General features: G+C 46.0%; 1 protein-coding gene across 1 annotated transcript; it reads right to left on the minus strand.

Annotated features, from left to right (window-relative positions):
- Nucleotides 1-156,725: 156,725 nt before the first annotated feature.
- On the minus strand, nucleotides 156,726-966,049 carry DYNC2LI1 (dynein cytoplasmic 2 light intermediate chain 1). Its single transcript, XM_069608461.1, has 13 exons — nucleotides 965,960-966,049; nucleotides 928,328-928,448; nucleotides 770,912-770,946; nucleotides 764,947-765,016; nucleotides 689,011-689,099; nucleotides 634,265-634,451; nucleotides 578,062-578,130; nucleotides 501,790-501,867; nucleotides 420,697-420,773; nucleotides 316,107-316,177; nucleotides 284,530-284,627; nucleotides 272,077-272,169; nucleotides 156,726-157,025 (listed from the first exon to the last, which is right to left on the minus strand). Exons 1-13 carry the CDS (start codon nucleotides 965,971-965,973, stop codon nucleotides 156,957-156,959), a joined length of 1,071 nt encoding a protein of 356 aa, XP_069464562.1. The 5' UTR covers nucleotides 965,974-966,049; the 3' UTR covers nucleotides 156,726-156,956.
- Between the last annotated feature and the right edge of the window lie 168,476 nt (nucleotides 966,050-1,134,525).

The raw sequence follows: 1,134,525 nt of genomic DNA on the forward strand, positions 1-1,134,525 counted from the left end.
TTCCACTAACTTAGACAATATGTCTTCTATACATAATCAGGATCTTGGTGTAGAGTCAGAGAAAACCATGTCTCGAATCTTTTCCTTTAAGGATATATCAGAGGAAGTGCTCGTACTACATGTGATGGAAAAGATGAAACTGTCTACATGTGAAGTTGAATTAATCCCTTCTCTCCTTAGATTATTCTAAATAATAAAAATCTCTTTCTCCCCTTCCTAGTCCGCCTGACTAATGCTAGTTTTAGGGATTCTTGTGTACCCGAAACATTAAAAAAAGCTTCTGTGACACCACTGCTAAAAAAGCCAGACCTTGTTCTGAATGTGCTGGCCAATTTCAGACCCATTTCGAATGCGCCATTCTTCTAAAGATATTGGATAAGGTGACTAGCTACCAGCTACAAGAATATTTAGAAGTGTTTGGAAAATTGCATCGTAATCAGTCTGGCTATGGAACCGAGAGTGCACTTCTGAATATGAAGAATGAAATGCTTCAGATTATGGACAGGAGCAAGGTGGGGCTGCTGATGTTGTTGGACCTAAATCAAAAAAGGAAGTACTGTTGCACGTAGGGTTGGTACAACTGGGTCAACTCATTTAAAAACTCTTTAGACCAACCCTCCACTACACCAAAAGGCGCTAAACAATGAATTTATACATTTGGCAGAAAAAACACCAATAAACCAAAGATTCCAAACTGTGTATGTATTAAGTGAAGCAAACAAATATAAATGTGCAAATACATCAAGTATCAACAAACCAATATATACAGAAACAGATACTGAAACTAAAATGTTATTGGAGTCAGCTATATACACAAATACAAATAGGTAGGTAAAGACCGAAAGAGGAGGTAAGGAAAGGAAAGAGCAAGGGAAAAAAACAGTTACAAATTCAAATGAAAACCTAAGCAACGAAAGGATAAGTAAAAAAGAAAACAGCCTATATGGCTGCTTAACAAAGGTATAACCTTAAGGCGCATCTGGGTTATAGCCTTTAGTCCTTCTGATAATATGAACACAGTTATGTACACAAAAAAATCGGAATCCTTCTATCTAAAAAACATTGATCTTGCAAGGATCCAGTCCATCCATAGGCCTCGAAGTAAAGATTATTTTCCGAGGTAGGGTCTGCCAACGCGGTGGAGGAGAGGACAGGGGGAAGGTTTGTAGTCCTAATGGAAGGGCTGTAATCCGAGGTCAGCCTTAGTCTGTGAAAACCTTCAGGCCTCTCATATACAATGCGTTTCGGCAGGAGAGACAAATGTATTAATAGACTATTCCGCCTTCATCAGGGCATCAATTAATGGACCGTGAAGTGCAAAGACAAGAAAAAATGGTATGTCATGTGTGAGATTATCTTGGCATGTGTTCTAAGTATAAAAAACTTAATTAATAAGAAGTGAGCCAATTGGAAAAAATCATTAGCAGCAACTCAACTTCTTGTTCCTTGCACCGTGGCTGTCTTGCCATCGGGAGGAAACAGTGAAGTTAAAATTCTTTCTTGCCACCCTCACAAGGAAGTCCACCACACATTCTGTCCTCCAAGCACCACCTGTCCCATGTGCCTCTTGGTTGAATGAAAAATTATTGTTGCCTGTAAAGTTTGAAAGTGGAGAGAGAGGAACAGAGGTTCTAAATCCTACCGCCTTCTAAATTCAAGAAACCTTTGTATTGTAAAGAATGGTTCTAAAAATCATTGTGAGCTACATGTCAAATTGTTGAATTACCTGGTTGTGATAAGACCAAAGGAGGGTGTGAGGGAACACAGCCTCATCATAAGGTGGAGCTGCTGTATTATCAGGTGTAGCCAGCACGATGCATCCGCCAGGGTCAGGGCGCAAGGGCAGGAGGAGCCACCGTGTGGCTGCTGGAAGCAAGAACACACTCGAGCACCTAGGAACAGAGGAATCATGCAAAGTGTTAACAAAAGAATACATATCTGTATCGTGTGTTTGGTGTATGAATAGCAAAGCAAAGATGGTATCCTGCAGCGATTTACCTGTGCAGGGAAGGCTAACAAAAGCGTCTGTATCCCTGTTAGTTATAATACGGGACCAATGTGGTTCAAGATACACACGCCGGTGGGAGCCAGGCGGACGCCAAACGCATGTCCGGAGGCACCATGTAGGATGTTGTTGGACCTATCAGCAGCCTTTGACCTTTTCGAATATGGGAAACTGTTGGCTGCTCTGGCCTTCAAGGGCTCATACTCCACCCAGGCTATGAATCGGTTAAAGTCCTTCTTGACCGGCCGTAAATCGCATATAGTGTGGGGTCAGACTCATAACCCGTATGAACTATTGGAATACAGGGTTACACAGGGTGCGTGCCTTTCTCCCTCCTTATGCAATATATTTTGCTTCTCTCTCTGTGAACTCTTAGACAAGCTGGGTGTGCATTTTATAAACTATGCGGACGACACCCAGCTTGTCTTCGAGTTGAGCGTCATGTAAACTGTGAATGTGGAACACATAAATAAAATGTACTCACCAATCCAATATTGGATGCCGAAAAATAGGATGTGCCTAAACTCCACTAAAACGGAGCTCATGCGGTGCGGGTTCACCGCAAGCCAGATTTAAATTGGATTACCAGAACAAGAGCTTTTATATTGATAATTACATCATCAAAACAGTAAATCGAGTCAAAACATTAGGTGTTGTTTTTGACTCTTCTGCATATCGATCGGATCTGTAATAAAGCTCAATATCTTCTTAGGTTACTCAGGAGAGTGAAACCCTATGTGACAGAGGCCAACTGCTAGATTCTTGTGCAATCATTAATCATGCCGAGGATCGATCACTGTAATGTCTTGCTGGTTGGAGACAGTAAAAATTGTTTGAGGCACCTCCAAGTTCTCCAAAACGACGCAGTGCGTATAGTTAAGGGGATCCCTAGACATCATTCCATCACTATACACATGAAGAATCTACACTGGCTTTCAGTGGAGGCACGAGTCCGTTTTAAAGCGCTGAAAATTGTTCATAGATGCTTGTATGGCAAGGTTCCGGACTATCTGAGAGACTGTGCTGCCATTCAGCATCATTCTAGATCTACCAGAGGAAGTGAGTCAGTGCGCATATTGGTTCTTATAAGTGAAGCACTAGGGGCATGGGCAGATGATTTACTGTCCGTGCCGCCACTCTGTGGAACCTGTTGCCCAGGAAGCTATGCTGAGATTCAGGAAAAAGTTATAGACCGTTCTCTTTGAGTAACTGAATTGTTGCTCATGCCCACCCTCTGCTGGCTTTCCCACTCTTATGGGTTTTCGGCGCCCTGATGCCTGCGGGGTTAGGCGCCTTACAAATCCACAATCAAAATCAAATAACTTTTAACAGTTCTAAATATCTCAGTTTTAAATGGTGAATAACTAGAACTGAAAATGGAAGTTTGGGGTTTTTACATTTTAGACCATGGATGCAAGTGCGGCCTATAGGTTTTTGGGAAAAGGTTTTGCAAAAGGCCATTAGGGTATTGGGTATCAATGGGTTTTCTTCATGTGCAAATGGGGGTTACAATGTCTCATCCAATGAAGCCTTGACATCTCCCCGCAGGCTGTCTCCTCCCATGTGATCCTCCCTCATGTAGCCACCCCCATGGACAGGTAGCGGCTGCCATCCCCATTCCACATGGAAGGAGGTTACCGCCAGGAGATCAGTGATGACTCCATTGGATTCATCACATATGGCAATGAAAGCCAAAAGACTGTATAATAGTAGACACAGAACAAGCATACAAAGAAAAGAGATCTCAAGACACAGATGTAAATAATGGGAAGCCCAAGAAATCAAGTAAGTGCGATCAGAAAGGAGGACAAAAATCAATCATGCATGAAAACACAACCTCACTTTACAAGTAACCAAAGCCTGCATACAAGCAGAGCAACACAGTGTCTGAACATGAACTAGAAAAGACGGCAGCAGAAAAAAGGGTTTTGAGAAGAAAATTGGAAAAAGCATGAACTGATCTCACAGAGGCAGTGCAGCAAAAAGGGTAATCATGAGAGGATGTGATCAATTGGCAATCCCAAAATCAAGACACAATAGAACCCATCCTTGCCAGCATTGCCACAGGTGGAAGTATAGGCCTCTAGTAATAAAGTACTTGAATCCACTCAGACCATTATCAGAGTCTAGGGAGCAGATCACTAAATCTGAGGAGCAGTTGATCACATAAATGGATAATAGAAATAAATGAGAACATGCATTAAACAAAACAAGCTTATAATTCAACATATTATTAAGAATCAAAGATAAAAAGGTTACAGTAGAAACTGAAGGTCTTACCCTGTACATCAGGACACTGCCACACTGCCCAGCTATTCTTTGAGCTGTACCAATCAATTCTTTGAGCCCAGTGCCAATCATGATAAAGTGGGATTGAGACATGGTTCCTCTTCCCAAGCAAGCCCAGATATATCGTTGTGGTTTTGCTATCAGATGAAAGGAGGGCAGACGATTACGTAGACCCCCAGGTACAAAGGGCTCAGGGTAGCAAGAAAATGAGTATGTCAGTACCAGACATTCAAGTAGATGGAAGTGTTCATATCTGGAGAGTAAGAGGATATTTGTTTAAAAAGCTATGAGAACAAGAGCATTGGCACATAGTATGACAGAGAGATTATTTAGCGCCCCTGACCACCTTGAGAGTCAATGGATGCAGCCCAGAAAGGGCATATTTAAAACATCTTCCTGCCTGGGAGATGGAAATGGACTGCCTGGATCCCTAGGCGAGAACCCTAATACTTGAAACACACAAACAAGTAATGCCATACTGCTCAAAAGGACTGTTGGGTTAGTAACCCATAAGAAGAAGAGAGAAAAGAGGGGGTCAACCAACTTTGCATACAAAAATCCTTTCCACAACCATTGCAGCAGGTACACTAAACATGCCAGAAAGGATGGGCATTCCAGCAATGGTTGGACCCAGGTTAGAAGGTATGAGAACCTATGGCTACAGCATAGTTTTGCAAATATTTTGATCAAAAATACTAAAGCTAACTAATGTTGTATAATGCCTAAACCAAGAAATACCAACATCTCTGCCTGGGAACATTTATAACTTTGTGAACAAATGATGATGTCGTTTTTGGCTCAGAGGGGGCTCTAGAGAGAGTAGTATATAACACAGATATGCTCCCCTGAGCTCTCCAGCTTCCATTCTGGATTAGTTCAAAAACAGTGGCACTTGGTTCGTACAGAGCTAACAGAAAAAACGTGTTGAAAAAGATGTTGCTAAATCCCCTGGATGCAGCTTTTGGCCCTGATTTCAACATGTTAGGATGAATCCTATCCCAATTGGATTTAGAGAGCCTGATTGCTGATCAAACACTTCTATCAAAATAAACAACACTATTAACAGGGGCTAATAATTATGACCAAGCCACAGACTAAAGTATCAAAGCACAAGATCAGCTCCACATCAAAAGCCATCTTGAATACAATCAATGTATAATGCAAAGGCTTTCTTGGATTACATAAAACACCAATCCAGGGACAAATTGTTTCTGCAATTTCTTATTACCATATTACCTTTGGCTCACTTCAAGTCCTGTTGGCTCAAATGTAACACAGATACGTGTTTGAACTGTACCTCAAAAGAAAGAGGAAATTGCTAATTTCTCGTGTTCTCCCTAGTATGGAGACCTTAGGAAACAGGGGTACTTCCTTTGTTTCATAAAGTATGGTATCAGGATAGTAGTTGATGCTGCACATTTTTGCAAATTGATTTAAAACAAAACAACCATCTTTGGTACATCTAACATTTTGTGTCGAGCAAGAGAACAAGGTGTTCAAAGCTAGTTCAATGACATATACTGGCTGTGATTTGAAGAGACGATTGTACCAGGATAATTGTATTTAAGCCTGCCTCCTAAGTTTTAAATTCTTGATATTTTAGATTGTGTTTATACTAAAGTTTTTAGGGCATCAGTTTTTATCCATAAGATTCCTTTAAAGAAAATGTTTTTGATAATTGTATACAGTAAGCCTGCATATGTCTACAAAGTCTACATCTGAGAAGTTCAGCAAGTGGTTTATTAAATACAACACATTTTATCCAACATATTAAAATATAAACATGTGTCATCTCTAAAACTGTTCCTTTTTGAATTTGCCTGGAGAAGAACAAATAATAGTGTTTAAGAGACTTATAAGTGTCAGATAACATTTCATCAATTTGACAATCTTATATTAATATCAGAGAAATCAGGGAAAATCTCAAAATAAAATGGTTACTGTCCTCTGATGACATATCTCATTGAAACATGTTGAATTCCTACACAATTTACTTAATACAATATCCGTGGAGATTTCCATATGTGTGAATGATACTTTCAGCTTGAGAACTCGTGAATTAATACAAATCAGATTTAAATAAAAAGACAAGACAATTTGTCAAAATACTGAGTGGCCAAGAATTTCACTTCTATCCATCAGAACATCTCCAACTTTGTTTTTAGGATACTTGAACTCACCCCAAAATTACCAAGATGTGGAGATTTCCGCAAACATATGAAGGCGTCAGAGGTCTTCTGAATCTGTTATTTACAGACTCTTTAGCACCTCGCTTGAATAAACAAGTGCCCTGGCATTTGATTGTTTGAATATTTTTTAAGAAATATGCTGTTATTGTTAAGACTTGAAACTAGAACCCCACATTGGTTTGCACACAGTCTATTGTGCCACAGAACAGTTATTCTAAAACATGTTTCTGCTAAGTTTCAGAGTTTAGACACCCAGCACCAGAGTGAGTTGACAACAAGTAATTTATATCCCAGAAGTGATCAAAATCACCCCAACTACTCCTGCAAGAGGCGGTTACTCTATAGGTGAGGCACCTGTGTTTCAAAAATCTGTTTCTTGGAAACCAAGAGGAGAGGCAACGCTGTCTCCCCTGGATTAACAGCTGAAGCAACTGACAAAAAAGAATTAGTCAAATGTAGAGGGCCCAATAGGTACCACAGAGTACCAATGCTCCCCAAGACACTGCACACAATGAATCACCTGTTCAAAGTGGGCCATGGTGGGAAAAAAACATTCAAATAAAGACATATAAGGAGACGAGGAAAGAGGGTTATGGTGGAAAGGATATCAAAATCCCTAAAGGATGCACCTTCTTCTGCTACCTTCTATGCCAACTTAAAGCATGCCACTATTCTTCCAATTCTTAAACATCTAAAATCAACTCCTCTCTTCCATCTAATTATCATTACCATGGTCTCTTCTCCCATTTATCTCTAAACTCTTAGAATGAATTGTCTGCGTTCAGGTCTCTGCGTATCTTAATCAGTATTCTCAACTGCTATCTCATCAATTCGGTATCCGCCCTCACCACACAACTGGGACTGCACTTCTATACGCCACTATCTATCTTCTTAATAAGCAAATCTCTTTTCCGGTGATACTTGATCTGTCAGCAGCATTTCATACAGTTGATCACACTGGTCTTCTTTCCATGCTTTTCACCTTTGCATCCAAAACACTATACTCAATAGGTTTAATTCCTATATCTCAGATCATTCTTACTCTGTTAACTGGGCTGGCACTCCTTTTTCCTCGATGCCTCTTAAATTTGGTGTACCTTAAGGCTTCATCCTTGAAACCCTCCTTTTTTCTTTTTATAACATCCCACGTATGTCTCTTCTATCATTTCTATGCAGATGACTCATTACTGGCCTACTGGGTACCCTCCACCCCTCTAGCTTCCTCTAAAGCTTGGAGAGTTTTTGACAGTTTGGCTTTCCTAACCTTACTGCTGCAGGGGAGTCCCCTTACTTGGCAGAACTCCTGCAGCTCACCTGCTTGCAAGGTGTGTGCGTAGCTCGTGTCAAATTCCATTGGAGTAATTCAAAAATGCTTTCCAGTGACTCCAATGTTAACTGCACACTTTTATTTTGGCTGACTAAGCTGTAAGCACAGTCTGTCTCAAAACCCAACTGCTGCCACCAGTGCGCCACAATGACCTCTGCCCCCGCAGGAGTATAAGGATGAGAAGTGGCTAAACTACCTACTCAGCCTTCACACTGCTACAAAACAAGAGTGATCCCAATCACAGAGGTAAAACGGCATAGTTAAACGGTATACCTACTTTGCCTTTTGTGGCAGTGTGGGCTGCTCTCAGGAGGGGTGTAAATGTGATCTAGTAGCAGCCCAAACAGTAAAGTATACCATTCCAAAATAAAGGGAATGTTCATTCAAGTTTATATAAAAATCAACATACTTTAATTAAACACATCATCTGCAATAATAACTAAATAGAAAAACACTACACAAAACCCACCAATGTGGAAATAACACAGAATATACAGATATAGAAAGATGCAGCACTCTGGGTAGTGAAAGCAGGGGAGAAAGGCAAGTAAACACCACCATGTTCTTAAAAAGGATACCTTCTGGTTGGAAGGGGGTTAAAGGTGGCATAGCCAGTGTCTAGAGCCCAAACATGGACCAAGTGGTCACTTGTCTGCCAACAGTATCATTCTCCGTTCTCAGTGGTTTCGACAGCATTGAATACAGGGATGTTGGTTGTTTGTTATAGTTACACCCCAAAGGGGATTATGACCTTTCTGTTAAATCTACCTCTTAATATCACACAAAACAAGAACAGGTGTAAAGTCAATTCTTTAACGTGATTTGATAAATCTCTTATTGTGTTCCCTAAATCTGACCCTAATAGGAAGAACACTCTGTCCCTCCGTGATGTTCTCAACCTGGGTAACGCTGATGTATCGCCTATCTAACGGGATATGTTGAAGAGTGAACTTACCCTATTGCTACAATGAAAATGATGCTCTTACTATAAAACACAATCTGGGATCCAGTCCCATGATTGAGAAGCGGTATGGTGGAGCAGTTCCTGTGGCACTGTTCGAGAAATGGTGTAAGACCACATAATTTATTAACCCTGAGTGAAGTGTGCTTCACCTTGCTGTGAAATGAAATAAAATTGGAGAAAGTGAGGTCACTCTCGCATCAGAATTTTTACTTGATGATTAATACATGAAATGCTTAATTTTCGTTAGCACAAAGAAGGATTCGCAATACCAATTATTGCATCTCTAAGACACTAATTACAGCAAACATAACACATGTAACTAAAACCACTATTGTTTCATATAAACACTGTCATTGATCATTGTTAAAAGGGCCTATACTAAGAACAACCTATTGCCAATCCTTACACTAAATACACACAAATAGGGCCTCATTACAACCTGTCAGGTCTGGGCCGCGGTGATTCCGTGACGGCGGTAACAAAGTTTCCGCGTCTGCAAGGTTGCTGTCGGTCGCGCGCACCACACGGACGCGGAAACGTTGTTACTGCCATCACGGAAAAAGCCACGGAAATGGACATAGCGCTGCCACAAGTAGCGCAAAACCCGTGTCCGCCACCGTCCGCACGGACACGGAACCGGAAATACTGTGATCGCCAAAACAGGAAACAGAGAGGCGGCCATCATACAAAGCACAATCCATTGCCATCCAGAGTCAGCACAAGCAGAACCCACACTGTGAGAAGGCAAAAGGGACCACCAGCATGTCTGCCAGGATTCCAGCCCAGAGGCAGCGCAAACAGCGCTTTAGTGAGGCGGAGCTAACTGTTCTGGTGGAGCACATAGTGGAGCATGCAGAGATGCTGTTCAGTGCCGATCAACGACGTGCCACACAGCAGCGGAGGAAGGAAGTTTGGGCGGAAGCAGCATGCCAGTGCACCGCTGTGGGCGTGACTGTGAGGAGTGTAAAGGATTGCCACAAGCGGTGGGACGACCTCAGGCTGAGGGTTCGGAACCTGATCTCCACACACCGCCAATGCAGCAGTGGGACAGGTGGAGGACCCCCTTCCCCACTGAGGCTGCAAGCATGGGAGGAGTGTTGCAGCAGTGTCCTCCACCTTGAGGGCATCCATGGGATCGGGGAGGCTGAGGCAGGAGTGAGCCCACTGCAGATGCTAGCAAGTGGAAAAACATGAATACCATATGAGTATATGGTGATGGCATGACTGGGCCAAAGGACCCATTAACAACCCCCACCCCCCAGGCAGTGCATGACTGGGCCAAAGAACCCATTAACAACACCCCCCCCCCAGGCAGTGCATGACTGGGCCAAAGGACCCATCATGATCTATATGGCAACCAATATCACTACAATGCATACCCCCAACAAGCAGATGCATGTAACTGCCACTATTAAATGATCAACCTGTATGATGCATGTGATGCACCCATCAGGCACCACCACAAACTAATTACATGTCCTCTGTGTCCCCACAGCCGTATCAAGTGACAGTGATACTGCACAACAGCCCAGGCAATCAGCACCGGCACGTGTCCAAGCCACCGCCCCTGCACAGGAGGATGCTGCCAGCAGTTCGGCATCACTGCCCCCAGTAGCAACTGCAACACATGTGCCGGCCACCATCACCGACATCCCCACCGTCTCCACGCTACCTGACGCAACACAGGTGCCACAGGCACCCATCATGCCCACCCAAACCACCACAGAAGGCAGCTGCACTGCAGACGAGACGACAACAGTGCCCTGGCAGAGCAGTCTGATATTGGCCCACAGGGGGAGATGCCCACATTGGATGACCTGGAATCCTTCCATCAGCTGGAGTTCAGCCCCACATCACTCCGAAGTCCCATGAGGTCACCCACCCCATCAATAGCAGAGCTAAATTCCTGCATGCCACGGATGGAGGAGCAGCAGGCTACCCTCACCCAGCTGGTGGAGAGGCAGCTTGAGGAATCTAGGCTGCAGAACGTCAGTACGTCGCCTCTCAAGGTCCATTGGACGCTTTGCCAGCACTATAGTCACCCTGGCACGCCATGTGCGGGAGGGCAATGAAAACACCTCCAGGCTCATAGAATCCATGTTGATTGGCCAACAGGCAAATATTGCACATATGCCATCTATTCCTGATTCTGTGCCATCCAATACCACCACCCCATCCAGCTCCACTACTGCCAGTCCAAGGAGGCGCTCGAGCCGGCTAACAGGGTTCTCGGGCAAGGATGCACAGACACAGAAGCGCACACAGATGTGATGGCAAGTGTGTGGGGCATTGCAGGACACGTGGACTTGAAGGGTGTGAGGGGTGGGTACGTTTGGGTGGTGGGGAAGGTTGTTTGGGGGGGTTAGAACATTGGGGCCTGGTTGGGGGTGGGTACGTTTGGTTGGTGGGTTTTCACGGGTGTACAGCTTCCCTAACCATTGCACCTCCCTCCCTGTTGTTAATTCATCAACATATCATCATTTAAAAACAAAACATACATGAGTTGACATCTATCATTTCATTTGCAGTACAACAATTCATTTATTGGCATCACTATATCCATGCATTGCTGTGAATGTGCTGTGTCTAAAAGGTAAATGCGAATCAGTTCATCCCGTGCACTTTGGCCATCTAGTGGACCTCCAGGAGGAGGTGGTGCATCCCATCCCCATCCCCATCTCCATCCCCATCTTCTTCATCTGCGTCTGGGGGCATTGGGATGTTCCTGCGCAGGCAGAGATTGTGCAGCATGGCACATACGAGCGTGATTTTACCCATCTTCACTGGGCTGTACAGCAGTGATCCGCCAGATCTGCTCAAACAGCGGAACCGGGCCTTCAGCAGTCCGAATGTCCTCTCAATCATGCCACGTGTGCGTACATGTGCCCTGTTGTACGGCTCTTCATGCCTGTTCCTTGGCCTCCGTACAGGTGTCATCATCCATGGCGTGAGTGCATATCCAGCATCACCTACATGGGATGTAGATGGGGGGACATGTCAGTGTTTGTGGTATCATGTCTTCATCTGATGCTGTGCTATCTTGTGTCATTGTTCATTCATGCATGCATATGTGCCATGTAGTGGTTGGTAGTGTTTTTTGGCCCTCACAGAGGACGTTGCCAACTGGACATTGACCTATGCATTGACGTGCATGTGTACTCTGCCCTGCGAGTGAAATTTGTGTGATGAAGTAGTCGATGCAGGATGTCTCATGTACAGGCATCATGTGCATTGGGAGGGCAGTGTTCCATTTGTGGGTGGGTGATTGCAGTGGCACAAGGTGTATGGGACAGTGATAGTATCGGCTGTGTGTGTCATGTGGCAGGGTGTGTACGGGCACTCTGTGGTGACCTGTCATGTGTTGCTTTGTGATGTTTAGGATCCGCTATCTATTCAGTTGATGGCAGGGGGGGGGAATGCATGTGCAGTCACAGCAGCACACTCACATTGCTCATTGGCCTGGACACATACACACCACTTCAACAGGGTCGGTGCATTGGTAGCTGTACTCACCCAATAGCCATGTGCTTTGTCCGACATAGCGTTCCATGTACCATGGCAACGTGGAATTCTGCAGTACCATTGAGTCATGGGTTGAGCCTGGGAAACGTGCGCAGCAGTGTGTTATCAGTTGCATGGCATCACATACCATCTGTACATTCAGCGAGTGATACTGTTTCCTATTGCGGAACACCATCTCAATTGCACGTGGTACTGTCAGCTCAATGTGTGTGCAGTCAACTGCACTTATGCAATTTGGCATGCCTGCTATGGCATGGAAGGCCAACTTGGTGGCAATGACCTCGGGGAGGGTACGGGGTAGGGCTATCTGTTCCGACACATGCCGCAACAGGGCATCCAGTTCCTGTACCAGGATTTTTGAGAAACAGGGTTGTGATATGCCATGCAGCTCACCAACCGTGTGTTGATAGGTGCCAGTGCCAAGGAAATGCAGTACAGACACAACCTTCAGGAGGGGGGGATGGCGGTGGGGGTGTCTATGTGGCTGCTGATGTTGTCCTCAATCATGGTGGTGATGTACAGGATTATTGGACGGTCCAGCCGGTATAGTGTGTGGATCTGTCCTGGGGTAAGGTTCCCGGGTGAGGCCCTGATGCGTGGTATTGCAGGCTGCCTGCGGGGTTGTGCCGGCTGGACAATGGGGTTTGCCATAGGTGCAGGGTTGGCTGGTTGCCGCCTGCGCCTCCTCCGCCTCCGCCTCCTCCTCTGCACCATTACTGCCATCATGTGCAGTGCTGCCTGTTGGTTGAGTAAGCCCAGTCCCAGTGCTGCTAGAGCTGTTGCCTGCATGGTTCTGTGTTGTGTTGGGCAGGGTGTGGCCCTTTTGTAGGCTCCCAGTGGGCTGTGGGGTCCAGCTGGGCTGATTTGGTGCACCTGTGCCCTGATTCAGTTCAGCAGGCACTGTTTAACGTCATGTTCGCAGTGGCGGCAGTACCGCCACCGTGAGCACGGTTTTAACGCCCTTTTTCAGGCGGTGTTTCCATGTCCGCGCTAGTTGTCATGCTTGCAGTGTTTCGTATAACCGGAAACGGAAGGGTTTCCGTGCAGGCAGACTTTACGGGACCCTTAACTCCGTGGTGGCGGTTGGGAGTGGTGCTATTTCCGGGGCCGCAGGTCATGATTGGGCGGACGCGGTAACGGTGCCGGTATGGTTTTACCGGCGGCTTTAACTCCGGACCGATGTACTTGTAATGAGGCCCTAGTGTAGGATAAGGTTCACAGGAAAGAAAGAAGTGTTCACAAATAATAAATCAGGATGCAGCAGTCGGGTCTCCCTTCACCACGTTATGAGCACGTGACAAGGTAGGACGCTGGAGCACTACACACGCACGAGCTTTTCCAGCCCAAGCTAACAGTTCCGTTCTCAGCTTGTCAGGGCTTTCAGTGGTTAAATCTCTTTTCTACAAAAAAAAGTCTCTTGCCTCCGACAACCTAATGTCTTCAATAAAATAATAAACAAAAGTTATTTCAACTTGTTGGATGATGCCTTTTTGCCCTTGGATCCCCCTTATTCGGGCTCAGATCTCTCTCGATTGTTAGCCTCCCTCAGCTGGGTTCACTATGGCTTTCAACGCATTTTTCATCTGTAATATTTACAAATCTTAATGTCTTTTTTAACAGTACACTGTGGACATCCCACAGCCAGGTTCATGTTTGTCAACACACTGTTAATCAGGACTTCAGACTTTCTCCCAGGTCGGCATCCCTCAGTCGGGTTCACTCTTGGGAACTTTACGATGCGGGATTCGCTTCCCTTAGTCACAATCATCTGCCGGTCAAAGGCTTTCAACTGTACAGAGAATTTTACTAGACCCCTGTATGACCACTTTCACCCCTTCTTGCCTTCCTTCCCAAGGCCTTCTGGTTACAGTAGTTCAACAACAGGGTAATTGGCCAGAGTTTCTCAAGTAAGCACCCATGTGGTGCTTGAATCTGCTATGCTGGCTTTCTCCTTTGCATATCAATAGTTCTTTGTGCTTTCTTTAATCAGCCGCTTGCTACTTTCGTTCAACACAGTTTGGTTTCTTACCGGCTCTCCCCTTGACTCACCGGCTTTGATGAACTGCTTGGCTTTCTTGCTTGTGGAGTCAAGGCCGGTACCATTGGGCAACGCGTCTCTCCCTGGCTTGGCTGTCAGCGGAGGAGGCGCCCATGCACCATTGACCTCTGCCTTAATTCACGCTGGCTATTGTTCGCGGTCTTATGATTCCTTCTCTGGAGGTTTCACAGGTCTCTGTCGATAAGGGCAAGGTCACTTATCTCCTTGGTATCCTCTCAATTCGTGCCGTCTTTCTCCTTCTCTTGAACTGCTGTGCTGAGTTAGCTCTTTCGTCGTGCGGTCTGCCTTGCTCGTATTGTGCTCTCATGCTCCAACTTTTATCTCTATGGTGAAGGGAAAGGATCGTCAGGTGTGTGTGATTCAGGTTAATTGCCTGGCTTTGCCTGACCCTGGCGTCACGGTGTGCAAAAGTGTTTGTGCCAGAAAGGGGGTCGGGGACAGAGTGTTCGAATGTCCTATGGGGTAGGATGGAGAAAGGTATAACGAGAAGGGGATACCACATCTCACCCATCGGTGTCCCACTTCCACTCCCCAAGAGCCCCCATCCAGGTGATCCTCCCTCACTGGTCCACCCCCAGGAACTGGATCCAATAGTGATTGCTGTGTCCTGGCCACCTGGATGGCAGATCCCATGGGACTATTCAGGGAGACACCTTCAGGTTTCTTACATACCCTTCCTCCATGCGATGTAGCCACATTTGTTTCACTGGGGAACAGGGAAAGAAAATCTACATTTCACTGATATTTTCCTTTTCGATGTTCTACAGTGAAACAATAGGGTTTTAGCTCTAGAAACCATTGCATGACCCAAGGATTGGAGTCTTTGCGTTGACTAATCCAAACTAAGGGTGAGGGATCTGTAACGAGTTTAAACCTTTGTCCTAAGAGGTAGTATCTAAGATGGATTATGGCCCATTTAATGGCCAGGGCTTCTAGTTCCAGCATGGTGTGATTTATTTTGCATAGGAACAGTTTGCGACTGGTGAATAATATAGGGTGTTCTAATCCATCGCAAACCTGGGACAGGACTGCTCTTAGTCCTATGAGGGAGGCATCTGTTTGTAAGACTAACTCTTTAGAAAATCCAACTACCTTTAGGATTGGGTTCCGGCACAGAGTCTGTTTCATGATGTTATAGCATGTCTCGCGCTCCTCATTCCACTGACGTTTCTGGCATTCGGCATTCTAAAGTTTATCAGTCAGCCTGGCTGTTTTATCCGAAAAGTTGGGGAAACACCTACAGTAATAACCTATTAATCCGAGAAAAGCTCAAAGGTCTTTCTTGGTTTTAGGGGTTGCTGTATCTAAGACCGCTTTTACCTTTTCATGTTGGGGTTGAACACTCCCATTCCCTACGGAAAGGCCTAGGTCTTTTACAGCTGACTGGATCAATCTGGGTCAATCTGCAGTTAGCTGGATTTGCAGTTAGGCCAGCGTTTGAGGACTTTCATGATGGAATAAAGATGGAAGAGATGGTCCTCCCATGTTTTGCTATAAATGACGATATTGTCAATGTAAGCTCCTCAAAAATCAGAGTAGGGTTGCAAAATTTGATCCATTAGGTGTTGGAAAGTGGCTGGCACACAGTGTAAGCCGAAATGCAGGACTTCAATTTTAAATAGTCCTAAAGGCATGGAGAATGCATTTTTTTTCCTTGTTTCCTTGTCTGGTGCGTATACGGGGCTTGCCAGTACCCTTTGATTAAATCTAGGTTAGATAGAAAGGTGGCTGCTGTGAGTTTATTGATTAGGTCATCGATGCGAGGCATAGGATATGCATCGAAGTCCGAGATGGCATTAACTTGACGGATGTCTATGCAGAATCTCCAGGAGGTTTAGTGACCAATATGATAGGAGAGGACCATGGGCTTGAAGATGGTTCAAAAATATTGGCTTTCAACTTTTTGTTGGCTTCCTCGATCATCATTTGTTTGAGTGCTTCTGGGAGTCGATCCAGTTTTAAGAATCACTATCTTTTCATGTTCTAATGAAGTGGTATGTGCCTTTCACTATTCCTAGTTTTTCTGAGAATACATCGGGAAAGGAGACTACTACGTCTTTTAAATCTTCTTGTTGTTTGGATGGATAGCTCGGGAGGAATTAATTCACAGTTATCTATCTCTTCGGGAACCAGACAGGCTAGTATTTTGGCCTGGGTGGCTGATGGGTTCTTGCTCCACTCTTTCAAGAGATTTACGTGATACAACTGGATTCTATGTTTTCTGTCCAGTTGAACTATTTCATAAGTACAGGTTCCCATTCACTCTATGATTTCATAAGGTCTGTGCCACTTGCAGACAAGTTTGTTTTCTGAGGTAGGCAAGAGGACCACTACTTTCTGTCCTATGGAGAATCTTAAACTCACTTTTATGTCATATGTGGATGTTTGTTGACCATGGACCTTTTTCATATGTGTGCAAACCAAGTCTTGCACAAATTTTATATGCTCTCCCATTCTGGTAGCTGTTTGCGAGATGGGAATGGGGGCCTCTTCTCGCTCTTCCCAGGCTTCCCAGAGCATGTGCAGGACATCTCGGGGCTCTCTACCATAGAGCAGTTAGAAGTGAGAGAAACCTATGGAAGCTTAGGGGGTTTTCCTCACTGCAAATAGTGCCTATGGGATCATTTGATCCCAGTCCTTTCCGTCTGTCTACTAATTAACGTTAAATAATTTTTAGAGTCTTATTGCACCTTTCTACCAGTCCATCCACCTGAGGATGGTATACAGAAGTGTGTAGAGTGGTAATGTGGAGTAGCTCTTTGACTTCGGCCATAAGTTTACTCAAAGTTTGAACCCTGGACTGTTAATATTTCTTTGGGAAAACCGACTCTGGAAAAGAATGGTAGAAGGGGTTTGAGGATCTGCTGCGTGGTAATATTTCGCATCAGGGAGGCCTCGGGACATCTGGTGGCATAATCCACAAGTGCAAGGGCATATTTATTACCTAATCGAGATGTTTCTAGAGGACCAATTATGTCCATAATGATCCTTGAAAAGGGGCCTTCTAGGATAGGCAACAGGCTCAAAAGGGCAGGTAATGGGATGTGTGTACTGGTCCTTTGACAGATTTTGCATGTCTGGATGAAGGTTTGATATCAGCGTGGATATCAGTACATTTTCCTGCTAATATGCGCTTGGGTTTTGGATTGTCCTAAATGTCCCCCGGTAAGGTGGGAATGTGCAATCTCCAGTACCACCTTTCTGTGGCTTTTAGGTATTACCAATTGCGTTTGTACTAGACCTTCCATAGATGTCTCTCTTCTATAAAGCAATCCGTGTTTTATGAAGAAAAAGGGACTCCCCTTGTCTAAGCATTCTTCCTCTGGGATTGCTTGTGGAAAGGCTTCAGCGAGAGCTAGATAATTTTGCTGGGCGAATGCTAGGTCGGGATAGATGATGGGCTCCTCTCCCATCCTTTTTTTGATGTTAAGAGATTTATCAGCTTCCCCAAAGCCTAGGCTGCCTCTGTCTGTTTTATCTGGTACACTTCCTTCAAACTGAGGTAATAGGGCTCTTTCTAAAATTCCCTGGGCAATTTGATCTCCTCGACGTACCTCAAAAGGGACTTTGCCATCATTCTGCAGGAGACCCTTCACATCTCCTACAGACCTTCCTCTTTGTTTCTGCCTTCTCTCCCCCTCTTCCCTGCTGACCCGCTCCCTCTTGGCACTGTGCACCTGGCCATCCTCTTTCCTCTGGGTCCAGGTACCTGCTCACCCTGCCGCCCTCCTGCACTGCCTCCCAGCCTCCCCTTGCACTGGATGGACTGTATCTGTAACCATACAGCCCCCCACCCCATTTTCTTCTTTTCTGCACTTATCAGACTTACCCAGCCTTTCGCCATAAACACAGCACTTGCCACGTGCTGGCTGCACTATCACCGTTTATGGCCCCCTTTCTATTTTTTTTTTATTATCTACTCTCCTCTGCTGTGCACTTTCCACTCTCCCCCTTCCATGCACTTTTTCCCTTTTCCCCATCCCATGCACTTGCGCTCACTCAATGTCACTGGGCCCAGTAAGATCGTCGTCGTTTTTGTGTTCTCCCTTGTTTCCCCTCCCTTGCCTAGTCGCGCTCTGAAACACCTGTGTAAGAGCGCGATACAAATAAAATATCATATCATATCGTATCCCTGGAAGTCGGAATCGATAACGGTGGCCAAGACGTCTATCCCGAATTTCCATGCTAGGCCAGATTTTGGGGCCAATCGGATGTAACACCCCGGAGGGGGTATCAGGACCAAGTCCGTAGGAATCATTCCTCTTTTCCCAGGAGGTATAATAGCTTCCCTAATACTACATATATCAAACCCCATTTATTTATTTTTATGTATTTATTTATTTGTATTTGTATAGCGCACTTTCAGCCCAGAGGCATCGAGGCGCTGTTACATTAATGTTTGTAAGAGATTTTGATTAAGTGGTTTACAGGCGACCAGGGAGGTCTCTTGGTTACAAGTACATTAGTCGTAAAATGATTACATATAAAACAGGTGAGGTCAGAGTTGCATACAAATAAGTTTTACAATGCAGTCATTATTACTTCAGTGATCATTGACAGTATACATTCAGACAAAAAGCTTAGTTTTGGTTGCTTTGCGGAATGCTTGGTGGGACTCCATCAATCTTAGGTGAGTGGGAAGGGCATTCCAGTGGGAGGTGGCCATTCTGGGAAAACTAGAACCCCCAGCGTGGACGCTTCGTGTCTTAGGAGTGAGAATCATGTTGGAGTAACCCTTCCTCAGAGATCTCGTGGCAATGTGTTTAGGAATTCTTTGGACAAGGTACGGGGGTGCAAGATCATGGAGGCATTTATGTGTGAGGGAGAGGGTTTTAAAAACGATTCTCTCTTTGACAGGGAGCCAGTGAGCCTGCCTTCTCACTTCGGAAATGTGGTCTTTCCTTGAAGTTCTTGTGGCTGCCCTAAGGACCTTATTCTGAACCAGTTGGAGTTTAGCCAGGTTTTTGCAAGAGGTCCCTATGAGGAGGGCATTACAATAGTCAAGCCTTGATCCCATTTTTGCCCTGGCAATGGTGAGGCAATTCTGGCAGGATAAAAAGGGTCTGGCTGCGTTAAGAATTTTGGAGTAATAGGCCGACGAGGAAGCAATGGCATTAACCTGTATGTCCATGGTCAGATCCAAGTCTAGGTAAACTCCAAGTGTCTTGACGTTATTGGATACATTGATGGGAATATTATCAATAGTGAAGGACATGTACTGCTGATCAAAGGTTGCCCAGGGTAGTGGGCGAACCGATAAGCAGAAGTTCCGTTTTCTCACTATTGAGGCATAACCAATTGTCCGCCATCCAGGATTGGATCGTGGAGTAAATGGTGGTGAGAGTGTTCATATCTGCCTCATAGTTGCCAGTGAGTGGGATAAGCACCTGTGTGTCATCCGCATAATTGGTATACAAGATGCGCAGGGAATCAAGGATGCTGAACAGAGGCCTCGTGAAGAGGTTGTAGAGCGTGGGCGCGATGCAGGAGCCTTGTGGTTCTCCACATTTGATGTGGCTCGGGGTGGCACAGGCTGAGTCAGAGAAGACTTTCATGGCCCTCTCTTGGAGAAAGGATGTGATCCAGGCACATGCTTTGGGGGGGAAGTTGGCCGCAGTTGCAAGATAGCTAGGTGCCAAGGCTTTCACTCATGCTACCCGCACACTGTGTAAACCCGTGCGCCCACTTTGTACTCGTGTTTATATTGTACATATTGCTTGTTCTCCTCATTATGCTCTGTATATACTTCCATTGCTAACGTGTACATTTTATATCTGTAACTAAGCTTTGAATATTCTTGTAAATGCTGCGCCTTGATACCCCCGGGTATATCCGCGCATTATAAATAATAAAACAAACAAACAAAAAATAAGTCATAATAAGTCAGGATCCGGCAGTCGGGTCTCACTTCCCCATGATTTGAGCATGGGACAAGGAAGGACTCTGAAGCACAAGACACGCTCGAGCTTTCCCAGCACGAGCGAACAGTTCCGTTCTCAGCTTTTCAGGGCATTTGGTGGTTAAGTCTCTTTTCTACAAAAAAAAGTTTCTTGCCTCTAAGGACCTGATGTCTTCAATAAAATAAGAAACAAAAGTTCCTTTCAACTTGCACGTTGGGTGATGCATTTTTACCCTTGTATCCCCCTCGTTCGGGCTCAGATGTCTCATTTGTTAGCCTCCATCAGCCGGGTTCACTATGGATTTCAACACAATCTTCATCTGTAACATTCACAAATCTTAATGTCATTTCAAACAGTTCACTGTGGACATCCCTCAGCCGGGTTCACGTTTGTCAACACACTGTTAATCAGGACTTCAGACTTTGTGCCAGGTCGGCATCCCTCGGTCGGGTTCACTCTTGCCAAGTTCACGATGCAGGATTCACTTCCCTTAGTTTTCCAATCATCTGCCGGTCAAAAGGCTTTCAACTGTACAGAGGGTTTTACTAGACTCCTGTATGACCACTTTGACCCCCTTCTCGATTTTCTTCCGAGGCCTTCTGGGTACGGTAGTTCAACAACAGGGTAATCGCCCAGAGTTTCTCAAGTGAGCACCCACGTAGTGCTTGAATCTGCTATGCTGGCTTTCCCCTTTGCGTATCAATAGTTCTTTGTACTTTCCTTAAACAGCCGCTTGCTACTTTTGTTCAACACAGTTCGGTTTCTCATCTGCTATCCCCTTGGCTGTGATGAACTGCTTGGCTTTCTTGTCTGTGGAGTCAAAGCCGGAACCATTGGGGAACGCGTCTCTCCCCAGCTTGGCTGTCAGCGGAGGAGGCGTCCATGTACCATTGACATCTGCTACAACACACGCTGGCTATTGTTTGCGGTCTTACGATTCCTTCTCTGGAGGCTTCACGGGCCTCTGTCGATAAGGGAAAGGTCACTTCTCTCCTTGGTATCCTCTCAATTTGCACCGTCTTTTTCCTTCTCTTGACTGCCATGATGAGTTAGCTCTCTCGTAGTGCGGTCTGCCATGCTCGTATTGTGCTCTCATGCTCCACCTTTTATCGCTATATGGAAGGGAAAGGGCCGTCAGGTGTGTGTGTGATTCAAGTTAATTGCCTGACTTTGCCTGACCCTGGCATTGGGACATGTCAGGTAAATGGCCTTGGTGTTTGTCCGTCATCTCTCGCGGTGTGCAAAAGTGTTTGTGTCAGAAAAGGGGAGGGGGTAGAGTGTTAAGAGTATCCTACGGGGTAGGATGGGGAAAAGGTATAACAAGAAGGGGGATACCGTGTCTCACCCATCGGTGTCCCACTTCCACTCCCCAAGGACCCCTATCCAGGTGATCCTCCCTCACTGGACCACCCCCAGGAACTGGATCCAATAGCAATGGGCGTGTCCTGGCCACCTGGATGACAGATCATCTGGGACTAGTCAGAGACACCTTCAGTTTTCTCACACTACCTTGTCCCATACTGAGAGTGTGGTTCTGTTAATCAAGTTTCTATATATTGACTGTGGCCTCAGGTATCTGGGGAGCCGCAAGATCCCCCACAGCAGTATACCCCCGGTGTCTTTGCCCATTACCCTCCACTGTTTGGCAGTGTCCATCTAGCACCATTCCCTCAGAATGCGCTGGCATGCTGCTGCGTGGTATATCTGAAAATGTAGGGTCTGCAATCCCCCCTTTCCTGTTTTGGCCCTGATAGTCGATCTGGCTAATCTGCCTCTTTTCCCCTCCAAATAAATGTGTTAACTTTGCTCTGAAGCAACAAGAGTACTCGTCTGGGGACTACCAGCGGTAGAGCTTGGAAAAGATACAATAACCGCAGGAGCACATTCATTTTTCTAACAATGATTCTCACAAACCAGGAAATCACAACCTTGCTCCATCTTTTTAGATCTGCCCTAATTTCATCTAACACCTTAGGATAATTAATAGCATACAGTCTGGCCAAGTTGGCGGATAGTTGTACCCCCTGAAATGTAAAACATTCTCTTGCCCTTCGAAATGGAAGTATAGTTTTCAGATAGGCGTTAGTCACCAGAGAAGTAGATAGATTTAGAATTCCTGATTTTTCCAAATTTGCATTAAAACCTGAGACCAACCCATACCTCCTCAGTGCATCTTGTACCACTGATAGGGGAGGAGAGCGGAGACAAATGAAGGGGTCTCCTCCAAACTGGATTCCCTATATATATTGTCACTCTCTCATTCTTTGCTCGAAAAGCAAAACCATCACTGTCGCAAAAAGGAGTGGGGAAAGTGGGCAGCCCTGCTTGGTTTCCCTACTCAAAGTGATCTGGGCTAAGAGTGTCTAGTTGGCTTTGATCCTAGCGGTGAGGCCTTTATAAATATCCACAATCCACTGTGCTAGATTAGGTTGTATTCCCATCCCTGTCAGAACCTTTTTAAGGAAGGCCCAGCTGTCCCTGTCAAAAGCCTTTTTAGCATCCAGGGACAGCAAGAGCATGTGGTCTATGTTAAACTGCGTGGCTTTGCCTATTACATGGGTTTACTTATTTTAGTAACGCCCAGACCCAATTGTATCATGGCGTTTGGTACAGTAAATAAGCAAAAAAGGTAAATTCGGACAAATGTGATCAAAGTGACAAAGAATGCAGAATTACTTGCATTTATCGACCAACCAAGTTTTTACGAGTTTTTTGAAGGTGGTGTATGATTACCCATTTCTAATGTGAGCAGGCAAAGAGTTCTAGAGATTGGGAGCTGCAATGCAGAAACTGAGACTGCTGGCTCTTTTATTCTTGAAGTGTGGAGTGACCAATGAGATGCTGGAGCAGATCTTAGTGCACACACTGGGATGTTTTGAGTAACACTGCTGTTGAGGTAGAGTGGGCCACGTTATAGATGCATCTGTGGACTATAGTCAATATTTTGAAGGCGACTCGAGCTTTGATCGGTTGCCAATGACACCCACGTCTGATTTCTGAGATGTGGTCTGAACGTTTAAGACCTAAGGCAGCGCATAGTGCTTTATTTTGCATCAGTAGAAGTTTGGACATGTTTTCTGCAGTGGAGCCCATTAATAGGGCCTTGCAATAATCCAGTTTTGTGAGGATTAATGCTCTAGCGAGAGTAAGATAGTTGTTTGGAGAGAGGAACTGCCTACTCAAGGAGATGAGCCTAGCAGTGTAGGCTGTGGCTGAGGCTAGGGCATTAGTCTGCCTGGTCATGGAGAGGTCTGCTTCGAGGTAGAGCCCCAAGGTTTTAATTTGTTTCAGAACAGGGATGATGGTACCATCAATGCAGAAGGATGTAATGGCTGCACACATATTTTTAAGTTGGTACAGGGAGCCCACAATGAGGAGCTCTGTTTTCTCATCGTTTAAGCACAAGTTGTGGGTGGCCATTCAGTTTTGGATAGTACTATAGATTCTATTGAACGTGGCAGTGTCTTGGGCATAATCACCTGAGATGGGGATGAGTATTTGTGTGTCATCCGCAAAGTTCATATAGATGATCTCATCAGTGTCAAGCAGGTCGAATAAAGGTTTCGTGTATCTATTGTAGAGTGTGGGCAAGTGACAGGAGCCTTGTGGTACGCCTAATGCTGCAAGAATTGGGTCTACTGCTGCCTCGCCTATGAAGAATCTAGTGATACGACCACTAAGGAAGGATTGAATCCATGAAGTGGCCCCTGGAGAGAAGTGGAAGTATAGGTTGAGGTGATGGCAGAGGATGTTGTGTTCAACTAAATCAAATGCCGCAGAGAGATCAAGCAGGAGCTATGGCTAAGTAACCATATTTGCGGATCTTGTCCATTTGGATTTTTACGTCAAGCATGGCGGGATGTTATTGAATGTCTGGCGTCCCATAATAAAACCAGTTTGGTCTGAATAAATCAGGTCAGGGAGTAACTTTCCTAGCCGCAATGACAGAATTTTAGAGAACATGTTCTCATCTGCATTAAGTAACGCAATGCGGCGGTAGGAGCCACAGATCTAAGGATCTTTAACTGGTATATGAATCACACTAATCGTGGCTTGAGTCATTGTGTCAGAAATCGCCCCTGTTTTCAAGAAGGAGTTAAAGAAGTTAAGAGCTCTCCTGCCATTGTTTTACAGAATTGGTTTGTCAGGCCATCCCAGCCTTGCGCCTTCTTCGTCTTTAATACTTTAATCACAGAAATGACCTCTTCCTTAACAATAGAGGCCTCCAATTCCACCATTTGCTGTTCTGTAAGTCACCTCAGATTCGCACCTTCAACATTAGAAAATACTAAAGTGTTAGCTATACTGTCAGTATCATAGGTCAGAATGCCCGATTACTCTTGTCCCTTAATGCCTTGGCCAACAGCCTGTCAGATTTACTAGTTTTCTCGTAAAACATGCATTTCAAGGCAAGTAAAGACACCTCTGCTCTGTGAACATCTAAAATCGTGATTTGACCCCTCTGTGTCTTGAGGTTCCTAGGCACTCTGGGGAACCGTGCTGTCTATAAATCGTTTCTGTGTCTCTAAGCTCTGCAAGCGGTTTCTCCCTCTCACTTTTCCTAACTTTGGCCAAATGTGCCTCCATAGACAGGAATCTGTCTCTCACCACTGTCTTAAACGCATCACACATGTTATTGTGTGATGTATCCCAAGGGTTATTCTCAGCATAATAGTCCCTAATTTGTTTCTTAATATCCTCTGTCATGACAGGGTCCCTCAGTAGGTGGGGCAGCAAGGTCCACGAGCATTCTGGTGTCTTTTGAGAATCCAACTCTAGCTGTAGTGTTACTGGTGCATGGTCAGACAGCGTAAAGTCAACCATCCCTAACTCGTGCCTTTTAGCATGGTCAATAACAGTATGAAATCTATTCTTGTATAGACCTTGTGAATGTGTGAAGTATGAGCTGTCTCTTTCATCTGGATGTATATCACGCCATGTCAACAACCCCCAGGTAAGCCAGCTCCTTCTTTAATCTTGAGCAGGCTTGCATCCCTTGTACCTTCATCCCCACCAAATGGTCCATCTGTTAGTTTATGATCATGTTTAGGTCGCCCCCTATGATGAGTTCTCTTTTCGCAAAGTGTGCAATCCTTTGCAAGGTTTGCAGCATAAAGTCCACCTGGCCGGTGTTGCTCCCCAGTGTTGGGAGCATATATTGAAGCCAGGGTTAGGAGTCAAAGGCCCAGTTTACAATTTACAATAAATCTGCCTTCAGGATCAACCCTGGAGTTTCCTACCACTAGGCCCAAACCACTGCTGCATATTATTGTTACTGCTGTCCTCTTCTGTGGGGCTGAAGCAAATCACTGGGCTGAAGCTCCCATGTTGCATGTGCCCCTAGTCCTTTTCTAACAAGTCTATTTCTTGTATTAGGGCTATATCTAGCTTTTGATCACTGAACAACTGAGATAGTTTCACCCTCTTACCTCAGGAGGTCAGGCCCCTAACAATTAAGGTTAAGATTTGCAGCATTTGTTATTAATATTGTACCATGACACAATCTCAGTTTTTGGCGAGACCCAACAGACTCCCTCATTACCGACTCCCCCTTTTCCTCCCAAATCTTTATAACATTGCTCTCTTAACAGGTTCAAGGATCCACTTTGCCTCATCGGGATCCCACACCTGGATCGTTCCATTACATCTCCCTAATGGCGGCCTCTGAAACCGAGCCCAAGCTGCAAATGTCTGATTGGTCAGTACCAGAATAACACCTTTTGTGCTGTATGTATTTGCACCCGCCCACCTCGCCCCCTAGGGTTGCGTTCTTTGTGGCTTGTGGGGGTTTGCGTCCTCCACCCTGATATACGCATTGCTGGGTACTGGGGCCCTGTCTTGGCTCTTCTCTGGGACCTCCATGTTAAGCAAACGACAACCATCTTCAAGAGCTTTGATTAAATGCTGCTGTTTGTTGCGCTCCAACTGTAGGCCAATTGGAAACATCCATTTGTAGCGCACCTAGTGTTTCCTGAGTCCTTCCACTATTGGTTTGAGGCAGAGTCTCTTCTGAAGGGTGGAGTTGGAGATATCTTGAAATAATAGTATTTGCGAGCCTCTGAAGTCTATTTGCCTTTTTGCTCCAGCCTCACGCAGCAGCTTTTCTTTTAGCACAAAGGAATGTGATGTGAAGAGAATGTCTCTCAGTCTTGATTCCTGTTGTGCTGGTCTGGGAGAGCCGGATCTGTGGGTTCCGTCCAATTTCTCAACAGCTCAGGAAGGTCCTCTGGACACATCAAGGCAAAGAGCTTGGGCAGCAGGTCCTCCAACTGTTCCCCCTCAGATCCCTCTGGAAATAACTTTAACTGAAGGTTGCCCCTTCTTGACCTGTTTTGTAGGTCTTCACATTTGTCATCTAGGTCCACCATCCTCTAGTGAATCTCCTCAATCCCTGCAGTGGTCTTGGGGGCTTGTGTCGTTACTTCTGTAAGCTGCTGTTCCATTCCCTGCACCGTCTCCCAGAGCATCCATTTCCTTTTGGAGCCCATTTCACACTTTTGGCCACCCCTTCTTTCAGGTATGACATTTCTCGAGCTACGTTGTGTTGTAGGTCTTGCACACAGCCCTTCAGATTGTGTTTATTGAAGGCCACAGTGGTTCCCTCGCAGCGGGAGCCATCTCGCCCCATCAGAGGTGAGGCCACAAGGATGGGTCCAGCACCTGTCGCTCCATGCATAAATCTCCAAGGCCACCTTTCTGCTGTTTTCGTAGACTCTTAATTGTTTTTTTTCATCTGAGCTTGATCATCCTGTGTACTAGGCTGGATCTCTGTGCCTTCTTCATAGCACAGGGGTGTGTGCTCCTGTTAATACACGCACTACCGTGCAGAATCTTCCCCTCAATGCCTCCCTGGGGGCTTCACCATAACTAAGATACCCTACTGTCACACAGCGCTGTTTGTAATACTCTAAAATTGACAAATAGTGACCGTAGATCGCAGCTGCTCTGGCCAACATTGTTGCGTGGTCGTGTTTTTGGCCATTTTTCTAGATGGCTATTTCAAGGCATTCATGCCTCTTTTACACAGTGTAGGTACCCCCTTTAAGATGGGTGCTGGGTTTCCATGGATGTGGTTAATCAGGTTTCACTACGTTACGTGATTTTAGTTTGTAGCATGTGACCTGCTGGACTGAGGCCCTGTTGGGCTTCAAATGCCAGGTTGTTTTACTGCAGCAGTCGCTGCAAAGCTGTGCAGTAACAATGTACATGATACGGCATGGATGTTTGACAATCGGGAGGGCTAATTCTCTACTCCGGGTATCGGACTACAGAGTGTTTGCAACATACAATTAAGGTTAGTTTTGACCCGTGGGTTGGCAAATAGACTATGAGCGTTCAACTATTCTTGATAGTTACATTCATGGGTTTTCATTTGTGTAGGTGGTCTACCACACAGGGGATCACACTGCACTTAAACTAATGATGCAAAGCCCTTGCCAGCTGGTTTTCCGATTTGTTTTGGTTTTTGCTTCTGGCTGATTGAGAATATTGTTCACTATTTTGACAGTGGTTCTTGACATGTTAGGACAAATGAGGACCCAGCCTTAGTTCCCAAAAGCTCCTGGGTGTAGTTGGACAAATAATCGCCCTCCAAAATGCCAAAGGAGTTTAGTGGTCATACCCTTTCTACACTTGTGGACAGTGAACAATGTTTGTATTGAAGTGGGAGAATGGGATAACACCCTCCCTCCAATCTCATCCAGACCATGGCCTAGGGGATCACGACCCAGACACCCCCCACGAGATGAGTTCGCCTATTTGCCAGACGACAAAATACCTTGGTTCAAGAACGTACACATAAGAGGAGTATGCCCACCTGTAAAATCAACACCAGGCCCCATGGCTCAAGATGATACCTGCGGCATGGATGAACTCGACTAGAGCAATGACTACAAGTCTCCACATCGTTAGAGATGCCATGACGACATAGCCAACAGACAAAAGCACATGTGCCACCATGCACACTGGTCACTCACACACCAACCTACATGAAGAACATACTCAGTGTTATGACGTAGCAGACCGTCACACTCACGGACGTGCATCTTTTTTATTTTTCACATAGGCCTTCTACAGCCCCGCAGAAACGCAAGATGCCTGAGGAGATCGTGTATATGCTTGCTGATGCTTCCTTGCCACCTATCTCTACAAGACGCTATCATGTATACTTAGTGCTGCATATGATGATTTGTCACTCCACGACCACCCGGGACCCATGAACTAAGCCCGGGTAGGCCACGAGCAAGAATCCCCAGGTTGGAGCCTTGCAAACGAAAACCCCTTCAGAACGGAATACAAGTGCTGATCAGGCAGAACAAGCCCCTAACGAGGGCCCACAGCCAAGGCCACGATGTTGCAACTCGCACGCCGAAAGCCCAGCACCAAGGTTATTGTTACGCTCACCTGGCTCCCACAGAGGCGTCGATCTGAACTTTACAGCTGCGGTCTCCACCAATGTGACGCGTAGGGCCGAGATGACGGACTGGACTGGCCTACCTAGCTTTGTTTGCATGGCCCGTAGGAATATCCTTCTGCAAATGGAGAAAGGGAATTAACCACCCGTGGAGTCGAGTGTAAATTCCCCCCACCCCCGCTGTTCTCCCCACAGATCACCTTTGATGTCCCCTCCTATAGTCTCACCTGATGGTTTGAAAAGATGAGCTCTCCATCTTGCATTGAGCGCAGGGGCGCGTTGAAAACCGGTTGCTTCACTGGATCGAAGGAATCGGTGAGTTCCAGAACATGTAGTTCGTAAGAGTTCACATGTCTGACTTTCACTCTTGTCCGATTCCTTGCAGTTTGCAGCTTGACCCCAGCGAAGAGTTCCTCGTGGTAGCTGACGAAGTTCAGGTAGGATTTGGCTTATCCTACACAGTTCAATAAAATAAGGCCAGAATGTAAGCTGCCTGTTCCCTTATTCAGGTGTGGCGAGAAAATATGAAGTTCGAGGAATTATGCCTCCGACGGTAAAATTAGGTAAGTCTATTGCGGTGAGGAGAGTTCCCCTTATTGTCCCGTTGTCTCACCTTTGCTGTTCTTGTGTTCCCCTTAAGTGCCAGAATGCGGCGGAACGTGCAGAAGGATGCGGTGGATCGTGAGGATGCTGCAAGGGCTGGTGAGTTCAGCGCGGCGCTGCAGCAGGCGAAGCAGCGCGCGTAAATGCTTCTTTCTTCCAGTTCGAAGGTGCGGTGGATCCGGAATCCAGGTAAGGATCGAAGGTTTGCTCTTATTCTAAACTTTCTCCTTCTGTTCCTCCCTTTTTCTAGGAGCTGCAGACTCAAGGCGGGCATGGCAGAAGACTGGATGAAGGCTTGCAGACACGGTGAGCGTTACGCTGCTGGATGCAGAATAACGCTAAGCGTGTGCTGCTCTTCGGGCGTGGTTTAAATAGCCTCCAAAGTAGTCCCAGGTGAGTATTCTTCCCCAGCCCCACCCGAGTAAAAAAATAGTCCCTAGGTAAAATAGTCCCTTCCAAGCCTCATTTGGCTTGGAGCTCTGCAGCATGGTCTGCACCAGGTAAGCTTTCAGCATGGTCTGCATCAGGTAGGTTTACTCTATGTGCCTGGCGCCAGGACTGACTCTCCATATGAGCCTGGCGCCATAGGCGCCAGGACCGCACCCAAACAGCCCCTAACAGGGGCTTTTGGGCTTGCTCGAAACACCTTGATGCCTGCTTCCGGGGTTGCTGGACCTGGTCTGGTTCCCCGGGGATAGGCATCATGACAGTTATACCTGCAAATGCTAAGCCTCCAGACACAGAATACTAAAATCAAATGCTCATAATTCTGCTCCAGCCACGGTCTCTCCACACGTGACCAAGCCAAACTGACAAGGTGCCAAGTCGACGAGACAGAGAAGCAGCCAGGGTCTCACAGGTTGCAACAATGAAGTGGCAAGATGGACACCTACAGCGATGGGAATGACTCGCCTATGGGTCTATGAGCAGACCTGCCCGTTGTTTGCACAAAACACATAGTTGCACATTGTTGCTAATGACAGGCATGCCGCGAGCTGGGAATGACGATGGTCCCAGGCTTGGGGGCTCGCGGGAGAACCAATCAGAACACAGGGGACTCACTACTGACGCCGTTTCTTATAGCCAATCACCAAGGGTCGCCTTGTTGCAATTCTGAAGTAACAAATGCTAGGGGCAGCCCAAGTATACCACCTGACCTGGTCCCTTCCAATAACAACTTTCTCTAAATGATAACCATACTAACCCTACCACTCGGAGAGCCAATCCTGAGTGGCGATAGGTTTTTGCACTAACTTTCTCAGGTGACGCAGGTAGCGCGTCATACTGTAGTAAAAAGGGCCTGCGAGCCCCTCTGAGAGGGACTTTTGCGCTTTCTATAATGCATACGAGAAACCCGTCCCTGCCGTTGCAATAAACCGCAGTCTTAGCCTTGCTTCTTGTGTGTGTCTCATACTTATTTTTTGGGGACACGGGAGGAGTTGGGGCCTCCCAGCCCGGAAGTCCGCAGACGTCTCTGCCGACTCCGGGATAATCACCCCGACAAGTTGGAGGCACTGCTGAGATCTGTTGAGATCTATCCCCTTGCGTTTTTATTCCAAGGCCTCTCGTTGCGAGGCGGCCCGGCAGCGTGGCCCTCTCTGCCGCTGCCCCTTTTGAGGACTACAGGATCATCGAGGAACTGCGAGAAGACCGGACAGCGCAATCCGGATATTGGCCCTCGGGAGCCGATTGAGAAGTATCCCGCCCGCGGTTGGCGAGTGTCCGGACGAGTCCAGACGAGGGGAGGTGGCGAGCCGCTTGGAGGGGTGCACGCGGTTGAGCGGCCCTGCATCAAGGGAACTTGGTGAGTATGGCACACCTAACAAGCAATGTAATGTTGTAAGGGAGGGGGAGGATTTGCGAAAAGGGTGGCGGGGGGATTATTTACGGTGTGTGCTAAGGATCTGAATACTAAGTGACGACAGGTGGGCGAGCAGTGGTGAAGGCAGGCACGAGGGCCGTCTCCCACTGCATTGCGGAGGAAGGTGGGTGGAGCCGAAAGGCACCACACGTGGTCGTTAGAAGGCACTGATTTGCTCGGATCGAGCGCAAATGTATGCAAGGGATGTGGATTTCCTATGAATTGGCGTTTTACGTCAATGAGTAGATGTGGATACCTACAAATTGAGTGTTGAAGCTCGTTAGGTAGATGACGTTTCCCCGCAGGAGGTAGCTAGAGTGTTGCCGAGTGCGGAAGATAATTGGCTGGTTAAGCTCCAAGGTGAGGGGCGTATCACACGCGAGGCGATGCCGCATGCGCAGTCCGATTATAAGAGTTGTATTCTCGATTCCCTTGTTCCGGGCGTAACAAGAAGACAGCTGTGGGGTTGACGGGGTTAAAGAGTTAAGGTATATTGTTTGTTTTAATGGTGTAAAAGTTATTACCGGTAATAGGCTAACAAGGTTGGTGACGTCACCTGTAGGATACCATAGGACAACGGGGCTGCCTGGTGTTTTGCTCGGGTTGCCCAGGAGGTGACCGAGAGTTGAACAACAGGGAGAGGGGCGGAATAGAAAAAGTGAGGGGGCCGCGTGCGGGGAGCACCGGCCCCCCGCCAATAAGGAAGGAGCGAGAGGGGTAAAAGTGGCCGCACACAGAGAACGCCAGTCACGTTGAGCACGGTGGTCGAAAGGTGGAGAGTGAAGATGGGACGGCTGTACAAACACGTCACACAGGGCATGCAGCCGCAGTGGGCTTCTTGTACCGCAGCCAAAGCGGGCGTACAAGTGATATCAAAGGAAGGGAGAAAGAGAACTGTATATTTGTGGACTTAATTGCTTTTCAGCGGACAATCGGAAGTCCCCAAATTACGGGGCCGGGTAAAGAAGGTTGCAATTGCAAAGTGTTAACATAAAGTACAACCATGTCTTGCGAGTTAGGATCCAGAGAGTGGGGGGACACTCTAACTACCCCCCTCCAACATATCTGTAAGACGTTATCACCTCATAGGGAGAAATTTATCAAATACGCATTGCATGGACACAAGGAACAGACAACAAAATGACGACACCATGGCCGCCTAATGGCAGTTTTGACCCATATGTTCAGCACATGCTACTGACACACATATACGACACGTACAAGGGGAAGAAGTTAGCTCATCATGTGGAGGTGTTTAACTTGTGGAGGATGTTACAGGGGTCCAGGCCAGGACCAACAGGTATCTTTAACGTGGAAGGGACCACAGAAGAGAAGGGGAGTAAGGAAACAAGGGAGGGCAAAGGAGTTAAGGAAGAAGAAGGGAGCGCGGGTGCGATGGTTAGCAATACGCAGAACAATGAGAAGAACAAAGGGGAGGGCGAGGGGCCTGGCACCACACGCGACATGGAGGTGAAGAAGGAAAGGATAGAAGAAACGCCTTTAGCGAAGATGGTAAAGAAGGAGGACGGTGGGTTAAATCCAGGGACGGAGTTACGAGAAGCAGCGAGGCAGCAGTTGATGGCAGCTGAGGGGAACTCAAACCCCACCTATAGCCCTCCACCATATACTGCTAAAAGTAGTTACCAGAGGGTGGAGGTAACGCACACGGTGGGTTCAAGTTCGACAGAGATGGGCGGGAAAGGGGGGAGAGAAGTGAGGAGTACATTGCGAACGTAGGACCTGACGAATGGGTAGCTGCGCAGGTGCTCTTAAAGTTGCGAGGGTCACTAACTAGAGAAGAGGAGAATGCGGTAAGAAGAGCGAACAAGGATGATGAGGACGATGCACAAGTAGTGGAGTAAGGCGAAGGAAAGAGAATTGTCACAGGAGGAGGAGGAAATGTTGGAGGACAGTTTGGCAGAATTGAGGGAGGTGCGGAGTGCACTGATTAGGCAGTTCGAGTAAGAGACACGGGAAAGAAGGAAAGAAAAGAAGGAGGCTAGGGACGAGCGGGAGAGGATGAAAGAGCGTGTGGAGGAGAAGAAGAGGAGGTGGAGAATATGATACCAGTAGCAGAAAGGACGTCCCGTGCGGAGCAGCGTGATGTGAAAAGAAGAGAAGAAGAGAGGGAAAAGGAAATGGAGATGTGGAAGAAGAAAATATTATCTGAAAGCACCAGGAAATACGAAGGGGGTAAAGTAATAGAAAGCATATTGCAATGGGAACGGGAAAAAAGGGAAAGGAAGGAAGAGGAAGAAAGGATATTAGCAAGGGTAAGTAGTGAGGTAATGGAGGAACTAAAAAAGAAGAGAGAGGAAATTGGGGGACAGATAAAGGAATGGGAGGAGGAGGAGAGTGAAGGTAAGAAGATGGGACGCGGAGTGAGAACATACACCCGCCAGGACGTGGAGGTGCCCACAACCTCGACGCAGGACGAAGAGAGAGCAATGAATCTAATAGATTTAAAAACAGTGACAGTGGAAGTGAAAAGAACAGAATGGGAGTTGTCGCTGTTGGACGGTTTCTGCAGTGAAGAAGATGAGAGCATTGGAAAAGGAGGAAGCAGCGGCAATAGGGAAAGTTTAGATAAATTGTAACTCACACGCGCAAACGGCGAATCGCCATGGACATGCGGGAAAAGGGAAAAGGAAAGGACAGGTAAAGAACAGGTAAGAGAGGTAGCAGGAAGAAAAACGCCAGCAGCAACATCTGCGCTAACAGGTCCACCACGCCCACCCACGCCCGAACACTCGCCATACATCGGCTGGCTTAGGGATCTCCCTCGACGCAGGCAGGAAAAACGACCACATACACCTGCGGTGAAACAAGACAGCAATCGGAAAGGGAGGAAGAGAATATGATGAGTACTGGTAAAATAGATATGATAACAGAGCCTCCCGACACAGAGAACGAAGACGAGTGCACTGACACTACCTCCCCGTTACGGGGGGAACAGAAGTGTTACAATACAATGCCACTTTTGGAAAGGGGAGGGGTAAGACCATAAAATGTTCCCTGGAAGCATGCTGATAAGGAAAACATAAAATGTAGACTCCCATCATTAAGCGGGGGAGCAGGGAAGTGGATATGTGAAATGGAGAAACACACTGCGGGGCAAAAGTTAGCGGTGGGTGATGTGAAGGGGCTATTAATATCAATACTGGGGGATGCAGCGGATGATATCTGGAAAAGGGCCTGCTTTCCCGGAGTTACTACTACAGACACGTCACATGATGGGGCACCATTCGCCAACTGTAGGCATGCACTATGGCAGGCCCTGAGGGTCCAGTATCCAGACACATCAGACATAGGAGCTATCACCTCACGCAAAATGTGTGAGAATGAAGATCCTGTTGATTACATCCAGGAGATTCAGGAGAAGTGGCGCTTGGAGACTCGGGAGCAGTGGGATAAAACACCAGCCATCTTCTATCACATACTAGCACAGGGGCTCCCGGAGGCAGTACAGCGACAACTAAAGACGGTAGTGGGAATAGAAGCAAAGCCATGGCCGGAGATACAACTAACGATAATACACCACTGTAGAATATGGCAAGAAAAGATGAAGCAAAGGAAGAAGATAGGAAGGCAGAGGAAGCAAAATGAGTGCAGAAGAAACTAACCAAATATTCAATGGAAGGTGCCTCAATTACAACACCAGCAGCGGTAGCACAGACACCCGCGCCAGTAGTGATGGCACCGGACATAAGACAACTACAAATTGCCTAATTACCACAACCAACGCAAACACTACCGCAGCAGGTTTCGCAGCCCACATTATACACAGCCACTGCTGTGGGGGGGATACGTGCAACCAGGAAATGGATATCACACCTTCCGGGGCAGGGGCGGTATGATGAGAGGGAGGGGATATACCCAGCCCACACAGCAGCAGGTGGGAGGGCTCCGAGGTCACTACCCCAGTGGGCAGCCACTGTACCAAGATAACACAGGCAATTTCCCATGGCAGGCCAGGGAACCACCAGTATGTTGGGTTTGCGGAATGGTAGGACATATGTCAGGCACATGTAGAGTAAGGCCCATAGTATGGGCAGAGCAAGGACAACAAGGGCATGTGGGGGAGCAACAGTTGTACCAACAACACGGGATGCAACAGAATGCCACACAACAACAAGTGCAGTACGTTGCACCACAACCACAGACACAGGGTCAAGCATCACCACAGCAACAGATGGTAGTGGCACAACAACATCAGATGCAACCAGCACCACAACCAACCCCAATACAGGACAGTAAGGTATCAACCACTGACACACCACTACCACAAACACAGTTGGGTAGAGTGACGATATTAGGACACAGCCACTACACCGGGGGTGGTATGTCATTATACCCACAATAAGCCAGCCCACAGATGTCCTTGATGTGTCCCATCCCATCGGTAACACCCAATTGTGGGGAGGAACCACGCATACAGGTAACGATAGGTGACAAAAAAATGTCCTTCCTTGTTGACACCGGGGCAACCAGGTCATGCATAAGGGAGGGTAAATTTAAGGTGTCAGGTGAAGCCATGCACACTCAAGGTTTCTCTGGGGCTCGAGGGTTGGTTCCCTTTACTGATACCATCTCCTTATCTATAGGAGAGAATGAAATGTCCGTCCCGCTTCTATACTCAAGGGAGTCGCCAGTAAACATACTTGGGAGGGACATTATGAGCAGATTGAATAGGACTATATGCTTCACGGAGAATGGCATCATTTGCTCCACACCAGGAATAAACATGCTCGCAGCATGGCAAATACTGCAAGCTTACTGTGGTAAAACAGTAGCTCGAGCCGAGACAGTTGATGGAGAAATGTTCCAGTACGGGACAGATATGGCATTCCCATGGATGCCAGGGATTGAGGGCAACGTTTGGAGGAGACCAGCAGCATACTTATTCAGGCCAGAGACACCAGCAGATGAACAAGAGGGGAAGGGGATTTTAGTAAGCATCGAAAGCATCATAGCAACTTCAGATTACATCGCCATTCATGCCCAAGACAGGGAGGGCAGGGCATGGAGAACAGTAATAGCATTGGCTGAGGGGTGCAGACTTACGCAGGTGTCTGACGAAGAGCTTTTCTTAGACGACAAGGAAGAAGGGGTGATGGTGTTCATGATGAGTGTTGACATTTGGCTGAAGGTGACATACAAGCAAGTGGTGCTAAAAATGGCCATGGCACTTGAAGCGCCCATATTTACCCAAGTACCATTTTATGAGGAAGACATGGCAAAGGTTCCAGCATCCTTGTGGACCACCAGTCCATATGACGTGGGATGTATAAAGAGCATTGGGGGAGTAAGAATAAAATTGAAGAAGGGAGCAATCCTACCTAGAGTAAAACAGTACCCATTATCAAAGGAGGCAGATGAGGGCATGTATGTACCATATTGGTACCATCAGAATCAACACGCAACACGGCTGTCTACCCAGTGCGCAAAGCAAAGGGAGGGTTGTGGTGTTTCATCCAGGACCTTAGACCCTTAAACCACATAGTAGAGGCAGAATACCCTATACAGCAAACCCGGCTACAATACTATGTGGAATTCCAGCTGAGGCATCACAGTTCACCGTAATTGACCTCAAAAATGCCTTTTTTTCCATACCTCTGCACCCAGACTCACAGGATCTCACGAGTTTCACATATAGGAACACAAAGTGGAAACATACCAGGTTGCCCCAAGGGTACTGTGAGTCACCCTCAATTTTCAACCGGGTAATAAAGATGGACTTAGGAAACATTGAAATGGAAAGCACAGTGCTGCAGTGTGTTGATGACATAATAATTTGCAGCACCGCTGAGGAGAGGTGTAGGGAAGATTCAATAAAAATGCTCACAGTGTTGGCTGAAAAGGGGTACAAAGTGGACAAAGAAAAGTTACAGTACTGCCAGGAACAAGTACTATACATTGGCCAACTAATTTCCCAGCATGGAAGACACATAGCACCACAGAGAGCGCAAGCGATAAAGAACACACCACAGCCACAAACGGTGCGAGAGCTGCAACAGTTCCTGGGCTTTTGTAATTATTGCAGAGCATGGGTTTTTGACTAAAGTTCATACATAGGACCCCTACTTCAAGCATTGAGGGAAGCACAGCAGGGGGACAAGAGAAATGATAGAGGGGTTTGATGAGCTGAAGAATGCCATATCCTCAGCACCCGTGTTGGCCACCCCAAACTATGAACACCAATTTTTCATGTTTTCACATTGCGACTCAGCAGTAATGAAGGCAGTACTGACTCAGAAAACAAGCATGGGACACAAACCAATAGCATTTTACAGTGGTCACTTGGACCTTGTAATGTTAGGTCACTTCCCTTGCGAACAAGTTCTCGCAGCAGCCGCATTTGCGGTGGAAAAATCATCATCAATAACAATGGGGTGCCCAACTACACTATTTGTGGAGCACGCACTGTTCGCAATTTTGAACAAACCCAAATCTACGTTGACCACACAAAGGGCCTCGGGTTATGAAATAATTTTATCTAGACCAGCATTGACCATTGTTAGGTGCAGCACTGTAAATACAGCCAGATTCCTAGCAAAAGTAATTGAAGAAGGTGAATATGCGCATGATTGCACACAAACCACTGAAATATACTCCTGTACAAGGAAGGTTGAGGAGGAGGCACTAAAAGAGGGTGAGATAATGTATATCGATGGGTCCTCAACTATTGACCAGACAGATGGAGTAAGGAGGACGGGAGCAGCAGTGGTCAAAATGACGGAAGATTTGCTGTATGTCCCGGTCAAATGTGTCCAACTGCCACAGCATTATTCGGCCCAAGCAGCAGAATTAGTGGCACTGATTCTGGCGCTGAAAGAAAGTTTGGATAAAAAGGTCACCATATATTCCGATAGTGCATATGTAACATCAACAGTACACTCGGGATTAATTCAATGGCAGAGAAGGGGTTTTAGGAGAGCAGATGGTACCCCAGTACAGCATGCCCTTCTACTAGCCGAACTCATAGAAGTAATAAACGATCCCCAAGAAGTGGCATTGGTTAAGTGCCAGGCACACACCAATGGTGATGACTATATCTCAAAGGGTAATGAAGTAGCAGACACACACGCAAAACATGCTGCGTATTTTGGTGAACTGCGGACTCCCCCAGAATCAGAGAGAGCTAGGGGGAGGTCGAAGGCAAGACAAATGTTGATGAAGGATGGGTACACACATCTCTCCGCAACACAGATTATGGAATTGCAGGCATCTGCACCAATAGCAGAAAAGGAACTGTGGGTAAAAGAGGGTGCACAATGTCCCCTACGGACACCTTATGGTGACAGAATAACACTGGAAGACTAGTTATGCCACCAGCGCTGTTAAAAACTGCACTTACTCAGCTACATTATCCAACACATACAGGAAAGGAGGTGATTGCCGCACAAATTAAGGAAAACTGCATTTGTCCCGATTTAAACTCCCACCTTGCCAATTTCATCAGCAAATGTCTAACATGCCAACAGTTCACGGCCGGTCACACGCTGCAAATGATAAAAGGTACTATACCCCGGCCAGAAGGACCCTTCCTACACCTTCACGTTGACTACGTTGACATGATCAATGTATGTCAAGGACACAGGTACATGATAGTAGTAGTATGCCCCTTCTCAAGATGGATCGAAGCTGGGCCCTGCACACACACAGACGCTTTCAGAGCTGCCAAGTTTTTAGTGAGAGAGGTCTTCCCTAGGTGGGGCGTATGCTAAGTGCTCCGGTCAGACAACGGCCTGCACTTCGCTAATGACCTATTCCAGCACATCACTGCCCTTCTGGGAATAAAGCACAAATTTGCATGTGCATATCATCCACAAGCAAATGACATGTGCGAACACCTGAACGGCCTCCTAAAGGAAGAGATAGCGAAGATTCAGCAGACAACCAAGAAGAGCTGGTTGTACTGCCTCCCCTTGGCACTATTTGAGTTGAGAAATAGACCAGGTTCCGACCACCACCTCACCCCCCACGAGGTGGTCACTGGTCCTCAAATGCGTCTCCCTTTAATGCCCGCATCAAGGGCACTAATTGACAACGAAAGTTCTGCAAATGTTTTTGGTGATGAAATGCATCAATATGTGTCTTCCTTGATTACTAGTGTCGCCTTTATCTCTCAACAGCTCGAGCGCACGCAGGGCGCGTCGAAGAACACCCAACGCCAAGAATCAGCCGAAAAACAAGAACAGCAAGGACTGTGTAAAATTACAGAGATGACAGTGTTCTCCTCCGGAACTTTAATCGTAAGTGGAATGAACCCTGTTTCACGGGGCCACACTTGGTAGAGGCAGTAGCTCCTCGACCAGTAAAGTCGGCAAGTAAAAACACTTGGACTCATCTTTACGACGTCAAGCCCTACAACTATAAGACACGCCCTCGCGTTGACAATAGGGCCACCGAGCAGACAACATCATCAGCAGCCAAAGAGGACAATTGTGACTCTACCCCCAGCCACGGACATCTTAACGGACTTCGAAAAATCACCCCTAGCCCATCCCATGGTTACAAGGTCTGAACGAAAGAAAACCTTGCTCAGCCCCACCCTGCCCATCACACCATTGAGTAAAGGACATTAAATGATGAAGTAGGATGTTGCATATACCAATATAAACTCTTGTATGTTCTCTTTTTCTTTTTCTCTCGCACATGCAGGTACCGCATATCACTGTATTGTCTAGAAAGTCAACTAACGTGGTGTTCTGCCCAGGAGTAAATGCTGCCCGCAGATGATGATAACCCTGAAGCCCTATCACACCAATTTGTATACCACATAAGGAGACCAAAATATCTGAAAAGAAGGAGGGTACGTGTGTATTACACAGCATTTGTTTTGGCTATAGAGCAATCATTTCCCCATCTTCATGAGCACCAGCTCTGAGGGATAGGTCCCTGAGATTAATGTGGGGACAGCTTTTTACCTGGGCAATGAACGACTACCTGATAGGGAGTGCTTAATTAACAATACTAACCATAACAACGCATACCTTCAGAATTTTCAGGCGGGAAACTTTACCGTCGCAAGAATAAGCTGCAGGACCGCAGCAAAAGTAAGAGCAAAAGGTCGTGAGATTAGTGACTGTAATAAAACTATTAGGTGTGCTGGTAATTACTGGTTTATTGGCTGCCTCTGTATGGCAGAACACCTATGCTTTGAATATTATGGCTGCACCTAAGACTAACATACACCCTCCCACGGCTGCAACAGGTACAGTATCAGGTGTTACAAGTAGCATTAGAGGTGAGGGTGGTAGAGTTAAACACAGCACATACATAGAAGAGAAGGGAATTAACACATATCTTACAGACTCAGCACACGTCTCAAACAACATGTGGTATAAGCACATGACCAAAATTGGTAAGCAAACAACGGAAGACAACTGCTACGTTTGCTCATCGATCCCATATGCCATGAGTGCATCAGGAACATTTGTTGCTACAGAAGTACCAGCAAAAACGATGTCATGCTTGATATATTTAGCACTATTCCAGACAAGAGGACGATTCCAAGGGACGGTGGTGAGAATAGAATGGAAGACGAGGGACACGTATCCATACGAAAATAATTTCCTCAAAACATACTCAGCCTACCACAAGAGAAGCCTACATACTGGAGCCTTTAGGTACATCACTGATGGCCCCGACAAAAGAGAAATGAAGAAGGTTACACTGGACTACCTGCCATGTGATTGGTATGAGACTGAAACACCTGGAGAACAAGGGTGCTGGGAAAGGCCACTTATAATAACTGGAAAAGTATATATGAACGATGAGTGGCAGATAGGAGTAGTTGGGAGCAACATGATAACGAGAGAAAACACTACCACCATACAGGAACACAATGACAGATGTTGGACAACATGGGGTATGTATGTACCAATGTTAACATGGATGGAGAAGGATGAAGACCCAGTAAGAATACTACCACTATCTGCACCCACATTATGCTACCAACACAGAGGAGATGTATATGTAGGGTACAACACCAACTGTAAAGACATAGTGGAGTTGCGTGATGGGGGTCCTGGCACAGCGGTAATGATGGATTACTATGGATTACTATTGGGCCTGCGGTGACAAGGCTTATCATGCACTGCCCTCCTCTTGGAATGGAGTATGTACTATGGTACACATCAACGTGCCATCACTAGTTGATAATAAAGGAAAGAGAGAGGCTGCGCAAACAAATTATCGACAACCACAAGGATCCATCATCCCTGAAAGTGCAGAACCCAAGAAACCTGAGGAGCTATGTAGGGAGATGGGTATACTGCAAACCGGGTGTCACCTGCGTATATATGTATTGGTCTTTTGAAGATCATGTGAACCATTATGGACACTTGGCTGGAAAAATTAAAGTATGGAGAGTAAAAGGAAATAAGGAGAAGGATGAGTTTGTGTTTTACAAGTCGACCAGAGGGGGGACTGAAGTGGGAGAATGGGATAGCACCCTCCCTCCAATCTCATCCAGACCATGGCCTAGGGGATCACGACCCAGACACCCCCCAAGAGATGAGTTTGCCTATTTGTCAGACAACAAAATACCTTGGTTCAAGAACTTACACATAAGAGGAGTATGCCCACCTGTAAGATCAACACCAGGCCCCATGGCTCAAGATGATACCTGCGGCATGCGACTAGAGCAATGACTACAAGTATCCACATCGTTAGAGAGGCCATGACGACATAGCCAACAGACAAAAGCACACGTGCCACCATGCACACTGGTCACTCACACACCAACCTACACGAAGAACATACTTGGTGTTATAACGTAGCGGACCGTCACACTCACGGACGCGCATCTTTTTTATTTTTCGCATAGGCCTTCTACAGCACCGCAGAAACGCAAGACACCTGAGGAGATCGTGTATATGCTTGCTGATGCTTCCTTGCCACCTATCTCTACAAGACGCTATCACGTATACTTAGCGCTGCATATGATGATTTGTCACATCACGACCACCCGGGCCCCATGAACTAAGCCAGAGTAGGCCGCGAGCAAGAGTCCCCAGGTTGGAGCCTTGCAAACGAAAACCCCTTCAGAACGGAATACAAGTGCTGATCAGGCAGAACAAGCCCCTAACGAGGGCCCACAGCCAAGGCCACGATGTTGCAACTCGCACGCCGAAAGCCCAGCGCCAAGGTTATACCTGCAAATGCTAAGCCTTCAGGCACAGAATACTAAAATTAAATGCTCATAATTCTGCTCCAGCCACGGTCTCTCCACACGTGACCAAGCCGAATTGACAAGGTGCCAAGTCGATGAGACAGAGAAACAGCCAGGCTCTCACAGGTTGCAACAACGAAGCGGCAAGATGGACACCTACAACGACGGGAACGACTCGCCTATGAGCCTATGAGCAGACCGGCCCGTTGTTTGCACAAAACACATAGTTGCACATTGTTGCTAATGACAGGTACGCCGCGAGCTGGGAATGACGATGGTCCCAGGCTTGGGGGCTCGCGGGAGAACCAATCAGAACACAGGGGACTCACTACTGACGCCGTTTCTTATAGCCAATCACCAAGGGTCGCCTTGTTGCAATTCTGAAGTAACAAATGCTAGGGGCAGCCCAAGTATACCACCTGACCTGGTCCCTTCCAATAACAACTTTCTCTAAATGATAACCATACTAACCCTACCACTCGGAGAGCCAATCCTGAGTGGCGATAGGTTTTTGCACTAACTTTCTCAGGTGACGCAGGTAGCGCGTCATACTGTAGTAAAAAGGGCCTGCGAGCCCCTCTGAGAGGGACTTTTGCGCTTTCTATAATGCATACGAGAAACCCGTCCCTGCCGTTGCAATAAACCGCAGTCTTAGCCTTGCTTCTTGTGTGTGTCTCATACTTATTTTTTGGGGGCACGGGAGGAGTTGGGGCCTCCCAGTCCGGAAGTCTGCAGACGTCTCTGCCGACTCCGGGATAATCACCCCGACAAGTTGGAGGCACTGCTGAGATCTGTTGAGATCTATCCCCTTGCGTTTTTATTCCAAGGCCTCTCGTTGCGAGGCGGCCCGGCAGCGTGGCCCTCTCTGCCGCTGCCCCTTTTGAGGACTACAGGATCATCGAGGAACTGCGAGAAGACCGGACAGCGCAATCCGGATATTGGCCCTCGGGAGCCGATTGAGAAGTATCCCGCCCGCGGTTGGCGAGTGTCCGGACGAGTCCAGACGAGGGGAGGTGGCGAGCCGCTTGGAGGGGTGCACGCGGTTGAGCGGCCCTGCATCAAGGGAACTTGGTGAGTATGGCACACCTAACAAGCAATGTAATGTTGTAAGGGAGGGGGAGGATTTGCGAAAAGGGTGGCGGGGGGATTATTTACGGTGTGTGCTAAGGATCTGAATACTAAGTGACGACAGGTGGGCGAGCAGTGGTGAAGGCAGGCACGAGGGCCGTCTCCCACTGCATTGCGGAGGAAGGTGGGTGGAGCCGAAAGGCACCACACGTGGTCGTTAGAAGGCACTGATTTGCTCGGATCGAGCGCAAATGTATGCAAGGGGTGTGGATTTCCTATGAATTGGCGTTTTACGTCAATGAGTAGATGTGGATACCTACAAATTGAGTGTTGAAGCTCGTTAGGTAGATGACGTTTCCCCGCAGGAGGTAGCTAGAGTTTTGCCGAGTGCGGAAGATAATTGGCTGGTTAAGCTCCAAGGTGAGGGGCGTATCACACGCGAGGCGATGCCGCATGCGCAGTCCGATTATAAGAGTTGTATTCTCGATTCCCTTGTTCCGGGCGTAACAAGAAGACAGCTGTGGGGTTGACGGGGTTAAAGAGTTAAGGTATATTGTTTGTTTTAATGGTGTAAAAGTTCTTACCGGTAATAGGCTAACAAGGTTGGTGACGTCACCTGTAGGATACCATAGGACAACGGGGCTGCCTGGTGTTTTGCTCGGGTTGCCCAGGAGGTGACCGAGAGTTGAACAACAGGGAGAGGGGCGGAATAGAAAAAGTGAGGGGGCCGCGTGCGGGGAGCACCGGCCCCCCGCCAATAAGGAAGGAGCGAGAGGGGTAAAAGTGGCCGCACACAGAGAACGCCAGTCACGTTGAGCACGGTGGTCGAAAGGTGGAGAGTGAAGATGGGACGGCTGTACAAACACATCACACAGGGCATGCAGCCGCAGTGGGCTTCTTGTACCGCAGCCAAAGCGGGCGTACAAGTGATATCAAAGGAAGGGAGAAAGAGAACTGTATATTTGTGGACTTAATTGCTTTTCAGCGGACAATCGGAAGTCCCCAAATTACGGGGCCGGGTAAAGAAGGTTGCAATTGCAAAGTGTTAACATAAAGTACAACCATGTCTTGCGAGTTAGGATCCAGAGAGTGGGGGGACACTCTAACTACCCCCCTCCAACATATCTGTAAGACGTTATCACCTCATAGGGAGAAATTTATCAAATACGCATTGCATGAACACAAGGAACAGACAACAAAATGACGACACCATGGCCGCCTAATGGCAGTTTTGACCCATATGTTCAGCACATGCTACTGACACACATATACGACACGTACAAGGGGAAGAAGTTAGTTCATCATGTGGAGGTGTTTAACTTGTGGAGGATGTTACAGGGGTCCAGGCCAGGACCAACAGGTATCTTTAACGTGGAAGGGACCACAGAAGAGAAGGGGAGTAAGGAAACAAGGGAGGGCAAAGGAGTTAAGGAAGAAGAAGGGAGCGCGGGTGCGATGGTTAGCAATACGCAGAACAATGAGAAGAACAAAGGGGAGGGCGAGGGGCCTGGCACCACACGCGACATGGAGGTGAAGAAGGAAAGGATAGAAGAAACGCCTTTAGCGAAGATGGTAAAGAAGGAGGACGGTGGGTTAAATCCAGGGACGGAGTTACGAGAAGCAGCGAGGCAGCAGTTGATGGCAGCTGAGGGGAACTCAAACCCCACCTATAGCCCTCCACCATATACTGCTAAAAGTAGTTACCAGAGGGTGGAGGTAACGCACACGGTGGGTTCAAGTTCGACAGAGATGGGCGGGAAAGGGGGAAGAGAAGTGAGGAGTACATTGCGAACGTAGGACCTGACGAATGGGTAGCTGCGCAGGTGCTCTTAAAGTTGCGAGGGTCACTAACTAGAGAAGAGGAGAATGCGGTAAGAAGAGCGAACAAGGATGATGAGGACGATGCACAAGTAGTGGAGTAAGGCGAAGGAAAGAGAATTGTCACAGGAGAAGGAGGAAATGTTGGAGGACAGTTTGGCAGAATTGAGGGAGGTGCGGAGTGCACTGATTAGGCAGTTCGAGTAAGAGACACGGGAAAGAAGGAAAGAAAAGAAGGAGGCTAGGGACGAGCGGGAGAGGATGAAAGAGCGTGTGGAGGAGAAGAAGAGGAGGTGGAGAATATGATACCAGTAGCAGAAAGGACGTCCCGTGCGGAGCAGCGTGATGTGAAAAGAAGAGAAGAAGAGAGGGAAAAGGAAATGGAGATGTGGAAGAAGAAAATATTATCTGAAAGCACCAGGAAATACGAAGGGGGTAAAGTAATAGAAAGCATATTGCAATGGGAACGGGAAAAAAGGGAAAGGAAGGAAGAGGAAGAAAGGATATTAGCAAGGGTAAGTAGTGAGGTAATGGAGGAACTAAAAAAGAAGAGAGAGGAAATTGGGGGACAGATAAAGGAATGGGAGGAGGAGGAGAGTGAAGGTAAGAAGATGGGACGCGGAGTGAGAACATACACCCGCCAGGACGTGGAGGTGCCCACAACCTCGACGCAGGACGAAGAGAGAGCAATGAATCTAATAGATTTAAAAACAGTGACAGTGGGAGTGAAAAGAACAGAATGGGAGTTGTCGCTGTTGGACGGTTTCTGCAGTGAAGAAGATGAGAGCATTGGAAAAGGAGGAAGCAGCGGCAATAGGGAAAGTTTAGATAAATTGTACCTCACACGCGCAAACGGCGAATCGCCATGGACATGCGGGAAAAGGGAAAAGGAAAGGACAGGTAAAGAACAGGTAAGAGAGGTAGCAGGAAGAACAACGCCAGCAGCAACATCTGCGCTAACAGGTCCACCACGCCCACCCACGCCCGAACACTCGCCATACATCGGCTGGCTTAGGGATCTCCCTCGACGCAGGCAGGAAAAACGACCACATACACCTGCGGTGAAACAAGACAGCAATCGGAAAGGGAGGAAGAGAATATGATGAGTACTGGTAAAATAGATATGATAACAGAGCCTCCCGACACAGAGAACGAAGACGAGTGCACCGACACTACCTCCCCGTTACGGGGGGAACAGAAGTGTTACAATACAATGCCACTTTTGGAAAGGGGAGGGGTAAGACCACAAAATGTTCCCTGGAAGCATGCTGATAAGGAAAACATAAAATGTAGACTCCCATCATTAAGCGGGGGAGCAGGGAAGTGGATATGTGAAATGGAGAAACACACTGCGGGGCAAAAGTTAGCGGTGGGTGATGTGAAGGGGCTATTAATATCAATACTGGGGGATGCAGCGGATGATATCTGGAAAAGGGCCTGCTTTCCCGGAGTTACTACTACAGACACGTCACATGATGGGGCACCATTCGCCAACTGTAGGCATGCACTATGGCAGGCCCTGAGGGTCCAGTATCCAGACACATCAGACATAGGAGCTATCACCTCACGCAAAATGTGTGAGAATGAAGATCCTGTTGATTACATCCAGGAGATTCAGGAGAAGTGGCGCTTGGAGACTCGGGAGCAGTGGGATAAAACACCAGCCATCTTCTATCACATACTAGCACAGGGGCTCCCGGAGGCAGTACAGCGACAACTAAAGACGGTAGTGGGAATAGAAGCAAAGCCATGGCCGGAGATACAACTAACGATAATACACCACTGTAGAATATGGCAAGAAAAGATGAAGCAAAGGAAGAAGATAGGAAGGCAGAGGAAGCAAAATGAGTGCAGAAGAAACTAACCAAATATTCAATGGAAGGTGCCTCAATTACAACACCAGCCGCGGTAGCACAGACACCCGCGCCAGTAGTGATGGCACCGGACATAAGACAACTACAAATTGCCTAATTACCACAACCAACGCAAACACTACCGCAGCAGGTTTCGCAGCCCACATTATACACAGCCACTGCTGTGGGGGGATACGTGCAACCAGGAAATGGATATCACACCTTCCGGGGCAGGGGCGGTATGATGAGAGGGAGGGGATATACCCAGCCCACACAGCAGCAGGTGGGAGGGCTCCGAGGTCACTACCCCAGTGGGCAGCCACTGTACCAAGATAACACAGGCAATTTCCCATGGCAGGCCAGGGAACCACCAGTAGGTTGGGTTTGCGGAATGGTAGGACATATGTCAGGCACATGTAGAGTAAGGCCCATAGTATGGGCAGAGCAAGGACAACAAGGGCATGTGGGGGAGCAACAGTTGTACCAACAACAGGGGATGCAACAGAATGCCACACAACAACAAGTGCAGTACGTTGCACCACAACCACAGACACAGGGTCAAGCATCACCACAGCAACAGATGGTAGTGGCACAACAACATCAGATGCAACCAGCACCACAACCAACCCCAATACAGGACAGTAAGGTATCAACCACTGACACACCACTACCACAAACACAGTTGGGTAGAGTGACGATATTAGGACACAGCCACTACACCGGGGGTGGTATGTCATTATACCCACAATAAGCCAGCCCACAGATGTCCTTGATGTGTCCCATCCCATCGGTAACACCCAATTGTGGGGAGGAACCACGCATACAGGTAACGATAGGTGACAAAAAAATGTCCTTCCTTGTTGACACCGGGGCAACCAGGTCATGCATAAGGGAGGGTAAATTTAAGGTGTCAGGTGAAGCCATGCACACTCAAGGTTTCTCTGGGGCTCGAGGGTTGGTTCCCTTTACTGATACCATCTCCTTATCTATAGGAGAGAATGAAATGTCCGTCCCGCTTCTATACTCAAGGGAGTCGCCAGTAAACATACTTGGGAGGGACATTATGAGCAGATTGAATAGGACTATATGCTTCACGGAGAATGGCATCATTTGCTCCACACCAGGAATAAACATGCTCGCAGCATGGCAAATACTGCAAGCTTACTGTGGTAAAACAGTAGCTCGAGCCGAGACAGTTGATGGAGAAATGTTCCAGTACGGGACAGATATGGCATTCCCATGGATGCCAGGGATTGAGGGCAAGGTTTGGAGGAGACCAGCAGCATACTTATTCAGGCCAGAGACACCAGCAGATGAACAAAAGGGGAAGGGGATTTTAGTAAGCATCGAAAGCATCATAGCAACTTCAGATTACATCGCCATTCATGCCCAAGACAGGGAGGGCAGGGCATGGAGAACAGTAATAGCATTGGCTGAGGGGTGCAGACTTACGCAGGTGTCTGACGAAGAGCTTTTCTTAGACGACAAGGAAGAAGGGGTGATGGTGTTCATGATGAGTGTTGACATTTGGCTGAAGGTGACATACAAGCAAGTGGCGCTAAAAATGGCCATGGCACTTGAAGCGCCCATATTTACCCAAGTACCATTTTATGAGGAAGACATGGCAAAGGTTCCAGCATCCTTGTGGACCACCAGTCCATATGACGTGGGATGTATAAAGAGCATTGGGGGAGTAAGAATAAAATTGAAGAAGGGAGCAATCCTACCTAGAGTAAAACAGTACCCATTATCAAAGGAGGCAGATGAGGGCATGTATATACCATATTGGTACCATCAGAATCAACACGCAACACGGCTGTCTACCCAGTGCGCAAAGCAAAGGGAGGGTTGTGGTGTTTCATCCAGGACCTTAGACCCTTAAACCACATAGTAGAGGCAGAATACCCTATACAGCAAACCCGGCTACAATACTATGTGGAATTCCAGCTGAGGCATCACAGTTCACCGTAATTGACCTCAAAAATGCCTTTTTTTCCATACCTCTGCACCCAGACTCACAGGATCTCACGAGTTTCACATATAGGAACACAAAGTGGAAACATACCAGGTTGCCCCAAGGGTACTGTGAGTCACCCTCAATTTTCAACAGGGTAATAAAGATGGACTTAGGAAACATTGAAATGGAAAGCACAGTGCTGCAGTGTGTTGATGACATAATAATTTGCAGCACCGCTGAGGAGAGGTGTAGGGAAGATTCAATAAAAATGCTCACAGTGTTGGCTGAAAAGGGGTACAAAGTGGACAAAGAAAAGTTACATTACTGCCAGGAACAAGTACTATACATTGGCCAACTAATTTCCCAGCATGGAAGACACATAGCACCACAGAGAGCGCAAGCGATAAAGAACACACCACAGCCACAAACGGTGCGAGAGCTGCAACAGTTCCTGGGCTTTTGTAATTATTGCAGAGCATGGGTTTTTGACTAAAGTTCATACATAGGACCCCTACTTGAAGCATTGAGGGAAGCACAGCAGGGGGACAAGAGAAATGATAGAGGGGTTTGATGAGCTGAAGAATGCCATATCCTCAGCACCCGTGTTGGCCACCCCAAACTATGAACACCAATTTTTCATGTTTTCACATTGCGACTCAGCAGTAATGAAGGCAGTACTGACTCAGAAAACAAGCATGGGACACAAACCAATAGCATTTTACAGTGGTCACTTGGACCTTGTAATGTTAGGTCACTTCCCTTGCGAACAAGTTCTCGCAGCAGCCGCATTTGCGGTGGAAAAATCATCATCAATAACAATGGGGTGCCCAACTACACTATTTGTGGAGCACGCACTGTTCGCAATTTTGAACAAACCCAAATCTACGTTGACCACACAAAGGGCCTCGGGTTATGAAATAATTTTATCTAGACCAGCATTGACCATTGTTAGGTGCAGCACTGTAAATACAGCCAGATTCCTAGCAAAAGTAATTGAAGAAGGTGAATATGCGCATGATTGCACACAAACCACTGAAATATACTCCTGTACAAGGAAGGTTGAGGAGGAGGCACTAAAAGAGGGTGAGATAATGTATATCGATGGGTCCTCAACTATTGACCAGACAGATGGAGTAAGGAGGACGGGAGCAGCAGTGGTCAAAATGACGGAAGATTTGCTGTATGTCCCGGTCAAATGTGTCCAACTGCCACAGCATTATTCGGCCCAAGCAGCAGAATTAGTGGCACTGATTCTGGCGCTGAAAGAAAGTTTGGATAAAAAGGTCACCATATATTCCGATAGTGCATATGTAACATCAACAGTACACTCGGGATTAATTCAATGGCAGAGAAGGGGTTTTAGGAGAGCAGATGGTACCCCAGTACAGCATGCCCTTCTACTAGCCGAACTCATAGAAGTAATAAACGATCCCCAAGAAGTGGCATTGGTTAAGTGCCAGGCACACACCAATGGTGATGACTATATCTCAAAGGGTAATGAAGTAGCAGACACACACGCAAAACATGCTGCGTATTTTGGTGAACTGCGGACTCCCCCAGAATCAGAGAGAGCTAGGGGGAGGTCGAAGGCAAGACAAATGTTGATGAAGGATGGGTACACACATCTCTCCGCAACACAGATTATGGAATTGCAGGCATCTGCACCAATAGCAGAAAAGGAACTGTGGGTAAAAGAGGGTGCACAATGTCCCCTACGGACACCTTATGGTGACAGAATAACACTGGAAGACTAGTTATGCCACCAGCGCTGTTAAAAACTGCACTTACTCAGCTACATTATCCAACACATACAGGAAAGGAGGTGATTGCCGCACAAATTAAGGAAAACTGCATTTGTCCCGATTTAAACTCCCACCTTGCCAATTTCATCAGCAAATGTCTAACATGCCAACAGTTCACGGCCGGTCACACGCTGCAAATGATAAAAGGTACTATACCCCGGCCAGAAGGACCCTTCCTACACCTTCACATTGACTACGTTGACATGATCAATGTATGTCAAGGACACAGGTACATGATAGTAGTAGTATGCCCCTTCTCAAGATGGATCGAAGCTGGGCCCTGCACACACACAGACGCTTTCAGAGCTGCCAAGTTTTTAGTGAGAGAGGTCTTCCCTAGGTGGGGCGTATGCTAAGTGCTCCGGTCAGACAACGGCCTGCACTTCGCTAATGACCTATTCCAGCACATCACTGCCCTTCTGGGAATAAAGCACAAATTTGCATGTGCATATCATCCGCAAGCAAATGACATGTGCAAACACCTGAACGGCCTCCTAAAGGAAGAGATAGCGAAGATTCAGCAGACAACCAAGAAGAGCTGGTTGTACTGCCTCCCCTTGGCACTATTTGAGTTGAGAAATAGACCAGGTTCCGACCACCACCTCACCCCCCACGAGGTGGTCACTGGTCCTCAAATGCGTCTCCCTTTAATGCCCGCATCAAGGGCACTAATTGACAACGAAAGTTCTGCAAATGTTTTTGGTGATGAAATGCATCAATATGTATCTTCCTTGATTACTAGTGTCGCCTTTATCTCTCAACAGCTCGAGCGCACGCAGGGCGCGTCGAAGAACACCCAACGCCAAGAATCAGCCGAAAAACAAGAACAGCAAGGACTGTGTAAAATTACAGAGATGACAGTGTTCTCCTCCGGAACTTTAATCGTAAGTGGAATGAACCCTGTTTCACGGGGCCACACTTGGTAGAGGCAGTAGCTCCTCGACCAGTAAAGTCGGCAAGTAAAAACACTTGGACTCATCTTTACGACGTCAAGCCCTACAACTATAAGACACGCCCTCGCGTTGACAATAGGGCCACCGAGCAGACAACATCATCAGCAGCCAAAGAGGACAATTGTGACTCTACCCCCAGCCACGGACATCTTAACGGACTTCGAAAAATCACCCCTAGCCCATCCCATGGTTACAAGGTCTGAACGAAAGAAAACCTTGCTCAGCCCCACCCTGCCCATCACACCATTGAGTAAAGGACATTAAATGATGAAGTAGGATGTTGCATATACCAATATAAACTCTTGTATGTTCTCTTTTTCTTTTTCTCTCGCACATGCAGGTACCGCATATCACTGTATTGTCTAGAAAGTCAACTAACGTGGTGTTCTGCCCAGGAGTAAATGCTGCCCGCAGATGATGATAACCCTGAAGCCCTATCACACCAATTTGTATACCACATAAGGAGACCAAAATATCTGAAAAGAAGGAGGGTACGTGTGTATTACACAGCATTTGTTTTGGCTATAGAGCAATCATTTCCCCATCTTCATGAGCACCAGCTCTGAGGGATAGGTCCCTGAGATTAATGTGGGGACAGCTTTTTACCTGGGCAATGAACGACTACCTGATCGGGAGTGCTTAATTAACAATACTAACCATAACAACGCATACCTTCAGAATTTTCAGGCGGGAAACTTTACCGTCGCAAGAATAAGCTGCAGGACCGCAGCAAAAGTAAGAGCAAAAGGTCGTGAGATTAGTGACTGTAATAAAACTATTAGGTGTGCTGGTAATTACTGGTTTATTGGCTGCCTCTGTATGGCAGAACACCTATGCTTTGAATATTATGGCTGCACCTAAGACTAACATACACCCTCCCACGGCTGCAACAGGTACAGTATCAGGTGTTACAAGTAGCATTAGAGGTGAGGGTGGTAGAGTTAAACACAGCACATACATAGAAGAGAAGGGAATTAACACATATCTTACAGACTCAGCACACGTCTCAAACAACATGTGGTATAAGCACATGACCAAAATTGGTAAGCAAACAACGGAAGACAACTGCTACGTTTGCTCATCGATCCCATATGCCATGAGTGCATCAGGAACATTTGTTGCTACAGAAGCACCAGCAAAAACGATGTCATGCTTGATATATTTAGCACTATTCCAGACAAGAGGACGATTCCAAGGGACGGTGGTGAGAATAGAATGGAAGACGAGGGACACGTATCCATACGAAAATAATTTCCTCAAAACATACTCAGCCTACCACAAGAGAAGCCTACATACTGGAGCCTTTAGGTACATCACTGATGGCCCCGACAAAAGAGAAATGAAGAAGGTTACACTGGACTACCTGCCATGTGATTGGTATGAGACTGAAACACCTGGAGAACAAGGGTGCTGGGAAAGGCCACTTATAATAACTGGAAAAGTATATATGAACGATGAGTGGCAGATAGGAGTAGTTGGGAGCAACATGATAACGAGAGAAAACACTACCACCATACAGGAACACAATGACAGATGTTGGACAACATGGGGTATGTATGTACCAATGTTAACATGGATGGAGAAGGATGAAGACCCAGTAAGAATACTACCACTATCTGCACCCACATTATGCTACCAACACAGAGGAGATGTATATGTAGGGTACAACACCAACTGTAAAGACATAGTGGAGTTGCCTGATGGGGGTCCTGGCACAGCGGTAATAATGGATTACTATGGATTACTATTGGGCCTGCGGTGACAAGGCTTATCATGCACTGCCCTCCTCTTGGAATGGAGTATGTACTATGGTACACATCAACGTGCCATCACTAGTTGTGCCTCAAAAACACGTCAACTTGGCCAACTTCCCCAAGTTGGACGAAGGGAACAAGAGAAGGAAGAGGTCATTGAAGGTTACAGTAGGTAATGAGAACAACAACAATAATGTATTATCAAGAGCAAAGAGACAAGGGGAAGCGCTTACAGGAAACTATCTGTGGGGACGATCAGAAACAGCACTCACCTATATTCCACCAGAGCACAGATTATTTAGTAGAGCGGCGATGTTTTTCTCATCAATAATACATCAAGGATTACAGGCATACGCAAATGCGAAATGGCTTCAGATAACACAGTGGTAGCTGATGATGACAATAAATTCAACTGTCAATGGATTCAACGCAATAAAGGAAGAGCTGCGAGCAGTGAGAATGGTAGCGCTACAGAATAGATATGTGCTGGACCTCCTCACGGCAATGGAAGGAGGGGTTTGTGCGAAAATTGGACAATCATGCTGCACATTCATTCCTGCTAATGATGCGGACAATGGAACACTTACTGAAGCAGTATCCCAACTAGCCCTGATGCACTCAAAGATGGAAGAAGAGAGTAAGGGAAAAAGGAGGACGACAGCTGGTTTTCCATTCTGTGGTCATGGATGCCTTCATGGCTATCAGTAGGGTTCAAATTACTTGTAGGAGTAATAATACTGGGTACAGCTCTGTTTATTATGATAAAGTTTTAGAGAGCAAGAAGAGCTCGCACAGTGGATGAAATGATGGAGATGGCTGGCATGCACGCCTCACTACCAGCAGATGACGCACTACACACGGATACGATAATAAAGGAAAGAGAGAGGCTGCGCAAACAAATTATCGACAACCACAAGGATCCATCATCCCTGAAAGTGCAGAACCCAAGAAACCTGAGGAGCTATGTAGGGAGATGGGTATACTGCAAACCGGGTGTCACCTGCGTATATATGTATTGGTCTTTTGAAGATCATGTGAACCATTATGGACACTTGGCTGGAAAAATTAAAGTATGGAGAGTAAAAGGAAATAAGGAGAAGGATGAGTTTGTGTTTCACAAGTCGACCAGAGGGGGGACTGAAGTGGGAGAATGGGATAGCACCCTCCCTCCAATCTCATCCAGACCATGACCTAGGGAATCACGACCCAGACACCCCCCAAGAGATGAGTTCGCCTATTTGTCAGACAACAAAATACATTGGTTCAAGAACTTACACATAAGAGGAGTATGCCCACCTGTAAGATCAACACCAGGCCCCATGGCTCAAGATGATACCTGCGGCATGCGACTAGAGCAATGACTACAAGTATCCACATCGTTAGAGAGGCCATGACGACATAGCCAACAGACAAAAGCACACGTGCCACCATGCACACTGGTCACTCACACACCAACCTACACGAAGAACATACTTGGTGTTATAACGTAGCGGACCGTCACACTCACGGACGCGCATCTTTTTTATTTTTCGCATAGGCCTTCTACAGCACCGCAGAAACGCAAGACACCTGAGGAGATCGTGTATATGCTTGCTGATGCTTCCTTGCCACCTATCTCTACAAGACGCTATCACGTATACTTAGCGCTGCATATGATGATTTGTCACACCACGACCACCCGGGCCCCATGAACTAAGCCAGAGTAGGCCGCGAGCAAGAGTCCCCAGGTTGGAGCCTTGCAAACGAAAACCCCTTCAGAACGGAATACAAGTGCTGATCAGGCAGAACAAGCCCCTAACGAGGGCCCACAGCCAAGGCCACGATGTTGCAACTCGCACGCCGAAAGCCCAGCGCCAAGGTTATACCTGCAAATGCTAAGCCTTCAGGCACAGAATACTAAAAGGAAGGATGGGGCAGTGACTCCAGCCTGGAATCAACCTTAGGTGCTGGTTGATTGTGCTCTCATTGGTTCCCCCCAGCTCACGCCCACCAACGTGTTTCCCGCAGCCCATATCTTCCGAGTGCACGCGCATCCGCGCGCGCGCATCCCGGAAGTGCATTCGCAAGTGCACTGACTGTTGGACTGTCTGCCCGTGTTTGAGCTGCTCCCAGGATTGTGCCGACTGGAATCTACCTCGCAGGACTATTTTGAGGTGCTTGTCGGCAAGAGGAATTTCTTTGTCCCACGAAACGCGCCTTGCTGGACTGCCGCTGCGACGTGGTGCTCTGCATGCCCACAAGTGCTCTCATTGGTTCCCCCCAGCTCACGCCCACCAACGTGTTTCCCGCAGCCCATATCTTCCGAGTGCACGCGCATCCGCGCGCGCGCATCCCGGAAGTGCATTCGCAAGTGCACTGACTGTTGGACTGTCTGCCCGTGTTTGAGCTGCTCCCAGGATTGTGCCGACTGGAATCTACCTCGCAGGACTATTTTGAGGTGCTCGTCGGCAAGAGGAATTTCTTTGTCCCACGAAACGCGCCTTGCTGGACTGCCGCTGTGACGTGGTGCTCTGCATGCCCACAAGTAATTATACGTGACGTGTGTTTAGTCCCTGCATGGTGTTGTGTTCTGCTGTGTTAGGTCTTGGTTAGGAGATACTGTGTTTGTCCTGCTTGTCCCTTCTCTATTGTGAAAAAGTTCCTTCTTTTTGTTTTAGGTGCTCTCATTGGTTCCCCCCAGCTCACGCCCACCAACGTGTTTCCCGCAGCCCATATCTTCCGAGTGCACGCGCATCCGCGCGCGCGCATCCCGGAAGTGCATTCGCAAGTGCACTGACTGTTGGACTGTCTGCCCGTGTTTGAGCTGCTCCCAGGATTGTGCCGACTGGAATCTACCTCGCAGGACTATTTTGAGGTGCTCGTCGGCAAGAGGAATTTCTTTGTCCCACGAAACGCGCCTTGCTGGACTGCCGCTGTGACGTGGTGCTCTGCATGCCCACAAGTAATTATACGTGACGTGTGTTTAGTCCCTGCATGGTGTTGTGTTCTGCTGTGTTAGGTCTTGGTTAGGAGATACTGTGTTTGTCCTGCTTGTCCCTTCTCTATTGTGAAAAAGTTCCTTCTTTTTGTTTTAGGTGCTCTCATTGGTTCCCCCCAGCTCACGCCCACCAACGTGTTTCCCGCAGCCCATATCTTCCGAGTGCACGCGCATCCGCGCGCGCGCATCCCGGAAGTGCATTCGCAAGTGCACTGACTGTTGGACTGTCTGCCCGTGTTTGAGCTGCTCCCAGGATTGTGCCGACTGGAATCTACCTCGCAGGACTATTTTGAGGTGCTCGTCGGCAAGAGGAATTTCTTTGTCCCACGAAACGCGCCTTGCTGGACTGCCGCTGTGACGTGGTGCTCTGCATGCCCACAAGTAATTATACGTGACGTGTGTTTAGTCCCTGCATGGTGTTGTGTTCTGCTGTGTTAGGTCTTGGTTAGGAGATACTGTGTTTGTCCTGCTTGTCCCTTCTCTATTGTGAAAAAGTTCCTTCTTTTTGTTTTAGGTGCTCTCATTGGTTCCCCCCAGCTCACGCCCACCAACGTGTTTCCCGCAGCCCATATCTTCCGAGTGCACGCGCATCCGCGCGCGCATCCCGGAAGTGCATTCGCAAGTGCACTGACTGTTGGACTGTCTGCCCGTGTTTGAGCTGCTCCCAGGATTGTGCCGACTGGAATCTACCTCGCAGGACTATTTTGAGGTGCTCGTCGGCAAGAGGAATTTCTTTGTCCCACGAAACGCGCCTTGCTGGACTGCCGCTGTGACGTGGTGCTCTGCATGCCCACAAGTAATTATACGTGACGTGTGTTTAGTCCCTGCATGGTGTTGTGTTCTGCTGTGTTAGGTCTTGGTTAGGAGATACTGTGTTTGTCCTGCTTGTCCCTTCTCTATTGTGAAAAAGTTCCTTCTTTTTGTTTTAGGTGCTCTCATTGGTTCCCCCCAGCTCACGCCCACCAACGTGTTTCCCGCAGCCCATATCTTCCGAGTGCACGCGCATCCGCGCGCGCGCTTCCCGGAAGTGCATTCGCAAGTGCACTGACTGTTGGACTGTTAGACGGGACACGGGCTGGGCTGTTTAGAGGTGATTTATAGCGATCCGAATCACAGATTTGTAAAGACGTGTGACCTAGAACGTTGGAAGGTCCCGTCTACCAGCTACACGAGATTATAGGAAATTTAGAAAACATGGTTAATGGCTTACGTAGTGGGCGGAAAATTCGTGACACCATACCTGAATTCAGTAACGACTCAGGTAACACTATAAATGAGTCTATCAAGGGGGCCTCCTTATCTGCCACAGCTAATATGGGGCTATCTATGACCGATGTTTCTTTGTGCGTCGGCCCTATGCACAACTCATGCTCCAGAGTTATGGCTAAGTTGCGTCTGTTGGAGAATGCCCCCACTATCCACCCCTTGATTGGAGTCGGTGATACGGGACCGACTGACCCTACTGAGACTGTTGCTACATTCAAAATTAATGATCTTAATGATTGTGAGGAGATATTGTACAATCAATCTCCCTCGACGTCTTTAAAGTCTTTTACCAATATGTGCGCTCCGCCTTATGCTGGGGGCACGTTAAGTAACATCAAATTAGCAGATGTTTCTATAATACCACCTGGCATTGAGGCTGCATTGGGGAATCGTATGAGGTTCTCAAAGGCTCCCTCTACACCTGTTACTCAAGCTAGATTTGGCATAGAAAACGTGCATTTATTTAACAATGTTGATGCATCATCACAAAGCACGAGTGGGACAGCTAGTATCGGTCCTAATAAATTGATGGGAAGGGACTTTAACAAATTTAAATCTAGTTCCCCCACTGACACAAAAATCAACAATAACCCTATAGATGTACTCTCCCTCTCAGAACATGAAATTGCGATGTTCTCTGCTTCACAGAATCCAGATGTTAGACACCTTAGTCCTCATAATGTAATGGAGAAACAAAAATCATGCAATGAGCCTATGGGCACTGATTTTCCGGTAATGACAAGACTATTAAACCTGTTAGACAAAGGCCATGAGCAAACGCATGGTGAAATAGGTATCCTAAAAGGTGTTTTAGTTGATGTTTTGTCAAAGATTAGCAGGATAGAAGGTTTTCTATTTGCCTGTGACGCGGGTGTTAGGAGTAAAGGTATAAAAAAGGTGGATCACTCGTCAGTAAATCAAATGATTTTCCCAGATTTGAAATCTGAGGCTACTCAACCTCGTATTGAGAGCACACATCAGGCCTCGCAAACCTTGGCAGATCCAAGGATGGCAGGAGAGAGTAAACCATCCTTTGCTGCCATAACAGCTGTCCCCAAATCTGATCCCAAAGAGGTGATAGAACCAATGATTCAGAAGCTGTCTTTGGCCATCTCAGCTAGTGTGCTGGCCATACAGCAGCTGACGAATCGTTTTAGTGAGCTTCCGTCTGCTTTGCCTCCTGCAGATCGCATTTTTGGAGAAACGGGGGGTACAGAGGCAGGGCCACATATTGAGGGAGTATACTCCCTAGTAACTTGTCTGATCTTACCAATCTAATCGACCTAGGGGATGAATTATATCCAAAAGAGCCCTCTATAGCCACCCTATCCTCACCCATTCTCTCTCAAGTTCCGAGAGGTGAAGCCATGACTAGGAAGCAGAGAAAAATGGCTGCAAGAGCCCAAAAAAGGAAATTCCATCAAGAAAAAAATATTAAAGCTGCCAACAAAAAAATAAAAAATGACCTTACGAAATCACACGCCCTTAATGAGGCGGACAAGAAATCTTGCTCTCCTATAATATCTGAAGACCAGGTCATTGACTTGGAACAACTTAATCCAGAATCCAAGGAACTGTTGAATCTACCTAGGTCTCGTGATTCTCCCGGTTCGAACCCTAAGGGACAGCGTGCTAATAACTGCAAAATGCATGCTAATCTGGAACCAGGTACCCTAGGTCCCGCAATAGAACCTGTACAACAAGATACAAATTCGGAACTTATTAATCTTAAGCAATCGAATTTGTTGAATTTTTTCCCTAACATGAGAATTAAGAAAGCATCGCACATAATGAAGGGAGGAAGTGGTCTTAGACTGTTGAAAGAGCATAGAAAACCAGCTCAAACACAAATACCTAAGATTGACATTAAAGAACCTCAGGAAGGTCCTCGGGTTCCTGCGCGTGTGAATGGCTTAACTGACTATCCGATTCTGGAAAACCATCGTGGAGAAATCATTGGGGCCGAAGTCCCCCTTGATAAACTCCCAGACGAGGCTGATTTACATCTTTCCCCAGACATGCCATCTATCATGGGTTGGGAATCTAATGAAACACCTAATGGGAAAATGCGTTTAAATCGATCTGCTATTCTCAAAGCTTTCCAGGATATACCAGCACTAAGAACTATTAGATCCTATGATATCGATTGGGTCCGACTTTCTTCCAATAATAACAATAGGATGATCTGTGGCTATCACTCGCACATTATCATGAGAATGATTTGGGCCCAAAGATCTGATTTCGAACTGATAGGTTTAACCCCATCGATATTTCAAAATGAAGATTCAGCGAAATCTTTTGTTGATAAAACAGTTCCCAAGCAGGTCACACAAATAGGGTTGAATGAGGGAGTATTCCCAGCCCCATTAAACGACGAACTCTTTAAACAATTTATGACTTTAGCGATGGCCTGCTCTGGTATTAAGTCAAATGATCACCCAGCCCAGATTTCGTCCTCTCAGAATATGGCCAACAAATAGAATAAGGGGCGGGGACTTACATTAATGTCCTGGAATGCCTGCGGCCTGAAAAACTTTCGGCTTTGGGCATCTCGAGTGGAACCTGAAGCACGCCCCGAGATCATCCTGATTCAAGAATCGATGCATTTGTCCCACTTTGATGTCCCAGGGTATTGTACCCATGTCCAACCTGCTATCAAGGGCCTACTGGGACGTCCATCTGGTGGCCTTGCCGTTCTCACTGACAAGGCCTGCAGAATTTCCTCCGATTTAGTTTTTGCTAACTATTCTATAATAGCAGTAAAACTAAGAGGTATGGGATGCGGCACCGGTACATTGATGGTCATTTGTTTGTATTGGAATCACGTTTATATATCTCTGCCTGATTTACATGAGATATTGGACAAAATCCTTGTTGATATCATATCCGATGATCCAGGTATTCCTATAATTGTTGGGGGGGACTTTAATGCCTCGTGTTTTACACCACCCAATTGGATACACTCCCGTTCCTTTACCCCTTCTATGCATCTGGGGAAGCAGTGGGTTGATTATTTCCTCACATGGGACATCCAATTGGTGACCCCCAACCTTGATCATTATGGATATACTTGGGCTCGAGGTGGGGCATCTTCAATGATTGATTACTTTTTTGTCTCCACTAATCTTATGCCAGATGTTGTTTCATTGGACATATGTGACCCAGCTTTAGGTGATCACATGGCTTTATTCCTTAATTTGAAACCTTCGCTTCGACAATACGATAAAGATTTGGCTTTAACAACTATTGTTTTAGATCGGCCAAATATCAGTTTACGTTGGAATGGCAGATTGTGCTAAAAAATGATGGATCGCCTGAAACATGACACTACTATATATGTTCCCAAGGTTAGAGCAGGTAGTGATTGTCCCATTGTCGAATGGAATAATGAACATAGTATTCAGACCCATGTTCAGTTTCTAATATCTATAAACCAAAATACCCAAACATTGTCTCATCATCATACATTTAATTTAGCAATAAAAAATCTTCGCAAAGAGAAACGCAAGGACATACGGAGCCTTGGCCCTCCCTATCTAACGGGGGATAATTACGTGAAGCTAAAAGCAAAAATTAATCAGAGATACCGCAACATGCTCAAAATCATGAAATATGAGTTGCTGATAGCTGATAATCAGAATATCTTATCTTGCCTCCTAAGACATGACTCCAGACAAGTTTGGTCTGCCTTACGACAGCTGACAGGAGTCTCATCATTGGTGAAAGAAGCAGCTGTAGCTGCTACTACCTGGGTCACATATGTACAAGCTAAATTTGCCCTTCCGCCACGATTTGCTGTTATCGACACCAAGAATTATCATACCATGATTTTAAAAAAATCCCCTTGGGTTCTGGATGATATCATTCGAGCGATTGATAAGATTAAGCCCTCTCGGGCCCCAGGCCCTGATGGCATCCCCCCATGCTTGATAAAGAAGGATCCCCTTTTTTGGGCAAGAATTCTTGAGAATAAATTTGATAGTGTCTACCTGACAGCTCGTATTCCACCTTCCTGGTGTTCGGCGAATATCATCCCTATTTATAAAAAAGGGAGTTGGGATGATCCGAACAATTTCAGACCAATTGCACTTATGGATGCATCAGTGAAGATTTTTACCTATTTACTGCTGGAATCCATTTTACAGATTATAGATCAGCTAGACATCTTGCCCAAATATCAGGTGGGCTTTCGCAAACGCATGGGGTGCACACTTAATGCCTTTATACTAGCACATCTATATGCCCAAACCAAGGGGAAACATACCGGTCCAATTTATATGGCGGCCTTGGATTTAACGGCGGCGTTTGATTCAATCATCCGCGCAATTCTCTGGGAAAAAATGGTCGCTTTTGGTTTCCCGATGTCCTTGGTGGCCATAATAGCACTTCTACATCAAAATACCACATATCGAATAAGACTAACCAAAGAAGGAGCTCTAACTGATAAAATACCTACAGAAATTGGCCTTAAACAGGGGTGTAATTTGGCTGCAGTGTTGTTCAACCTATATCTGGCCGACCTTGATTCTGCTTGGGCTGATGTTGTCTCATTCCCAGTGAAATTGGGTAGTTTGGCAATCAACTGGCTTGCTTTCGCGGATGATCTTTTGTTTATGGATCGCACCCCGTATGGCTTACAGGCCAAATTGACAGCTTTTCAATCCTATGCCTACAAAAATAACCTTCAAGTAAACACACTGAAATCGTTTATCATTGTGATTTCTGATGGGAAAAGGAAAAATATTAAGTTTACCTGGTTGCTTAACGAGTGTGTGATCCCTAAGGTCAAGATGATGCGCTATCTAGGTTATCAGCTTTCCGACTCTTATTCTATAGGAATGTGGAAAGAGATGATTAATAATAAAGCAAAACCCCTTATCTCACAAATGAAGATCATATATCACAGATACTGCAAATTTTCCTTGGACCCCTTAATACAGTTCTACTTATTAAAGGTAGAACCAATACTCCTGTATAGCCTAGACATGTGCATATCCGAGATAGAGCTTTACCTGGATTGTATTCAGGGGAAATTATGGAAGCAAGCTTTGGGGATGGCGATGTCAATACCGAACACGATGATCTGCCACGAAGTTGGGATCTTACCCATATCTGCTAAATGGTATTGGCGACGACTTAATAACTACGTCAAACTATTGGCTCCACCGAAAAAATCCCTATACGAGGACTTAGCACAATTATTGAATGAGGAGAATGTACCCTCTTTGGCAAAATTTAAAGACAAAATGGATAAAATACTAAATGAAACCACGATTGATAAGGATGACTTAATTATAGGAATCCCAGCTTGTAAAAAGAAATTCCAAAAATACTTCTGGTGTGTTATGGTAGATCAAATTGGTAAAACCAAAATGTATTATGAATATGCCAAATTCATCAGAAAATTTGGAGATCGTGCGCAATATTTGGACATTTTCCCGTGTAACATTGCTAGAAAGCTATATATGAGATTTAAACTGAATCAATTTATCACAAATGAAAGGTTGTTTTTGTGGGATCCTTCGAGCCGCAGCAAATCTATGGGTTATTGTCGCTTCTGTGGACCAGGGAGAGTGCTTGAAACCCTGAAACATCTTACCATGTTTTGTCCATTTTTCAATTCCCAAAGAAATCTATCCTTTGGGTTGTACATGTATAATGAATCTGATACATGGAGAGAATCCTTGTGGAGAAGGTGTATGGAAGGTTCTAGCCAACGGTTGACACTATGTTTGACAAGATTTTTAGGATCTTTGGATTCAATTTTAATGGCGCAGTATAAACTGCTTATAGAAACTACGGTTTAGCTCATTTCGAGACACCGAAGTTTTAATCTGAGAACGCTATTCTATTATGTGTTATTCTGTTATTGAGGAATGGTTGATGAGAAATTTTAGATGTATGTGAATGTGTAAATGTGATCGTAATTTGAAAATTGATTTATAATTTTTGAAATGTTTTATGCCACAATTTTATATGTAAGTTGTTTAATTTTGTAAAGGTTTGTCTTAAACCATAAACAATAAAAAAAAAAAAAATACTAAAATTAAATGCTCATAATTCTGCTCCAGCCACGGTCTCTCCACACGTGACCAAGCCGAATTGACAAGGTGCCAAGTCGATGAGACAGAGAAACAGCCAGGGTCTCACAGGTTGCAACAACGAAGCGGCAAGATGGACACCTACAACGACGGGAACGACTCGCCTATGAGCCTATGAGCAGACCGGCCCGTTGTTTGCACAAAACACATAGTTGCACATTGTTGCTAATGACAGGTACGCCGCGAGCTGGGAACAACGATGGTCCCAGGCTTGGGGGCTTGCGGCAGAACCAATCAGAACACAGGGAACTCACTACTGATGCTGTTTCTTATAGCCAATCACCAAGGGTCCCCTTGTTGCAATTCTGAAGTAACAAATGCTACGGGCAGCCCAAGTATACCACCTGACCTGGTCCCTTCCAATAACAACTTTCTCTAAATGATAACCATACTAACCCTACCACTCGGAGAGCCAATCCTGAGTGGCGATAGGTTTTTGCACTAACTTTCTCAGGTGACGCAGGTAGCGTGTCATACTGTAGTAAAAAGGGTCTGCGAGCCCCTCTGAGAGGGACTTTTGCGCTTTCTATAATGCATACGAGAAACCCGTCCCTGCCGTTGCAATAAACCGCAGTCTTAGCCTTGCTTCTTGTGTGTGTCTCATACTTATTTTTTGGGGACACGGGAGGAGTTGGGGCCTCCCAGCCCGGAAGTCCGCAGACGTCTCTGCCGACTCCGGGATAATCTCCCCGACAAGTTGGAGGCACTGCTGAGATCTGTTGAGATCTATCCCCTTGCGTTTTTATTCCAAGGCCTCTCGTTGCGAGGCGGCCCGGCAGCGTGGCCCCCTCTGCCGCTGCCCCTTTTGAGGACTACAGGATCATCGAGGAACTGCGAGAAGACCGGACAGCGCAATCCGGATATTGGCCCTCGGGAGCCGATTGAGAAGTATCCCGCCCGCGGTTGGCGAGTGTCCGGACGAGTCCAGACGAGGGGAGGTGGCGAGCCGCTTGGAGGGGTGCACGCGGTTGAGCGGCCCTGCATCAAGGGAACTTGGTGAGTATGGCACACCTAACAAGCAATGTAATGTTGTAAGGGAGGGGGAGGATTTGCGAAAAGGGTGGCGGGGGTATTTACGGTGTGTGCTAAGGATCTGAATACTAAGTGACGACAGGTGGGCGAGCAGTGGTGAAGGCAGGCACGAGGGCCGTCTCCCACTGCATTGCGGAGGAAGGTGGGTGGAGCCGAAAGGCACCACAAGTGGTCGTTAGAAGGCACTCAGAACACAGGGGGCCTCACCACTGAGGCCGTTTCTTATAGCCAATCACCAAGGGTCCTCTTGTTGCAACTCTGAAATAACAAATGCTAGGGGCAGCCCAAGTATACCACCTGACCTGGTCCCTTCCAATAACAACTTTCTCTATATGATAACCATACTAACCCTACCACTCGGAGAGCCAATCCTGAGTGGCGATAGGTTTTTGCGCTAACTTTCTCAGGTGATGCAGGTAGCGCATCATACTCTATTGAAAAGGGCCTGCGAGCCCCTCTGAGAGTGACTTTTGCGCTTTCTCGAATGCATACGAGAAACCCGTCCCTGCCTTTGCAATAAACCGCAGTCTTAGCCTTCCTTCTTGTGTGTGTCTCATAGTCATTTTTTGGAGACACAGGAGGTGTTGGGGCCTCCCAGCCTGGAGGTCCACGGACGGCTCTGCCGACTCCGGGATAATCACCCCGACAGTATTATTTCGAACTCTGCCGGCATATGACAAAGGGAGTTAATTTTCTCCCTCGGTTTAATTTGCTGACATGTGGCTATCTCCCAAATGTTTTGCCCTGAAGAAGGCCGAGTTGCATGCAAATCCAAGTACCCCCACTCAAAATGAGGAGGTGTTAAAGATGAGCAACATTTCGGGCTCGAGATGAAGATGCTCATGCTACAGAAATAATGAAGAAGATATGAAGTCATTTTTCAATTGTACAGTCGCAGCAACGCAAGCAGACAAAGTATTCTTAAGGCTGGATACATAGTGAATAGATTGCAGCGATACGCCAATGTATATTCATATGAATGTCATATGAATGCATTGACTACAGATATTCGAGAGCGCACTTTAGCAGAGGCTGGCCCCAATGGACAGAAAGGCTTTTTCAGAGTGGCGCAGTTATACAAATAAGCTAACAACGGAGGTGAATGGAAGAAAGGCTTGGTTGGCCCAGAACCAGAAAATCATGGCCACTGTAAGCCTGGATGTCCTTGAAGAAGCTGAAAAACATGTGAAAAGAACGAACTCCTGTTTAAGGTGAGGTGCAAGAACATTAAAGACGTCGGAGGTTCTTCATTTAATAGAGTTTAATACATCAAAATGCTCTGAAACATGGTCTCCAGTCACGTGGTTGAATGGAAATAGAAATTGGGATGAGCTACAATGAAACCAAAGGACAGAGTATGCCTATACACCCGTTTCTTCTCAGGCTCAGAGAACATCTGCAAGGCCAATCTTCAAAGGGTGAATTGACTGGCAGACTGTAGAATTATGGTAGACTACAGGCTAATGAGGTGGGAAGCTATGCTTCTGACCAGCCCACCAGCACCTGGGTGCCAACCTGCGTGCTGCTAGCGTGTGCAGAATATTACAGAGGGGTACAAGGTTGCCAACCAATTATAGAGGGCCACGTAATAGAGAGCCCTATAGTTTGTATAACCCATGAGACGTGTATTTGATGACGTTCGTAGTGACCTGCACTAGAGGAGGGCTTAGTTGGCCACCTGATGTTAGATACCCAATCACCTTCCCTGTCCAGTATGTAACGTATACCTAGATGTTCCCTTTAAGCCTATCACTCTCCTGAATAGGTTTTTGTAGTTTGCCATGTAGATTGACATCAATGATGACGCGATTTTAGTATATAAGCAATTTTTTTTAAGTGCATTGAGTATGAAGATCGAGCGTGTTCGTTGTACTCGCTGGTTTAGATAATTGATATTTAAACAGGCTTACTTTGCCAACTTCCTGAGTCAGTCTGATTATTTATATTTGAATATATTCTGCATCCCCATCTATCTCAAAGTATTGCTACCCCGTCTTAAAGGGCTTGTGTTGGGCACATGAGTTCACGTGGTAGCAGAGAGATGATGGTTCAAGACACATCAACATAGTAAGCTTTGGGGTCCTGGAAATATCGGATGTCCTCTGCCATTTAGCTGGAAGGACGTAAAGTTCCTTGTAGATAGCGACCATTAGTATAAAAAAACGTGCATGTATACGTGGGACGGGTCCCTCGTTTTCAAGCAGAATCTCCTCCCAACTTCTACAGGATTTAAGAGCGAACCGAAGGCTAAAGCGGCTAGTTTAGGAGACAATACTGAGGGTCAAGAGCTGAAAACTCAAATGGTGAGTAGACAGAACTAGGCTACAAATGATCAAGGATCATTTAAAAAAATGTCTTAAACTAAGATCAGACTCATTTTAGGGGCAAAGAATAGTCACAAGGAGCATTGACGAAAGTATATGTGGGCCGGCCAGTCTGTCAATGTGTCTGTTTGTATATTGTGTATGTTGTATGTGGTAAAGAAACTACGAAAAAGCAATAGACTGTGGGGAAAGGCTGAAAATTGATTATTTATTTAATTAATGGTGTTCATTGAACAGGTAGATTGAAGTAAAGAGAAACATAGAGGTTTGGAGTGGCGACGATTGGTGCACACTACATTGGATTCTTTTTCTGAGAAGTATTTTGTAAAAGTACAATAAAATATTAACAAGTCAAGTGTGATTAGTCATGATGGAGGATATTACCCCGCTCATACAATTGTGCAGACAGTTGTCAAAACACGCACCCAAGCTCAAGCAATATAGTGCAGAATGAGTTAAGGGTACAGCAGATAAAATGTTAATGCTGTGGCCACAAGGGGATCACTTTCTAAAACAGTTTTGCAAAACATTACATATTTGCATGCAGCATACATGGGAAAAAAACTAGAAAAGAGGTTAGCTAGCTTAGCTACCAGGAGGAAAGGGAAGACCCGCCTCCTGAGTACTGGATGCTTAACCAGTGTAAAGAGGGGGTTGTTGAGCCATCTGCTCCCCCTACCGCGCCAGAAGTAAATTTTGATAGTTCAAAAGATGAAAGAGTATATCCATTGAGAGAGCTTAAGGCAGTGACAGGGTATATTAATCTGATACATAAGTCGCCTGCATATAGCAGCGACGAGAGACCAGAAAAAAATCCAGAAAGGGATGTAATCCCTAAAGTCCCACAGGACAAGGAAAGAATTGACAAACCGGGTATGTCTTTAGACATGGAAAGAGAAATAAAGAGATGGAAGGGAGAGGAAGACAAAACTGACGAGGTAACGCTCATACAAAACAAATGGATGGGCGGTAAGATATTGCTCAAACTTGATGGAAAGAGCATTGAGGAAGTAAGGCAAAAGGAAGATCAGGACAAGCACGATAAAAAAAACATGGAACAAGAGAAATGATGGAAAGAAGAGGAGGTCAAAAGAAAGAATAGGCAGAGATGAGAGCAACTGTATCAGAAAGAGCAGTTAAGAAAGGAAGAAAAAGCAGTGGGGGAAAGCAAATATGACAATAGGCAGAGAACAATCGAAGAGGCTAGAAAAAAAGAAGAGAAGAGGAAGAACATAAATTAAGAGATAAAAGAATTCAAAGACGAGGAGAGGAAGAAGTACGCAGAGCAAACGAGAGAAGTGAAAAGACAGGAAGAGGAAAGGGTTAGAGAGGAATCTAAAAAACGAAAGGAGTTTGATGAAGAAATGTAACGAAAGAGAAGGCATAGGGCATGCGACATTGATCGCATGGAGAAATAGTTAAAGGAACCTGGTGCAGTAGAGGCATGGGAGGACATAGAGGAATTCTTCCCAATGCAAGAATCAATGCCAGGACCATCTAGAGCAGATCTAGAGGATCATTTTGATATAGGAGCTGGAGGAGAGAACATCGATAAGGTCTATCATGAATTGAGGACCAAAAGTGAGTCAAAAGGTAAAGGAAAAGATGATCAATTTGAAGGTATGCAGTCACGAGGCAAGGGGGAGGTCTATTTAACCTCGAGCATAAAGCCTTGTCTTTGGATAAGCTAACGTTAAAGAGAGACAAGAAAGGGGCGCTGTTGCGCACAAGAGAAAATGGCGGCTCTCGTGTGAGCTCCGGCTGGACCCAGGGCCGCAAAGCCAGAAAAGATAATTTGCAGGCTCCGGTTATCTGCGATTTTTGCAGAGAACGGGTAACAACATCAGACTACCCACACGAAATTTCGAGCTGATCGGTGCAGAGATTCCAGAGATAAGAGCCCGGGTGGTCAGCGGATGGCCCGAGAATCAGCAGCCGGCGACAGGGGAGAGGAGCCCCGCCCTGAGGCGGCGGGTGCGGCGGCACCGGACCGCTCCTGTCATCCATCCAGCAGGGGAGAGCCGTGGTCACTCCGGGTGGCGTGGTCCGCCCACTGGCCCCCTCCGCCTTCGTCGCCTCGGAACCCTGGACGGTGGGCAGCCTGCTCCTGGATCGGACAGCGTTTGCAAAGGTAGGCCCTACCCGCTGCCAGTGTGCAAATTCGCGCCCACTGCACACCCAGCGAGCCACTCCGCTGCCCCCTGCGAACTCGGGCACTGCGGGACAGGCGGTTAAACACTCGGCTTAACAAGAGCCTTAACGGCGGGACGCGGGGGGCCTGTCTGTGCCACCAGCACGGGCCATTTTAACCTGAAACTGGCGCTCCTCTAGACCATATACGGCGGATTTGTAAGAAACATTAGAGTTTGCTAATAAGGCAACGGATGGGCACTGATTCCGCCGCCGCGAGACGACATAGTGCAGAGTAAACTGTGGTGGAACTGTCAAGGCCTTCCCCTTGAGCGCTCGGATAACCCGCACCTCCCGGACCTGAGACGATGCCCAAGAACTTAGGCACAAAGAAAGGCAGAGGAACCATCGATAAATACACGACTGCGATGCAGAGGGAAACAGAGCCCGAGAGGGACCAGGAAACGCCAGTACACGAGAAGCAGATATCCCCGGCCACAATGATGGACCCCCAGGCCGTTTTTCAGGTGATGCAGCAGGGCTTCGCTACACTCACAGACAAGTTGGATGGGATCACGGCGAGGTCGCCAATATAAAAACACAACTCGACAAGACAACCACTTGCATGACCGAGGCGGAATAGAGGATATCTGACACTGAGGACGCTTTAGAGGCCCTGAAGAGCACAGTATCCACAATGGCTATCGAACTTGGCACAGTGAAATCCAAATGTGAAGATTTGGAGGCAAGATCCCGGAGAAACAACATCCGCATTATTGGCGTTCCGGAGGGGCCATAAAAGGATGAATGGAGAAGGCAGTAGAAGACTTCCTACGTACACTATTGGGTGATCCCAGATGGTCGCCAATGTTCATAGTTGAGAGGGCACACAGATCATTGGCCCCGAAGCAAAAACCTGGGGCATACCCCAGGCCCATCATAGCACGCATGATAAACTACAGGGATAGAGACTTGATCCTAAAAACCGCCAGAGAAAAACAGGAGCTCAAATGGGAGGCAAATGTTATTTGCATCTTTCCAGATTTGACCCTGGCGGTCCAACAGGAAAGGAAACTATTCATAGGAGTCAAAAAAATGCTACGCGAACGGCAATTGCAATATGCAATGCTCTACCCCGCCAGGCTCAAAATCCAGCACCAGAACAAGACATATTTCTTCACATTTCCCGAAGAAGCGGCGAGCTTCGTAGAAACGTATATCCCCCAATCAATGGACAGACCTAAGGTGTGGGCGATCTAAACAAGAATGAGGCCTAAACATTACCACCACATTCTCAAAGTGAGAAGGAACAGCAACGCCGGAGGCTTCCACCCTGGAGGCCCACATCAGGGATGTTAAAGTAGAGTGTACACGTCCAATCTGCAGTGGAAACGCCGGCCCAAAAGTCGTTATGATGTGTGAGAGCAACATGCGTGAACCGAACACGATACCTCTAAGTATAGCTGGCTTGGGTACTGGAGACGCCGCAGCCCCCCTGTAGCAGGTGCTCGAGATGGGAGGGGAGGGTTGGATATCTAGTGGCACAGTTAAAGTTAGGGGAACTGTGAGGGAGGGGGGAGGGTTTTACACTGGAGTTTCAGGGTTTTGTTATCATAGGATGGTTGATAAAGAAAAAAGCACACAGATATTAGGCATGACGATATTTCAGCACACAATGGCAGACTACATGGCAGCGATCGCCCCATTGACAATGGCTAAATTAGACAAAGACCGTATTATTGTGCTCAGCTGGAATGTAAGGGGTCTGGGATCTAAGATCAAGAGGAGGAAAATCCTGGCCTACCTCAATAGGTAAGCTGCCAGGATAATCTTCTTACAGGAAACACATTCTGGACCACGACAAGGTGAACAATTGATGCCCAGCTGGGGCTCACATCAGTATTTCACGACATACTCCAGCAGGAGGAGAGGGGTAGCAATTCTGATTCATAAAATGTCGTCCTTTGAATGTATTGATGTTGAGTGTGACCCAGAGGGGAGATATGTTTTGCTTCATGGCAATCTTTATGATAAAGAATTTGTCTTTCTGAACTTGTATGGTCCGAATATTGACCAACCAGATTTCTATGCCTCAGTGTTCGGAAAATTAGCAAGATTCCCAACAGCCCGGGTGATATGTGGTGGGGACTTCAACACAATTCTAGATGTACATCTTGATCGCACATCTACACAAACCAGAACACTGACTAAAGCAGCACAGGCAATACACCTACATATGGCAGATCTGCAATTGAAAGACTCCTGGAGAACATTGAATCCTACCAATAGGGAATACACCTACTACTCCACAGTCCATGACATGCACTCTAGAATAGATTTATGGCTAATAGACGGAGACAGCATGACATGGGTCACAGACTCCCATATACACCCAAGAACATATTCAGACCTCTCCCCGATACAATTGACTCTACGAATCCCTGTTAAGATTAACACCAGACCACCTTGGAGATTTAAACCTGCGGCCTTGAAAGACCTGGTTTACACTAATTCGATGAAACAATATATACAGGACTACTTCGATAACAATGAATACTCGGTCTCTACCCAGTCTATACTATGGCAGGTGTTTAAAGTCTGTGTCAGAGGTCACTCAATATCCCTAAACGGCAGAATTCTCAAAGACATTAGGAATAGGTTAACTAGACTAGAAACTCAAATATTGTCCCTGCAATCTAAGTATGCTCAGCTCTGAATTAAAGACCAAACTAGACGAATACACCGAGACTGCGGATCAAAAGGTCAGATACTTTGATCGACCTGCTGCAGCCCGGACATATGGGAAAGGGGAACCCCCGGGGAAGTTATTAGCAAGAACGGTACGTGTAGAGAATGGCCCCACAACTATACCCTGCATACAAATGCCTGACGGCACGATGTCCACAGCTCAGGACAAACTGAAGGAGACCTTCAATGCTTATTATAAAGACCTATACTCCCCGCAATGCACCGTAACAGATGCTGAGATAGAAAGCTACCTCTCCCAGATACCCAAAACCCTTTTGGCAGCTGTCACTAGGGAATCACTGGAGGCACCCATCACCGAGCCCGAAATACTTGAAGCAATAAAAGCATTCCCGAACGGGAAAGCGCCTGGCTCGGATGGGCTGGGTGCTGAGTTCTATAAGGAGTTCAGTAGTGAACTGGCTCCCAGGCTTCACGCTGTATGGATGGAGGCACTAGACACAGGAGAACTCCCCGAAACCACCAGGGAAGCTATAATTACACTCCTGCTGAAATCAGGGAAGCCCCCTGGAGAATGTGGGTCATACCGACCTCTATCCTTAATAAACACGGATGCCAAGATCCTGGCCAAGATAATAGCAACCAGGCTTACCCCACTGATGCCATATATGATACACGAAGATCAGGCTGGGTTTATATTGGGCAGATCCACGGCAATGACTATAAGGCGATGTCACCAAATCATTGCCACAATACCCCCAGAGACCCAAGGAATAGCAGTCTCCCTAGACATGCGGAAAGCATTCGACACTGTCTCATGGCCTTTCCTGTTCGGGGTGCTACGGAACTACGGATTTCATAAGGTGGCCCAAACTTCATAAGGTGGATCCAAATTATATACACATGGCCACATGCTAAGATTAGAATTAATGGGTCCTTCACAGACATACTAGAACTACTGGGGGGTACCAGGCAGGGCTGCCCACTATCCCCGATACTTTTCGCCCTAGTTATAGAACCCCTTGCGGACATACTCAGATCCTGTTATAGTGCATTCGGGATATGGCTTGAAGGTAAACCGCATATTATAACTCTATATGTGGATATTTTATTATATCTGAAGAACCTGGACCACACATTGGGCAAGGTGCTGGCTTTAGTGAAAAAGTTCGGCGAATATTCAGGTCTGCGCCTGAATCCCAATAAGTCGGAGATATTCCCGCTCACAGGCGCCACCACGCAGCCCCAAAACCTACACGGTCTCATATGGAGCCCAGTACACATTATTTACCTAGGTGCTGCTGTTGCCAGATCCGCTCAGCTGTCCCGAACACTGAATTACAGCTCATTGGCAGATGCACTTTGTACCAAAATGAAGCGCTGGAATGCCCTGTCCATATCAATTATGAGGAGGATAGCATTAATCAAAATGGTCATTTTGCCTAAGCTTTTCTATCTTTTCAGTACAGTCCCGGTGTGGCCGGGTCACATGCTATTCTCCAGAATCAACAGTGCGTGTAGAGCGTTTGTATGGGGAGGCCACTCGAGACTGAGCTGGAGGGTGCTAACTGGCACATACCCTAGAGGCGGCCTAATGGCCTCTAACATGGAATTGTATTACCTGGCAGTGCAGGCGCAATACGCTGCTGGCTGGGCTACATGCTTCCTCAACCCTGGCCCCCCACCCCCTCCTGCGAGAGAACAGGAGGCGATACTGGCTCTACAGAAAATCACTAGGCCCACCCCTAAACGATACAACACTATACACCCATGCAATGCCACAATCACTGCATAGGCCAAAATAGCGGATATATTTGGAGCCAGCAAGTTATACCACCCAAGCATGCCTATATGGGGCGACCCCCACACACCCTTCCCCGTAGACAGTGCAGTGGCGATGCACTGGAGCGCCAGAGGCATCACACAATGGGGACAGTTGTTCTGGGATAAATGCTTTCTGAAGTGGGATGAGATTAAAGACACGGTAGAAAAAACAAACACGCACAGGCAGCAGTTCGATAAGGTTGCAGCAATCACACAACGGATTTACCAGTCATTCCCAAATGAACCCGAAATAAACATGGGACTAGGGTACATATTCACGGGGGGAACACAGAAAGTCACGGCCTCCGCTCTCTATAAAACTATACTGCAAACACGCCCGAGAGCACCCCACGCGGCAAAAGCCGGTTGGGAGCGGGATCTGGACCAACCAATAGAAGATCAGGATTGGTCCCAGATTTGTGCACTGACCAAGCTGATATCATGCAACTCTAGATTCAAACTGATCCACCATAAAATTATCCATAGAACCCACTACACGCCAGTGAAGCTCAAACAACTATACCCTGCTCTCTCTGGCAACTGCCCAAGATGCAATTCTGAAAATGCTAATATATACCATATGTTGTGGGACTGCGTAGAACTGAGACACTATTGGGCTGGGGTCTGTGGAGCTCTAGATAAGATGGCAGACCAACCCGGTGGAATGGACGCCGCAGTTGTGTATACTGGGAGCGATTGGGAAAATGAACCCAACCTGGCGAAAACTGCTCAATTTAAGTCTGCTGTTAGCAAAAAGGGTCATATTGATGAGGTGGAAGAATGTTCGACCGCCAACAATAGAGGACAGGAACAGTGACATGCTGTGGGCTAAAGACACTGAAGAACTGTACATAGACTCAGTGATGGCCCCCTCTAAACCCAGGAATATATGGGCACGTTACAAGCAATACTTGGTGGATTTATCTGCCACTGATGACTTAAATGCAACATAAAACTAACCAATGTATGTTATATGCTCACCGAAATTGAATGTCGCAAATGTATCTGCTTACTCTGTGTGCAATGTTAAATAAAGTTGTTAAAAAGAAAAACTGCATATCCAGTCACCAGCAACTTTGCCATCACCCGACTCTCGAACCGACCCTGATGGCCTTCACGATCCGCACTTTGTTGAGCATCTCTTCGATCAGTAGCAAGTCTTAGTTTGATGCAGTTGCATCCCAAGCATAGCCTGTCACCTGTTCAGCTTGAAGCAACTGCTCATTTGCAGGACCTCGTCTTAAACCATTGGAAGCATCACATCACGCATCTACCCTACCCTGGTGGTAACAAAACAACTTGAACCGAGTTGGCATTGATTTGCCGCCTCATTGAATTGCATCTCGGATCATCAGGATCACAGTTTCTACCCATCACTGGACCTTGTCTCAAACCACTGGACTGTCACCGTCAACCCCACACAGCAGTTATGACGACTCAAACTGGTCTCGGTCTTTGAACCGACACTAGTGAGCTATCCAAGCTGCATTGCACGCACACCAAACTTGAAATGCCCCTCTTGGGGTTATATGATCCGCCACACCTGAACTTGGCTAGATCAGCTCGCACAGCACCACGATGCTTGGTGTGCCTTTTGCTCTTTGTACCTTTAGGAGTGGGATCACTCTTACTTTGTAGCACTTTGAGGGCTGCTGAGTAGGCGCTTTAGCCACTGTTCACCCTGGTACTCCTGCAGGGCAAAAGTCATTTTGTCACAATACCGAGCTCAATAATGTTTTACATTGTTTTGTGGATCATATAAAATATTATATACGTTGGTGAAAAAAAAAAAAAGGAGAGACAAGAAAGATGGAAGCCACACTAGTTGGGGACAAGATATGTCAGACGAAGAAAGGGAAACCTTCCGCAGGGAAGAGGGCACTACTGTATGTGGTCCTGAGGGGTGTTTGCAGACAGATGAGGAAGTGAGATGGTCAGATCTAGACCTACTTGAACCGCCGACGCCAGGACCACTGGCGCAGCTAGATCGACTTAAAAGGCAATCCCGTAATATGAGTGGGGACTCGCCACCTTATGTGAGTAGAGTAAGGTCATTACCAGGAAGAAGACGGTGCGGTACCATTGTCCCTGCTATGGACAGGCAGACGATGGGAGACGAGTGTGATTTTAGGATCTCACAGTTACCGTTGTTAGAAAAGGGAGGGGCCAGACTGCAGTATATTCCATGGCCCCAGATGGATAAGGATAATTTAAGGTGTAAACTCCCAAATCTGACATCGGGTGGTGGAACATTGATCTATGAATTAGACTAAATGGCAGGAGGAAACATGTTAGCCATAGGGGACATAAAGGGTATTCTAGCAGCTGTACTTGGGGGGAGAGCTGATGACATTTGGTCGAGAGCAGGATGCGCAGGTGTCACTGCATAGAACACTGCGCATGACAGAACGCTGTAGTAATTGTAAAGCGGAAGTCTGGAAAGCGCTTAGAGATAGGTCGGATATGGGAGCTATAATGGCACGAAAGATGCAGGAAGGGGAGGATCCGCTTATTTATATTCAGAATTTTCAAGAGCAGTGGAGTTTGGAAACGCGGGAACCGTGGGGAAAATCTATATCTGTATTCTATCAGAAGAGGAAACTTTCAGAATAACCAAGGCGGGTTTCAGACTATGCAGAATGATAAGGCATGCAGCGAGGGCATATTCAAAGACTTCCTCCTGTATGTTGGACATGTGGAATTACAGGGCACATAGCACGAACATGTGGGAGCCAAGGGTATGTGCAGAAAGGGCAGTTCTCAAGGGGGGGCTGCTTATCTGCCTGCGTATAGCTCAAAAGTAGGGGCGGGTTTGGCCAAGAACAAACAGTATATCAGACACAAGCACTGCAAATGCAACAGGCTTTGCAACCAAAGCAAGCACCTTTGAATCTGCCACAAGGCCAGTCACAACACGCACCTATACAGATACAGCAGAGCACAAACACAGGACAGTTATTAACTCCTAGAGTAGGGGGTGTCACTATGGAGGGTGGGAATCCTTTCACGGGCACAAGGATAAGTATGTACCCACAATAGGACAGCTCACTGGATGACTTGATGTGTTCAGTACCATCATTGACGCCTAATCCTCAAGAGGAACCAAGGGTTGACGTCACGATAGGCGGCAAATCCTTTTCTTTTTTAGTAGACACTGGAGCGACTTGCTCGTGTATACGAGAAGGAACACTGTTAATGTCGGGAAATGCCATGAACGCTCAGGGCTTCACAAGAGCTATAAGCAGAGATCCTTTTACTGAAATTGCCAGTCTCTATAGGAGAATGTGATATGTGTGTCCCATTTTTGTAATCACGACAGACACCAGTTAATATACTGGGCTGAGATTTAATGACAAAAAGATTCCCATGGATGAAGAGGGGAACAAATGTTTCCCTTAGATATACAAACAGCTCTAGTGTGAGGGCAATTGTCCATGCTCATAGAATTTGATGATAACGGCATATTATGGAGTACAGTGATCCCTATTGGAGAAGGTTACAGATTAACTGAAGTCAATGATGAGGATATATTTAAAGATGACACGTCGGATGACGAGGTAGTGTTCAAGATGAGCCTTACATATTGGGTTAAGGCAGAAAGATGTGAGGTTCCACAGAGAATGATGATAGTGTGGCATCGTGCCACATTTTTTGATGAAGACATGGCGAACGTGGCAGTTTCTTTATGGACTACATGCCCTTAAGACGTAGGCCTATTAAGGGTTGTGGAGAAGTTAAGATTAAACTGAAACCAGGAGCAATTTTACCTCAAGCACAACAGTATCCCATGTCTCGAGAGGCAGACAAAGGTATTTTTAAGACAATATCCTTCATGATGGATCAGGGCATTCTAGTGACGTCAGAGTCACCATGCAATACCGCAGTTTATCCCATCAAGAAATAGAAGGGAGGGTTGTGGTGTTTAATTCAAGACATAAGCCCAATTAACCAGATCTTAGGGGCCGAGTTTCCTTTAGTCCCTAACCCGGCGATGATTCTATGTACTATTCCTCCAGAAGCAGGATATTTCACGCTGATTGACTTGAAAAATTAATTTTGCTCAATCCCGTTGCATACAGATTCTTAGGATCTGACATCATTTACGTTCCGTCAGACTAAGTTGAAAAGCACAAGATTGCGTCAAGGGTATTGTGAGCCACTATCGATCTTCAATAGAGTCCTGCAGATGGACTGAAGTAATATTGATTTGCTGAGTGTTGTATTGCAATATGTGGATGACATTTTGGTCTGCAGCACGTCAGAGGAAGAGTGCAGACGTGACTCAGTTCAGCTAATGATTATTTTAGCAGAGAAAGGATATAAAGTGGACCAAGAGAAATTACAGTATTGTCAGACAGAAGTGTTGTATGTAGGACAGTTGATTTTGCATGAGGAAAAGTAAGTCACACCTGAAAGGGCTGAGGCAATTCTGAAAACTGCAAAACTGCACACGATAAAAAATATGCAACAATTTTTGGGACTATGCAATTATGTAAGAGCATGGGTATTTGATTATAGTTCATACACAAGGCCATTGTTGCAGTCCCTGAAAAAGGCTCAAGCGAGTCAGGAAAAGATTGTATGGACTGAGGAAAAGGAGGAAGGGTTCAATGAGTTAAAGAAGGTCATTTGTACAGCTCCAGTTTTAGGGATTCTCAATTATTCGGAGGAATTCTTTCTATTTTCGCACACAAATGGAATAGTTATGACAGCAGTGCTCACACAGAGAACTATGTTGAGATACAAGCCTCTAGCATATTACAGTGGTATTTTGGACCCAGTAATGAGGGGTCACTTCCCTTGCGAACAATCACTGGCAGCCGCCGTGTTCGCTATCGATAAATCTGCCAGCATAGCGATGAGGTGTTCCATGACGTTATTTGTTGAGCATGCATTATTTGCGGTTTTGGAAAAACCCAAAGGTACAATGACATGTCTGCTTATGAGGTAGTTATATCGAATCCAGTGATCAAAATAGTCAGATGTAAAATGGTCAACCCTGCCATGTTTGCAGCTGAACCTCTGGCAGAGGAGAAGCATGCACATGATTTCTCAAACTATGAATTATTCTATGATGAGCTCCTGAGGGTGAAAGAAAAGGCTTTGGCAGCTGAGGAGATTCTCTTTATTGATGGTTCTTCAAGGATCAATCAAACTGATGAACAAAGATATTCAGGTGTTGCAATGGTAAGGCACAAGTCTAACGGGGAATTTGAAGTAATGATAAGCGCACGACTATCGTCTTCTCACTTTTCAGCACAGACTGCAGAATTAGTGGTGCAGATTGTCGCACCCGAGAACCACACAGACTAGGAAGTAACAGTGTACAGTGACTCCACCTATGTGTCGTCAACAGTACATGCAGGTCTAGCACGTTGGAAAAGGAGGTGCTACCTCTGAGCGGATGGCACTCCAGTGCAGCATGTTGCATTATTGGATAGACTTATTAAAGCACTACAACTCGAAGTAGCCATGCGCGATAGTTAAGTGTGCAGTGCTCACTAAAAGAGCAGACTTTATCTCATGCAGAAACTAAGCCACAGACGAACAGGCAAAAAGAGTTGCATATTTAAGTGATGTAATGAGTTTTGAGATGCCTGATGTGAATGAAAGAATGGTGGTGATGATGATTATAAATGAAAGTTTTAATAATTTATCGAAGACACAATTGATGGAAGTTCAAGGTAGATGAAAGACCTGTGGAAACAGAGGGGGTGTTCTTTATCCCCCACCGAGGCACTGTGGTGACAAGACACCACTGGCAAACCAGTGATGCCTTTAACCTTATTAAGGGTGGCGTTAGAACAGCTGCACTACCCTGTGCATGTCACTAGGGAAAGCTTTGCAGCAAATATTGCAGAGAATTGGTTTGTACCAAATCATTAGAACGCATTGCTTTTTATGTAGCAAATTGCATCGTATGTCAGAAGTTTACTGCTGGGCACACGCTGCGAACAGTCAGAAGAGTTATCCCTCAACCGAAAGGTCAATTTCAACATCTACATATTGACTATGTTGATATGCTGCAGGTTTGTAGTGGTTATAAGTATATGATTGTGGTGGTGTGCCCCTTTTCAAGGTGGATCGAGGCCAGTCCATGCATACATCCTGACGCCAGTTGCACTGCGAAGTTCTTAGTTTGAGAGGTATTTCCTATATGGGGAATATGTGAGGTGTTGAGATCAGATAATGGCCCACATTTTGTGAATGAAGTGTTCGAACAAATTAGCTTATTGCTCAGTATAAAGCATACGTTTTCCTCTGCTTATCACCCGCAAGCTAATGTGCTATGTGTGAGACTCAATGGTCTGGTCAAGGAAAGGATAACCAAGTTAAAGCTAACATTGAAAAAGGGATGGCTGCATTGCCTACTCCTTGCATTATATGCATTGAGGAATCAACCAGGCTCTGAATATGACCTCACGCCCCATGAACTAATAATGGGGAGGTGAATGAGAATGCTTCTCACTCCTCCATCGAGGACTAGAAGTGATGCCCAGACAACAGCAGAATTGTTAGGAGATGAGCTACGTGCCTACATAAGATGTATGACCCCAAGTATCTCTGTCATTTCAGATCAAGTGAAGCAGACGGGGTGTCGGGCTCAGAATACAGATGAAGACCATACAGAAACCAGACCAGAGAACTACGTCTTCCAAGAATTTTTCTGGGTGACAAGGTCCTAATAAGGAACTTTTGTGAGAAAGTGGCATGAACCCAGATTCAATGGGCCTTTCATGGTGGAAGATGTGACTCCATCAGCAGTGAAAGTCCTAGGGAGATGCACTTGGCTGCATCAAGAAGATGTAAAAGTCACGCAGGAGAGACCCCCACACTTCACCCCATTCAGAAGCAAGTCACAGAGAAGAAGTTCAGCATATGCAGACTAGATCATTGACCAGAAAGAAGGACACAGAGACTGTTCAGTGGATAGATAAAGAGTACATTGGACTGTGGTTCACTCAAGACACTCTTTGTAGCCTGCTAAGCAAGGAGTAGAAAAAGCCATTGTTCTTGAGCCACAGGAGTTTGCTAAAACATTGGACTATTAAGCATTGAGATCCAGAAGAAGAAAAATGCCCAATATTGAATTTCTTTTCGACCACTGGAAGAGGGAGCAGTATCCTGATTCCTTTCTCACCGAGTTTCTCTTTGGGGGCACCCATGGTGGTGTCTGATGGCAACACTTATCGGCTTATTCCTGCTGTTTTCCACTTAATTATTTGTGCATATCCTGCACTGGTTGGGAGAAATGTTGACATTCACTTGTTTCTGCAAGATCCTAAAAATGGTCCAATCGTGAGGAGACTGCTCTCATCCATTATTGAGCAAATCCTGAGTATTGTATGTAGATGGTCATATCTGATGAAGACATTCACCAACTGCTTGGAATGGTCTTATTTCTTGTTTGAAGAACATCCTTACCTTGTTGGACGACAAACCAACACTCATGTGTTCCTGAGAGATCCCAGGAATCGACTTGCAATTAATTGGCTGATACGTGAAATTCGTGAACAGATTTGTTTATTACCTGAACATCTCATTTAATGTACAGATGGTGCTGACGAATGATGACATTCACAATCTACAGGCTTTGATATTTTGCTATTTGCTTGAAACTCATCCTCATTTTGTTTGGTGACAGGACAACGCCTTTGTATTCATTCGTAATCCAGTTGATCGTTCTGCAATCAGCCAACTGCTTATGGAGCTTGTGGAAAAGATTTGACAGTTGCCAGAATATTTCATGAGGTTGCCTGATTAAAGTAATTTTTTCCTTCCTTAAAAGTAATTAAAGGCAACCTTTGGGAATATTGATAGCAATAATAATGTGGCAAACAATGGGAAAACTCCACTACATACGAGAGGCTATTGCTGTATGAAGAGGATTTACTAGTAGGTAATATCTTGTATCTTGTTAATTGTTAATCTTCTATCACTCACGATACACACTGTTTATTAAGTTGGTCCAAACAGAGCAGGAGTTCCTGTATATCTTCCTATTCAGAAGGAAGTTACAGCTAGGGCGGTTGTAAGACAGCCAAGACCTTATGTGATTGTCCCTATTCCAGTAGTATATGTAGAGACGTCGAGTCCATTGACAAATGTTCCTATGACCCTAGCGAGAAAGAACTACGCTGATATACTTCATGAGATGATTATAAGAGCTCATGAGGGAAGAAAGAGACCGAAGACAAGTGCAAGGGAGGATGATCATGATTTAAATGACTACCTAGATGGTACAGTGCACTAGGGAAACAATATGTGGTATCAGCATATGAAAGAGGTGGGCAAACGAACCTCTGAGGAGGAATGCTATGTCTGTGCACTCCTGCCTTACAGTATAGGGAAGTCTAAGATATTTATAGCCATTGAAATGGATGTTCAGACAGCACATTGTCTATCACACATAGCACTCTGCCGAGCAAGAGGTCAGTTCATGGGCCGAACAGCATCTTTTGTCTGGGCAACAGAATGAATGATCCAGATGAAGATGATTATGTTCAAGACTCAAAGACAAGAGCAAGAACTCACACCAGGAATAATGTGATAAGATATGAACAGCCTGGAGTGAAAGGAGCTGGAATCAGATGGCAAGTAAACAGAAGGCTGCTTATGCATGAAATCTTTGTTTTCCCAAAAATCTGCTATACCGCTACAATATAAACACTGCAACATACTTCCAAACATTACTAAGTACACCAATTAACGTTTTACTACCTTGAACCCCATCACCAACTTGCGACAAAACGCCAGTAGTAGGCTAAGTTTGATCACCATCACGCACACTGCTGCGTCTCACCTAGCATCGCCATTAAGGCAATCTAGTGAACACCAAATATATCCTGTTCCACGCCACATTGCCCACTGTACTACGCTGAACCAACTGACCAACAGCGTTCACTTTAAACTAGCCTTACAACAGCCTCCTGCGCAACACTTATACCACCATATCGGTAGTCCCTGCGCACCTTCCAGCCAAACAGCAACTCTGTGTGCCTTTCTAATACAACACACTACCCCTACAACCACCTGCAAAACAGAATACCTGCTCCAATGCAACACCACAACCCCCAAATCACTGGCACATATATGCCCCACGCGAATGGGCCTTAAAAAAATAGGACCAAGGAACTACATAGAGGTTTCACGCCCACTCAACCACTCCTTCTGATATTGAGCTACTTCCTCCTACTCCATACCACCACGTCTCACCAAATAATGCATACCTGTATGCCAAATGACAGTCTCACTACCTCTTTCCCACAATATCCAGCAGCATCGTCTCCTAAGAACATAGCCTGTTCTAATGGTGCCTTCATCTACCATAAGAACGGCCTGGCACGAGTCCACTGCCACAGACACCACCCACTGCCTTTCCCTATGCCGTTCCTTCCCAACACCCCTGCCTTTTTACCAACACCAACTCCTCCTAACACCCAAACACTACCACTACTGGGTAGAACACGCCTAACATGCCTACCCTCCAGAACCACACGTAATCGAATTACATTCAGACCCCCTCTAGCTTCCATAAGAAATGGCAGACTATCAAAATGTATTCACCACCATCACCCCACCCTCAAAATCCAGCAGATCTGCCGCACAACACAGTCCCACACCTCACCCATACCACACATAATCAAGGAAAACCACACAGCCAAAGCCCAGCAACCCGACACCACCAATGAGATTCTGCAAACCTCCCCCAACACTACAGCTACCCACCCCCAGCCTCACTCGACCATACCTTTGAGACCCCCCCAATCCTAACAAAACACTATCAGGGGCCTTACTCAATGTAAGATCCCTTAGAGCCCAAGCGACCGACATACAAGACTGTATACTAGAACTCAAACTAGAGTTCTTCGTCCTCACCGAAACCTGGCTGCATACCGCATCAGGTCCACAGATCACACTAGCCGTCCCTGCCGATTACACCCTCCTCAGAACCGATCGCATAGATGCTATTGGTGGAGGAGTAGCCATAATCCACAAAACCACACTCCAGTTTAGCGAATGCAAAATGGAATCACTTATGGGTTACGAAACTCTAGCTCTCAAACTAGCCGCCAGTCCGAAAACAACAATCAATAAATTGCTTATAGATCTCCAAGTGCCACTAATAACCTGGACATAGACCTACACCTACTAATCACACCTTTGCTCAAACCCAACACAAAGTACATACTCCTAGGAGACTTTAACTGAGGCTTCAATGACCCTCAAGACAGCAAAGCAACAGCCTGCCACAAGGCATTCTGTGAAATGCAATTCACTCAAATAGTGAACGCCCCTACCCACTCCAAAGGGAGAATACTCGATTGGATACTTACCCTGAACACCACAGTAACCATAGTAGACATCCTTAAGATGCAATGGACCGACCACCATCTAATCCACTTCAGTATAAACCTCAAATCAGAATTAGTAACAAAAACTCCCAGTATTCTACCTATACATGTTAGAAATGCTCGCAAACTCACCCCGAAAACCTAAACCCCTTACTCTACAAATTTCTGAATTCTAACCTCTCAGGAGACCTTAATACAGAAAACATCTCCGACCACTACCACCAATGCCTACAAACTGCAATAGATGAAGTAGCCCCACTCAAACCTAAAATACCTAAACCCAAACGTAGCTCCCCATGGTTCAATGATTAACTCATTAAACCTAGAAGGGAAAAAAGAGCTCTAGAACACCTAATCAGAAGAAACTACTCCCCAGAACTCCAAACCAAATTGCAAAAACTCTCTAAAACCTACAAACACAAAGTACTCTCCTGAAAAGCAAACTCACTTAATAATCGGATTGCCAACGTAGCCTCAAATACTAAAGACTGATTTACTATTATTAAAGAACTTGAATCCCCCATCCAACCCATCAGCCCAATTACCATCAGCAAAGCATGGTGTACCACCATACAGGATGCTCTATCCACTAAAGTGAACACTCTCCAAAGGAAAACATCTGCATAAAAAGAACTCCTTAAGTCCACCAATACTCCTTCCAATCCCCAGCTCACCACCACAAGAACATACCTGAATTTCACTTCCAACAAGTCACTAATGATCAAGTCCTCAAAACCATAGCCTCCCTCAAGCCATCCAATTGTAAAGGCGATAACTTCCCAGCCAAAGTCGTTAAAGACTGTGCCAATATTTTATCACCGACCATCACCAACTTTGTGAATGAATCATTTAAATTTAGTGAAATACCAGCATCCATCAAAGCAGCATGGGTTACACTCCTACTTAAAAACCCCACACTAGACCCCATCAACCTGACAAATTATAGGCCCATAACAACAGTACCATTCATCCTTAAAATCATTGATAAAATAGCCTACTCCCAAGTGCAAACCCAACTAGAACAAAACCATTTGTTAGGTGACAGATAATCTGGATTCCGACCCAGCCACAGCACGGAGACTGCCTTTCTAGACATGAAAAAACAGATGGTTTCCATCAGGGACTTGGGCAAACTAGGCATCCTACTACTGTTAGATATCTCTGCGGTGTTTGATTTAGTGGACCACAACAAACTATGCCTCATCCAAGCCACCAACTTCCACTTCTCTAAGAAAGCCACCAACTGGATAAAATCCTTTCTATCAGACCATACTTAAAGAGTTGCCTTAGACGAAGAAGCAGCCGATGCTATCGCTGTCCCGCTGGGAGTACCACAAGGCTCCTGCCTCTCCCCAATGCTATACAATGCTTACACAAAGTTACTCTTCGCGGCACAAGATGCTATGGGAGTAATTTACACAACCTTTGCCGACGATACGCCAATACTTATTCCCATCTCAGGTAATTTGGAATGGGACACAGCTCAAATCAACAAAATGTATTCCCTTATCCAAAACTGGATGGCCAATAAAAGTCTCTGCCTCAACGGGGGAAAAATTGAGATCCTCATAGTAGGCTCCCCAGGCAAACTCAACAAAGTCCCCCCTGACTACGCCTCCATCCTTATAGATGGCACTCCCATCACCATCTCGCATAAGTTAAAACCTTAGTAGTCAATCTCGACTCCAATCTCACTATGAAAAATCATATCAGCGCCCTAGCCTCTTCCAAGGCCTACAAAGCCAAGCGAATACCACTTGGCTGACCACTCCTTACCACTGAAAACTGCCCGACACTAGCCAGAGGCCTTATTCTCACAAATTTAGACTATTGCAATGTCCTACTGCTAGGCACCTCAAAACAAAATCTAACCAAACTACAACTCCTGCTAAATAAAGCCCTCAGAGCAGCATTAGGTATAAACAGAAGAGAACATATCTCCCAACACAGAAGAGATACTCATTGGCTACCAGTACAAGCAAGATTCATCCACAAAACACTCACTATCACCCATAAATGTATCTCCAACACGGCACCTACATACCTCAACCATTGCATTTCCCGCTAAAATACAACCAGAATCCTCAGATCCAGCGACAACACACTACTTCACATACCACGCTTCATCACCTCTAGAGCAGGTAACTCTAGCTCCCCCATAGCACCCATGCACATGGAATTCACTGCCCAACCACCTCACCAATGAAAGCGCCTTCCAAAAGTTCAAGAAACAACAAAAAAACCTGGTTATTCATCAATTAATAAACACCCACGAAAAACCAACTAGTCGATTGTACTATGCCTGTAACCTGAGATTAAGATGTATGAATAAGTTTTAAGAGAACCATGACCCAAGTTGTAATATTCATATCAAAGAAGTTTGTACGCTGTGATACCCACGAGTTTGGGCGTGTAATTAAATGCAATAAATAAATAAAAAATAAATAAGGCTTGAAAGCCCAGGAAAAACTGCAGAAGAAATTCGAAGATTGAAGGAAAGAGCCCAGATGCAGATTTGGGCATCAGTGCTTTCTCCAGATGGATGGGAGGAAGGAGTGGTTATCTGCAGAATGAATACACAAAACAAGTCATTTTGATCTTGTGCTCCAATTCATATTTTACTTCAAAAAAGAAATGTTTGCTTTTTTATCAGCAATCATTTATCATTATTGTCCAGTAGACATTTGTTGTCAAAAATAATTTTGTCGAAATTAGTATTATACATTCATTATCTTCATGAACATTCTTTTCTTATTTACAGTCCCCCGACATGTGTTTCTCCATTTGGAAAAAATTGTTCCTCAGGAGGGTTTAAATCGTTTGGTGTTGTTATCTATTAAATCAAAAAAGAGACAAAACAAGAGCCTTTCTCAAATCAGGGCCTTAATCAACAATAACAGAAGAAATATTGTAGGGATGGGAAGTTGAAAAAAGGAAGGAAAGGGGATGAATAAGTTAAATTTGCAGTTGTTTTGCGCAGTGAGTCAAAGAATTAATGGCATTCATTTCAAATGATAAACAAAAATGTTCAAAAAACAGTCACAGAGTAACAAGGGTTGGCAAAGGGGAGGATTCATAGGGTATAAAACAAATATAAGACGGTATATTAAGAACAAAGGGAAAAAGCAAAGAAAGATATCTAATTAGTCCAAGTACTTCCATGTAAGTCTATTACACAAATTTCTTAGCCATTTTATAATTTTGGTCAGATGCGGTTACACCTTATACTCTATGTTCTCAAATGTTTGTATTTACTCAAGTTCATGGATAGATGGGTTTGATCCCTTTAAAAAGAATAGATGCAAAAACTCAGTATTCTTTTGAAATGTAGTGTAAAAGCGTCCTCGGATTTCTAGAGAATATTTTGAAAATGGGTACCTGATTTCAATGTGTGTGTAACTCTGTAGCATAGAGTTGCTAGTTCACTTTCAAAGAGTAGGTGGAATATCTATTACACATTTTGTCTAAATCTGGGATCTTCAGAATACATTTGTAAAGACCGGTATTCTGATGCTCTTATCTGAGTGGGTCTATCATCGTACCTTCCTCCTTTCCCAGTAGGAAAGAGTAGAGGAAAAGCGCGTGTATCTATACTTTTTTCCCATATGCTGATTGGTGATCCTTTGGTTTGTCGCATTTGGTACATTTCCAGTGCATCATCTATGGAGTCTTTAGAGTGTAATGGATGAATTGTATAATGGTCTAAAATATTGGATACTGTAGCAGGATCTAGACGTTGAAATTGACCAGTTTCTGGTGACTCTTGAATTATTTCAGTGGTTTCCCTCAGGTTTTCTTCAAGATTAATTTCTTTGTAGTATTCATTATTGTCTTTTAGATATTGCAAGGCTTGTCTAACTTTATATAAGTCCACAAGTTGTTGCCACATTTTCTTTCATATCTAATGGTAAATAAACTACTTTGCCACAAATGCCTTTCACTAATTCGGAGGTAGGTATTTTTGCTGTTTTTTGATTGAAGGTGTATTATTGCTTGAAATGGATGCACTGTTTGAATAATGATGCTCTCATATAAATTGAGTTGTTGCAGGGGTTTTGGTAGTGGGAATAATTCCAAGTTATTTGTGATAGCTCGTGAAGGAGTTTGGTTGTTGTCAAGTTTTGCAGTGCAGTAACTGCAAAGTATTAAGGGGTCAGTTATTTCGTATTTGTTTTCTGATATAAGGTAGAGAGCTAATTCAAACCATTTGGAATCTTCATTGTCTTTCTACAGTTTTTGTGCTACTTTTATAAAAAGTTCTGCGGCAACACACACACACTCCTATTTTAATTACGAACAGTACGAACAGGTATTGTGTCCTAAGGACAGTTCCATCTTAATTACGGACAATACAGACAGGTATAGTGTCCTTAGGACACCTCCATTTTGGTTAATTGCGGACATCAAGTGTGTTCTAAGAACATCTCCATTTTGATTGGGGACAGTACGGACAGGTATAGTGTTCCAAGGACACCTCCATTTTAATGAATTGCAGACAAACCGGACATCAAGTGTGTTCTGAGAACAGTTTCATCTTGATTGCAGATAGCACAGACAGGTATAGTGTCCTAGGACACCTCAATTTTAGTTAATTGCGGACATCCTGGACACCGGGTGTGTTCTAAGAACAGTTCCATTTTGATTGTGGACAGTAGGACAGGTGTAGTGTTCTTAGGACACCGCCATTTTAGTTAATTGCGGACATTCCGGACACCTGCGCTGTCCGCGGACACCTTAACTGCCTTTAAAAAAAAAATAAGACGCAAAGGAATGAAATAAGACACATAATATTTTATTATTATATACAAATATAACATTTATGAAAGAGAGGGGTAAGCAGAAACTGGCACAAATACAGGGAATTAGGGTTTTGGCGAGTATGGATGGGAGAGGATGAAGGGATGGAAGGCTCATCATAACGTTTTTCTTGGTGGTGAGGGTTTGGGGACAGTTGACTGGGACATGCAGAGGGGGAACAGGTACATGTGGGACAATGATATTTAGGGGGTAATTCATAGAAATCGGCGCACAAGTGGCGCACGCTGCTGTCGCACAGAGTTCGTGTGCGGCAGTCTGCGCCAGCCGTGTGCGCCAAAACCCATTTAGGCGCACAGCGTATTCATGGATTAAAACATCCATAAGCAGCCGTGGTGCAGAGTGGTGCAGCGACCCTGCAGCAGCGCCAGCTACGCCCCCAAACCCGCCCCATGCGCCAAAGAAATCGCACAAATCCAGTACCAGGCGCCCAGGTCAGTGGGCCAGCATACAGCTCCCCAACCACGAAAAACGCATGTAAAACTCCCCGCACACGCCCCAGAATACACGTACCCCGCTCGCGCCAGGCCCATCGCGTGTTAAACTCCCCGCGCACCCCTCGGAATACACATACCCCGCTCGCGCCAGCAAAAACGCATGTAAAACTCCCCGCGCATGCCCCAGAATACACGTACCCCGATCGCGCCAAGCCCATCGCGTGTAAAACTCCCCACGCACGCCCCAGAATACACATACCCCGCTCGCGCCAGGTGAATTGCATAGAATAAGCACCCCCCTGTGGCATGGGCTGCCTGTGGGGCATGTCCAGGGTGGATGGCCTGCCTGTGGGGCAAGGGGAGGGTGAGTGGGCTGCCGGTGGGGCATGCCGAGGGTGGATGGCCTGCCTGTGGTGCATGGTGAGGGTGAGTGGGCTGCCTGTGGGGCATGCCCATGGTGGATGGGGTGCCTGCGTGTATTTGGGGTGTTTGTAGGAAGTTTTACATGCGATAGGCCTTGGGCGAGCGGGGAATGTGTATTTGGGGGGTACGTGGGACGTTTTACATGCGATAGGCCTTGGGTGAGCAGGGAAGGTGTATTTGGGGGGTGCGCAGGGAGTTTCACATGCGATGAGTCTGGCGCGAGCGGGGTACGTGTATTTGGGGGGTACGTGGGACGTTTTACACGCGATAGGCCTTGGGTGAGCAGGGAAGGTGTATTTGGGGGGTGCGCAGGGAGTTTCACATGCGATGAGCCTGGCGCGAGATGGGAACGTGTATTTGGGGGGTGCGTGGGGAGTTTCACACACGATAGGCCTTGGGCGAGCGGGGAACGTGTATTTGGGGGGTGCGCGGGGAGTTTCACACGCGATGGGCCTGGCGCAAGTGGGGAACGTGTATTTGGGGTGTGCGCAGGGAGTTTCACACGCGATGGGCCTAGCGCGAGCGGGGAACGTGTATTTGGGGGGTGCGCAGGAAGTTTTACATGCGATTTGGCATCGTGGACCCTCCCGGGTGTGCGGTTTCCCCCCTCCCCATGCCCTGCAGGCAGCCCACAACACAGGGGACTACCCTACAACCCTCCCCATGCCCTGCAGGCAGCCCACATGGCACCATGCAGTTGTGAGCGCACGTGTGAGCCCCGACACATGTCCCCCTGCACCCCACCCACCCAGCAGTGACGGGCACCTGCCAGCAGGCCCCGACTCATGTTCCCCTGCACCCCCACCCACCCAGCAGTGATGGCCACCTGCCAACAGGCCCCGACTCATGTCCCCCTGCACCAACACCCTCCCACCCAGCAGTGACGGGCACTTGCCAACAGGCGCCGACTCATGTCCCCCTGCACCCCCACCCACCCAGCAGTGATGGGCACCTGCCAGCAGACCCCGAATCATGACCCCCTGCATCCTCACCCACTCAGCAGTGAAGGACACCTGCCAGCAGGCCCCGACTCATGTCCCTCTGCACCCCCAACCACACAGCAGTGACGGGCACCTGCCAGCAGGCCCTGACTCATGTCCCCCCCATCCAACACGTCATCACACTCCAGACCCATGGACCTTATGGCCACCCAAATCCCACCCCAGGCCACCCCAGTCCAAACACCCCACATTGAATTCCCAAAGTCATGAGTGAAAATACATAACCAGCATGCCCATGAATACATGTCCCTCAGACCCACCCAATGGTGACACATGACTGTGAAAAACAACATTGTGACATGCACAAAACAAATGATAGAAGGCCACACAAGTCAAGTATTGAAGGAAAGTGTATTGAAGAATCAATGAAATGAATAAAACAAAATCACACAATAATGAAAAGAAAGAATCCAAGTCCGGAACTCCAAAAATGAAAAAAATAAATAAATGCTGCAACCAATAAAACCCAAAGTAAAATGGCTCCTATGGGTCTATCCATAAAAAAAAACCTCAAAGCAAAGTATTCCACCATGGGTCCAAAAAAATGAAATCCACATTGAAAACTATTTACAAAAGAACATCCAAGGGTCCATGATCCCAACAATCCAAACCTACAAAAAACCCTACCTAATAAATAACTATATACAAAAAGGTGGGGCATAGTCCATGCGCCCCAAATGAAAAAAAATAGAAAGGAAACTTACACTAATGAACTATATTCAATGGTGGCGGGCAAGTCCAACGGCTCACTTGTTGATGTCCCGGGCCAGGGCATCATCGAACTCCTGTTCAACGTCCTGGAGGCAGGCCTCTTCCTCTTCCCTGGTCCCGAGGTCTCGCAGGGATAAAGCCATGTCCACCTCCAACTCCCTGCGAATTCCCTCAAGGCACTCAGCCCGCCTCAATGCCCTGCGCATGGATTTCCCCGCCCTGACCATAGTGAGCCGTGCCTCTTCCGCCCGCCGCCGCTCTGCATCTATTTGCCGGCCCAACCGCTGCCACACGGAAGACACTCCCAATCCAGGGTCCTCCTGCCCTCTGGCCGATGCCTGCCCCTGTGATGTTGATGGCCCGAGCCATCATCGCTCCCACCTTGAACCTGATGCTGCCGTGCACATGCCCTGCCTGTCGATGCCTGCACGTCCTCCTCCTGCTGTGGTCCAGTTGTTGTGGTGGCCACCCCTGCTGGACCTCCGACTCCCGACTGTGGCATGGATGTGTCCTCCACCAGCCTGGCAGCTGGGTCAGGGACAGCTACACAGGGTGCCCAGGTGATACGTGGGCAGGAAGATGGCACGGAGGACGACTGGTGCATAGGGGGTTCAGTTGAGGAGGGGGTCGATAGAAGGTCCAGCACATGGAGGAACCCAGCACCGGTGATCCCTCCTAGCCAGTCGACACAGTCAACGAGGCATCTGAAATAACGTACAGCGTCCTAATGAGAACCCTGCACGTTATCCCGGATGCCGAGTTGACACAACGCCACTCCTGCCAGGACAGGCTCAACACGGTCGCGGATTGCCACGTCCACAGGGAGAGGAAGGCCAGTTGTTGTTAGCGGATCCCCTCGCTGAAAACGGGTCTGAACGAAGGCATCCCTGTTGGTGCGGGATGATGCAGTCACAGGATCAGGGACAGGATTACACACAGGCACCTCCGCTGCCACCTGTGCTGCCTCCTGTCCCTGCCCCTGCACTCCACCACTAGCACCAGTGGAATTCCCCCCCTCCAGACCCCGTGTGTGGCCCTTCCACGGCCTCCTCCTCAACCAAACCCTCCACCAACCTGGATGACTCGGTGCCATCTTCCTTCATAGGCCCTTGTGGGGTCTGAGCTGCCCCTTCTGCTGCCGATTAGTCCACCTCTGACCTCCGCCTCTTGGACCTACCCTTGGCAGCTGCGGATGAAGCACCAGACCCCTCACTCCGCGACGAGATGACATCATGGGAGGGGAGCTGGGTCTTGAGTCGCCGGCTGGCGGTGGGATCCCTGCCGCTGTGCTACACAGCACCATCTCCGCCCTCTTCATCAGTTGACGCTGCAGACAGGGAGAGACAGAACACAGGCATCAGTGCACTGTACAATGGTCTGATACACATATGACAGTTGCACATGAGTGGCAGTGTCAAACTTCACACATGGCATCACAATCCCCAACACACCTATCATTTGAACCCACACACATGTGCAAATTAACAGGAATGTTGCAGCAGGCCCATCCATACACATACAACAGCATGAGTATCCGAAGGTTAGCCTGACATCACATGCAACACGGGGAGTGCCAAACACATGCACACACGCCACCAGACATACATGCATCTGTACATCTCCACCACCTGTCGCAGTTAAATCATCGGCATCCATGTCACATCTACCAATCAGCCTCCTACATGTCGGTGTCACATGCATCCATAGTGTATCACAGTGGCACACATGTCAAATACACACACACACACGTACATTGTGCACATACATGAAGGTGGAACCAGCATCCATGTGTCACACCACAACCATGCCACAGTACATACACATCATTTCAAACATGTGTGTACCGACACATGCATTTGGGCACCATGCATTCGAACACATACACCATTGATGTGCCTCACATATGACTGGACTCACATGCGGCAGGCTCATGTCCCTGTACATACACATACATTCATGGGCCTTCCAAGACATATGTCCAACCTGCACACTCCTGCCACACCTCGACATGCACAGCGTCCAATCAGTATGCATGGCCACTTACTGCTCGACTCCAGACGGGTCTGCCTCTGAAGGATCTGGAGGTGGAGCGCTGGGTTTATGCGTTCCTGGACCCTCATCTGGATGTTGGTATGGCGGACTCGGCACCCCTCTGCATGCTTTGCCTTCAAGAGGCACCAGGCCTTGCTGAGGGTCCTGGACCTTAAGTCCTCCTAGCGCTTCCGGACCTGTTGCATGTTGCGGGCTGCCACCCCCTCCACGTAGATGGCAGCCACAATGTCCTTCCAGATCCTCTTCCATCCTTCATTGTCGTCACGTGAACTTCCAAAGAGGGCATCATAATGCCCCAGGACTTGTTCCACCAGGATGCCAACTTCATTGGCAATGAAGCTGGCAGCCCTCTGCCTCTCTGCTGGGGGGTTGCCACTGGTGCCAGATGGTGTTGTGTCGAACATGGCAACCCCTGAGGCAGGTGTGGGTGGGCAACTGGGTCCTGGGGCTGGGCTGTGGAGCGATGGAATACCAGTCGAGAGTCGTCTGTTCCAGCAGGGGTGGTCGCAGCAACTGGACCCCTGCAGATGGCTGACGTGCAGGCACCAAATGGCAGGGCATGTGGCCAGCAGGCAGGCAGGCAGCAGCAGATGGGAGCGTGCTCGGGGGGGCAGGAAATTGCCTTCAGGGCAGGAGCGTGGTCTTCCGTGTGTTGTTGCGTGGCCAGCTTGATACGGAGTGATTTGGCACATGCAAAAACTGCATGTCAGCGTGTAATTTGAGGAAAGGTCTTAGCGCGTAAGTGCTTATGTGATGTGATACGCATGGGCGTTTCCCTCAGTACGGGTGCATCCGCACGTGCAAAAAAATCACGTACGCTTGTTAATGTGGGTAATCCGAGGAAAGGCCAAAAAAGTAGGAACAAACAGCTTCCGTTCCTGGATGAGCTCAATCGCAAGACCCTATACAGGGTTATAATCAATGTTCAATTCACTCGCTCTCATGCTTTCAATTGGCTTCTCAATCATAAATTCACCCTTCCTTTTATGATTTTTCAAATATCGTTATTTATTCCTGACTCGTCAGTGTCACAAAATCTCAGCCAATGCATTTCAGAACCTCCGTCCGTCATCAGGGCTATTAACACTGTTACTCATAAATCAATAGAGAGCACATCATCACAACATAGTTAGTTGATTAATTAATTCCCAATTCATCAACATCCAGAAGAATATATAAATATATAAATTGCACATACCCAAATGATTTTTGCAGTCCAAGGTCCAATTAGGATAAAAATAGAAAAGAGAACACTTCATTATAACACATTGTATCCTCATGTAACCACTGTTTCCAATTGTACAATTATAGCTTCAGTTCACTACCTGGTTGTCTTTTTTCACCCAGAGCGTATTCACACTCTGCTGTGATTCCTCTTGGGCAACACGTCTCCCTGTAGGTTAAAGAGCTTGAATTTAGGACCCCATATTATTGTAAGTTATTCATCCTCAAAACACCTCCTTCGATCACCCTTCTCCCGTCCTTACACCTCCTTCCATCACCCTTCTCCCGTCTTTACCTCTTCTGTGTACTGTGCCGACGTGCTGACTGCTCGAAAAGAGCTGCCGCCGTCACTGATCGCGTTTATAGAACGCTGATCTATACGTGCATGCGCGTTATATTCTTACTCGTGTTCCAAAACGGACCACCATCAAGTTCTATGCTCACAAGCCATCGCAAGCCATTATATTTGTTTTAGTCCATAGTTAATGTGAAGGAAATGATAGGAAGTGGTTACATGAGGATACAATGTGTTATAATGAAGTGTTCCCTTTTCTATTTTTATCCTAATTTGGCCTTGGACTGCAAAAATCATTTGGGTATGTGCAATTTATATATTTATATATTCTTCTGGATGTTGATGAATTGGAAATGATTTAATCAACTAACTATGTTGTGATGATGGAATCTCTATTGATTTATGAGTAGCAGTGTTAATAGCCCTGATGATGGACGGAGGTCCGAAATGCATTGGCTGAGTTTTGTGACACTGACGAGTCAGGAATAAATAACGATATTTGAAAATTCATAAAAGGAAGGGTGAATTCATGATTGAGAAGCCAATTGAAAGCATGAGAGCGAGTGAATTGAACATTGATGATAACGCCGTATAGGGTCTTGCGAATGAGCTCATCCAGGAACGGAAGCTGTTCGTTCCTACTTTTTTGGATTCTGCTATAAACCTTGTGCCAAGGCTACAGGGTGAGCTCCCATGTAAACTGTGAGGAATAAAGACTAACTATTTGAAAGATTGAGCGGTGCCCACCCTACCCCCGAATCCTGTAATCCGAGGAAAGGGCCTAAGCGTGTCTGTGGCGTAACGCACGTGGGTGTTTCCCTCAGCACGGGTTAAAGGTGAGCTGGGCCAGCAGTTCGCTGTACATGCCTTTCGTGGAAACCGACGTGTGTGTTGCTACTTCGTGTTGTTTTGCGCACCATCACAACTTCACAGTGGATGAAGGACGTATCTCTTCTTTTGGCGGGGGTATTGGCTACGCGTGTTTTTCATTATCACGCTAGTCTGACGGTGAATCGCGCACGCTATTATTCCCACTGCGGGTGCCCCTCTGTATCGTGTACCCGTTTTCGAGGTCATAGTAGCCTGCGTGTCCCACGCGTATGTGCTTTTCGTGTCCCTGGGTGTATCTGCGTACTGCGGGAGGTTAATTCCACACACATGGGCCGCCGGGGGTTGCGTGCACAGTTTTACTGCAGTTTCAGGGTGCCCGAGTTTTGCGTGACCCATCACTTTATCACCGGGGTCACATACAGCCTGGCAAGTGCAGGGGTGCTGTTAACATCTTGTATACCACCCCCTTCACCCCCAAATGCCCAGGACAATTGTCATGTACACTTACCATTGGCACTACTACATCTGTGCTGGCACTACTCCATCTGTGCCAATGATGGGAGGCCACGAAAGTTGAGGGGCGCTTAGGCTGGTTGTACTCCACGTGGTGGGTGCGGTCAGGGACGTGGCCGGGGTGACCAGGGAGTAGGGGGACTCCAGGGTGTCCAGGGTGGCTGCAGAGGGGGAAGAGGCAGGGGTGTGCCACTTTGGCACGATGTTGTGCCACGTGTTGGTGCAGTCATTCCACCATCCCCTGCGGCTCCGGGAGATGCAGTTCTTGCATCTGGCACTGGTGCCCATGTGACCCGGCAGTCCGTTTCAACGACTGTCACGGGCCCAAGGGTAGTGGTAGCTGCAGGTGCAGCTGTGGACACCACCACCCAGGCTCAGGGTCTGCCAGCGCAGTCTGTGTTGCCACCTGAAGAGTCCCTGGAAGATTTCCAGGAGGTGCACGAAGAGCTGCCCTGACCGAGGCACATGTCGCTGGGGCAGTAATGTCATCTGCTGCCCCTACCAGCCGGGTGTTGGCAAGTGCATGGGCCGGTTGTGAGTCTACTATCCAGGACAGTCGCAGTCAATGACCCTGGCGCAGCGGATGTTGCTGTGCAGGGTCCATTCTAGGGCACCCAGCAGCCACTGACGCAAGTCAGGCCTCCTGTCCTTGTTCCACCTGGCACTCCCTCGGTTCAATCCACCAGCGCCACTGCCCATACTGATCAGGGTGGCATTTGCCAGTCAGGGTCCGGACCACAGTCCAAGAGGAGGAAGGTTGCACCTGCAGTAGAGACCACGACCCCAGACACAGCTCCGGCCTCTGGCATGTCGAGGAAGAAGCCTTTCTGCGTGCAGGAACTGGACTTCCTTGTGGACTACATGCGGGACCACAAACGTGATATGCTAGTGGGGCCGAATTGTCAAACTACAGCTGCCCATCGTATGTCCCATGGGAAGCAAGTTGCGGATTGTGCAAGTGCATTTGGCCATGAGTGCGCAAAGCTCAAGAGTGCAAAAAGCGTTGGGATGACCTCAAACGCAGCACTAAGGCAAAGCGTGCCTCTAATTACAACATGACCCTGATGACTGGCAGTGGGCCACCACCTGAGGAGGAAGACCTCACTCCGCACGAGTCAGTCGTTGCAGTGTTCATACCGGCAGGAATGGTCAAAGAGTGGGAAAGATGCTGGACTTTGATGCCCGGTCCAGTGAGTGTTGTCACGTGTTTGTTGAGGCCATGTGTGTTTTGCTTGTGTGATGTGCTTGACTGCCAGTACATGTCATGTGTACATGGTTCTCATGTGCAAGTAATGCAATGCTTCACTGATGCGTGCCTGCTGTGCGGGATGCTGGACATGTAGAGCAGACGGGGACTGTCCTCATCACCACACTTGCACCCTACTCACATGCTACTCACCCGGCTAGCCCGCCAGTCCATGTTCCAGCTCACTGGCCCTTCTGCAAGTAGCCTGGGGTGTATTTCCTCTCAGCACTGGGACTATGTCATTGCATGACTGACGTGCACGTGTCTTCTGCCTGCATGCGGGTACTCCACGTAGGCATGCTCCCTTGACCCTCCAACCCCCTGCACCCCAATTTCACCATGGCACTGGTGTGCATCATGTTGGCGTACTGCAATGGCCTATTCAAGGCTCCTGTATGCATGCACACTTCCACCAGCCAACCTGCCAGACACATACAGTGGTGTACATCCTCTGCCCTTGATGCAGGGTGTCTCACTTGGACTGTGCAGATGGCAGATGCTCCGCAGGGACATGAGTGCCCATTCATGCTCCATGTGCATTCCATGCATGCTCCTATGTGTCCTTGACAGGATGATCATTGTAGTGCGTGTCCAGGATGACCTACATTTCATGGTATTTGATCATCCATTCCATGCCCACTCTGGCTCAGTCCAGCAGCACACACAGGTTTAGGGTGTCACAGTCTGTGTGGGGCACAGGCCTCCCCCTGTTTCAGGCCCACTGACTCTGTTCAACTGGTGTAGTGGCTTCTGCACACATGGGTGTACTACTGAGGGTTCATCATGTGTCCTGCTTACTGTCCCATCATCATCAGCTGTGTTGTCAGTTGACTCAGATGATGCAATTGACGCTAGTCAACACTGTCTGCCAATACACAGGTCTCTGGTCACCCTTTCACTGACATGCAATGCCTCCCTGCATTTTCACTTAAGGGGGTGGGGGGTTTGCTTATAGCCATGCAACCCATTGCATGCACTTTGCATGTGATGCCTGAACTTGCCCTTGCATTGCCTTCCCGTTTATTGATAGATATCATAATGTACTTGTTTATGTAGATAGTGGGTAACGTACACATGTTCTGCATTGCATCAACCCACTTCTGAGCCGTGTTACGTCCTTCTACCTGCCTATTCACTGGTGCAATGTCAAAGTGACCTGGCATGTATGGCTAGTTTCTCATCCCTTTTCTGTCACGAATGCGACAGGCACAGGTGCATCCTGTGTCGCATATACTCAGTACTGGTACTCCCTAGTGGCTGTTTGGATGAGTTGATTGGTCAATCTGCGGCCTATACCAACTGGCATAGGGCGCTGATTGAATGTAGCCTGCCAATCGGGTTGTAATGACTGTGGAGCTTCCTTCACATGTGTATGTGTGCACTTCCACATACATCAAAGCAAGCAGCGTTGTAGCTGCTTGCTTTGGTGTATTGGATGCTGGTCATGTTCACAATACAGGTGTATGGGGAAATGGTTGTTTTTGAACGGTTTCACATGTACATATGCAAACAGCTTCAACGTTGTGTAGTGCAACATTGCCAGTACTCACTTATATGTTTGTGAAAGTGTTCATTTACACATGTGTCTTCCGCAGCTTTTTTGTTGACTGACTAATATGTAGTTGATTGACATTGATGCTGGTGAGATTTCTGCATTGCGCACGTTATGTGGAACTGGCATGATCCAGAAGGTTCACTGTTGTGCAGTATGTGTATGCCCAGGCCCACTTAGCTACTAGGGTGGGTCCTGGGCGTGGAGATTTCCACAAGGAATGATGTATTAGGGCACATTCATAGCCCAATGTGCTCAATCAGGCCCTGAGGGGTGTTGTGGAGGCCTCATGTCCTGCAGCTCGGACGGTACTGGGCGTTATGGTCCCTCATGCCTGGTTGCAGGCCCTTGCTTTGCTTGGGACATTCACTATATCTACATGGGCCATGCCACCCAGCACAGGCCGAGCTTCAGATCGATGGGGCTATATTGATGATGATGCTTTAGTGATGCATGTCTACATGCATATTACCTGTGTCATTGTGTGTTTGGATGCACTTGCAGCAGTGGTCAATTTGCAGTTCTGAAATGCTCATGGTGTGTTGCATCTCTTAGTTGCCATCTATATTTTCTGCCTGAGACATGTGCCTGACAGAGGTGGTGTCTGATGGAGTTCATATACTACATTTTGTACTTGTGTAGGTTTTGCTATTTAGACACATCCATTTCTGCTTTTGGGGTGTGTTTGCATATCAAGGCCACTGGATGCATGCCAGGTTCTCATTTGTGTGTGACATGTATGCTTCATGTGTTGGCCGTCTATGTGATGTCCATGTGTGTGTGTTTTATGTGCTTCTGACATGTGTACTAATGTTAATTTTTCTCCACTTTTCAGATGATGACGCAATGGAGCCAGAGGATGGTGTTGTCATGCCAGACACAGGGTTGCTATCACACCAGCAACCCAGCACAAGTGGGGGTCGTGGGGTGGTAGACCACGAGAACCCACTTGTGTTCCAGACCATCGTGTCTAGGGCTGGCAATGAGTCTAGCCCGTATGATCACTCTGACGATAATGTCAAGCTGGATGTGCATCGGGTCCATTCGTCTGGGGTGAGTGATTCTGATGTGGACGCTCCTCTGTCCGCGACACCTGCACTGAGGGGCCAGATGGTGGTGGGACCTCCGCCTATGGTGGATCGGGACGCAGGGCGGTGCCAACCCAACAAGGACGTCGGCTCCTTGGGACCCGCAGGTGTCAAGCCCAGCAACGCGGTGGCTGCGGGCCACTGGGGTATACTGAGTGGGAGCAAGCCATGGTTGCCAATTCAGAACACCAGGGGGCAGCAATTGATAACATCGCTGAGAGCATGGAACATGTGGCCCAATCCGTGCTCCCCCCTGCTAGGCAGGTGGAATTCCAGCAGCGGGCGGCACAGTCCACGGCCCGCTCGCTCAGGCTGGGCATGGCGGCCTCAGACAGGGCACGCCGGGCTGAAATGGTGTCTTTGCGTCAAGCAATTGCTGCTCACGCAGAGGCAGACATGGAGGCCATGAGGGTTGACTATGAATCCCTCAAATCAACTCTGGCTGTGCTCATGATGTCCCAGAGGAGGCGGTCTGAGGAGAGGTTGGAGCAGCTAGAGAATACCATCTCAGCTGAGCTACGTGCTTGACAGGAGGTGTACTCCCCCAACCCCCAGGTCGTATGTGGGCATTTTTGATTTTTGTTGTTAGTTTAGTTAGTTAATATGGTTTTTGATAGTTAGTGTAATTAGGTAATATAGGTTTTTTATAGTTAGTTTAATTAGTTAATATAGTTTAAAATTGCTTGTCTATTGTGCATTTATGTGACGGTGTGGTGCTTTGTGGCTTTTGAAAGCATCCACTTTCTGTTCCAGCGGGGCCCTTCAGGCTTGTCTCGTGTATGTGTTTGCAGCTTGGGATCCTGACTCACATAGGCCACTCCTGCTTCCCTTATCTATGGGCTTGCAAGGATAGTTCGGTGTAACAACCATATACACAAGGGCTTTGACTTTCGTCATATCTGTGGCCTGTCTGCTGCTGTACTACTTGTGTTAACACCCCTAGTGGGGATTGATTGGGTTTTATCCATGCCATGTCTGTAATCAATTTGGGTGAGTACATGATTGATATTTCCATTAATTGATGTGGATTGTGATGTATGTTCTTTTCTTGCCTGTATATGTGCTTGATGCACTTCATGCTGTAGACAGTAGCCTGCACCCTTTGCCTGTCAAAGTCACACTGATGGTGGGAGGAGTTTGGATGTAGGTCTCTAACAAGGCCCAGTGACAACCAGCATGAAGACACACACACAGGGAACTTTCCAGCCTTATTAATATCTTTTATGCCCTTTCTGCAGGAAAATTAGCCTTCAGACTACCTTTGCCAGCAGCCACAGGGCCAAGTACTACTGAAACCTGGCCACTTTCGGTGGTGCAGAGGTGCGCATGTGTGCGCAAGCAGAAGCACAAGGCTTGTGCTCAGACGTCCGACAGAAGCAGACGTGTTTCCAGGAGCTCCAAGCAAGGTGAGCAGCACAAGGGGCCACACCGCAGCCAACCTTCCACCAGGCCACTTGCACATGCATGCTAAGTAGCGCCAGTGCTGGGGGGCTTGGCCAGGCATTGTTGTAGAAGCGCACAGTACAGCTAAGATGCGTTGAGGGACAAATGCCAAGTAGCTTTACAAGTTGTCAGGGGCATGCGCAGGGGCCGTCAAACATATCCTTGAGTCCCCCCTGCTCCATTCAAGCTGAGTTATTAGTGCAGTAGCGTTCCTAGCCAGAAACTGATACAGCGCACAGGGACACCCAGTAAGGCACAAACTTGTGTGCAGTGCATATCATTTGCATGTGCAAACTGCCACATGCACTACCTATTGAAATCTGCGGCTGCCAGAACACGACTTGTACTGAAGTCGCACCTCGCTATACGCGTCTAGCAGCTCACCCAGGGACCATTGTATCATGTGTGATTCTTGACGCATTGGTCTTCCATTTCCCGCGCGCCCATGTGCGCCTGCCTTACTGCATTGACAGTGTATGAACCATCACAGGGGCAAGCTAATGTATACGTACAAAGCAGCAGACAAGAGTGTTTGTGGACATGAATGGGGCATGAATGGTGTTGTGTGTGTTGTAAACACACACAGATTAGTAACTCAGGCTCTCTTTGCAGCATTGGACCGCTCCTGTTACCGGACCTGAGAGTGCGCAGGCAGGAGGCCAGCACTCACCCCAGAGATAAGTCTCTCTTTGGCTTGCATTTGACTCATTTGGTACAATGTGGATGATGAACATGGTTTCTCTGATTGAGTATGTGTTATTGTCAATAGTTGTATTTTGTATTTTGCCTACTTTCCCTTGCCAATCCAACTCCCCTCTCCTGCCCCTCTTTCCGGTTATCCTAAGTATCAATGCCTGTCCAAACAACAGATCCCTGACCCTCCTTCCCCGTCTCGGAGGCCTGTGTAAGTTTGACCTTGCAGGCGCCCAGACCACGGAGGGGGTGGTTGGTTCGTGCCACTCCTGCGCCTGGACACCGGGGCTGTGAAACTACCCATCAGTTGTTACATCCTCATTGTATATTATGTACAGAAAATGGTACCCATCCTGGTGAACCATTGTTGAACTGTGCTACCTTAGTTTTTCTATCATTCTGCTTGGACATGTACTTGGACATTTTCTGCTAATTCAAGTAATCTACTGTAGACTCTTCCAGGGTTTTTTGGTGCCTACTGGCTTTTTCCCTGGTTTGGGGGTTTGGCTCCTTGGAGTTCTCTGCGATTTGGTATTTTTACCAGTCAAGGTGGCCTCTGATGGGGCTGGGCCCTATTTACACGCAAGGTGGAACATGGAGAACAAGGGGTAGGGTGATCCTGTAGCCAGGTAGACTTGAAGGAAGAAGGCTACATATCCCAGACACAGTTGTTCAGAAGACCATGGTGATATGTAAATAAGGGAGGACCTTTTGTTGTTGGATAGTTGACTTGGGCTACAGTGTTTGGGCACTCTGACATTATAATTGTGGGGTACTATGTACATGATGTGTTCTGCTGGTCAATGCCTGTTCCTGTGTTGTGTTTACTTTTTATGTGTCAGGGGATTGGTGTGGTTTGACATGCTGGGGTGTACACATGGGCAATGTTCACATGTGATGTGTATAGGACAGTGAGGGTCACTTGATTTCACATGCATATATTGAGTGCATGTCCCTACTGACACACAGTTGCACAATGCTCCACCACACGTACAACCACCCTTCCATGCCCACGGGTGCACCCAGATTGCCTTCTCGGGCACGCTGTGTCCCTGCAGCGCATGATCTATTACCATTTGGGTATCCTGTACATGTGTCAATTGGTTATTTATTTTGTTTGTCCTTTTCATTTTATGCTCAAGGTGTATCCCCAACACAATGGCTGCTCACTGTGCTGTGTGCTGAGCAGTGTGTTGCAGGAGACACACACAGCATACGGGTTCGGGAGTAGCGATTCTGCCTTGCCCAATGTGCATGTGAACAGGCATTCAGTGTTGTGTTCATGCTACGACTGGTGGAAAGCATTTGTGTATGACTTGGTATGTGTGGGAGGGTGTTGGTGAATAATTTCATGTGATTGCATGTCAAGCATCATTGTCTCGGGCCACTTTCCATTTATCACATGTCACTTTGTATCTTATTGGTCATGTGTTGGGCTTTTGCTATTGCATGCCTTGCCATGGTGTGGCAGACAATGGTGATGTGGGTTGGGAGGGTTTGGGTGACATACCAGGGATACCAGGGATTGTCATGGCCTGTTTTGTGGGAGGGGGGGTGATACACACCTTGCATGTGTTCCTTTTGGTCACATGGGAGTGGTTATGTTTAAGTAGCTAAGGATGCACACACTGTAGCACTTCCATGGCAACATTCTCAGGGTGGTAAGGTTGTGACAGTTGACTGTCTCTTTGTCATCTGGTATGTGCCAGGCCTGTGGGCACTCCGCAGGGGTGGGAGTTTAGGTGAAAAATGTGGCCACAAGCTGGGTCCGGGCTGCCTCACCACGTGACCTTTCCCCTCCCATGGGCAGCGCCTGTGCCTGTGGTTGGGGATGTGGGGGCACCACCATGTCCACCAGTACACCCTGTCTTGTAGCAACATTGTGCAGGACACATGCTGCCACAATGATCCTGCACACTACTGGGGGTGCATATAGTAGCTGGCCGCCAGAGCGGTCAAGGGAGCGGAAGCGTGACTTGAGCACTCCGAATGTGTGCTCCACTATGCCCCTTGTTGCAATATGGGCAGCGTTGTATCTTACCTGGGGTGGTGTGGTGGGGTTCCAGATTGGCGTCATCATGTGGTTGCTCATAGGGTAGTCACTGTCCCCTGGGGAGGTGATAATGGTTGTTATTATTTGGGTTTCTGTATTTGTCTGTGTGTGACATGCATGCATGTACACAGGCATTTGTACTCACCTAGGAGCCATGTGTCGCCATGGGACATTCTGTATATGAAACTGTCATGGGTAGAGCCAGGGTAGTTTGCATAGACAGAGGTGATGATTCCCTTGGCATCGCATACAACCTGCACGTTGATGGAATGCCAGTGCTTGCGGTTTCGATAGATGTGCTCAGTGGCCCTAGGTGGACGTAGGGCCACATGGGTGCAATCTATGGCACCGAGCACTTTGGGGAAGTGTGCCACCCTATAAAAGTCCTGGACCACGGCCTGCCTTTCTGCGGGTGTTCTGGGCATGTATATGTGCCTGCGGACTAAGGGGTGCGCAGTCATGATTGCCAACACCTGGTGTAGGCAGCGTGACTGCATGGCCTGTGAGACCCCCCACTATGGCAGTTGTCCACTGAAATGACCCAGTGGCCAAAAAATGCAGGACATTGAGCACCTTCTGCAAGGAGTTCATTGCTTGGGAGCACAGGGTGAGGGATATAAGGTCATCTTCCCACTCCCTGACCAGGTCTAGGATGATACGAGGTGGAAACCTATACCTGCCATAGACCTGGTTGTCAGGCATCCCAAAAAGGCTAGTCCGGGGGAAAAAATGCAGGGCCTGGCTATTCTCCTCCTCCTACGGTGTCCCACGATCAGTGCTGCGACAAATGCGCGTTCATCGTAGCTGTATATACGTGTTTGTTGTTTGCGCACACTTTTATACTGCGCGCGGGGGGGCTTCCGCCTGCCTTCGTGTGGCGGATGCGTTGACGCCTGTGCGCGTCTTTTAGTGTGCGCGGGTTTCCCGTATTCGATTCCATGAATACGTGTTGTTCGCGTGCGTCTGGGTGTTCGTGTATTTCCCTGCAATACTTCCCCAGTTACGCCTTCTTTTTCATGCGTTGTTCCCCATTCCGCGTGTTACACCCCGTGTCTCGCCCCCTTTTTGGTGTGTGCAACGACATTGTGCGCTTTCCCTGTGTCCGTCGAGCACAGCGTTTGGGATGTTGCTGTGATGTGTGCGCCCGGGCGCGCCACGCTCAGATTTGGCGCACATCCCGCTGTGAACACGCGCAGGCCCTTCCATGAATCGCACGCGTGCGCGTGTGCTTGCTTTTTCACGCTTGCGCCAAGATTTTCGGCACACATTTGTTCCATGAATCGGCCCCTTAATGTTTTCTTTTATGTAGTTCTCCACAAAATGTTTTAAAAGATTGACATTTTCCATTAGCATATACATTTTTTGTTCCATTCACTGCAGAGCATTTTCTAATGTCTCTTTTGTTATATTATTTTCACTGTTTGTATGGTCTGTTAAAAAAAATATGTTAAGTACACATAAAGTAATGGTTATTAATTGGTTTATTTAGAGAAGTGTCTACCATTAGTATCACTGTCTTCACTCATTTCATCACGTGGGAAATGTTCTTTAAGCCATTCCAAAGTACTGGACATTTCTGTGTAAAAGAAAATATATTACTTTTAGTGTACCTAATACACTGCGGCACAAGCCCTGAGGACAGAAGGGCGGGTGCACTGCTGTTAAGCTGTTGCGGCGCTTCACAAGATTCACTTTTACTTACTGAAAGCGTGAGGAGGAACGAAGAACGAAGCACCAACAATCTGCAAGCTGCATAAACTCCCTCTGCTTGCATTGCGGCAAATGAAAGGTTGCCCAAAAGCTAATCGGTGAAAAGGACACCGGCTGCTTTCTGCGGTGCTATTCACCATTCACAGACTCGGCCCAACGTGAGCTCACGTGATCCACAGCCCAGCATAAAGACCCACCCACAACGGCCTTGCGGCGTAAACCCTGAGGACAGAAGGGCTGGTGCACTGCTGTTCAGCTGTTTGGCGGCTTTGGCGCGAACGCGAGGAAGCGAACAGTACTAAATCACACCCTGATAGCAGAAACGCTACGGATCTAAGTAAAGGGACTGAATCCAAAAAAGCAGAAAGTGGAGGCTGCGGGCCACCGGCCTTTGATCCACCTCTGTGCACCCTGCAATCACTACACGGGAAACACAGCTGACTGCACTCGAGCAACTCTCAAGAGACAAAGAGAACACGTAACCTGTATAAATCCCCCCAACGAAGCACCCTGACAGCTGCCGGAGGTAAACAGTGAGCAAAAGACGCTGCAAAACGAATCCAGAACGCAGGAAAGATCTTATTAAGAGACACAACACCAGCCTCATCAGCCAGACCACTACGAAGAAAACAGTGGCAAACTAATTACTTAATTACCCAACATCCCTACAACAATTCCATGACACGCACAACAAAGAGAAACAAGAACACAGAGTTAACTGCCACACGCATGACGCTTAGAAAGAAGACAATGGAAGTCGCAGACGAACAACTTGCGTCTAAGAAACCAAACGGGAAAACACCAAATGAACCCTCTGGAGTCTATGCCTACAAAGAGGAATGTGCAAGGAAAGAAAAAGAAGGAAACGCAAATGAAACAACAGATGCAAACTCTCCCAAAAATATGGACAAAACAGGAAAAAAAGAGGAAAATGAGACAAAAGTCCAAATTCAGCAGACAATCGAGTTCAACTGTGCACACACAGAATTAGAGCACCACCTACAGATACAAAGCACTCCAAAACAACAACAAAAATAGGAATCATCGACGATCCAAACCCAGTGAAATTGGATGCCTCGATAGAAGATTCCCAAAAGCAACCAAAATCCGGGATAGAGGAAAACACGCAAAAGAATAAAGAAGAAGGGAAAAAAGAAAGACAAATAATATAGCGCCGCACGAAGGAACCAAAGAAAAAGAGAAGAAATTCCTAACCCAGCGAGAAAAGGCTTCGAAAGCACAAAAGAAATGGCAAACGCTATATGATAGCCGGAGACACTCACAACAACTTGACACAAGGAAAAACGAACAGGCAAACCACAAAGCTGCTAGATTGTCACTAGATATAACTGAAATCGAAAACCTCATGAGGAACCACAAAAAAAGGAGAGAGATATTTGGGAGCACACCCCCTCCACCAACAAAAAACGAAACAAGCACCATTTCGGAAATCCAATAATAGGAATGGGACAAACAACGAATGAACAAAAAAACAAACACAACGAGAGAACCCCACAACAAGCAAATGAACGACAAACAGCTCCCATAGAAAATCCACTCATACACAAAGAGCCAACAAACAACGAATGCATCTGCAATATTCTTGAAGAACATGAGATAGCGTCTATACCAACGTCAATGCTAGATCTGCAGAACATGCTATTAACAACTACAACACAATCCCTGCTGCCGTATATGAAGTTACAAGAATCCCTAACAGAATCAATAAGTGACCAAACAACCCTTATTGCATTAATCCACTCCAAACAAAACTATCTAGAACAATGCATGAAAAAAATACTTGAAACAATAGAAAGGGAAGCTCAAATCATCCATACATGGCAAACAAGATTATCCGACATCACACGCAGCGATAGAGCTGTTAAACGGATTTGACACACACACTAATCACAATGATGACAACAATCAAAGAAAAACTACGTCAGTCACCCATAACAAACAATAAAAAAACAACTGAATCTGACCAACAGCCGGAAAAGACAGACAAGAATGAACTTACAAAAACCGCCGAAAGACCAGACAGAAACATTCCGACAACTGGCAATGAAACAAACTTGATTGATCTAAGCGAAGAGCCCAATCCAGCAACAAAAATTAACTGCCCAATTGCGATAGAGTTAGAAGAAACCCCAGAACCAAAAGAAGGTGGGAAAGCGAGACAAAGAACAAAAAACACAGAAACCAATGAGATCTTTTCCAAAGGAACAAGACTGTTTTGAACAAAGAACCTGTCAAAAAAGGAACAATCCAAATGAAAAAAAACAAAGAGGCTCCCGCGCCTTCCTACGAAATCTGTCAAACCTGCCAAAGAATTCCAAGCTAAAAGAGAACAAAAAAAAGCAGGGCAACAATAAAACACCACAGCGGAAAAACTCTGAAAAGAACACACCAAATGTAAAAGCGCAGACAACGGACTGCAATGGCAAAGATGCAGAAATAGAAGAGCTAATCAACTTATCAAAATACACAGAAGAATTTACCAACCAATCAGAAGAAGCGCAAATTGAAATTACAGAGGACTCCATGATCATACTAGATGAATATGAAGAGGAACAACCAGAAGGAAGCAAAATCCATGAACGCTCCACCTATGAAATTAGCCTCGATGAGATATCCAAAATGGACTGGGAAGACTATGAAGAGACGACCACAGACTCGAATGACGAATCTCTACCAGCAGAGAATGACGAAAACAACAGACAAGACCAACGCAAGGAATAGCCACATGAAAAACGCAATAAAACTACCAACCTTCATCCACCCACAAAGCAAACAAACGAAGAAAAAAGAAAAGAAAATAAAGCTAAAAAGAATAACGACCGAAAACGACAACCTTATAATGAACCACACCAATGTGCTAAGACTAATTCAAGCAATCCCAAGCATGAAGGAAATAACAACGAAAGATATACATACTGTAGAATTCTGCAATGAAATAACAACTGACGAAGTGAAGATCACCTTCACGGCAGAAAAAGTTATGAACAGAATGATAGAGAACAAATCAATCTTTACGCACTTGGGATTTGAAGTATTTCTGATTGAAGAAACATCAAACATGGAGAAAAAAAACATCTTGCACACTGGACCGGACGATAATCCGGCAGCAACGAAAACATACATACCAAACAGACACACTGCCAGAGTAAAACACCTGCTCAAGAATACACAAGAGACCAGAACAAAGAAAATGAAAACGCCTACAAACAATTTCAGAACCAGCATGAGCTCTATCGAAAACAAGGAATGTGGAGACAACATATTGTGACTGTCTTTTTTTAATATAACATGGGAAAATGAAGAAAGTCATAATCAAAGAAGATAACAATTAAAAGAAGGAAGAGAGAACACCACTACATTATGCTAATGGAACACCCGGGGACATAGCCACTTATTTCACGCAAAAAATTCAAGGCTACTATCCACAGACATAATTTTCCTCCAGGAAACTTGGATAACACAGCAACCAATAAGAGATGGATATATAGCAATAATGAACCCAGCAATCCAGAAGAAAAAGGGCCCCCCATCATCCGGTCTCATAAGGCTAATCAAAAACGGGCAGAATCTCGAGCTGATAGAATTTGAAAACATAAATCGTGGATTCAAATAACGATACTCAAATACAAAACAGAAAAACTGGTGAAAGAAACAACAAACAGACATCACAGGGAAGAGAAAACTTGGTGTATAATGAACCTTTACTAGAACCCAGTAAGCATAACAGACGAGAAATTCATAGATGCAGTATTCTCATCTCTAGACAACGCCAAGGAGACACACAAAATCGCCGAATACATAATATGCGGAGACTTAAACATTCACATATTTGACAAAGAAGGGAAAGAACTAGATGAAAACCTCCTGTCAACCAGGGCCAAGAACTGGAATAAAGAAACAGCATACAGGAACCCGAATAGATCGGATACCCTAGACACAACATCAGGAAGAAGGATGGAAACTTGGGCAAGAGGGAACTCTACAGCCACAATTGACTATATATACTTGTCCAAAGGTATATATGATGACATCAGCGAAACACAAAACATCAAAACAAAAACCAGCAACCACTTCATAATGAGAAGAACTTGGAACACCGCGAAGTCAACTAACGGTAGGATGGAGCCAACAGAACTAGAGATAAACAACGGAAGAAATAGACTAAGAATTGGACAAAAAACGATGTAAGAACCTCCGAACATAATGAGTAACTCAACATTGGCAGACAATGAAAAGATCAACTATCAATGGTTACTCTTACCCTACAAGTGCCAAAATAGACCCGCTAAAGAAGGAACAGCAACAAAAAATCATGCCCATGTCTTCAATGAGAAAATAAGAAACAAAAAAAAAAGAACTAAGAACCAAAATAAAAGCGATACTGAAGCAAAACACAAACGAGAAAATAAAACTAAAAGCGGCAAAACAAGAATATAGAAACTGGATAAAGAACAAAATAGCCATAATAATGCAAGATGACGCAGAGAAGATGCTCCAAACTATAAACAAAAGAAACACAAGATAACTATGGACGTTGTTACATGGCCAAAGCCAAACACAAAAAGCACTGATCGCCAATGTACCCGAAGCAAGCTGGACAGCCTACATCACAGAGATATATGGAAAAAGAAAAGAGATAAAAAGAAAAACCAGCGACACAAAAAATAAAACATGGCAATGGAAATGTGACTCTGAAGACATCCAAAGAGCAATCAGATCCCTAAACACATCCAGAGCACCGGGCCCGGATGGTCTATCAAATATGATACTAAAACAAAACCCAGAAACATGGGGAGCGATATGCGAGAGCATATTCAAAATGATTCAGAGTACAAAATCAATCCCTAAAACATGGAGGCAAGCGATGATTATACCCATATTCAAACATGGTACCACAAAAGACCCACAAAAATAATGACCGCTAGCATTGCTCGATCCACTGGGGAAAATCTTCGCCAAACTCCTACTAGAGAATTTAAACAGATGGGCAACAAAAGAAAAAAATACGCAACTAGGCAAACAGGGTTTGTGAAAACGATCGGCACTAATATCAACCTCCTATTATTAAACATGCTGAAACATGAAGCCAGAAGAACGAAAACACAAATCTATGCTGCATTCGTAGACCTAAGACTGGCATTTGACTCTGTGAACAGAGGCGCCCTATGGGAGAAGCTGAATACGTGGAAGTGCCCAAACAACATCCTTGAACCCATCAAACCCTTATATAATAATACCAGCATAATCGAAAGAAGGCAAACTGACTGAACAAATCAGACATGGAATGGCCTGAAACAAGGATGCCCATTGGCTGCCACACTTTTCCACCTCTATATGGCAGATCTTGAAGAAAACATCTATATACGACAAATGAATCCGCCAAAAATAAACAATACAGCAATACCAGGTATGCTATTTGCTGACGATATAGTGCTGCTAGCAAAAACAACTAGAGGACTGCCGAGAGCTCTGAGAAAACTAGAAGAATACATGGGAAAGAACCAGCTAGAAATCAACACACAGAAAACGAAAATTATGACATTAAAGAAAGAAACAAAGAAAAACGAAAACATGCCCTCCTTCCACATAGGAAAAGACAGAGTGGAGCAAGTAAAGAAAATAAAATATCTCGGAGTATGGATATCACAATCCCCCACATGGAAGAAGAATGGATGCAGCTGCTTAAAGACAAGACAGCATCACTTGCGAGACAGGCTAAAATAATCCACTGAAAATATGGAAAATTCTCCCTAATTCCAGTAGTCACTTTCTACAAACAAAAAGTAACAGCAGTACTAACATATGGAGAAGAGGCGATGATAAACATTGACAAATCCATCTGGACACATTTAGAAGGAAAATTCTGGAAGAAAGTGTTAAATCTACCAATGTCCCTACCTGCACCACGCATATGAGCAGAACTTGCCTTACAATCACTTGAATCCATAGTACTATGGAAAGAACTCGACCTATACAGGAAAATCATGAGTGAAAGCTATGCACCTCCGCTCGAAATAGTCAGAGCCGACAAAAACAACAATGCAGAACACACCCTTGCAATATGGAAAAGTGTGAAAGAAGACAAAAGAATAGAACAAGACATATCCCTGGAAATGCTATTAGAAAGACCCCAAAAAGCAAAGATTAAAATCAGGGAGAATGACTGAATGAAAACGACTCAAGGCAAATCCAAGTACCAATACCATATACACTGTGCACTCGATTCCAGAAGAATTCATCAACTAGCGGCGTACCTGACAATCTTCCCCTCCTTAAAAATAAGAGACACATTCATGAGAATGCTCCTAAACATTCTCCCAACACGAGAAATGATGGCAGCGAGGAAGCAAATCCCCAAAACAAAAAAATATTGCCGATTTTGCAAAGACAAGAAAACGACAGAGACCTTACATCACATAATCATGATTTGCACTGCTCTTGACGAAAAAAGGCAACTTTCCAGAGAATGGTTCATGAAAACGACAAAGGTACTCGATCCAGAAGACCGCTGGGCAACTATGATAGCAGGAAACATAAAACAACTGATCTTTGCCTTAATATCGTTCTGGAACAACATAATGAATCTAAGACAAACAGGATAAAGAAACAACTAGAAAAAGAAACTAAAACCAAAGCAAAACGCCAAAGTGCAAAAGAAAGCTAACGCCATTGGAAAAAACATCCAGCGCAGCTCAGCCATTTTTCAACAAGAGGAGAAGGCAACAAGATGAGAGGTTTGAATGTAAACCAAAGCACTTTTTAAAAATAAATAAATCAAAAATATATAGATATTACTTTTGGTGTACCTAATACAGAAAGTTTAGAAATATATAAGAAAAAATAAGTTTACTTACTAGTTTCTGGTAAGTTTTGTTGTTACTGTTGTGTAGGTCTGCTGTTGCTTCTTGCCGTGCAGTTTCTGTTCGGTAATTATGTTGGAGGCATATCTTTTTTGTTTTGGTATATTCCATTCTAGTACATATGCTATTTAAATGGACGGTTCATGTCTTACATATATAGGTTCCACTTCTTATTTATTATTACATATAATGTGTTCATGTGATGCCTTTTGAACTTGTTCAGTGTTTATATGGCATGATACAACAATCTAAGATACCCCCTGAGTTTTTGGGTAGTGTTGATGTTGTCTGCACCCGTCCGCGGACATACGCACAGAGTGCGGACATCAAAATCACTAGCAGGGGGTTCAGTATATTCTATGTTACATGTATATAAAGTAAGGGAATCCTAGTAAACACATATGTAATTCACACTATGCATATCTATATTCACTAGAAAAACCTTGGTAAAGGGAGGTTATGGTTAAGTTGCACCATTAAAAACCTATGAAATTCAGTAAAAAAATGTTGTTAAAAGGGATGTCATGGTTAAGTTGCGCTACTAAAAACCTATGAAATTCAGTGAAAAAAACTTTGTTACAGGGATGTTATGGTTCCAAGTAAAACCGAAAACCCCCTGAAATTCGCCTGTTTTCAGGAAGCCCCCCTTGCCAGCTAAAATATCCACACAATGCAATACACAGATGATGCAAAACTCTTTCTGAAAATATCAGCCGTCAAAGACACCTAACAACTCAAGGCCTGCATTGCACTGATCTAGAGCTGGATGTCCAGAGTCTACCTCAAACTGAGTCTCAAAAAGACTGAATTCCTGCTCCCCACCAACACCACTAAATATTCCCACATCTAGACCTGGCTGTATGCCATAAACCCCAAGGGCTTGACCTCACAGCTTGGACTCTGTGCCAACTCTCTAGGATTCCACAAAGACAACCAGCTTTCTTTTATAACCTATACAGCTAAGGAAACTCTGACAGGATGGTGCCAAATATCCCTCCTATTGAAAATCAAGCACTTCCAACCAGACACCAGCTTTGGATTAACCCTAAAACCTCTGGCCCTATTTCATCTGGATGGAAGAAGCACCTCCCCTCATAAAACAGAGTAAAGAGTAACAACGCTCTGGTGACAAAACATGTTGGGAATCCATGAGGAAGGGGGGTTGACGGTAAAAGCAAAAAAAAAACATATCAAAGCGGAGCTAGTAAAATATCGAAGTCACTTGATAGTGAGAGACGATCTGCACCTGCCCAGAGTTGGTGGAAGCCATGTTGAAGGTAGGTGAAGGTTCTTTTATAAAGAACAAATGTGATCGCGTCTTTGTATGATGGGAGTACAAACCCAAAGTTTATCAGACATTTCACTAGCATAAGTGCTGTTCTACGTGCTTTCATCAGTAAGGTGCACTGTTCCAGTCATTAAAAGGGGTAATGGCCGAGATACCCACTATGTATAGCATCAATCCCAGTATGAGAATCTCTCTTACCATGGATGCTTGTGTGCATGACTTGGGGTGGTCGTCAGCAAGGTTCTGGAGGGAGTTGGGGTTTCCATTGCCTTTCCATCTAAGACACTAGGTGCCAGTGAAAGGAACAATTTCAAGACCTCGTAGATGAGGTCAAGTAGGAGGCTCTAGCGTGTTGCTAAGCATCTAAGTACTCCAGGACCCACCTTTGTGGTACCCTTCACTGTGCGCAATGAACACAAGTCTGTACAAAACCTATTTTCCGTGCAAGGGTCGGTGTTGGCAACCCCACACATTGATAGGTGGTTGGCGGGCATGCAAGAGTAACATTTTACTGTAGATTACGTACACAGGAAGGAGGGCCCTGCAAGGGATTGTCAAATTCCTCAGTTGAAAAAGCAGTGCCCAGTGAATAGGTTGATGAAGAATGGGTGGCAAGGGTGTACAACATTGTTTGTGCTATAGTGAACATGGTGGTCTGGTTAGAGGAACTACGCAAGTACAAAGTATGAGCCAAAATAATGGGGTACTTAGTACACAGATAGCGAAAGAGTCTCATAATTTCTGTTTTTGTTAAACTGACAGATTAACTGTGCAAAAGTGATTTTGGGTTGTTCTGAAGCAACTCGTTGGTTGCCCCCTTTGGACTTTCGGATTAGGTGGGACCCTTTTGGAACTGGCTTACAGTGAGCACTTGGGCCATGGTCTAAGAGGAGGCTGAGGTCCAGGGTTTGGTAGCCAAGCATGGATGGGCTAGTGGAGAGATGTGTTAATGAATGCAGTGTGTGTGCGAGGGTTGATTCCCTTTAAGGTTCATGAGTGTGTGCCACAGCTGGCTATAGATTTATGGGTGCCTTGGGAATGACAGGGAAGTGTATGCATCCAAATGGTTTGTGGGCTCCTATGGCAACAGCATTACTTCATCAAGTGTTAGAGTTCCTGGAGGAGGTATTCATGAGTAAGGGATATGCAAGATGCATTGTGTTGTACAGCAGCACTCAGTTGATCTTGCAGGCAAATGCAGCAATGTTTAAAAGAGAAGATGGTCCACCACTACAAGACGTAACGTTATGACCCAAAGGCAAAGGTTTTGGTTGAACACATCTACCACTTCTTTAAGGAAAATGTGCAGTGCATTGGACTCAGGGTGTACTTTGCACAACCTTACCATTGCATACAGCGGCAACCCACCCCTCATGGCGATGGTAGTGTTGCGCTTACAGAGGATGAGAGGAAGGAGCCCGTGCTTCGATCTACAATCTCCTTGGTTTCCTGAAGCTGTCCATTGCTCCATGAATGCTTGGGTTATCGAAGAGCAGCTATCAGGACAGTTATAGGTCTTGCGTATGACTTATGTATGCATGAGAAGGAGGTGCAGGTTAGCGTAGGGGACACACTGAAGATTCACAAACAGTTAATGGTTCAGAAGGGCCAATCTGTATTTTTCAAGCAGATGGTAGTCCAGTGGGTGGTTAGTAGTTGTGTAATTCTAGAGGATAGCGGGCGATAGAACAAGTCATCCAGTGCAGTGCTCTGCAAGGAGGATGGCACTGGCCACAGCATGGAGTTACGAAGGTACAGAAGGTACAGCTCAAGGTGAATCCCTCCCTGCTGAGAGAGTAAAACTCATTGGGTAAGATGAGTGGTGGAACTCTGTAGCCACAGGGCTCATGCCAGGGCATGGTAGGTGACACTGTATCAGGGGAGCATGTTTGCTGGAAGCCTGGAGAATATTGGCGAGCCAGGTGAGGAGAGGTCCAATCTACCATTCGTGTACCCCAGCCAGTCCCCACTAGTGAATCCCACCAAGGAAACTCTCTGCCACATATAACGAGTTCACCAAGTAATGAATGCCCTGTAATCATATGTCCCCTACTTCCCTGGTTACTATAGGTTGTTCTTATGCAGTTGTTTTATGTTTAGACCATACCTATGCAGCCTATTGTGTTCAATCCTTTTCCATGGTGTTTGTGATGCCATCTACCCCCCTTGGTGAATCTCTTCACGTCCTAATGTGATGCAAGGTTTCACCTTGGTACCAGTCAGTTGTGGCTAGTGCACATGTGCTGGGTGTTTTTGGCTTAATAAAATACCTCTTGCTGTTCTGGAGGCAACTGTGATTTGTGTTCCTTCTAGAAAACCACAGCTGCCAGTTCTCACCACACATGCCCATGGAATAGTGAACACAGGTTAAAGAGTGGGTTCTCCTGATATACATGTGCCCGGCCAAATATGTCTCCTGTTAGGCTCCTCCTCGCAAGGCATGCTGTGTCATATAGTTCCATCTGCCTTTTTTCAGGTTTCCTTTCCTCTGTTCTTCAGATTTTTCACAGTTGTAGATGTCGGGGCCCTGAGGGGTATTTCTGTTTGGTTGACAGTGAGGTAAATTGGGGCATTGTCATTAAGCCATTTCCAAAGTGCTAGGGATGGGTGGAGGGAGCATAATGCTGCATGTGCACCAGTGGGTTATGTTGCCACACTGAGTCAGCCCTTACACCAGAAGTCAGAACCTGTCCAGAGGGGAGAAGAAATGCACAAAAAAGGAAAGAAACGGGTTTACATCCGCTCCCTGACTGTTGAAGCTCATACCCATCAACATCACACTCTTTCCTGCCAATCAGGCTCCTTATAAAAGAAATTGATACCCTGTACCTACTTCGCATATCCCATGAGATAAAAATATGTTGAATATATAATTCTGAGGCTGACTATTCTCTTTGAGTCGGTCACAATACGTTTACATTCTAAAACATTAGTATGATGCTGGCAATGCCTCATGGAGCTTCAGGGTGTCCTAGTCCTTGTCCTACCACTTTCTGTGTGTCTTTTCTCTATGTTTTCTGCTACTCAGATCCAGGCTGGACCTGTGTCAGTGCAGCTCTTCATGTTTTCCTTTTGGTGAACAACAACCATGGGAAACCCACATGGTGCCCATGGGTGGGTGTAAACCCGTGTACCGCTTATGTGTGTTTTGGGGCACTTGTGTGTAGCCCACAGAGCAGGTATGGTCTGATGGCAGCTACATGCTGACTTGGCAGTGGCGCTGAGTGTCTTCCATTTCTTGGGACACCCAGGACCTGCCATATGAATCAATGGATTTCCGATAGAAGGTAAGATGACCACTCTGGCCTCTTGGTTTCTATTGCCTTTTACTTTCTTTTACCTTGTTTACTAAAGTCATGGGAAGCCCTGACTCTGTCCAGAAGGGACATACTATATATGGCTCTGGGGCTGCATCCTGTCAGACTGGCTGGAGCCTTCCCTGGGGCTCTTTTGTGGGTCCACACCAAAGGGTGGAACCTGTGTGAATGGAGTCTGAAGTGAATTCACAGTCTGTGTTATGGGTGTCTGGTTTCTGTGTATGACACAATGACTGAAACAGCCCTGAATGAAACTGACATGAATGCAGTGTAGTGTGCTGAAAGGCTGGGTAATTACCCCAAACAACATTCTTTGTTACAGTGTCTGGGTGGAGTGAATGGCCTGAATGCCCGTCAGCCCAATTGGCTGCCTGCCTGCATGAATGCCCTTCTGCGTGATTGGTTGACTGAGCCTGGCTCAGCCTGAGTGAATGGGAACCAATGAGTATAACAGGGGACCTGTCACTCACCAATTTGGTCAGAAGCTTTAGTCTAAGCTGAAGCAAGAAGAAGCTGTTTGTCAGGAACTCACGGCCTCCGTTACGCCCACATGGTAAGAATCAAGGTAGGGGGGTTACTGGGACTGTGGGTGGAACGTTTCTGAGTCGCTGCCACCTTTGTCCCCATTGCAGATGTACTTGGTGTAGGGGTACAAGGTGTGCAGGACACAGAAAGCCAGGAAGACTACGTTTCCCAGCAGCCCCGGGCCTGAAACTACAGCTCCAGCAGCCTAGGACAACGCCCGATACAACGCGCATGCGCGAAGAGGCTACCACGCATGCACGATCACCGAAAGCTCGTCCGTGCTCGACTCTGCTGCCGAGAGGACGCATCTCACGGAGCTCCGGTGAAACTTCTCGCGGGGCCGCCCTCGCCACAGGACACACCTTTAGGCCCCGCGATGTCAAAGATAAGTGTATTGCCTGCTTTTTAAGATAACCAGAGGGAAGTGTGTACTGGAAAGGGACTTCGCTTACCAGTGACTATTGAAAGCTCACACACTGCGGGGGAGATACGCGAAAGCTCGCAAACTAACTAACCCACTAAACTTTGCATGTGATATGCATTCGCCGGTTGCGGGTGCAAACATAGCAGTATGCTCGCCTGTTGCGGGCCATTCTAAACGTAGCAGTACGCTCGCCTGTTGCGGGCCATTCTAAGCTAGCATTGTGAAAGGGCAAAGCTAACTTTCTCCCTTTTTGTCAGGGGTGAGCCGCTATCGACAGCGACCAGAACGTTTCGCAGCGCACAGTCAGTGGAGCCGGCGGGCGGAAGAAGCGCACTGGAAAACTCGGAACACTAGAGCTAAGTGCAAAATGTGATCAAAGCATTGTACCAGATTATATGTTTTACTTGTGGAATATTTAACCAGGGGGAACGTGAATTGCATATAGAACCCGATACTGGGCAAACTTGTGAATGGTGAACAAGTGCTGGGTTCCAGCCTAAGGGTAAAGCATGCATGTGGTAAGAATGCATGACTGAATGAACGCTCAAGGAGTTACAAAGGCAACTACTAAGGAGAAGGTAGTCCAGACTCAGAAGGTCAGAGTCTGGGAACAACGTGACCCTAAAAAACCCTCTCCCTACCCATAACCTCTCCCTAACCCTCAATCCGGTTACCCTACCATCCCGAAACCTATCCAATCCGTGGACCCTAACCCTCTTTCCCCGTGGGGGTCGCGGTGACCTGTGTTTAACTAATCCAGGCGCCAAGACCGTCAAGGGGAGGTAGGAGTTCCTGCTACTTCTGCGTTGGGACGGACTTCGCCTTGACAGAAGCACGGACCCACGTATTTTCACACGCCCAAGTAGCACGAACTCCGGCACCATGGAAGACATAGCTCGCGTCCTGCATGAACTAAAAGATGCTTTAGAAGCCACAAGGCAAGATTATGCTACACTAGCTCACCTTGTGCAGGAAATCACGGCACAAGCTAGACCCCTGCCAGATGGGCCTCCTCCTACTCCAGTACAGGTTCAAGTGACCACGGAGCCGCCCATGCCCCTAGCCACCCCGGAAAGGTACGGGGGAGACCCACAAAAATTCTCCATATTTATGACCCAATGCCAGTTGCATTTCTTGACTAAATCAACAATCTTTCGTTCGGCCCAGTCCCGCACAGCCTTTGTGATTTCATATCTCACGGAGGATGCTGCGGCATGGGCTACCCCCCTAGTACAACAAGACGATGCTTTACTGTATGATTGGGGGGAATTTCAGGAGGAATTCGGTAAAATGTTTAATAGGAAGGCGGCCTCCTTGATCCGAGATCGAGAGTTACTCACCTTACGGCAGGGAAGTAGGGAACTCATTTGGTATGTGACAACATTCAATAGATTAGTGGTTGAAGCAGAGTGGCCCCATGAAAAAAGACTGGCCCTTTTTTATCAAGACCTTAGGGAGGAGTTGAAATACGTATTAGTGCAGGTGGACCCGCAACCAACCACCTGCACGGGAATGATAGAGTTGGCCCTACGCTTGGATCACAGGCAAGGAGAAAGGAAAACAAAGGAGAGCCGCCAGTGGAATTACCGCAAGAATACCAAGAGTTTCAGGACGTTTTTAGTCACACCAACCTCCAGAACGGGTTTATCCGTCACTCCACCTCGCTCGTTTCCTCACCGTTATTCTTCGTTCCGAAGAAAACTGGAGATCTCAGGACGTGTATCGACTACCGCGCGGTAAATCGCATAACAATCAAGAATCGGTACCCCTTACCATTGATACCGGTCCTGTTGGACCAAGTACGAGGAGCCACAATTTACACTAAGTTGGACTTACGAGGTGCTTACCACCTGGTGCGGGTGCGTGAAGGGGATGAATGGAAGACCGCCTTCAGAACGAAGTTTGGACTGTATGAGTACCAGGTCATGCCGTTCGGTCTCTGTAACGCACCCGCCGCCTTTCAACACTTCTTGGATGAAGTCCTGCATGGTTTCCTAGACATTTTTGTCGTTGTTTATATTGATGACATACTGATCTACTCCCGGAATAAGGAAGAACATGTGCAACATGTCAGATCCGTTCTACAACGTTTACGAGAGCACCATCTATTCGCTAAGTTGGAAAAATGCACGTTTCATTGCGCCACAGTGGAATTCTTGGGCTTTGTACTCCCTCCCGAAGGCGTGAAGATGGATACGCAAAAGGTACAAGCAATTCTGGATTGGCCAGCCCCGCAGAATGTCAAAGAACTACAGTCAGTACTAGGATTTGCAAACTTCTACCGAAGGTTTATCCAGGGGTTTGCGGAAAAAAGCTTAGCCATTACCCGTCTGCTCAAGAAAGGGAAAAAATTTGTGTGGGATACGGAGGCGGAACACAGTTTCAAGTTACTGAAAGAAGCGTTCACTACAGCCCCCGTTCTGTTACATCCGGACCCAACGTTGCCGTTTCTGGTGGAAACGGACGCTTCGAGTCATGCATTGGGAGCGATATTGTCACAACGGGACCAATCAGGGCGTTTACACCCAGTCGCTTATTACTCAAGAAAACTTAATCCTGCAGAACAAAACTACACCATTGCAGATCGTGAGCTACTAGCCATAAAGGTGGCCTTTGCAGAATGGAGGCACTATTTGTTGGGAGCAAGGCACACCATAACGGTGCTGACGGATCACCGGAACCTCCAGTTCCTAAAGTCGGCGAGAGCTCTCACTCCACGGCAATTACGATGGGCAATGTACTTTGCAGTCTTTGATTTCGTGGTAACATACCGACCCGGACAGGAGAACAAGAAGGCAGACATACTTTCCAGATATCCGGAATCATCAGTTTCGCCTAGACCTGAGGAAGCGGCAAAACCCATTGTGCCCTTAACCAAGATCGTAGGGAGCGTAACCAATACCTTACTGGAACAGGTGGGAAATGCCATGACAGCGAAAGAATTACTTCAATGGGAAAACCCACAGTTAAAACGTTCTTTACAAGAAGGCATACCGTTCCAAGACAAAGAAGTATATTTACCGACTAAGAGTCTACAGGCTCAAGCCCTCAAATGGTGCCATGACTCCCCACTGGCTGGTCACCCGGGGGTGCACAAAACACAAGAATTACTTCAACGACACTATTGGTGGCCCAACTTACGCAAAAACGTGCAAGAATATGTGGCAAATTGTGAGATATGTGCTCGAAATAAAACAGATCATAAGAAACCAGCAGGACTATTGAGACCTTTACCCACTCCCTCACAGCCGTGGCATACCGTATCATTAGACTTCATTGTTGAATTGCCCCCGGATCAGGGTCAAACCACAATATTAGTAGTGATAGATTCATTTACTAAACTTCATACCCAGTAGCGGCCAGCCGACGGCGGAGGAATTTGCAAATCTTTTTCTACAACATGTCGTTCGCCTGCACGGAATACCACAGCACATAGTCTCGGACCGGGGAACGCAGTTTACGTCAAGGTTTTGGAGGCATTTCTGTAAGAAAATAGGAATACAGTTGCAGATGTCTAGTAGTTACCACCCCGAGACCGACGGACAAACTGAGCGACTGAATCAGACGCTAGAACAATACCTTCGCTGTTTTACACATGGCCCTGAAGGGGGTTGGGTTGTACTCTTATGGTTAGCAGAACTAGCCTATAACAATTCTCAACATGCCTCCACAGGATATTCTCCTTTTTTATGACTTATGGATACAACCCATTCGTGCAGCCAAGTGGAGAACGAGTTCCAGATGCGTTGCCCTCAGTACAAACCAAAGTGGCCCAGTTAAAGCAGGTCTGGAAAAAGGCCTGACAAAATTTGATCACGGCTAAGAACACAACCAAGAAGTATGCTGACAAAAAGCGCCGTGCTAACCCAGATTATCAAGTGGGTGATAAAGTATGGCTTTCAACACGACATTTGCACCTCTCAGGTTCCCGAAAATTGAAGCCCCGCTTCATAGGCCCGTTTCGCATTACACAAGTGGTTAACCCGGTAGCGATGCGACTTCACCTTCCAGATCACATGAGAGTTCATTCTGTATTTCACGTAGCGCTCCTAAAACCAGCAAAGCCCCATATGCGCATGGAAAAACCACCACCTGTCTTCATAGAAGGGTACCCAGAGTATGAAGTTAAGGCCATACTGAACTCACGAGTGAGGCGAGGTAGATTGCATTACTTGGTTGATTGGGTGGGGTTTGGCCCTGAGGATAGGTCCTGGGAACCTGCCACCAATGTGCATGCCCCAAGATTGGTACGTTTATTTCATCACAATCATCCCACAAAACCTGGCCCTTCTGCGGGGAGGGGATGTACTGTCAGGAACTCACGGCCTCCGTTATGCCCACATGGTAAGAATCAAGGTAGGGGGGTTACTGGGACTGTGGGTGGAACGTTTCTGAGTCGCTGCCACCTTTGTCCCCATTGCAGATGTACTTGGTGTAGGGGTACAAGGTGTGCAGGACACAGAAAGCCAGGAAGACTACGTTTCCCAGCAGCCCCGGGCCTGAAACTACAGCTCCAGCAGCCCAGGACAACGCCCGATACAACGCGCATGCGCGAAGAGGCTACCACGCATGCGCGATCACCGAAAGCTCGTCCGTGCTCGACTCTGCTGCCGAGAGGACGCATCTCACGGAGCTCTGGTGAAACTTCTCGCGGGGCCGCCCTCGCCACAGGACACACCTTTAGGCCCTGCAATGTCAAAGATAAGTGTATTGCCTGCTTTTTAAGATAACCAGAGGGAAGTGTGTACTGGAAAGGGACTTCGCTTACCAGTGACTATTGAAAGCTCACACACTGCGGGGGAGATACGCGAAAGCTCGCGAACTAACTAACCCACTAAACTTTGCATGTGATATGCATTCGCCGGTTGCGAGTGCAAACATAGCAGTATGCTCGCCTGTTGCGGGCCATTCTAAACGTAGCAGTACGCTCGCCTGTTGCGGGCCATTCTAAAATAGAACTTAGATTTTAGACAATCTATTTTCTAGTTGTATGTCATTAGACAGTCCTTATTTTAATCCTCCTGAATTGTGAAGTGTGTTTAAAAAACGATTGCTGTACTTTAGTACTGCTTGAGTAATTGTGCACTAAGCGGGCTGTAACAAACTACAGCTCCCATCTATTTTGTAGTTCTTTCCTCATTCTTTCCGCTTCCAAGCCGGTTTGTGTTGGTTCGTGTTTGGTGAGTGTTTCGATAATACTCTCTGAGAGACTATATCTCTCTTCCCTTATTACTTTGCTTATTTTCGGAGGCTCTTGTTAACTATGCCTCACCGCGACCTAATAGTGGCCATTCAAAGAAACCGAAGGGCTCGGTTAAGGTCATTAGCAATGGAAGATTTGCACGAGACACAAATGGCTCTACCCAATCTCTTGGAAAGTTCTCCTCTGCGCACTCCTTGCTCTCTAATTAAAATGCCTAGCGCAAATGAGACATATGATCCAATCAGATACACAAGTTTATCCAACCAACCCAGTGAAACACAGCACAGGGGACATATCTCCTTGTACCGCTCTGTCACCTAGCATTCCATTAAAATGTGGGCTAATAAATACTTGCGCGATGGTCTTGCATGCAGTCGAAAATTCTGATCTTGTTTTGGAAAACAACCTTGATCTGTTGGTGGCCACTGGGAAATGGCTACATGAGGCAGCTCTTCATGCAGTAACCTTAGCCACCCCTGATGGCTATGTGTGTGTCCATGTTGACCGCAAAAATGGCATGGGGGGTGGAGTTGCTATGATCTTTAAACAAAATCTGGCATTTTACTTCTCCACCTTTCCCAAATTTGATCTCTGTGAAGCTATGCTTTTGAAAATGAACGCAGATTCAGTTCACTATCTTAGTGTTTTGATTAATTATGGACCTCCTAGGTCCACTCCCTTATTTGAAGAACAGCTCTTATCATTTATAGGTAGTACATTTAAACGCACTACACCCCTCATTAAAACCCAAGGAGCTGTTCATAGTCCTACAGGAATCAAAAGGGACTACTGTTGAATCCTCTTTTGACATGGACATTTGGCAGCGCATTCTTGAAGGCTTCACCCAGAAGACTATAAAACATCAGATGCATATCCAGGAACAGGTCAAGATGTTTCAAACTAGTAATGAAACTTCAATGCCATCCTGTGAAGAAGTAAATCTGAGCATTGTCCGATTTGCTTTTAGAGAAGTCTCTAAAAGTGAGGTCCTAGAGACTATTCAAAGCATGAAGCCCACATGATGCAAAGGTGACATAGTTCCAGCTATGCTGTTTAAAGACTTTGCAACTACATTGGTCCCCTGGGTCAGAAGATGCATTAATCGCTCGTTAGAAGCTTATGTTCCCGAGAATATTAAGGAGGCGTGGATTACGCCTTTATTAAAAAAGGAAACTCTTGACCCCATAATGGTCGGGAACTATAGGCCTATCACAAACGTTCCTTTTATTCTGGAAATAATTGATAAATTAGCCTGCTCCCAATATATGACGTTTGTGGAAGAGCATGCCATTCTAGCTACGGAGCAATCGGCATTCCGTGTAAATCATGGAACAGACTGCTCTCTTAGATTTAAAAACTAATATTACTGAATGATCGCGTAGGGGAGCGTGGCATTGCTCCTACTCTTGGACCTTTCATCGGCCTTCGACTTGGTCAATCATGACCTGTTGGCAGATAGATTGGTTAATCCATCGATGCTCCCCGGCTGTGGCATCCTGGTTTAAATTCGTTTTTGGGATCAAGGACGGCAAGCGTGTTTGGGGGAGAGGCCCAATCCCAAAGGACGCTCTTAACTTCCGGAGTCCCGAAGGGATCATGCCTGTCGCCTTTACTTTTCAATGTATATGTTAAACTTTTATGTGATATTCTAAACTCTCTGGGGGTCAAATTTTCAAATTATGCAGACGACACCAAGAGAGTATTTACGCACTCTGGGGTGTACAAGGATGGTGTGTCCAGAGATTATGAAGTCTTTAAAGCTATACAGAAGTGGATGGCCATGAATTGCCTGGCTTTAAATGACTCAAAGACCGAGTTGCTTATTTTGGGAACGCAACATAGATTGAAGAACTTCGATGTACAATATAATTGTGTTGATAAAAGAGAACAATATTCCAGTTTCTGAATCAGTTAAGACACTTGGAGTCTTTTTTGATTCGCATCTCTCTTTTAAAAAATATGTCACATTTTTTAAATCCTCATGCTCCTATTAAGCTCCATATGTCAAGATGCCAGCCAGGTTGAGCAAGACCAGGAAACTCAGAGGGCACATCAGCCATGGGCACAGGCGTATTGGCAAGCACAGAAAGCACCCTGGAAGCTGTGGAAATGCAGGTGGCATGCACCATAATAGAATTAACTTTGATAAATACCATCTGGTTATTTCGGAAAAGTTGGTATGCAGCATTTCCATCTGAAGAATAATCAGCACTTCTGTCCAACAATCAATCTAGATAAACTGTGGACCCTTGTGGTGTCCAGTCATTTGGTCGACTGAAAACTGGTCGAATGACATTTGGTCGACGCAATTTGGTCGAAAACCAAATGGTCAAATTTATTTTTTGTTTATATATTTATTTTTCGGGTTTTCGTTTTTTTAAAAAAGGGGTTTTTAGAAAGAAAAGGGGGATGGGGGGACCCCCCCCAAAAAAATTTTAAAAAAAGGGGTGAAGATAAAAAAATAAAAAAATTCGACCATTTGGTTTTCGACCAAATTGGTTCGACCATTTGTCTGTTCGACCAATTTTTTTCGACCAAATGTCTGGTAACCGACCCTTGTTAGTGAGCAGACCAGGCTAAACTACGCTAAGAATCTTGAAGGCCCAGCACCCATAATTGATGTGGTGCACTCGGGATATTACAAAGTCCTAGGCAAAGGCAAACTACCCAAGCAACCTGTAATTGTGAAGGCTAAATTCTTCAGCAGGAGAGCGGAGGAGAAGATTGAAGTTGTTGGAAGAGCGTGTGCTCTGGTGGGATGAAAATTCCAGAAATTGGATGTAAATAAAGTTGTGGATAATGGTAAAAAAAATTATGTCCATTTATTGTGGCAGATCCGCCCCTACTTATCGGAAGTAAATAGGGCCCTGATTGCAGCAGCCATAGTGAATACTAAACTGGACTACTGCAACTGTCTTTTAGTGGGTACATCTCAAGCGAATATAAAGAAGCTGCAAGTAACACAGAATGGAGCAGTGCATGCTGTCTGTGGGCTTAGTCGCCGTTCACAGGTTTCCGAATCCCATAGAAACTTGAACTGGCTCCGAGTTGAGCAGCGTATTCAGTTTAAGGGCTCTGTTCTAGTTTTAAATGCCTGGCAGGCGAATCCCTGCTCTACCTCTCCTCTAGAGTAAGAATAACTCCTGTTAAGACATACTCTTCGTTCTAACAATAGCGTGATTTTACACCAACCATGTGTCTCTCTAAAAACGATTGGTGGGGCTGGCTTTAATGCCTGGGCTCCCAACCTTTGGAATTCGCTTCCACCAGACATTAGAGGATGTGCATCCCTATCGCTGTTTAAAAATCTTTCTTTTTGAAGAGAAATCTGATTAAATAAAATTTATGATCGCAGGTTCTCATGGGTTCTGTCCCCTAAATCGCATCCACAAAAGTGCATAAATTCTTTTTCTGTGTTTATGTTTGTGAGTTTTTTGTGAGCGCCCTGAGACCTATGGGTGAGAGTGGCTATATAAAAAATCCTTAGATAGATAGATAGATAGATAGATAGATAGATAGATAGATAGATAGATAGATAGATAAACAAGTTACTTCTTACCTTGTAACGTTCTTTCGATGGAATATTCCTCCGACGTATTCCTTATCTTTGATAATTTGTCTCCAGCTTGCTGGCCTCAGAAATGTTTTCTCAGTAGAGGGCCCTGCGCATCGACGTCCGCCGAGTTGATGTCCCTCGAGAGCCACCGTATCGGCGCCGACGTCACCATGCCCATAAATAGCCATGCACGGCGTCCGTTGCTCCGTTCTGTTTTGTAGCATAAGATAAGTCATGCCTGAATTGGTTATTGACCTTGAAGGAGCGTAAGCTCTAACCACAAGGGAAGTATTACTGCGGGGATGGATGGGAGGGGCGATAAGGAATACGTCGGAGGAACATCCCCTCGAAAGAACGTTACAAGGTAAGAAGTAACTTGTTCTTCGAAGGGATTGTGTCCTCCGACGTATTCCTTATCTTTGATAGACTCCCATAGCAGTGGTATGTAATTGGAGGTGGGAGTAATAATGTCATGTATGCCTTTTAGGAATGAACCGAATGTAATACGGCTTTGCCAAACCTGGTCTCTTGACTAGTGGAGGAATCCAGGTTGTAAAATCTTGTGAATGTATGTGCGAATGACCATGTGGCAGCCGCACATATGTCTTGGACCGGTACCCCTCTTTGGAGGGCCAAAGAGGCTGCGATACCCCTGGATGAATGAGCCCTAAGATTTTGGGGTGGCTCTTTCCCTGCCAGTTTGTAACATACCAGAATGGCCAAAATGATCCACCTGGAAATGGTCTGTTTTGTTATGGGTAGTCCCAACTTGTGACCTGAGTATCCTACAAACAGTTGGTCTGCTTGCCTAATCCTAGCCAGTCTGCTGATGTAAAAGCTTAGAGCTCGCCTTGGGTCCAGCCTATGTAGCCTTTCTTCCTTTTTCCCCAGATGGGGAGGAGGGTAGAGCGAAGGTAAGGTAATTTTCTGAGTGATGTGAAATTCAGAAACCACCTTTGGGAGGAAATTAGGCTTCACCTGTAGGACAACTTTGTCCTTATGGAAAATTGTATGGGGGGGTTTACAAGAAAGAGTTTGTAATTCGCGCACCGTCCTAGCAGATGTTAGTGCTACCAATAGGACAATTTTAAGAGTAAGAAATCTCAGCGAACAAGAGTGGAGTGGTTCGAAGGGAGTACCCATTAGGAAATTTAAAACTAAATTTAAGTCCCATAAGGGAACTTGGAATGGTCTTGGAGGATAAACATTAGTTAATCCCTTGAGTAAAATTGTATTACTAGGGGTAGTTTGAAAAACGATGGTTCCTCCGCAGTGTGCTTGAAGATTGATAGCGCTGCGCGATAGCCTTTTACAGTGCCAACTTCAAGGCCTGAGTTTGCCAAGTAGAGTAGAAACGATAACACCGTTGGTGTACCACATGAAAAAGGGTCGATATTCTCTTCTCTACACCAGCTGCAAAATTTGTTCCAACGGCAGCGGTAGAAAGACTTTGTTGCTGGCCTTCTGGCCGAAAGCAACACCTCCATGACCTCACCCTTTCAGAACCAAGCGTGAAGGTTGAGGGTTCTGATGTCTGGATGGAGAACCTGACCTCCCTTCTGTGAGAGAAGATTCTCTTTGAGTGGAAGGCGGATTGGAGGACAGATGGACATATCTAGAAGATCCGGGTACCACGTTCTCCTGGCCCAGTCCGGGGCAATTAGGATCATGGTTTTCCGGAATCTTCTCAACCTCCTGATCATTTGAGGAATAACAGGGACTGGTGGAAACGCGTAAAGGAGTGGGAACTCCCAGTCCACTACGAACGCGTCCCCTAGAGCTCCTCTCGGGGGAAATTCCCTTGAACAGAACAGATCGCACTTCCTGTTGGTGCTGGTGGCGAACAGATCCATCTGAGGGGTTCCCCAAAGGGCAAAGATCTCTTGAAGGACTTCCTGAGCTAGCTCCCACTCGTGGGAGACTGTGCTCTGCCTGCTCAGAGCGTCCGCTGTCAAGTTCTTCTCTCCGGCTAGATGGACTGCCGATAGAGAGATTCCTTCCTGAATTGCCCAAAACCACAGTGGCAGTGACCCTACGCCTCCTCTTTTGTTGAGATAGTGCATGGCCACCGTGTTGTCCGTCACTATCAGGACATTTCTCCCCTGTACTGATGGCAGGAAAGCTTTCAGCGCTAGTCTGATTGCTCTCAGCTCTAATAGGTTGATGTATAGTCTGGACTCCGATGGAGACCAACGACCGCTGATGGTCAAGTCATTGGCATGGGCTCCCCACCCCGTGACTGAGGCGTCTGTGACTACTGTTATCTCCGGCCATGGTTGCCAAAACAGTTCTCCTTTCAAGATGTTCTCTGGATAGGCCCACCATTGAAGGTCGCGGGCTACCTTGTCCGGAATCCGGAGATCATCTGTCATTCTCCCTGAGAATTGCGACCACTGAGTTCTCAGTGCCCACTGAAGAGATCTCATTCTCAGGCGAGCCTCTGGCACAAGGAAGATGCAGGATGCCATGAGGCCTAGCAACCTCAAAAAGTCGAAGGCTGGGAGACGTTGGGCATTTTGAAACTTGGTGACCATCTGCAGAATATCTTGAGCCCTCACCTCTGCTGGTGAGGCTTTTCCCAGGGAAGTGTCCAGGACCGCTCCAATGAACTGGAGTCTCTGTGATGGTATCATCTGTGACTTCTTTAAATTGAGGGAGAAGCCCAGTTTGTGAAGGAAGTGGCAGACATAATCTAGCTGGATCTGAGCTTGTTCCAAAGATACAGCTCTGATCAGCCAATCGTCCAGGTAGGGGTAGACGTGGATCCCTTCCCTCCTTAGACTCGCAGCCACTACCAACATCAGCTTGGTGAAGACCCTCGGGGCGGAGGTCAGCCCAAATGGCAGAACTCGAAATTGATAATGAGAGCCGCCAATTGCGAACCTCAGGTATCTCCTGTGTTTGAGATGGATTGGCACATGGAAATAAGCATCCTGAAGGTCCAGAGATACCAGCCAGTCCTGGAGCTGGAGGGCCTGAAGGATCTGAGAGAGAGTTACCATCTTGAACTTGTCCTGGGAAACTGTCTCCAATGCCCAAGCATCTGACGTAATAGCCTGCCATTCCGTCAGATGGTGATTTAACCTGCCCCCCTACATGTGTTTTGTGTGGAAAGACCTCAGAGTGGTTTGGGGGCAGCTGATGCAGATGCCGAGGGTAAAGAGGCACCTGCTGCTGTTGCGGCTTTAGTACTTTTGACCCGTCCACCTCGGGCGGATCTTCTTTGGCCTCTTTGAGCCAGCTGTTCTCTGCCTTTCCCGAATGCGGAATAATAGCGAAAGGACTTTCCTCTCCCAGAGTTTCCTGAGGGGCGAAAAGGAGTTTAGCGGATTGCAGCTCCTAAAGATTTTGCTGCTGCTTTAGATGTTTGCAACTTTTCCAGACTGTCATCAGCCTTTTTACCGAATAAAGAAGAGCCGTCAAAGGGCATATTCAAATGTCTGGCCTGTACGTCTGGAGCAAAGCCAGACTTTCGCAACCACGCATGCCTGCGGATTGTAGTACTTGCCGCCATGGCCCTGCTGATACTGTCAGCGGAATCGATGCTAGTTTGAAGAGATTCGCACATGGTCTTTGCCATCTTTAATGATGTTAAGGAAGGCTTCCCTTTCCTCTCCTTCCGGTATGCAGTCAGCCGCTGATGAAGCACACTCCCACAGTGTGTGACTGAACCTGGCGAGCGTACATGTGGCGTTGATGGACTTCAACGCCATACTACAAGCAGAAAAGACTTTTTTTGCCATAGAAACGTACCTTTTGTCATCTCTATCCTGTGGGACAGTAGGGTAAGCGGAATTGCTGCTTGATGAAGTTGCCGCTTGAACCACCAGGCTCTCTGGAGTCGGGTGTTTTGATAAATATTCATGGTCAGCCACAGCTACCCTATACTTGGCTGACAATCTTTTATTGACTGCAGGGATAACGTCAGGAGTTTCCCAATTTGATGAAATCTTCCTTTGCAAGGCTGCATGGAAGGGGACCACAGGATCCTCCTGGGGACCTTTGTCTAGTATGTCTGTAAGGTCATCCTGTTGAAAAACAGGTGAAGGCGCAGACCAACCCATGAATTCAATAATCCTTGCCATCAGGGTTCTATAGGGTGTTTCGGCATGTTCCCCTGGGTCTGGTTTGACAAACTCCACTTCTGGGGAAGTGTTCAGCCCACTTGCCTCATGTAATGATTCTTGTAGGTCTTTCAACCTTCTTTCCTCAGAGGTAAAATCCTCTGATACAGGTGGTGTGGTCGTGGTTTTCTCTTTTATCGGCGTCGATGTCGGCGTCGACGATGGCGTCGATTCGATCGACCGATGCGTCGAAGAACCCTTCAACAACGGCGTCGATGGTGCCAATCCATGCGCAAAGGGATCTTCGACGACGGCGTCGAAGATTATGCCTTTTTACCCGATGGCCCATGGCGCTCTCGGGTGGACTCTTTCGCCGGGTGTAACGACTTGCGGCGTTTCGATTTTTTGGGTTTTTCACCCAGGGTATCACCCTCAGCTGGCTTCGAGGGGGTCAAGGCCGCTTTCTCGAAGACGCTTAGCATTTTCTTCCTGAATTCCTCCCACTCAGCCTGAGAGCTGTGTTTTGTGGGGCAGGAGACCCTTTCTGGGGAAACAGAAGATGATGAGGAAGGGGATCTTCGACATCTCTTCTTTGAGTGTCTAGATCTCGACGATTGGCGGGAGCTACTTTGATACCTAGAATGGGAATGCTTTCGACGGCGAGGAGACGAATGCCTCGGCCGAAGAAACTTTCAAGGAGGTTTTGACTGACTTACCTCTCTCGAGCTTCCCCTTGCGCTCCTTCAAGGCTTTCGCCGTCATGAAAATGCAGTCCTCAAACTCCGAACAATGGTGCTCGACTCCCAAGCACCACGAGAAGATCCTGTGAGGATCCGTTATCGACATTTTCTTTCCGCAGTCTCAACATTTTTTGAAGCCGGACCGGGAGTCGTCGGTTCGGATGAAGAAGCCATCGAGAATGAGTTGGTTTTATCGAGTAAACATAAGAGGTTTTATCTGACTGAACTGAGCAACGATATTCCGAGGCCCCAAGAAGCGCGGAAAAACAGAACTGAGCAACGGACGCCGCGCGTGGCTATTTATGGACATGGTGACAGTGGCTGTCGAGGGACATCGACTCGGCGGATGTCGACGCGCAACGCCCTCTACTGAGAAAAAATTTCGGAGGTCAGCAAGCTGGAGACAAATTATCAAAGATAAGGAATACGTCGGAGGACACAATCCCTTCGAAAGATCATTTCCAAGTACAAGGTGTTATTATTCATATGAATATGTTTTGGTAGAAACCTTGTTTTATATAGAGAATCTGTGTTATCACCCAACATAGTATGTGGCCACTCCTTTGTGGAGTTTGGGGACTCACTGTACTGCCTGTATCACCTCCTGAGAGTTTAATTCATGGTTGCTTGTCCATTATACCATAATAAGAGAACCTTGGCTGTGCCTTTGTCCCAACCATATAGAGGACAGAAGTACAGATACGCCCCATTCAGTCTTTACAATCACAAAGGGAGTTATTCACAAAACATGCATCACAAGCAAACGTGATATTTTGTGAATTATGATTTAGCTCTTCATGCTAAATGGAACTTTATTATATTACAGAGACCATTTAAATATGTTTGTGCAAATAATAATAACTATCACTGATTCTTGCAACTTAAACAGACGCCAAATCATGTGCATTAAAAGTATTACCGGAACTTCTTTTGAGTGCATGCTCAGGATTGATACGCATCTTTGCTTGGAGTGCAAGCTCACAATTGATCATTCTAACCCAATTTTGAACAGATTAATGAATAGGCAGTGAAGATGGATGAGCTACTGAAAATAGTTTACCAGAAGCTTTACAGTGATTGAAGCCGGTTGATTGTCGCTACATGAAAGTAAAACAAACCCCTAAAAGTTCAAAGGGAATGTAATCCGAAGCATAAACCTGGGTTGGAGCGGTTGGTGATGCTTGGGAAACGACCAATAAGGTAAAGACATGAGCAAGGGATTATACTAATTCCTAAGTGATCCCTCTTTTACCTATTTCCAACTAGCCAAAAGGGAAGGTGATCAACACAAATATGTAATGTTGACAACACAAGTTTTGAAATGTGAACACTTTAAACAAGGGACAAAACCCGATGAAAGATGTGTCATGAGTTCCATAATACCATGCATGTCCGATCCCGACCTTCACCACAAAGGCGTTCTAAATGCCCACCAGGAGCTGTGGCAGGTTTTGCGGCAGCGACTAGTGACGCACCTGAAACTACGATCTGGAGAGAGTTGGAGCTTTGAACTAAGAGCAGGAGACTTTACAGTAGTGACACAGTCAAAAAATCTCTCCCACTGACAAATCATCCCTGTGATGCAGTGTACTGAGTCTGTGGAAAAAAGGAACTGAGATCATGGGACATGGTGTGCTTTATATAAAAACTGTTAGTGTCACTTCCTGAGCCATGCAGTGGACTGTCTGAGAGGGTTTGGCGCCAAAGCACACTGCACCCCCTGCTGCGGAACGTTTTTCCGATGCCTGCTGCGATTTTGTATCTAAGATGAGAAATCATTTGGAGGATATACAAAAAGTGATGAAAAAGTAAGTCATAAGACAAAACTTACTCTGGTTTGTGCCCAGTTCATGATGTAGGGAAAACAAGTGAACAATAAATTGGTTGTGCCCCAGATTCAACAGGAGCAAAAAGGTGTGGCCAACACATACTTGTCCAACTGAAAACAACCAAAAGGAAAAATTACAAATACGCGCATTCTTTTGAACAGCTCCTTCTTTCAATTAAGTGTAAAATCTGAAGTGGAACTTTATTGCAACTAAAGTAGTTTTCCAATTTAGGGTTATGCTGATCAGACCGTTAAAGACAGATTGAGGTAATCAAGATAATCTATTCTTACTATCTCAGGTTTTGCTAATCACTCAAAGGTTAGCAAAGAAACATACATGGGAAATAATGATCTGTTATGAGATCAGCACCTCGACTTTGTTAGAAAACCCAGAAAAAGGGGAAAAGAATCTCTTGGAACTTGACTGGGTTAACACCTGCAAAGAGAGAAGGAAATGTAAGTCTTTCAGATAAATAAGCATAGAGGCTAGAAAAGGTGCTCCATATTAAAGATTTCGCTTTAACCTGATCCAGACCAGCAAAGTCTTATTTACCAGGGACTAGCCGAAAATGCAGTCTGTCGATATTCTGGAGCAGTCACCGAATCCTTAAAGCACCTCTTGATTGCATGTATGTCCATGACTTAGATACATTGAATGAATAAACTTTTTGGAACTACCTCTTATCGGGCAGTCACACCTCACTACCGATTAGTACTGTGCAATTTTTAAATTAAGTGGGTGTATCGAAATAGAGTCCGTGGAATACTATACCTGAAGGGGAACACAGGTTTTATCCAAGTAATGCTGATAAAAGGAGCAAAGTCTTATTTTTGAATGTAATAATGATGAATTCTGTTTTGTGTGCTGTGTTTTTATTTTTTTGCATGTTGTATAAGGTTTGTACTAAACTAAGTACAATAAAAAATAAATGTGTGGAATTTGGTGTCAATATAAGCAGCGGAAAGCAAAGAAACAGTTTGTCCTGCACACATTAAGCAATGAGGCTGTATTCATTGTAAAGGCCTCCGAGAGATGAACTATAGCCAATCAGATTTCTCAGAAAGTGCACAGAATCTGATGGCGCATGCCGGCGTTCTGGGCATTTTAACGGCTTCTGGCACTTGCATCTCCCCTTCTCCAACCACTTTGCATCTCTGGTTTGCACTCTTTCCATTCCACCACTTCCTGCCACACCACCTCCCAATTACCATGGCAGTCATGAAAATAAAAAAAGGGGTTCTTTACAGAGATCCCTTTGCTGATTTCATGGAGGTCATTCTTTATTCATTTTGGTAAACAGGGGTTTTCTCCCAAAGCGAACAGGTTTGCCAAAAAGGAAATTAATGTAGACCACCACGGGGGCGTGGAGGAACAAGGCTGCATGAGCAGAAGCTCCTGAGCATGTCAGCCTAAAGAGAAGATACAGGGCAGATCCGTCCCATGCAGTGGTCGAAGTGTATGAAAAGAAGTAACGGAACTATGTTCCCTGCTGGCCTGCCCCACTCCCCACAAATCCCACTGCAACACCCCCTGCCGTGCACAATACAAACCCCCGAACAAATGTGCCTGCTGTTTAAGGGAACGTTCAGTGCAGTGCACTGAAGTTTAAGTTGCAACTGCTTCCTGCACTTTTATTTTAAAACAAAACCATTCTGGAATGATTTCTTTTTAAAATAAAAGTGCTGCAAGAGGCATCGGCACGATACTGTGTACTGCAGGATCCTGTGGCCCATCTGAAAGGGTTACACTGGTAAGCTAGACAGCATGAGGTGAGGGCTGCCTGAGGAGAAGTGCGGTTTGGGGCGCCGCTTCCCCAGAGTGTAGCCCAGGCAAGGCCTTGCCCGCCCTAACCACGGAACATCCCATCTGAAGGAGTGAGGCAGTATATGGCAGTCCTGGGAGCTGCCGAAGATTACAGGTGAGCCTCCCCGTACAGAGTTGCCAGGAGAGCATTGTAATGCCAGGCTGCCCCCTCCCAGGCCTGCATTGCTTTACGGTAAGAATGCAGGCAGCAGGCTCACTTGAGCAAAGAACACTGCGGGGATCAGACCCATGCTGGGGAGGAGGACTTTAGGAATCCCTTCACAGGAGCGACGCAGAGCTTCACCAAGCAGCGCCACATCTAGAGGCCCAATCCTGCATACACATCAAGAATCAATCCCCCCCCCCCCTGAGTGGCGCACAGGGATGGGGCGGGAGCCATGGCGCTTTGACCCAAGTGCAAGGACACAGGGAGTCTAGGCTGCAGGACGGCACCCTCCCCTTCCACGAAACACACGCCTGATTGAAACCAAAGCGCTCAAAGAGCAAAGCACACAGAGTGCACCTGCCCACCAATAACTTGCTGTGAGCGGGGCCTTGAATCGCCAACTCTGGAACGGTGTCACAACTGCATGCACAACCTAAATGCAGACAGACACATGACTGAACAATTTACAGCCCCATCAGAACGTCAGGCCTGTATAATCGGTCACCGGCCACCTAGCTAATGAGGAACCAAACCCTGCCAGAACAGGTAACATGCCCGCAGTGACCTGCCAAAACCTGCGTGGCAACGGGAAAGGTGCTCAGCCCAGAGTCGGGCTACGAAACAGGACACTCACAGCTGGGTGAGGCATCGGTGCCCTGAGGGGCAGTTGTGTGCAAGGTGTGATCTGCAAGAAGAAAGGGAGAGACAAAACCTCCACAAACCATTGCAAGGACTTGCAGACGTGGAGGAGCCCAGAGTTGACAGCGGTTGAGACAGCATTGAGGCAATCACAAGACCAAAAGGCGAAGAGGGTCAACATGGCTAAATTCCCAAGGGAGGTGGACATTTCAGAGTTCTCCACCAAAGATGATGTCAGATATCCTGGCGAAAATTAGAGCCCTCCACAACAACATACAAACCTCCTTCACAGACCTGAAGGATAGGGTCGACACAATTGAAGGCAAAATGGATGGATTGGAATCTAACCAACTCTATGCCGACCTGCTAGAAATGCACCTTTATGGCTGTATGTCAGAGCTTGAAATGCGAGAAGAGGAGGTGGCCCTGAAGCTCGATGACCTAGAAAACCGTGAGAGGCGGAACAACATTAGGATCATCGGGCTGAGGGAAAAGAAGGGGAAACCCCTGCCCGAGTAGAGAGTAAGACACAGGGCATCGTCAACCTCATGTTCGAGTCGGAGGGAGGAAAAGTGGTACAGCTGGAACAAGCGCAGAGGGGAGGGAAGCCATTTGGAAATGGACCAAGGTCGATCATCGCAAAGTTCATCAGATGCCTATCGCTGCTGGAGCACGGACATCAACTACTACAGAGGCTTCCACCTGCCTCATGGACCCTCTTAACCTCACCAACACAGAGGCCTGCATTATTGCTGCCAGCGAGATGAAATATCACAAGCGTGATGCCACGTACCACAGTAAGATGGCTGCTGCCATTTGTTCCTACCAGCCCCGCCCCTGCTGCCTCCGACGAGCCTGCAACCATGATGGGTCATGATTGGCTGCCCTGCACCCAATTACCTGCTCGCGCTCAGAGCTGACAGGCCCTGCGGACAGACCTCAGCCACGAAGGCCCAGAGCAAAGGATGACGCCTAGCTGTGCCCGTCCGTGCATGGATGTGCAGATGAGATCTCTCTCTCTAAGCCCTGTATTCAAGCCGAAGTAAAACAACTTGCAGATTATCCAGACCTACCTCTGAAATTCACCACTGCCATCATCAAGGTAAGAAGAGTGCTATCTCTTCGTACTCCCCCCCTGCGAAGCCCCCGCTGATTGCCTCAACACCTCACACCCTGCGTACCCTCCAGCTACAAGTCACAACCCCCCTCCCAACTAATCCCATCGCCCACACCATTCCTATCAGCACCCCGAATGGTGTGTTCACGCCCGTCCGATATTGCAAGACCTCAATCACGTCACTCCACACCACGCAACCCTTTCCCCCCCTCACGCCCTTCTGACCCCCTCTTACCCACCTTCGTAAGAGCCCTCTACATAACACCACTCTGGAAAGTTCTACTATGATCACAAACTGCCATAACTGTCCCTCCTTCACGCCCCCAGCCACTCCTTTCTTACTCAAACTTTTTGCATCATCCTCTACCAATGCCTATCAATGCCTGCAACGCCACAATGCTAGCAACCTGGCCGCAGATGCAGCTGCCCCCACTACCTTTCTCCCACCACTCTACTCCTCCCCCTCTCCTTTCCAAATAAGAGCCTACCTAAACTCCTATCCAAAGCAACCAGCTACAGCACAACAGAAATCGCCCCTCACACAAAGCACTGACATCATCCATTAAAGCTCCACTATTGCAACTTCACTCACTAAATCCACTCAACAGCGGCCTAATTCCTCTACTCATCCCATACTACAGCCCGCTACTCTAGCTCAGCGCTTTCTGCCCTGTCCCAATGCCAAGCTCAAATCTAGAACACTACCCATGATACCCTCCCAAGCTGTATCCACCCACACCACTTCAAATTGAAGCAGAACTATGCGCTCCTCAGCTCACACCAAGTATCCAACCCACACCACTCCAGAGCCAAGCAGTACTAAGGTGCTCCTTAGCTCACACAAAGTATCCCACCCACGCCAGTCCAGAGTCAAACAGAACTAAGCGCTTCTCAGCTGACACCAAGTATACCAGCCGTCAACAAGACTCTCAGACCTGCGAAGGCTGGCACCGTAGAAAAACACGTAATATCTAATGGACAAAAATGATGGACACACCCCACTATGGAATGAGACCAGGAGATGAATTGCATGGATAACAAATTGTATATAAGATAAAATTGGCAAGCAAAGAACTCTGCTGCCCGAGAGCGCTCTGCCAAACAATACATGGGCAGCACCTTTTGGGGGAACATTTCGACATATATGATGTCAAGACATAGGGTATAGAAGACAATGTTGATTGGTGTGGCCTGTACTGCACAGCCCACTCTATAGGTGATGCCAGGCTGCAATTGGCTGTTACTCCGCAGTTTGTCTGGTGGCATGTGGGTCAGCTGGGCTCATCTCGCAGTGAAGGTTGGGTCAGAGAGGCAACATTTCTATCTAGCTAAACTAAACAGGAACTACCAGAGAGAGAATAATGGCGATCATAAAAGTAATTACATGAATGGGGGTACTTCGGAAACATAGGCTAATATACTGGCATTCCAACCTTGCATTTCGGGCTTCATAGATCTTGGGACCCCACTCCCAAGTGTCTTCTCCAGTTTTGATCTACCTGATGCCTCATTATACGAATAGACATGTGTTAGTTCTAGGGAGAATATAAGGGTGCACATGATTAAGTCTATGGCGGGTGTCCTGGAATGGTCAATGTGAGGGGGTCAGATGGGTATCTATCATAGAGAGTGGACGGTGCGGGACCAGCAGACCGTGGCCTGGCGGGGTGGGGGTCGGGAAAGCACGGGCAGATTAGTGGAGATGGATGGGCACATAAGCTGGGGCCTGCTCTGTTCTCACACAGTGCAATGAGCTCATCTGGCACAAAAAGATACTAAACATTTGCAACAGTAAATGGCTGGACATCCGTGAGAAAAAAGGCTCACGTAGAGCTGACAGGGGGTGGCGGTGGCTTGGGCTGTCTGTGCACGGTGCTGGGGAAGGGAGAGCTGGAGTTGCAGAGGAATTAAGTTAGGGCCTGGTAAAAGATGGCCTCTATTGTAACACAAACAGAGACTCTCAACATCAGCATTGGTTTGATTATTTGTACGATAGCTAATAGCAATATGTGCAGATGATTACTATGGGGTTGGGGGTGTCTTCCCCCTCAGCTTACACGTGGTCTATTCACTGTGGGAATGGTAAGGGGGTGGGACACTGCCACCTCTCCCCCAACACCTGCCCCATCCAACCCAAACCCCAACTGAGCAAAGCCCCACTAGCCAACAACCTATTCCTTAACGGAGCCCTTATTAATGCCCGCTCCATCTGTCCCCATGCCACCAATATCCACAACCTCATTGAGGATCACCAACTTGACTTCTTGGCAGTAACGTAAACCTGTCTGCACAGTGCAGGCCCTGCCCTCTTCCTCGCCCTAACGCCCAACTCTTCCATTCTGAGAATGGACAGGATGGACAAACTGGTTAGGAGGCGTCGCCCTTATCAGCAAAACCGCACTCGCATTTAGGGAGATTCTTCTACCCCCCATACCAGGATATAAACTTCTCCTCTCCAAGATCCTGATCAACCCACAAACTACCATCAACATTCTCGTTATCTACCGCCAACCGAATCAGCAGTCCTGCCCTGAACTCGACATTAGCCTACTCCTGTCACCCCTCATCAAACCAGCTAGTAAATTCTTAGTTCTAGGGAACTTCAACATCGGATACAATGACATCTCAGACACCAAAGCCAATGACCTAATGAAATCACTCACTGAACTGAACTTCATCCAACTCGTTCACTCTCCTACTCACTCTAAAGGTCGTACCATAGACTGGGTTCTTTTGCTTAACACTACCATCTCCATCCCCACCATACTCCCGGTGCCCTGGTCTGATCACTCAAATCAATCAGTCATTGATTTTCGCCTCTCCCATACCCCCACTCCACACAAACCAGAGGCCATTCTCCAGCCCACCCTCACATGTAAACTCACAGAAGCCTGTCCAGCCCCACACTGGAAAGACACCTTTCTTCAGACAATGCCAGAGGTGAAGACCCACAAGCCCTGACATCGAAGATCCTCACGGCCCTCTGACTCACCATCGATCAACATGCCCCACTCAAACCTAGAGTGCTCAAACATAGCAGAAAAGCCAACACCTGGTTTACAGAAAACCTCACATCCTCACGCCGACTCATGCGCGTGGAAGAAAACTCCTGGAGAAAAGACCTCACTGCTCACAACCTTGAGTCTTTCCGCACTGCAGTTAAAGCTTTCAAAAACACCCTCAGCTCAACAAAAAACAATTCCTTTAACACTAGGATTGCTGAAGCCAGCTCTAGCTCCCGAGAACTATTCTCCATTCTCAAAGAACTTGAACACCGAGCCCCCACACCCTCTCTTATCTATATTGACAAAGCCTGGTGCCCCACCATTCAAGCAGCACTGTCCAACAAAATTGACAAACCAAGATAAAATCCGATCCAAACAAGAAACTCATCTCACCAAACCCTCCCCTGCCACACAGCAACCCCACCCCCACTGCAAACACCACCTCCTCAATTCCACTTCTCAGCCATTTGCACACGGAACATCATTACCACAGTCCATAACCTCAAATCCTCCAACTGCAAAGGTGACACCTGTCTGGCCACTCTCCCACTGGCCCTAGCAGACTTCGTCAATGCCTCCTTTTACTCCAATAACGTTCCCCCCTGCCTGAAAACAGAATGGGTCTCCCCTCTCATCAAAAACCCTCTCTCGACCCCACCGTCCCCACCAACTACTGCCCTTTTACCACTGCCCCCTTCCTTCTCAAAATACTCGACCGTGTTGCCTACTCCCAAATTCAAAACTACCTCGAACAACAACAACTTCTAGGCACTAGACAATCCGGATTCAGACCCAACCTCACCATTCTTCTCCTCCAAGTCCTGTCAGCTGCATTTGACCTCGTTAACCACGTCCTCTGACAACACCTACTCACACTGACTTCTTCGACGAGGCCGTACAGTTGATCAAATCCTTCCTGAGTGAACGTACATCCATAGTCATAATAGGAGACTACTCTGCTGACCTCATCTCTGCCCTTGTGGCGTCCCCCAAGGCTGTTGCATCTCCCCTGCTCTGTATAACACATATACCAAACCCCTCTTTGATCATCTCGATGCCCTGGGGATCCCATAGACTAACTTTGCAGATGACACGCAAGTCCTCCTACCGATCAAAGGAAATTACACCCAAGACATTGAATCAATCAACCAGATATACAATGTCATTCAGAACTGGATGGCAACTCCCAATATCTGCCTAAATGACGAGAGAACCGAGCTACTCATTGTGGGCTCACCTCCTCACTGTCTAAGTTCCCTTGACCCCCTTATATGCCTCCATCCCCATTAATGGAACCACCATTCAAGTCTCCAAACACATCAAGACACTGGGCGTTTACCTTGATGCAGAAGTCAACTTTTCACGCCACATAAATGCACCAGCATCCTCCACCGCCTACACGTCCAAACTCATCACATTGAGCAGGACACTTATCTCACCCTCCAACTGCCTGACCCTAGACCGGACCATCATTGGTAGCAAGCTTGATTACTGTAATGCCTTGTTCCCCGGCACCTCTTCCAGAAACATTGGCAAGCTTCAACTCCTCCAATGTAAGGCACTAAGAGCTGTACTAGGTCTTAAATGGTCCGACCACAGCAGCAAGAAGAGATGCTCACTGGTTTCCCATAAAAGCAAGAATCAACTTCAAAATTCTTGTCCTAGCCCACCAATGTCTCCACCAAAATGCCCCTTCCTACATCATCACTCGCATCATACCCAAACCAGCAACCCAACACCTCCCGTCCTCGTCCAGTCAATCGCTATTTACACCCAGATTCAACCTCAAATGCGCAGGGGTGGGGCAGTTTCTACATTAGTGCCCCCACCCTCTAGAACACTCTCCCCGACCACATCAAAAATTAACTATATATTTCTTTCAGCCTGTAGCAGCTGAAACATGATTCATACATTACAGCAGATGTATTGTAATAATATTAATCTGACAATCATGAATCATACATTCCTCTTATTTAGGCCCACTAACCATATGCAGAATTTTCACACTCAGGCCCTCCAACTACATAAAGAATTCTCCATATCTAAAACGCGGCACATAAGGGGTCCGTGACACCAATATCCTAATCTAAGATGGCGACTAGGATGTAAATTCACATCCAGTACGCCATGACATCATTACGCTAATGCGCAAATGACGCACATAGAAAATCGGCCATCTTGAAGCCGCAGTCGGACGAACATATCCGGCTTTACATGCAGTTTAAGATGCCATAGAGAATAACATCAGATTACAATTAAGGTAAGCAAAAAACAATACTCTCTAGAATATCAATTCGAAATAGAGCAAAACAAAAGGCACAACTTAAATATTATGAATTAAGGTATGCTACATACCATAATCTCTTTCTTTTGAATAGAAAATACAAAAGTATTAATGGAAATAATGGAGCAAAACCGCATGGTGTAATTATAAAAAGGAATTGGAAAAGAAACGGCATCACCAAAAATAAACCAGTGGAACCCGTTAGGATAAATCACTAAAGGAAACTAACCTAAAATATGAATAAACCAGCATATGTAAGTATATACCTTAATTTATATACAAGTGTTACTCAGCACGTAAACACAGACCTGTTTTAAAATCAGACATTGGCACACATATTCTTGTTCCCACAGCCATGAGTTACAAAAATTTGATTTTGAATAAAAAGTTATAGACACTCATATTGAAATGAAAATAAGGAATCCCTCCTGAGGAACCACCTGAAAGGATGGGGAAACACGTGTAGAGGGAATTAACAATGGAAGGTCACAGCATAAATTGTTAATGACATGATAAAATACGCCTTGATTTGATGTATGAATTGAATACATGTTTCTGACTATTATTTGCATGAACTATGTTGATATAAACTTATTTTTGGAGCGCGCAAAAGGAGTCCTTGTGGTCGTTATACAGTTTCAATTCTTCAACACTGGTTAGCTGCAGTGTTACAAGCTCCAGGTGCAGCAAACTAAAACCTCAATAAAACTATATAAGAAAATAATTGTGGACAACTAAACACTGAACCATCTCAACTTCCGAAATGGAGCAGCGGTTTAAACAAGGGAACAAGAAGCAGAACAACTCTTTTTGGGGACTCAGATTCCCAGTACAGATAAAAGTCAAGAACAATATAAAATCTTTGAAAAAAGCCTTTGAACAATTGGAAATACTATCTAAAAAGGAACTCTCACGCTGGTGGGAGAGAACAACTCGGGACAAATATCTAAAAGTAGGCAGAATTCCCAGAGGATTACGCATCTGCATATTCCCGGCATTTGAAGAAGAGGATGTAGATGATCTAAAAGACTGGGAAGAACTTTTGATCACAACATAAAGGGAGATGATCCATAGGATTATAATGAACACTAAAAAGGCACATGCTAAACTATTGCAAGAAATAGATATCATCAATGAAACTATAGAAAATATGAACCAGAAGCAACGTTTAAAAATTATCGAATACTAGATGAATATCTATCGAAATTTGAAAAAGAATTAAAACTAAAGAAACAACAGACTTTCCAACGTGATGAACTAGACTACAAATTTAAAAGGGTTTATACATTTCAAAATAAATTCAGAACGAGACAAACACCAAAAAAATCCCCTGATAAAACATCAGATTCAAAACAAATATCTCAGGAAAACATCATCTGGATCATCGGAAGTAGAAAGTGTGAATGAAGGAGAAACAGAACCACAACAGGCAACTAAAACTGTGGCAGAAACAACTACATCATATTCTTTTTTAGAAGAATATCAAAAACACAGACAATCGAGAACATACCCACTTTATCAAAGTACACAACAATTGAGAAACCAGCACCTACAAAATCGAAACACAAATGGTGGCCAACAAAGAGGGGTAGAAGGAGTAAGAACAGACCAAATAGGAGAAAACCAAAACTCAGGAATGCAAACAAGATCCAGATATCTCCACCAGAAGAGAACCTAGTACTCAACCTAACCAACACAGATCTACCTAAAGAATAGATAACGGCACTGAACAAAGAATGATCCTTTAGCCCAACAAATCAGTCACATTTTTTAAAATGAACCTTGATCTCTTCAAGTTCCTCAAAATTGAAAAAAGTCTTTGCCACTGCAAAAAAAAACGAAAAAACCACACATTGAAAAGCAACAACCGTTAGAGCCAACAGTGTTAGATACAGAACACACAGCTAACCTACTCAACATTGGAGAAACGGAAGATATACACACAATGGAGACAGTTGTGTCAGACCTGAACATCGACATTGGACTAATAGAAGCATCAAAATTAAAACCAAAATCAAAATTCATACCGCAAAAATCAATGTAAAATGCAATTGACATTTTTGTGCTAGCAGTACAGCAAGACTTAAGAATGGATTATACATCTAAGAAGTCAACCAAGTGGAACAAACGCAACTTCAATGTCAAAGAAAGAAAGGCCATTTATGATTTAAGTAATAATTATGAAATAAAAGTGAAAGAGGCGGACAAAGGAGGCAAGATAGTACTTCTAAAAACAACAGACTACATACAAATGGCAGAAATGCATCTGAATGATCAAACATGTTATGAAAAGCTAAAGGAAAACCCTTTGCCTAATATTATCAATGAATGGAATATCATGAGCACCCACTGGTATGAAAATGGACTGCTGACGGATGATGAGTATAATTACATGAGAAACAAACACCTGGTACTTGCAACAATTTACTTTTTACCCAAAATACATAAAAAATACAAAAAAATACTATCAAGTAGACTGATTATCAATGGAATTGTATCAGTGAGCGAACCAATATCAGTTTACATAGACCGACATTTGTAACCCCTGGCAGCAAGTCTAGCTTTATATGCGCGAGGCACGAAACATATCATACAACAGTTTGAATTCATTGAATGGGAAGAGGATTACAGACTGGTAACCTTTGAAGTTACTGCACTTTATACAAGTATATTACATCTAAAAGGAGTGGAAACAGCCAACTATTTTTTTAAAGCAAGATCAATTTCATACCTGGTGCAAAACAATATGATTCTTGAAATGTTGAACTTTGTATTGAACAATAATGTCTTCCTGTTCAATAACACAATCTATAAACAATGCCAAGGAACTGCAATGGGGGTGAAATTTGCCCCGTCCTCTGCTAACTTGTACATGGGGAGCTTTGAACTTAAACATGCATGGCAACACCAGGCATTCACTAAAGAAAACAACATTGTATTTTGGGGGAGATATTTAGATGACGTTTTAGTCATCTGGAAAGGAAGCCAAAAGTCTCTACTAGAATACCACATGTTCCTTAACAACAATGAATATAACCTCAAACTAACGATGGAAGAGAGCACTAATCGAATACAATTTCTAGACCTGGAAATGTATATAGACAATAATAAAATACAATCCACACTTTACACCATACCAACGCCTGGAAATAGCATCTTACACGCTGAAGCAATCATCCACAACACATCACCAAAAACATACAGGATAGAGAATTCCTGAGGCTTAAAAAATTACACTCAGGAAAAAGAAATGATGAAACATGTGAATACAGCCTTCACTAAATTCCAATCAAGAGTATATGGCAAACAGCAACTAATGAAAGCTTATAAGAAAATCAAGCTACTCACAAGACATGAATTACTACAAAACAAATCTCAAGAAATGAAGAGAAAATCCAGAGATACAATATGATTCATCACATCGTACAGCTCGGACAACATGATTCTAAGAAAAATTCGCAAAAATCACTGGTCTATACTAAAACTTGATACTGACTTGACAGACTACATTGATGAGAATCCAAGTATCACATATTGAAAAGCAAAAAACTTGAAACAAATGTTATGTCCCTCGCACTTTGTGCTCAAAAAAGCGACCAAGGGAAAAAGGAAATTATGGTCAACAGACAACCGAAAGGGACATTACAAATGTGGTACCTGTAACTACTGTATATTTGCAGACAATGGTAGAAAGGAAAACCCTTTACCAAATGGCAAGAATTACGAAATTAAGGACTTCATAAATTGTAACTCAAACTTTGTGGTAACAAACTGTATGTAGGCAGTATGGTAAGAGCACTTAAAATCAGGTTTTCGAGCACCTGAGAACAATCAAAAATAAAGATATGAGATATCCATTAGGACATCATTTCGAACTTGAACATCTTAATGCAAGTATAAAAGGAATAAGATATCATGGACTGGAAATAGTCAAAGCCCCTCTCAGGGGAGGCAATGGAGAATAACTGTTACGTCAACAAGAAGCGATCTGGATCTGTAATCTGGACTGTTGCAAGAAAGGCTTGAATTGTGATACTGAAATGGGCCATTTCCTACAATAATTTTCCATAAACTGGTCCCAACACCACGATGACATGATATCCTTTACAAAAGTCTATACTCTCAGGGCACTCCCTATTTAATCTGCACTAAACTTACATTTTATTGGGGAAATGAAAATTGAAGCCCGATTTGAAAGGCAGTTGACTAGAGATTTGATGCACAATTGATGTATTGAACTGTTACTATATAATGTGATAATGAAAAATGAAGCTCGATTCGAAAGACAATTGTCAATGCATTTGATGTATTAAACTGATCAACTGTCATAATAGACATCTGATAACATGCATCATACATTAGGGCAGATGTATTGTAATAATATTAATCTGACAAACATGAATCATACATTCCTCTTATTTAGGCCCGTTAACCATATACAGTATTTTCACACTCAGGCCCTCCAACTACATAAAGAATTCTCCATAACTAAAATGTGGCACATAACGGGTCCGTGACACCAATATCCTAATCTAAGATGGCGATTAGGATGTAAATTCATATCCAGTACGCCATGACATCATTACGCTAATGCGCAAATGATGCACATAGAAAATTGGCCATCTTGAAGCCGCAGTCGGACGAATGTATCCGGCTTTACATGCGGTTTTGGATGCCACAGAGAATAACATCAGATTACAATTAAGGTAAGCGAAAAAGAATACTCTTTAGAATATCAATTCGAAATAGAGCAAAACAAAAGGCACAACATAATATTATGAAGTAAGGTATGCTACATACCATAATCTCTTTCTTTTGAATAGAAAATACAAAAGTATTAATGGAAATAATGGCGCAAAACCGCATGGTGTAATTATAAAAAGGAATTGGAAAAGAAACGGCATCACCAAAAATAAACCAGTGGAACCCGTTAGGATAAATCACTAAAGGAAACTAACCTAAAATATTAATAAACCAGCATATGTAAGTATATACCTTAATTTATATACAAGTGTTACTCAGCACGTAAACACAGACCTGTTTTAAAATCAGACATTGGCACACATATTCTTGTTCCCACAGCCATGAGTTACAAAAATTTGATTTTGAATAAAAAGTTATAGACACTCATATTGAAATGAAAATAAGGAATCCCTCCTGAGGAACCACCTGAAAGGATGGGGAAACACGTGTAGAGGGAATTAACAATGGAAGGTCACAGAATAAATTGTTAATGACATGATAAAATACGCCTTGATTTGATGTATGAATTGAATACATGTTTCTGACTATTATTTGCATGAACTATGTTGATATAAACTTATTTTTGGAGCGCGCAAAAGGAGACCTTGTGGTCATTATACAGTTTAAATTCTTCAACACTGGTTAGCTGCAGTGTTACAAGCTCCAGGTGCAGCAAACTAAAACCTCAATAAAACTATATAAGAAAATAATTGTGGACAACTAAACACTGAACCATCTCAACTTCCGAAATGGAGCAGCGGTTTAAACAAGGGAACAAGAAGCAGAACAACTCTTTTTGGGGACTCAGATTCCCAGTACAGATAAAAGTCAAGAACAATATAAAATCTTTGAAAAAAGCCTTTGAACAATTGGAAATACTATCTAAAAAGGAACTCTCACGCTGGTGGGAGAGAACAACTCTGGACAAATATCTAAAAGTAGGCAGAATTCCCAGAGGATTACGCATCTGCATATTCCCGGCATTTGAAGAAGAGGATGTAGATGATCTAAAAGACTGGGAAGAACTTTTGATCACAACATAAAGGGAGATGATCCATAGGATTATAATGAACACTAAAAAGGCACATGCTAAACTATTGCAAGAAATAGATATCATCAATGAAACTATAGAAAATATGAACCAGAAGCAACGTTTAAAAATTATCGAATACTAGATGAATATCTATCGAAATTTGAAAAAGAATTAAAACTAAAGAAACAACAGACTTTCCAACGTGATGAACTAGACTACAAATTTAAAAGGGTTTATACATTTCAAAATAAATTCAGAACGAGACAAACACCAAAAAAATCCCCTGATAAAACATCAGATTCAAAACAAATATCTCAGGAAAACATCATCTGGATCATCGGAAGTAGAAAGTGTGAATGAAGGAGAAACAGAACCACAACAGGCAACTAAAACTGTGGCAGAAACAACTACATCATATTCTTTTTTAGAAGAATATCAAAAACACAGACAATCGAGAACATACCCACTTTATCAAAGTACACAACAATTGAGACACCAGCACCTACAAAATCGAAACACAAATGGTGGCCAACAAAGAGGGGTAGAAGGAGTAAGAACAGACCAAATAGGAGAAAACCAAAACTCAGGAATGCAAACAAGATCCAGATATCTCCACCAGAAGAGAACCTAGTACTCAACCTAACCAACACAGATCTACCTAAAGAATAGATAACGGCACTGAACAAAGAATGATCCTTTAGCCCAACAAATCAGTCACATTTTTTAAAATGAACCTTGATCTCTTCAAGTTCCTCAAAATTGAAAAAAGTCTTTGCCACTGCAAAAAAAAACGAAAAAACCACACATTGAAAAGCAACAACCGTTAGAGCCAACAGTGTTAGATACAGAACACACAGCTAACCTACTCAACATTGGAGAAACGGAAGATATACACACAATGGAGACAGTTGTGTCAGACCTGAACATCGACATTGGACTAATAGAAGCATCAAAATTAAAACCAAAATCAAAATTCATACCGCAAAAATCAATGTAAAATGCAATTGACATTTTTGTGCTAGCAGTACAGCAAGACTTCAGAATGGATTATACATCTAAGAAGTCAACCAAGTGGAACAAACGCAACTTCAATGTCAAAGAAAGAAAGGCCATTTATGATTTAAGTAATAATTATGAAATAAAAGTGAAAGAGGCGGACAAAGGAGGCAAGATAGTACTTCTAAAAACAACAGACTACATACAAATGGCAGAAATGCATCTGAATGATCAAACATGTTATGAAAAGCTAAAGGAAAACCCTTTGCCTAATATTATCAATGAATGGAATATCATGAGCACCCACTGGTATGAAAATGGACTGCTGACGGATGATGAGTATAATTACATGAGAAACAAACACCTGGTACTTGCAACAATTTACTTTTTACCCAAAATACATAAAAAATACAAAAAAATACTATCAAGTAGACTGATTATCAATGGAATTGTATCAGTGAGCGAACCAATATCAGTTTACATAGACCGACATTTGTAACCCCTGGCAGCAAGTCTAGCTTTATATGCGCGAGGCACGAAACATATCATACAACAGTTTGAATTCATTGAATGGGAAGAGGATTACAGACTGGTAACCTTTGAAGTTACTGCACTTTATACAAGTATATTACATCTAAAAGGAGTGGAAACAGCCAACTATTTTTTTAAAGCAAGATCAATTTCATACCGGGTGCAAAACAATATGATTCTTGAAATGTTGAACTTTGTATTGAACAATAATGTCTTCCTGTTCAATAACACAATCTATAAACAATGCCAAGGAACTGCAATGGGGGTGAAATTTGCCCCGTCCTCTGCTAACTTGTACATGGGGAGCTTTGAACTTAAACATGCATGGCAACACCAGGCATTCACTAAAGAAAACAACATTGTATTTTGGGGGAGATATTTAGATGACGTTTTAGTCATCTGGAAAGGAAGCCAAAAGTCTCTACTAGAATACCACATGTTCCTTAACAACAATGAATATAACCTCAAACTAACGATGGAAGAGAGCACTAATCGAATACAATTTCTAGACCTGGAAATGTATATAGACAATAATAAAATACAATCCACACTTTACACCATACCAACGCCTGGAAATAGCATCTTACACGCTGAAGCAATCATCCACAACACATCACCAAAAACATACAGGATAGAGAATTCCTGAGGCTTAAAAAATTACACTCAGGAAAAAGAAATGATGAAACATGTGAATACAGCCTTCACTAAATTCCAATCAAGAGTATATGGCAAACAGCAACTAATGAAAGCTTATAAGAAAATCAAGCTACTCACAAGACATGAATTACTACAAAACAAATCTCAAGAAATGAAGAGAAAATCCAGAGATACAATATGATTCATCACATCGTACAGCTCGGACAACATGATTCTAAGAAAAATTCGCAAAAATCACTGGTCTATACTAAAACTTGATACTGACTTGACAGACTACATTGATGAGAATCCAAGTATCACATATTGAAAAGCAAAAAACTTGAAACAAATGTTATGTCCCTCGCACTTTGTGCTCAAAAAAGCGACCAAGGGAAAAAGGAAATTATGGTCAACAGACAACCGAAAGGGACATTACAAATGTGGTACCTGTAACTACTGTATATTTGCAGACAATGGTAGAAAGGAAAACCCTTTACCAAATGGCAAGAATTACGAAATTAAGGACTTCATAAATTGTAACTCAAACTTTGTGGTAACAAACTGTATGTAGGCAGTATGGTAAGAGCACTTAAAATCAGGTTTTCGAGCACCTGAGAACAATCAAAAATAAAGATATGAGATATCCATTAGGACATCATTTCGAACTTGAACATCTTAATGCAAGTATAAAAGGAATAAGATATCATGGACTGGAAATAGTCAAAGCCCCTCTCAGGGGAGGCAATGGAGAATAACTGTTACGTCAACAAGAAGCGATCTGGATCTGTAATCTGGACTGTTGCAAGAAAGGCTTGAATTGTGATACTGAAATGGGCCATTTCCTACAATAATTTTCCATAAACTGGTCCCAACACCACGATGACATGATATCCTTTACAAAAGTCTATACTCTCAGGGCACTCCCTATTTAATCTGCACTAAACTTACATTTTATTGGGGAAATGAAAATTGAAGCCCGATTTGAAAGGCAGTTGACTAGAGATTTGATGCACAATTGATGTATTGAACTGTTACTATATAATGTGATAATGAAAAATGAAGCTCGATTCGAAAGACAATTGTCAATGCATTTGATGTATTAAACTGATCAACTGTCATAATAGACATCTGATAACATGCATCATACATTAGGGCAGATGTATTGTAATAATATTAATCTGACAAACATGAATCATACATTCCTCTTATTTAGGCCCGTTAACCATATACAGTATTTTCACACTCAGGCCCTCCAACTACATAAAGAATTCTCCATAACTAAAATGTGGCACATAACGGGTCCGTGACACCAATATCCTAATCTAAGATGGCGATTAGGATGTAAATTCATATCCAGTACGCCATGACATCATTACGCTAATGCGCAAATGATGCACATAGAAAATTGGCCATCTTGAAGCCGCAGTCGGACGAATGTATCCGGCTTTACATGCGGTTTTGGATGCCACAGAGAATAACATCAGATTACAATTAAGGTAAGCGAAAAAGAATACTCTTTAGAATATCAATTCGAAATAGAGCAAAACAAAAGGCACAACATAATATTATGAAGTAAGGTATGCTACATACCATAATCTCTTTCTTTTGAATAGAAAATACAAAAGTATTAATGGAAATAATGGCGCAAAACCGCATGGTGTAATTATAAAAAGGAATTGGAAAAGAAACGGCATCACCAAAAATAAACCAGTGGAACCCGATAGGGCAAATCAATAAAGGAAACTAACCTAAAATATTGATAAACCAGCATATGTAAGTATATACCTTAATTTATATACAAGTGTTACTCGGCACGTAAACACAGACCCGTTTTAGAAACAGACATTGACGCACATATTCATGTTCCCACAGCCATGAGTTACAAAATTTTTAAAGTATACCCAAATACAAAGTTATAGACACCCATATTGAAATGAAAATAAGGAATCCCTCCTGAGGAACCACCTGAAAGGATGGGGAAACACGTGTAGAGGGAATTAACAATGGACGGTCACAGTACAAACTGTTTATGATATGATGAAATACGCCTTGATTTCATGTATGAATTGAATACATGTTTCTGACTATTATTTGCATGTTGATATAAACTTATTTTTGGAGCGCGCCAAAGGAGTCTGTGTGGTCATTAAACACATCGGAAATGAACTCTTGTTATTGAAATTAAAAAAACTCTTAAAAACCTAGCTCCTCGACAAATATGCCTAACGGACAGACTCTTGATGAGAATTTATATAATTCCTGATCACAATGTACATAACTCCTGATTACTATGTTTACTCTTCAATGTTACTTCTGTTCTTGCAAGCGCTTTGATACCTCTGTGTCTTGGCGCTATACAATTGTAAAAATAAATAAAATAGATACAACAACAGAGCAGAGCTGCTAGTAAAGGCCAAGGCACTGCAAGACCTAGAAACCAGGGGTTCCAAGTTTACAATGTTCCAAGACCTCTCCTGTATGAAGTTTTCCAGAAGAAGAGACCGACGCCCATTGACTATGTGGCTTATGGAATAGGGGATCAGATACCGCTGGGCCTACCCATTCACCCTGCAATTTGAAGTGGAATTAGTGGACTATTGAACAACATTGGCAGCAGAGGCAGAGCAAGCACCACGCCATCAGACTTCAGTGGCGGAATGGTCAGTGGAGGGAGGCGCACACAGGGACAACAGGAGGGCAGGACCAAGGAGCCGCACAGGCTTGCCCACAACAACGAAGGAGAGGGAAAGGTGGCCGTAAGTATATGAGACTCAATGCACCCTCCCCGAAAGACACGCACGTGAGTGCCCCACCAGGGGCTGGGAAAGACTTTGGTCGAACTATCACCGTCTCCAAGAACCTGACACGGATCATAAAGGATCTTGTGTGAGAGCCAACATGGGATCGTGGATCTCATGCACCAGGTGGCCCTCTGAGGAGGAGAGGGCGTCGCACACTTTTCAATGGTTAAAACACTGTTTTGTTTGACGTTATGTTTGTTGCAAGTTGAGAAGAGAATAGGTGGGGTAACAGGGTGTGGACAAATGGGGCCAAGTTCCCCTCTGTGAATGGTAGCGTGCAAAGGAAACAATGAGTCAATAGTCACTTAGGGAGGAAATGTGAAGCGACACAGGGTGAGGGATGACGACCCCACAGAGAGGAAGGGATTTCCTACCTTTGAAGAAGAGGCCATAACAGCATTTAATGACTGGGTAGGCGTATTAAACAATACGTCGAAAGAGACGATGATACGACTAATTAACCAAGCAGAATTAACTCATGAAAGAACAATGAAAGGCATAGAAGATACCAAAGAGGCTATTACAAATGTGGAATGCCCAGAAATTACATTTAAAAATTACCAAATTTTAGATGACTTTCTTGGAAATTATGAAAAGGAACTAAAAATTAAAAAACAAAGAACATTTATTAGAGATGAGGATGACTACATTAATAACAGAATTTTTACATTTCAAAGGAAATATGACGTAAATGTAAAGCAACAGTTCAAAAAGACAAATGAAAATCCAACAAATAAAAGTAACCCTTCAATACCATCTTCTTCAGACATTGAAACTTCAAGTGATAAGGAAGTACCGGAAATTGAAAGCCTCACCAAAACTGATTTATTTTTCAAAGTTGGTGCATTTGAGTAAACTTGATTTCTCATTTCAATTTTTGTTTCTATATCAAATGTTGCCTATAACAATACCAGAGGACTACTTTCGAGAACTGAAGTGCAGAATCAGCAGGTTTATCTTGGAGGGGCGCGAACAAAGGGTAGATTACAATATCTTGATACAAGCCAAAGACAAAGGAGGAGTGGGGCTTCCATATATGTTTACGTACTACAAAGCAGCGCAACTTATAGCCACTGTGCCACACATGCGAGAAGATAGGGACAAACAATGGGTTGACATGGAGAACTACCTGCTTCATCCAGTGAAGTTAGGCGAATGGCTATGGGCCCCATTGAAAGTGGTACTATGTAACTAACGTACGACACAATAAGATCATAGGCTCACTGTGGGGGGCAAGAAGAGATATGACAATGGTCACAACGTGGTCCTCCCCTTTGAGCCACATAAGAGCGCCTCTGATAAGAGATGACATACAAGACATACTTCCATTCCAAGACTGGTATGAGGCAGGACTGGAGAGAAGAGGGCAGGTGGTGAAGGGGACAGAACTTGGGGAGCTTGGGGTACTTGAAGAAAGCTTGCATGTCGGGGTGCTATCAGTATTTAAATATCTGCAGCTGAAGGGGGTGTTGAGTCTCCCAAATGGAAGGAGCAGCTCCAAAGAGAGCTAACTGCCACTGAGACCGTATTTAGCACTGCAGTGTCCACAGAAGGCTTAATCTCAAGGCTGTATCGGTCTTTGCTTGCTGCACGCAGGAGAGTGATTGGGACCTACAGGAGAAGTTGAGAAAGAGACTTGGGAGTGGAGCTAGATGAGAACCAGTGGAAAACAATTTGTCTGAACACCCAGCGCAGGTCGATAACGTGCCAATACAAATAACATGGTATTAAGCTATTATACAGTTGGCAGCTGGACCCTACTAGCCTCTCCAAAATGTACCAAGGGGGTAAACCCACAACGTTGGCGGGAGTGTGGTCAGAATGCCGACTATTGGCACATGTGGTGGGCCTGCCCGAATAAGCAGGTTTTCTGGAGGAAGGTGCTGGGCTGGATTAAAAGCTTAGATGGATAGAGAGGAAGCTGGATCCACTTTCGTTCTTGATGGTGTGGAAGTGTGTGAGGATAAATGGAGGCAGCTGCCTCACATGGTACACTTCCTTTTATCAGAAGCATGCGCATGTGTAGTCATAAAATGGAAGCAGTTACCACTGCCGACAAAACAGCAATGGGTCCTAAAAGCTAGGGACATCTACAAAATGGAGAACCTGACTAGTGCATTGCAGAATCGCAAGCCATCCAGAGAAATGGAATGGTCCACCTTTCTGGTCAAATACAATACTAGAGTGGGTGCAAATGCATAGGAGCCTGGGTCATGAATGACAGGTTTTACTAGGGTGCATAACATGTAGGTGTGGAAGTTGAGACATCCCCCGCAGAGTCCGGATGAGTGCATTGATGAGTCTATGTATAATGTTTGACACAGCACACACCTACGCATTGGTCCACTGAGACAATGAGGACACCCGGAAGTTACCCAAGGGGGTGTCGGGGAAGGGGCAGAGGGGGAAAACTGGTTTTCCATTGGTATTTGAGACATTTACAGAAAGGGTATAGTCGCATGTTAAGTGATTACCAATGATTTTGCAAAATATGAATAATACAACATTTAAAAAAAGGAAATTAATAGTCAAGTGATAACTGCCTTGAGGTCCGAGGGCCATTTTTACCTGCAGTAGTGACCTTTTTTCGCCTTCTATGACCATCTGTAACCCAAGACACTACCAATAGATGCCATGGACAAGCTCAAACTCTGCCTGTGCCATATCGACTAACGAACAACGGGCCTTTAAGGGCATGGATGGACAATAAAAGTCTTAAAGTGTTCTTGTGGGCCCGCAGTGACAGATGAATATTTTAGCACGCGTTTGCATATGGCAGCACCAATATTCAAGAAATTAATTTATTACGCTACCACCACACAACTATGAATTGAACAAGACGAATGCTTTATTTTTATGATCAGACTCAATACATTCAGTAAACAGTTTATTTATTGCTCAGAAAAACTGTACAATTATGAAAGTATGCTGACACTGTAGCGTTTAAAAATGCAAAATCCTGGCATAAATTGTTCTATATGATGTAAAATAATGATAGAATGTTGGGACGAGGCCGACGTCAACATTGCAAATGTTCATTACAGCTCAGCAACATCTTCACATGTGAGAGTCAAACTCCATTCCCTTCCAGGATTTGGAAGCATTTCGTTTATATTGTTCAAGTTCCTGAAAAAAGAAAAAACATGTCATCTTTAGCTTTCAAATATGGAAAAAAGTAACCTATATAATGTCAAAATATGGACCATGGATGTTATGCCTTTCAAATGAATCTGGGTTTAAGTTTTAAAATAAAACGGGATAGCATGGCTTAACAATAAACCTGCCTGAACTACCACCCTTTAAACAACATGACTTTCCGACCACCGATATCACTAATCATCTATACACTTTACCCCGTTCCGATCTCAGCCATGTCCATGCACCGATAATCTAGTCCTGTGTTGTACCACTGCCCGCTGATTAAGTTAGTCGGTCACACGTACACACTATTAACACTTATGTCATGTATGACACAAATGTACTTTCTTTGTATGGCAAATTTATAGTATACTTACTCCATGCCATCCTCCTGTGTGAGTGTTTGGTGGCTTTCCCAATCCCGATCCACCCATCGCTCTTACCCCCTACCAGCTTATCCACTTCTCCCCTTATTCAGTGCTTTGATGCCAAAACGGCACTGTACAAAACAATAAAATAAAGAACTTAAAAAATAGGGATAATGGTGAAAGCAGATGTCACACTTTTCACTCGCCCCTCATGGGAGGTCTTCACGTATAGACTTTTTTCTGGTTAGCATGGGTCTTTGTGGGGATGTTTGCAGAGCCACTATTTGTGATGTCCTGATTTCGGATCATGCCCTGGTTGAATTGGCTTTGGATGGTTCTGTAGGTAGTTTGGAAGCTAGGAAATAATGGTGGTTGAATGCACAGTTGCTCTCTGATCCAGACTTTGTTAGCCATGTTCTTGAAATACAATCTGCAAATGTTGGGTGCCCTATCTGTGATCTGGGATGCTTTGATGGCAACAATCGGGGTAGAATTATCAGTTTTGCTTCATACAAGAAGCGACAAAGGGAGAAAGTTATGGTTAGTCTGGAGAATGAGCATAAGGTAGCTACGGAACGTTATTTTGTCAAAGCGCAAAAAATAGGTCGGCTATGTCCCACGCTAAGAGTTCGCTAGAATATGAAATTCACCAGAAAGCAGAAACATATTTATTTTATTCGAGACAAGCTTTCTGGGAGCAGGGTGAGAGGTCAGGCGTGTTGCAGGCGAGCCGATTAAAGCAGCAAGATATAGGTAGACAGGTGCTCTTTATTGTGGATGGTGGGGGATCAATTTTGAGAACAAATGAGAATATTTGTGAAGAGTTCAGACAGTACTATGCGTCTTTATACAGTGATGATGGACTTGTCTCCGAATTGGATGTCTGTGATTATCTGAGTTAGATAGATATGCCGAGTTTAGGTGAGCAGGATGAATTAGATCTTGATGCAGTGATTACAGTCCAGGAAATTGAAGATTCGATGAAGGCGTTGGCGAGTGGTAAATGTACTGGGCCAGATGGATTTCCGATAGAGTTCTACAAGACTTTTTGTCGGGTCCTGGGCCCTTTCCTTGTACAACTGTATATGGAGATCATGCATACTGAGACGGTTGCTGAGTCGATGCTGAGTCGATGCGGACAGCATTAATCGCGGTTATCGCCAAGCCAGCAAAGGATCACTCCGTTTGTGGGAATTAGCGGCTCGCTTCTGAATGTTGATGTTAAGATTCTAGCGAAAGTCTTTGCTAGAAGACTGAATGGCTTACTTCCTAGATTGATTCATAAAACCCAGACCGGGTTCATATTCAGTAGAAATAGTTATGACAATTTGCACGAATTGCTTAATGTCATTTACCTCAAGAGGTATTGCACCAAAGCATATGCAGATGTCAGTATTGATACGGAAAAAGCGTTTGACTGGGTGAGTTGGGTTTTCCTTCATTGAGTCTTGCTCAAAGTGAATTGTAGGCCATGTTTCCGGCAACTTTTTAAAGCTCTGTATAGTGGTGCAAGGGTGGCTGTGACTGTTAACAGCTGCGTCTCAGCCTATTTTCAAATCCAGAAAGGGACTCGTCAAGGCTGCCCCTTGTCTCCTTTGTTATTAAACTTTTTCATAGAGCCTCTTGCAGTTGTGCTCAGGAATCATCCTGACATAAAGGGTATTCCATTTGGCACCTACACTTCAAAGGTCCTTTTTTACGCAGATGAACTTTTGGTGCTGATCTCTGATCCCGAGCGCTCATTTCGGGAACTTTTACTGTTGTTGCATATGTGAAATGCCTCTAACTATAAGGTGAATGTCTCCAAGACCTTAGTTTTTCCGATCTCCCTTTCGTGTCACAGGGGGTTATTTAATGTGGAACGTGGGTTATAAACGGACTCAGGTTTCAAGTATTTTGGTATTCATGTTAACAGGGATGTTGAATAGCTCCTTGTGAATAACATTCAACTGAAGCTTGAGGAGATAGACAGGCTTTGATGCAGGTGGAAGAAGCTGAAACTGACTCTTTGGGGCAAGGTTAGCGTGGTAAAAATGAATCTGCTTCCCAATATTATATTTTTCAGTATGCTTCCTCTACTGCTCTCAAATAAACTGCTCTTAATAATCTCCTTGAATAAGTCCCGGTGGGGGAGGGAAGCCATGCTTTAATCCCAAAAGATGTTCTTCAGAGACCGGTGCATCTAGGTGGTTTTGATTATCCTGGTACCAGACGCTACCATACTGCATTTGCGATACGTACTCTGCATCACTGGCTTATACCTGACCAAGTTCACTGTGCAGTCTGGATTTGCATTGAGAGAGAGGCCCTTTCACCAACGCCTCTTGATGTTATTCTATTTGCGAATAAAATGTTACCGGTCAGCTCGACTCCACAATAAAACATGTTGTGAAAACATGGAAGAGGTGCAATGAGATTCGTGGTGAGAAATACTTGCTCTGTGCGGACTCTAGTTTGTTAAGGAATCCGGGTATGAAACAGGAGCCCCACTCACGCTCTTGCTCCTATCTAAGAACATGCCTCTGCTGTCTGCATTATACCTTATACAAACGTATTGCTCCTTCTGAGTTTGCCCTGGCATCGCAATGTGGTAGAGGCAATTGTGATTCAGACTTTGGCCGGTTGTTGTCAGACATTGAATGGAACCGCATATGTGCGGGTCCGGTTAGGTACAACATTGATTTGGAGATGCGATATATACAACAGCGGATTAATCAATATTTGTATGGGTCTCCTTGGAGGATGTGGTTGTGCAAGTTGTGTTGTGAGGATGGTTGCTGGAATTGTACGAGTGATGCCGGTACCACCTTCCATATGTTGTGGTCAAGCAGGAAGATTCAATTGTTTTACAAAGAGCGGATATGGTCTTGGGCCTTTCTCTACCTAGAAACCCACTTATTGGTGTGCTAGGCTTATTTCCGTCTGGTATTGTATTGACTAGTGATAACATCCTTTGGGCTTATAGGGCTTTCTTGGTGGCAAAGAGTTCTGAAATTCTGGAAGAGTGATACTGCCCGCTTTGTAGATGATTGGATGCTGAGCTTGTTGCTTCTATCTAGGAGGGAGAGAGTGTCTTTCCACGCTAGGGATCAGCATAATAAGTATGAGACAATCTGGGGTGTGTTTAACGATCTATATGGTTAGTTTTTTCAACCCACCCCCCCCCGTGGTTTATTAGACCCCATGCGTTTTTATTTTTCTCCCTTTCATCTTTCTCTTTCCCCTCTTCTCTCCTGTCATAAACATGTTCGCTGAGATGAATTCATGTATGTTTTACACTTGCGTATTAAGCTGCAAATGTTCTTTTATTGCTTCTTTTTATTATCTTTAAAACAATAAATACTATTATGTAAAAAACAATACGGATAAAACGAGACCTGTGTTGGCACATAATGTTATCCATCCCAAGCTCATATTTGTCTGCACCAATAACAGTCATAATGCTGGCAAGATAGCTCAATCAGTTTGAATAGTAGCTTAATCTAACTAGAATCTTCTTTACCTGTCGCTGGAAACCTTTCAACTGGCACTGAATGGCTAAGTGCTAAAACCTCACTCTGGGTGGTACAATACCCTTCATTTATTAAACAAGGAGTCAAATAGTAAAACATCTGTGCCTAAGAAAAAGATTTCTAGGAGGTCCTGGATGACCACTACTTTGAATAGATGGAGGATGCCATTGTGCTGAACCAAGATTGGGCTGACAACTGTCCAGTTTCTGGTGGCCATGCACACAAGTGAGGGGGGGCACTCTGTGATTGAAGTGCAAAAGGGACGGAATAACATTGGCCAGGCTCCTACTCCCAGAGTCAAAGACAACTTTGACATGGGTCTACTAGCCAATACGCACCAGTAGCTGGTATTAAGCAGGAGTGCCAGTTGTGGATAAATAGAAGCATGGAGCTGACTCAGCATGCTATGCACGATAAAATGGATAGTCTTCCTCATGGACATACAAGTGGTACTTTAGTGGTGATCATATTTATCCCAGTTCTATTCCCAAGCAGAGGGATTCTCTGGGGTTCTTCTGAAACTAAATGGTTCTATAGAAGTTCCATCCAGGCAGACTAGACTTTTTTGTTTGGCTGGTTTCCACTGGAGGGCACAAATGTCTACCAAATTTGCCTTATGCCACTGATGCTAGATCGTGTTGATCTGGAGTCAGTGGGATCAGGTTACTTTTGGGAGGTTCTTGGACCCTTAACTTGAGGAAGTATGGCACCCGCAGCAGAATGGAATGCATTCCCACCTCCTCTTTCCGTTAGCTCAAAGCTCTACAAACCGTATGTGCACTCCTACATTCAATCTGCCACTGGAAAAAAAGCCTCCTTTATACTGCCTGGGCTAGCTGCCTACTGCCTGAATGGCAAGGGTGATCAGGTGTTTCTCTGTAGAAATATGAGTGGGTGTGAAGGGGGCGTAGCTAACTAGCCATGGTGTAGAACGTCTTTCCTGGGTAGCTCCTGATGATCTGTGAATGATCCTCAAAACTACATGCTGAAAGAACTGTAAGAGCCCTGGATCCGGAGACTAGGATGTCTAAAGGCATACTGCACGTAACCTGGGAGCCACGAGAATGGCATGACTAAGGATTGTAAGAAATAAGAACTTTGGTGGGCAGTGAGAAAAAAACAAAGGAAACAAAATGGCGGACCCAGACTTCAAAGGGACCACCGGATACACTGCATGAAGAGTAGGGCTTTGATCGGGCCGCAAGAAAGAGCATCACACTCCGTGGCCTCAGAGGGGACACGGGCTGTACAGCAGCCGAGCCGCATAAAGAACAGAGGACGGAGACTGAGGAGTGAGGCAGTGGCACCCCCAGGAAGAAGACCTCAGTGAGAGGAGGCAGCTGGAACAGACTGCAGAGAGCGAGGACCCAACCGTGGATGGGTTACGAGTAAGCAACGCCTCGCTGACCAAATAAAACAGAAGATCGCACCAGAACATGACATGTGGACGGGATACAGCTTGGGCCACAAACAGCTGCACAGATAAGTCAGAAGCTCGAACGGCACGGCCGCAGAGCAGAAAACAAAAGTGCTGACTGCTGGACTGATGCAAACCCATAAAGGAGGACAGAGCGCACGGACACAAGTAGCAAGAGCAGACACGGAGACGAGGAGCAAAACTGATGGGAGCACAGCTGGCTACATTGTTTGGAGCACAAGCACACTGAAGTAGGCATAGAACAACATTGGGCTGCCAATAAATGACCTATCAGTCGACAAGGGGGAAACACCAGGCTGAACAAAGGAAATAACATGGCAGGCAATGAGCTTATGCGGATGAAAGCGGTGCTGCTGACACAGTAGGGTATGGCTCTGACCCTGAATGAGGCACGTGAATGCCGGAGCCAAGCCATGTATGGGAACAATAAGGAATAGACACTGTGCCGACTCAGCACACTGAGTGGGACCCAACGAGTTGAGCAAGGGGACCGAGGTGCATGAGACACGTAGTTTGAACTGCCTGGTAGCCACGGCCCATGCCTGTTGAAAGAAGGGACTGCAGGGGTCCCCCTAGAAGAGGGTGGGCCCTGTGTCAAAGCGGCTAAGGGTGCACTGACGCGCTCAGCTGGAACAGGCCAGTTTGAACATAACCAGCACGAGGAGAGAGCGTGCACAATAACGAAGAAAGCCAAGCTCTACGGCACAGACAGTTGCAAGGCCCCTAGCGAGAGGCGGAATGGCAGCTAAAGCGGCCCAGAAACAAGGGGAAACAATCTTTTGTGGAGGATTTCATCAGATCACTGCAAGTGTCTGATGCGAGCAAGGGCAGAGACCAAGGCACCCGGGAATCAGAGAAGATGGCAACCCAAAACCAGCAGGTACTGGACGCCATTGTTGAGCTAAAGGCCTATCTGGGACTCAAAATAGACTCGGCAATATCGGACCTGAAGACAGCAATGAAGTCCAAGATTGATGCAGTGAGCATAGATGTTAACTTGCTGCGGCAGGACGTAAGGTCACAGGGGCTTTAGAAAAGGAAATGAAAGGCAACACGGACACGTGCACAACTAATGCGAAGGACATTCGAGTGCTGCAACAGCAGGTGCGCAATCTGGAGAACAGAGCAGAGGAGGCAGAGGGACAGGCCCGGAGAAACAACGTGCGCATATTGGGGCTCCCAGAGCGGGAGCCCCAATATGCGCACGGCAAGGGCACGCTCGGCAAGGGTGCCGACCCGACGAATTGTGTAGAAAACATGTTGCTGCAGGAGATTACAGATGGAGCACTGAGCCAAGGGTTCGCAGTGGAGAGGGCGCACAGAACCCAGGCGAGAAGACCACCACCAGGCCCCGCCGCGGCCTATCATTGCCAAGATCCGGAACTATAAAGACAGGGAGAAGGTCCTAGAGCACTTCCGTAAGGGAGGAACAATAAGCAGAGTGTCGGCGACCATCACGGCATACCCGGACTACACACTCTTGGTGCAGAGACAACACCTAAACTATGTCGCAGTGAAAAGGAGAATGCGGGAAGCAGGTTACAAGTACATGCTGATATACCCGGCAAGAATGAAAGTGTTCCTGAAGAACAAAGCTTTGTTTTTTGAATCACCGGAGGATGTGTCAGCATGGCTGGACTCACGGGAACTGTCCGACGGAGGAGGATGCTCAGAAAGGGAGCGGATTCGTGGAATGAACCATACATATGTACGTGCCAAGCTGATGCCTAGTGGGCCCTTCGAGAGATAAGTATGGCACAAACTTTGAAATTGGGACAGGATTATAGTTATTTGATGCATGGCGATAGCGCATTATAGGAGGTACTATACCAGGAGACTTACTACCAACCCCCCAGGTAGTTTAGGTGGGATACTGTTAGTGCAGTGTCCCCCCGCAGAGTGCGGAGTATCGGTTAGACCGAGAAAAGGGCTGGATGCGGGAGTGCCTGAGATCCAGGAATGGTGCTGGGCAACAAGTTTGGGAAGTTAGAGGGAGGGTGTGGGAAGGACAAAAGTTGGGGTTGGATTGGGAAGGGGGTGGGCGAGCTTACATCCACACGCTGCTGCGCATGATGCAGAAGATATGGGTGGGCGGAGGTGGGACTGGGTATGGATAAAAGATGGGAGACCTTAAGATAATGACCTGGAATGTTAGGGGATTAAACAGTTACTTGAAGACTTAAGGAAACAGAATATAGATATCGCCCTACTACAGGAAACCCATCTCACGAAGAAGCAGGAGGTAAGAAAGAAGAAATGGAAGGGGACCACTGTAGGGGCAACATATTCGCTTACGCTAGAGGGGTAATTACCTGGGTGGCTCCACATGCCCCTTCCAGCTATTGCAGTCCATAGAGAAGGCTGACGGGAGGATGGTAGTGATAAAGGGATTGTTAGAAAATGGAGAATTGTGCGTCATCAACACATACGCCCCAAACCAAGATACAGTGGCCTATTTTAAGACTTTATACAGCAGAATTAGCCCATACCTGGGAGGGGTGGTTATATGGGGTGGGGACTTTAACTGCACATTAAACCCCAGGATGGATAGGTCAGACGGGAAATTGGATAAACCTACCCCCGCAGCCAAAACTCTGAGGACCCTACTAGGGGAATTTAGGCTGGACGATATATGGAGGTTACACCACCCACAGGATAGACAGTACTCGCATTATTCGGCCCCACATAATTTATACACACGGCTAACTACATGTTCGCTTCTCCTCAGATAATGGGCGAGATAGTGAGATCTGAATATAAAGCAAGGGTCCTCTCGGACCACTCGCCACTGGTCTTGGAATGGCAATATCTGCCCCCTAGAGCTAGGATCCCCACGTGGCGGCTCAGGGCCGAAGCATTGAAAGATACAGTGTTTAGAGGAGACCTGAGGAAGGAGGAAATCATAGAATATTTTGAAAATACACCGGAAGTGTAGAATCGGCGGGCACCCTATGGGAGGCATTTAAGGTGGTGATGAGGGGAGCGGCTATAGCTAAATCTAAAGGGCTACAAGGAGGCATACTGCAGTGTGGGGGGGGGATTTCAATTGCACCCTGAACCCCAGGATAGATAGGTCAGATGACAAATCAGTGAAGCCGGCGCCAGCAGCTAAAGCATTGCAGACACTGTTGATAGACCTAGGTCTTGAGGATGTATGGAGAAAGCTGCACCCAATGGATAGGCAATATTCGCACTCGTATGCAGGTCATGCAGCGCCACATGACCTGAATACGAGGCTGGATTATGTGTTTGCTGATGCTGAGATCGCGGGAGAAATGGTGGGGGCGGAATACAAGGCCCGAGTATTATCCGACCATTCGCCTTTGGTCGTAGAATGGCGACATCAACCCCCTCGAGCGCGTATCCTGACATGGAGGATCAGAACAGAACCCGAGAGAACAGCGTCAAGATAAGGGACTTACAGTTAGCTTGTAGCTAACTGTGGGATAGATTATGTAAATTAAATTATAATAAATATACAGAGAGGCTACATGCAAGGGGGGATAAGCCGGGTAGATTATTGGCTTGGTTATACAAAAATGAAACCCCCCGCTCGGTGATTAGAGAGGTCAGGAATGAGGCAGGTCAAATCCGTAATACCCAGGAAGGGGTAAATTAAGAGTTCCTCAAGTATTACAGACGATTATATGAGGACAAAGGAGAGGATGTGAGTCATGAAATACTGGAAATAATTGAGGACATAGGGCTGCCTACCTTAGATGAGCTAGAATGCACAGACCTCGATGCCCCCATCACCTCGGACGAACTGGAGGCGGTGATCCAACACTTGCCTACATGTAAAGCGCCCGGGTCGGATGGGTTACCCAGCGAGTTTTATAAAACGTATAAACAGGAGCTACTCCAGCCATTGCTGGCCATGTTTAATGGAGCCTTTGAGCGGGGAGAACTGCCGGCGTCCCTCCGCGAGGCAGTGATCATCCCGCTCCTAAAACCAGGCAAGCCAGACGTGGAATGCGGATCCTATAGGTCCTTGTCCATGCTCAATCAGGATAGCAAAATCCTTACGGCAGTGCTAGCCAACAGGCTAAAGAAGGTAATAGGTAAGTTGATACACCCGGACCAAACGGGTTACATCCCCGGTAGAAATATCACAGACAACCACAGGAGGCTGCACCATGTCATTGACCAAACCGAGGGAGACTCGGGCGAGCTGGCCATCGTGTCACTGGACGCGGTCAAAGCTTTTGATTCAGTGCGATGGCCATGGTTGAAAGCGACCCTGAAAGGATACGGAATGGGACCAGGATATATCAGATGGGTTCAGATGTTATATAGCTCCCCGACTGCAAGAGTTCAAACCGGAACCACAATTTCAGATAAATGGCAACTCAGTAGGGGGACCAGACAGGGATGCTCCTGCTCAACCATGTTATACATCATGGCATTAGAGCCGTTGGCAATATGCCTGTGGAAACAATACGGGGAGGTGGGGATACATACTACAGGGGGCACACACCTGATGTCGCTGTATGCGGATGATATGCTTCTCTATTTGCGCTACCCGGAGGAGAACCTGTAATATGTGCTGGAGGTGATGGATCGTTACGCCACCCTCTCGGGCATATCAGTGAACCCCGGGAAGTCTATTCTGTTCTCCTTGGGAAGGTACAAGAGCACTCCATTGGAGAGGCTGCCCATCTTGCAGATACCATGGCAGACCGTGACATTTAGGTATCTGGGCATAAACATTTACCACAGGATAGAGACAGAGCCCAAACAGAATACAGAGAAAGCGATAGCGGGAGTTAAGAATAGCATGGCGTTCTGATCTAGATTACCCCTAGCCATGATGGGGAGGGCAGCTCTGCTCAAAATGGTGGGTTTGCCCAGACTCTTGCATTTCTTTGTGAATATCCCGTACCTGATCCCCAGATGTTTTTTTGTGAGGCTTCATAGCATGTGCAGGGACTTCATATGGGGCAATTCTAGAAACAGGGTGGCCCTGTGGAAACTACAGAACACATGTTATAAGGGGGGACAGTTGCTGTATGTGGCTAGGTGGTTGTCTGCGGAAGACTTGGCAGAAGCTAGGCTTTTGCAAGGCGAATCAGCTCCATACTTTTTGAGAGACACAGTGTGGCTGCATAAAACTAAAATGGTGAGGAGGGGGAGACTATTGAAATTGGGCTGGGAAGTCTGGCGCAGGACATGGCGAACGATGGGTGACCCAGATCCGCTTTCTCAGCAGGCCCCGCTGGCAGTGCTATGCGGGGACGACTCCCAATTGTTTGAAGGGGTCCGCATATACTGGGAACCGGTGGGCTTAGCCACCCTTGGAGATATATGGCAGGGTGGGGAGGCATTGGGATTCCAGAGGCTGCAGGAGGAGACAGGGGTGCATAGAGGCCAATATATCACTTATACCAGGCTCATGAAACAGGTGAGGGAGAGGTGGCCTGAGACGGTGCTAATGGAAGAACCTGATGCCACCCTAGAAACGATGTATGATGTCTCAGAGGGTGGGCATGAAATATCCAGGATATATGAGCTCCTGAAAGCGAAGGTAGGGAAGGAGCTGTTTCAACTGAGGCATGACTGGGAAGAGGAGGTAGGAGAACCCATGACAGAGAGACAGTGGGACAGAGCCCAAAGGTACCATAAAAAGGTGTCCCGGAATGCGAGAATCCAGCAGATCCAGCTGTACGTCACCCATAGAGCTTATCTGACTCCCAGAAGGATAGCCAGGTTTGGGGGTGCGGCTATATAGAAATGCCCTAGGTGCGGGAGGAGGAGGCAGGGTTGCTGCACATGTTCTGGGCCTGCCCTGAGGTACACAGATTCTTGGAAGAAATAAAGATGAAAATGGCTGGTGGGGGGGTGGGGCTTGACATAGGGTCGGCTTAGGCATGTATGCTTGAGATTTTCCCCAGGCCACGTAATTCAAAGCATGTCAGTAAGATGAAGGACCTGGCCTATATCTTGGCTAAGCGCAGAATTGCAATGTGCTGGAAAGCAGCCCATAGGCCCAGAGTGGAGATGTGGTGGGCGGACCTCTTGAGATGGGCTGAAGCAGAAACCGCAGTATGTTTTGAAGCTGTCACCAGGGGAGGAGAGGAGGAAGTGGGCCCTCTGATAGCCTGGAGGCAACTGGTGACCTCAATGGCAAACCAACACCAGACCAATCATGAAGCAGAAGACTCTGATGAGTCGACTAACACTGAGATTCCTGAAAATGCGCATGCAGAGGACGTTGGTGAGACGGCTCGAGTTTGTGGGGTGGGAGGGGGGAGGTTGGAGAAGAACATTGTATAATGTGATGTTTTGATGTTGATTATGAACGTCCTAAAAAGGTGCAATGTTTGGTGTGTTTCTTTAATAATAATAAAAATTGTTTACAAAAAAAGGAGGCATACTGCAGGAGCTCCAGAGGGCAGAGGTGAAACTAGAGGCAGTTGTGTACAGAGGGGATGACTCCCTGGAAAATGCTGAAACCATAAGTAAATTACAACAAGAATGTGGAGGGCACTGGGAGAGATTATGTAACCTGAATTACAGGAAATACATAGAGATGCAGCATGCGAGAGGAGACAAGCCGGGGAGGTTGCTAGCGTGGTTGTATAAAAATGAGACACTCAGACCAACGATCAGAGCAATACAGGGGGAGAGCGGACAAATACTCGATACCCAAGAAGTCGTGAATGGAGGGTTACTGGAGTTCTATAAACAATGATATGGAGACGTAGAAGGGGAAGAGTGGAGTGAGATGGTTGAAACACTGGCAGATATTGGCTTACCTAAATTGAGTGCCGAAGAGAGAGAGACCCTGGATGCTCCAATTACATTAGAGGAACTAGAAGCGGTGATTGAGCAGTTACCCACTAGTAAGGCCCCGGGAGTGGATGGACACCCCAGTGATTTTTACAAAACATATAAAATGGAAGTGCTCCCCTCGTTGCTGGCAATGGTAAATGAAGCATTCGAAACAGGGACATTCATCATCCTGCTTCTCAAGCCCAATAAGCCGAGCATGGATTGCGGGTCGTACAGACCACTATCCATGCAGAATCAGGACAGCAAGATACTCACGGCTGTTTTGGCAAACAGGCTGAGACAGGTCATTAGTAGACTTATACACCTTAATCAGACCGGATATGTCCAGCACAGAAGTATATCCGACAATCTCAGAAGGCTACACCGTGTCATAAAACAAACAGAAGGAGACTCGCACGAAGTGGCAATTGTCTCATTAGATGCAGTGAAGGTCTTCGATTCAGTCAAATGGCCTTGGCTGATGGCAGCCCTGAAAGAGTATGGAATAGGGCCTGGATACCTGAAGTGGGTGAAACTATTCTATTGTACAGCACATCAGTAGCGAGAGTCAAGACGGGGGCAATCATTTCATAGAGGTGGCAACTTAGTAGGGGCACTAGACAGGGTTGCCCCTGGTCCCCGATGCTGTAACATTCTTGCACTGGAACCCTTAGCTATATACCTGAGACAACAATTCAAGGAGGTGGGAATCTACACGAAAGGTGGGCCACACTTAATATCGTTATTTGCCGATGATATGCTATTATACTTGAGATACTCTGAGGAAAACCTGCAATATATCTTTGAAGTGATGAGCGATTTGCGTTGTTCTCTGGCATTGCAGTGAATCCTAAGAAGTCGTGCATAGTCCCCATAGGGAAATATAAAGGGATTCCACGGGAACACTTACCAATACTACAAATACCCTGGGAGACCAGAACCTTTAGATACCAGGGGATTGATAACTATCACACGTTGGAGGCTGAATATAAACATAACAAAGAGAATGCAGTGACAAATATTGAGAACAGCATCGGATTCTGGGCTAAGCTCCCCCTAGCCATGGTGGGAAGGGTGGCGCTGTTGAAGATGGTCCTACTGCTCAGGCTGTTTTTTGGGAATACGCCATACAGGATTCCCAAGCGATTCTTTGTTAAACTCCAGAGCATATGCAGAGGCTTCATCTGGCATAACACCAGGAACAGAATAGCCCTGTGGAAGCTGCAGAATATGTATGACAAGGGGGGCATAAAACTCCCCAACTTTGAGATCTATTATTTGGCTAGTCAACTACAATATGTGGCTAAGTGGTTAACTGAAGACTCCACATCGGAGTCCAGATTGCGGGGGTCTGAATGTGACCCGTTTTTCTAGAGAGAATAAATATGGCTGCCCAAATCAGAGCTAGAATGGAGTCCGGGGATGTTGAAGCTGGGATGGAAGATGTGGTGTAAGGCTTGCCAGGCCATGGAGAACCCGACCCTGTGTTCTCCACAAGTGCCGCTATTGGCATTAACTGGAGGGGACGAGCAACTGAGGAAGATGAATCGTAAGCATTGAGAACCGGTCGGTATTGCAACAATGGGAGATATATGACAAGAGGGGAACATAATGGAATTTACTGCACTGGTAGCAGATATGGGTCTACACCTAGGGCAGCATATCACCTACACCAGATTGGTACAGCGGGTGAGAGACACATGGTCTGAAATAGTGCTGGAAGACCAACCCGACACAACCATAGAAACTATTTATGACGTTGCAGAGGGGGGACACGATGTTTCCTGAATTTATGAACTCCTGATGTCCAGGGTGGGAAAGGAAGTGACCCAGCTGAGACGGGACTGGGAAGAGGAAGCGGGAGTAGCCATGGATGACGGGTTGTGGGAGAGGGTTCAGAGGTATCATAAAAAAGTGTCCAGGAACGCGAGGCTGCAACAAATCCAGCTATATGTAACCCACAGAGCGTACATGACCCCCCAGAGGATTGCTCGATTCAAGAGCGCAGAGATACAAACATGTCCCAAATGTGGGGAAGTGAACGCGGGAATGGTACATATGTTTTGGGCATGCCCGGAAATTGGACAATTTTGGAAGGAAGTAGCCCACTGATTGACTGAGAAAGGGATCACACTAGACGTGGAATCTGTGTGGGCATGCATGGTAGGGGGTTTCCTAGACCGAGGAAACAAACACGTAAGCAAACTTAAGGACTTGGCATGTATACTTGCCAAGTGCAGAATTGCCATGGGTTGGAAAGTAGGTAATAGACCAAAGGTAGAGGTTGGGTGGGTAGATCTCCAGAAATGGGCGGAGGCGGAAACGGCGGTATGGAGCGAAGCAGCCAATAGGGGAGGGGAGGAGGAAGCTGAAACCCTGGTGGCCTGGAGACACCTAGTAGCCACACTGACTGGGTCTACCCAAGCCTGCTCAAGTGACCAGGATTCCACCGGAAATACAGAAGGGGAAGTACCCCTAGAGGATACCACGGCAGAGGGCGATGTGGAGTAGGCTCAAGTTGGGGGGAGGGTAATGGGTAGCAGTGGATTGATTGATGCTGCACTTGATTTAAAACTATATGACAAGCACTGTTGGGTTTGGTGGTTGTTCTTTTCATTTGGTTTTGTTGATTGGATGTTGTAAAAATAATTAAAAAATATTTAACAAAATAAAATAAAATCTGAGTGGGTTTGATTATTTGTAGTTCAGAACTCAGAGAGGAGGGCTTTAAAACCGCTGGTGGCCATTTTGAATTCATGCATCACGCTTTTGTTTCATCTTTGCTGAACAGCCGTTTTTCCTTTCTTGCTGGCTTGCTGCTTTCTTTACAGGTACATGGGGTTAAGGCTAGGAATTTCTGGAGCCTGCTTGCTTCTGTTTCCCCTGACAATTTCAAATTGTGGTTTGCAGTGTGGTTTTAGGGACATATGTATGTTTTGCATGTGTAAGCCCTGCTGCTGAGGGGGGAGTAGAAGTCGATTGTGGGGTTCTACATCATTTTGTCGACATGATATTTTTAAAAAAGTTTTATTTGGGCCCCCCCTTCCCCAACCATCTCCCCACCCTTTGTAACCCCTAACCCCGCCCCACCGAAATATTTTGATGAGTTTTTTTCGATGTCATGTTTTTAAAAAGAATTACACTGAAAAAACACCTGTCGGCAAATGAAAGCAATACCGATTGTGGCAGATACTATTGTCGTGGGGGGTGCTTGTTTGGATTTTCCTTGGCATCAGAGTGGCACTTGGTGTCCCACTTCCCTTCAGGAGTGGAACCATTGGTTCCATCTAAAGCAGTAGGATGTATCCCTGCTTAATATGGTTGTGAGGAATTCCACCATCCGCACAGTGGATTCGCGCTAGCCTGGGCTCTTTTTGAAATTTTTCATTAAAATGGAATGATGGTAGACCAACCTCAGAAAAATGTGTGGGGCTGATCCACACACATTTTCCTATGCTCACACCACGACAAAGCACAGACCCATGTACACTGGGCTGGACAACACCTACAGGCACCGTCCACCCCGGTCACATTTTCTTGGAATGTGACAGCCAAGGAGTGCACAATGACATCGCCAGGAAGTGGGAGGACCAACCTCCGACCTGCCATGGTCAGCCTGATTAAGTGACAACAGCTCCATGGATCCACTCTGCTCTTTTGCTAGATCTTGCAGCTCGTGGCAACAATTATCATACCAACAGGGTGTATTTCAAACAGACCCTCAGAGTGCGTGGCTGTAGAGGATAACAAAGGAGGTAAAAAACCAAACAACCTTTCATAAACAACTGTGCCCACCTGAAGCCAGCTCCTGCCTCAGTATCGACGGCAGTGAACTGTCATGTCTCAGGCTTTTGCTTACAGTAGGCAATCGCTCTATGGGGACCCCACTCATAACGTACGAGAATGTGGTTAGCAGGAGCCAGAGAGTCTGGTCTCGCCCGAAGCTTCAAGGGAAACCTGTCACTTTAATCAGGAACCACAGAGAGGTCCTTTAACCTGAGAGACTCTTTAATCAACAATAGACAGGAAGATGGGTGGGACTTAGTATAACAAGGGAGTGGGGTCAGAGCTCTTTGTGTTGAGAGAACATTTCATCCCTTTTAGTTCTGGGGCACACCTTGTTCCTGTTTTCACTTGTTTACCTTTCCTGTTGCAAATCACTCTGGTGATGACCTCACACATGCAGGAGTTTGTTTGCAGGGACTCTAGTATTGGTTCATTGAGGTAGGCTAGCCTACACCAATCACTGAGGCCCACTTGGATTAAAAGAGGGCTGAGAGCCTCTTTTAGCAGATCATCTGATGACTTCACCAGAAGTAACAAAGAAGAACTCAACCTTGGACCCTGGCTGAAGGTACAGTCTGCCTTACACCTTACACCAGTGAAGGAAGGCCATGATTTCCAAAGAGGCAAGCAAGATCCCTCCCCTAAATATCTCTCAGGGAACAGAGGCAGATAAAGAACTCAGAAGACCTCAAAGCCTCTCCAGCACTGGTTCCCAGCCAGCACACAGCGTGACCTGCTATGCTCTACAGCAAGCTCCCTGGATAGGAAGTGCCAGACGGCCTCTGAACCTACAACCAAGGACAAGGCAACGGCCTGCAACACGCTCCACAGCTCCGGGCTGTCCAGCTTAAAGGATGACATAAGCCCATTCAAGAAGCTGTGAGAAGTGCCTCGACAAGCATCTATCAACGTCCGCATCTACCAACGTCCGCCTTAAAGAACATTTTCGAGCCAGTCGAGTTCCATGAGCTGCAACTGAATGCAATGCTGACAGTAGTCAAGCCGCAGTCGCTTAAAGACATCCGAGACATCTCGACCAGTGTTTCAGAACCGCCGACCAGCACTGAGACAACAATTCCTGACCCAGAGCAACCGTGTATGCCAGCCTGCAGCCGTTCGTCCAGCTCTGCTTGCCAGAACGTCTTGTCGCCTGATACCCACAGCTGACTCCCATCTCAAACTCTGTCACAGAAGCCTGCAAAGTGTCCTAAAGTCGATTGAACCCTGTCGAGCACCAAGAACACCTACAGCATTGTGGTCTGTCCCCCTGGTCCTTCGCATAAGGCTCCTAGAGACATTTAAAACCCATTGCTCCCTTTGTGCTGGTGCCAAGAAACCTTAAACTGTTGTGGTTATTAACCATACCGACTACCCTCCTGTCAGTATCCAGAGTTTATCCCTTTTCCTTCTTTGAAACTTTCTGTCCTCTGCATTCCTTTACATGGTGGGTTGCATTTCATAGTGTTGCTAGAACTGTCTGTTATATTTTTGATACACCCTTGACTGGCCAGTCCCTTGTATCATTGGCAAATAATTGTATGTTTGCTTTGTGGCAACTGACCAACTATCCAGGACCTTTCGGAGATAGGCCTGCCATTCCTAGCACGTTACCAAAATTGGGCAAGAAAGTTTATCATTTGCTTGTTATTCCAATCTGTTCAGATCCCTTCTGGTGTACAAGAGGTGTGGGACTGATTGATGGTTTAGAAACTGATATTCATCCCTGCACAACTGGTGCTCTGGAAATTGATTTGTCACACAGGCAGTTCTTTTGAATCCTAAAAGGGGTTTTGGGGGAAGTCCTGTCTTGGTCTGGGAATATCCTGTCTTTAGAAACCCTGCACGAGGATGTGGGGGAATAGATTCACTGTCCTACTAGGACAATTGTGTATGCAGAGTCTTTGCAGTATATCTGTGCTTGATATCATGCCACATGTGGGATTGGGAGAGGAGGAGGGGTTTGTGGAAACCACATATTTACCTACTCCAGTTCACACGTCACAGAACGGGTGGGCATCCCTGGTCACCAGAATATCTCTAAACTTTAATGTAGCTATGTTAAATATGACTCTAATAGATGTGAACAACTTTAATATCTCTTTCTTCATTCAACCCTGTTCTTTTATTTATGCATTTATTTATAGTTGGATTTAGTTCAATATGAACTTTTATAACTGTCACTGTATGTACATTTTTACAAATCATACAATACAATTCCAAACCATATATACATCTTTAAAATCTTTGACAATTGATACAGTACTAACTCTAAACATCTCTTTACATTTTCCTCTAAAAAAACATACTACATTTGGCCATATTCTATAAAGTGCAATACACATACCATCTAACTCGGTGTTTAAGCAGTATAACCAGAAATCCATGGTTTTGATTGTGTCATAGTTATATATGAATCTATCAAACTGGGTCATGTATATTGGACCCAAACGAGGACAATCCGTTAAGACATGTTTAGCTGTTTCAATATTAGCACTGCACATACACATTCAACATATTCTTTTGTCTTTTGGCAGATTACACTTTGCTCCCCATATTGCCCGCACTGGGAGCTCATTTGTGCGAAGAAGTAACCAAAATGTACACATATCTGGATTAGGGCATTTTAGGAGGTAGGATTGAGGTCGCAAGTAGGTATGCACAATTCTGCCGATCTTAACAAAATTGGCAAGCCTACTTAAATGATCGTAATTGCATGCCCATCTCTTAAGTCTTCTTCTGAACACCCATTCAGTGTATTATAATTTCTACAACAAGCCACATCAGGGGACCAATGTATCTTTGTATACAATTTGTATACAAGTTTGGGCTTTCAAACAGAAGACACATCCACGTAATAACACCAATGCTTCAAGGAAAGTCAACCCCCATTGCAACCTCACATATTGCACAGGGCAAGAGCGGGGTAGCCCTAGGATTGTCCGCCAAAGGTAGCCCTAAATTTTGTTTATGCATCTTAAATCCTTTAGACCCAAGGCCTCCTAGCCATATAGTGCCACGGGAGGAACCACTGTCTGTACAATGTTGTTAAGCCTACCATCGAGTACCCTGCATAGCGGATTGTGAATCTTCAAATCAGTAGTGCAATTTGTTTGGCTCCGCGTGTCTTAGCCTTGATTATGTGGTCATAGTTGTTATTACAAGTCATCTATATTCCTAAGTATTTGTAGCTGTCATTGTATTGTATTGCCCCTGAACTGGTCGTCGTAGTGTGCCTGGGAACTTTTTTATGAGGAGACTAACATAATTTTAGTTTTATTCAAATTTACTGTTAGTCTGTTTTCCTTTACATATGTTCCCAGTTCTGCTAGCATCTCTTTCATCCCTCTAAAGGTGTGTTCTACAATGACTAAGTCATCAGCGTAGAGCATAGATACCACCCGGCTAGTATTTATTCTAGGGGAACAATTAGCCTTTGTTGCTAGTCACGAGGGCAAGTCCACTAAATACAGGTTAAATAATAGGGCCGCTAAAAGGCAGACCTGTTTCACACCCTTACTTATCTTTATTGGGCCTGACAACTGCCCCTCATTATCTAATCGAATCTGTGCTATGTTATCTGTATGTAGAGCTATGAAAATCTGTAAAAGCCACCTTGGACAACCCATCTCTTTCCGTTTGTTCCAAAGGATGTTTTGCGGTCATCTCTGTCAAATGCAGCCTGGAAATCCACATATACCACGTATAATGAAGGACTGTTCCATGTCTTGGCTTGCAACATTAGGGCATCAAGCATTGGATTATTGGGGATCGTGCTTGAACCTGGTCCAAATCCTTTTTGAAATGGGTGTAACAGGTTATTCTGTTGTGCCCAGTCTTGGAGATGTTCCAACACAATGGCTGCAAATACTTTACCTGTTCTGTCTAAAAGTGACAATAACGACCTGTCACCAGATTTGTGGACAGGTACTAATATGGATCTCTTCCATGATAATTTTTTTTTTTTGTTTGTTTTTTGTTTGTTTATTAACCTGTTAGGGTTTTTTACAAAACTGTGTTGTGGCGAACTGTGTTTGTGCTACTTTTGGAAGTTGGAAGTTGACCCAGGACTCACAACAACACTCTAGAATTTCCTTGGAGGTCTCTTACTGAGGTTGCAGGCGATGAGCCAATGTCGCTAGCTTTTACCAGAGCTACTTCGAGAAATTTAGCTGCCGCTCTGGACCATCTGGTGGAATCGCCTGCAATTAGACGGAACCATATTGTCTCTTCGTTGAGTGTAAAAGGGCACTTCTTTCCTGCGCCAGTCCAACACATGAAGTGAGTAGATGACGAACAGATTCTATTTGATCAACTAGGCCGCAGACCCGGCAATAAGAAGAATTAGCCAGCGCTCTTTTGGCCAAAATTTCTCTCGTGTGCAGAAGATTCAGGCGGGCACGCAGGAGAATTTTCCTCAAGTTTTTTTTCGGGAAAGTTTTCACAATATTTCAACTGAACCTTTGGGCGATTGTAAGTGGGTGGCAAGTCTTTTAGGGATTTGTACGTTAGGATTTTTTCATTAGTACGTATCCAATCTTGTTCTAGAAGTTTTTGCTTTACACGCCCAGGATTTGAGATGAGGAGGTCGTCCGTACAGTGGACTTCTTCTAGTTTTTTTTCAATTTTCTTCGCCCAGTTAGTGAGTGGTATGCACTTCCCATTTTTCAGTTCATTTTCTAATATCCGAAAAATCGGCAAAGAGTCAGAGGTCCGTATTTTTCTATAAAGTAGAATTGCACTTTGCATAACAACTGAGGCTAGTGAGGGAAGGCCAGGGTCGTGCCGAATGGCTGGCATGGGGGCTGAGGTAGGAAGCCCCAAGACCGATTTCCATAGAAAACCTTCCAATCTCAGCCAGAATTCAACAGGTAAAGTTAAGTTGGCTGCCATGCCGTATGTTATGGCCGGTACTACCTTTGTTTTATAGAATTGTAGTACCGGGGTCCAGGAAAACTTGCTGAATTTTCTGTCAACAGCTTGGGATTGGGCTGTCAAGTTCTTGATTTTTGACCATAATGAGGCTTGTAGTGAAATGTCATTCAGAGTGTTGTCTAGTTGGATGCCCAGATACTTAAACTCGTCTACTACTTCGATTTTTTCTTCATCGAGAAACCATGCCGGACATTTCTTTGTCTTTTTTGTACCTTTTCAGAAAGACGGGATTTTGGTTTTGTTTTTATTTATTCGCAGATTATTTTCTTCCATGTATTTGGCCAAGTTTGTTAGCTGTCTCTGAAGGCCCACTGCCGACTGATCAATCAGAATTAAATCATCAGCATACCACAGTCTTGAGACTTTGGAGACGCCCACTCGCGGTGGGAAGGATCTTACTAATTTCTCTGAGTCTTGGAAGTCTCCATTGAACGAAATAAACAGAGCTGGGGCCAGAGGGCAGCCCTGTTTTACTCCGCGTTTTATAAAGATTTGCTCTGAGAGTGTGCCTTGTTGGTTTAGGCGAACTCTGAGCGAAGTGGTTGCATGGAGTGCCATTATTGGGTCAAGAATCGGGTCAGGACATTTCCAGGTGGCTAACTTGCTCCACAGTCTTTCTCGGTCTACCAGGTCAAAGGCCTGGGACAGGTCCACCATTGCCATGTGGACCTTTCAAGTGCCCCTCTTTGTGTTTGCTTTGAGTATGTTCAAAATCAGAAGGTTGATTGACGTTCCTGCTCCCTTCTGGAATCCTGTTTGAAACATATCTGCTGCCGGGGAGGCACTGGCCCAGACTTTGAAGTGGCGTAGGAGTAGTGCTGCAAAAATCTTCCCTATGATGTCCAATAAGACTATAGGTCTGTAATTGGTGGGGATGTCTCGGTCTCCTTTTTTGTAGATGGGCACCAGTACAGCCTCTGTCCAGGTTTTAGGAATTTCTTTGGTTTTATGAGTTTGGGTGAATATTTCGCCAATTGCTTGCGCCCATAATAGTGGATGTTCCTTGAGGTCAGTGTTAGTCAAGCCGTCTGGCCCTGGGGCCCTTGAGGATGCAATGACGAGGTGGTGGGGCAGCGGTACAGCTCTGTAAAATGCTGAATCCACTTTGACTCTAGGACACAGTTAGCCAGCACATTTGCCTTCTGCCCGTTAATTGATTTCAATAGCGACCAAAAGTCACGAGTGTTCCTTGTGGCACAAGTATGGAGCATTGCTTCGGCGTCATTTTGGTACATGAGCAACCAGTGCTGCTTTAGCCATGATTTGTAGGACTTTTGTTCCGCTCGATAATTAGACCATGTTTCCGGCGAGTCAGCTCTTACGGCCGTTTTTTCAATTTGTTAAGACTCAGCCTTTTTGTCGCCACTTCTATGTCAAAAGAGTGCATGTGCGTAGGTTTCCCTGTTTTTGTTCCCGCGAAGTTCGTTTTGTGTAGGGCCAGAAGCGAGGCGTATTCTGGTCGTCTGTCGCTTTTACTCTTCATTATTTGGACAGTTTTCCTCGCAATGTTGGACGTTCAATTTTTTACATTGTCGAGAGTTAAACGGAGCCTGTTTTGTTGTAAGTTAGATTCCACCACTGCTGGGTAGAAGGATCTTGATGGAACTGTTCCGTTCCATGACATTTTTAGGAGGTTATGATCACTTTCCTGCGTTTTCACCACCGTGAAGTCAGTAAAGTAGGCTATCAGCCCTTCAGTGACGAATATATAGTCCAGCGTGGCGGTCGAGCTCAGTCTTTCCCACGTAGGAATTTGTGTTTCTCGATCTTGGAGTAATGATGCATTGTGGAAATTCCTTGATTTCATTAGGAGGGACCAGGCTCGACCTCTTTCATCCATCGTTAAATTAGGGCTTTGTTTGTTTTTCACTCTCCCCTCACATTTAGAGTTCAAGTCACCGCAGATGATGATATTAGGTACTTTCCGCTCCACCGTTAGGTCGTCAATTTGATTGGCGACCATGGTGCAGAACTCTGTAGTGCTGGTTTTCGCCGGGTTCCAGTAGAGGTTTATTATGCCTAACTCCGAATTTATCCAAGCGTCTCTGGTTAAATCTTGGTGGAACCATGTGGTCAGCGTCGTTAGCATTCCATAACCCTCTGCTATTTTCCCTTTTGGAGTGATCCCTGAACCAATCCGGATAGCTGTTAGTACGCCTCCGGAGGGGAGTCCTAGAATGGACTTGCAGGCGGGCGAGACCTCTGTTGCGTATCCGTCCATGGCTGGTTTATGAACCAACCACGTTTCTTGAAGGCAGATCAGTTCGAACATGCCTAAATTTATGTCACTAGGCGTTGTAAGATGTCGGTGTCCTCTCGTATTCCACGAAGCCATTTTTAGGGTGCATTTTATTGGAGGGTTTAAGGGACCGGTGCGTTGCTTCTCCATCGGATTTGGTCCTTGGTTTTGTTGCTATTTCTTGTGATTTTGCGCAAAGGTTTCCGAAATCCATTTCCATGGATTTCGTGTCGGTGGTACACTCGCTTCTCTTAAGGGTCTGCTCTCTTTTGTGCTTTCAGTTCTAGATTGTCTTTTTTCTCTTTTCTCGTGATAGCCTTGTGTTTTTGGTGCATCGTAGTTTTTGGTTCGGGTCGTAGTTGGTGGGGTAGTTTGGTTGCTCCACCACCACCTTTCGTTGCCATATGCCGCGTTTTGTTTTCTCAGGGGCCTCTGTACATTACTTTCTCTGTGTCGCTCCCTGTCTTGATTTGAACCTTCACTTTTTTCTTTCGTCGCCTTAGCGTTGTCCTTCGATTGTTTCTGAAGGCAATAGATTTTTAGGCCCATTTTTTGGAGATCCTTGTGCACGTCGGGGGTTAACTCCATTGATACTTTGCTTAAATGGAGGTAGGCTTTTGCTTTATGTTCCCGATGGTAGGGTTCAACCAGTATGAAGTCTTCCGATCTTAGGTGGCAGAGTTTTCCTATTTTCCCCAGTCTTTTTAAGACTGTTCTGCGGTTTAGGACCAGATAAGAGTCTTTAGATGATATTTGTTCTAGCTTGAAGAGTTTACCCCCTTCAAAGATTTTATCTTTGTTTGAGGCAGCGTCCTTATTTCGTCTTGGTTCCTTCAGTGACCAAGCTATGGCGGAATAGTGAGATTTGTAGTGTTTCTGATCTTGATCTCTATGTGGCTCGTGTCCGGCATTTTCATGTGTCTCCTTTAAGTTTCTCAGAGCTTCTAGGGCAGTAGATGGAGAGTTTGAGCGAGATCGTTGTCTGATCAGCTCCCTAGATGCCTCGGGCTGACTTTTTTCCTCAAGTTCTCGAGTAGGTTCATCTTTTTTGGTGGGAATTGTTTGCGTTTGTTTTGGAGCGTCGTCACAATCCAACGGCAGTGTGGAGTCTGGTTCCCTTTCGTCAGAGTACAGCGATATGTTCGACAGATCTGAAGGTGAGTTTGAGTCTACACTTATTCTAGATGTGTCTGTTACATTCGTCTGCTTCAAGTTTGAGGGTAAGGGGTTCATATTCGCTTCCCCTTGGTTAACTCCCGTCTCCCCAATACAGTTACGATTTGGAAGAGTTTTTTGAGGGGATTCCTTTGGGCGCAACAGTACAGAGGTTTTGATGCCGTTTTTGATCTTTTCTTTGACTTTCCCCCTGGGTATGGGTTTTAGTGGGGACAGCAGTACTGGTGTAATCACATCGGCTTTGTGTTTTGCAGGGATTTTTGCAAAGATAGGGGCGACTTCTTTGTTCTTCTCGGTCTGTGTGGACTGTGTGGTTTTGGTTGATAGTTCCACATTTGTATGGCTATTGCCATCTTTCTTTAGCAATTCTGTCATCATAATGTCTATTTTTTCCTCCAACTTTGAATGTATGGAGTTCGAAGTTCTTTCAGTTGCTGTTAGGTAGCCTTCCACGAAAATTAGCTTGTCCTTTAATTCACTGATCATTGCTGTATTGTCTTTCATGGCCTCGTGTATTGATTCGTACAGCTTTGTGAAAGGGTTTAACACTATTGAAAATGCAGACATCACCGACAAAAGATCTTTTTTCTTTGTCGAGGGAGAGCCGTTTTCTGACATGTTTGATGTGTTCCCAGGGCGTCTACTTTTCTGCGGGGTATTAAAAATCTTTAGTGGCGTGGAGTGTCGAGAATCTTTCTGAGAGTCTTCTTTCTGCGGTTGATGTGTTAGCTTGGGGAGGCTGAGATAGATTTTCCAACATTTGGCTCGAGTTTCCCAGAATGTGCTTCCATGATAATGGGATCTTTCCAACTGTACACACTTTTCTGAACATCATTGATAATATTTCTGCCCAAGTGTCGGGGTCCTCTTTCAATACTACTGCTGCAAGTCCATTTGGACCAGGGGCCCTGGAGTTGTTTAATTTAACTATGACTCTTCTAATACTGTCTATTATAACTGGCCACTGAACTGTAAAGTTCCGTGGCCAGGTTATACATTTGGTTGTCTCAGCCTGGTCTAATGAGGGCTCAAACACCCTGGACTCTATAAACCTGACCCATGTATCCTCCATAAAAGGGTTAATGATCTTCTGTTTTGTGTTATCTCTTGACCTATTGAAGATCTTCCAGATTATATGATACTGCATTTATAATGCGCCTATACACAAGTGTTTGAAGGCGCGACGAGGCAAGGGATGGGGAACAGAGGGAAGACAGAGACAACGATCTTACTAGGCCAGGTGACATTGAGATCGCGCAAGTGCAGGGGAGGAGGGAGGGGAAAAGTGCAAGAGGAAGGGGGTGGGAGCAGTACAGTGCATGGGATCAACAGTAAAATAAATACAAAATAAAAATAAATAAATATAAAAATAAAACCAATAAATAAAATGTGCGGCAAGCTGGTGGTAAGTGCAGACATCAAATGTCAGTGCAGGTAGGGGACTGTAGGGATACAGAAACAACCCCAGAGTGCAATGGTTGCCAGGGGGAAGTGCAGGTGTGCAACTGGTGTGGAGGGGACCGGGGCCTGAGATCAGAGGGTAGCCAGGTGAACAGTGCAGTTTCAGATTCGGCCAGGAGTTCAGCAGGGGAGAGGAAGCGAGAAAGCAGAAGCAAAGAGGAAGGTCTTGAGGTGCTTCCGGAACCAGAGATGGTTCTCCTCAAGTTTCAAAGAGGCAGGGAGGCTCTCCAGAGGGAGGCCCCAGCCGAAGAAGGAGATCTACCACCAACTTGTTGCTTGGAGAAGCCACTGACCCTGAGGGAGTTGGAGGCGGATGAGCGAAGAGCTTGAGAAGGAAGATATTTACGAAGAGAGTGTTGAAGATATTGAGGCTCCAGAAGGTCTTGTGGACAATGCAGAGGGTTTTGAACTTAATCCTCGCAGCCACTGGGAGCCATTGCAGAGATTTCAGTCCTGGAGAGACAAGATCCCTGGGCTTGAGGCCAAGAACATGTCTTGCAGTCCTGTTTTGGATGAGCTGCAGAGGGCGGCGAGTAGAGGCAGGCAGATTTAGAAAGAGGCTGTTGCAGTAGTCCAGCCTAGAGAGAACCAATGCTCTAGAGACAGTGAGCTTCTGGGGGAAGGAGAAGAAAGGAAGAAAATCTGAGGAGGTGCAGCTGGTAGTGTGACTTCTTAGAGATGTGAGGAGAGAAGCAGCGTCAGGAGTCGAAGATGACCCCAAGGTTTTAAGCCTCGCAGGTGGGAGCAGGAAGACGGCCAGATGGAACTAGTGTTATCTTTTAGGGCCCCTATCATTTGATAGTCAGACTTTGTTTCTTCTTTCTTTTAATCCAATGTCTATATTAGTTTGCTTATCTTTTACATTCTGTCTTTCTCTTATTCAGAGACTCCTCTTTCTTTTTAGGCTCACGTAATTCTTTTCATAATTTCCTCCTTGTAACCAAAATCTCAATATATCAATTCCCCTTTCCCATGGCTATCAGGGTAGATAGCTTCTTAAACCACAATTCTATCTCGTTGCCTGTAAGTATTGTCTGTGCATGCAGAATCTCATTTAAGATTCGCTGCATTTCACGACACACCTTCCCAATACTCACAGCCGACCATTTTATACGATTTCCCCTGTGATTGGGTATCAAATTAGCCGTGCCCTTGCCCTTCACATTGCTCATCAGCATGTCTAAATGCATGCTGAGAACAGCATATTCAATGTATGGGGAGGCGTAGACTTTGAAGTCTTTCACAAGTTGGAGAAGAGGGGCGTTACCACTGAGGTAGTCCAACGTTGCACTTTCTTATCGTTGGACCAAGTGGGTCTTCCAGGAGTTTCGCTAAGGGTACTTCCATTCAGAACCCCAAGGTCCCACTCCACCATTCACTCCCTTACTATTGACTTTGCCACAGGTAAAGGTGTTCGTTGTGGCAATGTTTCAGTATGTTCCCTCTAAGGTGGTGACGCCGCATCTTGGATTTAGGTCCCCTCACAGTTTCGTTATCAGGCAATGTGCCCCACTTAGTTATTGTTTCATCAATGTAATCAAATATCTCACTAGTGACATTTTTGATTGGAGGGTCGTATACATTTATCACCAGTATATTGGGGTAATCAAATTATGCCTTAGATTTAATCTATACTGCCAAAACGTTGTCATTTGGGTTGGCCAGACCCACCCTGTTTGAGGTCAACTCCTGTTTGACTCCAATAATCAAGTCAACATAGGGCCATCCCTTCTGACCCTTTTGTGCTTTCACTTGATGTATAACATAACCATCTACATGCACATTATAGGTTAGCCATGTTTCTTGCACCATGAACACAGAGTAAGATATAAGCAAATTCAAAGGATGACCTTTTGTTATGAAATGTGAATGCCCCCTAGTGTTCCAGGAGGCCAACTTAAATTCTAATGTTTGTGGACCTTCAATGCCCTGTATCAAAGATTGTAACTACTGCCACCCCTTTATATTGTCCAATCCTTCTGTGGATGCAGTAGCTACTTGTGAGGGAGAATTCTCTGTAAAGGCTAATTTCCCAAACCTAGTGAGTCCCCCAGGGGCTTTGCTGGATTTTTGGGGTTCATTTTTTTTTCCTGCTAAGAGTGAGACTCTTTTCCTCCCACTCTTAGACATGATTTGAGGTGTTCCTTTGACTTTGTATGTGTTTTATGGGCTATGGGGTCCTTTACCCCATAGGGCTTCATGTGTTTTTGGTATGTGGGTTACCCAGCACCCTCCATACCGTAACCCAGGGGTGTCATAGCGACCCCCAAACATACTCCATACCCTGGGACTGACTACTGTCTCCCAGGGCATGTAAAGTCACCATTGGCTTTACTAGTCTCAAATTGTGAACAGAACCAGTACAAACCATCCTATTGTGGACGTACTGGTCGGGGCAATTCGATTGCCCCAGGGTCTGTTGTTCGAGGGGGCACTGTCCTGCCCCCCCCGACCGAGTTTTGGCTGGTGGCAGGGGATACTACTTTTTATATTCGACCGCGAATATATTCCTATGGGATTTACCCCTTGTTCGAGGCTACCACTTTTTAAAATAGCCTTGAACATACCGCCAGTTTATTAAATTAATATTAATTCACCGGTTGGTAATTTTTGCCGAAACTTGGTTCCAAAATGGCGTTTGTGTTTGCTTCTGTGACTCCAACCCAAGTCGAGCCCTTTTTTCCACTTTTTGGCGGGCTTCTCCACAGAAGCCTCCAAAAGTGGTGCCACTCTGTCTGGGTACCATAGGGGGTGTTGGAGGGGGTTTAGGCACCCTGGACTGAGTTGCCTCGGCAACTAAAGTCGCACTCTTGTGTGATTGGCCCAAGTGGTGAGCCGCCCGGCTCACTACTTAGCATGTTTGAGTGACAGCTAGGCTGAATGAATGGGGGTTTTCTGCATAAAAGCAGGGCTTTGGGGACTGGAACTTCAGCAGTTGCCACAGGACCTAAAGAATCCAAGGAGGGAGAAGCCAAGCCGACCTGCAACGACGACACCACCGGTGGAGCCCTGCGGAACCCTTCCCGACGACGGAGGAGATCTCCAGCCCGGAGAGTCTTCTTCCTTTGACTGGTGGGGATAACCAGTTTGCCCGTCTTTTTGCCTTCCTGGACCATCTCGTGGCCGCCTTGCCTGTGCCAAGCACCCCGGCAACCAGAATACCACGGTTTACCACTACTGCGAAGAAAAGGGTGGTACCTTGTAACCAGGAAACTCTGCGGCTGGTTTCTTCCCTGGCAGTGCAACGACCTTCAGGTTTCCTCCACGTCGAGACCTCCTCTTCCTCTGGACGAAACACCGACTTGCACCCACTGCCAGGAACAACTGCCCCCGCTGGAGCGTTCTTCCCACTTTCAGGTACTGTGTCCCACCTGGCTTCCCTTGCGACAGATCGTTCGGGGTGACAGTAAATCCTCGACTTTCTAACCTGGGCTAGCCTGGGACCTGTTAACTAACTTTTTCTGACTTGATCTCAATCTTTTGTGAACTTTCTACAAAGACTCTTTGGGCATAAACCCACTGTGTGATCCTGGACACATTTCGCTTGCTCTCTCTAAGAGTGGGCCTGGCATTTGAACGTCCTTGCTCTCCAGTAGACTTTGCCTAAGCTGCCTCACTGTGGTTCTTTGAAAAGTATTGAAATGTGTGTGCTTTCATAATTCTGCCTTTTTCCCTCCCTTTTTAAGAACTTATTAGAGTGCCATCTTATGTTAAGCGCTCACCTCTGTCTGAAAATAAGTGGTGTTTGTCAATTAAGACTTGTCTAATAAGTAATCAGGGTTGTATATATATGATAGTGACACTATCAGCATAGTGAATTTACTTACCTCTTTTTGTGCTAGTGTAATTTACAAGTGTGTCTTTAAATAAATAGTTATATACTTTTACAGCCAAGCTCTACTCAGTGTTTGCTTGTGCTACTGTATCTCTGTACCTATTGTGTATACTCTATATACTGTCTAACTCATCGTGAGAGAAGTCTGACGGCTCAGCCACAGCTACCAGGTAAATCTGGGTGGTACAGACTGCTACCAATTGGGTTTACTGCCAACCACCTGTAGTCCTAAATCTTTTGCAGTGGTCCCTAAGGGAACTGCACATGTTTCTGCCTAACACTACTTTCACTTGATTGGTCGATGGTTCTTTTTGCTTGTTTACATTACAATGTTCGCAGCAGGATGTTGTCGACACATTTATTATTTCTTTGTCCAAGTCATAACATAGGTTTATCTAGCGATTCGTACTGCCTTCCAATTAATGAAGCAGTTGCAGGCAATACGCAGTGAATACGCAACATTGCACCAACCCCTCTCTTTATAGGTTCTATGAAATCGAAATCACATGAGTTCAGAATCCGGGGGGAAGGGATCTTTGCAAATATACCCTCCAGTTCTGATCTGTTTATATGTTTTTTAATTCTTACGTCTGTTTATTCACCAATGCCAAGGACACGCGCATCCAATGCTCGCTCTGTTTTTCCATTGTTTATGTGATTAACAAGCCTGCTACCAAGCGTCACATGTGTTTGTGGCCAAGAAGGCTTGTGATTTACTTGACAGGGTTGCTGTTCATCTGGTATTTGCACGTGTGAACAGAGCTGTTCAGGGGGAAGGCTCCTGAGAACCAGTGTTGCTTATGTTATCTTGCAGCAACCAACTAGTCAGTGTTCCTGTATTTTGTTGTCTGCGTTTACTTTTCCAGTTTTCCCTCTTTGTTTTTTGTTTTTTACTTCCCACGGGAATGAATCACTGAAACAATAGTCGAGTTTAGGGATTGAACCACTAACTCTATGTCGGGGGGGATTCAATTCCTCATTGCTGTTTCCATTTGTTTGCATTTTGTTTTTCCTTTGACGTGGTTTGTGTGTTGAGTATGTAAGTAGGGAACCCATGAGGATTTCTGTGGGTATTTTTTACCCTCGTCTTCCTGGGTTTTGATTACAATTGGAGACGAGCTTTCCACTTGCTCTGTACTTGCCGACATTACTGAGAAGGCTCCACCATGTGTTTTGGACTTCAAGTGGGAGCTTATAGTGTCCAGCAGTTCGCTGTGTCTCTGGATCGCTGTGAATATACGGTCACACAGTTTTAGTAGAATTTTTATTGCAAACTTTAAAATCCCACTCGGTTTGTGTGTGCCCGTTACAATAGAGTTTTCGACTTCCATTTGATGCAGTCCTGATGGTGCCTCTTCGTCACCTGCTACATGTTGTTCAAATGTCTGGGTTATTGACGCCTCTGGACAAGAAAGAGGCAATGAATTAGGATGTAGCAGGAAACAGATTTGGAGTAGCTTGTAACTGTTGGGTACATAACGCTTCACTAGTTTCATTCGCCTCCATAGGTAACCTTCTCTGCACTCTTGTTTGTTACATTTTGAGTCGTACCACACAGACGGTAGCACAGGCCTAATAGGGAGTTTGTAGCGACCCTGGCGCGCAGCAGGCCTGCGGTGTCGCAGGAATAAAAGGGCAGACACGGAGCTCTTAACAAACGCTGCTTTATTCCCCTCTCCATACAGAACTCCCGGATCCCGCCCACCAAGCGTCACTTCCCTTTCCTTCCCTCAGCCTGCCCCCCCATCGTCACGGAGACGTCAATGTGACATCTCCCCCCTTTTTAAACAGTTACCAGGTCCTTCGCAACAGGCGGCGGCCTGGTGGGCTTCTAGTCCATTTCCTCTATCCATCTCCGAGGTCTGTTCCGAGCCCTTTGTGGTCGTGCTTGCTTTCGCCCTGGTGAAGGCCCACTCTCTTCCACTGCATTCCCTTCTTCATGTTCCGACTCAGTCGAGTCCCACTGGTCAGCCTGATACGGATCATCCGATTCATACATGAGGGGGGCTTGAACTCTGCCACTCAGGCACCGAGCTCCAGTCGGTGGAAGCTCATTGAAATGAGAGGAATTCCTTGTGATTGATCCCTCTGCCCCTTGAGCCGTCACCATAGAGCCTTTCTTCTGGGTGACTAATAACGGTTCATCGCGAAATGCCGAGGTATACTTGTGTGTTGGAGGTTGCGTACGGCCACGACGTCGCCCACCTCGAGGTGTGAGGGCTGCGCCTTCCGGCGGGTGTCAGCATATTCTTTCATGCGAGCTTTTGCTGCTCCATCTTGTTCTCGTACCACCTGATCCAGCATCGGTGGCGGAGAAATGTTGTTGGTCTGGGTAATGCGTGTTTGTGTATTCCGGCCGAACATCAGTTCTGCTGGGGTCTTCCCTGTGGTGCTATGAGGAGTCCCTCTGTAATCTCTCATCAGTTGGTTCAGGACTTGTTCATAAGGCTGGCCAGTTAGCCTAGCTATCTGTAGGGCTCGCTTTAGGTTGGCCATAAATCGTTCGATCATTCCGTTGGCCTGAGGCCACAAGGGGGTGACCTTCCTGTGATGGAATCCCAGATAGTCAGCAAATTGTGCAAATTGATGTCCGCAGAACGGAGCCCCATTATCTGTCTTCAACACCTTCGGCACTCCATAGGCTGAGAACATCTGGTCCAACGCGGGGATGACATGGTGAGCAGCCGTTGACGATACTAGCCTCACATCGGGCTAACACGAGTACTCGTCCATTACAGCCAGGACATATTTCCCCCCTTCGATGGGCCCGAAGAAATCGGCCGCCACTGCTTCCCATATCCTCTGTGGTAGTTCCGACATGAGTAGTGGCTCTGGATGGCGGTTTGGTGTGATCACACAGCACGTGGGGCATGCCTTCAGTGCAGCTTCAACCATGCTGTCCATGTGAGGAAACCACACCTTTTGGCGCAGCATGCGTTTCGTTGATACCATCCCTCGGTGAGTCTCGTGAGCTGGTTCTATGACTTTGGCTCTCATGGCTTGGGGAATGACGAGCTTGCCGTCCTTGACGAGCAGGTGATCATCCGACACTGCGAGTTCCTCCTTTACCTGCAGTAGTCTCTCCACTTCCTCTCGCACCGTGCCCCCTGCGGCCCTCCCCCTTTCCTTTGCCCTTCGCCACAGCCCCGACTCCAGTCCCTCATGAATGATGCTGCATGCTGCATCTTTCTCTGTTTCTGTGGTGAGCGCCTCCATGTTTATTCCTTCTGGCGCGGACTTATGGTAAGGTACCTTAAGTATCTGTCGGCTACAGATGGTTCCGGAGCGCTCTGCTCACAAGGTCTCCTGGACAGGAAATCAGCCGGATTTTGGCCCTTTCCTGGCCTGTGAATGATCTCGAACGCGTAGTCTTGAAGTCTCAGGCCCCATCTTGCAATGCGCGGGGGCATTTTGGCCTGAGGGTTGCTGTAAAGAAATAAGAGGGCCTGATGGTCCGTAACGACCTGGAATGGTTTGCCATACAGAAACAGGTGGAAGTGCTTGCACGCCCATACCACCGCGAGCCCTTCTTTTTCTGCATGCGAGTATGCTTGTTCCGTGGCGGATAGGCTGCGACTGGCGTACGCCACAATGTGTTTCTGTGATGGATCTTTCGGATCGAGTTGCGCCAGGATGGCTCCGAGGCCCAACAGACTGGCGTCCACAGTAAGTTCAGTCTTTCTGTTGGGGTCATAATACGACATGTTCTCCGCCTTCGCAACTCGCTCCCTGATCACTTCGAACGATCTCTGCCGTTGCTGGTCCATTCAAATTTTGCATCTTGATGGGTTAATTGCCTTAATGGTTCGCTGACTGACGCAAATTCCCGTATGTATCGGTTACAGTAGCTGGCCAGGCCTAGAAAAGACCGGAGTTCCGACAAATTGGATGGGGCAGCAGTGCCATTCAGCGCAGCCACTTTATCCGGGTCCGGTGTCATGCCAGATTCAGAGAAGACATGGCCGAAGAATTTCAGTGTCGATTTTCGAAATTCGCACTTGTCTCTATTCAGGGTAAGGTTGGCATCATGAAGGGCCTTGCATACTTTCATTAGGGTTTCATCATGCTTGTTGACATCGGTCCCGAACACTAGTATGTCGTCCGAGTAGTTGAGGCAGTTTGGAATGTGCTTTATGATGTTATGCACTTCAGCTTGGAATGTCTCCGCGGCCGAGGATACCCCAAAGCTTAATCTTTTGTACTGAAAAAGACCAACGTGTGTAACGAAGGTCGTAATGTTTCTGCTTTCTGGATGTAGGACTAGCTGGTGGTAGCCTTTTTGTAAGTCAAGCTTTGAGAAAACTTTTGCTCCGTTTAATAGATGTATCATGTCGGCTATGCGTGGTGCAGGGTGCCTCTCTCTTCTGATGGCCTGATTCGGGCGTCGCATGTCAACACAAAGTCTAATCGCCTCAGAGCCCTTTTTGGGGACCGGGACAATCGGGGACACCCACGTGGTGGGGCCGGTGGCCTTCTCGATAATGTCTTGTTCTAACAGTTTTTGAAGCTCATCTTCGACCTTCTTTTGGATGTTTACAGGGATCCCGCGGTATGGCTGGGCTACTGACCGGATTGAGCTGTCCACGTGGAGTTTTATTTGTCTATCCCGAAGTTTTCCAATGCCTCTGAAGATCTTGGGATACAGATTGTTTATCATTTCCACCGGATCTATATATTTGTGGACCATTATGTTGTACAAGATGTGTATCAGTCCCATGTGAGCAGCCGCTTTGAAGCTGAGGACACAGCCACTGTCCGTTTCCGTGGCCAAAACATGGATGGGTATCTTCATTTCATGCCCTTTGTAGCGGCACAAACCACTGAATTGTCCCAGACACTTGAGCGGTGTTTTGGCTCTATATGCATATATGTCCACCGTCATCAGCTTAGGTTTTTGAAGGAGGTCAGCGTAGACTTTTTCACTCACCACGTTGACCGTGGCTCCTGTGTCAATAAGAAACTCTGTCGGCCTTTCTTGCAGCTTGATTATTAATGTTGGGCTGTGTGCTGTCGCTGTGGGGTTGCCCAGAGCATACACGTAGGCCTTCTTCCTTTGGTCGCTCCCGGATGAGCTAGGATCGGAGTCCGTGGGGGGTTGTTCCACCAGGTATCGTACATGGAGTCGGGACCTGCGCTCTGGTTTTGCGCGCATTACAAACCTCCTTCTGTCCTTCCTCCTCTGCCAATCCTCTCCCGAGTCGCGCTCTCGCTGATCACCTATGGGCTGGTTCGGGGTGGCTGACGTGGTGGGGGTTGGGTTGTTGCTGGATGTTCCCCCGTATCGGCTTCTCGGGCGAGCCGTGCTGTCCCTATGTCGGTCTCTCCCCCGGTCACGGAACAGCCTGCATACTGCTTTGAAGTGTCCCTCTTCACCGCAGGATGTACATCGTTGTCCTATCGCAGGGCAGGTCCCTTCATGTGGGTACTCAAATCCACATTTATAACAAGAGTTCCTCTGACTTTTTCTCTAGCTGTAGTCTGTTTACGCTTTCCCCCGCATTTGTGCTTCCAAAGCTCTCTACTTGGGAGTCTATGGCTCTCTCGACTCTGGCCAGCGCTAAGATTTCCTCCAGCGTGCGCGATTTTTGTAGCAGCTTCCGGCGGAAGGCCTGGGATTCGCATCCGGAGATAATTTGTGACCTTAATGCCTCGGTGTTAGAATAGTTCGCAAAATCACAATGTTTCAATTTAGTGCACAGGCGCATCACATATGCGTACATGGTTTCCCCTTTGGCCTGCTTGGTGGTATGGAATAGATGCCTTTCGTAGTCCACATTGGTATGTGGTGCGAAGTATGCAGCGAGCGCATCTTTAAGGTCTTGGATTGAGTCAATAGAGTCTTGGGGCATTTCATCAATTATGTCTCGGGTGGCAGATCCTACAGCTAGTTTGAGTAGGCATACCTGTCTTGCGTCGGCAATAGGTCCTGTGGCTCCCATGTATAGGTCAAAGTCTCTGATCCATTTGGTCCATCTCGGACCCATGTTGCTGGTGTCCGTCACGTCAAATGCCCCCAGCATCTGGGCGGCCAGCGTGTCCGGCAGCTGGTAGGGTACGTGGTCCGTCGCTGGCACGCCTGGAACCGGTGGTGCATTTGCCTGCGGTTGTCCTCCCTGCCCATCATCTTGGCCTGACATGGCACGGAGGGTCTTGGGTACTGATGATATTCCCTTAGGGGTCTCTGGTGGCAGCTACCTGCCTCCTCCTAGGAATGGTCTCTTCACTGGTCCGTGAGGGATGGCCGCCAATTAGGCACGAGCACCATCCGTTGGCCCTACCCTTCTCGGGGTTCTAGTGCCCTCTGCTGTTGGGGTCTTGGTGAGCCCTTTGGTCTGGGCTGCTGGACTGTGGTGTTCCCTGGCCCTGCAGGGCACGTGTGATGAGTGCCTCCCTTGCCGTGGGATGTGAGGGCTTCTGAGGCACACGGGCGATTTAGGCCACAGCTGTGTGCTCAGCGCACGTGAGCTCGTGCTGCCGGCACACGTTGCTGTCGTCGGGAAAGCACGTGTTCAGTGGGCTAACCCGTCGGTCGTTCCGCGAGGTCTTCTCGCTCCCCACGTGTTTTCACCACCGCGGCCCGAGCCGCGTAGTAGTCCGGCGTTCTTTGGGCCTCTTCGCGCTGCGCGCGCGCGCTCGCTCGTGGGGATCCGGGGGCGGGCTACAGCAGCTTCGTTGTCTGCTGCCATGCCACCGATCCCATCCTCGTCGCCAATGTAGCGACCCTGTGCGCAGCAGGCCTGCGGTGTCGCAGGAATAAAAGGGCAGACACGGAGCTCTTAACAAACGTCTGCTTTATTCCCCTCTCCATACAAAACTCCCGGATCCCGCCCCCCAGGCGTTACTTCCCTTTCCTTCCCTCAGCCCGCCCCCCCCATCGTCACGGAGACGTCAACGTGACAGAGTTGTTGTCTATCTCAGCCAGTGAAGCACATGACGTTATGCTTATACCATTTTCCACTGAGGCTGATGCTTCAGTCTGTTTGCCAGACCAGGGCTCCTCCCCCGCCCCTCTTTTTTGCCCAGGCTTAAAGTAGGCAGTAATATAACCTGCAGATTGAGTTTTCTGTGGAATTTGTTTAGTTGCTGATGATATCAGTTCGTGAGACGGGGCAGCACCTTCTTTATTCTCGGACCAGCCCTCTTCTTTCTCTGCCCTTCCGTATCCATTTGTTTTACCGTAAGGTTTCGCTTTGCAAGGGTTGTAGTGTTTGTTCATACTGCAATTTCAAAAAGAGCTTACCTTAACGCTTTCGCCAAAGACCGCTTTCCACACTGCTTCACACGCGTGTCACTACGTACGTATTGGAGCCTTTTGGACATTCCAATGCACCAGCACAGAGGTCCACCTTGCTTCCAATGGAGATGGGAGATAGACTCCGGTATCTCAGTCAAAGAACAGACTCTCCTGCTGCAGGCCGCTTTCCACACTGCTTCACACGCCTGCTCTTTTCCAGAATAGGGAGTTAGTGGAATTATGTGCAGATGGTGCTTCATGTACTGTAATGTACAAAAATTACAGAACTTGAATTGTTGAGGAAATAGGTTAGGCTAATGAGTGAGCAAAGATCTTGTCCCTGAGTGCTGGACTAGTGTGGAAATTAATCAAATTTATAAAAAGGGCTCACGAGAAGACCCTGCTAATTTCAGAGCAATTTCATTATTGGATGCTTGAGGGAAAACATTTGCCCGGGCATTCTTATTCCATCTGGACGATTGGGCTAAGAAGAACAGGGCTATTTATCACCGTCAGGCAGGATTTTGCGAAGGCTTGAGCACGATTGACCAAAGCCTACGCCTCAGGCTGGTGTGTGATAAATATGCGGTTCTTAGAAAGACTAGTGTCTATGCAGTTTTCATAGATTTACGAACTGCTTTTGACACTGTACCAAGACATCAGCTTTGGGAGGTGTTAGAGGACCTTGGCATTCCAGGTGCACTTTTGTCTGCAATTCTGAGTTTATATGCTGCAAATACTGCAGTGGTTCTTTGGGGAACTGATGAGAGAACCTCTGCTAGCACTGACATCCAGAAGGGTGTTGGCCAGGGGTGCGTTCTGGCTCCCAAATTGTTTTGTATTTTTATTAATGCTAGTTTTAAGGAACTTTTCGGTCCGCAAACCGATGCCACACCTCTGGCAGGCGATAAGCTGCCAGCTTTGTTGTTCGCGGATGACGCAGTTCTTTTATCTTTGACACCCATGGGTGTTTGTAAGCAGTTGGCAATCTTTGTTGCCTTTTGTGAGAGGACCAGACATTCTCTGAACAGCAGTAAAGCAAAGTCTATAATCTTTAATGCAGATGTTAGGAGAAAGCAGAAGGTTATCAGGCTTGCCTTGGAAGAAGGGAAAACTGAGCAAGTCACTACTTATGACTATTTGGGGGTTAGAGTCATGGCGTTTTGTGGTTGGTCACTCCATATGGAGAAGGCTAAGACCAGGCTGGCTAGGTATAGTGGCGTCCTTGCAAGGTTTACAAATGAGTTTGGCAATGGGGCGGTATGTGTCTCCCCGGAGGCATATAAAGCATAGGCACAACAAGCTGCAATGTACGGGGCAGAACTATAGGGCATATGACTACCCAAACCTTAGCGTTGGTGGAGAATAAATATGTGAAAAGTATTCTTGGGTTGCCCACTAGCTCCCCAAATACGCCAGTGTTGCTAGAGACTGGTATGCAGGGGATTGAGTAATCTGTCAGCTGCGACCAGTGCTCTATTGGGTTGGTTTATGGACAAATAAAAATCTTTGTAAATTTAAGGAGGCATTGCTGGATGTATTGTCTCAGCAAGGGAGCACCTCTCTGAAGTGGGTTTCCCATGTTAAAAATACATTGGGGGGCTGGACTTTGGGAACTATTGGTCTAATCCATCTGTCATAATTCCTGTCTCCAAGGCAGTGGTAAAGAGTGCTGCATTGGCCAGGCTGGGGGTGCTATATTGTTGAAATTTTGGGCTTCGGAGTCAGTGGTCCATTATTTTGCTATTAAAAAACAGGCAGGTTGTGAAGACTACTTGGACTATGTCACCACCAAGCAGGAAAAAGCACTGGATTTTAAGTTTTGCCTTGGGATTCTGCCCATTGCTGCACTGTTACACAAGTGAATATGTATGTTATGCAATGTACCTGTTGAAGACTATCATTTTGTTTGGCTATGTCCTGGGACTAAGCCATTGAGGAAACGTTTTTTGAAGCTGCTTTAAATCGTGGCAGTAGGTCTATTGTTGAAGCTATGACCTTGTGTTTAGATTCTGCTGATGTTCTTGCTGTCTTGCTACTTAAGGTGGGCATGTAGAGTTCGCCGAAAGAAGCAGGAGTCTATACAATCCCTTTTGGAAGTTATTGACTATCTCTCAGTGCTATGGCGATGTGCAATGTATCTTTCTATCCGCCTGTATTTCTGATGAATTGATGAATTGTTGTTTTTATGTTTTATTGGTGTGTAGTGTGTCTATGATGTATTTATGAATTGTTGTTTTTTTGACTTTTCGTCAAAATAAAGCTTATGAACTGAACTGCACTGACTAACATATTAAAAACCTGAACTGGGCAAAGGGAGTTTCATGATAATTTTCTACTGCACACAATTTTGGAGACAAAGTTCATACGAATTTAAGATTAAAAGGTGTGGTAATTACCTACTGAAATAAGAAAATAAAAAAATCTGCATTATGTGGTGCGTAAGAGGATGAAAAAGTTATTGTGAAACTGGGTTTTAATTGGTGATGCAAGCGTATGGATTCTAAGCTTTAGAGATATATAAAACCGTTTAAAGCAATTGTAATGTTACCTTATTAAGATAGATGGATATTGTCACAGATGGCCCCAAAAACATCCAAACGCCAAAGATGAGTTGAAGGGCATTTATTTTCAATTTGTTCAATATCAGGTGTGAAGAATCCCAGGGTATTGTCACTGCTCCCATGGGAGGGAACCCCTTCCCATGAGGCCAGCGATGATATCCTCGGGAGAAAGTGGTATTCAGCTCCTCCATTTATGTCTCCATTTACCCCATTTACCTCTCACCCCACTCATATTTCTGTAGAGAAGAGGACTTCATTCTTACAAACCATACTCGGATGAAGAAGAGTGAAGCTTACCTAGGTGGAGTGCCTAAAATCACTGGCATAAAGACGATCAGGCAAGGAAGCAAACGCCTAGCACAGAACCAATATACATATTACAGTTTACTAGTACTAGAGGCAGCCTCGATGATAAAACGCAAGGAGGGAGGGTGTGTCTTGTCAAGCCAACCCTGGAGGAGCGAGGAACCAAATGCAGGTTCTGTGGCGAGGCACCCAAAGAGAAGAGAGCGAGATGCTGTAGAGGAGGGACGAGTCTCTCCAGTAGGTCTATGCAATATGGACCTATCCAGTGATGGGGAAAGAGGAAACCCGACTGGCAAAGCCAAAGCAAGAAGGTGGCACGCAGTCGAGGCCATGAGAGAGAGAGAGAGAGCCTACTGCTGCGGAACCACTGTTAGGCAGAAACCTGTGCAGTTCCCTTAGGGAACACTGCAAAAGATTTAGGACTACAGGTGTTAGTAGTAAACCCACTTGGTAGCAGTCTGTACCACCCAGATTTACCTTGAAGCTGTGGCTGAGCAGTCAGACTTCTCTCAAGAAGAGTGAGGCAGTATGCAAAGTATACACAATAGGCACTCAGACACACCAATACAAGCAAACACTGACCAGAGCTTTGGTATCAAAGTATATAATTATTTATTTAAAAACACACTGTTTGAAACACTCCAGCACTCTTGTTGTAACATATTCTAAACACAGTTACTATTGTAATATATACACCCCTTTTTCCTTATCAGATAAGTCTTAGTAAAACACCACTTATTTTCATACAGAGGTGAGCGCTTGACTAGATAGTACTCAATAAGTTTGTGAAAAAGGGAGGGAAAAAGACAGAATATGGAAAGGTACACCACTCTAAGATTCAGGAACACTGTTAGCAAGTCAGAAGAGCAAAAGTCACTGGTGAGCCAAAGTCCAAAGGCTAGGCCCACTCTTAGAGAGAGCAGAGCACAAATGCGCCCAAGGTCACACAGTTACACTAGGCTTAGAAAGTCTTGCAGAGAGTTCAAAAAGAGTTTAGAGGGGCTTAGGAAAGTTTAGCCAGGGTGTCCCAGGCTAATCCAGGTTCGAAAGACGGGGGCTAAATCTACCCCGTACAGTCGGTAGCAAGGGAAGCCAGGCGGGACACGGTACCTTAAGTGGGAAAGATCCTCCAGCGGTGGCAGTTGTTCCTGGCAGTGGGTGCAAGTTGCGTCGTCGTCCAGGGGAAGAGAAGATCTCGACTTGGAGGAAAGATGAAGGTCGTTGCACTGCCAGGGAAGAAACCAGCCGCAGAGTTTTCCGGTTAAAGGTGGTACCTTTTGTTTGCGGTCGTGGTAAAACGTGGTATCCCGGTTGCCGGGGTGCTTGGCACAGGCAAGACAGCCACGAGGTACGTCGGGAAGGCGAAAAGACGGTGAAACTGGTTATCCCCACCAGTCAAAGGAAGAAGACTCTCCGGCGGGAGATCTCCTCTGTCGTTGGGAAAAGTGGTGAGACGGTCCAGCAGGGCTCCACCGGTGGTGTCGCCGTGGCAGGTCGGCTCAGCTTCTCCCTCGTCAGATTCTTAGGTCCTGTGGCGACTTCTGAAGTTCCAGTCCCCAAAGCCCTGCTTTTATGCAGAAAACCCCCATTCACTCAGCCTAGCTGTCACTCAAACATGCTAAGCGGTGAGCCGGCCGGCTCACCACTTGGGCCAATCAGGACGGAGTGCGACTTGAGTTGCCTAGGCAACTCAGTCCAGGGTGCCTAAATCCCCCTCCGCCCCTCCTAAGTACCCCAGACAGAGTGGCACCACTTTTTGTTCCAAAAAGTGGAACAAAGGGCTCGACTTGGGTTGGAGTCACAGAAGAGAACACAAACGGCATTTTAGAATCAAGTTTTGGCAAAAAAATACCAACCGGAGAATTAATATTAATTAAATAAGCCGGCGGTATGTTCGAGGCTACCGTAAATAATTAAATAAAGATAGTAGCCTAAAACAATGGGAAATCCCACAGGAAAATATTTGCGGTTGAATATAAAAAGTAGTATCCACTGCCACCAGCCAAAACTCGATCAGGGGGGACGGAGACGTGCCCCCTCGATTAACAGACCCCGGGGCAATTGAATTGCCCCAGCCAGTACGTCCACAATATGATGGTTTGTACTGGTTCTGTTCAGAATTTAAGACTAGTAAAGTCAATGGTGACTTTACATGACCTGGGAGACAGTAGTCAGTCCCAGGGTATGGCGTCTATACTGGGGGGTCACTATGACACCCCTGTGTTACTGCACTGAGGGTGCTGTGTAACACACATCACAAAAACACATGAGGCCCTATGGGGTAAAAGACCCCATAGCCCATTAAACACATCTAGATTCAAAGAAACACACTCAAATCATGCCCAAGAGTGAGGGTAAAAGAGCCTCACTCTTGGCAGGAGAAAAAAATAAACCCCAAAAATCCAGCAAAGCTGCTGGGGGACTCACTAGGTTAGGAAATTCAGCCTAAACAGAGAATTCTTCCTAACAACCACTGAGGATGGGACGCTGAACGCGGAAGCAGCACAGAAGTCCCGCTCTGCTCCAGGATAGACCGGAGACCACAGCAACATTTCCAGAAGGTAGGGAAAGGGTAAACCGGCTGGTGGGACACGGAGGGAGGTAAATAGATTAAAGAGACACGTACCAATATCCTCTGAAGCAAAAAGGGATAGAAAAATAACTGCACAAACTGGAACCAACTTTTCGAAATATATGTGGACAGTACCTGGCAGGAGAGTACACCAGGTCTGTTCAATAGGACTTTGAGTGAAGCATGGGCAGAGGTTCCGCAAAAGCAGCACACCAGGGTCTGGGACACATACAAAGTCAGGCGAGGCCCGCAAAAACAGTATGCAGGGGTTGTTAGGCAGAATTATATTCAGTACCCTTTGGGAACACCAGACAATTAAGACTACAAGCGACAGTACAAATTCACCTTTGGTACAAGCCTGTACTACACAGTAAAAGTGGTAGCAATGGCTGAGCAGCCAGGCTTATCTCAAGAGCAGGTGAGCAGTATCAATAGTTACACAAAGGAGAGCAATTACTATGATTCAAACAAACACTGACTCAAGGTTTCTGAGTAAAAGAATATAAATTTATTTACACATCAGTTGTATAACATTTCACTAAAGTAAAGCAGTTCAAAAATCACACCACTCCCAATAGTTTCCAGACAAGTTAAACTCACAAAATGAAGTGGGAGCAAAATGGCACTCTAGTAATTTAAAAGGAGGGAAAGACAAAGTTAGGCAGAAATTGAGCAGCACCAACAGGTAAGTAAGCAAGGCAATCTAGAAAGAGGAACTACAGTGATGGAATCAAATCAAAAAGTATTTGCCAAGAGTTCCGGACGAAGTTGGTCGGCAGAAAAGTTAGTTTAAAGAGTAGAGCAGGACAAGCCCTTGGATTGGAGAAAGATTTCACACACTTTCACCGCGGCTGGACAACACGAACAACCAGATTTTCACAGTACCTTTAAATGGAGAAGAAGCTGTAGCTGAGGCGGTCGTTCCTGGCAGTTCCTGCAGGCTCACGGTTCCTGAAGCGACTGTCGAACTGACATGAAGTAGGAAGACTGGAGGGTCCTGCACTGCCCAGGGACGAAACCAGCAGCAGAGCAAAGCAACAAATAAAAGGTGCGCTCCTTCAAACCCAATCGGGGTCCGACCTTCCTGGCTATCCGGCCCACTGTAGCTCTGTACAGCAAATTGGATCAGAGGAGAGAGTCCTGGCTTGCAGTTTGGGTGAACTGGTTGGTCCCACCAGCTCAGGGGAAGAAGATTCCTGGAGGATCTTCTCTGTCATTGGAGTTTGAAGATTCGGACCTGCAGCAGGGCTTCACCGGGCAGTTCAGTTGTGGTAGGGATCCTCTTCCATCAGCTCCTCGTCGGCTCTTTCATTCCAGTGGCGACTCTGCCTTTCCAGACCCAGAGACCTGCTTTTTATGCAGTTTTCCCCCATTCACACAGCCTGGCTGTCAATCACACAGCAGGGTGGCTGTCCTGGCAGGACAGTCACCTAGCCAATCAAACAGGTGACTTCGGTTACCAAGGGAACCCATGGCAGGGGTCCTAAAACCCCTCCCTCCCATCCTGCCTACCCAGACTTTCAGGCGCCTAAGGAGGGCTTCTGTGCAGAAGCCTGCAAAGAGACAGTGAACAAAGGAACCAAGCCTGGTTTGGCAGGCAGAGAAAAACACGAGAAAGACATTTTTAAAAAGAAATGGTGGATAAACCCAGCCGGAACCGTATAAAAACGTATATGGTCTAGCGAGTTTAAGTTCGAGGCTACCAAGATAGCCTAAAAGAATACCAAGGTTATTTAAGATAACCACAGGAGGAAAAATAGGGTAGTTATCACTGCCACCAGCCAAGTCTTGATGAAAAGGGAGCAAAACAATGGTCCAAGAGAAACAGACAAATAGGGATAAGTATTAACCCTTTCCAGTACTCCATGTAAGATGGTTTGTACTGGGTCTGTGGATTTTAAAAATACTAATAAAGTCAGTGGCAACTTTACATGTTGTGGGAGACAGTAGTCAGTCCCAGAAAAATGGAGTCTGAGTTGGGAAGTCTAAAAGACAACCCTATGTCACTGCACTGAAGGTGAAAAAGATGATGCCTGTGGAGTAGGTGAGGCTCCACAGTCTATGAACACAAAAATGTTAAACACACACAGCAAAACACATGTAAGAGTGGGAAAAAAGACTCACACTCTTACCAGGTGAAAACAAAAAAATCCTAGAAATCTAGCAAAGCTGCTGAGGGACTCAGTAGGTAAGGGAAATTAGCCATTCTGGAGAATTCTCCCTAACAGGGGTCATGGATCCACTCAAGACCGGAGAACCACAAAGTCAAGGGGCTGGGGCCCAAAGCAAGTCAGGGAGATCCTGAGATAATGGTTCTATGTGATACTTTTGCTTTTTGTACGTCGCCCAAATAAAAGACTGATTCTTTTTGGCCGGTTTTGGGCAGCCTTGAAAAAGCAAAAACCCACATTGCCTCACCCCACACCCCCACCTGGACCCTCCCCCACCCTTCCCCAATGTGACTGGTTCAAACCCCCCTCGAACACCCCTCCCACAGCAACCCCCACCCTCGCACTCCCTGAATTAAACAAACACTCAACCCACACACACACACAAACACACACGCAACACACACACTTACTCGTTCTCCGTTGTGGCAGCTTCCGGGTCCTGGCGTGCCTGTCAGCCCCTGCAAGCACTTGTGTGTGTTGCAGGGGCTGACAGTTCGATACGTAGAGACTGCTCTGTGCGGTCACAAAGCGGTCTTTCTAAATTGTTTTCATAATTTATTTTATTCGTTTAAAAAAAAAAAAAAGATCTATTGACCTAATACCGAGAAATGTTTGGGCATTCTAAGATCTACAATCAGGTTTGGCAAGAGAGGGAACCAGACTTGATGCTACATTTGCGAGCTGGAGAAAGAACAGGGAAAGAGACTTCCCCCTGATTTTTGGGAGCTGTGTTTTAGGATCCGCAGGTCTACAGTCAATTTTGGCAGGATAGTGTACCATACCTGAGGCTACATTGTGTGAGCTGGAGAGAGCGCAAGGGAAGAGACTCCCCCCTAACATTTGGAAACTGTGTTTTGTCATAAGAAGATCTACAGTCAAATTTGGTAGGACAGTAAACCAGACTTGATTTTTTTTTGGTGAACCCCAATATTTGGGGAACTATGTTCTTTTTACCTGTAGTAAATAGAGACTGGGAAAGACAGAAGGGGAAGAGAAATCCCAGTTAAATCCTGTTGTGTTTTGTATACGTGTGTAGGAACATCCAAGAACTTTTAAGTTACAGAATCATTCAGTGTGGTTTTGCATTAAGAACTGAACATTTGAATCTGTATCCAGAATGAGAGGAGCCTCCTTCTGGATCAACAAGACACCCAGTTTTTCCTTAGAGTTTTCTAGAGTGCAAGGGACAGAAATAGGTTTGGACACATGACAGTGGACATTTTACTTTACTGGACATCCGGACTGAGTCCTTAGTATTTTTGTTGAGTTAGAACAACCCCCCATAGAAATAGGCCAAGATAGGGTTTTCCTTTTCTTTTACTTTTCCGTAAATAAATGTCTTTGTCAACAAACATATCACTACTGTGTCAGCCTTGTACGTCTGTACTCTTAGACAGGATATGGTGCAGCAGGCCGAAATACACATATGGCCAGCCCTCTATCAACTCCAGTGGGCGTTCTGCCTTCCTAACCCATGCTTCCCTGTACCACAGGTTGGATGATAGCAATGTGTAACCCCTACTGTCTAAGGTTCTAGCTATGGCGTAAAAGCCTTATCTGTCTAACTCCCTGCAGGGATTTTCTAGGGGTGCCCTTACCTACCACATTCCCCATGATTCTCAAAATGGGCATGAAAGGGTTTTTGAGCCAAATATTAAACACCTCTCCCTCAATTGCTCAATTTCTTTCATTTCCCGGATCTTACCATCCCTTATGTTCTACTCTCGCTCTCCCCTCTCCAGTTCTGTCTCACTCTGATCAGCTTCTCACTCTACTCTGGCCCCCTGATGTCCACTCGCTTCCCCACTATTCCTTCTCCACTCTCCTTTCCCTTCTCTATATTCTGATAAAATCTCGTTTCTCCCCTCTATTTGTCCCTCCCATCTGTACTCTACTCTCTACTCTCTTTCCTCCACGCTACTCTTTCATACACTTCTTTCACTCCCACAATGTCTCCTTACTCGCACTAAATTATTTCACTACACTAACCTATCTGACTTCGCAAGTTTCAACAACCATACATTAATTCACAGGGACAGTATTTCAATCAGCAACTCACCTGAAACACGCTCTACAGCAATCACTGAATCGCTCTGCTCCATTGTCCTGCGTCCACCTGGTCTTTTGTTCTGTATCCGCCCCACCTGACCTCACCCAAACTCTCCTCACCAAGTTTGATTCCTGAGGGTTTTTTATACCCCTCCCCATCTCTGGTCTCCTTTGTTTTCCCCTCTCCTTTGGCTCCATTGATCACAAATTTCCTGGGTCCAATGCATCCCTTTGGTTTCTCCGGGGTTTGAGCCACAGCAGCAGGAAGATTTAAAAACACATAGTAGTCCCACCCCGTTTTCACACATAGTGCGTGATGCAGTCTCTTTGATGTGGGCTCCTGGATGTCGGCTGCCAACTTGCAGCAAATCAGCGATTAACTGCAAATTACTTCATCAGACCGGCGTAGATGACCTGCTTTTATTGTCAGAACCATCAGTTGTTTGCCATACCGTTCGGCAGGTCCCTTTCTCGGCACAGCTTTCAGGGACAGATGGTGCCATAGAGAGAGAAACAGAACTATGGCCTGAATGGGGTGCATCAGGTACATCAGGCATTGAGTGACAGTGATACCCGGTGCATGCAACATGGCACAAAAAGACTAGCCCTCCCAACTTGCACACTCCAGCTCTGTAGTAGGACAGGTTCTGGTAAAGACCCTGTTAGGCCTGCTTCTCCAGGCTAAGAGGGGTCTCTATCCACCCCCTGATGGGGTCATGCCCCTGACCCTCTCACAGTATTGAAACGTGCCTCTCAACCAAATCTCCTTGGGCATATTTCTATTTGGCAGGTTTTCCAGAAGTTAATACATATGCTCAATGATGAAGTCCCCTACTTGGTTCTGGGGACCGCTGAGGTTGTGATTCAGTGGGCCAGATTACACCCTAAGCCAGTGAATGGTGGGCTTGAGAGTGGATTGGAAGGGATTCCTTGGTTCGCCTAGCTTGGTCCCAGTCTCATGGCAGGATGCATTGCAGTGCCTCAAAACAGGCCCACTTTGGGCGGCATCGACCTTTCCCACTCCACTAGTTCATTAAGGCAAACACTTGATGAGAACTTGCATGGCAATAATAATGTATTCCCTCCCCACTTGCAAGAACATGAAGCTCTCTCTGAACAGCTCCAGCATGGGGAAAAAATGAGTCCTTTGAGGGAAAACATTTCTCTTCACTCAACAATGGCAGCTTGTTTTTAGATATAGTAGCAGCTTCACACAACACATTAAAGAAGCCATTTTGCAAAGTCTGTGGGACACACAGTGAATTCCACAGCTTGTGGATACAAGGTTACGAAAAATATTAATTATCAGAAGAAACCCTAGAACAGAATTGTTCCTCTGCAAGAGTTTCATACACCAGCCATTCCTTTTTAACACAGAATGAAACAAACCTTTTACAAAGCTTAACAATTGTGTTTCAAGCCTCCAATGTACACATTGGAAGAACAAGATACCTCAACTCATCATAGGCAGCACCAACATCCAAGATGTCAGAAAGGCAGTTATAGGCTTGAACCAGCCCTTTGAAGCCAAAGCATCCTGGAAAAGCCCAAGGTACACTCAGGGAACAACAACCAACCCCAGCACCAACTTAAATTCAAGACACAGTTGCAGAACTTCACTGAAAGTCCCATCCAGGGATGAGAGGGCACACAGTTCCCAAGCACTGATCTCCAGTTGCCCAGCGTGGATTACAGGAGGCTTTTGTTTGGAGAACAAAGAGACTGAAGAGCAGCAGAGAAGCATAGGTTGCAGAGAGTGGTGAGTAGGCAGTGCTGGAAAGCAGGAGGATGTGATGAGAGCCAAAAGGGTGAAGGGTGGGATGTTAACAACAGGAGTAACATCCTAAGAGGCAAAAGAAGAGATAACATCAGGAGGTGAAGGAAATACTGAGGTGAGGCAAGACGACCATCTCCTCACTAGCCAAAGCAAAAAGGTTCAGGGGTATTATTGTGGGATCGGAAAGATGGGGCGAGAGAAATCAGGAGGAAGCCAGGCAAATCCCAGAGACCTCTCTCAAACTATCCCAGGTGGCTATGCCCATGGACTCGGAAGAAATATTTTATTGCTCGATATATCTGAGGTAAAGCTAAAAGTTCATATCCTCGAACTCAAGTGCAAGATGTGGCGAAAAAAGCGGCAAATCCAACGGAGTAGGTACATCGCTGTTCAGAACTGGAGATTAAATTCTGTAGCTGTATGATGGTGGTTCAACCTAGGAGAGGTTAACTGTTCGTATTATGTTGTCCTGTGTTGTTATTTTAATGGTTCCCGTAGGTCACAGGAAGGCAGAGAAACTTCAACGGTTGGAAGTGCACAAATAAAAGTGGCCGAAGGGCCATGGTGGTGAGGTGAAGCTCTGGTAAAAATAGCACACTCTTTTCATCTGAGTGCGCGCAGGAGTGGTTATTCCGTGGCAATATCTTATCCCTTTCCGTACAGATATTTGGTCTAGGTCATGAGAGCCCTCATGACCTGTGGGGTCGACCGGTTTCGATGGCACTCGTAATTGGGGCCATATTCATCAGGACCATGATTCAGAAGAGGGAGGATGAATCCGAGAGTTTCAGATTTGTCTGAAACGGGGCCAGGTTAATCCTGTAGGGATACAGAAAAAGGGGGGGGATTTTGAGAGGGGAGACAATGGCATGAGAATTCTGGCCTTGTCACAGGGTGTGAACTACACCTTACACAAAGCGTGAGAGGATAAGTGTGAGTGAACGTACAATCTAATTACGGTGAAGAGTACAGAACTATTAGTGGTGCCTGGTCACCGGTGTCTAAAGCATATTTCATCAGCAAGGGGAGCGGGGGGGGAAGGGAGAGGGGGGTGCTGGAGTGGGGTGACACAGGCACAGAAGGGAAGTGCTCAGTGACAATCAGGAAGAAGGGAGGCAATGGTACCTCTATGCACACTGTGTGCTGGAGGAGGTCTATCTGTCGTGGACTGGCTGGTGGCTCTGAAAAGCAAGACACGAAAGTCTGTAAACAGACTGCCAGAGAGCAAACTTATAAAGGCAGCTGAAGCGCTAGTGAAAAGGGCTCAAAAAAGCCGGTTAGGTAGCAAAAGTTGCATGTGCAACTAGAGCGCTGACTGCTCTGTAAAGCTAGTGGCTGTACCTGTGTCTATCATGGAGGCGTCTGTCTCGGAGGCGTCTGTCTCGCTCGGTGCAGCCGCTCGAAATGAGCGCGGTGCCGATCTGCGGCCAACCGCCTCTAAATACAAGGATGCAGCGCGCGCCCGCCTAGCGTCAGGATGACGTCGGCGGGCGTCTAGGCAACATCCCAGCAAGAGCGGTGTAGGTATACACAGAAAAACCTGCCCAATCGCCCGTAGAAAGGCTTAAAAACACAGCTCGAGGATACCGAAGCTGTGTGGGATTGGGAAAGGCTCCTAACCCAGTAAGGCTGTATTGGGGCGAGGAATGGAAGGAAAAGGGGGGGGGGTTTGGGTTGGAGGGGGAAGGGACAAAGGGAAAAGCGGGGGACCAGAGCCAAATCAGGGGGGCGAGGGGGCAACTCCCTCAAGGGACTAGGAACACAGTTGTTAGGGGCTAGAAACACAGTAGGAGAGTCCTGCGGGTGGAGAAGGAAAATCAGTGCTAGCGGGCAAAAACGGCCTATGTAAGCACCGCTAGGTCATGCCACTGGATGTTCTCGTTCAGTCCTTTAGAACACGTGTTGAGTCTGTAGATCCACTGCTGTTCGCTACTGAACAGAATGTTATTGTAGTTGCCCCCTCTTGCAGGAGGTGTGACCCTCTCAATGATGGTCCATCGGAAGGAATCTGCATTGTGTCCTTCAGCTGCAAAATGTTGGACTAAAGGGGCAGTCAGTTTGTTGGTCCGAATGCAGGACCGATGTTCGACCATACGTATGCGGGCTGTTTGTTTTCTCCGCAACAACGTAACCCTGTTTGTTGTTATAATATGCCCATGGACTCACCTGCTTACGAGACTTTACACCAGAGTAAATAGTGGGATAGCCTCCACTTAGTTCAGAACAAGAGGTGAGGTGTGGGTCACACTAAGGCTCACAATGGAAGCTAGATAACCCCTGTTTAAATGCACAAGCTGCTACACATGCTTCAGATACTGGGAAGCCATGGATTAATGCATCCTGCAGAAAAGATGTGGACCAGGGGATGATCTTCGAAATCACATTCCGGGAGAACCATCCTGATACCTTTGGTTTGTTTGGGAAGAGCCCATTTTTATTTCAGTTGGCCCTGATTGTAACATATCCTCTACATAAAAGAGGATAATTATGAAAGTTGACCGCGGCCAAGTAACATGTCCTCACGTCATGCTATAAAAGGTCCTTGGCCTCTGTGCTGATGTTTAATCAAATGGTGATATAGGACATCATTCAATAAGAGGTGATTTGCTTGGCGAAAGCTAAGACAGCAGGGCATCTTCTTTAGATTAATTCATCGTAAGTATACATATTTGAGCAGTCGACTGCAATTCAGATGATGCATAATGTTTATTAATACCCTGCGGGACGTGGATTAGGGCTCCCAGCCAATGAGGAGGCTCAGAGTGGGGTCTTTACCATATGGTAAAGCACCCGCTCGAGCCCCCTCAAAGTTTAAGGCCGCCATCTTCCATCAGGGAGTCTAAGGTAAGTGATCCCCTGAACCCCCGCGGCCTCATCCCCCATGCCCCTTTTTTACTTATTTTGCCCACCCACCCTGCCCAACTTACCTTGCACTTATTCTCCCTTTCCTGCGCCATGGACAGTAGTGCTTCCGGAGCTTTGCCGACACACGAATGGCTGCCATGAAAAGGGAGAAGGGGCATATAGTTCCATTCTCCTCGATCCATGGTGGGCATCCTTTTCTTTTTTTTTTTTTTGAAAGTTGCAACACAGGCGCAGACATCGTTTCACAAATAAAATAAAAAACACTATTAGTAGCACAGTACAACATAAAGGGTACTAATAGCAAGATAACCGTCACAGTGGGGGAATTACCAGAGAAGGTAATGCCCTGGGCCAGTTAGAAGTCACCCCCTCCTGCTCGGGTTATATTGCTTAAAGAATGACATCATTTAAGGTAGATGAGCTGCATACCTGAACCAGCAACACTTCTTGTTCATAGGGCTTCTTGGACATGCATTTGTCGGTTCAAGCTGGGTTTACAGTTAGATGGCACTCAAGTTGCACGTTCCACTGGGGTATGAAAGGTCACCCATTTAGGAAGGATGCATGGATGGAAATTCAGGAAAAAGTAACTATTTTAATGTAACCTTTGCCTGATAATTGCCTATGTAGGATCTGGCCGCCTCAAGATAAAATGGAGAGACATGCATTACATTTATTTAACATTATGCTTACTGCAGCCATTAAAATCTATTACCATGAACCTGATATAAAATGATATTTGATATATGTCATTTAAAACACACCTGTACAGACGTGTTTATAGATGCGACAAGACAAGTGGTGGAAGACAGAGAAAGGACAAGACAAACGATCTTACTAGGCCTTGTGTCATTCAGATCGTGCAAGTGTGACAGCACAAAGTGCAGGGGGAAGGGAGAGGGGGACTTCCCAGGGAGAAGGAAGGGGAAGTGTAATCAGGGCAGCAATTGCTCTGAGTGAGTGCAGCCAGAGCAGAGCGGCTCTGAGTGCACGGAGGCAGGGGGCTGTAGCAGTTACAGTTACAGTTCCTGAGTGTGCGGTAGGCCCGGAGGCAGTGCAGGGGTGACTGATCATGGAGGAGAATGGTATCCAGTGAGACTTTGGGGGTAGCCAAGCAACCAGTTGGCGCAGTAGACAGGTAGGTCAGTAGGGGAGAGAGAGAGAAAGCCGAGGAGAAAAGGAAGGTCCTGAGCAGCTTCTGGAACTTCAGGTGGTCCGGCTCAAGTTTGAGAGGTTCAGGAGGACATTCCAGAGGGAGGCACCTGCAGGCGAGCGAGAGATCTCCCCCCGCCCCACTCTCTGCCTGGAGAAGCATCTGACTCTCAGAGAGTTGGAGGTAGCTGAGCGAAGGGCTCGAGAAGGCAGATATGTAGTGCGGGCATCTGGAATTAATGGGGAAGATATCTGTTTGTAACTAGCGAGTACAGGCTTGTTATGAACACAAACAATAAGGGTCTTCTACATAAAGGCTGTCTGCTAAACTTGTTGGTTATGTTAAGGAAGACCAGTGCGTGCGCCTACATTATGAGTGGCACTGATCTTTAGCTACAATTTATGCTAGCTGTGATGGCCTCCTTGCTCACACACAAGAATGCCAATGCTCCCCACTGGCTACTCTAGAATAGTGTAAGGTTATGTTACTATTGTCTCATAAAACACATACCTTCACCACAGTAGTGACCTCTTGTTAATGATAATGATGTGTTATTTATATAGTGCCTTAATCTAAAGCGCTTTACAGAGCACATATTTACATACAATATCACCCAAATGAAATGTGTACTCATTTATCGACCTCGGAAGGATGAAAGGCTGAGTTGGCCTTGCCGAGATTTGTATTTGTATTTTATATTTTATTGATTTATAAAGCGCCTTACGCCAAAGCGCTGTACAAAGAACATGATACATAAAACATGAACGATAAACTGTTGAAGCATAACAATATGAATCGATCAAACAACAAAACAATGGAAAGAGCAATTAACTGAAAGGGGAAGGGAGAAAGGGAGATGGGACAGGTTGGGGGTAGAGTGAAGGAGGAGGAGGGCAAGAGGGGGAAAGGGAGGGAGGATTCGAACCTACAGATCACGCTCAGATCGCAGCAGCGAGTGCTCAACCCGCTGAGCTATCTTACCGGCTATCTTATACTGAAGAAGATAGAAATACCAGTCAGCAATAGACTAAGTTGCCTTGTGCAGAGGTTACAACAAAGTGGGCATTCACGTTTTTCCTAGACATTGCATAAATATTGTTCCTAGGGTCATCTAGGAATGCATCCCACAGCCTGGGTCTTGGAACATATGCAATCATTTCTGATGAGGAACTTAAGGTGCATTGGAGGGCATACTTTTTGGACTTTAGAAGGCAGGAATGTCGAGTGCATATTGTGGGATACTGTCTGGTTGACCCTACAAATTAAATTTCTTAAATTCTATGCTGGTTTCAACTGACAGCCAGTGCAGTGAATGGAGGCCAGGCAAGCTTTAGGGAAGCTAAAGAACATACTATTTGCACAGTCAAGGTGTGAAGTGACCATTGCGATTAATGCCTCGACTTCCTTACGAATTTAAACTGGAAACGCCGATAATTGGTTTTGTTTGAAGAAACGTTTCTCCACCACACTTGTAACCTTTGTCTCTGTGATATGATTGCATGGCACTCCTACCCGTGTCATAATGTACAATTTAATATATCAAAAGGCCAGAATGTTGGAGAGAGAGAATATTGATACAAAAAAAGTTGTGAATCACACACAGGTGTCTTTTACAGTTTTTCCGGTTTTGGACCAACACTCAATACCTCCCTGTCTCTGGAGGTAAAATGTGAATATATGCAAAAGACGAGGTGGGAAAGGTAATTGTAAGTGAATTTAAATGTTAGTGCAGAGAGCATGTAGATTCACGAAAGACTAGGACACTACATTCAGTCCTAATGTTGCAGAGGAAAGGAAACTATTTTGAAATCTGCGTCTGTAGGCACAATGGAGAAAAAAAACTTGGCAACTAACAACATATTCACGGACATGTTTGCTTCTTGCTGCCTTAACAAAATGATTTATCAACATGTTTATATCGCCAAAAATGGTGCGGAAGGTCACTGAACCTCAGCTTAAGATAAAAGTAGTAATATAAGTCAATTTTAGGAATAATATGGATGTGATTAAAAGGGGAAATGAACTGGATTGTGAATTGGGAGTGGGCAGGTCTGGGAGAAACTTCTTTGACAAAAGTGCCGATTTATTTATTTTAATTATTTATTGTGCATTTGTCCAGAACCAGTATATACTGGACATTCCACTAGTCCTGAGTCGGTGGGACAAGGCAACTGACTCAGTGGCAGCAGAACCAGTTGGTATGAACCGGTTGTCACAATGGGACTGTTCATCGGAACCTGATGTTGTCAGAAGGGTGGAGGCTAATTTCTCTTGAGGAGGATGACCCAGGAAAATGCCTAATCGTTGCCATGTTTTACTCAGAACTAGTTAGTAAGGTGATCTTATTGGACATGAACGAGGAATGAATCCTGAGAGACAATAGAATAACTGCCCTAGAAAAGGTGGGAATTGTTGACAGGAAGGCCTCGTCAGTGGCTTAGGATGTAGTGGGGTCAGTTGTCGCGAATGGACAAAAGGGATCCACCGGTAGGGCAGGGAGACGTTAGTTGGTTGGTTGGCAGTGGGAAAATGTGAGGATGTTGACTGTCTTGCAAGACCAACCTGTAATAAACCTTTTTCCACTCATCCAACATTATAAATGTATTCTTTTCTGACATTTACAGATTGAACTGTGACTCAGACCTGTACAGCATTGTCCAGGGTGACGGCTTCCTACCAAAGATCCCACTGTGCACACGAAGAAAAAGATAGGAGACATTTTAAAAAACTCCATGAGATTTATCAGGATAGGTGAAGTAAGCCGGCAAGTGTCTTGCACGCAGGGCCGTTCAGGGAAGCAGAGAATCTTTTCACTATGGGTGCACCTAAAAGGGATGCATTTAGCAAATATGCAACTATGGGTTGAAAAGTTTGGGTGGGATATGTTGTTCTAATACATTTCTTTTGTCTGTTTTATTGCTGTGGTTCTAGTGATCATTTACCACTTCTACCCTGAAATAGATGTGGCAGAATATTAGGAGTAGTAGGTAAGGTAGGCTGGTTTTCTGAATAAACCCTGCAGGTCACAGGTATATGTTTTTGGGTATAGTCCAAATCCAAACAGACTCTGGTTGGAGGGAACCCTCGAGAGAGACCCCTCTGTATTCCTGGTCTAGATAGGGAAAATAAAACAGGATGGGAACAACAGGGTTTGATTGATGGGACGTTTTTTCCCAGTACATAGATAGGGAACGGTGGATGTCTGTAGATTGAGTGTCCCCTTAGCCCTTTTCAGGACCACTCTGATGAGTCGCTGGTAAAGTCCCCTTTTCTTCTCAGGACAGCAAGAGAGTGCAGTCAAAGAGTGAATGATACAGAGGCAAGAGGATATGGGGTGATTGAGAACCTAACCAGGGAGAGAAGCCCCTCCTAAGGGCTCACCTGCACACTATCCACTTAGAAATGTTAACAGTTCAACATGCGACTTCTTAGACTCTTAGCATTTCCTAACAAGACTTGACAAGTACACCCAATTCTCCGTTGACGTGACTTTTGACCTAGACAAATTGGGCACACTCTGACGAACTCTGGAAGAGCAGAAAGGAACGATAAGCCTAAAACAGAGGTGGTGGTGTGGGGAGGAGGGGGGGCTACGCTAGATGAAATGACAAAGTAAGGGCCCCCAGATAGTGGAGGGAAAAATGGAAGCTGAATCGGATGATCAGGATAAATCGACATCTGAAGATGTGATTGAATTATTTTCAAACGTGTGCTCTGCAGCAAGAGCAGCCCATCGGCAGGTGGGGCAGGGGACAAAAGCAGCTGGAGCAGATCAGCCCATTGAGGCCGTACAGCTCTAGAATGTTCACAGTTCCATTTCACTGCATATATATTTGTGGGGGGGTGTAAAGTTGATAATAAATGTGGGGGGTATGGGAAGGCTGCTGTGGCTCTACCCTGTGTATATATGAGGTGGAATGGGGTAAAACAACCAACAAAGAAAGTGAAAGTTTGGTGATGCGCAGGAAAAAATGCACAATGATCACACAGATCTGCTTCAACATGCCAAGCACTCTGCACCTGCACTACCAGGAGCGAGTAACTTGGGAGCCCAACTAGGGGCCCCATTACAAAGTACCCCCTCAAGAGAGGCCTGCAGGGAACAAAATGGATGAGGGAGGGCAGCACCATCTCCCACTCATCCCTGTACATGTCCCATGGGCTCCAGGTGACTTTCGGAGCCTGGCCGAAGAGTTCCCAAATATTAGAGGAAACCCGCAGCAGCTTATAAAAGAGCTGAACACTGTTATTCAGTGTTACAACCGATCCTGGGCAGATGTGAACCAGCTCATGAGGGTAGCAATGCTGCCAGTGGTGAGGCAGAGATTGGTGGAGAGGGCTACGTGGATGGATACAGACCCAACAATGGCAAGGCCCTGATTCAAGCTATGAAGAGAATAACCATGGCTATTCCTGTGATCTGCCGCCCCCCCCCCATAGACCGATTGGGCTAAAGTAGGAAACCGCAAACAGAATAAAGGTGAATCTCCTGCAGACTATTTAGACCGACTAAAGGTAGTATTTTTTCAAAATTCTGGCATTACAAAGCCCAAAGAAACTGCACAGGAAGACGTAGCGATCTCGTTTGTAGCTGGACTATTGTATAAAGTACAGGCACAGTTAAAGAACATATGCATGAGATGGAAAACTAAACCTTTGGCGGAGTTAGTGGCAGTTATAAATCATTGTGGAGCATGCCAAGAACAGAAGGAGAATTTCATGGATAAACTAATGACCCTTCAAATGCAAAGCTTACAGAGACAGATGCAAGTGCACATAGGACCTTAGAGGTGCAAGAGCCCTCACCACTGCAAGAGCAGTGGCCCAGCCTTCCTACAGAGTCCACCTGGTCGAAGGTAGGCCCCATGCCTAAATTGTAGCCCCTCTCTGAGTGCAATTCCCCCACGACCAATCCACACGGAAATCGCTTTAAATACTACCATAATTGAGAGCGATACAGAGAAAATGCCTTTCAGGCATTGAATCAACCATTAAATCGTGATTTGGGAATAGTTCCGAGACGTCATTGGAACACAGGAGCTGTTCCTGGCCCAAAATGGCCACCAGCCTTCTCACTGCTTCCTCACTGATCAGATGACCTGCACGTGCGATCCAATTGGCCAGCTACCCCACTTCAAGGCCAATCACGAGCCGGCAGGTGACTGCAGGCCCTCACCCTAAGGATCCTCACCACAAGGATCTCTGCCTGTCTGGAGCCTCTCTTGAGGCGTCAGAGGCCAGAGCCAGGACCGCTTGCCATTCACCACCAGCCACCCACTTGCATCCTCATACTCCGGTAAGCTGCCTGCACCTACACAAGCTCCCGAAAACGATGTCTAGCGTCATAGCTAAACAATTCTAAATGAAGGCCGCATCACAGATCCTACCTGCTTTAGGCACACCGCTATGCCTGCAGCTCCGACTAAGGCCCGTCACTATGTCCCTTCTTATGGCCATGTATGCACCGGAGACTATCACTGACTAGTATGAAGTGCCATCTGACATACAAATGGCCAACTTTTCACATTCAACTGCAAAATCCGGGTCTGTTTCATGATATGCATATTGCATGACGCCCCCCACTACCTGGCACCCTGATGCACTATGCTCCAAATGCCGCCCCTAGCGTTAATTGCCTAACTGAATACCCATTCTAACTGCTCACTGTGTCGTACTCCAATGTTGAAATAGCCTGTTATTTTGTGCATACTGTGAATTGCCTAACTCAATTAGCCTCCTCTCAACTCCTTATTGTAACCTACCCAAATATTGAAATAGCCTGTTTATTTGTGCATACTGTGAATTGCCTAACTAACTGAATTAGCCTACGGCCAGGCGGCCTAACTGCCTACCACTCTCAAGCGTTAACCACACTTTGTTATGTACATGCTCGCATCAAGCTCCTTACTTTGCACATACCTATGAACTGCCCAAATGTTAATAAGTATATATTGCCATCTATCCCCAACTGACTAGATAGCCAGCATGACTAGTGGCTATCCACTGCTAAATTGACCAAGAGCTCTGTATATGTGTCTTTACAACTTGTGTGATGCCCATATGTACAATGTGTCAATTGTTCCTAATCACATGATGCCCATTTGCAAAATCTGTGTGCTTTACTCACACGCTATGAATGTAGTGTTTATGTATACTGCTGCAAACATTGTCTAACTTACAACTGTATACTAGCCTATATTTTACCATATTGCACAGGAGGCGCAGCTGCCTACACTACTTGGACCAGCCAGTAGTGCTGCATAGTTTGCTAATTCCTAGGCATGCTATCCCTAGAATAATGCTATAATAGCCAAATGATGCTCATGACAATCCACAGCGAATACTGACCAGCATGCTACTCTTGTTTCTACTGGACTAGTCCACTAGCGAATGTATCTGGTTACCCTATAGTAACCAAATGCACCCCATGTGCAGTTAACACTTCATTGCTGATTTATTTCATCCCCACTTTGTACGTTACAATATTACATTATGTACCCTACACTGTCTAATTTAGTCTACCTGGGCGCCCTACTTACACTAATGGTACTCTACACAATGTCTACACCAACTAGCATAGCAGATACATTGGACAACCTTACCCTGCCTCCTAAACTACTTATGTACAAGTCCAACTTACCTTTACAAACGACCCCTTGCAACATTGTACTTAGAAACTATAGACTTCGGGTACGATTACCCAGAATATTTGATCCACTTATCAAATACGAGACTATGTTACACCTCCAAAGCAAAGTATCTCACAAACACTCATTAAAGCTTAGCTCCATTACTAACAGTAGCAATAACAAGTCCCACACAAAAAGAACTAGGACTCATATCCGCTCAGCTGCACCAGACTGTACCACCATACCCCCTCCAGACAAGCCCTGACCTAACTTTAAAGGAGCCCTATTAAATGCAAGATCTTTAGTAGCTCATGCCACAGAACTAGCCAAAGTCATCTTAACAGAAGACTACAACTTCATCGCTGTCACGGAATCTTGGCTTCACGAGGCAGCAGGCCCTGCGCTAACCCTAGCCGTACCAAATGACTACACCATCCTTAGAGCTGATCGATGTGAAGCTCGAGGCGGTGGACTAGCCATCATTGCCAAAGCTAATCTCTCTATGAGAATATCACCCTCGCCTAATATCAAATCATGTGAAGTTATGTCAATTAAAATACCCACAGCCAACTCGCAAACATTGAATATCCACATTATATACAGACACCCCCTGGCCCTATCAATACCTTCATCAAAGACCTTTCCACAATTCTATCAGAAAACTTAAAGGACACCTCCCAAACCTTATTGTTCGGAGACCTCAACATACGCTTTAACGAAACGAACCACCAACACGCCAATGCAACATCCAACATCCTGACAGAACTCGGTTTCACCCAGAGAGTGAACCAACCAACTCATAACAAAGGGAGAACTCACGATTGGGTTGCAAATCACAATTGTAATGTCTCCATCACCTCCATCTCACCCCAAATCTGGACGGACCAATACCTGATATCTTTTATACTGGCAACTAAAAGACCCACCCTTCTGCCACCTTTTGCCCCTCCCACACTTACTAGAAATAAGAAAAATATCACAGCAGACAAACTACAACCTTGTATCTTGCCTACCCTGAATTCCTTACCCGACAACATGGATCCTAGCTTCTTGTTGAAGAATACAACAAAGTTATGAACAAAACTCTTGACTTTGGCTTAAAGCGCTATATAAACTCAATAAACTTAAACAAACATACTATCGCCCCTCAAAAACTCAGAAATAGTAAACCTAAAAGCCACCTGAACAGCTGGTTTACTCCTCATTTAAAAAACCTAAGACTAGACAAAAGGAAATGCAAAACTGCCTGGAAACTTCATCCCACCACGGAAAACAAATTAAAGCTAATCAATATTTCATCCCAATACAAGAAGGACATCCTCTTGGCTAAACAAGAAACTTACAACAACAGAATTACTCAAGCGAATTCTAGTATGAAGAAGCTTTTCACTATTTTAAAAGAATTGGAAACTCCTATCATATCCCAAGACAACTGTGTCAAAGACAAAACATGGTGCGCTGATATCCAGCATGCGCTAGCCAACAAAGTTTCTAACCTTCAAAATACAATAGCACTGAAGAAAGCGTCACTAACCTCAATGATCCAATCTAACAAAACTGCACCACCTAAAATCAAACATGTCACCCAATTTAATTCCTCCAAAGTCTCTATTATAGAGGTCGAGAAAGTTGTATTGGGTCTCAAACCATCCAACTGTAAGGGTGACGAATGCCCTGCACAACTTAGCAAGGACGTCGCTAGGGATCTAGCACCCTTCATTACAAAGCTTATCAAAGCCTCCTTTACATATCCAAATCCAGAACTTCCTAGAACTTAACCAACTACTAGGCTCCCATCAATCTGGTTTCCGGCCATTACATGGCTCAGAAACAGCACTCATCGATCTTAAAGCCCAAATAGACAAATTAAGAGAGAATGTTAAACTTGCATTACTTCTCCTCCTTGACCTGTCGGCAGCTTTCGACTTAGTGGATCATAATGTCTTACGTAGCCACTTGGACTCAGCTGCCCTTTCTCTAGTGAGGCAATAGCGTGGATATAATCATTCCTCAGCGACCGAACCATGAGGGTTTTCTCGCCATCTGCAGCTGCGGACCTCATCCCCATCACTTGCAGGGTGCCCCAGGGTTCTTGTGTCTCTCCAACCCTGTATAATATTTTCACCAAACCCCTGTTTGATGAATTGGACTATCAGGGTATCACCTACACTAATTATGCAGACGATACTCAGATTCTCCAACCACTTACTTGGGACTATAGCACGGATTTAGCATTGGTGAATAGAATTTACAGTATCGTTCAGGCATGGATGGCCACGCATGGCCTCTGTCTGAACGATAACAAAACAGAACTTCTCATCCTGGGATCCGCACCTCTTCTCACTAGACTTGGCACAGAATACTCATCTTTCATCATCGATGGGAATCTTATTAAGTTTGCCAAGGAAGTAAAAACTTAATGTTTTTACTTAGATTCCACCCTAACATTCACTAAACAGGTAAACACTCTAGCCTCCTCTACAGCATACAGATGCAAATTAATTAGAGCCGGTAAACAATTCCTCTCATCCATCAGCTGTATGATCCTAGCCAGAGCCCTCATTATATCCAAACTAGATTACTGTAACGCACTATACATTGGAGCTAACAAATACATTATTAACAAAATACAGATACTCCAAAATAATGCCCTTATGGAGCCGCACTTAGTATCTCTAGGAAAGAACATATTTCTGATACTAGAAGAAAGTACAAGTGGCTATCCACACATGAGACAATCAGACTAAAAACAGCTTGCCTTATCCATAAAAGCCTAAACAATAAAGCACCACGATATCTAATAGAAAGATTTTCTAGAAAATCATATACTAGACCCAAGAGACTAGTGAATTCCAACTGCCTCCATGTGCCTCGCTTTAAACTATCCACCATTGGGGGCACCAGTTTCCCAGTCAAAGCAGCTCAACTATGGAACTCATGGCTCCTAGAGAATGAGGTTAAATAAACCTGCAGAACTTGATCATACCTGTAAATAACTGTACATCTTCCTATACATAAATTGTCTGTATTTCTTTACCACTGTTTACTATATGTACATATAATTAATAACTGCTAGATTAGATGCTTTTCTGATACTTTTGTAACCAATGTAACCTGTGTACCAAGCTGTATGACTTCTTACTGCCTGCGACCTGATAAATTCGGGCCTGGCGCACATAATTAATATTAAACAAACAAAAAAAAGTGGCGCAGGATACTGCTCCATCGGGGGAGGGGAGTCACAGAACCGGGATAGAGAGGGTCTGTCCAGTGAACAGACAGGACCCGGTGGGAGCAATATGGGGCAGGAAGATCAACAAATACAGTGGGGTCGGCAATGACGGCGGGGACAGCAAGGACCGCAGGGACAATTGGGCCAACAGGGACAACCAGGTCCTTGATTTCATGGTGAGGACAAGTGTGTTGAATAAGTATTCATGCCAACTGCAGATTTGTATTTTGTTACACAAACAAAGACTAGGCAGTTTACCACTTATTGTCTTGCAACAGAAGGCCTGTACATGTTCAGAATGAATTCTTGTAAGGATGGTCCAAGGTAGTGCCAAGAAGGTTTGAGGAGCTAGAGAAGTCAATACCAGAGTTTAAAAATATTATTGACATTCAGGAAAGTTTACAGGTGTTAGAAGTATATTTAACGATCAGAAGAGGGTATTATTTTTTTTAATATTGTATATGGTTTTATTAAACCTTTACAAAAAAAGTATGAATAGAAAATGTACAATACATACACAAAGTTCATACACAGTAAAAAATATTCAAGGCAGCAGGATAAATATCAGCCGTAAAGCAATCATCATATAAAGATAAAGCAAGTGGCTTTTTTTTTTTTAACAGGCCAGTAAGTCAACAAGAAAAAAAACAGGCAATCAAATCGGGCAACTGGTGGCAAAAAAAAAACCTATGTATATTCGTGACCATACAGTTTAGATAGTGCAATCCAATTGAAGGTTACATATGAAGCCGGAAAATGCATATCCCTCTTGCGTATTTTTAATCCATAGGCAACGTTACCATACCAGATCAGCAGGTAGACCCAAGTACCGATCCTTCAGTGCACTCAGGCAGGAGTCTCTTAGAGTGTTAAGTTGTGTACAGAACAACACGAGGTGTTTAGCTGTTTCAGGGACTAACTGGCTAAATCTACATAGATCACCTTGATTTGTTTCCTACGCAGTTTAATGGCCAAGGTTGGAAGAATGTTCAAGCGCAGTCTTAACAGTGAGTATCAGTGGATTCTATTTGGAAAAATGGTGAGAATCTGAGAAAGAGACCCTCTTTTCTTATGTTCATGTGATAAATGGGTCATAGACTTATAAGAGTGAAAACAGTCAATGGTAAGACACCTATCAAAGTCCAGCAATTTCTTTTTAGTTTTCATTGGGTTGGTCGTTAGTTGTTCTAAATCAGAGTCAACGTTATGAAGAATTGTTTCACACAAGTTGCGAAAATTGGTTAAGAAACCATAATTATCAATATTCTTTCCAACAAGTTTGTATAGGGTGTTAGGTAGTGGGACCATAAGTGTCGCATAAAGCATGAGCATCCTCCAATGAACATGAGACTTTAGAGAGACATAGCCTAACTCATACCAAATTGCAGCCAAAGGGACCGCGTTTGGTAGGGAAAGAACCCGTCTCCAAATGGCACCTTCGATCGCATCAAGATTAGAGACTGTTGGCACCATACATAACTCCAGGCCGTATGTCAATTTGGCGGCTATTTCCCCTTAAAAGAAGAGGAGGGCTGATTTAATCAAAATCAACCATATTTACGGTCGATTTTAATGATCTGATTTTCCAGTGCCTTAGCTTTGTTTAGGAGCACATCCATCTGCCCTCTCGATCCCTTACTTGCTCCAACATAGTAGCCAAGATAGATAAAGCTGTTGGAAGTGGATACCCTCGCCCCCCCCAAATTCCAAGAATTAGTTGGTTTCCTATGAGGTCCTTTAGATAGAGCAAGAATTTTTGTTTCGGAGGGATTGATGGTCAAGCCATTTATCTTGGCATAGTTGGCAAAGACATCCAAAAGACGCTGGAGCCCCACCTTGTTTGAATCGAAAAGCAGAAAGTCATCCACATAGGCCAACCATACAATCTTAGCGAAACCCAGTCTTGGAGCTAATAAGCCTTCCTTAAGTAAGTATTCAGCTGCATCAGAAACATACTGGTTGAACACCCACGGGGCTAAGACATACAGCAGTAAGTACGAACAACAGCTGACATATCCCCCTTTTGGTTTAAGCGTATTCTAACACCATTGTTGTAATAAATCCGCTCCAGGAGCCTTTCGCGGTCCACGCAGTCAAAGGCTGCCGAGAGGTCCACAGAAGCAACACAAATAGGACACCTGTCACTACTCCAGGCAGCATCCTGAATGCATTTGACCACAATTCCGTTGATATTAGTGGAATGAAATTTGCGAAACCCAGTTTGAAAAGGGATGACAATTTGTTTCCCAATCCTTGAGATGAGAAAGAAGTAGGGCAGAGAAGATTTTACAACCTTCGTCTATCAACGCATTAGGCCGATAGTTTTTTGGATCGGACCTACTGCCACATTTAAAGATCGGAATGACGTTTGCTAGTGACCATGAATTTGGGCAGATTCCAGTTGAAAGAATGTCTCTAAACTCAAGGCATAAAAGGTTGGCCCACAAATTAGGGTTAGACTTGAATGTGTTATTGGTTAGCCAATTAGGACCTGGTGCTCTAGATCTTTTACATTTTTTAATTAAGTCCAAGACAGTGTCAATCTCAATGGAGGGCTCACATTTAAGGGTGGGGCAAATAGGTGTATGGTCTATATAGCTATTGTCCCCTTGTGATGGTGTAAGGGCAAATCTATTGTTATAGAAGTCCAGCCAGCCTTGTTCCAAGATCGGATTTAATAGGGCAGTAGCCGGGTGAGTGTCTTGACTATTGACAATGGACTAAAATGCACCCACATTCGCCTTAATGAGGACCTGAAGCATTAATTCGGCATCCTGTTGTAAAAGTTGATGCTTGACTGATTTACAGAGATTTTTATACACTTGTTTGGTCTTTCTAATGATGCCAGATCGTATAGTCACATCAAGATTAGATAATCTGAGCCTCCTAAGGGCTTTGTTCATGGTAGTTTTGGCCAACACTAAATCTGCATTGTAGCAATGAGTATGCTGAACAACAGGGACATAACAAGCAGATTGTTTCCCCAATTCATCAACCGCTGCTCTTACAAGGGACATGACAGCCGCAATATTAAAGGTTGCCATTTTCCAATTATATGTGGTTTGATTGATTTTAGCCCTTAGATTAAGATTAAGGATATCAATATTTTTTGGAGTCCAGCGGACAGTGGTGCTAGATGAGTTAGGTATAACTTGTAGCTGGGTCTGCAGTGTCCTGTGAAGATAGTTTAACTTAAAGATGGCCTTTAAAAAGCCATGATCACTTCAGTTATTCATATGGATTTCAAACATTGAACATCTATTGCATAGGTAATCATCAACAAAGATATAATCAAGCATGTAGGTAAAGTCTCCACGCTGCCAGGTGTGCCAGGTGCTATCGTCAGTTGAGATTTTAAATAGCCCACCAGGGGTTGTAAGCCAACGTTACCCAACCCAGCATACCATATATAGCCCGTTTGTTTTTTCTTAGAACAGCATAGATTTGCCATATTCAAGTCACAGATTTCCCATGGGGATTTCTCAAATACACAATCACAGTTTAAATCCCCCGCTAATAGGACATGCCCAGAGTGGTTAGTGGAGGACCAATCAAGAATAGTCTGAGAGACAGTTGTAACAAATTAATCAACCGCAGCCATACCACTGTGCCAATAGATGTTCACAATTAGTAACTTCAGGTCACCATTACTAGATGAAAGGTTGACGCCCAGTGCCCCAAATGGAAGTCAGAGGAGAGCAATACCCTTAAGTCCTATACAGTTGTCAACCGCAACTAGTAGGTCCTCTGATGGTCTACCCTCTCACCCCCTAAGTTCTGTCTGGCAAGCTGATCAAAAATGTGGTAGCCAAATAGGTATGGGGTCGAAGTCATCCAGGTCTCTTGTAAACATACAATGTTAGCCTCTCTCAACAACAGGCAGTCCAGATTGGTAAAAATATGGGAATTGCCTCTCGAGTTCTACGATTTGAGACATAGGTCCAGGGTGCCAATTGTATCAGTCCCAGAATTGGACTGCCTAGGGCACAAGTTTTTGCCAGAGGGTTGAGATGATGGTAGCCCAGTCAACATCTGAGTCCTGGTATTTTGGTAAATTCTTTGCATCTGACTTTTCTTGAGGACCACACAAAGGGATCGCAGAGGGTTTAGAATTTAACTGGGCACTAGAAGGCACCTGAGGCTCCGTTTCCCAAGACAGTCTAGATTCCAACTCGAAACCTAGATCCCTCAGGGGCCCAATTTGAGTAAGGATAAGTTCCGTAACTAGAGGAAAAGAAAGAAGAAGCAAGCTAATATCTCGACACTCTCGATCAGGGAAGTCCACCCTGGCAATGTCCTTAGAAGAAATTAAGGAAAGAGCAGGTATTTCTGCGAAGATGGTCAGGACATTGCATCTGTTTAGGCAGATTTGTACTTCCAGCTCCAACCGACTCTGTATTTTAATCAAATGCAGCGGTTTCTTGTTGGAGGTATTATTGCAGTGTTGTCTCTGTAGAGTGCTCAAAAGTTGACTTTGGGACCTTTTAAATGTGTACCTTGTAAGTTAGGAGTATCAAGTTGCTGGGGCCTAGGAGATGGTTTATGGAGCCGCTCCACCAAGTCTCTTATCCCTGCCGAGATAGATGGGTACAAAGAAACTGGAGGAATATTGTCTTCCTGGAACTTCCCCCATCCCATTCCCAAGTCCAGAGGAGGAACAGGGATCAGGGAGTGAATAGGTTGATTATTCACAGCCGAGATAACCTGAGGGGGGCCCCAGATTGGGATCTGAAATGACTGATCAGGCTTTACGTCGGCAGGTTGTTGAGCATTTGTGGAGCTTTTGGGCTGATCCACAGGGAGTGGTGCGAAGACTTCTTCCAAGGTCCTGGATTTACCAGGGACACATCCCTGGTGCAGAGCCGATGTCAATGGCAGCAAAGTATTCGGTGAAGTGTAAAGGACATCTGCCCCAGCATTCTTCAAAGTCACCAAAGTATTGTCTGAATTGCATATTTGTGGAATGCGAGGAATATGCTCATTGACCGAAGTAAGAATGTCAGTTTGAGCAGTGGAGTCGACCAATTCGGGTTTCAAAGCGATGACTGCGGGATTACCCAGCACCTCAGAGATAGGCTCTAAATTTGGTTTGAATAGAGAGAGTGCAGGAATTTTGGCAAACAGTAAGTTAGGGCGTTTTGTAGCCATTTTCCGATTGATAGGTCACGGTTTGCATGGTGCCGGATTTACTGTGGAGACGCCTATCTTGGGGATTCCATCCTGGGTGGAAGCACCAGTAGCAGTTGGAGCTTGGCTAGCAATAGAATTCGAATTTGAGGAATTCTGTGGAAAATTGACTGATGAAGGAGAAGGAATAGCACTTATAGTAGGGCAATCAGAGCCTTCTACATTAGGTGGCATCAGTATTAAAGCCGTAGTAGGGACTTCCAAGGTGGTCACATTGTCAGAGATTTCTATTATCTCAGTTCTTGATGGAAGTGTCTGCGAGGCCGTAGAGGAGGTTGGACCACCATATGAACCCAGTAACTAGACCTGTGCAGTTAATTTCTGGGATAAATCAGTTCCAATCCAATCCACTTTGTTGGTTAATTCTACAAGGATTTCAGAGCCAATACAGCAATTTTAGACTTGATTTCAGTTATTAGTCTTTGAGAGTTCTTTAGTTCCGCCCAAATGTTGTCGTTCTAGCCAACAAATGAGCTGAGCACCACATTCAAAGCAGAAACTGTCGGATGAGTTAGGCGAATACGTTCATCCAGGTCTTTAAGGGTATGATGGAATCTTGGCGATTTCTCATGCCTCTGATTATCGTCCCAAGAACTTACAGCCACCATGGAATTTACTTTGTTTGCGTCTGTTCCTTCAATGATGTTCGTCAGGGCAGTTGGAGTAATTTGGGAAGAACCACCCCTGATCTGTGGGATCAGGCTGGAAGGGGTTTCACCAGCAGCAGGCAGGTCCATAGCTTTGTCTGCGCATTCAATAATACTAATATTGTTACTATTGTTGTTACCGCCAAAAAAGACCTGAGTGGTCATGGCTGAATGGCCCAGCATAGCATTACCTCTAAAGGCTTTGGGCAGTTTAATTTCCGTACTAGTAGAGGTTGCTTTCAAGATATAGTTGTCCATAAATGTTTGTCCCAGGATAGGCTGGATTGATTTTTGTTGTTTGGGAGGTTTTGGATGCAGTTTCCCATTAGGAATAGCGGGAATAGTAAATGCACCCACAATCTCAGGGTTATGAATCAGCGCTCTGTGAGTAGGAGCCGTGGGACAATACTCATTATGGGTTGATGGTAATTGCTAGGCTGTAGAAAAAGTAGATGACAAATCCTCTTTTGAGTTCAAAGGAATTTGAGAAGGCAGTGTCGGAGCACAGAGAGAAGTTGAGGATGTTAATTGGCCAATGGTGGGGACCAGCACTTAGCCCCGGCTGGAAGTGGGTAGCTACTACCCACTGGGTCCGGCATGATAGCATCCGGGTACATTGAGGATCCTTTTTGGCTTTGTAGGCCAGACCTCATGTTAGTAGGATGGAATAAACCTTAGGGCAGTCAATAGAGGAAGATAAACCAGAACACCAGATCAAATGACTTGTAGGAAAAGAGGGTGGAAGAAGAGCCCTGCAGTCTCTGGGCTGGTTATATTGACAAAAGAAGAAGACAAGCCAGAGATTAGTCATAAAGCGCCAATTCTTTAGCAGGTAGTCATACAAAGCCAGATCAAAGAGCTTGTTGAAATGAAAGCATCAATACGAGCCCCGCAGTTTCTGGTATAGAAGAAAAAATGACAGGAAGAAGTTCTTGCCAAGCACAAATGAGCACAGTTTATGGGAGCTCAGAGTCAATAGAACTTCACCAGTCTACATCTCTTCTTTCTCTCAAATACGCATATGCGCAGTAAACACACCCCGTCGGATAGATAGTAGTGTCAATATTTCCTGGCTGCAGATAGGCCCAACAGTGAGACTTGCATATTTGACGATTAGAAAGAAAGTTTCTCAGTAGTTTAAAGGTTGAACTTACTGTGTCCCATCATCCGGCAGCCACCCACGCCTAACAGCCAAACAGCACCAGCCCTTATTCCACCAGGGCTTACACTGCAAGGGCGACTGTGCAGGAAATTTGAACCTCACAGCAGTGTCACGTGACAGCATCATGTGATTGTCAGTGGCTCTGCCTCCGTAGATGCAGCAAGAGCCAAGCGCTCGGAGTGCTGCCTGGAGGGGATAAAAAATGCCAAATGCAGGTAGCAATCTCCAGAAGGGTCCATGGAGTCACACAGCAATATCCAGCAATAGATTGTCTCAGCGCCGCAGGGGCGGCTGTGCGGGAAATATGAACCTCCCAGCAGGCTCACGTGACATCGCACGTGATCATCAGTGGCTCCACCTCCGTAGATGCAGCAAGAGCCGAGCGCTTGCAGTGCTGCCTGGAGGGGATACAAAATGCCAAATGCAGGTAGCAATCTCCAGAAGGGTCCATGGAGTCACACAGCAATATCCAGCAATAGATTGTCTCAGCGAGTATTTGAGGTAGCGTATCATATAGCCACTATATGCATTGGTAACAATATTGTATGTGCTATTAACAATGAAGTGTCTGAGCAATGACGTGTCTTAAGCTGGGGTTCTGAAACCTTCCACAGTGCCCCTTGTTGCGCTTCCTAATTTCAGAGCAAACCTTGATCATCAGCAGGTCTTACAAATCTATCGAGTTTTGTAGGAGCAGCGGCATAGATTCAGGTATTTAATGTTCCCCTAAAAATACAATCTAAGCATAAGCAAAACTTTATTAATGTGGCATCTTCTACGAAATTTCTAATAGGACATGCAATTCCTGTTAAAGGACATCAGTTATCCAGGAGCCCACCATGGGACCCCCCCAGCATCTCCCTGCAGATGGGTGCCAATTCGGAATGTATCAAAGCAGCACCTTGGAAGATGGCCACCGCACCAGAAGCTCTAAGTCCCAGCCCCCGTATGCGCCTGCCGAGCCTGCTGTTATTGGGCAGCAGCCCAGCATATATAAAGTGGCCCAGCAAGCCGGATGGCGCAACCAGCCTCAACCGAACTCCGGTACATAAGGCCTTCAATGCTCTCATCCGTTTTCCACTGATCGACGAAAGAGTCATCTTCCTGACATCTGCTGCAATCTCCCTCTTTGTACCTACAATGTTAACCAAGGTAGGCGAGCATCAGGATCGCTATCCCTTGCCGCGGTCTCAAACACTGTGTGTACCTTTGGGATGCAAGCTGCTGAATCCTGTCCCTAACAAATGATCTGAAAACTTAAAATTAAAGAAGATTTTCAGAAGCTGTGGAAGATGGCATAGAAGCTGTGAACATGCCTAGCCTTGAACCTCTTTCCCTAGATGTGTGAATATTATGCACTGTTGCTGTTTGTGGGAGCCAGAAGGACGGTCTTCTCTCTGAACGACTGAAAATAAGAAGGGCCAAAAACGGCCCCAGTCCCTAAATTGGAATGATAATGTGGAATGTGTGACTAGCCCTAGTGATGTGTTGTAGCTCAAAGTCAAACATTTCCAGGTAATACTCTTCCTTTGCCCCAATAGATTGCAGCCATCAATCGTCAAGCAATCTGACTTCGAGGTCCTGGCCAAACCAACACATCCTCATTAATGAATAGCACAAAACGTTTATTTAAATGGAGAGAAGGGACCAGCGGCTAAAATTAAATTTGGGACCGACTGGGTGTATATCAATGGGTATTAGAAATTGATTCTTTAATGTTTTTCCTGATAATCAAGTTTAAGTATGTCAATACTAATGAAAGTAGCCTAGTGATATTTTTAAAAAGAATGATTTTCATTTTTTCTAATCCTTGAAATGTCAAGGAAAAAAATGTTTGCAGTACACAAAGTTCAAAGTTCAACAATGATTTTGAAGATCACAGTCCATAAGATTTTTCTTCCCATTAAACGCATGTGATTATAACACTGCAACTGCATGAAACGTAGAGAACTTAAGTTCAATGACCTATGGTAACACTGTATTTAAATGGCCACTTACAGGTCATAATTGGCCATTTGATAAGCACTTTAATAGTTATTACCAGGAGAAGAACTGCCACAAAGTTCATGATGTGCAACTGCAGATAAGTTAAGAAAATGCCAAGGATTTTAGGTCACATTAGTTTTACTTGTTTATTTCTGAAACATAGTGTGATGACTCGTGTGCAGTCATCACTGATCCCCAGCCTAAGATCTCCTCCCATGTGGCCAGGAGACGGCAGCCGCTACCTGATCCTGACCCTGGGGGTGGTATTTCGAGGGAAGATCACATGAGAGGAGATGGCTGTCGGGGAGATGTGATGACCCCACCAGGAGGGACGCAGTAATCTTCCCTTATAAATGAGGAAGACCTTATAATTCCTAAATTTGTGATGGCACGTTGTCACTATGCTAATCCCATCAGTTACAAAACTCTAAAATTATTTCCTAACAAACAATCGAAACTGAATAACATTCACACCTCATATATACATAAAACACACATAACATGGGTCCCACCTTTGGCCCATCCGCACTGCATAAATGTCCAAAAATAAGGGAAAGGACTAGCAGATGGCACTCAAGTCAGGGAAAAAGTTGCAGATGGGCAATCTGCAAAGACTATGGAGTAGGGAGGAGGATACCTTGGTGGGGGCGAGTAAGGGGCCCTCTGCTCAGGGGGGAGCCTGGTGAAGCCATGGGACCCATGAAAGATCAAGTGGAAACTCAGGAGGTCCTCCGCCAATATTCTGAGAACTTTGGAGACAAGTTTCCGAAACTACTCAATTCTAAATAAGCCTGATGCGGGCAGAAATTTTGCAATTGCTGCAGGAAGAGAAAGGAGACATATCAAAACTGAAAGAACTGATGCGGTGGAAAAAGCAGTGCAAGAGGTAGAAGAGGACACCCGAAAGATTGACAAGTTGGTGGACGAGCTGACAAGTGTCAGGCAGAACCTGGAGATACAGAATGAAGACCTAGAGAACGGATCAAGGAGATCTAACATTAGAATCAAAGGCCTGAACGAGGCGTGGCAGATAAAGACTTACGAGCAATGGCGCAACAGGTGTTTGCGAAACTGCTGGAGATGGAAGATTAGTCTACTATTGAGTTAGAAGGAAATGATTGGAAAAAAGGCATTGGGTACCCTAGCGCTTGCAAAAGCAATGTATATAATCTCGGAGGGCAGAGGGTGGTTGTGAAGTGTGGGTATTTTGGCAAATGCACCACAGAACAATACAAGTTTATCAACAAGATACACAATGAACAGCCTGACACGTGTTTCGAGCAAACAAAGCTCATTTTCAAAGGCTTAAGTTGAGTCCTTAATGGTAACGTACCAAATGTTTGAAAATCTAATAGGGCTGGCATTTCGGCATGTTGGCAGCTAACTTGGATAGCTGCAGACATGCCGAAAGGCCAACCCTATATAGTTACAAGGCAACATCGCAAGCCTAATCAGGCAGATGAATTATAATTTGTGGCATTTTAGCTTTTCAAACATTTGGTACATAACCATTAAGGACTCAAGTTAAGCCTTTGAAAAAGAGCTTTGTTTGCTCGAAACACGTGTCAGGCTGTTCATGACAAGAATTAAAAAATTCTGCAGCCATGCAACGTAAAATTAATTTGATTGTTTTATAACAAAAAAGGGGCTGGACTGGGCGCAGTGAGATTGTGTACCTTGTTGATAAGCTACTATTGAGTTAGACTGTATTCATAGAGTGGGGCCAAAAAGGGATGAGCACGGAGCCAGACCCAGAGATGTAGTGGTGGCCCTGCATCGATACAGACAAAAGGAGGGGGTGCTAGCGGACGCCAGTAAGTCCAAAACTATCAAACAAAATGGATCGGAGCTCCAACTATTCCAGGACTTAGCCCAAGACACCCTGGTGAAGCAGAGACAGATGGGGCAGTGGTACGAGCTTTAACACGGGCAGAAGCACGTTATAAATGGACCTTCCCCTTTGTCTTACTGTTTGAATGGGAGGGGAAACAACACTTGAGTCACCAGATGCAATGAAGGGATGAGGGTCCTGCAGATAGAGGAGGAAGGGTCCCCACAACGTACACAAAGATAGTGGATTAAACCGCTCAAGAGGAAAAGCTGGGAGTGTACAAAGTTCTCAAAGAAAGGAGCAAGAAAACAGGCCTCTGGTAGCTCGAGCAAGCACCTTGTGGAGGGAGATGGAGGGAAAAACTCTCATCCAGAGATGGAGGAGGCTGCACCTCGCTGAGAAGCAAGGGGGAAACAGGAGAACATGTACACACCGCCTGGGGGAGGGAGTGAAGGGGGGCTCAGGGGGAGGGAGGGTTCTTTCCGTCTTGGTTCAATTATGGGGTCAGGGAGACCCTTACAAAGTTACTCTGGTGCTTTAAGAGGGTTCAGTTGCCGGAATGGAAGACTGGGGGGAGCTAGAGGCTGGCTGAGTCCATCCAAATTGGGGGTGATGGGGCGGAGGGATGGGATAGCATAGGGGGGACAGGGAAGGGGGAACGTGGGGGGAAGACAGCTTAATAGAAAGGGGGACACGATCACAGCATCCAGCAGCTAAAATGCCAAGCTTCAAGGTGATCACTCAACGTCATGGGGCTTAATTCCCCAGTAAAGAGGAGGAAAATAGAAAAAATGTTGGGAAGGGAAAGGCCGGACCAACAGGGGACTTTAATCTAGCATGGGGCCTAGACAAACATAGGAGCATGAGGATATACCATAATCAGATGGCCCGACCAAGAAAACAAACAAGGGTATGGGAAGGCTGGGTCTAGTGGACGCATGGAGAAAATTGAAAGGGGAGGACATGGCATACACATTCTATTCCCACATCGACAGGTCCTTTTTGAGGACTGATTATGTGTGGTTATCCCGTACCCTCTTGGGACAGGTGGGTGAGAGAGAGAGAGAGAGAGAGAGAGAGAGAGAGAGAAAGAGAGAGAGAGAGAGAGAGAGAGAGAGATTTGGGGGCAATAGCGATATCAGACCAGGCATCCATTTGTTTTTTCACTGCACTGGAGGGGAAGGGAGACTCTGGAAGTGGAGATGCCCAGAACACCTCTTTAAAGATCCGCTCATCTGCGAGGAACTAAGGTGGCGGATTAAGAAATTCTCTGGGATGAATGGCTCGCAAGGGATGGGCGGGCACATAGTGTGGGATGTATTCAAAGCTACCATGAGGGGGGAATTGATAGCGAGAAAGGCAATGAGGGATAGGCAGCGGGACCAGATTCAGAAGGAATTTGAGGACCGACATAAGCTGGTAATGACCAAGATGGAGGAGGTAGCAGGTAATGCAATTAGGAAAGAATGCAGGCCAATTGGAGGTCCTCCTAACCGGAAAGGAGGAGCAATCCCTCCTTTACCTCCGGCATAAATATTATATCAAAGCCAACAATGCAGACAGACTCCTGGCTAGACAAGTGAGGAAGAAGGAGGCGTTCTGGACCATATTAAAGATTAGAGCTGGACAGAAAGGGGAGTGTTCCTCAAATAAGGGCATCATGGGCGCTTTTAGGGATTTCTATTCAAGACTGTACACAAGTGAAATGCCAGAGCTGGGGGCCCAAAGAGAATACCTAATAAGATCCCTGTTACAAGAGAGGAAAGGGAAGAGTTGGAGGGGGACATTATCCCTGAGATCCGGTCATTACCGACGGGTAAATCCCTAGGGCCGGATGGCTATCTGGGTATCTTCTACAAAACATTCAGGAAGGATCGGATTCCGATTTTGGTGCCCTTGTTGAATTGTTTTGGTAGGTCTGGACGAATTGCCCCCTCGATGGAGGAAGCCAAGGTGGTCTTGGTTCCGAATCCTAACAAACACCCAGCGCTGTGTGGGTCTTACCGCGCCATAGCTCTAATTAACATAGATATGAAATTATACACCAAGATCTTGGTGTCCCGGCTGGAGAGGTTGCTCCCCAAGCTGATTGGATTGGATCAGTTTGGGTTTATTAAAAATAGGCAGACTTCAGATAATACACGTAGGATGTGCCACCTCATAGAGAAACCCAGCTTGATCAATACTCCAGCAGCGGTCCTAGATGCAGAAAAGGCCTTCGACTGTGTGGAGTGGACTGCCCTTTTCCAAATGACGGAGGCCATGGGCATGGGGAAAGGTTCATGAACATGGTAAGAGCTAACTTTAAGGACCTGACCCTGCCTGGCTATCAATGGCCAGATTTCTAAGGGGATAAGGGTGTCCAGGAGCATGAAACAGGGGTGCCTGCTTTCTCCGATTCTACTTGCCATCTATTTAGAACCCTTACTTTCCCGTATAAGTGAGTCTCTGGGCATTTTAGGGGATCACATTTGGGGCCGAGAATCATAAGGTGATCGCATTTGCAGATGATTTGTTACTGCCAATTACGGCCCTAGAGAGTACACTGCTGGGGATTGGGAGGGAACTGGAGGAATTTGGCAGTGTGGCAGGCCTAAAGATCAATGGGCACAAATCAGAGCTGTTCAATCAGACCATGTTGGAGGAAAGTATGATGGAGTTGAAGAAGAATTGTCCCTACGCCTGAGCCGATGGAGGCATTCGCTACCTTGGGGTATAGCTTACGGGGTCAATGGGTGAGATGTACAGGGCCAATTATCCACCCATCCTGCAGAGGGTTAAACAGCTGTTGAGGGAATGGGGACATCTATCGATATCATGGCTGGGGAGAATTAATACTCTGAAGATGCCGATCCTTCCCAAGATCCTTTATTATTTTCAGGCACTCCCCGTGAAGGTTCCAAAAAGTTTTTTCTAGAACTCAAGAGACATGCGAGTAGGTTTATTTGAAACAATAAAAAGCCTCGACTCTCTATGAGGCTGCTAATGGCACCTACCTACAAGGTGGTTTGGGAGTCGCAAACTTTTATCTTTATAACTTGGCAGCCCAGACTAGAGTGGTACGGGAATGATTCAGAGAAGATCAGCCAAGGTTTGGAAAAATATGGACAGAGCAGTAGTAGGAAGACCCTTAATTGAAGTACTTTGGTATCCTAAGATGGACAGGCCCAAGAATATGAATGTGAGTTATATATGATATTTTTAGATCACGGCCCTAGTGGGGGAGGCATGGAACTCTTCGATTAGGCAGGTGGAGCTGACAACGTTTACATCCACTTTGACGCCAATATTTAGAAACCCACAGTTTACCCCAGGTGGGAGCCTTTAGGAAGTGGAAAGAGACGCGGGATGTAAGGTATTGCAGGACATGACAGAGGGAAATGAGGTTAAAACATATGATCAATGCAAACTGGACTTCAATTTGGGGAGGGCAACAGATTCAGATACTCCAAATCAGGTATTGGGTAAGCAACCCAAGGGTTTTGAGGGGTGCAATAAGGGATCTGACCCTCTTTGAAAAATATGTAACAAGTAATACTGGGGAGGTGTGCATAATAGCAGACTTATACAAGATATTTTCTACCCTCGAGGAAACGCGGAAATGGCCATACATGAAACAATGGGAGGTCATTCGGGGCAAGAATTATAAAGAGCAGTTGGAGCGCCTGTGGGAGGACATCCCCAGATTAACAAGGGCAGTGCAAATCGGGGAATTGTGGATCACGGTCATGGTCCAATGGCACCTTACCCTTGATCGACTACACAGATTCTACCCAGGGGTAACGGATAGATGCTGGAGAGGGTGCGATACCCTGGATACCTTGGATCATATATGGTCATGTGGGAGTATACGGCCCTTCTGTGTCTATGTACGAAAGGCAATGTCGAAGATGTTTGGAGTAGAGGCCCACAAAGACATTACTGAGGCTATGCTTGGGATTGGGGGTATTCTAGAGACTCTCCCAACGAGGGCCCTTAAGAAGGCCTTTATGATTCTGAGTAGCAGATTTATTATTGGTGGATCAAAAATGGAAGAGCGCGACAGTACCCAATGTACAAGGCTGGTTAGCCAAGGTTTGGAACTTTGTAGCACTAGAGCGAGGTACATAGTCTATGAAGGGGGCCACACAATATTTTTGAAGCAGACTGGGACAATGTTTTATCTTTTCTTTGCAACGACTCAAGGAAAGCTCTCTGTCCTCGCAAATGGTGGGTGTTGTGGTTGGTGTGAGGTTGGGGAGGTGACGTGTCGAAAGGAAATTCAAAGGACAGAATTTGCACAATTCCTCATGCCTGAGATGTAAATATGGGGAAAGTTGGAGCAAATGTTATTACAAGCAGATGAATGTTAATGAAGCAGCTGATAGACAAAGTCTGTACAAGTCTCCATAAATGAGATATCCAAGTTGGCGCAAGTATTGCCCTGAGCAAATGAATACTGGTAAAGAAGTTAAAAGACAGAACTTGAACAGATCTTAATATGTGATATGGGGAAGCTTTGGACAAGTAGTTTCTAAAGTCAATGAAGTATAAACAGTGCAAGAGTACACCTGTGCTATACTGGGGAAGAGAAAGAGCACTGCAAGAGGTCCTATAACAAACATCATTTAGGGGGATGATACCTGGCAGGAGAGTGCACCAGGAGATCTACAGAACCCAGAAGGGGATACTTGGCAGGGGATTACACCAGAGAGTCAATTTAAAGTGTATGAAACAGAAATAAATGTTTGCAAAGACACCTGGCAGGAGAATATACCAGGAGATCTAAATAATCTACTGAAAGATTCCTGGCAGGGGAGTAAACAGTTGTGTAAAAGAGACATTTTTGCCATCCTTGAAACAACGGTTGTGTAAAAGAGACACGCCAACCTTGGGAAATGATTGTATGGAAAGTAAAATGTTCGCCATCCTTCCTGAAATAATCCAGGGGAAGGGAACTACACTCTGGATCCAAGAACATCTCCTTGGAAGAAACAATTTTTGTTGGATTTGTTTATTTGCTTTATATTTGAACACTTTTTAGCTAGACCTTGTTTAGGGACATTTTCCTTACACTTATTAGTTGTTCATTTTTAACACGAGGGTCAGACATATTTTGGACAAAAGGACAGTTCACATAATTTTGACAACAAAACACAGATAGATCTTTAGTTTTAGTTTCCTAGGTAGGGAAACCCTTTAGGCTAGGGATAGAGAGGCCTTTATCAAACCCCTTTTCTTTTAATGAAGATTTCTGATGTTAAAACACTACCACTTTGTGTCCGCCTCTCATTTCTGACCCCTGACAATAGGCAATTGAGAAAATCTTGGTTGAAAACTTAATTTACATCTATATTTACAGTGCACCTATATTTAATGTTAAGCTCTAACAAAAGCGATATTAATGCCTTTAATTTGAAATTACACTCATTAAGTCAAGGGCACACTGAACAACCTAGGAAAGCAATGCCTGATCTGTGAAGTCGTCAATGCATTACTTACAGTCTTAAAGAAATCAATGAACACATTTGGAATTGACTCACTTATTTTAAAGGATTTGGCTCGTTGAAATCTTCAGGTTTCATTTGGAAAAAAGTTGAGAACAATTTATGCTACTTCCACTGCGGTTGTAGTGTTTGAATAGGTTGCTCTTAATGTGCCACCTCAGCTTTCACTTCCGGCACCAAACATCTCTACCTCTTGTGCCAATCTGAGAGAAAGGTGTTTAATCATGCTTCCAAACTAGGAGAATGGGCATTCTAAGTGCCCTTTGGCTTGGTTAGGAGACTCAACACGAGGTGGAAAAACTACCTGTTGGACCTACTCTTGTTAACAGCATATACGGTAAAGGAGTGCATTCTACAGTTGAGCGTCCTGGACTGGAATGTAAAAGCATCTTCCTCCTATGAAGGTGAAGTATATTCCTGGGAATTATTATTTTTATTTTATCACAGATAGTTGTTAATTCTTTAGTGGAATATTTAGTGGATGCGCTAATGTGTTCAGCAGAGGGTTTGAAATGAACCTGGGCATTCAATGAAGCTTCCAGAGGGTTGCCCAACTGCCCAGGATCCATTCTCATCAGTTAGTGAGCCTTTAAGATACTTAAGACACCCGCAAAGTGGGTTCTACCTGGTGTTATTTGATATGTCGGAAGCGGCCTCACTGTGTGCGTAGTGGAAAGCGAGGTGCGGCTTGACACAGGGACCTGGAGCACGTAAGATCGCGCTCGTAGGTGCTTTCCTCTAATCTCGGCTCGGAACGGCTGGCGAGACTGCGAGGGTGTTGAGGATCGTGAGGAACGCTGCCAGGAACGCCGCGAGGAACTCTGACCCGTGGGTAAGCAAGCTAGCAGGGAGGCAAGGAGGCTCCCTGCGTAGCTGCCCTGCAAAACACTGACTAGTGGCCTCCTGTATTGGCCTCAGGTATCCCGCCGGTACCCCATACCCATACCCTCCCTGACTTGCCCGCTCAACACTGAGCTGTCGTGGTACCTGCAGGGAGGACAGAGAGCTCAGCGCAGGAGTGACTGCGAGGAGTGGGAGCTTGGAGGTGGGATCAGGTGGGGTTAGTATCCCTGATATCCCTGATAACCGCTCCCCTAGGGTAACGGAATACATATAGTAGGGGTGTGTGGGGAATTGGAGGGGTTCAGGGCAGTTGGTACGTGAACTGCATTGACCGTCTGCACACCCGGAATCGGTCCTGGAAGGGACCGCTTTGGGGTGTTGGTAACCTCTTAGGCGGCAATTTCACACTCAGGATTACATCGAGGGTCCCTCTGCCCCACACCGGGCCCCCATTAGCGCATTGCACGCAGGGGTTACCTGTGGAGAATCAGTACAGTGTTCTGGCTGCCCGAAGACTGTGGACCTTAGGTCTTGGATCCAGGTAGTGAAGTAAAATAACGCTGCCTTAATAACAACAGGACATATCACTCAGTCAACTCACAAGTGAGTGATTGCAGGGACTAACTTCTTTGTGTCCTCTCAGTTTGCTCCGAGTAGTACTGCTTTCATTGAAGTAGGACTCTGACAAAGAAACTTCCTACGGATTGTGTTGTCACTTTGTGGACATGCAGAGGGGGGAAAAGAGTTCCCCAGTCGAATTACAACTTGCGGAAAGGTAAGACACAACCGTTGAAAGAAGGCAAGGAGAACAATAAGAAAGGCAAACAATGCAAGAAGAATTCAATAAACCCAGTGCCTGTGGCACAAGGAGCTATCACAGACTTTTTTGGTGTGAATCCACCACCGGAAATAAATTCAACAGTTAATGAGCAAACAGCTGTACCAGGCATTAACGGCAGCATCTCATTAAACTCCACGAACTTTGAGGATATCGATAACAACTCATTACTTGACCTCTGTTTGAGTATTCAGAGAGGAATGGCATCACAGAATCCACAGAGGGCAGCTAACAATTTAATTAATCAAAAAGAAAGCATTAGTACAACATTGGAGGTATTTAATTCCGAGGGCAGTTGTGGTCGCCTATCTGCTTCTCCAAATCTAGCGATGGCCTCCATGGAGGACGGCCCCGAAAACGAGGCCGAAGAGGAAAATAGTCCGCACACCAATATTACGGCAATAACCGTCAGTAGCCTCTTTACAATTTGCACTTAAAATACTCCTGCAAATGTCAGGGTGCATATTGACAAAAACTAACACCATCACGAGGGCATTGGAGCTTAAGGACTTCCCTCGAGACGAGGTGGAAGTGAACCTTTCGGATGCAGTTCATATTGTGGAAGAGATGGAAGAACCGGAAAAGATTATTGAGGAAGCTGCTGAGCATCCTGTCCCTAGTGACAATGCCCTAGATGAGGAACCTTCAGTAGCAAATGTAGAAGATCTAGAGATTGCACAAAGTCCTGGGACCTTTCCCACACGGAAACAACGTAGACTAGCCAAAAGGGCACTCAAAAACAAGAAAGCATCAACGAGCGCCCCACTCCCTATCGCGAGACCTCAATCAGCCCCGGAAACCCGCTCTAAAAAAGCCAGAAAAAGACTGGCACGAGCGGTAGCTCGATCTACAAAAGCAAAGGGGCCTCTGTCAGACTGGCTAGTACCGGGAGAGAAGTCTAGTGTGGTGGATCTAGATGAAGTCTCACGGGTGGACTCTGAGCAAGACCTAGACTACAGTGCTACATTATATCCTGAGGATCCCATAGGGTCGGGGTGAACAGGAGAACCACCTGAGCCGACACGGCCCGTACAAAGAAGCTCAGATGAGGAATGTAATTTGAATCGCATCTGTTACATTAAGAACCTCTATCCTAGTGGAAAAAATCCCTGGTTGACGCGATCAGAGTTCTTAACTAGACTCCACTATATTCCTCAACTTCGAGTTATGAAATCTGATGACTTCTTGTTTATTGAACCCCTACAGGTCCCTAATTCCCATGTCTCTGCCATACATTGCACCTTTTTGGCTTCTGCGCAAATGATTAGAAAATTTAAAGAAGAACTGATAGCGGTAGATATTGCCATTGACGTTGATCCACAGGAGAGGGACTCAAATGAGGAAACTGAGGCTATTAATATACAAGCCCCCACTGCCAAAGTACCCAAATTGGTGGCACTGGAAAACTCGGCGATGACTGAGATACAGCAAGCTCTTAAAACATTGTTGGAAGCTCTTCCGCGAATCACACAGAACCATTGAAGCTTTTCTCTTATTTCGTGGAACTGTCGAGGCTTTGTTCATCTCTTGAGGCCAGAGGGATCAGTGGACCTGCTGTCTAAGCACAGTTGCATATGTCTCCAGGAAACATGGACATTGAATCCACTACTGCTTGATGGTTTTGGAGTATATCAGTCACTTGCCAAAAGGGGGGACAAGGGTCGCCCATTTGGGGGTTTACTCACTGGGGTGGTTAACACGGTCAACTCTCGGAAGATACAGTCCAAAGCCGCTGAATACCTTCTGGCGGTTGAGGTGGACTATCCAAATGAAAATGGGCAAAGCAGATTCTTATTGATTAACCTCTATAATCCCCCTGGAGCGCTGTCAAGAGAACCACTACAAGAGGCTATTCAGGAGTTATTGTCATCTTGGACACAAAGGTCTGGTAATATAGCGGTAGTGGTTATGGGGGACTTTAATTGCCATATGAGGGGCGATCATCTGGTTTCTCCTAACCCCGTCCTGAGTGAAATATGCTTGATGACTCATGGGAAAAGGGAGAGCGAAGGGTTAATATGGTTACAACTGTTCGATACCTGGGAATTAACCATGATTAATGGTCGAACATTAGGTGACCGGCCGGGGAAACACACATGGTCTAATGGCACATCATTTAGCACTTTGGACTACATATTTATGTGCCCTGAAGTGCAGTCCATAGTTACTGACATGAGGGTTATGCCCAATAATTGGAGCGACCATGCGTTACTTCTTTGCTCACTCCGCCTCCCTCTCCCCTCCGCCTCTCATTTGAACATTGGCAATATTCAAACCAATTGCTCAGGGTCCAGAATAGTATGGTCAGAGAGGAGCATTAGAGCGGCCACAGAAGCACTTAAATCTACCGCTCAGTGGTCTCTTCCTCATTTCGAACAGATGACTGTTAATGAAATAGAAGAATGGATCCTGGGATTCTCGGGTTTACATGCCACTATAAAAAAGAGGCACATGATAAAATTGGGCGGTTCAACTCTCCCTTATAATAAGGGTATACGTGACGCCAAGAGAGGGCTAAGAGCAGAGATTCGGGGTCTTAAGCACTTGCATATAGTGGGAGCCACCTATTTTGAGAAAGTCAGAAAAGCTAAAAATAAATACAGAGCTTGTATTAGGAACTTAAGAACAATAGAGAGGAATATCAGAAATCAAAGGCTTGTCGAAACCATTTGCTCTAGAAACTCACGTAATATATGGCTACTATTAAATGAGAACAGAGAGAAGGTTAAGGGCCATTTAGACAACCCTATTGGTGAGGAATCCTGGGTAAAATTTTTATTAGATCGTAATTCTGGAGAGGCGGATGATCCAAATACACCTGTAGTGAAGGCTCCTTTTCTCCCGCCTCTTGATGTCTCTGAGGAGGCCATATATAATAAAATAGTCATCCTGAAAGCTTCCAGAGCCCCTGGCCCTAATGGGCTGGCCAATGCAGTTATTAAGAACCACCCTGTTTTTTGGGCACACCTCCTCTCTAATCTTTTCAAAAAGGTTTTAGCCCAGGGGACGACTCCCCGCTCATGGCAAACTGCTATTTTGGTGCCGGTGTTCAAAAAGGGTAGCCGCATTGATCCAAATAACTATAGGCTCCTCTCCATGCTTGATACCACGGGAAAACTTTTTGCAGCACTTCTGCTTATGGAGCTGCAGAAATGGGTAGAACACACCAACATTCTTAGCAAATTCCAATGTGGTTTTCGCTGTGGCTTCTCTACTACCCACAATCTTTGGGTGATGGATACGCTCTGAACACGGGCGCTTAGCAAGGGACAGCCCCCGCTTCATGCGTTATACATAGATTTCAAGGCTGTTTTTGACTCCATCCCAAGAGTTAGGCTGTGGACAAAGCTAGAAAACATGGGCTGCCCGCCAGGTCTCCTATACTATCTAAGACAGTTGCATTACAATACCACGGTGTGCCTCAGATTAAACCAAGAGGGCAGTATGACTAGACAGGTGAGACAGAACAGGGGGGTAAAACAGGGATGCGTAACTGCACCCCTGGTTTATAATCTATACGTTTATGATATCCCATTAGCACTTGCCGAGGCGAACAACCGCCCACCGTGGGGGAAGCACCGTGCACTGTCTTAGCATATGCAGACGACCTGGTCGTCTTTGATAACACCATAGCTGGTATTAGGCGCTCTGCGATGACTTTATGGGAATATGCCAAGATCAATGGTTTGTCGATTAACCTAGACAAGACAAAGGTGCTCAGATTTACGAAGAAAAGAGTATCTCGAGTAGAGCTCTGGATGTATAATAACAATATACTATATTCTCCATCCTATCGGTATTTAGGTGTTGGAATTGAACCTCTGGGCGATTATTTCCTGTGCAGACAAGGGCGAATAACTAGGGCGCAGCAAGTAACAGCTTTAATTGCGTCATTTACCTGCAAGCAGGCCGGTTATACCCTATAGGGGACGAGACACTTATATATTGAAGTGTTTGCGTCCATGATTACGTATGGGCTGGAGGCCCTTACTTCATTCGACCTGGCCTGGCTGCAAGTGATGGAGGGAAAATTCTGGCGACGTACACTGGGATTACCTCCGAGTGTCCCAATGGCCCTGATTAGGCTTGAGTTGGGCCTTCCATCACTTAAAGCACTGGTACTTAAAAAGAGGGCGGGCTTCTATCTCAAGATGAAGAGCAGTTCTACTAACCCGTTATTGGCTGTTATACATCAAGAAGTGAGTAAAAAGGATACCACTTCCCCCCCTCCAGAAAGATATGACCAAATTTCTTAGAGACATAGGTTGGACTCATTGAGGGGCAACTGTCTCCCAGGACGTTTTAACAGCGCTTGGTAAAAAGGTAGACCTCTGGGACTGGTTAGAGAACTTCTCACACTTGAGTAGTTTAAAGTCTTGTGCTTTTGTTAAATATAGACTCTATAATTTTATGAAACCCCAAGCCTATTTGTATCTCTGCCCCTCCATAAGGCTCAGACGTTTTATTACTCTGTTCCGTCTGGAGCAATTACCCACTCTGTATAATTTAGGAGCCAGGAAAAAGATCTCTGCTACTGAGCGAGTATGTCGTAAATGCAATCTTCCTGAATGCCTGGAGACCGCTAAGCATCTATTGACCGAGTGCTCTATATTGGGTTCCTCAATTTCTAAATATCTTGGGGAATTTGTGCACGACCCGCAAACTATATGTGAAAGACCATTCTGGCTTTATTGTACTAATACTTCCAATATGCATCTGTTTATTGCGCTGTATAATGTATGGCTACAGATCGAAAAAGTTATGGGCGACTTGATTTGAAATGTCCTAATAGGGAGGGTTCACTAATAACCGAGTGACTCTGATTAGGAAGAGGTTATCCTTCCCCTACACAGTTAATGGGTATAGAGGCATGGCGTCTTTGGTAGGGGTGTATAACTCCTGCATAACCACCACTATGTGTGTGCTAATCTGTAGCCAAGGATAATTGACTATATAGCATTTTGTATTTTACTTTGCTTTCTCTTTGGAGTATTTTTGACGTATGTAAAGGAACTATGTATTGATGTATATATTTATGCCTTATTTTAAAGAGCTTATTTTTCTATGTAATTAGTAATATGTGTAAAGTTTGAATTACTTTCAATATGTATCACATTAAAGTATTATTATTTAAGATACTAACGGTGCTGAGGAAAAATTATCATATTTCTTTTAGGGTGTAAGGAGACCAATCACCTTCCAGGTAAAGGATGTGTGGAAAGGGAAGTGGTATGGTGCAAGAAATAATGTTCAGTGAGATAAAAAACAGTTTCTAAAAAGTGTGACTAAGTCCTCTGACTGACCTTGGGGACCTACAGTGGGGGCAAAGGGCCTGGGTGCCATACCGAGCTAGTGGAATCTGGGCCGAGGGGAGGTATAATGGGGTCCACAGACCACCCTCACTGGGTATATGCACTTAGGTTAGGGGTGGGGTTAAGGAATCATAAGAATTCTTACCCCAACCACCCATGCAGATACACAGGACCAGCGACTGGGCAAACACATTGGGCATTTACAGCCCTGATGCCACTTCTCACATCAGGAATCACCACAAAAAGAAAGGGGTGCCAAAATGTTTTCAGGGGACTGTGCCTCATAAGGCGGGCATACTAAGAGAGCCATTTAAATCCACTAGGCAGACCCAAACATGCACCACAGAAATTGAAGTCTCTGCTTTTAAGGTAATAATGCTGAAACATTTCAAAGATCCAGATGAGTGAGGAAATACATTTTCTCCCTCAGCATTGAGGCCAAGGGAAAGTTTCATATTATAATGCATATTTGCGCAGTTTGTATAAGTCTTGCAATTACAGAATTTCACCAAACCAACAAAGTACTGATTTTCACATACCAGACAAACGAGAAAGTAAACAAACCCCAGTCTCACAGTGATATCAATGCTACAAATTCCCAGTAGACAACACTGTAAAAGTAACGGGCAGCGTTACCTACTTACCCAAGGATTTCCTAACTACCAATTCACACACAGAGACCAGACGAACCCAGAGTGACACAGGCTACGGCACCAGGGATTTAAGGAGAAGGGATGCAGAACCCCACACATGCCCATGACTTCACTGAAATCTAAGATGGCTGCACAATCTTACTGGGGGTTTGAGCGCTTACCACAGGCATGAGCAGAAAGAGGGTGTCCTGGGAAAAGGACCCTGGAACAGGGAGGTGGTCAACAAATGCAGACCACTCTAGGCCCCACCATGAGAGTGTGCGTCAGTCCTGGGAAGACTCCATGAGAGCCTCTGAGGGTATGTCCATCCTCGGAAGATCAGAAACTCGACCAGCTGGAGGAGACTTGAAGAATCCTCCAAGGGTTGTAGGTCATTTGGTCAAAAACCAAATGATCGAATGGCATTTGATCGAGAGTCAAATGGTCGAAAAAATGGTTGATTTAAAAAAAAAAAAAAAATGTATGGGGGCCTTCCCCCCGACCCCCCTTTTTCTATATTAATTTTTTTTTTTACCAAACAAAACTAAAAAATATATATAAATAAATGAATTAAAAAATTCGACCATTTTTTTTCCGACCATTTGACTTTCGATCAAATGGTCATTCGATCTTTTATTTTCGACCATTTGACCGGACACCTCCTCCAAGCCCAGAGCAGGAAGGCCTAATATCGTACTCAACTGATGAGAGCTTGGGAACCCGGCAAATCCACAGCCTGAAAATAAAGGAAAATGGATAATCAAGCAGGGTTGGTCAGATCCTCTGGCCTGACCTACTGTAATATACTTTCTTTATGATTTAAGACAGTGACATTATACTACTATTCAGTTGTTGTTGTGGCTGTAAAAATTAACCCTCTTTTGTTACTGAAATCTACCCTTGTGTCAGCTTTTGTGCCCGACACCGGGCTGCCCCCACCACAAAAGCCTTTTGGAAAATTGTATCTTAGCCATGTCTGACAAGAAGTTACCTTAGAGCAAGTTGCTACATATCAGACCACCACATTTAAGCTTATGGATCAGGTGCAACTTACACAGATGCCTTTACAGCTGTAGTTACCCCTGATTTCTTGGTCCATACTGTCATGAGGTACACATTGAGATTACACTTGGGAGTATCTTGCAAGGGTATTAACTCATAACCAAAAGGCATTCTTTTTCTTTGAGAATCAACCACCAAGCATCTCTAAAACTCTGTTCGGCATGTTAATTCAGCACATATAATGCAAAGCCACCACATCGAGAGCAGGGCTGCACAAAGAACATGTGCCTTTTTGTTCATTTCCATTTAAACTGTGGACAAAACCCTTCCAAAAGCTCCATGCAAGTGTGCAAAGAATTCCATCATCTGGAACAAACTCACACATGAATCCTGATCAACAATTTAGTTTGCAAAATTAGTACCTTCATTTATTAATTTGGTGTTTTGCCTGGTTAGCAACACATACAGAGAAAACTACTACAGAGTGTTGTGAGCGGGAGAGACTGACATAGGGTAGGGATGGACAAATGGAGGAAGAGGGAGGTGCAGGAGGAAATTGAAGTAGGTGGGGGACAGAGGATGGATTGATCAATACAGCAAGTCAAAAGACTGCAGTCTTAGCACTCCAGTGCACCATAACCTAACGTTTATAATAGTGTAAGCGAGGGGTTACAATCAGGCTAGATATGATGGGTTGATTGTTAAAGTGCTGAGAGGCTGGACTCCCCCTCCAGGGTGCCCTGGTAAGGTTGGGCTTTCCAAGTAGCCTTATGTGGTTCAGGTGTCAGTTATCCATTTCTGGAATCACAACATTTTGTGGAATGATTTTACAAAGAGGAGTGATTTTAGCCTTCCTGAATTGGTGGAAGTCAGGTTGGAGTTTAAAGGTTATTCCATTCTTTAAGGCCCACCATGATGAAACAAGTGTGCTCTCTTCGGGTAAACTACATCTGATCATAGGTTTCTCTGTTATGACTATTGGTTCTGCTCATTACTGACGTTAGGTGGGGCCAAGAAGCTAGCTGGCCCAGTGGACAAGTCATAGAAATTAAGTAATCTACAGTCAAGTCATCTGAAATGTTTCAGGCCTGCCAATGTACTGTCCCTTCTGTTCAGAACAAAAAACATGCAAGTTGCTCTTTTTATAGTCCTTAAAGATGTCAGAGTGTTCTTAGAGGATGCCCATGTATAGGCTATTACAGTCTAGTCTGGAGAGGGCTGGGGCCGAATGCCTTAGATTTTTTTTAATTCCTGAAAAAGGAAGAATCGTTCAGTCTGATGAGCTGGAAGAGAGCATTCTTGGTGACTGAGTTCACCTGAGGTTTGAAGTAAAGGTCTGGGTTTCCTTGTTAAGTGGCCCTGGGTGTGAGTAGTACCCCAGTTTTTTAGCCAGGGGAACAGGAAGCTGGTACTAGGGATTCCCCAACATTTCAACATTCCTGTCCCGTTCGCATTCAGGTACAGGAAGCAGCTGTAGGTCAATCTGGGATTTGAATAAGTTAGTTTTTTACATTTTGATGTTTGCTGAACTTCGGGACATGGTATGCAAGGATTACAGATTACCCCATGTACCGTATTACTTAGGTAGACAAAATATTTGTTGTTGTGGGATCGGTCCCTGTTGGTGTGCAAGTGACCACTCTCGATTGATTCCAAAACCAGCCTATATATTAGTTCTGGTTCCCTGAAGGGTGTTTTGTCTTTTGATTTTTGGTCTTGATGTTGGTTTAGAATGCAATCTCAGTGAATTTTATATCTGACTTTGCGCTATTCCTTTTAAAAAATACTCTGGTGCATGAGGCTCTTCCAAACAATCCCTGGGCCATTAAACTTTGATAGAACCCAGTGGATGGCTGTAGGCCTCAATTCAAAAGCATCGTTTTTATCTTTTTCTGGCACTTGTCTCTTCCTATGCAAACACATAGGGGAAGAGAGTGGTTGAAGGGCATAATTTTTGCGATTGTTAACACCTAGAAGTTATTAGTGTTCCTTCTTATCCTGTCCCTTTTTGTAGGCGTTAAACCAGCGCTACACAGGAACAGAAGAGGTATATAGGAAGGGATATTTAGAATTCAATTCTGTCCTTTTTCTGTCCTCCTACACAGCCTTGTTACTATGGGTGTTAAAACCCACAGTAGTATCTTAAACATCTGTAAAAACAACCATGCCCTCAACCACAGTGGTTTTATTCCAAATAGGTTGTTAACCTGTGTTTGGAAAACAGACCCGCTTTGGGTTTCTTCCATTTAAACTTTAATACAGTTGGTATTTTCCCTGCACCCCTTTGTGTTACAAGCTCACAAAAACTCTGGCGATTCAATTATTATATGCAACTGACATGCATCTCTTATACAGGGTATAATATACATTTCACAATAATATATTTGCCCTTATGTTATAGATGTTGCTCATTTTGTATTTTGGTATAAGACAAGACTATTGACATGAATAATACATTAATCTTCAGTACAAACACGAGGGATATGGTGCATTTAAGCACAGTATGGACTACAGTGTATTCTGTTAATTCAAAAATTAATACATCACCAGCATATTGTGTGCATCTAAGCACTTTATTTCAGGAAGGTGTTAATCATCTTACATAACGGGATTGCTGCCAATAATAGATGATTTGCGCTGATATGCGCGTCATCATGTTTACATTGATGACATCATGCGTTACGCACACGCGTGACGTCATCACGTTATGGGCGCCATTTTGTATGGCGTTTTTGCCGCGATCGCGGCGAAAAATACTGATGAAGGAGCTGAAAGGGATTGCTACACAGACTGGCGTTAGGGATTTATCCCCATGATGAAGGTATATAATTTTGTGATGCATTTATTCCAATGGGTTCTTCCTATTAAATGGGTCTCTCTGGGGTAACAAGGTGCTGTTCATTGATAAATGGGGCCACACACATTTCACTCCATCATTTGATTTTCAATGGTATTGCTCATTCATCCATAGTGCAAAACCTCACTAATTAGGTATCATTATGAAGTGCACAAATTATCTCTGCTTAATGGGGCATTGTGTACACACACATCAGAAATAAATTACCTTTTTTGATTTAAATTCTAGGAGTATACCATATGATTATTCACAAATATATAACATTTTTCACAGGCCACATAACGTCACTATTGCCAGAAATGGTCCATTGAAACTCAGTTTTCTTGTATTGCACTATTTCACAATAAGGTCAAATAACTAATGTATGATCACTTTACAGTCTATGCCATTAAACAGCTCATCATAGACTGTTACATATACGTTCCTTTACTGCAGATGTACCAATAATTATTTCTTTTGGAAGCACGTTTGACGTCCAAGTGGGTTCATGAGAAAATTACAACCATTAGTCGTTAATGATATCGGATCTAATTTTAGGGTGAGTAGGTTTTATTCAATTCATTTCAGGACACACAGAACATACATTTATCTATTTCAAAACCCCTGTTATATTCTGGTCATATCGGGCACTGATTGATGAAATATCTCACAAACCCCTCAAAAGTTGGGTGTTCATGTATTAAGGGCAAATTTTTAAAGACCACATATTAGTGCAATTGAATACAATGGGAGGATAACAATTGTCAATTTGTTTATTGCAACTTTATATTTTTCTTTTTATCATTTGGCATTGATTTCTCATTCTGCCCTGACGCCAACCATCAAATCCTGACCTGGTACATGATGCAACATGGTATGACTTATCTATTTTCATGTTTTTTACAACATGTATAATTCTATGATCCAATGATAATTGTAATGTTATGTACATTATCACCAATGGTGTTATGTTTCACACATTATATCTACAGCCTTGACAACGACCAGCGGTCGAAACACGTGTCGGCTGTTTTTCTTTTGGAAAATAAACAACATTCATATCTCACATGATTTGGACATTTGCAACGTCTGTTTGAAATATTCTTCGCATTGAAAGGATTGACCTTGAGCGCTAGACACTCCCCCGAAGCTTAATCCTTAGTATTACTCAGGTATTTTGCAGAAAAAAAGTTAAATCTTGCTTAGATCTCATCTATTGTTATTAGAACAACAATAACTTTATTGTAATCTGGGAAAATTACATTTATTTGAAGGGACAATGGCAGAGGTGAAGATCGGGCAGTGGTCAGGAGTCCCTCCAAAATCAGGTACAAAGGAAGGACAATGGCCTCTTTAAAGTTGCAAAAGCATAAAGTAGCGCTTCAATAGACACAGCGATTAAGATAAATAAAGCACATAATTTCAACACTTTTTATTTATTTTACATTTTTAAAGTGCTCACACAGCCCGCAGGCATCGAGGCGCTGTTACACCTAGAGGTTTCGAAGCGCGGACCCGGGGATCAAACCTGTGTTGCTTCGTGTCTTGTTTCCAAGGCGCGCACGTTGCCGCTGAGCTATCCTCCGGGGACAATATAATGTCATGAATTTAAAAAAACAAGAACTCAATAAATTAAAATACTGCAAAAATACTTTGTAGAACATAGGTTGGGCATATGTATAACCAGCCAAAATTAACTTACCATACCTTATGGGCTTCACACCAGTTCTGACCAATGACTGAAGCCTATCCTAGGACACAGACAGTCGGGCTTTGGGCGCTCTTATCACACAGAAACTGTCCTTGGCTGATATCGAACCTCTCACCTATCCAATACTTCCTGAGAAAATAATGAGGTGTGCCAGGAAGGCGTGTGGGTTGGGACCAAATGGGCATGACAGACGCGAGTGCCTTCCTTCAAGCATGCAGTGTTGAGAAAGGGCTCTTGTAATTGTCTGTGGCCTGTTGCAGCATTTTCTGGACAGTATGGTGCATGGAGGCAATAATTATGGCTAAATCTTGTGCTGTAGGGGTGGGGCTGGTTGTAGGCCACTGGAAAGGGAGCACTCGAATAGCAACCTGTCAAACAGCACAAAGGGGACATACCAATAGACCCACAATTATGAGAACGGCAGCCGGTGGAAAGAGATAATTACATGTTATCTTAGACATGAGATATAAAAGAGAAGAGTTGCTGTTTTATCACCTGGCTAACTCATTCTATTTGGCCATCTGTTTGAGGGTGGAATGAAATGGAATGTTGTCTGATTTCTTTCTGCCAAGAGCAGGCTATTCATTCATGTACGAGTTCAACGGTAACTCGACAGTTGAGGAATTACCGTTACCAATGTGTGGTTCAGTGGAATTTCTGCAGAATTACAACCTGGCATGCGCACGCACACCAATGGCGCTAACGGTAATTCCGCCCAGCGGAGTTAACACTGAACAACCCATGGTACGACAAATTCCGCTAAAAATCGACGGAATTAATATTACCGCCATGGCGGCCACCAGAATTTCCACTGGTGGAAATTCGTCATCGCTATATAAGGAAGCACTTCGGTGGCTATTTTGGAAATCACAATCCATTGAATATCTTGAGATAGGAGTGCCATCCAGACCCCCAACCATGGTCAAACATGTCTTCAGGAAAGGGCAAAGGCAGGGTGCCCATTATGAGGCAGCGGAAGCTTAAATTCACAGAGCAGGTGCTCACAATGTTGGCAGATCAAGTGGTCACCAACTTTGAGGAGCTGTATGGGGCATCGCAAAGGAAGACCAGCCAACAGCGCAAGAACAACATATGGGCGGAAATCAGGGACACAGTGGTGGACGTAGGGCACATCCATTATGAGGTGGAGGACATGAAAAAGAGGTGAAATGACCTCAAAGCCAATGTCAGGAGTCTCACCTCCATCCACCGCCGGGAGACAGCTGCCACTGGAAGTGGGTCAGTGGAACCGCTGCAATTGACACTGTGGGAGGACATGGTCAGTGGCATCCTGCACATGGTCGGGATCGAGGGCGTGGGCACGGCCGAGCTAGGACCCAGCAGCCGAACTGAATCTGGTGAGTACTAGTGACATATGCCTCCATAAATGGACAACCCTGCAGGAATCCACGAAACACCCACACTGCCATGCAAGCAAGCAACGTGAACCCCAGCAAGGAATCGCCATCCATGTGAGGCATCAGGCCCCCCTGACATGGCAACCATGCACAGTCAACATAACCACCATGCAACCAGACATGTCCATGCCATTGGTGCACAACTGTGGAAGCTAGCTGGCCCAGTGGACAAGTCATAGAAATTAAGTAATCTACAGTCAAGTCATCTGAAATGTTTCAGGCCTGCCAATGTACTGTCCCTTCTGTTCAGAACAAAAAACATGCAAGTTGCTCTTTTTATAGTCCTTAAAGATGTCAGAGTGTTCTTAGAGGATGCCCATGTATAGGCTATTACAGTCTAGTCTGGAGAGGGCTGGGGCCGAATGCCTTAGATTTTTTTAAATTCCTGAAAAAGGAAGAATCGTTCAGTCTGATGAGCTGGAAGAGAGCATTCTTGGTGACTGAGTTCTCCTGAGGTTTGAAGTAAAGGTCTGGGTTTCCTTGTTAAGTGGCCCTGGGTGTGAGAAGTACCCTAGTTTTTTAGCCAGGGGAACAGGAAGCTGGTACTAGGGATTCCCCAACATTTCAACATTCCTGTCCCGTTCGCATTCAGGTACAGGAAGCAGCTGTAGGTCAATCTGGGATTTGAATAAGTTAGTTTTTTACATTTTGATGTTTGCTGAACTTCGGGACATGGTATGCAAGGATTACAGATTACCCCATGTACCGTATTACTTAGGTAGACAAAATATTTGTTGTTGTGGGATCGGTCCCTGTTGGTGTGCAAGTGACCACTCTCGATTGATTCCAAAACCAGCCTATATATTAGTTCTGGTTCCCTGGAGGGTGTTTTGTCTTTTGATTTTTGGTCTTGATGTTGGTTTAGAATGCAATCTCAGTGAATTTTATATCTGACTTTGCGCTATTCCTTTTAAAAAATACTCTGGTGCATGAGGCTCTTCCAAACAATCCCTGGGCCATTAAACTTTGATAGAACCCAGTGGATGGCTGTAGGCCTCAATTCAAAAGCATCGTTTTTATCTTTTTCTGGTACTTGTCTCTTCCTATGCAAACATATAGGGGAAGAGAGTGGTTGAAGGGCATAATTTTTGCGATTGTTAACACCTAGAAGTTATTAGTGTTCCTTCTTATCCTGTCCCTTTTTGTAGGCGTTAAACCAGCGCTACACAGGAACAGAAGAGGTATATAGGAAGGGATATTTAGAATTCAATTCTGTCCTTTTTCTGTCCTCCTACACAGCCTTGTTACTATGGGTGTTAAAACCCACAGTAGTATCTTAAACATCTGTAAAAACAACCATGCCCTCAACCACAGTGGTTTTATTCCAAATAGGTTGTTAACCTGTGTTTGGAAAACAGACCCGCTTTGGGTTTCTTCCATTTAAACTTTAATACAGTTGGTATTTTCCCTGCACCCCTTTGTGTTACAAGCTCACAAAAACTCTGGCGATTCAATTATTATATGCAACTGACATGCATCTCTTATACAGGGTATAATATAAATTTCACAATAATATATTTGCCCTTATGTTATAGATGTTGCTCATTTTGTATTTTGGTATAAGACAAGACTATTGACATGAATAATACATTAATCTTCAGTACAAACACGAGGGATATGGTGCATTTAAGCACAGTATGGACTACAGTGTATTCTGTTAATTCAAAAATTAATACATCACCAGCATATTGTGTGCATCTAAGCACTTTATTTCAGGAAGGTGTTAATCATCTTACATAACGGGATTGCTGCCAATAATAGATGATTTGCGCTGATATGCGCGTCATCATGTTTACATTGATGACATCATGCGTTACGCACACGCGTGACGTCATCACGTTATGGGCGCCATTTTGTATGGCGTTTTTGCCGCGATCGCGGCGAAAAATACTGATGAAGGAGCTGAAAGGGATTGCTACACAGACTGGCGTTGGGGATTTATCCCCATGATGAAGGTATATAATTTTGTGATGCATTTATTCCAATGGGTTCTTCCTATTAAATGGGTCTCTCTGGGGTAACAAGGTGCTGTTCATTGATAAATGGGGCCACACACATTTCACTCCATCATTTGATTTTCAATGGTATTGCTCATTCATCCATAGTGCAAAACCTCACTAATTAGGTATCATTATGAAGTGCACAAATTATCTCTGCTTAATGGGGCATTGTGTACACACACATCAGAAATAAATTACCTTTTTTGATTTAAATTCTAGGAGTATACCATATGATTATTCACAAATATATAACATTTTTCACAGGCCACATAACGTCACTATTGCCAGAAATGGTCCATTGAAACTCAGTTTTCTTGTATTCCACTATTTCACAATAAGGTCAAATAACTAATGTATGATCACTTTACACTCTATGCCATTAAACAGCTCATCATAGACTGTTACATATACGTTCCTTTACTGCAGATGTACCAATAATTATTTCTTTTGGAAGCACGTTTGACGTCCAAGTGGGTTCATGAGAAAATTACAACCATTAGTCGTTAATGATATCGGATCTAATTTTAGGGTGAGTAGGTTTTATTCAATTCATTTCAGGACACACAGAACATACATTTATCTATTTCAAAACCCCTGTTATATTCTGGTCATATCGGGCACTGATTGATGAAATATCTCACAAACCCCTCAAAAGTTGGGTGTTCATGTATTAAGGGCAAATTTTTAAAGACCACATATTAGTGCAATTGAATACAATGGGAGGATAACAATTGTCAATTTGTTTATTGCAACTTTATATTTTTCTTTTTATCATTTGGCATTGATTTCTCATTCTGCCCTGACGCCAACCATCAAATCCTGACCTGGTACATGATGCAACATGGTATGACTTATCTATTTTCATGTTTTTTACAACATGTATAATTCTATGATCCAATGATAATTGTAATGTTATGTACATTATCACCAATGGTGTTATGTTTCACACATTATATCTACAGCCTTGACAACGACCAGCGGTCGAAACACGTGTCAGCTGTTTTTCTTTTGGAAAATAAACAACATTCATATCTCACATGATTTGGACATTTGCAACGTCTGTTTGAAATATTCTTCGCATTGAAAGGATTGACCTTGAGCGCTAGACACTCCCCCGAAGCTTAATCCTTAGTATTACTCAGGTATTTTGCAGAAAAAAAGTTAAATCTTGCTTAGATCTCATCTATTGTTATTAGAACAACAATAACTTTATTGTAATCTGGGAAAATTACATTTATTTGAAGGGACGATGGCAGAGGTGAAGATCGGGCAGTGGTCAGGAGTCCCTCCAAAATCAGGTACAAAGGAAGGACAATGGCCTCTTTAAAGTTGCAAAAGCATAAAGTAGCGCTTCAATAGACACAGCGATTAAGATAAATAAAGCACATAATTTCAACACTTTTTATTTATTTTACATTTTTAAAGTGCTCACACAGCCCGCAGGCATCGAGGCGCTGTTACACCTAGAGGTTTCGAAGCGCGGACCCGGGGATCAAACCTGTGTTGCTTCGTGTCTTGTTTCCAAGGCGCGCACGTTGCCGCTGAGCTATCCTCCGGGGACAATATAATGTCATGAATTTAAAAAAACAAGAACTCAATAAATTAAAATACTGCAAAAATACTTTGTAGAACATAGGTTGGGCATATGTATAACCAGCCAAAATTAACTTACCATACCTTATGGGCTTCACACCAGTTCTGACCAATGACTGAAGCCTATCCTAGGACACAGACAGTCGGGCTTTGGGCGCTCTTATCACACAGAAACTGTCCTTGGCTGATATCGAACCTCTCACCTATCCAATACTTCCTGAGAAAATAATGAGGTGTGCCAGGAAGGCGTGTGGGTTGGGACCAAATGGGCATGACAGACGCGAGTGCCTTCCTTCAAGCATGCAGTGTTGAGAAAGGGCTCTTGTAATTGTCTGTGGCCTGTTGCAGCATTTTCTGGACAGTATGGTGCATGGAGGCAATAATTATGGCTAAATCTTGTGCTGTAGGGGTGGGGCTGGTTGTAGGCCACTGGAAAGGGAGCACTCGAATAGCAACCTGTCAAACAGCACAAAGGGGACATACCAATAGACCCACAATTATGAGAACGGCAGCCGGTGGAAAGAGATAATTACATGTTATCTTAGACATGAGATATAAAAGAGAAGAGTTGCTGTTTTATCACCTGGCTAACTCATTCTATTTGGCCATCTGTTTGAGGGTGGAATGAAATGGAATGTTGTCTGATTTCTTTCTGCCAAGAGCAGGCTATTCATTCATGTACGAGTTCAACGGTAACTCGACAGTTGAGGAATTACCGTTACCAATGTGTGGTTCAGTGGAATTTCTGCAGAATTACAACCTGGCATGCGCACGCACACCAATGGCGCTAACGGTAATTCCGCCCAGCGGAGTTAACACTGAACAACCCATGGTACGACAAATTCCGCTAAAAATCGACGGAATTAATATTACCGCCATGGCGGCCACCAGAATTTCCACTGGTGGAAATTCGTCATCGCTATATAAGGAAGCACTTCGGTGGCTATTTTGGAAATCACAATCCATTGAATATCTTGAGATAGGAGTGCCATCCAGACCCCCAACCATGGTCAAACATGTCTTCAGGAAAGGGCAAAGGCAGGGTGCCCATTATGAGGCAGCGGAAGCTTAAATTCACAGAGCAGGTGCTCACAATGTTGGCAGATCAAGTGGTCACCAACTTTGAGGAGCGGTATGGGGCATCGCAAAGGAAGACCAGCCAACAGCGCAAGAACAACATATGGGCGGAAATCAGGGACACAGTGGTGGACGTAGGGCACATCCATTATGAGGTGGAGGACATGAAAAAGAGGTGAAATGACCTCAAAGCCAATGTCAGGAGTCTCACCTCCATCCACCGCCGGGAGACAGCTGCCACTGGAAGTGGGTCAGTGGAACCGCTGCAATTGACACTGTGGGAGGACATGGTCAGTGGCATCCTGCACATGGTCGGGATCGAGGGCGTGGGCACGGCCGAGCTAGGACCCAGCAGCCGAACTGAATCTGGTGAGTACTAGTGACATATGCCTCCATAAATGGACAACCCTGCAGGAATCCACGAAACACCCACACTGCCATGCAAGCAAGCAACGTGAACCCCAGCAAGGAATCGCCATCCATGTGAGGCATCAGGCCCCCCTGACATGACAACCATGCACAGTCAACATAACCACCATGCAACCAGACATGTCCATGCCATTGGTGCACAACTGTGGATAGTTGTGTTACAGTCACCAGACCCTCTACTACAATGCCCCATGTACATACACATTGAGGAGTACATATCTGACAACATCGCCACTTGACCCACACACAACCAAGTGCACCCACCTAACTGCACCACTGGATACCTGTCTCCAACAGTCCTGATGCACCACTGGACAGGACAGCCTGTAGCCCCAACACATCCCAGGGATGCACCACCAAATGATGCTTGCCAACCCACACCTGGCCGTCCAGACGCAATGTATGCCATGTACAAACTGGCCGACACATGATGCCAGCCCCCGCAGAAGGCCCATCACATAGTGACGACATAGAACAAGTGACAGTGAATGTTGATTTGCCAAGCACATCATCACCAATGTGGTAATTCACATGTCAATTTTCCCAAAAGGAACGCAAGACACCCAGGAAAGGACAGAGGATACTGGCCCCTACACGACACATGCACCAACCACCATCAGCAAGCAGCCAGGCCAAGGCAGTTCGGGGAGTGGGAGTGTGCCACCCAAGAAGAAGCACCAGGCCACCAACAGACACTCTGACCGTCCAGACGGACAGGCCCACAGGGCCACCACAGACACCAATTGTGCAATCTGTGCCACCAGACTGTGGATGCACAGGTGGGGCAGAGTATGGATGACAGCCGGCAATCAGAGCAGGTGTTGGGGATGGTGTTTCCTTGTTGCCAGAAATACACACACTTGAATCGTGATCAGTTTGACTGTTTTCATTCAATGTAAATTAGATATATGCATTCAAGTCAATTTATTTTTCCATGTGCTCCTGGCGGCCCATCCGACCTTCCCTTACTTCACCATGTATGGCCTGTAGTACCCTGTTCCATCCTCCAGCCTCTTCCTCATCAGAGCTAGGGGCGGTCATTGACCTCATCTGCAGGCATTTCAACATTCCTAAGTACGCACATGTTATGCAGCATGGCGCAGACCACTACGATTTTTCCATCTTTTTAGTGGCTGTACATCAGTGTACCGCCTGTGTGATATAGGCACCTGAACCTGGATTTCAGAAGGCCAACTGTCCGCTTGATACATGATCTTGTTCACCTCTGCGGCTCATTATAGCCTATCTCCTGTGGAGTAGTAGGGTTTCTCAAAGGGTTAATTAGCCATGGCAACTGCAGGTATCCAGTATCACCTGCAAAACATGAATGGACTGTGTGAGACATGACGGTGTGTGGGCCGGGGAACAAGTTAAGGGCCCAGACGTGTATACCCCTATGTGCATGCCTCAGTGGATGGGCACGGTGCACCTTGTGTGCATCGAGGTTGATGTGAAATGGGCTACATGGCTCACTTGCAGTCATTCACGTTGTGGGAGTCGGCAGTCATGTGGTGGCTGTCACTGCTGTGACTTTGGCAATGCCCTGGTCAACTATGGTGTGGCAGTACGCCATGTAGGTTACAGGGGTTGTACATAGACCAAATTGATATTGATATTTTATTTGTATCGCGCTCGTACACAAGAGTTTCAGAGCGCGACGGGGCAAGGGAGGGGAACAAGGGAGAACAAAACAACAATCTTACAAGGCCCAGTGACTTTAGAACATGCAAGTGCATGGGTGAGGGAGAGGGGTAAGTGCAAGGGAGGGGGGGGAGAGGTGGAAAGTGCTGAGGAAAAAAGAATAAGTAAATAAAACATGAAAAAATAAATTGCGCAGTGCTGCCTTGCATGGCTGGATGCCCTGTGTCATTACATGGTTCAAGTATGTGTCCTGGGTTAGGTCAGACAGGGTGCTTGGCCTATTCTGTGTATTAGTGGTGTTGCATCATGAGACTTGTAGTTTATACACTTTGCTACTGCTTAGGTACCCCAGGTGTGTGTCAGTGCTTTTGGCAGTCAGGTCTGAGTGCTACTTATCCACAAACCAGGTGTGCTGTCCTCTCCATGTACGCAGGTAGGGTGCAGTTGTGCAGAATCAGTGAATCATGTGTAGCCCCAGGACATCGGGCAAAGCAGTGACTGATGGTGAGGTCGGCATCGTAGATCATCTGCACATTCATGGAATTATATTGTTTCCGGTTGCAGTATGCCTGTTCTGTTGGCATGGGGGGGGGACCAACGCCACATGGATGCAATCCAATGCCGCAATGGTGTTGGGGAAATGGACAATGTCGTAGAACCTTGCCTTGGCTGCATGCGCCTGTGCCTGGGTGATGGGCATGGAGATGTGCAGATGTGTGTGCATCATTAGGACATCCAGGACTTGGTCCGGCACCTTGGAGAATGTGGGCTGGGACATACCGTGCAGTGTCCCTACTGTGTGTTGGAAGGCACCTGTCCCACAGAAATGTAGGACTGCCACAAGCTTCAGCAGGGGGAAGGGATGTCTGTTCTGATGGAAATGGCACTCTGCAGTTGTGCCTGTGTCAGGATGGGCAGTTTGGCAATGGTTGGACGGTCCAATCGGTATAAGGTGACTAATTGGCTGTCCGTGAGTGTCCATGGTGATAATCGGACACATGGTATGGGTGCCCTCCGCAGTATGTGTCTCCTGCGCCTTTGTTGCACCTGTCTCCTTCCCTGCTGCAGTCCAGCATGCTGCTGTAGCTCGATGTAGAATAGCAGGTTGTGGAGCCCATAATCTACATCTGCCTGTGGCTGCATGTTGCTTGGATGTGTGTTGGGGTGGGTGTGGGCCTTTCACACACAACCTGAGTGGGTCAGGTGTACCTGGGCCTTGATTTGTGACACCTGTATGCATTTACCTCCACCTTTTTATGGAGGTAATTGTGCTGTGTTTTTGATAGAATCTCCTACTATTTTTGGAGGTAACTCCACTGTTTTTGTACTTGCAATGTGGCAGTAAAGGATTTTTGTTCTTTGGTAGCGAATCCATCGGAGAAATTAGCCCCAGCCCTGTTTCTGATGATTCATGGTGGATTTACTGCTGGAGGTAATTCCGCCTGAGGTAATTCAGACAGAGGGATTACCGCCAATCTTTGCCTCACTCGTAATTTGACATAGTGGTAAAATTGGCCAGTTTTACCACTTACTACCGAACTCGTTTGAGGCCCAATATCTTTTGCCATGTGGTCCACCAGAACCATCATTGCAGAATCACCTTGGTTTTGTTTTGTCTGGGTAGCCTACAGAGCTTGCAATCATGGCTCAGCTTAAGGAGTTCGCAAAGATCATCTGGCAGAGGAAGTTATAGACAATTTTGAAAATATAATGCAGTCGGTTGCAAATCTGGGTGTTACTTCAGCAGCTCGATTACTTTGGGGGTTTGGAGAGATACCGTGAGTTTTTTCTCAAATCCTGACAAAGCCTCAATGGTGTTGGCTGGAACAGGCTGCAGAATAGGTAGACGGCCAGCGGGTTCTTGTAATTGAACCTGGTATGGGACAAACCTTCAGCTTTCACTTGTGCCAAGTTGGACAATATGACAAAATGTAGTTGTGAAGCAAGCAAAAACAGCATACAACAGGAACGCTGGGGGCTGAGGCCTCTGGCTTCTGCCAGGAACCTCAAGCTTTTGTGATCTGTAAGCACCTCCACAGGGTGCAAATCTCCCTCCAACAGATGACCCTATTGTGTTAGCCTGTATTTGAGTAGAACTTTGTGATCATAGATAGGGTAATAGAAATCTGCTTGGTGAGTCTTTGTGAATAGTAGACCATGGCATAAAGGAAGCCACAATTTCCTTTTTTGAGACAGGACAGCCCCCACAGCTCCACTAGAGGCATCTGCTTATAGTACAAACCGGAGATGTGTTTTGGGTTGGATCAAGACATGGGGCAAACAAGAGGATTCCCTGAGCTGGGTGAAGGCTTTCTACAGGTCTTCCTTCCAAACAAAGGGAATGGACCTTTGTGTCAGTTGACAGAGGTAGCGTCAGTTGAGAGAATTCTTTGGCAAATCATTGAGAAAAATTGGTGACTCCCAACAATCTGTCTAATTCTGTGAGAATGCTATAGTTATAATAATTGTTATTTTATAACGCATTTAATACCAGCAAGTGGTTTCCAAGCGCTGGATCAGGATTCAAACCTTTATTGCACTGCGTTGTCTTGCTTTCAAGACAAATGCGCTGCCCCTGAGATATCCTTCCTCACCATGTATCTGTGAGCCACCGCGGCACAGTCTGTACATTCCTCTTATTCTTATTTACCTAATGCAGGGTTGTGGGCAGATAGGCCAAAACCTCCACCTGCATTATGTTGAACTCAAACATTTGCAATTTCCTGTAAATGGCACGCAAGATCTTGTCAAATGTGGGAGTAGATGAGTAGGTCTTCTAAATGCAAATCTACTTAAACTCTAATTATGTCCTGGAACTCAGCATTGATAACGTATTAAAAGGGGGCAGGAGTGTTACAGAGGCTCAAAACTCAATGGTTATGTAGATGTGCAAGGACTTGATAGTCGAAGAAGAGGCACACGTAGAACATAAGATAGCACTAGGTATGCCTGAAGAGGAGTTCTCTGTCATCTTCAAGCTTGGCCGTTTCTCGAACCCGATAAAGGACATTTGCGTCCAAAATTGCATTGTTTCTAAAGTACATGTTAGGCCTTACAAGAATCCTTATTCTGTGTTTCCCAAGAGAGGGGACTGTGGATTCGACCAAGTTTCATGGGGGGTAGGTTTTTCTGTGATCTCATTCTTAACAGGAATTGACGGAATGGATGCGCAAAGGACACAAAGGTAGACTACTTTCATGTTTTATTTTCATTCAGACCAGCAGCCCTGGATTCACAGATCAATTTGAAATGCCACATCGATACAGTCTTTGATAGTGGCCTGGACAGAGTGCACCACAACGACTCAAGCATCCTGAATTGTATTCTAGAGTCTATGTTGAAAAAAAATGATCTGGCAGTTTTTGGACCAATGGAGCGCCATAACTAATTTCCGGAACTGTGCAAGATAGAAAAGCAAGTCACAGTCAGCATTTCCGTTCCCTTGAACTGAGAAGAGGAATGTCTAGAAAACATTATTTTTAACAAAGCACTGAATCTGACCTAATCTCCAAGAATGGGATCATCTGACCTGTGTAATGGGGTTGCCAAGGTTAATTTGTCACCCCGTAAGTGTGTCTTTAATGCACACATCCTTGGGTTAGTCGTCCGGAAATTGGAAGGGTTTCTTGTGGAAATGTAGGAGGCACTGTGTTTGATAGAATTTGCACTTTCTCAGATCTCCATAGAGGGTTCAGGTAGCAGCAATGTATATGCTCCATCTCTCTGTACTGGATTGAAGCTGGGCACCAAAGTTAATGAGGAATTAGCGCTGGGTTCATCATGTACCTTTTCCTGCAAACCCTTCACTAATCTGCACACGGCAGCCATGTCTGAGCAACTGGTTGCAACCTCTGTTTGTATTTGGCCCAGCTCAGCTATTAGTTGTTGGGGCATAGCAGGAAGGTTTGTCAGTTTGTCAGTATGCATATGGAAAGAGGTTGGCCTTACAAACGATAAGGGTTTTAGCAATGATACTGCACAGGAACTAAGGTTTTCTTGCACCAAACCCCTGGCCTCCCAAACACTGCCTCCAGAGAGAACTGGGTTCATCAGGAAAGTGAATGGGACGGGACTGTCAGGACAGGAGCAGTTATCTTACTTCAAGTGTGCAGCATAGAGACAGGAAGGATCGAGCGCTCTGCAGTGGAAAGCCAGTGGAGCAGGAAAAGTGATGATTCAGTCCCAAGACTTGCCCTGAGCCTTCCCTAGTTAAGGTGCTTTGGCTCTCCTACAGACACCCAAACTCGCTGAGGAAAACGGTCCGCGGGCAGGCCAATACTGGCATAAGAACTCTGGCATAGAGGGGCAGGACTTGACGCATGATGTGCAAATGTGGCTATAAATATCAGCAGAACCGAGTCACAAAGACAAAGATTGGCGGGCATGGCTCAGCTCCTCTAGGAATTTTCTGCAAGGCCCAACTCTTACCACCCTCTCCTCCTGAGCTGCAATGTCTTCTCTTCTACTGAAGGATTGCAGCACAGTGATACAGAGCATAATGGAGTCTGCAGATAAGCTACAGAAAAGAATTATGTTTAAACCAGTAAAAGGGGGAAAAGGTGCCTTGGGCTGCTACAAGGAGGACCTAGGCTAGAGGCGGCTAAGTGTATATCCAAAGGCTGGGCAAAACCTATGTGGACAAACTGCGTTTGTGGCCTACTTTGACTTCAAGGGACGTTATAGACATCTGACAATCACGCTGATGCACTGCACAAAGCACACTGCAAGTGACGTCATTCACGTGTGACTTAACGTTTTGCACGCAATTACGTCACAAATAAGTAACTGCGATTTTGCAGGACTTCCCGCATGGTGTCGTGTCCTCTTTACGGACCGCGCTTGAGTAGCAGGACTAAACCACATCTGTTGACCAAGAATCCAGGTAACATTCTAGATTGGTTTGATTGTAACTTTTTAATTTGAGCGTATGCCAACATTCCTAAGGATTCCATAATACCTAACATACAATTTCTTCTTGATTGTAGATACGATCCACTGCCATCGTTTGAATATAGTATAGACAATTTCATCGTACCAAGATTTGGGGTAACTGTTTTTTGTTGATATTTTGACACCTTTTGACTTGTGAACAATTAAAAGAAGGGAATGCTCATACTATGTTACTCATTCTGGCGGGTTATAGATGCCGTCCTTCATATAGTAACTATCTTCAGGCACAAATCCTTCAACGGAATCACAATTTCCTATTCATAAGGTACATCTTACTATTACGATCACACTATTTGCTTTTTCCTCCTTTGAGTATGCAATTTTTCTTCTTTGTGACATATTTGGCCATATTTATTCATTTTCCCCATTCAGCCGAAAGCTTATGCAACAATTACATTGAGGTTTACACTGTTCCCTTAATTTCTTAAGGTAAATCAATTTAATATTTCACTTAGATGTTATTTTCTAATGTCATTCAAGTCTTTAGAATAGCTTATACATTTTACGTATGAAACAATAATATGCTTCCATGTTTGATAACCTACAGGTTTCCAAATGTATGCTCCTAAAGAAGGGAAATGTCCCAAAATGCATTGTGCAATTAAACTTTCTATATTTCTGATCCTACTGTTATTTAAAAAAAAAAATGTCTTCCTTAAACATAAGAATTGTCTTGAAGACCAGCATGAATCAGAAAACTCCTAAAATGTTAGCTGTCATCAGCTAAATGGTGCGCAGGGGACAGGAGTATGCAAAAGGAGAGGATACCATTTTCTGCCTTGGGGTATGTGTCTAGGAATGGAATTAAGATTGATTTATTACAGAACTGCTGAGAAGAAACAGGAAATCACATTTTAAAAGCTTGCTTTCTTATTTATACTTTTGGGGCAAGCAGTACAGTATAAGGAACTATTTCCATTATGGAGAAGCTATCTTTTCAAGTATCTTAGAATCATCAAATTATGAAATCCCACTTCAGGAGCACCACCTTGTTCACTCACTGTCCATCGGCAGTGTGAAGGGCACTGGCGTTAGTGACATGACCACAAGGATCCTCACTATCACCACTACACTTCAACATCTACCAGACTCCAGTAATTAAAATCTTCAAAAAATACAACATTTCATGCTACAACTACGCAGATGACACTCAAATCATCTATAAAACCGAAGACACTCAAGATGATCACTCAACCCTTGAATTTCAACCCAGGAAAGACAGAAATCATGATCATTTCCAATAACCAAGAGAACACCACTTACATTCCATGACCAACTGAAATGGGAACCGCACCAACACCATCTACGGTAGTAAAAACTCTGGGAGTGCTAGTGGACAACACCCTAACCCTAGAACCAAAAATAAATACAATCATCAAGAAATGCTTCTTCCTCCTCCACACGGCAAGAAGAATCCTACCGTTCCTCTCCTTCACCCACAAAACACTCACAATCGTCGCCCTCAAGAATGTCAAGAATTGACTATGCAAACAGCCTCTATCTCGGGATACCAGAATACCTCCTGAAGAAACTACAATGGATCCAAAATGCAGCAGCCAGATTGCTCCTCAAACTATCCAGAAGAGACCACATCACTCCAGCCCTAAACGCACTGCATTGGCTCCCAGTCAAACATTGCATCACCTTCAAAACAATGTGCATAACACACAGGGCAATCAGTGGACAAGGAGCTGAATTCCTACAAAAGAAAATAACAATCTACAAGCCAACAAGACTCCTCAGATCAAGCAACGAAATCCGCCTGGAATAAAAACCATACCTTGAGAAAAAACTCGGGGGCTCCTCCTTCTCCCACTTACCCGCAAAAACCTCAAACAACATCCCTAAAGAAATAAGAGACACCAAAGACCACCTACAATTCAGAAAATGACTAAAAACCTGGCTCTTCAACACCACAGATTCAAACTGAAAAACCAAAACAATCGAACGGGAAACACAAAGAAAAGGAGGACTAAACTTAAGATGACACTGACAACAATTTGGCTGAACTCTTTAAAATCTGCAAGGAGCTGGCCAACCCTGCTGCAGTCCCTACCTCTCCTGTCCCCTCCCAGGCCCTCTGTACGGCATTGGCCTCTCACTTCATTTAAAAAACTCAGGACATCCTGTCCTCACTCTCCTCCCATCTCCCCCCCCCTCTATTCTCTGCCGTTCCCTGGCCCTTCTGCAGCCACCCTTCCTCTCTTGTTCTCTGCCTTTCCCCTTTTTTCTGCTGATGAGGTTTCGAGACAAGTCCGATCTATGAAAGTCTCGTCAACACAGGTCCACCCCTGCTCCTCCAAAACTATTAAGGACCACATCGACTCCTTGGCTCCTGCCCTTGCTGACTTCTGCAATCACTCCTTTGCCTCTGGAGTCTTCCCATCCCCTCTCAAGCACTCCCTTGTGCACCCCCTTCTTAAGAAACCCTCTTCCGACCCGTCCTGCCCAGCTAACTATCGCCCTATCTCTATCACTCCTTTCCTGGGCAAGCTCCTGGAGAAACTTGCCATCTCCCAGCTTAATCTCCACGCCGAATCTGTTGGCAGCCTTCATGACCATCAGTCTGGCTTCAGAGCTGCCAGAAGCACGGAAACTGCTCTCCTGAACATCCGTGAGGTACTGCTCTCGAACCTTGACTCTAACATTCCTTGTGTTCTCATTTTGCTTGATCTCTCTTCTGCCTTTGATACTCTCAACCATACCATCCTGCTCAACCGTCTTCGTGATAACCTGGGTATCACTGGTCAGGCTCTGGCTTGGCTGACCTCTTTCCTCTCAAATCGACCCTCCCAGGTCCAACTGGGGTCTTTCCTTTCTGACATCTTTTTCTCTACCTGTGGTGTCCCCCAGGGTTCTAACCTCTCTCCCTGGCTGTTCAACCAGTATCTGGCACTTCTCGCCCACCGCATTGCTGCTCTCTGCCCCAACTTTCAGTGCTATGCGGATGATACCCAGCTCATTTTCAGGCTACCCTCGGCCTCCTCTTCTCCTTCCCTCATCTCTGACTGTCTTTCTGCTATCCAGAAATGGTGTGCCGCCAACGATCTCTGCCTTAATGCCAGTAAGACAGAGATTCTACTCATCGGCACACCCACTCCCTCCTTCCCTGCAGGTCTCTGGCCAGCCTCTCTTGGCCCTCTTCCTGCTCCTACCTGCAAGGCAAAAAACCTCAGGGTCATCTTCGACTCCACACTCTCCTTCTCTCCTCACATTTATGACGTTTCTAAGAAGTCACACTACCAGTTGCACCTCCTCAGAGGTATCCTTCCTTTCCTCTCCTTCCCCCAGAAGCTCACTGTCTCCAGAGCCCTGGTTCTCTCAAAGCTGGACTGCTGTAACAGCCTCTATCTAAATCTTCCTGCCCCTACTCTCCGCCAACTGCAACTCATCCAGAACAGGACTGCGAGACTTGTCCTTGGCCTCAAGCCCAGGGACCGTATTTCTCCAGGACTGAAATCGCTACACTGGCTCCCTGTGGCTGCGAGGATTAAGTTCAAAACCCTCTGCATTGTCCACAAGTCCTTCTGGGGCCTGGGGCCAAAATACCTTCAACTCTCCCTTCCTAAATATCTTCCTTCTCAAGCACATCGCTCATCCGCCTCCAACTCCCTCAGGGTCAGCCGCTTCTCCAAGTAACGAGTTGGGGGGAGATCTCTCTCCGCAGCAGGGGCCTCCCTCTGGAACAGCCTTCCTGCCTCCCTGAAACTTGAGGAGAACCATCTCCGGTTCCGGAAGTACCTCAAAACCTTCCTCTTTGCTTCTGCTTTCTCTACCCCTCTCCCCTGCTAAATCACTGAAACTGTACGGAATCAGCAACTGGGCCACTCACCATTATCGGTCCTTGGCCCAGCCACTCTCCCCTGCACTGCCTTCCTGGCAACCCCTGCACTGCGGGACAGTCTTTGTATCCCTACAGCCCCCCTTCCCAGCACTTGTCCGCACTTTTCTTGCACTTACCACCAGCTGGCCCTTATTATTTATCTTGTTCGTTACTAACCCTGTACTGCACTTTCCCCTCTCCCTTTCCCCTTCGCACTTTTCCCGTCCCTCCTACCCATGCACTTGCGCGATCTGAATGACACCTGGCCTAGTAGGATCGTTGTCTGTCTCCCCTTGTTCCCCCCCGCCTCGTCGCGCCTTGAAACACTTGTGTATAGGCGCGTTACAAATGCTATATCATATCATAACATCCAGAACCGACCACAGAAACTCTTCCTACAACTAGAGCAACGATGCCAAGTCAAATAGGACACAAGCGACACCCAGGAGGACATAAAATCATTATCCCCAGCAATCTCCAGACAACAACTTCACCCTCCCCATAATTACTACCAGGTATCATACTTGTACAGAGTGGTGTGAATGCTAACACTGTCTATGTCACCATGCCTGCCCCCAGCCATCCGGAACAGGTCCATCTGTCCAGGGAACAGGCACCCAAGAAGACACAGGAATTCACAAAACCCCACCTAGGGGCTATATGGGTTCAGTCCTGGCGCCGTAGGCGCCATGCTCATATTACCAACTTTAAACTATGCAGGTCACCCTGCAAAGAACTCATGTACAGGCCATCATGAGGCCATGAAGGGACTACTTTCCTTTAGGAACTATTTTGTTGCTTAGATGTGGTACTGGAACTTCTTACCTGGGAACTACTTTTTTGATGCTAGTTAAACCACACCCGAAGAGCAGCACACGCTTCACGTTATTCTGCATTTTAGCAGCGTAACGCTCACTGCGTCTGCAGTCCAGCATCCAGTCTACAGCCTCACCCGTCTTGTGTCCAGAGCCGATCCTAGAGAAAAGGAAAGAAGAAGAGAAAGTTAGAACAAGGAGATTTCCATTTGGTCATCATCTTTTCCAGGAGCAGCCGCACCTGTGGATAAAGGAAAAAGACATTAAAATAAACCGCGTCGCATTGCTAGCTGCAGCGCCGCGCCATACTCACCTGTCTTCGGAGCATCTCCACGACCCCGTGCAACACCCGTTGAATCGCCGCCCGAAAGATCAGCATCTGAAAAGACAAGAACAAACAAAAGGTGAGCGGGGTTCCGCCAAAGGCATTCTTTACTTACCGCAAGATACTTACTCAGAATTTTACCGCTCGAGGCAGCGCTGGTCACCATCCTACGTTAGACATTTTCGGCAAGGCGCCGCACCTGCAAAGAAGATCGAGAACTATTGGTTAATTACACTTGGAACAATATTACTTGCTAGATAGCGCTTGGTACAAACTGACTCTCACCTAAGCGCTACCTTCATCCATCGAGGCAAACTCACTCCTTGGATCACGCTGCAAGGGAAAAGGTATGAAAGGAGCAAGAGTGAATTAACAGACATTTGAACTCTAAAAGAACTATACATTCAGTTAACACACTACTTACCTCGGAGTCATTGTTGTCTGGAACTCTGCCAAATACCTTCGGATCAGTGAAGTAACTGAACTTCTACGCTCCCCTGCACTCCACGCAGGATGGAGAGTTCATCCTTCCAAACAATAAGTTGAGACTTTATGAAGGGGAATACTGGAAGTTTTCAGGGAAAGTAGTGTTAGTTTAACCTCTCTACCACGGGTGGCTGATCCCCTTTACTGCATTTAGGAAAATATTCTTGCGGGCCAGGCAGACGAAACTGAGTGGGCAAGTGCAGTCGATCATCACTTTGCTACGAGTCACACTGGTGTAGACCGCAGCAGTCCAGCTTCGTTCGACGCCCCTGTGGATTCCAGATGAGCGTAACAGTCCACAATGGAACTAGGTTGTGAACACTAGCTTGTGCATTGACTGTATGCAGTTGTGAATGTAGGCAGGTCCCGCCCCCTGGACGTTTTTGCAAGCGTTGACATGTGCCACGTTTCCGTCGAAAGACGCAAATACGCCTGCCTGCCCCGGATACAGATAAGTGTCACATAGGTGGCCGAGACAAATGTGTATAAGGTTATGAATGTGAGAGTATACGTTGTGTGAAAGGGACTGTTAGGATCTTATGGCCCAGATCAGGGCAGAGAGGCTCCCACACCCCACCTGGAGTGAATACATATTCAACGCCTCACTCCCGGACAGCAATGCCAACTAACCAATCCACTAACAGTTTCAAACCTCTGCATACACCTCTCCAACGCTAACAAACACAACCACATGCCTTCAGTACAACAATCCGCACAGACGTCACTACACTGCAACAACAAACCACACAGACTCGCACAACAGCACACACCGTAAAACACCCCAAGACCAACCAACGGACCCACCGGGTTGAGGCCGCCAACAGCATATCACTGCTCTCTTGCACTTTTCCAGCTTATTCTCACGAACTCAACCCCCCACCCCACTTCCCTTTTCTTTCAGAGCCTTCAGAGCCGCCAGGGTCCACTCCGGTGGTGATAGTGCCCGGTACAAATATCCTTTAACATTAACATGCAAATAACAATAGGTGGTTCTTACACCTATGAGAACTTTTTTTTTCTCCACACGATACGGACGAAGGGAAGCAGAGCCTGGACACCCAAATGCAATTTAGTGAGGGGAGGAAAGGGAACAAAACAAAGCCACAGTATTAGTATTCATAAAACCTTGTCCAGGATAAGACTTTAATCCTTCTAAAGGAAACATCATCTGCAATTTTGATTTCCTTTGAAAAGCTCACTAGTAAAAAATGTATGCGATAAAAATGTATACTTAACGATGGCCTGAGGACTGCCCAAAACCCTTAGCTAAGACGACTGTAACCCGCAAAATGTTTCAGCATTGTTTAACCAAAGTACTTGTACTCCTGTAACAGATGACCACCTTAGGTAATGCTTTATTAAAATGTGATGTGATGCCTGGGTAATCGCAAGACATATTTCTTGCCTGGGAATACATTCTAAAAAGTGTTAAAGCAACTGCCCATCTAAGCATGGAATTAGCAGTAACCCAAGAAAGATTCAGTTTCAAAGCGGTTGCATAGCATAACATTATGCATAAAACAATCCACAAAGAAACTGTCTGCTTACAGGTGACTTCTGGACAAAACGGCATGTGATAAAAATCTGTCACTGATATAATAATTGTTGGGTGGTACACTGGCAGATAATGCCCCTGCCATGAGTAGCTTAAAAGTTCACACATCAGTTGCAGAGAGAACCTCATCAAAAAGTGGATTTTTAACACTGACTGACAGTTCATTAACGCTGTCTCTTTCTATACCAATAGTCTGAAGGATATGCATTGGTAGCACTTCAGTGCTCATGAAGAAATCTTCTGACATAGGTTGTTGGAATTCGAGTTTTTTATTTTTATTTTCTCACTTGCTCTATATGTTGGCCTGTGTAAAACTACATAAACGCTAGCATCAATCAGAACTCTAGCATACATAATAACAAATAATAATATATAATAGTTATATTTAGTTTTAAGTACATGTACACTGTCAAGGGGTGTGTGCAATTGAAGACTTGAGATGCTGATATTTGTAACACCTTTACTTTGTTTTCTAGAAAGGTTGGAGGATTTCCTAAGGGCTCTAAGGGAAAGGTGTCTAAAATACATGAGTTAACAGTATCAGGATGATTAACCAAACTAAGTTTCACAGTCCAAGTTCAATTCCCTACTCTAAATAATAGGAGCCTACGTATCACTCAAATTATATGGGGATTTGAAGTACCCCAAACCAAATGTTGCTCTGGAAGTAGAGTTTCACTCCTTGGTTCTGGAGATGTACACATATTAATAACCTAATAGGGGATACTTCAAACTATTACCAGCAGGCATTAACCCTACACCACTTAGGTGCTTTTCAGACTCAAGTTATTCTCACCCACCAGCCAAAAGGTTCACCTGCCGGGTTTCAGCCAACCACAGCCTCTGACCAGATTCTGAAGGTTTATGGCTGAGGCCAGTCACCAGTCCCAGCAGGCTAATGATGTTCCTTGCCAAGCTCCTGTGGTCCCATGACTCCTCTCAGGATCTTGATTATAGCCCCCAACAGGCTAATCAAATGTTGCTCTCACTCAATGGGTTCCGACAATCATTGGCTACTGGATTATCATCCCCAGAAATCTGCTTGCACAAAGTCTGCCTTTCCGCCAGGCATTTTTCAGGGGCTGGGACAGCACGGCACAGCCCTCTGCTCCTCACGCCTCCAAAAGTTCAGGTTCCTCAATTTGATCTGTGTTTGGTTTTCCCCTGGACTCTAGGTTGCATGCTTGCTCAAGGCTTTGTGATTGTGTCTCCATTTCAGGAGACCATCTCTCTCTTTCATTCCTCTCTTGTGTTCTAAATCTAGTTTGCAGTGTTCACTAATTGTTTGCGCTTCAGAGACCAAAAAGTATAATTGTGAAGGCTGCCATTTTAGTATCAGGTAGAACTGTCATGAGGTGCTTGAGGTGATGCTTTCCTTTCCAGTTAACTGGTTTTCCTTGGCAATAAGCTTATATGTTTTACCTGTGCAACCGTTTACTGCACTGGTGTTTGTTGCACTGCCTTGTGTGCACTGCCTTTCCATCACTTTTCCTCCTTATATGATGCAAAGTCAATTAAAAAGGGCGAAAGGCACCCTCCTACTCTTCTGCCTATCCGTTGGAAAGGGGGAACCTGCGTTTTGACCCTGTCACCACCCTCCATGCCCGTTATCTCCCACTTTCGGCACTCTCTCTCCAGCTCCACATCTCGCGCTCCCCACACCATACTCCCTTCATCTTTCTTCCATGACCCACCCTGTCCTCTGAGGAGCCAGACACACATTATTAGGTCACTAATGTGGCACAGCATCAAACACCTGTGCTACTAATGCAAGGTGGTAAAGAACCGCACAAAGACCTGTTACAGCCAATACTGTATGAACACCCTGTACAGGTATCCAGCGCTCTCTCCCATTCTACCGAAGGAGAGCTCTATGTGTTTCCTTGTCCACAACTGATCTCCTGACCTACCAGCTTTCCTGACAGGCACCAAGCATGTCTCTCCCCACGCGAGTGTGCCCATAAATGGATGAATGGTATGCTGAGATGAGGTACTCGCTGCCTACACTTTCCTCTCTGGGCTGACATCCTTATGCTGTGGGTGTATATGTGCCTGACATCTGTCATACTGCCCTAGCCAGAACTCTGAAATGGGGGACCTCCAGTTGTTACTCAAATAACACATGATTTGAAAGAACCCTATCCCCACGGTTAATGTTGTTTGGCATTGAAGTAGAGGGAGGCCCGAAAGTAACTCATGACCACATGCTACAGGTCATGTTAGTGGCTGCTAGATGTTGTTGGGCCCAACAATGGAAGGCAGCCCGACCTCCAGTGGAAGGGGAATGGGTCACCAAACTTTGCGCTATATACGACATGGAATTCCTGACCCACCTAATTGATGAATCTAAGACCAATATCGAGGGTTTATGGCTCCCCTTCTTCGATAAATACGGGAGAGCAGCTTGAGGACTACGGAACACTTTAGATAGACCCCTGGACTTGAATACCGGCCTCAGAGGACCCCGCCTCAAGGATCAGGGGGGCTTAATGGGACGGTCATCTCAACTCCGGAGTACTGAGCCCTACGTCTCGAGCGTCAGTATAAGAACTACCCCTTGCATGCAAATGTATCATAACATATTGTGTTGGACCCTTGCCATAATTGTTATTATAGGATCCATGGCGGGGAAGAGGGAGGGGGGAGGAGGGGCAAAAGTGAGGGAGGTGGGGGAGGAAGGGGAAGGGCAGGGGTGGAAGGGGAAGGTTGGGGAGAGGGGAAAGGTTGTGATTGCATCAGGGTTCATTTTCGTTTTGTTAATATCACAAGCCAAAACCTTAATTAAACGGAATTTTCAAATAGCACATGATGGGTGTTTTGTAAGGCATGATTGGCCTTAGTGGTGTTTTGGAGATCCCTGTTGGTTGGGGTGGAGGAGGCTAGGTGGAATCTGGTGGATTCCCCATAGGACACCTTCAGGGGTTGCAGCACGTATCAGCAAGCTTCCACTTGCCTGCACAGTATCAATGCCCTCCTCCATGGCTCCCCCACTTGGGGCTTCAACAACGCTCTGGAGATAATAAGAGCATATGTTTTCATATGTTTTCATAGTGGAACTGAAATAAAATACCCATGCGAAAATAATTGAAGGATACTTTTAAAGGCGTATTTGAGAAAATGTAACATTTATATATGAATTTTGCAAAATAAGGAGAGTTGCTCAAACTGTGTTTGTACAGAAATTTCTTTGAAACAGAGATGTGAAGAGAAGAGACATTAAAGTAAAATCTTAAGTAAAATATTAAAATAAAACGGAAGAAGAGCATTATGATTTAACTTTAAATGCTTTTCATCATGGAAAAAAAGTTTCTTTAACATGGCAAAATGTGTCCCCACTTAAGTAAAAATATAATACTGTTAAGGAAACAAACTAGAACATTTTACCTGATCCTTCTGTGCTCTCATTGCATCAACCTCATTTTCTGCAAATTGTGCATCTTTGGCTGGATCCTTAATCTCTTTCAGATCACCAATATTCTAAGATGACACATAGAAATGAATAAGTTAGGACAACCCTGCCACAGGTAATAAACAAAAGTGCATCTTAAGTAAAGGAACCGAATAAATAACTCACTGATACTGATTCCTGCACTTCTAGCTCTACAAACCCTATCCCTTTAAATTTGCCAAACATCCTCTACGTCCGTGAAGCGTTCCCAAGCTTTTCTTTGCCCACCAATATGTACAAATCTTTTCATAAGCCCATATCATGCATGCTCTTTTTAAAGACTGGAGGGAGTGTCTGTACTTCGGCCCACTATATGGTTACAGTAGGGGCACACAGGCACCCCAGCCAAGGCTCTCAATTGATTGGTAGAATTAACGAGCAACCAAGGCTGAGACTGAAGGGAGGTAATGCAGGCTGGGTCTTGGGTACAGTGGATCCCCAAACCCCCACAAATGAATGTCTACACACTATGTTAAGTGCTAACACAGTTCTTTTATTAAAGGATACAAAGTCAGGTAGATCTATACAAATAAATAAGAATCACTTTGTACTAGAAATCTAATCGGGTAATTTAACTCAGTATGTACAATTCTATGTGGTACCACAGTTACCTGTAAATTCGGTTATAATGCACCAGCTGATAGCTATTAAAAAGCATTTAAATTATTAGGCAATGGTTACCCTCATAGGTATCAGTGTAGAAATGCAGTTAATATTTAGAATGTTGTAAGAATGTTTTCTTTAAGAATAAAAATGCAATACTGTGTAAGAATCCCCCCACCCCCCAGCTGGGCAACCTGTAAGAAAGGTTTAGGTGTACTTGACTTTGTATATTACAGCCAAGTCCAAATATGATCATTGATGGTCTGCTTTGTTTGCTACAGATCCCACTACCCAAAGTACCTGGGAAGAGACCGGAGAACAGGATCCAAGATGAACCTGGGACCCCTGGATGAATCCTGAGCATGGAAGATGCTCTTTCTCGTCACAGTAGTTTGGGTGCCTTGGAAGGCAAAGCAGTGGACTTTCACTGCATTACTCAAGAATGCACGTGGAGGATGGAACCCCCGTAGAAGGAAGAGTAACTGGGATGTCGGTGTCGAGCAGGAGAAGGGAACCAAGTAGTATCGGAAAGGCAACAATGCAGGTCTGTCGTGGTGGTCCTTGTTGTCGTGTTGCTACGCAGGCTGTGGATGTCCAATGAAGAGGAAACTTGCTGTGGACCTCGAAGGCTTGGATGAAGATATTGCCTTCCTTTGGTGACTTTCGGTGGCAATGGATGCAGTGACAGAAGCAGGTGTCAGGTTTCGGTATTTGGTGGTTGGCAGCCTTTGGGTTCTTCAGTGCTGCAGCCGCAACACGCATGATAGGATGGCTTCTGGCAATTTGGACTTGACCACTGGACTAAACTGCAGACTTCCACCAAGTCTGGACCTTCAGGATGCTTTCCTTGGCTTTTGGTGGTGGGAAACCCACTGGCGGACATTCCTCTGCAGGCGGCGAGCCTGGACCTTTTCTGGCATGGAAAAGTGGACAGGTGGGTGTCATGGGTGCAGTGCCCCTTGAAGAATTCTTGGGTCACTTGGAACTTTGACAGCTCCAGGCATCGTGCAGCACTATGCCAGGTACTCCCTCTTCCGGGCGATACACAGGACTCTGGCTCCCCAGCATTCAAGAACACTCCTTCAGACCCTGGGAAATGCAGTTGGACTTCTTTGGCTTAAGATGTCCAGGCACTCCTCTTCTGGCCCCACGAAGATACCTTCTCCGGATGGAAGGCACACAGGATACTTCGGGTGGAGAGCAGCAGTTGTACAATGTCACCTCATAGGTACGGGAAGAGATCGCTTTTCCAGTTCCTCCCTTGTTCAGTCTTTGAATTAGCAATGCAGCCTTTGGATTCCTTGAAGAGTTGCAGCAGCAGACTTCTTCCTCCAGCTGGATTCAGGATACAAGTTTCTTGAGACTTCAACTTCGTGCTTCGGTTTCGACCTTCAGTTTCTGACCAAGAAGGTAAGTGTGGGGTCCTTTGTTATACAAAACTCTACCCATTCACTCAGGCTAAGCTAGGCACAATCAGCCAATCACATACTAGTGTATTCATCAGGCAGCACTCAATCAGGCTCACAGGCATTCAGCCCATTCACCCAAAACCAGACACCCAAAACACAGGATGTGGATTGGAGGCAACTCGCCATCCTTTCAGGGCATATGCTGCATTCATTCCAGTTTGAGTTAGGGCTGGGTCAGGCATTGTGTCACACAACCAAAACCCAAAACCCACAACGCATAATGTGAATTGACTCATCTCTCCATTCATTCAGGTCCCACTCCAAGGGTTTCCCCCAACAAGCAGCCCCTGGGAAGGCTCCTGCCAGTCTGGCATTGGCAGGCCCAGAACCATGTAAGCTCTGTAAGGGTGCAATAGCAAGGCTCGGACACAAAGGTGGCAAAGTCTTGGTTATAAACTTGTATTTACCAGTAGAAGGGTTTGGAAAATGGCCTCTCTACCCTTAAAGCTAAGGGGGGGGTTTCCCTGCCTCAGAGAAAAGTAGTGAAAATGTGTCAAGATAAAGAGTCAGTTACTGGTGTGTCCCAAAAACCTACTTCTGACCCTAACACTAATAACCAAATCAAATGTGAAGAGTGATCTCTTCCAACGTGAAGTGGTAATGAGACTTTTATATTTTCATAAGGGTTAGAGTACCAGCTTGGTGTAGTCTCCTTCCAAGCATAGAATTTCTTCTGGTCTGTCTTTTTCTTTCAGGGTCCCAGACCCCCTTATTCTCAAATGATGTGTGTGCGGATCCCAGACTCGCAATGTGTTGTTGCAATAGTTCGGTGCACTCTCCTGCCAAGCAAACGCTTTCTTGTGGACTGTCCTGAATCTCTCAGGGTCTCAGACCCTCTTATTCTTGTCTCTCATGTTGATGCGGCTTCCAGACTTGCAATGCTCTGTTGCAATAGCTTTGTTTTCTCTCCTGCCAAGCATATGCGTCGTTCTGTACTGTCTCTGCTTCTCCCAGGGACATAGACCCTCTTATTCTCTTTCTCTTGCTCATGCTCTCATGTGGGTGAGGGTCCCAGACTTACACTGTGCTGTTGCAATCGCTAGGCTTACTCCCGTGCCAAGCAAATGCTTACTTCTGTACTGTCTCCATTTATTTATTCTCTTGTTCTCATGTGGGTGCGGGTTCCAGACTGGCACTGTGCTGTTGCAATAACTTGGTTTAATCCCTACCAAGCATATGCTTCCTTCTTTCCTGTTTCTTTCAGGGTCCCAGGGCCTCTTATCCTTGTTCTGCAGTTTCTCCACAATTCCTCCGAGACCTCAAGCACCTCTCTGTCTGACCACGTACCTGTTTCTCTGGTTCGCGTTCGCAGTGGCGCTTCCCTCTGAGGCTCCAGCAGCGTGCAGACTTTCTCTGCGGCTGGCGGCATCGACGCCGGTCAATTTGTACTCTGGTTTCTCTTCTCATTGGCAGACGCTCCACCAGTCTCTTCTAGCTTCTTGGGATGGGGCTTTGCATTGTGGTGGCTTGCCGGGCCTGTGGACGCCCAGAGGATTGCTTGGGCACAGTGCAAAGGAGCTCCTTCTACTTGGACTACTTTCTCGCTCCTGTTCGCCTCTGTGCATGGCGTCTCCTGCTTTGGTCCCCTGCTCACCAGGGCGGTGGCTCACAGGCTTCCTCGTCGGAGGATGGTTCCCTGCATGTTGGTTTCCCTCTGCTGCTTTGTATTTCCCTTGGCCAATCAAATGCAGTGAGAGACTAGACCGTTCACTCCCGTTCTCTGGAGTGATCTTCATACTCCTGGTCATCTTCGGCACAGTACTTGCAGTGGAGTTATATGGCAAACAGTTGGTATTGTCAGGGTCACTAGTCAGGTCTAACATACCAGGTTGGTTGAACTCACAATAGAAGACAATGGCACGGACTGGAAACGGGAAAGGAGAATTTGGCTTGGGGAAGGAGGGAGGGTCTAATAAAACGGAGGAATACTGTGTTCTCTGCAAAAGGTCATCCCTAATCCCATGAAGGGCTTCCTCTCACATGTGATCCTCCCCTGGCGCACCACTCGTGGGGTGACTATTGAACTGTGGATGCACGGCCCATAGGGGAGAGGGGAAGACATCCAATGATCTCTCACAAATCCTTCCATCCAACAGCCAGTTAGGGGAAGGGAACAAAGCCAGGGGTTCTCAGGACTTTGAGAAACAAGGGGCAAAGGCAAAAGACACCAAGAGCTTACAGTGGCCAACTTGCCTTTGGGTAGGAATCCATTGATTTCTGAGGCAGGGCCTGGGTATCAAAAGAATTGAGGAAACCCAAAGCCACTGAAAAGTCAGCATGAGGCTGCCACCAGCCCATACCTTGCTCTATGGGCAACTCACAGGTGCCCATAAACACATGCTATGGGTACAAGGGTGTCATAAGGGTAACCCATGGGTACTGTTCGCCAAAAGGTAAAAATGAAGAGCTGCACTGCCAGAGGTCCAGCCTGCACTCCTTTGGCCGAAAAACACATAAAACACCAACAGAGAAGTGGCAGGACAAGGACGAGGAGGCCCTGTCCCTTCAAAAGCCTTTCCAACATCACACACTTGCCCCTCATTTTTTTAAACATTTTTGATTCAGCTGAATTAAATCAACCTTTCAAAATGTTATACAAAACATATAACAATATTAGGGAGGAATAAATACAACTAACAATAAAAATGCATATTACAAAGCAAGACACAATGGAAAAATGATAATATTCTATTCAGCTTTGTATGCATTTGCAATAATAATTGCAGATCATGAGATCTTGTTGTTAATGGTCCCCCGGTGTCTCTAGATGCAAGAAATGAATTGTTACAAGTTGAATAAGTGTGTAGCAAGCGCTCAGGATGATGGAACAACATTGGTCAATTTCCAGTTGTCCTAGGAATTTACAGTGTCTTGCAAAATGGATGATTCTATGATTCGTCAATGCAGCACACTCTGAGATCAAATGAAATAATGTTTCTGGAAACTCATGTTTCAAACAAAAGTGACAAAAGTTCAATGCAGCTGGCAGCTGTTTACGTTTGGCCTGTAGATCTTTTGTAATCCATAGATTGAATCGCAGGGGGTAAAATGCCTCCACGATATTGTGGAGTAGGTATTCTCACCAGGTAGTGCGGAAGAGTGCCAACTTTTTTCGGAGGAAATCTGTGCACGTCAGCGTTCCTAAATTGGAGGCATACTTCCCTTGTGTGAATCCAGTCTAGCTCATATATTTTGGATTTTGCTTTACCAGGGTTGGTGAGGAGTATTTCAATGGAGACTTCTGCGTTGGCCAATATTTGATATACTTTCTGGGTCCATGCTACTACAAAAGTATGCTTAACAGAAACTATGTACTGGGTTAAAGTTTTAAGAATAACCATAGAGTCTGTAGGCACTAAGCATTTTCTGAATAATGCAGTAAGACGCCAGTTGTAAAGGGCTTGGAGTGAGACTAGGCTCAGTTCGAATCTCAGCCAAACAGCAGGAGTGCATTGTGGGAGGTTTAACGTCTTTCTCCAAAAGGTAGCTTCCCATTTCACAAACATAAAGGGGAGATTTACAGGTAGTGTTTTAAGACCACCTTCATGGTCCAGAAATGGCACACTGGTTTAATGGAAAATTTGCCATAATTAAACATAATGAGTTTTGCTTGTGAAATAGCAGCTGCTAATTTAGCTTCCACTCATTCGATCTGTCCTTTAGCATAAATCTTCCCTTCAAAGGATAGACCTAGGTATATGTACTGAGGGACAACAGCGAGATTGATTTGATTGATGGACCAAATGAATACTTTGTCGTCACGACTTTGTGGTGTATACATCACTACTTGAGTTTTGGTGGTGTTAACTTTAAATTGGTTTTGTGTAGTGTATGTTTCAAAAGCTTATAATAAATTCTGTAGGCCCACATGAGTTTTTGATATCAACACAAGATCATCTTCGTACATGAGTGTTTTTATGTGGCAGTTGCTGAGTTTAGGAGAATCAGAAATGATAGAGTTGAATATTACCCAAACATCGTGAATGAAATAATTGAATATGGCAGACGCTAACAGACATCCTTGTTTCAAACCTCTGGAAGTTTGAATGGGAGCTGATAGAGCTCCTTCTAAAGTCAGTCTTATATTCACAGATGTGTTGGAGTGTAGAGCATAGATGACATAGCTTGTGATCGGAGGGCACTGATCTCGCGCTAATTTCACCATCAAGATAACACAGGATAGGGAGTCGAATGCAGCATTGAGATCTATGAAGGCAAAGAAAACCGGTTGTTTTTTCGACTGGCATTGGGCTTTGATGGCGTTAAGACAGAGTAAATTGATGTTAGTTCCCATGCCAGCGACAAACCCTGTCTGATGAGTATCGTACAACTGATGTTTTTGTTTCCAGGCATTGAAATCTTGCAAGATCAATTTTGTAAAGATTTTGCCTGGTGCATCTAGTAAGGCTATTGGGAGATAGTTCTGGAGCAGACTAAAGTCGCCCTTTTTAAAGATTGGAATTATGGTGGAGGTTTTCCATGAAGCTGGGACTATGAGTGATCTTAACACCTGACTGTAAATCTTGTCAAGGATCAGGGACCATACATGTGGATTTGCTTTGAACATTAGATTTTGGAGGCCATGTGGCCCTGCAGCACGAGAAGAGCTGGCTTTCATGATAAACTCTTGAAGGATTGTCACTGAGTAAGTAACATTCCATGGGCCTACTGACTTTTGTATGTATTTTGATTGTCAAAATGCTTGTCGGCATATAGCTCAGAAAAATGCTTTACCCATTGATGTTCTTGGCACCGTTGATTTGGGCGTCAGCTTGTGTATTCTGATTATGGTTGGACAGTAGTTGCCACATTTGGGCCAAATTTGTGGTTGACATTGCATGAGCCATCGTTTCACTGTCTTGCTGGAACATTAAAGATTTCCTACTACGTAGCCAGTTTTTATAGTGGCATTTAGTAGTTTTCAAATCTTGACAACGTGTCTGAATTCATAGTTAGAATTTCTCTTTTTGTGCGTCTATATTCTGCACATTTTTGTTTAATCTCTGGATCAAAAGAGTGCTTGTGTATGATACCATTTTTAGAATGTAGTGCTTGTGTATGATACCATTTTTAGAATGTGTAATAATGGTATTAGTAAAAGGATATAACAAGATAGTGTATTGTGCTGGAAAAGTCAGTAGGTTGTTTTTTTCCAGTGAACGACAGTAAGCGGCCAATGTCGTTGAATTCCAACAATGTCTATTTCTGGACGTGTTGATAAGCATTTGTTTCATCGGCGGTCGCGCTGTCTGGGCTAGGTCCCATGCAAGATCTACTGATAGTGTCCTATGATCACTTTGTTTGTGATCACTAATACTCAGTTTAATCACGTTTTGAAACAGTGAAGCATCGACATAGATGTAGTCTATTGTGCTAATTGTGATACCCTTGTGCCAGGTGTATTGGGCTGGGATGTCTCCCGTCACAGACCCATTTATCATGTGAAAGTTACGAGCTTTCATAAATGAAATCCATCTGCGCGCATCTTTTGTGGTACGATTGGGATTCCAGCAGTCTAAGTTCAAATCCCCCAATATCATGGTGTTTATGATCTGGTCATGCATATGAATTAGCTCAAGGATTTTTGCTAAGCCACTATAAAAGGCCTCATCAGACAATCCTGCTACATTCCTATATAGGTTAACCACAGCTAAGGTATGGTTTTTGATGGATATCTTTACCAACTGGATGTAAGCACTAATAGAAGCCCATGGATCAATGGTTAGACCCAGTATTGACAGCTACCAACAGCCCTGATGAGGCTCGACCCTTGCTTGGAGTGGCAGGAAGCAGGACCGTGTCATAACTATCCCAAACGGGAGGGGAAACCAACCATGTCTCCTGCAACGCTATAATGTGATGAATATGGGGTAGTTGTTTAATGGAGAGCTGTAAATGGGAATGTCCTCGATTGTTCCAGCTCAAGATTTTCAGGGGCAATCCTGTTGGATTAAAGGTTAATTTGAGAGATCAGAAGAAGCCCTGGTGTCACAACCACTTGAGTCCTGAGCGCCCAAATATATATTGGGCCTGCGATTCTCGATTTGTGGCCTTTCAACATAGCGCGCTGGGTCTTGCGTGAGCAATCCCAGTTCAAATAGCTGCATCTTTGATTGCCAGATTGTGTTTAGGACCACCCCAGATGGAATCCAAAGTCTAACTATGGAATGTGATTCTTCCGCAATTGTTCAATGTCTCTTGAAGAGACATTCTCAAGAGCTACCACATCGCTAAAGATTTTCCAGATACTACGCCTATTCAAATCAGAGCTTGGTAATCAGCCTTCACGACATTTCAAAATTAAGGTGTGACAAAATGTTTTCAATTGTTCTGTTTTTGATAAGGTCTGGGAGGCAAGGCGGTGCAACTAGAAGTCAAGGCACTGGTTTGAGAGGTAGTTGGCCTTAGCATAAAATTGGATTTATTAGTTTTGCCAATGACCTAGAAAAAGGCGTTTAGTGTGCTCTTCGCAAACTTAGTCCCAGCCATGTTTTCGTTTTTTGTTGGAGGAAAACATGGCCCCTTGGTTGGGGCTTGGGGTGCTTTTTTGGATTGTTTGCAACTGGCACTACCAAGGAATCTTGTGGCGCCGAAGGTGCACTGATGCTCTTGGATAGGGGGGCAGTAGATAGAAGCGCAGAGTCAGAGGAGGTCCAAGAGTCATCAGCAGTGGGTCTGGCTCTTAGAGCATTGAACAGTCAATGGGTCGAATTATTCCAGGAATAGCTGGTAAACGAAAGCTTGATCTAATTTGCGATGTCTGCAATGCGACAGCCTCTCTCGTGCCCTCATAGGTGTTGGATTTGCCCACTGCAATGACTGAGGCTTCAGAGCCTTTAGGGAGCAATTTGGCTTGTTCATCACAAGTCTTGAATGTTACACAGTTGTCATTTAACCATGTTACTAAATCAGTAAATTGGCATGATTGTCTGGTTAGCCTAGCATCCAATGTCTCAAACAATTTGACTAAGCTCAAGATTGTAGGTTGTAACAGGGCTGTATAGTGTGAGGGACCCACATCAGGGACTGGTTTATGAGCATGTGGAGTAGGATGAGCAAAAGATTGCAACATAGAATGCACCTCGGTCACGATTGTATTTAATGCTATCGAGTGTGACATATGGGAGTCACTTTGATTTTATGGGGGGCATGATCTGGCCCTTGACCAAATTCAATATTGTATCATCCAAAAGGGCAAGTGGGTGGGTCCGTTCACCTTCACGAGAGGTCACAAGTTGTTTACAACTTGGTTTTGCAGTGTAGTGACTAGGAGTCTTCGGAAGGTTTAGCAAAGCAAAGACAGGAGATCTCGCAGGAGTAGTGGAGGCCAAACTCGCCATGCATGCTTTTTGTAGGAGATGCCGGTATCAAGGTATTGGTTTGGACATGAAGTTGCATAGGAACAACCGGAGTGATGGTAATGGCTGATTGAAAAATCTTTGGAATTGTTGCAGAGTTGTTTGGAGTTGGCAAGCACAATGTGGGCATGGCAGACACAGCAGTTTTTAGAGAATAGGCTGAAAAGGAGGGAGGGGGTGTGACCTAAACAGAGCAGATTAGTAGCCCTAACACTAAACAAGTCGGCTGAAAAATGGAACGGAAAGTAAGCCCGCTGCCCCACAGCTAAACGGCAAAGCAGGTACTTAAACGGTGCTTCCACGAGTGCGCACGCGCTGTGCGCGGCCGGACTCTTATTATGGAGGAAGTTGCCTCGATGTGAGGAGTGGGTGGGCCAAAAGGGCCTGCAATGCACCTACAACACAAAAAACAAAAGTAAGTGACTTGTGAAAGTCTTATGAAAGGGGGCTTGTGAGCTAGGACTTGAACGGGTCCACAGTGCGAAGAACAAAGTCACCTTGAAAGATGTAGTCCAGCAAAGTAAATCCAGGAAATCCAATAAGTCCAACACGATTCAGGTCAGCAGAGTAGCTTGCGGCGAAGCGAGTGCTTAAACAGTGCTTCCACGAGTGCGCACATGCTCTGTGCGAGCGGACTCGTATTATGGAGGAAGTTGCCTCGATGTGAGGAGTGGGCAGGCCAAAAGGGCCTGCAATGCACCTTGAAAGATGTAGTCCAGCAAAGTAAATCCAGGAAATCCAATAAGTCCAACATGATTCAGGTCAGCAGAGTAGCTCGCGGGGAAGCAGGTGCTTAAACGGTGCTTCCACGAGTGCCCCTCAATTTGCTGGCTTGTGAGAAGCCAGTTTTACTATCACTGACAATAGAGAGATACCGACTGCAGAGTGGGCACGGTGGTTCTCTCCCTTGGCAAAAGGCAGCTGGAAGAATAAATGTTCAAGAGCCACTACAAATAAGGTGTAGGTATAGACTAAACTGCTTATAGAATATTTCCTGCCATCTATTTTCCCCAAAGCAATACAAATATGTTAACCTCATTATGTACAGGTTGCTAATTAAGGGCTTTTTTCTGAAGTCAGAACAGCCACAGACCATGCTGAATTACTGACTCCACACCGGTCACCTCAAACACATCTGATTCAAAGCACATGAGATCACCAAGCGACAACCTCCATGGAGGATGGGTGAGTTTGCAATGAATACATGTGAATCTATAAAAGACACAAATGCTGAAGAACTATATCTAAAGGTAAGTAAAGGATTTCTCTAGAATTTAATAGATTCACATGATTAATGAATAGAGGAAGCAGTAAATACCCAGGAGGTGGGTCCAGAAGTCATCACAGGAAAGATTATTGAGTCCTGCATAGATCAACACTGGGTACAACTTGACATCTTTATACAGATAGCAATGTCTCCAGAATACCTTCCAGGTAGATGCCTTGCAGAAGCCTCAACTGCTTTTTAGCCAAATGTTTTGCATTATTATCTTGCCTCTGTGGAATGCCCAGTTACCTTCTCTGATAAATGTTTGACAGTCTATAACTGTACTTCATACAGTCCACTATCCATCTAGTAACGCTGCCTTTCCCATAGCCTGAACTCTGGTCGCAGAACTGTAAGAAAAAAACAATTGCATTGCTTTTCTGAATTGTTTTGTTTAGTATATGTAATTCCTGAGACACCGCTTCATATCCAAGGTATGCAAAGCCTGTTCTACTTTAGGAGTCGATTAAAGAAAACAGGCAAACACAAGGATTTCTCTAGCATTTAATCGATTCACACGATTATTGAATCTAGGGAGCAGTACATACCCAAGAGGTGGGTCCAGAAATTGGCATCACATGAAAAGATTATTGAGTTCTGCATGGACCACCACTGTATCCAACCTGACATCTTTATATAAATAGCAATATATGCAGAATACCTTCCAGGTAGATGCCTTGCAGATGTCTCAACTGCATTTTAGCCAATTGTTTTGCATTGTTGTCTTGTCTCCGTTGGCAGGTGGTTTTACTGGTGGAAATTCTGAGCGCTCATCACAGAGAATCTTTCATCAAAATATTAGAAAAGAATTTCCTCTTTGTGATTTTTCATATATCTTGAAAAAGCTGGCCGATGCATTCTTACTAATGAGCGCTGCAAATCAGACCTAACAAGGTGCAGCAAATACAGCACCATTTCTTTAGCGTCACAAGTTCCTGGATTATTTCCATTATCTGAAACCAAAAGCAGAATATCTGCAATTTCCTGAAATACATTGCGTTTGTCTTAAATTCTCTTACGCACGTCCAAACGTGCATGCATTTCTGTGAAACGTTTTACTGCCCATATTCTAGGACTTCAGGAATTAGGCTGCAAGGTTGAGAGAATTTTTCTAAAGCCCAAAGAAAATTGCAAAACCAAATGGTACTCACAACTTTGGATATTTTCGTCTGATGTCTGGGAATAGTATAACAAGTGTGTCATTCTAATGAAGATCCCATAATGGAAAAGGATCAGCCACTTCTAGAGAAGAGGTATCATACCGAGGAGCTAGGGAGGCCTCAATCACAGGACACAGAGGTGTGAGTATCAGATGCCAACTGAACAATGAGTCTAAGATGTGCAGGCACTTGTAGGTAACTTTTCTTTAGAGGGTTCTGTAGATTTTGCAGGATCCATTGATGTATGTGAGGCTACCATATGATCAGAGGTTCTAATAACTTCACTTCTACTTCACCTTGAAATGTTTCAGCTTGGTCTTGCCATCTAAAACATCCTTATAAATAAGATGATGGCATTGACAATTTGATCAGGGCATTGTATGCACTGACCAAATGTTCACCCTCACGGCCCCTTCCCCAAGTCATAAATAAATTTGTTTTTCATGGTCTGTGGAATTACTAGAACAATTAGGCAGATACAAAATGCAGCCAACAAACACTGTTTAGAAGAGTGATAATCTTAAAACTGTACCGTAGCAGGAAAGCTTCTGTCGTAGATTTTCTTCCACAATTCTAATGGTGTACGTGCATACAGCTGTCCAATATCACTGTCGGAGACTGGCGGTGAACCTAATAAATGTACATTTAAAGCACTGTTATACACTAGTGATACCTTATTTTTTTTTAAAAGAACATTTAAATGGAATACACCACAGGTAAGTGCCCTCACTGACACACTTTGCGTCGTCCTCCTTATGCTTTGATTTTATTTTCTGTGCTCAACACCCACCAGATTTAGCCCTGTGTCTGCACCAGCCCAATGCTGCTACCAGACCCACACCCTTTTTAAGCTTTGCATTCACATGATACCCATGTGACACTATCCTCTTCTTACTGCTACCACCAGAGAATGTGTCACTTGGGTGACTTCTGCAAAGGAAGGCAGTAGACAAGGACTACACCGGTTTGGCCATATGCGGGCCAGGAAGGGGGCAAATTATCTGCGCCCATGCCCAGAGACTATAATCCATCATATGTTGCACTCACAGCAGAGTCTCGACGATTCCAGTTTTCGATGCTAACCATGGGTGATTACTGATAGGCCCACAATAACCATTACTCGCAGCAGTTTATAGTGATCACTCTACAAAACACCCACTCTTCACCTGCTGCCTAAACACTCAATGTAATGCTTGAGAAGGCAGATTTAGTGGTCCTACAAGTTTTCATATTAGACCTAATCCACACCATTGATTTTGATTACAGAGTCCTGGTACAGTTGCACATATACCCATGTAGTTAAGGTCTTCATCCTGCCAGGATATGTCTTCCAAAGGCCCAGCCATGCACCTTAACCTCCCTCCTTTCTGCCTTTGATTGTAGTAGGAAAGTCATCGCCGAACTTCAGGAGCCAGTAAAAAGGATGCTCCACCAGAACAAAACCACTTGTTTATGGCAGTCCCAGAAGCTCACTGATAGTCAGCACATCAGTCAAATAAACCAACTATTTTATTGACACAATCTCAAATATTAGAACACGTGTTCAAAACAACCGTGCTCTGAACCCAGCCCCACTAGCAATCAATCACGGAAAGTACATCAATGGTCAGAATTCAGGCCCATCATGGTGACTGAATACTCCACCATCCTCTCCTCCGTTAAACCCACCACATTCAAGGATCAAGTCTTCCCTGCTTCAATCGTCAAAATAATCTAGGGGTTAGGGCTCCTGTCCCTCCTTCAAATCGCCAATGCGTTTCTCTCACAAGGAAACTTCCTTGCATCACTTAAAACGGGCTTAATACGCCTGCTCCTAAAGAATAAATCTGGCACCCGGCAATCTATAAACATACTCCCCAATTAACAGCCTTCCTTTTCTAGGAAAGAGCATTGAATAAACTGTGACCCAACAATTACATGAAAAAATAAACAAGGATCAACTGCGTCTAAAACCAGATACAGTACTGAAATGGCAACCGCTCAGAATGTCAACAATGCATTGCAAATCATAGACAATGGGGAGTCATGCCTTTTAGTCATCCTCAACCTATTGGCTGGTTTCATAGCCTTGCCCACACAACTCTACTCACAACACGGACGGAATATACAGTGTCCACACTTAACTGGTTTGCCTTCTAACTTTCAGATGGACACCAATGGTTGAGAGGGGGAAATTAAAATCTCTCGGCCTATGGAGCCCGTCATTGTTCCATCTGTTGCAGGTTATCTTTAATTGATATTTATTTATTTTTATAGCACACCAAACCCATAGGTATCTGGGTGTGTCTTGTTATAGTCCGTTTTTAAGCATAGCAACAAAATTAGTACGAAAACATTATTATGGCATAGTTAGTTACACATAGGATTTCACAGTAATGATTTGTAAAGAGGCATAGAACGGTAAAAATTGACAGTATGATTACAATCATGGGCATGGGCAGCAAAGTCTATTACTGCACCTGGGCGAACAGCCACGTTTCCAATTTTATTTCTAAAAGACCAGTAGGATTGTTCCTCTCTTAAGGCAAGGGGCAAGGAATTCCAAAGTTTTGCCGCTTGTGCTGGAAATATGCTGCCTCCTGCTTTTGGTAGTTTGAATCTTGGTATAGTTAGGAGGTGGGCCTGTGTTGACCGGATAGGTCTGTTAGTTTAGTTTTTAGAGAATTTGTTAGTTAGGTATTTTGGGGCTGAGTGCGAAAGACATTTGTGTGTAAGTGATAATGTTTTAGAGGTGATCCTATCTCGTACCGGGAGCCAATATATATGGAGCCTTTAAGAGCTCTCCTAAAGGACTCATATCTCAGTGTACAAATACCCTGACAACACATAGCTATACCTTACTGTCAGCTGCAATGAAGACCTCACAAGGCTAAAACGCTGCCTTAGGCTGATCCAATCCTGGAATGCAGGTCTTACTTAAAACTCAGTCCCATAAAAAAAAGTCTTTCTCTTCAGAAACCCAACCAAATAAGTGCTCATCCAATCATAGCTATCCTACATGCATCTTGAAGGATTCACACCAAAAATAGTGCCAAGATTCTGGGATTCACCAATAAAAGCTACTTCTCCTTTACACAACAAATTGACAAAAAGTTCCACACAGCCTGGTATGATCTTTCAATCCTACAGAAAATGACAACCTTCTCTCTGCCGCCCGACTTCAGGGTCACCAACCAATACTTAGTACAATTCCGGATGGTGAAAAAGCACTGACAGGTTTTTCCATCCTCCATCCTTAAACCACTTAAAGCAGTACAACATGTTGTGGAAAGACATCACAAAAATCAGAAAATTCAGTCCCATCTCCCAAACGGCTCAGAGCTTCGGCTGCCCACTAGATCAACTTCAAAACAGACTGCATCACATTCAAGGCAGTGTTAGCCTAGCTCACTGGAGATCACCAGAGGGCGCAGACCTAGATGGTCGCATAACTTCGCCTCTCTTGTCCTAAATCCCGTAAATAACATCTCCCATTCCTGACAGATAATTAAGCTGATCTCCTTCATTCCAATGCTCCCACCCCTCCGCTTTGGTCGGAGAGACTGAAGCGACTCGCAAAAGCCCTTTGTTGTGAGTTCCCACACCCGGTCAGATCCACTGATACGCAAGGCCTCCCCTGGTACAGGGGGAGATCGCAGGGCAACACAGCAGCCTGGAGGCACGGTGCACATTGGAGCGGGTTGAGGGTGCCACAGCCGGACTGTCACCAATGAATGAGAAGAAAGAGGGGAACCCTCGACTTTGGCAATGCTGGAGGAACACGCTATGCCCTGAATGTGAAATCCCAGGAGTGGTGGGAGGCACCGGACGGACAAGCGGGGGAGGGGGGATTCCCCTACTGTTTGCGCGAACCACATGCCATGGTAGGAAGATTGTGTTTAGACTGAGCATAGCGGAGTGGAAAGCCAGAGCCATTGCAGCCGCAAAAAAACAGTGAAGGCCCTGGGTGTGCCAGTAGATCACTGAAGGGAGAGTGCCCAGGCTAGCTGCCCTCGACCACGAGGGTGGATCGTGGAAATTAAACCCTATCTGGACGAAAGCAAAAAATAATTAAATGGGCTTATAAAGTCAACAAAGCAAAGTGCGAGATTAAAGCTACACACTTTTAAAAGATTGACTTTTAAGCGCTGACTGGGAAGGATTCTGCGCAAACTCCACATACAGCGCCTGCGCTTTGCGTTTGTTCCATGATGGAACCTTCCCTGTAGGAATCAGGAGTTTATCTCTCCCTCGAGGAATGAGAGTGCAACGGGACAGAGAAGCCAGAACAAACCGAGGCTACTAGTGAGACACTGGAACCTTTTTCCAGGGTCTGGAGGAGGAGAGCCTTTCCTCCTGCTGGGGTGAGGCTGCTGCCACCGACACGAATGGTGGGGCAGAGTGTTCCGCGTCAGCGGAACAGATCAGCATGGACCGACTGCTATGGAGAGGCCGCAGCTGGGAAAGACTTTGTGGAAGTTCCACAAATGGACGACACATTGCCCCAAAGAGAGCCCAAGCAATATGTGACATCCCACAGCCCAAAACAGTAAGAGTGTTGTAGAGGTTCCTCGGCTTGTGCAACTATTGTAGGGCATAGGTTTTTGATTACAGTTCCTACACATGCCCGCTCTTGACAGCACTCAAGGAAGCACAGAGAGAGACAAAGCCGCTGGGTTGGACAAGAGAAAGAATGACAGAGGCATTCAATGAGCTGTTGGAATCAATCTGCACCACTCCAGTGTTAGGGACCCCAGGTTATAACAAAGAATTCTTCCCATTTTCGCACGCTGACGGTGAGATAATGAAGGCAGTACTAACCCAGAAGACAAGCATGGGCCATAATACAATTACTTATTACAGCGGACAGCTCGACCCAGTTATGAAAGGACATTATCCATGCGAGCAATCATTGGCTGCTGCAGCTTTCGCAGTAGACAGGGCCTCAACAATATAATGGGGTGTACCACCACCCTTTACATGGAGCACACCCTCTTTGTGATACTGCACAAGCCAAAAAGCACACTCACAATACAAAGAGTATCAGGGTATGAGATAATCCTCTCAAAACCAGGATTAAAGATTGTTAGATGCAAAAATGTAAACCCAGCATTAGCTGATGTCTGCCAACTGGGTGATTGGGCCCATGACTGCACCAAAAACACTGAGACTCGAAAGGTAGAGGAAGATGCACCAGAGGGGGGAAGAGGTCCTATACATTGACGGGTCTTCAACTATTGACCAAAGTGATGGCATCAGGAGAACTGGGGCTGCTGTAGTAAAGATAAGAGAAGATGGGACAAGTGAGACAGTGGCAAGTGTTCGATTACCTCCTCACCACTCAGCACAAGCAGCAGAACTAGTGGCACTAATATTAGCACTGTAAAACAGTGTGGGGATGAGTGTAAGAATCTATTCAGATAGCGCGTATGTCACCTCAACAGTACATTCAGGATTGGCCAGGTGGCTCCGGAGAGAATTCGGAAGAGCTGATGGAACTCTTGTACAGCACGCTTTACTCTTAGGAGAACTAATAGAGGCAATTACGTACCCACTAGAAGTAGCATTCGTGAAGTGACAAGCACAACTAATGGGGAAGATGCAATATCAAGAGGAAACGAAGCAGCAGACAATCAGGCAAAAAGTGCATCATACTTTGGGGAAATGTGGAAACTGAAGGGGGCACAAAAAGAAAGAGGGGGGTGAGACAGATGTTGATGAAAGAAGGATCCAATTACACCCCCAGAAAATCAGATAATGGAACTACAGGGAGCTGCACCAAGGAGCTCTGGGTAAAAAGAGGATGCTCAATGTCACCCACAGACGCTATATATGGTGACAAAATAACACCGGGAAAGTGGTCATGCCACTTGCGTTACTGAAAACAGCACTGGCGCAGTTGTATCACCCTACACACACAGGGAAAGAAGTCATTGCTGCATGCATTGGAGAATCATGGTTCTGTCCCAATCTAAATGAACAGGTGGCAAACTTGATCAGTAATTGTTTGACGTGCCAGCAGTTCACCGCTGGATACACCCTGAGAGTAGTGCAAGGAACTATACCCAGACCTGAATGCTCATTGCTGCATCTCCATGTTGACTACGTGGACATGATCCAAGTATGTCAAGTTTACCGCTACATGATAGTAGTTATCTGTCCCTTCTCGAGATGGGTGGAGGCTGGACCCTTTTCCCATGCCAACACCCTGTGAGCTGCAAAATTCCGGGTCCGAGAAGTATTCCCAAGATGGGGCGTTTGTGTGGTCCTCTGGTCTGACAACGGGCCTCACTTCGCCAATTAACTGTTCCAGCACATAACTACCCTACTCGGAATAAAACACAAATTTGCCTGCGCGTACCACCCACAAGCAAATGGGGTATGCGAACGCCCCAATTGTCTCCTGAAAGAAAGAATTGACAAAACTCAGCAAAGCACCAAAAGGAACTGGCTCCATTGCTTGCCACTAGCCTTATTTGAACTGCGTAACAAACCAGGGTCCGACCACCATGTAATGCCCCACAAGTTGGTGACAGGGAGACGCATGCACCTCCCTTTTGCACCGCCCACTAGATCATTCAAAGACTGTCAGATGTGGCTGATGTATTGGGACAGGAAATGTACGATTACGTAACTTCACTGGTTTCTAGCGCTTCTTTTATCTCTTGCCAGATCCAATGGACCCAGGGCAGGTCGGCAGACAACGTACAAGAAGAAACTAATGACCAGGAAGAGGAGACTAACAAAGAGCAACCTATATAAATAGGAGACAGCGTCCTCCTGAAGAATTTTGTTTGACGCTGGAATAAACCCGGCTTTTCTGGCCCCCACATAGTGGAGGCCGTCAGAGTACGAGCAGTGAAACTACAGGGGGAAAAGTGTTTGGAATCACCTCCAGGACGGCAAGCCCTACAAAGCACAGGCCTCGTCCCAACGAGCAACTGCAGAGATCAACAGGGCCAACGCTGCAACTATCAATGATCCACAACCAACAAGAACTGTCCCAAACACCCCTGAACTAGAGACTATTGGCCACCCAATGGTTAGGTGCTCCCAAACTATCCCCACAGCAACATTGGTGCAATTTGATCAATAAAGAACATTGCCTTGTCCCAAGTACTCAACCTCTAAACTAATTATTCTGACCCCTGAATTCGTGCCAGACTACAGCAGTAACACTGTCTTAACATTCTCTTTTCTTGCAAACGCAGGGTGCTGCGACTGTCATAATTGTTAGGAAAGGCTGTCTGATGTTACCTTCTATTGATCGCGCTCAGGCATTCTCCAACCAATTTGTTCATGCTATAAGAAGACCCCAACATTTTAGGCCACGATCACCTGAAATTTACTTCCTGGTGTTTATAGAATATTTAGCCCAAACATACCCACAGCTTGAACAGAGTACATATCCTGTCTTACCCACGCTACGAAACTCATCTATCCAGAAAATCCGGGAAGAGGTATTTGCATGAGCACTAAATGATTATTTAGTAAGCAGAGCTTTAACAACTTACTTACAAATACTAATACAATAACGGCTTCTTACTCGATTTTCAGGTGGGAAACTGTATCATCTCATCAGCTGCTCAATAGCAGCGCAAGTAATTATGGTGAAAGTAATAAACATTTTCATGCTTGTGTTGTTCCTGCTAACTACTGGGCTCTTAAGCATCACCTTCTGGCAGCTATATTTTGCTTTGCATGTCACTGCTATATCCCACATTAACATCTCCCCAACCCAAGCAGCAAGAACTACAATGTCAGGTGGAATTGAAGACACTGCTGATAACGTAAGGAGAGGCAAGTGCAGATTTGGCATTGACATCAAGGGAGTTGACACATATCTCACAGACACAGCACATGTAATAAACAACATATGGTACAAGCACATGTCCAAAATTGGTAAAGATACAACAGGGGAGAATTTCTATGTCTGCTCATTGATCCCCTATGCCAGGAGCGCCTCCAGAACCTTCGTAGCAACTGAAATAACGACAGCTCAATGCCTGATGTACCTAGCCATGTTCCAAACACTAGGAAGATTCCAAGGGAAAATAGCAAAATTGAGATGGATGTCCAAGGCGACCTTTCAATACGAGAACAATTATATCAAGACACTACCCAGGATGAACAATTACTGGCAGCTAAGTGAAGGGCTGCACTACATAACAGAGGGACCAGAAAAAGGAAAAACGAAAACAATCACATTGAAGTAATTGCCATGTAAGTGGGGAGCAAGATAAATAGGAGGAGAACCAGGGTGCTGGGAAGGACCACAGATACTAATTTATGGACAAGTATACACAGACAACGGTTGGGAGGACGGAGTGGTGGGAAGTAAAGTATTAGCCTTAACAAAGGCAGCAGTGAAAAAAGTGCAAGAAAAAAATGACAAGTGCTTCAAGGATTGCGAACAAAGTGCAAAATTAGTAACATGGGTGGACTACGAAGCTGGACCCATGACAATAATTCCCCTTACAACACCAACATTATGTTATCAACACAATGGCGAAGAAAAAGTAGGAGAAAACGTTGGGTGCAAAGAATAGAAGCAATACCAGGAATGGGAGCAGGGACATCAGTATTGATGGACCACTATTGGGCCTGCGGAGCAAAGGCGTACGACAAGCTGCCGCCAAACTGGGGAGGGGTATGCTCCCTAGCACACGTCAACATGCCCTCCTTAGTGGTACCAAAGTAAGACGTCAAGCTCGAGGAATTCCGACAGGAGGAAAAAAAGGTCACTGAACACTAACACCTGTCCAAACAGCAAATTCCGACCAACACAGAGCACTCAGCAGGGTGAAGAGAGAAGGAAATTACTTATGGGTACGACCGGAAGATGCACTGGTTGAAGTACTGCCATCTCACAGATTGTTCAGCAGGACACAGGTTCTTTTCATCACTATTATACCACAAAGTATAAGCATATGCAAACGCCAAATGGCTTCAGAACACTCGCTGGGAGTTGATGGTAACCATAAACTCGACGGTGAATGGATTCAATGCAATAAAAGAAGAGCTCAGAGGAGGGAGGTTGGTGGCAATCCAGAATAGGTATGTTTTGGACCTCCTCACAGCTATGGAAGGAGGAGTATGTACCAAAATAGGGAGTTCCTGTTGAACATTCATATCTGCCAACGATGACGATAACGGAACACTCTCGGACTCAGTGGCCCAGTTAGCTCAGATGCATGCAAAGATGGAAGAAAAATTGAAAGGAACTGGAAAGGACCAACGCTGGTTCGCATATCTGTGGTCATGGATGCCCTCCTGGCTGGCTGATGGGCTGAAGGTGATAGTAGGCCCACTAGTACTGGGAGGAGTATCACTGTGTGGAATAAAAATATGCATTGGAAGATGCAAGAAAACAGCGGAAGTAGTAGCTGGAATGCAAGTACTTATGAAACTGGAGAAGGGAGAAGCAATGGACAGCATTGTGGAGGAAAGAGAAAGACTGAGACAGAAGATCGCAGAGTCTGACATATTCCCAGTGGGTACGAAGGTTGAAAATCCATGCAACCCAAAGAAATACGTAGGGCAATGGGTATGGTGCAAACCCGAAGGTGGATGCGTCTACATGTACTGGTCATTTGAAGATCAGGTTAACTATTATGGACACCTGGCAGGAATAACAAAAGTGTGGCGTTTGGTAGAAGACAGACCAGATGGTGGTGTGGTCGACAAGTCGACCAGAGGGGTACTCAAGAGAGATGGTCGGAATACGCCTTCCGTCCCGAAAGACCCTCCAACCAGAAGACGCACCAAAGACAATATGGCTGCCGATTGTACGGACTCACACCAATTCCCACTGCTCCCCCAATGAACAACTATCACGAGAGATACCCTCTCACCAGACCCTACTGCCCAGGAGCCATGCAAACACTACCCAAAGTGGATGAAGACACACACAGGGAAACTGGAGACAGCTACATGGATAGAATCGACTAAAGGGCCAAGAAGCCCTGCCTCAGGTTGTTGTAGACACCATGACGACATAGTTGCATCGACATGCAGCACAGGTGCCATCCGCCCATTGGAGACACTCCCACACCCAATTACACAAAGAATATTTGCGCAGAGTCCTACGGGTTAGAGCACAGTGATCTGTGCATACAGCCTGCACGTTTATTCTTTGTTCCATTAGCTTGCTAAAGTGACGCAGAAACGCAAGAAGCTCACATGTAAATGCTTGCAAATATTTACATGCAAATAATCCTATGGAACAGCAGGCGCACTCGAGGGACCTGACAGCCATAACGCACTAACCTATGGATGCTATAGATGACGCACACAATAAATGCCAGGCCATGGTTTGGGAAAGCCTAGCAGGGCCTGATCATCTTAGAAAACCTGAGGCCACACTGAATGCTGTGCAAGCAGAATCACCGCAGCAGGACATTGCCACTGCCAAGGCCACAATGTTGCAAGTAACATTCCACACTCTGAACCCAAGTAACACTGGCCGCAGGAGAAGCCCATTCCCAGTAAAATATAGAATAATTCAGTGCTCCTTGTCATGATCTCTGCTTCCAAAAGGTCAGGGTTTTCCCAACTCCCTTGGAAGCAGATCCATAACCCAGGTTCCGAGTGCCAACCAGTCCCAATTGGGACCTTTTGGACCCAGTCCTGGCGCCAGTGGCACCAGGCTCATAAATATGCCCAGTCCCAGCGCTGGAAGCACCGGGCTCATAATGCTTGGGTGGACTTACCTGCAGCAGACCATGCTGCTTACTTGCCTGCCAGTTGAGCCTCTGATCCTCTTCTGTTTGGGAACTACTTTTCCTGTTTGGTGGGGCAGGAGCCACTCCCTAGATTCAGAACACTGGAACTCTTCTGGAAAGCAGGAACTCTTTTCTTACCTAGGCGTGGCTGTGGAAGGAGAGACCTAAGCACTACAGGAGGCTATTTAAACCACACCCGATGGATGAATCTTGCTTTGCGTTATTCTGCATCCTCTGCAGCAGAACGCTCATCGTGTCTTCTGCATCTGATCCTGGGCCTAAGGAAAAAGGCTTACCATCCTGAATCCAGTCTTCAGCAACACCTATAAAGACAAGAAAGAACAGGTTAGCATTACGGGCTTCAGTGACAGCTCTTCACTTACCTGGTCCATCGGCTGTCACCAACGCCTCGCGCTGCATTCCGGCATCTGAAAGACAAAGGCTTACCTACTCTTTGTGCGCTCCGGAGGTCTTCACACTGCATTCCGGCATCTGAAAGACAAAACCTTACCAACTCTTCGCACGCTCCGGAGGCCTTCGGCGCTGCATCCCGCATCTGAAAGACAAAACAAGGTGCGTTTAAAGACATTGGGGAACTTTAATACTCAGGTGCCATTACTCCTTTCCACATCTAACCCAGTGGGTATTCCGGCACCCTGCAGCCGCTCCGAACTTGTACCTGCAAAATAAAGACAGTTAGAGCGCATCGTGAAGCAGGCAACAAGCGCTTACTTACATGCTTCCAGGCGCTTCTATTCATCACACGGGCTCCATCTTCAACTCACTTCAGCCCGTCATCCGCCATCGCCGGAACCCTGCAAAACAAGAAACATCATTACTAAAGACTTTAAAGACATTAGAATTACTCGAAACTTACCGTTCGTGCAGTAAACGACGGACAGCAGTCCTCTGAAGTCAAGAGGCCTGCTCCCCTTATCCAGTGAAGAAACTGGTTGCAGCACCCTGCCCCGAGGCAGATGGAGAGCACGGCGTTCACTTACCTAAGGTGAGAGCGTTAACCTTTGGGGTTCTACAGGAGAAGAGAAAGGGAAGAAGAGAGAGACATTTAATAACCCAGTTCCTTAATCCCATATTTTCTATCTGCAGACACCTTACCCTTCAAGTCAGACATACAGTGCACAGAGGTCCAGCCCAAAGAGCCAGCCGTGTGTTACACATCACCTTTGAAGATACGGTATACGCCCAGTCAAGACCGGCGCCTCTACGGGAATCAGGTGAGCGTTACACTCCTGTCCTCACAAACGTGGTCTCCAAGCATGTGATCCGGTCGAGCTGAGGAGCTGCCAAGATTTGGTGGCTTGGAAGAGCAACCCATCTCACGAACCAGACAATGGAAACAACAAATTTGTTACAGTCGAGCTACAGTATGTGCTGAGAACGGAGCGTTCTCACAGCAATAATGGTCCATGCACGGTTATAACACTGACACATAGTTGCACATTGAAGACACATAATTGCACATGCACCATTCACAGGTGCCTTGCAGGCTGGGAACAGAGTTTATCCCAGGCTTGGGAGCCCGCGGATCAGCCAATCAACATCCATGGCCCTATGGGTGGATAGCGGGGATCACTGACAAAACACAGGGACCGCTCACTGTAACAATTCTAGAGTAAAAGTTTTCGGGGATAGTCCAAGCCTGACACCTGACATAGGGCCTCATCATGACTTTGGCGGTAACCCTTAAATCTGGCGGTTGCGCTATCACCGCTGGATTTAAGGGTCCGCCAAATCAGGACTTCGGCGGATTTCGCCCCATCTCTTGGCTAGGGGGAAATCCGCCGAAAATTCACGCTATTACTGCTGGCGTTAAATCCGCCGGCAGTAAGAGCGCACATATTCCCCATTGAGCCCAATGGGGAATGGGGAATTCCCGAATGGGCTCAATGGGGAATGGGGAATTACATTACCGCCAAACTCGGGATCCGGCGCTATTAGCGCCGGGGAGTTTGGCGGTAGGGCTAATACTGCCGGCGGTAATACCAGCGTTACCGCCAAAGTCGTGATCAGGCCCATAGTCTAGTCCAATGGTTTAACACCTATAGGGGATCCTATAGGGGAACTACCACTCAACAGCCTATCCAGATTTCAGTTAGGTTTCTGGAGAAGGGCCCAGAGTGTGACGTACGGATGACGTAGCATGTCATCAACACTGGCCTGCGAGCCAGCGTTCGCTGAGATGGGCCTGGATTTCCCTCGGTGCATGTGATCCTGTGGGTTGCTGGCTGTAATAAACCCCAGTCGTACCTTGCTACTTGTATGGACCTTGCATTCTTTTGGGCAAAGAGAAGGAGTTAAGCCTTCCATGAGTTTGATATCCACAGACTCCTAGCACGGCTCTGCCTGCCTGGGGGTCTACCCTAGCAATAGCAGTGGCCTTTGCTTGCTCACCTTCTCTCCTCAAATACCATCTTCATCACTATATGCTGGGGCCGCATATATGGGATTGGAATACCCTGCAGCAGCCTTTAATGGATACATTGCTTGTACTGTCGAGGACGGGTCAGTGGTTTGGGGAAGAGGAGGAGTGCCCACTCTGTTATGTTGGCTAAGCATCCATTCTTTTTTACTTTGCTATGCCTCCTCTTCCTCAAACATTTTCCACAGCTCGAGTATGCTTCTCTGTTCTGTAATTGTTTTCCCTTGTGTGTGGCATGTAAATATGTGCACATGTGTTGCAGCACTTCAAATGAGTGTTGTCTTGAGGCCATGGCACAAACATCTTGCCAGCCATATCTTTAACCCACTCAACATGGCATTTCATCGTTTTAATTTATATCAGGGGAGTGATTTACACAAATGTACAATGGGAGTATCCGCCATGATAACAATATAAAACACAATTTACCAATAGTCGATAAACACTGCTTCCCCCCTAGCTCACCTTTTTCACTCATACGATGTATAGGGGTTAGTTACTTTAGTGGTAACTAACATATGCCTGTCCGATGGTTCCGCCTGGATCGATCCCACTACAGATACTTATTCTAATGAATCATCTCAGTGACAGCTAATAGGTTGGCATTATGCATCATGGGAGGTGTGGCAAGGGTAATTTCTATTGGTTGCCATCTAGCTCATCAATCTTGGACACTTTGACGAGACATCAAGATATAAGCAAGACATGAGTGGGGGGCAGAGAATTCCATAGTCTGCCATAATTCCATTTTAAAAATACTCCTGGTCATCCTGAGGCGTTAAAAGGCCTTCCCTTTCCTTTGTACTTGGCCTTGTGCACCGTTTGGTGTCTGCGTGTGTACAGAGAACTGCAGGTGTCTTATCTGTGCTTGGCTTCTAATGAATAGCTAGTGTTTCTCATGTCTAGATCATGTGTTAGGCTACCGTATTTGAGTGGATTTCCTTCTATTTATTAAGGTTCTATTTATTATAATTCAGATGTTCACGTTGAGCTCCTTGTGGTCACTTGGGACACTAATCAGTTACCTTCTATAAAGTCTTTTAGCCCACTCGTCTCGTGCACCTGGACATTAATGGTTATTTGTGATATTATTAAAATGAATTAACTTAGGAGTCTACCGCTTCTCATCCAGGGAACATGTCATCTTGTGCCTGCATTCAGTTAATCTATTACTCCCTTCCTTGCTCCTGACCTCGACTCTAGCTGTGAGCTACTGTCTGGGCTCTGCACGGGTTTCTAGAATACAAGTGTTTTTTCAAATTCAGCATCTTGAGTTCTGAGGTCTTGTTCATTCTGAGACCTGCTGTGGCCTCTGTGTTACGAAAATGGCTTCACTCCTGTCTTCCTGACTCCATATCGGCAACCCATAGCCGCCTCTATTTGTCTTGTATGTCTGCCATACGATGGTGACCCTGCCCAAGTATTCAGCATCTTATCTACCTACAATCAAACTGCCCTATCAGTGTAGTGAGTCCCTTGCTTGGTATACAGGAACCTCCTGTCCTTTTATACTGTGCTGCACTATTTATACCACACACTATTTGTACATTCTACAAATTACTTTTAGTCCTTACTTGTGTCCCACAACTAATCCTTTATGGCACTTTCCCTGTACATTCATTTTAGTTAAGCATATTGTTTCATGGAGCTCAGTTTAACTCATATTGTAAACGACCCCTAGGTTCATGCGGTGGTAAGACTATCTTAGTTTGTAACGTTTCTCTCCCATACAGTAATGGGGCGGGCGGGGCCGGGGCAGAACTTGGTAATGATGTATTCATCTGCGTCATGACAATATACTTGACAAACCTAAAATACAAGAGAATACTAAGTACCTTGCCTCTGAGTTAAAAACCAGTACTGTGACGAAGAAGATCATGGAGAGTCTAAGGATCAATCTGAAGAAACAGAGTGAGCAATATAGCTTTTCTCGAGATGTAATTCGCCTGAACGAATATAGCTGGCCGGTGCAGGAGTTCAAAAGGAACTCAGCTGTGAGACAGGTGGAGAACGATCCTCTGAGGAGGAACTGCGGTACTCCTGCACCGGGCGGGCAGAGAGAAGCCAAAGGAGAAGAAGCCGCAAAGCAAGGTGATTGAGATCCTGAATGTAGTCCAAGCTGGAGGGACCGTTCGGGCTGCTACCGATACATACTTCAGGACACCACAGGTTCTGGTGAACCGCTTACAAGGCAGGACGTGGAACCAAGCAGAGAGAGACACTTGTGGAATCACTGCAGACCCTGGCATTCACCAGGGAGCTGTCAGAGCCTCGAAGAGCAATGCAGAAGCTGGGGAAACGCTGGTACCTATAAAGAGGAAGAAAACCGGTATGCAGGTTTGCCAGAAGCTGTTGGAGGTCCAGGGGAGTGAGAGAGTGAATATAAGCATTAGAGAAAGAGCGTCTGGCACTGGGAAGAGACATTGCAAGTCTGGGACCCGTACCCACAAGGAAATGAAAGTATAAGAGGGCATGGGACCCCGAGACACCCCAAGAGAAGAGATTGATATGTTTGGCAGGAGAGTGAACCAAACAGGTATGATAAACTGCAAGTCTGGGATCCGCACCCATGTAACAAACAGAGTGCAACCAAGATAACAGGGTTAGGTGTTTAGAAGGAGAGTGAATCAAACATATTTAATCACGAATTTTGACTCTGGGACCGGCACACACATGAAATACAAGTGCCTAATGAAAGGCAGGAAAAGAGGGTCTGAGACCCACGTGAAAGAGAGACAGTCCCCAAGAGGACACTAGCTTGGTAAGAAAGTGAACCAAGCTATATTGCGAGTTTGGGACTGAAAGGGTCAAGGAACCCAGAACTGGGAAGAGGGAATCTTACATTCTATAACTAACTGTATTAAGTTGACAAGATAAAGGATTGTGAAGCTAAACAACATATCCTTGTGGATTGTCCATTAACAGTTGCCTAAGAAGCTAGGAGGGCTCAAACCCACCAAAGGGGTGGAACGGAGAAGAACACTAGGGAAAGGGAGCACAATCCTAACCTGGGAATCTTGCAGTTTTGAACATTGTTTATTTCTTCACTTTATATTACCAGAGAAGCTGGGAACTTTTCTGTTGAGTGAAAGCACAAAAAAACACTTGTTACTTTCGGAAACGATTATCCTTGCACAGTTAATTTAGATTATTAGTCTTAGGGACAGAAGCAGATTTTTGGACATGACAATGAAAGAGTATTTATTTCCGGACTGCCTGACAATTTCACTAGTTTCCTTTGAGATAGGGAAATCCCTCTTAGTTTTAGGGATAAAAAGGAATTTTTCCAATCTTTTATTATTTAATAAAAGTTTATATCCAGAAGCATGCCACCATTGTGTCTTAGCCTTACTTCTGCACCCTTACATTGTAGCTTTTTAAATTGCATGACTGGAAGCCCATTTGAAAAGAATTGCATCTTATTCTGGTTTAGTGCAGTTTTCATAACATTTAATTTTGCTTTCACATATTGTGACATGAAGCAATTCTTGGATTTTACCCCCATGAAGCTCATTCTATCTACAGAGCCTGGTGGTCATATCAGGCGTTTGTGATTGAAAGACCCATAGGGAAAGGTTTTAATTCGCCAGTCTGCCAGCTAAGCATGCCACGCATTTGTACTGCAAATTATTTTCTAATTGTGTATGCAAGCGAATGTAATTGTCACCAGATGTGCAAGAAGTGTAAATTTGAGTATTATGGAGCCCTATGCTGCAGTCGGTTGCTCAATGCTTGCAAGATGCAGACGCACACCATGGCTCAAGTTTGAAGATGCCATGGCTTGTTATGTGATAAATTGAGTGGGTAGTTGGAGCAGAGAGAATGGAATGTAGAACATGGGGCGAGTTTGTGCTGGGGTGGCTGACTTATGGTCTGCATAAGATGTGGCCGGTGCCTTGTTGAATCCGTGGTCTCAAGGTGTGGTCTCCTCTCCGCCATGACAAAGATAAGCCAAAGTGGGGTATTTATCTTATTGTACAAGCTAGCCGCATACCCTCAACTGATTAACTGCATATGTACTGAACAACCCAACTTTATGTATGGAATACACACATCACACATTTAGTGTTTTATACAACGTGAAATACTTACAAATTGTACACGTAATAATCATGTACGGTAGTGTACCGTTTAGCAGTTGCTTGCCAAATGCACATGTAATGTGCATGAAACGTATTTCTAGAACCCTCAGCTGCAAGCAGTTACTCTGGAGATGGTGACTTGTTACTCACTCCACATTTGATGCAGTGTCACATATAAGAACTTCTAAGACTGAGCACAAAAGGGTGGGTATTTATGATATGCTATATGTCATTTATAATGCGCATGTACACAAGTGTTTCTTGGCACAACAAGAAAAAGAGGGGGAACAGAAGGAGGACAAAACAACGATCTTACTAGGCCTTGTGTCATTCAGATCACGCAAGTGTGGGGAAGAAGGAGGGGAGAAGTGCTGAGGGGGGGGGCGCAGGTAACTCAATAAGTGTTGCCAGAGGGTGGCTTCTAAGTGCAGAGAGAAGGTACTGTAGGGTTGCAGATACAGACTCTTAGGTGCAAGGGGGGGAGGGGGCAGAGGCAGTACAAGGGCAACTGGACATGCAGGAGCTTGGGCCTGAGTTCAGTGGATGGACAGGTGACCAGTGTGTAGAGCAGACAGGGACATCAGCAGGGGAGAGGAAGAGAAAAATCGAAAGCAAAAAGGAAGATCTTGAGTTGCTTCCAGAACCAGTGGTGGTTCTGCTCAAATTTGAGAGAGGCAGGGAGGCTGTTCCAGACGGAGGCCACAGCCGAGGAAAGAGATCTGCCCTCCACTCTCTTCTTGGAGAAGCGTCTGACCCTCAGAGAGTTGGAGGTGGAAGAGTGGAGAGCTCGAGAAGGAAGATGATTAGGCAGCGAAAGTTGGGGGTAGCGCGGTCCCAGGCCCCAGAAAGCCTTGTGGACGATGCAAAGGGTCTAGAACTTGATCCTTGCAGCCACAGGGAGCCAGCAAAGAGATTTCAGACCTGGAGAGATCTGATCCCTGGGCTTGAGGCCAAGGACAAGCCTTGCAGTCATGTTCGGGGTAAGTTGTAAATGTTGAAGAGAAGAGACAGCCAGATTGAGAAAGAGACTGTTGCAATAGTCCAGCCTGGAGAGGACCAGGGTTCTGAAGACAGTGAGCTTCTGGAGAAAGTGAGAAAAGGCAGAATACCTCTGAGGAGGTGCAGCTGAAAATGTGAATTCTTAGAGACGTCAGAGATGTGAGGAGATAAGGAGACGAGTCGAAGATGGCACCAAGGTTCTTAGCCTCACAGGAAGGAGCAGGAAAAGGGCCCAGGGTGGGCGGCTAGAGAAAGGGGAAAGGAGGGAGCAGGTGTCCTGATGAGGATGATCTCAGTCTTACTGGCATTAAGGCAGAGATCATTCGCGGCACACCATTCCTGAATTGTGGCCAGACCACCTGGTATGAATGAAGGAGCAGAGGTGGCTGAAGGGAGCATGAAGGAGAGCTAGATGCTATCCGCATAACACTGAAAAGTGATTGAAAAAGCCACAGAGACAGGTTAGACCCCTAGGGAACACCACAACACCATTCTCACACTTAGGTGGCCCTGACCTACTACGCATTACTGTTTGCTCTGCATTGTGTTAAACTAGGGTGTTTTTCTCCCCTCGCAGGATTCTCACACTTAGGTGGCCCTGACCTACTACGCATTACTGTTTGCTCTGCATTGTGTTAAACTAGGGTGTTTTTCTCCCCTCGCAGGATTCTCACACTTAGGTGGCCCTGACCTACTACGCATTACTGTTTGCTCTGCATTGTGTTAAACTAGGGTGCTTTTTCTCCCCTCGCAGGATTCTCAAACTTAGGTGGCCCTGACCTACTACGCATTACTGTTTGCTCTGCATTGTGTTAAACTAGGGTGCTTTTTCTCCCCTCGCAGGATTCTCACACTTAGGTGGCCCTGACCTACTACGCATTACTGTTTGCTCTGCATTGTGTTAAACTAGGGTGTTTTTCTCCCCTCGCAGGATTCTCAAACTTAGGTGGCCCTGACCTACTACGCATTACTGTTTGCTCTGCATTGTGTTAAACTAGGGTGTTTTTCTCCCCTCGCAGGATTCTCAAACTTAGGTGGCCCTGACCTACTACGCATTACTGTTTGCTCTGCATTGTGTTAAACTAGGGTGTTTTTCTCCCCTCGCAGGATTCTCAAACTTAGGTGGCCCTGACCTACTACGCATTACTGTTTGCTCTGCATTGTGGTAAACTAGTGCCCTCCACTCACTTCCTGTCTGCATACTCGTGGCGTCCGCCTCCCCTCCTACTCCATGGTGCTCTCTATCTCGCCTATCTACTCTAACTGCTTCTCCATTGACTATCCTGCTCTCCTCACTAAATCCGGTAGGAAAAAGTTTAAAAAGGACATCCTGGTCTCCAACCCAGGCCTTCCTATCGCTGACACCTACACGAGCGCCTGCTCCAAGGAAACTCTCACTGACATTCTCTTTTTCGTGCCTTCACCTGACCTATGGACCCCTCACATGGTCGCTGTGCTCTCTCCTTTCTCCACCTCTCCCATTAATGGTGGCACCCGTTGGGATGTCCTCTTGGCCCCTTTCCACTCCTCTAAAGCCATCATTAATGTCTATGCTAACGGGACCGTCTTGGTCCAAGGCCCTCAGGCCAACCTTCACCTCTTTGATAGACGCTTCCCATGCCTCATCAACTTCCTCTCCGCTCCCGCTGTCCCCCCTCCTCTGTCCTCGGCTACCTTGCCTCTCCCCTCCCTCCCTGCCCCTTCTCTTGCTCCCTCTTCAACTCCTTCTCTAACACCTCCGCAGGGCGTACCTCTGATCTGTACCCCTCCCCGGAAGTTTTTCAAGGGTGGCAACCTTCTCCACATTGCCACTCTAAATTCTCGCTCTGCCATCAAGCACTCCTCTGATATCTGTCGCCTTCTTGAGGAACTGGACCTCGACGCCCTCGGTCTCACTGAGACTTGGTTCACTGCCAGCTCTGCCACCAGCTTCGACACACTCCTACCTGACGGCTACAAGATCCTCTCCGTGCCCCGGCCCAACCGCTCAGGGGGTGGTGTTGCCCTTATCTTCCCTGAGTGGATTCCTGCCACTGTCACTCCTACGCAGACCTACTCCTCTTTTGAATATATTGTCTGCCGACTCTCTCTCTCTCCTAGCCATTCCCTTACCGTGGCTACTATCTATCGGCCACCTGGTCAAATTTCCTCCTTCCTCTCTGAGTGGGCTGACCTCTCCTCCTCACTCCTGTCCTCAACCACCCAACTCCTCTTTCTCGATGACTTCAACATCCACCTCGATGCCTCCTGTCCCCTCACTGGTCTCTTTCGCGAACTCTGCAACTCTCTCTCACTCTCTATTCTCCCGTCCGGGCCTACTCACTCTGCAGGGCACACTCTTGATGCTCTGATCTCTTCTGACCTTCCCCTCTCCCTCCCTCTCTCCACTCCTCTCTCCTGGAGCGATCACTTTCTCCTATCCTCCCACCTCTCCCTCCCTACCCCACAGGCAAAGCCACCCTCTTCACTGCCACCCACCTTCTCGGTCATCCGGCCCATGAAGCGCGTGTCAGTTGAGGCCTTCGCTGCTACCTTCTCGCCCCCTCCTCCCCCCCCCCGGCTGACTCCCACCCTGACACAGCCCTCTCCATGCTCTATTCCTCTATATCTGATACTCTCGATATCCTTGCCCCCGTCATGAGAATCCGCCTGAAGCCCAAAGCCAAATGTAACTTCTGGTATGACTCGGATCTCGTCACCCTAAAACGCAAGTGCAGGGTGGCAGAGAGGAAATGGCGTGCTTCATGTTCATCCTCTGACAAACTGGACTGCCGCCTGCTCCAAAGGCAATACCGGCTCTCCGTTCTCACCAAGAAGAGAGCCCTTATCCAAGCCCGCATCTCTGAGGCATCTAACAACTCGGCCGAACTCTTTAAAATCTGCAAGGAGCTGGCCAACCCTGCTGCAGTCTCTACCTCTCCTGTCCCCTCCCAGGCCCTCTGCACTGCACTGGCCTCGCACTTCATCTCAAAAACTCAGGACATCCTGTCCTCGCTCTCCTCCGCTCTCCTCCCTCCCTCTCTTCCCGGCTCTTCCTCTTGCTCTCTTGCAGCCGCCCCTCCGCCCTCCTTCTCTGCTTTTCCACCTTTTTCTGCTGATGAGGTTTCCAGACAAGTCCGATCTATGAAAGCCTCGTCTAAACAGGTTCACCCCTGTTCCTCCAAAACCATCAAGGACCACATCGACTCCCTGGCTCCTGCCCTGGCTGACTTTTGCAACCACTCATTCGCCTCTGGAGTCTTCCCATCCCCCCTCAAGCACTCCCTTGTGCACCCCCTCCTCAAGAAACCCTCTTCCGACCCCTCCTGCCCGGCCAACTATCGCCCAATCTCCATTACTCCCTTCCTGGGCAAACTCCTGGAGAAACTGGCCATCTCCCAGCTTAACATCCATGCTGAATCTGTTGGTAATCTTCATGACCATCAATCCGGCTTCAGAGCGGCCAGAAGCACGGAAACTGCTCTCCTGAACATCCGTGAGGACCTGCTCCTGAACCTCGATTCCAACACTCCCTGCGTTCTCATTCTGCTCGATCTCTCCTCTGCCTTTGACACTGTCAACCATGCCATCCTGCTCAACCGTCTCCGTGATAACCTGGGTATCACTGGTCAGGCTCTGGCATGGCTGACCTCTTTCCTTTCCGGTCGACCCTCCCAGGTCCAAATGGGCTCCTTCCTCTCTGACATCTTTTTCTCCACCTGTGGTGTCCCCCAGGGATCCAACCTCTCTCCCTGGCTTTTCAACCAGTATCTGGCACTCCTTGCCCACCGCATCGCCGCTCTCTGCCCCCACTTCCAGTGCTATGCGGACGATACCCAGCTCATTTTCAGGCTACCCTCGGCCTCCTCCTCTCCTTCCCTCATCTCCGACTGTCTGTCTGCTATCCAGGAATGGTGTGCCGCCAATGACCTCTGCCTTAACGCCAGTAAGACTGAGATTCTACTCATCGGCACACCCACTCCCTCCTTCCCTGCAGCTCTCTGGCCGGCCTCCCTTGGCCCCCTTCCCGCCCCTACCTGCAAGGCTAAAAACCTCGGGGTCATCTTCGACTCCACACTCTCCTTCTCTCCTCATATATCTGACGTCTCTAAGAAGTCACACTACCAGCTGCACCTCCTCAGAGGTATTCTTCCCTTCCTCTCCTTCCCCCAGAAGCTCACTGTCTCCCGAGCCCTGGTTCTCTCTAGGCTGGACTACTGTAACAGCCTCTATCTTAATCTGCCTGCCTCCACTCTCCGCCCTCTGCAACTTATCCAGAACAGAACTGCGAGACTTGTCCTTGGCCTCAAGACCAGGGACCGTATCTCTCCAGGACTGAAATCTCTTCACTGGCTCCCAGTGGCTGCGAGGATTAAGTTCAAAACCCTCTGCATTGTCCACAAGGCCTTCTGGGGCCTGGGGCCTAAATACCTTCAACTCTCTCTTCCTAAATATCTTCCTTCACGAGCCCTTCGCTCATCCGTCTCCAACTCCCTCATGGTCAGCCGCTTCTCGAAGCAACGAGCTGGGGGTAGATCTCTCTCCGCAGCAGGGGCCTCCCTCTGGAACAGCCTTCCTGCCTCCCTGAAACTTGAGGAGAACCATCTCCGGTTCCGGAAGTACCTCAAAACCTTCCTCTTCGCTTCTGCCTTCTCTCTCCCTCTCCCCTGCTAAACCTGCTTAACTCCCCACTGAATTCTGCACTAAACCTGCATCTGGGCCACTCTCAGCGACCTCGGTCCAGGGCCCAGCCACTCTCCACTTGCACTGCCTCCCTGGCTCCCACTGCACTGTGGGACTGTCACTGTATCCCTACAGCCCCCCTTCCCAGCACTTGCTCTGCACTTACCTCGCACTTGCCACCAGCTGGCCCTTTTTATTTATTATTTATTATTTATTATTTTATTACGCTACTTACCTTGTACTGCACTTCCCCCCCACCTCCTCCCCTTGCACTTTCTCCTTTTCCCCTTACCTCTGCACTTGCGCGATCTGAATGACACCTGGCCTGGTAGGATCGTTTGTCTGTCTTCCCCTTGTTTCCCTCCCTCCCTGCCTCGTCGCGCCTTGAAACACTTGTGTATAGGCGCGTTACAAATACCATATCATATCATATCATATCATATCAAGTAGAGAGCAATAGAAGAGAGGAACGATCAGAGTTGGACTTGGGAGGGTCATCAGTGAGAAATTAGGTCAACCAGGCCAGGACCTGACCAGTGATACCCAGGTTGTCATGGAGGCGATTGAGCAGGATGGCATGGTTGACCATGTGAAAAGTAGAGGATAGATCAAGGAGAATGAGGGCAGAAGGAAGATTAGAATCAAGATTAGAGAGCATGTCTCCATGGGTGTTCAGGAGAGCAGTTTCCATGCTTCTGGCAGTTCTGAAGCCAGACTGGTTGTCGTGGAGACAGCCAACAGATTCAGTATGCAGATTAAGCTGGGAGATGGCCAGCTCTTCCAGGAGTTTGCCCATGAAAGGAGCAATGGAGTTCGGGTGATAGCTTGCTGGAGAGGAAGGATCAGCAGAGGGCTTATTAAGAAGGGGGTGCACAAGGGAGTGCTTAAGAGTGAGGGGAAGGTTCCGGTGGCAAAGGAGTGATTGCAGAAATTGGCCAAGTCTGGAGCAAGGGTATCGATGTGGTCCTTGATGATTCTGGATGAGTAGGGGAGAACCTGCTTTGAGGAGACTTTCATAGATCAGACTTGTCTAGAAACATTGTCCGTGGTGAACAGGGGAAAGGAGGAGGAGAAACGGACGATGATGGGCCAGGGGTGGTAGAGGAGGAGGGAGAGGAGGTGGCGGAAGAGAGAGATGTCCTGAGTTTTAGTGGTGCAATGAGAAGCCAGGGCCGTGCATAGGGCCTGTGAGGGAACAGGAGAGATAGAGACTGCAGCAGCATTGGCCAGCTCCTTGCAGATTTTGCAAAGTGTGCCCGAGTTGTTAGATGCCACAGAGGCGCAAGCTTGGATGAAGGCCCTCTTCTTAGAGAGGACAGAGAGTCTGTACTGCCTTTGGAGCAGGCGGCAGGCCAGTTTGTCAGAGGGTGCGCCTGATGCCCTCCACTTCCTCTCAGCCACCCTACATTTGCGTTTAAGGGTGGCAAGGTCGGAATCGTACCAATAATTGCACTTGGATTTGGGTTTCAAATGGATCCTCATGAAAGGGGCAAGGACGTCAAGAGGGCTAGAGATAGAGAGATGAAGGTTAGAGAGGGCTGTGTCAGAGTGTGAGTCAACCAAAGGTGTAGGAGGAGGAGAGAAAGTAGCGGCAAAAGCCTCAACTGACACACGCTTCATGGGCCGGATGATCGAGAAGATAGGTGGCAATGCTAGGGGTTGGCATGACCTGAGGGGTAGAGAGAGAGAGAGGTGGGGGGAAAGAAGAAAGTTACTCCAAGAGAGGAGTGGTGAGAGGGTTAGAGAGGGGGAGGTCTGAAGAGATCAGAAGATCCAGGGTGTGCCCTGCAGAGTTAGTCAGGCCAGAGGGAAGAAGAGAGAGAGAGAGAGAGAGAGAGAGAGAGAGAGAGAGACTTGACTTTTAGGCTTGGAAGTAAATGCCTTTGGTCTATCATCCGATGGGAGATATTTAAGAATTCCTGCCAAACGATGGGTGATAACCAGCATGGTCAGCCAATATTGGGAGATGTTAAAGCACATTAATTAGGAGCTTGGAAACTATCATTGTGCTTAAATACCCAACTTTCCATTAGATGCAAATCTGTCATGTAACATCCCTTTACATCATTATTATATGTCTGTGGGTACCAAAAGATTTTCTTGTCATCCCTAATCAAACTCCTTTTTTACTAGACGACTGGACATTTCTCTTCAAGCAAGAACTCCAGCAAAGGATACTCTCTCTGCTCTGTGGCACTGAACAATTTCACGAGTCATATAGTCCTCAAGTAGGCACTCTTTATTCACCCTACTTGATCACGTGGATAGCCACTACAACATCCACAAAATGAAGCCATAAAACATTCTACATGATTAGGGTGCCAAGGCTTGCATCCAGGGTTGGACTGGGCATAGAATTGCCTCAGGCACCAGTAAACAAGTGGCAATTCATTCCTTTTCTGGCAGACTCTGAATAGAAACCAAGGTGGAGTTTGTTTTGTTAAATTGTAATGCAAAATGTGCATTCTAAATAACATTTGTCCAGAAACAATGGTGAAAACTACTATCTGCACATTGAAGAAAAGCATCAAACTGGCCCACTTTGCCCAAAACACAGGCCCACTTTGACCAACAAAAGTAGCCCACACTAACATGATAGTCCTGTAATTCAGGCATTGCCCTATTGTCTACTCCAATCCTTCTTGCACCACATGCAGAAAAACATGCATTTCTACCCTTGCCTTAACCCATGTTTGGATTACACTCACCTATCACACAATCTATACTGAACCTAGCTGATTCCAGCCCAATGGATTAGCAATATGACTATTATTATGCTAGTATCTGTTCAGTCAAAGACAATAATTGTAATTTCAGACAATAAAACCCTTCATGCATCAAGGGGTTTTGGAGCACATCTTAAATCCATACACCATCATTTAAATTCTATGTTAAACCTGCATTCAAGTAGGGGGGGGGGCGCTGTTGTGCACAACAAACATGGCTGCCTGATTCGAGTGCTCCGGCCCGGGAATCATTCGTTATATGAAAAAATCCTGATTCGGAGCATGCTGCGGGATACCGACCACACCGAGACGTGCCGTGGGTGTTGAAGCACCCACACGAGAAATCCTGGAGAGATAGGTGCCTGGGCTGAGGAGTTACGAGACCTGGTGTTCACTGCGGGGAGGAGCTGTGGAGCGCGCCGATCCCCGGAACCAAGACATTGCGGCACTGAGCCGCTGACTCTCTATCTGCTGGGGGCATATAGAGGAAGGCCTACAAGGACGTAGTGAGCACGGACCAAGACTGCGGCGATCCGCCCCAAGCTGGTCGGCCTATACTCCCTTCCTTGGATATTCAAGAGCGATCCGGGCACAGTGGGGCCGGATCGGCGCCACAGAGGCCAGAAAAGAACCGCTCTCCATATGCCGCCTGCCCGAGGTGACGCGCCCGAACGCTGGAGAGTTGAAGTCCCCCGCACCTGAGGGCCAGCGATCACGAAGGTAGATAAAAAGCCCTTCAAAATCCGAAAACGATCCGGACACAGAGGGACTGGGTCGGCGCTGCAGCTGCCGGGGGAGGACCGTTCCCGGTGCGCCGTCTGGCCGAGCACTGGAGAGGTGAAGTCCCTTGCACCTGAGGGGCCTGCGGCTACGGAGGCAGACACAAGATCCGAGGTCGGAAAGTTCGAGCGCAACCCATAGTTGGCTAGCCAGTGTATCCTTACGTGGGAGAGCGCAATCCATTGGAAAAGATAGACGCTTGTACTGGGCTTGGCGGAGGGCCGTGACTGAGGTGCGGTGGACCGTTGATACTCAGTAGTAGGGAATAACTTCATATTCCTATGCCCCCAAACTAAGGCGAAGAACAATATCCCCTCAGTTTGGCTGGAACAGACCACCAAGAGACTCCAAGGCCATGGGAAACACAAGGAAACAAGACAAGAAGGAGGAGGGAGCGAGCGCCAAAAAGAAAGGACCGATGGACTCATACACTAGCAGCCAGGCGGGAAGCAGTGAACTTGAAACACCATTGGTGGCTAGTCCTGTGCTCAGTGTGGGGGGCGAGGACAAGGTTGAGTACTAGACTAACAGTCCAAAATGGATTTCTAAAAATGATTATGAAGCTGGACGACATCGTAACGACCATTGGCACATTGAAGACCAGAGCTGACAAGCATGACCCCTGTTCACCACGGACAATGTTTCATGAACAGAGACTAACGGAGGCGGAGAACAGAATTGGTACTACCGAGGACACGGTTGCTCGACATGACCAGGACATTGCCCACCTCAAAGAAAGCTTGAACAAACTACAAAACAAGTGTGAAAACCTGGAATCGCGCTCGAGAAGAAATAATGTACGCATCGTTGGTGTCCCAGAGTCATTTGGTAAAGACAAAATGGAAGTGAGGGTGGAAGCTCTCCTCAAAACCCTGCTTGGAGCGAACTCCTTTTCAGAACACTTCCTGATTGAACGTGCACATCGAACGCTGGCTCCGGCACCGAAGCCTGGGGAACCGCCCGCACAATTATTGCAATAATGCTCAACTATAGGGACAGAGATACGGTCCTTCGGAAGGCAAGAGAACTTGGTACGCTGCAGTATGAAGACAGTCGCATACACATCTACCCGGACTTTGCCACCGGGGTTCAGGCCAGCCGAAGATCGTATGAGCCAGTCAAAAAACTTCTGGGGGCGCGGTAGGTCCTGTATGCACTAATATTCCCGGCCAAGTTGAGAATCCAATATGGAGGAAGGGCGCACTTTGCAAATCCTGCTGCAGCCCAGGCCTATGTGGAAGCCACTATTCTGTTGCCCCCGCGGAGTTGAGGGCCGGATCAGAATGGAAGACGCCCGCTTGCAGTGGAGAACTGAAACTTGGCTGAAAAGCCCAGCAAATGCAAGTAATCTTTGATGTTTTGGAGGTGGTCGGCCCTGTGGGGGCTCCAAGTAATGCACACTGGGTCGTGAGCCCGGTCGGGGGGCCTTGTGACTGCAACAAAGCACCCTCAGGAATGTTCCTAACGGTTACTAGGGGTCATCGTCAAGTTGGGGTGGATGATGTGGGTGGAGGGGGGGATAGGGAATGTGGGGATGTTTTTCGGTATCACAACCACCTAGACAAGTTTGAGCCTGGTCGAAAGTTTGTATTGATGGATGTTGTAGGTTAATTGAAATGTGGTCTCGCAGACAATGGCGCTATTCAAAGGCTGGTTACTGGGTTACACAAGGTCACTTCTGTACAAGTAAGATGTATATACATACCAAATGGGAGACGGACTACGGATAAGATTAATGTCATGGAACGTCCGAGGCCTTAATAATCCAATGAAAGTCAGGAAGGTCGGTAATTATGTTACTAGACATGGGCCTCAAATCTTAATGCTGCAAGAAACAGATGCGCAGGGCCTGGTCAATGAGAGAATACTGGCAAAATGGGGCAAGTTGCGCTACTACACAGACTATTCATCACAGTCTAGCGGGGTTTGCACCCTCATACATAGCTCACTGGGCTTTATAGCCAAGGGACACCTGGTGGATCCGGTGGGAAGGTATGCACTGGTGTGGGGGGAGCTAGCGGGGAAACATATAACCTTGTTAAACACCTATGGACCCAATCTAGACAACCCTGATTTCTACTTACAAATGCTCGAGTTGCTCACCAAGCATGATGCAACCACTGTTTTTTGGGGTGGGGACTTCAATGTTGTATTAGACCAGGTCTTGGATAGATCCGTCAAGGTAACTAGGCCACCTTCTAAGGCGGCACTAACTTTAAAGCAAATAATTTCGCAACTGTCCCTACAGGACGCCTGGAGGGTGCTCCATCCGGACGATAAGAGGTTTACATTTTATTCTTCCGTACATGACAGTGAGTCACGCATAGATTATTGGTTTGTATCTTCGAATTTAGCACACGCCCTGCAGAACTGCGAAATCCTTCCTCGCACACTATCGGATCATTCCCCGGTGGTGCTGGAGATCACTTTGAAAGATGCCCCTAGACCAACAAGGAGATCGAGAATGCCTAGAGACATACTGAAAGACCCAAATGTTGTTGAAACTTTACACACTGAAATTGACAATTTTTTTACGGATAACATTGGGTCCGTAGACCACATATCATCAGTATGGGAGGCTTTTAAAGTCTGGGTTAGGGGGGCAATGCTGTCCAAGACCGCTGGTCTTCTGAAGGGAGTACGCTGTGAACTGTAGAGGGTAGAGAGAGACCTGAATACACTGGAGGAAACCTATGGCCGCACACATGGTGGGGACACTCTGGCGGAAATCCACAAGTCCCTTAGAGATTTTGATCGACTGGCAGCAAGGGAAGTGCAATATATAGCAGCCCCTGCCCGGGCTCGCAGATATGGGGAGGGTAACAAGGCAGGAAAAATGCTGGCCAACCTGATAAAACATGAGAAACAAATTACCCTGATCGCAATGATCCAAACGGCACAAAATGAGAATTACGAGCGAACAGGGAATAAACGATGAATTTGTTAAATTCTACAAAAATCTGTATGCGAATAAGGATAGGAAATCCTCTGCTGAGACAAAAAACTACCTTGCTATGTTGGATCTCCCTAAACTCCCAGAGGAAAGCAAATTACTGCTGGAGCAACCTGTCACGGCTGAGGAGCTCACCGGGGCAATTAAAGAGCTCAGATCTGGCAAGGCACCGGGCTCTGATGGTCTGGGAGCTGAATTTAACAAAGAATTCTGGGAGGAACTAGTCCCCGTGCTATTAGAGGTGTGGGAAGAGGCCCTGGGAAAACAAATATTGCCCCCGACAATGCGAGAAGCTATAATCACAGTATTGCCTAAACCCCGATGCCTGCCACAGGATATGTCTTCATACAGGCCCCTATCGCTGATAAACGTAGATGCAAAAATGTTTGCGAAGGTGCTGGCAAATTGCGTATTACCCTTAATGCCCACGCTGGTTCACCCGGACCAAAGTGGGTTCATTCCTCAAAGGTCCACTGCCTTGAACCTGCGCAGGCTGTTCGGCATAATGTCACAAATAAACCCGAATAAACGAGCAGTAGCGGTGTCCCTAGACGCCGAGAAAGTGTTTGATTCGGTTTCATGGGAGTACCTCTTGCTGGTGCTCGAGTCGTTTGGGATGGGCCCCTACTTCATTAAATATGTTAGAGTGCTATACACTGCCCCGGGTGCAAGGGTGTGCACGAATAAAACTATATCTGACCTGTTTGAGTTGGGTAGAGGCACCAGACAGGGGTGCCCTTTTTCCCCTATCCTTTTTGCTTTAACAGTAGAACACATGGCAGCGGCGGCGGTGCGGCTGCGGCATGTAAACAAAGGTATAACGCTGAAAGGAGCCACCCAGGTAATATCATTGTACGCGGACGATACACTATTGTATGTACGCGAGCCAGACAAAAACATAGCCCCCATCATGGCAGACATTAGAGAATTTGCAGAATACTCTGGATATACGGTGAACAATACTAAATCAGAAATGTTCCCGCTTACCCCCTCTACAAAATGCCCTGCCCTGACGTGCGGCCTTACGTGGTCGGAGCGACACATCAGATACCTGGGACTACTGGTTTCAAACAGCAGGCAGACCCTATACTCTGATAACCATGACCAGGTGCTACAAACACTCAGCACCAAGCTACAGGTCTGTGGGCACCTCCCAATCTCATTACACAGTAGAATTGCCATTCTTAAAATGATTGTACTCCCCAAGCTACTATACTTATTTGTAAATATTCCTATATGGCCGGGAAAGGAATTCTTCTCCAGATTGCGATCCATGGCAGTGTCGTTTCTGTGGAACGGCAAGGTGGCCAGGATATGCCGGGAAAAGATGACAGAACAGTATGAAACAGGGGGAATAGCAGCACCAGATTCTGAGCTCTACTGCACGGTGGCGCAAGCACAGTTTGCGAAACACTGGTACGATGAAGCGGACAACTCACCCCACACGTGGATAGAGGAATACACCACTGTACCCACAAACATCAGATACGTTATATTTGACACGAGGCACAGGGATTCCTGTGATTTCGACCCTGTGAGCTGCACCGTGAGGGCCTGGGGGGCTATATATAAAAAGTTGAAAGTAGAACTTCCATGTAACCCTGAAATTCCGCTATGGAAATACCCAAATATTCCCCCTACATTCGATACCAGTATACAGGAGGCCTGGGACCCCGATATGGAGATGAAAGTGGGAGACATGTTCATAGAAGGGAAGTTCATAACCCTTGCAGTATTTACTAGGGGTGTGGGAGGAGACCTGCTCCGTACGCTACAGTACTACCGAATGAGATCTGCATATCAAGCGCGATGCCCATCCTTCCCTGATGAACCTCCCTCCCACCCATGTATACAATTAGTTACAACTCGGGGAGGACTGGGAATCTCTAAACTGTATAAGACAATCCAAACCCACACCCCCACGTCCAATCAAGTGAAATAGAAATGGGAAGTGGATATGAGAATACAGATGATCCAGGCAACTGTCCCAAATGCAGGACCCCCCAGGCGGGATCATATCATATGTATTGGGAATGTCTGGTCGTGGCAAGCTTTTGGGCGAGGGTTGCAACCATGCTGAGAGACATCATGCAGATTTCCCCGTGCCTGACCCCACAAAAATACCTGTTTGGGGATATTGGGAAATGCTCTGAAAAAGTCAGAAGACTGTTCAATGTATCATGTGTTATTGCCAAGAAATGTATATTGCAAGTATGGAAAAGCCCGAACCCCCCCACCATGAACACTTACCTATGTGAATTAACTTATATCAATGAATGTGAGGAACAGTACGTGCTAACTTTACCAAGTACGAGCCGACCAAAAAACATTTGGGGCCCTTTCAGGGCTTACCTTTGCGATATGCTCTCGGACAGTAAAACAACTATGTAAGCTGTAGATTCTTAAACATTTGGTGGAAATATTGTTGTATGAAGGACCATATGTTGTGTTAATTGAATGCTGCTGTAACTGTTGAGACCGTCAATAAAGAGATGTTTAAAAAAAAAAACCTGCATTCAAGTAAAATCTCCCTATGCAACTTTTCGGACAAGTTTAGGAGCTCTGAGACTTCTATGGTCGCGATTTGTAACAGAAATAAAACAAGTCAACACAGAACACAGGTTAGCTGGCTTTTACTATCTTGCAGCATATCGTCAACAGCAAACCACAATGCAGTATCCTGCAGTTTTTGCAATCAATGAAAGCCTAGGAAAAACCTTGCTATCACAGTCTAAACTACTGCATTGTATGCATTCATACCAACCTATGTGGCTAAGGGAGTCCAATCCAGCTGGTATAAACAGTGGCTTATTGGGGTCACTTGACACAGATTTGCTGTAGGAAACACAAGAGTGCATGCAGAGGTTTAAAAGCCTATAAACATCTCACTAAGATAAATGTTTAGCAGCACAGCTGTCTTTTGGTACAAATTTGTCTCACAACAGATTTTTTATAAAACTATTTGGATAAAAACGTACAAAAGGATTGCACACGTTATCCAAATGAATCGGACAATCGAAGCATTTTGCTGAAGGATATCTTACACATGAAATAGGTTGGCATCAGAGGATATGAAGCGAGATACAAAGCATCTATATATATAAAGGTTAAATCAGAAAGTGCAAGCCATTACTCCTAGTCAACAGTGTCCTTTACTTATTTAGGCATTTTATAAAGCACCATTATTACTTCATCTGGCTGCTTCACTGTGCTTTCTGCATAATTGAACAAAACGAGAATATACACAAACTGTTCTAAAGCAGTACACTTTGGGTGGACATCGAGAATAGTGAGGAAAGGGTGTCTGGAGTGGCCCCGAATGTAGAGTTGATTTAGAGGTCAACCCAGAAGGAAGGAAGGAGACCATAGGCAGAATAGAAGTAAAGTGACAAAGGTGCAGGTAACAAACCACCAGGGTGTGTTGAGTAAAGAGTCAAGATGTATTATCTTCCATTGCTCACATTGTCCTCATTTAAAGAAATACATTACTTACCTGTAAATTGAGATCTTCAGTACTTGTACCTTATATCGATACACAAACTTTCAATATGCCCATCCCTGGGTTGGGAACCAATGGAAACCTTAAACAACCACTTAAGAAAATGCAACATTTTCCCCACTGTAAAACAGTTTTTCCATTGAAATCGGTGTATGCCACTTTCAGATTAAGGGCCTGTGCAATGCCAGCAAGCCTAACCCTAGCATTGATTGCAATGTGACTAGGCCAGAATACCCTGTCAAGAGGAGATGGGAATCCCGCTCAGCCGGGTTAAAGGCCTAACAGGGAGAAATCCAGAGCTAGTCCAGCCTTTGAGGAAGGTGGCAGTTGAGAGTGTCTCCATTCCTGCCTCCGCCACTGTTAGGCAGAATTATATGCAGTACCCTTTGGGAACACCACACACAATTAAGACTACAAGTGACAGTACAAATTCACCTTTGGTACAAGCCTGTACTACACAGTAAAAGTGGTAGCGATGGCTGAGCAGCCAGACGTATCTCAAGAGCAAGTGAGCAGTATCAATAGTTACACAAAGGACAGCAATTACTATGATTCAAACAAACACTGACTCAAGGTTTCTGAGTAAAAGAATATACATTTATTTACACATCAGTTGTATAACATTTCACTAAAGTAAAGCAGTTTAAAAATCACACTCTTAATACACCACACCACCCCCAATAGGTTCCAGACAAGTTAAGCTCAGAAATTAAGTGGGAGCAAAATGGCACTCCAGAATTTAAAAGGGAGGGAAAGACAAAGTTAGGCATAAATTGACCAGCACCAACAGATAAGTAAGCAGGGCAATCTAGAAAGAGGAACTACAGTGATGGAATCAAATCAAAAAGGCTTAGGGCCAAAGTCAATAGGACAAAAGTATTTTGCTCAGATCACACAGCTCATGGTAGTTCGCGGTTAAGTCTTTGCCAAGAGTTCCGGACGAAGTTGGTTGGCAGAAAAGTTAGTTTAAAGAGTAGGGAAGGACAAGCCCTCGGATTGGAGAAAGATTTCACACACTTTCACCGCGGCTAAACGAAATGAACAACCGGATTTGCACAGTACCTTTAAATGGAGAAGAAGCTGTAGCTGAAGCGGACGTTCCTGGCAGTTCCTGCAGGCTAACGGTTCTTGAAGCGACTGTCAGACTGACATGAAGTAGGAAGACTAGAGGGTTCTGCACTGCCCAGGGAAGAAACAAGCAGCAGAGCAAAGCAACAAATAAAAGGTGCACTCCTTAAAGCTCACGCCGGGTCCGACCTTCCTGGCTATCCAGCCCACTGTAGCTCTGTACAGTGAATTCGACCAGAGGAGGGAGTCCTGGCTTGCAATTTGGGCTAACTGGTTGGTCCCACCAGCTCAGGGGAAGAAGATTCCTGGAGGATCTTCTCTGTCGTTGGAGTTCGAGGATTCGAACCTGCAGCAGGGCTTCACCAGGCAGTTCAGTCATGGTAGGGGTACTCTTCCTTCAGCTCCTCGTTGGTTCGTTCATTGCAGTGGCGACTCTGCCTTTCCAGACCAAGAAACCTGCTTTTATGTAGTTTTCCCCCATTCACACAGCCTGGCTGTCAATCAACACAGCAGAGTGGTTGTCCCACCGGGACAGTCACCACAGCCAATCAGTTCAGGGTGCGACATGGATCTCCAAGGAGACCCTGTGCAGGGAGTCCTAAACCCCTCCCTCACATCCTGTCACCCCCAGACATACAGGTGCCTAAGGAGGGCTTCTGCGTAGAAGCCCGTGAAAAGACGGTGAACAAAGGAACCAAACCTGGTATGGCGGGCAGAGTAAAACACGAGAAAGACATTTTCAAAATGAAATGGCGAATAAACCAAGCCAGAACTGAAATAAAACATATATGGTCTAGCAGGTTTAAGTTCGAGGCTATCAAGATAGCCTAAAACAATACCAAGGTTATTTAAGATAACCGCGGTAGGAAAAATAGGGTAGTTACCACTGCCACCCGCCATGTCTTGATGAAAAGGGAGCGAAACAATGCTCCAAGAGAAACAGACAAAAAGGGATAAGTATTAACCCTTTCCAGTAATCCATGTAAGATGGTTTGTACTGCGTCTGTGGATTTAAAAAGTCTAATAAAGTCAATGGCAACTTTACATGTTCTGGGAGACAGTAGTCAGTCCCAGAAAAGGGAGTCTGAGTTGGGAAGTCTAAAAGACAACCCTGTGTCACTGCACTGAAGGTGCTATGTAACACACAGTAAAAGGATGATGCCTGTGCAGTAGGTGAGATTCCACAGTCTATGAACACAAACATGTTAAACACATACAGCAAAACACATGTAAGAGTGGGGAAAAAAAGGCTCACACTCTGACCAGGTAAAGAAAAAATCCTAGAAATCCAGCAAAGCTGCTGAGGGACTCAGTAGGTAAGAGAAATTAGCCATTCTGGAGAATTTTCCCTAACAGCCACCCCAAGTGCCAGCTTGTTTATGGGCTGTACACCTTTGTCTTACGCCATGCCCCTTAAGAAGCTTTTTGCCACAGTCTTTAGGTTTTCTTTTGGAACAACTTGCCAGGCCTGTGAAGCGCAAGGACCAGCAGAGAGAGAACAGCCATCCAGCACCACACGCTGTCCGCATTAAGACAGCTCCTGCAGACCGAAGTATGACACCCAAAGCAGAGAGCAAGCAGGCAGAGAGATGCTGGGAAGGAAACTCCAACTACACAGCGGCGAGACAGACTGTGCCACACTCCCCATCAATAGCCACAATCACCTTTGAGCCATGGCAATAGCCCCAGATCACCAAGGACTAAAGAAAGGGGCACATACCCAAGCACAGACTGTTCTTACCTTAGGGGGACACAGACCAAAACCACCTAGCTCAAACCTGAACACTGTGCTGTCTGGGCCCCAATCAGTATTGCATGGCAGGCCCATGAGGAGAAAAGGTGCAGACTTAGCCTGCTATTTAACATCTTTGCTGATTCTCACACATCTCGGGTGGGGAAGACAGGGCCAGGTTGGAGAGGGAAATTGATCCGATGGCAAGAGAGTGGGAGCATAGAGAGAGGGCAACAGGAACTTGGGGGTTCTTTGGGTGAGGCCAGAGGAGGGGAGAACAGCAGAAGGAAGGAAAAGCTGAGTGTGGAGGCACTTTCTGGAGAAGGTGAGGTATTCGTTAGTGAGTGAAACTTTACTGCATTGTGAGTGTGCATGAAAGAGTGGCAAGCATGTTTAAGAGAGAAGGTATAGGGAGTGTACATTAAGTTTGTGAGAGAAAGGAGGCTGCCTAGTAGGAGTTGGGGTATGGTGGGAGGAGTGGAGGAGGGAGTAGGAGGTTCGAGGAAGGAATTACAGTGTGGAGTAGGCACTAGTTGTGTGGAAGAGGGAGTAGTAGGGTGGAGGAGGTAGTAGTAGTGGGGAGGAGGGGGCAGTACTATAGAGGGAGCGTAGTTGTGTAGAGGAGGGAGTTGTAGTAGTGGGTAGGGTGGAGTACTAGAGGGAGTAGTAACATCAAAGGTAGAGGCAAGGCCTAGGAGGAATGAGAGACAACAAAGGGACAGAAGAGAAGGAAGGGAGAAGAGAGTTGAGGAGGGTGAAGCTGGAGTAGGAGAGTAGAGAGAGGCGAACACTAGGCATTGAAAGGAAAATGAATACGTATGCATGACAGTAAAGAGAATAAGTCCGACTGAGTGTCTGTAAGGCACAATCATATACCCTTTAGAACACTAGCCACTGGATAGAGTAAGTAGGGACAGTTAGGAAGTCCCTGAGGGAGTTTAGATAGAGACTGTATATTGCCTTAAGGTCCTCACTTTACATGTAAGCAAGACCTTAGACAGCAGGGGTAAATAAGCAGTATCTACTAAGTTGTGCCTAAGGATGCCTGGGTTAGGGAGGAGGTGCTTTTTGGGACAAAAAGGAGAGGAACAGCCATAGGTCCCAATGAAATCTTAATAAAAAACTTTGAACTGTCTTAGAGCGTTAGAGAATTCTTTGTGCCATCTGTGACATCAATGCTGGTTGCCAATTCCTGCACCAGGGGCTTCTTTAAAAGAATGTTGCTAAAATACATGAGTAAGAGTTGTGAGGGGTCAGTAATGCAAAGCGGACAACTGCTTGTGTTTTTTTCACAGTTAAACATTTTTATTAAAGGAAAAATATTCAAACAGTTCCTCACTAATCCTAATCTATCAGGGAATTCCCTATCTAGTTTAAATGCTATGGGAATTACTCCCAACATATACAAACTGGCCCTCACACTACACAACAAAACATTCAAAACAACATAAAAGAATAAACAACGATTAACCAGTATTTGGATAACCTTCACCTGTCCTGGGTAATTCCCTTCCTGAGGATTGCCCAAAGTCAACTTCCCCAAATGTTCAAAAGAAAAAGTAAAGTTTTGAGCCAGTTCTTGTGGGTTCCAAGTAAAACAAAAGTTCGTCAAACACAAATCCACTGGTAACAGTTTTTCAGCTTTCAGTTGAAAAGATCCCTTCCAATTCCAACTAAGAAAATAGCACCATTGGTAATCCTGGATATCCTCTTTCCAGGATTGTTTTGCCACAGTTCAAAGAATAGATTAACAGCTTCCTCTTAAACTTCACAAGTGGTTATGACCACTGCAGTGCATTTGGCATACCAGTCAGGATGCTTTTTCTTTGGTTGTTGCTTTCCTCTTGACAACCACCCTTCTACTACTGTTACCGTGGGAACAGCCTTCTTTATTCCACATTATGCTACTACTTTAACCAACTTCAATGCAACATCCACCAACAGTATTATATGCAACCACAGTTCTGCTATTTCTGTTTCAATGTTGTACTTTGGGGTTTTTAGGCATTTAAAGACAAGACCCTTTGACCTCTATAGGTAGGCAAGGCACTCTTCCTTCCTCTACTCCAAGAAAAGGGTAGCCTCTTAGCCTCTTCGGTCTGTTTTACTGCCACCAGTAAAACCTGCCTCTGCTACAAGAGTAACTCTCTCTGAACTTCGTTCCAGTTGCTACCCTGAAGTTGTATTGTCACACTTCCAACTTCGGGTTACAATGTCACACTTGTATCAGAGGACAATGGATGTTCAACAACTTTGTAAATCAGGTGGATGGGCTTAAATTTAGCTTGCCTCACTATAGAAAGGGGTTGCCTCTTGGCTTGGGTAATGCTGTTCTTATTAGTACAACAACTTCTAGTTTTAAAGAATACTTATTCTTGACGTCACAATGTGCAGTCTTCAAAGGAGAAACAGATGCAAGCACATGTGACTATTCTTTAAGGTAGATCTTTAACCTTAAATAACTACAAGTGTTTGCAATCCCACAAATTAACAAGCAGATGCTTTCTAACTCCTGTCGGGAATCACAACTGGTCACACGCAACCTTCATTTGATGCTGTAAATACTTGTAACAATTGTGAAAGTCAACATTAGGGTTTTCGGAATGTTTTACCAATCGTTCCCTCTTTTAATTAGGGACAGGCAACCACTCCGGAAATGTTGTTAGTTCAACAATGGAAAATGAGGCTTTCCTTCTTACGCAAGCACTACAACTTTTACTAGAAGTGTGTGTGATACATTTACATTGCTAGCAGTACTTTTCACAATGATGAACAGTTTATACTTGCTTCTACTCTTACACGAGCCACTTTAGAGCTGGTAATAGTTACCAGCAAACATTGCAGAAGGAACCTGAACGCAGAGCTTCACTTACCGGCTCCAGGAACCCTGCGGTTGCGGGTTTCTTCATCTTCCTGACTTCTTCCACTTCTACTACAGCTTTGGGCACACTTGGGACCCACACCCTTCTACAACACGGGTCTCTCAGGTCCAGCCATGCCAACTGGGAGTCTCCTTCACTCGTCTGCGCCTTGGTTTGCTTTCTGCTGCGGACCTTGGGCTTCAGCATGGTCACAGCTCTGCAATTGCAGCCACTTGGCACACTTGGGAAAACCTTCACTCTCAGCAGGACTTTCTCAGTGCAGCCATGGCAAGGCAGGGTTTGTGAACACGGGACCCTCTAAGAACTTTCAGGTGAAATCTGCTGTCTCCACGTCCTGGCATCCTTTAAGTGATCACACTTTCTCATGAACTGCCAGCCTCATGCTCCTCTACTTCTACCAACCTTCCAGCTCCTGCTCCAGCTCCTGCCCTCTCCTGCTGCAGCCTTTTATACCTCATAGGTTGGACAATTGGCTTCAGGTGAAAACCATTAAAGGACATTTCTGACTCTTTCAAAGGCTGTTAAGCCTAATTGCCTGTCTTCTAAGTCTACATCAGTCCCTATGGGATTAAGGCACATGCAGTGTACTTTTTCAAAGTCATGTTTTTCTACTTCTAATGTATTTTGAAGGGTAGATTTAATTCCCTTAGTAATTTTAACGTAGCGGATGTGGGTTTTAATGATTTTAGAGGAAGATGGTGTAGAGAAGGCAACACTTTCACTATTCCTTGCAGAGTACCCTTGGTATTGAGGAGGACATTTGATTTTAGGGAAAAAAAAGATTCTATGTTTTGGTGTCACCCCTTAGGGGTACTACCCTAAATTTAATGGGAGGTTGAGAGATATTAAAATGACAATAAGCCATAACATCTTCTGGCATAGTAGTAAGAATATCCATGTCAGAGGAAATATACCACGCCTCATCCCACGGAATCTCCTCACTTTCCTGGGCTCTGTCTTCACCCAGGCGATCCTCCCACAGGACACCACCCCGGGGCATGGGACCAGGAAGTGTCTTCCCTCCCCTGGCCACCTGGGAGGAGACTTCAGGCAGGGTTTCAATGAGGGATCCGCAGGATTCTTCATAGAGTAAAACATCCTATGGGCAGGTGTATGTAAATATATAAAAGACTCCAGTATCAACTACTTCTCCAGTGTTGGGTCTTTTATAGAGTCATATACTTTGAATGTAGATTGCCAAGCACTATAAAAAGCAACATGAACCCATAATCCTGTAGTATTACAATACAGAATGTAAAACGCATATTGCATCAATACCAACGTGGACATAAGGAGCCTGCTAGATTTGAATGCGCAATCATGTCCAGATAAAAATGCATGCTGAAGGCATATACATTTAACTGTTGAGCTTGCTTCCTCACTCCACCTTTCCTTTGCCCTCAACCTTGTTTCTGCCAAGTTGTCCCTCAGCTGACGACTCCCATTTGCACAACAGAGCAAATGCCACTCTTTTTTTCTCCTGGCCACCTACAAGGAATCACTCCTTGCTCTCTCCACTGGCCCAGATTCTGCCAAATCCATCTATTATACCAACCTTGTCCATTCTCTTTACTTACATCCCTCAAAGATGTCCATGATTCAACAGTCCATGTTTAACCCTACCTCGACATTACTCTTTCGCCACTTTTGTCTCAGCTGATGGCTTTGCATGCTCCTTCAGGTTCTCCAAGAAATGAGAAAACCTGACTGCCCTCCTCCTCTTCACCAACCCCAGACTCACCCTCTCCATCAGACCTTCATCCCATCACACTGGGTGAACTGGTACCCATTCTAGGGTCGGTCATTGCCAACTCACTTTTTATTTATGTATTTTTATTTTTATTGGGCATTTGTAAGGCGCCTATACAGCATGAATTGTGTTTCAAAGCGCCTACAAGGCAAAAGGGAAGGGATCAAGGGAACAATACAAGACAATGGAATAAAAAAAAGGGACAATGAAAAGCAAATAACAACAACGGTCCTACTAGGTCTTGTGAACATTCAGAGTGTGCAAGGGCAGAAAGAGGGGACAGGGGACGGGAGTAAGTGCGAGTGGGTCCTACAAAGGGGGAAGTGCCAGAGAGCCAGTTGCAGGCAACAGGTAAGTACGAGGCAGAGAACACCTGGTAAGAGTGTGGTCAACCACCAACAATAAGTGCAGAGCTTAGAAACACTACAGGCCAGTGTGGGCCTGTAGGCAAGTGCAGGGGGAGGACAGATGCTGTAGGTGATTGGACAGAAGGCCAGGGCCCACTACGACTCTTAAGGGCCCAGGCTGCCAATTTCAGCGACTGAGGGGATTAGCACAGGAGAGAAAGAGGGAAGCCTTGAGATGCTTGTGAAACTTGAGGCTATCTGGCTCAAGATGCAGAGAAAGAGGGAGGCTGTTCTAGAGGAGGGAGCCTGTCGAGGAAAAAGGACTCTGCTTAAAGAAGCGCTTGACAAGCAGAGTTGCAGCAACAGAGACCCAGTGGAGATTTTAGGGCTGGAGAGATATGGTCCATGGGTTTGAGTTATAGGATAAGTTTTGCACCCTATTCTGGATTAGTTGCAGGGGGCGGAGAGAAGAGACTAAGGAAGATGCTGTTGCAATAGTCCAGCCTGGAGAGTACCAGAGCTCTGGAGACATTGAGCTTCTGGGGAAAGGTGAAAAAAGGGAGAATGCCTCTGAGCAGGAAAAGCTGGAAGTGGGCCTTCTTGGCAAGGGCCAAGATGTGAGGAATGAAAGAGAGAGAGGAGTCGAACATGATTCCAAGGGTTCTGGCTTCAGAGTAGGTAGAGGGGGAGAGCCCATAGAGGGTGACCAGAGTGAAGGGAGAAAAGAGGGAACAGGAGTTTCGATAGGAAGGATCTCAGTCTTACTGGCATTGAGACAGAGATCATTAGAGGTACACCAAGACTGGATAGCAGAGAGACAATCAGGAATGCCAAAGGAAGTAGGGAGAAAGGCAGTGGGGAGATGGAAGAACGGTTCGGTGTCATTTGCATAACACTGGAAGGGCAGGGAGAAAGTTGAGATCAGGTGAGAGGGCGAGATAGATGTTAAAGAGCAAAGTTGAGAGGATAGAGACTGGAGAATGCCACAAGTGGAGATAGAGGTGGGGAGGAGAAGGAACCCTGGATCACCTGGGAGGGATGCTCAGTGAGGAAGGAGGTCAACCAGTCCAGTGCCCGGCCTGAGATACCAAGGATATCGTGGAGCGACTTTATGAGGTTGAAGTGGCTGACCGCATCAAAGGCAGATGAGAGATCGAGTAGAATGAGTACAGCAGGTGAGTTAGAATCAAGAGTTGCAAGCAATTCTTCATGGATGTTCAGCAGAGCAATTCCCATGCCTCTGGATGGTCGGAATCCAGATTGATGGTCGTGCAAGCAGCCAACAAGCTCAGCATGCTGGGTCAGTTGTGGGAGATCAACTTCTCCAGGAACATCCACAAGGAAGGGAGTGAGAAGTTGGCAGAAGGCTTTTTCAGGAGGGGGTGCAAAAGGGAGTGCTTGTGAGAAGAGGGGAAAGATCCAGAAGCAAGAGAGTAGTTGCAGAAATCAGCGAGTGCAGGGGTAAGGGAACAGATGTTGTCCTTGATAGCTCTAGAAGCACAGGGGGAGACCTGTTTAGAAGAGATCTTCATAAAGTGGACAACTCTAGTGACTTCGTCTGAAGTGATAGAAGAGAAGGAGGAGAGAGTGGATGGGGGAGGAGGAAAGGCCAACGGTGGCAGGGGGATGGGAGGATGGGTGGTGGAAAGGGTAGGAAGAGAGAGAAGCCAGGATGTCCTGAGTTTTTGCAGTGAAGAGGGTGGCCAGTGCAGAGGGCCTGGGAAGGAAGAGGTGAGATAAAGGCTGAGGATAGATTGGCTAGTTCCTTGCAGATTTTGAGTTCAGCCGTGTTGTTAGAAGCTCCAGAAACGCTCTTCTTGGAGCGAACGGAGAGACGATATTGCCTTTGGAGTAGGCGAGGGGCTAGTTTATCAGAGGATGAGCTTGAGGTCTTCCACTTCCGTTCAGTCGCTCTGCACTTGTGTTTCAGAGCTGATAGATCAGAGTCATACCAACTGTTACACTTGGTGATAGGTTTCAGGCGGATCCTCATGACAGGGGCAAGAATTTCGAGAGTGTTAGTGATAGCGATATGGAGATTGTTGAGAGCAGAGCCAGTGGGTGAGTCAGCAGGGGTGAGGTAGGTGGATCAAGGTGGAAGCGAATGCAGAAACTGACACTCGTTACATCGGACGGATGTCTGCAAACTAGGCTGGTAGAGCTGGGGGAGTTTCGGTCAGAGGGCCGACAGGTCCCATGTGGGAGGAGGGGAGGCAGTGGTCAGACCAGGAAAGCGGGGTGGAGAGAGGGTTAGAGAGTAGAAGATTGGCTGGGATGAAGGCATCAAGAGTTTGTCCAGCAGAGTGGGTAGGACCAGAGGGGAGAATAGTGAGGGAGCGAGAGGTGCAGAGGTCACAAAAAAGGGTGCAGGGCGAAACTGAAGAGTCGAGGTGGATGTTGAGGTCACCCAGGAGGAAGGGTTTAGAGGTAGAATTATGGATAGAGGAGAAATCAGCCCATTCCGATAGGAAAGGTGAGATAGGGCAAGGGGGCCCGTAGATAGTGGTAATGGTCAGAGAGGAAGCAGGAGAGATGCCAAGCTTGCAGACAAGGCTTTCAAAGGTGGAGTACTGCTGGGTGTGTATGAGGGAAGAAGGGGCCCACTCAGAGAAGATGAAGGCTACTCCACTGCCAGAATTTCTGTGACAAGGCTTATAGATCTTGTAGCCATCAGAAAGGAGGGAATCAAAAGCAGTGACTGAGCTGGAATTGAACAACGTTTCAGTGAGAGCGATGACGTCGAGATCAAAGTCTTCATGGAGGAAGTAGATGTCAGAAGAATGTTTGATAGCGGAGCAAGGACTGAGCGTGGCTAAGTGATGCCGGTCACCACCTTTGAAGGTTTTCTGAGGTGGGGTGCAATGGGGTGTTACGCCCATCAGAGGAGGAGAAGGTGATGTAGGGGAGAGAAGGGACGGAGGGATAGCAGGAGTGGGAAGGAAGGTGATGAGAGCCAGCAGGCACCGTTCAAAAAGGAGGAGATTGGGTTGAGGACCCGGAGTCATGATAGTGCCATTGCGATAGACATTAATGATGCACCTGGATGATGAGAAGCCAGCCAAGAGTACTTCCCATCTAGTGCCACTCTTAATGGGTAAGGAAGAGTAAGGTGAGAGAGTGGAGATCAGGTGAGGAGTCCATAGGTCTGGGGAGGGAACAGAAAAAAGAATATCGGTGACAATCTGTCTGGAATTAACGCTGACATAGGTGTCTGCTATAGGTAAACCAGGAGTAGAAGATAGATCTGTTTTAAACTTTTTTCTTCCAGACTTTGTGAGAGAGGGAGGATAGGTGATAGAATAGCAGTTAGGGTAGATGGGAGAGATGGAAAGTGCCATGAGGATGGAAGAGAGAGGAGTGAAGGGATAGAAGAGAGAACTGCACAGACTCGACATGACTCACCAGGCGGCTTAGTAGCCGAGCAAGATGCCCAACAGAGGCACTATTGTTCAGAGGCACTAAGCAACAATAGAATCCCACCAGGCGGCAAAGCAAGCAGAAATCAATCAGCAGGCTGGAAGCCCATATTTACAGATCTATAACAAAATTTGAAGCAAACCTATTTATTAATTTGTTTCTATCACGCCGAAGGCCTGCAGGCAATCGGGGCGCGCACAGTTAGACATGGGCTTGCATATTAGACCTGACAACATTGACTACTTGTCTGTTTCTAAGCACAACTCTACAACTCCATTCCTTTCCTTAAATATGTTAGTTTTCAAGGCTTTCCTAAATGTTGTATAGTTCTCATCTAGCCTTAGCTGCATCAGTAGGCTGTTCCATTTCTGAGCCGCTCTTAATGGAAAAGACCGGCCCAAATAATTAGAACATTTGGAGACTGGGCATGTGATCTTTCCCAGTGCCTCTGATCTTAAAGCTCGCCTTGGAATGTAATGTGTGGTTTTTCCATTAGATATGCTGGGGCCTGCCCAAATCAACACCTATGAACCATGGTCATGGTTTTGAAATTAATCCTATTTTCCACGGCAATCCAATGGAGGGCTTTTCTATCAGCTGTGATGTGTTCTCTTCTCGCTTTTTTTCTTACAATTCTTACAGCATTGTTTCGTATGATCTGACACCTTGCAATGCCTCCTTTGCTCGCACCAATCAAAAGTGCATTACCATAATCAAGCCTAGATAGTATTGTGGCCCTTGCTATGGTTGCGCTATTTTTCTCGTTCTGATATGGTCTAATGTATTTCAGAAGGCAGAGGTAGTATTGACAGTTTTTGTTCAAGTAGGTAACCTGTACTTCTGCGCCCATTGAGGCTTCCAAAATATCCCTAAAGATTTAACTTTCCCTGAGATTTGGATGGGAGAGTCTTTGATGTAAAAAGTTTTGTAGTCCTGACTTAGTTTGGTTCATGCTTGATGTGAGCTGAAAATCATCATCTCAGTTTTACTTCCATTCAAGCACATCCAATTCCTTTCCATCCATGTCTCTATGATGTTATATATGGTTGCCACCTTGCTGCTGTCTGTGTCATAGCAGCCACTTAATTGGACCACCAGCTGGGCGTCATCTGCATAGTTAGTAAAATAGGCTCCAATGTTGTCAAGCACTATGCAGAGACACCTAAGATATAGATTGAACAGTAGTGGGGATAAGCTGGCACCCTGGGGTACACCACAGTTAATGGGCATCTCACTAGAGAATGTATCCCCCCCCTCAATGGATTTTAGACCTCCTTTATGATAGAAATGAGATGACCCACCTTATGCTCCTGCAGAGCAGTTGCCTACATTTTCCAGAGCCTAAATACGATTTAAGCAAAAAACAGTACAAGATGCTGGAAGCACAGTTGGAGGCATATCAAAATTTGATGGTTAGCCGAAAGCACTCAAAAGTAGTACAAGATGGTGAATGCACAGTAGGAGAGACATCTAAATTTGATTTTTAGCCAAAAGCACTAAAAACCAGTACAAGATGGTGAATGCACAGTAGGAGACATATCTAAATTCAAATTCGATTTTTAGCCAAAAGCACTCAAAACCAGTACAAGATGGTGGACGCGCAGTTGGAGGCACATCTAAATGCGATATTTAGCCAAAAGCACTTAAAGATATCTGGCAGTAGAGATACCCACTTTACTTCATAGGGCATCCAGCTTGGCATCAGGGCCTCTTACACCCCCAAGGAGTTTTTTAACACCTGTGTCCATCTGTTCCATCTCTTCGCAAGCTTATCACTGCTGTCGGTCCCTGCGGCGTCTTCGATCTTTTGGCCACCATTGCACCTTCAAATGAAAGCGTCCTCTGCCTTTTGGCAGTCTTCACAATGTTCCTTCAAACCTATCACCACACAGAGCCTTGGTAGCAACAGATACACACCCTCTGATACAGGACTGCTACTTGACAGATAAATGGAGTCCTCTGCCAGGCACAGGACTGTCTTTCCACCACTACCAAGCTGACTCAGGACTTTGCCAGGATATGTGGTTCAGGGGCTCCCCAGGTCACGGATTACAAACGTTGCCTCCTCAGTGTGCCTTCTTTTGGAACTGCCAAGAAACTGGCACCCCTAACCTACATCTGCCTATGTCCCCCTTTCAACACATCACCTCCTTCTGGGATATTCCCAACCTGTTTCAAGATGGCTCCTGCCATACTTATCCTGATGCAACCTACTGCTGACTCCAAAAGCAAAGCCAGTTATTGACCTTTCTCCTGCACTATTCCAAAGTCCTACAGTGTAAGTTGTCCAAACACATCATTGCCTACCTGGAGGCTAATGGAATTCATAATCATTCTCCTATGACACCTTTGACATTGTTGCTCAAACCTCTCCTCCCTGACTCTCAAATGGGCTTTCAGGCCTCTTGCCTGGATCACCACCTAATGTTTGTTTCATATCCATCACCTAGAATACTGGGCGCTCCTGCGCCACCCTATTCCCAGGATTGGTTCCTCAAGGGCTGGTCCTTGGTCTTGTCCACTACAAATGTGGACATTTCCCCTCTTTGTAAACATATCTTTTGCTTGGGCTTCTCTCATTATCTTTATTGCCATTGATACCAAAATCATCTTTCTCATCCCCTCCTTCACCTCAGAGTGAACCTCTCACATGAACTAGCACTCTGCTACTCATCACTAGACGGAACTATGTTGCTTGATGCTTAACAGCTCCTTAATACTGAAGTGATCTATATTCTGATTTCTAATACCACACTTATTCTCCCCTCGCCTGTATTCTTTTTTCCAATCTCCTTATCGCTACCCCCATTGCTCACAATCTAGGCTTCTCTTTGACAGTGAACCTAAACCTCAACTATAAATAATCTCCATTGCCATGGCTGACAAGCCCAACTAACCCACCCTTCAAAATCTGAGTTCCCATTGCTCGTTTCATGCAACCAAAACTACCACCACCACGCTAGTCCCCAGCAGTTTGGATTGCCGCTCTATTCACCTCATGGGGGTGTCCCTCATCTCCTTGATCCTTTCAACAAAGCTGTGAACTTTGCTACCTGCACCCACTTCAACCCCATGTTCCCTGGCCACCGCTGCACTCCTCCTACATGCAGGAAAGCAATCTATGCCATACTGCTCCTTATTTAAACTCCTCCTAGTCTTCAAATGTATCCATAAGCTAGACCCAGATTAGTGAATAACTCCTTCTATCCTCCCCCTCAAACGTTACACTCTCAAAAATTCTCATCAACTTAACTCTCACAATCGACCATGTGCTCCATCTTGATGCCTCAACCTGCTCACCATAAATGGAACTCCCTTGCCCAGAAATCAATGAGTTTCTATCTATATCGGATTTCAGAATCACTCTTAATAAGGATCTTCAGTACCAGAAACAACCTCCCAGAACCCTACACTACCATTACCCAGCCCAGAATCCCCCAAACTCCAATCGTACATCTGCAAATTTCTTATCGACTGTAAATATTGAACACCACAATCCCTTGCATTTATCTCAACTGACAGTTACTTGTAGTGTAACACCAGAATATGGGATTCTGCCAATAATGTGCTGTGTGCATAGAATGTTGTGGTGAAGCACTCATTCCGTAACAGAAATAAAAGAAAATATAAAGCCTACACATAGCTGCCTTGCTATTTTGCCAGCGGAAAAAGTATGCAAACAGGCCCTATTGTCCTTTAGGGACCACTTTGACGGCATTCTTTACAAAAGAAATTATTTAATTAATTGTGTAGCTGATGCAGACGATCCTTTAGCCAATATTTCATTGTTGTTAGAAGGCCTGGAAGATTTTATTGAAATACTGGATATGGTTACTTGCTTAGGATGTCTCCATCGCCTTTGCCCATCTGAACTTGGACATCTGAACTTTCCAAAAATGTACAAGTCTACTCCCACTTGGATGCTGCGGATAGGAGGGATTTGAAGAAAGTCTGGATAATTTGAATTGCTAAAGCAGAGCTAGTTGATTTATATCCTCTAAGGGGATAATGAAAGAAGACAAAATTACACCAAACAGTGTCCTCTGATATTTGCAGGCTGTTAAGCCGAGGCTGAAGGTCGACTGATACAGCGGAAAAGGAACATCCCTTCCTTAGCTCTGGTAAAAAGGGGAGCAAGCAGAAGGACACCTTGCACCTGAAGCATGTGCAGTCCGTAGAGTATCCATTTTTGTTTTTTTTTTGTCGGCCATTGTACAATGACATTTGAAATATCGTCCTAAACACAATGTAACCCTTTGCCTGATACAAGACCTCTTTACATCCAGCTTTCCATCCCTAAATACCCCCCAGCCAAAGTCCTATGGTCTTCTGGCTCCAACTCCCTACAGGTGAAACGTTTCTCCAAGCACAGAGTCGGAAGTAGATCCCTTTCCTCGGCTGGCTCCTCTGTTGGGAATGGCCTCCCCCACCCGTCAGACTTGAGCTGGATCTTCTCAAGTTGCGGAAACTTCTCAAGACTCTCCTTTTCTCCTCTTCCTTCTCTCTTTCATCCCATGCTAAACTCTCCCTCTGCCACTCCGACTTGGGCCTGGTCCCTTCAGTGTCATACAGGGACCAGACCACCCCATGCCAGTCCCTCCAGTATCCTTTGCCAGCACTTACCTTCGGGCCCCCTTTCCCAGACTAGCCCAACTTGGTCCTCCCTGTCCACCGCACTCATCCCCCCTTCCCCTGGCACTTGCCACCAGTCGCCCGCCCAACACTTGGCTGCCCCCACCCTTGGGGGCACCCCACTCCTGCACTTCTTCCTCTACCCCCTTTCACTTACAACTTTGTCATGCACTTGCATGGTAGGATTGACACAAGGTCAATTTAACCATTACTGTTCTACTTTTGTGGTTCCAATTAAACCCCCCATCTTGTCTTGTGGCACCTGGAAACACTTGTGTATTGGAACCATACAAATATCCAATACATAAAGACCTGTTTCAGTGAGTGACCTCTGGTTGATTTATTTATTTTTCCTCCATTGCTGACAGTCCTAAACAGAAACTAATGGCTCCTCTCCACTCTCTCCAACGTGTGCAGCTAGACAACCTGTGCTGCCCATGTGCAAGGTTTTGTCTGAGCAGAGTGCATGGTCTAAGAGCTTCATATGCACAGCTTTGGTAGTGAAGTAATTAGGACACTCACCTCTGTCGTAAAAGAGGAGTTCGAATACTACCTCCTCCTACACCTATATGAAGTGGCCTTGTTTTTTTTTTTCTTACTTGTTGACAGATGGAAAAAACATATATACTACAGGTAAGATGAGGTTGTATGCTTTGGGCAGAAATTAGCTTCTTAGCTTGGTAACCGAGGAGATCTGCTGCAGCCTGTGCAACAGGTTTAGGTAGTTGCACCACAGATTAAAGTGCCTGTTTCAGAAACTCCTTGGCCTCAAACGCCATGTTTAGTTCCCTCTGCGGAAACATTGTTACAGAACTACAGAAATGTATACAAATATCTGTTGAAATGTGCACTGAATGCTTGGTTGGTTTTTGGACACGGCAACTAGTTAGCCACTTGTTTAGCACATTACACTTGTTAATATGCTAATAGCATCAGAGACAATACAGTATGGGGTTGAAGCTTAATGTATGTCCACTTAGAGCAGTAATTTATTTACCTCATTGTTTGGTTAATCAAGGGGTTCTGTGGACTCAATTGCTTACTGAAAGCAGTCATTCCATCTATCAAATTGCCCTGTATAGGTTTAAATAATTCTTCCCAGAATCAAATCTCAGATGTTGACAGCCATCCCAGTTTTTGCGTTTTACAAAATACAATTAGCCTAATTTAAATGCAGGGGGCCAGGCAATCCCTCCCCACAAACAGCTTGGGCTGCCTTTCTTTAAATGAATAACTTTCCATTTTAGTTTGGATTTTTGTGTCCTGGAAACTCCTTTAATGCTGTGCTCATTTTTCAGGGAGTTGCGAGAATGGGCAATTAACATTTCTGTCATATCAACAATCCAGACTTATTAAAATGGTTTCCATGTGTGTAAGCTGTCCAGATCATGATTCTCTTTCTCCGTGAGCCTGATTTGAAGCACATTCACAAGTGCTTCAAGTCCCTGCCCTGCACTTTGGCTTGAATATTGTCCTAGAACTTTGGGCCTGAAGACTGCTAAATTCTGTACAAAGAGCAGGATGGGGTTCACCTTACTACCGCCTTAGCTAGGTAATTACAACTCAGGGAAGTTGTTGGAAAGGGGTGGTTTACATGCAGACTTTTCCCAGAAGAGCCCAGCAATTGCTTAAGAGGGGCTCATTCTTCACAATGCCAGAGGAATGCTGAAAGATTTGCCAGCACTGGCGACTGACTGTTTAAGCAGGCTAAGTGAAGTATCCGCAGCAGCAAACCTACATATTGTTAGTGTCTTTATTTGTTTTTTTAGCTTTTTTCTACCATAAAATATATTTATTTTTAAAGTTAGTGTCGTCAGTGTCACCTACTTAGACTGGCTATCGCAATGCCTGGCAGTGCTTGGGCGCAATGTTATTTATGTTGTTGGTTTTCAGACTAAAAGATTCCCACTCTGCTTTTCAGTCCTGTGAGGTGCTCGCACTGTGGAATATAGCCCAATTCAAGCAATGAGTGACAGTCATGTAAAATGCACAGCCCCTGGCAAATAACCCAGAGCTGTGCGGGTCTCACACAATATATCATCAGAATATCAAACGATTCCCCCTCTGAGGGCCAGGTTTGCAACATATCCTAGAATGAGTTCACAGATTTTTAGCAGCCCGTCCTACACTTTTGTTCTCCTGCTACTTTCCCCTTTTAGATAGTCTATTCTAGACAAGGCAATGCTGTGGTATGACATGCAACTTGGCTTAAGGCCTCGTGTAACACTACTTTCGTTCCTCAGGACCTGTCCCTAAGAAAGACCTAGGCACTTCGCCAAGGCCACAGTGAGAAAGACAGAGGGATTTTCCCCTTGACTTTGAGAATACTTACCTCTAAACTGAGCCATGATGCAAATGGAATTGGTCTCACAATAGGAAACGTTACATTACAGACGGCAGCAGTGCAACCTCCCACCACAAAAATGGCACAGCATGGCAGCAAAAGATCAAGTTGCACACAAACAGAAATAGGACTGTTCAGGAAGTGTGCTGTCTACTCACAATATTGACAGACCTACACAGAGGTCCTGCTGAGAAGTTGTAGTACTGCTTCAAAGAATAAAATACAATTATGCAGGTAAATATGGTCACTGCACAGTTCTAAACACTGCAGTCCTACAGAAAAGGGAAGTGTCTCTTCAAGTATTGCAATCCAAGAGAAGTGATTACTACGTTTAATTATATTCATTTTTTTTAAGATTAGGACAGTTGCAATAGGTCAAACCTTTTTGCATTTAGAAGGTTGTCAAATTGGTCTTCTGTTTTTTCTTTTCCAAGTTCCAAAAAACAACTCTAAAAGTGTGCAGTTATGTAACCAAGCTTTTATACTATGGAAAATTACAGCTGTAGTGGTCGAGGAGCGCATAGGCTTGTCTGGAAGATGGCTTATCGTATCACAGCCAGTTTTGCTAAGAAAAAGGACAAGGGACAGGCGAGGGGCTTCAACAGGTACAGGGAAGAAATGACCAGGATTCAAACAAGGACATGTTAAAAGTAGAGGGATGATATTTGTGATCGTTTTTGTTTATGCAGCCAAAACGGATTGTATATCCAGAGTCAAAATAATGTATAGAGTAAAATCAAAGGTGCCTGTAGGAGCAGGGAGTTTTCACTTGAAGGCAGTTTTTAGCATGATAAATACATAATAACCGTAGTATGTGTCTGTGGGGTGGACTTGAGATGTGCTCCAGTGAGCCTGGTGAAGCACGATGACTTACCTTATCAATAGACTGTATGATAGGTCACTAAAAACCGGAACCTAGGGTTGGTGGGAGAAGAGAGTGATAGAACAAGTGTCCGTCCTTCTGTATGAAGCCTGGCACAATCATTTTATGAAATGTAATAGTGGGTAAGAATTGCTTGATTGTTGAGTTCAAATCAAGTAATGGTTCGTCTAGTACTGATCAAGCTATAATGAACTAAGAAAATCTAACTGAAACAAGGTCAATATCGATAGGGATAAGCAGAAAATTATTATGTAACGGTTCCATTATCCTTGATGCCAAGGGCATAGAAAAGACTTCCGCCCATTGTAGAAAGTGTATATATTCGTAACCATAAATAAAGGCGAATAACCAATGAAAACATAATTGCCTAGCAACATTACAATGCTAGTCACAGTAAGTCACTGTAGCATGTATCTGAAACATGGGATGAGAGAAATCAAAACATTACATGGAGGCATGTGAGAGGTCTGAAATAAATGGAATTCTATGGTAATTTGTATAGCCATTCCTACAGATATTTAGCCTCCAAATACTCAAAATGTTGTCAAATGGATGGCATGAAGCAGAAGATGGAGTAATTCATCCAGGATCGCACAATGAGGTCAAAAGAGAATAAGGAATTTGAACTGCGGTTTCCTAGATCTGCATTTGGGTACAACCACTAATAAAAATGTCTTTCCAAAAAGCGAATTTGATATGATATGATAGGTTATTTATAACGTGCTTAATACCCCGAGGTTTCTAAGCGGGGACCCGGGGATCGAACCTGTGTTGCTCCGTGTCGTCTTGCTTCCAAGGCGAGCACGTAGCTGTTGAGCTATCCTCCTGAGATTGTTGTTATGAGGACAGCCTGTGTTTAACTGTGTGCAGCAAACATTTCAGTATTTGTAGAAAATATGTTGGCTGGAAAGTCCAGATATAGTAATAGCCCTTAAGAATTGAGCATGCTTCCAATCAATTATAATTATGAACAAAATGGAAATTGACCATGGGGACAAAGAAATGTATCTATGATCAGATAACGTGGCCAAGTGGAAAGTCAGCATTCAAAACAGATTTCTTTTAACCACAGTTGACAGCTTAACCAAAAACCACTCCTTCTGCCTAAAAGAAATTGTAATAAGGTTGCAGCAAAAAGACTCATCATGAAAAAAATAAATTGCATCCTATAATTTAAAATAAATCAAATCCAGCAATACACACAGCACTGCACATTCCGACATCAGAATGCCCGGTCATGAACCATTTCCTGTCCTCTGCTGCATTTATTATTTATTACATTTTAAAATACGTTTACTAAAGCAAAAACATGAACTTAAGTGTTATGCGTTATCAAACAATTAATATCTTAAAACCAAAAAACAACACCCTAAAGATAGTTTAGTAATAAATAAATGATTAACAAACTAAACAAAATAAATTGCCATATTCTGGTTATGTGAAGTGCACAAGGAAAATGAAGAACTCAGATTATGAGTCCTCCCATCCCCTGCACACCTATTGGTACAGGCAATCACGTCCAGTCAAAATTTTGTGCAACAATTCTTATAGGCACAATAGATATTTGACAATCTCATAAATTACTGTAGTTTCATTCACATCGCCATTTCAGAAAAACACAAACTTTCAATTTCGTATTCAACTCATACATTTATTTTATGTCATTCAGTGTAAACTAAGTGATTTCAATCCGGCACACACCCAAGTCAACGCCTAGCATGTAGTGCACAACTGAAACCCTTATTTATTTCTGTCTAAAAGTTCTTTATTCTGAACGATATACCACTCATATCACGCCCTTCTCCTGGAACCCCCCCGGTCACACCGAACCAGGAATCAGGCTGGTTTGCAAAGGTAAATATTTATTTATGTATTTAAAATGTAATCACAATATGTTGATAGGTACACAACAATCACCAATGGGGTGATGTAACACTGAATAATCTCTTTAATACACAAAGAGTAAGTATTGAGCAAAACAATTCAGCACAGAAAATAATACTTTTGTGTGGGTTCCGGTCTGCTAGCACTGTGGTTAGTGTTTCCCCCTGCACACCCCTCAACCCCCAATAGGCAATGTAAAGAGATAGGAGGAGAGAGCAGGTATTCGGGAATGGCAGAATTCAAACAGGCTATCAATCACCCTTTCAACACAAGAGAAAAACGAAATGGACTGTCAAGCTGTCAGAATGGCTTTTAAAGTTATCTTTAGAATGGACTGCGCAAAAACACCAAATATGACCAAAATTGCTGAAATTGTTATAAATTCTTATGGGAGCCACTTTGGATAGTTGCACACAAACACAAGCAATGATTTAATCCAAAGAAAACATTTGCACTCTTAAAATTCAAGTCAGAAGCAATTACAAGCTGTTTAAAACATGTAAACATTTCCCAAAACGGAATTTCGCGGCAACCTTTTTACTGCGCAATAATCACGATAACGGGAGAATCGCTTTGATTTGGAGTGAAATTTTGTTTCTAGCACAAAAACTGAGGGAGTTACAGAAGTTTTAATAGAGGTCGTTTTCACTTGATCAGGGTGACTGCCTGCTAAGGAAATTCGCCTTCTTCAGATGAGGAAAAAGATCAGCGCAGCGATAGTATTAACAATACTGGTTATGGAGAAAAGATAGAATGCTTTGGAGAGAGGTTCAGACAATGCAAAGATACTCCTACATTACAGGGTCTGAATACAAGAAAAGGATGGGTCTAAGATAGGGCTAAGACTATGCAAAGTGCATATGCTAGTGACACAATTCTTCCTATTTATACTCACTGGATATATTTTCTTAATGGAACTGTCAATTCTGGTCAGGGGATGGGATCTAGCTTAGGAAAGGCGGCTGGGCACATCGGACGGGCAACATCAGCAAGGCGCTCTGGTCACAGCACGGCAGAGGACTGGACTGGATCTGCCCTTCTTGGTTCTGAGGATATTTATTTTCGGCAGGCAAGCAGTAAAGCACAGCCCGGCTGTATTATGATGCTTCCCCTTTAGGCTTGTGGAGTTTCTGTTCTGGAATTTGAGGCCTAGCTGAGAATGGTTCAGCTATGCAATAGGCCTTTTGCTTTGCCAGGTTTCTGGAGTCTGGAGCAAGGAATATGTAGAGTTCAACAGCAGGGTGCTCCATCAGCATCCGGATAGTGAGTGAATCTGTCTGTCCTTATGTGTGGTGAGCTGTCTCTATTTATGCTATGATAAAGGGGGAGTGTGGGCCGGTTTAGCCTAAGCTTGCCCCTTTGACAGGTGATTGGGTCAGAGTCTACTCTCTGCCTTGATAGGAGGAGAGAAACAGAGTCATCTTTATTGTGTGATTTTATGAGGCTGAGAATCCACCCCTAGCCCCTGGAACACAAAATCTACTTTCGGCAAAATACATATTTCCACATGTGCAACCTCTCTAAAAATCACATATACAGATTACATATTTTACCTAGCAGCTACTCCTCAAAACCCTGTAGCTGTGGGATCTTGTTTCTGCTTTTCACAGAATTTTGCCCTTTTCACTCGGAACACAATGTCCAATTTTTGAGCAAATTTCTGCAAGTGTGCGTGTTTAACATGGGCATAAGTGTATAAAGTTTCACGGTTGTAGCAGAAATGCATTTTGGGTAAAATCATATTTCTTGCCCTTTCTGTGCAGAACATGTCACGCAGTTCTGGCGCCTCTTCACCCGTGCAGCCGGAAATTACATTAACACTTCTGTTATTTTTATATTTTTCCGAATTTTAAATAGTAAGTTATCAGTCTTTTTAAAATGTGTCCTTTGTCCTTCTTAAGCAACAAATGGTTGTTTAGCTCCACCCCTTTGGTGTCTCCCTGGAAGCCCAGGAGCCACCCCCCATGTTTGCTCCTTGCAGAGGCCATTTACGACTGTCTTCGCACTTCGCATTTCCTGAGCTGGAGCTGGTCATTGTTCCCTTTTGCCTCTATAGACTAGGTTCTTTCCTGCCCTGTAATTAACACTTCTCTGTGATTTCCTGCTGGGGGGAAAGACCTTCCTTCTGTGAGAAAACCTGCTTTTCCAGTTTGATAGCTTCAGCCAGGTTTACTTTAATTGTTAACGCTGTTGAATTTTCCTTAGCACAAAACAACTGGTTGTATCAAATCACAGCTAGAATTCTCATTCAGATTTTAAACCATGGGATCTATCAGTACAGGCCTCTTAGATTGCAAACATTTGATTTCAGTTTATACATGTTAAAGTTTAATCAGGCAGGCCCCTGTCAGCTGTCATCCCAGCAGCCCTCTGATTTTTGACAGATCCACAGACAGGCCACCCTTGCTGTGGAAATCTCTTTATGCTCTCAGCCTTTCTGGACATTGTAAATTCACAATGATTTCTTAATCTAAGTGAATTGTAGCACCCATCAAGAAATTTGAATATTTGAAGGTGTTCTGTACCGGCATTCTGAAATTTCATCAGCAAAGAAAAGGTGATTTCAAAGCAATCTTTGGAGTTTCCTTTAGCAAAGCACTGCTTTTTCCTTCTGTACTCCATTTTCAATTGTTTTGGGGCCCAGTGACACATTCCGGTAACGAGAGCTCTGTTACACCACTGACAATATGCGTGGCAGATTGGGCAGCCATCTTTTGTGCGTGATTTTCAGGGATTTTGGCGCGCAGAAACGTTTTGCGGCCATTTTGCTATTTCTGGCACCATCATAGCAGAGTGATGCGACATAGCAGAGCAAAAGTGGGTCAAAACATCCCACAAAACCTTTGCTGCCTTGACAATCCATTTGATAATCATACAGTGTTTTAACAGAAGAAAGCAATAAATCAAAATTCAAAGTTCAAAACCAAAAAAGGAGCTCAACACGTTTCGAGAGATCATCTCTCTTCTTCAGGAGCAATATGTTTAAGTCTCTCAATCCATAAAATGATATAATTTCATCTGTGGTGCAGTCTCCACGGGTTTTCCATTCATATACTTTAATGTCACGTGATACTTGTGTTTAACCTCCCTGTGGTCTCATTAACATTCAATTACCATGTGGAATGATGGTTACTTAGCTAATTTTCTGACCACAAATAATGCCCTACAATTAATGTAGATAATATCAAATTATTCGTAATCCTTGATAATAATACAATTTATTCACTTAGCAAATCGGAATATTCTATTGTCTCTGTTTACCTGTAACACATTTGTGTTGTTTCCGGTACACATGTGATGGTGCTTCAGTGAGGCAATCATAGAAGTATATAGTCTGTATTGGCTTCACCTTTTAGCGAACAGTCTGTGACCTGAAATGCAGGTAAGCGGCTGTCAGCACGTATTGTCTATTTTGCATGTCCTTGCATTAAGAAGTAATGTATGTCAATGTGTACCATAGTAGTTTCCATATTCTTATTCAAATCCTACTGTACGGCTCTATATTAACAGCTTTACATGTGGCTCACCTTCTGCATGTCGGCTGATAAACCTTCCCTGCAGAGTGTAGTTACTCTCTCGAGCTGTGCGAAAGATAGTGGTCTAATTCACTCATGATCTGTTGAAAATAATGTTGTCTTAGTGCAAAGATGGATTCCTGCAACATCTATATTAGACAGATATAATCTCAGATATCGAACAAAAAGAATACTTACGCTCTGATTGATGAGCACAACGTTAAAGCGTTTCTTTCCAGCTGCAGCCGTGCGAGTCAAAGTGATTGTTGATAGGTAACTGCTGCATTATGTACGGCGTGAACGTAGCAGGAATGTCCTTATGTTCCCTGCAAAGATTTATGGGCATTGTAATACGGGAGGTTCCTAAGTGTCCCTATTCTTTTGGCATCCAGTTTAATTTAAACCAGATGCTCATGAACATTATTCATGAGGTGTTATACATAAAAGGTCGGTACTGCAAAGTGTTTAAAAGAAACAATGGAAACTAACATTAGTAAGAGATTTTAGGGTCAGTGAGTGTGACAATACAACACATAGGTGGCTGTTAGGTAACTAGTGATAACCTCCTGACATTGGGATCATAGTGTGATTGTAATCGCAGTGATCAAATGATTTTTTAGATAAAATTGCAATGTGTAGTGACCATAATTTCACATGAGATTTTGAAACAGTAAAGGACACTTGTTTATAAGTCTGCCAATATTGGTGACAGCGAAATTGTCTCAATTCACTTAATACATTGTTTTGAGAGAATCATTTTTAAATAACAACCCAGTTTTTTAGGGGAAAAAAAGTAAAAGTGCAAACATATTCTCTTCAGATCAGAGCCAGTGGGAGTCCGTCATGGGTGAGTACAACATTGACAATATCATTCAATAAATCTTTCTACATACTGCATAGTGGTGCTCTATTGTTTAAATGTGAAACAGTGATATGGCCATAGGGACCATGGAATCAGTCTGCTCCATTTTACAAAAAAGGCATTCAATGTAAATTCTTTATTCATTCCTAGGGGTTAGAGGGATTCAAGCCTATGAATCCAAAACATTTCTCTTCGAGACACAATCTGTTGCATGTTTCCACCTCTTGGCGGTCTGGTTACCAGTTCAAGGATTATAAACCTCAATTGTGAGATTGTGTGATGTTTATTCAGAAAGTGCCTAGAAACTGGTGATTTTTCATTTTTAGTTTGAATGTTGGATTTATGTTCTGAAATCCTGTCTTTGACCCTCCTCGTGGTTTGCCCTACGTATTTTTGTCCACATGGGCAGATAAGTGCATAAATTGCCCACTTGCTGTTGCATGTTGCATAGTCATGGAGTTCTATTTTCTGACCCGTGTATGGGTGTCTAATGAGTTTGCCCTTCACAACATTTTTGCAATGGCAACAATTTAGGCACGGAAATGTACCTTTCTTGGGTTTAGAAAGAAACCGTTGTTTCGGTTTGTCTGCTCCTTCTACTTTCACCAACGCATCTCTCAAGTTACGGCCTCTTGCATATGCCATCAGCGATTGGTTTGGAAATAACGTGCTCAATTGTGGATCTAGTCTTGTAATTTTCCCCTTTTTTGACATTCTTTTGATTTGTGAACTTTGTTGTGAGAATTGTAATAAATATATTAGGGGAACATCCTCTTTCTGAGCCTTGTTTCCTGGTTGTAATAGCTCTGTCCTTGTCTTTTCTCTCCATTTCATTACTGCTCGCGAGAAGGTCTGTTCTGGGAAGTACCAATAGTGTGCAGGGGACAGGAGGACTCAATCTATGAGTTCTTCATGTTCCTTGTTAACTTGTTTGACTTCCGATACCAGAGTCATACTTTTCTCCCCGCACTCTTGACCATCACTTATTACCAGTGAGCCTTAGGAGCTCCGAATACTATAATTCAAATTTTTATCACTGTAGATCTGTTAAAAGATATGGTGTACTTGTACTCTCATTTGTCTAAGATATGTGAAGTGCACAGACAGACATTTGCATTTTGTTAAACTACAGAAAAAGAAATACTTTCAGATACATCCGTTTATATTAGATGTCTTTCATGGTCATAAGGTAGCATGTTTCCTTTGATGTCTATTCTGGGGCCATTAATGTCAAAAAACAATGACATGGTTTAAAAAAAATAAACAACCATGCTTGTTGAATTACTCTATCTGCAGTTTACATTCCTAATAGAGTGCCATGACAAATGTTATTGTGCTTCGAATTTGTGTTTGGTTCAGTGTGGGAATGGATAGGTGAGAGAGTGATTTGATGAAACAGTTGATTGAGTGCGTTCAGTGGGTGAACGGGCAGAGAAGGTGCACATGTATGCTAGTGAAAGGGCTGAGTGGGAAGGTGGGAGTTTGGTTTAGTAGGGTGGATTGGTGAATGTGTTAGCTGTGTAGGAAGATGAGCGAGTGACTGAGCTGGGTGAGTGATGTTTTGAATGGGGTGGATGGGCTTCTGAGTGAGAGGGCTGTGTGAGAAACCAGAGGGTCTCTCACCCGCTAGTACCAGGGAGCTCTCTCTCATGTGGCCTGGGCACAGCCATTGCCTTTGGATCTAGACCCTGGGGGTGGACCAGTGCGGGAGGATCACCTGGAGGAGGGGTTGTTGGGAGTGGGACACCCAATGGCGTGACGTGGTATCCCCTTCCCTGTAACACCTTTACCCCATCCTACACAGTAGGATATTTAGAAACTCTATCCCCGCCCCCCCTTTACCTTCATGAAAACTTTCACAAAGACAGCCCGCTCTGAGAGAAAATAGACTCACACCCGAGCATTGTACCTAACATGTCCCATTACTATGATCAGGTAATTACTGGTAACCACTCACACCTGACTTCTATATATCTTCCCCACACAGATAAAAGGCAGAGCACGAGAGCAGACTCTGAGCGAGGCAAAGCACACTAAGGAGCAGTATTTTCCAGATGGCAGCTGAACGAGTGAAGAAAGACGGCAAACCAAGAAGTGTGCGCAAGCAGGGAGATACCTTTGACATTTCCGGCAAGAAACCGTTACTTTCCAGAATCCTTCAGATTAAAAAGCTTAAGGCCAGGAAACCAAACTGAAGAATCCTGCATTGTGTGTTGGAGATAGCCGGGGGCCCTCCTGCATGGCTAACCGAGTCGGGGAGGAGCAGCCGTGGTACCATCCTTGGTTCCAAGATCAAAGTAGCGCCAGAGAGATCAACACAGCCGGTGAATTGGAGAGACTGATGCAAGACCGGGGTGTGTTGAAGTCAAGGTTGCAAGTGGCAACATTGTAGAAAGAGCACAAGAATGCAGACCAGTAAAGCGTGTGATGAAAGACGCGAGGACAGCTTAATTGCTGATGATGTTTGAACTTTAACAAAGAAAGATACAATACCAGTGACAGAGTGGTCCAGCACCGCAAGTGTGCTCAATCGTAGGTCTCTGAGAGGTATCCAGCCAAGAAGTGGCAGAAGTGAAAGTAAAACGGTTTGAGTAAAAATCCATTGCACAATTGAAAGTCTTCGATTTTTGATACAAATAAGAAAGTTTAGAAAAAGAGACTACATGCTCCGAGCCCGAACGAGGGAGACCAATTATGAATATTGTGTTTAAGGGATCCGAGACCGAGGAAGAGAGATCTGTGGTCCGAGCCTGATCGAGGGAGACCAATTGTGAACATTGTGTTAAAAGGGGGTCCGAGCCTGATCGAGGGACACCCATGGTGAACAGTAGACTCGAGAACTTGTGAATGTGAAAATCCTGATAAGAAAAGAACTTTGGTGCTTGTTTGTTACGACAAGCCCGCTGCAATAAAAAGCTTTTATTGGAAAAGAGACTTTGGCTATGCTTTGAACTGTATCCTCGTGGCAGAGAAGCCAGAGTGTGTGCGAAGCTCGAGCGTGCTGCCTTACCCCGTGCTGAAAACGTGGGGAAGGGAAGCCAACTGCTCAATTATCCTGACATATCATTTCTTGAACGCTTTTCTTTTTGCATACATTGTTGTCCCACACCATTTATATTTAGAAGTAAGGATTGGCAATAGGTCTATTAGTACAGGTCCTTTTATTTTGACATACACTCCACTAGGACTGCGTTATTATTTGATGGTCGCAGCTTTCTCCCATCCTTAGATTTAGGGTTAAAAAAAAGTTCAAACAACCCATTGACATTCAATAAACACACTTTAAAGGTGATCACTTGTGCCTGTCTTCACTGTTTGATACCATGCCATCCTTACAATTGTCTAAATTAGGACAGTGGTGCGGGTGGAGACCTGTGTAGGAGGTTGAGTGAGGTGGGTGAGTTGGATGGCTGGGTTGGTGAGTGAATGGCAAGGAGTGGGAACGGATGGGTGAATGGCGTTTTTAGTGGGGAGAGGGGTGTGAGTATGTGGGTGGCCCAGGTGGCTTAGGGTGGGTGAATGTATGGTATAGAGGATGGCTTTAGATGGGTGGATGAGCGCGTGGCTGGAGGGAAAAAGATATGATACGTCATTGAAAGTATGGATGAGTCAGCAAGGTACTTCAATGAGTTGAACACTTACTGCAGATATATGCGTTTTGCCTGCACAACAATGAATTGAGTTCTTTAGATCATTTTTTTAGGTCAATAAATTGAGCAACACTAATTTGAGTAACAAGAACACCTATTTTAGCAGTTAGAAGCAGAAGGAATTCTGTAGAGAAAGCTCTGTATAACAATGTTTCAGTATTAAGAATCAATGCTTGAATGAGTATATAGAGATGAATGAGTGGGTGGGCGTATGAATTTAACACAGGGTGATTGGGTAGGAAGAGCAAGGGTGGATAGATGGATGAGCAGGTGCAATTGTGAGTGGATGGGTGGGTCAATTGGTGGATGGATAAGCAGATGTATGAGTAAGTGGAATGATGAAAGAATGTACTAATGAGGGATGTGTGAATGCATGGATGAGTGGACCGATGGGGAGTGGAGAGAGAAGATCACTGGTGGCTCATCCATAATGGCCTACATGGCGTCAACCTGCCTCTCGTTATGTAGGAGACAACTGTGGCCCAGTGAAAAACATGAGCCCTCCCCAGCTGCAGGAAGATTCTAAGGAAGCACTCCTGGGTTGGCTACACACACACACACCAGGAACCAAGACCCAAAAATAAGAGTTTAATTGACACCACCCCCTGCTTCCTACAAGCAAGATGTATGGGGTGGCCTTTCCAGCCAGCACATCGGCTTGTGGTGAGATTCGGAGATTCGGTGGCCCCAAGCAGGCCAGTGAAGAAAAAATAAACATTCTCAGTATAAATAGGCAGGATAATGGGTTTGAACGTTGGCATTTGAATGTGTGTCTTTACACGAGTGCATGCAAAATGTGTGTTTGTGTACCATTGGGCGAGGGCCAAGGATTTCAGCAGGTCTGGGAGGATTGGGTAAGGCGTCTCATTTCAGTGCTGTCAGAGAGGGACAAGACTGGCTTTTATTGGCACAACCACCTGCCACAGATCGTCTCAATAATACACCAACTGTAAAAGTCAGTACACAGGTTTTTTGTGTCCTGGAGAGGACACAGTTAACAGAGCCAGGGAGCTCTGTCACGAAGCGCATGGACAAATGAGAATGTGCGAGGTACACGCATGCGCAGTAGGGATCCCGCCTGGCAAGTTAGTTCACTGCTGGAGAGAATAAAGACGGCTGAGCTAATCAGAGGCTCCTGTCGTTATTGCATGTGTGTATATGTACAGCGGCATTCGCTCTGCACACATTCCCTCAGCAGGGAATTCCTTTAGAGAACCCACAAAAACTAGACAATGGCGACAAAACTGGGATCTCGTCTCTAATAAAGAAGGCCCCGACTGACACACACTGCAAAACAAGATTGTGAGGTACAGCCAAAGTCACCCAATCACTGAGATGACCGAAGATGAGGCAGTTGGTGAAGATGCATGCAGTGCAGTAGCCTATCGCCGGCCTGGCTGTTTGAAATGGGCGAATAGCAAGCCCTGGGACAACAATGGGAGAGATGGATCAGGAGGTTTGAAAACTATGTGCATGCCCACGACAAAACCACGCCTGACAAGTTTGCCAGGGGGCTGCTGGTCAATCTAGTGGGAGATGAGGTAGAGGATCTCATACCTACCTTCCTGCCAGATGATGTCAAGACATACGCAGGCCTCAAAGGAGCGCTGAGCACATACACAACCCAGTGAATTTCATGTCTTGACACCCACTACTAGACATGCCCACCAATGACTCAATGGCAGAGGAGTATGTCAACTTCCTCACGTATCATGGGTCCCCAAGTGGCAATACACCAACAACGATTCAGGATCACACAAGACAGGATGTCATACTAAAGAAGATGCACGACTTGATCAGGTCCGGAAGGTGGAGGGACGCAGACTTCACAAGCAGGCAAAATGGAGACTGTGCTACAGCAGAACTACAAGCCTTCAAGAATATAAGAGGAGCTGTTGATATCAGCAGAAGGGCTCGTCATGCGATGACTCCGAATAGCGATTCCCATGGACCTGCAGCAACAGGTCACAGATGTAGCCCACGAAGGTCACTGTGGGGTGAGGTCCACGAAAAGAGTGAGACACACAATGTGGTTCTCAGTACTAGACCAGATGGTGGAAAGCACGATCAGTGCTTGTCACCTGTGTCCGAGCACATCCAGACCTAATCACAAAGAACGTCTAAAGGTCGAAAGATGTCTTACATGCCAGAGCTCCCTTGGACCCACCTTGCAATCAACTTCTTCAGGCCCTTTGGGGAGAGCAAATACTAGCTAGTCATCATGGATAAATATTCGTGATTTCCTCTAGCACACATGCTACCATCTACGGCAGCTAGCACAGATATCCTGGTGCTAGACAACATCTCTGCATGGGGCATTCCATATACTGGTGCTAGACAACATCTCTGCATGGGGCATTCCAGAAGTCCTCAAGTTGGACAGCGGTCCACCAATCAGCAACCTGGAATTTGCAAAACTCATGCAATACATGGGCATCCACCACAGAAAGGTCACTCCACTATGGCCACAGGCAAATGTAATGGTGGAGCGATTCATGGGCAGTCTGAAGAGGGTCCTCCAACAGAATGAGCTACGGTCTCTGCCACTCAACCAGGGCCTATTTAACATGCTCAGGGACTGCAGAAACTCGCTAGATGGCAACACTTGAAAGTGTCCCTCAGAGTTATTTGGCAGACAGATAAGGACCAGACCTCCTGACCTTGCAAGTGACTTGAGTGAGGACGCAAAACAGATTTGAGAGGTGGAGGCCTGCAAAAACAGGACATGAAAACATATGCCAACAGCAGAAGACGAGCCAAGAGCTCTGGCTTGCAAATTGGGGACAAGGTACTACGCTATGAGGGAGACAACTCAGCAGCATAACATGATTACATGATGGGCTGGTGAGAGAAAAAGCTGAAGAAGAGCAGGAAGAACAGCGGGTAAGGCTGACAAGATGCATCAGGAGACCTGTGCGCCTGATCGAAGAAATGTGAAGACAGAACTATAATTGACTGTTTTGCTTGACGGGGGAGATGCTTTGTCCTGGAGAGTCCTGGACTCCTGTCGTCATTGCATTTGTGAGCCTGCATGTGTATGTACGGTGGAATTCTCTCTGTACACATTCCCTCAGAAAAGAACACATTTAGAGAACCCAGAAAAATTAGATATAGTTTTTATTCAGTTTTGTGAAAGAGGCTCCAAGGGCCACCCAACTCATCTATAGAAAGCAAAGTCTTTCCTAACACAGGCATCCCTACTCCCCAAATTAGTAGATGTTGCCTGTTTAGCCCTAATATCTAGTTCTGATTTGCTATCTGTGAGGCCTTATCTATCTTACCTCCCTCTTGAATCTCCTAAGTGGGACCTATGTAATTGTTCTGGTAATTCTAAAAGCTTGTGCCTTCAGGCACTGAAGCACCAATCTATCTCCTTTCTTTCACACCCTGCTGTTCCTCACTGCTATTCCACCCTCCTCCCACTACTCTCCTCCTTCAAACTCTGCCCACTTTATCGTCTAGTTCTTGCTCTTCTGTCCCTCTGACTACACTCTGCCTCCACCCACTGATTTTACTTTCCTACTCTTACCCCACTACTCCCCTCTCTACTGCTACCCTCTACTCCACTACTTCTCTCGCCTCTCTGCTGCACAACTACTCTGCCCTCCCAATTCCACTCCTACTCTCCCCTTCCCATTTCACTACTTCCCCTCTTCACTCCACTTCTACTCTCACCTCCCCACTCCACTACTGCTTTACCCCACCTACAACTCAGTCAGCCTCCTTTCACTCCCTCCATCACCTTCCACTCAACCTCTACTCTTTCTCTAACACTATCACTCACCACCTTACACGCATGCTCACAGCACAGTACCACTTGCTCTCACCAACCAAGACCCCACCTTCTGCGCAAATCGTCTACATGCACCTTTCCACCATCCTTCCTCCTTCTGGTCTCTTGGACTGCCACCTCCTCCGCTGTCCTCGCCTGAGCAACCCACACCTTCCTGTTTCGTCTCCCTTTTGATCCTCCCCCTCCCATTATTCTTATTCCCAGGGCCAATCTCACCCTCTATTCCCCAACTGGGGTTGTTACAAATGCCAAAATACATAAAAACAGGGCTAAGCCAAGCCCGTATTTGCATCATGGGTTCGCCATGCCAACAAAATGACAGCCAGTGTTGGAAAGTGCTTCATTTCGTATCAGTGAGCCATATGTTTTGGAATGTCTCTGTGTTCATTGCCAGGGATCCGCACTACTGCAGGTTTGCAATAATCCATGTTAAGGGCCTCTGTCGCATCTTCTCGATCCCGGCATGCGCTGTCAGGTGGCGATACGCATCATTCCCTGCAGCCACACCAGCTCTCCATTGTTCCAAATGGTGGCTTTCCCTCTTCCCATTGAAGAAATCTGATAACTGGGTAGTAAGTCTGGAGGCTCTGGGGGGTTGGTGCATTTCAGGCAGTCCACCCAGAGATTGCAGTACGTTGTTGACTGTTAGGAAAAGAAAGACTGGCCAGCATCATGATTTAGAAATATAGATTGATTCACAGAGGTACTGTCCAAACTCAGGCAGGCACTTGGGGATGAGACAGGAACTGGGCGACCCTCCCAACTGCCACCTTCCTCCTCTGTGGTAGGAATGGCTCTGCCTTCATCAATGCTAAGCCTCCCACTACAGGCTGAGAGGGGTCACCACTCCCTCTTGACAAGGTCAGCTCACTGACTTTGTCATACAGAATAGACATTATTACTAGCATTATGGCCAAAGAAATCTGAGGTGCAGTCAACAGGGACATGTTTACTTACAATGACAATACTGGCAGTATTTGGCACATCCACGAAAATCTCCCAAATTTGCACAATACTGGCATGTAATGTGGGCAAATCCATCATGAAAGTGTGTTGGGAAATGCTCCCATGTACTACTTACTAACAGGCCTCTATTACATATATTCATGCGTTACCCTACAAACCATTGTTACATGTTGTAGCTTTTTACCCAAATTTCAATAGAAAGTGTGCCGTAAAATGTTTCACTTTAGCCCGTTGTTTTAAGAGAACACTCCCAGGAGCCCACATTTATGGTATATATTTATACCCCACAAATACAAAAGTTCACAAGCCTCCACTCTGGGTTGGGGGTTAAAAACAGTTACTTACCGTATGTACTACCTTACATCCAACCTGAAGCCCTATTCCTCAATACTCTTAGTAGCTCTGCCTGCGCAAACTGAGCCAGAGCTTCTCAGAGTCAGCAAAAATGTCCTCATTAATATTTAATGCACAGCTGCATGCACGCACACATGCCATCACACCCTTTTAAACGTCGTCCTCAGCTTATGCCATCAGTTTTATCTTTATGCCTAGGACATACCTGATTGATGACTACGTTTTATCACAGAAGGTGGGAGGGCACATGGAGGCAAGGGGGCATAGGTGCCTAGACCTAGCATACTCTAGCTATGAGGATTTTAGGACACCACTGACTAAACCGAGCCTCACCGCGGGCACCGGTATCCATGCAGTAATGTTTGCAGTAAGCCAAAGGAGAGACACAAGTGGCGGCCCTGGCAATAACTTTGGGGATATGGCTCTGAAAGGCCTCAGTGGCCATCTTGGCTTATGCAGAATGAGAATCAAGCCTTTTAAAAAGGGGTAGAGCCGCTGAATGGAACAGCGCCCAGAAATTCATGACACTATCCATCAGGAGACAGTGGCCTTGTACGCATGCTTGCCCACAGATAATGAAGCTAGCAAGAGTCTATCCAGGGTAGGGAACAATCAAAAGGCTGCTTCGCACATGCAACTTGTGGCTATAACCCTGTCTGTATATGAAGTTGGATTCAAAAGAATGTAGAAAGAACCATTTCTCAATTTAAGTGGTAATCCAAAAGAACTTTCAGAATGAACAAGGGGGAGGTGGATGAGAATAAGTGAACCACCTTATCCTTTTGGAAGAATGTAGAAGGACAGAGGCAGACATGGCTTGAGGTTCGCTGCCCCAGTGAGCTGTCAACTACAAGCAAGGCAACTTTCCAGGAGAGCAAACTGATCATTTGCCATGCTTACAGATTCAAAAGATTTGTGGGGCATGACTGAGAAAAATTATTTTAGATCCCAAGCTGGATGGTGGGTCTTCAGAGTGGGGGCCAGATGTGAAATACCTGTGAAACATCTCTTTAACCAATGGACTTGAGAGCAAGAAGTCAACATATCCAGAGTTCTCGTAGGGACGCAGGGCTGAAAGGTAAATTCTACACAACGCTAGCAAAAGTCCTGAAGCAGCCAAGTGTGAAACAAAACAAACAACATTGTCCAATGCGCATGTCCGGAGGATAATGGCTTGTTGAAAGCACCAACAGCGGTACATAAGCCACAAAACAACTTCTAGAGCATCTTCAAATAATCCAATAAGGACCCAGGCAGAAAAGCTAGAGCAAAGTTTATTTCTAGACAGCAGTGCAGAAGTGGACAGAGGATCTGGCATAATATCCTTGTTCCAAATAAGTGCCCCAACCACAGAAACCACAATTGTTTAACAGGGTTTTACACAATGAGCCTTTTACATAAAAGTCAGCATAATGCATTTTGTCGAGTAAAATGAAAATAGACTTCCTAACAGAACACCCTATGGCCTTGGAGGGCATTGGGTTGTAGTATTTATTTATTTATTATTATTTTACAAACACTTATATAGCACTTTTATCCAAAGAGCTTAACAAGGAATAAACACAACGGTACAAATGAAAGGAAGGTGATAGAGCAAGACTCAAAAGCCAATACAACAAAGACGCTTCCTTGAAAGGTTTAGGAGACAGAATGTAGGAGATGGAGTTTCAGGTGTTTTTTTAATTGAAAAAGTGTAGCAGAGGAGCGTTTTGGGAGAGGCAATGAATTCCACAGAAAATGGGCAGGAAGTTGTAAAGAACGGAAATGGGAAGAAGCACAAGGAGACGGAGTGCAGAAAGGTGAAACTGAGAAGCAGAACGTAGGTCTCTGTAAGGAGAGCAAAAAAAACCCAAAAAATACAAATAAAATAGGAGAACATAAATATGGGGCAGCCAAGGCATGGATAGATTTATAAACCAAGTACAAAAACAAATTCAAGATGCTGTTTGATTGGGAGCCATTGAGGTCGAACCAGAAAAGAAGAAATACTGCCAGACCAAGGGAGTCTAAACACAATGCGAACCGAATAATAGAGAAAAAAGTGCTGCAGAAAAAGAGCAAAATTAGGTAAGCCGAGGTAGAGGGAACAGCAATAGTTAAAACATAAGACTACATTTCTGTGGAGGAAAGGGTTATAAGAGGCCTAATTTTCCTGATGTTGAATAAATTAAACCTGACAAGAATAAACAATAGAAGCAATTTGTGGTTGTAGAGAAAGAGTAGTAGAATCAAAAATAAATCCAAGATGGCCAGCCTGACGGTAAACAGTTGTAAAGGAGGGAAAAAGATAGTTAAGGGAGGGAGAATAGATGGCGTTGCCACGAAGAAGATTTATGTCTTTTTGGGATTGAGGCAGAGAAACCCAGAAGCCCTCCAAGATTGGACGGCAGAAAGATAAGAAGAAAGCCGGTGAGTGTTAGGAAGAATTCTCTTATAAGGCTAACTTCCCAAACCTAGTGAGTCCCCCAGCAGCTTTGCTGGATTTTTGGGGTTTGTTTTTTTCTCCTGCTAAGAGTGAGACTCTTTTCCTCCCACTCTTAGGCATGATTTGAGGTATGTCTTTGACTTTTTGTGTGCTGATGGGCTATTGGGTTTTTTTACTCCATAGGGTATCATCTGTTTTTGTGTATGTGTTACACAGCACCCTCAGTGCAGTAACACAGGGGTGTCATAGTGACCCCCAAACAGACTCCATACCCTGGGACTGACTACTGTCTCCAGGGCATGTACAGTCACCATTGACTTTACTAGTCCAAAATTGTGAACAGAACAAGTACAAACTATCATATTGTGGAAGTACTGGAAGTACTGGACGGGGGTTAATTCGATTGCCCCTGGGTCTGTTTTCAAGGGGGCACTGTTCAGTCCCCCCCTGTTGAGTTTCTGGCTGGTGGCACGCAAAATAGTCCACCGGAATATTTCCTATGGGATTTTCCCATTGATTTTAAACGCACCACTTTGTGGTGCAATGTTAAAGATACCGCTGGTTTATTTATTTAATATAAAATCACTGGTTGGGTCTCTTTTTGCCAGAACTCTTTTCTAAAATGGCGTTCATGTCCATCTCTGTAACTCCAACCAAGATCGGGCCCTTTGTTCCACTTTTTGGCGGGCTTCTCCACAGAAGCCCTCCAACTGGTGTCACTCTGTCTGGGTTCCACAGGATGTGTGGGTGGGGTAATTAGCACCCTGGACCGCGTTGCCTTAGCAACCCAAGTCACACTCTGTTCTGATTGGGCCAGTGGTGAGCTGCCCAGCTCACCACTTAGCATGTTTGAGTGACAGCTAGGCTGTTGAATGGGGGGTTTTCTGCATAAAAGCAGGGCTTTTGGGACTGGAACTTCAGAAGTTGCCACAGGACCCAAGACATCCAAAGAGGGGATAAGCTGAGCCATGTGCAACAACGACCTCACCACTTTCCCGACGACAAGAGGAGATCTTCTGCTGGAAGAGTCTTCTCCCTCTGAGCTGGTGGGATCAACCAGTTCGCCATTTCGCCTTCCAGGACGTCTCTTGGTCGAATCACCCGTGCCAAGCACCCCGGCGGCCGGATAGCCAAATTTCACCACTGTGACCGCGAATACCAGGAGCGCACCTTTTCACCGACTCTGCAGCTGGTTTCTTTCCTGGGCAGTGCAACGACTCCAAGTTTCCTCCTCGACGAGATCCTCTCTTCCCCTGATCGAAACCACGAACTGCACCCGCTGCCAGGAACAACTGCCACTGCTGGGGCGTCCTCAACTTTAAAGGTACTGTGTTCCATCTGGCCTCCCTTTCTTCGGTTTGCCCAAGGTGACCCTTAAATCCTTGGCTTTCCAACTGGGTTGGCCCCCAGACCTTCTAACTTTATCTTTTGAACCACCCCAACCTCTTTTGAACATTTCTACAAAGACTTGAATGCATTTCGCAACTGTGTGATCTTGGGCACATTTCATCTTGCTCCATTTAAAGTGGGCCTGGCCTATGAACTTTGCCTCTACAGTAGACTCTGCCTTCACTAGCTTGTTTTGTCTCTTAAAAGTGTTGGGAACTGTTTTATCTTTATGACCTGCCTTTTTCTCTCCCTTTTACTAAATTATTGGAGTGCAATCTAAGTTACGCGCTCACCGGAAACGCCGGCCTCACAACAAAGGCCCATATTAAGGCCCCTGTTTGCCCCCTATTAGCACGCTGGAGCACGCTACTCTGCCCGTGCTCATACCTGCAGTATGATCTCTATGCCAACATCACAACTGAAGGCCGGAGGAGTAGGAGATCCCGCAATCCATTGCAGGAGCAGCAGGTTTCAGGATCGTTGGTTACGAGCCCTGCCAGACGGAAGGTAGGCCATATGCCTCCCCTAGTTGTACTCCAGATTCCAGCCACTTGCCTGTCCTTTTCTCTTTCCTAGACCGCTTGGGCACCCATATGGGCCCTCACTAGCATACGGCATCCAGCCTGTTTACCATTGCCACATGTAGAAACAGTACATGTATCTCAACTTCTGCATCGTGCCTTATGGTCACTAATAGACCACACTTGACTGTACTGTGCCTTATGGTCGCTAATAGACTACATTTGACTTGCATTGTGCCCTATGGTCGCTAATAGACCACACTTGATCTGTACTGTGCCTTATGGTCGCTAATAGACCACGTTTGACTTGCATTGTGCCTTATGGTCGCCAATAGACCACACTTGATCTGTACTGTGCCCTATGGTCGCTAATAGACCACACTTGATCTGTACTGTGCCTTATGGTCGCTAATAGACCACATTTGACTTGCATTGTGCCCTATGGTCGCTAATAGACCACACTTGATCTGTACTGTGCCCCTTGGTCGCTAATAGACCACACTTGACTTGCATTGTACCCTATGGTCGCTAATAGACCACACTTGATCTGTACTGTGCCCCATGGTCGCTAACAGACCACATTTGACTTGCATTGTGCCCTATGGTCGCTAATAGATCACACTTGATCTGTACTGTGCCCCATGGTCGCTAATAGACCACACTTGACTTGCATTGTGCCCTTGTGCCTTGGCACTGTACCTAGCATGACAGCTGCATCTAGCCTGCCTGTTCTTGGCCTTTTCAAATTACTACCGAAACTGTACCTAGCCTGATAGTTGCATCTAGCCTGCCTAGTCTTAGCCACCTCAATTGCCATCGAAACTACTCCTATCTGACTATTAATCAGTCACTTAGCATGCACTCCCTGGGTCTTGCCTGCAGGTCACCCTGGCTACTATTGTATATCGCCCTCCTCATCACATTAGGAATACAACCACCTAAAATAAGCACCAAAGTTAACATTCTGAGTCTTCGCACCACGTCCTACTCCACCCATTGCACCTGCCATATCATGCTCAACACACAACAACCCAATACTGGACTTAAAATGACCCACTATCCAGATAGCACCACTCTACAAAGGCCATGCAACACTGTAGACAGAAACCTAAGACTATGTGCTCGCCTGTCCAAACTGCATGAGCTACTAGCCAAGAAAGCTGAACTATCAAAATTCCAAAATAAAATACAGTTACCCTTGAAGTGTATTGCGGAACCTACTAGGAAACAGCCTAAGCCCAACAGACCCCAAATATACAACTCCAAACAGACAACCAAAGGTAGTCATAACACCACCAGCCCAAACTTAGCTGACCACAAACCATATCTCAAAGGTGCACTTATAAACGCCAGGTCGCTAGTCGCACACGCCACAGAGATCTCAGATATCATTGCCACTGACAACTTAGACTTTTTGGCCATCTCAGAATCCTGGCTACATGATGCGGCTGGCCCAGCCTCATCACTAGCAGTCCCAGACAACTATACAATCCTACGTGCGGACAGACTTACCTCCCGAGGTGGAGGTTTAGCAATCATAGCTAAAACTAGCCTGGACATGAGGATCATCACTACTACCAATATGCAATCTTGTGAATGCCTCACGGTCAAAATAGCCATCGCCAAATCCCAAACCCTAAACATCATCCTCATCTACAGACCACCAGGTCCTATCGGAACCTTCGCTGAGGACATCTCGACATCCCTGTCCAATAACCTAAAAAATACATCCCAAACAATAGTGCTAGGAGACTTTAATCTAGGCTATAATGACAATAAGGACTCCCAATCGACAGCGATTGCTCTGACCTTGAAAGAGATGGGATTCTCCCAAAAAGTTGAACTACCCACCCACAACAAAGGTCGCATCCTTGATTGGATAGCAGAACATAATTGCGAAGTAAATATTACGGATTCTGTACCGCAGATCTGGACTGACCACCACCTGCTATTATTCTCAGTGATAACCCACCGGGCCACTGCCCCGTCCTCACCTGCCCCACCTCTGCCAACGAGAAATAAAAAACTAATGACAGCAGAAAATCTGATGCCCGTTATAATACCTAAATTGAACTCACTACCTGACTGCATGGACCCTAATCTGTTAGTCGAACATTATAATGCAGCCATGTCCTCTGCCCTGGATCACATAGCCCCGCTCAAACTAAGAAATAGCAAACCTAAAAAACACCTCAATTCTTGGTTCACGCCCCACCTAAAAAATCTTAGGCTGGCCAAAAGAAAACTTGAAACTATTTGGAGACTTTCCCCATCAGTCAAAAATAAACTCAACCTCTCCAAAGCCTCCTCCCAATACAAGAAAGAAATACTATTAGCCAAACAAGAAACCTACAATACTAGAATATCCAACTCAAAATCTAGTGTCAACAAACTGTTCAGCATTCTGAAAGAATTGGAAACAGCCGTTGTACCCCAAGAAAACTGCACCAAGGATAAAAAATGGTGCTCTAGCATACAACTTGCTTTAACAAATAAAGTAGCAAATCTACAAACCAAAATTGCCATCAAGAAGGCATCGCTAACACCACACATCCCTCAGAGCTCAGCGCCACCGCAACAGCCCAAGTTGGGAGCCCGATTCTGCTTTTCTAAGGTATCGACCATAGAGGTAGAAAAGGTTATCCTGGGACTTAAACCATCCAACTGCAAAGGCGGCCTATGCCCAGCACAACTCATCAAGGATGCTGCGAGAGAACTATCGGCATTTATAACCAAACTAATCAACTCCTCCTTTACCTCAGGTTCAGTACCGATCAACCTAAAAGAGTCCTGGGTACTGCCACTACTAAAGAAGCAAACCCTTGACCCTGCCATTCCGACTAACTTCAGGCCCATCACGAATGTGCCCTTTCTTCTAAAAATTCTAGATAAAGTGGCTTACTTGCAAATTCAAAGCTTCCTAGAGTCCAACCACTTACTTGGAACCCGTCAATCAGGATTCCGCCCGCAACATGGGACCGAGACAGCGTTAATAGACCTTAAGGCCCAAATAGACGATTGCAGAGACAATGGCCAAGCGGCCCTACTTCTCCTCCTGGACCTATCAGCAGCATTCGACTTAGTGGACCACACAGTCCTCTGCAGTCACCTCGACTCGGCAGCCCACTTTTCAAAAGAGGCCATTATTTGGATCAAGTCATTCCTGAGTAATCGGACCATGAGAGTCTTCGCTCCATCAGCCTCAGCAGATCCAATTCCCATAACATGCGGTGTTCCACAAGGGTCTTGTGTGTCACCCACCCTCTATAATGTCTTCACGAAGCCTCTCTTTGATGAAATGGATCATCTGGGTATCGCCTACACTAACTACGCAGACGATACCCAGATCCTCCTCCCGCTCTGAGGAGACTACGCCAAGGACCTGGCCCTAGTGAACAGGATCTATAGCATCGTTCAGGCATGGATGGCAACACACGGCTTATGCCTGAACGATGATAAAACTGAGCTCATCATCCTGGGCACCACTACCTATATATCCAAACTCAGCCCTGATTACGACAACTTCATTATCGATGGGAACAACATAAAAGTAGCTCACGAAGTAAAAACCTTAGGATTTTACCTAGACGCCACCATGAATTTTACCAAACAAGTTAACTCCCTAGCTTCTGCCACAGCATATACATGCGAATTTATCAGAGCACGCAAACAATTCCTCTCCACAGATAGTTGCATTACACTTGCCAGAGCCTTGATACTATCCAAATTAGACTATTGTAATGGACTTTACATTGGAGCTAATAAACAGACCATCCACAAAATTCAAGTGCTCCAGAACAATGCTTTGAGAGCAGCATTCAAGATTAATAGAAACGAGCATATATCCTCTACAAGAAGAGAATACAAATGGCTCTCCACCGTAGACAAAATTCATCTCAAAATCGCTTCCCTCACCCACAAATGTATTAATAACAAAGCTCCACCTTACCTCATGGATAGATTACGTAAAAGAACTTCTTCCAGACCTACCAGAATAGCCAACGCAAACTGCCTCCAAGTCCCGCGTTTCAAACTTGCCACTATAGGAGGAAATAGCTTCCCGGTCAAGGCTGCGCAGTTATGGAACTCCCTCCCCCATGACGTCAGAGAACCTCAGCCTTTTGCAAAATTTAGACAAAACCTCACTAGGTGGCTGAGAGCCAATGACAGCTAACTAGTCCACTTGTCACATTGTACATTACTGTATATAACTATATATTACGTGAACAGGACCATGCAGGAGCATGCTCCTTGCTCCCCTGTCCTTGATCTCTCCCTGTTCATATCTGCTTGCTGTAATATTGCTGATGTCTACGTCTACACTTCCTGCCTTTTCCTGTACTTGCATTTAGCCGAGCATATCTGTAACCAAGCTCAGCGCATCTCTGTACCTTCATCTGATTTCTATGTACCTGTAACTAAGTTGAGCATATCCTTGCCTGTTTGCGCCCTGATACTCCAGGGAATGGCGCGCCATACAAATAATAAACTAAACTAAACCTCTGTTTTGACAAAAAGTGGTGTTTTAACTTAGACTTGTCTAAATGATTCATAAGGGAGGTGTGTATACTTTTCTGATTGTGTTTTCAACTTGCTTTTGATTAATAGTGCTAGTGTATTTTCTAAAGTGTGTGTTAAATAAATAATTATATACTTTTGATACAAAGCTCTGGTCAGTGTTTGCTTGTTCTACTGTGTTTTTGGCCCTGATGTGTATCCTCTGTATACTGCCTAACTCTTCTTGAGAGAAGTCTGACTGCTCAGCCACAGCTACCAGGTAAATCTGGGTGGTACAGACTGCTACCAATTGGGTTTACTGCTTACTCTTGTAGTCAATCTTCTTGCAGTGGTCCCCAAGGGAACTGCACAGGATTATGCCTACCAGTGATGAATATTGTACTAAAGGAAGGAAAAGAGAGGAAAATCTGAGTGTCATCGGCATACAAATGAACTTGAAAACCAGAATCAACACTCAAAGAAGAAAGAGGGGAAGTGTAAGGACAAAAAAGAAGAGAGCCAAGCACATACTTGGGGGCACCATATGAAAGAGGAAGAGACTGGGAAATAGAGCCTTGGCAAAAGAAACCGAGAAAGAGCGGTTAGAAAGATAAGAATGAAAGCAGCAAAGGGAAGAATCAGAAAAACCTATTGAAGAAAGAGTGGAAAACAGAATAGAGTGATCCGCTGTGTCGAAAGCAGCACTAAGACAAAGTAAAACAAGAACAGAAGAAAGTGTAAATAGAGAGCGAAAATAGAGCTAGAAACAGAAAGAAGAGCAGTTTCTGTAGAGTAACCAGGGCAAAGACCAGATTGAAGCGAGGAGATTATAAGTACTGAGATAAACACAGTTGAGAACACACGAGACACTCAATTTTTTGAAGATGGTGGTAGCGAAATAGGGAGGGATCAACGAAATTAAGAGCGATTTTTAATAAGAGGAACTATAATGGCGACTTTGAAAGAAGAAGGGTAATTACCAGAAAATAAAGAAAGGTTAGAGAGGGAAGACAAAAATGGGATGAATAAAGGAAGAATAGATTTGATGAAAGGCACAGAGAGATGGTCACAGGGTGTGGCAGTAGGATGGGAACGAGAAATGCTAATTGCAATATCATTCTCTGCAATTGATGCAAAGGAAAAAGGAGAATGGTCAGGACCAAAGATAATAGAAGGACCAGATGGAGGCAGGAGAGAGCCAGAAGTTGATGAAACAGGTAAAGAGGATCTAATTGTATCGATCTTGGAGCGGAGGAAAACAGCAAGATTATAAGAGTAAAGGAAAGACATAGAAGAAGGATCAGGGGGAAACAAGAAGTGTATTTAATGTAGAATGCAGAAGACTAGGTGAAGAGCTTTGAGTCTGAATTAACGATTGGAAATAATACATTTTTTCTTGTTTGAGGTGGTAGGAAAAGGTGTGCAAAAATTCAAAAAAGAGAAAAATAAGCAATAGTTCTACAATTAAGTTAATGAAGTTCATACCTGCGATGGGGAATCCTCAGTAATTTCACGGAGTCTGAGAGACAGGGACGAGGAGTTGCCTTTTAGCTTAAACTGAGACATAGGGCAAAAAATGTCAAGGGATGTAGAAATGACATGATGAAAGTCATTTACAGCAGAATCGATGCCAGAAAGAGAGGAATCAAAGGGCCTAGGCAAGCGTGAGGAAATTGAGTCAGTAAGAACTGAGTGGTCGAGGTACCATATATCTCGACGAAAGAAGAAGAGGGCATAATGATGGAAGGAGAAGAGGGAGGATAATTTGAAAAGGATAACAAAAAGTCATCGGCCGAGGGAATAGTACAGGATTAAACAGAATTACTAAAAAAAACTGCAGAAATAAAGATCAAGGGTCTCATTACAAGTTGGGCAGTATCTTGGCAGTAAATCTGATGGAATATCACCCAACTGAATTACTGTTACTGCCACCTGGTCCGGTAGAATTACTGCCAGATTACAAGTGGCGGTGGAAGTCCCAATTTTATTTAACCCCATTGGACTTCATGCAGCTATTTTGGAAGAATTACTATGGCGGAATGTTCCGCCACAGTAATTCTGCAGATTTTGCTGATTTTTTAGCTGAGTGGGAGAATTTATCTCCAGGACTTTTCTGGAGGTAAATCCTCCACTCCAGGCCCGACCTCATAATTTGGCGTAGTGGTAAAGTTGGCGGTTAGACATTTGTCTGCATTCAGTGCTTGTTCCTGTATCTCCGACAACTGTTCTAGTAAATCACATGGTGCTTTTGTAGACTGCACTTACCTTTGTAGCATCATTTTTTTTCTGCCGAGCTCTCAATGGAAAAGCGAAGAGGTGCGTGAAGCAAGACATGAATATAAGGAAATCATTGTTGAAAAAAGGCTTATCTGGCCAAAAAACTGTAAACATTATTGGCATCATTTGAAAAAAGAGATTCAAAGGTGTTTTGGAAGGTGGTGAATAGAGGGTTTAAAGGGAATATTACATCACAGGAGGCATGTATAGATGAATACACTTGGTTTGATTATTTTGCAAATATATATCAAGAAGACACAGAGTTTTGCTAGGAGCACCCATCAGAAAAATCACCTTAAGAGATTACACTCAAAGATATCTAAATGGCAATTCGTACCAAAAATCCCAGGAACGCCTCTGTTCCAGATAGCATCTGTACACATCTTCAATAATTAAGTTGGAATTTGGGCTCTGCATCTTACTAGATTGTTGAATGCTATATTAAGTCTTAATAGAGTACCTTACTCTTTGTGGACTGTGAAAATAATCCCCATGCACATAAAGGGCGGGAGGGTAATCCCTCACATTATCTTCCAATTTCTTTTTTGGACAGAGGAGGGAAAATATTTGGGAGGGTTCTCTTAAATCAATTTGAAATGTGTAGATCTTCAGCCAATATATTATCTAATCTACATGATGGGTTTCAGAATGGGGTCAGTTCAGGTATTTAGATTCTATTTGTTAATGGTAACATTTGTTATCCTTAAGAAAATAAATATATATTGATGTTTTATTGACCTCGAGACCTCCTTGGATTCACTCCTGAGGCAAGCCTTGTGGTCAGCTATGCAAAGACAAAATGTACCAATTGACCTCGTGATTGGCATCATGTATTTGTATACAGACAAAATGGCAAATGTCTGCTATAGCACGGGTGAAAAAAAACCCAGGACTTTTAGGATTGAAAGGGAGTAATACAGAAGTGCGTTCTGAACCCGGTTTTGTTCAACCTTTTCATTAATGACATTGCAAGAGAGCGCTCCAATTGATTAACTATAATAGCTATAATAGGAAAGGTATTATGTGCAGATGACTCGTTCTCGTGTCGAAAACATGCACAGGAATAAAAAACACAAATGCTTTTATTTGCGGCTTTGTGCAAAACCAAAAGGTCTTAAAATAAGTTATTGTAAGATTAAAACCATGGTATGCTGGGAGAACAAGAGAAATGTTAATAGGCTGAATCTGTATGGTAATAATTTCCCTATTGAAGTGATATTTTACGATTATCTTGGTATCAGACTTAAATAGAAGGGGACATGGCATGATCAAATAATCAAATCAGACCTAATTTTGACCAAAAATGCTGGAGCAGTTTTAACATTTGCAAAAGAGCAAGGGGCAGGTTGATTAAACTAGCATTACACATTTATAAGGCTAAGCTAGACATGCATCCATTTACGGTGCAGACATTTAGGGACATTCCGACTGTAAAACATTGGTGCGGAGTGAAAGCAAGTTCCTAAAACAATTCGTAGTGCTTCCCAAGTCTGCCCCAAATATGATGGTTCAATATGAATTAGGCTGGCTTCCAACAGATTTGCTACCTTTGATGAAACAGGTTTGTGTTGGGTAAAATGAAAAGAAGCCAAGACTGATGTAAGCAATCAGCGTGGAGCCCCTGCAGGTTCCATGGTTTAGACGTGTAAAGAATGCTCTGAGTGAGAAGCCGATCCTTACTATGGAAAGATCTGACCACGAAATGGAAGCAAACTATTTTAATAGTAAAAGGAAAATATCTATCATGGGTTCAGAAGAAATCCTTTTGGAACTGTTCCAAGAGTGACATTTGTTTCTAGCTATTTATCAGTTAAATAACAGCTTAAATTTTTTGTATCATCTTGATCTTCTCTGCAACTCTGAAAGTAGAGTCTTTCTATTGAAATTATAATTAGATATATTGCAGACATTGAACATGCATGTAGGACAAAGATTGAAACTATTCAACATTTCCTGTTTTTATGTTCAGTTTCAACTGATATTCGTAGTCACTATTTTAGACCATGGCTGAGGAAAAATGGCATTGTAACTTTATCAAGGGCTTTGTTCCAGTGTGTTGATTGCATATTTGCTGCTGTGTCATATCTTATATGTGCCTAGCCTAGAGGAGCTAGATATGCTAAAAGATAGCTGACTTTTTATTATTCAGATTTTCAAAATACTATATGTCCTTTTAAAAAATATGTATTCATCTTTTATAATAGATTCATGATTGCATTTTATATTTAATGGTGAATTGAATTTTGTATGCTTTGACGACAGTCAAAACTAGGCTTTTTGATGATTATTTAAAAGGCGGTGTTTACACCTTTTCATCTGACAGTGCATTTCCTCGACTGCAATCATCTCTGGAGGCTCGGTCTACAGGATACTTTATGAGCGCTATTTCTGAGAAGCATAACTAATTCCAAGAGAGCATTTAGAAAAAGGAAATGTTCAACTGTCTGTGCTGTTAGAAAACCTTTCTTCTTTGAGTACCACAATTAGGTACAATCCAAAACGCATAGTGGAAATCAGTAAAAATATTCACCCACTTGTTCTTTGCTATGGTACATGAATCTGTTAATGCAACCAGCTAAAACACCTATGATGAAGATATTTGGAAACTAACCAAGTCTATCACTGGAAGTGCGGTACACACTGCATAAACAGATTTTACGTTCTCTATCTCAATCCTCACACAGGATCCATCCACATAGTATTCATAGTCTGGGTTTTGTAATAGGATTTCCTGCAAATCTGTTCATGGCCTAGTAAGCACTTCTATTAAAATGCAATCATGATACGCCCCCTCTGCTGCGCATGTCAGTAGAAAGCTTGCATTTACTACTGCACAACATGTAAGGGTGGTATTGGCCAATTTCAACAGTATTAATTTCATATGTTGTACATTTTGAAGTAGATAAATGCTGAGTTTTGGTTTTGAGTAGTAATTATATAAATGCGTGCAGTACTAATAGAACAGGGGTTTGATTCTAACACTATGTTTACTGCACTTTACACCACAATAGCTGCTGTGGCCAAGGACCAAGAGCAGGGCATTCGCCCTGCTGATATCAGATCAAACGCAGCACTGCAATAGACGATTGGGCAAAGCTTCTCCCCATCTTTCTGTTTTAAAACTGGTTGCACATAATCATTTTCATGACAATATATGCTTTTTGTAAGCGGGCAACCCAAAAGCAGGTGAACTCCTGTGCATGCCTTTTCTGCCTCCTCTGTCCTTATTAAAGGTTTGAAGAAGGATGGGGAAGCCCACCACCCCCTACCCCTCCTACCAAATTCATGACAAGGAACAAGGCCAGAAAGCACTGCAATCACCCATTCTATTTCAGACGAATTCCCAATGGACACATGATTGACATATATTTTGCGAGGTATCCCCTTAGCCAGCCATACCGCACAAAGAACATACTGACCTACACATGTGTGGATGAAAAGCCACAGGTCATGATTAAGGATACCTGTATGGACAGCTTGGACTAGACACCAAGAAGCCATGTTGCCGACTTTGTTAGAGACAGCAGGACATAGTAGCGTTAGACATGAAGCACACATTCCATTTGCACTTCTGGACACAAACACGCACTCGAATACATGAAGAACACAAGTGCAAAGTTCTATAGAGGACAGATACATATACATACTGTCACTACTTTATTATCTTTGCCATTAGCCAAATGCAGCAGCGCAGAAACCACAAGAGACAAGCGATCCTGAGCACAGCTTGCACCTATGGGACCTGACAGAGGAAAAAAGTGTTTCAGCACATCATAGCACTGTTGGGCATCCAACATAAGTTCGCCTGTGCGTACCACCCGTAAGAAAATGAGATGTGTGAATGCCTAAATGGCCTCCTGAAAGAGTGAATAGCCAAGACACAGCAGAGTACTACAAAGTATTGGCTGCACTGTTTACCTCTTGCACCACTATTTGCATTGTGCAATAAGCCTTGGTCCGATCTCCATTTAATGCCCCATTAGGTGGTGAATGGACGGCGCATGCATCTTCCCCTGGCTCCTCCCACAACAGCACTAAAGGATTGCGAGAATAGGGCAGATGTGTTAGGTCAGGACATTCATTACTATATTACTTCTCTGGTGGCTAGAGCATCTTTTATCTCTCGCCAGATACGAAGACACCGGGGAAGCCCAGAAGACAGCGAAGAGAGCAACTGCGACAGAACACCACAAGACTCCGAGTTCAAAAACCCTGTGAGTGCGGGGGACATCGTCCTCCTCAGAAATTTTGTGCGGCGCTGGAATGTGCCCAGGTTCACCGGCCTGCATATTGTGGAGCAAGTGGCCGACCGGGCTGTCAAATTAGAGGGTGAGATAGTTAGGAAATATTTGGCGGATGGCAAGCCCTACAAAGCAGCGGCCTCACCAGGCAACAAGGTCACCTTGACCGACAGGGCCAACGTTCAGCACCTGGAAGAGCTACTACCACTGTACCCTCTATTAACATCACCCGAAACCGAGCAGGTGGAACAACCATGTCAGGTGGACAGGGGAGAGGTAAGTGCAGTGTTGACACAGACATGAAAGGGGTTGACATGTATCTCACCAACACTGCTCGAGTGTCTAATAACATGTGGTACAAACATATGACAAAATTAGTAAGGAAACCACTGGGGAGAGCTATTATGTCTGCTCCTTAATCCCCTATGCCATGAGGGCCTCGAGAACATTCATAGCAACTGAAATAACTGCAGCAGGAGGACAATGCATAATGTATCTCTCGATGCTGCAAAATACAGGAAGATTTCAAGGGAAGACAGCCACATTGAGATGAGACAAAGCAATGTTCCCGTATGAAGAAAATGACATTAAAACATTAGACATGATGAACAATTATTGGCAGCTAGATGAAGCTATACAAGATGTAAATAATGTACCTGACTATCACCCTGAAGGAGCTACCATGTCCTTGGACAACAGTGAAGGAGACGGGAGGAGAAACTGGTTGTTGGGAAAGACCACAGATACTGGTGTATGGCCAAGTCTACACTAAGGATAGATGGCAGGATGGAGTGGTGGGAAGCAAAGCACTGATACTAGCGCAGTCGCCAGTGAACAAGGTACAGGAAGAAAGTGACAAGTGCCCGAAGGAATGGGACGCAAGTGCCAAGTTACTGACATGGGTGGAGAATGAAGCTGGACCAATGCCAATAATATCCCTAAAGACACCAGCACTGTGCTATCAGAGCAATGGTGAAGTTGAAGTTGGTGAAAATGTTGGGTGCAGAAGCATTGAACAACAAACAGCTATGAAGACTGGAACAGCAGTGCTGATGGATCACTATTGGGCATGCAGATCGAAAGCATACGAGAAGCTGCCACCTGACTGAGGAGGAGTTTCCTCATTGGTGCACATCAACATGCCTTCGTTGATCATACCAAGGAAGGATCTGAAGCTTGACGAGTTCCAGAAGATGGACAATAACAAAAGAAAGAAGAGGTCTATCTAAGTGGTACCAACAGCCAGGGCAGAGAAGGCAAAGAAGCAAGTAGGATTGAGAAGAGTAAAGAGAGGTGGAAATTACTTCTCTGGAGCTTCAGAAGCAGCACTAGACGAAGTTCCAGTGGAGCACAGGCTGTACAGCAGGACGCAAATATTCTTTGCATCAATAATACCATCTCTACAGACGTACACAAACGCAAAATAGTTACAAATCGCTCACTGGGAGCTGATGGTGACGATCAATTCCACTGTGAGTGGGTTGAAGGAAATAAAGGAAGAGCTCAGAGCAATAAGGTTGGTGGGGCTCCCGAATAGGTATGATTTGGATCTCCTCACAGCTATGGAAAGAGGAGTTTGTGCAAAAATAAGGAGTTCCTGTTGCACATTCATACCTGCTAACAACGGAGATAACGGAATCCTATCAGATGCAGTGGCACGACTGGCACGGATGTATGCCAAAATGGAAGATTAAGCAAGGGAGGCAGGAAAGGACAAGCGCTGGATAGCATACCTATGGTCATGGATGCCATCATGGTTGTCAGATGGACTACATCAATGTGTGGGATCAAAATGTGCATGTAAAAGACAAAATTGTGGCTGAAAGAGACAAGAGAATGAATTGCACAATGGGATCTGTTCCCAACCAGCTCCATGAAGTTGGACAACCTATTTAATGCGAAGTACTATGAAGGGAAGTGGGTTTGGTGCCACGCTGAAGGAGTGTGCTGTTACATGAACTACTATGGGCACCTCGGAGGAATAACGAAGATATGGCAGCCAAGAGTAAAAGGGGTGTCAGATAAGGATGTGCTCGACAGGTCAACCAGAGGGGGGACTGAAGAGGGATGGGGAAGCCTACCACTTTCATGAACAGGAAGAAGGCCAGAAAGCACTGCAACCACCCATTGTATTTCGGACAAATTCCCAATGGAGACATGATTGACAAATATGTTGAGAGGGGATAGCTCACAGCCTGCCATACCGCCTGCAGAACACACAGACCTATCCATGTATGGATGAAGAGCCACAGGTCATGATTAAGGATACATGTATGGACAGCTTTGACTAGACACCAAGAAGCCATGCTGCTGACGACGTTAGAGACACCATGACATAGCAGCATTAGACATGAAGCACAAGTGCCATCCGCACTTCAGGACACAAATACGCAGATGAATACATGAAGAACATGAGCGTACAGTTCTATAGTTAGAGGACAGATGCATATACATACTGTCACTACTTTATTATTTTTGCCATTAGCCAAATGCAGCAACCCAGAAACCGCAAGAAACAAGAGATCCTGCGCACAGCTTGTTATTTGCTTACATGCAAATAAACCGATGGAACTGCAGGAGAACCTACGGGACCTGACAGAGCCAAGTGTGACTAACCTATGGAAATGTAGTATAGCATGGACACTGTAGAAACTGCATTATAAGGTCTAGGAAAATTACAGCAGGTTCCAGGCCTCGGAGCAAGAGATGAGCTGAGCTAATACAGGCTGCACAGAGAGCAAGACGTGTGAGACAGGACCCGCAGCCAAGGCTAAGTGATACGGATGACATTCCAATCCACAGACAACAAAGGGACCAGCTGCAGAAAAGACTAATAAATCCTCATAACTCAGATCTGCACAGCTCAAATTCGTGGTCTCTGAACACGTGACGCGGCTGAAGCAGATAATGGACAGCGACCGGTGGTGGGAAAGGGGCACTGGTCACATGCAGGCAGACACAGACAGCGACAAGCATGCAACAATATGCAATAAGTGTTTTGCCAATCAGGAGCGCACTCTCATGAGCTAAGGTGGTACACATAAATTACAATGCAGACACATAGTCATTCTCTTTAGCCTGAAGAGGTAGGCAGCGAGCTGAGAACCTTTGCGGATCCAAAGCCTGGGGACGTCAGCTCTAACCAACTACAGTTTAGTATCCTAGGGTTGGGTAGCAAAGGGCAAGAACCAATGGTAAGTCCACCACACTGCAACAATGTTATAGTTAGTGACTTGTGGATGTGACTAGGCCAGCCACCTGACATGTGAGGGCCAGTAGAATAACATTTATAAGGTGCACTATAGGTGGTATAATACTCAATACCCAATCATCTGGTCCGATAGGTTTTCTGGAGAAGGGCCCAGGTTGTGACATCATACTGACGAAATTGGGTACCAAAACTGGCCTGCAAGCTGAGGAAGAGCGAGATGTGCATGGATGGTCTCTGTTCCTGGGCTGATTCCTGTTGGTCCTGCCTGTAATAAACCACAGTTTGAACTTGCCGTTGACGGTGTCCTCCGTGTATCCTTGGAGGAGGGAGTTGGGCCCTCCAAGTCTGCAGACTTCCAGTGTCCCTCTGGCATACCTCAGGGTCCTCCCCAACAGGTTTGGGTGTTGACATGGTTCAAATGCTGTAATGGCTGTACTATTGCAGCATAATCCAATATTCACTAGCAGCATTACCTAGTAGCACCTAAAAAACGCATTTGATTTAACCACCACTGGTTTGGGCAAAATTATTATTGTTTTAATTCTTAACTTGTAAATGTTCTACTTCCGTCTGATATGCCATGTCCTAGTTAATGTACTTTTTTCTTGCAGAAGTGTAGTTTTTGTTTAGAAGCTTTATGTCCCTTTCTTGCAAGAGCAGTTTGTAAATACTGCGTTCTGTTTGCATGTTTAATGTCAGTGTAGTACAACCAGAAAATCGTCCACACACTGAACCAATGTTGAGTCCGCCGGAAGTGTAATGTTCTCTAAATCTTTCTACGGGGCTTGTGAAATGAGGGTTGGACTTTCTCTGTACCCCTGCGGTAAATTGGTCCATGTAATTGGTCCACCTAGAATGTGTACAAAAGTAGAGTGCCTCACTGTCTGGGTTTATCAGAACAGAAAAGAAAGCTGAACATAAACCAACAACTGTAAAATACTTGAAATTGGTTGGTATGCTTTACAATATGGTCAGGATTGGAAAAGATGGGAAAGGTTGGCAAAACCACCGCATTTACTGCAAATTAATCTTGGGAAAATCTATAGACATTGCAGGCAGGTTTCTTTCTGGAAAATGTGGTGTATTACATGGGCTTGTGGTAAGCACAGGTATTCCCTGATTTAACTATGCATTCACTACTACCGACACTCCTGCTTTGGGTTTCTCATGTTTTCTGCTCAATGGTTTTGTAGGAGCTACCTGAATGTGTACTAGTTCAGTATTACAAATTAGGCCTACTTCTTTTGCATGGTACAACCATAATCGTTTGGGCACTTTTGACAAACACTGTATCTCCCTGCTTTGTTTCTTTTACCTTCCTCATTTTCTTATCCCCTTGTTCGGTCTGTAAAATAGTTATCACTTCATTCTCATGCTAATTTGGGATGTCTAAAAACTATCTGCATTACAATATATAATACCTCATATCTTGCACAATAGGTTCTGCCCCTAATAAATGTACTGGTGACAATCAGCTTAAGAGAAATGCATGCTTATCTGAAATTGGTCCGATTGATATTGTCCAGAATTTAGTCATTTGGTTAATCAGTTAATTGTTTGAGATCCCTTTAGCTCACACAGTTTCTAAAGACAATGGACTTTACAGTTAATTGTGGAGCCAATGAAACACAACATGTCCCATTAATTTCACAATCTACAAAATCTCCTTCTTGTAGAAGCATGATGGGGCCCCGTTTCACACTACCTTGATGGCTTTTCACAAGCCTGATTTTAATACGCTTCCACTGGGACATGGCGACAGCTCAAGTTTTCATGACTACTGAGATGATATTTGACATTCAGACCTGCTGACAAACCTTCTTAGCCCTGAGAGAAACCTGAGGGTATTTTCCTAAGCCAGCTTTGAGAATCCCTTATTCATGTGGCCTGGGAAGGGCCGATGCTCTCAGTCCCCAACTCCAGGACCGGAAGAGAAAGGATCACCTGGATGGGGGAACCCGGGATTGTTCTCGGAGAAAGGCCCCAGGTGAGGCGCAGTATTATATTGCGGAAGAGGGAGAAGAGTGTGAGACACCTGACACCTTTGTAAGCTATACGACATCTACCTCCCTTCCTCTAGTAATCTTCTTGGACCCAACTCTGAGAATGCTCTCGTTTCTGTTGTCCACCCTAATAATCCCGGACATTTCCATTTGGTTAGCAAGCCCCACCAATATCACCCTTCTCCCTTTAACAACACCCCTAGGACAAAGAGTCTAATTATCTGTGACAACACCCCTTTTTATGACGCAGACACCTTTGCATATCACGAAGGATGACGGACTAACACCCAAACCAATTACCTGACATTTTCCCATACAAGTGTCAGGCAATTGACCAGACACACACACCTGACGGTCCTTTACCTTCCCCACAGGGATAAAATGTGGAGCACGAGAATACAATACGAGCAAGACAGATCGCACGTCGAGAGAGCTAACTCAGCAGAGCAGTTCAAGAGGAGGAGAAAGACGGCACAAATCGAGAGGGTGGCAAGGAGAGAAGCGGCCGTGCCCTTTCTGACCAAGGCCCGTGAAACCTCAGCGGAAGGAATTGTAAGACCGCGAACAATAGACAGCGTGTGTTGCAGCAGATGTCAACGTTACACAGGACCCTCTTCTGCTGAATTTGCCCTAATGTATTACCGCCTACATTCCATTGCTGAACTACTACCGCTACCTGTTTGCTTCGCCCAGTAAAGGTCGAGACATAGCCGCGGTATCACATCTGTTCTCTTCACGAACTGACCCCCTGTGTCCGCAATGTAACCAAGGCCTTCTTGACTGCAATTCAAATCCGTAGCACGGACAGCCTTCACGCCATTCACTGCTCACGGTCCCTTTTGCTGCTAACTTAAACGGTACCTAAACTGACTTCACCGTACCATACGCCCCCGATTGCCTTGGCAATAGGCCCCGTGTTTGTATGTTTCGTGATTATACACCGAACGATGACATCACGACGCATATGTGTTCTCATATACCATCTGCTTTTGTGAAGATATGTCTTATCCGATATTTGCCACAGTTGTATTCAAGACTAGCTTACTCTTTCACTTTTAAGCGCTGTATCGTGGCGTTCACATGCATTTAATTACACTACTAAAGTACATGTACATCAGTCGCCTTACTACTAATTTATGCCTCTGACTGTCATATATCATCTTTGACTACATGCCACAGATAAACATTGTATCATGGTGCCCATCATGCTTATATGCCTGATTGCCGCCCCATACATGCCCACATTGAAATAACATACTACGGCACTCCTCATTAGCTTACATCGTTGAATATAGCAGACCACCCCCTATCTATGCTAAAGTTGGACTAGCCTATTACATCCAATGTTATTGCCTTTACTGTTAGGACCAGTAAGTCGGGGAGAGACGTTTGTCTCCATGGTACCAACCTCGACTCCAAAGAGAAGAAAAGCCGAGCGGTTCATTACAGCCGGTGAGTCGAGGGGACAGCCGATAAAAAACCGAAATGTGTTGAATGAAAAGTAGCAAATGGCTAATTGAACTGTAAAAATGTAAATAACTATTGGTACTAAAAAGGGGGAAAACAAGCAACAGAGGAGTCCAGCACCACGTGGGTGCTCACTCAGGAAACTCTAGGTGTTTACCTGATTGTTGAAACTATCATTACCAGAAGGCCTTGGGAAAGGCGAGAAAGGGTTCAAAGTGGTCATACAGGGTTCCAGTAAAATCCTCTGTGCAGTCGAAAGTCTTTGACCAACAGATGATTGTGAAGCTAAGGGAAGTGAAGTGAATCTTGCCTCGTAAAACTGATGACAAAGTTGGCAAGAGTGAACCCGAAGGAGGGATGCCGATAAACAAGGGGCAATGTCTACTAATATACAGCGTGTGTTGGCAAGAGTGAACCTGGCTGAGGGATGTCCACAGTGAACTGGTTAAAAAAAAAAAATGGCACAGACAAAATTGAATTGAAAGCCATAATGAAGCCAAGGGAGGGACAGTCAAGTAGGATCTGAGCCCAGAGGAGGCGGATCCAGGGGTGATAAGCCAACACCCACCGACCCGTGAATGCAAGGATCGGAGCCCGGAAGAGGGGGATTCAAGGGTGAGAAGCCAACACCCACCAACCTGTGAATGCAACAAAGAACAGTGCAACAGAGAAAGCCTTGGAATGCATGCCAGAGTAAACCCGACAGAGGGAGGTTGACATTCAGGAGGGGTCTGAGCCCGGAAGAGGGGGACCCAAGGGTGAGGGACCATCCCCCAGAGATCAACCAGAAAAAAACTTTTGTTGGACTTTTGTTTTGTACTCTGAACCGGTCAAGCCCTCAGAAGCAAGGAAACGAAACTACCGATGGTCCTCATATCATTAAGAACTTTTTGTGAATCTGAGACTGGAATTCATGGAAAGAGGGATTTTTGCCAGAAAGTCCTATCTGGAAGTGGGAGACTAAATTTGAGAAAGAATCTCCAAATACAAACCCCCAAATCAAAGTAAGGAGAGGAACCCATGGGTCGGAAGCCAAAGAATTAGGGTAAGGGTATGTGATGAATCTGATGATGTCACTACTCTTTTCCCACAGGTAGCCTCTCCTCATGTGGCATGGGGATGGCAGCCACTACATGATCCTGACCCTTGGGGTTGGCGCTGCGAGGGAGAATCACATGAGGGGAGGCGACCCTCTGAGGGGATGGACAGGTGTCATCAGATGAGACATGGCATCCCCCTTTTCCTTTTAGGGATATCCCCTCCATTCTCCATGCCTTAATGACATATTGTGAGAACCCCCTTCAACATCCTGCAAGGTCCGCATTGTTAAGGCCCTGTTGTGCGCCTGTTACGCGCTTGAGTGCGTGGCGTGGCCAATCCCTTCATCTCGGACACAAAAAGGTACGACCTTGCTACTCAGCGGTTCTGTTTTGCTTTTGTATCCGTTCACATATATACCGGCGCCCTTCTGTTTCCTAGATCTGCTAGGTATACATTTGCCCTAATGTATTACCGCGTACATTCCATTGCTGAACTAATACAACTACCTGTTTGCTTCGCCCAGTAAAGGTCGAGACATAGCCGCGGTTTCACATCTGTTCTCGTCACGAACTGACCCCCTGTGTCTGCAATGTAACCAATGCCTTCTTGACTGCAATTCAAATCCGTAGCACGGACAGCCTTTTCGCCATTCACTGCTCACGGTCCCTTCTGCTGCTAACTTAAAAAGTACCTAAACTGCCTTCACTGTACCATACGCCCCTGATTGCCTTGGCAATAGGCCCCATGTTTGTATGTTTCGTGATTATATACCGAACGATGACATCACGACGCGTATGTGTTCTCATATACCATCTGCTTTTGTGAAGATATGTCTTATCTGATATTTGCCACAGTTGCATTCAAGACTAGCTTACGCTTTCACTTTTAAGCGCCGTATCGCGGCGTTCACATGCATTTAATTACACTACTAAAGTACATGTACAACGGTCGCCTTACTACTAATTTATGCCTCTGACTGTCATATATCATCTTTGACTAAATGCCACAGATAAACATTATATCATGGTGCCCATCCTTCTTATATGCCTGATTGCCGCCCCATACATGCCCACATTGAAATAACATACTACGGCACTCCTCATTAGCTTACATCGTTTAATATAGCTGACCCCCCCCCTATTTATGCTAAAGTTGGACTAGCCTATTATATCCAGTGTTATTGCCTGTACTGTTAGGACCAGTTTACCACTCTAACTGCTCTAGTCTGTACAATCTGTCTAGACTTGACTTATCAACATCCGTTGTCCATGATAAGTTTGAACTAGCCCATTCCACTGAATGTGGACTGCTGTGGCCTGCATCATTGGACTAGCTTTTTTACATTAACTGATCTAGCGTGTACTGTCTGCCTAAGCCCGCCTAGTTGCTAGCCTACTCCGCCAACTTTCAACTACTACTATCTGTACTATTGAACCGCTTATTACACGAACGGTGCTAGCTTGTATTATCTGCTAATGTCTTTGCCCCCTTACTACAATGTCGGATTAGCCTAGTTTGCTAAATTCAGAGATCCCCCAGTCACCTCTTATATCCTTATCACAACAGGCCCACTACAGCTCGCAACATTTGCATCTTCAGTACACTAGTTATACTTAACTTCTTACTGTGCTCCACTATGCTCTCTCCATCTGACGCACAGGCCCTTCCTAGCTTGACTATAAGGCCTTTAGATAGTTTACCCACAACTAGACAATCCTGCCACTCCACATTAAGCCCAGTCCTAAATAATCCTTGCAGCATGGGCTCTAGGAATTCCAGACTTCATTCCAGACTCCCTAAACTTCATGAACCACTTACTAGATCTCTTCCCACAGTAAATAAGAAAACTAACCTTAGTACCAACCAGAATACCTATATTGCCAACCCGATCAGTATCAAGCCACACCCTCACGGCAATACTAAACACCACACTGCGCTCAATCCCAACCACCACCCCCACCCTTGCCGCAGCCACAACTACTGCACACCCGCTCAAAGGAGACCTAATAAACGCTAGGTCAATGGTTGCTCATGCTACAGATATCTCTGACTTGATATTGGCAGACAAATTGGATCTTCTCGCCATCACCGAGTCATGCTTGCACGAAGCGGCTGGACCCATGCTTTCGCTAGCCGTCCCCAACGGCTACACTATACTTAGACAGGACAGAGACAATGCACGAGGTGGAAGCATTGCCATTATCTCCAAAACCTGCCTCTCCATGAGACATGCTCCATCACAAATTACCCAATCTTGCGAAGTCCTCACAGTTCAACTTCCATTGGTCAACTCCCAGACCCTCACTATTCATCGTATCTACAGACCACCTGGCCCTATTGGGACGTTTGAGGAGTGAATCTACACTATACTCACCAATAATCTCAAAACCACCTCTCAACTATTACTTTTAGGCGACTTCAACTTGGGCTTTCAATGACCTGTTAGACAAATATGCTCACCAAACCTACTCACAACAAAGGGAGAACCCTTGATTGGGTAGAGGACTATAACGCCGACATCACTTCCATCTCCCCTCTACCCTGGACCGACCACTTCCTCCTTTCTTTTACACTCTTAACTACTAGACCACCTCCACTAGCTAACTCTGCTGCCCCACGTTGCCCAACAAGGAATAAAAAGAACATCACTGGACAATGTGATCCTTGCCATCCCCCCTACCCTCAATGCACTAGCGGACAATCTGGATCAAGAAAACACTTGTTAATGAGTACAACAAAATCATGCTAACCTCACTTGACATGATTGCCCCACTCAAACTTAGACCTAGTAAGCCCAAATCCCATCTGAACAAATGGTTCACCCCACAGTTAAAGGACCTACAACTACTTAAGAGTGAAACTTCATGGAAATCACACCCCTCAGAAGCGAACAGAATTAAACTAATTGACATTTCACCTGAATATAAAAAGGAAATCGTCCTGGCCAAACGCAATTCCTATAATCAACGCATTTCTAATGCCAACTGCAGTATGAAAGAATTATTTACCATCCTTAAGGAATTGGAGTCTTCCATCCCTACTCCTGACATCTGCACTAAGGAAAAAACATGGTGCTCAGATATACAACAGGCATTATCAACAAGGTAACTACCCTCCAAAATAAAATAGCCCTAAAAAAAGCCTCCCTCAACCCCTCATCTCGCCCTACTAAAACGACTCCAGACACCCCCCTAAAGAACCTTTACCCGACCCCCCTACCTGATTTAACTTTACCAAACCTACTGTACTTGAGGTAGAAAAAGTTATTCTCTCTCTCTCTCTCTCTCAAGCCCTCCAACTGCCAGGGCGACCTCTGCCCAACCCAGCTTATTAAGGACGCGGCAAGAGATCTTGCCCCATTTATTTCTAAACGTATTAATGCCTCTTTTACATCCGGTACCATCCCCACTAGCCTCAAACAATCCTGGGTGCTCCCGTTGCTAAAAAAGCAAACACTTGTCCCACTTATACCGACCAACTACCGCCCCAAGACGACAGTGCCATTTCTCTTAAAAATACTGGACAAGGTTGTCTACCTCCAAATCCAGAGATATCTGGAACTCCACAAACTTCTAGGAGCAAGACAATCTGGCTTCCGCCCCCAACATGGAACAGAGACTGCCCTTATCGACCTGAAGTCCCAAGTAGATGAGTTAAGAGACAAGGGGAAAACAGCCCTCCTCCTACTGCTTGACCTATCGGCTGCATTCGACCTTGTGGACCACAAAGTCTTATGCAGCCACCTAGCCTCAGCTGCCGACCTTTCTCTAGAGGCTATAGCCTGGCTTGAATCATTCCTGAGTCACAGGACCACGAGAGTCTTCTCCCCATCAGCAGCAGCTGACCCCATCCCCATCACATGTGGGGTGCCCCAGGGTTCATGCGTTTCACCCACATTGTACAATATATTCACTAAGCCCCTTTTCGATGATCTGGACCATCTTGGTATCACATACACCAACTACGCAGATGATACCCAGATTTTCCTCCCACTTTCCGGGGATTACGTTAAGAATTTGGCCTTGGTGAATAGAGTGTACCTCATCATCCAGGCAATGATGACGACACACGGTCTATGCCTGAATGATGACACAACAGAGCTCATCATCCTGGGTACCCATGCCAACCTCAAGAAATTAGGACAGGACTAATCCTCCTTCATAATTGATGGTAACCTTATTAAAGTGGCCAAGGAGGTGAAGACCATTGGCTTCTACCTTGATTCCATTATTTCCTTCTCCAAACAAGTGAATGCCGTGGCTTCTACCATGGCCTACACTTGCAAACTCATTAGAAATGGCAAACCCTTTCTCTCTAATGACAACTGCATCATCCTGGCTAGAGCCCTTATACTCTCTAGGCTCGATTATTGCAATGCCCTCTACATTGGTGCCAACAAAACTATCATACAGAGGATAAAAACCCTCCAAAATAACCACTTAAGAGAGGCACTCAGTGTGGCTAGAAGATCACACATATCCATGTTTCGGCGTCAAAATAACTGGCTCTCAACATATAATAAAATCCAGCTAAAAACTGCATGCCTGACTCGCAAAGCACTGAACAATGCCGCCCCCAGATATCTCAAGGATAAATTCCATAGGAGAACATCTACCAGACCCATGAGACTAACCAATACCAAATGCCTGACTATCCCTAGATTCAAGCTCTCTAAAGTTGGTGGATGCAGCTTCCCCGTCAAAGCTGCACAACTGTGGAACTCCCTGCCACACCCCATCAGAGAAGATCAACCTACACGAAGTTTAGACTCCGCTATATCCACTGGCTCTAGTCTACTGATGTGTAAAGCCCACGCACGCGTGTGTTCATTCCCCCACAGCAATTGTATACCCTCCTTATGTATTTTTTACTTTTACTCATGTATTGTAACTTTTGTACATATTTCTTGTTTTTACTCCTGTATTGTAACTTTTGTACATATATCCTGTTAACCTGAGCCTTGCATTTTCTGTAACTGCTGCGCCCCGTTGCCTTAGGGTCTGGTGTGTATTATAAATAAATAAACAGCAAACAAACATCCTGCAAAAGCTGCTGACAGAAATTATGAACATTTTACAGCTAGTAAAAAAGCATGCACTGAGACGAGGAAGAGGACTGCTATGAGAAAGAGTATAAACCATAATGCACATTCTGGTGTTGTGAAGAATATGATTGGTCCAATACATTTTCCAGTCTCGAGGCGGGAGTTTAAATCCACTGCTGCGAGAAAATGGAGAGAGAGCTCCCTTTTCCAAGCATTGGCTAAGAGACTGAGGAGAGACGCAGGTTGCAGAGCAGAGCAGACGATGTCCCAATCCGGGTGCAAACCCCGAAGTCAGGCGAGTGGAGGCGGCGAGAGAGGAAGCCAACCCAAGCACTCCTGGCCTGTCAGGCAGACCAGGCAGAAGATGGGACCGACAGCCGTAGTCGTAGAGCACTGCCGGCGAGAGAAGAACTGCAGAGGCAAGCTCAGGACCGGATGCGTAGTGAAGCAGTGCCCGTTGATCATGGAATTGCCGGAAGAAGGAAGTCGCGGCTGGAACTGGAAGCCAGGACAGGCTTCGTTCTGATGCAAGAAGAGAGAACACAGTCCATGCAACTGACTGAGGAAAGACGCTCGAGTTCAGCCAATACCAAGGCAAAGTACCTGAATGTGTACAATTGGAGTGAGAGAACGCCTGCGTTATCAGTGAACCCACAGGGGAGAAGTGGACCCCCAAACTGAAGCAAAAAGACCCTGAAAGAGTGAACTGGTTACCAAGAGTGGAGAAAGAGAGTAATCCTCAGTGGAAACAGTGTCATCTTCACCATCACAGTACTTTGCCATAAAGTAACTTGGGGAAGACCCATGCCATCTTGTACTGAATGAGAAAGAGAGATTACAGCATAAAGTTCTGGCAGGAGCACATACCAGGCAAATTGCTGATCTGGGATTCATACCAACAAGGAATATTACAAGAGAGCCTGGCAGGATAGTATACAAGGTGTTTTGCAATCCTGTTATCCACACCCAAATTGTGTAAAGGAACTGTACAAGAGAACCTGGCAAGAGAGTATACCAGCTGTTTAGCAAGTCTGGGACTCACACCCAAGTCATGTTATCTTGGAAAGAGAATCCTAAGGAAGACAAATGCCCTTGGGATTTGAATAATAGTGAATGGGGAAAAAGGCCTGGGGAAGGGAGTAATTTCCTCTTAAGTGAATTGCAACATAAGAGGAGCGAGTTATCCTCTTGGGCTATAAATAACTTGGTTATTCTTTGTACTTGGTTTTGGTGGAGAGAACACAGGGGAAGGGAGTCATCCCCTTTGGAACTGTGAACATTATCCATTTGGAACCTTTGTTGGAGTTATACTGTTAGGATCGAATCCAACTCTGGTAACCCCATTTGAGTATGACGACCAGGGTCTCCTTTCAAAGGGAGACTTTCCTCCCAAGAGCGCAGCCTACTGAGAACAATAAAGTGCCTGTCAGGCTATGGGCTCAGGTGAAAAGGCAGGAGCAAACAGCAGAGGTAAAGAGAGGGAAAAACAAATACCCAAAAATTCATATTCCCATTCAGTAACCTAAAACTGATAAATCACACCTCCCTCAGACAGTACCCAACTTTTACCTGCTGTGGTGAAGATGAAGACGATGCACCTACTTGACAAGCTCCTGCCAGGAAGTCCAGAGAGTCAAAATGTTCCAAAAGGAAAGCACCAGGAAGAGTTCTGACAAAATCTAATGCACACAAAGGATAACTGACCCGTATGGCAAAAGGGCGCAATCTAGGGATAATGCAAGTGAGTTTCCGAGCCGAAGACCAAAAATAAAAATAAGAAAATAGTAAAGAGACCCATGAAATCCAAGTTCACACCAAATAAGTCCAGGCGTCAAGAAAAGGAAAACAAAAGGCAATACAGGGCGTGGAAAACAAGAGACCTTAGGGTAGACAGGCAAAGTATCCGTAGAACAAAGTAGAGCAGTTACAGCCAACCAGGATTAGGAGTAAGCAATCCAGGAAGGGAAGCCGAGTTCAGGAGTAGCAGGGAGATCCGTCAGGGAAATCAAGCGCCAGAACAGACAAGCGCAGAGCAGAATCAAAGTCCAAAGCAAACAGAAGCCAAGGAGGTCAGGAAGCTGGGTGTAAACAAAAGGCGATCAGGAAGCACGAAAATCTGCTTGCCGGGCGAAATGTAATGGTTAAGGAGCACCGCCGGGCATGTTCCAAATGCTTAAATACAAGCAATTTCCAGGTTGCGTCGCCGAACCGAACACATGACAAGTAACCTGAGTGAAGTCACAGGTTTCCTGGGACATGTAGTTCATGGCGATAGGCGTGACATGCATTGCCCTAAATGCCACGTCAGCCGCAACTGTTGGTGTTGTCTAGCATGTAGGGCACGAGAGGCCGTTGGGAGTGAGCAGACTGTGACAGTACCCCGTCCCTGAGAAGCACGCATATAGGAGGGGAGAAATGTGCAGAGAAGGCGAGAAGCATGAACATGTGCAGCAGGTTCCCAGGTCCTGTCCTCTGGACCTAATCCATTCCAGTCTATCAGGTAGTAGTGGATACCCCTCGTAACCTGGATGTCTAGGATGGCTTGTATCTCATACTCGTCTGACCCAGGTACTTTGATGGGAGCAAGCTTAGCAAGCAGTGTGGTGCCGGTTATATACGGTTTCAGCAGGGCAACATGGAAAACAGAATGAACATGCCAGTTCGAAGGAACCATAAGGCGGAAAGCAACATGGTTGATACATTTTTCGATGAGATACAGACCAATATATCACAGAAGAAGCTTGCATTTCCCTGAGATGCTCAGATATCTAGTGGACAACCAGACTTCATCCCCAGCCTGGTAAGTTGGGACAGGACGTCATTGCTAATCTTCCTGCCGTTTGGCGTTTTCTTGGGCCTTTTGTAGGTTTTGGGCCATCGCCATGCGAACGGTTCATAAAGAACAAGTTACTTACCTGTAACTGTTTTTCTCCAGCATGGGTCTAGCATGGATTCACATGCTCATGAATATTCCCCGTCGTCAGGCTGGGAATCGTCGGTACAGAAAACAATCAGTATCAGTTTCGTTTCTGATCTGTCTTACCTAGTAGTAACCAATCACTGATCTCTGGGTCATACTGCCCACAGCCAATGACTGCCCTCTCCCTAAGTCCCGCCTCTGGCAGCCATCCTCAGATTTGGTAGCACGTAAAGTGGCAGTATGACCAAGTGAAGAGCCACAGAGGGGTAGGCGTCGCATGTGAATCCATGCCAGACCCATGCTGGAGAACAACAGTTACAGGTAAGTAACTTGTTCCTTCTCCAGCATGGGGTCTGACATGGATTCACATGCTCATGATATGATATATGATATATGATATGATATGGCATTTGTAACGCGCCTATACAAAGTGTTTCAAGGCGCAACGAGGCGGGGGGGGGGAACAAGGGGAGACAGACAACGATCCTACTAGGCCAGGCGTCATTCAGATCGCGCAAGTGCAAGGGTAGGGGGACTGGGAAAAGTGCAAGGGGAAGGGGAGAGGGGAAAGTGCAGTACATGGTTAGTAGAATACAAGATAAATAATAGGGCCAGCTGGTGGCAAGTACAAGGTAAGTGCCGGGAGAAGGGGCTGTAGGATACAGGTACAGTCTCGTAGTGCAGGTAGGCAGTGCAGGGAAGAGTGGCTGGGCCAAGGACCGAGATCGGTGAGTGGCCCAGTTGCAGATTCAGTGCAGGTTCAGTGATTTAGCAGGGGCGAGAGGGAGAGAAAGCGGAGGCAAAGAGGAAGGTTTTGAGGTGCTTCCGGAACCGGAGATGGTTCTCCTCAAGTTTCAGGGAGGCAGGAAGGCTGTTCCAGAGGGAGGCCCCTGCTGCGGAGAGAGATCTACCCCCAGCTCGTTGCTTGGAGAAGCAGCTGACCCTGTGGTAGTTGGAGGTGGATGAGCGAAGAGCTCGAGAAGGAAGATATTTAGGAAGAGAGAGTTGAAGGTATTTTGGCCCAAGGCCCCAGAAGGCCTTGTGGACAATGCAGAGGGTTTTGAACTTAATCCTCGCAGCCACTGGGAGCCAGTGTAGCGATTTCAGTCCTGGAGAGATACGGTCCCTGGGCTTGAGGCCAAGGACAAGTCTCGCAGTCCTGTTCTGGATGAGTTGCAAAGGGCGGAGAGTAGAGGCAGGAAGATTTAGATGGAGGCTGTTACAGTAGTACAGCTTCGAGAGAACCATGGCTCTGGAGACAGCAAGCTTCTGGGGGAAGGAGAGGAAAGGAAGGATACCTCTGAGGAGGTGTAGCTGGTAGTGTGTCTTCTTAGAGACATCAGATATGTGAGGAGAGAAAGAGAGTGTGGAGTCAAAGATGACCCCAAGGTTTTTTGCCTTGCAGGTACGAGCAGGAAGAGGGCCAAGGGAGGCCGGCCAGAGAGCTGCAGGGAAGGAGCGAGTGGCATTAAGGCAGAGGTCGTTGGCGGAACACCATTCCTGGATAGTAGAAAGACAGTCACAGATGAGGGAAGGGGAAGAGGAGGCCGAGGGTAGCCTGAAAATGAGCTGGGTAGCATCCGCATAGCACTGAAAGTTGGGACAGAGAGCGGCGATGTGGTGAGCAAGAAGTGCCAGATACTGGTTGAACAGCCAGGGGGAGAGGTTAGATCCCTGGGGGACACCACAGGTAGAGAAAAAGATGTCAGAGAGGAAGGAACCCAGTTGGACCTGAGAGGGTCGATTGGAGAGGAAGGAGGTCAGCCACGCCAGAGCTTGACCAGTGATACCCAGGTTATCACAGAGACGGTTGAGCGGAATGGTGTGGTTGACAGTGTCAAAGGCAGAAGAGAGGTCGAGCAAAATCAGAACACAAGGGGTGTTAGAGTCAAGGTTTGAGAGCAGGTCCTCACATATGTTCAGGATTACGAATATAAGATTACGTAGCAGTACACACATGCACAACCACGGGAGGTGGCAAAAGGCTCAACATTAAGCAATACATAAACTCAATATTAAGCAACTCTTACCTCCTCACCAGGCCCTTCAGGCGAACAGGTTGCGCAGAACTGCTTGGCCGACCCTGGACTCCTCCCTGGAATCCCGATTTGACGCAGTAGAATTTTGTGAAGGTGTGCGTCAACCTCCACGTAGCAGCCCTGCAGATGTCCAGCAGGGGCACACCAGACAAGAACGCCGTGGTAGCAGCGATCACTGTGGTCGAATGGGCTCTCGGACGGCCGGGCAGCGGTCGTTTTGCCAACCGGTGACAGTGCATGATGCAGCCTGAGAGCCATCTGGAAATGGAAGCTTTCGAGAGAGCCTTCCCTTGATTCACAGGCCCAAAGTTCACAAAAAGCTGTGACGTCTTCTGAAAACTCTTTGTGCGGTCCACGTAGAACTTCAGCGCTCTAGCTACATCCAGAGAGTGCAAAGTCCTCTCGGCTGGCGACGAAGGCGACGGGAAGAAAACTGGTAACACCAAGGGCTCGTTGAGGTGGAAGTCCGACGGCACCTTGGGCATGAAGGAGGGATGCGTCCTGAGCACCACCCTCGTGTCGTGAAAAGTCAAGTATGGAGGCTTGCAAGATAGGGCCTGAATCTCTCCCATGCGCCGTGCGGAGGTGATGGCCACAAGAAAAGCTGTTTTCCATGATAGGAACTTCAATGGTGCCGTATGCATAGGCTCGAAAGGAGCCCCCATGAGCCTAGTCGGCACCACGTTGAGCTCCCACGCCAGGGCTGGGGCCTTCACCGGCTGGAACGAGCGGAATAGTCCCTTCATAAATTCCTTCACCAGGCGATGAGACCACAAGGACACCCGTCCTGTTGTCCTGGTGTATCTGGAGATGGCAGCCAGATGTATCTTGATGGAGGCGTGATCGAGTCCAGCCTTGGCCAACAACAGTAGGTACGGCAGTACTTGAGGGGCCGTAATCCGTAGAGGGTTAATCTTCTGTGCCCGGCACCAGACAGAGAACCTCTTCCATTTGTGTCCGTAACACTTGAGAGTTGAGGACGCCCTGGCCTTTGCAAGAACCTCTCTGCAGTCGGCCGGTATATCGTATCCCCCAAACTCTAGTGCTGCAGGAGCCAGGCATGCAAGTTCAGCGACTTCGGGTCGTGATGAAGAATGGCGCCTCCTTCTCTGCAGAGAAGATCCACGTGCACGGGCAGTCTGACTGGTGGGGACGCCGATAAGTCCAGAAGGTCCGGGAACCAGATCTGTCTCGGCCACGCCGGTGTAACGAGGATCATCCTGCACCGGGACCTCTTGAGCTGGTTGACGAGCCGGAGTAGAAGTGGCAACGGCGGGAAAGCATAGAGGAACAGGTTGTGCCAGGGGAACGAGAAAGCATCGCCCATGCTCCTCGGTTGGGGGAACCTGCTGGCGAACCTCTGGCCCTTGGAGTTCGTCGCCGTCGCGAAGAGATCGACCTGGGATCTGCCCCACAGCCTGAAGAGTCGATCCACTTGATCCTGGCGTAGCTCCCACTCGTGGCATGAGCGCAGCTCCCTGCTGAGTGAGTCGGCGATGGTGTTCTTTATCCCTGCCAGATGAAAGGGTACCAGAAACATCCCCCGGTCGACGGCCCAGTGCCACAGATCCTGGGCTTCCTTGGACAGGGCTGGGGATCTGGTTCCAGCCTGCTTCCTGATGTAGAACATCGTGGTGGTGTTGTCGGTGAAGATCCTCACCACCTTGCCCTTGAGGGACGGAAGAAAAGGCCTGAGGGCCCAAAACACTGCGCGGAGCTCCAGAATGTTGATATGAAGCTGTTTTTCCTCCAGGAGCCAAAGGCCTCTCGCGTGGAGATCTCCGGTATGTGCTCCCCACCCTTCCAGGGAGGCATCCGTCGTCAACGTTACCTGGTGAGCTGGGGTCTGAAAGTCTGCGCCCGCTGGCAGATGAGTGCGGGTGCCCCACCAGCAGATCGCTCGCCGGAAGGTCTCGTTGAGCGGTATCCTGTCCTCGAAGCTGCCCCTCGCCTGGATCCAGCGTGCGTCGCGGAACTCTTGCAGTGGACGCATTCGAAGTCTGCACAGGCGTACCAGATAGATGCAGGAGGACATCATCCCGAGAAGGGATTTGATGGATCTTACCCTGGGTACGTCCGTGGCTAGCAGGCGTTCCACCTTGCCCAGGATGGCTTTCGTCCTTTCGTCGGACGGCGAGGCCAGCCGTGCCACTGTGTCGAGCTTGGCTCCCAGAAACAGGGCGACCTGCGAAGGGACCAGGTGGGATTTGGGGAAGTTGATGGAGAACCCCAGGTCTGTGAGTAGATGGACGGTCTTCGCTGTGTGTTCTACGGCAAGATCCCTTGTCCTTGCTCAGATGAGCCAGTCGTCCAGGTAGGGATAGACGTGGATCCCTTGCAGGCGTAGCCACGCCGCCACCGGTGCTAGGCACTTGGTGAATAACGGGAGGGCCTTGAGCTGGTAGTGCCGTCCTTGGACCACGAACCTGAGGAACTTCCGGTGTCCTTTTAGAATGGGGATGTGGAAGTAGGCATCCTCCAAGTCCGACGACGACAGGAAATCGTCCTCCTTCAGCTGTCCCAGCACGTGCTGGAGGGTGACCATCCGGAACTTCTGAGCCTTGATGTACTTGTTCAGTCGCCGCAGGTCCAGGATGGGACGCCAACCTCCTGTCTTCTTCTTTACGAGAAAGTATCTTGAGTAGACCCTGGAGCCCCAAAGTCTCTTTGGGACAAGCTCGATGGCACCTTTCTTGAGCATTGCCCTTCCCTCCAGCAGCAGCTGGGGATCGTGGTTTTCCTTCCTGGCCACGGGTGGCACGCGACGGCACTTCTTTAGAAACTCGAGGGCGTGCCACTGGGTCAGGGTTTCCAGCACCCAATGGTCGGTGGAGATGGACTCCCACATGCTGACGAACTTCGCCAGCCGGCCTCCCACCGGGGTGCTTCGGTGAGGGCCCGACGCCACGGACGGTTCAGTCCTGTTTCGAGGCTGCCTTGCCGCCTTGACCTCCATGGCGACGACGGTGAGAACCTCCAGACTTGCCCCGTCCTCTATAGGCCTCCTGCGATGAGGAACGGGCCGCTTGACGGTAGGTAGAGGAGCCGCTGCCGGAACCTTTGGAGGCCCCTTGCTTGTCTCCGGTGTTCCGAAAGGACGGCCATCGTTGCTGGAGAACTCCCAGGGCCTGGGCAGGGACTCATCGACTGTCTTCCCAAACAGGTAGTTCTCGTCGAAGGGCATGTCCAACACTTTGGCTTGTACGTCCTGGCGGAAATCCGTCGCCCTAAGCCATCCGCGCCGTCTGAGGCAAACACCGTTACCCAACTGGCGAAAACCGGTGTCAGCGATGTCCGTCGCTACCGTTATGGCATGGTCCGATGCCACCTCGCCTTCTTGCAAGATTTCCAGGGCTTCTGCCCTCTTGTCGTCCGGCAGGAAATCCAACAAGGGAGCGATTTTATGCCAAAGTTCCCTGTCGTAACGGGCAACGATAGCCAGGGGGCTGGCCGCCTTAATCGTCGTCGCCGCCGACGTGATGACTCGTCGTCCCATCGCGTCAAGCTTCTTTCCCTCGCCATCTGGCGGCGAAGTCGATGCCGATGCCCCTTCTGCCTTCTTCCTGGCCGCCGCCGAGACAACTGAATCCAGGGTCGGCTGTGCTCTAAGGCATAGAGGGGCCGCGTCGGGGACCCGGTACTTCTTTTTGTATCGGTCCCTTTTTGCGGGCGTCGTGGACGGGTTCTTGAGGAGGGAGAGCCCCTCGTCCCATCCCAGATGTCATCCAGTAGAGGTACCGTGAGGACCGTCTTCCTCTTGGCCTCTCTACGTTGATAGAGGAACCCCTCATTCTTCTTTTCTTCGGGGCAGAGCTGGAAAAGATTGGATGCCCTGGAGATCATCGCATGGAAGGATCCAATCTCATCGGGCGGGGAAGCCCGGGGAGGAGGCGGGGGGCGACGGGAGGTCCACCCCGCTGTCGCCGCCCTCGTCGTCCGTGCCCGTCATGGCCGTGCCCGTGTCATCCCTGTGGACCGTGGACGGGGAGGAGGGTTGAGCAGGCCTCGAGGGCTGGAAGGGTGTAGGAGGATGTGTTTTTCTCCTCTTAGGTGGTGGACTTCCCGACAGGCCTGCCCCTGGCTCCTCCGTCGAGCCTGGCTCCAGCTCCTCCGTTGGGGGTAAAGGCAATCTAGTCCTTATTTCAGAGCATAAGGATTGAATTGCCATCAAAATGGCTGCTGAGTTGGCACTGGCTGCGATGGGCGCGACGGTTGGTCTGGGGTCCCGTCGGCACCGCCGTCGCTTCCGTCGTCCCCCACGTCGGGATGCCTCTCGACGGGCCGGTCCTCCTCCATGCCCGCATTGTGGCTCTCAGGGACTTCGATAAGTTCCTCCTCGGAGGTTGTGTCTGAATCCACGACGGCCACTGGCCCCCCCCTCTTTCTCCGCTGGGGGCTTCGTGGGGGTTCTTTCGATGGGCTTGAAAGATGCCTTCCTCCGAGGTGGCAGGGGGACTCTGGGCCCCGAGGCCGCTACCACAGGTGTAACCTCCGCAGGCTGCACCAGGGTTGCCACGACCTTCTCGACAGAGGCCTTGGCTGGGTGAATCAAGGCCTAGTCACCGACTGCGTGCTTGTGGCCTTCACCTCGGCCTCACTCCCCATCAGCCCAAATCTTCGAGATCGACCGGGGCCTCTCCAGAAGCTTGGCCAGGTTCTCGGATTTCCTCTTACCCGAGCCAGAGCGTTGGCTCATGGTCAATGGCGCCAGGGAGGATGCGCCCTGCCTGGCAGCCGAGGAGCCCGACCGTTCGGCGCTCCCGGGGCCCGCGGACTCGCAGTGCTTAGCCTTCTGTTGGGCCCCCGTCGCCGGGGTGCCCTCACAGGACTTAGAAGACCACTCGGATTTCTTCTTTTTCTTCTCACCTGACAGGTTCTTTCCCTCCAGCCAGTTGGCGAGACGAAGATGGCGGTCCCTCATGGTCCGCTCCAACATGTTCCCGCAAAACACACAGTACTCCTCCACGTGCGTTTTGTCCTCGTGAAGACAGTAGAGGCATAAGGAATGCTCGTCTTCCTTGAACACGTTCTGCAGCTGGCATCCAGAGCAGGCCCTGAACAGCTTCCCGGGCGTCGAGCTCCCTTTCTCCTGGGCCATGTCTGGGGTAGGCCTGAGAAACTTCTGGAAATCTCCAAAATCGTCGTTTGACGAAATCTTCACCCTTGAGGGGCGTAGAAACTTCAGAAACGGGTCCCCATTGATCGGATGTAAAGACGGTGGAGCTTGAGGCTCAATTTAACTGAAAAATGAGAAATTCTCTTTGAAAAAGCACGAAAAGCAGCAAAAGCTTGAGAGCTATAACACGAGGACTCCCAACACTTGAACGTGCAGTAATAATCTGAGGATGGCTGCCAGAGGCGGGGCTTAGGGAGAGGGCAGTCATTGGCTGTGGGCAGTATGACCCAGAGATCAGTGATTGGTTACTACTAGGAAAGACAGATCGGAAACGAAGCTGATACTGATTTTTTTCTGTACCGAGCATTCCCAGCCTGACGACGGGGAATATTCATGAGCATGTGAATCCATGCCTGACCCCATGCTGGAGAATGAGCGGACCACAACATTGGCGGCTGGCATGTGCAGTGGATTGGACAACACATGAGGCAGGATTTGTGGATGTTGACCATACAGGGCAAAGAAAGGGGAACAACCAAACGAGGAGTGCTGAGAGTTGTTATAAGCTAACTCAGCTGCCCCTAACACTGTAAGCCAGTCTGACTGGTACTGCAAACATAAACAACGCAGTTATTGTTCCATGGTGGCATTGGTTCTCTCGGTCTGGTCATCAGTTTGTGGGTGGTATTGATGAGGAAAAACATGCATCAACGCCCAAAGACCTGGTTAGAGCCAGCCAAAATCATGACGTGAATTGTGACCCACGGTCCTTGATGAGGATGGAGGGCAGGCCAAAGAATCGTACAACATGGGCAAAAAAGGTAGCCAATTCAGAGGCCAAAGGTAAACCTCGACAGGGGGTGAAGCGTGCTATTTTCGTAAACACATCGACCACCACCAAGATGGTGGTCATCCGTTGTATCAGTGACATTTCTACTACAAAGCCCAGGATCCTTTTACACTGTGTACATAGAGCGCATTTCAGTATGTAATCCGTGACATCCTTTTCATGGGGGGCCACCAATACCATCTTTGTAGCAGTTCTAAGGTTTTTGTCGACCTGGATGGGCGACTAGTTTGGCATCATGGGACCATTTGAGCGCAAAGAGACATGTTTTCGTCGAGAGTGTATAGTTGTTCATGTACATAGGGCAACCTGTGCATTTTGGGAAGTGATGTTGGAAGGATGCTCTTTCACCCAATGACGGATATTGTCTAACAAAGAAGGAGAGACCACACAAATACAACTCACAGAACCCATTGGTAGTAACAGGGTTTTGGTGTGGGTAATATCCAGGTCCACCCTATCCTGGATAAGGCGTTGGCCTTGCCATGAAGAGGGCCAGGACGTTAAGTAACAACTAAATCAAACATGGGAAAAAACAAATGCCAACAAATCTGGCGTGTGTTAGTGCATTTGGCACGCAATAGGGCCTGCAGGCTGCGGTGATCAGAATACACTGTTACTGGGTGTTTAGCACCCAATAGACGGCGTCACCACTCCTTAAAAGTGGCTCTGAATCCCAGTAGCTCCCTCTCCACGATTGTGTAATTCCTTTCAGACGTCGACAAAGTCCTGGAAAAATAGGCCACCGGATGCAGGTGCTTTTTTGTGAACAGATAGCACCGATAGCTACGGCTTCGACTATGTATGGCAGGCAAGAGTCTGGGTGTTGCAGGATGGTGGCCGATGTAAAGGCTTCCGTCTGGGACTGTAATGCCATTTGTGCCTCTGTGTTCCAAACGAATGGGACAGAGGGACTGGTGAGGCGTGTCAGTGGAACCACTATTCCAGAAAATGAGGCGATAAACCGCCTATTAAAATTGGTGAATCCCAAAAACAATTGTAGAGCTTTTATTGTAGTGGGTGTCGGCCAGTTGAACACTGCTCGGACTTTAGAATCACTCATTTGAACCCTCTGTGAGGATAATACAAATTCCAAGAATTTGACAGAAGAGGCATGGAGCATGCATTTTTCTAGCTTGCCGTATAGTGCACTTTCCCTCAATCTCTGTAAAATGATGCACATGTGTTGGACATGTTTTTCTTGAGTTTCAGAGAACATTAAGATGTCACCCAGATACACTAGAACGAAACAATCAAGTATGTCCTGGAAAATGTCATTGATGAAATATACGAAAACGTAGCAGGGGCCTTACATAGGCCAAAGGGCATGACAAGATACTCAAAGAGACCGTATTTTGTCTTGAAGGTGGTCTTCCATTCATTGCCATGCCTAATATGGACCAAGTTGTATGCCCCATGGAGGTCGAGTTTGGTGAAAACGACTGAGGACTGCAACTGGTCCAATAGTTCCGAAATCAGAGGCAATGGGTACTGGTTGTTGACGTTAACTGCGTTCCCCGCTCTGTAAACCACACATGGATGCAACTCCCCATCCTTTTTGGGCACGAAGAAGATGGGAGAAGCGGCCGGGCACCGGAAAGGACATATGTGACCCAGGTGTAGAGCCTTCTCTATGTACTCCTTGAGAAAGTCCTCTTCTTTGTGTGTGAGAGAGTAGATACAACCATGAGGTATGGAGCACTGGGTACCAGATCTATCTCGCAGTCATACTCCTGATGTGGTAGTTGTTTGGACATACTGTTGGCAAAGATGTCAGCAAAATCCTGGTAATCCGTGGGTATGCAGATTGCCGATCCTTGGTTGGTGGCACTAACTTTACACATACTGGACAGTAGCAGCAAACAAGAAGAAAATGTAGCATCCAACCGGTTGGATAGGCAGTATTCCCTGCAATATGGAGAAGAAAAATCCACGGCCTGATCCACCCAGTCAATAACCGGGTTGTGTTTCTGCAGCCAAGGAAGACCCAATAAAACCCTGAACTGGGGAGCAGCTATAAGGTCAAAAACAATCCATTCAAATAGTCCTTCTTGTGTGCTTATTAAAATGGGCTTGGTCTGTTCCGTCACCTGCCCAGGCACTAGACATGAACCATCCACCTCCCGCACAGTTTCCGGGACTTTCTTAACATGTATGGGAATCCCACTCTTTTGTGGCAGCTGGTAGTCCATGTAATTGCCTGTTGTCCCGGCGTCGATCATCACCGGAACAGTGAACGCTGAGGACCCAAGCACAGAAAAGGACATATACAGGAATATGTGCACGGTCGAAGAGGCGATCTCAGAACCGATGAAAGGCTGACTCGTCCCAGTGGCCCTGTTTAGGGACGAGTCTTGGCTTTTCCGGACTGCTTAACATGCCTTTTTGGGAAAAACTCAAATGAAATGACCGGTTTGTCCGCAACAGAGACAGAGGTTGTTAGCCATCCACCTCTCCATCTCTTCTTTGGTCAAAGGGCCACCCATAGCCCCGATCTGCATTGGCTCTGACTCGTCAGAAAGACCAGGAGATGCAGTCTCGGGGGTCCTACATTCACCCCGTCTTTGTATAAGTCTGGCGTCCACCTGTAGAACTAGATCCAGGAGTTCCAGAAAACCAGATGGTATAGATGGGACCACAGATAAGGCATTTTTCAGCTCCACAGAAAGCACTTGGTAAAACATTGCCGCTTTTTTCGGTTCTGGCCAAGTGGTTTCAATCAACTGGTGGCAGAAATGGGCCAAATATATCAAAATTTTTTGTTTTCCTTGCGTTAAGGCCAATAACTCCAGGTCTGATGCCTGTGCCTTATACCTGGCATAGTACACTAGATTCATAGCTCCCAAAAGGCATCAAAATTGTATAGTGCAGGATCATTTGTTTCCAAGAGAGGATTAGCCAAGGCAGCAGCAGTACCCCCCAAATGCGACAGTACAAAACCCAAAAGGTATCTGGACTTTCCATCGAAAATGTATTCACTGAATTGCTTTTCCTTCGAAAAGCATATTCATTGAATGCATTTCGATGGTTAATTTCAATGGGTAGGGTTAGGGTTGGATTTAGGGCTAGTGGTAGGGTTAGATTTAGGATTCGATTAGGTGTTAGATTAGGTGTTAGATTTAGGGTTGGTTTAATGTTAGGGTTAGAGGTAGGGTTGGATTTAGGGTTATGGCTAGGGTTAGGGGTTAGATTAAGGGTTAGGGTTCGAGTTAGGGTTGGAGTTTGGGTTAGGGTTAAGGGGGGGTGTGCGTGGTGGGTGCAAGGGGCTTGGGGGGGCACCCTCCCCAATATCCAATATCCAATAAACAGTAAAACATTACAAGGAACTGGCCAGTGCTGACATTTCAGCACTGGACAGCACCATGTAACGTTTTAACGTCAAAAATAAATGCATGGAAATGCTTTTATTTTTTTACATTTAAAAGTACATATCCATTGAAACTTGCCCATTCCTATATTCGATGGATAAGTTTCGATGGATATGTACTTTTAATGTAAAAGATAGAATTTCGATGGATTTATTTTCGATGCATTTCAGTAGATGGATTGTCTTTTTGATGCATTATTTGCAATGAAAAGATCATAAACCATACAAAAGCCGCCATAGTGGTGGAATTAGGAAAATATAGACGTCGACAAAGTAAAGGCAATTTACACTGATTAATGAATGTTCTGTAGGTCTTGAAGTCGCCTGTGAATCATTCCGGTGGAGCCAATGGAAACAGCCCAGGCAAAACAACAGGGGTAACTCCTGGGTTCTGAGGAAGCTGAGCTGGAGGGGCTGCTGCAGAAGCTCCATCCCCCAATTCCTCATCTGAGGGCAAAGGGTGTACTAAGCTCTGCATAACGTCCATGCGTTGGTGCAGTGACGCATGGCCGGTTGACATCTCTGTACGGAGGGCAGAAAAGGCCTGTAAAACAGCAGCCATGGGGTCTGCTCCTGGATCCATCACAGTATGACAAAGTAGGGCTCTTTAATCTGTTAGGATCGAATCCGACTCTGGTAACCCCAGTCAAGTATGACGACCAGGGTCCTCTTTCACAGGGAGACTTTCCTCCCGAGAGCGCAGCCTGCAGAAAACAACAAAGTACCTGTCAGGCTAGGGGTTCAGGTGAAAAGGCAGGAGCAACCAGCAGAGCTAAAGAGGGAAAAAAACAAATACCAAAACATTAATATTCCCATTCAGTAACCTTAAACTGATAAGTCACAGATGAAGACGATGCACCTACTTGAGAAGCTCCTGCCAGCAAGTCCAGAGAGTCAAAAAGTTCCAAAAGGAAAGCGCCAGGAAGAGTTCTGACAAAGTATTATGCACAACAAGGATACCTGACCCGTACGGCATGAGGGTGCAATCTAGGGATAATGCAGGTAGTCGAGTTCCCATAGGCAATAAATCCACAAAGTGAGTCTCTGAGCCGAAGACCAAAAATAAAAACAAGAAAAAGACCCAGGAAACCCAAGTTCGTACCAAGTAAGTCCAGGCGTCACAAAAAAGCAAACAAAAGGCAATCCAGGGCGTGGAAAACAAGAGTCCTTAGGGTAGACAGGCGATGTATCCATAGAACAAAGCAGATCAGTCATAGCCAACCAGGCGAAGGAGTAAGCAGTCCAGGAAGGGAAGCTGAGTTCAGGAGAAGCTGAGAGGTCAGTCAGGGAAATCAAGCACCAGAACAGACAACGGCAGAGCAGAATCAAAGTCCAAAGCAAACAGATGCCAAGGAGGTCAGGAAGCCGGGTGGAACCAAAAGGAAATAACGAAGCATGAAAAGCTGCTTTCCAGGCGAAACTCAACGGTTAAGGAGCACCGCTGGCATGATCCAAATGCTTAAATACAAGCAATTTCTGGGTTGTGTCGGTGAACCGAACATGTGACGAGTCACGTGATCAAAGTCCCGGTTTTCCTGGGACATGTAGTTTGTGGTGATCAGCTTGACATGCATTGCCCTAAACACCACAGCAGCTGCCACTGTTGGTGTTGCCTGGCATGGAGGACACAACAGTGCGTCAGGAGTGAGCGAACCGTGACATATACCTTTTGTTGATCTTGAACAGTTGCACACTTTCCAAGCCAAAGACAATACCCTTAAAACATTAGAGTTAGTTTTAGAATGCGAGAGACAGAATAGGATTTCGGACACAGGACAATTTTGCTTTGGACATCTTGACACTTGAAAAACCTTAGTTTTGTTTAAGGTAGGGAAATTCCTCCTAGATTGGGGATAGTTAGGCATTTTGCAACCCATTTATTATTTAATAAAAGTTTATGCCAATCACCATCAGTCCGCGTCTCATTCCTGGTTCCTCACAGTAGGCTTTTTCTGGTTCATAGAAAGAATCAGGCAGAAGAGGATTTCCAAAAGGGATTAATGGACTGCCAGAAGAGGAACGCCTCCTCAGGACTAGCTGCTTAGACTAGATAATAGTTCAGGTAAGAATAGATGTGGATCCCTCCGGTTAAAAACAATCGAAGCAAGGTTCAGACCAAAGGAAAGGATTGAGTACTGCACTTTCCTTCTTCACAGAGAGAAAAGAATAAATGAACAATTGGGGACATACAAATAAGCGTACTTCAGATTCAACGTACAGAGCCAGGATCTCTGATATATGGCGAAACGGATCTGTGCTACATTATCACCTTACCTTCTGCAAAAGAAAGGAGAGGTTGAAGAAGGAAAGGTTTAGAATAGTGTAGAGGACACCTTGATTGTTTGTTGGCACCAAAAACAAATCTTGAGAATAAGCCAGAATTCCTCTACAGGAAGAGAATATCCTTCTTCACTCATCTGCAGGAATTGCACCACTTCTTTGGCAAAAGTGTCAATTTTCAGCTGGTTGAGGGTGCATCATGAGGGAGGAATAGGGGGGAGTGGAAAGAAGTAACCCTAACTGACCATGAACAAGACCCAGATGTCTGATCAAATGGGTTTCCAGGAAGATGCAGGGAAATTCTGCCCCAACCAGAGTTGCGTGGTCTGCTTCCTCCACAGCCATTCACCTTAGCCCAACCATGAATACCCCAAAGAACTTGGAACACAATTCCCGAGGCCTCTGAGGGGAAGAACCTGCTTTAGGAATAGCTTTTGTGAGACTAATCAAAGTAATTACTGTCTGGGTGCTCATTTCCTTCTTGGTTATCTCCATTTCCATCAAAGAGTGAAAAATCAATGCCATCAAAGGGAAGGTCTAAACATTGTGTGTTTGTTTATTTATTTCTAATGTGCACCAAACCCAAGGGTAACAGGGTGCAGCAGTAAGAAAATGCAAAGCTTACATAGTTACAAGTGTGGTCGCAATAAGACATGTATAGTTACAAGTAAATTGACAGTAAGACATATATACACATATACAAGTTATAAGCAAGTTATGGACAGGAAGGATGAATAGGCACAAAATCAGTTGTAACAATATAGTGGTGGGATAGTCCAAGGCAGCCTCCTAGGTGAGGATAATGCAGCGGCTCCACAGGCTAGTGGTCAGTAGAATTGAGCAGGTTAATGTAGTTACTTCTAAATTGTAAGTACGGGTGATCTGCTCTAAGCCAGAGTGGCAAGGAGTTATATAGTTTGGATGCTTTCACAGGAAAGCTGTTACCACCAATCTTGGTAAATCTGAATCTAGGTACAGTGAGGCAGTTTACGTTGCTGGCTCTCATGGGTCTGATAGACGTTCTTCTGTGTAGTCGGTCTACAAGGTAACTGGGGGCAGCATTGTGGGTAAGGGAAACCAGTTTTAGAAGAATTTCATTATGAGTAGAGAGCCAATTATATTGACGCCTAGTTGCAGAAATATGTTCTCTTTTATTCACGCCTAGTGCAGCTCTTAAAGCGTTACTTTGGAGTGTTTGTAGCCTCTGGATGATGGCCTTATTAGCGCCACTGTAAAGAGCATTACAGTAATGTAGCCTAGAGAGTATTAGTGCTCTGGCCAGGATCATACAGCTGTCATTTGAGAGGAATTGTCAGCCTGCCCTGATGAGCTTAAAGGTGTAAGAGGTGGTAGACGCCAATGATTTCACTTGTTTGTTAAAGGACATGGTAGAGTCAAGGTAAAACCCAAGGGTTTTTGCCTCCTTAGCTACCCTAACGATGTTTCCATCAATGGTAAATGACGAATATTAAAAACCTAATTTCTTGAGGTTGAGGTGTATGCCCAGGATAATGAGCTCTGTTTTATCATCATTCAGGCATAAACTGTGGGTTTATGAGATACACTGTATTCACCAACGCTAAATCTTTGTCATAATCCCCAGAAAGTGGGAGGAGAATCGGAGTATCATCTGCATAGTTAGTGTAGGTGATACCCAGAAGGTCCAGATCATCGAACAAAGGCTTGGTGAATATGTTGTATAATTTGGGGGAGACACAGGAGCCCTGTGAAACACCACACGTGATAGGGACAGGGTCTGCAGCTGCCGAAGGTGAGAAGACCCTCACAGTTCTATCGCTCAGGAATTATTCTATCCATCTGATGGCCTCTGTAGAAAAGTGAGCTGCCGAGTCCAAGTGATTACACAGGACCTTATGATCCACTAAGTCGAATGCAGCTGAGAGATCTAACAGTAGGAGGAGGGCTGTTTTACCTTTATCTCTCAACTCATCAACCTCTGTTTTAAAATCGAAGAGGGCAGTTTCCGTCTCATGTAATGGGTGAAAACCAGATTGTCTTGCTCCCATGAGCTTATGCAGTTCTAGATATTTTTGGATCTGGGTATATGCGACCTTGTCAAGTATTTCAAGTAAGAATGGTACCGTCGTGATGGGACGGTAATTAGTAGGAATAAGTGCGTCTAAAGTTTGCTTCTTTAGAAGTCGAAGTACTCAAGATTGTTTCAAATTAGAAGGAATAGTACCAGATGAGAAGGAGGCATTGATCAGTTTAGAGATGAAAGGTGCAAGATCTCTAGCTACATCTTTTATAATCTGAGTTGGGCAAAGATCGCCTTTACAATTAGACGGCTTGAGAGATAGGATAACTTTCTCTACCTCTAATATGGAGGTTTTAGTGAAGTGGAATCTGGCGGTCTGGTCAGTAGGTATTTCGCTAGAAGGGGGGAGCGAATGTTAGATTGTAGTGGTAAATTCAAGGTATCTTTTTTTGGGCAATTTTATTTTGAAGAGTGGTCATTTTGTTAGATAGTGCATGTTGAATATCTGAGCACCATGTCTTATTTTTTAAGCATTATTTGTACTTGAAAGTAAGCATTGGCATTCACAGATCTTATTCACGCCTGCCACTAATCACCACCACCCACAAGCATACAGTCCGTGGCCATGTGAACATGGTCTACTGCAGACTACATTATATCCTGGGCCATTGCTTAGCCTCAGTAAAACCTGCCCTGAGCTAACCCAGTCGGTCTGGGGACCAGGACTTGTTGAAGTCTGCCAGTTTGTATCAGAGCTTTCGGTTGTTACAAGCAGGACTTTGGGGTTGCCTTAGTGGTAGGACTATTGGTACACCTTCCTTCCTATACCATACATCACTTTCTGTTCCTTCCTGAAGGCCAACAAAGTGATCCTAGAGGGCACATTGGAAACACTGTGGCAACATCTACAACAAATGAATGAGGCTGTGGTGAGATGGTAAACAGACCTTATCTGAAGGGAAAAACCTATACCCTCTCTCTTACTTCCAGATTAGTGTGGGGGCTTTTTCCATATTTTGGCAGCTTCCAGAGAATTTTTTTCTGGAGAGGAATCCCTAAGAGCTTGTTTGTTCTTGCTGCTAAATCGGTTGAGAGGGCCCCTGTTTTCTCTAAGGAGCCTTAAAACCAGGAATTTCCAAGAAATTCCAACAGCCCTGCCATCTGTAAAAACGTATCCTCTGTGTCATCCAAGGAAGTGTCATGCAAGAGAGGGCCAACCAGACGATCCACTGCAGGGGGGTCAGCAAGCACGGGTGGATTGGGATGTGGTGGAGTGTGAGGTAGAAGAGACATTGAGGGCCCTGGAGCAGGACTAGGAGCCACTGGTTGCAGAGAAAGCCCACAGGGTGCTGCACAGGAGTCAACACCCAATCCAGATTCTGGAGATGGGTGGGGGAAAGGCAGAGGTGATCAGCTGACAAGGAGGCAGAGCCTCAGGAGCTTAGGTTATGACTTCCTTGATCAGGTCTTTGAAATCGTTCATAATAGATGTGGAATTAATCAAAGTTTGAAGAAGGGTAAAATAAATCAATGGTCATCCATGAAGGGTTAGGTGGTATGTGGTGCCAGAGGCTTCAACCACAAGACAGTCAAGACAGGTTTCCAGCATGGGCCCTGTGAGCCATGGGTGTGAGTAAATCAGAGCAGAAGGCGACATGAGTGATAGCTACATACGTGTGTGTATGTCAAGCACTTGACCCTATAGTTAAAGAGTCCTTTTCCCCGGGCACACTAGATGCAAAGTAGTGTTCATTGATCTCTGTCACATTGGAGGATCCTGCCGGCTCCTGCATAAAGAGTTGCAAAATGGCAAATATTTGCCTCTGTTACGCTCACCTGGCTCCCACAGAGGCGTTGATCTGGACTGGACTGCTGCGATCTCCACCAATGTGATGCATAGGGCCGAAATGACGGACTGGACTGGCCCACCTAGCTTCGTTTGCTTGGCCCGTAGGAATATTCTTCTGCAAGTGGTAAAAAGGGAATTAACCACCCGTGGAGTTGAGCGTAAATCCCCCTCCCCGTTGTTCTCCCCACTGATCACCTTGGATGTCCCCTCTTATAGTCTCACCTGATGATTTGAAAAGATGAGCTCTCCATCCTGCATTGAGCGCAGGCGCGCGTAGATAACCAGTTGCTTCACTGGCTCGAAGGAATTGGTGAGTTCCAGGACAATATTGACTCCGATAATCCCGGCAAGACGCCGTAAGTATGGAATTCGTAAGAGTTCAAATGCCTGACTTTCACTCTTGTCCGATTCCTTGCAGGTTGCAGCTTGACCTTACTGAAGAGTTCCTCGTGGCAACCGGTAATGTTCTGGTAAGGATTTGTATTATCCAACACAGTTCGATAAAATAATGTCCATATGTAAACTTTTGCTTTCTCCCTTATTCAGGCTATGAGAGAAAATATGAAGTCTCGGGGAATAATGCCTCCGGCGGTAAAATCAGGTAAGTCTTTTGTGGCGAGGAGGGTTCCCCTTGTTAGTCCCTTGTTTCACCTTGCTGTCCTTTTGTTTCCCTTTAGGGGCCGGGGTTCGGCTAGGATGCAGTGGAAGCTGCGCCGACCCGTGAAGAAGAATAGTGCCCCCAGTGGTAAAATCAGGTAAGTCTATGGGGGGTATTCCTCTGTGTATTCCCTTGGCTCACCTTGCTGTTCTTGTCTTCTCCTTAGGTGCCGGAGTGCGGCGGGAGGATGCGGTGAAATGTGAAGATGCTGCGAAGGCCGGTGAGAACAGCGCGGCGCTGCAGCAGGCGAGGCGACGCGCATAAAATAATTTCTTTCTTCCAGCTCGAAGGCGCGATGAATCGGGAATTCAGGTAAGGATCAAAGGTGTTGCTCTTGTTCTAACCTTTTCTCCTTCTTTCTCCCTTTTTCTAGGAGCTCCAAACTCAAGGCGGGCGTGGCAGAAGACTGGATGCAGACTTGCATGCACGGTGAGCGTTACGCTGCTGGATGCAGAATAACGCGAAGCGTGTGCTGCTCTTCGGGCGTGGTTTAAATAGCCTCCAAAGCAGTCCCAGGTAAGTAATCCTCCCAAGCCCCGCCCGAGTAAGAAAATAGTCCCTAGGTAAAAAAGTCCCTTCCAAGCCTCTTTTGGCTTGGAGCTCTTGCAGCATGGTCTGCATCAGCTAAGTTTGCAGCATGGTCTGCATCAGGTAAGTTTTAATCTATGAGCCTGGCGCCTATGGGGCCAGGACTGACTCTCCATATGAGCCTGGCACCATAGGCGCCAGGATTGCACCCAAATAGCCCCTAGCAGGGGTTGTTGGGCTTGCTTGGGGTACCTTGATGCCTGCTTCCGGGGTTGCTGGACTTGGTCTGGGTCCCCGGGGGTAGGCATCATGACAGCCTCCCTTCAGCAGAGTTTCACATTTTACTAACATGGACATTTGTTACCTTGCCTGAATTGGAAATAGGGTCCAAGTGTGGCTAGTGCAAGCATGCATAGCGAGCACTAGACCTTGATGTAAAGGAGGAGCCTCTGAAAAATCACAAGTGAAAACAATAGGCTATTGACCCTCAGAAGTAAGTGCTCCAGTGTGAACTCCTGAGGTCTTACAGTGCAGTTATGCATTACCTGGAGCCTTTTAGCACCTTCCTGGGGAGCCACAGGTAAAAACAATTTCAATCCCCAAGAAGTAAGAGATGCCTAGTCTTAGTCTGCGAATGGAAGACATTGGGGTTGTTGTCGGAGTGAGGACTACAAGGGTCCCTCCCAGAGACAGTGTCCCCCAGAAAGGAGTCAATGGGCTGAGGTACTTTTAAAGAAAGATGGTAATTTACCTTAATGTGGTTTTCTTCATTGACTATGACCTGGTAGAGGTACTGTGAAGGATGATGCAAGAACATGTCCGTCTGCACCTGAAGGCGCTGGGTAAGTGTGAGACAACACCAGCAGCAGTCCCAGGAGTGTTTTGAGCCCAATACTTCAAGCAAAGGAAAATAGGGTCTGCCCACAGATCCGGACGCTCCGAGCTTGTGTAAGTTGAAAATCCAGTTTTATCCTGCAGCAGTAGAGACATGCACTGAAAGATTCCTAACACTAAAAGGAAAACAAGGAAAAAAACACCTGAATAAGGGTAATCAAAGACCATTCCACATGCCAGAAAGCCTTGAGATCCACCTGTGTGGAGAAAAAGATGGGTGAGCGTGGTCGCAAGATGGGCGAGCGTGGTCGCAGATGCGCATTTTAATCAACAGGGATATTTTGGGTCAATCAGAAAGACTCTGGTATTGTCCCTGCTGTTACACCTCGACCTTCGCCGCATCACACTCCCCGGGGTCTGCCCCGTGCCTCTTCAGTCTCCCGTGTTAATAAGGACAGTTGGGGAGCTCCATGTAAGGCCAGAAAGAGGGACAAGAAAGTGGTTGCTCTTCATAAGGGGCTACGGCGCCGTCATGCACCTTTTTTCTCACGCTGGCAGCTGCCGTGGAGAATAGCTGCAACAAACTACATTTCCCAGAAAACCTATCATGGATTGTAGTTACCGGCTTTAATACGGGAGCCTCATTCTCGAATATGTCACGCCTCTTCGTTGTATTTAAACCACAGCGGTTTTCAGAACGCTGCTTCTGTTTATAGTTACAACCGGCATTTTCTGAAGTGCTCCTTCTGTACCTTAATTCCGGAAGTCTCCTGTTTTTTCCGTGTACCGACCTTGCCTGCACACGGACTCCTTCTTGATTCTACTTTGGTTTTTGTTTGCTGACCGTCTGTGTACCAGACCTCTTGCCTGCTGCCTGGACTCCTGGATTGTGATTTTGTTGTGTTTGCTGACCGCCCGTGTACCAGACCTTTCGCCTGCCTGGACTTCTGGATTGTGATTTTGTTGCGTTTGCTGACCGCCCATGTACCAGACCTTTCGCCTGCTCCTGGACTCCTGGATTGTGATTACTTCCTGTTTGAATACCATAACTTTTGACCACTGACTCTTGAAATCCTTCATTAAAGTGCTTCCTTTCTCCTGGGGAATAACACTGGTAAGAACAATTCTTTATTTGGAATCCTGTCTTCATCGAACTGTTACCTCATCTTTGGATAACATTGCTTCATTTCTAAAGTGCATTTTGGAATGCTTTGCTGTAGTGCACCATCCCGAAACCAGTGCGACCCTCGTTCCGTCCGGGGATAGCTACCCTACTAACCTTCCTTTTTATTATTTTATACTTTCGCTGTTGCCCAGGATTCTTTACACTACTCTTACTTCCACCAGTGGTAAAGTATATTTCCTTGATTACCAATTTTGGGCAGTTTCACATTTAGCTAATATAAGTTTCACATTTAGCTAGTATCTAAAGCCTCTTCTGCTTTATAGGTTGGTCCAGCTCCTTTTTATTGGCTTAAGGGGAAGTCACTCAGGTACTCTATTAAGGGTAAAAGTCTTGGGGAAAGCCAGGGTTGAATCTGACAGAATATTCATCTCTTGTCTTTTCTTTACAGCTGGGTCCGTGGCAGTGTGTTCTCCCCGCTCTTTTGATTGATCGGTCCCCTTGTCTGTATAGTTCAGCAGGTGGTCATATCAGTTTAAAGAGTTCATTCCCTCACAGAGAGGAGGCTCGGGTGGAGGCTCCAACCCGAGCTCCTTCAAGCAACTCTCCAGCACAAGAGGTCGGGTCTGTTTTACACACTCCCCATTCCAGTGAGTAACACCTGCAGGCAGAACTCCCAAGAGTATGGAAGAAAGAGGACGAGGTGCAGAATTGATTAGGAGTGGATGCGTGGCCAGAATGAGAAGTAGATTATTAGGTAAATTGAGGGGTGGGAGAATGGATAGTTGGATGATTGATCAAAGGAAGATTCATGCATGAATGAGTATTTGGCTAGGCGAATAAGTGTATGTATTGAGTGAATGAACAGAGGAGTGGACAGAGAGGTGAATGGGTGGGTCAGTGGACCAATAACCTACCCACACATCTACATCCCTTAATAAAATGCTACATGCTTTCTCTCAACCCCTCAAACATTTTCTTCACCTATCCTATTCAGTAAGCCCTATGCATGGTCATCCTGCCTGCCCCAGTCCACTTACTCCTTTTCTACAGCTGTGCATCTGTTTATAGAGCAGATGCATGGGCTCACAGTTATGTGGGATATTTTGACCCATGCAGTATGCCCCAATGCACCCTTTTACCAAGGTGGAAAGAAACAGGCGATATGGATGCGCTAACCAAAAGTCTGTAAAACTGCACGCAGGTCACAATCACAAAAGGCTGCACAGCCCTGCCACACAGTCAAAGTGGGGGTGACAACAGAATCCTTACTGCAGGAGAATGCCAGTGGGTGCTGTTACATTTAACATGAAGCAAGGCCACAGAATTGGGCTAAAAAACGAAAATGCTTTTTAAAATGCAGCTTTGTGACCTTCAAAGTGCTGTTTTGGCGCTAGATCCATTCATTTTCCAGTGAACCATTGAAATTAACAGGGTACAGATCATCCAGTGTGGCCAGAGAAGCCGGGCCTCATTGACTGACAGCAGCTAAGAAATGTACTTCATGAAAAAGGCAGTCCAGCAACATTGTTTTTAGTTCCACAGGAAAAATACGGCTAAAAATGGCAAAACATGTAACAATTTCAGCTGTGCAGAGAAAACTCAAAGCAAAGGCTGGATACTTACTTCCAGACTGCAAACAAATCTCAGCATTTAAGAGAAGAACTGGTGCTGAATACAATGTTGCTGCAGAGGAAACTCTGATGTAAAGGATTCAGTTTAAATGTGCTTTTTCCCTGAAGAAAGTGCAAAATCGCCTGTTTAAAAGCTTGTTTTTGTGAAAGGCCTAATTCTTTAAATGTCAAAATCCCCTATAAACTGTGTTCATTTTTATATGTTTAAATGTAAGATTTAGGTGAATCTTAAGGTCAAACCCCAGTCTGACTTGACAGTGCCCAGCCTTTCAAAGATGACACTTCATGTTGACACTCCACTGCTAGCAGGAAGGCTTAATTGCTGAAGGAGGTTCTCGCATATTGAGAACAATGAACTGATTAGACATTCGTCTGGGGCCCAGCCAAGGACAATGGCTGGCTGAACAATGATCCCTTCAGGGGAGGGGTAGGGAACTTCCCTCTGGACCCCCACCCTGATCAAAGGAATTTGACAGCTGCTGCCAGTTGAAAGAAGAAAAAAAACTGCTGAAAGATATTTGTGGTTTAAAATGCCTATTTGTGATTAAGCTTTGAAAACCTTTAACTTTGCCCCATAAAGGAGGACAAATCTAAAAATTGGTAGTTATAAATCTAATTGTATGCTCTTTCTGTGAAGACATGAGTGAACCATGTACCACATAAGCAACCAAAGTTACACAAAAAGAATGATTGTGGCAAAACTATTGATGCTGCAAATATAATATTGTATATCCGTGTTCTAGGGGTTATTGCCCACATATGTACTGAATTAGGAATTGTTAGGCCAAACCGTTATGATTAAAATGGACAAAATTTCATAGAACGACAATGCTAGCTCTCACTGAGATGGGAGTTAGATGTCGGGATAACTCACAAAATATGTAATGTATATGTCCGATTTTATCGGAGGGCATAATTATAGAAATGTGCATTTGTGGGAAAGTTAAATTGTGGTTCAAATCAATGTGGGAGTTCCCAAATCACATCATAAAATATAGCAGCTCTTTCTGACTTCCAACCAGAAAGAGGCAAGTGCCTCTGACCTATCGCACCTGTGGGGGTGTGGTTTGTAATTCTGCCCCTACCATAAAATGAGTGAAGTCACTTGGCATGATAAATATAGGAACTTCACCACACACAGACACACCGATTCCTGACTACATCCTGATTTCCGTGTGATGCTCTGATCCTGACTTCTTCATCCTGTTCCAGAACTTTTCATCTTGTCCTGATTCCAGACTACTTTGCAAAACCAAGGCACAGCAATTGCCCAAATCCTGAAACCATCCCAAAGGGAAATAATTCTGATCCAGTTTGGCTCGCTACCATCCTGGCTTGCCTGCTAAACTCGCCATCACGCTAATCTACAGTGACCAGAAGGGCCAATCCAATCCAATCTGAGGTGCAGTCCAATTGACCACAACCGCCCAGCTGATCCAATTCCGCCGGAGGTGCCCTACTGCCTGTAGACTGATCCGTGATGACCAGAACCTGACGGTCCAATCTGAGATTACAGTGACAGTAAGTATCAATAGGAATCCTAGTGACGCATAGTATATTTGCCTTGTCCAAACCCATTACTCAACCTATCTCATCTTTAACTTAAGAACATTTATCCTTATCAGAGCCATTCTTGCAACCCTGTTTACAATCCCGAAGTAATTCCCATAAAGAAAACGTAGTATCCGCCACGTGAAGAGTTACAAGCAGCTGTGCGTAAGTGTGGAGATTCACGGGTGGCATTCTCTTTTTCTTAGACATTAATATAGTTTAAATAAAACCAATCTGTCATTTTTAAAACCGAATTTCTGCTTTTCTCTGTTCTATTTTTGTCAAACACACCTCTCATTAAAACTTAAATAACCTCTTACATTTTATTGCTAGAGACTTAATTTCAACTCTCAGTTAAACCTAAGACTTGTAGCTACATCCACAACCAAAGACTGCATTGTATTTGACCCGTTTTTATTAAAAACTGCATAGTGAAATTTAGGCGCAAAGTTGCATTTTTGTAAAGGTTTTATTTACATGTGTCTTTTCCCATTCAAAGTGTTTCTTAACTTCCATTCTGATTTAAAGTGTGTACTGTTGATCATATTCTAGCTTATGTTGGTTCAAACCTGTTCAGTGTTGCTCAATGCATTATTGGTATATCCAGAAGAGAAAGAGAGCTAGCATATCACTATCATCATAACATGTACATGCAATTGACATCTGTTTTTAGAAAGGGAGGCATTCAATAAGAACATCTGTAAGTTGTTAAGCAGAAATTGCTCCCATAGGAAGTTATTGGTATATCTATTTATTTGGAATATATGCAGATTAATGCAATACTTGTCATCAAAATGTGTAGTATTGGCAAACATGTGATACCGTTTATGCCAAGACCCACTGTCTCCTTAAGTGACCTCTGGCTGATTTATTGTTTCGACATTGTCAATATGCCTAAAGAAAAACAGAATGTAGATCTACACAGTATGGTGCTACATGAAAACCGTGGTGCCCATGTGCAAGGGTTTGGCCTAGGTGAGCACTTGGTGATGTATGGAGGCAAGTTAATGCTTATTGATGCTTCTATCGGCATAATAAGGATGGTGTTGTATTGTGAAGTGGTTAGGACATAAGCCTCTGAATGAGGAGCAATTTGAGAGAGCTTGGCTCTTTATTTTATTGTTTTTATTCTGTTGATTTGGTTTATCCTTTGACAAATTGAACAAAAACCTATAGGCAATATGGGTCTGCTGCGCATGCATTCTTGGAACAGAATCCTTTTTTAGTTCCCCCTCCACAAATAGTTCCAGAGGCTTGCCTGGAGTATGTTGTATGAGAATGGGTTAATGTTCATTAATCTGGAAAGGCAAAAACCCTTGCAGTGTGGTAGCGCCAATGCTGGTGCGCCCTTTCTATCAATGCTGTACAGATGCAGTCTAGAAGAGCATTGACATTCAATGTCAACTTTTAGTTCCAAGTCCTCACACTTTATGTAAGCTGTGGTATGTCTACCTTTATTTATATGGCTATTGATCCGTAAACATTTTATTTTTATTATTTTATCTTGTCAAACGGCAACATAGGTTCAAAGCTTAATCAGTAAACAGAAAGGTATCTCCATTTCATTTTTTGTTTGGGTTGTTGTGAGTCAAGGGCGCCCCACTTATATGGGGGGGTTAACCTCCTGCAGAGTTCCGGGGTCAACCTTTGTCGACTTGCGAGGTGTCCACACCTTTTTACATGGGCAATTTCTGTCTGTTCAGTATGAAACATGTCGATATGCCGAGATTAAGATGCCAAGCCTTGATGGCCGTGCTAAAGATAATCCTCTGGGAAAAAAGTTAATTGTAGAATGTACTTGCTTGTGTACCCCTCCTCCTATCGTTCTGCTCTATTTGTAGACCTAATTTTGAGAAAGACCTCAGTTATTTACTGTGAATTACAAATCATGAGCCGCTTCACCTGCTGTAGCTGCTTTACCTGCTGTCGCTGCAATGCCTTATCTCATCAGTCAAGAGATGAGCACAGCCTAAAAGAGCTTTTTGGAGCAGGGAATTCCATTGCTAGAAATCCAGCAATGGATCATCACTCATGATTTCCCCGATGCGGTCTGCCAACTACTACCACACTTGTGGGAAAGCACGCCCACAGAAGAGGATAATTAAGTAACAGAAAAGGTATGTGTTGTACAGTCCTGTATACTTTTTCAGGTAGCGGGTGCTGTGGGTGTTGTATTAAAAGCTGTACGTTTTGGCTTTTTTTCTGGACTTAAATAAATCCAAATAGGCCAATGAAGTACTAGGTGTATAGCTCTGCACATTGCAGCTGGTGGATACCCATTTGCGGCACCATCCATTTTTAAGAATGTACACTATTGACTGTTTACTTTAGACCAAAATGTTTCAATTTTCCATTTTTATTACCACTGTTGCTATCGTAACAATTCTGTTTGCTAGTGCTTCACTTTAGACTTTTGTGAAAGATAACAGATGAGCTGCTGCAACAGGACAGCAAAAAGAACTTGTGGGATCTAAAGCTGATGGAGTACATTTCAGTACTAATCTCCCTCCCAGGCCACCACCATTGAGGCTCCACGATGGACTCACGCAAAGAAAGTTAGGTCCGCTATTTCATACTTTGCAAAACATATACACACCCCAGGGAGGTGGGGAAAAATGTCTTATTGGATAGAGGGCCAATCAGAGAACAGGGAGGGGGATAGGAAAGCATTTAGGAAATAGGAAGTGGTGGGTTGTCCGGGCGAGGCCAGAAGGAGGAAGCAACGCAGTGTGGAGGCTAATATTTGAGAAGGTGCAAGGGTACTGAAATGTAAGAGGGTATGTTAGTGTGGCGAGCATGTAGGAAAGAGTAGTGTCAGGAGTGAATGTGAATTAAATGCTACGAAGTGAGAGGATGGTGTTTAAATAGTTGGTGGAAAGGAGAGTAGTAGTGGAGGAGAGTATGGGAGTAGTAGTGGAAGGAGGAGATTAGTAGTGAGAGCAGGAGAGTGGTAGTATGGAGGAGGAAAACAGGAGAGGGAGGAAAGTAATAGTGAGCAGTGAGAGGAGGAGCATCATCCTAAGGGGAGGCTAGATCTAGGAGGTGTGAAACATTGAAGGGAAAGTGGATTGGTGGTAGGAATAAGAATGGAGGGGTGAAGTTGTGAGAGTAGACAGGGGAAAGGTAATAGTGGGAGTGTTAGAAAGACTGAATTTGACAGGGTAATTGGGAGGCGCTATCCCAACTCTCCTTAGAACAATAATAACTGGATAGTGTAGGGACATTTAGGAAATTTCTAAGGGAGTTTTGATAGCTGGCCTTTAGGGCATCATTGGTAGATACAAGACAGTATGTGTCAACATTTGGTACCACTAACTAGGGGTTATGGATGCCTGTGTTAGAGAGGAGTGTCATACCAAGATGAAATACAGAGGCAAAGGCGTAGTCCCAACAAAGAAAAAAATAAAAGTCCTTGAACTATCTCGAAGACCCAAGAGTCATTTCTGTGTCATCTGTTACATGTGGTGTCTGGAATGGGATTCTCTGGACCCCGATTCAGAAGTCACTCAATGCCATCTAAAATGTTGAGGGTGATGAGTGATCAAAACGATTAGGCTCCCCCCCTGAGTTACAGCTGGAGCTACGACCTATCACTAATATGGAGAGGAGGAAGGAACCATTCCTCCCAGGTGCCAAGCCATGGTTCGGACCGTGCTGAAGCTGGAGATAGCAGAGGGAAACTACGGGAGAGTGGCTCCAAAATCAGGGTTATCCCACAAACACTCCCTGGATGTGGGAGCCAGAGTAATTGACTGGAATTACAGGGGAGAGATCAAGGTAGTTTGGCTGAACCTAAGGAATACTCCATTCATACTGAAAGAGGGCCAACCAATTGCACAGCTAATTTGTGAACAAATACTCATCCCAAGTAGTATAGAAAAGGGCAAAACTTTAGACACAACAGAATGAGGAAAGGCAGGATTCGGGGAATTTACCAAAGCCCAAGAAACAGGAGAGTGGCACGGAGACCTGCACGGACTGCATTCATCAAAATTTGAGGAGGTGCAGAGGATAGATCCCCTCCTTGAGCAAGCCCAGAAGAACTTTGTCTCAGAGGCTGACAGCCAAACTCTGAAGATCCTCATTTCATCAAGAAGAGTAGACTCCTCTACTGGGTCGGTGTTAATCCCAAGGAGGTGGCATCAACTACCATCTAATGTTGTCAAAACCCTTTGGAAAGGCTTTGTTAGAACTGGTGCACTATAATCCATTTAGTGGATTCTACTGGCGCGGTGTGTACGCTGAGACCAAACAATTTTGTGCAGTGTGCCAAAAGACCTCACTAGATGACATCCAAAGGGATCCGCTCCAACCCTTACCCCTCACAGAAATACCTTTAGATAGAGTCAGCATGGATGTAGTCGGATCCCTAAAACCTTAAAAATCAGGAAACCAATACATCCGTGTTATTGTCAACTATGCGACCCGATATCCACAGGCCTTCTCGATGAGGAGTAATACTATCAATGTGATGTTAACTCCTCCAATGCTGAGCTCTATGCAAATAGGACAAGCATACTTGCTCTTACACTTATTATTTATTGGGTATTTATAGTGCACATATACAGTAAAAGGTGTTTCAGGGAGCAACACAGCAAAAAAGGGAGTGTACAGGAATTAAGAAAAACAAACCAGGCCTTGTGTCAATCGGATCATGCAAGTGCAGTAACTAGAAGTGCGGGGGAGAGGGGAGGTGGAAGTGCCGGTCCGGGCGGAATATGGGCCCATGGGTAGGCGAGTTCAAAGGTGAGGCAAGTGAGAGGGGAATGCAAAGAGTGCATGGGAGAGACAGTCCATGTGTTAAGTGCGAGGGGCGGGCTGGAAGGGCTCAAGGGATGCATGCCTAGCCAGGCTAGTGCAGGGTGCGGAAGCCCAGAAGGCCAAATACAGGTGAGGGGCTGGGTGGTTGTTAGGGCGAATTCTCTGTTTAGGCTGAATTTCCTAACCTAGTGAGTCCCCCAGCAGCTTTGCTGGATTTCTGGAGTTTGTTTTGTTCTCCTGCCAAGAGTGAGACTCTTTTCTCCCACTCTTGGACATGATTTATGGTGTTCCTTTGACTGTTAATGTGTTTTATGGGCTATGGGGTCCTTTACTCCATAGGGTCTCATGTGTTTTTACTATGTGTGTTACACAGTACCCTCCGTGCAGTGACACAGGGGTGTCATAGTGACACCCCACCATCGACTCCATACCCTGGGACTGACTACTGTCTCCCAGGGCATGTAAAGTCACCATTGGCTTTACTAGTCCCAAATTATGAACAGAAACCAGTACAAACCATCATATTGTGGACGTACTGGTCGGGGCAATTAGATTGCCACGGGGTCTGTTAGTCGAGGGGGCACGTCTCCGTCCCCCCGATCGAGTTTTGGCTGGTGGCAGTGGATACTACTTTTTATATTCGACCGCGAGTATATCCCTATGGGATTTTCCCATTGTTCAAGGCTACCAACTTTAATTATTTAATTCTCATAGCCTCGAACATACCGCCGGTTTATTTATTTAATATTAATTTGCCGGTTGGTATTTTCTGCCAGGACTCGATTCTAAAATGGCGTTTGTGTTCTCTTCTGTGACTCCAACCCAAGTCGAGCCCTTTCTTCCACTTTTGCCGGGCTTCTCCACAGAAGCCTCCAAAAGTGGTGCCACTCTGTCTGGGTACAACACGGGGGGTGTGGGAGGAGGTTTAGGCACCCTGGACTGAGTTACTTTGGTAACTCAAGTCGCACTCTTGTGTGATTGGCCCATGTGGTGAGCCGGCCGGCTCACCACTTAGCATGTTTGATTGACAGCTAGGCTGAGTGAATGGGGGTGTGCTACATAAAAGCAGGGCTTTGGGGACTGGAACTTCAGAAGTCACCACAGGACTTGAGAATCCGACGAGGGAGAAGCTGAGCCGACCTGCTACGACGACACCACCGGTGGAGCCCTGCGGAACCGACTCACCACTTCCCGACGACAGAGAAGATCTCCCTGCTGGAGAGTCTTCTTCCCCTGACTGGTGGGCACAACCAGTTTACCTTCTTTTCCTCGCATCCCAGTACGTCTTGTGGTCGAATTGCCTGTGCCAAGCACCACGGCAAACGGATAGCCACTTACCACTGGACTGCGAAAAAAAGGACCGCTCCTTTTAACTGAGAACTCCGCGGCTGGTTTCTTTCCTGGCAATGCAACGGACTCCTGTCTTCCTCCCCGACGAGATCCTCGCTTCCCCCGGACGAAGCACCGGCTTGCATCTGCTGCCAGGAACAACTGCCCCCGCTAGAGTATTCTCACCACTTTAAGGTACCGTGTCCGCCAGGCCTCCCTATCTAAAGATTTCTACAAGGTAATAATAATCCCTTAACCTTCTGGACTAGGCTGGCCGCCTTGACCATCTAACTGGTCCCCTTCTTTTGGTCCAACTCTTTCTGAACCTTTGAGACTTTTGTGCACTTTTCAACCGTGTGACCTTGGACACATTTCGTTCTGATCCTCTTAAAGTGGATCCGGTTTTCTGAACTCTAACTTCACGGTTTGATTCTGCTTTCCTCTCTTGCTGTGTTCTTGTGAAAGTGTTGGGATCTGTTTCAATTTATACTCTGCCTTTCTCTCCCTTTTAAACCGAATTATTAGAGTGCCATCTGCGTTAAGCGCTCACCGCTGTCTGAAATTAAGTGGGACTTTACTTAAGACTTATCTGTTATTCTTTTAAGGGAGTGTATCTTTTAGTGACCGTGTTTTTGAACTGCTTAATATTAGTGCCTGTGTGTTTTATTAGATCTTGTTTTACATAAATAATTATATCTCTTTTACACCAAGCTCTGGTCAGTATTTGCTTGTTCAACTGTGTTCTTTTGACCTATTGTGAATACTCTGTATACTGCCTAACTCTTCTTGAGGGAAGTCTGACTGCTCAGCCACAGCTACCAAGTGAATCTGTGTGGTACAGACTGCTACCAAGTGGGTTTACTGCCAAACACCTGTAGTCTTAAATCTTTTGCAGTGGTCCCAGAGGGGACTGCACAGGTTTCTGCCTAACAGTGGTCAGGGGAGACCAAGTGCAGGGGTAGACTGGTCGAGGAGGGGCTGGTGCCCTGTACGAATCAGAAGGAACCAGGCAGCCAGTCAAAAGAGGTAGAGGGGGACATTAGCAGGGCAGGGGTAGATGCAAAGAGGAAGAGAAATGTAGGGTCTTGCAAAGCTTTCCGCACATAAGGAGATCATGCCCAAGTCTGAGAGGGGCAGGGAGGCCATTCCAGAGGGAGGCGCCTGCGGAGGAGAGAGATCTACCCCGCACCCTCTGCTTGGAAAAGCATCTGATCTGCAGAGAGTTGGAGCTTGAAGACTGAAGGGGCTTTAGCAGGGAGGTAGTTAGAGAGAGTTGAATGTAGCAGTGTCCCAGGCCCGAGAAAGCCTTGTGGATGATGCAGAGGGTCTTGAATTTGATCCTTGCAGAAACCGGGAGCCAGTGGAGAGATTGTAGGGCTGGAGAGATGCACTCCCTGTGCTTGAGCCCAGGGATAAGTCTCACAGTCCTATTCTGGATTAGTTGAAGGGGGCAAAGGGAGTAATTAGGCAGATTGAGGAAGAGGCTTTTGCAGTAATGCAACCTGGAGAGGACTAGAGCTGTGGAGTCATTGAGTTTCTGGAGGAAGGTGCGGAAAAGAAAAATGCCTCTGAGGAGGTGCAGCTGAAAGTGGACCTTCTAGGCAAGGTCCGTGATGTGAGGAGAGAAGGAGAGAGAGGAGTCTAAGATGACACCAAGGTTTTTTGCCTCACAGGAGGGTGAGGTGTGGGGCTAAGCATTTAAAGGTCACCATCCCACTCATGAGAGTGAGATATCTGGCCAAATTCCTAACAGACCATCAAATCAGCTTCATGTCGAGGTTAATGACAGAAATTAAGTAGTTAATGAAGATTTGATCTCTAAGAACCTGTGTATCATCCTCAGACAGATGGCATAATGGAACATTTTAACCAAACTCTAAAGCACATCCTCAGGAAGAGAGTCACTAAAGATGGACAGAACTGGGAAGATTTTGTACCCTGAGCCCTATTTTCCATTAGGATAACACCACACGCCTCAACCAGTGTTAGGCAGAAACATGTGCAATTCCCTTAGGGACCACTGCAAAAGATTTAGGACTACAGGTGGTAGGCAATAAACCCAACTGGTAGCAGTCTGTACCACCCAGGTTTACCTGGTAGCTGTGGCTGAGCAGTCAGACTTCTCTCAAGAAGAGTTAGGCAGTATATAGAGTATACACAATAGGTACAAAGATACAGTAGCACAAGCAAACACTGACCAGAGCTTTGGTGTAAAAGTATATAATTATTTATTTAAAGACACACTTGTAATTTACACTAGCACACAAGAGGTAAGTAAATTCAACACACAGTCACTATTATAGATATACAACCCTAGTTACTTATTGGACAAGTCTTAATGAGAAACACCACTTATTTTCAGACAGAGGTGAACGCTTAGCATAAGATGGCACTCTAATAAGTTATTAAAAAGGAAGGGAAAAAGGCAGAGTTATGAAGCACACAAATTTCAATACTTTTCAAAGAACCACAGAGAGGCAGGTTAGGCAAAGTCTACTGGAGAGCAAGGACGTTCAAATGCCAGGCCCACTCTTAGAGAGAGCAAGCAAAATGTGTCCAGGATCACACAGTGGGGTTATGCCCAAAGAGTCTTTGTAGAAAGTTCACAAAAGACTGAGATCAAGTCAGGAAAAGTTAGTTAACAGGTCCCAGGCTAATCCAGGATAGAAAGTCGAGGATTTACTGTTACCCAGAACGATCTGTCGCAAGGGAAGCCAGGCGGGACACAGTACCTGAAAGTGGGAAGAACGCTCCAGCGGGGGCAGTTGTTCCTGGCAGCGGGTGCAAGTCGGTGTTTCCTCCAGAGGAAGAGGAGGTCTCGACGTGGAGGGAAGCTGAAGGTCGTTGCACTGCCAGGGAAGAAACCAGCCACGGAGTTTCCCGGTTACAAGGTACCATACTTTTCTTCGCGGTAGTGGTAAACCGTGGTATTCCGGTTGCCGGGGTGCTTGGCACGGGCAAGGCGGCCACAAGATGGTCCAGGAAGGCGAAAAGACGGGCAAACTGGTTATCCCCACCAGTCAAAGGAAGAAGCCTCTCCGGACTGGAGATCTGCTCTGTCGTCGGGAAAAGTGGTGAGATGGTTCAGCAGGGCTCCACCGGTGGTGTCGTCGTTGCAGGTCGGCTCGGCTTCTCCCTCCTCAGATTCTTTAGATCCTGTGGTGACTTCTGACGTTCCAGTCCTCAAAGCCCTGCTTTTATGCAGAAAACCCCCATTCATTCAGCCTAGCTGTCACTCAAACATGCTAAGTGGTGAGCCGGGCGGCTCACCACTTGGGCCAATCACACAAGAGTGTGATTTGAGTTGCCGAGGCAACTCAGTCCAGGGTGCCTAAACTCCCTCTCGCACCCCCTGTGGTACCCAGACAGAGTGGCACCACATTTGGAGGCTTCTGTGGAGAAGCCTGCCAAAAAGTGGAACAAAGGGCTCAACTTGGGTTGAAGTCACAGAAGCGAACACAAACGCCATTTTGGAACCAAGTTTTGGCAAAAAATACCAATCAGTGAATTTATATTAATTTAATAAACCGGCGGTATGTTCGAGGCTATTTTAAAAAGTGGTAGCCTCGAACAATGGGAAAATCCCATAGGAATATATTCGCGGTCGAATATAAAAAGTAGTATCCAGTGCCACCAGCCAAAACTCGGTCGGGGGGGACTGGACAGTGCCCGCTCGAACAACAGACCCCGGGGCAATCGAATTGCCCCAACCAGTACGTCCACAATAGGATGGTTTGTACTGGTTCAGTTCACAATTTGAGACTAGTAAAGCCAATGGTGACTTTACATGCCCTGGGAGACAGTAGTCAGTCCCAGGGTATGAAGTCTATGTTGGGGGGGGTCGCTACGACACCCCTGGGTTACGGCAGGGAGGGTGCTGTGTAACCCACACACCAAAAACACATGAAGCCCTATGGGGTAAAGGACCCCATCGCCCATAAAACACATACAAAGTCAAAGGAACACCTCAAATCATGTCTAAGAATGGGAGGAAAAGAGTCTCACTCTTAGCAGGAGAAAAAAAATAAACCCCAAAAATCCAGCAATGCTGCTAGGGGACTCACTAGGTTTGGGAAATTAGCCTTTTCAGAGAATTCTCCCTGACAACCAGCTTTGCACTTCGAAGCTCATAGAAGGATGAAAGCCCCGAGACATCCTCTGCGAAGAACAGGAAGGCCCCAACAGTCACCAACCAGACCAGTGGCCAACCACTGATCAAAAACATCATGGACGAGATGAGGAAAGTGCGGCAGTTGGTGAAAATCCACTTACAGGAAGTCCATCACCACAAAGAAAATGTATTTAACAAAGATGCCCTCATATGTACTAGCCAAGCGGAAGAGCAGGTGATGGTCCTTCTGCCAACACCCAAAATAAGATGTTGGCCAGAAGCACGACCTTACGCAATCACCAAAATACCGTACAAAGTACAACAGGAGGATCATTGTATACCCTCACAATTATAGCACATAAACAAATTGAAAGCGTCGAAGGCAAACAGTAATTTCCAACTGTTCCTTCTATTTGCCTGAACAATCCAGTAGGTCCAACGATCAAGCAGCATCGAGAACTTGCACAGCGGATAGACGATGGTTATGCATATGTGTTCTCTTCCAAACCAGGGCAAGGGCCAGCGTTTGCCCATAAGAAACAGGCCCCCTCAGGAAGAGTGATCCGCTTAAAACCTTACAGCCTACCCGAAACCCAGAAAAAATGTATAAAAGAATAGTTGAAAAAAATGCTCAATATTGGTATTGTTGAGAAGTGCCACAGTGAGTCATCTCCCATTGTCCTTAACCCAAAGCCAGACCAGGCTTGTCTATTTTGTTTTGCCTTATGCCGCCTGAACGAGTTCATCCAGTTTGACGTCTACCCCATACCACAAATCGACAAGCTGGTGAAGAGACTGGGGGAAGCACGGTTCATTTCAACATAAAACCTGACAAAGAGCTACTGGCACATACCTCTGGACAGAGAGTCTGTATCACTTCACTGTGTTGTTCTTGTGCTACATAAAGGCTAGACAGTCTTCCAACAGTTAATGGACCACATCGTAGCTCCCTGTTTCACCTGCGAGGGAGCCTTTCTGGACTTAATAGTAGTCTACAGCTCAAATTCGGACGAGAATCTGCAACATCTTACAGCAGTCTGCAACCAACTGAGGAAGGCCAACCCTGCTAAATGTCACTTGGCACAGACATTGGTGAAGCATGCAGGCTTCCACATGGGGAATGGCAAGGTACTTCCCTAGAGTGCCAACATTGAGGTAGTATGACAAGTAGAAATACCCATCACAAAAAAGGACATACAATCATCCGTTGGCCAGGTCGGATATCACTGTTGGTTTCATACTGAAATTCTCACAGACTGCAGGCCCCCTAACTGACACAGAAGAGATTAACTATCCTATTATCTAGCATGAGGCCCTGGCCAGTATACAGCCCTCAATATTATTTAACAGAAAGAATGTTCAAGTTGTTGACAGACCATGCTCCATTAGTTTGGATGGCCTAGAACAAGCACATGAATCCCTGAGTCTTGAGGTGGTTCTTAGCCTTGCAGCCCTTTTCGCTCATTGTCTAGCACCGTGAAGGGACGAAACAAGCCAATGTTGACTTTCTTTCCCAATATCCAAAGGCAGATAGCCTACAGGAAAGATAAAGAGGGGGACTTAGAGAAAGAGTGAGGTATATGACAAGATCAATTCCCTGGCCTTGTCAAGAGGAAGAGGAAGTGAAGAGGCCTGCCACAAAACAAATTAGAGCCAGGCCTGGCCCTGAGGGGAAAGCACCCCATGCTGCCAGCAGTTTTACCAGCAGGAGCATCTCCTCATGTCCCTCATGGGATTTCCAGCAGAGGATGGCTACTGGAGCGAGGAAAGTAACCGCTTCACCAGAGCCTGCACAGCAGTGACAAAGTCTGTGCAGGGATCTCTGGTACCCATGGTAAGCAACCGCTGCCAGCAACAAAATCCCTAGACCACCAAGGACTAGTTGGGGGCTTAGGACCCTCCGGAACAATGGACTTAAAATGGTGCTTTGGGAATAGAGCCAGTGAAACAAACATGGACAATCACCTTCCTAGGTCACCATTGTGGCTCCGTGCTTGAATTGCGCGAGAAAGTGGGTGGAGTTGCGCCTGTTATTTTAAACTTTGCTAAATACATGCACAACCTGGGGGTAAGGTAGAGAAGACATGGCCTACTTGGATAGGTACAGAGGGCCAATCAGTAGAGGGAGGTAGATAAGAAAGCCCCCAGGATACAGGAAGTGGTGTGTTGTTCGAGTAAGGTCAGAGAGGGAGAAAGGGGACCAAGAGACCAGTAGGAGGAAGAAAAAAGCAGAAGAGTGTGGAGGCAAATATTTCAGAAGAGTGTGGAGGCTAATATTTCAGAAAGTGAGGTATTGGTTTAGTGTGTGCAAGGGTACTGCAGTGTGAGAGTGTGTTAGTGTGTCAACGGTGTAGGACAGAGTAATGTAAGGGGTGACTGTGAACTGATAAAAAACTGAATGAGAGGAGGGTGTCTGAGTAGTTGGTAGGGTAGAGAGGAGAGTAGTAGTGGAGGAGGGGATTAATAGTAGAGTGAGAGTAGAAGTGGGAGGAGGAGAACAGTAGTGGAAGGAGGAAAGTAGTGATGAGAGGAGGAGAGAAGCAGTGTGGAGTTGGAGAGGGGGAGAGTATTAGTGTGGACTGGGAAGAGGAGTAACATCTAAACCTAGGCTAGACCTTGGGGGTATGAAACAGTGAAGGGAAAGGGGAATGGTGGCAGGAGTATGGAGGAGGGGTGAAGTAGCACAAGTAGATGTGGGAAAGGTGAGATTGGGCATGTTAGAGAAAGCCTGAATCCAACAGGGCAATTGCAAGGCATGTTCCCAACACCCTTAGCACACTCCCAACTTGGAGGTCCCCGAGGGAGTACAGATAGCCAGCATTTAATGAATTATTTCTAGTACAAGAAAGTGAAGTTCAACATTCAGTAGCACTAACCAGGAGATACGGATGCCTAGGTTAGGAAGGGGGGTCATAAAACAAGACAGAGAGGGATGTGCCTAACTAAGAAAACAAATGTCACCATTTAACTGTCTCAGATAATCTGTGCCATCTGTGTACTTCCCTAGGTTTCCAAACCTATCCACTTCTTAGCCAGAACCAGGGCCCTACAAATCATGTCTTGCTGCCCCTTTCAAACACATAAACAGCTCCCCAACAAGTGCAGGCTAACCAATTCTGAATGTCTGACAAATTGGGCACTCATCAATCCATACTGGACATTAACTTGAGGCTTATTATAGAGAAGTCCCTTCTTCCCTCATACCAACACAGCCCTACTCCCGCTCTCCTTCCTTCCCCACATCCTGGACTTTGACAAGAAGGCCCATTTCCAAGAAGGCCCATTTCCAACTCCACCTCCTCAGAGGTACCCTCCCTTTCCTCACTTTTCCCAAGAAACTCAATGTATCTAGAGCTCTGGTACTCTCTAGGCTGGACTACTGCAAAAGCCTCTTCCTCAATTTCTCCACCACTCCCCTCTTCCTCAATCTCTCCACTGGCTCCCGGTTGCTGTTAGGATCAAATTCAAATCCCTCTGCATCATCCATAAGGCTGTCTGGGGCCAGGGACCACCCTATCTACAATTTTCTCTCACTAAATACTCTCCCTCCAGATCTCTCCAATCTTCCAGCTCCAACTCTGCTTGTCAAGCGCTTCTCCAAGCAGCAAGCAGGTGGCCGATCTCTTTCCTCAGCTGGCTCCCTCCTCTGGAACAGCCTTCCCCTTCTTCTCCATCTTGAGCCAGTTATTCTCAAATTGCGGTAGCTCTCCCATCTGTGCTAACCCCCCAGTCGCTGGGATTGGTGGCCTGGGCACTTTTGTGTCCTACTGGGCCCTAGCCTTATGTGCAATCACTTACAGCCTCCGTGCCCCCACACACACTTGCCTTTGGGCACCCACTACCTTGTGCTGTCTCACAGGCCAGCACTTAATGCACTTACAGGTGACCACTCTCCTACCAAATGGTAACTGCCCTGCACTTAACAGTTACCCTGCAACTGGCTGTCTGGCAATTCCCCCTCTGTGGAACCCCTAACACTCCCTGCCCCCCTTCCCTGACCGTTTACGCTCCCTGCACTTGCAAGCTCCAAATGTTTACAAGGTCTAGTAGGACCACCCCTGCCTTTTGCTCATCATTGTTACTTTATTCCATTGTCTAATTTTGCTCCCTTGTTCCCTCCCCTCTGCTCTGAACATTTCTTGATGTATAAGCACCTTACAAATGCACAATAAATAAATAAAATAAATACGTGATTTTTTTTATTAATGAGCCATCATCGTGCTAGTCGAAATTCACTTTGTAATTCAAATCTCAACATTTTCACAGATTTAACGTACTTCTAAAACGCATTAAATGTTTAAAATGTGGCATTATTTTGCTGATAATCCTGTTTTCATTAAACAAAACTGCTGTTCTCCCCCATTCCAATGTCTCATGTGAAATGAAAGTCGGTATACACAGCAACCTCTTCTATTACTAATACATCTCTTCCTGTTAATCCTTCCCTCCCATCTGTTTTTTCAAATAAATAACACACTGTTAAATAACATCTTGCCAACGACAGACAGATGAAAAATAACTTTTTGTTTGTTGATGCCCAGAATGTGCAATATCCACTTGTTGTAATCATTATATGTAAAACGAAATGGAGCCATCAGAAAAACGTTAGTCTTACTGACAAGGAGTGGGGCAGTAGTTTAGTGTTAGCCTGCAGACAACGCAAAATTCAGAATGTCCATATGAATACATTTTGTGTAGTATTTTCATTACTCACCTTCTGTCAAGGCCAAATGCCAAATGATTAATAAGAGCACGTGTTTTCACCATGTGTGGCTCAGATTTGCTTGTAAACTAATAGAAATTAGAAACATTAAGTCAACATTTGGGTACAAAGATCATGGAAGATTGAAAATAATGCATCTATAAGTAAGGGTCAAACTTTCAAAAGTGATTTAATATTTAGTTTTATGACAGGACATTTTACATTTACTCATTTTGAACCTCCAGAGCCATACTTCCATGTCTTTTTGTTGCATTGGTAGAACATTGCCAAAATGGAACTGTTGTAATGCGTCTCCTTGTATACATTTATTGAAATACAGGGTACCATTTATTTTTATAAGATTATTTTTGACAAAAATACATATTGCAACATAAAATCGCAGCCCCCAAAGTATTTGTAGTAAACAATTCAGCATATATTGCGTTTACAAGAAAGTGTTTGTGTTAATTTGATGTAACTGCCATATACACGTGTGTGTGTATGTACACACACACACAAGTACATACGTGTGTGTCTGTGTGTATATATAAAGATATACACACGCACACACACATATATATATATATATATATATTCACTAACAAAAAACGTTGTTAAAAGGGACGTTATGGTTAAGATGCACTAGCAAAAACCTATGAAATTCAATGGAAAAACGTTCTTACAGGGACGTTATGGTTGCAGGTAAAACCCAGAAATTCGCCAATTATGGTAAGCCAAGCAACCATAATGCGCGCCACCAGTGTGCACTGCAAGGACTAACACCCATGACATCAAAGATGCCATCACAAATCTCATTGACGACATCGCTGATGACATCACATCTACATTTAGTTTTCATGGAAGTCCCACAGCAGCATTATAAAAGTAAGGGGAGGAGATCAAGAAGTGTGCGAAGCCCCAGAGATTCGAACCAGCTGGAGAGGCCATTCTGAATGAGAGAAAGACACACAGCTTAAGCTGTGAGGATGATGCTGGCGTGTGAAACTGAGCAAGTCACCAGTGTGAGAGAGAGAGAGAGAGAGAGAGAGAGAGAGAGAAAGAGAGAGAGAGAGAGATACGCAGCTTCCGAGGCGAGGAAGAAGCTGGCGTGTGAAACCGAGCAAATCTCCAGTTGGAGAGAGAGATGTGAGGTCATCCTTTTGGGCTGCCACTTTAAAGCCTCCCTAATTGCTATTAGTGTGCATTTTAACTGCTGTTTCAACATTGCTGGGGATACTTTGCAAATTGTGTGTTTTAATTTACTATTGCACTCTCCTAGTGCTGCCGCATTTCCTTTAACGTGATCTAGTGTAGGACACTGCCTCGGCGGTCTGTCCTCTTTCTTTCTCGCGAGGAGGCGTTCCCTTGCCTCCCTCATTGTTGAGCACTGCAATATACGTGCCGGCTCATACGTCCACGAAGCGGACGGGTGCAGCGGGAACGCCATCAGAGTGCCGATTTAAGGCAAGCCTCCCTGTGTCATCCGTGCAACGTACGTCCAGGACCCCAGGCAGCTATATACTCGGGAGGCACTTTTGTCCCACGCTCCCCCTTCCATGTTGTTTTACCAGCGGGCTGGAGGAGCTCAACCAAACCTGCATTGTAACGAGGTCCGCAACAGCTATCCATGCGGGAGCAGCTGCTCTCTAACATACTGATGATGTTACTTAATACTAGATCCCTACCGGCTCACACAGCCGACATTCATAATCTTATAACAGACCATTGTCCTGATCTGCTCTTTCTCATTGAGACCTGGCTCCAGGAGAGTTCAGCACTGTTGCATGTGAACCCCTCCTGGGAGCATGGTAGCTCCCAGGATGTTGTAATGGGTCACGTGGCAGTAGCCACGCAACCAACATAATAAAAGAGGCGAGCCGCTTCCGGCTCGCCAGTGATTCCCATTCTGGCTCCAGCGTCGTTCCTGCTGCACCAGGCTGGTGCTGCGCTCTTGGTGCTGGGCCCACGGACGGGGCCCAGCTTAAGGACGGTGCCCCTGCCGGGCAACGCCGTAAGGACGGTGCCCCTGCCGGGCAACGCCGTACGGACGGTGCCCCTGCCGGGCAACGCCGTCCCTGTGGGTCCCCCAGCCATGTGAGGCGGGTTGGGGATGTGACCCCGGCCTGGGTGCCCCAAAAGCCGGGGCCGCGGTGGCCAGGTGGACATGGCCACGTGTGCGGAGCTCCGGTGCTCTGGAGCGGGGTGGGCAGAACCCCCACCCCTGAGTATGCGGCATGGGCGCCGCCTAAGTGTGTGTGTTGTCGGGTGCCACCCGACCCGAGCATGGGGCTGCCCGGTGATCCGGAGCAGCCCCCAACAATGGCGACGAGGAAGTCGGCCCTGCGTGCCCCGAGAGTCGCGTGCAAGGCTGGGCCCATCACCAACTGGGCCCGCAATGAAGAGAGGGGCCCTGCGCGCCCCAGCAAGATATGGTGAGGCAGGCCCATCTCCAACTGGGCCCGCAGAGACGGAGGGTGGCGAACTGCCCGCCCTGTCCCCCGCGGGAGACGTAGCGGGTCGGCGGCTGCGCCACATGACTGAGGGATGTGGGCCCATCTCCAACGGAGCCCGCCAAGAGGAGATTGCGGCCGGGCCACAACAACGGGAGGTGGCCCCGAGAGGAGCAGCTGCTTGTTTCCCCGCAGGGAGGAGGATGTGCGGCGGTGGCCGCGTGAGCTGTCACCCCTCCCATCTGGGGGAAGGACTGGCCCAAGGAAGGGAGAGGTCCGCGGCATCGGCCGCATATCGAGGGAGGCCGTTTTTCCCCTCCCCCCCAGAGAGGGGAGTGACAGTGTCCTGCGGCGTCGGCCGCACAGAGAAGGAGGCGGGCCCAACACCAGCTGGGCCCGCAAGGAAAACATGGTGGGCGAGCGGCCCGCCCGTCCCCTGAGGGAGACGGAAGATGTTCGCGGCATAGGCCGCATGGGTGGCTGCACCCCTCCCCCACCATCAACAGGAAGGGATGTGCCGGCACCCGGACCGGACCAGCACACGCGATGTCGCCCCGGATGGAGAGGTGAGCGGCCTCTCCCCCAGCATGCCAGCAGACCGCCCACCACAGCGCGGCTGCCCCTATCGGCCCGCGGTAGAGGGAGACATGAGGCGGGCCCAAAACCAGCTGGGCCCCCGCGAAAAAAAAAAAAAAAGAAAAAAAGTGAGATGTTGCAGGCCCGAACGAATCCAACGGGGCCTGCAAATGAATAGAACAAAGGAAGGCGGCCTGTGTGCGAGCCCCGCACGTTACCCATCCTGGGGTGGGAGCTGCATTCCCCCCCACTGCCAGGAGCCGCACGCGATGGTCCCTGCCCCGCTGTGAGGAGGAAGGTGCGGCTCTGCCGCAACAAAGAAGTGAAGCCGTCGGCCCCTCCACCACCCCGGGCAAAGAGCAGCGAGGTGGCTGCAGTGAAACAACTGGGCCCGCGGCGGTGAATGGAAGAACTGTGATACTGGCCAAACACAACGCCAGCAACCCCCATGTGAAAGGGGAGGTGCGAAAGGGCGGGCTTGCACCCTGACTCTGGACTTGGCCGATGTGGCCCCTGGGTTTTCCCAGGTCCGGCTTTGCCGGCCCTAAGTTGTGAACTGAACTGTCCTGAATAGCTGCCCATGGATGATGTCGGACTGGTCTCCTGCAGACCCGCAGTTGCTTAATGTGGACTCAGTAGCCACCCCCATGAAGACTGGGATCCTGCAGACCCTGGACGTGCTTAAGACGGCCCATTCAAGTGGCGGTGGGAAGCTGTGATCCTGCATATTGTGGCCATGCTTTAAATGGTGCCAGGGGGGATCAACAAGGGCGGCGTTCAGCAATAGTGAAACCACTCACCCAGGTTAATAAAGGGTGTATTAGTAGAGTGGTTGTAGGAGTAGTAGTGGGTAATTAGCGGGATGTGTTTTGTTTTGTTGTTTATTAAAAAATGGAGTGGTGTTGCATGTGAACCCCTCCTGGGAGCATGGTAGCTCCCAGGATGTTGTAATGGGTCACGTGGCAGTAGCCACGCAACCAACATAATAAAAGAGGCGAGCCGCTTCCGGCTCGCCAGTCACTCCCATTCTGGCTCCAGCATCGTTCCTGCTGCACCAGGCTGGTGCTGCGCTGTTGGTGCCGGGCCCACGGATGGGGCCCAGCTTAAGGACGGTGCCCCTGCCGGGCAACGCCGTCCGGACGGTGCTCCTGCCGGGCAACGCCGTTCCTGTGGGTCCCCCAGCCATGTGAGGCGGGTTGGGGATGTGACCCCGGCCTGGGTGCCCCCAGAGCCGGGGCCGCGGTGGCCAGGTGGACCTGGCCACGTGTGCGGAGCTCCGGTGCTCTGGAGCGGGGTGGGCAGAACCCCCACCCCTGAGTATGCAGCATGGGCGCCGCCTAAGTGTGTGTCTTGTCGGGTGCCACCCGACCCGAGCATGGGGCTGCCCGGTGATCCGGAGCAGCCCCCAACAAGCACCCTCCTTGGTGCAGGCAATACCTTATGACTACAGAATTATTAATTTAGATCGCCCTTCACCCCGTGTTGGTGGCGGGGTTGCAGTAATGTTTAAATATGTTTTACGGTCACTCAACTTTGCTGCCCTGATACCCTGGAAATGGAAGCCTTATTGCTGAGGTGTGTAATGTCCCCTGCTCTCACTTGTCATTTCTTGTAGCTCTATCGCCCTTGAGGGCCTCATATCGGTTTCTTTAAACTCTGATTTGGTGGCTGATCTCCATTTGAAATACACACATTTTGTGGTTCTTGGGGATCTGAACTTAAAACATAATGCACCTAGGGTCCCGGCGTTTGACGTATTTTTCTCTAGTTTGTATGATCTTGATATCCCACAGTTGGTACTTGGTCCCACTCATTCTTTTGGGTAACACCCTGGATCTGGTGTTGGCTAGTGAAGCTCTGCAATCCTTACAATCAGTCGACCATTTTATGGTCCGACCATTACCTGGTGACCTGCAAATTTAAAAGTGGTCGGGTACCTGTAAAAATCCTCCCGCCACAGGTTTGGTCACGTGGCTGGCAATCTGCTGATTTGTCAGGCTTGGTTACACTTGTTAAAGCTAAATGCCGAGCGGTATCAGCTACTTCTCTCTATACCGTTTCTGGCTTACTCCTTGAAGCTGCAGATGAGATTGTTCCTCAACTGTTTATTCAACCCTGTCGTCTTCCTTCAGAACCCTGGTTCACTGAACACCTCAAAGCAGCTCGTCTTAAACTCAAACAGTCGGAGCGCAAATGGCGCATTGCGTACGACTGCAACCTCAGAGCTCATTATAAAGCCTGGTCTGTAGCATATTTCTCAGCAATAACAGCAGCTTAGAAATCGTACTTTGCTCAGAAAATTGAGGCAGCTCTCTGCCAGCCTAAAGTTCTTTTTTCAGAAGTCAAATCACTGTCTCGGTCAGAAAATTCTCTCCTGTGATAAGTCCTTTTCAGGACCGATGTGACAACTAGTCTCCGGTTTTTGTGTACAAAATTGAGGCCATTCGCAATAATATCCTTGTGTCTGCGTCAGCACTGGCTCCAGAAAGGCAACAGATAGGCCTGAGTAGCCCAGCCACTTTGGGAAAATGGTCCTCCTTTCTGCTTTTTACTGAGGAGACGGTATTCACTACCATACAACGTATTAAGTCTGGCTCTCCTCTTGCCGTGGTACCATTGGTTATTATGAAAGATCTCCCAGGATCTTTTAACAGAATTCACGTCGGCCATTAATGTCTCATGTCAGTTGGGGGCTATTCCCTTGGAACTTAAGATTGCTACTGTTATCCCCCTTCTGAAAAAACCATCCTTGGATCCATCTATTCTCTCTAATTTCCATCTTTTTTCTATGAAGCTGTTGGAATCTTTGGTTTCTCTTCTTCTATCCTCTTTTCTGGAATCTTCTCAACTTCTTGACTCTGGCCAATCGGGTTTTAGGCCTGGTCGGAGAACCGAGCGTGTACTGGTTTTGGTTCTTGATGACATGGCTAGACTGGTCGATTCAGGAGGGGTGGGTGCCCTGATTCTTTTAGATCTGTCAGCGGCATTTGACAATGTAGACCACCCCACCCTGCTTACCTGCCTGTATCAAATTGACATCTCAGGCCTGGTTTTCCTCCTTCTTGGCCAACCGCACTCAGGTGTTTTCTCTTGCTTCCTTTCTCTCCGGCTCCTGCCGCCTCGTCTGCGGGGTTCCGCAGGGCTCTGCCTTGTCACCCTTTCTTTTCAACCTCTACATCTGGCCCTTGATCTGCCTCATTGGCTGCCTTGGCGTCAAGTGCTATTCTTATGCCGACGACACCCAGATCCTGATTTGGTTAGATCTTGATCGGACGGAGGTGTCGTTGTGCCTCCATCAGTGCCTGACTGCGGTAGGTGAGTGGATTAGTCGCAATTGGTTGAGGTTGAATGGAGACAAGCCGGAGGTGATGGTGGTAGGAGCCCCTCCTGATCCCACTCTTTGGGTGTCCCCTTTTTGGCCTTCTTCCCTTGGCGCTCTTCCAGTTCCTGTGACCAAGGTGAAGAATCTGGGAGTAATTCTCTCATCTTCTCTTTCTATGAATGACCAAGTGTCTGCAGTGTGCAAAGCTGCCCATTATCCCCTCAAGATCTTAAAGAAGGTGCTTCCTATGCTACCGGCTGCTCTGTATCCCCCGGTGGTTGCTGCCCTGGTGTTGAGCAGACTTGATTACTGCAATTCCTTATATCTTGCACAACCCAAAGGCGTCAATCAACGACTCCAGCGCCTACTGAACCTAGCCACCCGGGTGGCTACAGGGTCTCCTTATGGTGCATATATTTCTCCTGTTCTACGTGAGCTTCATCAGCTCCCATTCATGCAGCAGATCAAGTTTAAGGCACTATGCATTGTACTGCGGGTGCTGCATGGGCAGGGGGCTGAGTACCTCCAGTCTAAATGGAAACGTTATCTCCCCACACGTCCATTGCGCTCTGCCTCCGTTGGTCTGCTAGTGGTCCCTACATTTCGTAGGTCTCGCATTGGAGGCTGAGCTTTCTCTATTGTAGCTGCACAAATGTGGAATGACCTTCCTATGATGGTAAAGTACTTGTCTAACCATCTATTGTTCAGAAATGCATGCCTGTTTTAGTTCTACTGCCTTGTAGGCTTACCGTTGTCCTCCCTCTCTAGCACCAAGATACCACCGGGTGAATGATGCGCTGTATAAATGATATTAACATAACATAACATAACATGAGACACGCAGGGGAAGCCGAACGCTTGAAAGAAGCTTCCTGGAGCGAGCGATAGTAAGGTATTGGCGTAGCCGAAGCCCAGTGAACTAGCAAGTCCATAAACATTGCTGAGACCACTTGTCCGAAGTTCCCGCAGAGGGGACAAACTGACGAGAAGCAAAGAAGCAAAGTAGTCATCCTGACAAGTACCGGAGAACACCCTGTGCAAACGGCAAGCCTGGTGCGGCGACCCCAAACACTAACATTTTTGCAACGTCTGCAAATGACGCACTGGCAGTGGGGGACAATGTATTCTCTGTTCCACCCCACAGAAAGCACTTGCGTGTCCAGTCCTATCCACTACACTATGTGCAGAAGGGGAACCACTAGTGGGGGCGGAGATAGGCAACAAGCAGTTCATCTTTATGGTTGACTCGGGAGCTGAAAAATCGTGTCTCATGGAAGGCCGGTTCCTGCTCTCAGGAAAAAACTTGGAAACGCAAGGGTTCTCTGGGGCTATTTTAAAAGTTTCTTACACAAATGATCTTGACATAACAGGGTGGGGGGGGAACGGTGTGAGCACCTCTACTATAGCACGAAGACTCGCCAATAAATCTTTTGGGAAGAGACATCCAGAGTAAATTGAATATGCCCATTTCCTTTACCGAGCGGGGAATAGTGTGCTCTACCCCAGGAGTGTGCCCAGTAAGGGCAATGCTGATGATTAACACCATGAACAATGAAATTGTTGTAAGAGGGGTGCCCATAGACATGGACATGTTAATATATGGGATCTGGGTACTTGCCAGAGTGGTGCCAGAGATAACAAGAAAAGAATTGAAAGTTCCCTCAGATTTCGTCTTCCGCCCAATTGTGAATACAGATCTTGTACCAGGCACAATTTTGTCTATTCATCTAGAAGGGGTACAGGCGTCAAGTAAACTTATCGCAGTGATAGGACTGGACACACATGGATGCAAATGGAGAACAGTACTATGCATAGACCCAAATATAATGTTGCGTGATTTAACTGATGAAGAACTGCTCACTGACAATGAGAGTGATGGGTAAATAATAATGGCAATAAGTGTACCATGTGACATCTTGATCCAACACAGAGAAATACACAACCCTCTCATGCCAAGTGTTAAGTGTGCCACCACTATATTTGAGGAAGATATGGAGCAGGTCCTAACAGAAATATGGACCACAAGCCCCCATGATTTTGATTTGTACACCCATTACTGTAGGCAAATTGAAGATGCCCCCAGTGCAAGTGCCAATAGCAACCAAGCAGGTAGCAATGAAACAATACCGCATTCCTGGGGGGCACAAGGCCATTTCAGACACCATCAAAGAGTATGTGGAGGCGGGTGTATTACGCCCTATTACCACATCATGGAACAATCCGCTCTGGCCCATTAAAAAGGGGGATGGGTCGTGGAGGATGACGGTGGATTACAGGGAGTTGAAAAAACATACTCCTCCCTTAGTGCCCACAGTCCCAGATGCCATTACTTTGATTGAGAATGTCCAAAAGTTTGAGGGGACTTGGCATGCAGTGATCGATTTAGCTAATGCATTTTTCACAGTGCCAATTGCTGATGAGTGTCAAGAGCAGTTCGCATTTACGTGGGGTGGACGTCAGTACACTTTCACGAGACTACCCATGGGGTACATGCACAGTCCGACTATCTGTCACCGGCTGGTGGCAGAGCACTTAGACAAGATACCGTGTAAACCTGACATACAAATCTCTCATTACATTGATGATATTTTGATTCAGGGCAAGGATGAGCACAGCGTGCAAAGTCAGTTAGATGTCCTTATGGAGGGATTGAAAAAGGAAGGGTGGGAGATTAATCCGAGTAAAATTCAAGGTCCAGCTGAAACAGTGATATTTCTAGGGATTCAGTGGCATCGTGGGCATCGAGAAATGGTGCCAAAAGCTCGACAGAAAATACTTGAATTCACCACTCCAACGAACAAAAAGTAAGCTCAGCAGTTTATAGGACTGTTTGGGTTTTGGAGACAGCACATTCTGCATTTAGGGCAGATATTGGCCCCCACTCTATAAGGTGACACAAAAGAAATATGAATTTCAGGGGGGGAAGAGCAGCAGAGAGCCTTTGAGATGGCGAAAGACACCGTGCAGCAGGTGCTTGATTTATGGCCCTTGAAAGAAGGTGAAGTGGAATTAAATATATCTGTGCAAGACAATTATGCTAACTGGAGAGTGTGGCAGAAACAAGACAGGAAACATGTGCCATTAGGTTTTTGGAGTCGTAAATTGTCCGATGCTGGTAACTCATATACTCCGTCTGAGAAATAATTGCTGGCATGTTATTGGGCTCTTGTTGATACTGTGCAAATGACGGTGGGCCATGATGTATTGATGAAGCCAGAAATACCAATCATGCAATGGGTACTGAGCTCTCCTAAAACACATAGAATAGGACATGCTCAAGAAGCCAGCATAATTAAATGGAAATGGTACATTCAAGACAGAGCCAAATCAGGAAAGGGTGGAGTGGCAAAATTACAAGGACAAGTAGCCAACATACCGCCCTCAGATTACATACCACCGGAAGTGCCTGAAAAACGTGAGTCTCCCGTGAAATGGGGGGTACCTTACAGCGATTTGACCGTGGAACAAACAGAGAATGCTTGGTTCACGGATGGTTCAGCCCGATACGTGGGAACTGAGCGGTACTGGAAAGCAGTGTCGTACAATCCCAAAACCAAAAAGATATTGACAACGACAGGGAAAGGAAAGGAAAGCGCAGTCAGTTCGCAGAACTTTACGCAGTTTACCAAGCATTGAAACAAGAGACCCCTGGTCAATGTTATGTGTACACAGATTCATGGTGAGTGGCGAATGGATTGGCAGTGTGGTTGCCAACTTGGCAAAAGAATGGATGGAAGTTTCATTCAAAAGAGTTGTGGGGAAAAGAACTGTGGCAAGATATTGCAGAAATGTTGTTACAAAGTGAAGTCACTGTATATCATGTGGACGCGCATTGTGCCACAGATTCATTAGAACGTTGGTTTAATTCTGTTCCAGATGAACACACCAAGATTGCCTCAGTGGATGCAGAGGCTCGGGAGGATGATATGGAGGGTTTGGCCAAATGGGCCCATCAGAAATGTGGGCACCTTGGAGAAAAGGCTACTATCAGGTGGGCACAAGCTCGAGGCATCAGTCTTCATTTAGAAGTAGTGAAAACCATTATTTTGCAGTGTCCCGTGTGCCAACACCAATTGCATAGACCTATACCTCAAATTGTTCGAGGCACATTGAGAAGAGGAAAATGACCAGGTCAAATTTGGCAGATTGATTATATCGGTCCTATGCCAATCAGCAGAGGTTGTCAGTATGCATGCACTATTGTAGATACATACTCGGGATATTTGATGGTTTTGCCGTGCAAACAAGCAACCCAATTGAACACCATCAGGTTGTTAGATCAGATCATATTACATTATGGAGTGCCTTTGCAGATTCAAAGTGACAATGGGTCACATTTCAAAGCCAAATTAGTCCAGTTGTTTTGTCAGGAAAAGAGCACTGAGTGGGTATATCATATTCCCTACCACTCAGCTGCAGCAGGGCTAATTGAACGAATGAATGGGTTACTGAAAGAACAGTTGCGCAAATCTGGAGACGGCAGTTTGGCAGGCTGGCGTAATCGTGTGTTTGATGCGGTGCAAGTGTTGAACAATAGGCCTGTGTACGAACATGAAACTCCTTTGATGCGATTAATGACTCCTACTTTGCAGGTTGAACCCAATTCAGTCAGAGAAACACTATTATACTGGGAAATTACACAAGGTTCTTTAGCTCCCTATCGAGCAACTCCAGAGTCAGCAGGGGTAGACTTGCATTCTAATGAAGAAATCAGATTAGATCCAAGAGGAATAGTTGTTATTGAAACAGGAATTGGAGTACAGATTCCCCAGAGCATATGGGATGGATTGCCCAAAGATCTGGCCTAGCATTGAAGGGAGTTCAAGTGTTGGGAGGGGTAATTGATGCTGATTACCAAGGCAAGATTAAAGTCATCCTAATGAATAGTGGGGATCAATTGTTATCAATCCACAAGGGTGATCGAGTGGCCCAATTGATAGTCATTCCCGTTAAGTTGTCCCTGATTAAGAAAGGGGAGCCTCCTACAGTGTTAACTAGCCGTGGGGATCACAGTTTTGGCTCTTCAGACATCATGGTACCGAGTGCAAAGGTGTGGGTGGAACAGCCAAGTGACCCATCGGTGTCCGCAGATGTCATTGCATCAGGCAAAGATCAAGTGGTTTTAGTAATGGAGCCTGGTAGAAGGAAATATGCAATATGTACCCGCAGACAAATGTTACCTAAGAGAGTGATGTGCAACACTGATATCTCTTTTCTGGGTTTGCTTTGTACATCCTGGGTCTGGTTGGTGTGACTGTGGCACTAAATGGACTCCATTTGGAAGGTTTAGACTGTCTTCTGTCACCAGCAAAAAATGTCACATCTGTGCCAGTGATCAAGGGGATACTGATAGTGATGAATAATGTTGTCCCCAAGCAACCCTATGCCAGTGCTGACAAGCCCGCCAGACCGAAGACATGGATCCGTGAATTGCGACAAACACATTAGGAGCAAGTGAAAACAACCTTGATGCCAGTTGTGCAGGAGACCTTTGTAGGACGGAGGAAACACTCTCCTATGATAACTCAAGAAGAAAATATGTGGATCTATTTAGCACAGCAAGTACTGAATATATCACACTTTTGTTTAACTGACGTGCCCAATGCTGAAGCTTTATTGACTACATGTTTAGTAGCGGTGCCGATGCCTGTTCCGGTGTTAAAGCATATTTTCGGCGTCACACATAATGATTCTTTAGTTCAAGACTCAGACATTAGACAATCTTTTTCAGTCTACGAGTACTGCAGGTCCTGCCAAGAAACCGACAAGAAGTGGAGAAATTTGACACGTGTTATCACGTACAACATAACCCAAGTTGATGTGTGTTATATTATGACGTGCAAAGCACAAGAAATTGGTAAATGCAGACAAATAGAGTTGACCGATCAATACAATCATACTACATTCGAGAGGAGACTGTGTTCACGAATGTCACGCAAATGCACCAGTGTAAATAATACTATGTCTTGTAATCGTACAGTGATAACTGCTAGTCATTTGAATCATGTGAAACTTCCAACAAGGTGGCTCTTTTCATGTGGTAACATTACATATACTTATATTCCAGCTAACATTTCTGGAGGTCCATGTGCTTTGACTCGATTAGGACTAATGATGTTTCCTTTACACTCAGCGATAACTCGAGGTAAAAGGTCAACCTTTCAATCTATGGGACTATCTCCTGACTGTGACTCACATGTACATTTGCTATCAGAAACTGAGGTTCTAGCATTAACCCTTTCATTACTAAGTGTTTGGGGTTTAGCTGCTGGAGGTTACAAATCTTTGATGAAATTAGCATGTTTAGTAGTTAAAAGTCTTAATCATACTTCGCAAGCTTTAGAGGAATTACTCCTTGATAGTCAAGTTATTAGAAAAGCTACTTAGCAGAACAGAGCTGCTGTTGATTATCTACTGCTGAAACATAATTTAGGGTGTAATGCCTTTGAAGGTATGTGTTGCTTCAATTTGAGTGACCACTCACGATCCATTGAAAGTCATATTCGAGATTTGAGGGATCTCATTTCTCAAGTGTCTCAAGATCGTAACAGAAACTGGTGGGATTGGTTATTTTCATGGATACCTGATATTGGGGGTACACTACGTTATATTTTTGCTTGCATTTTTATTATTCTGTCTATTATAATTACTTGTTGTTGTTGCCTTCAATGTGTTCCCAATTTAGTTTTAACATTTCGTAGGTTTCAGAGACCAGTTCCAGTGCCACCTGGCTACGGAAGATAAATATCCAAAGGGTGGAATTGTTCTGCTCGATTTATGCTTGGTTCAAAATGGCGCGGGCGCGCAATGCATGCTGGGAGCGCTCGGAGCCATGTTGGATATTTACTTCACTCCGCAGTGAAAGGCTGCACACATTTTGCTGAAGTGTTAGATTCACAGTGCTGAGACAAACATGCTTTTTCAAACTTGGTATGCAGTCAAGGCCATTTCTGCTGGGAAAAGCAAACGTTGTTATGACTTGCTACTGTTCTCCGTGGAGCATGTTTGTAGAGCAGGGAGGCCCTGCGTTCCTTGGTGGGAGCTCTCAATTGACCCAGCTGGCAACCGACGGCTGTTCCTCAACTGCGCAAGTGCAATTCCAGAAGGTTCGAGAATTAACTCCCCTTTTGTGGAGTTCCTATATATGCGGAAACCCGGAGGGGTCAGGTGAGACTTCAGCCAGAGAAGGACGCTCCGTCTGGCCTTCCTGTGAGCTGTGGCACTCTCGGCCTGGCTGCCCCCGGAGTCTTCCAGCCGCTTCTGGACGAGATGAGGACAAGAATTACGCTCACGGTGATGCATTTCTTTTGACTTATTTGACTTCTTATCTATGTCCATGTTAGTTTTATGAGTTATTTCTATGTACTTGTAATCTTTGAATAAATAGCCTTAAAGAGCTGATTATCTTCTCAAGAGTGTGTGGCTGTGAATTATTGTGTCTGTCTGTTTATGGGTTGAAGTATTTGCTCTATAATTGCATTGGTGATTTATGGCTGTTCCGTGCACTTTTCAGGGGAGAGCAATACAGTGAGGTGGAGTGTCCCTTTCGAAAGCCTGTCTGTTTTGGGAGGATTTTGTTTGACTCAGCCCAAGATTTCAAGTCTCTTATTACTAGTGTAACGCTGACCTGATTCCCGCAGAGGCGCCGGTCTTGACTGGGTGAATGCCGTATCTTCAAAGGTGATGTGTAACACACGGTTGGCTCTTTGGGCTGGACCTCTGTGCACTGTATGTCTGACTCGAAGAGTAAGATGTCTGCAGATAGAAAATATGGGATTAATGAACTGGGGTTATTGGGTGCCTCTCTCCTCTTCCCTTTCTCTTCTCCTGTAGAACCCCAAAGGTTAACACCCTCACCTTAGGTAAGTGAACGCCGAGCTCTCCATCTGCCTCGGGGCAGGGTACCGTAACCAGTTTCTTCACTGGATAAGGGTGCAGGCCTCTTAACCTCAGAGGACTGCTGTCCGTCGTTAACTGCACGAACGGTAAGTTCTGGGCACTTCAAATGTCTTAAAAGTCTTTTGTAATGATATCTCTTGTTTTGCAGGGTTCCGGCGATGCCGGATGGCGGGCTGATGAGAGTTGAGGATCAAACCCGCGTGGGGAATAGAAGCGCCTGGAAGCACGTAAGTAAGCGCTTGTAGCCTGCTTCACAATGCGCACTAACTGTCCCTTTTATCTTGCAGGTACAAGTTCGGAGCTTTAGAGAAGCTGAAGGGTGCTGGAATACCCATTGGATTCGGCGTGGGAAGGAGTAATGGCACGTGAGAAATAAAGTTGCCCAATGTCTTTAAACGCACCTTCTTTTGTCTTTCAGATGCGGGATGCAGCGCCGAAGGCTTCCGGAGCGTGCGAAGAGCTGGTAAGCTTTTGTCTTTCAGATGCCGGAATGCAGTGCGAAGACCTCCGGAGCATGCGAAGAGTAGGTAAGCCTTTGTCTTTCAGATGCCGGAATGCAGCGCGAGGCGTTGGTGACAGCCGATGGACCAGGTAAGAGATGCGCTGCCACTGAAGACCGTAGTGCTAACCTGTTCTTTCTTTGTCTTTACAGGTGCTGCTGAAGACTGGATTCCAGGATGGTAAGCCTTTGTTCCCTTAGTCCCAGGATCAGAAGCAGAAGACACGATGAGCGTTCTGCTGCAGAGAATGCAGAATAACGCAAAGCAAGATTCATCCATCGGGTGTGGTTTAAATAGCCTCCTGTAGTGCTTAGGTGTCTCCTTCCACAGCCACGCCTAGGTAAGAAAAGAGTTCCTGCTTTCCAGAAGAGTTCCAGTGTTCTGAACCTAGGGAGTGGCTCCTGCCCCACGCAACAGGAAAAGTAGTCCCAAACAGAAGAGGATCAGGGGTTCAACTGGCAGGTAAGTAAGCAGCATGGTCTGCTGCAGGTAAGTCCACCCAAGCATTATGAGCCCGGCGCTTCCAGCGCTGGGACTGGGCATCTTTATGAGCCTGGTGCCACTGGCACCAGGACAGGGTCCAAAAGGTCCCAATTGGGACTGGCTGGCACTCGGAACCGGGGTTATGGGTCTGCTTCCAAGGGAGTCGGGCAAGTCCTGATCTTTTGGAAGCAGAGATCATGACAACTAGGCTGGTAAACCGCTTGCTTTCCACATCGAGGAGAGTAATTGGTCTATAATTTAAAGGGTCTCTTCGATCCCCCTTTTGAATATTGGGAGGATGATTCCCGATTTCCACGATGACTAATCTTTTTGAGCCTCAATATCCCATGGAACAGTGTGTTTAGGAGGCGGGCCCACCTTTTAGGGTTTCCCTTCAGGACTTGATATGTTAAGCCACTGGGGCCTGCCGCCCTTGAGGCCGAAGATTTCATTATTAAGGCATAGATATCCTCTTCCGTTATATCCAAGTACCACTGGCCGCCAGAGATGGAAAAAGGAGGCTCCCCCTTCGACTGTGCATACTTCTTTGACAGGAATTCTATCCACTCTGGTTCAGTAACCATATTTGACAAGGCTCCAACTTGGTCTGTTGATTGTTGATTTATTAAAGACCAAAAGTTCTGTGAGTTCTTATTTAAGACAGCTTTGAGCATGGTTTCCCCGTCTTTCTGAGCACGGGGCATTCGTTGTTGTCTTGACCATTGTTTGTATTTACTTTTAATGGACTTTATTTTGGTCTCTATAATAGATTTAACCGCTTACTCCCTTCTAATGGCACATATCGACCGCTGCATCTCACGTTTCTGCTCCCATGTGTGTTCGTCAAAAGCGTGTCTATAGGTTTTTCTCCTTTGACCGACCACAAGACTGTGGGCCTCAACTGACCATAAAAAGTCATGGAATGCATAGGGGTCGCACGTATCTTTCAGTTTTGCATCGCTTAAATCATATTTACATTTTTCCAGGGCTTTATTCAGTTTCCCTCCGTCCCGCTTATATTTAACTAAACAATTTTTTTGGTTGTTTACTGTTAAGTGCTATGTCAACCTCTTTATGACCCTTACATTTTGCCATTTAACTGACATTTCTAGTCGTTTGTGGTCACTCGTGCCTCCTTCTGTTATATTCAAAGTTTCACATTGGTCGAACATACTGGGAGACATAAACATGTAGTCCAAAGTGGATTCTGATGCTACCCGGGACCATGTGCTTGCAGGAGGAATGTCTCCTTCCAGAGATCCATTCCCCATTTTTAGGTCCCAATTTTTAAAGAAAGATCCCCAAATGTTTCCATTTGAGGCGATGGCCTTGTATTTTGGTGCTCCTTTCCCTTTCCCGCTTTCAACAAATTGTGAGTGTAAGTCCCCTGCCACCAAGACATTTGCATCAGGGTGAGTCAGTTTTATTTACAGTCAGCACACTAGACAAGACATCCAGAAATATGGCAAGCTTTAGAGACGCCGGATTCCAGTAGAAGTTTACTGCTACTATTTGTTTCGACCCCTTAGATGTAGCGACCACACATTTTAGTGCCAAGATCCCCTCTTGTTCGTCTGAGATTATTGTCACCTCATTAAAACGAGTGGCATTACAAGCAGGTAGCAGACCACCCTTTGGCCTTCCTTTCCCCACTGTTGTTGTGGCTTGTGTGGTTATTATGATGCCCTCTAGCTCTGGTGCGTTGACTAACCATGTCTCCTGTAGGAGAATTAGGTCATTCTTGCCAAATACCTCTGATCTCATATTGAGGTTCCTAAAGGAACTGGAGCCTTGCGTGTTCCAACTTGCCACCCTCATACTCTCCCAACTAAAGACATGTCTCACCCACCCCCAGTTTCTGGCAGACCTGTGTTATGATCTCCAGGAGGAGCGCCCACATTGTCTGTTTATCCCCCTCGATTTTACCATGTGCAACAGCTGACATTTCCTTTACTTGGGCGTTTTTTATTTTGCCTCCTTCCTTTGTTTCCTCCCCCCTTCCTTCCCCAACCCTGATGTCTGAGGGCATGTCTTCATGTATGGTTAGCCCTTGTTTTTGTAAAGGGCCTGCTGCATCCAAAATTTCCTTTGACCCTATTTTAGATGTAAACCCGACTTCCACTAAATGGGTCGCCTGTCGCACTGGGAATGTAACATACTCCATATCATTTGATGAAAAGAGGTATAAATCTGGTATTTTTTTTTTAAAGAGCATCAAAAGTGACCCTCTATTCAAGTATTTGCAACTCATTTTGTCTTTGTGACCGTAAGCCAAAGCTGCGGAGCTGCAAAAGGATTTGTTTTACCGGGTGATAATTCCCTTTCTGTCCTTTTGTTTTGCACCTCCTCCTTTCTGGGTCCAGCATCTCTGTGATTTACTTGTTCTGTCATAGTATTCTATGTTGAGTCTTCTACCCCTATAGGCGATGTTAACAGCTCTTCTTGGTCCCGGGTTGGTGGTAGGCTCTCACTAGTTTTTTCAACTCTTTTTGCCAGGGCTTCTACTGGTTTTGTTATTTTTTTCTGTCTTTGAAGAAATATTGGAGCTATTTTTAAAGCTGCAGCTCCAGACTCTGACAGTTTTGTTAAAGCCTGTTTGGCTCTAGGGAGAAAGATTGGAGCCCATTTTATTGATTTCCCCGCAATCAATGGCGTAAGGATGCCCACCACTGGGCCTGTTACGTTCTACATATGTTTACTGTCTGTTAGTTCTGTTTGTATTCCTACTGTTTTATTAGAGACGATTTGGCTTTCATACCTTGATTTAGCGGTTAACTTCTTGTTCTTTCCTGACTCCTGCACTTCACAAGGCTCCTTCTCCATTTCTGAACAAAACTTCTCTCCTTTGTCCTTCTTCTCTTTGTTTGGGTTTTTTGATGCGTTGGCTAGGTTATTGATTAACCTGTTTGTGTCAGCATTATTTGTTTTTTTTGCCTTCATATTTTTGGATTTCTTTTCTTGTCTAGAGGTCTGTTGAGATTTATGTCTTGCATTTTTTTGTTTCTTTTTTCTCACCCTCCTCCTCCTTCGAGCTGGTTGACCTGCACTTTCCTCTGCAGGGCTCTCTTCCTCCTCAACCATACTTTGTTTCTTGGAAGGTTCTTCTTCTATGCAGATCACCTCATCTTGTGTATTAGCGTCTGCCAATTGTGCTAATCGGCAAAACTCTTCCATCACTGATAAGGATAGTGGAGGTTCCCAGTCAATTGGTCGAAAACATTTGGTCGACAGGACAATTGGTCGACACCATTTGGTCGAATGCCAAATGGTCGATTTTTTTTTTTTTTTTTACCCCTTTTTTGGGTTTTTTTTGGGGGGGTCCCCCCCAACCCCCTTTTTTTCTTTTTTTTTTTCCCACACGAAAACCCACAAAACACATATATATATAAAAAAAAAAGAAATTCGACCATTTGGCATTCGACCAAATGGTGTCGACCAAATTGCAGTCGACCAGTTTGTTGTCGACCAATTGACCGGACACCGGATAGTGGAGTATCATCCCAAGTGGAGGGGGATTGATCTTTAGATGCATCGCCCAGTGGGGGCTGCTCAGGAACCTTGATGTTTCCCCTGGGTCTGAATGAAGTTTTGTAACATTAAATTGGTTTCTTTTCTTTCCAAACTTATGATCTGAAGCATAGACTTGATATCTGCTATCTCTGATTTTAGTGAAGCTAGATCTCCTGCCAGTGATGTTATTGATGGTAGAATTGCACTGTTTATGGCGTTGGTAAGTCCCACTATTGAGGACTCAAACAAGTCATAATCTTTAGATATTTCCAACAGTATTCCAGTGTGTACTTGAATGTCTCCCTTTGTTGCCTCAAATACCCTCACCAAGGAATTTAGAACAAAATTCAAAGCTGTTAAAGTTATCTCGCTAGCCATGAATTCCTCTGTTGGTGGTCTTCTCAAAGAGGGCTGATCGTGTGTGTTTGGTGGAGGGCTCGAAGCTGAATGATCCCTTGATTCTCTTCTAGTATTTTCTGTTGCATTCAAAAGAGAACCAGAATCTGGAACATTATGTGGTAAAATGGCAGACAAATTGCTGCCTTCTGAAAGGTCTAGGTTTTCAATTTGGATGGTGGCATTTCCCATCCCTTCTATAGATTTGCCTTTGTGAAGCAAGGGGGTTTGTAAACCCTCTCCGCCATGAGGAAGGTTTCTATGACCTCTTGACTTAAAATATTGGTCTATAGTCCCCTTGATGTTTGTGGTTGTGAGTGTATAGTCCTTTCCTCGTTTGAGCGTAGAGACCAAGGAGGAAACTGTATTTACCAAGTCTTCTCTTCAATTATGACATGTGGTAGCGGGGTTATGAATTTGTACATGTGTAAGCCCAGTCTGACCAGCGGGAATACTCGTTTGCAACTCATGCCTAATATCATGCTGTAGTGAAACGGTATGACTTAACGAGATCTCCCCCTCCTGGACAGTATGTGGTTCTACCAATGGTCCACTTCTCAAATTGTATCTCATTGACATGATAGTTTCACAATTGCTTTAAGTAGATTGATGTCAGATGTAAGTGCCTGACGGGATCAAAGATGTCAAAGCCCCAACAGCCTCCAGTGCTCACTCAGATTGAACCAAATTTGATTTTCCAGCACTTACTTGCAGGTCTTTTGCCCTATCACAGGCGTGTTTCAATGTCTCTTTCCTCACTCCCACTTTTTATTTTTTATAATTGGGTTTTTATCGTCAGTAATATAGTCAATGTACTTATCGTTTAGTGGTAGGCTAAAAAAATGGAACTTACTTGGGTTCTTCAAGGACACCACCCTTGTATCTGGGTATATGCCGGTGGCTATGGCCCAGGACCAGCCAAACAGCCTAACAGCACCAGCCCTTCTGCCACCAGGGCTTACGGCGCGAGGGTGACGCTGGTTGCAATTTGCAGCTTTGCCTAAGATCACGTGATGCTATCACGTGAGTGTGTGAAGCTCTGCCTCCCTCTCAGCAAGAGCCGACTGCTCGCAGTGCTGGAATGGGGCCAAGGAGCTTCGTTTGGGTGCAGAAGTCTTTCAATAAGTACAGGTAATACCAGTAGCAAGTCCAAACACAGCTACTTCCAAAACAGGAATAAACAACAATGGCATTTTAATGACTGCAGTTTTGACCCAGAAAACATCATTAGATCACAAGCCATTGGCCTACTACAGTGGTACATTAGATTCAGTAATGCAGGGACACTTCGCATGCTCACAAGCTCTCGCTGCAGAGGCCTTCGCAATAGAAAAAAGCACCACGATCATGATGGGATGCTCAGTGACACTATACGCAGAACACTCACTCTTTGCGATTTTAGAACGTTCAAAATCTACATTAACAACACAAAGGGCAACGGCGTATGAAATAAAAATATCCAGCCCAAACGTTCATGTGGTGAGATGCAAGACTGTAAACCCAGCTATATTCATTACTGAACCATGTACAGTTGAGGACATGCAAGCGCATGATTACGCTACATATGAGGAAGAGGAAGATGATATTCCCAAGGCGAGTGAAAATACGCTACAGGAGGGGGAAATATACGTCGTAGATGGGTCAGCATCAATAGACAGTGAGACAGGAGGAAAGCATGTAGGGGCGGCAGTTGTAAGAATGGAGGAAGAAGGGTATGAGATTATTGTGCAGAAACACCTCCCCTCTCATTACTCGGCTCAAGCAGCGGAACTGATCGCGCTTATTGAAGCGCTGCATACAGAAAAAGGTTGTGCTGTCACAATATACTCTGACTCAGCATATGCTACAACAACAGTGCACTCAGGGTTGTCAGAATAGCAATGAACAGGGTTTCGAAGGGCAGATGGTTCACCAGTACAACATGCAGCCCTACTAAACAAACTGATAGAAGCACAAGCAGAATCATTAGTGGTAGCGTTGGTGAAGTGCCAAGCACATACCAACAACACAGACTCAAATCTTATTGGGAAACGCAGCAGCCGACGCTGCAGCGAAAGACACTGCGTATTTCAAGATTCCGCAAGCAATAGAGTGCATTGTTAAGACGCCCAGTACAGATACACAAGAGGAGGGATACAGCCATACACCAATTGCCCAAATAATAGAACTCCAAAAACGTGCACCTACAGAAGAACAAGAGTTGTGGGGGAAGAGAGGTTGTAAACAGTCCCCGACAGATTTAATATGGAGACAGGAACTAACAGGGAAGGTAGTAATGCCAGTGCAGTTATTAGAAATAGCATTTCAATAACTACACTTCCCAACACACGGAAGTAAACAACACATTGCCGCTGAGATACAGGAACATTGGTTTGTTCCAAAATTCACAGTAGAATGCACAACGTGCCAGACATACAATTCAGTTATAACCTTGAGGACATTGCAAGGAGCACTGCCGCGTCCTGTGGGCCCGTTCAGAGAGCTCCACATTGACAAGGTGGATATGGGGGAAAGATGTAATGGAGCAAGATATCTGATTGTGATAGTTTGTCCATTCTCAAGGTGGGTGGAAGCTGGACCATGCCCCAACCCAGACGCAAAGTGTGCCGCAAAGTTCCTGGTGCGGGAAGTTTTCTCGAGGTGGGGCATATGTGATGTTATAAGGTCAGATAACGGCACGCACTTTGTAAATGATCTATTCAAAGAAGTAACAACATTACTGGGTGTTAAACGCAAGTTATGTTCGATTTATCACCCGCAGGCGAACGGAATGGTGTAAAAAATCAACGGCCTGCTCAAAAGCAAACTATCCAAGCTGTGTAACACCCTTAAGAAGAACTCGGTGTATTGCTTACCCCTAGAACTGTTCCAACTCACAACGCAACCAAGTAAAGACCATAATTTGAGCCTGCACGAAATAGTGACGGGTCGGTGCATGCATACGCCACTTTCCCCAGTAAGAGGATGTCATGATCTCTGCTTCCAAAAGATCAGGACTTGCCCGACTCCCTTGGAAGCAGACCCATAACCCCGGTTCGGAGTGACAGCCAGTCCCAATTGGGACCTTTTGGACCCTGTCCTGGCGCCAGTGGCACCAGGCTCATAAAGATGCCCAGTCCCAGCGCTGGAAGTGCCGGGCTCATAATGCTTGGGTGGACTTACCTGCAGCAGACCATGCTGCTTACTTACCTGCCAGTTGAGCCCCTGATCCTCTTCTGTTTGGGACTACTTTTCCTGTTGGGTGGGGCAGGAGCCACTCCCTCAGTTCAGAACACACAAACTCTTCTGGAAAGCAGGAACTCTTTTCTCACCTAGGCGAGGCTGTGGAAGGAGACACCTAAGCACTACAGGAGGCTATTTAAACCACACCCGATGGATGAATCTTGCTTTGCGTTATTCTGCATTCTCTGCAGCAGAACGCTCATCGTGTCTTCTGCTTCTGATCCTGGGCCTAAGGGAACAAAGGCTTACCATCCTGGAATCCAGTCTTCAGCAGCACCTGTAAAGACAAAGAAAGAACAGGTTAGCACTACAGTCTTCAGTGGCAGCGCATCTCTTACCTGGTCCATCGGCTGTCACCAACGCCTCGCGCTGCATTCCGGCATCTGAAAGACAAAAGCTTACCAGCTCTTCGCACGCTCCGGAGGCCTTCGGCGCTGCATCCCGCATCTGAAAGACAAAAGAAGGTGCGTTTAAAGACATTGGGCAACTTTATTACTCACGTGTCATTACTCCTTCCCACGATGAATCCAGTGGGTATTCCAGCACCCTTCAGCTTCTCTAAAGCTCCGAACTTGTACCTGCAAGATAAAAGGGACAGTTAGTGCGCACCGTGAAGCAGGCTACAAGCGCTTACTTATGTGCTTCCAGGCGCATCTATTCCTCACGCGGGTTCGATCCTCAACTCTCATCAGCACGCCATCCGCCATCGCCGGAACCCTGCAAAACAAGAGATATCATTACAAAAGACTTTTAAGACATTTGAAGTGCCCAGAACTTACCGTTCGTGCAGTTAACGACGGACAGCAGTCCTCTGAGGTCAAGAGGCCTGCACCCTTATCCAGTGAAGAAACTGGTTACGGCACCCTGCCCCGAGGCAGATGGAGAGCTCGGCGTTCACTTACCTAAGGTGAGGGCGTTAACCTTTGGGGTTCTACAGGAGAAGAGAAAGGGAAGAGGAGAGAGGCACCCAATAACCCCAGTTCATTAATCCCATATTTTCTATCTGCAGACATCTTACTCTTCGAGTCAGACATACAGTGCACAGAGGTCCAGCCCATAGAGCCAACCGTGTGTTACACATCACCTTTGAAGATACGGCATTCACCCAGTCAAGACCGGCGCCTCTGCGGGAATCAGGTGAGCGTTACAGAACGCAAAGCGTACCGCAAAACTCCCACCCAGGCGCTATGGAAACCTCGGATACCGACCAGCTAGCCCAGTTACTTGGGGAACTAAGAGCAGAAGTGCATGCAGCCCGTCAGGAAACGAATGCTCTAAGAAGGGAACTGATTATTTCCAAGGAGCGAACAGACGCTCTCGCTAGACAATTGCTACAGTCACAAGCCGGACAAACTCCGTTACCCGCATCAGGAGCAAATCTTCCTTCAACATCCTCTACGAACCCAGTGCAGATCAACCTACCTGGCAATGTACCTCTGGCTCCGCCCGAACGATTTTCTGGTGACCCAAAGAGGTTTGCAGTATTTATTAATCAGTGCCGGTTGCACTTCTTATGCCGGCCAGCAGCCTTTCCAACTGATCAAGCTAAGGTAGCTTTCGTGCTTTCGTACCTTAGTGGCAATGCGGAAGACTGGTCGATCCCTCTAGTTAATCAAGATGATCCGGTTCTCCATGATTTTCAAGCTTTTCAGCTCAGTATGGAAAAACTGTTTGCAAGACATTCACAGGGGCAGGTCTTGGACAATGAGCTCCTTTCATTGCGACAGGGTAATCAAGACCTTTTGGCTTATATTGCGTCTTTCAACAGACTGATAGTGGAAACTCAATGGCCTGAGGACAAAAGGATTACGCTGTTTTATAAAGGTCTACGTGGAGAGCTCAAAGATGTGTTAGCCCAAGTAGTTAATCCCCCGCACGACTGTTCGGACTATATTGACTTAGTCGTTCAAATTGACCACAGACTGCAAAACAGGAAGGCCGATCGTTCCAAGTTTGATGCTCGAGTATTTTCCAAACCACCAACTCCTACCAAAAGAGTAGACTCCGGGGAACCCATGCAAATAGGGGGCCTGAAAGGACCACTAACACAAAAGGAGCGGGAAAGGAGAAAACAGCTGCAATTATGCCTCTATTGCGGAAACTCGGGGCACTTTCTTCGAGACTGTCCGGTGAAACCAGCCAAGAAGGCAGTAGGAGCTGCAGTTACCAGGGTCACAAACTCTGAGCAGGGAAACGACCTCGCCCGGCAAGAATAGAGGTCCTCTTGCCGAGTGTTAAAACCAGTTCCGTGACCTCGCATTTCGTGATACCTATGGTCCTCATTAGCCCTGAACATCCGGATCGATTACATGCGATTGAAGCTTACGTCGACAGCGGTGCCATCGGCAATTATGTGGATCATGAAATGGTTTTGAGGATGAATCCGACTCTTTGTCCAAAGGCTGTAAAGGACGTCATTACTACGGTGGATGGTACGGAGATAGCCTCCGGACCAGTAACGCACACCACCCAAGAAGTGACGCTAGTAAGTCAAGATGGACACCATGAGAAGATCGTGTTCGATGTGATCAAGGCCCCTCAGTTCCAGATTATTCTAGGAATTCCTTGGTTAGAAAAGCACAATCCTCAGATCGATTGGCGAGCAAGAACGGTTCAGTTTCCAGAATGTGTCTCTACTTGTCATCCTCGACCTGGTGTTGCACTGGCAGCAATTTCCTCGGAGGCTCCCCAGTTACCTCCTGAATACCTAGAATTCCAAGATGTTTTCCGGAAGGATCAGGCTAACTCTCTACCTCCTCATAGGTCTTATGACTGCCAGATAGACCTGATACCTGGATCTACTCCTCCTTGTAGTAGAATTTATGCCCTCACCGAGCCTGAGAATCTTCACCTCCGACAATACCTGGATCAATACCTGGCGAATGGGTTTATTCGTCCTTCCAAGTCCCCTGCTTCCTCAGCTTTGTTCTTCGTTCCAAAAAAAGAAGGGGACCTTAGAACATGTATAGATTATCGCGCCCTGAACCAGATCACCGTTAAGAATAGATATCCGTTACCTTTGATCCCTGAACTCCTGGACCAAGTCAGAAAAGCATGCATATATACAAAGCTGGATCTTAGAGGAGCCTACCACTTGGTACGAGTAAAAGAGGGCGATGAATGGAAGACGGCCTTCCGCACCAAGTATGGGCTATTTGAATATCAGGTCATGCCCTTCGGACTTTGCAATGCCCCGGCCGCCTTTCAATATTTTATGAACGATGTCCTCAGAGAGCTCATAGATGTGTGTGTTGTTGTTTACATTGACGACATCCTCGTTTATTCTTCATCGGAAAGTGAACATCGGAAACATGTGAAAATGGTCCTCGAGAGATTGCGTCACCACAAGCTTTTCGCTAAGTTGGAAAAATGTGTTTTCAACGTGACTGAAGTTGAATTCTTGGGATTCATATTATCACCTAGCGGAGTGCTTATGGATTCAAAGAATGTCGATGCAATTCTCAAATGGCCATCGCCATCCTCCGTAAAAGGTGTTCAAAGCATGTTAGGCTTCGCTAACTTTTACCGCAGGTTTATCCCCGAATTCTCTCGAATAGTCCAGCCCATCACCGCCTTGTTAAAGAAAAACAAACGTTTTGAATGGTCTACCGAGGCGGAACAAGCTTTCCAGAATTTTAAGACTAGATTTATCTCTGCACCGATCTTAAAACATCCTCGCCCAGAACTCCCCTACATCGTTGAAACTGATGCTTCGAGCCTTGCCATGGGGGCAGTTCTATCACAAAAGGACCCAGTAACCAATCAGTTGCATCCCGTGGCATTTTGGTCCCGCAAATTCTCGCCTTCTGAAATCAATTACACTATTACTGATAAGGAACTTCTAGCTATCAAGTCCGCCTTTAAGGCTTGGCGGCATTATCTTCTGGGGGCCCGACACACCGTTACTGTGATTACAGATCACCGAAACCTGCAATATTTGAAAACCGCAAAAGCTCAATCCTCTAGGCAACTCCGTTGGGCACTATTCTTTGCCGAGTTTGACTTCATAATTACCTATCGACCTGGTACAAAAAACGGTAAAGCTGATGCCCTTTCTCGGATGGGAGTGAAAGAACATTTGATCAATCCTAAACCTGTACCTATCATTCCCGAACAAAGAATTCTAGGTGTAATCGCCACACAATCCATAGAGGAAGTTAAGGATAAAGCCAGGCTACTGGTAACTCCAGCAGACATACAGAATTGGCATCTGCAGGGAAAGGACTTTACGGTGAAGGACAACCTATTATATTTCCAAGAACGGTTATACCTGCCCAGCACAGATTTACAGAAAAAGGTAATCTCTTGTTATCACAATTCTTTAATGGAAGGACATCCCGGTATGACCAAGACCTCGGAAAAGATCAAGCGCTACTTCTGGTGGCCGTCTTGGAAAAAAGATATCAGAGACTTTATAATGTCCTGTGGAGTATGCGCCCAAAACAAGAGTCAAAAGGAAAAACCAGCCGGCCTCTTACGCCCTATTGACATCCCACCTCGCCCTTGGCATACGCTTTCTATGGACTTCATCACCGATCTACCTCCATGCTCCGGATACAATACGATCCTAGTAATCGTGGACCTATTCTCCAAGATGGCGCATTTCATTCCACTCAAAGGCTTGCCAACAGCAGCAACTCTGGCCCGAGAATTTCTCGAAAACATCGTCCGACTGCACGGTTTTCCTTCAGTTCTCATTTCGGATCGAGGTAGTCAATTTATTTCTCATTTTTGGCGAAATTGCTGTCGGTCGGCTCAAATTGATGTGAGACTTTCGACCAGCCACCACCCTCAAACCGACGGACAAACCGAGAGGACCAATCAAACTCTGGAACAGTATTTGCGCTGCATACTACAACAAACTGAAAAACCTTGGAAAGATATCCTTTGGATAGCCGAATATGCCTACAATAACTCTGTCCACTCGGGAACTGGGAAGACCCCGTTTTTTCTTTTATACGGTAGTCACCCTCGAACCTCGGAGTTGGATCCACTCCAAGATCTTGGAACACCAGTAGTAGACCACCTGCATTCTACCATCACCCAAGCCTTTAAGGAAGCCGTTTCTCACCTTCAAAGGGCTAAAGAACAATACAAGAAAGGAGCAGACCAACATCGGAAGGAAGCCCCCCAATATCAAGTAGGAGATCAAGTCTGGTTATCCACCAAATATCTACCTCTAAAAGGACCACGCACATTCAACCCAAGATACCTTGGGCCCTATTCCATCACTACCATAGTAAATCCAGTAGCGGTCAAGTTGGACTTGCCCCCTCACATGAAGATACATCCGGTCTTCCACGTCTCTCTATTAAAACCCGTGCAACCTCAAACCCGACTAACTAAATCTCCAAAACCTATTCTAGTTGATGGAGAACTCGAGTTTGAAGTCAAAAGCATCCTGGATTCCAAGATCTCCAAATCTAAACTATTTTACCTGATTGACTGGAAAGGCTACGGTCCCCAAGAAAGATCCTGGGAACTTGCAGAATATGTCCACGCCCCTCGTCTAATCAAAAGATTTCATCGAACATTTCCTAACAAGCCAAAACCCCCAGAGAAGCCCGGTTTGGGAGGGGCCTTGAGGGGGGGTGCTGTCATGATCTCTGCTTCCAAAAGATCAGGACTTGCCCGACTCCCTTGGAAGCAGACCCATAACCCCGGTTCCGAGTGACAGCCAGTCCCAATTGGGACCTTTTGGACCCTGTCCTGGCGCCAGTGGCACCAGGCTCATAAAGATGCCCAGTCCCAGCGCTGGAAGCGCCGGGCTCATAATGCTTGGGTGGACTTACCTGCAGCAGACCATGCTGCTTACTTACCTGCCAGTTGAGCCCCTGATCCTCTTCTGTTTGGGACTACTTTTCCTGTTGGGTGGGGCAGGAGCCACTCCCTCAGTTCAGAACACACAAACTCTTCTGGAAAGCAGGAACTCTTTTCTCACCTAGGCGAGGCTGTGGAAGGAGACACCTAAGCACTACAGGAGGCTATTTAAACCACACCCGATGGATGAATCTTGCTTTGCGTTATTCTGCATTCTCTGCAGCAGAACGCTCACTGTGTCTTCTGCTTCTGATCCTGGGCCTAAGGGAACAAAGGCTTACCATCCTGGAATCCAGTCTTCAGCAGCACCTGTAAAGACAAAGAAAGAACAGGTTAGCACTACAGTCTTCAGTGGCAGCGCATCTCTTACCTGGTCCATTGGCTGTCACCAACGCCTCGCGCTGCATTCCGGCATCTGAATGACAAAGGCTTACCTACTCTTCGCATGCTCCGGAGGTCTTCGCACTGAATTCCGGCATCTGAAAGACAAAAGCTTACCAGCTCTTCGCACGCTCCGGAGGCCTTCGGCGCTGCATCCCGCATCTGAAAGACAAAAGAAGGTGCGTTTAAAGACATTGGGCAACTTTATTACTCACGTGTCATTACTCCTTCCCACGCCGAATCCAGTGGGTATTCCAGCGCCCTTCAGCTTCTCTAAAGCTCCGAACTTGTACCTGCAAGATAAAAGGGACAGTTAGTGCGCATCGTGAAGCAGGCTACAAGAGCTTACTTACGTGCTTCCAGGCGCTTCTATTCCTCACGCGGGTTCGATCCTCAACTCTCATCAGCCCGCCATCCACCATCGCCGGAACCCTGCAAAACAAGAGATAGCATTACAAAAGACTTTTAAGACATTTGAAGTGCCCAGAACTTACCGTTCGTGCAGTTAACGACGGACAGCAGTCCTCTGAGGTCAAGAGGCCTGCACCCTTATCCAGTGAAGAAACTGGTTACGGCACCCTGCCCCGAGGCAGATGGAGAGCTCAGCGTTCACTTACCTAAGGTGAGGGCGTTAACCTTTGGGGTTCTACAGGAGAAGAGAAAGGGAAGAGGAGAGAGGCACCCAATAACCCCAGTTCATTAATCCCATATTTTCTATCTGCAGACATCTTACTCTTCGAGTCAGACATACAGTGCAGAGAGGTCCAGCCCATAGAGTCAATTGTGTGTTACACATCACCTTTGAAGATACGACATTCACCCAGTCAAGACCGGCGCCTCTGCGGGAATCAGGTGAGCGTTACAGAGGAGCCTCAGATGCTCACAGAGCTGCCACACTGCTGGGGGATGAATTTAAGGAATACCTTATCCAACTGACACGCGCAGTGCGTAGCACAGCAAGACAGATCGCGCCACCATTTACACAAAATGCTGAGACAGATACTACAATGGCAGCACAAGACAGCCCAAAGGGTCAATTAATGCCAGGAGAAAATGTGTATGTGCGAAGTTTTGTGCGGAGAAGGAACTATCCAAGAATTCATGGGCCCTACGAGGTTATCTATTGGACACCTACTGCGGTTAAGGTAAAGGGATTGAAATATTGGGTGCATCTGTCAGATGTGAAAAGAGCACGCGATAGTGTGTTAGGGAGAATTCTCTGTTTAGGCTGAATTTCCTAACCTAGTGAGTCCCCCAGCAGCTTTGATGGATTTCTGGAGTTTGTTTTTTTCTCCTGCCAAGAGTGAGACTCTTTTTCTCCCACTCTAGGACATGATTTATGGTGTTCCTTTGACTGTTAATGTGTTTTATGGGCTATGGGGTCCTTTACTCCATAGGGTCTCATGTGTTTTTCCTATGTGTGTTACACAGCACCCTCCGTGCAGTAACACAGGGGTGTCATAGTGACACCCCACCATAGACTCCATACCCTGGGACTGACTACTGTCTCCCAGGGCATGTAAAGTCACCACTGGCTTTACTAGTCCCAGATTATTAACAGAAACCAGTACAAACCATCATTTTGTGGACTTACTGGTCGGGGCAATTCGATTGCCCCGGGGTCTGTTAGTCGAGGGGGCACGTCTCCGTCCCCCCTGATCGAGTTTTGGCTGGTGGCAGTGGATACTACTTTTTATATTTGACCGCGAATATATCCATATGGGATTTTCCATTGTTCGAGGCTACCAACTTTAATTATTTAATTCTCATAGCCTCGAACATACCGCCGGTTTATTTATTTAATATTAATTCGCCGGTTGGTATTTTTTTGCCAGGACTCTATTCTAAAATGGCGTTTGTGTTCTCTTCTGTGACTCCAACCCAAGTCGAGCCCTTTGTTCCACTTTTGGCGGGTTTCTCCACAGAAGCCTCCAAAAGTGGTGCCACTCTGTCTGGGTACCACAGGGGGTGTAGGAGGGGGTTTAGGCACCCTGGACTGAGTTACCTTCGTAACTCAAGTCGCACTCTTGTGTGATTGGCCCAAGTGGTGAGCCGGCCGGCTCACCACTTAGCATGTTTGATTGACAGCTAGGCTGAGTGAATGGAGGTGTGCTGCATAAAAGCAGGGCTTTGGGGACTGGAACTTCAGAAGTTGCCACAGGACCCGAGAATCCGACGAGGGAGAAGCTGAGCCGACCTGCTATGACGACACCACCGGTGGAGCCCTGCGGAACCGATTCACCACTTCCCGACGACAGAGAAGATCTCCCTGCTGGAGAGTCTTCTTCCCCTGACTGGTGGGCACAACCAGTTTACCTTCTTTTCCTCGCATCCCAGGACGTCTTGTGGTCGAATTGCCTGTGCCAAGCACCCCGGCAACTGGATAGCCACTTACTACTGGACCACGAATAAAAGGGCCGCTCCTTTTAACTGAGAACTCCACGGCTGGTTTCTTCCCTGGCAGTGCAACGGACTCCTGTCTTCCTCCCCGACGAGATCCTCTTCCCCCGGACGAAGCACCGACTTGCATCCGCTGCCATGAACAACTGCCCCCGCTGGAGTATTCTCACCACTTTAAGGTACCGTGTCCGCCAGGCCTCCCTTTCTAAAGATTGCTACAAGGTAATAATAATCCCTTAACCTTCTGGACTGGGCTGGCCGCCTTGACCATCTAACTGGTCCCTTTCTATTGGTCCAACTCTTTCTGAACCGTTTCGAGACTTTTGTGCACTTACTCACTCAACAGTGTGACCTTGGACACATTTCGTTCTGATCCTCTTAAAGTGGATCTGGCTTTCTGAACTCTAACTTCATGGTTTGACTCTGCCTTTCTCTCTTGCTGTGTTCTTGTGAAAGTTTTGGGATCTGTTTCAATTTATACTCTGCCTTTCCCTCCCTTCTAAACCGAATTATTAGAGTGCCATCTGCGTTAAGCGCTCACCGCTGTCTGAAAATAAGTGGGGCTTTACTTAAGACTTGTCTAATATTCTTTTAAGGGAGTGTATATCTTTTAGTGATCGTGTTTTTGAACTGCTTAATATTAGTGCCTGTGTGTTTTATTAGATGTGGTTTTAAATAAATAATTATATCTCTTTTACACCAAGCTCTGGTCAGTGTTTGCTTGTTCTACTGTGTTCTTTTGACCTATTGTGAATGCTCTGTATACTACCTAACTCTTGTTGAGGGAAGTCTGACTGCTCAGCCACAGCTACCAAATGAATCTGTGTGGTACAGACTGCTACAAAGTGGGGTTACTGCCAAACACCTGTAGTCTTAAATCTTTTGCAGTGGTCCCAGAGGGAACTGCACAGGTTTCTGCCTCACATACTGCAATCCCTCAAAGCCAAAAAATGAATAGCAACGAAGTTGCAAGTAGATAAAAGACAGGCATGCAAACAACAAAAGGACACATTTCAGAGTGATGAATAAGAAACATTGCATGAAAAAAGAAAAGAGAAGTGTACAAATGGGAATACATATGTGTATGTAAAAATGAAGTAGGGCTCTCTTTTCCTCTTTCTCTCTCTCGCTTTCTATCCCCGTCTTTCTCTCTGAATCTCACATTATCGAGATTAACATAATGCACTGAAAAATGACTATCATTATTAAAATTTTCTGTGATGTAGAATTTAAGTTTATGTTGATAGAATCTAAAGGACAGTAGTAGAATAGAACAGAAGTGTGCACACTAAAAGTACTAAGAATTAAATAATAAATAAGTTGAGAAGTAATGTGATGACAATGAAAAATAAATGAATATGAGTAATAATAAAATGCATGCATGTCACTTAACAATTTTATATCGCCCTTTTAGGTGGAAAAATGGCAGAAAGAAGGGTGCTTACTGACGACGACACAAATGTAGTGATAGAGTAGATAGTAGAATAAGCATGTGGTATAGCCTGGAGTGTGGGCTTAAATTTGCGCCAATACCGTTTTCTGTGATGTTATTTTTTGCGGCCTGGTATTGGACTGTGGCTTTCATAATTAAGGATATGAAAGAGGGGGAGCTGGGTAAACCTGATACGAGAGGGCTCAGCGCTTACATGGGCTGGAGTTAAGACTATGTGGAAACATAACCACTCTGCAATTAGCAATCTTACTACGTTGCATAAAAATCATACTGTCACAACCCCACGTTTCTCACTTGCTGCTATTAAACCAAGTAAAGATAAAGAGACCAATCAGTATGATGGGGATTACTCCTGGGAGGCTGAGCCTGACCTCATGAATACTGATGTGAAAACAACCACAGAACCTACCTCACAAGGCACTATAATGCACTTTAATCCTACTACTAGTTACACAAGAGACCCCAGAACCACAGGCCTGTCAAGCTGCTAGTGAACCCAATGACACAACATCGGCAGCTGTCTTTCCCATAAACTATAGAAGGGTGAAATTGATAAATAACAGGGAAGGGGGGAGGAGGAGACGGAAATGGGGGGCGGGAGGGAAAAGATATGACGTGTACCATGGCCTGGGATTAGATGAAATTGAAGACCCCCACCTCCCAGACCAATCCTCAGACATGAAAGCAACAGCAAAATAAGCTACTAATGAGAGCTGCTATGTTTGCTCTCTCATACTGCACACATCATGCACACCTAAAATATTTGTACCTCAAGAAGTACCCTTGCCGGATGCCCAATGTTGAATTCATCTCGTATTATGTAGAATTCGGAGCACCTTCCAGTCACACACAGTTACAATAGAAATGCTGCAGAGCGAGAAAACTTGCACAAACAAGCCGCAAGGAGTGATTTGCATCAAAGAAGCATTTTTTGTAATCGAAGGGAAAAGGTTTACAGAGAATAAGTGGCATGACGAGATGATCACGTGCAAAGCTGAGGCACTACGAGGACTAACTGAAGGAAACAGTTCAATGGGTCAAATAAACGTGTACTCCAGACAGGTCCCAGCATATTGCAAAACTCACGTGGGTTACTGCTCTCGAGAAACCTATCAAAAACCAGAAAGAAATTCTGTATGAACTTTGTTTTCACGGCGAAGGGAAGGTGCAGATAGGGTCTAACAAGCAATGCAACAAAACAATCATCATCCCAGATATGAAAAAGGGTACATCAGCGCTCATGGCCATGTACTGGGTATGTGGCAAACAATCTTACCTTACTCTACCTGCATCATGGAAGGGTACTTGCACCCTGACCACCCTGCATTCAGCGCTAATGGTGATTCCAGAAAGCAACATCCAAGGGGGGAGAGACTCGGCTGGCAAATCGGCAGCAGTGCACTCAGCTGGCAAATCGGCAGAAGGAGATTCAGCTGACACATCGGCAGCACTCCAACCAGCAACCACAGAGCCCTCCACATACGACATTCTGTCTGAAAATGAGCTACAAGACAGAGTGTCCCGCAAAAGGAGGTCAACAAACTATATCTCCAGCGAGTCATCCAACCTTCTCGCTGGGATCCCTGCAAAATACAAGTTGTTCAATTCAGCAGAAACTTTCTTTGCCTCCCACCTAACGCCAGGACTTCAGGCACGAACGAACGCCAAATGGATGCAAATAGTGCATTGGGAACGGATCCAACTGGCCAACAACTCTGAAGAGGGATTCAATGTGATCAAGTTGGAACTTCGCTCCTTGCGCCTAATGACAATGCAGAATCGATACGTCCTGGACCTTCTCACAGCAATGGACGGGAGTGTTTGCAAAAAAATCGGGAGCGCATGCTGTACATTCGTACCTTCTGAAGACGCAGATAATTGGACCCTCTCCCACGTCATCTCGGCAGTCCACAGCCTGGGGGAGAGAATGCTGAAGGAAGGAGGTATAGAGCCGAGCAACTGGTTCAATAAGATGTTCAATTGGATACCGTCCTGCTTCAGCATCATGATGGCTTACTCCCATAAATACGAGGTCAAATGGAGAAAACCTGCTCAAAGTTTGAAGAACCTTCCAGACAGAAAACCGGACCGAAGTAACAAAACATCCCTACTCCTTGCAGATGTTAAATATTGTATCTGAATCTCTTGATCAGGCCCTTCATCAGAGAATGGATTAGGGTTCTCCAGCATGGGGTCTGGCATGGATTCACATGCTCATGAATATTCCCCGTCGTCAGGCTGGGAATCCTCGGTAAAGAAAAAATCAGTTTCATTTCTGAACTGTCTTTCTACTAGTAACCAATCGCTGGTCTCTGGGTCATACTGCCCCCAGCCAATGACTGGCCTCTACCTAAGCCCCTCCTCTAGCAGCCATCTTCAGATTTTACCACACGTTCAAGTGTTGGGAGTCCTCGTGCTATAGCTATTGAGCTTTTACTGCGTTCTGCCTTTTTTCCTAAGTTTTCTCTCATTTTTCAGTCAATTCGAGCCTCAAGCTCCACCGATTCTTCTTCCCATCAACGGGGACCCGTTTCAGAATTTTTCTACGCTCCTCAAAGGCTAATATTCGTCGAGTTTCTCTTCTTGGAGGATTCTGGAAGATCTTTGAGGCCTACTCCGCGTGGACATGGCTCAGGACAAAGGAGACACGACGCCTACTGGATCCAAGCTGTTTAGGAACTGCCCTGGATGTGGATTGCAGAATGTCTTTAAGGAGGATGAGCACTCCCCGTGCCTCTACTGCCTTCACGACGACAAGTCTCACTTGGAGGAGGACTGCGCGTTCTGTAAGAACATGTCCGCCCGGACATTGAAGGGCCATCAGACTCGACTCACTAACTGGCTGGAAGGGAAGAGCCCAGCAGCAGGTGAGAAGAAGAAGAAGTCAGAGCGGTCTTCTAAGACCTTTGAGGGCGCTCCGGCGACGGGGCCCAAAATGAGGCAAAGCACAGCAAGTCCGCGTGCACTGGGAGCGCCGTTGGTTCAAGCTCCTCAGCTGCCTGGCAGGGCGCAATGTCCCCGATGCCATCAACCGCGAGCCAACGCTCTGGCTCGGGGAAAAGGAAGAGACCCAGGTAAGCTTCGGGAGAAGCCCCGGTCGATCCCGACGGAGAAAGCCAAGGGGGGGGGGGCGAGGCGGTGACCCTCCCCCTAAGGTGAAGGTCCCAGACGCGGCCAAGGTCATGAAGGCCCTGATTCACCCGGCGAAGGCCTCGATTGAAGGAGTCGTGGCGGCACTGGCAAAGCCTGTGGAGGCTACCCCAGTGGAATCGACTTCTGGGCCTAGAGTTTCCCTGCCACCCCGGAGGGAATCATCTTTTCAACCTATCGAGAATACCCCCGTAAACCCCTGGGACGAGAAAGAGTGGGGGGGGGGCATGGTAGCCATAACAGACACAGATACCACTTCTGAAGATGAACTGGCTGGCATCAAGAAGATTCTGGACAAGAAGTTCGAGGAAGTCCGGCCCTACGGGAGGGATCCTGACGAGGCGGACGTAGAGAGCAACGGTGGAGCCGACGAGGAGCCAGAGGCCATGGAGGAGACAGAGGATCCCACACGCCAGCCGTCGCTCCCGCCGCAACCGATGCCTATGCCACAGGACAACACAGGGGCGATCTTGACCCTGTGTACGGAAATAAGGACAAGGTTGCCCTTACCCCCAGCGGACGATCCAGCGGCGCCTGGACCATCGGGGAGCCCACCGAACAAGCAGAGGCGAATCCATCCTCCGCGTCCTTTACAGCCTTCACCTCCTTCCCCTCCACAGGGAGGGATGAGACAGGAACAGAGACAGCGACGTCGGGGACAGACGACGGTGGTGGTGACGACATGACGGATCTCCCATCACCCCCTGCCCAGGCTTCCCCTCCCGACGAAATTGGCTCCTTTCACGCTATGATCGCCAGGGCATCGGAGCATTTCCAGCTTTGTCCCGAAGAGCAGAAGAAGGAGGGTTTCCTCTACCAATGACGGGAGGCCAAGAGGAAGACAGTCCTCTCAGTCCCGTTACTGGACGACATCTGGGAAGAGGGACTATTGCTGCTCAAGAGCCCGTCCACGGCTCCTGCGAAGAGGGACCGGTATGAGAAGATGTACCGGGTCCAAGATTCCGCCCGATGTGCCTCAGAGCTCAGCCATCCCCGGCCATCCCCGGCAGGATTCATTGGTCTCCGCGGCGGCCAAGACGAAATGGGCAGGGGCGACGGCATCAACTTCTACTTCCCCACCGGACGGTGAGGGGAAGAAGCTGGACGCCATGGGACGAGTCATCTCGTCGTCGGCGACGACCATCAAAGCGGCCAACGCCCTCGTGATCGTGGCACGCTATGACAGGGAGCTGTGGTTCAAGATCCCAATACACAAAGGACATCGAAATTTCCTACGATTCGTAGACCAAGGGCAACACTACCAGTTCAAGGCCCTACCCTTCGGTTTGAAGATGGCGCTAAGGGTCTTCACCAAGTGCCTGGCACTGGTGGCGGTGCGGCTGCGCCTGCAGAGGTTCCACGTATACCCCTACCTGGACGATTGGCTCATCCGAGCAAAGTCAAGAGAACTCATCATCGATCACACGGTGAAGACCGTCCGCCTGCTCATGGATCTGGATTCTCGAACAACTTTGCGAAATCCCACTTGGTACCGTCTCAAGACGCCCCCTGTGACTGGGAGCCAGAATCGACACAGTGACGCGATTGGCTTCGCCGTCGGTCGGAGGAAAGGACAAAGGCCATACTGGGCAAAGTAATGTTGGGGAGAATTCTCTGTTAAAGCTAATTTCCCAAACCTAGTGAGTCCCCCAGCAGCTTTGCTGAATTTTTGGGGTTTATTTTTTTTCTCCTGCTAAGAGTGAGACTCTTTTTCTCCCACTCTTAGACATGATTTGAGAATGTCCTTTGACAGTTTTTTATGGGCTATGGTGTCTTTTACTCCATAGGGCTTCATGTGTTTTTGGTATATGTGTTACACAACACCCTCAGTGCAGTAACACAGGGGTGTCATAGTGACCCCCAAACATAGACTCCATACCCTGGGACTGACTACTGTCCCCCAGGGCATGTAAAGTCACCATTGGCTTTACTAGTCTTAAATTGTGAACAGAACCAGTACAAACCACCATATTGTGGAAGTACTGGTAGGGGTAATTCGATTGCCCCTGGGTCTGTTTTCCAAGGGGGCACTGTCGAGTTTCTGGCTGGTGGCAGTGGATACCACGTGAAATATTCCACCGGAATATCTCCTATGGGATTTTCCCATTCATTTTAAACGCACCACTTTTTTGTTGCAATGTTAAAGATACCGCTGGGTTATTTATTTAATATTTATTCCCCGGTTGGGTCTTTTTGCCAGGACTCGGTTTTAAAATGGCGTTTGTGTTCGCCTCTGAAACTCTAACCCAAGTCGAGCCCTTTGTTCCACTTTTTGGCAGGCTTCTCCACAGAAGCCCTCCAAATGGTGCCACTCTGTCTGGAGTCAACAGGATGTGTGGGATGGGGATTAGGCACCCTGGACTGAGTTGCCTTGGCAACCCAAGTCGCACTCTTGTGTGATTGGCCCAGTGGTGAGCCGCCCGGCTCACCACTTAGCATGTCTGAGTGACAGCTAGGCTGATGAATGGGGGTTTTGCTGCATAAAAGCAGGGCTTTGGGGACTGGAACTTCAGAAGTCGCCACAGGACCTAAAGAATCCGAACGGGGAGAAACTGAGCCATCTACAACAACGACACCACCGGTGTAGCCCTGCTGTACGAAACTCACCACTTTCCCGACGACAGAGGAGATCTTCTTCCAGGAGAGTCTTCTTCCCTTTGAGCTGGTGGGAGCAACCAGTTCGCCTTTTTCACCTTCCTGGATCGTCTCGTGGTCGAATCGCCCGTGCCAAGCACCCCAGCGGCCGGATAGCCAAGCTTCACCACTACCGTGCAAAAAAGGGTTGTACCTTTTAACCAGGAAACTCTGCGGCTGGTTTCTTTCCTGGCAGTGCAACAACCTCCAGCTTTTCTCCATGTCGAGATCATCTCTTCCCCTGGATGAAGCCCCGACTTGCACCCGCTGCCAGGAACAACTGCCCCCGCTGGAGCTTTCTCACCATTTCAGGTACTGTGTCCCGCCTGGTCTCCCTTGCAACAGACTGTCCAAGGTGTCCCGTAAATCCTTGACTCTCTATCCTGGGGTGACCTCGGACCTGCTAACTTTACCTTTCTGAACTGATCCATCCTCTTTTGACTTTTCTGCAAAGACTTTTAGTGCATTTCCACTGTGTGACCTTGGGCACATTCCGCCTTGCTCTCTCCAAGAGTGGGCCTGGCCTATGAACTTTTTGCTCTACAGTAGACCCTGCTTTTCTTGACTTGCTGTGGTTTCTTAAAAGTGTTGGTACTGTGTTATTGTCCTATTCTGCCTTTTCTCTCCCTTTTTAAACCAATTATTGGAGTGCCATCTAAGGTTACACGCTCACCTCTGTTTTGCTAAATGAGTGGTGTCTTAACCTACACTTGTCGAATAATTAACTAGGGAGGTGTATATACTTATAGTGACTGTGTTTGAACTTGCTTGACATATTAGTGCCAGTGTATTTTTACAAGTGTGTTTTTAAATAAATAATTATATATATACTTTTATACCAAAGCTCTGGTTAGTGTTTGCTTGTGCTACTGTATTTTTAGCCCTATTGTGTATACTCTATATACTGCCTAACTCTTCTTGAGAGAAGTCTGACTGCTCAGTCACAGCTACCAGGTAAATGTGGGTGGTGTAGACTGCTACCAATTGGGTTTACTGCTTACTCCTGTAGACAAACAGGTCCATCAAGTCCCTACTCGGCATGATGTCATCGTGCATCTACCCTGTGAGCCTATGCAGGTTGCGGATGCGACCACAGCAGGAGTTCCTCGACGCCCGTTGGATGCGAGCAGCGGGAAGTTTCGAAGACAAGATCTCCCTCAATGAGACGTTCCACCAAGCAATCTGGTGGCGGGGCAACCACGCACATCTAGCGGCAGGTATGGATTCTGACACACCATGAAACAGTGACGCCTCCCTGGAAGGATGGGGAGCCAACACCGGAGATCTCCACGCAAGAGGCCTTTGGCTCCCGGACGAGAGGTCACTACACATCAACGTCCTGGAGCTCTGAGCCGTGTTCTGGGCCCTCAGGTCGTTCCTCCCGTCCCTCAAGGGCAAGGTGGTGACGGTCTTCACCGACAACACCACCACGATGTTCTACATCCGGAAGCAAGGGGGCACCAGATCCCCGGCCCTATCCAAGGAAGCACAGGATCTGTGGCACTGGGCCGTTGCCCACGGGATGTTCCTGGTACCCATCCACCTGGCAGGAGTAAAGAACACTGTCGCCGACTTACTCAGCTGGCAGCTGCGCTCGTGCCACGAGTGGGAACTCTGGCAGGATCAAGTGGATCTGCTTTTCCGACGATGGGGCAATCCCCAGATAGATCTCTTCGCAACAGCGACTAACACCAAGTGCCGGAGGTTCGCCAGCAGGTTTCCCCAGCCGGGGAGCACGGGCGACGCATTCTCCTTCCCCTGGGACGGCCTGTTCCTGTATGCGTTCCCACCATTGCCGTTGCTTCTGCGACTCATCAGTCAACTCAGACGGTCCCATTGCAGGATGATCCTCATCGCACCGGCATGGCCGAGGCAGATATAGTTACCGGACCTTCTGGACTTGTCAGCGTCTCCCCCAGTCAAACTGTCGATGGACGCGGATCTTCTCGCCAGGGAAGGAGGCGCCATCCTACATCACGACCCAGGATCGCTGAACCTGCAGGCCTGGCTCCTGCAGCACTAGAGTTTGAAGGCTACGATATCCCGGCGGACTGCAAGGAGGTCCTTGCAAAGGCCAGGGCATCCTCGACTCTTAAGTGCTCTGGGCATAAATGGAAGAGGTTCTCTGTCTGGTGCCGTGCACAGAAGATCAACCCTCTACGGATTACGGCTCCTCAAGTGCTGCCGTACTTGCTGTTGCTGGCCAAGGCAGGGCTGGCACATGCCTCCATCAAGATCCATCTGGCGGCTACCTCCCGCTACACCAGAACTCTGGGGCGGTCGTCTCTGTGGTCTCACCGCCATTCGAGCATCTGCATTCGGCACCATTGAAGTTCCTATCGTGGAAAACAGTGTTTCTTGTGGCCATCACCTCCGCACGATGAGTGGGAGAGATCCAGGCCCTCTCCTGTAAACCTCCATATCTGACATTCCACAAGACGAGGGTAGTGCTGAAGACGCACCCCTCCTTCATGCCCAAGGTGCCGTCGGACTTAAATCTCAAGGAGCCCTTGGTGTTACCTAGTTTCTTCTTGTCGTCTTTGTCGCCGGGCGAGAGGACTTTGCACTCGCTGGATATGGCTAGAGCGCTGAAGTTCTACGTGGACCTCACAAAGAGTTTTTGGAAGACATCACAGCTGTTTGTGAACTTTGGACCTGTGAACCAATGGAAGGCCCTCTCGAAGGCTTCCATTTCCAGATGGCTCTCCGGCTGCATCATGCACTGTCACCGTTTGGCAAACCGACCGTTGCCCGTCCGTCCGAGAGCCCATTCGACCAGAGCGATAGCTGCTACTATGGCGTTCCTGTCTGGTGTGCCCCTGCTGGACATCTGCAGGGCTGCTACGTGGAGGTCGACACACACCTTTACAAGATTCTACTGCATCAACCGGGATTCCAGGGAGGAGTCCAGAGTCGACCGCAACCTGTTCGCTTGAAGGTGAGCCTGGTGAGGAGGTAAGAGATGCTTAATGTTGAGTTGTTGAAATACTTAATGTTGAGCCTTGCCACCTCACGTGGTTGTGCATGTGTGTACTGATATGTATTATTTTATTCATGAGCATATGAATCCATGCCAGACCCCATGAGGGCGAAGGAACAAGTTACTTACCTGTAACTGTTGTTCTCCAGCATGGGTCTGGCATGGATTCACATGTGAACCCTCCCTCCAACCCCTATGCGGCTCTTCTCTTGGTCCTATTGCCACTTTACGTGCTACCAAATCTGAAGATGGCTGCCAGAGGAGGGGCTTAGGTAGAGGGCAGTCATTGGCTGGGGGAAGTATGACCCAGAGACCAGTGATTGGTTACTAGTAGAAAGACAGTTCAGAAACGAAACTGATTTTTTCTTTACCAAGGATTCCCAGCCTGACAACGGGGAATATTCATGAGCATGTGAATCCATGCCAGACCCATGCTGGAGAACAACAGTTACAGGTAAGCAACTTGTTCCAAATTTATACTGTTGAGATCTAGAATAGTTATGTCTCCTTCTTGGCAGAGAACATAATAGTATTACCTTGGTTTGTCAAAATGTCAAAATGTCCAGAGGGAAGCCTATCACAATTTGGGACAAATTGCTAACTTTCAACACTGAGGGTAAGTTTGTTTACCTTGTAGTCATTGTGGAATTAGGCCCATGGTTCAACTGGAGCAAAAGAGAAGAGAGTTTGTGAGGAGAGTGCTGACTTAGCCACTGTTAGCCACAGACCAGAATGCTAGGTGTTTCCGAGTTGCCTTAGGAGAATTCTCAACTAAAACTGGAGAAAGAAAATATCTCAGGAGGTAGAGGCTGGTGGAAGAAGCAAGGACAAACAAGTTTTATGGTAAAGTGATAAGACATTTATTTATTGGGTTTTAATAATGCGCCTATACACAATGTGATTTCCACAAAGAAACAGGAAGAGGTGGCAAGACATTGGCAGCAAGATAGTCTGAGGCAACCCATACAGCAGCTGAATATAGACTGAACAAGTGGGAAGAGACCAGTCAGACAACGGGAATGCTTGTAAATACTAAAGGGTGAGAAGCAGAGTGCAATGAGGAAATGAGGGTCAGAAGGAGGCAGGTAAAGGTAAGGCCAAGAAGGGATGGATGCAGTCAGTTGAGAAACTGCCTGGGAGCAAAAGGAGGAGAGGCTTGGTATCAGAGTAGTGCTTCCATTTCCACACAGTCTGTGATAACGAACAATTGCGAAGCATTGCAAGCTGGGGCTGGGTGAGAAAGTACCTGTAGTACATGCAAGATACCAGTAGAGCACGTTACAACTTGGAGGTTGGAGGGGAAATTCCCAACTGGCAAGCTGTGTTAAAGTAGAGTTGATGAATTCTGAAACTTGGGATGAATGTTCCCAGTTGCCAAGCTAAGTTAAATAAATCGTCCCTCTGGAACTTGGCGTCAATGTTCTGTCACCAAATTGTGTTTTAAGAGAACAGAAGCGTACTGGAACTTGAGCGAACACTCCCAAAGGCCAAAAGAAATTAAAGTTGTATCCTGAAACTTTAAGTATCCCCTTTTGCATGCAACAGATTGTTTACCAGGAAAAACAACAACTTAAGTAAACATCCTGACAACCTTTATAAAGAAATATAAATATATGCTTTCGACACAAACCATATAGTGGCCATCATCCTCGATTGTCATACACCTTCAAATATTCTCAGTGATATTGCCATGTAAAGGAAATGTTTCTGGAAAGCGTGTTGCTTAGTGCAATATGACTAAGGGATTATGGATCAAGTTCTTCGATGGTTCTGGCTGTTATTCCCATAAATTACATATGTTACATATGAATAACAGTGGTTGTAAGTACCATTCTATCATACTGTATGCACCAGGCAATTTGAAGTGATTCAAGATGAACAAGTTACTTACCAACTGTAACGTTCTTTCGACTGGATGTTCCTCCCACGTATTCCTCATCTTGTGATAAATCGTCATCTCCAGCTTCGGTGCTTCGGAAAAAAAAATTCTCGCCAGAGGGCGCTGTGCTCGAGGTCGTGGCGTTGATTGTCCCTCGACGTACTCTGTCGACGTCACCGATGGTATAAGTAGCTCGAGCCGCGCCCGTTGCTTCAGTTCTGTTTTTTCGATGAAATATATATAGGAGGAACACCCAGGCGTGTCCCATGACCGATACATTCTTCGTGAGAGGAAAGTGTAAGAAAACGTAAACTGTACTGTGGGGTAGGATGGGAGGGTCGATGAGGAATACGTGGAAGGAACATCCAGTCGAAAGAACGTTACAGTTGGTAAGTAACTTGTTCTTCGAATGGATTGTGTCCTCCCACGTATTCCTCATCTTGTGATAGGCTCCCATAGCAGTATCAATTTTTTTGGAGGTGGGAGTACCATTTCAGTTTTCGTGGACAGAATGCAGAACTGCCTTTGCAAATAAACCCTCGTTAGAGGAGGCAGTGTCCAAACAATAATGTTTAACAAAGGTATGTATTGTTTTCCTGGTTGCAGCTGCACAAATGTCTGCTGCCGGGACTCCCCTCTTTAGAGCCTCAGAAGTAGCCATTCCCCTTGTAGAATGGGCACGAAGCCCATCTGGTGGTTCTTTTCCCGCTAGTCTGTAGCATTCAACTATGAATCATATGATCCAACGGGAAATGGTCTGTTTTGTTACAGATAAGCCTAATTTTTGACCAGTGTAACCCACAAACAGTTGGTCATCTTGGCTCAATTTAGCCATCCTAGAGATGTAAAAACTAAGAGCCCTCTTGGGATCTAATCTATGTAATCTCTCCTCTTCTTTGCCCAGGTGAGGAGGAGGATAAAACGTAGGAAGTACTATTTTTTGTGACAAATGGAAGTCCGAGACTACTTTTGGCAAAAATGAAGGTTTAACGCGGAGTTGGCTCGTCAGAGTTGTGAGCAGTCTACGGCAGTCCGCACTGCCTTTCCAGTCTTTCTACGCTTGCCGTCTTTTTCCAGGGAGGAGCAGTTAAAACCCCTGACCCTACGCGAAGCGGCACGCGGAGTTGTCTCGCCAGAGTTGCGAGCAGTCTACGGCAGTCCGCACTGCCTTTCCAGTCTTTCTACGCTTGCTGTCTTTTTCCAGGGAGGAGCAGTTAAAACCCCTGACCCTACGCGAAGCGGCACGCGGAGTTGGCTCGCCAGAGTTGCGAGCAGTCTACGGCAGTCCGCACTGCCTTTCCAGTCTTTCTACGCTTGCTGTCTTTTTCCAGGGAGGAGCAGTTAAAACCCCTGACCCTACGCGAAGCGGCACGCGGAGTTGGCTCGCCAGAGTTGCGAGCAGTCTACGGCAGTCCGCACTGCCTTTCCAGTCTTTCTACGCTTGCCGTCTTTTTCTAGGGAGGAGCAGATAAAACCCCTGACCCTACGCGAAGCGGCACGCGGAGTTGGCTCGCCAGAGTTGCAAGCAGTCTACGGCAGTCCGCGGCCGTCTCGGCCAAAATGGCCTCTTCAGCCAACTCGGACTTACTTAACCCACTACCAGTGCCGACAACCCCGTTGGGTCGTGTCCTATGCAGTCAGTACACACGTTTGGAACGAATCGACCGACGTAACAAAAAAGACAAAGGAAACCTACGATCCCGTCCAAATGTGAGGAAGGGAAAGGGGTAGGCTAAATCTATCTCAACCTCCTCCTCCTCCTCTCCACCGTCTATGTCAAGCTCGCCAGACATCCTGCTGCTACGTGATGCAAGCTCCCGGGCCGACAAAGAGGAAGGAACTGCCGTGCGAACCGAGGCGGCCCTACTGAGGGACGAAGTCTTCGACCAGCACCTCGCTGCTACTGGAACTCTTTCGCAGTCTAACCCTGATATGATCTCACCCGAAGGCTCCACAGAAAATGGCGAAACAACGACAAATCTGTCTGACTATACGCCGTCCTCGGCATCGCAAAATCAGTCTTCAGCTTCAGGAGACCGGCCTGCCTCCGCTGCGGCGAGTGGGACCACACCTGACGACACCGCCGTTGGTTTGACCCCAGCGGCATGGTCTTACCGAGCCGACAAAAACCCCCGGACCGTTCCGCTTCCGCCACGACTTTTGCCATGGCGAGTGGGATCGCACCGGGCGACGCCGGTCTGACCCTAGCGCTCCGGGATGAATCACAGAGTCTTGAACTTCCAACCGATTCAACCTCGCAACAAATCTTCAAAAAGCCCAACATCCATACGCCCGCTTTACAAGCTGGAAACTAGGAAGACAATCTAGTGGCATGTGCAAATTTTGGAAGTATCATTCAAGTCGAATGGCATGCAAACTCTGGCTATACGAAAACATTTGATGAAGGAGATGATATCGGAACGCCTACCACTTTACCATCACACCCACCGTTAACTTTACCGACAATACAGAGGTCGGTAGGTTCCTCGACTCCTCTTAACGGCGGCCCCCTCCACCTTCCCCGTGGTAGCGGACCCAAGTTCAGCCTCTGTGAACGCGCCGGCCACAGAGCGTTATGCCTTACAAATGCAAACTGCTATAGCCTTACTAAAAAGAAAAGCACTTCATCAGAAGAAACCCCGTGTATCCGGGACTTCACTAAGCTCCAATCAATACCAAAGGAAACAGCGTCCAACAGCAAAGAAAATCGAGATTGGGAAAACGCTACTTTCCAAACCCTTAACATGCCATGTGCTAAAAGCCTTCTTTGCCAGACAGACCAAGAGAAAATTGGTGAGAGAAGCCGAGCTCTCGGATGCTGAACTATTGGACGCAATTGCTGAAATTCCCCCGGCTCCCAAACAAATGAAAATGGGGGGGGGTCGATTCACTGAATTCACCGTTAATCGACTTATGCCTCTCTCCAGTAAGGGCTTCAGACTTCCCGCATAACTTGGACCACCCACAGTTAATCCCACCTACTGGACCCACACAACCAGCTCTCAACTTGCTCGTTGAGTCATCTGAAGACCGAGTGTTGGGAACTAGCGTCCTGGCCCCAGATAAACATAATCTACCAGCAAATGCCGGAAATGAAGCCTCGCCTCAAAGAACTATTGCGAACCAACTCGCTCCATGCACACACCCTTTAGACCATCAGAGAAACTCCTCCACTCCGGGAAAAGACAAATACCGTGAGTCTCCTCCACCAAAATTAAACCACGAGTCAAAAAATCAGTCTACAGACATGTTTGCAGTGATGTCAGCTATCACGGTGGCCTTGTCCCCGTTTGTAAAACTGTATGAATCGCTTAACGATTCAATGAAAAGATCTGGTGGCAATAGCGGCCACTACAAACTCAAAAGTGATCTTCTTGGAAGGCTTCATTACGGCTCTCGACCAAAAAAACATGGAGCGAGAACATCAGTGGGAGCAAAGAATGACAAACCTAGAAGCCCAATTAAGACAAAGATCCCCACATACACTCTGTTCATCAACAAATATAGACAGACACAGAACCATTCAGGAAAAATCGGATAAAGCAAACAAGGGTCAACCCGATAGGGAAACCCAAACTACTCTTGTAACTAAAGTATCAAAAGAAGGCTGTCAACAAATAGCCAAGGATCTGAATGGAGGTGTGGACGAATCGAGTAAAAAAAACGACACTGCCCACTGTTAAAGCAAAAACCAGCGCCTAAAGCCGTAGAAAGCCCTAGCTGGAGTAAACAAGGGGAGGAGCTGCAACCAAAAAGAACGTTACCCCAAGCCAAGGTACAGAATTCATCGAAAGAAGCAGCACTTTTGGAAATTCAACCGACAATCGAGGTGGACGACTCATATCCTTCTATCCCAGACTCCTCCTTGATGAACCTCACACAACACTTGGAACCGGAAGTTACTTCAAATTTACACTTCGCTTTGCCAAAGCCTTCATCAACAGGAATAACAAACGCCTCTACTGCCTTACCTACACTGGGCTTCATAAAAGTATCCCCGACTTCATCGAACTCAGCTGCTTTGTTCGCACCCAATGCGACAAAAGAACTACCGTCTGAGGCACAGTCGGTAAATACACACCCTACAGCTGTCGTCAAAACGACACCGTATGACAACAAGCCGCAGGACAACAACAAAGAGTGCATCGATACAGCACTCCAGTCAAGGCCGGAATCAACCAAAACAATAAAAGACCTCCCAATACACGTCCAAACCACGAGTCAAACCCGCCTCTTTAAAATGGAACAACTAATGTCAGGAAAGAATTTTCTAGTTTTGAACAGAAAAACAGTCCTTACAATATTGACTAAAGTGCCTAGTCTGACTCATTTGTCTACTACAAACTTCGTCTTAATTGAACCTTACCACAGGCAGAAAAAGGCCAAAGCATACCTACACGTAAAAACCATTCCTCAACATGAGCCAACTAAAGACACGCTTGATGCACTGAATCAACTAGGCTTCGGTCTGTCGGAAATGCAACTATCTCAACCTGCTTCTCAAGTAGGATCAATACATCACAAGACAAATTCTCCAACCACAAACCACAAAAAATCTGCTCAAGTAAAACAGAATACCGAGTATCAAAGTCATTATGCAGAAACACGAGAACATCAACGTGAAAGACCTAAACACACGCCACGGACCTGGACAAGCAGAGCCCACCACCTTAGACCTGAAGGGGGTCAAAGTTGGAAAAAAACCTGTCTCAGGTCAGACAGAACCTCCGTGAAAGATTTCCCCTCGGACCATAAAGAACCACTGAACCAACCACCATCACGGCCTCCATCTGGTCCCTGGTCTTGGTTAAGAAAAGTGCTAAAGCCAAATCCTCAAAATTAGCAATTACCTAACAAAGAATCGCAAACCTCGGACAAATCTTTGTATCAAACCACTGAAGATCTTCCCCAAATCATCTCCATGTGTTCCTGGAACACGAGAGGCCATGACCATCTGCTAAACCCAGAAACACAAGACCTAGCAAAATTTGACATAATCTGCCTCCAAGAGACTTGGCTGAGGGAAAAGCCAATTTTAGACGGATACGATACCGAAATATCACCGGCAATAAAAGGCATCCTTGGAAGACCATCATCAGGCCTCCTGACCTCAATCAAAATTGGATCCGGAATCGACGTCAAGGCAAAGATAGCTGAAACCTATGGAATCCTCGCTCTTCAGACAGAATGGTGCCATCCGAATTCAAACGCTAAGGGAAACCTGAAGTCAAAGCTGGCTATCATCAATACTTATTGGAATCCGCAAAGATCTACAAACAAGGAATTTTGTGAAGAAATGACCACCCTGTTAGACAAGATCACTGCCGAACTTTGTATTGACTACATCATAATTTGCGGTGACCTGAACGCAAAGTGCGATCACTTTAGTCATGCAGCACTATCGACAGCCGCAAAAGTAAGAGGAGACTTGTGGTTAGACCTGATGGACGCCAGAAATTTCCATAATGTGGCAATGGTGAGGTGTCAACTTCCTGCTTTGCCGACATGGGAACGTGATTCTTCAACAGCTACACTTGACTATATCTTCACATCCCTTGCTCTATTACCTTACGCGTTTACCTTCGAGATTTACAAAACGAAAGAAAGCGATCACAACCTTTTAACCATGACGTTGCAATCTATAATTTCACTGAGATCGACCTATACACCCAAGCTGCAACTGGCAGCGAACAAAAGACGGCTTCAGCTCACATCATCAAACATCAAAGAAATAACGAAAAACTACGATGAAGCCCAAAAAAATGTCACGGGTGCTCTGACAAGGCCAAACTACCTGCCCCTTCTTCTACCGCATACGCAAAAGCAAAAAAGCTGCAAGCCCACAGTAACAACTGGTCACCACGAATACGACGAAGTATTAGTGCAAAAACGAAGAGAACTGAGAAAATTACAACGCGATTACAAAAGAAACACCAATGAAAATGTTAAACAATTGCTGGCTGCGGCGACCAGATCTTACAGAACATGGGTAAGACACCGGAGGGTGGAACTTTATCAGAAGGACGCAGAACAGATGTTAAAAACATTAACGTCGAAAAGTGTTGGAGATTTCTGGGCTCTAATAAAGAACAAGGGCATCCGAAGTGATGACAAACTCTTTAACTCGATACCGGAATCATCGTGGACAGCTTTCTATTCTGCCCAATTCGTCTCTACCTCTACATCTGCTACAGAGGTGGGAAATCAAAAGGAAACACCATGGATAAATTTAGCAGTCCAAGATGAAATAAAGTCAGTAATCGCAAAACTGAAAGCGTCCAGAGCTCCTGGGCCTGATGGATTGACCAACATAGACCTAAAGAAAAACCAAACAGAATGGTCCCTTTTGATAACAAAAATTTTCGATCATTGCAGAATATCTAGACAAGTCCCGAAAACATGGACAGAGGCAGTTATTGTACCCATTTTTAAAAAAGGAAGTAAAGACAATCCGGTGAACTATCGACCTATAGCCCGACTGGACATCATGGGCAAAATATTCGCGACCTTACTCCTATCAAAATTTCAAAACTGGGCAAGAACCTCTCCTTCAGCCGATCATTTCCAAACGGGATTTCTCAAGACGGCCTCGACAAGCATAAATATCTTGATCTTGAAAATCATCAAGGACAACGTAAAAAACGGGGCTCTGAAAGTTTTCCTTGCATTTATTGACTTATCTAAAGCGTTTGATAAAGTAAGCCGTCAAAGATTATGGTTGAAATTGTCCAACTGGAATTGTCCAGAGGAAATACTGGACCCAATAATCGCACTACACACAGAGACAACTATGCGAGTCCGATTAAACCGACAAGGCATGTTATCGGAAGCAGTAAAGGTTGAAAGAGGAGTCAAATAAGGATGTCCCTTAGCCCCTGCATTATTCATCGCATTTCTGGGTGACTTTCAATACACGCAAACTTTATTGAGAGCACTCCCTCCAAAAGTTGGAAACAGCGCAGTGTCCAGGTTGCCCTACGCCGACGACTTGATTCTGATGGATCAAACCCAAGTCGGTCTTCAGCGCCAGCTGACAAACCTGGCCAGTTTCAAAACCAAAAACGACCTAGAAATAAACGCAGAGAAATCGAAAATCTTGATTTTGGGGAACAAGCGCTCAAAATCTAAACCGGGTGGCACCTGGTTCTTAGACAACGTAAAGATCGAGATAGTTACAAACATCAGATACTTAGGTGTCATGATTGACGAATTAAGAACTGAGAACTCAACCATCGTGGCTTTGTGGGCTAAAGTCAAAACACTTACCACTCAAATAAGACTGATCGACAACAAATATGGAACATTTTCCCTAATACCGACGATCCAGTTTTACAGACAAAAGGTGGTACCAGCTTTAATCTATGGAATGGACGTAGCGCTCAACATAAACGACCCCATCTGGTCAAAACTGGAGGGATACCTCTGGAAAGCTGTTTTGGGCTTGCCAAAATCGACATCTATCGCAGCCATACGACGCGAACTTGGCTTATTATCTCTGTCAGCATCCATAGAACAAAGCCAAATGATAGCATTGAGGAAAATCATTGACCCGGACTCACTGCCAATATACAAAACGATTCGAGAAGAACTTAAGATGGGGCGCTGCAAAGCATTCACCCTTTGGGAAAAAAAACTAACGTCTAAACTAAAAGATCTTGCCTGCACCCACGAGGATTTAATCCAAAACTCGGAAAAACTCAAAAGCAAAGTAGCACAAGAAGGCTGGATCACTACATGCAAATGCAATCTGGCAACGGCAAATAAACTTATTGGACACCTTCCACACACCACCAACAAACTGAATCTTCCGTTGAACTATTGCATCAAATTTCCAAACAAGAATCTTCGGAAAATGTTCATGCGAACAAGACTAAACCTGTTGCCAACGCAAGAAATGTGGGCTATTCACACTCAATCAATAAATAAAACCTGCAGACTATGTCTAAACCGGGACATTACAGAAACAGTAAGACATCTGATTTTGAATTGTCCTAAAACTGCCCACCTCCGAGCAGCATTCTTGCTGCCGCTACTCCAGGACTCCACTCTCAGAGAAGAACACACCTGATGGTGTAGATTGATTGCCGGGGAAAAAACAAAATGGGTTATAGTGGCAGTCAAGATCCTTGAAGCTGCCTCAAAAAAAAGGCTACTGAACACTGACTTTAATAACGAACTAAGTCAAGAATTAAATCTTTGAAACTACACCAACGGACCCCAAAAATCGGTGCGCAAGCAAAGAAACAGCCACGCTGAATTTTTTATACCTTGTAAAAATCAATTCTTTTTGGTTAAAATCAAGTAAATTAAAAAAAAAAAAACTTTAAGGACTACCTTATCTTTATAAAAAATAGTATATGGTGGTTTGCATGAGAGAGCCTGAAGTTCGCTAACCCTGCGGGCTGATGATAGGGCCACAAGGAAGACAGTTTTTAGAGTCAAAAGCCTCAATGGACATGAGTGCAGAGGCTCAAAAGGTATGCAAGTCAAGAATTTTAATACTAAATTTAAGTCCCAGGCTGGTACATGAAAAGGTACTGGAGGGTATACATTAGTGAGCCCCTTTAAGAATTGAATTATTAACGGTATTTTAAAATATGAAACCTCTTCCGAGGAGCGCTTGAAAATGGACAGCGCAGCAAGGTATCCTTTTATTGTTCCTATCTGGAGCCCCAGATTAGCTAGATGTAGCAGAAAGGAAAGCACCATTGGGGTGCCACACTGAAAAGGGTCCACATCCTTGTCTTTGCACCAGTTACTAAACCTATTCCCGCGACATTGGTACAAAGACTTTGTTGCTGGTCTTCTGGCCGAAAGCAAGATTTCCATTACGTCATCCGGAAGATCCCAATCCTTGTATCTCAACCTCTCAGAAACCATGCGTGAAGGTTGAGTGTGTTGACGTCTGGATGGAGAACCCGACCTTCCTCTTGCGAGAGAAGATCCTCTCTTTGCGGAAGACGTATTGGAGAGCAGATGGACATGTCTAGAAGGTCCGGGTACCACGTCCTCCTGGCCCAATCCGGGGCAATTAGGATCATGGTTTTCCTGAACTTTCTGAACCTCCTGATTCCTTGAGGAATCACGGGGACTGGGGGAAACGCGTACAGCAGTGGAAACTTCCACTCCACTACGAATGAGTCTCCCAGAGCTCCTCTTTGAGGAAATTCCCTTGAGCAGTACTGATCGCACTTCCGGTTGATCGCGGTGGCGAACAGATCCACTTGAGGGGTTCTCCAAAGGGCGAAGATCTCCAGAAGGACTTCATGAGCCAGCTCCCACTCGTGCCTGCTCAGAGCGTCTGCCGCCGTGTTCTTCTCTCCGGCTAGGTGAATTGCCGACAGAGATTCCTTCCCGTATTGCCCAGAACCAGAGCTGCATTGCCTCTCTGCACAGTGGCAGTGACCCTACACCTCCTCTCTTGTTGAGATAGTACATGGCCACTGTGTTATCCGTCATTATCAGAACATTCTTTCCCTGTACAGAGGGCAGAAAGGCCTTCGGAGCTAGTCTGATTGCCCCCAGCTCTAATAGGTTGATGTGTAGTTTGGACTCCGATGGGGACCAACGACTGCTGATTTTCAGATCGTGAGGCGTCCGTCACTACCGTTATCTCCAGCCATGGTTGCCAGAAAGACTCTCCCTTGAGAATGTTGTCGTTGCAAGCCCACCATAGAAGATCCTGAGCAAATGCGCTCGGGACTTGCAGAAGATCCAACATATTACCTGAGAACTGGGACCACTGAGTTCTGAGTGCCCATTGAAGGGATCTCATTCTCAACCTGGCCTCTGGTACAAGGAAAATGCAGGATGCCATGAGGCCGAGCAACCTGAGAAAATCGAAGGCCGGTAGACGTTAGGCATTCTGGAATTTTGTTACCATCTGCTGGATGTGGCGAGCTCTCACTTCGGGAGGCGAGGCTTTTCCCGATGAAGTGTCCAAGACTGCTCCGATAAACTGGAGTTTCTGGGCTGGTATCATGTGGGACTTCTTGAAATTGAGGGAGAAGCCCAGTTTGTGGAGGAAGTGGCAGGTGATCGAAAGATGTTCCTGAGCTTGTTCTGGAGAACTGGCTCTGATCAACCAGTCGTCCAGGTAGGGATATATGTGAATACCTCCTTTCCTGAGACTTGCTGCCACAACCGCCAACAGTTTGGTGAAAACCCTCGGGGCGGAGGTCAACCCGAATGGCAGAACTCGAAACTGATAATGAGAATTTCCAATCGCGAACATCAGGTACTTTCTGTGCTTTGGATGGATTGGCACATGAAAGTAAGCATCCTGAAGGTCCAATGATACCAACCAATCTTGGAGTTGGAGAGCCTGAAGGATCTGAGAAAGAGTCACCATCTTGATCTGTTACGCTCACCTGACTCCCACGGAGGCACAGGCCTGGTTTGGAGTGCTGTTGCCTCTTCTATGGTGAAGCGCAGGACTCGGAAGATGGACAGGACCGGACCCTCAAATCTGGCTTATCTGATTCGCAGAAATATCCTTCTTAGGGTCTGAAAGGACAAGCTCTCCATCCTGCTTCTGATGCAGGGGCGCGTTGTAATCCAGTTACTTCACTGGATCATGGATTGTAGAGCGTTCAAGTTTGCTTGACCTTCCCAGTAAAGTACTGTGAGAATTCTGTTTATAAGTATGAGCCCGAAATAATAATTGTCCGTTGTCTCTATTTCAGGTGCAGAACAAAGATTCCGAGATGAGCAATGGAACCGACGAAGGAAACTCAGGTGAGTTGTTTGATGAGAGGTTCCTTTAGTGTCCTTGCATTAATGCACTAATGCTTGTGTCTTTTTTCCCCATAGGGGCCAGGGTTCGGAAATGCCGGAGATATGGCACCGACCCGAAGTGAAAGGTGCAGTTCCAGTAGATATCAGCTAAATCTTTAATGAGCGTTCAGGTAATGTCTTAGCATTCGCTCACTAACGCTGATGTCTCTTTTTCCCCTTAGGGGCCGGGGTCCGGAAATGCCAGGATGCGGCACCGACCCGAAATGAAGTGGGAATGACCCAACAGGTAAGTCTTATGATGGCAAATTAAGGTTTTCTTATTCTCTTCCCTAGCTCACCTTTGTTCTTGTCTTTTTCTCCCTTGGCGCTGAAATGTGGTTGCGGATCCAGATGGTCGCTGATGAACATGGAGGCGCCAAGTAAAGGTGAGTGGAATGCGGCGCTGCAGCGATCGATGCGATGTGCTTTTAAAATTAATGTCTTCCTTTTCAGGGTCGTCGGCGAAATGTCTCCGGAATGCGGATTTAGCAGGTAAGGACTCTTCTTTCTCCTATTCTCTTCTCTTCTCCCTTTGCAGGTGTTCCAGGATGCTGGCGGGCGTGGCAGAAGTCAGGATGCAGGAGCAGACACGTTGAGCGTCCAGCTGCTAGATGCAGAACAACGCGAAGCGTGAGTTGCTGCTTGGGCGTGGCTTAAATAGCCTTCAAAGTAGTTCCAGGTATGTATCCTTCCTCTCAGGTATGTATTCTTCCTCCGGCCACACCCGTGTGGTTAAGTAGTCTCCAAAGAGAAAGTAGTCCCATTCAGGCCTCTAGATGGCCCGGATGTTGCAGCATGGTCTGCATCAGGTAAGTTTACACCAAGCACCTTTAAACACAAAGTCATCAAACATAATCCACAAAGATCCTTCTTTGATTCTATTGGGTTCAGATAATGCTGAACCTTGCCTGAATGCCATAATCAAGGAAGACGGACACAATTCTGTGCATTCCAATGATGGATATGAGGAGAGAGCGGACTTGGAACAGGGGAGAGACTCCTACGGAGGGAGAACAACTGCTACGCAGAGGCCAGTCTCTGTAGCAATGACGTTCTGGAGGGGCGGAGCCACGTCAAACCATGGAGCCAGCAGTGGCGTGAATGAAGTGAGACCCGCTAGCTGGTGGCTAGACAACCGGTGCATTGACTGAGCAAGAGGCTGCGTTCAGGAGAAGAGACGCGACAGGAAGACACCCGTCTTCTCTGGTGACATGACCACTGAAGAGCAGTGGTGGACTTGGCACCCAGCAACCAATGCCAAGCTACACCTGGAAACTGGCGGGAACACGGATTCTATTGATGTGTGGATGCGAGCGAAAGCTATATCGGTTGGTTTCGCAGAGTACCGAAACAGATGATGTACGGAAAACCGAGTGAAAGTGATATAAAAACTGTAATGTTACAGCTGGGATAGACAGTAAAAGCACAAGAGCTTAAGAGAAGGTGACAGGCTGACAGGCCCACTAAAACAGAGGGAAAGAGATGCAAACACTTTATGTTATTGCTGGAATAGCTGCCAAAAGCACGTAAACTTAGAAGAAACTAATGGGCACATGGCCCCACTAAAACAGTGCGAGAGAGATATGAACATTGTATATCAAGGTTGGAATAGCCAACAAGGCTACTAAAGACGGACACCCATACGTCCTATGGGAAGCAGAGTGAAAGGAAGGTGAATTTTCCGCAGCAAGACTAGCCAAGGGCATAAAGCAATCGGATGTGGCACTACCTGAACAAGCAGAAATCCTAGAGGGGCGCTAGAGAGCCCAGCTAAGATTGCCATGAGCCTGTGAGCTCCAACGCACTTTCAAAGATTTTGGCGAGCATCCAGAGGTTTACCAGCTGAATTATAACTCCCTGAGAAGTGTCGTGCTGTGGGAAACTGGGGGCACCAGTGCGGCAAAATCTCAGAGAACCCTGTGCAAGGATAACCCGGTTTCGGATGACGCAGATGAGCCACAGGAGGCAGTGTCCCTGAAAGTGGGAGAGGAGGAGCCATCTGGGCGAGCAGTGAACTGGTGAGGCCAGCTGCGTGTCGGGAAGTGCCGCTGGGGAACGCGCATGGAGGTGGGTTGTTGACCCCAGAACGAGATTGCAGGACGTGTCGGAGACACAACTGAGTGCTGCCGCGGGAGGGAGAGAGGCGGTGCTGGCATGCTGACTGGTGGCTGAGGGCTTACAAGTGGAAGAGTGAGACCGGTGGCTTGGTGCGCACTCGCAGCCACTGATGAGCATTGAGGCGGCTTGGGAGGTGCAGAGTCGCCGGCCCCTGCCCCCCCATGCATGTGGTGGTGTACGGGCAGGAGCAGGACGCCTAGCGGTGCATCCGCGCCACAAAGGGGAAATACCCAGTGCTATACCCGAGCACCTCCAGGAGAGGGACGCACCCTTCCACAACAAGACAGCGGCATTGCTGCCCGTGGAGACCGGAGGAATCAGCTGTAGGGTGGGGCGCGGGCCCCACCACCCACGAAGCTACAACCTGAATCAGCGACCAAGGCCAACGCCTTTTTGGAACTGCAACCAAGACAATGGGTGATAGCATGCATGATGAAACATATCCTTTAATGGGGCGCGACACTTGCGAATAGTCGATAATTTATCCGAATTTGTCAGGTTGGAACTACATGATCTTAGAGGTGTGGAGGATGGCTGGGCTCCTAGCTATCCCCCCATGCGGAAGCTTGACTTGTTTATGGGGGTAGGCAAAGGGAGACAGCTGATGAGTTGGTGTGATCAGCGTGGGGGTGGCGAACTAAAAAAAGCAACGTGCTAGATGTGTTGAGAGGGAACGGGAGTGGGGTGGTATCGCGGAATCTGATAGAGTGGGGTTGTCGGCAGGGGAGGGTTGGGGGGGTTCGGTACAATCACTATATCACACAAGACAAGCAGGCTGCCCATGTGGCATATTCAGGGGGACACCAGGGTGACGGATAACCCGGGGGACTTCCTCCAGAGGGATTTAATGTTAATCAATGGCACAGCTTAACTTCATCACCTGGAATGTCAGGGGTTTAAATTGTCCGTCAAAGTGCAGGAAGGTACTGCAGCGTCATGAAGTGGGGATTGCCTTCCTACAGGAAACTCATTTAACCTCTGAGGTAGAATCTAAATTCGGAAGGCAATGGGGCTGCCATAGGTACTTCTGGGGGGTGAGTACCCTTATACATAGTTCTGTCGAGTTTCGACAGGTCAATGTTGTCAAAGATCCGTATGGGAGGGCTCTGGTGGTACGGGGTACTATATAGGGGAAACACTACACTCTTGTTAACTATTACGGCCCAAACTAAGACTCTGTTGAAACACTGGACTGGATTGACCAGCAGTTGGGGAAATTGCCTCCAAGGGAAATAATCTGGGCAGGGGACTTCAACGCAGTCCTGAACACAACACAAGATCGCACTGGGTCTGGATACCGATCAGGGGGCAGGGGGACAAGCAAATTATAGGGTATGTGCCTCATGTGGGAGAATGAGGATGTATGGAGGGTGAGGAACCTAGGCACACAGCAATACGCACACCACTCTGCTCCCCACAACTCGGCCTCACTGCTAGACTTCTTTTTGATATTGCAACCCCTACTGGAACGGGTGGAGGAGGTAGTGATTATGGGCTGCACACTGTCAGAGCATGCCCCTGTGCTATTGAATGTTGAAATATCAGGTTGTGTAAGGGAGACGCTCCCATGGAGATTTAAAAGTGAAAGCCTCACAGACGCGGGCGGTCTATCAGAAGCCATACACTCCTTTTTTTAGATCAACGAGGGTTCCGTGCAATCACCGGGGATCCTGTGGGAATGTTTCAAGTGTGTGATTAGAGGGGAGTGCATATCCAGGGAATCAGCAATTCTAAAGCAAATAAGGAGGGAACTAGCAGCTAAGGAGGGGAACATTCGATTGATGCAGGAGGCTGCACCTACTCCATCGCACCAAAAAGAGGCAGAGATCTTGCAAAAGCTGTGGGATTTCCAGGAGTTAACACATAGGGAAGTCAAATACATATGCAGGAAGACAGCCATATGCCAGTATGGGCAGGGGCAGGCCCCGGGTAGGACATTGGTGAGAGCAACTAAAATGGACAACCTTAGTGGCAGGGTCCCAGTGGTCACAGACGAACATGGGGTGGTGGATAGATTCCAAGGCAGGGAGATAGTCCAACATTTCCATCAGTTCTATGACCGATTATATTCCTCTCAGAACCAGACCTCCCACTTAGAGATGGGCGCATACCTAGATCAGTTGGCACTACATTGGTGTACAGAGGAGCAGAGGGAATGGCTGGGCTGGCCCCTGACTTTAGAAGAGGTTGAGAGAGCTGTCAAATCTTTACCATCTGGGAAATCTCTGGGGTCCGACGGATTCACATCGGAATTCTATAAGCACTATGCTGACAAAATTGTCCCTCACCTGTTACACATGTATCAGCAAAACCTGGAAGATGGGCAGCTGCTGGAATCCATGAGGGAGGCCATGGTGGTAATATTACTTAAGCCGGTCAATGATTGCTCCTCCAAACGCCCATTATCACTTATTAATATTGACAATAAAATGTTAGCGAAGATTCTGGCAACCCGACTCTCACACCTAATGCCAACGATGGTAAGGGCAGACCAGGCGGGTTTTATACCCGGGCACTCCACCTCGTATGGATTGCGGAGGATGCTTGGGCTAATAGCCACTGTGCAGTAGGAAGACTCCATGGTGGCGGGCCTCTTAGACGCCACTAAGGCGTTCGACTGGCCATTCCTATTTTCTGTGTTGCACCGTATGTGTCTGGGGAACAAATTCATAGATTTAGTGTCCTTACTGTACACAAACCCAGTCACTAAGATAAGAGTGAATGGGCAATTAAGGCTGACGAAACCACTGGGTAGGGGAACACCGCAAGAGGGGCCCCTCTCCCCCCTACTATTCGCACCTGGCGATAGAGCCATTGGCGAAATAGATAAGAACGGTGCATCTTGATCGGGGAGTCCAACTGTTCACTCACAAAGTTGTGATATTGTTCTACGCGGATGATATGGTCCTGTTCATCAGGGATCCTGGAACCAACTTGGACCCAATTATGCATGATGTTCAGCGATATGGGGAACTTTCGGGTCTGAGAGTGAATGCCACCAAGTCGGTTCTCTTCCCATTGACGGAAAGGGTAGAACAATACCAGGATGGTTGGGGGTTTCAGTGGCACATGGTCCAGGCTCGGTATCTGAGGATCAACATAGCAAGGGACACAAAATTGGTATACAGTGGCAAATATCTGAGGGTCCTGGAGCAGGCTAGGGTGGCCATATCCAGATGGAAGAATCTACCTACCAATCTGTATGGTAGGATTTCCGTGATTAAGATGACACTACTCCCCAGGTTCCTATATTTATTTGTAAATGCCCAAATATTAGTAGCCGTGGATTACTTTCGGGAGGTGAAATCTGTGATCGGATGGTTTATATGGGCAGGTAAACAAGCAAGGGGCTTCCGGGGTGCAAGTTAGTAGCTTCCCTACATGAAGGGGGGCTCGCAATGCCAGATTTTGAAACATATAATGTGGCACAGGCCGGATTTCTAACCTACTGGTTCGGGGAGAGAGGAGAAAGGAGGCATGTGGAAGTGGAGAGGGCACTGGTGGCACCCGCCCTTCTTCAGTCCATAATACTTACAGCACCAGGGAGAATACACCGAACATCCAACATGGTGGATGTAACCTGCAGGGCCTGGACCCGCATAGAGCGTGAGAACAGAGGGGAGGTACATTACTCCCCCAGGCTTCGGATAATACATATCCCGGGAATTCCTATCACTGGGGAGGTCACTTTTGTGAACATGGTGAAGAAATTGGGGTGATGCATTTTGGAGAACTCTTCTCCGATGGGAGGTTCATAACGTTGGAGGCACTAAAAGAGAAAGGGAAGGTGTCTGCGTTGGATATATTTCTGTACTATAGATTTCAGGTGGGGCCCTGCATCAGTTGCTCACAGCCTTTACCAAGCAGCCTCCTACTGTTTGCATACTGGACAAACTGTTACAGGGATGCCTTGGCCATAGCGTGACGTCTGCTCTGTCTGTTTTGTGTCATAGCACTGGGGAGGCAGCAAAAGCCTGTCCCCGGAGGAGATGGGAACAGTCCCTAGGCGGGGAGATTTCAGATGGGGCTTGGCGGTACTGTTGTGAGATGACAAGGAAAGGGGCAATAAATTGATACATTTCAAGTATCTGCACCAATTGTATTACACACCAATGCAACTAAAAGGGTATTTTCCAGATGCCTTTCGGCCGGTGTGCCAGATGAGCTTGTGCCTCTGCATGTAGCCTGGTGATGCCCGAATTTGCAAGGTTTTTGGAAACAGGTGTTTGAAACGATTTGGGGTGTCACGGGCAGGATGTAGAACCGGACGCTCAGATGGCTCTGCTAGGCTACACCAAACTGATCTCTAGACATGCACGTAGACTTGTTGGATTGCTCTTGATTTTAACCAAGAGGAGGGTAGCAATGCTGTGGAGAGGAAAGCAGAGCCCGAGAATAGCCCAGTTGAGAGCAAACATAATTTGTTATAATGATATCAAGAGCTGATGGGGTGCCCTGCCCCATAACCAGCAGGGAGATAGACTCACATGGGACAATTTCTGATCAGCCAATCGCACGATAGAATGGCAGAGCCTAACACGCCCTAGACTGACCCACAGAGGCTAACTGGGGAGAGACCTTGTTGCATTGCTTGTGCGGACTCTACGCACCCTACTTTTCTATTGAATGTGTTAACAAAACACAGAGTGAAGTATACATTGAAGCTTGAACAATGCAACGGACAATAAATAAAATGTAGCATGTAAAATGTTGAACTGTACCAAGGGGAAGGTATGGGATAAGGGGAATGTTGACAATATTTTTTTTTAAATGACAATAAAGAAAGGAAAAGCAGACATCTTAAGTTAAATACTATTGTTGTGAAACAAGACCCCCTAACAGAGAACCACCAGACCTTGGGGAGTCCCAGTGCTACGAAGATGGGAGACAGAGAAGTGTCTTGTTGAGTAATCCTGGAGGGATTTGAAAATTTGAAATACAACTGGAAAAGGAAAAATTAAGCAACAGTTTTCTTTGTCGAAGGTGAGAGTGAAATCCATACCAAAGATATTTATAATTTATGCCAAGAAAGTCTATGCTAAGATTGTAAAGTCGACATTATTGTGTTCAAAAAGAAGTTTGCGACTGAGAACAAGTCCATTGCAAGTCAAGCCAGGCAGATGCCCATACCGAGGTTAGTGTGCAGGCCTCCCCTTTTTGTAAAGTGGTAGGGCCAGTTAGTTGTTTAGGATTCAGACAGAAGACTTTTTACTTTGGACTTGACGTGCATCCTTAGCTTTAGTTTTGCTAGTTAGGGAACTTCCCTATAGCGATAGGGCTAGTTAGGGGGTTTTAAAAGAACATCTTTAAATACGACACAATGAAGTCCAAGTCCTTCTTCTAGTTCACCATAACTCCACTTCTGCAACAGGAAGTTACACCAGATTCCACTGCAATTATGGTTGACACACGCAAATGATGAGGGGCACATGTTAAAGGTTGTACTTTGAACACAGCCAAACCTCTTCTGTGTATCCCACAGTACCCCATTTCAAAAGAAGATGAAAAAGGTATAAACCCTGTTATTTAATTGTTGCTTAAACAAGAATTATTGCATCTAATGGCAGTCCATGTAATGCTCTGATTCTGCACATCACAAATCCTGAAGTTAAAGTCACTTATCATTTTGTTCAAGATTTACATGCTTTTAATGGTGCAGTTTTGCCTGCTTATCCTGTTTTTCCTAACTGTGCCACTATTCGGTCGTGTATTCCTGACATTGTATCACACTTTACTATGGTAGATTTGTCTTCTGCTTTCTTTTCTATACTTGCACATGACAACAGTCAATTCTTATTCCCATTTTTTTAATAAAGAATGTAATGTAGAGTAAGTGGTTTTGTATAGTGCCCATCTGTCACTATTGGTGGCCACGCTGTGCTTGCATCTGAAGAAAAAGGGGGATGGGGTTCATTATGGGACAGTGGGAAAGGCAGATGTGCAACCTGTTGTGTTGATGAGTGCAAGTCAGAAGTACCCGGTTGCTGGCTGCCAATCGTCTTTCTATGTTTTATTTGAGTATGTGATACATATCGAAGAGCCCAAGATCGAACAGACCACAGTCCTTTGGGTCTGGTTAGCCGCTGATGTGGGTGATTGTGACAGGGCTAAATAGGAACATCTCCAATTTACTTTCACAAGGCTGACTCAGAGTTATGTGGAAAGTCTGACACTCTTCTCACATATTTCAAAAAGAGATCTCCAGTCACTGGTGTTCAAAAGGGGGTACATTCTCGTACAGTATGGAAAACCTCTAATTGGCATCTGTTTCATTGGAAGCCTGTGAGCGAGATTCTCTTGATCTACTGAGGGCTCTTGCTTGGAAGGAAATAAGGCCTCTAAAGAAAAGCTTCAATTATGCCAAACTAGAGCTCTTCATCTTGGTCCCAATACCTCTGCTAGGGAGAGGCACCTGTCCAAAGACAGAATTAATGTAACCCCGAGCCTGAACTCTAAAGCAAAGGAGGATTTCTCAGAATGGCAAGTTACTGCCACCAGCGGTCCTTAGGGTATGCTGCAATAATTAAGCCCCTTCAAAATATTACCCTTGATGTGTTTTCTCAACCGCCGCACTGGTCACTGGAAGATGAAGAGGCATTTGTTGTAGTCAAGCAAGAGTCGTCAAATTCTCTAGCTTTCGGTCTGCCCGAATATCAATAGTCCTTTGCTGTATTAAGGGAGTGAACTCAAATACATGGTGACAAGCACCATTCAATTGCATACTACATCACTGCACTAGATCCTGCGGCTGCAGGTTTAACTTTCTTGTTTACGAGCTGTGGCTAACGCACTGTTAGTCGAAAAAGTTGATACTTTGGTTCAAGGACACCCCTTTACAGTGCTGCATTCCGTTTTGCTTTTTAAATGGAAAATCCACTGCATATCTAATTCCTGAATAACGAAACATGAAAACTTGCTCATTTCTTCAGCTTACGTGGCTATTAGCAGATGCTCTGTTTTAATCCCTGCCTCCGTGCTTCCAACTCGCTCAGATGGAGAGCCACACAATTGTCTGGTGGTGATTGAGAATCTCATTACCCAAGGAGCTATCCTGAAGTATGCACCTCTGCATAACCCTACAATGATCCGGTTTGGGGATGATTCTTGTTTACGTAATGATGTGGGAAGAGTTTCAACGGGTTATGCAGTATGTACACCACATCAGAACCTCATCAACTATCTGAAGTTTATTGCGCTCAGATAGAAGAATCAATAATGCTCATCTGTGAGTGCGTCCTCACTAAAGGTAAAACTACCACCATTTAAATAGATTCACGATGCACACATGGTACAGTGCATGATTTTGGGATCCTCTGCAAGCAGAGGGGCTATCTGACTTCAAGTGGTACCCGTATACTTAAGGGAGCATACATTTCTGTTCTTTGAAAGCTCTTTGTTTCCCTCTATTTTGGCCATAGTGAAGTGTTGTAGTCATGATACGGCACAAACCTTTACAGCGTTGTGCAATGATCTGGCTGACAGTTCCGCACAAAATGCAGCCCTGAAAGGCCCACTGGCTCGTAACAATGTTCTTGTCTGTATTTCAGTAGAACAATCACTGATTGCAACTCTTTCCAATCTAGCTGTGTTGCAAGACTTGGCACCAGAGTGTGAAAAGGAGCTGCGGTTCAAGAAACATTGCAGAGTTTGAAATCGAGGGGAGCTGTGAGCTACTTAGCTCCTGCTTGTATCCTAGAAGAGCCTGGTTAACTTGACAGCAACAGCTACCAGGAGCTAATATTGTCTCCCAAAGACAACATATGTTGAACAAATACACCTATGTAAATTTAACTGTGAGCATTTTGGACAATCTATAAATAAACGTTAGGACACATATATACATCACTTAAAGCTTAAGGGTTGATAAACAAAGGAAAAAATTATATGTTTGCATCTTATCTGGAAGCAACATTTGCGGAACGCTATGTACTAGCTCCTCGCAGTGGCGACTCCTGGCCACTGGTTAATACTAGATATCCAGGAGCTGCTTTAAGCTTCTGCTTATCCAATCTTAATTTCACGCCCTACATTGTAAATTGTAGACATATTCTTTGCAGCACTCTCTGGATGGTCACCTAGGAGCGCCAAGACCAACTTTTCATTATCTTGCTATAATGGCCCATTCAGTAGCACTCTGGGAAAGGAGCAATGATTGCCATTGTGAAAAGGGACTGGTTCACTCCTTATTTCAGCACAGTGGCTCAGAATTACTGCAACAACTGTTCTGTGGACTTGACACATAATGTGGGGATTATCCCTTTTGCTGGCGAATGGTCATTGACGCTGCCGTGCCACTTTCTCTGATTACTTATGAGCAAGTGCACCAAAGTGTGTAAATCCAAGTGGCTTTAAGCACCGTGGTACTGCAAAATCAAATGGTCCTGGACACCATTATAGCCTCCTAGGTGGGTTTTTGCACTCTTGTAGGGTCAGAAGGTTGTAGGTTCATTCGAAATTATGAAGACAACCTCACTGATACGATTTCTCACATTAGAAAGTCTATGGCCATGTTACACCAAGGGAAGTCCAACACTGAATGTCCCTATGGTCCTGGTTGACCAGATCAATTGGGTCATTCGGAGCTTACATACTGTGTGGGGTACTGTTAATCTTTGAGGTTCTTAAGGTCAGTTTTGTTTGGCCTTGCTAGTCAAATGTCTATTAAATTATTTGGAAAAGAGAATTCAGAATGCTTTGATAGTCCAAGAAATACATATGTTCAATAAAGACCTCAAAAGAGACATTGGGGCAAAATGTTAACATGTTTGAGCTGTTTAGCCAGAATATTTGAAGGAATGAGACCAGTAGTTCTGGTATCAAAGGGGGAGAATTGTTGTGCAAAAATATAGGTTGAAAGGAGGAGTTACGTGTATGTTAAGATGCAATGTTTAAAGAAATATAAACCGATTTTCTTTTTAAAAATGTGAATTACTGCACTACTTCTAGACTAGGCCATATAATAGCATCAGTGGCCTGATTTGGTTTGAGGAATCCATCTTGAAAATATATGCTTACAAGTTGGTCTTCCGTACATGCACATCGAAACGTGAATATGCTTTCCTGTGTTAGCAGTTTCTCCAAGCTTTGTTTATGAAACCTTGCTCATGAAGTTCAAGTTCAGCGCAGGCTGAGTCTGCTTCAAATAGAGCCAAGATAAGAGCTGTACATTTAATCATAATGAATGCACACAGCTGCATTTATAACATTCAGGTGGTTTGGGAGTGTTTCGGGAGACCTTGTTGGATGGCTTACTTGTGAAGACTCTATGGAGCTAATTGAGAAACAAGACGGTCCCCCTTAAATTAAGTAATGCATTCTTTACTGTGAACATAAGATTTCAATGTATTAGGAAACCTATAAAAGGTGTGCACATTGAATAGTATCTCGGGAGCAATACGTGTAAATACCCAGCACAAGAGAGCACTCTACGCCGATCACATAGCGCTACTACTGGGGAAAACTAAGTAATCTTGTCCCGGGAGGACCGCAGCTCTTAAACATATTCTCACCCATTAGATAGACAGACACAGCAACAGACTCTCTCTTCTCTGCCAACAACCCAAGTGTATGGAAGGAAGGTCCTTAAGGAAGACTTAAACCGTTGAAACATTCAGGAAATCTCATGGTTGGATGGTTAATCGCTCTAAAAATGACATTACTGTCCACACTCTTGTATGTGTTTAATACTCTACCAATTAAGGTTCATGCACACACATTTAAGGACCTCCAGGGACAGGTGTTCGGATTCATATGGGGAGGTAAATAAACGTAAATCCAATGCAAGGTGATGCTAAGAAAACCTAAATTTAGGGGGCCTGGAAGTCCCAGACCTGAAGAAGTACTTCCTTGCTAACCAAGTGGAAATCCTATTTGATTGGGGCTTCAATGAGGGACAAAAGCTTTGGTGGGACATGGAAAAATGGGTGTCTCAGTTGACACTCAATTCTCTGCCATTCCGAAAGAAGGAAAGCCCGCACCACCTCAACAGACATCAACAGACCTTCCCAAGTGAACAGAAACTACACTTTGCCATTGGGACACATGCTTGACACAATTAGGGATAGCTACATGCATTGGCCCCCTCTCACCAATCACACAAAACCTGGACATTTCCCCGGGGTTGGTTAGGAATGCGTGCACTCAGTGGGAAAAGAGAGGCCTCCTACAGCTTAAACACATATACGCTTATAGCAAACCCATGACATTTGAGGAAGGGAAAAGGAAGTTTGGAATTATAGAAACCTAGAGATTTAGATATACACAACTTTGGCACTGCCCTTCGCACAGAGAAGTAGCTGGGGCTGGAACCCAATCTCCATCTGGCCTAGAACTCACCCTGAGTGAGGGCTTGCTCAAAAAGAATAACCAGGGTTAGGGCTGGGAGATATGGACCAAAAGTCATATCTCAATATTATTGGGCTGAATGGTGATATAAAATATATATATATGTCGATATTGTTTATATGGGTTAAATGCTCAGTTGTAAGCCGCCAACTACATGTGAGATGTCGCAAACACCTTTATTTATAAGACATTGATCAAAATAAAGTGTGAATACAGGGTTCCCCTTCCTGTTTGGGAATACACACAGCTGGGTAATTATCAAAATGTAAATAAAAAAATGGTAGTATATGTAATAATGTATATATGTTTATATCTCGACGTTAATGATATTGTCTCATCCTATATCGATATTTAAAATATATCGCTATATCTCCAAAACTCGATGTCTCCCAGCCCTAACCAGGGTGTATCAGGTTCTACGAAAAAAGTCTCCCTGGAGGACTCCTTCCCATATATGAAGAAATGGGCGGAGGAACTGGCAGTCCGCATATCCGAAGAGGACTGGATGGGTGTATGGGAATGGACCAAAAAAAAAAAAACCTTCTAAATGCACCATAATCAAAGAAAAAGCATACAGAATTATCTGTTTTAGGTGGTACTTAACTCCTCAAAGGTTACACAAAAGCAAGACGTAATACTCCCCACTATGCTGCAGATGCTGTGGGACAACGGGAGCCCTGGGCCAGCTGGAGGGTGCCCGATCATCCAAATATTGTGAAAGGAGATGCTGTCACACATCAAATCAATAATTCATTGGCTGCTCCCACTTGTCACGTTGTGGTAATATTGTGAAATAGGGCTCCAGATACTATACACCAGATGTCGGGACCCTGGGGAGCACTCCTAACCTACCTACTAGAGCCACAAGATTTATGGTGATACATCAGTGGAAAGACTCTTGAGGGACCCTGTGTGGCAAGATGGTGGATTCAAATGTGGGAGGTTCAAATAATGGAGAAAATCTCTTCTCTAGCCGCTAATAAATATCAGCAATATCTTGACACCTGGTCTACTTTCATAGACTATGTAAAAGACAGTGGAGGCCTACTTTTATAACCCCATGATGAGAGGTTTTCATTGATGTGAGACAGAATGCTTCTTACAGCAACCTTCTATGCACCCGCATAATATAGGGCCTCATCACGAGTTGGGTGAAAGCCCTTAAATGTGGCGGTAATGCTATTATGGCTGCATTCAATGGCTGGTCCTATTACGAGTTGGGCGGAAAACTGAGTTTTACCTCCAGCTTTTTGCTGAAGAAAAAAATCCTGCTTTTCACCTGTTTTTTGGCGCAATTAGCACAGCGCTAATTGTGTCGGAGCTAATGGTGCCCCCAAACCTAATTGGGTCCAATTAACCCAATGGGGAAAGGTAATTTACTGCCTTACCGCTATTCGGGATCCGGCGCAAATTTCCCCGGACCGAGTAGCAGTAACAATATTTGTGTGGCGGTATCCAGACAAAATTACCACCGGGATACTGCTCGACTTGTGAGGTGGCACATAGTCTAATTGGATACAAAGACTAGACTAATATGCTTGAGTTTGCACATACAAGTCTGTGCAGACCCAGACTATTGATTTCTTTGCTGTAATTGTTCTTAATGTTGTCATGAGATATGTGTGATAAAAATCATGAATAAAGGCTTAAGAAAAGCATTCACATAGATATCCATTTATTAGGAAACCTATAAAAAGCAGGACACAGAGGGCAGGGTCACACAGGTTCAGATTTCTTGTCTCAAGTTGTCTCGTTCGATATACATCCCAGTATAATTCTCTGCTATGCAGATATTAAACATTTATTAGACCTACCTCATTGTCAATTGTTCTCCAAGTCTGAGTCTTTTCCTCTTGTGGAACTAGTGCTTAGGGATGAGGTGTCATGACTATCCTTCTCCAGATTGTTTTTTAACTTTACTTTCTCACTAGGCTTTGAGAGATCTAACTCTGAGTGCCAACATGTAATGTTTTCACTCAGGGTGACTTTCTCTATATGCGTTAAGAGTATGACCTCCTAGATTCAACAAAACATGTTTCCCTTTTTACTTTGGGTGATGAATCTAGTGAGATCATCACTGAAAAACCGGCATGGGCCTCGTCTCATGGGGCCAGGGGAAGGCAGCGATACCTGATCGTGACCCTGGGGATAGTATTATGTTGGAGGATATCATGGGAGGGGGGTCTCATATCAGGGAGAATTGGTGACCTCTTTAACTCAAGATTCCTCTACTCCCCTTAAAACAGTAATGGCATATTGTAAAACAGAGCCTGTTATACAATCCATTAGAGATATAGAATGCCTGTGGTACTGAGACGAGGAAGAGAGGGTCAGAGTTAGTAAGGATCCAAAGCGCTATTGACCAGAGTGTGTGGTCTAGTTGTTGTGAAAGAAAACATCTGAGTGGGGCAAATAGATTGAGAAATTAATTACAGCTAAAGAGAGGTGTGGACGGTGTAGCTGAAGCAGAGCGGAGTGCTGAGGTTGCTGTGAAAGCAGCAGGAAGCCCAGTTGATGCCGATGTGAAAAGGGAAGCTGTGTAACAGTGCAGAGCACGAGCAGTGAGAAGTGGCATCAGAGAGGTAAAGCCAGCTGAAAGTGAAACATGCTCCTATTAAGGCAAACAACAAAGCGGAAGAAGAGGACCAACAGAGCTGTCGAAATTCCAAAGAAGGAAGAAGCAGTCCGCTGAAGTTACGTGGATGCTGTCAGCAGAGCGGGCAGGACACAAGAGGGGAGTTGGCCTAAACTCAAAGGTGACCCCTGGGGCGCTCCAAGAAGGCCATTTGATAACTAATGACAATTTTTAATACCAAATAAAGAAAATAATACAACAGCGACCAGGGTGTAATTCCCCATTTAACCCACATTAAAACTCCTAATTTGTGGGACACCAATTGGGGGAGACCTGCAACCCATACTGCCAAGAGTCAAGAGATTATAAAAGAGGCAGCCATTGTTCAACCCTCCTCACATGGGATACAGGTATGGAGTATCCTGAAAAAAAATATTGCCACTAAGAACAATTGTAGTTGTAGGAATTTTCATCCGGTCAGGTTAGCAGACTAGGAAAAGGATCATTAGTAGTTAGTCCTGGCAGGTGAGTGGAGCAGGAAAGAAGATGATGTTTTGAAACAATGTGTTCATGGCAAAAGGGGTGGTAGAAAGAAAGTCTCAACTCTATCATCATTTTGAAAAACTGTTGCTTTACAAGAAGAAAGTGTTATGCTATCCTGACAAAAGTATTCAGGTGGAGGAAGACATGTGATATGCTAATAATTGCTTTATATCCTCAAGAGAACAATTTCCTTAGGAACGTTTGTTTTGTGAGAAAGACATTAGCCCTGCCAAGAAGGATATTGTGGAAGATATCAATTGCTTTGAATATGTGTGTTGTGAGAAAGACGTTTGCCTTACCAAGAAGAATATTGTGAAAGACAAGTGCTTTGCTTTTTGGAACAAGAGTTTGTGAAAGAGGCATCTAATTTATCCAAGGGATAGTCGTATTTGGACCAAAATAACTTTTGTGTTGAACTGAATAGAACTTTGTTGAATCAGAAATTTTCCACTAGTGTTCCTGCAACTAGCCAGGGCAAACATATAAGTTTGAACTTTTACACAGTGGTGTTGAACTGAAGACAGACAAATATTCCTTGTGTTATTTTGTTGTATGTATTAGTGTGAGGGTCAGATACTTTTTTGATACTAGGTCATCCTTCTTTAGTTTTCTAGGTAGGAACATCTTCGTTAGGATACGGAAAGATAGGTGTATATCTCACCCCTTTTATTTTAATAAATGCAAAACTTGAGAAAACTACACTTTTGTGTCCGTCTCCATTTTTTTCTGACACCTCACTTTTCTTTTCTAATTATGCCACAGGAGCTCTGAAAATATGTTCCAGCAGGTAGTGCTTCTCTTAACTTCACTTTCTTATTGTGCTCTAGCAACTCTACTTTCATGCTTGCAGCATTTCTGTCTGTGCCCACTTACTCCATTTTTGTGTATCCCTGGTTGCTTCCCCTCCATCTCAGAGATTTCAGCCTGGTCTCTTCATTTTATTTATAGACTCATGAAATTGAACCCTCACTCGCATATCTGCTTTGGCCGTTGCCATGTGCCCCAGTCTGCTCTCCTTTCTGCATCAACTTTGATCAGTGTTCCCTCTGGTGGCTATACTCTTCGCCAGCAGTGTAGCATGGTTTCTTGTCCCATTGTCACTGCTGACATCCACCAACTCTTCCCAGCTGAGCAGCTCCTCTTGATTTCTACATGGCCCCACTACACAACAGCTTTCCACAGACTACTGCTCCACTTGCTGACAGTATTGCTGAGAAGAACCACTGCTTATCTGTTCCACCAGCATTTTCTTCAGTCTGTGGGGCTGTGAGCCGAGTCACATGGAATCAGTCATGGAAAAGAAAAGACTCCTAGCACAGTGTTTTGCCATTCTCTGGAAATCAAAACGGTATTTAGGTGGGTCAAGCAGTCATGTTGTGGCCAATGCCTTCTTTTACTCGATTGGCTTCAAATATGCTGCTACATCAGCTAAGAGCACGACATTTGGGTACGCGAGGTTGGCCAGATATAGGTGGTCCAAATTTCTTTACTTTGGCTTTTGGCATAAACAACTAGATCTATATAGTTAGAAGTGGCATTGTGAAATAACTTGTGCACAGATTTTACTAGCTGGCAAGAACTTTGCTAAATGCAATAATTCTCTGGTATGGAATAAGGCATACAAATCAATGCAGACAATAAGTTAAAGAAGGCATGGCAGGTTTGAAAGATCATATGATACAATATTTGCAAAATATCAAAGTAAATGCAACCCAAATATGTTATCTTAATTTGCTATAAGCAGAAGGACAATTCAAGAGTATATATTCGGAGAACCAGAACCATTTGACTTTATCTTGCGATACTTGCTCTTTTTTTAAATATTATTTCTGACACTCAGGTATGGTCAGCACCTGTTAGGCAAAAACCTGTGCAGTTCCCTCTGGGACCACTGCAAAAGATTTAGGACTACAGGTGTTTGGCAGTAAACCCACTTGGTAGCAGTCTGTACCACACAGATTCACTTGGTAGCTGTGGCTGAGCAGTCAGACTTCCCTCAAGAAGAGTTAGGCAGTATACAGAGTATTCACAATAGGTCAAGAGAACACAGTTGAACAAGTAAACACTGACCAGGGCTTGGTGTAAAAGAGATATAATTATTTATTTAAAACCACATCTTGAAAAAAAACACAGGCACTAATAGTAAGCAATTCAAAAACATGGTCACTAAAAGATATACACGCCCTTAAAAGAATATTAGACAAGTCTTAAGTAAAGCCCCACTTATTTTCAGACAGCGGTGAGCGCTTAACATAGATGGCACTCTAATAATTCGTTTTAAAAAGGGAGAGAAGAGCAGAGAACAAGTTGAAACAGATCCCAACACTGTTATCAGAACATAAAAAGAGAGGAAAGCAAAGTAAAACCGTGAAGTTAGAGTTCAAGAGGCCGGATCCACTTTCAGAGGATCCAAACGAAATGTGTCCAGGGTCACACGGTTGCAGTGCACAAAAGTCTTGTACAAGTTCAAAAAGGAGTTGGACCAACGAAAGGGACCAGTTAGAGGGTCAAGGCGGCCAGCCCAGTCCAGAAGGTTAAGGGGTTATTATTACCTTGTAGCAATCTTTAGAAAGGGAGGCCTGGCGGACACGGCACCTTAAAGTGGTGAGAACGCTCCAGCGGGGCAGTTGTTCCTGGCAGCGGGTGCAAGTCGGTGCTTCGTCCGGGGGAAGAGAGGATCTCGTGGTGGAGGAAGACAGGAGTCTGTTGCACTGCCAGGCAAGAAACCAGCCGCGGAGTTTCTCAGGTACAAGGAGCGGTCCGGTGATTCGCGGTTCAGTGTTGAGTGGCTATCCAGCTGCCAGGGTGCTTGGCACAGGCAGTTCGACCACAAACCGGGCTGGGGTGCGAAGAAAGAAAGGTAAACTGGTTGTGCCCACCAGTCAGGGGAAGAAGCCTCTCCAGCCGGGAGATCTTCTCTGTCGTCGGGAAGTGGTGAGTCGGTTCTGCAGGGCTCAACCGGTGGTGTCGTCGTGGTAGGTCGGCTCAGCTTCTCCCTCGTCGGATTCTCAGGTCCTGTGGCGACTTCTGAAGTTCCAGTCCCCAAAGCCTTACTTTTATGCAGAAAACCCCCATTCACTCAGCCTAGCTGTCACTCAAACATGCTAAGGGCCAATCATACAAGAGTGCGACTTGAGTTACCAAGGTAACTCAGTCCAGGGTGCCTAAACCCCCTCCCACACCCCCCCCTGTGGTACCCAGACTGAGTGGCACCACTTTTGGAGGCTTCTGTGGAGAAGCCCGCCAAAAAGTGGAACAAAGGGCTCGAATTGGGTTGGAGTCACAGAAGAGAACACAAACGCCATTTTAGAATCGAGTCTTGGCAAAAAATACCAACCGGAGAATTAATATTAATTAAATAAACCGGCGGAATGTTCGAGGCTATGAGAATTAAATAATTAAAGTTGGTAGCCTCGAACAATGGGAAAATCCCATAGGAAAATATTCGCGGTCGAATATAAAAAGTAGTTTCCACTGTCACCAGCCAAAACTCGATCAGGGGGGACGGAGACGTGCCCCCTCGACTAACAGGCCCCGGGGCAATCGAATTGCCCCGACCAGTACGTCCACAATATGATGGTTTGTACTGGTTTCTGTTAATAATCTGGGACTAGTAAAGCCAATGGTGACTTTACATGCCCTGGGAGACAGTAGTCAGTCCCAGGGTATGGAGTCTATGGTGGGGTGTCACTATGACACCCCTGTGTTACTGCACGGAGGGTGCTGTGTAACACACATAGGAAAAACACATGAGACCCTATGGAGTAAAGGACCCCATAGCCCATAAAACACATTACCAGTCAAAGGAATACCATAAATCATGTCCAAGAGTGGGAGAAAAAAAGTCTCACTCTTGGCAGGAGGAAAAAAACAAACTCCAGAAATCCAGCAAAGCTGCTGGGGGACTCACTAGGTTTGGAAATTCAGCCTAAAGAGAGAATTCTCCCTAACAGCACGTTGTAAATTAAATTGTCTCACTTGGTCTAATTTCCCTTCAACCTTGCACTAAGCAATGGCACATTGCCATTCAATTCTAAGAGCTTCTCAGTGTCAGCATCTAGACATCAAATCAGGTTTTCATTTAAAAGCAAATAGACGACTGGCCACCAGGGGGCGTACGGACGATGAGCACCGCCGTGTGAGCTCCGCACCCTTGGGTCCCAAAAGTGCTTTGAGCCCTCGCTTTTGACACCCACGTGGAGAAGCAACTGCTACCCGTGCCACCCAAATTGGCCCCCCACCCACAGAGCGAAAATTGGGTGAAAAACGGACATCCCATCTCGGAGTAAAGTCCATCCGACAGCACTGCCCCTCCCCGCCGCATACGCAGCAGCCGGAAAGCGGGACGCGACTACGTGCCACATCGAGGAACCCGGCTCCCTCTACGAGCCGACTGCGAGCCGCGCAGGCCCTGCTGCGAACCCCCGGCAGCCGCAGCACTTCCGCCTGTCCCGCTTCGCCTGCGGAGCGGACGACCATCTGGAACAGGCGAGTGTGTCCGCACTACCCGCGCGGCTGCCTGCGCAGCTCTGGGCTACGGGCCAAAGGGCTGCGGAGAGGGTAAGTGCCCCCCCCCTCGGAGCACACAGCGGCGCTTCGCCTGGCTTGGGGCCCTCCCTCACCCCCACCCCCCCCGGCACTCTCCTCATCAAGGGCCCGGTGCCAGAGATAATTTTTGGGGCACGGAGAGGAACCGCCCCCCACCATAACCAGGCCCCTGCGACAGGCGGCACGTGGCCTCAAAAGGGCCCCCACATCAAGGCCAGACACACAGGCCACTGAGGCGGCCCACGCATATATTCCACGCATATATTGAACGCGGCCTACGCCTTTGGCCCAGCAGCTCTGAAGGACAAGCGCAGTACCCTGAAAGATTCTGACACTACAGCCAGCCACGTAAATCAGGGCAAGGAACTTGCGCCCGAAGTGAGGACAGTGCAGAGGGTTGGGCCCCCATCTATGGGGCGTGTGCCCTCCTCTGCACAACCACCAGTCTTTCGCACCCCCCTCGGGGCCTGAACCTTAATTTAAATTAAAAGCTACTGGTCAGGAGATCTCCCCCACGCCATCTTACCTGGACCTACACCCAAGACCACGCCGATAACGGAGCACCCCTCCCACTGGAAAGGCTCCCCCGCGCTGAGAGCTGGGCCCCTGTGCGCTGCGGGGCGTGAGTCCTTCTAAGAGCCAACGTCCATAAAATGCCCGCCTCCACTGGACCTCAACACTGTTAAACGGGTGCCCCCCAATAAACCAAGGCGCAGCACACACCCTGCCCCTCCTCAACTGCCCAGACTCCTCTACCAGAGGGCACCCGCCAACCTTGAGCCATAGTCAGTCGGGTGGCTGTGGAACCAGGGACAAGCCTTGATTTCCGCTCTCTGGCTGTACCCTTAGTGGCATCTCTTGCCCAAACACCGCCAAACCCAACATATGAACACCAAGGAGAGACTAGCAGCATACCAGTTCTCACCCTCGCAACACAGCTATTGCGCACCTGGAGCCGCCACTATGTCATCACCAAGACCCGAGGCAGCCTCCACCAAAGCGGACGTCGCCGATATCCTCAACGAAATGCGAAGTATGAGAGCTGACATTGGCAGCAAAATTGATAAAATAACCCAAAGGATGGACAAAATGGAGGACAGGCTTGAAGAAGTTGAGCACAACCAGACCTCGCTGAACACCCTAGAGACCCAAATGGACGTGCGACTCGCCGGACTCGAAGCCAGGGAAGAGGAATTTCACCTAAAAATCGATGACTTGGAAAACAGAGAGCGGCGCAATAAATACGCATCTTCGGAATTCCGGAAAATGAAGGCGAGACTGAGGCAGACCTGAAAAGAACATTGCATAGCATAATGAAATTGCTTTTCAATGATGACTCAATTGACGAACCCAAAATTGATCGTGTCCACAGGGCTGGGGGAAAACCAGTAGGCCCGCGATCGGTGCTTGCCCAATTCCATTACTACGCAGACAAGGCCAGAAACACTCCGCAATTCACTTTGGGCCCGGTGCATGTCTCCATATATCAAGACCTATCCTCCCTCACACTAGCAATGCGGAGAAAGGGCCTTCCACTAACCAAAATGCTGAAAGAAAAAGGGGTCCGATACCGTTGGGGTTATCCCTTCTCGCTTTCCTTTGAATGGGAAAGCAATGCCATAAAACTAATCTCAGAAAGGGATATTAGGTGCTGCATATCTGACCTATTGGGTACCCAAGAGGAGGAACCATCACAGAGCGGAAACAGGCCAGAGGCAAAGGACTGGCACACCAAAGGTCCACGGAGAAAGAAGATGCAGGGCTCCAGGAAATATAGACGGATGAACTCCTCCCCGGACACGGAACATTAAACTCTTCATGGGTGCGCCTGACGACGGACATTAGGCTAACTAGAGACCTCTGAGAACGTCAGATGGACATCCATTGGGTAGCAACGGGGGAGGGTGGAATCGCTGTCCTCACACCGCCCCACTTGATGCGGATGAGCTGCTCACAAAGCAATCTGGGGTGAGGGTACACTTAGATGATGTGATTCGATGCACTTTAGTGGGCCTTAAAGAAGGTGGAGGAAGCTGAGATTTGTGTGCGGCCCGAGAAAGGGTAGCACGTAGGAGGTGGTGTGAACCGATATGAAAGTGAAGGAGGGCCCTTACAAAGTTTTACCGGGGGCCGAATATCGGGCGCAAATGACCGAGATCTTATTGTTGAAATGCAGTTCAGTTCGTTAACATGTTTACATATGCAGGGGGGGGAGTTGGGGGCTCATGGTTATGTTTTATAATTATGTGATTGGGACCGTTTGAGAGGGGGTGGACTAGTGCAACTCGAAGGGTCGGGTGGAACAGATGAATACGAAAATTAGAAGGAGAGAAAAGCACACTTAACACTGTTGAAGGCTGAGCGACAAGGATCTTCAGCGGCCCCCCATAGGGTCACATAGGAACCGGCTTACTTGTGAAGGAATAGGCATATGGCAGGCGATTAGAGCAGAGACATTGAGGCAGGCGCACTTATTGGGCTACCTCACACATTACAAAGGCAACAACACCTAGACATTACAAGCTACGCATATGCACGCTCAATGTAAAAGGCTTAAATTCCCCCAATAAACACTCGCTGGTAGCGAGAGAATTTAAGAGGTCTAACATTGATATTATGTTCTTACAAGAGACAAAATATCAGAAGGGTAGTGAGAATGGGATCCCCAGTGGTGTGGTGGGGCACACATATTGGAGTTTGGGTGTCCTCAAAAAAGCTGGGGTGGGGATTCTGATCCGGAAGAACCTCTGCATGAAGATCCTAAATTCCTGGACTGACACGGAGGGTAGAGCCATGTTAATAGTGGGATCCATTCAAAACACAGTCGTAACCCTTGCCACAATTTACGCACCCAACCAAGGCCAAAAAAGATTCCTCCTTAAAACGACCGAATGGCTGTTCAATAAATTGCAAGGTCATACTATTCTTGGGGGCGACTTCAACACATGGATGAGCAGTGCCATGGATAGGCAAACCGCACACAACGTCTCCCAACCTCCCCGGTCGCAGGAACATGCAGAAATTAAAACGATACTTGCCCTGTACGGCCTCTCGGACAGTTGGCGTCACATCCAATGGACAAAGGATGTACCTTTCGATCCATCCCTCATGACACGCTCACAAGAATAGACTATCTGTTCCTCTCGGAAGACCTAATGAGAATACTCCACACCGCAGAAATACATCCCATTGCATGGTCTGACCATGGCATGGTTGTGGCGGAACTAGACTGGGAAGGCCTTGCACATCACAATACTAAGTGGAGGTGCAACGAAACGTTGTGGTCGGATGTGGTTTTCAGGGAAGAATTGGAAAATGAAATCAAACAATTCTTCACGACCAATGATACGGGTGAAGTCACGAAAGTGAATGTATGGGAAGCGGCAAAGGCCACTTGGCGTGGGATCCAAATCAGGGAGGGGGCGAGGAAAAAGAGGGAACGCACCTTGCTGGAAGCCAACGTTAGAAAGAAATTAGACAAAGCAGAGAGTCTAGTCCAGACATCTCCTCAACGTAGAGCTGCACACCTTGCGGAAGCCAAAGCATTACGGGAGGAGCTAAAAGCCCTGGAAATGAGCAACGTGACCCAGACCTTACAATATCTGAAAAAAAAAGTACTACGAAAAAGGAGATAAAGCTGATGCCCTCCTTGCGGCAAGGCTCCGTGCACAAAGGGCAGAAAGATGGGTAGACATGATAGAGAGGACAGATGGCACTCTCGTAGATACAACAGAATCCTCCCCGGAGGGCATACGAGAGGCATTTGCCTTTTTTAATGAAGATTTATACACCTGTGACCCTCCTCCCCCACCGGAGAGTGTAGATGCCTATCTCAAAGAGGCAGATCTCCCAGCACTCAACGCCCGGAGGCGGAAGCTCTTGACACTCCGGTCACTGGGGAGGAGGTGGCTGATGCCATTAAACGTCTTAAGTCAGAAGAGGCACCTGGGGATGATGGCTTCACCCCCGGCTTCTACAAAACGTTCACTGCGTTCCTTACCCCCTTCTTGGTGACCCTATTCAACCACATCTTTGAAACGGGACAGGCACCCCCGTCCTTTGCTCAGGCCCTCCTAACGGTCATCCCAAAAGAAGGCACAGACCCCAAATACTGTGGGTCATATCGCCCCATATCACTCCTTAACATAGATGCCAAGATATATGCGAGAGTGATAGCGGCCAGATTAGAAACGCATTTACCGAAAATTAATACACACGGATCAGGTCGACTTTGTTATGGGGAGACAGGGAGCTGACACGATAAGGAAAACGTTACACTTGATACACGTGGCACAGGGGAGGAATGACGACCCTACCGTCCTGTCGCTTGATGCCGAAAAGGTCTTCGACAGAGTCGATTGGGAGTTCCTGGAAAGGGTTCTAGTCTGGATAGGTCATGGCCCTAAACTACGCCGCGCCATTAAGGCAATATACTCAGCTCCCCAGACCTCTGTAGCGGTGAACGGTGGCTAATCAAGGTGGTTCCCATTAGAAAGGGGCACCAGGCAAGGCTGCTCATTATCTGCTATACTGTTTGTGTTGTCTCCCGAACCACTGGCACAGAAGCTTAGACTTGACAAAAGGGTGGGAGGAATTAATGTAGGGGATCAGGAATACAAACTAGGCCTATATGCTGACGATATCCTCCTGCATACAACAAACCTCTTGAGTTCGATACCTGCGGCTATGGAAATACTTGGGGAATACGGCCAATTGGCGGGCCTGAAAATCAGCACAGGAAAATCGGTCCTCCTCCCGCTAGACAAGAGTAGGGACTCAGGGGTTGAGCGATTTACACCCCTAGGGATGGAGGTTAGTCTCACTACATTGCGTTATTTGGGCATCAATTTGACTCGTGACCTGGGTGACCTATTTGAAGCCAACTTCCCCCGGTACAATACAAAAAGACATTGAACGGTGGACAAGGCTCACCATCTCGTGGATGGGCCGACTGAACACCATTAAAATGGTAATCCTGCCAAAGTTACTTTACCTATTCCAGATGCTCCCCATCCAACTCCCCAGAGATTTCTTTGTAACCACCAAAAAAGTCCTACATACCTTCCTATGGCAAAACAAAAAACCCAGGGTCCCTGCTGACGATATCCTCCTGCATACAACAAACCTCTTGAGTTCGATACCTGCGGCTATGGAAATACTTGGGGAATACGGCCAATTGGCGGGCCTGAAAATCAGCACAGGAAAATCGGTCCTCCTCCCGCTAGACAAGAGTAGGGACTCAGGGGTTGAGCGATTTACACCCCTAGGGATGGAGGTTAGTCTCACTACATTGCGTTATTTGGGCATCAATTTGACTCGTGACCTGGGTGACCTATTTGAAGCCAACTTCCCCCGGTACAATACAAAAAGACATTGAACGGTGGATAAGGCTCACCATCTCGTGGATGGGCCGACTGAACACCATTAAAATGGTAATCCTGCCAAAGTTACTTTACCTATTCCAGATGCTCCCCATCCAACTCCCCAGAGATTTCTTTGTAACCACCAAAAAAGTCCTACATACCTTCCTATGGCAAAACAAAAAACCCAGGGTCCCTGCGGCCTTACTTCACCTCCCGAAAGACGATGGCGGGGTGGGTCTCCCAGACATAGAGCAGCACAACTGCGAGTTCTAATCCCACACATCAGACAACAAAAAGACCCTCAATGGATAGGCTTAGACAACTACTATCTCCGTCCTTTTATCAAGGGGAATGGTTATGGTTACCTGGGCCCCAATTACGAAATAGCATTAAAAATCACCCCATCCTCGGGACCATATGGGCCATATGGAAACCAAACAAAGGAATGAAAGGAGTCACAACATGGCCCTCCCCCCTGGCGCATCTATGGGCCCTGGGCATTCGGGATGACATTCCTGATCCAGGCAGTTTTGAATCATGGTACGAGGCAGGGCTTGAAAGGGAAGGCCAATTACGGAGGAATAACGCTTTCATCACTATCCAAGAGCTAGAGGAAGCCCTCGGCATAGGTCAGCTCTCAGTTTTTTAATACCTAAAACTAAAAGGTGTTATGACCCGGGAGGTCTGGAGGGAGGCGCTACAGAGAGATCTCACCCAGTTCGAAAAAATTCTAGACACGTACATAGGCTCCAAGGTCAGTGCAATGTATGCAGCTCTAGTTGGAGTCAACACAACCCCCTCAATCACTTTGAAACATAAATGGGAAAAAGACCTTGGGAGACATCTCACCCCAGAAACATGGCTCAAGATTTGTAGAAGGACCTCGAAAACCTCTATCTCTTGTCAGTACAAATTGCATGGGATTAAGCTTTTGTATAGGTGGCAGTATGACCCACTCCGGCTAGCCAGAATGTATCAGGATGTGAGTCCTTTCTGCTGGCGGGGCTGTGGCCAGAAAGCGGACTACTGGCACATGTGGTGGGGATGTAGGGCGGTCCAGGCATATTGGGATGAAGTGCTCAGTTGGATAAAAGAGCTTGAAGGAGAGGAAAGGGAGAAGCACCCACTCTTGATCCTATTTAGTTTGACCGAAACAGAAGAACAAACAATCAAATTGCCCATAATGACACATGGGCTCTTGCTTGCTGCGAGGGCCTGCCTTACAACTGGGTGGAAAAGAACTAGTCTACCAACTAAAGCTGAGTGGATCAACGTCTCCCGTAATACTTTCAATATGGACAAGCTAACAGCAGCCATTCACGGTGATCGCACCTCCATTGACAATGAATGGTCCGAGTTCCGAGCCAAGTATATTGCACAAAGTTGAGTGTGCAACACGATACAGCTAAAGCGTCATTGCAATGATCTGCCTATTACCCTAATGTTAATTCCGAAATGTCTTATGCAAGTACCACTTTTCTAAAAAATTCCTTTGTCTATGAACTCCTTCGCCGGACTGTAAAATTCACTTTAGACCAGCTGTTGCCTCAAGGGCTGCTGGGTGGGGGGAGGGGGGCAGGGGTCAAGTTGTGGTAAGTCGTTAAGTATGAGCAACTATAAAGCAGTTGAGTTATTCTTTATTCTTTGTAATAAAAACTGCATTCTCTATGTTTGAAAAACAATAAAACCAATTTTAAAAAAAAAAAAGCAAATAGACAGACTATTATGCTATGCTTTCATTACACAAAATTTCAAACAACAAAAGAGTAAAAAAGGTACAAACCATTAATGATGCTCCATAATAATGTGAAACAAACCGAAGTGTCTTGCATATTATTTTTCTTTTTTCAGAGTCAAAATCCTAAATGGATATGAATTTTTAAAATAAGTTAATAAAAACATAATTTTGAAAGCAAGTTTAATCAAAACATCAATTTGTAGATGCAAAAAATTCAAATGTTCTCAACGCTCAAACGATTTCTTGGAAGATAATGTAGTAAAGCTCCATTTTATTGAGCTGGTTAGTCCTGGATTTAACGATTTGCATATTTGTTATAGATAGCCAGACATATTTTTGCTTGCTGCCAGCGCTCAGAAAGCTACATTTCAGAAAGGTGCCCTGTGTCAGTCAGCTGCTCATTCATGCAGAACCAATCGCATCCCTAGAGAAACCTTCAAATGGAACAAGTACTTGTGCCGTTTTTCATGCTGGTTGGCACATTAATATGTTTTTCTCTTTTGTGCTACATTTCATTGTGATTTTTGTCTTCTGTTTGGCCAAGATGGGTTTAAACATATCATGCATTGCCAAACGAAGGAGAGACAAAGTATTTTTACAGTGTATAGTTAAGTATTTTTATGTGAGCAATCACTAACTTACACATTTCTATGGAAAGCTGGAAATAATTAGTTATCTAGGGCTTACCCAAGTTATTCTGGAAATTTGGCAGAGAGTTTTCAAATGGTATCATCAACATTTTACAACGCACATTCACGTAACAAAGACTAGATATTGCTTCTAAAAGGTCCAGTAGTATTCTTACTTTGTCTAGAAGTGTTTTACAATGCATACCAACGCGAGTGTGCACCTCTCTTAATATCTTTGTCAAAACAACAGAAGTACTTAAAATAATAATTAGTTGTGTACAGTTTACTAAATAAATATCTATACTCCCTACCTTTATGTATGTTGGCAGAAATTACTTGGAAAGTCTCTTGCTTCAAAAACCATCTACCTTTTATAGGATACCATTAGTTGAGCCCACTGTAAACCTTCCGTTTAAAGGTGAGTAACAAGTGGTCATGAACCCGACAATATCATTTTGACAACTGCATGAGACTAGCACCACATGGGCCCTCCTAGGAAACAGCAATGGCCACCATGTCAGTAAATAGAGGGCCACCAGCGCTTCATTTCCTCCTAGGCACCCAGAAAACAGAAAGCATACGTGGAAAGAACATCCAATCACTGAACACTTGACATGAAGATCAATTCTGTCCCTGCGCTACTCCTATGTGACTGATTTTAACAGTTTCATGTTATTTCAAAAGTGTGCCTCGTAAGCCAGCAACCTGGGCCAAAGGCTGGGTGCTTTTAATTATTTTTTCATTGCTCCATAAAAATTTGAACTTTGCTGATGCACTCCTGAAGGGATCTGCCAGACCAGATGAATGACCACTGACCACCATCATTTTTATTATTACAGAAGATATCATTTAAGTCACCTGTTCTATTTCTATACGTTTTGGAACACAGCAATATTATAATGATTTGCTTAGAAACCAGGCCAGCCAAAATGCAGTCACGAGCTATGCAGCAAGTTACTATCATTATAAGACAGTTAACTCTAAGCCCCATTTTCTTTGCCATTTTTTGTGTGGGCTGTTAGTTGCCACTGAAAGCACAGCCTATAACCCGAAACTATTGTCACAGGTAGAGAACATAGGAGAGAGATAAAATGTGAGGGGGGGACACACAGCCTGGGGGTTCTGTTTAGTTATTTGCCCACCCACTGACTACCACTGGGTAATGCTAGCCCTATGGCAATTCCCCATGTAAGGGTGCAGAAGTAAGACCTTGACAAGGAGGAGTAATGGAGTTCACTATGGTGCAAAAGGAAAAGAAAAACCTAACTCACCCTAATCACCTCTGATTCAGTTGGGTTAGTGTGTAAGGGACAGATTTAGGATTTTGACAGTGGGACTTTTACTTTGGAAATAACTAGTGTCAGAATGTCCAAAGTTACAGTCCCACTGTCCAGTGTCAAAATCCTAATTCTGGCCCTTACACATTAAGCTAACTAAATCAAAGGTGATGTCTTCTTGATCCAGAGGGGTGACTCCCTTCCCCTGGACAAAAGTCGGTTTTTGTCTTGATCAGATTATCTTTGTCTAAGCAAAGCCACTCCTTAGCTGGCAGAGAAATTAATTTCTTTCCCCAGCCTTCCTCAGGCTTACAAATCAGTTCTGTAGCGTCCCAGACCCTGGTTAGTAGCTTTAGCTTACCCTCGCCAGCTACTGCGCTGCAAGTTCTGCTCTGCAAAAGCGTTGCCTGGATGTTCTCTCCCAGCTGTAGATGTTCCTGACCCTTGGGTGCAGACCTAGTTCCCCGTCACCAAGTGTTGCACTGACAAAGCATTGCCCGGATGCTCTCTCCAAGCTGTATGGGTCCCTGACCCTGGGTGCAAACCTGGTTCCCTCTCACCAACTGTTGCACTGATAAAGGGTCGCCTGGATGCTCTCTCCCAGCTGTAGGGGTCCCTGACCCTTGGGTGCAGGCCTGGATTCCTCTCACCAAGTGTTGCCTGGATACTCTTTCTAAGCTGTAGACTTGGTTCACTCTCCTGCCAAGCCTTATTACAAGCGCATGTATGATTTGGTTGCGAGTCCCAGACTCACCTTTCCAGCTTTTGCAACAACCTCGTTGATGTTTCCGAGCCCCTATGCCTTCCCGCATACCTTGTGTTATGGCTTACCCGAGTGCTGGCTCCCTCAAGGCAGCCGGGCTCAATTGCGGGACTCCAGTAAATTTACAGAGCTTTATTCCCCCTAGAGCGGCTCTGCCGGTTTCCTCTGCTCAGGGATGGCATGTTGGCGTGCTTTTGCGGTCCTCTGCTCTCTGGGCTGCCTGGAGTCTTGGTCTGCTTCTGAGCCACGTGGTCCTCCCATCCTGGAGATGGAGAGGAAGGAAAAGTGGAGCAAGGCTGGAAAGGGGCACCAGGGTCATGTTCCGGGTGGGAATGCCACGTTCTCCCGATGCGGTCATCACTGGTCCCAAAAGTGGTCTCCCATCCCATGAGATCCACCCGCTAAGTACCACCCTGTGATGAATCAGAGATGGGGCCATGGAAAGGCAGACGCTTTCTGATTCAAACCCTGGGGGCGGTGTTCTGCGGGAGGATCACATGGGGGGAGGGGAACAGGTCAGGAAGAATGGGAAACCACCTTGTATAATTTTCCCTAAGATTCCAACCTTCTAATAGCCTATTGTAAAGTAGAAACTATTAGAAAAAACATTTTTATATTGTGGACTTCCAGTCCCATAAATTCCTAAGTACTGGGATGAAGAAGAGGACTGCAGAGGCATAAGACTGCAGGTCGCAATCAATTAGGAATAAAGACCCACACCTGAGGAGAACTGGGAGGCATAAAAAGCCCCCTCAGGTGCAGGCCATTGAAAGGAGCAGCAGTAGAAGGTGGGCTACTTTTCCTACCTCTGCGTGGTAGCAGAGGTCGTGTGAGAGCAGTGACGCCGGGACCACAGTGGCGTGTGAAGTCGATGCTGGTACTGAGTGGGTCCTGAATGCTCCAGACCATAATTGCAGAGCTGGCGCAGCAGGGAGTGTCGGGGGAGACGACTCTCTCTTTGAGGAATGCAGCTACAGAGGTCGCGCAGTGTAAAGTGCACCTTTTGATAACTTTCCGCCTTGCCTGACAAGCACCGAAAGCAGGCGAGCACCGACATGTTGTGGGAGCCAGGAGAGCCCTGCTGGTGATGGACAAGAGTCGCAGAGGACCATGGAGCAGAGATTCACAGACTGCGTGGGGAAACTGAAGCAGAGTACCTGGAGGCAGTGAAGCAAACGGATGCACACGTCAGACACAGTGAGTTCTCTGTTGGATAGTGACCCCTGAGCACTTTAACTGCGCGCTGGCCAAGTCCAGTGGCATCAACCATAGTAGTGACAAGTGATAAACGAAGTAAAACAAGTGAAGCAGAATCGAATTAAATACTGAACCAGTAGAAAACAAGTTGATTCTCATATTATCAACTAAGCTGATTTAAAAGGGTGCAGGTGGCAACATAGGATTCTGATTGCCATATCAGAAGAGTGTGACTGTGAAATTGTGGGGCATGAAAAGAGACAGCAATGAGAAAGGGCAATATATATAAAAGAAAAGATAAACCATCATTGCCAAAGCCAAAAGAAGGCTGTTGGTATTTTCAAAGTAGATAAAAAAAAAATAATGCCTATATGAAAAGGAGGGCCTAAGAGAGAAGGGCTCAAACTCACATTGCCAAAGCCAAAGAAGTGTGAAATTGAACCAGAAACCTTATCAGCAGTTGGTTAGTAGAAAAGGGAAGAAAAAAAGTGGCAGGAAGGCTGCTCTTCTGAAGGAAGACGGTAAGAGGGATTGGAGCATAATCTGCAGAGAGTGTGTCAGTCATCTGGGTGTAACAAACAGCACCAGTGTGATTCTTGTTTCCCTTGAAGTGGTTCTTATATTTGAAGTTGTGGAGCAAAAGACATTGCTAGTTTGTTTGAATTCAACCGTTACTACAGAAGTACTTACAAGTAGTAATTTGTTCTGGCCTGGCAGGAGAGTACTGGAGGAGCGCAAGAATTAGCCGCAGAACGGAAGAAGCATTTCGAGCATTTCGCTGTGAGTGTGATCGACTGCCGACTTCGACGCAAACACACGAGATAGACCGGCAAGCACCAATCGCTTTCTTCGGGTTCATTTCTTGTCCTTAAATTGGTGTTCATTATTGCATACACCATTAAGAAGATTCTTCGAAATAAGGTGTTACACCCGTACCTTCGGACGTACCTATTCAGTAGACTATTGCTGTGTACGCAAAGTAGACGCAGCCAACGTTACTCCACTTTCCATTACATAGATCACAGAAGGTGCATCATTGCACTTCTGGGCTTCAGTTTTATGGATTACATGCAACTGACACGTGGCAACCAGGACCCTTGATCACAGAAAGTGAATATTTGACAGACGCCACCGCCTGAACAAGTACTGTGGCCCACCTTTATGGGCACAAGTGCTCTCTATTAGTCTGATAGTTCCTTGCCAGTCCTGCAGCTGAGGCGTGTGGGGCTTAAACATTGACGACACTCTGTCTTCATCCTGTGCAATCCTGCAAAGACCAGAGTGATATTGAATCCTCCTGCTGCTTTGCACCTAAACCACAGTGGACCAATAACAGGACCCTGAAGTTTGAAGTCCATATCCCACTGGACTCTAATATTGTTCATGCGCAATAGCGCAATAGCATTTAGTTTGCAGCTTTGTTAGTTTATGTTTGTTTAGCTGTTTAATTTTAGAGGCTAATTTTTAACGGTTAGCTTTTGCAATATCAGATTTGGTAGATGGCAGACTACCCATGATGAATTTCTGTTTAGCTTTTTTTTCACATACAATCAGAAAGAAACATGTTGGAAATTTATGAGAGAATGAGTATGTCTGAATTCTGACTAGAGTGATTGCAGTGTATGAAGTGATTTGTGTTTTGGTATCCCAACAACACAACATCAGTGAACTTGGTACTTGGATAACAATTGGTTTATCTACAGTCTTTCTTCCAGTATACCCAATAATCTTATGGTGTTAATTTTCTGCACCTGCACTTTTCCTGAGACCACATTGTCTATTTTTGAAATGCTTGCTGTCCACAAGGATTTTTTTTTAACATTGTTCAAAAGGAATACAATTATGAGATATATTTTTGTAAACCTGATTTATGACTCGTTTGTATAAACTAAGGTTTGTTCTTGTGCAAAGCACATTGTGGTTCAATCTGGAAATAGAGCTAATAGCCCCCTAGCACTATTACGTTTTCTGCTCAAGGCTTTGCCTAATTTTGAGGATGTGCTAGTAGTGAGCAAGTTGTTGTCCTCTCACCTCTCCTTTCGTGCTGGCAGAAGAGCACACCAGGTCAGAGGACCGTGTCTTGATAAGCCTGGAAAGTGAGTAGACCAGGTGGAAGCCATTTAAGTACTGTGGTATAGTTAAGTCTTGAAGAAGAAGCTGAAGAACCACTAAAGTGTTTTTGTTGATTAATGCAGAATAATCCTGACAAATTAATAACATTGAAGCATGTGTTATGTGAACTGCGGCTGAAGTATGTAACATTGTCAAACAAGTGGTTTTCTGAACTGGTGCAGAAATATACTGACAAAGACCTTTTTGTTAAAACCAATGAAGTAAGGATATATTCTGAGGTGCTGAACAGAAGTTGTTTCAAGAACTTGGTGTTATCAAATTGGAACTTTGTGTTATTACGTTGGAACCAAAAGAGAACTTTGTTATGATACAGAAATTCCCTAACCTTTTTGGAACTGTTGAACAAAATCCTACTTGAATCTGGGGAAGGGGAATTCACCCAGACTAGAAGGAGAAACAATTAGGATGTGGATTTAACTGTTGTATTTGCTGCTGTGTAACTGCTATATATTGACATGCTATGTTGTGTATGTTTAAGTGTGAGGGACAGAATCCTTTTGTTTCTTTTAGTTTATTTTAGGCAGGGAAATACTTGTCAGACTAGGGATAGTGAGGTGCTTATCCAACCTTCTGAGTTAATAAAATGGCATCTTTTGAAAAGCCTTCACAAAGCTGTCTGCCTCACATTTGTGACCCCTCACAAACCCTCAGGGGGACTTCCGGGTAGCAGCCCCACCACCCTGGCCTCATGGAAAGGGTCTCACACTTCAGAAGAAGTGACATCATGGGATTTGTCATCCCCCCACAACCTGCCACTCCATGCCCAAAGCACATCCCCCTGGGACGTGGAACATTGTTCTATAAAGGGCATGCCTGTGTTACTTCTAAGCAATGTTCTGAGACTTAATTGCTTAGTTGCAGCTGTAAATGTACTACTGGTGTAATAAAATTGCCTTCAGCTACTTGATTTATAAGAGTTTTGTGTGTCCTTGTATCTGAGGTGCAGTTAAAAATGAAGCATTGGCAAAGCCAACAGTTTGGGCTTGTGTATAGGCATTTGACAGACACTGCCATTATTTGCCCAGGTGTACACGCACTTTTTCAGCTGTTGACATTGTATGAGCCGGTAGTTCCAAAATAGCAGTGCCTGGGAAATGCCTATGCAATGCCTAGAACAAATGCAAACATGTGTGCTCTGTTTCTTTTGTGACCAAACTGGTCAGACAATATACCTTGTGAGTTAGGTTACATAATTTTCATCTCTGAATTTCCATTTTATTTTAGCTAATCTACCCCATTAAAAGAAACTTCACCTTTAAGGGACTTAACCCAGAATTGTGAACAGATCATCTTCCACAAAAGTAAGCAATATTGCCTGCATGCCAGTGTGATCAACAACACATCTCATTAAATATTTGTGACTTGTGAAATTTCAAAACAAGCCATGTGTTTCATGTCTTTCTCTGTAAATACACTGATTACCGAGGAGGAATACAGTAATTAAAAGGAACTCCTTGCCAAACCTTACATTAAGATACACCAATATGCAGATGATAACAGAGATTAATCTAAATATAATTGCATCAACCACGTCCATCACCACACTGTCTATCTCTCATCCAAACCTGGATGTGAGGAACCTACCTGAAACCTAATCTGACAAAGATCAAAATAATTCTCCTGAGAAAAACCACCATGCATGCCCAAGTCAAGAATTGACTGACTGTCATGAAGCACAATAGATTCAGGCCTCAACTGTCCCCCAGTGCAAATCCTCTCGGATTTGTCATCAACTGCAACCTCTCATTGAAAGCACACATCACCAGAACCCAAACAGCATGGTACCTGCTTGCATTCCTCCTCAAATACAAGCCCTGAGTTTCAAAACAATTGTGCAAGCCCTGGTCACTGTACACCCGGATGGTGGGAACACCCTGCTTGGTGGAGTGTCAGATGACACATTGGCCCCTGTGAAAGCCATCCAGAACATGGCACCATGCCTCATCACAGAAATAAGAACATTCAACTACATCACCCCAATCCTGAAGTAGCTGCAATGACTACCACATCAAGCACAGTTAATTTTCAAGACAGCCTGCATCACCTACAAAGCAGTCAATCAAAACACTACTCTACCTGGCAGAGAAACTCGTCACGGTCAGGAAATGAAGAACTGCAGAATACAAAACACTAGAAAACAGTCCTTTTCCTACAACACAACCTCTCTTTGGAGCAAGTTATTATGCACAAGACTTGTCCTCATCATCCGACTTTTCAGGAATGACTTGAAGACCCTACTTTTCAAACAGTTCTCGCCAATCACTACCCTCAACCCTACTTCTCCCCTTCCAGAGCTTTCCATCATCCCGTTCTACCATTACCAATTCCTGGTCATCTGCTACCCCTGCAGCCTAACTGTAACACCATTGGTAAGTCCCCCAAGTACAGCATTATAATGCTTCCCAACTGGGATTTACATTTTATAAATTCCATATATACAAAAGGAATTAAGGATTAAGCTCAAACACCTGTCTGCAATTTACATGAGAAAATATGTTATGGTGTTCCTTTAAGCCAAGTTAAATTAATTTTACATATATGTGGTTCTGTTACCTTACATGTGTTTAGAAAGCACAGGACGCCTCAGTATTCTATATATTAATTATAAAATAATTATCCATTCAGAAGCTAATGCAAAAATTGGCAAATTATATTTTTAATCCAATTAATGTTGTAATCTATCAGTTGAAAACAGTGATTAGCCTACAATACAATGAGTAGTAATCCCCAGCTCGCAATACGTAGCACACATCAATATTAATTATTGACATGGGCTGCTTCAAATTCTTGAAATCTAAAACTGTAATCACTCTGAAATCATTCAAATTGACCAGTCTGTGAAATACATTTCAGATTAATGCTCTGAAACAATGTATTTCATCTCTGTGAATTTTGTTTAAATCATGTTGCACCCATGAGATATATATATGACAGACATTACTTACCCAATGCTTAGCATGATTTGCATTTACCGCCATCTAGTAACTGGTCCGGAGTATTACAAGTTGTTTACTTTTAAAGTAAAAGGGTGTCAAGAGAGGCGTTCCTGTCACACTACCCCCTAGCCTACATGTGCATGTACCCGTGATGCTCTATGTATTGACATACTCAGTTTGCTTCTTTTCCTGATGTGACGTGTTTATGGAAGCAGGTACTACATGTCAGAATAAAGGCAATAACTAAGCTAATTTGTTTTTCACGAACCGGAGCTACCATGTGGGGAGGATGGGTGGACAAATGCAACTCTAAACAGCTACCAGCCAGAGAAAGACTATTACTGGGTAACTAACTTCGGTCTTTAGAGACTTTTGAATCTGTTTAGATTAAAATATTTTTCATAGACGAGCAAGTAGTGCAGTTTAGGGTGGAGAGAAGTGTGCTGCTGGTAGTGTTGAAAACATATTTTTAAGTACTGCCTGCTCCACTTCAAAATCTGTCCAAGTTGTTGTGTTCAGACAGTAATGGTGTCTGCAAGTGTGAACAGAACTCCAAGCTGCAGCTTTGCAAATTGTGTCAAAAGGCATGCCTGCTTTGAATACAAGAGTTTAGTGCCAGTACCGAATGTAGAGTGCTTTCAAGACGAAAGGAAATGGTCTATGTATGGTTTTATAGCATTCTTGACTGCAGTGCAAAATCCAGAGTGCAACATCTACATAGGAAACTACAAAGCCTCCCAGACCTGTAGTAAAGGAGACAAATAATCGACTGCTCTAGTACAGTGAATTTGTTATATCCATGAACAAACAAATAATGTGTAATGCATCTATTTCTCCCCTCTACATTGTGGGGATAGAAAGAAGATTGGTAGTTCATTTGCTGAAAGCGCATGCAGTTCACTCGCTCTCCTTATAGAATTGATGGCTACCAGAAAGGCAACCTTGTAAATAAGGACTTGTGCATGGGTTTGAAGATAGGATCCAGGAGTCCATGAAGTGCTGTGTTAAGTTCCCGCCAGGAGCTGGGTTTGCAATTGGTGGGGGACAAGCACTTAACACCTTCCCAAAAAAGAAACCATGCATTAGGAAGTAGTCTATGCTGCCAGTGCAGCTAAGTAGATCATCAAACAAGAAAGTAAGACCATGCCACACGCAAGGTATTCAAAGTTGGTAATAATGAAGTGGTGCAACCATGTGAAAACATGTACTAGACGCACATTATACCGAAAGCATGGAATGCCACGTAAACAAACCACCTGGAAAAACAGTATGGCCAAAGACCTTTGAATGTGTATGCAAATGAATATACACAGAAGTGCTCATAGCAAAGAGTTTATTAATGTAGATGTTATATTAAGTTCCATTAAGTGCAGCAAAGGAGAAGGATAAGCTCTTCGAGAACATGCCCAATGCGTTTCAGTACATTGCCATCATCAGCGGCATAATTCTTCTGAACAAAAACGCACACAAAAATGGGAATTAGAACTAGCTGAAGCATAATTTAAACATTCTCACTAAGGGAGCATAGTGGTAAAATCCAAATTATTTCAAAAGTGAAAAAGCCCAAGCATACAGGGTTAAGCAAGACAGAGCCTCCAGCAGCAGCAGGAGCAACTGTCGTCAGGGCAGGCGGGCTATTATTTATGCTAATAGAGTGCCATGTGACAGTTAACAATAAAAACAGACGCAAGGTATGAAAATGTAAAAGGCTAAAAAGGAAACTGAGAAAATAATATAAAGACTATACTAAAAACAAATAACTTCAGATAGATCATTCAAATGTAATAAAAGAAAAGGGTAAAAAATTATGAAGCCAAAAATTGCTTGGAAAAGAGGAAATAAAGCTGGTTTGCAGGGAACACAAGAGGACAACTATGTATAAGATAAACTAAAAAAGGAAAGAACACATCTAAACGTGGAAAAGAGTGTGAATGGAGACGGTCTCTGCCAGGTCCTACCTGGGTGCAGAACCGTATTCAAGGTGGCACAACAGCTGAGATCCAACACCCCCCGATTTAAAAGATAGATATGAATAAGATCATCAATAGTTAAAGTGTAAAGTAAGCAGCACATATCATTCAAGAAAGCTGTTGACATACATTTCTTGATTCAGACCACAAGGAGACAATGGGCCTCATTACAACTATGCCGGTCCAGAAACAACAGTGCCGGCAAGTTTACTGGCATCGTTGTTTCCGGACCGGCATATTGCAGGTCTGCCTGCCAGAAACGCTGTGCCTGGCATGTCTGACCCTGCTGGGAACAGCGGCCATGGTAGGGAGACCATCACAGAAGCGCTGGCACCGTTCATAACGGTGCCAGTGTTTCGGTGTTCCCCATTCCCATAAAGTCCTATGGGACTGTATGGAAATGGGGAATTACAATTTACCTGCACCTGACTTCCTGGACCGCCATGGTTTGTAATCCACCGGGAAATCAGTCACCAGTAAATTGTTACAGGTCCGGCGGCAACCTGCCGGTATCATCGGCACGGTTACCGCCTGACCCGTAATGAGGCCCAATGTCTGTGAATGGGGAATCCCAAAATGTTCATGCTGTAGAAGCAATCGATCAATATCTCCTCCAGAACATGGTTTCTTGAGAACCTCAAAATTTGAATTTTCATTGGTGCAATAACATGCGAGTGGTTCTCAAAATGTAGATCAATTGGAGACTTGTATTCTTGCCTAGCGTTCATTCCATCAAATTTGTGTTTCTTGGTTGGTCATGCTAATATGTAAAAGTCTGCAAGGGGTTTTTGTAGAGTAGGTGACATGACTACACAAGCAGGTTGAGTATTGTTTGAGAATTGTTGTGGTGCCAAATTCATGCCAAGGCAGACTGGTGTCCCTTTGCCAGAAGGTTTGCAGGCCTTCAGCTGTGTGCCCTATTTTAGCATGGTCTTACTACTTTGTAGGAAGCAATCTTAAGATTTCCATGGTGAGACACCTAGGCCAAGTGGCTACGTGGCCCTATGAAGATGGGATCCATCTGCAAAGTAACCATAGACTCCCCCTCAATACCCCTTTTCCCACTCTGTCTATTTCAATAACCTCTCACAAGGTTTGAGGATCAGCAAACTCGTTGGTGCCTACCTTTCCTCCCTCCATGTCATAAGGCACAGAATGATGAACCTTGCAAGATTTAAGTGTTTTAGCCTTTAGTGCAATCCATCACGGTGTAATCATAAAGGAGGCAACAATTACACACCTTGTGAGTGTTGTGCCAGGGAATTTGTGTGTTGCACTGGGAAAAAGCCTAAAGGTTTTCTTCTCTAGCTAGGGAAATGGTGCCGGGAAAGCCAGTGGGTCCAATAAACAATAACAAGTGGGGGATTCGCTAATTAATTCTCTCCCTACCGCATGTCAGAGATAAAAGGTTTCAGCGCTGCAAGAAGACTGCTTTTGACAATGACATCCTCCGTGTAATGAAGACAAATGGTAGGTGTCTTTGGCCTCAGAAATTTCTGCTGCAACTCCTACAACCATATCAATGGAAAAACAAACAAATAATAAGTCTAAGGATGTTCAGGCGGGGAGCATTATCCTGCACATGTAGGATAGGTATAGTGTGGCAGGAATGCCCTTGTCCATTCCCTTTTACTTTATAAGTAAACCATATTTGATACTCGGGACCAACCACTAGATGGTGGAATATGCAAAGCATGTGAATCCAAACAGGACCACAAACCTTAGAGCTATATATATATATAATAATATAATAATTTGTGAGACCAGGGATGTGAGCCCACTACGCAACATTCCCCTTAGGGGTGATGGAAAGTGGAACCTCACAGGAAGAGACTCTCCTCTTGGGGATAGGGACTCCCGTTCCGTCCAGGAACTCCCTATAACCTTTTCCAAAGAGATAACCAGAACATCAAAGAACCAAAACCTTCCCTCTAATCCAGTCACTATTTGCTAGTGCAATATTATCAATAACCAACCTTTAGCTATCTCCTCATACTGTGAAGAAGATGAGGAGAAGCAGGACGAGTAATCCGTGGTTGGCAGCCAACCACATTGACACGAAGGAGATAGAACGCAGAAGAACAAATACGCCCTGGAAACAAAGGATGGTGTACCTCAGCTTGGGAGGGCCCAACTCTTCCTCATAAAAACCAAGAAAGGACAATGAACAATGAAAGAAGGCTGTCCAATACGGCAAGGAAAGCAGCTGACCTGATGCCCTGAGGTGGCCGGGCCAGATTGGTTGGCACCTTCTACTTACTTTCAGCAGCACCGGAGCCAGCAGGCGATCGCTAGCCCCCCACCCCTCAAAGGGCCACCTGAAAGGGTCTTGCTCACCCCTGTCTGGCCCTGTGTGGGCCCCCAACCCACGCAGTATCACCCATCGCTATCTCTGTGATCGCACACCGGGTAAGCACCAGCTCTCTTGTTATGATGTTGTAATACCCTTGGCCTTCTCCTCTTCATTGACCCACAATCTCACTGGTTTTGTATGCCCGCAAATCAGAGCATCCCACTTCCAGCCGTGCCATGTTTCTCACTGTGTGCCTTCCGTCATGATCCTTCCTAACTGTAGCCTTGCAGCACACTTACCCACACTTGACACTGTGTGCGTCACCTAGCTACTTCATCCCTTCTGGCAGACCCTGCCTCACTGTTCTGGCAAAAACTATCCTATTCATCTCTGCAGGTTGCCCCTCCACTACAGCCTTGCTGCTTGTACCTTGACCTTAAGAGCTCGTCTTTCAGCCTGGTGCTCTGCTGTCGTGGACTTCTCAATCCTCGTACTGTATCTCTGCACCATGTGAAATGCTCTCTGCTGTTCTTCACCAATTGTTTCCTGCTGCATTTTGTGCCTTGCCTGATATCAACTTTGCTGCATTTTAGGGCATAGCTTGAATTTCGAACCTAGGTGGGTTTTTATCTGTGCATCCACCATCTTGCTGCATTTTAGGTCCTAGCCTGAATTTTGAACCTAGGCGTGTTTTTATCTGTGCATCCACCATCTTGCTGCTTTTAGGGCCTAGGCTGGATTTCAAACCTCTGTGTGTTTTTATCGGTACATCAACCATCTTTGCTTCATTTTGTGCCTTGACTAATACCATGTTGTGCTGCATCTGTGCCTTACCTGAAAAACAAACTTAGGTGTGCTCTTTAATTGTGTCCCTTGACTGTCTTATATTGCTCACCTGCGTCATCTTTACATGCCTGGCTGCTAGGCCACTTGGCGAGTTCTCGTGCATTGTGCAGCTTCCCCTGTCTACCTCTCTCTCTCTCCCCCACTATTCCCATGGCACTCACTATCTCTCCTATCTATTCTAACTGCTACTCTATCACCTATCCTACCTCTCTCTCAAAGTCTGGATGGAAAAAGCTAAATAAAAGCTCTCCTGGACTCTAATCCAGGACTACCTATTGCTGATACCTACGTCAATGCCACTTCCAGCCAGACTTTCATGGACATCAGCTTCTCTGTCCCCTCTCCTGACCTATTGACCCCCCCATTTGACCCCACTCTCTCCCGTTTCTCCTCCTCAGCCATTAATGGTCTTTTCCTTCTCGACCAGTGCCTGCCTTCTCTCATAAACTTTCTCCTTTCTCCCTCCACCCCTTCTTCCTCTCCTCTCACTTCTCCACCATCACCAATGGGAGTACCATGCCCCTGTACACCCAGGCGGAAAACCTTCAAAGGTGGTAATTTCGATTAGCTACTCTGAATGCAAGCTCTGCTGTCAAACACTCCCCTGACATCTGTCATCTTTGACCTGGATATCCTCGCCCTTACCGAGACATGGCTCAATGCCAGCTCTTGAAACTCTCCTTCCTGAGGGCTACAAAATCCTCTCCAAACCCAGACCCAATAGGCCTGGAGGTGAAGTGGCCTTGATCCTCCCTGAGTGGGTCCCTGCTTCATCATTCCTACTCCTCTTTTGAATGCCTCGTCTGTTTCACCTACTCTCCCTCGCACCCTCTCCACCATCTACAGATCCCCTGGCTCTATCTCCCTTTTCCTCTCTGAATGGGCCGACATTAGCTCTTCCCTCTCCACCTCCTCTTCCAAACTCCTCCTCCTTGGTGACTTCAAAATCAACCTCGACTATCCTGAATCATCCACCTCTCAGTTCCGGGGGCTTCTGCGACTCCCTCCTTCTCACTATTCTTCCTTCCGGCCCGACTCACTCTGCCGGCCACACCCTTAATGCTCTCATCTCTGGTGACATCCCTATTTCTAATTCAGTGAACACCACCCCCCCCCTTCCTGGTCCGACCACTCTCTCCTTTCCTCCGTCCTGGTGCCCTTGGCCCCCTATCCGAGCCACCCCCTGCACCGGCAGCCTCATTCACCGTCATTCAACCGATGAAGCAAGTGTCAGTTGCTGCTTTTGCCCCCACCTTCACCCCCCTCCGACCCTGCTCCTGACTCCCCCTCTAACTCTGACCTTGCTAACCTGTACATTGCCATCTCTAACACTCTTAACATCCTTGCTGCTGCCATGAGGATTCGCCTAAAACCTGCCACTAAGAACAAAAACAGGTTTTGACTCCGATTTAGCATCTCTGAAACTGAAGCGCAGAGTTGCTGAACGGAAATGGTAGACCTTGGGCTCTGACAAACTGACCTGTCGCTTGCTCCAAAGGCAATATCACTTCTCTATCCACTCCAAGAAGCGGGCCCACATCCAAGCCCTTATCTATGGAGCCTAACATGGACGAATATTTCAAAATATGCAGGAACTCGCCAATCCACTTGCAGTCTCTACCTCTCTCCCTCCTTGCCAAGCTCTCTGCACTCACTGCCTTGGCCTCCTCATATCCAAAACTCAGGACATCCTGTCCTCACCCTTGGCCCCCTCCTACCATCCCCCCTACCTCTCCTCCCTCCTGCCCATAGCACCGGATGAGGTCTCTAAAGTGGTCCGCTCTATGAAGACTTCCTCCAAACAGGTGCTGACCTGCTCCTCCAGAACCATGAAGGACATTTCCTCTCCCGCCCCAGCTCTTGCTGACTTCTGCAATCACTCCTTTGCCACAGGCTCTTTCCCTTTATCCCTCAAGCCCTCCCTGGTGCACCCTCTCCTAATGAACCCATCTGCTGACCCCTCTTGCCCAGGTAACTATTACCCTATCTCTACGAATCCCTTCCTGGGTAAACTCTTGGAAAAGTTGGTCCTCCCTCAATTGACCCTCCACACTGATCTTGTTGGTTGCCTTCATGACCATCATTCTGGATTCCGGGTCTCCAGAGGCACAGAAGCTGCTCTCCTGAACACCCTTGAAACCATGCTCACAGATCTCGACTGCAACTCTCCTCCTGTTCTCATTCTCCTCAATGTCTCCTCACCCTTTGACACAGTCAACCATACCATCCTCATAAAACGACTTGTGACATCCTTGGTGGAACTGGATTGGCCAACCTCCTTACTCAATAACCGCCCTTCCCAGCTGCAACTGGGCCCTTCCTCCTCTACCACCACCCTCAATACCTGTGGCGCCACCGAGGGCGCTATCCTATCACCCTGGCTCTTCAATATCTATCTTGCCCCTCTTGCTCACCTGATCTCCTCCTCCTCTCCTCATTTCCAGTATTATGCTGATGACACACAGCTTTCCTTTAAACTTCCCTCTACCTCCCCTTCTTCCTCCTCTCTCATCCCTGGCTGTCTGTCTTCCATTCAGGCCTGGTGTGCAGCAAATAATCTCGATCTCATTGCCAGTAAGACGGAGATCCTCCTCATCGGGACACCTGTTCCCTTTTTTCCTCCTACCCTCTGGCCTCCCTCCTTGGGCCCCCTACCCCACCATCTCGTGAAACCAAAATCCTCATCTTTGACTCCACTCTATCCTTCAACCCTCATACCTTGGACATCACCAAGAAGTCCCACTTCCAGCTCCACCTCCTCAGAGTTGTTCTTCCTTTTCTCACCTTCTCCCCGAAGCTCAATGTCTCCAAAGCTCTGGTTCTCTCCAGGCAGGACAACTCAACAGTCTATTTTTCAGTCTCCCTCTTTCCTCCCTTTGCCCCTCCAGCTAATCCAGAACGGGGCTGCAAGACTTATCCTTGGCCTCAAGCCCAGGGACTGTAGCTCTCCAGCCCTACACGGGCTCCCGGTGGCTGCAAGGATCAAATTCAAGACCCTCTGCATCATCCACAATGCCTTCTGTGGCCTGGACCATGCTATCCCCAACTTACCCTACCTAAATACTTCCCTGCTGGAGCCCTACGCGCCTCTAATTCCAACTCTGACTGTCAAACGCTTATCCAAGCAGAGAGTGGGGGACAGGTCTCTTTCCTCAGCTGGTGCCTCTCTTTGGAACAGCCTTCCTGCCCCTCTCCAACTTGAGATGGACTTCCTTAAATTCCAGAAACTGCTGAAAACTCTGCTCTCCTGTACCTCTTTCCCTTCCCTGCTAATCACCCTAGTGCCGCTATGACTATGGCCTGATCCTCATGAATCTCACAGGATCCCAAGCCTTCCTCCCAGTCAATACCAGCACCCTTCCCCCCACTGTACTTCCTTGCGGGCCCCCACCTGGTGGTGCCACATCCCGACTTGTGAGGCGCCTGTACCAGCACTTAGCCTGAGGTTCTCCTCCTTGGCTCCCCTTAGCACTTCCCTCCCGGGCCCTCCTCCAGCGCCTGTCCACTCCTCTCTTCCCCATTCCATCCCCTTCCCCTGCGCTTCTCCTCAATGCACTTGCACGGCCGAATGCCAAAAGGCCTAGTAGGACCACGACTGTATATTACTGTTTTTTGCCACTGTTATTTCCCCTGTTCCCTCCCCATTTATCCTTGTGGCGCTTTGAAACACAATTCTGTTGTATAACGCGCCTTACAAATGCTCAATAAATAAACAAATTAAATACCAGGACAGGCTCAGCGGAGCCACAAGCTGAAGGAGGAACGAAGCGAAGCCCATGCAGGTTGCGTCAGTCAGACAACCCTGACCCCATGAGAAGAACCAGTGACGTCAGCCCGGTACAAGAGAGGTAATGGGAGCGGCGGGAGACCCGGACGGGTTAAAGTGAGAGAAGCTAATGAAGAGCACCAAGGGACCAATCAAAATCGGCCCAGTATAAGGCAAGGTTAGCAAGCTAGTGAATAGTAGCAACAAACCCCTTACACTTGTCCCAGTATAAGGCAAGATTGGAAAGAGGGGAAAACACCAAAAAGACAGTTATACTTGGTTAACGCTAAAAGAAAGTTGGAGAGAAAGAAATGAGTAGTAAGAGGCCAATCATCCCTGTATAACAGAAGGACTATTTGTGAAACTAAACAAACTGGCCAGGGGAGGACCCCGGACATACCAGAAGTTGGGAAAAAACAGAGACATTGCTAAACTTGGAGGAAAGGAAAGTCCAGAGTGTTTCGTCATCGAAACAAGGAACTGTACCAATTGTAGGAAAGGGGAAGCCGCGGAGGGACAAGAGCCCCTTTGAAGAACTAAAGGAACTTATTCAGGATATGGCCAGAAGTCATCCCAAGAGAAACTTGTTGAGGCTATAGACACCTGTACAGGAGAATGGATTTATTCTCTTGTACCTCTTTCTTTTTTTCTTTTGAACCTTTTTTTTTTTAATAGTGGAAGGGACAGAATAAGGTAGTTTGGGACAGAGGACAGACTATTACTTTAGACAATCTCACTAATGCCGAGCACCCAAGTTAGTTTTGTGCAAACACCATACCATCAGGGATAGATTGTCATTCTTACTTATTATTAAATACATCTATTTGTGAAAATGCCACTAGTTAATCTGTCTCCTTCTTCTGACCTACTACATAAATTACACCAGTTGAGCATATTCAGTTGCCTGTTCTTTTTCACAACTTTTATGCTATCAGTCTTCAGATCAATCTGTCTTTAAATTCTAACTTTTCAGCTGTTTCTTACTATCATGGATATGTTTGCAGAACTAATCTGAATAGGTATGAATCAACACACAAAGAAACACATTTGACTCTTTAACATTCTATTTTGCTGCATTTTTCTTGTTTAGAAAAGGTTTACAATTCATAACTAAAAATGCTTTAAAATATACCAAGGTCAGGACCAGCATTAGAACAAAGATAACTCCTTGTGACGAGTCCAATTAAATCATCACTCCCTTTCTGGCGGTGACCTCCTCCCATGTGGCCAGTGGGCGACTATATGAGGGAGGATCACATGGGGGAAGACAGCCTCCAGGATGGAGTGATGGTATCGGCGGGTGAGACATGGTACCCCCCTTTCCACTTGCAGGATCAACCTTCCATTTGTAACACTCTAATCACGGCATATTGTAAATCCTCCCCGGCTCCCTGTATGGGGAGTGTCGAGTCCTTCTTGTTCCAACCTGCAGACAAACTCTCAAACACTAACTTTCCTTGAAAATCTGCTGAGGTCCTCTGCTATGACTGCACATATCTATCCCTCATGGCTGATTTGCCATCAAAACCTATTAGGAACATTTATCCAATGTTTTCATGCAAGTTGCCACAAAGGGACTACTGGTTCCAGAAACACCTTAATACTGTGACGAGGAAGAAGAGTGGGGGAGTGAGAGCAAGAGAAGCCCTGAGCACAAGCAGTGCTCTAGTTGTTGGGAGCACGCACCTGTGCCTGGGACATTTAAATCAGGACTGCCAGAAACCAAAGGGATCTGCTGGTGGGATCAGGCTGCTCCTCCCTCTGCTATTGACGGGCTAAAAGAAAGGCAGTGAAGCCAACCGGCTCAGGTGCTGGAAAGCTGAAGGCTGCAAGAAGAAGACTGCACATGGTGGGAACACCAGAATCCAGCGCAGGGACCCTGGGCATTTGCTGGTGTTGGAAGGCAGCAGAACACCGACCGGAGACCCGTCCGAAACAGAGAAGCGCAGCTGGAGCCGTGGGAAGCAGGGATGTGGAAAGCCGATAGTCACGAGGAAGAAAGCACCCAAAGAGTGTTACCGGCGGGCTGCGAGAAGAATAAGGAACGCCATGAAGAGCAAGGGAGCCCAAGCTTGGACAAAGGGAACACTGGGGTGATTTGGCAAGCAGGTCAAATGCGAGTAATTGAAAATTAAAAACAGCGAGAGAAAGAGAGACATTAATAAAACCTGAGTGAAAAAAAGTGAAAGTGCATCTTCCAAAGAAGTGGGTCTTTGAAGTTTGCAAGTATGTGCTGCATATGCATTTAAGAAACATTAACAAGGCAGCACATAACGGACAAAGTGAATTAGCCAATACAGCTAAGGTGGTGAATTACCAAGAGTGGAAGTGTGGAAAAGGGCACACAGCAATTACAAGAAGCCCTGGCAGGAGAGTATACCCAGCAATTACAAGAAGCCCTGGCAGGAGAGTACACCAGGCAATTACAACTGTTTGAATATAAGAGAGCAGAGAAATCCTTGCAGGAGATTATACCAGATATCCTGACAAAACAAAGACTGAACAAAGTTGTTTATGATTTTGGTGTTGATTAAGAGGAAAAACAAGAACGGTTAGCTGCAAGAAAACATGAAGAAGAATCCAGGGGAAGGGAGACACCCTCTGGAGTAAGGAGCAATATGCTTGAGAGACCTTTCGTTGGAGTTACTTATTTCTTTGCCCATTTGAACATTTCTAGAACACTGAAGGCCAAATTAATTTTCCTTTTCACTTTAAAGTTAACTTCTTTAGAATGTGAAGGTCAGAATAGTACTTTGGACACATGACGGTTTTGTTTTGGACATTCTGACACTGACTTATCCTTAGTTTTCAGTTTAGGTAGGGAAAGCGCAGGGACAGCGAGGCAATTTCCCTAACTCCTTTTTATTTATCAATAAAAGTCTTTAGCAAAAATCATGTCTAACTTGTGTCCACATTTCATTCCTGATCCCTCACACCCTCAATGACTTAAACATCAACAGCCTGTGTGGACGGTGCCACCTCCACCTTCCTATATGGGACGTCCCAAAGTCATCTCCTCCATTGCTGGAAGAATGACAACTGTGTGGATGGCAGAAAAGTGGGTTAGACTCAGGGAAGGGCATCACCAAGGTCTGAGGCAAAGCATCCTCCACCACTTGTTTCATTTAGTATGCGTTCTACACCTGTTTCGAATTCATTTGTGCAGTGGGCACAGACACCGCTGGGTAGAGGTCTTCATGGTGCAACCTTCAGAAGATTGTGCAAGGCAGAGGTTGGCACAGCACACTGCCCCACACAATCCATATTTAGCTCTGCACATACAGCCCAGCGCAATACACCTAAATTTTCACTGCAAACATGTTCCCCATATCAGCACACGTAGCAAACACGTACATCACTGCATAAATGTACCCCCACTGTGCACCTACTTCAAAACTATACACATAGCTCCATTCTTATACAAACACTTTGGCACTCTACAAAGAGCCCACAGTATACACACCTTTCACACTGCACACCCATCCCAAAACACCTTAAAGCCTAGTGCCATACACACACAGCATCTTCTTTCAGAGTGTGTGGCCCCCAAAAGGAGACAAGAAGGCCCATTGTCACTTGCCAGGCTGCAATCAGAGCACAAAGGAGGTGGCTCTAAGGGGTGGGAGTTATGCTCGCAGGTCCAACCATGAGTCTTGTAGAGGAAATGCTTTTAAGCTATTGCTGTTCCAGGGCCTATTACCAATTTTCCCGTAAATTTGGCGGCAGGGACCTGTATGCATGCACTTTGGCGTGCACAGGTCCCTGTCACCAAATGTTCATCATTTGCACGACAGAGTGCAAATGTGCAGGGCAAAAGGCGGTGTACATGTGTGACCTTTCTCCTACTCTGGTACTATTTCTATGGCATTCTACAATCTCCCTGAGAAGCCCTGGAGAGGACATTTGGAGCTTTGGTGGAGAAGAAAGTGGAATAGCAGGAAGGACCAAAGAGTAACCCAAGCGGTTGATGTTTAAAACCCAAGTCTCTTGAGTAACATTCTCCCAATGATGTAGAAAGTTGGAAATCCTCACTGCTACCAGGGATGTATGTTGCGTGATGTGAATCAGAACTTGTGATATATCCATCCCCAAGAGGACGTCAAATGAACTTCTTAGGTTCCGGAGTGGAAGCAAAATAAGCCACTGAAATAGCCTTCACCTTTGGTCTGTTTCTGGTCATTTTTAAGGAAGAATAATAAGGTTGAGATCGTAAATAAGTTGAACCATTTGTCGGCAACAACGATCTTTAAAAGTTCTAAAGGTTTCATGATAAAGCCGCTTCACGGAGCTCACACTCAACAATTTTGCAGCTGTAACGCTCGACTTACATTTTTGCAACACCTCCTCTGATGTAGGGTCAAATAATGTTTTATTATCAAATGGAAAATCCAGCAGCTTTTCCTGAATGTCCTGATGAAGGGTGATAGCCAACAAATAAGTATGCCTGCACACGCCGACAGCACTGTGCGTGGGTTTTGCTGAATTATCAGTCATGTGCTTTTGTTGTATTGTAGTTTCCCTGCCATCTGAGATCCAAAAGGCGAACTCATCCACTACCTTTAGTGGTAGAAAGTCTGTAAATCTCTCCAGATTCCTGCAGTTTTATATATTAATGGCTAATAGCACCGTGGCTGCATTAACTTGCCTCAATTGTAGGGATGCATTTATATGAGATTTCTTCCTGTGGTTCCCAAGCCTTTGCATTTTTGTCAACTCTGCTGCTGGTGATGTGGATGGCCCTTTGCCCTTGGAGACAAAGATCACAGAGATCACAGAAGATTGGCCGAGTGAGTTGCCCATTAATACAAAGAGATTCTCTTTAGGAATTGGATATTTCAAGTCGAGTGATTTTGAGATAGAAGAATCCAAATGAGGGTTAACTCAAAGGCTCAAAGCCTGCTCCAAAACCAATGCATCCATGGGCACTAGTGATTTTGCAGTCAACGAAAAAGTCCTGGGGCGTCCGGGTTCTCCACCGGAACGATTTCCAGTGCTTGCATGGCTTTGGTGAACATCTCAAAACATAAATTAGACGGCAATAATGCTTGTTGTTTGCCCTCAGATTCCGTCTCTGTGTCATTAAACACATTCTGTTTCTTGTTAGGAGGAACGAGAGCTCCATCATCAGCAGTTGAAGGAACAGAAAGGCCCCTATGAAAAGGGTTTCAGAAGGCCCCATTTTATCCTTTGTTCTCTGTGCAAAGACTTCTAAGAATAGCTCTGACAGCATAGTTTCCAGGACAGTTGAATTAATGTCCTTAGCCATAACTCATGGTTCACCCAGCTCCTCCTCTGACCTCATGGGAGAAGTAGAAGAATCCATCCTGTCTGGTTTTTCCACCAGTGCCGAAGAGGGTTGAAGATTATACATGTTAAAAACTACAGGTCTGTGTAGATGGCAATGGAACCTCCTGGTTTTCAGGAGAAAACAGGGGTAAAAAATCTGAATTATGAGCACCAAACATAGTACCAAAAAGGCTCCTCTGGTGGAACAGTAAAATACTTAGCAGGATCTGAATCAGAGGTAAGATTCACTGACTCCAGTTCAATTGGTATGGAAGTTGGTTCTCTGTGTTTGCTCTTTGACAGTTTCTTATTTTGATAGTGCCTTTTGGAGATACCAGTGCTGAGCTCAGTGCCGATTGGGGTCGTCTCTTTTATGATGAGGCCCTTTTTTAGCTTTCTTCGGTACTGAAGCCTCTATAGACGCAGGTATAGGAACCGATTTGTGTGCCAATGTAGCTCCTGTTTCAGGGGTTCTGTTTATTCAAAAATGTTGAATAAACTCTGCTGGAGTGTCCCTCCCCAGAGCTGCGTTTGCTTGCTTGGTTGGAACCCAAAGCAGCAGAAACTTTCCTCTGTACTGTAACACCCTTAACAAGCTTGAACAGATTTTAAAAGTTCGAAGTCGCAGAGAACTAGTTCTTTCCCTCCAGAGGGTACTTGTGGTTTGCCACCAGGAAAGACAGCCACTTCGAAACAAGGGGTAGTCGCATGTGTAGTCGCCTGCAGTTTCCCCCTAAATGGTCCTGTGAAGAACCCGAAACTGGGGTTGCATTTTCACTTCAGTACCAAAGGCAGATGCCGAAACACATAACCCACATGAAGGTACAGTCTCCCTCATACCAACATTGCTCTCCTTCTTGGTCCTAACAAAGTCTTCAGTTGCCTTTGGTACCGGTCCCCGCTCCAAAATGGAAAAAGGTGGCTATGGAGAGATCTAGGTGAGTTCTACTGCAAAACACAGAGGAACTCACCGGATGATGGATTCCCAAGCACCAGACGCACGCATAATGAGGATCAGCCGGGAACAGCTTCCTACACCAGATGCAATGTTTGAAGCCTGCAGTATACTGCATACGCATCAGAGGGAGGCACCCCATCTGTAAGGAAGGTAAAACAACAATCAAAATTGAAACAAGGAGTGAACAGCTAGAAGCAATGGCCAGAAAAAGGAGGGTGCCATGGAGCGCAGTAAAACACGACCTGCCTTGGAGGTGGAAAAAACAGTAACTGAGTGTGGCGGTTGGTGATGTGGGGTTAGAGAGCAGGGTCTGGCCAACAGAATGAAACACATGTGAGAGGCTTACAAAAACCTTTTTCAAATTCTTAAAGAGTCAGCTACCTTTTTAGCTGCCTTTTCCTGACCCACGTACTTGCTGTCCCAACCAGTTGGGAAGGAGTGAGAGTTCACAAAGATTTGTAAATAGAAACTGGAAAGCAGCACAGCAGGGCATAATGTGTTCATGAGTCAGGGGCTGGCAGAGAGTAAAGCAGGAAAAACGAATGCATGTGTGGGTACATTTGGATGAATGTCCTGGGATTCTATTTTGTTGGTCTGCTCCCACAGGTAGGGAACCGATTTCAGCTGCATGTAGGGGAGACTAGCACTTAGCTGAGGGAGAGTCAGAATGCCATGTGTAAGTATGATGGTTATTGATTTTTTAGCTCCCACTAAAATGGAGTGAATGAGAGTGTGTGTGTTTTGAATTTTTAGAGATGGAAGACATTTTCTAAATGAATTAAAACCTTGACAGACACCACTTCAATTAGTGGTGAAAGCAAGGTTTTAGGAAAAAGCTGGCAGTTTTATTCCCAGATCATCCATTATATTATACCTTTGTCAAATGAGTATTGCCGGCTCATCTACTAAATTATAATGGTATGATCATGGTTAAATCATTTTTATTCTTGCTCCATATGAGGAATGATGTTTAGGAAATAGGACTCAAAAGGGCTCCAAGATAAAGGATGTATAGAGAAAGGATAAAGTAAGCAAATAAGAGGCTAGGAAAAAGGTAGTAATTGTGAAGTGTTGCTATAAAACGAAGCAGCTGAACAGGGGTCAGAACAGATTTGGAAATGGCAAGTAATTATAGAATGAGGGAAAAGACAACAGAGCAGATTATGAGCGACAATATCATATTGGCTTGGTGTTCATATACAGGACAGGACAGGAAGTAACCATTCACAATACAAAATGCAGATCAAACAGATGTTAAGAGTTAAGGTCATACCAGAGAAGGGGCGGATAGGCCACCAGTGTTGTATTGAACACAAAGAGTGTTTGTTTGGATGAGGAGGGTTGCTATGGGGGGGGAGGAGCGAGGGGGTGTGTGTGTGTGTGTGTGTGTGTGTGTGTGTGGTGGATTCAGATCAAAAGAACAATTTCTTTCACAAAAATCTATGTATATGTTTTAAGCTCAGAATTTGCTTCTGATGAAAACCTCTGCAAAGCACACACATCATTAAAATGTTTAGATGTTAATTTTTAGAAGGTGACACATTTTTACATTACACAGGAAATAAAATAATGTTAAAAAAGATATGTTGTTTTGATTTATGGGTGAAATATCTTTGTGGGTTTGTTCACATCGTTCATTGCTTAGGGTTATCAGTAGTGGGCAGTGTGTGGGGGCTGCGGAGTAGTGATCCAGTGATTCACGTGGAAAGGTGAGATGAGAGTACTACTCAACATGAAGAAAGTAAATAAGGGAGAAAAAGGGTGGGACCAAGATGGTACTTGCATACTAATAAATCTGGGATGCCTTTCATTAAATTAAGGCTCAATCAATGCTCAGATGTAACCTGCAGAAGTGAGGCTCAACTAATGCTCAAATTGAGTTAGGAGTGAGGATTAGTTGAGGCTCTTTTAAAGCTCAACTCTAATGAGCGTTCGTTGAAGTTGAGCAATCTCTACCAGAGTTCATTGAAGCACAACTAAACAGGGCATGAGTGAAGAAGCTCAACTACAGTCTGCGGTTACGACAGTCAACTAAGGCTCTAATTTGCATGTGAAAATCTCTATCAGCGCTCATGATGAAGTTCAATTTCACTTATCAATAGCTGGAAGCTTCCGGTTGAGCATTCTATACATTTTTTGGTAGGGGCAGGGATACTATAGGGAGAGTGAGTTAACAGATTTCCAAAATGGCAGCAATAACCACACACAAGACGAGAACAAACAATACGCAATGCCATGGTGTCCAAGAGAGGATATAGTTAGCAGAATTCCCTATGGCACAGGTATGCCAGGGGAGAATAGTTTAAACAGGGTTGGAGAACAAACAGAGATATTGCAAGGCAGAGATAGAGCAGCCAGTCAGAAATGTTGAACGCTTTGAGAGTATCCATTTTCCTCTTATGGCATAATATTTAATCTAAAAGGCAACGTTATAATGTCTGGACTGTATGGAAGGACTTTAAAAGAATATCTTCAAGATAGGATGTTGGAAAATGTTAGTGCTAATGGAGAGTGCGGTCAATACTTATCAATATGCTACAACTAACCCCAACTGCTTTTTTAAAAATTATTGTGACATGTGTTCAACAAACCTTGCACAAAAGTCCAGATATATATAAAAGAAAAGAAAACAGTACAGATGAGCAAACCATAACAAACATTACATAAACCAATATTTCATATTAGTTGATCCATGACACATTTTTTAAAATGATATAGTGCTAACATTTGTGACACATCTTCCCCCCACACCAGCCTGGAACAGAACAGGTTTATGGAAAAATCACTGTCAGTAAAAACCTCTTCTATTAAAAAGAAAATGCAATCTACTGGAATAAGAAAATTGACAGGCAGTAACCCAGTGCTTTAAAGTTTCATGTGGGGTGGTAGTGTCACAAAATCTTCAACTTATCAAAGTGCTAGGTGCATGACATCCCTTCCAATATTTAGTCCTTTCCAAGGAATGCAATTGGTTCAGCCTAAAGCGCATATGTAACGCACAAACATTATTACATGGAAAACGTTGCAAATATAGACGTAGACAATCTCTACTGTGGATAAATTGTGCATATTCAGAATACGTGGGAAATGTGTTGTTAGAATCAATGGTCACCACCCAATCATATGTAAAAAGTTTTCTCTTGGCCACCCCAGGACGTTGGTATAGCTCTTCTTCAGAAACCCAGATCACTTTTAACACATCAAGCAAATTACTTCTGAAACAATTAATCAAATTAATAGATGCTTCTTTCATGATGTTATTCACGTCACCATACAGTGAATACACTGGAGGATATAGAATTTTTACATAGGTCGACAACCGTCTCCACAGGAGGCGTGTCTTCAAAGAAGTCAAGCAAAGCTCATGTTGCATAACAGAATTCGGGCTAGCAAGTGATAGACCCAACACTTCTTTCCACATTTTGCCCTGAATTACATCCAACGCATTCCCCAAATCAACTAAACTTATATCTAGACTATGACAACAGAACAGGCTCACTCTTAGCCAGATACTAAACATACAATCGGTAATATTGAAAATGTACACACCTTTGCATGTAGACATTTAATTTGAGAAGTAAGGGATCATGTTTTTGCATGCAAAATATCATTTCATATTCGTATAGAAGACATATTGGTCAAGTTGTAGCCCAAGTATCTTAATGATGCTATTCATTCAAGTCTCTCAGAGCCCAGTACCCCAATACATGGTCTTCGGCTTTGACTGCAATCCCAAGCATAGGCGATTGCACAGCTAGCTATTGCAGCAGTAAAGATGCTAATCGATGCTAATGGTCATGTACCAGAGATGACATGAAAATATGCAATATGCATACACAATGTTTTTTCAAGTTTCAGAAGCAACCATTTGGCTGGCAAGGGGTGGGAGGAGGACACGGGCAACAGACACCACTGGAATGAAGGCTTGGATTGGCCTATAGGGCAATGCCCAGAGTGCCAGCCCATGAGTCTAGGATGGGGCAGATTTTCTGACGCACTGAACCACTTTTCTGGCAAGAGTGGGCCGGTTTCATAAATTACTACACTAGTTTTAGCCACTGTTACAAAGCAAATATGTTTTCAAACTGATTTTTGCAACATATTCTATCAAACAAAACTTGGATAGCACTCAAACAGTCTGTTCTGGATAGTAATACATTGTAATGTGTGATTGGGCAAGTCGTTAGGCTTCAGCACATGTTAGCATCCATCCTTCGCAGCGCAAACCAATCTGGCACTCCTATCGACCTGTTTGGTCATCAAACGGTCAAAGACTTAGTCTCAATCAGCTACGCTCATCTATCTGAGCTCTTTAACTTCTCTCGCTCTTCCTGCAGGACTCTTCCCTGCCTCCATCAAATATGCAACTGTCGTAGCCTTTTTAAAGAAACACTGTGCTGACCATAACAACCCAGCTAACTATCGCCCAGTTATCCTCCTTCCTCATTATTCAAAGGTCTTTGAGAGGGTGGTCTTCAGATAGATCCCTAAATATCTTTGGTATAATAGGCTTGGAGTTCAGTTTCTCCACCACTTCCAATTAAAGACACCGTGCTGGTTGGCTCACCATGCAGAAACGCCCACTTTTCAAGTTTGTTCTCCAAGTCTTCAAATATCAGTGGTCCTGCCCTGGTGGTGGCACTTAAACTGCTCTGTGGTACGCATCCTCATCACCAGAAATGTGGTCTGCCTCCTTGAAAACCTAACAAAAAGTATTTCTTTTTGCATACAGCAGGTTGGCACTAACCAGGACTCTGAAGCACCCTGATGGTAAACGCCATAGCTGTGCTTCACAGGCCCCAGGACATTCCCCAAGTTTGTTTCTTTGATGTCTTATCTTTTATTATTGGGCTGTGGCAGTCACAAGTGTGAAATGGAGAGTGCTAATGGCCCCTTTTTCTGACAAGTCACAGGTCACTGGGAAAGGGCCATTCGCATTCCAAGGCCCCTCATTCTGTGTATTCTCCACAGTCAATGCCTGCCTCGCATAAGCCTGAAGAACAAGTTACTTTCTTACCTGGTAATGTTCTTTTGATGGAATGGTCCGACGACGTATTCCATATCTATGACACATGTCACATGCAAAAGGATCCACATTCTGAACTCTGCACCAGTCGCAGAACTTACGCCAACGGCAACGGTACAGAGACTTTGTTGCTGGCCTTCGGGCCGAAAGCAACACCTCCATCACGTCTTCAGGGAGGTCCCAATCCTTATACCTCAACCTTTCAGAAGCCAAGCGTGAAGGTTGAGGGATCTGACGACTGGATGGAGAACCTGACCCCCCTCCCGTGAGAGCAGATCGTCTCGGTAGGGAAGACGACGTGGAGGGCAGATGGACAAGTCGAGAAGGTCCGGATACCACGTCCTCCGAGCACACGCCGGAGCAATGAGGATCATCCGGGAACCGAACTTCCGTAACCTCCGCAGCACTTGCGGGATGACGGGGACTGGAGGAAACACGTACAGCAGCGGGAATGACCACTCCACCACGAACGTGTCTCCTAAGGCTCCTTTTGGAGGAAATTCCCACGAGCAAAACCTTTCGCACTTCCGGTTGATACTGGAGGTGAAGAGATCCACTTGAGGGGTCCCCCAAAGGGCAAGATCTCCAGGAGAATCTCCTGAGCCAACTCCCACTCGTGAGAGATCGTGCTCTGCCTGCTCAGAGCGTCCGCCGTCACGTTTTCGTCTCCGGCCAGATGAACTGCCGAGATCGAAACTTCCTGCTGGATGGCCAAAACTCGAGCTGCATCGCCTCCCTGGACAGAGGAAGTGACCTTGCCCCCCCCCTTTTTGTTGAGGTAGTGCATGGCCACTGTGTTGTCCGTCAGGATCAAGACACTCTTTCCTCGCACAGTCGGCAGAAAAGCCTTCAGGGATAGCCTGACGGCCCTCAGCTCCAACAGATTGATATGGAGTCTGGACTCCGACGGAGACCAACGACCGCTGACTGTCAGCCCGTTGGCATGAGCTTCCCATCCCGTGAGTGATGCATCCGTCACGATCATCACCTCCGGCCAGGGAAGCCAAAATGGAGCCCCCTTCATCAAGTTGCCTTCGACGGCCCACCACAGAAGGTCCCGGGCGACCGAGGGCGGCACCTGAACTGGGTCCGACATCCTGCCGGAGGACTGCGACCATTGCATCTTGAGTGCCCACTGCAAAGATCTAATCCGCAGGCAAGCCTCTGGCACCAGAAGAATGCAGGATGCCATGAGGCCGAGCAACCTCAAGAACTCGAACGCTGGGAGCGTCTGGGCATGCTGAAACTTGTGAACCATTTGCTGAATGTGAAGAGCCCTCACCTGGGGAGGAAAACACTGCCCCAGGGAAGTATCGAGCACTGCTCCGATGTACTGGTGCCGCTGTGTTGGCGACAAATGGGACTTCTTTAAATTGAGGGAGAAGCCCAGCCTGTGAAGGGAGTGGCAGGTGACGGACAGATGATCCAGGACCTGCTCGGGAGAGCTCCCCCTGATCAACCAATCGTCCAGGTAGGGGTGGACGTGAATCCCCCCCTTGCCTGAGATGCGCTGCCACCACCACCATGAGCTTGGTGAAAACCCTCGGGACGGAGGTCAATCCGAACGGCAGGACCCGAAACTGAAAGTGCAAGTCGCCAACCGCGAACCTCAGGTACTTCTTGTGCTTGGGTTGGATCGGCACATGGAAGTAAGCATCCTTGAGGTCGAGAGACACCAACCAGTCCTGAAGCTGAAGGGCCTGGAGGACTTGAGAGAGAGTAACCATCTTGAACTTGTCCTTCCTTAGGAGTTTGTTCAAACCGCGCAATCCATGATGGGTCTCAATCCCCCGTCTTTCTTCGAAATCAAAAAATAAGGGGAATACCATCCCTTGTTCCTCTCCGCTACAGGCACCAGTTCTATGGCGCCTTTCTCCAGCAGGGCTTGAATTTCCTGCGCAAGGAGCGGATCCGGACTCTGCAAAGAGAGGTTCCCCGGTGGATTGTCGCGAGGCCTGTGCTGAAAGGGAAGACAGTAGCCGTGGGTTATGATCTCCAGAACCCACACATCTGAAGTAATGGCACGCCACTCTACAAGATGCTGCGCCAGCCTTCCCCCAACCGGGCGAACCAAGGGGCATGGCCTCATGACTGAGTGGTAGCGGCAGCGGCGTTACCTGAGGGCAAAGAGGCAACTGCCCGAGCGGCCTTGGCACCATGGGTACCCTGTCGTCCACCTCTGGTACCCCTGCGTTGGCCTCTGACTGCCAGCTCCTCTCGCTTTACTGAAGGACGAGTATGGACAATGCACCACGTTTTTGTACATAGTTTTATATTAGGTAGTATTTTTGATAGGTTCATTTCATCAGTTTCATCAGTTGGGCTCATGGACCCTGGATTGTTCATCTGCACATAGTTCACCATTGGATTGTTCTCTTCTTTTTTTATTTTCACCATGGAGCAATGGTTTTCACTTTCTTTTTTCCCTTGGATTTGCGACTGTGACTTTGGACACCATTTCTTTTGGATTTCTTTGGATTATGATTTTCTTTTTTTTAATTCTTTTACGGACATGCAGCTTCTCTTTTATCATTCCCATTGTTGTGTGTTGGATTTTGATTACATTCATGTTGTGTTTAATACATTTTTTTCTTCATACTTCGATGTGTGTTATTATCTCATTGGTTTCATGCATGTCATAATATGGGTTTTCACATTCACTTGCACCCATTGTGTGTGTGTGACGGACAAGTGTTCATTTATATACTTGCCATTGGGGATGTATCATGTAATTGCCATTTCTATGTGGGTGGATGCAATACTTGGTTGGGTCTTTGGGATGGGGAGGCTGGACATAAGGGCCACGATTGAGGATCGTCATGACCTGGGGGCAGAGGGACATGAGTGGGACATGAGTGGGGGCCTGCTGCCAGGTGCCCTGCACTGCTGGGGGGTGGAGATGCAGGGGACATGAGTGGGACATGAGTGGGTGCCTGCTGGCAGGTGCCCTGCACTGCTGGGGGTGAGGGTGCAGGGGGACATGAGTGGGACATGAGTGGGACATGAGTGGGACATGAGTGGGGGCCTGCTGGCAGGTGTCCTGCACTGCTGGGGGTGGGGGTGCAGGGGGACATGAGTGGGGGCCTGCTGGCAGGTGCCCTGCACTGCTGGGGGGTGGGGGTGCAGGGGGACATGAGTGGGACATGAGTGGGGGCCTGCTGCCAGGTGCCCTGCAATGCTGGGGGGGTGGGGGTGCAAGGGGACATGAGTGGGGGCCTGCTGGCAGGTGCCCTGCACTGCTGGGGGGTTGGGGTGCAGGGGGTCATGCGTTGGTGATCAGTAGTGCAAGGTGACATGTGGCTTGGCTGGGGGGCATGCCCCTGGTGAATGGGTTGCCTGCGGGACATGACCAGGGGTGCAGGGTAGTCCCCTGTGGTGTGGGCTGCCTGCAGGGGCTGTGGAGGGTGTAGAGGGAACACCTGGGAGGACCCACACTGCCAATTCACGTGTAGGACTCCCCTGCACCCCCGAAATACACGTACCCTGCTGAAATCGCGTGTGAAACTTCCTGCGAACCCCGTAATACACGTACCCTGCTGAAATCGCGTGTGAGACTTCTCGCGAACCCCAGGAATACACGTACCCCGCTCGCACAGGGCCCTTTTGCGTGTGAGACTTCCCGCAAACCACAGGAATACACGTACCCCGCTCGCACAGGGCCCTTTCGCGTGTGAGACTTCCCGTGAACCCCAGTAATTCACGTACCCTGCTCGCACAGGGTCCTTTCGCATGTGAGACTTCCCGCGAACGCCCGTAATACACGTACCCCGCTCGCACAGGCCCTTTCGCATGAGAGACTTCCCGCGAACCCCAGGAATACACGTACCCCGCTCGCACAGGGCCCTTTCGCGTGTGAAACTTCCCGTGAACCCCGTAATACACGTACCCTGCTGAAATCGCGTGTGAGACTTCCTGCGAACCCCAGGAATGCACGTACCCCGCTCGCACAGGGCCCTTTCGCGTGTGAAACTTCACGCAAACCACAGGAATATTGGCCCTGTGTGAGCAGGGTACGTTTATTCCTGGGGTTCGTGGGAAGTCTCACACGCGATTTCAGCAGGGTCTGTGTATTTCAGGGTTGCCCGGGACTCCTACATGTGAATTGGCAGTGTGGGTCCTCCCAGGTGTTCCCTCTACACCCTCCACGGCCCCTGCAGGCAGCCCACACCACAGGGGACTACCCTGCACCGCTGGTCATGTCCCGCAGGCAGCCCATTCACCATGGGCATGCCCCACAGCCAAGCCACATGTCACCTTGCACTACTGATCACCAACTCATGTCCCCTTCCAATCCTGGGTCCTCCTGCCCTCTGGCCGATGCCTGCACATCATCCTCCGGCTGGGGTGCAGTTGTTGAGGTGGCCACCCCTGCTGGACGTCCGATTCCCGACTGTGGCAGGGATGTGTCCTCCACCAGCCTGGCCGCAGGGTTAGAGGCAGCTCCACAGGGTACCCAGGTGATACATGGGTGGGAAGATGGCATGGAGGATGACTTGGGCATATGGGGTTCAGTTGAGGAGGGGGTCGGAACAAGGTCCAGAAAACTGAGGAATCCGGCCCTTGTGAGCTGTCCCAGTAGGTCAACACGGTCAACGAGCCATTCCAGAAGATGTGCAGTCTCCTCATGAAAAGACTGCAAGTCACCTTGCATGGCCCGTTGACGCAATGCCACCCCACCCAGGACAGGCTCAACCCGGTCCCGGATAGCCACGTCCGCAGGGAGAGGAAGGCCAGTTATTGTAAGCGGATCCCCTCCCTGAAAACGGGTCTGGACGTAGGCATCCCTGCTGGTGCGGGATGATGCAGTTACAGGATCGGGGACAGGATTACACACAGGCACCTCTGCGGAGGCCTGTGCTGCCTCCTGTCTCGGCCCCTGCACTGCACCACTAGCACCAGTGGAATCCCCACCTCCAGACCCCGTGTCTGTCCCTTGCACAGCCTCCTCCTCCACCAAACCCCCCGCCAACCTGGATGACTCCGTGCCATCTTCCTCCGTCGGACCCTGTGGGGTCTCAGCTGCCCCTTCTGCTGCCGAGGAGGCCAACTCCGACCTCTGCCTCTTGGACCTTCCCTCGGCAGCTGCGGCCTGGGACGCGGCACCGGACTCCTCATTCCCCGACAAGATGACAACCTGGGAGGGGAGCCGGGCCTTGCGTCTCCGGTTGGCGGGATGATCCCTGCCGCTGTGCTCCACAACACCCTCTCCGCCCTCTTCTTCAGTTGATGCTGACAGGGAGAGATAAAACACAGGCATCAGGGCACTGTACAATGGACTGATACACACATGACAGTTGCACATGAGTGGCATTGTTTAACTACAGACACGGCATCACACTCCACGACACACATGTCATATCAACTCACACACATGAACATTTCAACAGCAATATTGCACCAGGTAGAACCATCCATACACATACAATAGCATGAACAGCCAAAGGTGAGCCTGACATCACATGAAACACAAGGAGTGCACTAGACATGCACACACGCCACCACACTTACATGGATGTCTACATCTCCTCCAACTGTTGCAGTGATGAGATCATCATACATCTCACATCTGCCATTCATCCTTCTACATATCAGTGTCACGTGCATCCATGTTGCATCACAGTTGCACACTTGTCAGATACACATACATGCACATTTACACAGTGCAGATACATGCATTATGAACCGCCATCCATGCCACAACCATGCCAATGTACATACACAGAAATTGAAACATGTGTGCTCCCACACCTGCATTTGCCCAGCATGCTTACCAACACATACACCATCATTGTGTCTCATAACTGAGGACTCACATGTGGCAGCCTCACGCCCATGTTCATACACATCCCTACATGGCCCTACATAAACACATGTGCAACCTGCACACTACTGGCACACCACGACACACACAGCGAACTATGAACATGATTGTACACTTACCGCTCGACTCCAGAAGGGTCTGCCTCTCAAGGATCTGGACGTAGAGCGCTGGGCATCTGCGTTCCAGGACCCTCATTTGATGGTTCGACAGCTGGCCCCGGCGCCCATTGGCATCCGCTACCTTAGCGAGGCGCCGGGCCTTGTTGAGGGTCCTGGACCTGAAGTCCTCCCAGCCCTTCTTGACATGATGTAAGTCGCGGACTGCCACCCCCTCCGCGTTGATGGCAGTCACGATGTCCATCCAGATCCTGGTCCGTCCTTCATTGTCGGCGCGTGAACTTCCAAAGAGGGCATCATACTGCCCCAGGACTTGCTCCACCAGGACACTAACTTCAGTGGCAGTGAAGCTGGTGGCCCTCTGCCTCTCTGGCTGGGGGTTGCCAGTGCTGCCAGATGGTGTTGTGCTGGACATGGCAACCCCTGAGGCAGGAGTGGGTGGGCAACTGGGTCCTGGGGCTGGGCTATGGAGCGATGGAATCCCAGTCGGGAGTCTTCGGTTCCAGCAGGGGTGGTCACAGCAACTACAGCCCTGGCTGACATGCAGGCAACAAATGGCAGGGCACGTGGGCAGCAGGCAGTCAGGCAGCAGCAGATGGCAGGTGGGAGAGTGCTCGAGGCTCTGGGGGGGCAGTAATTCGGCCTTCTGGGCAGGAGCGTTGGCTTCCGTGTGTTTTCGCGTGGCCAGCTTGATATGGAGTGATTTGGCACGTGAAAAAATTGCACGTCAGCATGTAATTCGAGGAAATGGCCTTAGCGCGTAAGTGCGTCAGCACACGCACGCGATTCCATTGGACCAAAGGCCCTTAGCACGTAAGTTACATTACGCGCGCGGGAGTTTCCCTCATAGCACGTGATGACAGAGCACACATAGAAAAACTGCACGTCCAAGCGTCATCGCGTATGATTGGAGGAAAGCGCCCGCATACACGCGTATCTGACGTGTACGTGTGGGCCAGTTTAAAAGCTACGTGTTGGACACCATTTCCTTGTATGTGCTTTTCGTGGAGAGCGAGTGGGTGAAATTTGTACTTCTTGTCGGTTCACACGCGATTACTTCACAGCATTTCTAGTTCGTACTCTGTTACCTCCGACAGCTCTTTTCTGAATTTTTGTTGTGCCTTCTCCTTTTGTCCTGTCACCTCAGACAGCGTACAATTCTTCGTATTTTTCACATACTTTTTCCAGGCAGACGGTGAGTTCCGCACGTACTTAGCAACTGGTCTTGCCCCGTGTGTCGCGTTCCCCTTTGGAGGTCATTTTAGGCTGCGTGTATTACGCGTACGCTTAGTTTTGGTTTCTGGGTGCCTCAGCGTAGTGTGGGCTAATTTTTTCACGCACGTGGTCTACGAGGGGTTGCGTGCACGTTAATTTTTGATTTTGGGCTGCCTGTGCGTTGCGTGACCCGTCATCTTCCCCCAGGGGTCACAGACAGCCTTGTGCATTCCCACACCCCTACTACCCAGTCCACCGGTGATTCTGCCCCTACTGACCAGAGCGGCGTAAGCCACTCTGGCTCTGCTCCACCTTTAAAGAAGAGGAAGAAGGGTGCTCTGGCATGACAGGCTGAGACCCCAGACACGGCTACACACTCCAGTACCTCAAGGAAGCATTGCTTTAATGATCCGGAACTTGATGCACTTGTGGCCTATATGTCGGCACATAGTCACGAAATGCTGGTGATCACAACTGGTCAACGTAAGGCACACTGGCAGATCATCCTTGGATTTGTGAGACGCACAGCTGATTGCTACAAGTGGTGGAATGACCTGAAATGCAGAGCAAAGAACAAGCTGGCCTCAAATCATGCCGCTACTCTGGTGACTGGCGGTGGGTCTCCACAAGAGAAAAACAAACTCACTGAACATGAGTCTGTTGCTGGGGCCTTCGTCGCAGAGGAACAGATCCAAGGTGTGGGAGGACTACCTGATTATGATGCATTGTCCGGTGAGTGCCCATGCATGTGTGTGTAATGCATGTGTATGTTGTTTGGGTGACGGGTTCTGATTGAGTGCCAGGTGAGGGTGTGTGTGCCTGAGTGGTATGGGTCACCCATGTGCTTCATCCAAAACATTCAGCGGCCTTGGATTTGGGTGTGACAGTATCCCTTCTGCCCACAGTAGTAATTTAGCGCAACATTACAGCAGTTGCCCTTGAAGTGGCATCTTGCAACAACATTGTTTGTATTTTTCAGTGTTCGTTCAGGCTGATTGTTTCAATTCTCCGACTTTTGCTACACATTCCTCAGCCCTATTGTCACATTTGTGGCATGCTTCTGTCATTGATGAGCCCCACATTGGCCCACATGTGTTACCTTGTTAGGTGAGTGATTTGACCATTCAGGCTGATTGAGTATTGGCCTGATCACATACATGTTTGGGGCCTGTTTGAATGTGGAACATCAAAGTTGTTTCCTGTCATGTTGAAGTGCACAACCATTGATGTGTGCATCGGCCTACAATCACTGTATTTTTGTACACTGGATATGTTGCAGTGTGTGACACATGCCTATTTTGTCACACTATGTACCATTTTTCATCTCATCATGTCCATCTCACATGTATGGCTGACAGTATTCATTCACTGACATATGGATGTACTTGTGGAATGTACCATGGCTATGGTACATGCCATCTGTATGATGGCATGTGTCATGTATGTGTATTGGACATGACACTCACAGGCCAATGTGTGATGGCAGTGCTACCCAGCATGCAGCAAATGTGTTGCTCTTCCATCTTGGTGTCACCAGTGTCTGCCTTTTGCCTCCCCTTCCAACTCAGTGACAGTGCATGCATGGGAGGGTTATAGTCATGTGGGACATGTGTAAATCATGTACTGGTTCTGTAGCTTGTCAGGCCTATTTGTGTGCTATGATGCTAATGCCTGTTTCCATTTTTTGTCTCATGTTTTTGCAGGGGATGATGCACTTGATGCTATTGAGGTTGAGGAGATGGTGCAGACCCAGGAGGGATCTCAGGCACGACCGGGCACCAGTGGGGGACGTGGTGTGGTGGTGGGTGAGAACCCAATCTTGCTGCAGACCATTCTGTCCAGGGGTGCCTCTGGGTGCACCTCCCCAGACCTCTATTCAGGTGCTGATTCGGATGATGAGACCTATGTGGCGTCGCAGGTAAGTGTTTCTGGCAGGGATTCTGTTCTGTCCAACCCACCTGCACCAGGGGTAGAACCCTCTATGGGGATGTCAGTGTTGGTAAGTCCGTCTTTGGCGGTTACGGATGCAGGGTCACACTCCACAACATCTGATCGTGTTCCTGAGCCAGCAGATCAGAGGGGGAATGCAGTCCTGCAGCCTCAAGCAGTGCCGGCACAGCAAGGCGCAGATCGCCTTGCCCCAAACAGGTGTGGCGCCCGCCACCAGGCAATACCGCATGGGAACAATCCATGTACGGTATGGCAACCCAACAGGCAGCATCAGTTGGGATGATGGCTCAAGCAATGGAGAGGTTGGTCACTTCCATTGTCCCCCCTGAAAGGCAGATGGAGCAACTACAGCAGGCAACAGACTCCATTTGCCAATCACACAGGGAGGACATGTTGGCGTCTAACAGGGACAGACAGGAGGCACTGGAGACTCTACACCAATCGTTATCAATAGAGTCCCAGGGCCACAGGGAAGCCCTGAGGGTAGAACTCCATCACCTCAGGGAGACTCTTGTTGACCTTGAGGCTTCCACTAACTTGAGGACAGAACAGCAGCTGGAGCGGCTCACATGTTCGCTCTCAGCTGAGATGCAGGCAACTCGGGAGGAGATCCGGGCATCACGTCAGGTGGTGCATGTGGTTCTCGGCACTATAATCCTCCAGACGAGACCTTCCACACACGCAGGCTTGCTGCCATGGAGGACCATACCAGGGCTTTGCGTGGGCTGCCTCCCATAGCACCACCACCTCCTGTGGCAGCAGCAGAGGGTGATGAGAGCGACAGCAGCAGTTCTCCCACATTGGCATAGCTGTGCAGGCCATGAGCCTATGGAGGTGTTTTTTTCCCCAACATCCACACAGCTGCGCACCCTGTCCTCGAACCTCCTGGGTGCCCCCCCCCCCAGCTCCCACATGGGCATTTTTGATGTTTGAATTTTTTTTTAGTGTGTTGCCTTGTGTGGCTCCCGTGGGCATCCACTGTATTCCGGCTGGGCACATGCAGGCTTGTCCTGAGTTTGGGTTAGATGCTTTGGTTCGTGAGACACACACCCCTCCTGCTTACAGTTTCCATGGGCTTGCAAAGGGTGTGCACAAGTGACAGTGACTTACACAGTGACGTTGGACTCCCATGAGCTGTGTGGGCAGTCTGTAGTCAATACTGTGTATACATTCCTAGTGGATATTGTTGTTGTATTGTACACTGCATGGTGTATTGATATGTGCTTGTGCATCCATGTCTTCCTCCTAATTTGCAGGTTCATTCCTCATGTCTTCACAAGGCCGTCTACTTTGGAGATGGAGTTCATGTTGTAAGCAGTGCACTTACACATTTGCGTGGCAGCAACACTGTACAGTTAGTTGGAAGTGGTCGATGTCCTGGCATAATCAGGTTGTAACTACTGTCATGTTTATGCTATGTTTGAGGTTGTGTAGCTGCATTGTCTCATTTTTAAGTATTTGGTCATGTGTGTTGTTCTGCATTACTGGGAGTATTTTGTGTGTGGCCAGTTTCCATTAGGGACACTGTACTTTGTGACACTTGTGTCATGTTTTGGGGATTCTTTGTTTGCTCTCACATAGCATGACATGCCATGGTGTGTTGGGTGGCGGTGCTGGGGAGGGGTTGGGTGACATGGCACTGTTGTCATGTTGTATTTTGCAAGGGGGTAATGAATTTAGCAGCATAGAAGTGTCTCTTTTGATGACACAGCATTGGTGGTGTTTGTGTAGGTAGGAATGCACACAATGTATCACTTCCAGGTGACCAATCTCAGGCTGGTATGGTTGTGACAGTTGACTGTCTCTTATGTCATCATCATTGATTGTCAGATGGTATGTGCCAGGGCTGTGTGCACTCCACAGGGGTGTGATTTTAGGTGAAGTAATTAGCCACCAGCTGCGTACGGGCTGCCTCACCCTGTGCCCTTTCCCCTCCCATGCGCAGCGGCCGTGCATGTGGTTGGGGTTGTGGGGGCACCACCATGTCCACGGGCAGGCCCCGGCGTGTTGAAACGTTGTGCAGGACACATGCTGCCACTATGATCCTGCACACTACTGGGGGAGCGTATAACAGCTGCCCGCCAGAACGGTCAAGGGAGCGAAAGCGTGACTTGAGCACTCTGAATGTGCGCTCCACTATGCCCCGGGTTGCAATGTGGGCTGTGTTGTATCTTACCTCGGGTGGCGTGGTGGGGTTCCGAATTGGCATCATCATGTGGGTGCTCAGAGGGTAGGCAATGTCCCCTGGGGAGGTGGTGATGGGTATCATTAGTGGGGTTGTGACATTACTCAGTATCTGACATGCATGCATGTGCTGTGGCATTTATACTCACTGTGCAGCCATGTATCGCCATGCCGCCCAGCTTCTAGGTCCCGGTTTAGGGTTGACATTCTGTAAATAAAACTGTTGTGGGTGGACCCTGGATAGTTGGCATATACTGAGGTGATGATTCCCTTGGCATCACATACTACCTGAACATTGATGGAATGCCAGTGCGGACTGATGGGCGTGCAGTCATGATGGCCAAGATCTGGTGCAGGCAGCGTGACTGCGCGGACTGCGACACCTTCCCCCCCACTATAGCAGTTGTCCGCTGAAATGATCCAGTGGCCAAGAAGTGCAGTACATTGAGGACCTTATGCAGGGGGCTGAGTGCTTGGGAGCACAGGGTGGGTGATGTGAGGTCATCCTCCCACTCACTGACCAGGTCGAGTATTATGTGAGGTGGAAACCTGTACAACCCATACACCTGGTCAGCAGGCATCCCAAAAAGGCTGGTTCTGGGTGTAAAAATTCTGGGCCTGACTATCCTCCTCCTCCTCCTCCTGCGGTATCCCACGACCACTGCTGCTAGGAACAGTATATTCATCCTGGCGTCTGAGCTTGTTTGTTGTTTGCGCGCACTTTTATGCTGGGCGGGTCCACGTACGCCTGCTTTCTGCTGGCGTACGTGTTTCCGGATTAGCGTGTCTTTTTTGGCACACGCGTTAGCCCCGTTCGATTCCATGAATATGTGTTTTGAACGTGCGTGTGGGCGTTCTGCGCATTTGCCTCCTGTACTTTCCCCGTGATGCCCACATTTTCACGAGTTGTTCCCCATTCTGCGTGTCACGCCCCCTGTTCCTACTACTTTTGTTGTGTGCACCGCGCTATGTGCGATTTCGCTGTGCGCGTAGCGCACGCTGTTTGGAGATGTGTGCGCACATCCTGGGATTTCCACGCGCACGGACTTCCATGAATCGCTGTGCGCGGGTTTCGCTATGATTTTCGCACTGGCACTGCGATTCCCACGCTTTCACGCGCTTGCGCCGAAAATTTCAGTGCACATCAATTCCATGAATCGCCCTATAAAACTCCAAGTAGGGGTATTATTTAAGGATTCTTGAGGCAAGGCCAAAAATATAAGTGCGTATCAAACTCCAAAATGGGGTAAAACATGAGATGAGATAGTAAGGAAGGCGTATGCAGAAAATTTAAAGTGCACGTGTATGGGTTTAGAAATATATCAATGTAAAACGTTTATTGTGTCTCGATTAGGAGATATAAAATTATCGTAAAAAATGAAGGTGATCATCAGATTTTTCAATCAATAGATGGTCGTCAATCAGGAGGATAAAAATCTAAAGAAAATAATAAATAAATAAGGAAGAGATTCCTAAAGTGTTACTTATAAAACAACAAGACAGCAAATATTGATGGAAATTGTAAACAAAGGAATAAAAAGAACACTAATTGCATATATTTTTTAAACTGGTTAAACTTTTTTGGGTTTATTAGTAATGGGCGGAGATTGAGGGCATTTGCTCAAATCAATTAGTGTGGTATATTTGATTACGTAAATAAAAGAATAAAAGATCTGGCAAATATTGGCAGTCAAAATCGACTTGTCCCCTTTTACATCTATATAGAACACTGCCAAGATATGCACACAAAAAAAGCCAGTATCACACGGAGTGGGTGAAGAGCACGACTAATAAAACACTTATGCTGTGGCCCCAAGAAGACTTGTTGTCAAAAACAGTATTGCGAATATGACAACATACTTGCATGCTACATATAGGGGAAGAAGTTGCAGAAAAGGTTGGCTGTTTTAGAATTGTGAAAAATGTACCAGAGTGAGATAGAGGACCTGCCTGAGAAGGAATGGATGCTTAATCAGCATAAAGGCGAGCATGTAACACCTTTGACTCCTCTTTCCCCTACTGAAAACAAGATAGTGAGAAGCTGGGATTTTATCCTTTAAAGGAATTGAAAGCAGCAGTGGGGTATGTTAATCCGATAAACGTGCCACCGCTTGTAACAGTGAGGACAATATGGAAGAGATCAAAAGCAGAGAAGGTAAATAATGTCAACATGCAATTAAAGTAAACAGCGTGCAAGAAAGGACAGACAGAGACATTGGAAGAAGCAAATAGACGAAGTGAAGGACAAGACTAAGGAAGTGATGATAGTGCAGAATGAATGGATGGGGACAGATATTACTTAAACTAGATGACAAGAGCATTGATGGGGTTAGAGAAAGAGAAGAACAGGAAAAGAAAGAAAGAACAAGAGAAAGCATACAAGACAGAAGGAAAGTGAGAGGAGGCAACGGGACAAATGAAGAAAGTACGAGGCAAGGAAAGAAAAGGAGAGACTAGAAGAGAAGAAACGAGAGGAGATAGAAACAAAGATTGAAAGTACATAATGTGCAAAGAGGACGCAAGGAAGAAGAGATGAGAGAGATGTGGACAAGGGCAGAAGAGATGAACAGGAGTAGGGGACAACGACATAACGAAATAGATTATCTATTCAATAAAGGCATTGTGCCGATTGAAGCACGAGAACGATCGGAAGATGATAGAGGGTCACAATAGCCCCGCAGGGAGCTGCAAGGGAGACCAAGAATACAAACATGGACTGGCTAGCATGAAGCAGAAAACATAGGGAAAAGGACAAGGGATTTATATAGGAAGATAAGGGATAAAGATGGGTATAACACCAAAGAGAATGTCGAAGGTTCTCTGTTGAGGGAAACAACAGGAAGGTCAGATGACGTATTAACAGACCAACATAAAACGCTGTCTTTAAGTAGATTACATCTTGATGATGTGGAAAAGGATGAAAGTCTTACAAGATGGATCATAATGATGTCAGATGAAGAAAGATATCAGGATTCGAGCACGCACAGGACATACCAGGGGTTCCAGCACTCAGGCTTTAAGTGCAGTTAAAACCTGCAGTTCTTCTTATTCACCTTCTGGGAATAATTCAGGAAAGTCAAGCTTTCCCTCTTTCTAAACACCCCCAAAGATTTCTGTTCCCTTACGCTCCCGACACCGTGGGTGAGCTGTTTGGAGGTTTCCATGGCGAATATGGCATCCGTGGCATTCCCGTTGCCACGTACGACGCATTAGAGGCAGAGTCACTGGTTCCCATGGAAGAGCTACTTAAAAATCCGGGTTTCAGAGAACACTGCTTCTGATTTTGTTAAATCACAGCGCTACTACGTTTTCCTGTCTTGCTATTTTGGTCCTGTTTTTTGCCCTTACCCTGTTTTTCTGGTTCCTAGCCCTTGTATCCTGAAACTGATCCCCATCTGCTAACGACGAACACGGAACAAAACGACCTGCCTCACTCTTGCCGATTGTGTGCTTGTTTTGCCTCGCAGATTAAACAGACCCAGATCGCACACACGACCAGTCTCACGCTTGCCGATTTTGTCCTCATTGTGCCTCACAGAGTAAACAGACCTGGACCGCACAAACAACCACCCTTCGTTCTTACCGCTTCCTCACTGGATAGACCGCACCATATACCCACTGGAACATTGACAGACTTGTGACACTTTTCTGTGGCTGGTGCTTTGGCCTTAATCTTCAAAGGAATCGGAACAAACTTGGTACTGTCTTCAACATCTTTCATCAACAACAGTCGTGCCATTGAATATTTCATCCTTGAATTGGGAACATCTCTGGTTATCCATCTGACCCTGGTTTGTGTCCCACGTGTGTTATTGCCTAAACCAGGGCAGGAACCTAAGACGTCCATCCCTAGCACTCAGTTATCATTAGATGTCCTCATTCAATCGTGACAGGTATTCCCCCTGAAACTAGAGACTCTGGACCACTACCGTCTTAGGCTTCCATGTGCCTTCCTGGTCAGGATTACCTTGGCAAAACACACTGGGTGCACAACCTTGGACTATCCTCCACGCCCTCTTGTATGGTAAGAGTCCTTCTGCCCTTATCCTATTTTAACTTTCTACTGGGTCTTTGTATAACAACATTGTTTCTACTCTTTAGGACTCATTTCTGGCCTATTGTGATCAGCGGCACTTATTTAGAGGGGCTGTCTATCGTCATCCTAAGAGAGGATTATCTCTGGTCATACTCAGGTTAGCTCAATCACCATAGTTTAGAAGATTACTGGTCTTGTGAAGGTATCCATTACTGATTGTTCTTTATTCCATTACAGTTCCTGGGTTCGGCTGGTGTCCTCTCACCCAACTAATAGATCCCTATGTATGTGTGTTTCGTCCAGAGGGTTACATTGGTAGGGAGAATTCTTCGCCTACACTACGGAGCAAGAACTCTCACCTACACTGGGGGGCAAGAACTCTTTAACTACATTACGTGGCAAGACCAGGTATCTGCCAAAAGGGAAGACAATGAGAAGGCGTGAAGAGAGGGAGCATGCAGTTTTTCTAAAAACTCAAGTGTAGAATAAAAGGTAAAATGGTCAGACATGGAGGACCCTAAAGAAAAAAACACCAGAACCGTCACCATACAATGAGCGCCCATAAGCACGATCGTGCAGTACAGGGCATATGTCCCTGCCTTATGCAAGCAGATTAAGGTCACTACCAGGACAAAGACGAACAGGGGAGACTAGACCCACCTGGAAAAAAAAGAAGAGTCGGTGGGTATGATTACGGATCAAGATTTACACAATTCCCGTTATTAGAGAAATGGGGAGGACGACCACAATATATACTGTGGTCACAGATGGACAAAAATAATTTGAAATATAAATTACCTAGTTTGACTTCAGGTGCGGGAAAATGGATTTATGAGTTAGAGAATGACATCAGGAATGACGTTAGCAATAGGTGACATAAAAGGCCTGTTGGCAGCCATTTTAAGGGAGAGGGCTGATGACATTTGGAAACAAGCAGAGTATGCAGGTGTGACTGCACAAAACACGACACACGATGGAGCGCCATTTAACAATTGCAGAGCAGATGTATGGTGGTGTGATGAACCCAGTCGGATCTGCACGGATCACCTGTCAGGCACTGGCTCTGGTGATATCAGCAGGAGTAAAACTAAGCAGGGCAACCAGGGGTTAAGAATTCACATCAATCAGGGGGGATAGACTGACAGTGTGCATGTCCAATCACAACCAAAGTTCAAGTGTTGACTTTCTGTTTTCCCTCCCTGTGGTTGCTAGTAGACCGGAGAGGGAGAGTTGGAGAATGACAGTTACGAGTGGGCGTATTTGAAAAAGCCCAGCTGAAGTGGAAAGAAAACAAGAGTGTTTTGACAGATATTTAAGTTAAAAGAAAAGGGGTGCCGTTGCGCTTTCATGTAGTTTCTTGAAGAGGTTCTGAAAACAGTCGTGTACCAGAGAATCGGAGCCGCTAACCGGGTCGGAGTGTCGAGACGCTGCTGACCTCGAGAGAAGGAGAATTTGTTCGCACCGAGAGGAGGAGAAATCACAGTCTCCTGTAAAGGTGCGGCAGTACCGGAGGAAGTTACCTAAGATTAAGCCCGGAGATTGTACGGCGGGGAAGCCGCAACACGAACGCTGACCCGGAGCCGTCGAGTCAAGGACAGGCCACGGAGAAAAGGGGCGGAGAAATACCAACCACTGACAAGAGGCAGAGCGAGAGGCGACAGAGTCCCGTCAAGGAACTTGAACAGCGGTAAGCAGCTGATTAGAGGGAAGAAAAGGCCTTCATAGCAAAAGAGGTGGGAGGAAACTGTGCCAACCCACGAAGCACTCGCGTCATATAGTCTTTACAGACTTGTTGAAGTTTTTTTCGTTTGAAGAGGCATTTATTTTTCCCTGAACACTGACATTGTTATAAGGGTAATTTGAAACCCTGGGTGAACAAAGTGGCAGAAAAGTGAAAAGTGAAAGTATGAGACACTAAGATACTAGCAAGTATAGATGAAAGCTCGAGAGAGGGAGTTGAAGATAATCCCGACACAGCACAGTATAGACTTTTGTGAAGAACGTTGACAAGAAGTCGTTGACAAATAAAGTGGGAAGTTGTACGCACGATAAAAGAAACCACAGAGCTATAAAAACCAAGAAAAGATGGGGAAATGATCTATGAAAATACAAAGGCAGTACAAAGGAGGAAGGAAGCTAAGAGGGAGGAAACCCGAAGAGTCAAGGCCGTAAGAAAGATCCTAAGACAACGTTGATTGTAAACACAGAACACTAACATTGAGAGAGAGTGAAACCTGAGAGACTTACCTGAATAAACTCACCAAGTTGCCTGAGGAGATTTTCTGTCGAGCTGCCACAAGAATTCAAGACGTATCCTTTACTTATAAAGAAAAGTTCAAGTTAAATAAACGTTTTTTACCTGAAACAAAATACCCTACTTTCAATCTCAGAGTAATCATTTCATAATACCTAGAACACAGGCTTACAAATTTGGTGTCAGAAGTGGGATCGCAACACGCCATGGAAGAGCTGATCAAGACACTGAGTGAGGGGCAGTGTAACGCTCACCTGATTCTCGCAGAGGCGCCGGTCTTGACTGGGTGACTACCGTATCTTCAAAGGTGATGTGTAGCACCCGGTTGGCTCTTTGGGCTGGACCTCTGTGCACTGTATGCCTGACTTCAAGAGTAAGATGTCTGCAGATAGAAAATATGGGATTAACGAACTGGGGTTATTGGGGTGTCCCTATCTCTTTCCTTTCTTGCTCTCCTGTAGACCCCCAAAGGTTAACGCTCTCACCTTAGGTAAGTGAATGCCGAGCTCTCCATCTGCCTCGGGGCAGGGTGCTGTAACCAGTTTCTTCACTGGATCGGTAGCGCAGGCCTCTTGACTTCAGAGGACTGCTGTCCGTCGTTTACTGCACGAACGGTAAGTTTTGAGTAATTCTATTGTCTTTAAAGTCTTTAGTAATGATGTCTCTTGTTTTGCAGGGTCGGCGATGGCGGATGACGGGCTGAAGTGAGTTGAAGATGGAGTCCGTGTGATGAATAGAAGCGCCTGGAAGCACGTACGTATTAAAGTTCCCCAATGTCTTTAAACGCACCTTGTTTTGTCTTTCAGATGCAGGGTGCAGCGCCGAAGGCCTCCGGAGCGTGCAAAGAGTTGGTAAGCTTTTCTCTTTCAGATGCCGGAATGCAGTGTGAAGACCTCCGGAGCGCACGAAGAGTAGGTAAGCCTTTGTCTTTCAGATGCCGGAATGCAGCGCGAGGCGTTGGTGACAGCCGATGGACCAGGTAAGTGAAGAGCTGTCACTGAAGACCGTAATGCTAACCTGTTCTTTCTTGTCTTTATAGGTGTTGCTGAAGACTGGATTCAGAATGGTAAGCCTTTTTCCTTAGGCCCAGGATCAGATGCAGAAGACACGATGAGCGTTCTGCTGCTGAGGATGCAGAATAACGCAAAGCAAGATTCATCCATCGGGTGTGGTTTAAATAGCCTCCTGTAGTGCTTAGGTGTCTCCTTCCACAGCCACGCCTAAGAAAAGAGTTGCTGCTTTCCAGAAGAGTTCCAGTGTTCTGAATCTAGGGAGTGGCTCCTGTCCCACCCAACAGGAAAAGTAGTTCCAAACAGAAGAGGATCAGAGACTCAACTGGCAGGCAAGTAAGCAGCATGGTCTGCTGCAGGTAAGTCCACCCAAGCGTTATGAGCCCGGTGCTTCCAGCGCTGGGACTGGGCATATTTATGAGCCTGGTGCCACTGGCGCCAGGACTGGGTCCAAAAGGTCCCAATTGGGACTGGTTGGCACTCAGAACCTGGGTTATGGATCTGCTTCCAAGGGAGTTGGGAAAACCCTGACCTTTTGGAAGCAGAGATCATGACAGTACCCCCCTCAATGCCCCTCCCAAACCGGGCTTCTCCGGGGGTTTTGGCTTGTCAGGAAATGTTCGGTGAAATCTTTTGATTAGGCGAGGAGCGTGGACATATTCAGCAGGTTCCCAGGATCTCTCTTGGGGGCCGTAGCCTTTCCAGTCAATTAGGTAAAATAGTTTAGATTTGGAGATCTTGGAGTCCAGAATGCTTTTGACTTCAAACTCGAGTTCTCCATCAACTAGGATGGGTCTTGGAGATTTAGTTAGTCGGGTTTGAGGTTGCACGGGTTTTAATAGAGAGACGTGGAAGACCGGATGTATCTTCATGTGAGGGGGCAAGTCCAACTTGACCGCTACTGGGTTTACTATGGTAGTGATGGAATAGGGACCAAGGTATCTTGGGTTGAATGTGCGTGGCCCTTTTAGAGGTAGATATTTGGTGGATAACCAGACTTGGTCCCCTACTTGATATTGAGGGGCTTCCTTCCGATGTTGATCTGCTCCTTTCTTGTATTGTTCTTTAGCCCTTTGAAGGTGAGAAACAGCTTCCTTAAAGGCTTGGGTGATTGTAGAATGCAGGTAGTCTACTGCTGGTGTTTCAAGATCTTGGAGGGGATCCAACTCCGAGGTTCGAGGGTGACTGCCGTACAAAAGAAAAAACGGTGTTTTCCCAGTTCCCGAATGGACAGAGTTATTGTAGGCATATTCGGCTATCCAAAGGATGTCTTTCCAAGTTTTTTCAGTTTGTTGCAGCATGCAGCGTAAATACTGTTCCAGAGTATGATTGGTCCTCTCGGTTTGTCCGTCGGTCTGAGGGTGGTGACTGGTCGATAGTCTCACATCAATTTGAGCCGACCGACAGCAACTTCGCCAAAAATGAGAAATAAATTGACTACCTCGATCCGAAATTAGAACCGAAGGAAAACCGTGTAGTCGGACGATGTTTTCGAGAAATTCTCGGGCCAGAGTTGCTGCTGTTGGCAAGCCTTTGAGCGGAATGAAATGCGCCATCTTGGAGAGTAAGTCCACGATTACTAGAATCATATTGTATCTGGAGCATGGAGGTAGATCGGTGATGAAGTCCATAGAAAGCGTATGCCAAGGGCGAGGTGGGATGTCAATAGGGCGTAAGAGGCCTGCTGGTCTTTCCTTTTGACTCTTGTTTTGGGCGCATACTCCACAGGACATTATAAAGTCTCTGATATCTTTTTTCCAAGACGGCCACCAGAAGTAGCGCTTGATCTTTTCTGAGGTCTTGGCCATACCGGGATGACCTTCCATTAAAGAATCATGATAACAGGAGTTTACTTTTTTCTGTAAATCTGTGCTGGGTAGGTATAATCGTTCTTGGAAATACAGTAAGTTGTCCTTTACTGCAAAGTCCTTTCCCTGCAGATGCCAATTCTGTATGTCTGCTGGAGTTACAAGTTGCCTGGCTTTATCCTTAACTTCCTCTATGGATTCTGTGGCGATTACACCCAGAATTCTTTGTTCGGGAATGATTGGTACAGGTTTAGGGTTGATCAAGTGTTCTTCCACTCCCATCCGAGAAAGGGCATCAGCTTTACCGTTCTTTGTACCAGGTCGATAGGTAATTATGAAGTCAAACTCGGCAAAGAATAATGCCCAACGGAGTTGTCTAGAGGATTGGGCTTTTGCGGTTTTCAAATATTGCAGGTTTCGGTGATCCGTAATCACAGTAACGGTGTGTCGGGCCCCCAGCAGATAATGCCGCCAAGCCTTAAAGGCAGACTTGATAGCCAGAAGTTCCTTGTCAGTAATCGTGTAATTGATTTCAGGAGGCGAGAATTTGCGGGACCAAAATGCCACGGGATGCAACTGATTGGTTACCGGGTCCTTTTGTGATAGAACTGCCCCCATGGCAAGGCTTGAAGCATCAGTTTCCACGATGTAGGGGAGTTCGGGGCGAGGGTGTTTTAAGATTGGTGCAGAGATAAATTTAGTCTTCAAATCCTGGAAAGCTTGTTCCGCCTCGGTAGACCATTCAAAACGTTTGTTTTTCTGTAACAAGGCAGTGATGGGCTGGACTATTCGAGAGAATTCGGGGATAAACCTGCGGTAAAAGTTAGCGAAGCCTAACATGCTTTGCACACCTTTTACGGAGGATGGTAATGGCTATTTGAGAACTGCATCCACCTTCTTTGAATCCATACGTACTCCGCCAGGTGATAATATGAATCCCAAGAATTCAACTTCAGTCACGTTGAAAACACATTTTTCCAACTTAGCGAAAAGTTTGTGTTGACGCAATCTTTCGAGGACCATTTTCACGTGTTTCCGATGTTCAGATTCCGATGAAGAATAAACGAGGATGTCGTCAATGTAAACAACAACACACACATCTATGAGCTCTCTGAGGACATCGTTCATAAAATATTGAAAGGCGGCCGGGGCATTGCAAAGTCCGAAGGGCATGACCTGATATTCAAATAGCCCATACTTGGTGCGGAAGGCAGTCTTCCATTCATCGCCCTCTTTTACTCATACCAAGTGGTAAGCTCCTCTAAGATCCAGCTTTGTATATATGCATGCTTTTCTGACTTGGTCCAGGAGTTCAGGGATCAAAGGTAACGGATATCTATTCTTAACGGTGATCTGGTTCAGGGAGCGATAATCGATACAAGTTCTAAGGTCTCCTTCCTTTTTTGGAACGAAGAACAAAGCTGAAGAAGCAGGGGACTTGGAAGGACGAATAAACCCATTCGCCAGGTATTGATCCAGGTATTGTCGAAGGTGAAGGTTCTCAGGCTCGGTGAGGGCATAAATTCTACTACAAGGAGGAGTAGATCCAGGTATCAGGTCTATCTGGCAGTCATAAGACCTATGAGGAGGTAGAGTGTTAGCCTGATCCTTCCGGAAAACATCTTGGTATTCAAGGTATTCGGGAGGTAACTGGGGAGTCTCTGAAGAAATTGCTGCCAGTGCAACACCAGGTGGAGGGTGGCAAGTAGAGACACATTGTGGAAACTGGACCGTTCTTGCTCGCCAAACGATCAGAGGATTGTGTTTCTCTAACCAAGGTATTCCTAGAATAATCTGAAACTGAGGGGCCTTGATCACATCGAACACGATCTTCTCATGGTGTCCATCTTGACTTACTAGCGTCACCTCTTGAGTGGTATGCGTTACTGGCCCGGAGGCTATCTCCGTACCATCCACTGTAGTAATGACGTCCTTCACAGCCTTGGGACAAAGAGTTAGATTCATCCTCAAAACCATTTCATGATCCACATAATTGCCGATGGCACCGCTGTTGACGTAAGCTTCAATTGCATGTAATCGATCCGGATTATCAGGGCTAATGAGGACCATAGGTATCACGAAATGCGAGGTCACGGAACTGGTTTTCACGCTCGGCAAGAGGACCTCTATTCTTGTCGGGCGAGGTCGTTTCCCTGCTCAGAGTTTGTAACTTTGGTAACTGCAGCTCCTACTGCCTTCTTGGCAGGTTTCACCGGACAGTCTCGAAGAAAGTGCCCTGAGTTTCCGCAATATAGGCATAATTGCAACTGTTTTCTCCTTTCCCGCTCCTTTTGTGTTAGAGGACCTTTCAGACCCCCTATTTGCATGGGTTCCCCGGAGTCTACTCCTTTGGAAGGAGTTGGCGGTTTGGAAAATACTCGAGCATCAAACTTGGAACGGTCGGCCTTCCTGTTCTGCAGTCTATGATCTATTTGAACGACCAAGTCTATATAATCCGAACAGTCTTGTGGGGGATTCACTACTTGGGCTAAAACGTCTTTGAGCTCTCCACGTAGACCTCTGTAAAACAGCGTAATCCTTTTGTCCTCAGGCCATTGAGTTTCCACTATTAGTCTATTGAAAGATGCAATATAAGCCAAAAGGTCTTGATTACCCTGTCGCAACGAAAGAAGCTCATTGTCCAAGGCCTGCCCCTGTGAATGTCTTGCGAACAGTTTTTCCATACTAAGCTGAAAGGCTTGAAAATCATGGAGAACCGGATCATCTTGATTAACTAGAGGGATCGACCAGTCTGCCGCATTGCCACTAAGGTACGAAAGTACAAAAGCTACTTTAGCTTGATCAGTTGGAAAGGCTGCTGGCCGGCATAAGAAGTGCAACCGGCACTGATTGATAAATACTGCAAACCTCTTTGGGTCACCAGAAAATCGTTCGGGCGGAGCCAGAGGTACGTTCCCAGGTAGGTTGATCTGCACTGGATTCATAGAGGATGTTGAAGGAAGATTTGCCCCTGATGCGGGTAACGGGGTTTGTCCGGCTTGTGACTGTAGCAATTGTCTAGCAAGACCGTCTGTTCTCTCCTTGGAAATAATTAGTTCCCTTCTTAGAGCATTAGTTTCCTGACGAGCTGCATGCACTTCTGCCCTTAGTTCCCCAAGTAACCGGGCTAGGTGGTCAGTATCCGAGGTTTCCATAGCGCCTGGGCGAGAGTTTTGCGGTCGGCTTTGCGTTCTGTAACGCTCACCTGATTCTCGCAGAGGCGCCGGTCTTGACTGGGCGACTACCATATCTTCAAAGGTGATGTGTAGCACCCGGTTGGCTCTTTGGGCTGGACCTCTGTGCACTGTATGCCTGACTTCAAGAGTAAGATGTCTGCAGATAGAAAATATGGGATTAACGAACTGGGGTTATTGGGGTGTCCCTATCTCTTTCCTTTCTTGCTCTCCTGTAGACCCCCAAAGGTTAACGCTCTCACCTTAGGTAAGTGAATGCCGAGCTCTCCATCTGCCTCGGGGCAGGGTGCTGTAACCAGTTTCTTCACTGGATCGGTAGCGCAGGCCTCTTGAATTCAGAGGACTGCTGTCCGTCGTTTACTGCACGAACGGTAAGTTTTGAGTAATTCTATTGTCTTTAAAGTCTTTAGTAATGATGTCTCTTGTTTTGCAGGGTCGGCGATGGCGGATGACGGGCTGAAGTGAGTTGAAGATGGAGTCCGTGTGATGAATAGAAGCGCCTGGAAGCACGTAAGTATTAAAGTTCCCCAATGTCTTTAAACGCACCTTGTTTTGTCTTTCAGATGCAGGGTGCAGCGCCGAAGGCCTCCGGAGCGTGCAAAGAGTTGGTAAGCTTTTCTCTTTCAGATGCCGGAATGCAGTGTGAAGACCTCCGGAGCGCACGAAGAGTAGGTAAGCCTTTGTCTTTCAGATGCCGGAATGCAGCGCGAGGCGTTGGTGACAGCCGATGGACCAGGTAAGTGAAGAGCTGTCACTGAAGACCGTAATGCTAACCTGTTCTTTCTTGTCTTTATAGGTGTTGCTGAAGACTGGATTCAGAATGGTAAGCCTTTTTCCTTAGGCCCAGGATCAGATGCAGAAGACACGATGAGCGTTCTGCTGCTGAGGATGCAGAATAACGCAAAGCAAGATTCATCCATCGGGTGTGGTTTAAATAGCCTCCTGTAGTGCTTAGGTGTCTCCTTCCACAGCCACGCCTAAGAAAAGAGTTCCTGCTTTCCAGAAGAGTTCCAGTGTTCTGAATCTAGGGAGTGGCTCCTGCCCCACCCAACAGGAAAAGTAGTTCCAAACAGAAGAGGATCAGAGACTCAACTGGCAGGCAAGTAAGCAGCATGGTCTGCTGCAGGTAAGTCCACCCAAGCGTTATGAGCCCGGCGCTTCCAGCGCTGGGACTGGGCATATTTATGAGCCTGGTGCCACTGGCACCAGGACTGGGTCCAAAAGGTCCCAATTGGGACTGGTTGGCACTCAGAACCTGGGTTATGGATCTGCTTCCAAGGGAGTTGGGAAAGCCCTGACCTTTTGGAAGCAGAGATCATGACAGGCAGCAACTTTGGTGGGCACTCAGAGTACAATATCCCGATACATCAGACATGGGTGCGATCATGACAAGGAAAATAGGGGAGGATGAAGATCCTGTTGCCTTTATTCAAGATATTCAAGAGAGTGATGGCGTCTCGAGACAAGAAACCATGGTATAAGACGGAGGCCTTATTTTACCACATTTTATGCCGGGGACTGCCCGAGCCAACGGCAGAAGAAGAAATAGGAAGGGATGGAAGCAAAGCCATGGCCAGCAATACAGTTGAGCATTGTACATCATTGTTGATTGTTACAGGAGAAGAATAGGAAGAAAGCCAAGAGTAGAAAGCAGGAGGCAAAGTTAGTTCCGATTTAAAAAAAAGAAATTAATGGTACTGACGAGTGGTGAAGGTGTGACGATACAAGAGTACAACCAGTGAAGCAAAGCAATGTAGTGTACCCTAAGGATCAGAGTGGGCATAATCTTTGGCCAAGAGGGAGAGGGAACAGACTTAGGGGAGGACGAGGTGGATTTCAAAACCCTCAAGGAGGAGGATGATGATGATTTAATTGCCGACAGCCACAACAATGTTGGAATTGTGGGAGGATGGGACATATAGCCAGAACATGTAGAAGTAGAGGGGGCATGCAGCAAAACTGGCAAACTCCAAGAGGGGGGATGGGCTACATTCCACAATACAATACAGAACCACATGAGTATTATTCCCAAGATCACATGCAGAATCAGACACGTGCAAAGCAAACACAGCAAGTTCCATTACAAATGCAACCGCCACAAGGACAACCACAGCAAGTGCCTATGCAAATGCAACAGATAGAAAACCAGCAAGCACAGGCGTAACAGGCCATGGTACCACAATGAAATATAAATTCAGGAGTCCTGCAAACACCCTCACCTAGAATAGGGAGGGTGACCGTGGTAGGAAGAAATCCTTTTACAGGTACAGGGATGAAATTATATCCACAAAAGGACAGCCCACAGCGCGACCTGATGTGTTCAGTAGTATCAGTGACACTAGGCCCATAAAAAGGAACCCAGGGTCAAGGTAACGATAGGAAGCAAGACATCTTCGTTACGTGTAGACACTGGAGCAACTCGTTCCATTGTCCATGAGGGAAAATACCCAATGTCAGGCACTGCCATGAATGTGCACGGATTCTTTGGGGCAATGAGCTTAGTTCCTTTTACAGATGAATTACCAACCTCTATAGGAGAACATGATGCATCTATGCCAATATTATATTCTCGGCAGATACCAGTTAACATATTAGGACGTGACTACTTGATAAAAAAACTTAACATGACGATAACCTTTACTGACGAAGAAATAGTGTTCTCCACTCCTGGGATACATTATATGAATGTGAAAGAGTTTATATTAGCCTTTACAGGCCAGAAGGCATTACGAGGAGTCCCTTTAGATCCAGAAGTATTTTTGTATGGAGTGACTGTTTTATTAACATAGTTACAGAGGTTGGTAGGTAAAATGTTGATGGAGAATACGCGAAGAGTTTTTGTTTAGACCAAAAATACCTATCGATGATGAAAAAGACAGGTTATTCCCTTAGAGTTGGAAGCAGCAGTAGACAGAGAAGAAAGGGCAGTTGTCCATGGGACAGATGATGAGTGTAGAGGATGGAGAGCAGTGATTGTACTCATGAAGGATATAGGTTGACAGATGAGGAGCTTTTCGGGGATTATTCCTCAGATAATGAATTTATATTTATCATAAATCTCACTTATAGGATTAAAGTAGAGAAAAGAGAAATACCACAGAGAATGGCAATGGTGAAAAAGAAACTGCCCTTTTTCAAGGAAGATTTACACAAAGTGCCAAACATTCTATCAACTACCAGTCCATATGATGTTGGTCCATTGAGAGGATTAGGAGCAGTTAAAAATCAACCTTAAACCAGGAGCAGTCTTGTCACAAGCAAAGCAATCTCCTATGTACAGAGAAGCGGATGAAGGTATATTTGAGACTATTTCCGCTTTAATGAAGCAGCAAATATTGGTGCCATCTAAGTCCCCATGTAACACGGCTGTCTACCCAGTGAAGAAATCAACTGGGGGGTCGTGGAGATTTATTCAGGATATCCGCCCCCTAAACAATATTGTTGAAGCAGAGTTTCCTTTAGTTCCAAATACCACTACAATATTATGCAATATTCCATCTAAGGCCAAATATTTTATAGATATAGATTTAAAAAAATGTGTTCTCATCAATTCGTCTTCATGAAGACTCACAAGATTGGACTTCATTTTCATACAGAAATACGTGCCTGAAACATACTAGTTTGCCTCAGCGGTACTGCGAGTCCCCCTCAATCTTTAACAGGGTCCTACAGATGGCCATAAGTAATGTACAGGCTGAGAGTGCAATAATTCAGTACGTAGATGACATATTAGTATGTACTGAGACAGAAGAGAGATGCAGAGATAACTCTATTCAACTCATGACCATACTAGCAGAGAAAGGATACAAAGTAGACAAAGAAAAATTACAATATCGTCAGGAAGAGGTCCTGTACATAGGACAGTTGATCTCTCAAGAAAGGAAGAAAAGTGACACCTGAAAGATCAGAAGCAATTATGAAGACTTCAGAACCTAAGACGATGAGGGAAATGCAACAATTCTTAGGCCTATGTAACTACTGCAGAGCCTGGTTTTTCCATTACAGTACATATATTCAACCACTTTTAAAAGGACTTAAGGAAGCACAGGTAGACAAACGTAATATTACATGGACAGATGCAATGACTGAAGGATTTCAAGAATTAAAATTGGCGATCAATACAGCCCCTCTGCTAGTAATGCCAGACTATCATGAAGAATTGTATCTTTTATCCCATTCAAATGGAGAAGTTATGACAGTAGTCCTCACACAGAAAATGACATTAGGACATGGAAACAAACTATTGACACTATAGTGGGATTTTAGATCCAGTAATGACAGGGCATTACCCTTGCAAACAAGCGTTAGCTGCTAATGCATTTGCTATTGAAAAAGCTTCAGCATACCCAAAGAATCCACATGTTTTACTGTGGTTGACTTGAAGAATGCCTTCTTCTCCATACCACTTGACCCAGGATCGCAGCACCTCACCGCATTCACACTGGGAAATAACAGATATGAACATCGCAGACTCCCACAGGGATATTGTGAAAGCCCAAGTATTTTTAACAGGGTACTACGTGAAGACATTGGAAATCTAGATGTAGTGAGCACCACTATACAATACGTAGACGATTTACTCGTCTGTAGCAAAACAGAAGAAAAGTGCAGAGAAGACTCAATAACACTGTTAAACGTGTTAGCCACCAAGGAGTACAAGGTTGATAAAGGGAAATTACAATATTGCCTGGCTAAGGTTGTATACCTCGGACAGTTGATATCGAAAGATGGAAAACGAATACTCCTCGATAGGGCAGCTGCTATACGTAACCTAATAATACAAAAGACAGTGAAGGACATGCAAACATTTCTTGGCATATGTAACTATTGCCGAGCATGGATCCTTGATTATGCAGCATACACACGCCCATTACTGCAAGCATTAAAAGAAGCGCAAAAAAGTAGAGCCCCAATAAAATGGACACATGGCATGATGGCTCAGTACTTCAGACGAAAAGATCTTATCGCAGATGCCCCAGTCCTCGCGAACCCAGATTATGAGAGGGAATTTTTCTTGTTCTCCCACTGCAATGGAACACTGCTGATGGCAGTGCTGACACCAAAAAACATCATTAGGCCACAAACCATTGGCCTATTACAGTGGAGCACTAGATGCAGTGATCCAAGGTCACTTCGTGTGCGAACAGGTCCTCGCAGATGCGGCCTTCGTCATTGAGAAAAGTGCCACAATTGTAATGGGATGTTCAGTAACGTTGTATGCAGAGCATTCATTATTTACGATTCTTGAGCGGTCAAAATCAACCCTGACAACGCAGAGAGCAACCGCATATGAGATAATAATTTCAAGCCCCAACGTGCATGTGGTCAGGTGTAAAACAGTAAACCCTGCAACATTCATTACATAGCCATGTACAATGGAGGACATGCAGGAACATGATTGTGCCACATATGAGGGGGAGGGTGATGATATCCCCAAAGCGAGCGAAAACGCCCTCAAGGAAGGAGAAATATATTTCATAGATGGTTCAGCATCAATAAACCCAGAACTGGAGAGAAGCATGTAGGGTTGGCAGTAGTACGAATGGAGGAAGATAGCTATGAAACAATTGTCCAAAAGCATCTCCCGTCCCATTACTCTGCACAAGCGGCTGAACTAACCACATTAATTGAAGCATTACGTACAGCCAAAGGATGCACAGTGACGATATACTCAGATTCAGCATATGCAACTACCACTCTCCATTCAGGACTATCACGCTGGTGCAGAAGAGGGTTCAGACGAGCAGATGGCTCACCAGTACAGCACGCCACGCTATTGAATGAATTAATAGAGGCGTTGGCAGAGCCATCGGTGGTGGCAGTGTTGAAATGCCAAGCCCATACCAACAACACAGATGCGATCTCATTGGGAAACGCGGCAGCCGACGGAGCAGTGAAGGAGGCCTTGTATTTCAATATAACACCAGCAACCGAATGCATTGTAAAAGCAGCTACCGCAGAGCCACTATAAGAAGCCTATAGTAACACGCCCATAGCACAGCTAATAGAGCTACAAAGCGGGGGTGCAAACAATCGGCCACAGACCTCATTTGGAGACAGGAGACAACAGAGAAGGTAGTGATGCCGGTAGAATTACTAGAGCTAGCATTCCAATAGTTGCACTTTCCAGCCCACGTAGCGAAACAACACATCGCCGCAGACATCCAGGAACATTGGTTTGTCCACAACCTACAGGAACATTTGTCAAAATTTATCACAGATAGTACAACATGTCAAACATACAATTCAGGGATGACATTGAGGACATTGCGAGGTACTTTGCCACGGCCGGCAGGGCCATTTAGGGAGCTCCACATAGACTATGCCAATATGGGAGAGAGATGTAATGGGGCAAGGTATCTAATTGTGGTAGTATGTCCTTTTTCAAGGTGGGTGGAGGCAGGTCCATGTCCCCACCCAGATGCCAAGTGTGCGGCGAAGTTTCTAGTACGAGAAGTGTTTTCCCGGTGGGGAATAAGTGATGTGATACGGTCCGACAATGGCACACACTTTGTGAATGACCTCTTCAAGGAAGTGACGTCACTCTTGGAGGTGAAGCACAAACTGTGTTCCATTTATCATCTGATGGCTAATGGAGTGGTGGAAAAGATCTGTCATGACCACAGGTTAGTGTTCCCATACTAGTCCTAAGAGATGCAGGTTCATAGGGAATTCATTTGCCCTAGCTGGTTATTGATTCTAATTCCCCATGTAAATGGTTGGTTGGAGTTTCGTTAATGGCCGCTAGGTGGTGCCTCTGGGTCAGTTAGCTAGCGGGTCTAGTTGTTTTCATGTGCCGGCTATTTAAGCCCCGCCCATCAGGAGGCTCGCGCTTCGCATCGTTTGTCTGAGTTCAGATGGAACGCTCGCCGCGTACCTCCGTTTCCTGTCACAGCTCAATATTCCTTGTCCACAGATAATTACCGTTCATTCCATGAGTAACATTTACTAGATATCAGTTCCCTTCCTGTATTTTCCAGTTTGCTGTCGTCCCAGCTCAGTCACAGTCCATAGTCCGGAGTCCTGTCATAGCGGTCTCCTCACCTCAGTCTGTGGCAGTTTTCTCTCACGCAAGTACTCCCAGTGATGTGCTAATGAATTTGCTTTGTTTTTGCTGCCTTATCAGATACATTGAATTGTGTATAAATGTTATTAGAATCCCTCACGCATTTCAGGGTATTACGTTGTTTTTAAATAATTTTATTTATTTTTCAACACAACCAACAATACAAACCAAACACGCAGTGCAATCCACAACTATTACATTAACATCAATTGGTCTTTGCTCACTGCCCCCCTGATCCCACCCCCCTTTACGAGCCTGTTTGACCTTCACTCTCACTATCTACTACACGCGGCAGGGCGTCATTTTCATCAGATTCCTCTGGATCTAATATTGTTCCAAATAGTCCAGATATCAATGTTTTCCATGCCATCAGGGTACCCACTTCTTCCTCCCAAGACATGCTACTTGCCTCTTGCCATACCACAGTTTCAGCCTCTGCCCATTTCTGTAATTCCTTCCACCACACCTCCGCCCGTGGCTTATGACACTTTTTCCATCCCATAGCTATCCTTCGCTTTGCTAGCACGTATGCCAAGTCTTTTAGTTTCCCAACATGCTTCAGTTTTCGTGGCCTAGGGAACCCTCCCAACAGGCAGGCCCAGGCCGTGTCTATGGCTAGCGTGACCCCTTTCTCTGCTAGCTTTTGTGCCACTTCTCTCCAGAAACCCTCGATTACTGGGCATGACCAAAACATGTGTGTCATATCAGCATTTTCCTCATCACACTTAGGGCACGCCTGTCTCCCAGCATTTCTGAACTTAGATATCCTCAGCGGGGTCATATACGCTCTATGCGTTACGTACAGCTGTATTTGCTGCAGTCTGGCATTCCTAGATACCTTCTTGTGGTATCCCGGGGCCCGCTCCCACATCGCATCCTCCATTTGCGCTCCCACCTCTGCTTCCCAATCGGGTATTACGTTGTTATTAGCGGGTTCGTGCCCTTTCTGTGGAGTTTGCCTTGGAAGTTTGTTTCTAGTCAGATATTTTTGGTCACCCTCATGTTCATATTACGCAAGGTCATAAGGTGCTTCCATGTTTCCGACCGAGTAGTTCTTTGACTCTTCTACTTGTTTCAGGGGTTTACTATTCCGTCACGCATTGTAGTGAGGCAGTTCTTCACAGCTCTTTTTTCTGTAATTTTACACACGCATCTCACCCCTTTTAGGGTCTAATTAGGATAGGGTTTCTGTCATTTCCTTTTTTCCCAGTGATAATTGCTCTCCATAAGTGCCCATTTAGCCCCTTATAAAAGAAACCATTCTCCTGTGTCCCATCTTCAGGACTTGCGGCCATGTATAGAACAGGATGGAGAGCTCAACAAATTAAATACCAAGGTGAGCTATTGCTGGTCCCATAGTTACCAGTCTGTTCCTCCTATTTTACAAGAGAAAACTAAGGAAGGGAAAATTGTTATTTTCTTCACAGAAATTCCGTGTCTAGTTCCCAGGAAGGTAGAAGTCAGTTGGAGTTCCAGAAGGTTCCCCCAGAGTTCAGGTGAGCGTTACAAGATCAACGGCCTGCTCAAGAGTAAGTTATCGAAATTGTGCAATACATTGAAGAAAAACTGGGGATATTGCTTACCCCTAGCACTGTTCCAACTCAGAACGGAACCATGCAAGGACCACCATTTGAGCCCCCATGAAATTGTGAGTGGGAGGCAAATACACACACCACTCTCGCCGATTAGGAGAGCATCAGATGCACACAGGGCTGCCACAGTGCTGGGGGAAGAATTCAAGGAATATTTGACTCAGTTGACGCGCGCAGTACACAGCATAGCCCGAAAATAGCACCACCTTTTACTGAAAATGTCCAAACTGATACTACCACGCCAGCCGCAGATAGCCCAACTGGGCCACTGATACCAGGGGCACAGGTATATGTGAGGAGTTTTGTCAGGAGATGGAATTCACCAATGTTTCATGGCCCCTATGAAGTGATTTATAGTACGCCCACTGCAGTGAAAGTAAAGGGGCTGAAATATTGAGTGCACCTCTCAGATGTGAGGAGGGCACGCGATAGTACACTCCCTCAGAGCGAACAGGAATGTGCAAGTGGTACTACAAGTGAGGTTGAGCAGCAATGACAAACTGATCAAATAAAAAGAAAGTTGTAAGGAGCAAAGAAAATGATGTGTCCTCTGATTTGCCTCACCCTATATCTCTAGCTTTTTTCCTTTTCACCCTCCCATTCATCACTATATCTTTCTCTTGCTAAAAAAAAAAAAGAGGATGAAACGAATGACAGAAAAATGCATAATAATAAGTGCAGCAACCGTAATAAAAGCAATGAGTACACATGAAGTGTAAATATATAAATAATGTACATATTCTGGTGACTTAAATGTATATCATCCCTCCAGGTGACAAAATGGCCCAACGAAGTACATTCGCGGAGAACACATTAATGCTAGATAGCAATAGGGATGCCATTAGGGCTAATAAGTTTAGCAATGTTGAATGTGTTTTGAAATGTGCTGCTGTTTTGCTTTCTTTGATTTTGTTCTTCATGGCCTGGTACTATTTTCTCTTGTCTCTGGTTAATGACATGCACGAGGGGGGAGCGGGGCTAAGCTGATATGAGAAGGTTCAAGCCTAATATGGACTGGAGTAAAGACAATATGGGGAGAAACATATATTATTAGTATTAACGATACAAATGTAACACAACCTTCAGAGCACGCCCCTGCTGATCCAACAATTGTCTTCTTGTTACATCCTGGAATAAATATGAATGATGATTATGAATCAAATCAATATGATGGCGACTATTATTGGCCGAGTAACCTAGCCAACACAAGTATGCATGCACAGACAACCTTAAAACCTACCTCATATTACGCTGCTGCTACTAATGAGTATACAAATGCCATATTCAACAGCAATGATACTGCCTGGGCTGGGATGTTCCCAATACATTACTAAAAAGTGAGAAGCTATAAGGAGGGAGGGAAAAGGAGAGAAAAAAGGGGGGTGGGAAGGAGAAGGTACGACATCTATCATGACCTGGGGTTAGATGAAATAGAAGACCCCTGCCACCCTGATCAATCTAACAAATGGTACTCGGACATGAGTAATACGGAAAAGCAAGCAACAAATGAAAGCTGCTATGTCTGTTCACTCATACCACATGCATCAGGGACACCCAAAATGTTGGTACCACAGGAAGTACCCTTGTTGGAGGCTCAATATTTGATTCACTTAGTTCTGTGTAGGATAAAAAGCACCTTTCAGGCACACACCGTCAGCCTAGAAAGGCTAGAAAGTGAGAGGACATGCACAAGCCAGCGTCAAGGAGTAATCTGCCTCACAGAACCATTTCTTGTCATAAAAGGGACGAGGTATGCAGAAAACAAATGGCACAATGAAACTATTGAATGCAAAGCAGAAGCACTCCGGGGACTATCTGAGGACACATTCCAATGGATAAAAGAAGTGTGCGCCCCTATCTGGTCACAGCACGTCACTAAGCTAACATGGATCACTGCACTGGAAAAGCCTATAAAAATACAAAAAGAAATACCGCACGAACTATGCTTCCAGGGAGAAGGAAAAGTGAACATGGGGGAAGCAAGGAGATGCAACAAGGCAGTAATAATACCTGATATGAAGAAAGGCACCGCAGCCCTCATGGACATGTACTGGATTTGTGGCAAACAAGCCTACTTGTATCTACCTGCATCCTGGGAAGGTACTTGCGCCTTAGCCACCCTCCATACAGCCCTGATGGTAATACCAGAAAGTCATATCCAAGGAGCAGCAGGAGAAACAGCTGGCAGATTGGCAGCAGGAGAATCGGCTGGCAGGTCGGCAGCAGGGCAATCGGCTGACCCATTGACAGCGCCCCGACAAGCCAACACAGAGCTTCCAGCTTATGAACTGATCTCAGAACACAAGTTGAAAACAAAGTTGTCACGAAGCAAAAGATCATCCAACTATATTTCATCTGAATCATCAAAACTCCTTGCTGAGATCCCACAAAAATACAAGCTCATTTTTCGCATCGCTCCTAGCACCAGGGCTCCAAGCACGAGCAAATGCCAAATGGTTACAAATAGTACGCTGGGAGCTAATCCAACTGGCCAACGACACTGAAGAAGGATTCAACATTATAAAAATAGAGCTCCGTGCCTTGCGCCTAATGACAATGCAAAACCGATATGTTCTAGATCTCGTCACGGCGGTGGACGGTGGTGTTTGCCGAAAAATCAGGGGGCGTGTTGCACATTCGCCCCATCTGAAGATGCAGATAATGGGACACTCTCACATGGAATAACAGCAGTTCACAACTTAGGAGAGAGGATGAGAACAGAGGGCGGAGCAGAAGAAAGCACATGGTTCGACAACTTGTTCAGCTGGATACCATCATGGGTAAATGTGATAATGAAAATACTGGTTCCTATCATCGTCTTTGTGTTACTATTCTTCTGCGTGTGCCAATTAGAACTCTGGTGTTGTGCAAAAAGTATGCCTACCTCAACTATGATGATGGTAACAATGGGCCAACCGGCAACGGTAGCAACTATGATAGATGCACAAATACAAACAGGGGAACATAACACTCCAAAATACAGGATGACTGCCATCTACAGGCAATATGGGGACAGGGTTGATAATTTATACCACACCACAATCAAGGAACCAACAGAATTGCAATGGTATGAAGAGGTATGGGTAGAGCTGGACAGGGATTGTGGGATATACTTAACATGCACTCCAGATGAATATGCAAGAAGAGGGAATAGCTTGAAAAGTGTATGCAGAGCATGGATGCCAATAAAGGGCACCCCAGCCTGGGAAGAAGTAGTTGATGAAGCTGAGTAATACCGAAGGGAGAATGAAAGAAATAAAGGGTCATAATTCGTTACTTTAGATGTAACGAAGAGGGGGAATGTGTGGGAGTGAGGGGCCGTCAGGCCGCTCGTGTCCTTTACTTCTCAGTACAAAACCCGGACCAAGTGCCTCCAGTGATGGGTATGCCCCTCGCCCTTATGCGATGTCGACTTCGGTTAACATTCGCATAGATGGGACCACTGTGCAGGACACAGGGCATCCATTTCTGTACCCCCTTTCGACTCCATCTTGATGAGTAGGCCTCACTGCGATAGTACAAAACGCTTCTCTTCCCTTTCTCACAACGGCCAGATACACAGGGCACATGGCCCCCACCATTGTTCCCACTCTGACTGGAAAACTCTGCGGCTCCATTCACACGCTGAAGCCACAGGTGCTTGCAACAAATAATAAATGTAACACATCACTCTTCCTCTGAGATCACTGTCCTGCATGTGAACCAGCCTGAGCTAAGCACATAGCGCGTCCATCTCCACAAACGTGTCCTTGCACCTGCAACCTTGCCAGTGGAAACTTATTGCCATTGTGACCCTGTGCCCGGTATTCCTTTCATGTGCCAGACCACTGACCAAGCCATGATGCCCACCCAACAGATCCCCAACTAACATTAGACCCCTGCTGCAGTATATCGCCGTCTACCACTAACAAATGTCACATACCAGAGATTCTTATGAACGCAGACCCTAACTTTAACCAGTGTTATTATGGTGGTCAAGACCCTTAACCTAAAGCCTCTATAATCCAATGTAATTGCTAGTATAGATATACGTGTGACTTTTATAGGGACATGATGAATTATTTAAACACTACAAGCGATTATTATTTAGTGCATATATATTGAGAATATATTATGTTAGCTTAGATAGTGACCACCCTGCTTCACAGCGACCTGACCTTCACCCATTCGGAGCACAGATGCCTGACGTCCACTCTCCCGCCAACCAAGCAGCCAACCCGGAGGAAGAGATGCCACCCACACTAAAGGGCACCATATGGACTGTCCAATCCGGGACCAACGTAGTATCTTATGTTAGTTGCGTCATTTGTCCTATAAAATGTATTGTAACATTTAGTTTGGTCAGAGCACTCTCAGAGGCAACAGAGATCTTGAATGCCGTTTACTTATATAAACCTTGCCTTGAACTCTCGCAGCCTGCTCTCTTTGCCTCATTCCCCGTCAGGGGTGTGTCACTTTTGTTCCCTTGCATGAGAAAGACGGGGAGGGCACAAACAAAGGCTTGGCGAAGAGTTGTTCCTTATACAATTCCACACCGTTTCACAAATCTGAACCAAATTCTGCATAGTTACGTGTTAGGACCCTCCGGACATAAATGGCTACATGACATGTGTACACCCCACCCCTTTCCCTAGATTTCAGCACAAGTCAAAATTTGTTTGTGGGTTTGTGGCTTAGTGAACTGTTGTTCCTTCTACAATTCCACACTGTTCCACCAATCTGCACCACATTTTGTATAGTTAATTGGTAGGACCCTCTAGATATTACTGGCTACATAACATTTCGACACCCCACCTCTTTACCCAGATTTGAACACCTTCATACATGAGACCGTTGCCGGAAATCAGCGAAACATCAATGTGGTCATAGAAGGAGCAGTCCTCAATCCTAGAATGCACAGTTTCTGGGACATTTGCACTGCAATGCACCGCAACGCAACAAACTGCTCCACGCCAGGGTGAAGCAACAGGTGGGGAGAAAGCACAGTAGGTCGCAGTATGCAGCAGCACCCCCAACGTCTTCTCCAGGGTATGTCAGCCAGCCACACATGCCCATTCTCATTTCAAAGCACATTAAGCGATGAGCAAATTGGATCAGCGGCCTACAGGATAATTCATTTTCAACAATTGAGGAGTGTTGTCATGTCTGTCCACAGAACCCACTGCTAGTTTAAACAAAAAACAAAAACGCATTTATCAGAAACAAGGAAGGAACAGAATATGCAGACTTTAAATTGAAAGGGGGGACTTTGGGTCTAGACAATAATGTTAGCAACACAGTCAAGATTAGGGACCCTTTAGGTAGGCTGGGGAACAGAACCACTTCAAATACATTTTAGGCTTGTTCTTGGGGCTTGACCGCATCAAGCCAGGCTTCCAGGTGCTTTTAAAATGGGGTAAGTTAGCGTCAAGATGCTTCAAGTCGATTGTTCCCAATGGACCAGGGGCGTGGAGACATTCAAGTGTGCTCGAGAGGGTCTAGCCATGAGGTCCTGTAGCAGTGATCAGCTCGATTCAGTTGACAAACAGGCTGGCAATGGTCGAGTCTGTGACTGTAATCAGTCCAGTCGGCTCGAACAGAGGTCCAATGATGAGATGAGTTTCTTTAGTGACAAATGGCTTACAAATGGCTGGAAATTAGGGTGTTGATGGGTCAAGTGAGTGGCTCGACAAAGTATCAAAACTTAGTGAATACAAAAAGCAGCTCTGTGTGCTTGCAGTTGCTTGAAAATCATCTCAAAGAGGTCAAGCCAGCTTGAAACAAATTAAAGTAGGCAAACAGTGGTCAGAGCTGGAGTTGACTTTTGGTTGCTAGGTACCCTTTTCCAGGGTCTCCAACGGCAAGCTGGATCCTTGTTCTGCACTTGCCAGCCAGGAGGTGTACCAGAGAGCACTTGCAGGTGCTGTCACCCAATCACGTTCCTGGGCCTCAGTGGGTTCAGCCTTTTCAGTCAGCAGCTCAACTCAAATGTTCCCTTCGGATGGTTGGGGAAAAGGACCTGCTCCTTTATTAGAGGCCTTTGTCTTCACCTCAAAGGAAGAGGACGTTGGAGAATACTTCACCACCAACACATTCTAGGTGAAATCCTCAATCTTCTGTAGCCTAAAGATGATTCGACAGAGAGGGTGGTTCCCTTCTACCCTTATTGTAAAGGTCCAATACTGGCTGCTGTGTTCAGATGTTTCTGCCCGATGAGGTCTGTCCTAAAGTGCTCTGTCTGCTGGAAGTGGGGATGGGGCACAGACACGTGGGTGCTCTGGGGGGAATCCAAGATAGTGGAGCCCTTCTGTGGACTGGCAATCTCCTCTTCACTATTTCAACTGCACCCTCTCATCAGTATACACTGCATGAAAGAGTCTCTGACAAATACCACAATGTTGTGAGCTCCCCATTGTCCTGGCAGGGCTTGCCTTTCAAGAAGTGGTTCCAGCTAATCCCCTGGGGGAGATTTCATGTCCTCTGGAGAAGGTGACAAGCCTTCCTAGAGAAGAGAGAGAGAGGGAGAGAGAGATCAAACTGGGATGGGTGAATGGGGGATTTTCTGGGTTGGGGCCAGATGGTTGTTTTGGGTGAAACACAGTTCCCATGTGCTGATACACACTAGCAACCAAGATGACATAAATTTACACCAAAAGGTTTTGGCCGGTATAAATGTAGATTCACAGAGGCCATCATGTCAAAGCCATACATGGTTTATATTTCGATTTTTAATCTGCCATCAGGCTAGAGGAGCACACAATTCTAGAATTTTAGATCATAACTTGCCCTGGTGAAAGTCCGCCCCTGGCTCCAGGAACCTTGGGTTTCACATAGCTAGGCTCAGCAGAGTCACATGTTTGCACTATACCTTTCAACATGTTTCAGCATGGAGCTTTATAAAAGTGGGGCCTGATTAGCAGACCTCACTTTCAAAGACAGATTTACCTGCATCACACTATTCTGCTCTCAGAGATGGGATTCTGTCAGTCTGCATCTCACATTCCTCTGCATTCCAAGAACAGACAGAAAAATAAAGCGTAGGGAGGTACGTTGAAACCCTTAACTATGTTGCTAATAAGGTGAGATAGGTATTTGTGGAATGCATTTTCACCTGAAAGCACCTTGATTGATTGATTGATATATTATTTCTATCGCGCTCGTACACAAGTTTACTCTAGACTTTCAGATACTACCTTTTATCTCAATTACCTAATCTAATAGTCCTAATTTACCTCATCCAAACAAATCTCTGCCATCAGGGCAGGCAATCTGTTTGTGAAGTTGCAACAACCTCATATGTGAAGATAGCATAAAAAGTAAGGTTACCTTATTTCAATCAGTTAAATATGAGACGCGCCTAGTCTTTGGGTCAGTGAGTGATCAAGAAAAATAAAGTGTGTAGGAGGAAAGGGGGATGGTCTAGGACGGTTATCCTTGCCACTAACATACAGATCTAAGTTACTTTATCACACATTTTTCCATTGAGATCATATTCAGTAAGTGCTTCTTTTTCAAGTTGGTATACATTGCATTTATTAAGAATTTTCCTCAAGTTGATTTCACCTTTGGCACTCTCCCCCCAACTAAAGTGTTGCATTTTGTTTTAATAAATAATTCACCCAACCGCACTGACTCCAACCCATTCCCCCAACCCGCTGCTCCCAAAACCCACTGCCCTTAACACTTCCCCTGTAATCCTTCACCGCCTAACCGACTCCCCTTCACTCATTGCTCTTTGACCCCTAGTCAGTCACTCCTAACTCAGCATACCATATCCCCTAAACTCAATTCCTTTACCCCCAACCTAATATCCTTATACTACATGTAAAAAGCATTCTTTGAAAATACTTATAGTGGAAAAGGATTCTCAATGAAAAGAACACCAAGGATAAGCTACTGGGGAAAAACACGCTGAAACAAGTTTGTAGTTCCCCAAATTACATTGCTAGGGCCTGCATCATATCACAGACGACCTACTAAAAACGACTATTTACATCCATCATTACTGGTTTTAGAAATGTATAGCATGTACCTTAAACACAATAAATACTAGCAAACATCTTTTTCATATCGACAATGGCTTTGGAAGCTCCACACAGACTGCATATCTTTCACGGTGAAATGGGTGAAAGCGGCAGTGCATTTGAAAGAGAATATTTGAATTTTGCTGAATAAAGTTAGTTCTTTCATGTGATTCCCCCACAAAAGGAATACTTAGTAGTGTGGTTGGCGATTTATAACTTGCACGAAAATAAAAAGGATCTGTAAAGGGTTCATGCTTGTGCTAAAGTTGCAGGGTTAGAAGAAGGAAGCCCTGGAGAGAGACGATCAGGTAAAGACATGCGTGGGACAAGGAGGGGCAGGACTTTGTGACCTTGCTGCTCTTACCTTCAATTTTACTGAAGAACGGAGCCAGTAGGCTATCTGGCGGCTGGGGGGGTAAGAGTTTAGCCACTGGAACTGGGCCCCCTTTTTAAACTACTAAGAGGAGACGGGTACCCCAGTTTAGGCATACATGCAGTCATCCAGTGCCAGCAACTAATGCCCAACATTATGCTATGGCCAATGGTAGCCAGTCCTTCTGGGAGTCACTGTTGGCTCAGGCAGCAGGAGCCGGCTTCGTACTTACTTCCCTTCTCCATGCTGAGCTGCCAGACACCCTTTTTGGTGGGCCATTTTCATACACGCTCTTGCCTTCCAGTGTCCCTGGAAGTGCCTTTAGCTTATCAGCAAAAATCTGGGAAGCTTTAGGGGACTCTAGAACATAAAGATGTCCCCGCAAATCGGAGGTGGGTGGTAACCGTAGCAAAAACACATCACCCAAATGTACTCCTTGATTACACTATAAATTTAAAAACACAAGGAAGTAATTTATGTTTAGTTTATTACAAACTTTTCATAATCTTCATTCCTTCCAACTGATCTGATACATTACAAACCAAACATCCCACAACTACATCCAAATCTCATCCTACACCTTTCACAGTTCAATTCTTTGTACAAACAAACATTTCTTTCAAGAATTTCATCCTAGCAAAAATCATACAAAAATGTTGTCCAATTAAAAACGTGGCGGGAGTCCGGTGAGAGTCCAGTCTCTCGCAGTCTCTGTTGAAGCTGGTTGTCCCTGTGGATCCTGTCTGCCTGCTGCTGCAGCCTTTGCTTTTGCTACTGCTGTCCCTTTAAGAAACTTTTGGACCACCTGTATTTTCATCAGGAGTCGCGTAGCGCCAGCGCAAGAGTCCATTCTCTCTCAGTCACGCCTGGGAGCCAAGAGCCGGCCACTGCATACTTCATACTCAGAAGGACCCTGTTGTGGCTACTGTTGCCGAGTCTTGAGTTGTGATGTTGGCTCCTCCCATCTCGCACCCTCTTTTGCATTCTGGACCTCGAACCCGGTCTGTGCGGCGTCACAGACTAGCATATTGGAGCATTTTCTGAACTGGCCGAGGAGATTGTCTCGTCTGTAATATTTAAAAAAACAAGTAAAGCTCCCTCAATTACAGCTTTCTTAACGAACTGCAATAGCAAACTAGACATTACATGCGCAGAGCTGTTTGAATATGAAATGCTAGAAGTCGAACATAGGGTTGACACGGATACTGAGGTCATTTCTTTTGAGCACACACATGGCATTGGGCGAGATAACATACTGCTTCCTCAGAGTTTAACCCAGAGTAAAATCCCCACGAAATTTTGTCCACAGACTACGATTAAACTGCCTACAGTAAACAATAGGTTGGACGAGCATCGTAACGACAGACGTTCATTGCCAGCAGTAATTCGGCAGTCTGTGATGTCGTTTTCAGTACCTCAGCTTGCCTGGTCACTTGAAGCTACAGGCCGGCCGGAATCTGGTGAACTAACAGTCAAACCCTTTAGCACAAACATTGCTAGTATGATCAATCCAGTATTAGCACCAAAGGATGTTGACTTTGCGAGAACTGAAACTGTCAACAGTTTTGTAGGAGTAGGTTGTTCTGAGGCTCCCGGGGCTTCAATCCTTTCTCCTGGAAAATCGACTTCAACCACCATTTTGCCTGTCGCATGGTCCGGCTGAATGTCTACACCAACATGTGTTGTGGCACACTGAAACCAATGTTTAACCCTATCATTGAAAAATCACTGGCAGAAGAGTTTGACGAGTACAACGCTCGCACAGGGACTACAAAGAGTGTGTCTGGACTGGTAGGAGTATCAACCACTCTTTGCCTAGCAGACACCCTTCAGAGACACCAAGTTCATACATGCAATAAGTCACATGGAACTTGTGAATAAAATGCATGATAAGGCAAATGCCTCTTTAATAAGTGTCAACTTGGCCAAGCCAAAAACATGGGTACTTAATGAGGCTATTCCAAATTTGGCTGTGCCATCTGCCCTTCAAACCAGAGTGATTCTGATCTCCAACATCTAATTTGCAGCCAGTAGATTCAGATAGTCCATTTTACAGTCCCTCTCCTTCAACAGACTTGCATGACTCTGATGACTCCTTTGAGATGAGTGAGTAGCACAATTTTACAAAACCTAATAAAGACAAATCGCAATTATCGGTGGCTGCTGGCATTCAAATACACAATGTGATGGCAGCGCTGACCATCTCACTGGTGCTGTATTTTACGAGACTATCAATGATAACATCAAGGATAACACCACATTACTAGCTATGATGCACTCCAAAATGCTCTTTTTAGAGGCATTTACCATAAAGGTCCAAGCAAGACTTGACCATGAGGCAGAAGCTTCGACCATGAGGCAGAAGCTTCAACCATGTGGCAAGCATGCTTATGTGATCTAGCAAGTGACCAAATGGGAAAATCGACAATGATGGCAGCTCTATCTGACATGACCAAATGGATGAGAAATCAGCTCAAAGGGTGTCCTGTCAAGTCAGCGCGTCAAAGAATGTACAGTCTCGGACATGAACTATCAAGAGCTACCGTCCAGGAGCTTAAACAGTGAGCCACAGATTGTGCAGACTAAGGACCGTGTGCGATCAACAAAACAAGTTACAAAAGTTAAATGGGGCAGAAGCAAATCTGACTGCGGTATCACCTGAGATTGAGTGCCCCCAGTCTGTTGATCCGTTGCCTGAGGTGATACAATACAGGGGCAACAGAAAAATAATGCCCAGTTTGCAAAATAATCTTACACAAGAAACTCCACCTTTCTGATTGGGTGTGAAGAAGGAACAAGTTACTTACCTGTAACTGTTGTTCTCCAGCATGGGTCTGGCATGGATTCACATGCTCATGAATATTCCCCGTCGTCAGGCTGGGAATCCTCGGTAAAGAAAAAACCAGTATCAGTTTCGTTTCTGATCTGTCTTTCGTAGTAGTAACCAATCACTGATCTCTGCGTCATGCTGACCACAGCCAATGACTGCCCTCTACCTAAGCCCCGCCTCTGGCAGCCATCTTCAGATTTGGTAGCACGTGAAGTGGCAGTATGACCAAGTGAAGAGCCGCAGAGGGGTAGGCGGGAGGGTTTGCATGTGAATCCATGCCAGACCCATGCTGGAGAACAACAGTTACAGGTAAGTAACTTGTTCCTTCTCCAGCATGGGGTCTGGCATGGATTCACATGCTCATGAATAAAGAATACATAGCAGTACACACATGCACAACCACGGGAGGTGGCAAAGGCTCAACATTAAGCAAATCTTACCTCCTCACCAGGCTCACCTTAGGCGAACAGGTTGCGCAGCACTGCTTGGCCGACCCTGGACTCCTCCCTGGAATCCCGATTGACGCAGTAGAATCTCGTGAAGGTGTGCGTCGACCTCCACGTAGCAGCCCTGCAGATGTCCAGCAAGGGCACACCAGATAGGAACGCCGTGGTAGCTGCGATCGCTCTGGTGGAATGGGCTCTCGGATGGCCAGGCAGCGGTCAGTTTTCCAACCGATGACAGTACATGATACAGCCGGAGAGCCATCTGGAAATGGAAGCCTTCGAGAGAGCCTTCCCCTGATTGACAGGTCCAAAGTTCACAAAGAGTTGTGACGTCTTCCGAAAACACTTTGTGCGGTCCACGTAGAACTTCAGCGCTCTAGCCACATCCAGCGAGTGCAAAGTCCTTTCAGCCGGCGACAAAGGCGACAGGAAGAAAACAGGCAACACCAAGGGTTCGTTGAGGTGGAAGTCCGACGGCACCTTGGGCATGAAGGAGGGGTGCGTCCTGAGCACTACCCTCGTGTCGTGAAAAGTCAAGTACGGGGCCTTGCAGGAAAGGGCCTGGATCTCTCCCACCCGTCGTGCGGAGGTGATGGCCATAAGAAACGCTGTTTTCCACGACAAGAACTTCAACGGAGCCGAGTGCAGAGGCTCGAACGGAGGTCCCATGAGCTTGGTCAGCACCACGTTGAGCTCCCACGCCGGGGCCGGAGCCTTCACCGGCGGGAACAAACTGAACAGTCCCTTCATGAACTCTTTCAACAGACGATGAGACCACAAAGACGTCCTCCCCGTGGTTCTGGTGTATCGGGAGATCGCAGCAAGATGAATCTTGATGGACGCGTGCGCCAGTCCAGCCTTGGCCAGCGTTGGTAGGTACGGCAGTACTTCCGGAGCCGTAATCCGTAGAGGGTTAATCTTCTGTGCGTGGCACCAGACAGAGAACCTCTTCCATTTGTGTCCGTAGCATTTAAGAGTTGAGGACGCCCTGGCCTTTGCAAGAACCTCTCTGCAGTCGGCTGGTATGTCGTATCCTCCAAACTCTAACGCTGCAGGAGCCAGGCCTGCAAGTTCAGCGACTTCGCCTTCCCTGGAGAGAAGATCCGCGTCCACTGGCAGCTTGATTGACGGGGACGCTGACAAGTCCAGAAGGTCCGGGAACCATATCTGCCTCGGCCACGCAGGTGCGACGAGGATCATCCTGCACCGTGACCTCTTGAGCTGGTTGATGAGCCGGATCAGCAATGGCAATGGAGGGAACGCGTATAGAAACAGGCCCTCCCAGGGGAACGAGAAAGCATCGCCCATGCTCCTCGACTGGGGAAACCTGCTGGCGAACCTCCGGCACTTGGAGCTCGTCGCCGTCGCGAACAGATCGATCTGGGGTGTGCCCCACCATCAGAAGAGGCGGTCCACTAGATCCTGTCGTAGTTCCCACTCGTGGCACGAGCGCAGCTCCCTGCTGAGCGAGTCGGCGATGGTGTTTTTTATCCCTGCCAGAATAAAACGGCACCAGAAACATCCCTTGGGCGACGGCCCAATGCCACAGATCCTGCGCCTCCCTGGACAGGGCTGGGGACCTGGTTCCGCCCTGTTCCCTGATGTAGAACATGGTGGTGGTGTTGTCGGTGAAGATCCTCACCACCTTGCCCTTGAGGGACGGAAGGAAGGACCTGAGGGCCCGAAACACTGCACGGAGCTCCAGGACGTTGATATGGAGGGACTTCTCCGTCGGGAGCCAAAGGCCTTTTGCGTGCAGATTTTTAGTGTGCGCTCCCCACCCTTCCAGGGAGGCATCCGTGGTCACTGTCTCCTGGTGGCCGGGGGTCTGGAAGTCCATGCCCGCCGTCAGATGCATGCGGGTGCCCCACCACCGGATCGCTCGTCGGAAATTCTCGTCGAGTGTGATCCTCTCCTCGAAGCTGCCCGTCGTCTGGATCCAGCGCGCGTCCAGGAACTCCTGCAACGGGCGCATCCGGAGGCTGCACAGGTGGATGAGGTCAATGCAAGAAGACATCATTCCGAGGAGGGACTTGATGGAAATTAACCGTTGACAGCCTTCACCTAAACGTGAATTAAATCATTGAACGACTATAATACAATAATACTGTAACTAAAAAACCAGACCACAAAGAATGTTTCAAATGGTGTCAATGGGCACCAGTTCTAGATTATTCATTTGCAATCAAGCTTGCACAAGAGCAGGTCTTAACACATGGTGGAGTCCGTTTTAACCCAACATAAATTACAACATTAAGAAAAGAAGTATAGCAAAAATATACTTACGTCGGGTTAAACAAAATGCATCGCCACGTTTTCACCCCTCTTCCATTTCAATGTCGCTGCCACCCACCTCACCACATTTTTGTATAGGCTCGCAATAGCGGTGCAGGAGCAGTGGGTGCATAAGAAGCGATAATTTAAAGGCTGCCATGATTTGTGCACTTTGGATAACGTTGAATTAGAACTTAATTTGCTGTACTTGACAGAAATAAACCATGGCATCATTTTCGGGGCTTGTAACCTCGAAGCTTCTGTTTAAACTGAGCTTTTAAAAGCATACATGTATCTTTTGTGGAGCAGCAGCTTTAAGCATGTTTCCACGGATGACTGCAGTGCGAAAGCCCCAGCAAACAATGCAATGCAAATGAATTCAAGAAAAGATGCCAGGACATGTTCGATCCTACTGGCAGCTTAAGGCAATGAGATTTGTAAGAATAAGGTTAGAAACGTATTAAGTTGCTTCAGTGTGTGGGACATGTTACTTTGTAATCCCTGTACCAGGAGGGGAAATCACTACTTGGGCAGACATTTCCTACATCAATCATCCCATTTAACCCGCTCGGAAAGCCATATCCTCACACCTGCACTCCGCGAAGACTAAACCGATATTGCTACTACACATGTGGGTGTCCAAAGGAACCTAATCCCAGCCCTACTCTGCATCAGCCGCTTCATTCCCTGATTCAGTGCAATTCGGCAGCCACAAACGTGCTGTGCCAGTTCAGAGCACTCCTCCTACCCCACCATACATACACCTGTAAATGGTCACTAGCAGGCATCTGCATCCAGACGCCAGACTCCAGATGATCAGAAAACTGAGATGTGCAGTGAATGCACTTTCAGAGAAGAATCCAGCGCTGAGAAACCATACCAATGGCAACTGTGCACTATTTGATTTGATTTGGCGTTCATGACGAACTGCAAAAAACGTTAGTGGTAAGGTATTGAAATAGAACGGTCTTCAATTTTTGCACAAACAGATAAAACAGATGTCATGTTCTCAATTGTACGTGATGAAAAGCATAGATAAATAGAAGAGCAGCTTTTAAACTGTACCTGAAATATATCATACTTGCTACCAATCAGCACCAACGGTACAGGAAATGGGTCAATTAACTCACGATCCTGTTAACAACAATAAAGATTGATTATTTGTTTTGATTTAACGTATTTAAATATTAACATGCACTCATTTGTGTTACAATTTACTGCACGTTTCTGACCAAGAGACATTCAATATGTGTGGTGTTAATATAAATATGGAACCAGCCTAAAAGGCTCACTTCAGAACAAACTACAGCCATTCTCCTTTTCAGTTTTCTATCCTGCTTATTTGGAGCACCTCAGAACTCATCAGAGGTTTGTTTTTGGTTTGCTGCCTGCAGGGGTTGGAGTAACCACAGCTGGTGTCCCTTCATTAACAAAACCGCACTGAGAGCGCATAGCGCTCAAGCAGAGTGCTGCTGAGTGCTTCATTCGACAGTTAGACAGTTGCAGCAGTGGCAGCAACTGGGCGTGGAGAGATTCATAGACAGCATTTGTGGCATTCAGTACACTATTTGCTCCTGAGGTAAACTTTTCTTCTTGCTTATTGTGCAGGAGAGAATTCTCAGACACTACCATGCCATATAATCGAGTAGTCCTAAATATCTCTCCAATGACTTTCCCCTAGTTTGGGACCCAACCCTCTTATAGAAGCACAGTGTCTAGAAGCACAAACCAATTCTCATATGCCCCATAAACATAGAGGCACCATCGCAGCCTATTTTGGCCCTACTGTATCCAGTTTCCTAAAGGCTATGTTGGAGATATGTTTGGACTGTTACACTGTTGGATCAAACCGAGAAACTGAATCATATTGAGCAATACTTAGAACAAAATATGACGCTGCATGCACAGGTCTGTGTTCTGCACCATTGTCCCCTCACGCACCAGTACCAAGCCTTAAACCTGCAGCAGATGCTGTCTTAAAGCCTGGAAACGCACAAGAAGACATGGACAAACTGCATATTCCATGTGAGACAGCACATGCTGTAATTGTCTGTATTCCGGCGGATATAAAACCATGAAAGTTTTTCTATGTCTCGCAAACGAAACAAAATCATGAAACTAAAAATGGAATGGGGGAAATGAATAACAAAGCTAAAAATACAAGAAAAAAGAGAATGCTCTGAAATTGAAATTCACGGATATACCACAGTCTTCTAAGGGTTCCTGTCGTAGACCGTCAGGTGGTCTCTTTATTGCCGCTAAATGAGCATTCTTTCTCATATGACACATGTCCTCAAGTACTTGTGGCTAGTGTTAATTTCCAAACTAAGCCGGCTACCATATCTGATCTCCCTGGTTGCACATTTATGGATACAATCATGAACAATACCACCGACATTATTAATGTTTTCTCCCACTTGGAAAATACAAAATAAATGTGATACGATTAGTTATTTCTTTACTAATGCTTCTTATTATGACATTTGAAAACATGACTCTCACATTCAGCAGAAAGCGACCATGCACAACTTTCATTAATGTTGAATATTGAAATGACATCTCATAAAAGTTATAATCAAGGCTCGTTGGAGCTAAATGTTGGCAAGAAACGTATTCTTTCGACTGAATCTAGAATTCGCTGTCCTAATAATTATGTGAGTGTGATCAATTGCAGAAAGAGAGAGCATACAGTGCCTTGCGTCGTCTGAAATATCCAACTGGATGGCTGCGCTAGCTGATACAGTAAATATCCTGGGAAATGCGTTAACACCCACACTTATGACTCCTCAGTCATTTATGACGTGGCTGTTGCCGACAAAAAGACGAGATGAGAAGCTCTATTAGCTTGACAATAAAAGTTTATGCTCTAGATTCCTTGGAGTGCACTTTAATCATCAATAGAATCAAAACACGCAATAAAAACGGGCATTGTGGGCATACATTCTCTTTGAAGAATGTGCAATGGGAATTATTGATTAAAGTCCTTCAACATAAGGATTCCAAGAAGCTCTGGCAATTTGTTAAGACATTTTAGTACCAGAAACCGGATGGCTGAGGTAAATCCTATAACCCTACACACTTGGAGCTTCCACATAAATAGCTTATATCACAGAGAGTAGAATGATAATAACCCTATCTTAAGTCTAGCAATGTATGTGACGGACTGGCCAACACCATATTTAAAAATAAACCAGCCATCGGGCCTTGTTGCTATACAACTTGTTAAGAAAGGTGAGCTGTTGTGGCATTCCTCAGTCTTGGAAAGAATCACTGCTGGTTCAAGTGTATAAAAAGGGAGACAACGCAGACCCTCACACTATCACTTATTAGCGATGTTGGATAGCAGTAGCAAGATGGCTTATAACTCCGCTCCCCCTGGACGAATCCTCACCAAACTTTGCAAAAAAGTATATGGGCCACTCTGAATCTTTTTGCAAAGTTTGGTGATGTTTGGTCCAGGGGAGAAAAGTTACAGGGGGGATCCCAAAATGTCTTTTTTTCCCATAGACTGAATGGGGGAAAAAATTTGCGCACGCCTACAGGCCAAACCGCTGGATGGATTTTCACCAAATTTGCGGCAGGGGCTTGGTCGCGAAAGCGTGCTTTTGTAAATTTGGTGACAATCCGTCCAGTAGTTTCCTTTAAAAAGACCAAAAAGAATGTCTCAAAAAATTAGTGATATCTATGTCTGCTCTGCGGTCACACTTCCCTGTTCGCTCCGCGGACAAGACATCGATTGGCTAATCCATAGCGTCATGTCCGCGGATATGTGACGCTTTCAACGATTGGTTGTGGAACAGCGTGACGTGAGTCCGATTCTTTTGCTGCGCACGCCATCTTTTGTTCGTGTTTTGGTTGTACGCGGACATCACCGGTAATGCATATAAAAGAAGACACCATTGCACCTGTTACACTTAAGAAACACTGTTTCGGAAGGTGAGCGTGTTTTATTGTCACCAAAGTCATACGGTAAACTGAAAGTTGATGCTCAATATACGGAGAACAATTACTGCATCTGTGTTACAATGTATGTAGAATAATATTGCAGTCAGACTGGCGTCCTAGAGTTTGAAATGTGAGGCAGCCACCTGCACTGTTCAGCGGTTCTGGAAGTGTATGGGAGTAGCGGTTCTCATGAATGGATTCTCATTTGTTGTTGTAAAGTGAGAATGTATTTGCATTCTGAGTGAAGGCCACTTGATTTACTTTTATGGTTGCAAGCTCAGTAGGCCCACGCAACCGTCTAAAACCATAAGGGTCAATTGTTTTTTGACCTTGAGCGAAAGGGAAACTTAAGCAACAATGCAGGGAGTTAAAGTTTCCAAAAAAATACCATTTGATAAGGTTATGTTTCAAAAAATGTTTGTAAAGCACATGAAATATCAGTTCACACAGATTCTTTGCTGCAAACACATTGCTGTCTGACTTTATCCAAAACCAATGGAGGCGGTAAATATCATCTAAGTTTAATTTTGACGACTCTACACCGGACCGACTTTAAATCTGTTATTACCAGAACAATAATTTTGACAATATAACTGAAGTATTACTTTTCTGTGCAATTGTCATTTTTTTCCACTTATGAAGAGTGCGGACTCTCCACCTTTGCAGGCTTTGACTAGACATACCCTTCTTCAACGCTAATATTTCTTCTTTAAAATGTCACGTTTGACCCCATCACTTTGTGTGTCAGTTTGCACGTTCTTTTGTTCTTTTTTGAAATCCCGAGATGTAATTTTTTGTTAGTTGACCATTAATTTTGGCTTTGTAACTGAAGGACCATCTTTGTGTGTAGTTGTCATTTTTTTGAAACGTATGGAGAGTGCAGATTCTCAGCGTTTGTAGCCTTTCAATAGATTTACCCATGTTCAACGCTAATATTTCCTTAAAATGTAATGTATGACCACTTCGATTTGTGTATTAGTTTCTACGTTCTTTTTGTCTTTTTTGACATTGTTTGCTGAAGGCTGGGTATTGATACGTACTTTCTCTTATGTTTTTTTCTACTAGCTACAGCCTGCCTCACTGTGCTTGCCATGGATTTCAGATGCCGAGTGATGGCTTCTTTGGACGTCACATGCAACTGATCGTGACCGGCTGCCTGTCCGTCACAATTTTGTGGGATGATCGCCCCAGCCCCCCTTTGTCTATATGCTGAAGTGGCCATTAGGAGTAACATAACCTCTTTTATGGTGGTGTAGGACACATACTTTGTGTATACGAAAAGAACAACGTGTGGCTCACCATTAACATATTCGATGACGCACATAGACACAATGTTACACTTTCATTGAAAATGGGAATAGCCTGATGGTCTTGAACAGTTTCTATTGAAATAAAACTACTTCACAAATTCTAAAATGTTAATGTTTTCTTTTAAAAAACAATGTATTTAAAAATGAAACGTGCTACGTTGTACGCCGCTGTATGTTCATTTTCAGGTTCTGCATCACGGCACGTATTTTTACTTTTTGTAGGCTGCCATGGAAAGCAAAGAGGGGACATGTATGGAACAACCGCCTTCTCTTTCTATGGTGGCCATCTTGGAAAAGGATTATAACAACAAATCCTATTTTTTAGTAGCACACGTTACTGCTTTGCAAATCTAGATTGTTAATTGCAAATCTTATTACGTCTATGTCCTTTACTGCGAAATATAAAGTAAATGCAGTGTATGCCATTTTCTTTTTTTAAATATGTTTACACTGTGAAAGTTGCTCCTTAAAGGAACATTTACTTTGTTTACGGATGGCGGTTTTTTTTGGTAGGAAAGCTAATAAGGAAATTTGCGAACGGAAATGAGGAAAGAGGCCCCAAAAAGTAATACGAGGGGGTAGGTGTACGGCGGAAAATGTTGTGCGATTGGTATTTGTAAGGTACGGGCAGAGTTTCTCATGCCCCTTCATTACAGCAGTGCTGCTGTTTCTTGGGGAGAAGGAATGGCCTTAGCTGATGTCATTTTCAGATAACTAGAACTTTTGCTTAAAGTATGTAATGTGCACTACACTGATAATGGCTGACTACCAATACGTGTTGGAGCTGTCCATGGGAAATGTTGAAGGTCGCCGTTACTATATCAATATGAAATGTATTTCCACACTGTCCACTAGGCATACATCTTATTGTTAAGTGTATACGGATTGTCGGACACGTCACCGTGCTGTACGCCAGCATATGGTCATGTGGCATTCTGCGCAAGGTGTGTAAATAAGTCAGAAGTTACTTTACATTCTGGTTACGTGCCACTACTAAAAACCGATGACCTTTAGCAAAAAAAGTTCTTGAAGGGACGTTATGGTTAAGTTGCACTAATAAAAATCTATGAAATTCAGTAAAAAATCTTGTTAAAAGGACGTTATGGTTAAAGTAAAATCTAAAAACCCTGAAATTCACCGGTTATGGTAAGCTAAGCAACCATAACTTGCGCCACCACCGTGCCCTGCTAAGACTAACACCCAGAACATCAATGATGACATCACAAATATCATTGATGACATCACTGATGACATCACATGTGCATTTACTTTTCATATAAGGGGTCCTGAATGTAATGTTGGCAAAAAAGTATCAGGGATTGTCGGGAGATGTGTAATAAACTACATTCTTCATCACGCAATGTAGTTTTCTAAAGAACATTCCATTGCACTGTTCTTTCTACTACAGGAACCTACTCATACAGAAATGTAGGTATTGGTTGCAGCATACACCACATAGGTGCTTTATTTGTAATTTTCCAAAGTTATATCATAAAACGGTGAATACTTCTGGATTAGACTTTTACGTACTTTGAAACATGTAACAAGTAGCTAATAATGCATTACTTACTACATATTTCTAGCACTACACGCAAAAAATAGACTACAATGCATACAAATATGGGGTTTAAATATAGAGAGTAAAGTAAGCAAACAAGAGGCAGTATCATTAGCAGCTGTGTATAATCTACATAAGTGTATGCATGCACAAAAATGATTGCTGTGTTTCAGGCCTGCTTCTTCCCCTATATATGTACATCATAAGAGGCGATTAAATTCTAAGGAAAGTAGTATAAGAACATGTCAGAATAGCAATATCTATAAATGTAAAACCTTTTGAAACTTAAGTTTCTGACTGGCAGTAAATAAACCCACCCAGCCTAGATATGGTAGTGAACAAAAAGAAGGGGCTAGACATGTGATGTCATCAGTGATGTCATCAATGATATTTGTGATGTCATCATTGATGTCCTGGGTGTTAGTCTTAGCAGGGCACAGTGGTGGCGCGAATTATGGTTGCTTAGTTTACCATAACTGACGAATTTCAGGGGTTTTTATATTTTACTTGTAACCATAACGTCCTTTTAACCACGTTTTTTTACTGAATTTCATAGGTTTTTATTAGTGCAACTTAACCATAACGTCCCTTTAACAAAGTTTTTTTTTACTGATATATATATATATATATAGTCTTTATTGATGTCAAAGTGTCGTTTGACACTATTAATTGAGAACAGCTCTGGAATAAATTAAATACACTGGGCATTCCTACACCCCTGCTTTATTTAATCCAGCAACACTGTATTTGAGACCATTGTAAGTATACGCTCAAACCTGCTGGGAGAATTTTCAGACAAGATCAAGATTAATCATGGGCTAAAACAAGGTTTTATTCTGGTCCATGTACTTTTTAACATTAATGTAGCAGATTTACCAGAGTTTCTTCAAGCATCACACAATCATCCCTGTACGGTAGATGGCGAGAAAATATATTTCTTAGGATAAACGTGGTGTGGCACTTGTCGACCAGACACACATTTGTCTAAGACACCCAATGTAAGCCTTAATTGAATATGCCAACTATAAGGGAATCAACATTAATGTTGATAAAAGCAAAGTCCTGATATTTGGTGGGAGGTAGCATATTAGATCCACCCCAAAATCCTGGGTGTTAGGTTGCTCCACTATTTGCAAAATAAAAAAATAAAAAACGTAGGTGTTCTGACCACCAATAACCGTGAACAACATAGAATCCAAACGTATGTCACTACTAAATCAATGGCGAGACTGTCTTTTCTCAAGAGTTTTACTAAACATTCTGCAGGTTTCTCTTTGAAGGTGTAAGGAAAGTTTATTTAACCAATATGATACGAGCTGTCATCTATGGGCTTGAAACGTATTTTAAATTCACAATTGCCTGGAAAAATGTAATTGAAGGAAAAACATGGAAAACTATTTTAGGACTCCTTCGTGTGCGCCCATTGAAGTGACTCTCTTAGAGCTAGGTTTAACATCTCTTGAAACTGAAGTGAATATTAGATGTAGTTTTATTTACCTTATTTACCTTAGAATGAGGTTAACTATAACTGACACTTATGGATTACATGGGCAATATGATACGCAATAATAGGCTTAAATCCTTGACTATCTTTATGGATCGATGCACTGAATTCCACAAAACATTAGACTGTGTTCCCAGTTGGTCCTATGATTATCACACTCATGCGTGAAATCCAAGGCAAAGCCTGTATTTGGAATTGCAACAGGAATTTTCACCATTTAGAAGCAAGAAAACATTATAGCAAAAATGTTAATTCCCTGACTTATCTATTTCCGGTTCCTTACACTCAACTGTTTCCACATGATAAAAGATGCACATTTCTAATGTTTTGAGATTATTCTCCTTCCCTCCCTCAACGTCACAGGGGCTAGGAACAATTTACCTAAACCCCAGAGAATATTTTCAGGGGCTGTAGTGGAGTTCAGTATTGGAAACAACGCAACACTTGTTTACTCAATGTCTGCAGATGATGCCGATTCACCTGAAATGTTTGCACACATTTGTTTGTAACTTGGTTAATGCAAATTCAAATCATCTGACAGATCCTTTTAATTAACAAATGCTCCTCATATAATGTGGAACACTATTATTAACAAATTAACTTAAGAAACGTGTTTAGGTTTTGTTACTTTGTTGCATTGATATCTATCAGAATGAACTACTATTATGGCATTATTTCAATGTTCATATAATTAGTGACGCGGTGTAACGTTTTATATTTAACTAAATCAAATTAATTTCAAAAAATAAGTATTTTCCTTCACTAAATATGTGACAAATAGTTTATATATTATGTTTTTCCTGGTTATAGAAAAATACTCTGCTTAAAACAGTTTAAAACAAGAAAATGTGACCATCATCTTACAAACAAAATAAACAGAATCCATTTCCATTGCTTTTCAAATGTTCACAATGTTACTGGTAAATAGTGTTTAAAGCTGGTTAGATAGCTCTACTGTAGGAGGGCAGAACCAGGAAACTTGGTAGTCCTATAAACTTGAGTGGGGTCGATCACCAGCTAAATTCTACTTACTCTGTTATCCAAGATCAATAAAAAGATTAAACATCACATTTGGCAAAGACTGTTCCTACCTAACGTTCTTAGAAGTATACAACAACACATGATGCTCCACATAAATTATTGACAATAAAGCAACCAAACACCATAAAGCAACAGCAACACATTTTCCCCACAATTCTATATGAAAACGGCACTGAAAATTAAAAAGCTCCTATACTTCTCTTTGTTGAGACACTTATGGACATACGGGTACCATCTATAAAAGGCATCGGTGAGTTGAGAGGACGTGAGATGAGAATACAAGTTGGAGGGAGATGGAATTCTGAAAGGACTTAAAAATCACCCTACTAATACAATAAATACGTTTTTCCAAAGCTACTTTAGCTAAAAACATACATATCAGAAAGGATACATATTCTCTTAATTAGTGAATCTATCAAGATAAACTATAAACGGCAGAGATACATTAGGTAGTCCTGCAATGTATAAAGCTGTTATTGATCAATTTGAAAAAGTTTATGTACGGCAGCAAGATTATTGTTAATAAATGTTAGCATTTATGAAGGCTAGGGATAGAGAACCCAGGGAAAAAGAACATTTTGTACTTGGGACAACTGTGGATACTACATATGAAGACAAATTTGTCATAAGGAGGGAGAGGACAAAAGAGAGGGATTAGGGTATTGCTGAAAGAGTGAATGATATTAACATAAATGCAACACCACGCAGAGCACAATGCGAGACAAAAAAATGCAATTAAGGAAATCAAATTATACTATATAGCAAACATCGCGAAAATAGTAATACTTTAGTATTTTGTAATTCTGTTAGGAAAATTTGTCAAATATTGAGTCAGAATTAGAGCTTGATCAGTAATTAAAATAGACCACCGAGTTTCAAGTTTTATTAATAGATTATGAGATTTAGGAATACATTTTCGGGCATACTTATGTCAAAAATGCTATTCCGCCAAATGTAATATTAATATATTGAAGGTTCCTCCACTTATAGTGTTGTTCTTATAGGCTGCTGTGCATTATTTTACAAACTTTGACAAGGTCAGTAGACTGACCTTGTCAAAACGGGATGGAAACAGATATCAGGCTGGGTCGGAGGTCTGTTGGGGTGAAACCCAGGCCACCCCTACCCCAAAGTGGGACAGTGGCAATTGGCTGGGAAACAATTCCTGTCCCCTCCCCATGTGCCAACTTTTATCTGCGCTGTACCAGATTGCATCACCAGATGCCCTTTTACCACAAAATGCAGGCTGAGTGTTTTCTTATTATTGCAGAAACATTTATTACTGTATAGGTAGGGTGGAAAAAGACCTATTCTAAATCTAAATCTAAAATGGGAGCAAGCTACGACCATCAAATGAAAGATAAGGCAGTCCTAGTGGCGTCTTGACATATAAAAAAGTCCTATACTAAGAAAATCCTATTGCCAATACTTACTACTAATATAAAAAGGGTGTGGGATAAGATTTACAAGAAAGAAATAAGTGTTCACAAAAGATTAGTTGGGATGTGGTAGCTGGGGGTTTCCCGTCCCACGTTTTGAGCGCGAGACAAGGCAGGACTCCTGAGCAGAGCACATGCTCTGGCTTTCCAAGCACGAGACAACAGTTCCAGCTTTAGCTATCAGGACTTTTGGTAGTTTAAGTGTCTCTTTTACAAAAGTCTCTTGCCTCAGAGGACCTAATGTACTACAAAAATAAAAAAACAAAAGTTCCTTTCAAAGGTACGTTGGGTGATGGCTTTTCACCCTTCGATCGATCCCCCTCTTCTGGGCTTAGATCCACAAACAATTCCTTTCTATATCAGGATGTTTGTGGTTGACGTTCTTGCTTACGAGGGCCTAATAGATTCAAATATTACAAACAAAAGGTTTCTTTCGGAGTACACTTGAGGCGAGGATTATACACCCCTGGGTGCCCCTCTTCCAGGCACAGACTCCTCTCGAATATCAGCCTCCCATCCGTTGGGTTCACTCCAGCTTATATTCACAATGATTTCTCAACTGCATTCATATGTCGTTGTGGTGGTGGCTTCTCACCCCTGAATCCCCCTCTTCTGGGCTTGGACCCCTTCAAACATTTGCCTCCCTCCATCGGGTTCACTACAGCCTTTTGTGAAGATATTTTCACCTTGGCGTTCACAAATCTTAATGTCCTTCTACACAGTTCACTCTGGACATCCCTCTGCCTGGTTCATTTTTGGCAACACACTGTTCGTTGGGACTTTAGACTTCAACCCTCTTTATTGGCAACCCTCCCTCAGATTCACTCTTGCCATTTCACAATTCCTTTTGCTTTCTCTTAGTGTGGGATTCACTTCCCTTGTGTTTATCAATGGTTTTTCAGTCAAAGACTTTCGACTGTACAGGAATTTTGCTAGAACCCTGTATGGCCACTTTGACTTTTCTTGGCGGCTCTCCTACGGCCTTTTGGTATCAGTAGTTTCCTTCAAACACGGAATCGACCCGAGTCTCTTGAGTGAGCACCAGACCCCTCTGCAGCTAGTCTTCCCTAAACAATTTATAGTTCTTTGAACCTTCCTCAATGTGCCACTTTGCGAGTTTCATTCAACACAGTTCAGTTTCTTTATCGGTTCTGCCCTCGACTCACCGGCTGTGATGAACCGATTGGCTTTCTTCGCATTTTGGGAGTTAAGGCCGGTACCACGGTAGCGGGCGTCTCCCTCTGTCCTGCTTATCAGCATAGGCACGCTCCGTGTACCGTTGAAATCTGCTGCAACACACTTGGGCTATTGTTCGCAGTCTTACGATTCCTTCAGTGGAGTTTTCACGGGCCTAGCTTGGAAAGGGCAAGGTCGCTTCTCTCCTTGTCACCATCTCGGTTTGCGCCGTCTTTCTCCTCCTCTTGAACTGCCGTGCTAAGTTAGCTCTCTTGAAGTGCGGTCTGCCCTGCTCGTCTCGTGCTCTCATGCTCCACCTTTTATCCCTGTGGGGAAGGGAAAGGGCTGTCAGAAGTGTGTGATTCTGGTCAATTGCCTGAGTTTGCCTGACCCATGTATTGGACATGTCAGGTAAACGGCTCTAGTGTTGGTCCATTCTCTTTTGTGTTGTGCGAAATGTATTTCTGCGGAAAAACGTGAGGTTAGTGTACTACATGATACGATGGGGAAAAGGTGTTGCAAGAAGGGGGCTACCGCATCTCTCCCATCAGTGCTCCACTCCCACTCCCTGAAGACCCCTCATAAAGGTGATCCTCCCTCACTAGACCACCCCCAGTAACTGGATCCAATAGCAATGGCCATGTACTGGCCCTCTGGATGACAGACCATCTTCAGGTTTCTCACAATATCCAAGAGGAGAAGAATCCTCAGCGCCTCACAAAGAGTCTGAGGAGCTCTTACGAGGAGACATTTCTTGCCCGGAGAGACACGGTTTTCCTAGATGCCACCATACGCCAGGCTACCTGCGCCACAAGAAGGAAAAGAACAAACACCGGAGTGGAGCTCCTGCATGACAGTCCCCTTAGCCAAGCACCATGCGCCAAACCAAGATGCCTGAGGAGGTGTACCGGGGCAGAGCCCCTTGACCAGGGACTAGGAACCGAGTGTAGGCCACACAACGGGACTGTAATCACCTCAGTTCCCTGATATGGACTTCAACACCATGCAACGCGGGCCACCATCCAAAAGTATGGCTGCCCCATGTGGAGTAACGGGGCAGGGCTCAGCACATCATTTAAACTATTGTGGAATGGTTGATCCCTCCCATGTTGGGAAGACAGGGCCAGATTGGCCAAGGACAGCGAACCCACCAGAGAATAGGTGGTGGTTAAAAAAAGCCCAGGAAGTTGTGGGTTGTTCTGGCGAGGTTCGCGTGGCTCAATTGGCAAGCCCAAGACAACCGCAGGAGGATGGACAGTAGTGTGGATTATGGAGGTGATTTTTGGAGCAGGTGAGGCATTGGTTAATGAGTACAAGTGGTACTGCGTTGTGAGTGTGCGTAAAAGAGTGACAAGCAAGGTTAGGAGAAGAGATTTAGGGAGTCAGTGTGAAGTGATTGTGTGAGTGAAAGGAGGGTGTTTGAGTAGAAAGGTGGGTGTAGTACTGTTTGTGGTTTCAGAGGAAGGGTCCGTAGTATTGAGGATGGAGCTGTAGTGTCAAAGAGGGTGTTGTAGTATGGTGAAGGAGCAGTAATTTGGAGGAGGTAGCAGTAGTATCAGAGAGGAAGTGGCAACATCAAAGAGTGAATGAGAGGCTTCGAAGGGTTGAGAAACATCAGAGGGACAGAAGAGGAAGACAGAGGGAGTAGGGGGTGAAAAGGAGATAGAAGTTGGAAGGATGAGAGTAGAGTAAGGAAAAGTTAAGTATGGGGAATAACCCACCAACTTAGGGCACAGAGCAAGGTACGCAGCGTGATGGTTGCAGAAAAATCAGTTCAGGAATCACAAAAACTCCAGTGAGAACAAGTCTTCTTTACTAGGTGCAGTGTGCATGATCCAAACAAAGATGACCAAGCTAGTTGAAAGGAAGACCAATTTCCCTTTCCTAAAAGTAGGACACTCAAGCAAGAAGCTAACGCAACAGTAGAACTTTATAAAGGCAGGAGAACCCAGCAAAGTAGGTTCTGGTGGCTTGGTCCCATGAAGAAGAATGTGGTGGGGTGAAAAGGATGGCCCATAGGAGCTGATGAGGTAGGATATTGGTGTCTCACTACCTCTCCAGGTGACAACAGCTTCTAACACAGCAGAGGAATGATCAAGGCAGAAAAACAGGACGTCTGTATTGAAACGACTGTGTGAAGTTTCCAGCACAGGCCTGGCTCCGCCAATGTGGGTGGGTGGGTGGGGGGAGGTCTAGTTACAGAGGAGCTACTTGAAGGACATCCAACAGCCGAAAATATATAAAAGAGGGCCAAAACTGCAGAATGCACTCCCAAGAGCAGCCAGGTCCAGTGAGTCCAGTCCTTAGCAAATAAAGGGCTGCACGGCAAAAATCAGGTAGCACCAAATGTTCTTTATTAATAAAAAGTGCATAGTAAAGCAGAACCTGAAGGTTACGACGCGTTTCGCGATCAACTGACCGCTTGTTCACAATATATATATATCTCTCTCTCTCTCACTCACACACACACACACACACACACACACAAATGGGTTAAAAATAACGGGTTAAGAAGCCAGCCAATCTTGTTGGCCCCTAAAGCTTCCAATAACCCCAGACCACTGGGCTACACCAGATAAAACGAATATAGATGGTGAATGGCTGGGCTTACAAGGAGCCCATGTGGCAACAACAGCCCTTTTAGGCCTGCCTCATCTCACTAAATGGAGACAGGCCCCAAAAACAAATGGCAGAGAGCAAGACTTAAATAAAACACACAGGTGGCACTGTATCAGGAGTCCTCCGATACCACCATATAACAATTGTGATAAAAAAGGAGCACACGGATTCCAAGATGGCCACCGTACTGAGAGGATGCATCCACACGCTCTCCGGTGAGGCCTACTATAGCAGTCTTCGGGACATCTAGAGGCAAATTACGGCACCTAGTACCACCCGTAGCAGGGCGGGGGCCATGATTACCAACATAGGAAGTGATCGCCCAGCAGCTCCACCGCATCAGAGGAGCCCTGAAGGGATGTGGCAACAATAATGGTGCCTGGCCGCACGTACGCCCAACCTCGGCAGGGCACCCCCCTGGCAGTTTGGCAGCAGTGCCAGGCAAGGAGAGCAGGGCGAGGCACCGGAGGAGATTATTCAGCGGGACGTGGAACCTTGGACAGCTCCCAGGCCCCCTGTGAAGAAGGAGACTGAGCAGCAGCAGGAAGCGTGAGGCAGGGGAAAGCAGCAGTCCTCTTTTTTCAACAAGCACAGAGGAGACCCAGGCCCAGCGGTGATATAAGATCAAAGGACGGTAAGGAGGAGGAGCTGGCCCCACAGCACATCAGGGTAAGCCCGGGGGCTCAGGAGAACAGCCCCTCCGACCCAGTCCCAAGCATGGAAAATTGTAACTTGCCCTGGAGGGGCCTTATAAGCTTATCTGGGAGGGGACATCCCTCACAACAGCGATGACCCGGTAGGAGAGCGGGCCCACACATGCCTTCTATCCTCCTTGCCCCCGGGGGGCCAGATCCAGGGATACCCACTTGGCCATAGACAGACAGAAGGATCGATCTGACAACAAACAGGGCTTAAAGCAATAAGTACTGAGACCCCAGATGATTCAACACAAGCCCCATCCCGGCTGACCCAGGGTAGTGGCCTGGGAGGTGGGGCAGAAAACAGCACTGGGGGCCCCTGGGAAGCTACGCACGTAACGTAGAGGACTGTGAGGACAGAAACACTTATTCCACCACCATGAGAGAGCCAACAAAGGAGAGCGGTGAAGAGAGGGGTAGCAGGCAGCATCGGAGGGGCTCCAGATCAACGCCCCAGTTGCACTTAGGTGGAACAGCAGTGCCCCCCCTGCTTGAGTGAAGAGAAGTGGGCCAAGCGCCAGCAGGGAAGTACCCACTCCTAGAAGATTACACCCTAGTGCCCGGGCAGATTAACAACAACGCAGGAAGGAGATAGAAGGGGGCAGAAACCCTCCAAATGACATGGGCAAGAGGCAAGAATCCTGCCGCCAAAAATAAATCAACCATAAGCCGACAAGGGGGACAATTAGAACGCTGCTGGGGCCAGTTTCAAGAGGAAAGGCTTCACAGAGACACAGAAGCCCCGCCAAAGTAGAAGAACAAGGGAGAAGATACCCACACTATGGCCCTGAATAAAGAAGACCTATTAGAATGCCTTAAGGTTTGGAAAGAAAGGATGGTAAGCTCCTTGCAGGACCAGTTCACAGAAATGAAAGAAGATGTGCGGAGCTCCCTGCAGGAAGTGAGACATGAGATCAACGACCTGGGCACTAGAGTGTACATAACGGAACAAGGGCTCTCGAATCTCTCCCAATAGGTTAGGCAGAATATCAAACTTTTGGAACAGGTGGCCAAGGCTACACACAAACTGGAATTTCCGGCGGAATACCTGGAAAACCGTTCTCACAGGTAAAATATTCGAGTGAAGGGCCTGGGAAAATCCACCTTGGATGGCGATCTAAAGAGCACGATGCAGCATTGCTTTGGGAGTCTACTGACAGACACACGCCCTGAAGATATCAAGATTGACCGCATACACAGAGTGGGTCCTAAAAGGTAGGGCCCAGGGCTGAGACCATGTGATGTCTTGGTCGCACTAACATCATATGCCGAGAAGGAAAACCTACTGCGAGCAGCGAGGTCACACACAGATATTACGGTTAACGGATCCTCAATCCAACTATTCCAAGACCTAGCACTAACCACGTTACAGAAACGGAGAGCGATGCCGCCAATAACGAAAGTGCTCAAAGCCAAACACATCTCTTACAAATGGACCTTTCCGTTTGGGCTCCTCTTCACGTGGGAGGCCTGACAACCGAGGGTAGTAACATGCAAAGAGGGCCTGGCAGTCATGAATATGGAAGAAGGGGAAAACCATTCAACACATAGCCCTAGAGCTGCTGTCCCCAAAAATGCAACACTTGTGAATGGTCAGGATTCGGGGATGTAGAGCCAACATCGAAAGAAGACTACTGGGGCCCCAGGGCAAGAAAGAGCATTAGGACTCCAAGAATGAAATTAAACCACAATCCTGGGTCCCTGCACCCAATGGAGACACAAACTAATGAGAGGGCACGCAGGGGCGAGCTCAGATCACACCAAATGCGGTCACTGGAGCGGGTGGTAGGAGGCCACCAAAGGCAGACTGTCATGGAATTATTAGAAGGGTGCAGTTCACCCTTTGCAGAGGAAACCCCAGGGTTAAACCAGGTCTGATACCCGAAGTTAGTAACTGGGGAGGTTCTCCAGACCACAGGCCCTGACTGGGCTAGGGGGGAGGCAGGAGGTCATGGGTGTGGGGGTCATGTGGGTGGGGCTCGTGGGAGGGCGTAGATGGGAGAGGGGGTGAAATAGGAGGGGAAGGGGGATGGAGGGCATCCACATATCAGAGGGACTAGAGAATACAACACACCAGCAAAGTTGCTGAGATTGAACACAGGGAACACACATAGAACGAAAGATGGCTATCACAGTACTATCCTACAATGTTAGGGGCCTAAACTCCCCAGGCAAACACAAGAAGGTGGAAGGGCGGGTGAAATGTAGTATAGCCAACATCATAATGCTACAAGAAACCCACATAAAAAGAGCAGACAAATCAATCCCCCATTTTTATCATTTCTTTCAACTGTACCAGGCAAATGCACAAGGGAAAACAGCAGGGGTATTGATTGGATTTATTTAGAGACTCACTACAGGCAAAGGTGCTGCAGATCATGAAGGACCAGCAGGGGTAGTATGTTTTTCTAAGACTACAAATAGATCGAAGGACAATGACCCTGGGCACAATATACTCCCCCAATGATGGCCAAGAAGGATTCCTCCGGGACTTCATACTGAAACTAGAAATATTTGCAATAGGAGAGATCATCCTAACAGGCGACTTCAACACAGCATGGCATCCAGATATAGATAGAAGCACAGGAAGAAACAAGTGTTAGTGTCTTGCATCCAAAACCCTGAGAGAAGCCTTTGACAATCTCACACTTAAGGACACGTGGCGACATAAGAAGGGCAAGTAAAAGAGGTACACTTGCTTCTCCCACGTACTCCAAACTATGTCCAGAATAGACTATGTTTGGATAACACCGATCATCCTGGGCAGGTAGAAGACATGCAAATGGGGGCGATATCGCCATCTGACCATGCCCCGATGACGGTGAAAGTGAAAAGATGGGAACCACACAAGGTCTTGAGGTCTTGGACACTCCCCCTGCAAATATTGGAGGACAGGGCGTTGGTAGACACTTTGGGGGACAAAACAGAGAAATACTTTGAACACAATGACAACCAGGAGGTCTCACAGGAGGGGACATGGGAAGCCTTTGAGGCAGTGATGAGAGGGGAAGCCATCATGCTTCAGACCTTGAAACGCAGGATGAGAATTGCAAAAGAAGAGGAGCTAGATGCCCAACTAAAGGAGGTAATGCTAGAAGTGACTAAGAAAAAGAATAAAGCAACCACGAAGAAACAGAAAGAGATTAGAAGCCAGTTAGAGATGCTACAGACACGCAACGCAGAAAAGGCCCTATTGCGCACGCGACAATACTATATTAGCGCAAATAAAGCAGGCTATTAACAAGGGAAGTGCGAAAGGTGGATGCAAATCGCACAATAGCAGGCATCAAGCAGTATGATGGGACGATAGCAACAGATTCAGAGACAATAATGAGTTCTTTGAAAATGTTTATGGGAACCTATATTCGTCTGACAACCCAGACCACTCCGCCGTGACAGACTACTTCAGTAACCTCCAGTTGCACAAACTCACATCCACAGATAGAGCTCACCTAGAAGAGGACATAACTAAAGGAGGAAGTGGAGGCAGTGATAAAAGACATTCCTCGAAACGAAGCTCCGGGACAAGATGGGTTCCCGGCGGGATTCTATAAAAAAAAAACTGCTAAATTCCCAGGCTAGCGAAACTCTTCAATTCCATAGGGCGGGTGGGTTTCGTGACATGCACAATGACGGAGGCGAAAGTGGTGCTATTTGGGAAACCCAAGAAGAAACTGATGGTATGTAGATCATACCGCCATGTATCCCTCCTGAACTTGGATGCCAAGATCTACACCGCGGTACTGGCGGCCAGACTGACGCCACTCATCCCGGATCTGATAGGTACGGATCAGTCGGGTTTCATAAAGGGAAGACAAACCTGGGACAACACCAGACATCTGACACACCTCTTAGAGAATGTGGGGGTGAGGTGGGAGCAGGCACTACTAATCTCCCTCGATGCCGAAAAGGTCTTTGACCGTGCGGAGTGGCCATTTTTGTTCAGGCGATGCAGCGGATGGGAATGAGCCCAAACTTTATACAGAAGGTAATGGGCAAATTATTTAGACCCTTCGATGCAGCTCTCAATTAACTCCCGCCTATCAAATAAGGTCCCCATCACACGGGGCACGAGACAGGGCTGCCCCTTGTCGCCACTATTGTACGCAATTAATGTAGAACCGCTTCTGGCATCAATCAGACTCAACCCATCAATACACAGCATAAGGTTCTGGGGAGGGGGGGGAGTAGCTGCCTTCACCGGTGGCATGGGATGACCCTGACTGACCAAGACATTTCAATCCCGGCCCTGGTACAGGAGCTGGAGACCGTGGAGAAGGTCTATGGATTAAAGATTAACCAGACCAAGTCAGAACTCCTGAGGCTAAGGACCCCAAACACTCTAGAGCAGGATCAGTCACCATCAGTGACATTTAACATGGCAAAGGGCTCCACCTACTAGGGAATATATTTGATGGTGTCGCTTTCCGACCTACACAGTACTAATTACCATACGTTGCCAGCTAAAATCTAAGCAGCTCTCAACAACTGGACTCGCCTGCACATTTCTTGGCTCGGGAGGATAGCTACGATCACAATGATTGTACTACCTAGGCTGCTGTATCACTTTCAAGCGCTACCCATTGTGGTGCAGAGGATGTTCTTTACATCACTCAATAGAACTATACTGCAATTTATATGGCAAAGCAAGAGACTGAGGCTGGCTTTAAACAACATGATGGGTCTCAAACAGCCAGGAGGTGTCGGACTTCCGTAATTCATAAAATATGAGCCGGCTCATCTTTGGGTATTGCGGGATCAGTTTTTGGAAGATAGGACAAGGCAGTGGGCAAGGATGGTCCATGCAGTGGCAACCACGCAGCTTGAGGGACTCCTATGGCTAGAAAAGCAGCAGGACCGACTCTGTAGTGTCAGACAGAGCCATACACCCTCTGTAATTTGCAAAATATGGACCAATTACTAAAAAAAGGGTATTTGTCGACGCGCCCGTCCCCATTCACCCCACTGTTTGAGAACCCACAATTTTACCCAGGTACGAAGCAGGAAACCTATCGTAGGCTGTAGAAAAGTGGATGACATGGTACGGGAGTTGGGGGGAGAAGTCATGTTTTTTGAGGAGTGCAAGACACACCGTGCCCTGAAGGACTGTCTGGAATATTATCAACTGAGACACTGGTTGAAACAGCCCAAATTCAAAGACGCGACTTCTAGAACAATCACACCATTAGAGAAATTCATAACGACGCACTCAGGGAACAAACACCTAGTCTCACATCTGTATTCAATCCTGATGGGGGATGGGCAGGATTGTACATGGCCATACATGCAGAGATGGGAAAAGACACTTGGAGAAGAAATACAGGGGTCACACTGGGAGAACCTCTGAGGCAATATCACCAAGCTCATGAGACCTATTCAGACCAGAGAGGCCTGGTACAAGGTCATGTTTCAATGGCAGTACACACCAGAAAGGGTACACAGTATATATCTGGGCACAGCCCAAGAATGCTGGAGAGGGTGTTCGGGGAAGGGAGAATGGCCACGTATGGTGGGATTGTCCAGCACTGGGTCCATTTTGGGGAGAGGCGAGCTCCCAGGTGCAACAGATGATCAGTGATCCCCTGCAATTCACCCCCAAAAAATAGTTATGTGGAATAATGGACCCCAATCTTCAAATCCCCACGAAACCAGAATGCAAAGCTTTCATGATGCTGGTGATATCCGGGTTGGCTAGCAATAGCCAGGAAATGGAAACAGAATACACCCCCAAGGAACACTGAATGGCTCCACAAGGTATGGAATATAATTGCCATGGAACGTGTAACCTATAGAATTCAAAGGGAAAGGGACACATTCCCAAATCATTGGGGTGTGATACTGGACTTTCTAACAGGGGATAATATACAACAATGGTGCCCCCAGAACTTAAACATTGGACATAATGTAGGGAAAACGACATCTATGAAAGAAACAAGAGGTGAACTTGCAACTGATAACAAACCTGGCGTGTGGGGGGGAGAAGGAGGGGCAGGGGTCTCATTTGTTTATGTATTTGGAAACTCAATAAAAACAAGTTTTAAAAATGGAGCACACACTGGGCAAGAAACAGTGCTGTTTATTACAGCTGAGCGAGCACAAATCAAACAGAACAGTGGACTCAAACTGATTGATGAGAGCTGACATCTGGGCATACAGCCAAACCTTAGTTTTATACTACAAATACAATGGTCAAGGTATTGGAAACAGTTACAGCTCAGGATGTTCATATTTTCTGTGTTTCCCAAGAAACTCATTGGCTAAACTACGTCATATCCTTAGAACTAAATGTATGTTAGTGAAATGTGATTGAAGTAAACAGGTCAACAGTATCCCAACTCACCGCCTCCCCATGTGGCGCCACATCGGTTCTCACCCCTCCCGGGAACAGTTTGCAATTAGTAAAATAACATTTGGGCTGACCGTTGGGACTTTGCTATTCTGCCATTGGTCAGCACCATTGCGAAAAAACACAAAACACCCTGCTTCTGGTGGGAAGGGAGGCATTCACATGGTACCTACTGGATAACGACCTTCACAAACCTTGTAGTGGATACTGGCTGGCAAAACTTGTAGTGAAGGCTGGCCACCTCCCAGGGACATAGAAATGTACTGTTTGATTGGTCCTCCAAGGAATGCCACTCCATTCATCTTCCCATTCCCATAACCACTTGCTTACAGGCAGTCGTAGCAATGTATATGGTTCGCTGGTTCAGGTCCACTTCCCATTTACACCCCCCACCCCTGAGTGCCCGCAGGATTGGCTTGCCGCCCTGTCATTACATCACCCAGTGTTGTCTTAGCTGCTTCAGTCTGCTTGTGACACGCAGATGGAGCTTCGTCTCCCTTCTCCCTAACCCGTTGTGCGCTGATCATGTGTTCAGAGCAGATGTCCTGGGCGAGGCCCAAATTGGGGGCCTCCCTGCTAAGTGTGTTTACCTGGGATTTTTCCCTTTCTTGAAATACTATATGAAAGCTGCATGGGCGGGGACATGGCCTGAGCCCATGGCATAGAGAAGTCGACTGACGGAGCTCCCGTCAAGATCCTGCTATCTATCCTCATATTTGTGCATCCACGAAGAAATAACTGCCTTTGAAGACATACACTGATGCAGGGAACAGTAATCCAGCCCCACCAGGCGTTGTCGGCCGAAACCGGAGTGAAATAGCAGAGAAAACTGCCCGGGATCACAGTGCCCCCCGGGGGACCAAGATGGGCCGGCCGCTCCAGAGTGCCGGTGAGGTGGGGGAAGGGCTTGCACGGAGCGTTGCGGCTAAGGGGGACTTGCTGCTGCCCTTCCCCGAACCGTGTTGCTAGGGACGGTGGGGAACGACGGACCAAGTATCAGAGGGGCCCAACACATCTTGTCTTGTGAACTGACACTCCTGCGCTGCACGGCTGGGCAAGAAACACCGGGAGGAGCCGAGTACGCACTCAGGACCGAAGAGCGGTGGAGAACTGGTGGAAGGCAGGGGTGCCTCTGAGCAGCCTGTGGCGGCCGCCCTGCCTTGCAGAGGGGTGTGAGGCGCCCCGGAACCCCAGAGTGAATCCACGTCAATTTGGAACATACCCAGCTTGTTACTGCTGGACGGAGTGTCGGTAACAGTGGGAGCAACATACACCCCTGGCTCACTGAATGCGCCTGGCTGAACTGGGTGCCTGCTTGCCGGGTCCTGCTGTGTGAGGGCCGAGACATTGTCTTTACCCACAGAGGACGTCCGCCGCAACTGATTCCAGGTATGCGCTTCAGCACTAGTGGGCGTTGGTGCCAAGAGAGGGTCAGCGAGGCAGGCACCCTGGGCCTGAGGTAACGGCCCGCTGTAGCAAAGGTTCCTTCCACCCAAAGTACACATACATGTCTATATGCGAATGCAGGGGAAACGCATGAAGGCACGACTGATGGCCCGAGCTGCTGTGCCGTGGCGTAGCTGTGGCTGGGCTGGAGGGAACGAAGTGGCACATCCGAGGAACAGGGTCACAGAATCTGAGCTCAGATGTAGTGGATACAGCCCTGAATGGGCAGGCACGTTTGGGTACAAAGATGCGCTCTTAGACTCGGCTACGAGATTGCACTGTCAGCTCTCGCTCATCATAAATGCTGAGCAAAACGCAAGGTTGTGCGGACTTGCCCTGCATCGCGCACTGTTAGCAAGACCTACTAAATACTAGTACAATCCTATACTGAACACTTCACTTGTGCCACCATGAGGCCCTATGCTGAATAAAATCCTGCACTGCAGGGCACACGACTGCAGTTGCCGCAAAACTGCATCCCAACCTTGTTGAAATTCTCCTTGGGGCTTGAGGCACATGCTACTGGGTCACACGCTAACCCACACTCCCCAAGGAAGCGTCCGCAACACACTCCAATGACTGCGGAAACAGAAGAGGCATGGCTGGTTCCGAACCATTAGCGAGATAGCACGTGGGATTGCATACAGACCCCGGGGGCACACTACTTGAGGACACCAAGACGCTGGTCTGTGCTGGAGACCGTCTAGTGCATAAATAACAGACCAAAGAGAAACAAGTAGCTCCTCAACCTAAAGCACATAGCTGCACGTCCACAGCACAACGATGCTCTCGACTAAAGGCAGGAAGGACCCTACAATTATTGATTCCTTTAACGTGACAAAACCCAAGGGGTTACCACAGGGTGATACAGAAACGCAGAGGAGCCAACCCACCCTAGAAACTGACGGTAACGGGAACCAAGTGCTGGATGCAATAGCTGCCCTAAAAACTTTCATAGACGCCACATTAGACACTAAGATAGGCGAAGTGAAAGCTGATATGCTACTGCTGCAACAAGACGTCCGCAACCTCGCTGAGATGGTGGCAACCACAGAAATTGAACTGAAAAAGACGACAAGCACCACCGAAGACCTCGAGAAGAGATTGCTGGTCCTGGAGAGGAAAAATGCGGTATTAGAAGCTCAAGCCGAGGATGCGGAAGGGCGCCCTCGAAGAAACAATGTACGCATATTGGGGATCCTGGAAGCAATGGAAGGATCTGACCCCATGAATTTTGTGGAAAACCTTATACTACAAGAGGTTGGGGCTGGCGCCCTTTCGCAGAGCTTTGTGGTGGAAAGAGCCCACAGATCTCCACAAAAGAGACCGCCCGGGGCTCACATCCCCGCCCGATACTAGCGAAGATTCTACATTTTCGGCACAGAGAAGTCATCCTGAGGTATTCCAGGGAAGGCAGGATGATCCGGCGTGACAATGCTACCATATCCATATAGCCTGACTACCCGCCTGTAGTCCAAAGATCGAGGAACTTGTTCATTCCAGTGAAAGCAAAGCTCCGGCAATTGAACTTTAAATACATGTTGATGTATCCGTCCAGGTTCAAAGTCATCTACAAAGGACGACCTGTCTTCCTAGAGACACCAGAGGCAGCCATGATGTCGATGGAACACAACAACCTGGACAAGGGGGAAGAGACGGTCACATGAAGGCAGCGTGATGCACCAGAGATAAGGAGGAGGGTACTTTATTAACACCAGTGGTTTTTTCGGCGGCTCTATGAACATGGACTGCATATGCGCCATTTGCGCAACTGAGATCTTTGCCCAACTGACGGGGGCGAAACAAGGACCCTCGAACCAGGACTGAGGACCCCACCCTGTGACATGTTAGGTGTTGGCCTGTTAGCGGCATTAGGTAACCTGCGAAGGCCCGGATGGGTCGAGACAGTGCAGGGGCGCTCGAGCGCCGTCGTTGGACTGCAGCTGCTGAGCGTTATTTGGTTTTTGTTTGGTTGATTATTTGCAAAGCTCTGATCCCAATTGGAGGTCGGGCATTGACTGTTAGGGTTGCTTTTTAAAAAAAAAAATGTAGGTCTTCACGCTGGGTCACAAGAAGGGGTATAACATACTTAAACAAATGGGCACAAGGGACCAAGAAGGTGTGGGGACACCTGAGCGCTGCCTAGTCGACGTGGCTGCTGGGAACAGTTTGATAAGCTCAATATGTTATTGGTTAGAAGGTTCTGTGGTCTTCATAATGGTACGTGAATTAGTGAGATTGTCTGCGAGTGGTGCAGGCAAAACTATGAAGTGCAGGACGGCAGGGGTTGTTTGGGGTGAAGCGGGAGGTGAACTCTAGGGGGAAAGGTACCTTCTAAGAATGGCGGCTGACATTAAAATATTTACATGGAATGTCCGTAGTATGGGCGCCTACATGCACAGAAACAGGATTAAGTACTTCTTGAGCAGAAAGAAAGTCTCCATAGCAATGTTACAGGAGACCCATCTCACAATAGACGACAACGCAAAAATGGAGAGGCACTGGGGGGGATAAGGATTTGGTGCGGGATACTCTAAATATGAAGGGGATGTCTATACCTGGATAGATGCGTCTGTTCCTTTCTGCTTACTGTCAAAGGTAGTTGACGCAGAAGGGAGATACCTAATCATTAAGGGTAGTATTGAGCAAAATTAGGTCTGTATTGTGAACTCCTAATTCCCTTATCATGGGACCCCAACATATTTGAGTGGGCTAAACAAGAAACTGGCCCCATTCCATGACTGTTTTTTTATCTGGGGGGGTTTAACTGTGTGCATGATTACGAGCTAGATAGGTCTATCCCGCTACAAAGGTGGACGGGGAATATAACGCCACCACTTAAACGGATTATAGAGACTCTGGACTTATCAGAGGTGTGGAGGGAATTCCACCCAGGGAGCAGGGAATTTTCGTACTATTCATCCACTCATGTGCTGTATACAAGAATTGATTATCTACTTGTGGATAGGGGGCATCTCCCCCAAATGGAATCTGCAACCTATCTGGGTAGATCGATATCGTACCATTCGCCCTTACAGCTAGTCTGGCCAATGAAGGGTCCTTGGCCCCCATACCTCTGTGGCGGATGCCGACTGACGCTCTGTCGGATTGGCGCATTTCGAGAAGAACTCTGCACTAAGCTGATCGAGTATATAGATACCAATGTGGGAAGCGTGGATTAATGGAGTACCGTCTGGGAAACATTGAAAATAGTGTGAGGGGGGAAACAACTGCTGGTGCGGGGGGCATCAGGCGGACACTGAAAAGGGAACTAGAGGTGAACGAGGAAAGGATCAGACAACTGGAAGCCAATGCTCAGAGGTTAAGGGAAGGGGAGGAGGAACAGTTGGCGATTAGAGACAACAACAAAGAGGTCTGGGATAGATTATCGAAATTTGACCATATAGCGAAAACTACCAGAGCACACTCTGAGGGCGACAAGCTGAGCAGGCTTTTGGCATGGCTGTGCAGAAGGGAAAACCAGAGACACCTGACTACGACACTTAAAGACGAGTTGGACGAGACACACACGACGCAATTGTCTATAAATGAAACCTTCCGAAAATGTTACTCCCATCTGTATTGCCACGACAAACAAGTGCCACATCAGGACATATTGGACACGCTGGAGGAGATAGGGCTGCCCAAACTAGACAGGGCGCACAGAGAAATGCTCAATGGCGAGTTGACTGCTGAAGATGTAAGTGAAGCAATCAAATCGTTGGCTACCAGTAAAACTCCCGGAGGTGATGGTTTGCCCCCAGAGTTTTACAAAACGTACTCTTCGGAGCTAACGCCGTTCCTACATGAAGTATTCCAGGAAGCGCTTGAGACTAAAGTGCTCCCAGACACCATGAAAGAGACTTTGGTGGTCCCGATCCCTAAACCCGCTAAACCCACAGATGAATGTGACTCCTATAGGCCCTTGGCAATGCTAAACTATGATGTAAACATTTTAACAACTATATTGGCTAATCGTCTCTCCAGGGTGATACATGAGGACCAATGTGGGTTTGTCCTGAACCGCAATACAGCAATGAACCTACGGCATCTACAACATATTGTGGAGCAAACATCTAGCCGGCAGGAACACTATGCAGTAGTCTCACTGGATGCCATAAAGGCAACCATGTATATATTGGGAGTGGTTGATTGCGGTACTGAGAGCGTTTGGGCTGGGTGAGCATTTTATCCAATTGGTAGAGCTGCTCTATGCAGCACCAGTGGCCAGAGTAAAAACTGGAAGGATAGTATCAGCACCCTGGGACATCCAGAGAGGGATCAGACAGGGCTGCCCACTGTCGCCCATGCTCTACATATTGGGCCTGGAGCTGATAGCAATATACATTAGAAAACAGTTCTTTCATGCTGGAATCACAGTAGGCGGAGTACCCCACGTGGTGTCCCTGTACGCTGATGATGTGCTATTATACCTACGGGACCCACATTTGAATATTCCGGTGGTGCTGGAAGTACTGGAGAACTTTGCAACATTCTCAGGGATATCTTTCAGCAGGAAAAAATCCTGCATATTTCCATTAGCGGGACTAGATGGGAAATCAGTGGTTGAGCTTCCGGAGGTTGGGCTTAGCTGGCAGTTAACATAATTCAGATATCTGGGAGTGAACATTTGGCACACCCCGGACCTGATGCATGAGGACAACACCCAACTGGCGATAAGAGGGCTCAGAACGTCCATGGGGTTCTGGTCTAGACTCCCATTATCGTTGATGGGTAAAGTCGCTATAAATAAAATGATAGGTTTTTATACTTCTTCCACAATGTTCACCATTTCATCCCAGCTTCATCCTTTCGCATGTTCGAGAAACTGTTGAGAGCTTTTGTGGGGTACTGCCAGACACAGATTGTCCTTATCCATTCTGACGCTGCCATACAAGGTAGGCGGGGTCCAATTGCCAGATTTAGAAAGGTATTACTTAGCTGCGCAACTCAGTCACGTAGCCAAATGGCTTGCTGATGAAGCTACCTCAGAAACGAAACAGATGAAACAGCTGGTGGCCCCTGCGCACGTGAAAGAAATACTCTGGATCTCGCTGAAGTGCTCGAGTCTAACCCCAATGATTGTGACGCTAGGCAGGAAGGTCTGGAACAGGGCCCTAAAATTGTCAAAATGTGACCGCCCATACTCCCCTGAAATCCCAATGGCGGCTGAGGTCTGCGTAGTCAAAGAGGAACTAGCACATATGAGACTGCGGGAGGGGGTTGCTATCTGCACATGGTGCGATGTCTATGAGGAGGGGACCTTCAGGGAATTTGAGTCCATGGTAGAAAAAGAAGGACTGCCCAGAGGCCAATTCGATGGTATCACAAGATCAAAAAAGTTGCGAAGAAGTTCTGGAAGAGCTGCCGAGCTGAACCAGAAATAGACCCGACACTGGCAGTACTTCACAATCTTGGGGACGGGTGGAAACCGGTCTCCAGGATTTATAGCCAACTGATAGACAGGCCTAACCCTAAAATCATAGCACTAAAACAAAAATGGGAGATTGATACGGGAACTGATATAACAGAAAGGGAATGGGCCAGGGCCCTGGCATACCCCCGGGTGGTTTCTAGAAACGCCAGATTCAGGTTAATACAATTGAATGTCTTATATAGAACATATATGACCTATGGCAGAATCGCTAAGTTTAACAATAAGGCTACTTCGTTATGCCCTCAGTGCAGCTCGGAGGGAGCGGAGCTACTCCACATGTTTTGGGAGTGCCCAAAGACACAATGCTTTTGAAACAAGATAGCATTGGCCTGTAAGAAAGCCGGGGTGGTTAGATATGAGTGGAAACCGAAAGAATGCCTCCTGGGGTGCTATCCGAGGATTGGTAAATATAGGCACATAGTTAAGCTTATGTATATGGTATGTATATTAGCAAAGAGGTCCATTGCCATGGCATGGAAATCGGTAGGAGGGCCGCAGTATGAGAAATGGTATAATGATCTGGAGCACTGGACGAATGCTGAGACTAGAGTGTGGGGCAAAGGGGTCTCCAAGGCTGGGGGTGATGCAAACCCAGCAAGGATTAATCTGGGACATGTTCACTCACCTGATGATAAGCCCCCATGAACACATGCGGCTATGGTTTAGGCTCTAAATTGCCCACAGTAATGTTGTTAATATTGAGGTGTTGGTCAGTTGACCCCATATGCCCCCCAACACAAGAAGGCGCTAATACGCTATTGATGCCTTGCTAGTGCACTTACAGAGAACACCGAATGGAGCACTAGAATGTTAAGACTTGTTGTTAAATTGCTGTTTGTTTATGCTCATATGTTGCACCATAGATGAAGAATGATATTGGTGAATTATGCTACCAGCTGCAATGTTTGATATAAATGCGAATAAACATTTTTTTTTTTTAAATGAAAGCTACATGGGCCGGTGGCATACACAGTGCATCCCTAACCTCACATTTCCCAGAAAGGCCTTCTTTCATGCTTTGACTGCAGTTTGTTTGTGTCCCCCTCCCGTTTTGCTTACCGCTGTAGTTGGTAGGTGTGCCCCCCCCCAATCTGGCGCTGAATTAGTACCTTTAATACAGCACAATGGCCATCAAAAATACACTATGTGCTATGTGAGAAACCTGAAGGTATCTCACCCGCTAGTCCCCGGGGATCTGTCATCCAGGTGGCCAGGTAACGGCCATCGCTTTTGGATCCAGTTCCTGGGGGTGGACCAGTGTGGGAGGATCACCTGGGTGAGGGGTCTTCGGGGAGTGGGAGTGGGACACTTCATAGCGAGACACGGTATTCCCTTCACTTTAACACCTTCATCCCATCCTATCAGATAGGATACTTAAGAACTCAACCACCCCCTTTTCCCAACACAAACACTTTCCCACTGACAGATCGCTATAACTTTCCCACTGACAGATCGCTATAACAGAACACTTGAGCCGTATACCTGACATGTCCCAATACAATGGCCAGGCAGGGTCAGGCAATTACTGACCATTACACACACCTTACTGCCATTGCACTTCCCCACACGGATAAAAGGCAAGGCATGATAGCACACTCTGAGCGAGGCAAAGCACACAAGGAAGCAGCAGTTCCAAGATGGCAGTTTAATACAGGGCGAAGGTTGGCAAAACAGAAAGGGATTGCAAGGAGGGAAGTGCCCTTGACCTTTTCGACAAGGAACCGTTACTTTCACAAGCATTTGAGAATAGGATACGTAAGACCAGGAAACAAGGCTGAAGAATCCTGCATTGTGTGTCGCAAGTACCCAAGGTTCTCCTGTGTCGATAGTTAAGGCGGGGAGAATCACTTGCCACCGTGGTACTGTCCTTGGCTCCTACAACAAAGCAGCGCCAGTGAAGTCAGCACAGCCAGTGAGTTGGGGAGACTCAAACCAGACTGGTCTGTGTTGAAGCAGAGGTTGCAAGCGGCAACACTGTATAGTGAACGCTGAAGCGAACAGTGTATGAAACTTATCTGCTAATCAACACGAGTAAAATTGAACAGATGAGTGATTGAACTTTGAAACCGAGATGCGATACCTTGGACAGAGTGATCCGGCACTGCATGCTCATTCGAAAGTATCTCTAAGGTATCCAACTGGGGGGTGGTGAAAACAAAAGAGTGACAAAAAATTGGGAATCGAAGTGGCCCTGCAACGGGTAAAATACAACCCTGTGCACAATCGAGTTATTATTATTTGATGGTCGTAGCTTGCTGCCATCTGTAGATTTAGTATTAGATAGGTGTTTTTCATACCCTTTTTGAAGTTCAATAAACACCCTTGAACTGTGGTCACTTGTGTCTGTCTTACTGTTGATACCATGCCTTCCTTACAGCTACCAATGCAGTAAATGGGCTTGCACTCCTGATGAAGTCAAAAGTAAATAGCAGCTGTCACCGGTCGACCTAAAACGAATGTAGGGGGATATAAACACTGTAGGGACAAAATGTCCCAGGAACCTTAAGGGAAACCCTGGGATTACATACTCTAAAAGAGTCAAAAAGAGTTGCAGGGGGACTCCAGGAGTACCTCTGGACAAGAAAAATAGGCAAGTGATCCAAAAAGGAAAAGGAAAAAGCAAAAGGCCAAAGCCTTCAGAATTCACAATAATGTAATTCTATCCTAAAAAAACACCATTGAACAGACCTATAAGAAGACGATTATTGCTCTGCTGGCTGCTGATATTTTCCAAGTCAAGTGTATGCTTTTGAAGATGTAGGAGATCAACTTCTAAATCTGCTACCTTATTTAAAAGATCCTCAGCATTTCTAATTCTGTTTGCCACCTTACCTTTTCTGCGTGAAAAGGAGGCTCATCTATCAAGCTGCTGAAACATCATATAAATTACCTCCATGAATGGTTTTGGTTCCCTCAACGTGGCCAAGATGGTATGCATCATTGGATCAGGTGGAGAATCTGATGGAGGAGAGTAGCTGTTAATTCTTTTTAGTGCAGGTTGTTTATTTGTAAGGCATTTCCCTTCATGAGGCAATTGGTAGATTGATAGAGTAAGTAGTGCAGTCAAAGTTTAAAGAAATAATACTGAAGTATCCAACCAGTATAAATAGTTCTGCCTGACAAGGAGGAAGTAAGCTAGTATATGTTATGGTTTGCCTTTCCTTTTATCTCTATGTGCGTATGACGTCACAAGTGGAATGTTGAGAGAATGTTTCTTTCTGAATGTTCTTGGTGTGAGAGTTGAAGGAGGCTGACAGAGAGAAGGTGCCTGCATATGTTGTCCCTTATGCACCTGTCCTGTGTAACCTGAATCTGTTCTTGTAACCTGCAACTGAAACTATGTAAAAAGTCTTCCTTTTCTACACTGGACTGGGTGTCATCTGTGACCTGGGCACCTCAATTTATAACTATCATTACAGCAGAGACTGATATGGAATGATAAAAGGCTGATTGTCTATATGAATGGTGAGTTTTAATGACCATGAGGGCAACAAATAGCATGCAGATGAAAGTCAGCGTAAGACGTATAATATGCTGTGCAGAGACAGCTAACAGCAATGTATGCCACTGAATGATTTAATGACGGATTTACTCCACAGGTACATTTCTCAAAGAAGTAGTATTCATCAAAGAGGAAGAAAGGAACAAAAATATATCCACATGAAAACTTGAAAAAATAGATCTAATCCATGCCAATGTTTGACAGACATGAGCATGGAAACGTCTTCAAGACTATCATGCAACGTAGATTAAAAAAAACTATAGTCTACATTTGTTAACATTTTTCACAGTAAAAACAAAGGTAAAAGTAGAAGGCTCACAATTTACCAGGGACAGAGAGCAGTTATCTCATAAGCCTAGACTACCTCAGACCACACCATTTTGTGAGTATTGAAAGCACAATCAAAGATTAGTACCTGGACTTCTGCCATCCTAATTGGCGGGGCTATACTCAAAAATCCACAGGGCAGATTTGACAAACTCTTAAAAAAAATGTTAAGTACAACAGCAGTAGGAGGGTGCTTAGTAATTATCAAGTTGGAATGTTGGCTTAAGGAGACACTGAGCATTAATGCAAATGTTGAGAGGTAAACAGCAGCATTCCCAACAGTGTTGAAGGCCCTCTTCTGACCCATTATTTACAATTGGTGCAAACATTCCATTGTTATAAGTAGGCAATAATGCCTATGTCGGTGGGTCATTGCTGGTGGGGAACTGCCTGGCAGCCCTACTTGATAGCCTGATGAGATGAGAGGGTTTTATAAAAAGATTCCAATATGACAGCCATGTAAATTAGAGCGAAGGCTCTATACAAACAGAAAAGGCCCTCTTTCTATTTCAATTGTAGGGAGCACACAGTCTGGGGTGTGCGTTGCAGGAAGAAAATAGAAGATGAAAGCAGCTTGTCTGACTCAAGTGTGATAAATGAAAGTAATAAGCTGATCGCAGAGACATTTATCTGGCCGCAGTCAGGTGGTGCAGCGAGTGTCTCCATGGCCAACTCAAAAAGCCTGCAGTGAGTTTAGGGCTGTGTTTTTGTCCACCTGTTGGGAGGAGACCGGTCAGTACAGAACAGAAGAACCAGTGAAAACATCAGCGTGCAGAAATTATATGCAATAACCTGTTTACCTGGCGAAGGAAAACACAAATTGTAAACCAATGCTTGCCTTTGGCCAATGGATGGAGGATACAGAGGTTGTTAGTTCCTTGAAGATAACATAACTAATCCTGAAACAACATCAAGTTTTCTTTTTATTACTGTAGAACCGGATAACTCGAGTGAGTGCAACACAGACCAAGAGAGCTGAGGACCTGGGGCCAGGAATGTTGCGTCCATGTGCAAGAGAGAGAGGGGGCAGGGAATAGGCTGATAGAGTACTAGTCACCGTCCTGACTGTACAGATCAAAAATCAAAGGTATGAGAGAAAGACCCGGACAAGGCCAGGAGAGCCAGAGAGAGCAGTGTTCGAAATGGCTGCGACCTGGGAGCCATTTAGCGCCTGGTTAGACCCTAATAGAGCCTAGTTGCCTTGACACCAACAGGTTCCAGGAGATACTTTTGACTCCTACACCATCTGGTACCATGGCTATGTGACATGAATTATGTGCGTTTGGGAATATGTATAATGGAACACTGGGATCCACGCAAAAGACATTAATAAGATAATGAGTCATATGTATTCAACAAAGTTATGTTTTGCTACGTACTAGCTTCTCGTTTCCCAAATGTAACTCCTACTTACTTTGTGATGCCCAATACCCAGGGACTGCTTTTAACTCCTGCACATCAAATCCTTATTTCAATGCCTGCAGAGAGTTAGCAGAAGCCAAGGAGTAAAGCTGTATATCAAGTTTGGAAATGATACAAAAGGAACTTTGCGATGCAGAATGCAGTAAGGCAATTTGAAGCTTTGGGTAATATGATGGATGCTGGGAAAGGGACTCTTAAAAACCAGAAGACTGAACCATTATTCATTGCATATAACACTGCATACTGGAAAAATTAGAGTAAAATGACCAACAGCCTGAAATACTGAATGCTGGCAAACTACCCAAACTGAATGGGAAAATTAAACTGAGTGTACAAATCCAGAAAGGACTGAGAAACTATTCAATGCTGGATACACTACATACTCTGAAACAAAGAACTGAGAAACTGTTCATTGCTAAAAACAATGCATCCTGGGAAAATAGAGTTTAAAAGCTAAAAATCAGCTAGGACTCTACTAATTACTATAAACACTACCTGTTGGGAAACTGTGCCTACACACACAGACTAACCAGAGAGACTTTTAATTGCTGAAAAGACTAGGTGGGAAACTAAAGTCTTAAAAGCCAGTGTGCATCAGTAAACTGTTGATTACTTGAACCCCTGTCTGTGAAGAAACACAGCCTGAAAGTTCAGACAAAACCCGCTTTATATGCCAGAGCGTGAAGACTTCTGACAAAGACAAGCACCAACTTTTGTTGAACTTTCACATGCGTATTCCATTGTTGATAAAGCCTACTACATCTCATAAGAGAAGTAGGGAAAAATGGCAGGCAATAAATGGGTAGCTGTTTAAGGGAGCAGCAAACCAAAATCTCAGAATGCAGGCTACATTCTGAGCTTTCTGAAGGACTACTACGTACCACCAGGAGGCTGATGTATACTGTGACGAATCCCAGGATGTCGTTGCTGCTTCCGAAGGTGGAGCCCCTTCCTATGAGGCCAGGGAGGTGAGGCGGCTACCTGATAGTCCCCCTGTGGGTGGTCCTCACCGGGTGGATCTCAGGGGAGGGGAAACAACCTGTGAGACCTGTGACGACCATATCGTGAGAATGCGGTATCACTACAAAACCCACACCTCTCATTCAACTCCTCCCTCTCCACCCCTACCTCCTATGCCATGTATTTCTGTAGTAAAACAAAAGTAGAGAGTACTTAGACGAGGAAAATCTCTAGTGAGTTCCAACATCATGGCTCAGTCAGTGCTGGGACGAGGAGGAGGCGCAGAGTAGTACAGAGTACTTACCAGAACCACTTTCCCCATTCTAGTGGTTCTTGATAGCTGAATGGAAGATGCGGAGTTGAAAGCAAAGAAGGACTTGACGAAGTGTCAAGCCCGCCTTGGAAGAACTGTGAGAAAACGTAATCAAAAGAATAATACTTGGCAGAACAGTGAATGAGGTTTAGCGGGGTACTGGCAAAAACCTGCATCGCAAGTCTGGGGCCTGCACCCATAAAAAGAACTGTGAGTGTGACATACAACAAATGTGGTACTTGGCAGGCGAGTAAACTAAGTCTGCATGTGACGCCACAGCTTGGGAGTACATCAAAGCTATACTTTTTCAACACAGTGCCTGGTAGGGGGAAACTAGATCTGCCAACCAGGGTCAGCGACCCACCCCAGTTTGGAAACACATTGAAGCTCCTTTTCTTTGCAACTGTGAATGGTGAAAGGGAACCAGGTCTGCCTGTCAGGGTCTGGGACCCAAAGACATAAAGAGAAGACCGAGGAGGGTTTACTAGGAAACCGAGGTTTCCTCAACAATTGCTGAACAGCAGATCAATCCTGAAAAAGGCCGGCGAAGGGAGATATTCCCCAACACTTCAAGATCTGAAGATTCGAGAACTGTCTTTTTTCCAGGGGAAGGGAGTCACTCCTTTGGGCTAGAAATACATAAACAAAAATACCTTCTTTTCATTTAGTATAAATTTAGAGTGTAAGGGACAGAGTTAGGATTCTGACATTGGGACTTCTGCTTCGGACATTCTGACACTAGTTATTTCAGTTGAGGCAGGGAACCCCCTCTTAGAGTTAGGCCAAGATAGGATGTTCTTTTCATTGTTGCACTTGAATAAAAGTTTGTAATAATCACCATGTCCCGGCCATATCACAGTCTTACTTCTGCACCATAACAGTACTAAACAGATGCATTGGCAGTCTTGGTGGAGGAGATGGAATAAGTAGTGTAAGTGGATTGGAGAAGTACAAGACACGAGAACACATGAAATCGAAGGTTAAGATTCCCCAGCAATTGTGGCCTTACAATTGAGGCAAAGACCATAGGCCCAGAATAGGAGTTTCTAGAACAGTGTCTAAGCTGGAAGCCATTAGAGATTACTTAGTACTTGTCTGAGCAAAGAGTTGCTCGTGGTCACAACTTGATCACTAATGATGGGGAATATGGTGTGAAACTCCAGTATCCTATTTTGCCTGCAGAATTTAGGGACTACACAGTGGGGAAGCAAGGATATGGAAAAAGATTCATGGTACATCATGAACGCAAGATACCATTACCCCTTTTGAACACCAGTGCTGGGAGTTTGGAGGATAATGGGTAATGTATTATGAAGTAGAAGCCAAGACAATCGATATTTCTTGAAATGAACATTGTAGGTTTTAATTGAATGTTAGAGTTGAATGTACAGAACATACCAATTTAAAATACTAGCAGTATAGGTTTGTTATGGACCTCTAGATCAGCATTTGTTATATACATTTGACATATCACAGTTCTTGCTTGTTGTATCTATAGATCTATCCACATTAATATACCCAGAAAAGGAAAAACTAGCTTTGTGGTGATTCATTTATTCTTAGTCCTTGATCTTCCTCCATTATATCTGGTTAGGTAAGATTGTCACTGCAGGCTGAGGGAAAAAGCTTCTCGAAACTAGTAATGCCACTTGACGAAATGTAGAATGGGGCCAGTGCACATGTGCATCCCACCATTTACCATGTTCCCCCCGCCCATGCATGCATCACCAATCGTCCCCTCCTAGTTCTACTGTATCTTTGCTCTGTAGGGTGAAGGACAGCCTTAGAGAGCATGGCTGGGAGGACGCTGTGAACGTAGGAGTATTGGATTCACAAAGATGAACAAGTTACTTACCAACTGTAATGTTCTTTCGATTGGATGTTCCTCCCGCGTATTCCTCATCTTCGATATATCCTTACCTTCAGCTTTGCTGCTTCAGAAACATTTTTTCTCTCCACCAGAGGGCGCTCCACTCGAGGCTGCGGCGTCAATGTCTCTCGGCGGCATCTGTTGAGTGCCGACGCCATCCGCTGTATAAATGCCTCGAGCGCGCCCGTTGGCCTCAGTTCTGTTTTTCTTCTCGAATATTGTAGCCAATGGATTGTAGTTAATGGCGTGCCTCTTTTGACCCAAGCCTTAAAGGAATTTTGAGTGCAAACCACGTAAACTGTACTGTGAGGAAGGCTGGGAGGGTCAATGAGGAATACGTGGGAAGAACATCCAATTGAAAGAACGTTACAGTTGTTAAGTAACTTGTTCTTCGAATGGATTGTGTCCTCCCACGTATTCCTCATTTTAGATAGACTCCCAAAGCAGTTTTGTATCGGAGGTGGGAGTACAGAAATATTAGTCATGTACAGAATGAAGTACTGATTTAGCAAAAAGACCTCCTTGGGAAGAAGTTGAATCTAGAGCATAATGTTTCATAAAAGTGTGCATGGATGACCATGTGGCTGCTGCGCAAATATCTTGCCCTGGGACACCCCTTTGAAGTGCTGTTGAAGTCGCCATGCCCCTGGCTGAAAGAGCCCTCAGCCCATCTGGACGATCTTTCCCAGCCAATCTATAACATTCAGTTATAGCCAAAATTATCCATCTAGATAATGCTTGCTTAGTCACTGCTAGTCCCAATTTGCGGCCAGTGTATCCGACAAAAAGTTGGACACACTGACGTAATGTTGCCAATCTTGAAATATAGAAGCTGAGAGCCCTTCTAGGGTGTAATATATGTAGCCTTTCCTCTTCCTTACTTGCGTGAGGAGGAGGGTAAAAAGTAGGAAGTGTTATTTTTTTGTGACAAGTGAAAATCTGAGTCAATTTTTGGTAAAAAAGAGGGTTTTACCCGAAGGACAACTTTATCTTTATAAAAGATGGAGTGAGGAGGCCCGCCAGGAAGTGCCTGCAACTCACTTACCCTGCGGGCTGATGTAATTGCCACAAGAAGTATTGTTTTTAAAGTAAGGAGCCTTAACGGACAAGAATGTAAAGGCTCAAATGGAATGCATGTGGGAAACTTTAGTACTAGGTTTAAGTCCCACACAGGTACTTGAAAAGGTATTGGAGGAAACACATTATTTAGACCTTTTGAGAATTGAGTAATCAAAGGTAACTTGAAGTAAGATTCTTCCTCTGAGGAGCGCTTGAAAATAGATAGCGCTGCTAAATAACCCTTTATTGTGCCAACCTGGAGCCCCAGATTAGCCAAGTATAACAGAAAAGACAATATTGTGGGAATATTACACTGAACCGGGTCCACATTCTTAACTCTGCACCAGTAACTGAACTTGTTCCAACGACACCAGTATAGAGATTTAGTTGCTGGCCTTCTGGACGAAAGCAAGATCTCCATGACGTCATCTGGAAGGTCCAAATCCTTGTATCTCAGCTACTCAGAAGCCATGCGTGAAGGTTGAGTGTCTTGACCTCTGGATGGAGAACGTGACCTTCCTCTTGCGAGAGAAGATCCTCTCTTTATGGAAGACATATTGGAGGGCAGATGTACATGTCCAGAAGGTCTGGGTACCATGTTCTACTGTCCCATTCCGGGGCAATTAGGATCATGGTTTTCCTGAACTTTCTCAACCTCCTGATTACTTGAGGGATCACAGGGACTGGAGGAAACGCATACAGGAGTGGAAATTCCCAGTCCACTAGAAACACGTCCTCTAGAGCTCGGAGGAAATTCCCTTGAGCAGTACAGTTCGCACTTCCTGTTGAAACTGGTCGCGAACAGATCCACTTGCGGGGTTCCCCAAAGGGCAAAGATCTCCTGATGGACTTCCTGAGCTAGTTCCCACTCTTGGGAGACTGTGCTCTGCCTGCTCAGAGCGTCCGCCACTGTGTTTTGCTCTCCAGCTAGATGAACTGCCGACAGAGAGATCCCTTCTTGTATAGCCCAGAACCAGAGCTGCATTGCTTCTCTGCACAGTGGTAGTGACCCTACTCCTCCTCTCTTGTTGAGGTAGTTCATGGCCACCGTGTTGTGCGTCATTATCAGGACATTCTTTCCCCGTACAGAGGGCAGGAAGGCCTTCAGCGCTAGTCTGATTGCCCTCAGCTCCAATAGGTTGATGTGTAGTTTGGACTCCGATGGAGACCAACGACCGCTGATTGTCAACTCATTGGTGTGAGCTCCCCACCCTGTGAGTGAGGCGTCTGTCACTACTGTTATCTCCGGCCATGGTTGCCAAAAAGCTTCTCCCCTGAAGATATGTTCCCTGCAAGCCCACCATTGTAGATCCTGTGCTATTCTGGTTGGAACTTGCAAAGGATCTGACATTTCCCCTGAAAATTGGGACCATTGAGTCCTGAGGGCTCATTGAAGGGATCTCATCCTCAATCTGGCTTGTGGCACCAGAAAAATGCAGGATGCCATAAGACCGAGCAACCTGAGAAAATCGAAGGCTGGTAGATACTGGGCATTCTGGAATGTTATTACCATCTACAGAATGTGGTGAGCTCTCTCTTCGGGAGGCGAGGCTTTGCCCGAACAAGTATCCAGGACTGCTCCGATAAACTGTAGTTTCTGTGATGGTATCATGTTTGACTTTTTTAAATTCAGAGAAAAGCCTAGTTTGTGAAGGAAGTGGCAGGTCTTGGACAGATGTTCCTGGGCTTGTTTTGGAGAACGTGCACTGATCATCCAATCGTCCAGGTAGAGGTAGACATGAATCCCTCCTCTCCTGAGACTTGCTTACACCACCATCATCAACTTGGTGAAAACTCTCGGGCGGAGGTCAACCCGAAAGGCAGAACTCGAAACTGATAGTGAGAATTGCCAATCCCGACCCTCAGGTACTTTCTGTGCTTGACATGGACTGGCACATGAAAGTAAGCATCCTGAAGGTCCAATTATACCAACCAGTCTTTGAGTTGGAGAGCATGAAGGATCTGAGAAAGTGTGACCATCTTGAACTTGTCCTTCTTGTGGAACTTGTTCAAGCTTCTCAAGTCCAAGATGGGTCTCAATCCTCCGTCCTTCTTTGGTATGAGGAAATATGGGGAATATCAACCCTTGTTCCTCTCCGCTACAGGTACATGTTCTATTGCATATGTATGTAGCAGGGTTAAGACTTCCTGAAACAGGAGTGGGTCTGGATGTTTGACAGAGTTGTATCCCGGTGGGTGATTCTGAGGTTTCTTTTGAAAAGGAAGGCAGTAACCTTGGGATACTGTTTCCAGTGGCCAAGCATCTGAAGTAATGCCCAGCCATTCTTCCAGATGCTGTGAGATCCTGCCTCCCACCGGTGTCTTGTGGGTCAAAACCTCAGAGTGGTTTTGCAGCAGCGGTTGAAGGGACAGCTGCCGTTGCTGGGGCAGATCTAGTACCTTTTCCTCGCCCTCAGGGAAATTTCCTTTGCCCTCTTTGACTGGCCTGTCCCCTTCCTTTTCCAAATGAGGAATAAAATCGAAAGGGACGACCCCTTTAGGAAGATGAGCCTGTGTAGGGGTGTGGTTGAGGTTGTTGTATAGTGGCACTGAGTGATTTTGCCGCCACTTTGGAGGTCTGCAGCTTCTCCAAACTTTCATCCGCCCTGCTGGCAAACAACCTCGAGCTGTCAAATGGCATATTGAGAGGCCTGGATTGCACATCCGGTGCCAAACCAGACTTCCTTAGCCATGCAAATCTGCGTAGCACCGTACTAGACGCCATGGACCTACTGACACTGTCAGCTGTGTCCAAACCTGATTGATGGCATTCCCCCAAAGCCTCATTTCCATCCCTTACTATGGACAGGAACCCTTCACGATCCTCGCCTTCAGTGATTTGTTCAGCTGATTCTGACATACAGTTCCACAGGGTATATGTGAATCTTGCAAGGGTGCAAGTTTCATTTGTGGATTTTAAAGCCATGTACCGTGACGTAAAAATCTTTCGGGACCATGCATCCATCTTTTTATCACCCGTATCTGGGGGAATTGTAGGGTATGGAGTATTTCTAGTAGAAGTAGCTGCCTGAACTACAAGACTTTCAGGTGATGGGTGTTTACTCAAGCATTAGGGATCTGAGGAACAGGGTCTATATTTTGACACATATTTTTTATTTACTGCCGGAATAGATTCAGGGTTTTCCCACGCAGTCTTAACCCTCCTTTGTAATGCTACATGAAAAGGAAGTATGGGGTTTTGCTGAGGTCCTCCTGAAAGGATGTCAGTCATATCATCCTTCCGATAGACAGGTGAATTTCTACTCCATCCCATGAATTCAGTTACCCTATTCATCAATTTTCTATATCCTGCATCAGCATGCTCAGCCGGGTCAGGCTTTTCAAATTCATATTCTGGAGATGTATCCAGACCACTTGCTGACTGCAAGCACTCATAAGTCTTGCATCTTAGATTGAGGGTCAATTAACTCCTCAGGGACTTGTTTCCTACCAAATTTCACTCCAGCAGGTGAAACATCTTCTGCTGATGAATCTCGTTCATATAGGGAGGGCATGGTTCTAAAGAAATCATGTCTATTTTCTGGATGAAATACCTTTTCAGGTGGCATAGACTTCGACACAGGTGTTGATTTTGTAATTGGAGTGAATGAAGACGTTGACAAAAGCATCAATGGTGTCGATGTTGTAGTCATCACCTTCGATATCGTCGAGGTAACATTCAACACCTTCGAAGGTCGACCCTGTCAAGACCGTCGAAGGAGCCTTCGACACTTGACTGTGCACTCGACGTAACCTTTTAGGTCGGGTTGTCGACACCTTGTGCTCGACTGCCTTCGTTAGAGGCTTCGAGGACGTTTTAGATGAGGACTTAGATGGCGTATGAGAGTCTGATACCATTTTCTTGAGTTCCACCTCCGATTTATGCAACAGAAGGCGTTTATGAGGCATCAGTGAAGATTCCCTGGACGACACCCTGGAAGATTTTTTGTCAGATTTTCTCATCTTAGATCTTCCCCTGTCACTTTTTTTTATGAGTAGGGGCATGGTCTTCGCTAGACTTTGAGGGGGTCTGGGCCGCATTCTCAAAAATCTTTAGCATAGATGCTCTGAACGCTTCCCACTTTTTTGGGGAATCATGTTTTGACGGACATGTAATGATTTCCTCAGACGACGTTGAGTAAGAGGGAGACCGGTGTCGTCTTTTCTTTGCCTTTTTTGAGGAAGAAGTAGAGAACTTCCTGGATGTACTCCTCAACCTAGATTTTTTGTGACGTTTTGATGAAGACTCAGCCGAGTCTTTTCTCCATCTTGAAGAAAACTTTGAGGATTCCTCCCCCAACGCTAGTTTACCTCTCCGTTTCTTTAAGGCCTTATGGGTCATCGACTGACAGGAACCGCACTCGTCTATACAGTGGTCGGAACCGAGGCACCAGAGGCAATTCTGGTGGGGATCAGTCAGCGACATATTTCTCCCACATTTCTGGCATTTCTTAAATCCAGCCTTTGGTGTAGAAGGATTAGATGAAGACAACATTTTCGTACAAACTGAAGCACTGTTTTATTCAATCCGAAGCGAACCTAACGGAAAAATGAAACTGAGGCCAATGGGCGCGCTCGAGGCATTTATACAGCGGATGACGTTGGCGCTCAATGGATGCCGCCAAGGGACATCAACGCTGCAGCCTCGAGTGGAGTGCCCTCTGGTGGAGAGAGAAATGTTTTTTCAGAAGCAGCAAAGCTGAAGGTAAGGATATATCTAAGATGAGGAATACGTGGCAGGACACAATCCATTTGAAATACATTTTTCTTTACTGGTTGACAACTAGACTGTAGACCCCAAAAGGCAAGAGGGAGGAGACATAATATTGTACGCAAGAGTTCAAGTGGAGAGGTTGCACAAGATTTCCTGGTCAAGGTAACATCTTATCTGAAAGATACATCAAGAGAATAATGCTAGCTCGCTCCTCTTGCCAACATGATCTCCTCCTTCTTTCCTCATTTCCAGTGTTATGCTGATGATACACAGCTTTGCTTCAAACTTCCCACTACTACCTCCTATTCCTGCTCTCTCATTCCAGAATGGTGGACCGCTATTCAGGCATGATGTGCGGCTAATGATCTCTGTCTTAATGCCAGTAAGACCGAGATCCTTCTTATTAGAACACCTGTTCCCCGTTTCCCTCCTGCCATAGGGCCGCCCTCCTTGGGACCTCTACCCTCACCATCTAGTGAGTCCAAAAATCTAGGGGCCATTTTTGACTCCTCTCTCTCCTTCACCCCTCATATCTTGGACTTTGCCAAGAAGGCCCACTTTCAGCTTCACCTCCTTAGAGGCATTCTCCCTTTCCTCACCTTCCCCCAGAAGCTCAATGTCTCCAGAGCTCTAGTCCTCTCTAGGCTGAACTATTGCAAGAGCCTCTTCCTCAATGTGCCCCTTTCCTCCCTTCAACTAATCCAGAATAGGGCTGTGAGTCTTATCTAGTCCTTAAGCCCAGGGACTGTATCTCTCCAGTCTGGTGACTACAAAGATAAAATTCAAGACCTTCATCCACAAGGATTTCTGGGGCCTAGGATAAAGCTATTTCCAACTTTATTTCCCTAAACACCTCCCTGCTAGAGCATCCCATTCTTCTAGCTCCAACTCCCTGCTGATCAAACGATTCTCCAAGTAGAGAGTGGGGGGTAGGTGTTACGCTCACCTGGCTCCCACAGAGGTGTCGATCTGGACTGGACTGCTGCGGTCTCCACCAATGTGACGCGTAGGGCCGAGATGACGGACGGGACTGGCCCACCTAGCTTTGTTTGCTTGGCCCGTAGGAATATTCTTCTGCAAGTGGAGAAAGGGAATTAACCACCCGTGGAGTTGAGCGTAAATCCTCCCACCCCGCTGTTCTCCCCACTGATCACCTTGGATGTTCCCTCTTATAGTCTCACCTGATGATTTGAAAAGATGAGCTCTCCATCCTGCATTGAGAGCAGGGGCGCGTAGATAACCAGTTGCTTCACTGGCTCGGAGGAATTGGTGAGTTCCAGGACAATATTGACTGCGATATTCCCGGCAAGACGCCGTAATTATGTAGTTCGTAAGAGTTCAAATGCCTGACTTTCACTCTTGTCCGATTCCTTGCAGGTTGCAGCTTGACCCTACTGAAGAGTTCCTCGTGGCAACTGGTAATGTTCTGGTAAGGATTTGTATTATCCAACACAGTTCGATAAAATAATGTCCATATGTAACCTGTTGCCTTCTCCCTTATTCAGGCGCTGAGAGAATGTATGAAGTCTTGGGGAATAATGCCTCCGGCGGTAAAATCATGTAAGTCTTTTGTGGTGAGGAGGGTTCCCCTTGTTAGTCCCTTGTTTCACCTTGCTGTCCTTTGTTTCCCCTTAGGGGACGGGGTTCGGCTAGGATGCAGTGGAAGCTGCGCCGACCCGTGAAGAAGAATAGTACCCCCAGTGGTAAAAGCAGGTAAATCTATGGGAGGTATTCCTCTGTGTATTCCCTTGGCTCACCTTGCTGTTCTTGTCTTCTCCTTAGGTGCCGGAGTGCGGCGGTAACATGCAGGAGGATGTGGTGAAATGTGAAGATGCTGCGAAGGCTGTTGAGTTCAGCGCGGCGCTGCAGCAGGCGAGGCGACGCGCATAAAATAACTTCTTTCTTCCAGCTCGAAGGCGCGATGGATCGGGAATTCAGGTAAGGATCAAAGGTATTGCTCTTGTTCTAACCTTTTCTCCTTCTTTCTCCCTTTTTGTAGGAGCTCCAAACTCGAGGCGGGCGTGGCAGAAGACTAGATGCAGATTTGCCAACCGTGTGCTGCTCTTCGGGCGTGGTTTAAATAGCCTCCAAAGTAGTCCCAGGTAAGTATTCCTCCCCGGCCCCACCCGAGTAAAAAAGAGTCCCTAGGTAAAATAGTCCCTTCCAAGCCTCGTTTGACTTGGAGCTCTTGCAGCATGGTCTGCATCAGGTAAGTTTGCAGCATGGTCTGCATTAGGTAAGTTTTAATCTATTCTCCTTCACAGTCAAAGGTAACAGGGAAAACGGGAGGCCCCGAGGGAATCATACCATGCAAGTAACTCGTCTCAGTAGACGTCATGAGACAAAGTTAACCTTGAAACAAATTAACTTAAAATGTTGGGATATAAGGAAAATAATTACTGAAAATCTAAATACAGAGAGGAAAGAACAGTGGATAACAATGGCCTGGGAAAAGTGGTAAGCGATATACTGTGCAAAAAGAACATAAAATCAAAGAGAGAGAAAATGATGAGCCAAAGTTCAGAGGAACGAGTCGATTGAACCATGCACAAAATCAAGTAGGACAAAGCAAGCTGAACAATAATTGCTCAGGAGGGAAAGCCTAACAGAGCAATAGTATTTTACAAGGATACACTGAAACCAGTAGCCAGGAATATATATATTATAAATAAATCCCCAAAAGGGATCCCCAAGTAGGATGGAAACTCAATAGGCCCTTTGAAGAGTTACAGAGACTGATCCAAAAAAGCACGAGAGACTATTTGAGGATTATGTATTAATAAAGAATCCTACAGACTTGTACAAGAATTACCTTAAGGATAAGGGAGTCATTCTCCGGACCCAAGTTAGTTGTAATAGTGGTAGGGTCAGTTAGGTAAATTTTGGACAGCGGACTCATTCCTTTGGCCATTCACGAATGACTGACGAGCACCTTTGTTGTTAACATAGGCAGGGACTACCCACAGTGATACGGAAAGTTAGGTCTTGTAATGTTTACTTCAATAAAATCTCATGAACCATGTCCTTAGAATGGCTGTGTCCTAACTTGACACAAGTTAAAAAAGATTTGAGGCTGCCACCTTTCTTGGAGGCAAAAAACAAATCCAGAAGTTGCATGGTTTCTGACACCACATCGTGATTGAAATTGCCTAGAATAGTGAAGATGAGACTCATCAGCATAGTCTGTGGTAATAACAGTATTAGACACCCACCACAGAAGCATGGGAGGGCTAGACTAACTGGAAGATCCACAGGAAAGTCTGATGCGAGCAATACCTGTGGAGGATCTGGCTCAAGTCTCTTATCCTTTATGTAAGGTTCAGAGAAAAGAGGGGGCATAACAGCCTCTGTTACAGAGTGAGCCCTGTCCAAATTGGGCAGTGACGTTTTCATAGTAGGGCCTTCATGAGTGCTAGACATCTGGGAAATAGAGAAGTCTACCCAAGTTGGGACTTAAGGCCTGGCCTCATGAGGAGCTTTGGAAGTGTTTAAAACATTGTGATAAATGGTCAATTCAAGAGAGAGAGAGAGAGAGAGAGAGAGAGAGAGAGAGAGAGAGAGAGAGAGAGAGAGAGAGAGAGACTCTATCTGCAGAAAAAGGGAAAAAGACTCCACCCTCTTAGAGGACGTAAAGTCCCCAGCATGTCCTTTGCCTGTTTGGGACATGAACGAGACTGGAGCACACCTCTGTAGTATTGACTGCACCTTGTATTTTGATAAAAGAAAATGTTGTATGGTACCACATGTCAAGCTATGTTATTTGGTACTTTCAACGATGAGAGAAACAGGCAAATGTGTGGTGCTAGAGTGAACTCCTGAACGGGCAGTGGAAGTTCTCTTGGACTAGAAGGCGGGACCAGGGAAAATGCAACTGGGACAAACAGGCGAAAATGGACTCCGCTCGGCCCAAATACCTCTTCCATCCTGTGGTACTGGCCCTTTTTAGCATTGGCAGAGACAGTTAACACAGACTCTGTAAAGGTCAGCTGCCAAAAAACTACTTACTACATCCAATGTACAGCTTGAACTCTGTTGTTAACAGCATGTGCCAAGAGGAAAGCATTTGTGGAAAACAAAATAAGCCAATCCAAACTAAAGAAAATGCACCCCTCAAGGACTGGTGACGGCAAAAAGAATAACATTGCCCAAAAAAGAGGAGAGACACAGAGAAAGTGCTGCCCCCATCCAACCAATAGGGTGGAAAAACAGAAACTTGGATGGTAACAAATGAGTGGGGGAATGGAATGGCTGGCTCATGGTGGGATGCTGCCACTTACTGGTTCATTCAAAATGCCTCAAACTGACAATACACTGTTAAAGAAGCTTATTTAGAATCCAGCCTGAGGCGCAGCTCTACCCAATCAGTTGTAGCAAGGGGCAGCAGAATGCCAAAGTGATGTTGTTTACGTTACTGGCTGAGTGGAAATGAATACCTTTCGAGAGAGGATCCATGATTTCATGTTGACAATACATCAGAAATGATATGGAGAGAGCTATTTGATGCCTGCTTGTAATTTAGAAAAGCCTGGTTAGCTTAATACAGATTTCTGTCTGCCGCTACTTTGGACTATAAGACACCTGGTGCCAAAAAATATACATTTGTTTTTCTACAACACATTTGATTGTATTTTTGAATATCATGTGAAACTAGATGTTCAGGATCCCAAAATTAGAAAACCACAGTTCAGATTCTCTTAAACTATTATCAAATGTTTAATTGAGTTGATCTCTTGAAACAATGTGAAATGAGGTTATATGATTAAAGGATTAACACACCACTTTGTATACTTTTTGGAATTGACTATACCTCAGTCAGCAAGTGCTCATTGGCATAATACTGGGCAGATGTAGTCATTCACATTTTTGTTTAGTGTGCACGATTTAGCATTATTACCTGGCACGCGCGGCGCAACGGGAATACAGCGTGGTGATTGGCTCATTTGCGGGCCATACCACATGGTATTCCCTTGTATGCCGTTTTTTATCCCCTTTCCTCCCTCCTCCCACTCCACCTCACTTACCTTCTATCCCGAGGTCTCCGGCAGGGGATGATGGAATCCTCCAGCCGTGTGGAGGCTCGGAGCGAGTTTTTTTTTTCCTATCTTCCCCTTCCCCTCCCTTCCGCCCTCCCATCCCAACTTACCTTCTTTTTTCTTCTGGTCTTGGGAGCGAACGCGCTAGAAACACTTATGTTTCCAGCGCGTCCGCTCCCGATGGCCACCATGGAAAGAGAAAACAGACTATGTTTTCCCTTTCCCGGCGGGCATTTTTTAATTATTTTTTTTTCTGTTTCAAAACATGCAACAAAGAAAAAAAATGCCATTAGTACCCCGGTCTAACGGGCCGGGGTACTAATGGCAATAAGACCCTCGGCAGCGGGCATACCGCCCACGGTAATGCCCCCGGGGCTTCGTTAACTACGGCCCCGGGGACATTACCTGGGGCGGTATTGGCCCGCCGCCTCAGGTCTTATTGCCACAAAAACGTCCCAGAAAACCAATTAAAAGGGTTGAGCTGAGGGCCTAACGAGTTTTTAGAGCTGTTCCTGCCGTGGAATGCCCGACTTCACAGTGTTTTGTCCAGGTTGCCAATAGCTTTGTTTTTTTTCAAGTTGTGAAATGGCAAAGAACTACCCGTAGTCCCTTCACTATATCCATGGTCTGCCTCAGTAAAGCAAGGCTGGCAAGCAGCTGTGGCTGTGTAGTGTGGGCAGTTTAGTGGAGGAACTGAGGGTGTACACTGGACGCCTGAGAGTAGTAGGAGCAGATAAGTTGGGGGAGAAAAAACTAGGAGTCAGTGGAATCAATCGCATCCGGGGACAGGAAGTACCAGCTCATAGCAGGAGGTAAGGCCCACATTCTGAGCCACCTGATTGGCTAGGATGCCGGATGACAACACCACCCAACTGCTAATTGGTTTTATCGCATTTTGGTGGTTAATCCACCAAAATATTGCCAAAACATTGCTACAGTAAAATACAAACTGTAAAAGGGAGTTTGGGAGCAGTGTATGGCGTTGGCATGGCAATGCTTGGTGATGAAATGGCTGGAGCACCAGCAAGGCCTAGACCCTCTTGCTCATATCCGACGGCCTGCTGCCTTTGCCGGGGAGCTGTTGTGCTCCAAAGTAGGAGCAAAATGACTGCACTTAACTATATGGCCGTTACATTTTGATATTTGTATGCACCAATGCTTTTTGTTAGTTGAACGTCTGTTGGACTATGTTTAAATATCTGCTGTGGATTGATCTCTTTATTTGCAGCCCCTGATTGAAGTCCCGTTCAGCAGTCCCAGCCGAAGTGAAGCAGGAATGAAGGAAGAGGGATGCTGGCTTTAGATGCAGAGTGAGGAGGACAGAGTGGAAGCTGGAGTTGAAGGGGCCAGGCGTCCAGGCGCCTGCCCGCACCAGGAGATCTTATGGTTTGGCCTGCGCTGCGCTGCCAGCGTGTGGCAGGGCAAGGCACAGAGTTTAATGACGGCCACTGGGCCACGCCAGCCCACAGGTGGCTGGTCTGTTGTGCTTGCAATTTGCGCGAGGTAAGGAAGGTGGTGAAAATAAGAGGGCATGCTGGTTTCAAACTACTTTTGTTGGAGTGCCGGCCGCCGTGACCCGTGAATTAATTATAGAACACGGCAGGCGCTGCTCGTTCATAGCACTGCAGTGGGAATATGGTGGCGTTCGCACCAAAAGCAATTACAAGAATTACTGAAATGTATGGTCATTAATGACAAAGTACTTTAAGTTTTCTGCTCTGCTTGGGTGTCCATTTCCGCGACATGTTTGGGAATCGGCCCATGTTGCTTTGTTGGGCGGCTAGGACAGCCGTTGATGTTCAAATGGGTGGAAGCACGAACCATGGATGTTTCCATTAGTGCAGAAAAGTCAGGATTGGGGTATGGGTCCATGCTGCTTTATGGGGCAGCTATGCCCGTGATGTATGTGTAAGTGCGTTTGGCCAGCGTTATGTGCATGACGTCTTTCAAGCCAAATAGAGTTAAATGTAATTCCGATGTGAAATAGGAGGTGCTGCACGCGCAATGCATTGTGGGTGCACCCCACGTTGTAAGCAAGGCAGCTTTCACGGCAAAGGCAGATTGCCATGTTTGCCATTTACAAAAACAATGATGAAATTGACAAGTTTTGGGACATATGGAGCTGTTTTCTGGATGTCTATGGATGAAACAGGACTTTAATTCAGGAACAATACGTCTCTATTTATTACTATAGTGCACAATTATTTATTATTTTATGCAATGGTTTTGTGATATTCTTGTGAATGCTGCAAAGTTTATTTCAAATTAAATCTTTAGTCCTCCGCTTCAATGTATTTATTTATTTATTTTAAATGTGATATAGTTTTATAAACAAAAACTTTACACATAATTCAACAAATTTAAAAAATTAAACAATTAATCGATTAAACATTTCTTAATCATCAAATTCATCATCTTCAATTCCAAATGAACTCATATGCTAAAAGTTATTTCCTGTTCTGTTCTACTATGAATAAAAAGATCACTACCTTCAAATAAACACATACATAAATATGTAAAGAAAAAGAAAAAGAGTAGGGAATGTCCATCGATCATATGAATTCTGAATTCTGATCTCGTTACTGTACTTCAAGCTTTTCTTGACCATACACCACACTCTATATAAGGCCAGGTGGAGGCCTACATTCAAAGTATTTGTGCACATATACCAGAACTCTTCTTCCTTAATGTAGTCCAGATTATGAACAAAACCACTATAATGCTTAATATAGGATAGACTCAACCTGGGACACAACATAAGAACATGTCTAGCTGTTTCGGGTGAAGCCTTATTACAGATCCGGCAAAAGCGCTCTGTTTTAGGTATAGCTCTTTCGGGGCCCATCACTGTTAATACTGGTAGATGATTAATACACAGACGTAGTATAAAGCGCCTCAAATTATCCGATGGGCACAAGTTTAAGTACCCTTGGGCCCTTTTATAAGTATAAAGTATGTGTGATATAAATCCATAACTGTTTAATCTTTCGAGATGTTCAAAGTTATTTTGCCAGTCCCATAACTTTACCCGCTCCCCCAGTTGGTATTTCAAGTGTTCAAAGTTGTCATCCCAATTAGGAGTCCATCCTATCGTCTCAAAAAGAGTGGTCATTTCTGCCACAAACTTGGTCTGTTTGTTCCCACTCATATCCTCTTTCACAGTCATCAGTAATGGGTTGGCAGTGTTCATATGTATTTTAATATAGAGTTCCGCTCTTTTCTTTAAGACTAATGATTTCAGAGAGGACAAGCCGAGTTCCAATCTCAGAATTGCCATCGGAATGCCTTGCGGAAGACCCAGAAGCTTTCGCCAGAACTTGTCCTCCAGTATCTGTAGCCAATCAAGATTGATATCAACCAGGGCTTCCAACCCATATATCAACATTGGTACTAGACATTGGATGCATAATTGACGGGCAGCCCAGATAGAATATCCACGCTGGTTGCGCGAGAACTAGCAAATCATATCAGTTAGTTGGGCCGCTTTTATTTTACGATTTTGAGTACAAGAGTGAAAATTTCTATTGGAATCAAATTCCACACCCAGATATTTACTGACCTCTGATATTCATTCTAGGGCGACTGACCTTGTCATGACTGTAAAGAATCAGTTATGTTTTAGTATGGCTTATTGTCAGTTCATTTAATTCTGCGTATTCCCAGAGCTTCTCTGCCGATCGTAATACTCCGCTAAATGTGTGGTCAAGAATGACCACTTCATCCGCATAGGCCATTACTAGGCAATGCTGGGTACCACATTTAGGGGGGCAGTTATGCACCTCACGGATGTATTCAGGGAAGTCAGACATAGATTATACAATGTAGGTGCAGTAACGCATCCCTGCTTTACTCCCACCCCCCCCCCCCAAAGAGTTGTTTTATCGCTCTGGTGGCAGTTCCGCTTCCGTCCAGCTACAACTGTACTGTGGTGTTATAATGTAGGCGCTGTAAATAATGGAGCAGCCCCTCAGGGCACGGCATACCCTTCAGCTTCCTCCACAGTTTCTCCCTGTTGACAGTGTAAAAGGCTGCCTTAAAAACAATGCATACAATGGGGGGTTATTAGGTGACAGGACTTTATCTCTAAGACTGTTCATAATTACCAGATTGTGGTAGGTTGAATATCCGGTTCTGAAACCACTTTGAAAGCGCTCCAAAACACTGGTCTCACCGACCCAAATCTGTAATCTCTGTAGAAGTAAAGATGCGAATAGTTTGCCCGAACAGTCCAACATAGATAGTAGATTATAATTTCCCGGGTCAGATCTAGTCCCTTTTTTAAACACCAGTATTAGAATAGCTTTCTGCCAGGTCTCGGGAATTCTGCCCTGTTTAAGGACCTTTTCAAAGAGAATTTTCAAAAAGTTTGCCCCAAAAAAATCAGGTTAAATCCTCTTAACCAAATTAGAGAGGCCGTTTGGTCCCGGGGCGCGAGATGCTTTGAGTTTAGATATTTTATCTACAAGTTCTTCAAAATGTACAGGAAATGGAGGAGGGGCTTGTTTTACTATGGAAGATGCTTCAGCACTTTCAACCGTGTTCCCATTTCGTCTCTCAAGGAAACCTACCCACTCCTCGGCGTCTATGGAGTTAATTTGCGGGGTTACCCTACTCCCCCTCGCCTCCCCCAGAAGCGCCCAGATGTTGCGAGTATTTCTGGAGCAGATAACTTTAACAGTCTTTTGCCAACATATCCGTTTTTTAGATCTTTTCCAATAATATCTTTTCCAATATTTTTTAATTCTTTTCAGACCACACTAGTCGCGTGGCAGCTTGGTTAACAAGCAAGTTGCCTGTCGGAGTTATCCGGGGAGAGTCAATAATGCTGTTAAAAATTAGACCAAGACCTTTATGGTCACTCCAGTCATTATCTAAAGGCTTCATATCTTTCACCACAGATGCCACGTCAGCACTAGTGAATACATAATCAAGAGTGCGATGCGCACCACCAGCCCGCCAGGTATAGTTCCCCAGGCGGTCACTAATTGTGCACCCGTTGATGCATTCTAAGTACCAGCTATTCCAAAAACATGTCTAGTTCTCCCCCTCCTTGTCACTCCGATTATGCTGCATAAGCGGGAGCGAATGTAGGAACTTGTTGTTAGTAGTGCCACTCCCTCTTTGATTAGGCAATTAAAATCACCTGCAAGAATAATAAAATTACTATTTCATTCGCTCTTCCAGCCACTAAACAAATCATGTAAACAGTCTTGAATTTGTTCTCTAGCCAAAGCATCATGGGGATTATAGAGATTAACTAGCAACAGTTTGACCCAATTATCATTGATTGATATAACCACCTCCACCGCGTTAATATTGTCCTCAAATTCGGTGGGTATTTCTCTAGATGCTATAGACTTTTCTACCCCAATCATTAGTCCTCCATACGGTCTTGCCACCTGACCTTTTTTTTTCAGGAGTGTGGTATAGCTTATAACCATCCATTACAATGGGGGTAAGTAGCCATGTTTCTTGTAACATTAAAAAAAATCATAATAAGGGGCAGTGATCCATTGGTTGCAGTAAAATGTTTAAAACTCCTGGTATTGCAAGACAATAGTGAGCAAATTCAGGGTTTATTCAGAGCCTCGGGCAAAGCCTTAGCTAACCACGAGAGTGTTCTGTATATCGCTCATTTGTACTTGTTTCCCAGTAATGGATGGGGGCTTAGATATGTTATTAAACTTTTGGGTCTTGGATTTGTCATTGATCAACGGGTCTTCATCATTAGGGTTAACATCCACGCCTAACCCCACCTGCGCTAAAATGCCTCTATGTTTTCATATCAGCTGCGCAGAAGCCCAAACCTTGCAATGAAGTGCAGTCACATTAGGGTTCATATTATGCAAGGGCTCCACAAAGGAGAAGTCCTCAGACCGAAAGACTCTCAGTTGGGGTATTGAGTGTAATTTGGCAAGCACTGCCCTATGCGGCAGCCACTTGCCTCCGGTTTTCTGGTTAAGATTCTTCACAATTAAAATCTTGTTTTCTTCTCTGTTTTCCTCTCTTGCAGCCTCAGTACTTTCCATGTCTGAAATCGTGCTCTCATGCGTACTGCTTAAGATGTTCCTATGCGGAGTAGAACATTGATTATCAATAGTGGTGTGATTATCTATGAGAATGGAATCTTGACTGACACCACTAACTATTGATATTTCTTTAGATTTCTCCGGCAGGATCCAGCTTGTGAGCGTCCCAGGACCCTTTTTTGACGTTTCTTAGTCTTAAGTGCCTTTTTCTTGGCCCTTCTTGATTTTTGCTGTGGGTTAGCTGTATTGGGTAGCGGCAAAGCCACTTTCACCAGCACATCCTTTAAGGCAGCTCTCTTTGCCATTCTACGCTGTTTCTTAGTCAATTGAGTCCTTTGTTCGTCAATGGGAGGTTCGACCACCTCAATGCTCAATGGGGCCACCGGGGCTTCCTGTTCCTTCACTACTTCCGGCTCTGTTTCAAATACCAGACCAGGCTCTGGCAAATTGAGTGGCAGTACTGTATTCACATGTATTCTCCCACACAATTTTAAAAGGATTTTTAAGGCAAATTGTAGAGAGAATAAGGACGCCTGTACATCTGCAATTGCAGCAGAGTTCGACTGAGACGTATCATTAGTGTGGTCTGCATTCTGGTCCCTCATTTCATCAGTGTCAATCCACAGGTTGGGGGATTCAGGGAGGCGCCCAATGCTGGGGATAATGGAGGGGCTATTAGCCGGCTGAAGCACCTGTGCCTCGGTGGTAATGATAGCTGCTTTCTGGGGAGTCCCCACCTTGTTGTTCCCCAGGACGATAGTGCTGGGGGCGGGGGGGCACCATTGATCTCTGTATGGACAAACAGAGATCTAATAACAAATTATTGTCTATGTCATCAAAATTTGTCATGCCCAGGGGATGACTCCATTATGTGTTACAGGGGTTATCTTCTCAGTAGACTCAATGGGATGTGAGGGTCACGTTTTTTTAAAATAAAGCTGGCATAGTACCTCTTGCATTAAGAGGTGATATCAAAATATTACATTCGTTCACATCCTTGTCATTAGCATTCCATTTGCTTGTCTTGCCTTTTCTCAGGTTGTAGATCATTTTGGAGCTGCGCGCTTTGGGCGGCATGTTATTCACAGAGTATTAACAGAAATGGGCTCAAACACAATGTTCCGGCAATAGACTCTCAAAGGGGGTGTGTCTACCCAACACGATTCCGTTGGTGGTCACTGACCCAAATGCAGCCCCTACTGAAGAGTGTGCACTACAGCGTTTGTGGGATCAAAAGGGGATTTTACTCCCCCGCAGTCTCCCACCCCACCGTGTGCAAACCGAGAGGAGATTAAAAGATAAGCGGGCTTACCGTACCCGGGATCCACAGGACAGTCTCTTCCATGTTTACTTCTCTCGCTCCACACGCAGTAGAGGATCACAGGTGGGCAGCCCCCACGCCTTCCCACATGTGACCACAGATGACCACTTCAATGCACTTTTCCCGTAACGTGGAGTAGCTTGCCCTTAACAGTTAGGTAGTTGATTTTAGGTTTGATCAGCCGTGGATATCCACAGGTTTGAAGAGACGCCACAAGCACCCTGCGGGGTGGGAAGAGCTGCAAGCTGGGTGCTCACTGCAGCGCTTATGGGCTGAGCCGCGTGATTCTAAGAAGCATTGAAAGTACAGTAAACCGTGTGATTTAGAGAGGGTTGAAAAGGGTTGCAAGCCGCGGATTCCGTGCAGTGTTGAGGGTGCGGAAAACCGTGTGATTTGGAGCGGCCTTGGGAAGGTCTGCAGCTTCAATGCTTTCTTTCTTTTTCCTTTCTTCTTTTTCTTCTTCTTGTTCCTCCCTCATACACTTCTATTCTTTTTCTTGTATTTGTTATTTAGAACTAGTTTGTGATGAATTATTTAATATGTTTTGACTTTGAATGATTGAGTGCATATTTAATAGATTAATACTATATTATGTTATTTGTTATTATGATAATAGAAAGTTTGAATTAGCTGGAAACGCAATCTGTTCGCCCCATGCATTTGTGAATGTCGGGCAAACTTTTGCACGCAGGTGAGCAGTGAGGGCATGATTTGGTTGATTACCTGCATCACAGTTTAGATATCTGTGCCACGCCAGAGGAGAACTACCGATTTGCATATCACAGTGGTTTATCGGGCTTGACTCCCGTTGTGTGAAGTGGATTGCACGTGAAAGAACTATGCTATTAGCCTAATCTAAAAACCCACCCCACCATGAGATCCACTATGAGCACAGGACTTGGCTTTTGCCAAAAATGATTTAGACACCCTAACAATGCTATTGCTACTTATTGCGCAGTGCCTTGTTTCTGCATTCTGTAAATCCTTGGGCTGTCACCCAGAGTTAAACGAAATTAACAATTTATTATGGAATGCAGGTATTCCTGTGCACTGACCTTTAATATAAAAGCGGGTAAGTATGGGTGTAGGGCCTAAGGTTGTGCGCCTAGTCCACTTAAAGATACAAGAAGGGTGATGAGCTGCGTCGCCAATGTTGCAATATAACATTCTCTGCGCTGCCTTGCTCCCTCTGCGCTGCCTTGTTCACTCTTCCAGCGCTGCCTGTCTCTCACTGTGCCGCCTTGCTCTCTCTGCGCTGCCTTGCTCTCTCTCTCTCTCTCTCTCTCTCTCTCTCTCTCTCTCTCTGCTGCCAAACTCGCTCTCTCTGTGCTGTCTCTCTGAATTGTCACTATCTCTGTGCTGGTTTTTTACACTCTCACTCTTTCTTGCTCAAATTTCCTCTTGCTCATCACCAATGCACCCTCTATCAATGGCCTCCTCCCTTCCTCTATTCACCTTCTTATTCTATCGCACACATGCACCCACTATCGCATCATCCTTTGAAACTCTGCACCCTCCTTCTTGCACCCTGGTGTCTATAAATACAAAATATAAAGAACAATAGTAAACGCCAAAACTATTGGTATTGCCAAAGATTGTTTTCCCTTCATGTCCTCTACAATGTACTCAAAAATATATAATTTCAGTAACTTATTATACTTTATGGAAAAAGTGGCACTGCTTGAATCTCATGGGGAAGTTGGGTTTGCAGCACACATTATACATACTACCCTTTCCTTTTTCTCCACACATAGATCTTGCTCACTGGGTGATGTTTAATCCTTAGGAGCTGTAAGTAGATGTTGAAAACTCCTGTTTATCAAATCTTTATGTTGGTACTTGGTACATGCTAATAATATCTGGTTGGATGAAGACTGTGACGCCTTACGTACAGGTCACTGCGAGAAAGTTGATGACTTGTTTTAGAAAACATTATAGTAAGATCCACAATGCAACTTGCCATGTCTTTATAGAGAAAGGTAGAAGGTAATGCGCGACAGTGACAGAGTGACAAAGTGACTCCCTGTCCTTATTCAGGATCTCTTCAACCTCTTCAATTTTCATGCGAGATAGCCTGGGACCATTGGAAGTTTTCACTAGCCATCATCCTCAGTAATGTTTCCCCATTATACATTTTTGAAAGTCATTTTATATAAAACATTTTAATATTCATGCAATCAATTCGAAAATGACACTTACTGCATGGTCCTTTGGTAGAATTCGCCACGCTTTCTGTTTGATTTCATTCGCCAATTTAGAATTTGTTTTACCCAGTTCACTTAAGAGCTTGTCCAGATGCTTTCTAGTGACCTGCAGGAGCTTCTCCATGGTAGCCCATAGCTCATTTGGTCTGGACAGATCCAAAACCATAACTACAGAGAACGTTCTGCAAAAATAACAAAGCACCAGTGAGGATTGTATGCCATCATTAGCGTTTACAAGGCTTGAATTTCTTTTAGGAGGGGATAACACAGTTTGTAAAACAAACCGAGTCAGCTTTACAAAGCAGGCTCCGAGCATGTGTAAAAAAAAACAAACAAAAAAAACTATTGAAGCAATGGCATTTAGGAGAATATTGTTGCAGAATGAGCCATGTGAGCCACGTCACACACGCGAAAGCGCCACCTAGTAGCAATCACTGAAAGTTCACCTCCAGTCCAGAGCCACATGAACAATGCATTTTGTATATGCAAATTCGTCCAAAGGCAAGCCTTTATACTCCAGAAAATGGTCTTGGTTTACAGGAAGTGCTATTTTATACATAGCCTTTTCAACAAAAGACGGACGTTTCTTAAGGCTACCGGCAACTGCATACCGGTTTCACCTTTATTAGGGATCCTCCGTGCAGTGCAAAGACTATTTTCTAAAGCTAAAGTCTTGCTTTTGCGCTAATTTGTACACTCACAATGCTTTGCTTATATGGCTCTGGGTGGTGCTGTAGCATATGTGACTTGGCTCAAATGGCTTATTCTACTTTCACATTTCAGTTGAAAAGTTTTTTTCCAAGCCTTTTTAAACCCATTAAAACGATGCTGGTGTTTGCTATAGACATATATCATAAATCACAACCAGCAGCGTCACTAAGTGGAGCAACAGACAATACAGTGGCATTTCGTGGCTGCTGAAAAAGTTTCCAAATCAGTCCATGTCTATAACATTAAGATGTGTTACGTGCCAGAACCTTACACTATTCACAAAGACATGTGTGTTACATAGCACATACCATTTCAAAGACATGCATTGAACATGTAATCAATTAACACAACAATGCTCACACAAACACACATCAAGCCGCCTGTTAATACAACAGATAAAACACTTTTCCCCAATAAAGAAGACAGACATATTGGCTTCTTCAATGCAGGTTAACCTTAATGCTGCACAATATAAGCAGCAAGGGCAGTAAGCATTGAGAAGACTGCAGAGTTATACAGAAAAGATTGGCGCTCTTTATAGATTCCTACACAAGGTATATATAGCAAACCACACTGTGAGCCAAATATAAACATATGAAGACCTTACCTAAAAAATAAGGTCACATTGAAGAATGTGCTGCTCCCTCTAAAAACGGTATAGGGTCTTTGATGTATTGCGATTACAAAAGTGTGTTAGCCATAAGCAAGATCATAAAATGTGACCCTTAACAGAATGCGCCCTACCCCTTCACAAACATGTGATTTACAAACGGTTTCTGCAGTGAGAAACACTCACAGCTTCTATTGGGCACCAGTTCACTATACATAGAAGGCAGACTGAAAAAGTGGGGTAGAAAGGATCAAACAATGTAAAGCACGTCAGTCATACTTTTAAGAGGCCAATGACTAAAACTATGCATTTATTTTATACTGGTGCCTAATGACCTACTACCTGGCTGCCTGAAGGATAATGGTTTGTTTCCTGTGACAAAGCAAGATGATTAATACAACTGGGTTCTGCAACGAGAAACAATTAATGACCAAATTATCTTGGGCACCCGTTAACTACATCTGGATGGACGAAAAGAGGGAAATAAAGGACCAAACAAGGTAAAGAAAATCAACCTTATTTTTAAGAGTCCAATCACTGAAATTACATATTCATTTTATACTGATGCCTAGTGAACCGCCTCCTGGCTGACTATTCGATACTGATTTGTTTTTTGAGACCAGCCAAGATGAATAATGGTAAGCACCTCGGGAAATAGGAAGCAAACCCATTAAGTGATGAAAGGATTGGAGTTCTTGGTTCCTACAGAGAGATGTTATTCAGAAATATGAAGCTGGAGCCAAATGGGAAGCACAATCATTGAACATAATTGGCTATTCAATGATTTCTCAATCAATGTTCTGATCAAGGCAAATGGAAGGGATAATAAAAACATGTACTCCTACAGTTGACTTGGAACACATCCTCAAAGAAGCACAGGGGGGGGCGTGGCCAACTGCCGATCCATGCACAGGGGAATCTCAGGAGCTCCTGTGCGGCTGCTGAAATCCGCATGAAATCCTGTGTGTATTCCCCATAGATGTGATACGGAATGCTGGGGAGTGGAGCTGAACTGTCGTAGTGTCCAGTAATCTGACTGAGCAGAGCTGTGGAGCTGCGGGGGTCTTGTTTGTAAAGCCGAAAAATTCGGCGTCTCGGCGGGAAGAGTGCTCCAAGATGGAGCTGTAAGGGAGAGGACGGCGAGTCGTGTGGAGCCTGTGGGGGCTGGTGCTGAAGGGTGACTCCCAGTGGTGGTGAGGATCCCAGGGAATCCCGAGGCACCCCTCACTGTGGTGGGGGAATGGATTGGGCAAGCGGAGGGAGAAGAGCCTCGGAGCCGGCGGCGGGCGCCGAAACGAGCTGCTGGCGAAGAAGACGTCGGTTGACCCGCGGGGCCAGTGGCAGGAGGAGACCCGGTGGGGAGCCGGAGGAGGAGCGGCCCGGAGGACGGGGAGAAGGGGGGCCATCTAGCGTTGCAGCGGGGACTGGAGCTCAAGCCCTGCTGCAGGGAACAGGCTCCTTAACGAAGTGGGAAGCCGAGGAGGCGGTGCTGCCGGAGCGGCGGCAGCGGTACCGGAGGTGAGACGGGTCCCCGGGAGGAGGAGGGGGACGGGGACCCGCGCTGAAGGAGCCCTGTAGAATGACTGTATTGCTGGTGGCAGGCCCCTGGAAGGAAGGGAGCCCAGGTGTCGGCTCGGCACGTAGGACGAGGTGGCTGGGAGTGACATGGACTCGCCATTGGTGTGAGGCAGGGGGACAAGGCGGCGACTCCCCCTGGCTGTGGGCTTGGGCGGGCCCTTGGAGGAGACACTGAAGTGAGAGACTGAGGTCCCTTTGGAGGAGGGGGTCCTGGGGGTCTCCTTACCTGATTTTGGTTGGGCTATACACCCAGCCCCAATGAGGACCTTGAGGGGTGTCATGAGGAGGGAGGCCCCCCCCTCCCTTGGATTGGAGTGTGGAGTGCGGAGAGGGCCTGGGGGATCGGCCTTGAAGAAGTGGGAGTGCAGCTTGGAGCGCAGTGCCGTAGCCAGGCTGCTAGGGTGGAAGTGGCGGAGGGTGGCGGCACCAAAGGGGATACACAGGAGAAGTAGGTGGACACAGGATCGAGACCGTCAGGGGGGCCTTGCTTCCGGAATTGTGCTTGGAGGGCCCCTTCTGGGAGCTGGGAACCATGGGGAAAAACCAGCAACGGGTGGAGAAATAAACAGAAGTGAAAGAGAGGCCTCAGAGACAAGAGGGCCCGGACCGGCAGGAGATCCCACTAGGGGAGGAAAGAAGTCCGGTGACTTTAGATTTGTTAATGGAGGCAATACAGGTCTCCAGAGATACTCTTCAGGAAAGTATTAAGGAGGTTCGAGTGGATGTCTCGCTAGTGAGGGCGGACCTCCGCAAAGTCTGCAAGAGAGTTACAGAGGTGGAACAGAGGGTCAGCACGGTGGAGGATGACGTCCAAAGGCTGAAAAACCAGGTGGCGGCCTAATAGGCGCCACTCGTACCTTAGAAGTTAGAGCTGAGGATGCAGAGGGTCGCTCCAGGCGCTGCAACATCCGTCTGGTGGGGGTCCCGGAGAGGGAAGAGGGCCCTAGTGCAGAGTTGTTTGTGGAAAACCTGATCCTAAAAGTCTTGGGAATCAGGGGCATGTCAAATCTTTTCACAGTGGAGAGGGCACATAGAGTTCCGGGGAGGCCTCCGCCACCGGGTGCCCCGCCGAGAGTGCTGGTAGCTAAGATTATGAACTTTCGAGATCGTGACGCCATCCTGCAGGATGCTCACAGGGTGGGTAAATATGCGATTTGAAGTGCAAATTGAGGATCTTTCCGGACTTTATGCTCGAGGTACAACGCCAGAGGAAATCCTATGACGCGGTGAGGAGCCGTCTGAGAGAACTCAATTTAAAGTATATGATGCTTTACCCGGCAAAATTGAAGGTGTTGTCAGGAGGGAAGTCCTGGTTTTTCACTAGTCCGAAGGAGGTGTGGAACTGGTTGGACATGGGGCAACATAAAGAGGATCCCTCTCCGGCTAGCCCTGGGGGAGGGTCAGTTTGAGGCAGGGAAAGGGTGGACTAAGTTTGATATGGGCTCACGGAGGGGGGCCCCCGGCAGGCGGGACTCCTGGAAGTGAGGTGGTAAGGGGGAGGGAGAGGGGAGATGTAGGTGGGGCTGCATAGCGCAGGTGGTGAAGGCCCTGGTTTAACCGATGCCACTAACTTCCAGCCTCGTGGGAGAGAGATAAGAGAGGCGGAACAGTGAAGTGGGTCTACTGTTATGGTGGGAGGGGAGGGAAAGGAGCATAGGGGAGAGAGGGGGAATGGGGGGAAGGGAGGGTGGAGGAAGGGTTGCGGGTGGGGGGGTTGGGGTAGAAGGCACCAAGTTGGGGATCGGTGCGTGAGGGGGCAAGGGGGGTATGGCTATTGGAGGTAAACCTTGATAAAGCAGCTAGGCATGGGAAGAGGCGGAAGGGGTCGAGTCATAGGTGTGGAGGAGGGGTTGTCTGGGGGGCACAGTTCTGGTATGCCGACAGAATAAAATGGGGGGATTGAAGATTGGGACGTGGAATGTGCGGGGGCTGGGGAGTTATCAGAAAAGGAGGAATGTGGGGAAATATTTGAAGAGGCAGGGGATACAGGTGGCCCTGTTGCAGGAGACACACGTGGATGTAGAGGTGTTGGGGAAGATCAAGAAGCAGTGGGGGGGTCAGGTACGGGGGACAACATACTCCACTCAGATGAGGGGGGTTCTTATTTGGGTGGCAAGGGGGGTCCCGCTGAAACTGGAGCAGGGGTGACCGATGGGGGGGGGGTAGGACGGTCTTGGTACGTGGTGCATGGGAGAACAGATCTCTGTGTATGGTCAACTCATATGTGCCCAATGCGGATGACAAAGAGTATTTCCCCTCAGTGTTACAGATGGTGGGGGCTTACAGAGGGGAAATTATAATATGGGGGGGAGATTTTAATTGTCATGGTACTAGAGGGGGATCAAAGAAGTGTATGGCGGGATCACTACCGGAGATACTGCGGGAATTGGACTTGGTAGAGTTCTGGAGAGAGAAACATGGGGAGGAGAGAGGTTTCTCCTACTACTCGAATGCACATGGTTCCTACTCGCGCTTGGACTACTTGTTGCGGGAAGGGAGTATTGTCACTATTTTGGGGAAACGGAGTATCTGGGGGGGGGGTTTTATCGGACCATTCTCCTCTGGTGACAACGTTGGGCGGGCACAGTGAACACCCACCGCAGCGGTTGTGGCGGTTGAGGGGGGAAGCGTTGCGAGATGGGGCGTTTGTGGAGGAGCTCAGAGAGGATATTGGGCAGTACTTTCAACTGAACAAGGGCACGGTGGGCACTAGGGGAATGTTATGGGAGGCCTTTAAGGCGACCATTAGAGGGAAGTGTCTGGCCATGTTAATAGGGATGAGGAAACGTCTCTTAGAGGCGCTACAGCGGGCGGAGGCCCGGATAGCGAGTTTGGATAGGGAGGTAGCGGGGGGGGCAGAGGTGGGGGAAACCCTGGCGCAAGCACTGGAGCTTCACCAGAAGACCTTGGCAGAGCTGTCACACTTTGATGATAGCAGACGAGATGTGAGGCTCCACGGGGAGGGAGATAAGGCGGGCAAACTTTTAGCATGGCTAATTAGCAGGGAAACCCTGAGCCGCGTCATAACTCAGGTCCGGTCTAATGACGGTGGGATGGTTGGGACGCAAAGAGAGATCAATGCGGCCTTTGTGGCATACTACAGGGGGCTCTATACAGGTGAGAGGGGGTATGTAGAGGTGAAGGTGGAGGACCTCATGGAGATGCTCCAATTGCCGAAGCCGGGTGAGGGTTGCCGAGGGGTGTTGGAGACCCCCATAGGGGAGGAGGATATACGATGGGCGATACGGGCTATGAGAAGGGGTACAGCGCCGGGTAGTGATGGTCTCCCGGTGGAATTTTATGCTGAGTTTTCCGATCTACTTGTCCCACAGCTTCTGCGGGTTTATGAGGAGGTGTTTCAGGGAGGGTGTCTCCCGGAATCGATGAGAGAAGCAGTGATCACGGTGATCCTGAAGGAGGGGAAAGATATGAGAAATTGTGAGGCGTACCCGCCCATCTCGCTTTTAAATGTAGATGGGAAAATCCTGGGGAAAATCTTGGCGGCCAGACTGGCGGCGGTTGCGCCGAATCTAGTACACCCTGATCAATGTGGGCTTATAGGGGGCCGGAACACCTCAGGGAATATCTCCCGGCTACATCATGTGATGGATCGGGTGAAGTCACAGAAGCGGGACATGGCTAAAGCGTCATTTGATGCAATGAAAGCGTTTGACTCCCTGGAATGGAAGTGGTTATTCCGGGTGTTACGGGAGTTTGGATTTGGGGAAAATATGAGTAGATGGCTGTCCCTGTTGTATACAAAACCGCTTGCAATGGTAAAAACTAACAACTGGGTTTCGGAGACGTGGGAGTTGGACAGAGGGACTAGGCAGGGGTGTGCACCCTCCCCAATTTTGTTCGCTTTGGCGCTGGAACCACTGGCGGCGTACCTGCGGCAGGAGATGGGTGAGGATGGAATTGAGGTTGATGGCCAGAGGCACATTGTGTCCCTATATGCAGATGACTTGTTATTATATGTGGGGGACCCTGCATTATTCCTCCCGGACCTCTTAGAAATCTTGAGAAACTTCAGAGCCATGTCGGGGTTCCCTATAAACCCAGAGAAGTCGGTTTTGTTTCCGTTGGGAGCGCTACGAGAATGTTCAGAGCAGGATCTACCGGAACTGGGTATAAGATTGGAGACGGAATCCTTTCGATATCTGGGGGTGCGGGTGTTCCATGAGGTAGTGGACACGTTTGTGCACAATACTGGGAGGGCTTTATCTAAGAAAGAAGACTCCATCCAGTTCTGGAGGGTTTTACCACTCTCACTGATGGGTAGGGTGGCATTATGTAAAATGGTAATCCTCCCGCGGCTGCTGTATTTTTTTGCAAATATACCGTATGTGGTAAAAAAGGTGTTCTTTAGGATGTTGGATGTCAAGATCAGGCAACTGCTTTGGGATTCAGGGAGGAGACGGGTGTCCCTGCAATCCTTGCGGAGACCGAGGGAGAGTGGGGTTCTGGGTCTCCCGGATTATGAAAAGTATTTCGTGGTGTCACAATTGCAATCGGTGTTGGTGTCGGATCATCCGGAGGCGGAACCCCTGGGAACATTGGTGGGGCCTTTGCAGAGAGAATGTAGGCCGGCGGACCTCTTGTGGTATCCACTAGGCAATGTGGGGACGTCAGTGGTTTTTGAAGCGGTAAGGGAAACGTGGAGGAAATATGTGGGTGGTAGGGGAGTTAAGGGTCGTTATGAAAAGAATCTCTCATGGGGAGCTGATCAGAAACTCCGCCAGGCAATTGGGAGGGTAGGGATACGAAGATTATGGGAGAAGGGATGCAAAACAGTGGAGGACCTTTTTGAGGGAGGGCAGCTCCTTACCTGCAGCGAGTGGTGTGAGAAGTTTGACTTGCCACGGGGAGTTTTTCTGGCATATGGGGCGGTGATTCGGAGGATGGCAGAGTTATGGGAGGGGATACCTGAGGAGCCGGAATCATGCCCGGTTCTTCGAGTTTTACTCGATCGGGCAGGGGGAAGAGGACGTATTTCGCGGGTATATAAGGACCTTGGAGAGAGACCGCCAGAAAGAGAGCTGAAAGTTAAGGAGAAGTGGGAAGCGGATATGGGGTGCCCGATCTGGAGTGAGGAGTGGGAGAGGGTCTGGGACCTAGTTCGGTAATCCTCGAGGAATGCCCGTTTTCAGTTGGTCCAATTTAATATTTTGCATAGGGTGTATATTACCCCAGTGGCACTTAAGGCGATGAGTGGAAAACATTCGGGTGACTGCCCCAGATGCGGGTTAGGGGAGGCAGGGTTTTGGCATATGGTTTGGGAATGTGGGGTAATAATAGAGTACTGGGATGAGGTGCTTAAGGGAATAAATGAGCTACTGGGAGCCAACCTGGAGAGAAACCCAGAGATTTGTCTGTGGGGGACCTACCGGGGGGGAAACATAATAAATTGCGGAACAGAATGGGTCGTTTTCTACTTATACTGGCGAAACGTCGATTGGTGATTGCGTGGAAGTCCCCCCTGGGTGCGACAATTCAGTTGTGGAGGAAGGATGTACGAAGATGGGGCTTAGCGGAGTTGATGGTTTTGCAGAATTTGAAGATGGAGGAGGATGCGGGGGAGGTAACGGTTCTTTGGTCCCAATTGTTGAACGACCTTGCAAGAGACAATGATCTGCGCCCTCCGTGAGATGACGTATCTGGAGGAGAAGCGATGATAAGGGAGAGGAGGGATTTCGGGGATGTGGTTTGTAGATGGGCTGACTCTAATCTCAACGAACGATCGATATTTGTGCTGGGCTGCTGTGGCTAGAGAAAACTGAAGATCTTTTTTGGGAGTTGGGGTGGGGAGGGGGGTTGTTTCAAAGGGGGGAGGGGTCGTTAGGTTGGGTAAGCCTGGACGATTTAGAGGTAGGACTGATTTTTGAGGGTGGGGGGGGGTGGCCGAGGGACTGTTGTACTGAACTGCCAATTAAAATTGTTTGTAAGAAGGGGTGTTAAGGGGGGGGGAAATTGAACCTGTTTTTTGGCTGATGTGTTTACAAAAAGACAAATAAAAAGTGTTTTAAAAAAAAAAGAAGCACATGGGACTTATTCATATGGGACACATACATTATGTCCTTGGATTATCCATGTAAGTAGAAACTGTCTTTTTCAGATGAACTGATATACGGATTTGTATTAAAGGGACATCTTCAGCCAGTTCCTCTGGTGTGAACATGTCATCCTGCTTAATCAATCCACCAATATATTCTGCAGGGATTGAAATTAAGATTGTTAGACAGAAGCTAAAAACTGCCCCTGGGTATCCAGCATTAACCAGTGACCAGAAGCTACCACTAGGGAAAAAGGAGCTAGTAAATAGTGTTCCTCAAATCTGACTCCTACATTAGATACAAACACGTCATTTTGTCCATTATGTATGATCCCTTATGCTTTAAATTGTGTATAGCTTGTAAATGATTTCAATCCAGCACTCCAACTAAGTCAATGCCTAGTATGGGATGCCTAATATATTTTTATGTCAAAAGTTAGTTTAATTCTGGATGATGTACCCTTATATAAACGCCCCTCTCTTTGAATTCCCCCGGTCTCACTGAACCAAGAAATAGGTTTTGCAAATTAAAAGATTTATTTGAAGAATTGAACAATAGATACATTACACTTTTATGAATATGAATAATATCGGAATACCACACTTATGAATATGAACAATGATCAGCAATGGGTAATATTACAATATCAACAGTCTCTTTAATCAATTAGGAGTAGAAATAGGAAGAATAATGTAGCAGAGAACACTTTGAATGGGTTCAAGAAAATGCAATGATAGGAAGAAATGCAACACAGAAATAAAACTTGATATGATTTCAATCAAAAGACAACATGATCACTCTTTCCCCCGTTACTACTCACTCCCCCCTACATGCAACATGAAGATATGGAATGAGGGCACACAGGTATCAGGAATAACAATCAATAATGCAGTTCAATCCCACTTCCACCCAGCAAGCAGAGAAAAACAGGGCTGATTTTAAACAGGTCAATTGCTTTTAAATGTAGTTTGAATTGAATGGGAAAAATGCTAAAAATGATTTTAATTCGCTAAATGAGATTCAGAACTAGTGAGAGTGGCTTAGGATAGGTTCAGGTCAACACTAGCAAGGATTGTAGAATGATTAGCAGAATGATTAGCAGATGGAAAACGAAATTCAGAAGTTGAAAGCAAGAAATAGCTATTTTTACATGGGGTGAAATTGAACCAACTTTTCCACGTGCAGGAAACGCGATTACGGAAAGGATTGTTTGAAAGCTGAGGATGCTAGCTTCAAAATGACATTTAAATCTCGTCTCTAGGACGTATGGTTCAAAAGTTACAGAGGTTTTTGTGAAGGTAGATTTTTCAGAGTCAAGATTAGGAATCGATATGGACTTATACTAAGGGGCTATGAAAGTACAAGATACCCAACGGGACAACCACCAGACAGGGCGCCTTCCACTCCGATTGTTGATCGCCAGGACACTTGACTTTCATCAGAAAATATCAGCGCACAGATGATTATCGCTATAATTATCACAGACTATATAATGAGAAGAATTCAGGACGGACACAAGATTCTATAATGTAGTTCTGGACAGGTTGAAATGGATCGAATAGGATTACTTTAAACTAAGAGATGACTATGGACAGTTCTATATTAAATACTTACTCCTATGGCTTTGGAATGGAATGGAATGGGCCTGTCAAAGATCTGGTCAAAGGTTTGGACTTCACTCGTCATTGGATAGGATCAGGGCACCTTGACTCTGCTCTCAGCAAGGCACTCTGGTCTGTTCTGCCTCTTGGACTGGGTCTGACGGGTTGGTTCTGGGTACAGCTCTGCTCTATGGGTCTGGATCTTAGTTCTAGCACGAGGTTCTTAGCTAGAACAGCAAAACAGTTCAGCCAGGCTGTTGGATTTTGTGGTGCCCCTTGGAAATTTAGGGGTTAGAATCAGGTTTCAAAAGATTCTGAAGGCCTGCTGAAAAGGATTCCGCTTTTTGGATTGGGCCTTTCTGCTTCAAAGTTTTAGAGTCTGGATTCTGGGTCTGCTTCGAGAGTCTGGAGTCTGGATCTTCCTGCAGGGTTCTTCGCCAAGGAATCAGTTTAGTGGAAAGTGTGTCTGTTTCAGGGTCCTCAACAGTCCCTATTTATTCATTTTCCAAAGTGGGTGGGGAGGCTGATGGTCTATGCCCAACCCTCCAAGGATCTGATTGGTCAGAGAATTCCCTGTCCCCAGATTTGAGAAGGGAACAGTGTGTCGTGTGTCATAGTGATGCTGCCATTTACACCCTAGGGAAGAACCTCCCCTTTGCTTTTACTTAGGATATCTATTTTCACCAAAAAAACTTATTTCCAAGATGCACAACTTGTTAATAATACATAACTATATGACAGATTGCTTAAGGTATATTTCTGTTCATTTTCCTGCGAGCTTTAGTTCATAAATGACAACTTTTTCACACTTTTGGTGGGTTACACATTTTCGGATCTGTACAATTTTTTACATATACATGCACATGTCATCTGGTCATACTTCTGTAATTTTTTATGTTCCTAGCACACCCACACTAGCTACACTAATAAAACATTTGTAGTTCAGTCTCAGAACATCGCACAGCTTCCAGATTAGTTTTAAACTGTGAGCAAAATTTTCATTTTTAATAATCTCTAAGTTTCATATTTTTATCAGTTCGGTACAATATTTTAGAAGTATTTTCATTAAACATATATTTAATCCAATGTCAAATCCACATTTTAGTCTGGCCCGCCTCCAAAGCTGGGCTGAGTCAGAGGGTCACATGGCTCGTCTTCCTGCCAGAGTAGTAGTTGTCAGTCGCACCCGAATTAGCATTCTTATTCAGTTCAAGGAACCCATTGTTTCTTGCTCAGGGCAGCAGAGAAAATCTCCTCCCCTTCTGATTAACATGCCAATGCGAAATCCTCTCCTTTTGGTGGGAATGAACAAGGTGTGAGATTCTCAGGGAAAGAAAGCCTCTTGGGAGTTTTAGCTAAATCAGGTAACCTTTTGATCAATTGTAATATAGTTCCTTGAGAAAAAATTACATTTATAAATTTGAAATAAGCAAACCTACCTGTAATTCAAGTCTTTTTCAACATGAAAATCAAATGTGTGGCACTCTATATGGCATTTTGATTGAAATCCCTTCTTTGACATGTTTAGCTTTGAAAACACAAGTTTCTCCTGTCAGATTTAGAGATCACCAGTGCCTGTCGGAGACGAGTAACGGTACGGCACCCATTTTTGACAGATTTCTTTCCATCAACTATCTTTAAAAGTGGATTTTGTCATGGTAACATATGATTCTTGCTGACATTGTATTTATGTGGATTCTTGCAGTAGAATGATGTGGAACACCAACAAGGAGGTTGGATCTTTTAGGTAGTTTGTGAGCCATGATTATCGCAATTTTGATAACCAGGGAAAAACAGATTTTTAAAATAGCTGTGTTTCTTTTGCAATGATTTTGCTCTGTGGGCAGCCAAATGATGGATTTTGGCAGTGGTCTCCGGTGTTACCACTGACATAGGCAAAAGTGGATGGCGGTCTATTTTTCAGATTTTCACTGCGCACTTTCTGGTGATTTTTAGCGAGCAGCATGCTTTCCATCGGCCATTCTGATGTTTCTGCTGCAAGTAATGCATAGTGATGTAGCAGGGCCTGGACTAGTGGGTTGAAACATCCCACAAACCCCCCCTCTTGCGATTGCCATTGATCGACCATCAATGGGAATTTGCAAGACTGGGATGTCAGTTTCATCTCTTCTGATTCCAAAAATGGCAAAGTTCATCATCTTTTCCTCCATCAGGGGTGGATCAATCGGTTCTCCTCGCCAGTCCTGATGGGAGTATTGAGCGATACTCCAGGCCCCTCGGATCTTTGCTCCCGGTCCCCGGGTAGTCGTCTTTGGTTAGTCTCCATGGTCTCCTATCAACTATATATTATCTCTCTCCTAGGATGACAAAGCAAAAACATATTTGTTGACATTTCCCCACCACTATTAATGTAGTGGGGCAGACACATACATTTGATAAATCAGGACACATTTGTATTATTGTATTTTATATGCTATATGTGGAATATTTTATAGTTGGAGTTTTATGGATTTGGAGTGGCCACCTCTGGGGTTCCAGAAGACTCCTCCAGTTGCTGAAAAGTGTGCCTAGGATGGCAACACTTTAGTTGATTAATATGGACCCACTTATCTTCCCCCTCTGCCAAACTGCCTTTGGGGAGGCGGATGTTGTAGGCGACTGGTGAGATCTTGTCTACAATTTCAAAAGGACCCATCCAGGTAGGCAGAAATTTTCGCTGTTTGGCCTGGTTCCTTTGGAAATTGTATAAGTGTATTCTTTCCTGGTAGTCTTCAAGTCATAGTGGGTCTTCATGTGGTCGGCTTATCTTTCTAGATTTCGCTGAGCAAAAGCATGTTGAAGGTGTTTTCTTAGATTTTCAACATACTCATGAGTTGTGGAGGCATTGATCAATGTCTGCTCTTGAGTTCTATAGAGCAGATGCTGGGGAAGCACCATCCTGCGTCCAGTCATCAGCTCAAATGGTGACATTTTAGTTGCAGATGAATGGGTAGATCTGATGGCCATTGGGACAAGAGGTAATTGAATATCCCAACTTGGCCCAGAATCTGCCACAAACTATTTTAATATGCTCACAATTGTTCTATTATATCTCTCTACTGCACCACTAGAGGCTAGCCAGTAAGCAATATGTAGCTTCCTTTTGACCCCAAGTATCTCCAACATCTTTGTCATTACTTCACTGGTGAAATGGCTACCTCTTTCTGACTCGATCCTTTGGGGTACTCCAAAACGCAAAAAGATGTGGTTGATCATCAAGGCAGCTTCTGTTTCTGCCTTGCAGTTTGGGGCCTGGAGACATTCCAACCATTTAGTATACAAGCATGTCACAGTCACCATGTACTTGTTCCCCCTAGAGGAGCAAATCACGGGCCCAATGTAATCTACTTGCAAATCTGACCATGGCAGTGTCATCCCCCTCTTTTGGAGAGGTGCATGGTGTGTGAGGGATGTTGGCTGAAATTGTGCACAAACAAGACACCCCTTCAAGTATTGGTCGAGGTCCTGCCCCATGTGTGGCCAGTATACAACCTCTCTTTAAGATTTCAAGTGTTGTATGAAACCCCCTATGACTGGCTGTGGCCGCATCATAGGCGTGACTTAACATCAGGCTTCGAAATGAGGTAGGGACCACCCACTGATCATGGCCAGCTAGGGATCTCCTTACCAACAAACCGTCTTGGATTCAGAACATTTTTGTACATTTCATCAACACTCTGAGGTCCTCTTTCCCTATGTAATCAGTATCCGTCAGGGGAAAGTTCCCTGGGTCCTCCATGTGTTGATAAAACTTACCAATTATTGGATCCCCTTTTTAAGCCATAATCAAATCAGAATCTGGGGTCTCCTTACTCCATTGTGCAGTTGAGAGGTCATTGTGAGCATTTGTCTGGGACCTAGTGATAGCAGTGACCTGGATTCCCCCAACAGGGACTCTATCTCTATTAGATCCCCTTGGATGGCCCCGGTTTTGGCCAGCTGATCAGCTAAATAATTTCCTGTTTTGTCTGGTCCCTCTACTTTGGAACGACCCTTGATCTTTTTCCTGGAGAAGGTCATCCCATTCGAGGTGACCAGATCATCAATGTTTTGGATTAACTTCCCATGTTTTAAGGGTTTGTTATTAGCACATAGCATGCCTCTGGTTTTCCAATTAACCAGGTGCTCCACAAACCCGTTCCGTACATAATCTGAATCAGTGATTATGACCAGTTTGTGGAGTTGATGTTGGACAGCAATGAGGATGGCTTGATGCACAGCCATCAACTCTGCCACTTGACTACTTCGGGGACCAATCTTACCGTGTACCCAGCGGAGGGTTCTGGGGAATGAATTCACCCATGCATTCCCTACGCCAGCCACAAGTTCTTTTTCCCCGTTGTTGTCAACATGGTAAGAGCATCCATCCACATAGACTGTGGGCATTCCCTTACACTTGTCTTCTTCAAAGACTTTGTGTGGGGAATCAAAGTATGCCTCCATGTTGTCCTTGATTTTTAGACTCTCGTCCTCGAGACAGTTTTCTCTGGCACAATCATGCAAGTCAGCCAGACCTTGCGCGAGGGGACTCTTCTTGTTTTGGCCTCCACAGGAAAGCCTTGCATTGACAGAATCCAGGAAGTAATTTGGGAATTACTTACATTTCCGGCCCGGATTCTGTCACTTTGGAGATATTGCAGAGGCTGGTGTGGAGTCTCCACTATGATGTGTTCCCCCTGGATAAACCGGCGGTAATTCTTCAATACCCACACCGTTGCCAGGAGTGCCTTCTCACAATCGTTGAATTTTTCCTCCACAGAGGATAAAGTTTTACTCACGTAGGAGATTACTTTATTGACCTTGTCATGCTTTTGGTATAATACTGCGGTCAAGCATGTATTAGAGAACCCAGTCTCCAAGAAGAACTCCTTGTTTCTGACGGGGTAAGCTAGGCAAGGCGCGTGGGAAGGGCTTCTTTTGAGTTGTCTGACTGCCTGGGCTTGTTCTGGAACCCATTCCCACTTGATCCCCCCCCCCCTTGAAAAGATGAATCAGGGGTCTGGTGATCTCTGCGTAGCCCTCAATGAACTTTCTATTGTAATTAGTCAGTCCAAGGAGGCTCCTTAGTTCCCGCAGAGTTGTGGAGTCTTTGAATTTCTGGAGTGCTTCCACATTCTTTTCCTGGGGATAGACACCCTGAGGAGTAATCTCATGCCCCAAAAAATGTACACGGGTTCTACACCACTGTGCATTTTTGAAAGGAAAGTTTTGCTCCGGCAGCCCTCAACTGTGTCAGAACATAACGGATCTCCGCTATGTGTTCCTCCACAGTTGGGCTTTTGATGAGAACATCATCTACATAGGCCAGGTTACCCCTCTCACCCAGGTCGGGCATGGCCTTATGTAGGAAAATGTTGAACTCATTGCCGGAGTTGATGTATCCGAAGGGCGTCCGTGTCCATGTGTACTGCTGCCCCCCAAAGGTAAAGGCTAGCTTGTATTGGTCCTCCCTACTGACAGGCACAGTCCAGTATCCATTGGTCAGGTCTATTGCAGTGAATACCTGTGACACCTGGATCTGTGCCAGCTCTTGGTCAATGTAGGGAAGAGGCCATCGGGAACTATGGACCTGTTTGTTGAGCTCCCTAAGGTCGGCGCAGAGTCTCCACTGGCCGTTTGGCTTCAATATCCCTAGCACCGGATTATTGAAGGGGCTGTGGACTGGACGGATTATCCCACGGGACTCAAGCATCTTAATTATTTCAGTAAGGGACTCCATTGATGCAAGAGGCAAGCGATACTGCTTCACAAACCCTGGAGTCATGCCAGGTTCCATGGGTATTGTTGTTGTGTGGATGTCGGTGCGACCACAGTCATGAGTCCACTGCAAAGAGATATTGAAAATCCAAGAAAACTTGTTTCAACTTTTGCTTCTGCTCCAGAGTCTCACAGGCATCAGCTAGGTTGACTCTTTCAACCATCTGCCTGAAGCCTGGAAAGCCTTCTGGTTTCGCTATCTCAGCGGCCTCCTCCAGCTCGGTGGAGAAGTCCCTGGTCAAAGTGCTGATTTGGACTGGTGGCTTCAGGTGGGAAAGGCAGCCCTCATGGAACTTGAAAATCACCTCATCCCTCCTGAATTCACAAGTCACATCTTCCTTACCATAAGGGCAGGAAGTGTACACCAGGAAGTTCCCCCCATGCCGGGTAAAGATCCTGTCTGGTGTTGTGTTGTCATCACTGTCACTGTCAAAACAGTCCTTGGGGGATTGGTCCTAACATTTCATTGCCTAAATCAATGGAAAAATGTCGGTCATCAACCGCCATTCCAATAATGGTGCCTGCGGCTAGAGTGATACTGTGGGATGTCTTAACCCACTAGTCCAAGCCCTGCAACATCACTGTGCATTGCTGGCAGCAGAAACATCATAATGGCCACCGGAAAGCATGCTGCTTGCTAGAAATCACCAGGAAGTTCGCAGTGAAAAAGCTGAAAAATAGGCCACCATCCACTTTTGCCTATGTCAGTGGTAACACAGGAGACCACTGCCAAAACCCATCATTTGGCTGCCCACAGAGCAAAATAATTGCAAAAGAACAGAGCCGTTTTAAAAATCTGTTTTTATTTGTTGTCAAATTTGCAAAAATCATGGCTCACAAACCACCCAAAAAGATCCAACCTCCTTATTGGGTAGTCAACATCATTCTCCTTCCAGAATCTACATAAATATGAGGTCCACAGAAGTACATGTTATCTGAACAAAGTCCACTTTTGAGGATTGCTTTCTGGAATAAATTGGTCAAAAATTGGTGTAATACCGTTACTCGCCTCTATCAGAAGCCGGCGATTTAAAACCATCATGTGTAAAGTTGAACATTGAACTCAAACTATGCCAAAGAAAGACTTGCTATCAGAAGCCTAAGAGGTGGATACAATTCAAAACTATATTCTGAAAAGGCTTGAAGTAAGAAATGTTTGATGTATTTGTGAAAAATGTGAGTTATATATTAAGGCAAGACTATTTTTAGACATTGGGTTAAGAGTTTAAGTTTCCCACACTGTGCTTCAAACAAATTCCACACCTCCTCCCTGAAGAAAGGAAACTTCTCTATGCCCTTGGCTAAGAAATTGACAGGCAGTTGTGAAAAGGAACTAGGAGGGGGACCCTGGCATGTTGCTCTGAGTGCAGACAAAGGAGTCTTTGGGCTGGATAGGAATAGTAATTCGGGTGTGATTGACAACAAACTGCTGGCAGGAAGAAGGACATGTGATCCTCGGAGTCAGCCCAGCTCTGGAGTGGCGGACCAGACTGAAATGTGGATTTAACATTGGATTAAATATATGTTTAAGGAAAATACTTCTAAAAGATTGTACCGAACAGACAAAAATGTGAAACTTTGAGATTGTTAAAATTAAAAATGCACTCACAGTTTAAGACTAAGCTGAAATCCGTGTGATGTTCTGAGACTAAACCCCGGAATCTATTCATATTGTAGCTACTGTGTTCATGCTAGGAACGTCAAAAAATACAGAAATGTGCGCAGAAGGGATATGCATGCATGTATAAAAATTGGTGCAGAAATAACATTGAGAAACCCACCAAAAGCGTGAAAAAGTTGTCAGTTCTGAACCAAAGCTCTTAGGAAGATGAGAGTTGAACAGAAGAACAAATTACTCTCTTACCTGGTAACGTTCTTTCGATGGGATGGTCCGACGACGTATTCCATATCTATGACAGTAATCACCACAGCTGTGCTGCTTCGGAAAATCTTTTGGCGTCTGCGTCCTGCGTCGAGGACGTCGATACGCCGTCCTCGAGGACCTCCTCCGATGGCTGACATCACCAGATGTTATAAGTAGGACGCACAACGCCCGTAGCCTCAGTTGTAGTTTTTTCCCAGAACGTGTGGCACCAATCTTCTGCCAGTATGACCACAGAAAGCCTTGCGGAAACGTAAGCTTAAATCGCATAAGAAATTCTGTAGCGGAGTAGGCAGGGAGGGAGCGATATGGAATACGTCGTCGGACCATCCCATCAAAAGAACGTTCCCAGGTAAGAGAGTAACTTGTTCTTTGAGGGGGTTGGGTCCTCCGACGTATTCCATATCTATGACAGACTCCCAAAGCAGTACCAACGTAAGGAGGAGGGAAAAGAATTTAGAATATACAAATTTAGAATTCCCAATCAAATTGCAGGGTAAAGGACCACCTTGCCAAAGGCCAGATACTGCCCCCGGATAGAATCGAGGGAGTAGTGACGTACAAAAGCATGGACCGAAGCCCAGGTGGACGCATCACAGATGTTAGGAATGGGAACACCCCTCTGCAGGGCAGTAGAGGCAGCCATAGCCCTGGTAGAATGGGCCCGTAAGCTTACCAGAGGGTCCTTACCCGCCAAGCGGTAACATTCGGAAATTGCCAAGATGATCCATCGAGACAAAGTTTGTTTAGTAACAGCTTGTCCAAAACGCCTTCCAGCGTAACCAATAAAGAGTTGATCGTCCACCCGGGACAAGCGTGAAATGTAGAAGCTTAAAGCTCTCCTAGGATCCAGCCTATGGAGCCTCTCTCCTTTTCCTTACCAGGATGTGGAGGAGGAAAAAATGCCGGAAGAATAACCTTCTGGCTTAAATGAAATTCCGACATCACCTTCGGAATAAAGGAAGGACGAACTCTAAGGACAACCCTATCCTTATGAAACACAGTAAAGGATGGCTTAACTGAAAGTGCCTGTAACTAACTAACTCTGCAAGCGGAATTGACCGCCACCAAAAACACAGTTTTAAGTGTTAACAGTCTCAAAGGACAAGAATGCAAAGGCTCAAAGGGAGCAACCATTAGAAACTTGAGAACAAGGTTCAGATCCCAACCGGGCACGTGGAAAGGTGACAGAGGGAACACATTAGTGAGCCCTTTCAGAAACTGAGAAAATCAAAGGGATTTTAAAATAAGAACACTCCTCAGACGAGCGCTTAAATATAGACAGCGCCGCCAGGTAACCTTTAATGGTACCCACTTGCAGGCCCTTGTGGGCCAAAGAAAGCACAAAAGACAGAACGACAGGAATGTCACATGAAAAAGGATCCACATTCTGAACTCTGCACCAGCCGCAGATCTTCCTCCAACGGCAACGGTACAGGGACTTTGTGCCGGCCATCTGGCCGAAAGCAACACCTCCATCACGTCTTCAGGGAGGTCCCAATCCTTATACCTCAACCTTTCAGAAGCCAAGCGTGAAGGTTGAGGGATCTGACCTCTGGATAGAGAACCTGACCCCCCCTCCCGTGAGAGCAGATCGTCTCGGTAGGGAAGACGACGTGGAGGGCAGATGGACAAGTCCAGAAGGTCTGGGTACCACGTCCTCTGGGCCCATGCCGGAGCAATGAGGATCATCCGGGAACCGAACCTCCGTAACCTCCTCAGCACTTGCGGAATGACGGGGACTGGAGGAAACGCGTACAGCAGCGGGAAGGACCACTCCACCACGAATGCGTCCCCTAAAACTCCATTTGGAGGAAATCCCCACGAGCAGAACCTTTCACACTTCGGTTGACACTGGAGGCGAAGAGATCCACTTGAGGGGTCCCCCAAAGGGAGAAGATCTCCAGGAGAATCTCCTGAGCCAGCTCCCACTCGTGAGAGATCGTGCTCTGCCTGCTCAGAGCGTCGGCCGTCTCGTTTTTGTCTCTGCCCAGATGAACTGCTGAGATCGAAATTTCGTGCTGGATGGCCCAGAACCAGAGCTGCATCGCCTCCCTGCACAGAGGAAGTGACCCTGCACCCCCATTTTTGTTGAGGTAGTGCATGGCCACTGTGTTGTCCGTCAGAATCAGGACATTCTTTCCTCGCACAGTCGGCAGAAAAGCCTTCAGGGCAAGCCTGACGGCCCTCAGCTCCAACAGATTGATATGGAGTCTGGACTCCGACGGAGACCAACGACCGCTGACGGTCAACTCGTTGGCATGAGCTCCCCATCCCGTGAGGGATTCGTCCGTCACAATCGTCACCTCCAGCCAGGGTAGCCAAAAAGGAGCCCCCTTCATCAGATTGCCTTCAACACCCTACCACAGAAGGTACTGGGCAACCGAGGACGGCACCTGAACAGGGTCCGACATCCTGCCAGAGGACTGAGACCACTGGAGCTTGAGTGCCCATTGCAAAGATCTCATCCACAACCTGGCCACTGGCACCAGAAGAATGCAGGATGCCATGAGGCCGAGCAATCTGAAGAACTCGAACGCAGGGAGACTCTGGGCATGTTGGAACTGGTGCACCATCTGCTGAATGTGATGAGCCCTCACCTGGGGAGGAAAACACTGGCCGAGGGACGTGTCAGCACTGCTCCGATATACTGGAGCCGCTGAGTTGGTGTCAAGTGGGACATCTTTAAGTTGAGGGAGAAGCCCAGCCTGTGAAGGGAGTGGCAGGTGACGGACAGAGGATCCAGGACTTGCTCAGGAGAGCGTGCCCTGTTCAACCAATCGTCCAGGTAGGGGTAGACGTGAATCCCCCCTTTCCTGAGATACGCTGCCACCACCACCATGAGCTTGGTGAAAACCCTCGGGGCGGAGGTCAATCTGAACGGCAGGACCCGAAACTGAAAGTGCGAGTCGCCAACCGCAAACCTCAGGTACTTCTTGTGCTTGGGATGGATCGGCACATGAAAATAAGCGTCCTTGAGGTCGAGAGACACCAACCAGTCCTGAAGTTGAAGGGCCTGGAGGACTTGAGAGTGAGTAACCATCTTGAACTTGTCCTTCCTGAGGAGTTTGTTCAAACCGCGCAAGTCCATGATGGGTCTCAATCCCCCGTCTTTCTTAGAAATCAAAAAATAAGGGGAATACCATCCCTTGTTCCTCTCCTCTACAGGCACCAGTTCTATGCCTTTCTCCAGCAGGGACTGAATTACCTGCGCAAGGAGCGGATCCGGACTCTTCAAAGAGAGATTCCCTGGTGGATTGTCGTGAGGCCTATGCCGGAAAGGAAGACAGTAGCCATGGGCTATGATCTCCAGAACCCACACATCTGAAGTAATGGCATGCCATTCTACAAGATGCTGCGCCAGCCTTCCCCCAACCGGCGAAGCATGGGCCTCATGACTGAGCAGAAGCGGCTGCGGCGTTGCCTGAGGATAAAGAGGCAACAGCGTGCGCAGCCTTGGCACCTCGAGTACCTTGCTTTCCACCTCTGGCACTCCTACGTTTGCCCCTTTGACTTGCAGCTCCTCTCGCTTTACTAAAGGATGAGTAATAACGAAAGGAACCTCCCCTCCACTGCTGTCCCCTTGGACGAAAAGGCGGAGGTTGGCGGACTGCAGCGCCCAACGACTTTGTTGCAGCTTTGGAGGTCTGCAACCTCTCAAGGCTCTCGTCAGCCTTGCTGCCAAAAAGATGTTCACCATAAAAGGGCATGTTGAGGAGCCTGGCTTGCACATCAGGAGCAAACCCTGACTTCCTCAACCACGCAAACCTGTGTATCACGGTGCTCGCCGCCATGGACTAGCTGACACAGTCTGCCATGTCCAAACCCGACTGAACGGACTCACACATGGCATCCTTGCCAGCCTGAATGATAGCAAGAAAACCATCCCGTTCGTCCCCTTCGGGAATATGTTCAGCCGCTAATGAAATACAGTTCCACAGAGTGTGCATGAAACGTGACAAGGCACATACAGAGTTGGCCGCCTGAAGAGCCATACCCCCTGAAGAAAACACTTTCTTAGCCTAGCCATCAAAACGCTTGTCGTCCCTATCAGGAGGGATGGTAGGATACGACGCCTGCTTTGCTGGGACCGTAGCCGCCTGCACCACCAAACTCTCCGGAGTGGGGTGCATGGTCAAGTAGCAGGGGTCACTACTGGCTGGGCGGTATTTTCGCGGCAAAGACTTGCCCACTGCCGGAAGACTCTCCGGAGCAGTCCAAGCCACTGCCACCCTTCTTTGCAGAGCCATATAGAATGGCAGTACCGGGTCAGTGAGTGGACCTTGGTCGAGGATATCCGTCAGGTCATCCTGCACAAAATCAACTGGGGACGCCGACCACCCCAAGTAGTCCGTGACCCTCGACATAAGGCGCCGGTACGACTCGGCATGGGTGCCAGGCTCAGGCCTACAGAACTCCACCTCTGGAGAGGTGTCCAGCCCACTGGCATCATGCAGTGACTGACGCAGGTCCTCAATCTGGCTATGACCAGAAAGAATCTCATCTGGTACCGTATCCGGAACCAACCCCACTTCAGAACCCTCTTCCACCTCGGAAATATACTCCATAGGCTGGAAAGTGGGCATTGAATAAGGGAGAAAGACATGTTTTGCCTTGGCCAGAGCCTTTCTAGGGGGTTCCCCCGTGCCACAGGGTACACCCGACACCACAGCCTCGAAAGGCATCGAGGGCGTCAAGTGAAACGGCGTCGACGTCGAGCGCAGCGCCAACAGCATCGACAGCTAAGACACCAGCCTCGAGGGCGGAGCCCCGAGCGTGTCCTTCGACAGCCTGGGCGCTGATGGCGTCGACGACTTCCTCAGAGGCGGAGCCTCGAGAGAGTCCGTCGACGACCTCAGCCCCACCGGCCTCGACGTCTTCTTTGAAGACTTCACAGGTGCACACAGACGCGAGCGCGTCGAGGACCGGGACCTGGAACGAGCATGACTAGAACGATTCCCCTTGTCCGAGTGGGACCTCTCCCGCGAATCGTGCCGATCACCCGAGCCCGAAGGCGTAAAAGCAGTGTCTCTAGTACGGTCACGGCCAACCCCTCGTGGAGGCGCGGACAGACCGGAGCCCTGCGATTCAAGAATCGCCAACATTTTCTTCCCAAAGGAAGCCCAATCCTCCGGAGAGGAACGCTTGGTAGGATAAGAAACCCGCCGACGGGCGGAGTCCTCGGATGAGGACGGGAAGGCGACCGATGACGGCGCTTCTGGGAGTGCTTCGAAGAGGCAGAGGAGTGGCGAGACCCACTCCGGGACCGAGACCCCCTAGACTTACGACTACGATGCAGAGAGCTGCCCCTCGAATTGTCGACACAATCATCCATGTCGTGGGCCTCCCCGAGGCACCAGAGGCAGGCGTCGTGCAAGTCCATCACTGACATCTTGGACCCGCAGTCCCCGCACTTCTTGAAGCCCGGACGCGGGGTGGAAGAAGAGGAAGGCATCCCGATAATACTTCACAAACGAACAGGTTCGAAGAACCTAAAGAACAGAAACTCCAAAGAGTCGAGGCACGCCGAGATCTCCGAAGCGAACACGTTCACGTAAAAAACAGAACTGAGGCTACGGGCGTTGTGCGTCCTACTTATGACATCTGGTGACGTTGGCCATCGGAGGAGGTCCTCGAGGACGGCGTATCTACGTCATCGACGCAGACGCCGAAATATTTTCCGAAGCAGCACAGCTGTGGTGATTACTGTTATAGATATGGAATACGTCAGAAGACCCAATCCCCTCGAAATGTACCTTAGGCAATCTGTCATGGAATTTATGTTATATTAACAAGTTGTGCATATTGTAAATATGTTTTTTATGAAAAAGAAGATACTTTACAGAGGAAAGGGGAGGGTTTTTCCCCTAAGCCATAAACATGACACATGATGACACAGGATGACACGCTGCTCCTTTCTCCAATCAGGGGACAGGGAATCCTCTGTCCTATCAAATCCTTAGAGGGTTGGGCATAGAGAATCAGCCTCCCCACCCACTTTGGAAATACATAAATAGGGACTGCTGAGGACTGGCAGGACACACACTTCCACTCCTTAAATGATTTCTTGGCGAAGCACCCTGCAGGAAGATCCAGGCTCCCGGAAGATCCAGACATACATCCAGAAACCAGACTCCAGAACCATGCTCTAGAACCAAACTCTAGAACCTTGAAGCAGAGAGGCCTAACCCAAAAGCTGTACCCTTCTCAGCAGGCCTTCAGAATCTTTTGCAACCTAATTCTAACCCCTAAACTTCCAAGGGGCATCTCAAAATTCAACAGCCTGGCTGAGCTGTTTTGCTATTCTAACTAGGAACCCTGTGCTAGAACCCAGATCCAGACCCAGAGGGCAGAGCTGTATCCAGAACCCGTCAGATCCAGTCCAAGAGGCCGCGCAGACCGCAGTGCCATGCTGAGAGCAGAACCTAGTGTTGAGACCTGTCCGGTGGCAAGAGAATCCCAGCCAAACCCTTGACCAGATCTTTGACGGGGCCCACTCCATTCCAAAGCCATAGGAGTGAGTATCTAGGCTAGAACTGTCCATAGTCATCTCTTAGTTTAAAGTAATCCTATTCCATCCATTCCAACCTATCCAGAAATGCATTATAGAATCTTGTGTCCATCCTCAATTCTTCTCTCCTCCACATAATCCTTGATAATTGTGGCCTCAATCATCTATGCGCTGATACTTTTCTGAAGAGGGACAAGTGTTTTGATGGACAGAAGTCAGAGCGGAGGTGCAGCTGTTCTGGTGGCTGCCTGTTGAGTGTCTTGCTTCATAGCTCCTTAGTATAAGTCCATATTGATTCCGAATCTTTAAAGCGCAATCTTTCATTTTTGAAATCTTGACTCTGTTTCTGAAAAGGCTACTTTCACTAAAACCTCGAACTTTTAACTGTCATTTTAAAGCTAAGATCCTAAGCTTTCTAACGAACCTAAAACGACATTCCAATACCTTATAGTTTTCCGTAATCACGTTTCACTCACACAGAAAAGTTGCCGCGAATTGCATTTTGGTTGAATTTCACCACATGTCAGAATAGCTGTTTCTTGTTTGCAACTGCTGAATTTCGTTTTCAATCTGATAATCATTCATAATCATTGCTAGTGTCGACCTGAACCAATCCAAAGTAACTCTCACTAGTGCTGAATCCCATTTAGTGAATTAAAGTCATTTTTAGCATTTTTCCCATTCATTGCAAACCACATTTAAAAGTGATTGACCGGTTTTAAAATCATACCTGTTCACTCTAAACTTGCTGGGGGGAACTGGGATTGAACTGCATTATTGATTGCATTCCTGAAACCTGTGTGCCCTCATTTCCATCTCTTCATATTGCATAGTGGGGGGGAGTGAGTAGTAACGGGGAAAAAGTGATAATATTGTCTTTTGATTGAAGTCATATCAAGTTTTATTTCTGTGTTGCATTTTTTCCTATCTTGCATTTCCTTGAACCCATACAAAGTATTCTCTGCTACCTTATCCTTCCTATTCCTAGTCCTAAGTGATTAAAGAGATTGTTGATATTGTAATATTACCCATTGCTGATCACCATTCATATTCTTAAGTGTGCTATTCAGATATTCTATTCGTAAAAGTGTGATATATATATTGTTCAATTCTTCAAATAAACCTTTTAATTTGCAAAACAAACCTACTTCTTGCCTCAGTGAGGTCGGGAAGATTCAAAGAGAGGGGCGTTATATAAGGGTTCATCATCCAGATTTAAAGAACTTTTGACATAAAAATATATAAATAAGGGTTTCCATTGGCATCCCAGACTAGGCATCAACTTAGTTGGAATGCAGGATTGAAATCACTTACAATACTCTAAGTCGCTGTTATCCACCTCTATTGGAATGGTTTCATGTTCTATGTTGACTAATGGTGTTGGGTTTACCCCTAATCCTTGCTGTTGGAGAGAAGCATTTAGATGAATATAGGCATCAGGGTTTTTCAATTTCTGTCCTCTTAACTTTCACTTCCAGGGAGAATTGTCGGGTCCTTTCTGGGATGGTGACTTCCTCTCCAATCTGAATTTCAACTGCATAAGGCAGCAGTTGAGCTCACCTAAATGCCTTCTCTGGAACATCAAAGCCCATGGTATTATCCGCTAATCGGGACCAAGCATTGAAGTTTATTAGGTCCAAACTAATGGCAAAGCGATTGAGAATGTCACTGCCTAAGTAAAAGGCGGCAGTGACGTCTCGCACGACCCAACAATTATGGACTATGCTCTTGTTGCCTATGGAGATTTTGAGCATACACCTGCTTGGCAGGAGATGTTTGGAATTGGGCGCTTCCAGATCCATTTCCCATTTGTCTATCAGTCTAAATGTGGGAATGGCTGGATCTTTTGGGAGCTGGCGAAACATGGCTTCGCTGATGAAGCTCTTACCGTTGTTCACACACTTGGGCGAGAACGGAGTCCTTCCCTTCATTTAACTGAACAGGGATGAACAACTGCTCTCCAATTTGCTGAATATCAGCCAGGCTCTGAGCTGATTTCACATCTTTCTGGACTATAGGAGTGGGAATGTCCGATTGTGGATTGGTAAAGAAGAACAACTTACTTCTTATCTGGTAACGTTCTTTCGATGGGATGGTTCCTCCGACGTATTCCTTATCTATGATATTTGTATCTCCAGCTTGCTGGCCTCGGAAAAAAAAATTCCCAGTAGAGGGCGCTGTGCGTCGACGTCCGTCGAGTAGGTGCTCCTCGACAGCCACCGTATCGACGCCGACGTCATCATGCCTATAAATGGCCACGCGCAGCGTCCGTTGCTCAGTTCCGTTTTACTGCGCTTCGTGTGCCTCGGAATACCGTTGTTCAGTTCGTCAGTCGAAATATATTCATATTTCCTCGAGAAAACCAACTCGTACTCAATGGCTTCCTCCTCCGACCCGACGACTCCTCGGTCCGGTTTAAAAAAATGCTGAGACTTTGGGAAGAAAATGTCGTTGACGGATCCTCACAGGATCTGTTTGTGGTGTCTGGGAATCGAACACCAGTGTTTGGAGTGTGAGGATTGCCTGTCCATGACGGCGAATGCCTTGAAGGAGCGTAAGGGGAAGCTCGAGAGAGGTAAGACAGTTTTAACTTACTCGAAAGTTTCCGCGGTAGAGTCGAGACATTTGTCTCCTCACCGTCGAAAGCATTCTCGGTCTAGGTCTCGAAGTGGCTCCCACCACTCGTCGAGGTCTAGACACTCGAAAAAGAGACGTAGAAGATCTCCTTTGTCGTCGTCTTCTAGTTCCCCTGAAAGAGTACATTGCCCCAGAAAACACAGCTCTCAGGCTGAGTGGGAGGAATTCAGAAAAAAGATGCTAAGCGTCTTCGAGAAAGCTGCCTCGACCCCCTCGAAGTCAGCTGAGGGTGATACCCCGGGTGAAAAGCCCAAAAGATCTAAACGCTGCTAGTCGCAGCACCCGGCGAAAGAGTCGACCCGAAAGCGCCATGGGCCATCGGGAAGTAAAGCATCTTCGACGCCATCGTCGAAAGCCCCTTTGAAGCATAGATCGGCGCCATCGACGCCGTTATCGAAGGGTTCTTCGATCCCCCCCCCCCATCACCAGTCTGTTGTCCTACTGCTATTACTGTCACGTCTGGAATTTGGTTGTTCTGGAAGTGAAATTTGACTTGGTCAGATTTTTGTTCAACCATGTGGCATGTGCCGTTTAAACTAACATGCACGCATTTGTGTAAGGGCATTGCAAGGGCTGTTACCGCTGTGATCCCTGCAGGACTTTCTGACAGGAGCGGAACTGTGGATCGCTTTGGGACTTTATTTGGAACGTAAATCACGGTACTTGCAGTCAACATCAATGCTAGCAGCAAGGACTGTGTGGATTGAATCTAAAAACAAACGTTTATTTTGAATCTAAAACAAACGTTTCATTGCTTTACAGTGACTTGTGGCTCCGCCTCTGAGCCCCGGCTCCCAGCATTCCCTTTATCAAGACTAGCACACATGCATTCACGCGCGCGCATTTGTCTGAGGGCATTGCAAGGGCTGTTACGGCTGTTAAGCTGAAGAGCTGTGAGCGGAGAGTGAGGAATACTTTTCAAGTGATTTATTGTACTGAAGATTTATTTTCATTTATTTTATTTTCTTTTACTATTAGTTTCTTTTCTTTACTTGACATAATCTTGATTTGTGAATTGTGATCTTGAGGTTATTTGGTGAAGAGGTTGTTAAATGTTCACGTTACGCACACGCATTTGGCCAGCAGAACAAGTGAAATTGATTTAGCAATGGTTACGCCCAAGTGGGGAGCTCAAATACCTAATGTTCCACGCAAGATTGTGTCACGCTCAAGATTGCTCTCTAACACGGTGGACATTAGAAAATTTTACCCAGAATGTCCATCTGTTGGCATGGCATTGAACGCTGTTCCTATTACAAGAATAGACGTTCCTAATATATCTGATAAATCAGAGCGGGTGGTAACGAATGCAGAGGGGGAGAAGGAGCGGACTACTCCAATTGATTTATGTTCACCCTCAGTCTCCCTGATGATGGCCTTTTCACAAAAAGATTTATTGGGAGAATTTGTCATGCCAGTAAAAAAGACTTCTGTCACTCCAATAGCAAAAAACATAGTGACCACGGTACAGATACATGTAGCAAATATAGACGGCCTAATGGAAAATGACAAAAATAACAATGTGGTGAATGATATGTGCGAGGAACAAAAGAGTGAGCAAGGTGAAGTGTGTGCAATTATGCCTAGGGATACAAATGCAAATATTCAGGAACTGCAATCTATAAATATAGAGGAAAGAGAGCAATTGTCTCAGTCGCCAGTCTTGTTTGGTGACTCACAGCATGAGTCACCAGTGCTTTCCATATTCTTTTACGCAACCTACAGCGCGACAATCTAGGGTAAAAGCAATAGATCAAAACGAAATTGATGGACAAGATGCTACATTAGGAGCGGAAAACACTACAGGCAATGAATACAGCCCTATATGCATTGGTAAAACTCTATGATTCCTTAGATTCACGTCTTTCGGACCAGAATTTCCTACTTAAGGAATCGGTGGAAGCAAGAATGACACATGAATTCTACGTCCTCTCTGGGGCCGTTCACGCATGCCCCGTAGGACGTAGCGGTATAAAAGCCCCGCCCCCCGGGTCCCGTCAGATTTCGGCCCCTCCAAAGTAGAAAGGAGAACCTGCTTATGCACATATCTTGCACATTGCATTCCGGGGAGGCTGGTGGGCGCATGTGAATCCATGAAAGATACCAACGCTGGAGAAATGGAGTTACAGGTAAGAAACTACTCCCTTCTCCAGCATTGGATCTTTCATGGATTCACATGCTTTGAATAGATTGTATAGCCAGTATCCTAAAAGAAGGAGGTGAGAATGCAATGTAACATACACCACAAAAAACACCCCAAAACCTAATATATAGGCATGTAAGCAGCAACATATTTTCTGATATATACATATTCATAATACATACATATATATATATATATATATATTGCTCAAAACAGACACACTAAAGAACCAGAATAGACAAGGCAAAAGACAAAAGCTTAACCGTTTTTGGCTTACCTCATTGAAACAGATGGCGCAGAACTGCCCTTCCCATTTGTACTTCATCCGCATGCTGCCTTTCCAGGCAGTAATGGCGTGTGAACGTGTGTGGGACTGACCATACCGCCGCCTGGCAGATGTCTGTCAGAGGAATTCCTGCCCACAGCGCTGTGGAAGAGGCTGTCGATCTTGTGGAATGGGCTCTAGGGTGCCCTTGTAGGGGTCTCCCGGCCTTGGAGTGACAAAGCAATCGCCGACGAGACCCATCGAGCCAGTCCTTGCTTGGAAATTGCCTTTCCTCTCGTTGACGGACCGTATGCGATGAACAGCTGTCTGGTAGTTCTGAGTTCTTGTGTTCTTTGCAGATAAAATTTCAACGCCCTTTTCACATCTAGAGTATGAAGAGCCTTTTCCGCCGTCGATGACGGGGTCACGAAGAAAGTAGGGAGAACAATGGTCGAGTGTTTGTGATAGACCGTCGGAACTTTCGGGACGAAAGTAGGATTAGTTGATAGCACCACTTTGTCCTTAAAGAATCTCATATATGGGGGGTCTATGACCAATGCCTGTAGCTCCGATACTCTTCTAGCTGATGTAATGGCAATTAAGAAAGCCAGCTTCCATGACAGGAACTGCATGGATGAAGAGGACATTGGCTCGAAAGGTGGCTTCATTAAGGCCGCCAACACCACATTTAGACTCCATATTGGGGGGGAACCGCTTCGTTGGGGGGAAAGTTCGAAAAAGACCCCTCATGAAATGTTTCACCAGCCTGTCGCTGAATAACGGAGAGGACTGTCTCCTCCTCGTGAACCTTGAGATGGCCGCCAGGTGCACCTTTATGGATGACGAGGATAACCCACTCTCCGCCAGGTGAAGAAGATTCGGTAAAACTTGTTCTGGAGTTACTTCTAAAGGCCGTATTTCATGTTGCGTTTGACACCACATACAGAACCTTCGCCACTTGCAGATGTATGACTTGTTGGTGGAAGGAGCCCTAGCCACCTGTAGAATTCTCCGGCAATCCGACGAAACTTTCAAAGAGCCAAATTCTGAAAAGTCAGGAGCCAGGCCGTCAGGTTGAGGCTGTCCGGATTGTGATGCCACACCGTTCCCTTGTCCCTGGACAGGAGATTCGGAACCTTCTGGAATGTTATCGGTTGTTCCAACGACAGATGCAGCAGGTCGGAAAACCAAGGTTGTCTCGGCCAATACGGTGCCACTAGAATGACCCGGCATTTGTATCTGCATATATACTGTACAGTTCTCCGTATAAGGGGAAACAGAGGGAAGGCGTACAGGAACTTGTCTGTCCATGGAAATGAGAACGCTTCACCTAGGGATCCTTTCTGAGGCCATCTGCTCGCGAACTGCTCGCATTTCTTGTTTTCCTTCGTTGCGAAGAGATCCACTGAGGGGTGACCCCATCTTTTGAAGATTTTCTGCAGCTGAATGGTGTCCATCTCCCACTCGTGTATCTGGGCCATGCTTCTGCTTAGGGAATCCGCTTGTACGTTCTTCACTCCTGGAAGATGATGAGCCACTATAGATATGTTGTGTTTCAAAGCCCAATGCCATACCTTTTGAGCCTCCCTGGACAGGGTCCTGGACCTCGTGCCGCCTTGTTTTATCAAGTAGAACATGGCTGTTGTGTTGTCTGTCAGCACTCTTACTCTCAACCCCTTGATATGTGGGAGGAATGACCTCAAGGCCCATCTCACTGCCCTCAGTTCCAGTACATTGATATGTAGGAGTGATTCGGTCGGGGACCATCTGCCCTGGGTTTGGTAGTTGTCCATGTGTGCTCCCCAGCCTGTCAGGGATGCGTCCGTGATGATGGTTCGCTGAAATTCTGGTTCTTGTAGAGGTAAGCCTCTGTCCAGGTTGTGAACGCTTTTCCACCATTGGAGGGCTCGGATGATTTCGTCGTCGTCGACGGTTACCCTGTCTGACCACCGACCCGTGGCCTGCTTCCATCTGTCCGCTAGGAATTCCTGAAGTGGCCTCATGAACAATCGACAGTTGGCTACTAGATGGATGCAGGAAGCCATGAAACCTAGGATCGCCACATACTTTCTCACTGAGAGTGTGCCATGTAAACGTAGTTGACTCGTCAGTCGATTGATCTTTGACATTCTGTCTAGGGAAGGTTTCACTATTCCCGACTGGGTTTCGAATTGAGCTCCCAAGAACCTTAAGTTCTTTGATGGCCTTAGAGAGGACTTTTCGAAGTTCACTGCGAACCCCAGTCGTTGCAGAAGCTGTAAGGTAGCCTGTATGCTGTCGTTGGTCGACGCCGAGGAGGATCCCCTCACAAGCCAGTCGTCGAGGTACAGGTATACATGATGCCCTTTCTTTCTCAGCCAGGCTGCCACGGGTGCCAAACATTTTGTGAACGTTCTTGGGGAGGATTTGAGACCAAACGGAAGCACTGCGAATTGGTAGTGTGTCCGACCTACCATGAACCTCAGAAACTCTGTGTTTTTGACACATAGGTATGTGGAAGTACGCGTCCTGTAGATCCAGCGACGCCAAAAAATCTCCCACTTGAATTGACCTGATTACTTCCTGCAGCGTGAGCATTTTGAATTTTTGGCTCTGTAAGGTCTTGTTGAGGTCGCGCAGGTCGAGAATGGGACGCCACTTTCCATTTGGCTTTTTTACCACAAAACACCGTGAGTATACCCCTTGGCCTTTCTGCGATGCAGGAACCACTTCTATGGCACCTTTCTGTAACATAAGTGCTACTTCCTGAGGCAAAACGTTCAGATGTGGTTGGGGTAGGAATACCAGTGGACATTTTGGAGGTTTGCATTTGAATACTAGCGAATGTCCGTACCTCACTGTGTCCAACACCCACTGATCTGTTGTGATGTCCTCCCATTCTTTGACGCAGCGTGACACTCTTCCTCCCAGAACAGTGCGCTTCCCGTCTTTGCTGGTCTTTTTGTTTGTTCGTCGACGAGGGATAGGCCGGTCGTCTCTTGGATGACTGGAAATTTCTGCGCCGGCTTGAGTTTTGAGAGGCGCGTCTATATCCCTGGGAAGGGTATGCTGATCTGCCAAAGGATCTATCCCTGGATGCAGAGAATCTTGAATTGCCAGATGCCCCTTTAAAGGGACGAAAAGATCGAAAAAAATTTCCACTTTGAAGGGCATCCAACGAGCGTGCCGTATCCGAGTCCTCCTTCATGCCTTTCAGGGCCTCATCCACCTTTTCTCCAAAAAGAAGGTCACCTTCGAAGGGCATGTCCAATACTTTATACTGCACCTCAGGCCTGAAGTTGGTGCACTTAAGCCAAGCCTGGCGTCTAAGAACAACCCCGTTGTTTACTTCTTTAAAGCCCGACTCCGCCAGGTCCACCGCTATGTTAATTGCATGATTCAACGCTTCTTCGCCCTCTCGTACCAGAGACATAGCCATTTTTCGATGTTCCTCCGGAAGGTGGTCCAGTATAGGGGCTAGTCTGTGCCACATTTCCCTGTCGTACCTGGCAACAATAGCCAAAGAGTTGGCTGCTTTCACAGTTGTAGCACCCACGGATAGTACCTTCTTACCAAACACATCTTGGCGCCTTGCCTCATTATCCGGAGGAGTAGAGCACTTGTGTTGGGCCCTCGCTTTCCTTGTCGCTGCTGCCGACACCACTGAGTCAGGTTTAGGTTGGGACGAAAGACATTTCGGGGTAGAGTCTGGCACTTTAAACTTCTTTTCAATGCGGCCTTTGACAGCCGGTTCAGAAAACGGGTGACGCATGGTTTGAACACCCTCTTTCCAGACATGATCTAAAATGGGTATTGAGAATACTGAACGTCTATTCTTACCCATATGGTCGAACAGAAAACCGTCCTTTTTCTCCTCCTGCTGGACCAAGCCAAATTCCTTGCATGCCTTTTCCATCATTGAATGAAAGGCGCCAATATCATCTGGTGGAGACGGGTGAGTGGGGCTCTTTGGTGTTTCCAATTCAACATCCGACACCCAGGATGGATCCCTAGATGGAGACAGGGAGATATCCGATACCGATCCTCGGTCAGATACAGAGTCCGACAGCTCTGACAGTCACCGGAACTCTGGTCGTTTGGGTTGGACGATGTGACGGGCCTGGCTCGTCGACGGGAGGCGTTGACGGGTGCACTGGTGGAAGCCTTTCATCCAACGACTTCAGCAGCGAGTGCAATGAGGACAGGACCTCCATGGACAGGACCGATTGTGAGTTTGAAAACTGGGTAAACACCTGAGAACAGGTTGCTCCTGATGGTGACTTGGCTCGGAGCCCAAGATCTTCCGTGCCCGCAATCCTGAAGCCGTCGTCTTCCTTCGAGGAAATCGACGCTGCTTGTTCCTGCAGCAACGTGTCCGGCAACACCAGATCAAAAACCTCTGGTCTCCAGGCCTGAACTTCGGTCGACGAGGGCATCGTCTCCGTCGTCATCAGCGGGTTGATGACGGGGGAAACCAACTGCGTTAGCGGCAGTGAGGACACTGACTGGTTTGTCGTCGACGACGGTGGGCCTGCAGGTGGCTTAGGCGGTCCCGCCTTCACAGAGCTCTCCCTGCGCATTTCCGACTCTCTACTCGTGGCAGATCTATGAGGATCGCCCAAGGAGGATTTTGGCCTTTCCTTTCCATGTTTTTTCGACGATGAAGACTTTTTTGAAGATTCTTTTGAAGAATCTTTGGAAGAGTGGCTTCATGGAACATCCTTTTCCGCCGGTCGAGTTTTCTTTGCCGGTGGTTCCGACGAGGCTGAACGGCGCGGGGCCCCCGATGTTTTCGCCGAGGCCACGCTGCGCACGGAGCCAACCTCCGACTGAGGATATGCTCCCGCCCTGTCATTTAACCAAGACACCAGTCGCCTACTCCGATCTTTCAGGGTTTTCTGGGAAAAACCTTTACAAATTTCGCACTGGTCTGCCGAATGGTGAGGGTGGAGGCAATATATACAATCTAGATGGCCGTCCCCCTCGTAAACCTTTTTCAATCTGCACATGGCGCACGGGCGGAAGAGCGGTTTGCCCGACATCCTGGTAAGACCACTAAACTTTCGGTCAAAAACTAGTAATTTCAACAATAACCTAGAAAGTAGAGGCTACGCGAGGAGATCCCACTATCTTTGGAGACGGTTGAAATCTGACGGGACCCGCAGGGGCGGGGCTTTTATACTGCTACGTCCTACGGGGCATGCGTGAACAGCCCCAGAGAGGACGTAGATGTGGATAGGACACACAAGTGTCGGAAGTTTTTTCCTATAGGAAACGACTATATATGTGTACCGAGGGTTCCCAGTCTGACGACGGGGAATATTCTAAGCATGTGAATCCATGAAAGATCCAATGCTGGAGAAAGTTATTAACACTGCCCGATAAACGAGTACAGGACAAAAGTGCTGCAATTGTGAGAAAATATGCTGCCTTGGCTAAATTAAAAGGGGCAAACAATGCAACCCAACCAAGTACTAAAGGACGATTCTGTATTGACAGAAAATCCTTGCACGTCACAAAATTAGATAAAATATGCACCACTAGACTACTTGGTACAAGAAATAAAGAAAAAAGAGGGGGAAGCTGTAGAGGTTAAAATGACCATGGTTGGGTAGTTTGGAGAAAACTGATGAAGTTGTACAAGTTGACCCTTCAATTCAAGTTAATATGACACTTGAAGAGCGTAGAGAAGAAATTGAAAAATCCTTGAGACAATTTCTGGTAAGACCGGTAGTGACCTTAAAACAGGTAAATGAGGATAATTCAAAGTGGTTGCAAGAGAAGACAAGGAATGAGTTTTCGAGTCAGCCTCGGGATAATCTGGAATCAACCAGAGGGTTTGTAGCAAAGCAATCCGAATTGAGGCCGTATCAAAACACTCCAGTCCTGAACATCCCTGAATCAAAGAAAACCTTCAATTCAAAACAAACTGAAAAGAATGAGAGATTGACTGGCCGACAAGACGGTTGTAATAAATCTATGCATGTAAGCCTAATAATGCAGTGTAGGGGAGGAGAATATGGGTCGTATGATTTAAATAGATCATCGGTGCTAAATATTTTTGGAAATGTCCCACGGTTACAAGGAGTGAAGTCATCTGATTTAGCCCAAATTGAATTTATTCATGAATATTATAGAACAGTGGTTAAGATATGGATGACATTGAATGTGGTAAAGGATGCTATATGGCAGGAAAGAATGGAAATGTATCAAATTGGGTTTATGTTGCTTAATTTGGCTGAGAAAACTCAAATAATTGAGGTAAATCAGCCTAAAATATTCAGAATGCCTGAAAACAATTCTTAGAAGCAAAACCCTATGTCGGTCTCTTACTCTACCATGCATGCTGAACGACCTTGTGCAGTAAGCTTCCCTGCCACTACTTCAATGATAAAGAGATGATGGCTAAATAACATCTTGCAAAAACAAGTCGTTAAAGTGGCTTTATGGAATACGAGAGGAAATGCGCATTTAACTTCCTCTTCAAGAGCTCAGTTGGAGCAATACGACGTACTTATACTTCAAGAAGTGTGGTTGGATTCTGTACCGGCATGGGAAAGTCATCAAATTGACTTGATAGCAGCAACCAGTAAAAATCGAGGTAGACCTAAGGGAGGTTTAATGGTGATTGTAAAAACTGGTAATGAATGGAAGCTGTTGCCCTGGTACTCTCCAAACAAACATATTCAGTTAGTCAAGATCAGACATAACACCAAAGTTATCGCTTGTGTAAATATATATTGGAACCATGTGGACATAAAAGACAATAACTTCTTAAAGGACATGGGATACTGTCTAGATTTAATAGCTAAAGACTCGTTGATAAATTACACGATTGTAGCTGGTGATTTGAATATGAATTGCTTGGAGAATGGCCATGGGAAATTAACAGCGACTGCAAAGCAATGGAATTGGCTGATGAGAGAGAGAGAGGTTTGAATATGGTGAATGGTGCCATCGATGGAGACATTCCTCCCAAGCACACATGGCGCAGGGATAAAACAACATCGCGGATTGATTACATTTTTGTAGATAATCATATGTTTAATCTCCTAACTGCGCTGAAAATATCTGAACTTACACAGAGTGATCACAGTATATTGGCCTTGGATTGGCAGTGGATTGTTGATAGTGAATGTGAGGATAAAAAACAAAAGTATCAAAATTCCTTGATGTTGTCAGCAAGGGTTAATTGCTTTAGATGGACTTCGCCAATGCTGACGGAGCTCTTGAAGGCAATCTCATATCCAAAAGATATTCTTGAGCCAAATGTAGAATATCAAGATGGTAACTATGTAGCTATACTACATCTATTTAAGAAAAAAAGTGGTCGAGTAGGTCTAAAAAAAAAATCAAAAAATTAATCGGCATGAAAGTGATAATGAGGTGCGATTGAGAAAAGGGAAACTAAGGAAGGAGATTCGTAATCTGTCTGAATGTAGCATACTAGAATGGAAAAAAACAACCAACAAATTGAAAAACTTATAGAAATTGGGTGAAGCAGCATAGAGCCCAAATGATTTTGCAGGATGCAAAGATTATACTACATTCCTTGGCTGCGAAAAGCTCTGCCTTGATCTGGGAATTAATACAAAATATATATGTACTTGTACAATCTATTTTTCAAGTTAATGCTGTTACCGAGGAGGTATGGACTGAATACTACTCATCCCTATATGCGAGCACTGCATGGGCTAATTGGCACCGAGGTGTAATTACCAAGGGAACAGTACAGTTAAAAATTACGGAAGAAGATATAGTATATCACATCAAAAAGCTAAACTCATCAAGAGCAACTGGCCCTGATGGACTTTCCAACTCAATGCTTAAAGAACATCCACAAGCATGGGCCTCTATTTTGCAAGTAATATTTGATCAAAACATATATACAAAATTACTTCCTGCATCATGGCAGAAATCTATTATAGTACCCATTTATAAAAAGGGTGATAGAACGGACCCTAGGAACTATAGGCCGGCGGCTCTATTAGATGCACCGGGGAAGTTATTTGCCAGATTCTTATTGGATGAATTGAATCAATGGACCAATAAACACAAAATTAATGACCCCTTTCAGACGGGCTTTCGACCAGGGTTGGGAACAGTTGTTAATTTACAGGTCATTCATGCCATTAAAAAACATGAACTACAGGTGAAACAAAAATTGTACATGGCATTTATAGATCTGGAAACTGCCTTCGACTCGGTATCCAGACAGTTATTGATTAAAAAGCTGACCAATAAAAAGTGCCCTGAACATTTGAAATTTTGGATTTAGGAATTTCACACGAATACATCAATTCAAGTCAGAATATCATTGGATGGTTCATTAACCTGTTGTATACATACTTATAGAGGATTGAAACAGGGATGCCGGATGGCTTCCTCGATATTCAATTTCCATTTAGCAGATCTGGTGGATGAATTCAGGAGTATTGTGTCAGATGCACCACGGTTGATGACAGCTGCGATCCAATGGCTGTTTTATGCTGACGACTTAGTCTTGCTAACTAAAACAGCCAGGGGATTACAGGGGCTTTTGGATGTATTAGGAAAATACGTGGAAAAAAATGATTTGAGTATAAACCTACCAAAGTCGAAAACTATGAAGATTGGCATTATCCATAACAAAAAAGCGGCACGTTCATCCTGGTATCTACAATCTCAGCACCTTGAAAGTGTTAACGAATACAAGTATTTAGGACTTAACATGAATATTTTTGACTCTGATATGCCGTATTATAATGAAATTCGAGGAAAAATGAAAACAGCTACTGCACAGGCTTCTTTGCTGAATTATAAATACGGAATGTTTTCTTTTAAGCCAATAGTTATTTTTTACTGTCAGAAAGCTGTCCCGACAGTGATATATGGCGCTGAGACGAGATCTTGGAGGGATGAGTCGTTTTGGTCAGTCTTGGAAGGCACCTATTGGAAAGCACTCCTGAAGTTACCCAAAATCGTTATCAATCTGTTTAGTGTGTTATGAGTTGGGATTGACTTCGCTTTACAAAATGTATATGTGGAAATTATGTTGCATATACCGTAAATGCTTGATAACGTCAGAAGCGAATTTGATTATGCGGATATTGTCAACATATATAGTGACAACAGATCATTTTGCTATGGCTACATGGAGGAATAATGTTCAAGAATTCCTGGTGCATGCAAATGTGACTGATGACATGTTAATAAACAATCCAATGAAGGCCAAGAAGAAATTGTTGATATAGGATTGGTGTAATATTTATGATAAATGTGTAAATAGTAAACATGGAATTGATCATAAGATTGAGATAAAAAAAAGTTAAGAACAGCAGAATCATATTTACAAAAAATCTGTGGGGCAAAATACAGGGATTTGTTTTTGAGATATAGATTGAACATTTTGCATACTAGCGATATTCTGGCCAAATGGAAGTTAATACCCAGAAAAATGAATTTTTGTAGATTCTGCAAAAACAGGGAAGTGAAGGAAACACTACATCATTTAATTGTGATTTGTCCGTCACTATTGGAAAAAAGAACTATGTTCTTTAAACCACACTTTGAAGGTTACACATTATTAACAAGAAAATCATTGTGGTGGTATATATATATAATACCATGTTAACAAAAGTAAGAATTGCAGTAGTTAATTTTTTACTGGCCTTGAAATTGACAGATGAGAATAATTGTGTTGGGGTGGAAGTTGCTCATTGAGTGGGGTTATAAGAAGAATTTGAGTTATTCATTTACAATTGTTCTTGGTTATAGGTTGTTTGTGGAAACAAAGTGATGAACAACTTAGTAACCATGTAATTTTTTTAATTGTATGTATATAGCTAGAAAGATGGTGTTAGTGATAATGAACATGTATTTTTAAATTGTTAAACTGTAAAAATGAATTGATATATTTTTTTTGAATATAAATGTATTATTGAAAAGTTGATTTATCAAATGTAACAACAAAAAAAAAAGAAAATCTAACATGGTTGACGCTCTGTTTCAATTTTATTGGTCGGCTAGTCTGGGTCCAGAGGACCTTGTTTACACAGTCTATTAGGGGTGAAAACATTCTCAAGAGGTCATTCCTCCTCTAAACAAGGGGTGCCCTCTAGAGTCACAACTATGACCAGGTGCTTCACCTTGTTGTGTCGCCCAATTTTAATGTCCAAATCCGCAGTCCCCTCAACGGGAATTTCCTTCCCGTCAAAGTTCTTAAGTTGTCCAGGAAGAGAGGCGAGAGGAATTTGGTAATTCTCCCCCCTTCCTGAATTCAGTTATCAAAGGCCTTTTTGGACAGAAGGGTAGCTTGGGATCCAGTGTCCACCAGTGCCAAAATTGTACCCTGCCCCTGTACTTGAAACGGGGCATAGTATTTTCCCTCCTTCTCCGCAAGGGGGCACAGATAAAGAACATTTCTGGGCAACTGGTGGGCTAGTTTTTTAGTTTTGGACATTGAGAGAGAAGAGATTTGGGCAGAATTCTGTGGGGAGTCGAGGGAAACTGAAAAGAAAAGGTGGCAACTAGAGATGGGAGAAGTTTTGAGTTCCCCTGGTTCCGGTTCTGGGCCGCCCCCCCTTTTTGGAGGCAGTCACCAGGATGGTTTTGAACCAGGGGATTTTCATGTTGTTGGTTCTGGGGTTGGATGCTGGGCGGCGCTAGCTCAGTCCCCACATCTACCCAGTCTGGATTTGAATCCGTTGGGACCCATTTTTCTTTGGGAGGAGTTCCTCCACCTCTGAAGGAGAAGATCCCTTTCCCAGGATCCTCTGAGGATCCCTGTCCTTCAAACTAGAAGATCTGTCCCTCCTTCACAAAATGGGTCTGTTTGGATCCTTTGTTTCTCCTACCCCCCCCCCCCTCTGCTCCTTGGGTGGCAGGCTTTCAGGGGAAGGAGATTTTGGTTCTGGTTCCTGGGTTTCCAGGGGCTTTTTACAAGTGGGGAAGGAAGCTTCCTCCAAGGCTTTATACCCCCCTTCCCCTTGTGCCTCCTCCCTGGGAACCAGTGGGTTGTCGGGGTGCTACCCCCGTCATTGTTCTGGAGCACCAGGTCCAGAGCTGGAGGCATTCTATGCCGGCATTCCCATCTGAGGGTTCTGCTGAGCCCTCAGCATGCGACCCACATCCTGTGCCATATTTTGGACCTGGCACTCTAGCTGTGAAACCCGCTCAGGCTGATACGGGGTTCCGTTTTCTGCCCTGGGCTGATCCCGGGAAGGGTAGCTATCCCTTCTCTGGTAATACCCCGGGTTGGGAAGATTTGGGTACCCCTCCACCCTTGGCCTCCCCTCTCCCAGATTAGGTTGTCTGGGCTCTGTAAATTGGGGAAAGAAGGATGGATGATTTTGGGGTTGAAAGTTTTGTGGATACCTGGGGAAGAAGTTCTGTCCAGGATTTGGGGAGTTTCTGCCCTCCTGGGGGAAGTTAGGAGGGAAGTTCCCTGGGTTAGGTGCCTGGTTCGATCACCCCTCTTGGGCTGGAGGAGTCCACACATAACCCAGATGGGTTTGTTCCCCTTGTAGCGGGGACTTACATAGTCAGGGGAGTGAGGGATCCCATTTGTGGGACTACCTCCTTGGCTCCCTGTCTGTGACTGGCCCGAGGGCCTTCTGGTTTTGGAATTATTCTGCTGTGCAGGCGGGTTTTTAGGCCCCCCCCCCCATCTCCAAATCCAAAATGGGGGCAACCTTTAGCTCTGCCACCTTAGCAGCAGCAGGGCGGTGGTTGTTTTGGGGCTTTCTTGAGTATTCTTGTTGTCTATAGGCACATTTTGCACTTCATAGATCCGGGTGGCCTGTTCAATGACCCAGTCTAGTGATCTTTTCTCATGAAAATCTCTCACTAGCTGGGTCATGATGTACTTTGGTAGAGCGTGGAAAAAAGTATTAAATTCTCTGCCGTTCGTGCGCACCCTTCTGGTAGTCTGCGCAAAGGCACGCTTTAGTTTCTGCACAAATTCTTGTGGGGGCTGATCCTCCCCACATTGCAAGTTGTAGGCTGCCTTGCGAGCCTCTTGGGGATTTCTGTGAACAGAAAAATTCTTAAAAATGGCCGCCCTATATGTGGACTATCTTGAATGATTTTGGTCCTCCAGCCCTGCAAAGAAACTGGAGTACTCTGGGGAGAAGGTCCATTTCACATACTGAATGCAGCTACTGCTATCTTTCAAATGAAAAGTTTCCATCATCTGCTCAAAGAGCTCCAAGTGCTCCCAAACAGAATACTTAGCGTTCTTATGATAAGGCGTGATGACGCTCCTTATTGCCTTGATCTGTTTTAAGGGGTCCTTAAGCAAGGCCCTTTTTGCCTTATTGGCCTTCTTAGTTCGGGTAGCCCTGGTCCATTTATCCTCTGCTCCCAGAAGTGTCCGTCTGATCTTCTAGGTTCTCCAGGATTCTGCGAGCCTGGGAATGGCTGGCAGAATGTGGGGACCTAGTCTACTGTGTTCTGGGGCGCTCAGAGGAGTCTTCTGATTCCTCCTTGCTCCCAGGATTTGATGGGTACCCCCCCCCCACTGTCCTAGCTGGGCAGAGATTTTCAGGATGCCCTTAGTGGGCCTACTCTCCTGGAGTTCCCCACTAAACTTCACAGTACTTGGGTACCCATACCCAGGTGCCCGCCCATCCATTCCTGGGAGGTACTGGCCTATGAGCCCCATACTTCTGACTGGATAGTAATCTGCCATCCCTGTGGTCCTGGGCTCATGTGTGCTAGTGGACATGGGGGTGGCAGAGTCCAGGGACTGGGAGAGATGAAGGCCTCTGGTACTAGGGTTCCTGAGGTTATGCTCAGGTGTTTCCCTTTCCCAGCGAACCCCATCTCTATCAGCCCCTGCTCCCTGTTGCCATGCAAGAACCTGAGCTTTCTGTTCCTCAATCAAGGCCTTACTATTCTCTATCAGTCTCTCTTGCATGGCTACCTGCCTGTGGAGCTTGTCATTTTTCTCACAGAGAGCCTCATTTTCTCTCTGTGCTTCCTGGTTTGTCTTGGAGTACTGGGCCAGTCTTTGCTGAAGGAGGGTTACCTCCTGAGTCCCGTCCCTACTGGCCTGCTCCTTTCTTGCCAGAGCATCTTCCACCCTCCTGGTGTGCTCCAACAATCTATCATGCTCTTTTTGGAGGTCACCCAGTCCCTGGAGGGCCAGGTGATTTTCTTCCAATTTCCCTTTTAAGTGACATACTTCCTGGCCTAAGGTGTCCCTTTCCTGAGCAAGAGCCTGCCTCTGTGCCGTCAGTTTGTCCCTCTGTCTTTGAAGGGCACCAGCTTTCTGGCGCTCTTCCTCAAACTCTGCCTTGGTGTCGAGGTCTTTCAGAATTCATTTGTTGCTCTCTGCTTTCTCTCTATCTGGCCTTGCAGGGTGACTACCTGCTCTGCGCATGCCCTGTTGAAATCCAGTTGTTGCTCCAACTTTTTCTGGCTCTGCTGTGGAGAGTCCAAACCTTCTTGGTACTCCTTCTGCAAGGCCAGAATTCTGGTATCCTGGTCTTCCTTTTCCTGCTGCACGATACCCATATCCTCTTTTATTTTAATTATGTACTGCCTGCTTTCATTTTCTGACTCCTGGCTCTTCTGCAGCCTTTGCTCAGAAGAGTCCAGATCAGATTGGGCCTTTTCTAATGCCATCAGTTGCCTACTTGCCAGATCTTGGCCTTCAGCATATTTGTCCTGTATGGCTCCCATAGATAAATATAAATATGCCGCTATCTTGGCAATCTTATTTTGCTCAACCTTGGCCTTGGGTGCCATATATAATTCACTCAGGGCCACATGTAAGGGACCCTGATCTCTTCAGATATCTAACCTAGTTGCAGTGATCTGTTGTATGATTGCCTGCAACCACACATTCTGGTCCTGCTCAGTCCACTCGTCTCTCACAAATAACTTATATAAAAGGTGTTCTCTAGCTATCTTGATGTCTACCAATATCGACATTTTGGAAATATTAATTTCCTTCCTGACTTAGAGAAGTTTTTTATTTTATTTTGAAAAACAGACCGTTTCCTTAGAGCGTTCCCTTTTGAGGGGTGGAAGAAATGCAACACCGAAATAAAACTTGATAGGACTTCAATCAAATGACAATAAGATCACTCTTTCCCCTGTTACTACTCACTCCCCCCCAACATGCAATATGAAGATATGGAATGAGGGCACACAGTTATCAGGAATAACAATCAATAATGCAGTTCAGGCCCACTTACCCCCAACAAGCAGAGAAAAACAGGGCTGATTTTAAACAGGTCAATTGCTTTTAAATGTGGTTTGAATTGAATAGGAAAAATGCTAAACATGATTTTAATTCGCTAAATGAGATTCAGAACTAGAGAGAGTGGCTTGGGATAGGTTCAGGTCAACACTAGCAATGATTGTAGAATGATTAGCAGATGGAAAACAAAATTCAGAAGTTGAAATCAAGAAATAGCTATTTTTACATGGGGTGAAATTGAGCCAAATGCAAAATCGCTGCAGCTTTTCCACGTGCGGGAAACACGATTACGGAAAAACTGTAAGGAATTGGAATGTCGTTAAATTTCGTCTCTAGGACGTATGGTTCAAAAGTTACAGAGATTTTTGTGAAGGTAGATTTTTCAGAAACACAGTCAAGATTTCAAAAATGAAAGATGCGCTTTAAAGATAAGGAATCGATATGGACTTATACTAAGGGGCTATGAAAGTACAAGATACCCAACGGGACAACCACCAGAACAGGGCACCTTCCACTCTGATTGTTGTGTGCCAGGACACTTGACTTTCTTCAGAAAATATCAGCGCACAGATGATTATCGCTACAATTATCAAATACTATATAATGAGAAGAATTCAGGATGGACACAAGATTCTATAATGCAGTTCTGGACAAGTTGAAATGGATTGAATAGGATTACTTTAAACTAAGAGATGCCTATGGACAGTTCTATACTAAATACCCACTCCTATGGCTTAGAATGGAATGGACCCGTCAAAGATCTGGTCAAAGGTTTGGACTTCACTCGTCATCGGACAGGATCAGGGCACCTGGACTCTGCTCTCAGCAAGGCACTCTGGTCTGCGCGGCCTCTTGGACTGGGTCTGACGGGTTGTTTCTGGGTACAGCTCTGCTCTATGGGTCTGTATCTTGGTTCTAGCACAAGGTTCTTAGCTAGAACAGCAAAACAGCTCAGCCAGGCTGTTGGATTTTGTGGTGCCCCTTGGAGGTTTAGGGGTTAAAATCAGGTTTCAAAAGATTCTGAAGGCCTGCTGAAAAGGGTTCAGCTTTTTAGATTGGGCCTTTCTGCTTCAAAGTTCTACAGTCTGGATTCTGGGTCTGGTTCTAGAGTCTGGAGTCTGGATCTTCCTGCAGGGTGCTTCACCAAGGAATCAGTCAATGAGTGGAAAGTGTGTCCGTTTCTGGGTCCTCAACAGTCCCTATTTATCCATTTTCCAAAGTGGGTGGGGAGGCTGATTGTCTCTGCCCAACCCTCTAAGGATCTGATGGGTCAGAGAATTCCCTGTCCCTGGATTTGAGAAGGGAACAGTGTGTCATCATGTGTCATAGTGATGCTGCCATTTACACCCTAAGGAAGAACCTCCCCTTTGCTTTTACTTAGGAAATGTATTTTCCAAGATGCACAACTTGTTAATAATACATAATTACATGACAGATTGCTTAAGGTACATTTCTGTTCAACTCTCATTTTCGTGCGAGCTTTAGTTCATAAATGGCCACTTTTTTCACACTTTTGGTGTGTTACACATTTTCGGATCTGTACAATTTTTTTACATGTACATGCACATGCCATCTGGTCATACTTCTGTAATTTTTCAGGTTCCTAGCACAACCACCCTAGCTACAATATTAAAAACATTCGTAGTTCAGTCTCAGAACATTGCACAGCTTCCAGATTAGTTTTAAACTGTGAGCAAATTTTTCATTTTAATAATCTCTAAGTTTCATATTTTTGTCATTTCGGTACAATATTTTAGAAGTATTTTCCTTAAACATATATTTAATCCAATGTCAAATCCACATTTTCAGTCTGGTCCGCCTCCAAAGCTGGACTGAGTCAGAGGGTCACATGACTTGTCTTCCTGCCAGAGTAGTTGTTGTCAGTCACACCTGAATTAGCGTTCCTATTCAGTTCAAGGAACCCATTGTTTCTTGCTCAGGGCAGCAGAGGAAATCTCCTTCCCTTCTGATTAGCATGCCAATGTAAAATCCTCTCCTTTTCGTGGGAATGAACAAGGTGTGAGATTCTCAGGGAAAGAAAGCCTCTTGGGAGTTTTAGCTAAATCAGGTTACCTTTTGGTCAATCGTAACATAGTTCCTTGTGAAAAAATTACATTTATAAATTTGAAATAAGCAAACATATCTTTAATTCCAGTCTTTTTCAACATTAAAATCAAATGTGTGGCAATCTATATGGCATTTTGATTGAAATCCCTTCTTTGACATATTTAGCTTTGAAAACACAAGTTTCTCCTGTCAGATTTAGAGATCCCCAGCCCCTGTCGGAGGAGAGTAACAGTACTGCACCCATTTTTGACAGATTTCTTTCCATCAAGTATCTTTAAAAGTGGATTTTGTCCTGATAACATATGATTCTCGCTGACATTGTATTTATGTGGATTCTTGCAGTAGGATGATGTGGAACACCCAACAAGGAGGTTGAATCTTTTAGGTGGTTTGTGAGCCATGATTTTTGCAATTTTGATAACCAGGGAAAAACTGATTTTTAAAATAGCTCTGTGTTTCTTTTGCAATGATTTTGCTCTGTGGGCAGCTAAATGATGGGTTTTGGCAGTGGTCTCCGGTGTTACCACTGACCTAGGCAAAAGTGGATGGCGGCCTATTTTTTCAGATTTTTACTGTGCACTTTCTGGTGATTTTTAGCGAGCAGCATGCTTTCCGGTGGCCATTCAATGTTTCTGCTGCAAGCAATGCACAGTAATGTTGCAGGGCCTGGACTAGTGGGTTGAAACATCTCACAAGCTGTGTCCTAATGTTCATTTATAGATTGTCCTAAACCCACAGAGTTAAATAATTCACATAGATGTGCTTGTTTGGCATCAGTTTGCCTGGGGAGCCAAACAAAGCTCCTGGTAGCTGTTCGTGTGAAGCGCACCTGGATCATCTAGGCTACAAGCAGGTGCTAAATAGCTCTACGCTCTCTTCAATTTCAAATCCTGTTCTGAGAGCAAGCTAGGTGATAACCAGATGTCCTGACAATCTTTTGAGAATCTCCACTGCTAGGTTCCGTGGCTAACGCGAGCAAGCACTCCAGTATTTTCATTGACAATACCACTGCTGTTTTTTTTTATGTAGATAAAACTCTCCTGCCTGCAATGGACCAATGGGAAGCAAGCCTTCAAGGTCATGACAACCTTGTTCACCCCTAGGATGATAAGAAGGCGCATGAAACCACACTAATACATGGATCAACCTCTTTGCACCCCACATCGGTCAGAGGGTCTCCCATGACCGCCTTCTTTTTCAGATGTGTGCTCTATCGTGCAAGTCTCAATGTACCACTCCGAATAGGTTGGAAGCATTGAAACAAAACTGCTAGTAAGCGCCATCTCATACATTTAACGCACAGTACAATTGCACCGAATAAGCACCAGCAAGCACTGTTTACTGTGCACAGATGCTGACAAGTGGTCTGAAGCCGTTTGGAAACGTCCCTGTATGCTGCTGCAACCTGTAAGCCTGCGCTCTCAAAATCGAGCAGGAGGACGTCTTTCACTGCAACACTAGTTGCCTGTAGGTGAATATTCGAGACACAAGCCTACCCGCTCCCATGCTAAGACTTTGTAGTACACACAGACTTAAATATCACGGACACTTTTTTTTTTTCTATCCATCTTTAAGTGTTGATGCCTAAAACATTGTTCTTACTTTTACAGTAAGCATCATTGAATCCGCCCCTTCCTGCCCCTGCCCTCTCTCTATAATTACCCATACTGCAGCGCACTAGCGCGCGCACCGAGTAAGCACCAGCAAGCACTGTTTACTGTTAACTGCTTAACTGTGAACAGTGCACGGTGCGCGACACGGGCGACTTATATGTTGTGCAGTACCTGACACACTCGCACTGATAGCGCATTGGTCTTCTAAAAATCCATACCACAGGGAGGTAAGAATTATTACTGAGACACCTTGACATCCTATATAACTTAAACTGGGATACAAAAGTTGATTAGGAATATTAGCGATACTAAGATGAAATGCAAAAAAATGAAGTCTGTTAATATGTTAATATGTTGAAAGACTCGCGAGCTGAATTTTTTACTGCAGTCTCCACCCGGAGGGCCAGCCTTGCACGTGCGGCCGCTCTTCCTCTACCTCCTCCATGCACAGGCATGCTCAAATCCTGAACCTGAAAATAACGTCTGCCAAACTATTGAAACCTCACAATCCCTTTTCGCCGAAGACATGGTAATTCACCCACAGAAGGACAGCTTGAAAGCCTTTTGGGGTGAAATATCAACAACTCAGTTGGAACCTGACTTGGCTAACCAGTCAATGGACGACACCCCTAATATTTTTAAAACTGCGAATGTGGATATATTTGAACTTCAAGAAAATATTGATGGTACTGAGAAAGGGGAAGATCCGACTGTTGAGGGGATCACAATGGATAATTCTAAAAACACTGACTTATGTACACTAATGGGAATTTTCAATATATTAATGTTGAGCGAACTAAGAAAACATACCGAAATATTGACCCAAATAAATATGTCTATACTCCAGGTCCCCTTGAACCTTAATGCGTTAATACATAAGGATACCTGCAAAATATCATTAACACCAAACAATGATGTTAACGACAAGTCTAGAGTCGAAACTATTGAAATAGACAACACTGTCGACTTAGCACCATTTATAGAGTCAATCACCATAGAAGACTCACAGACTGAAAGTAATGTCTCTAAACCTGAATCAGTGGCGAAAACCACTTTGGACAACGAGTCAAGAAACTAATTGCCCAGACCTATAACTTTACCACCTAAGGTAAAAATATCTAAAAAAGAGAAAAAAAAACAACAAATGCAACTGAAAAATCAAAATCCAAAGAAAAATCAAAACAAAACAAAACATTGCGGAAATATTTAAGAGATGTCAACTTTAAAAACATAATAGATGAAGAATGTCAAGACTTAGTGGATACCAATGAGACAAGTATCGAGATGGTGAAAGGTAGACCCAATGAAGAGTCTAGATGCGAGAATGGAAGAGTTTTAGTAAAATCGACAATTCAAGACGGCTACAGTGAAGCCGAAAAATCAATCTCAGAGACCATGAGAAATAAACTAGAAATTGTGGATATTGCTTCACAATTATCTTCATTAAAAACTGGTCTAGTCGACATATTTGAAATTCTCAAAGCAAATGCTGCAGGCATATGTAACGAAAATAAAATGAAAATTGGGGAAATAACATCTAAGAAACAGAAGGTAAATAACTCTAATTCCAAACTGATCCCGGTAAAAACACCAGGTGATCCAACTACCTTGCAATTAAAACAACTCTTGCCACCCGGTAACACTCTTCAGGAAGAGGTTATGCAATTTGTATCGAAAGATAATAAAAATTCTGATATCTCCCATACCTCTAATGAACTGGGTAATAAAGTTCACCCGCCCTTATCTGATGGTCCCATTTGTGAAGCAGAAAAGACTGAAGGCTTGTGTTATGATCGTGTGCCAAATGCTGAAAATGGCTTTAATACCCTGTCCGATAAAGCAGCACAGGGCACGCATGTAAACTGTAAAGAAATGGAGCATGAATGTGTGGACAAACAAGCAGAAATTGCAATGATTGTAAAACAAAATGTAGATGACCAACTTAATAATAACAAACACTTCTCTCTTGGAAACAAAGTACATGGTGAGGCTAGAATGCAAACACAAAAAGCAGAGGAAAATGTTGACTGGGTAAAAAACAGCCAAGAGTTAAAGAATCCAGCCTTGTGTGAGATACCTAGCCTAATAATGACTACTCTGTTTCCTGAAGGTAAACAAATTTCTCTGAATCGTCCTTACTTTCTCTCTCTATTTGCCACGATCCCCTCCTTGACACTGGTTTCCTCGCAGGACATAGTGCTGATAGATTTTTTACACAAACAAAGTTTGGACTATGTACGGTTAGTAATTCCGTCACCGCTGGTCAGAGATACATTGTTGAAAGAAGCTGAAACCCTGAAATGTAAAAGTTTTGATATCTATCCATACTCTCTCATCGACCTCAAACAAGGAATACCCATAGTATCTAAGTATGTAGGGAGTAATACTAGTAATTTATATCCCAAAACACACATAAAGCACAGAAGGCTTTGGTACTGAAAAGCAAGAGTGGAGAGGTCTCACTTTAGCACTTAGAGACGCTATCACTTCTCTGCAAGCGTTGGCAAAACCTCTTTAGCACATCCACTCGAACCGCTATTGCTTCTTGGAACACTAGAGGCCACGCGCATTTACTAAATAATTCTGCAGTAACAGATCTTTTAGCATCATATGAGCTGATTTTTTTGCAAGAAACATGGGCCATAACGGAGTTTACCTGGGAAGATCATGAAATCTGGCAAATAACTGCGAAAAAAGGACCCAAAGGGAGGCCTATGGGAGGCTTGCTAATCGCATGTAAATATACACTTGAAGCCAGAAACGCAGAGATATGGTCTGAACTGAAATGTATTCTTGTAGTTACATGTACAATCAAAGTAGGAAGCACCCAGGTTGACATATGTCTTATTAACATATATTGGAATCCGTTGAAATATAATGTGTCACACCTAATCAAAGAACTAGCTGAAGTAACGACAAAACTTGATGCCTGGCGCGATGTGAAGGTCAATGGGTTGGTTATGATGGCTGGTGATTTAAATGCAGACTGCAACATAATTGACTCTTTAATGTGTACTCTAAAAGTGACTAGTAAGCAATCCAAAGTCCTGAATGATGATGCTAAATTGCGTGGAGCCATTTGGCTGAACTTCGCAGAAGTGATGGGTCTGGTACTTTTATCTAACCAAACCCATACTTGGCACGCGAGAGGTTGCAGTTCAATTCTAGATTATGTGTTTGTTTCTCACGGGTTAGACGCATATATATCGAATCTAATGGTTATTGAAATGAAATCCAGCGATCATAATCTTCTGTCGACCTACATAACGCACACAAATGAACATGAAGACGATGATTTTTACAAGCCGGGTTTGATTGCTAATCCTAGTGGCACCCGTATACGCTGGTCATACTCCAATACTAAGAGATTTACATCACTTCTACAAAAAAAATCAAGAGAATATGACTCATGAAGAATGTCAATACTATTTGACACCTGCATTTTTCTCAAACTATATTAGTGAAGTGATAGTTTCTGCATGTGGTATAAAAAAAAATGACTAAGATTCCCCCTAATCATGTACACTCTTTTAACATTGATATTCTAAACCATAAAAAACTGCTAAGAAGAGACTTATGAGGCATTCTAAAAACAACAGATAAGGGAGTGGAAAGAGAAAAGAAATTAAGAAGCATTAAGCAGCAATACAAGAACGGGCTAATTGCTAATAGAGTTGCTAGAGATCAAACGGACGGCGAAAACATGCTTGCAATACTTAAGGGTAAAGATATCTCTACCTTTTGGCAGATAATTAATGCGACTCAGATTTCACAAAAAAAGATTTTGTTCACTTCGATCAGCGAACGCAAATGGAAATTCACTTTGCAAAAATGTACGGTGATGATACTGACAGATGCAGCCATCATCACATAAAAAAAGCCACATGGACACTGGATATCTCTCCTAAAAATATCACTAATATTATTAGTAAATCTAAGAAATCGGCAGCACCAGGTCCCAACAACCTATCTAACCAAACCCTAAAAACTAATCCACAGCTATGGGGGGGATATTCTGCACATGTTGTTTAAAAATCTCCTAGCAACTACCCTTATACCATATTCATGGAGATTAGCAATATTAATTCCAATCTTTAAACACGGGCCTAGATCTGCTCCAGAAAGCTATAGACCAATTGCAATTTCCGATCCTGAGTACAACATTTTCACGTCCATTATACTAGAAGAACTAGACGCATGGGCGACCACCAATAACATAATAGATGTCAAACAAATTGGATTCAGAAAGAACGTAGGGACGGACTGCGGAGGCCTTATTTTAAAAAGCCTCCAATCCAAAACAGCTAAGAACATGGGTTATGTGATCTTTGTGGCCTCCACAGACCTTTCTAAAGCATTTGAACTTGTAGATAGACACATTTTATGGTCAATCCTAACTGATCTTTCGATACCCAGACATCTATTAGAGATGATTATCGATTTATATTCTGACACTAAGATCAAGGTAAGGCTTAACTCAGCAGGGCGACTTTCTTCGGAGATTTCCATTGCTAATGGTCTAAGACAAGGCTGCAAGTTAGCGGCCACTTTATTCAATTTATATGTATCTAAAGCCGCTCACGCCATATCGGGTAAGGGTCTGGTTCCTCCGAAATTAGGTGAAACTCCAATCGAATGGATAGCATATGCTGACGTTTTTTGTTATTAGATCACACGAAAATTGGTCTGCAAAAACTCATTAATGCATTTGTGAAATTTACTGCTGATCTACATCTAAAAATGAATGCTGCGAAAACTATTATTATAAGAATGAGAAAATCGAATAAGAGACAATCATCCCTAACCTGGTGCTGCGAGGAAAAACGCTTAAAAAGTCAAATAGTCCTAAGATATTTAGGATATCACTTTACAGCAAATAGCTCGATGGCCATAATCAAAAAGACACCTCGAGGTTAAAGCAGAAACAATAAAGCGACAGATGTCGAAAATTGATGCCAAATATGGAAGATTCATGGCCATACCTCTGAAACACTTTTATATTACTTCTGGTATTCCTAAACTCACCTATTGTTTAGAATTCTATGAGCTTGAAGATTCAGATTTTATAAAAAAAAACTTGAAAGAGATATGTGGAAAGGTGTGTTGTTCTTCATCCCTAAAGGTGTGCCTATTCATGCAATCAGATACAAATTTGGGCTGCAATCTTTACAATCGATTATTGTTTGGAGAAAAATGTCATTATGGAGAAAATGTATGAGAAATGATATCTCTTCTCTATACACGATAGCAGCCAACGATCGATCTAACCCCTACTGTGTGAATTTAAAAATTGTAACTGAAGATACATTGTTGAAGGCAGGTGTAAGTTTGGAGATGTTGATAAACCGCAAAAAGTGAAGCAGATACTCCAATGTAATGATTGGCAAATGACTCTAGATATGGTTCAACAATCGAAAACCATTAATCAGATACACTCCTTTTGGAAATTTTACCCCCTTCTCGAGAACTATTTAGTGAAATATCCTTCACAAATTTTTAGAAATTCTTTCATGAGGTTTCGGTTCGATACCCTGAAAACAAACCATATTTTAAAAAGGTGGAATCTCCAGAACATAAACTGTGGATGGTGTAGACATTGTAAGTCAGAAGGGACTGAAGAAACTCTGAAGCATTTATTAATACAATGTCCAGCTCTTTTAAAACAGAGGATTTATTACTTTGAACAATTTGTATTGCACCTACACGCCGTTGACACCGAATTCTTATGGTTTCAAATTAGACATAACACCTCGATTGTTTTAAAACTAAGAATAATGGCATTTTTAAAAAATGTTTGAGATTTCTCTTAAATGATCATAACGAACTGTCTCCTTACATCGAATTCTCCATACATTGGTTTTAACAGGTTTTAGAAGCTAATGAAATCTTTTAACGTTTTGTAAATTGACTTGATACGAACTGTTCTTAATTTTGGTCTTAATGTTCTTCTGTTTATTTACGTTTTAGTAGTTCTGAATTGTCATGACTATAATATGTTTAAAATGATTGTTTGACTTGTGTTTGAAGATAATGTATCAAAATTGTTTTATTGTCTTTTCAAAATGTAATTCTATTTGTTCGAACTATTTTGATGAACTATTTTGTAAAGGTTTATATAAACCATAAATAAATAAATAAATAAATAATAATAACAATTACAAAAATTAAAGAAGAAAGACATGGCAACATGTTGTCTGTGTTTCATTCTGCATTTTGTATACTTTTGCTCCATTGTCCAACATTACTTTTACAAAACTTTGATTTGTTAACGAGATGTTGGGTATCAGTGTCACACAACTATTACTGTAAAAATAATATAGTTAGCAAAACTGCTGCAGTCTATGTGCACAGAAAATCCCACAGGTCTGCTGACAATTTTCAGAAACAAATTGAGTATCCATGAAGTCTGACCATCAAAGAGCTGCCGTAATGCCAGGTGAGGGGACCATGCCTAGGGCCATTTAGTGTATGAATGCAGGTGTTTTATATGCTGTGCAAGATGAATTGGCTCAGGGCATGGAAGACCTATATGCATCAGAGCAAAGCCTCCAGCTCTTTTCAACTCCAGTCGGCAGGTAAACATTTTTTTTAATTTTTTTTTTTATTTACTTCTGCTGGGCTTCCATTCACTCTGATGTTTCTGCAGCCTGCCTCTTTCTATTAGAGGCACAGGAATATTTTCTGGGTCAAAAGGAATAGAGATACTGCCCCCCAACCCTCATCAACTTCTGAATTCCTGACAAACTATTATTTGCCCAACTTGCATTTTGCTGATAGACAAAAGATTTAGGAGGCCCTTCATGGCCCAGTACATGTGCATGGTAAGTGTGGCAAAGTCATATTAGTCAAACCTACAGTGGGAAAAAGAAGGGCTCGGCTGATCATGGATGCCTACACACCCTCTTCTTTAATTGTAAAAAAAAAGGTCAATGCTGCTCAGTGCCACATACCTTATTAGGAAGTTCAGACTGGTCATTCAATTCCAGTGGAGGAGTATTGGCCTAATGAACAAAGAATGCTTTCAACTGCGCAACCTATGAGCGTATGAACATTGTGAAACAACCCAGTGTATACATTTTGGAAGATGCAACAAGATCAAAGTTCAATTCTATAAAAGGTTCCACAGCTAAAATATTAATTACTTGCCTTATGTTCTCTGTAGTTATTGGTATGCGAACAAGATCCAGTAAGGAGGTTCCACCTCCCAGTTCCCAGAAGTGAGCAATATCCTTTGGCTGCAAAACAGGTCAGGGAACAAAATACATTATTTACCAACATGGGGCACAGAAAGGAATAACGTTTTAAACATACTTCTCTTTTTCACCATAGAAAGGTATGCCTGAAAAAGCACATCAATCAATAACTTTACATACAACCCTCAAATTAGTCATCATCCCACTTTCCAAAAGATGTCTGCATCCCTGACAGTTAACACCAAAACATAACGGATGGAATGTGTTGAACTAATCATAACCAATGGTAAATTGTTGTGGGGAGGATCTACCCTCTTTTAGCCTGGCTGTGCCTTTACAGAATGAACTCAACCACCTGCAAATGGGTCTCTTCGGGCTGGCCTGCTCTCATATGTGGCAGGAGGAACTGCTCGCCACATACTTTCTACACGGGAACACAAGTGGTAACAGATATGGTTCAGTCTCGTTTGGCTTCATCAGTGAGGTGCAGCATGGTTACATACGTACAGCGAGCTAGGCACTTCAGTTTAGCAATAACCTCTTAAACTTACTGATGCTCACGATAAACAGAACAAAATGATTGATGGAAAGCTTTTAATTAATCATACCCATCTGAAATTGCCAAGTTCCATCCCATCGTTTGTAGCCTGCCTGCATAACATACAGCCACTATCCAAGGGTCCATAGAGTACCTTCCTTTCGGGTTCTCTTTAATTAGAAACCCCTCCCTCCAAGAGGTGGGCGCCTTAAAGAGCCGCCAGTCCACAAGGAGTTTTTGTCTGTCCTTCGAAAGTAAGATGCACAGGAAAGGTCTGGACAACAATTAGGTAGATATGGAAGTCTCAGGGCATGCCTGGTAGATGCTGTTCATCTCCCACTGCATTTGCTTTCCAGAAATGCCATCCAGCCAGTGTGAATCTTTCAGCTGGGTACTGGAGCAGCAGTCATCCCTGCAGTTATGCTTCATGGGTTGGGGAGCATACAATGGGGCCCTTTGGGGTCATAGGTGAGGGGTTAGTCTTTCACCCATATGTGAATTTACAGTACCCATGTATATATGAAAGTAAGACGCTCACATAAAAAATGTTTTAAAACAATAAATTGGTAATCTGTGTGACATGGTCAGGGTCATGATCCTGTAGTAAAAATGTAGGTTCAGCACGGTAAAGAGACGCAAACTTACCAGCTCCGAGAGTAGCTCTTGACCAGGGAGGGGGTTGTCCCATTAATCTCTTGGCTATTATGACTAATCTAAAGAATGCATCAAAATAACAGTGTCTCATGTGTAAGGTACTAAAACTATATAATAAAGATGGGCCACAGGTAAGTAAGATAGAATTTAACATTAGACAGGCACGGTAAAAAGGCCTCACGGCATGCTTTTTCTAAAACAAGTGTTCAGTTTATTAATCGCTTCGTAGCCATATCGGATGGTAACAACAAGTCTCAGGATCCTAGGATGGCATGGTAAGAGTCAAAAACAATGTTTGTTACTTTCAAGGTCATAATGGGAGCTCACGGGTCTCTTGAAAGACAATGAATGCACTAGCATTTTATAATTCGCCATTTTTAATTTACGAAGCCTTGTTTACTGGCAGTTTCAAATTGTCCATCCAATACATTTCTTTTTGGGAAATATGTGTTACTTTAATGCGATAACTTGTTCTTAGTTCAAGGCTCCAACCAGTGTCATGGTAGAAGGCGTTCTCATGAGAATAAAGATCAGATGACTAGGACAGATGAATAAAGTTCAGCTGGTCACCTGAAATGTGTCAATGGGTTGGCATAAAATGTGGGAATAAGGGGTTGGATTGTGATGTCACATGGGCTAGCCAGGGGTGGTGTGGTATGTTTTGATGAATCCAATCACAATACAGCAATGTATATTTTCCTTAAGAGTTGATATGTGTTTACCCATCAGCTGTGTCCAGAATGTTTTATTGTGTTGCAAAAGTACTAATGCTAATTAGTTTAGATTATTATAAAAACCTTTGATTTACGGGTGTTACTTTGACAGCAGTTATGTTCCGTGTTCTGTTTGAAATTGCTGTTCCAGCTGTGTCTGGGCCCTGAATAAAACTGTGTTACTTCTTGAACGGAGTACACTCCTTTTTCGACTACTTTTGTAATTTATAATGCCAAACTTTGCAGTGACCCCCTGCAAATTATTGGAGGCCCCAGCGAGATAAGCCAGCTTTCCCGACCAGGGCATGTGGATTGCAGTCGTAGTCCCGAAGGAGTGCGGGACAGCGCTCGCTGACCAGTCCAAAGATCTCAAAATAACGAGGAGGCCCATGGACGCCGAGGTTCCCGAAGGACCGTCTGGTCCGGGCGCTGCCTTCGCTCCAAGAATGTATTGTCCTTTAAAGGACGACTCTGAGGTCGAGAGAAGTGAAACATCTGCTAGAAAGGATATGTGAGTGTACCTGTGTATGAACGCGTTGGGAGCGGGAGGGATTCTTTTTTTAGGGTATGTAGGACGCACCCTCAAGAGTAGGAGTGGGATTGGCCGTAGTAGTCTTAGATTTTAGGTCCATTTAATCAGATAGGTACAAAAGGGTATGGTGGCACATCTGCATTAGCGCAGAGGGTTGCGTAGTAAGTGGCGGACGTTGCCATACAGTTGTGTGCAGTGCAGGCAATTGGCATAGTTGCGCCATTTTGGGTGAAATAAGGAAATAGGGAAAGAAACATATGTGATGATTTTTTTGTGAATAGTAGCAGTTTTGTCGTGGCAAAGTGGAAATAGTTTTTTATTTGTTCATTGTGACTGTGGAATTGACGGAAGGTACAGAGCCGAAATAACTTGAAATTTTATAAGAGGTGTGTTTAGCACGTACAGGGGGTGCGGTCGAACTAAGGGAGGAGCAACCGCACTCTCTGTATATTAAAATAGGGCAATCGTGTTAAAGTGGTGGGCCTGTGGAGAGGGCCATTCATGTACTAATAAAAACAAACATGACGGGTCTGTGGAAAAGGCCATTGTATATAAGAGTGAAAAAGAGATAAAGGGTGGAGCCTGAGGAGAAGGCCAGTGTAAATTAGATAGGGTGAACAAGCTAAGTGGTAAGTGAATGAAAGTGAGTGAATAAGGGTAAAGGAGTTTGGGATTTAAACAATAAAAGAGAATGCATAAAAAGGGGAGAAAAGAAGAGTACTCTAACAATCAGGACTAAGGAGGGATAAAGTCAATTTATGGGAAGGATGCATCCCTTGATTTTATGTGCCCAAAACTACCCCAATATCACGATAAAATAGTAAAGTATAACTTCCAGTGGGCAGGGGACACAGTGGGGAAGTGTTACCAGGTATGGCCCGATGAGGGAACATTTAACAAGAATATAATAGAGGGGGGGGCGTGGCTTGGAGGCCATGCGATAGACAGCCGCACCTCAGAACTCCTGAGAGATCCTGCACGCAAATAGATCAAGCTCGCCTGATTTATTTAAAAAAAGATCACGGAGACGTAACGAAAAGGTGTTGGAAGGTGTACAGAGCAGCTGGGGTTAAACCTCATTGAGAACCGTGGCGAGGACCTAACTAGTAGAAGCTGAGTGAATCAAAGTGGCAGAAAGCAAAATAGCGGGCGTATACTGCCCGGCTTGCTTATGGATGGCTCACAGAGAAGGGCTCGAAGGAGTATCGGCAAGAGAGAGAGGCGCGAACAGCAGTGCGAGAAAAGTGGCAGAGCGCACCCCATGTGGAGACTGGCATGCAACATCAATGCAGAGAGAGTCTGATTGACTCTAGGCAAATGAAGGAGAAGCCGGATCGCTCAACGAGGGAATCTGCCAGCGACACACCAGGTGAGCAGGAAGCTCAGCACTGGGGCGGAAGATCGGTCCGAAGAGGGCACAGGGGCCCAATTCATACAGAGAGGGCACACGTGCTGCCCATATTTCAATGATCCGGCAACATGAGACAGCTGCGTACGTTGTAGCGTCTTGGAGACTTCAGGGAATACGTCAGGCCACCCAGCAGCTCTGCAAGATATCACAAACAGAGCCAGAACACAACATTACTCCCCCTACACGAGGCAACCTGTGAGCGGGAGGAGAGGCCCTGCTGCAAACCACAGAAGTTGGCCGTGGGGGGCAGACGTTGCACCACTTGCCCATAGCAAGGGGAGAAGATACACAAAGACAGACCCTGCACACATTATGCTGCAACAAAGGGCAGACATGGGTGCTTAACTCTGGCAGCTGATAGCGACGGAAGGAGCGGGCCATACACACGGTGGGGTAAGGAGCCCACCCTCATCGAAACAACCGGCGCCCCATGAGGTGGTGAAAGGCCCGCCTACACCCGTAGATGGGGCCCCAAAGCCAGTGATCACACCACACCGAGAGAAGGGAGAAACCTGGCAAGAACAGCAGGGTGTACAACGACCAACACAGGGCCCCGGAGGGAGATGCAGTAGAGGGAAGCAACATTCAGATAGGTGCCGATAAAAACAACACAAGCAGTCTGCCCGCATTAAAAGGGGCGAAGTTTCCAGACAACACCCACAAACAGCCCAACAACGTGGGAGATCACAATCCATTTATCCACCTTAGCAGCGCAGGAGTCCAAAACAAGAAGCCGGCCTGGCACCACCGGGGTAAGCTGAGAGCAGACCACCACAGCTCTCAAGTACTCATTAACCCAGCTCAACTGATGGCAGGATGGGTGACCAGCACACAGAGGGGGGGGGGGGCCAACAAGCCCACCAACCCAGAGGCGCCACTACGGCACAGGGCAATCCAAAGCAAATAGGGGCCCACAACACTGCGAAAACTCCTCGAGACGTCAGGGAGAGTGGGAGAGAGTCCAACTATATACAGAGGGGGGTGAACATCAAGACACTGCGTCGTACAGGCAAGGGATATGTGCAAGAGGGAACAAGGAGGAATCAGCACTGGTGTATAGTGATTGACCAACAGAGCTCACAGGAGGGGGCAGTGCCTCTGCCGAGACAGGGACACGAGCCAGCAAAGTCATTGCAGAGGGAAGGACCATACAGAAATCCTGAAACGAGCGCAACACCCCCCAACACCTGAGTGAAAAGGTTAATATGTGAACCCCTCACTGGATGACGAACAAGAGGGCAAAGGGCACACCACAACCCAATGGCAAAGACATGACAGACAGGCAAAAAGGAGGAAGGGGCAAGCAGACTAGCATGGTTACATACGTCCGCAAAAATGACACGAACCAGCCCACCCCATCAGACACCGACATGGGCACAACAAGCTCTGACCAACAAGAATGGAGGCAGGGAGAGGGTCCCATACTCGAGGCCATAGCTGCGTTGAAAACATCATTGGAGCACAAAATGGATACAGTTATCGTCGACGTAGGCCACCTTAGGCAGGACATACAAGCCCTGGCAGACCGAGCGAGCACAGCGGAGCAACAGGTAGAAACCAATGTAATGAATATCACGACCTCCAAATCCTAAATGTCAGATTTTCTTGAACTTGAGTACAGGTTGGAAGATGCAGAAGGGAGGGCTTGACGAAACAAAGTGCGCATTGTCGGACTGCCGGAGGAAGAGGAAGGCAGAGATCCCACAAATTACGTAGAGAATTTACTGCTCCAAGAGGTGGGAGTCGGGGTGTTATCCCAAGACTTTGCAGTGGAAAGAGCCCACAGAGGCCTGACCAGAAAACTCCTGCCAGGAGCACCCCCCAGGCCCATGATTGCCAAAATCATGAACTTTAAAGACTAGGAAACCGAGAAAAGATACTAACATTCTCGAGAGAAGGAGGGGTGATCACAAGAAATGCCTCCACGATATCCCCCTACCCGGACAATACAGCATTGGTGCAACACTGAAGAGCACGATTCTGACCAACGAAAGAACACCTCAGAAACGCAAATGTGAAATACATGCTACTGTACCCCGCCAAAGTAAAGGTGCTACAAAATGGCAGATCATATTTCTTTGAGACTATGGAAGAAGACCATGAATGGATGGACCAGCAAGTAATCTCCCAATTGAGAACCAGAAACAAGCAAAACAATAGGAATCCACCGCAGTGAAACAGGAAGTGAGTACACTAAGAGGACAGCAACACCTAGGACACCACTGATGAGACATAGACCAGATGGAATACAAAACAGGAGTGAAGGCAATCCGAAGGCTGCCAGACGAACGCCACGACTGGGAACCCCACAGATTGAAACAAGTTAAAGATGCCAGTTACAAGGCATCATGCTGGAGCAAGCCTATCCCCAAGAACGGGGCTGCGCAAGAAAAGTGGTGGGGCCTGAGCAGGGGGGAGGGTGGCTGGGCGTTTGTTATTAGTTATAGTTTGTTGATTGGAAGGTAGCACGAGAACAGGAGAACACATCACACATAAAGGATATCACGGAGGCGAAAGTGACAAAGAGTTCACAGTACAAGAAAGGAAAACCTCCACAGCACTGCTTCAGGTTACAAAAACTGTGCAAAACCCACGCAGAGCAGAAGCAGCATAGACAACAAGGGGAGGGACACCAAAAAGGGGAAAAGACCGCTCAACATCAAGCTAAGTGAACAGAACAAGCATACGATTAGGCCCATGGGAAAGGACGGGCCACAAAAAGGACTGGAAAAATGGGCCCGGAAGAAGTTACAATACCCACTAACGTCCGAGGGCTGAATGATTACGTTAAGAGACAGAGTTTATGCCTAGTTAAACAGATGGAAAGTCAGAGTGGCAATGGTGCAAGAAACCCACTTGACGAGAGAAAAGCAGTCCAAGATAGCTAAGAAGTGGGGGGGGGAACAAATGTATGGTTCAACCTATTCCAATTATGCAAGAGGGGTGTTGACGTAGATTGCCCCCAATGTTCCATTTCAGCTTATAAAGCAAGAACAAGACACGGAGGGCAGAATGGTGATAGTGCATGGAATGCTGGAAAACAAAGAAGTGTGTCTGATAAACATATATGCTCCTAACCATGATGCAACCACGTTCTTTAAGAAACTTGCACCCCGGCTTGCCACATACAGGCAGGCGTCCTTCATTTGGGCAGGAGACTTCAATTGCACACTCAATCCAATGCTAGACAGGTCGGACAGCAAATACAAAAAGCCTGCACCACCAGCTAAAGCCCTGCAGACAATTCTGAACCAGCTGAAACTGGAAGATGTCTGGAGGAGATTGCACGCAGAAACCAGTGAGTACTCACACTATACCGACACACATGGAACATCTACACGTATAGATTACATCTTTACAGGGAGCTAAACTCTGGGGGAATTCACCAGCGCACATAGCAGGGCAAGAACACTCTCAGACCACACCCCCTTAGTGGCAGCATGGGCTTACACATATAGGAAGGCCCCTATACCGACATGGCGACTAAGAGCGGAAGGGGAGTTTCAGGACTACCTGCAGGATACGATAGAAGACTACTTTAACCACAATACAGGTAGTGTGGACAGTACTGGGACAGTGTGGAACGCATTTAAAGTGGTGGTCAGGGGAGCGGTCATCGGGAAGATGGGGGGACTTAAAAGGAGTGTTCTCGCTGATCTCTGGAAAATAGAACGTGAAATAGAAAGGGCGGAAACACTGGCGGGAAAGACCGGGTAGGAACCACCCGAGCTCACATCATTGAGGTTACAGCGCACCGCTGTTTGGGAGAAGCTGGGGAAGTTAGATTATGGCAAATACATGCAGAAACTACATGCAGAAGGCGATAAGCCCGGCAGGCTTCTTGCCTGGTTAACTAAGCAGGACAAAAGAAAAGAGCTGATTAATGCAATAAAAGTTAAGACCGGGGTGGAAGTGAGGACCCAGGAAGGGATCAACAATGTATTCTCGCAATTGTACGAGAAGCTGTACTCCCGGAATCAAGAGGCTGACATCTCCGACAGAACGGTGCTCTGTTCCAATTTGACCTTCAAAAATTAACCATTGACCAGGTACAGATGCTCGAGGCCCCTTTAACAGCAGAAGAACTGGACGCTGTAATAATTAGTCTCCCGACACGTAAGACCCCGGGACCCGACGGGCTACCCGGAGAGTTCTATAAAAAATACAAACAAACGCTGGCACCTAAGTTGCTGGAGGTCTATGAAGAAGCGTAATGGAAGGGACATTTAGCAGACAGCATGACAGAATCTGTAATAATACGAAGACATCGAATTTCTTACTGATAACAGAGCTACTACACTCTGCTTCTCAGCCGAAGAGGCAGAAGCCATCCTTGGTCTAATTAAAGAAACCGCGCACAGCACAACTGACAATAATCCACAAAGTAAAATCAAACAATTGGAATACTCTATCAGGAAGATCATAAATTGCAAGTTGCATGCAGTGACTCTGAGCAGATACTATAAGGCAAGAGGTCTTAGGATACCTTTGAGACCAACTTTATGTAAAGAGAACAGAGAGTTTGTTCAGAAATGGGAACAAATTCTGAACAAGTGTTCACTAGACTTGATACTGCTCACAATTAGGGAATTATCTAGCAATATTGAGCAACTTGAGAATGAGATTGAAACTCTGTCCAAAGATATAACAGATTTGACGGATGCAGAGTCCTTTGCCGAGATATTTACGGACATTAACACTAAGCTGGAAAGTTATAAACAGGACTTGGAAGCAAGAAAGATACGAAAATGTAAAAGGGACACGTATGACTATTTAAATAATGAAGTGTACACCTAGGCAGATACATATCTGAATCAACCACGACCTAGCAAACAGACGAGTGATAAGAGTAGCTCCGAATCTGATATAGCTGAAACTACAGATGAACGCACAGCGGATGATGTTGCAGAAGGTACATCGACGAGTAGCGTGAGGCCTAAACAACCAGGGAATGCACAAAGGAGAGATTTTTTAGGGTCAAGAGGAAGAGGTCTAGGAGAGCAAAGAAGAAAAGAGCCAGGAATGAAAACGAGGCTACAAACAAATCGAAATTAGTAGTTAATTTATCTTCAAGATCTTTATTGAAAAAAGAGGTGAAAACACTAGAAAAAGGCCTCAAATGTGTTCCAACTCACAGTAGTAATATGTTCAACACAAAGGTAGAACTATACAAACTGGTGAGGAAATTGAAACTTAAGACCTTCTTTGCTGAGACAAGTAAGAGTGAAATGGAAACACAGTCAGAAACAGAGTATGTGGAATTTAAACTAAAAACATACTTTTTGTCCACCAATCAATGTACCATCAATTGATATCTTCCACAATATGGTGCTCAAAGACATCAATAAAATTCAGTTTCACCAACCAAGAAGACACAATTTAAGCAGAGGAGAACTGTCTCTCATCGAAACCCTTTTTTCAGATGAAAAATAAAGATCAGACCCGCTGATAAAGGGGGAGCACTTGTGATACAAAACACTGAGCAATATCAACAAGACAAGAATGTTCGAGACAGTTGTCGGATAAGACCACGTATCGAGTGTTAACGCAGGACCCCACGAAGAACATTAAGGAGGATCTAGAAAGACTACTTGATACAGCTATTGAAAATGAATGGATTAGTCATAAAACCAGAGATTACTTATGGACACCTTATCCTAAAATGCCATACCTGTATACTCTGCCTAAAATACATAAGCGACTTGACAATCCCCCAGGAAGACCAATCGTGGCAGCCACTGGAGGCATGCTACAACCTCTAGGGATGTATATAGACTATTTTCTCCAGCCATTGATACAACATACATCCACCTACATAAAAGATACTTCACATTTTGGATCAAATTACATTAACATCTGAAGACATTCTCTTTACCATTGATGTCACTAGCCTTTATACTAGTATTCCGCATGACCTTGGGCAAAGATCGGTAGAAAAATTGTTGTTGCAAACAGAATCAATAGGAGCGAACAAGGAATTCTTAATGTTACTGCTAGACTTTATCTCAATGCATTCGTGTTTCGGGTACAATGGTACATATTAAAACCAATTCTCTGGCACGGCCATGGGAGCCACCATGGCACCAGTGTATGCTAATAGTTTTATGTTCGATTTTGAAACCACGCACATTATCAGCAATCCACAATGGAGTAATCATCTGAAAAAGTGGATACGTTACATAGATGACGTTTTCGGAGTATGGTCAGGTAATCGGGAAGAGCTTGATGACTTTCCAGTTTTCCTGAACAACACTGACAGTCGTTTGCAGTTCACAATGGAAGTGGGAAATCCCAATGTGCATTATCTGGACGTGCAGATCATTGTTACAGACTTGAAGATCTCCACGACCGTATACACTAAACCTACGGTTAGAAATAATTTGCTTCACAGGATGAGTTTCCATCCACCAAGTATCTTACGGAATCTGCCTTTAGGACAAATGTTGCGCATCAAAAGAATTGTGAGTGATCCAGTAGAGTGTGACATAGAACTAAACAAGCTACATGAGAAGCTTAAGGAAAGAGGATATCCGGATGAAGATCTTCAAAGAGCAAGAGAAAAAACATATATGCGTGAGCGTGCACAACTATTGATCACCAAACAAAAGCAGGAGAGTCCAGGTCTGGTATTTGTCACGAAGTTCTCTACACAGAGTCGACAAATCAAGGATAGCATTCTGAAAAGATGGAGTGTGTTACAGAATGATAATAGGACTAAAGAACTATTTGATAACCCTCCTGTTTTTGCTTATCAAAAAGCAATAACTTAAGGAATTTGCTAGTTGACACACAAGGTAAGCAAAGAGACAAACAGAGAATCCCTGACAATATCCTGGTACATACCCGTGCATGAGTTGTGGAAACTACAACAACATAATGAAAGGACCATTCATATCCCATCCTCGAACAGGAGAGCAGATCAAGTTAAAGCATCACGCGACATGTTTGTCAGAGAACGTTATATATGCCATCAAGTGCCCTTGTGCCGAGTATTATGTTGGAGAGACTGCACGCAAAGTACGGATTTGTATCAATGAGCATAAATCATGTATTAGACTCAACAACAGAGCATCTTCAGTAGCAAGACATTTTCATGATAGTGGGCATACTGTTACCCAGCTCAAATTTGCAGTTTTGGAAGTGATACCAACCAAGGGCCAACACAGCAACATGAAGAAATTGAGAGCCCAGAAAGAGGCACAATGGATAGAAAGAATGGGGTCTATTGCTCCAGAAGGAATGAACGAGGAGCTAGATCTCAGTTGTTTTTATGAATCAGTTCAATTGTGTCTTATGGTTGTGTGACTTGACATTGTGAATTTTGAATATACACGAGATATATTTTCTGCAATATGTATTCATGTATCACATACATTTGTGACTTGATGCGTATCACATTCATAATTTATTTCAGTTTTTAGTAATAGTTTCTGATTGTATATTTTTTCATCCTTTATTCTGATTTAATTCTTTAATTTTTAATTCTATTATTATTTTTAATTTTTTTTACATTTTTTTTACATTTTGTGTGTAGGTTTATTTTCAAATTCAGCATAATGAGCAGTAAGTGAGAATCATGTGCAGAAACAATAGTATTATTGAGTGCTTCTCCACAAATACGAATGGGTTCCGTTATAAATATATGGTTTTTCATTTACGTTTGCACCATTCCAATATGGCAGTTTAAGGAGCTTGAATAGAGCTAGGTTATCAACCTATTCCAATATGGCCGCTATATATTTAAGCAACGGTTGCCGCGGCAACTGGTTGCTGCTACAACACTTCCCCACACACACAGCCGTGCACGCGCGCAAATGCGTTCAGCTACGGCAGTGAACCGTGATCTTTCTTCAGCTTTATGTAAGTAGATATGGAATATGATAGCGGTGGGCTTTACCTGTCGAGTTATTTATGAGTATTGACACGTGTCCGATCTCTTTACAGAGACTGCGACCGTATGTGTTTTTCTCCCGCGGGCAAGAACGCAGGCGGATGTGTGAGCCATATTGTCAGACCGTTCGGGTCCAGCTGAATACTGCGGATCTACCAAATATGTAAGCCTGCATTTAAGTATCAAAACTAGGAGTGAACTTGATCTAATATGTAGCTTAAACTTATTTACGTGGGCCAGTGCACTCAACAGCTGCGTCGTTGCAGAGACCGACGCAACACAGGTATTCCCCCCACGGACAACACCGCAGGTGAAAGTGAACGTTTTTTTGAGCATTCACGCTCATTGAAGGTTAGTGATACCGGATCAGTATGCTTACCACAAGTAAGATGAAGTTACGGATAAGTTGGACATTATCATGATCATCACACAGAGTATACCTTTATATGTATTGTTTTTTTTATTATTCTTTTATTTTTATTTTATTTTATGACATTTTTTCAACCGGAAAATGATGCATGAAATTCACACCACCTAAATGGAAATTGGGTAACGTATTATTGCTACTGTGTTCTTGTTGAACTATATGATGATGACAACGGATGCAATCAATATGTTGATATGTAAATATCTCACTGATGATTTGTTAACTGATGACATTTTTGTTTGATTTTGTGGTATATGCTGAATGTGCAATGATAGTTGAGACCAAATATTGTCAAAAATGATGTAATCACAGGCCCTGAGGAAGGGTTTTTACCCGAAATGCATAGGCCGCATTTGTGATTAATTCTGCCACGACAATTTGATTGGAAAATTGGTGTACCATATTATTGGAGCTTGATCAATTAAAACATTTTTTTGAAAAAAAGGATACAAGTTAAGAATATTTCTATCATTACTATTTTTTGAATTACACCACTGTATAGTGGAATAAGGGAGTGCAGCCCGCACCGCTGGCTGGCCACACGGCCAAGGTCTTTTTTTCTATGGTCCTTTAGGTACCACATCACGGAGGCACCTTTTTTAGTGGGTTTGCACCCCAAGCTGGAACTACTGCAGTTGCACAATTTAATAGAATTGGTTTGAAAATTTAAGGAGTGCCTAACTCGCCACAATCATTTGTTTAGAATCTGTAATAATACCCTTTCTAAAACCCGGAAAATCTCCTCTAGACTGTGGTTCATACAAGCCAATTTCCACGATCAACCAGGATTGCAAAATCCTCACAGTGGCCCTGGCTAGCAGATAAAAATGGGTCATACCACCAACGAGGTTCTATGGAGAAGAAAAGACGGAAACACTCGAAGTGACAAATGTCGCTTCTGTGCGACAAGTATTGAAACAAGCAAACATCTGATAATAAGATGTCCCAAAATAGTAGCTCAGCGTTCACTTCATCTTAGGAGTTACGCACCAAAAAAAGGGAACATGGGAGACTGGTGGAGTTACCTGATCTCAGGAATTAACAACCAACTGACTTGCGCAGTTGTGAACTTTATGGACATGATCCTACCACAGCATCTCTAACAAGATGACATGAAATGACTAGAAATAGTGTGAAATGTTGTGAAAAAGTTGAGCTCGAAGCTGAAATGAATGACTAAAAAGTTTGTTATTTTTTGCAAACTAAATGTCAATAAAATAAAAAAAAATAAAAAATAGGTCATACCCATGGTAGTGCACTCGGACCAAACTGGTTATGTCCCAGGGCGGAACACTACGTGGAATTTGCGAACGCTACCCCACATGGTAGACCAATCTAATCATTGATGGGGAGAATGCGCGATAGCGTCTCTAGATGCTGTCAAAGCTTTCGACTCTATGAACTGGAACTGGCTGTTGAGCGCACTGGCCCACTTTGGAATGGGGGAGGGCTTTCTTAGGTGGATTAAGCTACTATACAAAGACCCTAGGGCAAGGGTTAAGACGGGTAAATACATTTCGGATGCCTGGAGAATATACAGGGGCAATATGCTCCACATATTGGCCTTAGAAACATTGGCGGCTTTCCTGAGGGCAGACTATAAGGACACAGGGATCGAAATAGATGGCATCATACACCAGGACTCGCTGTACGTAGACGACATGCTCTTAATTGTCGCAAACCCACGTGAAAACCTACAGAATTTGATGGAAGTAATAGACGCATTTTCTAAACTGTCTGGCATTTCCATTAATAAAGAGTCATCTTTCCTTTTCCCCAGTAGCAGAACTAAGACAGGTTATAGACCAATTGCCAGACTTAGGCCTCTCATGGGCACCACGCACCGTCTGCTATTTGGGGATAGACATACACCACGACCCCACACAAGGCCAACACGCAAGTCACCCTAGAGAAAACGGTGAAGGCCATGGAGTTCTGGAAAACACTACCACTGGGAATGATAGGGAGATCAGCCCTGTTGAAAATGACGGTACTACCCCGCCTGCTATACCACTTCACAAATATACCTCACAACATACCCGGGACATTCTTTAAAGAGTTAAACATGATTGCACGTGAGGTCCTGTGGGGTGGGAGGAGGAACAGGTTAACCATAAACACTTTACAAAGTGACTATGAGTCGGGAGGGATCAAGTTACCAGACTTTGAACGCTACTACCTGGCAGGACAGTTGCAATTTGTGGTTCGATGGCTGGGAGATGACACATCCATAGACTCACTGTTATTCCAGCGAGCTCTACGACACTACTATCTGACAGAAATTATATGGTTGGAGAAGTCTCTGACCCGAACCCTCCCCACCCTCGTCAAACTGGGTCTAACCTTGTGGAGGAAGGGGTGGAAGATCCTGGGAAACCCAGACCTCTGCTCCATGCAGATCCCCCTGGCAAGACTGGTGGGCACCAGCCGCGAAGCGCTCATACTGTATCGAAGACATTGGGAAGCCAAAGGCGGTGGCACAGATTGGGGACTTGTGGCGAGAGGGCCAACGAGTAGAATTCCAAATACTAGCAGAAGACTATGATGTACACAACGGCCAATTTATGCTGCAAAACAGTATGGTCCAAACAATCAAAAAGAGATGGCCAGAACTATCCGAAAATGCTGAAATAGTAGGGGCATTAGATGCATGGTACGATGTATCAGAAGGGGGATACACAGTGTCCAGGCTCTATGAGCAGCTTCTGAAAAGCAACACCACACAGGAACTGCAGGCACGGCAAAAGTGGGAGGTGGAACGCCAGAAGACCTTCACTAATCAGGAATGGACAAGAGCCTTAAGATACACGAAGAAGGTCTCCAGAAATGCAAGATTTAGGCAAACACAGCTCTATGTCACAAACAGGGCATACCTTACCCCTAGAAGATTAGCTACCATGCGAAATGGGGAAATCCAAACCTGCCCCCGATGTGTAAGGGAGAACGCAGACATGCTGTACATTTTCTGGGCTTGCCCAGTAATAACAATGTTTTGGGAGGGCATAAAAGAAAAAGCGGCAGAGGGCGGAATCCAACTGCAGGCCTGGTCACCTGAGTCTTATCTGCTGGGACTGTTTCTGAGAGGCGGCAGACAGAGGACACATATAGCCAAAAGTAAGGAGTTGATGTGTATTCTAGCAAAGCATCGAATAGTGATGGCGTGGAAGTCTAGCATGGGCCCGAACATAGAAGCATGGTGGGCTGATCTGAAGCGATGGACACTAGCTGAAACAACAGTATGGACCACAGCATTGCAGAGAGGGGCGAGTGAAAGTGGGGATAAGATACTGGCACGGAACACATTGGTACAGGATCTGTTCGAACCCAGAGGCGCAAATGATACAGATAACCCAAGTGAGACTGAAAGTGCTGACAGGAATGCAGCAGTGACGGAAGAGCACTCTTACTAACACACAGCACTAGCAGTGTATGTACTAACCTGGTATCAGATGACCCAGAAGAGGCAGACACTCAGCTGTGCAGAACATATCAAGGATCCGTGCACAGAAGGCCACGACGGCACGCCAGAACAACAATATTGATGTGGGAACTCCCAGCATGAAGTGCAAGACTGAATGTTGTGTTGTTTGTTATTAAATGTTGTAAAACAATAAAGAGTAAAAGAATAAATAGTATGTATTCACACCTGCAGGTTACCTATAAAAGAGCAAAATTTAAGAAACAGGCAAGATATTCTAGAGCTCTGGAAACTGTACGAAGAAAAAAGAGCCAAAGAAGGGAAACAGGGAGGAAGAGCAGGGGAGTGCATTGTTGCCTCCCTATGCGCTGTCCTTGCTGTTGAAACCAGCTGCAGGATACTCAAATCCTAGGCAGGGATCACAAGATGAGGAGGCAGCTAGCAAGAAAAAAGATGAAGGGGAAGCCAACGCTGTTAGTAAAGATGAGAAGGAGAGAAAAATATTTAGCAGAAAATTAAAAAGGACACAGAACAACAACTTGATTAAGGAACAAGGTAAGACTGTTGACGAGCAGGGATGGACTGCAGGGTGCATACAATTTAAAATTGGCAAGTGGGGACAGGACTTGGACAATGGGGAGTTAGATGCGACAGAGGGTGAACACACTGCATCAGACTGGGAAGACAGTAACGACAGTGAAAAGGGGGTTGACGAACTTGACATGTAGGGAAACGAACATGGGCCGTGGAAGGAGAAGACTCGAGGGGGAAGAAAAGAGAGAAAGAGGAGTCACTGGGGGACTGGGGAAATAGTCTTCCGAGAAGGAAAACGAGAATAGCAGTAGCTAAAAGACAAACACAGATGTCTCTCTTACAGAAAGCAAAAGGTGAGGTGGATTATGTACCTTGGCAGACGATGGACCGGGATTATTTGGTTTATAGATTACCTTCGCTAATAGCAGGAGCAAGTAAGTGGATTTATGTTTTTGAAAAGGAAACGCCGGGGATTCCATTGGCCATAGGAGACAATAAGAGCTTATTAGCTGCGTTGGTGGGGGAATGACGTGACAAGATTTGGCAACAAGTAGGTTATACAGGGGTAAATTAAGCTCCAATGTACACGATGGAGCACCTTCTAACAATTGAGCACACGTATGGAAAGCTCTGAGAGAGCTGTATCCAGACACTTCAGATAAGTGGTCAATATTAGTGCGTAAAATGAAATCAGATGAGGACCCTGCAGAATATATACGATCCATACTGGAGATGTGGACACCGGATCAATCTGCAGCGTTCAACACAGTCAATCACACTATCCTCCTGAGTCGATAACAGGAAGTGGGAAGGGTATCCGAACATGCTTTGCACTAGTTCAGATCATTTCTGACCGACCGTCATCAACAAGTAGGACTGGATGGTTTGTTATCAGATGCTATCAGAATGATTTGTGGGGTGCCACGAGGGTCTTCATTATCACATTTACTTTTCAATCTATATACCCACCCTCTTTTAGAGATCCTGAAATGCTATGGACTGAATTATCACTCTTATGCAGATGATACTCAGATCTTCCTAAGAGTCTCCAATTTTGATGATGCATTCAACAAATTAGCACAGTGTCTGCATGAGGTTAGTAGCTGAATGTCCCATAACCAGCTACAGCGGAATGCTGCCAAGACAGAGACGATTTTTGTTTGGACCTAAACATCTTCTAGAGACTGCTAAGGAGCTACCGATCCCAACATTGCTGGGGTCAAACCTGAAGTTTGTTTCTAAGGTTAAAAACCTGGGCTGCATTTGGCAGGACGATCTAGGCAGCGAGGCCCAAGTTGGAGCAAAATTAAAGGCAGTACATTTTGTCCTTAGGCAGGTACTGCCTCTCATTCCTAAGGAGGATTATGGAATGGTAGTAGGCGCTCAACCAACGGACATTTGTACTATTGTAATAGCCAAGTGCTCTGTATTCCTCTTAAACAAATACTAAAATTACAGCAAGCCCAAAATGACGCAGTTAGAACTATATTTAATTTACTTAGACGGGCACATGTTTCTTCATCGCGGCAAGCACTAGATTGGCTGGCTGTGGAAGATCGGATTAGATTTAAAGTTGGATGTCTAATCTTTAAATGCATCAATAGCTCTGCCCCAGAATATCTAAGAGATCTGATCCAAGTTTATCAACCATCAAGATCTCTGTGCTCTAATAATCAATATCTTCTGGTCATCCCTCGCTCTGTTTACACCTCAAGGGGAGACAGAAGATTTGCCGTATTTGGGCCAAAATTATGGAACTCTCTTCCACAGGAAATTAGGACACTACAGTCACTTTCACAATTTTGGAGAGCATTGAAAACCTTTTTATTCAGATAGTCTTACTCTTTCACTTCTGTATGAGCTACTTTTTGTTGGACTCCTGTTCCAACCTCTGTACAATGTTGGTTTCCACCTGCACCTCTATACGGGTTCTCCCATTATGTGCGCGTCACAAATGCAAAAAATCCAAATCAAATTCAAGGAAAACAAACAGTCCTGAGATGAGAAAATACCATTGTTTTATCACATACTAGTAGGGGGCTCCCGTGGATGTGCAGGTTTCCCTAGAATAAATCGCTGGGATTGATGCAAAGGGGTGGCCGGAGATACAGGCAATAATTGTACACTATTGTAAAAGAAAGCAGGAGAAAGACAAAGAAACAGCAGATAATGCAGTAAAAGCAGAAAATAATTAGTGCAGAGGAAATTGGGTGAAAATAAGCATGAAAGGAGCAGTGCTCACAGCACCAGTTGTCATCTCACCGGCCCAACAAGGGGGACTCCCAGTAACAGTGATAACACAACAGAGAGGATACACTCAAGCACCTAATAATCAGCAAAGGTGGGACGGTGCAGATGTAACACCAACCTGCATTTACAAACGCACAACAACCGCATGCTTTTTCATATGCAGGTGGTTATTTGGGACAGTATAAGACGGGAAGAAGACATAATACAAGAGGAAGAGGATTTGGGTAGAGGGGTCTGGGCCACGATTTGGAGGACAGTGTTTTGCGTGCAGCAACTTTGGCCATTTTGTCTGGACATGCCCTCTAATAGCATCTTCAGGGCAGTAACAGCATATTTACACACAGGCGCAGGCACCTCCACAAATACAAGGGATGCCACAGTATCAGCAGCTATCCCTGGTACCCACACAGACACAGAGTATACCAGCCCAGGGACAAGTGCAAAGTGTGGAGATGGCAGGGACACAAGGTACAGTCAATATACTTTAGGCACCTGCACAGACCCAAGGACAAGAAAGAATAATGATATTGGAACATAAGACTGTGCCTATATACACAGGAGTGAAAATGGTGGGCGGTAATCCATTTATGTCTGCCGTGAATACTCTTTCCCAATAGGGGGGTCCACGAAAGGTGCAAGCATGTCCAGTCCTAGCACAAACTGAAGACCCTAAAGAGGAACCTGTGAAGACCCTGAAGAGGAACCTGAGGTAGCAGTTCAAATAGGACAGAAGGGATTATCCTTTCTCATAGAAATTGGGTGACCAGATCATGCACAAAAGAAGAGGGAAATCCATTATCAAACAAGAGTTTGGACACACAAGGCTTTTCGGGGACCATTTTGATGGTTCCTTTGACAAAAGATTTACTGTTGAATATAGGGACGCAGCATATTGCAGCACCGTTATTATATTCGAAAGACACACCTATCAACATTCTAGGAAGAGACTTGCTCAGCAAACTGAATGCCACAATTTCATTCACAGAAAATGGATGGTGTGCACCACACCGGGGATGCACATAGAGAGGGTGGCAGTGTTGATACAAGCATACTATGCACACAGCACAATGAGAGGGATACCCACACACACACTTCAGTGTTTCTGTATGAGGCATTGTTGAGATGGATAGCAGGAATTGAAGAAAAGGTGTTCCGATTGCCCAATGAATTCTTATTCAGACCACAGTGCCCTTCCACTGTTACTACAAGCACACCCACACTGCTATACCTGGAGGAGGTAATGGTAAGAATTGACATGATAATATTGGTTGCTACTGATGACAACATGGAATGGCGATCAATATTATGCATCGATCCAACACTGACATTAACAAGAATAGCGGACACCGAATGTTTTGCTACTGAAGATGATGAGGAGGGAGAGGTAGTGTTCGAGCTCAGCATACCCTGTCCAGTACATATGAAGGAAGGAGCAGTGCCTCTAATGACACAGTTATCAAAGAAAGAAAGAAAATATTTACAGGACGATCTGGAGAAAGTTCCCAAGACACAGGATCCCCATGCTGTAGGAATACTAAAAGGGGCAGGGACAGTACACATTAAACTAAAAGAAGCAGCACTGTTACCACAAGTGAAGCAATACCATCTCTTCTGAGAAGCAGATGAGGGAATCTATGAGACATTGCATGAACTACAGCAGCAAGGTATAATACAGGGATCAACATCACCTTGCGACACGGCTATCTACCCAATCAAGAAATCAAACGGAGGGCATTGGGTTTTAAACAGGATTTACACCCCTTAAAAATATTATCGAGGCAGAATATCATTGGTTCCTACCCCTGTGACAATTTTTTGCAGCCTCTCAGCAGAGGCACACTATTTCACAGTGATATATTTGAAAAACACCTTTTTCTCCATTGCCCTACACCCAGACTCCAGGTATCTCAATGCATTTACTTATCACGGGACGAGATTCGAACGCACAAGAATGCCTCAAAGGTACTGTGAAGCATATTCAACAGAGTAATACAAATGGACGTGAGCAAGTTGCAAGTTGAAAGCACAGTTAAACAATATGTTGATGACATTTTGGTCTGTAGCAGGACAGAAGAGGAATGTAGGACGGTCTCAGTGAAACTACTGACACTGCTAGAGGACAAAGAGTACAAAGTGGACAAAGTAAAAAGGCAGTATTGTCAAAACGAGGTAGTTTACTTGGGCCAGAATGTGTCAGCAGAGGGGAGGAAAATAACACCAGAAAGAGTTGATGCAATACACAAAACCCAGAGTCCAAAGACAGTGAAAGACATGCAACAGTTTCTAGGGCTGTGTAATTATTGCAGAGCCTGGGTTTTTGATTATTCCACTTACACCAGGCCAGTGCTGCAGGCACTGAAAAGCACAGAAAACAAAAAGTAACATAACATGAACAGCTGAAATGGGCAAAAATGTTGATGAACTAAAACATGGTTAGCACACGCCTCAGTGTTGGCTACACCCACTAACAAGGAGAAATTTCACTTGTTTTCCCACACAGATGGTAAGGTAATGACAGCTGTATTGACACAAAAGGAAGGACAGGGACACAAGTGAAAGGAAAACATGGTATCAAGAATAGACGGACACAAGTGATCACAGTTCAAGTGTGTTTATTCTAGCTTTATAGACCTGCAGTGAGGGCCGTACCGGGCGTTATGGGCCCTGAAGACCGAGTTTAACGAGGTATGAAGGACCATAACGCCCAGTACGGCCCTCGCTGCAGGTTTATAAAGCTATTTGAACACCCTCAGGGCCTGATTCTGAACTTGGCGCAGTGAATGTGCTAAAAAGCAGGATTCACTGCGCCAAACCAGTACGCCCAGGCTCCACCAGTATTTTCAAGTGGGCCTGGGCGTCCTCGTAGTGCACAACTGAGCAACTTCAGGATTGCGCCTGTTTGTCGTAACGGACGCAATCCTGAAATCTCAGCAGCATTTTTGTAAAATAACGACATATTCGTTATTTTACAAAAATGCTGCTGAGAACATGGATGTATATGAACACATTCATATAAACCAAAGTAAGCGGCTTCAAAGTTGCAGAATACAACGTGGAAGCTGCTTGCTTTGGTGTACATGAAAGTGTTCATATACGTACGCGAAAGTGTTCATATACACCCTTGTGGTGTATATGAACACTTTCATGTACACCAAAGCAAGCAGCTTCCACGTTGTATTCTGCAAAGTTGAAGCTGCTTACTTTGGTGTGTATTAAAGTGTTCATATGCACCACAGGTGTATATGAACACTTTCATGTACACCAAGGCAAGCAGCTTCAACGTTGCAGAATACAACGTGGAAGCTGCTTGCTTTGCAAACACCCGATTTGCGGGCTGTAATCAATCTGCGGGTTATATCAGTGCGTATAGCCCGCAGATTGACCAATCAGCTTCCCAGAAACACCACTAGGGTGTTCTAATAAACTGTATAGGTAGGTTGGAAAAAACCCTAAATCTAATACGGGAGCAAGCTACGACCATCAAATAATATTAAGGTCATCCTAGTGTCGTTGTTTCAAATAAAAGGGCCTATACTAAGAAAAGCCTATTGCCAACTCTTATGCTAAATACCAAAAAGAGTGTAGGATAGGATTCGCAAGAAAGAAAGAAGTGTTCACAAATGATAAGTCAGGATGTGGTAGCTCGGGAGTCTCCCCCACGTTTTGAGCACAGGACAAAGTAGGACTCCTGAGCACAGCACACGCTCTAGCTTTTCCAGCACGAGACGACAGTTAGCCTTCAGGTATCAGGGCCGTCAGTGGTTAACTCTCTTTTCTACAAAAAGTCTCTTGCCTCTGAGGATCTGATAGGCTCCAAAATAACAAAACAAAAGTTCTGTTCCAAATGTACGTTTGGGTGATGCCTTCAGCCCTGGGTCCTCCCCTCTTCCGGGCGCAGACCCTTCTCGAATGTTTGCCTCCCTCTTTCGGGTTCACTCAGGCCTTTACACAAATACCATCTGCTTGGCATTCACAAATCTTAATGTCTTTTTAAAATGTTTCTCATGGACTTCAACTGTACAGGGATTTTAATAGACCCCTGTATGACCTTCCCAGTGGTTCTCCTATGGCCTTCTGCTATAAGTATTTTCACTCAAAATGGGATTAACCAGAGTCTCTCAAGTGAGCACCCACATGGTGCTGATTCCTTCTGCCGCTGGACTTCCCTTAACAATTTACAGTTCTTTTAACTTTTCCCAAAGTGCCACTTTGTGACTTTCATTCAACACAGTTTGGTTTCTTATCGGTTTTCCCCTCAAATCACTGGCTACGATGAACCACTTGGATTTCCTTGTACCTGGAGTCAAGGCCGGTACCACGGTAACAGGCGCCTCCCTCGGTCCTGCTTATCAGCGTAGGCACGCTCTGTGTACCGTCGACATCTGCTGCAACACACTTGAGCTATTGTCTGCGGACTTACGATTCCTTCTGCTGAGGTTTCGCGGGTCTGAGTAGGAAAGGGCATGGTTGTTTCTCTCCTCGTTAGCCTTTCGATATTCGCCACCTTTCTCCTCCTCTTGGACTGCCGTACCTGGATAGCTGTCTCGTTGTGCGGTCTGCCTTGCTCGTCTAGTGCTCCATCTTTTATCCCTGTGGAGAAGGGAAAGGGCAATCAGGTGTGTGTGATCATGGTCAATTGCCTGACTTTGCCTGGCCCTTGTGTTGGGACATGTTAAGTAAACGGCTTTGGTGTTTGTCCAAAGTCTTTCGTAATGTACTAAAGTGTTTGTGTCGGAAAGGGGGGCGGTAGTTTCTGAGCTTCCAATATAGCAGGATGGGGAAAGGTATTAGAAGAAGGGGGATACCGCTTCTCACCTGTCAATGTCCCAATTCCACTCCCTGAGCACCCCCCAATCCAGGTGATCCTCCATCAATGGTCTACCCCCAGGAACTAGATCCAATAGCAATGGCCGTGTCCTGGCCACCTGGATGACAGCTCCCTGGGAACCAGTCAGGGACACCTTCAGGTTTCTCACACAAGCCACTAGCATATTGCAGCGGATCATTAAACCTAGTAATGCAAGGACATTTTCCATGTGAGCAGGCACTTGCATCTGCTGCATTCGCAATTGTGAATATTTCTGCCGCAACCCCGGTGCAGCATTCCAGTAAAGGCCCGGTGGGAGGGGTTGACACTGGCCACCTCTCATTTCAAAATTGGAACTTACTGAAAAACAGCTTTCTGCAGATTCTATCATTAATCCATCTATTGATGGTCACTTCAAAGTGCTTTGCATGCCCTTGGGAAATTCGAGATGCTTTCTGATGACCTTTCTGTTAAGTGCACCGCTTAAATACACAATGATCATAGATCAGCTGCTTCTAGTTACATTCCAGTTGGGATGGCCCCTAAAAACAAATGATGGGACATCACAAAATGATAGATTTTCTTACTAATAGTAGCTTGTTAAAACATGTAATTTAATATGAATGTTTAGACCTTAATAAAGATTGTAAAATGCGGTACTACGACTCCTGGGCCTTCAATTTTGCTTTTCCCATTACAGGCATGCACCTACATGTCCCAGCATGCACAAGGCTTTGGTCGAATAGCCAGGCCCCATGCCTGACTGAGGACGATTCTTGTAGCAAGAGTCCACTTGACAGTTACTGCTTTAGAAGTCCCAAGGATATACCATATGGCGTAGCCCTTCTGCAGATCTTCTGCATGCATCATTCCTGGGTCTGGAAGGATGCTAAGAAATGCTCTCTCTTTCTCACATCAGGATTTGCACAGTTTACAGCTACAAGTTGTGTGAGAAATTCATAAAGGTACCAGTTCTGGAGCTCACATCGTAAACCTATAATGCTTTTTGATAAACTGTGTGATATTGTAGAGAAATCTGTGATTAACCAGTAGGCTACAGTTTCAAATCCCTGGATTGCTAACTCACCTTCACACCAGAGCCCAATTAAATGAATACTTTTAAGGTGAGTGACAGCAACATCTGCTTGACAAGACCCAGTCACAAATTGGATAAGTCAGGAATGGAACTCTAAATGAAAAACACATTTTATTATTTCATTACCATGTTCACTGTAAATACCTTTGTCTCATGTAATTCTGACTGAAAAGGCACAACAATAATTCAGCGTGCAGGTCCTAAAAAAACATTCACCTGGTTGTGGCATGTTTGTTTTCTTATGGCAGGGCTACAGTGCTCACTCACTTTGGGTATTTGACTTTAGACAAACATGAGAGAGGGTGTGTGCCCAGGGTGCATGTTCTGATTAAGAGATGGGGCTCAGGGGCGTGGCTTGGAGCGCCATCGATGTGGTTGCTCCTCTGAGGCCGCCCGTGGGATGCCCGCCGCCACTGTCGAATTCTGACGGTTCTAAGCGGGTTTCCGTGTCGCCAATGCCATCTAAGGCGACCGGAACCGACATGGCACAACCTGGCCAAACATAGCCTTCGACCGAGGAAGCGTTCTACCAGAATTCAGCGGCTGAACTTCTCCCGTCTTCAACCGAAGAAACCAAGATGGCCGCCTGGACGGAACCCAGCAGCACACTTCGCACCCGGCGGTAGCGGGGCCCTAGAACACTGAGGAGCTGGAGAGGGGGAGCGGAGTCTAACACAGAATCATCCGATTCATACCAAGACGACCCAGAACACACCGGTGTGTAGCCTGTGGGCCTCACCGTGGCGGCATACCCCCCCCTCAACAATCGGCCATCCTGCACTCTCCCCGACGGAGACCCTCCCCCACACCAGGGCTTCCTGGTGCGCCCCTGCCCACTCGCCCAGATCTAGACCAGAGCGGGGGTCGAGGGCGAGATACACCCCGTGTGCAGTCTCCCACCGCCCTAGGCCTCGCTGCTACTCTCTCAATCAAGACCACCTGATACGAACAGCATGTCGAGGCAAACGAAGGTGAGCAAGGGCACAGATATCTCTGCCATGTTTACTGCACCGGAGAAACCCAAGAAACAAGATCCTCCTAAACTGACCCCACAGAAGCCACAAGAAGACAGAGGCGCCCTCGCCACCAAAGGAGACCTGATAGCCTTCATGGCGGACATCAAATCGGAGTTTCGCGCCTGCCTTTCGGAACTCACCGCTAAAGTTGATCAAACGGATCAGAGGGTTACAGAGGCTCGGAGAGATTGAGGACCATTCTCAGGAACACGCTACCACACTGGGGGAAGTGCAAAAATCCATCGATTCCCTGCATCACAAATACGAGATTCTGGAGTTCAAACATGAAGACCTTGAAAATAGGGCACGCCGCAATAACCTCCGCATTCGGGGCGTCCCATCCTCTATTCCCGACAACAAGCTAGCGGACTACGTGGGAAACTTCTTTGAGGCCCTACTCCCGGACCTGGACAAATCTCAGCTCCTGCTGGACCGGACCCACAGACTCCGCCCGCGCCTTGGGACAGATTCGGACCCCCCCCAGATGTTACCAGGGTCCACTTCTTCACTACAAAAGAGGCAATATCAGCGATCAGTCGCCAAGGAGATGAGATCACTTCAGAGCACTCCACTTCAAATATACCAGGACCTCTCACCACTTTCTCTCCAGTAAAGAAGAGCACTTCGGCCTCTGACAGTGTTCCTTCAGGAACAACAGATCCGTTACAGGTGGCTGTTTCCGACAGCTCTCCAGTTTACATATAATGGCACCCTACGCCGAATCAGCCACTTGGAAGACGCTGAGAAAATCTTACACCCAACCTCACCCGAGATCCTTCCACGCCAATCCCAGAAGGGACCGAAGACTCTGGACCGCTTCTCTCTCCAAAGCCCAAACGCACGCCATGGTCGTCAACCCAGCGGAGCAACAGAAAGAGATGAACGGGGACGCTTCCACGGTCCCAGGTTCCGTCAGCAAGTAAGCCTGGACACAGATGCCCCTGCCTAAAGTAGGACCCGCCACCTAGATTTCGAGCTAAGCAAACTTGAACACGGTGGCGGCAGGCCGTACCCATGGTTCATACCCACTCCAAGGATACTTTCCATCTCTTGTTCCTTGGAAACCCACAGTACACAATACGTGATGGGACAGTTGGCCCTGTTGGCCGTAGGTACGACCGTACTTACAATGTCAGTCTACCTCCCTGTTAAAGTTGCGGCCCCCCGTTGGTGTTCTCATTAAAACCTCAAGTGCAGGATGATATCAAGAGATTCCCTAACAGACATAGCAGTTGAACCACCACCCCATGACCCCCCCTAACCCAAGGAACGGAGAGTGAGTCTTCAGTGGACCTTCAGACGCTTCGGTTCCTCTCCCTGAATGTTAATGGCCTGAACTCCCCCAACAAGCGAAAGGCAATTCTACTGAAACTTCGGGACGAAGACGCAGCGATAGCCATGCTTCAAGAGACTCACCTGCTGCCGGCAGATGTATCCCGTCTCCGATCCCGGTTATTCCCGCTCCAATTCTTCGCCTCTGGCACAAACAAAAAAGGAGGTACGGCGATTCTCTTCAGGAAAGACCTGAACCCACAGATTCTGGAAAAGAAAATATGCCCAGAAGGCCCATTTACAGCGGTCAAATTCCTCCTGATGGGAGACCTATATACCCTCATCTCAGTATACGCCCCTAACACTGGACAGTCACACTTCTATGACTCCTTGGGCACATCTCTCGCTAGCTTTGTGGAGGGCCAAACAATTGTCGGTGGGGATTTCATTGGGGTTCCCGACCCCACCAAAGACCGATCCCACCCCCCGACTCCAGGCGACTTCGCCCAAGCCCTTAGCCTCCTTCGATTCTTCCGGACCCTAGAGATAATAGACTCATGGCAGGTGTTCCACCCTGACGAAAAAGATTTCTCCTTTTACTCTTTCGTCCATCGCACCTTTTCAAGGATCGACCTGTTCCTGATCTCCCCGCAAACGTTCCCCTCAGTCAAATAAGTCACCATCGGCACAAGGGCGATATCCGACCACGCCCCAGTGCTCCTGGAACACCGGGTTCATAACCCTAACCCCAACAACCCACGTAAATGGATGCTGTACGACCCGATCCTTAACGACATGGCCACCAGAGACAAGATCGCAACAGAAATAAGAAACTTCTTTAACGAAAACCCAGCCTCAGATACCTCATTAGCAAACAACTGGGACGCCATGAAGGCAGTAATCAGGGGCTCCCTGATAGCCCAAGGTGCGGCCTACCACCGAGACAGGCGTCAGACCCGGACGGCCCTAGAGAACGAACTAAGAGGCCGAGGCACTCCATAAGGAGAAAGGCTGGTCCCCCAAAACACAACGGATCATTAGGACGGCACGGAAAAAACTGGAAGCCCACTATGCGGAACAAACCGCCCAACTAATGGCGAAAGGCAAACAGTCATACTACGCGAAGGGTAACAAGGCGAACAAGTTCCTAGTGGCCAAACTAGCCAAGCAGAGACGCATCAACGCAATCACGGGCCTGCGTGATTCCAACGGGGTAACGCTATACTCAGAGCCCGAGAAGCAACGCCTCGCAATAGATTATTTGACCCAAATCATGAAGGCAACCCCACGAAACTTACCACAACAGAAGGAATACCTGCAGCAGGCAGCAGTGCCCCGGCTCTCCGACGTAACGAGAGACGAACTGGAGGAGCCGATTACAGGGGAGGAAATTGAGGAGGCCATCAAATCACTTAAAACAGGGGCCCCCGGCCCAGATGGCTTCTCAACCAGGTTTTACAAACTATTCAGAGCACAATTGACCCCCCACCTGGCTACCCTATTCAATTCCTTCAGGGAAACGGGAGCGGTGACCCCATCGATGCAGGGATCAACCACCATCCTCCTGCCTAAACCTGGAAAAGACCCAAGAAGCATAACGTCCTACAGACCGATCGCACTTTTAAACATTGATGCAAACATATACTCAAAAATTCTAGCAACCCGCTTAAATCGCATCTTGCCGAAGATCATCCACCCCGACCAGGCAGGTTTCATCCTACACCGGACAGCAGGTGACAACATCCAGAGAACCCTGAACCTGGTGGACCTTGCCTCCCGGAACTCCCAAAAACTAGACTTGGTGGATCTCGACGCAGCTAAGGCGTTTGATAGGGTGGATTGGACGTTTATGAAACTAACCCTAGGGGCCTTCGGCTTCGGACCAGCTTTCCAGACGATGGTTCTAGCCAACTATGATAGCCCTAAGACAAGCCTGAGGATCAACGGTCATAACTCGGCCCCAATCCCCTTATCATGCGGAACCCGGCAAGGCTGTCCACTGTCGCCCTTTGCACTCACCATGGAGCCCTTCGCACAAAAGATCAGGCGAAATGACCAAATCAAGGGCATACAAAGTGGCCCCACGCATCACAAACTCGCCCTATACGCGGATGACATTCTGCTCACAATCTCGGAGGCCCACTCATCTCTCAAACACGCGATATGTGAAATCGCCAGCTATGGCAAAGTCTCAGGCCTCACCATAAACTTCGATAAATCATCCGCCTTGGGTATCGGCCTCACCCCAGCAGAACGAGAACCATTGACTAAGATGTGCCCGATTACATGGGAAAAGAGCGCCATCCCCTATCTAGGGGTCCACAACCCAGCTGACCCAAGGGACACGTACAAAGCCAATTTCCCCCGACTCTTTAAAGAACTGGAAGGCGACTTGAAGCGCTGGGAGACCCAAGAGATCTCACTACTCGGGCGCATCACTGCATGCAAGATGAACCTCCTTCCGAGATTCCTATACGCCTGCGCCTCCCTACCAGTGGCAATCCCCACGCCAACTCTTCGAGGGATCCAGAGAAAAATGCTGAACTTTATCTGTAGAGGTAAGAAAGCAAGAATCCCTCTCAGAACTATGCTGGGGAGTTCCAAATTGGGAGGGCTGGGGGTCCCAGCCTTACAGAGTGCAGCCCAACTGGCCCAGGTCCAGGCCTGGCAAAATACAACAAACCGCTCCAGATGGGTAGAGCTGGAACAGTCACGGGCGCCTATACCCCTACGATTTCTACCACACATCCCGCCCCCGTCAGGACCCAATGGGGAGAGCTCCTGCTATCAACTAAACACACCCTTAGCACCTGGGACTGGGCGCTAAAACGAAAGGGAGTGCCAAGAGGACTGAGCCCACGTTCCCCGGTCTTCCATAATCCAACGTTCGCACCGGGTACGAATCCTCGCAATTTTCGTAACTGGATCAAAGGTGGGCTGGAGACCATAGACCAGCTGTATACGGGGGGGGAGACCACTCACATTCGCCCAATGCAAGGAGAAGTTCCAACTCCAGGAACGGGATAGATTCACATACATTCAACTACGCCACTGGTGCTCGCATCCCCAAAATTTGCAAGCAGCGACACGCCCTCCTACTGCCCTAGAACTCACTCTGGGAGACCTTCCAACCCGCAGCAAAGTATCCACCCTGTACAGATGCTTCCTAAGCGACTTCCTGACCACAAGAACCCGCTGCATGGCCCAATGGGAGGCGGACCTGGGTCACCCGATAGAGGATCAAACCTGGGTGGACCAGAACTCACACCTCGTCCACCTGCATCACCAATAGGGAATGTGCGTACAAGATCACGCTACGGTGGTACTATCCGCCCCTCAGACTTCACCATATGAACCCCCAGGTGGATCATTCTTGCTGGAGAGGATGCGGCCACCCAGGCTCCTTCTTCCACATGTGGTGGGCCTGCCCGAAGATCCAACCATTCTGGAAAGCTTGCCTAGGGTCCATTTCACAAATTACTGGAACAACGATTCCCTTGGAACCAGAACCGGTTTTGCTGGGAGCTCCAATTCCCGGGACCTACCCGCGCTCCGGACCCAGAGCGAAACTACTAACCCACTGCCTACTAGCAGGGAAAATGGTGGTGGCCCGAGCCTGGAAAACCCCGGAGGGCCCTCACATAGCCCAATGGTGGACCAAACTTTGGGACATTTTGATAGCGGAGAAGGTGACGGCAGCGCAAGCGGGAACTCTTCATCGTTTCCAGAATATCTGGGCCCCAGTGCTGGAATTCGACCAGCACTTCCCCGCCCTGACCTACAAACCTACCGGGGCCCGCTGGTTCTTAAAAAATCAGGAGATCCCGGAGGAAGATACATAGACGCTGAGACCCAATCTGAACTGCCCGGGAGGGAAGAGCCTGCCTACAAGAGCCTGCCTACAAGGCCTAAGGGACAGCTGGACCAAGGGGGGGGGAGGAGGGAGAAAACGCAAGGGGGGGTAAAGGACTGGGGAGTAACATGCCTAAATAACCACTGCTTATAGTGTCTGTAGAAGCGAGTCCATATTCGAGTTTGTGTCTCTGCAGCATATAACAACTCGGACAAACTCTTTAAACCTGCAAGGAGTTGGCCAACCCTGCTGCAGTCTCTACCCCTCCTCTTGCCCCCCAGGCCCTTTGAAATGCCCTTGCCTATCACTTTATCTAAAAAAACCAGGACATCCTGTCCACCCTCTCCTGCCCTGCCCCACCTCTCCGCTCCTCGTCTGGGCCTGCTGACCCTCCTTCAGCCACCCTGCTACCCTCTTTGTCATCCTTCTCTCTTTTCTCCCTGATGAGGTCGCTAGAGAAGTACGATCTATGAAAGCCTTGTCAAAACAGGTTCATCACTGTTCCTCTAAAACCATCAAGGACCACATTGATACCCTCGCTCCAGCCCTTGCCAAATTTTGCAACCTCTCCTTTGCCTCAGGATCCTTCCCCTGCCCTCTGAAACACTCCCTTGTGCATCCGCTTCTCAAAAAACCCACAGCTGATCCTTCTTGTCCAGCTAACTATCGCCCAATTTCCATTCCCTTTCTGGGTAAACTCCTGGAAAAGCTGGCCATCTCTCAGCTTAACCTTCATTCTGATTCTGTTGGCTCTCTCCATGACCACCAGACTGGCTTCAGAGCTGCCAGAACCACGGAAACCGCTCTCCTGAACATCCGCGAAGATCTGCTCTCCATCCTTGACTCTCTCTGTCCTCATCCTACTCGATCTCTCTTCTGCCTTCAACACGGTCAACCATACAACCCTGCTCAGCCTCTGGCCGGTATCCCTCCTCCTACCCCTACCTGCGAGGCTAGGAACCCTGGGGTCATCTTTGACTCCACATTTTCCTTCGCCGCCATCTCTAAAAAGTCAAACTTCCTACTGCACCTCCTCAGAAGTACTCTTCCGTTCCTCTCCTTCACCCAGAAGTTCATGGTCTCCCAAGCTCTGGTTCTCTCTAGGTTGGACTATTGTAACAGCCTCTTTCTAAATCTACCTGTCTCTACTCTCCGCCCTTTACAACTAATCCAGAACAGGACTGCAGGACTTGTCCTTGGCCTCAAGCCCTGGGATCGTATCTCTCCAGCTCTGAAATCCCTTCAAAGGCTCCCAGTGGATGCAAGGATTAAATTCAAAACCCTCTGCATTGTCCACAAGGCTTTCTGGAGCCTGGGTCCAAAATACCTTCAACTATCCCCCGTATATACTTCCCCTCTCAAGCTCTTTGCTCCTCTTCCTCTAACTCCCTCAGGGTCAGTTGTTTTTCTAAGAAATGAGCTGGGTTTAGATCTCTGGCTTTGGCTGGGGACTGCCTTTGGAAAAGCATCCCTGCCACTCTGAACCTTGAGAAACATCTCTGGTCCGGGAGCACCTGAAGTCCTTCCTCTTTGTATCTGCCTTTGTCCCCCGTTGCCCCTGCTGATCCGCTCCTCTCTCGCCACCGTGCACCTGGCCATCCTCTGTCCTTCGGGCCCCGGTACCTGCTCACCCTGACACCCTCCAGCACTGCCTTCGGGCAACCCCTTGCACTGGGGTCTGTATCTGTACCATTACAGCCCCCCATCCCCTTTATTTTCCTTCTGCACTTATCAGACATACCCTGTCTGCTGCCTTAAACCCAGCACTTGCCACTTGCTGGCTGCGCTACCATTGTTATTGCCTTTATTGTGTATGTATTTAATTTATTTATTATTATTTATCTGTTTCTCCTCTGCTCCGCACTTTACACTTCTCCCCCCTTCCATGCTCTTTTCCCCTTTTCCTTTCCCATGCACTTGCGTGTTCTAAATGTCACTGGGCCTAGTAAGATCGTTGTTTTGTTCTCCCCTGTTCCCCTCCCTTGCCTTGCCGCGCTCTGAAGCACTTGTGTATGAGCGCGACATTAAATAAAATATCATATCATATCATTATCAAGTCCTGTTAAAATTAAATTGGTTTATTATATTGCACTGACTCCAGCTTCTAACCGTGGGACACGGACTGGGTATTTGAGCCCATGCTGCTCAGTGTGGTCTTGTTTCCAAGGCAAGCACGTTGCCCCCAAGCTATTCTCCCCACTAAAACATGTATTGGCAAAGCCACCCATTTTGGCTTGTGTATAGGTATCAGATAGGCGTTTGCCAGCCTCTGCTATCATATGCCTAGGTACTTGCACCACTTTTCAGATGTTTCCATCGTATGGCTAGAACCATTACAGCAGTGGCTGTCAAATGCCTTACCCAGGCCTACACAAAAGCCAAAACTGCTGGCCTTCCCAATGCTTGTTTTCTTGGCTACTGCGAATGGGGCAAAATAATAAAAGTTATTTTATTTTTTGAGTTGTGTTGTAATGTTTGAGCATAAATACAACTATGAAGGTACTTTCCTGTGTCATTATTTGGCTGTATTGCCTATTAAAAGCAAATCTATTTTCATTACTAGTGGCAACTAGCAGACATGCCTTGAGTCTGGTTCTGCAAAATATGTGTAGGATTTAGCTATGGGATGTTGTCTTTTTAAAACAGAACAAAAGGAATGTTGTCACTGGTTAAGCGTTTACATAAAACATAACATGCAACAAACATTATTTACACTCCATAAGTATCATTTTCTGTAAAGTAGTGTATTGACACGATTCACGGATGAGGGTGTTTGAGGGACACTTTCTTTGAGGTGAAGGGGCGTGGCACTTTTTAAATTTTTTTTTAGGTTCCCGGGCCTATTTCTTGTACCAGTACGACCCTGCACAATGTATTGAAAAGATCAATTAAAGGACTTTGATGTATATATTCAGTATTTTATAACTGATAAGTTGGCCCTAAAAAGGATCGTTTTGGTAGATAAGGAAAAAAGAGGTAGGAACTGGGAAGGGAAAAACACTACGATTTATACATGCAACAAAAGGCATTTATATTTAGTACATTTGTTTGCATTTCTTTCTCTAAAGAATAGGGTAAAAAAACAATTGACACTTAAAAATATACCTAGGGTTAGCAATAGGCCATATGATCTGAAAGAGCCTTGGCCAAAGCGCCTAGGGTACCACCTCCTACCTCAATCAAGCTGTGACAGGTTTTCCACATCACAATAAAGTTAGAAAGATCAGGTGCACACACGATGGACTGAGGTTGGGTGTTATTTGGTGGAAAATAGCTAGTAATTGTGTTTGAAATCTGTTGCGCAGATGATAAATGCTGCTGTGCTGATCTTGCTCCATGTGCTTTGACCTTATGTTTCACATGAGCCTTCATATAGAATTCATTAACTTCATCCCAATGAACGCGGACAAGATGTTGAATTAACGTGGATGTTTCCAAGCTTTGCACATAACCTCAATCTCCGTTTTGCTGTGTGGGTCCCTTACGTGGAAATATTGCCAATTGTCACAATTTTCTTCTGTGCACAAAGCTTCTTCCGTAGTGGTAAAACTGAAGCCACACACACACACCACCTCATTATCACTGCTGGTCGTACTCATTTTAAAATGCAGGACCATGGAGGAAAAATAAATACTGTAAAAATACACTACACAAAAAGGACTCTGCCACTTAATACCAAACAACGTACAAATAAAAGAACAAACTTAAATAGCAAAAAATTAAAATGCACAACACAAAGGACAAAGGTATAGGAAGAAGAAAGGTAAAAGAAAATCTATGGATCAATCAAGGTACTGCTTTTACAAGTTCCTGAAGGTTTACAAATAAGTTCACCCACCAAGAGACAAAAAGCAATGACAAAGAACAGGAAAAAGATGCTTGGGAAAGGGATATAAACGCGTTTACGTGATATAGAGAACAAGAATGTGTTTTCCGTACGCACGGGTACGCCCAAGCACAATGACGTGTTAGCACTTAAATTACTGACCAATCGCCTAAATCAACGAGAAGGCACGCCTGCACGTAGCTGTAGCCACGATGAGGAAAGGCCCAATCACTTTGAAAGCTGCATTGGCGTCGCTATGTGACTTCACGCCTATTTGTACCAGGCAATCGGATCATGTAACAGATTTGCTTTTCCTCTATATCTTGAATGTGTTAATTTTCTAATGTTATCCAAGTAAACACTTTAAAGTACAATTAGTACCTGACAAGTGATAATCAGATTTTTACAAACAATCTGATTAGCCCTCACCTGGTCCCTGGCAGCCTGACAAGCGACCAGTCACCACTACGTCCCTTGGTATTCGTTCTCCGAGTGGCTGCCATGGAAAGAGAGAAGGGACTACATCTTCTCCCTTCTCTGTTTCCATGGCGGCTATTTTCTTTGGGTGGGTTTTCTATGTCTTTAATAGCTGCAAAGACAAAGGGAGAAGAGACTATGGGCCTCATTCCGAGTTCGGAGGTAATCAAGCCGCTATTTGCGGCATGGCTGCCTCCGAACTCGTCCAAACTCCGGCCTGGTGAATGGAGTAATTACCGGTCCATTCCGAGGTCAGAGGGACCGGTAATTCCCCATTCACCAGGGCCATTCCCCATTCCCATTTGAGCCCCCACAGGGCTGAATGGGAAGGGGGAAGGCGGCAATACCGGTACCGGTTTATTGACCCCGGAGTCCCTTTGCGGGTCCCTTCCTTAACGCCTACTAAAAGCAGGTGTTAAGGAAGGACCCGCAAAGGGAACTCGTAGTAGGGCGGTAAGGGTTTAACGAAACCGGTCTCGGTGACCGTTAACCCTTACCGCCCTACTCGGAATGAGGCCCAATATGTATTCCTTTCTAGTGTTCCATGGTGGCCATCTTCTTTGTTTACTTTCTTTTTAACCATTTTAAATGGTCACCACCGAAAGGGTAAACAGACTTCATATCCCTTTCCATGGCAAACACCGTTTTATTTTAATTTTTTCAGATGTGAAATGCCGCAGTATCTTGCAACCAAATAAAGACACTATTAGTAACCAGGGATGAAGTGGATGAAGACTTCTGGCAGATTCATTGCATCAGAAATAAAAGATCCTGCAAACGCCTCTCGCTCTTCCAAGTGGTAATGCTGGAGATAGGAGCAGCACATCTGTAGACACTTCATGAAAACCCTCCTCTCTGAACCTCTCTAGCATTTCTAGTAACTCTTCAAATGGAGTGCTCCAGTGCTGAAGTTCTTACAAGACACTAGGCCTCATTACAGGGCTGCCAGTAAAACCCGCTGATAGGCAGCGAGTTACCGGCAACCCTGTAACACGGTTTTCACCGCCTGACTTCCCAGTGCCACTGGGATATTATGGTGGAAACAATACATCCCCATTCCTGTTGGAGTCCCCAATGGTACTGGTGCTTTAGTAAAAAACACTGCCGTTATGGACCTGAACAGATCAGGCCCGCCGATTGTTCTGTGCCCCTACCAGCAAACTCTTAGTTAGTCGGTCTGGAAAAAGTGCCAGTACATTGCTAACAGAACTGTTGGGACCAATTACAAATATACTATTAGACAGAAAATGGACCCATACACTCTCATTCATCCCTGGTCATTAGAATGGAAGCCACCAACAAAAATACCTTTTGTTTGTTAACTCAACATCAAGCATGCACAAGTATGGTACAGTATGACTGCCAGTCAGACTGCCTTTGTATGAATGATTGTGCTCCAATAGAAACGTCAATGTGTTTTTCACCTTTCCAATGTCTATAAGCTGTTGCCAAATGTTCTCATCTTTAGTGGCAACACCATTTACTAAAACAAACAAAGAATCTGCAATGTCACACTTCACTCCTAGAGTGCTGAAATGTTTTCTTCCAAATTGAGAGGTAAATACATAACCTTGCCTCTCAGACCTTCCACTAATGATTTTTTAGCCAGGTTTGACATCTTTGTTTGCAATCTAACAATTACTTGGAAAGGATGAACAGTTTGCAATGCAATCACTTCAAACATGTGCACTGGGAGGCCACCATGGGACGCATGGACGAAAGTTGATCCCTCCCTGTGTTCCGAGCTTAACCAGAGTAAAGGGGCCCCCTTTAGCCCCTCTGCCAGCGAAATGAGCAGTCAGCCCTGATAGTGGAACACATTGAGCGCACTCGCACCAGGTTTGTGGCAAATCCACCCACTAATGGCGGAGAAAGCCGTGTGGGAAGCAGAAACGGGACTGACAGAGGATCCCGGATTGCAGTGGTGATGAGACAGAAGAAATGTGAGGCCCGGCGCCCTGGAGACCCCGGGGCGCAGCCAGGCAAAAGAGGGAGGCGAACTGTGCTCCGCTGCGGTGCAGCAAGCCAGATGCTGCGCTGTACTGGAAGCAGAGGAGCAGGCCGCGGCCCAGCCCTCGGACTACTACCAGAACGCCCTTGCATCAAGCACACAAGTAACACCACGAGGAGTGGCCCGAGGTAGTGGTGAGGCCCCCCCAGATAGGAGGATAGACGGTGAGTGTTGGTGGGGGCCTGCATTTCAGCCCCCCCAAGGAAGGTTCTGGGGGCCCCCAGGACAGTGGCACCAAGACGGGACGATTGGACCTAGCCACAGGGGAGCAGAGGAGAGATCCTTAGGCGATACCCCACCTCTACCAAAGGGAAACTGACCCGAGGGGGAGAGAGGCTCGCTCCTCACTATCAAGGGGCCACAAAGGAGGAGCAGAGGTCACCGCTGGGCTGTGATGGAGAATTGGTGGGGGGCATATGACCCCCAAGCCCCTACAACCATTTGCTTGAGCTTTTTCTGCAGGGACACGCAGCCACAAGCTACAGAGGAGGAGTAGTAGTAGTATCAGTGCCCCCTGGGCTAAGGGGGGAGGGGGGGCCCGGGCTGAGGCACAGTAATACAGAGCCCAAGTCTGGCCAGCAAAGCACCACACAGCCTTCACCATCAGGTCATAGCCCCCCGGCCCATGAGCTGGAGAGACACCTTACAGAGGTTTCAATTTCAGGGTGGGGAGAGAGGGGGAGTAGGCCTGGTCGCCCCGGTGCCAACATGGATGGGTACCGGGCAGCTAAGAAGTCAGACGTGGCGGCCCTTATGGAGGAAATCTGTGGCATTAGATCAGCCCTTGACCAGAGACAGGACAAGATGGACCAGAGACTCCTCTCAGTGAAAGACAGGATCCTAGGGCTGGAGGCAAATAAAACTTCGGTGGACAATCTAGAGGTCCAGACAGGGGTGAGGTTGGCAGTGCTGGAGAGGAGGGAGGCAGAGACAACGCTCAAACTGGACGACAAAGAAAACAGGGAACGCTGCAGCAACCTGTGCTTCTTTGGCCTCCCAGAGAAAGATGGGGAGACCATGGACGAACCTACCATTGACTGGGCCCATACAGCGAGGGGAGGTGGAAGGGGCCAGTGCTCGGTGATAGCTCGCTTCCACTATTACGAGCGCACTATTGGCGCTCCAGGAAAGCAGGCCTCATCAACTACAGTGAGTCCCAAGTGACTATTTTCCAGGACCTTTCTGCACTTACCCTTACAAGGAGGAGGATGTGCGTCCGACTCACCAAATGGCTGGCAGAGAAAGGAGTGTGATACCACTGGGGCTTCCCTTTCTTCCTCATCTTTTACTATGAAGATCAAGACTACCGGCTTGCCATGGAGGGCGAGATAAGAAGAGTGTTGGATGAACTCATGGGGGACTCAAGACTCCGGGCATTAGCCCCGGAAGAGACAGCTGGATCAGGGGATCAGCCTGCTGGAGCCAACAAAAGGTGCAAGATGGCAGGGGCCCGCAAGTACAAAAAGCTCAATACCCCACAGAGAGGCGCCTCAGGCCCATGATCTGATCTTCAAGAGGGGGCGGGGGCTCTGGGAAGCTTTGGGGGTCAAAAGGGAGCAGATCTTGGAGTTGTGAGAAGAGGGGGCTCAAAAAGAAGTAGTAGTTTGGTCTGATGCAAGTCTTGTTGACTCGGAAACCTGTTGGTGATCCTATTGTGGAAGGCGTAGGGGGGTGTGCCAGGATTGGATGCCAGAGGGGAGGCTGGTAGGGGTGAGTGCTGGTTAAGGCCCCCCAATGAAGGGAGGGCAGTTGGGGAGTTATTCGGTTTGGGAGTAACGCTTCACAGGGGAGTTTGCGTTTTCGGCAATACAGTTCAGTGCGTCTTGGGAAAGGATGGCGTCAAGGTGAGAAACGTGAATGAGGCTATGGCTGCGAAGAGTGACCGAGTAATTGGCTCCCTCAACATGAGGGGAATGAACTCTCCTGCCAAGAGATCAATGACCATGCAGGAGTTCAGATGGGCCAAGTTGGATCTCCGGATGCTGCAGGGGAGACACTGGCAGAGGGCCAAGGAACCACGGCTGGGCACGGGATGGGGAGGTGAGGTATATGTTGCATCGGGTGAGGAAAAAAAGGGAGGGGTGGCAATCGTTCTGTCACCCTGGCTGGGTCTGGTGGTGGATGGAACACAGCGGGACCCCTGGGGCCGTTTTTTTTCATCAAGGGCTCCCTGCAAGGTGAAAGTATCGCTGTGTGCTCTCTCTACGCTCCCAATGTGTGGAATTCTGGGAGGGGGTCAAGAATGAACTAAAGCTCTTCATTGAGGGAAGGTTGGTGGTGGGGGAGAATTCAACATGGTCCTCGACCCGGCCAGGAATCGCAAGAGAATGGGGGAGGGGAGAGATGGCATACCAGGCAAGGCAACCTCCATAAGGTTCAGGAAAATCAACCAGGATATGGGCATTACATATTCCCTATGGGAGATACAGGGGAAAAAGCACATTCACCTATTTCTCGTCGGTCCACAACTCCTTCTCCAGGATCGACTTGATTCTGGTAGATACCAAGGCGAAGGCCCAGGTTAGGATGTCCAGGATCAAATCGGTCGCCTGGTCTGACTACGATATAGACAAAGTAGTGTGGGGAATGTTCTTAGCAAGGGGCCCTCGGGAGGGGTTGCAATGACTTCCTGCTGAGGGATGAGGAGATCACCCAGTTGGTATTGACAGGGATCAGACTACTTTGAGTTCAATGACAATGGGCAGGTGCGGGTCCAGACCCTTTGGGAGGGCTTCAAGGCCACGCTGGGCAGGGTCCTTATTAGGATAGGATCCCAGAAAAAGAAAGAACGTAGGGCCCAAGAAGAAGAAGAACTAAGGTGGAGGTTCGGAGATTTACACCCGTGAGACCCGGGGGCTCCGTCCTGGCACCGAATAGGGCTGCCAAATTGCGGGTATATAAGGCAAAGCTTAAGGCCTTACTGGTGCAGGATACAGAGAAACAGTTACTGTTCCTAAAGCAGAAATACCATGAGCAGGGGGAAAGGCGTCTAAGATACTGGCTTGGAAGCTAAGAGGACAGGAAGAAGACAATTGGGGCCATTAGGGTGGAGGAGAACAGGGTGGTACGCAACCCGGTGGAGAGAGGGAAAGAATTTGCTAAATTCTATGAAAATCTCTATAGGTCAGAATATTTGGGGGCAGATGATAAGTTGTCAGCCTTCATGGACCCCCTACCCCAGCCGGGCATTCCGCGGGAGGAGTCTGAAAGACTGGGGGCTCCCATCTCTGTGGAGGAGCTAATTCAGACGATTAAGGGGATGAAGATGGGGACTTCGCCAGGGAGCGATAGGTTCTCAGTCCTGTTCTACAAAAGGTTTAGGTCCACGCTGGCCCCATATCTGGACAGAGTGTTCAATGAGGTCCTATCAAGAGGGTCCCTTCCAAAGACGATGCTGGAGGCCATGATCGTGGCAATCCACAAGGAGGGTAGAGATCCTACGAGATGCTCGTCTTACCCCCGATTTCATTGCTAAAATGTGATGTCAAAATCCTAGCCACGTTGGGATCCTGATTTGAGGGCTTTCTCCCATCCCTGGTTCATGGGGAATCAGGTGGGTTTCATCCAAGAGCGACAGGGCTCCGACAATATTCAGAAGACTATAGATCTGATGCATCATATACATACCCAGGGGAGTGATGCCTGCCTGATCGCGGTAGACTCGGAGAAAGCCTTTGACAGGGTGGAATGGCCATTTATGAAGAAGATGCTAGGGAAAATGGGCTTGGGGCCGGGTTTCCCAATGTTGGTGGATGCCCTGTATATGCAGCCCATGGCACGAGTCCGGGTCAATAACGCCCCGTCAGATTTGCTCTGCCTGTTGAGGGGTACAAGACAGGGTTGTCTGTTGTCACCACTATTGTATGCCCTTACCATGGAACTGTTTGCGATAGCGATCAGAGCTAATCAGGAAATGAAAGGCAAGGCGAGGCGGAGTTCAAGTTATCCCTCTTTGCAGTTGACATCTTAGGGTACCTGACCGAGGTTGACTCCTCTCTCCCCAAACTCCTGGAACAAATAGAGAGCTACGGACGTTCTGATTATTTTGAAAAATTGAATCATTTTTAAACCCGTGTAAAATAAATTCAAATAAAGAGTTGGAAAAAAAGAAAGTGAATGTGGACAAATCTAGCATTATGTCCATGAGTCCAAAAAATTCTGTCATCTGCACACACGCCCGACGTTTGGTGTTAAGGGCTGAACGGGCACAGACTAAATATTTAGGTGTGATTATACCGAGGGACCTCAAGGGGCTGGCCAAGGTTAAGTTCGATCCAATGCTGGCTAGAGGACATTAAGAGGTGACAGCCCCTCATTCTGTCCTGGCACAGATGCATGACGTCGGTAAAGATGAACATCCTCCCCCGCCTGCTCTATCTATTTTCAGCCCTCCCGACAAGGCTCTCTGTGTCCTTTTTCAGAGACTTGAAAGGAGTTCTATCAAAATTTGTATGGCAGAACAGGAGGCCGAGGGTGTAATAAGGCCACCGAACACTCCCACGAGACCAGAGGGCTTCGGCTTCCCACAACCCCTTCTTGTATTACAAAGCCGCCCAGTTAAGGATGCTGTTGGAAAACTCTAGGGAGGAGCTGAGAACATATTGATCATACCTGGAAGACCTAGTGGTGCACCCGTGGAAGGTTAGGGACTACCTGTGGGCTCCAGTGGGAGGATACCAAGTGGGGTGAGTGAGCACCCTGCGTTGAATGCACTATGGGGCCTATGGAGGGAGGGAGGAGCCAACAGGACTTTCTCGTCATGGACCTCACCCATGGCATCGATCTGGGGCCCCCCATTCGACCTGGCAAGGCAGGGGATGAACTGGGCTCAACAATGGTCGGACGGAGGGCTAGAGTGGGTGGGCAACTGTTTGAGAGAGGCCAATTCAGGAGCTTCAGGAGGTACGGGTGGGCCTAAGGCAAAAGGATCTTTGCGGATCCAAAAGGGCACGCCAACGTCTCCCGGGAGCTTACCCCATTCGAGAGATGGTTGGATACAGTGACAGTGTGAAAGGGGTCCCTTTCGAGCATATACAAGTTCCTGGTTTCCACCCCCAAGGTTGGGAGATACACATTTTAAAAAGGTATTGGGTGGAACTAGCGGGAGAGGAGATCTCGGATGAGGTCTGGGCCAAGATCTTCTGGATCACTTTCCATGGCAACCTCTTCACCTCGACTGTCAAGCACAACTATAAAATCCTACTGGGGTGGCACAGAGACCCACTGAAGGTTTTCCAAATGTTTCAGGGGGCTCCTCCCATGTGCCCCAGGTGCTGTGGCCAGGTAGGCTCACTAGCCCATATTTGGTGGCATTGCCCTAAAACATGCATTTTCTGGCAGGAACTCCTTAGTTGGATTGAGAAATACTCAGGTACAACTGAGCATGAACTTACTCCAGATGCTGCTAGGGGACCCGGCCAGTGACCGGGAGGAATATAGGCTGTCCAGGGTATGCAAAGCCATGTTGAGGGCAGGGAGACTGGCGATAGCGCAGAAGTGGAAGGTAGTGGAGGTACCCACGAAGAGAGAGTGAGAACAGAAGCTATGCAACATCATGGTGATGGAGAGGTTGACTGCCATTGTTAATGACAACCTGGAAGAATGGGATACACTAATGGCAAAGATGGAGATGGTCAAAGCCTAACCAGGGGACGGAGAGTAGGCCTGGCCCAGTAGAACTCCCGGCCCATCGGGGGGGGGGGGGAGCCAATCCATATGCAACGTTATATTAAGTCAGGTGGTCGTTGCTGTTTTTTCTTTTTCATAGTGTTCTCCATCTCAGAGATTGAGCTGTTGTTCACTGATGATTGTTATCCAAACATGCTGTTAAGAGGAGTTGGGGGTGGAGAGAGGGTAGGGTTTGGTACAGCCACAGGGTGTTTATAAGTCTGTATGGTCGACACTGTGTGTTTAAATGACTACAAAATTAATAAAAAAAAACATGTGCACTGTATATTTTAAAACGCTAACATGCCACCAACCATAGACTTTGTCCTTCACAAGTGATATCAATACAATAAACACCAGGGATATCTCTAAATTGTATTGGACATTGTTACATTCTTAGGGAATTCGCTAATCACTTGCTCATACCTTAAAGGAAACCTGCTCAGCATAAAGAGGAAAAAGGCAATTAAAGAAAGGTATGAAGATGTGCATGGGTATGCTAAATATTCACCTTAATGCCAAGAAAGAATCAGTGTGCCAGAAAACGTTCACTAACAGCTGGCAGTATTTCTGTATCAAGTAGCATTGGAGAAAGAAAGACAGTTCAGGGTGCTTCCTATTGTAAGCTATTGCAGATGAAAGCTTCCAATAAACCTTTCCCATACTTTTTCAACCTCTAATTTGATTAATCACCTCATCCAGTTCCATTACGTCAATATAGAGGAACCCCATACAAAGGCTAATTTACATTAAAATATACAAACCCATGACCTATAATCTGTGCACAGGTATCTACTGTACAAAAGCATCACTGCTGCTGCTATCCTCATGGTTAGACATGTTTAAATGTCCAACTGATGAGGAAAATATAAAATAACAAAAATGACAACTTTAAAAAGACAATGCCACAAAAAATAAAGCCTGCTCTCTGAACCCCTCAGTTGGACCTGTAACTATGGGCCCCGGGACATTAGCCAACGAGATAATGCCCACACGGCTAAGAGCTTACTGTTAAATAATAATTTCCTGCAACACAGATGTGCAATATTTTACACACTTAGACTGAAAAGACAGTAATTCCCCAAACCCATGTGTAAATTAATTTCTTTACATGTTTTTCTTTTTTATTGAAAAGTAATATGCGTATAAAAAAATAGTTAAATATATAGATGTTCTTAAATCTGCAAATAGAAATTTATAAGAGGGTAAACAATAGTTTATCAAAAAGCACGTTCTAAATAACACAACAAATGCACTCTTTCAGAGTTTCCACTTCAAATAAAGCTGTAGATATTTACTGACACCATCTGCTTATCCAAAAGATTCACAGATGTTTTGCATAAACACAGTAAGCATATGCACAGTGTGACTTCTGCAAATATACCTACATTATTATTAAGAAATTCAAATGTGTTATAACCAAACATATAAATAACATTATGTTTTATGCCATAAGTGTTTAATCTATGCACACATAATATTTTTTTTAAAGAAGATGGGAAGAAATTGGCGTTTAAAAAAAAAACAATCAAGTATGACAATGCATGAAGTATTCATTTAAACGTATCCCAATCCTTAGTTGCACCACCTCCCACAGCAACACATTTGTGACATAGATCACAGATAACCCTGATAATTTAGACATTAGCAGCCAGTAAAACTAAAACATGTCGAGTTGACACAGCTGTCAAAGTCGAGGGTTCATTAAGTGTTAGTGGCGTCGCACTGGTGAAATCAGCTGCTGGACATGGTGCCAATGTCCATGCACGTAATACATGAGCCTCAAGCATTTTTATTTTGTGGTTCTTGTACAATTTCCAATACACATCATCCACATCATCCCAGGAGACTCGCACCAGATTTATCATGATTTATTTGCATTTATATAGTGCTATAAACCCTCAGGCATCCGAGGGCTGCTTATTATTCCCCACGGTGTGTGGTACTAATTTATCGACCTCGAAAGCATGAAAGGCTGAGTTTGGCCCTGCCGGGATTCAAACCTGTGTCAGTAGGCTCTGCACGAATGTCAAAGCGAGTGCTCTACTCACTGTGCTATCTGACCGACATGATTGATGCCTTCCGACATAATATTACAAGGGCCACATCTTAGTGTTTTCTTGCACAATTTAAGACATGTTCAAATGTCAAACTGGTGAGGAAAACATAAAATAACAAAAATTACGACTCCAAAAAGACCATGCATTTATAATGATTCTTGAAATAGAGTGTAACAGTGTGCAGGTGTTTGAAGACTATGTCTGTTGCTGGCAGCACCTTTAATGGGTGGAGGTTGATTCTGCACAAGAACTACTCACAAATACAGTGAAGATATAAGATCACATATAAGCCATAAAAGGCCGCAGCCCGAGTAAAATCATTATTGGAGGTATTAACTTGTCCCAATCCTTAGTTACACCACGTCCCACAGCTAGCCATTGGTGGCATAGATCACAGATAACTCTCATAACTTAGACATTGTCAGATGGTAAAACTGGAACATGTGGAGTTGACACTGCTGCCAAGTCTCCCTCGTGTTCCCCCCCATCCCCCGCTCATGCCCCGTGTCTCTCTCCTGTTATCCCCCACCCCCCACTCATGCCCCGTGTCTCCCTCCTGTTCCCCCCACCCCCCGCTCATGCCCCGTGTCTCCCTCGTGTTCCTCCCACCTCCCGCTCATGCCCCGTGTCTCCCTGCTGTTGCCCCCCACCCCCCGCTCATGCCCAGTGTCTCCCTGCTGTTGCCCCCCACCCCCGCTCATGCCCGTGTCTCCCTGCTGTTGCCCCCCACCCCCCGCTCATGCCCCGTGTCTCTCTCCTGTTACCCCCCACCCCCGCTCATGCCCCGTGTCTCCCTGCTGTTGCCCCCCAACCCCCGCTCATGCCCCGTGTCTCCCTCCTATTGCCCCCCCACCCCTGCTCATGCCCTGTGTCTCCCTGTTGCCCCCCACCCCCCTCTCATGCCCCGTGTCTCTCTCCTGTTAGCCCCACCCCCTCTAATGCCTCTCCTGTTGCCCCCCACCCCCCGGTCATGCTCCGGGTCTCCCTGCTGTTGCCCCCCAACCCCCGGTCATGCCCTGTATCTCTCTCCTGTTACCCCCCACCCCCTGGTTATGCCCCGTGTCTCCCTGCTGTTGCCCCCCACCCCCCGCTCATGCCCCGTGTCTCTCTCCTGTTGCCCCCCACCCCCGGTCATGCAACGTTTCCCCATGCTGTTGCCCCCCACCCCCCGCTCATGCCCCGTTTCCCCATGCTGTTGCCCCCCACCCCCCGCTCATGCCCCGTGTCTCTCTTCTGTTAACCCCCACCCCCCTCTCATGCCCCGTGTCTCTCTCCTGTTGCCCCCCCACCCCCCGGTCATGCCCCATGTCTCCCTGCTTTTGCTCCCCACCCCCCGCTCATGCCCCGTGTCTCCCTCGTGTTCCCCCCACCCCCCTCTCATGCCCTGTGTCTCTCTCCTGTTGCCCCCCACCACCGGTCATGCCCCGTGTCTCCCTGCTGTTGCCCCCCCACCCCCTGCTCATGCCCCGTGTCTCCCTGCTGTCGCCCCCCACCCCCGCTCATGCCCCGTCTCTCTCTCCTGTTGCCCCTGAAAGGAAGCGCCCCCAATTTCAGCACGATCCTCCCCGCAATGAGAGACAATAAGGGACTCTCCCGTAGTGGGAATAAGACCAAGACAGAGTGCGGGTGAGCGTAAGCAGGAGTTTATCCAAAGATTAGGGCATGCAAAGAACTCTGCAACCTCCGAGAGCGCTCTGTCTGACAATAGCAAAGACAGGCGTATTTCTAATACAAAAAACGTCATCAGAACCTACACACTATAGGGGGCACAAGTTAATTGGGATTGGGTGGCGTCGACTAACTATAGGTGTTGCTGCAGCGTGGTTGGTCTTGGCGTGAGGACGTCACTGGTCAGCCTCGTGGGTTGGGTTGGGCCTGGCAGGCCAGCTTGAGGTCATCCGAGCGGTGTTGGTATGCTGGGGCAGCCTGTGACAAAGATGAATACCTTTCCTGACTCGTTTGCCCTAGGCCATGCACACTGCAGTTATTCAAGAAACGACATCTAAGTTCATCAATAAATCGCTCAGCAGTTTGTCTTACAAGATAAACGCAACACATGAGGAATGCACCTCGTGAGAGGTCCGGTGGTTGTCGGTTGGGGTGAGATTTACCTGTGTCCTACTGACCGGTATTTTAGGTCAAGGGGCTGGGCTCTGGGGCCTGAGCCGAATGATACATGTCTGTCTGCCGCGTTAGAAGTTATTATATAAATGGGTCTCTGTGTCTTGTCCCAGTGATGGGGGTCGTCTTTGCACGGGGTCATGATTCTTGGGGTGGTCTAGGGGGAGGGTTGTGGAATTTACGAGAGGGTGCTGGTAGATCAGTGGATTCAAACGTGGGTTTATTACCGTGCTGTAAATAACACAGGTGGCGGGCTGTGGCCTTGGGTGCGGTACCGGGGCCTCTGACTCTCTGAAGCGGCTCCAGCTTGGTTGGGGGAGGTGAGGGAGCGCGGCACAGGCCTTAGCTTCCTTATCTGGCAGGCTTGGTAGGGTGGGAGGGAGAATGGCCTTGCATATATTCACAAAGGTTTTTTCCTCGTGCGTTGCTAACTTTTGAATGCGGAGCTTTTATAATGTTCCGCCTTATTTTGATGTTATTTAAACACACATATATATATATATTTCAATTTCGTTACACATTTCTTTAATACAGTCGGTCTGAGTACCTTTCGTTACCTAACATTATATTTACTACATGGTGTGATTATTTTATGTACATTAAACGTTACACGAGGTAGTTCTAGGTTATGGCCTACAGAAATTGATGCTCGCTGCTTTAGGTGATTGAGAAAACATATATGAGTTCAGGTTTCTACATAAAATTGTAAGAATACTTATACAGATAAAGGCTATACATTTGGTCGACATCTTTCTCTGTGGTTATAGCAGCACTAGTCCAGATCTGGGGTGGTATCATGTAACGTTGCATCTTTATAGTTCATTCACAGTTTGCAGGATCTGTTTAAACAGAGGTAGTTCATTAATACCAATACTTGAATTATTTTCTACTTTCTTCAGCTAACAATGCTTCAGCTTGTTTTTTCATCACCCTGGCCTCGCGGACCAGGTCGTGCGGGGTGCAATATTACATGGTGAACGATGAAATGTTACAGTGTTAACATCTCTGGTTAGCTCATACCCGGCTTTCTCATGGGAACGCGCTCGCAGCGGATCTACCAGGGCTACTGCGGCGGCAGGGATGCATGAAAGGCCCTCCAAAGGTGGGGGCCTCGTTACAGTGTGCTGAACTCACGCCATGTTTGCTAGACAAGATGGCTTCTAGGCCTAACTGAATTTTGGTATATGCAGGGAACGGATACGTGTGGGCAATGTCGTCGGTGGGTGAACCCTCCTCCACCTGGGCCCGGGTGGCATGAGGGGACAGCCACCGAGTCATGGTCCTCACCTGGGGAGAAGGCTGCAGGTGAGGAGGGCCTCGCGGCCAGTCCTCCCCTACACCCCCCACCCCCCGCTCATGCCCTGTGTCTCCCTGCTGTTGCCCCCCACCCCCCGCTCATGCCCCGTGTCGCTCTCTTGTTACCCCCCACCCCCGTCTCATGCCTCGTGTTCCCCCCACCCCCCTCTCATGCCCCGTCTCTCTCTCCTGTTGCCCCCCACCCCGGTCATGCCCCGCGTGTTCCTGCTATTGCCCCCTCCCCCTCTCATGCCCTGTGTCTCTCTCCTTTTGCCCCCCACCCCCTGCTCATGCCCCATGTCTCTCTCCTGTTACCCCCCACCCCCTGCTCATGCCCCGTGTCTCCCTCCTGTTGCCCCCACCCCCCGCTCATGCCCCGTGTCTCTCTCCTGTTGCCCTCCACCCCCCTCTCATGCCCCGTGTCTCTCTCCTGTTGCCCCCCACCCCCTGGTCATGCCCCGTGTCTCTCTGCTGTTGCCCCCACCTCCCGCTCATGCTCTGTGTCTCTCCCCCGTTACCCCCACCCCGACTCATGCCCCGTGTCTCCCTGCTTTTGCCACCCACCCCCCGCTCATGCCCCGTGTCTCCCTGCTGTTGCCACCCACCCCCGCTCATGCCCAGTGTCGCTCTCTTGTTACCCCCCACCCCCGTCTCATGCCCCGTGTCTCCCTCGTGTTCCCCCCACCCCCCTCTCATGCCCCGTCTCTCTCTCCTGTTGCCCCCCACCCCGGTCATGCCCCGCGTGTTCCTGCTATTGCCCCCTCCCCCTCTCATGCCCTGTGTCTCTCTCCTTTTGCCCCCCACCCCCTGCTCATGCCCCGTGTCTCCCTGCTGTTGCCACTGTTGTGTTCTCTTTATACACCCCGCCTTCCCTTGCCATGGTGTCCATCTTGGTAAGAGATTTTCCTTCCTACACAGGCGTTCCGGTTTGGGAAGAAAAATCTTTTTTTTACCACCCCGGGTTCCCACTTTGAGAACCTAGGATGCTAGTGGTATTCATCCATTGAAAATGATGTTATGGTTAAGTTGCACTATTAAAAACTTATAAAATTCAGTGGAAAAACTTTGTTAAAGGGCCATTATGGTTCCAAGTAAAACCGAAAAACCCTTGAAATTCGCCAGTTATGGTAAGCTAAGCAACCATAACTCGCGCCACCACCGTGCACTTCTAACCCTAACACCCTGGACATCAAAGATGACATCACCGATGACATCACATGTGCATTTACCTTTCATGAAAAGTCTGTACAAGGGATTCTTAGTGTAATGTTAAATAAAAAAAAGTGTCAAAGATTATTGGAATAAATATCAAGTGCTAATCAGTGCATTAAGCTATGCATTGATATAAATAGCATTCTATTATTAACTTCAATCCAGTATACTAAGGTACTCATGTAGAAACATAGGCATTGTGTGCAGCATACATGATGGAGGTGCAATATTCATAAGCTTGCCATGTTGAATAGTGAAATGATAACTGTTTTCATATTAGAGTTTTGCGTACAGTGAAACTTGTGATAAGTAGGTAATAAAACCCACTTATTACATAATAGCATTATTATAGACAAATCACAAGGAGACAACACCACATACAAATATGAATATATACAAGGGAATTGAAGTAAGAAAAAGAACAGCAATAGTAGCAGAAAGTGTTCATAACCTAACTGATTACCTTTATGCAGAGAAATTATTGCTCTGTTTCAAAGTCGTTACTTACCCTATCTATATATATCACATGATGTGTCTGGACCCTAAGGAAAATAGTGTGAGTACAACATATAAAAATATGAGCATATACAGGGAAAGTACAGTAATAAAAAAACATCAAAACTATCAGAAAGTGCTGATAACTCTACTGACAATTTTAATGCACAAAAAGGATTGCTGTCTTTCAAGGTTGTTTCTTCCCCTATGTATATGTTTCATATGATATGACTGGACCATAAGGGAATTATTGTAAGAACATACTTGAAGGATAAGTCTACAAATATAGTACATTTACAATTTTTAGTTCCTGACGGTTACTGAAGAAAATCATGTGGCCTAGATATGTCAGGAAAGGAAAAAAGGGGGCGTCAGATATGTGATGTCATCAGTGATGTCATCAATGACATTTGTGATGTCATCTTTCATGTCCTGGGTGTTAGGCTTAGCAGTGCACGGTGGTGGCGCAAGTTATGGTTGCTTAGCTTACCATAACTGGCGAATTTCAAGGGTTTTTCGGTTTTACTTGGAACCATAACGTCCCTTTAACAAAGTTTTTTCACTGAATATATATATATATATATATTCAGTGAAAAAACTTTGTGTGTATATATATATATATATATATATATATATATATACACACACACACACACAAGTCACACATGCAACAACACCACCCAGTAGCTATCACTAGACGATCACCTCCAGTTCAGAGCTTTTGCTCCAGAAAATTGTCTTTGTCTTACAGGGCAGTGCCTCTTTATACATAGCTTTATCAACCGAAAACATACATTTCTCAAGGATGATCCCTAATTCGGGTGAAACCAGTTGTCTGGCAGCCTTTAGAAATGTCTGTCTTGGGTATATAAAGCTATGTTTAAAATACCACCGCCCTATAAAATTACTACCATTTCCAGGATATAGTTCCATTACTTTTCCCATCTCTTGTTTCATCATTAAAGTATGGGACACACCTGGTACATTCCCCAAATCATTGCCTCTGCAATGAATTAGTATGACGTCTGGCTGTCCTCTACTTCTCAGACTGAACAATTTTGGAAAAACTTGGAACCAATGCATTCCCTGCAATCCAAACCATTTAATTGTAAAATCTCTGAAAGCAAGGTCCATGATAATATTTAGTTTCTTACAAAAAGCCAGTAACCAAAACAGCCAACTGTCTCTGATCAGCCACCCAGTTTCAGACATGCCATGATATCTGCAGTCTTTCTCCGTTTCCAGGAAAATTATTCCTAGTTTGAATTTCTAGTAGTTTGTATGAGCAGGGTATGTATGACGTGTGTGTTTTGGAGTTTGTTATTGGTTGATGGTCCAGCTGTAATTATCCGTAGCTATCCAGCAGCCATCCATTGTGCAGCGTTGCTACCAATGGGTAGATGTGGTCCCCTGTGCACCCATGCCTATATTAGGGCAAATGGAACGTCGTGTGTTTGTGGGCGTGTGGTAGCCACGGCTATACAACATTTTGGGTGGAGCAGCATTATAGAAACACTGAGTGTATTGGGGGATTGGGAGAGACCAGGGGAGTGGAGGAGGACTATGGGGAGAGGAGGGGGGCTTGTATGTGTTACGTTATGTTATGTTACTTGGCATATATATATAGCGCCTTATGTATCAATGGTTTGATCTCAAAGCGCTGGTAGGTTAAACGCCCTCGGAACCGCAGTTCAAGTCAATAGAGAGAGAGTGTCGTAAGGTGCGTGGGTGCAACAGATATGTGTGCAGCTGGTGTGGTTGTTCCATGATAGCTGCTTTTTAGCAGTAGGTGTGGTGCTGATGAAATCAGTTGGATGTGTTCAATCTGGAGGGTAGACACCCAGACTGAGTTCTGGCTGCGTTAGGCCTGAGGCTACGCCTAAGCTAGCCGGTAAGTGCTCAGCTAGCTGTGTTTTATTAGGATGAGGTGGTGTTCGTGAGGTCATGTTAGTATGAGAACAGCTAGGCCGAATGTGTCATAGTAAAGGTGTGTTCTTGTTGAGTGATGGTGTATACGAGAGAGTAAGCGTAGTGGTGTGATATGTAGGTTATCAGTAAATTGCATGCAACCAAGCATGGGAGGAGGACAGGGGGCGTACAAAGCGGCATACGTATATAAAGCGACAGCATGGATAGGGTGAACATGCGATGCAGATAACATGGGGATATAGGTACATAGCGTATACATAGCATAAGTAGGAGATACAGTGATGGAACAAGTTACTTACCTGTAACTGTTCTTCTCCAGCATGGGTCTGGCATGGATTCACATGCTCATGAATATTCCCCGTCGTCAGGCTGGGAATCCTCGGTAAAGAAAAAATCAGTATCAGTTTCGTTTCTGATCTGTCTTTCTTAGTAGTAACCAATCACTGATCTCTGGGTCATACTGCCCCCAACCTATGACTGCCCTCTCCCTAAGCCCCGCCTCTGGCAGCCATCCTCAGATTTGGTAGCACGCCAAGTGGCAGTATGACCAAGTGAAGAGCCGCAGAGGGGTAGGTGGGAGGGTTTGCATGTGAATCCATGCTAGACCCATGCTGGAGAACAACAGTTACAGGTAAGTAACTTGTTCCTTCTCCAGCATGGGTTCTGGCATGGATTCACATGCTCATGAATAAAAGAATACATAGCAGTATACACATGCACAACCAAGGGAGGTGGCAACAGGCTCAACATTAAGCAATACAACAACTCAACATTAAGCATCTCTTACCTCCTCACCAGGCTCACCTTAAGCGAACAGGTTGCGCAGCACTGCTTGGCCGACCCTGGACTCCTCCGTGGAGTCCCGATTGATGCAGTAGAATCTTGTGAAGGTGTGCGTCGACCTCCACGTAGCAGCCCTGCAGATGTCCAGCAGGGGCACACCAGACAGGAACGCCGTGGTAGCAGCGATCACTCTGGTCGAATGGGCTCTCGGACGGCCGGGCAGCGGTCGGTTTGCCAACCGGTGACAATGCATGATGCAGCCGGAGAGCCATCTGGAAATGGAAGTCTTTGAGAGAGCCTTCCCTTGATTCACAGACCCAAAGTTCACGAATAGCTGTGACGTCTTCCAAAAACTCTTCGTGCGGTCCACGTAGAACTTCAGCGCTCTACCTACATCCAGCGAGTGCAAAGTCCTCTCGGCCGGCGTCGAAGGCGACGGGAAGAAAACTGGTAACACCTAAGCATCCTAAGCACTGCGTCCTAAGCACTACACTTGTGTCATGAAAAGTCAAGTATGGAGGCTTGCAAGATAGGACCTGAATCTCTCCCACTCGTCGTGCAGAGGTGATGGCCACGAGGAACGCTGTCTTCCATGACAGGAACTTCAAGGGCGCCGAATGCATAGGCTCGAATGGGGCCCCCATGAGCCTGGTCAGCACCCCATTAAGTTCCCACGCCGGGGCAGGATGTAACGCTCACCTGATTTCCGCAGAGGCGCCGGTCTTGACTGGGTGAATGCCGTATCTTCAAAGGTGATGTGTAACACACGGTTGGCTCTTTGGGCTGGACCTCTGTGCACTGTATGTCTGACTCGAAGAGTAAGATGTCTGCAGATAGAAAATATGGGATTAATGAACTGGGGTTATTGGGTGCCTCTCTCCTCTTCCCTTTCTCTTCTCCTGTAGAACCCCAAAGGTTAACGCCCTCAACTTAGGTAAGTGAACGCCGAGCTCTCCATATGCCTCGGGGCAGGGTGCCATAACCAGTTTCTTCACTGGATAAGGGTGCAGGCCTCTTGACCTCAGAGGACTGCTGTCCGTCGTTAACTGCACGAACGGTAAGTTCTGGGCACTTCAAATGTCTTAAAAGTCTTTTGTAATGATATTTCTTGTTTTGCAGGGTTCCGGCGATGGCGGATGGCGGGCTGATGAGAGTTGAGGATCGAACCCGCGCTCCGAACCCGCGTGAGGAATAGAAGCGCCTGGAAGCACGTAAGTAAGCGCTTGTAGCCTGCTTCAAGATGCGCACTAACTGTCCCTTTTATCTTGCAGGTACAAGTTCGGAGCTTTAGAGAAGCTGAAGGGTGCTGGAATACCCACTGGATTCGGCGTGGGAAGGAGTAATGGCACGTGAGTAATAAAGTTGCCCAATGTCTTTAAACGCACCTTCTTTTGTCTTTCAGATGCGGGATGCAGCGCCGAAGGCCTACGGAGCATGCAAAGAGCTGGTAAGCTTTTGTCTTTCAGATGCCGGAATGCAGTGCGAAGACCTCCGGAGCATGCGAAGAGTAGGTAAGCCTTTGTCTTTCAGATGCCGGAATGCAGCGCGAGGCGTTGGTGACAGCCGATGGACCAGGTAAGAGATGCGCTGCCACTGAAGACCGTAGTGCTAACCTGTTCTTTCTTTGTCTTTATAGGTGTTGCTGAAGACTGGATTCAGGATGGTAAGCCTTTTTCCTTAGGCCCAGGATCAGATGCAGAAGACACGATGAGCGTTCTGCTGCAGAGGATGCAGAATAACGCAAAGCAAGATTCATCCATCGGGTGTGGTTTAAATAGCCTCCTGTAGTGCTTAGGTGTCTCCTTCCACAGCCTCGCCTAGGTGAGAAAAGAGTTCCTGCTTTCCAGAAGAGTTCCAGTGTTCTGAACCTAGGGAGTGGCTCCTGCCCCACCCAACAGGAAAAGTAGTCCCAAACAGAAGAGGATCAGGGGCTCAACTGGCAGGTAAGTAAGCAGCATGGTCTGCTGCAGGTAAGTCCACCCAAGCATTATGAGCCCGGCGCTTCCAGCGCTGGGACTGGGCATCTTTATGAGCCTGTTGCCACTGGCGCCAGGACAGGGTCCAAAAGGTCCCAATTGGGACTGGCTGGCACTCGGAACCGGGGTTATGGGTCTGCTTCCAAGGGAGTCGGGCAAGTCCTGATCTTTTGGAAGCAGAGATCATGACACAGGAGCCTTCACCGGCGGGAATGATCGGATTAGTCATAAATTCCTTCACCAGGTGATGAGACCACAAGGACGCCCGTCCCGTAGTCCTGGTATATCGGGAGATGGCAGCCAGATGTATTTTTATGGAGGCGTGGGCCAGTCCAGCTTTGGCCAACGACAGTACGGCAGCAGTTGAGGGGCCGTAATCCGCAGAGGGTTAATCTTCTGTGCACGGCACCAGACAGAGAACCTCTTCCATTTATGACCGTAACACTTGAGAGTTGAGGACGCCCTGGCCTTTGCAAGAACCTATCTGCAATCAGCCAGGATATCGTACCCTCCAAACTCTAGCGCTGCAGGAGCCAGGCCTGCAAGTTCAGCGACTGTGGGTCGTGGTGTAGAATGGCGCCTCCTTCTCTGGAGAGAAGATCTGCGTCCTCGGGCAGCCTGACTGGCGGGGACGTTGACAAGTCCAGAAGGTCCGGGAACCAGACCTGCCTCGGCGACGCCGGTGAGACGAGGATCATCCTGCACCTGGACTTCTTGAGCTGGCTGATGAGGCGGAGCAGCAACGGCAATGGAGGGAACGCGTATAGAAACAGGCCGTCCCAAGGGAACGAGAAAGCATCGCCCACGCTCCTCGGCTGTGGGAACCTGCTGGCGAACCTCTGGCACTTGGAGTTCGCCGCCGTCGCAAACAGGTCGATCTAGGGTTTGCCCCATCGTTGGAAGAGTCGATCCACTTGATCCTGGCGCAGTTCCCACTCGTGGCACGAGCGCAGCTCCCTGCTGAGTGAGTCGGTGATGGTGTTTTTTTTTCCTGCCAGGTGGAAGGGAACCAGAAACATCCCCTGGGCGACGGCCCAGTGCCACAGATCCTGGGCCTCGTTGGATAGGGCTGGGGATCTGGTGCCTCCCTGCTTCTGTATGTAGAACATCGTGGTGGTGTTGTCGGTGAAGATCCTCACCACTTTGTCCTTGAGGGACGGGAGGAACGACTTGAGCGCCCAGAACACTGCACAGAGCTCCAAGATGTTGATGTGAAGAGACCTCTCCTCCGGGAGCCAAAGGTCTCTTGCGTGGAGATCTCCGGTGTGGGCCCCCCAACCCTCCGGAGAGGCATCCGTAGTCACCGTCTCCTGAAACGTCAGGGTTTGAAAGTCCGTGCCCGTCGTGAGGTGAGTCCGGGTGCCCCACCATAGGATCGCCCGACGGAACTCCTCGTCGAGGGGGATCCTGTCCTCGAAGCAGCCCCCCGCCTGAAACCAGCGGGCGTCGAGGAACTCCTGTAGCGGACGCATCCAAAGTCTGCAAAGGGGCACAAGGTAGATGCATGAGGACATCATCCCGAGAAGGGACTTGAAGGACCTCACCCTGGCCACGTCCATGGCTAACAGTCGCCGTACCTTGCCCAGGATGGTTATGGTCCGCTCCTCTGAAGGGGAGGCCAATTGCTCCACTGTATCAAGCTTCGCCCCCAAAAACAGCGCTACTTGCGATGGAACCAGGTGGGATTTGGGGTAGTTGATGGGGAACCCCAGCTCTGTGAGCAACCGGACGGTCCTCGCCGTATGATTGGCGGCGAGTTCCCTTGACCTTGCCCGGATTAGCCAGTCATCCAGGTAGGGATAGACGTTGATCCCCTGCAGGCGCAGCCGCGCCGCCACTGGTGCCAGGCACTTGGTGAAAACCCTTGGTGCCGACTTTAATCCGAACGGTAGGGCTCTGAATTGGTAGTGGTGTCCTTGAACCACAAACCTGAGGAACTTCCTGTGCCTTTTTAGAATGGGGATGTGGAAGTAAGCATCCTCCAGGTCCAGCGACGATAGGAAGTCGCCTTCTTCCAGCTGTCCCAGTACGTGCTGGAGGGTGACCATCCTGAATTTCTGCACCTTGATGTATTTGTTTAACCGACGCAGGTCTAGGATGGGGCGCCAACCGCCTGTTTTATTCCTGACGAGGAAGTACCTTGAGTATACTCGGGAGCCCCGGAGCCTCCTGGGGACGAGCTCGATGGCACCTTTCTTGAGCATCGCCTTTACCTGCAACAGCAGTTGAGGGACGTGATTCTCCTTCCTGGCCACGGGAGGAATGCGAGGGCACTTCTTTAGGAATTCCAGCGAGTGCCCGTTGGCCAGGATGTCCAACACTCAACGATCGGTGGAGATGGACTCCCACACCCTGACGAACTTCGTGAGTCGGCCTCCCACTGGGGTGCTTCGGTGGGGGCCCTGACCACCCGGCCGGGTCAGTCTTGCTTGGAAGCGGCCTTGCCTCCTTGGCCTCCTTGGCGACGACGGCGGGAACCCCCTTGCTTGCCGCGACCTCTGTAGGCCTCCTGGGAAGAGAAACAGGCCGCCTGGCGGTAGGTGGAGGAGCCACCGCTGGATCCTTTGGAGGCACCCTGTCTGCCTCCAAAGCTCCGAAAGGGCCATCGCTGCTGAAGCACCCCAAGGGCCCGGGCCGTCTCCAAGTCGGTCTTGATGGCCTGTAGAGACTCATCCTCCGCCTTACCACAGAGGTTGTTGCCGTTGAACGGCATGTCCAACACTCTGGCCTGGACGTCCTGGCGAAAGTCTGTCGCCTTGAGCCATCCTCGTCGTCGGAGGCAAACTCTGTTGCCCAGTTGGTGAAATCCGGTATCGGAAATGTCCATTGCCACCGTAATGGCGTGATCTGACGCCACTTCGCCCTCCTGCAGAATTTCTAGGGCCTCCGTCCTTTTGTCATCAGGCAGGAAATCGAGCAGGGGAGCTATCTTGAACCAGAGCTCCCTGTCGTAGCGGGCCACGATCGCTAAGGCATTGGCCGCCTTAATCGTCGTCGCCGCCGAGATGACTCGTTGTCCCATAGAGTCCAACATCTTACCTTCCTGTCCGGCGGGGAAGTGGAAGTTGAAGCTGCCGCGCCCGCTGCCTTCTTCTTAGCCGCTGCCGAGACGACCGAGTCTGGCGTGGGCTGGGCCCTGAGGCACAAGGGGGTGGCATCAGGGACTCGGTACTTCTTCTCGTACCTGTCCCTCTTGGCGGGTGTTGTGGCAGGGTTCTTGAGGACAGCAAGCCCCTCGTCCCAGATGTTGTCGAGTAAAGGCACCGCAAGGACTGTCTTCCTCTTAGCCTCTGACATTGGTACATAAACCCCTCCTTTTTCTGTTCTTCAGGGCAGAGCTGGAAGAGCTTGGATGCCCTGGTTATCATGGCGTAGAAAGAGCCAACCTCGTCGGCTGGGGACGCCCACGGGGGGGGGGGTGACGATTGGATGTCTGCTGTGTCATCGCCGCCGTCCATCCCCGTATCCATCGGCGTATCCTCTCCCGGCGAGGGGGATGAGGGGTCCACCGGCCTTGCGGGAACGAAGGGCAGAGAGGGGTGGACTCTCCTCCGCTTGTTCGGAGGGTTTCCCGACGGGCCTGGTTCTGGATCCTCCGTCGGGGTCCGTGGTAATCTCGTCCTTATCTCGGTACATAAGGATTGGATTGCCAACAAAATGGCCACCGAGCTATCCTGGGGTTCGGGCAATGGCTGCGACGGACAGGATGGCCGCTCCACTGGGCCCTGTTCGTCGTCCTCATCACTATCTTCGATCACGTCAGCAGGGACCGTCCCCTTGGATCGAACCTTCTCGAACTTCTCGTTGAGGTTTATGAACCTCTCGTTGAGGCCTATGGACCTTTCTTTGAGGCCACTCTCGGTCTCCACCAGTTCCTCCTCAGAGGCTGATTCCAAGTCTGTAACGGCCACCAGCCCCCCCCTTCTTTTTCAGCCGGGGCTTCACGGGGGTCTTAGCGGTGGGCTGGAAAGAGGATTCCCTCCGCAGCGGCAGGGATACTCTGGGCCGGCTCTGCCAGGGTCGCAGAGACCACTTCGGTAGAGGCCTTAGCCGGGTGGATCAAGGCCCTGACCACCTTTGGTGCGTCCTGGGCCTTCACCTTGGGGGGAGGGTCAACGCCTCGCTCCCCCTTCGAGATCGACCGGGTCCGCTCCAGCGGCCTACCCGGGTTCTCGGACTTCCTCTTCCCCGAACCAGAGCGCTGGCTCGTGGTCGAACATGCCGTGGAAGTAGCGCCCTGCTTGGCAACCAAAGAGCCCGACCTTTCGGCGCTCCCGGAGCCCACACACTCACGGTGCTTGGCCTTCTGTTGGGCCCCCGTCGCCGGGGCACCCTCAAAGGCCTTAGAAGCCCGCTCAGACTTCTTCTTCGCCTTCTCACTTGCTGTGCCCTTCTCCAGCCAGGTGGCAAGGCGGGAACGACGAACTTGTTTGGTCCGTTCCGAAAGGTTCTTGCAGAACGCACAGTCCTTCTCCACGTGCGTCTTGTCCCCATGGAGGCAGTAGAGACATTGCGAATGCTCGTCCTCCTTGAAAATGTTATATAATCCGCATCCAGGGCAGTTCCTGAACAGCTTGGCTCCGGGCGTCGAGCTCCCTTTGTCCTGGGCCATGTCCGTTGAGGTAGGCCGCAGATCTTCCGGAATCCTCCAAGAAGTGTAAACTCGACGAAAACTTCACCCTTGAGGGGCGTAGAAGAATTCCGAAACGGGTCCCCGTTATCGGAAGTAGAAACGGTGGAGCTTGAGGCTCAATTAAACCAAAAAAATGAGAAAATCTCCTGAAAAAGCATGAAAACGCAGTAAAAAACTCGAGAGCTAAACACGAGGACTCCCAACACTTGAGCGTGCGGTAAAAATCTGAGGATGGCTGCCAGAGGTGGGGCTTAGGGAGTGGGCAGTCATTGGCTGGGGGCAGTATGACCCAGAGATCAGTGATTGGTTACTACTAAGAAAGACAGATCTGAAACGAAACTGATACCGATTTTTTCTTTACCGAGGATTCCCAGCCTGACGACGGGGAATATTCATGAGCATGTGAATCCATGCCAGACCCCATATTGGAGAAATACAGAGATATATCAATTCCATCCACTCCTTTCGCTCTGTCCTTTCCAACCATTCTATTCACTGTAACCTTTCCATCCATTTTATTCATTCTAGCCTTTCCATCCACTCTATCCCGTTTTCCCGTCTGTTCCATCCACTTCATCCTTTCCATCAGCTACATCCTTTCCATCTGCTTCATCCTTTCCATCAGCTCCAACTGCTCCATCCAATCCATCTGTTCCATCCGTTCCATCCACTCTATCCTTTCCATCCACTCCTTTTCATTCACTTCATCTGTTCCAGTCCTTCCCATCCACTCCATCGACTTTGTTTACACCATCCACACCAGACACTTGTTTGGCGTTTGGGGGAATGGAAATACATTTTTAATTCATAGTTTTTGCGAATAGCCGTGGCTAACAGCAAACGTCCAGGAACGACTTTTGTATAACCGCGTGTATAAAAAGCACACGCGTAGGCACGTCAATACTTTTCGTAATTTTATTGGTTGTGTCCATAGGCACGATTAGATTTATAGCCACAACTATAAATATACATGTTCTGTGCAGTAATCATATTGTTATGATACAGCACAGAATTGTATCTGTGTGAGTGTTAATTTGTGGGCTTAGGTGTTGTCTTGTCTTATTTGAAGTTTGACTTAGTTTGGTTTTTAGTTCATAGAAAATGTACGTGTAGTCGCGTTGAATATCCGCGGCTACTAGTGATGCTGGGCAGGGTTTTGTATGCGTTTCAGTGTTTCTAACTACAGCTGAAGCTCTCTCTCCTGGTTTGACGATCCTTAGAAAAACTGCAGTCTCGAGAATCCTTATCTGGTTTGACCCGGTCTGAGGCAGGCAGAAAGGCTGGAGAAGTTTTCACTGCCGAGTTGAGTCGGGAATATCACCAACAGATTTAGGTAAATATGAGGTTAATTGAGGTGCTGGTGATTTGAATACTATGTAGCACAAGTTAAATAGTTCAGTTGATTTTAGGTGCTGCATTAGAGGTTCAAATTTAAATGTACGTCATTGTGTGTTCATATTTCTCAAAGTCTTTCTGTTTTTTAAAGGGTATTTTTCTTGCCAAGTTTTACAAAGCCAAGGTCAATTGGCAGAGCTTTGCAGAGATAGAGAGCTGAAAGCCACTGCAAGAAAAACGTACTTGCACTGTGAAGTACAATGTGCATTGTCACTCTGCGTAACTTGCATAATTCTATTGTATGATGAAGAACAAATTCAAAAAGGGTAATTTGGTCTCATTATATTTATTCTGCATTCCGTCCCTTTTATTTGACATGCATAGAGAGATGCGGACGTGTGGTATATCTCAAAGCAAAGTAACCACAGTGGATTATTAGGCAGTATTTTGAAATTAGTCTCACCACTTTAAAAAAAATACCACTATAAAAGGATACCGCCATAGCAGAAATATCACAATATTCTAAAGCATAACCATATTGTGCACTCATTAATTGAATTAGTGCTGTGAGGTAGTGCAGTACTGTGTGCTCATCTGACTATCATTATAGTGTCATTGGTAATCGTGTCACCATGTCCCAGATCCAGGCTGAGTTTTCTGAATTGTCAAATTATCTCGAGGCAAAGCTTTATGCCCATGCAGTTTGGTCCTCAGAAAATGTGATAATATGGAAAGACAGAATTACCACAGAGGTAGAACAGGAGGCATTTGAAAGAATGTTTTTGATGAAGGAAGCATTGTGCAGGTGTGCCTCCTCAGGTTATTCCGAGCATCAGACCGCAGGAAGGAGAAAAACTGCATTATCAGACTGTGCGCAAAACTATGGTTCCTGCTCCACAGATCTATAAAGATGGAAGAGGATTAGAGTGAAGTTATTAACAAATTACCAAGCAGTTTGGACAATGTATGTGATCAGGTGCAGCAATTAAAAGCGGAATTAAACCAGTGGGAGCTAGACACGGAATTGCAGGTCAAATGCATCCATCTGGCTACTAAATTGGCTCAGAGAGAGAAATAATTTAATAAGTATAAGTAAGAATTAACCCACTTAAAAGCAATTTTAGATGAAATAAGACGAGATAAAGATGTTGCTATTTCAGAAATGCAAGCCCTTAGAGAGGATGGCAGGGAGACTGATAAGGAATTCCCTGCTATGGAACGGGAGATATTTAAATTACTGGAAGAAAATGACAAAAAGGCCAACTTGCTTAATCAGTATCAGACACAAAACAATGAATTGCAAGCAATAATCAATAAGGTCAGGGATGAGAATTCTGATCTCTGTCATGAGGCAGAACAGCTTCATGGACAGTGCAAGAACTTAAAACAGCAAATATTTAATCTCAAATCTCAGGACAGGAAAAGCGACGGGGTACCACATACGATGTAGCTGAACTCAAATCACAGCTATGGCCGAGGAAACAATGTACCAACATCTGTCCCTTTGGCCAGACCTGGTTATAATCTAATGGTGGGGTCTGAATCACCTATAGATATTCACACGCATTCTTGCTCACAAGAGAATAGGAATTAGGTACAAAATGACAGACGAGAATGCACCATGTAGTCCTATAAGAATTATGAAATTCATCAAGACTTTTAATAAACCAATCAAAAAGGCAGGCTATTGTTGCATGGAAGACTATTTAGAAACTGTTCACAATATATTCAAAGCCCTACAGATACGGGAACAATATAGACAGTACTTTCACCTAACCCTAGATGCAGCATCTGCTGGTGTCATTCGTGGTCTCAATGAACAGGAAATGTTGGCGGACTTTGAGAAGGAGGTTAGACATCAATTCTCACCCTACCAGTTTGTACAGGATGCCAAAAAAGCAGCGTATACTATGACGACAAAGTCAGATATATCACCTCGCCAATACCTTCAAAATTAAAAAAAGAGCATTTTCACGCTTTGATGTGGCCTTTAACCCCAACTCTGTAGAATTTAAGACCGCATACTTTTATGGGCTCCAAAAATAAATTGTCTCCCAGTTAATTTGTGAATTTGACAGGGAAAAACCACTAGAATGGATAATAGAAACAGGGAACCAAACTACATGAAATGATATTTGGTCCGAGAGAGGAGGAGCCTAAGAATAAAAGAGACAAAACCAAAGTTTAAGGAATTCAGACCAGCGATTTTGGAGGTAAAATCTGTAAAGATGCCACTAGAATCAGCCCAAACTCAGGCAAGGAACAACATAACACCTAGCCAAATGGGCGTAGCTCCACAGAAGACATCATCCCAGACTCCTATGTTGCAATCCATTGATCCCAGCAATAGGGATTCTTACATTAGTCCTAGCTATCTGGGTAATTCTCCCAGAGTGGGATTTCGCCACGATATGCCAGGCCTAAATAACAAAACAAAATCAAATGTACAATGGCCCATACCAGACACTAGGGGCCCAGAGTAGATTTGACCCTAATACAATGGTATATGGCCACCAAGAAAGACCAAGATATGTAAATAGATTAATTGAAAATGCAAACCAGCATAGGGGACAATTCCCACCAAATGAAAGACAAAATATGAATTATGTCCCTCGCCACTATAACCAATCACCACCACCAGTTGACCATGGTCAACGGATAGTCACTCCACGTTCTTCTCCTCCTGTGTCACATGAATTCAGAGGTAACACAAACAGAAATCAATCTCCTGAGAGATAACGGGCCTAATCAGGGTGAGTTAAATCATTACCGGCACAGGTCACAGAGAGAGGAATTCAGAGACATGGACAGGTTTCAGTGCTTAGAGGTCCAAGTCAAAATGTTGTCTGAACCGATCTTGTGCTTAGTGACAATAAGTGACTAGCTAATCACCTCTATACTGATGAAAACACAGATGTCTATAAATCACCTTTGAATAATGCTTCGGAAGTGCTTACTGATTTAAAAATAGGAAAAAACAAACAAATGAAAGTGAGATAGGGAATTTCAACACACACAAAAAGGGAGTGTGGTTCAATTTAGAGTTTAACTAGACTATTCAGGTGTGTGAAAATGAACAACAAAAGGGGGAAAATGAACACGAAAACCCAAAGAACAGAGAAGCAGATTTAAAAAGAGCATCCAATATGAAAGTGAAACAAAACAAAAAATTAAGATCAACAAATAGATTATCTTTACTTGATGATCAGAATACTGTTGACACCCACACAGAGGAAACAATTGCCCAAAAGGAGGGTGCAGATCAGTCACCTAGGGAGTATTTTGAACCAGGAATATTCCAAGGGACAGAAATGACAGGCTCCATGAAAATTCAGATAAGTGCCATACGCCAGAGGTTGACAGGCTGTCACGTGACACTTGTGAAAATACCCAGTCAAAAGGTTGCAGTGTAGAAATAAATGGCGAGGACCCAGACAATGAGAAAAGTCAAATGAGAAATTGGGGTGTGAACACTAGTGGTCCCAAGTCAGAGGGGCAGTCATTGACTACACCCCAAATGGGTTCTGAGCCTAGGAGAATAGTTGAAGAAATTCTAAATAAAGTGGGCAAAAAGGAGTGTAAAGTGTCATTTCATATGCCCATTTGCCTAGCAAAGATTAAAAAAGAGCTAAGAAAAGTGAGGCCTGAAATCAGCAAAAATTGACACTATTTATGTGTACTAGAAGAGGTTGAAGATCGGTACTATGCTCCTATTACTATTGAAGAAAAATGTAATGCATTTGCAATGACTGATACAGGTGCCCGGGCAACAATAACGTCAAAAGAACTGGTAAAAAGTATCAATGAAGGGAGATTCCCACAAAATCATATAAAGGTGAGGGAAAATGAAGACCCTGTGCACAATTTCAATGGGGGAGAAATACCTATCGAAGGTGTCACTGAGGTTGACATAAAGATTGGGAAGCGGAAATGTCCTTTAACACAGGGACGAATTGCTGAAGAGGTTATCGTCATTCATTGATGGGGTGAATGGAGAATTGTCGTCCTTTGCTAAAACGCCATTGAGACCTAAGATCAGAATTCTCACAAAGCAACAGTGTAAAAAAGAATGCTGCACCGTTGCTAAATCAGAAAGTGCGGTGGAAGCATCTTTAGAATGACTGTGTAACCAGTGTCACTGTCATTCTCATGTGTCAGGATGAAATGCGAGGAGCGAAAGAGAAGCAGTCTTTGGAGATTTATTTGGACCCCAAGAAAAAATGGCAAACAGAAATAGATGAAAACATGCTGGGTTTTTTATCTAAATTAAGAAAAATGCAAACCAAATGTCACTTCAGAGGTAAATAAAGAAAAGAACATTTCAACAGTCTCAGAAATACACATGGGAGATGGGCAGCCATGGATGTGAATGGGCATCCTGAAATGATTGAAGCCACTTTTGCGCTTGAACATGAAAGCAGTTTCATTAATGAAAAGGATAGTCCGGCAAATAATTGACAAGGAGGAGATCCCAAAGTTCAGAATAAAGAATCAACACATTTTTGGACTCGATGACCCCGAGTCCGGTCAAATGATTGTAGGAAAATTCATGTTAAAGATTACTATTGGCCCTAAGAGCATTCATCACAATGTGTGGATCGTGAGTGGGACAAAAAACAAATTCTATTTGGGAAATTACATCATGCACAGGATGTGTATGGTATTAGACTTTCTAAATCGAAAAGTTTAGTCCAGATTGGGTGGAGTCTCACCTGAATTTGATAACAAAAGACAAGCTTACCATTGTGCCCAAATGACGCCATATGCAATTGAGCTTCAGGTAAAAAGGGACGTTACCATTCCTGCATTCACCAGACAATTTGATAACAAAAGACAAGCATACCATTGTGCCCAAATGACCCATATGCAATTGAGCGTCAGGTAAAAAGGGACGTTACCATTCTGCATTCACCAGACAATTTACAGTAGCATTAAAATACAGAAAGGGACAACAGATAAAAGGTTTTGATGCATTTGTATGCCTAAATGAATCCCTAAGGCAGCAAGGGTTAGAATGTGAATATACACCGCTGATAGAAATTGGGGATGGACCCATTCAAATCCTGGTGGACAATAAAGGGTGTCAAGATATTCATTTGGAAGAACACTCAGCATTAGGAATGGCAATTCAGAAATCTTACTACACTGCCGATTTCAGTAACCTAGTAATTGGGAACATTCCTGAAAGCTATGTGACTGCACAGAGTGAGTTACCAGAATCATTGGAGTCTAAGCCTAAAGGGATCTTTAAAGTACAGTCTGTGTACCCTTATGAGCCAAGTGAAATAGTGTGCTGTCATCAAGATGATTGTATCCTATTCAAATTAAGTGAATGTAAAAGTGAAAAACGGCATATTGAAATGGGGGTCAATATTCCAAAATATTTGGAGTATAGCGACCCTCCAAAGTGACACTGCCACACGATTAGAGGAAAGCACAGAGGTTCCTCCTTTGGAGGACTTCCCAGAGTTTTCTAAAATGATAGAGGAGCAAATTCAAGCTGCAGATGCTTGCGCAAGTGAGGAAGAAAAAGACCAATTGAGAAAAATATTTATGGAGTTTAAATAGGTTTTTGGCAAAGATGCCTAGGACTGAGGGCTGACCGATTTGCATGTTGCCACACTACCAGAAGGACATGGTAGGGAGCCAGTATTTGTGCGACAATATAGGTTACCCCTGGCATATTTGGAATCATTAGCTGAAATAATCAAGAATCTAGAGGAGTCATTAGGCCTATTCATAGTAAATCAAATACACCTATATTAGGTGTGCTAAAACCCAATGGCACTTGTGTGCATATCTATGAGAGTTAAACAAAAGGTACCTGTTTCAAGGTGGCCCCTTCCATTTATTGATCAGGGTCTTGCCCAAATTTATGGGTCAAAGGTGTTTACCACATTAGACCTTAGAGCTGGATACTGGTGTGTGACACTAGCTGAAGATATTCAAAATGTGTTTGCACTTTCATTTGACAAATCACAATATGCGTGGTCCCAGACCCCTTTTGGGTGTGAATAGTGGGAGTGAGTTTGGGATATTCCTGAACAAGGTGCACCCAGATGCAGCTGAAAGGGGGACAATAGTCTATGTGGATGATGTGCAAATCAAAAATGAAGAACTGAAAAGCCACTTCAATGAGATTAGAAATGTGTTCAGTCAGCTACAGAAGGCTGGGGCAAAAGTATCTTTACAGAAAGCACAGTGGTGCAGAAAAAAGGTAAACTTCCAAGGTTATGAAATGACAGAACATGGGTTAAACCCACAAAAGAAAAAGGTGGAGGTGATTCATAAACTAAAGGATCACACTAACTTGAAACGTTTAAAGAGTTTGTTAGGAATGACAAGTTACAACAGGACATTTATTGAGAATTATTCAGATATTACACAACCTTTAACGAGATTACTGAAACAGGGCATACCCTGGAGATGGGAAAAGGATCAAAGTGAGACAGTGCCCAGGCTAAAAGAGTTCTAATGAAAGCGCCATGTTTGGCATATCCAATGAAAAATCAGGATTTCTTTGTAGAAATAGATCAATGCATGTCAGCAGTATCATATCAAAAACACAATGCAAATAATAAAATCATTGCATATGCTAGCAAAGCATTGTCACAAGTAGAGACCAAATTTAGTGAATGTGAAAAAGCGCTTTTGACCACTGACTGGGCATTACAACATTTCCACCTCATAATGCAAGGGGAGTGGGTGAATGTTGAAACAAATCACCAGCCTCTGCAATTTTTGCAAAGTAAGAAAATCAGATCAGGGAATTTGGCCCAGTCAAGAATTACTTCATGGATATTAGCACTTCAGGGATTTCCTATAGAAGTGAAATATGGACACTGATAACCCGGTAACAGGGGAAGAGAGGCCCAATACGCCAACAAGTGGGTCTCTCAGAAGGGATATGCCAAAGACCAAATCAATTCTCTGGAAAATGCCATCCCAAAACAATTGATTTTTTTTTTACATAACCATAACATATGGAGGGTGGTGCCAGAATCACTTCTGCAATTCCAGCAAACATCTTCACAGCATAATATACATGACCACATCTTTCACAGAGACCAGTACAAGTAGTGGTTAACTCCAAATCAATCTTATATTTAACTGGTCCTGCCCAAATGCGATTCCACACAATGTCTGACAACAAACAGCCCAAGCCTACATTCCAATTATTTCTACCACAATGTGACACCAGTGTAAATTATTGAGGCATAATAGGTTTATATAAAGTGAAAGCTCATAGAGGCATGGTTTTAGATAAGTGCAGGATCACAGGTGAGGCATGCACTGTAGCATTTAATGGTGATAGAATACTAGTAGAGATATCGTCCAGTACATGATAGCGACAAATCTCTCCTGCCTTTAGCTTATATTTAAATCGCAAGAATTCAAAATCAAGCATTTCCTGACCATCATAAACCTGCCCAATCCTCCAAATGCCTGCTTTTTGCAAACAAATCCATGACAAAGCACAATTATCCTGTTGCACAGCTGGATTTTTCCACAAGCTATAGTCTGCACAGAGTAAATATTTTTCATCTCGAATCACATTACATTTCTTCCATTCTTTTATCACATGTTTTATAAATGGGGGAGTCGATTTGGCCGTACACCTTTTTTCCGCAAATAGGACATTAATTGGCATAGTTGAGACAGCTTCTCTCTCAATGTTAATCCAACATGCACAGTTTAATTGGTCAGGCATAATCCAGTGATGCAAAGTATGCAATGCATATCAGGGTAGCCAAAGCCACCTAAATGCAAGTGTCTCTGAAAAACATCTTTCGGAATTTGTGCACAGCCGCTCTCTCCCCACAAAAATCTATTCAGCAATGTATTAATATTCAAAAGCAGTTTGTTCGGGACTGGTAGCGGAAGCATATTAAAAATATATAACCATTTATGAATTAGGGTCATTTTTACCACACTAAGCTTAAACCAAAGAGTCCATTTTAATTTCTCCTATTTACTGCAGAGTCTGTCTATCTAAATATGTTTCAGCTGAATATTATTGACCATGAGTGATTCAACATCCCTGTCTACATGGACACCCAAATATTTAAAACCTGAGGAAGCCCATTCCGCGCGATCTATATTAAATAGTCCTCTATGGCATGAAAGAGAGATTGGAAAAACTAAGGTCTTTGAGACATTCACTTTATAGTTAGAGACATTTCCAAATCTCTGTAGTAATAGTAGGAGTTCCTGGTAAGAGAACTCAGGATTGGAGATCAACACCATAAGATCATTTGCATATAGGAGGACCTGCGAAATATAGTCCCCGAATGGGATTCCCATAATGTCTGGATTATTCCTCAACATAACTGCTAGAGGCTCAATAAACAAGGCAAATAACAGGGACAGGAGGTCAGCCCCGACGAGTCCCTTTACGGATTTGGAAAAAGTCTGAAATATATCCATTAAACAGTTAGGCTGCTCTTGCGCCGCCTTAAAGAGCTCCAAAGAGTATGAGGAAACGTGGTCCACAGTTAACTTTATGCAAGATTTGGCATAAGAAGACCCAAATCACTATCAAAAGCCTTCTCGGCATCTATACCGATAGCTGCATAAGCATCAATAGAGTGTCTCTTACGGTAGATAACGTCAAGCAATTCATGCAAATTATCATAACAATTTCTACCATATATAAACCCTGTCTGGTTTTTATGAACTATTTTAGTAATTAAACCATTCAGTCTTCTGGCAAATACTTTCGGTAAAAGTTTTACATCAATATTTAAAAGTGAGATAGTTCGATAGTTCACACAAAGTGATACATTTTTATCAGGTTTAGTAATAACCGTGATTGACGCTGTGTGCATAGATTCAGCAACCGCCTCGGTATGTATAATCTCCATATAAAGTTGTACAAGAAAAGGAGCCAACACTTGACAAAAGGTCTTGTAAAATTCTATTGAGAACCCATCAGGCCCAGGGAACTTTCCACCTGCTTAATTTCCAATAGAATGTTCAACTTCCTGGACTGTAATCTCTGCATCGAGATCCAAACAATCTTGTTCTCCTAAACACGGCATACCTATCAAGTAAAGATAATTATTAACCTCCTTTTCAGACACACGTCCATCATTTCTACATAGAGAAGCGTAATATTTTCTGAATTCTTCACAAATCTCTTCTTTTTTTCTCAAAATATCGCCCCTTCATCAACAACCAAGAGTACTTGCCTATTACTCTCCTTATGTTTTAAACGATTATCCAATAATGCTCCCGACTTCTCATCCCGTTCCCAGAAGGCTTGTCTTGAATAAAATAGAAGTTCGGAATCTAAAGCAACTTTAGTGTGGGACAAGGCCAACATATTTTCTTCACTAGGAATATCACTGTAATGTCTCAAAGTGCTCTTGTGTGCATCATCTAATTTGACCATAGCTTTTTATCCTTCTCGCTTCTTATATGAAGCCAAACTAATAATTCTACCTCTGCTTATGGCTTTTAAAGCATCCCAAAATGCTACAATCTGTCAACCGAATTCAGATTATCTGTCAGGAACATAGAGATGTCTCTTAAATTCTGGATCACTAAGTAACTGTGTATTCATTCGCCATTGTTTCTAAGATTTGAAACCACCCGCAGATCCATCTAATGCTAATTCAATAGGGGCATGGTCTGATATCACAATATTCCCGATACAAACTCTACAGACATCACAACAAATTTTCTACTAATCAGAAAAAAGTCAATACGTGATGATGTCCCATGAGGGGTTGAGTGAAAAGTGTAACCTTTACTCCCACTGTTAAGATCTCACCAAATGTCATACAAGCCCCACTTATTTAACAATCTCAAAATACTTTTCCTATCCTTAGCTTCAGCATATGAACTAGTCTGGTTGGATTTGTCTAACCTCTCACATCTAGAGTGTTATTTAAGTCACCTCCAACAATCACTGCTGTACTGACCAGCTTGTCCGGAATGTCATCTATTTTTTCAAAGAAGGTGCTTGGTCTACATTAGGCGCGTAGATATTTAAGAGCATCAAGTAAACATTTTCTATATATTATTTAAGCCCAACAAATCTCCCATCAGGGTCAACACACGACCCTTCAATCTTGTATCTCAAATCATTCCTAAACAGGATAGAAACACCACAAGAGTTACTGGCAAAATAGCTTAAAAATTCTTTGACATAAATTATTCAAGATATAACCAGCCTGTTAATCTGTCAAGTGAGTCTCCTGTACGAATAATATGTTAAGTCTTTTTTAATTTATAAAAATCAGGATTCTTCCCCTCTTGACTGGATTATTTACATCTTTAGAATTCCAACTCACGAAACTCAAGCATGTGACCATTGATCCCAACACATCAAAATATTTATATAGATTAAGTTGTACCAACACATATTGCCAAAAATTGCATGTACATAAAGACGCAAGTATTATAATGCAAAAAAGTGTTGCAGAAGGGTGGCTCAGTAAGAAAATCCCCCAAAGGCTCACACACAAAGAACACAAACCAAAAATACAAGGAGGAAATGGTGGGAAAAGCAAGAAACAAACCTAAAGAACAAAATGCAGGGCAGGAATTAACACACAAAAGAAACTGTTTAACATTTTACACAATTAAAACAAGCTTAACACTTGGATTCTGGTCTACTACTTACTAAACTAGAACTGGTTAACCAAAGATAGCTGAGAGGCAGTAGCAACCTCCCACCAATAGAATTTAGATGACAGGCACATCTTAATACAACAAACCACAGTAATTGCATCTAAACTTGCATCATCAGAGGTATCTCAACTAATGAGTTCAGGGTTATAATATCCAAATAATATATAAATACACTAATCTAAATGAGAAGTGTCAATTTAGCACATATACCCATGTACACCAAGATAGACCTATTTATCAAAATCACCTATGTATACAACTGTCGAACTATATTCAATTCAATGTGAAAATACCTATCTTCTTCTACTTACACATACACACATACATTTAATTTTTTAGTAAACGCACACAGACACACATACTTATCTAGTCAAACATGTAAATTTATACAGATTCTAAGTCTAGTATCATGTCTTGAAAAGTAACAATATGGCACAGAGTCAAAGATCGCATTTTTAAATTGACATAGGGTATAAATATAGATAAAGCACAACACTATGCCCCTCAGCAAGTTTTACATGCATCTATCTTTGACATGCAAATATAGGGACATCGCATAATATTCAATGTCAATGCTTAGAAGCACACAGTGAAGCAGTCGCGACAAAAATGAATACGAAATTCAGATATTTTAATGCTGCCTCGCTGCAGTTCAGCCAGCGCCATGATGAATAACTAGGAGGAATGGGGGCATGAGTCATCAGGTTTACAGTAGCAATACGTTCAAGCTACCAAACCCATTCAAGCGATTTGCTCCGTTGTATTCCTGCAATAGGTATCCCTGTCCACATATCGCTGTAAGCTTGTAGTTTCCCCTGTTGTGTCCCACTGTATAGGCATGATAAATACGACCCGGCATGGTAACGCAGTTGAGTTCCAACACAAACGTTTACTACTCGTTAGAGTCCTGACTCCAGCGTTCAGTCATGAAAGAACGTTCAGAGTTTGCGTGGCTAAATCTGGATTCTGAAGTCCAGGGGGTTCCACATACGTGTGGGAGCAACGCGCTACACACACCGCTAATCAGCGAACATGGAACAAAGAGGCAGTTTCTCTCACAGCCGGAGAATCAAGGAAGTATGAATGTATCCCTTGAGCGCCGTGATATTGTAGGTCGCTGTGAATTACTAAGGGAAAGGACCCTCTCAAAGTCTGTCACGTGTCACGCAACGACTTATGACCAACAGAAATCCACAATTGAAACGTGCCGGTATTTTTCGTGTTGTAGGATAAAAAAACAAATATTAGTTAATAAAGATAAAACATAGTCACCTCCATGAATGTGTAAATGCCACAAGTATCAATGTTTGTGGCTTCTTGTTCTTGTTTCACTGAGATTAGGGTGCAATTCTATCAGGAAAGAGTGCCTTGAAGTGGTCAGAGAATGAGTGTGTAGTTCCATCAACAACATCTCGTAATATAGCTGGATATATCATATAATATGTAATCTTCTTGTCCTTGGCCAGTCTTTTAACTTCATTGAACTGCTTTCTTTGCATGGTTTTTTCTTTACTGAAATAATTAAAGAGCATAATTGTATGTTTCTCACCTCATTTCAATGCCCCCAGTTCGCTGGCTCTTTTCAGCATCATTTCTTTCACTGGGAACTGTAAAAACGTTACCAGAAAGGCACAGGGTTGACCAACTCCAGGTTTAGGGGCAAGGGAACGGTACGCTCGTTGAATTTCCAGCATTTTTCCTGTTGGTAGGTCTAGCAGTTTTGGCAATATCGTTTGCAGGAAGTATACAGGGCAGCCACTTTCTACACCCTCTGGGAAACCTGTAACCCTTAAGTATGGTCTTCTATTATAATTTTCTTGATCAGAGCTTTTTTTCTCTGCCTCCTCCAGAAGTATTGACATGATTGACATTTTATTTTCCAGACCCAGCAGTCTGTCTTCACATCCATAGACTCTAGTTTCCAATTCTTCCGTATGCTTCTTGACCACAGATTGACCTTTTTTCATTTCCAATACTGTCTGGTTAATCTTCTGAAAAGATAGCCCGACACAATCCATGATTTCTGTCAAGTAGTCCTCAGCAGATTGGCCTTCAGGTCGGGATCTAACCAGACATTTCTTGTTGTCCTCACTCACCCTTTTTGCAGGCTGGGAGCCTTCATTTGAAGGATCAACAGGTTCTGCCTCTTCATCACTTCCCAATCTGGACCTTCTAGAAGAAGGAGGATCAAGCATTTCAATTGAGACTGGCATATATTCCAACAGGATTTCCTGGGCAGGAGCTGTCCTCTCAAGCTGCCATCACTCCAACCACCAGTTCTAGAATCCAAAGACTATTTTTATCACAGACTATTTTTACTGTTATCACCAACTGATTTTTACTGGTTTTTCCATTTGACTGAAGCTAATGGCACAGTTTATGGATTTTCTGAAAGTGAGATTTTTCTTTATAATTACCACAAAAAAAATTCCTCCTCAAAAATTCAAAAACAAAAGAAAATTAATTTAAAAAATAGAAGAAAAAAATAACATATCACCAATAAAACAATAAAAAAAGAAAAAGAGATAAAGGTGATCAAGAGATAAAAAAGAAGAAAAAGATTCTCAAAAATATTCTTTTCTTAAAGGTTTTGTTTCTTTTGATCAAGAATCAATACTGTTTTGCTCAGGACTAGTGATATATACATATGTTTCTCGTGTATGGATATTACCATTTCTATGTTATTTAATTTCGATTATTAAGATGTGGTTATTGGGAGAAGCACATGTGTTTTAGAGCATATGTGTTTGTGTTTCCTGCAGTGATTTTGTGTTATATCCCAGCAGAAAAAAAGAGGAGGGAGTGTAGGATTATGTACTCTTCATTACAACATTTAGACTCAGGATTTCAGCAGTCACATTTTAGCGAGGGTTTGACCTTTAGCTATGGCCAAGGGAGTGAAACTCATTGCTGGATTCAAGAGTGTGAGTCTCAGGCAGAATTAAATAGATACCAATGCACAGAGCACATGCTAGAAACAATCACTTTGCTCCATGATATTTCCATGAACTGAACTGCACTAAATATAATACTAACTAAAATCTAACATACTAATTAACCCAACACCATTTAACATGTAACTAAATACCATAATAACATTTAGTGCAAATTAGCTCATCAAATAAACTGGATGCAAATTGAGCCAATTCATAATGCTCAGGAAATCAGAAAGAAAAATGGACTTTAAACGTGCAGGCTGAATCTCTGCTGTGCGGTAGCTGAATAATGTGAAGATCTGTTCTGCTAAAAACATGGCTTTGTTTTGGAGCAGGATGCGCAAAATAAATGTTTCATTTTTCTCTTCAGCAACGCAGTGAGCACAATAAGGAAGGCACAGAGGAAAGCTTGCGTGATGTGGGTAGGTCTGGTAAAGGGGAGATGTTTTTCTAGGTTGACAGGGGGTTCAATAAAAAAGGGTTTTGAGGCGCAGCAAAGAGGCATTCCTCTTCTGGCACTGATGGACGAAGGAGGTGGAAGTGCTGGTTGCTGAGCAGACAGAGTTCAGTAATTGCAAGCTGACTAAAGCTGAAGACGTCACTCCTCGGTTGACGATCCTTAGAAACACTGCAGTCTCGAGAATCCTTATCTGGGTTCACCCTGTGCGAGGCAGGCAGAAAGGCTGGGGAAGATTTCACTGCCAAGTTGAGTCAGGAATATCACGAACAGATTTAGGTAAATATGAGGTTTATTGAGGTGCTGGTGATGTCAATGATACTATGCAGCACAAGTTAAATAGTTCAGTTCATTTTAGGTGCTGCATTAGAGATTCGTATTTAAATGTACATGTCATTCTGTGTTCATATTTCTCAAAGTCTTGCTGTTTTTTTAAAGGGTATTTTTCTTGCCAAGTTTTACGAAGCCAAGGTCAATTAGCAGAGCTTTGCAGAGATAAAGCGTAAAAGCCACTGCAAGAAAGAACATAGTTGCACTGTGAAGTACAATGTGGACATAAGTGTCACTCTGTGTAACTTGCATAATTTATGATAAAGAACAAAGTCAAAACAGGTAATTTATTCAGTCCCTTTTATTTGACATGCATAGAGAGATGCAGACGTGTGGTAAGACATATCTCAAAGCAAAGTAACTGCAGTGAATTGCTTTATTTAGAGAGTCTGAATAAATGTGTTGTATTTCAATGGCATGCTTTACATTTGTTGAAACTCAGCCAAAAGGGCATAATGCGTTATTGTACGTAAGATACCAAAGGAGGGCATGCACCATCTATTCAGAGTGTATTAAGTCCAGTATGTGTTTGTTGTTAGTGACCCTGATAAAGATAATTATTAGCCAGTATTCTGAAATGAGTCTCACCACTATAATAAAAATACCACTGTAAAAAGATACCACCATAGCAAAAATACCACAATATAAATACCACGAAGGAATACATATAACCTCAAAATATATCTCACAGCGCTCACATAGCCCACCTAGCAAGGAGAACTGCACAAGTAATTGAGTGCCTCTGGGGCACCCTAACCTTGTGAAACTTAGGATCTATCTGGGGCACATCTATGATGTTCGTTTCTGATAGGGACTCACCAGGGAATAAATAGGGTTAACCAGTGAGAAAGAATTGAAGATTCGGTGCCCCCCCCCACCAGAAGTAGGGTTTGTGCTCTTACACACCAATAGCTAAAAGCCATCTCATTCAAAGGGATTGGGCTTCTCTGACTGTTGTGTTTCATTATATTGTAGCCCAATGGTTTAATAACATGGGATAACTACTGTGTACAAAAGATATTGAATATTCGCTATTTTAGAAACTGTCTAGAGTTCGGTGATGAGATGATTCAGCAAAGGAATGGATTATTCATTAATCAACAGAAACATTGTAGATTTTCCATAGCAAGCAAACAGGCATAGGCACAACCATCACAACTGGGTCGCAGTAAGGTAGAATGTTTCAATCTTGATATGATGGGAGTTCTTGACAGTCTTGGACAAGATTTATTAAACAGTGATGGCAAAGCACAAAGATATATAAATGTTAATATCATTTTAGAGAAGTAACCTACCGTATTATGTCCTTTTGCCCTTCTGCCAAAGGTGTATTCCAATGCTAGCGTTGGTTTTGGAATTTCATCTCTATAGTCAAAGAGAAATTTACAGCGATTACCCATCATGATGGCAACACAAGCCGGGACTAGAAGCGAACCACAGGCTTGTGCACTGTGGCATATAGTGCAATAAAGCCACAAGATGATCAAGGGAAATGCTTTCCAAATGTTCTTACAGCAAAATAAAATGTGTTTTTGCAAGGTCAAAACAATAAGTTCTCCAGGTTTGTCAGGATTTAGCTAGAAGACCTTGGGCCTCATCACAAGATGGGCGGTAACGCCAGTGGTATTACCACAGGCGCTATTAGCCCTACCGCCAAACCCCCTTATTAGCGCCGGATTACGGGTTTGGCAGAACGGTTAGTGCCCATTCCCCATTGGGCCCATTCGGGAATTCCTCATTCCCCATTGGGCCCAATGGGGAAAATTTGCGCTATTACCACCGGCGGATTTCCCGCCGGCGGTAATAGTGCCGAAAATCTGCAAATTTGCCACGGATTTCCCCCCAGCTCAGAGCTGAGGGGAAATCCGCCAAGGCCATGATCTGGTGGACCCTTAAATGCGACGGTAATAGCGCTACTGCCACATTTAAGGGTTACCGCCAGACTTCTGATGAGGCCCTTTGTCCTTTTAACAGTTCTATCATAACCAGCCTCAGGATCTAAGAATCCATTTTGTATCTCCACCACTCTACTTCAATCATATTCCGACTTTTAGCCTAGACATTTCAAGAACATTTTGTTGTCCTTCCCAGCCAACTTGGTCAGGATATTCCTTAGAAGAGCTGGTGAGGATTCTAAATAAGCTTTCTCCCCGTTCTTCACGAGTCTCAGAATTGTCCATAGGTTTTCCCCAACCTTCCATTTGCGATCCTATGGATAGTAGTCCGTACAGCTCCCACTGTCTGTTCGTGATGCTCAGTTCCAATACAATTTTCACTTCATGACATATTGGACACTAAGTAGAAGTTTAAATCATCCATTCATGGTTCTAAGGGGACTCACTTTACGTTTAGCTGCTTGTTCATGAGCTAAAGGGCACTTAAAACTGCTCAACTCCCTCATGGTCACAGAGGGCAACCATGTACAGGGCTTCTCTGTTCCTGAGCTTCCAGGAAGGTGGATGATTGTCATAAAAGTCTACGGGGTCTGTAAGAGAGGCATGGTATCAAAAGCAAGACAGGCACAAAATATATGTTTGGAAAACCTTTAATGTTCTCGAAAAGGGGTTGGAAGAATGCCTATCTTGCCCTACGTCTAGGATGGGAGCACGCTCGAACATCAAATAAGAAATAACAGTCCTAGTGGAGTTTGTGAAAACAAGATGGCCTACTATGCTAACAAAACCTAACGCCTGCTCTATCTCTTGTACAAAAAGTGCATAAAGGAGAAATGTATGCAAAAGAAAAATCAGTGTTCAAAAGAATAAATGTGGCTTAATAAACTCTCCTCCCCATGTTAGACCACATCGACTAAGGTGATTCCTGTAAGCAGGATGACACACTCTGGCTCAGGTTTTCAACACAATAAACAGTTCGAAAATGTGGATCGAGGCCTGCATGGCCTTACACGTCAAAGTCTCTCTTTCCAGTCTTCCAAATAATGTTTCAAAAAAATGTTAATGCCCCCCCCCATCTGTCGGGCTCATACCTTTCACAACAAAGTTCACATTGGTCCCTCTCGGTCGGGCTGAGACCTTTCACAACAAAGTTCACGAAGGTCCCCCTCTGTCGGGCTCAGACCTCTTCAGAACAATAATTCAACAAGACTTGCAAGGTGGCTCCCTTCCGCAAGCTTATTACACTTCGGACCTCCCTCAGTCGGGCTCAGACTGCTTTCGGATGTCAAAGACTTTACAATGTGTGTGGCTTTCTTTACAGACCTCTGCAGGACCACTTCGACTACATTTGCTTTATTGTTGCAAACAAGGCACCTTTCACTGAGACTTTCGAGTGGGCTACTTCCTTTTGCCAGACAACTCTGTTATTCTGTATCGCTGTCCTTACTTCAAAGTTCATTCACAGGTCTGCCTTTCTTCGCGTCTCATCCACACGTGTGCAGCCTTCACCTGCGATATAATGTGGCTACTTCAAAGTTTCTTTTAACACACACCGGTCTCTCAGGTCACTTGCCAACTCACCGGCTGTGTGTGTTTCTTTCTTTGTTTTACTATTTCCACTTCACAAGTCAAGGATAGTACTACGGGCTTGGACTCGCCTCCACAACTCTGCCGTTTATCCAGGAGCATCGCTGCCATCATTGAAACACAATGCAGCCTTCCGATGTGTGATCTGGCCTTCTCCACATGTTTTTTGTGGCCTGTCATAGGCAACGACCTCCAGTAGGGAACTCTTGGGGTTTTCGACCCGCTGCTTTCGTCCATTGGTCTGTCGCTCTGCTCCAGTAGGTGTGCCTCCGCCCCGGAAGTGGTACGTGTACTCGTGTTCTGCCTTCCTCTGCATTTCTCACAAAAATGTCTTTGGACTTCAAGTCCCAGAATCCTTCACTCTGATTTTGCTCCCATTTCGCTAGCTCCCCGTTTTGGTACTATGGCGATTTTGGGAGCTGCATGAGTTCAAGGAGTTCACTGCAACAGCAGTTCAAGGAGTTCACTTGTTGAGATCTGGGCCTCGCCACCTGCCCCTCAAAGGCCTGGGCTGTCCTGCTTTGCCCAGGGGAAGAGCTCTGGTGTGGGCAACGCCAGGTAACCCCAGGTTTGGCCCTGGTTTGGCTCCCTGGAGGTACAGTTCCCTTTCCACACTGCAGCCTCCCCGGTAATCACCGGGCCAGCAGTCAGGCAGTCCTTCTTCCTCTAGCCTTTACAGGGTCCCTCCAGCTCAAATCCTCCCCCTCTGGCTTCCGTGCACCATGCATCATCCCCCAGCTCGCTCAGAGTGTGCCTGTATGTTCCACCTTTTATACTCCCTGTGAGAGTCAACCATAATCAGGTATGAGTGGTTGTAGAGGGAGGCCTGACCTTGCCTGCCCTTGTTAAGGGGACAGTCTGTTGTTAAAAGGGAAGAGTCTGCCCTCTGTGTCTGAGTGTGTTTCTTCTCAGTACCTCTTAGTCTCAGTGTTTGTATAAAAAAGGAGGCAGGGGAGTTGGGAAGTCGTAGTGTTTTCTGGTAATTATGGGAACATTGGGTAGGGTATTGTCAGATCGGGGAAGGTGGATGTAGGGTTGCGGTACATGGGTTCTGGTTTCCCCATGAGGCTCTTCCCTTCTTCCCATTAGGGAAAATACTAGGGTAGAATGGAACTTGGTTTTGCATATCCCAGGTAGACTGAGGGGGTGTCGGAAAGGTGGGAATACCACGTCTCTACTGAGGGCCTTCCTCCCGCAGACCACCTGTCCAGGTGATTCTCCCGCACTGGTCCACCCCCAGGGTTTGGTTCCAAAGGCGACGGCCGTGCCCTGGCCAACTGAACAAAAGATCCTCTGGGTCCATTTGTGAGAACACCCTCGGGTTTCTAACAGGTCACACAACTGTCATTGTTTTTTAAATATTTTGACTCTGCACCATAGGAATACAACTCTCATTAGGAACCATCACATTTTTTGTAACAGACCTTATATATAGTTTTTAAAATAAAATCATAACGCAATCTTATAGGGGAGTCCTGATTCTCGTTCATTGCCTGTCCCATTAATGAAGCCTCCATAGCTAACAGAGATTTATCTCATGTTGAAGACGGATAAAGGCTTGAGAAAAGACATGACAAAGCAGATTTCTCAGGAGGCAATAAATCAAATGCATGCATAGCCTTTGACATTACCAAATGGAACTGTTTTGAGAAATGAATAGGTACTTTTCCTTCTTAGTCTGAGGAAGAAGGAACTTGGTCAACTCTGGTTAGCTGTTGGGAAGGAGCGTCTACTGGTAACTCTGCAGGTATCGGAGTTGGAGCAGGCACCAAAGGATCAGATGGCAAAAGACTATCAGATAGTTTGTTGGCCAAGACATCCAAGAATTCATCCAACATAAGGGACTGCTTCACTGCAAAAGTTATTGAGTCAATGAATTCTAAAGAAGGGGAAGATGACTGCTATTTCTCCTAAAGAAGAAATAGGAGGTGTAAACCACCCACTGGAGTTGGTAATTCTGCTGTAGTCAAAGGAGCTAAAGATGTATTAAAAGTGTTATTAAACACATTCAAAAGTACAAGACTAGGGACCTGAACGTTTCTAAGGAACATTGGAACCAAAGGCTGAAAGGCAGGGGGAAAACTCTACTCCAGTGAAAAATGTGGAGTGAGAGTTCTTTCCTCCCACACTGGAGAATAAAAAGGTTCCAGTTACTGTGAAGTATGTGAATGGATCAAAGTGATCAGTCATTGATTCAGGAACCTGAATAGGTTCTTTGGGAGAGTTATGAACACATCTATGATGTAAATAATTCTAAAGCTCGTGTGTGCGCTTCTAATGATCAGAAGTGGCTGAATGCGATCATTCCTCTTATGGATATCTGCTGTGGATTAGGCCAGTTTTGAGTTTACCGATACCAAGGTAACTGGCTTAGGAACCGCCAGTGCCAGTTTAGTGGTGCTGGGCCGTCCTAGAGGGAGGTTGAGTCAATCTTGACCTCCGAGTGAAGGGAGTTAGACTCCACCTTCTTATAGACCTTGCCGTCCCTAGAATGATCTTTGCCTGCTCGAAGCGGAGCCAAGGCCAAAACACTCCTATGCGGTACCTTCTAAACCATGTCTGGAGTAAATAAAATCATTGATTACTGAAGGTGAAGACTTACCACCTGATGCTTTCCCATCGAGAGGTCCTTGCAAGTATGTGCACCCACTCATAGTGAACTCCTGAATGGGTTGTGGAAGGTTCTTTTGGTCTATCTGAAGTGGCAACCTTAACACCGGTACCGAGAGCCAATGTCAAATCGGAGACTGTGCCCGCTACCGAATACCTCTTACCACTAGGATGTGAAGTCTTCCGTCCGTCCACAAAGTCCAATGCGACTTGTGGGACCGGACCCTTCTTCAGTATGGAGGCTATGCATGTTTTCAGCGATACAGGTTTTCTTCCAACACAGAAATTATGAGAACTTACTAGATGGAAGTTCCAGACACAGTTGACATAGGCTCTGTGAGGGTCGGCTGCAGATAAGTGCTTAGCACATCCAATTCATCGCTTGAAACCTGGTGTCAGGGCCTGCGTGGAGGACGATGCAATTTTGATGACAAATATCCAATTGAATTGAGAAATACACCTCTTAGGGAGGGAGACAGCAAAAGATGAAAAAATAATGCCCTAAAAAGGGAGTTGCATGGAGAAGATTTTCCCACGTCCAACAGCATTGGTGGAAAACAGGAACTGGAAGGTGCCGGTTGGTGACTAACTGGTGGGGGCATGGCAGAATGCACAGAGGGATGGGAACGCATGTCAATCCAAAATAGGGACATCACCTTCTTTTGAAGAAGCATTTTTCCCTTCCAGCCTGAGGGGCAGGCTATTCCAACCAGTTGAGAAGGAAGGAGAGCAGGACGCTGGAGTTCTCTGCCCACATCAAAATCACGTGCGGGTGGAGATGTTCTTGGGTTTGTTGGGGGGTGCATATAGGGATGGCAGATTTGTAAAATATTATCAGTGCTCTCCACCACTCCACAAATTAACCATTAACCTAAATCATGCAAACCATACAAAACCTACATCAATTGATGTTATGCATGGGCTGTACACGCCATGAGTAACCCCAGCACAAACAAGAAGGACCAATTTCTATTCTCATGCATTCTTTTACATTTCAGTAAGTAACCATGTAGATTTATCAGTAATCACTATCAGTAAGTAACTACTGCAGCTCCCTAGAAATATTAGTGCAACGCTCTCATGCACTATACTCAACTCCCAACCAATAACATGCTATGTTAAGGAGTGCAGTTTACCTAATGCAAAGTGGTAACAACTTGATGCATACCTGTCAAGGCACCGGAGCAAAATTGTGGTCTTCCCCTGAAAAATAAACAAATAATACTTGAATAACATGTTCAGTCGGTGTTTCTAAAACAAGAAACATAACAAAAATATGTTCTATGTCAAAAATAAAACTGTAAACTCCCCATTAATCACAATGGGCCAAAACAGCCATGGAAATAATTATAATCTGTCTCATTGACATTATGTCTCCCCAGCAGGACACACCTTTGGACATTTTCAATTAAAGGATTCTGCTGTGGACACATGCTTTTACAAACAAAACACTGTAGACATCCTGGAGTGATATTAGGACCAATTGTTCTATTTAGGTCCCCATAACCTACCATTAGAAAAATAAAATTGCTTTGCTAAGAATTAGTTCAATCTTTCATGAAAGGAAGAGATCAAAAGACAGGTTCGGAATAGAAATACAAAGAACCCTATGTGTGCACCCCCACCTCCCAAGGCATGAAAAGTCTACATTATTGGCAGCTATACGAACAATCTCTTTCATTTGTACTTTTACCAAAAAAGGTATCTGAATAAGATTGTCATCTGCAGATCACCTCCGAAAATATCCCTTCTCGCAACAGAAGACTTCAGTTCAATGGTAAAGCTTGTACACTCCCAAAACAACCTGAGACGAGTACGGTTTTATGCTTCAGTTTAACTGTAGCAGCAAATCAACACAACATAACTACATTTCCCATAACATCTTGAAAATCAGTATTTTGGACTATTTGTTTTCAACACTCATAGCTCCAATCCAGGAAGGCACGGTCTGTGACCACTTGTCAAGCTGATTGGCCCGAGAGGACCGCGTACCTGTAGTCTTGGTGGTTGGTCTCGCAGAGGTCGCCAGTCTGGAGTCCAGGAACTGATGAGATAGCGGCACGAGGAATCAGCCTCTCCGCCACCCAAAAGAGGAACTGGGTGAAGGATGGACCAACCCCCAATGTCACGAAGGCACTCTCCCAGGTAAGCGTGACAAGAGGATGTAGGCTCAGATGGATGGAACCATAGTCCAGGTGGAGCTTGTTGTCAAGACCATGAATCTTCCAAGAACCTCAGTGCAGCGACAGTTGATAGATAGACCAGTGTAGCAGAAAGGTATTCGCAGTAGGCAAAAGGAGCTTGGCTGGTGCAGATGGTTCCAATGGTACACAGGATGAGATTCGGAGTCAGGCAAGACAGGAAAGAGTGAGGTCAGTTGGAACTAGCTGTCTGGCCAATTAGAGAACTGTAGGAACGTGCCCAAGATGGAACAGGGGGAATGCAGGCTAGTGTGGGATAAGTCCCATCTACACAATGATGACTCAGGACAGAACTCCGGAATGGGCTGAGGGAAGACTGACCCAGGGCAGAACCCAGGTAGTAGCTGGAGGCTGGCTGGCCCAGGGCCGGACCCAGGTGAGGATTGGAGGCAGGCAGGCCCAGGACAGGACCCGGGTAAGGACTGGAGTCAGGCTGGCCCAGGGCAGGCCACAGGTAGGACTGGAGGCAGGCAGGCCCAGGACAGGCCACAGGTAAGGACTGGAGGCAGGCAGGCCCAGGACAGGCCACAGGTAAGGACTGGAGGCAGGCAGGCCCAGGACAGGCCACAGGTAAGGACTGGAGGCAGGCAGGCCCAGGACAGGCCACAGGTAAGGCTGGAGGCAGGCAGGCCCAGGACAGGCCACAGGTAAGGCTGGAGGCAGGCAGGCCCAGGACAGGCCACAGGTAAGGATTGGAGGCAGGCAGGCCCAGGACAGGCCACAGGTAAGGATTGGAGGCAGGCAGGCCCAGGACAGGCCACAGGTAAGACTGGGCAGGAACAACGAGGTGAGCAAAGCGAACCGCGTTGAGACGCAGCCCGCTTTGACTCGCGGCCTCTTTTATGGGCTGCCGGCGCCCGAGAGGCCTGGAACGCAAACCGTTCCGTTTCCGGGCGCCGGCGAACCCAGAACGAGGCTTGGGAGGCAAGCCCCCACGGCGCATGCGCGGAACCGAGAGAGAGGGCCTCAGCGCATGCGCCGAAGGCCGCCGGCCCCGTAACCCGTCGCTCCCCTCCCGGCGAGTCCCCAGACGCGAACGCGCGGGTAGACTCGCCAGGAGGAAATGGCAGCGGCAGACCCCAGTCTCCCGCGTGACATGACACCACTCTTCCTGACCTTTTATAGTCCTCTTTCTTTGCTGCTCTTCAACATTGTCAGGTTTATAAGCTTTGAAAGTGTTACTGTTGGTTCCGTTTTGCATATTCACCTTTCTGTACTGTGGCACTAATAACAACTTCACAGTGCCCACCAGCGTAACAGTTCCAGCCCATCGCATACTGTTTTCCCCCGAGTCTGCACTGCTTCAGAGTGCAGTCTCTGGCACCTCGCTCACCATCACTCAGCATTTTCTGTAGGATGCTGCTTCATCTGGATACAAGCTGACATGAGTTGGAGGAGGGCATTCAATTGTTCCTAGATGCTCCTGCTCCCACCCCTGCATGATGCAGCAGTGCTATGACCGCCTGTAACGCTCAGCTAGCCTACTGCTAACCAATGTGTGAGCACTCCCAAGCGCATGTGCTTGGGTTTTGCATGCTGTACGGTGCAGTTTCCCAAGGGACCGGTATAGGGCACTGCCGGTTGTCATGTGTAGAGGTGGAAGGCCTGGTTCCCATATTCAGCAAGCACAGCCCATTCCCTTTTTACTATAACTGTAGTGAGGTCACCAGTTTTTCACCCGAGAATGGAGTCTGGGGAATCCCTGGGCCTACCCGCACCATGATCAGACCCCTGCCGCCTCAAAGCTTCTCCCGTACCCCTCTGGTGAGTCGTAACAGTCCAAGTTAGTGCAGAATTAGCACACACCACAAGGAGAAATGTGTGTATGAGACAGGTAACCGCTTGAAGAGAGGGTCCCTGGAATGCCCCTCCTCACCCCCAGGAACATGACAGCCCGAAGAGTTAAGAACGCACAAAGCCACTCACTCACTATTCAGACAGCCCCCAGGAGGGCCAGTGACATCCACATATGCAGACAGATACCCTATTAGACAACCATTCAAACCGTATCCAGTGAATGTGTTTTTGGACACAGGTGCCTCAACACCTGGACCTAATTGCCTCGATGGATGAAGTTGACTAATGCAGAGAAGCCATTGTGCTGAAGTCATTAGTGACAACAGGACATAGCCACGTTAGTCACAAAGTAAACTCGCAGCCATGCACGAAGTTACACAAACACACATGTGCTCACACGAAGAACATGCTTACACAGTTTTGTAGATGGAAGACGGATACATACACATACTGTCAAAACCTTTTATTATTTTTCTCATTAGCAAAGTGCAGAAATGCTGGGCAAACTAAGGGATGGAGAGCAAGCTTGCAGACGCTTTTCGCAGCTAACCATATGGAACTACAGGATCATATAAGGAGCCTGGAAGGACTAAAAGACAACTAACCTGTATAAAACATAGCACAGTATTATAGAAATCATAGCACAACTATAATAAGGTAACATAAGGCCACAGAACGAGAAACGAAGAAAGGTACAACTAGGCAGCACAGAACTGCAGACCAGGGCACGCAGACAAGGTCAGAGATAAGCACCACATTGCTAAGCCAAAATGACAAGGAGCCATCTGCAGAAAAACAGGATTCATTCCCAGAAATTGCAGACCTGAGAGCTTGATTTGGCGGTCCTCAACCATGTGGTGCAGCCGAAACAGGCTAAGATAATTCACCCAAGGTGGGAAGATGGACGGTTCTGAGTAACACAGATATGAAGTGAAACATGGAATCTTTAACAACATTGCAATGCTGAGGGCACTCTCACAGGCAGAAGTGGTAGTACTAACAGTTACATTGGTAACACAGTCTCATTACCGTGACATGGTGAACAGAGTGCCGAGAACAGAGCTGGGTCCCAGGCCTGAGGAGAACAGCTCCAGCCAATCAGGGAACAAAAATCCAGGGGTGGATGGCAGAGGGCACGGGCCAATGGTAATACTGCAACCCTGCAACAATGTAATAGATAGTTTCTGACCGTTTCTGACATGGGAGGACCAATCAAATAATATCTATAGATGCTGTGCATAGGTGGTACCACCCCAATCACCCAACCAGGCAGACTTATGTTTTTTGGAAAAGAGCCCATGTTGTGTCATCGAAATGAAACAAAATGGCCCGACACGGGCACAGGAGTGGCGATTGTGGGAATTTTTGAATATCCTGTATGATCCCATCTGTTTGTGTAATAAACAACGGTTCTGACTTGTCCTAGACTGAGTCCTCCATTCATGTACTGGGGGAGGATTGTTGGGCCCTGGGAGCTGAACCAGTGAGCTCGTAGTAACCTCAAGTCCCTCTGGCATACATAAACCAACAAGTTGGTGGCAGAGGTATGGTTGGCTACGCCCACTCGGCCTAAGCCGCCACTTCCGCCCCAACGCCTGGAGGGCTGCAGGTCCCCTTGTGGAAAGCAAGCCCTACGGGAGGTGCACCCCCATGCAAAGGCTGTCAGGAGCCAGCTTGGAAATATCCTGACTGCGGTCCGTCAGGAGCTCAGCAGACCAGAAGGGTGATGTGGCAGCTTTGGGGGAGCTGGTAGCCGAACAGCATCAGTAGATCATGGAGTGTAAGTATTGACTCAGCCACACGGCAACTGAGAGGGGCGGTGGGGGTTAAAGTAATGCTGGTTGTGTGGTGGTAAGGAGGATTGTTGAGTATCTTTGAAGTATTTTCAAGTATTGTTTAGTAGTGTTGAGTATTGTAAAGTATGGTAGGGAAAGGAGCAGAGGTAGATATCCTTTTTGTGGTTAGGGAGCATTCGGTCTTAAGATAAAAGGTTCTGGTGAATAACCTAAACTAGTGACTTAAGGGAATGGATGACAAAAGTTAAGTGAATATTAGATTCCCTGTGGATTGGGCGTTTTAACTTGGGTCATGGATAAAGGTATCCCGTGTAAGGGCTTAGCAAAGGGAGATAGCTCAGATTGCGGAAGGTCTTCTTCTGGTTAAGTTTCACAGAGGCTTTTTACCTACAAGGCGACGCTGTAGGTACAGATTGAGCACAAGAATTATTGGTACACCGTTAGGAGGCAGGAAGACAGCTGTGGGTTCATGTTGGGGTTGTGAAAATGTTTGTGTAATGGGCCATTATCACTGTGAGCATTGTAAGTGATCTCTAGCACTCCCTTATTTAGTGAAGCGGTGAGGTCACCCACAGGGCCTGTGCATAGGACTAGCACAGCATGAGGAGGTACAGAATTTCAGAACTTGGTGGTCGCAATTTGCAATAGACAGAGTCAGCTGTTCAGTGGCGGTATGCGGAAGGCGCATTTGCAAGATTGGTGGGCATGCCTAAGGTGGCAAAAAGTTGTAGAAGGGCGGTGCACGGAGCACGCCTGGAAGGTTGGCTGGGAGCCAGAGAGGCTCGGGAAGAATTGACTAGAACTGGTATTTGCAAAATTAAGAAAACTGAATTGAAAGTATGTTTTGTTCCTGTATAATAATGGAAGTATCAAAAGCTTCGACTTGAGGTCAAGTAAGTATAAAACAATGTATCAGGGGAAGTGTTGCGGGGCGATACGCCCCTACCGCACCTATCTAAGGCCCTTTCGCGATATAAGGACAAGATTTGTAAATAGAGCGGAATGACCGAAAAGCACAGAAGGTAAATTGACTAAGCCATGGCCACAGTGTGGATGTTCAGCACCCATTACAGACACACATACAAGACAACTATAAGGGGAACGAGTTGAGCAATCACAATGCAATATTTGAACTCTAGAAGATGTTCCAAAGGATGAGGGGGAAGTAGCGGGGCGTCAATGGATGCTGAGCCCCAACAAGGGTGAAACATGTTTGGGGATGCTTGTGGTCTCATGCAGAAGGGATGTGACACAGCAGTTCGGGCTGGACTTCTCCTTTTGGGGTGGGGCCAAGCCTGATTTGCCTGATTTGCCAGAAGGGGAAAAGGTCTTTCCCCTTCTGTAATGGCTTGGCAGGCGAAGAACAATGGTCTGGAGGGTTGCCTCGAGCAATGCCAGTGGTTAAGATTCAGTCTAAACCTTCCAGCCATCACATCTTTGTTTTTGCTTTGTCACTCCGAGTGGGACGGGTATGCCCAGACGTGGGTCCCGTGCCTGCTGGGCCTAGAGACCCAAGCTACTCCTCACTGATGAGCCCCAACAAGGGTGAAACATGTTTGGGGATGCTTGTGGTCTCGTGCAGAAGGGATGTGACCTAGCAGTTCGGGCTGGACTTCCCCTTTTGGGGTGGGGCCAAGCCTGATTTGCATATGGTCTTTCCCCTTCTGTAATGGCTTGGCAGGCGAAGAACGATGGTCTGGGGGGTTGCCCCGAGCAATGCCAGTGGTTAAGATTCAGTCTAAACCTTCCAGCCATCACATGTTTGTTTTTGCTTTGTCACCCCGAGTGGGACGGGTATGCCCAGACGTGGGTCCCGTGCCTGCTGGGCCTAGAGACCCAAGCTTCTCCTCACTGATGAGCCCCAACAAGGGTGAAACATGTTTGGGGATGCTTGTGGTCTCGTGCAAAAGGGATGTGACCTAGCAGTTCGGGCTGGACTTCCCCTTTTGGGGTGGGGCCAAGCCTGATTTGCATATGGTCTTTCCCCTTCTGTAATGGCTTGGCAGGCGAAGAACGATGGTCTGGAGGGTTGCCCCGAGCAATGCCAGTGGTTAAGATTCAGTCTAAACCTTCCAGCCATCACATCTTTGTTTTTGCTGAGCCAGCAGGAGACGACTGACGCAGCTTCCTCGGCCCCCGCTCCACCACCTCCTCCTGAGCATGAGAAAGAAGGGGATGCAGCAGGAGCGCAGGGGTTACACCCTATACTGCAGCTAGAGGCAGCAGAGGTGTACACAAATCCATTATTTCAACCTACACCATATACCAAAGAGAAGGGACAGAAAGGGGTCAGGCAGACAGATGGCGGAAAGGGAGCACACAGCGAGACCCAGATGAGCACCAAGGAGGGGCTAGAGGGCATAGCAACGAACGAATGGGTAGGAGGGCAGATACTTCTGAAGTTGGATGGGAAGACAACGGAGAACCAGCAGGGGCGAGTAAAGAAGTAGTGGTTAATAAGGGGAGCAGCAAAGCACGAGAACGGGCAGAGATGATGAAGAAAATAGAAAGGAAGGAGAAGGAAGAACGCAGGAGAGTGCGACGAGCCAAGCAAAGGGAAGAAGAGAAAGAGCGGGAACAGCGAGAGATGAGGAGAAGGAGGGAGCTTGAAGAGTTGGATAGGCAAAGAGAGGAAGACGAGAGAAGGAAAAGCAAGTTTTAGTAAGAAGGGAAAGGAGAAAGTGGGAAACAGCAACTCGCAACAGAGCACAAACGCAAGGAGGAGGAGGAGCGCACAATAAGAGACATAAGAGTAAAGTGCAGAATGGGCACGGTAGATGACAAGGTGGGAAGAGATAAGTGAATGGAGCAAGACCGCAGCACCACACATGACAGGACTGCTACACCATTGTGCTGGACAGACACTGGCACCTGCAGGTGGGGGGACATCAGGAACTTGACTGACTGAGGGGAAGCTAAGCGAAGACACAGCCTCAAGGAGGCTAAGCTTCGCTGACGATATTGACAGTAACGTGGGGGGCACTGAATCAGACGAGGACATAGGGGGAAGTGAGGACGAGGGAAAGGGGCGACCTAGGCATCAATCGACGGGGAGAAGTGCAGATAGAAGCGTGACATGGGAAATAGGAAGACAGAGGGAGATCTAGGGGTGACAAAGACGAGAGATCACAACAGCCCAGGGACGCATCATGCACTATGGACAACCTAACCTCATACTTGCAGAGGCTTAGAGACATGGGCGTAGGAAATGGGGGGGATAGGGGGATGAATCCCTCCCACAGTTTTTGGCAGGGGCGAAACAATATGATTTATCCCCCCACAATCTGGAGCAAGGGGAAAGAAGGGCTCTTTAATTTTCCAATTGCGGCACAGGGCTTCTTTTTAGAAAGCCTTCAAATATATACAGACACTGCCTCCCTTCCAATGAACTGCTCAGTAAGGTCATTGTATCGATAGAAAGGGGGTGAGAGGATGCACAGCTGTCACAACCCCTCCCACCTTCATGTAAGAGGCTGCAGGGCAATTCCCAGACATCATCTAATCTGCAGAGCATCTTTTCAAAGACAGTGGGCCTTATTACAACCCTGGCGGTAGCCGTGCCTGTAAAACAGACACGGCTGCTGCCGAATTTGCATTTTTTCCGGCGCCCAGAAATGGGCAATTACTGGGTCATCATGGCCTTGCCGGACCCAGTATTTGCCAATTTCTGGGCGCCTGAAAAAATTCTTCCCCATTCCCATTTGAGCCCCATAGGGTTCATTGGGAATGGGGAAGCCGGATGCAGTGCTCGCGGGTGCCTTTCATTCCGCCAGGTGAGACCTGGCAGAATGAAAGGCACCCGCAAGCACAACTCAGAGTTTGCCGGTCCGGATACAATGCTACCAGTAAGCTTACAGGTACCGTTGTACCTGGACCGGCAAACTCGTAATGAGGCCCAGTGACGAGATTTGAGTGTCGAGTCCACAAAGTAACATGTACCTTGTATAGTTTAGAGTAAAATAAGTATTAATATACAAATACAATGGGCCTAATCACGAGTTGGTCGGTATCCTGGCGGTATTGTCGCTGTGATACCACCCGCGCTAATAGCGTTACTGCCACCCGGTCCGGCGCTATTAGCGCCGGATCAAGGGTTGGCCGGTAATGGGTATTTCCCATTCCCCATTGGGTCCATAGCGTCAGGAAATTGGAATTTTTCCGGCGCATTTACCCCCAGCTTAAAGCTGTGGGTAAATGCTGCCAGACTCATGTTTGGGCGGACCTTTAAATGCAGCGGTAATAGCGTTACCGCCGCATTTAAGGGCTACCGCCCAACTCGTGATGAGGCCAAATGTATGTAATTGTGTAATTTATTAAAGCCTTTGTAATAAAATATTAGTATGCAAAATTTCACCTCCTAATAAACAGGGTTTAGCAGAGAATTCAACCAAAGAAGTGTCCTTCTCCAACTAGGAGAAATATTGACTCATTTGCTCACGGGATAGTATAGTCAGACCTGTTATAGTGAGATCTGTAAGGTAAAGTGGGGTGGGTGAATGTGTGTAGATCCAGGAGTAACTGCAGTCTGTGCATGTGTGCTTTCTGGGTGTGCTTTGTTTTGTACACTGCATGCTTATTGTTTCCGGATGGGCAGGGTCCAGTGTTTGTGTTGTTGGGTGTTGGAGGCTATTGGGGTTTGTGAGTTGGTATGAGTGATGTGTGGTTTGGGTTTCTTAGCAGGGTGGTGCGCTAGCCATCTGTGTGTGGGTGGTAAGTGTGTGGTGGCGGAGAGTGGTAGAGAAGAAAAAATGGTTGGTAGGATGTTGGGGGGTCTCTGGATATTGTGCAGCTATGCTATTGTTTTCTTTTTGTAGGGCATTCACCTTTGCATTGGCATGAGGCTAGAATTGGATTGGTGGGATGAGATTACTGGGAAGGAAATAGATTAGTATGGTCAAAATTATTGTTTATGGGACTATTACCGGTCACTGGGGTGAGTCATTATCTAGAGGGGCTGGGTGTTGTGTAGGAGTTATTGGGTTTCCTTGGTCCTCTTGAATTGTTATGCAAACTTGCGTGCATGTGCCTTGAAACATCGGTCCGAGAATTGATGAGTGTTCGGTTGAAGGGATCCTCGCGGTTCTGTACCTCAGGGTTAGAGTTTCAATGCCTTTGTGGATGTGGTTTGGGCATTGTATGGGGTTGAAAGAGCCTGCCCACGGGTTGGACATTGTCAGGCCGATTCATGGAATGAATGTGCGCTGAAATTTTCGGCGCAAGCGTGCGAAAGCGTGCGAATCGCAGTGCAAGAGCGAAAATCGCAGCGAAACCCGCGCACAGCGATTCATGGAAGTCTGTGCGCGTGTAAATCCCTGGATGTGCGCTAAAATTCTGTATGGCGCACGCTGGCGCACACATGTCGAAACAGCGTGCGCTAAGCGCACAGCGAAAGCGCACATAGCGCAGCGCACACAACAAAAGTAGGCGGAACAGGGGGCGTAACACGCGGAATAGGGAACAACGCGTGAAAATGTGGGCGTCACAGAGGAAGTACAGGAGGCAAATGCACGGAACGCCCACATGCGCGTTTACAACACGTATTCATGGAATCGAACGAGGCTAATGCGGACGCCAAAAAAGACGCGCTAATCCGGAAACACGTATGCCAGCAGGAAGCAGCAAACAACAAACAAGCTCAGACGCCAAGATGAATTTACCGTTCCGAGCAGCAGTGTTCGTGGGATACCGCAGGAGGAGGAGGATAGTCAGGCCCAGAATTTTTACACCCAGAACCAGCCTTTCTGGGATGCCTGATGACCAGGTGTATGGGAGGTACAGGTTTCCACCTCACATAATACTCGACCTGGTGAGTAAATGGGAGGATGACCTCACATCACCCATCCTGTGCTCCCAAGCACTCAGCCCCATGGAGAAGGTCCTCAGTGTACTGCACTTCTTGGCCACTGGATCATTTCAGCGGACATGTGCTATAGTGGGGGGCATGGGGGCACACGCCATGCAGTCATGCTGCCTACACCAGGTGTTGGCCATCATGACTGCACGCCCATCAGTCCGCAGGAACATATACCGGCCCAGAACACCTGCAAAAAGGCAGGCTGCCGTCCAGGATTTCTATGGGGTGGCACAATTCCCCAAAGCGCTAGGTGCCATTGATTGCACCCATGTGGCTTTACGTCCCCCCAGGGCATCTGAGCACATCTACAGAAACTGCAAGCACTGGCATTCCAACACCATGCAGGTAGTATGTAATGCCAAGGGAATCATCACCTCAGTATATGCCAACTATCCAGGGTCCACCCACGACAGTTTCATTTACAGAATGTCAACCCTAAACCGGGACATAGAAGCTGGGCGGCATGCTGATACATGGCTGCTTGGTGAGTATAAATGCCACTGCACATGCATGCATGTCAGATACTGAGTAATGTCACAACCCCACTAATGATACCCATCACCACCTCCCCAGGGGACAGTGCCTACCCTCTGAGCACCCACATGATGACGCCAATTCGGAACCCCCACCACGCCACCTGAGGTAAGATACAACACAGCCCATATTGCAACCCGGGGCAGAGTGGAGCGCACATTCAGAGTGCTCAAGTCACGCTTTCGCTCCCTTGACCGTTCTGGTGGGCAGCTGTTATACGCTCCCCCAGTAGTGTGCAGGATCATAGTGGCAGCATGTGTCCTGCACAATGTTGCAACACGCCGGGGCCTGCCGGTGGACATGGTGGTGCCCCCACATCCCCAACCACATGCACGCCTGCTGCGCATGGGAGGGGAAAGGGCACGGGGTGAGGCAGCCCGTACGCAGCTGGTGGCTAATTACTTCACATAAAATCACACCCCTGTGGAGTGCACACAGCCCTGGCACATACCAGCTGACAATCAATGATGATGATATAAGGGACACTCAACTGTCACAACCATACCAGCCTGAGATTGGTCACCTGGAAGTGTTACATTGTGTGCATCCCTACCTACCCAAACACCAGCAATGCTGTGTCATCAAAAGACATACATCTTGCTGCTAAATTCATTACCCCCTTGCTAAATACAACATGAGAACAGCGCCATGTCACCCAACCCCTCCCCAGCTCCACCACCAAACACACCATGGCATGTCATGCAATGTGAAAGAAAACAAAGCAATGCACAAGACCTGACACAAGTGTCACAAAGTACACCGTCCCTAATGGAAACTGCCCACACACAATATGCTCCCAGTAAAGTATAACTAACAGCACACATTACCAAATACTTACCACCAACACAATGCTGCAACACACCATGGAAAAATGCAAAAACATGACAGTACTAAGTTCAAGTAGTGGTAGTCTTACACCCTGAATACGCCAGCACATTGACCCCTTCCAACTGTAGAGTGTTGCTGCCACGCAAATGTCTCAGTGTACTGCATACAACATGAACTGCATCTGCAAAGTAGACGGTCTTGTGAAGACATGAGGAAGGAACCTGCAAATTAGGAGGAAGACATGGATGCACAATCACATATCAATACACCATGCAGTGTACAATACAACAACAATATCCACTAGGGATGTCTACACAGTATTGACTACAGACTGCCCACACAGCTCATGGGAGCCCAACGTCACTGTGTAATTCACTGTCACTTGGTCACACCCTTTGCAAGCCCATGGAAACGGGAAGCAGGAGGGGTGTGTGTCTCACAAACCCAAGCATCTAACCCAAACTCAGGTCAAGCCTGCACGTGCCCAGCCGGAATACAGTGGATGCACACGGGAGCCACACAAGGCAACACACTGTAAAAAAAAAAAATCAAAAATGGCCATGTGGGGGCCAGGGGGGAGATGTGCTTAGGCCACCCAGGAGGTTCGAGGACAGGGTGCACACCAACACCCACCTACGTGGATGTTGCAAAAAAAAAAAATGCCTCCTTGGGCTCATGGCCTGCACGGCTATGCCATTGTGGGAGAACTGCTGTTGCTCTGCTCATCCTCTGCTGCTGCATCAGGAGGTGGTGGCACTATGGGAGGCAGCCCACGCAAAGCCCTGGTATGGTCCTCCATGGCAGCAAGCATGCATGTCTGGAAGGTCTGATTCTGGAGGATTAAAGTGCGGAGATCCCCATGCAGCACATCACGTGTTGCCTGCATTTCTGCACGCATGGCCTCGCGTGATGCCCGGATCTCCTCACGTGTTGCATGCAGCTCAGCTGAGAGCGAACGTGTGAGCTGCTCCAGCTGCTGGTCTGCCCTTAAATTACTGGAAGCCTCAAGGTCAACAAGAGTCTCCCTGAGGTGATGGAGTTCTACCCTCAGGGCTTCCCTGTGGCCCTGGGACTCTATTGATATGGATTCACGCAGAGTCTCCAGTGCCACCCATCGGTCCCTGTCGGACACCAACATGTCTTCCCTGTGTGATTGGCAAATAGAGTCTGTTGCCTGCTGTTGTTGCGCCATCTGCCTTTCAGGAGGGATAATGGAAGTGGCCACCCTCTCCATTACCTGAGCCATAATTTCTACTGATGCTGCCTGTTGGGTTGCCATACCGTACATGGAGTTTTCCGATACAGTATTGCCTTCTGGCGCACAGCCACGGCGTCGACGGGCACCACACCTGTTTGGGGCAAGGCGATCTGCACTTTGCTGTGCTGGCACTGCCTGAGGCTGCAGGACTGCATTCCCCCTCTGATCTCCTGGCCCAGGAACAGGATCAGATGCTGTGGAGTGTGACCCTGCATCCGTAACCACCAAAGGCGGACCTACCAACACTGACTTCCCCATAGAGGGTTCTATCCCTGGTGCAGCTGGGTTGGACAGAACAGAATCCCTGCCAGAAATACTTACCTGCGACTGCACATAAGTCTCATCATCCGATTCAGCACCTGAATAGAGGTCTGGGGAGGTGCACCCAGAGACACCCCTGGACAGTATGGTCTGCAGTAACATTGGGTTTTCACCCACCACCACACCACGTCCCCCAGTGGTGCCCGGTCGTGCCGGAGATTCCTCCTGGGTCTGCACCATCTCCTCAACAGCATCAAGTGCGTCATCACCTGCAAAAACTTGAAAGACAACAAATGGAAACAGGCATGAGCACCATAGCACACACATAGGCCGTGACAAGCCAAAGATCCAGTACATGATTTACACATGTCCCACATGACTATAACCCTGCCATGTATGCACTGTCAAAGAGTTGGAAGTGAAGTCAAAAAGGCAGACACTGGGGAGAGCAAGATGGAAAAGCAACACATTTGCAGCATGTTGGGTAGCACTGGCATCACACATCAGGCTGTGAGTGGCATGTCCAATACACATACAGGACACATGCCACCACACAGATGTCATGTAGCATAGACACGTTAAATTACAAAACTACAGCAATATGTCAGTGAATGAGTACTGTCATACATCCATGTCACATCGACATGATGCGAAGATTAATGCTGAATAGTGTTGCTAAATATGCATGTGCCACACACTGAAACACATCCAGTGTCCAATAATACAGTCATTGTGGGCTGATCAATGGTTGGTCACTTTAACATTACAGGAAACATCTGTCATGTTCCACATGCAAACAGACCCTAATAAAAAATGTCTGCAGCCCAATACTCCGTCGGCCTGAATGTTGTAATCATTAACATAACCAGGTAAAAATAGTGGCCCAGTGTGGGCTGTAAACAATGACCGAAGCATATCACATATGGTGCAATAGGGCAGAAAAATGCGTAGTAAAAATGGGAGAGTGGAATCAAATAGCCTGAATGAACACTTACAAAATCTGAACAATATAGTTGCAAGATGACAGTTGAAGGTAAAGTGCACTAACGTGGCCCTAATTGGCAACTATGGGCAGAAGGGATACAGTCATACCCAAATCAAAGGCACTTGAATGTATGGGAGGAAGCAAATGGGTGACCATAACACTCAGGAGTACACACCCTCACCTGGCACTCAAACAGAACCCATCACCCAAACAACATACACATGGATTACACACACACGCATGGGCACTCACCGGACAATGCGTCGTAATCAGGTACATCTCCCACACCTTGGATCTGTTCCTCTGTGACGAAGGTCCCAGCAACAGACTCATGTTCAGTGAGTTTGTTGTCCTCTTGTGGAGAACCACCGCCAGTCACCAGAGTAGTGGCATGATTTGAGGCCAGCTTGTTTTTTGCTCTGCGTTTCAGGTCATTCCACCACTTGTAGCAATCATCAGCTGTGCGCCTCACAAATCCAAGGGCACTTATGCGGTCCGCGATGGTCTGCCAGTGTGCCCTACGTTGACGAGGTGTGGTCTTGCACCCTGCAGTCACCAACATTTCGCAGCTATGTGCCGACACATAGCTCACAAGTGCATCAAGTTCGGGGTCATTAAAGCTAGGCTTCCTTGACGTGCCGGACTGTGTAGCCGTGTCTGGGGTCTCAGCCTATAGTGCCAGAGCACCCTTCTTCCTCTTCTTCAAAAGGTGGAGCAGAGCCTGAGTGGCTTGTGCTGCTCTGGTCAGTAGGGGCAGAAGCGCAGGTGGACTGGGTACTGGGAGTGTGCGAATGTGCAATGACCATAGGTCTTGGTGCAGGCATTGGCTGAAGTGTGATGTTGGCAGGGGCAACGTCAATTTGAATGACCAGGACCGACACTGTCCTAGCTGGGAGACTCAGAGCTGGGGTGGATAGAGCTGCAGCTGCCCCTGCAGCCTCCCACCCTGCCCACTTGGGGCAGCAGATGACATCGCTGCCCCAGATCCACGTGGCCTGGTGACACCAACTTGCACCGGCACACGTGGCTTAGACTTGCTGATCTGTAAGTCAGCCTGGGAGTCATCCTGTGCCGACTCAGGTGCCACAAAGGGCTGGTCCAACAAGGGCTGAGCTGGGATGGTGTCAGCCATGTTTCCCTCAACCATGGGGGGGGGGCATGGGTGTCCCTGATTGCTCCTCCACACATGGGGGTCTAGGGGCACTCTGCAAATCCTGGCCACGTCCCCTACCGCGCCCACCACGCCCACCTTTTGGAGGTTGGCCACCTTTGCCTCCCTTACCGCTTGGTCGCCTCCCAACCATGGCACTGATGTTGTTGTGCGTATGGGAGTTGCAGTAAACAATTGTCCTGGGCAATTGGAGGTGAAAGGGGTAGGGTACTAGAGGGAATTCGTACCCTAGTGCTCTAGCAAGGCTGTCTGTGACCCTGGGGGAAGATGACGGGTCACGCAAAGCACAGGCACCCCAAAAACAAAAAGTAACGTGCACGCAACCCCTCATAGACCACGTGCGTGGAAAAATGAACCTGCACTATGCTGTGGCACCCAGAAACACAAAAACAATCGTACGCGTGTTACACGCAGCCTACAATGACCTTCGAAGGGGTACGCAACACACGGGGGCAAGCACAGTTGGTAAATGCGTTCGCGACTCACCGTCTGCTTGGAAAAAGAATGTGAAAAAAACGCGCGTGTGCGCGTAGGCAACACCCACGCCAAAAGAAGAACTGTACGCTGTCTGATGAGACAGGACAAAAAAAATAAAGAACGCTGTCAGAGGTAACAGGGAGTATGAACTTGAAACGCTGTGAAGTAATGGCGTGTGAACCGACAAGAAGTACAGAATTCACCCACTCGCTCTCCACGAAAAGCACGTACAATGGAATGGGGTCCTACACGTACCTTTTAAAGCAGCCCTTTCCTCCAATTACACGAGCTGACACTTGGACGTGCAATTTTTGGACGTGTACGATGAACATGCACCCGTGTTGATGGAAATGCCTGCGCATGTCACGTCACTTACGCGCGTAGGCCCTTTCCTCGGATTACACGCATCCACACGCGGACAAGCAATTTTTTCACGCGCGCTGAACCACTATGTCCACGTCACGAGGGAAACGCCCGCGCGAGTCACGTCACAGAAGCGCTTAAGCGCTAAGGGCCTTTGGTCCAATGAAACCACGTACGTGTGCTGAAAGGGCCTTTCCTCGAATTACATGCTGACGTGCAAGATTTTCATGTGCCAAATCACTCCGTATCAAGCTGGCCACGCAACAACACACGGAAGACCACGCTCCTGCCCAGAAGGCCGAATTACTGCCCCCCAGAGCCCCGAGCACGCTCCCACCTGCCATCTGCTGCTGCCTGACTGCCTGCTGCCCACGTGCCCTGCTATTTGCTGCCTGCACGTCAGCCAGGGGTGCAGTTGCTGTTACCACCCCTGCTGGAACCGAAGACTCCCGACTGGGATACCATCGCTCCACAGCCCAGCCCCAGGACCCAGTTGCCCACCCACTCCTGCCTCTGAGGTTGCCATATCGGGCACACCACCATCTGGCACCACTGGCAACCCCCAGCCAGAGAGGCAGCGGGCCACCAGCTTCAGTGCCAGGGAAGTTGGTGTCCTGGTGGAGCAAGTCCTGGGGCAGTATGATGCCCTGTTTGGAAGTTTGTGCGCCGACAATGAAGGACGGACCAGGATCTGGATGGACATCGTGACTGCCATCAACGCTGAGGGGGTGGCAGTCCGCGACTTACAACATGTCAAGAAGTGCTGGGAGGACTTCAAGTCCAGGACCCTCAACAAGGCCCGGCGCCTCTTGAAGGCAGCGGATGCCAAGGGGCGCCGGGGCCACCTGTCCAACCACCAGATGAGGGTCCTGGAACACATATGCCCAGCACTCCACATCCAGGTCCTTGAGAGGCAGACCCGTCTGGAGTCGAGCGGTAAGTGTGCATGCATATTGATTGGACGCTGTGCGTGTGGTGTTGTGCCAGTAGTGTGCAGGTTGCACATGTGTTTTCGTAGGGCCATGTAGAGATGTGTATGAACAGGAGCGTGAGGCTGCCACATGCAAGTCCTCTTAGGTGTGAGACACATTGATGGTGTATGTGTTGGTAAGCATGCTGTGCAAATGCAGGTGTGGTAGCACACATGTCTGAATTTCTGTGTATGTACGTTGGCATGGTTGTGGTGTCACACATGGATGGTGGTTCCTGCTGCATATATCTGCACAGTGTACATGTGCATGTGTGTGTATTTGACAAGTGTGCAACTGTGATGCAACATGGTTGCACGTGACACTGATATGTAGACGGCTGAATGCCAGATGTGACATGTATGGTGATCACATCACTGCAACAGTTGGAGGAGATGTAGACATGCATGTAAGTGTGGTGGCGTGTGTGCATGTCTAGTGCACTCCCTGTGTTTCATGTGATGTCAGGCTCACCTTCAGCTGCTCATGCTGTTGTATGTGTATGGATGTTGCTGCCTGGTGCAATATTGCTGTGGAAATGCTCATGTGTGTGAGTTGAAATGACATGTGTGTCGTGGAGTGTGATGCCATGTCTGAAGTTTGACACTGCCACTCATGTGCAACTGTCATGTGTCTATCAGTCCATTGTACAGTGCCCTGATGTCTGTGTTTTATCTCTCCCTGTCTGCAGCGTCAACTGATGAAGAGGGCGGAGAGGGTGCTGTGGAGCACAGCGGCAGGGATCGCACCACCAGCCGGAGACGCAAGGCCCGGCTCCCCTCCCAGATTGTCATCTCGTCGGGGAATGAGGAGTCTGGTGCCGCGTCCCAGGCCGCAGCTGCCGAGGGTAGGTCCAAGAGGCAGAGGTCGGAGGTGGACTCCTCGGCAGCAGAAGGGGCAGCTGAGACCGCACAGGGTCCAACGGAGGAAGATGGCACGGAGTCATCCAGGTTGGTGGGGGTTTGGTGGAGGAGGAGGCCGCGAAGGGACACACACGGGGTCTGGAGGTGGGGATTCCACTGGTGCTAGTGGTGCAGTGCAGGGGCAGGGACAGGAGGCAGCACAGGCAGCCGCGGAGGTGCCTGCGTGTAATCCTGTCCTTAATCCTGTCACTGCATCATCTGGCACCAGCAGGGATGCCTACGTCCAGACCCGTTTTCAGGGAGGGGATGAGCGCACAACAACTGGCCTTCCTCTCCCTGCGGACGTGGCTATCCGGGACTGTGTTGAGCCTGTCCTGAGTGGGATAGTGTTGCGTCAACGGGGCATGCGAGGTGACCTGCATCTTTTTGTGGAGAGACTGCACGTCGTCTCGCATGCCGCTTTGACCACGTTGACCTACTGGGATGGGTCACCGGTGCTGGATTCCTCTGTGTGCTGGACCTTCTTGCGACACCCTCCTCACCTGAACCCCCTATGCGCCAGTAGTCCTCCATGCCATCTTCCCACCCATGTATCACCTGGGTACCCTGTGGAGCTGCCCCTGACCCTGTGGCCAGGCTGGTGGAGGACACATCCCTGCCACAGTCAGGAGTTGGACGTACAGCAGGGGTGGCCACCACGACAACTGCACCCCAGCCGGAGGAGGACATGCAGGCAGCGAGAGCCAGGGTGCAGGCACAGGCACAGCAGCAGCAAAATGGTGGAAGCAATGATGGCTCGGGGCCTTCAACATCGGAGGGGCATGCATCAGCCATAGGGCAGGAGGACTCTGGATTTCAAGTGTCTTCTGTGTGGCAGCGGTTGGGCCACGCCATAGATGCGGAGCGGCAGCGGGCGGAAGAGGCACTGTTCACAATGGTCAGGGCGGAGAACTCCATGCGGAGGGCCGAGTGCCTCGAGGCAATTCGCAGGGAGTTGGAGGTGAACATGTCGTCGTCCCTGCGAACCCTCGGGGCCATGGAAGAGGACCGCCTCCCAGGACATTGAGCGGGAGTTTGATGATGTCGTGGCCCGGGACATCAAAAAGTGAGCCGTCGGACTAGCCCGCTGCCATTGTAAATAGTTAGATAGTGTTAGGATTCCTTTCTGTTTTTGTTTATTTTGGGCCACATGGACAATGCACCACATTTTTGTATATAGTTCTTTATAAGGTAGTGTTTTTTGTAGGTTTCATTTCATTTGTTGGGCTCATGGACCCTGGATTGGTGATTTGTATATAGTTGAACAGTGGATGTTTCTCATTTTTATTTTTATTTCACCATGGCGCAATGGATTTCATATATTATTTTTCCCTTGGATTTGCTTTGTTGGACAAATTTTAATTTGGATTTCTTTGGATTCTGATTTCATATTTTTTATTTTTTTCCAGACATGCTGCATTTTATTTCTTATTCCCATTATTGATTTTTTTTATCATTACATTTATGTTGTGTTCAATACATTTTTGTTTCATACTTCGATGTGTGGTATTCTCTCATTGGTTTCATGCATGTCATGATATGGGTTTTCACATTCACTTGCACCCATTGTGTGTGTGTGACGGACATGTGTTCATGTACATACTTGTCATTCGGTTTGTATCATGTAATGGCCATTTCTCTGTGGGTGGATGCAATACTTGTTTGGGTCTTTGGGCAGGGGTGGCGTGGGGTGTGGTGTGGGTGGCCATGAGGCCCATGATTGAGGATCGTCATGACGTGGGTGCTGGGGGACATGTATGGGACATGAGTGGGGGCCTGCTGGCAGGTGCCCCTGACTGCTGGGGGGTGGGGGTGCTGGGGGACATGAGTGGGGGACTGCTGGCAGGTGCCCGACTGCTGGGGGGTGGGGGTGCTGGGGGACATGTGTGGGGGCCTGCTGGCAGGTGCCCCTGACTGCTGGGGGTTGGTGGTGCTGGGGGAAATGAGTGGGACATGAGTGGGGGCCTGCTGGCAGGTACACCTGACTGCTGGGGGGTGGGGGTGCTGGGGGAAATGAGTGGGACATGAGTGGGGGCCTGCTGGCAGGTACACCTGACTGCTGGGGGGTGGGGGTGCTGGGGGACATGTGTGGGGGCCTGCTGGCAGGTGCCCCTGACTGCTGGGGGTTGGTGGTGCTGGGGGAAATGAGTGGGACATGAGTGGGGGCCTGCTGGCAGGTGCCCCTGACTGCTGGGGGTTGGTGGTGCTGGGGGAAATGAGTGGGACATGAGTGGGGGCCTGCTGGCAGGTACACCTGACTGCTGGGGGGTGGGGGTGCTGGGGGGCATGAGTGGGGGCCTGCTGGCAGGTGCCCCTGACTGCTGGGGGGTGGGGTGCTGGGGGACATGTGTGGGGGCCTGCTGGCAGGTGCCCCTGACTGCTGGGGGTGGGGGTGCTGGGGGACATGAGTGGGGGCCTGCTGGCAGGTGCACCCGACTGCTGGGGGGTGGGGGTGCTGGGGGACATATGTGGGACATATGTGGGACATGAGTGGGGGCCTGCTGGCAGGTGCCCCTGACTGCTGGGGGGTAGGGGTGCTGGCAGACATGAGTGGGGCCTGCTGGCAGGTGCCCCTGACTGCTGGGGGGTGGGGCTGCTGGGGGACATGTGTGGGGGCCTGCTGGCAGGTGCCCCTGACTGCTGGGGGGTAGGGGTGCTGGGGGACATGAGTGGGGGCCTGCTGGCAGGTGCCCCTGACTGCTGGGTGGTGGGGGTGCTGGGGGACATGAGTGGGGGCCTGCTGGCAGGTGCCCCTGACTGCTGGGGGATTGGGGTGCTGGGGGACATGAGTGGGGGAATGCTGGCAGGTGCCCCTGACTGCTGGAGGTGGGGGTTCTGGGGGACATGAGTAGGACATGAGTGGGGGCCTGCTGGCAGGTGCCCCTGACTGCTGGGGGTTGGTGGTGCTAGGGGAAATGAGTGGGACATGAGTGGGGGCCTGCTGGCAGGTACACCTGACTGCTGGGGGCTAGGGGTGCTGGGGGGCATGAGTGGGGGCCTGCTGGCAGGTGCCCCTGACTGCTGGGGGGTGGGGGTGCTGGGGGACATGTGTGGGGGCCTGCTGGCAGGTGCCCCTGACTGCTGGGGGTGGGGGTGCTGGGGGACATGAGTGGGGGCCTGCTGGCAGGTGCACCCGACAGCTGGGGGGTGGGGGTGCTGGGGGACATATGTGGGACATGAGTGGGGGAATGCTGGCAGGTGCCCCTGACTGCTGGGGGTGGGGGTTCTGGGGGACATGAGTAGGACATGAGTGGGGGCCTGCTGGCAGGTGCACCTGACTGCTGGGGGGTTGGGGTGCTGGGGGACATGTGTGGGACATGAGTGGGGGCCTGCTGGCAGGTACACCTGACTGCTGGGGGGTGGGGGTGCTGGGGGAAATGAGTGGGACATGAGTGGGGGCCTGCTGGCAGGTACACCTGACTGCTGGGGGGTGGGGGTGCTGGGGGACATGTGTGGGGGCCTGCTGGCAGGTGCCCCTGACTGCTGGGGGTTGGTGGTGCTGGGGGAAATGAGTGGGACATGAGTGGGGGCCTGCTGGCAGGTGCCCCTGACTGCTGGGGGTTGGTGGTGCTGGGGGAAATGAGTGGGACATGAGTGGGGGCCTGCTGGCAGGTACACCTGACTGCTGGGGGGTGGGGGTGCTGGGGGGCATGAGTGGGGGCCTGCTGGCAGGTGCCCCTGACTGCTGGGGGGTGGGGTGCTGGGGGACATGTGTGGGGGCCTGCTGGCAGGTGCCCCTGACTGCTGGGGGTGGGGGTGCTGGGGGACATGAGTGGGGGCCTGCTGGCAGGTGCACCCGACTGCTGGGGGGTGGGGGTGCTGGGGGACATATGTGGGACATGAGTGGGGGCCTGCTGGCAGGTGCCCCTGACTGCTGGGGGGTAGGGGTGCTGGCAGACATGAGTGGGGCCTGCTGACAGGTGCCCCTGACTGCTGGGGGGTGGGGCTGCTGGGGGACATGTGTGGGGGCCTGCTGGCAGGTGCCCCTGACTGCTGGGGGGTAGGGGTGCTGGGGGACATGTGTGGGGGCCTGCTGGCAGGTGCCCCTGACTGCTGGGTGGTGGGGTGCTGGGGGACATGAGTGGGGGCCTGCTGGCAGGTGCCCCTGACTGCTGGGGGATTGGGGTGCTGGGGGACATGAGTGGGGGAATGCTGGCAGGTGCCCCTGACTGCTGGAGGTGGGGGTTCTGGGGGACATGAGTAGGACATGAGTGGGGGCCTGCTGGCAGGTGCCCCTGACTGCTGGGGGTTGGTGGTGCTAGGGGAAATGAGTGGGACATGAGTGGGGGCCTGCTGGCAGGTACACCTGACTGCTGGGGGGTGGGGGTGCTGGGGGGCATGAGTGGGGGCCTGCTGGCAGGTGCCCCTGACTGCTGGGGGGTGGGGGTGCTGGGGGACATGTGTGGGGGCCTGCTGGCAGGTGCCCCTGACTGCTGGGGGTGGGGGTGCTGGGGGACAAGAGTGGGGGCCTGCTGGCAGGTGCACCCGACAGCTGGGGGGTGGGGGTGCTGGGGGACATATGTGGGACATGAGTGGGGGAATGCTGGCAGGTGCCCCTGACTGCTGGGGGTGGGGGTTCTGGGGGACATGAGTAGGACATGAGTGGGGGCCTGCTGGCAGGTGCACCTGACTGCTGGGGGGTTGGGGTGCTGGGGGACATGTGTGGGACATGAGTGGGGGCCTGCTGGCAGGTACACCTGACTGCTGGGGGGTGGGGGTGCTGGGGGAAATGAGTGGGACATGAGTGGGGGCCTGCTGGCAGGTACACCTGACTGCTGGGGGGTGGGGGTGCTGGGGGACATGTGTGGGGGCCTGCTGGCAGGTGCCCCTGACTGCTGGGGGTTGGTGGTGCTGGGGGAAATGAGTGGGACATGAGTGGGGGCCTGCTGGCAGGTGCCCCTGACTGCTGGGGGTTGGTGGTGCTGGGGGAAATGAGTGGGACATGAGTGGGGGCCTGCTGGCAGGTACACCTGACTGCTGGGGGGTGGGGGTGCTGGGGGGCATGAGTGGGGGCCTGCTGGCAGGTGCCCTTGACTGCTGGGGGGTGGGGTGCTGGGGGACATGTGTGGGGGCCTGCTGGCAGGTGCCCCTGACTGCTGGGGGTGGGGGTGCTGGGGGACATGAGTGGGGGCCTGCTGGCAGGTGCACCCGACTGCTGGGGGGTGGGGGTGCTGGGGGACATATGTGGGACATATGTGGGACATGAGTGGGGGCCTGCTGGCAGGTGCCCCTGACTGCTGGGGGGTAGGGGTGCTGGCAGACATGAGTGGGGCCTGCTGGCAGGTGCCCCTGACTGCTGGGGGGTGGGGCTGCTGGGGGACATGTGTGGGGGCCTGCTGGCAGGTGCCCCTGACTGCTGGGGGGTAGGGGTGCTGGGGGACATGAGTGGGGGCCTGCTGGCAGGTGCCCCTGACTGCTGGGTGGTGGGGGTGCTGGGGGACATGAGTGGGGGCCTGCTGGCAGGTGCCCCTGACTGCTGGGGGATTGGGGTGCTGGGGGACATGAGTGGGGGAATGCTGGCAGGTGCCCCTGACTGCTGGAGGTGGGGGTTCTGGGGGACATGAGTAGGACATGAGTGGGGGCCTGCTGGCAGGTGCCCCTGACTGCTGGGGGTTGGTGGTGCTAGGGGAAATGAGTGGGACATGAGTGGGGGCCTGCTGGCAGGTACACTGACTGCTGGGGGGTGGGGGTGCTGGGGGGCATGAGTGGGGGCCTGCTGGCCGGTGCCCCTGACTGCTGGGGGGTGGGGGTGCTGGGGGACATGTGTGGGGGCCTGCTGGCAGGTGCCCCTGACTGCTGGGGGTGGGGGTGCTGGGGGACATGAGTGGGGGCCTGCTGGCAGGTGCACCCGACAGCTGGGGGGTGGGGGTGCTGGGGGACATATGTGGGACATGAGTGGGGGAATGCTGGCAGGTGCCCCTGACTGCTGGGGGTGGGGGTTCTGGGGGACATGAGTAGGACATGAGTGGGGGCCTGCTGGCAGGTGCACCTGACTGCTGGGGGGTTGGGGTGCTGGGGGACATGTGTGGGACATGAGTGGGGGCCTGCTGGCAGGTGCCCCTGACTGCTGGGGAGTGGGGGTGCTGGGGGACATGAGTGGGGGCCTGCTGGCAGGTGCCCCTGACTGCTGGGGGGTGGGGCAGCTGGGGGACGTGAGTGGGGGCCTGCTGCCAGGTGCCCCTGACTGCTGAGGGGTGGGGGTGCTGGGGGACATGTGTGGGGGCCTGCCGGCAGGTGCCCCTGACTGCTGGGGGTAGGGGTGCTGGGGGACATGAGTGGGGGCCTGCTGGCAGGTTCCCCTGACTGCTAGGGGGTGGGGGTGCTGGGGGACATGAGTGGGGTCCTGCTGGCAGGTGCCCCTGACTGCTGGGGGGTTGGGGTGCTGGGGGACATGAGTGGGGGCCTGCTGGCAGGTGCACCTGACTGCTGGGGGGTGGGGGTGCTGGGGGACATGTGTGGGACATGAGTGGGAGCCTGCTGGCAGGTGCCCCCGACTGCTGGGGGGTGGGGGTGCTGGGGGACATGAGTGGGGGCCTGCTGGCAGGTGCCCCTGACTGCTGGGGGGGTGGGGGTGCTGGGGGACATGTGTGGGACATGAGTGGGGAGGTGCCCCTGACTGCTGGGGGGTGGGGGTGCTGGGGGACATGTGTGGGACATGAGTGGGGGCCTGCTGGCAGGCGCCCCTGACTGCTGGGGGGTGGGGGTGCTGGGGGACATGTGTGGGACATCTGTGGGGGCCTGCTGGCAGGTGCCCCGACTGCTGGGGGGTGGGAGTGCTGGGGGACATGTGTGGGACATGAGTGGGGGCCTGCTGGCAGGTGCCCCTGACTGGTGGGGGGTGGGGGTGCTGGGGGACATGAGTTGGTGATCACTAGTGCAAGGTGACATGTTGCTTGGCTGGGGGGCATGCCCATGGTGGATGGGCTGCCTGCGGGACATGACCAGGGGTGCAGGGTAGTCCCCTGTGGTGTGGGCTGCCTGCAGGGGCCGTGGAGGGTGTAGAGCGAACACCTGGGAGGACCCACACTGCCAATTCACGTGTAGGACTCCCTGCGCACCCCCGAAATTCACGTACCCCGCTCTGACAGCAAAATCACGTGTGAAACTTCACGTGAACCCCAGGAATACACGTCCCCTACTCTCACAGGGCATTTTGCGTGTGAAACTTCCCGCGTACCCCTGAAATACACGTTCCCCTCTCCAATCGCGTGTGAAACTTTCTGCGCACCCCAGGAATACACGTACCCCACTTGCACAGGGCCTATCGCGTGTGAAACTTCACGCGAACCCCAGGAATACACACACCCCACTCGCACAGGGAATTTCCCGGGTGAAACTTCCCGCGCACCCCTGAAATACACGTTCCCCCCTCAATCATGTATGAAACTTCCCGCGCACCCCAGGAATACACGTACCCCACTCGCACAGGGCATTTCACGTGTGAAACTTCCTGCGCACCCCCAAAATACACTTTCCCCCTCTCCAATCGCGTGTGAAACTTCCTGCGCACCCCAGGAATACACGTACCCCACTCGCACAGGGCCTATCGCGTGTGAAACTTCCTGCGCACCCAAGGAATACACGTACCCCACTCGCACAGGGCATTTCACGTATGAAACTTCCCTCGCACCCCAGGAATGCACGTACCCCACTCGCACAGGGCCTATCGCGTGTGAAACTTCCTGCGCACCCCAGGAATACACATACCCCACTCGCACAGGGCATTTCGCGTGTGACACTCCCCGTGCAGCAGGGTACGTGTATTCGGAGGGGTGCACGGGGAGTTTTACAGGCGTTTTCATGGTTGTGGGCCTGTGCGCCATGTACGGGATTTGTGCACTGTGCATGGCGCATGGGGAGGGGTTGGGGGCATAACTTGCGCTGCTGCAGGGTCGCTGCGCCACTCTGCGCCACGACCGGTTTTGGAAGCTAAAATCCATGAATACGCTGTGCGCGGAAATGGATTTTAGTGCACGAGGCTGGCGCAGAAGTTTGCACGTGCACACTGTGCGCCAGACGCGTGCGCCACTTGTGCGCTGAATTCTATGAATTACCTCCTGTGTGGGGTGATTGTTGTATAGTTGTTGTTGATCTGTTTTTATCTCAGTGAGTAAAATAATCAGATTTTAAGCCATTTTCGAACATTAGGTGGTCTTCCATCGTCCCTTCGGAATCAAGTTCCATAGTTTGTCTATGAGAATGGAGAAAACTTTCTCCGAATTTACTTTTCTCATAATGTCTTATTTCTGTTTGGAGGTCGGTGCTTGAACTTAAGGTTCTTCTGGTTTGGTATTGGGTGATTTTTGCATGGGAGAATTTGGCTCCTTGTCTGTGTAGTGATGTATTGGCAATGCAGAAGGATTGGAAATTGATTTGTTTCTTGACTGGTAGCCAAGGTAGAATATTCAGGGCTGGGGTGATCTCTTCGATTTAGTCTCAGGAGTAGTCTTGCCGCTGTGTTTTGGATGTGTTGTAGTTTTTTGGTGAAGTGTTCAGGCTAGGTAGAAGCCATTTTCATTGTCTATTCTTGATAATACCAATGAGATGATAACGAGGTACAGTGTGGGAAGATGGTGCAAGGGAGGATCCCTCTCATTAGTCAAAAGATGGTAGAAATATTTTTTTGCTATTGCTTTGACCTGTGGTTCTACGGTGAGACCACTATCCATGAGTAGTCCCAGGTTTTTTGTCACTGTTGATGATTCAGGTTGAGTTCCCATACTTGAGGGACAGGTCAGAGATGTCTGTTAGGTTGTTGTCACGTGGAGTTATCATTATTTCTGTTTTGGTTGGGTTTAGTTTAAGGTTGTTGTTTCCCGTCGATGTGTTCATATCGAGAGGCATTTATTGAGGGCATTGTCAGGGTTGTTGTTGGTAGTCATATTGAACATTTGTTGGGTGTCGTCTGTCAGGCAGAAACCTGTGCAGTTCCCTTAGGGACCACTGCAAAAAGTTTAAGACCACAGGAGTAAGCAGTAAACCCAATTGGTAGCAGTCTGCACCATCCAGATTTACCTGGTAGCTGTGGCTGAGCAGTCAGACCTCTCTCAAGAAGAGTTAGGCAGTATATAGAGTATACACAATAGGGCCAATACAGTAGAACAAGCAAACACTGACCAGAGCGTTGGTATTAAAAGTATATAATTATTTCTTTAAAAACACACTTATGAAAATACACTGGCACTAATATATCAGGCAAGTTCAAACACAGTCACTATAAGTATATACACCTCCCTAGTTAATTATTCGACAAGTCTAGGTTAAGACACCACTTATTAGCAAAACAGAGGTGAGTGCATAACCTTAGATGGCACTCCAATAATTCGTTAAAAAAGGGAGATAAAAGGCAGAGTATGGAAATAACACAGTACCAACACTTAAGAAACCACAGCAAGTCAAGAAAGGCAGGGTCTACTGTAGAGCCAAAGTTCATAGGCCAGGCCCACTCTTAGAGAGAGCAAGGCGGAATGCGCCCAAGATCACACAGTGGAAATGCACTCAAAGTCTTTGCAGAAAAGTCAAAAGAGGTTGGATCAGTTCAGAAAGATAAAGTTAGCAGGTCTGAGGCCAACCCAGTTGGAAAGTCAAGGATTTACGGGACACCTTGGACAATCCGTTGCAAGGGAGACCAGGCGGGACACAGTACCTGAAATGGTGAGAAAGCTCCAGGGGTGGCAGTTGTTCCTGGCAGCGGGATCAAGTCATGGCTTCCACCATTGGAAGAGATGATCTCGACGAGGAAGAAAGCTGGAGGTCGTTGCACTGCCAGGGAAGAAACCAACCGCAGAGTTCCCGATTAAAAGGTGCAACCTTTTTATTTGCGGTCAGTGGTGAAGCGTGGCTATCCAGCCACCGGGGTGCTTGGCACGGGCGATTCGACCACAAGATGTCCTGGAAGGTGAAAAAGGTGAACTGGTTGGTCCCACCAGCTCAAAGGGAAGAAGACTCTCCTGGAAGAAGATCTCTTCTGTCGTCTGGGAAGTGGTGAGTTCGTACAGCAGGGCTCTATTGGTGGTGTTGTCGTTGTAGATGGCTCAGCTTCTCCCCTCTTTGGATTCTTTAGATCCTGTGGCGACTTCTGAAGTTCCTGTCCCCAAAGCCCTACTTTTATGCAGAAAAACTCCCATTCAACAGCCTAGCTGTCACTCAATCCTGCTAAGTGGTGAGCCGGGCAGCTCTCCACTGGGCCAATCACACAAGAGTGCGACTTGAGTTTCCCAGGCAACTCAGTCCAGGGTGCCTAATCCCCCTTCCACACATCCTGTAGACCCCAGACAGAGTGGCACCATTTGGAGGGCTTCTGTGCAGAAGCCCGCCAAAAAGCGGAACAAAGGGCTCGACTTGGGTTAGAGTTTCAGAGGCGAACACAAACGTCATTTTAAAACAGAGTCCTGCCAAAAAGACCCAACCAGGGAATAAATATTAAATAACCCGGCGGTATCTTTAACATTGCACCAAAAAAGTGGTGCGTTTAAAATCAATGGGAAAATCCCATAAGAAATATTCCGGTGGAATATTTCGCGTGTTATCCACTGCCACCAGCCAGAAACTCAACAAGGGGGGACTGGACAGTGCCCCTTTGGAAAACAGACCCTGGGGCAATCGAATTACCCCTACCAGTACTTCCACAATATGATGGTTTGTACTGGTTCTGTTCACAATTTGAGACTAGTAAAGCCAATGGTGACTTTAAATGCCCTGGGAGACAGTAGTCAGTCCCAGGGTATGGAGTCTATGTTTGGGGGTCACTATGACACCCCTGTGTTACTGCACCGAGGGTGCTGTGTAACACACATACCAAAAACGCATGAAGCCCTATGGAGTAAAAGACCCCATAGCCCATAAAACACATTCACAGTCAAAGGACATTCTCAAATCATGCCTAAGAGTGGGAGAAAAAGAGTCTCACTCTTAGCAGGAGAAAAAAAATAAACCCCAAAAATCCAGCAAAGCTGCTGGGGGACTCACTAGGTTTGGGAAATTAGCCTTAGCAGAGAATTCTCCCTAACATCGTCTGCGAAGTTGTAGGATGTCAGTCCATGAGTTTGTATGAGCTTCATTACGGGGGCCATGTAGATATTGACGAGAAGTTGAGAGAGAGGCTTGATCCTTTCCATATGCCAGAGGTGACGTTTTTAGTGTTTGATATGAACGGAGGGTGGTAGGTTCTTTCGGTTGTGTTCATGAGGAAAGATTACAGCCATTGAAGTGCTGTGTTTTGAATGCCTGCTTCTTCCAATCTTTTCATTAAGGTTGTGTGTTTGATTGTATCAAAGGCAGCAGATATGTCCAGTAGTAGGAGGGAAGATTGGGTGTTGTCTGCATTCATATTTAGGTTGTCCCACATGGAGAGGAGTGCCGATTCCATTTCTCTCATCAGTCTGAAACCAACCAGGCATTGGCCAATTAGTCTGTTGGATTCCACATGGTTGAGCCGTTCTTTGTACAAGTGGTTCTGCAAGATTTCCGCTGGATCGAGTATGTTTGATATAAGTCTGTAGTCCTTGGGGTAATCGGTTTTTCTTGCCTCATTTTTTAAAAGTGGTTTAATATAGGCCAATTTTGTATAATTTTTGTACTATTCCAGAGTTCAGAGATAGGTTCATTAGAAGTCAGGTGTAAAGGACTGGTGTTTTATGGGTGAGTAGCTGTTTGTAGATGTCCGGTGGGCATGTGTTGCTGGGGGATACGGCCTGTTTGGTTAGTTTCAGTAGGTTGGTGAAGGTTTCCTCCCTAATTGGTTTGAATTGGGTGAATGTTGCACTGGTTATTGGGGATCTGGTTTCTGGGAGGATGTTGTTAGTGGTCCTACTGGATGCCTCTATGGCTTGCTGGATTGAGCATATTTTCGCCCTAAGGTGGTCCGTGATACTGTCACATAACATTTACGATGGTACAGTGTTATAACTGCATGAGGTTGGGGTTTATATATCCTTGGTAATTCTGTACATTTCCATTTGGGGATTTGTTGCCAATTGGATTCTTGCGGCGTAATGTGCTTTCTTGGCTTTGAAGACTGACAATCTGTATAGATACATTTGTATTTGGTAGTTATTTTTGTCCAGTTGCTTGCAGTTTTTTTTCATGTCTTTTCTAGTTTACAGGTTATTTTCTTGAGTTCTCAGAGTTCCTTTGTTAACCATCTGGCCAATACCTTTTTTGGTGTGGGGTTGAACATTTTTAAGGGTACCAATTTGTCTAATCCATTTGTGATCCAGGTGTGAAGGTTCTTTTCATCAGTGTCTGGTGTTGTTTCGTGTAGTTGGGAGGAATCAGGTTTGGTGGTTTCTAGTAGTTGGGTTAGAGTTTCTAGAGATCAAGCTCTTCCAGTTATTTTTGTTTGTCATTGGTTGCTTTATGTTTTTGGGTATTGTATGGGTTATGGTTCTAACAGTGAATGGGATCATATGATGCTCCCTCCAGATGATTGGTACCAGTGGGGAGGTAGTGGAGAGTCCATCCCTGCAAAATATTGCATCAAGGGTGGATCCAGCTCTGTGGGTGGGCCCGTTCACCATTTCTTTGAGATTGAGAATTTCCAGGAGTGCGCCGATGGAGTTAGTTTTTGTTTCGTTTTCTCTTTCAAACCAAACGTAGAAATCTCCAAGAAGGATGATGATGTCATGATTTATGGCTAGGCTGGTTATGGCATCAGTGCATTTTGGGGCAAAGTTAGGATTGTAGGTGGGCATTCTCTAGATAAGAAGGAAGAGTAGGTTGGATTGTTTGCTGAGTTTGAGGTTGACTAAGAGTGATTTGCAGTTTCCTATATCTGTTGAAGGTAAATAGGTGGAGCCGATTTGTTTTTCCTTGTGCCACGGCAGTTCCTCCTCCTCATCTGCCTTCTCTGTTAGATTGTATTAGTTCATAGTTGCCGGCTATGGCTCCATGAGCGATTACTTTATGGTTGTCCGATAGCCATGTTTCTGTGAGGAAGAGGGCGCCAATGCTGCCTTCACTAACAAGGTCATACATTTCCATTTGGTGTTTTGCCATAGATAGTACATTGAGCAGGCTGCAGTGCCCCATTTGTGCTTCGGATGACACATTGTGGGATGCTTTTCCTGGTGGTCCGGTGGGGGTGCGGTGTGTGCGTTGTTTTTCTACCAGTTTGGTGGGGTTGCTTGTTTCTTGATGTTTGTCTAGATCCTCTGTGCCTTTGTTGAGGTGTTTCAGGGCCTGTCACACATAAAATGAAAAATCATGACGGAGTGAGAAATTACTCTGTCATGACTTGCACCTCCCGCCTGAGCCTTTTTCCAAAGGCGCAGAGGGATGACCCTCATTTTAGGGCATTTAAATGCCCTGAAACGTTCTCTTATTTGTGCAAATTCTCAAAGGGGGGAAAAGGGCATCTGAATGAGTGCATCTAGGTTGCGCTCATTCAGATGACCCTTGTGAATATGGCTTCTCCTTTTTTTGGCTCAAGTGAAGAGATGCAGTAGCACATCTCACTTGTGTCAAAAAGGTTTTGAGAATCTGACCATTGAATTTTTCTAATGACACACCCGTGGCATCACGCCACGTATACACCAATGCTATTGTTTTAGAGTTCAGCTAGGGTGAAATGGCACATGAGGAGGGGCACAAAGGTTGTAGGTGTTGTTTGGTTATTTGACCACCCATTGACTGACCATGGCCATGCTAATCTCTATGGCCAATTCCACCCAGTTCCTGCCCCTCCCCAGCCAAAACGCCTCCTCATGGGAGCTCTTTGAGCTTGCTTTAATAAAGCCTTACCATCAAAACTTTGCACTCAAAGTGCCTGCCAATGTTTTTTCAAAGCAGTCTTCGGAGAGTTAATTATTTCATTGGATTTAATTGCAAATCAATTAAATTGCCAGCATTTTTTTATTTATTGCCTGAACACAGACTCTCTTTCCACACACCTTGCACTGTTTCTCATATGGCAATGTATTGAACCTTGCTTTAAGGATAATTAATCAAGAGGAAAGTACTATATCATGGAAAAGAGGAAGTATGGTCTATAAACTGAATCAAATGTTTTAAATGATGTGATAAGTTAATTTTAGAAAACGTTAGTAAACGTTTTAAATTATGTGCATTATATATATATATATGATGCTGTATTTACTTATATATGTGTAAACACATTTCTCCTTTTTCTATTTTGTGTAAAGTTTGTAATGAACTATAACACAAAGTATATATATATATATATATATATATATATATATATATATATATATATATATATATATATATATTAGTGGGAGTTCTAAAGGCGTAACTGGTGTAATAAAAATGTCTTAACCAAGTCTGCCTTCAGCCACTTGATTTATAAGCACTATGTGCGTTCTTCATTGAAGTCCTATGAAAATAAATGTGGCTTCTCTGTAGCTATTTGGCATTTGTCAAGCACTACTCTTAGATGCCCAGGTATTCGCACAGTTTTTCACCTGATGCTATCAATGGCCAGTTAATACCACAACAGCAGTGTCTGGCAAGTGCCTTTCCCATGCCTACACAAATGCCAATGCTTGTTTTTCATTTTGGCCGAATGATGTCAAAGCGGAACCTCTTTAAAAAAATCTGAGAATGCATTTCTTTTTTATTTTAATTAGGTAAATTAAAAGGACATGCACTCTGCGATGTGGCCAACGTTAACAAACTCCTTTAATTGTAATGTACGAAGCAGGCACAGCATATGCCCAAGTATGCTTTGGCAATAAACATGCCAGAACTTCATATCCAGCACTGCCCATCACTCTGTATGCATCCCATGCAGCACGGCACATACACACCACTTTCAAGTACATATAAGAAAAGACCGAATCATATTGCTCAGCAATATACATAAAGATATCATGGATCTGGTAGAAATACAAGCAATAGCAAAATAATTTGCTATGGATTCTAAAGGATGCAAAGATGTAAACAATTTAAAAATATCTAAGCCCCCTTACAACAATTACACTGCGAGCTTCAACAAGATGAATAGTACTTTGTTTAGTTAATATCCCTGCTGTAAGATCTCAAATGTTTGAAAAAGTTTTAGTAGTCCACAAATACTTTATTTCTAACACTGTTTTGCTGAAAATGTATTTATTATGAGCTTTAAGTATTGTGCTTTTCATGAGAAAACTGCAACTTATTGGAAGTGACTGTGTTTTGAAAACTATCATTTGTTTTTCTTTTTTAAAATAAATCTAAGAACAAAGAACCCATATATTTAAAGGGCTGTAAGGATTGGCACTCGGCCCTCTGGCAGTTTGGATTGGGATAGGTTATGTCTCTAGCAAAGTCTGAAAGGTGACCCCTGTCCCCCCCAGATTTGATGAGCCTGCTACACCCATGTTTAGAGACCTTCCCGGACAGAGGAAGGGAGAACCGACAAGGGCATTTACCAACACTAAAGATGCCGAGAGATTGGATAGGCAGATCAGGCTGACACAAGGAGCAGATGGGGACATTGGGTTTACACAGTTGCCCTTAGTGGGTAAGGGTGGGGGGGCGACCTCTATACGTACTATGGAAGCATATAGATAAGGAAAACTTGAGGTGTAGGCTACCCTTGTGAACCGCAGGTGCAGAGAAACTGATATACGAAATGGAAAGGATGACAGCAGAACAGAAATTAGCAGTGCGAGAAGGGGCTATCGGTGGCGATCCTAAAAGAAGCCGCTGATGATGTATGGAAAAGAGCAGGGTACCCAGGTGTAACCACCCAGGACACAGTGCACAATGGTGCACCATTTGCTAATTGCTGAGTGGCCGAATGGCAAGCTCTATGGACACAGTACCCAGAAACGTCAGACAATAGTGAGATTATGGTACGCAGAATGGGGGAAGACGAAGACCCCTTACACTGAATTCAGACTATTCAAGAGCTCTGGCACCGTGAAACGCGAGAACTGTGAGATAAAAGAGTGGCATTATTCTATCATATACTATGCCTGGGGTTGCCAGAACAGGTACAAAGGCAACTGAAGAAGCTGGTGGGGATGGAAGCAAAGCCTTGGTTAGAAATACAACTCACGATAGTACATTACTGTAGGTTAATGCAAGAGAACCCAAGGAAAAAGCATGAGGAAAGGAAGCAGGAGGAGGCGAAATTGGTACACCATGGAAGGGGCAGTATTAACAAGCACGAGAGGACAAGGGGCACCACAGACTCAGTACGCACCACCGGCCGTGGGAGGTGAGTTCATGGGGCAGGGGGTGCACAACATGGGTTCCGAGGAAGAGTGGGGCCACCAAGGGGATGCGGGTATGGGCATCAAATGCAACAGAACCAAGGGGGATCTCTGGGTGGGGGGGTTCCGAGGATATTGGCAGGAAATTCAGCAGGGCCCAGAAGGGTTTTCTGGGGGGTATCAGAGGCAAATGAGAGAACCACCCCAGTGCTGGGTGTGTGGACAGATAGGGCATACCTCGAGGGTATGCAGATGCAGGGAAAGGACGCAACAAAAAGGGGGCATGCAATACCAGCCAGCATCTCAAGGAGAACTGTAACACTTACCTCAGGTGCCCTGCAGGAGCGCCTGGTCTCGGTGACTGGAAGCGAGGCCCTCTCAGAGGGGATGCGTAGTCCAAGCCACTCCCTCCCCACTGTTCCGCTGAAAGGCCACAGCCCAGCATACAGTGCAGTTGGGAGTGGTTTGGTAAGGTTCCTCAGTACTGCTAGGGATGGTGGTGGACAGTCTAGATATGAACCTATGGACAAACATGTGAAGGGCAATTGTGTCTGTCTTCTTGCTCTCCCCTCACCTCCCTTCTGCACCCGAAGGTTTGCTGGCTGGCAAGACAAGGAGACTGGCTCACCCTTATACTAAAGTTGAGCACCTAAAGTGCCAGGTAAGCATCTGGTCCAGTTCCATCACTGGCGATTGGTGGCCCAGTCCAGCTGCGGCGCACCTGATGCTCTTTGCAGGCAAGTGTCTTTATTGTGCTGCAAATGTCCTTTTCTGCTCTGCAACAGCGTTCCCAAAGTCCTTATGGATGATGCAGCGCAGGGCGCATTCTGTGCACTAATAACGTTCTTGACTCTTTTGGGCGTTTTTCTCTACAGGTGCCGTGATGCTGTGTCTTGCTGGCAGCTGCTGTGCTGCAAGCCGCTGGAGCCTAGCAGATGAAGTGCGGAATACGCGGAATCACAACCACAGTTGAGCTGCTTTTAAAGGTGGGCTCAGAGAGCATGTGGTTCAGTGTTTTTGAAAGCTTACTGTGGTTTTCTCTGTTCCAGGAGCGGAGAAACACTGCGGTGCAGGATCGAAGGAGTGTTCCGTTCCTAACTTAAGTCCGGGTAAGTATGCAAGTCAGCGAGGAGTCCAAAGAACAAGTTGACTGCCGGAATCCACTTGATCATGGAATCAGGTAAGCAGAGGGGCTGGTGAGCAGCCGGAATGCAGAAATTCTCTTGCACATGAATCGGGGAGAGCAGCAAGCGTTGTACCGCTTGCAAGTCAGCAAGAAAAAACGATAAGCACAGGGTGTGGCTGCCCTGGGCATGGTTTTATAACCCTGGGCTGGACCCTGTATCACTAGACCACCAAGGATACTTGAGGCATAGGCTGTGTGGGGGCCATCTTGAGTTCTGTACTGCGTCTTAACCTGGTGGCCATCATGGTGGAGGCTGCCAGTGTTTGCGAATAGATGCCTTTGCCAGCCACCGACCTTTAGTGTCCATACCTTACCCGTGTTGCTACACCTCCGCCCATTGTTGTGTGAGAGTGTGCACTGTATTCTGCTAGGGGTCATGACAAGAACAGAATGAGTTCTATACCCAGGACCAGTCACAACAACAAGGACAGACACCGAACACATACCCGCAGACACACCAGCCCATGACACAGGCACCACAAATGTAAGCGCCTATGCAGCAGTATTCGCAGGCACCACAGAAGCAAGGTAACACACAACACGCATACACGGCACAGCAAATACCGCAGATGCAGAACAGCACACAACCAAACGATGGGACGGTGGCATGCGCAGACTACAAGACGACTCCCATAAGGAAACTAGGGGGGGTGTCAGGAACGCACTGCTCTCTCACCACAGGCAACCTGTGGTGCTAGACCACAGGTCCGCAGCACCTTGCTTTTCCTGTACCAAAGATGCCTCCTTCTTGCAGCGTTGGAGGTTACCCTGACAACGTTGGGGGCACGCCTGTAAGGGAAGGCGCTGGTCCTTTGCACATACCGTTGCCATGGAAACCCAACGCAAACGTGGTCAGCTGATCACAGCTGACGCCTTGCGCCCCGCCTCCTGCTTTCTATAAAACTCGGCATGATGCGAGCATTAGCGCTTCGGATTGAATCTGCGACTCGACTCCTGGTCTTCGTTTGTTTTCGTTGCTTGTGAATTTCCCTTTGTTCGGACTTCCCCTCCAGTCAGCCCTGACTCGTCTGCCTTCCCTGTTGCCAACCCAGCTTTGGATACTGACTACGCCTGCCTCGTCCTACTATTCTCTGCTTGCCCGTGCAACGCCGAACTCTGCTACACTTTTTGGACTCCTCTTGCCTGATGTTTGAATTTACCCCCGCCTGCATGTTGCCAAACATCTATTTCTTCACAGATTGCTACAGATCTCCCTTGGCATTTACACAAAACACAGATTGTGCACAGAACTAGAGACAGTTGCCTGCTATTCGACGTGCACTATCCCGTTCGTAAGTGTGCCCTCATGCCGCCCGGGAACCAGGTCCCATAACAATACTAACCACTCTTTCCTTTCCGTTGTTCGTTGTCTTCCATTTCAACCTTTGGATTTCCTCAGCCATTCTATCTACAGAGCCCATCCTCTTATACTGCATAGGTAAGAGACATTCCAGTCAGCTAACACCTGTCCTTGACCCCTTGGTAGGTTGTTACTGTTAGTTGTCATTCACAGATAGGGCTTCCAACTCGAAGAGCCAAGTACACCTATGCTTACCCTCAGAAAGGCCCAACCAGCACTCTGTTCCTTAAAGTGGCATCCTGAAGCTGCAGGTTAGTTGTTTACAGTCTGGTTCATAGTCTACCCGCCTGTAGTTTTTCCGCTGACACCTGTTCTTTTGGTTTTCAGCTGGTGCCCGTGACGTACCTGTATTGTCACACCGCTCTTTCGATTAATCGATCCTTCTCTTGTAACTTTGAACATGAGAGGAGTACATTGATAGAAAGATCTCCCGCTAAGTTAGGAGACCTAAACCTATTGGTTCAGGTTCCGGTTACTGGCCCACGCAAAGATTACCTGGTCTTCAGGACTGCACCACTGGTGAGTCAAAACAGGGGGTCAATGTAGTGGGTTCTTGGGAAACTGAATGTCATTATACCCTGAATGGGACAGCCCACATACGCACTTGATCTGTTCCTCTTATCAATTACACCGACCCCTGTGGAGGAACCATGCATAGGGGTGACGATAGGTGATAACACTTTTTCCTTTCTTGTAGACACAGGGCGATTAAATACTGCCTTCGGGAAGGAAAATATAGTATGTCAGGTGATGCCATGAATGCTCAAGGGTTCTCTAAGGCAACAGAATTGGTTCCTTTCACAGAAGATATTGCACTTTCCATAGGGGAACACGACTTAGCTTTGCCCTTACTATATTCTCAACAGACACCTGTAAACATACTGGGGAGAGATATCATGAGCAGACTGAACATGATCATTTCTTTGATCAAGGGAATAGTGTGTTCCACAACAGGGATACACCTTCTAAACGTGAGGGAGATCATTCAAGCATATTGTGGATGGAAGGTACAGAGGGGGGGGGTGCCAGTAGACGAGGAGCTGTTTCGGTATGGGACTGAAATATTAGCATGGCTCCCAGAGTCTCAGGGGAAAATGTGGTGCATTCCAAACGAGTACTTGTTCAGGATAGAAGTACCATTAGATGAGAAGGAAGGGACAAAGGGCCACTATAATTAGAGACACCAATAGTGGGGGATGACTGGATAGCAGTGAATGGGGCAGATGTCACAGGGCAACCATGTTGAGCAGTGATCGCTGTGGCAGAAGGGTACAGGTTGACTACAGTTACATACGAAGAACTATTCAACGACAACAGATCAGACCACAAGATGATGTTCGAAATGAGCATCACATATTGGGTGAGGATACATTACAGAGAGGTACCACAGAGAATGGCGATGTTGCTGAAAGCACCGCCGACCTTTCTCGAAGTGGATTTGGCAAAGCTCCCCATCATCTTATGGACCACAAGTCCCTATGATGTGGGGCTCCTGAAAGGGATAGGAGCAGTGACGATAAAGCTGAAGCCAAGTGCCGTTTTACCATGAGTTAGGCAGTACCCACTTTCTAGAGAAGCAGACAAAGGTATCTATGAGACCACTGCAGTACTAGTGAAGCAGGGCATCCTGCCATCAGAATCACCATGCAACACGGCTGTGTACCCTGTCAAAAAAGCGAGAGGGGGTCATTGCATTTTATACAGGACTTGCGCCCTTTCACATTGTAGAAGCAGAATTTCCTTTAGTTCTGAATCCAGTGACAATTTTGTGTAGCATCCCCACGGAAGCTGCCTACTTCATGGTCATAGATTTGAAGAATGCATTCTTCCCTATACCACTACACCCAGACTCACGGGTCTAGACTTAATTTCTATATAGAAGTAGGAAGTGGAAACATACAAGACGTCCTAAAGGGTACTGCGAATCAACTTCCATATATAATAGGGTACTCCAAATGGACCTAGGAAATATACAGATGGAGAGCACGGTTATAGAGTACGTAGATGACATATTGATTTGCAGCAAGACAGAGTAACAGTGTAGAAATGTCACTGCTCGATGCTGTGTGCTTGCTGTTTTATTGATAGGTATCTTGATGTAGACTTTGTTAAGCCTTGAATTTGAAAATAGTTGAATGAATTATTATATTGGGTAGATATAGAGGTTTAAGTTATCTAATGTACTGAAATTAGGTGTTTTTTTTTCTTTTCAGGCCTCATAATGAATTGTTCAGATATGTATATATTTATCTGGCTGACTAACTCTTCCAATGAGATATTTCTTTGTATTCGAAGGGTGTATTATTATTTCTTGTGGAAAGAGGTGAAGGTTTTGTTTTTTTTGTTGATGTTTTGGGGGAGAATATATTGATTGTATTTAATTGTGCATAGGTTCTGGGGGTTGAAGTTTAGCAGCAATATATAGCTTTTATCTTTATCATTGGGTCCAGTTCTGGACACTGTTCAAATTAGATTGGTTATATTTGTTTTATGTTGTGTTTGTATGTCTTGTGTGTTTTTTGTGTATGGGGGTATCTATGATGCTCTATGCCAATTTTCTTTTTGCTAATTGGATTGTGAATACTGGATTTTGGGTATTTTTTTTTTATGTCTCTCAAATTAGTTTTTTTTTCTTTTTTTACATTAGTCGATGGGTTTGTTGACCTTTGTAACATGGAACGTTAAAGGAATGAATTGTCCTAGCAAAGGGAGAAAAATAATGGCAAGACTGAAGAGAGAAAAAGCAGATGTGATCTTTTTACAAGAAACTCACTTAACGGAACAACCAGAAACTTTTTTTGGTGCTTCAAAATATATGAAGGTGCTGTTAAATTGTTATTCGGGGAGATGTAGGGGAGTGGGTTTGTTAATTCATACATCTTTGGGTATGAAGGTTGAGAATGTCGTTATGGATGAGGGACGATTTATCTTAGTGGATGTTCGCTATGAAGGAAAGATTCTGACAATGGGATCTATATATGGTCCATGTACTAATGGTACGTTGTTTTTTAAAACGCTAACGGAAACCTTGAAAAACATGAATGGTGGTGAAATTGTACTGGGGTGATTTTAACTGTGTTTTGGATGCTTCTCTGGATAGGCTATCGGAGTGCAGGTTTACGGGTTCTAAGTTGAGTGGCGTTTTTAATGATTTTATGGATACTTTTGCGTTGATTGATAGTTGGCGATCTCTTCATCCAACTGGTAATGAATTTTCATTTTATTCTCCTGCACATGACTCTTACTCGAGGTTGGGTTATTTCCTGGTTTCGGAGAGATTGGTTGATGACATTATTACTGTTGATATAGGGGAGAGGTGTCTTTCCGATCACTCATTAGTGAAAATGACTACTGATAGGAAAATAGATAGTTTGTGCAGAAACAAATGGTGGCTAAAGACATTCATTCTAAAAGATTAAAAGGTTTGTGAAGCGATAGATGTGTCTATAGAGAACTTTTTTGATGAAAATACGAATTCTGCAGATATTCCAATTGTTTAGGATGCTTTTAAAATCAACCATACGAGGGGAATTAATTAATTGGACTTGCAGAAAAAAAGAAAGAAGATGAAAAAAGGGTTAAAGATCTTGAGTCGGAACTTAAAATCTTACAACACAAGTATGTAATGTCCAGTAGTAACCAGGATAGGTTGAAAATGGAAGATGCTAAGAGTAAATTGAAGGAAGTTTTAGATGAACAAATTGAGAGAGGTATGTATTTTATTAAACAAAAGTATTGGGAAGATGGGGATAAAAGTGGACGGTTGTTAGCTAACAAGCTAAAAAGTCTATCTGTTTGTTCATAGGATATTAGATGATGCAGGGAGTGTGAAGGCTAAAAGTAAAGGTATTTGTCAGTGTTTTAAATCCTTTTATGCTTCCTTGTATTCTGAGAGTTCGCAGAATGATGAGGTGATGTTGAATGCTTTCTTTGAAAAGATTGAACTACCTTGTTTGTCTGATGAAGAGAGAAAGTTTAGACGCTTGGATTTGTGAAATTGAAGTAAAGGAGGCTATTCATCAACTCAATGTGGGCAAATCCCCAGGGTTAGATGGGTTACCGGTTGAGTTTTATAAAACATTTGGTACAGCTTTGATCCCAAGATTGTGTAATTTGTATAAGCAATTCCATTCTGATGGGAGGTTGTGTCCGTCAATGAGAGAAGCAGTCATTACACTAATTCCTAAGCAGGGGAAAGACTCCACCAAATGTGGTAATTATTGGCCATATCTCTTTTAAATGTAGATATGAAGATTTTTACGAAAATTATGGCTATTAGGTTGCAGAAATACATGGGGGAGTTGATAGATTATTCACAAGTTGGCTTTATGGACAAGAGGTATGGTTATGATAATATTCAGACTTTGCTGAATATAATTGGTTTGTCAGACGCTGAAGTGGATGAAGTTTTGCTTGTTTGTTTTATGCTAAGAAAGCATTTGTTTGTGTAAGTTGGTCCTTTTTAAATTTTACTTTAATTAAAAAGGCTTTTGGTCCACAATTTTTTAATTGATTGGCGCTTTACAAAATGATATTTCGGCCAAAATATGGGTAAATTAGGTTCTGTCTGGCTCTTTCAAGCTATTCAGGGGAACCAGACAAGGTTGTCCGCTTTCTCCTTTTCTGTTTAATCTGGCCCTTGAGCCATTACTGGCATATATTAGACAGGAAAGAAGGATTTGTGGGTGGAAATTGAAAGATAGTGAAATAAAAGTGTTGGCATATGATGATGATCTAACAGTGGTCTTGACGAATCAAGCTGAAGATGGCACTCTACTTCGGGAGATGATGCAGGAAGTGGGACAGCTATCGGGCTATAAAGTGAACTGGGGAAAACAGTGGTCTTTCCGGTGAAAATGAATCCACTAAGTAGGAGGCTATTAGATTGGGATTGTCAGTGGGCAGATATCTCAGTGAAGTACTTGGGAGTGTATTTAGTGTGAAATATTCGAAGGACTGTGGATTCTAATATAGATAAATTGAAAGAAATCTTAATGAGAGACATACGTAGGTGGGACAGGTTGACTTTAACTCTCTGGGCTAAAGTGAATGCTATCAAAATGGTATTGCTTCCGAAGGTTTTGTATTATATTCAATCCCTTCCCTTGAAATTCACAAAGCAGGCATTGAAACAGATAGATAGAATTTTTATGGATTTCTTGAGGGGAGTGGGCAAGAAGCCAAGAATCCCGCGATTTATATTAATACGTAGTGTTCAAGAGGGGGGTTTTGGTTATCCAGTGCTGGAAAATTATTACAAAGGGTTTCTTTTGAAAAAGGCTTCTTATTATTTTAAGAATGATGAGGGCTTTTATCCTTTTTTGGCTTCGGATGGAGAGGGAAAGATTGAGTCCGTTTTCGGTGGACTGTTTATATACTCTTATGGTAGACTACCGAAATCTAGGGTTAAGATGGAGACTTTGACTGCTACAAAGTCTGCTTTGGTTTCGTTAATTCAAGGGTGTGGACAAATTTTATTTTTTTACAATTCTGCTTCTCTCTGGTCGAATCCTAGTTTACAGATTGAGAACAAAGTATTGCACTGGAGGAGCTGGGTTGATAAGGGTATTTTGAAAATTGGAGATGTGTGGAAAGATAGTGAGATGCTTTCATTTGAAGTTTTAATGGATCATTTTGGTTTGGACAATAGGGAAATGGGGAGGTATAGATAATTAAAACGCTTGATAGAGAGGCATCAAATGTTGAGTGAACCGTTAAGTGATAAACCCCAAGTATGCATATTGTTTGACACTGCTCCGAATGTAGTCTCTACGTTTACTAAACGTATGCCTGTGCAGGTGTGTATGCAGGATTTCATGGGAGAAATTGCAGAATAAATGGGTTATTGAGCTGGGTAGGGATATGTCTGAGGTTGAATGGGATAATGTGTGGAGGGTAACAGTGAGGGCTAAAATGGATTTGAATTTGAGATATATTCATCAGCGTATTTTGGGGCGTATTTATTGGACACCAGTGAAGATGTTGGAACAGGGATTGATTGAATCGGATTTGTGTTCGGGGTGCTCTCACTCAAAAGGGACTTATCTGCATATGTTATGGGAATGTGATAGGGTTCTGACTTATTGGAAAGAGGTAAATGATCAAGTAGATCTAGTGATTGGTAAATCGTTTCCTCGAACTTTCATGTCTACAATTTTTCTCTCAAAGGAAAGCAGAGGTCTGGATATCTGTGGTGCTTCCGATTGGATTGATAGAGCATTATTAATGCCAATAAAACATATTATGAGAGTGTGGAAATCACGTAAGAAACCACACACTGATAGTTGGATGGAGGACATGCGCACACTTTCGAGGTATGAGAGATCCCGGGCATCTTGACTTCAACGAGAGACTGAATATTGTGATAATTGTGATTCTTTTAATGATTTGTGTGACTAGGGTATAGAATTGATATACTTGGTGAAATATGGGATTTGGGTTGGAGGGGGTTCATGTATCATGCTTTGGTCTTGATTGTGTTTGTGTGTAAGTGTTGTTTGAGTTGTAATGGTTTACTTGATATGTGAGGGGTCTTTGTATTGGAAGTTATATTTTACTGATAATTGTATTTTGGTGCAGAAAATGTTATACATACTGTTATTTCTATGACTCTCACCAATATGTGTTGATATTATTAATGGTTTGAACATTTAAATAAAGATAAAAATAAATGACTCAGTACACATGTTGACAGTACTAGCAGAAAAAGGGTACAAGGTAGACAAAGTCAAGCTACAATATTGCCAGGCAGAGGTGTTGTACATTGGACAAATGATATCCCAAAATGGCAGAAGAGTAACACCAGAAAGGGAAGAAGGAACACGCAGGACAGCAAAACCCAAAACTGTAAGTCAAATGCAGCCGTTCCTAGGACTCTGTAACTACTGCACGGTATGGGTATTCGACTACAGCACTTACACTAGGCCCTTATTTAGCGCACTGAAAGAAGCACAAAGAGGGGAAAAACATTGCAATGGACAACAGAAATGACTGAGGCATTTGACGAGCTGAAGGAAGCAATATGCACAGCTCCAGTGTTAGGAATCCCAGATTATCAAAAGGAATTTTTCCTATTCTCACACTCCGATGGAGTGGTTATGACCGCAGTACTGACACAGAAGACTAGCATGGGACACCAGCCCATAGCATACTACAGTGGGAAATTAGACCCAGTCATGAGAGGACAGTGTCCATGCGAACAGGCATTGGCTACAGCCGCATTCGCAGTGGACAAGTCAGCGAGTATTACCATGGGATGCTGCACCACTCTCTATGTGGAGCATGCTCCCTTTGCAATACTGGAAAGACCAAAGAGCACATTGACAACACAGAGAGCTTCGGGGTATGAGGTGTTACTATCAAACCCGGCTTTCAAGGTAGTGAGAGGCAGACTTGTTAACCCAGCGACCTTTATCGACAGCGTCTTACAGAAGGGTGACTAAGCACTGTGAGAAACCTGAAGGTGACTCACCTGCTAGTCCCCAGGTTTATGTCATCCAGGTGGCCAGGTCACGGCCATCACTATTGGATCCAGTTCCTGGGGGTGGACCAGTGCTGGAGGATCACCTGGATGAGGCGTCTTCGGGGAGTGGAAGTGGGATACTGAAGGTGAGAAACGGTATCCCCTTTCCTGTAACACCTGGAAGCTCAACCACCCCCTGACCCTCTTTCCGACATGAAAACTTTCTCACGGACAGTTCATCGTGAGCGACAATGGACGAACACCAGAGCCGTATACCTGATATGTCCCAACACCCCGGTCAGGCAAGGTCAGGCAATTACTAATCATTACAAACAACTGACTCCCATCACACTTCCCCACACGGATAAAAGGCAGAGCACGAAAGCACACTCAGAGCCAGGAAAAGCACACGAGGAAGCAGCAGTTCCAAGGTGGTGATTTAACGCAAGGAGAAAGGCGGCGAAACAGGAGAGGGTTGCAAGGCGGGAAGTACCCTTGACCTCTAGAAACCATAACTTTCACGAGCCTTGGAAAGTAAGAAGCCCAAAACTGGGAACTGAAGCTGAACAAGCCTACGCTTTTCATCAAACGTATCGGGGTGCTCCTGTGTCAATAACCCAGGCCGGTTGGAGCGATTGCTGCTGTGGTACTGTCCTTGGAGCCTGCAAGAAAGCTGCACAAGTAGAAGCAGCACAGCCGGTGAGTCGGAGAAACAGATACAAAATCAGCTTGTGTTTGAACCAAGGTTGCAAGCGGCAATATTGTATGACGAAATCCACAAAGGACAGTGTTTAAAGTGCATGTGCTGAGAGGCGTGAACAAGTGGCAACTAAAGTTTTTGTATATTTGGTGGTTCCTGTAATGCTACCCTTTTTGAATTAATATGTTGCCTTTCCTCCATGTATCGTTTACAAACTACTCATTTTCTTAGGAGTTCACCTCCCAAAATCTCACCACCCGCTCTCTCTCTCGGTTTTTTTTCTTCAATGTTCCCACTTTAAGGGTCTGAACTACCTGGTAATGTAATAGGTGTTTTCCTAAATCTCTCATTCCTGGTTTATATTATATTTTGATTGCAGTGTATAGACTCTGTCTTCCCCGTTATCTGGCTCATCTCTGAATAATTTCAGTAGTTTGTGTAATTTAATCTCGCCCTGATACTCCCTTAGTGTTCTTTCTATTGCCTTATAATTCTTCTTCTTAAATTCCGGTGAGTAGATGGTAGGTTTCTCATATTTTAACAGTTTCTATATCTGCTTCTGCTTTACTGTTAACTTTCTTGACAAGCACTATGCTATGTTTGTACATTTAAAAGAAGCACACAAACCCTGTGAGCATCTAGGCATTGTTACATACAGTTGGTAAAGTAAAGATGTCACATACACAGCATTTACGTGAACAGCTGTTGCTGTTAAAGTTCATAGAGCGTGGCTGGGGTTAGTGAAACAACTGGTTTAGAGCTTTTTTGTTTTGGTAAAGGTGGAAGGGGAGCTCCTCCCGAAGGGTAAATGGGAGACTTTCCAAAGAGTGGCAGAGCGGACAGGGAAGCTGGAGCCGCCAGCTCTCTTGCGTTTGAATCTCAGCGTGGATATGCAGTGGCTGTAGGTGGCTCATAGGGGTCTGCTAGGCATGTTTGTTTGTGTATTTATTTATAAAGCGCTCCTCACCAAAAGATATCTGGAATGTGCGGTTTCTTAGTTCCAGTACAAAGCATTACAGGTGATAATAAAATACAGTAAATACATAGGTGTATTTACAAATACAAATACATGTGTCTCTTGACCTTATGGGAGAAGTATGAAGGTGTGTTGTTGGATAGGCACTGGTGGGTTATAGCGAGAATTTGGAAGAAAATTCATTCGCAGACAGGGGGCCAATGGGCGGATCTTCTTGCCTCTGAGATATGATCGTGCTTGCTCGGGTTAAGGGCGGCACGGAGAGCATTATTTTGCAGTACTTGTAATTTGGTCATGTTTTTCTCTGAGGTGACACAGAGTAATGCGTTACAGTAGTCCAGCTTGGACAGGACTAGGGGCCGTGCGATTGTGACGACTTTCAGTAGAGAGGTAAGGTTTGCAGGTGTTGATGAGCTTCGTGGCGTAGGAGGAGGTTGAGGCAACATGTTTCACGTGACGCGAGATTGTGAGTGAGGCATTAAGATGGTTCAAGTGGCGGCCTGGATGGTGTGTCCATCAATGTTAAAGTGACCGAAGGCTATGTCAAGCTTGGCAAGATGGATAGGGGATCCAACAAGCAGTTCTGTTTTCTCCTTAATGAAGCACACATTAAAATGATAGACAAATGTCTTTGTTTTGCTTTCACAAGCAAAAGAGACTTAATATTTACATTGATACATTTAAATTATGTAGCAAACTCGAACTGAAACAAATTCTTCCATGATGAATAGATCAAAAGGTAGGAGGGAGGATCATGGCCAATATCGACACATACTTGTGAAGTTTTAGAAAATGTGCAAACACAACCACTCCGGTGGTGATAGTGTGCTGTACAAATATCCTTTAACATTAACATCATTAGAAGATGAACAATTTAACATGACTCATATCTGAATTAAATATCAGACAAGTAACAAAAGAATTTACCAACAAAAAGAGCAAATTGACATTCATTCCAACAATACCTGCCAACGATTGTATTGATTTCTTTTTAGTCAAAAGGGGGAGGGATCTACCAACAAATAGGTGGAAAAACAACATCGCATAATTAAGAGATAACATATTTAAGGAAGAAAGGGAAGCACTTCACTCTCTCCAACAACTGCATGACATTATTATTAAAACCGATGGTCATCTGAAATGCAACGCACAAAAGAGAGCTGCATGTAGGCTCAGGCACAGTGCATCGTGGTTCTGCCTACAGACAGCAGAGCATATTTGTAAATGGAAGACAAATGGAATAAAATTAGTTATATCCCTCCTATAGAAATGGATAGTGCCTTAAACCATCCCCCAAAGCCCTCCGTACCACAAGTATTTTTTTTTTACATATGGAAGCTGCAATCGCGCTAACACTGAAATTAACTTTATGATTAGCAGAACATCTCGGAGGTGCTTGTAAATAATAAATTAACATTCTTAACCAGGCCGACTCCTTCAAACTGAACACCCCCAATTCAGCTCATAAGGTGCAACCAGGTGTACCTGGAGGGAGAACGGTCATTTGGTACAGGAACATATTTTGCAACCGCTCCAGGACATGACAGTTCAAACCACTGTAAGGAACTTGTGGTGGCAACAGTAAAGACAGACACGGGTGATCACAGTATAGGTAGGGTGGTAAAACACCTAATCTAAACCTAAATCTAAGATGGGAGCAAGCTTCGATCGTCAAACAATAATAAAGTGCTGTCTTGTAAAAATAAAAGGGCCTATACTAAAAAAATTATATTGCCAATCCTTACACTGAATACAAAAAGAAGTGTGAGATAATGTTCATAAGAAAGAAGGAAGTGTTCTTAAATAATAAGTCAGGATGTGGTAGCCGGGTCTCCATTCACCACGTTTTCAGCACGGGACAAGGTAAGACTTTACAACACACGCTCAAGCTTTCCCAGCACAAGCTAACAGTTCCACTTTCAACAATCAGAGCCTTCAGTGGTTAAGTCTCTTATCTACTAAAAAGTTTCTTGCATCTGTAGAACAAAGGTATCAAAAAAATAAACAAAAGGTTCCTTTCTCCTTGCACGTTGGGTGATGCCTTTCACCCTCGGATCCTCCCCTTCCGGGTGCAGATCCCTAGAAAGTTCCTTAATGATATCATGAACTCTGTTAGCTATGTTTTCTTGCATTCGAGGGCCCGACAGGTTCAAAGTAAAAGATTCAACAAAAGGCTCTAGAGTTCTTTTCAGATTTTATGTGGGTGTCAGTTCTTCACCCCTGGGCTCCCCCTCGTGCTCAGACCCCTCTCGAATATTATATTAGCTTTTCTTTGTCTGAATGTTTTCTGGCATGGCATGCATTCAAAAAGCTTTTCCTTTTATACTTTGCTTTGTTGCATTCACATGTCGGTGGGTGTTGGCTTCTCACCCTTGGATCCTCCTCTTCCGGGCGCAGATCCGACTCGACTGTTAGTCTCGCTCCGCCGGGTTCACTATGGCTGTCAATACAATCTTCTTTGTGTCAATCACAAACCGTAATGTCTTTTTAAACACTTCACTGTGGACATCCCTCGGCCAGGTTCACTCTTGTCAACACACTGTATTTCGGGACTTTAGTCTTCGCCCCCTTTTTATCGGCATCCCTCTTTCGGGTTCACTCTTGGCAATCTTGTCAATCGGGCCTTTCTCATTCAACTCTTCCGATGCAGGATTTATTTCCATTAGCTTCACAATCATCTGTCGGCCAAAGACTTTCGGCTGTAAAGAGGATTTTACAAGACCCCTGTATGACCACTTTGATCCCCTTTTCGCCTTTCCCAAGGCCTTCTCGTTATGGTAGTTTCAACAATAGGGTAATCGCCCACGTGGTGCCGGCTCCTCTGTTGCTGGTTTTCCACCTTTTTGCATCAATAGCTCTTTTTGCTTTCACAGTTCAATTAGCTGCTTGCTACTTTTCTGTCAACACAGTTCAGTTTCTTATCGACTCTCCCCTCGACTGACCGCCTGTGATGAACCGCTTGGCTTTCTTTCTCTTTGGAGTCAAGGTTGTTACCATGGAGACAAGCGTCTCTCCCCGGTTTGGTTATCAGCAGAGGAGGGTCTTGTGTACTGTTGACATCTGCTGCAACACACGCTGGCTATTGTTCGCGGTCTTACGATTCCTTCTGCAGAGGTTTCACAGGCCTTGGTCGAAGAGGGCAATGTCGCTTCTCTCCTCGTCACCCTCTCGGTATGCACCGTCTTTCTCCTCCTCTTGAACTGCCGTGCTGAGTTAGCGCTCACGTTGTGCGGTTTGCCTTGCTCATATTGCGCTCTTGTGCTCCACCTTTTATCCCTGTGAGGAAGGGAAAGGGCCTTCAGGTGTGTGCGGTTCTGGTCAATTGCCTGACTTTGCCTGACCCTGGTGTTGGGACATGTCAGGTAAATGGCTCAAGCATAAGTCCGCCGTCCTTCGTAATATGCAAAAGGTTTGTGTCGGAAAAGGGGGGGATAAAGTGTTTGTGTATCTTACGTGGAAGGGTGGGGAAAAGTTGTCATAAGAAGGGGGAAACCAATCTCACCCATCGGTGTCCCACTTCCACTCCTCGAGGACCACCCCATCCAGGTGATCCTCCCTTACTGGTCCACCCCCAGGAACTAGATTCAATAGCGATGGCTGTGTCCTGGCCACCTGGATGACAGACTAGTCAGGGAGACACCTTGAGGTCTCTCACACCACCAGATTTTGCTGCCATAAAAATGCATGGAACAGTCCTTTGCATTGTATTCTTCCAGGCAATTTTCCAATCTGAATGCCCCAGACTTGAAATAAAATTGTAAAAAGCCCTTTAACCCTTAATGATGCCCTTTCAGCCGTCGTCTTAAAATGAATGACCCAAGCTCAGCTCAACTTGAAATGAGACAACCTCCTCAACTCTACATTCATTTAAACACCAGCTACAAGGTTTGACACTTTTCCCAAACAACATAATTTTTGTTTTTTATCATATTTAATTTCAAGCTATAGTTCCCAAAATAGTAATTTGTGTATAGCAGGTCCTGTTGGAGACCTGCCGGGAATAAGGCCAAAATAACGGCGTTATCGACATATAGAAACATGCTATAAAAAGTACTCTTCAGAGAGGGTGGATTAATTTTCCTGAGAGAAGTACTAAAGTCAAAGTCTGAAAGGAACACATTGTGGCCAACTGACACCCATGCTTTTCACCTTTATTGGTGGTAACATGACTCATATCTGAATTAAATATCAGACAAGTAACAAAAGAATTTACCAACAAAAAGAGCAAATTGACATTCATTCCAACAATACCTGCCAACGATTGTATTGATTTCTTTTTAGTCAAAAGGGGGAGGGATCTACCAACAAATAGGTGGAAAAACAACATCGCATAATTAAGAGATAACATATTTAAGGAAGAAAGGGAAGCACTTCACTCTCTCCAACAACTGCATGACATTATTATTAAAACCGATGGTCATCTGAAATGCAACGCACAAAAGAGAGCTGCATGTAGGCTCAGGCACAGTGCATCGTGGTTCTGCCTACAGACAGCAGAGCATATTTGTAAATGGAAGACAAATGGAATAAAATTAGTTATATCCCTCCTATAGAAATGGATAGTGCCTTAAACCATCCCCCAAAGCCCTCCGTACCACAAGTATTTTTTTTTTACATATGGAAGCTGCAATCGCGCTAACACTGAAATTAACTTTATGATTAGCAGAACATCTCGGAGGTGCTTGTAAATAATAAATTAACATTCTTAACCAGGCCGACTCCTTCAAACTGAACACCCCCAATTCAGCTCATAAGGTGCAACCAGGTGTACCTGGAGGGAGAACGGTCATTTGGTACAGGAACATATTTTGCAACCGCTCCAGGACATGACAGTTCAAACCACTGTAAGGAACTTGTGGTGGCAACAGTAAAGACAGACACGGGTGATCACAGTATAGGTAGGGTGGTAAAACACCTAATCTAAACCTAAATCTAAGATGGGAGCAAGCTTCGATCGTCAAACAATAATAAAGTGCTGTCTTGTAAAAATAAAAGGGCCTATACTAAAAAAATTATATTGCCAATCCTTACACTGAATACAAAAAGAAGTGTGAGATAATGTTCATAAGAAAGAAGGAAGTGTTCTTAAATAATAAGTCAGGATGTGGTAGCCGGGTCTCCATTCACCACGTTTTCAGCACGGGACAAGGTAAGACTTTACAACACACGCTCAAGCTTTCCCAGCACAAGCTAACAGTTCCACTTTCAACAATCAGAGCCTTCAGTGGTTAAGTCTCTTATCTACTAAAAAGTTTCTTGCATCTGTAGAACAAAGGTATCAAAAAAATAAACAAAAGGTTCCTTTCTCCTTGCACGTTGGGTGATGCCTTTCACCCTCGGATCCTCCCCTTCCGGGTGCAGATCCCTAGAAAGTTCCTTAATGATATCATGAACTCTGTTAGCTATGTTTTCTTGCATTCGAGGGCCCGACAGGTTCAAAGTAAAAGATTCAACAAAAGGCTCTAGAGTTCTTTTCAGATTTTATGTGGGTGTCAGTTCTTCACCCCTGGGCTCCCCCTCGTGCTCAGACCCCTCTCGAATATTATATTAGCTTTTCTTTGTCTGAATGTTTTCTGGCATGGCATGCATTCAAAAAGCTTTTCCTTTTATACTTTGCTTTGTTGCATTCACATGTCGGTGGGTGTTGGCTTCTCACCCTTGGATCCTCCTCTTCCGGGCGCAGATCCGACTCGACTGTTAGTCTCGCTCCGCCGGGTTCACTATGGCTGTCAATACAATCTTCTTTGTGTCAATCACAAACCGTAATGTCTTTTTAAACACTTCACTGTGGACATCCCTCGGCCAGGTTCACTCTTGTCAACACACTGTATTTCGGGACTTTAGTCTTCGCCCCCTTTTTATCGGCATCCCTCTTTCGGGTTCACTCTTGGCAATCTTGTCAATCGGGCCTTTCTCATTCAACTCTTCCGATGCAGGATTTATTTCCATTAGCTTCACAATCATCTGTCGGCCAAAGACTTTCGGCTGTAAAGAGGATTTTACAAGACCCCTGTATGACCACTTTGATCCCCTTTTCGCCTTTCCCAAGGCCTTCTCGTTATGGTAGTTTCAACAATAGGGTAATCGCCCACGTGGTGCCGGCTCCTCTGTTGCTGGTTTTCCACCTTTTTGCATCAATAGCTCTTTTTGCTTTCACAGTTCAATTAGCTGCTTGCTACTTTTCTGTCAACACAGTTCAGTTTCTTATCGACTCTCCCCTCGACTGACCGCCTGTGATGAACCGCTTGGCTTTCTTTCTCTTTGGAGTCAAGGTTGTTACCATGGAGACAAGCGTCTCTCCCCGGTTTGGTTATCAGCAGAGGAGGGTCTTGTGTACTGTTGACATCTGCTGCAACACACGCTGGCTATTGTTCGCGGTCTTACGATTCCTTCTGCAGAGGTTTCACAGGCCTTGGTCGAAGAGGGCAATGTCGCTTCTCTCCTCGTCACCCTCTCGGTATGCACCGTCTTTCTCCTCCTCTTGAACTGCCGTGCTGAGTTAGCGCTCACGTTGTGCGGTTTGCCTTGCTCATATTGCGCTCTTGTGCTCCACCTTTTATCCCTGTGAGGAAGGGAAAGGGCCTTCAGGTGTGTGCGGTTCTGGTCAATTGCCTGACTTTGCCTGACCCTGGTGTTGGGACATGTCAGGTAAATGGCTCAAGCATAAGTCCGCCGTCCTTCGTAATATGCAAAAGGTTTGTGTCGGAAAAGGGGGGGATAAAGTGTTTGTGTATCTTACGTGGAAGGGTGGGGAAAAGTTGTCATAAGAAGGGGGAAACCAATCTCACCCATCGGTGTCCCACTTCCACTCCTCGAGGACCACCCCATCCAGGTGATCCTCCCTTACTGGTCCACCCCCAGGAACTAGATTCAATAGCGATGGCCGTGTCCTGGCCACCTGGATGACAGACTAGTCAGGGAGACACCTTGAGGTCTCTCACACCACCAGATTTTGCTGCCATAAAAATGCATGGAACAGTCCTTTGCATTGTATTCTTCCAGGCAATTTTCCAATCTGAATGCCCCAGACTTGAAATAAAATTGTAAAAAGCCCTTTAACCCTTAATGATGCCCTTTCAGCCGTCGTCTTAAAATGAATGACCCAAGCTCAGCTCAACTTGAAATGAGACAACCTCCTCAACTCTACATTCATTTAAACACCAGCTACAAGGTTTGACACTTTTCCCAAACAACATAATTTTTGTTTTTTATCATATTTAATTTCAAGCTATAGTTCCCAAAATAGTAATTTGTGTATAGCAGGTCCTGTTGGAGACCTGCCGGGAATAAGGCCAAAATAACGGCGTTATCGACATATAGAAACATGCTATAAAAAGTACTCTTCAGAGAGGGTGGATTAATTTTCCTGAGAGAAGTACTAAAGTCAAAGTCTGAAAGGAACACATTGTGGCCAACTGACACCCATGCTTTTCACCTTTATTGGTGGGGAAAAAGCCAATCAATCAATATCGAGTTTATTCGGAATACAAGGATTCCATAAAACAGCTATAATTACAAATACAATAACTTATTTAAAAGGATGACAGTGTGCATAAAGGAATATAGCAATAGATCATTAAATATAATCTCACATACACAACGCAAATAATATTCACAATAAAACTAGAAACATTATAAAAGAGCAGTACATACAATTATTAAACTCGTCCCTTTTCATCAAACTTCTAATGTGCATCAAATTCATAAAGCGCAGTAGCCAAACACCGAATCCGACAGGATTGCCATACATAAGAAAGTAAAGCCCATGCTACTAGCAGCGTTTCACCTTAATTAGATTTTAAAAAGTGCTGCACAATATTGTCAGAAGCCTAAACATCTTAAAATGGGTAGTAAAGTTCTTGCTCTAACGTGTGCATACGTTAGGCAAATAAACTTAAAATGGGCTAGATATTCTCTTTCCACATTACAAAGTATATATCTCTGTTGATTGTGGTTACCAGATCTACTGGCCAGAAAATCCCCCAACTGTGAACAATTAAAACATGCTCAAACTTCTGTCTGTCAAATCAATTGTTCCAAAGAAGATAATCTTGGGTTTTATTAAGAGCAATGATCATGTGTCTCTGACTGGACTGTAGATTTAGCTTGATAGATTCTCTTGCTGTCACACACAGAATATTTCAGCCAGTCTATTAAGTATTTGCATACCACAGGCGCTGAATACCGCAGATTACTATAATGAACATCAGCATTAATGTTACATAAGAAGGATTTTACATGTTTAAGCCAAGGCATACCTTCGGCCCCTTTTTGTATAACATGTTACTAATTAGAAATTTTGTTAAAACAGCTCAAGGGTTTGCCCATATAAACAGGCAAAAGAGCCCAGGTTCCAACAGAACCTCATCTTGTAAATAATTCAAGCCTAGTTCCTTATGTACAGCAGAATTTGTGGCCGATTTTAGGTAAACCCAGGATTATTTTCAAAAATGTTTTCTACTATTTGTATCTCTTGCATATGTGCAAATCCTCATAGAGATGGCACCATACTTCACCTTTACTTTGGTATTTACTGTATAAATCTTAGAGGTAACATTAGTAGTTTGAGTTTTGCATTTTTTTTGTAAAGCGAAAAATCCTTCCTGTTGCTCGTTTCATACGGACCACTTGTTTAGCCCAGTGTGCTTTGGGGGATTAGGACCTTGAAAAACGGATGCCCAAGTAATCAAACTCTTTATTCTGGGCAGGGGCATTTGTTACTGCTCATGGTCGGTACCCTAATCCTCCTCCTATCTTTAAAGCAAACCAATGTTGCCAATTTGGCCTTGTTGACTTACATGTCCGATGCATAAAACGGTTTGCCTTTTTATTAATAATTTGAGATTTTTTGGTGTTTGCGCAAATTAAGAATGTATCGCTCGCATAAGCCAGTACGAGTATGAACTCATCACCAATTTTTGGGACATCAGCATTGCACTCTAAAACAACTTCATTCAAAGTATTGATATAGAGTTAAAATAGTAACAAGGCCAAAACACATACTTGTCTTCAAGGGAACCATGGGGTGCAGTGGCAGCTACCGCCGCTTCTCACACATGCCTCATTTTTCTCGTGTAAAAGTACTAAGATGTCCACCATATTTTGAGGGCATTTCATGGACCTGAGCACTTCCCATAATTTGTCTCTATTCCCTTTGTCAAAGACTGTGCTCAGTTCCCAAAGTACACCTGAAAATCAGTGCTCAATGTATGACCAATTTTACTGTCCAGACATTTACACTAAATACATTTAAAATATTTTGCTTGAGAATCTGAAGCCCTGGTAATGTTTATTTAGTCCTATATTTTTAAACAGCCTGACTGGTCCTATCTGTCTGAAAATGTCCCACTCAATTTCCTCAACATTTCCTGTAAACAAGCACTTAATGTCAAATCAAGTTAAACGCCTTGCAAATTTCCTTTACTAGAAATGCACGTGGTCTAGATAACTGATAAGTACTTCAAGTTAAACTGTCAAAGTTTATTACATTTCTAATTTGTGTTGCAATAATTGTTGCACCAACTGAGAGATGATATGTTCAGTCGAGGAATGGATGTTGCTCACAATTTCATTTGATATGCACATTTTGCTCATTGAGTACAAAAGGTTGGGGACCCCTGTCCTTTACAATGAATTGGCGAGTCGTCACCTAGACAATCAGTCCCATTTAACCACTTCCCTACTGTTGGGCTTAAGAGTAATTGAAATTTCTTTTGTTTTTCTTCTACAGATTTAATGTGAGGACTTTTTAACTTCTGAATCACATGCGTTATAATATTCTAAAATTCTTATGCAAGACAAGAATACCCTCAGATGACAATTTGGAAGGTAATTTATCAGATTTAATAATACAAGTATAATCTAGCAGAGTCAATATATGCTGACATTCTTATTTTTGGAAAACAAATTTACAACAAAACGGCTTCTATTTCAGGAACCCCAGTCAAATATGGAAAATGTGTGATGTTTAAGGGCTATTGACCAGAGACAAACAAATAATTTTGCTGAGAAATACACAGGTTGGAAACTTTCAAACAACTTGACTAGAATATATTTAAGAAAAAAGCCTTCTTCACACAACTAAGTCTTTGTTATTTATTTTATTTTTTGTTTCTCTATACATACATGAACTTATGTTCTCAAAATAAATATTTCTTTGGTGAAAAAAATCGGTATTTTGATTAGGTTTTCTTAATTTAGACCTTGAAAAAGTGAAGTTTCCGTCCCTAGGTTAAAATGTGTTTTGGCCTTTTAACCAATAAATTGGTATACATAGAAAAAAGTTATCATTAATTAGTTTACTTGACTAGGTATATGAGGACAATTTGATACTGATATGTGAAGAGGTAGCTGAAATGAAGACACCATATCCAGTTAAGTGTAACCTTTATATTTATTAAGATAAGAACCCTATAGAAACCTTTTTATGTGGATACTAGTGTGTAGACCTCAGCGCCCTAGGTAATATTTCATTCCGATTTGATCCAAGTGTTGTCGCATGAATGTGGTAAGCAAACAGAGATTGATGGTTCCTCTACTCCGCTTCACAAGGAAAACATAGTAAAATGTTGCTTATTGTTTGATTCATGCACCAAGAAAAAGTGAAGGTCCACACGTTTTTACTAGTGAAGACCACTCTAATCAATGTTAGGTGGTGTTTTTGTATATATTTCTGTGCAGTTGCCTTTTGTGATAACACGTGTTTTGGTGATGAAGACGCCTTTCTCAAATCAGGGCTAGTCTTAACGATACAACACAAATGTTATATACAGAATACAGTTGAAAAATATTATTTCAAAGTTGCCAAAGGATGAAAAACTAACATTCCAGTCCCCAAAAACACATAAAACAAAAACATTTACATAAGTGTGCATTTCCATGAAAGAACACTAGCCATTTAAATGTCACGTTAATACCCCAATAACATTCAAGTCATGATGCCCATTGTCACAGAAATGATAGGAGGGGGAGAGGGAAGGATGTATTAGGTAAACAAAAATAAAAAATATAATAGACAAAGAAGCAAAATAAAACAAAAATAAACAGAAGTATTGATCATTAAAACATTCTTACATACTGTATGCTACAAATTTTGTTGCTATGGTTTGTTCTTACCCAGTGTCTGTATCTTAATGCTTAGGTAGTCTTTTTGAAATATGGAAAATTCATGACTTCAATCCCAACCTGCCAAATGAACATATTATGAATATGCATTCGCTAATGAAAAGCACTGCATTTCCTCAAGTTTCATATTTACGCATCTTCCTAGAATGATGGCTTATACAACACACAAATATCATGTGCTGTTCTAATCACCCCATAGAAATATTGTCATGATGCCTACCCCCGGGCATCCGGGTCGAGTCCATCAGCCACGGGAACAGGCATCCAGATACTCATTAAAACCCCAACAGAAGGGTCTGTTTGGATTCAGTCCTGGCGCCTTAGGCGCCAGGCTCATCATAGAAATCAGTCCTGGTGCCATAGGCGCCAGGCTCATAGACTTTACTTACCTTATGCAGACCATGCTGCAAATGAGTCCAAGCCAACGTGAGGCCTGGATGGGACTATTTTATTACAGGGACTATTTTTCACTCGGATGTGGTTCTGGGGAACTTTTTACCTGGGACTTCTTTGCAGGCTATTTAAACCACGCCCGAACAGCAGCCCATGCTTTGCGTTATTCTGCATCCAGCAGCGTGACGCTCACCGTGTCTGCAAGTCAGGATCCAGTCTTCTGCCACGCCCGCCTCGAATCCAGAGCGCCTAGACAAAAGGCAAAGAAAGGAGAAGAGGTTAGATCACAGACATTATTTGATTCCTTACCTGATTCCGGACCCAGCACATCTCCGAGCCTGGAAAGGACATTATTTCAGCACGCGTCACTTCTCCAGCAGCAGCGCTGCGTTATACTCACCAGACCACCGCATCTTCCGACTCGGCGGTGCCTCCATCATTTTCTTCGTTTAAAGCCAGCACCTGGGGGGAAAACAAAAGGAATAACAAGGTGAGCTGAGAAAACCAACAAGGACAATCTCTTTGCCACCATAGGCTTACCTGCTTTACCACCGGAGGTATTATTCTTTAATTCGCCGCATCTTCCTATACCGCACCTATAAAGGGAGAGAAAACAGCAAGTTAAACTCATGCTACTTTTACCAGACAGTGTTTGGTAATACTGTTAGGCAGAAACTGGTAATACTGTTTTTGCAGTTCCCTCTGGTACCACTGCAAAAGATTTAAGACTAAAGGTGTTTGGCAGTAAACCCACTAGGTAGCAGTCTGAACCACACAGATTCACTTGGTAGCTGTGGCTGAGCAGTCAGACTTCCCTAAAGAAGAGTTAGGCAGTATACAGAGCATACAAAATAGGTACAGAAATACAGTAGCACAAGCAAACACTGACCAGAGCTTGGGTGTAAGAGTATATAATTATTTAACACACACTTATAAAACACACTAAATGGGTAATATAAGTTCAAAACACAATCACTATTTACCATATGTACATCCCTGATTACTTGTTGGACAAGTCTTAGTTAACACCACTTATTTCCAGACAGAGGTGAGCGCTTAACGTTCGATGGCACTCCAACAAGTTAAATAAAAAGGGAGGGAAAAGCAGAATTATGGAAGCATACACACTAAACACTTTTTAAAGAACCACAGCAAGTTAGGAAGACACAGTCTACTGGTGAGCAAGGAAGTTTAGGTGCAAGGCCCACTTTCAAGGGAGCCAGGCGGAAGGTGCCCAAGATCAGACAGTTACACAGAGTCTTCGAAGTTTGTGGAGGTAGTTCGAAAAAGGTTTAGTTCAGTTCAGAAAAGTTAGCTAAGGTGTCCCAGGCTAACCCAGGTTCGAGAGATGAGGATTTAATACACCCCGCTCAATCGGTTGCAAGGGAAGCCAGGCGGAACACGTTACCTTAAATGGAGAGGATCCTCCAGCGGGGGCAGTTGTTCCTGGCAGCGGGTGCAAGTCGCAGCGTCGTCCAGAGGAAGAAAAGATCTCGTCGTGGAGGAAAGATGAAGGTCGTTGCACTGCCAGGGAAGAAACCAGCCGCAGAGTTCTCCAGTACAAAGGTACTACCCTTTCGGTTTGCGGTAGTGGTGAAAACGTGGTATCCCGGTTGCCGGGGTGCTTGGCACAGGCAAGGTGGCCACAAGATGCTCCAGGAAGGCGAAAAGAAGGTAGACTGGTTATCCCCACCAGTCGAAGGAAGAAGACTCTCCGGGCTGGAGATCTCCTTTGTCGTTGGGAAAAGTGGTGAGACGGTTCAGCAGGGCTCGACCGGTGGTGTCGTCGCTGCAGGCCGGCTCAGCTTCTCCCTCTCTGGATTCTTAGGTCCTGTGGCGACTTCTGAAGTTCCAGTCCCCAAAGCCCTACTTTTATGCAGCACACCCCCATTCACTCAGCCTAGCTGTCAATCAAACATGCTAAGTGGTGCGCCGGCCGGCCGGCTCACCACTTGGGCCAATCCACAAGAGTGCGACTTGAGTTACCACGGTAACTCAGTCCAGGGTGCCTAAACCACCTCCCACACCCCCTGTGGTACCCAGACAGAGTGGCACCACTTTTGGAGGCTTCTGTGGAGAAGCCCGCCAAAAAGTGGAACAAAGGGCTCGACTTGGGTTGGAGTCACAGAAGAGAACACAAACACCATTTTAGAATCGAGTTCTAGCAAAAAATACCAACCGGCGAATTAATATTAAATAAATAAACCGGCGGTATGTTCGAGGCTATGAGAATTAAATAATTAAAGTTTGCGGTCGAATATGAAAAGTAGTATCCACTGCCACCAGCCAAAACTCGTTCAGGGGGGACGGAGACGTGCCCCCTCGAACAACAGACCCCGGGGCAATCGAATTGCCCCGTCCAGTACGTCCACAATATGATGTTTTGTACTGGTTTCTGTTCATAATTTGGGACTAGCAAAGCCAATGGTGACTTTACATGCCCTGGGAGACAGTAGTCAGTTCCATGGTATGGAGTCTATGTTGGGGGGTCGCTACGACACCCCTGGGTTACGGCACGGAGGGTGCTGTGTAACCCACATAAAAAAAACACATGAGACCTTATGGAGTAAAAGACCCCCTAGCCCATAAAACACATGGAAAGTTAAAGGAACACCCCAAATCATGTCTAAGAGTGGGAGCAAAAGAATCTCACTCTTAGCAGGAGAGAAAAAAATAAACCCCAAAAATCCAGCAAAGCTGCTGGGGGACTCACTAGGTTTGGGAAATTAGCCTTACAGAGAATTCTCCCTAACAAATACAGACTCTTACCTGAACGCCATCAGCTGCCTCCAGGCAATATTCTTTTGGACCCAGCTGCAACCTAACGAGGGAATGGAACAAGAGTGAACATCGGACATATTGAACTCTTTGAACTTTATAGACACTGGAGCCAATATTCCTCCGGAACTCCTCCAGTACCTTCAACCCAGTGAAGTAACTGGTATCTACGCACCCCTGCATGCCATGCAGGATGGAGAGGTCATCATTTAAAAACATAAGGTGAGGTTACCAAAAGGGAATATCAGAGGTGATTAGTGGGGAGAACGAGAACTGTTGGGGGGCCATCACTAAAGTCCACGGGTGGCTAAATCCCTTTCTCCACTTGCAGGAGAATACTTCTACGAGTCCAGCAGACAAGATTAGGCGGGCCAGTCCAGACTGTCATCTCTTCACTACTCATCATGTTGGTGGAGACCGCAGCTGTCCGGGTCCGATCGACGCCCCTGTGGGAACCAGGTGAGCGTAACACATATTAAAGATATCCACTCTCTAACATAACTTAATGGATTTGATCCTTACAAGATCAAGTTGTTAATAAGCTAACCTGCTCGCACTTGCATACGATAAAAGTACTGAATAGTACTGAAAACGTTAGCCATGTTGTGTAATCATTCGGTTTGGATAACGGGTTGAATTCTCACGCGTCTGATTGAATTTATAATCTCTAGTTTAACCGTGAATATACGACGAGACAGTATTCATTTGTGGTTTTCTTGAAAGAAAAAGTGCTTGCCGTATTGCGCTTCTTCAGCTTTCTAATGGCTTACCTCAAAAGTTCTGGCCCCCGCCGTTCATGCATTCTGGTCCGCGTACCAGCGTGTCCCCGTTTGTGACCATGTAATGCTGTTTTCTCATTTCTATGGAAACTAGTATAGTGCTTTCATCATTGCTATTATGGCCGCCATCTTTTTGGGCTCTATGTAGTTTCCAATTACAAATGCTTGTTACGTTCCCATATTTCATGATACATTAAGTCCTGTAACACAATGTCTATTGTGAATCGATTGAATAAATATAACAGTTTTAGCACTATTATAATTATCAAACGTTAATCAAGTACAAAACTCTTTATCATGCTTGTGTTAGTTTGAGTATTCATTTTTTAATTACAAATCTCATTGCGGTCTGAGAGCATGTGCAAGCTAACGGGTTTCAGTTAAACTACCTCCTTAGATTTTATTATGAATTACAGCATAATTTTAATTTGAAAGCAAATATAAACTACTAGATTGATATCCATACGATTAGTACCTTTGATTAGTTTAAGGCTAAGTCGAACTAATTTATGTCTCTCGTATTTATAGAAAATATTTTAAAACACCCAAATGTGAATTGTTAAACTTTTGTTCATACTGTTATTCATGCTCCTAAATAGTTCTACGTTGGTGCTGTTTGATTAATAACTCTCCAGTTTAGAGAAAAGAAGACATCTTGTTGTCTGAATTTAGAGCCCTCTCTACTGTTCTAAATTTACAAATTAGTTTGGCTTCCTCCTGCCTCAATTTTAGTTCTTGATTACCTCCCCTGGGTCCCAATGTCACTTTTTTGAGACCTAGAAACCTGATAGTTCTTTTGTCACACCACTGATGGTTCTTCTGCCAATGTTGGGCTAGTGGCAGGTTTGTGTCCTGACTCCCGATGGATGACATGTGCTCACGTATCCTGACCCTGAGTTCTCTTGTAGTACTTCCTATATGTACTTGTTCACATTGGCATTTAATGACATTAATCACAAACTTCGTTTTGAGAATTGATATACTCTGTAATCTTTTGCTTGATACCATTAGAGTCCTCAAATATTTCTGTCTTGTCCAATGCGTATTTACAAATGGAACATGTTCCACATTTCCTAAAGCCCTTAGGTAGTTGTGGCATCCATGTCGAAGGAGTTGTAGTTCTGTCCTCTTGAAGAAAAGATGGACTCAAAATCGTCTAAAGTGTTCTGGCCCGCTTAAAGATGAAAGACTGGGACTCTTCAATGTAGTGTTTAATGTGGGGATCCAATTTAAGAAGTTGAATTGTTGACAAAATAGGTTGTTATAAATCTCACCTTGTCCATGTTTGATTCAATCTTCTCTCTTCTTTTCAAAGTATATTCTCTGGTCAATTTTGTCGCTTTCTCTCTCGCTGTTTTTATATTTTTTCTACTGTAACCTCTAGCTTCAAATCGGGTCGATAGCAGGACACACTCCTGGTCACAAATTCTTTGTTCTGTACAGTTTCTCCTTGCCCTAATATATTCCCCTTTAGGGATATTTCTGATCACGGGGTTATGACAGGTTGTGGCATAGAGCGTCGAATTTACTTCCGTTTCTTTCCTGTTTGTTCTCATCATTAATTTGTTGTCAGATATATAGATGTTAGATTCGAAAAGTTCACACTTTCAGCACTATGGATTCTTGTAAATTCGATCCCATGTGTGTTGAGATTAGCTCTTCAAATGAACTGCTGCAGTTCTTCTCCGGTTCCTTGACAAATTAACAGCACATCGTCTATGTATCTGATCCATAAAATTACTTTCATTTCAAATGCTTCATCTGTATATATATGTTTATCTTCAAACATCAACATCGTTAGATTGGCTAATGCAGGGGCACATTTCACGCCGATAGCAACACCTCTGGTTTGCCTAAAAAACTCCTTATTAAACAAGAATACATTGTTTTGCAATGTCATTAGAAGCATTTCTTTCAACATCTTGACTGAATGGTAATTGGATGCAGAGTCTTGCTGAAACACATATTCTATGGTTTCCAATGCTGTTTCGTGTTTTATAGACGTATACAATGCTTTAACGTCCCAAGTTGCCAACAGGTACCCCGGATTCCATTTTACATGTGATATTTTGTTGATTGATGATGTTGTATCTTTTAGATAAGATTTAATTGTAAATACTCTGGATCTTAGTATGTTGTCAATATACTCAGCCATGTTCACAGTTGCCCACCCAATGCAACTTAAAATCGCTCTTCCCTCTGGAATTTTCAGAAAAGGTTTATGCACTTTTGGCAGAAATTACATAGTAGGTAATACAGGTTGTTTGATTTCCAAAAAAGTCCTTTCCTCATCAGTTATGAGACCTTGACAATGCCAACTCATGATTGATTCACTTAGTTCTGATAGAAGTGCCATTTTAGGGTTTGATAAAAGATTCACATAGCATAATGGAGTAGTCAAATGATTAGTGGCCATTGTTATGTAATCTTCTCGATTCATTATGACAATGTTGCCGCCTTTATCTGCTGCTTTTATGATGATCTTAGAGTCTTGTTTCAAGTTATTCAGTGCTTTCCTTTCCAAAAAAGTCAGGTTGTCAAATTTCGGTCCTTTTGTCCCCCCGCAGAGGTTTTTCTCAGTCAGTGATATCATTCAAGTCTTTAGTTACCGCCTTATAAAATGCTTCCACAAGGTTCTCTGGCCCCAGTTGTGGTGTAAATTTGGATAGTGCCTTCACTTCCACTTTTGCTAAACTGGTTTGTTGAATTTGTAATTCATGTATAGTTTCATGCACTGGACGTTCCGTGGAATCTTGTAGTAATCTTAAAAGATGTATATTGTCAGGATCTTCAATTGTTAGTTCACTTCTGGTCACTTCTTGAGTACGTCGATTATAGTTGGACACTTGGGTGGCAAAATATTTCTTTAACTTAAGTTTTCTTACAAACTTAAATAAGTCTATGTCTATATCTGTCATATTGAATTCTGTGGTTGGGGTGAAAGAGAAACCTTTGTTCAGCATCGAAACCTCTTCTCGAGTTAGTATACGGTCTGATATGTTCATTACAAGACCCTTCACTTGTTCTTTTTTGCTGCTTCTCTTGCTCCTGCTCTGGTCAGCCGTCTGAAGTATTCTTAGGCTTCTGGGTAAGAACAAACCATTGCAACTAAATTTGTAGCATACAGTATGTAAGAATGTTTTAATGATCAATACTTACCTTTTTTTTGGTTTTTTTTGCATTTTGTTTCTTTGTCTATTATATTTTGTATTTTCTATTTTTGTTTACTTAATACATCCTTCCCTCTCCCCCTCCTATGATGTCTGTGACAATGGGCATCAAGACTTGAATCTTATTTGGGTATTAACGTGAAATTTAAATGGCTATTGTTCTGTCATGGAAATGCACACAAAATGTTGTTTTATGTGTTTTTGGGGACTGGACTGTTTATGTTTTTCATCCTTTGGAAACTTTGAAATAATATTTTTCAACTGTATTCTGTACATAACATATGTGTTGTATCTTTAAGACTAGCCCTGATTTGAAAAAGGCGCCTTCATTGCCGAAGCACGTGTTATCACAAAGGGCAACTGCACAGACATATATACAAAAACACCACCTAACATTGATTAGAGTGGTCTTCACAAGTAAAAACGTGTGGACCTTAATTTTTTCTTGAAGCATGAATCAAACAATAAGCAACATTTTACTATGGTTTCATATTTATTAGTAGGTGTCTTAGAAGCCGACTGAAGTCATGTCTTCTCCTTTCCAGCCCCTCACTTTAACTGCCCCTAGAGCAATTCAGAACTCTCCCCACAGTGTTCTCCTGTTCAAGATCTAACATTCCACATGGAGCTGAGATCATGATGTCACATAACATTAGGAGCAGATCATGACTTGCCTATAGGACACACCTCGTTTCCTTTTAAATGAATGAACAAACAACTTGCTAGGGGTAAAGAGATGGGGAGGGTTGATAGTGGGTGAAAACAACAAGTGGGGAAATAAAGGTTCTAAGACAAATATTGATCTCCCTCATGTGCAGAGGGTTCCTCCAACATACATCATTTTGAACTGAGTTCTGAAATGTTCCGCTAAGCACTTGCAGAAGTCACTGTACTTACTTTCTCTACCTATATCTCAACACTCTGCACTTATTCCAAACATCACCTCCTTCCAGACACACAGAACAACCATAATCTCTCTCAAATATTTTTGGTCCGGAAAATTTGCAATCACATTTTCTGCTCTACCTGGGAAGTCTTATTTTGGCCTGATCTCCAACAGCCAGATCACTATTCCTACATACTGTTCTGACATCATATCTCACCTTGGAATCTACACCACACTCTCGAATACGGTCTTGAGCATCCTTCATTTCAGTAACAATTCTTGAGCAATTCAACCAGCCAGGTGTCAAGGACATATTGGGCTTACGATCTCTCATGACCTCAAAAAGGGTCACCTCAGACGTGGGGAGTGGAGTCGGCCTGTACTGGAATACTCTATGAAATAAATCTTTCTGTTAATCTCCATTACTCATCACTGACTGGGATGGTGTGGTTGAATCTTTCTACACATCCATTGCTTTGGGGATGATAGAGAACAGTTCTTCTGTGCGTCACTCCCCTCTACTTGCGCCATTCCTGAAATTCCCTCGAAACAAACTGTGGACTATTGTTATATATTTTCTAGAAATGTTATTATATTCCTAGAGGTGACCTTTTGATAATACCTACTTCAGGGAATTTGGATAAGCGACCAATCAATAGCACTACATAACAATCTTTGGCCCCGTACACATTTAATGGCCCTAACAAATGTATTGCCACTGCATCTTAGGTACTTGTGAGACAACCTTGGGTGGAACTCTACTATCTAAAATCTTATCACTATTTTGACACTCCACACATTCCTTGACAAGCATCTCAATAAAATTGTCCAAAAACCAAAAATGCATGTGAATTAAGGACTTTATCCTGCAACTACCCATGTGACCCATGTGTCCTAAATCAAAAAACCTATCTCTCTGGGGCATGGCCAACTACCTGTGAAAATTCCCGCCTAGGCTTCACCCTCGTTCTCTCCTAATCAGTTTTTCCCTACATGCAAGCAGTGATAGTAGTGCATTCACCCTTCACTCATGCAGGTGTGATAGCAGAAGCATTGTGGCGCGCAATTATATAATTAGGAGTGCGCGCAAGCGCTGGTGCAAAGAAAAGAAGCTCCAGCTTCAGCGGAAGAACCGTGGGACATTCCGGTGGCTGGAGCCTGTGGGGCTTATGAGGTGGAAGGAGGCCTTGCAACGAGGTTACAGAGGAGCCCAGCCCAGCAAGTAAAGAGTGGTGGAAAGAAAGGATGGACTAACGGCAGGCCCTGCTTCGAAGTCATAGAGGTGTGGGAGGCAGAGGGCATGTCACAGAGAAGGCATGCAACTTCTTGACAAGATCTATAGAGGAGCTGCATACGAGAGGCAGAGGTGCACGAGGCCGGGGGAATGTGGCAGTTAAGGCACAACATGCTTAAAGAGCTACATGGATGGCAACCGCAAGCACCCCAATGGCAGTAAAACAAAGAAGAGTACAGGGTTGAAAGAGCTCCTGCCCATTGTTCCCAAACACTAGAGCTGGAGAAGTTGCGATTGTCCACAAGAATAAAGGAGAGATACAGTACACAAATCACCAGCAAAGGAGGAGTGGACATGACAACCATTACATGTAGTGCCTATATGGCAAATCAGAGATCACAAATGGGACCAGCACCAGACAGTCCTTATCTTTCTGGATACCCGACACGTACTTTGTGCTGAATCTGTGTCTCCAGGGAGCTGCAATCCATACCCAAGCCTGGGAGCACTGGTTGCTCGGCGTTTGCTCTGCCTGACTGCTTCTGACATAAAAACATGGTGCATGCGCGAAGCGCGCGCGAAGTTGGGTAAAGTCACAGTTGTGCAGTGAGCAGTGTGACAGTTCTTGTCTTTCCTGATGCCCGACACCTACTTTGTGCTAAATCTGTGTCTTCAGGGAACTGCTATCCATACCAAAGCCTGGGAGCACTGGTTGCTTGCTTCAGCATTTGCCCTGCCTCACTGCTTCGGACATAAAAACATGGCGCATGCGCGAAGTCGGGAAAAGTCGCACTTGTGCAGTGAGCAGTGTGACAGTCCTCGTCTTTCCTCATACCCAACACCTACTTTGTGCTGAATCTGTGTCTCCGGAGAGCTACTATCCATACCTAAGCCTGGGAGCACTGGTTGCTCGGCGTTTGCTCTGCCTGACTGCTTCGGACATAAAAACATGGCGCATGCGCGAAGATGGGTAAAGTCGCAGTTGTGCAGTAAGCAGTGTGACAGTGCTCACCTTTCCTGATACCTAACACCTACTTTGTGCTGAATCTGTGTCTCCAGGGAGCTGCTATCGATACCCAAGCCTGGGAGCCTGGAGCACTGGTTGCTCGGCTCAGCGTTTGCTCCACCTGACTGCTTCGGACATAAAAACATGGCCCATGCGTGAAGACGGGTAAAGTCGCAGTTGTGCAGTGAGCAGTGTGACAGTGCTCGCCTTTCCTGATACCCAACACCTACTTTGTGCTGAATCTGTGTCTCCAGGGAGCTGCTATCGATACCCAAGCATGGGAGCCTGGAGCATTGGTTGCTCGGCTCAGCGTTTGCTCCACCTGACTGCTTCGGACATAAAAACACGGCGCATGCGCGAAGTGCGCCCAAAGTCGGGTAAAGTCGCAGTTGTTCAGTGAGCAGTGCAAATGTCCTTGTCTTTCCTGATACCAGACACCTACTTTGTGCTGAATCGTTGTCTCCAGGGAGCAGCTATCCATACCCAAGCCTGGAAGAACTGGTTGCTTTGCGTTTTCTCTGCCCAACTGCTTCGGACATAAAAACACGGCGCATGCGCGAAGTGCGCACAAAGTCGGGTAAAGTCACAATTGTGTAGTGAGCAGTGTGACAGCCCTCGTCTTTCCTGATACCCGACACCTACTTTGTGCTGAATCTGTGCTGAATCTGTGTCTCCACACAGAGGTAATCCTGTTCAGATTAGAGAACAAAAACTGAGAGGAAGGAACCCACATAACTCCACAGATCTTGGGTGAAAACATCCCGTTCTCTAGGAAAGTAAAAAATCTTGGTTGCATCCGGCAAGAAAACTTGGCCAGTGAAGCACAAGTTGGGGCAAAAATAAAAGCAGTATATTACGCCCTGCGCTTGCTTAGGAACGTACTTCCTTTTTTAACACCCCAAGATCAGCCAGTGGTGGTGGGAGCCTTCGTAAATGCCCATCTTGACTATTGTAACAGTATCATGACAGGGATTCCTATGAAACAAATGTCAAGACTACAAACGGCCCAGAATGCGGCAGTGAGGTTAACTGCCCACATGGGCAAAAGAGATCACGTTTCTACATCTCGGAAAGCATTCCACTGGCTGATGGTAGAGGACCGTATTAAATTCAAGGTGGCGTGTCTGGTTTATAAAGGTTACCACAAACTCGCACCCAGATACCTGAACACGAGAATCCACCAGTATTACCTTACCAGGGACCTCCGTTCAGGAGACAAACTCCTGCTATGTGTCCCTCGGACAAAATACACCTCTAAAGAAGACAGGAGGTTCTCCGTGTTCGGCCCCAAGCCTGGGAGCAATGGTTGCTCGATGTTTGCTCTGCCTAACTGCTTCTGACAATAAAACACGGCGCGTGCGCAAAGCGCGCGTGAAGTCGGGTAAAGGCGCAGAGGTTGCGGGGCTGCGAGTGCTTGCCTTCCCGACTACCAAGCACTTAGTCTATAGTGAATACGCTGCTAAACTTCATTAACTATTTTACTGGGCCTGGAGGGAACAACCGTGAGACTTCCGAAAAAACCTATGAAGTTCTGGTAAGCGCTTGTAACGTGCAAATCGCCTCCTGTTAAACTCTTTTTTGGGTGGCCTCTCAGAGTCCAGCAAAGCGTACACTGTCAATTGCCATCTCATTACCAACTTTAATTAGTGTAACGTGATGTACAGGCTCAAAAAAGAGAGTGACCACATAGCGGCCTGAGAGGCTCTGGGGAAAGTCCCCCGCCACCCCTGTATTACTGTGCTGAGTAGCTGTGGGTGGCTTACGCAACCTTTTTGAGCTGCTTATTTTTGGAGCCCTGTCCCCTAGTCCGACAAAGTCCCTGACCCTGCATGCATTATTTGAATGAACGTTAACACACTAAAGAAAACAGAAGGGGGTGTCGCAATCATACAACCTGCGCAGAGGAGTGTTGGGGGATGACCTTAAGTCCCCGGAAGTTGAGGATCCTACAGAGCGGGATACAAACCCTGTGACTATGGAAAAACCCTATTCAGCGGGTGGTGGCCGGTTTATTCCTCCGGAGAGTCGATTTGTAAAAGACAATAAAGTGCCCACTGGTTCAGGTACAAATGCTTTCACATCCTCTGAAATTAGGGTTTCATCAGTGTCCACTCCCATTTATTCGATCCTGAGGGGCGTACTTCCATCAAATCTGGAGTATATGCTTACTGCGACAACATTAAAAAACACCATATCGGAATTTTTTCCATCAAGTGGATTACATAGCCTGAACTTTGCTCAACAGGCTGACAGGGAGAGGCTCTCACTTCAGCTTAAGGAGGGTGGTAATCGTAATATGACCTATGGCATTAATTTTACAGGGCTCAGACGGGGAGGGAGGAGAACTTTTGGCCCCCCATATCTCCCTAGAATCCTCGGCTGAGTTAAATGCCATATCCCCCTTGATGGAGGTTTCGAAAGTGGCCAATGAAAAATGCAAAGGTCTAAAATTAAGGAAATCCAAGATTCACTCTAAATATAAGGATTGACAGACGGACCAGGTGCAAAAGGATCCAGCTTCTACGCTAACCGCTCTAAACTTAGTTCTCAGTACCTTGGTCAAAGTCTTTGGATGATACACCCCCGTCTGCTTCAACCTTCGAGGAATTTGTGCATTTTGCCCAGATTACAGAAGATGCAGAGGCAAAGGAGTCCAATGCAAGCTCCTCCCCAAGAAGGGCACCTTCGAAGGGTAAGGTCTCCAAAGACAAATCTAACAATGTTAACGGAAAAACTAAACAAAAAGGTGAAGAAAGCGCCAGCTAGTCCCCATGGAGGATCCAGTGGCCGTGGACTTTGAGTCTAAGAAATCAAAACATCTAAAAATTAAGAAAACTAGGAGGGCAGATCTGAATTATTTTATTAGAAAATTGAAAGTGGTGGACTCTGAAGCAAGAGTAAAGAAACCTGCCCAAGTGCATTCTGGGAAAAGAAAGAAAAAGGCAAAAAACAAAATCTCACTTGATATGGAGGCAATCAAGCCACTGATTCTAAAGGCCACTGTGGGGATCCACACTGACTCTCCTTCTGACCCCTTAAGGATTGCTCCAATCTTTCTGAGGGGGTAAAATGGGAGGCTTAGCTTCCGAAAGACTCTGGGGAGCCTCCCGAGAAGGGGCCGCCAAAGGGGAAGAATATTATCCCGGATAAGATTCCTGGTATAATCCCTCAGAGGCCGGACAATGATAACCCTATGGCTATGCCAGCAAAGGAACTTCAGTTTATTTTGTCAGATAACAGGTTTCCCATTAAGGACAGAATCTTGGACACATCTTCAAGTCCTGTGGGCATGGCAGAAGCTGGGCACAATCAGTGCACATGCTCAAGGGCTTCATCTGATCAATGTCCTCTGATGCCTGAAAGAAACCTCTGGGCCCCTCCCCAGAGAAGGCCTCCAAATGTGTTTATTTCAAGGATAGTTCTTACAAATCCAGGAAGACCACCTCTGAACCGGACTATGATCCTGTCAATATTTAAAGAGGTCCTGGATGTCTAGTTGTTTACCTCAGCTGACATTGAGTACATCAGGTTTCCTCTTTTTCCAGCGACAGACATGATGGAGATTGGGTTAAAATCAAGATTGGGCGTTAATGTTTTGATGGGAGTGGGGTCTGAGTTGGCTCGAATGGGTTATTAAGTCTCGGCAGAATTGCCTCTTAAATACAAATTTGGGAACATCTAATGATTTTCAAATGAGGTATAGTGCAACACAAAAACCAGATGGGAGTTTGAATGTTTGGTCTGTTGTACAAGAGATTGTTTCGCAAATCCTTCTTAAGCCTGGCGTACCTGAGAAGCTGCTCTAGTGAATGAGAAAGTCAAATTGCTGGACTGGAATACAAGGGGCCACAGATCTTTTAGCAATGACTTTAGGAAGGCCTACATCTTTGATCACTTTGATCCGGTTGTGTTTCAAGAAACGTGGCGGAAGGTTGCCTTTGGGGTGGACGGTTTCTCAGTGTTTCATCAACTAGCTTTGGGGGGGTGGAGGGACGTGCCTCGGGGGGGGGGGGGGGGGGTGTTTATACTATAGCTTGTAGAAATTATGTTTTTTGTTTATCCGACTTGTTGAGTAATACTGTTCCGGGTATCATGGCTGTGAAGGTTGAATTGGGATCATCAAATGTTAGAACTAAATGGATAATAGTTAAAGGCATGGTCTAGTAAAAAAATGTATTTAAAAAATAGATAGGCAACATAAAAAAAAATACTAGCATTCTCTTTTTTAAAACTTCCTATGTAAAATGTTGAGCTATTCAATCTCAAAATTCGCAAAAGCAAGCACATGGGCGCATCCATTTTGTGAAATGGATGCCCTCCTGTGCTGGCTTTTGCTTTTGCGGCACTAAATGAAGGAAAAGCCAGCCAGCTGTAGTAAACCGAGATTCAGCTGCAGCTTTCCTGCTCTGGTCTCCGGTCCCCGTCCTCCACGTACAGCACTAATGAAGGGAAAGCCACCCAGCGGTAGCTTTTGTTTACTACAGCTGGCTGGCTTTTCCTTCATTAGTGCCGCAAAAGCAAAAGCCAGCACAGGAGGGCATCCATTTCACAAAATGGATGCGCCCATGTGCTTGCTTTTGCGAATTTTGAGCTTGAATAGCTCAAAATTTTACATAGGAAGTTTTAAAAAAGAGAATGCTAGTATTTTTTTTTTATGTTGCCTATCTATTTTTTAAATAACATTTTTTACTAGACCATGCCTTTAACATCTATTGGAATCTGTCTTGTTCTTCCTTATCCAATGTTCATCCATCTCTGGCAGACATGTTTGTTCTCTGGTTGAGTCAGTTTCCGTCACAGGAAATGCTCGTTATGGGTGATCTAAACTCACAATGCATACAGGGGTGGGGGGAGACCTATGGGTCTTTGGTTCGAAAAAATCACTGTCAAATAATAGGGCGGATGGGATCTGTCCATGGTCAATAGTAATATTAGTGGGGATATTCCCCCTGCACCTACATGGAAGATAGTTTTTCTATTTAGATGTAGACCCCTTGCTCTCTATTCTTAGAGAGGCACAGATCCACCCTACTGATGAGGTCCAACCAGACAGAAACACGTGTCTGGGGTTTCTGTTGGTACTCTTGTTCAGAGGAGCATTGCCTAGCATTCCGGTGCTGGACTGCCCCAGGGCAGGACAAAGACTGATATGTTTGGGATATTTCTTCTCTGTGAAGAATAGTGAGCTAAAGACTCTGGGTAAGTCTCTCGTAACCAGGACTAATGTCTGGCAGAGGGACTCCCAGGACCCCCTTGTTAATTTGCTTGGACAATAAAGCCATGCCAATCGCAAAAGAAGTCACTTATCTAGGCTCTGTAATTAGATCCTTTGCAACAAAAGTGCATGCAAGGGGAATCCTGGAGTCTAAAATACTACAATTGGGCTCTCAAATGAAAAACATCCTGAGCAAGTTCTGCACGTTTCCCCTCCTGCCAGTCATTAGGTACTATATCGGCAAAATCTTAACAACTCAGTTTTGATACCAATCGCCAGTCGCACATAATAGACTGGGAGAGATTGGAGGGCGAATTGTGGAGACGAGTTTTGTATCTTCCGAACTGTGTCCCAATAGCCAGCCTCAGGTACGAGCTGTGCTTACAATCACTGAAAGCTTGCTTGGAATGGAAGTGGATTTCACTGTATAGATCAATCGTGGTTCCCCCCAAGTCATCATTATATGAAGATGTTTTCGCCTTTCTTCAGGGGTCCTCTAATCAATACATGAACAATTTGAAAAGGTCATGCTGTGAAATCTTAAAGCTTCGGACAGCTCTGAAGAGATTCTAGTCCAAAAACCCTTGAAAGTAAGGGAAGGCTTAAAGAGGATAGATTGAATAAGAACTATTACAGTAATGAGATCGGCTAGGATGTGTGGCTCCTTACTCCCACAGATAAACCTAGATCTTCTCTGCCCACATATTTGAAGAAATTTCCTGACTCGAATACGAGATCAGAGTTTTAAGATTTCGTTTGAATCTTCTGCCCAATCGCGAAATTCAACATGTTAGAGAGGTAGAGGAATTATAATCTGACGTTTGTCTGAGATGTGAAGAGAATGAATCGCAATCACTTTGGCACTTGTTGGCCAAATGTCAGGGGACCTTGGAATTCAGGGTGCAAAGGTTATCTAGATTTGTCGGTCATAATTTGTGTTTGGATATGGACTGCTTTTGGGATACACTGGCCTCAGGTAATGAGATATTCCTAACGATCGAAGTCGTAAAAATGTTGAAAGAATGGCAATTGGTTGGTCTACGTCAATGAGAGGGAAGTCAACTATTAATGATGAAAATGTCTACTCTAGACTGAAAAAAAGCTGGGTTTCTTAACCTTTTAAGTGCCATGGGTATTTCCCCCCAGTGCCAAGGCCTTTTTTGGTGATTTCGGTATGTGGCCATTCAATGCTTTGTAACTTTTTTGTTAAAATGAGATATCTCGGCCAATTTTGTCTCCTTTTTCCCCCCACATGTAGGCGGTCGTAAAGCCACCCAGGAATCTTAGGTTGCTGTGGGGGGGGGGGGTGTAAAATAACCAAAAAGGGCGAAAATGTTGTGTTTTTTCAAAATAATGCAAATAATATGATGTACAAAGACGCCTGTGGTTTTTTCCTTGTAAGAGATAGGAACAAATGATTTGCTGTGCTGAATTCCCCAATTTCCTGGCTTTTAGGACCAGGTTGAGTGGAAACAAAAAAAACATTATTTTGATGTGGTTATCAACCGTTTTGTGAGAGGTAGGCGATTGTGGCCATTTTTGTAATTGGACATGCATGGACGGAATGGAAGAAAAGGGTAGGAAAGCCGAATTGGAGGACAGAAAGGCATATATCTCTGAAAAGTAGACAAAATTCCAAGTTTAGGAAGGGGTGATTTGCGTAATTCAGGCAACTACTAAGTAGGGGAAAATGCCATAGATTGGGGGAAAAGCGGGAAAATGACCGAAACAAAAGGTATGTGGTGAACATGGTTGGCTTGGTATGGCAATGGCTTCTATGAATTTTGAGAAAAACAATGCTCCGCTACATTTCCCCGACTCCTGCAGTTAGGAGAGCACAAATTTGTTGTAGTGTTTCACAAAACAAGCAATACCACAAGCCAAACACTGAGCCATGGTGCACAGGAGTTGTATGCTTACGGCCTGAACAGACGTACTTAGCATGTGTAAATCAGAAAAACCAATGTGGTAAGGAACGGCAAGCATACATTTTTTAAAGAGCACAGGCAGACCTTTTCAAGGCTAGGTGACTTGTGCAGGTTACAAAAGTGTATTGTGCCTAAAGCAGCGAGTAAATGTAGGGCACGTTTGGGAAATTAAAGTGTTGTGTGACAAAGGGCACCAGGACATGGATCAAAACTTTATGAAAACCACACAAACACAACAAATGTCATACCTTCCCGTGTTCCCAAAGGTGTCCCGATGAAAACGGTACCTCACATGTGTGGGTGCACCGACCTGGGCGCCAAGGGGAAAGCCTAAAACAAAGGTAACCCTAAGTCTGTTCTGACAGCTGAATTTCACACTTTTTCCAGATGGGCAAACCATACAGATATGGGCCTCGGGTGTCCAAGCCACCAAAGAAAACAGGGAACTCCATGCATTTCCGAAAAGAGGACACCGGTGGGAATCCGCAGAGGTCTGACTTGCGCAAATCGGCCCAGAATTTATTACCCAGAAACCCCGGCAAAGTCAGAAATTAGGTGAAAAAACACAGATTTTCCGCACATTGCACACGGCTCGCCCACGGAACACGCCGCCACCAACACATGGCCTACCGTCCCGCGTTCCCACAAGTGTACCGATGAAAACGGTACCTCACATGTGTGGGTGTACCTACCTGGGTGCCAAGGGGAAAGCCTAAAACACAGGTAACCCCAAGTCTGTTCTGACAGCTGAATTTCACACTTTTTCCAGACGGGCACACCATACAGATATGGGCCTCGGGTGTCAACAGACCCTACACCACTGGGGAATTTTCTAATGTGAAGGGAGGTGCACCTCTCCTCCCCCACCGCAATTGGAGGGGCGGCGCATCTCATGTAGCCCTCCCTGGGGGCCTGTCCTGCACTCCTCCCTGGGCTCAGGCGTCCCTTCCAAGGAGCAGATATCTGGTCCCAGGGAGGGCTGCATGACATGGCACCCACTCCATTGCAGGTGGGGGGGGGGGGGGGAGTCAACGCCCCATCCCATTAGAAAATTCCCCGTCCCTTTGGGGTGCCCCAGAGCCCCCCCTAAAATGCGTTGCACCATTTTCACTTTTTTCCAAATCCCCATGGCGCAGAGGGGCACATTGGTGTGCCAATCTGACCCCGGGGTGCCCAAACCTTACTGCCCCACCCACTGGGGGGGGCCTGTCCCACAATTTTTGTGGGCCCTCTCCCACCTCACACCAAATGGGTGGTGGGGGCACCTCATGCAGGCCTCCCTGGGCCTCCTACAAACGGCTGCGGGAGGTACACCCCCCTCCATTTGGGGTAGTGGGGGAGGGTCCCCCAAAATTGTGGGACAGGCCCCCCAGGTGGGTGGGGCAGTAAGGCTTGGGCACCCCAGGGCCAGATTGGCACACCAATTTGACCCTCTGCGCCAAGGCAAGTTTAGTAAACAAAGAAAACAATTCAAAATGGCAGGCTGCCCTTTAGCGGGGCCTGAGGGGCACCCTACACCATGAGGTAATTTCCTAATGTACTGGGGGTTGACCCTCTCCCCCCAAACCAAATGCAGGATGGGGCATCTCATTCAGCCCTCCCTAGGGGCAGATAAGAGGGGGGGGTTCTCATGCAGCCCTCCCTGGGGTTACATGTCCCTTCCTAAGAGCAGATAACTGCCCCCAAGGAGGGCTGCATGACATGACCCCAAGTCCATTTTGGGTGGGGGCTGGCAACCCCTTTCCATAAAATAAATATTCCATGGTGGACCAGTGGGGGGGGGGGCTCCCCCCAACACCAGCCATGATATCTATTTATTATTTTTTGTTGCCCACAGGGGTCTCCATACATGTGGCCCCATGCTTTGGGGGCACAGGGGCGAGGGGGCCGCTTAACTAGTAAGCAGCCCCCCTCCCCCCATACTACAAAGACATCCCTGGTGTCTAGTGGCATTGCTGTCCCAGGTTCGAGCGCCCTGCGCCCGATCCGGGTGCAGCAATGCTTACAAAAAGGGTGTTGTTGGAAAGGGGAGAATCTCCCCTTTCCAACGACACCTCCACAAAAAGAATCCCTGGTGTCTAGGGGTCCCCACTCCCCTCCCCCTTCCCATGCCTCATTTTATGATTTTTTTTTTTTTGCCCCCCACCCCTGGGGGCAGATGGTCACCCATCCGCCCCCAGGGGTCTCCATACATGTGGCCCCATGCTTTGGGGCCACGGGGGGGGCGAGGGGGCCGCTTACCTAGTAAGCATCCCCCTGTCCCCCGCGTCACAAACGGATCCTTGTTAATCCAGTGAAATTGCTGCCCACGGATCGAGCGCCCTACTAAATGACAAACAGGTGTCTAAGGAGGGTCCCAGTATAGACAAGCAGCGGGAGAAAATGAGATCCCCACTGAAGAACTGACGCTGGAGGGAGATGGTTTCGACAGGGGAAATGAAAGAAGGGAGCTGTGCAGGAGTACGCTAGCAACACAGGAGCCAGGGACTGGAGGCATACTTTGGAACAATGAATGGACATCCCACCAGGAGGTGGGGGCTTGTATGTGGAGGTACTGATATATAGAAAACTGATGGCAAGGGGTGAGGGGTGGTTTGAGGCTGGAGTTGGCCAGGACAAAGGGTTGGTCTATTTAGCATGGAAAGAAATAACCCAAAGTCAGACTTCACGAGGAAAGAGAGAGAAAGCGTGCATACAATGGTGAGAAAAATGAACAGTGATGACTATGGGTGGTTGTTACAAGTTTTGAGTTCACATTATTTTCAATTGTATCGGGTATACATGTTTGAGTTCACACACGGAGCTAGTACTAGACTATTGCTTACCTGGTGAGTAGAGGAAGGGGTAGGAGCTGGGAAGAAGCTACTTACTGGCGAGAGGATAGAAGGCACAATACATATCACAAATTCATGCAAAGGAAAGGTTAGATTAGTATTATGCACTCAAGGTCCACAGAGAATGATCCCTAACTAAAATTGACAAGGCCTAAGCAGTCTGGGGCCTCTTGCCCAATAGTTCAGGTAAATGTTCCACAGAATCCTTGAAGCAGGAACAAATGGAGGAAGGGTCTCTGGGGTCCAATGAAGCATTCTAATGGTTAGGGTATGAGTTAAAACTAACTACCAAAAGTAGCCCCTACTTTCCGAGGTCTTGCACAAGCAAACAGTGGCAAAGCCAAAGGTGTTATAATAAAGGTTTATTTTAAGCTCATTGACTTATAATGGGAGTAAAGGGGTAGGTAAAAAGCTCTGTAACTTACCCCCATACTCCGATTCTTCCCCAGACTTGGCAGGACAAAGGAAGAGGATCTGAGGTTTTTTTCCCACCAAAAGTCGCAGTCCTCGATTCACAGGGTTTGCCCGGTTTAGTTGATCTCTGGTTGGTGTCTTTCACTGTTGCAAGGACTCTCGATGGAAGATTGCAGCAAAACTCGGTGCAGGACCCCTCTCAGGAATGGACTCGGGTCAGCTAAGCGATTTCGGATGGTGGTCACCGCAGCACGACAACGCAAAGAGACCCGGCAGCCGCGGTAAGACTTTCCCTCCTATCTCGGGTCCCCTCGATGTTAGGATGCCAACATTTCGTAGAGGTGAGACTCGTTGGGCCAGCTGAGGATCCCCCAAATTCCAGGTCGAAACTCGGAACAGCGACGCCGGCAGCACGGTAGCCCAAAATCAGAGTTGGTCAGTGTTAGGCAGAATCCTGTGCAGTGCCCTTAAGGACCACTACACACAATTAACACTACAGGTGGCAATACAAGTTTTACCTTTGCTACAAGCCTGTACTACTATGTTAGAGTGGTAGCAGTAGCGGAGCAGCCAGGCTTAGTATATGAGCAGTAGCAGAGATTACACAAAGGGACCACAATTACTGTGACTCAAGCAAACTCTGACTCAAGGGTTTAGGTAAAAAGATAAGTACATTTATTTTTAAACCATTTTTTATCAACAACACTTCTATTAATGCAAAAACCACGCATAAAATATACTACAACTAACCAATTCACTTTGTACAGTATTATTCGAGACAAGTATCCTTTGTTTGAATGGACCGGTGTTACGAAACACAACACGTTACCGTGAATACAATTGCGCTCACTTTTGACACTTCGGTCTACTAGATAAACACGTATCCGCGGTAAGAAATGCTACCGGGCAAAAACACACTTAGCACCCGAGATACCCAGAGCGAGTAGGGGGCAAAAATCACAGGCAATATGATAGTTAGGCAGACAGACTCGAAGAACACACAGACAGGAATTCATGCGTCAAGGGGCCGAAGCCAAAGTCAAATGACACCGGGTGCCTGTTGTCGAGGAACACACAGTCGGGCAGTTCAAGATTCAACGTTGCCAAGAGTACTTTCATATTGTCAATGTTCGGAAGCAAAAGTTAAAAGAAGGAGGGAAAAGAAAGGACAAGCCTTAAGGTAGAGAAATAGGGATTTCACCCAAAATTCCTCAAACAGGACACAATACCTTTCTCAAAGAACAAAGCTGGTACGACGGCAGTTGTTCCTGTTGGTTTTCTGCAGACCCACGCTTTCCTGAAGCTTCAGCATGAAGAAGGACGATGAAGGGGTCCGCACCACACAGGGATGAGGCCGGTAGCAGCGACAATGAATAAAAGGGGGGCTCCTTAAAAACAGGAGAGGGTCTTCAGGTGGCTATCCGGACCACTACAGCAGTGTGCAGTGATTTTGACCACGAAGGCGACCTCTGGATGAGCTGGTTATCCCCACCAGGCTCAAGGGAAGAAGACTCCGGACTGGATCTCCGCTTAGTCGTTGAAGGGTAGATAGCTCAGGACTGCAGCAGGGCTTCACCGGTACGGGGTAGTTGCAGCAGTCGACCTCTCCTCCACTTCTCGTCGGTTCCTTGTAGTTCCAGTGGCGACTCTCTGACTTCCAGCCCAAGAGACCTGCCTTTTATGCGCAAAAAACCCCCACTCACTCAGCCTGGCTGTCAATCACCCAGCAGGGGGGTTGTCCAGCCCAGACAACCACCCTGGCCAATCATGACAAAGTGCGAGTTCGGTTTCCTAGGATACACTGTGCAGGGGGTGACTACACCCCTCTCTCACATTCAGCCCACCTAGACACCCAGGCGCCTTGACAAGGGCTTCTACGTAGAAGCCTGCCAAAAGAAAGTGAACAAAGAAGGCAATCCTAGTTTGCCGTGCAAAGTAAAACACAAGAAGGAATTTAACAAAAAGAAATGGTGAATAAACCGCACCGGAGCCAAGCGAAAAAGGATTTGGTCAAGCGGGTTTAAGTTTGAGGCTAACACAATAGCCTACAATATTACGACGGTTATATAAGATAACCGCGGTAGAAATTTAGGGTAGATACCACTGCCACCAGCCATGTCTAAATGTTAAAAGAGCGAAACAATGCTCTAGGAGGTACAGATAAAAAGAGTTAAGAGTTAAACCTTCCAGCACTCCATGTAAGATGGTGTGTACTGGATCTGTGGTTAAATTTGACTAAGTAAAGTTAATGGTAACTTTACCCTTTTCTGGGGGACAGTCGTCGCTTCAGAAATGGAGTCGGTGGGAGTCTTAACGACAACCCTGTGCCACTGCACAAAAGGTGCTGGGTGACACACACAAAGACGGGGGCTACTGAAGTGGTGTACTCCAGACCCCACAATCATAAAAACAGGTAAAACACATAGCAAAATACAAGTAAGAGTGGGGGAAAAGCTCACACTCTTACCAAGTGGAAAGAAATAACTCCAGAGATCCAGCAAAGCTGCTGAGGGACTCACTAGGTAAGGGAAATTAGCCATAGAATGAGAATTCTCCCTAACAGTCAGCCACAGGACAGTTCCGGGGCACTTCAGAAGGTTCTCCTTTGCAGGGCACCGAGCCGACGTCAAGAATGGATGATCTCTCACCCAAAAGAAACGGCACAACTTAGCCCTAGACAATGCCAAACAAGCACACAGAGCGATGCGCGCCAGACTATACGAGACAGGAGACAAGGCAGGCAAAATGCTAGCGTGACTGGAGCGCAGAGACGAAGGGCACAAACAGGTTAGTATGATTAAACCCAATAATGCGGAACCGCTATCAACCGACCAGGATATGGCAGAAGGCTTTGCGACGTTTATGCAGAACTTTATAAAGCACCTGAGACCCCTCCTAATATATCTGCACTTGAGGAGATTACCCTCCCTAACGAGTACACAAAGAGACCTACTTGAAGCAAACATCATGGAGGAAGAGCTGGTGCAGGCCATATCACAACTTCACCCCGGGAGAACGCCGGGACCGAATGGCTTTCCGGTAGAAATATGGAAAGGGATTGAGCCAAGCGGAATAGTCCCACACCTCCTACGTATGTACACACACTCTAAGACACAAGGCCAGTTGCCCCCAGACCTGAGGAAAGCCACCATAATCTGAATTAACCAAACCCGACAAACCTCCAGAGAAATGTAATTCATATAGGCCAATCTGGCAAATTAACAGTGAAACTAAAAGCCTAGCGAAAACACTGGCAAATTGACTGCAGAAAGTTATTATGTCACTGATACACCCGGATCAATGCGGCTTTATGCCCCATAGATCCACGCATATGAACATACATAGACTACATGCAGCGCTAGAAAAAACCTCTATTCTACAAGGCTCCCTAGCACTACTAACGATAGACTCCGAGAAGGCCTTCGGCTCGGTCTACTGGGAGGCACTGTGGGAAATAATGCGTCGGATGGGATTTGGGGAACAATTTTTGGGATGGGTACAACTACTATTTAAACTCCATGAGGCTATGACCAGGGTAAACGGGTGACCTTCCAAACCCTTCAGACTGGGCAAAGGGACACGGCAGGGCTGCCCCCTGTCTGCAATGCTCTTCGCATCCGCCATAGAGCCCCTGGCTATACTATTAAGGGAAACACAGACGTGGAAGGGATTCTGTTGGACAGCTGTTTGGGAGGACAAGGTCTCGCTATATGCAGATGACCTGCTACTGTATCTGTCAGACTCCATAGCCTCCTGCCCAATAGTGACGCGCCTGCTGGAAAAATACTAATCCTTCAGCGGCCTGAGGGTAAACTGGTCAAAATCTATACTGTTCCCAGTAAAAGAAATAGAGAGTGCTGGGTTACAAAACTGCCCCTTTCGTGTGGAGGGCGATCAATTCCAATATTTGGGGGTCTAAATCACAACGAACTTGAATGAATATGTAGAGAAAAACCTCCATCCAGTCGTAGAATGATTTGCGTAGGATGTCAAACACTGGAACACCCTGCCGCTAACCCTACTAGGGAGAGCAGCATTATGCAAAATGATGGCAGTGCCAAGATTCCTATACATCCTGCAAAATGCCCCACTACACATCCCCACACGGGAATTTCACAGAATTAACAGAACCCTCCGGAAGCTCCTATGGAGCAATGGACAACCGAGGCTAGCACTTAACAACCTGCAGCGGTCTATCTGGGAGGGAGGCATAGGGTTGCAGCGCTTTACAGACATGCTACTGGGCAAGCCAAATGGCAGTATTCAATGATATACTACACAGAGAGCCATCCCTACCTCACATTAAACCCGATGTCACAAGAGGAGCGACAATAACTGCACTAGAGTCCCTATACCGGAAGACTAACACCAGCGCCCCCAAAACGATGTCATCCCACCGGGCAATACTCTGGGCAGAGGCACACAAGTACATAAACTGGGAAGGGAAAATCACCCCGGTGCAGCCACTGTGGGCAAACAAACATATTTCTGAGCTGGACAAACTCCCGAAATGGCAGAACTGGATAGCTGCAGGTATAACAAAAGTGGGTGATGTGATTATGGAAGGGGGGATTATACCCTTTGATGTTCTGGTGGATAAATGTAATCTCCCTGAAACTGACCGGTATCGACACACACAGCTAAGCCATGCCCTACAGCGCCACCCTCCCTGATCTGAGTGACATGGCGGACTGTACTCCCAAAGAGAGAAACCTAGTCCTAGACCGCATAGATAATAAAACCAGCTCTGTGATGTATAATGTTCTCACCTCCTTTGCCACACCCGAGTTAACGAGCCTGAAGTCCAAGTGGGAGAGGGATGTGGGGGAGATCCTGCCCGAGGACTGGATAACAATCCTAATATACCCAAGAGAGACTGCCATATCGGCCAGGCTCCGCCTTATACAGCTCAAAATTCTACATAGAATCTACTACCCAAGGTTAGCACTATACCGCTGGGGTAAAATTACAGACCCAAGGGTCTACGCTGTTGCCAAGAGGAGGGTACTTTCTTCCACATACTATGGGACTGCTCACACATCAAATCATACTGGCAACAATGCTGTGCTACACCGTCCAGAGTACTGGGCTGCACTGTGACCAGAGATCTGAAATTGATGCTACTGGGCGTAGAGGAGTAGGGTGCAATGTCACACACGGACATCCTCCTGTTTGCAACCTCCACAGCATTGATCAAACGCAACATTGCCAAACTGTGGGGGATCTAATGTAACCCAGGTACATGTTCGATGGATAAACGATGTGGATGCCTGCATAGCGATGGAGCGGCGAGTGTGTGCGGCCAGGTGTTGCTCTGGGAAAGCAGACAAGATCTAGGGAAAATGGGAGAACGCTCAATAAGACATAGGAAACTGTATGCCTGATGCTTCAATACATCTGCCGAGAAAGTGTGAACCTGTAACTCTGCCATTATCAGTGCTGTTGAACCCGGGAACCATGATTGGTTGGAATATTGAGGTTGTTGGACTCCACAGGAGTCAATGGGCCTCATTACGAGTCCGGCGGTAACCGCGGCGGTAAAACCGCCTGGTTACCGCCAGACTTGTATTACTATTCCGCCTCCGTGATTCCCGGAATTACCGGGGCATTGCAACCCCGGTTTTCCGGGAATCACGGAGGCGGAAGGGAGTAGTTTCTTACCTGTAACTCCATTTCTCCAGCATTGGTATCTTTCATGGATTCACATGCTTAGAATATTCCCCGTCGTCAGACTGGGAACCCTCGGTACACATATATATAGTCATTTCCAATAGGAAAAAACTTCTGCCCTATCCCCGTCTGCGTCCTCTACGGGGCCGCCCACGTACGCCCCGTTGGACGTGATGGTATATAAGCCCCGCCCCCGCGGGTCCCTTCAGATTTCGACCCCTCCAAGATAACGGGGGAAAAATTGCTTACATACCAATCTTCCACATTGCAGTCCGGGGAGGCCGGAGGGCGCATGTGAATCCATGAAAGATACCAATGCTGGAGAAATGGAGTTACAGGTAAGAAACTACTCCCTTCTCCAGCATTGGATCTTTCATGGATTCACATGCTTAGAATAGATTGTAAAGCAGTAACATCAAGAAGGAGGTGAGAGTGCAATGTAACTTACATTCGTAGAGACACCCCCAAACACTACCATTTTACACCATGTATGTAAGCAACAACTTATTATACTGATACGAAACGAATTTCCGCCATATAATGCTATGTCATATGACTCAGTATGCACCCCTTGCGCATATATCTACCCGACCACTTATGTTTAGGTCAATAAACTATGTACATTCATGTATACACTCTGAAAAAACAGCTAAGGCCAAATAATAGGCAGCATTATTCTTGAAACTTTGGCTTACCTCATTGAAAAAGGTGGCGAAGCACTGCCCTTCCCATTTGTACCTCATCCGCGTGCTGCTTTTCCAGGCAGTAGTGGCGCGTAAACGTGTGCGGAACAGACCATGCCGCCGCCTGGCAGATGTCCGTCAGCGGAATTCCTGCCCATAGAGCCACGGAGGAAGATGTCGATCTCGTGGAATGGGCTCTGGGACGATGTAGTAGAGGTCTCCCGGCTTTGGAATGACACAGGGTAATCGCCGAGGAGACCCAGCGGGCCAGACCTTGTTTGGAGATAGCCTTACCCCTAGCCGAGGGGCCGTAGGCGACGAACAGCTGTCTGGTGGATCTGATATCTTGCGTTTTTTGCAGGTAAAATTTTAGCGCCCTTTTGACGTCCAGAGTGTGAAGAGCCTTCTCCGCCGTCGACGAAGGAGATGCAAAGAAAGTAGGGAGTACCAGGGTCGAGTGCTTATGATAGACCGACGGTACTTTTGGGATGAATGAAGGGTTAGTTGATAAAATAACTTTGTCCTTAAAGAACCTCAGATATGGAGGGTCTATGACCAGTGCCTGTAGTTCCGACATTCTTCTAGCCGAAGTGATGGCAACTAGGAACGCGAGTTTCCAAGATAGAAATTGTAGAGATGAAGAGGACATTGGCTCAAAGGGAGGCTTCATTAAGGCAGCTAGAACCGTGTTCAGACTCCACGACGGTGGGAACCGTTTTTCCGGAGGGAAGGTTCTAAACAGACCCTTCATGAAATGCTTCACTAGCCTGTCACTGAATAGTGGAGGGGACTGTCTTCTTCTTGTAAATCTCGAAACAGCCGCCAGGTGTACTTTGATTGACGATGATGACAGTCCGTTCTCCGCAAGATGAAGAAGATACGGGAGGATTTGCTCCGGAGTTACTTCCAAAGGTTGTATATTTTGTTGTGTTTGACACCATATACAGAACCTTCTCCATTTGCTTACATATGATTTGTTAGTGGACGGGGCCCTGGCCGCCTGCAGAATCCTTCGGCAATCAGTCGAGACTTTTAGGTTCCCGAACTCCGAGAAGTCAGGAGCCATGCAGTTAAGTTCAGGCTGTCCGGATTGTGGTGCCACACGGTCCCCTCGTCCCTGGACAGGAGGTTCGGCACTTTCCTGAGTGGTATCGGCTGATCCAGCGACAGATGAAGGAGGTCTGAGAACCATGGTTGCCTCGGCCAGCGCGGGGCCACTAGGATGACCCGGCACTTGTACCTGTGGATCCCCTGGATCGTCCTCCGTATGAGGGGAAATGGAGGGAAGGCGTAGAGGAACTTGCCTGTCCACGGAAACGAGAACGCTTCCCCCAGGGAGCCTGTTTGGGGCCATCTGCTCGCGAACTGAACACATTTTCGGTTTCTTTCCGTGGCGAAGAGATCGATCGACGGGGTCCCCCATCTTTCGAAGATTTTCCCGAGTTGAGTGGAGTCCAGCTCCCACTCGTGTATTTGTGACATAGTCCTGCTCAGGGAATCCGCCTGTACGTTCTTCGCTCCCGGTAGGTGGTATGCCACTAGGGAGATGCGGTGTTTTAAAGCCCAATGCCAGATCTTTTGAGCTTCCTTCGAGAGGGTCCTGGATCTGGTGCCACCCTGTTTTATCATTTAGAACATAGCTGTCGTATTGTCCGTGAGCACTCTTACTTTTGACCCCTTGATGTGTGGGAGGAAAGATTTCAGGGCCCATCTCACCGCCCTTAGCTCCAGGACGTTGATATGTAGGCGAGATTCGGTCGACGACCACCTGCCTTGGGTTTGGTGATGTGACATGTGTGCTCCCCAGCCCGACAGAGAGGCGTCTGTAATGATGGTGTTCTGAAATTCCAGCTCCTGCAGGGGGACCCCTCTGTCCAGGTTGCGCGCCACTTTCCACCATCGGAGGGCTTTGATAACTCGTTCGTCGTCGACGATTATCTTGTCCGACCAGCGGCCTGTGGCCTGCTTCCATCTGTCTGATAGGAACTCCTGTAGAGGTCTCATGAACAACCGGCAGTTCGCGACTAGGTGGATGCACGATGCCATGGAGCCGAGGAGAGCCGCATATTTTCTTACTGACAACCTGCTCTGTAAACGAAGTTGGCTTGTCAGGTGTTTGATCTTCAACAACCTTTCCAGGGATGGTTTCACTAGTCCCGTGTGGGTGTCGAATTGAGCACCTAGGAACTTCAAGCTCTTCGAGGGCTTTAGTGAAGACTTTTCGTAGTTCACTGCAAATCCCAGACGCTGTAGCAGTCGCAAGGTGGTCAATAGGCTGTCGTTGGTCGACGCTGGGGAGGATCCCCTCACGAGCCAGTCGTCGAGGTACGGGTAAACGTGATGCCCTTCCTTCCGCAGCCAGGCTGCTACGGGTGCTAGGCACTTTGTAAAGGTTCTTGGGGAGGACTTCAGGCCGAAAGGGAGCACAGTAAATTGGTAGTGTGTTTGGCCGACTAGGAACCTCAGGAACCTCCTGTGGTGAGTGCGCACCGGAATGTGAAAATACGCATCTTGGAGGTCCAGAGATGCCAGGAAATCGTTCTTTTGGACCGATCTGATTACTTCCTGTAGAGTAAGCATCTTGAACTTTTGACTCAGCAGGGTTTTGTTGAGGTCCCGTAGGTCGAGGATGGGGCGCCACTTCCCGTTTGGTTTCTTTACTACGAAGCAGCGTGAGTAAACCCCTAAGCCTCTCTGCGAAGCAGGGACTAACTCGATGGCGCCTTTTTTTAGCATGAGCGCAACCTCTCGACGCAAGACGCTTAGGTGTGGTTGAGACAGGCGTATCGGTGGACGTCTTGGAGGTCTGGATTTGAATCTTAAGGAATGTCCCAGTCTCACCGTGTCCAGAACCCACCGATCTGTCGTAATTGACTCCCATTCCTCGACGCAACTTGACACTCTCCCTCCTAGAACGTCATTGTTGATCTTTTTGTTTTCCCGTCGACGACGAGTAAGTGGGACGTCTCTTGGAGGCCTGGAAATTTCTGCGTCGGGTCGAGGACTGTGAGGCGCGCCTATAGCCTTGGGACGGATATGAAGACCTCCCGAATGCTCTATCCCTGGATCCTGCAAATCGTGCGTTTCCCGTAGCTCCTCTAAAGGGGCGAAAGGAACGAAAAGGCTTACCGCTTTGGAGAGAGCCCAGTGAGCGCGCCGTCTCAGAGTCCTCCTTCATTCCTTTCAAGGCCTCATCCACCTTTTCGCCAAACAGGTGGTCACCTTCGAAAGGCATGTCGACGACCTTATATTGCACCTCGGGTCTAAAGTTGGTGCACTTGAGCCAGGCCTGGCGTCGTAGAACCACTCCGTTGTTAATTTGTTTGAACCCCGAGTCTGCCAGGTCCACCGCTATATTGATAGCATGGTTCGAGGCTTCTTCTCCTTCACGAACCAGGGACATAGCAGATTTTCTGTGCTCTTCTGGGAGGTGGTCCATAATGGGTGCCAGTTTGTGCCACATCTCCCTGTCATACCTGGCCATGATTGCCAGGGAGTTCGCTGCTTTCACTGTTGACGCTCCCACTGACAGGATCTTCTTACCGAAAGCGTCTTGGCGTCTAGCTTCGGAATCCGGAGGGGTAGAACATTTATGCTGGGCCTTTGCCTTTCTCGTCGCCGCCGCCGATACCACCGAGTCAGGAGTGGGTTGCGCAGAGAGGCATTTTGGCGTCGAATCTGGAACTTTAAATTTTTTCTCTACGCGGCCCTTGACCGCAGGTTCCGAGAATGGATGCCGCATGGTTTGGACGCCCTCTTTCCATACGTGGTCCAGTATCGGTATCGAAAAAACGGAACGCCTATTCTTGCCCATGTGGTCAAAGAGGAAGCAGTCCTTCTTTTCTTCTTGTTGGGTCAAACCGAACTCCTTGCAGGCCTTTTCCATCATGGAATGGAAGGCCCCTATGTCATCCGGCGGAGACGGGTGAATGGGACTTTTCGGAGGATCCACCTCCACATCCGAAACCCATGACGGGTCTCTCGACGGCGAGAGGGAGATACCAGAAGCTGAACCCTGTTCAGAGAGGGAGTCCGAGAGCTCACCTTCTTCCTGGACTGTTGGAGCAGTTGGGCCCACGACCGATCTAGTCGGGCGGTGTGAAGGTCCGGGCTCGTCGACGAGGGGAGTCGTCGGAACAGGTGGGAGCCTCTCGTCCAGGGACTTCAAGAGCGAGTGTAAGGAGGAAAGTACCTCCATGGAGAGAGTAGCCTGGGCGTTTGGAGGCTGGGTGAAAACTTGAGAGCAGGTTGCACCAGAAGGAAATCTTGGCCGTAGCCCCAGGTCTTCCGGGCTCACTATTCTGAAGCCGTCGTCTTCTTTGGAGGCGATCGAAACTGCCTGTTCTTGCAGCAGTGTGTCGGGTAGCCCCATGTCGAACACTTCTGGCCTCCAGGCCTGGAACTCCGTCGACGAGGGAATCGTCGTCGACGATGAGCCCGTTTGAAAGGCGGGGGACTGTGACGGAGTGGGCACTTGGATCGTCGCCGTCGTCGTCGTCGACGGAGGGCCTGCAGGTGGCTTAGGCGGTCCCGCCTTCGCGGAGCTCTCCCTGCGTTTATCCGCCTCTCTACTCGTAGCTGATCTTTTCTGATCGCTCGAGGAGGATTTTGGCCTGTCCTTATCTTTCTTCGACGAAGAAGAAGAAGAGGATGATTTCTTCGTCGACTCTTTCGATGAGGCCTTAGAGGAATGACTTCGAGGCACGTCCTTCTCCGTAGGTCGTGATTTTTTGGCCGGAGGTTCCGACGGATGTGAGCGTCGGGGGGCTTCTGATGTTTTCGCTGAGGCGATACTGCGCACCGATCCCACCTCCGACTGAGGGTACGCTCCAGCGCCGTCGTTCAGCCACGAGACCAGTCGCCGATTCCGGTCCTTCAGGGTTTTTTGGGAAAACCCCTTGCAAATATCACATTGGTCCGCCGAGTGGTGGGGGTGAAGGCAGTAGATGCAGTCAAGATGGCCATCCCCTTCATAAACCTTCTTTAGACCGCACGTGGCACACGGGCGGAAAAGAGGCTTACCCGACATTATTGCCAGTCCAACAAACAAAACTCGTAGGAGTTAGAAGTGGACCAAACAGACAAACTCGCAGGAGTTAGAAACAAATCGATAAGTATTTGAAGAAAATACACGAGGAGATCCCACTATCTTTGGAGACGGTTGAAATCTGAAAGGACCCGCGGGGGCGGGGCTTATATACCATCACGTCCAACGGGGCGTACGTGGGCGGCCCCGTAGAGGACGCAGACGGGGATAGGGCAGAAGTTTTTTCCTATTGGAAATGACTATATATATGTGTACCGAGGGTTCCCAGTCTGACGACGGGGAATATTCTAAGCATGTGAATCCATGAAAGATCCAATGCTGGAGAATGGCGTAAATCCCCATTCCCATTGAGTCCTATGGGACTCAATGGGAATCGGGATCATGGAAACACCGGCAGCATCTCGTAATGCTGCCGGTGTTTCCTCGTCCGCCTGCATGCTGGAGGTGTTAAACCCGCCAGGTCAGACCTGGCGGGAACATCACCTCCCGCCTGCAGGGGTCGGGATCAGGCGGTCCGGAAACAACGGTGGCGGCGGGTTTACCGCCACCGTTATTTCCGGACCGCCAGGGTTGTAATGAGGCCCAATGTTTGTTTATTTGTGTTACGTAACAAAATTAATAAAAAAATGTTTTATTAAAAAAAAAAAGAATGGATGATCCCTCCACTCCAAGGGCCGCAGCTCCTTTGCAGGACTGCTAAAGATCACGAGCAAGACAGGGCTCCTCCAGGACAGCAGCAGAAGTTGGCCTCCAGGCCTCCTTCAGTCAGGTCTCAGGTTTCTTCACAGGTCTCACAGCTGAATAGGATTCTTGGCTCCTTCAGATTTCTCCAGGATCTCTGAAGAATGGGTCCTCTTTTTATCCTTAAAGCCAACTAAGAGCAAAAATTCCCACTAGCCAACAGCAGGACTAGCCCACACACAACACACCCCAGCAGTGGTCCAGTCAGGACCACTGGTGGGAACACTCATGAATAGGACACACACAAACCAGTTTGCGGATTGGTACCAGAAAGTCCCAACCCACATCCTGCCAGCAAACACACACCTCCCTCCAGTAGCCCGCCAAAAGCTTCTGCTTTCCCGGGCACTGGAAGTGCTTATAAGGATTTTCCTGGCCTCACACCCACAACCACCTCCCAGAACCTACAGACCCCTCTCGTCTTTCTACCTGAGAGACAGCAAGAGGGGTCACAGGGCACCCGAGCCCTCACCACACCGACTCCAGCACACCACAAGCTTCCCCGTGGATTAACCTCTACTTATGCCCCACCAGCCACAATCCCCGGGCCATCCAGGCCCCACCAGCACCTCAACCATTAAATTATGTCACCCCACAAACTTGCAGGTACCAACCTGGACAACCTACCAGAGCGTAGGTGGATCATGACCCACTGAACGAACCCAGGACACCCTCAGCTCCCAACCCACTCACCCGGAATCCACAATCCCAATATGGATGGACACCAATCAGGTGAGCTACACCCATAAACCCACTTTACTTACAACCAGTCATTTTCTGACCAGACTAACACTCTCTTCTCAACCCTTCCTTCCCCATTCCTTTTTCCCGCCATTTCTTTATTTCCAATCTGCTTTTTTTGTAAATACTCTACTCACCAAATGGTCAATATGAACTGAACTATGATTATTCAATGATTTATTGTCCGAAATGCTTGATATATGGTAACTCACAAACATCCACATTCCTAACACATAACTTGGATACTATGTCACCTCATAAAGTATGGCACAATACGCCCCATGGTGACTCACATTCACCTTCCACTACACACTAATAAATGCTAAAAATTGCAATGTGTGATAACTTATGGACCTACAAAATCTTGGCAGCCTTGATAAAGACCTGTATGGTGGAAACATGTGTCGGCGACACATGGTAAACAATGCAAATCAAATCACTAGAGTTTACTGTATCAAACTCACCAGTAAATTGATTGGGCATCACATGTTAAATAATGCAATTTAAACCATAGGAGTTTACTGTATTTAACCCATCAGGAAACCGATTAAACTAAACAATAAAAACCCATGAAAAACGAACACATTTTGTGGACTCTACCTACCTACTCAGCTGAGTGGGAAAAAGAAGCTTTTTTGCATGCAAAATTACAGGACAAGCGCCACTGGAGTAAAAACTAAAACCAAGCTACCAGGACACACAGAACAGGCACCACAAGCACAGCCCTTCCAGTTTCTACCTACGGCCGCTAGTGCACCAGAGATCTGAGATCTAGGGCGCAGCAACCCACAGTTCCGAGTGCTCAACCAACCCCCAAATGATCACATAATGGGATGACCTAGGATGCTGAAGAATCTCTCTCTTTTGAGGGGCGCAGGGGAGCTGTGGGAATGCTCTCTGGACTCTAGGCAGTCAAACTACATTAGGAAGGGAACAGCTTGGATAGGATTGGGAAAGCAGCCCACGAACATCGGCAGTTATTTGGGTCGAGTCTAGCTCGGAGTGTGTTAGTTTGTTTGTTTAATTGGTTTCAGTTTCCTGATCCTTTAAGTGCTTGGTTATGATCTGGTCTGTTGTCTGGTACCTGGGCCGCTGATCAGACTCCAGAAAAGAAGATGTGGGGCAGGAGATAGTGGTGAAATGTCTAAAGTCTAAAGCCCAATATCTTATGTCCTATGTCTTATGTCTAAAGTCATAAGCCCAGGGGCGGTAGGGAGAGAGGGAAGGAATGAGCATAGTATTGGCTGATAATAGTAAAGAAGCTAAGGGTCAGTTGTCACAGTGCCCCAACTGGATAATGCATGTATCAGGCTTATTTTGTGGACCTGTTATAATCATCACTGGCTAAATATGGTTGATATGGAAAATTATATATGATCATTGGTAGGAAAATGCTACATGACCATTTGAGTGTGTATTTATATGAAAATTAAATAAAAACTATGATCTTAAAAAAACAAATCATCTCTCATACTTCTGAAAAAGTAATCTCTGACCTCTGAATACAATGTCCCATTCTATGTTCACCTCATCCTTTACACCCTTCTGTATTCCATGATGGTTCCATTAACCACTTAATCACTTCACTTATTCTCCATTTGTCCTTAACAAATCATTACATTTCCTGATACTCTTCATCCTCCATACACGCAGCCACCCATTCACTCTCCTGAATACTACCTTCTACAGAGAATATGTCTCTTACATCATCCTCCACACACGAGTCTGGGTCTTTCTCATCTCTTAACGGATTCCTCAAAAGAACGTCAGCCACAACATTCTCCTTGCCATGAACGTGCTCAATGATGAAATGTAACCCTTGAAATGTGGTGATCCACTTTAATATCCTCCTAGAAACCCCATCTAGGCCCTTTTGGGGTTTATTCACGATCAGCATGAATTGTAAACAGTCTCCCATACAGGTATACTCTGAACTTTATTATGGCCCACACAATGGCCAGCGCCTCTTGTTCTATAACAGAATATCGACTTTCAACCTCATTAAGCATGCGGGATGCAAACGCAATGGTGTGTTCATCTCCAAAAGTCTCTTGAGTGAGAACAGCACCCAAACCAACATCCAAAGCATCAGTGTAAACCACCATTCTTAAACCTTCTCTGAACCTCTGCAACACATGGAGCTTCTATGATATCCTGTTTGACTGACACAAACTCTTCTTCACACTCTTTATACCACTCAAACCGTACTCCTTTTCTAGTCAACTTTCTCAAACCCCTTACAAATTTTGCGTAATATTCAATGAGACCTAGAAATGATAATATTTCAACTTTGTTCTTCAGCAAAACCATATATGAAATAGCCTTGACATTGCTGAGTTTCGGTCGCACACCATCATCAAATAAGTTGTAACCCAGATAATCGACTGAAGATTTCCTGAATTTACATTTCTCTAGGGTCAATGTCTGGCCTGCATCATCCAACCTCCTTAACACCTGCTTTAACTTGCATCATGTTCCTTCCCGTCACATCCTCATACTAGGATGTTATCTTGATAAAATGATACTCCTTTCACACCACCTAAAATGTAATGCATCACTTTTTGAAAAACATTGGCCGCAGAAACCAAACCAAATGGATGAATGGGAATCTGATGGTATACTGACCTCAAATCAAACAATTATTCCTTTGAACCTGCCAAATCTGTGAACATCTGATCAATGATTTTACGTGGCAGGAATCTCTCTGTGACCTGATCAATACATATCCTGATGGCCCCATTACTCTTTCTGACCACCACAATGGGGCTGACCCCTTCCGAGGTATCAGCAGGCTCAATCACCCCTTCTATCACCATCTGCTCTAATTACCTCTCAACCTAAGTCTTGTAACACATGTGTACTGACCTGAGCTCACTGTAGTGGGGACAACTCCTTACTTAGGTTTAATCCAATGAATGGAACCTTTCAGACTACCTACACCTTCTTTAAAAACACCTGGCACCCACTTCACCTCAGGATCTTGTAGCGCATCAACTTCTGAGACTACATTGCTCTCCCCATGTACACTTGTTCCCGTGTATTGGAGTCTAATTTAATGCCCAACGCTGCCTGCCAGCGACAAGAGAGAAGATTCCCACCTAGAATAGTTACAAACACACGGCTGACTGTACTCTTCCCTTTGAACTTCAAAGTGGCTTGTAATTCCCAAATGATGACAACGGGGTTCTCACCATACACATGTGCTTTGACTCTGGCCTCTTTAAGAGCACAGCTTGATAACTCAACTTCCAATGACTTTTGCTTATCACGGTGTAATCCACACCACTGTAAATTAGCATTTAAACTCCCACACCAGTCACTTCAATAATTGACTTGTGTGTCTTGAATTTTACTTTACATATTGCATTCACCACTTGCACTACTTCCAATTCAACATAATAGTCAGCATCACTATTACCAAACACATGCACACAGATTCTTCCCTTTACTTTTTATTAAGATTATAGGAGGTTTAAAACAATACATGTTAATAGGAATGCAGAGAATTATGAAAGCATAAGAAAAACACTCACAATATGGCCAAAGGCAATACAATAACAGGTTTTGAAGGAGTAGTTGCCTACTAGGTAGGGCCATTAAAACAATAGAGAGGAATTAAAAAACCATGCGATCTGCAACCAAGCTGAAGTTCATAAACCTAAGACTAACAGGAAGACAAACAGGGGGACAAACAAAATACAGAACAAACACAAATGAAAAGAAAGGAAAGAGGGGGGGAGAGGTATATAAAGTCATATACTATTTAACATCATTGATTCACAGCATTGGATCCAGCGTAATTCAAAAAAGATAGAAGAGGAAATTTAAGAGCTACACGCTCAGGTGCCATATGATGGTGTATTAAAATAGTCCAGATAATGAATAAAGAAAATCCATTTGGCATTATACTTAGGTATAGAATCCTGGTAAGTGGCCATACATAGTTCAATTCTTTGCACATGACAGATGTTGTTCCACCATCCCCTGGTGGATAAATTGTGCGAGTCCTCCCAATTGGTAGTGATGAGCTTCAAACCCAGGACAATGAACCAATCATATAGTGTGGCAGAGGCAAGTAGATTAGAGTTTGTGACAGCCAAGCTACACAAAAGAATGTTCAGAAAGGAAAGTGGGGGGGCGCTGTTGAGCAGCCCAAAGATGGATGCTTAGTTTTGTTGCTCTGTGTGCCGCCAACGAAACACTGTTCAGAAAGGCGGTTATATGAATCTATAACTCTTCAGGGACTGAACACGCGTTAATGAAGCTGTGAGGCAGAGTCAGCCTGAGTTTGGTGTTGAACTGGCATACTGAGGCAGAGATTATGCTGGACAAACTACGGGTGGCGGCAGGCAGCCGGTGCCATCAGCTGGGCTGTGTGAGGTGTTGGGTGCTGCCCCGAACAAACGCCTGTCCGCTGAGAGCAGGTCAGTGAAAGCACCCGCCTTTGCTCTCCCACTCCCTGGATTGCACTGGCTTGCTGACGGCCCCCCCGGCCCTCTCTGATTCTCCACTCCCTCGGTGGCGACCAGGCGTGCGGAATCCCTGGAGGACCCACTCCCCCGCGGGTGACATCGGGTTCTACTGTGGCCGCTGCCCAGAACACCAACCTGACGCTGAACCTACTGCTGGGCGGGAACATCGCACCCAATAGTTATCCATATTCCCCACCGAGCTGCCCTCTGGGCTGTGTGGGCCGAGGTGGCTGCGGCTCCTCTGGGGGCCAGTGCAGACTTGGCGGGGTGCATTGAGACATGGCACACCATCGATCCGGCAAGCAGGGCCTTGCCGCTGAGCGGGTGCCCCTAATCCTGTCGCCACCCACACAACTGATCTGCTTTTGAGCTGGGGACCTGCTGGAGCTTGCCTACCCCCTACATCACTGAGTGCTGTGCGTGGCAAGCACCTCTCCCGTCCCCGGTGCCCGTGAGCCGCCACCGCAAGAAGAAGGTGGCTGGCGGTGGCCCTGTGCTGGATCCTACCCGTGCCGTCAAACGGAGTATCCGGCTGCCCGCGCTTGGGTGTGGAGCGTGAGAGGACACGTTCATACTGCAAGTAAGTGTGCAGCCGGGGGTGCAAGCCTGTTGGGCACTGGCCCTGCTCTTTGTACTGACTCGGAGTCGCAAGGGACATCTCGGGGTGTTGGTGGCCCCAACCGCTGCCACTGATGTTTCCCGTTTCCCTGTGGCGATAGGGCCTCTAACTGCACCACATCTGACCTGTCCAATTCCAGCACAGCGGCCGGCTGTGGAGTCACACTTGCTAATAGCCACATGGTGTAACTGTATCATCGCTAATGTACTGCAGCGACTGGGATTGCATCCCTCTCTCCCCAATACAACACGAATTGCCAGCACTGCGTTCGCTGTTGAGAACCCAGCCCATACACCTACGAGCCCTGGATCCTGGCTCTCTCCTGGCGATGCGGATAGTTGCATGTGGCACACAACAGCCCGAAACACATCTGATGCGGGGACCAGCATAGGCGGGCGACCTCTCCACACTGGGGACCCGGGTGCACCACTCCTCCAATTAAACAATCTACCGCTGCTGGCGCTGGCATCTGTGGGCATGAGAGGGGCAGCCCCCTGGTGGAGCCGCACGTGGGTGCTGAGCACAAGCTGGAGACCACGATCCTCCCCCCTCCCGTGGTGTAGTTTTCTCCCTTGACAAACCTTGGACCCCCCCGGTCCCGTTGGAGGAAGTCGAAAGGATCTGCTCAACTTTCCTGCCTGACGTGGTTGTACTGGGGAACTGTCTGGGGTCTGCACAGCGGGCACATGATTGCAGGCTACACAACAGCTCCTGGCGCTGGCATCACATTGCTTTGACTCCCAAGCTCGTAACGCTTGGGTGCTACTGGGTGAGGGCAGACCAACGGAGTCTGGGTGACCCGTGACCGCCCGAGCAAACATACTAACGTGCCCTTACCATATCCAACAGATCTCGTGGGGCCAGCAAGACCGGAGTCATGGATAAGTACGCCAAGGCGACACCCAAGCTTGACTAGGAGCGTCCCACTGTGGGCCAGGAGGATACAGACATACCGGTAGATCCCTACCCTCCCCCGATTTAACTGCTTTGATGGAACCCATGGCCAAGAACTTTGCATCCTTTCATGAAAAACTTGACAATATAAATGCCAACGTTGCGTCGCTCAAGACCAAGCTTGATCAACATGGACCTAGGATCACTGAAGCGGAAACTAGGATTGGTGCTAATGAGGATGGGGTACATGCACTGCAGGACACTGTTGCTGCGCTCAACCGTGACATGAAATTTGTCAAAGCCAAGTGTGACGACTTGGAATACAGGTCACGCAGAAACAATATTCGCATCATGGGAGTCCCTGAAACTGCACTCAAAGGGCGTATGGAACTTGCGACTGAAAATCTCCTTAAGGACCTACTTGACAATACCAAGCTTTCCCTGCTCTTTGCTGTTGAGCGAGCACAGCGCGCACTGGCTCCTTGTCCAAAACCCAGCGACTTCCCAAGGCCAATAATTGTGAAGATTTTAAGTTACAGAGTCAGAGACCACATACTTCGACTGGCCTGAGAAAAAGGGGAACTCAGACTGGACTCTCCAGTTATCAGAATCTTCCCAGATTTCTCTACAGCAGTGCAGCAGGAATGACGGCAATTTAATGGTGTGAAGAAATGCTCAGGGAAAGGAAGATTGAATATGCAATGCTCTTTCCCGCTCGCCTGAAGTTCCCTCACCGTACAAGCTTTCCTTTTTCATAGTCCTGGATGAGGCAGTGAAATTTATAGAGCCGCATATCCATGATCCAGCAGACGATTTGATGGATAATGACTAAAGTTGATTCTATCCGCTGTCTAATGTTTGATCCCACTCCTGCATTCCTCTGCCCCGCTATTCATGGCTCGCCTGCGCCTCCGATATACATTACCAGTGGCAGCGCTGGCCCCAATAAAGATCCCCCTATCCCCGATATATACGCTAGCCGGCTGATGCCTCAGATCCCCCCACAATCCTACCATGAGATGAGGTGGCGTCGTCGACTATTTGGAGCAAGCACTAGCCCCAATGATAGCACCTCCAATATTATGTTGTTTTTTTTACAGCAACTTAGGTCATTGACTGCCTTAACGAGTAATATGGAGTAGTTCATACCAAACTATTGGCGAATGTTGGTCACACGGCAGTGGCGTACCCCACTGCAGCTGCAATGTTTACTCTTATGTTTTTACTGCACTCAGGCACTGGTTGGACCTGTGTAACGAGGGGGCCGAGTTGGGGAGGGCTCTCTGAAGGAGGGGTAGGGGGGAGGGACAGACTGCTGGTTGGGGATGGGCTGGGAGGGTGGGGAAGGGTGAGTTGGGGTATGTTTCATGGAAAATGGCAGAGGTGGTGTGTTGTTCACATGATACAGGAGCAACATGATGTTAATGTAATCCTATATGAGTACAGGCGAGATAGCTCGCTGATATTAAAACCTTCTTTGAGTGTAATGCACAGCAAGACACAACCTGTGGGGTTCGTTGGGAAGCATTTACGGTGTACATAAGGCGTATGGCTATCTCCAGGGAGGCGGGAATACTGAAAATTAATAGGAGGGACCTGGCCCGTTCCGAAGCGAGATTAAAAGAGTTGGAACAGGAGTGTGCGACGGCAGCCACACACCCCAAGCTCGCACAGATTAGAGAGGAACTGGAAACGTATGAATCCCACGCCCAATGTAAAATAAAATACTTTGCTCGCCCGTGCGCAGCAAGGAAATATGGGGAAGGTGATCGACCGGGAAGAACGCTAGCCATGTTGATACGTTCAGAGGGAGGCATAGCCTGTATTGAATGTGTGAAGGATACACATGGTGTCCGGCAGTGGTCTGACCAACAAATACTCAATATTTTCTCACAATTCTACAGATACATGTACACACCACAACATGAGCACAATCTACAAGACGTTTGAGAAATTCCCATGACATATATATCCAAGGTGCCAGGGAACAGCTAGATGCCCCAATTACACTAGAGGAAGTAGTTGAGGCCATCACAGACCTCCCAAGGGGCACGGCCCCGGGGCCGGATGGCCTCACGCCATTATTTTATCAGGAGCATGTGGCACTGCTTGCGCCTAGACTGCTGGAAGTGTGGTCGAATCGCTCCGCACATCGACTCTTCCCCCCCTCTATTTGTGAGGCCATTATAACAGTTCTCCTCAAGCCTGGCAAGCCTAGCGACAAGTGTGGATCTTACAGACCACTGTTGCTTATGAACATTGACACCAAAATATTAGCCAAGGTTATAGCCAATAGATTTCTACTGATAATGCTGCATCTGGTTCATGAGGACCAGTGTGGGTTTGTGCCAGGGAGATCGACAACCCTTAATATAAGAAGGCTGTTTAATGTTCTCTCCAGGATAGATCAGGGAAATTATGCTGTAGTGGTCGGGTTGAATGCTCAAAAGGCCTTTGATATGTGGACAGTCCTCGAGAAAATGGGGATTGGCCCATGCATGATTCAATACATAAAGCTATTATATACGTGCCCCACTGCCAGGGTCCTGGTCAACTCCTCCACCTGAAACTCTTTTGAGCTACATATGGGGCACAAGACAAGGGTGCCCGTTTCCCCCCATCCTTTTTGCATTGGTTATTGAACCCATGGCAGACTATATCAGAGCACGGCACTCCAACAAGGGCATACGACTAAAAGATGCCCATAGATAATATTGCTCTATGCGGACGACATGCTGTTGTACGTCAGAAATTCATCCACCTACTTAGACCCCATCATATGCGACATAACTAAGATAGGTACCTTCTCGGGCTTCACCATAAATTACTCGAAGTCCGAGATTTTCCCCCTCACCAGCGCCACACTGCAGCCAGCATGTGAATATCCTCTCCGCTGGTCCCCGGGTGGTATCAGGTACCTAAGGGTCCACATATCACGGTCCAGAACGACATTGATAACTGACAATTATACTGCCGCGGCTCAGCATTTTGAATCTAAAACAGCTAGATGGCGATCTCTCCCGCTATCACTAGCTGGGAGGATGTCGCTGATCAAGATGATAGTAGTACCCAAACTCTTATACATCTTTGCTAATGTGCCGATATGGGCAATATTTTGACAATTTTCACAGGCTGTGCGCCCAATTTCTCTGGCATGCAGGAGCAGTTTGGAAAAAGTGGAAACACATGGCTCTACTTGTACAAGCACCCAACCCCTCCACCAGATGTCAAACTGGAAAAGCTTGCAACACCTCAGGCGAATCTAATGTCACTTGTCCTTTACTGTAAATATAAAACCAATGCCATTTCTGATCCCATAGCGTCTAACCTGAAGGCATGGCGGCATCTCTTAGATCTGGAGACCAGCCCACGCCCCTATTACAAATGGCTTCCCATCTGGCAGTTTCCCGGACTGCAACCCACTTATGACAAACTTCAACACTGGCTACAACTGGCGTACCAGCCCTTTACGGACCTCTTCCCTGACGGGAAATTCATCACCCCGCAGACATGGCGCCCTGGTCACTCTTGCTCGGCACTTGAGATGCTACAGTATTTTAGACTCTGGGCTGCAGTCCGCAATCAGTAGTCTACATACCCTAACAAACCCCCAGATACACCTGCACTGCAATATATAGCTAACTCTAGCAATTGCCGAGGGGTGGTCTCAGCGATTTATAAATTACTGTTATCAATGACGCCAGACCTGCCCTCCAATGAGATGGGTCTCGAGATTACTGATGCCAAAATGTGCTTGCACACACGCAAAGTCTCGCTCAACTTTAGATTTCGCTGCATACAATACAAACTGCTCAACAGAGTGCATTATACCCCACTTAGGCTATCCAGGTTCAACCAGAGTCAGGCACATAACTGCACCAGATGTGGCTCTGAGAGCGCCGACCACATGCATATGTTCTGGTCATGCCCTGCACTTCATACATTCTGGTGTAACATATTCGCTGGTCTCTCTGATACAGTGGGAACTGGTCTTGGGCCAGACCCGATGTGCGTGTCTGGGTTGTGGGGTGGGGGGAGGGGAGGAAGTCATGAAAATGGCCACATTTTTTAATGCGACTATTATGGTGGCCAAGCAATGCATACTCCAGTACTGGAAGCGCTCCTCTCCCGCTACATTTCAAATGTGGTTGAATAGACTGACTTGGACTCAAACATGTGAAGAGGAATATGTCGCCTCCATTCCCGTAGGCTCATGCCCCAAAAATGTATGGTCTACCTTCTGTAGCTATCTTAATCAACAGGGCAACGAGGAGAGAGACCCACCAATGTCACCAGAAATACAAGAATGATCTTGACCGTTGTATAACATACATGTCTTCTCATTAACATGTACTGTTGCATATGTCGTTTATTAATATGTACTTGTGGGATGTATTGACCCACTTTTGCTCTGCTATGCTGCATCACTCTGTTATGGTGGTGCCAGAAACAGCAAAATGGCCGCAAAAACCTTGTGCGCGCCAAAACCCCTGAAAATCGCAATTTTCAACGCACAAAAAGATGGCTGCCCAATCAGCCACGTATGTCGTCAGTGGTGGTACAGAGCTCTCACTACTGAAATGTGTCACTGGGCTCCTCAACAATTGAAAGTGGAGTGCAGAAGGAAAAAGCAGTGCTTTGCTAAATGAAAGTCCGAATATTGTGTTAAATCGCCTTTTCTTTGCTGCTGAAACTTCGGAATGCCGGCACAGAACACCTTCCAAATATTCAAAATTCTCGCTGGGTGCTACAATTCACTTAGTTTAAGGAATCACTGTGAATTTGCAAGGTCCTTAAAGGCATGGTCTGGTAAAAATGTTTATTGTCCCTAGGGGTCGGCCATGTTTTTTTAAGCCTAAGTGGCTCGATTTTAGAAAACTTTCCTATGGACCTTACCCGAGTTTTCGTCCATTAAACGCACGCGAAAACAAGCACCAGGGAGCCGCCATTTTCTGATAATCCTATCTTTTCCCCGATCGCCCTGGCTGACCTGCTTTTGCGGCACTAAATCAATTCCCCCGCCCCTGAGCCTGACATTATCAAAACATTCATATTCCCCGCCTCTCCCTGTCACGTTACTGTGCTGCGTAGGCAAGCGCGCCCAGTCGTCTTCTGCACGACTCCACACAGAACCCGGAAACCAACACAGATCAACTCACAACACAGCGCGCCACAATTCGGAAAATGAAACTGTACTTTAAAATGAAACAGCAACATGGTACATTTGGTAAAGTACATTTATTTGACATTAAATGTTTAGAGAATATTCAGCAATTGCCATATGAACTCCGGAAGCCATTTATTTTCTTTTATCTGTATCCGCAATAACTGTTCCGTTTCATCTTGACTCACGCATTGTTCCTTTATGGTACACAGGGTGTTCATTTTCGTAAAAAGAATCACTTTGGAAGCACGGTGAACCGCAAGGCTGTTCCATCAACTAGGCACTAGTCCAGCCTAAAGGACGTTATGTTGCTTCTAGCCACTAGTACAGCGTAAGGGCATGTGGGCCCTTGGCGATCGTCCCATAATATGGTGATCGTGCTCCAGTTGTTGACACGAAGCTGCAGGTGTCTGCTGAAGAATCCATCCGCCGGTGTCTCATACAGATGGCAGTGGCAGAATGGGATCAAATACCTGTTATGAAAACAAAAAAATGATAATTAGTCTCGCTAGCCGAACTTCATTAATATTACTCATTTTATTTATTACGGCCGATCAGAAACTATTTGCTTGCAAGGATAGTTCAATGGCGTATGTTCGTCTCTAAAATCAATACGAAAAGTAATGAGATAAATCGAGGCCAACACACAATGATAAACGACAGTCTACATGCGTGAGGAATGATATGATATATGATATGGCATTTGTAACGCGCCTATACTCAAGTGTTTCTAGGCGTGACGAGGCAGGTGGAGAACAAGGGCAGGCAGACAACGATCCTACTAGGCCAGGTGTCTTTCTGATCGTGCATGGTTAGTTGAATACAAATTAAATAATAGGGTCAGCTGGTGGCAAGTGCAAGGTAAGTGCCGGGAGAAGGGGCTGAAGGATACAGAGACAGTCCCGTAGTGCAGGGAAAAGTGGCTGGGCCAAGGACCGGGATCGGTCAGACCAGTGGACCTGCATGCCCATGTGCCCACTACGAACAGTTTTACTTGCTTTTCCTAGCTCTTCCTTCATTCATTTATTCATGCATCCATTCATTAAATCTTCATTCCGGTATAAAAGCGTGTAAAGATTTACTTACATTATATTTGAAATTTCCATTGTGTCTCTTCGTAATGCAGTCTGTAAAACGGACCGTGTTCTTGACAATGATTTTTCGTATACTGACCTAAAACTGAAACTCTAGTTTCTGAATTTTCTGCCTTATCGTCTCTTACGTTATTGCGTACTCCCTTCAAATGTAGTTCTTTCTGCATGGTCCCTGTCTCAAGGTCAAAAAACAATAGACCCTTATACTTCCAGTGCGACTTGTGGGCCTCATCTGGGCGCTGTCCTTCGCATTCTTTATTTGCAACATCACGTGGTATAGGCATCTGTGAGAACTTGAAGTTTAGAATCCGTCTATGTAGTGCGCCTCAATGTGCAAATGAGAACTGGCTTCTCTCCCAAATGCCACGGCCCGCTTGGCTGGCGCGTTCTAAGTGCCCCAATTTTGTCCCCGTTGTCTGCGAGCTTTGCAGCCCAAATTGAGACATTTAATTTTTGGCGGAAGGTCCGGGAAAGTATAAAGTACCACAGGAGTTGAGTTAAAAGTGAGATTTATTGTTTGTTTGTTTGTTTGTTTTATTATTTGCAATATGCAAGCCTCCCCTCCGTTAACAGTGCGCAGCATTTACATTTACATGAGATGAGACATGAGAAAAATATATACATACACATATGTGAGGTGAATAGAGAGAATTCAAAAGATGACACCCAGCTTGTTCGCCACCCATGATGGTGAAGGTAGGGGTTAGGTTTACAGGTACACTGTACAATAAAATTTATTTACAAAAAGACAATCATATTGCAATTATTTAAACCGGGATTTGTACTTCACAGTCAGCTGTGCTTCGGGTGGGCATGGCACAGTCGCAATGTTCGGTGGCAATGGATCACTGCGCTGCACAGAAACGTCCAAAATTCCATATCTGTGCTTCTCTAACACAGCAACAATAAGGCCTTTCACAAAGTCGAACTGCATTTCATCATAGACTGGTTTGATCACCCATTGCTTACTTCGTTTTGAAAACACCTTAGTGTAGCGAGGCATCCTTACTTTACCCCTAGTCCTAGATTGTTCACGTCCGACATTGCTGTTATGGGCCAAGACCGCTAGTAGAGTGCAATGTTTTATGCCCCGAAAGCTAAAATGCAAGCGCTTTGGCCTGTACTTTAGGCACATATTGTGGAACACCTCCAAATCTCCTGTGTGACAGAATTCTGTCAGTCCTCTCAAATCTCTGGATAGAGTTTTGTCGAAAACAATCTTCTCAATGGCTTTGTGTGTCGGTGAAGATGGAATCAACCACTTCTTCTTCCGTGCCTCCTCTGGGGACAAAGGGCCATGTTCACATTGGTGGAAATGTTCATTTGCTGTCCAGCGGTGAATGTTGGTACAGTGGTGCATCAGTGACCGCCATTTTTCAAGTAGTATTTCCACTGACCCCTCAAGTTTTTGAGCTCCACCAAAGATGGTTGGTGATAGAATGTGACCACTGCAAAATACTTTCAAAACATTTTTTTTTCCCTGCAGGCGAGATTTTCTTATTGATTGATTTAGCAAGATGCCATACGTCAAATTGATGTTTAATATGTGGGAACTGCTCTCTCATTGTCTTAGCAATTGAAACGTGTCTATCCGTGGCTATGAGGTCGATGTGCATTCCCCTCGATTGCAGATATTCCACTGATTTTATAAAACCTAGTTTTCTCCATGGCCACTGAGGATGTACATTGTGTTACCTGCACGAGCACCAAACTCACAATTTTCTTACTATCCATGTCCTGAAAGTGGTGGGTGCAGTACTTGGCAGAAAATCCAGGGCTGTCGCACTGTCCATCACCTGCTAGCCTGAATAGTTTGCCTTCGAATGTACTTGCTAGAGAAAATTGTTCAATTTTCCAAGCATCACTAATGGCCGGAAACAGATAATCACGTTGGTATATGTAGTACAGCGCTTTAGAAATGAAATGGAGTCCCACAAACTGAAAGAAAGCCTCTAACTTTCTAAAACTGGAGCCACTAAAAAGTGATGCAGCTGCACACAGTAGATTGCCTGCTGGCAGTTTCCCCAGCATCGGTTGTGCAGACCATGAGAACCTATGATTTAATCTACAGGCGGCATTTATTTTGACGTTACTGCCTTTTATTTGACGAGTCACATTAATCAATGGCTTCCCACATACTTTCCCTCTAATGGAATGCACACATTTCAGCATACTTATAATTTCCATCAAACAACTGTCGAATACAATGTATTTGCTCTCTTTCATTAGACTGTCATCCTGCAGCAACGTTGTTTCAGCCTTTGACGTTGTGGAGATTTCAACACATTGGAAAGTAATATCGCTGATATAAAGTTCTGATGCGTCTATGGATGCTGCGGCTGGTTCATTCGCTGTCATTTCAACATCTATTACTTCAACATTGATGGGAGAACACAACAATGTCGACAGGTTTTTTGGTGGCACATTTTTGGCGGATGTAGATTGTGTAAATTGATCTGCAACTACTTCAGAGCTATCTTCAATACATTCAATAACATCTTCTTGTGGTGGTGCGGTCGCACTGTAGCTATGGTCCAATGCAACTTTGCTGTAGTCTCCAAACACAGTTAATTCATGTTCTGGCCATTGGACATGAGCATCTCGAGCCTGAACACGCCTCGCCTCAATTAATAGTTCCTCCATAGTGTACACGGTCTGGCAAGCCACATCTCTCATTCGCTTCACTGTCTGTGTGTGTATAGTTCTGACACCCACGGGTAACTGGAGGAGAGATTGGAAAAGGGATGTTAAGTTTAAACACAAGATTGAGTGTAGTAGAATTGACTGGAAAAAAACAAAATAGTCCACAGCACAAACATTTTTTTAGAGTTATTAACTGGTTGTAACTAACCTTTTTTTGTTTTTTTTTCTTTGCAACTTTTTTGACTCGACCTTCAACATATGCACGCTGTAGCTCCGATTCGTTTCCGCATGTCCTCCCTTCCTCTTGCGCTGCAACGACTATATTTTCTGTATCCACATAGACAGCACGGAATGAGGCTCCATCGTCTCCCTGAAACATAGTACTTTCATTACTATGTATCAAAATATTGTTAGCATAAAACACACGTGAGGACGAACACACAGGTACATCTCAATAGCCAAACACGATTTAAACATTGTGTGCAACAATCAAACGACAGGTATTCGACCAGTGATGATCTATTTCGATGGAACTGTCAGTATCCATACCTCTGGCTCTGCATGGACTGCCATGAATGGTTGTATTGGAGAGGAGGCATCCGCATCTCCCTGAAACACAGTACTTGCATTAGTATGCTTTTCAATATTGGAAATATAACACACACTTGGGGTCGAACGCACAGGTACATATAAAGAGATAACCGCAAATGATGCATTGTCCAAAAGAATCAAGGAAAATCTAAATATGATCACATTTCATCGACTTATTTCTCTGATTTATTTACATCTGCATCATCTAAATTGGATGTTGTGATTGTAAAGGAAGCTTCGTCGTCTCCCTGAAACACAGCACTTGCGTTAATAGGGAAGAAAGTATAGCAAATGGAATCACGTTATATGATCACGCATGATGGAGCTGTCATTATCCATACCTCGTGCTGATGAAGAATATCTATGGATGTTGCAAATGTAGTGCGCACTTCCGAAAGCTGTTGCGCCGATTCGTATACGCATGGTCCCGCTTCCACTTCCCCTGGAATTACTTGAATGTCAGGCTCTGTATCAAGTGCAGGGGTTGACGCTCCATCAACTGCCTGAAACATAGTACTTGCATTAGTGAGGATTACAATAGTGAAAATATAACACACACCTGGGGTCGACAGCACAGGCACATATCAACGGCTAACCACGAATGAAACATTGTGTAGAACAATCAAAGGACAAGAATTCCAACTCTGATGACGCTCGATGGAGCTGTCAGTATCCATACCTCCTGCTGTTGAAGAACATCTAGAAATGTTGTAGATGTGGCGGACGCTTCAGCATCTCCCTGAAAGACAGTACTTGCATTAGTATGGATAACACTAATTATAACCGAAAACAAACACCAGTGGACGATAACTAAGGTGTATATCAATTGGAAAGCACGAACCAAACATTCGGTAAAATGATTACACGATAAAATTAAAATATTACTTGACATGCATAAAACAGGTCTGTAGCGGATTAGCCTAGTAAGATTACCTGATATGCGTTAGAAGTGGTTGATAACTACGACCACGTCAAGGATGTAGAATGTTCTTGCTTCAGATTCAAGGGATAGTCAAGAACTTGTAAAGGTAAATTAATGATTGATAATGAAATGCCAATATTAAAAATAGCCATGTATGGCGACAGAATACTTGTAAAATGCTCAATAGAGCACAGTTCCCTGTTCCCATATATATACATTGCGTTTGTGGGTTATGAAATCGAAAAAGAATATATTGGTAAATGTCATTATTCAAAAAACTATACAATCATATCAATATTGAAATTATTACAAGGGATAGAACACCTACAATATCAATTAATCTGTTTGGATACCTACACACTACCCCAAGGCCTAAAGCTAAATCCGGACACCTGACTCACCGGTGGCGGAATGTGGACGAATAGAGTGGGAATAGCGTTTGAGCAATTTCCGTGTCGTTCGCCGTTTATTCTTCTTTGTTACCCAAGATGTTGTGTACATGTCCAAGGAAAAGTGCCAGCTGCAGATGTGGTATCGATCACCCCTCTTGTCCTGTAAGACTTGTTGGACTCTTTCCAGCTAATCCAGTGGATATCCGCAATGTCTGACCCATTCTCTTATTCGATCAACAGTTTTCGGGAATACATGCATTGTAGTGCCTTCAAATTTAGCATGGGTCTTCGAAGGGCAACCGCTAATCGAACAGGCAGGCATTGTTGATAAATCTGAAAAGTAAATATCGACATTATTATACAATCTTCAAGAATAAAGATTTGATACAAAAGTAAATCAATCATACAATGATCAATGCAAGGTTTGTTTTGGTCGCAGGAACTATACCAGTTCATTATGTGCGGCTTAGTATTTGCATAAATTGCAGAAATCTATAAATGATGTGACTAAAAACTGAACATGTGACTCATCCCTTGGATGTTCTGTATTGCACGAGAAGGAAACATGCTTACATCATAGACTGGACCCCAGAAGGATGCAATTCGATGACAATTGACACAGATGAAAATAAATAGATCTATTGATAGCATAGCAACGGAAATTCAAGTCAATAGCAATGAGACCAATGAACATAGCACTATTGGGTACTCTACTCGCAAATAGATAGAAATTTAAAAATCTGCTTAATATGACCAGGATACATGGCCTTACCTTGACCAACAAACAGTTGGATTCAGCAAGCAGAGCAGTATGTTGCGGGAGAATAGGTGGATGGCCACAGGTAGCGCACTGATGGGTATGCTCGAAGCGGTCACAGAAGTTCACGGATAGCACGACGACGAGCAGATTAGCATAGATCTCAGTGGTTCCCAGGTAGCACGTTCAGGAGTTGACTTGCAAAGCACAAAGATGTTCTCATGAGACATATCGAATGGTTTTAAGTGTGTTCATGTAGTTTGGCACCTTGGCCGTTTGCGCCCGTCACAGCCCCCCATGCCAGCGCGCATCCACCGGCGCGAACCGGCTTTGATACAGGGGGGTGGGATGGATGGCCCTGGTGCGTGCAGATAAGGCACAGGAAGACTGCTGAATGGAGACACACTTATGTGGATTGCAGGGGGGCGGCCTGCTTCAAGGGGAGGCCTGGCTGGAGACACGGGGTCTGAGGAGGCCATGTGACCGATGGCTCCTTGGCTTGGGACACCTTTTGAAGTGTACATGTAGTTTGGCACCTTGGCCTTTCGCGCCTCTGACAGCCCCCCATGCCAGCGCTCATCCACTGGCGTGAACCGCCTTTGATACAGGGGGGTGGGATGGATGGCCCTGGGGCGTGCAGATAAGGCACAGGAAGACTGCTGAATGGAGACACACGTATGTGGATTGCAGGGGGGCGGCCTGCTTCAAGAGGAGGCCTGGCTGGAGATACGGGGTCTGAGGAGGCCATGTGACCGATGGCCCCTTGGCGTGGGACACCTTTTGAAGTGTACATGTAGTTTGGCACCTTGGCCTTTCCCGCCCCTGACAGCCCCCCATGCCAGCGCTCATCCACTGGCGCGAACCGCCTTTATATCAATATATAGTATATCACCTTTATATCTATGATAGTATATCGTTGCTGATCAATAACAAATGCCACATACCAGAGATTCTTGTGCGCACAGACCCACACTTCAACCGGTGTATTATAGTGGTCAAGACCCTAAGGCCTGTATAATCCAATGGTAATTGTTAGTATAGATATATGTGTGACTTTCATAGAGACATAACCTACTGAAAGACTTTGAACAAGTGTTATTTAGTGCATGCATTATCGAGAATATGTTATGTTAGCTTAGATAGATAGTGACCACCCTGCTTCACAGCGACCAGACCTTCACCCATTCGGAGCACAGATGTCTGATGTCCATCCTTGAATGGAGACACACTTGATTGATTTAAAAAATCGAAACAAACGTTGTTAAAATATATGTGGTGTTTTATTTTGTATCTTATTTTCATGACACAAAAATACAAGACTTTAAAGATTATACAGGTCAGGTTGCAGCACAGCGAGAGAAAATCCCCTGTACTGACCGCTGTCACTCGGGAACATTTCTCTAATGGCACGAACGGCACAGGCGGGTATCACTCTTCGAACGCGGTGTCCAAGCCTCCCGTGGAGCCACCATGTAAAGGAACGATAGGCCACCAGCCTGTACCACCTGTGAAAAAGAATGAAACAAACTGTTTTTAAATGACCAAGGTAAGTTTAATAAACGTTTGTTGTCAATGACAATTCTTGTAACTAATGGCATTCTGCACGGACAAATGCTATCTAGACAATGCAAACTATTGAACGACTTACATGCGTTACAATAATATGTAGATGTAATTTTGGATATAGTAGAAGAACATGAAATAGGAGTGGCATGACAAGCAGAGTATACTTACTCGTTACTCGGATTACGAGGACGAACAGTTGCGCGAAGTTCGTGCATAAGCACCATCATTATTCTCAACACGGCCCGTGTGAGGCAGGCTGCCCTGAAGTCTTGCAGCTCGGTGATGCATTGCGGTCGTGGCTCGCCTTCCGAAATGTAGGCCAGGCATCCCGAGTTTTCTCGGCAGCAGCAGTTCTCGTCCTCAGTTGGCATTAGCTTGCACCGATTGCATGTGCACCAGGTGGAGACGCCGTCCATTCGACTAGGCCCAGGCTCTTCATCTGTTGATTTGTCCTGCCAACTGCTGTCCGAATCCCCATCGTTTTCGCGTGCTTCCCTTTCCAGTAGTTCCTCCTCGGTATACTCGGACTCGTACATGTAGGGCATTATTGTAGCCATTGTGTGTTAAACAAACTAAAATAATTTATAGCGGTGGTACTGGTATCTGTTCACACGGGCTACAAGCGGCGAAGGTAGCTGACCAGAGCACTGAAACGAGTCACAGAATACTCAAAGTAACACAGAGAGAGGAATGGAATCGAAAATCTGCTGCTGTGTGTTGTGAAACGGTCTGTTTATACTTATTGAGGAAAGAGGCGTCCTGCCATTTCCATGGCGACACGTCATTAGCTGAAGCGCAGCGAATGTTGACACGATACGTGCTTTGGCTTTGGGAAATGGGCAGTAAGAGTCTGCTGATGACAGGCTCAGGGGCGGGGGAATTGATTTAGTGCCGCAAAAGCAGGTCAGCCAGGGCGATCGGGGAAAAGATAGGATTATCAGAAAATGGCGGCTCCCTGGTGCTTGTTTTCACGTGCGTTTAATGGACGAATACTCGGGTAAGGTCCATAGGAAAGTTTTATAAAATCGAGCCACTTAGGCTTAAAAAAACATGGCCGACCCGTAGGGACAATACAAATTTATACTAGACCATGTCTTTAAAGGCTAAGAGCATAAAGAGATCTCTACAGAAAAAGTGGCCTGCCTGTGGATCTGTTAAAAAATCTCTGTGCAGCAGAGGGCTACCTGTGATGACAGCTGTCAGGGGCCTTCCTGATTAAACTAACAGGTTATAAACTGAAAGTCAAATGTTTGCACTATAAGATGCCTGTCACCGATAGTAAACCATATTGTAGTTGTTTAAGATCCCATATGTTTAAAATCTTGAATGAAAATTCTATCTGTTACTTGATGCAAAAAGTTTGGTTTTGTGCTAAAGAAAAGCCAAAAGAATTTAACAATTAAATTAAACCTGGCTGAGCTGCAAGAACTGGAAAGGCAAGTTTCTCCCAGAAGGAGGGCCTTCCTCTCAGCTGAAACTCACGGTAGGTGATAATTGCTGGTTAGCCCAGGACTAAACAATGTACATCCTCCAACCCAGGATATTGAAGGTGTGAAGGGTCGTAACACTGCTGCAGCCCAGGAAACTCCTGGCTTACAGAAGAAAATTCCAAAGGAGGGGGCGACCACATGCTTCGAGTGACAAATACTGACCATTTGGTGTTAACAGGATATTTAATGGACATTTTTAGAAGGTGTATAACTTATAATCAGAAGGAGTGCAAAATATGAAAATGGCAGATTAATTAACCTAAATTTTAGCACTACCTTTGAAAACTTAGTACAACCGTGTAGCTTATTCTGAACAGGAATGGCAATAAATGTGGGTTTATGGGGACTGTATTTCAGCTAGAACTGTGAAACGTTATACACGCATTCCCATGGTAAACGTGCATATTTGTGGAAATTTACAGGAATATTGGAACCTGTTCTCATAACAAAATTGACAAAATTCTGCAGAAAGGCAAAACAAAGTCGCAGAGCTCTGAGACTTTGAGGAGCAGATACTCCATAAAAGATGCAATCTGTGTACGTGATTTGTTATAGAGGTTGCACGTGTGTAAATATGTATTTTGCCAAAATTAGACTTTGTATTCCAGTGGCTAGGGTTGGATTCTCAGCATCATCAAATTATACCATAAAGATGACACTATATTTCTCTCCTCCTATCAAGGCAGAGAGTAGACTCTGACTCAATCACCTTTCACAGGGGCAAACTTAGCTAAGCCAGCCCAATACTCCCCTTTTGTGATGTCATTCTATAGCATAAATAGAGACAGCTGACAACACATAGGACTTCTGCAACTTTTCCATCTCCCGACTGCTGGCGGAGCGCTCTGCTGCTGAAATCTACATCTTCCTTGTTCCAGACTCCAGACACTTGGCAAAGCAAAGGCCTATGCATAGCTGAACCATTCTCAGCTAGGCCTCAAATTCTAGAAAAGAATCCCAAAAGCTTAGGGGAAGCATCATAATACAGCCGGGCGTGCCGTGAATGCTTGCCTGCTGAATTGAAATATCCTCAGAACTAAGAAGAGCAGATCCCGTGCAGTCCTGTGCCGTGCTGTGACCAGAGAGCCTTGCTGACCCTGCCCAGTCCGATGTGCCCAGCTGTCCGTCTCTGATAGATCCGATTCAATGGTCCAGAATCCGGACGGTCCAAAATCTTAAATCCATTTGTTTTGTGAGTATTAACAGGAAGCTAGACTGTTGATTACCGTGCATTATCTTGTCTCCTCCTAACCTCTGACTTATCCTTACTTCCATAATCAGTAACATTGTATAAATCCGTAGTGAAATCTTATTCTGTCTATCTGTAAAAGCATCCTTTTCCTAGTTATTTTGTCAACTTTGAACTATTAATTTCATTCGAGTGACCAGCCTAGCGCTCCAAGGTGAACATTGAGGAACCAGGATTGAGTCGCCAATCACTCCCGACTCTTATGTTGTGCCGTCCTGGTGGCTTAGCTTGGATGCTCTAGCCCATAGTCAATATTTTTCTGATTTTAAAACGGAAGCCTCTTTCCAATCTAGCGCCTATCTCGCAAAAACAACCTTTACTAAAACCTCTATAACTCCCTCCATTTTTGTGATAGAAACGAAATTTCAACTCCTACTTGTACCCAACATCCATAGCTATTCATATAACCCATAAAACAGTGCATATCGCGCACAGAAAAGTTTGCCGCGAGTTCCCATTTTGAGAAATTTATACATGTGTGAAATAGCTTCCATTTGTTTCCGACCTGGACTTTAAGATTTCAAATGTTTTCTTTGGACCAAATCATTGCTGGTGATTGTGTGCAACTGTTCCAAACGGCTCCCGTAGGAATTTATAATAATTTAAGCATTTTTCCACACATTTAGAGTTCTTGCTCAGCCACTTTAAAAGTCATGCTGACAGTTGAAAAGCCCACTTTGTTTTTCTCTTTCTGTGTAAGGGGGTAAGGGGGAAGTGAGACACTGGTTTATCTGTACTATTTCTGAGTGCCTGCTATCTCCTCACATTTATTTAAATATGCTTATTGGTGGGTAGAGGTGTGTTGCAGGGGAAATTTCTAACCATAGTGCTATCTGATCTGAAACCAAACAAAAGTATTATTTTTTGTGCTGCTGTTTGTTTTGCTCATTACTTAGTCCTAGTGTATTAAAGATATTATTCAGTGTTCTGCCACCCCAGTGGTGATTGTTGTTTACCTATTAAAATATATATTGTGATTTTGATCTTAAATAAATAATACCTTTTACAAACCAGCCCGATTCCTGGTCCAGCGTGACCTGCGGTATTTTTAAGTAAGGGGTGTGATACGAGTGGTACATCTTTCAAATAAATGAATCTATATATCAATAAGGTTTTAAATTGCGCTGTACACTAGGCCGAGAGCAGATTGTAGTAATTGAAATCCTTAACAAATCTGGGGGCTCGAGTCCAGGGTTTGATTGATTGCCACCCGTGACAGTCTAACACAGCAGTCTAACCTGCAGAGTAATAATACTTTGTGTGGTGTGAGTACTGTGCTACACTGTATAAGTGCCCCTAAAAAAAAAAATACTCTAGAAATCAGGCCTGTTTGAAAAAGTAAATTTACCCTGAAATAATTCATCTAGGAAATTGATATTTCCAAAATGATAACCCCAGTGGAAATCACTATTGCTAGGGAACATCTCCTGCACAAACTGTTTGTCAGGGGCGAGTTGCCAGAGCAGGATGAGAAAATCTGGCAGCAGGAAATCAAACAACAAGTCCCTGCCATAGACTTAGATACATGGCAGGACCAGGGTCCATTACACCAGGCACTTAGTGAACTGTACATGGCCCTAAAATTAAAAAAAAGAGCAATGTAAAATTGCCAAAATAGCGGCTTACCTGTACCTCCACATTGGAGTAATACAGGAAAAACATGCCGAAAGCCTAGATCTGGCAAAGCGGCAAGTACAATCCCTAGAGAAAACCAAAACTGATCTGGACTCTGCAGAGCAAAGACTACAAAAGAGCCAAGAATCAGAGAGAGAAACCAGACAGTACCTGACAAAATTAAAGGAAGATCTGGATCTCCTGCAGCAAGAGAAGGCAGACCAAGATACAAAATTACTGACACTGCAAAAAGAGTGTCAAGAAAGGTTGGATTCTCTACAGCAGAGCCAACAAAAGCTGGAGCAGCAATTAAATTATAATAGAGCCGGAGCAGGGCAGATAATTGCCCTAGAAAGTCAGATTGATGAACTAAAGGAGGAAAATAATAAATTAATAGTGAAGGATCTCCACACTCAAACAGATTTTGATGAGGAGCGCCAGAAATTATATGCCGTTAGAAAACAAAGGGACGATCTGGCTGATCAGAGGGGAACTCTATGTCAAGAGAGGGACGCCTTAGGCCAGGAAGTGAGCCAATTAAAAACCAGGCTAGAAGAAAGAAAGTTGGCCTTCCAGGAGCTTAGTGGAGTCAAAAACTAATATGAGAAGCTACTAGAGGATACCAGGAGGGTGGAAGATGCCTTGGGAGAGAGCATTCAGGCCAAAGATGCCAGAACTCAGGAGGTGAGTCTCCTGCAGCAAAAATTGGCACAATACCCCAAATTCAGGCATGAAGCACAGAGAGACAATGAGGCTCTCTGTGAAAAGAATGAGGCTCCATAGACAGATAGCCATGCAAGAACAACTCAGAGACCAGTAAGGCCTTAAAAGAGGAGCAAAAAGGTCAGATATTGGCATGTCATCAGGAAATAGGGGCTGAAAAAGATGAGGTAAGATGGGCGAGGGAAACCCCTGAGCATAATCTCAGGAACCCTGGCAGCTGGGACCTTAATCCCTTCAGTTCCTTGGACTCGGCCACCCCCCATGTCCACTGGCTCATATGAACCAAAGGCCACAGGGATGGTAGAATTCAACACAATGGGAAATATGGGACTGACGGACCAACGCCTCCCAGAAATGGATGGGTGGGCATCTATGTACAGGTTCCCAAATATTAGGGCCAGCCTCTCTGATCAGGGAGACTCCAGTGAAGGGAGAATCAGAGAACTGGATCCTCAGAAATATTACCTACCTAGAGATCAGTCAGTCAAATTTGGTGGGGAATTCCATGGAAATAGGCCCACTAAGAGCATCTTAAAAACTTCTTCCCAGCTAGGACAGTGGGGGGGGGGGGGGGGGTTGCTCAGCCAATCCTGGGAGCAAGGGAGAGTCAGAAGACTCTTCTGAGCGCCACAGGTCTCAAGAGACTTGGCCCCCAAGCATGAGTGGACCAGGGTGACCAAAACTAAAAAGGCCAACAAAGTTAAGAGAGCTTTACTGAAAGATCCCCTGAAGCAAATCAAGGTATTAGGAGAGTCATCACGCCCTACCATAAAAATGCCAAATATTCAGTTTGGGAGCACCTCAAAGTGTTTGAGCAAATGATGGAGACTTTCCACCTGAAGGACAGCCAAAGCTGTATTCAGTATGTCAAGTGGACATTTTTTACCAGAGTACTCCAGCTTCTTTGCGGGGCTGGAGGATCAGAACCACTTAAGGTGGTCCACATATAGGGCGGCTATCTTAAAGCACTTTTAAATCCATAGAAACCCTCAAGAGGCTCGTAAGGCAGCCTACAACCTGCAATGTGGGGAAGACCAGGCCCCACAAGAATTTGTCCAAGAACTGAAACGTGCCTTTGCGCAGGCCACCAGGAGGGTGCGCACAGACAGCAGGGAATTTGTCAATACCTTCTTTCATGCCCTCCCTAAATACATTATGACCCAGCTAATGAGGGCCTTCCATACGAAAAGATAACTAGACTGGGTCATTGAACAAGCAACTCGCATCTACGAAGTGCAGAAGCCACTACAAAAACCCAAAAGCAACCAACACCCCTGCTGCTGCTAAGGTGGCGGAGGTGAAGGTTGCCCCCATTTTAGATCTGGGGATGGGAGGGCCTAAAAACCTTCCTGTGCAGAATCCTACTAACCCAAGACCCAGAAGGCCCTCAGGCCAATCCCAAACAGGGAGCCAGGGAGGAAACCCCACAAATGGGACCCCTAACTCCCCAGACTACATCAGCCCCCGTTACAAGGGCAACAGACCTATCCTGGGCTATGTATGGACTCCTCCAGCCCAAGGGGGGGGTCCAACCAGGCAGCTGCCAACCCAGGAAACTTCCCTCCTCACTTTCCCCAGGAGGGCAGTAATCACCCAAATGCCGGGTTGAATTTATTTCCCCGGTACCCGCCAAATGTCAACCCCCAAAACAAAACAACCCTTCTTTCTTTCCCCACTTTCCTGAGCCCAGACAGCCCAAACTTGGGAGAAGGGAAGCCAAGGGTAGAGGAGTACCAAAACTATCCTAACCAGGGGTATTATGAGAGAAGGGACAGTTACCCTTCCCGTGATCAACCAAGGGTAGACCAGAGGACCCTGTACCAACCAGAGCGGGTGTCCCAACTGGAGCGCCAGGTCCAGAACATGGCACAGGATCTGGGTCGCATGTTGAGGGCGCAGCAAAACCCTCCAATGAACATGGTGACTCAGAACTCCTCAAATGAAGGGTCTGGTGCTCTAGAACAATGACGGGGAAGAACCCTGACAACCCACCGGTTCCCAGGGAGGAGGCACAAGGGGAAGAGGGGGTGTAAAGCCTTAGAGGAAGCTTCCTTCCCCACTTGTGAAAAGCCCCTGGAAACCCAGGAAACGGAACCAGAATCTCCTACCCTCGAAAGTCTGCAACCTCAGGAACAGAGGGTGTGTAGGAGAAATAAAGAGCCTAAAAAGGCCCATTTTGTGGAGGAGGTGCAAATCTTCCAATATGAAGGAGAGGGGTCCTCAGAGGATTCTGGGAAAAGGATCTTCTCTTTCAGGAATGGGGGAACTCCTCCCAAAGAAAAATAGGTCCCAAAAGATCCTGATCAAGACTGGGTAGATGTGGGGGCCGAGTTAAAGCCTCCCATCATCAAACCCCAGAATGACCAGCAAGAAAATCCCCTTGCTCAAACAAATTCTGGTGACTGCCTCCAAAAAGGGGAGGGCAGCCCAGAATCAGAACCAGGGGAACCCAAAACGTCCCCCGTATCCAATTGCCACCTTTTTCTTACAGGTTCCCAAGATCCCAAACAAAATACTGCCCAAATCACCCCTCTGTCAGAATCCAAAGCAAAGAAATTAACCTACCAATTGGCCAAAAATATGCATTATCTTTGCCCCCTTGAGGAGAAGGAGGGAAGAATTTAGGCCCCGGTCCAAATACAGGGGCAATGTACATTTTTGGCGCTGGTGGACACTGGATCCCAAGCCACCTTTCTGTCAAAAAGGGCCTTTGATCAGCTGAATTCAGGAAGGGGGGAGAAATACCAGATCCCTCTGACCCCTCTTCCTGGACAACTTCAGAACTTCGATGGGAAGGAAATTCCTGTCGAGGGGACTGCGGATTTGCACATTAAAATTGGGCGACATAAGGTGAAGCACTTGGTCATAGTTGTGACTCCAGAGGGCACACCATGTTTACAAGGGAATGACATCTGCGTAGATTGTCTCCCCTCATAGATTGTGTAAACAAGGTCCTCTGGACCCAGACTAACCGACCAATAAAATTAAAACATAGTGTCAAGCATGTCAGTTTAAATGGCACATGCCACATGGTTGAACCAAAACCTGACCAAATTAAATTCCACTTTCAGATCAACCAAATCCCAGATGTGACAGTAATTGCAGTAGGACAACAAACTGGTGATGGGGAGTCCTCTCTATTTCTGAAAATCAACCTTCCTTCCAGTCTAAGGTGGCATTCTACACTGCAAGGGAACACTCTGAAATTCTATACAAATTCACAATCAGAAAATCCTACTCCTATAGTCCAAAATGATGAGAAATCAGCTCAAATTTTGGCTGATATTCAGAAATTGGAGAGCAGTTGTTCATCCCTATTCAGTTAAATGAAGGGAAGAACTGTGTCCTCGCCCGAGTATGTGTGAACAACGGTAAGAGCTTCATCAGCGAGGCTATGTTCCGCAAACTCTCAAAAGATCCAGCCACTCCCACATTTAAATTGGTAGACAAATGGGAAATGGATCTGGAAACACCCAATTCCCAACATCTCCTGCCTAGCAGGTTTAGGCTCAAAATGTCCATAGGCAACAAGAGCATAGTCCATAATTGTTGGGTCGTGCAAGATGTCCCTACTGCATTTTATTTAGGCAGTGACATTCTCAATCGCTTTGCCATTAGTTTGGACCTAATAAACTTCAAAGCCTGGTCCCGATTAGAGGGTAATCCTATGGACTTTGATGACCCAGAGAAAGCATTTCGGTCAGCTCAACTGCTGCCACATGCAGTTGAAATTCAGATTGGAGAGGAAGTCACCATCCCAGAACGGACCCGACAATTCTCACTGGAAGTAAAAATTAAAGGAGGACAGAAACTGAAAAATCCTGACACCTATTTTCATATCAATGCTCATTTCCAACAGCAAGGGTTGGGGGTAAACCCAACACCACTGGTCAATATAGAACACAACACCATTCCAATAGAGGTGGATAACAGCGACCTAAAGAGTATGACTCTGGGCGCAGGCACCATTATTGGAATGGCGGTTGATGACCAACATTTTTCCATAGATTTAGGTAACGAACTGTTAGGAACAATCCCCAAGGACTGTTTTGACAGTAATAGCGATGATGACACAACACCAGACAGGATCTTCACCCGGCATGGGGGAATTTCCTGGTGTACTCTTCCTGCCCTTATGGTAAGGAAGATGGGACCTGTGACTTCAGGAGGGATGAGGTAATCTTTCAAGTCCACAAGGACTACCTTCCCCACCTGAAGCCATCAGTCCAAATCAGTACTTTGACCAGGGACTTCTCCACCCAGCTGGAGGAGGTCGCTGAGATAGCCAAACCAAAAGTATTTGCGGGCTTCAGGCAAATGGTTGAAGAGAGAGTCAACCTAGCTGATGCCTGTGAAACTCTGGAGCAAAAGCAAAAATGTAAACAAGTTTTCTTAGATTTTCAAGATCTCTTTGCAGCGGACTCATACGACTGTGGTCACACCGACATCCACAACAACAATTCCCACGGACCCTGGCATGACTCCAATGTTTGTGAAGCAATATCACTTGCCTCTCGAGTCCCTTACTGAAATAATTAAGAACCTTGAGTCCCGTGGGATAATTCATCCAGTCCGAGGAGCAAAGGAATAACGTTTGATTATGCACAGTGCAGTAATCACCGGCACATGGTGTCACGAGCAGCGGTACACGCGGTGGTGCTCCGGCCGGGCCCATAGGGCAAAGTCTGTCCACCCTAGGGAAGTAGCCCATGCACCTGCAGCGCGCTGCCAGATGACACAAACTACGGCACAAGCATCCCGGAGCAGGCCTGCACGTCAGAAGCACATTACTGAAGACATAATAGGAAGATGCGAGGGCTGGGTAGGGAAGTCCCAGCGATCAGTGAGTGCCGAATAGCAAGAGCTCCATGGTCAGTGAGGACATCATCCGGCTGGAATCACAGAACCGAAAGGAGAAAAGAATGTGCATGTGAGCACAGTCTTAGAGTTGCCTCCTCATTCTGGACCATGCACATGTACATAGCAGCCTGCAGCGGTCAGGCTTTGGGTACGAAGTCAGATAAGTAATAAAAATGTTTAAAAAAAATAAAAAATAAATAAACATTTTTTTTAAATAAAATCGATGAACTGGACTATGAAGACTGGAGTGAGGAGGACAGCCACGATGGATATGATACAAGGGAGGGGTGCAACCTCACCTTAAGCTTCAAGAAGGTTCTGGGTGGCTCTCTAATGTAAGCAGTAGCACAATAGGCGAAACCTTGAGAATACAGACTGGACTTCTTAGTCTATTCTGGGGGACTATGTGAAAGACAGACTCTCCAATGGTGAGATGTCCAGGTAGGACCGAGAGACCAGTCTAGGAGAAGGCACATCAGCAATTGACCTTTCACAGACGGTAGACTATTGGAGGAGTAATGAAACCCAGAAGAGGAAAACTCTTTTATACCCTTGGGGCAAGGAACAGAGGGGAAGAATTACTCACCGGAGGCATCCGACACATTTGATACAAAGAGGTTTTCCTGCAACCATCAGCAGTGCCCAGCTTCGTACCCTTCTCCCCATGGACGAACAATTCAGGGGTTGCAATGGTCTTGTCAGGAGAACGAGACAGGAGAGAGACATTGGATCCAGAGTCGGAAAAAGACACCTCCACAGGAGAGGAGCGTAGGTGTGGCAAGAGGAGAAAAGTGGAGGAAGACAATGCAGTCCAAAAAGCAGAGGCTGGCGGAGAGTTCAAAGATCTGTTTGACATAGAGGACATTTGACACCCCAGGTCATCAGACTGGGTTCCCTCACCCAGAGAAGCCCAAATTATGGTTGAGAGATTACACAAAGACTTAAAGGGGCAAGCACGATTTAGAACAAAGGCTGAATGCCCAAGACCTGTGTTATCCAGCAAAGTGGCAGAGAAGTCAGAATTAGATCCAAGAAGGATCACATTTTTAACAAGGTTACTGAGGATCTGTGAAAAGGAACCGATAGGTCCTGGAAAAGTTGCCAGGATAAGGGTTTAAATCTTGCAGGATCCCTTGTGAAAATAATGGACCTAGCAGAAAAAGCGAGAGACACAGAGGAACCTGTTAATGTATAGCCCTAGCAAATTGAACACAAAAGGGCAGTATGTCTTTTGGGAAATGCCAAATGTGTACTATCCCCAAAGAGTAGGAGTTGTAAGGGTGCAAAAGTAAGAGTCTGACACAATAGTGGCATGGTGATTGACAAAGACTTCTATTCAGGAGAAAATAAAGAGGAAACTTAACTCTACTTAACTCCAAGAGGGGTTTACCTGGCTATAACAAAAAAGCTAATGAGTCGGTCAGAATGTCCAAGTAAATAAAAAGACTCCACCGTTGTGTCAAATTACCTACATTTATCCGTCACACTTCGAGTAGTGGATGTTCTAGGTGCAGAAGAATGACTCCCTTCTTATGGACGATGAGTCACAGTTCCAATCGTAGGGGAATTCCAACTGTGGGAATGACTCCCTTCTCCAGGTTTCAGTTCCTTTCTGAGGAAACAAAGTTCCAAGTTGTAGCGCCTTAAGGGTTCAGTTCCAATGCCAAAAGAAAAAAATCCCAACTTAAACATTATTCCTTCTTTAACATTGTTGTACCTCAGTATTGGGTTCCTTGAAATGCCTTCCTTCTCCAGGTATATGGTTCCTGATGTCCTCACAGAGCCCGGGGAATGACTCCCTTACGCGGGCCTTCTTTTGACTGGTTTCACAATACCCAATCTTCAGGAAAGACAAAGATAGCAGGAGGTATTGTCTCCTTCTCCTGAGATCTCCTTGCTTTCCAGTTCACAAGGGCTAGGCGTAATGACTCCCCTCCCCCAAGCCCTTCTCAGACTTTCATAATCCACAGTTCATACACAATCTTCAGGAAGGAATACGTTCCTTCCCCTGGCTTGCTTTGCACTTCAAAAGTTATTATTTCACAGGAGTTCCCAATCTTATGGATGCAGGTCCCAGACCTTTGTGTTCCTCCTGACTGGTTGCAGAAGTCCTGGTTCACTATCCGCCAAGTACTGTGACTATGAAGATGACTTAGGTTATTATTCATAGAAGGATGCAGGTCTCTAGGGGTCTTAGCTTGTACCCCAGGGGCTTCCCTTAGGCCCCAATATCGTTGCTCCAGTGTCTGCCATGACTCCTGGTACCCCTTCCAACTGTCCCGGTAGCCCTTGTACCTTTAGGGTCTCTACCGTTTCAGGCCTGGTCGGTCTCAGGGTTCTGTGCCCTACGCTTCAGGCTTCTCTAGGCTTAGCCGATCTTCCGGCATCTCCGCAGCACTCGCAGATTCTCAGCGGGGGCACCTTCATGCAATCGTGCGGTCCTTCTGCTGGGTGGCCCAGGACTTCCGCTGCTCTGCTTCGCCGGTTAGTCCTTCAACATCGGACCAGGTAAGAGCCTCTCTGCCTGCTCGGTAAGCTCTCCTGTAACTGCTCGAGTCCTTCGATGAGCCGAGCGGTCTCCACACTCGCGGTTCCTCCAAGGAGGGCCTCTCTCTCATTCCTGTTTTCTCGCTTCATCTTTCAAGAGGTCTTGCCCAATTACCTTTCAAGAACAACTAGTCTGTTCATTCAGGTTCTCATGAGTGCTCTCTATGCTTCTGCACTACTTCTTCATACCAGTACTTATCTTTAGGTCTTCCAGTGAGTCAATTGGTCTTTCCCTCGTCTCAGTACTTAAGGGATACATGCTCATTGAGGAGTCCACACACCCCCTCCTCCCAGTATTTCCTATATTGGTGGCATAACAGAAACATATAGGAACACTAGGGAAAGTGTTGGTGGAGGGGGGAGTAGAAAGGTGTGCTAGGGTTAGGTGGGTTATCAGGATACCATGTTCTTCCCAGGTCGTCACTAGTTCCATTGGGGACTTCAATCCCCATGAGATCAACATGCTGAGTACTACTCCTAATGGGACAATCAGATAGCGGCCTCACCTAACTGGGAAGGGGCTCCCACTAGGGGGAGAAGTGACAACATCTGGGGATTCGTCATAGAGTCTGTACCTTAAAATCAACAGCAAGATGGGCTACTTAGCCTCTCATGAGGTGCAAGAGGGAGCGCAATCCAGAGAGAGGAAGGGGGAAAAATAGGGATCATAGGAATCAAGAAGTGTGGGTTATTCTGGTGAGGTCAGAAGAAGAGGAGGAGGTGGAAGACCAAGAGACCAGAGGGGGGAGGAGTAAGAAGCAGCGTGTTGTGGAGACCATTTATGGAGACGATTATGTATTGGCTAGTGAGCGAAAGTGGCAGTGAGTTGTGAGTGTGCGTGAAAGTGTGGCAAGTGTGTTTACGAGAAGTCGGAAGTAAATGTATGTGCGAAAGAGGGTGTCCTAGTTAGAGGTGGGTGGGGTCATAATATGGAGGAAGGAGTCAGTCACAGTACAGGGGAAGGAGTCACAGTGCAGAGGTAGGAGGGAGTGGTAGTGCGCAGGAGGGAGTCGTAGTGCGCAGGAGGAAGTCCATGGAGGGGGAGCAGCAGAGTGGAGGAGGGAGCATCAGAATGGAGGAGTAGTAATATCAAAGGTTGGCAGTAAGGCCAAGAATGTATGAAATACATTGGTGGGACAGAGAAGGAAGCGAGTAGAGGGGGGTGGACTGGGAGGAGGAGTGTAGTAGGGAGACAAAGAGAATGAGAGGTGAAAGGGAGCGTGAGAGGATAATACTGAATAAAGCAGGGTATCTCTGAGGGAGCCGAGTGAGATAAGCACAAGGGCCTTTAGGTCAACATCTTAGTTTATTTAGAAACTAGCATACTGAGGCTGAAATACTTGCAATATACTAACATCGGGCTAAGGACGCCTGGGCTAGGAAGGAGGTGCATTGAGATGAGAGACGTAAAGAGAGAAGGCGAGAGAGAGAGAACAAAGAGATGAGAAAAAGAGAAGATAAAAAGAGAGAAGAGAAAAAGAGGAAAGAAGAAAAAAGGGGAAAAGGTGAAAAGAGGGGGGAAGAAGGGGAAAAGAGAGGGTAAAGAGGGGGGAGAGAGGGGGAGATGGCCTCAGGGCCCGCTGATATTTTAATAAAAACCCTTGAACTGCCTCTGAGATGAGGAGTGATTTGTTTGCCATCTCTGACATAAGGAGCTTAAAAGCAATTCTAGATTTGATCAGGAGACAGTGCAACTTGCGAAGCATGGGAGAAATGTAAGTATCTCCAGGGGAGCGAGTAACTATGCAAGCAGTCGCATTTTTGAGAACTTGTAGCCATTGAATAGTATAATCTTTGCCTGCAGCATTTAACACATTGCAGTAATAGAGCAGGCAATGTGAGCGGAGTGCTCTACAAACAAAAGTGGTTTTATTTGTCTTAGCAACATCAAATAGTAATTGCAAGAGCTAAAGACCTGGTTAGTCTAAGGAATCAGAGAGCGAGCAATCTATTTATTTATAAAAAAGACGTTAATGCGCCAACTCGCCAGAAGGCCTCACGAAGCACACAAGACAGATATGACAGCTGACAGGTGAAAAGATACAGGAACCGAGAAATCTAGATAAGGGGTGCATTGAAGAGGAAGTTTTTCAGCTTCCTCTTGAATTCTGTGAGAGGGAATATTTTTCAATTCAAGCGGGATGGCATTCCATGTGGCAGGGGCCAGAACATCAAAGTTTGTCTTCCCGTATTTGGCCAGGCGTAATCTAGGTTGGCGAACTTTGGCCTGGTCTATTGACACGAAGGAGCGCAAGGTCACATAGTGCGTCAGACACTCGGTAAGGTAGACAGGAGCAGTGAGAGAAAGGCACTTGAATGTGAGGGTCAGGATCTTACATGAGACGCTGTGCCTCACTGGTAGCCAGTGCAAATTTCTTCTAGCTTCAGTAATGGTCTGCCGCCTGGGAATGCCCAGAACTGCTCTGACGGCACCAGTCTGTGTAACCAGGAGGGCGGCGAAATTGCACTGGGCAGTGTTGGCCAGAAGACTATCGCAATAATCAAGCCGGGAGTTGACCAGGGCAGCTGCTAGGATGGACATATTTTTCGTAGACAAAAAGGGGCGCATGTGGCCAAGAAGTTTGTTAATAAGGCCACATGATGCACGGGTCTTAGCTACGTGCTGCCTCATAGTGAGTTCAGCGTCCAGGGTGACACCCAGCGTTTAAACGCTCTTGGCCACTGGGATGATGGTATTAGCGATGGTAAAGCTGGCGGACTCCGGGGCCTGATTTTTCAGCATATGGCTGGAGGCAGTGATACAAATCTTCATCTTCTCAGCATTGAGGGCCATGGAATTCGCTACCATTCAAGAGTGGATGGTGGAGTATATAAAATTGATGGCCAGAAAGTCACAGTTCACCTCCCGTATCTGGTTAGCCTTCACTAAGTCATTGGGTACTGATGCACGTTTTTCTTCGGCCTACCATCCGCAGACCGATGGTCAGATTGAGAGAGTCAATGCTACCATGGAGCAGTACCTTCGATGTCTCTGCTTTCAGTACCAGTCTGACTGGCTGTCAGGGTTAGAGGCAGCGTAATTCTGCCATAATAACTCCAGCCACTCCTTAGTAGATTGTTCTCCGTTTTATGCCCTGTACGGACGCTCCTCCTCCTATCCAGAAGCAACAGTATATCCAAGCTTATAGGTTGTAGGGAGATGCTTCTTAACCATCAGGTTTTCACCCGGCAAAGTTGCTTCGTTCTTGACCTTCTTCCTGCAATCCTGCTTCCCGTGCATCCGGACCTCTTGGCCTTCCTCAGCGGACTGCTTCGGTTTTGTCCCTTCACTGTATCCGGCACTCGTTCCCTCTCTGTTGCTAATAGATTCCCTGACTGGTCTCCTCAGCACTCTTTTGACCATGGCTTCTGAACACTGGACTCCTTCTCATTCTTTCCCAGAATTGCTCACAAACCCAGATGTTCTCCTCTGGCACTTAAGTGTTCTTCAGTGGTTCAAGAACTGCCTGGCTTCTGGAGCCTCTTGGAACTTTCTCTCTTGAGGATTTGTATCGGGATATTTTTCTTGGATATCTTTTCTGGACTTCCTGGAGTGTTTCCCTATTTGCCCCCTCATTCTGCCCGAGTTATCCTCCTCCTTCCTCGATTCTACGAAGTTCCTGCGTGGTTCCTTGTGGAACTACTCCTCTTTGTTTTGGACTCACTTCTTCTTGGAAACTTCGCTGGCCGGAGTGTCGCAAGTAGGTTATTGGCTGTACACAAACCTTTTGATTTAGATGGGCCTCCAGGGCTTTGCAACCCAGGATAACACGGATGAGAAAAGGCTGTATTTTAAAAGATTACTTAAGGAATAAGGCCATACGTCATCCTCGAGCATGCGTTCTGCTTGCAGTATATTCCGTCTACTTGCTGGCTGAAATAGCAGGCCCCGAGTCATTTTTTTTTTTTTTTTAAACGTGTTTATTTTAAACAGGCATGTTATGGCAATACAAAGCTTAATCTCTTGCGACATGTAGCATACAGTAATACCATTTGACGCTCTTCTCACCCCACCCTTCGGTCTCAAGTTCCGTGTTCACGTCCCCGCAGGGGATCTCCATCCTGAATAGTTCTCCTGGCCAGTTGGGGCTTGAAAGTCAGGGCCGGGAACCTTTGGTCAAAATCCAATACCGGACCCCAGATGTTGCGAAAGCGATGTAAAATGCCTGCCCCGGCAGCCGTCACCTTCTCAGCGATCAGGATGTCCCAGACTTTCATCCACCAGAAAGGCATGAGAGGGCCTTCCGTCGTTTTCCAGGTGCGGGCTATCGCGTTCCTGCCCGCAAGTAGGCATTGCGATAATAGTTTGGCCTTGGGACCAGACCTTGGGTAGATCCCGGGGATCGGTGCTCCAAGGAGGATAGGTTTGGGGGCCAAGGGCAGTTGCACCCGAGTGATGTCCGCTATCGTCGCTAGGCATTGTTCCCAAAAGGCTTGAGCCTTGGGGCAGGACCACCACATGTGGAAGAAGGAGCCTATTTGGCCGCATTGCCTCCAGCATTGAGGGTTGAGTGTGGAGTTCATGTGGTGAAGTCTTAGGGGGAGGGTAGTACCACCGGAGGAGGATCTTGTAGGCGCACTCTCTATTTGTGATGCATGAGGAGGAGGTGTGAGCCCGGGACCAGATGTCAACCCACTGTTGGTCTTCAATCGGATGGCCCATGTCTGCCTCCCATAGGGCCATATATACCGGGTCTTGGAGGTTAGGAAATCCGTTTGGAGGTGCTTGTATAGAGTGGAGATTCTTCCTTGGGGCAGGAGCTCATTAAGGGTCAATTCGATGGCTGTGGGGGGACGAGTAGCCACCTGGCGAGTCTGTGTGTGGGTGCACCAGTGGCATAGCTGGGTGTATGTGAATCTATCTTGTTCCTGGATCCTAAAGAGTTCTTTGCATCGCTCAAAGGTGCAGGGCTGGCCCCCTTCAAAAAGTTGATCCAGGGTCTCTAGGCCTGCAATCCAGGCCTTAAAATTCCGGGGAGACAGACCAGGAGAGAAGGTCGGGTTCATAAACACCGGGGAGAGGGGGCTAAGCCCCGTCGGGATCCTCTTTTGTTTCAACGCCTTGTCCCACACCGAAATGGTGTGTTTGGTGGATGCCAGAAGATTCCGCCACTGTCGCCGTTCCGGAGGGGGGACATGTGGGAGAAAGCGCAGCGGGAGGGGTAATTGCGCTTGTTTGAGGTCCACCCATGTAGGGCAGTTGATGAGGACTTGCCATGATTGGACACAGGACAGTTGAGCCGCCATTTGGTATTTCTGCGGATCAGGGGCCCCGAGGCCACCCAGTTTCGTGTTGCCCAGCATCGTAGATTTAGGGATCCTGGGCTTTTTCCCCCTCCAAATAAACTGCAGCATTTTCTTCTGTAGGTGTTGAAGGGCTGGCGCCGGAACCGGCACCGGGACTGTGGAGCACGCATACAGAAATCTCGGTAAATTCATCTTACAGGCTGTAATACGGCCCATCAGCGATATCTCTTGTGCCGCCCAGCATCTTAAATCTGCCTCCAAGTTTGTAAATAATGGGGGAAAATTAGCCCGATAGGTCTCGCTTGGGTTGGCCGGGATCTGAACTCCCAAGTAGCTAATTCCTTTGGTCGTCCATTGTATTGGGCACAGTGGAACTAGGGCTTCTCAATCTTCTCGGGTCAAACCCACTCCCATGGCGGCTGATTTTCGGTAGTTGACGGTGAAGCCTGTGACCCTGCCATAGCTCGTTATCTCAGCCAGGGCTTGAGGGAGGGAGGAGCGGGGTTTCGTGATAGTCAGGAGGACATCGTCTGCATAGAGGACCAGCTTGTGGTGTGCAGGGCCTGATTGAAAGCCTTCGACTGCAGGGTTCAACCTGATCCGCTGAGCAAATGGTTCCATAATTAGAGCGAAGAGAAGTGGCGACAGCGGGCATCGCTGACGGGTTCCGCAAGTTAGGTTGATGGGGGAAGAGAGGGTGCCATTAACTCTGAGAAGGGTTTTGGGAGCTTTGTAATTTGCCAGCGTCATAGTGCAGAACTCCGGGTCAAATCCAAAAGCCTCAAGGGTAAGCCTCATGAAAGTCCAATCCACTTTGTCGAACACCTTGGTCGCGTCCAGGGCAAGAAGCACCAATTCCCAGGAATCCCGGGAGGCAAGTTCCACCAGATCCAAGGCTCTTCGAATGTTGTCGGCTCTGGAGCGGTGTCTGAGGAAGCCACTCTGATCCGCACTGATTATCTCCGGCAAGAACTGAGATAGACGTGATGCCAGGATTTTAGAGTAAATATTAGCATCTATGTTGAGCAGGGCAATGGGTCTATATGATGCAGGGTTCTTCGGATCGCCTCCAGGTTTAGGTAATAAGACCCTAATTGACTCCTGCATGGACGGGGTTACAGTGCCCGGGGTCCTGAACAAGTTAAACAACTGTACCAAAGGTGCTAATAGTTGGGGTTTGAAAATCTTGTAAAACCTGGTTGTATACCCATCAGGGCCAGGGGCTAGGGATTTAAGGGATTTTATTTCCTCGTCCACTTCTTCGTCAGTAATCGGTGCCTCCAGAGAGTCACGGGCTGTTCTTTTTAGCCGGGGAAGCGCTGCACCCCGTAGGTATTCCTTCTGTCCTCCATGTCCCGCACTGGAGCGGTCAGCACCTGAGTCAGGTGGGTCGCAGCGAGCTGCAGTTTGTCCTGGTCAGCGTAATGGACCTGGCCTCGCTGGTCTCGCAGGCCCACAATTGTATTGTTCCTCTTCGCCTTGGCAAGTTTGGCCACTAGTAGCTTATTTGCTTTGTTGTTTTTAGCATAATAAAACTGTTTTGCTTTTGCCATTTGGTGGGCAGTGTGATCGGCATAGTGGGCATCGATCTTTTTTTGTGCTATCCGGATGGCCCGCTGAGTTTTAGGGGTCCAGCCCTTCTCCTTATGGGTCCTTTCTGCATTTCTAAGGTCTTCCTCAAAGCCCTGGCGAGTTTGACGTTTGTGTCTATGATAGGCCGCTCCTTGCGCAATCAGCTCACCCCGCACTACTGCTTTCATTGTGTCCCAAGTATTGGCGGTAGAGGTGTCTTCACTGGGGTTCTCCTTAAATAAGTTGGTGATCGTGGTTGCGATCGCGTCTCTGAGTGGCATCTCATTGAGAATCAGATCATATAGAGTCCATCTGCGCTGTTGGGGGTTAGCTGGTTCCTGCACTCGGATTTCCAGGGTCACCGGAGCGTAATCAGACACGATTCTGGAGCCATTTGTCACATTGTTGGTGAACGTGAAGATTTGTGGGGACACTAGAAGAAGATCTATCCTGGAGAAGGTTCTGTGGACATAAGAATAAAAGGAAAAGTCTCTTTCGGATGGGTGGAGTACTCGCCATGAATCCACCACCCCCAAAGTTCTAAATAGTTGTAGGAGAGCCAGGGCTATGGTGAGGTCTCCGGCACTGGGTGGGTGTGACTTGTCTTTCGTGGGTTCCGGGACCCCATTGAAGTCCCCTCCAATCACTATCTGGCCTTCCAGAAAAAGGGAAAGAGTTGTACTCAGGGATTCATAGAACATCGCCTGGCCTGAGTTGGGTGCGTATACGGAAATTATAGAGTAGAGTTGTCCTAGTAGTAGGCATTTCACTGCCATGTACCGCCCCCTCCGGGCAGCTTATAGAATCTAGAATTTGAGGGCTGAGTCCCCTCCCAAATAGGATAGCTGTGCCACCCCTCTTGGAGTTCCCCGATGCGAAAAGTTGCTTCGTAAAGTTTCGGGAGCGTAGGCGGCTATGGTCTGCCGACAGCAGATGGGTTTCTTGTAGCATAGCCACTGCTGCACCGTCGTTCTGAAGCTTCTGTAGGATGGACTTTCACTTGGCGGGTGAATTTAGTCCCTTGACATTCAGGGAGACGAACCTCAGAGTTCGATGTTCTGGGGCCAGTTCCGGGGAGGTTGACGAGTCCTGGGGGAGAGGGGGAGATGTAGAGGGATCAGCCATCATGTCGTGGAGTGCGTGGCCATTCTCCAACCTGCCTGTGGGGTTTTTTCTCGGGCCGCCAACGGGAGGGCCGAGTTTTAACTGAGGGTGGCTGACCTTTTGCAGGTCTAATGCCTCCCTTGGCCAACGGGGCCATAGAACAGTGTGTAGCCAACATGGCTAACCTTACAGGTAATCTTAGTGGTTTGTTCCAAGGACTCATAGATGGACTGTGCCTTGGAACCGGGCATGGACCGTGGAATAATGCCCGCTGTTTTAAGGATGAAGCTTATCTGTGTTCCTGAGGCTGCTGATCGGATCATGGTGCCGGGCTGCGAGCTGGGATCGGGGTGGAAGCACCATCGTGGGGTCGCATCCGGCTATTTCCTCTTCCGGAATCTGGGAAACATCGACCAAGAATCTTGAGTGGGATTAGGGGAGGCCACCAGGTTTGAGTCGGCTGTTGCTTCGGGGGGCAGGAAAGACGAAGGTTTGGAAGCATCTGGGTGCAGCATGTCAGTAGCATCTTCCAGGTGGCTGAGTGAGCCCTTGTAGGAAAATTGCAAAGCTGTGGGAAAGAGCCATCTGTAGCAGATTTTTTGAGCCTGAAGAAGGGTGGTTAGAGGGCGAAGGGCTCGCCTCTTTTGAAGAGTAAGAGGAGAAAGGTCCTGAAAGATCTGGAGGGAGGTCCCTTGGAATGTAATTTCGTCTTTGGAGCGGCTTATCGCCGAGATGGCTTCCTTCGTGGTAAAGAAGTGCACCCTAGTGATGACGTCGGGGGGCCATCCGATTCCACTCTGCGTCGGGGGTCAGCCTGTGGGTGCGATCTAGGAGAAGCTGTGAATCTTCGAGGTCAGGGAGGAGAGATTGGAAAAAGAGGCCCACATATTCAGCCAACCCCTTGTCTGGGATCGAAGTGGGAAGCCCCCGAATACAGAGGTTGTTGCGCCGGGCCCCATTTTCGAGGTCCTCTTGCTTGTATTCCAGGATGTCGTACTTGTCCTGCAATAGTCCGATTGAGCGTTGGACCTCAGTTAGCACGGAGGCATGATCTTGGATATGATCCTCAACAACTCCCACTCTTTGTTCAACCTCCGAGACTTTTTTATCTGTGCTTTCCAGTTTAGTTGTGAGTTCCGCCATACAAGAGCGGAATTCTGATTTGATATCCGCCATGAATTCACGTATATATCTTCTTTGGTCGGCAAAGGTCCCTTGTTAACTAGGGATTCCCGTGAGATAGAGGGGCAGGAATCTTGTTTTTTAGCTTTGTCGGAAGCGGTCAGCAGAGTTGCTATGTCCGAAAGACTTGGTGGTCTTTTGTTGCTTGGTCATCGCGCTGGTTGTCAGCGGCGGGACAATGGCCGCTGGGAGCGATGTAGCGGTGAAGAAGAGTTGCTATGGGAGCTGCTCACGGGCCCCCAGAGGCTAAGAAGCACTGCCCGTGCGGGATGTAGGCCTTATCCGCGGGCAGCAGGGCCGTGGGCCGGGGCGCCCCAGGTAGAGCTCAGGGAGAAGAGCATGCGGGCTAGGCCTACCTTAAATCTCTCAAAGGGCTCCAACCATTGGGGGGGAGGGTCTCCCATCTCCGCTCCAGGAAATTGAGTCGCTTTAAGGGCTGTTGCATATGTCCATAGGCCGGAAGGTAGGCCCCACCGGGCACCCAGGTGGGCCACTAACGCAGCCCGCGTAGATCTCCGTCCACTGTATGTGTAGCTGTAAGGCGGCGTGGGCCGGGGCGCCCCAGGAGGGAGAGGGTGCACAAAGCGGGGCCAGTGTATGCAGGGCTCCTCGCCAGTTCCGGGGGGGGCCCGGGCCACCCTCACCGGCCGATGGAAACAGTCCCCGCTTCTTGTCTGGATATCCGGATGCTCCTCCGCCCCCTGCGGCTCGAGTGCTACGCGGAGGATCGCCTCCAACTCCCGACTGCGCAAGCCATCATACGTGCGCCCGCCATCTTGGATTCCCCGAGCGGCAGAGGGGGGGGGGCCCGGGATTCAAGCGACGAGTACGGACATAGTGCTCCTTCTCCCGGCTTTCATCTTTGAGCTGCTAGTGCCCCATCGGTTCCGATCCATATAGTTGGCGTTGATGGATCGTGTAGGCCACAGGAACCGCACAATTTTAGCTATAGCAGCGGGCAGTCCATGGGCGGCTTTAGAGGAGGGACTGCATCGCGTCGGCTCCAAGCCACGCCCCCTTCCCCCCCCCCCAAGTCATTTTTAAACCAAGTTTCAAAAACTGCTACAAAATCTAGCTCATGTTGAATAATAAAAAATCCTGAATGTCAAGGGAATGACAAGGGACTGACCAAGCATTGATAAGAGCCCATTGATAAGGATTGGAAGCATTGTGAGAAGTGTGTGTTAAAAGTTCAGACAAGAAAGATTTATAAAACTTATAAAAGAAATTAGACACCATTGTTAATGGGTATGAGTACCATGAGCATGTAGGTTCAAGCTTCAATATGTATTGGGATTGCTGTGGTTTCTGTGGAAAACCTCAAGGTGTATCACTTACTAGTCCCTGGGGATCTGTCATCCAGGTGGCCAGGACACGGTCATCGCTATTGGATCCAGTTCCTGGGGGTGGACCAGTGTTGAAGGATCACCTGGATGAGGGATCCTCAGGGAGTGGAAGTGGGACACTGAAGGATGAGACGCTGTACCCCATTCCCATTAACACCTGTTCCCCATCCTACCCCGTAGGACATGTAGAAGCTCCAACACAAACACTTTCCTACACTGTGACAGACAACAAACTAACACCAGAGCCGTTTAACTGACATGTCCCAACATCAGAGTCAGGCAAAGCCAGGCAATTGACAATAACTACGCACACCTGACAGCCCTTTCCCTTCCCAACAGGGATAAAAAGGCAGAGCACGAGAAAACACTACGAGCAAGGCCAAACACATGAGGAAGCAGCTATTCCAGACCGGCAGTTCAAACACAGAAGAAAGGCGGCAAAAACGACAGGGAGGGAAGTGCCCATGCCATTTTCAACCCAGACCTGTGAGCTTTACCTTCCAGCCCTTTAAGATGAGATAGCAATACCCCCGAGATAGATGGGGATGCAGAATTCTATTCAAACATCAATAATCGAAACAACTCAGGTAGTTGGGAAAAGGATAACTGTTTTAATATCAATTATCTAAAACTGGGAGTACAACGGACATCAGCAGACGTCTCTCATTACGATCTCAAAACAATTCATTAAAAAAATAAATCACACTTTTATAGCAAATATTTCTCATCGATGACGTTAACCTGCATATTACTAACACCATCCTATGTGGCAAAACGTAAAAACCTATGGGTGAATGTGATAGGGTCTAAACGGATCATCTAGGTAGACGATCCATACTCATTTGGGCAGTGAAATAAAGTGATAGGCTTCTTAACATCAGGTGAGGCAACTAAGCCCTTCCCTGAAATCCGTCACTATGAATGTCACTAAATATACCATGTCTAATTGGCTACACAACTATAGAACCCTTGATCATGCGGTCCCCTATCATTGGTTACTTTCTAACCTCCGTCAGTACCCTCCCAACCTACGTTAGCAGCATGCAGGCTGAGCGCCCAGGTGCAGATAAGCTAGTCTTAACCAGAGCTTCCCACCAATTAACATGATCATCCATGATCACCTCAGTGGTCTGCTGTCAATTAGGGCTTTGAGCTCGTCCTTGGAAATGTTCCTTGCTACTGAAGAATTCAGGGGAGTGAAGACACAGTCTGCCCTCATGCGTAGGTGTGACCATCATGCTCGTCCGACTTCTCCTCCCCACATGACTAAAGACCACGAAATTGAGCTTTCAGTGCATTAAAATGCTATTTTCCAATAGACTTCTGACGTCTTCTTGTTCTCGTTCATGAATTCTGAACATGAAGCTTTGCTCTTTCACACGATTTGTATCCAATGTCAGCTCATCCCAATCTGACAAGGTCTTAGTTTCTTGGCTCCCTCAACCTCGCCTTTCTGAGTTTTCACCTGTAATTCATTTGTTTTCTAACTGTGCCACACTCGGAAACTGGAAAAAACGGCCTTCCTTGTTTTGCTCAGCACTGCTATCGTATGGAGTGGGAGCATCCATCTTCTACTGACTCCAATATATATATATATGTATCCTTCTTTTCTTGCATAGGAGGATATACAGGAATTTTCATTTTACTTAAGTCTACATAATATGACGTTCATACTGTGAGTGAGAACAGTATTACTATGAACAGAATAAAGGTTTAAATTGTGCATAAACATGACCACTTAAAGCAACAGCCTTTAATACATTGTGGACGTCTGTCATGCTCTTCCATGATGAAGTTGCTACTGATGCTGCCCATTTTACATTTAAGAAAAGAAAAAGTATTTTTAATGGGGTGACATCATGCACTTTTATCAAATCTGCTGAATCAGCTCAGAAAGTTCCTCAATCAATTTCAGCAGGCTGACTATACTACAATGTACTCAAAATCCCAATAAATTCCTCTACTTGGCCTCTGACCGGATAGCATGAAGATTTGCTTTCAGCATGAAACAAAAGTTCCTCATTTGGAAAATCTTTCTTGATTCTTTTCCTTGGAATTTTTACTCAGTCCTCAAGGTTCTCTCGGAATATCCATTCATTTCATTGATGATGCATTTCAATACTTCATTGAGAGCGGCATCGTTTCTTGGATCTCTCAGAAAGGTTCGGACATCGGTTTGTCTTCCAACAAGATGCGTGCATTCCACTATTATATAAAGAAACACTGTACTGGCCAGTCTATGAGCATTATCTGGTGATAGAGGCATTTGTTTTCTTCACTCTCTACTCAGGAAGTTGAAGGATCTGCTCGAGTATAGCTATGAGCAACCTTCTCACAATGGGGCCATTTTGTGGTTGTTGCAAGATTAAGTAAACATTGGTAGTTCTCCCCACCAGTGCAGGGCAAGTGCGTAAGATGAACACAGAGATGGCAAAAATTATCCGGAAAGCATTGTCGTTAGGTACCACCATAGGCACCCTATAAAGGACTTTCAGCGAGGCAGGAATAGGGCACCCCTTCCCTCTTACCGATGGCGAAAAAGAAACTCAGATTTTGGCATATCCTTTTTCTCAATCAAGGCTTAAGTGTGCCTCAGTCCAATGTCAACAAGCTTCTGTGGCACAAGACCAATTATTTGTCCCTTTACTCTCTTAGTGACTGAAAAGAGTGTCCCAAAATAAGCCACAGTCTAATAAACTCTTTATTTTATACTTGGCAGCAGCTTCCGAGTCCTTCCTCCTCATCATAGACCTAGATTGCAAGTGCTGTGGTTCTTCCCTGATGCTCTCTTCGGATGGGGGCGAGGATGATGCAGGCTCTCCAGTGTAGATCTTTACATCGCAGAGGAAAATCCAAGCTTGCCTGCCCTGCACCTTGACTGCAGACAGCGTGACATCTTCCACAATGAAAGGACCGTTCAAACATGGTTTGTGCCACTTCCGAGTAAAATTATGAATTAGAACCACATATCCAGGAAACAGTTTGGGAAGACACAAATTGATCTGCTCCTGTTGCTGTAGCATCTCCTGTGTTCTGCATTGCCCTTACCCCCCCCGTTTGCTTGAGCTGATCTGAAATGACAGAGATACTTGAAGTCATACATGTAAGATAATCACGTAACTCCTTTCCTAACAGTTCTGCTGTTGGCTGGGCATTTCTTCAAGTTCTCGATGGAGGTGTGAGGGGTGGCCTCATCTGCCTCCCTGTCACTCATGCGGGGTAAGACGGTGGCCTGACCCTGGCTGGTTTCTCAATGCATATAATGCCAGTGACAATGCACCATCCTTTTTTCAGGGTCAACTTCAATTTAGCTATTCTCTCCTTAAGCAGGCCATTGAGTCTCTGACAGACACCATTTGCTTGCGGGTGATACACAGATGAAAACTTGTGCTTTATACTAAGCAACAAGCTTATTTGTTCAAAGACTTCATTAACAAGATGAGGGCCATTATCTGATCACAAGACTTCACAAATTCCCCATCTAGGAAAAACTTCTCGTACTAGAAATATGGCTGCACAGGTGGCATCTGGGGGTGTACACGGTCCAGGTTCGATCCACCTTGAAAAGGGACATACTTCCACTATCATATCTGTATCCATTACAGACTTGTAGCATGTCAACATAGTCGATGTGTAAATGCAGAAAGGGACCATTAGGACTCAGAATCACTCCTCTAATTGTGTGTAATGTGTGCCCAGCAGTACATTTTTGATATACAATACAATTTACTACAGAAAATGCAACGTGCTCTACTATATTTGGAAAGAACCAATCCTCCACTATTGTTGCGGCAAGGCTCTCTCTAGTTGTGTGCACAGGGTAGTGTAGCTGTTGCAATGCCACCCTTAATAAGGCTACAGGAATCAATGGTGTGCCAGTTCTGTCTTGTCGCCACAATGCCTCAGAGGAGTTTAAAGAGCACCCTCTCCACGTCCACAAGTCTTTTTTGTCTTGGGGAGCTTCCCCTTGGGGTTCCCCCAATTGAGGTCTGGACAAATTGTTATGAACAATTTAACACACTCATCATCACCACCATACTTTCATTCACATCAGGCATATCAAAAGACATAATTACTTCTGTATATGCAATGCGTTTGGCTTCCTCGTCTGCTTTTTGATTCCCACATGAAATAAAATCTGCCGATTTAGTGTGAGCTGCGCATTATACGATTGCAATGGTTACTGGGAGTTGTAGTGTTCTAATGGGTCTGTCCAATAAGGCTGCATGTTGTACTGGCGTGCTGTCCGCTCAGCGGTAGCCCCTTCTTTTCCAATGTGCCAATCCTGCGTGCACTGTTGACTTCACATAGCTGGAGTCACTGAACACTGTTGCATCTTGGTCTGCATGATTCTCAAGCGCAACAAGAAGAGCTACTAACTCTTCAGCTTGTGCCGAAAAATGAGACGGTATTTGTGCACTTGACACTACTTCAAACTCTCCATTGGCCATGTGCTTTATGAAAGCGGCACCTGTATATCTCTGTCCATCATTTTGATCGATTCTAGATGAAATGTCAATAAAAAGAGAAACTTCCCAGCTGCCAATGCATTTTCATCTACCCGTGGGAGCTCGAAATAGAACGCTTCATAGTTGAAACAATCATGCGCATGCTCACCCTCTGCCAGTGGTTCAGCTACCGACATGGCCGGATTCCCTATTCTGCATCAAACTATTTTGATCGATGGATTCAATATGACCACCTCATAGGCAGAAGCTCTTTGAGATGTACCTTTAGGTTTTTCCAGAATGGCAAATAATGCATGTTCAACAAATAACGTCATAGAACATCCCATCACTATGCTGGTAGCGTTCTCAATGGCGAAGGCTGCAGCTGTCAAAGATAGTTCGCACGGGAAGTGACCTCTCATTACTGGGTTTAGAATCCCACTGTAATACGCAAGGGGCTTATATCCCAATGTAGTTCTCTGCTTGAGTGCCATTTGTGTGCGAAAACAGGAAGAATTCCTCTGCAAAATTGGGAATTCCTAGAACTGGAGCTGTACAAATTGCTTTCTTCAATTCATCAAAACCTTCTTCCGTTGCCTCGTTCCAAACAATTACTTCCTGATTTACCTGTGCTTTTTTCAGGGCTTGCAAGAAGGGCCTTATGTATGAACTGTAGTCAAAGACCAGGGCGCGTTGACTTTCGTGGGCGTGACTTTCGTGGGCGTGTGCGGTCCATTTACTTCACTGACAGCGGCCCAAGTAAGGTCTTCCAGGTAGGTCTTATTGCTGTTCATTGAGTTGTTATTCTTACATGCCTTTCTCTGTTTGATTATGTCTCTTTTTATCTCCCTTAGGTGTGCGGAGCGTCCGCGTGGCGAACTGGCTAAGCTTGGCCTCGCTGGTAAATGATGGTGCACAATAAGCGCTATGATGCGGTAAGTAAGCGCTTTGCGCAGCGCTGCAATGTCTTGTCTTCGCTGACCTGTGTTTTCTCCCTTTTTCGTAGGTCGCGGCGTGCTCCCAGCGCATGTGGGTTCCCAGAGCGATGCCGGCCGAAAGGCGATCAGCCAGGTAAGTCTTTTAAGCAATTCATGGTTGAAATGTCTCTAATACCTCCTTTAATGATGTATTTTCTTCCTCTTTCAGGTCCTTTGGTCTGGGCGAAGCGCAGATCCAACGGAGCTACCCAGGAGCTGCGAGCAGTGAAGGAGGAAATGCGCTTTAATTTCCTGTTTTTGCAGTGCCCACCTCGGTGGAAAGTAATGGACTTACTCTTACAAGGTCCTTTCTGATACAAAGATACTATTGAATACCTGTGAACCGTGGGAACAGATTACAAATCAAGAGGTATTTTCACGGGTTGTGGGGTAGTAATGGTGATGGTACATAGGTGCTGCATGGACAGGTTGGTGAACAGCTGTTGGAAAGTTGGTGAACAGCTGTTGGAAATTGGTTCCTAATGTTATATGACCTTGGTTTTGTTTCCATGGTTGTTCTTTTATGTCTGTACAGATCTCTGAACCAGTTGGGCTATTAATTAGCATATTGTGAATTGGAAGACCAAACTTGATACATGGAGTTTGAAGCTACGCATTGTATACTTGGACACTAGCACTACTTAAGTCCTCTTTGCAGGTAACGTAGTTTTTTAATTTATAGGACAGGTCCAGGGAGACCTGTACCTATTTCTCAGTACACCATTTTTGGGTGGTATTTAAAGGAGTTTATAGATCCTAAAAGAGCGTTGCTCACTATAGTTGATGGTGGTGTATGTTGTTGTCCTTTTTAGGTAACACCTTCATTGAAATTGGAATCCACTTTTTGACCCTGGATTGCATGGTGGTGATAAAGAAATGTTCTTGAAAATAAAGACTCCCCTGAAGAAAGTTCATGCATCCGAAGCCAAGAAAAACCAACATGTTGGGATATGTGTTTTGAAAAATGACGCTCTAAGAGTGTATAGTGTGTCAAAGTCATTGATGTTTGAGAAATTGTTATACGTGATCAATTGTATGTAATTTAGCCAAATAGGTTCATGATATACCCACCATGTGGGTGAAATCCTGGGTTCTGTTTTTTAGAATTTTTTTAGGAGCATTTTTTTCATATTTGAGAATGAATTAAAATTGTTAAATTTGTGTAAATGAATTGCGTACCAAGTCCATTTTTTCAATACTAAATGGTGAGAGGATGTTATACAGCACCAAATCAATATAGATGAGGAGTGAGGTGTTATATAAGGGCCTGTTTAGCCATTATTTAGACAAATAAAAATTTGCTTACATTTAAATGATACATTCCCGGTGTCGAACACACTATGCCTTCATCAGTAAACGAGATTGTCATATTCAACTTGGTCATAAAGTCTTAACCCAATATATTGTCAGGCGTCTGTCTTGAATATAATAATGGTACAGACATGTCACACTCTTCTTTAGAGACTGGTAGTGCATCAGTAAAAGGAACTCTACTTGTAGCTCCTGAGAAATCTTGAGTATTCATGGCATTTTCAGACATCGAAGATTACCCCTCTCGTATACATGAGCGCGTTGCACCTGCGTCTACTTAAAACGAAAAAGATTTGCCTCCTATATGAACGTCAACGCCCGGTTTCTCTTGTGGATTAGGCCTTATAGATAGTATAGAACACAACAAGTCTCCCAGTGAGCTGTACTATTGTGGGTACAGTTTCATTCCCGTACCTGAGAAAGGATTCCCTCCATCAACAGTGACACCTCCTATTCTAGGAGTCATAAGCTCCCCTGTGCTTGTGCTTTTCTGTATTTGTAAAGGTGACTGCTGCGACTGCCCTTGCGGCAGATTCTTTGGTGGCTGCTGTGTTTGAAAATTGTACTGTACTCTTGGCACTTGTGTCTGCTGCACTGTCCGAGTTTGAGCAAACCCATCTCAATTCTGCTGCGAATATGCAGGCGGGTTTATCATCCCTCCTCTTGAAAATTGATTTTTCTCCACAAATCCTTGAGTTACACACATGCGTGCAATATGCCCTGTCATTCCACATGTCCAACATACAGGTCTCCTAATCTGTCCTCCCTGCATGCCTTGGTTATCATTCTGCATGTTCTGAAACCCTCTCTGATTATTCCGGAAGTTTCCCTGGTTATTCTGGAAGCCTCCTCCTCAAAAACCGCCCCTTTCCGTGGTACAAATTCATTATTACATTGGTCAAATTGTCTTCGATTATTACCTTGTGGTATGTTTATTGATTGCTGCGAACCAGATCCGTCTACACTCGCCAGCACTGCCCCTTCAATGGCGTACTTGGAACGTTTTTCTGCACTAGCTTTGCCTCTTTGCCTTTCCTAGCATCATCTTCCTTTCGATTCTTTTCTTGCAAAAGCCTGCAATAATGCGTGATGGTCAGCTGAATCTCTGACCATGGCTTGACTTCCATGCCCACTAACTTCTTGAGCTGCTTTTGTACCGGGTCTGGCAACCCTTGGCATAATATATGATAAAACGCAAGTATAGATTTTCCCCAAGCCTCGCGTGTCTCCAAAACCCATTGCTCTTGGAAATTCAGAATATAAACAAGCGGCTCATCCCCTTCTTGCATCTTTTTCGTCATTATAGCTCCCATATCTGATGTGTCCGGATATAGTACTCTATAAGCGCTTTCCAAACTGCCGCTCTGCAATTATTGAACGGTGCTCCATCATGAGCAGTGTTGACCGTGGTAACACTAGAATATCCTGCTCTGGACCAGACATCCGGTCTTTCCCCAAGAATAGCAATCAGGAGACCCTTAATGGTCCCTTTAGCTAATGTATTTCCTCCTGTCATTTTTTCTAGCTCATGTATCCACTTCCCAGCACCAGAAGTTAAACTTGGGAGTTTGCACTTTAAATTATCCTGTTCCATGTGTGGCCACAGTATATACTGTGGTCTCCTTCCTCCATTCTCCAAAAAAGGAAACTGTGAAACCCCAAACTCGCATTCGTCACTCATTGTTTGCCTACCCATAGCTGGAACAGTAGTTCCACACCTCCTACTTGGTAGTGATCTTAGTCTGCTCACATATGGTGGCAAGTCCCCCCTCTGACCATAGGATCTCTCTTTAGGTGGGTTTAGCAGCATAACGGAATCTGATGCCCGAGATATAGGGAGGTCTAAATCAGACCATCTGTTACGCTCACCTGACTCCCACGGAGGCGCTGGCCAGGATCGTGCTGCTGTGACCTCTTCTAAGGTGTTGCGCGGGGTTCTGAAGATGGACTGGACCGGACTCCCAACTCCTACTTGTCCGGCTTGCAAAAGTATCCTTCTTAGGGTCTTAAAGGGCGAGCTCTCCTTCCTGCTTCTGATGCAGGGGCGCGTTGGTATCCAGTTACTTCACTGGATTCTTGGTTTTATGAGAACCGAACTTGCTTTGCTTCCAGGTAAGTTCCTTGAAAGGTTCCCCTTTTGTCCTTGCATCAATATGCTAATGTCAATGTCTTTTTCCCCATAGGGGCCGGGGTACGGAATGCCGGGGAAAAGGCACCGACCCGAGATGCGAGGTGCAATCCCTGTAGAAATCAGGTAAGTCTTGATGAGCGTTTTTGGGTAATGTCTTTTCATTCGCTCATTGACGCTAATGTCTTTTTCCCCATAGGGGCCGGGGTCCGGAAACGCCTGGATGCGGCGCGGACCGGAAATGAAGAGGGAATGACCCAACAGGTAAGTCTTAACATGGAGGTTTAGGTTTCCTCATTCCCTTCTCTCTCTCACCTTTGCTCTTGTCTTTTTCTCCCTCGGCGTGGAAGCGTGGCTGCCAATCCGGGTGATCGCTGCTGAACATGGAGGCGCCCTGTGAAGGTGAGTGGAATGCGGCGCTGCGGAGGTCGATGCGATGTGCTTTTAAATTAAGTGTCTTCCTTTGCAGGATCGTCGGTGAGCTGACTCCGGAATGCGGATCTTGCAGGTAAAGTCTTTTCCTTCTCCTATTCTCTCTTTCTCTTCCTTTGTAGGTGATCAGGATGCTGGCAGGTGTGGCAGACGTCCGAATGCAGGAGCAAACACGGTGAGCGTCCAGCTGCTAGATGCAAAACAACGCGAAGCATGTGCTGCTCTTCGGGTGTGGTTTAAATAGCCTGTAAAGTAGTTCCAGGTATGTATCCTTCCACTCAGGTATGTATTCTTCCTCAGACCACACCCGAGTGATAAAGTAGTCCAAAAGATAAAGTAGTCCCATTCAGTCCTCAAGAGGGCCTGGATGTAGCAGCACGGTCTGCTTCAGGTAAGTGCACATTAAAACACTTACACACGTCTTGCTTTATGAGCCTGGCGCCTAAGGCGCCAGGACTGGGGTCCAGAATGAGCCTGGCGCCAAAGGCGCCAGGACTGCGTCCAAAAGGCCCCAACTTGGGCCCGCTGAGACGTCCTTGGGGAAAATGATGTCTGCCTCTGGGGTTGCTGGGCTGGGCCTGCCTCCTTGGAGGTAGGCATCATGACAGTACCCCCCCACAAGGCCCCTCCCAAGGTTGTTTCCTCCGGGGGTTTTGGCTTGTTCGGGAATCTACGGTGGAACCTTTGTATTAATCGAGGTGCGTGAATATGGTTACTAGGCTCCCACAATCTCTCATGAGGTCCATAACCCTTCCAGTCAACAAGATAGAAGAGTTTTGGCTTTAACATTTTGGAGTCTAAAATGTCTTTCACTTTGAATTCTAATTCCCCATCAATTTGAATAGGATCTGGAGGCTTGGACAGTCGGGTTCCTGGTTGTACCGGTTTCAAAAGTGATGCGTGAAAAACGGGATGAATACGCATGTTGGAAGGCAAATCCAGTTTAAAGGCCACTGGGTTGATTATGGCTTTGATGGGGTAAGGCCCAATGAATCTGGGATTGAAAGTCCGTGGGCCCTTGAGAGATAAATGTCTAGTTGCTAGCCAAACCTGGTCTCCTACTTGGTAAGGAGGTGTTTTACTTCGGTGCAAATCAGCGTTTCTTTGTACTTTTTCTTGGCTTGCTGTAAATGAGTTGTAGCTTCTTTGAAGGCTCGGGTTATTGTGGAATGCAGATGATTTACTGCGGGCCTTTCCAGGGTCAGAGGTGGATCTAGGTCAGAGGTTCGAGGATGGTGACCATACAAAGTATAAAAAGGAGTTTGACCGGTTCCGGAATGCATAGAATTGTTGTATGCATATTCTGCAATCCAAAGAATGTCTTTCCAATTGTACTCGGATTGGTGCAACATGCACCGAAGATATTGCTCGAGAGTCTGATTTGTCCTCTCGGTTTGTCCGTCGGTCTGGGGGTGGTGGCTGGTGGATAATCGCACATCTATTTGTGCTAGTTGGCAACACTTCCTCCAAAAATGGGAAATGAATGGACTTCCACGATCTGAGACTAGTACGGAAGGGAAACCATGTATTCGAACTATATTCTCCAGGAATTCCTTGGCCAGGATGGAAGCTGAAGGCAATCCTTTTAGAGGGATAAAGTGGGCCATTTTGGAGAACAGATCCACGATTACTAGGATAGTGTTGTAACCACCACACGGAGGCAGGTCCGTAATGAAGTCCATAGACAAGGTGTGCCAAGGTGCCGGTGGAATCTCCAAGGGTTGAAGTAGGCCGGCTGGCCTGTTCCTTTGACCTTTATTTTGGGCGCAAACTCCGCAAGACATCACAAAAGACTTTATGTCTTTTCTCCAAGAAGGCCACCAGAATTGGCGTTTGATCTTTTCTTCCGTTTTAGCGATACCAGGGTGTCCTTCCATTAAAGATTCATGATAATGAGCAATAACTAGTTCTTGCAATTCCTTACTTGGCAGAAATAACCGCTCTTGGAAGTACGGTAAGTTATCCTTAACGGTGAAGTGGGGACCCTTTTGAGTCCATTCCAGTAAGGCTGAAGGGTTAAAAAGTAGTTTGACTCGAGTTTCAACGTCCTCGATGGTTTGCAATGAAGTCAAACCTAAGATTCTTTGTTCAGGTATTATCGGCACAGGTTCTAAACACGAATTGGGTTCTTCCATGCCAATCCGGGATAAGGCGTCCGCTTTGCCATTCTTGCAGCCAGGGCGATAGGTAATTATAAAATCAAATTCTGCAAAGAATAAAGCCCATCGGAGTTGTCGTGAAGATTGGGCTTTGGCCGTCTTTAAATACTGCAAATTTCTGTGATCCGTAATTACAGTGATGGTGTGTCTTGCACCGAGGAGGTAATGACGCCAAGCCTTAAAAGCAGATTTAATGGCCAGTAACTCTTTGTCGGTAATTGCGTAATTAATTTCAGGAGCTGAGAATTTCCTGGACCAAAAGGCTACAGGGTGTAGCTGGTTAGTTTTCGGATCCCTTTGCGACAGGACAGCTCCCATGGCTAAACTGGATGCGTCAGTTTCAACAATATACGGGAGATCAGGACGCGGGTGCTTCAACACAGGTGCGGAAGTGAATTTGGTCTTTAGGTCTTGAAAGGCTTGTTCGGCCTCTGGAGTCCATTCAAAATGTTTATTCTTACGTAAAAGAGCAGTAATGGGTTGGACTATTCGTGAAAACTCTGGGATGAATCTTCGATAGAAGTTGGCAAAGCCAAGCATACTCTGAAACCCTTTCACTGAACCGGGAGATGGCCATTTGAGGATGGCGTCCACCTTTCGTGAATCCATTCGAATTCCTTTAGGAGTCAGAACAAATCCGAGGAATTCAACCTCAGTGGTATGAAAGACAAACTTTTCCAGCTTGGCAAATAGTTTGTGCTGGCGCAATTTCTCTAGAACTGCTCAAACATGTTTGCGATGATCTGACTCAGAAGATGAGTACACCAGGATGTCGTTGATGTATACGATGACACAAACATCGATAAGTTCTCGCAGAACATCGTTCATGAAGAATTGAAAAGCTGCAGGCGCGTTGCACAAACCGAAGGGCATAACCTGATATTCGAAGAGCCCGTATTTGGTGCGGAAAGCTGTCTTCCACTCGTCACCTTCTTTTATTCGCACTAGGTGATAAGCTCCCCGGAGATCTAACTTGGTGTTTATACGAGCATCTTTTACTTGATCAAGAAGTTCAGGGATCAGAGGCAGGGGATAACGATTCTTTATCGTTATCTGATTTAAAGGGCGGTAGTCAATACAAGTTCTAAGGTCTCCTTTTTTAGGCACGAAGAACAAAGCGGAAGAGACCGGGGACTTTGATGGGCGAATAAAGCCATTGGCAAGGTACTGATCCAAATACTGACGCAAATGCTGGTTTTCAGGTTCAGTGAGAGCGTAAATCCTACTACACGGCGGTTGAGCATTGGGAACTAGATCGATCTGGCAATCGTAAGAACGATGAGGGGGTAGCGTGTTAGCCTGTTCTTTCTGAAAAACGTCCTGGTATTCAAGGTATTCTGCCGGTAGTTGAACAGTGGCGGGGGTTACTGTGGCTAAACCAATGGCTGGATTTCTAGGATAACAAGTGGGACCACAATCTGGAAAAGTTATTCTCTTTGCTCGCCAGTCTATTCGAGGATTGTGTGTTTCTAACCAAGGAATTCCGAGGATTACTTGAAATTGTGGAGCCTTGATTATATCAAACACTATTGCTTCCCGATGTCCATCCTGACTCACAAGTGTCACTTCTGTGGTGGAATGCGTTACCGGCCCAGAGGCTATTTCGGTACCATCAACCGTAGTAATGACATCCTGGTTTATTTTTGGATGCAGAGGAAGGTTCATCCTGGAGGCCAATTCGCGGTCCACGTAGTTTCCGATAGCTCCGCTGTCGACGTATGCTTTGATGCCATGCAACCGTTGGGGCTTTTTTGGATCCACGAGCACCATTGGCAAGACAAAATGCGAGGTCAGAGAGTTCGTTTTCAAGCTCGGCAAGCGGACCTCTACGCTTGTCGAGCCAGGTCGTTTCCCGAAACAGGTTCCATTAAGTTGTTGTCAGAGGCACCAACCACCTTCCTAGGTGGTTCTACCAGACAATCACGAAGAAAGTGACCGGAAGCCCCGCAATAGAGGCATAGTTGCTTTTGTCGCCTTCTCTCGCGTTCCTTCTGAGTTAACGGCCCCTTAACTCCCCCTATTTGCATAGGTTCCGAAGCTTCGGTATTCCTGGGGTTTACGAGGGTTCTGATCGGTACTCGGGTTTCAAACTTGGACCGATCTGCTTTCCTATTCTGAAGTCTGTGATCCAGTTGTACCACAAAGTCAATATATTCTGCGCAGCCCTGGGGTGGATTCACTACTTGGGCCAGAATGTCTTTTAGCTCTCCGCGCAGACCCCGGTGAAATAAAGTGATCCTTTTATTTTCAGGCCATCCGGTTTCCACCTCCAGTCTGTTAAAGGAGGCTATATAAGACAAAAGATCTTGACTACCTTGTCGTAGAGATAGCAGTTCGTTGTCAAGGGCCTGTCTCTGCGAGTGTCGAGCGAACAACCTTTCCATGCTGGCCTGAAAGCCCTGAAAATCCTGGAGAATTGGATCGTTCTGGTTCACCAAGGGAACAGACCAATCAGCAGCACAGCCACTTAGGTACGATAACACGAAGGCCACTTTGGTCCTATCATCAGGGAAGACTCCTGGTCTGCATATAAAATGTAAGCGACATTGGTTCATAAAAATGGCATATTTCTTTGGGTCCCCCGCAAAACGTTCAGGCGGTGCTAAAGGCATGGATCCCGGCAGATTGATCTGAACAGGGTTACTCGAACCCAACGAAGTGGAAATTCCCCCGGGACTAGGCAAAGGAATTTGTCCAGCCTGGCTCTGTAGCAATCGTTTGGCCAGGTCATCAGTTTGTTCCTTGGAGAGAATGAGATCTCTTTTGAGGGCATTAGTCTCTTGGCGAGCTGAGTGTACCTCTGCCATTAATTCCCCCAACAGCTGGGCCAGCTGGTCTGTCTCAGAAGTCTCCATAGCGCCCGGGTGGGAAATTGTGGATTGGCTTCGCGTTCTGTTACGCTCACCTGACTCCCACGGAGGCGCTGGCCAGGATCGTGCTGCTGTGACCTCTTCTAAGGTGTTGCGTGGGGCTCAGAAGATGGACTGGACCGGACTCCCAACTCCTGCTTGTCCGGCTTGCAAAAGTATCCTTCTTAGGGTCTTGAAGGGCGAGCTCTCCTTCCTGCTTCTGGTGCAGGGGCGCGTTGGTATCCAGTTACTTCACTGGATTCTTGGTTTTATGAGAACCGAACTTGCTTTGCTTCCAGGTAAGTTCCTTGAAAGGTTCCCCTTTTGTCCTTGCATCAATATGCTAATGTCAATGTCTTTTTCCCCATAGGGGCCGGGGTACGGAATGCCGGGGAAAAGGCACCAACCCGAGATGCGAGGTGCAATCCCTGTAGAAATCAGGTAAGTCTTGATGAGCGTTTTTGGGTAATGTCTTTTCATTCGCTCATTGACGCTAATGTCTTTTTCCCCATAGGGGCCGGGGTCCGGAAACGCCTGGATGCGGCGCGGACCCGAAATGAAGAGGGAATGACCCAACAGGTAAGTCTTAACATGGAGGTTTAGGTTTCCTCATTCCCTTCTCTCTCTCACCTTTGCTCTTGTCTTTTTCTCCCTAGGCGTGGAAGCGTGGCTGCGAATCCGGGTGATCGCTGCTGAACATGGAGGCGCCCTGTGAAGGTGAGTGGAATGCGGCGCTGCGGAGGTCGATGCGATGTGCTTTTAAATTAAGTGTCTTCCTTTGCAGGATCGTCGGCGAGCTGACTCCGGAATGCGGATCTTGCAGGTAAAGTCTTTTCCTTCTCCTATTCTCTCTTTCTCTTCCTTTGTAGGTGATCAGGATGCTGGCAGGCGTGGCAGAAGTCCGAATGCAGGAGCAAACACGGTGAGCGTCCAGCTGCTAGATGCAGAACAACGCGAAGCATGTGCTGCTCTTCGGGTGTGGTTTAAAAGGCCTGTAAAGTAGTTCCAGGTATGTATCCTTCCACTCAGGTATGTATTCTTCCTCAGACCACACCCGAGTGATAAAGTAGTCCAAAAGATAAAGTAGTCCCATTCAGTCCTCAAGAGGGCCTGGATGTAGCAGCACGGTCTGCTTCAGGTAAGTGCACATTAAAACACTTACACACATGTCTTGCTTTATGAGCCTGGCGCCTAAGGCGCCAGGACTGGGGTCCAGAAGGAGCCTGGCGCCAAAGGCGCCAGGACTGCGTCCAAAAGGCCCCAACTTGGGCCCGCTGAGACGTCCTTGGGGAAAATGATGTCTGCCTCTGGGGTTGCTGGGCTGGGCCTGGCTCCTTGGAGGTAGGCATCATGACACCATCTTCCTTGTCCATTGACAAATACCCTTCAGGTCCACATATATTTCCTTCTTCCGCATAAGCGGAATTTCTATCTTCATCTGACATCTCTTGTCCCCAACTTATGTGCCCTCTCTCTTCATCATCTTTGTTCAGATTCTGTCTATCTAAAGACAGCTCCTTTGGTTCAAAACTACATGAGGCTTCTTCCTTATCATACAGCTGCGTACTCTCAAATCGATCATGTTTACCTTTCCCCTGCAATGTTTTCTGGGACTTCATGTCATGATAAACTTTATCGATTGCCTCTCCAATACTTCTAGAGTCAAACTCATCCTCCAGATTTGCTCTGAACGGACCTGCTATTTGCCAATGTTCTGGGAACACCTCTTCTATGTCCTCCCATGACACTACTGGATTAGGATCCATTACCTCCTTTTCCATGTGATCAAGATCGCGTTCTCTCTGCCTTCTCTTTCATTCCATTCATCTTCAAATTCCTTTCGATTCCTTGCTTCTTCCCTTACTCGGTGGTCTTCTTTCCTTTTCATGTCCCTTCTCTCATTTGCCCTTTGTATTTCTTCATCTTTGCGTCTTTGTATTCTTTTATCCCTTAATTTCTGTTCCTCTTCTTCCCTTCTTTTCCTTTCTAATCTTTCTCGCTATTCGATCGCTCTCTGTCTGTTATCATATATTCTCTGTTCCTCTGCTCTTTCCTGTTTTCTCAGTTGCTCCTCTTGGTACAACTCTCCTCGTCTCTGTAAATACTTTCTTTTTGCTCTATCATTTTTTCATCTTTCCTCTCTTTCCTTATACTTTTTTGTCCTGATCAGCTTGATCTTCCCTTTGCCTTGCGTTCTTGCTCTTACCATCGAGTTTGAGCAAAATCGGACCACCCATCCATTTGTGCTGTATAAGCGCTAACTCATCAGCCTCATCTTTTTCTCCTTTCCATCTCTTTATTTTTCGTCCTATATATGTACTTGGTTGATCACTTTTCTCCTTATCGCATCTCTCCTTGTCCCTCAGGACCTTAGAAATTACATCTCTCTCAGTGGTTTTCTCTGGGCCTTCGTCGCTGCTTTGCACAGGCAACTCATATGCCGGTTTACTATACCCTGTTGCTGCCTTCAGCTCCCTTAATGGGTACAGCCCTTCTTTCTTACCATCGTCATCTGCTTCAGGTGCGGTGGGTGGAGCGGAAGGCTCTTCACCCCCCTCTGTGCATACATTAAGTATCCAATCTACAATATGTCGTCATGTGCTGCAGGACTGCCTTCGATAGTGATCCTCCTTGTGGCCACGGTATGAACATCTTGTCCACGGTTCCTTTAACCCATTCCGCACTATAATGTCTGAGCTTTGGTGTGTGTTTTGGCAATTGCTTGCAAAGGTGTATAAGCGGAGTAATATCCTGCATTTTGACACGTCAATACTCACTGATATGGCTGGCGTAGCGTGGCACCGCCTCCTCTTTCCCCGCCGCCGATGAGAGCCAAACGGTGAAATACTCACAGTTTACTCTTTGCAAATTATGCTATACTTTTTAATAGAGTCGAACAATATGAGCGAGCACCAATTGTCACAAGCTCAAAACCTTTTATAATTTAGTTTTTTACTTTAATCTGCTAAAAATATCAACTCAAGTTCTTTGAATATGCACGTAGTCCTTAACAACTCTGGCGTTTTTAATCAACTTAGTTTCATCATTTCATCATTTTTTATACAATCACATAAAACAAATAGACAGACAAACACACTCGGCGGGCCACATATACTTCTCACCTTCTCTCATAAGACTAATTATGCCTCTAGAAATACTCCATACGGAGTGTGAGCAGCCCTAGTTAAGTTAGTCTTTAACTGAACCCGTCTCCTTCGCTTCCTCTAGGGGATTTTAGGTGCTGTTCCTTCTGTTATGTTCTTTAAAACACAGGCTCTAGGCGTACTTTCTATCGTGGCTCCTCTTCACGATTTTCCCTTTAATTGCTTGGCCTCCCCTCAAGTAAATCTTTACACAATATTTAACACTGCCTCCCTTCCTTACTCATTTTCCTTTTTATCACTTTCTTCACCCACTGCCCATTCATTCACTCTTTTGCCACCTCGCTCAATTTTGTACTCCCCATTCGAATCTTTCAACTTCCGAATCTCGGGATTGCACGGCTCCTCAGTGGCCTCTTCAACTTTCCGTCTGTTCAGCTTCCTGTAGATGACGGGAGGGGTTTCTACATGAAAACAAGGGGACCCGGCTAACCTGGCTTGCAAGACTTTGCGTTATTCTAAAATCCGCTCTATCCACGGGGAGCCTCACATACTTTCAGCTGAATGGCAGGAGTCGTGTGATATTTACGGGACCTCAAAAGCTTACTTCTCTCGATGGATTATCTAACCATCAAATCTCTGCTACCACGTGAACTGGACCTTCCAGCCCTTTAAGATGAGATAGCAATACCCTGGAGGTAGATGGGGATTTAGAATTGTATTCAAACATCAATAATCAAAACAACTCAAGTAGTTGGCAAAGGATAACTGTTTTAATATCTAGTGTCTAAAACAAGGAGCACAATGAACATCAGCAGACATCTCTCTTTACGATCTCAAAACAATTAATAAAAGAAAGAATATTTTTAAAAATCATACTTTTATAGCAAATATTCGTCATTGATGACGTTAACCTGTGTATTACTAATGTCATCTATGTGGCAAAACTTAAAAATCTATGGGTGAATGTGATAGGGTCTAAACAATCATCTAGGTATACGATCCATACTCGTTTGGGCAGTGAAATAAAGTGATAGGCTTCTTAACATCAGGTGGGGCAACTAAGCCCTTCCCTGAAATATGTCACTTTGAACATCACGAAATATACGACGTCTAATTGGCTACACAACTATAGGACCCTTGATCATGCGGTCCCCTATCATTGGTTACTTTCTAACCTCTGTCAGCAACCTCCCAACCTACGTTACCAGCACGCAGGATGAGCATCCAGGTGCAGATAAACTAGTCTTAACCATATCTTCCCACCAATTAACATGATCATCCATCATCACCTCAGTGGTCGGCTGTCAATTAGGGATTTGAACTTGTCCTCAGAAATGTTCCTTGCTACTGAAGAATTCAGGGGAGTGAAGGCAAACTCTGCTCTTGTGCGTAGGTGTGACCATCATGCTCGTCCAACTTCTCCTCCCCACATGACTAAAGACCACGAAATTGACCTTTCAGTGTATTAAAATGCTATTTTAGATAGACCTCTGACGTCTTCCTGTTCTCGTTCATGCCTTCTGAACAGGAAGCTTTGCTCTTTGACACGATTTGTATCCAATGTCAGCTCACCCCTGTCTGATAAGGCCTTGGTTTCTTGGCTCCTTCAACCGCACCTTTTGGAGTTTTCACCTGTAATTCATTTGTTTTCTAACTGCGCCACACTTGGAAACTGGAAAAAACGTCCTTCCTTCTTTTGCTCAGCACTGCTATCGTACGTAGTGGGAACATCCATCTTCTACTGACTCCAATAAATATATATTTGTATATGTACATGTTGGCGCATGCCGCAATCTATTCACTATTAAGCTAGCCTCAAGAATACTTCATCAGCTTGTGTTTCTTTCATATTTACATGTGTGAAATTGCTTGGTATCTTCATTACTTTTGTAGCATATGTGTCTTCATCTTGATCCCAAGATGTCATTCATCTAGATATTTTCTTGATGCCTTATAGAATCGTCTACATCCTCTGGTTTCTGTATCTCTTCTCTATATACGTCAGCTTTAAATTTGTATGACGTCATTATTTCTCTTTGTTTCTTCAATTTGTCCTGCTTTCTTCCGGACTATCACTCTGACAGCCATCATACTGTCTCACATGCGGTTATGGTTGTCTCAATGGGAACCTTGCTTCCAGGATTTTCCTTGGTATCTGTAATTCAAAGGGCTTTGTACACGTGTCCCATTCTGGTGTCCAGCAGATAGGCAATATGGTAGAAGTGATCGAGGTGGGGGTACTTGGCTCCTTCTTTACACTTGCAAAGCCTCAGTGGAAAGAATATTACAGTGGAAAGAATATTAAGACTGGGATTTACAGCTGGCGTGTGGTGTAACGGATGTCAATGGTGCGTGGGGGCCTCCCACATTGAGAACCCAGGCGGGGAGGCACGCTTGCTACCGTTCTACTGTCCTTGAATCCAGAGGCAAGACAAGCCAACGGGTTCAGCACAGCCGGTGAGTTGGAGAGAGCTGATAGCAAAACAGACTGTGTTGAGCCCAAGGTTGCGAACGGCAACATTGTATGAACCTTTGAACAAAGAACTTGTGTGTGAAAGCTTGGAAGAAAGTCCACTGAAAGACCAGCTGCAGAGAGGTCAGGCGCCACGTGGGTGCTCATTCGAAGGACTCTGGCTGGCCCCCTTGTTGAAACTACAAGTACCAGGAGGCCCTAGGAGAGGCCGGCGTGAGGAGTCAGAGGGGTCACACAAGGGTTGGGTCAAACCCCTTGTACAATCAAATGTCTCTGACACATTGACAAGAAACAAAGGAAAGGAAAGTGTATTAACAGAACAGTGTAGCCCGGCTGGGGCTTTAAGAAAAGCCTGACTGGGGGCTGAGACCGAAACTTAGGTAAGAAAGGAACCCAAGTGGTCTGAAGGGATGTTTTGTGAACTAAGGCAAGTGTGAACCCGACAGAGGGATGTCGAAAGAAAGCTAGGGGATGGGAACCCTCGCTTTCTGATGAGAATGAGCAAATGAAATAGAATTGCTATGTGAACCCGACGGAGGGATGCCAATGGGAAAGCTAAGGAGAGTAAATCCTGCATATTGATAAATCAAAGTGAACTGTATGTTTGGCAAACGTGAACCCGGCTGAGAGATGCCTGCGAATCAAGGTGAATAGGAATATACCAGTGAACATTGTGTCGACAAGAGTGAACACGGCTGAGGGTTGTCCACAGTGAATGGTTGTTTAAAAGAAAATCAAGACTCTTGAATGTTGCATTGTGAATGAAAGGCCGTAGTGAACCTGACGCAGGGAGGTCCATGTTGTACAAGGGATAGGAGCAAGGCAGAGGGGGATCCTAAGGCAAAGAGTAAGCGCCCATGAAGATTTATTGAAGGAACTTTTATTTTGTGGATTGTACCACATCTGAGACAAGAGACTTGGCCACAGAAGGCCCTGATATTTTTGCCTCGTGCTGGCGAGGCCCAGGAGTGTGCTGTGCTTAGGAATCCCGCCTTGTCCCGTGCTAATAGCGTGGGGAAGGGAGACCCCAGTCATACCATCCTGACTTATCATTTTGAGAACACATTTCTTTTCTGATGAACATTATTCCACACTATTTAGTAACTTAGCAGTAAGGATTGGCAATATTTTTTTTTTAGCATAGGCCCTTCTTATTTGCCAGGACGCCACTAGGACTGCCTTATTATTATTTGATGGTCGTAGCTTGCTCCCATCTTAGGTTTAGATTAGGCATTTTTCACACCCATTTATACAGTTTAATCAACATCCTTGTAATGTGATCACTTGTGTGTGTTTTTACTGTTGCCACCATGAGTTCCTTACATTTCTCACTGTAATCTGTTGTATGCAATCATGGTCTTTAAGAAATGTTCTACTAATATTCAATGAAGTTAAATCTTTGTTAAATGTTAATGTGTGTGACAGATTTGCTGCATTCACAACTGATTTGGCCAAGTCCAAGTATTTATATAGAATGTAGCATGTGTGTAAAAATCTGTTAATTTTTATTAAGTAATTCAAAACAGAAAAAGAACTTGAGCAAAGCTTACCAGCAAGAGTGTCATGCCACGCCACTCCCAGCACAAACAGGCAACAATCGCCTTTGTGTCAGTGAGAGGATGCCCAAAACCATTAGAAAGAATTCCACCTTGGACCCAGGCTGAGACCTGAAAAAGCCCACTGTTAAGCTCAGCTGGCTCCCACAGGGGTGTCGGTCGGACACAGACAGCTGCTGTCTCCACCCAGGTGATGCGTAGTGCAGCGATGACTGACTGGATCTGCCCTCCTAATCTTGTCTGCTTAACCCGTAGAAATATTCTCCTGCATGTGGAGAGATGGATTTAGCCACTTGTGGATTCAAGTGATGGCACACCCACAGTCCTCCCCAACTAATCACCTCCGAAATGCCCTCACAGCAATCTCACCTTATATTCTTGAAAGATGAGCTCTCCATCCTGCGTGGATTTGCAGGGGCGCGTCGATTCCAGTTACTTCACTGGTTTGAAGGCTCGGGAGAGTTCCGGAGAGTATTGACTCTGAGGTTCCTGGTGAGGACCAGTAAGTATCAAGTGCATAGAGTTCAATATGTCCGATGTTCACTCTTGTTCCCCCCTTCCTTTCTTGTCTTGCAGCTGGCTCATAAAAAGATGCTCTTGTGGCAGCTGGTGGCGCTCAGGTAAGAGTCTGTATTACCCGGCGCTGTCCAGTAAATGTTGCACGAGGAAAACATGTTGTTTTGTCTCTCTTTACAGATGCGGAACGTGAAAATATGGAGAGTCACAAAAGGATGCCTCCGGTGGTAAATCAGGTAAGTCTATGGTGGTAAGAATTATATTTGTTGGTTCCCTCGGCTCACCTTGTGGTTTTCTTTTGTCTCCTAGGTGCCGAAGTTCGCCGAAGAAATGATGGAGGCAGCGCCGACCCGAAGGATGCTGTGAAGACTGGTGAGTATGGTGCGGCGCTGCAGCTGGAGGAGCGGCACGTGCAGAAATGATGTTCTTTACAGGTCCGGAGACAAGATGGATCCAGAATCAGGTGTGGAATAGAAATAAGTTCATTTTCTAACCTTGTCCCTTTCTTTCCTCTTTGTTTTAGGAGCTCCGGATTCGAGGCGGGCATGGCAGAAGACTGGATGCAGGCTGCAGGAACGGTGAGTGTTACGCTGCTGGATGCAGAATAACGCGAAGCGTGTGTTGCTGGTCGGGTGTGGTTTAAATAGCCTCAAAAGTAGTCCCAGGTAAGAAGTCCCTAGAACCACACCCGAGTAAAAATAGTCCCTGTAGAAAAATAGTCCCTTTCAGGCTTCATGTTGGATTGGAGTCATTTGCAGCATGGTCTGCCTGAGGTAAGTAATGACTATGAGCCTGGCGCCTTAGGCGCCAGGTCTGATTCCTACTAAGAACCTGGCGCCTAAAGCGCCAGGACTGAACCCAGATAGCCCCTAGCCGGGGCTGCTGAGGTTTTACTAAATGTCTAGATGCCTGCTCCCGGGGCTGATGGGCTTGGTCCGGATGCCTGGGGCTAGGCATCATGACACCCACTTAACCTCAATGGATATCAGGCTGACAGAGTTCAGTCGAGTCAACATATATTTGGACATGCGTAAACCATTTTCAGAGGTGGTACCAGTAATTTCAACTAATTCACACAGAAGGTTTTTTATAAATAATTGGACTCCTTACCCAATGTAACATTAGCCACAACTCTGATGTTTACAGCTGGTCTCATATCTAACGGAATGTAAGCCTAGATCAAGGTACAAAAGGGATTGTTGGAGTACTTTGGCGAAGTGCAATACGCACTGGTCTTCCTGATCTTACAACTCTTTCTCGTCATACTCCCTCTTTTGTCTCCCCCTCCTTCTCAATCACAGTCTCCTATCCCTTCCTACTTCCTTGAGTTTTTGTCTCCTTCTCCATCTCCATCTCTTTCTCTCTCCTCCAAACTTTCTCCTTTTCTGTCCCTCTGGTCTTCCCACACTCCTCATTTCCAGCTCTACAATTCGCCCCCCCTCTCTCTCTCTCCTACCTCCAACCTTCCCACCTACAACTCCCTCCTCTCTCTCCCTTTCCATCATTCTCTCTCTCCAGCTCTCTCTACTATTTCCTTCAGCCTACACACTGTCACCCTACCCCTCTACAGCCACTTGCACCCTTCTCTATTACCACTAACTCTCACAATCTCAGCTCCATTCTTTCCACTCTATTTTCAGGCAGTTAATGCACATTTATACTGGACAACAGCAGACACCCCACAGGACCATCTCTTTGTGCGACCTAAAACCACAAAATTCTAAATCCTATAATGTATTGGGCAAAATAATTCAGATCTAGGCACCCGCATGTTTGGTGGATTTGGACCCCACCAATACCAGATTTGGCAGTTAGTATTGATGCACGTAGTAACAGAGGATCTCTGCCATATCAGGAGAAATCTACCTGTATGGCAGTTACCGATGCAGACATAAAAGAATTACACAATGCAGTCATTCTGAAAAGCTGCTTCAATGTTTGTGTAATCAACTTCACCCCAAGTTTTGATGATGGAAAAGGATTCCGTACAGTAGATCATACCTCCGCAGTACAATTTTTAATAACGCACAGGAACCTCAGTATGGATTCTACTCTTCGTTATGTTGAAAAGGAGGTGACAAGGTCGCCATCAGAGTTGCCCACTTTCTCTTCTTCTTCTTTGGAGTTGCACTTAAAGATGTTTTCCATGAAGTTGAATGATCTGCAAGTTCATACCGTAGCTTCATGTTACCGCGAACATTTGGGTGGATGTCAAAATGGGAGGCATTTCAAGGAGGTATTTGAACAGGTGGCATTTACTGCAGTATTCCTATAAATCCTCCCGACAGTACACAACCCAGGCCTCACACTTTAGTGGGCAGCAAAAACAAGCAGCATTTGCATTTACCAGCTGCTTTTGCCATTGCACCAACTTCATACTGTGGGTCCAACTGGCTTAGGAGGTGGATAAACTGGCCAGTTTTGAAAAGAATGCTAAAACAGGGAATGGTGGCATGCGCGGGGTAGAGCAAATACACATTTGTAGTTAGTTATTTTTAAGAAAAGACTATGGAAAAGGTTATTTTATTTACTGAGACAGAACACATATTCCTTCCTGCTCGTCCCAGCACCCATGTCCCCCAAAAAAAGAATTTGTCAGACTGGGCCCTCTTGGAAAGTACCCATGCTTAGGACTTACATTCTTAATTTTAACATTGAATTCAGAAATATCACACATAAAAGTTCTCTAATAAATATTATTTACCCCATTTTTATTCCCGATGAAGAAGACGGATCTTTCCCAGACTTCAGCTCCATCACCATCTTGACTTTCAAGATTCTCCTTCTTCTGCACTTCAGCAAGGGCTATATCCCAGAGATTGTCACTAACAGAAACAGAGAAAAAGTTCTTATATATAAAATCAGCATTAACTGTACAGAGTGTTTTTTAAGTTCAAGCAATTTTTGCGGTAAATCTTAAATATCTGCTCTGTTTAAAGCAAATCTAAAAGGAACACCATTTAATAAAAGACAGTATCTTAGGATCCCTTGTTCAGTGTTTTGTCAAACCTGCCCATTTCCCTTCCTACCATGACCATCTTTGCCTTGATCCCCTTTACAATAATTTGCAACCTTGACTCTTGTCCTAGCGGCACACTGCGGTCATAAAATCAGGAAAGGGTGATGGGTAAACTGGCTCCAGTTCAGGATTACTACAGCATATGATTTAAAATTCGAAATTCCAGACTCCCTAACAGCTAAATGAACAATTCACATGAATCAAGAAGTTACCTTTTGATTGCACACAGAAAAAGAAGTTTTGGAAACATCCGTGGTTGGCTGCATCACAAAATTTTCTTTTGGATAGGCTCGTTGTTGGTGTGCTGTTGAAGTGGAGTGGAGATACGGAAGTCTCTTGGGTCGATAAAATAAATGTTGTTTTGTTTAGACTGCAATAGGTACTGCATCTGTAGGTGTAAACCAGTTTTTGCAAACAAAACGGCCCTTTAGCTTTATACAGAAAGATCTGTACAAAAGGTGCCTTTTGAAAGAGCTTTTAAAAGGCTTTAAAATGCCTATAACTAAGTGATCCATGCTCTGGAAACACTGAGTGTAACGGTTAGTTGGGTTCTGGCAGCTTAAAATTGAAAACCTATATTGTGCTTGTGACATTTTAAAGAAACTATACCGTATGACCCTGCTACTTGAAGACACTTCTCGATGCCGTGTAAACAGATCCTCACAAAACGCTGCAAGTGAAAAGCAGTAACTTGGAGCGGTTGTTGTGAAACTCAGTTATTGGCCTCATTGCTCAAACCTCTGCTTACCTGGCTAGGAATCTGTTAAGACATTTAAAGGTTTTACAAAAACATCACAACTGTGACTGCCATTATTGACAGTTGTTTTGCTTTTTTTAAGTGCCTCATATCCCGAAAAGGAATTTTTGTAGCAATTACTATTAAAATATTTTGTTTTCAACAAAATACTACTAAATATTTACTTTGGAAAAAATTGACGTATTTCAGTAAGTCACTTTATAAAGAATACTAGAACCTTGTCTTGCCTGGTTTCTTGCCAAGCAGTGGGCCTGCTGCAACCCATCAATACCCAGGAAAACTGTAGAACACTCTCCCAACCTCCGAAGCAAAAAAAGCAGAATAAATCGCAGTAATTTAAGGATTTAAGGGCAATGTATTAAAAAAAATAAAAAATTCTTTAAAATAAAATCACTGGGAAAAATCCATGAAATACTCCTACAACGACCTTGACTACCGCTTTCTATTTCAGTATCCGTTTAAACATTTAAAAATCAAGGAAGCTTTCAAACTACATTTTAAATCCCAAACAAAATTCTCCTGCTCTCTTTACAATCTGCATCAGAGGTGGCTTTTTAAGCCTCCCAGTCTCCCTCGGGTGTGGGTCATTGAGATTAATGAGACTACTTCTACAACCTTGCACCTCTTCAGCCCTCTTCCTCGTCCCAGTACATAGGGAATTATAGGACTTGAAGTTCCCAATAACAAAGTTAGTTTTCTGGACTTGATTTTTACTTTTAAACAAACCTTTCTTCTTCCCAATATTCTTTAAAGGCATTACATAAACAGACACCAAGCGTGATTGACAAGGAGTACGCAATTCTTTTAAGCTGTTATTTTTCTTAGATTTTCGTTCACTGTACCAATGGGCTTCAGAGAGGTCTCTAGCTTTCCAAGTTTTAAGATCTTTATAAGGAGTGTTATTCCTCCTAAGGCCTGACAGTGTATAATTGATCTCATTCTTATTTACAGGCGGACCTTGTAGAATGGATAAATGGTTATTGCAACAAGCTACTTTGGTATTATGGAGTTATCCTCCCCAAAATATGGCAAATACTGTGTCTCATCCCACAGATTCCCCTCACTCCCCTTTGCATGTTTCCTCCCAGGTGATCCTCCTGAAGAACACCACCCCAAGGTCAGGATCAGAAAGTGTCTTCCTTTCCATGGCCACCTGAGAGGAGACTTGAGGCAGGGAATTAGTGAGGAATCCGCAGGATTCATCACACTACTCAGGCTCTTCCAATAGTCTCTCCTACTAATCTACTCACTGACCGAACACCAACTTTCTGAAACAATGTCCTAACACCCAAAACACTGGCTGGTTTCTGCCTCATTTTATATGTTGGCATTAGGCACACATAGATCAAAGAATTGTTTTGATGGTGGGTCCATTTCACACTTGTGTTCAAATACCCTTTTCCCAAACAAGGCATCACAGATGTTATGCTGCGCAGTGGCAGAGGCAGCTTTTCGTGCCAGGGGTGCAGATAGCTCCTGAAGATTCTAAAAGATTCATGGGTGAGCCACCAAGGGGGAGTGTTGAATATTTTAAGTAAAGAGTGCCAAATGTTTACTCAAATTAGTGCCAAGTGACTGAGCATAGCTAGGGAGCCCTAAATATTTAAGGAGGGTTTAGGTGGGTTGGTGTGGAGGGTGCAGGAGGCTATTCCGCCCCACGAGAATTTTTTGGGTGCTGAAATGATACATTTTGGAGCACAATTTTTAAGAAAAATGGGATGAAAGTCATACAATTTATAATTGTTTCTCTATGGAAACAACAAAAATATACAGTAAATTTCATGATCCATGGGCAGTCCTACCTGGTAAATATTTTGAATGGAGTGGCCTAAATATTATCTAAAATTAGCGCGAGTGACCAAGCATAGTTTGTTTAGTTTCTAGGTTTCTAGCGCTACGAACCCACAGGTATCTAAGCGCTGAAATAACAGTTGATATTATCCCACTGCGTGGTACTCAATTTATTGACCTCAGAAAGATGAAAGGCCAAGTTAGCCCTGCCGGGATTCGAATCTGCATCAGCAGGCTACGCACAGACGTCAGAATGAGTGCTCAGCTCACTGTGCTATCTAACCAGCTATCTAATGAGAGAGCACAGAATAATTAAGTGGGGAATAGGTTTTAAAATAATGTGCTGAAATAATGCGTTTGCAGCACCATTTATGACAAAGGGGTAAAAAGCTAAACAATACAGCTGGTTCACATGAAAACATCCAGGAAATGCCATATGAACAACAGTACACTAAATAGGAGCACCTTCAATTATTTTCATTAGGTTGCTGCCACAACCTATCTAATCCAGTAACAGTCACTTTAAAATCACATGCATGAAGCGCGACTGGCATAGATAGGTTGTGGCAGCAGCTTCAAACATGTGATTTAAAGTGACCATTACTGGCAAAATCTATAGCTGTAGCTATACCTGTATCAACTAAGGGGATTCGGGGAAGGGGGCTATAATATTGGGTTAAAATGTTGCGTTATTCAGCACACTTTCTGTGGAAAAACTGGGTAAAAAGTGTGAGGTGTTAGCAATGCGAGGCGGACAACTGATGATTTGAAACATGTCATTTTATTAAAGGATAAGTAAAGTGGAAAGGGCTTTAAGACATCCTATAGCACCAGTGACAGCACTTTTGTTTTGACCCAATGTGCCCCCTATAGTGCCCCTTATTTTGCCACCTCCTACAATGTCTTTGGGTTGTGCCTGGAATAAGACGGGCTCCGGTCCTTCTATTTCTACCACCCTCTCCCTTGATTCAAGTGTAGCTCCAGCGGAAGTGTGTTTGGCGGGTTGTGTGGACCGCCAAGGGTTGCAAACGTGTTTGATTGCTCCCCCGGAACCTCCTGCTGTGATCAACGCCCCTGCCAGGGTGGTGCATGGCCTCTCTCTAATCAGTGCCAGTCCCGATAATCCTTTGGTGGGGTGGCAGTCCATGAACTTGATATGTACTTTTAGACTGAGAATGCATGGGATTAAGAATGCTTATAAACATACTCTTGTTAAAGCAGAGATTTTTTGCGGGTTAAAGACATGAAGAGTAGCATTTTTACGACTTGCCATAACCTGTCGGATTGCATGTTTTGTGGTGGCTGCAGTGTCAAGTTTGATTTCATCAACCCGTATGTGAGGACCTGTCTTTGGAATTGTAAAGAAGCCTTGCCTTCAAAGGGGATTATGGTTGGTTGTGATTCCATCTTCAAAACCTGTCACTTGCATGATGCCTGGCTTGAGTCCACTTGGGAGTGTGGGGGGTGTTCTGGCAAATCTTTCACCCCCAGAAGCCCAAGCTGCTGGGGCCTGGGGACAGAACTTGACAACTAGTGCGTTGCTCTTGGACTGCTCGCGTGAAACCCTGGAAGTTGCTTCAAAGGCCCCCACCGTAGCCATTTCCCAGGGTGCCTTAGACACTGTATATCGATGCATTGGGCCACACCCCGCTTGGAGTTTGATGCCAGCCCTGCTTATCTGGGGGACCCCAGGGAGGGTTTAGCAAATGGTATTGAGCCTGGGTGGGCATTACTTGGCAATCCCATTGTTGGTCCAGTGTTGGAGGAAGTGCCGGCCCTGCATAGGCCCTTAGTGGACAGCTCTAGGGCTCTGAGTGGGGCTGATGGGATTACAGTCCTATCGTGGAACATCAATGGGCTTGCCAGTAAAGTATTAGATCCTGATTGACAAGCCCTGATAATTAACTATAGGGTGATATGTTTGCAGGAGACGTGGTCACTCTCCCAGTCTCCCAGGAGCACATGCCTAATTATCGGTCCTTTTTTTCTCCTGCGGTTAGATCCTAGAGAGAGCGCCCTAAGGAAGGGCTATTGATTTGCATCCATGCAAGTATTAGGGCAACATGAAAAGTTCTGGATGTGGGGTCACCTGACCTGCTTAGTGTGGTGTGCAATTTCAGGAATGGCCCGATTGTCTTCTTCTTAAATGTATATCCGAGGCAAAACCTTAGTGCCATTGGAGCTGGCCTTGAATAAGCTCACCCTACCCACTACTGCTTCCCCTAACTGCCAGTTTTTTGTGCTGGGCGACTTCAACTGATAGGAGGAACTGAGCGAGTCTACATGGAACCTTGCTGTGGAAGATTAACTATGGGGTATTCCGTGGCCATCGGTCCCTCCGAGCACACGTTGTAACCCCTTAGCGGGCATTGTTCGGATGTTACACGCACATGGTGCGAGCCTGCAATGAGAGGTTTTTGGAAGATTCTCCGGCACACATTACCTTTCACACACAGACCAAAGGGAGCCATATTGATTTTATTTTCGCTCTTGCTCCCCATTGGGATAGTGTTATTCTCTTTAACCTCTTAAGTGCCATTGAGGTTCCCTCCCAGTGCCAACGGGTTTCTTTTTTAAATCGCGGTATTCACCGCCCAAACCCGCCAACATTTCCCCCCTCATTAACCCCTTAAGTGCCACCGACGAGCCGGCTCGTCGGTGGCAACCTGGAGCGGTTTTTACCGACGAGCCGGCTCGTCGCTGGCATTTAAAGGGTTAAAGGACTTGGAGAGAGCCGAGAGTGACCGTGATCATTTGATGGCTTCTTTATTGGTCTCTTCGAACACCGGTAGTCAAAGTAGGCCTGTTGATTCACAAGTCAAGTCGCAGATGGCCACAATCACCAACAGCTGATTTTCAGGCCATAATTTACAAGGCTTTTGCTCAAATCCACCTTTATCACATGTCGATTTTTACAGACTGTTCACAGAAAGATTTTCTCCATTTGTCACCAACGAAAGACGCCCTTATGCATCGGCAAACCGCCAATCTGTGGGTTGGTATGGTCATGAATGTTGGGAGGCCAAGACTGCCTTGGGGAACACGCTTAAGTGTGGGTGGTTAAAAAAAAAAAAGAAAACTCAGGCATGACTACACACATGCTTTTTGAAAAGAAGAAAGAACAGGGTAAAAGCATTTGGTCCGTTCTTGGTAGGGCTGCAGGGTCAAACGATTCTAAAGAGTTTTGGCAGCTGGTGAAGAAAAATCTCAAATCTGAGCAGCCGAGTGTAGTAAGCAGCATCTCTTTGGATGCCTGGGCTGGCCATTTCACTGCTTTGTATGCTGCAGTGCGGTCCGAGCAGGCCAGTAGTGAGATAACTGGTATCCTCCTTTCCCTCCAACGAAGATAGGGTTGATACGATTACAGCCCCAGAAGTAGTTCATGCGCTGTCTGAAGCAAAAAGGTAAAGGCCCCCGGCCCGGATTGCATTCCCATTGATCTTTTTAAAAGTGAACCTATGTTATGTTGACCCTTTTTAAGGACGTTTTTTAATGGTGTTTTTTCTAGAAACCTCCCCCCGAGTAGTTGGAAGTAGGCAACCATCATTCCAAAATATAAGAGAGGTGATCAGGACTTGTCAAGCAATTATAGGCTGATTGTGTTGATCGATTCATTGGCAAAACCTTATTCCAGGGTGCTTTTGCACCATCTGGAGGACTGGGTTGCCAGTGAAGGAATTCTTTCCAATGTGCAAGCAGAATTTAGAGCAGGTATCTCCACGTTAGATCAGGCTATGATGCTCGACCTCTTATGCCTGAAATACACGCTTTTCAATTCACAATGCTTGTATTTGGTGTTTGCCGATCTACAGTCAGCGTTTGATACAGTGCCGAGGGATTCTTTGTGGTCTGTGCTAAAGGAACAATCTTTGGGTAATGGTATTAAATCTCTATATTCTGGCAACTCGGCATGGATACGTTGGGGGCCGTCTGGCGAGTTAACCAATCCAGTATCTACTGATGTTGGGGTTAGGTAGGGGTGCGTTGCTGTGCCTTTGCTATTCTTATTATACAGTAATAGTGTAGTGCCTGGATTTTTAGAAGCCGCAAGGGACGCCCCAACTCTGCGTAATAGAAAATGTAGGCTATTGTTGTTTGCGGATGACGCAGTTCTGCTGTCAAAAACCCTGGTTGGCCTACAGATCCAGCTGGACGTTTTTTATAAGCTACGTACAGCAAAAGGCCTTAGAATCAATTTTTCCAAAACTAAAACTATGCGGTGTGCCAGCGCTGGGAAAAAGGCCCAACTATGGGTGAATTTCCACTTAAATGGCCAGCCTCCGGAGTCTATGGACTCATATACGTATTTGGGGTTGATTTTCTCGAACACACTTAAATGGCAGGACCAGATAGTAAAGCGTTTGTTATTGCACTTGAGTCAGTGCGGCCTCATTAGGAATCTAGTAACAAGACTAGAGGGTGAAGTTCTTTCGGTACCTTAAGATCTACCAGGTTCAGGCAATCCCAGGGGTTAACCTATGGAGCTGAACTATGGGGTGCACTTGATTGTACCTCCATTCAGACAGCCGAAAACAGATTTTTTAAATCAGTGCTTGGTCTACCCCTAATGCACCGTCCACGCCATTGTCATGGGAATTTGGCCTCATTGAGATTAGTTATGTTATTATGATTCAGCCAGTGTTATACCAGCTGCAGATTTGGAACAATAAAGTTTTAGTTCTGTTTAGGGAAGGCTTGGAGGAGTTGCTTTCGTTGCCAGGTGGTAGTAAACTTTCTTGGTTTAGGCATGAAAGAACCATGCTTTTTAATATTGTGCTGGAGGATCTATGGAGTGACCCCACAAGGTTGGGTAGAGCCTACAAGGTGGTGGTCAAGAATAAATTAAGAGAATGGGCGTGGAGTATGAAGGTTGATAACTGCCTAATGGGGGGAAAAGCTAGGGCTTACTTGCAGTTTAGGGACGTCTGGGAGGGCATGGGGAGGGGGTGGGGGGGTCGGAGGTATATCGGGACCTCCAAATGTCAGTAAAATTAAAAAGCTGGTTTGCAAAGTTTCGATTAGGCACACTCCCATTGTCCCACGAGTCTGCCAAGTGGAAGAATGGGTCATGTTCCTCAACCTGATGCCCTCCTTGTGGCAAGGGGTGTGAAGATGAGGCACATCTTTTTTTGCAGGGCCTATTGCCAGGCAAGGGTGCGTTGGCTCACCCCAGTTGGAGCCACCTAGCCCAGCTCTCAATCCCGTCAGCTATCCGAGCCCTGAAATATTGTACCAAACCAGTATTTGTGTTAGATCTGCATTTAACAAGAGAATGGTAGAGGCAAGAATAGGTACTATTTTGCCAGAGTAGGTGGTTGGGTAAGGATGTGTGTGTATGTGTATCTGATATTAAGGCTAACCAAGTCGACACTGGTTTTTATTATTGTACATATACTCTGTGTATAATGATTTTACGACATCAAGAATGATGTGGGTATTAATGTAAATTTGGTTTTTAATGTTTTGTATTGTGAAAATTGTACTTTAATGGATAATTATTTTCTGAATAAAGTTGATGACTAAAATAATGCAATGCCTCCCTAGTCTGCTGTGGATTTCCCTGCCTAACCAAAACTAAAGGGAAACACACTAACACAAGCTATCTGGCCCTCACACTAAACAACTACAAAGAAAATATGGCAATTAAAATAGCATCAACAACATTAACAGTTTCATGATAACCTCTCAATACCTTGGGTGAGTTCCCTTCCCCAGGATTCAAAGTAAATTCACTCCAATGTTCAAAAATAAAAAGAAACAAGGAAATCCTTCAAGATAGAATAGTCTCAAATCAGCTCTTAATGTTCCAATGTCAAGGTAAAGTTTTGTTAATTAAAGTTCCAACAATAGCATGTCTCTTCTTCTTAATGATGGACTTTCCACTTCCTCAGAACAGCACCAATGGCAGTCCCAGCCACGCTGCTTTGCCACCACTTTCAGTAACTCAAGAAGTTTGCCACAGCTCGAAAAGAAATACAACTTCTACCACTGTCAGTTCTTGGTTTACAGCTAGTATATCATTAGTTACAGGTTTAGGATTCACAGTAGATATATTTGTCAGGATGACTCCACAGTGCTGCTGCTTCTACTTCAACAATTTCATTTTGTCTCAGGTTTACCATTAGAACAGTCTCCTTTGCCTCATAGTACTCCACTTCGTTTAGGCTTCTGAAATGTTCTAACAACCAGATACAACACTACAGTTTCAGTACTTTGGGCTACAACCACAACTTCAGTAATCTGTGTTGATTCAAAACAGGTTTTGACAAGATTCACTTTAAAGTACCTCAACACCTTCAGGTAGGCAAGGCACTCTTCCTCTGAATATCTCTCTTCAAAGTGGCAGCCTTGTTGCCTATATTGTCTGTCTGCCACAACAACAACTTTAGATAATATTCATCAACAGCAGGTTTCTCTTCCCGAACTTTACCTTCACCTTTCTGCCAGATGTTAGCCCAAGTAATTACCCAAAAGCCTTGGTGCCACTCTCTTGGCTCCAGTTAATGCTTGAACACTTGTATCATGGTGTCTAGTCAAATGGTCGACAGACACATGGTCGACACAATTTGGTCCACAGGACAAATGATCAAATTTTTTTTATTTTCTATATATATTTTTTAGGTTTTCGTTTAGGGAAAAAAGGGGTTTTTAGCAAAAAAAAAAAGGGGTTGAGACCCCCCCCCAAAAAAAAAAAAATTGTGAAAAAGAAAAAAAATAAATTTGATCATTTGACCTGTCGACCTTTTGGTGTCGACCATTTGTCCTGTCGACCATTTATATTCGACCAATTGACCTACAACCTTGTATCATAGGTAATTTTGAACTGCTATTGGGTACACAGTTCGAGTTAGATTGCTTTTTGGCTCTGAAAAAGGCTACTTTCAAACTTAGTATGGGGAGACTCTTGGCTTGGGCAATGCCAGCTCTTCTCTTCAATTGTAGCTATATTGTTTAACTGCTTAACTTCTTTTATAAGAGATAAATGCCAGTGTGAAATAAAGGATAGAGTTCAGTCTTCCTTTACAAAGCACAATTAGGCACACACGACCACGTCTTCATGTAGTTTTGAAAGGTTAAAGGTTTAACAATGGTCTTAGAAATGTTAAATGTTTAGCAATGACCTTCGTAACATTTACTCTTCATAATGAGCAACACACAACCACTTCTTCATAAGGTTTATAGTCTGTTAAGGGTTCAACAATGGTCTCTTGCATCGTTTGCACTTGACACAAACAAATGGGAATAACCCGATGCACGCAAGTGCTACATTTCCATTGTTCCCTTATCAAAGCTTCAACAAATACTTAGGCTCACATGGGGAAAGACCGTTTTCCTGCACATCTTCCACTGCGCAGCCTCTGCACTTCTGTGTTTGGGGGGGGAACAGGACCCTCTCAGAACAAGCAGGTGAAATCTGCTGCATCCACGTTCTGGCATCCCTCTGGTTCCCCAGCTTCTGCATCGTTTGCCAGCTCCATGCCTTCTTCGTTCTGCTTCTAGTGCCACAGCACACACTCCAGTCACATTTCCAGCTCCTTCCGATTGCCTGCACCTGAGAAGGCCTGTTATGCCTCCCAGGTTCATTCGGGTGTGGGCTGTTAGGCTTGATTGTCTGACTACTGCTACAACATACCTCTTCCTCGTCTCAGTACTTGTGGGATTACGGGACTCGGAGGGACAAAGTTCGTTCTCTTAAATACCTTCTGATTTTTAAGGGTAGATTTAGTCCCCTTAAAGTTATTTAAAGAGAAATTATTAGAATTTGTAATTACAGATCTAGTCTATTTAAGGCAATATTCTTTTCCATTATACCTTTGGGAGTAAGGGGGCTGTTTAGCCTGAAATACTTTGAAGGGGCTTTCGGTGGGTAAGGCTTGTTCAGGTTTTATAGTGCTTGAGCCCAGAGTCACAGATCTTATAGCTGATTCAGGGACATTATAATGACTAAGCCATTAACTGTTTGGGCAATTTGGAAAAATGTTCCCTTTCAAAGGACACATACAGTGTCTCATTCTCACACCACCGCAAAAGTCAGGATCAGAAAGAGTCTGCCTTTCCCTGGCCACCTAGGAGGAGACTTTAGGCAGGGTTTCAGTGAGGGATCTGTAGGATTCTTCACAAAAGTCAAAGAGTTTGCAATTGGTTTTGCAGGGTATCTCCAATAGAAAAATGCAACAGATGCAAGCCACCAACAGCGCACAGGAACATTTCAGAATACCACGATATATGTCAAACATTTTTTTCACACTGGCTGTCCCAGTACGTTTACATTCTAGATGCACCAATATTTGCCTCAGCAGGAAGGGCAAGCGCTGTTCAAAAACTAACAAAAGTTACATTTGTAATTGAAATAGAAACTCAGCAAAACCTGTCCCTGTGATAATCGAGATAGGTATTTAACTTTGTGTAGCGCTTCATACATGGTTCGTCCAACATCCAGGCACTGTGATTATTATACCTCAGTCAATACTCAGTTTAACACCCTCTGAAGGATGTTAGCCAACAAGATAGCTCAGCAGGTTGAGCGCTCATTACTGAAAACTGTGTATGATCTGGAGGTTGCAGGTTCAAATCCTGGCACGGCCAACTCACCCTTTCATCCTTTCGAGGTCCATAAAGGAGTACTGGCTTCGATTTATTGATAATTGTGATAAATATGTTTTATGTAAAGCGCTTTGCCAAAAGCGCTATATAAATAACCATTTGACCATGAGATTAGGTATCGAATTTAGCATGGACTCTTTGCCTCTCTGCACTGTTGTATCATAACATTGACATACCATTAGGTAGTAAGTAATAGCTCCAGGAAATGAGGACTTTCAAAAGACAATTCTGCTATTGAATCTCAAAACACAATACAATTCATGTTTGCTTTACTATGGAATTGGCTCGGTTATTGTGTTTTCAACATTTAAATATATACAGGACAGATCTAATGGCTAGACTTTATAGAAATAATGCAAGGTGTATTCAGTCACAATGCAGAAAGCTGCCGCGTGGTAATGATTTCTATACAGTTTTTGAACACATCGACTGGATGTCACATACATTTTACTCTCTTGCAAAGGAAAAAAGTCATTTTTACTCTTGAATTCACATTTATTCTCAAAGTATAAAAAAAGGGAGTAAAATACTCCCACCTCAAAATCTTATCTGGAGCACTGATCCCAAAAAAATAATATACTCCTGTTGACTTTGCCTTTAAAAAATACAATTTCCCAAATATGTCCAAATTGGCTGTACAATGTATTACAGTCTAGACACGTAATGAACTTCTCATGTTTGCTTTATTCTTGATGCACAGTAAACAATGTCATGTCACAGTAAGAAAGCTAGACTGTCTGCACCCTGAAATGCCCGTCTAGCCAAGTTATAAACACAAACCATGCTTGGCTCATCATAGATGCTCAGTACAAAAAAAAGTCTTGCCACTGCAAGAAAGGTTAGTCACAACTAAAGTCAACGGGTTAGCAATCCTGTCTCAACCCATTCATGGTTACAAACACATAAGAGACAGAATATATTTATTCAATGTATTCCTCAATCTCAGTTCCCTACAAATTACTCACTGTCCCTACAAAAAACCTCATTATCCCTCAATTAGATGTTACTCGCCCTGGTGGTGCGCTGATGTATCGCCTATCAAGGTTAGGGGATAGAAGAGGAATCATAGCGTGCATATTTAAATCCATCAATAACTTACACGTAACACACCTGAAACCAGATCACAAATATACCGAATGCGGTAATAAGACTCCAACAAGCAGGGAGAAGACTCGAACATTAGTAATAATAAAAACAAAAAGGAGGACCATACTGCCTCGACTAATTTACGTCACGTGCCAAAACAAATAAAAAGCCGGTACCTCCAGGATGGCAGAGGCTACACTGTTCGAATCAGACACTGGCCGCGATACGTGCTCCAATAGAAAACAGAGGTAAGAGCACAGTCGAATGATTATTATTTTCGTGTCAGACGTAGTTCTGAATAAAACATCCTGGCGCCTATAACACGAGCAGTTAGGCCCGTCGAACTTGACTGCACATCCGGGTATAGCGCAAGACACAGCAGGCATAGCCGTGAGTATCGGTGAATACACCTCAAACATAATGATGTGTAATTTACTCCGTTAAAGTGCGAAACGCATTAGGAGGGAGTATAAGCGACCAATACAACACGAATTTGGCTAATTATGATGCACCACGCGTGTTACAGCGGGCACAAGCGGAGGGATCAAAACAATACCCCCACGCACGTAATGATGTGTATTTGACCTCTATAATGTGCAAGACGCATTAGGAAACAGTACAAGTGACCACTGTAGTAAGTGTCAGGCTAATAAGCCACATATGGTGGCAAACTAATCAAATGGATAACGCACAAATGCATATTGATACAACTCACCTGAAGTCTATACAGCAGTACTACACCATGGGTACTTGCAATTTATTACAGTCTAAGACACTGAGGATGATTTGTCAGTGTGAGTCACGCATGCTGTATGCAAGCCTAATACATCAAGGGATTAAAAATTTGGACAGATACATAATTTTCCCCTCTTTTTGACTAGGTGTTGAAAAGTGGACACAGGGCATTGTATCCTGTTGAAACAGCACCGGCTACCTAAACACCAGACCGGGCTCTAAATCCAGATCATTTTGGGACACAGACATTTAAAGACAAGAATACCACCCCTGGAGTGAGTATTATGATCATCTCTAGCAAGGATCATATATGAGAGATAGCGAATGCTGGAATGAGGTTTGTGAAATCATAGTAAGTAGGTATTATTTACCCACAGATGATATCCCTCCAGAGAAGAAAAATAACTGATATAGATCTGATAACACAAAAGGAATGACACACTGCCACTGATTAGACATCCTGAGAGGTAAGCCTTCCTCTTTGTGTCAGCTGCAACACAAACACCTTTAGACATGTAAAGTATTGATAGTCCCCTTTTGTATATATATTCCCTTTTAGGGAAGGAAAGAAGAAAAATTGTGATGTCCCCACAGTGAAAGACGGAGTGCAAGACAACAACTGAGAAGATGGTCTTTTTAAAACATTTTCTCTTTGATAATAGCTGCCAAGTGAAAGTCCTGAAGAAAGCGGAGATTAGGTCCGATTCCGCTGAAACCAGTAGACAAGGAGTGGATTGGACTGACGACACTAATCCCCTGTATCCATAGAGAACAAAATTGGGCCTGTAAAAATTACATCGTCATTTATTTTTATTTCTTAGCAATATGAATCAACATTGAGACACATATTGAATAAAACTACTATTCACATGGTATTGCTTTTTTAGCGTTTTGATAAGTCACACGAAATGGAAGCAATAGTATTAAAGCAGTCAGATTGACTTCCAGCAGGAGTGTGCACCTAGTTTTAGTAGATTAGTAAAGCAGTGAGAGAGGATAGGGCGAGATTCCTCTTCTATCCCCTAACCTTGATAGGAGATACATCAGCGCACCACCAGGGCGAGTAACATCTAATTGAGGGATAATGAGTTTCTCTGTAGGGACAGTGAGTTATTTGTAGGGAACTGAGACTGAGGACTAAATTGAATAAATATATTCCGTCACTGTAAGAAAGGGCCAGACTGGTTGTCCCAAAATGCCAGTCTAGCCAAGTAATAACACAACATCCTTTCTTTTATCAACCGCCGGTTGATAAAAGAAAGGATAATGATTTTCTACTGGGCACCTAAGAAAGATGCCCAGTAGAAAATGTGTTAACGCGCCCCACCCTGGACACCCGCTCCCTGGCCCAGCACAAACACACATGTGAATACACATTCACACAACACATTCACATGTGCAACCATATGCATACTCCCACTCATTGACATACATACAAAAATGAAATCTTATCTGCACGCAGCCCTGATCCTAATGGACTCGCCGTCACCTCCATCTCAAGTACAGCAAGAACAGGAACCTGGAAGCACTCTTCCTAGTTCCTGCACATGCATGCAGGAGCCGGTGCCCTGCTCCCTTTGTATGTGCGGGGATGCACAAGTGCACATAACCCCCACACACATACAAGCATGCAGTAAGCCAACCTGCTTCCCCAAAGGACCATGCAAGTTTGGGGAAGCAAAACGCCCTGGCCTTGCATGGCCATTGGACATGTGCAACTGGGGTATGGTTTCCCTTTGACAATTCAAGCCAGTCCAGGAGCGCTCCATCAGCTGAGGCAGCGCTGCTGTGTTGGTGCAGCGCCGCCTGAATGGGTGAGAGTTCTGGGGTGACGGCACCCCCACACCGATTATGGACAAGCTGCCCCAGGCCAACACCTATCTTTGCCGCGAATGGTCACTTTAAATCACATGTATGAAGGCAGCAGAACTACATGCATATGATTTAAATTGACCATTACTGGCATAGATAGGACCATTATTGCCATAGATGGGACAACCTAACTATGACACTAATGGTCATTTTAAATCATATGTAAAGACTGAATCGCATCATGCATGTGATTTAAAGTGACAATTACTGGCATAGATGGGACAACCTTATCTATGTCAGTAATGGTAATGCGTGAAAGTTGAAGCAGCTTCATACATGTGATTTGCTTACATTGACCTTTACCGGCACAGATGGGTTTCCCAACCAATCTATGTCAGTAATGGTCACAATAAATAACTATGCCAGCAGTCTCCTCAAGCCATTTACAGTGACCAACCATGTTATGGTTGGTCATTGTAAATGCCTTGCAGAGATAATTCAATAACTGCACATGCACACACACACTGTTCCAACATAGACATGCATGTATACATACATGCACCACTAGACTCAGTCATTCATGGCATGAACACACAGACAATATGTATATATACATATACACACATAGATACGTAAATACATACATACAAAAACAACACTTTTTCTGGAGGACAGGGGCACTACAGACGGATAGGCAGCACATGCGATGAATGCAGGTGCACAGTGCTGGTGCACCCAGAACTTGCTGGGCATGCCAGCGCTGTGTGTAGCAATGCCAGCACGGTCGCCACAGAAATCCTGTGAGTGGCATGCTGCATTCCAGACAGAGGGTCTTTTTTTTTTTTAAATCAGAGCTGTCGCTCAGTCAGTGCAAGTCCTGACTGAGTGCCAGCCCTGCGGGCAGTATGGGGGGGTGCACCAGGGTGGAGCCAGGTGGGGCGACCGCCCTTCCCCCCTGGCTCCACTACTGCAGCTGGGTCAACCTCTGATATGGCCGCCAAAGCAGTCGGTAAGTGTGTTCATTTGTTTCCCCCCCGTCATTGTCTTCACTCCCTCGCACCGAACAGGCATATACCTTGATCACCCTATTTTCCCAAAATATTACGCTTGTCTGTGTGTCAGATGCTGTGTTCTGTCTGGAGCAATCATTGGATCCAAATCTGGGTATGTATCATAGAAAAATATCATTATAAAATTATATTAAATTTAAAAAAAAAATATTATCCACAAATGTGGTCCTTTTAGGTTACTCTTCACTCTTTAATTGAATTCTCTTATATTAAAACCTGAGTGACGTTCAATCAGGATAATCATCAAGCATTCACCAAAGTATATACCATCATTTTTCCAACATCAGTCTTTAATAAATCTCCTTCCATAAGAGGAGTCCAGGTAATGACCCTCTACCCAAAAATGCATTAATTGAGGTTTTGAAATAATTTTGTTGTAAATTAAACATTTTGCAGTGTTTAGTAGTCAGTACCTATTTCTATTAAACCTAGGAAGATTACAGTTGAGGTCAGATGAAATATTTTTGGTATATTGATGATACTGTCTAGCAGGCTGAATATCTTGGCAATATTTGAACAAATATGTACAGTCAACAAACCCATGGCACAAATTACCCAAGAGGTAAAAACTTTTGTTCTTTTTTTTCTCTCAATTTAGCAATTTTTTCAGAAGTTTAATCAAATTGAAATTGTGTAAAATGTGTTTGCATAGTTGATGCTCTGAATTCTCAATACTAATTATCTTCAGTTAACTGTTTTGCTCATGTTAGGCAATACTCAGTGCAATACTTGATTTTCAGAAGTGAATCCCATAAAAGTACATACAAAAAACATCCATATATTATACAATACAAAAGCCCCATTTAACCATCAAAACAAGTTTTAAAAATAGAAATAAAAACATCCCACCAAACATATACATGTTATTACATTACTTCAATCTTTTAAAACATGGAAAATAAATATTAAAGATTTAAAAAAAAATGTGAAACCACATTGGTAAAAGTAAAGGAAAGAAAAAATGCTCTTCCCAGTGAGAGGCAGACACAAAATTCAGTCATTCGTTAGACCATTTAAATGTTTCTCTACAAGTTTCACTGCCACTTTGAGAAATTTCATAAGAGCCCAAGACGTAGCGTAAGAATTGTTCAACAACAGAACAATTAAGGCAGTACAGCACTGTCAACAGCCTCCACATTTCAAAATGGCATTACAAATAGTTTCCTAAAAAGGAATACTTGGGACAAAACAACGAAAAATGGAAAAGAACTTAAAAACAGGTGAGAAACAATGGATAAAACCTGTCCTTGAGGCTAGAATTGTTCCAAACCCCACGTATTGTGTTTACATTTAAGCCGTTAAAACATTCCCTGGTTATTAAGGAACTATTGTATGTATATTAAGAAAAGATTAAATAGGGAGCCATATGACCTGTAACATCTCTTTGTGGCTCTTAGTGAAGATTATAGATAGAAATGATAAAATGCACTAACAAAAACATTGTTAAAGGGACGTGCTGGTTAAGTTGCACTAGCAAAAACCTATGCAATTCGATGGAAAAACGTTGTTACAGGGACATTATGGTTACAGGTAAAACTGAAAAACCCACGTAATTCGACAGTTATGGTAAGCTAAGCAACCATAACTCGTGCCACCAGTGTGAACTGCAAGGACTAACACCCATGACATCAAAGATGGCATCACAAATCTCATTCATGACAATATACTAGTGCATGTAAAGGCAAATAAAAAAACAGCAGAATATGCAGAGCGCAAGCAACCTTAGTGGTGGTAAGAAAGCGTGTTAGCTGCATGGGTCGCACACAATAAATGGCTTCCTGCTGCACGTAATGAAGCTGTGTTTGCCAGTGTTGTAAACATTCTTGTATTCCACAATCTATGCATATCCGTGAATGCTACCCCCAACACTAATGGCGTAGCATTAAGTGGTTATACTGGATGTGACGACAATTGAAATGAAAGCACACCCTTCCAACAATTACATATCCTACTTTCATGTACAACATAAACCACAACTGCTATGGGCAACAAGAGGGGCACTCCTGTAGGGCAGGAGCTCTAAAACAACCTTAGCAGACCATGTGACACACTACAGACCCTTACCCAGCAAAGGGCATCGGATTGTGCATGTACTGGAACGCACCACTGTACACAGGAAAGGTACTTCGAAGTGCGTGGAACGGTCCTTACGGAAGCATTACAATGACTGGCGCTTATGAACGTGAGAGCCACCCAATAATTCTGTCTCCTAGCACGTCCCCTATAGTCTCCAGGTAGGTGCTGCCCCTTCTGTACCTGACCTTTGCTGTTGTTCCTTCTGTGGCGTGTCTGAGAACAGCATGATAAATGAAAATGAACTGGGAAAGGAACAAAAAGGTAAATAAAGAAAGCACCTTTCACATATCAACAACGGAATTGCCAATGCACACATTCACGGCTAGACACGTGGCAGTGTGGGAGACACTGTAGTGGAATCGGTTAGAAAGGGTGTCGCTGTACAAATAGGTTTGTTTACTTGTTGCAGAGCTTTTTCAAGAGACTCGCAGCACAACACTAACTACAAATAAGTATGAATACTTTCAAGAAGGGCACCAAACCAATGTAGAGGCGTTGTCCAAAAATCTGGATGGCATGCATACTAAGATGAACGTTATAGCTGACGAAAGGTATTTGTGCTGTGAAAAGTATGTCATTGGCACATGTCAAAGAAAGGCAGAAATACACTTCTTTGCAATGTACCGCAATGTCTGCATTCACGGACCAAATGGAAAATGACGCTCCCACATCGGTGACTGCATAATGCGGTAAAAACGTATGCAAAAGATCGGAAACAAACGCATGAACTGAGCAAGTGCCTCCTTGATCGCAAACGGCACTGAAACTTGTGTAACACGCTGTGCAATTTTCCCTGCACAATCAACAACAATAATATCGGCATGCTTGCTTGCCACCAAAGTGTCACAGAGAGAAACCAAAATCAGGCACTTCATTGTAGCTACTCCATAGCACTACACATTCACATCATAGATTGCAAAATGAGTAGCCACTACACAGTTTTCCATTCACTTTCAGTCAATGTTTGTCGGAATCACCTAAAACCTGCATGCTGTGCCTCGTGAAACACACAGCCATAGCCGCACCCTCTGCATTTCTGTCCACAAATACACAGTGTAGCACAGTCTGCCCGTACACACCACACCCACAAACTTTGTTACCCAATTCCGTAGTGTCTGCAGGCCCATTTCTATGAGCGTCATCTGCAAAAGGGGTGTATGTAACACGTGCCACCCTGCAACTATCGCAATATTTGTGGGATTGTCGTGCTGGGCAAGCAGGAGTGGGGGAATAACAGTGAACCAGGGGAGTGGACGTCGTTAGCTGTGCTGGCTCTGAAAAGAACTTTTGGGGTCATTGTTTGTGTTTTTTTTTCTTTTTTTAAAGCTGCTTCCCTAGAAACACTGTTTTTGCTGTTTTGATACGTACATGTGTGTTTTCAACGTTAGCTCACGTTCTTACAATAGGCTCTTCAGTGCAGTGTGTAGATTGCGAAACAACACTTCCTTGCCACTGTACGACAAAGACACCCCCATTTGTCGTGATAAGGTGTATGTATCAGGAACCAATGTTCTCATTCTCACAGTAGAACATCCCAGCAGCACTTAAGAATTCACACATGCTTCTGTTGATGAGACCCCTTCCGACCTCTGGCTAGCGACAGGAATCATTGGAATACTTCCACACTATTCTCGGGGGTATACATGAGAAAAGCACCATGGCAGTATGAAAAAAGCGCTGCACTGCTTTCATCATAATCTTCAGTTGACGGAACACACAGGAACAAGGCATGTAACCCATAAGAGGCCACGCTTCGACATTCTAGAAACAGTCCGCCAAAACAGCACAATTCGACATTACTCCACAAAGCGTCCACTCCCTCCAAACCAAAATTGCCAGACATGTCTTCATGGAGGGCATACACGCACAGATCTTCCACAAAGCGATCACCCACGACGAAAACTGTACGTCTTGCCATGTTTGCCAACCGCAGTACACAAAGTAATGGGGAAAGTGAATGCCTTCCTTTCATGTGACATACACCCAAAGCACCTGATTGTCCAAAGGCCATAGTCCCATTTCTATTGGCCAGCATGCTCACAAACGCAGAATGTGACAAGTGCCTTTCTCCAAGTACCTCCAGGGCCGAACCCAGTAAAGCCGGAGGAGTCCTTCTTCCTATTGGCATGCTTTCCTCTGACGCACACACTGAGCAGCACATTATAGGACAATCGCTACAGTCCCATTTCCATAGGCCAGCATGGTGAGGAGCGTCGAATGTGGCACGTGCTGGTCACCAAGTATGTCGAGACCCGTTCCCCAGTGTAGATCCTCCTACAAAAACACCTTTTTTGGCTGTTTTTAGTAGCTTTTGTGTTTTCTTCTACGCACATTAGTTCAGTAAACTCTTCACTGCATCCTGTAGACGAGCAAACAAAACTGCATTGCCAATGGATGACAACAAAATGCCATTTTCTTGGAAAAACTCTGCATTTCCACAAGTAATAAGATCACTGTTGCAGACGAACATTCCACAAGTGGACAGAAAAGTGTACATGCTTCTGTTGATGAGACACCTTCCTTCGACACGGTACCGAGCAGCATCCGAGTGATTATGTAAACGTTATAACATGGGCAGGAGACTTTATTCTCTTCTTCGAGATGCAGATCTGTGCTTCATAATAAACGCTGGAGCTCTGCAGTGACTTGACACATTTATATCACAGTCGGTCAGTAGAACAGTTATTTTCAGGTTCTTTGGAGATGACATTTGGACTAATTCCAAAATTATTTTCAGCACAGTAGCTGAATCAGCAAAACTTCAATTAGATTTTTTTGCCTTGAAAAAGACAGCAGAAGGTCGAAACACGTGTCGGCAAATCATTCTGGCTGATGACAAAAATTTGAATACAAGATACATTGGACATACACCTGCATGTTTTTGCTTTTTTTTTGGATCACATTCAGTCATCTTATTGACAGTTTCTTTTAAATGTTGGGAGTCTAGCAGCGCATTTTACTTAGTGGAGCTCTACCTTTCTGGGTTTGTAATACCTTCCTTCGTCTGGCTCGGAACAACATCCATGAGCAGTAGGCCATACTCTTCGCTGTATTATAGATGAGAAAAGCACCTTGGCGGTGGGAAAAAGCTTCCTCACGACACCCAGCAACTTCCTCAGTCTACGGAACAAACGTAAGCAAGGCAGGTAACCCATATGCATGCCGCCGTAATGAATTACGATAACCTACTACTGGAAACGTGGCAAGGTCTTTGCAAAGTGCATGCATATCGACGAAATGGCACTCATGCACAGCTTTCCACAATGCGTCCACTCCTTCCAAACCAAAATTGCCGTCAAAGTTTCTTTGCAGGGCATAGTTGTGCAGATCTATTACAAAGGGATCACCTACAGTCAACACAATACGTTTCGCCATGTCAGCCACCCTCAGTACGCAGAGTATAATGTGCAACCATTTCACCTCCCCTTCCTGTTAACCACAGCCATACTACCCGATTGGCTAATCCCCACACTGCCATGGCAATTGGGCAAGGTGGTGTAAAGGGCAGAATTTTGCACGTGCGCCTCCTAGCATGTGGGCCGCACCCCTGTAAAACTGGAACAGTTCTTGTTCCCTTTGCATTATCTTCTCTGCAGCTCTACTTCATTAGGTTACTGTTAAATAGGCTTACACGCATCCACCAATTGCATTAAAGCCGTCATCATCGAACACTGTCACGGCTGTACAACACTTGAAATGAAATGTACCGGTACACATTTACAGTACAAATGTTGTGCCATTTCAAAGCACGTCCACTACAAAGTTCAATTAAAGTATGCACGAATTCTCCATCCGCATACATCCACATAGCCACCCAGGATGTGGCACGTGCCATCCTGAAAGTACTGCGTAATCCACTACCTTTTCGTGATAGTGAAGGTTGGGCGAGGGGGGTGTTAAACAATATGAAAATGGGCAGGGGATTCAGTCTTCCAGCATATATGTATAAAGTGTTTGTTTTTTGGGGGGGTTTTTTTAAGTGCATGCGAGCAATTCTTTTTTGTATTTTATCTTTATATGCGTTTCTGTTAGCCTATCCTCACATTTTTACAACATTCTGGTCAATGCTTCTTGCACAGTGTGAAAAAAACAGCATTGCCAATGGCTCCTAAATAAATGCCATTTCTACGGAACCACTGCATATTCTGCAACCTCATGATCTCATAGTGGGTGGAGAACATGCCAGCAGTCTACATAAACTGACGCATAATTCTGTTTACAACACACCTTCCGACCGCTGGCTGGGGGCAAATTACACCGTCATGGACCCACACTGCTCTTAGTGTTATGCATGAGAAAACCACCTTGGCAGTAGGAAAAATATGCATCACTGCGGTCAGTTGCATGTCATGTGGACGATTAATCCGTCTACTGATGAGGTTGCTGACCGCAGTGATGCATATGCAGTGATGCATAAAACCCCCCCCCCCAAAAAACAAACACTTTATACATATATGCTGGAAGACTGAATCCCCTGCCCATTTTCATATTGTTTAACACCCCCCTCGCCCAACCTTCACTATCACGAAAAGGTAGTGGATTACGCAGTACTTTCAGGATGGCACGTGCCACATCCTGGGTGGCTATGTGGATGTATGCGGATGGAGAATTCGTGCATACTTTAATTGAACTTTGTAGTGGACGTGCTTTGAAATGGCACAACATTTGTACTGTAAATGTGTACCGGTACATTTCATTTCAAGTGTTGTACAGCAGTGACAGTGTTCGATGATGACGGCTTTAATGCAATTGGTGGATGCGTGTAAGCCTATTTAACAGTAACCTAATGAAGTAGAGCTGCAGAGAAGATAATGCAAAGGGAACAAGAACTGTTCCAGTTTTACAGGGGTGCGGCCCACATGTGGCGACGGATTAATCGTCCACATGACATGCAACCCAAATGAGCACTTCCATAGTGCACCACGACACAGTCCATGTTCGTGACGGACACCACATATCTGCAAAGGCGAACTATCCTGCCGAAACTGCAGTCACCCTGACAGGCCCAGAAAGTGTCCACTCCTTCCAACCCGAAATTACCAGCAACGCCGCTTTGCACGCAACACCTGTGCAAATGGCACACAAAAGGTATCACCGACGATAAGCACTGTGCGTCTCTCCATGTCGACCACCCTCACGACACAGTATTGTTTATGTTTATGTTAATTGAGTTTATATAGCGCTTTACACCAAAGCGCTTTACAGAAAAACAACAGGTACAGTAATAATGAAACATAATTTAGAAACAGGAAACAAACCAGTGGTACAGTATTTAGAACAATTTACTCAGTGGAAGGAGGGGTAAGGGGGGGAGGGGAATAGGAGGGGGGGGCCGGGGTGACCTCCTACGCACTAAGGTGGTTATTGTGAAGAACTGGTACCGCCCCTTCCTATGAACCACGCCCTAAACTCCTAATTGCCCATTTCCCACAATTCCATTCCCATTTCCACCCTGCTCATAAAGGGAGGATGTGCACAAGCGCTTTCCCATCTACAGCTCTTTGCACGGTCACTTTTTGCAGCACTCCACAAATTGGGTGCTGTCACATTTCCAACCGCCCATGCATCAATCACATACAAAACTTCTGCATTGTACACTGTCATTTCTATACACCACTCCTTATTTACCGTTAAACACTCTCAGTACACGTTACGATTGATTGCAAAGGCTCTCCACCAGAAACATCTGCAAAAGGAGGCACTATTGCAGCATCCACAAACATCCTAACACGCCCCCGGCACACCTTTACCTTTGCACACAACATTGCAACCCTTTCCACACCCACCACAATACTACACATCCAAGCAAGCGACCATATGGGCACCTAACATTATTCATAAACGTTACATACGTAGCAGCAGTTCTACCCATCTCCCCAAAACCATAAAACACCCATTCACGAAAACTTGTCACACTTAGCAGAAGCCACGAACATAGCGCAGCCTGCACCACCCCTACGCACTCCCATCCACACACTATTGCGTCACTGCCAACCTATGCACACCACCTTGACAACATTGGACCTACTTCAATAAATCTGCACACAGCAGAGTAACCAACAACATATAAGCTGCCCTTCAACCATACCCATTTCATACTCACATTGCGTACGCATTGCACCCTGTGGCCACACTAGCCAATTTCTCACTGCACCACCTCCTGCCACACCAAATACTGTAGCATGTTCCAACTATCACCACAACCATAGAATGCACAATACACACTTTGCAACTCACTTGTGCTGCTGTAGCACGTTGACAATGTGCTCCACAAGCATTCTCCAAAGATCACCACCCTTTGCCTCATACACTGCCAAAACTGCATTGTTCCAATAGGTCTGCTCCTTGCACACATTCCCCCCACTGTAATTGAACAATACACATCAGCGTATCACCAACTACCACTATGCACATATGCACCACTGGCACTCCTAACCAACCTCGACACTGCAATGGACATACTCATTACATACAACTGTTACCATAATGTATAAACATTACACTGTCTCCGGCACCCCTGCGTCCTTTCATTCACATACTATAGTCTTACCCACTTCCACTCAGAAAGGATTGTTTCACTGGCAACGTAAACACAACATGTTTACAACATTGCCCATACTGCAAGCATTGTGCACACAGCACACTATCCAAGCACATATAAGATGCCCTTCAACCATACCCTGTAACATACCAACAGTATGCAAGCATTGCACCCAGTGCCCACACAACATGCCTTTTCACTGCAGCATCTCCAACCACAGGGCACCGCCACGGAGCTATTCAGTAACAAATTGCAACAGTTACCATAATGTACAAACAAAACACTCCCCCCTGCCTCCCTGTGCACTTTCAATCACATACTATGGGCGTTCCCACTACCATTCACAAAGTATTGTGCCACTGCAAACCTACCCACAATCTGTTTGCAACAGTGGCCTATAACGGCTTACATGTGCTCCACACCCATTCTTTACATGTCATTGAAAAATACATTTTGTGCAAGGCCTTGAGGACACGCACGGCAGTAATGTATTTTTCAATGTGCATGAGTTAGAGGGTGGTGACATGTAAAGAATGGGTGTGGAGCACATGTTAGCTGTTATAGGCCACTGTTGCAAACAGATTGTGGGTAGGTTGGCAGTGGCACAATACTTTGTGCATCCAATAGTCTAGGCATTGAACAAACTTACAGCAACGTAATGCTACCATGCATGTCTCCATATCAGCAACTGCGACAATCCACATAGATACCACTGCCACCAACACTCCCACCAAACCTGTACACCGCCGTGGCGCTATGCAGCAACAAATGGCAACAGTTAACATAATGGCCATGTGGGCAGCTACCATTTTGCACAAACGTGCCACACGTAGGTAGCAGCACTTCACCCCAACTCCCCCACACCATAAAACACCCAATCACGAACATAGGTCGCACTTAACAGAATGCACAAACATGCCACATACTCCACGACCTCTACCCACAGCCATTCACAAAGTATTGTGTCACCAACCACAACATTTTCACAACATTCGGCCTACTTCAACAATTCTGCACACAGCATAAGCCTTGAACATACCTACAGCAACGTAATGCCACCATGCATTTCACCAACTACGACCATCGACATACACACCAATGCCACCAGCAGTCCTACCCAACCTGCACACCACCATGTAGCTATGCAGCAACAAATTGCAACAGTTAACACAATGTAGAAAGAAAACACTCTCTCCTGCACCCCTATACATTTTCATTCACATACTATAGGCGTACTCACTCCCATTCACAAAGTACTGTGACCCACCACACCTTCATTCACCCATGCATGCCTCCGTGTGCCCAACTACCGCATTCCATCCGTAGACCACCACCACCCGCGCTCCCTCCCAACCTATGTCATGTGCAATTCACTCCCCATCTGCAAATGACCTGACACAACTCACCACGAAAAGAGTTTGCCACAAACAGGTCGCAACAGAAGCTAAAAGACTGTTACGACAGCTGCCTCCAATCACCACAGAAAATACTAGCCTGCATATGTCACATATAAACCACTTCTCACTCCCCCAGCCATTCCCTCCCTTCTTGCCATAAACACAAGGCGTACAGGTACATTTTCCAGACCCTTCCGCCGCTGCACTGTCCTCCGATACACCATGGCGGCTTTCCCAAAAACCGTTGATGCACAGCACGCTTAACTCCAGCCAACCACAGGCCACGTCCAAAATTCTCCGACACAACGCCGTACTGCGATCCAATGACACTTCCGTCCGCGGAGCGAACAGGGAAATAGGTCAGCAGAGCGGACCCAGATATCGCACATTTTTTGGGACGTACATTTCAGTGTTTTGCAAAAAACGTACCGGTCCGAATGTCAAAACATATATTAACTAACAAGATTTTCCAATTCGTTACTGTGCTTTTTCCCACATATGCATAAGTGAACTATTATATAGGTATCCATAAGGGAAATTGTTTTGTTTAAGTATGTGGCACTAGAGCCACTAGTCTGCACAGCACAGACATTTTCCATTACCTGACTGCCATAGGTTTTAATATGAAAAATTAGGTAGAACTATTTCAGAAACTGCAGCCGCCATCACCTAAAGTTGCTTCAGAATGTGGAAAGAGTTCTGTAAAATCAATGTTCTTTGTTCACGCTATACCAGTGCAGGCAGTTTTGGATTAAAATGATGTTCATAAACATCTTATCTCCAGGCAATATGATGTTGAAATCTATGTAGCTGCTATTTATCTAGACTGGATGAATCTGTCAATCTATCTGTTTCATCTGACTACCTTCGACACTTTTGATCTATGCATCCATCGATTTGCAGTCTTGTCCTTCTTGATGGTTTACGATCTAGCTCTCAATCTCTACAAACACATGTGCTATGGTGCTTACATTTATTATTAACTGTACGAAGCAGAGAGGGTGATGTGAGGGTTTGTGTGTGGTTGTCTGTGTGTGTATGTAGTGTGCGTACGAGACTGAGCACGACACATGGAGATACAACCGATTCATAGAAAAAATATTCTGTTTAAAACAAGATAGCAGCTGCAGGCTTGTACCTGAGATCATATGCTGTTTTCACCATCTTCTTCACTTGGAAATCAAAAGTAATTCATTAATGACGCACTACTTGTTATGGGTCCTAATATTTTTTCCAGTAGAGGGATGCATGTGTTCTTTTACCAATCCATACAAAGCACATCAGACAATTTGAGACTGGCCCAGACAGTGATAGGAATGCTGGATCTACAGATGCTACAAGTGCAGTAGAAAGTGCTGTGAATGTGCCATCATGTTATGTAAGAACTGAATCACTTTAATAGTAGAGACTTACAATTTTGTCTGATAGTGATCAGTCGGATAAAATGATTTGGTCAGGAGCAATGCACACATTTTAAATTGCACAAAACCTGGATTTCAATTGGGACCAGTCTGAAAGCTTATGTTCACCAGGAGGACAAGGTCACTTACTTCTCCAATATCGACTCTTTAACCCATGCTTTAGTTTTTGCCCTTAAATCCTGAGGCCTCACAAGCATTGGCCAGACGGACTATCACCTCAAGCATTCTGCCTCACTTCACCCTGTGCTGCAGAGCAACATGGGGTGGAGAATATACAACAAACGAAAAAGCATAGTCCCACCGACTGCTTCCAACAGAGATGCGTGTACAATGCTTGTCTCCAGCTTTATCTATATAAAACCATTACCTCCACACCCCTCTTCCTTGCCCCAGTAGTTATCTCTGTGGCCCCAGCCTTCATGACAGGACTCATCTTCCAAGTCAATGCTCCTGCCTCATTTCCCTCCTGGCGGTACAATATCCTCTCCTTTATACACAATCCTCAGGTATCTCCCCACCATGATCATGGTCCCCTACATTACAGGAGGGTAGTGTGGGAAGGTGAAGTCAGTCCTATGACGAGGAAGAGCAAGACAAGGAGTAATGAAGGTGACTAGTAAATAATCAGACTATGTCATCACACACACACCATTTATTAATGGCGTCACAGTCTGTGGTCCCCAAAAGTAGTGTATTCTGCAAAGCTGTCAATTTCTGCGATTCACCAATGTGGGCCACTTTTTTGGGGATGCCCAGACCCATTTCTACCCCAGTCCGACCCTGCCCAACAGACTAGCCTGTGGACCAAGGCATCTCCAGAAACCTGGGTTGTGATGAATTGCCATCCAGCAAAGGTGTGAAAGACCTGCCTTTTTTTATGTTTATTAATAAAATGATGCAGGTAATTCCATCTATGAAGGATAATCTTCTAATCAGATTCCCCTTTCATAAGATCCATGCCAAAAGCATAGTGTACACCTGCTGGATTAGTATCCTGATCTGCAGTATCTGCTCTACCAGTGGCACATAGCAAGTTCAGAGGTGATGTGTGCCCATTTGGCAGCTGCAATGAAAGTCAAGTCTCTACAGCGCAGGGACTGCATTTAAGATATGCACCCCTGTACCAAAACTATGAGGATTATAGCCCATGCTAAACTCTATATATAAGGCATGCCAGAGTTAGGGCATGGTGCATGACACTGCTCATAATCATTGCAGCCACATCCCATATGATATTACACATGGCAGGTCAGCTGTGGAAGGTGATATGTATTCTGGCCAGACAGTCTGCTTCTGCCAAGCGACAGGACATGAACCTGAATGGCCATGCTCCTTCTTTGATCTCTTTCTGAGAGTACTTAACACCCTCCCCCAGAGACAGCCACAAAACAGGCAGGTGTCCTGGGCCCATGCATCAAAGGAGCACACCCATCCTAAGGGAGTAGCCTCATACCAGGGTGCAGCATGTCAAAAGGCCTTTGATCGTATTAAGAAGGGAAGAGAAGGGGCCAAACTTAGTGCAGAAAGGGAGAGTTCTGTACAGTTTGGAAGGATTCGAACACCTTGTTTCTCTCTGCCTCCCTCTCCTTCCTGTCCCCTCCACTTCTTTTAGAGCAAAGCACGTTGTGTGTGATGTCAGAAGAGCAAAGTCCACTTCTTTCAAGAATAGAGATTGGACCCCTAAAGCACGCTATCTTTAGACCAAATACCTGTGGACTTTAACCTTTAAATGAAGGGGTCTCACACCATTTCTTGGAATCATCTTTGAAACATCTTTTGGACTCCAACAATTGAAGAAGATTCCATTTGTAGCCTGGTGGGAGAGCAGTCCTTTCCAGAGGGTACAAATGAAGGGATGTGTTCCAAGACAGGGATGAGCTCTGTCCCCTAACCATCTCACTGGGACCATTGGTGGTTAACCTGCTGCTAGAACAGAAGTCATGGGAGGATAGCTCAGGGGCAACGCGCTCAACTTGGAAGCAAAACGACGCAGAGCAACACAGGTTTGATCCCTGTGTCTGCGCTTAGAACCTCTGGGTATTAAGCGTGTTATAAATAACCAATTACAACAAGATGTGCCTCTCTGCCAGCCTCAGCAGTACCCAAGACCTCACTGTATTGAAGGACCCCTGCAATTGTGTGCCAGCCTCCCTTGTGTTTGGGAGGCCGAATACAAGGACTCATCTTGTCCCTGAGCCCCTGTATTGGAACACCATCAGAGCCAATACAGCCGAATCCTAGTGGTTTTTGCTTTGAACTGCTTGGAGCCGTTTTCAAGAACCGTTCAACACATTCGAACAACCAGGACCCTCCACTGCTTCCTTTTGCACTCTCTTGACTTTCGGATGGCTCACACAGCGCCATGAAGTCTGATTCCACGCTGCTGGGTCATCAAGAATCAGAATTATTGTCTGCTAACTGCCCCCACTCCCCCAAGTCCATTTTTGGGCCCTAAAGACTGGTTAGGTCACTTTTATCCCTTTTGCACACAAGAACATATTCTTTTAAAGAACAGTGTGGTTATTACTTGCCTTACACACTTGATTCAGTCGCACCACTCTTGAGAGTATAGCCTTCCTTCGGTCAACGTTACCACAAAATGCGAATGAGGTATTTGTCTCAACTTTTCCCGTTTTACCTTTATGACTGTGTAGCAGTGTGAGAGCTGAGTGGGTATTTTAGCCTCCACTTATCCTTGTACTTCTGCAGGGCAGAATCCAATTTGTCATTGGGTCCAGAAGAATCGGAGGGGACCTCCCACCGGCGTGGCATCAGGACTTGACTTAACTGTTCTGTTGGAGGGGGCAACTGGGTCGTCACATCTGACCAGTGATGGGGTGCAGATAATACCTGTGCCCTGCTTCTCATGTTTCACAGTCCGCTTAGGATCGTGGGATGCCCTGGGTCTGACTGTTTCCCGAACTTCCTTGCATGTTTATCAGCCTTGAATACCTGCTGCAACTTTATGTATTTTATTTATTTATTACATTTATATAATGCCCAGACCTGGAGGTTTCACTGCATTTGTACACAGCATAGAAGAAAAATGTCATGGAAAGAGGAGAAAGTTACAAATCAGGGCCATAGCACATATGGTGTGAAACAATGATGAAAAGGATGCCCCGGTCATAGTCATTGTTCATAGCAGGCAGGTATAGAGATTTATTCCAGGGTATCGCCAAAGAGCGTTCGTCCCTCAAAGTGGATTCTCATTGCTATATTTTTCTGGTGGGAATCTGTTCTCCAGTCCTTGGTGTGTAGGTGTCTCCTCCTTCCAGCCACCAAACAACTCATGAGCATTGCGGATGCCTTGACCCGATCATAGCAACATCTGACATGAATTCCACCTGGGTTTTGACTGTCTGAAGAATCAGGAAGGGATGTCAGAGCCATCCTCCACCAATTGTGTTGCGGCTTTCAACCCTCCTAGCACAATCTTTGTCTTATATGAAGAGTATATGGTAGCAATCTGGGCTAGATGGCGACCCACCCATAGGCTTTATTTAGTACCCCATCCACCTTCCTCTCTGTCGGATCCTTGACGGTTTCTTCTGGCGCCATAGAAGATCTCTCCACCAGCTTTGGAGGGAGCCATTAATCTGTATCGTCAGGGGCATCTTCCCCCTTCATAAGGTATAGTTTAGCCAGGAACCGTGGAGCAGATGTCTTGTCTGGCGTTGTCCACACCTGAGTACTTTATCTTTCATCTCTGTGAGGAGAGGAAGCCCTGCCTGTATGGTATGTTTAAATTGGTGGGGAGGTGGGGCCTTTGGTGCCCCCAGTTGGAGCTGTGGAAAGTTCCGACACTGGAAACCCCATGTAATGGTACACGTGAATTAATACATTGGTCACTTATTCTTTGTCCAGATATTTGCCCTTCAGATTCTCTCCCCCTAAAGACATAGAGCCTTCAAAGGAAACAGATGGGAAAGACTCCGAAGATGAAGCGAGGAGTGTGAATCATGCCTGTGCCTTCTCCTGCCTTTGATCCCTTCTTCATCAATGGTCCTTATGAAGATCTTCACCAGACGATCCTCTGAGACTCTTTCATGTCCCTTCCTCTTGTGTGAGCGGACAGGAGAAGAAGCAGCAGAAAAGGAAGCACCATCTTCCAGATGGTGCCCTTTTCCTGTATGTTTCTCCATAATGAGTGTGAATTATGGCGCTGAGGAGGCAAAAAAACACTATTACACCACCAGAGGGAAACCAACATCTTGGCTGTCCTCCCCCTGTTTAAAAGGTCAGGATGCTTCCAGGCAGGCCTGGGACGGAAACGCGGGTGTTGCCTACTAACCACCATGTGCGCCGTGTAAATTCCATTGGAAGTCCACTCTGCAGTCCTGGTGTTTCCCCCTCAGTTCGTTTACTCATCCGTCGCCCATTGCTCTGCCTAGGGTCTTTCAACTCTTTCAATTGAAAGGGACCTCAGGCCCCCAGCAACTGCTCCAATGTTGCCAGTCATTGGTTGCATAACGCTGCAATAGATTTTCTATATATTTTCCTTCTGGTGCTTTAAATGTGCACTTTGCAGCGCTCACATTACAAAATGTATTTACTGCAGCCCTTCAAGCCATAACTTGGAAGTGGCAGAGTGAAAGTTTGCAGCAAATTAAGCTTAAAATGCAAGCTCTGAAAAGCGCACATTTAAAACAAAGAAATACTCCCTGGTTTAATATCTGTCGATTATCACTAGACGGTCAGCCAGCAGGGAGCTAAAACACTAAATACCTATTGAAAATCTATAAACCCTTCTTTGTCAGCAAGGGTCTGATAAGGAGGAACCGTTGTCAAAAGGTAATCGGCGGCTATTAACCGATGGGTGTATTTCTTTGTCTCCATTATAATGTATGCACCCCACGGGTGCCTAAGAGAGACTGTCTTCCACTCTAAGCAAAGGAGGCCCCCAAAACAGCATGTTCAAATTGGCCCCTGCACATCTACAGCCAGATCTGGCCAGGAGTATTATGCCACCAACTGCTTAATTGACAGGCCCCCGGCCCTGAAACATTTCAGCCCATGGCCCAGCAAAGAGAGAATAAGAGCCACCACCTGGGTCAGAGGCGCCACCAAGGGGTGGCCAAAGGGGGCCACAGCCACCCTTATATAAAACGCTGTCCTCCCCCACACCAGCTCATCTGACGGTTATGTGCTTTTTTTGGTAGGCCACCCCAAGATTTCCAGTGACCTCATCAGGCCACCCCTATGAAAAATGTCTGGGGACGCCACTGACATGGGTCCCTGGTGGAGGCAGGACATTCTCAAAGTGTTCTGGTGTTGGTTCCCAGGGCATGATATGCCCTGAAGGGAGAATGCAGTCCTGAAGTCCCCTTCCACTTGAATTTGTCCGGTTGTCTGCATCTGTTTCCAACGGTATTGCTTCATGTGTGTTGGCCAAGATGCAGTCAGAATTAGCTACATCTAAGAGATCCCAGGATAATCAAGACTGGACATGGATTGAGGCTGCTATTAAGACCTTTGTAGCACTGGGTGCAAGACCAATACAATCCTAGCATAGGTAATCTCAGGTTGCTGTCGTGGAATGGCCAATCTAAAGCGGGCCTGGTCTAGGGTACCTGAACTGGATAAATTCTGTGTTCTCTCCTTTCAAGAAACCATATGTTTGGGGAACTTTGACCTAGATGGCTACTCCACTTTTTACTGTCCGGCCACCTCCAGTGGGATAGAGCATCCCTGTGGGGATATGGCTACTGCCATCAATGTCAATATTTCAGCCACTTCTTCAGTGTGATACATGTCTGAAGGCATCTTGGCAGTAAATGCATGTTTCCTGGGGGGGCATAAGCGATGTACTGCTGGTCAACGTTTATTGGAATCCGACTAAACATCCTTTCAGGATTTTCTGGAGTTACTCACTAGATTATTTGATCGTTGGCTGGCTGATGGATATCAGCATGCTATGATTGTCAAGGGTGACTTTAATGCCTATTGTGCGGAAGGACAGATGCTTAATGATAAATCCATTATACTGCACAAATGCTCCTATAATGTTAGGCAGGGTATAGTCTGGGATTCTTTTATGACCTCTTGGGATCTTTTGCAAATTGAAGCTTCTGCTACATTTGGCACACCCATTTATACTTGGCACAGGAGTTCTAGTACCTCATGGATCGACTATATCTTTGTGTCTTCCTCTATAAAATCTAGTTGTTCTCCTACGTGTATGCTAGATCCTGGAAGTAGTGATCAACTTATTATTCACTTTATTATGCTGACATCTACCTACAGGTGTGATAGTTTGCCCTTACTTATTCCTGTCAAACCTTCTAGGAGTGGTCTATCTTGTAGATGGGATAGTAGGACCTATGACCGTCTTGTAGGCTACTTGAAGCAGGCCTGCGGTATAGGGTATATAGACTCCACTGGTTACAAATCCTTGCCAACTTCTGGCAATAGACCTCTGGACAGATGCATTGCTGAGGGTTTTAGTAGGGCCTCGAGTGGTAGGATTTCCCTCCCTTCAGCCCCTCACACGTATCAATTAGACCCTAGAATTAGGGATCCCAAGAGTCTGAAGAGACAGGTCATTAAACATTTGAGAGGTTGGGTCTCTCTGATTGTGAATTTCAAAGACACAGGACTGCAGAGGCTACAAGACATAGGAATCTGGCCAAAGATCTCCCAAATATTACCTTTATCGGCAAGATAACCAGTTTATGTTGAAGATTCTTCCTCTGTCCGATACAAAATTCTGTCTATGATTCTAGGGTGGAAGCTATACAAGAAAACGTATGGGTTTCTTACTATGCCAATACATTTGGTAGTCTTGCCCTCTTGGCTGCCCGTTATCCAAGTGTCTTTGAACAACCAATTCTGGATGACCCTTGCCCTTGGGATTTGTAGGACATAGTATGGGCCACCAATAGACAAACCATCTAGGGCTCCGGATGCTGCGATTACTTAAACCCTATTTTGAGGAACTATACGCCAATAACAGGGTTCCTCTATCTCGGAATGAGCCTACTGTTATTTCCATATAAAAAAGGCAAGGTCATGGACCCTGGGAATTGTAGGCCCATTGCTTTGATAGATTCTACAAGTAAAATATTCTCTATAGTCCTCTTAAGGGATCTCAAAACCTCCCTGAACCAAAATAACACTTTCACATTTTCAGGTGGGTTTTCATCAAGAAATTGGTACATCCCTAACCCCTACATTGCTGAAACATCCACTGTAGAAAGTAAAACTACACCGGGGATAGAAATATATATGGCCTACCGGGACTTATCTGCAGCTTTTGATTGCATAGTACGCTAATGTTTGTGGGCTAAACTATATAGATTTGAGGTTCCCTTGACAATTTTTCAGCTTATTGCCTAGATCCATCAGGATTCAAAGCTTCAAGTTCATGTTAAGGTCCCATATGAAACGTATAGTTAGGAGAGTGTGTGGTGTCGCACTCTTACCAGCACTCAAATATTATCTGGGGAAGGTAGAACATGCTTTGTTGTACAGGCTTGATATGGCCTATGACGATGTGAGACCAATTCTTGATACCCTGCAAGGGATTTTGTGGAAGAATGCATTGGGTTTGGCAACATCAATTCCTAATGTGGTAATTCCCTATGAAGGTAATCTAGTATCACTTCATGCTCGCCAGAAACGGAAACAACTTTTGGTTTATTCCAAGTTTTTGAGGCATCCATTTTACTCCTTATTTGTGGATTTTCAACTTATGGCAGAATGTGGTACAGTTCCCTCTGTGAATGTGTTCAGGATTTCCATGAGAGAACTATTGGAACAAATCGGTTCATCAGATATGGAACTTAAGTTGAATCCAGATAAAGTGAAATTCAAACTATTTCAGGATGACTGGGGGCTGACTATTGAGGCTCTGTCTAGATATTCTTTGTATAGTGAATATGCTAAGTTCCCTAGAAAAAGGGCTGATCTACCTTTATATTTGAAGTGTTTTCCATGCCATAGGACCCGACAGGTTTTCTTACGCTTCAAGCTCAAACAATTCCACACTAGAGAGAGAACAAGGTATTGGTCTATGCCCACTCATGAGTGGGGCCCTTACTAAATTGTCGTTTTTGCAAATGTCAAGATATCACTGAAAGTGTTAAACACTGGATGTTGGAGTGTGAAGCTCTCAGCACTAACAGACTGACTGCCTTTGTTAAGGAAAGAGTTTATCCTCTGAATACTCCAGCGAACTGTTCTGGTCTAGTGTGGGGAAAGAACATATCATTGATTATTGCGCTTGTAAGTTTTCCTGAATGATATCAAGTTAAATTGTACATTTTTTTTGTTTCTATGTATGTACTGTGGAATTGTAGGTCCTCCATTCCTTTTTTTAATTATGAACGTAAAGAAATTATGAAATGATAATTCGTTTTTTATACTTGTTTTAATGTATGTATGTGTAGACTCAGATCTGTTCATTTGTTTCTTCTTGTTATTTTAAATGTGTGGAAGGTTTTCTGTAAACCAAAACACAATTAAAAAAAAATAACCTTAAAAAAAGTCCCCATCTAACCACAGCCCAACACGCTGGTAGCAGGCAACGCTTTTTTTGTAAAGTCTGAAGCTGTCACGTGTAAGCGAGAGCTTCAGGCTTTAGAAAGAAAGCCTTGCCATTGTGTCGCCGGCCTACCTGCATCTCTAATGAAAGGGGTGTCTGATGGGTGTTGGCGACACAATCAAAAGGCAAGAGAGGCTGTTTTTTGTAAAGCCCAAAGCTGTTGCATGCAAACGAGAACTTCAGGCTTTACACACAAAAAGGCCTAGCTTGCCTGTAAACAAGCAACAAGTCACGCGTAAAAACCTGCAAATGAAACTGCAACACTTAGATAAGCACTGATCCACTGTCAGGAATCGCCAAGAAAGTATTGTATTGTAAAAATCTGTCTTGATTAAACAATAAAAACATTTTTTTTTTAAAAAGCCTAGCTTTTCATTGCATCTCCGACCCCCTGCCAGGCACCCATTAAATTTGAGATGCAGGGATCATCACACTTGGTGGGACGGTGATGACCCCTGCACCTCCAGTTCAAGGGGTGCCTGGCATGGGGTCAGTGCCGCAATTAAAAGACATAGAAACACTTACCTGACCTGGATGATGCCTGTGAGGCCACAGCGTCTGCCCTTTTGCAAAATCGAGCCAGGGCTCTAACGGTGGCGTGGCATAACAGGCAACATTCAGGTGAGGTAAGTGTTGCCTCCTAATTGCGACACCGACACCCTACCAGGCCACGGCCTAGGAGCCCCAGTTAGAGCGTGCAGGCCACTTAAAGCACTGGAGATAATGTTTTCTGTCTTTACCTTCTGGATCTCGTAGTCCTGAATTTAACATGGGAAAAGCAAAAGTGCAAGTTCCGGGGGTTCGTGGAATAAAGGCCACCACTGGATGGCCTATACTCGTCTATATGCAAACTTGAGCACCTTAGACTTGTCAACATCTCTGTAGTTAACATGTAGGACTCTCGAACGAACCCTTTTCGGGTGATCCAATCCGTAATTTGCAATAATTTCTACTAAAAAGTAACGACTACCTTATTGACAAAACTGCAAAATGTTCATTCAGACAACTTTCAAAGCAAGTTTCAGACACCTCATTATTTCAATCTAATACAAAAAAATTCAACAGATCTGTCGGAGGGATAGCTATGACATGCAACCATCAATACCAAATGCATGCAGAAAAATACCAAAGAACTCGAAACAGAGCAAGCTAGAGGCACGGGACAAGGAGGGAAGACCCAACTGCAAATTGTCTTGCAAAGGATGAGCAGGGTCGTTATAACAACCATATATTAGCCCCAAAACGCCTCGGTCTTCCTCTACACTGAATACCGCAAGCGTGTTTTTGGGCTCAAGTACCACGAGACCTGCAGGCAGACTTAACCTATATACAGATTCAGGACGGGTGTGGATGCATTTTTGAAAGCGCTGTAGCTCTCGGAAAATAAAGTTACATATACTCGGACTCGATAACACCGAAGAGTTTGGCTGATTTATCTCACAAGCAGCCAAGACTGATGAAAGGTGACAGATAACACGTTACCTGGCTCTGGGCATCTTCTTCCGGCCTCCGATCACCAAGGTAACGGGTGAGACTTCTTACGCGGTGACGTTCTAAGCCAACGTCCTATTGGTCAATGCGCATGCGCCAGGTTAGCGTAGCACGTTTAGAACTAGCATAGGAATGAGACGTAAAACACAGAATGTATTGTTGAACTCTGCGAGTAGTCTGTGAGTCAGTCTCTGAATGCGCCGCGCACGTGACCTGTGTTATTTTGTCCACGGTACTGGTCAGGCATGTAGGCGTTCAGTTCTCTATGTGAAAATCACCAATGAGGTAGAACTCCGCTAGTGAGATTATGCGGCCGCAAGAATATTGTCCATGCCATTTATCCTTATGCTTTCCTATTACATGTTAGTGTCAGTTTATTTTCCTGTGATTTATTTTATTGGGAAGTTTGGGCAAAAAGGGAATCGGGTAACTATTTTAAAAGTAAAACTGTTATGCCCCACAGGGCAGGGTGGTCACAAGGTGTGGTGAGGACCCGGGCAAAACGTTTGTTGAGGCCCCTTATAATATTTTGCACTTGGCTGCTGTGCATACATTTATGGAAGCAAAGAAATAAAGCCAGGAGTTAATAGCCGCTGATTATTATAAGACAGCTAGCCAGAAGGGACCTGAAACACTAAATGCCAACTGGACATCTTTAAATCCCCTTTGTCAGAAGTGGGCTGATGTGTAGGAACCAGTGTTAAAAGCATAGCTCCATACATGCCAACCCCATACCTGCCAACCCTCCCGATTTAGGCGGGAGACTCCCGATTTTAAAGTGAAAAATATTGATATTTTTCACGTTCTCCCGCCTAAAATAATTATTTTCCCAATGCGTTCCTATGGGAAAATTGTTGTCTCCCGATTTCTTTTATGAAATCTCCCTCCCAGGTGCCTTGGAATGTTGGCATGTATGCAACCCTCCCGATTTAGGCAGGAGACTCCCAATTTTTAGATGAAAAATATTATTTTTCACGGTCTCCTGCCTAAAATAACTGTAGCCCCAATGCATTCCTATGGGGAAATATGCATCACCCTATTTCCCTGTGGAAATCTCCCTCCCAAGTGCATCTGAGTGTTGACATGTATGTAGCTCTCAACTCACCCTTTTGGTGGGTGTCACCCGCCTTGTAAAGAGCTGACTCACCCTCCAAGCCTCCTGCACGACCATTCGTTTCAATGTGCTCTCACCCACCAAAAACTAAATCGGGTGTTTTCACCCACCTTTGCGACACAAATGGTTGAGAGATATGTAAAAGGCAACGAGGTAATTACATTTCTGTATACCCCAGGGAAGTGACAGCCGAAAGGGCTTCAGCAAACGCAGCTGTAAGGCGAGCATTTCAAAGCGTTCATTTTAAGCTCGAGAACAAAAGGAATATATTGCTGTGGTACAAGACTGATGACTGGCAACATGGGGGCATTTGCTGGTGTCCCCAAAGCCACTTTCACATGAAAGAGCTGAAAGGCCCCGTGAGACAGCCAGCTAGCAGGGAGCTGAAACACTAAATGCCCACTGAAAATCTTTAAATTCTCATTTGTCAGCAAGTGGCTGATGTGGAGGAACCGTTGTCAAAAGGCAACCAGGTGATAATATTTATGTGTACCCCAGGGAAGTGACAGCCAGAAGGGCTTCATCAATCGCAGCTTGTAAGGCGAGCGTTTGAAAGTGCTCATTTCAAGGCCCAGAATGAAAGGAATGTAAAAATAAATATATTGTTGTGTTACACAACTGATGACTGCCAACATGGGGGCATTTGCTGTGGACCCCTTTCAACTGAAAAGTCTGAAAGGCCCTGACACTGTCCCTAGCTCTACCCTTATGTTTGCTTTACCCTTGATGCATGGTTCCATGCATCCTGGGTAAAGCAACCCAGCAGCCCCCACCCCTTAATTTAGCGGTGGGCACTGGCACATGCAACACTTTCATCCAAAACAAACACATCATTGTCACCAAAATATATGCACACACACATACATACAGTTAATTTAAATACACATATTTACACACACAAACACACATTTACTTTTAAAACAAAACACTGACCGACCATAAAGCAGCTGGCATCCCCCCACCACTACATTTAGTGTCCCCCTGGGCCAGTAAATTTAGGTGTGGGGGCCTGCACATATATATAACACGTTCACCTACGCATTCACCCACCAGTCACACACCTCCTTGCATGCAGACATGCATAAAACCAAACACACCATTGACAGCAACACAGACATGCACATACATGCACAGTTAATTTAAATACAGCCTCTCCTGTCAGTCAGCATGTTCATGTTGCTGGTCTCTGCATCGTGAACATGACAGAAGAGGCCTTCTCCCCTGTCATTCAGTGTTTCTGAGCTGCCAGCACAGTAATCAGAGGCGGCGGAGCTCACTTCTGAGCCCTGCCGTCTCTCATTATTTCTCAGTTTGTTGCAGAGCCAAATAGCTCTGCATACAAACAAAAAAAGCATTTTGCAGGGGACAGGACCCCGCTGAGAGGCAGGCAGCACCGTCCCCCGTGTCAATAAAGAACACAGGTGTACTGCCTTCCACTTCAGTGCAGGGGGGTGCCACAAGGCCCCTACCAAGAGCGAGGCCTGGGGCAGATTGCCCCCTCACCCAGCTCTGCCACAGGGGGCACTGGCGGGGCCTAGATAAGAAGGGGGACAGAGGTGTTACTAACATGTTCCCTGCTCCTGCACTAAAGATGTGCCGACGCAGTCCCATCTTTATTGGTAAGCGTGGTGACGGCACTCATCACCACATGTTACAAACCCCCACATGACACGCCTCCTTTTTCATAACTGAACAACAAAACACACATTATGATGCGTGCATAACAGAACAGCATTATGATAAATGCATGCATAACAGACAGCATTATGATCTACTCATCTGTCACATAGTCTCCCAGGTATGCCGGCCATCGCCTAGATTCCTGAGTCGGGTATCTTCTCTCCTCCGATAGTTCCTGAAGTGTATCCACCACGCTCTCTGGTCACAGACCTCTCCCCCTACATTGTTCTCTGTAATCCATCGCTGTTCGTCGACGTCGGTCCTGCTATCATACAGGTCCCTTCTCAATTTTTGGTCTGTGCCTCGCGTGAGGGAATGTCCGTCTCTGGGGCTGGGTCAGTTCGCCATCCTTTGAAAGTAGCTGGGGGTCTGAGTGAAAGTCCTGATGCCATCCACGGCCGTCACCATGGATCCTTTGACATCAACGACTTGGATCGATCGTGGTTCGTACGTGAGAGATAGCTTCGCAGTGGGATGTCAGAACTGTACTAGAACTCTCTCTCCCAGTGTCACTGGGTAATCCTGAAGTGTCCTCTCTTGTTTTCTCACTCAATGAGCTTCTCTCTTCCCTCACCTCATCATTGTTGATGGTCTCAGGCGATCTTTGCCCATTGTCTGTGTTGTGACCTCGAGAGCAGCGTTGGAAGAGGGCCTCAGTAGGTGCCACCCCAGTAGAGCAGTGTGGAGTCATGCAGTACTCCAGTAAAAATGTAAACAAAGCTCTCTTCTCGCACGTGCCTTGCCCGTGGGTGATGCGAAAAACTTTATTTAGTATCCACATGAAGTGTTCCGCTTCACCATTGGAACGTGGCCACACAGGGGTGACCTTCCTATGGCGCACTTCTCTCTTCAAGGAACCCTCTGAACCCACCACTGTGTAATGAGGGCCCGTTGTCCGAGCACAGCACACCAGGAAACCCATAAGCAGCAAATATCTTCTCCAATGCGGGGCTGTCGACGGCACAAACTCGACCTCTGGGTATCTGGACCACTGGTCCACCACGACCAGAAAGTGAGTCTCCCCGTGGTTGGAGCCAAAGTCCACGTGTACCGTTTCCCATGGTGCCTCGCTCATGCACTCAATGCGAGGCTCGGGGTGTTTGGGGGCGACTGCCTGGCCCTATAGGCATCCCTTCACAAATGATTTAACCACATCTTCCAGCCGCGGGAACCACACCCAGAGGCAGAGTCAGGCCTTGGTCTTCGCAACTCCATGGTGCCATGGTGAGCCAGTTGTATGACCCTCTGCACCAGCAAAGTTGGCACCACCATTCTGGAGCCCCGCAGCAGCAGTCCATACTCTGTGATGGTTAGTTCATGCCACTCACGCCACAGGTGCATCAGGGTGGTTTTAGCTTCCTAGGTGCACTTGACAAGGTTCGCTAAAATGGTCTTCCACCTGCCTCTTCCACTTGGCATCTCACAGTATGGTGAAACATTCATCAGTCTCCGATATTTTCTTCAACTCCTTCAATACCATTGAGTTTGGGATGGCCACATCCATGACCAGTCTCACAAACTCCTCAATTTCAACAGCATCCTCATCCTGTATTGGTGACCTCCGAGCAGGGTACTGAGATAGATAATCGGCACCTTTTCCTGTACCTGGTCTGTACACCAGAGTCATGCTACACTCCTGCAGTGCTAGGAGCCATTTTTCTACTCTAGCTGGGGGTTTTGCAGATGCGCCGGACATAATGGGGAGTAGCGGCTTGTGATCAGTCACTACCCGCACTGACTTGCCAAAGATGTATAAGTGGTAGTGTTGACAGCCCCACAATGCTGCTAATGCCTCCCTCTCAATATGGGAGTAGCGCTGTTCCGTGACACTCGGGGCTCTGCTTGCATCAGCAATTGTCTGGACATCACCCTGCCGGGTGATCTGAGAGAGGACCGCCCCCAAGCCGAAAGGGCTGTCGTCCATGACCAGTTCAGTCTCGAGACAGGGGTCAAAGTATGCCAATGTGCATTCTTCCAACAGGGCTTCCTTAATGTCGTCAAACGCATGCTGTTCTAGTGGTGTCCATTGCTATGCTTTTTTCTTCCAGGTGAGGCTCACCTGGAAGAACCAGAGAGGCTCTGATATTGACGCCAGGTCTTTAATAAAACGGCCACAGTAGGTGACTATCCCGAGGAAGCATCTCTCCTCGGACACCGTATCTGGCACCTTGGCCATGCGTATGTCCTGGACTTTAGCGAGGTCTGTGAGATGCCCCTGCTCCTGAAAAATGAATCCAAAGAATTCGATCCTCCTCTTTTCCTCATGCAATGTCAATTCAAAAGCACGTATGCGTTCTAGCACCATGTTCAGGCACTCCAGATGTTCGGATTCTGATCGTCAAACACAAGAATATCATCACTGATGTTTAGTGCCCCCGATGGGCTAGCAAGGGCACTACGAATAGTGTTCTGAAAAACCTCTGCGGCTGAGGCTATTCCGAAGTTGAGCCTCTGGTATCTAAAGACTCCCTTGTGGGTCGAAAAGGTGGTGATGTATCTCAACACGGGGTGCAAGACTAGCTGATGGTAGCCAGCTCGAAGGTCTAACTTGGAAAATAATGTGACAGCCTGCAGGTCAGTGATGATGTCGTCGATGGTGGGCGTGATGTGACACTCCCTTTTAATAGCCTTATTTGGAAGTCGCATGTTGGCACATATTCTAACGGAATCCGGTTGCTTGGGCTTTCAGGCTGTAAAGACTGGAGGCGGGTACCTGTACTTCTGGCCTCTATATGGTTACGGTAGAGCCACGGAACACCCCAGCCAGAGCTCTCAATTTGGTAGCAATGGACAAGCAGCCAGGCTTAAGCTTTCAGGAGGTGATGCAGGCTGGTTCTTATGTACAGTGTTTCCGCAAAAGCTCCCACAAAGGAATGTCCACACACTATGTTAGGTGATAACACAGCTTCTTTTTTTTTCCAACGTTGTTTTTATTGTTTTATTGGTATAACAAGCATAGCAAACATTTGATTTATTACATGCTTTTCACTCTTGCTATGGCGCTTTAGATCAGAAAACTGCAATTAGCATAGGGAAATCTTAACAGAACTTAAGTTTTCTACAGGAATCAAATCCTTAGTAACTGGAGGGGGGGGGGCAGAAGGGAAGGGAACGGGAGCAGTATATAGGGTAGAGATAGAGAAGACAGCTACATTCACATCAAGCTTCTAATAGACTGGGAGCATGTCTCTGTGTGTGGGCTTAGGATGGGCTCATCCGGCATAGGCCCCTGCGGGTTTGTGTCTTTAGATTCTGCCGCCTTGATCAATTCAATTGTAAACCGTAGACTTTCTGCGCATTGATTGTTTGTTGAGTCCCTTTCTTTTCAATCCTGGGTTTCCATCCACCGCAGAGCCGGGGGCCGTCTTGTCACACACGGGAATCGCTGCGCATAGTCTAGGAAGGGGGCCCAGGTGCGCTCAAGTTGGGGCCTGTTGCCGAGCCTGATGGCGGTGACTTTCTCGGCAGCTACGATTTCCCAACATTTGGACCACTGCATTTGCGTGGATGGACCCTCTGGAGTTTTCCATAATCTAGCGAGGGAGATCTTGGCTGCTGTTAGAAGGTGAGAGCAGAAGTCCGCCATGCAGCCTGTTAAGGGGAATTGTCCGTCTCCTGTCCCGCCCAGCAGCGCGACACCCGGATCCCAGGGGATGGTGAGCCCGGTGATTTCTTTGATTTGTTCCAGGATGTTCTTCCAGAATTGGGTGGCTTTTGGGCAAGTCCAAAAAAGGTGGAGTACAGTTCCTCGATCTGGGCAGCCCCTCCAACAATGATTGCCGGATTATACTTGTTTAGAATTTCGGGAGTGCGGTACCACCTAAAGCAGACTTTGTATTCCCCTTCTTTGTTCGTTACACATTTTGAACTTTTTTGCGCTCGAGACCAGATGTGATACCATTCCTCCGGTTCGATCGTTCTTCCGATGTCTTCTTCCCACTTTAGCATATACGGCTCTTTATGGGTGGGGTCTGTTCTGTCCAATTGTTTGTATAACGTGGAGATTTTCCCCCCAGGGGGGCTAGATGTAATGGTGTTTTCTAATGCTGTCAGGTCTCTGCTGCCGTGTTTCCTGACCCGCTCGTTTGACAGCCAGTGTCTCAGTTGCGTGTAGCGGAACCTTTCTGTTTCCGGTATCTGAAATTTGATTTTGCACTCCTCGAAATTCAGTGGGCAGCCGTTCTCGAAGAAGTTTGCCATGGTTTCCAGGCCCCCGGCTCTCCATATCCCAAAATGGTGTGGTGCGACTCCCGGGGAGAAGTCCGGGTTGTCCCAGGTTGGAGTGAGTGGTCCCATAGCGCTTCTTCATTTCCATAAGCGGGCGGCGTTTCTCCAGTTAGCCACTGTGTTCCTCGTTGAGGGTAGCAGACCTTGTTCTTGGGGCCCTTTAGAGTCCCTGCAATGGGGCAGCGTCTCGATCGGGGTCTTGCTCCAATCTTCTTCTATTTGCAACCATCGGGGGCGGTTGATGGGGAGTTTGCAAGCAAAGTCTGGGGCTAGTTGAGCTGCGAGGCAATACCTAGCTACATCTGGGACCCCTAGGCCGCCCATTGCGGCACTCCGGAGCATGATTCGTTTCGGGATACGTGACTTCTTTCCTTCCCATATCAGGTTCAATATGTCTCTTTGCAGCTTCTGTAAGGCTTTTTCCCGGATCGCCACTGGCAAGGCTTGTGCGAAGTAAAGTAGACGTGGGGTTAGATTCATTTTTATCGCCGTGATCCGGCCGAACCATGAGATTTCCTGTTTTCTCCAACGACCAATGTCTTTTTTCAACTCTCTAAAGAGTGCCGTGAAGTTTGTTTTGTACAGCTTCTCCGTTTTGTTGGGTAGATGAACTCCCAGGTAATTGATGCTCCTTTTTGCCCATGGGATCTGGAACTCAGCCGCCAATGCTGTCTTGAGTTTTCTTGGGACGTTGATGCCCATAGCCACCGATTTGGAGAAATTTATTGTGAACCCTGAAGCTGCGCGGAATTCTTCAAGGGTTTGCCAGAGGGCTCCCATGGATTTGGACGTGTGGGTGAGTGTCAACAGCACATCGTCCGCATATAACGCTATTTTGTAGGCCTCCCTTTTGATTGTAAACCCATGTATCTCTGTGTTCAAGCGGACTCTGTTCGCGAATGGCTCCATCGAGAAGGCGAAGATGAGTGGGGAGAGGGGGCATCCCTGTCTCGTACTTCTGGTTATGTTGATTTTGCTGGATTTAGCCCCGTTCACCCACAGTCTCGTGGAGGGACTTTGATAGATGGCTAGGGCCCATTTTACGAAGTTCGGACCAAAGCCAAAATGCCTTAAGGTTTCCTTTATGTAGCCCCAGTCGAGCATTTCAAACGCCTTGTGCGCATCCAACACAGCTTCTTTATATAAAATAAGGTTTGCTACCCAAAAATATATACATGTTTGTACTTGGAATACTTATTCAAAGAATGGAAAATATATACGCTCTATGTGGTACCACACAATACTTAAATTCAGTAATAGATGCACAAACTGCAGACAGTTTTAAATAGGCATGTGAATCCTTAAGTGAGGTGTATCAGAATAGAATAGGGATGAAAGGCAGGTTAGTTGTGAACAGTGGCAATATGCTTTCTTTTGACTAGATATACAATTCTGTGTGAAAACTCCCCCCACCCCCACCTGGGCAAACTGTAAGGGAAAAGTTGGGGAGTAAATTTACAGCCCAGTCCAATAATGTTCAATAACCGTCTGCTTTCTTTTAAAAGCCTCTACCATGCCATAGTACCTGAGAGGCCACAGGAGAACAGGATCCAAGACGAATCTGGGACCCCTGGGCGACTCCTGAGGCTAGAAGATGCTCTTCCTCGTCACAGTACCTTTGGTGCCTTTGCAGGCGAAGTGGCAGATTTTCTCAGTTTCACTCGACGATTCCCTCAGAGGATGGACCCCCCCCCCTTGGAAGAAGGAGCCACTGGGATGCTGAGTCCAAGAAGAAAAATGGAACCAAAGTCTTTCTGAAGTGCAGCAGTTTTACTATTCACAGTGCTCTCATTTGGTCGATGATTTCTCTGACTGTAGAAGTCCTGTGAAGATGAAACTTGCTGTGAGCTCCTTAAAGGCTTGGCAGATGAGAGTAAGACCCCTGAGACCCTTCGATGACTTCTGCCGGTGACGGGTGCATAGGTCACTTTTGGTGTCAGGTTTCAGAATATAGCAGTTTTCAGACTTTTGGTTATTCAGTGCTGCAGCACGGACCTCTGAATGGCTTCTGGTGACCTGGACTCAACCACTGGTGTGGACCTCGAACCCTCACCAAGTCTGGACCCTCGGGATATCTTCGTTAGCTTCTGGTGGCGGGAAACCCACCAACAAACGTTCCTCTGCAATCAGCAACTCTGGACTCTCTCCGGCAGGAAAAAGTGGTCAGTGATGATGGCAAGGATGTCCTTTGGTATGTTCTTAGGCAGTTTGCAACTTTCAAAGCTCTGGGTGTCTAGCAGCACTATGCCAGGGTACCCCCTGTTCTGGGCGGTAGACCGCAATGGCTTCCAGTGGTCACAAATTGCACCTCCGGACCCTGGGCAACACCAATGGACTTCTTCGACTCGAGACATCCGGGCACTCTTCTTCAGGACTCATGAAGACCCCTTCTCCGGATGTCAGGCACACAGGACTGGCTTCCAGGGCACTTCGGATGAAGAGCAGCAGTTTGCACGATGGTCCCTAGTAGCTCGGGGAGAGGTCTCCTTCTCAGGTCCTCTCTGGATCACTCCTTGGAAGAACACTGCAGCTTTTGGATTACGAAGAAATGAAGCAGCAGACCTCTCCTCCAGCTGGGCTTCAAGGAACAGCTTCTTCTTGCTAAGCTTCAACTTCAGCTGCTAAACAAATTGGTAAGAGGTCCCAAGATATACACATCTGTTCCCCATTCATTCTGGCTGAGCCAGGCTCAGTCAGCCAATCACAAAGAAGGGCATTCATGAGGGAGGCAGCCAATCATGCTCACAGGCATTCAGGCCATTCACTCCACCCAGACACCCATAACAAAGAATGTGGATTGGGGCAAGTACCTAGCCTTTCAGGACACTACACTGCATTCATGTCATTTTCAATCAGGGCTGTCTCATTCATTGTGTCACACACACAGAAACCAGACACCCACAACACAGAATTTCCGCCCCATCTCTTTGCTTCCTTTTCTTTCTAAACTTTTGGAATCTTTAGTTACACCTCTACTGTCTTCTTTTCTTGAATCCTCTGAAGTCTTTAACCCAGCACAGGCGGGATTTAGACCGGGCAGAGGCACAGAGAGTGTGTTAGTGTCCGTGCAGGATGATATGTCCAGGCTGGTTGACTCAGGTGGGGTTGGGGCCCTGATTCTATTAGACCTATCAGCGGCATTCGACGATGTCCACCACCCTATCCTGTTATCATGACTAGCTCAGATAGGATAGGAATATCTGGCCATGTACTTGCCTGGTTTACTTCTTTCCTAGCAGACCGGACACAGACCCTTGCCATGCCACCTTTCCTCTCATCTCCCTGCTATCTCACTTGTGGTGTTGCCCGGGGCTCGTCTTTATCTCCAATTTTATTTAATATCTACATTTGGGCATTGGGGAGTCTCATCCGCGCCCATGGCCTCAACTGCTACTCTTATGCCGACGACACCCAGATTTTGATCCGGCTAGACCGGGATCATACTGAGGTGTCATTGTGCCTCCGGAGCTGCTTGGGTGACTGGATGGACCTCAACTTGCTCAAGCTTAACGGAGATAAGACGGAGGTGCTGGTGGTTGGGTGCCCTCGTGACCTGTCGCTTTGGGCCGCTGCCTTCTGGCCTTCCACCCTTGGTTCCCTCCCTTGCCCAGTTGGCAAGGTGAAAAATCTTGGGGTCATCCTCTCCTCTTCTCTATCTATGGCAAATGAAGTTGCGGCTGTGTGTCAAGCAGGCCACTACCAACTCAAGGTCTTGAAGAGGGTTCTGCCTATGATTCCCGAACCGCTCCGTCCTCTGGTGGTTGCGGCGTTGGTCTTATCCCGCCTGGACTATTGTAACTCATTGTATTTGGCTCAGCCGTTTGGCCTCATACAGCGATTGCAACGTATACAAAACCTAGCTCCTAGGTTGGCTACTGGCACCCCTTATGAAGCCCACATTACCCCAGTGTTGCACTCTCTCCATTGGTTGCCGGTTAGCCAACGTATCAGATTTAAGGCTATGTGCATAGTTCATCGGGCCATTCATTGTTAAGGGGCGGAGTTCCTTCAGGCTAAATTCCTCCGCTATCAGCCTGAACGGTGTCTTTGCTCCTACACCGCTGATCTTCTTGCTGTCCCGAGGTTTTGCCGTACAAGGATAGGTGGCCGTGCCTTTTCCATAGTCGCTACCAACCTATGGAACGGCCTACCACCGCCAATGAGAAAAATGTCTAATCATCTGGCCTTAAGAAGAGAGCTGAAAACCTTGCTCTTCTAGGTTTTTCCCTGTGGCTCTTTACCTGACTAACACAATCTCCCTCTCCAGCGCCATGATACCTTCGGGCGACCGTGCGCTTTAGAAGTAAATATAACATAACAAAACAGAATGTGAGTTCACTTTAGACTCCATTCCTACAGGTCCCACACCTTGGGTGTACCCACAACAGACAGCCCATAGAAGGCATGGTATCAAACTGTAAAACAGACACGAGTGATCACAGTTCAAGGGTCAAAATAAAAGGACCTATAATAAGAAACCCATTGCCAATCCTTACTTCTAAATACAAATAGTGTGGGAAACAATGTTATGCAACAGAAACGTGTTCAAGAAATGATATGTCAGGATTTGAAGCCATTGTCTTCCCTTCCCCACGGGACAAGGCAGCACATTCAAGCTTAGCACACTCTCTGGCTTCTCTAGCACAAGGGTGCAGGCCAAAGTCTCTTTGACATTCAAAGTCTCTTATATTAGAAGCCACCAGGGGGCGCACAGGCAATGGCTGCCTGATCGTATCGTTCCCGCCGAGGCCCGGCGTCTAGAAGGGATTGAGTCCCCCCGAAGCCCCCCCCAGCGGCCCAGCGGAGAGATTCAGCTGGCTGACCCCCCCGTGCCCTCCCGGAACAAAAGAGCGGAGTCCGACGACCCCGGGGACCCTGAGATCGGGACCCGTGTGTGAGGAGAGGCACGGAGAGGCGCGGCCTGGGCGGCCGCGGAGCCAGAGGAGAGGCGAGGCCTTCCAGCGCCTCCGCGGACACACCGCCTGCTTCGCCGCCCCCCCGCGCGTTTCACCCCATCTCCGGCAAGAGGGAACTGCTTGGTCGAGGGCCGGGCCTGGAGAGACTGGGAGCCCGCTGCGGAGCTGGGGACGGGCTCCCTTCGCCCTTCTCCCCGCCTCCCGGACTGGAAAGCAGCGCGCCGGGATCCCCCACGCAGCGGGTGGCGAGACGTCCCGGATCGAGCCGTTCGTGTGGAGCGGGACCGGGAGAGGAGGCCCCCGCCCCCATCGGAGATCTGCAGAGCGGGCTGCCACGGCCCTCGGAAGAACCGGAGAGTGGAGGATCAGGCGCAGCAGGCACCCGAGAGGCCCTCAGAGGTGAGGGGGTCCTCCACATTTCAGCCGTGGGCCGGGAGGGTCTGGTTGGGCGCTCAAGCCCCCCCCCCGGACACAAAGAACGCAGCGGATTTGGGGGCTACCCGGGTGCGAGGCCCCCACTTGTTGTTGGTGGGGTGTGTGCTCCCCCCTCCCCCCCTTGGGGATCGGGTGAGGAGAGGCTCCCATGGGAAGGGGCAAGAGTTGCGGCTTCTCTCCCCCCCTACACATTGAAAGAGGTCCACGGGATTGGCCCCACGAACTCAGCTGCTTCCACCGCCCCCCTGGGGGGAAGCCAGGGACGGGCCCGGCCTGCCGCGATGGATTTGGAGGGGGTGTGAGGCCCCCGGCGGACGATGGTGGGGCCTATGCCCGCCCCCCGCAACATATAGCTGCCCCCCCTTGAGGCAACAGGGGTCACTCCATTCCAGTCAGAGGAATCTTGGCCTTAGCTCCCCCTTTTCCCACGCGCCCCCCCTGGGCACCCCGGGAAGGCAACTACAGACTAAACCAGGGGGGGTCTCCCCCCCTCCGACAGGACCGCGGAGATCGGATCTGCTGTTCACAGGGAAGCATCAGATGAGCTGGCGGGAATCCCTGCAGGCGTACCGCTTCCAGGAGATTGACAGGGGCAACAACGGCGGGAGCCTAAAAAGAACCATGGCTCAATTGGAAGACGCGGCCCCCTCCTCGTCGGCCATGGAAAGGGGCTTTGCCTCGATTTTACAGGAAATCAGGGACATGCTCTCTGATATAGCTCAGAAATTTGAAAAGATGGACCAAAGGGTGGACAAGGTCGAGGAAAGACTGCTTCAGGTCGAGACTAACCAATCTGCATCAGTGTCCCAAGACATACATATAAACATGAGACTGGCGGCCCTGGAAAAGAGGGACGAGGAGAGGGCTCGGCAGGTGGATGATTTTGAAAACCGGGAGAGGAGGAACAACCTCAGAATTTTTGGAGTGCCCCAAATGGAAGGGGAAACGGAGAGGGACGTCATCAGGGCAGTGCGAGATATCATTACTCTCCTGTTTGCTGAAGAGATGACAACGGAACTCACATTCGACAGGGTGCACAGGGCGGGGGGCAGAGCGGGGGGCCCCCGGTCGATCTTGGTCCGGTTTCATTACTACTCGGAAAAGATCAACCCTGATCACGGAAGAGGATATACAGGGAGCTTTGCAAGACTATGTAGCAGACACGAACCCCCGGAGGGGCCCATCGGGGCCGGAGAAGGGCAGACCCAGGGGCCCTGGCCCGTCGGGAGACAGGAGAAAGCGAACCGGCGCGCGGAAATTCCGGAAAATGAATACACCATCACCAGCAAAAGACGGAGAACGGAATGACTCCGAGGACTGAGGACGGGGGCACCCCGTAAAGACTTGGACAGCTTGGTATGGACTCGGAGGTTTCACCACTACCAACGTCCCATCAAACAGCAAGTATACGGGATGTATAATTGGGACATGGCCCTGGGGGACTCAAAATGAAGAGCTTCTAATGTGATCTGCCTGGCCGCGTTGGGCGGGCTGGTGGTTCGGCCAAAAGCCAGTGATGGTGGAACTAATTGGCTGGACGCCGGGAAGGGGGGAGGGGGTGCATAGGACAATTGGGGTTGTTCAGTTTGGGTTGGGGGGCAATTGGGGAATAGTGTCAGGCCCACCCAGGGGGGCGGGAGGGGCACCAGTTACAACCACGGGAGCACGCAGAAATGGGTGGTGATGGTACGTTGACAGGGAGAGAAGCGTTTCTAGAAAATTGCTGAAAGTCTACCAGCCCTGGAAGTGGGCACTCTTAATGTACGAGGCCTGAACACCCCCACAAAGAGGTCCCTGGTCTGTAGAGAATTCAGGAGGGCTAGCCTTGACCTTCTTTTCCTACAGGAGACTCACTGGGCACGAGGGAAAGTACCCAAGATGCGGGGGGGTGGAATAGGGGAGGTTTTTAGCGCGTCCCACAAGGCCAAAAAGAGAGGTGTGGCCATCCTTTTGGCGAGGAATGCTGGCTTCGTAAAAGAGGAAATGCTGAAAGACCTGGAAGGTCGGTACCTGTTGGTACGAGGAACCCTGCAGGGGGCCCCGCTCACCCTGGCTGTGATATACGGTCTGAATGAGGGCCAGGCCCAGTTCTGGGAGGAGGTGGGTGAAAAACTCAAGCTCTTTGTCAGGGGAGGGTTGGTGGTGGGGGGAGATTTTAACATGGTCATGGATCCAACCCTGGACAGGAAACGAGTTGGCCCTCAGTTACCCAGGCCAGCGGATGAGACCATGGCCCGGACGTTCCAAAGGGTTAACTCAGAGCTGGGCCTGGTGGACACAATCCCAACCCCTAGGACGGGAACACCCTCCTTTACATATTATTCACCCATTCACTCTTCCTTTTCCAGAATAGATTATATCCTAGTGGACGAGACCCTGCACCCATTTGTTACTGGCCACAAGGTCGACCCCGTCCCCTGGACAGACCACGACTTGGTCCGAACCACCATTGCAAGGGGCTGGCTAAGCGACCGCAGAGGCAGATGGAGATGTAACGACTCTCTGCTGAAGGATGAGGTCCGCGCTCAAGAGGTGTTAGAGGCCATTACATAATTTTTTGAGTTTAATGACAATGGGGAGGTGGGTCCACACACCCTATGGGACGCCTTCAAGGCAACTCTAAGGGGCCCCCTTATCAAAATGGGTGCCCAAAATAAAAGAGTGAGGGAGGCCCAGGAGAAATCCCTAAGGGAGAAAATAGCTCGACTCCAGCCAGGGGGTCCCCCAGGTGTTCCCTTGGATCAAGATCAACTCGCAACTCTGGCCGATTATAGGCTCCAGTTAAGAGATCTTCTCTTGCACAAAACGGAACGTAGTCTCCAACTGGTCAAGCAAAGATATTATGAAAAGGGGGATAAAGCAGATAGGATCCTGGCCTGGAAATTGAGGGAAGTACAGAGAGAGAGAATGGTAAAGGCAGTGAGGAATGAGGAGGGGACCATGGGCCACGACACTCCCCACATAGGGGAGGCCTTCCGCAGATATTATGAAAAACTGTACTCATCGGAATATGATGGGCGGGACGAGGAGATAGAAAGGTTCTTAAACTCAATACAAATCCCGGCCCTGACTGGGGAGATGGCTGCGGGGCTAGAGGGCCCAGTGACTGAGGACGAGGTGGAACATGCAATTAGCGGAATGAAGGTGGGCACCTTCCCGGGAGAGGACGGCTTCATAGTGTATTTTTATAAAAGGTTTCGCTCCACCCTTGCCCCCTCTTAGTGAAGGTCTTCAATGCGGAACTAGAGGGTTGGACCCTCCCGGACTCCATGATGGAGGCCATAATTGTTGTGTTGCCCAAGGAAGGTAAGGACCCCACGGAGTGCTCCTCCTACCGCCCGATATCCCTGCTAAACATTGATGTTAAGGTTCTTGCCAAGGTAATTGGGAGGCGGATGGAGAAGATACTACCGAAACTGGTCCATGGGGACCAGGTAGGGTTTATAAGGGGTAGGCAGGGCTCGGATAACATCCGCAAAACCATAGACTTGATCCACCATGCCCAGGAGTCGGACCTCGACGCGAGTGTCCTCTCCTTGGACTCGGAAAAGGCATTTGATAGGGTCGAATGGAGATATATGGAACTCCTCCTCCAGAAAATGGGTTTTGGCGCACACATCAGGGGATGGGTGGCAGCACTATACAGAGCTCCGAAAGCAAGGGTACAAGTAAACGGCAGGTTGTCGGATCCCTTCCCTCTTTCACGGGGCACAAGACAGGGATGCCCACTGTCCCCCCTGATATATGTCCTTACAATGGAACCCCTGGCCATAGCAGTAAGAGCACACCCGGACATCAAAGGGGTTAAGAGGGGCGAAGTGGAATTTAAACTTTCCCTGTTCGCCGATGACATCTTGGCTTACCTGGTGGACCCCACATCCCCCCAGCCCCCCCTTTCTGTCCCTGGTCGGCAAGTTCAGGCACTTCTCGGGGCTGAAGATTAACGCTTCGAATCTGTTCTACTCCCCATGCGAACGAGGGACCCGGGCCTGGACCCCTTGGGTACACTTCATGGGATATCAGTGGGAAAGGTCTCCATTCGCTATCTGGGCGTCCTCCTTACTAGGGACCTATCCACACTGGCCCCAACCAACTATGACCCCGTCTTGGCAGGCATTACCGCGGACCTCAGGAGGTGGGGCGCAATGATTTTGTCCTGGTATGGCCGCATGACGGCAGTGAAGATGAATGTGCTGCTGTATCTCTTCACCTCCCTCCCAACAATCATCCCCGATCACACTTTTAGGACCTACAGAATGCGGTCCACGAGTTTATTTGGCAAGGCAGGACCCCGAGGACAGCGAGGGCCGTCCTGACCCTGCCGAGAGAGGAGGGTGGGTTTGGTTTGCCTGACTTCCAACTTTATTTCCGCGCAGCCCAATTGCGCGTCCTCCTGGAGCACATGAGGGAGGGGATGGGCACTTACTGGTCTTACCTAGAGGATATGGACGCTCACCCTCTCAAAGTTTGAGACCTTATCTGGGCCCCACGCAGGTTTATCCCGAATAGGCTTAAATCCCACCCCACTCTGGGAGTTCTCTGGGCAGTCTGGAGGGAGGGCCCCCAGACAGCGCACCTAACGTCTTGGCCATCTCCGATGTCCTCACAGATTGGGTAACAGGGGGTTCAGCGGGGCACAGATCTGGTCCGACTCGGGGCTGGAATGGGCGGGACAGTTGTTCCGGGATGGGGAATTCCTACCATACGAGGATTTGAGGGATGCCATCGGGCAGGGGTCCCTCTCCATATTTGAGTATCTTCGCTTAACGGGCATCCTTTGCGATCAGTCATGGGGTGAGAACCTGAAGAGGCAGCTAACCCCCTTTGAGAAATTACTTGACACAGCGACTTCTAGGAAGGGAGCTGTCTCCGGGATGTACAAAATCCTTAACACTGCAAACCTAGTGGAACGGCGGGGGTTCCGCACATTTTGGAATGACCTGGCAGGAGGAGTGATCTCGGAAGACGCCTGGTCGCGGATATTCAAAATAGCTTTCCACGGGAACCTATACACAACTGACATGGAACACAATGCCTGTGAAACTATCTAAGATGTTTGCGGAAGTGTCCCCGATGTGTCCGAGGGGATGTGGCCAGCCTGGCTCGAGAGGCCACATGTGGTGGCTTTGCCCGAAGGTGCAGGCGTACTGGGAGAGGGTAAGGGGTTGGATGGCTGAGGTTACTGAGGAACTGCTTCCCCAGAACCCTCTGACGGTGCTGCTGGGCCTCCCCCCGGAGGCCGCAGAAGTCTACATGTACCCCAGAATGTGGGAAACAATGCTAAGAGCGGGAAGTGTGGCACTGGCGCAGAAATGGAAGAGCCCGGAGACCCCCTCAAAGGAGGACTGGCTAAAGAAGTTAAAAACATGTTCTTAATCGACAAGCTAACGGCGATGGTGAACAATGACTCTGGCTCATTCCTTGAAAACTGGTATGGGGTGCGGCAGTCCTGGGGTTGGGACGTGCACTGATGCCCGGTGGTGGCCCAAGCAGGGCCCGTGAGGACAAAAATGGGAGGTATCAAAGACATGGCGGGTACCCACGGCCCGGGGGCAGGTGGTCGAATCACAGCCATAAATGATTGTCGACGCTCACACTCATCACCAAGTACTGGACACAAAAGAAAAGTCCAAGTCTCCCTATTTTGCGGTGCAAGTTTAACTGAAAAGGGGAGGGGGGTGCGGGTGTACGGGGGTTGGAGGAGGAAGGGAGGGAGGGGCGGGGTTTGTTGGGCCGGACTTATGTACAGCTCCTGCACATGCAAGGTGCCCGTTTGTTATGTTTCAAAAATGCTAATAAAACCAAAGTTTAAATAAACAAAGTCTCTTATATTAGAGGCCCTGATGCAACACAACAAACATTAAAGTTCCGTTCTTCTTAGGATTTCACATGTACAACTTCTCGGGTGATTTACTGTTCACCCCGGGTTCCCCTCCGCTGGGCTCAGACCCACTTTAACACAAAACCACCTCGGGTGATGTACTGTTCACCCAATCCCCTCAGCTGGGCTCAAACCCACTTTAACACAAAACCTTCAATTGGTCTCTTTCTGCCGGGCTCGGACCAAATCTGTCTACTTTTCCAAACTTTCCCTATTCATTAAAATTGAAGACTTTTGACTGTGCGCAGGAATTTTGCTCGACCCGTGTTAGGCAGAAACCTGTGCAGTTCCTATAGGGACCACTGCAAAAGATTTAGGACTACATGTGGTTGGCAGTAAACCCAATTGGTAGCAGTCTGTACCACCCAGATTTACCTGGTAGCTGTGGCTGAGCAGTCAGACTTCTCTCAAGATGAGTTAGGCAGTATATAGAGTATACACAATAGGTACAGATGCACAGTAGCACAAGCAAACACTGACCAAAGCTTTGGTGTAAAAGTATATAATTATTTATTTAAAGGGATGGTCTAGTAAAAATGTTTATTTAAAAAATAGATAGGCCACATAAAAAAAAAAATACTAGCATCCTCCATTTTAAAACTTCCTATGTAAAATTTTGAGCTATTCAAGCTCAAAATTCGAAAAAGCAAGCACAGGGGCGCCGCCATTTTGTGAAATGGAGGCCCTCCTGTGCTGGCTTTTGCTTTTGCGGCACTAATGAAGGAAAAGCCAGCCAGCTGTAGTAAACAAAGTCTACCGCTGGGTGGCTTTCCCTTCATTAGTGCCGGGACTCGGAGGACGCGGACCGGAGACCAGAGCAGGAAAGCTGCAGCTGAATCTCGGTAAGTGCTATTATTTTTTTTACAAAAAGGAGCCCGGAAAACTTAGAAATAAAACCGCAGCTTTAAAAACGTATTTATGTTTGCGGTCGCTTTTGAAGCGACCGCAAACATAAATACAACGTTATTGTGTTGGAAAAGGCTGCGGTTTTAAAACCGCAGCGTTTTCCAACACAACCGCGTTGTGTCTGCCTGAATCTGCTTTACCATTTGGGGCTCTCGGGGAGCCCGAGAGCCCCAAATGGAAAAGCAGATTCAGGCAGACACAACGCGGCATTGCGGAAAACAACTGCGTTGTGTCTGCCTGAATCTGCTTTTCCATTTGGGGAAATGGGAAAGCAGATTTAGGCAGACAACGCAGCATTTAGTATTTCCCATTTGGGGCTCTCGGGCTCCCCACGGGGAGCCCGAGATCCCCAAATGGGAAATCAGCTGCAGGTAGAAACACTACGCGGCATGTAAACATAACTGCGTGTGTTTCTGCCTGCTGTGGCTCCCAGGGGAGCACCGGAGACCCAAAGTGAAAGCCACAGCAGGCAGAAACACACGTGGTTGTGTTGGAAAACGCTGCGGTTTTTCTTTCCAAGTTTCTCAGACTCCTCCGAGCCGGAGGAGCCTGAGAAACTTGGAACGAAAAACCGCAGCGTTTTCCAACACAATAACGTTGTATTTATGTTTGCGGTCGCTTCAAAAGCGACCGCAAACATAAATACAACGTTTTTAAAGCTGCGGTTTTATTTCTAAGTTTTCCTCCAGCCCGGAAAACTTAGAAAAAAAAACGCAGCTAGTGCTTATTTTTTGTAAAAAAAATAAATAGCACTTACCGAGATTCAGCTGCAGCTTTCCTGCTCTGGTCTCCGGTCCGCGTCCTCCGAGTCCCGGCACTAATGAAGGGAAAGCCACCAAGCGGTAGACTTTGTTTACTACAGCTGGCTGGCTTTTCCTTCATTAGTGCCGCAAAAGCAAAAGCCAGCACAGGAGGGCCTCCATTTCACAAAATGGCGGCGCCCCTGTGCTTGCTTTTTCGGATTTTGAGCTTGAATAGCTCAAAATTTTACATAGGAAGTTTTAAAACGGAGGATGCTAGTATATTTTTTTTTATGTGGCCTATCTATTTTTTAAATAAAATGTTTTACTAGACCATCCCTTTAAAGACACACTTGTAAATACACTAGCACAAAAAGAGGTAAGTAAATTCAACAGACAGTCACTATTATATACATACAACCCTAATTACTTATTAGACAAGTCTTAGTGAGAAACACCACTTATTTTCAGACAGAGGTGAGCGCTTAACATAAGATGGCACTCTAATAAGTTATAGAAAAAGGGAGGGAAAAGGCAAAGTTATGGAAAAACACAATTTCAATACCTTTCAAAGAACCACAGTGAGGCAGGTTAGGCAAAGGCTACTGGAGAGCAAGGAAGTTCAAATGCCAGGCTCACTCTTAGAGAGAGCAAGCGAAATGTGTCCATTATCACACAGTGTGGTTATGCCCAAAGATTCTTTGTAGATAGTTCATAAAAGATTGAGATTAAGTCAGGAAAAGTTAGTTAACAGGCCCCAAGCTAACCCAGGTTAGAAAGTCTAGGATTTACTGTCACCCCGAACGATCTGTCGCAAGGGAAGCCAGGCGGGACATAGTACCTGAAAATGGGAATAACGCTCCAGCGGGGGCAGTTGTTCCAGGCAGCGGGTGCAAGTCAGTGTTTCGTCCAGAGGAAGAGGAGGTCTCGACGTGGAGGAAAGCTGAAGGTCGTTGCACTGCTAGGGAAGAAACCAGCCGCAGAGTTTCCCTGTTACAAGGTACTACCCTTTTCTTCACGGTAGTGGTAAACCGTGGTATTCCGGTTGCCGGGGTGCTTGGCACGGGCAAGGTGGCCACGAGATGGTCCAGGAAGGCGAAAAGACAGGCAAACTGGTTATCCTCACCAGTCAAAGGAAGAAGACTCTCCGGGCTGGAGATCTCCTCTGTCGTTGGGAAAAGTGGTGAGACGGTTCAGCAGGGCTCCACCAGTGGTGTCGTAGTTGCAGGTCGGCTCGGCTTCTCCCTCCTCGGATTCTTTAGGTCCTGTGGTGACGTCTGAAGTTCCAGTCCCCAAAGCTCTGCTTTTATGCAGAAAACCCCCATTCATTCAGCCTAGCTGTCACTCAAACATGCTAAGTGGTGAGCCGGGGCCAATCAAGAGTGCGACTTGAGTTGCCGAGGCAACTCAGTCCAGGGTGCCTAAACCCCCTCCCACACCCCCTGTGGTACCCAGACAGAGTGGCACCACTTTTGGAGGCTTCTGTGGAGAAGCCCGCCAAAAAGTGGAACAAAGGGTTCGTCTTGGGTTGGAGTCACAGAAGCGAACACACACGCCATTTTGGAACCAAGTTTCGGCAAAAAATACCAACCGTTGAATTTATATTAATTTAATAAACCGGCGGTATGTTCGAGGCTATTTTAAAAAGTGGTAGCTTCGAACAATGGGAAAATCCCATAGGAATATATTCGCGGTTGAATATAAAAAGTAGTAGCCACTGCCACCAGCCAAAACTCGGTCGGGGGGGACTGGACAGTGCCCCCTCGAACAACAGACCCCGGGGCAATTGAATTGCCTCGACCAGTTGGTCCACAATATGATGGTTTGTACAGGTTCTGTTCACAATTTAAGACTAGTAAAGTCAATGGTGACTTTACCTGCCCTGGGAGACAATAGTCAGTCCCAGGGTGTGGAGTCTATGTTTGGGGGTCGGTACGACACCCCTGGGTTACTGCACAGAGGGTGCTGTGTAACCCACATATCAAAAACACATGAAACCCTATGGGGTAAAAGACCCCATAGCCCATAGAACACATACAAAGTCAAAGGAACACCTCAAATCATGTCTAAGAGTGGGAGGAAACGAGTCTCACTCTTAGCAGGAGAAAAAATTAAACCCCAAAAAATCCAGCAAAGCTGCTGGGGGACTCACTAGGTTTGGGAAATTAGCCTTTACAGAGAATTCTCCCTAACAACCCGTTGCAGGACCACTTCGATACACATTACTTGTTCTCTTCTTGATATAACCTTTTTCTCACTTTCACTTTTGCCACTTTTCAGCTGGATACTTTACAGAAATCTTCGATTGAGAACCCACTCGCTGCCAGTCCACTCTGTCAAAGGTATTATATATTGCTTTGAAAGTTCAATAACTCATCAGCAGTTCAACTTTACTTGCGTCTCTTATCACACGCGTTTTAACAATGTTTTAACAATGTTCGTTCCAGCGCTCGCCATACAGTGTTGCTGCTTGCAACCTTGGCTTCAACACAGATCGGTCTTGTATCGGTCTCCCCAACTCACCGGCTGTGTTGATTTCACTGACGCTGCTTTGTTCTTGGAGAGAAGGACGGTACCACAGAGGCTGGTGATTCTCCCTGCCTTGATTATTGACGCAGAAGGGTACAGGTTATTTCCGACAGACAATGCAGGATTCATCAGCCTGGTTTCCTGGTCTTACTTTCCTGAAACCACGAGAACAGAAAGCGTAACAGTTCTTTGTCGAAAAAGGTCAAGAGAGAGTATGGGTTGGGTGGGGGGGGAAGAGAGACCAGGTTGGGTGGTTGGGGTAGAGAGAGTAGGGGTTGGGTGGGTGAGGGGTAGAGAGAGTGGGGTTTTGATGGGTTGGTGGGGGTAGAGAGAGTGGGCGTTGGGTGGGTGGGGTAGAGAGAAAGGGGGTTGGGTGGGTGAGGGGTAGAGGGAGTGGGGTTGGGATGGGAGAGTGTGGGGTAAAGAGAGTTGGAGTTGGGTGGGTGAGTAAAGAGAGTGGGAGTTGGTTGGGTGGGTAGAGAGAGTGGGCGTTGGGTGGGTGGGGGTTAGAGAGAGTGGGCATTTCGGTTAGAGAGATTGGGGGGGTGGATGGGGTGTAGGAGAGAATGCCCTGAACCAAGCAGTTATATTGTGAATCTGGGACCCAAAAAAGGGACAGTCCATTTGCTTGGCAAGAAAGAAACCAAGTAATTCGGTATTACTACAAGTCTGGAACCCGCCCCCAAAAAAAGTGAAGAATACATTGTGCAAACAAATCCTACGCTTGTCAAAAGGAGTATGCCAAGTTGGTGGGATAAACGGAAACATTAGGAGCATATTCCTGTGAACTGCCTTTTGACATTTGTATAAGCAAGTACAAGCCTGAGTGGCCCCAAAAGGAGAGAAACACTATAAGAAAGAATCTAGGGGAAAGGATCACAACCCTAAACTTGGAGTCCTACAGTTTTGAACATTTCTTTATTTTTGTCACTTGTGTTTGCCCAAGAGACTGGGAACATTTCTGTTGGTTAGATTTACAAAAAACACTATAAAAATAATCTAGGGGAAAGGATTACGGGCCTCATCGGGTGTTTGGTGGAGCGTTAAAAATGCAGCGGTAACGCTATTACCGCCACATTACTGCTCCGTCCAATCCAGAGTTTGGGCAGAAAGTGGGAGGTTTACCTCCAGCTTTTTGATGGAGCTAAATGCCTCCCCTTTGCACCCATTTTTGGCACTATTAGCACAGCGCTATTAGCACAGCGGTAATTGCGCCGCGCTAATAACGCTGAGAAAGCCCCATTGGCTTCAATGGGAATGTTGAATTACGGTCACGCTGCATCTCGGGATCCGGCGCAAATGGCGCTTGACTGAGTTGCGGTAACGCTAATAGCATTGGGAAGTATCCCGGTACATTTACCCCAAGATTACCGCCCAACTAGTGATGAGGCCCAATGAGCCTAACATTGGAGTCCTACATTTGGGAATATGTATTTATTGTCACCCGTTTTGAATGTCCCAGAAACTGGGAACCTTTCTGTTGGTTGGAGCTACAAAGAAATCTTTACTTTAGGAAGAGATCATCCCTACACAAGTGAGAGACTTTATAATTTAGACATTCTGACTACTTCCTTAGTTTCTTAGAGGCAGGAAAACCCCTCTTAGTTTTAGGGACAGTGTGAGAAACCTGAGGGTATTCTCCCAAGTAGACTATCAATAATTGTGTGGGATCGCTATAAAACTGTGTGCGCTCGTTCCCACTCAAAAAACTTGAAATGAACAGGTTGGCTGCAGGTTATATCCTACCCTCAAGCTTCCCACAAAGCTTGTAAAAGTGAAAATTAGAATACAAGGTTTGGGCGGATATCTTGCGCTCTAACCATATGTTTTTTAACTTCAGTTTCAGAAAATATTATTTCTACAAGTCCATCCTTTTTATCCATAGATTACTTCCAAGTCAATTCAATAAACCGCTGGCATAATATATCTCCAAATGAGTGAATTTATTCTTCGAGTAAACACACAGCCGACACGTGTTTCGACCTCAGGTCGTTTTCAAGGCTGTACCAAGTTACATATTCATCACGTTTATACATTTGTGTATGTTTTTTAAAAAACAAAGATTGGTAATAAATAAAATTGTAATCCATACCTTACAGTGTCACATTCCAGGGCATGATGATGGGAAAGTCATGTCATATTCAAATAAATAAATTCCAATTTCAAAGAAAAACAAAATAGAAACCTCAAATTAGTGTTAAATGTAGGTTCAAATAAACAACATTATATAAGCCTCATATATGGTTCATTATTATTTGTCAATTGGTGTCCCACACTCCATGTGACCCATTCCAGCAATACCACATTGTGAGTGCCTAATTAGAGACTAGAAATATATTCAAATAGCATGTTGGTGCATTAAACACAGAATTTAAAGTTTTTATGGGATTTATGCTTACCCTAAAAGTTCTCCCTATATCTTTTTGATTTCGGTTGCCAGTACCCGACAATTTCATGTGACAATTCCTTTCAGGCCTATGTAGAAAAAACTCTGATATATTATATATTATTATGAGCAGTATCAACAGTTCCATAAGTTGGTTCTTGTATAATTGAAAAAAGGTTATTAGAAAAATTCACTAACCTGGGCAGATGATTATGTTCGAGTATTATATCGGTAAGTTATTTTTAGTGCTCCAAAGTTCGCGGACCAACTATAAAATAATGATTTTATCTTAGTAAAGTCATATTTAAATTGTAACCATTCAAGATAATAAAAATTGAATTTCTCCTTAACCAAATGTCCACATCTTTCTTTGAATCTTATTTTGTCAGTTCCCATTATCCCATGTCTTTCTATATTCCTCATTTTCCCGTTAGTAAATTGAACCACGATAGACTAACTTTGTCCCATAGAGAGTCAAAAATGATTCGAACTCACTTCGTCACGGGCTCAATCCAAGATCCAATTCTTTGATGAGTGCTCCAAAGAGGAGTCACTCGAGACTGTGCTTACTTTATAAAGACCAAGGACATTCAAGAGTGAAAACGGCATCACGATGACGTCCCGCGCATGTGTACGCGATGACGTCACGCGCATATAACGCAATGACGTCACCCGGGCGCGAACGCAGCGACGCCACACGCGCATGTAATGTAGACAAAGCACTATGAGTTAATAGAACACTGTTTATAACTCGGGAATCCCGAAAACGACTTTTTGATTTGCTGATATATGCTAGTATCGTGTTCTCACATGTGATACAACCTAATATATAATCATTACTAGATTAATAATCTCCCAACAGAGTTGTGCTGTTGCATTCCCATGTATCATTATCACGTATTTGAACATTATACTGGGTTTATAGATGGTATTAGACAGAAGGTTACTGTGTGTTACTCCATTGTGGGTAGGGCTGGAATGGAATCACAAATTGTAATTGTTTGAAGCTTTGCCAATTAATATTATTTACAAATATTTCATAAGAATATATGCATCTCATGGTCCTGATTAAGTCCCACTATGGTACTTCTTAAATAACAGATTAGTTTACATTCTTGTTGTCTGAGTTTAAGCCTAAGATTGCCCCCTCGTTTCCCCAGCTTGATTTGCGTGAGTCCAATAAATCTTAAATCTTCTTGATTATCAAGCTGATGATATTGCTGCCAATGTATGGCCAATGGTGACTTCGGGTCAGCATTTCTTAAACAAGCTATTGGTAGCACAAGCCGTATGGTGCTACCAATATACAGCTTATCACATTTACAAATAATCGCATATATTACATACCATGTTTTGCAATTGATAAACTCCTTAATCTCAATTTTCATTCCATTTGCATCAGTAAAAGAATCACAATTGGCGTAGGCATATTTACACTGATTACAATTTCCACATTTAAAAAATCCCTTTTTCCCTATTAGCCAAGTTTCTTTAATATTATCTTCCTTAATATTCAGGAAAGATGGGCTCAATTTTTGTTTAATAGTATTAGCCCTTGTAAATGTAAACTTTGGTTTCTCAGTCAGGAAAGGAGACAGATCCTTGTCTAGTCTTAAAATGTGCCAATATTTGGAAACCATTTTATAGAGTAAAGAGGAATCCTGTGAAAACTTAGTTATTATAGAAATATGGTCTTTCCCAGTTCTTTCTTTAACATGATTGTACTTGTCTGCCGCTTTCTTTATACATCTCTGATTGTACCCTCTCTCTATGAATCTGTCCCTAAGTAGATCGGTCTCCCTGAAATAGTCCTCATCTAGACTACAGTTTCTTCTTGCACAATAAAATTCTCCAGCTGGAATATTGTCTATCGTAGATCTCTGGTGACTAGTCTGTGCATAGAGTACAGAATTGACCTCCGTTGGTTTCCTATATGTTTTGGTTTCTATCTGCCCATTCTTTACAAAGATATGTAAATCAAGGAAATCCACACTCTGCGAGCTTGCTGAACCAGTAAAACGTATCCCAAATCTGTTGTTATTAGCATGTGTCACAAAGCTTTCAAATGATTGAAGCGACCCTTTCCATACAATTAGAACATCATCTATGCAATTAGATTTGTTTTAAACATTTCGTGATCATAAATGTGTGTTTCTTCATATTGGGCCATAAATAAATTGGCCAAAGGGTGCAAACTTGGCACCCATGGCTACCCCTTTAGCTTGTGCATAGTATTTATCATTGAAAATGAATACATTATTGTCTAGAGTGAATTTAAGGAAGGTCTTAAGCATATGAATATGTTGCGTATAGGAAGCAGATGCATCCCTGAAAGTGTATTCTAATGTATGAACTGCTAAGTTATGATCTATACTAGTGTAAAGTGCTGAGACGTCTAAAGTGGCCAAGAGGTAATCTGACTCCCATTTCAAAGTTTCGAAGAATTGCAAAACATGCATACTGTCTTTAATATAAGACTTCATTTTGTGAACGTGGGGTTTCAATGCTTCATCTAAGTATTGGGACATGCCCTCTGTGACCCACCCTATGCCATTCATAATCGGTCTAACTGCAAGTAAAATTCTATAAGTCTTGTGTACCTTCGGAAGAAAATACAAGGTCGGCATGTTGGGTTCCGTATTGGTCAGGAAAACTCTCTCTGGTGGGTTCCGTATTGGAAATTGTAATCAGTGTAAATATGCCATAATCCCGGTCATTCCCGTTTGTTTCACAAACCCTACCAATCTCACCCTTCTGGATTTACAAACCCACCTAGGACAAAAAATAATATCCCTCATGTCACCCACCGCCCCCTTTTGCGACATGAACACTTTCTCCCAACACAAAGCACTAGTAAAACTGTTTGTCTGACATGTCCAAACCCACGGGTCTGGCAAAGTCAGGCAATTGACCAAAACCACACACACCTGATGGCCCTTTCCTTTCCCCACAGGGATAAAAGGTGCATGAGAGCACAAGATGAGCAAGGCAGACCGCACGACGAGACAGCTATCCATGCATGGCAGTTCAAGAGGAGGAGAAAGGCGGTGAGAACCGAAAGGCTGACTAGGAAAGAAGCGACCTTGCCCTTTCCAACCCAGACCCGCAAGACCTCTGTGGAAGAACCGTAAGACCGCGAACAATAGCTCAAGTGTATTGCAGCAGAGGTCAAAGGTACACAGAGCGTGCCTATGCTGATAAGCAGGACCGAGGCAGCTGCCTGTTACCGTGTTACCGGCCTTGACTCCAGATACAAGGAAAGCCAAGCGGTTCATCACAGCCGGTTAGTCGAGGGAAGAACCAATAAGAAACCAAACTGCGTTAAATGAAAGTCGCAAAATGGCACTGTAAATTGTTTAGGGAAGACTTGCTGCAGAGGGGTCTGGGAACCACGTGGGTGCTCACTCCAGAGACTCTGGTTGATCCAGTGTTGATTGAAACTACTGATACCAGAATACCATAGGAGAGCCGCCAAGAAAGGTCAAAGTGGTCATACAGGGGTCTAGGAAAATCTCTGTACAGTCAAAAGTCTTTGACAGACAAACCACTGAGAAACGCAAGGGAAGTGAACCCCACAGTAAGAGAAAGCAAAAGGAATTGTGAAGTGGCAAGAGTGAACCTGAAGGAGGGATGCCAATAAAGAGGGGCGAAGTCTAAAGTCCCAAAAGTTAACCCGGCAGAGGGATGTCCACAGTGAACTGTTTAAAAATGCATTAAGATTTGTGATTGCCAAAAGAGAAACTTTCAAGAAGGGGTGAAAAGCCAACACCTACCGAAGAAGACCGTAGTGAACCCGACAGAGGGAGGCAAACGATTGAAAAGGGTCTGACCTCAGAAGAGGGAGATCCAGAGGTGAGAAGCCATCACCCCAACGATACGTGAATGCAATTGAGAAGTCATTTTGAATATAACCTAGAGTGAACCGGATGAGAGCGAGGCTGATATTCGAGAGGGGTCTGCGCCCAGAAGAGGGAGACCCAAGGGTGAAGAATCATCACCTCAAGTGTAATACAGGAAAGGAATTTTTTGTTTGTTATTTCTGGAGGTTATCAGCTCCTGGGAGACAAGAGACTTTTTTTTGATTAAACACTTAACCACCAAAGGTCCTGATAGCCAAAGCTGGAACTGTTGTCTCGTGCTGAGAAAACTCGAGTTTATCTGTGCTCAGGAGTCCTACCTTGTCCCGTGCTCAAAACGTGGGGAGGGGAGACTGTAACGCTCACCTGATTCTCGCAGAGGCGCCGGTCTTGACTGGGCAACTACCGTATCTTCAAAGGTGATGTGTAGCACCCGGTTGGCTCTTTGGGCTGGACCTCTGTGCACTGTATGCCTGACTTCAAGAGTGAAATGTCTGCAGATAGAAAATATGGGATTAATGAACTGGGGTTATTGGGGTGTCCCTATCTCTTTCCTTTTTTGCTCTCCTGTAGACCCCCAAAGGTTAACGCTCTCACCTTAGGTAAGTGAATGCCGAGCTCTCCATCTGCCTCGGGGCAGGGTGCTGTAACCAGTTTCTTCACTGGGTAGGTAGCGCAGGCCTCTTGACTTCAGAGGACTGCTGTCCGTCGTTTACTGCACAAACGGTAAGTTTCGAGTAATTCTATTGTCTTTAAAGTCTTTAGTAATGATGTCTCTTGTTTTGCAGGGTTCCGGCGATGGCGGATGACGGGCTGAAGTGAGTTGAAGATGGAGTCCGTGTGATGAATAGACGCTCCTGGAAGCACGTAAGTAAGCGCTTGTTGCCTGCTTCACGATGCGCTCTAACTGTCTTTTTATTTTGCAGGTACGAGTTCGGAGCGGCTGCAGGGTGCCGGAATACCCACTGGGTTAGATGTGGAAAGGAGTAATGGCACGTGAGTATTAAGTTCGCCAATGTCTTTAAACGCACCTTGTTTTGTCTTTCAGATGCGAGATGCAGCGCCGAAGGCCTCCGGAGCGTGCAAAGAGTTGGTAAGCTTTTGTCTTTCAGATGCCGGAATGCAGTGTGAAGACCTCCGGAGCGCACGAAGAGTAGGTAAGCCTTTGTCTTTCAGATGCCGGAATGCTAACCTGTTCTTTCTTGTCTTTATAGGTGTTGCTGAAGACTGGATTCAGGATGGTAAGCCTTTTTCCTTAGGCCCAGGATCCGATGCAGAAGACACGATGAGCGTTCTGCTGCAGAGGATGCAGAATAACGCAAAGCAAGATTCATCCACCGGGTGTGGTTTAAATAGCCTCCTGTAGTGCTTAGGTGTCTCCTTCCACAGCCACGCCTAGGTAAGAAAAGAGTTCCTGCTTTCCAGAAGAGTTCCAGTGTTCTGAATCTAGGGAGTGGCTCCTGCCCCACCCAACAGGAAAAGTAGTTCCAAACAGAAGAGGATCAGAGGCTCAACTGGCAGGCAAGTAAGCAGCATGGTCTGCTGCAGGTAAGTCCACCCAAGCATTATGAGCCCGGCGCTTCCAGCGCTGGGACTGGACATATTTATGAGCCTGGTGCCACTGGCGCCAGGACTGGGTCCAAAAGGTCCCAATTGGGACTGGTTGGCACTCGGAACCTGGGTTATGGATCTGCTTCCAAGGGAGTTGGGAAAACCCTGAACTTTTGGAAGCAGAGATCATGACAGTACCCCCCCTCAAGGCCCCTCCGAAACCGGGCTTCTCCGGGGGTTTTGGCTTGTCAGGAAATGTTCGGTGAAATCTTTTGATTAGGCGAGGAGCGTGGACATATTCAGCAGGTTCCCAGGATCTCTCTTGGGGGCCGTAGCCTTTCCAGTCAATTAGGTAAAATAGTTTAGATTTGGAGATCTTGGAGTCCAGAATGCTTTTGACTTCAAACTCGAGTTCTCCATCAACTAGGATGGGTTTTGGAGATTTAGTTAGTCGGGTTTGAGGTTGCACGGGTTTTAATAGAGAGACATGGAAGACCGGATGTATCTTCATGTGCGGGGGCAAGTCCAACTTGACCGCTGCTGGGTTTACTATGGTAGTGATGGAATAGGGACCAAAGTATCTTGGGTTGAATGTGCGTGGCCCTTTTAGAGGTAGATATTTGGTGGATAACCAGACTTGGTCCCCTACTTGATATTGAGGGGCTTCCTTCCGATGTTGATCTGCTCCTTTCTTGTATTGTTCTTTAGGCCTTTGAAGGTGAGAAACAGCTTCCTTAAAGGCTTGGGTGATTGTAGAATGCAGGTAGTCTACTGCTGGTGTTTCAAGATCTTGGAGGGGATCCAACTCCGAGGTTCGAGGGTGACTGCCGTACAAAAGAAAAAACGGTGTTTTCCCAGTTCCCGAATGGACAGAGTTATTGTAGGCATATTCGGCTATCCAAAGGATGTCTTTCCAAGTTGTTTCAGTTTGTTGCAGCATGCAGCGTAAATACTGTTCCAGAGTTTGATTGGTCCTCTCGGTTTGTCCGTCGGTCTGAGGGTGGTGACTGGTCGATAGTCTCACATCAATTTGAGCCGACCGACAGCAACTTCGCCAAAAATGAGAAATAAATTGACTACCTCGATCCGAAATTAGAACCGAAGGAAAACCGTGTAGTCGGACGATGTTTTCGAGAAATTCTCGGGCCAGAGTTGCTGCTGTTGGCAAGCCTTTGAGCGGAATGAAATGCGCCATCTTGGAGAATAAGTCCACGATTACTAGAATCGTATTGTATCCGGAGCATGGAGGTAGATCGGTGATGAAGTCCATAGAAAGCATATGCCAAGGGCGAGGTGGGATGTCAATAGGGCGTAAGAGGCTTGCTGGTCTTTCCTTTTGACTCTTGTTTTGGGCGCATACTCCACAGGACATTATAAAGTCTCTGATATCTTTTTTCCAAGACGGCCACCAGAAGTAGCGCTTGATCTTTTCTGAGGTCTTGGCCATACCGGGATGACCTTCCATTAAAGAATCGTGATAACAAGAGATTACTTTTTTCTGTAAATCTGTGCTGGGTAGGTATAATCGTTCTTGGAAATACAATAAGTTGTCCTTTACTGCAAAGTCCTTTCCCTGCAGATGCCAATTCTGTATGTCTGCTGGAGTTACAAGTTGCCTGGCTTTATCCTTAACTTCCTCTATGGATTCTGTGGCGATTACACCCAGAATTCTTTGTTCGGGAATGATTGGTACAGGTTTAGGGTTGATCAAGTGTTCTTCCACTCCCATCCGAGAAAGGGCATCAGCTTTACCGTTCTTTGTACCAGGTCGATAGGTAATTATGAAGTCAAACTCGGCAAAGAATAATGCCCAACGGAGTTGTCTAGAGGATTGGGCTTTTGCGGTTTTCAAATATTGCAGGTTTCGGTGATCCGTAATCACAGTAACGGTGTGTCGGGCCCCCAGCAGATAATGCCGCCAAGCCTTAAAGGCAGACTTGATAGCCAGAAGTTCCTTGTCAGTAATCGTGTAATTGATTTCAGGAGGCGAGAATTTGCGGGACCAAAATGCCACGGGATGCAACTGATTGGTTACCGGGTCCTTTTGTGATAGAACTGCCCCCATGGCAAGGCTTGAAGCATCAGTTTCCACGATGTAGGGGAGTTCGGGGCGAGGGTGTTTTAAGATTGGTGCAGAGATAAATTTAGTCTTCAAATCCTGGAAAGCTTGTTCCGCCTCGGTAGACCATTCAAAACGTTTGTTTTTCTTTAACAAGGCAGTGATGGGCTGGACTATTCGAGAGAATTCGGGGATAAACCTGCGGTAAAAGTTAGCGAAGCCTAACATGCTTTGCACACCTTTTACGGAGGATGGTGATGGCCATTTGAGAACTGCATCGACCTTCTTTGAATCCATACGTACTCCGCCAGGTGATAATATGAATCCCAAGAATTCAACTTCAGTCACGTTGAAAACAAATTTTTCCAACTTAGCGAAAAGTTTGTGTTGACGCAATCTTTCGAGGACCACTTTCACGTGTTTCCGATGTTCAGATTCCGATGAAGAATAAACGAGGATGTCGTCAATGTAAACAACAACACACACATCTATGAGCTCTCTGAGGACATCGTTCATAAAATATTGAAAGGCGGCCGGGGCATTGCAAAGTCCGAAGGGCATGACCTGATATTCAAATAGCCCATACTTGGTGCGGAAGGCCGTCTTCCATTCATCGCCCTCTTTTACTCGTACCAAGTGGTAAGCTCCTCTAAGATCCAGCTTTGTATATATGCATGCTTTTCTGACTTGGTCCAGGAGTTCAGGGATCAAAGGTAACGGATATCTATTCTTAACGGTGATCTGGTTCAGGGAGCGATAATCGATACAAGTTCTAAGGTCTCCTTCCTTTTTTGGAACGAAGAACAAAGCTGAAGAAGCAAGGGACTTGGAAGGATGAATAAACCCATTCGCCAGGTATTGATCCAGGTATTGTCGAAGGTGAAGGTTCTCAGGCTCAGTGAGGGCATACATTCTACTACAAGGAGGAGTAGATCCAGGTATCAGGTCTATCTGGCAGTCATAAGACCTATGAGGAGGTAGAGAGTTAGCCTGATCCTTCCGGAAAACATCTTGGTATTCTAGGTATTCGGGAGGTAACTGGGGAGTCTCTGAAGAAATTGCTGCCAGTGCAACACCAGGTGGAGGGTGACAAGTAGAGACACATTCTGGAAACTGGACCGTTCTTGCTCGCCAATCGATCAGAGGATTGTGTTTCTCTAACCAAGGTATTCCTAGAATAATCTGAAACTGAGGGGCCTTGATCACATCGAACACGATCTTCTCATGGTGTCCATCTTGACTTACTAGCGTCACCTCTTGAGTGGTATGCGTTACTGGCCCGGAGGCTATCTCCGTACCATCCACTGTAGTAATGACGTCCTTTACAACCTTGGGACAAAGAGTTAGATTCATCCTCAAAACCATTTCATGATCCACATAATTGCCGATGGCACCGCTGTCGACGTAAGCTTCAATTGCATGTAATCGATCCGGATTATCAGGGCTAATGAGGACCATAGGTATCACGAAATGCGAGGTCACGGAACTGGTTTTCACGCTCGGCAAGAGGACCTCTATTCTTGTCGGGCGAGGTCGTTTCCCTGCTCAGAGTTTGTAACTTTGGTAACTGCAGCTCCTACTGCCTTATTGGCAGGTTTCACCGGACAGTCTCGAAGAAAGTGCCCTGAGTTTCCGCAATATAGGCATAATTGCAACTGTTTTCTCCTTTCCCGCTCCTTTTGTGTTAGAGGGCCTTTCAGACCCCCTATTTGCATGGGTTCCCCGGAGTCTACTCCTTTGGAAGGAGTTGGCGATTTGGAAAATACTCGAGCATCAAACTTGGAACGGTCGGCCTTCCTGTTCTGCAGTCTATGATCTATTTGAACGACCAAGTCTATATAATCCGAACAGTCTTGTGGGGGATTCACTACTTGGGCTAAAACGTCTTTGAGCTCTCCACGTAGACCTCTATAAAACAGCGTAATCCTTTTGTCCTCAGGCCATTGAGTTTCCACTATTAGTCTATTGAAAGATGCAATATAAGCCAAAAGGTCTTGATTACCCTGTCGCAACGAAAGAAGCTCATTGTCCAAGGCCTGCCCCTGTGAATGTCTTGCGAACAGTTTTTCCATACTAAGCTGAAAGGCTTGAAAATCATGGAGAACCGGATCATCTTGATTAACTAGAGGGATCGACCAGTCTGCTGCATTGCCACTAAGATACGAAAGTACAAAAGCTACTTTAGCTTGATCAGTTGGAAATGCTGCTGGCCGGCATAAGAAGTGCAACCGGCACTGATTGATAAATACTGCAAACTTCTTTGGGTCACCAGAAAATCGTTCGGGCGAAGCCAGAGGTACATTCCCAGGTAGGTTGATCTGCACTGGATTCATAGAGGATGTTGAAGGAAGATTTGCCCCTGATGCGGGTAACGGGGTCTGTCCGGCTTGTGACTGTAGCAATTGTCTAGCAAGACCGTCTGTTCTCTCCTTGGAAATAATTAGTTCCCTTCTTAGAGCATTCGTTTCCTGACGAGCTGCATGCACTTCTGCCCTTAGTTCCCCAAGTAACCGGGCTAGGTGGTCAGTATCCGAGGTTTCCATAGCACCTGGGCGAGAGTTTTGCGGTAGGCTTTCCGTTCTGTAACGCTCACCTGATTCTCGCAGAGGCGCCGGTCTTGACTGGGCAACTACCGTATCTTCAAAGGTGATGTGTAGCACCCGGTTGGCTCTTTGGGCTGGACCTCTGTGCACTGTATGCCTGACTTCAAGAGTGAGATGTCTGCAGATAGAAAATATGGGATTAATGAACTGGGGTTATTGGGGTGTCCCTATCTCTTTCCTTTTTTGCTCTCCTGTAGACCCCCAAAGGTTAACGCTCTCACCTTAGGTAAGTGAATGCCGAGCTCTCCATCTGCCTCGGGGCAGGGTGCTGTAACCAGTTTCTTCACTGGGTAGGTAGCGCAGGCCTCTTGACTTCAGAGGACTGCTGTCCGTCGTTTACTGCACGAACGGTAAGTTTCGAGTAATTCTATTGTCTTTAAAGTCTTTAGTAATGATGTCTCTTGTTTTGCAGGGTTCCGGCGATGGCGGATGACGGGCTGAAGTGAGTTGAAGATGGAGTCCGTGTGATGAATAGAAGCGCCTGGAAGCACGTAAGTAAGCGCTTGTTGCCTGCTTCACGATGCGCTCTAACTGTCTTTTTATTTTGCAGGTACGAGTTCGGAGCGGCTGCAGGGTGCCGGAATACCCACTGGGTTAGATGTGGAAAGGAGTAATGGCACGTGAGTATTAAAGTTCCCCAATGTCTTTAAACGCACCTTGTTTTGTCTTTCAGATGCGGGATGCAGCGCAGAAGGCCTCCGGAGCGTGCAAAGAGTTGGTAAGCTTTTGTCTTTCAGATGCCGGAATGCAGTGTGAAGACCTCCGGAGCGCACGAAGAGTAGGTAAGCCTTTGTCTTTCAGATGCCGGAATGCTAACCTGTTCTTTCTTGTCTTTATAGGTGTTGCTGAAGACTGGATTCAGGATGGTAAGCCTTTTTCCTTAGGCCCAAGATCCGATGCAGAAGACACGATGAGCGTTCTGCTGCAGAGGATGCAGAATAACGCAAAGCAAGATTCATCCACCGGGTGTGGTTTAAATAGCCTCCTGTAGTGCTTAGGTGTCTCCTTCCACAGCCACGCCTAGGTAAGAAAAGAGTTCCTGCTTTCCGGAAGAGTTCCAGTGTTCTGAATCTAGGGAGTGGCTCCTGCCCCACCCAACAGGAAAAGTAGTTCCAAACAGAAGAGGATCAGAGGCTCAACTGGCAGGCAAGTAAGCAGCATGGTCTGCTGCAGGTAAGTCCACCCAAGCATTATGAGCCCGGCGCTTCCAGCGCTGGGACTGGACATATTTATGAGCCTGGTGCCACTGGCGCCAGGACTGGGTCCAAAAGGTCCCAATTGGGACTGGTTGGCACTCGGAACCTGGGTTATGGATCTGCTTCCAAGGGAGTTGGGAAAACCCTGACCTTTTGGAAGCAGAGATCATGACAGAGACCCCCAGCTTCCCCATCCTGACTTATCATTTGTGAACACGTCTTTCTTTCTTGTGAATCTTATTCCACACTCTTTTTGTATTTAGTTGCAAGGATTGGCAATAGTTTTTTTTTAGTATAGGCCCTTTTATTTTGACAAGATGCCACTAGGACTGCCTTATTTTTAATTTGATGGTTGTAGCTTGCTCACATCTTAGTTTTAAGTTTAGATTAGGAATTTTCCAACCTGCATATCCAGTTTAATAAACACCCTTGAACTGTGATCACTGTGTCTATTCTTGACACCATGGGCCTCATTACAACTCTGGCGGTAGCCGTGCCGGCAAAACCGGCACGGCTGCTGCCGGAGTTGCATTTTTACCGGCAACCGCGAATGGGCAAGAACTGGGTCATGCCGAGTTTGGCAGACCCGGTAATTGCCTATTTGCGTGTGCCGGCAATAAGGGACTACCCATTCGGCCCCATATGGGAATGGGGAGCTCGGATGCACTGGCACCATTCAGAATGGTGCTGGTGCATCCGACGTGCAGTGCTTGCGGGTGCCGCACTGCCCACCCGGTCAGACCTGGCGGGCTGACAGGCGCCCGCAAGCACAGCTCGTAGTATGGCGGTCCAGGAACTATGGTACCGGCATGCTTACCGGTACCGTAGTTCCCAGACCGCCATGCTTATAATGAGGCCCCATGTCTTCCTTACAACAAAGAGGCAATTTTCGAACCCTTTTGCATATAATGAAAGTTTCAAACCGAAAACATGCAACCGTTGTGTTTCAAACCTGACCTCTGCACCCTCACAATGTGCAAACTTGCGTGCGATGTCCACAGGCCAACAAACAAAATAAATATGACAATTAAAAAATCTGAGGAACCCCCTCCACCTCACCAACGATTTACCAGCCCAGTAGCAGTGGATCAGCTTGTCCCCTGCACAGACAGATTCTGCAGTCCCACCATAAACAAACCTACAATCCAAAATTAACGCAGGGTTTGATATAGGTTTAGGCCAATGCCCTTAGCCTAAATCCGACCCACAGGAAGCTGAGAGCCAGAGCAAATCACAGCCCTAAAATAATTGGGTGCCACAAGTAAAGACCATCAACAGAGCACCACCCAGAGAAAGGGGAATTGCCCTATATAAGCCAGCAGGCCAATCCAGCAGTGAGGGTTGCAGGAGGCTGGAGATTGGAGAGCCATGGCGACAGAGTTTGCTGGAGAGACTTTGCTGTAGAAGTGAAAGTGGAAAGCAATGGCGGGGAAGTTGGCTAGAGGTGAAGAGAGCTGGGGAAGTGGCCATCTGAGAGGAGGAGGTTTCATCTAAAGTGGAGAAGGAGGTGTAAGATTAAAAGGGAAGGAGGTTGTATGGTCAGCAGTGGGTGGTAGTAACAGGATTGGTGGAGGTGGCGACAGACAAGGAGAAGGTTGGCGAGGAGCTGGTGAGACCTAAGAGGAAGGAGGTGGTGTGATCTACAGAGGTGTTTAAGGGGGTTGTGAGACCGGAGAAAAATGTGTTGAGAAAATCAGGACAGAAGGAGGTAACAGTAGTAACACACATGGAGGATGTGGTGACAATTAAAGAGGAGATGATTAAGTGGCATAGTAGAAGAGTTAGAGGAGAACCTAGTTTACAGAAAAAAGCAGAAAACAAGGACATCCAAAGATGGCAGAGATGGGCTGGTGGCAAAAAGAAGAGCCCAAAGGATTAGAGATGAAGTGGTGGATGAAAGGACCACACAAGGTAGCAGAGGCAAGTTGGTGGCTGGAAGAATCACCCAAGCTGGTAGAGACAAGGTGCTAGCAAGAAATACAGTGCAAGGGTGTGAAGAGGAGGTGGTAGCAAGAACAAGAGGGAATGGTGATAGAGAGCAATTGGCAGTAAGATGGGAAGGTCAAAGTGGTACTGAGCAGACAGTGAAGGACAAGGAGGAAGAGATAATCATAGATCCAGAGGAGGAGGTGGCCTAGATGGGCGATATATAAGAAACTGGGGAATAGATATGTAGACCATGTTTGGAGTGAGGAACATCAAGCAAGAAAGAACAATATTATAGTGAGGACTTTGGGAGGAGCGAGAAAAGAGTGAGAAAAATCTTGTTTTACAGTGATGAGAGGTGGAGAAGGAAGGGAAAAGCTTTAGAGCTGCAAGTCTGGATCTTTATTGGAGAGCTGCTGAGTGAGGCAGAGACCTAACAAGCGTCCAGTCAGTTAGAGTAGGATGGTCTAGGTCACGCCCTAGGCAGGTGTAGGAGGGTAGGAGAAGTTTATAGCTGTGGTCAGGGAACTTATTGATAGCTCAGAGAGGGAACAGGAAGGAACCACATGCTCTGAGGATACAACCCTTCTGCCTTTCTCCCCGCTGAGCCATACAGCATCCTTCAGGAGACCTAGAAGGCCTTACAAGACACCAGAGACTGCATAAGCCATTATGTATGGAACCTGTGGGACCCCATAAAGCTCTCATCTAGGCTCCGTTGAGCGGAAGAACATGTATTGGGTCACCATTGAGCCTACAACACAAGCGCGGGGTGACATAACCCCTCTGGAACTTGTGCAAGTAAAATCTCTGGAAACTGTAGAGACTGGAACTGTTGTTACAGAGGTGTAGGCACATGAGAGTGGGAAAGGACAGAGAAAATGAGACCTTAGGAGAAGACAATGCATTTTTGTTGTTTTATATTGAGAAAGTCCCTGTTATATCCTTTTGAGTTGGCCCAGTTATGTACACGTTCCTAATAAACAAATTCAAGTTATATTATATTTTAACTGATTTAAATAGGTTTGGGAATATTTGCTCATGATGTGTGCAATAGAGCTCCTGTTCAATGTTGTCTAGGATCCTTACATAGATTTTATGTGGGACCCAGTGCTGGGGTTCTTTTATGTGTTAGCACTGATACACCACTTCCTTTTCAGTTGCCCTCAAATCAGATAACAAAAGTCTCTTCCATTTGGTCTTTTAATATTGTGTCTCTGTGGCTCATCAATTTGATTTTCTCACTTGTCTTTTTCCTGGAAAACATTTGGGATCTGTGATGAATCATGCAGAGTCATCACTAAACCCCAGCCTAAGATCTCCTCCCATGTGGCCAGGGGATGGCAGCCGCTACCTGATCCTAACTGTAGGGGTGGTAAAATGAGGGAGGATCACATGGGAGGAGATGGCTGTCAGGGTCAAGTGGTATTCAACTTCTTTTGAGGACGAGATTCCCATAATTCCCAAATACCCAAATACCCAATGGCATGCTGCCAGCATACAAGTGCCTCCCATATAACTACCCAAGCACATGCAAAGTCTGCTAAACAGAATAAGGTTGGTACCTTGGGAGTTCAGGAGGTAAACATGACAACCTCTAATTGTTATAATTCTGTTTTAAATAGAAGTTTTAACCCCAAGAGTAAATCACAAACCCTTTTTACAACCTCCCCTAACTTTGGTAACTCTCAGTTCACAAATCAGTTAAAACCAGCTGAATATAAAAATACCAAAGCCACTGTGGACTTCAGGATAAGCCTTATTCAGCCATAAGGCCTGTGGTACTGGGACAAGGAAGAGGGACTCAGAGACAATGAGGATTAAAAGTGCCATTAAACATGATGAGCAGTCTAGTTGGTTTCGAGGGAGGCACCTGAGTGAGACATTTAAATTCAGGAATGAGTTGCTGCTGAGAGAAGTCGATGAAGGAGTAGTAGAGGTAGCAGCAGTTCTGAATGCGGGGTCTGCTATGAAAGCAGTAGGACCGCCAGCTGAAGCTGATTCAGGAGAAGGCGTGTTGCAGTGTAGAGTAAGCGCAGTAGGAAGCAACATTGTGGGTGGATGCGGGAAAGGAAACCCAGCCATATGGGAGACAAGCTCCCAACATGCCGTAAACCGCTCTGGTGAAGAAGTGGAAGCGGAGACTTCACGGATCTGTCAGAGTTCCTCCGAAGAACTGTGCTTACCACGACAGTCAAATGGGAGCTGGCAGCAGAGTGGACAGACCACAGAAGATCCACTGCCGTGTCAGCAAGTGAAAAGGAGATGCCAGCGAAGACCAGTGAGTTGGCCTGAAACTCCAAGTGATACTGTGGCGCTCTGAATAAGACAATTAGCAGAGTCCCCACTCCCATAGAGTCCTATTATGATATGATATGGCATTTATAACGTGCCCACAAGTGGACTCTAAGGGAATGGGGACTAACATTTTACCAGCGCCTGACTTCCCGGGCCTCCGGACTTGTAATGTCCCAGTGGCACCGGGAAGTCAGGCGCCGGTAAAATGTTCCAAGTCCGTTGGCAACCCGCCGGAAGCACCGCCAGGGTTACCGCCGGACTTTATTGAATCCGAACTTTGCTCAGAGTATTTCTGAATTGATCCAGGGGAAGAGAGTTAAACCCTGGTCATAAGGAATACTTTCTAAAACCTTTAAATTTGAATTGGTATATTGTTCTGTTGAACTGAAGACAGCCAAACATTCCTTATATAATGTTGTTGTGTGTTTTAATGCGAGGGTCAGAGACTTTTTGGACAGTGGGTCATTTTTTATTTAGTTTTAGTTTTCTAGCTAGGGACATCCTTTTTAGGTTAGGGAAATATAGGCATTCCTCTCACCCGTGTCTATTTAACAACATGGCAAATCTTGAGAAAACTATATTTTTGTGTCCGTCATGCATTTCCGTCTCCTTATAGATCCCACTCCAAAAATTATGTCTTTTCTGAAAATGGATGCATTAACTAATAAACGTGCAGAGATGTTAGGAATAAAGTACAGAAGAGGCAGCTCGTAATTCAGGTCTGAATAAAAAAACTCAGAAATAAACTAATGAATCAGGAGTAAGATTCGGAGACAGTGTGAAGGTGGTTATACACTTTTATTAAAGTAAAAGAAGGGTTGGAGAAAGAACTATCTCGCCCTAACACTATGAGGGGTTTTCCTGCCTCAGCAAAGCTAAAGGATGTCAGTGTCAGAATGTCCACAAATTTAAAGAGTTCTCCGTCCTCTGTCCAAAATCCTACCCTGACCCTTACATCGTAACCTAAGAAAAAGAGCAAAGGAAAAAAAGTCTTTCAATTGGTCACCTGTAGTCTTCTTTAAAAGAAAATATATGTTTATTATGATCGAGAGTGGCATAGCAAGTACATTACATTACTCATTTGCAGTACAGAGCCAACACGCGATAAAAAAAAAGATTTTCAAACTTTTTGGTTCCTTAAACTTCAAACTCCCTCTCTCACCCCCCTCACTCCCTCTCCCACCCCCCTCACTCCCTCTCCCCTTCCCCCCAAACAAGACAGAATTGGGTAGCTATGGGACTTTGTAAGGAGCCACTGGTTGTGTTTTTCCACAGAAAAAGACCAGCAAAAGAGAAGAAAAGACAGAGATAAGGCCCACTTGGTTGGGGATAGAGCTATGCCTTACCAACACAATCACATCGCACTTCGTTGGGTGCATTTAAGCTCCTGTTGGGGCCAGTGGTGCCAGGGTGCAGCATGTGGTCTGCCCCCTGAGGAGGGGGCTTACCCTCTTTGTATGCAATGTAGAAGTTTGTGTGGATGGGAATTCATGAAGTTGTGTTGGTTGATTCCCTATAAAACTCCAGAAAGGGGAGCCACTGTGTATCAATGTGTGTGTGGGATTCCATGAGCGCTGCTGTGAGGCTTTCCATATCATAGATTTCTTTAGCTTTACCCAGCCAGTCCCCCTTGGCTGGCAGGGTGGTACCCTTCCACTTCATGGTGACACAGACACACGCCACCAGTAGCAGATTTCTCGGCATGTGTGGGAGAACCAGGTATTGCCCCTCTATTAGCTGAACCCCAAATAGCACCAAAAGAGCGGTGAATTCCCTGTGGATGCCCTTTATATCGTGAATCCAGCCGAGAATCTCTTTCCAGTAGGTTTGTATGCGGGGACACTCCCAACACTGGTGCCAATATGCGCTGATATGTGAGCAGCCTCGCCAACAATAGGGACTGATACCTACATGCATTTTTGATAGATGCTGGGTAGTTAGGTGCCACTGCGTGAGTATCCTGCAGTTGTGCATTTTATATTGGACCGCTATGGACGATCTCCAGACTGCCCTATATATTGTTGCCCATCCTTCCTGGTTGTCTTTCCAACCCAGTGACCTCTCCCATTTCGCCTGAGTGCGTGGAGTTGGCAAGTGACCCCTTCCAGGAGGGCTCTGTACATTCTTGCAATGAACCCTTTATAACCTGGATGCGTATTTAATATGCTTTCGAAAGGGGTGAGGGGGCGTTGTAACTGCTCTTTCACTGTGAGTCTGTGAGGACCCCCTTTAGTTGCAGATATGGGAGCGGCTTGATCTTTAGGCCTTGCTGTGCATCCTCCAACTCTTCTCTTGACAGGAAAGCTCCATCCTTCCACATCTGACCTGCTCTGGTTAGCTCCTGTTCATATTGTGGCTGGAAGCGAATTGGGTCTATGATTGGGGGAGCCCAGATGCAACTGAGGGGGGGAAGGCCAGGTTGTGACTCCGCTCATGTTAGAGTTTCCCTTTTTCCATATGGTCCATAATAATTCTAGAACCGGATGTTCTCATGCTTTGCATGGAATCGATCTCAGGGAGACCCAGGGACATTCTCCCAGGGGTTACCGGGGTGAAAAGGCAGTTTTCCAGTGTACCCATTGTTTAGTCTTAGACTCCTGAATATGGTCTACGAGGATTTGCACCTGTGCCGCTCTATAGTATTCATTGAGGTCTGGGTATGCCAGACCTCCACGTTCTTTTGGGAGAATCAGTGTGCTATATGCAATCCGGGGCCTCTTCCGATCCCATCGAAGCGCAAGCAAGGTGCTTTTGGGTCTGGAAAAGAAAGAGTCTAGGAGAGCGATGGGGAGAGACTGAAACAAGAAAAGAAGCTGCGGCAGGACATTAATTTTTACGGCTGTGAACCTGCCCGCCCATGAAAGCTTTAGTTTCGCCCAATTCTCTACGTCGTGCTGAATGGTTGACCAAAGCGTTTTGTAGTTAGCTTGATATAGGTCTTTCAATTCTTTTGTTATGGTGATCCCCAGATAGCGTATACTGCCGTCTGCGGTTTTCAAACCCCACCTGGATGGGCATGAGTCTGGGTGTGTGTTTTCTGCATTGAGTGACAGGGCCACGGTCTTGTTGCGATTTATACGAAAGCCTGAATGTGCGCCGTATTCTTCCAGCCTGCCCAGGAGTGCTGGAATAGATTGGGAAGGGTGTGTCTGATATACTAAGACATAGGGCCTCACCACGAGTTGGGCGGTAACGCCGGTGCTAATAGCGCCGGCGTTAATAGCCCTACCGCCAAACCCCCCAGCGCTAATAGCGCTGGATCACGGGTTTAGCGGAACGGGTATTGCCCATTCCCCATTGAGCCCATTCGGGAATTTCCCATTCCCCATTGGGCTCAATGGGGAAATTTCGCGCTCTTACCGCCGGCGGATTTCTCGCCGGCGGTAAGAGCGCGAAATTTCGGCAGATTTCCCCCCAGCTAATAGCTGGGGGGAAATCAGCCGAAGCCGTGATTTGGTGGACCCTTAAATGCGGTGGCAATAGCGCTACTGCCGCATTTAAGGGTTACCGCCAAACTCGTGATGAGGCCCAAAGTCCGCAAACAAAGCTAGTTAATACTCTTTGCCAAACTTTTCGAGGCCTTTTATCACGCTGTCATTGCAAATAGTCTGGGGCAAGGGCTCCATGACCAGGATGAAAACCAGCGGTGAGAGGGGGCACCCCTGCCTGGTTCCTCTAGTCAAGAAAAATGGAGGCGATGCCATCCCATTGACCACAACTCTTGCACTTGTGTTGTTACAGAGTGCACACACCCCCTGCACCCACCCCGGTCCCAGGCCTGCTTTTTGAAGAATTTGGATCATGAATCGCCACGGCATCCGGTAAAAAGACTTTTCAGCTTCGTTCGAGATCAAGGTGGGGTCGACGTCACTTGCCTCTATCGAAGCCATTAAATCTAGCGTTTTGCGGATGTTGTACGTGCCCTGCCTTCCCCTCACGTACCTCACCTAGTCGCTGTGTATTAAAAGAGGGAGGACTCTACTCAACCTATTGGCCAGTATGCTAGCGTATATTTTCCCGTCTACGTTTAATAATGAAATCGGCCTGTACGAGCCATGTTCAAGTTTGTCCCTCCCATCTTTAGGTATCACAATAATTCTAGTCTCCGTGAATGAGGGCGGAGCCTTGTCCGGCGGCCATGATATCAGTGAACAGGTGGGACAAGAATGGGGTCAAGGCCCCCTTTAGCCGTTTATAGTAGGCTGGGGTGAAGCCGTCTTGACCCGGTGCAGACCCTGCTTTTAGGTTAGAGATAGCGAGGGCTACCTCCTCCATTGTTGTAGGAGCGTTCAGTTTGCCACGGTCTGAAGTTTGCATTGGAGGGAACGTGACCCTGGTCATGAACTCTGCTGTGCTTTCCTCGGAGGTCTGCAGTCTGAGGTGTATAGCTGCTTCTAAAATTGAGCAAACCAAGCCGTTATGTCGTTTGGGTTGTCAAGGGTGGCACCTGTCAGGGATTTAATCCTCTAGACAGCTCTTTCAGCTCTTTGCTTTCTTAATTTAGCCGGAAGAAGGGTATGTGCTTTGTCTCCTTTTTCGTAGTATCTTTGCTTGATGTATCTAAGGTGCACTAGGGCTTTCCCCTGCCAGATATCCTTGAGTTCCTGCCTGAGTTCTCTAATTGCAGCCAGGGCTTCGGCTGTGTTGCCCTTCTCTGCTTCCATGGCTAATTCCTTCTCCCTTATTACTTTTTTTAATTGGATTTCCCTAAGCAGTTTGATTCTTTTGATGAATGCTCCCTGCGCTATTATTAAACCTCTTATCGTGGCTTTTGCTGCTTCTCATATCATTGTACATGTGAGCTCCTGTGTCATTCCTTTTGAAGAATTCCTGTATCTCTTCATTAAATGATTCTCTAAAGGGTCAGTCGATCAAAAGAGTGTCATTACATACCCATTGTCTGTCTATGTTACTGCCTGGGCCCATATCCAGCTCCACAGTCACCATATCATGGTCCGACCAACCTACCACTTCAATGGTTGCACTTCTCTTGCGGTACTCAAGGTCTCCTTCCAAAAAAAGTAATCTATTCGGGAATATGTTTTGTGTGGGGGAGAATAAAATGTGTATGTTTTTTGTAGTGAGTGAAGGGCTCTCCAGGGGTCAATCAACAAATGGTGTGTTATCAGGGTCGTGAAAGGACCCCCTGTCTCTGGGGGGGGCCACCCCTTCTGTATAGGATCTCCAATCCAGCTCTGGCTAAAATCCCCCCCCGCAAACCAGTGATCCTGTGCTCTCGCTATCAAGAAGTGTAAAGAGAACCCTACAGAATGATAGCTGCTGAGTGTTTGGGGCGTATACCGAGCACAGGGCACCTTCCCTTGATCTAATAGACCCCTGGACTATGAGAAATCTCCAACCCGGATATTTGTGCATTTGTGAGATATGTAGCTCTAGGGAGGAACGGTACAGAATTCCTACTCCCCCTTTCTTTTCTGGCCCTGACGCCCATATGGCACATTCCAGATGTCTTGCTCTTGGAGTGAATTCCTCTTTGTCTTTGAACTTGGTTTCTTGGACAAATAAGATGTCCAGGCTAGCCTGTTGGAATGCTTTGACTAGCATTGACCTCTTCTGTGGCGAGTTGAGACCCTTGACATTTAAGCACCCTATGTGTATGGTGTCAGTGGCCATCAGTGTACAGTAGGTTGTGCGTTTCAGTAAGCAAAACGTGTTGTCTCCATCCCAGTGTATGTGCCCTTCTGCTTTTATGACAAGGTCTTGGTGTACAGCTATGCATGCCCGGTGGCCATTGCGTCGGTCTCTGACTTTCCCGCAGTTCGGTGAAAGCAAACAAGTCATATGTTTTAACCCCTCATTGTCTCCTCTGCTACCCAGAATGGAACATCAGAACCCCTCAACTCCTCCCCCTCCCCGAAATAGAAAGAGAAAGAAAAGAAAGGCCGCCCCTTAACATTAGAGACACCCTAGGTGTCCACATATGCCACACAACGGGTGACTTCCCGAGGACCCATTAAACAGGAATTTTAAACTTGACAACAGATAGTAGGCAAGAGTGCACAATGACTACATCTTACTGTGCCCAGCCCGGCTGACTATTTGTAAAGGGGGCTGGGGGGTGGGGAAGCTCTGCTGCAATGTTCCAGCAGCTGGTTGTCCGCTTATGTAGATCAATCTAAGCGCTGTCCTCTCTGCTGCTCACAGCGGGATCACTCCACCTCTCCCAGGCTCATTAATGTTGAGATTTCTTTGCAACATGTCCGACCCGTTCAGGGAGTGTTTAGTCTTTTGAATTTTCTTTTGCCTTTTGATCAGCCCTTTTGCGGCCACTGGTCTCCTTGCTGGCGCCTTCCTTGTCTATCATGCCTTGCAGCACACTGGTTGCTTCCTCCCCTGAAACCACTCTGTATTCTTTGTCGGCCTGGTCAAACATGAGCGTGAAAGGAAAGACCCATTTGTACTTTATGTTGTGTTCTCGTAGCCAGGTGGTTAAGGTTGGCAGTCTCTTCTATGCGCGAACGTGGTGGCCGACAAGTCTTGATAGATTTTGACTCTTGAATCTTCAAAGTCTATATACTCTTGTTCCCTGGCATGCTTAACAATTTCAACTTTGTGCCGATAGTGGTGGCACTTAGCCAGAAGTGATCGTGGACCACCTCGGGTGGGGGGGTGCCACTCGGTGGCCTCTGTAGAACTCCAGTTCGGGGATTATCAGAGAGGGGAGGAGCGAGTCCACAAGCGCTTTGACCTTTGTCTCCAGACTTGCTGGCGTTTCATTGGGGATTTCCTTTAGGCCTTGGATTCTTATGTTTGCCCTCCTCTCTCTGTTTTCCAAATCATTTACTTTTGCTGCTAAGTCTAGGTTTCTTTGTTCCAGATCTTGAAACAGGCTCTCTGCTTTCATTTCTATTATGTCTGTGGACTTCTGATAGTTCTCTAGCGCTTCCACTTTGTCTTTGATCTTATGTACTCTCTCTTGTAGGGAGTTGACTGTTGTAGTCATACTGTTTCTGAGTGAGCGGATCTCGTCCAGCAGGAGGCGGACATCCGCTTTCATGGAGGTCTCTTGATCGCCCCCAGGGATGAGGGGGGCCTCCTGGGAATGGGAGGAAGCCATGGTTGTGTCCTTTCGGCAAAACAATTGTAATCTCTGGGCTGTCGATGGGTCAATCTCTCTTTGCTTGTGCACTTGGTTATTTCTGCCTCTCCTGTAGATGACCGCTTCTGAACTTGTGTGGTCGCAGAGAGTGCACCCCTTCTCATTTCTTTGCGCTCTGTCAGGAGCCGCTGCTCTGGTTTATGTGGTGAATACCCCTTCCCTCTTTCAGGGGTGACCAATGAAGTTCTATAGCCAAGGGCACCACTCAGAGGGGGGGGACCCTGGCAGCATGGACATTTCCTTAGCCGACAACTTGCTCTTTGCTACACTCCGGGACTGGGTGTTGGCACATTCCAGCAAAAATCCCTGCTTTTGGTCCTGTTCGGTATGTAGGGGAGAAGAGGCTTTGCCTTTTGTTCCTTTTCTTTGTAGCTTTACACAGTGTATGTTTTTATGCGTGTCTCAGCATGGCTGCCTCAGGGGACCTCCTGTTTCCAATTCGGGCCAAACTAGTGCTGGGGAGCCTTGGGGCGTTGTCCTTCCCAGCTTTTGCTGGTGCGTGGCCGCACTGTGTTAAACGCTGCAGCGTCGTTAGTCAGCCTCTGATCGACCACTGTCTCGAGGAGGCCGCAGCGTTCAGCCCTGGCTCTGAGGGACCCACCTCGAGGGGATGGAGCCCTACTTGCATTCAGCGAGTGAAATCCGTATGATGCTTACTAGCTATGGAGAATGCAAGCCTGCTTATACTGGGGGGCTGGGGATGTATGCTCCACAACTGTCTCGTAGTTGGGCGAGGAGACCGTGCACAGTGTTATTCGTTTATTTTATAAATGAGGTGGGAGGGGGTGGTGTCCCACAGCCTCAGGTTATCTCCCCTTGTCTCTACTGTGTGCAGTGGCTTTGGAGGAGCTGCGCCCTCTCTGGGATGGGTGTCTTGTGCTCCTTGCCACCCTCCGACTTACTGAGGGCTTGGCGCAGTGGGCCCGATGAAGTATCAAGATCCCCAGGGCCTGTTAGCCTGTCTTGGGGAGTGCCAATGTTGCTTCTGTGCAGGTGGCTGTTTATGCGCAGGGACCGCACGGGGACCCGCTGTCACAGTCTTTACTGGGCTTCCTTGTGTGCCTCCCCCCGCTCTCCTTACCCGGTGTCGATGTTGAGCCGGTGCCGGCGAGGAGAGGGAGCTCCCAGCTTGAGCCCTTTACGTGGATGCTGCCGACGCTCCTTGCAGCACTGCGGTGGTTGGCGGATTCACTCTGCAGCGCCCGTTGTACAGAGGGACGCCTCTCCCACTCTCTGTCCGGCAGCACGTTCCTTGCCTCAGGTCTGCCGGAGACGCCTCTCTCTTCGAGCTGATCCCCCGCCGGCCGCCGCCATGCCCGCACGCTCCTACTCTTCTTTGCGGCTGGGGGCACTTTTCACCTGGGTCCAGTGTTCAGCTTGCAGCTGCAACTGATCGGTGTGGCATGTTCTCCCTCGCACACCGCTCGGCCACTGCTGAATTGTTTCAGTTCGGGACTACAGACCGAACCCACGTGGCCACGCGGAATGAGGGTGCAGACGCCTTTATAGCCCCGCGGGCCGGAGTCCTTGCCTTTACCTGCTTTATTTTGGGTGAAGAACGGTCCAGTTTCTTACAGGACTCGGTCCACTTATGGCTGACTCCTTCTTGTGCCAAGATGCTCTGTTGGGACTGCTTGCGGGCTGGGCAAGCACTATTCCTCTGCCATGTCTTGTGGGTTTTCAAGGAGCAGAGTGCTCACGCATCCAGTTCGCCTGCACCTCCTGGTGGTCTCCATCCTGTAGTCTTCTTTAATGTTCTAACATAAAGTTCCATAAGGTGCACAAATGAACAAATTATTCAAGTTCCACAAACTCCCACAGTTCTCCAATGGAGGGCTTTTTCTCCTCCCATAGAGGTCCTCAGCCACTTCCTAAGTTGCAAACAATATAGCTAGCAGATTCTGGTTCTTCCTTTTTACTTCTCTTGTTTACACGCTTTTCCTTCAGTGGTAATGCATTCCTCTCCCCTTAGGTTGTACATATACAACAACTTGTTTTTCCCCAATTTTTGTTTAACCACTAGTCTCGACTTCACGTGGTGACGTCTCTCTTTGTTAAATGTTTCTTAGGGACCTCCTTCCCCTAGTCTTTTTATACTTAAGGATTCTTCCTGAGTTGCTTAACACACTTTTATTTCTCCTTCAGCAATATATACTTTTCCAAAGCAGGAAATATATCTCCCTTCCCATGTATCTCAAACAATCAAGGGTTCCTCTTCTTTTTCTTGACCTATTCAGCGACATATAATAAGGTTCAGCAAGGTGTCACAGCTCTCAGAACAATGGGAGTAGTTCTTTCTTTCCCATGTGTTTTCAGCTTCTCTTCAGCTCTCTACCATAGTTCATTTCCTTGGCAAAAGACAATTTTCCAATGAAGGGGGCATGATCCGGCTTCCCCTAGCATCACACACTCAAGGGTTCTTCCTCACCCATTGACCCAATGACTTTTTTTTGATTATTATTTTTTTTTATTAGCATTTTCAACAAAAACAAATAGTTAGCACTTCGTGCTAGCAATCCCTTATGCCCCCCAAACCTCCAGTACACACCAATCTTCACAGAGGAAACCACAACCATTATGTCCGTATTATTCATCTGCTTCATACATAAAGAGCACAAGTTTCCTTCCCAAAATGATATTAGTAGAGCACCTTTTGTACCCTGTCAGAGGACACACTATTACTGCATCGTATATTGGTCTCATCATTCATGCTGCGGTCCCGAGTGTAGGTGAGTCAACCTCCACATCATCAGATTGTTGAATCAAAAAGTGTGTATATGCATCCCACATATTTCTATCATTGCACTGGCTTCGAGTTAGTCACCCCCACCCATTTTCCATGTCAATTCAGTACATTATGTCAGTCCTCCATTGTGAGTGTTTAGGGCTCCACCCCCACACCCCACCATTGCATTGCCACTCGTCGTTTGGACAGAATGAGTAGTAGACCTATCAATTTTCTGGTACTCATGGGGACCCCTTTAGTATAACCCAGTAAACCTATCAGTGGTTCTGGTTGTATCGTTTGGCCTGTGATTCCACTAATTGTGTCAAATACCTGCTCCCAGTATTGTTGTATAATCGGGCAGTTCCAGGACACATGGAGGAAGTCTGCATGTTCTGCATGACATCTGTTACATCTTCTCAAGACAACCGGAAAGAATTCTTTTAATTTAACCAGTATGTAATAGAACTGGTGTATATATTTGAAATGTATCAATTTAAATCATGCGTTGATAGCTCCTTTCCTTATCCCTTCGCAGCAGTATTACCATATTTCTTCTGAGATTTCCCGCCCCAAGGTTCTCTCCCACTTTTCCCTTGGCGAGGCCTGAACCATTTCCTTGGATTGTATACACATAGAATATAGACCTGATGTTACCTTGTGACCTATCAAGCCCCGCAGTAATTTGTCCAGAATAGGGGAGATCCGTGGTTGGTCAGGGAACGTGGTAAGCATACTTTTTATCTATAGTATAGGAATATATCTAGTGCTGACATTACCCCTTTCCCCCTCCGCTCCTCCAGTGTTATAAACTTCCCCTCTGGGAAGAGTTCTCTAAAGTGTGACACCCCCAACCTTTTCACCATGGTCACAAATCCTGTTTCCCCTGTAACCGGGATCCCTGGTACATGTATTATTGGAAGTCGGGGTGAGTAGAGGACTTCCCCTCCCTTTTTATGCTTGATCCTTGTCCATGCCCTGCAGGTCACTTCTACTTAATTTTGTGTGTTTTGTACTGTACCCGGTGCTGTGAGAATAATTGGTCTAAGAAGGTCTCGTGCTGCCATCACCTGTTCTACTTCTACAGGCTTTCTGTCTCCTTGTGTCTCGTACCAGTACCTAAGAAATCCTGCCTGTGCCACATTAGAGTAGGTCTCGAAGTAGGGTAGTGCTAATCCCCCCTAGTGAGTAGGCGCTGCCAGCTTGTCCCAAGAGATCCTGGCTGGTTTACCCGCCCACAGAAACTGTGAAATTGCCGTCTTCAGACTGCGAAAGTATTCCCCTGGGACTCCAATCGGGGCACTCAGAAAGGCATAGAGGAATCTGGGGAGCAATGTCATTTTGACGATGGATATCGACCGTACAGATTGAGGGGAAGATTTTTCCATCTCAACATGGCCTCTCAGGCTTGATCTAGGGCCCTCAGATAGTTTCTGTGGTACACCACATTGTTTTCCCTGGCTATATAAATTCACAGATAGCGAGTCTGAGTCATGTGCCACTGGAATCCCCAGCTATCTTGGTATTGTTCAACCGTTTCCGTTAGTGGGAAGAGCACTGATTTAGAGGCATGTACCTTCAGTCCCGATATTTCCCTGAAGCACTGGACATCCCTCATAACTGGGTGTAGGTTGGCCTTAGGGTCTTTGACAAACAGCACCATATCGTCCGCATATAATGATATTACCACCCTGTGGGTGTGTAATCTGACCCCACAGTGTAAATGCAGTTCTCTTACCCTTTCTGTGAATGGCTCAATCGCCAGAGCTAAGAGTAGTGGTGAGAGTGAGCACCTCTGTCGCATCCCCCTCTCCAAAGCCATTATCGGTGTCAATTGACCATTCACCCTCACCCTGGCTACCGATTGTGTATATAGTAGCTTGATCACAGCAAATAGTGTTCTCCCAGTCCCATCCGCCGCAGTACAGTGAACAAGAACGGCCATTCAACGAATCAAACGCAAAAGTGGCGTCCAATAGGGCTGCCACAATGGAGTCCCCGGGTGGCACCTCTTCCATCAGCCCGAACATCCTCCGGAGACCATACAAGGTGGATCGTCCCGGGAAGAAGCCCGCCTGATCCACCCTCACCATTGCCGATATCATGGGTGATAGTCGGGATGCGAGGAGTTTTGCTAAGATTTTATTATCTATATTTATTAGTGAGACTGGGCGGTAAGAGGAGCAGTCATTACCGGGTTTATCTGGCTTTAGCAGCACCACTACCATCGCTTCCCTCAGTGTGTCCGGTTAAAGTCCTATCTCTAGGCTGAGTTGGAACATTTCTAGCAGGTGGGGGCTCAAACTATCTGCATAATATTTATAGAATTCTGCCGTGAACCCGTTGGGACCCAGTGACCGTTGGGACAGCACCGGGTACATTCGGTAAAGACTTAACTGCGTTTAGTACTTCTGCCAATGACAGGGGGGCGGTTTCATGTGCTCTCTCTGGTCATCAGAGCACCAATGCAGAGCCACTTTGTCCAGCTACTCCTCAATATCTGCCTGGGAGGCATGTATCTGGGATGAGGTTAGGTGATTATAAAATTTAAAGAATTGCCGTACTATCTCTGTGTCTTCAAATCGGTCCTTCCCCTGCTCATCTGCAATAGCCTGAATCCTATCCTTCAGGTTGTCCATCTTAGTTGCCCTAGCTAATGTCTGGCCTGGTTTGTGTCCTTCCCCGAATTGTTGAATATTAGGCTGATTACCGATGTACTTAACCTCCCGGAGTGCGAGTGTCTGAAACTCCTGTAGTTGTCTCAGAATCCCGGTCTGTTCTTGACTCGTGGGAGTTGGGGTTGCAGTCTGCAGTGTTCGTATACTATTCTCCTTGAGCTCCAGTTCTTGTCTAATCTGTCTAAGAATCCCTGCCTCCTTGGATGTACATTTGCCTCGTATCACACATTAAAAACTTTCCCACAGTATCCCTGTGGACTCCACCGATCCCACATTCATCTCAAAGAAGTTATCTATGGCCAATGTAATACCTTCCCGAAAGACTGTGTCAGTGAGGCCCTCGCTTTTAAACCGCCATGGGAGTCTCCCCCTCACCCAGCCTGATAATCCCATTTCTAATAGTACAGGTGCGTGATCTGATAAGGTGCGGGCAAGTATCCTCACTTATGTAACTTGCTCTAGTAGCGAGATCAGAAAGAAATCCAACCTCGATGCCGAGTTATGAGGAGCTGGGTGGCAGGTATACTGCCTCTTCGTCCGGTTCCTCACTCTCAACACGTCTGCGACATCCCATGAAAGAGTCATACCCTGTAACCTATTAGTGCCCTTATTCCCAGGCGTATGGCTCCCGCCTGTCTGGTTGAGTTCGGGCTGCATCACTGCATTGAAGTCAACGGGCCAGACTATCTCCGCAAGCTGCCAATCTAGTGTATCTGTCGTGTCTTGATTTGGACCATAGTAGTTAATCAGCGTATACAATTCTCCTTGGATTGTACCCTGAACAATGAGGCCTCTGCCTTCCCCATCCTTTACCACCTTAGTTTGGTGGAAGCCAACTTTATTGTGTATTAGGGTGCCCACCCCCCTCGCATATGAAGAGTATGACAAGAAGTATCTGTGACATCCCCAGGATTTTCCGAATTAGGACTCTGTGTCTAGTGTTAAATGGGTCTCTTGTAGAAATGCTATTCCTACTTGATGCCGCTGCATGTACAGCAGTATTTTCCTACATTTAGTGGGGCACTTCAGTCCCTGACATTCTAGGTGCGAAAGTTAAGCGTGGCCATTTCTCTTGCTCAGTAAAAATGACCACTTCGTGTTTCCTGGCTCTTGTTCGAGTCTGGCTATCGTTTCCTTCCATCCTCTCTTCCCATGATTCACCCCCTGCACATCTAAAGAGTGACTCAGAGCGTTTACCTTCAGTTTGCATTGCTCTGGTGCCATGAGTAGTCAAATGATCGTTTCAGGTGTACTGTACATTCCCCCCCAACTCGTCAGTGCCTTCCTTACCCCAACGACAACCACAATTCACCAGTGTCTTGTACTCCCGCCCCCCTCCCAAATCCCTTCCCAACTTGTCCCTCCATCCCTCCTTTGCCCTCCCTTCTCAACATAGTTTCCCCCTTTGTTACCCCTTTAGTTGAGCTTCCGCTTGAGGGACTGTTAGAGGTCCAGCCCTCCTCACACACTGTTTCTTACATGATAGGCTCCAGACCCCTATGAATCTTAATTAGATCTGTATCTAGTGTCAGCTTTGAGGAAAAGGATATACAGTCCCGGCAGTTGTGAACCTTTGTTCCCCCTTTCTTGGGGGTTCCTTGGCTGCAGTTCCAAGAAGGCGTTGGCCTCTTCCGGCGTGTGAAAAAAGATTGCTTGACCCCCATGTTCTATACGTAGCTTGGCTGGGAAAAGCATTGCATACCGGAAACCCCTGTCCCGTAGTTGTTTCTTGACTGTAGTTTACGTTCTTCTCGAGGCTTGTACTTTATCTGAGAAGTCTGGGAAGAGTCTGATCGTGTCACCTCTGTAGGTCACCGGGCTTTGTGGAAAGCTGTGTCCCTGTCTCGGTAATTCAACATGCATGCTATGATTGGGCGGGGTGGTGCCCCCTGGACTGGTTCTCTCCCGCTGGGTATTTGATGTATATCTGTTAGAGCTCTTCCGGACCCAGTGCCTCCCACAGCCGCTCCTCCACAAGAGGCTCCATGTTCCGCTGCTCAACCGATTCCGGAACTCCAACAATTTTGAGATTGTTCCTGCGTGATCTAGACCCAAATCTTCCTGCTTGTCGGTCAGTTCTTTGAGTGCGCGTTGGACCACTGCCATGTCCCTGGTGAGTGATGGTGTCCCATCTTCCACGCCCGACACCTTCTCCAATACTTCGTCCAAGCATTCACCGAGTTTGTCCAAGCGGACCTGCATGTGGTCGACCTTGCAGGTGAGAGTGTCTAGCTTCCCATCGAGGGACTGTATGCTGGCTTGCAGTTGGTGAAACACTACATTGATGTCCTAAAATGCACCTGCAGGATCCTGGGGTATTGCCTAAGACTGAGACTCCAATGGCCCCTCTATTAGTTTGTTGCTTTTGGGCTGTGAGAGAGTGTCAAACTGAAGTTTAGATGGTTGTTTGTGTCCTTTACCGGATTTGGACATCTCCCCAGTTCTGTTGATTATGTGCGTTTTTCGATATTAAGCTTGTATCTGTCTCTTAGACCTGAGTTCCTCCTTCTCTTTCTCTGCTGGTCGCGCTGTCAGTGGTAGGTTTCTGGTCTCCTTCAGGCCGGGTCAGTCTCTTGTTTGCATCCTAATAATTTAGGTGCCTGGCGTGCTTCACTTTGATTGAAATATATGCCCGGAGCACAAGTTCTATGGGCCCTATGCAGTACTTTCCCTGGGCGCACTTTGTTGCCCCTTGTGATCCCGCTCTGAAGCTCCAGTGAAGTAATATCTAATGAGGCTGGCTCTGCACATGCAGCAATGAGACTCACCAGGGGCTCTTGTCGTGCCACTCAGTATTTTGGTCTGACTCGCTCTCCCTCCGTGACATTGACACCAGATCCTGCTTCCAATGGCCACCCGTGGTCCATGCTTTGTCCATGTGACGCACACCATGGCTGTTCCTTGCTTCCGCTGATATCCCCTGTGTCTGCCCAGGGTAATCTCTGGGTTGTCGGAGTATCAATTCCGCCTGATTTGCCAAACTGATGGTTGATTTAGCGAGAAACAAGTAGGCCCCCTCGTGAGTAGGGATGTAACGGTATTACGGTATACCGTTAAAGATACCGTGAACCACTTAATTGAACAATAATAACCGTCACATTGTTTATACCGGTATACCGTTCATACCGTTAAGTGTGCTTTTCAATCTGATTTGGAAATGCTGCAGTAAGCAAGTGCTGCACAGTCTTGGTCTTGCACCGTTGGATGTGCCGTCTGCCAAGTAGTTTCAGTTGGAGCAGTTTTTAATGCCATTCCATAAACCACACGTGCCTGACACAAAATCAATATGTTAGCAATAGGAAGAATAAATACAGTGCCAAGAAGGAAAAGGGTTTACATTGGGTTGGCGGCTTTGGGGTTTATATATTTATAATGGATAATGTTTTCTAAACATATGACAATGGGGGATTTCCCTGATTCTATCATTGAATTTACATATAATAAGTCACACTGCAAAATTTACTCATCTCTGAGGGTATTCCCTGCTGCCATACCAAACTGTAACATGTCCATGATTACTGAACACCTTTTGGCCCGCAAGTAAACTAAAGGCTGTAACGTAAAGAGAGAGTGCGTGTGTGTATGCGCACAAGCGTATACTACCATCAGGCTCCAATGATCTGTGGGATGCAGGTTATCAAGATGGCAACATGTTCATCTTCACCAGTAGCCAGTGGGGGAGCTAAAAGCCTAAAGGACCACTTAAGAAAAGCTATTCAGTTTGGTTTGCCAGACGCAGCAGGGCTGCCCCCCCTCCTCCTCTCCACATGTGTGTTTGTGCTTGGTGGAAGCAAGGGGTGGCATTTCAGTGGAACGTATGTTGAGAAGCCCAATTCTGACCCTGGGTGTCTGGTTTTGTTTGTGATGATAAATCTGACAATTTATTACCTTTTAGAAAATATTTGTTAAGATTAGTTAACTCCACCTGCAATATCGTGATAACCATGATATACCGTCATTTGGCAATAAGGTTATTGTACCATCATAAAACTAATACTGTGACACCCCTACTCGTTAGTTATGTGTCAGCTAATCATTGGGCACCTGGTGTTTGTCCCCTGCCCTTATACCAATGACACACAGTCCTCTCAGCCCGCTCCCTGGCTTCCCGTGCTGGCTAGTCTGGCGAGCCATGTTATGAAATGATGTCTGCCAGTCAAAGTTCAGTTCATGCCAACCTTAATGCACTGGGTTTTTGTTCAGTATTACTTAACGGTGCCTTCCTCCAGGGATGCCCTCAGCTCAGCTGTAGGTCTGTGTGGGTAGCCATGAAACCAGGCCCGGTAGTATAGCGCCCTGTTGTGGTGCCTTGTTGGGGCAGTAGTTTTTCCCAATTTCAATCGGATGGAGTGGGCAGTTGCAGTGTGCTGCTGGTCATTCCTGCAGCCTTCCCACCCAGTCTCCTGATGTCCCCGTGCTGGGTCAGGCTGTATCAGCGATTTCTGTTGCTCGCACTGGTATCTCAGGGTTTCTGTCCTGGGGTCCCAATCCCTTGGTGGTCAAGGGGCCCACGACACACTCCGATCCTAATCTGGTCTCCTGGGATGCAGTTCTATCATACAGCGCCACGTGTCTTCCCGGTCACCAGCAAACTAACCGCCGCCCCAGGTCAGTGTCTGCCATTGTGTAATTCCTAGACTTTTGAGCCCGGGTTCGCTGAGCCCTCCGAGTTGTGTTGGGGTTGGCTCGGAGTGTCTCGGCAGGCAGTGTCACACCTCGGGTTGAGAGCGCACCCAGGCTCACATTTCTCTCCACAAAGCTACCTCTCCACTCAGGATAAAACCACACTTTGATTATGACCGGGCAAGCAGTTCCTCTTTTGTTATACTGACTACGTTAAGAGTAGCCCATACCTTGCACCACATAGCTCGTTCCCGACTCAATTTAAGCGGATGGAGTCGCGACTCTTTCCGTTCTCGGTTTCCCCAACAGCAGAGGGATTCGCTGTGTTCTGAGTTCAAACCAAGGTGCCACCTCCTGGGTCCAGCTGGGGGCTCTCACAGGAGCCTACTGGATTCAGCCTGTGTCGGTTTCACTCGGCAGATGCCACGGACGGGTAGGCAATTTGGGGTTCAGCACTACGGTTATAGCGGCTTGGCTCTGAATCCGGCAAGTGTCTCAGGGTTGGTGCATTACACCGATACAAACCCCCCGCTCTGCCTGGGTCGTGTGGGCCGAGTTCTTCCTTTCCTATGCACACTGGTCCACTTCCTACTGCCAGACGCTTCTCACTGAGGGAGTTACGATACCAGTTCTTCCCCTCCCTGAGCGGCATTCAGGAGTTGTTTCTCACCTTTGACAGGTGTCATCAGAGCCTTCCTCGATACCTCTGTGATCGCTTCCCTTGCTGCGTTGTCCGGTGTCCTATGACTGGTGACCGCACCTTCCCCCACTCCAACAGGTCCGCGATAGCTCCCGCTCTGCGCGGGTGATGCCAGGAACCTTTTCCCAGCTCTGATTCAATCTGGGGTTTCGATATTCAGAAAAGGCACCTATTTAGCCTGCTGGTACTGCATAGCAATAGCTCCTCAGTGTCGGTAAAACCACCGGATATGGGCCGGATAGATTACAGTGTGCTGGAGCTCACGGGCCTGTGGCCATTTTGGCTGGGCTCTCTAGTGCCCTCCCTCACCCCTTGACTTACTCCACAGTTCTTACAATTCACAGTTCTTCACCATGCATTTACAACTTTTCCACTCCAGGGGGTATGGTTCCCTTCCCCTAGATTTCGCACTCTTCAAATGCGGGTCTCCAGACTCGCATTCCCTTTGGCCTGGTTTGTTCTCCTGCTAGGACTTCACAATTTTACAGCACCTTAGGTGCCACACACTGTGTAAATTGTTGACATAGACCTACCTAACAGCCCCCTGACGAATTTCCCTTGACTTGGTTTATACCCCTCTTTTGTTTGTTGGAAAGAAACATGTTGGATGATTGTGTGTTGAGAAGGGTGTGGATGTAACATTTTCAATGAGAGAATGAAACGTTGTTTGAAAAAAAACGTGCTTGTTTGGTTAAAACAGTTGCGTATTTGCACTCGCACAAGACACTTTATCTGCAAATACTTCAGACCTTGGAGGGCAGCTACTCTGGCCAGCCCCCTACACCCAAAAGACCGACTGTCTGTTCTATGTTATGCACTGATGACTTTTTATTGTTGAAATTGAAGAACAATAAGCCATAACAGTTTGTAAACATGGGAGGCCGGGTTTATACCCAGAATGGAAAGGTGAATGCTGCGCTTCCTTCAACCAGTCTTTCTCCCTCTCATGAGGGTCCTATCCCCCATATGATCCTCCCTCAAACAGCCACCCCCAGGGTTGGATCAGGTAGCAGCTGCCCTTGCCTGGCCATATGGGAAGAGAGTTCCCCCATAGAAGAAGTGATGATACTGCTAGATTCATCACAAAACCAACCAAGAGATACATGTGCCCACAGACTTGGTCAATATTATACTGCCCAAATAGGGCTTAAGGGTGCCTCTAAAACCAACACTATGTAAGAAAAATTCACACTTTAGGAGGTGGCACCACATTCTTATTAAATGGAAGGGGTAAATATGAAATATGAAAATTATAAGAAAGAAATAGAAGACAAAAAATGCATACATTGTTCTTTGATGCACTTCACTACAAAGTTGATGTAGTATACACGTGACAGGAAGGGACCAAAAACAACCTATTAAAAAGATCAGTGAACCACAATTTAGTAATACCCCATTAGACTTTTTGGGTGGGAGAATGATCCTCCGCTTTAGAGAGTGCTGTCCAGAAAGTGGCAGGAAATATATCATATAATACTGAGCTTGTAGAGAGATTCCCAAATTCATTCAGGATCTGAGCAACGTCAAATTGCTTTTTTAGAATACACCTGACGCGAAGAAGCAAGAAGAAGAAACCCTAAAAGGAAGACGCGTCAAACACAGAAAGAACAGCAGTGATCAAAAACTCTGATACATGTTTATTTTCTTTCCAAAAGAGTGTCTTGTAGAAGGGACACTCTTTTGCCCTTACATACATATTTTTATAAGCAACAAATAGATCTTTTTACACTTCTTACAAGGATGGCATTGAAAGTATTCTATGTGGCCATAGAAAAATCCACCTTTACAGTACAACATACTGGGGATTATGAAGTGTTTCAATTTAAGAGTCAATTTGTACAGATCCACACTTGACTTTGTTATTAATCATTTTAAAATAATTTGAAACATATACATTGCCATAATTAAACAACTACCAACCTGTCCAGAATTTAACTTAAACAACTGAAATATTTGGCACAATGCATAAGCCTCATTACAAGGTTAGCAGTGCAGTAAAAGGTGGTGATAATTCCGTTCCCACTACTTTTTTGGAATTACCACCACTGTTTCTGCAATGCCCATTTATAGGTAGGGCTTTTGAGTGGGATTACCACTTGAGGTAAATCTGCCTATTTTCCAATGGAGTACTACAGATTCCAAAAATGGGGATTTACACCTCTGTTACCCCATTTGGAATCATGGTAAATCTGCAGGACGGAGTGGCAGTAGCGGTAAACAAGTTTGGCAGTAATTCTGTGGAAATTCCATGAAATGATCACCTACCTCGTAAGGAGGTCCAATCTAATTACAATCAAACCAGCTAACAAGAGTGGTTCCATGGTGATAATGGACACCACCCAGAATATGAAGGAATGTAACATCCAGCTAGAGGACACACACAACCATGGGGGTCATTACGAGGTAGGAGGTAACCATGCCGCTACTAGCGGCATGGCTACCCCCTTACCGGGTACAGGGTCCGGGTTCCTTGAATGAGGAATTACCGGGCCATTCCAACCTTGGAGGGCCCGGTAATTCCTCATTCAAGGAACCCATCCCCATTCCCATTTGAGCCCCCATAGGGCTCAATGGAAATGGGGAGGGTGCTAACAACGGGCCCGTTAATAATGGGACCGTTGTTAGCACCCTGGTCTGCTCGCGGGACCCGCTAAGGACGCCTGGTTTTACCAGGCGTCCTTAGCGGGTCCCACGATCACAACTCGTAATGAGGCGGTAAGGGGTTGACGGCTCCTGCGCCTTTACCGGTGCCGTTAATCCCTTACCGCCAGGGTCGGAATGATAGATTCAGTTCCTACAAAGCAGAGGATGGATCTAATAGTTACCATTCTTCATCAAGTAGAATTAGTAAATTGTTTATTTTTAACGATCAAACTTAATATAAAAAACTCTCATCGGTTAACTAATGTGTACTATATTTTTCAAAAGATTTGTAAATCAATAGGACCAATCATAGCAGCTTCAAATAGTCCACCACTAGCACGCTACATTGATGAAATATTACAAACTCTTGTATTACCAATGTCAAAGATACAGGCCAGTTTTTTAGTGTTCTTCATTCAATAAATTACCATACACAGACTGATAAAACATTTATGATGGATGTCACAAGTCTCTATATATCATCTCCACACAAAGAAGGTATAACAGTTTTGGAGTGGTTTCTCTTGTCTGATACTTAAATTGTATTTGGTCTTATACTGAAATTGGAGCTAACAAGATTTTTCTGAATACATTATTGAAACTGATCTTAACATTTTAATTTTTAGATTCCTGGTCTAGTTTTAATTTCAGCTATCAGGAATATCGATGGAAGTCAGAATGGGTTTAATTTTCACTGAAAGGAATGAAGGCAGAAAATCAGGTGCTGTCTACGCAAACATGTTCATGTTTCATTTTGAGAATGAACAAATGTAAAGAAACTATTGAGAACAAACACTTGAACATTTCCAAATGGAATATGGGCAATATTTTTGCGATTTGATTCTACCTGAAAAATAATGATTGTTCTTTTTGACTATACAATCGCCTTAAACATTGCACAGAAAGTGTATTTTTCTTATATGCGAAATTACTAATACAGAACAAAATATGCTCTACAACAGTGTTCACAAAACAAACGGGCAGGAACAATTTACTGCAAAGAGCTTTAATCCTAGGTCAATGTTAAAAGGTTTACAATACAGTCAACTGATGAGGGTAAATCATATAGAGTCGGACCCAGTTGATTTGATGTACTAAAATGAGGCTGACTTAAAAACATTTCAAGCAAGGGCTTATGTTACATCCTCCTTACACATCTCATTTATAAGGGCAGCTAGTATCCAGCCCAGGCTGTTTATGTATATGTATGAATATTGGGCCATAACGAGTCTATGCTTTAATTTACTTACCTTAAACGCAAGGGCTGCCTCCCAGAAGAATCGGGACCCAAGACTCCATAGTTGTTGTTCTTTCTGTCCAGACAAGGAAGAAGCTAGCTTAATTTTTATATTTCTATGTCCCAAATATGCTCATCTCTGTGTTTTTTTACCTGGTTCCAATTTTGAAATGTTTTAATGGTAGCAATTGTAATGCTGCTTTTTATCTTTTATTAGGTGTAATGAATCCTGGACTTTGTCCACTGTGAATACTATTATACGAAGGACTTTACGTCTTCGTATTTGTGAGTTAAAGGTACTACCATGTACTTGCGACAACTGTGATTGACCTCAGTGATCTTCCTTGGTTTTATGTTATTTTATTGAATGATTGTATTTTGAAGTTATTCTTTTTTATATACTTAATTAATTGCATTTGTACAATTTGAATATGGTTTGCACATACAAGAAAAGATTTGCTGAAACCTAAGTTAAAAGAATCTCAACCAAATGTATGATAATTTATCACACTTTCCAAACAAAAATCTAAAATCAAATCAATTATTCAGAACAATTGGTGAATTTTCCAGTACAATGATCTGCTAAGTCATTCGTTTTGACAACCACCAGCATATAGATACAGAAAACATCAAACCATTAGGAACATTTTAGTGAAAGCCAAAAGATCTGATACAGGGTTCATATCCATTTCCAACAAGAAAACTGTAAATTTGCCTAGCCTTGCATGTCAACACTGCAACATTGGGATAAGGGAACATTTATTTAACCATCCTTATACTGGTAAGCTTATTTACATCAGGTAGTATGGTAGTTGTAATTTGAGAAATGCCATTTATGGTTTACGTTACCCTTGTGCCTTTTATTATGTTGGTATGATTACTTTCAAAGTGAAACAATGCTAGACAGAGAACAAATCCAATGTACGCACCGCAATCTGAAATAATCTGTAACACTTTATTTCCTGCAACACCTGCATACGATTGCACAACAACAGTTTTTGGTTTTAAAAGTAGTAATTTTAGAATTGATGGGTGATGTTAATAACTTGCTGTTACAAAAAAGAAAGTTATTTGGTAGACAGATTGTTTTCACTTGCACCGAAAGACGTGAAGGCAAAAAAATGATCAGTTGTCTTTTTTAAGTGCATTGGAATAGTTTTGAATTAATGTGTAGATATATCTTACGTACATAGTTTGTTCAAGTTATTGCATGATGAAACCTTGCTCAAACTCATTGGAAAGCAGAACACTACAGTGAAAAAGTATAAAGTGTTATCATTCCTGTAGTTAATAACATATCAATAAGCACCCGTTCTGGGGGCTTCACCGGGTGGTAACGGCCCAGGGTCCCAAGTTATAGGCCCGAGCAAAGCATGTGCTTATTGCTATTAGCACCCTGAGGCTTACCCTTTACGGTGCCAACAGCATTACATTTGTATGAATCAACAGGTCACAGCGAGTGTGCTACCCGTTGATGCATACAAAGTCATCCATTCCTCTCCTAAGATTGCCACCATGGAACTCGAAGTCTGGGCTCCGATGCGGAGCCCCACTTCCCTTTCCATGGCGACAATCGGTGGAGTCGAGTGAGGTAAGGTGTGGTGCCCCTACCCCGCTACAGGATAATGGGTGGGCGTAGACGGAAACAGTGGGAAGCAGGAGGGAAGATGGCCGGTGGGTGCATACACTGCTCGTGTTGCTCAGAACTAAGGCTTGGATTGTTATATTCAGCCCGGGTTTGAGCGACCGGATTGTTTGATGCACCCGCTGAGGGTGCTAATAGCTGTTACCGATATCTGTTTTTATGTTTTGGGAAACTGAATCATTTATTAAAAACAATGAGTATACAATTTGTTGTAATCTCATATTCTCGACTGTGATCTACTAAAGGAAATGTTTTAATTATGGTGTTGTCTAGCTTCTGTATGTAGTACATAGGTGTACATTGTTTATGTTTAATGCATCAACCTCCCATTTTTTGCCAAAATATCTTTCATTTTTAGTCGATTACTTTATCAGAGTTTTCTTCTATTCAGCTGGGCATATCGTTTGTTATAAAAAACGAGATATTTAATCTAAAATATTTTATTGTAAAGCATTTACTGTTTTTGTTATTTGTATAATTACAGAGAAAATGCTGTCATTTTTATTTACTTAATGGAGAAAAAAAACTTTAGAAAGTAGTAATTCCACTGTGTAAAGTCTAATACGAGATGCAAATATTAGTTTACCTGATTTACTGTTTAATATCAAGTAACAGTTGTGGTATGTTTATTGTATACATAAAAACTTTGCAAACCATAATAAATAAATCTGTTCTTTAAAAAAATAATAATAATTGGACCTTTTGAAATGGTGCCCAAGAGCTCCAGACACTGGATACCCGATCAGTGCTGAATTCTGCGGCGTCCAGTTATCTCCACCCGAGAAAGAGGCACGCTTTGTCCAGGTGGGGGGAGCTACGGGCAATCACTGTGAGTGAGTGGGGTTGGCTCTATTGCCTGTGGGCCTGTGGTTCTCTCCTACCCAGCAGAGAAACAAAGAGCACTAGCTGAGGTGTGCCTGGGACTCTGATGCCCTGACAAATTATGTTTGATCTTCAGCGCCTCCAGCGAGTCACTGGGCCTGTCCACTATGTCACTTGTAAGTCTCTGATCAAACTTGAGCTACAAACAAAGCAGGGTCACGAGACAAAGACTACTTCACCACCTGGCACTTCCACAATGTGACACTTATGAAACAAGAAGTGGGGGGACGTCTAAGTAATCCTGACACCTCTCGGCACATCCAGAAAGGCACTCTTTTGTAGTAAAACTAGAACTTCCATTCTAAATGTTTCCTCTCATGTCTCTTTAAATGGGCTAAAGATTACCTGAAGTGACTACGTTTTCCTCCGATATCCCTATCTTACGCATAGGGATCTCTCAACTGTTAATCTTTTGGTGCGTAACCAGAGGGATTGCTGGCAACAGCTAACATCACTTTTGGACTCTATCTTGACTCTGATTCTCTAAACATACCTCAGTTGGGAGAGGGGAAAGGGTGGTGGCAGTGAAGGAGATATTTATGGGGCAACAATTAATGCAGGGAGTTCGTTCCACCCACCCCCAATCAGAAGCACGACACCAATATCTAAATATTTTTATGTTCTTCACTAACACTGTCTTTAACACATATAACACCACTATTATACCTCAACCCTTTCCCAATAAGCAATCCAAGAATCAGACCGGTGTGCAGAAAGAATATATATTTATTATTTAGTAGACAAAATTCTTACCACACAATCAGTATCAAAATGCACACGACCTTACACTGTGGCTCACAACCTTTCCTTTCAACAAGTTGGACACAATTCACTTTTGGGAGTAAAATTTGCAAAACATCTATGCCACAACATGTGCATTTTTCATCTTTACTTTCTATTCCCCGTTCTTAAATAGAAACACAGGTCTATAGAATACTTCATACACTTCGGTCACTCACAAATTACTCTTAATATCAAGTTAATTTAGGTAGCGCCCGAGAAAATTACATGTTAGTTTTGCTTTACCATATAGATTGTAAATGGTCTGATTTTAAATGAAATTTAATGCTCTTGTATTTGGCAACATAATAGACATACACAGCACTCTTTATTTCGGTCCTCATTGTGCACTTTTCAGTTTTGGCAAGATTCTGGCACAACAACATTAATCAACAACCTCATTTCTCAATATATAATGAACCCTTTTCCTTTACCCCAAGGCATTGAACAATCACACTCAATTTGGAGTCTCTCTCTCACTCTCATTAGAGAGTGTGTTTTTAAATGATATATTTCACTTTGTTTCACTTTGAAGACACTTTTATGAACAGCACAGATCCAGGTATTCAGGTTATCAGTTAGAACCCCTCTTCTTTAAGGCAGGGTCCAGGGAATAGCGAGCAGTTGGGAATTTCGTTTTTTTAATGCACCCCTCCATTTTGCGAGATTTTGTGGTTGGCAAGAATAATGTAGGGATACCCAATTTTACACAATTACTTTAACAGACTATGGGCCTCATTACGAGTTTGGTGGTATCTGGGGGGTAAATACACCCAGATACCACCAAACTGTATTACCGTTACCACTACTTGGTCTGGCGGTATTGCCACCGGATTACAAGTGGCAGTGTAAATCCTCATTATTTTTCAGCCCATAGGACTCAATGGGGCATTTTGGGCAGAATTACTACGGCAGTAATTCTGCTGCAGTGATTCCACCAATAATGGCCAGAAAGTTGGAGGATTTGCCTCCTGCTCATAGCTGGAGGTCAATCCTCCAACCTTCCGGTAATCCAGCGATATACGGTAATACCGCTGCATTTAACCTGCACCACCAAACTCGTAATGAGGCCCAATATCTTTATCATCACTTGGATGGATGTTGGGAATTTCGAAGTTACCCAAAATCACTCCACGGTCTCTTGACTATGTGGGAATAATTACATTATTAATAAGACACACTTGCTGGGGATCTATTCCTGGATACCCTGGCCATGAATGTCTATATGGGGAAAAAATGCATTTGACAATATACCCACCAATGGTTTGTTCTGTTGGGATTAGGTACTTACTCTAAATCACTCTGTGATTTGTGCAGGAAATGTCATCAAGGCACCAGGGTCATCTCATAAGAAGCATAGGGATCTGGTAAAACAGCCCCTCCAGACTCAGCAATGGATAGCCTCCAGCATCAATCCCTCTGTCCTAGTTCCCTCCAGATTTTAGTCTTTCTCCTGGTATCATCCACCTCCTTCTGTCTCCCTTCCAATAATTTTATAGAGCTCCAGTCAGCTTAGAGAGCTTAGGTTATTTCAGAACCCTCTCCTCTTTTTAGTCAGCTCCTCATTCTGGACAGACACTCCTCATTTTGGAAAAAGCTACTCTGTCCCATTGTGCGTCTACTTTTAAACCACTAATCCCACCCCAAAATATCGAAATTATGACCTGCCAGCTTATCGGCTCATGATTCGGATTGGACATCTATCGTCCTCCCCCTGAAACAAGGCCAAGCCCCTTTGAAATGATTGCTTCCTTTAGTTACTAGGCTACATTTCTGGGAGTTATCACTCCACCCACTTGGAATTGCATTTCTGACAACTTCCGATATGAAGTTAAAACCTTCCACATGACACTTGTTTTCAATTTATAAATAAGTGTCACAAACTATACATTTCTGAATTGGTCTGATCATGCCAGACACAATGCAGCGTGTCTCATGTCAGCAAGAGGTTGCAGGTGTGAATAGTAGATTTTTGCAATTTATTCAAAAAGGATAAAACTTAGAATCCAGGACCTGCAGATGTGTTCCTATCTTTCTGAACAGAGGGGTATAACCCCAGCCCTTGGCATCATGTGGCAGTCCCCTGTAATAAGTTGATTGCCATCAGTTCAGGCCCACACCACAAAACGAATTTTAATTCAGAGAATTATTCAAAGTTCAAAATCCATTAGCATCAGTTTTTGTTGACTCAGTGGTCATCTGTTCACCCCAATAACCTTGGTCAGGCACAGGCTCCTTCCCCTTCCTGGCTTTTCAGAGCTCCGAGGAAATGGGTGCTTTGAAACAGTATTTTCCTATTGTATAAGCCCATAACAAGCAAACAATAAATACATTTCCAGATGTATGTAGGTGTAGGGGGAGGTGAGCAGTGCTTGGGCTTTTGCATCGAATGGGGGCAAGGTCCCTGGACTTGAACACAAATTCTAAAAAAGTGAGTTCTGATGGCAAAATATTGTGCTTTCAAAATGCATTGTTCTTTATACATTATACATTTTGCTTCAAGGGCTCGCATCCCACGAGTTACATTGTGCTTCCATCTTCATTCTTGCAGCCTATTATAAAACAGTTTTTCCGCAGCCACCAGTTTCCTTAATGTGCACCTTTCAATTTACTTCTGCAGTGGAGTTTCATCTACACATGTTCATTTCCATGCTGCAGAATGCACACATTTCTCAACGTCAGCTTGGTGATATTAAAACTGCACTTTGGGCTTCAGTCACATGTATTGGACAGTAGGCCTCCGGTTTTGAGCTTTGTCGTTCAAACATAAGGCCGAGTTAATTAAATTTTTCCTTTTTTCTGAAATCAACATTCAGTTACTTGATAGTTCAGAATTACATGCTGGCCTTGTCTCTGCCAACAGTGTGGTTTCAAATTTTTGCACCATTTGAGCTTAAGCTCATTTGTATCTTGGGGCCGAATTTAACCAGTAGCAGGGAACTCAAAAATGGCACAGTCTGGAACAATGGAATCTGAAGTAGCACAGTCAAGGCTACTCACAATAATTAGTGTGAGACATATTGGAATGCCTTGGAAGCCTAAAGGAAGCGAGCACACTCACAGTTAAAAAGTGGATCTAGGAAGCTTACTGAGGTTATTCAGTAGTTATTAGCAGACTTTCCCATGAACATGAAGCAGTTTAACTCTAAAATGGGGAACGCAGAAGAAACAATGCAATCTCTACAGGAGGATGTCATACACCTGCACAGGGAGCTTCCACACACAAGACAGAGCATGAGGCCCCTGGTCGCCACCATTGAAGATCTAAAGAACAGGCATAGAAGGGAGAATCTAAGGATCAGAGGCTTGGAGAAAAGGAATGGAAGGATTTGACTTGAGAGGGTTGGTGTTACAACCTTTTAAGCACACATTCCCTGATATATCAAGAGATGGCATCACCCTGGATAGAGTACATAGAGCAGGCACACTCCGAAAAGGTCCAAAGGCACAGGCCTACATCATAATAATGACATTCCACCCTTATACCATCAAAGAGGATATGCTGCATGCATGCATCCAGTTCTCTTAGGACTATCTCCTACCAGAATCAGAATCTACTCGCCTAGCAGGTACTAGCAGTCCTTTCCCTTTAAAAGAGGCACACTTTCTGCCCTATTACAGAGCATCTAGGACAGTCAAAGGTTAAATAAATACAAGTGCACATTCCCATTTGGTTTACTGTTTACCTGCTAGGGTAGCTATGGAACTGTACAGCACCGGAAGAGGATGCAAAGATCATTGGCCTGACACTTAACTTTAGCCTCGATGAAGCGGGCTGGTGGAGGATTCCCATGGTGGGCTGGGGACCCCCAATTCAGGGCCACTGAGCCCAGCCTCAGGTCCAGTTTAGCATTACTTGAGACGTGGGGCTTAGATAACGATTTGCATTCTTTCTCACTCGGAGTACAGCCATTGTCTCCAGGAAGTTATGGTTGTAAAGTTGAATTGGCATTCCATGCGGGCCTTGTTGGTCAGTCAGCGTTCTGCTCACATGGTGTTGCTCACCTTGGCTAGGTGGGTTGCAATAAGGCTGCCTTATTGTGCCCCACTGCCTTTACTACTGTAATATTATAAGTTATTTTAGTTCAACTGTTTTGATGAAGCAACATTTTGTACTGAGGTATTTGATTTCTTTCAATGATAATAGGATGTTTCATATTGTTGTCTTTTTCTTCTTTATTAGGAATATTAAGTGTAGCTGTACCTAGGCAAGGAAACACCCACTTTAAAAGATGACAGTTAAAGTAATTTCATATAATGTTAGGGATCTGAACGCACCAATTAAAGAGCCCAACTCCTACAGAAGTTGAGGTAGGGGCGGGTTGCTGGGGCATGTCTCCAGAAGACCCATTTGAAAAAATGGGACATGACTAGGCTCTGCACTAAATTGTATCCACACTAATCGTTATCCTCTTACAAGCAAAAGAAGTGAGGGATAGGGATTTTAATAAATGATAGGACCCAATTACGATTTGAATGCACCATAATTGAGGTGTTCATTAGGGGGGCTTTCTCCCTTTAGTCATCCCAGTCATTTAGTCATTTCACGGGGGCTTGGCATGGGTGCCCTCTTTCACTGCCCTCTTTCAAGCTTGCTATTCGCCCTCGCAGTAGGACCTCTGGACTCTACCATTATGGGGGGTGACGTCATCAGTAGAATTCCCTATTCAGAGAGCGTCCATCAGATCACCCTGTTTGCAGAGAATATAATTTTACGATTAACAAAGGCAGAGACTTTTCTCCCAAGCATTTTAAGAAGCATCTGGTTTTAAAATAAACCTGGACAAGTGTGAAGCTTTAAATATCAACATACATAACGTTCGGCTGAAAGAGGTTGTTCCCTTTCGCTAGGGCAAAAATTACAAATTATCTAAGCACTGCTCCTCCTGTAAGAAACCTGAAGGTGTCTCACCTGCTGGTCCCCGAGGATCTGTCATCCAGGTGGCTAGGACATGGCCATCGCTTTTGGATCCAGTTCCTGGGGGGTGGACCCGTGTGAGAGGATCACCTGGATGAGGTGTCTTCGGAGACTGGGATTGGGACACCGGATGGTGAGACGCGGTATCCCCTTCCCTGTAACACCTTTTCCCCATCCTACCAGGTTGAATACTTAGGAACTCAACCACTGCCCCCTTTCGCAACACAAACACTTTCTCATGGACAGCTCACTGTGAGAGAAAACGGACTAACACTTTTGCTGTATACCTGACATGTCCCAACACAATGGTCAGGCAGAGTCAGGCAGTTAATTACTGATCATTACACACACCTGACTTCCATCACACTTCCACACACAGATAAAAGGCAGAGCACGAAAGCTCACTTTGAGCAACACAAAGCACATGACGAAGCAGCAGTTCCAAGATGGCAGTTTAATACGAGAAAGACGGCAAGACCAGAGAGGCATGCAAGGAGGGAAGTGTCCATGACCTTTTCAGAGAAAAACTGTTTCTTTCACGAACCTTCGAGAATAAGAAACATAAGACCTGGAATTAAAGCTGAAGAGACCTGCATTGTCTGTCGGATGTACCCGAAGTTCTCCTGCGTCGATAGGCAAGGCGGGGAGGAGCTTTTGCTGCAGTGGTACTGTCCTTGGATCCTACAACAAAACAGCGCCATTAAAGTCAGCACAGCCGGTGAGTCGGTGAGACTGATAGCAGACAGGTCTGTGTTAGAACCAAGGTTGCAAGCAGCAAACTTGTATGGAGACCCCCAATTAAGGGCCACTGAGCCCGGCCTCAGGTGCAGTTTAGCATTACTTGAGACGTGGGGCTGAGATAACGATTTGCATTCTTTCTCACTCGGAGTACAGCCATTGTCTCCAGGAAGTTATGGTTGTAAAGTTGAATTGGCATTCCACGCGGGCCTTGTTGGTCAGTCAGCGTTCTGCTCACATGGTGTTGCTCACCTTGGCTAGGTGGGTTGCAATAAGGCTGCCTTATTGTGCCCCACTGCCTTTACTACTGTAATATTATAAGATATTTTAGTTCAACTGTTTTGATGAAGCAACATTTTGTACTGAGGCATTTGATTTCTTTCAATGATAATAGGATGTTTCATATTGTTGTCTTTTTCTTCTTTATTAGGAATATTAAGTGTAGCTGTACCTAGGCAAGGAAACACCCACTTTAAAAGATGACAGTTAAAGTAATTTCATATAATGTTAGGGATCTGAACGCACCAATTAAAGAGCCCAACTCCTACAGAAGTTGAGGTAGGGGCGGGTTGATGGGGCATGTCTCCAGAAGACCCATTTGAAAAAATGGGACATGACTAGGCTCTGCACTAAATTGTATCCACACTAATCGTTATCCTCTTACAAGCAAAAGAAGTGAGGGATAGGGATTTTAATAAATGATAGGACCCAATTACGATTTGAATGCACCATAATTGAGGTGTTCATTAGGGGGGCTTTCTCCCTTTAGTCATCCCAGTCATTTAGTCATTTCAAGGGGGCTTACCATGGGTGCCCTCTTTCACTGCCCTCTTTCAAGCTTGCTATTCGCCCTCGCAGTAGGACCTCTGGACTCTACCAAATTGAAGTTGTGGGGGCTCCCGGACTCATTATTATCTATTCTAGTGGAATTGCATGAAGGATCTTCGCTAATAGTCCCTTTGGCCAAACTGGGGAACTTGTCTCAATCCATTCAGATAGAGAGGGGGTGCGCCAAGGTTGCCTGTTAGCACCTCTGGGTGCTAACAGGCAACCTTCAGTAGAATTCCCTATTCAGAGAGCGTCCATCAGATCACCCTGTTTGCAGAGAATATAATTTTACGATTAACAAAGGCAGAGACTTTTCTCCCAAGCATTTTAAGAAGCATCTGGTTTTAAAATAAACCTGGACAAGTGTGAAGCTTTAAATATCAACATACATAACGTTCGGCTGAAAGAGGTTGTACCCTTTCGCTAGGGCAAGAATTACAAATTATCTAAGCACTGCTCCTCCTGTAAGAAACCTGAAGGTGTCTCACCTGCTGGTCCCCGCGTATCTGTCATCCAGGTGGCTAGGACATGGCCATCGCTTTTGGGTCCAGTTCCTGGGGGTGGACCAGTGTGGGAGGATCACCTGGATGAGGTGTCTTCGGAGACTGGGATTGGGACACCGGATGGTGAGACGGGGTATCCCCTTCCCTGTAACACCTTTTCCCCATCCTACCAGGTTGAATACTTAGGAACTCAACCACCGCCCCCTTTTCCAACACAAACACTTTCTCATGGACAGCTCACTGTGAGAGAAAACGGACTAACACTCGAGCCGTATACCTGACATGTCCCAACACAATGGTCAGGCAGAGTCAGGCAGTTAATTACTGATCATTACACACACCTCACTTCCATCACACTTCCACACACAGATAAAAGGCGGAGCACGAAAGCTCACTCTGAGCAAGGCAAAGCACATGAGGAAGCAGCAGTTCCAAGATGGCAGTTTAATACGAGGAGAAAGACGGCAAGACCAGAGAGGAATGCAAGGAGGGAAGTGTCCATGACCTTTTCAGAGAAAAACTGTTTCTTTCACGAACCTTCAAGAATAAGAAACATAAGACCTGGAATTAAAGCTGAAGAGACCTGCATTGTGTGTCGGATGTACCCGAAGTTCTCCCGCGTCGATAGGCAAGGCGGGGAGGAGCGTTTGCTGCAGTGGTACTGTCCTTGGATCCTACAACAAAACAGCGCCATTAAAGTCAGCACAGCCGGTGAGTCGGGGAGACTGATAGCAGACAGGTCTGTGTTAGAACCAAGGTTGCAAGCAGCAACATTGTATGGAGAAATCTGAGGAGAACAGTGTGTGAAGCGTATGTGACGAGCGACGCTAATATAATTGAACAGCAAAGGAATGACTGAACTTTTGAAGCCAAGATCGATACTGTATACAGAGTGGTCTAGCGCCACGTGGGTGCTCATTCAAAGGTCTCTGTTAGGTATCCGACTGAGAGGCGACAAATGTAAAAAGGAATTGTGGAATCAAAGTGGTCCTGCAATGGGTCAAGCTAAACCCTGTGCACATTTGAAAGTCTTTGATGGTTAATACGAACTGAAATTGGTCCGAACCCGGCTGAGGGAGTCTAATTGTGTAAGAGGAAGTATCTGAGCCCGGCTGAGGGGGATCCGAGGTGAACCGTGACTCAACCGAGAAAGAATATTCTCTGAAGATTGAAAAAGGGGATCTGAGCCCGGAAGAGGGGGATCCAAAGTAACGATCATTGTATAAAAAGGATCTGAGCCCGGCTGAGGGGGATCCACAGTGACGAGTAAAAAACCTGAATTGAGTACTTGTAAGAGAAAGGAACTTTTCATTTGTTTTGGTACATCAGGCCCTCAGAATCAAGAGACTTTGACAAGCAAAGAGACTTGGGCACAGAAGGCCCTGATGCTTGTAATTGAACTGTATCCTCGTGCCGAAGAAGCCAGTGGTCCTCATTCCGAGGTTGGTGCTAGTCATGGCGCTAATAGCGCCATAACTAGCACCAGTTTAGGGTTTGTATTTCGTGCTAGTTGGTGCATTCATTGTTCATATTTCTTGTTTAATGGTATCTATAGAGGTTGTTATTCTCTTGTGTTCACGGTCTGCGTGTTCTATCAGAAGCTCGAGCATGACACTGGAACCTGTGACAAGGTTATCTTCCCACTTCCCTGCAAGATCTGCATCCTCTGGGTAGTTAAAGTCCAGGAAGATATTAATTCTAAGTACTCTTGGTATTTTATTTTGTTCAAGGTAAGTGAATCTCTCCCAAAATGGTTTCTTTGGTCACATTCTCTCCAATTTGACAAATTTTTGACAGAGATTCTCGGTGAGTTAGGTCTGGCTTGGAATGTGAAAGGCGATTTGATGTCGTCATTCCTAGATAGCAGGTTTTCTGCCATGTTGGTTCCTGCGATGTGATCTTGAGCTGTAGTGATCTTATTATATGGGGTAGTATGAACACGGTGAAAGAGCACTAGAATATATAGATCACGGCGCTGATCATGTTTATTAATGAATAAGAGCACTGTTCACCACCACCTGCCACAGAAAAACAGTCATACAGAACATTCCCAAAGGAGAATTCATATGTGCACAAAGAAATTGCAGCTTTCCAGGCGGAGTGCCAACTTCTGAGAGACAGATTTAGAGACAGGGGTTACCATAACAACACAATCATAAGTGCAATCAAAACAGCACAGTCTTTTGGAGTGTCTGGAGGCTACAGCTTGCTTGGTTCCTGCTGCTCTGGCATTTCGTGTTTACAAGTATTTTTTCTACCTCTATTGCTGAAGGAGGAGTGACCCATTTAAAGACTCTGCAACCTTGCGGAGTGAAGCAGAGTCAAGCTGAGTCTTTTGGAGGGTCTGGAGGATACAGCTTACTTCGTTCCTGCTGCTGTGGCAATACTTGTTTACAAGTATTTTTTCTACCTCTATTGCTGAAGGAGGAGTGACCCAGTTAAAGACTCTGCAACCTCGCGGTGTGAAGCGGAGTCAAGCTCAGTCTTTTGGAGTGTCTGGAGGCTACAGCTTGCTTGGTTTCTGCTGCTGTGGCATTTCTTGTTTACAAGTAATTTTTCTAACCTCTATTGATGAAGGAGGAGGGACCCAGTTAAAGACTCTGCAATCTCACGGAGCGAAGCAGAGTCTTCAGGAGCGAAAGAAGCTCAGAAGCCATTTCGCTGGTACGATGAACTGTAAAGTATAGGACTTCAGGGTAAGATTGCTAATCTACTGCAGCTATATAAGCCTCTGGGGCACTGTCATTGTTTGTGCTACCGATACTCTTCACTGCAGCCATCCATGGATCAAGTGGGATTTGTGTCCTAGTCGCCGACCCACCAGACACTGCTCTTAACTTCTGTATTCAAGCGACATATAGGTTGTGTGTCGCACGGTGGGCCGGCTCACTGTGCTTATCTGCCATTTGCTGTTCTTGTGGGAACTGCAGGTTATACCTTTCACCCACCCGGCGGCTTTTTAGATACTGACTCTAAGCAACATTCTGGGGGTGTGCTGCCTGGCGCTTAACCTATGTGTGTCATCTAGCTGCTCACTTAGAGAATGGAATCAGTTGGTCTTGCCCTCGACTTCCTAGTAATTGCTTCTTACACTGGCTACAAGCGGCTGTATGGGGTTGTGCCTGCATTGTGCTGGTTAGTTGCTTCTTCTGTCAAGTGGGAACTGCGGGGTCTGCCTTGGACCCACTCGGTTGAGGCACTCTTTTTTTCAATCTAAATTTGATTCAAACCAGTTCACGGAAGTAATGGAATCTTTCATTTTTATTTGAAATCAATACGTGCAAAAAAAAAAAAAGAAAATGGAATATTGTTTGAAATCCTTTTGGTTTAATTTATGACTCTTTGGCGCAGCTGTGTAAGAAGGGGAGACTGGTCAGAGATTTTTTGTCCCTCCCCTTTTCCACAGGGGCCAAGCGAGGAGTCTTCGGCCTTTTACACAGGGGTGGTCTGTTCCCCGATACTGTCAAGACAATGAAAAATGGCTAAAGGATACAATCTCAGAAACTCGGCTGTGGATGAAATCTCAAGTATAAAGTTGAATCCCCCTAATATCTCCACTGACCTTTCTGCTGTCACAGAAGGGGGATCATACTTCAGACGGGGGGGTGCTTTTTTCCATCTCAGAGTGTGTTTGCAAGCGACCTCCAGATACCAACAACCTCTGGTTTGAGCTTAATTAGCGGGTGTCCGTTAAATAATGCTAACGTCTCCACCCCGGTCAATCCCCCTCTGAAAAACTTGTTGTGCTCAGATCGAAATTATACTTTGACGGCCACCACTATGAAGACCACAATTGGACATTATTTTCCCTGTGCTTCTAATACAGTGAATAACTCCACTACAGTGTGGCCGCCCGAGGAGGCGGTTCGGGTTACCAGTTTTCTGTCTGTTCAAACTGAGAAAGAGAAAGCTCTTGTGATCATATTGTACTCCTCTTATGAAATGAATGAACTACCAGCCCTCTGGGAAGAAGCCCAGTGTGCTAAAAAAGGGGCCTCCCAAATTCCCAGTGATCAAGAAGATATCCTTACTAAAGTACTCTCACCAGTGATGACAAATGATCAGCGTTTGGGTTCCAACTCTATAGTTGCCCTTAACTTTGTACTCAGTTCCCTAGTGAAAGTTTTTGAGAACATTAAATCAGAGGTCCATCAACATTCTTGAATTCTCCTTGAAGTTACAAAAGAGCTGGAAGTTAGCGAAACGTTGATGGTTGCTTTAAAAACGGCGGTCAATGAATCTAAGATTGAAACATCATCACTACCATCCGCTCTGCTTCAGACCCAATTGAGAAAAATTGACTCATTGACCAATCAGCTGTCCGCCCTCCAAGGGGAGATGGAGAGCCGGAACACTAAACTGGAAGAAGCAATTAAGCTCCCACTATTCCAACCCTAGACGTGGACGATACACCGCTCTCTGCCTCCACAATGGAGGAATTAAACCGGCTAGCTCAACTAGCTGAGGTTGAATTATCCTCTGGTCATGATGATGAAAGTGTAATAATTGTGGATGCCACTTCTAATAATAAAGTTGCAAAGAAAAAGTCTAAGAAATCCATCGGAAAAACAAAGAAACGTATAAAAAGACATCATAAAGCTGCCTTTGATGCTTCCAAGGGAATAGCCACAGAATTTATCAATCCCTCAAAACAAAAAAATAGAGGTGCAAAGACAAATCGCTTCATTAAAGGACTGAAAGGAATCAATCCGGTGGCCTCGAACAAGGAGTGTACTAAAGGCTCAAATCCTTCTGGGGGGAAAAACTAAAGAAATTGGCAGTACCAGAAGATTCAACAAAGGACTCTGGTGAGAAATCACCTTTAAAAAAGAGGTCTTCAGTGGGAAGGTAAACAGATACTTTGGTGCCACCAAGGAAAATCACTCTGATCTTCCTTAAAACGAAAAAAACTAGAAAAGTTCATTCCCGTGAAAGTGAAAATTGCTCCTATTTTTCTTAAAGCCTCGGTCCCTGCAAAATCTTGGGAAGCATATGTCACCCCGGACAGTGGGCCCTTTGGCTAATCAACTCCCCCAGATGGTCCCGCCCACAGATCTTCTACCTAAGGTTAAAGGTAAGGGTGAGGAGGTACTAACGGTGGGAAAAAAACTTGTTACTCTTCCACAAACCCTTCCGGCAGCCAAAGCAGCAAGCATCCAATTATCGAACAAAGGACCTCCGGATAATCAGTCAGGGCTCACAATTTTTCTTTCAAATTTGTCGAAGTCTTTTAATGATCTGCAACCAGTAAACCGCTCATGAGTTTTGAAAGAAATGAGTATCATACCAGGTCTGAAATTTGTATCTACCGGGGACATTAAGCAACTGAGCTTTCCGTATTATCCAGACATTAATATCGCCAAATTGCAAATTAATTTAAAATTGGCTTTTGAGATAATGTTAGGGGTGGAAGTAGACTGGTCCACAAGAGGCTATCTTATTTCAACGACGGCTCCTGTATGGAATAAGACAAAGGCTGACCAGGGGTCATCAAACCAATTCTCCAATGCTCAGCCGAATTATGAAAATCTAACTCTGGCAGGGTCAAATATTTGGGAACGTGTCCCAGAAATCATCTTCCAGGTTTTCCTTAAAGTAGGATTACCCGAACAGAAACTCTAGTCATGGATGCTGTTAGATGTTTATCATGGAATACGATAGGTTGTGCTTCTTTTTCGGCTGACGTTAAAAAGTGCTACATTGTGCAGAATTTCCATTTGATTGCTTTTCAGGAGACTTTATGTTCTGATACTCTGAATGTAGAGGGGTTATCGTCTTTTCAGCAGAAGGCCCTTAAAGGGTCAAAGGGACGTCCGAGTGGTGCTTTGATTGTACTATGTAGCAATTCGATCTTTACTGCATCTAGCCTTCTCTTCAATGAGGTGAATGGTGTTATGGTTGTTAGAATGGAAAAAAGAGATGAGGAGACGACTTCCAATTGGATTCTGTTTAATCTGTATTGGAAACCGATGTCCAGCTGGCTTACTTCTTGGGAACTTTATCGGACCTTCCGGTAGATTTTTCTTTTCAATTTCCTGATGATTACATCATCGTAATAGGTGATCTCAACTTTCAATGTGTTGAGACGCAAATCGATAGCCTCTGCAATAAAAAAAATAATAAATTCCAATGGTCATGCTTGGTGCAATTTTCTGTCATCTTGGGATCTGTCTATGCTGAAGGGCAATATAAGGGGTGATATCCCTAATAGACATACTTGGAAACAAGGTTCTGCATTCTCTACTATTGATTATATCTTTGTCTCTAAACCACTCTTTGATGCCTGCATTGAATTTCGATAACTGAGGGTAATTGTGATGATCATAATATTCTGGAAGCAACTATTAAGCTACCGCAAAGAAAGCAGGTTTATTTCTACACTCAAGATGTGATTGTAAATAATGCAGGCAATCGTGTCGTTAGGTTTGAGAGAGGCAGTCGTATCCTTACAGCCCAATTGCAGAAGGCTTTTAATGACCTTTCATCTGAACAACAGGGGATGGTATGTTAACCCATAAGGCTCTGTGAATTCCTTTGGGATTTAAACTCTCCTTTATCCGGCCAGAATAGATTTGTGAGGCCCCATAAATATTTCTTTGATTCTAAAATCTATCAAAGGAAAAAAATAATTAGGCGGCAAAGACTGTTCTTAAATAAAAATATAAGGGATCCTAAAATGTAGGAGCTTGAATGAAGAGCTTCAAATAACTCCCAAAGAAACTGGCTACGATCCTATAAATGTATGAGAGAATAAATAGAGGGGGAGGAAATGCTAAGTGGCGTCTGTGCAAGAAATTCCTGAAATTTCTGGTCGATTATGAGGGGCCCTAATTTTGACCAGCAAGAAACGCTCATAGAGGAGTCTACCTGGAATAAACATGTTTCTGGTGTATATGGCTCTACAGGCTCTCAGGTTACCAAGTTAGCACTGTCTACTGTGTGGTCCTTAAATTACACCTGGGAGGACATTGACACTTTAATGAAAAAATCCTCCGCAAGGGCTGCCGGGCCTAATGGCCTTAGTAATGCAGTCCTAAAGCTGAACCCTGAACTGTGGTCAAAGGTCTTGAAGATCCTGTTTGACAACGTTATTCTCACCAAATTACCACCAGAGTCATGGAGAAGATCAATTGTTATTCCCATCTATAAAAAAGGCGATTGATTAGCTCCCTCAAACTATCGGCCTATTTCGATTTTAGATGCCGATGGGAAGATTTTCTCCGGTCTCATATTGGCGGAATTAGAGAAATGGGCTGAGGTCAAAGGTATCATCCCGAACCAGCAGACCGGCTTTAGGAGGGGACTCGCTACTTCTTTGAACACACTAATTCTGGGCTGTCTGATCTCTGATTTTCTGAAAAAGGGAGGCTCCCCTCTGTTTGGAGCTTGGGTTGACCTTTCCCAAGCCTTTGATTCTATAAATGGAAACAGACTATGGACCAAATTGAAGTTGTGGGGGCTCCCGGACTCATTATTATCTATTCTAGTGGAATTGCATGAAGGATCTTCGCTAATAGTCCGTTTGTCCAAACTGGGGAACTTGTCTCAATCCATTCAGATAGAGAGGGGGTGCGCCAAGGTTGCCTGTTAGCACCTCTTCTTTTTATTCTTTATCTATCGGACCTTGTGGAATGGTTGAGGAAGTCTGGTCTGGTGGGTCCAAGATTTGGGAACCTAAAAATGAATTTGTCAAAATCATCTAATCTCTTATTGAATACCTTGAGGTCTAGATGTGTTGAACTACTACCCTTTCTGACTCAGATGTTGATACCCTTATTCAAAATCCATCGAAAACAAAGAAAAGATTACATCGTATGGACTGGATCAGAACCACTAAAAATTGAGGAGTGGTAAACTGTCCTCACCCCCCTCGCTAATTGACAAACCTAGGTCTTTTTTGCCGCAAAAGCTAAAGAAATCTTCAGACGCAGGAACACAGATGGATTTCACAAGATTAAGACTCAACTTGTTGCCAACTTTGGAAATCCTCCATGTTTGATATGGCAACCTCTATCCTACTGACCTATGTGACAAGTGCAGCGTAAATGTAACTCAGTCAATTTGCCATCTTCTGATTGAGTGCGCTGGGACCTGGTTTGTGAGGCTATCAAGATTTAAACGTTTTGTGCATGACCCCAACTCTCTTCTTTCAGATATGTTCTGGGACAGATTAATGTCTGGCAGTGAAGTATTTCTTACTTCTGAGGTGGTTTCAGTTTAAAAAAAGCTTAATTTGCTAGATAAATAATTTGAGGATTCGTGCTTTGTTCTTACTAATTCATTGCTTTGTTATTTATTTATTTATATCTTACTTTTTTCCTTGTTTTTGATGTTGCCCTTTTTATTTTATTGCATTTTATGGTACTTTTTTGTGTTCTTTGTACTTTATTTGTTCCATCCGATGTTAAGTGTATGCATTTTCTTATGATTCTATTTTATACTGTGTAAAACAAGGAATATTGTATTGGCTAGTGCAGAATAAATATAAAAAATAAAAAAGCAATCAGAACAGCAACATCATTCACGAGGGATACACTCCTAACTCCAAAAGCCAAGTCCAAATACAAAGAAGGAACAATATGATATGTCACCCATTTCCACCAGGACAGTTATAAACTGCATAAAATTCTGAACAAACATTGGCACTTACTAGCCATAGACCAAGATGACCACAAATGGATCTCAACAAAACTCCAATTTTCCTTCACAAAGGCACCTACACTAAGAACGATACTAAGTCCATCATACATGGCACCAATACAACCAACTAGCCTAAACTGGCTCACAACCTGTAAAATATCTGGATTCCACAAATATGGTACTTTCTCCATGTGCCCACATGCACGTAATGCCAAGTCTGTCATCTTCAACGACTCCCACTGTCACATGACCGAGCAATTTATTAACTGTAAATCGAAATTTGCGTTTGTAATTTGAAATACATTGGAAGTACCATCAGGGAGCTCAGAACGAGAATACGAGAACATCTAAGCCTACTAAGCTCAGAGGACAGCCGATTCCCACTGGCAAGAGAATCATCAGCTGGACAACAAGAAGGACATAAAATTAATTGGGCTGGAAATTGTCATTTATGACACAAGAGGAGGGGATCGGGAGCTCAGACACAGACTTCTCCACTTATAGGGAAATAAAAATAACAAAGACTTCTCATTTATCACGTTAATAATTTAAACCAAATAGAGTTACTACATTATCAGCAATCCAGCTCCTAGGTGACCTTGGCTCTTAACCAAACTCACAGGAAATTTGCTGAAACTTAGGAGCACCGTCTCCTAAGGACCTCTCGTCGGCTGCAGTATCAATTCATTAATAAACATAATCAGTGCAGTGATCTATATATTCTAGTGCTCTTTCACCCTTTTCATAAAGACCTAGGGACAGTATTCCCCAGGAACAAGTGGGGCAATATCTGGAGATGGATATGAAAGGCCACCCTTGTGTTCCATGCGCAGAGAATGGTTTCCAATTTCGTGTGAGAGGTTACCTCACCCCGACAGGATGAGACACATAGGCACAGGGAGGCAGTGGCCTGTGCTGGCAGGGATGAGTATCCACAATTGCATATCTGGTGGCACTGTCCCAAACTGACCCGTTACTGGTCTGAAGTAATCGGTTTGGTGAAACATATGACTAATTCTGCATTACCGTTAGAGGATACCACTTGTTTCCTGTGAGTAATTGAGAAGAAGCACATCTGGGTTAGCCATTCTGTGACGGCAATGCTTTTAGAAAAAATCACAGTGGCTGCTCTTTTGAAGTCAACAAGAACATCCACCCTAGATGACTGGTGGTCACATATGTAAATGTTGCTGATAAACGAGAAGATGACTTACTTTTTAAAAATTATTTATTTATGTGTTTGGTTTATTGTTAGCCTTTTGCGTTTGGTTAAATAAAAAAAAGGAGTAGAGACAGTTCATGATCTTCAAATACATATAAATTAAAACATTTTAAAAGAGGCAAAAATAAAAAATATTCTGATTTCTTCTGATCCATCAGTTCATTATAACTATAGTTGTAGTTTTTCTAAGAATCTTATGGTCGCCAAGTTTAATAAGTGATTAGCGTTAATTATCTTGGACCACATAAGGTCATGATCTAATATACAATAGTTTTCAAAGAATTTATAATAGATAGCCTTACGTAGTTGTGTTAAGCATCATATTAATAAGTGTTCAAGCGATTTGTTGATCGTTTCAGAGTTGCAATATCTGCATTTCAAGGATATATTTTCTTCTTCTTGTCGTTTCGCAGTGACAGCTCTTGTGGGCCAGATGTCCAATCTTAGTCTCAAAATCTTTGCAAAATAGTATTTATCAGGATATTTCGTTATGTATTTTGGGATGGGATCGAATCTTTTTACAGGATGACTTTATGGAACCCATTTTTTATAGCTGATACATTTCTCTCTTGTCCCCTGCCAGTCATAGATCCATAGTTTTCTTTTTGCTATATCAGGGTTATTCACGAGAATGCTTATATCAATATCAGCTTTTTCCATGGTTTTTTTGCAAAATTCGCTCCATTCGTTTAGTGGATGGTAGCTACGGCATTCCATGGCATATGCAATGATTGTGATAACTGTATTTCTTTTTTTTTTTAAACCTTTATTAAATTCTGGCATGGCATTTTGGCAATAAACAGACATGATGTTTTCAAACATTTGGGTAAAAAATGCATTCTTATTCGTTTTACAACTTGGGAATTACACAGATTATGACTGATTGGCTCCATCTATCTGTCATCTTTGTCCGAGCGGGACGCCTGGGCTTGTAGGTATGCTCTCAGTGGGGCCCATATATCCTTGGGTCTAGAGTGGGCTTGTATCCCTTGCACATATATCTCCTCGCTTTCCTGCGTGAGAGCCAGATATCTGAGCCATGTTTGGGCTGTGGGGGCCGAGCTGGCCTTCCATTTCAGGAGTATTTGTCTCTTGGCTACTGCTCCCGCCACCGCGAACAGTCTGCGGGTCTTAATTAAGGCCTTTCCAATGTCTCCTAATAGGTATTTCTGCGGGGATGCCGGGATATGAATGTCCAGTATGTCACTTATCTTTTCTGCTACGTCCTCCTAGAACTGACGAATCGGTGGGCAATACCAATACATATGTATCGCATCCACTTCAATTGCACCGCATTTGAGGCACACTGGTTGTTTGGCAGGGTCGAATTTGGCAACTTTTTTTGGGGTGATGTGCAGCTGGTTTAGTATTTTGTGTTGAATTAGGCGGAAATTGGTGTTGATAGAGATGGTTTTAGTATATCTGCAGTAATGTGCCCATTGTTGTTCGTTGATTTCAATGTTGAGGTCTTCTTCCCACTTGGATCGCATTGTGTTGGCCGAGGGGGTGTGTGTTTGTACTTTCTTGTATATTTCGGAGCTCTTGCACCCTTCCGGTGTTAAACTATCCGCAAGGAACTTATGTACCGGAGGTTCTGCAGGGAATGACAGCCAGATCTCTTTGCATGACGCCTTTAGGCGCTCATACTGTAATGTCGGAATCAGGCCTTTGCCTATTCTCTCCTGTAGTTCGCCCATCGTGATGAAACGCCCTTCAGGGAAAAGTTCACCCAGTCTGGATCCGCGTTCCGGGTCCCAACGGTTCTGAAGGGTGCGATCCAGAGTTGGTTCGAGGTCTGGCTCTGCCCACAAGGGGGTGTGCGGCCAGTAGGGCGTGTCGCATTGGCATCTCTTCAGGATTTGCATCCATGCTCGGACCGTGGTCGACACTGGGTGCGCCCCCGTCCTCTCTTCCTTTACCCTGGTAAAAAGCATGCCTCGCAGGTCATCCGGGGCCGCTGTGAACTCTTCAGTGTGTATGTGTGCATATTGTTCTGTGTCTTGGAACCAATATCTGGCAAACTGGGCTTGTGCCGCGTGATTATTGTATTTCTGTATGAGTGTTTCAGTACATATTTTCTATATAAGTAAATTATATTCCACCATACTTAAGCTTTTAGTGAAATTAAGCCTAATTCATGACCTATCATTGCAATTGGATGAGAGCGAGTAAACACGGAGTAGTGTTTTCCAAAATATACCTTCGATAAAGTCCCAGTCTGGCTGATGTTGTATTCATTTCGATTGAGCGCCATAGGTAATAGTTGGAATGACTTTTTGCTTGTAGTAAATTAACACTGGGAAAAGGGAGAGAATCCCATACTTACCGTGTATTATCTTTGCTTGAGAGCACAATGTTTGCATCTTTTCTTTTAGACTTGTATGGATTATCATTTTTATTGTTATTTATATTGCACCCTAAGTATTTATATTCATTAGTACTTATCGGCGGATATGTAGTTATGCTCCATTTAAATTTGGATATTTTGTTTGTTCTTTTACTGAACTTTAGTTCCATGATGTTTGTTTTATCCACGTTTATTTCAAGTTTATTTTCCAAGGCCTATTCTTGTAGGGCAAATAATTCTTTGGAGTCCAATCTGGGTCTGTTCAGCGATGACTAAATCATCTGCGTATAATAACCATCTGATTGTTTGGGGGCCTATTTTGGGGGGGAATGATCTAACAGCTCACAGTTGTTTCCCGATGTCGCTAATATAGAAATTAAATAGTGTAGCAGGAAGGGTGCATCCTTGTTTCAGACCACGTGAGGTTGGAATGGGTTGTGAGAGTAGGCCTTGTTCATCTAATTTCACTCTTATAGTGTGTTGGAGTATAGTTGATGTATTATGTTCAGTAAATACTGAGGTCAGCCTGCTTTTTCCAATTTATGACATAGTCTGTACCGGGGATGGAGTCAAATGCTTGTCTAAAATCGACAAATGCAAGGTACAATGGATTTACAGATCTTCTTGCTTGTTCTTTAAACATGGTTAAAGTCAATACATTAGATGCAGTGCCAACTCCTGGGATGAACCATGCTTGTAGGATGTCCTTTCCTTGTGTTTGATTAAGCCATTTGTGAATATTGCGAAGGACTTTTTTGCATATATTTTGCCCTGTGAGTCTAACAAGCCTAGTGGTCTGTAGTTGAACGGATCCTTGCTGTCTCCTTTTTAAAAAATGGGAATTAATATTGATTGTTGCCATGATGCTGGTATTATTCCTGTTTGTTCGATTGTTTAATATATGATGATTAATATGTCTGTCCATAAATCCGGATACAATTTTAATGCAGCGTTAGTTATTCCATTCCATCAGGGCCTGGAGCGCGAGACATGCTTAGTTTTTTTTATTATGCTCATGATGTCGTCTCAGTCAAATTTGAGAATTTTAATATTATTTTCTGATTTAAACGTTTTTTCTTTTTCTTGAGGCACTGCAAATAGTTTCTTATAGTGATTGACCATGTATCTTCATTGATAACATTCAATAGTAGTGTCGAGTTTGCGCTATTGTTCGCTTTCTTCAATGAATGCCAAATTTGCACACTTGATTTGTGCGATAGTGCTCTTATCATGTTCTTGCTGTCCATCTGTTTTTTTCGCTGCTTTATGTTGTTTTATCCAATGGTTATATTTGTTTCGTATTTTGGTGGAATATAACTTTTGATTTTCCATCACAGTTAATCTCATTCTTTTGAGTTCAGTTCTCATAATAACTTTCTTAATTAAATTATCAGATCGTAGACGTTTTTATGTGTCATCGATAGGTAATGTTTTTGTTCTGGTTTCTCATTCAATAGGAGTAGCATTTGGTTGTATGGTATCTCTTTGGTTTTACCTTTGTTCAAGCTAGAGGGATCACTTCTTGTAATCATTTTCCTCTTCAAATCATGCAATTTATCTTCCGTCCATTTTATTCTAATTCGACCACTGTTTAAGGTTAAATCAGACTTGTAATATTGTTTGTCTCTGTAAAATATTCTCAGCAGGTAATCTCCAGTAGATTATGATCGCTCTCATTTGTGTTGATGATTGAGAATGTCTTTATTATGTTGAGGTCTTCGGAAGAGATAAATACATAATCTAATATCGCAGTTGTCTTATATCTTTTCCATGTCGTTTTAGGGGGTACGTCGTCTTGCATGGAGCCATTCAGAATAGTAAAATTCCTTTCTTTCATTAGCTTCATCCATCTTCTCGCTTTGGACGATTTAGTGTTTTTACTCACGTCAAACCACTGCAGGTTGAGATCGCCAGCTATAATGGTTATCGTGTTGTTCCGGTCCATATCCACAATTTCTTGGAGAGAGATGATATGTTGGATTAAGTCATTGTCTGATATGGATGCAGAATTCCAATATAGGTTCAAAATGGCTATTTGGGGGTCATTACGAGTTTGGAGGTAACCATGGTGCTATCAGCGCCATGGCTGCCTCCAAACCCATACCGACTCCGCCCTGGTGAATGGAGCTATTACCGCCCCATTCCAAGGTTGGCGGGGGCGGTAATTCGCCATTCACCAGGGCCCTTCCCCATTCCCATTGAGCCCTGACAGGGCTCAATGGGAATGGGGAAGGTGCTAATAACGGTACCGCTAATTGCGCTACCGTTATTAGCTCCAAAGTCCCTTCGTGGGTCCTGTCCTTAACGCCTGGTAAAACTAGGCGTTAAGGGAGGACCCGCAAAGGGATCTCGGAATAGGGCGGTAAGGGATGGGGAAGGTGCTAATAACGGTACCGCTAATTGCGCTACCGTTATTAGCTCCAAAGTCCCTTCGTGGGTCCTGTCCTTAACGCCTGGTAAAACTAGGCGTTAAGGGAGGACCCGCAAAGGGATCTCGGAATAGGGCGGTAAGGGATTACAGGCACCGGTGCCCTTACCAGTACCGGTAATCCCTTACCGCCTGGGTCGTAATGAGGCCCTTTGTATTGATGAGAGTTTACGGTTTGTGGAAATTCCAATTTTACTAATTGAATATACGGGTGAGGATTTAACGATGGAGTGAGCTTGCCTCCTGAGTCTAGCCGACAGGCGGTTATAAGCCCCACCATCGGTCTCCCTTTTTGAGATTTTATTGCAGGGATCCATCAGGTTGTATAGTCTGGAAGGTTTGGTTCGGAGGGGATCCAAGTTTCCTGTAGTATAATAAGATCATATGTATTCAAAGGTAACCCTGGTAATGTTACTAGTAGATGTTTAAAGCCGTGGGTGTTCCAAGCTGCTATTTTGAAAAGGTGGTTCTATGTGGTTTGGCTCTAAAATGGAGCATAGTGATTTGTCTTTTCAATAACTTCCTTTAACCAAGACCATTTGGTTATGTTTGGTGTAGTATTGTTGGTTTCAAAATATACTTCTCGTTTAAGATTTTCTTGTGGGCCTTTACAGTTTATTAGAAATTCTCGTAAAGGATATTATTTGTTGTTGTACCTTTCGTCTTCTCTCTCAGTGACCCTTAGGTTCTGAATGCTGTCGGCGTTAGTTTTATAGGTGCATTTAATGTTTAGTATGAAGCCGTGTTCAGCAAGCAGATCTCTAGAGTTCCAGATTCTTTCCTTCACAATTAACGATGTTATTGTGATGGTAGCTGTGGCCATATTACGTGTATTATTTATTTGTATGGCTTGAATATCTCTATTCTCAGCGAGTTCTAGCATGGGAATCGCTTGGAAGGTTGTAAGTATAGTAGTCCTGTTTCAGTACGGATTGCGTCTTTCTCGATCTATCATGATTATGACAACATTGTCATTATGATCAATAGTCATGAGATTAGGATTATCTTGTTTATTGACGTGCTCCTTTTCCTTTCTTTACAAATTTTAGTGAGGAGCATCAACATTTTTATTTGAGGAACTGGTGATATTATCGTTACTATTCTGTGTGGCAGTCTTATATTTTCTATGCTTTATATTGCTCATTCTTTTTTCCTTGAGTGTTAGAAAGACATCACTAGTAGATGATTCATTGCCAATAAGGGATCTTGTTTTACTAAGACGTTGATTAGTATTCTCAATTGTATGTTCATCTGCTACATCGATGTAATCTTCTGGTTCTAGCGTTGTTATTGAGTATGTGGATAGGTTTAGAATGTCCTCCTCTATGTCGATATCTTGAGTAGCATTAGTGATTTTGCTGGTGAATGTTTTCTCTGATTGTATCTTATTAGATTTCATTGTCTCCACAGAGGTGTTTTGATGTGAATTTATGGTAGCTGCTCCATCACATGCTTCTATATTCGATAAAGCATTTATAAACTTTTTAGTTTTTGAGGTATTGTTTTTTTTTAGTTAGGCTGATTTTTGGTTTTTTTCTTTTTGGTTCTTTGTTTTTAAGTTTTTCTGCTTTCTTTTTTTGTTTCGGTTCCATGAACACTTCATATACTGAATATTTCATGAGTTCTGTTATGATTTTTTGGTGGTTGCAAGATATTAGCTCTATGTCGACTTGTTTTCCATTGTGTTGTAATGTTTTCAAGTCTTTTGCCGAGATCTATGTTTGGTTTATTGATTGATCCAGATATGGGTGTTTATCAATCTTTGTGTATTGGTCATTATGATGTTGGTTTTTGTTGAGGTTATTCTTGTAGCCCTGAAAGTCATTGGTTAGATTGTCTATTTTCTTCGCAATGTCTTTTGAAGCATCTGTTTGAGTTAATGTTATTTTTTTAAGTGTGTCATATAGTCGTGTTAGGCTATGAATTCTATTATTCATGGCGGTTAAAGTGGTATCAAAAGCAGTCAGTAGTGGTTGTCTCTTGCCGAAAGATGGCCTTGGGGTTGGTTTAATGAATGAAGTTTCAGAGGTTATCGAAGGATTTGTACTACAAGTTATGTTTGGTTGTAATATCGAAGAATGCGATAGAGTTGAAGTATGAAATATCAGAGAGCATACTTGTGTTTCCAGTACATTTATGATTGAAGTCGTCGAGCTTGGAATGATTTCAATGAATTTAGAGATGTCGTCATTTCGATTGTTAAAAATCATATAATCTCTAGAGCCAGCAGGATCCGCTTCATCATTAGGAGTTATAGTTCCTTTGTTTTGCGGTGGGGCTTGAGATATTATGCAACTGGTCATTACACGTATAACAGCTTACGGATATAATTGAGGCAGGGTGTCGTTGACCGTGTTTATTGTAACAGCTGTTTTAGAAGCGACACCCGGAGGATCTTGTTTCTCTGTTGCTTTGTATTCCGCTTGTCCCGTATTGGTATAGGGGTCATCCTGTGAATGGCATGCTAAAATCTCAATGTCGAATATGTGCTGCGCGGCAGGATTTGTTGGATTTACGCCGCTCTTTGTATTCACATTCATGTGAGCCAATGGATCGACTGTGTTAATTATTTGAGGTGTGGTGCAATTCTCAGCTGTTTCAGGGCGCGCTTTGGGCTGGGGGAACCAGATCGCTCGCTGCGCTTAGGCCGACAACTTGGGCAGCGGGCCCACCACTGAGGGGCATATATCCTCAATATAAGTGTCTCTTATATTGATATTTCACTAAAATCCACGAGGACAGTTCACTATGCAGGGAAACATAGTTCTTATGATTCGCACAGTGATATTCCTTTCGATTTTCAGACAAAATATGGAAAACGCCAACATAATGGCAGTTTCTTTTCCATTCTGCAATAGGTCAGTTGAGAGGAATCTTTGCTGCTTAGAGGAATGAAAAAGGAGTTTGATGTAATCGCTCGGCAATGCATTTTAATAATTTAGTTGCAGGATATTAGCCAGTGTTTTCGTTTTATTTGCAGAAGAAGTACAGTGAATATTCATACACTCAGAAATATTCATTGGAAGTTCAGTTCTGCTCGGGGTGTTGATCAAAGCAAGTTAAAGTGGATGATCATCAGAAACCCCAATATAACAAGCATAAAGAATATTGAAATGAATATGTCCTTGTATCCCTATGCACTTTTTATTAGATTATTTGTTAATATGTATTAAGTATCCTTCCGCTGCTCTTTTAGAGATGAAGGTGCTATCTTGTATTATCAGCAGTAGTTTCATGAAACATCATTGAAAGTGAAACCAGCCAGTGACCAATATATTTGGAATAGGGCGGGGTTTGAATATTTGGTTAAAAACAGAGTTGTTATTTTTGAACTTAACTTACATTGATCCTTATATTTGTAGGTAATTTTACAATGTATGACAGAGTCACAGAGTTGTACTCCCGATGAAGGGTTCTGCAAGAGACTTTAAATGCATTGCAAAGGATTGAGATCTCCTAATGAGTCACAGTACACATAAAGACCAAAAGACTCTTTTTGTTTGTTAGGAATATCTTGCATATAATGTATATTACATGGCCTGTGGTAGCGGCTATGTAGTTATGGTTAAGTTGCTAAACCCACAGGGAGAGCACTTTTTGGATGGCTTATAACTCTCCCTGGACGAATCCTCACCAAACTTTGCAAAAAAAGTATATGGCCCACTTTGAAGTTTGGTGAGGTTTGGTCAAGGGGGGCAAAGTTATAGGGGGGTCCCAAAACGTCTTTTTTTCCTATAGACATAATGGGAACACATTTCTGTCGTGCCTACAGCTGAAACCGCTGGATGGATTTTCACCAAATTTGCAGCAGGAGCGGCGGCTTGGTCCCGTGCGCGTGCTTTTGTTAATTTGGTGGAAATCCGTCCAGTAGTTTATTTTTTAAATGACCAAAATGCAAGGCAAAAAATTGTGTGATATCTATGTCCGCTCCGCGGACACACTTCCCTGTTCGCTCCGCGGACAGGACACCGATTGGCTAATCGGCTTGCATCATGTCCACGGACATGCAATGTGTTCTCTGATTGGCTGGGATGAGGCGTGAGGTGCGTCAAATTGTTTCGATGCACCCACCATATCGGACAGCGCGGCGTGGAAGTGAGCATAAATCCAATTTTGGGGAGTGTGTTGGTGTGTATGAGTGCTTGGAGAGGCTGGGGAATAAGAGATGGGTCAAATACTGTCTTTCTTTAGGTGGGAGAAGGCCTTGATGTGTTTGCGGTGTCCGCGGTCACCACGGTTGTCCGCAGACATACCACCCACTGGGCGCACTACTGGCTACTTTACTTTACTATGATGTTGGATTTGGGTCGTTAGTAGAGCATTGGGTGAAGAGGGTATGTATTGATGAGTTTGTCCGTTGGTTGTAATTATTATTTTAGAATGTTAATTGAAGTGGATAGGTTTTGAGGTGGATGTGTTATGTTTTTGGGTTGTGGTCATTTGGTGGGTGTTTGCTTCTATAGGTGTGTTATATTGTGCGGTGGTTGTGGCCAGGGCCTAGAGTCTTGGGTGCATGGCAGTTTCTACTTCTATCATGGCTAATTCTGTCCCATTTGCTATTAGTTGCTGTCCAAGTGGTTCTTGGCTTCCTGTCACAGAAGGTTGACTACTGCCAGGAGTGTCCACATCTAGTTGTGCCTGGAGTTCTTCTTCGTGTTGCTGTTCATTGTGAAACATTGCTTGGTACTGTGTTAAGTTTACGTCTGTTATAGTGCTTTCATTTGCTTTGAAAGCGTCTTCATAGGAGTCATAGGTATCTAGTAACTCTTCTTCTTTTCTCCATGGTTTATAAAGGTGTAGCAGGGACATGTAATACAGTTTTTTATGTTGAGGAGTTTTTAATGACAATTTGATTGGCTGCGTTTGGTAAGTTTCACTAAGCTGCCTTCACAATTTGCCACTCTGTATCTACCTTTCTTTTCATCTGGTTTAATATTATTTTTTTATATGAAGTTTTGGGCTACGTCGTATAGAGCCATGGTTTCCAAAGTGGTACTCCTGTTTGGGTAGTATGTATCAAAATGTCTTGGCTGTTGGGATCATTTTTGGCTATTGTTTCTATGTCTTCATATGATTTGAGAACTCTTTTTCTAGATTTAGCAGGACCAAGACTTAGCCATACTATATTTTCCGATTTTTCATACAAGGCAGTACCGGTTAAACGGTCTGCAGCTTCATAGCAGCCACATTCTCTATGAGAGAGCATGTTTATGCCAAAGCTGTACAATTTCTGTGATAGTGTTTTGTCAGATGACATGTCATCCCAGAGGTCCTGAAGCTCTGTTTTCTCTGCTTTGGTTAAATAGGCTTTGACATATCGTGCAACTGCAGTAGAATTGTCTGCAAAGTACTGCATATCTATGTTTGCATTCCATAGGAGGGCAATGATTGCATTGTAATCATTGATGTATTTTGATGATTCTGTTCTTTTTATGTAATATGTGTTCTTAGGTGATTTACCTTTGACACTATGTCTAACAGAAGACATAAAGTTGTTTACTTGGCCTGTTGTTGAAACTGGTCTAAGGAAACCAAAGCGGCATTTGGTGTAGTATTTCCCTTTGTTTTTATATTTGCGACAACAATATTTTCCACATTTGTGTCTTTGAAATTGTAAAATTTGTGCATGAGGTCTCTATGTGTTGTTTGCGAAGCGATTTCACAAGTGAAATATTTTTGGATATAGTGCAAAACAGCAGCATCACTGTCCTGACCAAATTTAGGAACATCTTTAATTCACAAAAGCATGTGGATGTGTGGTGCTCCACTGGCTTGGTATTCTTTTCTCCAAAAGAAATGTTGCACTTCTCTGAGGGGAGGAACAGTTTTATTACAAATGAAGTGTAGCATAGCAATGAAGTGAGGATGGAAATATCTTGATACATTTACAGGATCTAGAGAGCAGAGTTCTCCTGGTGTTTTTATATCTATGTTTGTTTTGTTTTTGTTTGCTATTCGTAGGAAATCGTGTAAATCTTCGAATGCATATTCTGCACAACTTAATGTCATAAACCAAGTGGGTGGGCCAAGGTTTCTTATCATACAGCGTACATCTCTGTGACGTTTGAACCAGTATTCCTTTGTACCACGCATGTTTGCTAAAAGATTTGTAATGGTTGACTGTAAAATCTCATCTTTTTCTTGCACTTTTTGTAGTAATTCTGTAGCTCATATATTTTGAAAATGGGTACCTGATTTCAATGTGTGTGCAACTCTGTAGCATAGAGTTGCTAGTTCACTTTCAAAGAGAAGGTGGAATATTTATTCCACGTTTTGTCTGAATCTGGGGTCTTCAGAATATATTCGTTAAGAGCGGTATTCTGATGCTGTTATTTGTGTGGGTCTATCATCATACCTTCCTAAAGAGTAGAGGAAAGGCACGCGCTTCTATACTTTTTTCCCATATGCTGATTGGAGATCCTTTGGCTTGTCTCATTTGGTACGTTTCCAGTGCATCATCTCTTGTGTCTTTAGAGTGTAATGGATGAATTGTATAATGGTCTAAAATATTGGATTCTGCAGCAGGATCTAGAAGTTGAAATTGACCAGTTTCTGATGACTCTTGAATTATTTCAGTGGTTTCCCTCAGGTTTTCTTAAATATTAATTTCTCTGTAGTATTCATTTTTGTCTTTTAGATATTGCGGGGCTTGTCTAACTTTATGTAAGTCCACGAGTTGTTTCCTACATTTTTTTGTCTTTTGTAGGTACGCCATTTACTAAGATAATTAAAGATTGATCTATTAGACGTTGCACTCCCAGAGTGTGTACATTTTCTTTGAGATCTAATGGCAAATAAACTACTTTGCCACGAATGCCTTTCACTAATTCAGAGGGAGGTAGTTTTGCTGTTTTGGTTGAAGGCGTATTATTGTTTGAAATGGGTGCAATGTTTAAATTATGATGCTCTCATATGAGTTGAGTTGGTGCAGGGGTTTTGGTAATGGGAATAATTCCAAGTTATTTGTGCTAGCACGTGAAGGTGTTTGGTTGTTGTCAAGTTTTGCAGTGCAGTAACTGCAAAGTATTAAGGGGTCAGTAATCTCGTATTTGTTTTCTGCTATAAGATAAAGAGCTAATTGGAACCATTTGGAATCTTCATTGTCTTCTATTTTGTACATTATGGCTACAGTTTGTGTGCTATTTTTTATAAAAAGTCCTGCGACAACACACACACATGGTTTGGTACTTCAGCAGATGTACTTTTAAACTTTAATATTTCTTTTTTGTATGTGTGTAAAAGAAGGTTGCCATCTGTACAGTTGTTGCTAGTCTGTTCTAAACCTATTGTATTTTGTAAGTGGCTTTCAGTTCCAAAATAACTTCTCTGGATATGCTCTATTTCTTCGAGTAGTTGATTGACTGTACCATGTAGAAGATTATTTAATTTGGTTGGTGCTAAAGCAGAAGCAGGACTTTTGGCATAGTACAGTTTATGTACCAGATTTCTTATAGTTGAATGATGTGTTGATATCATTTTGATATGGTGGAAGGTGCTTTTGCAAATAGGTCCACAAATGCAGGCTAATGAATGTCCTTGTAGTCCTGTGTATTTGCGCACTGGACAGGAGTCCACATTTTGTAGTAGTTTCATGTTGAATTTGTCTTTGCCTTTCACATACTGATTGAGGAACTGGCATAAAGATTTAAAAGATTTTTTGGATATGTTACACATTGATGTGCATGGCCATTTGTAAACTGGACCTATTGTTTCAGCGGAATTGAGAGTTGATACTGTGTTTTCTGGGGATATTTTTGTGAGCAGCGCTTCTTGTTACATAATGGTATTATTATGTTTTTCATACCCTCGTCCACTGTTATGTATGGCAATTGGGTTTATTTGCTTTTGTTTGTATGCTTCTTCATTGAAATATGGTTCTGTGCTCGTGGTGTGACTTCATTCACCTCCACAGATGTTTGTGAAGCTATCTTTGTTGATATTCCGTTTATTGAGAAGTCTTTTTTGTAGTTCCGTACTTAGTTTTGTTAGTGGTTTCATTCTGTTTAAATAAATAAATAATTTTCTTTTGAGAAGGATTGCACTGTAAATGAGAGCTTCTAGGATTAATTTTCTACGGTAGGTTTTAAGGGTTGTGCATGATTTCTCTCCTGTTTTTATGAGGTTCTGAAGGACTCTGTGGCGGAAAATGTTTTGTAAAATAATTATTTTGGTAGGCTTACTTGTCGCTACATCAAGATTTATAGGTGCAATGTTAGCACTAGTGGTAGCTGCAGTGTTGTTAATCACTTTTTGTTTCGTTTTACATTTTGAAAGAGGAGGCAAAGTTTCTGTACTGGAAGCTTGTTTTGTTTCGCTTAATGACTGTATCAGATGTTTTGTTTGAACTTTTTGTACACATTCTGCTAGAGGTGGATGCTTATTTTGGAGAGGTTAGTTTGATTTCGTTTATTTTTGCGTTGCTTTCTATGGAGTTGCTTTTTGGCAGGCATTCTTTGAGGTCTGTTGGAGAAAATTTGTATTTGTGTGTTACTATACTGATGTTCAGATTACAATACAAAGTATGGAGTTAGTGAGGAGAAGCACTAATACTGAATCTAATGTTTTAGGGTTAGTACAATTGTTTGTTCTAGAATACTAGAATTCTCCAGTGTTTGAGTAACAGTTAGATCATTATAGCAGTATTGCACTTACTTTCTTGGATGGAAAGAGTAGGTTTCTTAAGAGTTCTCCTTCTTACTACAGACGCTGCTGCTTTTCAGGGGAGTGGTCTTCACTGCAATTGTGAAAGAAAGAAGTTAGTAAATATGTGTGTTAATAGCACTGTTGTTAATGTAGACATGGATTTCTTTGTTTTTGCAGTAGTAGTGCTTTCTGATAACTGTGCATAGCATGTACATGCACTTTCCTTTGCCTATGTGCATTCTTTATATTTCTTTTAAAATCTGTTAGTTGAATGTGCTTTAGAAATGAGTGCAATAGTAAGTGCACAGAGCACATGTAGTGTTATTGGATGTTAGGAGATAGAAGAAATAATCGTATGCTTTGTTTGCTATTTTTACAGGGTAAATGGTAGGAAGTATACGGAAAAGTATGCAATGTATGCATTTATGAAGGTGTGGGAAATAAAGCAGAAGGATTTGATGGGGTCAGCAGCTTATAACTCAGTAGGTCACTACCAAAGTACTGGGTGATTCGGTGATGCTTGGAGATGGGAGAGTCTGAAATAAAGTAAGGGTTGCAAGAAAGGATTTGGTGCTTGTGTTGCAGACGGAAGGGAAGGGGGAGATTTTGTATATGTTGCTTTATAACACTGTACATAGTTGTAGATGATGTGATAGACATGAATGCACCTATGCATAGCTGAATGCTTTTGTAAATTCTAGAACGGAATAGGCAACCAGCTGGAATGAGAGAGCTGTCTAGATTGGAAGAACAGTTGTAGATATCAAGTGATATTGGCTATATGTGTGCATAAATAAAGATGCATGTACTCATCCTCGGTGCGTGTCATTTTATAACACACTAGAAAGCCTTTTTCCATAATTATACTGTTATTTCTCCCATCTTTTAACATGAAATGACACTTTGTTAGATAGCTGTGTGTGTTATGTTTGATTAGTATTATAATCATTTGTAAAGGAAGCTGAAATGATAGAATGTATGTTAAATATACAGAATGTATAGAAAGGAAATTGTGTGTACATCTTATGCACTATAATGCATTAAATGCTATTACGGTTGAAATGTGGATAAATAGATGGCAGTGGTTACACAAATGACAGAATGAATGAAGAAAATAACAGTTTGCACATTGCAGTTAATATGGGTAAATAAAAATGTGGAGAGCAGACAACTTTGCAAGTGACATTTGATCATAGCAGATGGGAGAAATTACAGTAAGCTTGTTTTACAGGTTATACAGGGTAAGTGGCAGTTACTCTGTTTATATGCATTCATGCATGCCAACCCTCCCGATTTAGATGGGAGACTCCCGATTTTTGGGTGAAATATATAGTTATTTTTCACATTCTCCCACCTAAAATTACTGTAGCCCCAATGCATTTCTATGGGGAAATGTAGGTCTCCCGATTTCCCTGTGGAAATCCCCCTGCCAGGTGGCTCTGAATGTTGGCATGTGCATTTATACAAGACATGTACATGTACTCTGTAGAAATATCCATACCTGTGGTTTGTATACATGCATGTGGATGTGCATGAATCTGCAAGAAGAAATGTTGGAGAGTTTACTAGTAGTTGCTGTAGGTGCTTTGCAGTAACAGCGCAATTGTACTCAGAGTGATCAACAGTACATATAAAGTGCTGAATTGTGATGATGGAGATAGATGTAGAGTTCTTGGATGTGATTGGTGGATGGTTGTGTGACTGCTTAACAGTAGCCAATGAGGGAATGGTGCAGAGAGTGAAGTGGAAAGGGTAGAAGGGCTGTCCCAGAGTTTTGCGCTGCGCGGAAACCACGGCTGTTCACGGACAGAGCGTGTCACATACGGGGCTTCTCAACATATCTGGCATGGAAATAGGACTGTAATGATTAGCCAATCAGGTGTTGAGGTTCTGCTTTGTATTGAGAGAGGCTGTGTGTAGTGAAGATGGCAGAGGTGGAGAAAGTCAGGGTGTTGGTGCTTGGAGATATGTTTGTGAATGGTTTGGAGCAGTATGCTAAATGTAGGAATGTGGCTAACAATTTTGATGTAAAAGGAGTGGAGGTGGTGTGGAGCACTGTGCCTGGTTTCAATTTGCAGGCAATGATAGAAGTCTGTGAAGATATGTCTAGGGTTAATAGTCCACATGTGGTTGTTCTGCGCTGTGGTGCTTTGCATTTGGGCTATGTCAGTGCCCCTACTTTGTTAAAAGATCTAGAAAACTTGGTTAAGGCAGTAATGAAAATACTTCCAAATGCCAAGGTATTTTTTTCTGGTTTGGTGCCTAGGGCAATATGCGACAATAGTTCTGTTTTTTGTCCTCAGAAAAATATTGCTAGGTATTTAATCAACCGAGGCATGATTGCTTAGAGCCGGCATGTTCTTTTGCAACAATGAGAACATTGACTCTGGTAATGTTGATTACTTTAAAAAAGATGGCATGTCTTTATCTTTTATGGTAAATGCCTTGCTGTTTTGGAACATAAGGGTTGCTTTGGAGAAGCTAATGTGAAGATTTCTGGAGGAAAATAAGAAAAAGAAACCCAAAAAATACAAAATAAAAGGTGTTTCTGAAGCATCTGCAAAAAAACAAAAAAGGCTCTTTTCAGAGCCAACCTCAAAGGGGAATTGGGGCACACTATTTAAATGTTAATTCCCCACGTTCAGATATTACGATTTGTTTGCGGACACTACGGTTGCGACAGCGCGTATTAGATACAGGATTTTTGAGGTTGAGAGGCATGCAAATGAGACTTACCAGAGTAAGGGATTGGTCAATAGGTTTTACTGGGTGTGATGTGTGAGCAGAGACTTTGTCAGAAAGTCTTTTTTCTGAGAGGAGAGCAGATAGCTATGGCTATGTGTTTTAGAAAGCAGATTGTCTGGATTTTGGGAGATTCGTGGATAAATTGGTTGGAGGTGCATGCAGATTGTTGTGGAGTGGCTGTACATCTTGGATTCCCTCATGTGGAAGTGCACTGGCATGGAGTGCGTGGAATTAAGTGGCTGGATTTGGTACCTCTTTGCGGTACTTTGGTGACACAGTGTCATCCAGATATTATTATTATTCATTGTGGAGGGAACAGTTTAGGACATGTGTCTGGAATCTCTTTGCAATTTGCAATGAAAGAAGGACTTGGGAAAGTCATGGACATGTATCCAAACTCCAGAGTAATTTTTTCCTATATTGCACAGAGACAAATGTGGCTGCGTTCTTCTTCATTTGGTCCACAAATGGAGAAAGCAAGGCGCAATGTCCACAAGGCTGCCTGTGCCTTTTTGAGAGATGTTGGTATGTCGTCTTTTTACAATGAAAACATCATGTTTCGCAGTACACACATTTTTCGCTCAGATGGGGTACATTTTACTTATGCTGGCAATCAGATTTCTCTGCGGAATATACAAAATGCATTGCGACTTTTTTTGGAATTAAAGCAATCCAGTTTGCAGTAGGTGTTGACCATTTGAAGTTTTCAAAACACAAAATAACCCACAAAAAGGCTCTTTTCAGAGCCACCACTTCCTCACAGAGATAAGTGCAATGGTTCTGACAGGGCAGCACCCAAAAATGTAGAGGTCCGTGGACAGTCCGCAGACTTCTAAAAATGCACAGGGCCCTGCAGTATTTTATTGACACTTCTATTTTTGAACTGTGAAAGGCAGCTCTGAAAGAGCCTTTTTTTTGTTGGTTTTTGTTGGTTTATATTTTTCGGGATTTTTAAACACGACACACAAGGAAAGGAAGGGAAAGGAGGGTAAGGAAGGGACACCAACCACAGGGATAAGAAAGGGCAGGTGGAGAGAGGCAGATGTAGGGTGGGCCTTATTCAGGTAGGTAGTAGTCCTTCTCATGGTTTTTGACCACAGTCTCGAAAACACTTTGAAGGTTCTCACCCCTGCAGAGTACTGCGTCGCAGTATATGTACAATACTGTGACCTTCGAAGGGTAAGGATCAACAGTATCACGTATAGCCTGCAAGGCAGCTGGAGGGATGCAGTGCCCGACAGGAGTGTCTCTTGTGGTGGCAGGAGCGGAAATGGAGGATGCTGCAGGGGAACTCAACCTACTACGTTTATCCCAAGGTACAACCTTATGAATAGCCCCACCGTGGAACGACTTTAGGTGTCACTTTATTGAGGTAGTACCATAGCTGTACAAGCCTGGTTTCCCATGACTCAGCACCACCTTGCACTGATTGCAGGTCACCTTGTTTGCACATGCTTTTGGTACTCCATCAAGAGTGGTAAATAACCTCCACAACCAAGAATCACGGTGAGCACTAGTAGTAGAGACTTCCACTATCTCATCCTCTTCATCACTCTCTTCTGTATCCTCACGCCTGTTCCCCTCTGCAGGCCCTTGGTGAGGTGTTGGTAGTGGAGGGGGTGAGGGTGGTGTTGAGACAGCAGTAGCACCAGCACCAGCCATGGATGCCATCAGGAAAGCGGTTTTAAAGAGCAAGAGCAATACAATGCAACATGGAGCAGTCTCTGTCCTGGAAGCCCAAAAACAGAATATGTAGCAGCTCTGGGGTGTGGCCTTTTATAGGGGTGCTGGGGCGCGCTTCGCGGACACAGGTGCTGTCTTCGAACACTTTGAACACAAAGAACGGGCTAATAAAATTCCAAAAAGAATGCAGATCGACAGGGACATGGTCTGGGACGTGTGCAAGGGTGAACTTTCCCAGGAAAATACCTTGGATTGCCCAAAAAAATACTTTTTAGGTGTTCGTTACGCTTAGCGCGGGTGCGGTCACATGATGACATCACATCAGTGATGTCATCAATGACATTTGCGATGTCATCTTTGATTTCCTGGGTGTTAGTCTTAGCAGTGCACGGTGGTGGCGCGAGTTATGGTTGCTTAGGTTACCATGACTGGCGAATTTCAGGGGTTTTTCGGTTTTACTTGGAACCATAACGTCCCTTTAACAACGTTTTTTTCACTGAATTTCATAGGTTTTTCGTAGCGCAACCTAACCATAATGTCCCTTTAACAAAGTTTTTTTACTGAATATATATATATATATATTGACATTTGATATTGTATTATTAATGATGTTTGGATTAGAGTAATGTCATTTTCTTTGTGTTGGTTTTCTTTAAAAAAGCAAATCAATGAAGTATAGGAAGGACTGTAATGTAAACATGAAATATCACTTTCTTCCCTACATTAAAGTATTATTATCTCATAGCGCATCCTTGACCAGGAGGACCTCTACTAGGGGAAGAAAGGAGGTGTTCCTGTTTTGTTCTGTATTTTTGGGTGGTATGAATTTGGGGGTTTTGTAGGAATTCTGTGCAATATCTGACTTTTTACAGTTTCTAGTACCCATGTCTTTGATAATACTCTATGTACTGGTTATGTAACTTCTTGTCCTTCCTCTTGTCATACATTTCAAAGGCAGAATGAAAAAGTCTTTAAACTGCCATTCTTGCTGACATATATTGTGGCCAGATGCACCGTGAATGTGATTTCCAGTGTCATACTGGCATATGTGTAGGCAGCTACATGAACGTTTTACCATGGCAATACTTCTACATACATCACAGGCAGCATGGGGTTTACAAGGCAAGATGGCCATGCAATGTGTGCTGAATCGCTGTGGATTTGCTTTACAGTGGCATGCTGGCATATAATGTGGGCACTCTTAAGAAAGTGTTTTACATTGGCAATTTTGGCATATATTTGAGTAAAGATAGTATCACCTGAGCAAATTATGTTTTTCTGCCTCAGTGATAAGCCACTTTAATGTCTTACGGTCGGTCTGGACCTTTTAGGTAGTCTTTTATGTAGAGCCAAATAGGCAGGGTCTTAAGCACCTTGCAGCTAAGGCAACTGCATAGCATTCTTTTTCCACAACCATCAATATCTGCTCCCTTCCTGTGAGTTTTCAGCTATTGAATGCTACAGTCTTCTGACAACCCCTATGAAGCGGTAAAGCACAGCATCTACTTCAGGTGCATCGTCCTGCATGATAAAATGGTGGCTAAAGTCTGTTGCTCAGAGCACAGGTTCTTGGCACAGAGCATATTTCATCCCTTGGAATGCCAGCAAGCATGCCTTTGGTAAAAACAACCTTCTCGCTCAGTTTGTTAGAAGTCACAGAATTTAGGGAACACAACTTAGATCGCCTTAGATGTACTATCCTTTTAGAAATTCACTGTACTGTATACTTTCATGGGCGAGCAATCAACTGATAACTTTAAGCCCAGGTATCGGTTCACATATTTCTTGTATACAACAGAAAACCAGGGGATTAAGTTTCAGTGAGCCCACCATGTGGGGTACAGGAATAGGTACAAATGAGACAGCTTTTCTTAGGAATGTTGTCCTCCGTCCTTCCTGGCGTGCCAGTGCGAATGTGCTTTCCAAATCTTCCAGCTACGGCTCTCATTGGACTGTGCTGAGGCAAACTTGTGTTTATCATCTGCTGCTAGAACAAAGACCTTCTCCTTTTAGGAGGAGGTGGCATGTCTGGCAAAAGGTATAAGCCAGACTGGATATCAAAGTTTGGTCATGTAGGCTTTGGGATGTGTGTCCCACCCATCTTCGATTTTACCATTTGTTTCCCCCAGAGGCATCGAAAAGAAATGTGGGGGTCTTGATCCACTGAGCCACATCCCTATGACATGGTTGGAGAGGATTGTGCCAACATTTACTTGATCGGGGTCTGCAGTCTCCTTTCTATCACGTCTTTGCTGAGGCATCAACAGGCAACTCAAAGCCAAAGTATTGGTTCACTTTCCTTATTAGATACAACAGAAGAAAAGGGGGCTAGGTTAGACTGAGCCCATGGGATAGGTTTCTTGAATAGGTACAAATGAAACAACCTTCCTTAGGATTGTGGCTCTCAGTCGTCCTCTCTCTGCCCTAAACAAATGTGCTTTTCCAGCACTAAAAGGTCACCTGCAGTCGTTTAGAGTTTTCAGTGCCCTGCACCTCTTTTCTGTCAATTTGCATACAATGTTGTGGCTTCGACTGGACTTATCAGGATGTTCTGTGGCAAGCTGAAGTTCTGGAATACCCGTCACCACCAGGAGTAGTTCCTTGGGTCATCTTGGTGTGGGTCTGGATTGAGACTCTTTTGCTGGATTCGGGATTCGGGATTAGCAAACTTCTCTCTTCCAGCCCTTCTGTAGTGTGGACCCAACTAAGGTGGCTATTCTTTCAGGCTTTCTCCCACCAGCTGGCTTTCCTCCACCACTATATGAATCCGCTTAGGGTCAGGCTTCTGAGGACTTTTCCTCTTTGTCTCTCTTCCCCCCTTTTCTTCTTATGCCTTTTACCCTCCCTTCTTGTTCCTTTCTGCCGCTTTCTCTTCTATCACCGACTTTTTCTTTTCATTCCCCACTCATGCCACCACACTGCTCCACCATGTTCCTTGCCCTGAACTATCCACATTTCTCTCCCTCTCCATTCTGTCACCGCTGACCTCCTCTTTACTGATTCTGCCTCCTCTGCTCCTCTTTCTATCTTGATATCATCCTCCCCCCACCATTCTCCTTTTTTTAAAATAAAAAAAAACATACTTTATTGCTCTTTTCAAACAATACATACTGAGAATTTCCATGCAATGTTACATGTCATTGTGATACTTAGAGCACCATGTACATGATAAACATTTGGTAATAGACCCTAATATAACATTAAACCAATTCTCATACTACTTGTCATTTTCTTCAGTCAAATTCAACAGGCCCATATCCTTGGGCACCCAGATGTGCTTAACATCATCCCTTTTCTCCCCCAGCATTTGATGTTGTGCTTTGTTTCTGAGGGCAGCCCCTTGACCTACCTGTACATATATTTGTCCAGTCCTTCTTTCGAAGTGAATAGTCTGGAGGCTCACTCAGCCCCATTTCACTGCTAAATCCCCCAGAGTGACCACAAAGGCCATGGAGACAATGTTCTCCTTGTTAAACCTCTTTGACTTGTCTCTCTCTTTTGCACCCTCTGTCCCTCTTCACCGCATCCTTCTTTCTTGTATCCCATCTCTGCTTTTTCCCCCTTAACCTCTGTGCTTCTCGCCCCATGCTACTTTCCCTCACCGCGCTTGTCTCTCTTGCACCTATGCTCTTTTCTCTTCCATCCCTCTCCACCTCCCCCGTCATGTCTGCTCTTCTCCCCTTACTCCTCCCTCTACCACTGCTGCTCCTCTCTTTCTCACTTCTCCACCTTTGCCTTATGTCTCTGCCTTCCCTCCTTTCCTCCACATTACATACACCACCTTGCTTTCAGTAATCCTACCTTCCATGATACCTCTCCCCTTTTAAACCTGCAGAACCTTGGTCTGGGGTCCTTTAAAAGGTATATGTCCGCTCAACTGCGATTGTGGGGCAGATCTGTTAGCTGATTGGCTAGTACTTGTTTGAACTACGGAATCAGCAGGTGGGAATACCCAGTTGTCCACATTGCCGCTCTGCTAGCTGACAAACTAAAACATCTGGCCCCCCGTCTGTGGCTTGAAGACCCTTGCTTTCCACTATAGAGAAATTCACTGTTCCACCGTTGCATGGGGGAGAGCGTGCTTGACCCCAAACCTCTGGGCAAACCATGCTCACGAGCTGGTGGCTTTTACCAAACCAGGCCTCACTCTAGCTCAACCCTTGGATGTCTGTAGTGGCAGCTCTTTGCACTGCATGATTTATGTCTGCCTTTGTTATGTTGCCCATATTGTAGTCTATACTTATATGCCAATGGGTGGTTGGGACAGCATGCTGGGGAATATATACAGGGATATGGATGAACTGGGAAGCCTGGGGGATCCCCCCAGTGGACTTTCTCTGGATGCACATCATGGAGAAGATGGTGATTGGTTTATGTTTAGTAACTTCGCTCCCATTCACTAGCCTCAAAATGGGACTTGAAAGATAGCATGCACAAAGTCAACATGTCTTTTATTTATCTTGATTGTGCATCATGTAATTGTGTTCTAAGCAGAGCCCCGCCTTCCATTTTGATGGTAATCCTGACTCTCCCCGGTCACTGCTGCGAACGAAGCAGCGCAGCCAGGTTTTGTTTTTCTCTTGCTATTAGCTCCTCATGGGTTTGCCTCTGGGTGCTAATAGCAATAATCCTGTGTTCTGCATGCTACAATCGGATCCATGAAAAGAGTGACAGTGGCTGCTTTGCCTCCACCTACTCTCTGCCTGCTACCCATGCTGCTGACTCCCACCCTGACACAGCCCTCGCCAACTTCAATCTCTGTATCTCGGGAGAATAGCTCAGGGGCAACGTGCTTGCCTTGGCAGCAAGACGACACAGAGCAACACAGTTTGATCCCCGGGTCCGCGCTTAGGAACCTCTGGGTATTAAGCACGTTGTAAATAACCAATCATATCATATCATATCTCCAACACCCTGGACACTATTACCCCTGTTATGGAGGTCCGACTGAAGCCTTCCAAAAGGTGCAACTCTTGGTACGACTCTGATCTGGCTGCCCTCAAATGCAAGTGTAGGGCAGCTGAGCGGAAATGGAATGCATCAGGCGGACCCTCTGACAAACTGGCCTGCCGCTTCCTTCAAAGGCAATATCCGCTCTGCATCCACACCAAGGAAATAGTCTTTATTTAAGCCTGCATCTCTGTGTCATCAAACAGCACAGCCAAACTTTTCAAAGTCTGTAAGGAACTGGCTAATCCTGTAGCAGCATCCTCTTCTATCACACCGGCCCAGGACCTCTGCTCGGCATTGGCTTCTCACTTCACTGCAAAAACCCATAACATTCTTTCCTCTCTCATTTCTACACCACATCATACACCAACACCTCTGGTCTCTCTCCCATCACACCTGACGAGGTCGCCAGACAAGTCCGGTCTATAAAGGCCTCATCCAAACAGGCGGACCCCTGCCCCTCCAGAATCATTAAGGACAACATTGACTCTCTCGCTCCAGCCTTGGATGATCTCTGCAATCTCTCTTTTGCCACTGGATTTTCCCAACCTCCCTCAAGCACTCCCTTGTTCACATTCTGCTTAAGGAACCCTCCGCCGACCCCTCCATTCCAGCAAACTACTGCCTCATCTCCATCACCCCTTTCCTGGACAAACTCCTGGAGAAACTGTCTATCTCTCAGCTCACCCTCCACACTGAATTGGCTAGTTGCATCCATGACCATCTGTCTGGCTTTAGAGCATCCAGGGGCACGGAAACTGCTCTTCTGAACACCTGTGAAGACCTGCTCTGAAATCTTGACACTAACACTCCCTCTGTCCTCATTGTTCTTGACCTCTCCTCAGCCTTTGACAAGGTAAACCACGACATCCTGACTGCACGTCTCTGACACACCCTGGGAATCACAGGTCAGGCTCTGGCGTGGTTAACCTCCTTCCTTTCTGACCGCCCATCCCAGGTAGAACTTGGGTCCTTTCCCTCTACTATCACTCTTTCAACCTGCAGCGTCCTCCAGGGTTCTAACCTATCCCCCTGGTTCTTCACTGTCTACATGGCTTCCCTGGCACGTGTGATTGCCATCTTCACTTCCAACTTCCAGTGTTATGCGGATGACATGCAACTCTCCTTCAGGCTTCCCTTAGCCACCACCTATACCTCGCTCATATCTAACTGTCTGTCCGCAATTCAGTCCTGGTGTGCTGCAAACAAGCTCTGCCTCAATGCCAGTAAAACTGAGATTGTTCGCATTGGAACTCCTGCTCCAGCTTTCCCACTCTCACTCTGGCCGGCCTCCCTTGTCCCTGTGCCCGCACCCACCTGTGAGTCAAAAACCCTTGGGGTCATCTTCGACTCCACTCTCTCTTTCTCTACTCTTTTACATTTTGGACATCTCTAAAAAGTCCAACTACAAGCTTGATTTTGATTTAAGATCCTGAGATGTTAAAAAAGGAAGTACATTTCTGAGCAGTCGCAGGGAGTAATATACTGATTTTACTTTTGCCCCTGTCTGGGCTTCACTGGCCAGATTTTCTTGCCAAATACAGCCGAGATTTTTCACTTTCCTTGAGAATGGGATGCTCACTCCCAGGATTTGCGGGTTATAATTTGTATCTTCCTCTCTATATTTCTTCTCTGATCTGAACAGAATAACTTCTGTTTTTCCTGCATTTAGTTGTAATTGGTTGCAGGCCATCCACTTTATTACCTCTTGCATACAGCGGTCTATCATCTCAAATGCCTCCGACAGATTATCTGTCTCCACATAGATCTGTGTATCGTCCACATATGAGTGAAATCGTAAGCCGTGTCTCCTCAAGATATCAAATAGTGGTCGGATGTATAGATTAAAAATCAGCGGGGAGAGTTACCCGCTGTGTTCTATCCTGTAAAAAGGAGCCGAACCAGTCTACCACCACTTTGTCTGCTCTTCCGATGCTTTTGATCCGTTGAAGGACAGTCTTGTGGTTGATAGTATCAAATGCTGCAGATAGGTCGAGCATCAACAATATTGAATTGCTTGCCCTGTCTGCTGCTTCTAGTAGATCATCCTGGACTGCTAACAAAGCCGACTCCATCCCATGATTAGGGCGGAATCCTGATTGATGTTCGTCCAGTATGTCTTTACTGTCCACAAACTGTTGGAATTGGTTACAGACTATTTTCTCCAGGAGTTTAGTGGGCCAACATAAGTTGGCTACCGGGCGATAATTTTTAAGTACCTTGGGATCCAAGTTTTTTCAAAAGGGGTTTTACCAATGCACTCTTGAGTGCACAAGGAGCATAGCCTTCTGTAAGTGATTTATTCACAAAAGTTGTTATAAATGGGGTAAGATTGGAAGCAAGACTGGTAGCAGTACAGGCTGGCATAGGAAATGCTAGATCTTTCGTTGGTTTTAATCGAAGTATTAAAGCCTGAATGGTTTCCTGTTCAATAAGCTGGAAGCTGAAGATCTCCCCGGTCTCCAGTTTAGTTATCTCCAATTTCTCTTCTCCTACATCACCCCATTCTTCTGCCTCCAGTACTTCATTAATGTTCTTCTGAATATCCACAATTTTTTGTTCAAAAAAGTTGTTAAACTCACTGGCCTGTTCCTGTGAATTAGTTGTCGGTATTGATATACATTGAGGATTCCTGAACCTAGATACTACGTCAAATAACGCCTTCGACTGATTATCTGCTGCCTTAATTTCTTCATGGAGAAAATCTTTTTTTGCCATGAATATGGCATTTTTGTATTGCCTTAGGCGAATCCTCGCCATCTCTGCTTCAGCCTCTGATTTAGAGGCCCTCCAGATTTGATTAGCCTGGTGAACTTTTTTCCGCATTAGGCTCAGGGCTGGATTAAACCAGGTTTTGGAGTTTTTGACTGACTGAAGTTTAAGTGGCGCATATTTGTCACAAATGTCCTTTATCAGGGCTGTCCCTTTACTAAAAAATTCCTCACAGGTCAGATTGGTATCAATACCTGCCAGTCTATTTTCAACTTTCTCCCCGGGATTTTTTTTTAAATCAGCCGCCTTCCGGCTCCACACAGGTGTGTTTTCCCGTCCTTTCCCCCTCTGGCGTCCTGTGTCCCTAAGTGCTACCCGTTGTAGACAGTGATCGGACCCTAACAACAGGACAGTCTCAACAAATTGGACAGTTCCCCCTTTTGCAACTAGGAGGTCTAGACAATGTCCTTTCTTGTGGGACGGTTCCCTGGTAATAAGCTCCAGGTCATGGTTGTCCAAACATTCCATTAGCGCCATATAGTAGGGGTGCAAATTATCTCTTTCTAGCCAGATATTCCAGTCTCCCTTACATATTATGTCCTTATGTTTACTCCACAACAATGTAAGGTGACCATCCAATTTGTCCAAAAAGTCTAGTAAGGGTCCAGGTGGCCTGTAGCCCAATAGTACTTTAATGGTTTGGGTAGGGGACATCAAAATAGAGAATTCTCCAAACTGGCTGTTATCATTTCAGTCTACTTTCTCCATATGTGAGATGTTCAGGCATGACTTATAAATTATGGCGATCCCCCCTCCTCTCCTCTCTGTTTATAAATTGGATTGTGTACTTCTCTGGGACCAATTTATGAAACATTGTTTGTGACCCTTCGGTAAACCATATCTCCGTTAGGCACAAAAGCTCCAAATCTAATTCCAAAATGAGCTCTCCCACCTCTACAGCGTGGGCCATCGCCAAGCGTGCATTCAAGGAGGCCACTTTTAAAGTAAGGGTCTCTGTTTGCGCTGTTTTCTGGGTATTCCTTACTAGGCCTAGCTGCCAAATTTTATTTAGGCATCTTACATGTAGATGGCCCTGTCCGACATTCCATGATGTCATCTGACTAGCAGAGTACCTTATATTACCTTTTTCATGTTCCATTCTACGATAATTATCTTCCCAGAACGGCGTTAAAGCAGTTACACTGGATCCGGCAGCGGTCCCCGCCGCTCGCCGCACCAGACCGCAAACAAACCTAAACAGGCTTTGCGTCAGCGCTTTGCGCTGACGCGAGCCAGTTAAGGGCAGAGTCACGTGTCACGCAGCGTGGAGCGCGTGCAACAAGCACTCTGGTGTCTGGGAACCAGAGTTTGTATGAACTACACAATACTCACGTCTTTCCCAGAACACGAGTCGAAGAAATGAATATTCTCTACACACACGGTGCGATCAGCACAATGAACACATAAAGGGTACACTGCCTCAGAATGAGGTTTAAAAATATTATTTAAAAAACATTTCAAATACAGATCTAATTAAAACAGAAAGCAATGACACAATCTGGCTGCCTAGGGCTCAAGGCCACTTCCCACAAGCTGCACCTCCTCAGAGGTACTCTACCTTTTCTCACCTTCCCCAGAGGCTCACTGTCTACAGAGCCCTGGTTCTCTCAAGGCTGGACTACTGCAATAGTCTCTTTCTCAACCTCCCCGCCTCTGCTTTGCGCCCACTGCAACTCATCCGGAACAGAACCGCAAGACTTATCCTTGGCCTCTAGCCCAGGGACCGCATTTCTCTGGCGCTGAAATCCCTCCACTGGCACCCTGTGGCTGCAAGGATCAAGTTCAAGACCATCTGCATTGTCCACAAGGTTTTCTGGGTCCTAGAACCCACCTATCTGCATCAATGCCTTCCTAACTACTGTCCATCCCGAGCCCTCCGTTCATCTACCTCCAACGTTCTGCGAGTGAGCTGGTTCTCTAAGCAGAGATTTGGAGGGGGGATCTTTATCCTCAGCAGGGGCCGCCCTCTGGAACAGCCTCCCTGCCGCCCTCCGTCTTGAGCCTGATCTCCTTAAGTTCCGGAAACTCCTTAAGACATTCATCTTCACCTCTCTCTCTGCTCTATCCTTCGCTCCCTCCCTTTCCACACAGCATGCCGACTGGCCGCCGGGCGTACCTCAGAGTCTCATAGGTCCTTGGCACCTTCGCCAGTCCTCCAGCACTTACCTCAAGGCATGCACTTGCCCCATCACTACTGCACTTGGTCAATGACCCATGAGAACGACATCTCTCAGCACTTACCAGTTTCTGACTAACTGGATGCACTTCTTTCCGCCTTCCACCTCCCCCTGCACTTGTCCCCCATGCTCCCCTCCCCTCTCCTGTACTTGCTGTGCACTTGCATGATCAGAACGTACCATGCCTGAAGATAGTCTATCATTTCTTCCCTGTCTCCCCTCCTGCATGGTTGCGCCCCTATGCCCTTGGAAAAACTGCAGAATTGTCGTCAGACCTATTTTCTGTTATCTATACTGTTAATTGTATTTATGCACTTACTTTGCCTGGGCAGGCTTATATCGTTCAGAAATTCAAGGGCTCTGAATGACTGTTGTTTTTCTCCCCTTGCTCCCCCACCCTCCTTGAGCACTTTGAAACACTTGTCTTGTGTATAGGCGCTATACAAATAACTATTACCATGCCATACCATTACTACAACCCTTGCTTCACTTGGGCCCCAAGTCTTTATCGGCCGGTGTAGACCGCAGAACGCGGGATTGTTGCTTAAGTAATAATCTGTCTTTTTTGTCTTCCATCTGGGGTATGATCTGGCGGTTAGTTCCTTCTTCCTCCCCACCTTTCACTTTGATTTCCATGGATATTTTGTCCGTTTAATGAAATCTCACGAGAGGTTTGGCAGGTTGTTTCCATGGGGTTGGGCAAGACCTCAGTGCTAGTGTGTGCATTTTGAAAAAATGCACAAGAGGATGGACATTAAATACTCATTTTCTCACTCCTCAGAACCCAAACTGCCAGTTCCTACAAGGAGGAATCCCGAGTGTAGTTCACAGCATTCTTAAATGGGGTGGGCTTCAAATGTAAGCAATGCCCTAGACCAAGCTACCTGGAAGTTCTTGGGGCCGCAAATGCACTTCAATGAGGTAGCTGTTGAGGTGTGGGGGCTGGATCCCTCTTGGGTGGTGGATGTACTTTTCTGGGATTTATCTGAATAAACCAGCCATGTCAACCTTCTACCTTCTTCTGTTAAACAAGGACTACAGTGGGTATCTTGCGCCCCACAGGGGTGTAGAGTCAGCTTATTAGAGCTGACAAAGGTGAGAGAGTGCCATATCCTGATTATATGTGGGATACCAAAGGGTTGATCATTTTCAAATACCTGTTCTTGTGTATTGTTGGTGATTTGTGGGTATGGGCATGACATACTGATGGTGCAGACCCTACTATTACTCTGTGGTGGGGAATGCAAGACTGAAGATATTTCAAAGGCTAAAGTGTGGCTGTGCTTTCGAAAATGCAGTACGACCATCTGCCCAAATCGAGAAGAAAAACAACCCAAAAGCATTTATAATCCACGCACGCGCACTCCCTCACACGTAGAAACTGCCTCATTCCCCCCACCCCCCAGAAACATTACATTCATTTGTTGCAAGGGACCCACCCTTCATTTGTACTTCCTAATGGATTACATAAGAAGATATAAATGTGCTTTTTGAATTAGGACACTACTGGTTCGTCTGACATGAGTGTTGTGGCAATATATGTCATTTTAACTTTACTCAGCATAAAAATGCAAACAATGTAATTTCATTGTAAAATGTACCTGTATTTATAGTGCAGAGACAGCCTGTTACAAGTCATATTATGGGCATGAATGATTCACTATCTGCTTTGACAGTAAAACATGCACGTGGTTGTTCCAGATAGATGTTGGCTGGCTTGTTAGACCGGTGGTAGAAGTGAGGGCATGAGTGGCAATAGCGCTCAGAGGGAACGGGCAGTGCCAAATTGAACTCCACAAACGCAGAGTAAGCAAGAGGTGGAGATATTGCTTAAAGACAATTCCTGACTTGGTCTACGTGTGACTAAGTAGAACCAGGTTTGAAATGACTTTTTGATTTTGATAGCAAAACCTTGCATAAGGTATGAGAATCTGGCCATATGATGAAACATTCTGACAAATTGTAGGATTAAGGATGGTTATCTTGTATCCAAGAGCACTAACTTCTTTTACAACTTTAAAAACTTAACTTCAAGAGCAATAAGATTTGGTTTAGCAAAAGAACTTGTTTTAATTCTAATTTCCATATTGCTCATATAAGGCCTGCACGTGTTTCGCACAAAGAGCTTCTTCAGGGCCAAAAGTATTGTAAATATAAAGTGATCAATGTACATTAATATGAAAGCACATACATGGGAACTGAAAAGTATTTGCAAAGTGGATAATTTGAACAGAAAAAAATGAATGATAAACATGAACAGAAATCAGAAAGACATACAAAATAAAAAAAGGAGGTACAGAAGAAACAGAAATAAATGAATGTTAGTATAACCACGAAGTTTAGGGTATGAATACATGCCGGTGGCAATATGCCACAATATTTTTGTTCTCATTCAACAAATCTTTCTGATCATTGCTAAGTCAGTTCTTGTTCCATAACCTCCAAATATAAATTGTAGGATTACCTGCTGTCACAGCCGAGTAATTGACAGAAGATCCAAAGAAACTGGCTCAAGGTTAAAATGACTTTATTAACCAACACAAATTCGTAAGGATTAACTAGAACAGAATCAATGTTAGTTGAAATCAAATCAACACAAACAAATTAAGCTTATTGGAGCACCACAGTCTATCAGGCCTTCCCTCTCTCCTTAGCCTTGCAACTGGTGGCGCGACAGTCATTCACAGTCCCTTGGGAGTTTTGGTGCGTCAACACTTCTGTCTTGGCTATTGTGGCTGGATACTTAGCCTCTAGCAAATTTGTCAGGTTGTCATTCTTGTCTTTAACTGGACCGAGCACTGCACCCCTTGGTGGTCTGGTTCCTTTGCACATGGGCCAGTTAGTAGAAGCTCTTGAGGAAAATCATGAAGGGTCTGGGGTTATTCATGCTCAACCAGGTTGGTGCTAGCCAGAGACCCTGACAAAGTCTGTCCCAGCACTTGGGTCTCAACCACCTGGTTATCTTATTGCCTGTTATGTTGAGTGTCTTGACCCACGTTCAAGTTATTAGGCTACAACATGTGTGCTGTGGGCTTAGGAAATCCAAGAGGGCGGAAAAGCCCACATTTGCGCCAGAATCCTGGAGAACCGTGCAGTTTTGCGCACAGCAAAATGGTCCCCTGACCTGCCACCCATCAGTGCTAAGGAATCTGGTGCTGTTCAAAATCTGTTGTTATAAATGTCAAAAATGGATGCAATACTGGTGCTCACCACTACCAAAAAGCCGGCGTTTTAAACCCACCAGACACTTGTGTAAAACTGAACAAATGAACCAAACCAGGCCAAAGAAAGACTTACTAAGAGGTGGATACAATGTAAAACTATATTCTGAAATGACTTGAAGGAAGTAATTGTCTAATGTATGTATTGAAAATAGCTGGGGACGTCAGCAGCTTAAGTGAATTTGGGTTTAAAGCCACTAAAATCGAAATGTTTAGAATAAATGAGTGACCTACTTTTGAGTGTCACATAGGTTGAAATTGTTTAAATGTCATAGTTTCGAACTTAGAATCAGTGTTCTAGCTGCATGTGTAAAAATTGCAAGTTTGGTTTGAATGTAGAAAACTGGGAACCAAAGTGACATTTAGCTGAAGCCTGGCTTAAAGATAGTGAATTCTGCCTGACAACTACCCCCGACAGGAGTTGAAACTTGATCAGCAGCTGTGTTCCCAGGCCTGGCAGCATTCTGCTGCCCCTGCCTAAAGGAGATGACACCTCTCTGATTGAATTAGGGGAGTGGCACCTGGGGACTGCAGGAAACTAAACAATGAGCCTTGCTTGGCCCAGGCAAATGTTAAATTAGGGGGGTCGTAAATGGCTTCCTCTTGGAAGGAAACGGGGAGGGGGACTGCATCTGTGAGCAAGTTGGGGGAAGTGGACAAACCAGAAATTCCACCATGTGCTTTGGGAAACCACACCCCTTTGGGGCCAGAGCATAATTTTAAAAAGATGGATAATTCATAGTGCGGACTTGTAAAAATTATATAAACAATATCATAATTCTTGTGAATTTTCTGTGCACATTTTAAGAGGTGTCAGGACTCTGTGGTATGTTCTGGGAAGTAGTAGCGGAAAATAAGGTTGTTACTCCAAATGTACGCATGTTAAAAATCTGACACTTTATCATCTGAAACCCATATCCCTTGTGCACATTTGTGTAAAATCTGGAAAAATTTAGAGGTTGGGTTCTTGATGAAAAGGGCAGAATTCTGTCATAAGTGGACACGACATCTTACAAAGACAGGGTTCGGATGGTTTGGTGCTACAGAAAATATGTTAACTGGACATATAATATTAGAAAAATGGTACATAGATAAATATGTATTTGGGTCAGAAATAGATTTGTGTTCAGTTTGACAAGGGGAGGATCCTCTGACCATAAACCTACCTCATCACTCTGACTCACAACTCAGTTCCCCCAATCAAGGGAGAGAGGAAAGCTTGGCCAATGGTAAGTTGCGAGGGGCAGGCTTAGTCATGCCTACGCACACACCCATTTTCTAAAGACATAAAAAGAGCACTGGAACCCAGGCAGGGACATTCACTTTCCACTTTCTTGCGGGACGCTTTGCCGGGAGACTCCAGACTTCGAATCCATCAATCTCCAGAGACCAGAGATCCAGAGAGACCAGAGATCCAGAGAGACCAGATCGCTGTGTAGTGCTGAGAGCTGACCCAGATCGCTGTGCGCAGAACCAGTACCGGAGTCCAGCCAATCCTGACCCGATCCGTGACAAATTCTCATTCCTGTCCAAAATATAGTGTGAGTAGTCAGCCAGAACTGTGCAAAACCAATCTCTTAGTTTAAAAGAATCTAATTCAAACTATTTTAACCTATTGAGAACTGCATCATAGAAATCGTGTCCCTTCTTTTGATTCAAAGCTGCAAAACTGTCATCTGTCATTCTGAAACTTTAAAATTTCATTCATTATACTTCCTCCGTAATTGCGCTCGACGCACGCGACTAAATTGCCGTGATTTGACATTTTGCTTCATTCCAGCCACGTGTAAAAACATTTGTCTTTTGCTTTCCTTTGCTGAAATTCGCTTGCAACCTGACAATCATTCATAGAGGTTTGCTAAAGTGATCCTGAACTAATTTAAAGTAGCTATCACCCACCCTGAACCTCTAGAGGGAATTAAAAAAAATGTTAGCATATTTTTCCCTTCTTTGCATACCACCTTTAAAGTACTTTTCCTGTGTTTAAAATCATCCCTGTTTCTCTAAGCTTGCTAGGGGGGAACTGAATTCGTATTGTACTGTGATTGTATTCCTGAAGACTGTGTGTGTTACTTCCCCCTCCTTACATTGCATAGAGGGGGGTGAATTGCCAAAAGGGGAAAAGTGATTATATTATGTTTTGCTGAAATCATATCAAGTTTATTCCTGTGTTGCTTCTTTTCCACCTTGCATTTCCTTGTACCATATAAAGCATTCTCAGCTACCTTATCCTCTATACTACTCCTAAGTAATTAAACCAGTGTGCTAGTATAACATCCTCCATTGTTGATCACTCTCATATATCTAAGTGTGATATCAAATATTAATTTATTATAAAAGTGTGATATATATCTATTGTTTAATTTTTCAGATAAACCTTTTCAATTTGCAAAACAAACCTACTTCTTGGCTCAGTGGGGTCAGGGGGATTATCAGAGAGGGGCGTGATACAAGGGTTCATCATCCAGATTATAACTTGTCAGAAAAATATATAAATAAGGGCTTCCCTTGAGCAATCCCAGACAAGGCACTGACCTAGTGGGAATGCTTGATTGGAGTCTTTAACAAAGTGGGGGCTCGTAGCCGGGGATTCTGGTTTAGATCTATCACTTGTGCAGATTAATATAGTGTGCTAACTGACAGAATATATAAATTCTGTCGGATCACCACGCCATGTTACACTGTAAAAACACCCCTCAAAGGTACGCTCTAAGGAAACGGTCTGTTTTTCAAAATAAAATACAAACTTCTGTAAGTCAGGAAGGAAATCAAGTTCCAGAATGACGACCTTGGTAGATATCAAAATAGCCAGAGAACACCTCTTACATAAGCTATTTGTGAGAGGTGAGTGGGCTCATCAGGACCAGGCGGTCTGGTTGCAGGCAATCGCACCCCAGACCACTGAAACAGGGTCAGATATATGGAGAGATCAGGGTCCCTTACATGTGGCCCTGAGTGAACTATATATGGCCCCTAAGGCCAAGGATGAGCACAACAAGATTGCCAGGGTAGCGGCATAGTTATATTTACATATGGGAGCCATACAGGACAAATGTGCTGAAGGCCAAGACCTGGCAAATAGGCAACTGATGGCATTAGAGAAGGCCCAATCTGACCGGGACTCTTCTGAGCAGAGGCTGCACAGGAGCCAGGAGTCAGAAAATGATAGTAGACAGTACATCATTAAAATAAAGGAGGATATGGATATCCTGCAACAGGAAAAGGCTGACCAGGATACCAGAATTCTGGCTTTGCAGAAGAAGCACCAAGACAGTTTGGACTCCTTACTGCAGTGCCAGAAAAAGCTGGAGCAACAGATCAATTTCAACAGGGCATGCACAGAGCAGGTAGCCACCCTGCAAATCCAACTAGACAGAGAGAAAGAGGAAAGCAATAACATGATTTTGAAAGACCTGGATACCCAGGCAGAGTTTGATGAAGAGCGCCAGAAAGCTGGTGCCCTTCAATGGCAGAGGGATGACCTGGCGGCACAGATGCAGGCTCTCAGGAAAGGGATACCTTAGGCCAGGAAGTCTACCACTTAAAAAGGAAAATGGAAGAAAATCACCTGGCCCTCCAGGGGTTGGGTGACCTCCAAAAAGAGCATCAGAACTTGTTAGAACACACCAGGAGGGTGGAAGATGCTCTGGCAAGGAAGGAGCAGGCCAGTAGGGATGGGACTCAAGAGGTAACCCTCCTGCAGCAAAGACTGGCCCAGTATTCCAGGACCAATCAGGAGGCACACAGAGAGAATGAGGCTCTCTGTCGGCACACTGATAGGTTCCAGCAACAGCTAGCCATGCAGGAGAGACTGATAGAGTCTAGTAAGGCCTTAACTGAGGAACTGAAAGCGCAGGCTCTTGCATTGCAACAGGGAGCAGGGGCTGATAGAGATGAAGTTCGCTGGGAAAGGGAAACACCTGAGCATAACCTCAGGAGCCCTAGTACCGGATGCCTTCATCTCTCCCAGTCCTTCGACTCTGCCACCCCCATGTCCCCTGGCGCACATGAGCACAGGGCCACAGGGAGGGCAGATTACTATCCGGACAAAAGTATGGGGTTCATAGGCCAGTACCTCCCAGGAATGGATGGGCGGGCATCCCGGCATGGGCACCTAAGCACAGTGCAATTTAGTGGGGAACCCCAGGAGAGTAGGCCCACTAAGGGCATCCTGAAAACCTCTGCCCAGTTAGGTCAGTGGGGGGGGGTGCCCATCAAATCCTGGCAGCAAGGAAGGACCTGAAGACTCCTCTGAGTGGCCCAGGACACAGGAGACCAGGTCCCCACATTCTGCCAGTCATTCCCAGGCTCGCAGAATCCGGGAGAGCCTGGAAGATCAGACGGGCACCTCTGGGAGCAGTTCTTCTGAGTCAGAGGATGAGTGGACCAGGGTTACCTGAACCAAAAAGCCCAATAAGGCAAAAAGGGCCTTGCTTAAGGACCCCTTAAAGCAGATCAAGGCAACAAGGAGTGTCATCACCCCTTATCACAAGAACACCAAGTATTCTGTTTGGGAACACTTGGAGCTCTATGAGCAAATGACGGAGACTTTCCATTTGAAGGACAGCAGTAGCTGCATTCAGTATGTCAAATGGACATTCTCCCCAGAATACTCCAGTTTCTTTGCGGGGCTGGAGGACCAAAACCATTCAAGATGGTCCACATATAGGGAGGCCAACTTGAAACATTTTTCTGTTCACCGGAATCCCCAAGAGGCTCGCAAGGCAGCCTACAATTTGCAATGTGGGGAGGATCAGGCCCCACAAGAATTCGTGCAAGAATTGAAGCGTGCCTTTGCGCAGACCACCAGAAGGGTGCGCACGGACAGCAGAGAATTCATCAACACATTTTTCCATGCTCTCCCCAAATACATAATGACCCAGCGATTTTCACGAGAAAAGATCTTTAGACTGGGTCATTGAGCAAGCCACCCGCATCTATGAGGTGCAGAAACCGGTGGAAAAAAAGAATCTGCCCAAAAGCCCCAAAACCAACAGCACCCCTGCTGCTGCCAAGGTGGCAGAGGTAAAGGTTGCCCCCATTTTAGATTTGGAGATGGGGGGCCTAAAAACCTGCCTGCACCAAATAATTCACAGCCCAGAAGGCCCTTGGGCCAGTCACAGACAGGGAGTCAAGGAGGTAATCCCACAAATGGGGTCCCTCGCTCCCCTAACTATGTAAATCCCCGCTACAAGGGAAACAGACCAATCCTGGGTTATGTGTGGACTCCTCCAGCCCAAGGGGGGGGGATCCAGCCAAGCACCTGACCCAGGGAACTTCCCTCCTAACTTCCCACAGGAGGGCAGAAATTCCCCAAACACTGAGCAGAACTTTTTTCCCAGGTATCCACCCAATTTCCAGCCCCAAAATCATCCATCCTCCTTTCCCCACTTCCCTGAGCCCAGACAACCTAATCCGGGAGAGGGGAGGCCAAGGGTGGAGGGGTACCCAAATCTTCCCAACCCGGGGCACTACCAGAGAAGGGATAGCTACCCTTCCCGGGATCAGCCCAGGGGAGAAAACAGAACCCCGTATCAGCCTGAGCGGGTTTCCCAACTTGAGCGCCAGGTCCAAAATATGGCCGGGATCTGGGTCACATACTGAGGGCTCAACAGAACCCTCAGATGAGTATGCCACCGCAGAATGCCCCAACCTCTGGGCCTGGTGCTCCAGAACAATGACGGGGGCAGCACCCCGATAACCCACCGGTTCCCAGGGAGGAGGCACAAGGGGAAGGGGGGGGTGTAAAGCCTTGGAGGAAGCTTCCTTCCCAACTTGTAAACAGCCCCTGGAAAACCAGGAACCGGAAACAAAATCTCCTACCTCTGGAAGTCTGCCACCCAAGGAGCAGAGAGGAGGTAGGAGAAACAAAGGACCCAAACAGACCCATTTTGTGGAGGAGGTACAGGTCTTCCAATTTGAGGGAGAGGGATCCTCAGAGGATCCTGGGAAAAGGATCTTCTCCTTCAGAGATGGGGGAACTCCTCCCAAGGAAAAATGGGTCCCAAGGGATTCCAACCCAGACTGGGTAGATGTGGGGATTGAGCTGTCGCCGCCCATCATTCTATCCCAGAACCAACAAGACGGAAAACCCCTGGTTCAAACCCATCCAGGTGACTGCCTCCAAAAAGGGGGGGGCGGCCCAGAACCGGAACCAGGGGAACCAAAAACCGCATCAATATCCAGTTGCAAACTTTTTTTTTCAGATTCCCATGACTCTCCACAGAATTCTGCCCAAATCTCTTCTCTCGCAATGTCCAAAACCAGAAAATTAGCCCACCAGTTGTCCAAAAATGTGCATTATCTGTGCCCCCTTGAGGAGAAGGAGGGAAGATACTATGCCCCAGTACAGGTACAGGGGCAGGGTACAATTTTGGCGCTGGTGGACACTGGATCTCAAGCTACCCTTCTGTCCAGAAGGGCCTTTGATGAACTGAATTCAGGCAGGGGGGAGAAGTACCAAATTCCCCTCACCTCTCTTCCTGGACAACTCCAGAACTTTGACGGGAAGGAAATTCCCGTCGTGGGGACTGCAGATTTGGACATTAAAATTGGGCGACACAAGTTGAAACACCCGGTCATAGTTGTGACTCCAGGGGGCACTCCTTGTTTACTAGGGAATAACCTCCTGAGAAGGTTGTCACCCCTAATAGATTGCGTAAACAAGGTCCTCTGGACCCAGACTAGCCGACCAATAAAATTAAAACAGAGTGTCAACCATGTTAGTCTAAACGGCACATGCCACATGGTTGAACAAAAATCTGACCAAGTAGATTTTCACAACCAGAACAACCAAATTCCAGACGTGACAGTAATAGCAGTAGGACAACAGACTGGTGATGGGGGGTCCTCTCTATTTCTGAAAATCAACCTTCCTTCCAGTTTAAGGTGGTATTCCACACTGGAAGGAAACACTCTGAAATTCTTTACCAATCCACAATCAGACACTCCCACTCCTATTGTCCAGAAAGATGTGAAATCAGCTCAGAGCCTGGCTGATATTCAGCAAATTGGAGAGCAGTTGTTCATCCCTGTTCAGTTAAATGATGGGAAGGACTCTGTTCTCGCCTGAGTGTGTGTGAACAACGGTAAGAGCTTCATCAGCGAAGCCATGTTCCGCCAACTTCCAAAAGATCCAGCCATTCCCACATTCAAACTGATAGACAAATGGGAAATGGATCTGGAAACACCCAATTAGAAACATCTCCTGCCAAGCAGGTGTATGCTCAAAATCTCCATTGACAACAAGAGCATCGTCCATAATTGTTGGGTTGTGCGAGACGTCACTGCCGCCTTTTACTTAGGCAGTGACATTCTCAATCGCTTTGCCATTAGTTTGGACCTAATAAACTTCAAAGCTTGGTCCCGATTAGCGGATAATCCCATGGGCTTTGATGATCCAGAAAAAGCATTTAGGTCAGCTCAATTGCTACCTTATGCAGTTGAAATTCAGGTTAAAGAGGAAGTCACCATCCCAGAAAGGACCCGACAATTCTCCCTGGAAGTGAAAGTTAAAAGAGGACAAAAATTGAAAAACCCTGATGCTTATATTCATCTAAATGCTTCTCTCCAACAGCAAGGGTTAGGGGTAAACCCAACACCATTAGTCAACATAGAACATGACACCATTCCAATAGAGGTGGATAACAGCGACTTAAAGAGTATTACTCTAGCCGCAGGCACCATTATTGGAATGGCGGTTGATGACCGACATTTCTCCATTGATTTAGGAAATGAACTGTTAGGACCAATCCCCAAGGACTGTTTTGACAGTGACAGTGATGACAATACAACACCAGACAGGATCTTTACCCGGCATGGGGGGAACTTCCTGGTGTACACTTCTTGCCCTCATGGTAAGGAAGATGTGACTTGTGACTTCAGAAGGGATGAGGTGATTTTCCAGGTCCATGAGGGCTGCCTTTCCCACCTGAAGCCTCCAGTCCAAATCAGCACTCTGAGCAGGGACTTCTCCACCCAGCTGGAGGAGGAGGCCGCTGAGATAGCAAAACCAGAAATCTTTCCAGGCTTCAGGCAGATGGTGGAAGAGAGAGTCAACCTAGCTGATGCCTGTGTGACTCTGGAACAAAAGCAAAAGTTGAAACAAGTTTTCTTGGATTTCCAGGATTTCCTTGCGGTAGACTCATATGACTGTGGTCGCACTGACATCCACACGACAACAATTCCCATGGGCCCTGGCATGACTCCAGTGTTTGTGAACCAATATCGTTTGCCTCTCGCATCCATGGAGTCCCTTACTGAAATAATTAAGAACCTTTAGACCCGGGGGATAATCCGTCCAGTACACAGCACCTTCAATAATCCGGTGCTGGGAATATTGAAGCCAAACGGCCAGTGGAGACTCTTTGCCGACCTAAGGGAGCTCAACAAACAGGTCCATACTTCCCGATGGCCTCTGCCCTACATTGACCAAGGGCTGGCCCAGATTCAGGGGTCACAGGTATTCACTGCAATAGACTTGACCAATGGATACTGGACCGTGCCTGTCAGTAGGGAGGTCTAATACAAACTGGCTTTTACCTTTGGGGGCCAGCAGTACACATGGACCCGGACTCCCTTCGGATACCTCAACTCCGGCAATGAATTCAACATTTTCCTACACAAGGCCATGCCCGACCTGGGTGCGAGGGGTAACCTGGCTTATGTAGAAGATGTACTCATTAAAAGCTCAACTGTTGAGAAACACATAGCGGAGATCCGTTATTTCCTGTCCCAGTTAAGGTCCGCCGGAGCAAAACTTTCCTTCCAAAAAGCACAGTGGTGTAGAACCCGTGTTAATTTCTTGGGGCATGAGATTACTCCTCAGGGTCTCTGTCCCCAAGAAAAGAAAGTGGAAGCACTTCACAAACTGAAGGATCCCACAACTCTGCGTGAACTAAGGAGCCTCCTTGGACTGAGTAATTACATTCATTAAGGGCTACACAGAGATCACCAGACCCCTGATTCATCTCTGGAAGGGGTCAAGTGGGAATGGGGTCCAGAACAATCCGAGGCAGTAAGACAACTCAAAAGAAGCCTCTCACAAGCGCCTTGCCTAGCTTACCCTGTCAGAAACAAGGAGTTCTTCCTGGAGACAGGGTTCTGTAATACGTGCTTGACGGCAGTATTATACCAAAAGCATGACAAGGTCAATAAAGTAATCTCCTATGCGAGCAAAACTTTATCCTCTGTGGAGGAAAAATTCAAGGATTGTGAGAAGGCACTCCTGGCAACGGTGTGGGCATTGAAGAATTACCGCCCGTTCATCCAGGGGGATCACATCATAGTGGAGACTCCACACTAGCCTCTGCAATATCTCCAAAGTGATAGAATCCGGGCCGGAAATGTGAGTAATTCCCGAATTACTTCCTGGATTCTGTCAATGCAAGGCTTTCCTGTGGAGGTCAGATATGGCCAAAACAAGAAGAGTCCCCTCGTGCAAGGTCTGGCTGACTTGCATGATTGTGCCAGAGAAAATTGTCTCGAGGACGAAAGTCTAAAGATCAAGGACAACATGGAGGCATACCTTAATTCCCCACACAAAGTCTTTGAAGAAGACAAGTGTGAGGGAATGCCCACTGTCTATGTGGATGGATGCTCTTACCATGTTGAAAACAACAGGGAAAAAGAACTGGTAGCCGGCATAGGGAATGCGTGGGTGAATGAGTCTCCAGAACCCTCCGCTGGGTACAAAATCGGTCCCCGAAGTAGTCAAGTAGCAGAATTGATGGCTGTGTATCAAGCCATCCTCACTGCTGTCCAACATCAACTCCACGAACTGGTCATAATCACAGATTCAGATTATGTACGGAACGGGTTCGTGGAGCACCTGGTTAATTGGAAAACCAGAGGCATGCTATGTGCTAACAACAAACCCTTGAAACATGGGAAGTTTATCCAAAACATTGACGACCTGGTCACCTCGAATGGGATGACCATCTACTGGAAAAAGATCAAGGATCATTCCAAAGTAGAGGGACCAGACAAAACTGGAAATGACTTAGCTGATCAGCTGGCCGAAACCGGGGCCATCCAAGGGAATCTAATAGAAATAGAGTCCCTGTTGGGGGAAATCCAGGTCACTGCTATCACTAGGTCCCAGACAAATGCTCACAATGATCTTTTAACTGCACAATGGAGTAAGGAGACGCCTGATGCTGATTTAATTATGGCTCAGAAGGGGGATCCAATAATTGGTAAGTTTTACCAACACATTGAGGACCCTGAGAACTTTCCCCTGACGGATACCGATTACATTGGGAAGGAGGACCTTAGAGTGTTGATGAAATGTCCAAAGATGTTCCGAATCCAAGACGGTTTGTTGGTAAGGAAATCCCAAGCTGGCCATGATCAGTGGGTGGTTCCTACCTCATTCCGAAGCCTGATGTTAAGTCACACCCATGATGCGGCCACAGCCGGTCATAGGGGGTTTCACACAACACTGGAGATCTTAAGAGAGGTTGCATACTGGCCACACATGGGGCAGGACCTCGACCAATACTTGAAGGGGTGTCTTGTGTGTGCACAATTTCAGCCATCATCCCTCACACACTGTGCGCCTCTCCAAAAGAGGGAGATGACACTGCCATGGTCAGATTTGCAAATCGACTACGTAGGCCCTGTGATTCGCTCGTCTAGAAGAAACAAGTACATGTTGACGGTCACATGCTTGTTTACCAAGTGGGTGGAATGTCTCCCGGCCCCAAACTGCAAGGCAGAAACAGCAGCTGCCCTGATGATTAACCACATCTTTTCCCGTTTTGATCTACCTCAAAGGATTGAGTCAGACAGAGGTAGCCATTTCACCAGCGAGGTAATGACAAAGATGTGGGAGATACTGGGGGTCAAAAGGAAGCTACATATTGCTTACCGACCAGCTTCTTCTGGGGCAGTAGAACGCTATAACCGAACCATTGTGAGCATCTTAAAAAAGTTTGTGGCAGATTCTGGGCCAAGTTGGGATATCCGATTACCTCTGGTCCTAATGGCCATCAGATCTACCCCTTCATCTGCAACCAAAATGTCACCATTTGAGTTGATGACTGGATGCAAGATGGTGCTTCCCCAGCATTTGCTCTACAGGACCCAAGAGCAGACGTTGATCAATGCCTCCACAACTCATGAGTATGTGAAGAATTTGAGGAAACACCTCCAACATGCTTTTGCCTATGCTCAGCGGAATCTAAAAAGATCAGCTGATAGCATGAAGACCCATTACGATTTGAAAACGTCCAGGAACGTATATAATGTGGGAGACCGGGTCTATCTATACAATTTCCAAAAAAACCAGGCCAAACAGCGAACATTTTTGCCTACATGGAAGGGACCGTTTGAAATTATAGACAAGATCTCCCCAGTAGCTTATAAGATCCGCATCCCCAAAGGTAGTCTGGCAGAAGGGGAAGACAAGTGGGTACATATAAATCAGCTAAAGTGTTGCCATCCCAGACACACTTTGCAGCAACTGGAGGAGTCATCTGCAATACCAGAAGGGACCGCTCCAGATTAATTCAGTTCCACCCTAAAATATTACACATATAGCCTATAAAATTCTATGATACTTGAATATGTTCTTGCCTCCTGATTTAAAAAAATGTATATGTTCATGTTTTTGACTATAAAATGTATATGCCACCCCACTATATCAATAGTGGGGGAGAAATGTCTACAAATAGGTATTGCCGCTTTTGCTTTATCATCCTAGGAGAGATGAAACCATGGAGACTGACCAAGGAGAACGACCCGGGGACCGGGAGCAAAGAGTACCGCCCAATATTCCCATCAGGACAGGCGAGGAGAACCGATCGATCCAACCGGATGGAGGAAAATATGCTGAACTGTGCCATCTGTGGAATTGGAAGAAGATGATGCCGACATCCCAGCGCGTGGGTCAAAACATCCTTTGCACCCGACTCCCCCTCGACTTGAAATCAAAGTACAGTCGGGCGGGGGGGGCTTGTTGGGTGTCTTGACCCACGTTCAAGTTATTAGGCTACAACATTTGTGCTGTGGGCTTAGGAAATCCAAGAGGGCGGAAAAGCCCACAGTTGCGCCAGAATCCTGGAGAACTGTGCAGTTTTGCGCACAGCAAAATGGTCCACTGACCTGCCACCCATCAGTGCTAAGGAATCTGGTGCTGTTCAAAATCTGTTGTTATTAATGTCAAAAATGGATGCAATACTGGTGCTCACCACTACCAGAAAGCCGGTGTTTTAAAACCACAAGACACTTGTGTAAAACTGAACAAATGAACCAAACCAGGCCAAAGAAAGACTTACTAAGAGGTGGATACAATGTAAAACTATATTCTGAAATGACTTGAAGGAAGTAATTGTCTAATGTAGGTATTGAAAAAATCTGGGGATGTCAGCAGCTTAAGTGAATTTGGGTTTAAAGCCACTAAAATTGAAATGTTTAGAATAAATGAGTGACCTACTTTTGAGTGTCACATAGGTTGAAACTGTTTAAATGTCATCGTTTTGAACTTAGAATCAGTGTTCTAGCTGCATGTGTAAAAATTGCAAGTTTGGTTTGAATGTAGAAAACTTGGAACCAAAGTGACATTTAGCTGAAGCCTGGCTTAAAGAGAGTGAATTCTGCCTAACAACTACCCCCGACAGGAGTTGAAACTTGATCAGCAGCTGTGTTCCCAGGCCTGGCTGCATTCTGCTGCTCCTGCCAAAAGGATATGACACCTCTCTGATTGAATTAGGGGAGTGGCACCTGGGGACTGCAGGAAACTAAACAGTGAGCCTTGCTTGGCCCAGGCAAATGTTAAATTAGGGGGGTTGTAAATGGCTTCCTCTTGGAAGGAAACGGGGAGGGGGACTGCATCTGTGAGCAAGCTGAGTTGGGGGAAGTGGACAAACCAGAAATTCCACCATGTGCTTTGGGAAACCACACCCCTTTGGTGCCAGAGCATAATTTTAAAAAGATGGATAATTCATAGTGCGACTTGTAAAAATTATATAAATAATATCATCATTCTTGTGATTTTTCTGTGCACATTTTAAGAGGTGTCAGGACTCTGTGGTATGTTCTGGGAAGTAGTAGTGGAAAATAAGGTTGTTACTCCAAATGTATGCATGTTAAAAATCTGACACTTTATCATCTGAAACCCATATCCCTTGTGCACATTTGTGTAAAATCTGGAAAAGTTTAGAGGTTGTGTTCTTGATGAAAAGGGCAGAATTCTGTCATAAGTGGACATGACATCTTACAAAGACAGGGATCGGATGGTTTGGTGCTACAGAAAATATGTTAACTGGACATATAATATTAGAAAAATGGTACATAGATAAATATGTATTTGGGTCAGAAATAGATTTGTGTGCAGTTTGACAAGGGGAGGATCCTCTGACCATAAACCTACCTCATCACTCTGACTCACAACTCAGTTCCCCCAATCAAGGGAGAGAGGAAAGCTTGGCCAATGATAAGTTGCGAGGGACAGGCTTAGTCATGCCTACGCACACACCCATTTTCTAAAGACATAAAAAGAGCCACTGGAACCCAGGCAGGGACATTCACTTTCCACTTTCTTGCGGGACGCTTTGCCGGGAGATTCCAGACTTCGAATCCATCAATCTCCAGAGACCAGAGATCCAGAGAGACCAGAGATCCAGAGAGACCAGATCGCTGTGCAGTGCTGAGAGCTGACCCAGATCGCTGTGCGCAGAACCAGTACCAGAGTACAGCCAATCCTGACCCGATCCGTGACGAACTCGCATTCCTGTCCAAAATATAGTGTGAGTACTCAGCCAGAACTGTGCAAAACCAATCTCTTAGTTTAAAATTATTTAATTCAAACTATTTTAACCTATTGAGAACTGCATCATAGAAATCGTGTCCCTTCTTTTGATTCGAAGCTGCACAACTGTCATCTGTCATTCTGAAACTTTAAAATTTCATTTCTGAAAAACGACCTTCACAAAATCGTCCGTCTCTCTTGAACCGTTTGTGACAGAAGCGTGATTTAACTTTTATTTTAAAGCTAAGATTCTAAGCCTTCTAACAAGCTCTAAACCAACGCCTTATACTTCCTCCGTAATTGCGCTCGACGCACGCGAGTAAATTGCTGCGATTTGACATTTTGCTTCATTACAGCCAGGTGTAAAAATATTTGTCTTTTGCTTTCCATTGCTGAAATTCGCTTGCAACCTGACAATCATTCATAGAGCATTGCTAAAGTGATCCTGAACTAATTTAAAGTAGCTATCACCCACCCTGAACCTCTATAGGGAATTAAAATCATTTTTAGCATATTTTTCCCTTCTTTGCATACCACCTTTAAAGTACTTTGCCTGTGTTTAAAATCATCCCTGTTTCTCTGAGCTTGCTAGGGGGGGGGAACTGAATTCGTATTGTACTGTGATTGTATTCCTGAAGACTGTGTGTGTTACTTCCCCCTCCTTACATTGCATAGAGGGGAGTGGATTGCCAAAAGGGGAAAAATTATTATATTATGTTTTGCTGAAATCATATCAAGTTTATTCCTGTGTTGCTTCTTTTCCACCTTGCATTTCCTTGTACCATATAAAGCATTCTCAGCTACCTTATCCTCTATACTACTCCTAAGTAATTAAACCAGTGTGCTAGTATAACATCCTACATTGTTGATGTCACTCAATGTCATATGTCTAAGTGCGATATCAAATATTAATTTATTATAAAAGTGTGATATATATCTATTGTTTAATTTTTCAAATAAACCTTTTCAATTTGCAAAACAAACCTACGTCTTGGCTCAGTGGGGTCAGGGGGATTCTCAGAGAGGGGCGTGATACAAGGGTTCATCATCCAGATTATAACTTGTCATAAAAATATATAAATAAGGGCTTGCCTTGAGCAATCCCAGACAAGGCACTGACCTAGTGGACCTAGTGGGAATGCTTGATTGGAGTCTTTAACAGTTAGCAACTACTCCCAGTTAAAGGTCTTCCCTACCTCAGTTCTGGTATTCTCCTCTTTTACCATCTGACATATTTCACCAATACTAACCTCCTCCTCAATGCCTCAACATGCTCTGCTTATTTTCTCCTGCTCCCTTGCATTCCCTCCTCTTAACTTACCCCCCACTATCTTTGTTGTCACCACTAGTTCTTCTTTTATTTCAGTTTCTTGCCAACAACTCAGTGTTGTACTTAATCCTTCGATATGCCTCTTTTTTATATCGCCTATCCTTTTCACTCACTAACACCACCTTTTAATGAACATCATTCACAGTTTTGGCTTAGTGTTCTTTAATGCAGTTGACACCCAGGTCGTATATTACCTAGATCCGGCTGATGATTCCTGGTCCAGCAAAGTTAGGGACACTCTGATCTAAATCAAGTCCTGGATGGACTCCAATTTTCTAAAGATCAACCCAGATAAAACCGAGATCTTGACAGTAAATGGAAACCCTTTACTGGACCTTGTCTTTCTGGCTGGACACTTTGGACCAATGTCCATCGCCCAAATGAGAAATCAAAAATGTGTGTATTACATTTGACCAAGAATTGTCTTTCAAAAAAGCAAATCACGCAGTCAAAAAGACATGCTTATTTCTTATCAGCAGAATCAAGCATCTTTTACTATTTCTGTCTTTCACTCATCAAGTCAGTAATGGTCATGAATTCATTTAGATCATCTCGCCTGGATTCCAATAATAGTATATCTAGGTTTGCCTAATACCCTAATCCAAGGACCATAGAGAATTCAGAACGTAGAGGCCAATGGTATTAGCCAATTTAATCGTTTATAATCGTTCGAATAGTACATGTGACCGGATTCGGCCAGTACCATTCGATTGATTATAAATGATATTGAACATGGGTGGTGGGGGTGTCCCCCACTTCCCATGTTCGATTTTTGGCCTTGCAGGGACGCAGGGGTGTCCCCCGCTTCCTCAACATTGGACATGGGGGGTGGAAAAAAATGAAAAAGGGACCATGCGGCGTCGGATCCGACCCGCGTTGGAGGGATGGATCTGACAGTGCAGGATGCAGGGGAAGCAGAGGCGAGCAAACAGATAAGTAGGGGATGGGGACGGTGGTGTAAGGGACATTTGGGTTTGTTTGGCATAACCGGAGTGCCTTGTGTTGTCCTGCAGTTGCAGGCTTTGATTGGCTGCTCCATTATAACCTGGGCCAATCACGTAGCCGGCAGGTTTAGCCGGCCCACTCCCGAAGGTCCCACTCCTAAGGCTCCTGTCTGTTCCTGGCCGGGCTTCCAGGCCCTTCTCTCTTACCACCACTGCAGGCAAAGATGCTTCATCTTGTTGGCTACTCCATCCACGCACCTCTGGTCTGTGACTTTCCCTCTCTTGCCATCACGTGAGCACTGATCGTTGTTTGGTTGCTGCCTCGACCCTACTTGACTTATTCCCTCAGCCTCTCCAGTCATTCACATTGCCCAGCTCTGACAGATGTCCACTGTACTACAGTGAAACTTCACTCTGCTTTTTCACTCCCTGAGCTTCATTTCCACTGACCTAATTTCTGTACTGCTGTGCTCCAATACCTGTGTTGTCCTGCATTGCATGTGACTACTAGTTTAAAAATTGAATTTAGGTGTGCATTCATACTATACTGTTTTGTTATTTGCACTCTTAACACCCACTTGGCCTACTGCGTGTCAGGTTCAGAACTGTGCATTGCAGCACACACACCCTTCTCTTTTCTCTCTGCATCTCAGTTCCTCCTCTTGCTCCGTGATGGCCCTCTCCATCTCCCCAATCTACTCCAACTGCTACACCATCACCTATCCTCCCTCTCTCACAAAATCTGGACGGAAAAAGCATAAAAAAGACATCCTTGCTGCAAACTCCAGCCTCCCAATTGCAGACACCTGTGTCAGTGCATCCTCCAGAGAAATTTTCCCTGCCATTATTTTCTCTGTCCCATCTCCTGACGTATGGACCTCTCACCTCAGCACCACTCTCCCCCCTTATTCTTCTACATCCATTAATGGTGACACCAAGTGGGAAGTCCTCCTTACAGGCTTCTTCTCATCTCGCTGCTGCATCAATGTCTACCTCACGGGCACAGTCCTGCTTCAAGGACCTCAGGCCAACCTCCTTCTCTTTGACCGGATCCTGACATCTCTCATCAACTTCCTTCCTTCCCCTGCCACTCCCCCTTCTAACGTCCCTGCTCCCCCACCTCTGACTGAAGCCCCACACCCCGATACTCTGCCTAAAAAAACCTTCAAAGGCAGTGATCGTCTCCACCCGACGACCCTCAACTCACGCTTAGCCATCAAATACTCTGCTTACATCTGCCTTCTCCTTGAAGACACTGACCTGGACATACTTGCACTCACTGAAACCTGGTTCAATGCCAGCTCAGTTACTTCCTTTGAATCACTCTTACCCGATGGCTTTAAGATCACTTCAAAGCCTTGACCCCACTGGGCTGGTGGTGGGGTTGCCTTAATCTTCCCTGAGTGGATTCCTTCTTCAATCCTACCCACTCAGCCCTATTCCTCCTCTGAGAGCCTGGTATGCAAATTGGTCATCCCTCCCTCCTCCACCATTGCTACCATCTGCCGGCCTCCAGGTGCCTCCTCTCTGTTCCTCTCTGAGTGGGTGGACTTCTGTTCCTGCCTACTCTCTACCACCTCCAATTTGCTACTCCTAGGTGACTTCAACATCCACATAGACTCCACATGCACAGCATCCACCCTCTTCACTGACCTCTGCTCCTCCCTATCCCTCGCCATCCTTTCCTCTGGCCAAACCCATTCTGCTGGACATGCGCTAGATGCCATCATCCACCCCAACCTCCCTCTCTCTACACCCCTGGTCACTCCTCTCTCCTGGTCTGACCACTCCCTCCTCACATCCCACCTGGGCCTCTATGGCCCTGTGACAACTTCTCATAAAGCTCTGCCAACCTCGCTCACGAACATCCGTCTGATGAAACAAGTATCAGCTGCTGCCTTCTCTTCCACCTTCATTCCCCCTTGCCCACCCAACACAGACTCTACTGGTGATTCTACCCTCAGCAACCTCTATCTGTCCATTACAACGCCCTTGACATCCTTGCCCCAGTCATGAGGAGACGCCTGAAACCGGCATCCAAGCGTAACACCTGGTACGACGCTGAATTTGCATAACATAAACGTAAGTGCAGGGCTACAGAACGGAAGTGGGACTCTTCAGGTTAACCCTCTGACAAACTGGCCTGCCGCCTACCCCAAAGGCAATACAGACTCTCCATAGTTCAAAATAAGAGCCCACATTCAGGCACGAGTATCTTGCGCTTCCAACAGCACAGCTGAACTCTTCAAAATCTGCAGGGAACTTGCCAATCTGCCAGCAGTATCCTCTGACCCTACTCCATCCCAGGCCCTTTGCAATACACTTGCCACTCACTTCACTTCCAAAACCTAGTACATACTGATCAGCCTTGTCACACACTCTCCCAACCCATCCCTCCCCCCTGCCTCCCTTGACCACTCACCCTCCTCCTTCCTCCTTCTCCTCCTTTGCCGCTGTCTCTCCGGAAGAAGTTACCAGAGTAGTAAACTCCATGAAGGTCTCTTCCAACGAGGTTACCCTTTGATCATCCAGAAACATCAAGCATAACATTTCCTCTCTCGCCCCTGCTCTTGCCGATCTCTGTAATCACTCCTTTGCCAATGGTTCTTTTACATCCTCCCTCAAGCACTCCCTTGTGTGTCCCCTCCTTAAAAAAAACATCAGCTGATCCTTCCTGCCCGGATATCGCCCCATCTCCATCACCCCCTTCCTGGGGAAACTGCTTGAGAAGTTGGCCCTCCTCCAATTTAACTCCCACACTGAACTTGTTGACGGTCTTCACGTCCATCAGTCTGGAGTCCGAGCACGCAAACTGCTCTCCTGAATATCCGTGAAGATCTGCTTGCATCCCTTGACTCCAACTCCCCTGCTGTCCTCATCCTCCTTGATCTCTCTTCTGCATTCGACACAGTGAACCACTCCATCCTCATAATAAGGCTCCATTACACCCATGGTGTCTCGGAGCGGGCACTGGACTGGCTTACCTCCTTCCTAACCGATTGCTGCTGGGTTCCTTCTCCTCCCTTACTTCCTCCACCACCTGTGCCATCCCCCAGGGCTCTATTCTTTCACCATGGCTCTTTAACATCTACCTTTCTCTGCTTGCACGCCTCATTTCCTCCTTCTCCCCCAACTTCCAGTGCTATGCGGATGACACACAACTCTTCTTCAAACTTCCTACTGATGCCCTTGCGCCCTCCTTCATCCCCAACTGCCTCTCTGCACTCCAGGCCTGGTGCACCTCTAATGATCTCTGCCTCAATGCCAACGAAACTGAGAACCTCCCTATTGGGACCACTGCACCCTACTTTTTCCCTTCTCTCTGGCCTTCCTCCATGGGTCCTCCCCTTGCTCCCTCTTCGGAAGCCAGAAATCTCAGAGTCAATCCTTGACTCTTCTCTCCTTCCGCCCTCATACTCAGGACATTGTCAAGTCCCACTTTCATCTCTTCCTTCTGAAAGGAATTCTCCCTTTCCTCACCTTCCCCCAGATGTGACCCGGACTCTGGTTCTCTCCAGGCTTAACTATTGCAACAGCCTCCTCCTTAATCTACCTTTGTCCACTTTGTGACCCCTCCAGCTAATGCAGAATGGAGCAGAAAGACTTATTCTTGGCCTCAAACCCAAGGACTGCATCTCTCCTGCTCTACAAAGTCTCCACTGGCTCTCGATCGCAGCACAGATTAAATTCAAATCCCTCTGCATCATCCACAAGGCTGTCTGGAGCCAGGGACCACTCTATCTGCAACTCTTTCTGACCACATTCTCCCCCTAAAGACACCTGCGTTCCTGTGGCACTAACTCCTTGCATGTGAAGCAGTTTGCTAAACAGAGAGCAGGTGGTTGTTCACTTTCCTCAGCAGGCTCCCTTCTTTGGAATAGCCTCCCCCCTCCCTCTTTGTCTTGAGCAGGTCCAACTTAAGTTTCAGAAAAGCCTCAAGACCTTCCTCTTCTCCTCTTCCTTCAATCCCTCTCTCCCCTGCTAATTGCACAGTAGCTTGACTGAATTTCAGGGCCCTTATGCATTCTCAGGGCCCTGATCTCCCACTTCTTATCATCTAAGCTGCTGTCCATCCTCTGCACTTGCTTCACCTCACCCTCCCCTTGGAGGTTGCACTTACTCTTTCTTCATAGCACTTCACCTGCTGCTTACCATGAGCACCACAACACCTATCCCATACCACTCTCCCCTCTGCACTTGAACGTTCTGAACACTCACAGGGCATAGCAGGTTTGTCTTCCCCTCCCCACTAACTTCTTTGGCTTATTTAATTATTTATTATTGTTGTAATTACATTTACTATCTTCCCCTGTCCCTTCCCTGTTGCCTTGTGTGCACTTTGAAACAGTATTTGCTTCCTGTATAAGAACCTAACAAGTAAATAAATACATCTCCTTTTTCAGCCATACTCAATTTTTACATTCCAATCGACCACTGAGATCAAGCAATGAAAGACTGTTCATGTCTCCACCTTATGTAAAGAAACTGAAGGTGGACAATCATTGACAGTGCAAGTGGCCAAACTAAGGTATTTCCCTTCCCATCATTACATAGAGAGACCAATATAAAGCCATTTTGCAAACGCCTAAAACATTCCTTTTTTGACCTCCCTTAAGTCGTTTCACCCAACATAGTTGATAAATATCTTAATTCTCCTACAGCACCATCATACCTTTGGTTGACCAATGCGCTTAATGAAAACCACTGTAACATAACATAACATAACTCCTTTCTCCCAACTCCAACGTGTTTGTCTCAGTTGTTATTTCCTCCTCCACTTGATTGCACCTCACAACACCCTCTTTCACCTCTTGTCGGCTCTTCTTATTGTCCACCAGCTCCTTAGTGGTTCCCTCTAACAGCTCCTTTCCCCATTTTCTCTGCTCCTCTTGCTCTCTACTGGTGTTGGGGACAAACTCCCAGGTAGGTTTGAGGGCTTCTAGGAGTACGCAGACTCTGTGCAAGGCCCAACACATTCCCTAAAAGGAACGCAGATCCAGACAGACAGCAAGTTCAAACTGTGGTTTATTACTGCCGAAACCAACAGGGATCAGTACAAGGATCGAAGAAATCCCAAGACATCTCACTGCCTCCTGGCTCGCAGGCCAGTTTTGTATAGCGATTGCTTCATAGTGATGTCACAACCTGGGCCCCTCTCCAGAAAACCTATGACACTACTGGATTGGGTATTGAGTAATAGTCCACCTATAGTGGACCCTATACAAGTTAGTCTCCTGGCTCTCGCATGTCAGGCGTCTGGCCTGGTCCATCCCAAATTACTAACTCTAAACAATGTTGCAGTGTGAGGGTCTTACCATTGGTTCTTGCCCGTTGCTACCCAATCCTAGGAATCTGAACTGTGATTGGCTAGAGCTGATCTCCCCAGGCCTGGGATCCAAACTGATTCTCAGCTCTTGGTATGCCTTTTCAAGGTAATAAGAATGACTATGTGTCTGCATTGTAACTTGTGTTCACCACCTTAGACTATGAGAGTGCTCGTTCATATCGTGCAACTCTTACCTCACATGTAACATCTTTGTTGCAAGCTTCTGCCTGGCAACGTGAGATCGACTCTCCCAGCTTCTGGTTTCGATTCATCATCTGAGTCGCCCGAGCAATGTGTTCAGAGACAGTGATTTGGAGCTTCTGCAGCTCTGAATTAAAAGGAATTATTCGCATTTATTGCAGCTGGTATTACTGCCGTTCAGGGAATGGAATTTCGTTTGTATCTGGTGACCTTGGCAGCGGGTCCTGTCTCACACATTTGCTCTTCATTCAGACTGAATTCGCCTCAGCTCTTGCTGAGGGCTTGTGGCCCTGCTGGAATGTTCCTAAGCATAAGCATGGCTTCTACATGTCTGTGCTATTCTATATTCTCTATATGTTAGTCACATTGGACTATGGGAATAGGTGCTCCTGCTGTCCCATGAGGTTAATTGCCCATAAGCATCTGCAAGCTTTATTCAGAATCTCTTGCTTCTTGTGGTTTCTGCGCTGCAGCGTTAAGCTAGTGACAAAATAATAAAAGCAATGAGAGTATGTATATGTATCTGTCTTCTAATTTATAGAACTGTACGCTCATGTTCTTCATGTATTCGGGTGTTTGTTTGTGTCCTGATGTGCCAATGGCACATGTGCTTCCTTTTTAATGTTGCCACGTCGTGGTGTCTCTAACAACGTCAGTGGCTCAGGCTTCACATCGCTTTAGTCAATACTGTCAATTGAGGTTTCCTTAGTTGCAGCCTGAGGGTCTTCATCCACTCTGGGTAAGGTCTGTACCGCACCTGGTCTGTAGGGTTGGCTGAGTGGGTACCTCTTGACATACTTCTCAATCAATGGAGCACTAGCAATTGGTCCAAAATAGTATGGGCGTTCACGATATATCCTGTTCTTCTTCCGCGTCATGTATCTTATAGGAGGGGGACGAGGGTGTGTATATGCCCACCCCTCTTCACCGGCTACTTAGTTACCGCTTCTTCCACCCACTAATATCTTATCTCACCCTGCTTCACCTCCTCTCTTCTCTGTTTACTCTCCACAACCTTCTCCATTTCTCACATTCTCCATCTACTTGTCTCCACTCCTATTATTTCTCACCTTCTCATCCCTTTCCTCTTTTTCCACCTCTTCTCTGCACTGTCTTGGGCCCTGAGGCTCACTACACATTGCTCCAAAGGTTATGTCTCTTTTCAAAAGCCAGTTGGAGTTTTGTTTCCTGTGACCCTTGTGATTCGGTTTCTAGCCATAGGACTATGAAACCTTAAGCTGTCTCCGACTTTTCAGTGTGCAGCGACACAGGGACGGTGGACCGAGGTTGGACGGTGGAGGAGGCCACCATCTTGGAATCATCTGAACCATGTCCATGGATCGAGTCACAATCGTGAAGATTAACATCCAGGTTCCGAACTTTGGGTAAGTTTGCTTCATTGTGCAAGGTTGCTCTACGCAAACCTCAGCGTGGCAGGCTGTGAGAAGCTGCATATGGAGTTCAGGTGGCTGAACATTAACTGAGCTTGAACCAGGATTCCAATTCCACAATATGTTGCTAGCACAAACCCGTCACCACAGGCAAATGCAGACGGTTATAACTGCATTGAATGAAGTTATCTTCCCTTTGACAAAGTCTGCCCGTCTTTAATGTACAGGTTCTACTGACATTTTAGTAAGAGGTATGCTGGCATTTGATGAACACGTCTCTCAACTTGGGATACAGACACCTTCTTCTTACAACCAGGGGTCTTTATAAGAAGCAGCTTTAACTGAAGGAGTGTTGTGACATTGCAGCTTGGCGTCACCTTCTTAGTTCAGTTGGCTATGGGTTTCACCCAGGATGTCAAGAAAGTCCTGATGGTGTGCCTAGGGATCATTGTAGGGTGCCCCCTCCCACCCAACCTGACTGGTTTGCAATGACACGTTTGCTATTCCCATCCTTGAACCCTTGGGGTGGAAATTTTAGATGTCTTGTATCTTAGAATATGTGAGTGATTTTACATCTGGCAGACCCAGGGAGATTAAGGGTCCTAGTTCCAGACTTGACACAGAGGCTGGTGATAGACTGGGGAGACTGGGGGGTCCTTCGTTTACCTCCTCAAGGCCCTTCATCACAGAGCAGGTAGCGGCACCCAGTAGCCAGGGTCTCCCTGGTCCATTCTCCCAGCCATTAGTATGATGCTTCATCGCATTAGGCACTGGATATTTCACAGGTTAAGTGCTCTCCTTTGACATGGGGCAAGCCTGTACTCAAGCTTCAATCCCCGGAAGGCTGAGCCAGTCCTTTATCTGTAAAAGGTCAATAATTTGAGTACCATTAAATTGAGTAACAACATCAATTAATAGAGCAGTTAAAAGTGGGTGGGATCTGCTATGAAGCACTATTTGTTAAAAACACATCTTCATCATACCACTAGCGGTTATATGCGCCAATAATTGGGCATAGAATGCCAATGACTTGAAAATAGTGTAAGTACCATTGCACATGATGGTAATACCTGGCAAATCGTGTACTTAGGCATATGATACCAACAGCTGGCAAATTGTGCAGGTACCTGGACATTTCATGACAATACCTGGAAATGGGGGAGCTACCTTGGCATATGGAACAAGTTACTTACCTGTAACTGTTGTTCTCTAGCATGGATTCACATGCTCATGAATATTCCCCGTCAGGCCGGGAATCCACGGTAAAAAAGAAAGCAGTCTTGCTTTAAAAAGCTTGAAAACTGCCTTTCTTCCATTAACCAATCACTGAAGTCTAGGTCATACTGCACCCACCTAATGACGACTGTCTCCCTAAGCCCCACCCTCAGCGGCCATCTTCAGATCTGAAAGCAGCTGAAGTGACACTACGAACCAAGAAGAGCCACAGCGGGGAAGGCAGGAGGGTTTGCATGTGAATCCATGCCAGACCCATGCTGGAGAACAACAGTTACAGGTAAGAAACTTGTTCCTTCTCCAGCATGGGGTCTGGCATGGATTCACATGCTCATGAATATGAATACACAGCAGTACAAAATACAACCACGGGAGGTGGCAAGGCTCAACAGAAGAACAATCACTTACCCCTGGAACAGACTCACCTCAAACAAACAGGTTGTATAGCACTGCCTGGCAGACTCTGTACTCCTCCCTGGAATCCCTGTCAACACAGTAGAATTTCGTGAAGGTGTGCATAGACCTCCACATAGCAGCCCTGCAGATGTCCAGCAGTGGAACACCAGAGAGAAAAGAGAGAAACGCAGTCGTTGCTGCGATGGCTCTGGTGGAATGGACTCTCGGCCGGCCTGGAAGAGGTCTGTTGGCCAGAAGATGACACTGTATGATGCAGCCAGAAAGCCACCTGGATATGGAAGCCTTCGACAGGGCCTTCACATGAGTCACAGGACCAAAATTCTCAAAGAATTGTGATATCTTCCAAAAATTCTTTGTGGGCCCCACATAGAACTTCAAGGCACGAGCAATGTCCAGCATATGCAGTGACCTTTCAGTGGCCGAAGAAGGATTAGGGAAGAAGACTGGAAGCACCAAAGGTTTGTTGTGATGGAATTCAGAAGGAACCATTTGGCATAAAGGCGCAGTGGGTCCATAGCACCAACCTAATAGCATGGAAAGACAAGTATGGGCAATTGCATGAAAGAGCCTGTATCTCCCCCACTAGAAAAGCTGTCTTACAAGAGAGAAACTTCAGAGGAGCCTGATGCAAAGGTTTGAATGGAGGCCCCATGAGTAAGAACGCAATTGAGCTCCCAAGCCGAGGCAGGAGGTATTGCTCCAAAATATTATAACTAAAATACTAAACGTACCATCATTGCATATTTTTCAACATCCAAAAGACCGAATTATCCAAAATCGTGTTTCACTTTGTAAAAAGGGAAGACTACCGCTGTGGTATTTGCAAACTTATTTTTATTGAAGGGGTTAGATGACAAGGAAGGTACCCCTGGGAGTTGCTTCACTCTTCTGGATTTTCTCTCAGTTCTTAGTTGCTGGCTGTCGCAATAGACCATCTTCTCTTACTCGTTCGAGCCCTGATAGGCCCACCAGTTGTACTTCTCTCACATTCTGCCAATCTATGTGAGACAGAAAAACCACCATCAGCGTCCTTGTTTTCACTTGTCCCCTCCTTCTTACGGGTCTGCCACTCAGATACCGTTTTGTTGGGAAGTACACCGGTTTGATCGGTTTATCGGGCCCCGCACCCTACCGTAGCCGCCATTCGTAACCTAGCAACACTAAACACACTGGTTGAGGAAGGCATGGACTTGCTTCTGACAACATTGTGGCGGCATCTGATGTGCTGTCGTGATGGACCCTGTCCTGTAGGTAAGGATGTGTTCCACATCTTGCTGCTGTTCGGTAAGCCGTGAGGAACCTCAGGCGAAGCAAGCAGGCCTCAACCCCCTGCAATGACCAAGGACAGGCATCTGCGGTAAGGGCCTAGGCAGGAGAAAGGGGCATCGGGTCAAGCCTGCACCAGTCTTCAAAGTCCATCTCTGATGTCACAGACAGCTGCACCCCACATACCCCCGCCCAGCACTAAGCTGATCGGGCATGGACATGCACCGCGACAGGTAGGCGGCCACCACCCAAAACCTTGCAGGCCGGTGCAACGTAAGGAAGTCGAAGGGCTGGAGAGAAAGAAACCACTGCAACACCTGCTGGTTAGTATCCTTGTGTCTTGGCAGCCACTGTAGTGGAACATTGCCATTGAACAACGTGAATTGCCTGCCTAGAAGTTAGTAGCCCAAAGTGTTGACGGCCCATTTTATGGCAAGGCATTCTTTTTCAATAGTGAAATATTGCAGTTCATGAGGTAGCAACTTGCGGCTGAAGAAAAATATGGGATGCAACCCACCATCGAATTCCTGGGAAAGGACAGCACCCAAGCCTACCCCTGAGACGTCAGTTTGGAGGAAGAAGTGTTTTCGGATGTCTGGACAGCTCAGTACCGGTTTGGAGGAGATACATTGTTTCAATTGATCTATGGCCCTCAGAGCCTCCTCGTTATGTGACAGGTCAGCTGATCCAGTAGACTTCAGGGCATCTGTTAAGGGGGCCGCAATCAGAGAGAATTCGGGTATAAAACAGTGATAATATCCGACGAAGCCCAGGAAGGCTCTTATCTGCTTCTTCGTGGTAGGTATCGGTATCCTGCTGATGGCCTCAATCTTCATGAGCTGCGGTTGGATAACACTGCCCCCTATGGTATAACCTAGATATCAGATATCTAGTGTCTAGGGCTCCTATTACCGTTTTCCTCGGGTTGATGTGCAGACCGTCTTATTTCAGTGGACCTACCAATTTCTCCAGGTGACAAACATGGGAATCCCAAGAGTTGCTAAAAATCACTATATCGTCCAGGTAGGCTGCTGCATAGGGTACGTGTGGCCTCAGTATAATGTCTTTTAGACGTTGGAAGGTTGCAGGGGCTCCGTGCAACCCAAAGAGATGTACCTTGAACTGGTATAAACCCTGTGGCTGGCAAATGCGGTCTTCTCTCGGTCGGCTATTCTCAGTGGGATTTACCAGTACCCCTTCGTGAGGTCTATGGTGCTGATGTACTGTGCAGAACCAAGCCTTTTGAGTAGCTCATCCACTCTAGACATCAGGTAGACCTCACATTGTGAGATGGAGTTTAGTTGCCTGTAGTCCATACAGAACCGGGTGAACTGTCTGACTTTGGCACTAGAACAACATCAGAACACCAAGGACTGGTAGAGGGTTCGATTATGTCCATGCATAGTATCTCTTCTCTTCAGGTCATATTGCATTAATAGTTTTTATTTATTTTTCCATGCACTACTCTTTATTTCATTTTTGCTCGCCGTGCTGCACTGACAGTGCGTATTTACTTACCTCATCTTCCGCTTTTCTTTCTACGTTCCCTTTCCAACTGTTTTTCCTGGGGCTGGGGCTTAGGCAGACGATCGTCATTGGATGGGTGCAGTATGACCCAGACGTTTAGCGATTGGTTAATGGGAGAAAGGCAGTTTTCAAGCTTTTTTTAAAATTTATTTATAACTCAACACACAGGAGCATATACATTCACAGTACTTATAGCTTCTCAAAACATATAAGGCACAAAAACCCCTCCCCCCCTTAAGTCCCTCCGTGGGCACTGTTCCCGGGCCTAATTGACCTGGTCCGGCGGCGGCGACGGATCTTTCATAGAATGAAGGGCTCTCGCAATCAGGCTTGGCTTATATGTCAGGGACAGGAAGTTCTGATCATAGTCCAGCACCGGTGGCCAAATGTCCATAAATCGGTGAAGCAGTCCTGCTTTAGCTGCCGTGACCTTCTCAGCTATCAGAATGTCCCAGAGTTTGACCCAGCAGAGGGTCATCAAGGGTCCATCCGCTGATTTCCAAGTGCAGGCCACTGTGATTTTGGCTGCCAGCAAGAACTGTGATACTAGGGCCGCTCTCCTCCCTGATCTTCCAGTATACGTCTGGTAGCGGGATCCCCAGGAGGACTTGCTCAGGCGTGAGTGGAATGGCCACCTGGGTGACATCCTTTATAGTGGCTAGGCAGTGAGTCCAGAGCTCCTTTACTCTGGGGCAGGTCCACCACATATGAAAGTATGATCCTGGGAGGCCGCAGAGACGCCAGCAGTGAGGGTCCAGGGCCTGTTGGAAGTGATGGAGGCGGAGGGGGGAGGAGCTAATACCACCGCAGGAGCAGTTTATGGGCGCACTCCCGGTTGGTGATGCAGCGGGATGCTGTGCACGTTCTGGACCAGATGTCCACCCATGTGTGGTCTTCTATGGCGTGCCCAAGGTCCATCTCCCATTGAGACATATAGGAGGGCTTGGAACGAAAGGGGTCATCTTGTAGCAGCTTATAGAGGGTTGAGATCTTTCCCCGGTGTTAGGCAGAAACCTGTGCAGTTCCCTCTGGGACCACTGCAAAAGATTTAGGACTACAGGTGTTTGGCAGTAAACTCACTTGGTAGCAGTCTGTACCACACAGATTCACTTGGTAGCTGTGGCTGAGCAGTCAGACTTCCCTCAAGAAGAGTTAGGCAGTATACAGAGTATTCACAATAGGTCACGAGAACACAATAGAACAAGTAAACACTGACCAGGGCTTGGTGTAAAAGAGATATAATTATTTATTTAAAACCACATCTAGAAAAACATACAGACAGTAATAGTAAGCAATTCAAAAACACGGTCAGTAAAAGATATACACTCCCTTAAAAGAATATTAGACAAGTCTTAAGTAAAGCCCCACTTCTTTTTGGACAGCTGTGAGCGCTTAACGTAGATGGCACTCTAATAATTCGTTTTAAAAAGGGAGAGAAAAGCAGAGAATAAATTGAAACAGATCCCAACACTTTTTCACGAACACAACAAGAGAGGAAAGCAAAGTAACACCGTGAATTCAGAGTCAGTAGGCCGGATCCGCTTTAAGAGGATCAAAACGAAATGTGTCCAAGGTCACACGGTTGCAGTGCACAAAAGTCTTGTAACGGTTCAAAAAGGAGTTGTACCAAAGAAAGGGACCAGTTAGAGGGTCAAGGCGGCCAGCCCAGTCCAGAAGGTTAAGGGGTTATTATAACTTTGTAGCAATCTTTAGAAAGAGAGGCCTGGCGGACATGGTACCTTAAAGTGGTGAGAACACTCCAGCGGGGGCAGTTGTTCCTGGCAGCGGATGCAAGTCGGTGCTTCGTCCGGGGGAAGAGAGGATCTCGTCGGGGAGGAAGACAGGAGTCCGTTCCACTGCCAGGGAAGAAACCAGCCGCAGAGTTTCTCAGGTACAAGGTGCGGTCCGTTGATTTGCGGTTCAGTGGTAAGTGACTATCCGGCTGCCGGGATGCTTGGCACGGGCAGTTCGACCACGAACCGGTCTGGGGTGTGAAGAAAAGAAGGTAAACTGGTTGTGCCCACCAGTCAGGGGAAGAAGCCTCTCCAGCCGGGAGATCTTCTCTGTCGTCAGGAAGTGGTGAGTCGGTTCCGCAGTGCTCCACCGGTGGTGTCGTCGTGGTAGGTCGGCTCAGCTTCTCCCTCGTCGGATTCTCAGGTCCTGTGGCGACTTCTGAAGTTCCAGTCCCCAAAGCCCTGCTTTTATGCAGCATACCCCCATTCACTCAGCCTAGCTGTCAATCAAACATGCTAAGTGGTGAGCCGGCCGGCTGACCACTTGGGCCAATCACACAAGAGTGCGACTTGAGTTACCAAGGTAACTCAGTCCAGGGTGCATAAACCCCCTCCCACACCCCCTGTGGTACCCAGACAGAGTGGCACCACTTTTGGAGGCTTCTGTGGAGAAGCCCGCCAAAAAGTGGAACAAAGGGCTCGACTTGATTTGGGGTCACAGAAGAGAACACAAACGCCATTTTAGAATCGAGTCCTGGCAAAAAAAAACAACCGGCGAATTAATATTAATTAAATAAACCGGCGGTATGTTCGAGGCTATGAGAATTAAATAATTAAAGTTGGTAGCCTCAAACAATGGGAAAATCCCATAGGGAAATATTTGCGGTCGAATATAAAAAGTAGTATCCACTGCCACCAGCCAAAACTCGATCAGGGAGGATGGAGACGTGCCCCCTCGACTAACAGACCCCGGGGCAATCGAATTGCCCCGACCAGTACGTCCACAATATGATGGTTTGTACTAGTTTCTATTAATAATTTGGGACTAGTAAAGCCAATGGTGACTTTACATGCCCTGGGAGACAGTAGTCAGTCCCAGGGTATGGGGTCTATGGTGGGGTGTCACTATGACACCCTGGTGTTACTGCACAAAGGGTGCTGGGTAACACACATACTAAAAACACATGTGTCCCTATGGAGTAAAGGACCCCATAGCCCAGAAAATACATTAACAGTCAAAGGAACACCATAAATCATGTCCAAGAGTGGGAGAAAGAGTCTCACTCTTGGCAGGAGAAAAAAACAAAGTCCAGAAATCCAGCAAAGCTGCTGGGGGACTCACTAGGTTAGGAAATTCAGCCTAAAGAGAGAATTCTCCCTAACACCCGGGCCGGCAGGTCGCTCACTGTTAGCTCTAGTGGAGTAAGGGGTCTTGTGGCCGCAGCCCGGATCTGGGGGTGGGAGCACCAGTGCCTGAGTTGGGCGTAGGAGTATCTATCCGTCTCTGCTAACTGAAATGCCGATTTACAGCGTTCAAAGGTTAGGGGGGAGTCCCCATCGAAGAGTTGCCCCAGGGTTTCAAGGCCTACCGCAGCCCAGTTCTTAAAGTTCCTTGGATGGGCTCCGGGGGAGAACGCTGGATTGCGGAAGATTGGAGAGAGTGCACTCAGGTCTCCAGGAACTCCACAATGTCTGCGGGCCCACTCCCAAGCCTTTATTGATTGTTTCGTGGCCGTCAGTACTCCCGGCCAGCTCTGGCGTAAGGCGGTGGGAAGAAACGTGAGGAAGTGGAGGGGGAGAGGGAGGCAGGATTGCTCAATCTCCACCCATTTCGGCCGCCCTGTGGCGAGCCCCCATGCCTGAAGGTGGGCCAGCTGCGCTGCAATTTGGTATTTTCGGAGGTCGGGCACCCCCAATCCACCCAGTCCCGTGCTGGCCATCATCGATCTTCGCGGGATGCGTGCTTTCTTCCCCTTCCAGATGAAGGCAACCATCTTCCTTTGGAGCCGCTGTAGGGGAGGAAGCAGAATTAGGGCTGGGAGGGCAGCGCAGGTATAGAGGAAGCGGGGGAGAAGGTTCATTTTACATGTTGTGATGCGGCCCAACAGGGAGATTTCTTGCGATTGCCAGCGGACCAAGTCCTTCTCCAGTTCCTCGAAGAGCGGCGGAAAGTTAGCCTGACAGACTTTCGTTGGGTGTGAGGGAATCTGGACCCCCAGGTATGGGATCGAGTGGGTGCTCCATTGGAACGGGCCTCGTTCCTCTAAGGTCTCTCGTTCGGCCGGGGTCAGGCCCACTCCGAGCGCCACTGAGTTTTGAAAGTTAATAGCAAACTCTGATGCCCTCCCGAAGTGATGGATTTCAGTCAGGGCCGCCCTCATGAAGCTTTCAATGTTCGTGATGGTTAACAGGATGTCGTCTGCATAGAGAGCCACTTTAATTTGTTCGGAGCTGATCTTCGGGCCACTGGTCCGGGGGTTTTTGCGAACTCGTAGAGCCAGCGGCTCCATGGCCAGAGCAAAGAGCAGCGGGGATAATGGGCATCCCTGCCTCGTCCCGCATGTGAGATGGATTGGATCCGATAGGCGGCCGTTGACCCTCAGCCTAGTCCTAGGGGCTTGGTAGTTTGCGAAAACCATTTTCCCGAAGGTCGGACCAAAACTAAAGGCCTCTAGAGTGAGGCGTAGGTAAGACCAGTCCACCTTGTCGAAGGCCTTGGTTGCATCCAGCGCCAGTAGGGCCAGTTGTTCGGAGTCCCGATTGGCGATCTCTGTTAGGTCCAGTGCTCTGCGAATGTTATCTTTCATCAACCTGTGACTTATAAACCCTGTTTGGTCTGGGTCTATGATGCTCGGAAGGATAGGTGCGAGACGATTGGCCAGGATCTTAGAGTATATATTGGCATCCAAATTCAGCAGAGATGGGGGATATACGAACTGATTTCTTGTGGTTCCTTTCCAGGCTTGAGGATGAGGACTGTGATGGATTCCTGCATTGTTGGAGTGACCGTTCCAGTGGCCGCAAATGAGTTGAATAGGCGAGCCAGGGGGGCCACCAGTTGGGGCCGGAAGAGTTTGTAGAAGCGGGTAGAAAATCCGTCCAGACCTGGGGCTCAAGATTTCAAGCTTTTGATGGCAGCCTCCACTTCCTCGGTTGTAATAGGCGCTTCAAGTTCTTCCCTGGCCGCCGAGGTCAGATGCGGGAGGGCCTCCTCTTGGTTGTACGCGCGCTGCTCGGTCGGGTCCCTTGGGTCTGCCATCATTATGAATGAGTGGTGGGCGGCCGCCAGGCGTAATTTCTCGTGGTCTGCGTAGTGGATCGCCCCCTGCGGGTCACGGAGGCTCAAGATGGAGTTCCTGCTGTTCTCCCCGGCCAGCTTGTTAACCAGCAGTTTGTTGGCCTTATTGTTATGAACATAATACCATTGCTTAGTTCTAGTTAATAGGTTCGCAGTGGCATCAGCGTAATGCGCTTCGAGCCTTTTCCTTGCCATTTGCAGGACCCTATAGGATTTTGTGGCCCAGCCCTTTCTTTTGTGGGTGGCTTCAGCTTTACAGACTTCGGCTTCCAGGGCCGCAAGGGTCACCTGTTTTCATTTGTGGAATGCGGCACCTTGGCCGACCAGTTCCCCTCTGAAAACTGCCTTCATGGCATCCCAGGTGTTGGCCGGGGAAGTATCCTCGTCCCGGTTTTCTGCAAAGAAGTTTTTTATTGCCCTGGCGATTGAGTCTCTCACTGCCATGTCCCCCAGAATAGGATCATATAGACTCCACTGGCAGCGAGGAGGGGGATCTGGGTCATGAGACCGCAGGGTTAGGGTGACTGGAGCGTGGTCTGAGAGAATCCGGGGGCCAATCACCACATCGTCCGTGAAGGTCAGGATCTGGGGGGAGGTCAGGAGGAGGTCGATCCTGGAGAAGGTGCAATGCACGTACGAGTAGAAAGTGAAATCTTTCTCATCCAGGGACAATACCCTCCAGGAGTCCACAATGTTCAGCATGTGGAACAGGTGGAGCAGGCCAGTGGCCAACTTCAAATCTCTGGATATCGGGGGCTGGGATCTGTCCTTGAGGGAGTCTGGGACCCCGTTGAAGTCCCCTCCCATGATGACTTGCCCCTCGATGAATGGGAGGAGGGAGTCTTCTAGGTCTTGGTAGAAGCCTTCTTGGTGTTCGTTCGGAGCATAGGCCGAGATGAGGGTGTAAAGTTGACCAAGGACAATGCATTTTATTGCGATAAAGCGACCATCCTGACATCGTAGCAAGTCCAGGATCTGGGGCTTCAGGTCTTTCGCGAATAGAATAGCGGTGCCTCCCTTCTTAGTTCCATTGGAAGCAAAGAATTGTAGCGGAAAGAGTCTGCTTCGCAAACGAGAGAAGTCTGCTGGGATTAAGTGTGTTTCTTGCAGAAAAGCGATCCAAGTCCCATCGTTCTGTAGCCTTTGCAGAATGGATTTCCTCTTTTGGGGGGGGGAGTGCAAGCCCCTAACATTCAAGGTGGTGAACTTGAGTTTCAAATGTGGCGACTGGCTCAAAGAGTTTGCTTGCTGGGGGGAGGACGACTGGGGGAGGGGGATCAAATCAGCCATGGCTGTGAGAGCATGGCTATTTCAAGTACTCCTGTGGTTGAGGGTTTTCAGACTAGTCTCCAACGGAAGATATGAATGTTCAACAACTGCCTCCAACGGGAGGCCCAAACTGCGACCAGGGGGGCCGATTTTAAACTATCGGCAAGGACCCTGGCCGCCCAGGCTGTCATCCGACAGAACCAACATGGTTGGGAATTTCTCCAAGGGTAAAAAGGTGGCATCCACCTTGGAGGAGGGTATGGACCGCATAGGGTCAGTGGTGAGCTTGAGCGGCTCAGGTGGTTCCAATGCTATGTGTCCTGTGCGGGCATCGTCGCACGTCATCTGGGTTTGCGGTTTCTCTGCACCCTTGACCAAGGGGCCCGATTCGGCCTTGGGGAGCTGGTGTTCGGGGCCGGGCTTGTTCGGCTCGGGAAGGAGGGATCTTAGGTCCCGGGGGAATCCGGACGGAGAATTGATCACGCATCGTCGAGGTGGCTGATGGTGCGGGGGGTGCCTTTATAGGAGAATTGTTGTGCCGTGGGGAAGAGCCACCGGTAGCGGATCTGCTGGTCTCGGAGGAAGAGTGAAAGTGGGCAAAGCATCCTGCGCTTCTGGAGAGTTAGAGGGGAGAGATCCTGGAAGATCTGTAGTGGGACACCCTGGAAAGAGAGCTCATTCTTTGATCGGCCTATGGCTGCGATGGCCTCCTTAGAGGTGTAAAAGTGGACCCTTGTAATTACGTCCGGAGAGGAGTCGGAGTCCACTCCCCGGCGAGGAAGTAGGAGTTGGACCTCGTCCAGATCCGGTAGAAGAGACTGGAAGAAAGTGCATACATATTCAGGGAGCTCCTTATCAGAAACTGAAGTAGGTACCCCTCGGATGCGCAGGTTGTTGCGGCGGGAGCGGTTTTCCATGTCTTCCTGTTTGAACTCAAGAATTTCGGTTCTCTCCATTAACGTCTGGACGGTGCGTTGTAGAGCCAAGAGCGAGTTGGAGTGATCTGTGGCTAGGTCCTCGGCCTCCCCCATCCTCTTCTCTATGCTACAGACCCTTTGGTCAGTTTGTTCCATTTTAGCAGTGAGTTCCGTCATGCAGGTTCTAAATTCTGATTTGATGTCCGACATGAAGGCTTGGAGGTCTTCTTTGGTTGCGAGCGTCCCTTTGTCGTCGGCCGCTTTCTGGGGTGTAAGTTTGGAGGAATCTGCTTTCTTTCCTTTATTCGAGGCATGTAGCATGGTGGAAATGTCAGCCGTTTTGGAGGACTTCGGAATGAGGGGGCACCCTCCGGCCTCCGAAACAATGTGGCGCAAGGTCCAAAAATGGCAGAAGCCGAGGCAATTGGGGGTGGAGTGGGCTGGAGCGCCCCAGGAGGTGGAAGAATTTCTGGCCTTCAGGAAGCGGTGTGGGTCGCCGTAATGGCTGGGCCTCACAGAGCAAAATGTCCACGGGACTCCAAGCGTCCCTCTGCGGCGGGGCCCAGGATGCGGCTGGCGGGAGCAGGTTCTCCCCGGCTGGCGAAAAGGGGAGGTGGATAGGGGCGCCCCAGGAAAGCAAGGAAGGCGTCACTCTCCGGGCTGGAGAGCAACCATCCGGAGTTTCGGGGCCCCGCAAGGGGGAGCAGCATGGATTTGTGTGGGTCGGCGGCACGCTGGAGGCAGCAGATGTTGCGAGCCTCAGAAGGCTAGGCCACCTCCAGCTCCTCAAGCTTCCAGGCTCCCGGGGGACCGATTTGTGGATCACGCTGATGGCGGGCTCACCAAGGCATCGGGCGCAGTCCAATGGCGGGATGCAGGCTGGGCTCCTACGAGCTGCTCCAGAGCGAGGTGTAGCTGGCTAGCAGGGGCCGTCAGCGCCCCCTTATTGGGCGCCAGAGAGGCTCCGGTCTCCAGTGTCCACTGCGCGCCAGGGAGGTGGAGTTGGCGAGGTGCAGAGGGGCGGGCGCCATCTTGGATGCGGTGCCGGCCGCCGGAGGAACGTTTCTTTTGCTGCGTTTATAGCGAACCCGGGGGCGTTAAGCTACCAGATTGCAGGCAATGGTGCTGGGGATGTTCCGCTGCCTCAATCTAGCGGCGTTCATGGCGGGCATAGCAGGAACTAGGAGAAAATAGCTTTTAGCCGCGGACCCATGCGAAGGCCATTAATGGAGCTGCCTCATCGCTGGCACTCCAGGCCACGCCCCCGTTTTCAAGCTTTTTAAAGCAAGACTACTTTCGTTTTTGCTGAGGATTCCCAGCCTGACAGTGAATATTCAAGCATGTGAATCCATGCCAATCACCACATCGGATAAGCAACGCTCAGCTCCGAGCAGAGTGCATGTCAGCACTGCACGGAGATCAATAGGAAGCCGCCACCTTGCATGGCTGCTCTGCAGCGCCCCCACAATTCCATTAAATAGGACAAGGATAAAAAAAAAACAAAGTTCCGAAGTCCATCCCTATTCAAATATCAAGTAACACTCCAGCTATCGGAAAGGACAGTATTCGTCAAGGCATTTAGTCCAACGGTTTGGAGTGCACCTGCACACACATTTCTTTGAAATAGACTGTTATCTTCTCATAGCTGAGGCCTTTGTCTTTGGCAAGGTCAAGTTCGATGCTTGGCATAGTCCAGGTTGAAGATCCTGGAAGAAGCAGGCCAGAACCTCTTTACAGATAACTAGGTAAGACCTGTGTGGTACCACTCTTGCCTGAGGGAGTGTCTCAGTAACCAAACCTGGTAAGCATTTCCTCCCCTACTAGGTATATGTGGGTAGGATTTATACCCCCTGCCCGGCTTTTAAGCATTAGCAATACTTCTTTATTTGATTTAGTGGCCATGTTACCCCCAGATTCTCAGCAAGATCTGGACTATAACTCTCAGCTAGCTTTACTCTCAGGACTTCAGGAATCTCAGGGCATGCTCTCATGGGTCTACAAGTAGAGCTCAGCAGCCTGCTCCACCTAGTCTCTCCTCTTCTTTTAACATCTCATTAGATTTGACTCCACTGGCTTAGCCAACTCTCGTTCTCACTACCTGTGTTTGGCCCTCTTGGTACGACTCTCCTGCTTTTCCTTCTCCTTCCTTCACTGTGAACTTCTTCGCTTGATCACTGCAAGTTTCCTTCTCTTGATTCTCTTGCTCTAACTCTCTTCAGACTGTCATCATTCTCTATATGAAATGCTGTCTATCACGCACCACATTGACAAAATGAGGGATGCAATTTTGGGGCTTTATTTTCCAGGTGATTTGTGGTTTAAGATTGGGTCTGGCCAAAGGCTTAGACCTCCTCTCGGAATCTATGGTGGGTGTTAGTGGCCTCCTTCAAGTGTTTCGCATTCTGTAAAATTGAGGAATGGCCAGTACCCCGGGCCAGAGGCGTTGCTAGGGGGGCTGAGGGGGATATAGCCCTAGGTCATTTGGTTGTAGCCCCAGATAGCAGCTCAGAGACTACAACCAAAAGGCTAGCTAGCTCCGGGTCCCGACAGTCCTGACATTAGTGTAGCCCCAGAAATTTTGTAGACCAAGCAACACCCCTGACCTCAGCACCCATGGCCAAAGCAAAAAACACTATGCGCCATTTTGGAATCTGGCAGAATAATCACGGTGTCCCATGGAGCCAGAGCTCCAGGTACTCTGTGTTCCTGTGAGTGTATTTATTCTTTGCTTACGGAGTTGCGCATTGCGTGACTATTGCCCATATGCGTTTACAGTGACAACATTCGGATTTCTGTTTCACACAGGTCCAGAGTGTGTGCCAGAGCTTGCACATGCTGCTTCCCTTCCATGTGTGTGCTCCCACTCCATGCAAGGACCCCAGTCGGGGCTTGAGGAGAATGAACATCACTCACTGATTGTGCCAATGTAAAACATTTACTCTGGTACCTATTCTATCAGAGCTTTCTCCCTGGGAAGTAGGTTCTAGGCTCTGGGACTATGGGAACAACCATGCTCCAGATTGTTCATTTGTCTAACCAGGGTCCTTTCACCATGTTATGAGCCTTGTGCTCCCCTGAAATCAGCAAGAGAATGCTGATGGCTCGCAGGGGGATCCTCCGTAAACCCTGGATCCTCCATAACCCCCTCTAAGGGTTGCCTCACTGAGTAGGTGGCTTCCACTGACCCCCCAGAGTTGCCTTCCCCTCAGGGTAACGACCAGGTGACATTGCTTCATGACCATGTCATATCAAGTGTACCACATATCACAAATGCAATACTAGTTAAATTAACATGAAAATAAAAACACTGTGTGCGTAGCTCATTAATTTCGACGTTTTCTCGTTTCATGTTGCTTCTGAGAGTGCTAGTGGGGCCCACAGTTTAACAGAAGTTTCAGCTGCACACTACCATCCATCCTCAAAGGGAACAAATCAATCTTGAGGCAGCCCAAAGGCAGTGTGAAGCTTCACCAGCTAAGGCTTTGAGCAATGTACACCACTATACATTTCGTGAAGACTTCCTTGATAGTCTCTTTAGATTGTATCCGGGCTATGTCTACGATCTGTAATGCTGCGAGAATGTATTTTGATTAGCTTTGTTTATTATGAATCGAACACGTCTTATCGTTTTGCTTGTTTAGTAAAGTCGCTATTTTAACGTACAATGGTTTGAATAATATATGTGATTGGTCAATAAGTATCATTTCAAGTATGTCCATCTTAACTTATTTAAATTATGTACAGTTTTTAAGTGTCCTCTGCTATTGCTAGACCTTACACTTGTGGTAATTAATCATTTGAAACAAATTTGACAATGTTGTTGCTTTAAGTCTCATTGCCTGTCTTATTTGCTGCATGTTTTTATTTTCTAACCAAAGAGTGAAAGTGCCTCACCTTTTAGGGCAAAGACTAGTTGTTCTTTTTATTTGGGAAATGTTCCTCTCTCACTTTGTTTCCATTATTGGGTTCGAACGAGAGTCCCCTTTCTATCTCTTCTTGTTCCCCATCAGCCAACCATTCTCTGCCTCTATTTAATCAGGCGATGGCGTGGCCAGTCTGACCCATCCGCAAAAAGACTGTATACAATTATTCAGTCAGATTCCCAATTTATTAGACATGCATACAATAGGCCTCATTACGATGTTGGCGGTCCGGAAATAAAGGTGCCAGTAGCAATGTACCAGCACCCTTTCCGGACGCCAAACTACAAGTCTGCCATCAGGGGCACAAAACTCTCGGCAGGCCTGACCTGCCGAGAATTCAGCCCCATAGCGACCGGCTTTTCACTGAAGCACGGGCACCGTAACTCACGGGGGCGGTGCTTCAGGTTTCCCATTCCGATGGAGTACTATGGACTGCATGGGAATGGGAAATAACCTACCACCGCCGCCGCATGTGATATCCCAGTAGCACTGGGATGCCAGGCGGCGGTAACAGTGTTATGGGGTTGCCGGTATCCCGCCACCTACCAGCGGGTTTTACCGGCAACCTCGTAAATGAAGGCGGTAACAGTGTTATGGGGTTGCCGGTATCCCGCCACCTACCAGCGGGTTTTACCGGCAACCTCGTAAATGAAATTTTATCTGTTCGATCCAAACCCCTCACTATACTAGCTCACGAGAATATGAATAAGATTAGCCATATTAGCTCAAACATATACCATCTTGAACTGTTGGGCCGGGGTAAGAGAATCCCTGTAAAGCCCAGTGAGCAGGTTTCTTCTGAGTGTGATTCATATTTGCTTGTAAAACAAACCACAGGTCTTTGAATTGACTCATGCCCAGAATCTTGTTTTATTTATTACAGAAAGCTGGTTAACAGAATTGTTAGCCCCCAAACTGACTCTTGCGATACTTCTATATTATGAAATCATCTATGTAAACTGCCCAAAACCCAAAGGTGGAGGAGTAGCAGCAATCTTTTGCAATTCTTTGTCCGCCTCACTTTTTGCACCTTTCAGTGCATTTTCTTCAGAATGGATGATGATGTAGGTACCTCTTTCTTGGTTACCTTTTTATTGGTTTATTTACTCCATCTTCTGATGCTAGATTTGCTTTTGATCAGGTCGATTTTGTGGCTCAGCATTCCATCTTAGGTGGTCCTTTTATTCTTGGTGATTTTATTATTTGGGGGAGAAGACAACACAAATTTCACTATGTTGTATCTACCAGATGTTTCCTTACCCTACCCCACGACCATTTTTTTTGATTAAAGTGTACCATTTGACCTACCGAATTAGGTCAAAAAGATGCGGTCAAATGGGCATTAGGTCAAATTGGACAATACCTTGCTTATAATCAAGATGCTAAAGTGAGATATAACCGGAAGATCTCTCTGTATAAAAGGCAATTTTAGCACTAAGAAATCTTTCTATGCTCAGTGAATCACAAATGCTACTAACATCCGGCAGGTGGTATTTGTGATGTCCAATGAACATTAATCTCTTATATCATGTTTGAAAGATCTACCTGGTACTACTGACCTTTGAAACCAGATTTTGCCAATAGAATTATGAAGATTCAGGATGCTATGAAAATTAAGTTAATCAGATTTGTAGACCTGGATTTAGATATCCAGTTTGTGTGCAATCATTCATGGAATGTTCTGCACTGTCAGATTTTGTAATGTAATTGTCATTTGTATAGAGCCTTTTCTCATTCGTATGGTCTCAAAGCGCTGTAGGCGAACGACCTCGGAGGACCGAAATCCAAGGTATGGGAAATTCGTCAGAAGAGTTTAGAATGCATGTGTGCATTTTAACCAATACGAAGGTGGGTAGGGGTGGCCAAGTCCCTACCAGCTACCCATATTGAGCAGGCATGTGGATGGGTGCTATGTGATCGGACACAGGATATTATTAAGTTGGTTGTCTCCTCTGATAAAGTTAGGATCGATCCTCAATTTATGTCCTGCGAAGATTATTCACAAACATACATCCATCCAACCGGTTATCAGCTCCGGTTTATATAATGAATTACTCCATCAAGATTCGTATTGTTCTTTTTTATTGTAAACAAGTTATTTTGCGTCCTTTTTCTTTACTGACAGTTGGAGCTAAATTGATGGAGATGGCAGTAGTGCAGCAATTTCATGCCTTTATAGAATCTCATCTTTTAGATGAACAGACTGGCATTCCCCTGCCAGGGGTACAGAAATAGTACTTTTGTGTGCCGTGTGTCTTAGATGACCAAAGAGGAGTAGTAGACACGGATGCGGTGTGGCAGCTTTACTGCTACTTGACTTGTCAGCAACGTTCGACACTGCCGATCATAGGTTTCTGATAGACTGGCTTGTACGTGCTAGTAACCCAGGTGAGGAGGCAGAGTTGGCTAGAAGCTTTCTTTCTGACCAACAGTGAACTATTGCATTCTGCTTCTTGCAGTGTTCGGCAAGTCTATACTATATCCCATCTCGTCTTTTTAATATTTATATTCAACCCTTGATAAAAATGTTCCAAAATTATTGTTTGGGGTGGTATTCCTATGCTGTTGACAGGTTTTAATACATCTGGAAGGCGACAACAACCAGCAAAGTCTTTGTTCTTGCGACTTACTGCAGTTGAGCAATGAATAGTAGGCAATTCCTAAAGCTTATCGCAGAAAAAATGGAAGTACTAATTGTTGGTGGCTTAAGTGATCATTGAACAAGGCATTCTGGTTTCCTTGAGTGCGTTTCAGCCCTCTATCCTTTTTCTTATTTCAAAAAGGTAGGCCTTAAGATTGCCAGTGTTTTCTCTAGATACCCAGGTTAACGCAGTTGTTAGTACCTATTTTTTCCACCTTAAGATCCTACGAAACATTTAACCTTTTCTACCTGAATGGCCATGCGTGTCATAACAGGGCAATGGCAGTGGATATGGAAATGTGCACAAGATCACACAGTGAATAGCTTTGTTGCAAACAGCATGCACTCAAGAACCAAGATACATGTACACTAACACCCAGGATGTGCATGGAGAACGTGATAAGAATACAAATATGTGCGAAGGGGTGTGGTTAAGCATTTAGAAGCCCCTTATAATTACAAAGAAAGTCAGCAAGCTGCTCACCCACAATTGCCGTTACAGGGAATGTCAGTGCTAAGCCCACATACAGGACAAGTAACGACAGGATCTGTGAGGTAACACCATTGATGGTATTGTATAAGGTAACTTAAAGACAATACTCACGAGGATGAGAAATACCACCTGAAATGTCAGCGCAGCCCACAAACACTGTTGATCAAACAGGGATGCAGAAAGGCTATAACAGCAAAGGGAGGATAACTTAATACATAAGAATCCTGACAAGTAGGAATAGTGATTATAGAATAGTGAGGAAAACATAGGCATTCACACAGGAGCTGAATACAACAGCACACCCCACCTAACAATCAATAAAGATCAAAGAGAGAAGTGCAAGGGAAAACCAGGAACCGACTCCAAGAGAAAGTAAAGGAACAGGGGAACAGGAAATTACAGGTACAAAACCTCCTCCCTCCTCGCCCAGGGAAGGAAAGACACTTGGGACAAATTAGTGAATCAATAAATGAGGGGAGTCTAAAGGATTAAGGTTATACTGCAGAATAAGGCAAAGTCAAAGGAATAAAGAACACAAACAGGGCTGCACAGGAAACAGAAGCACTGGAAAGTTCTCACTGAAAAACAGAGCAAGACAGAAAGGGAATCCAGGAAGCAGAAAATACTCAAACACACAATTCAAAATTAAGCAAAGAACCATGAACAAGGTTATTGTTGGACCCTCCCAGGTCGGTTGGTCGGTCGATCTATCTATCTATCTATCTATCTATCTATCTATCTATCTATCTATCTATCTATCTATCTATCTATCTATCTCTACCTGCGATGTTTCCGAGTGGTCTAACCTCTCTCCCTTGCTGGTCAACCAATACCTGGCACTTCTTGCATTCCGCATTGCTGCTCTCTGCCTCAACTTTCAGTACTATGCAGATGACACAACTCATTTTCAGGGTCCCTTCGGCCACCTCCTATCCTTCTGTCAACTCTGACTGTCTGTGAACGATCCAGGAGTGGTGTGCCGCCAATGATCTCTGCCTTAATGCCAGTAATCAGAGATTCTCCTCATCAGCACACCTGCTCCCTCCTTTCCTGCCACTCTCTGGTGGGCCTCTCTTGGCCCTCTTCTGGCTAAAAACCTCAGGGTCATCTTCGACTCCAAACTCTCTTTCTGTCCACACATCTCTCACGCTACCAGCTGCACCTCCTCAGAGGTATTCTTCCTTTCCTCTCCTTCCCCCAGAAGCTCACTGTCTCCAGAGCTCTGGTTCTCTCTAGGCTGGACTATTGCAACAGCCTCTTTCTAAATCTGCCTGCCTCTACTCTCCGCAACTCATCCAAACAGGACTACAAGACTTTTCCTTGGCCTCAAGCCCAGGGATCGTATCTCTCAAGGACTGAAATCTCTGCATTGGCTCCCAGTGGCGGTGAGGATTACGTTCAAAACCCTCTGCATTGTCCACAAGGCCTTCTGGGCCATGGGACCTCAATGCCTTCAACTCTCTCTTCTTAAATATCTTCCTTCTCAAGCTCTTCGCTCATCCGCCTCCAACTCCCTCAGGGCTAGCCGCTTCTCCAAGAAGCGAGTTGGTGGTAGGTCTCTTTCTTCTGCTGGGGTCTCCCTCTGGAACAGCCTCCCTGCCTCTCTGAAACTTAAGGAGAACCATCTCCGGTTCTGGAAGCACCTCAAGACCTTCCTCCTTGCTTCTGCTTTCTGTCCTCCTCTTCCCTGCTGATCTCCTGGCTGAATCTGAAAATGCACTGGTTATCTGTCTACCCTCTGATCTTGGGCCCACGTCCCCTCCCCGTAAATTGCACACCTGCAATGCCCCCCTGGCAACTCTTGCACTCAGGGACTGTTTTCTGTATCCCTACAGCCCCCACTTGACACCTGATGCCTGCACTTGCACTTGCCACCAGCTGGACGCACCTTTACTTATTATTTATTGTCTTATTTATTTTACTGTTATCCTATGCACTGCCCCTCCCCACATCTCCTGCACTTTTTCCCTTTGCCTCCTCCCCTGCACTTGCACGATCTCAATGTCACCTGGTCTAGCAGGATTGTTGTCTCCGTCTTCCTGCTGTTTCCCCTCCCTTGCCTCGTCGCGCCTTGAAACACTTGTGTATAGACGTGTTATAAATGCAATATCATATCACATCATATCATATCAAGGGACCGGTCACCGACAGGAACACTGCATCAATTACCAGCGCTGGACTGAAGCAAACAGAGACTTTTCAAACTGGCTAACAAACACACTCCCCAGGTGTGCTTCTTGCTAGCACATGCCAGCCACATGTCCTGCTTATCCTCCACCCGACGTTGCCCTGCAAGGGTCGAGATGAAGCAGTGGGCTAAGCATTCTGGGAAGCATAGCCTTTTGATTAAAGCATCATACTCGCTGACAAAAACCTGGAATGGAAATGGAAAGGAAATGACATAAAAAAACAGGATTTACCGCTCCCAAACCACCACAGTACTGTCTCATAAAGTTCCGAAGGAAGGTCCAATAGGGAATAAACCCCAAATAAGGCCCCCAAGTGGCGGGAACAAGAATGAAGGGAGCGAATCATTACAATGCGTCAGTATTTTATGCCATTATTGACAGGGGAATGCCTTATTTCTGGGCCTTCAAGTCTTTCTTTTGCAGTGCAAAATGTAGCTGCTAGAATGCTCTTTGGAGCAGGCTGGAGAGAGTGTATTTAACCTGTTTTGGGAAACATGTGTTGTTTCCTGGTCTGGCAATGGATTTTGTTTAGAATTCTCTGCATTACACATACAAGTCTTTATGGCGTGATTACCCCATTCGTTCAGACTAAAGTGAACCTTTATTCTCTTATTCAGACTCATTGCTCTTCACTTGACCTTTTGTTGCACATTCTCCCCTACCACAAGTAGTAAATGGGTAGGAGTGTTGTCTGGTTTGCAGTTCCCCTTCTTGGAAATTCCTTGCCTTTGTCAATGAGAGCTATAAGGGATCACCTTGGCTTTCAAAAAGGCTTGAAGTTGTGCCGGGTTGGTAACATCTCATTTGCCCTGGTTTCTCCAAAGTTTTTGGTCCCACTTTGTTTAGCAATAAGAAGCCTAAGTGCATACAAACGCGCAATAAAAAACTCAATCAAATCAGGTAAACTACAGATGAAAATCAGAGGTGTTCTTCCATTACTTTGGTCATGTGATGGTCACTGTGGTGTAAACAAAAGGGAGGAGAAACTAGTGAGAGTGGGTGTGCTAGTGGCATCATTAGATTTGACATTGTGGGAATAGATTCCTGGGAAGACCAGAGAGATGGAAGCTTCTGGAAAACTGTGGTTGAAGTGATTGCCACATCTCCGGTACATCTATATGCCAATGCTTTGGTCCTACAAAAAAATTCTAAAGATGAAAGCCCTATCACATTGTTTAGCACAAAGTGCTACTTGGCCCAAAGAGAAATAGAGCCAATACATCACCCCTCTGTAAACAGGAGAATTAGAACCAGCCTATAGAAATGCAAATCCATCTGCAGATATGGCCTATACAGAGATCAAGAAAGCCATCTTAGAGAGGCTGGTTCAGGATGAAGGTTGTTACCGCCAATAGTTCCCAAGCATCACATTTCTGGCCACAAAGCAACAGAGGCAGATATATTGGTTTAGGTCTACATGGTCGAAAATATTTGATCTTTTCACATTTGACTTAATACTTTTTGGTTGTTTTTGGGTCGAAAATGCAGGGGAGACCCCCACACAATCCTCCCCCTATTTCCTTACCCCACCCCTATATAGATTTAATGAAATTTGACCGCATTTCGACCAAGAAAACGATCAAAAGAATTAGGTCAAAAGTAAAAGGTCAAATGTTTTTCGAACAAGTAGGCTATTACCAATATATTACCTTTTACGGAACCTACGATGAAGTTGCTGACCATCTAGGATTCTTCAAAAATGCTTAAAGCTGGTCCTCATAGAACAATTCATTTTCAGCCATGGGTCAGGCAATATCATAGAATGACCATGGAGGAAGCCATCAACATTTCTGCTATGTGCGAAGAGGATTATATGTGCAGAGTCAATTTGCTGTGATCCAATAAGTCTGGCCTTCAAGGGGCCCTACACAAACATACCTCAACTGGGTGCATTAAACCCAATGGACATACAGAGGAACCCTCAAAATCCATGGCTTAAAGTGACTAAGGTACTAAAGTAAAAATGTCTCGCAAATGCCCTGCATGTGAAGGGACATGACATATTTCGATTCACTTTCCCCAAAAGCAACCAGAGGAGCTATGCCTACATCCTCCAGGAAGACCTTAAGAGGACCAAATATTTGAGCATCGAAGGTTCAACCATCCATGGTGTAAAAATCCCCATCAACTGCCATGGTGCTGTCAAAGTAGGGGACGAGGATTTAAATACCATGTACATGCAGATACCCCTCCCCCCGAGGAGAAAGAAGAGTAGTACACTCTAAGTTTAGGCACAACTGCAAGTCATGCCAGTTAAATGTTGCCAAACAGTGTGAATGACCAGCAAAGTACCATTATGCTAGATTCAGAGACTAAACATACCTTGATAATCCGCAATTAGACTGCCCAAATGAATACAAACTTGGGGAAAAAATGTATATCCTCTGCGTACATTAGAATAAAAGAAAATACTCATGCGTAAATGTAACATTGAGGGAATAGAAATACCTTTGTGGGTGTTGGTAATGCTGCACCACATTGAAACCAGACATGATTGGAACTGAGATTCTCCAATTCTAAAAATTATTTGGTAAAAAATCAACAAACAAGAAAAACACACCCTGGGGAAAGTTGGCATGTCCCTGAAGAATACTGCCACAGATTCTGATGTTCACCTGAATTGTCTTCTTGACTATGGGTCTGGAAGATACCGACACCAATCAAAACCCTAAAACTACTACTGACCAGACCCCAACATCCAAGGCAAAAGAGCTACCATACTCTCAATTCTACACTCTCTTTGCGTTAACTGGTGAAAGCGTCCTCGCCGCCAGCATCTTTTTCCGTGACAAATATCCTACGGTACTACAGGAGAAACAAAGGGGAGGAGAAACGAATAACAGGTGGTGAGCTGGAGGAGTCAGAATTACTGCTGATGGAGATTGAGTCCTAAGTATATTGCCCCCTACTGTTTAAAAGCTGAATTGTAAACATGATGGCACACTAAAGGGGGTCTGACTAGGTTCCCTTAGGGACTCCCCAACTGTCATTACTCTATTCAATTGTTAGTGTGCTGATAGGGAGCATGCCTTGCAGTCACCCAGTTCTAATCATTCATGTTCACACACTCCTTTTCCTTTTCTGTCTTCTGCCTACACTCCTGCTCAATCTCCACCCACCTTGATTCTCTCCCTTCTATCACTCTGATGTCACTCACTCTTTCTAAACCTTACCTCCCCCTTAGAAATTACTCCTCCCTCCACACTGCACTACTCCTCTTTCCATCACACTACTTCCTCCTCCACACTACTACTCCACCCTTCACACTACTACTACTCCCTAGCCACCGCTACTCCACCCTCTCTTCATCCACTTCACACTCCTTACACTAACTCAACTGGCCACACTCACCACACAATCATGCACACTCACAAAGCGCAGTACCTCTTGCACATACTAACCAATAACTAATCTTATGCAGAAATCTCCTCTACAATCCACCTTCTTTCCTCCTGTTGGTCTCTGTTTTCTCTCTTCTCCTCTTTTGACCTCACCTAAACAACCCACGCTTTCCTGTTTCCTGACAGCTCTTTTTATCTCCCTCCATTCTTTCCATTGGTTCTCTTGCAATGGCCAATCTGGACCTGCCTTACCCTCCAGGGAGGTGTTACAAACAACAGAATTGATAAATAGTGGGTTAATCCCCACCCACTTTCTATACACAGGCCTGCCACAGAATATCTGTGGTGGCTCGGCATGCAGATTGTCCCAATTCATATTAGGAGGCATTGGCCCTGACCTTGCCAGGCTGAGTCCAGTCCTTGTTGGGGGTCTGTGCCCCTCTATTTCGTCCCTGTGGTCTAGGGGATTGTTCATCATGCAAGGGTGTGTCTCACTGATGCTCGTTAGTGGTGCACCGTCTACTTCACACCTTCGAAGACTGCACTCTAACTTACCCACTCTCTCATGCTGTTGGCTCTCCCCACTAAACGTTCAACCACCATCAACGTGGGACACAAGAGGATTGCTATATTTCGGGCTGATGCAAGTCTCTGGTTTCTCAGCACGGCTACTGGGTAAAACGGGAGGGCTGCACTGTCTCTGCAGGTTGACTCTAGAAGAAACTTAAAGAAACTGGCAAGCAATTTGACTTAGAGGCATACTGCGAGACAAGCTTGAACTGCAAAAACACATATTGGCAGAAGGGTGGGGGCAAGAACTGGGGCCCTCTCAAATGCAACCATTCACCTCAGGGGTAGGACTGGCTCTGGATTACACCATGGTAGGCCTCCCACCATGACTGAGAAGGGTTGCCATCCCCTCTTGACAAGGCAAGGTTACTTCATATTATAGGCTGCCCCCTGGACAAGGGAGCAAGACGCATCCCCAAGAGAAGGCCAGTGCGGTGATCAGTCCACACTCTGGACCAGAAACCATAGCGATAGAGGGCCAATCAAAATGCTGTTTATCGAGGAATGTGGCCTGATGTTGCACACCGGAAAGAACGGTTGGGGACAAAATATAGAAGAAGAGGAGACAGAGACGAAATGCTGAGGAGCGGCATTACCAGAAAAATCTCCATAGAAGAAATACAGAGGCTGGTGGATTGAGTTAGGAAATGATGCATACCTCTACAATCCATCATTAAAGTATAGGTTCCCAGATTCCTCTAAGGAAGTGCCTGAATGGAAAAAAACTGCATACAGGTAAGTGAAGTCAGAGTTCCCAGATCCCTTGTAGAATGAAACTAAGTGGAGAAAGACTGCATAATTAGAATTAGAAACTGAGTGCTCATATTCCTCTGAAAAAGAGATTGAACGAAAAAGCCTTGCCTTTTGGGAGCTTAGATCATAAACTTAAATTTTACTCTGGGAAAATGATGGCCCAAAAGAACAGATGATACTGGAAATTGAAATCTAAGCTCACAGAGTCCTCTGAAAAAGAGAAAGCATAGACAAACATTACCTAATGGGAATTGAAGTCTGAGTTCACAAGTTTTAATGAGAAAGACTGGGTGGAGAAAGACTGCACACTGGGAATGGAAGTCCAGGTGGTCTGCAGATTCCACGGAGAAAAAAACTGAGTGGAGAATGATTGCACACTTTTTTTAAAACATTTTTTTTTTATTGTGATCTTTTGTTTATACAAACTTTTATCACAAGGTCTCCATATGATCACATTCATCTGCAAGTCACAAGTAATCAAAATCAGGTTAATTGTTAATTGTTTAACACTTGTGTTCTAGTCCTTCTATGATTCTTTTAAAATTACGTCTAAATAGTCAATGATAGCACAAGTTATTTTCATGTTCTGGCCTGATGTCACACACGACCACCATTCCTCGCTGTTTCTGTTTAGTGGAAAACAAAATCCCAAATGAAAGTTCCTTTGAGTTGATATTGCATCACAATTTATAAATCAGATGATAAATCGATTCCGTGCCTTTTTTACAATGCCTGCATAAATAGTTTTTTATGTCAGGGTCTTTTCTTAGTCATCTCATCTCATTTGTTTGTAGCGCATTTAGCCGCAGCCGCAAAAATTGGTCTCGGTGATGGCGGGATGGACATTTTAATAGGTATTTCGGTTGTACATTTAGTCTATTCATTGTCAGTCCGGACGGAAGTGCACTTTTGAAGGATGCTCTTTTTTCGCTATTCATGATCCACGCCCACCATTGGAGATGTTTTTTAACCAATTGCGGGTAACACTGAATAGAGTCTTTATCAATGTCTGCTGCCGCCATAATTTGATCTACTTTATAGGTCCACTCTTTTATGATGTTTGTGGATGACTCAGATATTTCCGATTTAAATATTTTATATGCTGGTTCGCCCGGCTCTTCTCTTATTTTGCGTAGCAATGCGCATGCTTTCCAGACTGTTGAGTTGTACAAGGAGTTGATCGCCAGTTCGTGGCGCAATGTCGTCATTGAAACATATCAAGGTAATCTTAACACTTTGCGCCAAAATAGCCCTTCGAGTATGTCCCATACTTTGAAGTCGAGGTTCCGTGCACATTCAGCCACAAATGATATTGCAGGTATTACTTTGTTTAAATAGAATGTTAGTAGTGGTCGAAAGGAACATTTTTCATATTCATTGTGTAATTTCAACCCTTGTAAAGCGTATGTTATCATTCTATTTCTCATGTCTTGATACCATGGCCATTCTCGGATTGAGGTGCTATAGATGACTCCGAGGTAACATATTGACGTCGTTGTTTCAATTTCCTCATTTGCAACATGCCATTTAAAGTTCTTAAGTTTCTGTCCTTTCATTGTCGTCATCTTAATTATTTTGGTCTTAACTGTGTTGATCTCGAGCATGTTCTTTGTTAGGTATATATTTAGTTTATTCAACCACCGCTGTAGACCTATTGCTGTTTGGTCAGCCAAGACTATGTCGTCTGCATATATAATGCAGTTTATCGCTTGGCCGTTTATTCTCGGCGGAAAGCATCTTGCTTCTTTTAAATCAGCAGGTAAGTCGGAGATAAATAGCTTAAATAGCAGTGCAGCCAATGGGCATCCTTGTTTGGCTCCTTTTGATGTAGGAATTGAGTTTGTCAAATCACCGTTCTGATTGGTTCGAATACGAACCGATGTTTCTTCATGAAGGGCTCTAATTGGATCCAATATGGGCAATGGACATTTCCACTTCATTAGTTTTTGCCAGAGGAGATTTTGATTTATTTTGTCGAAGGCTTGCTTCATATCCACAAATGCTAGGAATAGAGTTTTGCGTCCTTTTAGTGAGGCTAATTTTAGAATATTTAAAAGTAATAAATTTACTTCAGTGCCTACACCTTTTGTAAAGCCTGTTTGGCGACAATCGCCAATCTCAAAGTGTTTACCCCATGCTGACAGTTTTTTTTGTAGAAATGAGACAAATAGTTTACCAATTGTATCCAACAAGGCTATAGGACGGTAGTTTGCTGGGTCCGCCCTCGAACCCTTTTTGTGAATTGGCACTATCAAGGCTGTTTGCCAAGATCAGGGTATTTTTTGTTTGATTGCTATTTTTCAAAAGAGTATTGCAATAAACTGTGCCCACCCTTCTGCTTCCATTTTGAGCATCACGTTTGAGATGTTATCAGGGCCTGCAGCTCTCAAATTTTTCAACTGCTCAATTGCATTCAAGATGTCGGAACTAGATTCTATTATGTTCCATCATTCAGTTGGTGTCCTTTGGATTGTTTCTTGCTCATTTTCTTCATCGTTGAATAACTTGAAAAAGTAAGCTTCCCATGAAAGGGGAGCTATTTCGTTAATCAATAGTTGGTTACTTTTTGTGTTGCCAGTATTTAAAATAGCCCAAATTTCTCGAGAATTGTGTTTTTGAAATAGATTTAGCATTGTTTCTGCTCGTTCTTGATCTCTTTGAGTGGTGAATGCTTTAACCCAATTTCTATAACGTTATCGGCGATGTCGTAACTGTTCATCTCGCATGATGTTATTTAATTTCTGAATTTTCCTTATGTCTCGCAGAAAGAGTTTTTTTTTCAGTCGCAAGCTGACTGCTAAATTTGTGTTGGTGTTGGTGACCAACTATCTCTTTTATGTTCATCTTTACTAGAAATGTACTTAATAATGGCACGTAATTAGCATCCTGTGGCGCTGTGGGTTCTCCGAATGTGTCGGTCAACTGGCAAATCTGCTTCCGATTCATTCGGAGGCGAGTTCCGCTTGCATTTGAGCAGACAGCATTGGCATATTTTATCGGAGTGCTCTGCTCGGTCTCCTGCCAGGTCAACTTCAGCGGAAAATGATCGCTATTAGCAGCTGGTATCATGTTTAGATTTGTGACCTTTTTTAGTAAGTTATGTGAGATCCAGATGTAATCTAACGTTTTCTTGGTTTGTTTTTGGTGCCAGGTTATATTGGCTGGAATGTCACCTAGAACCTGTCCGTTCAACATGATGCAATTTCGGTTACTCATTGCTGCGTGCCACAGTTTGGCCTCCACTGACAATTTTTCAAACGTGGTGGGCCTTTGTTTGGTCGTGATATTATCGATCTCAAACCAAGTGTTGTTTAAATCTCCACATATCATGATTTGGAGATTTATTCCAATGGTTAGGTAGGTGTCTATCATTGTCGTTATGGATTTAACAAATTTAGCAGGGCTGATCATTGCAGAGTTCCAGTAAGTATTTATCAGCAACAACCAAGATTTTTGAAACACTTTGTTGTTCAATTAGCGCTCCTTGAACAAATAGGTTTTGGTTAAGTTCTTCTTTCACCTGCCAGTGTATTGAATGTTTTATCATCATCAATAAGCCTGAGAAGGGTCTTCCATTTCGATTTTTCCCAGCTGGGTTTAGTAAGATCGTGTAACCATCTCTTGTGGGAGGTTCTCACAGCCATTTTTCTTGTAAACATAAGGCGAAAATTTGATCTAAGTTTACCGGAAAGTTATTTAGCAGGTGTACGAATCCTCTTGTGTTCCAAGAAATTAGGTTCTGAGCCTGGCCTTGGCATTCGATCCGTAGCTAGTTCCGGGCGATGGTGTGCGGTCTTCGTCGTGTTTCTTGTTGCTGTGATGCCGTATTCGATTTCTCTTGCCTTGTCCTAGAAAAATGGTGCCTCAATTGTTCTCTTCTTTGTTCCATTCGTATCACTGGAGCAAACTTTTCTTTAGAGACGTAATCGACATTAGTTGTGTCCTGTGGTTCAAGGGAGAGATCGAATCCATATAATAGGTCATCTTTTGCATCAGCCTCTGTGGCTGATTTGAGCTTTGGGTAAATTTTCTGTTGCTGTAATAGTGTAAATTTGGGATTTAATTTACAGCGTGACTTAAAGTTGCCTTTATTCTGTTGTAAAATTTGCCTGGATCTTTTAACGTCTGGCGAAGGGTTCAATTTTAAAGACTTGTCTTTTGTTTGAAGTTTTTCTTCAATGACCACCCTTTTTCTTGTTTCTTTTTGTGTCGAAAAGATTTTTATCTCAGGCAGGCTTATTGCTTCGGTAATCTTCTCATCTGAATATGTTGATAAATCACATAAGTCGATTGACGAGGCAGAAGGCAAGCTTACTTGGTCTTTAGACTCTATTCTCCGGCGTTTATTTGGATTTGTGTTTTTTGTTAACGATAAGACACCAAGAGTCTTTGCTGTTACTGGAAACACTTCTTGAGGGTCAATTACTTTTTCTTGGGGCTTCGCGCAGTCAAACAGCGCTAGCTTGCTTGGAGTGGTGAGATTGCGAATAAAGGTTTTTGCTGCCTGGCGTGGTGGTTTCTTTGAGTTAGTTTTGTGCTCCAGCGGCAATGGCTTCTTTTTTTAATTTTAAGTCGTATTTGTTTTACCTTTCACGTTCCAGGTTCCCACTTTAGCCGACCCTGAAAAAATTCCGAAAGAGGAAAAAGGGTTTGTTTTGTCATTGTCCGTTGAGACAACAGTGTCGTAGTTTTTGTCTTTCGCCAGAGTCGATAGGCCTTCATTAGTGCCACTTACGTTTTCTTCTGTTAGCCTTTTTGAAGATCTTTCTTGTGGAAGATCACTTGGTAATTTTGGAGGATTTTGGTTGTCAACTGAATCTGTTGTGCCAGGATTGTGCGTAGGTTCAATTTGTCGGCCACCATTGATCGCGCACTGTGCAATGTTATTTGTAGTTTTCATTGCAATGGTGACAGTAGGATATAGACCTGCCAGAGGTCTATGTACTGCTTCGATGTTTGCGTCCGAGTCTCCATGTCCTTTTGCCAGAGAAGATGGTTCTCTGCTGACTCGGCTCGAGCTTGGGCAAGAAGCATGGGAGTCCTTGTCATGATCTCTGCTTCCAAAAGATCAGGACTTGCCCGACTCCCTTGGAAGCAGACCCATAATCCCGGTTCCGAGTGCCAGCCAGTCCCAATTGGGACCTTTTGGACCCTGTCCTGGCGCCAGTGGCACCAGGCTCATAAAGATGCCCAGTCCCAGCGCTGGAAGCGCCGGGCTCATAATGCTTGGGTGGACTTACCTGCAGCAGACCATGCTGCTTACTTACCTGCCAGTTGAACCCCTGATCCTCTTCTGTTTGGGACTACTTTTCCTGTTGGGTGGGGCAGGAGCCACTCCCTAGGTTCAGAACACTGGAACTCTTCTGGAAAGCAGGAACTCTTTTCTTACCTAGGCGTGGCTGTGGAAGGAGACACCTAAGCACTACAGGAGGCTATTTAAACCACACCCGATGGATGAATCTTGCTTTGCGTTATTCTGCATTCTCTGCAGCAGAACGCTCATCGTGTCTTCTGCTTCTGATCCTGGGCCTAAGGGAACAAAGGCTTACCATCCTGGAATCCAGTCTTCAGCAGCACCTGTAAAGACAAAGAAAGAACAGGTTAGCACTACGGTCTTCAGTGGCAGCGCATCTCTTACCTGGTCCATCGGCTGTCACCAACGCCTCGCGCTGCATTTCGGCATCTGAAAGACAAAGGCTTACCTACTCTTCGCATGCTCCGGAGGCCTTCGCACTGCATTCCGGCATCTGAAAGACAAAAGCTTACCAGCTCTTCGCACGCTCCGGAGGCCTTCGGCGCTGCATCCCGCATCTGAAAGACAAAAGAAGGTGCGTTTAAAGACATTGGGCAACTTTATTACTCACGTGCCATTACTCCTTCCCACGCCGAATCCAGTGGGTATTCCAGCACCCTTCAGCTTCTCTAAAGCTCCAAACTTGTACCTGCAAGATAAAAGGGACAGTTAGTGCGCATCGTGAAGCAGGCTACAAGCGCTTACTTACGTGCTTCCAGGCGCTTCTATTCCTCACGCGGGTTTGATCCTCAACTCTCATCAGCCCGCCATCCGCCATCGCCAGAACCCTGCAAAACAAGAGATATCATTACAAAAGACTTTTAAGACATTTGAAGTGCCCAGAACTTACCGTTCGTGCAGTTAACGACGGACAGCAGTCCTCTGAGGTCAAGAGGCCTGCACCCTTATCCAGTGAAGAAACTGGTTACGGCACCCTGCCCCGAGGCAGATGGAGAGCTCGGCGTTCACTTACCTAAGGTGAGGGCGTTAACCTTTGGGGTTCTACAGGAGAAGAGAAAGGGAAGAGGAGAGAGGCACCCAATAACCCCAGTTCATTAATCCCATATTTTCTATCTGCAGACATCTTACTCTTCGAGTCAGACATACAGTGCACAGAGGTCCAGCCCAAAGAGCCAACCGTGTGTTACACATCACCTTTGAAGATACGGCATTCACCCAGTCAAGACCGGCGCCTCTGCGGGAATCAGGTGAGCGTTACAGTCCTCTCTAATTTCATTTTGATGCATCCATTTGATGGATTCAAGTAACGCTGCCATTAGATCATTTTTAGAGGATTGATCTTTTGTCATATGCTCTTTTTGTATTGACTGCCATCGCATCGATTGTTCTGCTTCGTGGGCAATCTTAGACTGAAGAAACTTTGTGAACTCCTCAATTGCTGTTATTTTTTAAAGTAAATTTGTCATCATTAACGTTTGATTATTTATGGTCTCTTGTAGAGACTGGTAAAGGTTGATAAACGGGCATAGCGCTGTGGCTATCGCCGCCAAAACGTTATTGTGAATTTGTCGCTGCTGTTGACAGATTAGGTTTGATTCCTGAGTCACGATTGATGTTGCTTTCATTTTCTTGCGTTTTA

This window comes from Ambystoma mexicanum, chromosome 4q (assembly GCF_040938575.1).
Source record: "Ambystoma mexicanum isolate Mex_15411 chromosome 4q, UKY_AmexF1_1, whole genome shotgun sequence".
Taxonomy (NCBI): domain Eukaryota; kingdom Metazoa; phylum Chordata; class Amphibia; order Caudata; family Ambystomatidae; genus Ambystoma; species Ambystoma mexicanum.

Excerpts from the sequence above, each read along its gene's own strand:
- DYNC2LI1 (XM_069608461.1), bottom strand. Across the intron at positions 770,947-928,327 it reads TCATCGGGAATAAAAATGGG|GGGAAGACCACAATTTTGCT; the intron begins GTAAATAATATT and ends TTTATTTTTCAG. Across the intron at positions 316,178-420,696 it reads GCATTTGGCCTTGACAGAAG|CAAATCTGTGTCAAGTGACC; the intron begins GTGAGTAATGAA and ends TGTTTCCTACAG.